Source organism: Globicephala melas, chromosome 5, assembly GCF_963455315.2.
Source record: "Globicephala melas chromosome 5, mGloMel1.2, whole genome shotgun sequence".
NCBI lineage: Eukaryota > Metazoa > Chordata > Mammalia > Artiodactyla > Delphinidae > Globicephala > Globicephala melas.
Window position 1 is genome coordinate 64,344,029 of NC_083318.1, and position 997,972 is coordinate 65,342,000.

At 41.8% G+C, this 997,972-nt stretch overlaps 6 protein-coding genes, 2 long non-coding RNA genes and 1 other non-coding gene across 31 annotated transcripts; 4 read left to right on the plus strand and 5 right to left on the minus strand.

Moving 5' to 3' along the window:
• The first annotated feature begins 6,622 nt into the window (after positions 1 to 6,622).
• RHOH (ras homolog family member H) lies at positions 6,623 to 43,496 on the plus strand. 2 transcript variants are annotated; one of them, XM_070045528.1, is made up of 3 exons: positions 6,623 to 6,722; positions 9,839 to 9,924; positions 42,185 to 43,496. In XM_070045528.1, exon 3 carries the CDS (start codon positions 42,402 to 42,404, stop codon positions 42,975 to 42,977), a length of 576 nt encoding a protein of 191 aa, XP_069901629.1. In that variant the 5' UTR covers positions 6,623 to 6,722; positions 9,839 to 9,924; positions 42,185 to 42,401; the 3' UTR covers positions 42,978 to 43,496. The 2 variants fall into 2 exon arrangements, with proteins under 2 accessions (XP_069901629.1, XP_030736961.1); XM_030881101.2 differs by lacking the exons at positions 6,623 to 6,722; positions 9,839 to 9,924 and adding an exon at positions 16,223 to 16,337.
• Positions 43,497 to 100,403: 56,907 nt separating this feature from the next.
• On the plus strand, positions 100,404 to 123,227 carry CHRNA9 (cholinergic receptor nicotinic alpha 9 subunit). Its single transcript, XM_030881102.2, has 6 exons — positions 100,404 to 100,464; positions 108,621 to 108,740; positions 109,027 to 109,172; positions 110,426 to 110,580; positions 119,052 to 119,584; positions 122,683 to 123,227. The coding sequence occupies exons 1-6, from the start codon at positions 100,404 to 100,406 to the stop codon at positions 123,225 to 123,227; spliced, it is 1,560 nt and encodes a 519-aa protein (XP_030736962.1).
• Positions 123,228 to 170,233: 47,006 nt separating this feature from the next.
• On the minus strand, positions 170,234 to 332,954 carry RBM47 (RNA binding motif protein 47). 2 transcript variants are annotated; one of them, XM_070045530.1, is made up of 7 exons: positions 332,830 to 332,954; positions 264,567 to 264,651; positions 206,747 to 206,870; positions 182,098 to 183,257; positions 181,015 to 181,218; positions 178,016 to 178,209; positions 170,234 to 172,993 (listed from the first exon to the last, which is right to left on the minus strand). In XM_070045530.1, the coding sequence occupies exons 4-7, from the start codon at positions 183,224 to 183,226 to the stop codon at positions 172,760 to 172,762; spliced, it is 1,761 nt and encodes a 586-aa protein (XP_069901631.1). In that variant the 5' UTR covers positions 183,227 to 183,257; positions 206,747 to 206,870; positions 264,567 to 264,651; positions 332,830 to 332,954; the 3' UTR covers positions 170,234 to 172,759. The 2 variants fall into 2 exon arrangements, with proteins under 2 accessions (XP_069901631.1, XP_069901630.1); XM_070045529.1 differs by having other exon boundaries at positions 181,015 to 181,221.
• A 104,089-nt stretch (positions 332,955 to 437,043) lies between these two features.
• Positions 437,044 to 500,028, plus strand: NSUN7 (NOP2/Sun RNA methyltransferase family member 7). Its single transcript, XM_030881122.2, has 12 exons — positions 437,044 to 437,337; positions 437,867 to 438,281; positions 451,961 to 452,019; positions 452,720 to 452,850; positions 461,620 to 461,772; positions 462,111 to 462,294; positions 463,444 to 463,654; positions 471,056 to 471,199; positions 477,156 to 477,257; positions 479,029 to 479,146; positions 497,265 to 497,388; positions 497,991 to 500,028. The coding sequence occupies exons 2-12, from the start codon at positions 437,954 to 437,956 to the stop codon at positions 498,624 to 498,626; spliced, it is 2,190 nt and encodes a 729-aa protein (XP_030736982.1). The 5' UTR covers positions 437,044 to 437,337; positions 437,867 to 437,953; the 3' UTR covers positions 498,627 to 500,028.
• Positions 500,029 to 502,190: 2,162 nt separating this feature from the next.
• APBB2 (amyloid beta precursor protein binding family B member 2) lies at positions 502,191 to 878,032 on the minus strand. 20 transcript variants are annotated; one of them, XM_060299260.1, is made up of 21 exons: positions 877,831 to 878,032; positions 849,823 to 849,981; positions 804,616 to 804,772; positions 790,293 to 790,385; positions 776,605 to 776,655; positions 767,374 to 767,479; positions 737,643 to 737,759; positions 702,757 to 702,825; positions 690,862 to 691,677; positions 620,358 to 620,566; positions 611,884 to 611,946; positions 611,416 to 611,501; positions 611,261 to 611,321; positions 573,723 to 573,869; positions 570,518 to 570,645; positions 515,854 to 515,968; positions 513,197 to 513,284; positions 512,459 to 512,542; positions 510,659 to 510,774; positions 508,901 to 509,080; positions 502,191 to 505,219 (listed from the first exon to the last, which is right to left on the minus strand). In XM_060299260.1, exons 8-21 carry the CDS (start codon positions 702,773 to 702,775, stop codon positions 505,052 to 505,054), a joined length of 2,280 nt encoding a protein of 759 aa, XP_060155243.1. In that variant the 5' UTR covers positions 702,776 to 702,825; positions 737,643 to 737,759; positions 767,374 to 767,479; positions 776,605 to 776,655; positions 790,293 to 790,385; positions 804,616 to 804,772; positions 849,823 to 849,981; positions 877,831 to 878,032; the 3' UTR covers positions 502,191 to 505,051. The 20 variants fall into 20 exon arrangements, with proteins under 20 accessions (XP_060155243.1, XP_060155246.1, XP_060155244.1 ...); XM_060299263.1 differs by lacking the exons at positions 776,605 to 776,655; positions 790,293 to 790,385 and adding an exon at positions 766,383 to 766,487; XM_060299261.1 differs by lacking the exon at positions 790,293 to 790,385.
• Positions 878,033 to 887,027: 8,995 nt separating this feature from the next.
• Positions 887,028 to 894,323, minus strand: LOC132597313 (uncharacterized). The gene is made up of 3 exons (XR_009563859.1): positions 894,211 to 894,323; positions 892,427 to 892,678; positions 887,028 to 887,653 (listed from the first exon to the last, which is right to left on the minus strand). It is a non-coding gene; the product is annotated as an uncharacterized lncRNA (long non-coding RNA).
• Positions 894,324 to 897,300: 2,977 nt separating this feature from the next.
• LOC132597352 (uncharacterized) lies at positions 897,301 to 919,931 on the minus strand. 2 transcript variants are annotated; one of them, XR_009563994.1, is made up of 3 exons: positions 919,390 to 919,931; positions 909,318 to 909,450; positions 897,301 to 897,478 (listed from the first exon to the last, which is right to left on the minus strand). It is a non-coding gene; the product is annotated as an uncharacterized lncRNA (long non-coding RNA). The 2 variants fall into 2 exon arrangements; XR_009563993.1 differs by having other exon boundaries at positions 919,117 to 919,931.
• Positions 919,442 to 931,652, plus strand: UCHL1 (ubiquitin C-terminal hydrolase L1). Its single transcript, XM_030881124.2, has 9 exons — positions 919,442 to 919,569; positions 919,690 to 919,701; positions 920,136 to 920,264; positions 923,037 to 923,187; positions 925,405 to 925,490; positions 925,569 to 925,616; positions 926,461 to 926,527; positions 927,416 to 927,474; positions 931,234 to 931,652. Exons 1-9 carry the CDS (start codon positions 919,537 to 919,539, stop codon positions 931,318 to 931,320), a joined length of 672 nt encoding a protein of 223 aa, XP_030736984.1. The 5' UTR covers positions 919,442 to 919,536; the 3' UTR covers positions 931,321 to 931,652.
• A 25,955-nt stretch (positions 931,653 to 957,607) lies between these two features.
• TRNAG-CCC (transfer RNA glycine (anticodon CCC)) lies at positions 957,608 to 957,680 on the minus strand. The gene has a single exon. It is a non-coding gene; the product is annotated as a tRNA-Gly (tRNA).
• Positions 957,681 to 997,972: the final 40,292 nt, after the last annotated feature.

A 997,972-nucleotide genomic window follows, 5' to 3' on the forward strand; every position in this document is an offset into this window, starting at 1 on the left:
CAATAGATAACAAAAAGTGCATCTAAAAACAAAATGTCTGAATTCCCTGGTGGTCCAGTGGTTAGGATTCCACACTTCCACTGCAGGGGGCACAGGTTCAATCCCTGGTCAGGGAACTAAGATCCCGCATGCCACGCAGTGTGGCAAAAACAAAAACAAACAAACAAAAAAACCCATAAAAAACAAAACCCAAAAATGTCTAAAATTCATGCCTATACACTGAGTCATCTTAGGAAAAAAAGACAAAAAAGGGGTAAAGAACTATTCTTAAAAAGTGCAAAGAAAAAAACAAGGTATTTTTTGGATGAAAATACTGACAACTTTTGAAGTTTAAAATCAATCTTCAGGGCTACCCTGGTGGCGCAGTGGGTAAGAATCTGCCTGCCAATGCAGGGGACACAGGTTTGATCCCTGGTCCAGGAAGATCCCACATGCTGCAGAGCAGCTAAGCCTGTGTGCCACAACTACTGAGCCTGTGCTCTAGAGCCCGTGAGCCACAACTACTGAAGCCCGCGCACCTAGAGCCCATACTCTGCAACGAGAAAAGCCACCATAATGAGAAGCCCGCGCACTGCAACGAAGAGTAGCCCCTGCTTGCCGCAACTAGAGGAAGCCCACACACAGCAGTGAAGACCCAATGCAGCCAAAAAATAAAACAAAAAACAAAACAAAAATAAACCTGTTGAGACAATCAACATATGACTTAGAATCCTATGCATGATCTGTAAGCTTGTATGACTTTATTCAACCAGAATTTGGCACTGGCAAAGCTTCTCAAGTCCTGAAATATAACAGTTGTTATTTAAAGTGGGGGTAGGAATGGAGAGAAAAAACTCCAGAAGGCAAAAGTCCAAAATAGGAGTAGCTATTAATAGACACCATGTATTGAGTGTCTACTATATTCCAAGGACTATGCAGCCGTTTTACAAAACCCTTCCCAGGTAGATGTCATTATACCTATTTCCCGGATGGGAAGATCAAGGCCTCATCCTTGCTAGTAAGTGGAGCTGGGGTTTGAATCTTGCTTTGTCCAAATCCAAATTTATAATTCTCCAAAATTTCAGATTGCCTTTGGGTACAAGCTTCAACCCGTTCCCTCCAGAACTGTGCTGGAGATCTGTTATTTTGTAAAGATGGCAAGTTAGCACTCACTGGGCCCTGCCTTTTAACTGAACCGTCTGCAACTCCCACTCTGAGCAGGTGTGCTGAGCTGCAGTTACCCTGTGATGTTTGTGCCCAAAGCGGAGATCCTTATCAAGGCAACGAGTAAAATATGAATGCAAGAAGAAGCAGTGATGGTTTTCTTCTTTTTTAAACAAATCAGAATTTCTACATCAGGGAGGATCTTGTACGCAGTGTAGGAGTCCCCTGGAAGTTCATGCACTTGACCCAAAGATGCTACTCTTATTCACATTACATTTCAAACTCCTCACCTGGATTTGCTCTCAGAGCCTGAGGCACAGTCTTTCAAGTTTCTTCAGCGATAGCCAGTCTTTGTCCTTTTGGGGTGGATTTGATTTTGGGAGACAGCCCTTTGGAGCTACCTCCAGTGAATGAGGTAGGTGACCAAGCCAGATTATATTTTGAGTCAAAAACAAGTTGTGAATAGAATGCAGCACTACTGGTTTTCTTTTGTAGTGTATTAAGCTGTCTCGGAAGGTTCTAAAAAGGTTCTGAAAGTGCTTTGCCTGATGTCTGCAGGGTTGGAAAAGTACATTAACTAACCAGGGACTGCTTTGAAGGGTAATGGGCGTTTGACAACATTAGCTCTGCTCTGACACTTAAAAAAGTTACACCACAGCTTGAATGATTATGTTGGGTGCTATCGTCTTTTGCAACAAGACCCTGCATTATTATGAATTATGGCTCTGCAATAAAAAGAACAAGGATATAAATGTTTGCTCGATAAACACAGTTATACAGGGCAAACAAACCAGGATTAAAAAGGCAGATGAGAATCCTGAGAACCTGGCATTCACTGAAACAAAAAGCAATACATTATGTTACATTAAAACAGTTAAAGAGAAAATAGATGATGAGAATCACAGCCAGGGAAGTGATGTTTTTATAGGTATGGCTATAAGAGGGAAGCTAGAAGATGTTTGAAATGATACTCTGAACTGGTTAGGGAGGCTGTTGTTTCTAATGAATTAAAATGCATAAGGAGGAAATCATTCATGTGATTTCTAGGCTGTGGCATTTCTAGGATATTTTAACATTTAGAATTTTAAAGTGTTTTATATGAGTGTATTTTTACACTGAAAGTGATACTTCAGAGTTAAGCTCTTTCTCTTATGAAGAGCTAATATTTTACACTCCCCATCATAAAATCTCTCAATCAGAAGGAATGCGTGTTTCGGTTTAATACAGTTATCACTTAGTGGGGAGCTGAGTAAAAATAATTACCGTCTGACTAATGCCCTAGGTTTGAAACTCAAAACATTCACACAGAGTTTTAGTACATAATTCCCATCTTCAGAACCCACTGAAATATTTTATTTTATTAGATGGCATATTGTGAATGAGGGTCTGTGCAAACGTGAAAAGCTACTTACGAAATCGAAATCATTTCACTTAATACTCTAACAGTAAGAAGAAGGGGGAGGCATCTTACTAACCCAGGGTAAAAATAATTTAGTAAATGATTGATATCACAGGTTTTCCAAGGTTTACTATCCATTACAATTACCCTTGTCATTAAGAGTTCTCTGTGGTATAGATGGCAGAGACCTTTGCAACGGGCAAGAATACCACTTACGTGTGAGTTCAGAGTACACAGACAGTCGTTATATTATTTCAAAACCCTCGCTAGAAGAGGCCCTCGTTCTTAGGAGACTGTTAAAGAGGAAATAAGCTGTTGGTCTGCTGTATCAGAGGACATCCCAAATGAAGGTGTTTTTGAGAAAGCAAGTCTTGACCTTTAGTGGGTTGTGGTGCTGGAGAACCTCCGAGGAGGGGTGCTCAGGAGAGACAAAATGGACCTGTGGCTAAGGCTAGGCTGCCTCTCTGTTCCCAAAGCAGCCCAGCTCTCCCCATTGGGAACCAGCAGAGTGAACAGCCACAACGGATGGACGGGGTGAATCTTTGTTCTTTGGGGGCCATGTGGTTTCATGCAAATTGTTTAGCCATCTGAGGTGTCCTTGGCTGTAAAATATATAGTTAAGAATGATTACCACATAAGGCTGTTGTGAGGGTCAGATGAGAGAATCAATCTATGGATCAGCAAATGGTTCTTTTGTAGCTGACTATTTAGTGCCTGAGATGCACGAGTGAGCAAGGCCAGGCCCTGGGGCTCAAGGGCCTCTGAGCGGGACATGACAGGGCTGTTTGGTGAGTGCCTGGCAGGGTTAAGAGGAGCTGCTGTGGGAGCTCATGGGAGGGCACTAGCCCGGCTCACAGTGGGTTGTGAGATTGTTACGGAAGACTTCCTCAATATGGCTTATAACAAGGGGCCGGATTCTACAGGGACCTCCACACCCATCGTTTCCTTCCTTCCCACCACTGAATCCCCAGGATTTCCCCTCACTTCTGTCCCAAGGCTGGACTATATAGCGTCAGAACTGAAACACCCAGAGGTTTGCATATGTGTGTGTGTGTGTGTGTGTGTGTGTGTGTGTGAGCGTGTAGTGTGTACATGTATTTTAGGTTATTTTCTACATCTCCGTCCCCACTACCCTTGTCTGTTAAAAGGCAGCACAAAGCCTGACTCCACCTACATCTAAAACTACAGTTACATACACAGACAGAGCGGGTCCATCACAAGAGGCAAGGGTGTTAGCTGGGAGCCAAGAGGGAAAGGGGCATCTTGCAGCCAGACGGCCATGCCCTTCCCAGCACCTTGCAGGGCATGGTGGGAGTGCTTGGGCCTGCGGACACACCCCATCTACCCTGCCCTGGAGTATGTGTGCCGTTTGTGGAGAAAATGCACAAGGCCCGAGGCCCTGAACTTACAAACTGTGCTTGTAGTGCTTTTTCTTTGTTTCCCAAAGGGCAGAGTCTCGCCTTCTCCTGGAGGTGGAGGGGGGCTGCCCCCGTGGGCAGCTGTCTGTCCTTGCCCGGTGCCTCTGCTTTCTCAAGGGACACCGGGGCACTGACAAAACCACTGAATCTCTTGCTGGAGCTACATCCATTTTCACCTCTTTGCTGCCTCAAAGCTTTTGGAAGCTTGGATGAGAAAACGATTTTATCCTGAACTTTCAGAAGCATTTCTGAAGTCTATTTTCATCTCTCCACTAAACTGGCATATCAAAGCAGGATATGGGGCAGCACACACTGTACTAATCCCTCCACACACCCTCCCCTACGTGCACCCCGGGATTACTTTCAGTCAACTCTTTCATGAGATGAAATCAACCTACATTGAGGAAAAATGTAAGGAACCATCTCACAAGACGTGCCGCTGGCAGTGTTTAGTCTCAGGATGGTGTTTCACTTCGGTTGTGATGTCCTCCTATTAGAATCCAGGAGCCAAGTTTCTCTTTAGTCTCAGCACCGGGGAGCCAGGAAGCCCTCACCATCCTGAGCAGTGTGCTCATGGTTATTCAGTGGGTGCTCAGTTTTCTATGTGGTAGTGTTTGCTGCTTCACACCAGTTGCTTAAACGCTTCGAACATGGCATTTTCATTTCCTCTATCAACCTCACCCCTGGTTTTAGCTTAATTTTTGTCTTCATTTCTTTTGGTCTCATCTTTCCATTTCTTGTTTTTAATTTGCTTTATTTTGCTAAGGTGTATGTGTTTTTATAAGCTGCCCTAAATCTTTCTTGACGACCCAACCTAGAGGTAAATAAATAAAGTATCCACGAGCCATATGTTCTGCTTACCTAATAACATTATGATGGTGATCTGACTTTCCCGGGAGAATTTTCTAAAAGGAGATATGTGCATATCAGAGGGCTCAATGTTCTCACCTGCCAGATTGAGTTCTTCCAGCACATTAACAAATTGATGCCTGAGCTCATGTAAGAGTCTCTTATGGCCTTAGTAGTTGGGTGGCCATCTCTGAGAATACTCATTTTCCACCACTTATTCCTGCCATCATCACACACCAGACACATCAATCCTCTTTCACTTCCTTGAACACGCCAAGCTCTTTCCCAACTTAGGGTCTTCGCACATACTAGTGTCTCTGCTTGGAATGTCTTTCCTTCTACTCCCCTTAGGTTCCTCTTTTTCATCATTAGAGCGGTGGCGTCACATTGGAATGATGGTGAGGGGGGAGTTAATATTGATGCCCAGGTCCCAACCCAGACAAATTAAACTGGAATCTCTGGGGGTGGGGCCTAGGTACTGTTTTTTTGTTTTTTGGTTTTTTTTGGCCGCACTGTACTGCATGCGGGATTTTAGTTCCCCATGTGGGATTGTATTCCCGGACCAGGGATGAAACCCGTGCCCTCTGCAGTGGGAGTGCTGAGTCCTAACAACTGGACCACCAGGGAATTCCCTTGAGTGAGATTTGTTAATAGATCCTGGCTCACAGCATCTCCTTTATGTCCATGTCTTTCCCCTTCACTTGATTTTGACTCTCATGAGTGAGAGATTCCATCTTGTTCATCTTTAAGTGCCCTCCTCCACCCCAGCACTGGACCTTGCACACAATAGGGGCTCTATAAATGCTTGTTGACTTGAATGGAGTTGATCTTATCCTTATGGCATGTAGGTATTTTGACCGAGATTTCACCCTGGGAGGTAGCATTTACGATTACTTAGGGATTTGAGGCAAGGGGGATTGTGACCACATCATGAAAGTTAAATGTACCGGTGTAGGCAACTCAGCCATAATCTCAATATGTGCAGATGGTCTCTACACCTGGATTGCACTGACGGAGGCTGTGTGTTTGGAGGCAAATAATGAAACTCTGAGGAGTCTGAAAACAACTCATAGTCACGTATCTCACAACACAGGTGCTGGTCCATCCAAGGGTAAATGCGTGGCGGAGCTGCTTGAGCGCTAGGGCTGAGTCTGTCTTTTCCAAATTGTTACTTCATAGTTATTAATAAAACAAAGTGAACCGCCCACTTACCATTTCCCCTCCATAGTCAGTATGTTCACCAAGCTGACGTGAAGATCTAAGGTGCTTTTTCCTAAGCTTAAATTAACCAAGACCAATCTGTGGAGTGGCCTTTTTTTTTTTCTTGGTTTATTTCACTTCCTTAAGGAATCATCTTGGTTTTTCACTCTTCCTTTCCACAGTTTTTCATAGGTGATTGGCTGGTGAGAAATGGGGGAAAAGGGAGAGGGAAATGGTCCCTAGAGAGCTGATAAATTCAACACAAATTCAGCCATGCAGCAAAGGCCTTATTCTGTCTCTTATCTGGGGAAGTTTTCATAGTGTCATGGAGGGAAATGCACGTGCACACACATATACACACATCAAATGAAACCCTCTCTTCGGAGAAGCCAGCTACAGGAAATTGACTTATGCACAGGAACTTGCTAATCTCTTTTGTCACATTTGGATTGTTTCTGCTGCCTCAGTCACCACGCACACTAAACCCAACCATCTTGGGTTGGATTCTACATCAGCCCAACTCTCAAAATTTTAGCTCTTCCAGTGTGAAACAGTTATATTCTTGGGGAGGAAGAAAAGATTGATCCTAGAAGGAAATCATAGCAGTGAAAGGGCTTGGGCGGCTTTTGTTTTTACTTACCTGCGCCGAACACATTTGACTTGTGGAGTCAGTCATTTTGGTGTCAAGAAATTTCTTCGTCATTCTACAACAGGTAAGAGTTTTGCTTCTTTAAAAATATTTCTTCAGTGTTAAAAGAAATCTCTCTGACTTTCTTTAGCTTTTACAATAGGCTCAACATAGTGATTTCCCTGTTCTACCTGTTGTGAAGTATGGAACCACATTACGTGGGCAAGGGGAATTGCTCTGATATCCAACTACCCCCGACCCCTGCCCAAGTCTAACAAGGTACATATAGTTTTTGAAACATTAAAAGTTATCATAGTTGGCTTTTTGGTTTTCCAGGTATTCTCCTAGAGAATTCACATGCTTTTGATTGGCAATGACTGAGCTCAAATATTTGGGTAGTTTAAATATCACCCAGTGTTTGATGAAGTAAATCCAAATATCCTCTAAGTTGTGCAAATACGAGTTTTCAAATTTTCTAATTCAAAAAAGAAACAGAGCAAAAATCCAAATGATGTAGATTCATATCTGGAATTCCTAGCTTGTGGGTTTCACCTATTCCCAATGCTAAAGTCCTCTTTTTCTAAAAGTGATATTTGATATATAAGTACATATTTTTAAATTAAATTAAATTTAGTTTTTGAGGTGGTTTGATTTGGAGACATGCTGTGAGGCACCAGTTGGTAGCCTGCGTTGTAACTAAATAAAGTTTGGGAAATCACTGGTTTGGGGTTCTTTATTAAATTAAAGCTGGCATTGAAATATTCAAGTAAACAACAAGTAGTTGATAATCACTTATTGATTCTAAGCTGGTGCCATGAAGGATATAAGAGAAATGTAAAGAATTCTCTATTTTGAAGGATCCAGTAGACGTGGTCAGAACTAAAATTCAGGAAGCAGTGCAAGATGGGAATTAAGGGATGGATGCATGGCCACAGGCTGTAAGAGTTATAGGAGTTCTGAGAACGAGATTTGTGGGTAAGCTGGAGTAGTCTGAAAGACATGGGCCATGGAAAGATAAGAGATTTTAGTAGATGGAGAAGGAGAAGTTTGATTCACACTGGATGGACTGTGTGGGCAAAGGTACAACAGTGAGACTGACTAGAAGATGACCAGCCCAGCTGAGGAAATTGACCTGAGAAAAGATGAAAGTTTGTTTTACACATTGGCAGGAAATAAGCTTGGAAAATTAAGGTGTAGACAGGTTATGGGGGACCTTGAGAGGCTGCTGAAGAGAAAAGACTACACCATTCCGTGGTTGTCTAGTCTTCTTATGCCTTTGGGCGCCTCTTTCTCAGCTCTCGCAGCTCCAACAGAATTCCACATGAGATCCTTGCCCCTTCATGCCTGGAGCTGTTTCTTGCATCTCCGCATCTGTGATCCTCCACTTGCCCTCCCTCTACTGTTTTCCCCGAGTACATTATTTATGCAGAGAAAGGTTTGTGTGGTTTAAGGTACCTGTAAGACCTCCATTTCTGGTTACTACTTGTTAAGGAGGCCCTTCAATCATCTGGTAATTCAAGTGGCCTTCCTCTTGGGAGGACAAGTTGGTTGACCAGTTACAAGCAAGTCTCCATTCTTCAAAAGTCAGATCCCAAATCCCATGGACTATACGCTACTCCCTTTGCATGTCTGAATGAGATGTTGTGGATATGCTGCTGCCCTTTTCCTAATGATTCCGAGCACTTTTTTTTCCTGGACTCTGAAATATCTGCATCCACATAACAGCAAAAGCACAGTATGGTGAATACAAACCCAGACTTTGAATCCTGGTGCTGTTGCTTCTGATTCATGAGAACCTCGGACATGTTATTCAACTTCTTCAATCCTCATATTAAAAAAAATTCTGTAAAGTAGCTCTAACAATAAATGAAAATATCTACTTCAGAGGGTTGTTGTAGGGATAAAAGAGATAAAAATATGTAAAGCATTTAGCCTAGTGTCTGGAATAAAATAAACTCTCAGTAAATGTAGCTATTATGATTCTTATCAAGGCTGGGGACACTAGAATGAGGATGGCATGGTCCCTGGCTCGAGAGCAAGATCTCTCTAAGGTAACTTTTTAAATGCCAGTATTCCTTTAAAAGGAAAGTGGGGGTGATAAGTAGAGGCTGGGAATTAATATTTTTTGAGCACCAAGAATAGACTAAGTACAGGGTTAGATGTTTTATAGCGATAATGAATATGATAAAAGGGAAACAAGATTAGGAACTGATTTTTTTAAGCCTTTCCATAGCAAATTCTCAGACCTAAAGGACAACTCTCTGAGTGACTGCTGTGTTATTTGTGAGCATCTGTGGCTGATGCTCTCTGAATGCACGGGGTGGTATTATAGAGTACTTGGAATTAGAGGCGAGTGGGTGACTCTTCTTCCTTGGCCAGTTTAAATTAAATTATTTATTTTATGATACCTTTTAATTTTAGTGCTAACAAGGCACAGCTAAAAATCCACTTCTATTTAGGAATTGGGACCATTTTGACAATGAGTGCCCAGAGTGCTTGTTTGAGTTCTCGATGCTTGGGTCTGGATGAAAGCCAACATTAAAAAGCATCCTGCTTTCCTGTACCGCTCTCCAGATCAGAGATTCTTTTGAGTTAGTAAGTGCCCTTTAAAAATGCAAATATGGCCGGTATGGTCGTTATGCAGGGGATTCTCAATTATACATGCAGATTACTTTGGTCAAATCATAATACTGTTTTTCTTTCTAGATCCCCACTAATATCCTAAGGGAGGAAATTTTGGGGGGCTTTGTGTATGGAAACGGGCGGACACAAGTCAGGATGGGATGCCAAAGTGGATCGTGCTGGAAGGCAGCCTGGCAGTATTGAGCGCTGGGCTGGGTAGTGAAGGGGTGGGGCAGTCAGAGGTGGAAAGGGTGAATAGGGGGCCATGGAAGGTGCCAGAATTAAGGCTCCTCCGCTGAGGCTCTTAAGTCATTTGACTCCAACAGCTGCTTGAATGCCCCGAGCAACTTCTTGATGCCTCACATAAGAAGTTGTCATACTGTTCCCGGATTTCGACCATTGTTCAGAGACAGTTTGATTTGTCTGGTTCTGGCCTGGAATCATAGTTCCTCAAGCTGGCTGGACATGAAAACCCTTTGGGAAGTTTTTCAAAAATAGCAATTCTCATGCCTCACACCCCAACCCTGGAGTGGGGTCCAGGAATCTGTGTGATAAAAATACAATTTTTTTTTCCCCCAGGTGACTTGGAGACAGTTGTTCTGTGGGTGAACTTTTGGGAGCCATTGATCCAGAGCTCTCCTACCAGGGCCCCCAGCACTGAGATGGTAAGTTGAGTAAGTGTTGAAATGGGGTAAAATGATCTTCCCTCTATTGTGAATAATATCGTCACACAAAAGCATTTTCCTTTGCTTTGAATTTATTTCTTAGGAGAATTTCTGGGAGTGGGATGATTTGGTCAAGGATATGAGCATGTTTAGAGTCTTTGTCAACCAGTTTTACATTTTAACATGCAAATGTAGGGCACCACTTAAAAAATTCTGAAGTGTTATAGACATGTAGAGACAGTTCAGTCTCACTCAGGGAAAGCCCAAAGAAAGGAATTTACTTTCACGTGAGAAAGTACCAAATTACTCTCCCATTTCTCTTTTCCAGTAAAACAGAATACTGATGAATTACTTTTGGAATAAAATTTCAAAGCATTACAGAATGCTCAATTTCTTAGATCATAAGTTGAAGTCTTCTTATCACTAAACTTAGTTTCTTGTAAATCTGCAGTCAGCAGTGACCTCTTCCCCATTTCGTAGAAAAGAAAACCAACAAAGAGAGTGGTTAAGTAACATGAATATGGTTTTCATGTCATTTCCCATGAGAACTATGTATAATCATCCATTCAGTCATTGTCTGAGAAAATAAATGATTGAGTAGTTTTTAACAGGTGACCCATGGAAAGACACTAGTAAGATGAATGCATGAAGAGAGCATTATCCCTATTGGAGGAGGGTGGGCAGAATGAATTGACCCAGATAGACCTCCTGCTCCATCTTTTTGTTTTATTCATTATGCATTATCATAATCTGCTAACCTAAAAGCATGGTTATTGCTTGTGGCACAGAGAGAATCAGGTGAATTTTCAATGGCTCCAATGGAAAAAAAAAAAAAAAAAAAGACGTGCTTTTGCAAAATATCAAGTGAGATACACACTGTGGTGTGCGGGAGACTGCACTTGCTTACAAGAGCTGATTGTGATATTTCCAGAAATTTTACAAGCCAGTTGTTAAACACAGTCACTATTAAAAATTAAATTCTGGGCTTCCCTGGTGGCGCAGTGGTTGAGAGTCCGCCTGCCGATGCAGGGGACACGGGTTCGTGCCCCGGTCCGGGAAGATCCCACATGCCACGGAGCGGCTGGGCCCGTGAGCCATGGCCACTGAGCCTGCGCGTCCGGAGCCTGTGCTCCACAACGCGAGAGGCCACAACAGTGAGAGGCCCGTGTACCGCAAAACAAAAGAAAATTAAATTCTGTAAATCACAGTTAAGTAAATTATATTAAAAATAAAGGTAATACTCAACACTCATTACTCCTGATTATTTACCATATTTTTACTGTCATCTGTGCTTTTGAAGTTATCTACTCCAATTTACCTGTGTGATAGGAATATTATACAATGATGTGCTATTAAGTATCTCTTTCCAACTTTGTATTCAGTGAAACTGGCCATGGCATGAGTATTTACACCACAAAAATTGGCAAACACTGTCAACCAGGCTCTCCACAATTTTTTTCTTTTTTTTTTGAGGAAAGCCTGTTGAATAAACATTTACTAGAATAACACCGAGGAAGTGTGTAAAATACAATCATGGCAACTTGGCAAAATGTGTCAAGAGCCATTAAAATGCTCATACCAGGGAGTTCCCTGGTGGCCTAGTGGTTAGGATTCAGAGCTTTCACTGCAGAGGCCTGGGTTCGATCCCTGGTTGGGGAACCATCCTGCATGCTGTGCAGTGTGGTCACAATACAAAAAATTTTTCTAAAAAATGAAATGCTTTGATCCATTAATTCTACCTCTGGGAATTTATTCTAAATAAATAATTCAAAGAAGGAAAAAAAATAACATGCATGAACATGTTCACTGTATTGTTATTATAACAGAAAAATCTGAAAATAACCTAAATATTAAGCAAAAGCGATCTGGCAGCACTAACTGTGTGGAATATTTTACGGTCATTAAAGGTCATAATTAACAGTAGTTATGAAAATATATTTGATACGGTGTTAAATTAGAAAATCAGGATTACAATTTTCACTTACATTCTGGTTTCGTTATGAATGAGATTAAATGTGAGCATAAAAAAATAAAGCATTTGGTGTGGTAGAATGGTGAAATAGTAGAATTTTTTTTTACTTCATGTATTGTAGAAGTGGTGTGTGTGCATTAAAAACTATGGAGAAAGCCTGTAAATAAGTGGTCTTAAGTAGTTTTAATATTTAAGGGGAAGGCTAAGGGGAAGATTTGTGGACCAGAGGGGGCTTGCTTTTGACATGCAGATGTGTACTGTGAACCCTGGGCAGGGCAGGGTACTGTAAAGGGAGTTAGGATCTAGGCAGTCTGGAGTGGTGAATGCTAAGTAGGTTTCATTAGGGCAGCTCAGGAAGAAAGAAGTGACTGGCTGCCTACGGAGGATTTGCTAACGCAGTCGGTGGAGACTGAGAAAGAGCCCAGAGAAAAGCTACCGTCGAAGGCCGGAGAGAGAGGAGAGAACATTTCTTGGGAAGAGACAGATGCTGATCTCAGAGGTGAACCACATGGATGTGAAAATAGTTCCATTTAGATCCCAAAACAATAGGGCTCCAAGCAGAAAGAAAATGATTCTTCTAAATCATGCGTTCTCGAATCTCGGTGTGTTTACCTGTGTGTGTCGGGGGTGAACCTGTTACCCTGAGGCTTAGGATCGAAGGGCTTATGATGTAAAAGAGGTAGGACAACAGAGACAGCCCAGAAGGGACAAGTTATTCTGTTAAATCTATAGAAACAAACTAAAAACTGGAGACTCTTCTTAGGATACTCCTTAAAGGGGAATATAGTTCGTGCCATAAAATTCCCTTCTGTAGTTAAGTAAGTTTTGTCAGGCATTTGGACCAGCTGAAAGTAACTGTGAACAGGGGAACTACAAGGGGAAGCACAGAGAAAAATGGTTAAAGGGAGAGTCTAGGACCCATGAATATTCTATTTCAAATCATTGGGAGGTGGTAATCAACAATAAACCTGAGTAGAATACGCGGTGCTATGTTCAGAAAACATTCGGGCCTTAGTGTATGATAATATCACATTAAAGAAGGAAAGAAAGCCTCATTTTTAATGAAATGCAGTACTTTATATACAGAACTGTAGCACTCAAAGTAGTAATAACAATCAGACGTGTGCCATAACAACAGTGTACGTATCACAAAATAAACATATTGAAAGTAAATGACATGGCAGTAGCAGAAGCCATGGCACTGAGATTATCGACTTCACCTGGCTTTAGAACTTTAGTGACAGTAATAAGCTCTCAAATCGCCTTTAATATCTTGGGTTCTTTCGACTTTACACTGAAAGTTGTTTAACTTTAAAAAGGATTTCACATTCCCTGTCGGGGCAGTAGTCTCTTGGGACATGACATGATAAAACAAGGACAAATCAACAACCCTTAGCCTTGGAGTCAGGGTCTGTTGGATATGCAAGGGTCTGGCACCTGAAGTCAGACCTCCTTCTGCCTTGCCTGCTGACTGTCCTTTTCCCTACTTTACAGGGTGTTTCATGGACTAATTGGCTTACACTTTAGAGCAGTATTTCCTAATCACTTTTTTGGTCATAAATTCCTTTGAGAATCTGATGAGAACCAAAGACCGTATCCCCAAGAAAAAGAACACGTACAAGAACATGCACATTTGTCATACACTTTTAGGAGATTCAGGGATCCTCTAGAGTGTATCCATGGACAATCTGTAGTCCAGAGGCCTCATATTAAGAAATCCTGCCTGAGAGGCTGTCAGTATAGCAGAGAGGGCATTGCAGAAATTGAGAAAGTGCTGGTTATTGTTGATGTTGGATTTAGCTGCTAAAGAGAAAAGTTGACTCTCCAGTTGATGGCTAAAATGAGGACAACATGGCAGGTACATGTGTAATTTTATAGCACTGGATCCTCAAGTTCGGTAAACATGCGGAGCTAGAGCTTGTTCTCTTCAGAGTATATATGACTAATGTTCTACGTCCTTAATTCTGAATTCTCTCATGTGAAGCCAGGATCAGTAGCCATCTGGGAAAACATCTCTAAGATTCTATTTTAATGTCTTATTTACTGTCATGTTGTACCTACTTGGCACAAGAAATGCAGGCAGTTTGTAAATACCAGTCTGGCTAACCCCAGAGTATAGTGAGTGGTATTCAGTATTGGATACCCAGCCAGGCTGCTTTTAGAGGGGAAAGGCCTGTGTGTAATGTGATCGCTTCTGAGTGTTAAATGCTGGTTTTCCTATCTGAAGCTGAACATCTGTTTGGGCCCTGATGACTTTGGAGATAGTACTTTTCCTGTGTAGCCTTTAGACCACAGAAGCCCAGTTGACCATCTTCTGTTAGTGGGTACTTGATTTGCAGTTTGGGGACCTGGGTTTTTTCGGCTGAAAGTTCATGCCTGTGTTAATCTATCCACTTAGATGTTGATAGGGGCTCAGGCAGGGTGTGAAGATTTGTCCCAAATCTGTCATGTTGATGGAGTGGGGGAGTTACAGGATGGGGAGGGGAAATGCACCCAGTCTTCAACTCTCCAGAGAAAAAGTATGTGCAACAGGATAAAAAAAATTGTGAAATATGAGTCAGGCTTCTCTTGGTCTGGCATAGTGTAAGAATTATACATCTTTCTTTGAGGTAGAAAAGGAAAATCTGTAACAAATATATTCAAGTAATTAGTGCGCCTCAACTTCTACAACCATTTAAATTATTGTACACCCATGACTAGGTCTCCTGCCAATTTCAGTTCAATGTATTCAATGTATTTTTCAATGTATTCAGTGTATTTTAATACATTTAATGCATTTAAATAATAACACTGCATCATAGAATCCTCAGTTATAGCCCACAGAACAGAAATATTCCATGTACACCAAAGACCAGTGGCAAACTCTCCACCCCCTTGTCTCCTGGAGATTGCTTCCCCTGCTTCGACATTATGTCTAGCAAACTAGTTGCTGTTGTGGGGAACTGACTGGCATGTATCTTGTATCTCTTCCTTGAGGCTTTTCCTTTCTTTCAGAGGCTCCTTTCTTTTGGGCAGGATCCCTGCTTTTCCTTTGCTTTCACCAGTGCTATTCTAACTTCTGCCTTCTTGAGCACTTCTAAATACACATATCTTATCATAAATCTTTTTCTCAGTTGCCACAAAAAATCCTGCCTGTCTTTGTTCCAATCTGGAGCTGAAAATGATTTCAGCCATGATTGAGAAGTATAAGAATGCCTGGGATTAGTCCTTCTAACAAGGAAAAGGAGAGCCATATATTTGGGTTCAAATTTAAATGATGTCAAACCACTGTCATCAGCTGCAGAAACCCTTAAAGGGTCTAGAAATCCCCTTTGGTATACATTTTGGGGATAAAACCTGATTTTCCTCAAACTCCAATAACTTTGGACAGTAACTTGCTGTAATTTACGATGACAGTCTTTCTTTCTCGCTCTCTCTTTCTCTGGCTGTAATAAGGGAGTAGAAGAGGGTGTTGGACGTATATACAGGAAATAGGAGGGGAAAAGGCAGAAAAACCTTACATGTTGACAGTACCACAACTTCCTACGTTTACTAAAATGATACTGTCACTATTCCTATACACAGAATATCTGGTAATATCAGAGAAATATCTGTAATAATGTTGACTTTAAAAATATAATAGCAATGCATGTTCATTGTAACAAAATGTGGCATATGCCTTTTAACCTAAATATACGTGTATACATTTTATTTATGAGTATTTAACTTTTTATTAAAAACACCATCATGTGAGTGCTTTCCCTTCAAAATGTGCAGAATCTATAGAAAGGAGCTTAATCTTAATATAAGAGAAATACAGCTGATGCTTAAATGGATCACTTGAATTAATGAAGGGCAAGCAACTATGGCATCTTTTCTGAGTCCCATAGCTATCTTTTTTTCCTTTTCATCCTCTACATCTCAGGAAAAGTGATTTCAAGATGTAGATTGTGGCAAAGTTTCTATTAAATTCTAGAGCCATGAAAATACATGGACAGTTTTGTCATGGTGGCAGGGGAGTTCTGTGTAAAACTTGGACCAAAAGTTCAAAACCCAAACCAAGGGTTTTGGATTTCCCCAAGGGCTACCCATTTGACATGTCATCCAGGAAAGACCCAACACACATAGATATGGAAGGAAAACCAAAAGTTTCTCTTCCAACAGGGGCTAGACTCTTGTGGTTTTCAGTTTAGAAACTAGATTGTGCAATTGTACTCATGAAAAAAGTCACCATCATTTTTAGCTTAAGCTGATGTTCAATTTTTTTTTCTGACCTGTGACCAGCCAACCTTAAGAAGTTATATTACCTTAAAGCTTCCTCTGATTTACCATTCCTTTCTTTAGAGGGCTGAAGTGATCATATTTAAAATTCTTTCCTACATTCATTCACGCTGTTTGGAGTTTAAACGTTAGTGCTACTTCCTTTATGTATTTGGTCATGACTGGTTTTATTTCTCAACAGGTATGTAGCTCATTATTTTATCTACCAATTATAATTACTTCTTGTTTCTTTTGCCAATTTTGAGAGTGCTTAACGATTCTTAAATGCTAGATCTTTAACAAATTAATTACTAAAATGCAGAATAAATAACATAGCAAATTCACTTGCCTTCATAGTCTTTTAGAGTTTGATCAAGAACTTTTCAATTATTATCAAGTTTTTCCTTTTCCTATAAAATATTGGCTGAAGTACAATTTATAAATAATATCACCAGTCAGGAAAAAAGAGTTGAATGAACCCTTCTGCTCACCACATAATAAGCTTTGTTCTAAATTATTATTTTAAATTACTTTAGATGGCTATAGAAAGGCTTATTTTCAGAAAAATTGCAAGTAACTGGGCAGTATGAAGCAATAGCCTTAAAATGTTCATATACTGTGACTGCTTCTAAGAATTAGTCCTAAGAAAACAATAAGTGTTTTATTATAAAAGCAAAGCTTTTTAACACAATGATTTTTTTATAATAGAAAAACCTAAAAATCATTTAAAATGAAAGGCATGATTAAATAAATTATATTCCTATTAAATATTCATTAAGGTATTTTTTGAAGAATGTTTAATATGTGAGAAAAAAATTTGAGTACAAAATTACATATTTTTGTTTAAAAAGGCCTATATATTTTTATACATGAGTTCAGAATATGAAGGTAGATAAACCAATATGTTAAAAGTTATCATCTAGTGTATAATAAGATTACGTATGATTTTAAAATGATTCTAATTTTTCATGTATTTTCTGTGATTTGCATATATTACTTTTATAATAAAAAAGGTAAAAAATCCTTATTAAAAGAAAGTCAATTTATGGTGTGAGGTTAATAGTGAAACTAGTAAAATGATTTTGATGTGAGAATAATTTTGATATTTTGAAGAAAACCTAATGCTTGAAAGCCCTAAGCCTATAATTAAATTTTATCTTTTAAGATTTAGCAGATCTTTAGGTTTAAAGGCATTTTGAGTTTCTTTTATCTTGAACCTTGAAAATCACTTTTAATGAGAGATGTTGGAGTTATTAAATAGGTTTGGTTTATATTTTTAAAATAAGAGAGAATTAGCTTTAGCTAGTATCAGAATTTAAGTAAAATATAAAATATTCGAATGATGAATATAGAGGATTATCTAAAAAATTTTAACATGTGAAAAGATTCCCAAAGGGATCCTTTAAGAGGCACATATTCCTTATGCATCTTAAATATTTAATTTAGAAATAACTGACTTTCAAATATTTTGAAACACATACCTACTAGGCAAATCATTCATTTGGTATAAAGTAGGAAAATTATCTCGTAGCCTTTTATGACCGTTTTTCTACACAGTAATATCAAGTATCTTAAAGTTTGTTAGTTTCAAATGCTAAATATTAGTTGGAATACTTTACGATTATTTGAAAAGTTGATTAGTTTAGTGAAGGAAAGCATTTTCCTTTTAAACATGAGTGAAATCTCCTGTTTGCTTGTGTAATATTCCTGATCACATGTGTTTGCTTTTGTTTGTGTTTCTCTCTGGCTTTGGTTTAACAATAATTCATGGTCATGTCAGACAAGCTATGGTTCATGAGACAGACAACATATCAGTTAGCAATGTTTCAGTTGCAACTTATACAATACCTAATGGTCACTTACAAAAAATCTGGATTCCCACATAAGAAGTCTGGAGATCTGCGTTCTGCCACTGGTTCAGTGGCTCAGTGATACTGCCTTTGCAGTTCTCACGTCTTTCATCATAGTTGCAAGATGGCTGCTGCAGCTTTGAGCCTTGTGCCTCCATCGAGAGGTGTAGAATTGGGTGGAGGTGGAAAGGAAGCTGATCTGGCAATGGCTGTTGCTTTTTCTAGGAAAGCAAGAATTTTCCCAGAGATCTCCTAAACAGATATCAACCTTCACGTCATTGCTAGGACTGGGTTACGTGGCCAGGCCAGCTGTGAGGAGGGTGAGGAAACAGGAAGTAGAATTGTTATATAATGGCCTTAGACCATGCATTCCCGACAGGGAAGCAAAGGGAGGAATTCAGTTAGGGTAGGGATGGGGTGAGGGTAGATGGGATGGTGATGATAATCCCTAAGGGGGAGAATTGTTTATTGGTGGGGAAGAGAGGCAGAAAAAAAGATATTACTCTTCTTAGGTATGTAGCACAGGTACGCATACAATACATAAACAGACGTAGAGTATATTTACGGCATTAAAATTTCATGAGTGGGGTGATTAGGGAAAAGGTGTCTAAAAATGCTCTGAGGTGGATGATAATGAAAAAAAGGTTGAGAAATAGTGGCATAGGCCAAGAATGATCCATTGCCTAAGGCTTTGCACAAAGTCCTACAAACAAAATTGGATTATATTATTAATGACAAAGAGAAGCTTGGATATTGAGTAGAAAACTAACAATGCCTGCCACAGATAATGTCATAAATTAAATTGAGGAACAACTTACATTATCTTGTAATTGGTGGTCTCTCATTGGATTGTAAATTTCTCAAGAGTAGGAACTGTGTTCTATTCATTTTTGTATATTAGTACACTAGGCCCTCAGTATATATATTTTGTGTATTGAATGAAACAAACAGTGTTTTACCTAACATTGTTTTAAAGCTGGACCAATTACCCCCAGACATTAATTTGAACATATTTCCCCACCCAAAAGCCATCAGTAGCTTCCAATTCCTTACAGGTACAAGGTCTACCTTCTCATTCACATTTCCTACCACATCCTCAACTCTGGTCTGGGGTCTAGGCACACTGATCTACTTGGTCCCTAAACACATCTTTTGTCACAGTCCTCTGTGCTTTTGCACATGCCAATCCTTCTCTTGTTACCTTTCCAACTCCTTTCGCCTCGAGACTATTCTAGGTCACTTTCTCTGGGAGTCCTTAGGTGGTTCCACTTGCCTAGAAGACCTTTTCCTTTGTCTCCAACCTTTTCATATCCTTCCCCTCACAGCCTAGTTTAAGTCTTACTTCTTCGCAAGTTCTTTTCAGTGCCCTCAGCCCATGTGTACCTCCATCCTTTTTTCTTTTTTTTGTTTTTCCTTTTTTGTTTTTTCGGCTTTTGCTTGTTTGTTTATTTTGGGTTTTGTTTTGTTTTTTTGCGGTACGCGGGCCTCTCACTGTTGTGGCCTCTCCCGCTGCGGAGCACAGGCTCCGGACGCGCAGGCTCAGCGTCCATGGCTCACGGGCCCAGCCGCTCCGCGGCATGTGGGATCTTCCCGGACTGGGGCACGAACCCGTGTCCCCTGCATCGGCAGGCGGACTCTCAACCACTGCGCTACCAAGGGAAGCCCTGTTTGTTTGTTTTTAATGATTCCCTTCCTTTTAAAATCCTATTGTGTTTCTGATCTGTTTCACTCTTTGGTGTACCTAATTAAGTAATTAAGTGTACCTAATGTCTTTAGTTGTTAGTTGCCTGACTTAAGCATTTATATCTTATCTCCACAATAGGCTAAATTCCAGGAGAGCAGGGAATCTCTCACAATGACCAGTGTAGTGCTGTGCATCTAGGAAGCAATTAATAAAAGCTGGTTAAATAATAGATAAAATCGATAAATATCAATAGATAAAATGAGAGCCAGTAAGTAGTTGGACATTTTGCTTTCTTTGCAGTTCTAACACCCACTGTAAACTATTTGTGTTTTAACATTAATAACCCAGCACAGCACCATGGGGATTCACTCACAAGAGACAAACCTAAAGGCTTGATTTAGGAGCTAGAAACCATCCACTAGCTCAGTTCTGCCTTCCATTTCCTGATCCTCTCTGCATGAGAGAATTGGAAGCATGGAGGTGTGGTGTAAAGCTCAGGGCTTTGGAGTTAACCAGGGTTAAGTTATTAATTTCTCTGGATCTCAGTCATCACATCTGCAAAAGGGGGATAGCATTATTTACCTTGTGGGATAGTTGTGAGGATAAAATTAGGTCATATATAAAAGTGCTTGGGCTTCCCTGGTGGCATAGTGGTTGAGAGTCCGCCTGCCAATGCAGGGGACACGGGTTCGTGCCCCGGTCCGGGAAGATCCCACATGCCGCGGAGCGGCTGGGCCCGTGAGCCACGACCGCTGAGCCTGCGCGTCCGGAGCCTGTGCTCCGCTGCAGGAGAGGTCACAACAGTGAGAGGCCCGCGTACCGCAAAAAAAAAAAATGAATAAAAATAAAAAGAAATAAAAGTGCTTGCTTCAGGATTTGGCACCGTGTAGGCACTCAATAAATGGTGCTGTCGATGGCTTGGTTTATCAGCCTGATGTTTTGGGGGCAATATGTCTTTGCTTTTTTGAATTTCCCTCTCAGCATTCCCCTGAAGAGAAGAAGTCACTTAGGAATACTTATTTAAAAGGTATTTTCTACCCAAGGAGTTGGAATAAGAGTAGTATCTACATTTCATAATATTTTGAGCCAGAATGAAACCCTCCTGTCTTATGCGTGATGAAAGAAGCACCTAGAGGTGAGTAGTTACTCCTGGTTATGAGGCCAATGACAGAGATGAAATTGAACTCAAATATCCTGACTCCTGATTAGGGCTTTTCCCCCTTGTCTAGGGTTGCCAGATCTAGCAAATAAAAAACTAGGATACTAGTTAGATATTGAGTTTCAGATAAACAAAGAAATATTTAGTATAAGTATGTTCCATGGCTATTAGTTTAAAAAATAAAAACCCTTTTTAAAGAACAAATAAGAAAAAATAGATGTGAAGGGAATAGCTTACTGACACGTTATTTTAATAAGAGTTGACAACTTGCCTTTACAAGGGGAAAATGGCACTTGGAGAAGTGAAGGTATTGATTTTTTTAAAAAATTGTATTATTATAAAAATTTCAAACACATCTAAAAGTTCCCATAAGCTCATCACCCAAATCCAGCAACTGTCAAGATACTGCCATATTTGTTTCATCTTCTTCCCCCTTTGCTGAAGTACTTTAAAGTAAATTCTAGACATCATGTCACTTTACCCACATATGCTATGCATCTCTGAAATCGAGGATATTTTCTTACACTACCATGTGGCCATTAGCCCACTTAACAAAATTAGCAGTAATGCCTTGGAACTTTCTAATACCCAATCTATAATCGTATCTACCTGATTGTCTCAAACATACCTTTTCATAATTGACTTATTTAATTCAATATTTAAACAAAGTCCATCCATTATACAGTTGTTATGTCTCTTAAGTATCTTTAATGTTGATTATTTTTAATGGCAAAATGAAGTATGAAGAAAGACACTGGTTGATGTCTGGGGGTAGTTTTATTTAGATTCATAGCAAGTTGTTTGATTACTCTTCTGTAGATAGTACTGTACAAAGACCAGAAGAGACTTTGCAAAGAGCGATGTCATAAATGATTGTTTATGAGATGATCCGTTATGGTAGTTCCATTGCTTTGTTTGCAACAGATGAAAAAGAAGGAAAGAAAATGGAGAAAGAGAGAATTTGTTTTGTTTTGTTTTTTTGGGGGGTGGGGGGCGATTGTCTTTTTGTGTGTTTGTGCTGAAGCTGCTTCACATGTAAGTTGGGGATAATAATATAATAATTCTTACCACCCAGATTGTGAAGATCAGATGTAAAGCTGTCTGAGAAAGCTGTGCTTAGATGTGTAACATTGTTTCTCCAATTTGACTATGCTTCTGAGTCATCCTAGTACTTTAAAAATAGCTTCTCTGGTTCTTCCCAGACCTACTGAATGTGTATGTCCCCATGAGGGGCCCAGGAAAACGTTCTAAACAACCTCTAATTTTGATGATGCTCAAATTTGGAGATCACAGGCTTTACCCCCTGGACATTGATCAATTTATCTGTAAACGGAGGGAATTCCCTGGTGGTCCAGTGGTTAGGACTTGGCGCTTCACTACCATAGCCCCGGGTGCCATCCCTGGTTGCGGAACTAAAATCCCGGAAGCCGCGTGGCATGGCCAAAAAAAAAAAAAAATATCTGTAAATTGAGAATAATGATACTTCCCAGGGCTAATGGTATATCACAGCACTGTGGGGTGAGTAGCAAATGCAGTGAATAAACACCGAGTACTTCCTTAATACCTTAGTCATGATCAGTGTTATGAACCCAGTGTTATGAATCCACACGTTGGACACTTGACTTTGAGATGGATTAGAATTCTTCAGCTTTCTCTAGTCCCCCTGCAACATTTAGTATAGTGCCCAGCATGTAGTCAGAGTGTAGTACCTATTGGAGGAATGAGCACATGAATGGTATTATTGACAATTCAGATCAGTGACCCTTCAGATTATCAATCCACAGACAATACAGGAGACCGATAGGCCCCTAGTGCTATTCCAGTTTAGGAGGGGCCTGGATTTAGATGGGATTAATGCCCAATGCCTTACCTCTCTTTGTATACAGTTTTTGTTTTTTGGTGAAACTTTCTCCTCCTCCAATCAAAACTGGCTTTGAGGATAGAGAGAGACTTGAAGCACATTCGTATAAACGTGGAAAGGGTAAAAAGGGCTTTATCTTCCAAGGATATTCGCGTTTCAACAAAGCACTGAGCCTCTGGAGAAAGGGCTGTTTCAGTGGTGGGAGGGATGCGCAGTCGGGACGGGACTTCCCATTACCCCGATGTCCCCTGTGGAGTCGGGTACCTTCTGGTAAGGCTGACCCCCGAAGGAGACATGCTGTGCCCGCTGTGCCAGCTGGTCGGAAAGCCCACGCGTCAGACTTTCTTGCAGGGGCTCCTTATTGGCAGGGATGGCAGCTACTGCTGATTGATTGGGAAGCTGCTTCCTTTGCCATCTCCCTGTGGGGAGGGCTCCCCTGAGCTGGGCCTCTGGATGATCCCAGATCAAGAACTGTGCTGTGGGGATCTTATCAGATGCTTCTGAACTGCTGTCCTGCTTCAAAATGAGGAACCCTGAACATTCAATTCTATGCACAAGTAGCGGTGATGACTCATAGTCGAGAAGACACTGGAATTCTGCCAGGAGAATATCATTAAAATGAGGAGATGGGGTAACAGATTTTGCATGTGATAGAGAAAGGAAGCCCTCTATCTCTTTCTGTGCCCCATGATGCAAAAAGGAGGGGACATAGTTTGCCTACTGACAGTTGACTCTGTGATCGTAAAGTTTCCTGGGACCTTATTTTAGAAAAATAGCAAGTGTGGGGAATTCCCTGGTGGTCCAGTGGTTAGGACTCCACACTCTCACTGCCAACAGCCCGGGTTCAATCCCTAGTTGGGGAACTAAAATCCCACAGGATGCATGGTGCAGCCCCCCAAAAAACAAACAAAATAGCAAGTGTGAGTCTCACTCTTCTACTTCCTGATTACGCCCACCCGTGCGCACACACACACATACTCACGGGCCAGGCTAGTAAAGCTTCATGGGAAATGGAACACTGAACAGTTCACTGGGAGGTTTTCAAATTTAATCTTACAAGGTAAGCACTTTGGGGTTGATAAACCCAGAAGAAATGTTCTGATGGATGTCTGCATGAGATATGTGAGTGTTACAAGATACAAGCAAAATGTACAAGTGAAGAGGTAGTTACAGGAAGGTGGAATGAGTTTAAGGGATTATCTTCTGATGCATTTCAGTTCACTTTGGAATTATGGACATGAGAAGTTGGCTAATGCTGATGTCCTGAGGTTTCTTTTGGAACCCTGAACCCTGAGGAACCCTGAAATGTCTATTGAAAGTAATTTACTATTGTCTCTTGAAAGTAATTTCAGGTGGGCTCGTACCACTAAGGCAAGACTTGAGTGGCCTAGTACATGAAGATGACTGAGCGTCATCTCCTGAGAAGCTGGATTTATATGAAGAGATATTGATCAGAAAAAAGAGGGTTGGTGATCCATGGAAACATAGAAAACAAGCAAGTCTGAGAATCGTACTCTGGCAGTGCCCATCCATGCATTGTCAATGGCCAAAGAATCTTGGCTAATAGACTTCCTGTATTTTGATCCCATTCACAAGACCATAGAGAGGAAGTGGGCCTTAGGATAAAGCATGCCCTTGAACTTTCTGGTACTCAATGACAAAAGGAAAGGTGTTGCCATAAATCCTAACTGTGGCAACTATCTCTGTTACGCAAGGAACCTCTTTTCCTAGGGTCTGAGTTTCCCCAGGAATTTTTCTAGCATGTTGAGCAAGGTGGTATAGGCACAACCCAAATCACTGGAATATTCCAAGGTGTTTTTTGTTTTGTTTTTACATGAGTGGTATCTGAAAGAGCTATGAGGAGTTCCAGACTAAGAAAGGGACTTACAGACCCAGTGAGACCTGCTCATCTGACAGATGAGGTGCCTGTGGTGGGAGGGGTATCCTGGACTGGTTCAGGGTCATTTCGTTAGTCAGGGACTAATCCTGACCCAGGATCCAGGTCTCCTGTGTCATACTTTCTTGAACGTGACTACAGTATCTGGTGATACTAGCAAATCCTATTTCTATCCAGGAAGAAACTGCGGGATGCATTTATATTTTCTTTTACAAAGAGTCGTGAGTTACTTTTACAACTCCCTTTTATTACCGAAGCAGTATATGTTTTTGAAGGAAATTTGTAAAACATAGATAAGCACACAAAAAATCTATAACTGCACCAATCAGAGCATTGCTAGCATCTGGGTTTAGCTTCTTACTCCTCTCTATATTTTTATTGAAAAAATCAGGATCATGTTTCACGTACTGTTTTGAACTTGCTTTTTTTCATGTAACAATGTTGTCATATACCTTTTTTCCACATTACTAAATATTTTTCTAAACTAATAAGGAGTTTAATGATAAAAGAGGTGTATGTTTTTCTCCTTTGAAAAGTTATCCTTTCTGGCAAGTAGTCTTGTGTTTACAAAGTTAAGGCAAATGAGGGCAAAAATGAACAGAAGTGGCAAGTCCATGCCACAGGAAGTGTGTTTTCTGGAAGTCCCTGCTGCTAGAAACACATTTACAGTTAGGCCTCCTGGTTTCATACATGTTGATAATAGCTGTGTGGAGGTGTGAGAGTTGGCATAAAGGGTGAACATCAAACTCCAGGGGGGAGCTCTGGATAATCTACAGAGAGTCACAAGTTACCCTGCCGAGAGCAGATATTCAATAGTTATCCAGTCCCTCTCCCTGTTAGGACCTGGCCATTTTAATGTTATGGGGAATGCTTTACAAGGCCTGAGAACTTCTCAGTGTGGACATTTGGGAGGCAAATGAGTGATGTGGCCAAAGGCTGCTTTCTGTCTCGAGGAAAGCCAGGAGCACGCCTTAGAGTTCTGAGGGATTTTGTGGGGTCTACGTGACATTCCCCTTTGGGCCTCTCTGCCACCTTGGCTGCCTAGTTGTTCTGCTGCTGAGGTCTGTAAAGGGGCTGGGTGTTTTCTCCAATCAGCCTCTGAAAACTCTCTGAACTGCAAGGTGTTCGCAAGTGCTTTCTGTCACAAATTAGGCCAGTGGACTCTAAATTGGACTGGGACGTGTTCCCGACAAAAGAGGTACAAATTCTGTTTCTATGTGTACAGCTAAGATGGTTGCAACTGAACACTGTCTTGAAATCCGACACCAGCTGGGGCCCCTTGTGCTTGTTTGCACCGAGGCTGAGGGCTTTTTAGCACCCATGCCTCTGGGTCAAGTTAGTGGGTGGAGAAGGAAGGACAAGCTAAGGAAGGCAAGAAGAAAAGCCCGGGAGTAGGGAAAGGGCATCTGCGGCAGGAAGGTTGAGCTGTCTGCCCCTTCATGCTCTTTTCTGTTAATATCTGTTCTCAAAGCAGCAGCAGGGGTTGAGAGCACTGACTACAATTTTGAAAGAAGTTCCACTGTGGGTAATATGTTATCGAACAGCATCGCATGCTACAGAGAAATCGTTCATGAAAGGCAGAGCCCATCGATGTCGTAAACTTCGTTGCTGTCTTATTTTAAGAAACTACCACAGCCTCCCAGCCTCCAGCAACTATCACCCTGATCAGTCAGCCAGCATCAACATGGAGGCAAGACCCTCCATCAGCAAAAAGTTTATGACTTGATGAAGGCTCAGATGATGGTTAGCATTTTTTAGCAATAAAGCATTTTTAAATTAAGTCATGTACATTATTTTTAAGACAAAATGCTATTGCACACTTAATAGACTACAGTCTAGTCTAGTGGAAACATAACTAATACACACTGGGAAACCAGAAAATGCACGTGACTCACTTTATTGCGATATTGCTTTATTGTGGTGGTCTGGAACCCGAACCTGCCGTACCTTTGAGGTATGCCTGAAAATCTGGTGATAAAGAAAAAATTAAGTGAGAAAAGCAGCAGGGAGTATAGAATAGTATGCTACAGTTTGTATACTAAAAAAAAGAGCGAGTGTGTGTGTTAGGATAATTACACATATGCATTCGTATATATGTTTGTGAATACGTGCCATAATGTAATAGCTTTGGGAAAATGCATGAAAAACTTAATACAGTGGTTGCCTCTGGGAAAATGGCCTGGGGCCCTGGAGGGCAGGCAGAGGAGGATGACATATTTTTCACTTTTGTACTCTTTGAATTTTACCATAGGCGTGTATTATATTAACTATTCAAAAAGGTAAACATAAAAACATCTAAAGATTACATGTGAGCTCAAATAAGGGAGAAAAATAATGCTTACGAGGAGTTTCTGGAAGGCCTCCTGGAGGAGGTGGTGTCTGAGCTGGGCTCTGAGACAGGTAGAACTTTACCAGGAAGAGTCAGAGCAGAGAAGATTGTACTTTAGGAGATAAGAGTGACACACTTAAGATTACTAAGTGAGGCAACATTAAAAAACAAACAACCCAATCCAAAAATGGGCAGAAGACCTAAATAGACATTTCTCCAGAGAAGACATACAGATGGCTAAGAGGCACATGAAAGGATGCTCAACATCACTAATCATTAGAGGAACGCAAATCAAAACTACAATGAGGTATCACCTCACACCAGTTAGAATGGGCATCATCATAAAATCTCCAAACAACAAATGCTGGAGAGGGTGTGGAGAAAAGGGAACCCTCTTGCACTGCTGGTAGGAATGTAAATTGATACAGCCACTATGGAGAACAGTATGGAGGTTCCTTAAAAAACTAAAAATAGAATTACCATACGACCCAGCAATCCCACTCCTGGGCATATACCCAGAGAAAAGCATAATTCAGAAAAACACGTGCACCCCCATGTTCATTGCAGCACTGTTTACGATAGCCAGGTCATGGAAGCAACCTAAATGCCCATTGACAGACGAATGGATAAAGAAGATGTGGTACATATGTACAATGGAATGTTACTCAGCCATAAAAACGAGCGAAATAGGGTCATTTGTAGAGATGTGGATGGATCTAGAGACTGTCATACAGAGTGAAGTAAGTCAGAAAGAGAAAAACAAATATCGTATATTAACGCGTATATGTGGAATCTAGAAAAATGGTACAGATGAACCAGTTTGCAGGGCAGAAATAGAGACAGATGTAGAGAGCAAAGGTATGGACACCAAGGGGGGAAAGTGGCGGGGAGGTGGTGGTGGTGTGATGAATTGGGAGATTGGGATTGACATGTATACGCTAATATGTATAAAATAGATAACTAATAAGAACCTGCTGTATAAAAAATAAAATAAAATTTAATAATTCCAAAAAAATAAAAGAACAAAAATAAAGATTACTGAGTGAGGAAAGGCAGGGAGAGTTTGGGGGATATTTCATAGTCCCAGGGCAGCAATGGCTAGGTGGAGTGGGGAAGAGGAGAAAGTAATGAGAGAGCTGGCGGGAAGGAGGTTATTTTATACTTAGCATTCACAAATTGGCCCCACTGTTCCTTTCCAATTCGTCTCCCGCCTGTGCTTCAGCCGCAAAAGCCAACTCTCTACCCTCCAAATACACAGAACCTTCTCCCCTGCACACCTGGGCACCGGCTGCTTCCTCGGTCTGGATGCAGTCCACCAATCACATTTTCTCTCCCCTCTGAGACCGATCTCAGATGTCTCTCCTTTCTGCCTTTCCCACTCCCACCGCCCTTGAAGATTTAAGCACTCTGTCCTCAGCATTCTCTTGGCATTCTGCACTTACTTTTATCATGGCACTTGTCCATTTAAATTTTAATTTTTTTCTGGGATGAAGCTGAGCGTAAGGTCATTTGTATGCGGAAGGTTGCTTCTTTTCTCTCTAGTTTAGGATTTTATTCTCTAAGGTCCCAGCTATATGGGGCCTTAGTATGATGAAGTACAGCCATACCAGCTACCTTTGCATGGCCATCGCATTACCTCTCCTCAAGAAGTCATTTCTTCTATAGAAAACAACCACAACAAAAAAGTGAGGGTTAGAGACATTATTAACAAAGTAGGAAAAATTTTTTTTAAAAAACCTCTAAGCCCAGTCTAAACTATATTAACAGTTTCTTTGTTATCTTTTGTCCCCATTAGTCTCTTTAAAAGTATTCCTAGTTTAAAGCCAATTAAAGGCAGACATCCTGTCATTCTTTTAGACTTCTATGGATTTGGAACTTAATGTTCATGGAACACTATGTATGCATAAGCAATGAATTAAACAGCAAAAGAAAAGAATTTTGCTCTGGAGTATCTTGATAGTTTCAGGGTCGTTACGAACCTGTTTCTCCCAGTTTCCTGGGAGAAGTTGAGCATCTAGGGAGACAGTTGATGCATCTAGGGAGATAGTTAATCCCACTGCTGTGTATTATATCTGCAATATAATTAATATAGAAAGTATATACATTGATATCCCAAAAGGGGATTTTAAAAACCTAAGAAAGGCTGTACAGACTTGTGTTCTTAGGTTATTCCTCTTTGTTCCTCTTCTCCCTTAGACAATTTAGGGAGTAACTGCTGTGCCCTTAGTACAGTTTTATCTGTAGAGGAACACGTATTGGATGAGCTAGAATTCACAGCAAGTCTGGTTTTGTCCACCATTGCACAGATACCTTTCCTATGCCTGAACCCATGCCATTCTGACCATTTTGGGCATTCAAGGGCATCAGACCAGGCTTGTACATTTATTTTTCTACATAAATGAGATTCTTTAATGAATCATTCAACTGCTTCCTTTTTCAGTTACTAATATATCATGGGTACCTTTCCTCACAATACGTACAAGGTTAACCTAATTCTATTTTTTTATTCAAAATATAGTTGACGTACAATATTACATTAATTTCAGGTGTACTACATAGTGATTTGACATTTGCATGCACTGTGAAATGATCACCACAATAATTCTGGTAACCATCTGTTCCCATACAAAGTTATTACAGTATTATTGACCATAGTCCTTATGCTGTTGTATTACATTCCTGTGACATTTATTTTATAACTAGAGGTTTGTACCTCTTAATCCCCTTCACCTATTCCCCCCTCCCACCCTTATCCTAATTCTTTTTAATGCTGTATCAGATTCCACTGTATGGATACAACAGAATTAATTTAACCACTGCCTTTTGATACCTTTTAGTTATCCTCAGTTCTTTTTTTTTTTTTTTTTTGGCTGTTGTGAATAATGCTGCAATGAAATTCTATTTTTCAAAATATTTTTAAAATAGATTTATTTATTTTTATTTACTTATCTTTGGCTACGTTGGGTCTTTGTTGCTGCTCGTGGGCTTTCTCTAGTTGCAGTGAGCGGGGGCTATTCTTCGTCATGGTGCGGGGGCTTCTCGTTGCGGTGGCTTCTCTTGTGGAGCACAGACTCTAGGCACGTGGGCTTCAGTAGTTGTGGCACGGGGGCTCAGAAGTTGTGGCTCGCGGGCTCCAGAGTGCAGGCTTAGCAGTTGCGGCTCACGGGCTTAGTTGCTCTGTGGCATGTGGGATCTTCCCAGACCAGGGTTTGAACCCATGTCACCTGCATTGGCAGGCGGATTCTTAACCACTGTGCCACCAGGGAAGTCCTGCAATGAAATTCTTGCACATATTTCTTGACTACTTGTATAGGTACAACAAGACAATAGGTTTAAAAAGTTAGAATTGCTGGGTTGCAAGGTACATGCATTTAAAATTTTGATAGCTACTAGCAGGGATATACCAAGGACATGGCGGTAGAAGGGGTCCACTCCAGGTATAGGCAGTGAGGGAGTACATCATCTGCTGAGAATTTAAAGACAATAATAAAATCAATGGGTGTTTGCTTTTTATTATCACCATGTACTGGCAGTGATAAAGTTAGAGTAATGTTTAGGGGCGTGTATGGATTCCATTAGAGCTGACTTCTGGGGTATATTGTGATTCCCCAACCTTATGGCACTACGTATTCCTGATTCCTGTTTACTGATTCCTAAACAGTACATTAGAATTAAAGAATGATAGCACAATGATTTTAGAGACTATGAAACAGAACTTGACTTACTTCAATTCTGTTATTCTATGTGACTTTTTGGAGTTTTGTGTTTAAATTTAAAACAGTGAAGCAGAGTGCAAATTGCAAAGTGTGATATTTCTGATCGGTAATTGCAAGTTTTAGTTTGTACAGAAAATATTTTATTGCACTTGAATAATACTTTAAAAATTGAAATTTATCTTTCTTGTAAATTGTTACTTGTTTATTTTAAAGCTACAGAATGAGTCAAGGAAATAATGACTGTTCCTGACTCTTACACATTATTACTGAAGCTAATTTTACCATTAAAATGAGGGAGGTTAAAAAATGATCAGCTCCGGGTATCAAAAACACAAAATGTGCCACTGAATTCTGTCATATTGCCTTCTACAAAGATGGCATTCTTCCGTACATCTTCCAATGGTGTCTGAGAGAGTCTGCTTAAGGGAGAGATCTTTCAAATGTTGTTGGAAATAAGGCCTATAGTAAGAAAGAAAACACCCACCAGCTGAAAAACGTCTTTCCAGCTCTCCCTCCTCATCTGCTGCCTTTATTTTAGGATTGTGTCTTAGTCTATTTGAGCTGTTACAACAAAATGCCACAGACTAGGTGGCTTATAAACAATAGAAATTTATTTCTCACAGTTCTGGAGGTTGGGGAGTCCAAAATGATGGCCCTGGCAGATTCAGTGTCTAGTGAGAGCTTGCTTCCTGATTCATTGATGGTGCCTTCTCACTGTGTCCTCATATGGTGGAAGGGGCAAAGGAGCTCTCTGGGGCTCCTTTATAAGTGCACTAATTCCATTGATGAGGGCTCCACCCTCATGACCTAATCACCTCTCAAAGGCCCCACCTCCTAATACCATCACCATATGAATTTTAGGGGCACACAAGCATCAGGTAGCAGCAGATTGCTTAGTTTCATCAAGGTTGCAAAGGTAGGTAAGCTTCCCCCAGATGAGAGACAGTGGGAGGGGAGATAGAGACAACTCTGTGAATGGGTTTGGAGGCAAGCCCTCCTCACTAGCTTGTCCTCTTGGGCAAGTTACTTTACTTCTCTGTGCCTTAGTTTCCCTGGCTGTAAAATAACAACAATGTATTGAGCACATAGTATCATTTTATTTAATTAATTAATTTATTTTTGGCTGTGTTGGGTCTTTGTTGCTGCGCACAGGCTTTCTCTAGTTGCGGCAAGCGGGGGCTACTCTTCGTTGTGGTGCATGGGCTTCTCATTGCAGTGGATTCTCTTGTTGTGGAGCACGGGCTCTAGGCGCAAGGGCTTCAGTAGTTGTGGCACGTGGGCTCAGTAGTTGTGGCTCACGGGCTCTAGAGTGCAGGCTCAGTAGTTGTGTTGCATAGGCTTAGTTGCTCCACGGCATGTGGGATATTCCCAGACCAGGGCTCGAATCCATGTCCCCTGCATTGGCAGGCAGATTCTTAACCACTGCGCCACCAGGGAAGTCCCGAGCACATAGTATTGTTGTAATGATTAATGAGCTAATTTTCATAAAGCACTTTAAACAGTATCTGACCAATGTGTTTATTATTATCCTTATCTACTAAGGGTCAGGCATGCCGCTAGGCATGAGAGATAGAATCTTTTTAATTGCCTTAAAAATCCTTCAAACTATTCACTATTATCCACATTTTACAGTTCTTGTTATGTGAGTTGCCAAAGGTTATACTGCTAGTCAGCGATAGAGATGAGAATCTAACCAAGACCTCAACTCCACAACCTGGGCTCTGCAAATGATGGAATATCAGCAATTTTATACTTTGAAGCTGAAACCAAATCACCTCACTCCATGCAGTGCTCTGGGCTAAATATCCTGAACAAAATACCTTGACTTCTTTTACAGTTTGAGCAATCTGTAAATTAAGGGTTTACCCTAATTCTAGAGAATGTTGGAAATCTTAATGATTGCCCCTAAAGAGAGATGATCTATCTCTCAAAGGAAGTTAAGTAGAAAGAGAACATCTGTTTGAAAAATAGTTTTATATTAATACTGGGAGTTATCTTCTGAGTAAAAAGCCACCAATTTGGAACATATATCTAAGCTATCTATAAGGGTTTACATTTTAAAATTAAGGAAATTAAGTATGGGATATAAAATGTAGATAACAGGGCTTCCCTGGTGGCGCAGTGGTTGAGAGTCCGCCTGCTGATGCAGGGGACACGGGTTCGTGCCCCGGTCCGGGAGGATCCCACATGCCGCGGAGCAGCTGGGCCCGTGAGCCATGGCCACTGAGCCTGCGCGTCCGAAGCCTGTGCTCTGCAACGGGAGAGGCCACAGCAGTGAGAGGCCCGCGTACCGCAATAAATAAATAAATAAATAAAATGTAGATAACATATATGTGAAAAAATACTGTGTAGATGGAAAGAGTGCTGGCTCAGTGATCCAGTTTCTGGGCTTCAAGTCAGCCCCCACTACCTAAACCACCTTGGTGGGCCTTGGTTTCCTCATGGGAAAATGAGGAAACCTGGGCCTTGGTTTCCTCATGGGAAAATGAGTAGGTTGAACTAGATGACCTTTCAGGTATCTAATCATGCTAAGTTTCTTTCCACAATCAGGGGACATGCTATTTCACATTCTATTTAGTGGTTGCTCAATAATGGGGGAGTACCAGGATTTGGGGGAATTACCAGAATTCACGGATGCAAAACGTATGAAGAAAAAAAGCTACATATTTATTTAACCAAGAGAGGATTAATATCCTTAATCTCTAAAAAGATTTTTAAAAATATTTAAGAAATGATGACCACCTTACTAGAAAAGTAGGCAAAGTAGGTGACTTACGAAAGAAAAAATGTAAGTGGTCAACAAAGAGATGAATTTTAATTTTCACTAGTCGCAAATGAAAACAGATCAAACTGGCAAATATTATACCCAATGATGGCAGTGTGGTAAAATGAAAACTCTCATATACTACATATGGAGTACCAATTTGTCCATGTTTTTCATCTTTCTTGTTCCAGTAATTGTGCTCATACCTATTTATACTAAAGAAATAATTGTATATTTGTACAAATTTATTTTTAAATGTTCACTCAGCGTTATTATAGTAAAAATTAGAAACAATTTAAATAATAGTCAGTTGGTTCAATAAATAATGCTATGTTCATATAATGAAATATGACAGTCATTAAAATTATGTTCAAAGGATCTCAATGATATAAGAAATATTTATGATGTAAATGTTAAATAAAAAAGCAAGATGCCAAACTATATATAAAGTACGATATTAGTATTGGCAAAAAATGACACTGAAAAAACGAAACAGGAAAAGGTACACTAATATCTCGCAGCTTTTGGTTTTAGGTGGCAGCTGCATTTCTCCTTTAGGTCGTTTAGATAGTTCAGTATTTTTGAAATGTTCCATAACATGTATTAACTACTTTTATAATCAGGAAAAAAAGGTATGTAGAGATGACTCAGACAAAATGAGGGGAAGAGTTAGCCAAAGTGAGGAGGCCATCTTCAGTCTGATTGGATCAGCAAATAAGGGAGGAAATGTTGCTCACCACTAATGGTTTGAGTATGTGTGTTGAATGATGGTGGTGGTGGTGGTGGTGGTGGTTCTGGTGGTGGGGGGGATGAGGGAACCCTGGGATGTGATGGTTTTCTTCATTACAGGTGGTGCTTTAGAGCTGGGAGGTACCATGGGCTTGGTGGAGGTCTACCCAGGTATCAGGTAGATTTCATATTTTCACAGTAAGTAAAGATCAGATGGAGCTACTTTAAGTCTAAGGGGAAAACATAAAATCTGAAGGTAGAAACTCTTTTCTACCTCTTCACCTTTTCAGACAAAAAGAAAGACCCCCAGGGCCATGGGTCTTCCTCATTCTCAGAGTTGCTTTGATGTGATCTGGTTTTATGTGGGTAGTCCATTTTCACTCCTGAGTTTCTTTTCTTTCTTTTTTTTTTTTTAAGTTATTTTCATTATTACTTTTTACTGTTTTGCAAAGAGCTAATTCTGCAGAACTGGGGCAAGGAGGGCCAAGGGAAGTTAGTGAACATAGTTATACCAGTTAGGAAGTTCACATAATCTCAAAGTAACTTCAAGAGTATCCTTTGACTAGAATACTTTCTATCCATGGCCTTTACTTCCCAGGGGCAGATGGTGATGTCTTATTGAGATGCAGGTAGAGCTTGTACTTGAAACTCAAGGCTTTCTCTTTATGACTTGGCTAGGAATCCTCACCTTTTTCTCCTCTGTCTCCCTTCCACCAGGAGGCAGGCTCTAAGCCTTTGCACTGTCTACCTTTATGTCACTTATTTGATGCATCAACATTCCTTCCAATACTTGAACAAGTCACTGAGGCGCAAAGTATACTTTTTATTTTTTAGTGATACTTTTCTTCATTTTCTCTAAAACTAAAGATGAGAATGAAACCACAGCTTGGACAAAATGCTATAGAAAACAAAAGTTCCCACCCTTTAAAACTTCTATCATGAAAAAATTTGAATATATATAAAAATAGTGAGAATAGACTAACATACCCCCATGTACCATCATTCAACATCAACAGTTCTCAATATTTTCCCAGTCTTATTTCATCCATCATCCTTAGTTCTTTTTTTCTTTTCTGGAACAATCTAAAAAAATCCCAGACATCATATTTATTTCAGCTGTCTGATAAGGACTTTAAAAATGTGTATGACTGGGCTTCCCTGGTGGCACAGTGGTTAAGAATCCACCTGCCGAGGCTTCCCTAGTGGCGCAGTCGTTGAGAATCTGCCTGCCAATGCAGGGGACACGGGATCGAGGCCTGGTCTGGGAAGACCCCACATGCCGCGGAGCTACTGGGCCCGTGAGCCACAATTACTGAGCCTGCGCGTCTGGAGCCTGTGCTCCGTAACAAGAGAGGCCACAATAGTGAGAGGCCTGCGCACCGCGATGAAGAGTGGCCCCCACTTGCCACAACTAGAGAAAGCCCTCGCACAGAAACGAAGACCCAACACGGCCATAAATAAATAAATATATATATATATTAAAAAAATCCACCTGCCAATGCAGGGGACATGGGTTCAAACCCTGGTCTGGGAAGATCCCGCATGCCGCGAAGCAACTAAGCCCGTGCTCTGCAACTACTGAGTCTGCGCTCTAGGGCCCGCAAGCCACAACTAGTAGCCCACGTGCCACAACTACTGAAGCCCGTGCGCCTAGAGCCCATGCTCTGCAACAAGAGAAGCCACCGCAATGAGAAGCCTGCATACCGCAATAAAGAGTAGCCTCTGCTCGCCACAACTAGAGAAAGCCCACACGCAGCAACAAAGACCCAACACAGCCAAAAATAAATTTAAAAAATAAATATATTAAAAAAAAGTATATGACTACAATGTGATTATCACCTAACAAAATCAGCAATAGTTCCTTAATGTCATCAAACACCCAGGCCGTATTCAAACTTCTTTGAATATCTAAAAAAATATAGAAAAGACTTCAAAAACTCTCTAATGAGGAGGAAAAAGAGAGATGGGCTTAGGACATTTGTGAGAGGAGGCATAATTACTCAGCTTAGCTTGTCCCTTAAAAAAGAACCAGAAGCCAGAGATAGTGCTTCTAGGAATTTTAAACAAATTCAGCTGTACAGATATAGAAAATTATTGTCTCGAACATGATGGGGGCTCATAGTATTCTCTAGCTTAAAGGGCCCTCAGATCAGCCTTTTCCGCCTTTTCAAGCCAAACTTAAAAAACAAAGGAACACACACAAAGCGCTTCAAAATTGTACACAGAACTCATGCTTTTAAAATGTGTTTTGTTTTATTTTTATTTTATTTTAAAATGCACAGAAGCAAGGAGAAGAAAATTAGAATCAGTTACAATCTCAGGACCGTAGACAATTCATCCTAACATGTTGGTATATATACTGCTCTAGATGTTCTCATAACTGTGGAATCATACTGTACATATTTTGAAAACGGCTTTTATCCCATTCAGCATAGGGACACTTTTCCTGTGTCAGTTAAGTTAATATACTTATACTCTGTTATTTTAAAGCGTATTGATTACAGGAATAAACTAATTAGTTTATCCAAGAACCACCTGTTCTTTAATAATTTTTTCCCTTTATAAACAACATAGACAAGAATATGTGTGTAACTAAATATTTCATGTCAAAGTTTGTGGAAGAATAAGAATTCTCGCTGCCATCCTTCTTCCCTTCTCACTCATTCTCATCCTGTATAATGTAGCCAGATTACCCTTGGTTCTCCTGGAATCTCTCTGGCACCACACTGTCCCCTTGTCTCACAGACCTGTCTCTCCTCCAGTGTTTGTTTCCTGTTTGCCAGTGGCTCCCTCCGAGGCCCCCAGGCCTCACAGTCATCTCACTTTGGGCCTGCATGTCAGCTCTAGCTCTAATAATCTTACAACACTTCAAGGTAAATAGATAAATAACAGATACTTCTATAGTACTTACTCTGTACCAGGTACCATTCTATGTGTTTTACATTCACTTACCCATTTATTCCCATACAACAACCTTGTATGATACTATCAGTATTGCCTATTTACAGTTGAAGAAGCTAAGGCTTAGTGACTTTGGAGGCAGCATGGTTTCAGAGTCCAGGCTCTTAATCACTGAGCTATACTGCCTCTATTGACAAAGGTGCAAAACTCAGAGACGTTAAGTAATTCACCCAAGATCGCACAGTAAGCAGCAGATGTTGGGGCCAAACCCAAGCTTGCCTGATCCCAGGGTCTGTGCTCTCCTTCTTACTCTGAATTGCCTCTTTTTATTTAGCAGCGGTTGTCAAACTTTTTCTGTAAAAGGCCAGATAGTAAATATTTTAGGCTTTGTGGGCCATAAAGTCTCTGTTGCAACTTTGAGTTGTAGCAAGAAAGAAGCCATGGAAAATTTGTAAATGAAAGATCATGACTATGATCCCAAAAAATGTTTTTATGGACACAAATTTGAATTTCATATGATATGCACATGTCATGAAATACTGTTCTTTTGATTTTTTTTAACCATTAAAATTGTAAAAACCATTCTTAATTCGTGGGCCATACAGAAACAGACGGTGGGTTTGGCCCACAGGTGACCCATAGTTGACAACTTTGGTTTACAGCGTCATTACATTCTAGAATGGTTAGATATGCATGCATTTGCCTCTTTGCTTTCTTTCCTTGAACAATTCAGCTTGGGTCCCAAATGTTCATACCCAACTGAGAAAATATGAGTCCTTCAGTAAAAGAAATTCCCTTAGAAAGCAGTTCAGAGACCAAGTGACCTTCCCTTGAGTATGCCTCGTGGGGTTCCACCCTCAACACCAGGCAGTTTTTCAGAAAATTCCAACTACTTTGAGAGAGGTACATTTTCCCATCACTTTATTAGTTTGGTTTTTTTTTTTTTGCGGTACGCGGGCCTCTCACTGTTGTGGCCTCTCCCGCTGCGGAGCACAGGCTGCGGACGCGCAGGCTCAGTGGCCATGGCTCACGGGCCCAGCCGCTCCGCGGCATGTGGGATCTTCCCGGACTGGGGCACGAACCCGTGTCCCCTGCAACGGCAGGCGGACTCTCAACCACTGCGCCACCAGGGAAGCCCACTTTATTAGTTTTGACATGAGATTCTAGAGTCTTAAATGGTGCTCTGGGCCGTTGCCTGGCTGACTAGCCTTGTTTTTGACTCTGAACTTGGACCAAATTGAGAACTCTAGACCTGTGGAGACAATCCAGTTACTGTGCTCGTGGGAGTGGAAGGGACAGGGTGGGTGGGACAGAGGAGGGGAAGGGTGCCAGGGTCCCTGCTTGGCCTGGGGTCAGGGGGGCAGGGCTCCTGGCTCAAAGAGGCCTCGGGGCTTAGTGATATTCCATTTAAATTCAAATATAATGGTATTAAATAAGCTTTAGGTTTAGGAATGTAAATACTGCTTAGAACCTTGACTCTGGAGAACAGTAATAAAAGCTGCAAACCAGCGTCTTGCAAGCAAACTTTCAGAATTAAATCCACTTGGAATACAGATGATCTGTGTATAAAAATAAACTGATTTAAAAGTGATTTCTTTTTGTGATTCAGAGGAGAAATTTAATTATTATTTATAGCAATTAGCAATGAGCTAAGGGGAATTACTGAAGTAGCGTTGAGAATTAGTGAAATGAATTCTTGCAAGATGAAAAACTTACGATAAAATATTCCTTGAGAAGATGTTCCCTGCAAAGGCAGTAACCTTATTTTTAAAAATACTTTTTCCTGAAGTTTAATCTTCATACAGAAAAGTGAACACATCATAGGTCTGTAGCTTGAAGAATTTTCACAAACTGAACACACTTGTGGAACCAGTTTCCGAATCAAGACACAACACACTTCTTGTAAACATCAAGAACTCCTTATTTGTAGGAGGAGAATCCGAGTAGGGACCTGTTTGGAAGGGATGGCCGGAAAAAGTGTCTCAAAACTGGGTTTGCTTAGGAAGCATGGTTTTACTTGAGGTGCCTTGGGTAGGGCAATGGGAATTATGGGGTATGGGTGACACGTGGAGCTGCTGCAGCTTTGGGGTCACCCTCTGTTTAGGTCTAACTTTGCCTCTACCATTGCCTCACAGTGTGACTGTGACAGGACTCCCTACCCCCTGAAGTCTCTGCAGTTGTGAAATGTTGATCTCCATGCAGAAAGAAGCCAGCTTGCTCACTGTTACGCTCTCAGGACCTGATACGGTGCCTGCCACACAGGAAGCCCCAAACAACCATTTTTTAAAAACGATGAAAACAACTAATGAATAATGTATACAGCCCTTAGAAGATGCTCAGTAATGTAAATAAAAGTCACAAAATGACCCATTGATCCAGTAATGCCATATTCGTAAATGTATTCCCCAAGAAAATTTTTCCACGTAAAAGTAACTTCTATAAATGAATATATATTTTATGTATAAAATAACACTTGTTAATTATTGTGAAATATTGAAAGTAACTCAAAGACTGCTAGCAGTGGGGAACAGCTGTGCAATTATGAATTGTTGAAACATTGAAAGCTATTTAGCTAAAACCTGGCAAGTATGTTGATTATGTTGAAATAGAAAGATTTTTAAATTGGAGAAAATGTTTAGAAGATATATACAAGTGTATATCTATTACAGAAAGAAAACTGAATGACAATTTGGACTGATAAAGCTTAGAAGTGGCTATAGTTTTCCTTTACTAAGTTGCTTAAGATTTTTTGAATTGATTCTCTTTCTCCAGAAGAAAAAAAACCAAAGTGAAGCACCCACTCCCCTACCACCACCCCAGCCCCCCCAGTACGTGGAGCCCCGCATCCCGAGCAGGGCCTGCTCTTGCTGTGGTGTCCCTGCCAGGCTACGAAAGTGTTGTTGAGAGAAGGCACTGGCGGGAGTTGCTGAGTGGCACAATGATTTCCTAATCATCTAAGTGTGTTAGATTCACGGCAAAAGCAATTTCCTCAATGAATGAATTGGCTGCTGCCTGCATAAGTCCTTTGCCCAAAACTCTTACAAGAAGGATGACATTTAGATGTATTCTTTGTCATTGACAGGCTATCCCTGGCAGATGACTGCCATGGGCTCATCTGTTTAAAAAAAAATCAGGGTTTTATCAGCATTTTGAAGTAAGCCACAGATTCAATCGAAGCCCAGATAACCTAAAATCTGCAATAATAATAATCAGTGAATGAAAGTCATAATTTCATCTTAGTTTTGTATTATGCTCTATCATTTTTTTCATTTTTAATTTATTTTTTGTTATTTTTGGCCATGCCACACGGCTTATGGGATCTTAGTTCCCTGAACAGGGATTGAACCTGGGCCCTGGCAGTGAAAGCGCCAAGCCCTAACCTCTGGACCACCAGGGAATTCTCTGTTTTTTTATTTTATAAGTTATTATTATTATCATTTTGTGCTCTATCATTCTGAAGGGGCTTTCTCACAAGACAATCAAGGGAGTATTCTCAAATGTACAACGTCTTGTAAAAGTACAAGCATAAATTATTGCTGTGTTATCATTTCCATATGAAGATGTGAGTCTTCAGATAAGAGTCTGGGCGAATATTTGACGTCCCAGCCCCCATGCTTGGACATTCAATATTTGGCATTTTAAATAAATAGTAGTAGAAGTTGAAACGTATGGTGCCTGCCCACAGATCCCACGTGCCAGGTTCTGTGCTAAGCCAGACTCTCCACATACTGAATTGTTATATCAATTCCATCAAGAATGTGCTTTTCTTATTTTCATTTTTATGAAGAAACCGAGTCTCAGAGAGGTTAAGTAACTTGGCCAAGGTCACCCAGCTTATGTGTGGTAAAAATGAATTTGTGAAAATCATGTGAATTATTTATTTGATTAACTCATTTGTAAAGGCTATTATGTCTAATTAAACAGAGACAGTAGGTAGACAAAGATAATAATGTCTTGGAGAGGAATGTCTGGATTTAGAGGAGTGATTTTAAAAATTACCTTTTGAAGGAGACCTATCCTATGTGTCTATCCTACATTACATGTGATCTGTCAGGAAGATTGCCAATGGAGGAGGTTATAAGCCCAGATTGTATTAATAACCTTTACTTTGAAATTTGGTCCAAAAGACCTTTCCTTCATCTAAAGCTGGGATGGCCCTGTGATGACATCCCTTGGCAGACGGGACACCGTCTCCAAGGCTGATCTCATTGTCTGGAGCTCTTTCACCTGCAGTGAATGAGAATTTATTTGACCCCTTCAAGAAATTCAGATTCCGTCATATTCATGTGGCCCGGTTTAAGTGACAGGCACCGAATACGGTTGCTTTTAAGCAAGTTATTTTGTTTAACCAGGGGCCTAGCAGAGTTCCTGATTACATAGGTAGCTGTTCAGAAAAGAAAGAAACAATTTTATCCTCACAACATCTCTGACAAGTGGTTCCTAAATCTATCACAATCTTGCAGATGAGTAAAACAAGGCTTGGAGATGAAGCAAAGTGCTCAAAGCCATGTCGTTGTATAGGTAATGGAGTCTGATTTCAGATGCAGAAAATGCCAAGGACAGTGCCCTTTCCATTATACCTATAGCCCATTTTTGGAAAAACCTCAAGGGAAAAACCACAGCAAATTTTTAGAGTTCTGGTGATTTCTTCTCTCTGATCTCAGCACAAATTCCCACATAAACCAAGGACTGGCTGATGAATCAATAAATGAAAGGAAGTGCTTCTGCTACGTGCGGCTCATCAGTTTGCAGTTCCCAAAGTGGCTGGGATCCATTAGAGACTGAAGTGGCAGAGACCACTGTCAGCTGTGGTCTCCACTTCTTGGAGCAGAAGTCAGGAGAGAGCGTCTCATTCACACATTAGGTTGCTATTGTGGTCTTTTTCATGTTGCCACCAGAGCAACTGCTTGTGTTTTTATCCGTGGGCTGATTTTAGAGATCAGGTCAGCTTCTGCTTCTTGACTGGGTGGGGTCGTGGGTACGGGGTATAACAGATCCAAGCTTTCCCTGCCGAGGGTAAGAGTGGCTTAGACAAGGAGGGAGGACCCTTGTCCACTGAGATGGACCCCCTGATTAATCAGTTTGCCAATGAGGAAGCTCCCCCATCGGCAAAAAAGGGAAAAAAGACTCAAGTTCTCCCCTTCTTTTTCTTTTTCCAGTTGAAGACCAGCCTTTGGAGGTTTCCAAAGTAAATGGTGCATCTCCCTTGGATGGACTGCATGAAGTAACATTCTGCAAATTGCTGTCAGAGGTCCTAAGAGCACAAATCCATCTGGTTTCCATTGCTCGTTGTTGAATGGCGTTTGCTTCAGCAGCCCACTGAGGGCTCTTTTCCTCGGAATTCTGAATTTGTAACTAGGAATCCGAGCTGGGAAGATGCTGAGTTCCATCAAGTGTGTGTTGGTGGGAGACTCTGCTGTGGGGAAAACCTCTCTGTTAGTGCGCTTCACCTCAGAGACCTTCCCAGAGGCCTACAAGCCCACAGTGTATGAAAATACAGGTGTAGACGTCTTCATGGATGGCATCCAGATCAGCCTGGGTCTCTGGGACACAGCTGGCAATGATGCCTTCAGGAGTATCCGCCCTCTGTCCTACCAGCAGGCAGACGTGGTGCTGATGTGCTACTCCGTGGCCAACCATAACTCCTTCCTGAACCTGAAGAACAAGTGGATTGGTGAAGTCAGGAGCAACCTGCCCTGCACCCCCGTGCTGGTGGTGGCCACCCAGACTGACCAGCGGGAGATGGGGCCCCACAGGGCTTCCTGCGTCAACGCTATAGAAGGAAAGAGACTGGCCCAGGAGGTGAGAGCCAAGGGCTACCTGGAGTGCTCAGCCCTCAGCAACCGGGGGGTACAGCAGGTATTTGAGTGTGCCGTCCGGACTGCCATCAACCAGGCCAGGAGACGCAACAGAAGGAGGTTTTTCTCTGTTAACGAGTGCAAGATCCTCTAAACCCCAAAGACTCCACCCAGCAGTCACTTACCGCAAAGACTAACTGGGACAGGGAGAGCAGGCAAGCCAGCAAGCGTCGATGCTTTTTCTGGGCACGTCCTAAGCAGCCTGAAGCAGCGTGAGCAGCAGCAGGAAACCTTTCGGATACAGTTGTTGACGAGACTTGGCTACTGGATGTTTTTATGAAATACACTCTATCAAAGAACTCTTTGCCCATTACAGTTAGAAGATCCCTTGGGAAACTGTAATGAATATTTCACCTTCGATTTTAAAACCAAAGCGGTCTCCATAATTTTGGATAATGAAGTGAGTTTTCCAAAGAATTCCATATTTAAAGACACATTGTATTTAAATAATAACAAAATAAATAGCACTGGTATATAATTAGTTTTCACACTTGGGAAGTCTTTTCCTACCTACTGACAAACACAAATTGATGTATGAGTGAAATGACCTTATAGGGCCCTGCCATATGTTTGTAGTGTCGGTATTTTCGTCTGAAGTAGTAATTTTGTTGAAATCACTTGCCAGCTAGATTTTATTAGGTAATCAAATTTTAAAATTACTGTAAACTGATCCTTGCAATTAATTGTCCACCCACTTGTTATTCAGAGTTGTATATAAAATATAGTTCAATGACATAAGATACTTTAATACTGCCTAATGATTTTCAACAGCTATTATTATATGTCTCTGTAATTATTTTTTTTAAAAAGCGCATTTCTTATGGATTTGCCTTTCACCCAAAGAACTCCAGTTGTGTACTAAGTATTCTTCTGTCATTCCCCAAAACAGATTGAAGGAAAACCTCTCAGGTAGAGAATCAGACTGCTCGCAGTGATAGCAGCAGAACTTGGAACAGACGCGAGGAAGTCTTACTTTCATTTCAGAGACCACTGCACTTTGCCTGTTTCTTCGGACACTGGGGTTCCTAGCTGGTCGTAGGTCTTGTGAAAGAGCAGGCTCAAAGTCTCTATAATTGTGATTTAGCAAATTTGTTATTTGAGCTCTAAACTGAGCTGGCATGGCAACATAATTCATTAATTTTAGGACCTAATCAGAATAATTGGGGTGGTGTCTACATGTATATGTATGTATTTAAGGGAAAAAAGGGAATTTATAGCTTTTACTAGTTCATGAATATGAAACACCTGAATGGAAAAAAGAATCACAAATTCCCAGCACAGGGAACAGGAAAACTATACAGCAATTGCTTAGATAATAAAAATTTCTCAAGGGAAATACTGAATCAATAGGGACATCCCTCCAACCCCCAACCACCATTCTGTCTAATAGCTTAAAAGCAATGGTATTGACCATCAGTGAAAGCTGAGAACAGAGGACTATGTAAATTAAGAAATCGTGAAGGCTGGAACCCAAGTGTTTCATTTACTCACCTAATCAAAACCTATAACTACTCTGAACCACGTTTATGGAAGTACATCATTGGTTTGGTGTAACATGCCATTACACACCAATGGTAAGGCAGTTGGCATAAATGACTATGATTAGACCTATGCTGACATAACCAAACTAATTTTTCAGTTTCCTTATGTGGTCAATTCTTTATAGCTATAATAGATGTCAAAATCAAATGTGTGCTCATCTCCACACTGCCTTCTCTTTTTCCTCTTCTCCCATCCACATTCAGGAAAAGGGCTGGGACCAGGGTCTGAGTCTCTGCGTCCAAGGTTCCCTCAATCCTCTGGGACTGACATATCTGCCTTCGCCCGGACAGCTCCAGCTCTCCAGTCCCACAGCTCATCCTCAGCTCTGTGTCACCTGTGTCCCTTGACTTGAGAGCTACTATATCCAGCTGTCTATGTTGGGCATCCAGAGGGTTGGAGGGCTTCAAAGCTGGCCAGGCAGGGGAGGCGATAGGAGCGCATCTCCTTGTGATATCCCTGTTGACCCGCCTCCTCTTCTCCAACAATTGCAAATGGTCTTAAATAACTTCTGCAGATTTTCCTTCAGGGCCTGTCTAAGGTAGGCGGTATTTAACATGATAGCAGGAATAAACTTATAATGACTAACATTGGTTGTCCCAAAGTTTTTCCTTCTTTCTTGTTGAAGGGAGATTGGCAGGGGCTGGGATATGAAAATGGGAAGGGCCCAGATAACTGATTCTAAGTGAGGGAAGAGGTGGTGATTCCACGGTGGAAGCGGTGGAGGAAGAGAAGGTCACAGAGGGTGTGGTCAAATGACTTTGCCTTCATCTGGGCCACAGATGAGCCCTCTGCTTGCTGGCTGGAGCCAAGCTTAAAGGCTGTCTCTGGGAACCCTCACACCTGAGAACAGGAATCCACGTGTAAACCCTCCCCAGCAATGGGACCTGGCAGAAACAGTGGCCCGCTGGCATCTGTCTCCCCTACTAGATGATCATTCTTGAAGGCTGGGCCACCTCCTGTTCATCTCGGTGTTCCCAGGGCCCAGCTCAGGGAAAGAAGCATAGCGAAACAAAGTTGTGTTGAACTGAATTGGAGAGAAGGACGAGAATTGGGCTGATGTGCCGCGAAGTGCTTATGGGAATGAAGCAGACCTCCACCAGCCCTGGGGGGTGGGGGACAGGGGTGGGGAAGAAGCAAAAATGGGTCATTGTGTTAGAATCCATGCAGTGTATGTTCTACATGGCTGTTTATCTATATTTCCTGCCTCGACTCAGGCTATGTTTCTTCCCCTTCAAAACTTTCAGTGCCTTTTTGTAGACTATTGTACGCTGATTTCCAACCATGCCAAATAGCAACATTAAATATGCTCTTGTTTACGTGAAAGGGTTGGTTTGAGTGGGTAGCTCATCCTATTCTGCTTTACTTTGTACTGACTAATGGGGCGGCCGAAGCGAGTGTGATGAATTGAGGCTGAGCGACAAGAAAGCAGAAGGCATCCCAACGGTGACAGTTTGCGGAGGGCTCCAGATGTGCTGACCCCTGTGCTAAGCACCTGAGCGTGTGTTATCTCACCCTGTGAGGTGAGCACCACCTTACACGGGGAAACTGAGGCCTGGCGCAGCAGGTGAGTGGCAGCATCAGGAGTCTCGAGTGGGTCTGTCAGACTCCAAAGCTGTGCTCAAGACCACTGTGCCCCACTTCCGCCCAGAGCAGCCCAGCTGTATGGTTTTGCCACATCTCATCTCATGTAACCTTGCAGGCCCCAACCCTACTAGTCCCTGTATTTTAAAACTTATTTTTAATAAAATATTCCCAGTCTGATCTTTATCTTCCCCTTTTATTTTTGTTTCTGGCAATAAGAAAGGGACCCACCTAAGTCACAGAGCACCAACATTTGCAAAGGTGTCTGCTTTAAACCTTGGCTTTTAAGTATAATTTTATAGGTTGACTGCACGTGAATTGGCAGAAATGAAATACATCATGATTTGATGCTTTAAAAACCTTGGAAAAAATTCTCTTTTTCTTACTTCACTTTTCCACGCCTCAGGTTTCAGGTATCTCCTTTGAATGAGGGAGTGACAGGGGAGAGGAAAGCCCGGTTCTTTCCTTTTAAGGATTTGGTACCGAGGAAGGGCACTTTACCCATCATGAGATGGGATGAAAGGGTTCCAGTGTGGCATATCTATAGGGTTACGATACGATGGAGGGGACAGGGCATCTGCAAGTGTTCATCCCCAGTGCCGAGAAGACTATCTTATGGGTTGAGTCAGATCAGAGCAACTCAAGGGTAGGGTCCTATTTTCCCTCAGGCTGTATCTCTTCTGATAAAGCAAAGAAACATTAATCACTAGCCAAGATCCTGAGCAGTTTTTCACCAGAAAAGATAAAACAAGCCACAGAAATTACTTGTAACGTAAAGTTCCTAAAGAGTACTTGATTCAACCTAAAGTTCATGTTTTGGTCAATTCTAAAATATATCCTGACATGGGACATAATCCTTAATGGTAGATAGACAGCAATAATGGGGGAGTAAGAGGCAGACATATTTGGGAGTCACAAAGTCTGGGTCATGTGTCTTTCAGCCTCAATTTCCTTAACTTAAAACAGTAAGTCCTGGATTCCTCTAAGAATTCGTGCAATAGTATTCATACAATAATAGCTTTGTATCTGTGAACTATTGTTCAAATGGATGTGTCGTTACGGTTTTGGTGGACCTCTATGCAGATACATAGGCTGAACGTTCTAGATCAGATCAGAATATTCTAGAACTTATTGATAGTGGGCCACACAATGGGAAACTTACACAGAAGCAGGTGCCATTTGTAGCAGTGCTAGATAGAGCAAGATGAGTAAAATTACACGTAATGATAGTGGAAACAAACTACATTTGTTTCCTACTGGCTCCAGCTTTGTGCTAGGCACTTTACATACACCATGTCATTGAATCCTCAGAACATGCTCATAAGGTAGATATTGTTCTCTTTCTGTTGATAAGCAACTGAGGCCCAGACTGATATATGGAGATATTGCCCTTGTACAGTTACTTTTCAAAACATCCCAGTTGTACTATGTAATTTTGGTTTAATTAAACTTGACCAGCTAAAAATTATACGGTGAATTATATTTAATGTTCATTACACTCGCTAACTTAGCTAAGATGGTGAGAATGATCCCTGTTACACGCTAATGATTAGGGCTCGGCAGCCTTCCTTCATGCACTTCCTTTTGTCACTTTTCCTATGAAAAAGTCTCAGGTGGTTCCTATCCCACTGCCATGGTGGTCTCTGCTGGCTGTTCCCACTCCCCGTTTCCATTTTCCACTCTTGGCTGCCCTCCCCTGTGGCTGGGAGGCTAACCCTGTGGGCTGCATCACCCAGGAACTCTTCCTGGCTGGCTTCTACTTGGATGCAGCTGGTGGGAGACTCTGGCTGGAAGTCAGAGGGTAGGAGGAGAGAATAGTTGGGTGTTTTTTCCTACTTCTTTCCTGCTTGGGTGATGCTTATCTGTCCATAGCTGTGAATCCCTCCCACCTGCTGAGTAGCTTCTCCTCCACATCACGAGCTTTCATGGCGCCCCAGGATGGTATTTCCTCTGTCTGCCTCTCCGTCCTGTAGGAAGTAATGGCTTCCTGCTGGTGCTAGTCTTGGGATGCAGCAACATCCCTCCTGTGTTAACCCAGACCTCTACAAGTAGTGCCTTCATTCAGATCTCTTCATCTGAACCATCTGGAATAAATTTGGTTTCCTATGGAATTTTGACTGATATACTCACCAAATATTAAAAGTCATCTATATGTTCTGGTAGTAAGTGAGTACACATAACTCTTCTGAAGGATATGGGTTTGGCAGCCTGGCTAACTCTCCTGTCCTGAGCCTCAAAAGCCAGGAAATATCACTCTCTACTTCTATTTGCTTGGAAGAGAAAGGAGTGTGCTGATTAATTCTAATCTGAAAATGCAAAAGAATAGTTCTGGAAGGGCAAAGTTCAAGAATTGTGGGGTTTCTAATGACATATTTATATTAAGAAGCTTTTATCCATAATATATAAAGAACTAGTATGAATCATCAAGAAAAACAGCCCAATTTTAAAAATGCACATTTCTCAGAAAAAGAAATATGCACAACCAATAAACAATAGAAAAGGTGCTCAATCTCACCAGTAGCAGGGAAATGCAAACAAAATCCACAATGAGATATCATTTTCCTACTACCATATTGGCGGAGAATTAAAAAGTATGACTATGAGGCACTGGCAAGGGTATGAAACAATAGGAAACCTTATATGCTTCTTGTGGGCGTATAAGTTGATATAACATTTTGGCATTACTTAGTAGTATTGAATATCCTATACCCTTGACCTAGACATTTCATGCCCTAGAGATATACTTACATAGACTTCCCAGGAGACCTGTATGTAAACGTTCTTAGTAGCATTGTAGATAATAGCAAAAACTACAAACAACACAATGTAATCAAGAGAGAATGGCTAAATAAATTTTGGTATATTCTCACATAGAATACTATGCAACAATGAAAATGAATGAACTGTAGCTGTATGTATCAATATAAATTAATGTAGACAATATTGAGAAAAAAGCAAGTAGTCAAATAATATATGTATTATGATTGCATTTAAGTGAAGTTCAAATGCAAGCAAAGCTTAACAATACAATACTTAGGGTCAAAAACATTTTAAAGCATGGGAATGATTAACACAGCATTTAATTAAGTGGTTACCTCTCCTAGGGAGATAAGGGAATACAACTGAGCAGGGTCACCCAGGGATGTCACAGGTATTGTTCTATTTCTTAAGTTTGGGAAGTGGGTACAAGAATGATCATTTAATTTTTTCTGTTATTTATTCTTCAAAAATATTCTTATGTGTTTTATACACTCTTTTGTGTGCCTGATATAATTCATAATTTTACAAGGTTTTTAAGGACTTCCCTGGTGGTCCGCGGTTAGGACTCCGTGCTCTCACTGTCAAGAACCCAGGTTCGATCCCTGGTCAGGGAGCTAAGATCCCACATGCCGCACGGTGTGGCAAAAAAAAAAAAAAAAAAACTTTTTTTTTAAAGTTCAGGTTGTACAGTCAAATTTCCAGAATTTCAGCTCTGCCCCTCAGTAGATTTGCAGCCTTGTTCAAGTTAACTAGCCTCTCTGTACATCAATTTCCTCATCTGTAAAATGGAGAAAATAACATCACAGGGTGGTGAGGATTAAAGAAAAGAATGAATACAGGTAAAGTCTGCACTATGTCTGGCACATAGCAAGTTTTCAATAAATGGCATCTCTATCATTCAATTGTCATCCTCCCTCAGAGCTGGGAGGATCCTGATCTTCAGTGGATGAAGACATTAAGATCTGGGGACAGTTAAATGACCTTCCCAAAGCTCTATGAGCTGGTGGCAGACTCAGCCCACCTCACTCTCCCTACCACATTTTGGGTGTTCTTTCTCTAAGCTTCATGAGAGCAGAGAGGTTTGGTTTTACTTGTTCACTTTTTATAAGCTCACTTTTCAATCCAGGTTTCCTGTACTCTATAATTTGCAGTATTTTTTCTTAGCACAAAGCAGGTGCCTTTCAGTGCCTTACAGAAGGGATCAACAGAGAATCCTTTATCTTATTTATTCATTCAGCATTTACTAGGCTCCTTTTGTTCTTTCAGGGGGTGATACTAGGCTTCTTGCATTCTCTCAGGGGGTGATTCAAAGAAAGTAGAGGACGTCACTAAAAGAGACATTGATCCGAGCATCTCTCCATCGCTGGATTTACAATATTGTTTCATAATTATGTGTTCATGTTTCCATTCCCCCATTGGACCGTGACCTTCTTAGCAACAAGACTGCAAATAGCCAAAGCTACTGCTTCTGTGGAGTTTAGGATCTAGTTAGGTAGGGATAACTGTGTATGGGCAGATAATAATTATGTAAACAAATCTGATAAATATGGATGGGTGATCAGTACTATAAGGAAATAAATTAGGAAAAGGGAGGGAGGACACTTGGTAGTTTATCCTCTTAATTGAGGAGAAGCCTGGCTGATGTAGACAGACTGCATCATTTAAAAATAAACCACCCCGGGCTTCCCTGGTGGCTCAGTGGTTGGGAGTCCACCTGCCAATGCAGGGGACACGGGTTCGTGCCCCGGTCTGGGAAGTTCCCACATGCCGCGGAGCACCTGGGCCCGTGAGCCATGGCCGCTGAGCCTGCGCGTCCGGAGCCTGTGCTCCGCAACAGGAGAGGCCACAACAGTGAGAAGCCCACGTACAGCAAAAAAATAAATAAATAAAAATAAACCACCCCTCTGAAAAAGAAAGCAGGCTTAACTTTTTCTCTGCTGGCCTCAAAAAAGGGACACACAGCTTTTCACAACAATCAGTGTTCAATACCCATTTCCCTCCAGAAGTGACTGACTTGGGGGATTCCAACCCACCTGACTGTTGGGTTAGGGCTGTTCCAAAGGATGGATTAGAAGAGACTGGCACAGAAAAGTGACATGATTTACAGAAGTTGGGGTTTACACAGGCAAGTGGTTTCCAACAGATTCTGAAAACAAGGAAGGAAATGACTAGAACTCAGGGTCTAGATAGGACTCAAAGTGGAGCCAAAAGCTTGCCTGCTGGGACTTGTGGAGCAATTCCAAGAATATGTGTGTGGACGTGGTAGCACAGGCGTGAGAAACAGCAAGGTTACAGCATGCTAGAGCCCATCTACTGATGCAGTTGCAGTGCTTGCTCTTTATGGCTGTGTTGTTTAAATAGAACATAGTAAGTTGCCCTAATCTGTCTTTGCTCTGTGGAAGTTTCACCCTGATGGAAACAGGAGGGGTGCAATTTACGAGTGAGTCACTGGAATTAACCAAAGAGCAGTTGTTGGGTGGTAAAGCTGTCATCTCAGGGAACTAAAGATTTACTGAGGATTTTGATTGACAATGTTTTTTATTAAGTTTTCGGAAAGCCCCCAATAAATCACTGCATGTATGTACTTCTCAAATACATCTCTCTTTCCCTTTTTTCTCCTCCTTTTCATCATTTCCCTCTGCAGCTAGGTACCCCTGTCACCTGTCTTTGGTTGCTCCAGCATCTGAAATGGTGCCGTGCCCATAGTAGATGCTGACCTCTATTGCTTTTTTATTTTATTTTTATTTTATTTTTTTTGTGGTACACGGGCCTCTCACTGCTGTGGCCTCTCCCGTTGCAGAGCACAGGCTCCAGATGCACAGGCTCAGCGGCCATGGCTCACGGACCCAGCCACTCCATGGCACGTGGGATCTTCCCGGACCGGGGCACGAACCCGTGTCCCCTGCATCGGCAGGTGGACTCTCAACCACTGCGCCACCAGGGAAGCCCTGACCTCTGTTTCTTGAGTAAATCAATCCTTATTATCACCATCACACACATCCATTCATACAGCACTTTAGAAGTGTCCAAAGTGCTTTTCCATGCCTTCTGGTACTAATTGCCAGTATTTGCTTAGCACTCTCTAAACAGTCAAGTACTTTGTGTATGTTGTCACCCATGACGTCACAACAATGCTGTGGGTTATTATTATTTGGCCCATTTTACAGGCAAGGAAGCTAAGGCTCTGGAAGGTTAAATGACTCATCTATGCGCACTTAACTGACACTTGGCAGACTCAGGATCGTGCTTAGACCTCTTGGCTCCAAGCTCCCCTTTTTCCATGCCACTAAGCAAGCTTTCATCTGAGGCTCAAGACGACCCTGTGAAGAAGAAATGAGAGAGATGAGGCCCAGGAAGGTGATGTGACATGTCCAGGCCATGCACACAGTTACTGACCAGAAGAGAGGTCTCTGTTTCTAAGCCCTGGCCGTCAATATTATCATTGTTATTATCATAACGTGTTTTTAAAAAATTGGAAATTGCTATGTGGTTGTCTCTGATCAACAAATGGAAAAGTCTGAAAGAGGGAAATTATCTGTTAATCTAGGTCTAAACCATATTTGCATTAATTCTCTGGATACTGCCTGCAAACTCACACTAATTTTTTTCTCTCCTTCTGTTAGTGTGTATACTTCCATTGAGAGTATAATATATAAATCAACATGGCTGGAACATTTTCTTCCGTTTCTCTATTATTTTTGTTAAATTATTATACTATATAGTATCAATGTTTATATAATATATTATATTGTATTATATATTATTACTATTATTATATTATTATGTGCTATTATTAGACCCACATTTTTGGAGCTGGAAGAAAACTCAGGGAGGATTTAACACAAGCTCATCACTTTGCAGATGAGGAAACTGACTCTCCAAGTTGCCCAAGGACACACAGCTGGCTGCAGGCAAAGCTGGGACCTTGAGAGCTAGGTCTCAGCTCCCAGGAGCTCTTCTATCTTCCCTCTGGCCTCAAACCTCCCAGCCTCTATCTACCTAGTTTCAGGTTTCAACGATGGAAGTTTAAAGGTTTACCCTTTGCTTAAAACGTCAGAGGCACTGGCAGGTGATTAAAAAAAGAAAAGAAAATGTCGGAGGGAAAGGCCAACACATGAAACCAGCAACGGTAGAAGTGCAGGAAGACACAGGACACAGCAGCCAGCCAGCAGCGCTGCCTTGTGTGTTATTAACAAGCCAGCAGCCAGAGCTATGAGCCCTGAACAACTCAGAGCTGGGCCTTCATGGGCTCAGGGGGAATCTGAGAGAGGCTCTCCCTTCTTCCACCCAAATACTCAGAAGGGAAATTGGCAAGCCAGCCTGGTTGTGACAGGTTAAAACAGTCATAGAGGAAAGAGATTCTTTACATAGATATGTATTTCTATATCTGTCCCCCCAGATTATACAAATATTGCATGCTTTTTTTTTTTTTTTTTTTTTTTGCGGTACGTGGGCCTCTCACTGCTGTGGCCCCTCCCGCTGCGGAGCACAGGCTCCAGACGTGCAGGCCCAGTGACCATGGCTCACGGGCCCAGCCGCTCCGCGGCACGTGGGATCTTCTCGGACAGGGACACGAACCCGCGTCCCCTGCATTGGCAGGCGGACTCTCAACCACTGCGCCACCAGGGAAGCCCTGCTTATTGTTTAAAAAATTAGAAAAAAACAGCAAAGCAAAAGACAATAATTAAAATCACTGTTACATCATTTCTTGTATTTACCCCTACAGAATTTTTCTTATACACTTATGCATGTATTTTTGAAAAAATAGGATCATATAGTAAAATCTGATTTCCAATCTACTTTTTAAAATTTACTATATTGTGAACAGCTTTCTATGTTGGCATGTTAATGAATACACATACTCCTATGCTGTTGTATGTAAAGGCAGCATGGTAACTATTCCAGATTTTTCCAAGGAACCTGTAACCATATGTTTGTTAATTGCATCTATGGGCATGTATTGAACTGTGTATGGGAAATTTGTGTGTGTGTGTGTGTGTGTGTGTGTGTGTGGCCTTGCTTAAAGCTGTAGTAAAAACCACAGATATATCTGGCACTATGTGCTTTATGTATGTTAATTTATTTTCTTGTAAGCACTCAAGACGAAGTTAATATTATCATCCCCATTTTACAGATGAGGAAACTTACCCAAAGTCAGTCACCTAGCATGTGTCAGAGTCAAGATTCAGTCCAGGCAATCTGGCCCAAGCCTGTGCTCCTGACACCACACTTCCAAGAATGGTTCCACCTATTTGGTTCCATACTCCAGCTCCTCGGTTACAAAACTGGAGGGCCTGTAGGAACATCCAGTCCTAGAAAGAAAAGTCTTAGTATGACAGATGTGAAGTCCAGAGAGTTCTTGACTTTACTATCAAGTCACCTGTAAGTTCATCACAGAGTTTGAAGATCATCCATCCAGCTGCTCTTTCTCTGGTCTTCTCCGACCATCTTCCCCCCACAGACCGCCCCCCCCAAAACCCATCTTCTTCTACCTTCTCAGCCCTTCCCGCAGCCTTGGGCTCCATGTAGAAGGTCCCAGTGGAGGCTTAAGCCCTTCAGAGTGAAACAGCTATAAAACAAACACACCTTTCTTTGGTTACTATTGACAACTGTCAGACAGAACTATTTGGTGTTAGGCTCTCACAGTCACTTTCTTTCGTTTTATCAGACTCCCTCCCAGGAAGGGCTGGGAGGGGGCCTTGGGGAGGAAGGAAAGAGGGGTGAGAGGGGAAGAAAACCCCCATCCTGCCACAACACAAAGCCTCGGATTTTGCTCTGCTTTGATGCTAACGTCTCTGATTCTCCCTGGTTCGTTCTGAAGTTGGGGGGTGGGGGAGGGAGGAGGGCATGAGGGCAGCTGAGCCTCCAAGCAATGGCATGGCTCTAAGAAGCTGTTTGACGAGGACCCTTGAATGGACGCCTCTATTTCCCTCCCCTCCAAAGAATGACAGTCACCTTGGGTAAGTCTGTTGTTAGAGTTGAATGGCTGGAGGTTTGTGTAGGATGGACTCGGGGTCTCTTCTCTTCCAGGAGGTTTTCAGAATGGAACTTTTCATGTGAGAAAGTCATCTGGCCTTTCCAGTGGGTCTGTGATCTTCTGATTAAACCACTGTGGTAAAAGACCTTTTCTTTTTCTTTATTTCCAACCATTGCAGACAAATACTGCTTAAAAGTACAATAAATTCCAAGAAGAAGAAGAAGGAGGAGGAGGACAGAGAAGGAAAGACAAAGATTTAATAGGAAAAAAATGAAGTAAAAAAAAGACATACGGGACTTCCCTGGTGGCGCAGTGGTTAAGAATCCGCCTGCCAATGCAGGGGACACAGGTTCAAGCCCTGGTCCGGGAAGATCCCACATGCCACAGGGCAACTAAGCCCGTGCGCCACAACTACTGAGCCTGTGCTCTAGAACCCGCGAGCCACAACTACGGAGCCCACGTGCTGCAACTACTGAAACCCGCACACCTAGAGCCCGCTCTCCGCAATGAGAGAAGCCACCGCAATGAAAAGCCCGTGCACCGCAACAAAGAGTAGCCCCCGCTCACCGCAACTAGAGAAAGCCCGAGCAGCAATGAAGACCCAACACTGCCAAAAAAAAAAAAAAAGACTTAAAATGTAAGTCCCATTTTTATTATTAGATTCAATAGACATTATCCAGTTGCTAAAAAACTTTCTAATCTAAACTCCTGATTTCTGTGCTTATCTTGCTGTGGTCTAGTAACAGTCTCAAGACCTGTCTGCCTGGTGTTTGGATCACACTGCGAGCAGCTATGATCTAGTTCACTCATTTCTTTGCCGGAAAAGTTCATTCATTCACTCATTTATTCTCTGAATAAACATTTGTTAAGCACCTGTTACAGGCAGGGCATATAGGTTAATCCTGACTTTCTCAGGATTACAGTGACACCATGATTATGTGTTATTTTTACATAATTAAATTGCAATCGTCATGGTATATATCAATATAATATGATGTTCACTGTAATAGCTTTGGAAAGATAAATTGTCCCAGACCTGGTCTGGGACAGACCCTTTCTGTGTGTGATATAATTCAAAACCTCTTTCTGGGAAGAAAATCAATGCTCCTGATAAAACACCTATGCAATTTTCTGATCGATTGCAATGGTATTGAGACTTGTTCCAGGAAACCAGTCACCCTCGCACTTCCTTCCCCCCACCCCCAGCTGACCGTCAGACACAGTCTAGTTGACCTTTAACCAGACAGTCTTTTCTTTCCTTTTCTAGTCTGATTATCTGGCCATCCCTATCAAGTGTGAATCTTTGAAATGGACTCCTAGAGGCTTCTTCCCTTGGAGAAAGCCTGCAAGAGTTTGACACATGATCATATCTAAGGAAGGAGGTGACAATTCTCATGGGTTGGTGGAGTTGGCAGGAACCCATGACCTTGAGCAAGATTTATAATATTTCTGAGTCTCAGTTTTTTCATCTATGAAATGGAAAGACTAATACCTCAGGTTGTGAGAATTAGGTGAGGCATTGGATGGAAAGGGCTTGGTAGGTAAGGAGTGCACCATAAGTGTTCACCATTTGTTATGATGATGACTGTGGATTCCTGATCTCCTTGGAGTCAAAAGCCCTGTGGTACCAGGTTCCTCCTCTGCTCCAAATCAAGCTCTGGACCTTAGCTTGCTCTATGCGATGCCTAGAGGGAACAGACCCACCAAGGGGCTCAGGAAAGGAACTGTCTAGAGCAGCAGAAGCCCAGTTCCTCAGGGGGAGGAGGGGACAGCCTGAAGTGGGTAAGTCAGCCAGGCTTGCATATGGGGTAACACTCACATTTCCCACACTTTGAAAGTTCCCTCTAAGGTAGAGGGGAGGGGATTAAGCTCGAGTCACCTTGGGGCCAATTCTGGCTGAAAGACTTACAGCAGGTGTGTGATCTGGAAGCCAGCCAAGCAGACTCACCCCACATCTGTGGGAGAAGGCAGTGGTCTCCTGTGGTTTCAGTCCTGTGGCTGTTACTCAGGCACTGTTTATGGGCTGCCCTTTTTCACAGCTTTTCTCTTAGCTTGAGGCTGGGGTTGAGGGGAGGAGGGAGGCTGCTGAATTCTGCTGGTTCTCTTTCGTCCGTTCTGCTCTTGATAGAAGAAGCACATGTGTCATGTAGTGAATAATTTTCCTCTTTTAACCTCAATCTGCTTTTTCTGAGAGAATGACGTCTGTGTAAGAGGCTCTGGAAGAGGCAGGAGGGGGAGACAGAGGAGGAGTCAAGGGAGGGAGAGGAAGGGAGATGGGAGTCTGGCCAATGTCCCCAGACCACTTTATATTGTGGAGACTTACAAACTGACCATTCTCTGCCACGGCCCCCAGGGGTAAAGGGAAGAGGAGGACGCAGGAGAAGAGAAAGAGTGTTTGCGGGTGGTACAGCGATGCCAGCTGGCAGGGCACCTTTGTGAGGATTAGAAATGCTGCCTTCTCTGGGTGCACCTGACCCCGCACCAGCCAGCAGAGATTGGCAAGCCCAGCACAGGCTGGCTTTCAGTCTCCACTGTCCCCTCTGCCTAGAGTTTTGTTCAGTGAACAGCCTGCACAACTGTGACCAGCAGCCCTGACTGGGGGAAGACAGTTCCCAAATGCAGTGGCAGATGAGGGCTCACAAGAAACTGAGATAAGAAGCAAAGAGGTAACACCTGCTCTTGGTTATGACTACCATGTCTGGTGGGTATAAAGCTACAGTCCATTTCCGGAAAGAAAGCCTTACTACTGGGAAGTCCCTCTACTCATCGAGTATAGCTCTTTACTTTCTCCACGAAGCATCAGTCAAACCCTATGTAATCTAGTTCTCCCCCTCCTTTTCCACCAAACTTGGACTCTGTCCCTGTTTCCCTGCCGTATTGCTTCTTTTGGGCTCCCTAGGAAGGGGCTTCCTGGACTTCAGAGTGAAATCTCTACCCCCAACATTTCTGCTACTAATACTCACTACCACGTACAGGAAAACTCTGGTGCCTTATTCTGCTGAATCTTTTTTTATTTTTTAATTTTTTTCCTCTTATCAAATGACACCTCTTTTAGAAAGAAGGAGATGAAAAAGCTAAGAGGGTAAAGGAACATGAGAGTGGAGAAAATCCTGCCTAGTCACACATAGTTTTTTGCTTTAATTTATTTTCTTCCCCCGTGGAGAGAATGTTTAAAGCTTTCATCAGATTGTCAAAGGAGTCCATGAGCCTAAAATTTCAAGAGCCGCTGCTATAAAATGACTCACAGAATCTAAACAAAAGGGGCATAGAAAGTTCAGGGAGGGTTTATTAAATTTATTTTATCCCACTGTCTGATTTTCAGCAGCTTATCTAATTTCTTTCAGACCACGGGCATGAACACTGCTGCTTATTCTCCTGCCTGTCCTGGATGGCCCCCAGAATCACATTATTCTAATTGCCAGCTAGCAGGCCTCCCATTCTTCAGCCCCTCAGGCTCCACATGTCACCAGAGTTATAATCCTAAAGCGTATCTTTCATCATATCTTCACCAAACTCCAAGCAGCTCATTGGTGTTAAACTCCTCCACCGTCTGGCCCACTCAACCTCCCTGACCTTATCGTGCTCTGTTCTTTAGCCAGCCCTCCATGCCAGCCGGATTGGTCAATGTACTGCTCACGACATGGACATTGTGACCATCGACCTCCAAGTCATTACCCTTAATCTAGGTCTTTGTCACCCCTTTCCCCTCAGTTTTCCAGAACCTTCCATCATTTAAGGCCAGCTCTCTGAAGCGGTATGCCCTGCTTCTGTGTTCCCACAGCACCCCGTTTTCCCCATCACAGACCCCATGACTGTGTGCAGTAACTCTTGCCTGCTCTCTTCATCTCTCCCACTGGTCAGTGAGTTTCTTCCGGATAGGGGTTGTGTTTGGCCAATGTTCCCAATATTGCCTGGAAGTTAGTATGTGCTTGGATACTTAAATATTTATTGGATAACTGAAGTTTTCTCTGACAATTATAGTGCATGCCCCCTCTGGGCCTGTATTTCCCCGAACTTCTATTATATTTATTGTTTCTACCAGGGACCAATAATCAGAATTACTGGAAGAGTTTTATAAAATACAAATTCTCAGAGCTCTATCCCAGCTCTACTGCATCAGGATCTAGAGGGATGGGCACCAGAATATGTATTTCTACAAAGTTCCCTAGATGTTTTTGATAACCTAGTTTGCTTTATATCTCAAACTTTTTTGTCTTGGGGCCACTTTACACTCTTAAAAATCACTGAAAAATCTAAAGAGTTTTTGTTGATGTGTGTTGTAGTTATTAATGTTAACCAAACTAAAATTACAATGGATAAATGACAAAATATTTATATATTAATTCGTTCAAAGTAACAATAATAGATCCATTAAATGTTAACATAAATGACACATTCTTTTTTGTTTGTGTGTTTATTGAATTTTATTTTATTTTTTGTACAGCAGGTTCTTATTAGTTATCTATTTTATACATATTAGTGTATACATGTCTATCCCTACCTCCCAATTCATCCCACCACCACCACCCCACCACTTTCCCCCCTTGGTGTCCATACGTTTGTTCTCTACATCTGTGAATGACACATTCTTAAATAAAAAATGTTTTCCTAAACAACAGTTTTAATGAGAAGAGTACCATTGTTTTATATTTTTGCAAATTGCTTTAATGTCTAACTTAATAGATGATAGTTAGATTGCATATCTGTCTTTGCATTCAGTCTGGTGCAATTTGCCATGTGTGGTTTTGGATGCAATATATGAAGAAAATTCAGCTTCACATGAACAAAAAGAAGTATTTTCATAGACTTTTCAGATCATTGTGGATATTTTCCTTTGAAAGGACTCCAAAAATTGATGTTATAATTTCTTAAAAGTTAGTTGCAATGTGGAATCCGGAACCATATCAATGAACTCTGAACTCTTGTAGAGAATGAGCGAAACAGACAAGTAAGTCCTTAGTATTATTATGAACATAGTTTTGACTATTTTTTGAGGTTCCTACAGTGATCTATTGTTCATTATTTTTACAACTTTTTCATGAAGATAATTCTCAGATTGTTTAATTCATTCAACAATTATTGTTGAGTGCTGTGTGCCAGGTGGTGTTCTGGGCATTGAAGTTCTAAATGTAACTGATCCCACAACAAAATTATATTGATGAGAGAGGCCCCAGTTTCAGAGTTGCTGCTAGTCCATTTGGTACCTTTGTGTAAAGTAGAAAAAGTCACTTCATCTGAAGTCTCATGGGCACACACTTCTGCAAGCAGTGCCCCCTCCTTCAGGCGGACATAAACTTGCACTGGACACAGGGCTTGGTGAGAGGACTGTGGGTATAATTGTAGCCACCACTCACTTGTTGGCGGAGTACTTTTTTGCAGTGAACAACTTAGGCAACTGCTCGTGGTAGCCTTACGTGTTTTACATTTCTCTTGTTCCCTAAGCTGGTTGGCCTTAGAGCCAGAATTTGAACCCAAGTGGTGAGGCTCCAGAAGGTTCCAGTAAGTCTGTGACCTTAACCACTAGACTATGCAATTCCTGATGCATAGCGGACTGACACCAAGTGGCAGGGGTATGGGTAGTAGTTGTAATATTACATCCTCTTAGGCTTAACAGATTTCTATTAAGAGATTTATATGACTTGAGAAATGTGGTACTTCCTAAAGACAATAAAATAGAGGGACATGTCCACAGTTCTCTTCAGCACAAACATATGTTCAACAACTACAAAGAATGCTGGTCCACTTTGGGGTTAACTACCAAAACTTTGTCACTGAGGCATGCATGAACCTCTCAGCCAAGTGACATTATTATCTGGGCACTTACACTGTCTTCAACTGTGTCAAATGCTACTGAGGTTCAAGTGGAAGAGAAGTGAGAATTGGCCATTGGATTTATTAACACAGTAGTGACCTTGTCAAGAGCAGTTTCATCCAAAAGTTGTTGGCAAAAGATTGATTGGTGTATGTTCTGTAGAGAATTTTTCAACTGGGTCTAACTGAAACGTTAAAGAATGGGCCTTCGTCATCTGTATTTCTACAGATCTCTGTATTTTGTAGAGTTATATTTCATTCCTTTGCTACGGCGTGAATCTGTGCAAAGGTTGGAGATGCAGTTCTGCAGACATCTTGGATGCAGGTGCCTTCAAATTTGTGGTGGAGTCAGGGACCCACTGTCTGCGGCAGAGTGATGAGACTGCCTAGAATGTGGTTACCTGAGAATAGCTGAGGTCTGGGGGAGTTTCTCACCACCTAATCAAAGCTCACACCTGCAGCCCTTCCTGCACCTGCGTGTGGAGCACTATGAAAACAGGCAACCCAACAAGTACGGACAGCTTGACGATGACTGAGGGCCCAAGGATGTGGTTGATGGGGGGTGGGGAAGGGAGGGAGACAGAGACGGGGAGAGGACAAGTGAATTTTTCAATGCTTCCGAGAATCATCTGAACAGAGATTAAAGCTCTGAGGAAGGGGCCAGGAGGGAGTTAAACGAGGCCTGGCAAAATCAAGCTTGGACTGGAGCTCTGTGTGGCCATGACCCTCGGCTCTCCCAGCTGCAGTGTCTTCAATTATGAAAGGAGGTGACTGGTCTCTATAACCTTGAAAGTCCCTTTTGGTGCTCTGAGCTGGTATCACATGACTGCAAGTTCCATGGTTTGAGAGCAATTTAAAAAGAAAACACAACTTTCTTTGTTTGTTTTTCTTCCCAAGTAGAGAAGAATGTTTGGGAAATGAAGTTTGTTTTGGAACCTATACTACATACCAAGAATAATAACATGAAATATCCTTTCATTAATCTTCTAATATGTCTATTCCAGACTCTTTGGATATTTAACATGCTTTCCTATGATGTTTTATAAATTTACATCAAGGTTAAAAGCCAGGTTTTAGCATCAGATGGATCTGAGTTTAAGTTCTTTTATGGCCCTTTGGTAGCTGTGTGACCAAAGGCAAATTGTGTAGCTTCTCCAAATTTCTGTTTTCTCAAATATAAAACTGGGGATAATACAAATACATTTCTCATGGGTTTTTGTGTACCTCCCTTCCTCCACTGTTCAAATAAACCACAAATTACCCAAACCTTCTTTGGAAGAATGTTGGAGTGGCTTCTACTCAGCAGTAGTATCCAGGAGGAGGGAGATCTTTTCCACATGCAACCAGAGGGGGACATGCCGAAAGCTGAGTGTGACTGTGACGCCCTGTGTGCGAATGTTCCATCAGACAACATGGAACCCAGAGAAATGGGATTACGCTGCTTACCTGGTGGGCTGAACACAACATGCTGTCACTGGTGAGGGTGAAACCTTTATTTCCCCTGATATAGTCTGATCAACAGCTAGAAGTATTGGAATTTTGTTTTGTTCTGTTTCATTTTTAAAAACAAGGAGGAATGAATGTGGGTTTGGGAGTGGGAGTGAGGGAAAGAGTCCTAGTGTAAACATTCAGATTGCAGGTTTTAAGAGAATAAAAAATTTTGCTTATGTAATAGCTTGTTCTTATGTTTACCAATAAAACGTATCAATGCTCAATTAAATTTATTGATAAATACCAATAAAAATATATTGTTATTCTCTCTGAGTAATGGCCTACGAATACTTACACTTTTTATGATAGCATAGCATAATGATCTGCATTTTCCAAACTTTAAAATTATAGTATACTTGTTGATAATTTTATTAAAATCTTACAAACTTGGAATGACAACTATTCATATTATTCAATATTCTCTTCCAATCATTTTCAATGTGTAGTTGTATTTTTGTAGAATTGCAATTAATATGTATATACTCTTTTGTATATATGTTTTTTTCATTTAACATTATTTTCTGAACAAATTTTCATGTTTTTCCACAGTAATATTTATTTTATGGCTAAATATTCCATTGCATAAGTAGATGCCGTAAATATCTAAGTGTTTTTGCATTTGTTATTTTTCTGGGCTATCTTCAGGTGTTTGTACCTAGATCAGAAGGTATAAATATTTTATAATTCTTATCAAAGTTATTTAATACTCAACATATTGACATTGTTTTGGTCCCTATTCTTAGGATATTTCTAAAATAATAATCTGCTTTAAAATTAGCTTTGATTGTAAATCATTTACTAGAACAATGTAAAGATTAGAAATAATTCTTACAGGGGGTATGGACTAAAGTAACTTTATTGAACATCTATTAGGAACAGTTTGCATCTGTCTCGGCACTATGCATGGATTTAGTTAATAAGTGGGAAATCTGGGATTTAAACCCTGTCAGTCTAGTTCCAGAATTTATGCACCAAACCACTATCTGTTTTGTTAAAGCTAACTCAATTCTTAAAGAATCCTCCAAGGCAAGTGTATTTAACCCCATTTTACAGAAAAAACAGAAGCTGAGAGGGTTTAAATCAAGAGCTTAAACTGAGGTACATATAGGGAGTGGATGTAAGATGACATTTCCCCCTCCACTCTCTCGTTTTGCTTAGAGTATATACCTCTCTCAATCTCTGTTGATAGTCATGGTTATAAGAACTTTTGTTTTGGTTTACCGTTAACTCAGTGATGAGAAAAACAACAGCCCAAGAATGACAATGAAATGTTACTAGTGAGAGTCGAGGCCTCTCAATTAGGACAACACAAACAATTTAAAACGACCATTCTTGTTAAAGTTCATAGATAAAGAAAGCATGGCTGCAGGGAAGGTTTAAGACATGACTCTGTCAATCCTGCAAGTGAAATAACTTGTCTTTGTTCTATATGATGTCTCACTTTCCCATAGGCTAGACCAAGCTTGTTCACATGGGATCTTGGCAGGTTTCCAAGAAACAGAGAGTAGACCTGTCCAAGACCTCTTAGGTCCAGGCTCAGGACTAGCACACTGTCATTTTTGTCATATTCTATTGGCCAAGGCAAGTCACAAGGCTGATCCAGGAAAAAGGTGGGGACATAGACTCCAACCCTTTATGGGAAGAACTGTAAAGTGACATTGCAAAGTGTGTGGACAAAGGGAGGGGTGAAGAATTGAGGCCATTTTTGCAATCAATCGACCACATCCAGTCTTCCAAGTTTTCAGCAGAAGTTAGAAATCTAGATCTTTATATGAAATTTCCTGAGTTTTAAGTATTGCCTGCTAATTTACAACTTTTAAGACAGTGGTGGCCCAATGCTCTGTGGGCCAAACATACGTCTGAGTTAGATGTGGTCTGTCAGCCATTTGCAACTTCTGGGTACATAGTCTGCTTGTGTTTCCACAGTAATGCCGAGAAGGAGGTTTGAACTGAGGGCTGTCTGGACTCCAGGTCCATATTCATTCATCAAACATTTGCATGCCTCCAAGTACAAGGCACTGACCAACAAAGATAAATAAAGCACAATCCCTTCCCTGAAGGGGCTTCTGGTCAAAAGTGGGAGACAACCTGTAAACATACATTTAATTCATGTGATTAAATGCTACAGATTGATTACTATAACTCTGGGTCTCTCTCTCTCTCCCCCCTTTCATACATGCCACACCTTGAAGGTGGAGTGATTGATCTCATTAGTAAATTTGGGGAAAACACCTGGGTATGTTCAGCTCAGTCCCCTGTGTACTCTCAGACCAGGGCCTGGCCAAGGAGAGTGCGTGTTCTCTGATCCTTCCTGCTGAAAGTCCTCCCAGAACAGGTCCCTCCGTGCTGGCCTCTCTCCACCCCCTGCCCCTGGTGAGCACTGCTGAGAATGGGTGGAAAATCCACCTGATTCTGGGGCTCAGGAAGCAAGCTCATATAACTCTCACATAGGCTTTGTCTTCCTACCCAGCTTAATCAGCCACAAAGGTGACATCTTGGCTTCTGGCTTTCTCTTCTATTTTATTTTTTAACTTGTTCAGAACCCGGATAGGGAAAAGACATGTTATTTATTGAGTGACAGCCTCAGAGACCTCAATGGTACTGTGATTATGATTAGAGTATATATATATATATTCATATAATATATTATATACAGTGTTTACATAACATTACATAATATTTACATAATATTACAATAATGTTTACATAATATACATGTGTATTCACACACACACACACACACATACACACTATAGGTTTCTATACACATGTACATGGGTACAAACACGGCACTGTGAGGGCCCTGACTGCTCAGCCCCTTCACCGTGCTGCCTCTCAGAGCTCAACCTTGAGTTTGAGTGTACCGAAGTGGAGATGTAAGTCTCATATTCAAACAAAGGAAACAGGAATGTTCTTAACCCAAGTAAAAGCTGGTATCAAAAACGTGGAGCAGGGCTTCCTATCAGTACAAAATCACCCATTACAGTTTGACATACACTTTTCCTTTTAGGAGTCTCTCTAGGTAGCATCGGCTTTGATCCCACGCCAGCTTTCGTCCCCATGTTGTTACCAAGGGTTTATGTTTCCCAGGAGAAAATGGGTTTGATTTCAAAGGACTCTATAGGTTGCCTTATGGGTCTCAGAATTTCATGAGTTTATTCACCAAGGGGGTTCTGAGCACCCAGTACGTGGTGGACTCTGTGCTGGGTGCTGGGGAAACAACAGAACAGGGAGCCACATCCCTGCCCTCAGGGAGCTGCCACCTCCAAGGAGAACCTGAAGCCAAGAGATGGAAGTGAGCCCCCCGAAGCATGCTAGGGCCCAGGGCCAAGGAAGGCTTTAAGTCCTGGGGTACTCAGTGACAGGCTGAGAACGAATGGCCCTCTCATTTCTTCCGACAAGTTTCTTCTTTCATACTGTTTGCCTTTTCCCTGGTAACGCTCATTGTCTGTTGCGTTGTGAAGACAGTTTGAGGGTACCATCCCACCCTTCACGTATGTTCCATCTGTCACACGTGAGTGCAGACTCTCAGGTTGTGCAGGCTGGGGAAGCCCATCTTCCTCACGAGCCTCAGTCAGAAGCTCCCCCGCTCACTTTCTTTGACTCTCTTTGCTTTTCCTCCTCCCGACGTGCTGCAGCCAAGATGAGGAGGAATTAGTCCCGTGGAAGGAATTTTATTTCTCTCTAGCAGTTTGTCAAGATGAGCTTGAGAAGGAAGCCACATCAGAAAGGAGGCTGCTGCCACCATTAGGGTATTTGCAGCACCGATGAGTCAGAGCCCTCGTTTCCATGAGGCTCCTGCAGAAGCACAGGGACAGTTAATACTTTCCATTCACAAAGGTATCTCTGACCATTTACAGTATACGTGTAAGAATCCCCATGATGCAACACTACCCATGTCACCTCATGTTGACAAATCAATTCTGGGCCCAAAGTAGACTTTGGTTTAATCAGCACTGTAACGTTCTAGATTCATTCTTTGACCAGGAGACAATATCTGGGCAAGTAAAAGCCATGGAATCAGATGACCTGAGTTAATGAAAACCCTAAATGACTTTAGGGAAGTTATTAAACTTTCTAAATATCAGTTTCTGGTTCTATAAAATAATAATTTTTTATTGGATGAGATAATGATAGTACCCACCTCATAATGTAATTAAATTTAAATGAGGTAATGCACTCAGCAAATGGGAGACTCAGTAAAGAGCTCACCACTGTCATTTCTGGGGCGTCCTCAGTCTTGCTGGTGACGGAGAAATAAAGGAAGTGAGAAGATGTACCACTAGGTCTGAAATAGGCTGTCCACAGTGCGCGGAATGTACTTCCAATGCCCCCAGCACCACTGGAAGTTGGAATGTTTCCCAGTCCAGTAAGGTCTTAGTGAATTGGACAAAGGCCTTGAACAAACCAGGCACAGAGCTGCTGATGTCTTTCCTCATCCTGGAGGCAGCAGGTGGACGAAGCAGGGAGAACCTGTAGTCCAAATACTTTAGGTCAAAGTGCCAACCAGAGGGGGATCCTGAGAGGTATCTCTAGGGGCAGGCTCTGAGGTCAAGTTGGAGACATGGCAAAAGGGAGAGACAAACAAGAGTGAGAGTGACAATAGAGAAGGTTTGACTGAACCCTCACTCTCTGCCCAATTCTCCCTCTTTTTCTCTCCTCCTTGAAAATGAGTAGGAGACGCTACCTGCATTGGGGCTATTTTAGAAAGGTGGACATATCTACTGTGAGAGGATTTTCTCTCGGGAGGGGGATGGACCCAAGGGTGCACAGAAGCGCTCATTGGAGCTTCTGTCTTACAAAAGGACGGAGAGTGCCCAGTGGGCGGAGGGCTGCCCTGCGGGGGGGGGGGGGGGGCGGGGGAGCGGGGTGGAGATGCTTTTAGCCCCTCAGGGTGCTGCGGAGAACACCAGTGCACTTGGAGAGAACCTCTCCTCCTTACATTGAGTTAAGCGGATTTTCACAGTCAGATTCTTTAATAAAAGCCCTGGGAATGTGTTGCCATGGTTATGCCGGTTTTAACAGTTAGGAACTTAGGGCTAAGTGGCTTCCCCCAGGCCCTGCAGCTTTTAGCTGCTGCATTTAGATTTTTAACTTCTCCTCCCGGGAGACACTGTTCTGCAAAGGGGAAAGGATCGCAGACAGGCATGTCCTGGGAGCCACTGGGGAGGCAGGTGACTTTGATTTGAAAGAATTTATGCTTTATCCATAGACAAGAGGTAGAAAAAGGTGTTGATCAAGGGAAAGGGCTTCATCAGAATCCCAGCTTTGTCATATACCATCGATGAGACTTTAAGCAGATGACCTTAAGCATTTCCCCTCGGAGAAATGGGGGCCCTCCCAGTTCATAGGACAACAGTGTGCACTTGCAGGGTTAAATGAGATGATATATGAGCCATGAGAAGCTCCCAGGGGGTGTTGTTCATTAGGTCCTTTCACTCCTGGTATCTCAAGGGCTCCTAGAATAACCCCAGGTTGCTGTATCAATGGCATCCTAATTTTTTAAAATTTATTTATTTATTTATTTTTGGCTGTGCTGGGTCTTCATTGCTGCACGTGGGCTTTCTCTAGTTATGGCACGAGGGCTCAGTAGTTGTGGCTCGCGGGCTCTATAGCGCAGGCTCAGTAGTTGTGGCACACGGGTTTAGTTGCTCTGCAGCATGTGGGGTCTTCCCAGACCAGAGCTCAAACCCATGTCCCCTGCATTGGCAGGCAGATTCTTAACCACCGTGCCACCAGGGAAATCCAATGGCATCCTAATTTTTATGAGGAGGACTGAAGCAGTTGCTCAAGGACCTCCCCCACTGGCCTTTGAGACTTACACGTGCCTGTTCCGACTTCATCTCCCGCCACTGCCAAGTCCAGCCTGCCTCTTACTGTCCCCCTCTTTGTGACCCTCTCCCCTGGCTTTTCATGAGACCAGCTCCTTCTCCTCCTTTGGGTTTCAGCCGAGGTCACCTCCTCAGGAGGCCTTTTCTAATCACCCTAATCAACCACCCTAGTTACTAGTCATTCTCTATATATTTATTTTCTTTAAATGATTCATTATAGTCCGATATGATTTTGTTTATCATCTTTAAACAGCTCATCACCATCTGAAAGTTATTGTGTTTATTATCAATCTCCCCTGACTAGAACATAAGCTCTTAATTTTCTTACTATATTCCTTGAATTGAACCTAAACTTGGGGACCCTCCTCTGCTAGAAGTCTATGCCTAGCATTTGGGTTCTAAGAATTTAGCTAGAACAAAAATTACATCTTTATTTTCATTAATCCCTAACTGAAATTTAGCATTTCCTTTCACTGTGAACGTAGGCAACAAACCACAGTCATATGAACTGTGCTTGAGACTTTGTCACCCACGACTGTTTTACAGATATCTTGAAATGTCATTTACACTGACCTCTTATAGGTTAAAGTATTTTTTAGACCCACCGCTAGATCTTGTTATTTAACGCAATGATAAAGAAACACATATGTTACTGTATCACAATTTTAAAATATTTCACTAACTACTTCAATACACTTGGTTTCTTTTATGATTCCCTGCGTTTGCTCTATGAATGTAAAAATCATCAGCCTGGGACATAATCCAACCTATATAATAGACCTCTTCCTCCATCTTTAAAGCTAGCCATGGCAGGTCAAGTCTCTCTCAAGTCTCACATCTCTCCTACCTCTCCTTCCATCTTATCTCTTTAACTCTTCTGCCGGCCTTCCTCTTCCACTTTTAAGGGCCCATTTGATTACATTGGACTCACCTGCATAATCCAGGATAATCTCCCCATAGGGATAATCTCCCTATATTAAAGTCCTTAATTCTGTTCGGAAAGTTTTTTGGTTTTTGTTTTTGTTTTTGTTTTTGTCATGTAGCATAGCATATTTACAGGTTCCAAGGGTTAGAGCATGGACATCTTTGGGGGGGCCATTATTCCTTTTTTTTTAGGAATAGAAAAGAGTTTTATTTGAGCCAAAGTGAGGATTCTGGCCCAAAAGACAGTCTCTCAGACAACGCTGAGGAACTGCTCTGGAGAAACATGGTTTCCTCTCAGAACAAAGAACATCAAACGAGTCAGGGATACATTCCTTGAAGGTTTCAAAAAAAAGCAGGTCAGCACATACACAGCGAGTCAGTATGGCCTTGGCACATGGGAAGGGAATCTTATCATGGGAGGAGTACCAGCTTTGGCTTTCCAGGAAGGAAGGCATTTAATCTTTATTTTTAATATGGATATTCTCTACTTATGGTCAGTGTGCCCTTTTCTTTAATAATTAAAGCAGATGTACAATATATGTTTTAGGCCACAAATAGGCTATTCTAGTTAGCATAAACTTCAAGTTAACTCATGTATAAGCCAGAATGATTTCCCATACATCAGTATGTGAAAATTTCTTTGGTCATTTCCTTGGGGGGGCCATTATTCTGCCTCCCATATCAATGTTCACTGTAGTTTTTTCAACCCTGTTTGTAATGTGTTGGGGAAAAGGGGAGGCACAATAATATCTACCTTATCTAACCATAGTGCTGAGGTGCAAGTGAAATAAACAGTGATATTTATATAGAATTCATCATCCCCCCGCAAAAAAAAAAGAGGCATTAGCCTGAGAAAGTGGTCCATAGGTTTCACAAGATTTCTAATAGAGATCATGGCACAAAGAAGTTATTTATCTGTGATCTAGAACAGGGCTTGGTATATTGTAGGAGCTTGATAAAGATGTTTTTGAGTGAATGAGTTATTAGTTAGATGAAGGGAGGTAGAGAAGGAAACAGTGTTCTAGCAGAGGAAACAGCATTCAAAGGCTCGGGGACTCTGTTCTCTGTTCTAGAGACAGAAGAACTGTCTGGTGTGGTTTGGGCTTCGAGAGCAGCAGTGGGGAGGGGTTTGAGCTGACACTAACAGGGTAAAGCTGGCTGAACTTCATCCTGGGGCCGTGGGAGGCCAGTAGGAGGTATTAGGCAGGACAGGGATAGTGATATTTGGGTTTAAAAAAATCCCTCGGGCTGCCAAGAGGAGAGAAAAATGAAGAAAGCAAGCATAGATGCCAATTAAGAGGCTACTGTAGCTGGTTTGAAGTGGGCTGGGAGTGGAGGTAGAAGGAAGTGGATGGATTTGAGAGCGATTTCGGAGATGAAATAGACACCACCTGAGGGCTGATTAGAAGTAAGGGGTGAGGGAAAACAGGAAGTACAGCACCACTGTGGCTTTCCTGCCTGAGTTCCTGAGTGATGGTGGGTAGCTTACTGAGAGGGGGACACCGTGGGAAGGAGGAACGAGGTATGGGGACAGGCCCCAGGGCACCTGAAACTGCAGGTTAACACTGTTCTTATTTTGTTCATCCTGGCTTTGCTAAAATGCCTTGGAACTCGAACTAGAGACCCCTATCTTAGTCCTAGTTCTGCCACTAACTTGCTACCTCAGGCACCTTTCTCAACTTCTTTGTTTTCTGGGCTGAACAATGGAGTCACTGATACTTGGTCCTGCCACACCTCACATGCTAGAGTAATGCCCTGCTCCCAACCCTTCCACTTGTTTCTGTCAAATCAGAAACATCTGAGCCTATGACTTTGTCAAATCAGAAACATTTGAGCCTACGACTTTGCCAGAGGAGTCTCAAAGTTAATGATTTTTCTCTAAACCTTGAATAATAATTAGGATCTCATTTAAATATCATGATGAAGTTAATTAATATTATTATTAATAAAAGCCAGTCTGTATTGATCCCTCATCATACCTCACACACTCTGCTGAGTGTTTTACTTACATGATTCCTTTTTATTCTCTATGATAACATTATGAGGTAGGTATTTTTATTATACCCAATTTACAGATAAGGAAACTGAGGCTAGGGTTTTCAATTATTTCCCCAAAGTCACATAGTTGTAGTTGGTAGAGCAGAAATTGGAACTCATTCAGTCTGACTCTAGAATCTTTACTCTTTTTTTTTTTTCTTTTTTGGCTGTGCCGTGTGGCTTTGCAGGATCTTAGTTCCCCGGCCAGGGATTGAACCTGGGCCCCTGGCACTGGAAGTGCAGAGTTCTAACTACTGGACTGCCAGGGAATTCCCTAGAATCTGTACTCTTAATCATTACATATTCCTGCCTTCTTGGATTAATCACTGTTTTGATCCAGGTGTTCGTAGGAGTTATCCTGACCCCAAGGTTCTAGATTGAATTGGATCATGTCTCCATTCCATGCCCTGTGCAAAGTCCAGACCCTCCCTGAGATTCGGGTGGGCTCTCCTTGTTATGGCAATCTGGCTTGGAGCTCCTGCTTCTGTGGAATTCTTTCAGTCTCTGGACCAGACTGCACATGTTCTCTTCCTTGTCTGTGCTCTGTTGCCCAGCTACGGCACCCAGATACTCTCCCTGATTTCTGCCAGGTTACTTATTCATACATTGTAACACATTTTGCGAAGGGTTTATAACACAGAAAAATGCAAAGTAGAAAAAACCGAATAGTAGTTATCTCCATTTTTCAAAAGTCCCATAGTGATTTTGCCATTGTATTAGACAAGATTTCAGCTAAGCTGCTGAAACAATGAGATCCTCCCCTTGGCGCCCTGACTCTCCCACAGAAAAAACACTTGGCTTTATCTCTCTCTCCCAGTCTAGGCTGAGTGGACACTTTGCTTCCCACTGTGGTTGGAAGAAGGAACATCCAACCACAGTTCCTTCTGTCTTGTTACTTTGCCATCCCCTGGGAGTGACTGTGTCCTGATCTGTATAGTCAAAGCCAGGTCAAACCACATCTACAAACAGCCCATTGTAAGGGGAGAAGAGGAGGGAATGGAGACCAAGGATTTCCTCCTGACCAAGTAGTTGGACACATCACTTCCATTCTCGTTTCACTGGCAAGGATGTAGTTATGTGACCACGCTGGCTGCAGTGGAGCCTGGGAAGTGTAGTCTCTGACAGGGCTGTCAGGTGCACAGCTGGAAGTCTTTTACTATGCAAGAAGGGAAGAACAGGGTTTTGAAGATAATTGGAGGTCTCTGCTTCAACCGACCAGCCTCTTGCCCTTTGCTTAAACTTGTTCTTTCTCTTCTTTCTCTCTTTCCACTTTCCTTTAATTTCAGCACTCTCCCTCTGCCTCCCCATTCTGCCCTCATTCTTATTTCAGAACAGTTTAGCCATCTCTCATTTTCCCCCCACCTGTTCTCCCATGTCTTAGGATCTCACTTTCCATCCCAAAGGACCAATAAAGCTATTGTCCTAAACAAAGACATTTTATATTCAAATTGGGAGTTGATGCCAGTTGTTAAGATTTTTTTTTCTTACCTGGTACATGGTAAAAATAAAACAAGGCACCATTTTAAGACATTTCCCTCCAAAATACTGAGTTAAGATCCAAAGAAATCCATTGGCCTGTCATGTAAACATCCCAAATCCTAAGTGACTGAACAAACCCTCAAGAAAAAGAGGCTGCTCACTGCCTTAAAAGGAAAAAATTTCACCCTACCACGGAGCGGAATATCTGGACTTCCAAGAAAAAGTTGCATGAGGGGCAGCTGTTACCCTTGTCACTTGAAAAGTAAAATGATCTTTGTGAGAGAGTTTTACATTCTCCTTCCCCACCTTCCTAGAGACCACCTGCCCTCAGTTCTGCCAAACCACGCAAGCATTTAAAGTTTCTGCTAGGACTGGTATAGATCATGTTTGACTACATTTCACTGGGCAAAGCAAGTTATGTGGACAAACCCCAAATCAATGGAGCAGGAATCTATCCCTCTTTCCACAGGGAGACTACAAATCACAAGGCGAAGGGTGTGGATGGACAGTCTTATTAGAGGGAGGGCGTGGGTACTGGTGCACAATAATCCATTTATCAGGTCACAAGAGGTAGGATTGGGAATGAAGATTGAATTCTGGGCACGGAGACTCCTGAATGTTAGACCATGTAATTGGGGCTTTACGGAAAGGCTACAGAGAATCACTGAAGATTTTAAGCGGGCTGGTGGTGTTATCAGAGCCGTGCCTTAGGAAAGCCAATTAAAAGAATGACCTGCTCCGCCTTCTGAACTCACCATTGTGGAAGGAGGTGCGGTGAAGTTGAATTAATTAGTTGTTACAAATTGGCATTTTATTCCTGCCTCTATCTGGACAATAGAGTAACTGGACAATGGGTTAAGCCTTTGCATTTGTCAGGGTTCTCCTGAGAAACCAATAGTATTTATGATAATAGGAGTAATAGTAGTATACATATATATGGAGAATGGAAAGAGAGATAGATTTTAAGGAACTGGCTCATGCAATGTGGAGACTCGCAGTCCAATATCTGGAGCATAGACTGGCAGGCTGGAGACCAAGGGAAGAGGGGCAGACTGCAAAAGAAGACTTCCCCAGGGAAGTCATTCTTTTTCCTTTTCTCTAAGGCCTTCAACTGATTGTATGAGGCCCACCACATTATGGAGGGTAGTCTGCTTTACTCAAGTCCACTGGTTTAATTTTTTTAAAATAAATTTATTTATTTTTGGCTGCATTGGGTCTTCGTTGCTGCATGCGGGCTTTCTCTAGTTGTGGCGAGCAGGGGCTACTTTTTGTTGCGGTGCACGGGCTTCTCTTGTTGCAGAGCATGGGCTCTAGGCGCACAGGCTTCAGTGGTTATGGCACGTGGCCTCAGTAGTTGTGGTGCACGGGCTTAGCTGCTACACAGCATGGGGAATCTTCCTTGACCAGGGATCGAACCTGTGACCCCTGAGTTGGTAGGCGGATTCTTAACCACTGCGCCACCAGGGAAGTCCCTTAAATGTTAATCTACCCTAAAAATACCTTCATAACAACATCAGACCAGTGTTTGACCAAATATCTGGGTACCACTAGATACTGGCCTGGCCAAGTTGACATGTAAAATTCAGCACCACAGCCACAGACCCTTATCTTAGCCCTTATTTTTAAAATAGGCATAGATTCAGCTGGGCTATTGGGATTGCATGGGTAAATGGCAGATGGAAAGATGTTGGTAGGAATGATGGACTGTGGGATGGCTGTAGGGGCTGACATCCACCATATAGGCAGCCAGGCCTCCCTCTACAAAATCTGCTAGTGGAAAAGCGTCTTCTGAGAAGTAGTGTCAGTGAAGTGCTCCAATGACCTACCCTCTTGCTACGGCCTCTGCCCTAGTTCAAGCCTTTACGACCTTTTCTCTAGGTTCAGGCCCTTCTTTCTCATGCTGCCACTCCCTTTTCCCAAGCACAAATCTGAACTCCTTAGATGAAACCCCCTCAGTGGTGCTCCATTGCATTCCCACAAGGCTGAGTACATTAGGCCATCCAAGACCTGGCCTCTGTGCTATAGGATCTCTAGTCCTAGCCACGCCCCCGACCCTGCCTTTGGAGCCTCAGGCCTTGTGAGGACATGCCCCATCAGCCACCTCTGGGGAGAGGTCTCCCCTACAGCCCCTACTTGTATCTATTTTATCTACTGGGTTCCCACATAAAATTTTTTGTTTGGAGAAAGGAGTCCGTGTGTGTGTGTGTGTAGTGGGGAAGGGGGAGTTTGAAGAGTACTCATTTGACAACACCGAACTGTTCATCGCTTACTGCACACTCCATGCCATTTCATACTTCTGCTTCTCTGCTCCTGCCCCTGGGAATGCCCATTTTTCTAAGCCTGGGACCGACTCTTCCTTTGCTATGGACAGAATGTTTGTGTTCCCCTAAATCCATATACTGAGGCCACAATCCCCAGTGTGATGGTATTTGGAAGTGTGGCCTTTGGGAAGTAATTAGGTTTAGATGAGGTCATGGGAGTGTTGCCCCCGTTGAGGGGATTAGTGCTTTTATAAGAAGAGGAACAGACCAGAGCCCCTTCTCTCTCTCTCCACCACGTGAGGATACCCTGAGAAGGCAGCCTTGGGCAAGCCAGGAAGAGGGGGCTCTCACTGGACACTGAATCTGCTGGCACCTTCATCTTCGACTTCCCAGTTTACAGAACGGTGAGACATAAAATTCTGTTGTTTAAGCCACCCAATCTATGGTATTTTGTTATAGCAGCCTGAGCTAGCTAAGACACTCCTCAAGCCTTAGCTCAAGAAACTCCACTTCCAAGAATCTGATCTAAACCCCAGGGTGGGCTAATGTGTTTTGCCTGTGTTCCCACTGAAACCTGTGCATGTAGCTATGTTTTTTTACTTCATTAAATTGAAAGCTTACTTGTTTATGTGTATATTTCCCCCATTAGGCAGTAAACTTTTGAAAACAGGGATTATTTCTTTATTCCCTTGACACCTGGTATAGTTGGAGCTCAAAACAGTGTGTGTGTGTGTGTGTGTGTGTGTGTGTGTGTGTGTCTGTGTGTGTGTGTGTGTCTGTGTGTGTGTGACATGAATGAAACCAGTCTTCTGGAAAAGGTCCCCACCCTCCCATGTCTACCTTAAGCCCCACCACCTCTGAGAAGCCCACCATGATTGCTACAGTCCTCAGTGATCTGTATCTAACCATGTAATGAGACTCTATGACATCATGAATCTGTACCACATGGCTGAATATGAATTCATCCTCCCTCTCCATTTTCCTAGACATAAAAATGCCACTAATAAGATCAATTTAAGAAAATCAGAGCACTGAAAAAATAAATTCAAAACATTAAAAGAGTTATCCATAATCCTATAATCTTTGCAGTAAACACCTCCATTTAAGATTTTTAAAGAGTTTCTATTGAAATAATGTCTTTTAAAAAATAAATGGAAGAAATACAGGTTCATTATAGAATGTTTTGAAAACATAGAAGAGTATAAAGAAGAAAATAAAGAGCATCCATTATCCCATCACCCAGAGACAACCACAGTAACTCTTTGGTGCAATTTCTTCCAGTCTCTTTTCTAAGTGTGTATGTATATGTCTGGATTATTATAATAACTAATATTCATTGAACATGGTCTACTCCAAGGCTCTAAGTAGTATAAGCTCATTTACTTTTCAACAATCCAGTGAGGAAAATATTTATTATCTCTATTTTAGAGACAAAAATCCTGAGACACAGAGAGATTAAGTAATTTGTTCAAGACACACAATAGGTAAGATAGTGGATCCCTATGTGTGTGTGTGTGTGTGTGTGTGTGTGTGTGCATTTGTGTGTGTGTATATATATGTATTCATGTTTATATATATACCCATTTTGGGGGGAAGCTGCTAAGGGTTGCAGGTTTTACATTCACAAGAGTTGATGAAAAAGTTACCTCCTAGAAAACGCTCGGCAATTGGCTGATGGTTTGCAGACAACCTCTGCATTATTATTTCACAGCCTGACATGCTGGTGCTACCTAAGGATCAAGGCTCTGCTTGTCTGTTGGCTCCAGTCCTGCTTCAGAGAGGACTTCAAGCGTCAATTCAGGCTAAAGCTTCTCCATTTTTGATGACTTAGGCAGCTAAAGAACACTTCTCAGGTTTATTCCAAGGAAAGCCTAAATAGTTGCTCTTCCCTCAGGAGAACTCATATAAAGTGACATGTATCCAGTTCTTATTACAGTTGTATTTTTAAAAATTGATAAAAATGATTACTGTGGATCATAAAAATATTTGATAAATACCTAACAAAAATTAATTATTATGTATCATGAGAATAAGTGCTAAACTAATAGTTTCTAAGAAATAAAAAGTAAAGCTCATGGTAACTAACAGTGACCCACAGGCAAAGCTTTCTGAAATATATTGTAGCGTTCCAATTATTTACTGCAGTATAATGCAGGAATCATTTGTTGTTAACTGGTCGCAGGAGGTGGTTTTCACTTGGAGTCTCTCATGAGGTTGCAGTCAGATGGTGACTTAGACTGGAAGCATCTCAAAGGCTGTCTGTTCTCTAGGACTTTGACTGGAGGTGAGAACTGGAACATCTATATATTGGCATCTCCATTGCCATTTGGGCTTCCTCATACCAGGGCAGCTGGTTTGAAGAGTAAAAACCCGAGAGAGAACCAGTCTAAAACATCTTTTATAACCCAGCCTCAGAAGTCACACAGTGTCCTTAAATCCAGCCCATATTCAAGGGTAAGGGAATTAGATTCTACCTCTTGATGCAAGGAGTGTCAAAGAATTCACAGACATGTTTTAAAACCATCATACGTAGAAACTCTTCAAACTTTATGGTTCTCATAGAGAATGGTCATTCCTCTGTTCACTCTTAGAGTGGGCTCATTCTCTGAAACGTCCTGGGGCACATGGAAAGCTTCAGCACACTTCGAGGTCCCCTTCAGCACACTTGTTCTCAGAGGTCCCTGTATTAGGTGCATTACCTTTTAGGACAAACAGCTCTGCAATGCCATCTATCTCCTGGATTTTGTCACTGCCTTTAAAAACACTTGATGGTTCTGAAAGTGCTTTGTGGGGCCCGCCATGTTTCTCTGCATGCAGCTCCAAGGGGGAAAGGCTGTATGAGGAGGCTGGATGCATTTTCCTCTGTCTTGTGGGCTTTCCCTCCCCAGATCAGCTGCATGGGGTGACTGAGGTAAAACGGAAGGCTCTACTTAAGTCAACAACAGGTAGTAACCATGAGGAAGACAGCCATCGCAGAAGCAAAGAGGAAGTGGATCAGTCTTTTGGGCCATGATTATGTTGTTAACAATACTCAATTTATTGAGCTCTTCTTGTATGCTGGGCTCCGTGCAAAGCGTGTTGCCTGCATTACGTCATTTAACAACTCTTCTTACAAGTGTTAAGTGATAGGCACTATTTTTATCTTCACTTTACAGAAAACATTTGTTGCAGTGGTTGAGTGACTCGCCCAAAGCTGCACAGCTACTAGCAGATAGAGCCTGTATTTGAACTCAGGTATGTCTGACTCAAAAGGCAGAATAGTGGTTATTAGTGTGACCCCTGGGGTCAGAACCCTAATGCTTGGGCTTGAAACCTCACTTTGGGTGATCTCTGACAATTATCCTCTTTGTATTTTAATTTTCTCATTGGCAGAGAGGGGATGATACATAAACCCCACTGAGGTTTTAACATTAAATGGGATGAGGTATTTAAGGTGTTTAGCACTCAACAAATGTTAACTATTCCCCCTTCTCCTCTACTACTTACGTCTGCTAGGATGGTGATTTAATCAAAAGGATAATATACTAAAGATCCAGAGGTCTAAGGAAGTACAAAATGAGGAACCAGCCATAGACCCATGGTCAGACCTCACCTCAGTTGTGAAATTTCGGTTGTGACTCTATGTTCCCATCACAAAGACTGAGACTTTGTGATGCTAAATGGAGGCATCCCAAGTTTCTCCACTATGGCATCCCAAGCCATTCTCTATTTCCGGGTCCAACTAAGTTTGCAAACCACTTGCCAAACCAAACACAAACATACATAATGGAAATTGATTCAGGAACTCAGAGTCAGAAAGGAGGGCTGGTGACAAGCCCTCTCCACCTCCTTGCTGGGTTTCAAGCACTTTCCAATCCCTAGTGGCCAGATTCTGGTCTCTTCTTTTTGGGGTTAAGCTCTAGAGAGGGCTATGATTTCCTAAAATGTGTTGGAAAGCTGGGAGATCTGTTGCAGCAGGATTTCTTCCGCTGTCTCTATGAGTAACGTGGAGGCTCTGGCTGGAAAGGGCCCAGTGCGGAGCCTGGCGGGTGGTGTGGCCCTCTCTCTCCCATCAGTGTGGCTCAGCTTCCGATCAGCGCTGCCTTCCCAACCTGAAGAGGCTGGGAAGTTTTTACACAGGCTCCAAGCTGTTGATGTGTGTGGTGCAGCCCCCTCCCAGGCAGGTTGATTTGTGAATGTGCTGAACTCCAGTGTACTAGGCGGCCTAACCACAGAGAGAAGTGTTTTGTTTCTCCACCGGATACACCTGCCCAAAACGCAGCGCTCCCTCATGCTGCAGGCTCCGGTTTGTTTGAAAGATTGCACCCTCCAGATAAACCAGAGGGTACAATTGTGTGCACTGAGAACCTGTGGAGGCTGAAAAGGAATGAAATTGATTTTCTTTCCTTGGAGGGCAAGGGACAATTGTACAAAATTATTTTTCTATCCAAATGAGCATTCTTCACTTTCTTGTTAGTCCTTATTTCTCAAAGCGTACCACCAAGAGGATTTTAGGGATACGCGGACACAGCATTAAAGAGTATTGGGTCACAGACTGAGAAACTTAGTCCCTTTTTAATTTTTTTTCAATCGTTCTGGTTTTGTCAGGAAAACAATTTTCGTTTGAAGCTTATATTTTTCTCTCTTCTTTTTTAACATCTAACACTAGTTAATCTCCCTTTAAAAACACACATACACCAAATGAGTATAGACCTCAGATTTGGAGTCTTTAGTTAGATGTTATATCTTCTTAAATGCTATAATATTGCCTAGACAAAATTTGATAATTTTTTGTTGTGATTATTTTTAGGATTATCTTTAATTTATGGTAAGGGATAGCAGTTTACCATTTATTTTAGGCATATTATGTTTCTTTTTAAAATAAATGTATTCGAGTTTTAAAAATCAGTTTGTTTATTTATTTATTTATTTTGCGGTACACGGGCCTCTCACTGCTGTGGCCTCTCCCGTTGCGGAGCACAGGCTCCGGATGCGCAGGCTCAGCGGCCATGGCTCACGGGCCCAGCCGCTCCGCGGCATTTGGGATCTTCCCGGACCGGGGCACGAATCCGTGTCCCCGGTATCGGCAAGTGGACTCTCAACCACTGCGCCCGCCACCAGGGAAGCCCCAAATCAGTTAATTTAAAGAAAAATATTAAGTAAATAATTGTACAGGTGCTATTCATAAATAGTATAAGTCATGGGGTTAGTATGTGGTGATATTTGGGTGTGGTAGAAATTGGGAAGGGAGTACACAAATATCTGACATATGAGCAACTAGGCTTTGGAGTCGGACAAACTTGGGCTTGAATCACTGTCTACCACCTACTAGCTGCATGACCTTGAGCAGCTGTTTAATCTAGTTCCACTAGATCTGTAATCTAGATCTGTAAAATCATGAGAATGTCAGTTCATTATTCACTTTAGGTTTTGTGAAGACAATGCATGAAAGGCTGTAATGCATGGTCCTGGAACATACTCAAGAAAGTTAGCCATTATATTTTATTATGATGATTATTGCCAGGAAACTGTGCTTATGTAAGCACAGTGCCTGGTACATAGCACACAGTAAAGTGTAACTGCTCCTGTAATTGCTGTTTTTATCATTAGCATCATGTGTTAGTTTGTGAGTTTGTGTCTGCTCTGAAGCAGGTGTCCACATGGGATTAGATGTGCAAGGGATTTATGAGGGGGAAGGTCTGTGCGGGATAAAGGAGGAGGGAGCAGGAGAAAGTGGAGACAGAAGTTCTGACATCTGTGAAAGGAAGGTGGCTTGGGCTGAAGGTGTCTCAGACTTCGGTGCAGTTACAAGAAAGCTTTGGCCAGGTGGATGAGGAGTTCTGGAGTCAAAGTCGACCCCTGGAGAAGTCCCCCTTCTGTGCTCAGTCACTGGCTGGGAGCAGCTCATGGAAGTATGGTCTTGATGTGAACATGGTGGCGAATCCAGAGGGCAGCATCTGGGTCACTTATGCCCCCCATAGCAGGAGATCTGAGCAGCACATTTTGTGACTGCCGTGAAGATCGCCTCCATCTTATTCATAAAAAAGGAGCCTGAGTGTTTTCTCCAATTCATTTATCCAGTTAACTAACACCCGGTCATTGCAACCCAGAGAGAGATTAAAATTACTTCACACCCAAAACTGAAATATAATACCTGGCTAACTAATGATTTTCTTGTCTCAATGCTCAACTAACAAGCCAAACACATTACTTACTTTAAAGAGTTTATCTTGTGCACAACTTTATTAACTGTTTTGTCTTTTAGCTCTAATTTTGGATTTCAAAAGTTTTGCATTTCAGGCAGAGAGCGAAGCACAATTGATACTTTCATGCAAATTGAATCTAACAAAGGGCCTCAGATGTCAGTCCACAGATGTGTTTGGCTCACACAGTGTTTAAAAAAAATATTGGGGGTCAACATTTTAAAATTGGGAGACACATTTTTTTTTAAATGTTGATTTTGATTTCTTCTCTTGAAAACCACAGATCTGGAACACTGAGCCTGAATTTCTGCATGACAGAATTATCTAGGGTGAAAGTGGCTGCCACTCAAAGTGGGGCTCTCCTATTTGTTTCAGGACCTACCACCCACATAAAATATGCATATGCCCTTATACCCAGCAGGCTTCGCTGATTTATGGTCCTGTCCGATCCTTTGTGGAGAGAATGCTAACTGTGCCTCAATATTATATTCTCCCCTTCTTCTTTTTTTTTTTTTTTTTTTTTTTGTGGTACGCAGGCCTCTCACTGTTGTGGCCTCTCCTGTTGCGGAGCACAGGCTCCGGACGTGCAGGCTCAGCGGCCATGGCTCACGGGGCTCACGGGCCCAGCCGCTCCGCGGCATGTGGGATCTTCCCAGACCGGGGCACGAACCCGTGTGCCCTGCATCGGCAGGCGGACTCTCAACCACTGTGCCACCAGGGAAGCCCCTCCCCTTCTTCTATAGTGATGTTCCAGCTGTACTCATGACTGCCCATCTAGGACTACATTTCCCAGCCTCCCTTGCAGTTAGGTGTGGTCATATGACTAAGTTCTGGCCAATACTGTGCAAATGAAATGAATGTTTGGAACTCCAGATTGCTTTTAAAGAAAAGCAGGATGCCCTCTCTTGCCCCTTTTCTTTTTCTTACCAGCTGCAAAGTGGACGTGATGGTGGGAGCTGGAGCATCCATCTGATATCACAAGATGGAAGCTACGTATTGAGAATAGCAGAGCAAATAGGAGGAAACTGGGTCTCCAACATCAAGGAGTTAATACCAGCTCTGGAAAACCTATGCTCCGACTGTTACATCAGGAAAATGAACTTCCATTCTTAGGTCTCTTTTTCACAGCAGCCTCCACTCTATCTTAACTAATACAACCCTGTTTGCAATCGAGTCTGTAGCACTTGGCTTAATTGGAATTGAGGTATATAAAGGAAAAGAAAATGTATGATTCTGCAAGTTGTTTTTCCTTGTAAATGGGACCTATGTGGCCAGCATTTAATTGCAAATCAAATTTCACTGACAGCTGAGCTGGGACATAATTTTTTTAATGGTTAAAGCAATATTGGAAAGCCCTGGCCATGTCTCACAGGCTCTGTTTGCAGATGGTACCATTTTCTGTCTGTGGATGATTTGTCCACATGGCTCCTCAGGGGCTACTATATCCACAGCTACAGGTCTCGGGTCCACAGGCTACATTCTCATCTCTTCTTCACCTCCACCTCGTCTTTGAAGGCCTCACTTGAGCAGGCAGCCCTCCCACCTTTTCTAGGCACTGCCCTCTGAGTGAAAGAGAAGTAGAAACTTCTTGGTTGGTACTGTTCTGGCTTCCAGGGGTCCAAGAGAGGCTTCTAGTAAGTGTGAAACCACTGAGGATCCTCACAGTTTTGATCTGAGCAGACCCTGCTGTATTATGTGAGGGTAAAGGGCTGTTTATGAAAATGATGTATGACAAAAAAAGAACTTACTACTCCCCAGAGGCAGGTGCCAAAAATGGCATGTTATTGTGTCCTTTAGAATGATGAATGAAAGTACTGAATGAAATTTGGGTAATAATAATGCCAAACTATTTAGTTTTCCTGTGACGGAGGTCTCCAAACCGGGACTATTTTGGGGAACAGAACAGGAGAAGAAAAATTATTGATTAATGAGCACTTAATGTGCCATAAATGTTATGTACATTTTCTCATTTAATTATCTGAAAAATGCTATGAGGTAGCATAACTCTTTTTTTCTTAAAGCAGAAGTGCTAAGAAAAGTTAACTTGACAAAGATCACACAGTTAGGAAGTAAAAAGCCAGAGTTTTGACTCTCTGGTGACCTATGTTCATTCCACATCATGCAGCCTTATGGATGCTCTAAGGCTGACCTGATCAGAAAGAGGAGACAAGCGAGATCATGGACCAAACTGCTGGGGACGGAAGTATCTGGGTAAGGAGGGTAACCTGTAATGGAGGCAGGAAAACAAGAAAAGAAAGTAGGAGAGGGACACGTTGAAAAGACTATATACCTGCATCAGATCGTCCTAAGGCCTCCATGCTGTACAGAAGATCAGGATGAGTGCAACTCTCTGGGGAGGGATTACCTGGCAGCAAGATGAGAAAAATCTGAAAAATAAATTTTACTACGCTCTTTACATTGAAGGATATTGCTGATTAATTGGTTGGTATGATATGGAGTAGCAAAGGAATTACAACTTAATCGTTAGCCAGACAGAGGAGTTAAAGTTTCTACTTATTGAAAGAACTATCCTTTTCCCACACCTGGCAGATTCTTTTGTTTGGACATATGTATCCTTGTTATTCTTTTATATGGATGCCTCTATGTCCATTCACACTGTTCTGCAAGATCAAAGGGGGAGATAATTCCCAAAGCAATGTTCTGGGACAAGTAATGCCATCAAACGTGAAGCAAAATTGTATCATTTTTCCTTTTTGTTTAATGACCTCTTACCTTCTGCCTCTTCAGAGAAATGGTTCACCTCTATTCACATTTAGTGGTAAAATATTTTCTAACAGCATCAGCAAAACCCCATTCAAAGTCAATGACCAGCTTTTTAGACATAAGACACATGCCAGTTCTGTTTGGCACAAAGTAACTACTAACAGATCTAATGTAGTTCCTTCTCTCTGGGCCACTGACGGGTGTCTGACAGCTCCAAACTCCCTCAATATTAAGTCAATTAGTTAGATGGATAAAATCCTCAGAAATGGAGAGGTTGTCTAAGATGTAGCTGTTTACATTTCAGTGGTGGTGGGGTCCCAGCCTGGGGTCCCATTCAGGCTGTAAGGAGAATGGTGTCCTCTCCCCTGTGTCAATCAGGCTCTTTCTACAGAATGAGTCTCAATTGACCGAATACCATTCTCCAGACAGGAGCAGGGAAGGATATAAATAGAAACATTGAAATGAAAAATGCATTCAATACACCTAACCTACTGAACTTCCTAGCTTAGCCTAGCCTAACTTAAATGTGCTCAGAACACTTCTTTTAGCCTACAGTTGGGCAAAATCACCGAACATAAAGCCTATTTTATAATGAAGTGTTACATAGCTCATGTAATTTATTGAATACTGTACTGAACGTGAAAAACAGAATGGCTGTCTGGATACAAAATGGTTGTAAGTGCATCGGTTGTTTACCCGTGAGATCGAGGGGCTGATGGGAGCTGAGGCTCGCTGCCCATGCCCAGCATCACAAGAGGATAATGCTACCCTGGAAAATATCAAAATTCAGCATTTGAAATTACAGTTTCTACTGGATGCGTATCACTTTTGCAACATCATAAAGTTGAAAAATCATAACTCGAACCATCGTTAAGTCCGGGACTGTATGTAGCTGGGAACCGGAAAATACATTGCCTCACCAAGCTCTCTGACTTAAGTCTCTTGCCTGCCTTGTACTGATAAAAACAGAAATGCAACCCTCAGGTCCATGGACAACAGTTCTCCATCACCGTGACCCTGACCTAGTGGAGAGGAAGTGAAACTAATTTGGGCAAAGACATGTCCCATCTGTCCTGTCCGTTCTTCCTGTGTGGCCCTGGGGTAGAAGCAAAGGGTTTTGCATGTTGGGCTAGAATACTAGGGAAAGAGGAAACAGTGTCTAAAGAGGGACTTTGAGGTCAGGGATAGTTCAAATATAAAAATTTCCTTTTGCTCTTTCACCTCACCTTTTCTTTTCTTTTTTAAAGTGAAGTTTCCAAGTAGAAAAGGCAATATTTGCCAAGTGTTACAGTTTACTTTATGCTGATTCGGTTCTGAAAATGAAGGCCCTCTTTACTCTGGCAGTAATTTAAAATAATAATAATGGTAGTGTATTTTAGCACTAGGTTATAGGTTCCTCATTTAATGCTGTGATAACCCTCTGAAATGGGGACTGTTATCCTCTCTTATGGATGGGGAAATTGAAGCTCAGAGGGGGTAAGTGGTTTGCCCTCAGTCACTAAGCTGGTCAGTGGCAGAGTCTGGGGTTTACTCTTTCTACCACACCTGTCACCATAATTCTCAGGTATGAGCAGCTACTTCGTGTTAAGGTTTCTATTCCCAGCAGTCCTCGGGGCTCAACGTGATAAGCACATGTTACTCTGCTTCCCACAGGTGTGTTGTGAGGCTCCCCAGAAACTTCAGTCCCTCCTCTCTCCTGGTGCAGGCAGAACTACAGACAGCTGAATTTCTTTATCATTACCTTAGATACGATAAAAATTCCCAAAGGGAATTTTCTTCCTGACGTGGAGTTGGCAGCCTTTATTCATAAGGGATGCATTGGAATGTTCTGTCTTGGTGAGGAGACATTCTTAGAAATTGAAGACGAAGAAGAAAAGGGAGGAAGTGGGGGGGAGAGCTGAAGGGAGGATGTTCACGTAGGGCCGGGAGTCTTGGTTCTTCTTCCTCCTTCTCTTTAGCTTTAAGGGTCTCTGCCTTCCTTCTCTGGGAAAAAAGCAAGGACCACTGCCTTTTAAATCAAACAGACCTTGGTTCTGTTAAAAAAGAGACAACAGTCCCCAAATGGAGTCACTTGTGCTAAGCCCACGTCATCAAACCAAAACTTAATACCTAACCTAATTGCAGTTTCAATATCCCCCAGGAATGTCATCTCAATTCCAGTTTGGGATTGTCTGGTCAGCACCAATGAAGTAATCTGCCAAGTAGACACTTTTTCATTCCCCAAAGGAAGATGAGGTAATTGCTCTTTCCTTATCCCTTCCCTGTCCTGCCTGTAAAAGTCTTCCATTTTGTACAGCTCCTTGGAGCTGCTTTTTATTTGCTAGATGGGATGCTGTCTGATTCATGAATTGTTGAATAAAGCTAATCTGATGTTCAAATTTACTCAGTTGAATTTTGTTTCTTAACAGTTCAAATCTCAGCTCTGGTGAAAACTCTTGAGGAAGCTATTTAACCTCAGTTTTCTCATCTATAAAATGGGCTAGGGACTTCCCCCGTGGCTCAGTGGTTAAGGATCTGTCTGCCAATGCAGGGGACGTGGGTTTGAGCCCTGGTCCGGGAAGATCCCACATGCCACGGAGCAACTAAGCCCATGTGCCACAACTACTAAAGCCCACGCGCCTAGAGCCTGTGCTCTGCAACAAGAGAAGCCACCGCAATGAGAAGCCCACGCACCGCAACGAAGAGTAGCCCCCGCTCGCCGCAACTGGAGAAAGCCCGCACACAGCAACAAAGACACAACGCAGCCAAAAATAAATAAATAAATGAACTTAAAAATAAAATAAAATAAAATGGGCTAATATTTGTATCTTCTTTGTTGGGTCATTGGGGAGACTGAATGCAATGTTTCTCTAAGCACAATATGCATAGTTTTTCTGGTGATACATTTTTTAATGTAATAATTAAGCCACGTATAGATAACTATCACACCAAACGTGTCATTTCACAGGTCATATTGCTTAGGGCAAGGCTAAGTTAAAAAAAAAAAGCAATCCAATTTAAGTCTATTTTGATAAAATATTAAACGTGTGATGTGGAGATGGCAGGGAGGGAACCCTGGGCCAGTATGAAAGCTGCTGGGAAGTGACTCCTTCCCCACTCCTCCTGGTTAAGGAGGGCTACTTTGGACAAAGAAAACCTGGGAGACCCAGGTTGAATGGGAAGGCTGGGTTACTCCGGGGCCCTGGAGTTAGCTGCCCTGTGGAGTCCCTGGAATTTCACCTCCCACTGCTGCCCTCTCTTGGTCGTGGGCTGGCTCCAGTGTCCTGAGTACAAGTCAAAGTTGACCCAGGGCGATCTAGCACCCAGCACCCATGCACTGCCCTTTCTGGCCCCTTTCTCACCTCTTCTCACACTGCTTCCGAAACTCCCCCACCCCCATCAGTCCCACCCCACCTTGGCCTACCCACCCCAGTGTCACTGTCTCCCCCAGATAGTCACAACAACTGCCCTTTCCCAGACTCCTTACAAATCAGCAGAGGACCTTCTGATTCTCAGGTGTGAACCACCAATGAGCTTAGCTTTCCCAGGCGACATTTGTTTTAAAAGAGGAACTGGTTTAAACTAAATGAAGTCAAATTGACAAGAAGTGCAGTGGCTGTATTTTGGGGATGGGGATCCTTCTTTGGCTCTCACCTTTCTTTATGAAACATACCCTTCTCTTTAAGTAGGCATCTAGGTCCAGGAAATGAAATCCTTTCATTTCTTTCCAAGAAATTCTACAAGCTTTCAAAATAGTTTTACTGCTGGTGTAAGAGTTACATTATTTTGCTTGAGACTAACAACCCGAAATAACACTGGTTTAAAAAAGATTTTAAAATATTTCTCTCTTATGTAAATAGAGGCAACCCAGGGCTGGTATGGTGGGTCCCTGAACACCAGGTTCCTTCTATTTTGTTTTTTCACCCTCTTCAGTGTGTGGCTTCCACCTTGTGGCCCAAGATGGCTGCTCCAGCTCCAGATCTTGGGTCGTCATTCCAGTCACTGGTCAGGAAGGACGGTCCAGAGAAGGGTACCCTCTAGTCCTTTAAAGCACTCACCACCTTCCTTTACATCTTGCTGGCCAGGACTCGGAAGTGAATTCATCGTAAAGCATACTAGTAAATGTGACATTTTTTCCTGAGCAGCCTATGCCCTGCTAACATTTGGTATTTTATTACTGAAGAATGGGAGACTGGGTTTTGGAGGCAATTAACATCTCTTCCATAAGCCTATTCCTAGGGTTGTGAGAAATGTTCAGACCCAAGTAGGAATGGATCCCAGGACTAAAATTAGGCTCTCACATTTCTCTTCTGCCATTGTGAAAATGCCACTGGTGCAAGGGACAATGCTTTAGACCACAGCCAGGTCACCGAGGGTCTAGTTCCAGCTCTGCTGCTAGCCAATGTCATGGCCTTGAGAGAGAAGTCTAACATTCCAGGGCCTCAGTTTCTCTAAAATAAGGTTACATAATTTGATCTCCAGGGTCCCTTCCTGCTCTAATATTATGATTTCATATAACAGTGTCTTGATGTCTGTAACCAAGCAGTTAAATAGAAAATAACATATGCTTTTTTCTTTTGTCTGTGATCATTAAATGCTGTGGGTAACTAAGGGTAGATTACCAATTGTTGGCCCCCAGGTATCCTTTTTTTTTGGCGGGGGGTGCGGTACGCGGGCCTCTCACTGTTGCGGCCTCTCGCGTTGCGGAGCACAGGCTCCAGACGCGCAGGCTCAGCGGCCATGGCTCACGGACCCAGCCGCTCCGTGGCATGTGGGATCTTCCCAGACCAGGGCACGAACCCCTGTCCCCTGCATCGTCAGGCGGACTCTCAACCACTGCGCCACCAGGGAAGCCGCCCAGGTATCCTTTTAACCTTGTCATCCTTCCACAAGACTCCTTCCTGCAGGAACTAGCTTGAGATGGAGTTGCTGGCCAGGAGACCCACTTTATTTTCCATTGAGTTTTGGAAGCTGGAGGGCTAAAGCCACCGACAAGGAAATTCATGGTTGTAAAGTTTCTGTTTATATCCGGTAGTAGTGGCTGCAATTGCCCATCTCAAACCGCTGGGACAGGAAGCATATGCAGCCAATTGATAAAGAGGGTATCTGCTGTAAGCACGCTAATCTTGAGGAAATGGGGATCTCAAGGCACCTGGATTAGCCACAGACCAGAAAGGGGCCCTTTTAGTGTTCCTTTCAGTTGCTAAGACACACGCTATGTTTGAAAAAACACCTCCTTCGCCACCCAGATGGAGAAAAACATAAGCTGTCATTGCTTAACTGCCTTACAAATAATCAACCACCACTAGCATCTGTGCCTTAATACATGGCCAATCTGCAAACAAAAATGCCACCTTGTCTGCTTCTTGGGGCCAGAAAGTGGACCAGTTCACTGGCTGGTCACCAGGGCTATGAGATATTACTTTTCTAGCTCTGTGTGACATAGTGGATGAGCTATACATGGCGGCAGGAAGAGGACAAAATTGCAGATCCAACCAGGAAATGAGGCACCAGTCTACATGCCTGTTGGACCGTCAGCCCCAGGGAGCCTGCTCCTGATTTGAGAGAAACTCCCCAGAGACTGGCCTGTCTCATGAGGAGGACGGGCACTCCCACATGTAGCATCTGGAATCACATCTTCCTTTTGACTAGGATGAAGACTCAGGGTTAGGAAGACAACTTTGCATCTTTGGTGAGCAGGACTCTAAGAGGGGCCAGCAACACTTCTCTTCCGTTTGGACCTACATATCTGTGTGAAGCGTCTCTTCCTGCAATGACAATCCTTAAAATCAACCACTGAAATAAGCTGAACCCCAGAATAACTGTAATAGAAGATGTTAAGCTAATATTTTTAAATATAATGAAGCATACTCAATCACATTGCTCTTATCAAAAGAGTAAAATGGGGCTTCCCTGGTGGCACAGTGGTTGAGAGTCCGCCTGCCGATGCAGGGGACACGGGTTCGTGCCCCGGTCTGGAATCCCACGTGCTGCGGAGCGGCTGGGCCCGTGGGCCATGGCCGCTGAGCCTGCGCGTCCAGAGCCTGTGCTCCGCAACGGGAGAGGCCACAACAGTGAGAGGTCCGCGTACCTCAAAAGAACAAACAAAAGAAAAACCACAATGAGGGACTTCTCTGGTGGTCCAGTGGGTAAGAATCTGCCTTCCAATGCAGGGCACGCAGGTTCGATCCCTGGTCGGGGAACTAAGATCCCACGTGCTGCGGGGCGACTAAGCCCGCCCCCCACTACTAGAGAAGCCCATGCGCCGCAACAAAGAGCCCGCGCGCTGCAACGAAGCGAAGACCCAGCATAGCCAAAATAAAAACAAACAAACAATAAACAACAACAAAAAACTCACAATGAGATGTCAGTTCACGCCTCTTAGGATGTTATTTCAAAAAGACAATAGGTAACAAATGCTGGAGTGGATGTGGAGAAAAAGGAACGCTTGGGCACTGTTGGTGGGAATATAAACTGGTGCAACCACTATGGAAAACAGCATGGAGATTCCTTAAGAAATTCAAAATAGAACTACTGTATGATTCAGCAATCCCACTCCTGGGTATATATCCAAAGGAAATGAAATCATTATCTCAAAGAGATATCTGAACTCCCATGTTCATTGCAGTATTATTCACAATAGCCAAGTTATGGAAACAACCTAAGCGTCTGTTGATGGATGAGTGGATAAAGAAAATGTGATATATACATATATATATATGGATTATTATTATTATTGAATATTATTCAACCTTTAAAAAGAAGGAAATCCTGCTATTTCCAGATTCATCCCAGGTATTATGCTAAGTAAAATAAGCCAGACAGAGACAACATGGTATCACTTATATATGGAATCAAATAAATAAATAAATAAGGTCTCAGAAACAGAGGGTAGAATTGTGGTTGCCAGAGCCTGGGGAGTAGGGGAAATAGGGGAGGGATTAGTAAAAGAGTAGCGACTTTAGGTTTAAAAAAAAAAGAACAAAAACAGAAATTCTGGAGACCTCCGTAGACCATAATACTAATTCCAGGGGTAGAGCTGTTGCTTTTGTCACCATCTGTTCCCTCTGCCAGCAAAGGTATGATGTGAGTGTAGCAGTGAAGATTCAGATCCACCACTGCGAGCCCAGCTCACTGAATATATAAGAAGTTCTGTTCACAACAAATAAGTGATAGTACGTCATCTAGTGGAATATTATCAACTCCTAAAAAGAACAGATCAATTTAGGTTGATGTAGAAAGATGTCCAAGATACAATAAGTGAAAAAAGCAAGTGGTAGAACAATGTACCGTGTCAAATAAACAAACAATATATATGTTCTTCTATATTCATAGAAAATTTCTGGTAGCAGTGGTTACCTCTAGGAAATGGTACTAGACAGAATAGAGACAGAAATTTATGTTTTAATGTACTGTTTAAATGTTTTTAAAAAATCATAAATAGGGAGTTCCCTGGCGGTCCAGTGGTTGGGACTTTCATGGCTGAGGGTCCAGGTTCGATCCCTGGTCCGGGGAGCTGGGATCCCACAGGCCACACAGTGGAGCCTAAATAAATAAATAAATAGGGCTTCCCTGGTGGCACAGTGGTTAAGAATCCACTTGCCAATGCAGGAGACATGGGTTCGAGCCCTGGTCTGGGAAGATCCCACATGCCACGGAGCACACAACTGCTGAAGCCCCGGGTGCCCTAGAGCCTGTGCTCTGCAACAAGAGAAGCCACCGCAGTGAGAAGCCGGCGCACCACAACGAAGAGCAGCCCCCACTCGCCGCAACTAGAGAAAGCCCACACGCAGCAACAAAGACCCAATGCAGCCAAAAATAAATAAATAAATTTATAAAAATAAACAAACAAATAATAAACCATAAAAGGTTCAATTTTTTTTTTAGGTTCAATATTTTTAAAAAAGGTTTTAAAATGATCAGGCTTCTTGAAACTCCTTTTATGATTTTATCCTAAGGAAATACACAGTAAATGTTTTATACTAAGATGATCATGACAACATTTATTTTAATGGTGTAAGACTGGAAATAACCTAAATGTCTAGCATGAAGAGAATGGTTAAGTAAATAATGGAAAATGGACTGTAATATAATGCAGTCATTTAAAAAACAAATTTTCTGAAAATTTTAGCCAGATGGGGAAAGGCTGACACTATGTTAAGTGGAAAAAAGCAAGTTGCTCTGTGTAAATTCAGTATTGTATCAATGACGTTACAAATGCATGGGAAAAAAATAGCCTGGAAGAAAATATTCCCAAATGACAAGAGTGATTGCCTCTGATAGTAAGATTATGGGGGATTTTTCTCTTTCTGGACCTTTATATTTTCATATTCTTTTCAATTTTTGTGCAATGAGCATGCGTTATTTTGTAATGTGGGAGAAAAAGAAAGTAAAATACTGAGAAAACCATTACATGCATTCCTGGCATGAGTCAGGAACTGAATTTTCATGTTTAAATTAGCTTCAGAAACACAGGAGTGGTTTCTAGGCAACCTGCTTGGGAAATCATGTTCCTTTCCATTGTTGCTGGAGTGTGCATGAGTGTCTCAAAGAAAATGTAAGAGATGAACCCTTGCGAAAGCGGTCTCCTTCAAGGAAAAACAAGCTTTGTCACCGGGGCTTGAGTAATTGTGACCCCAGTCACATAGGGATCTGAGATATTTTGGGATTTTTTTCTGACGAATGAGTGCTTGATTTTAATGAGGATTGCCATAGGTAAGTAGAGTAGGATAGCTATTCAAGTCTCTGCAAATGGTGTGGGAAATTGGGGTAGGGGGTGGGGGTGGGGAACAGGAGCCCAAACCAATAACCCCAGGTAGATGGCTTTCCTAAGAATCCAGGGCTGTGGATTCAGACAGTGGTGAGGCTTTACAAGATGGATTGCAGCGCAAGATGTGAAAAGATTGCCTCGTCATCCGGTGAGCCATTTACCGTCATTATAGACAATCCTGCTGAGCCAAAGGGCTTTTAATCAGGAGGAAACACTGAAAAATGGAACCAGAGCTAAGAAACCCTTGGCCCATCAGACTGGGCTGAGTCAAGAATGCTTTTTTAGCTTTAAGGGAGCCATGTTCTTTACAAAGAGTTTGTACAAGATGCAGAAAGTACTGTTCTCAGCCCACAATGTATGCTTTGTGGACCTCAACTACATTTTTCAGCAAGAAAACAAAAGGCGTTCTGCCTGCTAAATGGGATCAGAGCTCAGTTTCTTGCTCCTACACCCCCTAGTGGTTGCCTTTTGTAATTACAAAAATTAAGTGAGGAAGTAAATAGCAGGCATTTGGGGTAAGGAGAGCAGTTGACTAAGGGTTAGTGCCTTTGACCTTGGCTCCCTCTAGATTTCATCAAAGCTCAAGGGGGAAGCTGTGGCCTCAAGAGGTACAGATGCACTTCCTAATAGAAGGTGGGACCGGAGGGCAGGAATCCTCCACAGAGGATGTTAAGAGCTTATTTTGTCTCCAAACTTGTGAACCCATGTCCTGAATTCCACCTAGTTGTGGTCCACTGGGTCTGGCCACCTCTCCTTTAAAGTGACAGATACCTGGAGGGTAAAGGAAGAGGGGGACTAATATTTACCTACCCTTCCTCATGTGGTAGCCCTTGAGGGCAAGACCCTTTTCTTTCTGTCTTTGTACTCCAGGGCTTAGCACATGTGTTTGTGTGAAATGTTTGTGGTCTTGAACGCTATATGTAGCCCATGAGGTAGATAATACTACCCTTGTTTTTCCAGTGAGGAAACTAAAGTGCAGACACGTTCAAGAATGCCTGAGATATCTATCTAATAAATAGCAGAATAGAAATTCAAACCCCAAGTTCCAAAGGACCTGCTCTTTTCTTTCTACCAAGATGCCCCCTCCTGACACCTCATGCCCTCTGTCTTGCTGGTCCAAATTGTCAGGTGAAAGCCCCACTGTCTCTCTCCTTTGAGTCAGTCCACCCTGGGGGGCCAATGTCTTCCTTCTTCTCTGAACTTCTCATTTGTCAGTGAGTCATCCCTTTAACTCTCTTACTATCATTCAACTTTCCTCAGAAGTTTGCTTTTTTCTCCAAACAGTCCATAAGCATCTTGAAGGACGGGGTAATATATTAATTTTTCTGTAAACTCTCTGCCCAGCATTCAGTAAATATTTGCGGGAAGAGTGAATTTAACAGCAGAGTGTTGGTCAAAATATACCTCCCAGGGCCTGTTTGTACTAGGAAACTAGCAAAAAATTTTCATTTTTATCTGAAAACATTTATTCTCATCAAAAACACCTAATTAAGTGACTTTTTACCCCCCACCGAGGGGCTTGCAACCTAAGATAAATTAAATGCAGATCTCTTTCTCTAGGAGCTTAGAATCTTGAGCACATACATAACTGGGCTGTTACAACACTGGATTTGGGTCAAAGGTGGAATCTAAATTCACTTAGACTCTTCTGTCCTAACTGGAATCTTTTGGTTCCCAGGACAAATACAGGGTCCTGCTCTGACAAGCTGGGACACTGACGGACCTGGGAACAAGTAGCTGGCTTCCCTGCCAGATGTATTTATCGCATTATGTACTGCAATATACCCAGGTTTGTTTCATCTTCCTCCTACGGCTGCCCTCCAGGGAGCCATGCCTGGTACAGGTACATGCACAGTAAGATTAAGACCCAAAGCACTCAGCTCCCACTGTCCTCCCACAGGTGACATCAGACAGTGCCAGTCCTCAGGGGAAGCAGGCCAAGACTGCCAGGGGCAAGTGTGATGTGGGAGGATGTCAACTGTTATATATTTCATGAACATTTACTGGGCACCTCTTTTATGCCAGACACTGGGGATATGGTGACAAATAGGGCATTTTAGAGGTGCTCAGTCTCGTTGCAGGGACAAACATGTAAACAAACGATTGGCTACATATTAGAATAGAAGTGCTTACGAGAAACCTCAAGAACACAGAGGAAATAGTACAGAATTCTGCCCCAGGAGGTTGGAAAAATCTGCATTGATTAGGTGACTCTCAAAATGTCTTGAAAGAGAAGTTGTTCACTGGTTGGCAAAGGCGGGATGAGTGTTCCAGGCCCAGGGAACAGCATGTACAAGAGCAAGGAGGCAGAAGGAGTGTAGGAAATCCACCTTGCTATGAACGCTACACGGAGATGGCCCGAGATGAGTCTGGTGGGGAAGGCGCTGAGAATATGAAGGTTCTCATCTATTTAGGGTGGGACTCTGGCTCCATCCTATGGGTGATGGGGGAACCTGGAAGGATTTCAAACCACAGGGGGTATAACACAGATTTCTAAATATCTACATAATGTGAGGGCAGGACTAGAGGAGGCAGAGCCTGAAGTAGAGGGACCAGCGCGAGGCTGGCAATCACAGAAATCCAGGCCATACTACTCTGTGCCAGGAGAGATAAGAGAGGCCATGTGGCCTTAGCTGATGGGACTGATGAAGCCTGGTGACAGATGGGCTGTGGTGGTTTGCTGGGGGGAGTCTAGGACACTCCCAGTTTGGGCATGGGCAGATGGGAATGGTGGCCCCATTCACCAAAATCAGGAACACACGGCTGGATTTGGAGAAGAAGGTCAGGGGAGCGGGTGAGTTACATTCTGGCCATGTCTAAAATTGCATTTGGGACGTCCAAGCAGAGTTGCTTAGTAAGTGGTTGGTATGTGGGAGTCTGAGCTCCAGGAAGACGCTGGTTTCTGAGGGAAGAAGGCTGGATCAGGCTTCTTTCTCTGCAGACATTCAATAAACATTGTTTTGAGAAGCTAATTAATGATTACAGGGCACTGGGAAAACAGAACGATGTTGCAATGTAAATGTGGATGCTCTTACAGTAATGGACTGGTGGTTGCAGAAAAGCTCAGGCTAAATAACACTAATTTTTTCCAGCTATAAATAGACCTTCTTCTGCAGTTGGGGTTTTCAATTCCACAGTGAAAAGAAATGCAGCAGTGGAAGCGAGAAAGAGGGGCAGAGAGATGGCATCTCGTGCCTACTGGGTACACATGTTAGCAAGGTCCAGCCACAGTGGATAAGGCAGGGATCTGATCTGGTGCCAAAGAGCTTAGAGTCTGATATCATAGGTTCAAGTACTGATTCCTCAACTAACTGGTTAGGTGTCTGTAATAGATTATCAGATGTGTAGTAGATGTTTACTAACTGCTTTTAGAGATACAGTCATAGTTTTAAGCTCCTTCAAATCTCAGAACAGCCTCATGGTAGGTCCTTTATTAGGCTTCTTTTGGGGATGAGTAAACTGAACACAGAGAGTTTAAGTGACTTACCCAAGGCCACTCAGCTAAAAAGTGGCAGTTCCAAGATTTGAACCCAGACAGTCTGGGGCCAGAGTCCTTTCAGAGGCAATTAACTACTGTGTTATGCTGCCTTGCCATGTAAAAAAGTGCTTTGCAGAACTTTCAGTTTCTTATCACTGCATGGATTTTGTGAAGGGAAAGTTGCATAATTTACATTAAGGCCTAAATCATAGGTAAATGTTTTCACTGTGTTCTCCCATAATTGTTCCTTCAAGGAAGCGGTGTTCAATGATTTGTCCCCGATCTTCTTTTCGGAGAAAGCTCTAGGGGTTCCTGTCATTGTGTGACTTTGTGTTCGCAGACCACAGAAGTCTCCCTGACCAGCATTACCATTCAGCAGTAGAGATCGCTGTCTATTAAATTCAGTGTAATCATAATGGTCATGGGCTCACGAGTCAGAGAGACTTTGGCTCCATCCCAGCTCTGCCACTTGGGTGTGTTACTTAAAACTCTCCAAGCCTGCTTCCTCTGTCTGTTCATGGGATAATACTAATAACTCCCTAGGGCTATGAGGTTTACAGACAGTGGTAAGGAGATCACTATCTAGGGTAAGAGTCATTAAGTGCTCTAAGACACAAATAGACATGTGAAATGGGGGAAGCACACATTCTAGGAGAAGGGAACTGCAGAAGTCTTGCTTTGACAGGGAACTCGGAGTGGCTGATACACTAAAAGAATCAGCAAGGGGACTTCCCTGCTTGCGCAGTGGTTAAGAATCCACCTGCCAATGCAGGGGACACAGGTTCGATCACTGGTCCAGGAAGATCCCACATGCCACGGAGCAACTAAGCCCTTGCCCCACAGCTACTGACCCCGCGTGCCTAGAGCCCGTGCTCTGCAACAAGAGAAGCCACTGCAATGAGAAGCCTGCTCATGGCAACGAAGTGTAGTCCCCACTCGCTGCAACTAGAGAAAGCCTGCGCACAGCAACGAAGATCCAATGCAGCCAGAGGAAAAAAAAAAAAAGAGTCAATGAGACTGTCTCGTAAACTTATTAAGCAATTAGCATTCTTTTAATTCTTCAACAGTCAGTATTTCTCTGTCTATAGGACGTATATAACTAACAAAGCAAAACTTATGACTTTAAGAAAATAATTTTCCCTAAACATTTAAGCATTGATTCCAAACCTAAATTAAATTCTTTCATCCATTTAATTAAAATCACAACATGACACGCTGGACTTTCATAAATGCGTCAAACGCCTTAAAAAACTGACAAAACACACACTAAGTATTGTAATGGCTACAGAAATAATCATGTCCAATTTATTTAAAAATTGCTACTATCAAGGATTTAAGGTTGTTTGTTCTCATCTCCATTGTTAGCCGTATTTTAATTCTTATTTTTATTTTATACCTTCCTGGAATTTCTATTTCTATACCAATTTATGGTGGCAATAATCATACACCTCACCCCTCCCCTACCAATACCCAAAAAAATCAGACGAGCCAAAGTTGCAGATTCTGAGTTATCACATGATTGATTCTTAGTGAGGAAACTGGACTAGCAACTCAAACCCTCACAATTAGTCTTTAGGTCGAGCCTTTTAAAGACAATCAAGTCTCGTTTCTGATGTCATGGAACTTTTAAGTCCCTTTTAAGTTCAAAGGGATTCTGAGTTTTGGAGACCAGAAGCATGCATTCTTTAAAATGTTCACAATCAATATTCCCCATCCCATAATTCAGCCATTATAATATATTGATCTGGTCTGTTGCTGTAATTGGCAACTTAGGCATGTTTTATATCTAAAGCGTATGCACTGTAATGATGCTCATTATAATGATAGCATCACCTAGAACCTTGCTACTTAAAGTGTGGTCCATGGACCAGCAGCATCAGCATCCTATGGACAAAGAATCTCACTTCAGACCAGCAGGCTTAGAATCTGCATTTTAACAAGACCTCCTTCTACCTTGTGATTTGGTTGCATTTTAACATTGAGAAGCCCTAATATAAAGAATTCATCTACCTGGAGATGATGGATCAAGCCTGCAGTTGGCACTCCTCTTTGGGTCATGCAATTCATTTATCCTCCTGAAACCCACTCTTGCTCCCCCTTTTCTTATAGTTTGAGACTTTATTTTAACTGCTAAGATTTCTACTACATTGACCGAGAGAAGTGGGCCTGGGACTGAATCTGAGGAATCCAATATTGAAGGAGCGGGGAGATGAGGACAAGTTGCCCAGAAATCTAGGAAAAAACCAACAGAGTCATGGGAAAGGCCTTTCAAGGTCATATTTGTCAGGTTCTCTTATCACACTGAGGAGCATGTAGTAAGCCCTCCACAAACATCAGACATTGTTCCTGTTGTGCTTATTAGTAGTAGTAATTAAAAAATGAAGAACAGGGCTTCCCTGGTGGCGCAGTGGTTGGGGGTCCGCCTGCCGGTGCGGGGGACGCGGGTTCGTGCCCCGGTCCGGGAGGGTGCCGCATGCCGCGGAGCGGCTGGGCCCGTAGGCCGTGGCCGCTGAGCCTGCGCGTCCGGAGCCTGTTCTCCGCAACGGGAGAGGCCGCAATGGTGAGAGGCCCGCGTACCGCAAAAAAAAAAAAAAAAAAAAAAAAAAAATGAAGAACCGAGGCTATGTTGGACAAGCTGGGGAAACCCAAGAAGCATCATCACTGAGATTTCCCATAAGAGCAATATTTCCGGACCCTTTGAGGAAGGATCTATGGTCCCTCTAGGGTGTTGAATGAAGAAGGGCTGATTTGTAGAATAAACTCAGAAAAAAATTAAGGTCAGAGGAAATAGTCTGTTCACTGGAGTGTTTACATTTCTTTCTGAGGGCAGGGTGAGTGGTGTGAAGGGAGAGGATGATAACATGTCTAAGTAAACTGATTTTTAACAAATGGCATGACTTTTCCACCACTTTGTTTTCTAGACCTTGACCGTAGCATTTCATGCATTTTTTAAAAACATAAGCAAATGGTTTGAATACTGTTTTCAAAATTCCCTGCCCAAAAGAAGTGAGATATCTAGTCCTACAAACCCCGTGAAGAGTTAATTCCTCTGAGACCTGATTGTGCTCTGTTAGAAATTGATCTAGCTAAGAGATAAGGACAGAATAACGCAGGAACATTCTAGAAAGTATATTGATTAGGACACACTAACTCTAATAATCTACTTCATAGCTTAAATCTATTGGTAGGCTGTAGTATCATAAGCATTTAGCTATTAGTCAGAAATCCCAGATAAACGGATGGATCTCTAAAGAGTTGGCATTTGACACTGTTACATTTCAAGCTGTTTTTTTGTGCCATCTCTTTAGAGCTGGTTAAAAACCAGATTTCGTTTATGACGTCATCTTCAAGGTCCTGTGTCAGGACATGCGGGGGGTTTACAGCGACACCTGGTGGCTGGAAAGGTGAAGTACTCTGGCTTTGTTAGAAAAGGATAAAGGATAAATTGTGTCTAAAATTTGGTTTATTTTTGTGGTAGAGAATTTCACTCTTTGTTCCAATTCTTTTTGTAGGATTGCAGTTACATATTTAAAAAATGGACTTTGATTCTTTTAGATTATTTTTATAGCCTCTAGCCTTTCTTTCCTAAAGAAACCATCAACCAGGTGAACTGACCAGTACTATCAGCTGGTCTAGATCTACCCAAGGCCAGGACTAGGGTGATGCAAATTTAAGGAGGTGGTAAAAACGTCAGTAATGAGTATAGATCACATTCTGATGCAGTAATTTAAAAAGTCAAAATTAATGCCAAAAATTCATTATAAACAAAAATATCAAAATCGTAAATACAGGATCAGTATTATTGATTTTCCCTTTTGATCCCATGCCCCAATATGGCTCCAAAAGGCCCTGAAAAGAGGCAATGAACTCGATGGCCTAGCACCTGACAGGGCTCACACATGTTCAATGAATGCACAGCCACCACTCCCACCCCGACCCATGGTTTCCCTGTCCTTCCTGGGTCTCTCCCTGTCTCCTCTCATCCTGGTCAAGAGTAAGGAGCCTAGTTCAAGGGCAATGATAGAGAAGAAGAAAAAACAGAGAATAGAAAACTTACATGTGGCCCTGGGGAAACAAATTGGGAATGGACTCTTCCATTTCTCCTGTTTTCCTTTTCAGCACCCTCCTTCATCTGCTTCTTCCAAAACCTGCTTCTCAGGAACAGGGCCTAAATTACTCATTCACGCCTAGCGGCTCTCTGCTAAGCGGGCCTGAGCCGATGAAACTCAGACACTGAGGGCAGGTGGGAATGGAGATGAAGGAGGACATTGCGCTGGTGAGAAAGCCCCTCTCACCTCTTTCTGGGTTTAACATGGCCCCCCTAGTTCCCATGCACCAGGGCCAGGGCAGGACATGGGAGTGCGTTGTTGAGGATCTGGGACCTTGGGGCCATGTTGCTTCTCGGGGGTGCACGTCTGTGGGAGACGTCATTAGCTAGGAGAGAGTCCCCCTCCTGCATCCTCCCCGCTTGTCTTTCACCTAACTCTGCGTGGTCATCAGATAGACGGTGACTGCAAATAGCAGGAAAAGATTGTGCAATTGGAAACACACAAGCCGCTGTGAAAAGAGGAAATAAAACCAGTGGGCTGAGAACATATTGGGGTGAAAAAGGATCAGAAACTCAAGAACAAAGAAGAACTTCAAAAAAGCCCTGAGAAGCAAGTGGCCTTGAAAAGGAAGCTCAACGGGTCTCATGGATGGGGCTCCTCAGCACACAGTGAAGACGAACCCCCAAAATAAGAGGAATCTAGAAGGTACTCACCTTATACAACTGTGTAAAGTGTTATGGCTTTCAAATATACCCCCCTGGGGGATTTCAGGGAGAAGAGCATGCGCCCTCTGACAAAGCACAGACACCAGAGCCGGCCCCAGTCCCCAGATCATTCGCCGGAACACATCGGATACCCTAGATCAAGTATCAGCCCAGATACTCCCAGATACTCTCCTGACCCAGAAAACTGCACATCCCTTATCACCTGCTTACGGCTCTTCTGCTGGCTACGTAATGGCTCTCTTTTTACCAGTAGAGGTTTTGCTGATTGCTGGAGCCCACGTGGTTCAGCAGGGGAATCATACTGACATTTATCAAGACCCTGCTATACACCAAGTACGTGTTTGGCACTTTATCTGTTTTCTCTTTAATCCTCACAATAAGCCTTTTAAGTAAATATTACAGTTATCATTTTTACAAATGAGGAAACTGAGACTCAAAGAAGTTCTGTGACTTACTCAAGCTCACATAAATAGTGAGTGGTGGTCCCAAGATTTGAACCTGGGCCACAGGACTCCTTCTGTGTCTTTACGTCCTTTCTGTTGCATTAGGTCAGCAGAGACATGGGGGAGATGCCTCCCTGCCCTCCTCTTGCATCCATGGCAGATGCTGCTGATGACCTTGGTGGTTGTTCCCTCTGATCCAGGATTATGTACAAGGCACAGGCTACATATAGAGAAGTTATGATCCATGTTCTCAAGGAGTTTGCTTTGACATAGGTTAAAATATAATACGGCAGTAGACTAGGAATGTAAGGCTGTAAATAACACAAGTGCTAAAAAGATTCTGGTAAGCTTATAAATCATAGGAAATATATCCACCCTCCTTTGTCTGAAAGCTGACCTTTTCCCTGCTTTCTAATTCCTTGGATTTCTTTTCTCATTCTAGATATTACTCATTTATTCAATCAAAAAGTGTCTTCTCTGGGTCTAGGAGTACAGCATAAAACAAGACCAAGCCCCCGCTCTCAGGGAGCTTAATTTCTAGTAGGAAGACAGACAAGAAACAAGCAAGTGCACACAGACATGCACATACTTCAGCTGGTCACAGTGGGATGAGACAGTAAAGCAGGGAAGATGAGTAGATTGGAGTGGAGTGTTGTTTTATGTACGGTTGTCTGGCAAGGGACTTCTGATAAGGCAGCATTTGAACTGAACCAAGAAGGAAGAGAGAGAGGGATCTGAGAGGATATGGCCAAGGGCACCGCAGGCAGAAGGAATAGAGGCCCTGAGCAGGGGTGGCGTCGTGCTTGTGGGATGGCAGAGGCCAGCCTGACTGGAGTGCAGTGAGTGAGGGGCGAGGGTTAGAGATGGAAAGCTGGTAAGGATTTGGGCTTTTACTCTAATTGTCACTACAGAGAAGTGAGGAGACCTGTCCAGCCTCCAGACATCAAGCAGGGCTGCTGTGGACTCTCCAGTTCCCATGTGTTTCTGGTTCTTCAGGTTCTTCTTTTTATGTGGGAGAGCTCCCTCTCTGGGAATCTGTACGGGGCTCCCGGGCTCCTGCACTGGAAGACAGGTGGGATTTAATGGAACCAGCTGAGCTGCACTCAATGTCGGCACTGGCCTCCCCACGCACCTGCCCACATCAAGCTTTTGCATCGTGAATCTCTTTTCCCTTCAGGCTGTGCTCTGTCTTCATCTGGGATGCTGACCCCTATCGCAGTGCTTGAGCCTGGTTAAGTGGATTTAAGGGTTTGATGACATATATCAAGGGTCAGCAAATGCTGGCCAGCCACCTATTTTTATAAAGAAAGTTTTATTGGAACACAGCCATGCCTATTCATTCACATATTGCCTTTGGCCACTTTCACAACACAACAGCAGAGAAGAGTGGTTGCTACAGAGACCATTTAGCCTGCAAAGCTGAAAATATTTACTATCTGGCCCTTTACCTAAAGAGTTTGCCAACCTCTGTAATAGATTTAGATCTGCTAACTCTCACAAAGCAGAAAAGAAGATTTAAAAAGACTACTACAAAAATATGTAAGTAATTAAATCCACAGCGGATTGACAATAATATTAATATTGCAGTGAAAAAGAAGACAAGACAATGGCAGGACTGATGTTCTCCCACTCATAGTACAAACTGCTTGTCAGATAAGATAATAGCCTCTAATCAGTTCTGTCAAGAAGTTGGTGGAGAGAGAGAGAGAAGGGCAGGGGGCAGGGGGTAGGAGAGAGAAATGGATAGATAGATAGGTAAATTGTGGCTACAGGTTACATGCTCAAGTTTTAATGCTGGGGTTGCATTTTCCCCCTTTAATCATCAACTTGTTTAGCACTTTTTATGGTCAAACACTGTTCTTAGGGTGTTACTAAGCCCATTTTGTATCTGCTTACCCAACTCAAAGCAGAGCCAATCTACTGACACAGGGTTGTGCTGAAGAAATGTATAACATTTATTGCAAGGTGTCAAACAAGGAAAATGGTCAACTGATGCTCAAAAGACCTAAACTCCCCAATGGCTTTCAGGGAAAGGTTTTTAAGAGCAACACAAAGGGTGAGGGTTGCGGGATGCCTAATCAGCTCATGGATATTCTTCTGATTGGTTGGTGGTGAGGTAACTGGGTGGTATTTCAGAAGTCAGCATCATCAGCCTTCTGTTTCCAAGCAGTCTGGGGTCTGTGTGCTAATGTCTTCCTCCTGGTAGGGGTTTCAGTACCTGCAAAACAACTCAGAGATATGGCTCAGTATGTTACCTATAGCCCTTGAGGAGGAACTAAAGATCCTTGACTTTGTTTTATGGCTAAACTTTGTCTTGCTTGATTTCTTTCCTTTTTTCCTCATTTTCTCACTTCTCTCATTAAATTTGCTCTTTGGAACTCATGGAAGGCCTAAAAGGCTATAGCTTTTCTACAGACAAGAGCCGGGGACATAGTGGGGGAGCGTCTATCCCTGGGAAGGCCCTGAAAGGTACTGCTTCGTTTCAAGGGTTTCACATATGTTAACTCATTTAGTTCTCAAAACAACCCTAAGAGGCAGATACTATTATAATTGTCCCCATTTTATAGATGGAGAAACAGAGGCACAGAGAGGTTAAGGAATGTCTCCAGAGTTACACAGCTAGGAAGTGGCAGGAAGGCTTGAATCCAAGTAGTTTGACTCCAGAGTTTATGTTCTTAAATTCTACTTTATACTGCTTTTCTTGATTATGAAAACAAAGACAAAACAAACTGGAACATGTTCAGTGAGTATAGCCTCAGTGGGTAGTAGCCCTTTTGGCATGATTTGACATCTTAGCTACCAACCCTTATCCCAAACCTTGGTGCATGGTAAAAGAATTTGGAGATTACTCCTTTAAAAAAGTTCTGATTTTTTAATTTCGAGACACATGTCCAGGATGAGTCCATTAGAAAGTAGTGTGAAATAGGGCATCAGAAGCCCATCGGGGAACTTCCTGAGATTTCAGTGAGTTGGGAGGCATTGGTTAGCAGTTGCCACAGCTCTGAGCACCCAGGACAGCTCTCCTCTGCTAAGAGCGTGGGCTCCTAGGGAGGCTGAGGGTCTCTGGCTTGGCTCTCAGTGGAGAGTTGTCATCCTGTCCTGTCTACCCCCTCTCTGGGTGGACCGCAGACTTTTCATCTGTAAAACAAGGGAGATCAGCTAGTTGGTCTCCATGAGCTTTTCAAAGGTTAAAAATATTCTGATTCTAGATTTACTGAAATGGAGAAAATATCCATGCCATATTAATTTGTAGGGGGGAAATCCTTTACAAAGCATTATGTTTGATTTTTGCTAAAAAAAGACATGTAACAGAATGAAGGTATTTGTGCTTTTCACTCCTTTGTCTTTCCCCCTCCCTCCCCCTCTGCTACTGGGGAGAAGGTCTTTTTGCAAAAATTTCACTAGGATTCTCTGTCAGGCAGGAGCTCTATTCCAAACAGCAGAAGCACTGCCATCCTTCTCCTGGAATGGAGCCCTAATTTCCTGCATTTATTTCTTTTGCATTAGTTTTTGTAGTGAAACATTTAAATTCCTTTCTCATTTCCTTTTGGTATATTATTATTATTTTTAGCCATGCCTCACGGCATGCAGGATCTTAGTTACCCGACCAGGGATCGAACCCGTGCCCCCTACAGTGGCAGCACAGAGTCTTAACCACTGGACGGCCAGGGTAGTCCCTTGTGTATATTCTTTAGCTAATTTTTTTGTGGTTACCATGGAGATTACATTTAACATACTAAAGTTAAAACACTCTAATTTGAATTTATATCAGTTTACCTTCAATAACACATAAAAACTCTGCTCCTTTCACAGATTTGTTCTCACCCCTTTCAATTGTTGATGTTACAAAATTATATCTTTATACATTGTGTGTAATGGTTATTTTTTTACTACAAAAAGAAACTAACAGTTGGAATAGGCAATAAAATGAATAAATCTCCAGAGAATTATGCTGAGTGAAAAAAGCCAATTGCAGAAGGTTACATACTGTATGATTCCGTTTATATAACATTCTTGAAATGACAAAGTTACAGAAATGGAAAACACAGATTAGTGGTTGTCTGGGGTTACAGAGGGGGTAAGGGAGTAGGGAAGTGGGTGTGGCATCTGGGATGCCCCCAGAAGGCATGAGCTCAATGGGCAAAGGGTTCTCAGCAGCTTCAGCCAAAAAGGGTTGAGCTGGGACCCTGAGGGAGGGAGAAGGTAGGAAAGGATGGGAAACCATTCAAGGAAGATCCTGCGTGAACTACAATGCAACACCATGAGAACAGGAAAGGAGTATTTAGAAGCACCCTCCGCGCTTCTTTGTACTCATAATCTTCATGGAGTGAGGCAGAGTTCTGCTACTGACCTGGGTCCCTCCAGATCTCACAGGACATGACAACACAGTTCCGTGACCATTGAAAAAGGTGGCTGCCGCATGAACACTGTCTGTCTCTGCCTGGTTGGATTCTTCTGGGTGACCTTTCTTTTCCTTCATTGTGCTTTTCTATACTTCCTAATCTTGCTACACTAGACATGTATTTCTTATACAACAAAAATTGTGTTAAAACATATTAAGGGGCTTCCCTGGTGGCGCAGTGGTTGAGAATCCGATGCAGGGGAGGCGGGTTTGTGCCCCGGTCCGGGAAGATCCCACATGCCGCAGAGCGGCTGGGCCCGTGAGCCATGGCCTCTGAGCCTGCGCGTCCGGAGCCTGTGCTCCACAACGGGAGAGGCCACAACAGTGAGAGGCCTGCGTACCCCCCCCCAAAAAATTAAGATCTTACAGAATGTCTCTAATAGCCTAATATTATATTTTGGGAATAGACAAGTCCCTCAAGATTGGTCCATAGAGGAGGATTTGGCTCCCAGCGACTCTGAAATGACTGGAATCCTTTATTGTGGCAAGGAAGGCTGCTTCTCAAAAGGTGCAGACATTGAAAGGGTTATTGTGTTCTCTAGAAATTTTCTGAATTGTGGGTCCCTTTTTTCTGGCCAGAATATACTCCCTCAGATAGTGATACCACACAAACTGTGGTGAAATGCTGCTCAGAATTTCTACCCATGAGCTGGGGGAAGGTAGCTGCTGGCATGAATATCGTGAACTTCCCAACTTATTTAGGGCTCTGTGAACCTGAATTAACATGCCAACAGATATGACCATTCCTGTTAATGGGCTCTCAGGAAATAGGGTGTACTCTGGAGGTTCCAAATTTCTAGATGACTGAGGTTTATTCAGATTATTTTCATTGTCTGAATCCGTATTTTAGAAAATCAGTCTAAAGCATATCTGCCTGCTTTTTAGCCTTATTGAGCTCTAAGTGGTGAACTCAACGGATTACTTCTTCCATAATTTTCCTACAAGCTACAGGACCACTATGTTAAAGGTCTCTCTCTCTCTCTCTCTGGTTTTTTTTTTTTTTTTCTTTCTTTTTTTTTCGCGGTACGCGGGCCTCTCACTGTTGTGGCCCCTCCCGTTGCAGAGCACAGGCTCCGGACGCGCAGGCTCAGCGGTCATGGCTCACGGGCCCAGCCGCTCCGCGGCATGTGGGATCTTCCCGGACCGGGGCACGAACCCGTGTCCCCTGCATTGGCAGGCGGACTCTCAACCACTGCGCCACCAGGGAAGCCCTCTGTTTTTGTTTTTGTTTTTTGGTGTGTTTTGGAGCTAAGGGAAACTGTAAAAGTGCACAGGTCCCAGGGAAAACACCTAGTGGTTGTTTTTAGAATGAATTTGAGAATTCATTTGAGAATTTGAATTCTCAATTCAGAATTTGAAAATTCTGAATGAATTTGAGAATTCATTCTATACTTTCTAATTTCAAAATTTCAAATTTTGAAATTTCTAATTTCAGAATTTCAAAATTCATTCAGAATTTTCCCCCCAAAAGTATTGGTTTAATTTGGTTTGTGTTAACATTGACAGGTGAGCATCAAGTGTTACCATCTTTTTTTATATTTAAAGTGACCAACTGAATGAACTGAGTTAATCAAAAGCAATCAGACTACCAGAGATGATTACTTTCGAGGCAGGTTTCAAGCAGCAGCTGCAGTAGCTAACACCACGTGTTCACTGAGCACTTATTCCCAGGGGCTGTTCTCAGTGATGTGAGGCATCAAAGACACATAAGACAGAGCTTCTCTCACCATGAGAAGGAGAGGCTGCACTAACGTGGGGAGCACATCAGACTGGTGTGGGTGGCCTGGAGTCTGTCTCCGGCCAAGTGCTGCTGGAAGGAAGCCATTCGAATCTCTAGACATCAGTTTCCTCAGGAGAAAATGAGGCATTCAACTCAATTTCAAAAGGACCTTCAGCCTCTGAGATTCCAGAGCCGATGGTTTTTTGGAGGAGGAAGGCCTGTGCGTGGGCACCGGGAACTGTGTCATGTGATGAGTGAGTCAGACTCAGGGCGTCAGAAAAATAACGTCTTCACAATCAACACAAGGGCATAGGCAATTAGGAAACGCACTTAGCTGACGGCTTGAGTGTCTGTTCCATTCGGAAGATATGTTCCTGAAGAGGGACAGGGTGACTCATCAGAAGGCTGTAACTTGATGAAGTACAGCTATCCAATTTCCTTGCTCTGATTCCAGGCAACTGAATGATCTTAATTTGGTTTCCCAAGGCAGTTTCCCCAGGCAAGAAAAGGGACAGGCTGTGGCAACTGGAAACTGACATTCTTTTGTGTGAGCAAAATTAGATCACATATGAGAAATGACTGAAATTATAAGAAGTAGCATTCAAATGCAAAGCATCCTTAGTAATTTCATCACCAGTTATGAATCATTTTCATGCTGATTTGGTTAGCCTTTGAAACTTTTTTTTTTTTAAGAGCTAGTAAACACTGGATGACTTGGTAAATATAGAAATTCTGTATCTGCAAAGCTGATCAGAGGTGAAAATTACTAACATTTACATAGTGCTTTACAATTTACAAAGTGCTTCTCTATACAGTATCCCAGTAGCTCTGGGAGACAGGGGATATTATTTTCCCAGTTTCTAGTTCAGGAAAGCTCTGTATTGTGAGGGAGGATTTGGGCTGGAAGTCAAACCTAGGTCCTGCACTGCTAATCCAAATCATAGTGCCGCTGCTTCTGAAGCAAGTGAATGCTCTTCTGCCCCCCATCCACCTGCATACACACACACACACACACACACACACACACCCCTTCCTATACAAGATCTGTGCTCAGTGGGACAACTGAATGAGTGGTGAGAAGCAGAGGCAGAGAAGAAACCCAAATGCCAGTCTATTCCGGAGATTGTGGAACTGCTTCTCTTTCCCTCTTCAAAAGCCACTCCAAGTGCATAGGGCCTTTCCAGATGGCTGTCCCATGGCTGGGTCAGTTCAGCTTTTCTTAGTCCCCGCCTGAGTCTTCTTGCTGCAGGTATAGAAAGTGTCCGGTCTGCTTAGGTGGAATCTCAGGGAGTGTCAGACTCCTATCTCTCTTCCCCTGAAAGTTTGGTCTGGATATTCCTGCTGAAGGTAGCTAGGGATGCTCAACCAGGGTGGCTCCCCAGAACAGCACTGCCTGACCTAACACACCTGGGGCTCCTGACTTCTCAGCTACTGGAGCTGCCAGTCTCAGATTACCAGTGGGGAGGGATCTCAGGACCTAGGGCCCTCCGTGCACTGCAAGCCTGAGCTCTTTGCTGTGCAGAGACAGTGGCAGAGTAGGTGCTTTGTGACCAGACCCTTCCCATTCACAGAGAGAACTGGAAGACCGCACTGCCTGGCTGGGAATTTACAGAGGCTTAAGGAAAAGATGAACTGGCCCCACTTCTGCATCTCCTTTTGCTGGATTTACTTTGCTGCCTCCAGACTGAGAGGTAAGAGGCTGATGGGCGTGTAACCATTGTCACTCATCTGGGGCCACTTCTTTGGGTTTTAGGGTGGGCCAGGAAAAAGAACAAATGTTCTAACTGCAAGGAAGTACTTCATCTTCTTACTGACTCATACTAATCCTGTAGGGTGTGCCAGAAAAATAACTCCCGTCGACCTAGAGCTTGTCCCCAGCTGATGCTAGGTTATCCCCAACGCTAGTCCTTGGACTGTTGTTCTTTGCCTTGAAATATACATGACACTGAAGGTTGATCAGGTCCCTCTTTTGAGCAGCTGGAGAAACAGCAGATGGAAAATATGCTCACAAGTTGTTTAATGACATTTTTGAAGATTATTCCAATGCTCTTCGTCCAGTAGAGGATACAGATAAAGTTCTGAATGTCACGCTCCAGATTACACTTTCTCAGATTAAGGATATGGTGAGTAACGTAGTGGTAACTCTGAAATGTTTAGAATGAAAGTAACAGTGCTTTCCAAAGGGAATGTCTGAACTGGGAATTTGAGAGAAAGTGAGAACAGAGAGCTCTGTGTGCAAGCTGATGGGAGAAGGGAACTCCAGGGGAAGAAAGCTTTCTACAAAATTAATTTCACTAAATTATGTAATCCCGGCCATTAACACTAACAGTCTTAGATCATCTAAAGAAAGTTGGTTACACATTACATGTTCCATCTCTATGAAATGTGCAAAATCAGCAAAACCATAGAGACAGAAAGCAGAGTAGGGGCTGTGGGAATAATGGGGGAATAGTGATAGACTGCTTGACGGTCATAGGCTTCCTCTTTTGGGGTGACAAAATGTTCTGGAAGTAGAGAATGGTGATGGTTCCACAACATTGTGAATAAACTGAAAGTCGCTGAACTGTACACTTTAAAATGGTTACAGTGGTGAGTTTCATGTAATGTGAATTTTATCCCCAGTTTTTAAAAGGTGGGTTTTTAAAAAATTAATTAATTAATTGATTTTTGGCTGCATTGGGTCTTCGCTGGTGAACGTGGGTTTTCTCTAGTTGCCGCGAGCGGGGGCTACTCTTCGTTGCGGTGCACAGGCTTCTCATTGCAGTGTCTTCTCTTGTTGCGGAGCATGGGCTCTAGGCGCGCGGGCTTCAGTAGTTGTGGCTCGTGGGCTCTAAAGCACAGGCTCAGTAGTTGTGGCGCACGGGCTTAGTTGCTCCACAGCATGTGAGATCTTCCCGGACCAGCACTCGAACCTGTGTCCCCTGCATTGGCAGGTGGATTCTTAACCACTGCACCACCAGGGGAGCCCAAAAGCTGTTGTTTTAAGATGACTTACCTTATATAATGCTTATATGTGTTTAATTACATGAAGTTATGAAACTTGAAAGACTTTTCTTTGGTACATTATCGATGTTTGCCGACTTTTTCATTCAAAAGAATCATTGGTTGATCTATTTTCAGAGAAATTTGGGCACTTGATCCATGCAGAGATCTGATGATTTAAATATTTGTCCACTTTACATTCCGAACACTAAATCACAGAAAAAAACATTTCCCTGGCAGTCAATCAAGGGGATAGACTGGAAAAATTCTCACTTTCTTATTGGAAATAGACTAGTGCTCTTGGAATTCCTGTTTTGAAGATGAGTGTTCTAGAGACAAGTGCATTCGGTTGAGGTGTTGATGGGATAAAGTTGTATCTGGGTTAATTGTGCAGGATGAAAGAAATCAAATTCTGACTGCCTATTTGTGGATCCGCCAAATCTGGCACGATGCGTATCTCACGTGGGATCGAGACCAGTATGATGGACTGGACTCCATCAGGATCCCCAGCGACCTGGTGTGGAGGCCAGATATTGTCCTGTATAACAAGTAAGTGCAAGTCAGTAGTTTCTCGGGAATGAATTTATTGATGTAACAGAATGTAAACATAATGGAAAAGGAATGTTTAAAACTTGCATGAGGTTAAGTCTATTCATGTTCCTAGTCCCTGAAGTGAAGGTCATAAAACCTCAGATAATAAAACAATAGGTCATAAAATCTTAGAGTTACAGCCCCCTTTTCAGATGAGAAACTGTATTAGAAGCCGTGTTAGTTTTCTAGGCCTACTGTAACGAAGTACCACGTACTGGGTGGCTTAAATGACAGAAACTTATTGTCTCACAGTTCTGGACGCTAGAAGTGCAAGATAAAGGTACTGGAGCTTCCCTGGTGGCGCAGTGGTTGAGAGTCCGCCTGCCGATGCAGGGGACACGGGTTCGTGCCCCGGTCGGGGAAGATCCCACATGCAGCGGAGCGGCTGGGCCTGTGAGCCATGACCGCTGAGCCTGCGCGTCCGGAGCCTGTGCTCCGCAACGGGTGAGGCCACAACAGTGAGAGGCCCACGTACCGCAAAACAAACAAACAAACAAAAAAAGATAAAGGTACTGGTAAGGTTGGTTCCTTCTGAGGCCTGTGAGGAACACTCTGTTCCCTGTCTCTCCCCTAGCTTCTCAGGTGTTTGCTGGCAATCTTCAGTTTCTTGACTTGTAGAAGCATCCCCACAATCTCTGCCTTCTTCTTCACATGGTGTTCTCCCTGTGTGTTGTCTGTGTCCATATTTTCCCTTGTATAAGGACACCAGTCTTGTTGAATTAGGTGTTTACACCACACCAGTATGACCTCTTCTAGACTAATTACATCTGCAATGACCCTGTTCCAAATTAGGTCACATTCTGAAGTGCCAGGGGCTAGGATTTCAACATACGAAGTCTTCACAGATGCAATTCAACCCTTAACAGTGGTGCTCCCTTGTCTAAGATCATGTACCAAAAATACATGATACGATTAAGATTAAATCAGAATGGGCCTGCTAGAAGCTGGCCTATGGAATTTGGACCTTGTATGGAGTGGAAGATGAACTAGATCATAAGATCACCAGTTGGCCTTTTCCTGGTCCGAGAGCAAGGGGCCTTGGTGAGTGGGTAGGTAAGGTTTAAGTTTCTCAAATTGTAAAGTGTGCACGAATCATCTCAGGAGGTTTTGCTCAAATACAGATTCTGATTCAGTAGGTCTGGGGTAGAGTCTGACACTCTGCCTTTCTATAAGCGCCAGACGGTACTGCTGCTCTTCCACGGATCACACTTTGAGAAGGAACCAGATAGCTGTCTCAATTCAGGTTCAGATGCTCCACCTGTTGTCAAAGGGGCTCCTCTCTCTTTTTATTCTGGAACTCAAGTTTCTCAGGGCTGGGAAAGGTTCCTCTGAGCAGAGCCATATGAATGAGGAGCAGCTCAGGGGGACTCTCCGGAGAGCTCAGCCTTCTACTGGACGTGTTTCCCTTCAAGAAGCAACTGGTAGGTTGCAGCCTGGATTTTAGTCTCAGTCCTTACTCAGAGAGCTTGTCCGAGGGTCATGACCTCATGAATCATAGTCCTGATGCTGCTGTCCATTCCCCACTCTGGAATGGCAACTCTTCCATACCCCTTCCCAAGCAAGATCACATCCAAGTGCTGGTGCTTTAGTACTCTGGTTCACACCCCCCTCAACACACACACACACACACACACACGTACATAACAGGCAAGAGAATGAGCCAGGATGTCCATTACCTCGTCCCACACACAGGGTGCAGGAGAGTAATCAGAGGATACACTTTACATAGAACACTTACAGCATTCTATAAGTTCAAAATTCTCCCTGGAGGAAAACAGAAGGCTGGTTCTCCTTTTCCTCCTGCTTTGATTGACTGAAGCAGTGCCCAGCTCTTACTGAAACACTTCTTTCCGAGCTGGCATGACCTAAGTTAAGCCTACCCCAGTCCCCCTTTATCAGAGAAGGCAGCTATGCACTCATGAGCTCACACAAGCCTGCTGTGGCTTTGGTAAATTTTGTCCCCGTTCTTCGTCCTTTCCTCCCGAGATCGCTGGCTTTGAGAAGTGTGAGTTCTGATCCCCTTTTCTTTCACACACAGACCCTTTTCACCACACTGATTCATCAACTCTTTTCTTTTCCTCTGGATTGACTCTTTAGTCTTCTTTCCCCTCCTATCATGGACAGTTCTGTTTTGGATCCTCTATTTTCCTGTGTGCTCTCCTTCTCAGTAACATCAGAGTTTTACTATTCAGAGGAAACCCTAAATGGACTTATGGTTGGATGTCATTTGCATTCCTTTAAACAACTGAAATGAGAATAGAAGAGAGTTAGAGGATCAGGCAAAGGAGAGACCCCAGTCCTTTGGGGTCCCCAGGAAGGACCCTGACCCTGGTCCTTCTACCTGAATCCCTGGACCTGCAGAATCTTCTGCTCCCTGATATAATATAAGTACTTCTCAGAAACTGGTACAGAAACTTGTAGACCACAAAATGGGCTTCCTGAGTGGTGGTAGGGAGAATAAAGAGGGGTATAAGGCAGGTGATCCAGTCATGTGTGATAAAGATAGTTTGGGCATAAAGATGCTTAACATCTAGATTCGCCATTGGTGCCTGAATCCATGGGTTAGACTTGCTGAGGATTGATGAGGATGGTCCTGGGCCTGGAAGCTATTTCATATGAGGAGCAGTCGAATTTATTGATGCTTAGTTTGGAAGAGAGAGGTCCTTAGGAAGACTTGATGGCTGTCATAGGCAATCATAGGAAAAATAAGGTAGAGAAAGAAGAGAAAATTCCTCCAGAGGACAAAACCCAAAACACTGAGAAGTTAAAGGGTTTTTTAATTGCATTTTAATGCAATTAAAAAAAACCTAATAATTTGAATAATGAATTTTCCCAAGAGGTAGTGAGCTCTTTAACAATATAATGACTCAAGCAGGTATTGGCTGTTACCAAGTCAGTAAAGGAATAAAGTTCTGGTGGGGTTGTTTAGTATAGGTATATGGCCAATATAATGGTTAGTATAAGAGGGTGCAAGGATTCCTGACATTTTTAGGTTAGGTAAAGAGTGGATTACAGAAATTTCAGAAGTGTGTTTATTATGAGGGAGTTTTAATGGTTGGATTTTAATGGACCGGTTTAATACTTGGATTTTAGACCTAGTGAGAAATTGGGTACCCTGTTGTACTCAGAAAGATTTGTCTACAATTTAGCTTTAAGTTCTGCTTAAGTAGCTTAGAGAATTGAAAGGATGGAAAAACTGTAAGATGAGATTGGATATACATATGTCAAATTTTATGAGATTGTATACTTTAAATGTATGCAATTTATTGTATGCCAATCATACATCAATAAAACGCCTTAAAAAGAAAAAAAAAGATGACATTGGAAATAAAGGAGGCAGAAGAGGAACAGGTTTGGAGAAAAAGATGATGAGTTTGGTGTGAGACCTGTTCAGTTTGGGAGACCAAAGGAACAGAGGAGACAACCAACAAAGAGATTGCAAAGGCAAGTTTTCATCCTGGAAAGAAGGTCATGGCTAGAGCTATCAAAACCCCTTTAAGCCCTTATAGAACTGCTCAAGGAGGGAAAGAAAATGGCTGAGGATAAAGTTGGAGAATTTCTTCACTGAAGAAATTTACAGAGAACATTCAGAAGAAATGGTTAAAGGGGTAGAAGGAGAACTGAGAGAATTGCCTCATAGAGACCAAAGGAAGAAACGATGTCTAGGAACAACTCAAAGTGAAGTGCTTGGGAAGGGTTGACAGACTCTTAGAAGAGTCTTTAGATTTGCCCATTTGCAAGTCATGAGTGACCTTTGAAAGAGCACACTTTGAAAGCTGGGAAGAAGCCAAATTGCAAGAATACAAGCAAGATGGGGAAGTGAAAGCAGCAGGCACCAATTACTCTTGAGAGCGGTGTGCAGAGGAGAGAGGTGGGAGGGGCCTGGGAGGAAGGGAAGTTGGTAGGGAGACTTGGGAACAGAGTTGGGAGGGATTAGAGGAGCCAGAGAGAATAAGAGAGACCAAGAGAGGCGAAATCCTGAAAGAGACTTGGAAGGAAAGAAGTCACAGTACAAGAAGAGAAGTTAGCCTTGAAAAGAAAGAGAGGGACCTCTTTTTTTTTTTAATTTATTTATTAATTTATTTATTTTTGGCTGCGTTGGGTCTTCATTGTGGTGCGTGGGCTTTTCATTGCGGTAGCTTCTCTTGTTGCAGAGCACGGGCTCTAGGCGCACGGGCTTCAGTAGTTGTGCCTCGCAGGCTCTAGAGAGCAAGCTCAGTAGTTGTGGCACACGGGCTTAATTGCTCCGTGGCATGTGGGACCTTCCTGGACCAGGGCTCGAACCTGTGTCCCCTACATTGGCAGGCGGATTCTTAACCACTGCGCCACCAGGGAAGCCCAAGAGGGACTTCTTTTTGACGTGGAAGGGAAGATAAGGGGGACACACGAAAGACGGAGAGACTGGAGATAGGAAAAAGGGTGGATTGTGGGACTGAGTAAGGAGACAAGCCTATGTCGAGGTTCCAGGCACTGTCTGGTACCAGAAAAACTGGCTGATTCTCACTGTTCTCTCCTTCACCAGCCCACACATCTCCAGTTCTGGAGATCTTGCTTCTTACAGCCCCTGCTGGGAAAGGTCTTTCTGCTCAAGTGCGAAGCTGAAGTCAGCTCAGTCTTTGATCAGGGGAGAAGGGACTGCGTGAAGGGCACTAAGTGTTGGAGGAAAGGGAAGGTAAGAGGAAAACAATTTAAATAATCTCTTAGGGTCATATTATTGAACGCTGCCCTCTCGACCTCCATTTTGAAATTTTGTCCCTGTAATTTTTTTCATTTTCTAGTTGGGAAAATAGAACCCAGTTAGAAACAGAGGGAAGGGAAAAAGAAGAAACTCATATATATTGGACACTTACTGTGTGTCAGGCAGTGAATTGGGGCTCTACCTAGTGTGGTAGACAAAATAATTGCCCCCATCTCAATCCCTGAAGTCTGTGAATATGTCACCTTACATGGCAAAAGGGACTTTGCAGATGTGATTAAATTAAGGATTTGAGAGGAGATTACCCTGCCGGGGCCAATGGAAACAACCTTACAAGTCCTTATAAGAGAGAGAGGTGGGAGAGTCAGATGCCACAAAGGAAGCAGATATCAGAGTGATGGAAGGAAGGAGCCCAAACCGAAGAATGCAGGCAGCCTCTAGAAGCTGGAAAAGGCAAGCAAATGGACTCTCCTTTAGAGCCTCTGGAAAGAACGCAGCCCTGCCTAAACCTTGATTTTCGGATTTTTGACCTCTATAACTGTAGAGATGCTAAATTTGTATTATTTTAAGACACTTGGTTTGTGGTAATTTTTTACAGCAGCAATAAGAAATTAATAGATTAATTATTTACTTAATATAACATTTAAAAAGAAACCTTAAGGTATTATAGCCTCTGCTTTTACAGGTGGGTGACAGAAATGTTACTTGCTCAAGGTTACAGAAACTGACCAAGATTTTAACCCAAATCTCTCTGTGATATTTCTGTGATGTCATTGCTACTTTCTAAAGGAGAATGAGCCATATTGATCCAATCAACCCACTTACCTTTCTTTGTTAATTCCTTCTTCTGTGCAAGGCATTCAGTCATGTGTTGAGGGGTTAGGATTTTAAGACTCAGTCTCTGACCTCAATGAACAGTCCAATAAGAAATGTATGTAAAATGTAAGCCCCTCATAACACAGAAATAAAGTACCAGAGCCCTTCAAAGGTGAAGGGATTTCATCAGACTGGAGGGGCAGGCGGGGCTTCTCAGAGGGGTAGGCATCTGAGCTGTCTTGAAGGATGTATTAGATTTATATTTGCAGAAAGTGGGGCGGGTATTATAGATAGAAGAAAGAGTTTGAGTAAAGGAGAGACAATCACAGGATCTGTTAGGGTTTCAGCCTTGATTGGTGGTGTGCGAGTGAAGGAGACCAGTGGGAGACATCAGAGACCAGTGTGAGGCTACAGAGTGGGATGGGAGTAGATCATGGAACGTCTAGGACACTGAACTTAGGAGGTTTGGAAGTATTTGATCGGCCATAGGAAACCAGTGCAAGTGCTGAGCTGTAAAAAGATGTGATCAGAGAAACCAGGGAGATAAAACAAGATATTGGTCATGAAGTAATTAAATAGTAATGTCTTTAAACTCCTCCTGAGTAGCTGGGGTGATGTTTTCAGACAGTGGGCTCCTTTGCCCTCTGGCTTCTGGTTGGGTTGGGTCAATGAGAAGCACCAGTGAGCAATTGGAGGGAGAAAAGGGAGTGAGGTTAGGGCATGTATTCCCTTGCTCTCTTCCTATAGAGTTATTATTTTTGGCTTGCTGTGTCCCTTGACAGAAAGGTATAGCTCCTATCGTGGTGACCCTCTTAAGCAAGTCTTTCCTTCCAGGTCTTGGTAACTGCACCTTCCCTTCACCTCTTCGGGCCCAGGAATGGTAATAGCTCTGCTGTTACTAGCCCTGGAGTGGTTGCCCTACACCTTATCCATACCTTTGTAAATAGTCCCTGCATTAAACACTCCTCAAATTATCTAATTTGAGTGGGCCATCCACTTTCTGCAGGGACCATGACTAATACAATTATTCTAGCTCCAGATAGATTCTCTCTGACCCCGAGATCTCTTACACCAAGGAAGGTAGGATGGGTGAGTTCCCATCCTCCAGTTCTCACTTCTTGTATAGCTAACTATATATATTTCTCATTGTTACAAAGGGTAGGTTCAGGCATTTTCAAAATATTCATTTTTCTCTCTTCACAAGACCACGTTAAAGATCCCCTCTCTAGACCTCCATTAAAAATTGAGTGCCACAATTCAGCTGTAATGCTCTGATTAGAGTGGACCCAATCAGACCATTACAGTTAACATTGTGGTACCTAAATTTTAATAAGTAGGAAAAAAACTTTTAAAACATGCCAGTTCTTTGATCTAACACACCCTCTTCTAGCAATTTAACCTAAGGAAAGAGTCAGTGGATAAACGCAACAATTTGACTACAGAGATGTTCACTGCGGCATTGCTTGTAAATGTAAAAACTGGAAACAACCATAATGTTGAAAATAGGTGAATTGGTTAAATAACTATGGCACATCTCTATAATGGAATGTAATTGAACACCATTTAGCCACAAAAATAAAGTTGCAAAAGAATATGAACAGATGATCATAAATGTTTTTAAATTGTCTCAATGTTATTTTGTAAATTAACTTTTTTATTTTGAGATAATTTTACAGAAAAGTTGCAAAGATGGTACAGAGTTCTTGTTTATTCTTCACCCAGTTTCCCTTAATGTTACATCTATGTAACCATAGGACATTTGTCAAGACTAATACAATACTATTAACTAAACTACAGACTATTTGGACTTCACCAGTTTTTCCACTAATGTACTTTTTCTGTAAGAATCTAATTCAGCAAACCACATTACATTTAGCCATAATATATTTTGTAGGGAAAAAATCATAAGGAACACTTGGAAAAATGTGCATTAAAATATTAACAGAAACGTATCAGTTAAGGCTGTAAGCATTAGAAACTGACTTTGTCTACCTTGTGACAAAGGGAATCTGTTGGAAGGATATCTGAATATTCAGCTCACTGAATTAAAGGAAAAAAAATCAATGACCAGGTCTTGGAAAGGACAAACCAGGACTACTCTACAGTTCAAGACAGTGGGGAATATTGAGATTTTTTTAAACAAAATAATAATAATTAATTGACTTTTATAGGGAGCCATCACCAGTGTGAGTCTTTTTGGTCTTTGGGTCACTCTGCTTAAGATCTAAACTGCAGGGAGAGTGAATCACTTGGACCTAGCTCTGGTCACACAGCCAGCCCCTGGCCAAGGGTGGCTGAGGAAACTTGATCATTGCTTCATCTGCCTTACAATGGTCATGGAGAAAGAGTCATTCCCCAAAGTGAAACAGAAATTCTGTACCCCCAAGATGTAAGGCATAAATGTTGATAAAGCAAAAAGAAGTTATATCTAGAATAAATTATTATCTCTTAGATTATGGGTGAATAATTTTTTCTCTGTGTTTTTCAAATGTTCTACAGTAAACATGTACAACTCTTTCAACAGCAACAAAAAGTTACTTTAATATTCTTGTGCCCACAGTTAACAAAATCAGGTAAGCAGAGCCCCCTGTTAGATTTTAGCCTCATTTACTTTTTGTCTGGGTGTTTGAATCATTATACCTGGACCAAGAGAGAGGCACTGGGAATGGAGAGGAAGGGACATAAAGCAGAGATGCTTTAAAGAAAGAATCCAAGAGAACTCGGCCCTAACTATTCACAGGAAATGGAGAAGAGGGCAAATTAGAGTTGATTCCAGACTTTCAAGCCAGGGTGACAGGAATGGTGATCCACTACCAAGACACTGAAGTGATGGGCACAGGGCGCTGAGCTATTGGGGGTAAGGAGTTTGGTGAGTTGTCCTGGCGGGCAGCTCTCATCTTCCTCCTCTGACCTCCAGGGCTGATGATGAATCTTCTGAGCCTGTGAACACCAACGTGGTCCTGCGGTATGATGGGCTGATCACCTGGGATGCACCAGCCATCACCAAAAGCTCCTGTGTGGTGGATGTCACCTACTTCCCCTTTGATAACCAACAGTGCAACCTGACCTTTGGTTCCTGGACCTACAATGGCAATCAGGTGGATATATTCAACGCCCTGGACAGCGGAGACCTCTCCGACTTCATCGAAGATGTAGAGTGGGAGGTGCATGGCATGCCTGCTGTGAAGAATGTAATCTCCTATGGCTGCTGCTCTGAGCCTTACCCGGATGTGACATTCACTCTCCTTCTAAAGAGGCGGTCCTCTTTCTATATCGTCAACCTGCTCATCCCATGTGTCCTCATATCTTTTCTGGCTCCCTTGAGTTTTTATCTTCCAGCAGCCTCTGGGGAAAAGGTCTCCCTGGGAGTGACCATACTGTTGGCCATGACTGTATTTCAGCTCATGGTGGCAGAGATCATGCCAGCCTCAGAAAATGTCCCTCTGATAGGTGAGTTCAAGTGTCTTACACTTTGAGTCAGCACTGTGGTAACTGGGGTTGTATCTGTATCTTTAAACTCCTAACAATGAGGTCAACTTCAGACTCAACACAGGCTGTCACATACTTCATTTGGTGTCTTCAGTTGGCATCTTTGAAAAGAGATGTGGCTGTTGGAAACAAAGCTGGTCTTGTTGTCTCCAGGTTTACCCAAAAGAGGAATGAGAACAATATGGTTTTGAGCAGTATGGTCTTTGGACCCACAGCATAAGCATCATTTTAGAAATGCAAATTCTCAGGGCCCACCCTAGATCTACTTAATTAGAAACTCTGGCCGTAAAGCCTGGCAAAATGTTTTTAAAAGCTTTCTAGGTGATTTCGATGAGCTTTTTGTTCAAGTCTAATAACCACTGGCTTATAGATTAAGACCCTGATTTTGAAGTCAAAGAAATCTGCGTTTGAACTCTGACTTCACCACTCATTCTTTGATCAGCCTTAAGAGAGTTACTTAATTTTTGAGTCTCTACTTCATCATCAGCAAAATTTGTGTAATTGCTACCTCATTGTGCCACTGCTTAACACAGAGCCTGGCATATGGTGAGGACTGAGAGAAAAGTGACTATTATTATCACGTTACAAGGGATTTCTTCTTGGGAAGAGTGATAAACGTGTTGGAAATGATGAGCTGGATTTTTAAGCCTGCCGTCTACCCTTGATAGAATAATTCTCAACCTTTACTGGGTATAGTAGGTGTGGGAGAGCTTGTTAAAAATGCAGGTTCCTACACCCAAAGAGGTCGTTTTTCTTTTTAAGCAACCTTGGGCAAGATTTGGGAATCTGAGGTGATTCTCTAGTAGAACACATTTTCAAAATTTTGCAATAATGAAATGTCCCTCTAAGGGAAGGAGTGTAGACTGTGGCTGCCATCCCTGCTTCTCCTTTCCTTTACCTCCCTTGTTCTGAGATCCTTCCTAACACCTTTAATACCTACTTCCTGCCACCAAGGATAACACCCAGATCAATACGTCTATCTCGATGACTTGCTGTTGTAATAGATGCTTATGAGAATCAGAAGCTAGACCTAATTTTTAGTTCTTTAATGTAATCAATGAGGAGAAATTTCAGAACACCAGGAGACTTAGAAAGCAATATAAAAGGGGTATTGTACTGCCCTTTTACCCTCTCTCCTGTATCCAGTATTACCCAGTATTTAGACGTTACTACATTGGTTTCTCTGTTTGGAGATCTCTTCCTTGTTACGTCTCTCCCAGCAACACCTCCCCCCCCCCCCCACACACACTCACGTACACCTTTTTGAGAAATAGACACAGAAGGTTCTCTCCTTTCTCACCACCACTAATAAAGAGGAAGACGTTTATTGGTACTTTTATCACCTCTCCTGAGGCAGAAATGATTGACAGTGACAACATCTAATAATAACCCTGTTTGAGGCAAGATCAGTTGACAGATCCCTCTCTCTTCTTTAGCAGTAAGATTCAAAAGCAAGCTGGATCAATTTCTAAAGAAAGATGTCTCAGAACATGTCTCAAGAATTTTACAAGCATTACTTTTTCTGTTTCTGTGATAATATGAAATGTATCTTTTTTGGAAGGGTGTACACAGATCTTGAGAACTTTATTAATTGTCACAATTTGTTATTGTAGCACCTATGAAATAGAGTTACAATCCCATAGAAGTGTGTTGAAGTTTCCTGCATCAAGTGTAGCATTTGATCCAGGCTTTTGGCCCACAGCCTTGACAATGTTAAGAAAGATTCCATTTATTTTTAGTTTACTCAGAGCTTTTAACAAATAATAAACAGATGATAATCATTATCAAATGCATTGTCTTCATCTGTTAAGATGATCGTGTGAGTTTTTTTCTTTTCCCCCATTAAGTTAGTGAATTATATTACAGTTTTCTGATGTTGAACTAAACTCTTCTTTATCATGATGAATTATCAATTAAAGACACCGTAGTATGTAGTTAGCCAATGATTTTTATCAGACTTTCTCAAATGTGTCCATGAATGAAATGCCCTTAATATTTCCTTTCTTGCTACTTTTGGAACCAAACCTGAATTTACTTCATAAAATGAGATTTTCTAGGCAGTTTTCCCTCTTTTCTATTTTTGGAACAACTTGCATAAGATATGAGTTATCTGTTCCTTAAAAATACGGTGAAACTCACCTGTAAAACCTTTTGGCTCTAGAGCTTTTTGGAAGGTGGGTGGGTAGAGGTATTTGGTTAATTCCTATTTCTATTTAAGTGTTCTTTCTTCTTACACTAAATTTGACATCTTATATATTTGCAGAAATTTCATCTAGGTTTTCAAATGTATTATCATACAGCTATTTGTAATATTATTTTATTGTTTTCTAAATTTCTATTCTCTTATTTTTTTCTTTTACATCCCTTTTTCTTTCTTTCTCCCACCTCTATTCCATGAGTGGCCTCATCAAAGGTTTATCAATTTTATTACACTTTTCAAAAAGCTTGCTTTTGGTTTTGTTCAGCTTCTAGGTTCTTTGTTCTACATTTCAGAAATTTGTACCCTCATCTTTATTGTTTCCTTCCTTAATTTTCCTTTTTCATGAATATTTGCTTTACGCAATCACGTGTTAAAGACTGAGAGTGACGCAGTGTCTCCTTTCTTCCCCAATGGTAATGAGCTTTCATATTAACAAGGTCCAAAGACAATTCTGAAAACTGACCAAGATCATTCATTGTTTACTTATTTGTTCGTTGAAAGTGGAAGTTTTTCACAACATGACCTCAGCAAAAATTTACAAACCTTTTAACTCAAGGCAAGGGACAGTGCTGAAAACTTTTCCTGTGTTTTCTCAGTTAAGCCTCGTCATAGTCCTATGAGTTAGATACTAATATTATAGTCATTTTATTAAGAAGGAAGCTGAGGCTTACCAGAATTATATAACTTGCTCTAGGTCACAAGTCTAGTGATGACAGAGCTGGGATTTGAACCCACTTTTATTCAAAAGTCTATAATAGTAACCATCAGTGTATATAGCTTCCTTAGAAAAGGTGTTTGTTTCTTTTTGAGCCAAACACAAGGACAGTTTTAAGCTAACTTGGTTGTTGTTATTTTCCAGGCAAATACTACATAGCCACAATGGCCTTGATCACAGCCTCCACTGCCTTGACCATTATGGTGATGAATATCCACTTCTGCGGGGCTGAGGCCCGGCCAGTGCCACACTGGGCCAGGGTAGTCATCCTGAAATACATGTCTAGGATCTTGTTTGTCTACGACGTGGGTGAGAGCTGCCTTAGACCCCGCCAAGACAGGGAGGAGGACCACCTCACGAAGGTTTATGGCAACCTTCCAGAGGCTAATCTGAAGACGACCAGAAATAAAGACCTTCCCAGAAAGAAGGAAATGAACAAACTCTTAAAGAATGACTTGAGGTACCAGGGTGAAAACTCGCAGGATGTTGACAGTTACTGTGCACAGTACAAAGTGCTGACGAGGAATATCGAATACATTGCCAAATGCCTCAAAGACCATAAGGCCACCAATTCCAAGGGCAGCGAATGGAAAAAGGTTGCAAAAGTCATAGACCGATTCTTCATGTGGATTTTTTTTATTATGGTGTTTGTGATGACTCTTTTGATCATAGCAAGAGCAGATTCGTGAGCATTTGGTATGTGGGGATAAATCAATAAAATTCCCCTGTGATCGACTCTAATGTCCTTCCAAATTAGAAATACCTATATCTATATATACACAGATATATATAAATTAGGATTTATGTTGTCTTTACTTTCTGTTTTCAACTTCAGATCAATATTATAGCTATCTGTCAGGTTAAATCAAGCAGGAGGTCCAAAATTTCAAGGGCAGGAAAACGGAGGAAATAGAGAAGGACCCCTTTTATAACCTACCAGAGTGGTAGGTGTCTGGCTTCTAGATCACACAGTTATTCTCTCCTTTAGCAGTACAGATAAAAGAAAGCACACTACATTCCATTTAAAATTCAAAGCAAAACAAAAGAAACTCATTTTCCCCTTAGCCCCTATTAGAACATGCTTTTTAAAAAAGGAAAATAGTGATATATTCCTTAGTGTAATTTAAGTCTCACTGTTACCTTTCTCAGGCCTGGTGCATTTCAAGCCATATCTCAAATGATGGAATCAAAAATATTGTCCCATATAAAGAAGGTCTAAGGATCAGTGACTTAATGGGGAAGAGAGTTTTCTTTGTAATGATGATGTCATATATGTTGGTTATACTTTATATAAACCTTAAAGATGAAGTCATGCCTGCATTTAGTCTTGGAGTTAAATAAGATCATCAGCAAACTGGGCTTATTTATTCATTCATTCAATTATTCACCAAACATTTATTTTCTCCTACATAGAATAAAGCTGCATGATTCCCATCTGCAATGGGTGTCATAGCAAATCTTATGTGCAAGTCTGACCCTTTTTGATCTTCACTACAATTCTGTGAGCTAGTGGGCAGGTATTTCTAGTTATCCTTCTCAGAGGAAGAAGCTGGGTCAGAGGAAGGTGGGTGTAAGTGACCTACCTCCACATCCAGCTAAGCGGCGTACAGAGCTGGGAAATAAACCCTTAGCCCTGTGAGTTCAGGCCAGGTGTGCCAAAACCACACTGCTTTGGGCCATGACAGATCATGATTTAGGATAGTTGTGACTGAGGGATTCTCATTCTTAATTCTGAATTTCTGCCCTCAATTTCTTCCTGTACTTCTCCACTTTTTTCCTACTTTCAGTCAAATGTCTTCAAATTCCCTTACTCCCATCTTGATTAAAATGATCTGAGTACTACTACCCATTCCCTAACTTCCAACTCCTCAACTATTCTTTTACCAATTAAAACAAATAAACAAATGAACAGAAGTGGAGAGAGGACAAGTGTTAACCTAGAAAAGAGAGGATGATATTTGGTTTAAACATATAGACATTGTTTTCTACTCTTTTGTCTACTTATTCATAAAATATTTATTGTGTACCTACTATATACTGAGTGCTAAGTCAGCCTTGAAGGAAACAAATATAAAACATGGTTTCAACCCTCTGGTTTCTCATATGGTACTTGTAGTTCAGTAGAGGAGACAGTCAAGAAAATAGAAGAATGTAGCGTAAAAGTGCTATCATAGAAGCATGGACAAAATGCCACAGGAACAATGATGATTAATCTGTTTGAGGGAAAGCTTGGGAAAGACTTTGTACAGGTGTAACATTTGAGCTGGGCTTTGAAGGATGAGTAGGTGTTTGCTAGACAGAGAAAGAAGTGAGTATTTAAAGGGATTAGAAGGAATTGGGGAAATGTAACTTAGAATCAGATGATTTTTTCTTTATTTTAATTATAGAAGTACTTTTATAAATTAGAGTTGCATTTGGCAGGAAATAATAGAAAACCCAATGGACCATGACTGAAGCAGATAGAGGTTATTCATCTACACAAAAATAAATCCAGAGTTACAAAGTCCAGGGATCTTCCCATCTTTCCTTTGTGTTGTTTTAAGGCACTAAATTCTAAGTTTGCAGTAGTTTATTACAGTAGCAACAGAAAACTTATATAGTATACAATGAGTGATTTTACATATATAACTTTTTCCATATTTTAGATTATTTGTCTGAGATAGCTTTGTCTATAGCCAGAGAGAGGCAGGCCTATTGAGCCATGTCAAAAATTTGGAATTTTATCCTAAAAATATTTGGTAACACAAAAGGGTTTCAAGCAAGGGAGCGATAGATTCAGATTTGTTTCAGAAATAACACTGTGGTGGCAGTTAGAAGATTGTAGAGAAAAAAGAGAAGAGGCAGAGTGATCTATTGGAATTTTTTTTTTTTAACCAATTCAGGGAATTGATAATGAAGGCTTGACCCAAGACGGTGGGAATAAGAAAATGGATCACGTAGTATTTATGACCTAGACTAGACAGGACTTGGTGACCAGATGGATGTCGGGTTAGGTAGAGGGTGGCATTGAGAATGATTCTGAGCTTTCCAACTCAGACAACTGAGGCAAAGAGTAAAGGAGGACCAGGTTTTGATGTAAAGAATTTAAGACATCTGAGTTGGAAATGCTTACGGGACATCCTGGTGGAGAAATATAGGAAGTAACTGAACACGTATTTGGAACTTTGGAGAAAAGTGAAAGTTTAAAAAATTTACACTCAGGTTAACTGTTAAAGTATTTATTAAATGATTCCAGTGGGTAAGACATATGTTACAAACAGTGCAAGACTCAAATGAACAGAAATGCATTCTTTGCCCGAATTCCATTAGTTTATAATCATCCTGCATCACTAAAGCAGTTACCTTGTTATGCTGTCATTTTTCCATTCACAAGTCTGCTTCCCCAAACATACTGAGGTCCTCTCTAGTCCTAAGGCCCAGTAGCTCGGTCATTATTCTCTTTTTATCCTTTGCAATAAGGATATTCTCTTTTATTTTCTGTGTGCAATAAAGGGCGTAGTACGAGGTCATTAGCCATTAAATGCTTATTGAAAGAATGAGTGAGTGAAAGGAAGTGCTTAAGAGGGTCCAGCAAAGTGCTAAGAAGTTTAGACTGTGAAAGAGGCCTCATCCTATACAATATACAAAAATAAATTCCAGATGAATTCAAGACTTAGATGTAAAAACAAACAAAAACTGGGACTTCCCTGGTGGCACAGTGGTTAAGAATCCACCTGCTAATGCAGGGGACACGGGTTCGAGCCCTGGTCCAGGAAGATCCCACATGCCACGGAGGAACTAAGCCCGTGTGCCACAACTACTGAGCCTGCTCTCTAGAGCCTGTGAGCCACAGCTACTGAGCCCACGTGCCACAACTGCTGAAGCCAACACACCTAGAGCCTGTGCTCCACAACAGGAGAAGCCACCGCAATGAGAAGCCCGCGCACCACAACAAAGAGGAGCCCCCACTCGCCATAACTAGAGAAAGCCTGAGAGCAGCAACAAAGACCCAACAGCCAAAAAATAAATTAATTAATTTAAAAAAACCAAACACAAACAAAAACAAAAGGCTTGTAATAAAATCTAGTTGACTTTCTGAATAAAATTCTCCACCTCCATAAATTTTAAGATGTGGCGACTGCTTTGAAAGAGGAGTCCAGGGCTGCCTGACGGGGAGGAACCAAGGGGATGGGTTTGAACTGGGGTGGTCGGCCTGCTGAGGAAGCGGCCTTGAAGATGAGCTCTGAGCATGAGAAGGAGTTAGCCAGGATGAGACTTGGGGAGAGTGAGAGGTTGCAGGCAGTGGAAAGGTCAGAATTCAAGCTCAAGGGCAGAACAGAGCTTATTATTATTTGAGAAAGAGAAAGGAGGCCCCCGGGGCAGAGATGGAATCAGCGACCTGCAAAAGACACGAAAGAGGAGACTGGCAAGGTAAGCAAGGCTGGGTCACGCAGAGCCTGGCAAAATTTACAAAATACCAACAACTTTGTTCATTGTCTGACTGCCTTGGTGCAATGAGGGGTGCCTGGGTTTGCTGAGGTCTCGATCTTTGTTCATTTTCCTTCTTTAGCCTTTGTGTCTACTTTTCTATCAACTCACTGCTCAGACCAACACCTGCCAGCACAACCATGGGCAAACCTGTCAAATGGACTGTTCTTGGTCAAACTGGAAACACAGGATCCAGAATGTCTCGAGCAACACCGGTGAGGCCACTTGTACTGTCATCAACTCCAGAGGCTAGCAAAGAGCTCTCTGCCTATTTCTTCCTTCCTCTCAGATCACACCTTTGAAATAGGCCCTGGCTGTTAAAACTCCATGAGCTTGTCAGTATATCCAAAGCTCTCTAACCCTTAAAAAATAAATCCTGTGACAAAACCTCCCTTGTCTTTTCATATTTCTATCTTTCTACTCTTCCCAGCCAAGGTTCCCCCCTCATCATTCAGGGTTCCAGCAGAACACAAATGGTGTGCTCGAATTTGGATAATTTGAGGAAGGTTTAATAAAGGACTATTTACAAAGGTGTGAGCAGGATGTAGAGAAACACAAGGGGTGGTAGAAAACCCTAAGACCAGTAAAGCAGAGCTATTACCACTCTGAGGCCTGAGAGGAGGCAGGAGGGAGTGGTTACCTGAACCCAGCTGGAGAAGGCTATGAACTATGGTTGAGTGAATGCAGCAGACCCCGTAGGGAGGGAGTTGGGTGAATATATATCCCCACCTCACTCTCCTTCTTCCCTTCAATCTCCTCCCAAGGCTCACCATTGGTCAAACTCAACAGAGTCAAGGGAACGTATTGATGTTACTGTATATCTGGGACAAAGAACACAGTGGTGAAGGGTAGAGTGTGGATCTGGACGGACAAAGGGGAGATATCTGACACATTCTCTCACTCTTTGACTTCACTCTACATTTAAAAACTGACTTCTTGGGCTTCCCTGGTGGCGCAGTGGTTGAGAGTCCGCCTGCCGATGGCAGGGGACACGGGTTCGTGCCCCGGTCTGGGAAGATCCCACGTGCCACGGAGCAGCTGGGCCCGTGAGCCATGGCCGCAGAGCCTGTGCGCCCGGAGCCTGTGCTCAGCAATGGGAGAGGCCACAACAGTGAGAGGCCCGCATACCGTGCAAAAAAAAAAAAAAAAACTGACTTCTTTACACCCCACTCAACTGACACTGCTTTCACCAGGTTCACCATTTGGTAATTGCCAAATCCACTGGATACTTTTCAGGCCTCTCTGCTGCCGTCAGCACAACTGACCACTTCCTCCTTCTTTGTATTTATTTATTTATTTTTGGCTGCATTGGGTCTTTGTTGCTGCAGGCTGGCTTTCTCTAGTTGTGGCAAGCGGGGGCTACTCTTTGTTGTGGTGCACGGGCTTCTCATTGCAGTGGCTTCTCTTGTTGAGGAGCACAGGCTCTAAGCGTACAGGTTTCAGTAGCTGTGACACCTGGGCTCAACAGTTGTAGCTCACAGGCTCTAGAGCGCAGGCTCAGTAGTTGTGGTGCACGGGCTTAGTTGCTCCGCGGCATGTGAGATCTTCCCGGACCAGAGCTCAAACCCGTGTCCCATGCATTGGCAGGCGGATTCTTAACCACTGTGCCACCAGGGAAGCCCCACCTCCTCCTTCTTGAAGCTCTTCTCTCTGATCTTCTGTGCTATCACTTTCTGCTTCTTAAATGGCTGGTTCTCAGAACCCCTTGCTGTCTCCAATCCCCCCTCTGCTGGTAAATGTTGGTGTCCCTCACTGTTCCATCCTCAGCTCTCCTCCCCATGGCTTTTACTACCACATATATCCTGGTGATTCTCAAAGTCACTTGTCCAGTCTTGCTCTCCCTTTAGCTCCAAATCCACTATACTCTTCATGTCAACCAAGTATTGCCACTTGAATGTTTCACAGACTTCCAAACTCAACGTGCCCCCAAACTAAGCTCATAATCTACACTGTCATCCAAGTCTACTCCTCCTCCTGTGTTGCTGTGTCATTTAGCTGTACATCATCCACTCTGCCACCCAGGCTAGAAATCCAGCGGTCATTCTGGATTCTTCTCTAACCCAACCTCAAACCAATCACTGATCCTGTCCATTCTGCCTGCTGAATGGTTTTCACATCTGTCCTCTTCTCTCTACGTCCCTGGCAATTGCCTTATTTCAGGTCTTTGTCATCTCTGCCTGGACTGTTGCAGTTGTACCTTAACTGGGCCTCCTGTCTCTGGTTTCTTTTCCTTGTATTCTGTCTTCTTCACTGCTGCCAAACTGATCTTGTGACTCTTGCACCTAAAACTTTTAAATGGCTAACTAAATACCTACACGTTGAATAAACGCCAACTTCCTTAATATGATACAGCAGAGATTAAAAATGTGTGTTTTTTCTTTTTTGTTGCTCTAGTAATAGATGTTCCTTTGTTCACCCCAGGAGTGTAAATTATCTTCTTGGCATAGAAAGCAACCACCTTGCTATCTCTTGCAAGAGAAGTTATCAGACTTTTTCTGTTGTGAGAGTCTGAGATCCCTGGGAGCAATCAAAATAAGACCTTTGGTGTTTGATGGTTAGAAAAGAAGCAACCAGACTGGCTTCCCACCCTGGGCATGTGACTGAGGCTGTGCTAGACATGTACCCCACCTGAGACCTTGATTCTTAAAGTTTATATGGGAGAATGAATACTAAATATCAATAGCCAAGAAAAATATGCAAAAGGAGACTGAAGCGTGCTTGCCTGAGAAGACATTGAAGGTAAATAAAATTGGGATTAAGCTAGGAACAGACGAAAACAAGCAAACAGACAAACAAACAAAATCAGTAGAAATGAGTTGAGAATCCAGAAATGGATCTCAGTGTGTGTAAGAATGTAATATATGATAATGAGGGTAGTTTTCAAATCAGTGGGGAAAGACTATCCGTTAAAAAAATCTTAGGGCTTCCCTGCTGGCGCAGTGGTTGAGAGTCCGTCTGCCAATGCAGGGGATGCGGGTTCGTGCCCCGGTCTGGGAAGATCCCACATGCTGCGGAGCGGCTGGGCCCGTGAGCCATGGCCGCTGAGCCTGCGCGTCCGGAGCTTGTGCTCCACAACGGGAGAGGCCACAGCAGTGAGAGGCCCGCGTAACGCAAAAAAAAAAAACAAAAAAAAAACACTTAAATAAGATTAAAGACACGTGTAAAAAGCAAAATAAAAAAATATAAATTCTGTAAGAAACTCTGGAAGGACATCAGCAAAATGGTGAAATAGGAGGTCCCTCACTTATATTCCCCCTCAGTAACAATAATTTGGCAGCTTTTCACAGACAAAGTGCCTGTGTGGGAGTCCTGTGGGATCCAGAGAGGAGACTGTGAAACCCTGGTGGAGCCCGAGGTGGAGGAGACCCATTTGAGAAGGCAGGCACGTGTCCGGGTGGCGGATCCACCAACTGTGGTCCTGGTTACAGACCTGGAAACAACCTGTGGACTCAGCTACAGCCCCATTTGGCCTTGATCCTGCCATCAGCACCATCTGACAAGGGACCTGGCAGGAGACATGCCCATCTGTGTCCCTGTAGGTAGGCCTATCCACCTCAGTCGGACTACAGATGCTGAAATGGCCTGTATCTGGGCTACAGCCCCTCTCAGCCACGGGCCAGGAATACTCCTGTCTGCCCAGAGGCCCACCAGGAGACATGCCCCTCTGTGTCTTGGAGGTAGGCCTGCAGACCTCAGTCTGACTATGAGCCTGAAGCAGACCTATGACTCGGTTCTTGCCCCTTTCAGCTGCAGTCAGGAGCAGTCCTGCCCACTCAAGACCCAGTGGGAGACACACTCCTCCTGGACCCACCAACCAAAGGTAAGCCCACCAACTCTGGTCTGACTGCAGCTTCTGAAGCAGCCCTGTGACTTGGTTCAGCTCCTATCAGCCATCCTCAGGGGCCAACCCTGTCCTCCCAGGGACTTTACACCTTCAAGGAACTAGAAAAAGAAGAAGAAACTAAGCTCAAAGTTAGTAGAAGGAAGGCAATAAGAAAGAGTAGAGCAGAAATAAGGGAAATAGAGACTTGGGAAGCAAAAGCAAAGATCAGTAAAACTCAGGATTGGTTTTTTGAAAAAAGAAACAAAGTTGACAGACTGTTAATTAGATTAATCAAGAAAGAAAAAGACAGAGGACTCAAATAAATAAAATTATAAATGAAGGAAGAGACAGTACAACTGATACCACAGAAATACACAGGATCATAAGAGACTACAATGAAAAATTATATGCCAACAAATTGGATACCTTAGAAGAAACAGAAAAATTCCTAGACACATACAACCTACCAAGACTGAATCCTAAAAAAATAATCTGAAATGACCAATAACAAGTAAGGGGATTAAGTCTGGTAATCAAAATACTTCCAACAAAGAAAAGCCCAGGGGGCCAGCTGGCTTCACTGGTGAATTCTACCAAACATATAAAGAATTAATACCGATTCTTCTCAAATTCTTCCAAAAAACTGAAGAGGAGAGAACACTTCCAAACTCATTTTATGAGACCATTATTACCTTCAAACCAAAGCCAGATAAGGACACTACAAGAAAATAAAATTACAGGCCAATAACCCTGATGAACATGAATGCAAAAATCCTCAACAAAATATTAGCAAACTGCATTCAACAACACATTAAAAGGATCACACACTATGATCAAGTGGGATTTATTCCTGGGATGCACATCAATAAACATGATACACCACCTTAACAGAATGAAGGATTAAAATCGTTATCTTAAGTGTTCTAGTCACACACACAAAAAAATAGTAACTATGTGAGGGGATGGATGTGCTAATTAACTTGATTGTGGTATCATTTCACAATGTGTGCATATACTAAATCATCACTTTGTACACCTTAAAAAATCACATTGTACTACCTAAAGATACATAATTTTCATTTTTTAACTATAATAAAGCTGGGAAAAAAGAAAATTTAGGAGGCTACATGTAAGTGGCAGAGGAGGTTTGTTTTTTTAATTGAGTTATAATTGATATACAGTACTATATTAGTTTTGGGTGTACAACATAATGATTCTAGAATTATATATATTGTGAAATGATCACCACAATAAATCTAGTTTAACATCTGTCACCATACGTTGTTACAAATTTTTTCCTTGAGATGCAAACTTTTAAGATCTACTCTCTTAGCAACTTTCAAATATACAATAGCACATTATTAACTCTAGTCACTATGTTGTATATTACATCCCCATGACTTATTTATTGAGATCTTTCTAACATAAACTAGAAATCAGGAGCTATTAAAAAAGAGATAGACATAGTTGATGATATAACCAAAAATTTTATGACAAAGATATGATAAATATAGTGAAGGAAAAAAATCAAATGATAAATGGTAGACTTGGATATACCATTAATACTGGTAATAATCAAAACACTCTTAAAAACTGATTAGAAAGAGTAAGCAACCCAATCAAAACAATGAACAAACAATATGAGAAGACAATTCAAGAAAGCCAAATTGATATGGCTAAAAGACACATTAAAAAGTTGCTAAAATACACAAATAGTCCAGAAATGCAAATTAAAGTAATGCTGTCATTTTTTACCAAGCTGGCTGGCATATATTAAAAAAGAATGGTATACTTACAGGATGGAATATTATACACTCAGTAAAAAGAATGACTTAGAGCTATATCGATTGAAATGGAGGAGTTTCTACAAGGTTTTGTTGAGAAAAGAAAGATACATAAAATATCTACAATATGATCACATTTTTATAAAATAAACAATGACAACATATATGTGTGTAAGAATACGATTGATTACCTAAGCTTGGAGAAAAATATGAAAAAAATTAATACCAGAGTATTAACAAGGTTAAGTAGAGTAAGGGAGTGCTTACTGATATGGGTTGAAAGGGGAGGATAAAAGGAAGGGAACCAAACAAAAAAGAGAAAAAGGATTCACTAAAAAGGCCAATGTTTTTGCATATAAAAAAAATTAAGAATTTTTAAAATTCACATTTTTTACAAAGCTTCTCCTGTATTCCCTCCTTTGTGTTGTCTCTATAGCATGTACAGATTTCTATATTCACACTATGAAACACTAACATTTTGTAATTTAAAAATGTCCAGAGCTGTGTCTTCTCTTAGATTGTGAGGACCTTGAGGAGAGGAATTGTATCTTATTTATCTTTATATATCTCATCATCAAGTTGGATGTTGTATTAGTGTCCAAGGGCTGCTGTAACAAAGTACTACAAACTGGGTGGCTTAAAACAAATGAAATTTACTGTCCTACAGTTCTAGAAGCTAGACATAAAAAATGAAGGTGTCGGCAGGACCACGTTCTATCTGAAGTTTCAAGGGGAGGATGCTTTCTTGCCTCTTCCAGCTTCTGGTGTTTGTCCACAATCCTTGGCATTCCTTGGCTTGCAGTTGTAGCATTGCAGTCTCTGCTTCTGTCTTCACATGGTGTTCTCCCTCTGTGTCTCTGTCTCTGTATCAAAACTTCTCTCCTCTCGTAAGAACACCAGTCATGGGATTTAGGACCCACCCTAATCCAGTATAACTTCATCTTAACTTGATTACATCTGCAAAGACCCTATTGCCAAATAAGGTCACACTCACGCGTATGGGGGTTAGGACTTCTACATATCTTTTTGGAGACACAATTCAACCTATAACAGGCATGTAGTACATACCTGATAGAATAATGTTTTAATTTAATTGAAGTCACAGGCTCTTCATATTAAAGAAATATTCATAGCACAAGCAATAAAGTTCTAGTGATCCAAGGGAAAGTGTAATAAAAGCAAAATGCGTACTGATGTGTAACCAATAATTCATGCCAACTGGGGGGAGTGAAGCAGTAAAAATAAAATAAGTAGATATGAGAAAAGCAAGGGTGGAGATTATGAAAGATCTCTTTCTTTTGTACAGGTTTTCTTACCCAGGTCACCGAAATTCAAATATAATAAAATTTCTACTTTACACAGTATGTACCTCATTCACATTTAGAAATAAATGACTCACCTCAGGCTGAAAGTGCAAGGATTAGGATTATTCAAAACCAGAACACACATTCTCAAATCGGGGATGGGGCACTATCTCCAGGGCACATGGCAGAATGGAGAAGTGTCTTTGGTTCAGAAAAGATTATGCCGTATAGTTATTGTTTTCATTCATCACACTACAAGAAGCAAAACTGACTAAATCTTGGCTGGTAGGGATATAAAAATTTAGTGTGAGAAAGCTCTAAAGGGGGCCTGATTTAATTTTTTTTTTTTTTTTTAATTTTCACTTCTTTCCTATTTCTGTTTTTTTTTTGTTGTTGTTGTTTTTAAAGAAGATGTTGGGGGTAGGAGTTTATTAATTAATTAATTAATTATTGCTGTGTTGGGTCTTCGTTTTCTGTGCGAGGGCTTTCTCTAGTTGTGGCAAGCGGGGTCCACTCTCTTCATCGCAGTGCGCGGGCCTCTCACTATCGTGGCCTCTCTTGTTGCGGAGCACAGGCTCCAGACGCGCAGGCTCAGTATTTGTGGCTCATGGGCCCAGTTGCTCCGGGGCATGTGGGATCTTCCCAGACCAGGGCTCAAACCCATGTCCCCTGCATTAGCAGGCAGATTCTCAACCACTGCGCCACCAGGGAAGCCCCTGATTTAATTTTTTAAAAAGTTGAAAAACAATTTTTTAAAAAGTTGAAAAGTTGGGCAAGAATATTTCAGAATCATAAACTATAAAACAGTTCAATATTTTCATGGAGACAATGAAAGTCAGGTTCTTCTTTGAGGTTGGGGGCAACAGCATTTTGACAGACTCTGGCAGTGAGGTCTCCTTTCTGGCTATAAACCGAAGAGAAGTTTTTTTGCCCTGTGTCTGGCCTGAAGCCTGTCATTGGAGCCTGATTATTTTAGTCATTTATAGACTAACTCCACTTGCAGTTCCCAAGTTTAGAAGGTTGATATTTAAACCCAAAGCAGTGAATTGCCTTGTTTCAAGATCTTGGAGAGTTGAAACGGGGCTCTTCGCCCACCCCTGAGGGTCTTGGGCTGGGTTGAAATGAATTCCAGGCCAAAGTTGTTGCTATAGTCCTTGGTTTCTTGATAATTTAATTAATAAGTGGTGTACAACTGCAGTAGCAACTAAACAGTGGCAAGGGCCTAAATGTAGCCCAGAGGAGTCCCTGGAATCCAGAAAACCTACCTATAGAGATTTGTCTTATTCTGCACCAGCTACATTGAATTCTTAATGGCTGGTTTTGTGGGAAGTTATTTAAGCCATAAGTCTATCTGAGCCTCCATATGTAATTCGTATGTAATTTAGCTGTAGAACATATAGCAACTGAGATTCCCATATTAGATAACTGGGCCCATGTCCAGAGACCAGGCAGAGAGCTGGCTGACATCCAGGTATTCTTTGTCCCTAGGAGTGGACTCCAAGCATTGCAGACCCTGCCCCAACTGCTGTAGGGTGAAAGCTATAGAACTCCAGATATTCTATCCCTTCAGGGAGAGCAGTTTTATCACTGATTCAATGCTTACTAGAGAATTAGGCAGTAACTTACACTATTTTTTTAAATGTTCTGCAAAGGGAACAAGTAGTATAAAACTTTTTGCAAAGAGAAAGAAAAAGAAGTAGAATAGCTTTCCCTACTTTTATCAGGTAGCAAAATCTTTCCCAGAAGCCCCAGCAGTTTTCCTTGTACATCTCATTGGCCAGAACTTGGTCACATGTATACCCCTAGTCTAATCACTGACAGAAGTTAGACCACACCTTTGCATAACTGGTTTTAGAACAATCAGATTTTTTTCCCTGCAGCTGGGGGAAGGGTCCACTTTCCCTCACCACATTGCTGCACTCTCAATACTGAACAACAGCAGGGCTGCGTTGCCAAGGAAGATTTCGGTTGGGTAGCCAACTGTGTGGACCACAGCAACGTTGGGAAAAAATAGAAATAGGGCACCAATTAATCCAGGTATCTACATACCATTCTTTATGTAATGAGGACAAATTTAAATTTGTCCCTATCTTGCCAAGGTAGACAGCAACCTGGAATGAGAAGCAAAAACTCTGCTCTGGGTCCAAGTATGTTTCAAGTAGCCCAATTAAAGACCTCACGAATTCTGAGACCAATCAGCTGATAGTAATACAAAGTTGGTTCCTAGAGTCAGCTGAAAGTCTGAAACTTAAACCCTTTACTAGTTTTTCTCAGAATTTGTCTGGTTTGATCAATTGAAAAAGAACTTTAGAAATGAAGGAAATATTATGCCAACATGAAAATCAGAAAAGAAAATAGAAACAAACATAAATGTTGAACAAGACTTTGAAACTACATCCATTAAGTCATCCTTAATGACTGTGAATGACCAAATACTACCCAGTTATAAGTGACAGAAGTAATATAAAATGAAAGACACTGCCAAAGAGGTTAAAATGTTAGGTGCCATTCAATGCAAGGGATTCATTCTACTTTTTAACATAAAGATATATGTGCCAGGTATGTATAATTCTATTAACAGGAAATCTATTTCACCTGCCTCCACTAGAATAAACAACATATGTTTACTGAGCATTGCTTTGAAGAGGTGCCCAATTTTTACCCTGTCGAGAGCACCCCGTGTGGCTCTGTCAGGGAGACGGTGGGTGTGAAAGGGGCTATGGCATTCAGCAAGCTGGTCCTGAACGCAGGCTTCACACTTCCACCTCTGTGAACTTAAGTGGGCCCTTAATCTCGATGATGCTCAAATCCTGAGTCGAAAATGGGAACAACCCCTCATGGTGTTGCTGTACTTGTCAAGTGCCTGATTCGTAGCAGATGCAGTTACCTTTAACTCCTTATTAGGAGCCAGGGTTTTCAGTATGTGGTCCCCAGACCAGCAGCGTGGCATACTTAGGACTGTGCTAGAAATGGAAATTCTGGGGTTCCATCCAAGAGCTACTGAATCAGAAATTCTGAGGTGGGCCCAGCAATCTGTTTTAACAGGCTCTCCTGGGATTCTGATGTGCCCTCATGTTTGAGAACCGCTGGTGAAGAGCATTATGGGCAGTGAGCCAGGCTGCTCTCGTTGAAACCAGTTCGACTACTTACTGGGTGATCGTGAGTAAGTTACTCAACTTCCTTGTGCCTCAATTTCCTCATCTGCAAAATGAGGATAATGGTTATACCTGTCCTCACAGAGCTGCTGTGAAGATTGAATGAGTTAATACCTATGAAGCGCTTAAATGGGACCTGGCCCACAGTAAGTGTTTAATAGATGACAGCTGGTATAACTAATTGTTAATAATCCCATTATAGTTCTTACTCTACAACAAATATTTTCAGGCCAACGGTCATTTGGGGTGAGGTGACAGGCCCACGGTGATGATGTTTTAGCATCCCTAAACCTTCCGCCGTTCTGGAACTTCTGCTCCACTCCCATCCACAGTGGTTTGAGGTAACTTGGGAGTGATAGGAATATACAAAAAAATGTGTCTTTCCCAAGAAATTGCTAGGTCTTGTCCTATTGAGACATTGAGGGAACAGATTAAATCATGTTTGAACTGGTAATTGCTGTGATCATGGGGGTTCAACCAAGTTGAACTGGTTCTTACATGTTCGGTCTTTTTTAAATTAAGAAGTAATTTATAAAAAGAACAGATACTGTATGACTCCACTTATATGAGGTACCTAGAGTAGTCAAATTCCTAGAGTTGGGGCGGGGGGCAACAGCATTTTAACAAACTCTGATTGTGAGGTCTCCTTTCTGGATATAAACCAAAGAAAAGTTTTCTTTGGCCTGTATCTGGCCTGAAGACTGTCATTGGAGCCTGATTTTACTTTAGTCATTTACAGACTAATAACTCCACTTGCAGGTCCTAAGTTTAGAAGGGTGATACAAAAACTCAAAGCAAGTGAATTGCCTTGTTTCAAGATCTTGGAGAGTTGAAACAGGGCTCTTCGCCCACCCCTGAGAGTCTTGGGCTGGATTGAAATGAATTCCAGGCCCCAAATTTTTATGTCCATCTTGATCTCTCCCCTGAACTTCAGATTCATAGATCCAACTACCTTTTGCATGTCTAACAGGGATTTCACATTTAACATGTCCAAATACCAAACAGAGATTCTGATATCACCCCTCCCCCTCTGCTACAAAACCTATGTCTTCTTCCCCGATCAATAACCAGGAGCTGTTTTCCTAGTTGTTCAAGCTAAAATCCTTGGACTCCTGTCTTGTTCCTCCTACCCAGGATTCAGTCCATCAGTCGATCCAGTCAGTTCTCTCTATCCTCAAAATGATCAGAATGCAATCCCTTTTACTACCTCTGTCACTATTACCTGGTCCCAGCCACTATTATCTCTTGTCTGGGTTGTTGAGATAACCTCCTAACTGGTCTCCTGGCCTCTGCCCTTGGGAACCTAGATCTATTCGTAGCCCAACAGTGAGAAAGATGCTGTTAAAATGTAAATCAGTTGTTGGGGGCTGAACTGTGTCCCTCCAAATTCATATGTTGAAGATCTAACTCCCAGTACCTCAGAATATAACTATACTTAGAGATAGAGCCTTAAAAGAAATGATTAAGTTAAAACAAGGCATCCAGGGGGGCCCTAATCCAATTTGATTGGTGTCCTTATAAGAAGAGGAAACCTGGACACACAGAGAGACACTAGGGACGCACACACACAGAGGAAAGACCATGTGAGGACACAGCAAGAAGGCAGCCTTCTGCAAGCCAAGGAGAGAGCCCTCAGCAAAATCCAGGCCTGCCCACACCTTGATCTTAGACTTCCAGCCTCCAGAACTGAGAAAATAAATTTCTCTCGTGCAAGCCGCTCAGTCTGCGGTATTTCGTTATGGCAGTCGTAGCAAACTGAAACATCTGATTACACCCTCCTCTCCCCAGACCTTCCGGTGGCTTCCCATCTTATTACAAGTTAAAGCTGAAGTTCTTACAATGACCTACACGGCCCTGTATCGTCTGGCCTTCACCCCCTTTCTCTAACCTTACTCCTGTTACCCTCTCCCTTGCTCATTCTATTCTAGCCACTCAGCCTTCCTGCTGTTCCTTGAACACAGCTGCCACATTTTGGCCTCAGGGCCTTTGAGCTTTCTGGCATCTCTACTGAGAAGCCCTTTCCCTAGATAGCTGCATGCCTCACTCCTTCATCTCGTTCAGTTACTTACTCATCCCCGGCCACCCTGTCAAAAGGAGCACTCGTCCCTCCCCACGGTTAAGGCTTTACTTTTCTTTTGAGCACTTACCACCATCTAACATACTATACATTTTATTTTATTTCTTTGTTTATTTTCATCTGTCCCTCACATTAGCATGAAATCTCCAAGAAGGTGGGATTTGTGTATGCCTTGTTCACTGCTGAAGCTCCAGAGCCTGAATAGTGTCTTGTATGTAACATGTGCTCAATATTTATCTTTTGAAGAAATAAAATATATATATATATAAATATATATATATATATATATTTTTTTGGTACGCAGGCCTCTCACTGTTGCGGCCTCTCCTGTTGCGGAGCACAGGCTCCGGACGCGCAGGTCCAGTGGCCATGGCTCACGGGCCCAGCCGCTCCGTGGCACGTGGGATCCTCCCGGACCGGGGCACGAACCCGTGTCCCCTGCATCGGCAGGCGGGCTCTCAACCACTGTGCCACCAGGGAAGCCCGCAATAAAATATTTTATGTGATATAATTGACATATAACGTTATATTAGTTTCAGGTATATAACGGAATGGTTTGATATTTGCATACGTTGCAAAATGATCACCACAGTAAGTCTAGTTAACACCTATCATCTCACATAGTTACAATTTTTTTTCATGTGATGAAAACTTTTAAGGTCTACTTTCTTAGCAACTTTTAAATATATAATGAATATGAATAAATTATTTGACAGGCAAAGAATTTTTTTTTAATTTAAATGTGTTTAGTTATCAATGATGCAGAATTTTTTTTCAAAAACTTTTTAAGTCATTTACATTTACTCTTTCTGTTTTGTTTACTCGTGTTTCTTGGCCATTTAAAAACATTAGGGTCCAGGGCTTCCCTGGTGGCTCAGTGGTTAAGAATCCACCTGCCAACGCAGGGGACACGGGTTTGAGCCCTGCTCCAGGAAGATCTCACATGCTGCAGAGCAACTAAGCCCTTGCGCCACGACTACTGGGCCTGCGCTCTAGAGCCCACAAGCCACAACTACTGAAGCCTGTGTGCCTCAACTACTGAAGCCCATGCACCTAGAGCCCGTGTACCACAACGAAGAGTAGCCCCTGCTTGCCGCAACTAGAGAAAGCCTGCGCGCAGCAACAGAGACCCAATGCAGCCAAAAATAAATAAATAAATAAATTTATTAAAACAAAAAAAATTAGGGTCCAAAGACAATGTTTTCTCTATATTGTTACACAGCCTCTCCCCAAACATTACTAATGGGTATGTTATACATTAAAGAGATTAAGCTCTTTGTCTGCCATATACTGTAACATATATATTTTTGGTTTGTAGTTAGCATTTTTATAATTTTTTTAAACAAAATAATTTACATTTTTATATAGTTAAATCTATTGTGAGTTCTTCCTCTGAGGCAAGCTTAGTCTAAAAGTAGCAGCTTTGTATAATTCTGTCAGTTTCCCAGGAAATCTCTTATGTTAATTCCAGAGACTCCTCTGGCTCATTTATCTGAAATTCACTCACCTCCGGCAGATGATACTAAGCTGTTTTCTTGCAAGGAGTGACTTTAGGAGTTTTTTATAGCATTGACCACAAATGGCTTTTGCCCTCATGAAATTGTAATTGTCAGCAAACAGTCATATGAATTTAGGACTTTTTTATGGTGCCACTCAGGGTCCAGTCTCACGGGATAAGCTGACGGTCTATTTCAGCATCAATGTTCAGAGCTGTCTCATTTTCTAAGCTTCCTCCTATCCATCTTCAGATGCCAGTCACCACAATAAGTAGCCTCCCCTACTCCAACCCCAAAGGGCTTTGTGGCCTCTGGCAAAAAGACCAGGAAATGGAGGCACAAAAATGCTACAATTCCAATACTAAGAAGGTGATATTCAAAAAGTTTAATAACCAGCATGGTGCTGATAGCAAGCAAAATAGACACCAGCAGAAACTGACCAATCTGAACAGATGCGGGCCTGAATTCTAACCAGTCAGAACAGAGGCCACTGTTAACAACCAGGATCCCCCCTCCCCCCACCACAAAAAGGCTCTTTTTTGGTAGGGCGAGAACTTGGGCTCCAGAGTCTCTGCTCTTGAATGCACTCCACTATACTGGCTCATCACCAGACTTTGCAGCATTGAAATCTGATTGCCCGTTTCAAGCCCTCCTGTTCTGTAATAACCTCCTCCTGTTCCTCTTAAGTCTTCAGCAAAGCTATCTGTATCCAACTCTGGGTATAGCAGTGTCATGAAGGGAGAGAGCAGAGTGAAGCTATGTGTACACTGGGACAGAGGTAGTGTTGGGGTGTTTGGGATGAACCGCCACCTGGAGAAAAGTTATAAGAAGGGAGGAACGATCCATAAAGTAGCCTGGAGCAGCTGTCCACAGTGAGGGGTAATAGCACTCCCCCTTCTCCAAGATCTTGAGAAATCTTTGGAAGGAAAATACATTTTCTGCAAATATATAAGATATGATTTCAAAATTTGACGATGATGACAGTGTTATTAAAAGAATGGGTGAGTGGAAACATTGGGAATGCTTGGCATGGATATGAGGGGAACCCAGGGGAAGAAGGTTTAAGAACATCATCTTTGGAGTCAGATAGAGCTCTAGGCATGGCACTGCTATTTACAGGTTAAGGGACCTAAATCAAACCTCCTTCCCTAAAGCTCCTTAATCTATAAAATGGGTGTAATAACAGTGCCCAGCCCATAGGGCAGCTGTGAGGGTTAAAAGGACACATGTTTCCTGTTGCTGAGTACAGTGACTGGAATGTTCAGTCAATGCCAGGCATCGCTGCAGAGGGCAGTGACATCATCACCTTCGTCATCACCACACTCTGAAGTATTTTGAGTCCTTAAACACACACACACACACACACAGAAGAAAAACCCAAGGTAGGATGCTTGCATATTTCCTCCTAATCTCCAAATGACAGAGGAAGAGAAAGCAATGCAGCAAATCAGGAATGGGAGAGGCCAAATTCGAGAGCCATTGAGAAAGCTGCTGTGGCCAGGGCAGTGCGCTCTGAGCTCAGGAGATTCCTAAGGAGTTAATGCAGGGAAATTACCAAAAAAAGACAGAGATAGCTTAATTTGGCTTTAGTGAAGAAGAGAAGCCCTTGGGACAAGGGTTTGATTGGCCACAGATCTGATAAGAGAAGTGGGGAGGTGGTCAATGGTGGTTATAAAAGGCAAGGCAGGTGATGAGAAGCACTTTTTTTTTAGACTAAGAGGGCATCTCAATCTGTCAAACTTTTCCCCTTGCCTTTTCATTGCCTCTCTGGGAGGTTTAAGGTAGTCAGATGGTAATGCCTGTTGACTGCATCTTTTTACACAGTGTTTTGATTCAAATGTTTTCAAGGTGATTTTGGTTGGCACTGATGAGGTGAGGGCAGGTGAGGTAAGGTGAAGTGAGGTCAGGTGAGACCAGGTGAGGCCAAGTGAGGTATGTATTTTCATGCCCTGCTGGAGGGAATGTAAATTAGTATGACCTCTCTATAAAGCAATAAAGCAGTGTATCTCAAAATGCCTTAAAATTATCATCCATTTGAGTGCAAACTTTGGAGCAGTATCCTACAGAAATGATCAGAAATTTCGCCAAGGCAGGCCATTGTGTTGTTTACATCAGTAACAAAAAAGAAAAAGAAAAAGAAAAAAGAAGTTCATAGGACAAAGACTATAAAGAAACTCATAAAAATCCGAGCAGTTGGGCTTCCCTGGTGGCACAGCGGTTGAGAGTCCACCTGCCGATGCAGGGGACACGGGTTTGTGCCCCGGTCCGGGAAGATCCCACATGCCGCGGAGCGGCTGGGCCCGTGAGCCATGGCCGCTGAGCATGCGCGTCCGGAGCCTGTGCTCCGCAACGGGAGAGGCCACAACAGTGAGAGGCCCGCGTACCGCAAAAAAAAAAAAAAAAAAAAAAAAAAAAAAAAATCTGAGCAGTTGTTATATTTGGGTAGTGGGATCATGAAAAATTATTTGTTTCAGTTTATTTATATTATGATTTTCCTAAATTTCTCCAATATGTTACTTATAAGAAAAAAATATTTTTAAATAAATGCATTAAACAAAAATCCACTTCCTCCTTTCTGTTCCTCCTCTGCCTCCCCCCCTTGGCAAACCCAGGACCTAGGTATTCTGTTAATGACAGCACAGGATGATCCATTGTGGATTCTGTCCTTGATCCTCTCTTCCTTTGTTGATTTGGCTGCAGGCTGTGGACTGGGATTGTATGACTTCCTCCAGTGTGGACGGACCCCTGCAGGACACGCTCTCAGTGGCAGTGATCCATGAACACCCTGCCACATTGCTTCTCATCAAAGCCAAACTGGTCAGGGCACCTCGCCCGTGGGGACACTCAGGCTTCATTCAGCATACGCTGCTTAGAGTTCATCTTGTTCCAGAGGAACTGGGAAGGGCTTGGGAAGAGGGAAGGAGAGAGGAGAGAGGGTAGTTTTCCTATGCAATAATATTTCTCTTTAGGAAGTTAAAAGTCATAGCTGGTGTCCTGGGTTGGATATATCTTGGTTGATGATAACCTGCTTTTTGAGTCTTGTAGATCAAGAAGAAGGCAGCGTGGTTGAGCTGACAGTTTGCAAAGGAGAGGCTCATTCATTCATTCATTCATCCATTTACAGCTATTTATTAAGTTTCTCTTCTGTGTCAAGCACTGTTCTAGGCGCTGAGAATATAGCTGTGAACAAACCAGGAAAAATCTCTGCCTCGATGGAGCTTCTGTTCTAGTGGGGGTGAGAGTCAATCAATGACAGTCAACAGTGCAATGAAGAAAAATTCAGCAGAGTAATAGAGGGTAGAACAGGATGGGGGTGTGTGTGTGCGCGCACGTGCTTCTTCGGACAGAATACTTGGAAAAGGCCTCTTAATAAAGAGATGTTTGAACAGAGATCTGAAGGAAGTGGGGGAGTGAGGAAAGGCTTGAGAAAAGGCTTTCTAGACAGAGGGAAGAGCACGTAAAAGCCCCAAGGAAGAGCTGGCTTAGTGTGTTTAAGGACCAGCGAGGAGGCCAGTGTGGCTGGACGTGAGGTTGGGAGTTACGGAGGGTCCCATGAGGCTCTGCAGGCCTTTTAAAGGGCTTTTCCCTCTATTCTGAGCAAAATGGGAGGTCAAGGGTGGGGAGCGGGGGGTGGGCAGAGGAGTGACACATCTGACTGCTGTGGTTCTCAACTTTAGCTACACAGGCTGACGACTACTGATTTAAAAGGCTCACTCCAGGGCTTCCCTGGTGGCGCAGTGGTTGAGAGTCCGCCTGCCGATGCAGAGGACACGGGTTCGTGCCCCGGTCCGGGAAGATCCCACATGCCGCGGAGCGGCTGGGCCCGTGAGCCATGGCCGCTGAGCCTGCATGTCCGGAGCCTGTGCTCCGCAACGGGAGAGGCCACAACAGTGAGAGGCCTGCGTACCGCAAAAAAAAAAGATGGTGAGGAGTGGTTGAATTATGGAAGTCATTGAATGTAGCGATCTAGTTCAGTGCTGCTGCCACTGCTACTGGGGCTGGGTGGGTCCTGGGACTTAGTATCAGCAAGCCTTTGACCAACACACCTAAAGCCTGTCCTCTAATCTGGTCTCTATCAATCATAAAGGTGATTTTGGCCTCCGTAATTATTCTACATTATTTCTCAACTTGTTGAGAACATGGATGGGGAAGAAGCATGCTGTTTATTGAAGGAAACCCTCAGAGACTGATAATGAGTCTGTGTGTGTGTGTGTGTGTGTGTGTGTGTGTGTGTGTGTGTATCGGTGTTTCTCAGCCACGTTCGGCTGCCAACTGCCATATTGCAAAATTGGTGGCAAATTAGATTTCACCAGGGTTGGAGATCTATGAGGAAAGAGATGGGGGCAAGGGAGCCGAAGATGTATGTATGGGAACGATGACAATTTTATACTGTAGAATCTGAGCTGGGAGAGTCAGAAGGTCAGAACATGGGGTCAAGAGGTAGGATTATAGGTCCTGGTAGGATCAAAGAAATGTTGGGGTCAGGGTCAAGAGGGAGTACGCTGGAAAAATAAAAGTGGGTGGTAGTTGGGATGTTTAAAACTAACATGATAAGTAGATTGTTAGTAATGGCAAGGTCTAAGGTAGGACCATGGCTATGGTTGAGGGAGGACAGAGGACAAAAATCACTGAAGGAGAGGAGGGAAAAATATGAAACTGAAAAGAGGGCTGAATTTGGAGTCAGAAATCCTGAGTTTGAGTCCCAGTGTAGTTACTGACTCTCTGTAATCTTTAAAACGTCATTCTACCATTCTCAGTCTTCATTTCCCCAACGATTAAATTCCAGTTCAGTGAGCTATGGGAGGCTTTAAATGGCGTTAATACACCTCACAGTGTTTCAAAACCTGGAAAACGCTCTCTCTATGTAAGAGATTGTATCCACTTGCCAAATAATACAAGATAACTTTTCCATAGTTAGTGAACAAAAGCAAGAATCAGTAGAACTCCAAACTTTCCTCTTCTGGGACACTGAATAATCTGAGTGACTATCAGGGGAAAATAATAAATCAGTCAAATGGATGACTCTTTGGGAGTGTCTTGTTGACAGTCTTTCCAGTTCTTTTTCTGTGACGAATAGTTCTAGATATATGGTGTCTGATGACAATTTCTTTTTGCACGAGAGAGGAGTGGCTTTGATGGCAGGGAGTATGCACAAGAACTGGTTGGAGAAAGATGGTTAAGTAATTCAACCTTCCAGTAAAAGAATAATTGCAAGAAGCTGTTTTGTTCAATTGTTTTCAAGAAATTTGGTTTACCCTCAAATACAACCATTAGGACAACGAAGATGGAAAAGACACAAACACTGGAAGAAGGAAGCGCTAATTTTGGAATGCATTACTGAGAAAAGTCATTTAGCACACCTGCTAAAGAAGTCCCTGTGATATAGGGAAGCAGAATCATAAATATTTTAATATTTGTAAACACCATGTTCTTTCATTTTCTTTACTTCATTTGACTTGACCTCTAATAATGCAAACCTTGCTTGTGCCCCCATGACCAGACTCCCAACTTCCACCCCCAATTTTAAGAAGAGGTCCCTGGCTCTACATCATTTTCTTGTCTATTATCCTATTTCTCTGAAAATTGAGGTCCTACCTTGGTCTTCTCTCCACAGCCCTTGCAGGGCTTGGCACCCAGACACTGACCACTGGTCTCATGTCTGGTCTTCCCTTGCTTCTGAATCTCCCCAACTGCCTGCCAGCTTGTTCTGTGGAGAAATGTAGTGTGCACTTTAATTCTAAAGTGCACAGACTTTAGAATCAAAGGCAAAAAGGAGACTCTCAGATTAAATTTTTTTTAAATGATAATTGCAAAACATCCTCTTCCACTCTATCCAGTAACATGTTGTCTACAGAGACATTTTTGAAATGAAAGGATATGGAGAACTTGAAAATAAGGAATAGGAAAACGCATACAAGGAAACCAAAGGAAAGGTGGGAGAGCAATTTCAATAATAGATAAAATAGAATTTCATATGATCATAAGAGACAAGGGGGGGCATTATGTGCTGTTTTAAGACCTTTACATCAAGAACCATGAACAGATATGCACCTAAGAAGATAGCCTGGAAACATGTAAAGCAACAGCTTATAAAACTAGCAGTTTAACACATTTCCCTAAGAAAATAGGACTGAGCAGACCTTGGTGATGATCAAGCTGATGTGAGCTCATATCTCTTTTCCGCCACTTACTAGCTGTGTGACTTCGTTAAGTTGCCTAGCGTCTGTGAAGCACAGTGTTCTCACCTGGAAGACAGGAATAACACCGGCCTTCTAAGACTGCTGTAAGCTCTAACTTAGAAAATGCATACAAGTCGTCAAGAACAATGTCTGGCTCACAACTTGTATTTTTATAAATGTCTCCAATAAAAATTATCCTTTGGACACCCCACTCCTCATCACCTGCTCTGTTCCAATCGCATCTCTTTGATTTCTGAGTACAGAACCTATATCCCAGGTTTTTCTTACATGCAAGCTCTAGGGATGCAGCGGAAAGCTGAAACAAGAGTCTAGAAAAATGTAACATCTTTGCCGGGTGATACTCAACTAATACACACCAGTATGTCTGTACTGGTTGTTTACGGCTGGCATCCACTCTGACTGGTCAGGATCTGTACCTTTATCAATTTATTGTCTCTCAGCTCCAAGTTTACCCTTCTTTACACAGCTTTGTGTTATCAGAGCCAGACATTGTAAACACGGGTTACAGTGTTAGAGTTAGTTAGGGTTAGCAGCAGGGAGTGAGACCAAACAACAGTTTCCTTTGCTTGCTTGCTCCCAAGGCGGGGCGCGAGCTGGTTCCTTATATGGGGTGAGGGTAGGGGTGTGTCCAGGGGTCGGGCTGTAGGGGTAGCTTAGGGGGTCTGCCCACCCCTTTTGGTATTGTGTGCAGGGAGCATGCGCAGTACCCTGCTTTTCCTCCTGACCCCCTGCTTTTGCTCCAGGCACTTCAGAAGTGGCAGTTGGGCTTTTTTTTGGTCTTTTTGTATCGTTTGTCCAGAATGTGCCCCAGCTGCACGTGCACACGGTTATTTTTAGTCCCTTATAGTTTCTTTGTATTTTGTAGCCTATCCAGGTGAAAGCACTGCAGCACTGTAGCAAAGGGCCCCAGGTCCTGGCCTGTCTCATGCTCACAAACTCTGTTAATAGAGAACTCTTTCTAGACACAGCTCTAGTCTGACTCTGCTATGTTTCTTCGTCTTGTCAGGCTGTGTGGTTTTTTTGTTTTTGGGGTTTTTTTTGCGGTACGCGGGCCTCTCACTGTTGTGGCCTCTCCCGTTGCGGAGCACAGGCTCCGGACGCGCAGGCTCAGCGGCATGTGGGATCTTCCCGGACCGGGGCACGGACCCGTATCCCCTGCATCGGCAGGCGGACTCTCAACCACTGCGCCACCAGGGAAGCCCCAGGCTGTGTGTTCTTGTAGTAGCCACATCCTGTTGGAAGAGGTTTCCTAATTCCTTCTTTCTTTGTCCAGTTTCTTCAGCCTAGAGGTAAAAGCTTCTTTTTATTGCACTGGATACTTCTGAACCCCTTAGGGGGCTCCCTTACTCCTCTTAGTAGTTAATCACCTTCTACTAGTTAACAGTTCTTTATGTTAAAGTTTCCTTATTCAAATAGCTGGTGTGATTTCTTTCTCCTTCCTGGAAACACACCTGATCTGTTTCTCCGCTAAACTGCAGCTGTTACCAATGATGAGTTACTGGGTGTTATTCAGGGAATTGCTTTATCAACACAGAAGCCATTCTTTAAAGTAGCTCCCCTCTACAGGATCATTGCCAGCTCCGTTTCCCAGATCCTTGGAGGAATAAAGAGACACGAAGAAATAGACGAAATCTGAGAAGTGGGAAGAAAGCACAGAAGACTTAGCACGGAAGCTAAGTTGATTTACATACTAAAAAGGTAGGGGAGAGGGGAGAGGTGGAGGGAGGAAGAAAAAATACCATAGACTGAGTATTGGAGAGAATTTGGATTTGGGAAATTTGCTGAGGTTTACGAATTGGATTTCTGTTGATAGTCTTTGAGAGATATGAGTAAATATTGGAATCTAGTTTTTATTACTTTGGGACACAGTAATATGCTTCCTTATTTGTGACTCTATGCAGAGACTTGGTCACATGGACACCCGGCTTTTGTTAGGGTTAGACCTGTTTTTTATGTTAGGGAAACAATTTTTTCACACTTCTGTTTCTGATATCCAAATACTAGTATTATTACTGTAGACACTTAAAAAAGCTATCTGGGAATAGTTTTAGGCAATGTTGGAAAATCCTTACATACCCGTTTTCACCCATTATAGAAGCATTTACTTCCTACAAATCCCCTCTGATGTGGCTCTGGAAAAACACCTTCCTTCTGACTAAACTGATTTTTTGCTTTCCTTTTGTGTTTTTTTTTAAATTAATTAATTTATATTTGGCTGCGTTGGGTCTTGGTTGCTGCGTGCGGGCTTTCTCTAGTTGCAGCCAGTGGGGGCTACTCTTCGTTGCGGTGCGCAGGCTTCTCATTGCGGTGGCTTCTCTTGTTGCGGAGCACCGGCTCTAGGCGTGCGGGCTTCAGTAGTTGTGGCATGCGGGCTCAGTAGTTGTGGCCTGCAGGCTCTAGAGCGCAGGCTCAATAGTTGTGGTGCACGTTGCTCCGTGGCATGTGGGATATTCCCGGACGAGGGCTCAAACCCGTGTCCCCTGCATTTGCAGGCGGATTGTTGACCACTGCGCCACCAGGGAAGTCCCTTGTTTTGTTTTTAAAAAGACAGAGTAGGCATTCAACTAGGCATAATGTAAGCAGCACCAGCTTTAATCTCTGTGTGTGTATGTATATTCTCAAAAAAAACCACTAGAAAGGTAAATCAGAAATTATTATAAATTATCTGTAAGGGGAAGATGGGGATGGGATGAAGGGACAAGGATGGAAGTGAGATTATAAAAATAAAATAAAATTTAAAAGAAGAGCACCAGATATAGAGTCAGAGAGACTTGAGTTCAAATTCCAATTCTGCAGCTAACTACCAATTGACCTTAGAAAATTACTTAATCTCTCTCTCGGCTTCGGTCCCATTAATAAAATGCATGGGGTTGCTGGGACTATAAAGTAAGATAACACCTGTGGAATACTTAGTCCAGTGCCTGGTGAATAATAAACGCCTGGTAAATGTTAGCAACGTCTTGGCTCCACATGCAAGAACCAGGACTATGTGAACCTTTTAAGATTCTTAAGCTTTGTAACTAGCCCTTTGTTTGTATTTTTGTTGTCCCCCTGTTTGTTTGTCCTGAATTCTTAGGAGGAAAATCCTTAAGAGAATAAGGGCTTGGATTCCTCTTTGGGGGCAGCTGGAATGAGATGTTCTTACTTTGTAGCCATTTTGGGGTGGGATGGAAGAGTGGTAAGAACTCTAGGGGATAGAGAGAATGAAAGCAGCTTTAGAGAGGAAATAGAAACAGGATAAGTCTTTGGGGCTTGTTGCAAAGAAAGAAAAGGGAGTCCAGAGGCTGGATAGAGAATGGTAGCCTAACAGAAGATCAGAGGGTATTTCTCTATATCCACCATGGATTTCTCCCTTCTTCCTCGTTTATTTTATTTATTTATTTATTTATTTACTTACTTATTTTTTGTTTCTCCCTTCTTCCTGTTTTAGCATGGAAGAGCTGGGAGATAGTATGGCTATGTAACTTTCTCAGCGTGGCTTACAGGTTGTCTTCTTTGTTCCAATCAGGAAACAGCTCTCGACTCTCTCTCCGACAATCAATGATTCATTGTTTATGGAACCGAGGAAGTTCTTGGTGCAGATTGTATAATCCAGTTCAGACCTTTAGCACCTAAGGCCTCTTTTAAAAAAGAACCAAACCCTCTTTTCTTCCTGACATTTCAAGGCCCAGTTGAACCTAACAGCTTCCAAGCATTATGCCCCTTGGCTACCTGTGTGATCCTGGGCAAGTTTTTAAACCTCCGGCCTGAACGTGGGTCTGTCCGCAATGGAGAGCAGCAGTGGCAGGACCATGTGGCCAAACCTCTCCCCCAGAATCAGATAAGTGGTTTGAGCAGGTATAAGAGACAGTTTTGTAAATGTGTTTCCGCTGGACGTGTTCCACCGTGAACCTTTTTTTTTTTTTTTTTTTTTGCGTTACGCGGGCCTCTCACTGTTGTGGCCTCTCCCGTTGCGGAGCACAGGCTCCGGACGCGCAGGCTCAGCGGCCATGGCTCACGGGCCCAGCCGCTCCGCAGCATGCGGGATCTTCCCAGACCGGGGCACGAACCCGTGTCCCCCGCATCGGCAGGCGGACCCTCAACCACTGCGCCACCAGGGAAGCCCCCGTGAACCTTTTAATCATCCATCGTGTCCTCACATCTTCTGCCTTTGTAAGATTCACAGCTGAGCTGAGTCCTAGCCTTCTAAAACTCCCTGGCTGCTCCTGTGGCAGGTGAGGCACAGGGCCTGAGGCAACCAGGTATCTGTAGTTGGAGGCTGGCCAACAGTGATAGAAATGAGTCAATGAAAGGGAGGAGGTAGGAGAAGCAGGCTTGGAAACCAGGCAGGCTTAGCAGACACAGCGTGGCCGGGACGCCACTACCCTTGCCAACCATGGCCGCAGTCCTTGGACATTGATCTTCATACTAGGCCACGTCAGCCACCACCACAGAGCCAACACCACTGTTTCTATGACTTTGCACAATTCAGAGTCCTGGATGGGGGTGTCCTAGACCCTGTGTGGTCTTCAGCAGCGAGGACAAGAAGTGCGAGGTTTTCCGCCTTTTCGCTTCTGTACTATGCACGTGTCGGCTAACGCTCAGAACATACAGCATAGTTATGCTGGGTTCACATCCTCTGGTTAACTCTTGAGATGCTGGTGCCAGAAGAAGGCTCTGACTCACAATGGGGGCGGGGGGATTCCTCAAAATTAGGAAGGGGGATTTAGACACTAAACAGCAAGGGGAAAGAATAGAATGTCCACTGATAAGCCGGAATCCTGTTTAGTGTTGTAAAGTGAGTTTTTTCAACCAAGCCCTTTGCTCCGCCCTCCTCCACCTTCTCTCCTGTTGAGCTTGGGCCTGGCCAAGACCTGTCATGCTTCAGTACCTGAGCAGGTGCATTTGCTCCCTTCCAGTGCCTGGAGTCCTGCCATCCATTGCTCAACTCCAGCTGCTTGTTGTTTTTAACATTGGGCCTCCATCCCCAGGGCCTTCTCCGGGCTGAAGTCTTGGAGTCAAGTTTCCTTTCATGAAGCCGCACGTTGCCAGCTAACCAATCATAGATCTTGGGACTTGGATTGAAATGACCTTTTCTTTCCTTCTTGGCTTCTCCCTCTGAGGGTCGTCTGTCTAATCACTGGGTATGGCAAGAGTGATAGATTGAAGTCAGGAGACCCAGATTGGTTAACCGTGGACTTGGGCAAGTAATCTGACTTTATATGAGCCTCAGTTTCCTTTTCTGGGAAATCCAGGGGATGGTGACTATAAAGAGTTCTTGTGCTGCTGAATCACAGTGATGATGGTTCTAACACCAATGTCTTCTTTTTCTCGACTCCACTTCTTGGGTTCCTGACTTTCCTGGTTCTCCCACTCTTAATTCTGGTCTGCATTATTTCTATCCCTTTTGTTCATTTTTAACACACCAGTTATGGAGCCACAGTAAAAAGGGGGATTTTTCCATTCTTTGCTCAACCCGGAGTCCTCCCACACAGTGTCGTGCATACATTGCCCCAGATCACTCAGCCTGAGGACTCTGACTTTTCCTGGGTCACGAGAGAACAGTAGAGGGGCTGCGCTCTCAGCATGTGACCCTCACCCTAAGCATGGGGTTAAATATCCTTGTCATTTTCTCAGTAAACACCCAGAGGATCCTGGTTACATTTTTGACAATATGGACTGCAACTTTAGAATCGGATCTGTGCTCCTTGGTTTTACCCAGAAGGAGGAAAAAAGGCCATACAAAGAGATCTTTTGTTTATTTTATATACCAGAGGATCCTCTTGCAGGTTTTTCTACTCTGCTGTCCCTGTATTGTTTCTTCAGGTTTCATAAAAAAATAATGGCAGTCACAAAAACAGCCACCGTGTGCCGACAACTTGCTCTGTACCAGGCCCAGTGCTAGGCTCTGGGTCTATGTTATCCCAGTAACCCTCTCAGTAAACCCAGGCAGTCGGCACCGATACCCACTTTCTACACTTGAGGAAACTGAGGCTTCGAGAAGCCGTATGACCTTTTTCTCAGGGGCCCTGTCTACCAGGCCCCATCGAGTCACCAAGCAGCGCCTCGGGTGGGCTTGGTTCACTCTCCTCAAGGTCCTCTCAGCTTCCCCACCTCCAGGGGTAGAGGAATCCCAGCTGCCTTTCTGATTTTCTTCTTCCTGGAAGCTTCCACGTCTCCTGAAGTTTACTGAACCTCAGCCACCTTGCTGGGAAGGATGTCACGGACTCTCTGTGGAACCAAGAACTTCTCGGCCCTATCATATTCCTACCATGCTGGGGAAGGACCCCTGGCCACATGTATACACTGGACTCCAGAAACAATAGCTCCAACATCATCTCTGGGCCTCCTCGGGGTTAGAGCAGGAGTGGGATCTAGAAGAAGTTTGCAGAGATCATTTAGTTCATCTCTTCTTCTTTACCACAATGACCCTTTTTTACTCTAATTCTCAAGTATGGTTACGTGCTCAGCTTCTCTCAGACTGCTCAAAGCAGTTTCCATTTCAATTGAAACCAAATATGCCTTGTTCTACCCTGTCAAGATCATGGATAATTAGTTATGACCTTCAAAATATTCATTTCTTTCCCTCTCTTTCCTTTCTTTCCTTGAAAAACATTAAGCAAGTGCTTTGGCAAATTGCCCTTTGCATGTCAAGAAGTAACAAACTATTGTTATGGGAGTTATAATTGGGGGGATTAATGTGCTTTTCTTTCTCCTTACTGACTAGAGGAATCTTTTTTATACGGAGAAGTGATTAGAATGATTCCTGAAGGAATTCAAGGAGAAAGAGAGTTAGTATTCAGTTTCTGGCATTGAAAATAGGATTTCACAGCAAGACAATAACTTGAACGCTAGGCTTGGAGTGAGGGAAAGGATTTTTCCAAATAACTTAAACTCCCAGTTGGTCTAGATCATAGAGTTTCTCCCATAGGACAGAGAAGATAACTCTGTTTATGATTTAGGAGTTTTAGTCAGGAGTCTATAGGTTATATCTGGGTTAGAGCTGGGAAGTTATAAGGAAGAGGAAATAAATGAGTTGCCTCTTCTCGTTCGGGGGCATCGTGGGAAGAAGAGGCCACGAACAGAGCCGAGTTAGGAGGGAAAGTGGTGAGTTTACATGTTCTGATGAAAGGCATGCTGGATAAGCTGAGAAGAGAACTCTGGTAGCAGACTCTGCTCTGGGACAGTGGCAGGGCTGGGCAGTCCAACATGGTACAAAAGGCAGGCTGCATGTCAGGCAGAGAGGGAGGGCCGGACTCAGTCCCGAGCTTCCCTCCATTCCCGCTGGAGAGCCAGGAGCCAGCAATGAGGCCCACTGCGCCAGCACAGCAGGAGGAGGCTGGGGCAGAGCTCTGAAGGGTCCATAGCTCCAGAAGGAGCTGAGGTGAGGAGAGGAGCTGGAGGCAGGTGAGGGGGAGTCCAGACCAGGAGCTATGCCAGATGCAGACATCAGAAATGGGGGCCAAGCACCCCCCCAAGGGCCTGCACAAAGCCAAGGTGCCTTCTTCCCAGCATCATTGCCGGAACCCAAGAGGGACCAGTTGAATGATTATTTAGACTGAGATTTAAGCTGGATTGGGCATTCAGTTATCTTTCTCCTCTTTACCTAGCAAATAACAACAAGTAAGATGAGAATACGAAGAAAATATTTTCTCTGCACACCCAAGTTTGATGGTGAGGATATTTAAGCCCGCCACTCTATATTTCAATGAAAGAAATCAGCCTTTTCTATTTCAGGCCCAGTGATTTCCCTTTTTTACACTTTCTTGGTCCTAGTTGCTAACCTCTGGATAGGTCCTGAGTGTTTATATTCCTCTGAAATGATAGAGTATGTTCTCCTCTTCTTCCTCTTCCGCCACGTCAGTGACAACAGAGAGCAGAAAAGCTCACATTATGGGCTGAAATGTGTCCCCACAAATTCATATGTTGAAGCCCGAGCCCTCAGTTCTTTAGAATGTGATTGTATTTCGAGAGAGGACCCTAAAGAGGTGATTAAGTTAATGTGAGGCCTCAGGGAGGGCCCTCATCTGATCTGACTGGCGTCTTTATAAGAAGACAACATTTGGACTCACCAAGAAACACCAGGGATGCACATACACAGCAGAAAGACCATGTGAGGACACAGCGAGAATGCAGCCGTCTGCAAGCCAAGGAGAGAGCCCTCAGTAGAAACCAAACCAGCCAGCACCTTGATCATTGACTTCCAGCCTTCAGAATTGCGAGAAATAAATTCTGTTGTTTTAGCCACTCAGTTTGTGGTCTTCTGTTATGGCGGCCCTAGCAAACGAATACACTCACCTTTCTTTGTTTTTGCCTGGATAACAGAATTGTGCGAGTGTCCCATGGTTTATGAGAGCCCCACCTGGAGCCCATTACCGGCATACTTCTTACAGTAGCAGGGCATTCTACAGGTCAATGCTCCCGTTCTGAGGATAATGCTAGATATATTGCCATTATTGAGCATAAAATGTGGCCATGGCATGATGGATCAGTGAGCAGGCTGGTATTCACTGACAACACATAATCTCTAAGGTTCCTTGCGGCTCTCATCCTTCTGAGTCCAGGCAGGAGACAGAGCGACAGAGGCACAAAAAGATGGCAGCCGGGTAGGGGGTGGCCCTTACCCACTCAAGCCATTTTTCTGACAGATGCTTCTTTTGTACTGACAGGGAGGCATGGAACCAGTGGCACAAAATGAGAGACAGTATAAAAAACTGAAATGTAATCTTGAAAGTTGATCACAGGACAAGCTGTGTAAGGAAAAACGTCAGGAAATTTGTCATGTAGCAGAAATCTTCCAGCTGGGAGGGTGACAGAAGCCCTGTGACTTGTCATCTAAAGGCCTGGGGTCTTGTGAATATTCTTAATGAGCAATACTTCCTACCAGCTGGAAACCAGCTCCTTAGCTGACATCTGGAAATCATTAATGGAAATCAGGGGAGGCCCCAAAGAAGTGAGGCTCTGAGAAAACATGGATTGTAGAAAACGCATTCTGTACATAATCATAGGTATTTTTCCTTTTCTTTCCCTTGTTATGGAGATGAGGTTGACCCAAGATATTCTGGAAATAAGTCAGTCTGAACTCCTTAGCATTCTGCCCTAGGGACCTGGGTCTGAGGAAAAGAAGCCTTTCCCTCTACTCTGTGTCCAAGGTACTCAATCCTTGTCGCGTTATGTGCCTGAGCTAAGGACATTAGGATAACTGGAAATATTAGGCAGAACAAGGACCTAGTGTACAGCACAGGGAACTCTGCTCAGTATTCTGTAGCAACCTAATTAGGAAAAGAATTTGAAAAAGAATAGATGCATGTGTATGTATAACTGAATCACTTTGTTGTACACCTGAAACTAATACAACGTTGTTAATCAACTATACTCCGGTATAAAATAAAAAGTTAAAAAAAAAAGAAATATTAGGCAGGGCTAAGAGCATTAATAGGGTGCCACCGGCCTTCAACCTATCTTTCCGTCCCCTTCAGCCCAGAGATACAAAGTTTGACTTCATCTATCCATTTCTCCCTCTCTCTCCACCTCTCTCTCTCTCACACTTTTTTATACTCATTCACAGGGCCTCATTCAGAAAGAAAAGCTTTGTATCATTCAACCGGAGTCCAGAGGGGAATTTTTTTCTGAAAGTGGAGACCTGTCTTCTGGCCTCGGCCACCACCTATTTTGGGGGTAGAATCCTAGGAGATGGTGCTGGGTCCCTGAGCAAATGCTGACATGTCTGTCATGACCTTGGCCCAAGAGCACGTTTATTCTCCCCTCTAGGCAGCATTTCGAGGGCGATTGTTTTCAATACACCCAGGTCCTTCTGCCTAGCACCCTGCCCCCTCTTCTAATGCTGTGGTTAGGGAAACACATCAGTTTGCTACTTATGCCAGAGCCTTGAAACTCCATTCAGGGGGAAGGGTGAACAAGCCTTCTGGGCTGTCAAAGGTCTCTGCTATCTGAGCATTGCAACAGCAGCAGCAAATGGTCTGATCTCTTGCTTTAGATAAACAGGGCCAGAGTCGAGGCAAAGAATCTTGTTTGTCAGGGAATAATAGAATGCTAGAACCAGAGACGCCTCCAAGGTCATCTGGGCCACAAGACAAAAACTTGTGAGGAAACTGAGACCCAGAAATATGAAATAACTTGCCAAGGTCACACAGGCAGTAGTAATAACACCAGCTGCTCCAATTTATTGAGCACTTACTACATTAGCTATCATCGGGCAAAGCATTGCATTAGGCTAGGTCTCCCCAAAACAGCCTTACAAGGTAGGTACTGTTACTGTATTTCTGATTTACAGAAAGGATATGGACGCCTAGAGAAGCCAAGTGACTTGCCCAGGGACCCCCAGTTGAGCACAAAGCCAGGTTCCCAGCACACGCTTGGCCACTGCTCTCTGAAATAAGAACCTGTTTTGGTGGGATTGTCAGAATGCTGGATTTTCCATGCTTAAAACATGATCGACAGTTTGCAACTGCTGTTTCATAAGTGACCAGTATACCAGGGTGCAAAAAACAAAGAACCTGGCCTCCCCAGGGCAAAAGGATTATACCTTTCGGCTCATCTTTCCACAGGCCTCTCCAAAGAGGCTGCGAAATGTTGACAAACGGGATCAAGTGCCAGCCACTGTGCATTTACTTCCTGATTAAGTGTGTCCCTGGTATTTGCAGCTGAGGACACAGAAAAGCAAAGAGGATGTTAGCTTTCTCACGGGGTGGTGTGAAATCGGAGTCCGTGGGCAGGTCTGGGAGGTGGGGCAGAACTGGTTTTGTGCCTCTTCTTGACCCTTCCCTCTCACTGCGGCGTGGTTTCTTTCCTTCCTTCGTGTCCCAGCAGCCCCCTGCAAAGCCCTACTCCAGGCCAGGAGCTTTGCCCAGTCCTCCCCCCTCTGCCCCAGGATACATCTGTCTGAGGCCCTGCTCTCTGCCCCCCAGGCTGACTGATAAGCTGATCCCTATGACAAGCTCAGGGCAAAGCCTCCCTCCCTTTAGGTAACACATCTGAAATGTAAAGGGTAGAACAGTCAAGTTCCTGAGTGGTCTGTCAGGAATATATGTGGGGAGCCAGGAAGACCTTGTAGGGAGACACGTAATCACAGTCTGATTCCCCAATTTCTAGGGTTGCCATGAGCCTGATACTCTGCTTCCCCTCCTCCCAAACTCCCAGAGGCAAGATTTCCAAGTCTCTGCCCATGACGAGTGTATAATAAGTGAAACTTATTTGGATCTGTGTCTTCACACAAATGTTATGCCTAGTGTGGGACTTGGTATCTCCCAATTATACCCTGGGTAACTCTCAATTGTCTTTTCTTTTAAACTCCGCCCCCTCCACACACACACAAAATGATGCTATGCTTAAAGCTATGGAAAATAATGTTAAACTAGGATTTTTGAACACCTCTTATGGCTCAGACTCTGTATATTTACCTCTCATCTTTATAACGACCTTGAAGAAGAAATACTATCATCCCATTTTATTGGTGAAGAAACTGAGATTAGGTGACCTTCCCAAATTCTCGTAAGGAGAAAGTCTGAGAGAGGTCTGTCTGACCTCATGGCCATGCTCTCGTGTCTATGCAAGGACATGTGTCCCTTAGCTCAACGTGTGCCTGTAGCCCAGGATGAAGCTGACTTGTGTTAGCTCATGAGAGATGATTCTTTAATTTTCAGGAATTTTGTGAGCCAATTGTTAAACACAGCCATTATTGAAAAAACAAAGTGTATATAAACTTACAATAACATAAATTATATATAGTAAAAACAAAGGTGATAAATACTTAAAACTTGCCACTATTATCTATGCTGTTAAGGTTATTTGCACCTGTTTTATCTGTACGGTGGAAATACCGAATAATGCTGGACTATCGCACTCTCTTCCCAAGTTGGTGTTTGGTGATAGCACCTTGAAATCAGCCATGGTGGGACTACTTGGACCATGGAAATTGGCAAAGGCTACAAATCAGGGCTTTTTCTTTCTGGAGAGCCAGTTGTTAAACATTTACTAGCAAGCCACTGCCCTAGCTCGTTACCTGCTCATCACAGACAACAAATCTTTATATCTTGGGGCTAAAATGAGTTAATCATAGGTATCCAATAAATTGTGTTGGGACAACAAACTATCCAAAGAATTAAGTTGGACCCCTGTCTCACACCATAAGCATAAATTAACTCAATGGATCAAAGATGTAAGAGTTTAACTAGAAAAGTCTTAGGAAAAAACAGGGAAAAATCTTCATAACTTTGGATTTGGCAATGAATTCTTAGATATGACACCAAAAGCACAAGCATAAAAGAAAAAAACAGATAAATTTGACTTCATCAAACTTTTGTCATCAAAGAACACTATCAAGAATATGAAAAGCATGAGAATTCCCTGGTGGTCTCGTGGTTAGGATACAACACTTTTACTGTCATGATCTGGGTTCAGTCCCTGGTTGGGGAATTGAGATCCCTCAAGCCACGCTGCGTGGCCCAAAAAAAATTTTTTTAATTTAAAAAAAAGAGAATATGAAAAGGTAACCCATATAATGGGAGTAAATATTTGCAAATCATGTATCTGACATGGGTTTGGTATCCAGGATATTTAAAGAACTTTTACAACTCAACAACAAAAAGGCAACCCAATTAAAAATGAGCAAAGGACTTAATGTTTCTCCAAAGAATTTATGTAAGTGGCCAATAAGCACACAAAAACATTATTCACATCATTAGTCGTTAGGGAAACGCAAATCAAAACCACTCTATATACCCCTTCAAACCCGCTAGGATGGCTCGAATTTAAAAAAAAAAAAGAGGCACTTCCCTGGCAGTCCCGTGGTTGGGACTCTGCACTTCCACAGAGGGGGCGTGGGTTCGATCCCTGGTATGGCTGGGAAAAAAAAAAAGAAAAGGAAAGAGGAAAAAAACAGCCTTGGCAAGAATATGGAGAAATCGGAACCCTCATACACTGCTCGTGGGAATGTAAGATGGTGCTGCTGCAAAACAGTTTGGCAGTTCCTTCAAAGTTAAACACAGAATTACCTTATGACCCAGAGATTGCACTCCTAGGTAGGTACACACCCAAAAGAAATGAAAATAGGTGTTCAAACAAAAACTTGAACATGAACATTCCTAGCAGCATTATTCATGATACCCAAAACATTAGAAACGATACAAACGTCCATCAGCTGTTGAATGGATGAATAAAATGTGGTATGCCCATACAATGGCGTAAAAAGAAATGAAGTACTAATATATGGGATAACATGGGTGAATTTTGAAAATAGGCCAAGAGGGAAAAAAGCCAGTCATAAATGGCCACATGTTATATGATTTCATTTTTTTAATAAATTTATTTATTTTTGGCTGCATTGGGTCTTCGTTGCTACGTGCGGGCTTTGTTTTTAGTTGCATCGAGCAGGGGCTACTCTTGGTTGCAGTGCACGGGCTTCTCATTGCCACGGTTTCTCTTGTTGTGGAGCACGGGCTCTAGGTGCGTGAGCTTCAGTAGTTGTGGCACATGGGCTCAGTAGTTGTGGCTCATGGGCTCTAGAGCCCAGGCTCAGTAGTTGTGGTGCACAGGCTTAGTTGCTCTGAGGCATGTGGGATCTTCCCGGATGGGCTCAAACCCATGTCCCCTGCATTGGCAGGCGGATTGTTAACCACTGCGCCACCAGGAAAGCCCTATGTGATTTCATTTATAGGAAATGTCCAGAATAGGCAAGTCCATAGCGATAGAAAGCAGATCGGTTGTTGCCAAAGACTGGAGTGAGAGGGTATGGGGAGTGACTGCTTAATGGGTAAGGGTTTGGTTTTTTTTGCGGGGGGGCGGTGGCAGTGATGAAAATGTTCTGGAATTATATAGTGGTGATAGTTACCCAACATACCCAACACTGTGAAAGTAATAAAAGCCACTGAATTGTCTACTTCCAAATAAAATGGTGAATATTATGCTAATTTTACCATCAATTTAAAAAATGGAGATGTGGGTACCCTGTTTATTACTGATGGAGGAGATTGGAGGATGTTGGAGGACTTAGCCTGGCATGAAAGCCAAATGCGCCTGCCAACTGAGCCCCAAAATTCAGCAGAATTACCCACCCCCTGGTCACAGGCAAAACTGGGTTTGGGAGGACATAGGAGAGGGAAGGGGAACTTGTCTACTTTAGGCTCCCTCCCAAGAGGAAGAGGAAATTGCGTAGCCACGAATGCCCTAGGGACACCATGATTTAAGGCAAATGAAAATACATCCATTGAAAAATGCCAGAAGTAATATTAGATTATAAAGGGTCATACTTTATAAACTCATAGTTTTAGCCCATCTCCATATATCCAAATACCTTCTGGACTTTACCTGGATCCTCTACAGGCATCTGAAGCTCAACATGTCCTAAGCTGGGCTTGTCATATGCTCAACCAAATCTGCTACTCCTTCCATACTTTTCCTTTCAGTAAATTGCAATCCAGTGGTACTGGTTAAGAATGTGAATTGTGTTCTCAGACTGCCTGAGTCTAAATCCTGATTCTGTCACTTACTAGCTGTGTGACCTTGGACAACTTAATTAACCTCTCTGTGCCTCAGGTTCCTTGTCTATAAAATGGAATAAAAAGGGTATAATCTGGGCTTCCCTGGTGGCGCAGTGGTTGAGAGTCCGCCTGCCGATGCGGGGGATGCGGGTTCGTGCCCCGGTCTGGGAGGATCCCACGTTCCGCGGAGCGGCTGAGCCCGTGGGCCATGGCTGCTGAGCCTGCGCGTCCGGGTCCTGTGCTCCGCGGCGGGAAAGGCCACAGCAGTGAGAGGCCCGCGTACCGAAAAAAAAAAAAAAAAAGAAAAAAGAAAAAAAAAAGGTATAATCTCATGGAGTTGTTAACAGGATTAAACTGGTCAATTCACGTAAAGTGCACAGAACAGTGCTATATCATGTTAGCTATGTAAAACTGCATCTTTAGCCACCCAGTTACCCAGGGAAGATACTTGGGAGTTAGTCTTCATTTCCTTTTGCCCCATCTTTAACTAGTCACCAGCGTTTATTGACTTTTAGTTAACACCTCTTGAGCCCATTCCATCTCTAACCCCTTTGCTAGTGCCTTAGTCCAGCCCACTACCATCTCTCATCTGTTTCCTGCAACAGACTCCTAACTGGTCTCCCTTCCTTTCATCCTTCCCTTCCAGCTTGCTCTCTATGCTCTGGCCAGAACATTCTCTCTAACATGCAATTCTAATCAAGTCACTTCCCTGAAGAAAATCAATTATTGGTTCCCCACTGTGGTCAGGATGGAATCTCACACCTGAATGGTCCGCAACATACACACACACACACACACACTTCTCAACCACACATCACTAGGCTCACCTCTTATTTTTTTATTATTATTTATTTTATTTATTTTTGGCTGTTTTGGGTCTTAGTTGCGGCATGCGGGCTTCTCTCTAGTTGAGGCACGTGAGGTCAGTAGTGGCACAAAGGCTAGTTGCCCTGCAGCATGTAGGATCTTAGTTCTCAGACCAGGAATTGAACCTGCGCCCCTGCATTGGAACACGGATTCTTAACCACTGGACCACCAGGGAAGTCCCCTCAACTCTCATTTTAGGCTTTACTTCTTTCGTACTATTTACAGATTCATCACTTACTTTATCAAGATTCCTTCTGTCCCTTCTCAGCCTTCAGAACCCCAGCAGAAATCTCCCCTCTCCAGGAAAACTCCCTAAACCCTGAGTCTGTGTTAAGTGCCCCTTCTCTGTTCTCTTCAAACACTGAAGTTTCTCTCTGTCCAAACACTTCTGCTATTTTATAACTATCTCTTAACTTTTCTGTTTTCCCACTAGACCAGCATTTTCTTGAGAGCTGGAGTCCCTACCCTGAATGCCTAGCACAATACTTAGTATATGAGGTGCTCAATAAATGTTTGATAAATGAGTGGAAGTTTGTTGGGTGGACACTACTAGAGGGACAGAACCTTCTTACAGGAGCTGCAGATGGTTTGGTATGCAGGCTTACCTCAGAGATACTGTAGTTTCAGGCCACCGCAGTAACAAAGATATCACAATGAAACAAGTCACACGAATCTTTTTGTTTTCCCAATGCACATAAGAGTTATGTTTACACTACACTGTAGTCTGTTAAGTCTCCAATAGCATTAAGTCTAAACAAACAATCTACATACCTTAATTTAAAAATAATGCTCTTGGAAAAATGACACTGATAGACTTGCTCGATGCAGTATTGCCACAAACCTCCAATTTGTAAATAAAAAGCTCAGTATCTGCAAAGCTCAATAAAGTGAAGCACAATAAAATGAGGTCGGGTCTGTAACTGGAGAAAATGGTAACCAGGTGAAAGGAACATAGAATCTTCAGTAACCAGCACAGGCTCTGGTTAATCACAGGGATACTGGTGGTACATACTGTCTGAATATCAGTTCTGGCCACGTGCAGCCAGCAGGAGATAATGCTAGAGAGACACAGAGGCCCGATTATAAAGGGCCCGTTATGTTTTAAGCTAGTGTCTGAACTTTGTACCGTCAGCAGTGGGATGCTGCTGAAGATTTTTGATGTGAGTGGCATTCAGATTTGATTTTAGGAAGATCACTAGCTATAACGTTGAGCACAAGCGGAAGGGCAGCAAGAATGGAGGCAGGGAGGCCCATGTGGAGGCTGCCAGCACCAATGTTCTAGGTCGCCACATGGTTCTAGATGCTACTGGTGCTCCAGAGAGAAAGTGGGGCACTGTCTCTGCTTTCTGGATCCTCAAAACACAAGGAGCCAGACACTCCTCGAGTGATTGCCCATGATATGACTAACTCTGGGGGAAAGGAAGGTATAGAAACACTCAGGTTACTAGGGGGAGCATTCTGAAAAGTGGAAGTGAAGCCTTCAGTGGTTGATCTCCCTTCTATCTCTGGCATATCCAGCTCCACTCAGGGCAGGGTGTATTTAAGGCATCAAGCTATCGTGCATGTTTTTTATTTATCCTTTTAAAAATTTTTTTTATTGGTGTATAGTTGATTTACAATGTTGTATTAGTTTCAGGTGTACAGCAAAGTGAATCAATATACATATACATATATCCACTCTTTTTTTAGATTCTTTTTCCATATAGGTCATGACAGTGTATTGAGTAGAGAGTTCCCTGTGCTATACAGTACATCTTTATTAGTTTGTGGCATGTTTTTTTAAAACTTCAGATTTCAAGGACTTTATTTCTAGTTCTGTTTGAATGGATATATTTAACATTGGGGTGAAAAGGCTGTTCTGTAAGAGATGCACAGAAATGTCTGTTTAACCCAAGAAGTAGGGCTTTTGCTGAGCCAACCAAGTCATTGTACGGCCTCCCACAGAACCACAGAGCTCTTACCCTACTATTCGCATCAGAGTCAAAACTCTCATGAGTTCTATTTAGGGCCCAGATGGGTCAGTGATATCATCGGCGGTTGAATCTACAAGGTAATACTTAAGCTCTCATTTCTGGAGTCAGACCAATGAGGATCCGAATGCTGGCCCTTCCACCTACACAGCTGTGAGAGCTTGGGCAGTCATATAACCTATCTGACCTTCGGTTACTTTATTTGTAAAATGGGAGGTAAAATAATAGGAACTGCCTCATAGAGTTGTTGTGAGGATTTAATGAGACCCTGCATTTAAAAGTCTGGTGCAGGGTGAAAGGTCACACCATATTATTTAATTTAGAGTATACTTGTGATCTTGGGCAAGTCATTTATCCTCTTTAAGCCTCAATTTCTTCCTTGATAAAATGGAGATCATGCTCACCACTGTATTTTTAGGCTCCACCACAAAGCCTGGCACACAGTAGATGCTCAAAAACATTTCGTAATAAATGAATGAAAGAGGAGGAGGAAAGAAGAATGTCTTTCATAACTATCTCACAGACTGTCATGAGGCTCAGATGAGATAGGCCTGAAGAAAGCCTTCTGTGGACAGCGAAATGCTGTTCGAAAATAAGCTAGAATTACGAGTAGTGTTTTAGAATAAAGGAAATTCCTTGACTGGAATGTCTTTCCAGAATTTTATTCAGTTTGTCTCATATCTGGGACACTGCTCCTTAGCCTTGTCCAATGGACTCTCCAGGGGTCTAATTCTTTGGCCCCTAGCAACTCAGAATTCCTACGCCGAGCTCCCTCGACCGGGCTGCCTTTGTGGTACAGTGTCATGGGCAGGCGGAGGACCTCCGGACCCTTGAAGTTAATCTCTGTATTTAACTGGGTATGGCCTTAAATTCCAAAATTAGAACTTTGCTCCTCAGTTTATTGAACAAGGGATCTGCCCTTAGTGAAAATGTGTTTCCTACCTCAGTGTGAATTGGTTCATTGCCTCCCTTACTGAGAGTGAAGTTTGATAACAGGGGATGTTAAGGTGCAAGAGATTTGGAAGCCACCAGGGAAAAATGAACGTAGAAAGGTAATCCTACAGGGCCTGGGGGCTCCAGAAGGTTTGGTGCCCCATGTTCTGCCATACATGCTGATTTTTAATCTCTCTTTTCCAATGACCTTTGTGGTCAGGTGACTCAGTTAGGAGATCACTGTAGCTCCTAGAATAAACAAGTGACTTTAGGTCCTCGCAAAATGGATGAATTATCATTACACCTCCCTACCGCATCCCCAGCCCTGGAGTTAGACGAGCCAGGTTCAGATTCAGACTCTTTTACTTAGCAGCTAGATGGTCTTGGGGAAGTTATTGAATCTCCCTCTGCCTGCTTGCTTTTTATCTGTAAAATGGGGGTAATAGTAGTAGCTATCTCAGGTATGAAAAAATGACCCAGGCAAAACTAATCTACACTGTTAGAAGTCAGAATGGCGACTTCTCGGTGAGCAGGTAGCAACTAGAAAGGGCCATAGGGAAGCGTCTGGCATGCTGGTCATGTTTCATCCGGATGCTGGTTACATGGAGGTGCTCAGTTTGTGAAAATTTATCAAGCTGTATATATGATATGTGCATAATTCTGCATCTATGTTATTTTTTAATAAAAAGTTTTTTAAAATCCATGTAAACTACTTGACATAGAGTAAGTTACTGTCAACAATTCCTTTTCTCTCCGGCTGAGTGATCACCCTCTAAGGCTTTAACATTATTCCCAAACACAAGGAAAATGACAAACAAGAAAGAGAAATACTCACAGAGGGCAGGCTTTGACTGGGCACTCGATGGTTTAGATATTTGTACTTAGGGGTTAGGAAATTATGCTAAATAGGTAATTTTTGCTATTGTCTCATGTTCAGAATGCTTCTTTCTATACATGCTCAAGCACATTTAGAATCAGTTGCATTTCCAGAATTTCTCCTCTTAGGAGAGCATCTTATATGGAAAGGGGAGATTAGGTGCCCGTTGGGAAGCTGAGTTTGTATAGGACTTTGTATGACTGAGAAAGTGTCGGTGGCCATATTTGAATTGGGGTGGGGGTGAAGCTGACAGAAATACCATTCCCTGGTGCCACCACAGTTTGGAATAAAAGTCTTGAGAAAGGAGAGGAAAAATCCCAGCAGAATGCAACTGGCATGACCCAATGTTATCATGGTACCATGAGCTCAAAATGTCTTGACCCAGCGCCCCCAGCAAGGTCATCTCAGAAACAATTGGGCTCCAGCAACTTGTCTTACCTGCCTCAGAATGACTAAGGCCTATTTAAGCCTCGTGTTTGGTTAATCATTAAAGATTTTTGCCAAACAAAGTAGAACAAGCCAAGAAAGAAGGGTGGCTAAAAATTAGCTCAGGAAAGGTCATATTTCTTGCAAATGCAAGGTTTGGTGTTGCTTTTGATTGTGGGTATAACTGTGTGGAATGGAGTCACAGGATATATAACCCTGTTGAGGAAGCCAGTGCGTGTCTGGAGGTTTTACGTGGGACCCTCGTCTACCCTCACAGTCATCTGGAGGACTACGGGCCTCCATCACCTTTGCTGAGAAGGCCGCATTCCTGTGGCGAGGGAGAGTGGGGACAGCTTGGCCGATGCTTGTTATCTGCTGTAAGACTCCAGAGAGGAAGGATGGAAGTCCCCAGAAGGTGGAACCTGGATCTAAAGAAGGAAGGGGTGGGAACCCTAAGAGCCTTGGCTGCCCCTACAAACTCTCCCATGGAAAGATCAGTGTTGGTGGGCATCACCTGGGGCCAGGAAGGCCGGAGAGAGGCAGTTGCCTGCTAGGGGAGTGCTCAGATGCGTCATACTGTTGATTGCTAGACAAGCCCTCAGCCTCTCAGTTTAGGTAAATGTGGGGCACCCCCATTTTCTAAAAGAAACTCAAAGTCCTAAATTGGCATGATTTAGGGTTCTTCCTACTTCCTTGTTATGCAGGCCAAATCTCTTCCTTCCAGTTAATATGGGCCTATCAATCATGTTTAGTGTTGGAGGGAACAAAGGTTGTGTTTCCCCACTCCACACCCTTTCTCCTCCTTTTTTGAGGTTGCCACACTGAACTTCTTTCAGGTACTTGACTATACCACGCTTTTTCTTCTGGGCCTGGGCATTTCCTGTTCCCTCTTCTCCCTGCTCATCTGCCCTTCCTCCTACTCATCCCGTCCTTCTTTGCTTAGATGCCACTTCCTCCCCAAAGTCTTCTTAACCCCTTGCCCAGGCCTGGGTGCGCCTCCCATTTCATAGCCCTTGCAACACTGCCTTATCACGCCCGGGAGTTTCTGGAGGGCAGAGAGGGTCGATTTTGTTGATCATTGTCTCTCCAGTGCCTCATACTGTTCTGGCACATAGCTGGAATTCAACAAATGTTTATTGAAAAAAATGGGTGAACAAGAGCATAAAAAGGTGCCAAATGGAAAGGCTTAAATGAGTTAATACAGTGGGGACGCATTCACACTACAGTTTAAAAAGAGGAAGAGAAAGGAAATAACTTTGTCTTTGACATACCAGGCTTTTTAAAGATTCATTAACTCATCTGATTTTCCCAATAACCTGATGAGGTCAGGATAATTATCTCTGTTTTACCAATTAAGAAACTGGTGCTCAGAGAGGCAAGGCGTCTTTTCCAAGGTCACACAGCTGGTAAAGAGCAAAGCTGGAGGTTCAGCCCCTAGGCATCCCAACTGCAAGCCCAGCCTGTTCTACCAGGCCACAGTGCTTGACAAGTATTTAGACAATTACATTTTGGTGTGAGGAGTTAAGAAACAGAGGAATACTGGGCACCTAGAGAGGGAAAACTAATGCGAAAGAGAAGAAAGGCTGTATCCAATCTGATAGCTTAGAACTTGGAATTGAAGCAAAACTCATCTCCTGAGTTTCATTCTGTATTTAAACCTACTCCTGTCCTTGACCTTGGATGGTCAAAGAGATGGAGAGTGTGTCAAGGAACTGGTTGGGCAAGGATAAAGTGAATACATCTGTTATCCTATCAGTAATTTTTTTTTAAGATGAAGATATAATTTTTTTTTAGGGTCATTGTGCCAAATGTGATTTCATCAAAATAACAATGCCAAAATGTCACATTTCGTTTTTTTAAAAAACCCAACTTTGATATAAAGGTTGCCCAAAAGACTTTATAATATTGGGCTGGCCAAAAAGTTCGTTCGCGTTTTCTATACCATCTTATGGAAAACCCTGAATGAACTTTATGGCCAACCCAATATCATGTAATATACTATATACATCTCTTGAAAATGGTCAACTACCCTAATGCCCTTAAAACAGGGCCTGGCAAGCCAGTAGAATCAATTATAGTTAACAAAATATACCCAGCACAGTGTAGGCCATGTCACAGCACCCAATAAAATGTTGGACTGTCCATAGGATTACCCTTCATGAGAAAAGAAAAATTAGAACTTTGTTTTCTAGCTGTTTTGACTTCCAACTAAATAAGTGCTTATGCACGTTGTCTTGACAGATATTTTTGGAATTAAAACAAATTGGGGCATCTATCCTAGTGAAGAAGCAGAAGGGTATAGTTGACTTCTTAACAATAGTTGTTTAGCCCTCTCCATAATCCTCGATACGGCGCTGTAGATCGAATTCCTTAAATCTACCAGACAATTTTAGCAGCTCACCTAGTGCTATGTCTTCCAGGCTGAAAGGAGGCATTTCAGCCATTCTTCCTTCAGTTCCCATCCCCCCAAGGAAAGAGGCTGCATTTGAAAACACACTAAAAGCCAAACAACAGAAAAGAAACTACACTTGGAGAAAAGCTTTCCTTTTCTTTTTGTTGACCGTGAAGTTGGTTGTTGGCACTACCGCATCTGTCCACGTCCAGGGTCAGTGTGTTTGCTGTTCGAAAGTATCTGGGACTTGGAGTCTGAGCACAGATTCCTGCCCTGGTTCCTACCAGCTGTGGGACCTTGGTCAGTCACATATCTGCTCTGCGTACTTCACTGAGTTCTTGTGAGGTCCCGTGGCAATGGAAGCCAAAAGCCTAATGAATCACCCAAGCAAAGCTTTTATCCCCACCCAACACACTATTGACCTGCTTATTTTGTCCGTGTTCTCCCACTGGAATGTAAGCTCTATGTGTGCAAGGTTTTGTTGGTTTTGTTGATGCTGTAGTCACCGCAGCTCCTAGAACAAAGCCGGGCAGGGCAGCATCTAGTAGAGGTGTAATATGCATTTTGTAAGACTGTTAATTCTTTTTCTGACAAGAGCAATCAAACTCTGATTCTGCAACTTGAAAAGCATCTGTACTCTTCTCCTAGAACAAGAAGGAGTCAGCAGATCTTGTTCCCCCTGAAAATACTGGCTAACGATCTGTCATCTTGGGAAGTTCCCTGGCCTCTTCTGCCTCTGAAAGAGGCTTTTTCCTTTTAAGAGGAAGCAGGAAGTTAGAATTCTAAGAAATGTGGGTCGGGAGGCCAGGACCCAGGCTGCTCAAGACTAAGAAGGTAAAATTCTTAATCAACGGCAAAGCCACGTGGGGCGGTTTTTAGAAGTAATTCCATTGACAACCTACCAGTTTCCCTTGAATCATTTGATTGGCTTTGCCGATGGATCCTACCTGAAGTTAGTGATGATCTCTAGAGAAAAAGGCAGTACCCTGCTAATCTTGCTGGGTGCTGTGAAAAAGGTGAAACAGAGGGCTTTGGTTTCCAATGCGGTGACCAACATTAGGTTACCCCAGCACTTTCATGAGACCACCAAACAACTCAAGGTCACATCAACTGCCTCCATGTAGATTTCTGAGTGTAAAGCTCTTGGGATCATAAACAAACCAGTGCCCAGAACAGTGACAGGCTTTGCCACATCCCATTCTAATCCAGATGCTGAGTAGTAATGACTGCTCAACTTCCTACCACCTGGGCACAAGTTTGAAGACACTGATAATTTACAATTTTTACTATGTGCCTCATCTTCATTAGTAATTCCAAATCAAAGGTATGATTTTCTCCAGCTGAAAATAATGAATTAGTCAGTTCCTTCTATGCTGTAAGGGTTATTCTAATTTTGTTAGGAAAAAAAATGTGTATAAAGAAAAACACAATTTAAAATAAGGTCTTGAACTTGCTTTAAAGAAAGCTTTATTTACTACATACATCCTAAGAATGTATTGTAAATGAAGCAAGATCTAAATAAACTTAAAAGCTTTTCAAATACAATGCAACTAAAGATAACAACTAAACTGCTAGCATGTTTGAAAACAGAGAACTCGAAAGTTTGGGTTTTTTTTAAACATTTATATAGTTTGTTCTTAACCCTAAAAAAAGTTCACATTTCAAGTTACAAACTTACCTCAGTAGTGTACATATGTGAAATGTTTTTCAAACAACAGGAACAGACAGACCATAGGTAGGTAGGAGGCTCACTGATACTTAACGGGCTATGTCAGCAACGTTTATTTTTAAGGTAGTTTGGTAGTTGCCATGTTAAGACACCATTTTTTTCCTTTTTCTTTTTTGCAAATAATTTACAGGCACATGTAAAATACAGTAAGACCCCTGGGTCAGTCTCATCCAGTGAACCTCTGTGATAATGAATCCTTCACTGGAAGGAGAGTAGGAGAGTACTTCTTTCATATAAAGTCAAAGGATGGGGATCTAATCCAGACTGCATTGTGTTGGATTACTCATAACAACAGATTTGAGTTTGGATGCAGTTTGCTGGGTACAGAATCAGGAACATTGCACAATTACTTTATGTCATTTAAGAACGATGGAAAGGAAGGTTAGGAATGTTTAAAGGCCTTCGCAGGCACTCAATAATTTTATAGAATAGTTAAATAAATATTGCTTATATATAAAAAATTCAACCCACCCTAAGATGAGGGAGAAGAGGGCATTTGGGAATCTCTTAATTTAAAATGTAAAACAAAACTAATAACGTTTGCTAAGGGCACTATCCTATTATTAATCCACACTAAGAATGCAGCCATCAGCAAAATTCAGTGAGTAGAAGGTTTGATGGAATCTCCAATATGACATAAAAACACAACTGTGGCCGTGCCATCTACTGCACACCTCACTTCCTTGATAGAACCTTTAAAAAGAAAAATTCCAAGTTGGTGTATTTCCTAAAGTAGATGACAATCTTAACAGTTTACTGTATTTTACATTCACTCTGCTAAACAAAGGCCTTTAACCAGGCACAAAACACTGCAACGATACATTTACTTCCTACGAAAACAAAACTGTTCAATAACATTGAAATAAAATGGTTTCACTTTGCATTCAACTAGGTACCATGAACTTCTGCAACATAAAACAGCTAAAAACAAGGATTAGGAGATATTTACAAACTATCTGTTACTCCTGCAGGTCTCTCCTCCTCCTCCTGGCTGTGCATGCCCCAATTCAGTTCACCTGCCACCTGCATGGCAACGGAGGGAGGCCCTGTTCAAGAAACAGTATTTCCAACACCGTGACAACCACAGACATTTCGCATGAAACATGGTAAGGCAACTAGAAGCATATCTGCCGACAAGAGTCTTTCAGGGTCTTGTCTACAATAACATTCTCTGTCTCTACAAACTTATACTTCAAAACAAATATAATAACATAAAAGCATTAGGAAAGGAATGAAAGTTGTATATTGGACAATTAAATAGCTATGCAAAGATGTCTTATGCAAACTATTAAAATCTTGTGCTTACACATACTCTGCTATTGAAAATACCTCCCAACCAAACCAAACGCCCCCAAAAAACCAAAAACCCATAACAAAAAATCCCAACAAAAAGAAGTATAAAAGTCATCAATGTTTTCTCTGTCAGAGTAATGCATTTGTCCTAGACTTGCCGAACACGAAGGTGGGTCTGGGAACAGGGGGACAGGGTGGCTAGTGGGTGGAGAGAGAACCTATCTAAGAGCAAAGGCACTTGGAGAAGGAACAGGGACCCAGGGTGATGGTGGCAGGTGAGAGAGCTTTCCAGTGTTTGGACTCAGAAGTGTGACAAGTCTTTCAATGTTGGCTTAAGGAGAGGTCGAGTGTTTAAAAAACAGAACCGTCGTGGATAACACATAGTAACACCCGTCAACTTTTAATTCCAGCAGAAATAGAGGTTTCACTCATTTCAAAATTGCACTTTCCAGTATAACTTTTAAAATAACGTTTTATGTAGTATTTTTAAAGCACTATTGTTTGTATCTTTAAATATTGAATATATTTTTCAAAATAGTTCCCTAGCTGCTCAAGTGTGCTTTTTAATATATAGTTGATATATTTACTATTGAAGGTACTACAAAATAGAAATCTCTGGAGTGCAGAAGTTAAGAAAATAACCTTCATACTGAAAATATATCCTTAAAAATACAAAAACGAAAACCTCTATACAAATGTACTACAGCATACAAATTTTTAAGAGATGGTGTTTAAGGCACAAACCATTGCAAGCCTCTTAGAAATGTACAAACACAGGTCTGCTAAATTGAAAACAGTCTTAAAAAAACTAGTGAAAACTTCATGTATATAAAATATTCCAGTATGGTATCTGATAACATTCTTCACGTTCGGGTTTCGTGTGTGCTAACCCAACACGTTCTTTCTTCATAAATAGTAAAGTGTTCCTTCAGTGGTCGTGGTGGGTGGATCTCAGTAGGTCTGGTAGACGTCGTGGATGGGCACCTGGATAGCAGCGGCGGGGAAGGCCTGAGGTATGTAGCCTGCGTACCCGCTGTAGACGGCGGCCGCCGCGTTCTTCTGCAGCGTGGCGATCGTAGCTGTGGTCGGAGCAGCAAATGGCACATAACTGGCCCCGTAGATCCCGGCAGCGGGAATTCTCTGAACGTTCGGAGCCACCGTGTACACTGGAGTTATTGGGCGGCCCTGAGGAGGAGGGAGAGAAAGAATCCTTACTGAACATGTGTAGCTACTTATCCATTCATTCATTCATTGATTCATTCAACTCCCAGGAGTCTGGAGGAGAAACAGACAGAGAAACAAAAGTTGCCATTCTTGGGCTTCCCTGGTGGTGCAGGGGTTAAGAATCCGCCTGCCAATGCAGGGGACTCGGGTTCGAGCCCTGGTCTGGGAAGATCCCACATGCCGCAGAGCAACTAAGCCCGTGCGCCACAACTACTGAGCCTGCACTCTAGAGATGGCGAGCCACAACTGCTGAGCCCACGTGCCGCAACTACTGAAGCCCAGGCGCCTAGAGCCCATGCTCCACAAGAGAAGCCACTGCAATGAGAAGCCCACGCACCGCAATGAAGAGTAGCCCCCCGCTCGCCGCAACTAGAGAAAGCCCGCGCGCAGCAACGAAGACCCAACGCAGCCAAAAATAAATAAATAATTTATTTAAAAACAAAACAAAACAAAAGTTGCCATTCTCAGGGCAGAAAGGCAGAGGGGTAGACAAACAGTAACTGTAAGGGAGTGAGGCAGGAGCCATTAAAGTAAGGTGAAGTTGCATCCTCAAGGCTCATTCGAATTCAGCTGGTGACACTGATGGAATTGGAATGCTCTGGGAAAGTTCCAATGCTCTGGAATCTTCTGCCCACCATTCCACACAATCAGCCTATGCCCCAGAGTGAGCTAGAGATGGGAGTTGAGGTCTACCCTTTACTCAGTTGATCTCACTGTAACTAAGAAGAAAAATTTTTCCTGAAATACATGCCAGCTGCCTCAACTCATACTTAACTGAAGAAACATGATGTTTCAAGAACGGAGAGAAAGAAGCATAGTCTGTGACAACTTTACGGAACAAAGTACACAGATCTCCAAAGGGTCAGCTTCTTAAGCTGTGACCTAAAAAGATTGTGACCAGACACAATTTTCAGCAAATGTGATCTCTTCAACCATCTCCCACCTAAGATATGACACCACTATATAAACAAATTGCTGCAGAAGCTTCGAGAAGGAGCCAACTAACTTGAGGAGCCAGAGAAAGCATCTCAGAAGTGGAGACATTTGAGCTGGGTTCTGAAGAATAAGGTGGGACTTCCACATGAGGAGGAAGTGGGGAAAGACAAGCTAACTGAAGCTGCCTCACTGCAGATGCCATGCTGGCTCTGAAAGTCCCTGCTGCTTCCTTCCCTCCATTTGTAAGTGTAACATACCATGTTTTCAGAACAAATGGGAGTATGCAGGGAAGACTGGTTCCGTATTTCCCGAAGTGTTTGCTACGGAGCTCGTTCTCTGAGCTGCTTTATGGAAAAGTAGATAGATGTTTGGTAAAATAAAACACACATTTAACAAAACATCTGGTGCACCTTATGTTTCATAGAATGCCCTCTAGTACGTGCTGCTGTGGTCTCCTTGTCTTAATGTATCTTTAAAATAAACAATTCAGGATATGTGAAATGGAGAATTAGGTTTTAAAAAATTACTTCTTCCTGGATTTTTATAAAGGAATTACTTATCATTCCTCTACAATACCTGCAAATCAGAATCACAAAATTATGTGCAAAGGAACTTCATAACCTAAGAGTCATTTCTTTCAACTGTAACCAAAATAATAATTATACTAAATGATAACAATAACAGAGAGATTATAGTCTGCTAGGCACTATTCTAAGTGCCTTACTTGTATGATGTTATTTTTCTTTGAAAAATATTTTTTTACCTATTTCTTTTTATTTATAAATTTATTTTTTGTTTATTTTTGGCTGCGTTAGGTCTTTGTTGCTGCGTGCGGGCTTCCTCTAGTTATGGTGAGTGGGGGCTACTCTTCATTGCGGTGCGCAGGCTTCTCATTGCGGTGGCTTCTCTTGCTGCAGAGCACGGGCTCTAGGCACGCAGGTTTCGGTAGTTGTGGCTCACGGGCTCAGCAGTTGTGGCTCGTGGGCTCTAGCGCACAGGCTTAGTAGTTGTGGTGCCCGGGCTTAGTTGCTCCACAGCAATCCTAACCACTTCATCACCAGGGAAGTCCCGGTGACATAGCTTTTAAGCAAGGGGATGTGTGACTCTGGAGCCTGTGCGTTTAGCCTTGCATTATCCTGCCTCCTACAATGCAGTCACAATGAATATCTTATTAGAAACACTTTACGACCAGGCAGACAATCTTCGGAACTGGGAAGACTGTGGTTTACAGCAAGACAGCAAGCCATCTTTTCCAAATGTGTGGACATCTCTTTAATGACAAATGCACAAAGGGAAGAAATCACAGGGAAGGTGACATCTGAGAAAAACCTTTCCATGTGCTACAGTGCAGCCCAACACCTGGGCTCAGGTGAGCGCAATGGGGTTGGGCTGAGCATAGGGAGTTGGGGAGGGGGAGAGAAAAAGGCCTCAAATTTTGCTCCTCTCAAAAAACGAATGGTTATCTTTGCTCTACCTATACCACCGACTTGTTGTGAAGACTGAGAACACTTTGAGAAATCAATGTGAAAAAATGATCGTCTATACCTGCAAGTTTTTTTTTAATTGCTTGCAAAGGCTATATGAAACTTTGGATATAAAATGGCTAAACAGGAACATCCCTGAGCACCTGCAAAACAGAGGAGGAAGATCGAAGGTGTTCCCCAAGAAGGTTCTGGAAGCCATGCTGGGAACTGATTTCCAGTGTTGCTCTACTCCAAAAAGTTTTCTATTTACCGATCCGTGGAGCTTAAAATGCTCCTTGGGAACTTCCCTGGTGGCACAGTGGTTAGGATTCTGTGCTCCCAGGGCAGGGGGCCTGGGTTTGATCCCTGGTCGGGGAACTAGATCCCACATGCATGCTGCAACTAAGAGTTTGCATGCCGCAACTAAGGAGCCCGCCAGCCGCAACTAAGATCTAGTGCAACCAAATAAATAAATGAATAAATATTAAAAAAAAAAAAAAGCTCCTCCCTCTGCTGCAATTTGGCAGAGAACACAGAGGCGGCAGAGAACACAGAGGCGGCAGAGGACTGAACATGTCAGAGAACCCGGGTCAACGAACTCGAGGCAGGACACAGAGTACTTAGACCTGAGGGAGAGTGGCAGGGCCACACACACTCAAAGAAGCCATTCCCACGTTACAAAGGAAGTAGCTCCTGGCATTCTGCAGAATACACTGGAGAAGGAAACAATCTCCACAGGAATCAACTGCTAATGACAGCACACTGAACAGATTCCCAAACCACAACTTCGTGTAAAGACCCCACGGCAGCATCCAGTGCAGACTGACATGAGATAGAAACAGTCTGCATTCCAGAATGTGATCATGAAGCCTGGAACTTGGGGTCCACCAGAGCTGTGACCATGAAGCAAAGACCAAAGTTCACGAGTTTCTTAGCAAAGAGGAATTAGAAATTATTAGCAGAATTCCACAAAGTAATGCCTGTAGGTTACTGTATATATTTATAGTCAGGCCACAGGAATAACTACTTTGTGAGTCATTTCCAACCTATTCCTTTTTTTGCCTTTTTGCAGTTAAAGAATACTTGACGATATATTGATAGATAAATAAACTTCACATGGCCTGACCCTTTCTGAAGAGTGCAGTCAAGACTGGGGCTCAGGGCTTCCCTGGTGGCGCAGTGGTTGGGAGTCCGCCTGCCGATGCAGGGGACGTGGGTTCGTGCCCCGGTCCGGGAAGATCCCACATGCCGCGGAGCGGCTGGGCCCGTGAGCCATGGCCGCTGAGCCTGCGCGTCCAGAGCCTGTGCTCCACAATGGGAGAGGCCACACAGTAAGAGGCCCGCGTACCGCAAAAAAAAAAAAAAAAAAAAAAAAAAAAAAGACTGGGGCTCAGAGTGGGCAACAGCAAGCAAACAGCAGGCTACTGTGAGGGTTCACAGTCTGGCTCTGTTTCGGCATCACTGAGGAGCTGGGACAAAATATGGATTCTAGAACCCCAGCCCAGTTCTGCTGAACTGGAATCTTCTGGGCTTTGAATCTAAGAATCTCTGTTCTATCAATATAAACATGTCCCCTGGATAATTCTTACTCAATTAGATAAAAGACATCCCCGGCCTGAGTTTTTAATATGCTTGTTGATTGATAAGGTAGTTGAGATTCACTGCCTCACAAAGGAGAGCTTCAACGAGATTATTTTTGTCTCTGGATGAATGAGATATCACATAGGTATCCCTGTGTGCTACACACTGCAGATACAAAGCAATGTAAGACGTAACTCTTGTTCTGGAAGAACTTCGTTTTAATTGGGGAGATGGAACACACTGGCAGTCAAATGCCAAGTAATACTGTAGGTAATGAGAAGTATGGGAGACATGATTTCCAAGGTGAGATGTGGATGGGAAAGATTCTGGAGAAGAAACCACAGAGAGGTTTCTGAGTAAGCAGAGGTGGGGAAGGAGGATGGAATAATAAGACTGGATTGGGAGGAGATATGGGAATAGTTGGATATGGTTGTAAGAGAGGAGTAAAGGCAGATTTTGTAAAGTTTCATGTATCTTTATCTCTATAGATATTTCTCTAGACATTTCTCTCTCTACAGCCACACGTATATATATGTATACACGTATACATATGTATCTACTGATACAGAGAGAGGGAGGGAGGGAGTGAGGGAGCAGCAGAACTTTAAATAACTCTTCACTGAACTATAATCTGGAATGGGAAAACGTGAACTATCTCCTGGGATTTTGTGTGTCAGCTCCTTAACAATAAGAACATGAGTTAAAAATTATCCAGTATCATAAAAAAAATAGTATGTATAATATTATGACACTGTGAAAAATTACACACGCCATTTCTGCATACTACTTCCCATCTTTAATACAGTGATGATATTGGGGTAGTACAATTATTACTAAAAATTTTTCTGTCCTGCCATGATTTATCTTACAAAATTTGTCTGTCATCCAGTCCCATAGTTCTAACAGAGAGCTAGGCACACAGTAAATTCTCCTGTGGAGTATTAAATGAATCCACGACACATGAGGCCTTACACAAACGCAACGACCGCAGTAAGAACCCTACCTGGAAAGGTGGTGGCGTGGACACGGCAGGGATGACGGCGGCGGCCGCGGCCGCGGCGGCGCTGGCTGGGTCTGGCTGCACAGCGATGGGGCTGATCATGTGCTCCATTGTGTGGATTTTACCATCTTCAATCATTTTAGGAGCCGGAGCTGCCTGAAACATGGAATACTGGGCCCCGATGGCAGGGATGGCCACTGCAAGAGAAGTAAGAAGGAAACACAGGTCAGTCATCCAGTCACTGAAGGAGGTCCATCACTTTCTCAATATTTTTAAAAACCAAGTTTAGCAGCCAAGGGCTCTCCCTGCTAACTAATGCTCCCTCAGCACAGGTGCTACCCAAGAGGAAGAGAGAGGAGGTGGCAGGTACCCCTCCTCCCCTTGACTTGACTTTCAAAAGGAAACACATGGGTACCAATGGGGTCTCCCCACAGATCATCAGGGAAGGAAAGCTTAGAGTTAGGTTTCTGCACCCACATTTCCTACTGCTTCTAACAGAAAATCGCATTTTGACTCTTACTCTTGAGGTTCTACAGAGCAAGAAAGGGCCTTCTAATTCTGAGAAAACAGTCTCAGAATAAGAAGTGAGAGCAGAGGTTTGAGGACCAAGAATGTGAGAAGGAGACTGCTGGTTCCTTATCACTCATCTAATTCGTCACCAGACCCGCTGCCCTTTTCACTTTCACCACGTTTTAAAAAGCTGGTGCTGTTGAGGGTTTCATTTTGAGAACTCAGAGGTCTGTGTACATCCTCCCCACCCCACATTTCAGATTTCAATATTACTGACTCAAGGAAAAATACATAATAAAAGACGGAAAATTCCCTGATTTTCTAATGGCCAGTCATAATAGCAAAGCAGTAGAGTGACTGCTTTTTTTGGTGGTACCTGCCAATTCAAAGACATGTTTCTGTGAGTCAAGTCCAAAGGGCTCATTTCAACCAGAGATTCAAACAGACAGCAGTTATTGAATGTCAATGTATGATAAGGAGAGGTAAAAAGAAAAAAAAATACTAGCCCTGATGTGGGGGAGTTTGCGTGAGTGTGTGGTATGTGTGTGTTGCAAGGAAGAGCAAGAATATTGAAATGCATACACAAAGTAACCTTTCACTATGTTTTTTCTCCAACTGTAAGTAATTTCTTCTAATAAAAGCTGACGATATAAGGTAAAGAGAAATGACTGTGGGCTAAACAATGATACAGCCATTCAATAAAATATACCTAAAATCTTTTTTTTTTTTTTTGCGGTATGCGGGCCTCTCACTGCTGTGGCCTCTCCCGTTGCGGAGCACAGGCTCCGGACGCGCAGGCTCAGTGGCCATGGCTCACGGGCGCAGCCGCTCTGCGGCATGTGGGATCTTCCTGGACCGGGGCACGAACCCGTGTCCCCTGCATCGGCAGGTGGACTCTCAACCACTGCGCCACCAGGGAAGCCCAAAATATACCTAAAATCTTAACCAAATCTTTTACCTGCCTTTCCATCCATGTGATCTTGTGCCCAGATACTTCACTACTGCCCTGGTGTTCCTCCTAAAATACATAGTTCTAATTTTCTGGATTAATCAGAAATAGAGGTCACGGGGATAGGGCCCAGAAAGGGTTATAAGTTTGAGCTATATTTGAGTTGTACTAAGCAACTCTGGATTATTCTGGCTGTCAGCTACTACATGCCCCAGAACACAACTATATGCTTAAAGGTTGTTTAAGAGTTCTTTTCTCTAGTTAAGTCTTAAGCTAATGCCAACAGGAGTCCCTTTCCCAACAAGTAGAAGTGACAAGTCTTGTATCCAGGCTCTGCTTTATGGAATTATAGGGAGAAACAGGATCTGTTTTACACTGCTTAAAGCACCAATGGCATTTATAAGGAAATCCAGTCTAAGGAGTCACTTACCTGCAGAAATTGCAGTATTTTTTCACAGGCATTAAAAAAAAAAAAAAAAAAAAAATCACCGGATTACTTCAAAAGGAAGCTCTACTGGGAAAATGCTTTGTAAGCTCTATGTGGCCAATGCCAACCTACGCTCCACTCGCACAGCTCCCTTGAGTCTGTTTCAGCCAGGAGAAGGAGTGCAGACCTCAGCCAACAGAAAGTCAGAGAGGCTGAGCTTCCAAGTGAGGATGTTCTCAAAGAGTTCTTCAATCTACCCTCCATGAGACCGGGAAAAGGTCTGGAGGAGGATCAGGGAAGAATCTCCCATGTGTGGGCTTGTGTGGTGTGTGTAAATAGGGAGTCTGTGCTATGTTCACACTGTGGAGTTAAATAAAGCTCCTTGCAGGTTAGGATCAGAAAGACCTGTTTCACATTAGGCCAACGAGCACTAACAATGTTGGAAAACTGGTTTGTGGGGCCTGGTTTGTGGAGGGTGGAAGCAAAGTTCAAGGTCCCTGGCTTGAATTACTTGAGTGCCCCTACCCCCAATCTACGGATCCAGCAAAAGGCGGAAATGAGAGCTGGAAATCAGCCGCAAAAACTTTCACTGCTGCTCCCAGGCATTCTGGTTTGTTAAGACCATGACGAGAGACAGCAGTGTTATTTGCTCCTGAAAGGGAATTTTCTACCCTTCCCAGCAACTCTCAGAACTAGCACAGAAATGCGCCTTCTGGCTTCCGATGCATGTGGTAGAAATAGGCTTGAGTAAGGAGAAGAAAGTTGTTAGCTGGTAGAAGACACAGAAGAGACTCGTGTTCTTCTATCTCTGCACACCCCATCCCAATCTGCCTAGTTGAGAATCTGCCTAATTGAAAAAAAGCCTAACAACTGGTGATGCCCATTTGAAAAACCCACTAACGGAAAGTTTGACTGGAACGTGGTCAAAACTAGACACTAGACTATCTCCCTAAGTTCTAGATAAGAAGGCCCAGGAGGCCACATTCCTTGCCTAATCTTCGGTTGCCTTTGAGAAGAGGAACCCATATGCAGATAAAAGTACCCAAGGAAGTCACTTCAAAGGGAGGGCTGGGGTTCAGACTGAAAAGATCCATTCTCACGCCAGTTTATACTGACCTGTGCCAGGTTTAATGGCAACTGGATTGACGGCAGAGATTTCCAAATTCGGTACAAGTTCATATCCTTTTTCTTGTTGTTTTCCTTTTCCTTCATGATATCGGCTATATATACCACGGCCAGCAGAATATCCCCCAAGGTAGGAACCCCTGGGCCCTGGGGCTCTGTTGCCAGCTGCACCTCGACCCCGGCCTCTTATGCTGCCTGCTTATAATAACAACACAAAACATGATGAGCTACCAATAGCAACAGTACAGGAGGCGGACCTTAGCTCAAGGTTCCTGGCACTTAGGTGTTTGCGCTGGCTCTAAGCTGCAGGTGGCTACACCTCTGCCCTTCAATGAGCCGGAAGATGCTTCACACCTTCTGTTCCAGCCTAGGTGCACCCTAAAATGTCTGCTTAATGCAAGAGATGAACTTGAAGGGTGAGTTCCTAGGACTGCAACTGCAACTCCAATAAATAAAAATGTTCACAGACTGTAACAAAGTTAGTTGTGGAAGGGGAACTGCTAGTCACCTTTCTCATTTTATGCGTGAGAAAACAAGCCTCGGGAGGTTAGAGGGGCTGACTTAAGTCACAGAAGCAGTTAATCAGAGAACAGGACCCAGAGGCTAAGCGTTCTGCTTCCCGGTGTAATGCCTGGTTTCATTACAGGCTAGCCAGTGACTACAAACAACAAAACAACCCCAACAAAAAACCCAACGACAACACTGTGCCCCCTAATCCCCAACATTCTAAAGATTTCATTTCACACGTAGTTTTTAACCTAAGAACCCAGAGCCTTGCGGACTAGCCCCACAGTAGGTAGGCCCTGGAAAGGCTGAGCGCAGGAAAAGCGTGCATGCGCCCATGATTCTACCACTCATCCCACACATACTAACGATCTGCATTTCTCTCAGTGCTGTAGAAGTGCATGCCTTAAGCGCCAGCAAAGAACAGAACCCAGAAGCCACACCCAAACGAGGGTGGGTAAGGGGGTCGCCGTCCACCAGCTCGGTAAATGACAGCCACCACACCCCCGACGCCGCCCGCCCGGCAGACGCAGATCCCTGGGCCTACCCAGGCAAGGAGTCCCCACTAACCTTTCACGAAGTAGTCCCTGTTGGGCCCAATGAGCGCGTTGTAAGGGTAGCCATAGTAGGCCAGCGTGTAGGGGTCGCAGGAGTACACGTAGCTGGGCTGCTGCACCACTGCCGCCTCGGCTGCACCGCCGCCCTTGGCCGCCTTCTGGTAGCGGGAGTACTGCTCCTTGTCCACGGGCTTGGCCAGCGTCACCTCGAGGCACGAGCCCTCCAGCTCGGTGCCGTTGAGGTTGTTCATGGCGTGCACGGCGTCCTCGCGGCTGGCAAAGTGCACGAAGGCGTAGTCGCGGATCTTCTTGACGCGCTCCACGCAGCCCGGGTTGAACTGGCCGAAGCTCTTTTTGATGGTGTCCTCGGTGGTCTCGATCATGAGGTTCCGCACGTAGAGGATCTTCACGGTCTCCATTACGTCCTCGTCCACGTCGATCTCAGGCTCGGCCCAGTCCACGGCGATCTGGTGGCCCCAAAGCTGGATGCGGCCGGGCATGAGCTTGCGGCGCGCCATGGCGGCGGCGCGGTGGCTCTCGTACTCGACGAAGGCGAAGCCGCGGTTCTTCATTTTGTCGGCCGCGCTGGCGTAGACGATCACGTCGAGCACGCCCTCCGTGACCTTGGCGATCTCCTCCAGGATCTCCTCGCGCTTCTTCATCTTGGGGATGCCACCGATGAAGAGACGGCAGTTGTCCACGCTGCAGCACACGCCGAGCAGGCGGCCGGGGCGGATCTCGTAGTTGTTGAGCTCACGCACGGCGCGTTTGGCCTCGTGCTTGTGGCAGTACATGACGAAGGCGTAGCCGCGGTTCTTGCCGTCGAAGTCCATCATGAGGCGCAGCTCGTAGATGCGGCCCACTGCCTCGAACACGGGCACCAGCTCGTCCTCGTACACGTCGCGCGGGATCTTGCCCACGAAGACCTCGCAGCCGCGCTGCGGGTGCGGACCTTCCCAGCCGGGCGGCGGGCCGCCGTACTTGCGCTGCCCGTTCTCCTGCACCATGCTGTAGCCCGTGCGCTCCATCAGCGCCAGAAGCGCCGCCTCGTTGGGCGCGCCCGCCACGCCCTCGGGCACCTTGGCGGAGGACCCAGCGGCCGACTCGCTGCTCATGGCTGCGGTGGAATCCTCTGCGGTCATAATGTCAAAGGCATCCAAGCCCGGCGGAAACCTGGGGGAGGCAGGAGGGAGGGGGTGAGTGTGTAATCTTTACCGAGTTGAGTCAGAACTTGACTTTTTTTTTTTTTCTTTCTTTCTTCTTCAAAGCCATACAAGACTCACGCTTAACTATCAGGGGGTTGAATGAGAAATAAGATGGAGACCGCTCTAGATATGCAGCAGCCCTAAAATTGTCTCAATTGGGCAAGGTGTTTTGCAGGAAAAACCAGAAGTGACTCGGGGGAAAAAAAATCAGAATGAGCAAGTACTTCCGCTTAGTCAGTAACCCAATAGCTTTGAAGCATAGAGAACCTGCTGTCATTGTTGGGGAAAACTTCACGTTCTTGCAGCAGTTGGCAACATCTTTTGCTTAATTCCTTCACTGTCAAGTCAGACTGACTTCCTTTTAGTTACAGCATTTTACCCCCTTTATTTCGTTGACAGACAAAACCTCTTTGCTTTCTTTTTTAAGACAGCCTTTTTCATTTAGGAATGGAAGGAGGGCAATGTGTTTATATTGTTAAGGAAAAAACCGAGGAGGTGTTACTGAAGATACAGAGCTGTGTGTGGAAGCTTTTTACAAGGAAGAAATGGAACACCCACATTACCAAGGACTTGTCCTGGGAACTGTGCTAAGAGCTGGTAAGTCTGATTTTTACGGTGTTGTTCCCTATTAGCAAAATTCTTGGTATGAATCATTCATGGATTTGGAATCAGTGCACAAAGAGCTAGATTAAGTTCAGGCTGGGGGACTTCTGAAGCAGCAACAACCTGTTAAACTACACTATAGTTTTCAGAGAACTGTCACATGCATTATCTTATTTGATCTTCTTAATCTCCTTTCATGGGAAGTGATATTATCATTAGTCCCAAATGTCTATGGGGAAATAGGCTCAGAGAGGTTGAGTAAATTGCTCATTTCACACAGCAAGTATCAGCTCATATCAGGACTTGATTTCAAGGCGTATGGCTCCAGATTCCATGTCGTTCTTTGAAACCAGTGCTGAGCAACGGAACTTTCTGTGACGATGGAAAACCTGTCACTAGCCACTTGTGGCTACTGAATACTGGAGATGCGACTATTGCAGAATTTTTCATTTTACTTTAAAATTAAATAGCTACACCAGTGCAAGTCTAAATCATGCCACCTTCACTCCTATAGCATAGGGCTCATGGAAATGATTTTAAGTTATGCAGTGAGATTATCACTAGGAGCTTCGTATTTTGCGTTTGTAGAGAACAGCTCTGATTAGCTTTTTTTTTTTTTTTTGCCGTACGCGGGCCTCTCACTGTTGTGGCCTCTCCCGTTGCGGAGCACAAGCTCCGGACGCGCAGGCTCAGCGGCCATGGCTCACGGGCCCAGCCGCTCCGCGGCATGTGGGATCTTCCCGGATCGGGGCACGAACCCGTGTCCCCTGCATCGGCAGGCGGACTCTCAAGCACTGCGCCACCAGGGAAGCCCCTGATTAGCTTTTTAAAAAATGAGGTTTAGTTCATTTTTTTGGGTCTGTGATAGTATTCAAGTAAATTCTATGGAAATTAAGAAAAATAAGAAAAAAGTTATTCCTAATTCTCCTACCCAGTGATAGCCACAATTAAACTTTCCCATCTTTCTTTCAATAGTTTCTTTTGGAGGGTGGGAGAGGTGGAGCTGGGCTTCCAATAAATTTACATCCTGCTGCTTTACTTCATTTTAAAAGCATTCTTCCACGCTCTTAAAACTGTGAAAACATAATTTATAATAGCTGAATAAGGTTTTATCATTCAACTAAATTTTTTCCATTTTTTATCATTTAAAAAAATTTACGAGGCCAGACACTATAAAACTCTTAGAGGGAAACATAGGCAGAACACTCTATGACATAAATCACAGCAAGATCCTTTTTGACCCACCTCCTAGAGAAACGGAAACAAAAATAAACAAATGGGACCTAATGAAACTTAACAGCTTTTGCACAGCAAAGGAAACTGTAAATAAGATGAACAGACAACCCTCAGAAGGGGGGGGGGGGATGATATTTGCAAATGAAGCAACTGACAAAGGATTAATCTCCAAAATTTACAAGCAGCTCATGCAGCTCAATATTTAAAAAAACAAACAACCCAATCCAAAAATGGGCAGAAGACCTAAATAGACATTTCTCCAAAGAGGATATACAGATTGCCAACAAACACATGAAAGGATGCTCAACATCACTAATTATTAGAGAAATGCAAATCAAAACTACAATGAGGTATAACCTCACACCAGTCAGAATGACCATCATCAAAAAATCTACAAACAACAAATGCTGGAGAGGGTGTAGAGAAAAGGGAACCCTCTTGCACTGTTGGTGGGAATGTAAATTGATACAGTCACTATGGAGAACAGTATGGACATTCCTTAAAAAACTAAAAATAGAACTACCATATGACCCAGCAATCCCACTCCTGGGCATATACCCAGAGAAAACCATAATTCAAAAAGACACATGCACCCCAATGTTCACTGCAGCACTATTTGCAATAACCAGGACATGGAGGCAACCTAAGCGTCCATCGACAGGTGAATGGATAAAGAAGATGTAGCACATATATACAATGGAATATTAGTCATAAAAAGAAACGAAATTGAGTTATTTGTAGTGAGGTGGATGGACCTAGCAACTGTCATACAGAGTAAAGTAAGTCAGAAAGAGAAAAATAAATACCATATGCCAACAGATATATATGGAATCTAAAAAAAAAAAAGGTTCTGAAGAACCTAGGTGCAGGCAGGAATAAAGACGGAGACGTAGAGAATGGACTTGAGGACATGGCGAGGGGGAAGGGTAAGCTGGGATGAAGTGAGAGAGTGGCATGGACTTATATATACTACCAAACGTAAAATAGATAGCTAGTGGGAAGCAGCCGCATAGCACAGGGAGATCAGCTAGGTGCTTTGTGACCACCTAGAGGGGTGGGATAGGGAGGGTGGGAGGGAGACGCAAGAGGGAGGAGATATGGGGATACATGTAAAGCAATTATACTCCAATAAAGATGTTAAAAAAAAATTTCCTACTGGGAATTCTACATAAGGATATTAAGGGAAATTTCAAGGATAATTAAGGTAAGTTTGATCATTTAAAGAAAACAAAACAAAAGAAAATATAGGGACACAACAGAAGATATTTGCCCATTGGCCAACCAATACTTCTTTGGTTCATTTGCTGTAACATCAAGGGGCAGTACAGTTTAGCAGTGGTCCCCAACCTTTTTGGCGACAGGGACCAAGTTCGTGGAAGACAATTTTTTCACGGATGGGGTGGGGGTGGGGGATGGTTCCTGGATGATTCAAGCGCATTACATTTATGGTACACTTTATTTCTATTATTATTACATTGTGATATATAATGAAATAATTATACAACTCACCATAATGCTGATAGGAGGAGGAGCTCAGGTGGTAATATGAACTATGGGGGGCAGCTGTAAATACAGATGAAGCTTCGCTCGCCCACCCGCCGCTCACCTCCTGCTGTGCGGCCAGGTTCCTAACAGGCCAGGGACCGGTACCTCAGAGGCTGGGGACCCCTGCAGTTTAGTGGGTCAGTGACTGGCCACTGGAGCCAGAATGCGTGGTTGTGTGTGAATCCTAGCTCTAACACTTCCTAGTTGTATGACCTGGAGCAAGGATATTCAGCTACCCCATGCCTCAGTTTCCCTATCTATAAAATGGGAATGATGACAGTAGTATTAACTTTGTTGAGTTTAGAGAAGTGAGTTAATACATACAAAGCACTTTGAACTATGCCTGGAACATTGTAAATGCTCAAGAAATGTCAGTTATTATTCTTCATCCAAACTTCTGGGTAAAACTTCAGACCAATTCTTTCAGTTTTAGAGTAATTTTGACACTTTCTCAGTTCTTTAAAAACATCTGTTTGATACGGCTTCTATTCTTATTTTTAATTTGCTTTGCTCTTCAACTGCTTGAAGGCTGGTTTGGCAACATATCCAGTTATCATGAAGCCTTTTTTCTGGTATAAATTTGAAAATATACATCAGTTCCTGTAGTTTCAAGTTGAAGCAGAAATTTCAATATCAAATTTGAACATGAAGATCTTTCCCTCCTTCCAAAAGGAAGATAAGGATATATTCTTAAGAAGATTATCTGTACGAACACATATGCATTTATAATCTGTGACCTGGGAAGCAAATGCCAGGTACATATATAAACATATATGAGGGAATTCAAGATCTTACATAGTTGTCCTACATAAAACAGTGACTAAAGTCCAAAGGAATAGTCCTTATCGCTCTCCTGAGAGATGTGGAGTTGACTTTTTATTTCCCTAAAATTGTACTTTGAAACTACCATTTAACACAAAAAAAGTTGTATAACAGTCAGGCTAGAGGAGTCATTCCCAATTCCAGCCCCATTAATTTCACCAAAAATTCTGCTGCTTTCAGTAACATATCATCTCTTTTAAAATAGTTATAGCTTATTTTCCTATATCTGCGAGCCAAGAAAAGCCTTTTTTTCCTGAGCTTTCATCATCTGGAATAAGTGAATCATGTTACTGGCCCCCTTTCCCTTTTTTCTTTGGCCACTAACAAGTTCAGGATTGACTTTGTCACTTTAGTTTTGTAATTGTATAGGACATCACAACACACTCTCAGGTTCATCTAATCGTGGCTATTGGTTCATTTTTTTTAGTCTTCTATATCTCCAGTGCCATGAATTTAGCTATGTATATTATTCATCTTACTGTTTTCATGTCCTTGGAAGCCATCTCACATAATTTTGGCATTAGGAGAGGAATAAATGCACATATATGTGAATATATATATATAAAATTTGCATGAGATATAAATTAATGTAGTGTTTTAAAAGAACTATTTTTTACACTAACTACAAACACTAGCATAAAAACAACTGAGAACCACAATGAGATACCACTTTGCATCCACTAGCATGCCTATTATAACCAACCAAACATAGAAACTAACAAAAAACCAAAATAAGTGTTGGCAAGAATGTAGAAAAATTGTAACCCTTGTGCATTGCTGGTGGGAATGTAAAATGGTGCAGCTACTATGGAAAACTGTATTGTGGTTCCTCAAAAAGGTAACAATTATCATACGATCCACCAATTCCACTACTGGGTATATAACCAAAAGAACTGAAAACTGGGACTCAAACAGATATTTGTACACCAATGATCATAACAATATTATTCACAGTAGCCAAAAGGTAGAAACAACCCAAAAGTCCATTGACACATGAATGGACAAACAAAATGTGGCATGTATACTCACTGGAATACTATTCAGCCTTAAAAAGGAAGGAAATTCTCACACATGCTGCAGCATGGATGAACCATGAAGACATCCTAAGTGAAATAAGCCAGACACAAAAGGACAAATATTATATGATTCCACTTAGATGAAGTACCTAAACAGTCAAAGTCATAGAGATAGAAAGTAGAATGGTGGTTGCCAGGAGCTGGAGGGAGGGAGAATGGGGAATTAGTGTTTATGGAGTTTCAGTGAAGGATGATGAGAAAGTTCTAGAGATGGCTGGTGGTTATGGCTGCACACCAATGTGAATGTACTTAATGCCACTGAACTGGACACTTAAAAACAGGTAAAACGGTTAACTTTATGTATATTTTAACACACACACACACACTAAAAAAAAAAAAAAAAGAGTGAGAAAGCTCAGAGATGCAAAAAGAATTAAAAGATTCCATAAAATTAGGATTTCATTAGAGGCCATTTAAAAATGGTACATTCGGGCTTCCCTGGTGGCGCAGTGGTTGAGAGTCCGCCTGCGAATGCAGGGGACGCGGGTTCGTGCCCCGGTCCGGGAAGATCCCACATGCCTTGAAGTGGCTGGGCCCATGAGCCTGTGCGTCCGGAGCCTGTGCTCTGCGACGGGAGAGGCCACAACGGTAAGAGGCCTGCGTACCACAAAAAAAAAAAAAAAAAAAAGGTACATTCAATAAAACCTTATGGGCTACGAACTCCATTCTTCTCGTCTTTATAAGATAATATACCACAGTTAAATAAATTACATGGTGTGCTGTTCAATGAGTTTTCAAGGCCAAAGGCATAGATATGTGAAAGATATATGGTTTATTTAATGCCTTAAAAAGGGGGAACTATACGGCATTAGCCGTATGATCCTTCTGTCAGAGATGAAACAGAAAACTTAAGACAATTAGACATGCTTTAGAACAGGGCTTGGTAAACTGTGCCATGGGCCAAATATAGCCTGCCATTTGTTTTTGTAAATAAAATTTTATTGGAACACATACATACTCGTTTTTTTTTGAAGATGGTTGCTTTTGCAGTACAGTGGTGGGGCTGACTAGTTCAGACAGAGATTGCATGGCCCATAAAGGCTAAAATGTTTACTCTCGGGCTTCCCTAGTGGTGCTGTGGTTGAGAGTCTGCCCGCCGATGCAGGGGAAACGGGTTCGTGCCCCGGTCCGGGAGGATCCCACATGCCGCGGAATGGCTGGGCCCGCGAGCCGTGGCCGCTGAGCCTGCGCTCCGCAGTGGGAGAGGCCACAACAGTGAGAGGCCCGCGTACCGCAAAAAAAAAAAAAAAAAGTTTACTCTCTGGTCAGGTACAGTAAAAGTTTGCCAACCTCTGCTCTAGGAGATGTGCAGAGAACATCAATGAGACTAAGTAACAGAGATTCCTATTGCTAAGTATTAGTCACTTTTCCCTCTGTTTCCTATGCTGAGCAGTGACTTAATTTCAGGACAAAGTTTTAAGTTCTAACATATTTTAAAGAGTCTTCTTGAGCTGCCTTCCCACCCTCATTCTAAGCTGTTTTCCATTTAACTACATGGTCAAATTTGTGAGGCCTAGAAGAAGAGACATCTGGTAAAGATTGTTGGCTCAGCTCCTAACACTTTCATGTGAACAATTTCTTAAGATTTTAAAAGTGACACAAACACAGAAGAGTTTGTGTTCATTTATTCATTCATTCTGCAAATATTTACTGAGCACCTACTATGTGCCAGATACCTGTGGACCTCATCCTCATGGAGCTTACCTTGAACCCACAGTGTGGCTTAGAGTCTGTACCACAGCTGCACTAAGTTAACTCTCACCATTGGGCTGAAATGATCCATGCAAAGCTCTGAGTGCTGAACCTAGCACCAAGTGCTCAAGAAATGTCAGCATAAGAAATCTGAACTTAGAAAAAGAAAAAGATATATGAACTTGAGGTAAGACTCTTACCCCTATGTAGGATTCTTGTGTTTATAGGGAAATAAGCAAGAGGTATTACCCCAGCCAACTTTAAACCAGTCAGAATGAGAAGCCTAGCTTGTGAGTTCTGGTGTAGACTGGCATATCAGAGCCTCCCAGATTCTGTTCACTGCAGGTAAGCTGTCTGGCAGTGTGATTCTCCATTGGTGATGTGGCTCAGGCGTCCAAGTGTAAGCCTGTTTCTCACCTAACCCTTGGCTACAGCAGTTTGCAAGAGGCTCTTCAGAAAGAACCTGAAGAGACTTGCTGCATTGGATGCAAATGGTGCAGTCGTTCACAAGGATGCCAGATCCCCTGAGGCAGGACCCTCCCAACACAGAGCCGAGCTCGCACACACTAAAAACGCATTAGTCTTCATTGAAGGCTGCTTGCATTAAACAAACATGGCAGTATATTCAAAACAAATCATTTATTCACAGTTTGGCATGTAAAACAGAGGAGAATATACTTTCAAATCAAGCTATTATTATTCTGAACTATTAGCTAGAATTTTTGTTGTCTTTATTTTAGGTTGAGTTTGAGCTTGTTGGGGTAACATAACATTTTGGGGTTAACTCAGACTTAAACTAGAAGTCATCAAGGATCTGAATTCCCTTAGTACCAGTTTAGAATACATTTCAATAAGATTTTAACTTTGAAGTGGACTTTTTTTTTTTTTTTTTTGGCTGCACTGCGGGGCCTACGGGATCTTAGTTCCCCCACCAGGGATTGAACCCGGGCCCCCGGCAGTGGAAGCGTGGAGTCTTAACCACTGGACCGCCAGGGAATTCCCTGAAGTGGGACATTTTAGAGGGCAAGGGATAACACTGTAAACACTGTACTGGGAAATATTTCCAGTGTTTACCAACCAGTCTTAGGATCAAAAATGAGCATGAGTTTACTCTAGAATTATGCAAACTACCAGTGAGCTTTGGTTCACAGGTGTGTGTTGTGTGTGTGCGTTTAATAGGCAATTTGGAATTGGAATTCTTGGAAGAGTTTTATTCGCTGACCAACGGACACACTGCAGTTTGAAGTTAATATTCAGTGGTGAGCAGTGTCTTCCAGCACTAGATGGAATTTAATCCAGTAGAAGGTTTTAGAATGTATTTATCCAAGAGGTAATTCTATCTCTGTTTGCAGTTAGAGTTCTATTCTTTCTTTCTTTCTTTTTTTTTTTTTTTTTTTTTTGCGGTACGTGGGCCTCTCACTGTTGTGGTCTCTCCCGTTGCGGAGCACAGGCTCCGGACGCGCAGGCTCAGCGGCCATGGCTCACGGGCCCAGCCGCTCCGCAGCATGTGGGATCTTTCCAGACCGGGGCACGAACCCGTGTCCCCTGCATCGGCAGGCGGACTCTCAACCACTGCGCCACCAGGGAAGCCCTAGAGTTCTATTCTTAATGTCCCCTTATTTATACCATAAAATGTTTGTCTTTACTAATAGTCACTTCTTAGGCATGACCTCATATACACAATGTGTAGATATAATAAAACATATGCCATTCTGGTTAAGAGCAAAGACTTTGGAGTTGAAGAAATAGGAGTTCAGATCATGAATGTGCCACTTACTCGCCATGTCACATGAGGCTTCATGTCTACATCTCTAAGATAGTGCTAGTAATAGCACCCATTTCAGAGTATTGGTTCCAAGATCAAGTGACATTTAGTGCCACACATCAGGGGGAACAGAATCGAAGACCAGCTTCTGCAAAAAGTTTCCAAGATTTGGCCTCACGCTGAGTGGTTATCTTACTGCTCCTGTGTCAAGTTACCACCACCCATTAGAGTAAACAGCAGAGAGCACACTCCCACCACCAAGCCAGCCTCTGGCATGGGGACATTTCTGTTACCTCAGTCTGAACGTGTAAAAGAAGTCCTGCTCAAACTGGAGGCAGAACACTTGGAATTTACCTGGGGTCCCACACAGTAAGCTGAAGACTGAAGCCTGGTCTCTCTCTCTTTTTTTTTTTTTCTATCTCAGCCGGCAACTTTGTGCTATTTGAAGGCACGATCCTTGGGAGACACAAAAATCCTCCCATGACTCTCTTTTATTTAGGGAAAATTCTGGAAGGATAAAGAGGCACTAGAATAATGACCTTCTGGGCCATTCCTTCTGTCGGGTCCTGGCTAATCTGAGAAGAGTTAATTGTATTGTTGCTTAAGTTGTATTGATGCTTGTACAGATTTTGTTACGGCAAGGCGCATCATTCAGTGAATGACTGATAAACAGAGGAAAGCCAAGAGGCTCACTTTTCCCAGGCATTTCTATCAGCACATCCCTGAAAAGAAGGCATTTGGCTGTGGGTTCCCAAGGACGCTGGCTGTGTACCAGGAGAGGGGTAGCACCACCCACTCCAGAGAGGTGGCGTGGGGGAATTTTCTATGGGGCTTTGGCAGCACATCAACACCCATTAAGAATCGGCTATCCGGTTCCCTTTAAATAAGCATTACACACGTATACTTTTTCTCAACAGGTTAATGGGATAACGCTGAAAACGATGAACCTGCAAATTTGGCCACATCTGTCTACTGGATTTTCTCAAACTCTGAACAAGCAGTAGGAGGGACTTCTAGTTTCACCCCTTATCTTGGCTCTTTTGACCTACACCTTTGAGGGATCTGGCTCAGAACAGAAAGGATGACTGCCAGACAGATACCGGAGAGGAGGAGGAGAGCAGCGATGGCTTGTATCATAACAGTAGCTTGAATTTATAGTAGAGTGTTTGGCAACTCATAAAATTCTTTCACGTACATAATCTAATATCCTAAAATCCCAGAACTTGAGCTGCAAAGGAACCTTGGGTATCATTTAATCCAAAGTTTCTGAACTTCATTCCCTACTGCCATTTTGGGTGTGATAATTCTTTGTTTTGGGGGGCTGTCCTGTGCACTGTAGGATGTTTCATAGCATCTCTGCCCTCTACCCTCTACATGCCCACACCCCCTCCATGCGTGACAACCAAAAATGTCTCCTGGGGGGCAGAATTGCTCCCTGTTGAGAATTACTGATCGAGTCTATCTTGGAGTTTTAAACAGATTATACACTTACCCATGGGAGGTACTAATTAAATAGTAGCACCTCCACACCCAGCATGGCCTTGATGTCTTGATCTGGCTCTTCCTGTCAAGGCTGTCAAGACTGAGAACTGCACAACATTTTTCAAAGGTTCAAGGTAGTGTTTTTTTGTTACCAAACTACTCATTTAATTTGGTGGAAGACCTATCAATTTTATTTTTCAACGCAAAGAACTACCACCATAAAGCTCTATCACACTGATTCTGTCGTCAAACTGATTTGTCATCCAGCAAACTGACAGGCCTGGGTCACACGAATACCACTTTTGCAGTCAGGCTAAGGATCTGCCAAGCTATAGAAATGCCTCATTAAATTCAGACCCCTCTGCTTCGTGGACATGTGAAAACCGCTGACAATCTGGTTTTTAAGACTTAGACCTTTCTCTGGTGTCACTGCTCATTTCTAATTATGTAGAAAGCTTCGCTGAAGATTCAGAGTTGTGGGCTTCCCTGGTGGCGCAGTGGTTGAGAGTCCGCCCGCCAATGCAGGGGACGCGGGTTCGTGCCCCGGTCCGGGAAGATCCCACATGCCACGGAGCGGCTGGGCCCGTGAGCCATGGCCGCTGAGCCTGTGCTCCACAACGGGAGAGGCCACAACAGTGAGAGTCCCGCGTACCAAAAAAAAAAAAAGATTCAGAGTTGTGGGCTGCCCTGGTGGCGCAGTGGTTAACCACCCACCTGCCAATGCAAGGGACACGGGTTCAAGCCCTGGTCCGGGAAGATCCCACATGCCGCGGAGCAACTAAGCCCGTGTGCCACAACTACTGAGCCCACGTGCCACAATTACTGAAGCCCGCGTGCCTAGAGCCCGTGTTCTGCAGTAAGAGAAGACACTGCAATGAGGAACCTGCGCACCACAACGAAGAGCAGCCCCCGCTCGCTGCAACTAGAGAAAGCCCACGCACAGCAACGAAGACCCAACGCGGCCAAAAATAAATAAATTAAAAAAAAAAAGATTCAGAGTTGTTTTTTTAAAAGACACACTATGAACAATCACTGTAAATGTGCTCCTGGAACACAGTCAATTTACTGATACTAAAATCAACCTCTATACCCCTTAGGCAGAAGGCAATGAACTGATGAAATAGACGATCAAACAATATTTGTGTATGTGTTCATTCATTCAATCAAACACTTGCTGATTGAAGTGACTGAACACTTGCTGTATGCCAGGCCATGCTAGGTGCTTGGCGATACAGTGGTGACTACTGCACAGTCCTTAAGGTTCCTAGTCTAGCAAGGGTGGACAAAGAAGGAGGGAGAGGAGGGAGAGCAGAGCAAACATCCTGAGCAAAGATGGGCAGCCACTTAAGATTATTTAACCCTAGGAGGACACATATGTTCTTTCAATTAACATTTTATTGAGTGCCGAAGGTATGACAGTGCCTTCATAAAGTATACAAGCAACAATGAACCATGGGTCAAAACAGAACCCAAGGAGTGACCCAGCTATAACAGGTGGACAAGGACTGAAAATCTGCGCATCTGGTTTAATTACATTTAGAGACAGATGGAAATTCTGCAAGGTGAAGCTCCCCTTATCCTCCTACACTTAAAGTTACATTATCACATATCGCATTACTGCGAACATAATACCCGATGATGTCGTAGTGGAATGAATTAATTAAAATCATGAAAATCAAAATCAATTTTATTGAGCATCTTTATAAGCCAAACACTCTGCTGACTGCCATCATTTAGCACAGTGAGATGATTTCAGGCATGTCTAGCATTTCTGGAAATGTGGCTGGAGAGTGTATTTTACTTACATGCTACAAAGAGGGTGGCATAAAAGACAATAGATGACTTAAATGCAATCCTCCCTGGAGGGAAGGAGATGGGCCACAAATAATCAAAGAATTTCCGTAACGTATGGTTTAAAAACTCTTGAGTTAATGATAGCTACGATTTTTGAGCAATTATTATGTGCATAAGTCACCTAAGGAAGTTATTTGATTTTCTGTGACATCCCTATGAGATGAAGTTTAAAATGCAGGCTCTAGAGCAGGGGATCAGCAAACTACAGCCAGAGGGCCAAATTCAACCCTGTGGCTGTTCTTATAAAGTTTTGTTGGAATGTAGCCATGCCCATTTGTTTACATATTGTTTACAGCTGCTTTCATGCTACAATGGCAGAGTTGAACTGCTGCAGCAGAGACTAGTGTGGTCCATATTTACTGTCTGGCGCTTTATAGAAGACCTGGTCTAGGGTCAGATTTCCTGGGTTTGAGCCCTAGTTCTTTAACTATGGAGCTGTATGACATTGGTTAAGTTACTTAAAGTCTTCGTTCCGCACCACCCTCATCTGCAAAATGAAACTGGTGGTAATAATCATCACTATCTCAGGGCGTCGCTGTGAGGAATAAATTACACAATATATACCAAGTGCTTAGAACAAAACCAAGTATATACTAAGGGTTTGATAAATGTTGGCTATTATTGCCTCCTTTTTAAAGATCAGGCGCTCGAGGCTCAGAGCAATCAAATAACTTACCCAAGACCACTCAGAATTGAAATTTAGCTGATGACAAAGTCCAAGCTCTTTCTACCATGGTACTCTGCCTTTGCTATTTTCTTAGTAATAGGAGAGTTAGGGATAGCCAGTGTTAACAGAATAAAAACAATATCAAGGAGAGATGGACATTGGTTAACAGATTTGAAGGGAAACTCAAGCACAGATCCACAGCAAAATTGTTGGAAAACCATTCCTTTCTACCAAATGCCTCACTGCACCTCCCACCCTCCCCACTCCTCTTCAGAGAGTTCTACAAACTGTTCCATAGCCTATTTCTGGCCCTTTATAAAGTAGTTAATAGGTTCAAATGATAATTTTTAGACTTAAAAAAATCTATTGAATTAAATTCTTAAATGGAAATGTTTAGGGACTAGAATTCACATAATCCAAATGTTTTAAGTGAGAATATGGGACCACGATGTGGCAGTGGGATGGGCTTACCCAACCCAGGCTCTGGAGTCAGACTGCCTGGCTTATACCCTGGCTCCACCGCTTGAGAAACAAGTGTCATCACACCAGTCACTATAATCTTTGTGAGCCTCAGTTTCACCATCTATAAAATGGTAATAATATACCTCACGCTGTTGTGAAGATTAAATGATAATGCATATACAGCACTTAGAAAAGTACTTGGCTATATTAAATGCTCAAATTGACTACATTTTATATTTTCATATCCTATGTAATTTTTAAATTATTATTATTTCAGTTGGGCAAAATAGCAGACGTTTTTCAAGGATGTTCTCTTGGGAGAGAACTATATAGCCACAGCTTAGAATCACGAATTTTCTGCTTGACAATTTAATTTTAAAAGCTAAAGAATCTGAGGGAACTTACTCCCAGATTTTTGTGGATAAACTGGAAGGGAACTTCTATAGCTATTATGTTCTATGTTTATATAGGAAAATGCTTTAAGACATTGTAAATGTGAAATGTTATAATGATGCATTTTTAAAGCTAATGATTATGCAAAAAGCAAACACTATGTTCTTTTTGATATTTGTTCAATTGTGTATTATATTCTTTTTATCACTACTTAGTATACCTACACTAATGCTTTGTGTCTACTCATTGAATGGAGCAGTAAATATTGTTTATTAACGATGATATATTCAAATTACCACTGCAAGTTTAAGAAAGTTACCTGGGAATAATATTCACAGAAAAACTTTATGTGCCAGCATTGGAATATATGAACTGGTAGTTTGATGAATGGTTATTTTTATTATAAAAATATTCTTTAATTTGCAAAGGGATTTATAATAGAGTTCCTTTAGATAGGAAGTCCCCTATGTCATCTAGAATATGATTCAAGTTATTACAAAATCGATCTCTCTCTCTCTCTCTCTCTCTCTATCTTTCCTGTATATACCTTCCCTATACTGATATATACCTACAAACTATGCCAAAGTATCAGTCCCATTTGCTTGATGGAGAAACTGGATGATCATGTGCTTAAGCTCAAGATCACAATTACACAGTGATAAAATTGGAATTATAATTTAATAAAGGAACCTTATCTTTGGGATGATAGTCTCTAGTTTAACTTCTGTTTGACAATAGAGTCCATTTATATTCAAGACAAAATCTGGGCAGTCCAACTAGAGTAGAGATCCAGATATCTATAGCTTTTTAAAAATTCTAAAATTTGTGTGTAAAGAATATTTTTCATTTGCTTAGTTTCTTGAATTTATGCCAAAACAGATTTAGAAAGTGAACTTTCCCAAACATAAGCTTACACAGTCTTTATGATGATGTGTAAGTGCTTTTCCTTTCCTCCAATTTCAAACTATATTTGCAAGTTATATAGTAATAATATGGTCTATTATTACTCTGCCATATTATACATGAGTACATGCTCTATGGGATATGTTCTTATATTACCTTCTGGTGGTATGTCAAATAGTAGTCTATAAGAATATCAGAGGTCTCTTTGTAAGAAAAATGACAAATTGTCTGTTCTGAAACAAAGACTCTGAAATGGAGTGACATAGTCAAACATTAGCTTCAGTTTTAGGTGTGACCTTCTGATTTTGTTTGGTTAACATTAGTCATTTCAGTTCTGACTATGAAAAAATATCTGCTACCACAGAAAAAAACCAGATCCTGTTTAATGTTGATGTCCTTGTATTTCATTGCCAAGTATCCCAAGGCAATAGTTACAGTGAAATAGCATTTGGCCAGAAATACTCTCAATGCTGAATAAGCCATGGGTTACTTTCTTCTACAAATGTTTAAGTTGAATGCGGGTTATTTTTGAAATTAAAAATATTTTTAAATACCACAACAATATGACTATAATAGGCTCTTTGTGAGAAAAAAAATATAAAAGAAAGTAAACTTTATAGTGGGAGGCAAAGACGATATGCATGAAAATGCAACTTTAAACTAACCCCCAAATTATATTTTTTTATTCATTAAGTGTTTAAATATTACTCTCCCTTTACTACATTTGGTCTTCCTCTGGTGATATTTGGTTTATTATTATTATTATTTTGCATACAGTGAGAAACGAAAATGATAGTTTAAAGAACAGGTCCTTCTAGCAAAAGTATGGCTAAAGTTAAACCCTAATACTCAGTAGCTTAATTCTTATTATAAAAACTTGGACTCTGGGCTTCCCTGGTGGCGCAGTCGTTGAGAGTCCGCCTGCCGATGCAGGGGACACGGGTTCGTGCCCCGGTCGGGGAAAATCCCACATGCCGCGGAGCGGCTGGGCCCCTGAGCCTATGGCCATTGAGCCTGCGCATCCGGAGCCTGTGCTCCGCAACGGAAGAGGCCACAACAGTGAGAGGCCCGCGTACCGCAAAAAAACAAAAACAAAAACAAAAAAACAAAAAAAAAAAACTTGGACTCTATTAGAAATGGGGCCATCGGAGAGAGGGCCCTTTATAACAGAAAAAGTCAAATTCACTTTCTATTATGAAGTGATTTTAGACATTTTAGGCTATTTCCACTTTCTTCTACACTGTTTGAAATGTATTAGAAAAATTAAAAGAATATGGTTTATCTCATTAGGTATAATTGAAGCTTTTCAAAGGCAGGGACCTTTATTTTGGTATCCCCAGTGCCTAGCACTGAATGAAAAAATATTTCAATAAAGGAAAAAATTAATGAAAGAACCAGTGAATGAGCACTGCCTTTTATAAGAAACATGGTAGGATAAAGCTACAAAAAGAATTTTAATATTATGTATAACTACGAGTAAATTGCTCTGGATATGTTTTTCTATTTATACTTATCTATTTATTTAACTTTTGTGGTTTACCTGCATTTGGAACTGTGTACAAATAGCCATGCCAAGTACTGTCCAGGGTCTGTCGACATAATCAGAAGGAGCACACTGAAGAATGGATAGGTCAGCTTTGGTACAGGAGCTGGCATTTCTAATACACAGTTCAGGCATCAGCAGTGTCAAGGGGAAAAGCCCCGCCAACCATTGTTTGATGGACTATATCGAAGGCTCCCTAGACACTTCTTGGTAAAGCAGGCACTGGTCAGGCAGCTGGAAAACTTCCATGACTTTTTTTTTTGCCTGAGCCGATATGCTTAGCTTCTACTGTATTGTCTCAGGGATTTGGTAGAGATTTTCTGCCGCCACAAGGAAATAGGCACAAAGACAGTGCCTGACCATGAAGGCAGTTTCCATATGCTCTCTTATGTGCAGGTGTTTTGAAAGGCTGTGTGTTACACTGCTTCAGCTCACACAATGGGATAGGGTCCTTTTCTCTCTGGTATTTCTCTGCTCCCGAGCAGTTCTCTACCATGCAGTAGTGGGTCTTAATGACGTGGAAGAGAAATCACAAACTAATCTGATACTGAATAGAATATAGAAGTTCACAAATGTCTAGGTAGGAAATCTCCAAGTTTCTTGATCCAGTGGTGTCACTTACCTATCTGTCTTGCCACACAGGCAAGCAACCTCTTGTTCAGCAGGGAAAAAGTGGGGAAGCAGCACTGGGACCTCTGGTTTTAGGGGAGAAAAAAAATCACTATTGCCGTCTTTCCTCCTTATTCATATTTCTTCATAATTTCTTTTTAATTATTTTTTTCTCTTTCTCATCTTAAATTCTCATTCAATATCCCTGGTTTTCAAATGTAAATACCTGGTTACTAAGTGCCCCAGAGTAACTTACAGGAATAGAGCGATGCTACTGATTAGTAGCTGTTTGCTTTAATCCTTGTTTAAATAACACACACACACACACACACACACACACCCCACTTTTTACCGGGTATTCACCACTTGAACAAAATGTAGTAATATATGGTTTTAAACTAGGGAAAGGAAGAGAGTTTCTCAATTACAAATCATTTAAATACTAAATTGCTAATTTTTTCAAGGTAGAATTTGCAGAGTTTTTTTTTTTGGTGGGGCGGGCATAGGGAAGTTGCTCTATTCTTAGGAAAGATATTTATTAAAAGAAGGAGAAGAAAAGAGGGTGGAGGGGAAGGAGAACGAGTTTTCCCAGTCTCTATAATTTAACTAGGCAGTTAAAGTTAACTGGAAATTTACATAAAAGTTACATAGAATATAAAAGTTATACAGAAAGCAGAACTATATTAGTTAAAGAAACTCATGAAATATAGACTGAAATTTAAGAATGGAAATGAACAGAAAATATATCTCCAGAGTTTTCCTGAACCTAGGGCATTTAGAATAAAACGGTCAAGTGTCAGGAAGCTTACGATTTTTCAGATATAATAAACTCCTGGGACTATTGCTGGAGATGTAATTGCTGTTCACGTCTCACGCAGTCTGTACTTTCCTTGTGTGCACTTGGAGTTAATATTTCAATTGAAAACTTAGCATACCAGCAAAAACGCCCCTGATTTAAGCTGGTCATTTATTCTCAGTCTCACAGGGAAATACTGGATATTCTTTGAGTTAATAAAGTATGAAATGATTTTAATGCTTCAAGGGAAATATAGTACACCAGTCTTGCAAACTGTTTTTAGAAAGTGTGGCTTAGCTTATCCCACCTGACATCAGAAAACTTAATAGGCTTAGTTATTTCCTTTTTCTCTAAGTCGCCTTTTATGGTAAAGAGAAGATGAGGACCCAGAGCAGCAAACAGTTTACGTCTATAAACCAGCCCCCATGAAAAACAAGAGGGGACAGACTGGGTCACAGTGTGTTTCTCATAGGTCCTGAAGTCAGAGTCTTAGTAGATAAACAGTAATTTATTTGAGATTTGGATGCCCAACTGCCAATACTGGGTTCTAATGTTGAGGATCTAATTCATGTGCAGAATCCTGCAACTATGAGTTATGTGAGTGGGGCAATGTTATCTCCAAGCCTGTCAGAGCAGCGAGTGCAGGGCAGACCTTTGGTCCTGGTGATACTGGCAGCTTACACCGCCTGGTAGTTTCTTCTTCTCAAGATTCTGCAAGCGAAGGCTAAGCAGACCTTCACATTTTACACTGTAAGCACATTTAGGTTCTGTTCACTGTAAAACAGAACTAGGATAACTGTTTTGGAAATACAGTTTGCCCACATAACTGTGGCTAATCTAGTTTGGTTTCTCTAAAGCAGCACCAAGAGAAATTTATTTTTGTACGAACATAAATAAATAAAAATTTGCTGTAGCCCAAAATTCACAGTCACAGTGCATGGAGTGACCTCTCTCTTCCCCTCTGCTGCCAAGTATATGTACATATAACACACACACACACACACACGAACACAACACATACACACACACTCCCTTTTTTCTTCTCAGCCTAAAATGCTATCTACCTCTGCTGTTCTTTTTTTTTTTTTAACATCTTTATTGGAGTATAATTGCTTTACAACGTTGTGTTACTTTCTGCTTTATAACAAAGTGGATCAGCTACACATATACATATATCCCCATAACTCCTCCTTCTTGCGTCTCCCTCCCACCCTCCCTATCCCACCCCTCACACCAGTCAGAACAGCCATCTTCAAAAAATCTACAAACAATAAATGCTGGAGAGGGTGTGGAGAAGAGAGAACCCTCCTGCATTGTTGGTGGAAATGTAAATTGATACAGCCACTATGGAGAACAGTAAGGAGGTTCCTTAAAAAACTAAAACTAGAACTACCATATGACCAAGCAATCCCACTATTGGGCATATACCCTGAGAAAACCATAATTCAAAAAGAGTCATGTACCACAATGTTCACTGCACCTCTGCTGTTCTTTTATTGGGGATTTCATCAAGCATGTTTGCATCAAAATGCTTGCTGATCCTGGCCACTGCCTCACAGCTCTCACTGCTATATCCTAGTTATAAGAGCTGAGCCTGCTGGGCTGTTAGTTTCCCAATTGCTTCAGCTTTCTCTCATCTGTCTGTTGGGAAACCACCAAAGCCTACACGAGAAAGAAAAGTGAGTGAGGATGAGCATACATGTGAATATGTGTGCCAGTTGCTTAACTGACACACACCTTCACGGAGACATGATGGGATTGAAAAGTACCTCTTTAGAAGGAAGCCTGGCCCTTACCATACACCATATACAAAAACTGACTCACAGTGGATCAAAGACCTAAATGTAAGAGCTAAACCTGTAAAACTCTTAGAAGAAAATATAGAGGAAAAACTGCATGACATTGGATTTGGCATTGATTTCTATGACACCAAAAGCACAGGCAACAAAAGAAAAAAATGGATAAATTGGGCTACATCAAAACGAAAACTTTCGTGAATCAAAGAACACTGTAAGCAGAATGAAAAGGCAACCCATGGAACAGGAGAAAATAATTTCTCAAAATATTAAGGAATTAATATGCAGAGTATACAAAGAACTCCTACAGTTCAACAATAAAAAAGCAAGCCAACAAATTTAAAAATTGGCGAAGGGCTAAATAGGCAGTTCTCCAAAGATGATACACAAATAGCTAATAAGCATAAGATGCTCAACATCACTAATCATTAGGAAGATACAAATCAAAACCACAGTAATATACCACTTCATACCTGTTGGGATGTCTATGATTTAAAACAAAACAGAAATAAGTGTTGGCAGGAATGTGGAGAAATTGGAACCCTTGTGCATTGTTGGTGGGAATACAAAATGGTGCAGCTGCTGTGGAAAACAGTATGGTAGATCCTCAAAAACTTAAACATAGAATTACCACATGATCCACCTGTTCCATTACTGCGTTTATACTCACAAGAATTGAAAACAGGGATTCAAACAGATATTAGTACCACCCATGATCACAGCAGTATTATTCACATAGCCCAAAGGTGGAAATAACCCATATGTTCATCAATGCGTGAATGGATAAACAAAATGTAGTATATATACAAAATAGAAAATTATTCAGCCTTATAAAGGCAGGAAATTCTGGCACATGCTACAACATGGATGAACCATGAAAATATTATGCTAAGTGAAACATGCCAGACCCATAAGGACAAATATTGTATAATTCCTCTTATATGAGATACCTGGAATAGTCAAATTTATAGAGACAGAAAATAGTGTGGTGGTTGCCAGGAGCTGGGGGGAGGGAGGAATGGAGAGTTATTGTTTAATGGGTACAAAGTTTCAGTACAGGAAGATGAGAAAGTTCTAGAGATGGATGGTGGTGATATTTGCACAACAATGGGAATGTATTTAATGTCTCTGAACTGTACACCTAAAAATGGTTAAAATGGTCAATTATGTTATGCATATTTTACCACAAAAAAAAAAAGAGTCATGGAAAACCAGCAGAGTTAATATATGGAATGAAAGGGAGGAAGGAATGCAAATCTTTAAGAGAAAATGGGAAAATGATTAGACAAATGATGTTCTAGGTTTTGCAGCATTTTTCTTCATATTTACGATTCAAATTGCAAAGAGAGGCAAATGATCAATATATTGGCTTTTCAACTGAGACTTTTCAAGTGTGTGAAATCTAGTCAAAACGTGTCCTTGTTCCAAGATTAAGATTAGAGCTAGTCTGAGGTATTATTACAATTCCTTCATGCTTTTAGATTTTGGAAGTTGTTCCAACATATACGTAACTTTTTTTTCTGAGTACAAAACAAACCGGTATTACAAAGTGGCACAAAATCTGAGTAGAAAGGAATCCAGCAAATATTTATGAAGTATCTACTGTGTGTTAAAATGCAAGGGACAGTCTGCTTCAAAGAGAGAGCAATGGCCAGTGGCAGACTTTCTTGCCAAAGTTTGGCCCAGTCTCCCTGACATTACTCAGTGTATCTCAGTAGTTGAGTCAGACAATTTTAACATTCCTGGTGGATGTAAGTGGTAATGGCGAAGGATAGCTAAATATTCATAAGCTTATTTACTCCTTAAACCTGTTTGGTGTGTTCCAAAGTTTGAAAATCTGATTAAAATTCATGAACAGTACCAGTACTAGGACAGACTTTCAGTGTATGGGTGGTGAGGATGACCATTAGACAGAACTCATCTGTAGAAACCATCACTTTAAAATCCTAGTCATGACTCTCCAAATTTCTGTGAAGCCCACTGACATCCCTTTGCTTTGGGGGTCCTCGGCCTTTGCTATTTTATCTATTACTTATGAATTATAGATGTTAGAGCTAAAAGAAACCTTAGAGGCCATCTTGAAGGATTTTCCTATTACTTTACTTTTACATTTTAAAATATGATTAACTTGAAATTTTTTCCTAGTATTTAACGCAGGGAAACTTTTTTCTCCTAAAGAACTGGTGTGCTTTCACTGTGGGATAATGGAAATTATACAACACATCATGTTGTTCAAAGTTTAGATATCTTTAATTGCTGTTTTCACTACTTTGTGTACTCACATATTTTTACTAAAAACCACCTCAGACACTCTTTAGATATAGACAAATTGAACCTCTCACTTTAAAGAAGAAGAAGCAGGTCTTGAGAAGTTAAGTGACCTATCCAAGGTTAAGTATTTTTGTTTGTTGTTTGTCTGGACTCACCAACTGAATTAAGCTTCTCGTAGACAAAGAAAAGCTCTTTTGTTCCCCGGAAGCACACAGTACAGAAATGAACACAAGCAGTCGTAATGAATGCCAAGTGAATGAATGCAAGCCTCATAGGTGCTTTCCCCCATGAACAGATCTGAGAGATCAAGGTGGATGCAGTGTCGATTGGATGATACTGTCTTCTACTTCAGAGACCTGGTGTTGGTTAAGGCTGGGCTGGGCCAGGGGGAGGGAACAGGTTTATACTTCCTGAGCTTCTGTAGAAATATTTATAATTTTACATCTTCTCAACGTGATAGAATTCAATCTGTACATGTGTGTAGTGGTATGAACATTGTCATATATAATAGGTGGGGATGGGAAGGCAAATATAATTGGGTACATTTCTGGAGGATAGTTTGACAACATCAAGAGCTTTACGGTAGTCATTAAAAGCAGTTCCTTCTCATTAATTCCATTTATAGAAATTTACCCCAAGAAAATAATTGGAGACATGAGTAAAATTTATAGTCAGGCATGTTCACTACTGTGGTATTTATAGCATAATGTAATGAACATAATAGCATGTATTTATATGTGATGTAACAAACAATGTTCAGCAGTATGGAAATGGCTATAAAAATTACAGCACAGTTGTAGGCTAGAATACTTATTTCATGTTCTCAACTCTGTTAACCTTGTTAAAAAATGTTTTAGAATATATATGAAATTTTTTTAAAAACTTTAAAAGGACTAAATATACTATAATGTTAACTGTGGTTACCTTTCGATTGTGGGATTATAAATAATTTTATGTTATTCTTTAATTTCCAAGTTTCCTTTAATTAATATGCTTTCAGAAAAAGAAAAAATATATATAAAAATATATAGAAAAAAATAAATATAATTAAAACAGTTAAATATATATAATTAAAACAATTTTAGCTCTCTGAGTCCCTGAATCCAGAATCCAGCCTAGAGGATATGAAAAGGGACTTCGGCGGGGCATGGGGAGTTGCTGGGCAATCAGTGTCACCAGTAGCCCCTCCCTAACACACAGGGATCTACTGCCTCTACCTTTCAAAGCTAAGTGAGGGCCATTTCTGTGGCCGAGAGGGCTGCCCATCCAAGGTTCTGGGTGAAGCTGATACGAGCAGCTTCTTTCTTCTATGCCCCCATCCCTGCCATAGCATACACAGGATTATCACCCACAGAATAATAATACCTTCTGTCTGTGGAGAATTATATAGTTGTCACAGTATATTTACATATGTTGTAATTCATTGGATTGCCATGATTTGGAGAGTCTAACATAACAGTAGTTATTTTTACCTTATATGACAGGTGAGGAAACAGAAATTAGAGAAGGCACAAGGATTGTTTGAGAACATACCAGTATCTTCTATAGCTTGTACAAAGGACCCTTCCTTGCATCCAAAATTTTGAAAGACAACTCTGATTGAAATACCCTTGATCTTTTTTTTTTTTTTTTTTTTTTTGTGAGGGAGACATTTATAAGCAATGCACATTTTTCCTTAATTCCTAAGATGCTCACATATCAGCAGCAGTAGTTTTTCCTCTTGGGCCACAAAGATGTAAACAACAAAGAAATAAGGATTTTATATTGTCGGTTCAAAATGACTTACCAAATGACTTATCAAGTTCTATGTACTACTTAACGTTGCAACATAAACATACACCAGGTACACATTGTCTATACAGCAGACATCTTGGTTCATAAGAATGAAAATTTAACGTTTTCCTTAAGTGAAGAAGAAAAGGACACCAGCGGGTGTACTTACCAAAAACCACCAATTTGATTTGTCTGGTCCTTTACACAATGTTGAATACGAATATGCAAGGAGATTCAGGCAGCTTCCTTGGGATTTCTCAGTTCAATTTGTGGAGCGCCCTTTGAGGCAAATCCTAAGAGGTAAAAAAAAAAAAATTGCTAGGAATGTTTTCTATTTGAATATAATTTTCGTATGTGCCTTACGAATTTGGGGCCATTTTCTTCAAAAAATGAATTACTATTACTAATTAACAAAGTCTCTACAAACCAAGAAATGCAACCCTTTATTCCTCCTTCTATCCTTGAAAAGACAGGGAACAGTAATAAGAAAATGACCAATTTCTTCCTTTGTTTTATTTTCCCCTCTGTCTTATTTATCCGTACCCCACCCCGCCACCGACTCCAAAATGCACAACACAATGTTCAGGAATGAATACACATGTAGCTTATATTTTATGCTTATAGATTCACAAAAAGAAGAGGTGGTGCTCTTTACAGAGATGATACTATCTAGCTCATGGACTCCCCCTGCCCCATCTGGGGGCTTATGCCACACATCACTATGGATCGTCACATTCTTGCCTGCAGAATCCAAAGAGGGTCTCAAAAACCACTGAAACAAGTGCTCCAGCCAACCACTACCAACTGATTAGAAGTGATATAAAAGCAACTTGTTATTCTGCCCTAAAATGAAGAGTTAAGACTCTTCTGAGGATGTTCTTTGCATGGACTACTATAAAAAGTAGGATTTGGGATCCTAGGATAATCTTAAAAATCATGATATAGAAAACATTCAGATTATGAAACTTAAGTTCAAGATAAGGGTATTTTGGATGAGACGTTAAAATATATCCTAAGCACAAAATTTTTACCTGTATTTCACATCTGAAAATGTAATCTACCAAACTTCAGGAATATTCTCTCCTCACTTTGGAGAGCCCTCATTAAGCCATCTGAAGATCCAGATGACTTCCACGATTCAATATGGCACAGTGGCTGCAACACCAGACTCGGAGCACCTAGAAGACTGGGATTTTAACTCTAGCTCTGCCATGCCTTGTTCTGTGTTCTCAGGCAAATTTTTTTTCCCTGGCTGAGCCAAAGTTTGCTCCCCTGAAGAAATAAAAGAGTTGGATTACCAGTAGTTTTCAAACTGGTTTTTTACTATTTGTTTTGTTTTCCTTCGTTTTTTTAGGTGTAGCGTCCTTTCTTCCACCAAAAATTTACCTAGATGCAGAAACAAACTGATAAAACAGGAGCTGGCTCAACTGGTGGTTGGGGATGATATGGGGAAGCATCTCCACCCATTCTGCTCCATCATCCACGGGGGCTGTATGGAAACACCATAGGATCTTTAGGACCACAGAGCACAATTTGGAACCCGCCAATTAAATGGCCTCTAGGGACTTCCCTGGCAGTCCAGTGGATAAGACTCCGTGCTCCCAATGCAGGGGGCCTTGGTTCGATCCCTGGTCGGGGAACTAGATCCCACATGCATGCCTAAACTAAGAGTCTGCATGCCGCAACTAAGAAGCCCGCATGCCGCAACTAAGAAGCCCGCATGCTGCAACGAAGATCCCGTGTGCTACAACTAAAACCCGGTGCAGCCAAAATAAATAAATAAATAAACAAATAAATAAATGGCTTCTAAAGTCAGTTACAGCTCCAAAATTATTCTGCCATAACTATCTCTATAATGCAATGACTGGCAAGGCATTCGATGGGATTCATAACTTTATGGGAACACAAGCAATAAAACTAAATCAGGGCTTCCCTGGTGGCGCAGTGGTTAAGGATCCGCCTGCCAATGCAGGGGACACGGGTTCGAGGCCTGGTCTGGGAAGATCCCACATGCCGTGGAGCGGAGCAACTAAGCCCATGTGCCAGAACTACTAAGCCTGCGCTCTAGAGCCTGCAAGCCACAACTACTAAGCCCACATGCCACAAATACTGAGGCCGCACGCCTAGAGCCCATGCTCCGCAACAAGAGAAGCCACTGCAATGAGAAGCCCGAGCACCACAAAAAGGAGTAGCCTCCGCTCGCTGCAACTAGAGAAAGCCCACGCGCAGCAATGAAGACCCAACGAAGCCAAAAGTAAATAAATTAAAAAAGTTAAAAAAACAAGAAACAAAAAACTAAATCATACTCCAATAAAGATGTTTAAAAAAATAACTAAATCATGAGCTGGCTTTAATCCTTATTATCAATGATCTACTAAAAAAAAAAAGCCACACCCTCAAATAAATCATAGAGTAATTGCTGTTAAACTCTGTACATCTCAAAGCATATAATCCTCACCCTCGTCTGTGAGGTCGATTTTCTAAATGCTACATCCTGGATAATACCTAATGATCAGCATCACAGTGTTTCATAAATAAAAATAAATGTGCAAATTACACAAGCCGTGTCCTGAAATTAATTCTACCCTGTCAAGGCAACAGAATAAAATGTAGACTCCTGCACTATTCATTTACTAGTTAAGTGAATCCAGACAAATTTATTCAACTTTTCTGAGCCTCAGTCTCCACATCCATAAAGTGGAGCTAATTCCTTGCAGGACTGCATGGAGAACAGAGAAAATACTTGTAAAGCACCATTCCTGGCACATATTTGTGCAGAATTGTAAGTTTTCTCTCTATAATGGCAAATTTTTTCCTTTGAGAAATAATATCATGGTAATGGACATGTAAACTCTATGAATTGGAAGCAAATTATTAATATATAAATGAAATTATAGGTTTTATATAGTTTTGTGCTAAATCTTAATGATGGGAAGAAGAATTATTGAAGTGCCTTTCACAGCTATTCAAGTAACAGAAAATTTCCCCCAAATAAAACACTTCGGACTATTTGTTTCCAGAAAAATCCGATTTTCCAGAATGGCTCCAAACATAACCCATTTCATAAATATTTTAATATTATTTTGTCATAAAAATCTTCAAGCGAAACCCACATGCTACTTTCTTCCCGTGGCTTCACACTCCTCCTGACACAAAATTGGGTGTCTCGGGGCAACCTGTTTGAGAAGTCGATCTCTAGTACAAATCCTCCATTTTACTGTGGAGGAAACTGTCTTACTGAAGGTCATGTAAAATTTGTGGGGAAGTTCTTAGAGAAAAGAATTATTTCCAGACATAAACTGGGTTAATTAATTCATTCCAACCCCTCACCCATTCCTTGTTGTATGAAAAAGCTATGGATATTGTCCATTATATCATGAAGTCTTTAGGAAGATCAACTGGGGAAATTTTCTTAGATTCCAGTAGAAGAAAAAGCTGTTCTGAGCAGAACACTCGTTTGTTTTCAATTTTTCAGGCATGTGAATCTTAAGAGTTACTCATGGGTCCTTCTTCAACAAATGGTGGGATCTGAGGGCAATCGTTTGTTGGACTTATGACGCCTGTGGCATCATCTTAATTTGCCTACCCTGATTTTTTTACCCTCTCTTCTTTATTTTGTCTACCATATGTATTTTTGAAAGCAGTTCAAATCCACTTTTGCAATGAGGCAGGTGTAAATAAGTATGTGAAATTAATAAATGTATTGTTTCCCAAAGGATGTTCCAATCTAATATCAAGTTCCATGTCACACTCTGCTTCTCTCAACTCTCACGCATAAACCAAGGCTAAAAATAACTTTCTCACCCTGACTCCTCCACCAACAAATGAGAATTCTGTTTCTTAAAAACAAATCCTGGGCTTCCCTGGTGGCTCAGTGGTTGAGAGTCCGCCTGCCGAAGCAGGGGACACGGGTTCGTGCCCCGGTCCGGGAAGACCCCACATGCAGCGGAGCGGCTGGGCCTGTGAGCCATGGCCGCTAAGCCTGTGCGTCCGGAGCCTGTGCTCCGCAACGGGAGAGGCCACAACAGTGAGAGGCCCGCGTACTGCAAAAAAAAAAAAAATTAAAAAAAAAAAATCCTTTCTAAAGATAAACCAGTTGCCCACACCCAGGGACGCTAGGACACGGGCCTAAAGCTACCAGGAGACTACCAGGGCAACAGTCTAGTAATAGAGTTCTGGTTCTCGCTCTGCCACCAGCAGTGTGAGACCACCTGTATGCCACTCAGCTTTTTGGCCTCAGCATCCTCACCGGTATAATGAAGCTGCTATTAACACCACATGTGAGAGTCGTTACAAGGATAAAATGAGACACTACATTTGAACGCATCATGTAAACTGCCAACCATCAACTCCGGCCTGGATGCCTGCAGTAGTATCCCAGCTGACTTCACCCATCCACTCTTGCCTGCTGCAATCAATCTGGCTCTCAAGACAGGCTAAGTGACCTTTTGAAAACACACAATTCAATCATGTCACCCTCCTGCTTAAACCTCTACACTCTCTTCCACTGCCCTTAGAATAAAATCAGTATCCCTAGTAAGGTGTATAAGGAAGACTGGCTGCTCCCTCCAGCCTCATCTTGTGTCACTTCCCCCTTAACACTTGCTGTTCCCAGTGCCTTAAACCCTCACCAATGCTCCTACCTAGCCAGCTTGTTCTCATCCTTACACGTCACTCCTCAGAGGTCATCCCTGGAGCCCCTCAAAACATTCCTGAAACGTCATATAATCCCTCACAGCGCTTCTCGTAACACTGGCTTGAACCTCATGAAATTGCTGTTTGGGGGGACAAAAACGGTAGAATATGGGCAACTTTATATGGTTTAATCTTACAGTAGTTGGTATAATAGCAGTCTTCTCCAGGCAATTGTAAACTTGCCCGGGGCAGAATCTAGATCTGACTCATTACTATAATCCCAGTGTCCCACACACAATCCTAGCACAGGAGTAGGTGCTTCATACTTTAATTAGTGTGAGGAATTGTTACTACTTTTTTAATGCTAAGCACATAATTTATATATTGTCACTGGTAGTATCACGTTTTTATTCAGATGCCACTTCTGTGTTGCATAGGAACAAAATGAAGAAATAGAACACAGAAAATCACCTTTTTAAGATTTTCATTTCTGGTGTTTCTGGAAAGAAAGAATGAATTCTAGTAAGTATAATGCATATCATCGGGGATAGAATTTAGCCCACTGGTATGGTATCATTTATGGATTTTTTTTCTTTTTTAACTCAAATGTTTCTCACCAAAGGGCAGAAGGAAAACAACTCTCAAAGGAAACCAGATGATTTGGATTTATCTTTTTTTACAGTTTTTGCCACGTGACAGCAAATCAATTGGGGGGAAAACTAGCATATAGAAGAGTGCTAGACTTGAAACCAAGGAATTTAAAAATACGCTTCCCCATGATATTCAAAAAGAATGCATCTAAAACATTCCCAGATCGCCTTACCCAACTATGCCTTATCTTGTGTCCCTCCTGAATTGAACAGAGGAAAGACCAAGTCTAAACAAGTTGGGATGATGTACAGGGTAGGGGAGGCTTGTGCACAAAGCATGTAACTTAATAATATTAATAACAGCTAATATTCACAGAGTACTTATTAGGCACCAGGCACCGTGCTAAGCATTTCGTGTACCCTGTCTTATTTAATCATTACTACAACCCCACAAAGCAAATTCTATGGTTATACTCATCCTGGAGATGAGGGAACTAAACAGAAGGAGGCTGCCCATTTGCTCAGGTCCTTTAACTGTAAATGATGAAGCTGGGATTCAACCCCAGGAGGTCTGAGACCAGAATCTGTGCTCTTAATTATTCTGCTCTATGGAAGAATCCGATTGCTTCTACACCCCAGTCTGGAAGAGTGGAAAACTAAAATTTGTGTTATAACAAAAGTGACAAATTACTCTATATGTATTTATATTGCAGCTTCAGAGTCATTTATGAGCAGTCAAAACTGTGAATGGCAAACCCATGGATTTTCAAGGCCCAACACCTAAGAATTTTTTGAAGCGTCTCAATATTCAACTTTAAACAGTAAAAGATACTCTCAACTTGGGTTAGAAATAAAGATAGGAGTTTAACTTTTTGGATGAAAAGTAGAGAATGTTAGATACTCATAAATATCATGAGCTCAGAAATACCTCATTACCCAATTTGTTCCCTAGATTCTTGAAAAGCTGGCATATTTGGGGAAGTTTTTGAGAAATCAGAGACCCCATGAAAGGAGTAAACAGAGCCTGCAATTTCACTTTCTACGGTTGTCAATAATCTCTAGTCAGATCTTTCTTGCTAACATTTAATAAAATAATCTACCTCTTTTAGTAGCAAAGAAAACAAACACGCTAACATTCACATCAGAGAAATTATTTTTAAAATTAACGCAAGTTACTAATTCTTTATGTACGATTCACAGGTGGTGGTTATTGATATATCACTACCCAGCCCCCCTCCATCTTTGTGCATTGACATTTGACCCTTTTTATAATGTGCACCTTGTACCAGTGAAACCTAAGGCACCAGCTAGTTACTCATTAAACCTGGGTGCCAAGGGCTGACTTGTACAAATTATGCTGTTAACTGCCCAGCCTGGCCTGTGTGCAGAAGTGGAAAAAGCAATCATCATAGCTGTGAAATTCTGTCATATCGGCAGAACTGAACTACAAATTGCAGCAATTCGTGCCTGACCTCTGATCTGTGAAGTTAGTCTAAACCTTTGAACCTCAGCTTGGAATTGAGAAACAGCATTTACTTGTACCAGAGAAGATGGCTGCTGTGAATAGTTAACTCCGTGACTGGTTCTTGATCTACATCCACCTCCCCCAAAGAGTCAACCACAGCAAGATACTTAGGAGGGAGATCTCGAGAGTAGACTTCTCATAAGGCGGCATTATGAACAAGTCTAATATAAGTAGAAAATTTCAGGATGCAAGTCTTTTAAAGGAGCATATAAAAATAATTTTTGAAAAGGGGAGAATCTGAGATAACTGAAATCACTGGGCATTTATACCTAGGGATAATGTGCACTAAAAAAATTCTCTTTACAAGTTAAACAGAAATGGAGTTTTAACTAAACACTAAAATTAACTCTGCTCAATATTCTGCACCGACCTAATGAGAAAAGAATTTGCAAAAGAACAGATACATGTATAACTGAATCATTTTGCTGTACACCTGAAACTGACACGACGTTGTTAATCAACTATAATCCAATATAAAATAAAAATTAAAAAAAAAATTTACCAGATGGTACCATCTCTCATATTATATTTTTAAACAAATACATTATCTAATTTCTGTTAGAAATTTACAGCTTTTAAATTTATAGCTTTTAAAGCCCATATTAAGACATTTCTGGGAAAAAGCAATCATGGGAAACCAGTTAAACTTTTCTTTGAACTCAAACTTACCTTCGGATACTAAACATTAGATGTAGGCTAATGAATAAGTATAATAATATATGTTTTTTTAATGTATACATTTTGTCGCAACATTGATTCATCATACTTTATTCATAATGAAGAGGGTTTTTCTTTTCAGGATTAGCTTCAAATGCTATCCAAATCGCTCCATTTCCAGGTAGAAAGAAGCGAATAAAGATTCTTTATCTCTGGTTTCTTTGAGTTAATATTAGAACAAATCTAAACAGCACATAAATTATAACTAAACTATTCGTTCTAATAAAAGTGAAACTAATTTATGTAGTCTTTAAAGTATATAAACCTACACTTAACTAATTCCATTTTATAAAGTTTACTATTGGTTTGAAAAAATGATTGATACAAGAGAGTCTATATCTTATACCAGCACTTTACTCAGAGGAAAAGTCATTATCACTAACTTCTGTGCAGTAACTCTCAAGAGCTAATTCCATTAATTTCTCATTTTTCCTTACCACATGTCACTTAAAATTTCTTCTTTAACGACTGACTCTGAAATGACTTTGGAAAATAAATGTGGACATTATTGATAAATTCCTGCTTTTTGTCCCATAATTAAAATAGCAGCAATCTATGAAAACATGACTTTTTTTTCCCACCTAGTTTTTTCAAGTTTGTTAAAGTGAAGAGATGCTAGACAAACTAATTTAAAAAAAAAATGTTCTTAGCTTAGGAATTTCGGTTTTGCTGCTGGTAAGACAAACTGTGCAGCATTTGAAATTCTCACAAACTTCCTTTTTTTTCTTTCTTTTTTTTCTTGCCTTCGGTTAAAAACAAAACAGATCATTTGTTTATTCTACGTGATCTAAACTACTTTAACCAACTCCTCTCTTCCAATTACAACAAATAAGGTGTTCCCTACCTTTCCAGTCTTGAAATCTGGATGCAACAGGCTAATGGTAACAAAAGCTTTCCTTAAGCAAACTTCGCTCCTGATCCAGGAACTGCGTAACTCTGTTATACATGGCACACCTCTCCTCATTGGTCAATGAGCTTTGGCCACTTAAAGGCCTTGGGAGTCATTTGCTAAGGGCACCTGAAATGAACTTGAGTGGGTGGTACAGAAAGAAGGGAGGTGTTAAAATTGCCAGATACAAAACGCTCAACAGCAGCCTGAAAATTTGATAGCAAACCTACTGTAACAAATGGATCTGGGGAAGACCCAAGAAGACAAAAGCTCTGACATTTCATAGAGAAGGAAATTTAACTGAAATATTTTATTCATACACCAATACTGACTAAAAGGAAACAAATGATTTTTTAAATTCACCTTCCTAGAAACAAGATGGATGTCCACTACATTGTTCTGCTTGCTGTAGACAAAGAAAACAGTAATTCTTACTTCACTTGAGTTGTTGAGTTCTAAACACTTTATATATGAACACACATAGAAAGTGCTTAGAAAACTTCCTGGCATACAGAAAGTACTCAAAAAATACTACTATGATTTCTTAGAAATGTTCTATTTTTAGCAAATATTGGTTTTTTTTCTTTTCATTGTATCTGGGGTAGGTAACTTGGAGTGAGTGTCCTTCATCTTTTCTACTAATCAGTACCAATAATTGGGTTTATGATAAGCCTGGCAGAAAAAAGATAGAGGCAAAAATTATACAAGAACTAAACCCTCATTTTTTTTACTTCATCCATTTGGAACTGGAAATGGATTTATTGGTAACAGGCAGAGAAAAACAGAAGGGACAGAGAAAGAAAAAGGAGTGGTAAAACATGATTCATGCATAATAAAAACAGTCCGTACATAACAATGGATCAGCAGGACCTGAAGCACTTAAGCAGAGTAAATACACTCCTCTTCAAGCAGTGAAGAGATGGAACCCACTCTGGGGGTTGAGTTTGTCAGTTCAGGCAGCTGGGAGACGAGGGGAGAAGGGACCAGAAGATGGGCTGGAGGAGGGTCCCTGAAAGCTAACCTGTGACATCTGGGACCACCTGAACCAGGATTAACATGAGCTCCACAGCGTTCAAAGAGAGGAACAAATCTGAAACTCTTCCTAAAACAAACATTTCAAACTTGTGACCTCAAGTTTTCCCTTAGTTGTTATTCTGTAATTGCGAACCTTATTAAATCCCATAAACTTTAGCAATTTGAAGTAGCCAGGATGGGAAGTAAAAAGGCCAGAGTGACAAGAAAGTTTTAAATCTGTTTATCTACCTATATTTTTTTAAGAGAAACAGTTTTATTACTCCCAAATGAAATAATCTAAAGCTATCAGTAGTGACAAGAAAATTATCAGCAGGTTACTTAGTAAAGGGTCAAAATCCAGAACAAGTCTAAGATTATAATCATGTTAAATATTGTATAAAACTAAATTGCCAGGTTCTGATGAAAGGAAAATGGAAGCAATTTTTCAACGATACTAAGGCAGTGTTTCCAAAAAACTATCGACTTTAGACTAAATTCCTTTTGACTACAAAAGGAACCCAGAAAATCTGCCTTGTATATAAGAGTAATTGAGTATATTATATAAGAATTTTTATCAATTCTGGATGTGTGACATGCTTTAAGCATTAGGAAGAATATTTTTGGTTTGGAGGTTTGGTGTATGAATGGGTGTCGGTCAAGTGGGTGACAGAGAAAGAGAGAGAGAGAGTGTGTGTGTGTGTGTTTGTTTCTGTGTGAATTCTTATACCAACCATTACCAAGAATGCAAAAACATAGGAAACAAACCAACTCAGGATGATAAATTTTAAGAGTAAGGTGGTAAGGACAGGGCAGCTTTTCACTGGATATCTAAAAGCAATCATTAAAACTACCGCCTGCCCTAAACAAAAATGAGCAACTTCTCCCTACTTTTGCTTTGAACAGAGTTAATTTAAAAAATACATATATGGCACACAGATATCTACGGTCTTGGCAAAAACAATGCACACAAGTTATTATAAATGCACACAAAAAAAGTAAAAGTCATCCCTTCTACTGGTAGTGACACTGACTCCTATTACATAGCCCTGGATGTAGGGAGATGTATCAGTATAAAAACTGTGTGTCAGTGGCATCAGAGTAGACACATGTTACATTTGCTGCCTTAACTTCTGATAGCTCTGGTGTGCCTTGGTCATCCCTGGAAGAGCATCCTTTGTTTTAACAAGGCAACTTTGTTTTTAGAGTGGACTGACAGCAGGCAAATCTGAGATCTGAGACAGTAGAGAAAAAAAAAAAAAAATACAGGTGCAAAACAGAAGCTTGAGACAAGATGAGCTCTAAGGTAGATCTGGAAAAAGGAATAAGAAGATTCAGACAGGCCTGGGAGAAGAGAAATTGGAGCATGAGTGAAGACCTGGTAAGAAGCCAGGAAATTGTTATGTGGGCTATTTTAAATATAGGTAATATCTATTAAAGTCCCTTTTACATCCTACTAAGAGAACATTCTTTTTTATTTTCACTTACCTAAAGGCTTAAAGATACAGCCGATGTAAAGATCAAGTAAATGTGTGTTTGCTCTTTATTTAATAGCAGTATATAGTTTTCCAGAAGTAAATTTTACACTATGTATTTAGAATTTCAAAACCTTGCTGAAATTGGGCATTGTATTAATGCATGACTAAAGCATAAGAGGAAGAAACTGCACACACACACACACACACACACACACACACACACTGAGGTACTAGTTTTCATCTGAAAAAGTGCCGATTACTGGCACTGATGCCATGTATCTGTACTGGTGGTGTCAGCAACAATAGTTGGTCATGACACTAACTAACCGACATTGGAAAAGTGAGTTCAAAGAGCTGAAGGCATGCAGGTATACATATGAGAGTCCTCCTAAAGAATGTATGTGATAAACACAGAACCCACCAGAAGAATGGCAATATTATAAAAGGATTAACGCCTCCAAGACAGCTTTTGGTTTCCACATACACGCAACATATGCATGCCTTGGCCTCAGCTGCATGCGTTGTTAACATCCCTTTACCCGCCCTCTTCCACCACTACTTTAGACCAAAGAGTCTTTTTCTACTTTTATGTATTCTCTTTCGGTTAATTTGTTAAATATCCCATTAACGGTATCAACAGGAAGAATTAGATAATGGACATTGCCATACCTGGGCTGACGAGTTTATCGTATCTGGACATCAGAAAAGGATCTGAGGGCTTTCATTTAAAAATTTTAAACATTATCTTCTCAACTGGTACAATTGCTTTAAAGAGTAAAATTATAATAACTAATATTTGTGTATTTCATTCACTCAATCAATATTATCAAGTACCTTCTAAGTGGCAGGCACTGTTCTAGGTACTGGGGCTATAACAGTAAGCAAAACAGACAAAAATCCCTGCCCTCGTGAACCCTATAATCTCATCGGGGGAGACAGACATTGAATGAATAGATCAGTAAAATATATAGTATGTTAGATTATGAAAGAGCTAAAGAGAAGAAACAGCAGGGAAGGAAAATGTGTGTGTGTGGCCAGAGCGGCGGGGGACCATCCTGCACGGTCCCTGTCTTACAAGGGAAAGTATATTTATTATTACTTATTATAAAAATTAAGCTTGGAATCCATTAGATGTCTAGTGGGATACACTCTTAAAGCATATACCTACCCTCATTTAAATCATATGTCAAGTACTTCCTGCTTACATAGTATAGCTATTTAACGTGGACACAGGCAAGGCAGCAGACATCTTAAATACAGTAGTAAGAGCCAGGTACATGGTATTACAGAAAGGAACCCAAGAGAGAATGAAGTGCTTTGGGATGATTGTTTTTTTGTTTTTTTGTTTTTGTGGTACGCGGGCCTCTCACTGTTGTGGCCTCTCCCGTTGCGGAGCACAGGCTCGGGATGTGCAGGCTCAACGGCCATGGCTCACGGGCCCAGCTGCTCCGCGGCATGTGGGATCTTCCCGGACCGGGGCACGAACCCATGTCCCCTGCATCGGCAGGCGGACTCTCAACCACTGCGCCACCAGGGAAGCCCCAGGGATGATTGTTTTGAAGTAAAACGAATTTTCCCCTCCTTTCTCAGGTTAGCAGGAACTTCAGAGGGTTTAAATTGGCCAGGCTGGGCTGCAGTGGGATCTCCTCTCACCCTTACCCTAGCTCACCCCCTTCGCCCCTATTTAATCACAGTCTTTAGGCTCACCCTTATTGGGGATATGCGGGACTGAGTCCCTACTTCTTGGAAATGTTCATCATGACAGGGAACACTGACTCAAGAAGAGAGAGGTGGGCGTGGATCAGATCTACTAACTTTTTTTTTCAGAATCTAGGGTTCCAGCATCAGCACTGCATGAGTTAATCCAGAAGCTTTACAATATTATATGTTAATTATGCCTACTACAGAGCTTGTCTCTAACTTCTCAAAGTGACAGAGAGATTTACCCAATAAATTAAAGTATAACCCTATGCCATATCCAACCAACTCCTTCCTTCCCAAGCTTTACTCAAGCCAGGGATACTTTTTTTTTTACTTTAAAATTTATATTTGTCACAAAAGCAGTCCTTCTAGTGCTCTCCACCTTCCTGTGTCACAGGCAGACATGAAGAGACCACAGACTTCAAGCACCCATGTTTATTACATACAACACTGACAAGGGTACATTTGGGGAAGCAGCCAATGAAGAGGCACAAAGCAGAATCATCACCTAAATTTCCTAACTTTTACTTAAACTCATCACCTCCATCTATAATAAAATCACTGTAGCTAACTTCTCTCTATAGCCCTTGTCAGATACAAGACACTGTTACTAAGTGCTTCACATATATTAACACATGCATCCCTCATAAATATATCTTGCAGTAGGTACTAGTAATGTCTCCATTTTACAGATGAGTAATCTAAGGCATAAGAAATAGAGTAACTTGATCAAGACAAAGAGCTAGCAAATAGTGGATGAGGATTTGAACCCAGGCACTCTGGCTCTCAGAGATCACATTTTACCACATCTAGGTAAGTAATCTTCCTCCCTTCCTCCCTCTCCTTTCTTTCCTCTTAATTACCTACCTCTCTAGCTACCTACCCACCCTTGACCTTGCTGCTCTGAGCCTGCCAGTGACAGGCATTTCTGTACTTACAGAAAACCTTTGGAACATCTGGGGGTGGGGATGGGGGCCTCGCCTTGCGGCTGTGCAGGATCTTAGTTCCCCGACCAGGGATGGAACCCGCGCCCTCGGCAGTGGAAGCGCGGAGTCCTAACCACTGGACCGCGAGGGAACTCCCTTTGGAATAAGATGGTATCTTTGGAGCCAGGGAGGAAAACCTTTAATGCTCGGTGAGTAAAATGATAATTTATAAAAGTCACAGAATCTAATTTAAATCTAAAGACAATTCTCTCCCTAAACTCTTCCTCTATCTTAGGCAGCACTCTTCATTAATTCTTAGAAACCTGTTAGATTTTAAAGTGATCCCTTTCTGCCCCTCTACCATAGCAAACTGTAGTGTCTCATAATTACCAGCCTTTACCCTTATATATCCTGTTGTTGTCTGAACAGACTCTTTATTTTTAAAAGAGGAAGTTCAGAATAAATATTGAAATGCAAGTGGAGAGGAGATATCTATTACAAAGTCATAAATAATGTGTAAAATCCAAGCCCCGTGTTCCACATTTGCTAGAGAAAAGTCATAATGTAAAAGGTAGACTGCCCCCGCCCCCCGCCCCCAATGAGCAATCAGGATAATGAGAGCTCAGGAAGTGTGTGACCTTGCAAAGTATTATGTAAGTTTTGCTCTTTAATAATTAAATGGTGTTTTACTAATTTCCTCTAAATTACCACAGAAATCCCCTACCATCCTGGATTTACCAAGTACTGTGCTTTTCCATCCAAACGTATATATTTTCAATAATATTCTGGGACGTACTCAAGCACAGGGGGAGAAGGCAGTCAAAGACCTGGACCCTGATGTGGACTCTATTAACTAGGAGCTAATAATCTTTTTGGAGAGATAATTAAATGTCAAACAATTAAAACATATAAAATACTGGGTGAAACGCAGCATCACCTGCTGTGCAGGCACTAAGTGCTATAGAGTCAGGTAGGGAGTGTTATCAAATTGACCAAAGTCCACGGGCAAGAGCTTCCTGCCAGAGATGCCAGTAGGCTGCATTCTGATTTACAGTCATAGGTTACTAACACGGCAATCACAAACCTCACAACTTTAAAACATGCACTTCTCTGACTCTTTACTTTGTGATTAAAAAAAAAAAAACTTCTTTCCTGAAGAATTTTTTTTATTTCAAGAATTGGGTATTATCAACATTGGCATTAACCTTAAACGTAATATATTTTATAAATATAATACCTTAATCAACCAAGAAATTGAATATAGTCTGGGGCTTGAATGGCTGTCAAGGTACTAAATAAGTTATGTTGTCTTTAACAGACTGTGAACATTTTTTTTTTTTCTTAAGGAAGCTCTTACTTTTTGAGAACATAGAAGTAGATATTGTAAAGAAAAAAAACTTTTTAATACGGAAATAATAGAAACTGTACAAAAAAGAATCTAGCAGATTAAAACTTTAGCTGCTGTGGATCTATAAACACTGGTTAAGTCATTAATTAGAAACACGAGGACATCTTTAAAAGATCAACTGCAAAGCTGATTAGTTTAGATAGAATGCTAAAATTAGCAAAGAGTGTATGTTCAAGAAAAAGGACAAGGGCTTCCCTGGTGGCGCAGTGGTTGAGAGTCCGCCTGCCGATGCAGGGGACACGGGTCCGTGCCCCGGTCCGGGAAGATCCCACATGCCGCGGAGCGGCTGGGCCCGTGAGCCATGGCCGCTGAGCCTGCGCATCCGGAGCCTGTGCTCCGCAACGGGAGAGGCCACAACAGTGAGAGGCCCACGTACCACAAAACAAACAAACAAACAAAAAAACTATAATATATATGAAGAGCCTTGAAAATGTTCATTCTTTTCACTTGGCAATTATGTCATTAAGATCTATCCTAAAGAAATAATAAAAGAAGTTTTCATACAAAGATGCTTATCTCAGAATTCTTTATAATAAATTTAGAAATTATCCAAATGCTTCACCTTGAGGAAATAAATGGTTAAATAAATGGTGGTACAGAAGCCACTAAAAATTATATTATTTGTTCAGTCACTAAAAATTACATTTATGAAGAATTTTAATGTCATGAATGAAGGTTTATGACATGTGAGAGAAACAAAATAGTACAGAAAACGTATGTATAGTGTGAGCTCAACTGATACTATAGAAATAAAAACTAGAAAAATATTACAAAATATTGAATGCAGTTGTCTCTGGATAGTAAGAATATTGGTGATTTAAGTTTTTCTCTTTATGTTCTTCTATTTTAACATTATACATGTCTATCTTCAGCATAATTTTGGTTATCAGAAAAATTAAGACGACGTGATAAAATAATCTCTTGTTTTAGCTCCCTTCTCTCCTTTTCAGCCCATCATTAAGTTCTTAATGCCAATTATTTTCCTTTCCTTTCTTACCAATTTAGCTCAACACTAACCATGCACAACCTCTTTGCTTCTCTCCTTTAGCCACTTTCCCTGCTAACCATCCTGAAAGCAGTAGGAAGAACCATCTACCTTAAGTGTGGCTGGGATTACACTACTCCCATGAAGGCAATTTGATGTGATCCTGGTCATCCATAACATTACGAGCTTTTTGATCATGAACTGCAAATCTCTGTTTAACTTGTGACTACAAACCACTGCATAATTTGCCTTTGTTCCTCTCAACCTCGACAGACACACAACCACATACAAAATCCCCAACTACCTTTCTACTTCCTATGTCCGAACAGATCCTTGTTTTCTTTTACAATTCTCCTCCGGAATCATCTTCCTCAGGAAGGCTTCTTATCCACGTATCTGCCTTTCTCCAGATGACTTTACTGCCACATTGCTTCAGCATTCCTTTTTTAATACAGTTGACAATTGTGTGTTGCAAACGTCATTTGCAATCAGACTTGGAAATCGATGAGAATTCCTGTTTCATCACAGCACGGCATAAACTATAATTCCACATTTGAAACTTAAAACTTATACACAAAGTTTAAGACTTTCTCTCGGTTTTGTTGTTATTGTTGTTCATTTACATAGTTGTCATATTTGCATGACAAGCTGATAGCACCTTACAAAATATATCATATCCAAGCCATTTGCTTTCAACCTCTCTCCCTGCCAAGGACATACACAGAGAACGTATGTATAGTGTGATCTCAACTAAGACTATAGAAATTCACTAACTTGGGTGCTTAACAATTGCTCTTGATAAGAATTCCAAACTATTGGTAAAATATTTTTGACTTACAACATGGAGCCATAAATCATAATAAGAAAACTCAGGGACTTTCCTGGTGGTCCAGTGGTAAAGAATCTGCCTTACAAGGCAGGGGACGCAGGCTCGATCCCTGGTCAGGGAACTAAGATCCCACGTGCCACGGGACAACTAAGCCCCCGCGCCACAACTACTGAGCTTGCACGCCTCAACTAGAGAGCCTGCGTGCTGCAAACTACAGAGCCCAGGCACCCTGGAGCCCATGCGCCACAACTAGAGAAGAGAAAACCCACACGCAACAACTAGAGAGAAGCCCACGCACTGAAACGAGAGATCTCACGTGCCTCAAGGAAGATCCTGCGTGCCGCAACAAAGACCCAACGTGGCCAAAACTAAATAAAATAAATAAATAATAATTTAAAAAAAGGAGTAGTAAGAGTATAAAAGTATAGTAAGAGTATACATGTATGTGCCTCTGCTGTTCTACCATATTTGTTTCAGGTTTCCAATTTGAAATCCATATGTGTCCTTGACACGTCAGTGCTTTGAGAAGCACCTCATTTCTCTGGCTTTGTTTTACAGAAAAGGAAACCAAAAAAATGGCAATGGAGCAACTTATTAACACAGTATGTTTTTAGAAATGCCAAAACTGAAATTATCAGTCCCAGAGTTAGTTCCAAGTGAAACTATGAAAACATTTATATGAAAATCACTTTGATCTGACGTGTTAATGGAAATGTTAGTGTCGATCATGACTCCTTATAATTACTCAAATGGACAATTTTTTAAATTGGAAAAAACACATTACTGTGAAAACATACTTTTATGACGAGGAACTCGACACATCCCTCAAACTTACAAGCACGTGATTAACAGTAACTGCTTATTAAATTTCTTTTGAGTGACTGTCACTAAAACTACAAAATAGTAATAATAATAATTAATTGAAGAAATAGAATACCATTAATGGTACTTACTTCTCTTTCAGAAATGAAGAATTAAAAAATTATGATATAAGAAATCTCCATTTTAGATTCTTTATATGCACATACCTATGTGCCAAAAGACACATCAGTTAATAGTTGAACTTAGGTTGGAGAATTAAATAACTAAACACAGTAGCTAAGATTGAAACGGATAATTTATCTAAATTTCAAATCAAACTAAAAACTGGTCCCAATCATTACTTTTCTTTCTATCAAGAATTAAATGGAATTCAGAAATATTTATTAAAACAAAATCAAAGACAAACTACAAACAGGATGGGCTGCAACACATATAATGAAAAGTCAATTTCCTTAATGTGCAAGAGCTCTTACGAATCAATAAAGAAAATGTAACCCAATAAGTACAAGCAAAGACATGAACAGGCAATGTACAGAAAAATTCTATGGCCAATAAACATAAAAATACGTTCCACTCTATTCAAACTGAATTTTGTTCAGTTAAATAAATGTAAACCTAAACAAAAAAAGTCCTATCAAATCAACAAAAATTTAAAAATTTTATAACACCCACTGGTGGTGAATGTTGGGGAAAACAGGGACTCACATATACTCTAGTGGGAATATAAACTGGTATAAGGACATGATAAGGAGTTGTAAGATGCCTGAGGACACAGAGCAAATTCTTTCATGTCCATATTCTTTGTGCTGCCTAACCTACTGGCTTATTCCTACACGGTAGATCCTCAATTCAAAATCTGTTAAATGACAAAAATATAATAATTTTCTCATTTGCATAAGAGAACAATCTAGCTTCTGTTCTATCAAAATGAAGAAGAAACGTTTCTATTTTCAGTAGTAAGGATAATTACTAATTTGTATAGTACTGTATAATTTATAAAATTCATTCTTGTCCATACTTTATCTCAGATTGTGGAGTAATTAAATTTTTCATAAACTTTTAGAAATGGACTACATGTAAGGAATACTTTTGACAATGTTATACCCTGGGAAGGGCTACAGATTTAAATGGAAGTTGTAAAATCCTCAGAGGAAATGGGGGCGGGGGTGGTGGTGAGTGCTGGGTAGAAGGGAAATGGGTTGAGAGACATTGGTTTGTGAATTTAGAAGTTCTGGTAGAACCAATTCCCCATGTGACTATGATTCAACAGAGCACACATGTACCCTTTTTAACCGTAAAGGCACTTACACAGCATTAATGGCTGGTCTCTGGGTAATTTATATGCTATGATCTTGATAATCCACATACATGTTTAATCAATCCTTATCTGTCAGGTGATTGTTACTGTTTTCTATAAGTCACCCCTGGTCCATTCACAGGGATTCAAATTTATTTTGATCATTCACTGGAGTGGAAGTGTCTTAAGATTTCAGTAGCCACCAAAAATTATTCCCAGTGCTCCCCTAGGAGGCAGCAACATAGGATGGTCAAAGTTTATCTATTAGCTCTTTTACACCAGAAGTTTCTTTTAGAACCTGTGTTGAAGATTGGCAGGCAGAATTGAATGTGACAAAAAAGAAACCAGAATGAGTCGGTCTCAGGAACTGAGATGTTCCTTGTGGTCTCCACTATCTGATGATGTTAGTGATTTCACCTCTACATCATCCATTTCTTTCCTGCGAAAAAATCACTATCTAGATATAATGTGTAATAAATACACACACACACACACTTTACAGTTGCTTCAGTGTGTGCAGCTTAACGTGATGTCTTGGCACTCTTTGAAATGATCTTCTAAAGTGCTAGTGGTCTCTTATTCTGGCTGGCCTAAAATTTTTGGAAAATAGTAGACAGCCAATAACATTTACAGATTGATAACACAGAGCTACAAAATGTATTTAACCTAACAACTTTCAATTATAGATTCTCAGCATATCACAGAAACTTCTATTGGACATTTAAGTGTTTAAGGAGCCCAAGCCGGGAGAGACATCTGTGCTGCTGATCCCAGACCACTCTAATTGCCTAATTTATAACTCGTGACCCATCAGTTTTCTCAGCACCCCTTATGGCCCATCTTTCACATCCTCGTATAATTATTTGTAATCATGGCTACACAAAGAACAAGAGTGGCTCACCTCTGTGTATGAAGAGGTAAACAAAACAATTATTAATATAACTATATCTTTGACTAATTCATACTAAATTCAGTCTTCCAAAAAATAAATCTACTTTCAACCCATCCTTGGATAAAATTCATCTAATGATACATATATCTCACTAAGAAAGCTGATTATCAATTTATAGACTAATGAGTTCTTTTCTTCACTTTTTCCCTATGTATAACCTAGTATTCTCGAATTTCTCTGCACCTACAGGGACAGAGGAAAGAAGGGGGATATCCACATCCTTTCTAATACTTAGTGATGTTTCTAATAAGAAAAGTTTAATGGAGAAAAAAGAGAGAGAGAGAAAGGGGAGGGATGAATAATTGAGTAATTGAGTACTGGTTGTACTTTTTCTACTAACTAGAAGATCTTGGGGAAAACATCTTTGAAATATTTTATTTCTTCTTCCCACAGGTAAAATGGGAATAATTATTTCCCTATAACAACCTCAGAGATGCTGTGAGGGAGAAAAATATACATTATGCATGAAAATGTTCTGAGTTTTCAGGAAGAGAAGCAACATATTATTAAAATAATGCTCACTTATTGTTTTAATATTAAATACTAATATTTATATTCAAATAGTAAAGACATAAAACTAGTATCTAGCTATAGTTAATAAAATATTTTTATGAAAATATTACTTTGCTTTAAGGTTAGTTTTATCTTAACTAATACCATTCATAAATAACTAGAGATTGGCTGTATTTTCATTTTAAAGGAAGCTAACTGAAGGTTTCCTGATGAGGATTGATCTATACCTTTTTTCTTCTTCTAAAAGTAACAGCCATCCTTTGGCTAAAGGGTGAGAATAACATGTATATACTGTTTTTATTCCATTGGGCACATAAACAACAGCCAGTGCCTTGAAGCTGCAATGGGAGAACGTGCTACCCCCATGGAGCCTCAGGTACCAGAATCTTAATGTTAGCTCCTCTGGTGCGTTCACAGAGAGCATTTCTATCCCCACTTCAAGAGGAGAACTTTAAGTACTGTAAAACGTAAATGAGATAGTGACACTGTTTTCATAATTTATGGTACTCCCATTCTGACCTGTGTCAAATTTGCTTAGGAAAATACATTTCCTGCCTTTGTTCTCATAGTATCATTACAGTATGGATGGATGGATGATCAAATAAGTTAGGACAGCGATCTTTTGGAGAAAAGAAGATTTCTTATTTGGAAGTAATAACAGCGTAGGCTGCCACACCTCAGTAGGAAATGTGTCTCGGCGCCTGGTAGCAAACACAGGTGAGGCTCATCCTGGTAGCACGTGCAGGTGAGGTCATGGATGGGTGGCAAGGAAGTACAAACTAATGGAAACACAACTCCAGGCTCTGAAGCTACTTTACATGGAGTTAGCACAGCATAGGCTCATCTGACCTAACAACATCAACAACAACAACAGGATAGCTAACCCTGACTGAGCATTCACCATGTACCAACTCTGGGCTGAGACTTCACGTGTTAGCTCATTTAATCCTCACAACAACACTATGAGGGAGTAACTAGCTTTATGCTGATTTTACAAATGTGGAAACTGATGCTTAGAGAACTTACATTAAGTTGCCCAAAGTCTCACAGCTACTAAATGACAGAGACAGAACTCACACCCAGGCAGCCAGACTCCAGAGCCCATGTTTTGACCCCAGAACTACAAGGCCACATGGACTCCATCACAATGAGAAGCCAGTATTTCATCAATTATTCTCTCTATACCCATCTCATGGATCCAGTTGCCTTGTTATTCTGCCCCCAAAGGAGAAGGTCTGAATGCACTGGCTGAGATTCAGCATTGGTCACTCACAAACTGTCTTGTGAGACAGATAATGAAGACAACAATGAAAATGCAATAAATAACCTAACCTTCCACTTTAAGAAACTAGAAAAAGAGCAAACTAAATCTGAAACAACATAAGGAAGGAATAAATAAGAATAAGGATTTGAATGGAAATAAAGGAAATGGAGAATAGAAAAATAATAAAGAAAATCAATGAAACTGAAAGTTTGTTCTTTGAAAAGATCAATATTGACAAACCTTTAGCTAGAATGACCATGAAAATAAGAGAAAACTCCACTTATTAAACTCAGGAATAAAAGAGGGACATCACTACTGACCTCACAGAAATAAAAAAGATATATCTATGACCTAGATGTATCAATGGACAAATTCCTAGAAAGACACTTCTACCAAAACAGACTCAAGAAGAAATAGAAAATCTGAATAGACTTATAGTAAGTAGAGTTTGAATTAGTAATAAAATTTTTTTTTCCATGAAGAAAAGCCCAGGAACAGATGGCTTTGCTAGTGAATTCTAACACCAAATGTTTAAAGTATGATTATCACCAATCCTTCACAAGCTCTTCCAAAAAATAGAAGAGGACGGAACATTTCTCAATTCAGTGAGGCCAGTGTTACCCTGCGACAAAATCCTGACAAAGACATCACAAGAAAACTACAAATCAATATCTCTTATGAATACATGCAAAAATCCTCAACACTAGCGAATTGAACACAACGTAAAAAGGATTATACACCATGATCAAGTGTGATTTATCCCAGGAATGCAAGGTTTTAACATAAGAAAATCAATCAATGCAATACACTACACCTTATTAATGAAGGACAAAAAACATACAATCATTTTAATAGACACCAAAAAAAATTTGACAAAATGCAACAACCTTTAATGATTAAAACACTCAACGTACTAGAAACCAAGGGAACTTCTTCAATCTTATAAAAAAGCATCTACAAAAGCCCACAGCTAACATGATACTTCATGGTAAAAGACTGAATGCTTTCCCCCTAAGATCTGTAACAAGACAAGGATGCCCACTCTTTGCCACATCTACTGAACACTGTACTGGAGATTTTAGCCAGGGCAATTAGGCAAGAAAAAGAAATAAAGGGCAATCCTATTGGAAAGGAAGATGTAAAACTACATATATTCACAGCTGACATGATCTTATATGCATAAAATCCTGAAGAATCCACTAAAACACTATTAGAGCTACTAAACAAGTCTAACAAGGTTGCAGGATACAAGACCAATATACAAAAATCAATTGTATTTCTACACAGTATCAATGAACAATCCCTAAACTGAAATTAACAAAATAGTTTCATTTAGAATAGCATTAAAAATAACAAAATAATATGAAAACATCAAAACGTTGTTGAAATAAATGAAAAGAGGATCTAAATAAAGAGAAAAACATCTCATGTTCATGGATCAAAGATGTAATATTGTTAATAGCAGTACTCCTCAAACTGATCTATGTATTCAACACAATTCTTATCAATATCCCAGCTAGCTTCTTTGAAGAAATTGATAAGCTGATCCTAAAATTCATACAAAAATTAAAGGGGCCCAGAAGCCAAAACAGTCTTGAAAAAGAAGACCAAAGTTGGAGGACTCACATTTCCCAATTTCAAAACTTACTATAAAGCTATGGTGATTAAGACAGTATAGTACTAGCATAAGGACAGACATATTGATCAATGGAATAGAACTGACCGTCCAGAAAACAAGCAAAAAACCTCAAACCATATGTCTACAGTGAATTGATTTTTGACAAGGGTGTTAAGTCCACTCAATGGGAAAAGAATAGTCTTTTTAAGAAATGATGTTAGGGACTTCCCTGGTGGGGCAGTGGTTAGGAATCTGCCTGCCAATGCAGGGGACATGGATTTGATCCCTGGTCTGGGAAGATCCCACATGCCATAGAGCAACTAAGCCTGTGCACCACAACTACTGAGCCTGCGCTCTAGAGCCTGTGCATCACAATGAAGAGTAGCCCCTGCTCGCCACAACTAGAGAAAGCCCGCGCGCAGCAACAAAGACCCAACACAACCAAAAATAAAATAAAATAAATAAATAAATAAATATATTTTTAAAAGAAATGATGCTAGAACAACTATCCAAATGCAAGAGAATGAAGTTGGACCCGTAACTCATACCACATACAAAAATTAAAGGACTTCCCTGGCGGTCCAGTGATTAAGCCTTCGTGCTTCCAAGGCAGGGGGCACAGGTTCGATTCCTGATTGGGGAACTAAGATCCTGCATGCTGCGTGGCATGGCCAAAAATAATAATAATAATAATAATAATAATAATAATAATAATAATAATAATAATAATAATAATAATGGGTCAATCACCCAAATCTAAGAGCTAAAACCGTAAAACTCTTAGAAGAAAAAATAGGTGTAAATTTTCATGACCTTAGATCAGGCAATGGCATTGTAGATATGACGCCAAAAGCACAAGCAACAAAAGAAAAAAAATCATTAAATTAGACTTAGCCAACTGAAATGTTTTTGTGCCTCAAAGGACATCATTAACAAAGTAAAACGTGGACTTCCCTGGTGGTACAGTGGTTAAGAATCTGCCTGGCAATGAAGGGGACATAGGTTCGAGCCCTGGTCCGGGAAGATCCCAAGTGCCACGGAGCAACTAAGCCTGTGCACCACAACTACTGCAGCCTGTGTGCCCTAGAGCCCGTGCTCCACAAGAGAGAAGCCACCGCAATGAGAAGCCTGCGCACCACAACGAAGAGTAGCCCCCGCTCACCACAACTAGAGAAAGCCCGTGCGCAGCAACAAAGACCAAACACAGCTTAAAAAAAAAAAAAAAAAAAAAAGTAAAAGGATAACCCACAAAATGGGAGAAAATATTCGCAAATTAGATGTCTAATAAGGGACCCGTGTCTAAAATATATAAAGAACTCCTACAACTCAATAATAAAAAGACAAATGACCCAAGTGAGAAGCAGGCAAAAGATCTGAATGGACTTTCTTCAAAGAAGATACACAAATGGCCAAAAAGCACATGGAAAATGCTCAATATAATTAGCCACCACAGAAATACAAATTAAAATTGTAATGAGATACCACTACACACCCACCAGAATGACTATAACCAAAAGGGCTGATCATAACAAGTGTTGGAAGGATGTGCAGACATTGGAAACTTCATACACTGCTGATGGGAATGTAAAATGGTACAGTCACTTTGGAAAACTGTCTGGCAGTTCATCAAAAGAATTACCATAACCTAGCAGTTCCACTTCTAAGTATATACCCAAGAGAAATGAATACTTATGACCACACAAAAATTAGTACATGAATGATCACAGCAGCATTATAATAGCCCAAAAGTAAAGTCAACTCAAATGTCTATCAACTGATGAATAAAGATAAATAAAATATGTCTATTCATACAATGCAAAACAACTACTCAGCAATAAAAAAGAATGAAGTATTGAGACATGGGTGAACCTTGAAAACATTAAGCTAAGTGAAAGGAGCCAGTCACAAAAGACCACATACTGTATCAATTCCATTTATATGAAATGTTCAGAATAGGCAAATCTATAGTCAGAAAGTAGATTAGTTTTGTATATGGCTGGACTAGGGGGTGGGAAGAAAAGGGAAGTGATTGGTAATGGGTACAGGGGATTTTTTTAGAGAGGTGATGAAAATGTTCTAAAATCGATTGTAATGATGGTTGAACTACTCTATAAATATACCAAAACCCATTGAATTGTATACTTTTTTTAAAAAAATTAATTTATTTATTACTTATTTTTGGCTGCATTAGGTCTTCGTTGCTGCGCGCAGCTTTCTCTAGTTGCGGTGAGCAGGGGCTACTCTTTGTTCTCGTGCGCAGGCTTCTCACTGAGGTGGCTTCTCTTGTTGCAGAGCTCAGGCTCTAGGCACGTGGACCTCAGTAGTTGTGGCTCGCAGGCTCAGTGGTTGAGGCGCACAGGCTTAGTTGCTCCGTGGCATGTGGGATCTTCCCGGACCAGGGCTCGAACCCATGTCCCCTGCATCGGCAGGCAGATTCTTAACCACTGTGCCACCAGGGAAGCCCCTAATTGTACACTTTACATAGGTGAACTATATCCCAAATAAAGATGTTATTTAAAAAAAAAAAAAAAAAGCCAAGCATGTGAGAGTGGAAGGATGGCAGATGCTACACTCACCACCCCCGCTTCACGAGGATCTATTTCAAAGGCTTCTCCTAAATCCTCCCATTCCAACCCTCATGTCCAAGAAATAACATGCAGACATGCAACTGTGGGAACTGTAATGTTAATGTTATGTATTTTCCCCTGCTTTCATCTCAAACTAGAACCATATAGGTAAAATCTCACCACACAGAATAACCCTACAGAGAAGGTTCCATTATGACAATGATTTTTTTATGTCCTGGTGGATGGCTTAGTGCTCCAGCTCTTTGTTATCCTCACAGTGAATAGCTTTTCAAGAAAATGCTTTCTCTGGTCCCTGCTCAGACTTTGTGACGCAGTCCCTGATGGTGTCTGTATATGCGAGCATGCGTGCGTGCGTGCGTGCGTGCGTGTGTGTGTTTGTGTATGGGCGCACGTGCACCGGGGACGGGAGTGCCGGGGCCAGAGCACTGCTAAACTGAGCAATGTATAATTAACCTCCATTCCCAGCCCCAGCAAACAATGACTCTCTTCATCGTTCCCTTATATTTCCCCTCCTCAGTCATCCTCATCACTCCAGCCAACCTTCGTTTCTAATAATCCAGAGTGGTTTAGCAGAAAGAAAACAAGACAGAGTCCGGTATACATGAGCTCAAAAACTAACCTTAGGGGCTTTCTTGGTGGCGCAGTGGTTGAGAATCTGCCTGCCAATGCAGGGGACACAGGTTTGAGCCTTGGTCTGGGAGGATCCCACATGCCGTAGAGCAACTAGACCCGTGAGCCACAGCTACTGAGCCTGCGCGTCTGGAGCCTGTGCTCTGCAACGATAGGCCGCGACAGTGAGAGGCCCGCGCACTACCATGAAGAGTGGCCCCGCTCTCTGCAACTAGAGAAAGCCCTCACACAGAAGCGAAGATCTAACACAGCCAAGAATAAATTAAAAAAACAAAAAAACAACTAACCTTATCACTTTCCACTTAGTAACCCTGGGCAAGCCTCAGATGTTAATTTGTAAAATAAAGATCACAAAATACCCAAATTGTTAAAAAATATTTCTAGAGTTCCCACTGTGAGCTGGGTACTGAGAATACACATCTGAATAAGACAGACTCTGTAGCTGAAAAACTCATAGTCTAGTAGGAGGCACAGAAATACAAACAAATAATTGTTACAGTGCAGTGTGATAAATGCCACAATAGATGGTATCATGAAGGAGGGAATGACTGATTCTCTTAACAGCTGAGAAAGAGGAAGAAGGATTTATGGTATGGCTGTGGGATTTCACTAAGACAGTGTGTCCACAGAACACTTGGCACACAGCAAGTGCCCAAAGAGTGTGAAGTTCTTCCACAAAGTGCCCTAGGAATGTACACGAAAAAAATTTTAAGTTTTGTCAAGAGAGATAAACTGGAAAGGGCGCTCACTGCTCTGGCCAGTTATTATCAAGGGTTAATTCAACTAAAGAAAGGTGGGCATCAGTGTTTTACTTCTTCCTGCTCATAAATATGATAACTAAAAACATATTAATTATAATAAATCTAAATTATAACAAATAAATGTGGATGTTCTGGGGTAATATTATGAATTTTAACATATAATTCTGACTTTGCCAAATTAGAACATCCAGTAAAATGATCCAAAAATTCTTGACTCTTCATTCAGTCATTCAATAGATATTTTTTCATTCCCTATTATGTGGTATCACGCAACAGAGATATAAAATTGAACTTACCACAAACTTCAAATGACTAGGAAAGAGAATACAAATCCTTAATAAACGTAATGCTGACAGAATAGCATGTTGTATTTATTCCCCCCCAAGGATTATTCAGGAGGTTTTCTTGCTCTTGAAACAAAGCAAGGAGATAATAATGTTCATAATACTGGTTCCTTCCCAATCAGATCTGTACTCTTATGCCAATTCTAGAACTAGATATTTGTAAATGGGCATCCCCTTGGTGGAAAAAAAGGAAATGATAAAGTTTCTCAATAGAGACAAGTCAAGTACTCAGTGTTCTCAGAGTAAAATCTTGCTGAAATGATAAAACCTCCAACAGTTATCGATAGGCTTAGCTACACAGATAAACAACCCTGAGAGGTGTAAATCCATGCTAGTAAATGGAAGTGCAAGGAAGGCGGTGTAATTCAACTTTGGAGTCTGAGGCATAAGATGTGGGAATCAACTAGGCACCTGTACTGAGGAAAGGGAGCTCAGGAGTACAGCAGACACCTACTTTCTCCTGCCCATCTACCCTCTCATGTCTCCTATCGACAGACCCCTCCATGTCCCAGGACTCAGGGACAGGTCCAGGTGTGGCACCATGCTGGTGAATCACAGTCCTTCTGGGGATGAGAAAGCTGTGGGGTTTTCCATAGGAATGAGAATTGTTAAAACAAAAAACCAACACAGGACAACAGAGAGATAGAGAAAAACAATCCTGATGACCTCTTTTGACTCCTTTGATTTAGTCATGTTCCACCCCTTGGAATTTCCAGCTAAGTAAATATATATGTATATATGTAATTTTATGTATAGAATTTAATTTGATATATTTGTTTGTTGATCGATTGCTTAAGCTATTTGGGATTGGATTTCTGTCACTTGCAACCGAATGAATCCTAAGTAGCAAAGGGTCTCACTACACCTCTCCTCCCTGGTATGTATTATCATGGGATGGGGTAACCAAGATCACACAGTAATCTCACCTAACCCCAATTCACTCTTCTCACTCATTCTTCCAGTTCCACAAATGTACTCTCCAGGTCTTATAAAAAGCTGTCATTTCCCCTCCTTAATTCCTTTAGTAAAATTTTACTCTATGCCTCTTTGCCCTTACTGAAAAGGGCATTTCCTCCTTTTTGGTGTAACAGAAGAGTGGTGCTAATATGACTTATCTTTTTTTTTTTTTTCTGCAGTACGTGGGCCTCTCACTGTTGTGGCTTCTCCCGTTGCGGAGCACAGGCTCCGGACGCACAGGCTCAGCGGCCGTGGGCCTAGCCGCTCCGTGGCACGTAGGATCTTCCTGGACCAGGGCACGAACCCGCATCCCCAGCATCGGCAGGCGGACTCTCAACCACTGCGCCACCAGGGAAGCCCCTGACTTATCTTTGAAGAGAAGTGCTGACGCTAAACAGAAAATTAACAAAGGACATTCCAAAAAAGAAGTCTCCTCCTAGAAATTCTGTTGTGAAAAGTGGTCAGGTCTCTCTCTCTCTGTAGAAAAAATTTATAGAAAATTATCATATTCCTGGAGATAGTTTTTTCTGCAATTACTACAGCCAAATGTCACTAAAGTGCAACCCCTTAAAGTGCCTGTTGATTCCATGTCTGCGCCTGCTGTCCTGAGCAGTGTTAACTGGGATCGCTCAAAGGAACAGAAACAGGCCTCTCACCTTCCGAGATGGCCCACACTCTGTCTTCGGAGTGTGTTGCTCCCATGGCCGCTCTCGCCTTTTGAGACGGACCGCACTCTGTAGAGTGTGTATCTCCCTCAGTAAATCTACTCCTTACCTATTTCACACACACACACAGAAGGAACAGAAACAATTGATCATCTTCCTATTTCCTTTTATTTTATCTGCCTTCTCCTGCCTCCCTCTTAGGAAAAAAGAAAAGAGAGGGCAGATAAGAATAAAGAACAAAACCTGTTGGGAGGTAAATTTTACAGCAAACTATGGAAAATCTGTAAGAGAAGTTTTGACCAGGGTTGAACCAGATCAGCACCTGTGTGGGTTAAGCAGGGGTTCACTCATAAACCTGTTTATCTATAGCGCAAAGCAAGGCTATCAGCAGAAACGATGGCTTCTAAACTGTCATTTGGTCTAAACTATTACACATCAGCCTCGGCTGAACAACCTTGGCCAGAGATCTTAAAAAAAAAAAAAAAAAACCTAGAATTTGTGGAGGGTCCTGGGCCTTGGTAGCTTTTAAAAGCTCCTTCTAGGGCTTCCCTGGTGGCGCAGTGGTTGAGAGTCCACCTGCCGATGCAGGGGACACGGGTTCGTGCCCCGGTCCGGGAAGATCCCACATGCCATGGAGCGGCTGGGCCCGTGAGCCATGGCCGCTGAGCCTGCGCGTCCGGAGCCTGTGCTCCGCAAAGGGAGAGGCCGCAACAGTGAGAGGCCCGCGTACCGCAAAAAAAAAAAGAATTAGCTTTAAAAACTGGTGAAAACTCAGAGAAACATAAATTCAAAAGAAGTTTCCTTCATTTTATATGATAAACTGTAAATGCTTATTGTTTTTTAAAATTTCTCTAATTCTAGAAAGAGACAAATGTCGAGCTGTTACCAGCCTACCTTCAAAACTCTATTGTCCATTTACAATTTGAACTTACTTTATTGAGCAAGCTGGTTTTACTTAGTCTGGTGAATACACAATTGATTTGGGTCACATATCATCAGTGAACTTTCTAGTAATACATATCCCAGGATACCAGTTACCTAAAATTGATGCTTCTTTAAATTCCTTTTCATGAAAAATGCTTAAATTACTGGTAAATCTAGAAATTCCTCTTAGGGATCCTTGGAAAGCAAAGTATAGTATAGCATTCTGTTAAAAACTGTTAAGTATGACAGTTGATATAATAGCTTCTACTTGCTGGGAAACATAAGGCGTGCACACACACACATACACACACACAGAGGTTTTCATTTCTAACACAACGTATAAATGTGACTGTGATTTGGTACCTTTACAAACTGGAGCAGATCTTACAGTTAGCTTCAGGTAAGTCTTATTCAGTTAGTTTACACCTCCCTGTGGTATTACCACCTCACGCCTCATGTTAATAATAGGTACTTAATAAATACCCGTTGAATGAATATATAAATGCGGGAGGGGACTGAAATGCAAAAATTAGGGAGAAAGGCTACCACAGACAGAAAAACAAAACTCCACACATTCATTCAAAAATAAATCAAAAAGGGTGAAATTTAAGATCTACAGCATATGGATCTTATACTCTACCAACAGGGCTTTTAGATTCCAAAATGTATCATTTATTTACATTTTCAGGTACATGGAAATACATACATGGAGAAGTTTTCCTACATCAGAAGTGTGACTTACTGTTTAGACTTTCTTTTCCTGAAGACACTATGAGGAAGCAGTTACTACTTCAGAATCACATCTTATTTAGTCATTCCTCCACTGTTCCCCAAGCAGAGTCTTTATACAGCAGACAGCATATTCTGCTTATATTACAACTGGTTGTAGACCTATCGGTCACCTTAGCTACATTACAGTGTTCTTGTTTTGCTTCTATTCATTAATTCATTCAATTCACTCATTCACCCATTGACTATATTGCGCTTTGCCCAAAAGGAGGTACACAATGAATCAGCAATATCACAGACACTTTACAGTCGGAGAACACCATTTGGCACTCCTACATTGTGAACAGCGTGAAGACCAAAAGATATGTCTTATTCCTAACTGTGCCCTCAAAGCTTAGCACATTATTTGAGAAATGGTTAATGACGTGAACCACACCTTAGAGATCATCTCGCTCAACCCCTCATTTCCTTTTGGTGACTGGATTATTTCTCAAGATGACAAAGTTACTAATTAGTGGTAGGGCTAGCACTAAAGGTCAGATTTCTTTTCTCCCAACCCAAAGTTCACGTAAAATTCACTTTATGATTGACTCCAGATCAATTCACAACTCAAGTGGCACTGTGATAGTTATTTTCCTGTAGCTCAAAAGCCCACTAGTGTCTTTACAACCACATCCCTTCAAAGCTCCAATTTATTGGCAAAACACTGCATTTTCATGGGAATGCTCTTCTTAATTAAACACTGTGAGTTTTTCCACTTAGGTGAAGTCCTTAACATCATAATAATGAAGATTAATAATAAATTATGGAACTTCCCTGGTGGTCCAGTGGTTAAGAATCCACCTTCCAATGCAGGGGACACGGGTTCCATCCCTGGTCAGGGAGCTAAGATCCCACATGCCACGGAGCAACTAAGCCCATGTGCCACAACTACTGAGCTCACGCCTCAACGAGAGAAAGAAAACCCTCACGCCACAACTAGAGGGAAGCCTGCACACCGCAACTAGAGAGAAACCCGAGCAGATCGCACAACGTAAGGAAAAAGATCCTTCATGCCTCAACAAAGATCCCATGTGCCACAACTAAGACCCGACGCAGCCAAGAAAAAAGGAAAATAAATAAATAAATATTTTTAAAAATTAATGAAGATTAATAATAAATTGTGGGACTTCTCTGGTTGGCCAGTGGTTAAGAATCTGCCTTCCAAAGCAGGGGACGCAGGTTCGATCCCTGGTCGGGGTACTAAGATCCCACATGCTGTGTGGCCAAAAAAAAAAAAGAATCTGCTGAGAATAGGAGAATGGATAAACAAACTGTGATATAGTCATACAACGGAATATTGCTCATTAAAATCAGATACATGCAATATCATGGCTCACTAGCTTATTAGCACAGATCATTAGCAGAAAACATGCTGAGTAAAAGGAGTCTTACACAGAAGAGTACATGCTGAGTAAACTCCATTTATATGAAATTCGAAAACAGGCAAAACTAATATGTGGTAGGAAAAATAACATCAGCGGTTGACTCTGGGAGATAGGGGTAGGGGCAGGGATTGACCTGGAGGGGGCACGAAGAGAACTTTCTGGAGTGATGGTAATGTCTTTATCATGACTGAGGTTTGGGTTACACCAGGGTATGCCTTTGTTAAATCTCAGTAAATATACACCTAAGATGAATGCATTTCATTTTATGCAAATTTTATCTAAAAAAACTATAAACAAATATTGAACTTTAGTTAATGAAGTATTTCAGGGTAAGTATCCCAAAGTTCAGCACTTTGTTTTTGAAGGCCATCAAAAAAATATAGAGAATATATGGATTGAGGAATGGATTAAGAGGTAGATAATGATAAAGCAAGTATAGCAAATGCTAATGGCAGAATTTAAGTTTTGGGTATGTGGGTGTTCATTGTAAGATCCAAATTTGCTGTATGTTTGAAATTATTATAATAAAATAATAAAATGGTAAAAAAAAGAGACTTAAGCATACTCTGGGGGCCTTGTTCAAAGCCTTAATGAAGAAACCAACTGTAAAAAGAAATTATTAAGACAACTAGAGCACATAATTTTTCAACTTATTTGAGTTTATTTACTTTGAAGTAAACAGTTAAAAAGAAAAAAAAAAAAAAGCCTGAGTTTGGCATGAGTATAACAAAAAGGGAAATTGACAAAAGATGGCAGTATAGGGCTTCCCTGGTGGTGCAGTGGTTGGGAGTCCGCTTGCCAATGCAGGGGACACGGGTTCGAGCCCTGGTCCTGGAAGATCCCACATGCCACGGAGCAACTAAGCCCGTGCACCACAACTACTGAACCCACGAGCCACAACTACTGAAGCCTGTGTGCCTGGAGCCTGTGCTCTGCAAAAAGGGAAGCCACCTCAATGAGAAGCCACGCACCACAACGAAGAGTAGCCCCTGCTCGCCGCAACTAGAGAAAGCCCGTGCACAGCAATGAAGACCCAACGTAGCCAAAAATAAACAAATAAAATAAATAAATTTAAAAAAAAAACTTTAAAAAAATAAAATTAAAGTGAATCTAAGTTCGATTTGTTACTAGAATTTTTTAAATTCTTATGACTCCTTTGAATGAATTAGAAACACCCAAGTCATAACTGCAGGTCTTAGAATTACTGGGTTAGTCATATTAAATAAAGATAGCATTGTCATTCATTCATTCATTCAGTGAATGTCTCTTTTGCAAACTCCATAGTAATATAATTATAACTATGAAGAAACACTGTATATAAAGAATTCCTAAAACACCTTTAGGAAAAACCCACAGCCAGGCCCAAACAATTCCAACATGTAAGGTGTGGCATTTAAAAAATACAACCAGTAAGACTCTGCACTTCCACTGTACGGGGCGTGAGTTCAATCCCTGGTCGGGGAACTAAGATCCTGCATGCTGCATGGCTCAGCCAAACAAAAATAAATAAATAAATATATAAAAAACCAATAACATTTTCATCTACTTGATCCTAAACAACTCAACTTAATTTTGTATTTAATGAACTGATCTGAGGTCCAAACAGACTGGTTATGTAGGTATAAGCCTTACTGAAATAACCACACAACACATGGGCTTCTGAATTTACCAAACAGATGAATTAGAAGGTGATTTAGGTCATGTAACAAAATAAGTTTTTTCTTTACAAAATGATCTACCCCAGTACTCTCTTTTGCTTCCTCAACACATTGAAAACTCGACTGGTTTGCTAGATTTCCCTTTAACCACAACTTTTTAGTAATAAATCCATTACAGAAAACATAGACTATGGGCCTGTGATCTACTCTTTGGTCTATGTCATGTCTCTTATTCAGTTTTCACTTGCTGATGAATTTCAAGTTCTAAGTTTTTGAAGAAACGTCTGCAAGGGGAATAGGTACTTAAACTGGGCTCTGGAACAATTATGTTCTTCATTGAATTCCACAATGTCAAAAAAATAGTAGGAATAAAACAAAAGCTCCAGGTGACTGAAGGTTTAATTTGGAGTCCACATGTGCACAGGGGATCAGATGATGGTTTCATTTATGATGAAGAGTAAAATAAAAACAGGGAAATACTCCTGGTCTTAATTTGAGCATAATCAAAACTTGAACTTGACCGTTGCAACCTAAGGCCATACATATCTCATATAACATGAAGATAAAAGTTACAGTGAAGGTTGTATGGCAAAGATGTGGAAAACAGAAATAAGGGTGGCATATAAAACAAATCCAGGAGTTCTGTTGCTTATGGTTCTAATCTCAGAGGGTAGAGGGATGCACGGCCTTTACTTCATACTCTCAGATCCTGAACAGGTTATCTTGATCAGTGCTGTCCAACGGAATTTTCTGTGATGAGGGAAACATTCTATATCTGCACTGTCTAATACAGTGGCTACCAAGCAAGTGCTATTAAGCATTTGAAATGTATTGGTACAAACAAGGACCTAATTTATTTATATTTAATTAATTAAACTTAAATAGTTGCATTGCATGTGGTTATTAGCTACTGTATTGGACACACAGGTCTAGATTCATAGGGTGGCCCCCAGACACAAGAATAAGAGATTTGGGGCAGATTAGTAAGTCTTAGAAATGTTGTTATCCAGTCTGGTAGAGGGCAAGGAGCTAATCAACGCCCTTTCCATGCAAGTGGTGAGTAGAAGGCACCAATATCATTTAATGCACTTTGAATATTTGAGGTCATCTTTTTCAAGATTCAATAAAGGTTCAGATGAGAGTCAAATGAAGCTCAGTAGCTCAAGTGATGTTACTTTAGTCTTTTAGTTCTTCGTTTCCAGAGGCAGAATTCCCTTCCTGACACCAATATTAAGTAACCACAAAACCACTTCCACCAATTACACACACACCTCCACCACAAGCCCCAGCACACACACATATTCTTTCCTCCATCTCCTGCTTCCCCCAGCTCAATCTCCCATCCAGGCAGTCTTAAGCATTAACACAGTCTGCGGCAAAACCCCCTAATTCTGGCCTGTCAGCTCACCAGAATGAACACACACGAAGGTCAAGTTTGGGCATTTTTAGCTGTTTTGGGTATGTCTGAAGCAGGTCTGCCTGCCTGCCTTCTAGGGTGGGTCTGCCGAATTGGACAAATCGCCTGTTGTATTGTAATCATGTTGACGTTATTTCCCAGAGGATATTTGTTTGATTGGTCCTTGTTACTCTGTTCAGAAAAGAGTACAGAACTTCATTCAATGAATGAGCCTGGTCTGAATTGAGAAGTCAAGTATGAATGAGGATGTGGACAGGACTCTCCAAGTGTTGTTGAGAAATAAATGCCCTGGCTTAGTGCATGTTTTTCCCATCTCTCTGATGGGGGGCGAGGCGGAGGAGGAGAGGCGGGGAGAGAGATTAATGACTGTGTGAACCAGTCACTGTTCAATGATATAGAACTTGAAAACAGTTGAATTTGTTAAGCCTGAACAGACGTAGGGCAGTGTTGCGTCACAGGCTCAGAACTGGTGACTAAAATCTGACCTTTATATCTTCCCTCTTCTTTCACTCCCTGTCTTTGAAACAAGAACTACAAAGACTTGAAATCAGAACCTAAAGCTGAGAGAGAAGAACAAATGCAATAGAAGTATGATGAGTCTGCATTGGGCAGAGGAATCCTCCTTACAACGTGGTCTCAAGGTAGAGGGAGGCTACATAGAGGTGAGGTCTGCAGAGGTTCTGGTGGCTGCTTATGGCCAGCAGTGGGTGACAGGAATTGGAAGGAGAAGGTTTCCTCCAGATCACGGAAGAAGATCATTCATGAAAGGTGAACTGCATACTCGCATTTTCGGGAGGAGGCAGTGGAGGAGAGCTGTGGGCACAAGTAACACCAGTCCTGGGCATTCTGAAAAGACTCAGAGGGTGCAAGCGTTCTTACTAGCAGCATACAGTTGGAAGGTCAAAAAGCTTCTTCCCATGGTCACTGCTTTCTGCTCCCGTCACCTTGGACAGTGTTTACTCTCTTTATCTTGTGGCTCGGGCAGCAGGAGACTCTGAATTTCAGTGATCTTTAGAAGTAACATTTTCATATGCTTTTTCTGATTATACAAAAAAAATCAGTGTTCACCATGGAAAACAGAAACATCACACACGCGCGTGCACGCACACGTGCGCGCGCGCGCACACACACACACACACACTGGGGTAGATGATTTCTTATTAAAGGCCACAAGGAAGAAAGAAGATAGGATATGGAAATATGGATAATTAAATATAAAATTGTAAACCCTCTCTCTCATCATGGGTGGGAATTTGGGTGTTTGATTCTTCAGTGGTGTTCCTCTACATTCTTCTACATTATTTCTTTCAAACAGAATCCCATCCATGGGATTACTGGATTGAGCATTTCTAAGGTTCTTGATATATATTGCCAAACTGTTTTCCCTACTAGGTCATACCAATATGCGTGGCCACCAGACATATATAAGGAAGTTGGCTTTCATGGCAGGAAAATGGTACCTCACTGTTGTTTTAATTTGCAGTTTATTTGCAAAACTGACTTTCTTCCTTGTGTTATCACCAGTATTTCTCTTTTGTGAATTAGACTGTTCCTTTCGACTTTTTTCTGTTGTTTAACTTCTCAGATTCCATGATAAGACCTTGTGAATAGAATACTGAATTTATAAAATACTGAATGACTTCTTTGTGTCGAAAATCCTTCCATCAAAAATTATCACTATTAACTTAATTTGTTCACATTCCACTCAAATTTCTTATTTTGGTCACCACTTTTACGTGGCCCAGAAATAGGCCATTTGTGAAATATCTGTATGCGGCAGGTTTTTTTACCAAAGAAGTGCTTAGGGAGGGCAAAGGACAGTCAACTTCTGAAGGCAAATTATAAAAATGAAAAAGGCTGTTTGTTGTTTTTTTTACTTTTAAGAATAAGAAGATGCCTTAATTCTTTTTTTTTTTAACATCTTTATTGGAGTATAATTGCTTTACAATGGTGTGTTACTTTCTGCTTTATTCCTTAATTTTTCTTATGGCAAAGACAAAGAAGGGTTGGACTAAACTTCATAGGCCAGAATCTTCTGATATTTAATTTTTTTCTATAGAATAACAGTACAATATCCAAATCAGTGTCACTTCCTAGAATTAAAAGCAAAACAAAACTTTTACTGCGCAAACAGCAGAATGTTCCTGAGAGGCATACAACGTGACAGTACACAGATGAGATAGCAGCCAGAAGCATGGAGAAATTTCTCTAAGTCACAGATGAGCTGGAAGAAGGCCCAGGCATAAATCAATTCCTTGATTCCTGGTCAGTGTTCTTTCTATAGCACCCCAACTCCTCAGAGGCTGACATCTTCTACAAAATATTTCATTTAAAAATTCCAATGAAAACAGCTATCCTATTATGTAGCAAGTAAAGCCCTTATCATTTTATGAATGGGATTATATTCAATCATTTGTGATATGTGCAGATGCCCTGTTTAACACCCTCATTATATGATCTTACTCTCTCTGACATATCTATTCAAACATGCCTATGAACTACGCTATTTGTTATTAAAAAGTGAAAGAGTGGGCATTTCTTACAGCTTTACAATAAGAAGCCATTTAATTAGAGGAGTAGAATAAAAGCCTTTGTTTTGTTTCTACTCAAAGTTTGCATTTGCAATTGACACAGAGATCGCGCTGACTTCAACAATGGGGAATTTAAATGCTGAGGTTTCACAATGCTTAAGGGGAAAGAAAGTCTATGTGACAATGTTCAATCCACTGAATTCACTATTAAGTAAGAGTCCAGTTCCATTCACATGTGCCAACTTCCTTCCAGGAAATCCTGTTTGAGAGGAAGGCAAACTAAGATCACCCACGATGTGCCAGATACTTTCATACACTGCATGTTATCTCAATTAATCCTAACAGTAACTGCCAGAAGGTTGGTAAATTTGCCGAAAAAGTAAAAGTGCCGTACAGAGAAAGACACTGTACTGGGAAGGGCAGAACGCTCAGCTGCTGGCTGGCTCTGGTTTTATCACACAGGACAAGACCAATATGTAGTCAACCTCATGACGGTGTTTTTTTGTACCCAACTGGCATCCAAGGTATCTTTCTGGCTGACTCAGTTTTTTGAGACCATCCTATCTGCAGCCACACTATAGTTGTCTTGGATGCTGGAAACCACTTGATTCCACTTCCAGACATGACTGTTTGGTGAAGGAAAACAATAACTCTGATGGAGAGAAATAAGCAGCGGCTTTGAACACTTCTCTCCAATTTTCCATCATGGAACTGTTTTTTAGAACACAACAATCTTGAGAGTTAGAGAGATCTTGAGAATCACCTGGACCAATCACCTTTTCAAAGAGCTACCCTTTCTTCCAGCATCCCCATCAGGGGTCCCCCAGTCTCACTGATGAAGACAGGACCCTCTGCACTCAACACTTGACCACATGCAACCAAATCTAGTCTTCCTATGGCTCCAAGAGTTAAAAAAAAATTTTTTTTTAACTGAATACAACCCAGTACATGTCTTTGTTAAGTTCTAAAGAAAATGCCCATTTGTCAGGAAGATGTGTTGAGGTGAGTTAAGGCTTGTCAACAATTTGTTTTAGGGCTCCTGCACTTGTCTCAGTTGTAATTGAGAAGATAATGGAAAGACACTATTTACTGATGAGAGGCAGGATGGCGTGGGGAAACTGAATGGGCTTCGGGGTCAAACTAATCTGAGTGTGAAGGCAGGTTCCAGCATTTACTAAGTGATGTGGCTTTATTCAAGGCTCTTGAGCTCTCAGTGACTCAGTTCCCCCAATTGTAAAGGGGGTTAATGATTCCTAGCTTGCAGGATTGTTTCAAGAATTGGGGATAATATACATATAGTAGCCAGTGCAATGCCTGACACATAGTAAGTGCACAGTCAAATGGTAGGATTTGAGAAGCCATCACAGACCAAAGACGGTTTTGAAGGAGAGCTATTTTTAATGGCTGATGCAGTTCACCAAACACTGCTTGGGTGGCTATGTGGGCAGTGGGAAGAGGTGGCAACATGGAGGCCGAAAGTCTGGATGTCACCTCTCTCCCTAACAAGGCGTGACCTTAGGTTCTCTGTTTCAGCTTTCTCATATACAAAACGGGTATATGTTACATCTCAGAATTTTTTTAAAAAGATAACTATAAAAATTTGGGAAAGTATTTTTTAAAGTATACAAATACAAGATATTGTTCCTGTGGTGGTTCAGAAAATTAAAAAGAATCAAATCAAATCTTCAATGACTGCTTTCAAGCATCCCATATGAATGGGGATTTCTACTAACTGAGAAAATAATGATACCTTTGAAGCAAAGAATCTGGGCATCTCTTGCTTTTTCTAAAAGTGACTTAAAACAATTGATTGCGACACTCAGGGTATTCTCTTGTCTTCCTCTGGGCATAGGGGGACGCTTATCTGTGGTCTCACTGAAATGATGACCCGATCACACTGATCTGCCTTACAATATTAATGCAAAATTAAAAACATAACCTCTTTTATTCCCAACTAGAAAAAAAAAAATCTAAAGGGTATATGCTCCCTTTTGTTAGTCTAACTGAAGGACATTCTAAGCAAGTTTCTGATAAAGTTTGAAGCAGGAATGGAACATTTGTGAATGCTTATACTTGTAGGATGGAAAATCAAGAAAGGTAGTAAGGAAAAGGAAATTTAGAAATTTTGTTCATTTCCAAGATGATCAGATGAGTCAGAGAATTCAACATGTAGACCCTTCTGGGAGTTAGGATTTAAAACACTTCAAACCCCACATTGAAAGATGTGACTTTTGCCTCCCAGGAAATTTCTCAGCAATTCTGACTTGAAATTCACCCATCCTTTCTTATGGTGATTGAACATTTCTTTATGCATTGATATTGAAACCTGATCTTAAGGAGTTCCCTGGTGGTCTACTGGCTAGGATTTGGTGCTTTCACTGCCATGGCCAGGGTGTGGCACAGCCAAAATTTAAAAAAAAAAAAAAACCTCAACAGTTGCTAATTAGATTTTAGATTATACCACGCGCAACTCAAAAAAAATTCATAAGCCACAAAAATTTATTCATAAAGAAAAGTTTGCTTGTTTTCAAAACAAAACAAACTTTGAAGGGAAAGATAGAAAAAATGACCTAAGAAAAGTCAGGTCAATGGCCAGCTTTCCAGCAGGAGGCACACAGGTCTGCACTGCTGTATAAAAGCTGAGTCTTTGTTAATGAGGTAGCACAGCCTCAGCAGTCACCTGGCACAGTCTCTGCCAGGACAGGTTTGCTCTCTACTGTAACTAACCACTTGCGTGTTAGTTCAGACCAACTGTGAAGTCACGAAACTTTTCTCAGGCTCAGTTTCCTCATCTGCAAACCGTGGGAGTCGCCTCCTAGGGTGCTGGTTTCACTTAAACAAACAGCCTGTGCAGAGTACTTAGCAAATCCACTCCCAGAAAGACTTCTCTCCTTCCGTCCTTTCAGGTGATAACATTTCCAACCCACCTTTTATAAGATCATTTAATTTGAAAGGGCTGGCACACACAGGGAATAACTTGCAGCTCATAGAGTCATGTTTTTAATCCCCCCCACCACAAAATTTATTAAATTGTGGTGTATTCTTACAAAGAGATACTATGCAGCAATGAAGGAATATATAGCTACATAAAGTAATGTTGAGTGAAAGAAGCCGGGTACAAAAGAGCACATACATATGATTCCACTTTTATGAAGTTCAAGATCAGCTAATGTATGGTGATAGAAGTTAGAATAATGGTTACCTGGAGCAGGGTGGGTGACAGAGAGGAGAGGCACAAGGGAGCCTTCTGGGACACTGAAAATGTTTTGTACCTTGAACTAAGACTGGTGGTTACACAAGTGTATGTAAAAATTCAAGCCGTACACTTAAGAGTTGTTCATTTTACTGCCTTTATGTTATACTTGAATAAATAATATTTGAAATAATATTTTCTAAAGCACTTACTTGACTTAATTTCATTACATGGAAGTTTTTCTCTCATGCATTCTTCTAGGCTCTTTTTGTATAAGTGATAAATATATTCACTGGTACCTCATAATTATAGGAATAAAATATTACTCATATATTAAATTTTCCAAATAACTGAATGTATCCATTTAAGTAAGAAAACTATTACTTTCTTGGATGAAAATCTTTATAAAATGATTTGTAGTCCTAACATCTTAAACGCTACTGAGCACATTCTTGTAGGTGAACCAAGGCTATGCTTAGAAACTTATATGGTTGAGCTGAGCTGAGAGGAAATGATGGCTTCAGGGGCCATTGCTTCTAAACTGGGTGACAGTAATTTTTGCCCCTTCCCTGTTATCAGGGGCTATTTTTCATTGTTACATGCCTGCCGCTAACCTTCCTGGTTCTTACCATTTGCTTTCTTTCACTCATTTATTCATGTATCTGGTACCTGTCTTTAGAATGCCCAGAATGTGCTAAGCACTGGAGATATAGTGGTGAATAAGACACTTGCAATCCATAATGTAAGGGGGACTTATTTTTTGGCAGAAGAGGCAAGTATTGATATAAAACAAGGGTGATGACTATCTTAAAGGGGCAGGGGTATAGGACCTAATTTAGGGGGTCTGGGAAGGCCACCTTGAGGAAGGGACATTTGAGAACTGAGAGATAAGAACCTAGCCTAGAATGAGACCTCAGTAAGTACTTGTTCAATGAGTGAATGATCATTAGCCAACAAAGAAGAGTTCTGATTTATTGTGCACTGAGAAAACAGGAATTCTACTGAAAGATGTCTAAACCAAGAGCCAATGGCACAGAGTGAGGCCTGGATGGACATAATGGCGTTAATTTTTTGACTACTGTGAAGACTGTTTTTTGCCTTAACTCAAGACCTTGAGTTACTAGACCAGTGAAGGATTTTTAACCGTTGCTTGATTAACCTATACAAATTCAGTTTTTACCAAAACAAAACCAGCCCAAAGTAGCCCTGGGTCTTTATGATGATTCCTCTAGTTTGCCTGATCCCAAGTTCCCATGAATGTGACCTTCCTGGCACGGGCACCCAAAAAGGTGGTGTCACCCACCCATACCTTCTGGTTACAGCTCTGTCCAAGCAAGCCAAAACAACCATGACTCCTTGGGCATTACCGCATGTTGCAAACCACCGCCTAATTTGGGGCCTATTATTGTCCCTGGAGATTTCACCTTTATGACATATTATAAACCAAGAACTTGCAGTCTAAAGGACAGAAGGAACAGATGACAACAATCTTTGCAGAGAGACTTTACTCAAATATACGCCTTATAAAGCCAGCCTGATATAGAAGCATTATTAACATATCACATGGAATAGCAGCAAAGTTTAAAATGCCAGAGATAGGGGCCAATGTACGCAGGGTTTAATTTGACATCTGAGTTGATCAATTAACAAACTACCATGTAACTGCAAAAACTCCTAATGAGAGGGCTTCCCTGGTGGCGCAGTGGTTGAGAGTCCGCCTGCCGATGCAGGGGACACGGGTTCGTGCCCTGGTCCCGGAAGATCCCACATGGCGCGGAGCGGCTGGGCCTGTGAGCCGTGGCCGCTGAGCCTGCGCATCCGGAGCCTGTGCCCCGCAACGGGAGAGGCCACAACACTGAGAGGCCCCACGTGCCACACACACACACACACACACACACACACAAAACCTCCTATGAGAGATGTAAATATAGCCTTTGCTGACCTTCGTTTCTTACAATTCCATACAGATCTTTGGGACTTCTAATTTTAAAAAGCCAAACAAAGGAACTGCACCGAATAGGAATTTCCCAGTGAAATAAAGGGAAGCAGGGAATGACAAGTATCTAAAGGTGATTTATTTTTAGAATTTTTTTCCAGTCTTTCTGTTCCTCTGACAAAATTTCAAATGTAAAACTGTATCAATCTACTTCAGAGACAGTGGAATTAACACATGACTTCCTTCACCGGTCAGGGTCTATTTTGGATTTATGAGGTATCATTGAAGGTCAAAAGTTTGACAGACTCTTAAGCAATCTAGATGCATCTATAGGACAGACAAGTAGAGAGCAAGTATTCTTAGCCCTGTTTTGAAATTTTAGAAGAGGTAAGAACAATATTGATCTGATTGTGGCAAGTTACATAAACTTCCAGTAGTCAGGGTAGTGAAATGACTCAATGCTAAATTCAATTTTCTTAAATTCATATAAAAATAATTAAATCTGCTCTCCCTCAAGTGAACTGGATGTCTTTGGCCCTCCACAGTTGTTAGATTTAGTCCCATTTGCCTAAGTACACAAAGCCACAGGGACATTTTTCCCATGAAGGAAGTTTCCTCTCATTTTGAAACAATCATTTATTCCAGCCATTTTGCAATGACTGGGAACTTGTCAGAAGACTCTCAGCTTCTTACTGCCAGAGTCACTGGGCAAAAGAATACCCAAATCACATTCTTTCATAAATCAATATGCTTGCAGTCTAATCTTAACTTTAGTTCCCTCTTCATGCTGAGGTTTCCCACCATAAGATAAACACACTAAAGATTCCACCGCAAAGACTATACTGCAACTTCTTTCCCCAGAAACTGGCCATTACAGAAATCTTTTGCAGCTATTCTTTTTCTAGATTTTCCTATCTCCTGTTTGGGTTTTAGCCACTAATAACACAGTTCCAAGTATCTGTGTCCAGGATATCATTATTACACTTGACCAAATGGAAACATTTGATTATGGCTCTAGTTTTATCATGTACGCTTGTATTTTCTACAAAAGAAAAAAAAATAAGCTAGAATAGAAATACTTAGTATTCTCAAGAAATACGGTCATTAGTTTCTCCAAAACTATGTATGACCAGTATATAAAGTTACTCCTAGCAACTGCGTTCTAAAAACAAAAGTTGAGGATAAGAAGCAGTCTTTCAAGCTGACCTTTAATCGGGGTAGGGGATGGGGGAGGAAAGAAAGTTTAAGAGTATTTTCAAGCAACCAGAACCACCATTTAGCGAAAGCTTTTCATGGAATGAGTCACGGGGTATAATGAAGCGCAAATCACAAGGTTACACGTCGTCTCCTAGAAACGCCGCACCTGGTTCCAAATTCTTTGCTAGAGCAAATGCTAAGTTCTGATTCAGGCCCCTGGAAAACCTCAAGCACAGGCAGATTTCACCTCCTTCTCCATGACACACACCTCCCCCTAGTAAAACTGAAAACAACGTTTGACTGAAACTGAAGATTACAATTAGCCGGGGACTCCAGGCCACGGAAAAATAAGAGTTTGCAAAGCAATCACTTGGCCCCCTTCATCCCCTCACCATTCCCGCCCCTTCAGCAGAAGGGAAGCCGAATCGGTACGCAATCTGAAATTCTAAACATGTATAAATTCTAAACTATGAAACAAGTACCTGCCAAACACCTGGAGCGCTCTTTCCCCGGCTGGCTCTCTCCTCCCACACGCTCTGGCAACGGAATGCCCTTCAAAACCATGGCTCAGTGCTTTTGGTAAATGTTTTACGAGACACTAAACAGCCTTGAGTCCCACCCTCAGAGCAAACACCATTGAGAGAACACAATATAATGGTCGCAGAGATATCGTGTGATGTGCAATGATGCAAATGAACAGGCGGGCTCTATTTCCACACTTCCCTTTAAGGGGAAAAAAATCCCAGACTTGCAAGGGGTGGGATGGAGGGTGGCTAGAGGAAGGGCTCGCAGAAATAAACCTTAATACTAGAAGCATTCGAGTTTTGTGTGGTGTTCTGTTTTGGTTAAAGCGGCATTATGATAAGCTCATTGTTCTAATCCCCAAGCAAGTCTTGGCTTTCTAAATGAAAAAGTGTTAAAGGCAAGAGTTAACAGAGGGTAGAGTCCCCCCACCCCACCCCGTGAATCCGTAGACACGGCGCAACTACACATGTACCGTAGATTTCTATTTTTCAGAGGAAATCCGACTCCAAAAAAGCTTTTCATAAACCATCTTCCACCAAACACAAAATGTACTCCCCATTTTCCATATCCCTCAAGTAATTCACAGTTAAAAACCAACTCTGCTCCAAACCAGAAGTTTTGCATTCCATTCGAGTTAACAATTACAACTGGAGGATAACAGAAACTTGCTGGCACTGAATTATTAGCATACCCAGAATGTCAGGTGCCTCTTGGTACCACCAGGGTTAACAAGATAAAAAGAGAGGGTGTCCAGGGATCGTCGGCCTGGCTTTACAGAAACTACATATGGACATGGCTGGAGTCTGGAGCTCAAGTGGGCCGCTTGCACCTACCTGCTCTTGGAACTGAGAAATGAGAAAACAGAATTATCGAGTGACTGTCAAGCCTACTCTATGAAAAGAGACCAAGGCTGTAGAGAGGAGAAGAAAGAAGTGACTTTGGCTTTGGAATCTCACACACAGCCAGGTTAGGCAACTACGAAAACCATTTCTCTGGGCCCTACCCCCTAACCCAGTCCCCAGGAATACTTAGAATTCTGCATTTCATACCTTTAGTATATCCAGTGGGGGAAAAAGGAAAACTGAAAACAGAATTGCTGTCATGGCTTTTCTTCACACCAGCTGTGTGATCTTGAGCAAATCACTTAACCTCTCTGAGCCTGTTCCCTCATCTATAAAGTAAAAATGTCTAGAAACAGAAACGATTTGCCAAAGAACTGACAGCACTCCCAATCTGAGAGCCTAGAAAATGGCATATACACATTTTCAAAGCATTTTAGGGTTGTTGTTCATTTTTTTCTCCCCCCTACCTCCTGTATATAAGTCTTATCTTGTTTTCAATTTCCTTGTATCACAGATGCCTCAGGTTAGGGCTATGACTGACCTGCCTTGGGTGGGTATCCTAAATGCCCGGTTATCTGCCTCTCAGGGGCGTGGTGAGGAGGCCTTCCCAGCCTCCAGCCCAGGCTGTCAGCGCCTGTGCTTTCACAACATTTCTCCTCTCGAATTCATCTTGCCCTCTAACACAGATACCTGCCTGCCTCCCTTTCCTTTTCCTTCTGTCTTCTTTTTTTTCTCATTTTCTCTTTCTTTTTTCCCCTTTCTACCCTCCTTCCTTTTCTGCCCTGCATCCTTGAGAGAGAGATGTGGACAGCAATTATTCTCATCATCCTGTTTCTTCTGTTATTTTACATGATATATCAAACAAGCCGGTGAGGGAGGTGAGATAGATGTGTTATCATCCAGATTCTACTAAAGAGAGATCCAGAAAGATTCAACAGCTGGCCCGAGGTCATGGGGCTGAAGCTTGGCTCTCCTGACAGGCCAGGGTTGCCCTACTGCCGTTCCTGGCCCTGACCACCCGACTCCCCACCCTCAAATGTACCTCTTCTCAGTGCCCCAAAGTCCCCACCTGGTCTAATCGGGTCTCACTGCTAATTGTGGCATATTCCCCTCTCAGAGCATTCTTCTCCTCATCTCCTTTCTTCTCCTCTCTGGACTGTCAAACTCTCACCCTATTTTTAGAGTCTATCTCACTTGACCCCCATGACCCACCTCCTGGCTACTGCTGGCCCTGTGTGCCCTTCTTTAGGCAAACCCAAGAGAAGCAAATCTCCAAAGTGACAGAGCTGCATGACTGGGGAATAATTATTCACTTCATAGGAGTCTTTCCTTATTGGGTACCCATGCCACGCTGCACCAGCATATTTATGTGTACGTCAAAAGTTTTCTAGACCACAAGAGTATCCACCTCTGCACCCTTAGCATAGTGTCCAGTGCTTACTGTTAAGGAATATATTCGAATTCTGAAGGAAAAAAATGTGAAGACATAATATCAGAATCCAAAGTAGTGCCTCCATGGAGTAAACTCCAGGAATGGCTGGAGGCCCAAGAGTTTAGGGTTTTGATGTAGCAGATTTGTTTTGGTTTGGTTTTGTATTCAGAGAGAATGAGAAAAGTGGATTATAAAGACAGGGTAGCAAATAAACTAACCATCAAATCACGCCATGAAACAAGAACCAATGATTAAATGCCTACAATTCACCAGGTACTTGATATACAATCTCATTTAATTTAATCAAACAGAGGAGGAGGAGATAGGTTCCAAGAGCCTGCCCGCGGGCACGCACTTTGCCAATAAGGGCAGATCTGAGAATCAAAGCAGATCCAATCCGAGTCCTTGCTCTTCACCTGAGCCTCGCTCTCCTGACACAAGGACCCTGCAGCCTGCTCAGTCTAGGGACTGTCTGCTGCCCAAATCCAGAGCCACCTGTGTATGCTTTCTAGACTCTATGAGAACCCGTTCGGCCCTGTTCTTCAACTCCTTTTCCTTGAGTTCCCCAATCCCTTCCTTTCACCTTTTCTTTTTATCCCGAAGACAATCTGTCCTGCTCACTTTGAAATCTATTGACAAACTCTATTATAGGGGCCCTCATTTGACCACAAGAACCATCCAGATAGTATGGATTTCCCTACTTCACGTACGCCTTTATGTTCATTTTTTTCCGATGGTCACAAATTTGATACTTGACTTTAAACACTGCAGGTTGTGTTAAAATTCCCTGTGTTATGTATAGCCCTTGGTGTGCTACTGTATTCAAATATTCTACCTCTTTCTGCTCAGAGACTAAATTCTGTGTCCCTGAGGAAGAACCGTGCCTTCTATACCATATCAATGTTTTACAATAGCATTTTCCCACTTCCAGCCAGGCAATTCTAAATCAAGTTTTGTGCTATTGTTTTGGGTATGCCAGCATGCGGGTGTGCCCCTAGTATTCTTAACTGCCAAGTTCTGTTAGGGCAGAAAAATCAACCTCTGGCGCGTGCTGCTCTATCACCATGGGCCTGTTCCAGAGTGTCTGTGAGTTCTAGGGGCCCACCTCTAGCTTAGGTATATTTGAATCTAGCATATATTTGGCGTGCAAGATGATTCCAGATTCTGAAAGGAGTTTTGCGCTCTCTTGGAGACTAGTGACAGGAGAGGAAGCAGCAGCAGGAGGTGAATATTTTATTTGGAACTAGTAGGTCTCCCAGAATCTTGGAAAGGTCTTGAAACTCCCCTGAATCACTCAAGCCCCTTCAGTTTTCTGGAGAGGGCTTCAGAGAGCATTGTGAGTGAGGCCTCAGAAACTGCTGGTCCCCTAGTCCGGCCTAAACCAAACCCTAAGGAAGGTCCCAATAGTCCCTGGTGTTTTCCCAAACTGCTTCAGGAAGGAGACGGTGGAACAGATGAGGGGAACACGTGATGAATCTACACTGTCCAGCAATGTCTTTCACTGGGTCATCAGCCACTAGAGCAGCAATTCTCAAAGAGAGGTCCCTGGATCCCCTGGGAGACCCTAGGACTCTTTCAGAGGTCTGCAAAGTCAAAACTATTTTCATAATAATACTAACATTTCTGCCCTTTTTTTCACTGTGTTGACATTTGCACCAATGATGAAAAGGCAGCAGAAGGTAAAACTGCTGGTACCTCAGCACAGAATAAGACAGTGGCACAAATGTGTACTAGTAATCATAGCATTTTTTTATTGCCAGGCGCTAGAAGTTATTTTTATTTTTTTCTTAAGTGGCAGTTTTTCTTAAGAAGGTACTTGAAGCAGGAAAATATTAATTTTATTATGTCTTGAGCATATACCTTTTGAAATATTCTTTGTGATGAAATGGGAAGCGAGTACAAGCACTTTTGCTGCATAATAAATTATGATCGTAGGCTCAAGGAAAGTCGTGTGTGTGACTGAGTTACAGACTGAGCTACAGCTGCTTTCATCATGGAAAGCATGGAACACTATTTTTACTTGAAGCAGATGAACTATGGCTTATCCAGATGTGGGTTTTTGGTAGACAATTTCTGGAAAAATGAGTGAAGTGTGCCTGTCACTTCAAAGAACACAACTAGTAGTATTACTATTTGTTTCCAATGATAAAATTTGAGCTTTCTAGCAAAAGTTAAAATTTTGAAGAACTTGAATTCACCACCATGAGCTTGACAGCTTGCCAATAATTAAGTGCTTTTCTGATGAGATTAGTCGTGACATTATTAAATGTGATTTTTAAAAATATCGTCTAATGAAATGTGTCAATATTTGGATCATCTTCACAACTCAGTAAACTAATATTTTCCAAATGACCAATTCACGATGTTATAGAATCATGCATAGTAAAAGATCCATTCAAAGTACAAGATAAACCAGTGGATTTTAATATGAGTATGAAAAGTTCATTGATATGGTTTCAGATTCTACACTGCAACTCATCTTTAAGAAACTATCTCTTGTAGAGTTTGGGTTTAATATCAAAGAAGAATGTTCTCAATTATCTGAAACGGCTATTACAATACCCCTCCCTTTCCCAACTACATATCTTTGTGAAGCTGAGTATTCTTTGTTTACTTTGATAAAAGTAACATATCTCACCAGATTGAAGGCAGAAGCAGATATAAGAATACAGCTGGGGCTTCCCTGGTGGCGCAGTGGTTGAGAGTCCGCCTGCCGATGGAGGGGACGTGGGTTTGTGCCCCGGTCCGGGAAGATCCCACGTGCCGCGGAGCGGCTGGGCCCGTGAGCCATGGCCGCTGAGCCTGCGCGTCTGGAGCCTGTGCTCCGCAGCGGGAGGGGCCACAGCAGAGAGAGGCCCGCATACCGCAAAAAAAAAAAAAAAAAAAAGAATACAGCTGACTTCTATCAAGCCAGTAATTAAAGAAATTTGCAAAAATATAATGTGGTTTCTACCATCTACTTTTTATATAGTTTTTCATAAAATGTCATTTATGTTAACATAAGAAATTACGATTATTTAAGTACTTAATAAATAAATAAATATTTTTAATTTCTTAGTTTGAATTTCCAATGTGGTAAATAGTAACAGATACAACCCACATAAACAAATACACTTCACGTTCCTCAATAATTCTTAAGAATGTAAAGACAGGGTTGCCAGATTTAGCAAATAAAAATGCGGGATGCCCAGTTAAATTTGAATTTCAGATAAACAACAAATAATATTTTAGCATAAGTATCCATGCAATATTTGGGACATACTTATAACAAAAAATTACTTATTGCTTATCTGAAGTTTACATCTCATTGAGTGTCCTTTATTTTACTTGCCTGTCAAGATGTGCTGAGCCCAAAAAAGTTTGAAAAAAGCTGCAGTAGACCATGCCCCTCACACATGTACTAACACACTAATACCAACACTTATTAAACACCCACTGTGTACCAGACCCAGCACTAAGTTCTTGACAAATATTACCTCTTCAATCATTCCAAAATCCTATGTGGCAAGTATTATTATGATCCCTAGTTAACTAAAGCTAGTTATTGGGGGAAGGCAAGACTGGAACTCAGACACCCAAATCTCAGCTTGTAACTATTAGGCTTACACTGAACTCTGAATAATGGAGAATCCCAAAGATGATGGGGTTTTCTGTGTATTTGCATCTCAAATTTTAGCAAATCGATTTCTGTTGCCTCTCTTCTCTCTGTCTCATAGTTGTGTGTTCTGCTATCAGAACAATGATGAAAACCAAGGCTGTGTGTCAGGGAATTCCATCCAGAACTGGCCATCAGCATTTGACTCAGAGCAGACTTTCCTAATGGATGCTTCCCTGGGCATGACAACAGCACTGTTCCAGGCTGGGAATTCTAGAATGGAGAAATGGTGCACAGGCACTGCTCGTTACTGTTAATTGGAAGCTGCTGGGAGCTTGGTGCTGGGCTAGGATCGTCCTTGAGAATAAATTGGTAAGTTCTCCAAATGAATCTGTACTAGCTGAAGCAAATGCAACCATTGTTGTAAGTGAGCCAAGGTCCTATTATTTGTATGATCATGACCCAGGCCACTGGATATATTTAATGAGCTCAGGTTTGACAGTAAACAAACTAGAGAAAGTAAATTTTTTTATGATCCAGGATGGGGGCAAGGGGGTGCCTCATGATCTGCAAATACAAAAATGAATTTGCTTGCAGCCAACTAGGGGCCCACCCTCAATCACCAAGGGCTATAATGAAATGTACAAAGTGATAAACATATAAGGGAGGGAGGGAGAAAAAGAGATACTAGTCTTTCATTCGGGAAAATTTCTTTAACAAAGGGAAGATTTACCTTTCAAATCTCTTTTGTTTTGTAAATTTGGATTTTTATTAGATGTGAGGCACACTACATTATACTAAAGGCAGTTGTGTAACCAGAAGCCAAGGGTGATAGAACTTTGAAAATTATCCTGGAGGAGAGAATGAGACAAGGGGAGGGGGAAAAAAGGGTAGATCAGAAAAGAAAGATGCCAGAACTGGGGTGTTAGGTAATGAATATGTGCATTTTAGAAATCAAGATTTAGTGAGAGCCTAGAGAGCAGGCCGAGGGAGAAAGAGGGTTTGGGGAAACCCAAGGGCCCTTGCTGTGGGGCATCTGAAGGAAAAGTAAGAGTCATTTTTTACTTTTAAAACTGTCAACTTTGCCATTCGCCTCAGGCCCACCAGGCAGGGCTGCTGTCTGAGTTCAGATACTGGCCCAGCCCTGCCCTGGTGGCGGGATCTGCCTTTCCAGCGGTCTCTCTATCTGCACACTCAGTCTAGATAACTCAAGCACTGAAAGGAGTGTCTGCAGAGAGAGGAAAAAGAAAAAGAATAACAAGCTGAGATGCAAGCACGGCTCCCTCCTCAGATAAGCTTGGGTGACCAAGGAGTGTAGCTTTACCCTTCAAGGAACCCTCAGAATTTATTCTTGTGAATGCTGAATGTCAAGGAGGACACAGCCAGAAACTGTGACTCATCAAATTTCCAACGTCAAGACCAGAATGCACAGTCTGGATCCAAGGACTGGCTTTGCACTCAGAACACTGAGAGTCAAGGCCTCTGCCTGCTTCAGATACAAAGGCGGTGGAGCCATGGCGCCCGGCCTTCGCCCCACCAGCCCATTGCTTTTCCCTGTCTTCAGCGCCTGGAGAACAGGGAGTTTTATCCCACTGCGTTTGAGCTACAGGCCCTTATGACATCTCAGAAAGCGATCTGCCTTGAAAAGTGGTTGGATCTGTACATGATGGTCACTGGCCATTGGTATAGAGCCAGAGAGTAAATATTTTCGGCTCTGCAGGCCATATGGTTACATATTTTTCTTTCTCTTTCTTTTTTGGGGGAAACGCTTAAACATGTAAAAACCATTCTTAGCTACATACAAAAACTGGCAGCAGAGCAAGCCATAGTTTGCTGATCTCTTACTCAGAGCAAGGGCAAAGGGTGGGCGGCATAAACTGGAGGTTTCTGCACGCAGTCTGGTTGTCATAACATGAGACAGCTGTTCCATTGCCTTCTTACTGACAAAGGCTACCTAATTCTCCATCGCACTTGCCGAGTCTGACATTCTCCACTTGTGGAGGCATCTTCCCTTTGCTATGATCCTCTTCAAAGAAGAATCTAGCTGTAGATCTGGCAGGAAATTAAACCTTCAAATGATAGTGTTATATAGTCAGAAAATTAGATAAAAGGCATTTAAAATAAGCTAGAATATTTTTTAACAGGCTAGTTTTCCATTCTGAGTGTGTGTGTGTGTGTGTGTGTGCATGAGCTCATTTCTGTTTAAAATGAACACTCCATATGTATCACAAAATTCCAAACCTGGAAAAATCTTCCGATGTAGCCTAGTCCATAACTGTTTACATTTGAGGAAACTATGACCTACTTTGGTTAAATGAAATATTTCAAGTTACACACTAGCTGGCAGAAGAGCTTGAGCCAGAAACTTGGTTTCCCGATTTCCAAATTAGTTCTCATTCTACTACTCTACTTCATAGCACATTGCCAAGTTAGTACTAAAAATTCAATTCAACAAATACTTATAAAGTATTTCCATACATGCCCAGCACTGGCTCAGTGATCTGGGATACAAAACAAGTGTAAGAGAAGAGTCCTGCCCATGAAAAGCTTTTGAGCTCACTGAGGCGCACACACATGAAACAAATATATTCTGTCTTACATTGTTATGTAATTATACAGCTAAAACAGAGCTGATGATTCTTCCTGTAATGACAGAATGGTTATCTTTGCTGTTCAATATGGTGGCCAGTACAGCCACGTGTAGCTGCTGAGCACTTAAAATGTGGGTAGTGCTACTGTTACCAACCTGGGTTCTTGGACCCGTTAATCAATAAAAATTGATAAGAGGCCAGAAGAGGAAGTTAGGCAAGGCTTTATTGGGACTCCTGCTATAGCCCAAGGGAGCAAAAACAGGTAATAGGTTCCCTTGCTCACCCCCCGAGGCGGGGTGAGCTGGTCCCCTAAATGGGGTGAGGATGGGGTGGATCCGTGGGGGGAGGCGTGGCTTGGTGGTCTGCCCACCCCCTTGGTGGTGCTATGTGCAGGGGTCATGCTCAGGACCCTGCTTTTGCTCCCTGCACCTCAGAAATGGCAGTTGGGTTTTGGTCTTTTTTGTGACATGCTCATAATTTGCCCCAACTGCACATGCTTGCAGTTATTTTTAGTCCCTCATAGTTTCTTTGTATTTTGTTGCTCTGGAGGAGACGTTTGTTCAGGTGCAAGCACTGCAGTAAAGGGTCCCAGGTCCCAGCCTGTCTCATGACTAAGGAAGTAAACTTTTAATGGTATTTAATTTTAATTAGTTTAGATAGCCACATGTGGCTAGTGGCTACTGTATTGGACGTCACAGGTCTAAAAAAATGGTTATAGATCTGGATGGAAGATAGGTAACAAATATTCGGTCACTTCTCCCTGTTGTGCCCTTGACAGAAACCACTGCTGATCACAGAACACTTCCCCTCTGAGCAGAGATGAGCTCTCAGGATTCCCCATGCAACGTTATTCTCAATTGTCTGGACCTGGTATATATAATGAAACCTATTTGCCATCCTTGATACAGATAAAAAGTGACAAATGTGAACAGGAGAAGGAAGTACTTGAGCTGAGCTTAGAAAGGCAACGTTTGGACACATAAAGAGAAAGGGACAAAGAGTGTGGGGCTCTCCAAGTGGAGAACAGTATGATCTGAGGAACTGGACAGAGTTCTCCTGGTTCTAGGACAAGGGGGATGCTGGCCCTGCCAGAAGGGAAGATTGCACTGGGTGAGGTGGAGATACGGGGACAGACAGAAGTGGGACCTAGATTAAGGAGACCTTTGCATTCCAGGAGTTTAGACTTTTTCTCAAGAGCAACAGAAGCCCCTGAAGGTTTAAGCAGGATAATGACAGGAGAAAAACATATTTTAGGAATCTGATCTGATAGTGAGCCACAAACAGGATTGCGTAATGGACACATACATTCAGAAACCGGTAAGAAGGCTATTCCACTAATGGTTTATGGTTTTCCTTTAGGAAAGTAATACTTGTTTATTAAAGAAAATGTATGAATCACAGAAAAGCAGATATAAAAATTAAAACTAGACCTCTACCTTTCACACTCAACCGTAGCTGGCATTTTGATGCAGTTTCTTCTGCGTTTTGTTGGGTTTTTTCCCCCCTTCCGTGGCTATTGCAATAATTCAGGAATAAAGTTAGGACTAGGAAGGTGGTAGTGTGAATAAAGAGGAAAAGCCACAAAAAATTTTTTTAAGTGAGACAGCAGAGTGAAGAGAAAAGGTCATTAGCGTTAAGGGACCTGGGACCTGAGTTCTAGGCTTGACTATTTCAATGGGCCGCCTCTCTCTCAACCCCTAGCCTTGGTTTCTGCATTTTAGCATCTAGGGACTGGTCTAGATCAACTTCTTAATCTCTTCTTACTGGTGTCTAAGTAAAGGTCAGATGAGATTTTCAAGACCTTCCCCCAGACCTACAATGGAACTGAAATGTGTCTGTGTTATATCTCTGTTCATTTTAAGTGAACATCACAACAGATAGATAGCTGGGGTTGTCATAAGACAAAGACGTTCCCATGATCTTTAAGCTGTACCAGTAACACAGAACGGGAGTTCTATTACAGGTGTATCTATTTTATAGATACACCTGTAATCTATAAAATTTTAGGTGTTAAGTAATTAAACTGTATATTCTGAACAGTGTCATAGGGAGGACGTGTAGGTGTGGTTCCCAGGACATGTAATGGGGTGGTGTAAACAGGGGATCCATTCTCAGACAGGACTCCACCAAGCAGTGGCAAAGTCTTCCTAAGACCCAAAGGTTTTTAAGGCCCAAACCATCTTCGCAGACCACAGGAGAAACAAACCCAAAAACAGCTACTACAGAACGCAAATTATGTTCTCCGGAAAAAGCAATACACAGCCATTCACCAGGTTAATAAGCAAAAGTGTAAAACAGTGGTTGTCCACACAGGACATAGATGAGACTCAATCGTGGTGTTTTCAAAAAATACTGATAGTTGGGTCCCTCCTCAGACCAGTTAAATCAGTGTCTCAGCGAGCAGGGTCTGTGCATTGACATTTTTTTTTAAAGTTCTCAAGACAATTGAAGCCTGAAGCATCAGTGGATATCCTAGAACAAGAACAGTTGAAGGGGCCCGGGAGCAGCGTGGGCCTACACTCAACAGACCTCTCAAAAATGACGACATCAAATTCACTCATGACTAAGAAACCAGCAAGCTTGAGAAGGCCAATTCAGTGGAACTTGGGTTCCATGTTGTATATGGTATGTGTATGTGTGTACATGCACGTGTGTGAATTTCCGAATCTGTCAATTAAGTTACTCAATTGCTTAGCAGTACTCTGGATAGAAAATGTGAACAAAGAGCATGAAGTTTCAAAACCTGAGAATCTCATAATGGTCCAAAATGGAAGCAGGGTCAAGTAGCTGGCCTCTGTCTGTTCTATTTAAACCATCTTTTTTTTTTTTTTTAATCTGGCTTTTGGATGGAGGAATTATGTATTATACTATGCCAGTGATCACCCTTCCCTGATGCCGTCAAGTAAGCAGAGAAAAAGAAAAGTGGACACATTTATTAATGAAAACAATCTCTCACTAGAAGCTGATCACCTTCCTATAAGCGGTAGATGAAGGAAATTAAGAACATAGATTTGGGGAGAATTCAAAGGATTGGCAGGAAAACAGGACTTGCAATCCAGCTCTAGGAAATGATGCTAATAGAGAAGGAAGAATATATGTCTGAACCACAAAAACAAAAAATCTCTTAAGGGCTTTTAAAGATTCTTCAAGAAATGTGACTAAATCCTTATTTTAGGACAGACGTCTGTTCATCTGAAGCCACTTTCCCTCTACCTCTTTCCCCATTGGGTTCATGGTTATTCCTTGAACCTGACACTCGCCGGCCCATGTTGAAACCCTCCAGCTGTTCCTCATTTGATAAGTCACTACCACCCGCCCCCAGTTGCCCTCTGCCTAGTAAACCACTCCTTCCTTCTCCTTCAGGTCTCAGTTAAAACAGCACTTAAATTCCAAGAAACCTTCACCAGTGGTCACTCCTCCCACTGACATTCAGAGTAGGTCCTCTGGTTTTAAACTCCCTTAACTCCTTGCAATTCTTCTTCAGCCCACTCACAACTCAATTATTTAATGTCTGCCTTGCCTACTAGACCAGGTTCTTGGAGGCAGAAAACCAATCCTTTGTCTTAATCTCTTAATTACCCAGTACCTGGCACAGAGCCTGGCACATAGTAGGTGCAGGGAAAAACCGTAGTTAACCAATTTACCTGTACCCCTACTGATTTAAGGATTAATGTACTATCACCCATGGGGCCGTATAATACAGAGGTTCTGCAAATCTTAAAGCCTGTATAAATCAGACCCATGTGACTTGGAGAATCCTGTCCATTCTGTGATTACCTCTACAAAGATGCTACTTACTCATGCATTTAACATGAATGTGAATTTGGACTCATTCACACATAAATGGACGCTAACAAATCACTCTGGGGACATAGTAGTGAAATATTCTAAAATAGAGTATTTGACTTGTAAATCCCATGATGCAGAGCACTGGAAGGGAGCCAGGCTTTGGATAAGAGTATCTGTTCTAGGACCTGCTGCCTAAGAGGCTGCTCCGTGATGTCACATGGGTTGTTCTGAATGCCAGGACCCCTGCTTAGGAGGTCCACAGGCTACTCGTCTCAAAACCATCATATGGAGTCACCAAAAACTTTAGTTTTTAAAGGCACTTGCACTTCGTGAAAAATAGGAGGCAGACAACACTTAATGCTGGTCATTTGTGGGTTATTAGAGGAATACTGTGTTTCACCAAATCGAAATCTCCACAAGATGTATCCCAACTTCAGACATGTTAAACTGTGGGGGGGAAGTGTATTCTACAGTTGATGAAATGCAGTGTACACTACAGGAAAAACTCAGTATTAAAAGACTTTAAGCGAAGTCACTCAAATATAGCTTCTGTCATTCTTTTTGACTGTGGGAGTCTTCTGGGGACAATGGTACTTACAAAACATACAGGGCGGGCTTCCCTGGTGGCGCAGTGGTTGAGAATCTGCCTGCCAATACAGGGGACATGGGTTCGAGCCCTGGTCTGGGAAGATCCCACATGCCGCGGAGCAACTGGGCCCGTGAGCCACAGCTACTGAGCCTGCGCATCTGGAGCCTGTGCTCCGCAACAAGAGAGGCTGCAACAGTGAGAGGCCCGCGCACCGCAATGAAGAGTGGCCCCCACTCGCCACAACTAGAGAAAGTCTTCGCACAGAAATGAAGACCCAACACAGCCAAAATAAATAAATTAATTAATTAATTAATTTTAAAAACCAAAAAACATACAGGGTACTCTGGCCTAGTAAATTAGGCAAATACCCAGAAAAAAACGATATGCGTTGGTTTAAAAAATGAGAGAGGATTAACATTTGGCTGTCACTATGTAATGTTCACCTACTTTTCTCCACCCCTGAATGATGTTCTTTTGAGCCCCAGTGAAGATGGAGCCAGATGACTTACCAAACCTCCTCACTGAGCCCAGGAGTGGCTGATCTCTGCTAGGTGACCTAATGCGAGGTGTCCTGATGCTTCTCTTACCCGAACTCTGAAATGGAAAAGATAACACTATTGAACCAGAGATGGCTAAGAAGAAGTATGCAGTAAATGATGGCTAAGTGGTTGGAGGGGAAGAGGTAAGAAGAAGAAATATGGTGTTTTATGATTAATAAACACCTTTGTGTATGCATGGATTACAAGGAAAGCTACATAACCGGTCAGTACAAGAGATCTGCACTGGCTCACATACATGGAGAAAATAGGTCATGTCCTTTTGCCAATTCCACAAGGCTATTCAGGTTGATATTAGCTAAAGGACATTCAAGGGAAAAAAATCTCAGTCCAACAAGGAGAGAAGAGGAACGTATAAAGAGGTGGTGTAACGGGGAGGAGAAGCTCACGGGTTTGGCCAGGTACTCAAAACTCACCTCTACTGCTTGCTAGCTGGGTGACCTTGGGTGTTTTACTCAGCCTCTCTGATCCTCCTTTTTCTCATCTAATATGAGCCTGTTTATCCACGTGTTACAGACATTGTGACAATAAATAAGACAACATATATGAAGCCCTTGGGGCCCCATATGAGAGAAAACATTCAATGGAGGGCAGCTATGATTATTATATTCATTTAAATGTTTTTCTGCAGAGGCACATTAAATTGCGGTCTTTCAGGGTATATCACCAAACACTCAAAATTGTTTAAAGCCCTGTGAGCTGTTAGTGTTTTAAATATTTCTTTACCTCTGGAAGCCCTTTGCAGCTAGCTTTTCTGCCCATATATGAACAATATTCCCTACCTATTCCGCTTCATCTTTAATTAAATACATTTGATTAACTAGGCTCTGTACAGCAGACTTTATTATGCTACAACTCACTGAGAATGAATAAAACCCCACAGAAGTCTCACTACCACCCACTCCAAGAAAGACCACAAGTCTGCAAGCTACCTCTGGGAAACAAAATACTGAGTTCTGCTAACTCCCTCAGTTGAACTAGGTAATCATTTGTTCCAAAGTTCTTCCCAACTCAATGGCCTAATTAACTAAGGTTGAGCTTTTGATTAACACAGTGCTTGAAGGAACTTTGACCCACAGAAAGTTGGCATTTGACTTGCTTCTGAGTCCAACTTGTGTCACGAGTGCTGGTTTCAAGGGTAATAAAGGACTGGCTGTTTGCTTACAGCAAATGGAGGTGGTGCCGTGTCATTATAAGGCTTTTCCCTCGACTGTCCACCGAACCCTTGGCAAAGGTAGTTTGCAGCCCACACGTCAGCTTTTGGAGTGAATAGGATGAAAGGCTGTATATTTCCAAACTGAAAAGCACCTAAGTTCTACTTGGCACTTTACCTAAATGTCAGTTGTTTAGGAAACATGAATATGATCCCCTGATCAAAGTGATCAGAGTGGAGATCGGGTGTTGGAGCAGGTGCATGTCCATCTAGTGCTATGTCCATCTAGATTCTGCCTTGGTGAGCAAAGTGCTCTCTCTCATGCCTCCTGAGTTCTAAAACACTCGTCAGACACAAGGCAGAGACCACAGTACCTGAGAGCGCATGTTCCTGCCTGTTATAAGATGAATAGTATCCTTCCTAAATTCATATGTTGAAGCCCTGACACCGCCCCACCGCCCCAGTACATCAGAATGTGACAGTATTTGGAGATAGGGCCTTTGAAAAGGTAACTAAGGTTAAATGAGGTCATATGGGTGGGCCCTAACCCAAAATGAATGGTGTCCTTATAAGAGGAGATTAGGATACATTCACATATAAAGCAAGGGATGACCATGTGAGGACTCAGCGAGAAGGTGGCCATCTGCAAGCCAAGGAGTGAGACCTCAGAAGAAAGCAAACCTGCCAACACCTTGATCTTGGACTTCCAGCCTCCAGAACTGTGAGAAAATAAATTTCTCTAGTTTAAGCCACCCAGTCTGTGGTATTGATGTTTCGTTATGGCAGCCCTAGCAGTCTAATATACTACCTCCCTCTCTGTACCCCCAACCTTATGCCTCAGGACCAGGCAGGGAACAAATGAGGAAGTAGACTAAGAGCAAAAAATAACAGGAGTGGTGTAGACAGTGGTAAATAGGAGAGGTACCAAATTTTTAATCTTTAAAAATTACTGGGAAGCCACACAGAATATGTCCATGGCTTGATTATGCCGGAGATCTTTCAATGGCAATCCCTGGGCTAAACCACTGCAATGAGACACTTAAAAACACCCACTATTCATCTTTCAACAAATATTAATTGAATACCTACTACAGGTCAGGCCTTAAGCCAGACACTGGGTATAGCAGTGGTGAATAAAAGAGGCATCTTCTCTGCCTTCATGGTATATAATGGTCTGGAATAGGGAGTCCAGGTACTGAGCTAGGCGAGAGACGCCAAGTTGAAACGACAAAGTTGCTGCCCTCCAGGGTGCCGCAGATTAGCAGACCACAGACATGAAACAAGACCATCATGAAACAATGGAACACCAGCTCTAAGACACAAGGGGCAATGGAAAGTGGAAGGATGACTGCAAGTCTGTCAAGGTTAATCAAGGAAGACGTGAGCCAAGTTCTGGAGGATGAATAACAGTCTGCTTGGCAGACAGGGATAACGAATGAGGAGAGGGCATTTTTCAGCCAGAAGGAACAGTGAGTTCCTGGGTATGCGGACATGAGAGAGCGCAGCATCTTTGGAGAATGACGAGTAGTTGGACTGAGGGTGGGCAGCGGAGGGGGCAGCAGGACGTGCAGCTGAAAAAGGCAAGGCACTCACATTTCATTGCACAATGAACCACTGGAAAATTTAAATCAGGAAGGTGGCATTACCAGAACTACCTGTTAGAAAGACTCCTGACCACGATGCAGAGGGGCTAAAGGCAGGGTGACCCATCTGGAGAAGATGAAGGTGGGGACCAGGGAAACAGACAGAGGGATGCCTGGCAGGCAAGGTCAGGGATGCAGAACTGAAGTTGTCATGGCGTTCAACCCATGGCCACAGACGACACTGCCCAAGGACATTATGTGCATCTAGAGAAGCACTATATATATATATATATATATATATATATATATAGTGTGTGTGTGTGTGTGTGTGTGTGTGTGTGTGGTACGTAGGCCTCTCACTGTTGTGGCCTCTCCCGTTGCAGAGCAGAGGCTCCGGACGCGCAGTTTCAGCTGCCATGGCTCACGGGCCCAGCCGCTCCGCGGCATGTGGCATCTTCCTGGACCAGGGCATGAACCTGTGTCCCCTGCATCGGCAGGCGGACTCTCAACCGCTGCATCACCAGGGAAGCCCGAAGCACTAATTTTTTAAGGGTACTACTTTGATCAATGAGAACATGTATTTCTTAAGCTTTTAGTTTCATTTATCTTACATTTCACATCAGTTTCCTCATCTAAATATGGATAATAATGGTACTTCCTTCACAGAGAAGATTCCTTGAGCTCATTAATACCAGTAAGTTAGTTAAGTGCCAGAAATGCATTATTATTAAATCAGCTATTATTAGAGCAGAAATAAACTTTAAAGAACAAATGGATAATTATCAACTGCGCAGTTAACGATAATCCTCCCTCTCAGTGAAAATGAGCCAGAATCTTAAAACTACCACCACAACTACAAAGAGTAAGAACTCATATAATTGTCTTGGAAAGAAGTTGCCTCTAATTTCCTTAATCTCTCCAGAGCCCTCACACAGCTTCTTAGGAAGGGCCCCAATATTTGTGCATTATCATTACTTTACATTTATAAAATGCTTTGTAAAATGCTTTATAAAAATTTCAAAGATTAATGATCCAAAGGGATGTCGGACCTGCAAAGGGAGACTGACTGCAAAGAGACACCAGAGAACTTTCTAGAGAGCTGGGAATTTCTATATCTTGATGAGGGCAGTGGTTCCATGGCTGTATGTGTTCCACATAGCACTAAAAATTGTTTGAATGTTATCTATATGTAAATTATAGTTCAGTAAAGATTGAACAAGGATAAAAGGGCTGGAAGATGAGGGAAAGGGGAGTTCAAGGGGAAATGGGTACTCATATTCCAAACAAAAGTGAAAATAGATTTGAGTGAAAGAACTTGCCCTAAAACCTTTAATTTCCAAAAACACTGTCTCTTGAAATGGATGAAGCTGGCTAAGAATATACAAAAGCTTCCTTATGCAAGAAACATTTTTAAAAATTCAGAAGTTCTCACCCTCATTATCCTGTGTCTAAAGCACTTTTTACCCCTCGACTCACTGGACAAGCTGCCCTCTTGTGGCTTTAATATATATTTCCTGAGCACAAAAGTGGGCAGTTAGTAAGCAATTCGGGTAGCAAGCCCAGCCTGTCCTTAAATATTCCTCAAGGTGACTGAGAGTGCGTGTGCTGGCCACTTGCACACAAGAGGTACACGGGGCATTCTGGGCTTGTATCATAGCTGAGCTTTAATAACTAAGAAAATAGGGTTGCCACAAAATACACATGATTTGAGGCTGACACGTTCAAGAGACATTTTAAGGCAATTTAAATTTCACTTTCGCAATATTGTTATCAGCGTATCAGAAGCAAACATCTGTCTCAAACAAGGTGTGTGCAAAGAAAATAGAACTGAAAGTTTCAATTCTACCATCTGTGAATACTATTCAATATTCCAAGGTATGTTTGCACAAAAAAGGAAGACAACAACACCCAGCAAATACTACCCAAACACTCGCATGCGGGGAATCTAGGTGTCTTATGAAACATTAAGTATTTGTCTAAAAAAAGGAAAGAAGGAAGGGAGGAAGGAGCAAATAGCATAGCTTTTCAAAAGTTGCACTATAAAAAGATAAAAGACGGCACAAGCAGTAACTCAAAAGATGACAATATTTTCTCTTTAGAAAGCAATCCATCTTCATACAAGCCCTTTTGTCAAACAAATACATAGAGAAAAGACAAAGATATAGATGGAAATAGATGCTGTATTTCAACGGTTGAGATGTTAAAAATGCACTTAGTCCAGATCCAGTCATATCAGGCTGGACTAAATTAACCTACACGAGGGTCACAGGCACTCCTGATAAATGACTGCTAGATCCATATTCTAGTAGAGCAAGCTTTCTTTTCAAATCAAATCATGTCACTTCCCTTCTCAAAACCCTCCAATGGCTTCTCCTCACAGTTGGAATAAAATCCAAAGTCCTTCCCAGGGCTCCCTCCAGGAGCCTGCGTGGCTCTCTACTTCCATCCCTGCCTCTCTCCCACTCCCTCACTCCCTTCCGGCTGTTCCTCCAACATGCCAGCTTTCTCAGCTCCCTGCCTCAGAACTCACGGTTGTCCCCACCTGGAATTGCCCTTCCCAACCTTCCCCGCCTGGCTCTCTCCGTGACTGGACTCACCTTCTGCAAGAAGTCTTCCCAGACCGTTCTATGAAAACAGCCCTCCAATCACCAACCCTGCTTGCACTCTCTCTCCTCTTTCCCGTCTTTAATTTTCGTCTATGCAATTATTATTATCTGAAATTACATCGTGTATTCATTATTATCACTTTTTATTATCTCTCTGCCCCACTGAAATGTGAACTCCACGAGAGAAGGGGCTTTTCTCTCCTAAAACAGAGCCTGACACTTGTCAGTCCTCATTATTTGAAAAATGAGATATCCCGGCTTGGGGAGATAATAAACCCTAATGAAATACATTCCAACACTCTATCACCAACAAGTCCTTCCTTAGGTCTACCTCAAGTCTCTCTTACTGCAGCAAAAGCCCATATCCTTTACTTGAATCCCAGAGTGATGGACAGGGGTTGAGCAACAAGCTGTTAAGTAATTCTTTAGGATCACAGACTTTTGAAGGTAAGATGAGGCCTTAGTTATAACCGGCTCCAGCCCTTTTGTTCTGAAGATAAGTACACAGGCTCAGAGAGGGCAACTGGTTTCTCCAGGCTCACACAGAAAGAGTGAACATCAGCAGACACCACAGCACTTCCAGGGCGCAGAGTGCTCGCCTTTCTCATTCCTACAGTCCCACGAGCCAGCAAGGTGCCTGCCACAAAGAAGGGTGCCCGAGGAACAAGTGTCCTCACTTCTACTCTAAGTGCTCATTCAACTGAACTGGCTTCCTTCCTCTCATTACTGTCCCAACTATAACTTCCTACCTGAGAACCGTTTCCAGTCACTTGCATCATGTGTCTTCATTTCCTGCCCTCTGTATGTATGACAACATACCAGACACAATGGTCTATCTGGGGGCTGATTTGATCCTTACATAATTCAAATAGCCCAGCATGGAAAATACCTAGGAAAGAGTGGGATATGCAAAGCAAAAAAAAAAAAAAAAAAATGCTGGCGGCGTCCCCGACCATGGGTGCTGTGACTGTAATGCAACGCAGGAACCCTGTCTGGTCCATATTTGTTTTCCTACAGCGCCAAGCAGTGTGCCTGGCACACAGTCAAGGCCTATTTGTTGAGACGGAGAACAGAAGGAAATGACATTTTAGATTCAGCTTCTTCTCAGTCTGCAGTGGCTTTATAATAACAGATACTTCACACTAACAGCTCACCCTGGCATGGTGTCTTCTGTCCTTAGCACTTACATATATCTTCTCATTGATCCTCCTAAGACATCCATCTCACCTGTAAGAAAGATACTAAACTCTGAAAAACCAAGTATTTTTTAGAAGTCATTTAGCAGACAAACCTAGACTCTCTAGTCTCTAACAAGACTCTGCAGATTTCCTTTCTTCCAGTATATGAGTATCCATATGCTTTGCTGAAGAAATAGTGATGTGTTTGATTATGGAATACTGCCCCAGACCCAGCTAGTGGTGTTAAGCAATATAGAGTATTTGCAACATACTATCTAAAATCTGAAATATTCTGGATTCCAAAACGCATCTGACCCAATAGGTTGCAGGTGAGGATGTCTCAGGTTGACATTAACGCGGAGAAGAAAGCTGTCCACAGTCACACAGGCAGGCTGGGATTCCAACCCAGGCAGTCTAATTTTGCAGACTGTGCTAGCGGCCACCACATTATCCTGCCTCTCCAGTCAATGATGTCTCTGTCATCTGAAAAGCAATTACTGCCTCCACTATTTTTCTGATGTGGCTCCAGGAAATAGGATCCGGCAAGGTGAATGGTGGGGGCAAACTTGTGTTGTCATCCATGAAGACTGATTTGGACCAGCGCTGATGCCAGCTAAATGAAGGCATAGGGACAGTTAACCCAAGCACAGTGGACTTCCTGGGAAGTCATGGCCACGTTCGGGGAGAGGGTATACAAAGCTTTTGGCAATCAAAACTTTCACCTCCACGAGAGCTTCTAGGAAACGTTGAGGCAGACCTGCTAGGAATCTGGAATGACCTTTTCCACAGTCGTTTACAACATTACTCTGTCAAGTGGGGTGAGAGAGCCGTGGGTGGGGTATGAGCAGGACAATGTGTAAGAAGGTGTGTGTGTGTGTGTGTGTGTGTGTGTGTGTGTGTGTGTGTGTGTGTGTGTGTGTGTGTGTGTGTGTGTGTGTGTGTGTGTGTGTGTGTGTTCATGGAAGCATATGCTCATTACAAATAGACTTTTACCTAATGTCCACAACACGAAACAATTATAAATTGTGTTTTGGCTTTTATTTCTATCCTCTAAACGAATTATCTGTGGAAATAAAAGATGCTACTTAATTGGGTCCAGCGGCGTTCTTACTTCACCAAATACTTGGGGTGAACTCTTTTCTTCAGCTCTCCGTTCAAATGTTACTTCCTCAGGGTAGCCTTCCCCTACAGCAGCCCAAATTAGATTGTTTCCCCCCTTTGTCATCTTGGTGTAAGCTTTTCCTTGTACAACTCATCATGACCTGTGATGAACTACTTGTGAGTTTATTTGTTCACTGTCTAGCTGTCCCCACCAAACTGCAATCTCCTTGTCTGCTCACCTCTGTATGCCCAGCATGTAGCACAGCACCTGACACAAATAAATACTTATTGAATGAATGAGTCTTGAATTTCACAACAGAAACCCCGGAGGTGGCTAGCACTCCACCAGCAGACACACACCAGGTCTTCTCCCACCTCTGAATTGTGAAAGCCTTACTGCTGTGTAACTCTATTTGGCAATTCATCATATGCCGGCCCAGTGACATGTTATCTCTACAGCTTTAAGTTATTTCTTCATTTTATTATTCTTATTTAACTTTTAACCTGTTTAGATCTTATCTTCCTAACTAGATTAGAAGCACATGGAGTGTAAGTTATACTGCCTCGAAATCCTCAAAGCTCCCTCACCAGCATTTTGCATCTACTCTTTCTAAATGGTTGCTTCCTTTAATGCTCAAAACAGGTATTTCTAAAGGTAATATTATTGAATATTGAAGACCCCAAGGGCAGGATAGTGTCTAAATTTTTTTTTTAATAAATCAAGAGGGCCCAGAAAGACTCAGTGTTGTTTAAATATAAAATACAGTTCTAACTTTGCTTATGTGAGGGACCAACACAGGGCAGAGAAAATCTTAATTCAGCTAAGTTCTTTTTACTTTCATGAAATATCCCCTCCACCATCCTTCAGGTCCCACTCAACTCAGGAAAACTCTCAGTGGCACAAAAGCAGGGTTTTTTTGTTGTTTTGCTAAGTCAGGCCCTTTATTACAGGGTAGAAAGAACACTTGTTCCTTATTTCTCAATTCCTCATTCCTGCTGGCAGCACAAAACATGCCCCAGCCCTGACTGTCAAGCACAAATGAAACAGATAACTCGGTGTTCCTTTAAATCTATATATTTCACACAGTTTTAAATGTTTTTTTTGTTTTTTTGGTCTAACTACTTATGATAGATGTTAGATGGATTAGCAAGTAGGTCTGTGAATCATTCACCCCTAGCCGGGCACTCACTTTCGAGCATTAACCTGTTCTCATTTTCTGCCCCGACCCTCATAGAAGCAAAACAGTGAAAAACCAGACCAGTCAGCTGAAATGCTGTTGTCAAAACACAGCCAAAACACTCAGAATTTTCACAATTGTCAGGCGTTTCCTAACATGGCCAGGGTCACTGACAAAGGTTTCACCAACATCACCTGCAGAATCTGAATCCACTCCATGAAAATTGCAGAAAACCCCGAAAATCCTTGAAGCACTCACTAAAGTCAGCCTTTAAAATACAAGGGCATGGGGCTTCCCTGGTGGCGCAGCGGTTGAGAGTCCGCCTGCCGATGCAGGGGACACGGGTTCGTGCCCCGGTCCGGGAAGATCCCACATGCCGCGGAGCGGCTGGGCCCGTGAGCCATGGCCACTGAGCCTGCGCGTCCAGAGCCTGTGCTCCGCAACGGGAGAGGCCACAACAGTGAGAGGCCCGCGTACCGCAAAAGAAAAACAGACCATGTGTCTGGTTTTAATTCTCCAACAACCAAGCAAGGTGGGAAGTGGTAAGCCTGCTTTTAGTGAAGGAAACTGAGGCTCAGAGTGTCTCGTTAAAAAGAAAAAAAAAAAAAGGCTTCTAAGAAGTAGACTGAGACTTAAACTTTGGTCTTTCTGGCATTATTCCATTATCTTAAAATAACAGATCCTTCCACTAGGAGACGAGAAATCTCTGTTAGTAATAGTAATTAGAGGTCCACAATGTATGGTCTGCTCAACAACTCGAAACAATACACCAAATTTTATATTTTAACATCTCTCAAATAACCAATGTGTATATTTACTCATTTTAAAAGCTATTACTAAATCAGTTGCACGTTTTACAATCTGTACAGTCAGATTACAATTCAGGGAACAAGCCCCCTGAGAGATAATCTTTAAGAGCCACTAGATGTAAAGATACACAAAAGCAACAGAAATAGACCACTGGTCTGCCTGGCTCCAAGACTGTAAAATCAAAGTGAATGAAGAAAAAAATGATGTGACTTTCGAAAGAAGAGGTGGGCCTGCTGGTAAGCCTAGAAAAAACTGGACAGATAAAAGTTGACAGTGCCCACTGGAACTTCCAAAGTCATTGGACTTCCAGTAGTCTTCCAAAATGACTTGCTTCTCCCTATCCACTCAAGGTTGAGAGAGAAGGTGCTCATTTCCTCAAAGTAACCTTATTTCCAGTAGTCAACAAATATTGATAGAGGGCATGCTCCAAGCCAGGTGTTCATCTAGATCTTCTGCCCTGGCCTTGGAGCAGGAGTACTTCTCGTCCCCGTGGCACCCCTCATGGCGACTCTCTTCTGAAAGGTTGGGGACCACTGCACTGAAGCAGTGTTTCTCAAGCTGGTCCAATCACCTGGAGAGCTTGTTAAAAATCAGATTGCTGGGACTTCCCTGCTGGTCCAGTGGTTAAGAATCCCCCTTCCAATGCAGGGGACATGGATTTGATCCCTGGTCAGAGAACTAAGATCCCACATGCTGCGGGGCAACTAAGCCTGCGCGCTGTACTTACTGAGCCCGTGTGCCGAAACTACTGAGCCTGCGCGCTCTGGAGCCCGCACACCGCAACTAGAGATAGAAGCCCGCGCGCCGGAACGAAAGATCCCGTGTGCTGCAACTAAGACCCAACGCAGCCAAAAAATACCAAAAACTAAATATTTTCTTAAAAAAAAATCAGATTCCTGACCTTGCCTTGGACTTTCTGCATCAGCACCACTAAAGGAAGGGTCTGGAAATCTCTCATCTTAAACAGTGTCCCAGTAATTCTACTCATTGGGGAAGTTTGTCAACCACAGTTCTCTGGCGGTTCATTTAGCCTATTGCGGGTGTAGGCTCAGTAAGAGGTAATATATTCAATGCAATGTAATACGCTGGGGAGTCAGAGTTTTTAAAAACTGCTTTGAAACATAATAGTACAACAGCTTCCATTATCAAACCAAGGCCCTTTTCCCCTCATTCCTTTGCCCCAAATCCTACCAAGTGAAGTCCCAGAAACTTAGATCCTATCCCACTGAGATCTCAGATGACATAATATTCAGAAGACCAGCAATTGTTAGGTAGCCCACACTGATGGTAATATTCTGAATATTAACACAGCCCTTAGCCCAGTGCTTTGAGCAAGTGCGCACTCAATACTTTTTTCAACAGCCTGGCCTGGCCCTTTGCAAGCCAAAGCCTACAGAAGCTTAGATGTGCACAATACACCGTTCCTTGCAGTGGAAAACATAACATAATTTGCCCACAAGATGCTTCCTTTCTATTTATGACTACTCCCTAGGAAGAAAAACTTGTTTCACTGATAATATATTTTTTCCATACTAAGTAGTATTGGTTCAATATATAGGGCTGCTTGGAAGTAATATTATTCTTAAAGGAGACGTCGATGAAGAATTCACTCCAAGGGTTGAGAGTCATACGGGTGGGCGTGAAGCTCCAAATGCCACATCCCAAAGGTTAAGCCCAGCGATAAGGCCGTGTAAACCGGCAGTTTAAAATCATCCAAAGGGAATGGATCCACGTGTTACATTAGACCGGCACTCTAAAGTACATTTTAGTGTCATTGCGGACCTCTGAGCTGTTCACCACGCAACTAGACTGGCTCCAAACAAATCCTTTTTCCTTCATAAACAGCATTTAAACAATGAACACTTTGATGATCTGCAGTGCATTTCTTTTTTCCTTTTTCTTTCTTCGTTTCTTCCTTCCTTCCTTCCTTTTCTTCTTTCTTTCTTTTTTTAATGATTAAATAGCTATAAGAGCTGTAAAGTGCTCTCCAAACTTTGTGGCTGTGTTGTGATTACCCTACCAGATCCCCAGGGGTCAAATTCTTAGAACCATACCATCTTAAAACACTGAAATACCTTAAATATTTGCTAGTTGATCTAGATAAGAAAACAGATTCAGACAGGTAACTTGCCCAAGGTTACATGGCCAGTCAGTGTTTGGCTGGGCCTGGAACTGGGGCCTCTCCCACTGCATGCATGGTGGTACTCAGAGACGGTGATGTCCAGTGGGCAGAACCTGGGTGGACTCTCCCACACGCTAACCTCCCACCTGGTCCACACTTTGGACTCGCCTAATCCAGAAGGCTAATAAACATTCCTCCCAGTGTGGCTGTGTTACCAAGGCTACTTCTTGAATTAAAACAAAAGAGTGATAGCCCTGCTTTCACTGGCACATCTCCTAAGTACATCCCCTAAGTACATCCTTCAGGAAGGCACATTTACAACTAGAACTGCCTGGTATATTTGAAAGGTATGAAAAATACAAGGAATAGTGGTCGTTCCTTTCTATGGACCACAGCAAGACCATAGTTCCCACACGGCAGTGGGGTGTGACCATTTGACTTAGCTCTGGCCAATGGATGGAGAGAAACTGATATGCACCATGATGATGTGATGTGGGCCTGGCCCTAAAAATCTCCTCCCCTCTGGGTTCTTTCCTCTTCTGGCTGACTGGGCTAGCAATGCCCAGGCAACTCTGGACATCATGTGTTGGAAAAGGCAAAGTATTCTCAGTCTGGATTTCCAAATGAGTTCATGGAGGTGATACCCTGGAAACCTGCACACATACCAGGACTACAAGAACTATATTTCTATCGGGTAACCCACTGACATCTTGGGCTCTGCACATTACTGCTACTTAGCTTATCCTAACAAATACACAAGGAATCTGAAGATTGGGAAAAGCATGGCTTTAAAGTAGGAGAAATAAACAGCTCAGGTAACAGATCTGTGGGTTTATCATCAACCACAAAACAACAGGAAGGAATCAACAGGATTTGGGGAAGAGTAAAACATACTAGACTAACTTAGTTTCCTTCCAGAATACAAGAAAAATACCTGTCTTGATTTTAGAAAAGTTCATTTATAAGTAGCTTTTTGAAACACAGAATGCCTTTTCCTAAGAAAAAATGTTAGAAATGATGTTCAAAACCCCACGCCCTATGAAAAAATCTTTTTTTGCCCAAGTGCAATAGAAACGATTCTAAAGGTAACGTCAGTCTCGTGGGCCTCTGAGGCCTTAACATCCTCAGTGGGTGGAGGGGGCAGGCAGAGAAGCCTCTAAGCAAGGGCCCCAGGGGCTGAGGCCTAGAAGGAGGGCCCTGGCATGGGTGGCTTGGGTAGGCTGGGTACTGGGGGTGGAGACTGGATAGTGGTTGAGAAAGAGCTCCCTCTATAGCAACCTCAGTCTTGGTGAGAACACAAAATCCATCTGTACAGATGCAACATTCTTCATCCAGTACTTTATCAAGGGAGGCAATGAATTCAGCTAAGCTTCCACAGTGTTTCTGATTTGATTCCAAATGGCAATTTCATTAGTGAGCTGTTACGTTATTTTCTCATTCATCCTGATGTGCCCTAGTGATGTTAGGCAGTACTCAGCAGGATGCTTGACACTACACAACAGTGTGGTTAAGAGCAGAAGTGCCTCACGGACACTGACACAACATCTGCCAGCCAGCCTCTGTGCTGGAGCACGGTCCTTGATGCCCCTGCTGGACTGGCCATCAATCTTTTACTTGCTGGCTTATGGGCACGTCTAGAGGTTCCTGGGGAAGGGACTAGACAGGCCAGGCTGGTGGTGGTAGAGACACATGAAAGACTTGGAACAGCAGCTATCCACCAAGAGGTTCAGAGAGATTTCAATATTTTAACAACCAGCATGGCCATATCAAGGGCATGCAGCTATTTATCAGCCCTCGTGAAAAGTACAAGCTTTGGAAACAGACCTAGGCTCAAATCTGTTCTGTTACAATCCAACTGAGTGAGTGTGGGTAATTTATTACTTATATTCCCTGAGCCTAGTTTGCTCAACTGCAAAATGAGGATGAGAACATAGATAGGAAAGCAACTGATACTACGTCTGATGTTTAGTAGGTGTTTATTAAAAGCTAGTCTCCCTAAAGCTCCTCCTTAGCTTACACCATCTTCAGAGCAAGCCCAAGGCACAGGGATTAGAATAAAAGAAAAACAGGATAAGTGATAAGGACACAGAATGAAAAGGATAAGAGGACAGAGGGAGAGACAAGAGGCCACAGTTGAGGGCAGGCAGGCGAGCAGCAAAGAAGAACCTGGAGGGGGTCACTCCACACTGTTGAGAACTGCAAATCCCTACTGCCAGTGGTGGGGACTACCAGACCAATTAGACCTTTGCGTTAAGAGTTCGATTGTCTTGGTTCACATCCTAGCTCCGTCATTACTAGTTGTGTGTACCTCGTTTAATGTCTCTGTATCTTGGTTTCTCCATTTGTACAACGGAGATAATTATAGTAGCTACCTTCTCGCTAATAAGGATAAACTGAGTTAACAGAGGTAAAGTGCTAAGAACAGTACCTACCTGATAAGCACCATGTACCTTAGCTATTCTTTACTCATTATTCATTGGTGGCACTGTGAAAAGAGCACTGGCCTCAGAGATAAAAAGCTCTGCCACTTCCTAGAATCCCGGGGATTTTAGGGAAGTTACTCAAGTGAGTGAACCTGAGCAGAAGTCCCTGTTAAATGAGAGAAGTGCATTTTAGCTAACATTTATTGACCACTTAATATGCACCTGTTACTGTGCACAGCATAAGTTCTCTCATTTAATGCTCGAGATACTTTGATGAGGATTCTGTTATTACATCCATTTTCCAGAGGAGGAAACTTTGTCTTCAAAAGGTGAAATATCTAGCCAAGGTCACAAAGCTAGAAGAGGCCCAGCCACGACTTCAAGCCAGTTTGGTAAGACACCAGATCCAGCTCTCTGAAGCACTGTGCTTTGTTGTCTCTGACCCCAAGATTCTGTGGAAGCACTGCCAGCTCGCTTGTTGGGTATCACGAACAATGCTGTAAAGCACAGCGAATACATCTGAAGAAAGAATTGCAACCCAGCGTCCATAAAAGTCAAAGGAATGTAGGGCTAGCCTAACTGAATCAAGATCAAAGTCAGAGCTTTTGGTTGCCCGAAATGACTCAGGATGGGGCAAGACTCAGGATGGAGAGAGGTATAAAAATAAAAGCTAATGCTGGGGGCTTCCCTGGTGGAGCAGTGGTTGAGAATCTGCCTGCTAATGCAGGAGACACGTGTTCACGGGAAGATCCCACGTGCCGTGGAGCAACTAAGCCCGTGTACCACAACTACTGAGCCCACGTGCCACAACTACTAAAGCTCGTGTGCCTAGAAGCCCATGCTCCACAACAAGAGAAGCCACCGCAATAAGCCTGCGCACAGCAACGAAGAGTAGCTCCCTCTCGCCACAACTAGAGAAAGCCCGCGTGCAGCAACAAAGACCCAATGCAGCCAAACATAAATAAAAACAAAACAAAACAAAACAAAAAAACCCCTAATGCTGGAGAGTCAAGAGGCCATGAGTCTCATATCACAATAGCATTGATAAAGTTATCATGCTTTATAAATGAGACAATCTAAAATAATTATTTATAGATTAAACCATACCTGAACACTGATGTCTATTATGACCTCAGCAAATGGTTTTAAACTCCCAAAATGAATAAAACACCTGAGAATCCCAACAAGTCTTTTTTTAAATGTTGTCTCTACCATATTTTTGGATAGACTCAACATCTTCAGATGCCATTTTTGGGTTTTTTTTTGTTTTTAATTTATTATTTATTTTATTTTTATTTATTTTTGGCTGCGTTGGGTCTTTGTTACTGTGCGCAGGCTTCCTCTAATTGTGGTGAGCGGGGGCTACTCTTCATTGCAGTGCGTGGGCTTCTCACTGCGGTGGCTTCTCTTGTTGCGGAGCACGGGCTCTAGGCACGCGGGCTTCAGTAGTTGTGGCGCACGGGCTCTAGAGTGCAGTCTCAGTAGTTGTGGCGCACGGCCTTAGCTGCTCCACGGCATGTGGGATCTTCCCGGACCAGGGCTGGAACCCATGTCCCCTGCATTGGCAGATGGATTATTAACCACTGCGCCACCAGGGAAGCCCTCAGATGCCATTTTGAATTAATATATAAATTTAACATGTTCACCTCCAAAATAATAACAATGGAGTGGTTTTTTTTAAGGAGGGGAGGTTTGGAACTAGTTAAGTAAATCCTAAAGTTCATAACCAGGAAAATTCTGACAGAAGAGCCACTAGCAATATCAAACATCATAACATAGTAGAAAGTTTCAGTAAAGAAATAGTTTGACCCAGGAAGAACATAACTTAATGCTAAACCTCAAATTATTTCTACAAAAACATTTTCAAATACAGGATCCAGCATCCAGTCCAAGAGAACCAGGTGCATCAAGACAACATGTGTGAGAATCAGCAGAAATACAGGAAACAAAACTAAACTCACAGGGACTCAAGATATGGAAATTATTAGACAGACTATAAACAGCTATGCTTATCATGCAAAATGCAGTTATCATCAAAGGGCTAATAGTTAGACTGACAACTGCCTTCTTCAGTAACAATGGAAGCCAGAAAACAGTAGAATAATATCTTCAAAGTTCTGCGAAACAAATCAAAACTACGAACTTAGGGGCTTCCCTGGTGGCACAGTGGTTAAGAATCTGCCTGCCAATGCAGGGGACACGGGTTCGAGCCCTGGTCTGGGAAGGTCCCACATGCCGTGGAGCAACTAAGCCCGTGCACCACAACTACTGAGCCTGCACTCTAGAGCCCATGAGCCACAACTACTGAAGCCCTCGCACCTAGAGCCTGTGCTCCACAACAAGAGAAGGCACAGCAATGAGAAGCCCACGCACCGCAACAGAGAGTAGCCCCCGCTCTCTGCAACTACAGAAAGCCCGCGCACAGCAATGAAGACCCAATGCAGCCAAAAATAAATAAATAAAATTTAAAACAACCAAAAACCATAAAAAACTACGAACTTAGGATTCTATTCTCATCAAAAGTATCTTTCAAAAATGAAGCTCAAAATAATGACATATCCTGTCAAATGAATAGGGAGAGTTTGTCACAAGTAGACTGCCACTAAAGAGTGCTCTTTAAGCAGAAGGAAAATGGCACAAGATGGAAAGTCAGAGAATACAGGATAAAACGAGGAACAATAAAAAAATAAAATGAGGAAAACTCCAATAAACAATAAAAATGGTAGATTTAAACAAACATTGACCACATAAAACAATCATGATAATGTCTTATGGAGTTTAATATAAACAAATAAATATTTAATAAATTTAAAATACTATAAAGAGAATTAAAATACATGAGAAGAGTAGCACATAAGCCCTAAGGTGGGTAAACTGATTTAAAAGCTGTCCAGTAGCATATAGAGTGAATGCTAAAAATATTTTTTAAAAGACAGAATTCCAACCTAATAGAGGGAAAAATGGAGTGATAAACACAGGCACCTATATGCAAAAATCAAATTCTGGCACATAAGTAGTCAGAATGAAACAGAATAGAAAATCCAGAAATATATCCAAGTCCATATGGGAATTTATTAGACAATGAAAGGCACACCTCATACCAGTGGAGACAAAGACTATTCAATAAATAGTCTAGGTGTTGGGACATCTACATTTCCCCTAGAAAACAAAGTTGGATCTAAACCTCATATCTCATACCAGGGTAAATTCCAAATGGATCAACTATTTAAATGTGAAAAATTAAACCATAAAAATTCTACAAGAAAACATGGGAAAATTCTTTATAACCTTGAAATGAGAAAGACCTTTCTACTGTGACTTGTAAACCAAAAGCCGTAATAAAAGACTAGTAAATTCAACTAGATACAAAATTTGCTTAAACCACAAAACAAAAACAAAAGATAATCAATGGGAAAATATCCACAATTCACATCACAAAGAGCTCATTTCTGTAATACTTAAAATGCTTATACAAATCAATGAGAAAATGATCAATAAACCAATAGAAAAAAGGGCAGAAGAGATGAACAGAGTTGACAAAGAACAAATGACCTTTAACTTTATGAAAATATACAAATTGAAAATACACTGAAATATCATTTCTCATGTATCAGATTGGCAAAAATCCGAAAGTTTTACAGTAACATATTAACATATTATGTTGGCAAGGCTGTGAGGAAACTGGCACTCTCATACCTTTCTCATGGGAGTATATACTGGCACCCCTGTGGAGGACTCTTATCTATCACATTATACCTCTATTATAATTATTATTGCATATACTTTTTAACCTAGCAATTCTACTTTAGAGAATCTATTCTACAGATACATTTTATGCTTGGAAAATGACATGTGTACAGATAATTTATTTCAGTATTGTTTTTAATAGCAAAAGACTGGAAACCAACCAAATGCCCATCAATAGGAGACTAGTTAAATAAAGTACGGTAAATCCATACAATGGAATACTATATCTGTTTTATAAAAAGTCAATATGAAAGATCTCAATGTACTGAGATTGAGAAAACTCCAAAATGTACTGCTAAGTGAAGAAAAACAAGTTGCAAAACAATTCACCTAATAGTCTACCTTTTGTGGAAAAGGGGAGAGGGGAGTAGATGTTATATCTGTTTGATGAGCATAAAGAAACTCTCAAAGAATAGATAAGAAACTAAGACAATTGATATCCACACCTCGTTTATTTGAATAAAACAATAACTTAATAATGAAAAAAGTGCTGTGTCTTCATCATTATGCATTCTCTGTCAATTTAATTCTCCTGTGAAATTCCTTATTTATTCATTTAAACATACAACATATTAAAATTCACCACAAAATTGTGTAACTGTTTTCTATCCCTAGTGAGAATGGAATAGAAGAGTTAATCTGATAAGCATATATTATATGCATTTTTAAAAAACGTATAATTCCAAAAACATTATCTGCATTATGTCTGGGTTGTGGGTTTATAGATTATTTTTATTTTCTCCTTTGTGCTCCTCTCTGCTTCTCTAACAGCCTGTGGTTACTTTTATAATTAGATTAAAATTTGTTCTACTAAAGTAAATAAGGAGGAGATTGTCTTCAGTGGTTAAGAAAAGGAAGAAATTTTGCCTTAGAGGGTAATTAAAAATTGGAACAGTTTACTAATAAAGATAATTGGAATTTCTATGTCTGCAAAACTTCATAGAAATAGTATTAGACATCTCTGGTTTACTCATTTGTTAAAGGCTAAAAGGTGGATGAGATGACTTTTTACCACAAAGCTGTCATGGCAACTGAAGAGTAGTGTTTAGAATACTTTTTCATTTAAATAATTTGAAAGAATGGGGCTGACTAAACAGGTGGAAGAATCTAGATTGTACAAATGGTCTTCAGTTCTGCAGCCCCTCTACAGGTGTTGCAGGTTATTTAAAGTCTTCTCCGGGCTTCCCTGGTGGCGCAGTGGTTGAGAGTCCGCCTGCCGATGCAGGGGACACGGGTTCGTGCCCCAGTTCAGGAAGATCCCACATGCCGTGGAGCGGTTAAGCTCGTGAGCCATGGCTGCTGAGCCTGCGTGTCCGGCGCCTGTGCTCCGCTAACGGGAGAGGCCACAACAGTGAGAGGCCCGCGAACCGCAAAAAAAAAAAAAAAAAAACTTCTCCAAGCATGTAATAAGCTCCTCCAAAAGTTTTTACAGGGAATATAATTTTATTATTCCAGAAGTGGCCTGGGCAAAACTAGCCATGAGAAGAAACAAGCTTTCTAGTAACATCAAAATTAATTATGGTTTTTCTAAAAAACCTTAAAGACTTTTTTATGCTTGATTCCAGTGAACCTCAGAGGACACCCTACTGAGACAAAAGAAGTTGAGGCAAGAAAGAATTTCCACAGAGTCTAGAAAACTCAATGAAATGACTCCTTCCAGTCTGTTAGACAAAATTGTGTTCTGTAGGTATGTTTCAGAATTTCATAAGTAATCATATGATCATAGATGATAGGAGACTAGAAAAGACAAGGTGGCTATCAAAATATCAAGGGGGCAAAATTGGAGGGAAGGAACAAAAAAATTAAGAGAAACTCATATAGGTTACAAAGATAACTGGTGGTCATTTTTCTAAAATGTGGGTGCTGTTATGGACCTTGGAGCAATAGTCCTCAACTGGGGCCATTTTGCCCCCCAACCGATGCCTGAAGACATTTTTGGTGTGGGTGTAACTGGCGTCTAGTGGGTGGAGGCCAGTGATGCTGCTAAACGTCCTACAATGCACAGGACAACGTACCACAACAATCCAAAATACCAACTGTGCCTGAGTTAAGACACCCTGACCTGGGGGGGAGACGGACCCCACAGAAATACTCAACCAACACTATAATCCACAAAGTAATTATATTAATAACTTAAAAATAATTTTAAAATAATTAAAATTAAAAATATATATTATAATTAAAAATAATAAAATATTACTACCATAGCTACCTATAAGGAAGTAGCTATCTAAAAAGAGGTGTCATCAGGTTATCTGGCCATGAGATTTGAGTAATAGCTTTGCCCTCAATCCCCCTTAGGCCATTTTGATCAGGGCCTAGAGTGTGCCAGGGTAACCGACTGCTGGGTTTGCCCAGGAATATCCTGGTTTTAGCACTGAGAGGACAAGTGAAGCCACTCTGCTGGCCAAGGGCACAGTTCCATTTGGTCATTTGGAATTTTTCCCTTTTGAAGAGAAAAATCTGGTTCCTTCGTGGATTTCTCTGAGCCGTGTCTTCTACATAACAAGCTCCTAAGGTCTGGCTCCAGGAGGGAAACAAAGGGCTTGATCCCTCAGATGCTCTCTGTACCTGGAGGCTGCCTCTTGGCAAACAGCCCCAGTGGGAAGGGTGGAGCCTCTTGGGTCTCTGGCTTGTCAACAGTTCATCGCTCTACCCCCAGCCAGGACAGTGGTCCAGGATCTTCTTTGGATAGGGTCCCTGGAAACACTCCTGCCCTGGAGGTCCACATACCTTGCTGAGAGGGCATGCAATCAGCATTGGTTCACCTTTCTTAAACTTCCCCTGGGGAAGCACTTCAGGCAATGCATTCCTTGAGAGTGGAAACCTTTCCCCTTATCTTTCCTAGATTATACTCTCTCCTCAGCCTATTTCTTATAAATGTGAAACATTTTAACTACTATCTATCCTCTCATCAAAGGACATCATAAAATGCCATATGAAAGCATTTCACAAACTAAAATACAAAATAAATGTAACATATTAATGTCACAATGAGAAATCACTTATGTTTGAGGTTAGCAACGGGACAGTTGTTTCTCTTTCTTGCTAAACATTTATAATTAGCATGTGGCAGGCACTGTTATAAGCACTGTACATCTGTTCTCATATAATATTCACAAAAATCCTATCAAGTATTACTATGATGATGCCCAATACAGATGTTTCCCTCTGTAAATACCTTTACAGATGAAAAGACTGAGGTAGAATGATATTAAATAACTTTCCCAGGGTCACAGAGCTGGTGGTGCTGGGAGATTGGAATCAGGCAGGCTGGCTCTAAAGTTCATGCTGGATGTTGCTACCTATCACTCAAGCCATTTCAGGAGAAAGAAGAGAGTTGCTCAGATAAAATCCACCCCCACCGTAATGCATCATTAACTTTCAGCCCACCCCACGCAGTTGGTTGCCTGACGGTCACATGCTGGAGCAGAAAGCCCGAGTGCGTCACTCATACACCCATGACTGTGCTCTTAGTTCCTTGTGGGTTTGCTTCCTGAAACAGCCTTTCTCGAGTGCTGAGCCAACAAATGGATGGGGACCAGTTTCAGTTCTGGAAAGAGGCTAAACTCCATCTAGCTAATCACTGCATCCACACTCCCGTTCTCTGCAAGCTAGTGACCCCAGTCCAACACTGCGGCCACAGGGACTTCCTCAAACAGGGAAATGCCTGCTCATGAGGGTCCTAGACTAACAGCCTATTTGCAGACTAAACACCTTGCAGGCAGCCTCAGAAAGATGAGGGAGTTAACAGTTACATGAAGACAGTTCTAGAAACAGTTCACATGACTGACAGTCCAAACAAATGCAGAGAGTATAATAGGTACCTGTCAGATTTTATGAAAAAAGAAAGATGTTCCTCTCTGCCATTTATTCTCACCTCCTCTGTCCCAATTTTTAAAAAAATTTGTGTTCCCTTCCCTGATTCTCTCTTTTGGTGTTTCATGCTTAAAAAAAAAATGTCTGGAATAACCTTTATAGTTACAGAGAGACAGGAATGCAGCCAAACAAGAAACCAAAAGCCCCAGATCTCTGCCTTATCACAGGCACTTTCAAACTCTGGGGTTTTCTCCTACTTCAGCACAAATCTTGAGATTAGACAGATGTAGTACCATTGTGTTATTCCCTGGTAAAGAAACCAAGAAACACACAAGCATGGTTTTTTTTTCTCCCCCTGGCACTTATTTGTTGATTAAATGGTCTCCCTCTGACACCATTTTTACTTTCATTCATTTTTAGTTTTCTTAACTTTATATAGTTTTCTCCTTCACCTTAACTTCTAGAGTGACTACATTATTTAGGATATCGAGAGGATGATGCCTCTATGCCTCAGTTCCTCCATCTGTGGATGGTGCTAGAACAACACTTGCTGTGAGGATTGACAGGGATAATGATGCTCATAAAATGCTTGGCACAATGCCTGGTGCATAGTAGGCGCTCAAAACATAATAGTTACCGTCAACGAACAAAAACCCTAAATTAAACAGAATCCACTAGTTCAGATTGTCTATGTAGGTAAAATTCCATTGATAACATTTTAAAGTAATTACAAAAACTAAGATCTGACTTCAGGGAGAATTAGACAATTCACCGGGCCCATTTTATGGAGGTCGTTCAAATCACAGCAACTTTGCCACATGCATGCGTAAATCCACATTAACAAGAAGCTCTGGGGAAAGTTTCTGAAGCAGCAGTATTTCTCTCCAATGATTTTGGAGTTACTATGCTGAGAAAATGGATTTTAGGATAGTTACTGACCAGCAGAAATACAAAGTATTTCCTCCCAAACTGACCATTACTTTACAGAAAATCTTAAGCAAAATCTAATAATTTTTTGAGTCCCAAAATGCTTTCAGGGTACTCCCAAATTCTAGGTCTGTCTAAATTGCAGCATGCCAAATACCGTGGGCCTCTCTCCACTAGGAAATCTTTCTCCAGCTAAGCTCCGTTTACTTAGCAAAGTCAAATGATTCCACCTCATGGATATTTTCTAAATTTGTTTACTTCTACTTTAAAAAAAAAAATCTTAGAATACAAGTGACTTACCTGTATGCTTGATTCCTCTCCTCTTCCTCATTTTCCTCCTCCAACTTTCTAGTACCTTCTCTTAGTTGTGAAAGATAATCAAACTGCACAACAAATGAGTTTGGGTTCCTCATTTGGAACCTAAACTCTAGATCCTCTTCCTGGTTTCAGGGCTCCAAGAATTCCTCAGAACACTACAGGATAGCCTTGTGGACACCAAATGAGGAACCTCGCACACATGGCAGAGACCCTGTGACCAGAAGCACAGTGACAGTTGGTCTACAAGTTGGAGGGAGAATAGGCTTGAGATTGTGGTTGCCAGCATCTCCCAGTGAGCCAAGCAGCTGGGGGCTGGTTCACGGGCATTCACTGCTAGTGTCAGCTGCCTGTCCCTTGGCGCCTTTTCCACAACTCACTCTTCTCTGCAGTGCTGACTTCCCGCGGCATGGCAGAGCGAGAGTGATTCACACATGCCCTCAGCCCTGTCCTCCTACTTGACCACAGTCCCACCCTTACCCCACTGCAGGCTTCCAATATGGATCCCAGCAGTCCTGTCTGAGCGCATCTGTGCAGGTGGCAAGAACCTGTCCTCAGATTCAGACAGATGCCAGTTTGAATCCTGAATCCCCCTTTCTTGCTGATGACTTTAAGTCCATCTCATATATAAAACTGTGATAATAATACCAACTCCCTGAGATTGTTAGATGTCATGTCGAGGACTCCAGTGCCTGGTATACAGTAGAAGCTCAAAAGAGGCAGCTGTTATTTTTGGTTACATTTGGGGACTCATGGTCTACCTCATGAGCTCTCAACAAACAGTATAGAATAGATTATGTTAGAGCTTAACTTTTTTACCATCAAATTTAATCCCGCTTTTTTTTTCTTTTGGCTCCTAAAATATATTACTTGACAGGACAAGGCTGCATCACTAACATTTTAGTAATATTATCAACCTGAGAGTAGAGTCAGCCCAGATAGAGAAAGTGCCCTAGAAGATTCATCAACTGTCCGCTTCCCTACAGGGAATTTTTTCTGACCTAGGACGCAAATGGAGTTTTATTTGTGGCCATAAATGATATACTAAATGATATACTAAAACAAGCAAACCGACAACACAAAAATGACCATATATTGTCCTGGTGTATCAAGCACTGGGGTACTATCGAAATGCTGTTATGGAGGGTTAAATTGTTGCTTGCCATTCCTAAGATTGACCTCAAATATTCTGGTTTCAGAACATAATCACTTAGCGAATTTTCACATATCATTCAATGCGGTTAAAAGTTCACACATACTGAGGAATAATTCCCTATCACACTCTATGTTCTTAAAAGGAGTTGTAAGCGCATTCCCCGTTCACGATGTTAAGATGAGAGGCTGGGAGTAGAGAAAGGTCAGGGCATTTATTCCCGAGGTTCCCTCCCTTCTGGGTGACACAGGGTGGCTGCAGCCCTTTACCAAAGGCTCTTGTCAGGGCCTCTATTTGCTCTGGGTTCTTGGCAGTACTTCACAATCCCTTGTTGGTTTCCCTAAACCCTGATAATCCCTTTATTAATCTCTCCTCAATTACCCTGTTGAGTGTACATCTGTTTCCTATGGGGAATCCAACTGATGTAACTGCCTCCCCACCCACTCCAAAAGATAGAGTCACTCCAGAAACTACAGTTTGTTTCAAAACAACTTAGCAGAAGCAGCTGGGGGAAAACACCTTAATTTAAGGCTGTTTCACCAAGATTTCAAGCTCCTAGAACAAATGTCTAATGAGTGCCTGCTACGTGTCAGCACTGTGCTAGGTGCTGGGAATGTGAGGGAACCATGGAGCTTACCCGTTAATGAGGAATGACCAGGTATACAAATTTTAAAAATTCAGACAACAATAATCGCTGTTAAGTAAATGAAGCAGGGCAATGGATGGAGACCAACAGGGATCAGCCAGGGCCGCCCTGAGACACTCGTGCTGAGAACTGGAAGAAAAACTGGAGGGGCACCAGCAGAGATCTGAGGAAAGGACAGTCTAGGCACAAACAAGTACAAACGCCCTGTGCAAATGTCCGCCAGGGAGAAGTGCATTTGTTGGCTCGTTTTGTTTTTAATTCCAGGAACAGAAATCTGGTGATGGAGGCAGAAGTGAAAGAGTCAAGGTTGGGGAGGTGGCCAGGGGTCCCGTGACGAAGGGCTTCAGAGCCACGGTGAGGAGTTTGGGTTTTATCCTAAATACAGGGAGATGCCACTGAAGAGTATTGAGCTTCGCAGGGGGACATCTGAGAAGATGGAGAATTAGAAAGCATCCCATAGAGATGGTTTGTTTGCTTTCTTGGAGGAAGACCTCTTCCTCGTAGGTACAGTCTGCCTGTGAAAGGATAAGAAGGGGGGCTGGTGTGGGGAGTAGGGTTAAATTAGCCCCTCTTCAGAAGAGAGCTCATAACCCACTGACAGGAAATGCTTTGAAAGATAACACTGAGAGCATTCAGAGTGTGTGTACGGCCGGAGAGGGCTGGCGGTGGTGGTGTGTGTGTGCATGTGTAGAGGGGGCTGGTAGTGGTATGTGTGGCAACAGTCCTGCAAGAGGGAAAAGAAAAAGCAAGAGAGAACAGCAGCTACACAGTTGCGGAGCCCGTGGGCCAGCTCTCTCTCCTGAACCCCAGTCTCATAGAGCAACTACCAGCTGGACCCGGCTGCTCTCACCGTGTCCGACACTGACCTCATCCTCTTTCCCCCAAACCTGCTCCCCATCCTCGGTGCCCGTCTTAGCAAGGGGATCGCATCCCCCGAGTCACCATGCCAGAATCCTGGACAGTGCCTGACTCTCCTGCTTCCTCACTGCTTTCACCCCATCAATGGCCAAGGCTCACCGAGTCCACTCTTGGTCCCTACCCCCTTTTTATTTTATTGGAGGAAACTGATTAATTTTTAAATTGAGACAAAATTTACATATAGCATTGTGCAAGTTTAAGGTGTACAACATAATGATTGATATATGTAAATATTGGGAAGTGATCACCACAGTAAGATTAGTTAGGGACTTCCCTGGTGGTCCAGTGGGTAAGACTCCACGCTCCCAGTGCAGGGGCCCCGGGTTCGATCACTGGTCAGGGAACTAGATCCCGCATGCATGCCACAGCTAAGAGTCCACATGCCACAACTAAAGATCCTGCGTGCCACAACTAAGACCTGGCGCAGCCAGAATAAATAAATAAATATTACACACACACACACACACACACACACACACACACACAATAAGATTAGTTAACATCCATCACCACACAGTTATCTTGAATCTCCATGTCTCGTCTCCCTTCTTTCTACCCCCGCAGCCACCGTCTTGGTTTAACATTACAGGGTTTCACCCTAACTCTAGTCCTTGTTGCCAAAAGGATCTTTCCAAAACTAGTGTCTGATTGTGTCACTCAATACCAGTTAGTTAGCAAAGCATACCAAGTCCTCTGGGAGCGGTTCCCTGCCCCCTCTCCAGTCTGATGTCTTGTTCCAACTCCAACTTTCTGTACTATGACCAACTATTCCTTACAAACTATTGACATTTCCTGAACACATTATTCTGGCTCCAGGCTGTGTCACGTGTCTACACCAGGCCCCCTACATATTTCTTCTCCAATCTTAATCCTACTCTCAATACCTGTTCATTTATCAAAACAATTCAACTGTCACTTTCTCTAAGAAGCCTTTTCTAATCGTCGCCCTGGTAGAATCCATTGTCTCATTACTGCCCCTGCCCACACTGGACTCTCCACCAACTTAGGGACATTTAATTGTCCTTTTTTATAAACTCTGTCCCTGGACTAACTGGTTAGTGAGCACCTTGAAGGCAGGAGCTTTGTTATTCACCATTGTATTCCTAGCACCTATCAGAGAGCCTGGCACACAGGAAGTCCTCAACACATACTCATATAAATAAAACTTCAGGAGAGATATGGAGTGTGCCAAGTACAGGAAAGACAGAGTAAGAGAAGAGAAACTTCAGGATCAAAGGCTAATTGCAGAATGGGGCAAAGAACAAGAAGGGAGAAAAAAAGAACAAAACAATGTCAAGAATAAGAGGCAAGGAGGGACTTCCCTGGTGGTCCAGTGGCTGAGACTGCGCTCCCAACGCAGGGGGCCCGGGTTTGATCTCTGGTCAGTGAACTAGATCCCACGTGCCTGCAACTAAGAGCTCGCATGCCTCAACTAAAGATACCGCATGCGGCAACGAAGATCCTGCATGCCGCAACTAAGACCTGACGCAGCCAAATAAATAAATAAATATAAAAAAAAAAAGATAAGTTGCAAGGAGAGCAAGTGATTTTAACACTAAACACAACTTGCAAATGAATGGAAGCTCTGACCAAGTCTTGCAGATAAACACAGCCGATAGGATCTTTGAGGACAATGTCGGATACCTTATAAGGCCAATAATAATAATACAACAATAATAACCTCATAATCAACAATTATCAACAAGCTGAGTGCTTCTCATGTGCCAGGCACTCTACATGGGTTATATCTTTTAATCCTCATAACAATGCTATCAGGTAGGGACTATTCTTGCCCCGTTTTATAGATGAGGAAATCAAGGCTTAGCAAGTTTAAAATACTAGTCCGAGGACACACAACTAGAAAATGGCAGATCAGGAATTCAAGCCCTGGTCTGCCTGACTCTAAAATCTGAGTTTTTAACCACAGTTTCTACGGTGATTATAGCATAAAATATTATTTAAATGCTTTATAACGTTATCTATAATTAGACTCATTAAACCATACTGTTGAATGGCTCTCTTAACCAACTGAGTTGTTTAAAGTTTCAAAGCTTAGACTGAGATTCCCCTAAGATAAGTGGAATTAAATATGTGATGCAGTTTTGGAATCAAAAAGTATCCAAGACCACCTGGGTTTGACAAGCTTAAAAAAAAAAAACAGAATTATTAAATATGTCATGATTTTCTATGGCACAGAATTCCTTGTTCATGTTTTTAACTGAGCTCATTGTGATATTCTCACAAGGTAAACTGTTCAGAACCCTGTGGACCATGACATGGAACCTTTCGTTCCAATCCAACAGAGGTGTGCTGTTCTGTATTAATTCATGTGAGACATTTATATGATTTTACGTTCTACGGTAGCCCCTTTTAAAAGGTACAAAAAACAGGTGACAGTTATTTTAGTACATTTTCTTTAATCCAATATAGCCAGAACATTATCATTTCAACATGTAGTCAATACAAAAATTATTAATTACTAAATGAGATATATTCTTTTTTTTACGAAGTCTTCAAAGTCTGGTGTGTATTTCAGGTCCACGCACATCGCAATTTGGATGCTACATTTTCATCAGAAATAATCAGTATTGCATAAAATTTACAGTTGAAAAAGTAGACTCACACATTCAGGTTACTCCAAACATATAAGCTTCCCAATAAAGTTGTGTTTAACAAAAGAATACACTGTTTCCATGTTTACATTTAAATTAATTAAAATTTAAAAATTTAGCTCAGTCACACTAGCCACATTTCAGTGGCCACAAGTAGCTAGCTAATGGCCAGTGTATCAGAAAGCACAGCTGCAGATCATGGTTTTTTTCCACATGCTCAAAATGGAAAGGTCAGAAAGCTGAAAGGAGTGCTAGCGAATAATGTGAAGTGACTGTTTCCTACTTACAGGATGAATTAACTTTGCATTCACTACTTCCATTAACATTGCACAACCTGTGGTTGAAAAATAAGGCAGAGAAAATTACTGCGAGGAACATTATTAATTCATTACTTTGCTTTTCCTACAGGTTGTACTTGGGGTCATTAAATGAATACCTAGTCCATGTGACTGGACTACTTAAAGATTTTATCCCAACAAATCCTTGTTTGCAAAATCAAGAAAACTAAGAGGATTAGATGTTTCCATGTTAGTTAAACTAGGAAAACAGAGTTGCTGCTGCTTGTTTTAAAACTTTACAATGCACAGGGGGAAAAGATTGGTATGGAATGGAATTCATGTGCCAAATAAAAATGAAAAGGGAAAAATATCAAGCTCCTTTGTGCCTCATCTTTGGTATCTTTTTCATTTCAGAGCACAGAACTAGTTTACAATCATCAAGAACTGCGACTTTTACTGTCGAAGTAAGGAAGCAACTAAATTACCCCATATATATATATATACCTAATTGTTTCATTAGACTCTAATAAACTGACCTTTAAAGGTCTTGTGTAAAGAAAAGCACATCCATTACACAGCTGCCTATTATTTTCTTGCTTCATACTGGCTGTCTTGGTTAACTGGTGTAACCACATTGCTGGGGCTTCTCAGGGCAAAACTCATCTTAGCACTCATGCTTCACAACAAAATCAAAGTCAACCCAGCCATCTCCAGAAGACGAAGGTGTTTCAGCACATGATCAAGCATGGCTTATTAACCATGCTCCTACCGTTACTAATGAGATCACGACAAGTCATCCATCAAGCACCATGCAGAGAACATAGCTCTTTAGGGCAGGCAGAGATGCTACTTTTATTCATTGTTGATGCCCGGCCCCAAATATAATGCCTGGCAAGTAGCAGGCACTCTAGAAATATTTGTTGAATAAGTGAATGAATGAATACATTGCGGGAACAAAGGCTGAGCAGGCATTCTTTGGCAGTCTGGAAGGTGGTAAGCAGGATGGCATCCTTTATCTCTTCCCACACCACCCTCTTTCCCCCATCCCAAGCTCCCTCCTTAAAGTACACTTGGTGTGTCAGATCCACTCAGTTTAACAAGGGTTTACGAAATGCCCAGCACCATGCTAAAGCCACAGGACAGGAACCCATAAGAAAGAGAACAGAGGGTACTCGTCTTAGAGAATTAACGTGTTAGGGAGATGCATGCCCCCCACCTCCCACTCCTCTGCAGAGAATACTGAATGTGGAGATAACTGTGTTGTGATCTGATGGCCTCATCCTATTGAGGTTTGGGGTAAAAAAACTCTGTTGAGTAGTGGTGGTGCTGGGCGTCTTCTTTAAAGATTGTGACCATTCCTAATGTTAGACACCCTGAAAAGAAGAGGCACCGAAAATCAGCACTTGGAAGATTAGCCTTTGACCACCAGGAACAGAAACTCCTGCGATTTGGAGTTTTCTCTTGGACGAGGAGTCAGACTTTTGGAGGGTGTTAATGGCAACCTCCGTTTCATGGAAATGTGAGGGAAGGAGACTGAGGGTGAAGGTCCAACTACAAGTGAAAAGGAAAGGCCTTAGATTGTCAGCCAGAGTATCTAGCTGTATGCAACTTTCTGTGCTATTCCACACCCTCGAGCATCCTATATCCAGCTTGGACTCAAGTTTTAAAGTGGGAGCAGCGCTCCTGAGAACATTTAGGTGGGGAACGGGGGCTCTAACAAGAGTCTTGTTACTCTTATTACTCTTGTCCTGGGAAACAAGAGTCTCAGCTAGAAGGACCAGGAACCCCTCCCCAAGGGTGACCCTCTCCATTGCCAACCTGGAAGATCCGAGTTCCCTTTTAAAGGTGTTCTCTGGGTTTCCTTACAGAAGACGGTGCACATATGTACACAGCAGGTGACAGAGTGAATGGGGGTTGGGGGGAGATTCAGAACAGCTGTACACAAGCGACAAACACATATTTTAGATAACAGTGTGACCTTGGGCACATCACAGGACTTCCTTGGTCCTCAGTGCCCTCATCCATAAAATGAGGGCTTTGGACTGAATATAACCAAAGGGAACTTCCTGCTCTGCCATGGGCTAAAATGTGTGAGTGATATCCACCCACTGCCTGAAGAGTGAAGAATGGAGAATTCTACTGTGCTGGGCTGGTTGGAAAGGGCTTGCAGGAAGAGGCAGGACCTGCAATGGGACTGAGGAAGAGGATGATTTAGGTATTGAGGGAGACAAACAGAGGGAAAGGGACAAAGAGAACAGTTCAAACAGACTCAGAGCCTTAGACTGGGGAATCCTTGAGGAATGGAGGTACGAAGGGACGGGGGCCAGGATGCAGGGACCACAGGCAGGGCTCAGGGAGTAGCTGGGGGGTGCGGCAGGGAGTAACACTAAGGAAGAGACCAGAGGCCCTGACTCCTCAACCTTCCCTGTGGTTCCAAATATTTACCCATTCAAGAAACATGTAGTAAGACTACGTGCCAGGCACTAGATGCTGGGGGCAGGGAGAACGTGGGCACTAAGTATGAAGACAATAGTGGACTGCTTTTTCCTTCCACTTCTATGAAATCATGTTTTGGAATTTATTTTAATTTGATTCCACTAAGTAAAATATTGGAGAGGGCTGGGTGGTGTTCTCTCCTTAACCCTTCAGAGCCTTGGTTTGTCTATATAACGGGTCTAATGACACTCTTCAAAGATAATTGTAAAAATTAAATGAGGCGCCCAGGGCAGGGCGCGAGGGGGATGCCACACAATTAGGGTTGCTACATCAGACGAGTAAAGGGTAGTGCCTAAACAGATGCTGGTTCCTGGTATTTTCACTTCAAGGAAGTAAAAAGAGGAAAATGCAGTTCCAAGGCATTATAGTGACTTGCCTTGGGTCAAGGTGATGAAACCAGGCCCAAAATTTGGGCTGCTGCTAGACAGCACCATGACAGACATGAAAGTCTGTTTTTTCTAAAATCTCTCTTTTGCCTGGACAGTTCATGGGGCCTGGCTGTGTCAACCGGAAAGGGACCCCAGCCTAGTGCCTGCCCCACTGAGTTCCCACCTCTTTAAGAGGTGTGCAAAGCCCTCCCAGACCCTGCAACTCAAAGAACCAGTGGTGCAGAGCAGACACGAAGCCATGAGATCTACTGGGCTGTGGCCAGAGAAGACTGCCTGATAAAACACAGAACACCCAGTGACATCGAAATTTCGGATAAACAACCAATAATTTTCATTTGCTTCATATGGCAACCTTAGGCCAACAGGAAACAGAAGACAGCCTGCAAGGTGAGTCTGGCAGGCTTTGACGGGGAGCATTCCAGCACACCCAAGGCTTCCTCATTTAAAATTCAATGGTTCTCCAGCAAGGGAATTATTTCTGGGATGGTTTCTCTTTCAGGATTCAAAATGTCACAGTTGAATCCTCAATGAGAATAATGACAATACCTGAAAGGTCTTTACATAAGTCTACTTCAAATTGAACTTTTCCTCACCAGATGACCAACCGTATCTTTTTTTTTTCTAAATTGAAGTATAGTTAATGTACAATATTATATGTTACAGGTGTACACCTGTATTATATGTTACAGGTGTGCATAGTGATTCATAATTTTTAAAGGTTATCCTCCACTTATAGTTATTATGAAAACATTGACTATATATTCCCCGTGTTGTACAATATATCCCGGTAGATTTTTTTTTTTTTTGGCTACACAGCACGCAGCATCTTAGTTCCCAGACCAGGGATCGAACCCGTCCCCCTGCAGTGGAAGTGTGGAATCCTAACCACTGGACCACCAGGGAAGTTTCTTGGTAGCTTACTTTATACCTAACAGTTTGTACCACTTAATCCCCTACCCGTTTTGCCTCTCTCCCCTTCCTCTCCCCACTGGTAACCACCAGTTTGTTCTCTATAGCAGTGAGTCTATTTTTTGTTATATTCACCAGTTTGTTGTATTTTTTTTAGATTCCACATATTAGTGATATCATAGAGTATTTGTCTTTCTCTGACTTATTTCATTTAGCATACCATCCAAGTCCATGCATGTTGTTGCAAATGGCAAAATTTCATTCTTTTTATGGCTGGATAGTATTCCATTGTGTGTATAGACCACATCTTCTTTATCCATTCATCTGCTGATGGATACTTAGGTTGTTGCCATGTCTTGGCAATTGTAAATAGTGCTGCTATGAACATTAGGGTGCATGTATCTTTCTGAATTAGTGTTTTTGTTTTTCTAAAATATATACACAGGAGTAGGATTGTGGGATCACATGGGAACTCTATTTTTGGTTTTTTGAGAAACCTCCATTCTGTTTTCCACAGTGGCTTGCACCAATTTACATTCCCACCAATATTGTAGGAGGGTTCCCTTTTCTCTGCATCCTCACCAACATTTGTTACTTGTGTTCTTTTTGATGATGGCCATTCTGACAGGTGTCATATCTCACTGTGGTTTTGATTTGCATTTCCCTGATGATTAGCGATGTTGAGCATCTTTTCATGTGCCTGTTGGCCATCTGTATGTCCTCTTTGGAAAAATGTCTACTCAGGTTCTCTGCCCATTTTCTAGTTGGGGTTTTTGTTGTTTGTTTGATGTTGAGTTGTATGAGCTGTTTATATAGTGATGAAGCGCTATAGTCAGAGTCCCTCTCTCTCTCTCTCTCTCCTTCCTTTCACTCTCTCTCTCCCCCTCTTTCGGTGACAGTGGGAGGCACTATCATACTCCAACAGTGTCTGCATTGGAATTTTGGCTGACAGGTCTAGTGTTGCTTCCCTTTCCATCCCTTCTGCAGTGCCATCAGAAATTCTGATATCTGGGGATTTCCTGGTGTTCCAGGGGTTAGGACTCCATGCTTTCACTGCCGAGGGTGTGGGTTTAATCCCTGGTCGGTGAGCTAAGACCAGACAAAAAAAGAGAAAACTTCTGATATTTGATCGGAGATTGCTTACGTCCGAGAGTAAGGGGGATAGAGAGGTGATAGCTAAAGGTTTCTTTTTAAGGTGATGAAAATGTTCTAAACTGACTGTGGTTAAATGACTGTTTAAAAGTTCTAAAACTGACCGTGGTGATGGCTGCAATTGGTGAATATAATAAATCCACTGAATTGTGCACTTTAAACGGCTGAACTGTAGGGAGTGTGAATCATATCTCAATAAAACCTTTTTTTCCCCTTAATTCTAGTAATTAGTAAAGCGATGAACACTCGGTAAGACAGAGAACACAGATCCTAAGTGCCTGCAAGGGCATGGAAGGCAATGAGGGAAGCTGCCACTTTCATTTCTTTTTTCTACTTTTCTTTTTATTTTGCGGTACGCAGGCCTCTCACTGCTGTGCCCTCTCCCGTTGCGGAGCACAGGCTCCGGACGCACAGGCTCAGCGGCCATGGCTCACGGGCCCAGCCGCTCCGCGGCATGCGGGATCTTCCAGGACCAGGGCACGAACCTGTGTCCCCTGCATCGGCAGGCGGATTCTCAACCGCTGCGCCACCAGGGAAGCCCTCTTTTTTCTACTTTTGATAGAGACAGGAGCCCATCTTTCACTTTCCTCTAATTCCATTAATTAGAAAAAACAGCAACTCAAATGGTCTGACCTTTGGCCTCACTAAGAAGGAGTGAGGGCTATGACAACTGGAAAGGGCTTCCCCAAACACAAGGGCCAGATGAGGGCAGCCCACACTCAACTCTAGCTGTTAGTTGCCAGGTGGATATAGGCCAGGGACTGATAAAGCTTTGTTTTGTTTTGTTTTTGTAACAAGACAGAAATCCACATGCATTGGGTGGGGAGGAGGGGGTGGAGAGAGAGAGAGAGAGAGAATTCTCTTAAAGTTTAAATGAGGCCAACTGATACAATTTTTAAAGATAGGGCAGGACAACAGTACATGGAAGAACAAACCACAGCACATCTTGGGAGCCTCATTTTGCCTGTGAACTGCCCATTTGCCACCTCTTATGTAGGGTCACTATTCAGTCCTGGTAGAGGTTCCTCTTCCTGGGGCAAGGGCCCGTTTCCAAGCTGAAGACATACTGCCTCACTTGGTGATCAGCGTAAAACTTGGCTGTGGCTATCTTAAAAAGCAACACCCAAAGCGTGGAAACTACTATCAACAGATGAACGGATAAACAAAATGTGGTCTAGCCATACAGAGGAATACTATTTCAATCTTAACAGGAATGAAGTATTGATTCATGCTATAACATGGATGGACCTCAAATACATCATTCTAAGTGAAAACAGCCAGACAAAAAAGGCCACATATTGTATGATTTCATTTATATGAAATATCTAGAATAAATAAATCCATAGAGACAGAGGGCAGATTAATGGTCACTAGGGGCTAAGGAAAGGTGGGGTGAGGAGTGATTTCTTAAACGGATACAAGGTCTCCTTTGGAGGTGATGACAATGTTTCGGGACTAGAGAGAAATGATGGTTGCATTACATTGTGAATGTACTAAATGCCACTAAATTATACACTCTAAAAGAGTTAATTTTATGTTATATGAATTTTACCTCAATTAAAAAAAAAAGCAACAGCATCTGCGGGGTGAGAAAAAACAAGGAGTAGCAGACGTGTGGGGACCATTTCACGACTATCTTGGCAGGTGATGGGTTCTACCTGGGACCAGAGGGCTCCCCAGAGGGTAAACATTGTAAGGAGTTCTCTAGGTAGGAGAGAGGGCACAGGACACATCATATGTGAAGACATATGGCAGGGGCTTCCCTGGTGGCAGTGGTTGGGAATCCGTCTGCCAATGCAGGGGACACGGGTTCGAGCCCTGGTCCAGGAAGATCCCACATGCCGCAGAGCAACTAGGCCCGTGTGCCACAACTACTGAGCCTGCGCTCTTGAGCCTGTGAGCCACAAATACTGAGCCTGAGTGCCACAACTACTCAAGCCCGCACGCCTAGAGCCCATGCTCCACAACAAGAGAAGCCACCGCGGTGGGGGTCCCGCGCACCGCAGTGAAGAGTAGCCCCCTATTCCCACAACTGGAGAGAGCCTGTGCACAGCAGCGAAGACCCAGTGCAGCCAAAAATAAATAAATAAATATTAAAAAAAAAAAAAAAGACATATGGCAGAAAGAGCACACGATGTTTAAGGGACTGGCAAGAATTAGGTGTGAGGTAAATCTCTGTGAAAACGGAATCCCTTAAAGTTTATATATATTTTGAATGCCTAGAAAGCATCTCTAGGAGAGATTCTCTATGGTAATCCCAGAGTGAATCACTTCCAAAAGTATGTTTTACAACTCAGGAGAAGTGCCTATTCATAAACAAAGTGTTGCTTCACTTGTTCTTACAGTTCCTCCTCATTTCCAGAGGGCCACCATTTCCCATTTGGATTTTGAATGCACAATCTTTGACCTTTCCTTTAAAATGTCCAACTTTTTCCCCCAACTATTTAAACTTTTTTTTTTTCTTTTTCTTAGTTCTTCCTCGGATTGAGTAGATTTCAGTTATAGGGACTCAGCAAAAACGTGGAATACAAGGAAAGCATCATTTCACAAGCATTAACTTACTTTCCTCTTATTTACACCACCCTCTATCACAGTTACTTTTAAGTAACTACTTGAAAATGCACAGCTGGACTATGTAACATCAAGGTGTTTTTCTGACCACTGACATTTGTAAAGTAATTTTAACAATTCTGTAAATTCACATTCTCTTACCAAACTTGGTATAAAAAAAGAATCACCTAAATCAAAACCACTATGAGATACCATTTCACACCCATTAGGATGGCTATTATTAAAAAAAAAAAAAACAGAAAATAACAAGCGTTGGTTAGGCTATGGAGAAACTGGAAACTTGTGCACTGTTGGTGGGAATGCGTGCAGTCACTATTAAAAACAGTATGGCAGTTCCTCAAAAAATCAAACACAGAATTATCATGTGATCCAGCAATTCCACCCCTAGGTATAGGCTCAAAGGAATTAAAAGCAGGGACTCAAAGAGATACTAGCACACCAGCATTCATAGCAGCATTATTCACAGTAGCCAAAAGATTCATCAAGCCAAGTGACATCAACTGATAAGTGGATAAACCAATGTGGTACTCTACATAGATTAAATATTATTCAGTATTAGAAAGGAATGAAATTCTGACACATATGACAAATGAACCTTGAGGACATTATGCTAAGTGAAGTAAGCCAGTCACAAAAAGACAAAATACCGGGCTTCCCTGGTGGCTCAGTGGTTGAGAATCTGCCTGCTAATGCAGGGGACACGGGTTCGAGCCCTGGTCTGGGAGGATCCCACATGCCGCGGAGCAACTAGGCCCATGAGCCACAACTACTGAGCCTGTGCATCTGGAGCCTGTGCTCCGCAACAAGAGAGGCTGCGATGGTGAGAGGCCCACGCACCGCGATGAAGAGTGGCTGCCGCTTGCCACAACTAGAGAAAGCCCTCACACAGAAACGAAGACCCAACACAGCAAAAATAAATTAATTAATAAACTCTTACCCCCAACATCTAAAAAAAAAAAAAAACAGACAAAATACCTTATGATTCTACTTTTGAGGTATCTAGACTAGTCAAATTCATAGTAAAGTAAAATCGTGGTTGCCAGGGGTTGGGGGAGAGAAAATGGGAAACTATTGTTTAATAAGTTTCAGTTAGGGGAGGTGAAAAGGTTCCAGAGATAGATGGTTAAAATAATAAATTTTATATTATGTATATTTTACCACAATAAAAACATTAAAAAAAAAAATTCCTAACACCCATCCTTCTCAAACTCTTCCAAAAAATTGCAGACTCCCAAACTCATTCTATGAGGCCAACATCACCCTGATACCAAAACCAGACAAAGATACTACAAAAAGAAAATTACAGACCAATATCACTGTTGAATACAGATGCAAAAATCCTCAACAAAATACTAGCAAACAGAATCCAACAATACATTAAAAGGATCATACACCATGATCAAGTGGGATTTATCCCAGGGATGCAAGGATTCTTCAATATATGCAAATCAATCAATGTGATACACCATATTAACAAATTGAAGAATAAAAACCATATGATCATCTCAATAGATGCAGAAGAGGCTTTAGACAAAATTCAACACGCATTTATGATAAAAACTCTCCAGAGAGTGAGCATAGAGGGAACCTACCTCAACATAATAAAGGCCATATACGACAAACCCACAGCAAACATCATTCTCAATGGTGAAAAACTGAAAACATTTCCTCTAAGATCAGGAACAAGACAAGGATGTCCACTCTCACCACTATTATTCAACATAGTTTTGGAAGTCCTAGCCATGGCAATCAGAGAAGAAAAAGAAATAAAATGAATACAAATTGGAAAAGAAGAAGTAAAACTGTCACTGTTTGCAGATGACATGATACTATACATAGAGAATCCTAAAGATGCCACCAGAAAACTACTAGAGCTAATCAATGAATTTGGTAAAGTTGCAGGAAACAAAATTAACGCACAGAAATCTTTTGCATTCCTATACACTAATGATGAAAAATCTGAAAGAGAAATTAAGGAAACACTCCCATTTACCACTGCAACAAAAAGAATAAAATACCTAGGAATAAACCTACCTCGGGAGACAAAAGACCTGTATGCAGAAAACTATAAGACACTGATGAAAGAAATTAAAGGTGATACCAACAGATGGAGAGATATACCATGTTCTTGGATTGGAAGAATCAATATTGTGAAAAATGACTATACTATCCAAAGCAATGTACAGATTCAATGCAATCCCTATCAAGTTACCAATGGCATTTTTTACAGAACTAGAACAAAAAAATCTTAAAATTTGTATGGAGACACAAAAGACCCCAAATAGCCAAAGCAGTCTTGAGGGAAAAAAACGGAGCTGGAGGAATCAGACGCCCTGACTTCAGACTATACTACAAAGCTACAGTAATCAAGACAATATGGTACTGGCACAAAAACAGAAACATAGATCAATGGAACAAGATAGAAAGCCCAGAGATAAACCCACGCACCTATGGTCAACTAATCTGTGACAAAGGAGGCCAGGATATACAATGGAGAAAAGACAGTCTCTTCAATAAATGGTGCTGGGAAAACTGGACAGCTAAATGTAAAAGAATGAAATTAGAACACTCCCTATCACCATACACAAAAATAAACTCAAAATGGATTTGAGACCTCAATGTAAGACCGAACACTATAAAACTCTTAGAGGAAAACAAAGGAAGAACAGTTTTTGACATAAATCACAGCAAGATCTTTTTTGATCCACCTCCTAGAGTAATGGAAATAAAAACAAAAATAAACAAATGGGGCCTAATGAAACTTAAAAGCTTTTGCACAGCAAACGAAACCATAAACAAGACGAAAAGACAACCCTCAGAATGGGAGAAAATATTTGCAAATGAATCAATGGACAAAGGATTCATCTCCAAAATATATAAACAGCTCACGCAGCTCAATATTAAAAAAACAAACAACCCAGTCCAAAGATGGGCAGAAGACCTAAATAGACATTTCTCCAAAGAAGACATACGGATGGCCAAGAAGCACATGAAAAGCTTCTCAACATCACTAGTTATTAGAGAAATGCAAATCAAAACTACAGTGAGGTATCACCTCACACCAGTTAGAATGGGCATCATCAGAAAATCTACAAACAACAAATGTTGGAGAGGGTGTGGAGAAAAGGGAACCCTCTTGCACTGTTGGTGGGAATGTAAATTGATACAGCCACTATGGAAGTTCCTTAAAAAACTAAAAATAGAATTACCATATGATCCAGCAATCACACTACTGGGCATATACCCAGAGAAAACCATAACTCAAAATGACACATGCAAAAAAAAAAAAAAAAAAGGGCTTCCCTGTTGGCACAGTGGTTGAAAGTGCGCCTGCCAATGCAGGTGACACGGGTTCGTGCCCCGGTCTGGGAGGATCCCACATGCCGCGGAGCGGCTGGGCCCATGAGCCATGGCCGCTGAGCCTGCGCGTCTGGAGCCTGTGCTCCGCAACAGGAGAGGCCACAACAGTGAGAGGCCCGCGTACCGCAAAAAAAAAAAAAAAAGACACATGCACCCCAATGTTCACTGCAGCACTATTTACAATAGCCAGGTCATGGAAGCAACCTAAATGCCCATATACAGACAAATGGATAAAGAAGATGTGGTACATATATACAATGGAATACTACTCAGCCATAAAAAGGAACGAAATTGGGTCATTTGTTGAGATGTGGATGGATCTAGAGACTGTCATACAGAGTGAAGTCAGAGAGAAAAACAAATATTGTATATTAACGCAGGTATGTGGAACCTAGAAAAATGATACAGGTGAACCGGTTTGCAGGGCAGAAGTTGAGACACAGATGTAGAGAACAAACGTATGGACACCAAGGGCAGCCGCGGGGGTGTGGGGGTGCTGGTGTGATGAATTGGGCAATTGGGATTGACATGTATACACTGATGTGTATAAAATTGATGACAAATAAGAACCTGCTGTATAAAAAAACAAAAACAAAAAAACTTGTATTTCCAGTATGTGTCAAAATGCAGATCCCAAGGCTCTGGACCCAGAGTGATGCTGACCCAGGACTCAGGCTGCACACATTTGAGAATCTCTGCCCCTTCATGTCCTCACTGAAATGACACTTTAAACCTTAGTTCAGTTTACTAACCTCCCCATCCAATTTAATATCAATGAAAACTATTTAGGACACAGATTATTATAAAAACATTAAATAATTTTTGCATTCAATAAACCACCTTCATAGATGGAAACCTTGAATAATACCTGACTACTAAATGAAAGAGACCCATGGAAGACCACTTTAGATGCACTTGAAACCCTGATAAATGTATATCCCTACCAATCCAAGGGAATAGTTTAGAAAATGTTTTTTTCTCTCCTCCCCTCCTCCACCCACTTCAAATATGAAAATTTCCACTCTGGCCTCTTTTTCTGACCAGAACTGTAGAAAAGTGAGGAAGGCAAGGGACAGCAAATTCCGCTACAGTCAGGGATTTTCTCCTGATTTGAAAGTGATAACGAAGGGATGGGGGCCATTGTGCAATGCTGCTCAGATTGGCTCTTTTGGAGATATTTTGTGAAACAGCATGTTCCAGTGTCTTTCACATCTTCTGTACTAAGATAGCAAATCTGCATGGAGTGACACTGGACCGAGATAGGAAAAGTCAAGGCCTTGTGGTACAGCAGTCTTCTAGAACTGAGGCCAGAGCTCTGCCTCAAAAGCAATCATCACATGGGTACATCTATTACTGGTTGGAGTATATAAACTGTCATAGCTACAAAATTCCTCTGCCTGGCATTCAAGTTCTTGCCTCACCAGAAGACGTTACTCCTCATTTCCCTTCTCATCTCCCTAGTTCCCTTCATACAAGGTCAGATTGACCTGCTATCTGTTTGTAACCTACTCTCTCTAGGCCTCAGTGCCTTTGCTCATGCATCCCATGGCCTAGAAAATTCTTGCTCTAAATTCCACTGATCCAAATCTTTGTTGTTTTTCCCTGCCACGTCCTTCAAGAAGCCCTTCAGATTGTCCCCAGAAGGAAATCATCTCTTTCCTTTCCAATCCAATAACTTCTCTGTACGTTCCTCTCTTACAGCCTTTATCACACTTGCTTTGCTTGTTTACCCTGTAGTATTTATCATTTTCTATTGTTCACTTTTTATTTCACTTACTTAAAAGCTCCTTCAGATTGAAGCCTGGGTATCATTACTCTTTTTATTCTGTCTTTTGTGAAAGACACCATATTCCCTCCCCTCTTCTATCCTAAGAGAACTCCAAGGTATCCCCAATAACAGGCAGGCTGCCTGACTTCAAAGTCCATGAAGCTCACCATCAGGCTCCCCTTGAGTGCACAGCACCATCCATTATTCAGCTATTACTGGAAGAGGAAACCATCAGTTGAAACAAATATCTGCATAATTCTGGCTTGGGAAAGGAGAAGATCCATCATTAAAGAAACAAGGGAGAGGTATCTTTTTTTATGCGAAAGAAATTGAAATTTCCTCATCAACTCTTTGTATAGTTTATGTTTAAAAGGTCATATGCTCAATTACTCTTTGCTGACCTTCGCCTGTCTCTGTAGCTGGTGTGGACGTAATCTCGTGGTGTACAATAAGCCGGAATTCTAAGAGAAAGAAGACAAGGGAAGTCCAAGGGAACTCAATGTGCCAAATCAGAGACGCCGGCAAAGCGCTTTGCTAGGCTGAGAACCTTCAGGTGGGGGGAGGTGACTATCCTTGGAGCTGTTCTTTCTGTCACAGGACAAATGGAATTTGCTGGTTTTGTAGGCATGGGGGTGGGAAAAGCAAGTGCAAGTGGAAAAGAAGCTTAGAGCAGAGGAACAAAATATAATCATTCAGGGGATGGGGGTTGGGAGGGGAAAAGTCAATCATTGCTCTCGTCAAGAGACAAAAGAAAAGGAGAATTTCTGGGTTATTTAAACAAAAAAAGCCTTTTGTCCACTTCAGCCTGCTCCCAGCCAAGGCACATAGACCTATACACCAACCTTTCTCTAGCCAGATTACTTACTGTGTGTTCATGTGTGTGTGAATGCTGGACAAGGGTTCAGCAAACATTTTTTGCAAGGATCAAATAGTAAATATTTCAGGCATTGCAGGCCACACTGTTTCAGTTCTAGCTACTCAAGTCTGCCACATTGCACAAAAGCAACCAGAGACAATATGTTTTTATACTGTATGCCAATACAACTTTATTTATGGACACCGAAATTTGAACTTCATACGATTTTCAAAAACAACAGATCTTCTTTTGATTTTTTTCCCAACCCTTAAGTAAGCCTACATGTTAATTATGGGTTCATACCATAGGTAGTAAAGGCAAGAAGACATGCCAGGGAATGATAAAACCTGCATTTTGGGTAGAGACCCCTCCTGTGAAGGGAGGAAGGGGGTTGGGGGTGGGATGCAGTTTGCAAGGGGCTTCAATTTTCTAATGTTTCATTCCCTATGTTGGCTCAGGGACACAGGGGTCTTTGGAAAAATACCATTCCTTGTACTTTTCAGGAGGTCTGAAATATTTCAATAGAAGTGAAAGCAAAGGCACATAAAATGAGTGTGCTCAAGTTCATTTCTATTTTTGCAGTAATGACTATATGGGTAAAAAATAAATTAAACAAACAAATATTTGCCCATAAAAACCTATTTCAGCTTTTGAATCACTATAAGATTTTCCTCAGGATCTCAAGCACAAAGAACTAGGCAGCTGGCAACAATGAATTCACATCTCAACCAAAGCATCTTGATTTTATTTCTGCCTAAAGCATTTTATGTTTTCGAAAACAGCACCTTTTGGTCAATTTAGTACACCAGCTGCTAGCATAACTCCACAAAATGGCACATTTTTAAGGCAGGGAGCTAGGCTAGGTCCCCAACAGTTGCTTTCTGAAAATTCTTTAGTGTATTATTGCATAGCAGAGTAGTGTGACAGGGATCAAAAGATTAGAAATAATTTTAATTAATTCTTTCTACTAATATAAGTAGCGAAATAACTATTGAATTTTGCCTCAATTTCTAGTGGAAAACAAAATCAAAAAGAAATATCATTGACCAAAATTACAGAACTTTAAAATGCTGTTTTAAAGAATCAAAACATCACAAACACCACAAATGCTCTGCAGGAATGAAAAACTGAAAATGATGTAATAGTATGAGTATAAATAAAGCTATTTATAAAAACTCTTTGATGTAGGGTTTTTTATATTCTTTTTCTACCCAATCTCCAGCATCCTTCTGTTCTCTACTCATATGTGTTTAAACTGTAAATGTATCATATATATATATATATATATATATATATATATATATATATATATATATCTATCTCAGCAAGTCTTTTGTCTGTCAGTCAGATGTAGAATCTGTCCTTAGAGGACTATAATACCAATGAGCTTATCATCTTTAACTTCAGCAAATAATTAGAACTGATAAAGACTGTATTCTATAAAATAATTATTAGGAAAAGAAGTTCCTAAAGTTCAAATACCCCAAAATAGAGAAAATAATAAATTGAGCAGGACTTTCAAACCCAAATAGGTAGTACCACCTCCAATCCAGAAAAATGGGGATTAAGTTACGCTGACCCTTAGTATGGCAGATTAAAAACTGCTGCAAAGTTGGGCTTCCCTGGTGGCGCAGTGGTTAAGAATCCGCCTGCCAATGCAGGGGATACGGGTTCGAGCCCCGGTCCAGGAAGATCCCACATGCCGTGGAGCAGCTAAGCCCGTGCGCCACAACTACTGAGCCCGTGTGCCTAGAGCCTGTGCCCCACAACAAGAGAAGCCACCACAAGGAGAAGCCCACACACCTCAAAGAAGAGTAGCCCCTGCTCGCCACAACTAGAGAAAGCCCATGCGCAGCAACAAAGACCCAACACAGCCAAAAATTAATTAATTTTTTAAAAAATTGCTGCAAAGTGTTTGACACACTCCTCCCATTGAAAGGTGGGGTTTATTTCCCTCCACTTGAACTTAGGTGGGCACTGTGCCTACTTTGACCTGAAAGTGACACTGTGCCAGCTTCCAGCCCCAGGCCTGAGGAGACTGGCAGCTTTGATGTCCTCTCTGGGTACACTCACCCTTGGAGTGCTTGGCTGACATGGAAGAAGTTCAACTACCCTGTAGGAGAGACCTTATGAAATAGAGGCTTGAGGCTTGAGTGCCAGGCATGTGAGTGAAGCCATCTTGGATCCTTGGACCAGACTAGCCACCAGTTGATTATCACCAACAGGTCCTTGTGGATGCATGTATTAACATGAAGAATCTCCCCGCTTAGCCCTGCCCGAATCATGAGAGATGACAGGTATTCATTGGTGGTTGCTTGACCTACTAAGAAATGGGGTAGTTTACTGTACACCAAGAGATAATTGGAGTCCTTGCATCATTCTGGTAACTACAGACTAATGTAACCCCCCTCACTTAAAACTTCTGGAGAGGGAATCCCCTGGCGGTCCAGGAGTTAGGACTCCACACTTTCACTGCCGAGGGCTCAGGTTTGATCCCTGGTCAGAGAACTAAGATCCCACAAACCGTGCTGCGCAGCCAAAAAAAAAAAAATTCTGTAGTGGTGACTGTCACCCAAAAGAAGGAATCTTAAGTGGTATTATTACCTTGAGAGCAAAACTATGCCCCATAGATGAAAGTTTTTATAAATAGGCTATAACTCAAAGGGTTTTTATAAATCGGCTAATTTGTGCTCTTATCCTATTACATCATTTTCAGTTTTTCATTCCTGCATAAAGAAAGAAGATTCCAGCTAAATATAAGAGCTTCCTAGTAGGGTTTTCCATTCCTAGCCTGAAGTGCCTCATGGATGACGTATCATGAAGATGCACCCATCACTATAGGAATTCAAGGCCAAGACGGAAACAGTAAAGTAAGCACAACAACAAAACCCTTCAAGTTTGGAGTCAGAAAGACCTGTGTCTGAATCTGTTTTGCTATAATTACCTGTGTGTTTTAGGGCAAATCGCTTAACCTCTTGAAGTCTATTTGTTCATCTGTAAAATAGGGATATTAACAACAGCAACTCAGACAGCTGTAATGAGCCCCTGGTCCATTGCAAACTCTCAGTGCACATATTATCAGATCATGATTATCACTAATGCTGCAGAAGCATTTCTACATTGGATGGAATGTCGAACCAGAAACCCCCTGTGGTCCTGTCCAACTGAAAACATGCTTAGATGATTCCATGACCATGCATGGAAAGTTTGTTTGCTGAAAGCTAACTGGAAGCGGCCAAAAACATTTTCAATTACAACTCAATCGAGTCAATGGCATTCTCTTTCTATTAACTTGAGGTCCTTTCATTTGTACTTAAGCCCCTAATTATTTAAGCAGAAAAGAACAATGGATTTAACTCACATGCCAAAAAAGTTTTGCTTTACTTGTTTGTTGGCTTGACATAATGAGTCACAAAGCTTCCATTGTGGTTAAACCATGTAGATGGCTCACCATTCTTCCCTCCCTTAGTGCCAGCTTCCTTCTGCTCCTCTCTGCTCCTGGAGACTCGAAGTTCAAGTACAACCGCCAATCCCATGTGGCCCTGAGTCGTGGACGGGACTTAGAGGACATGGTTTCAGTTCAGTCACTTACTAGTCCTGTGACTTGGGGCAAATTAAGGAATCTCTCTGGGCCTCAGCTTCCTCATCTGGATAATGGGGATGATAGTGAACCTTCAGAGAGATGTTCTAAAGATGAAATAGAATAATGACTCTATATGGTTCAAACGTTGTAAAACAAAATGCCATTGTTAGTAGTTATTACTTTTGCAGCTAAACCATGGTCGATAATAAATCCCAAGACAACTAAGCCAAAAGAAAACTGAGAAAAGCAGCTCAGGATCTTACATTCATCATTAGTTTCTCTGCTATTTTTCATTAGTATGCTGTTTATTTCTTTCTGGAACAAGACTTTTTAATTTTAAAAAATTATTTTTTGGTAATTGCTTTTATTTTCTTCCCATTTTTTAAAATATAAACTTTTCATTGATGTATGACATATGTATATATACAGAAAATGCACAGGTTAAGAGAGTACTTCTCAATGAATTGCACAAACTGAACATGTGTGTCACCAGAACCCAGAGGTCCCTCTTATGTGCCTTTCTAGTCACCACCCAGCCAAGGTCGACAGCTACCCTGACTTCTAACTCCACAGATTTGTCTATTTTTGAACTTTAAGTAAATGGGAATCTTACAATATATATTCTATTGGGCCTGGCTTCTTCCTCTAAAAATTATGTTTGTGAGCTGCGAAAATATTTTTACATGTAATAATAGTTGTTTGTTCTCACTGTATATAGCATCCTATTGAATGAATATACCACAGTTTTAAAATCAACTATTTCTACTATTGATAGATATCTGGGCTGCTTCCAGTTTGGCGATATTTTTAATGATGCTGCTAAGGGCATTGTTAAACTTTTCTTTTGGTGAACATATATAACAGATTTCTGTTGGGAACATACCTGGGAGTGGAATTGCTGGCTCATAAGTTATGTATATTTTCAGATTTAGTGGGTCCTCTTTTTAGCATCTGGCATTTTTTTTTTTTTAATTTTTTTTTTTTGCGGTACGCAGGCCTCTCACTGTTGTGGCCTCTCCCGTTGCGGAGCACAGGCTCCAGACGCGCAGGCCCAGCGGCCATGGCCCACGGGCCCAGCCGCTCCGCGGCATGTGGGATCCTCCCAGACCGGGACACAAACCCGTGTCCCCTGCATGGGCAGGCGGACTCTCAACCACTGCGCCACCAGGGAAGCCCGGCACCTGGCATTTTAATCAGTGCTTATTTTATATTTGTCTCCCTGCTTCCAGGATCTCACCCTTCCTTTCTATCTCCATACAACAAACTCCACTTAAGTTTTGTTAAAAACAGGACCGATCACATTGTTTGTTTCAAAACATTCTATGATTTGGGAATGTTGTTCATAACACCATCACATTCAAGGTCTTTCCTATTTGGCCCTCATCAATCATTTATTCATTCAACAAATAATGTTCCCAGCCTTGAGGCACCTCAGATCTAATAGGGACACACTAAGAAAGTAACAGCAATGTAAGACATCTGAGAGCCAAGTTCTGGAGGAACACAGAGGATCTGAGAAGACTTGAGAGAGGAGGAATTATTTGAGCTGGTGATAAGGAAGTATGGAGAGAGAAGAGGAAGGACAGTCAAAAGAACAATATGTTGTCATGAAAAAGCATGATGAAGGAGGGAAGCATGTTTGATGTGACAACTACATGGGGCACTTTTATGTACTAGCCAGATACGGGGCTTAAGCATAGACTGAAGCAGGGTTTTGAAGGGCCCAAAGTGTTCAAACCTTACCCCGCAAGCCCCAGTTTCTCCATAAGTATGACACACCCTTCTGGTGTGCAAGCTGCTTTTAGGTGGCAATGAGTGAAGGCATTTCATCTTAATGGTTTGGTTTATTTAAATGTGCATTAGAAAAATACTGCTTTTCTAGTTAAGGAAGGGAGATAAAGTTCCACTTTAAATAAATGTGCATAAACAAAACTAAAGTGAGTTGATTTAAAGAACATATTAAACAATGATATATGTGAAATATAGGTATGGGAAAAAGTATAAAGATAGCAAGAAATAATTGGCATAGGGAAACTAATATAAAAAGATGGAGAACGAGGGGCAGTTTTTAAATCGGAGAATGATGCAGTCAGATGTGTCTTTTACAAAGACAAGTGCTGAGTGCAGGATACCCAGTGTCTGGCCTCATCTGTCACGCTCTCTTGCATCCCTCTTGCCCTAGACAGCTCCTCAGACTAGGCTTGCCTTGTCCCACGACCCTGGCTTCATAGCACAACTGGGTGGTTGAGCAATGAACTCCGAAGCCAGACTGCCTGCATTTGGTCCCCAGCTCTCCACTTACTGGCTGGTAACCTAGGCAAATTGTCTTTCTGCCTCATTTGCCACCTCACCGGGTTGTAATGAGGACTTGAAATGTGCCTGGCATTCCGCAGGTACTATGCCACATACATATGTGTTAATTTAAATGATGGGTTTTATCTGCCATAAAATGCACCCTCCTTTCTATGCCTTGCAAAAACGTGTCCATTTATTCAAAATCCAGCTGAAACAAAATGTCCATCAACTCATGAATGGATAAACAAAATATGATACATCCATACAATGGAATATTTTCAGCCATAAAAAGGAATGAAGGGACTTCCCTGGTGGCGCAGTAGTTAAGACATCATACTCCCAATGCAGGGGGCCCAGGTTTGATCCCTGGTCAGGGAACTAGATCCCATGTGCATGATGTGACTAAGAGTTTGCATGCCACAACTAAGGGGCCCAAGTGCCACAACCAAGGAGCCTGCCTGCCACAACTAAGACCCAGTGCAACCAAATAAATAAATAAATATTTTTAAAAAAGAAAGCGCTGATACATGCTACAACGTAGATGAAACTTGAAAACATACAGGCAAAGTGAAACAAGCCAGACACAAAGGCCACATAAGATTCTGCTTATATGAAATGTCCAGAATAGGCAAATCCACAGAGACAGAAAGTAGATTAGTAGTTGCCAGTGGGTGGGGGAAAGGGAAATGGGGAATGACTATTGAACAGGCACAGGGCTTCTTTTAGGGTAATGAAAATGTTCTGGGATTAGATGGCGGATTAGACTGAGCAATTTTGTAAATTTACTAAAAACCACTGAATTTTTCACTTTAAAAATGGTGACATTTATGATATATGAATTATGTATCAAAAAACAACAACGGGCTTCCCTGGTGGCGCAGTGGTTGAGAGTCCGTCTGCCAATGCAGGGGACACGGGTTCGTGCCCCGGTCCGGGAGGATCCCACATGCCGCGGAGCGGCTGGGCCCGTGAGCCATGGCCGCTGGGCCTGCACGTCCAGAGCCTGTGCTCCACAACAGGAGAGGCCGCAACAGTGAGAGGCCCGCATACCACAAAAAAAACAAACAAACAAAACAAACAAAATCCAGCTAAAAGACCCCTCTCTTGCCTGACTGTCCCCTCCTCAGGGCTCTTGGTCCAGATCCCGTGCCGTGTTATATTACAGTAAGGTGGGAGAGGTCAGCTGTCCCCACTGAAATGTGAGCAGCTTGAAGGCAGGGAGAGTGGGTGGTTCATCTGCAACTCCCCAGAATTTATCAGAATGACCAGTACCAGTAGTTGCTCCAGTAAATGCCGGTCGGGTCGACAGAGTAAGCAGAACATTACCATTTGAGGGAAGAGCAGGCTCGGAGAGTTATTAGGTCCTCAAGCGTACAGGCTCTAACGTACCAACCGAGTAGCCAAAGATCCCATGCGCCTACACGAGGCCCCAACCCCTGTTGAGTATTAAGACCATGTACAAAACAGCATAAAAAGTCCTTTCTTTTGTCATCGAGAATGAAACAAGCTTAGACTTGGATTTCTTTTTCTCTCCTGTCAACTAGGCTTGTTTGTGCCCGGCAAACATGGCAATCCTGAATTTAGAGATTGTTGGAGCAATGACAATCTCTGCTCTGATAATCACTGACCTGCCAAAGCCGCTGTCAGTAAAGCAGGTACAATTCTTAGTAAGATCCTGGCAAAGAAGCCACACTCGGGGTGAGCACATGTTATGAAGTAAACACAAGTAGCAGAAATCCTGCAAGCATGGCACCGTTCAACGAAGTAGAGTGTCTTACATGAACATTCCTTAGAGTCAGTCTGCTAATCCTGCTGTCATCGCTGATTTGGGAAAACAAGATGACATGAAACATGTGAGCTATCTGCAGTGTCTGGATACATTTCCATACCTCTTTTTATATCCACCTTTGTTTTGGGAGGCAGGTGTGAAATAGAAAAAAACCAGAACATCAGTTTAGAACGCCTGGGTTAGGTTGTGGGTTCCATGTGATCTAAGCTGTTTCCTCATGGAGCCTCAGTGTCCTCCTCTGTAAAATGGGGACTACGAATATCCCAGGGACGGTGCAAGGATTAAGTGAGCTAACATGAAGGACAGTAATACAGACTTGTGGTATGGTTCGAGGACTATGTGCAAAAATGCAAATACATTACCCAAAGAGCTTAAAGGAAAGGTACAAAAAATTTAACAAATTTAACCCAGGTGATTTTTCCTTCTTTTTCAGTTTGCATTTTTATTTACTGTCTATAAATTACATGCTTTGGCCATGAGATAAAATTCTTATCTCTGAAGTTTCTTCCTGCCTCTTTGCCTCATCTCTCTCTGGGGTTAGGGATTCCCCCCTAATTGGCAACTACCTGTTTTTCATATCTCTGAGTCTCTTTCAAGACTCATTCAAGAATCACATCTAATTCCAGAGCCAAGTTGCCTGGCATTGAAATCTGGCTCTGCCCTTACCAAGCTATGTAACCCTAGCCAAGTTCCTGAACCTCTCTGCAGCTCAGTCTTCTAAGTCTATAAAATGGGGATAATAATTGTATGTACCTCATAGTGTTTTCTTTCTTTTCACATCTTTAATGGAGTATAATTGCTTTACAATGGTGTGTTAGTTTCTGCTGTATAACAAAGTGAATCAGCCATATGTATACATATATCCCCATATCTCCTCCCTCTTGTGTCTCCCTCCCACCCTCCCTATCCCACCCCTGTAGGTGGTCACAAAGCACCGAGCTGATCTCCCTGTGTTATGCGGCTGCTTCCCACTAGCTACCTATTTTACGTTTGGTAGTGTATATATGTCCATGCCACTCTCTCACTTCGTCCCAGCTTCCCCTTCCCCCTCCCCGTGCCCTCAAGTCTGTTCTCTATATCTGCGTCTTTATCCCTGCCCTGCCACTAGGTTCATCAGCACCGCTTTTCATAGTGTTTTTATGTGAATTAAATGAGTTCATCTTTGTAAAGTGCTTAGAGTAGGACCAGGCACTTAACACTTACTATGTGAATGTTAAGTAAATTAAAGGTCTTGTCTTTATGAGGAGTTCCCTAAAGTTCACGCTTCCCCCACCCCTCCCCCCGCATATGCCTCCTCAGGTTAAACTGATGCTACTGATCCCTAACAGCATCTAGAATATTTCATGGCGCTCATTTTTAACGTTGTCAGTCTGTCTGTACTAGCCTATACGCTCCTTTAAAATAGAGCTTTTCTTATTTCTAGAAAATACATGTAGACACAGAATAAATGGTTTTTAGTGAATCGATTGGATGAGTCAACAAAGACCTCTACCATAGAAAATACAAAAACGTGTTTTTTTCCTTACATGACTTGCCTCATCTGTGAGCTCCTTAAGAACCCGGAGTATTTCTTATCTATTTTGTATCTCCAATGCCTGATATAGAACGTGTATTTACTCAATGAATAAATGGCTGGAGTTATTACTACCGAAAAGGCCAACAAAACACATAGAATTTTCAAGAAGAGTTTTGGAAGCAAAATTGAAAGAGTTATTTGATAGTTGGGCAAAACCACAGATCATCTTAGGTTAATTGGGAAATTTTTCCATCACATCAAAAATATCACAGATGAGATGTGTATCTCTGTATCTCCAATATCATGAGAGGAGCAACTAAAATAATCAAGCATTGGGTATTGGCCTTCCATACAAGACACAAGCCTCTTGAGAACAGAAAGATGAAGACTGAAAAGGAATAGGACGGGGGGCTTCCCTCGTGGCACAGTGGTTAAGAATCTGCCTGCCAATACAGGGGACACGGGTTCGAGCCCTGGTCCGGGAAGATCCCACATGCCGCAGAGTAACTAAGCCTGTGTACCACAACTACTGAGCCTGCGCTCTAGAGCCCATGAGCCACAACAACTGAGCCTGCATGCCAAAACTACTGAAGCCGCGCACCTAGAGCCGGTGCTCTGCAACAAGAGAAGCCGCCGTAATGAGAAGCTCGCACCACAAAGAAGAGTAGCCGCGGCTCAACGCAACTAAAGAAAGACCGCATGCAGCAACGAAGACCCAACGCAGCCAAAAATAAGTAAATTAATTAAAAAAAAAAAAAAAGGAATAGGACTCAAATGTCAAAAGCATGAAGGGTCAAGAGAGCCAGGGTGCAGTTAAATTAGCTACCTCTAAAAAGCCTGAAAGTTAGCTTTAGAGTGAAGAAAAATAAGCACTTCTTTAATGAGACATAGTAAATTGTAGAACCAGTTGATCTTAAAGGTAAAAGGGAGGGAAATGTAGGTAAGTTCCCCGGAATTTGAATGAATTCACTGATCATGAATCCACAATGTGTGGGTGTGTAGACATAATGGCATCTAGGGTTTGTATCTAACTGACATTCAAAGAGTGTAACTAGAAATTCATGAATTACACTGTCCAAAATATATCCCATGAAGCCTGCAAATGCCCTGATCTAACAGGGTATTTGTAGAGCTTTTGTGACCTTAAATGACCTGACCCAGCATAACACAAAAAGTGTTCTTTGTAATTAATTTCGTATGGAAACTAGGTAAACTAAGCTTCCCTCAGCCAGGAACAACTGCAAATCTAAATCCATTTATCTTTCTTCTCCAAATCTGTAGGACATCACATATTGACCAGAATGTCTCTTCAGAGGAAAATGTCAGCATAATACGTGGAGTTCATTTCTAGACATCCTCGAATGTTTGTTGTTTCTCCAAAGTTGCTGACAATGTGTCTATATATCAATCACCAGCATGTATTTATATAATATAGATCTTCTCTCTCCATGGAATTTAAAGCATTGTACAAGATTTTTTCTTTTTAGATGAATCCAAGATACAGACTTGATAAAGCACAGGACAACTTCATTCTTTCTTAACTTAAAGATTTAAACTGAAGGCATCTTTAGATCTGAAAAGATCCTCCTAACAAACCTTCTCTAAGCCCAGCTCTTAGAATTTATAAAGACCAAGACACCTCTCAAAAAGAAAAAAAAGTCTAGCAAAATTCTGGAAGTATAAAGACCAAGACGCCTCTCAAAAAGAAAAAAAAAGTTTACCAAAATTCTGGAAGTATCTTAGTGACATCCAGTTGTACCTAAGGAAAAATTCTCAGAACCTGAAAAGGCAAGAGTGAAGTGACTGACATTAAGCACTGAATCCATGGCAAAGGGAGAAATAAACTGTTTTTAGAAAATATATTTATTTATTTATATTTTTGGCTGCGTTGGGTCTTCATTTGCGTGCAGGCTTTCTCTAGTTGCGGCGAGTGGGCTTCTCATTGCGGTGGCTTCTCTCGTTGTGGAACGCGGGCTCTAGGTGTGCGGGCTTCAGTAGTTGTGGCACGTGGGCTTCAGCAGTTGTGGCACGTGGGCTTCAGCAGTTGTGGCTTGAGGGCTCTAGAGCGCAGGTCCAGTAGTTGTGGCACACAGGCTTAGTTGCTCTACGGCATGTGGGATCTTCCCGGACCAGGGATCGAACCCGTGTCCCTTGCATTGGCAGGAGGATTCTTAACCACTGCGCCACCAGGGAAGTCCCAGGGAGAAATAAACTATTGAGAACTTTTCTAGCAGGCTGCTGGTGAACATCTGCATCGTAAGAAAAGAGTTCAATTCAGCTTTGCCACTGACCTGCTCCCCCAAATTCCTTCTCTGACCCTGAATCTTCAGAAAAGAGATGGACACTATTAAAAACTAAAGGCAGGAACACTATTTGTTGTATAGACTGTAGTGGTTGTGGAGAGCAAAGACTCACCTAGGACGGGGTTTCCAAACCTTGGCACTACTGATTTTTGGGTCAGATAATTCTTTTTTTTTGGCGGTACGCGGGCCTCTCACTGCTGTGGCCTCTCCCGCTGCAGAGCACAGGCGCCGGACACGCAGGCTCAGCGGCCATGGCCCACGGGCCCAGCCGCTCCGCGGCATGCGGGATCCTCCTGGACCAGGGCACGAACCCACGTCCCCTGCATCGGCAGGTGGACTCCCAACCACTGTGCCACCAGGGAAGCCCCAGATAATTCTTTATTGTAAGGGGTTGTCCTGTGCACTTCAGGATGTTTAGAAGCATCCTTGGCCTCTGCCCAGAGACGCCAGTAGCGTTCCGCCCCTCCCAGACTGTGACAACCAGTAATGTCTCCAGACATTGCCAAATGTCCCCTGGAGGACAATCTCCCCCAGTGAAGAACCACTGGTCTAGAACCACTTTATATGTCAGCAATATTCACTACGTCAAATGGGATTCAAGAATCAAGAATCAAGCCTGTAAGAATTCTGTAAGATTTGTACAGTCCATCTAACCTAGCCATTTTCTTCCTGTGACTTAATGCCAGGGTGACTGCCTTTCTAATCCATCCCTACCCCCCGTCCTCATTTACTCCCACCATCTTGATCTTCCCCTTAGAAATCCTATGAATAGCAACCTTTTACAGATTTGAACAATGAAAGTAAAAAGACTTAGAGGGGGCTTCCCTGGTGGCGCAGTGGTTGAGAGTCTGCCTGCCAATGCAGGGGACATGGCTTCAAGCCCTGGTCTGGGAGGATCCCACATGCTGCGGAGCAACTAGGCCCGTGAGCCACAAGTACTGAGCCTGCGTGTCTGGAGCCTGTGCTCTGCAACAAGAGAGGCCGCGATAGTGAGAGGCCCGCGCACCGCGATGAAGAGTGGCCCCCGCTTGCCACAACTAGAGAAAGCCCTCGCACAGAAACAAAGACCCAACACAACAAAAATAAATAAATTAATAAACTCCTACCCCCAACGTCTTCTTTGGGGGGAAAAAAAAAAAAAAAGACTTAGAGGGACTTCCCTGGTGGCACAGTGGTTAAGAATCCGCCTGCCAATGCAGGGGACCCGGGTTCGAGCCCTGGTCCGGGAAGATCTCACATGCCCTGGAGCAACTAAGCCTGTGCACCACAACTACTGAGCCTGCACACTAGAGCCCACGAGCCACAACTGCTGAGCCCATGTGCCATAATTACTGAAGCCCGTGCACCTAGAGCCCGTGCTCTGCAACAAGAGAAGCCACCGCAATGAGAAGCCCACGCACCGCAACGAAGAGGAGCCCCCGCTCGCCGCAACTAGAGAAAAGCCAGCGCGCAGCAACAAAGACCCAACACAGCCAAATAAGTAAATAAATAAATTTTTAAAAGACTTAGAGAAATTTGGGGCTGTGCAAAACATGTCTAGTCCAAAATCTCCCCTCCTTTCTATCCAATTTTAAAGGCAAAGAAGTTGAAAGCCAATGAGGTAAATTGCCATGTCCAAAGTCACTTGTCTCCTAAGCCGAGGGAAGATCTTAGTAAGAAGACTGGTCCTGGTCCAGGGATTTTCCCAAACCCCACCTCATTTGGGAAGCCTTACAAGAATCTGAATCCTGACCACTATTTACCCTGGGCAAGCTGCTTGAAGACCTAATTCTTACAGTTGGTTCTGATTAAAGTCATGCCTGGCGTTATAGTAGGTTCTCCTTCAACGTCAACGATTACTGGGAGCCATTATTATTTTCTGTTTTCAACTTTCAACTTCACATATTCAGTTACAGATGGCTGTTAGGCAATTCCTCAAACACAAGACTCCCCTTTTCTCTATGATTCATTGCTGTAGGCACATACATGTAGTAGCCCCTCACCAAAGTATTTTCCTTATTGAAAACAGCATTGAAATAAATGCGAAACCTTCAAATACTACATATCCTTTTGAAAAGTGACCCATCTTATGCAAAACCAAAAACCACACCATTTGGCCCAATTAAGCAACACTAAATTTGCTTATGCCTCATGGGCTCCACTGGTGTTGACATACCAGAATGAAAAGACGCAGTCGTTGACAGTTTCTATAGCTGTGATTGCAAAACATTATCAACCTCCTCTCCTACGTCCACCTACTATTAATGGTTTACGGCTGTCTAAAACATTACTTCTTTGGACTAGAGTTTTCCATTGCTTCAAACCACAATATAGCATTTTATTCCTACAAATTTGGAAATATAAGCTCAATATTTTATTTTTAGAATAACCACTGGTGGGGGAGGAGTGCTTGCAGTGGTGGTACAGATATAGCTTCCATCCCTCCAAGCTCCAAAAGCCTCATGCCTTATTCGTTATCATATCCCCAACTGCTTGCTCTAGAAGCTCAAAAAACGGGTTTGCGGGCTTCCTTGGCGGCACAGTCGTTAAGGATCCGCCTGCCAATGCAGGGGACACAGGTTCGAGCCCTGGCCTGGGAAGATCCCACATGCTGTGGAGCAACTAAGACCATGTACCACAACTACTGAGCCTGTGCTCTAGAGCCTGCGAGCCACAACTACTGAGCCCGTGTGCCACAACTACTGAAGCCTGCATGCCTAGAGCCCGTGCTCCGCAACAAGAGAAGCCACCACATGAGAAGCCCGCTAAAGAAAGAGTAGCCCCCGCTTACCGCAGCTAGAGAAAGCCCACACACAGCAACGAAGACCCAATGCAGCCAAAAATAAATAAATAAATTTATTTTTTTTTTAAATTAAAAAAAAAAACGGGTTTGCTAGAGATACAAATCAGCTTTTCACAGTGTAGTTTAAAGTGTGTCCGTGTTGGCTTCCAGTTTCCACTCACATACTGTGAAGAAGTGCAGCAGACCCTTCGTAAAGTTAGGTAAGGAAGAGACAAGAAATATATTTGCATGCCCTAAATGGATCCATTTGTATATGCCAATATTTACAGCATGAATTTGCATGCCTCTAAGTGGTTGTAACTCACAAGGAGATCCACTGTACTTCAGGTTGTAATATTTCCTTTTTATCATCCGTAATACGGAGTCTTTGTTCATGCATGATTTACACTTAGTTTTCAATATTAAACATGTCATTTAATGTAAATTCAACACATATTAAATATGTATTCTATACTAAATATATTAAATATAAAATTTAATCATCTTAGCACATACATATTTATAATATAGTAGCATATCAATATGTTAAATATATAATGCAAATATCAAACAGATAGTTACTACTGAAATATTAAATATATATAGGATTAATCTGAATTAGAAGTTTTTTTTAATTTATTTATTTTTGGCTGCGCTGGGTCTTCATTGCTGTGCACGGGCTTTCTCTAGTTGCAGTGAGCGGGGGCTACTCTTTGTTGCGGTGCGCGGGCTTCTCATTGTGGTGGCTTCTCTTGTTGTGGAGCTCGGGCTCTAGGCGTGCAGGCTTCATTAGTTGCGGCTCGTGAGCTCTAGAGCGCAGGCTCAGTAGTTGTGGCGCACAGGCTTAGTTCCTCCGCGGCATGTGGGATCTTCCCGGACCAGGGCTCGAACCCGTGTCCCCTGCATTGGCAGGCGGATTCTTAACCACTGCACCACCAGGGAAGTCCAGAAGGTTCTTTTTTTTTTTGGCTGTGTTGGGTCTTTGTTGCTGCGTGCAGGCATTCTCCAGTTGTGGTGAGCGAGAGCTACTCTTAGTTGTGGTGCACAGGCTTCTGATTGCAGTGGCTTCTCTTTGTTGTGGAGCATGGGCTCTAGGCATGCAGGCTTCAGTAGCCGTGGTACTCAGGTTCAGTACTTGTGGCTCACGGGCTCTAGAGCGCAGGCTCAGTAGTTGTGGCGCAGGGGCTTAGTTGCTCCACGGTATGTGGGATCTTCCCAGACCAGGGCTCGAACCCATGTCCCCTGCATTGGCAGGTGGACTCCTAACCGCTGCGCCACCAGGGAAGCCCTGAATTAGAAGATTCTTAATGGCTAAAACTATATTTAAAATTTTTCAATGTTAACCCATCCCCCCATCACAGTTTCCGATATACCACAGATGCTCATTTCTTGTTCGAATACTGTTTAGTCATGTGTTATATATAAATAAAGGTCACACACCTTACCTACATGTGCAAATTTAGACACAGTGAAAAAAAATAATGAAATCCAAAATAGTTGCCTATAATAGGTGCCTCTCATTCTTGCTAGAAGTGCTGGATACAAAAGGGAAACTTTCAACATCTCTTTAGGATGTTTAACAGGCATCTCAGTAAACACGCCCCAAACTGAGCTCCTGATTCCCTCTGCCCCCCTCCAGCCTGTTCTCCTTTGGTCTCCCCCACTAAACCCAGTAACTCCAGCCAGAATCCTCATTCCTTCCCTCCACCCTACATCCAGGCCATCACCAAGTCTTGCTATTTCTGCCAGCCATTGGTGAAACCCATACCACAGCTGAACCGAGACTGTAAAAAAGGCAAGAGGGTGCACAGAAGAAATGGTCAACCCAGTTTACCAGCATGACCCTACCATCACTGCCAACTTCAAAAACGGACTCTAATCTCGCTTTGTCTGCGACAACATCCTCCCTTCAGTTCAGTCTTCACCCAATAGTCAGTTATTGTTTAACAAGTAAATTGTTTTTCTTGGCTTTTCATTGGGCTCAGGAGGAACAAAACTCTTTTCCGTGGTCATGAAGGGCCTACATACTATAGGACTCAGTTACCTCCATGACCTTACCTCGTGCCTCTCTGCTCCTTGCTCCCAGCAATGCAGCAACATCGGCCTCCTTTACGTCCTTCAACATGCCCAGCTTTTTCCAGCCTTAGGACCGTCATAAATGCTACAACTTCTAGACCTTTTCTTCCATCAGACACCTTCAGCATCACATCCCTAGAGGAGCCGTCTCAGAACACTCCAGCTCAGAGTCCCACCTTCTATTGTCTAGTACCGCTCAGTTCCTTCAGAGTACTGAATCCCATCTCCATCCCCAAAGAAAGTCCCATGAGGGCAGAGAACTTTTGTTCTCCACTGCATACCTAGTACCAGTATCTGGCACATAGCAGCTACTCAATAAATAACAGTTGAGTCTGTGTCTATACAAAAAAAATAGGTCATTTCAATGTCTGGTTTAAACCAATTTAATTCATATTCATCTTTTTTTTTCAAGTATACCTATTTACTAGGTCTATATTTTGATAAGTTTTTCTAACTCATAAATAATTACCACTAGCTCCATCTACATAGTATACTGTTAAAAACAGGTCTAATTTAACATTTATATGCTACCCATTTTTAATGTCCTATTCAGTACATATGATAAGGAATAAAATGATTTGCAGAAAGTACTAGAAATATTAGCTGATTATTAGGTATACTGAGGACTTTAAGAAATTTCTTGAATTGGACTTCCCTGGTGGCGCAGTGGTTGGGAGTCCGCCTGCCAACGAAGGGGACATGGGTTCGAGCCCTGGTCTCGGAAGATCCCACACGTTGCTGCAGTAACTAAGCCTGTGCGCCACAACTACTGATCCTGAGCTCTAGAGCCTGTGAGCCACAACTACTGAGCCCACATGCCGCAACTACCGAAGCCCACATGCCGCAACTACCGAAGCCCACGTGCCGCAACTACCGAAGCCCACGTGCCGCAACTACCGAAGCCCGCGTGCCTAGAGCCCACGCTCTGCAACGAGAAGCCACCACAATGAGAAGCCTGCGCACCACAATGAAGAGTAGCCCCCACTTGCCGCAACTAGAGAAAACCCGAGCACAGCAACGAAGACCCAATGCAGCCCAAAAATAATAATAATAAAAAATAAATAAATTTATTAATAAATAAAGCCAGGATCTTCATGGTGTACCTTCAGCAGAATTTACATAATATTTTGTTTGTCTTGTTTGTTTACTACAAAGAACCTTCCTGGAATGTACACTCACCTTCAAGACCGATTCTAGGGTCCCCAAGCCTAGTAGTCACAGGATTCCACCAGCCATTGAGGAAGTACCTTACAGAGCTATAGATCTAAAAATGGCAGGTAGACGCACAGAGGGAGCTGTACCTCCAAGACCCAAGAAATGCAATTTTGCCAAACCAAGGAAAATTGTGCAGAGGGAGAAAGTGAGGCAGGGGCTAGCAAACCAGTACGACAGATCAGAGAGAAGTTGTGCCAGTTGGTAAAGGCAGGACTGAAGTTTTGTAAAAGGTTCTGGGGAAACATTAACAACTCAGACAAAGGCATTAGCGCTCATTTCAGGCCAGGTCAAGGGAAAATACTTAACTGAGCCCTGCAACTGAGAAAAAATCTAGATGGACTCCTGTAGCAGCAGTTGGCACTTGGCAAAATCTCAAAGGTCAAAAGAGACAGTTTTAAACCCTTCCCCCCCACACACACACAAGTTGTCTTGACAGTTACCTTCAGAACAATCGTTAATTACAATTAAATGACAATAGAAAAAGTGATAAACAATATAGGAACATGAGTGAGTCAAGCGAAATTATCTGTAGGGCATGCAATTCACAAGACTGTTCAAAACTGAGCTGTAAGTTTTAGATGGAAATCGCAGAAAGATTGCCAAAGATGAGGCTTTGATTTGGAAACAGAGAAGTGCTGAAATGATTGCACCATCCCCACACTTAGCTATGCTCGTTACTTAGTCATGGCCTCCATCAAGGGCTCGTGGTGGCACAGAAAATAATGAAACCAGAGAAACCAGAGAAAATATGGCAGCTTAACAGGAGAGGTCTGGGGGAAAAAAATCATGCTTACTCAGAAAGATGTGTTTGTGGTTATATTTTGAGTAGAACACACAAGTAGTACTACGCTTTCAGTCACACCCGTGCTGTGTAAAAGCCTGTGTTTTATTCATTTATGTGACAAGTATTTATGGAGTACCTACTCTGTGGCAGACTCTGCTCTAAGGTGCCTGGGATACATCAATAAATAAAGCAGACGTTCTAGTGGGGAAGAGACAGACAATGAGCCATAAAATCACACAGCATGGAAAAAAGTACTGCATGAAAAAATAGAGCAGGGGAGGGAGATAGTGCCAACAGGAAGGAGGAAGTGCTGTCTTAGACAGAAGGAGAAAGAGTAAAGACTTGGAGGAGGTGAAAAAGTGAACCGTGGATGTATTGGGGGAAGACGGTTCAGGGAGAGGGAGCAGAGACTGCAAAGGCCACGGGGGCATGAAGCTGTGGCTAAAGCAAAGTGCTAACAGAGTCAGCGGTAGGAAGTGTGATTGAAGAGGTAATGGGACTAGAAAGGCAGTGCTTCATGTGGCTTTTGAGGGAGACACAGAGGCTCTGGAAGGTTTTCAGCAGGGGACTGACATGATGTGACTTTGTTTTATGAGTTACTCTGGATACTGAGTCAAGAACCAAGCATATGGGATAAAGGGCAAAGGTAGAAGCAGGGAGAACAGATAAGCAGACTGCAGTTCCCCTAACAATTTCATTGATCTCTAGCCAATGAGGAAAAGGCAAGACCCTTCACACGTTACTAGGATGTGTGAGAACATGGGTGTTACCATTTGATTCAGGGTCTGTGGGCCTCCTACACGTCCTGCTGCAGGGGTGACTCCTAGGTTCCACTCTGGGAAGGATGCTGGGAGAATATTCTAAGATCCCTGCCTTCCCAGGCTTGGTCTCATCTGCTGGGAGTGATTGTCTATGAATATGAAGCCACTGCAGATACAAGGCACAAATTCCAGGGCTCATTAGTACCCTCGGAGTTAGTAGTTTCTGTTTACTCATTGGCAACTCTACATATAACTTGAGGTGCATCCTGGAACCCACAATGTAGGGCAAAGAGCCAAGGAGGTACCTGGGCCAAACTATTGTTTGCACCAGCTGGTTAGAGCTAGCTTGTTACAGGATTCCCTTTGCTCTGCAAATAGGATTTCACTGGAGGCAATTCGCTGAATATTTCTTCAGCCACCTGCCCTCCTTCCTCTTGCCTTTGCTTTAGCCAAGAGTATACCAGCAGCCCCACTGGAAACACCACACCACTGTGGCTCACAGAGCTATCTATTCACTTGGTATTGTTCTTCCTCAGTGGATCTCTTTGTTCACTCTCCCTAATTTTGAGAAAACGCACTTTTTCCTATAATTATCTAATAAATTCCTTCTAATTTTGACAAAATGCATTTTTCCCCTTCCCATAATTACCTAGTAACAAGTCTGGGCCTTTCAAAGGATGTTAAAGAGCAGAAAAAAGAGGTATAAACTTTTAAACACACCTAAGGACTGCAACAATTCACTTCCTCCCTGCCCTTGGCCTCCCCCATCCTGCCATGCTTTCAGAGGCTTAGCTGTGGATAAAGCTTCCATTCTGGTTGCTTTCTGAGTTCACTACCTCTCCATTATATTCTATCCAACAACTTTTGCTAAAATGCTTGTGGAAAAAAGTAGAAGTCATCCAAATAAATATGATCCATAGGGCTTCCCTGGTGGCGCAGTGGTTAGGCATCCACCTGCTAATGCAGGGGACACGGGTTCCAGCCTTAGTCCGGGAAGATCCCACAGGCCGCGGAGCAACTAAGCCCGTGCACCACAACTACTGAGCCCGTGTGACACAACTACTGAAGCCTGCGTGCCTGGAGCCTGTGCTCCGCAAGCCACCGCAATGAGAAGCCCCCCACAACTGGAGAAAGCCCGCGCACAGCCACGGGAGACACAACGCAGCCAATAAATAAAATCTATAAAAACTATATATATATATATATATATATATATATATAAAATACATGCCTATGGAATGCAAAAATGCGTTATTTTAGATGGTAATTAATTTGGGCAAAGAAATTCTCATTTTATTTATTGAGCACTTAACTATAAAATAGGAACATTGAGGGGTGCAAATGTTATTCAGACACAAATCCTGCCTCTTAATTTGTTTGGCAGGGAAAACAGTATATGTACAAGTAGCAAGTGATATAAAATGCCATGAGAAGTGCACAGATAAGACACTGTGGCAGTTCTGAGAAAGTCTTATACTGTGATTATGATTATGACCAATTAACACTAACCAACAAAAGTCATAATAGGACCTACTTAAGTTTGCTGTATTGTATTAAGTTATTTTACACAAAATATTTCTACTTTGCATCAGCCGTTTCCAGAATGTATATTCCGTTGTCAGCAAGACACTTGCCAGTCTCTCACTTGACAGATATAATAGCATCATTCTTTTTGCTTCTAATCAACATCATATAGCTCTCTGAGAGAAAAGAAAAAGGCACCTTGGTGATTCTAAGTTACATTTTCTCCATACAACTAAGATACAAAAACCAAAAGAAACTTGCAAAAATAGTGCCTGCCTATAATGGCAATGGCACTTGGTCAAAAGGAGTGATCTTAGGAAGAGCAACCTGGATTACAACCAGCAGAAGAGGTCATGAAAGGAGGAGGATAGTGAGATAAGAATTCAAACACAGAAAGGCATCCAAACATGACGTGTATCATGATGACTAGGTACCATATACTGACTACACACCAGGCACTGTTTACACAGTAGATTAACTTATTAATCCTTATAACAACCCTGTGAGGTAGGCATTTCACAGTTGGGGAAACTGAGTCACAGAGAGTTTTTTTTTTTTTTTTTTTAAGGTAACCTGCTTAGAGCCCATACGTGGCCAAGCCAGGATTTGCACCAAGGTAGACTGTGTTCTTAGACACTTCCCCATGGAGTTTAAATTTAATGTGAATGGTCATCCTTTTCCCCCAGGTTGTCATTTTCACTCTGCTAGCTACCTTTTCTTTCCCTCCACACGCGACCAAATTTTGCTGACTACCCCCAGAACAAACTAGCCCACAGAGCCAAGTTCTCCTCTGCATCAGTACGCTGCAGCTTTTGCCTTTTATAATCTAACTAAATTCCAACGTAAATTCTCAACCACTACATTCTTCCCTGGGAAAGTCTAAAATAAAATAGTAAGATCATCTGCATGGAGAAATATGTCATAGATATTATCTGGTAGAATAAAAATAACAGCAACAGAAAAAACATCAGGCCATTGAATTTTCTGTTAATAATAAGTTGCAGTGCCCCACTGAGTTTTCTGTGTCACCAAATCCTCCCAGTTGTTACACAAAGGCAACTTTGTCTTGAGAAGGCGACTGAGAAGATGGGCTTAATCTTGGCAAGGGCTTGGTGTACCAAGAACCATGTTATTATTTTTAAAAATAAATGACAGCAAACAAAAAGAAATATTATTTAAGCTGTCTTTTCAAAAGGCACAGTGCTATCATCATCATGGACACGGATGCCTACTTTTCAGAAACATGAATATTTTACTTGAGCTCAAAAGGCCCAAATACACATTTTCAGAATGGCAATCAAATTGACCTAGGAGAATTAACATCTGAAAAAAATCTTATTCATTTTATTCAATACTTCTTTTTTTCTTTTGGCATGATGTGTAATGCTTAAAATGACTGAGCCAGGTCTCAGTGCTCTGAAAGGTAAATATTTTTTATTATAATTTTTACAGGCTGGCACTTCCTTGGTCAGGTAGAAGTGTCCTGTTCCTGTTTCAGCTACACAATGCCCCACATTTATTGCACTTCCACCCATTGCCCATTGTTATGTATAGTTAACTCTTGCTCACTCACATGTGGATTATCCATTGCTTCAGAGATCAGGTTGTTTTTTTCCCCAGTAGGTGGAAACTCAAGGAATATAAGCAAAATTGACTATTAGCCAAAGCAAAGCATAAGCAGGAGGCAAACGCTGTCAGCAAATCCCCTTTCATCAACATACACCCACCTACTATGGTCTTGGCACTGGGCCGCCATGTTCCTAAGAACCACAAACATACAGTATTCCCAAAGACAAATATCGTGATTTGAGGCCGGCGATTGTTTTCTTGATTAATGTAAATGGCTGTAATTTTAAGTATACATTTTGCACTACCCGGAATCTGCTGAGACCAAAGGATTGATATTTTCTCAAAAATCACAAAGGGTTTTCAGGGTTACACCAGCCCTTTGTCTTCTGATGTCATCTCTCTTAAGTGGCCTTCAGAAAGGTAGATTGTTCTTTTGATTTCTAAAATGACCCCACTCTTAAAACCTGATAGGGCTTACCAAAAGAGAAACTATGAAATACAGTCGAGCATTTCTATCATAGTATCAGTTTCCTCATGTTTTGTATTTTACAGACATATAAACTGTTTACATCTAAACACACCCACAAATCACTTTTGCATAAACTAAGTTCCTAAGATGACAAAAACTCAACATCCACAATGAAAAAGAATGCTCGTATTATATACCTAAATTACATAAACTAAGTTGTGATTTTTTTTTTTTTTCAGGTGTCCTTAAACCATTGCAGAAAGTAGAGGAAAGGCAGAGTGGAGCGTAGTTGAAAGAAAGGCTTGTGCCTTTTGTAATCAGTTTACTTTGGGTTGTACCTAGAGATGACATCTTGAACTCATTCAGATGAGCCATCTATTGCAGTGCACTAGGAGCATTTGAATTACAAAAGGGGGGTGAGCCTCAAATTCCTACAGTTGCCAGTTCACCTGCAATAGTTGGGAGGGCATCGATAATCTCCATGTGAGCTTTCGGGTGAACACATTACTTAACAGGGTTTGGTGCTCACTTGTTTCTTGGCATTTTATTCCTCCAGACACTCTCTCCCCTTCTACTTTCACTGGAAAATTCCTTCCTTGCCCCCTTTTCCGGGCAAAAAGTAAGAGGTTCTGAAAAGAGGGGGTACACTGACTTCTAGGGAAGGATATCCTTTCCCTCTGCCTCCTTTCCCCCATACACAGGCTGACAGAATAGAAGGGGAGGCAAATATGAAAGGAGCAGAAACAATCAGAAAGCAAGCTCAGATCATCTCAGGAGCGTTTTACTGACAAGATGATTCAGGACCACACACAAAAAGTGGCAGGGTGCCATTTCCCCCTAAATCCCTCCGTATGAGACGTTTTGAACAACTTGAGGTGGCAGTTGAACAATTACTTATTATCATTTCTATGCTAGTTCTTCTCTGGAGTTTCTAAAGGCCTTCTATCTCATAACCCAAGTCATCCCAGCACTGCCATTATTGAAAATCTTTTTCCAGTTGTCCTTTGAAACAATTGCTCTGAGCAGGTGGTTGTTTTGACTAACACACACGTCTTAGAATATTAAACCAGAAAATCAACATCGTCATAAGACACAGAGACTGGTCCCAAGAGGAAAAATATATCTCTTAATAAGGCAAGTAGCTGAAATGTTCCAATAGAACCTTTAACTTGGAATCATTCCGACAAACACTTTTTAAACTGCATTTACATATTCATTGTAATTTCACAAACGTGTGGCACACAAATTCTAGATTCATGCAAAATCTATCCTTTTTCTAAGTCTTATGAATCCCAAGCTTAAGCCCTCTTCAGAGTAAGTTTTTTCTAGGATTATGCGTCCTCTGGGAAATCTGAATCATAGTTTCACTTGAACCTTGGTCCAACTTTGAGGAGATCTCCCTCCCCCAACCAGCACCCCTGTATCCAGTCCTGAAAAATCAGAAGGGACTTGAAATGTGGAGATGGGAACCTGTCTGAAACAGGCAAATACTGTCCTACGGCAGTCAAAGCTCAATCATCTGGGACGTGATTTATTTTTAATCAACAGATCAAAAGTAGAATTTGGAAAGCAAATTCATTTTGTAAGAAAATAACTTCATCTACGTTAACCTTCTAATCTTTGTTTAAATTACTGAGAACAGGTTCTGTTACTAGTAAACCAAAGAGAACAGTCTAATCTGAATGCTCTTATCATGTGAGGGGAAAAAAATGGGAGTAGTGCTATACACTAGTCAGAGCAAGTACTGAAGACACGTGTCCAGAAGCACATAGTTTCCTTGCTTCCTATCTTGATTTCATCCTCAGCGTCACCAACTGTTTTGGGCAAAAATTTACTCTACAGCAGCACAGGTAGGGAATCAAAAATACATTGACAATTAAAACTATAGAGATTGTAGTAAAGTGATGATGCCAAGTTTTCAATCTTACAAGTTTCTGAAAACTCAGAAACTAAGAGAAAGATAATAAATCTTCAAAATTTGATTCACTTTCAGCATATGTTCACAAAAGACTCTTGAGCAGAATTTAAGTGTAACCTAGTCAGAAGCATGGCAGAGTTAGGCTAGGAGATTGGTTTCTGTCAGTTTATTTCTTCCTTTAACAAGTATTGAAGTAATGAGCTGGGCTCTTGTGAAATGTCTGATTCCTCATTCTCCCTGTGTGCAGTAATTAAGCAATGGTATGTATTGGGCTGGCCAAAAAGTTCGTTCGGGATTTTCCATATGTTACAGAGAAGTCCGGACGAACTTCTTGGCCAACCCAATGTATCAGAACAAGGTGAAGGGTGAGGTAGACAAGAAAGGATACAAAAACCCAAATTTCTTTCTTTCCTTCCTCCTGTTTCCATTTCAGACTGGTTTAGTTTTGTTTCCCTCCAAGATTTCATATCCTCAATCTGACAAGGATTATGGTTTAAATTAACAGCAACACAAACTCCTGCCAAATGCTATCTCATCGCCTTGACTGGGTACTTGGCTTTGTCTTTGTCTAGAGGTTGTGTTTTACTCTGCTGACAACCTTTCACCCTTTAGGACTGGCACCTGCAATTCTCAGACGCTCTTGGTCTAAACTGCAATGGTCCTTCAAACCGTGGCAACCTCTTCATGTTTGTGTTGTCAACCCTTTGCTTTCTCTGCCCTAAAAAATTTGTGTGACTTCAGCATTACAAGTTTGAAAGAACACATTTCTAACCTACATTCATGCTAAAGAAAACTGAGTGAGCCATTACAACGCCACTAGAAAAAAGTTGCTTGAGTTTTTGTTCAAATCAGTACAGCCTATGGGTGAGTACCTGGAGGACACTATCTCTGGTTAGCTTTCAAGAAAGAAGCCTCATCTCCAAATGCCTTGGGACAGTACCCAAGAGTATATGAACTTTTGCCTAAATAAAAAATGAATCACTTATTTGAAAAATTCCAGTTCATTTATTTTAACCGATTTCTTAAATATCCGGTGACTGATTTGTCAGCTGAGTTCATCAACTCAACGCTTCTATGCGGACTGAATTTTTAACTTTAAATAACTAAGCCTGTACTCAGTGTTACCTTGGGAGGTAAATAAGTACAAGAAGACATCACACGCCCCAGCAACCCTCCCCCACCCCCGCCTTACCACTCTCTTAAGCGAGATACCTGTCATAAAGGTCTCCTCAATCTAAGTTTAATAATCTGAGTCTAAAAAGTCACCTGTGCCTCTGGACGGCCCAATCGTATGCTTTCAAGAGCGAAAAAAAAAAATCTGTTTCTTGTATGGAAAAGGTTTCATCACCAGAGGAAACGATGGGGCTGACTGTATATGATTTTCTGCTTTTCCAGTAGCTGACGCTTTTAAAATCTTTTTATAAACCACTTCTTTCCCATTAAATATACCAGAGTCGGAACGGGGGATGGTAGAATGAGGGGAGATAAGGGCTAAAAAGGGAAGAAAACAAGATTTCAAAATTGGGACCCAAATGTAAGATTAAGGGACAGTAGTTAGAAGGATTGCCCAAAGCTACCTTACCTTTGTTATGTATTTGCAGTCGCCCACTTCAGAAATTAACACCATTCACAGCCCGGTAGCAATTTACAGAGCTAGGAAGTAACCTACAACATCTTCTCGGCCTCCCTCTTTTTAATGTAAAACCAAAATAAGGAGTGTCCAGCTACTCCCTACCGCGCCGCTTAAAGCAACAGATCTTTTGAGGCTTAACTCCCAGGCTCTGGGAATTCCACTTTGTCAGAATTTCTTAACCTTGGAAACCTGCAGAGAGAAACTCTCTACGAGGAAAACTCCCTGAGCCCCGGCTTCTCACTGTCCCAAACTGCACATTCCAAAGTGGGAAGCAGGAGCGATAACCAGAAGGCAGCTCTCTGGGGCTAAATTCCTGGCGGGAGCGTGAACTTGAAAGCGCGGCGATTCCACTGGCAGAGCGGCGTCGGATCCGCACCCGGGAGAGACCGGCGGCCCAGGGAGCCCTGCTGCGTCCGGTGCTGCGCGCGGGGAGCGCTCAGTCTCGGCTCCAGCTCTTCCCTGTTCCCTCCTCCCTCCTCCCTCTGCCCTCCCCCAGCCGAGGCTCCGCGCCTCACAGTAGCAAGGTTGTCTCTCGTCTACTCCCTTCCCTTAAACTCACCAAACCAGATTTTTACTCCCAGCACCGGCAACTTCCCGTAAATCTGCATTGAAATTTTATCCTGCTCGCTGAGCCTTCGCTGGCTGAAGGCCAGTGCAACATTCCTGTTGTTTTAGGAGGGCAGATACCTTTGCTGAAGGTTAAAAAAAAAAAAAAAATCTTGTCTTGACTGGGAGAGATTTGGGGACTTCACCTCACAGACTTCTCTCCCCGCTCAAAAAGTCACATCCATTTCAGACAGCCAGAAACAGCCCCAGAAGTGGCACCTGCGCCACCTGAGGACATCTGTCTGAATCAGACGTCTGGCCCCTTTGGGCTGTTGGGGGAACCCAAGCAGAACCACGTTTGAGGAATAAGGAACCAGCTGTTGAATCACGAGCCGATCAGTACACCCCACCCCCGTTCTTCCCCCGTAGGAAAGAAGTCGTTTGACCAGGTAGGATCACCGCGAGCTCGGCGGCGGGCCTGAAGACGGGGGAACCTCCCAGAGTGTCCTTACCTGAGGCAGAGCACCGCTTGGATGAGCACGGGCTGGAACGTCACGCGGACCAAGCCCTGACCTTTGCCGGGGCCTTCACAGCAGGGCCTGGGGCCTGGGCGCTGCTCGTTCAGAAGTGGCTCATTTTAATGCGCCCTGACCTAAAGTTGCAGCTGGTTTCTAGAAAGGGAACAAAAAACACTGCATTTAAAAACAGCAGCCAAGCCCTCCCTTCACCTTGCCTGATCTCTCGGTAGTTAGTTCTAACTCCCACCCCAGCCCCGTCGCAAAGAAATCCGCAATCTGTGCCCCACCCCTGCGCATTACCTGTTTATACAAGAGTTAAGGAGCCTCACGCATTTCAGTTGAGCGCTAAGCCTGTTTGTAGGCGCGTAATCGGCCAACAGGAATCGAATTCTGTGACTAAACAAACTAGAAGAGGAAGCAGGCACCACCAGGAACCTAAAACGGAGTTGTGATTTCGGGTTGCAATGTCATTCAACTGAGAAAAAAAAAAAGTGCTGCTTCTCACTGGGCTGCTTTAGTGAAGGAATACTCCAAAAATTTTTTTTTGCCGGTTAAATTAGTTAATACATACAAAAAGCTTAGAACAGTGCCTGGCACATTGTGTTAGCTGCCACTATATATTTTTTAATTATTATTATTATTTGTACTATGGCTTTTTTGTGAAGAGGAGAGGTCCTGAGCAGAGAAGTGGGCTCTTGATCCAGCATTGCCATTCACTAGCTGTAAGGCTTTGAGCCAGTGTTTTTGTTTTTGTTGTTTTTTTTAACCTCTCCCAGCCTCTGTTTCTGGAAGATTCTAACGATGAGGTTTTTGCAGTTTACATTCATTGTGGACAGTCTTGAATGTGATGGAAAAGAAAGGTCCTGTAAAATAGTGTTCAGATGATTTCCATCTCACTTAAAAGTTGCAAGGTTGACAAGATACATGAAAATAAATCGGCCTGTACACTCCATGAAGTTCACTAACAGAGAGGAAACTCAGGACCCTGCAATCTACCATGGATGTGTGCTTCATTCTAATTTGGATTTAGGCACTTAATTTACTGTCTGACCCTGGGAGAGTTACTTATCCTATTCAGTTAAAAGCCAATGCTGGACAAATAATGGTCATTGCCATTTGAAAATCAGTGTGAAATCGGGGGAAATAATTTTCAAACTCCTCATAAATATTCGAAAGTGATTATTGAAGGCTAAGATGTGATCAGTGCTGACACCCTTTTGCCTCCACTTAACTTCACTCTTAAAGAAAGAAATCATAGTCCCTTTACATGAATGAGGCTCTTTGTACTTTGTTGTGCACTTTCACCCACCTCACCTTATCTGATCCTACAGTTCTATCCTATGAAGTACTTTATCCCCATTTTGCAGATTGAAGGCACTGAGGTCAATTAGTGCAAGTTTTCCCTGAGTGGTGAGGCTGGGGTTGTTCTCAGTTCTAGTTAAATCAAAAAGCAGCATCTGCCACCTTTTGGAAAAAATGATTCCTTAAAACCAGCAAAGAATTCTGAAACATTTTAAATCCCTTTGATTTTTTTATCTTTCTATGGTGCAAGGCATAACAGATCAATTAAACATTTTCTGAGTTTTAGATTCATTCCTTGTCAGTATGTAAGCCAGAGTGAAGCATGAAGATCAGGCATGGAGAACTCTCCGAGGTTCTCTCACAGTATCTAAGCTGCCAGGCATGCCCAAGGGCTCCACAACCACAAGACAACTTAAACACTCCAACTCCACATTAGCTTGAATTTTTCTTTTCTTTTCCAGAAATATCTGGATTGTGGCCTTGAGAGCCTCCCAGTGTCAGGGACCCTCTGAGTTAAAGAATTCGAGAGGGGACATTCTCAGGCTCACAGCTTTTTCCACCTCAGAACAGGTTTTTCTACAGGAAGGACTGGGCCAAACCTGGGGAATAATGACCAGGAATAATACAATGAGTTTGAAAGTGCGAAGGTCAGTGACTGCAGGTGAACTGAAGCTGGAGTCATGGAAGATGGCCCTGGAAGCAAGTCCTTATGGCAGTTCTGAGTTGGCTACTTTCTCTCAAATGTTGCCTGGCACTTCTGCTCTTTCTTTCTCAGTTTTGTACACTGCCACCTATTCAGTGGGTATAATTCTTATTCCTAACTACTTCCCACTGCTATCCCTAGGAATGTACAGAAAACAAAATGGATTTTTTCAGTGGCAGCCTATGGCAAAAGAAATGTAAACTTTCATTATTACTTCTTTTTGGCTGACCTTGATGTCTGTTCATCGTCTTTACTATTACTATCATCATCATCATCATCATTTTAATTCTCAGGCAAACCCCATAATCCTGGGGCATTTGAGTTCTGCAGACCCCTGCTTTTGCTTTCTGTTTTCTTCTGTCCCTTCTGCCTAAAAGGCAGAGTGCTAGAGTGGATGCAAATAGCATGGAGATTGTTTTCCCATAGCGTGAGTTTGAATCTAAATTTTACCTCTTAGCTATGCGATGCTGGGCAAATTGCTTAACTGTGCTGAGCTTCAGTTTATTCATTTATAAAATAATAACATCTCCCTCTCTGGATTTCTATGAGAGGGAAATGAGAGGTGAAGTCTCATTATGATTCCTGGCACATAGTAGGTACTCCAGAAATGGTATTTCCTTTTGTACCTGGAAAAAACCTACTCCACAGCTCACAAAGAATTCTCTTTCACGGGCTTCCCTGGTGGCACAGTGGTTGAGAGTCTGCCTGCCAATGCAGGGGACACGGGTTTGTGCCCCGGTCCAGGAAGATCCCACATGCCGCGGAGCAGCTGGGCCCGTGAGCCACGGCCACTGAGCCTGCGCGTCTGGAGCCTGTGCTCCGCAACGGGAGAGGCCACGACAGTGAGAGGCCCGCGTACCGCAAAAAAACAAAGAAAAAAAAAGAATTGTCTTTCGCATATTTAAGGTCAAATAACACTATTGCAAGACATCCTCATTAATAGGGGCAAGCCTCAGACCTTTGCAGAGAACCACAGTACAATAATAACCACGCATCTACATAGAATTTCCAATGATGATGTATTGTCATCTTTGGTCATCACAACAGTGTATGTATGGGTAAGTCACAAATCATTTGTATCACCCCACTGCTCAGATTAGGAAACTGAGGTTACCAAGAGTTGCTCCAAGGTGCTGGTAAATAGCAGAGCCAAGGTTTTTTGTTTCAGGTTTTTTTTGGGGTTTCTTTTAACTGCTTTTCACTATTCTTATTGCTAGAACTATGCTTACTCTATTCCTATACCCAGTTAGGGAACAGAATCAAGGAGTTCCAAACAATTATTTTAGCTCCTAGCTGTGGGGAGAGGATTAGGAAATTCTAGCCAGAGTTTCCGGACACTTCTCACTTTGGAGGCATGGAAACCCACAAAGAACCCCATCAAATATCCCTGTGAAAGTGAGGCATACTGACCCTATGCAGTATGCTTCCAATTCTATGACAAACAGAAGGGCAGCAAGATAAAGAGCTCAGGCTTGATGTCAATAAGACCGAAGTTTGCATCCTGGCAGTTGTGGAGAGCATTACCTAACTCTCTGAGCCTCAGTTTGCGGCTGATGCAATACCTAACTGTGGGGTCATCATGAAGATTAAATGAGGTGATACACATAAAAACACAGTGCTCGACACACTCTAAGTTTCAACACGTTAGTTATTTTTTTTTTAAGACCAAAGACTATGCACTAAAATGGTACACGTGAGGCCTAAATGAGGCATGTAACAAGTAAGTGCAAAGAGCTTAGAATAATGCCCGGCACATAGTAATTGCTGTATAACTGTTTGCTATTATTACTGTTATAATCATTTCCCTATATAACAATTCCTTGTAACAGTGGTTATATGATAAGCAGTTGACTTTTGTGGCGAGGAGAGCTTTTATTGTTTATTTCTCATGGGAGCTGATCTTATAAAGTGAAAAAGGCAAATATCTTCTCAATGGATTTACTTTCCACCAGTTTCCCTCATTCCTCCTAATTTTACCTAAAACAGAAAACTTATTGGTAGATGGGATAAAATCATCAATCTGAACCCAAGCTTTCTGTTGAGGCTGTTGATATTTTGCCCAACAGAAATTATTCAGAAAAGAAACCCTATTATAATCTAAAAAATGCAACTCGACCCAAAGAGACCTCTCATCCCCACAGTTTCCACAGCTTCTCATTTTCTCACATGGTGGCCACTAACTACCCATAGAAGCCTTTTTTAAAGAAATCTTTTATTTTTAAATGTTTATATTAAGTCCCCAGTGGATCTAAAGTGTGCAAATTTAAGACACGTTATTTCTGGGAACACTTTAACCCAAAGAATTTAGCACAGTGACTAACCCTAGAATGCAGTCCTCAGCCCATGGGTCGAAAGATGAGGGAGGGCAGTGTGAACTCCATCGGAAGGGCGTCTGGGTTTGTGGTTTCCATGCCACACCATAGGAGGGCCCCTAACTGAATTTTAAAAATGCACTGAGTTCACAGAAAAAGGAATTAAGTATAGCAGGGGTTCACTTCGAACATTAATCTCAGAATCCAAATCCTTCATTTTGAGAAAGGCCTTTAATACAAGAAGTCCCTTGACCTCCGTTCTTCCTGCACAAATAGCTCTGCCAAAGCCCGCCTCACCCGCCTGCTGAGATAGAAGGAGCCCTAATGTAAATTACAGGCCCTTAAAGGCCCACTCGAGACCAAGACATGGTTTTGTTATGGCAACAAATGTGGTTAATTCCTTTATATCTCTTTAAGGCTTATTCCCCATCAGAGAAGACCTCCAGGTTTCTTTTTATTTTATAATGGAAGACAGCCTCACATAAGACGCTCAATCATTCAGCAATAACTTATTAAAAAAGATTGTCAACATAAAATTACTAACATTTATTAAGTGCTTGCTACAGAGTATTTGCCAGATGCTGTGTTAAGCACTTTACATGTTTTAACTATTTAATCCTCACAAAAACCCCTGGAGACAGACTGTTGTTGTACCCATTTTATAGATGAAGAGACCAATGCACAGGACAGATGACAATGCTGAGATCCCACAACTAGAAAATGGCAGAGCTGGGGTTTAACCCAGGCAGTCTGGCTCCTTAGCGGTGATCCTAACCACTACACTCTACAGCCTCAGAAAAGATTCTATATTGTCTATGATTATATTATATATGGGCGTGTGTACTCCAGTAGCAGTAGTACCAGTGTAAAGACAGTGCCTGGCACACAGGAAGCACTCGGAACATGTTTGTTGAATGAATGAGTGAATGTGGATATACATTTGAATGTTTTGATATCAATTTGTAGAAGTGTGTGTCAAGGAAGGTAGGGTTTAGCTCATCTAGGATCTGAGGTTTAGGGTCACATTGGAGAGTGAATACAAAGTGTGTTGTCCAAATATGAATAAGGTTTTAATTTCACATACATTGTAGGGGATGAGTATTTTTTTTTTATAAATTTATTTATTTATTTAGTTAGTTAGTTATGGCTGCGTTGGGTCGTCGTTGCTGTGCGCGGGCTTTCTCTAGTTGCAGCAAGTGCGGGCTACACTTCATTGCAGTGCGCAGGCTTGTCCTTATGGTGACTTCTCTTGTTGCAGAGCACGGGCTCTAGGTGTGCAGGCTTCAGTAGTTGTGGCACGCGGGCTTCAGTTGTTGTGGCTCACGGGCTGTAGAGGGCAGGCTCAGTAGTTGTGGCGCACGGGCTTAGTTGCTCCGTGGCATGGGAGATCTTCCCGGACCGGGGCTCGAACCCGTGTCCCCTGCATTGGCAGGCAGATTCTCAACCACTGTGCCACCAGGGAAGTCCAGGGATGAGTATTTTACACGACAGAATTCATTTCAGGTATGGCCAAATTTACTGACCATAAAAGCCACATAAAAATAATGTAAATATTCTCACCTTTGTTTCTATTGTTTCTCTACTTAGACTGTCCTGGTATACACCTTCCATCCATCCATCACCGGTATAAGCATAGTGTTACAGACAGTGTGGAGCCAGATACCTGAGTCTGAATCCTGTGTCTGCCGCTTACCAACTGTGTGACTGTGGGCAAATAACTTAACCATCCCGGGTCTTTAGGCTCCTTACCAGTATCCTCACCATTAGGAGTATTGGGAAGTTTCCATGTGTTACTGTAATTGGGGTGCTGGGAAGAGCACCAGACCATAATAAGCCCAATGTAAGTACTTCCTGTTATGATCCATCATCCAACTGTCAACCAATATTTATCAAGCATCTATTATGTGTTAGGTTCTGTGCATCATGCTGAATATAGAAAAATAAATGAGATAAGGTCCCTATCTTCAAGGAATTTAGACTCTATGGCAACAGGTAAGCAACCGGCCAATGGCATTCCAGTGTGTAAGCCCAGGAAGTTCATGGCAGTTTAACTCAGGCTTTAGGGGTCGACTAAGGGAGATGATGTCAGAACTGAGAGGCCTGTAGGTTGCTTAGAAGTTGACAAGTGTATTTCAGGAGGGTGAAAACAACCCCAGAACAAGAGAGATGGTGGATTCAGGGGTTTGAGACAAGGAGCTTTCTATAGCTAGAGGGTTGGATGACAGTAGTGTAAAATGAAATTGAGAGATAGACCAGTTCATGAGAACTATCTGTTATGCTAAGGAGTTCAGAAGGGCTTTGAAAAGGGGGTGCAGAGATCAAATTCGCATACCTGTTGGAGGCTAGACTAGAGGCAAAGCACATGGAGAAGCGAGGATTAAGAATATATTTAGGAGGTAAGAGTCATGGGGCTTAGTGACTGATCAGTTATTGGGGGTGAGTTAGGAAACACAAAAAGGTTTGGAGTAGAGGTAATCATTCATTCCACAAACATTTATTAAACACCGACCACGTGCCAAGCACTGTTCTAGAACTTGGGAAAACTGCAGTGAACAAAACAGGTACAAACTTGTCCTCATGGAGTTTACATTCTGGTTGGGAGAGACAGACAAACAAAACCCAAAATATAATAAATAAGCCAAATATATAGCAGTTTGATGATGGTAAGTACCATGAAGCTATGAAGAAAAATAAAGCAGGGAAGGGAATAGAAGAGTAAAGCAAGGAAGAAAAATAAAGTTGAAGTGGGTTGCAATATTTCAAAGGTGATCAGGTACAGCAGAAACTAACACACCATTGTAAAGCAATTATACTCCAATAAAGATGTTAAAAAAAAAAAAAGTTGTTGGGAAGGCCTCTCTGAAAAGGTGACATTGAGAGGGATGAAGATGGTGAGGCACAGAGCAACTCAAACACCCAGAGGAAGTGTACTCCAGGCAGAGCAAGAGTGTTGTTGGCCTATTTGAGAACAGCTAGAAGGCTGGTGTAGCTGGAGTGGAGGGATGGAAGGAGAAAATGATACCAAATGAGTTAGGAGGATAATGGGGCCATGAGATCACCCAGAGTGTTGGGAGAAGAAGAGAAGAGGACTAGAGACAGAAACTGTGTGCTGACAAAGGGAGAAGAGTCCATGGAGAAGGCTAAGGAGAAAGTGTTAGCCCAGGAAGGAATGAGATTCAAGAAGGAAGGCTTGTTCACAAAGTCAAGAGAGGCAAAGTGTTAAGTAAGATAAGGATTGAAAACTATCATTTTGTTTAGCAACTAGGAGATAACTGGTGACCTAGACAAGGGTGATTTTGGTAGAGTGGTAAAGCTGGGTGGTGAAGGAGTGAAGATAGCAGGTGTAGGCAGCCCTTTCAGATAACTGGGCTTGAAATGTAGAACAGTGATAGGATAATAGCCAGAGGATCAAAGGAAAGCTTGCTTTTTGAGAGGAGAAAGGCCTCGGAATGTCTATAAGCTGAAGAGGAAAGCTAGTCAAGTGGGATAGGGTGTCCTAGACACAGTGAACAAGTCATTCATTCATTCATTTGTTCAACAAATATTTATTGAGTATCTACCAAGAATCACACACTGGAGATACACAGATGAATAGAAACATGATCCATTCCCTCATATTGGAAAGACAGACACATATTTAACTATACATAATACAAAGCAAGGAAGGCAATAGAGAGAGATGCAAAATGCCAGGAAGAACCCGTTAATTCTGCCTGAGTGGAAAGAGGGGGAAAGTGAAGGGAACTTTTTAGAGGTGGTAACGTTTGAACAGGGAATTAAAAATAAGAAAAATGAAGGATAGTAGGGAATTCTAGTCAGGGGAAGGTCTTGAGCAATAACAACAAGATAGGGGGAGGAGTGGTGAAAGCATTTAACACCCAGTGTGACCAAAGCCTCGGGGTGGTGAAGTGGCAGGATTTGCAGCTGGTAAGGTGAGTTGGGGCCAGATGGATAAGAGACTTGAAAGGAGAATGGTCCATATTCTTATAGGTGATAAGATTTTGAGCAGGACAGTGACATGATCCCAGGTGTGTTTTAAGTGCAACACAGAGGATGGATTGAAGAGGGGGAGAACTTTGGAGCTGAGAGACTAGTTATGAGGAAATTGCAATGGTTCAGGTAAGAGATGAGATGACCAGGTCCATATGGCAGTGGCTGTTCAAGAGATGTTGAATGTGGTAGATACTGTGAATTATCTCATTCTACTCTTCTTCCAGTGTACCTCCTTGTCCTGAAAGGCTGGAAAGCTAAAAACCACATTTCCCAGACCACTTGCAGTTGAAGCTCCAAATGCAATGTGAGTTCTGACAAACGGATCCATTTTATGCAAAGTTTGGAAGATAAAAGTGAGGAAGGGCTTCCCTGGTGGCGCAGTGGTTGGGAGTCCGCCTGCTGATGCAGGGGACACGGGTTCGTGCCCCGGTCCAGGAAGATCCCACATGCCGCGGAGCGGCTGGGCCCGTGAGCCATGGCCGCTGAGCCTCCGCGTCCAGAGCCTGTGCTCCGCAACGGGAGAGGCCACAACAGTGAGAGGCCCGCGTACCACAAAAAAAAAAAAAAAAAAAAAGTGAGGAAGGGGCCAGGTTTCTGGCTGCTTCTGCTATTTCTTTCAGCAAGCACAGTCATAAACACGTGGAGTGTTCCTGTGGCATCATCCCATGGGGCTGCTAGCTTTGTGGGTAGAGCACAGAGCACAGGTAGATCACAGAGCACCCATTTTTTGCTGGTGTAGATCTAGCAGACGTGGCATGCATCTGTTGCAAACATGGCAGTGGTAGCTTTCTGACCCCGGAAAAAGGTGTTTCCCTGAACTCAGTAGTTTCAGTGGTGGTTTTCTAACTCCCCACCTCCCTGATTGTGGCAATGCAGCAGCTCCCCTGACAGGCCAATTCTGCAGTGTTACTATGGAAGCCAGGCCTCAAGGTCCAGTGGAATACCTGCACTTCCAATAATTGTATAAGCACTTAGTTGTGTATATTAAATCCCTTTCTGCTTAAAACAGCTAGAATGATTTCTATTTACTGCAGTTTAACCCTCCCTGATTTGTTGAATAAACAGAACTGAGAGAATCTGATGTCACCTGAATGTGGTAAGGAAGAAGGGAGGGAGTGGCAGTGAGAAAAAAGAGCAGGCAACCTGCTTCCAAGGTTTCTAGCTTCATATGACCATCAATCAAAACAGGAATTCACAGAGAGAGGTGGTGACTTGCACCTCTAGGAGAGTGGGGCATCCCATGAGTTGCCAGGAACAGGTTCGCCACAGCATCCAGCTATGGGGCCAGCAGTTGAAACTAGGTCAGTACTGACTATAGGGGAGCAGAAGGAGATTTGGTTCCAGAATCTAAGTGGCATTTTTACTTCAATGCATCACTGATTGACACTTTCAGGTTCAATTCTTGATTGAAGAGTCATATGAAATAGCAATGGCAGAGTTAGTGAAATTTATACACACTTACCTGTCTGTCCCCAGGGGCATTTTCCCCCTCATGTCCTACTAATCAGAAAGCTATCATCCTGGTAGTATCTCCTTTCTTAACTTTGGTAAAACTAGTGCATTTTTTCTTTTTAGAATGATAAGAGGGCTAGTCTACCAGCATCTTTCTTTTAGGCCCTAATTGACACAATATTGTTCAAATAAATCACGTTCTAACTTCAGCCTATTTCTTTGGCAATGACAACCAGTCCATGGGCTAGTGACCTGTATGACTCCCCGCCTCAAAAGCATTAAGGGTTTCATTGTGGATTTTACAATAAACCTGGAAAGTAGTAAGATTTCCTTTTTCTTTATTCTTCCTTATTTTTTTTAGCATCTGATTCCATTTATTGTCAGCACGGTGACCAAGTTTCTAAGGTCGTAGGCAGTAGGAAGGTAAATACCTCAGTTCAGCTCCTTTACTGCTTTGGACAAATAACAGCTTGACACTGCAACTTGAGTTGGGAGCGTGTGCTTTCTGATTTTACAATAAAATTCAGGGATTTACACAATTGTCATTAAGTGTGTCCCTAATGAAATGTGTACATTTCTTAATGAACACAAGGATTGGAGCAGGAGGTAGAAGTAGAAACATTTGCAATCTGCTGTAAATATTAGCACTATTTTTTTTTTTTAAACAAAAAAGACCTTGGTAAGACTTCAAGACGCATTTGAATATGCCTTTATTTTAGCATTGGTAACATTTGGTTATAGTTAATTAAATGCAAATATTTCTGCTCAACTGGATTATGAGCCCCCTCCTGGGGGTGCAGAAACTGTCTTGTTGAGCTGTGTTTTCCCAGTTCCAACTAGAGGTCCGCATGGTAGGCACTCAAGGAATGCTTGATGACTGATTGAAGGAAGTTTCTAAACTGGGGGTCAAGGGACAATGTTTTAGCACTGGCTCAGCTTCAGTTTCATCAGCTCTGTAATGAGTTTCCAGGTCATAAGTTCTGTTACTTCCTTGAAGGACTTCTTAACCATACAATTTTTTGATCTCTAATGGAAAAGGATAAAGAATCTCCTTCCTAAGATGCTTGAAGTACAGCTGTTTATTGAACTCAGTTTGGTTGTGCCTACAGCAGAGTCATGGATCGAATGACCTCTAGAGATTCTTTTTGGACTCTGTGGTGGTGGGATCTGATTAACTCTCCTCTACTTTGAGATCTGGGTCAGAATCACTGGGCGTGGAGCCCCTTCCGGAAATGATTTGGCTACTGAATTGTTTCTATTTTCCTCTTGTTTATCATCAGGATATTTCCCCTTTCTATGGGGATTTTCTGAAAAGGTCACAGAGCCACTTCAGAAAACTATCCTCTTGTTGAATGACAATGATAGCCTCTTTCTCTGGTTGGCAGGCAGAAGAAACTGCTGTCCGATTTAGGCAGAAAGAGGGGGCTAGGACACTTAGTTGGCCCAGGCCAGAGGGAAAGTCCAGCCTCCGGTGATGACATAGGGACTGTGGCAAAATGTCTCCATGGAAGTGACAATTAGGGAAAGTTCCACCGAGGCCTTGCGAGAGCAGCACAGGGGGAAGGAAACATCATCTGTGACCTGCTCTGGGCTTATAGAGGAGACTCAAAATACTTCAGAGCATCCTGTCAGCACTGCCTCTGCAGTCCACTTCCAAAATGCATACACAATATAATCTAGCGCCCTTTGGAATCAAGGATAATCCTGTTATAAGCAAAGTGAATAGCTCTGGGTAGGGCTATGAGTATAAACCAACCTAGTCATCCATCAGTCAGATACTTCCTGAGTACCTGCCACGTGCTAGACTTGCACTAGGTATTGGGCTCAGGTTGGTGCATGACACCAGATCCCGTAAACGGATGGTCTGGTTGAGTAAGCACGTACAATTATTATAAAAGCATAAAGGTCCTGCTTTGCCTGAGAGTACTGAAGTTCCTTCCTGAAGAAGGAAGAATTAACTCCTCCCTGTAAGCGCTGCTGATTTGTCCATCCGGATTGCTGACAGGTCCAGTATCTGGGTGTTGCTTTGCCTTCCCATCTCACAACCTGTCCTGCTTCCGTGGCACTTGACTCATCTGACCATAGCACTCTGCCGCCCAGATCCCTCAGTGATTCCCATCCCCTATCGAATAAAAATCCAACCCCTTAGCAAGGCATTCAATTTGACTACCACTTTCTTTTTCAGTTTTATCTCTTGCCCCTTCACTAATGGTCCATAATTCATGGTGCCCTTTTCATGTCTCATGTTATGGGAACCTCACTCACATCAGGCCACATTTACCTGTCAACACGAAAAATTGCTGCAAACATCTGCATCTCTCTTCCTGTGGCTTTTCTTTGGCTGCAGGAGCACCCTAGGCAGGGTAAGCCAGAAGTGTCCCTGGAAGTAGCTTCTCCCTACTCCAACGTCTTTGCCCTTCTGTTGGGGTAAGTGTGAGCCATGCATTATGCTACACTGACTCCCAGAGCTGCCCAAAGGGGTTGAGCTCCAAGTACTCACAATGGCAACTGTCTTTTTTTTTTTTTTATAAATTTTAAAAATCATTTATTTATTTATTTTTGGCTGTGTTGGGTCTTCGTTTCTGTGCGAGGGCTTTCTCTAGTTGCGGCAAGCAGGGGCCACTCTTCCTCGCGGTGCACGGGCCTCTCACTATCGCGGCCTCTCTTGTTGCGGAGCACAGGCTCCAGACGCGCAGGCTCAGTAGTTGTGGCTCATGGGCCCAGTTGCTCCGCGGCATGTGGGATCTTCCCAGACCAGGGCTCGAACCCGTGTCCCCTGCATTGGCAGGCAGATTCTCAATCACTGCGCCACCAGGGAAGCCCCCCCCCCTTTTTTTTTTAATGCTAGCCTCAGATGCCAGACTTTTTTTTTTTTTTTGGCCACGCGGCACAGCTTGTGGGATCTTAGCTCCCTTACCAGGGATCAAACCAGTGCCCCCTGCAGTGGAAGCACGGAGTCTTAACCAATGGACCAACAGGGAAGTCCAATGGCAACTGTCTTGATAACGCATCTTCCTTCCATCCCTGTTGCAGTCCTCACTCTCCTGGAATCATCTCCTAAATCAATTATTGCATTCAAGTCCTTGTCTCTGAAGTTACTTCTGGAGCAATCCAACCAAACAGTCTCTCCTTTCTCCTCCACTTCAGCCCTTATGCCACTTGTCTCCAGTCAGTTGAGCTCCCCATTCTGGAAGTTCTGCTGAACGATCACCTCCTCTGTGATACCATTTTCATCCACCATACTCTACCGTCCAATGTGAGGGCCTCCTTCCTCCAAGATCCTTGGCCCTTTACACAGACTTCTCTTATGATGTGCGTCACATGGCATTGTAATTACGTGTAGGTGTGTTTGTCTTTGCCCACTAGGAACTATGAGGAACTATGACTTACTCATCTTGTCAACCCAGGCCCTAGCAAAGTGCCTTGTACAGAGTAGATGCCCAATAAATATTTGATGAAAGAAAAAAAAAAAACCTTCTGCCGTGGTTTCCTGGCTATAACCCCCGTGTACACAGGAAAAAGCTGGAAGCCATGTTCCTGACCCTGCACTGCTGGGCCAAGGGGAATTCTGTGTCTTGAGAGGAGGTTAGGAAACCTTTCCTTGCCCCTCCCGCAGGACTGACTCTGATTGTGATCTTATTGCAAAAAAAAAAAAACGGGTCCTTTCAATGCAGGGCAAGTCTCCAAACAGACTTGCCCAGCCATTAGCAATCCATGGAATAAATTCCAAGGGTGTGAAAAACCAGCGACTAGAGGCCTGTGGCTTGGTGGAATGGCTACAGGAAAATTGCTGCAGATGAGCCTGAGGCAACTCAAAGATGCCATCAGTCTTTAAGAAAGCGGCTATCTTTGTAGTTTTTATCAGAGGGTGAAAACCAGCTCTGTAGTAAGCTGTGGGCTGAGTAAATAGCCCAGAAGGAGATGTAATCCTGGAGAGGAATCCAAGACTTTTGGTTAAGCAGGCAGCTGGTCTTTAGAGAAGGCTGGTTTCAGCTGAATTTCAGCAGTGCTTACCTGCGGTGTTATTTTAAAATCTCACTGCCAAGGAAGACCTGTCCGCCTGGACAAGCAGGGATTAGATCGAAGGTGGAGGCTGATACCCCACAATGTTAGACTTCAGACAAACAAAGAGGAACACAAATTCCAGAGCCATGAGAAGGAAAGTCGGTCTTCCCTGCTGAGCAGAAATGGAAATGAACTAAACAGCCTTCAGTGTAAGAAATGGGAGTTGGCACAGGAAAATGACCCTGAGTTCCACCATGTTGTTAGTGGAAATTGGGAAAGAACCAAGGAGGATTTGAAGAGGGCGGTAGAGGCACTAAGGAGGCAAAGAAGGAAAGAATGTTAGCATATTTTAAGGGCTGACATGTGCCAGGCAGGTAGCATTTATTTCTTCTACTAGCCCTTTGAGCTATTATCACAGCCATGGACTGATGGAAAACTAGAAGCCTAGAGAGGTCAAATGACTCGCCCGTCCAAGGTGTCCCAGCTAGTAAGGAATGAAATTTAGGTTTAAGTGACAAGAAGAGTTTGAAAATAATTCATACCCAGTTCAAAACACAAGATGACCATCATTGTTTGATTTAGGTCATGTGCTCAAAATAGTCAGGGATCATAACTCAACGCTGGGCACGTGTTTTTTTCCTCCTCTGTGCATTTGGAAATTCACTGCCTTTGGGTGCACTGTGAGGTAGGCACTGTGACTGTAGGAGAGAGAAGGGGGAAGGGATCTTTTAGAGGATCAAGTTTAAAGAGGCCTAACTTTTGGAAAATCTCCAAATTTGGGTTTAGCAGTGTACTTGGCTTGGAAAGGAAGGGAGGAAGGAACGGAAGAAGGGAGGGAGGGAGGAAGCCTGCAAGCATAGGATTTAGAATTTCATACTTCCTAACGTTGGTTATGACCATAGGGAGACACTGAAATACCACGGGATTGGCAAGTACTGCCCTGCTTTCAATTCTGCCCAAAGCAGGAAGGCTTAGGTAAGTCAGGAGAAAGCCTCGTGTTACCACCCTAAGACCAGAACAAAAGCATTGGGAGGAGACTCCCATCTCGACAGCATGATCTCCAAAGAAGCCATGCTAGTCTTATGACTGTGATGTCTCGAGTGTTACAATTGGGTAAGCAGCTGATATTTTAAATGATCGAATCCAGCACATAGGATTATGAAGATAATGTCCATTAGTTTTAGTAAAAGGGTAGAGGAGAGAGAACGCTCATCGAAGAGCAAAGAGAAGAAGAAAGAAACCTGGACTGGGATCCCGGACATGTGGGTTCCAGCTCTGGCTCCTTCACGAGTTTGAACTTCCCGTGCTAAGTTGCTTTCCTCGGCTTTCACGAAGGAGCTGTGCTAGATGACACGGAAGAGAGGGAAGAGAACTTCCAGCTCCAAAGATCTAAGGGCACATTTGGAGACTTTCAAAGAGGTAGGCACTTGAGTGTAAGTTGGTTTCGCTATGAGTCAGAAACCAATCCAAGGACTATTTTTATTGCTCTTCACTTCAAATTCCCTAATTTGGGTTCTGTTAAATGAGAGCAAGAGAGAGAGAGAGAGACATGGAAAGAGAAAGAGAAAACTATCAAGAGGTAAAGGGGGGAATTCCCTGGCAGTCGAGGGCCCAGTTTCAATCCCTATTCACTGCCAAAAACAAGAAAAAAAAGGGAACAAAGCAAAATAGCTAATAAAACTTAAAAACACAACAAGTACCTTTGTAACGAGTTGAATCACAAAGCTAGGCACTTTTAGTGTACTAAAACAGTTGTTTTGGGTGGCAATGCCACACCATGGAAAGAACATAGACAAGTTTTGAATCCAAAAGACCTACATTTGAATCATAAATTTATCACTTATGGCATAAACAACCCTGAGTAAATCTCTTCATCTCTGAGCCTCAATTTCCTCATGTAGAAAAGGAGAATGATTATAACAGTAGTACTCATAGCCACCATTTATTGAGGGCTTTATGTGCCAAGCACTGAACTAGGCTCTTTACATTAGGTTTCCAAATCCACCCACAGCTGTATGAATTAAGTATTATTATCCCCATTTTACAGACATGGACATTGAGACTAGTCAAATCTAAGAGCAGAGCTGGGATTCAAACCCAGTCTGGTAAAACTCTGAGGCTTATTCTCTCATCTACAGTCCTATATTTCCCCAAAGGATAATAATATAGATCAAATAAGCTAATATTTTAAAAGATACTTTGTGAATGGCATTATGCAAGTATTCTATACAATATTTATTATCAATACAATAATGATAATGTAGTAGTAAAAACAACAATAACGGTGAATTTTCAAATGTTCATAATCAAAGTGAGTCTCCAAAGAAATGTGCATAAATTTATTTGAATGTCTAATCAAACAGTGACTAGATGATGACTCCAAGCTCATCAGACTCTGGAAGCTTCCCTCATCAGTTTTTTTTTTTGCGGTACGTGGGCCTCTCACTGTTGTGGCCTCTCCCGTCACAGAGCACAGGCTCCGGACGTCCAGGCTCAGCCGCCATGGCTCACAGGCCCAGCCGCTCCGCAGCACGTGGGATCCTCCCGGACCAGGGCATGAACCTGCGCCCCCTGCATCGGCAGGCGGACTCCCAACCACTGCGCCACCAGGGAAGGCCCCCTCATCAGTTTTCATCACTGAATGTCTAAGTTTCTGGGTTCAGAAAAAAAGGCTGCGTGAGTAGAAATGTTGATATCTGAGAAATAGTGCAGAGAAGATATAGAACAAAGCGAAACCTTTGTGCTGTGCAGCTTTATCACTGAAAGCGCCATCTGGCCAAGCAGACCAGAAAATAACCAGAGATTACCAGCTGGTAAATTTTATCTTTTAAGAAAACCAAGCAAAAGACTCAAGAATCTATCAGTGCAGTAATCCTGGATTGTAGTCAGTAAAATAGGTGGCAAACTGTCCCTATGAGTCATCAAGGCCAACAAAGAATCCCTCTGGCCTGTTAGAACTGGACCACGTGAACTTGAAATTGAACCTTAGTGCGGAGGAATGGTGCGTAGCTCCTTTGAAAGAGGATGTGGGAAACCAGATGACTCAAGCAGGTGGCACAGTTGACCTGAGAGTCTCGGTCCCACTGAAGTATCAATGTCTGTCTGAGGAAATCTCCTCCCTACCTACTAATTTGATTTCTTCAGTTCCCTTAAAAAGTCCTGGCACCTTTCAAACCTGTTAGAGACAGATACTGAATGTTAAATGTGAAAAGGACCTTAAAATTCATCTGGTCAAATGTTCTCATTTCACAGGTGAGAAAACAAAGGCTCAGAGAGGTAACGTCTGAAGCCCCAAAGCTTGTCAGCAACACAGGAAGATCACCAGTCTCCTACTTTCCATATGCTGTTCTCTCAGCATACTGCTGCTGCCTCATCCCATCCCTTACCCTTCAGTGCTGCCACACTGCTTGTGACACATACACACTTGCATATCATTCATATATGCACTAAGGTCTTTGGGAAGATAATAATCCCAGAGTATTATTTACAGGAAGTAGATAGTACTTCCTATTGCACAATTCTAAGTACTTTATACATATGAATGCATGAATCCTTACAATAACCCTAGGAGCTAGGTACTATTATAATCCCTACTTTACAGAGACACAGAGAGGTGAAGTGATTTGCTCAAGGTCACACAGCTGGTCAGTGGTTGAGCCAGGATTTAAACCCATGCCAGCTAGCTCTAGTGTTCATGTTCTCCTCGAATACAAAGATGTGTAGAAATGTATACTGGTTGCCTCTGGAGAGAAGAAATGGGAGGTTACAGGGTCTGGAATGGGAAGACTTTCTTTTTCCTATAAGTCCTCACAGACTGTTTACATTTATGTCATATGCATATGTTACTTATTCAATAAACAAAAAAATATTGTGGGTGTCTTTTTAAAAATAGTTTAAAAATGGAGGGTGATAATGGTTGCACAATATTGTGAATGTACTTAATGCCACTAAATTGTACATTTTTAAATGGTTAAAGTGGTACATTTTATAATATGTATATTTTACTCCCCCTCAAATGTTCTAAAAGCCTTTTTGGCAATGACAGGGAATACTGGGGCAGTGTTTTCCAAGAGTTCAAGCAGCATATTTGGGTCTGGAGCCTAAATATCTCAATATAGTTCAGTAAACATTTATTGTGCACCTATTATATTTAAGGTTCTGTGCAAGTTATGGCAGGCTATATAAAAATAATAAAGCCATAGTCTTTACTCTCAAGGTATAAATGGGAGGCAGCTTGGGTGATGAAAACACAAAGTCAAGAGGAGGAGCTGCTTTTTGGTGAACCATGACATACCTAGGACAGTCGCTGGCCATAGTAGGAGTTTATTATTTATTTATTTATTTATCTTTTGGCTGCTTTGGGTCTTTGTTGCTGCTCTCGGGCTTTCTCTAGTTGCGGCGAGCAGGGGCTACTCTTCGTTGTGGTGCGTGGGCTTCTCATTGAAGTGGCTTCTCTAGTTGCGGAGCACGGGCTCTAGGAGTGCGGGCTTCAGTAGTTGTGGCACTCGGGCTTCAGTAGTTGTGGCTCAAGGGCTTAGTTGCTCCATGGCATGTGGGATCTTCCCGGACCAGCGATCGAACCCATGTCCCCTGCATTGGCAGGCGGATTCTTAACCACTGCGCCACCAGGGAAGTCCCCATAGGAGGAGTTTAATCAACGTCAACTATTATTATGATTATTTGACTCTTCTGAGACTTACTTTCCTCTTTTGTAAAACCAGAGGCTTGCATTAGAGAACCTGCAGACTATAACCAGGAATAGGGATGGTCTTCTCTCTGCTTTGTCGGTGATTAAAGCTAGGCAAGACATTCTAGAATGACTATTCTCACAAAATGAGAAAATAGAAGCCCGGATGACAATGGGTGGGCTCCGTTTTGAAATGACAGATGTATTTGAGTTCTTCTGTGCCCATGCCACACAGTGGCCCCTGCCACAGGGCTCAGATCAGCGGTGCTTGAGCTGCCTTGTTCTGGCTCTCACAGCTGGTGAGCCAGTTGTTAAATACAGCCATTACTAAAATTAAATGATGTAAGCTTACAATTCGATAAATTCCATTTAAAATGAAGTAACAAATACTCAAAACTTATCATTTCCTAATTATTTCATTACATTTTGCCATTATCTCTGTTTTTAAGGTTAGTTACATCAACTGCATTTGAATGGTGGAAAGAGTATATAATGGCCATACTGCTGTGCGTCCCATCTCTTCCCAACTCCTTGTTCGGTGATGTCGGATTAGTAGCCTGAAACCAGTCAAGGTAGGAGTATTTACACTGTAGAAATTGGCAAACACAACAAATCAGCCTTCAACCTCTCCCAAAGCTGGTTGTCAAACCAATGCACCACTGCCTCAAACCAGCATGTGCAATCTGAGTCTCTTGGAAGGACCCACTATTGCTCTCAGACAGAAGAGTGCATAATTATCATCCCACTGCACATAAATCAGGGGCCTATGAAGAAACAGGCTGTTAGACATGGCCCTCTTCTCCTCTGTTTCCTTAAGCAAAATAAAATAAATAATTCTGAGTGTTTGGCCCACAGCCAAGGAGCTCTCGTGTTTGATTCTTCATCCCCTGCTTGCAAGAGCTAATTACAGTGAGGGGTGTGCAAAGCAACAGTTCTTTGTGTTCCAAGTGAAATAATGGCTTAGTCACCCCTGAGAGTATGAAGGCTCTGTACTTCTCCTCAGTGCAGTGAACACAACCCCAATCTGATGGCATGTGACTTTTTTCTTTTTCTAAATGAATCAGACTTTGTGAATAGAAATTTAGCCTTCCTCCGCCCACTCTGGCCCAACCATGCCAGTGAGCATATTTTCTGTTTTTCTAGTTGAATTGACTAACCAATAGTTTTAGGAGCCTGTTGGTTCACATGTTCAGTTCAGATACTATCACAGGGAAATGGAATCCTTACTTTGCAAACTCACTGATTATATAGCATAAATTTGATTCTATTTTTGTGTAGAGAAAATAAAACCCACTCCTAAGATAGAGAACTGAGACCTGCGTTTGGGAAAGGAATCTTTTCTCTCCAGGTTTCTGGGGCAAAGCTAGATCAGTGAGCCAACCTGGCAGAGGTTTCAATGCCTTTTCTGTAGACCCTGCAGGGAAACTGCAGGGTGGGTTTGAGCTGTGTACCAGGACATGACTGGACATAGTTTAGGGCCTAAAAAGTACAGGCCTCAGGCTTCTCTGGTGGCGCAGTGGTTGGGAGTCCGCCTGCCGATGCAGGGGACACGGGTTCGTGCCCCGGTCCGGGAAGATCCCACATGCCGCGGAGCGGCTGGGCCCGTGAGCCATGGCCGCTGAGCCTGCGCATCCGGAGCCTGTGCTCCGCAACGGGTGAGGCCACAACAGTGAGAGGCCCGCGTACCACAAAAAAAAAAAAAAAAGTACAGGCCTCAAGACCCTAAATGTTGACAAACATTGGTGCTCCCCAAACCATAGGTAACTCAAAATAAAATTATGTGGAGAGCAGTGTAGAAATTTGGATAAGCACATGCCAATGACTAGAGACAGACTGCTTGGGTCTGAATTTTGGCTTTCCCATTTATCACTTTTGTGACCTTGGGCAAGCCACTTAAAATCTGTGTCTCAGTTTCATCATCTGTAAAAAGGGATAATTAATGCTATCTACCCTCAAAAGGTTGGAGTGAGGATTAAATACGTTAAAATTTGTAACATGCTTAGAGAAAGGCCTAGTACATAGTTAAGTGCCATATAAATACTAGCTATTATTTGAACGCTGACATGCTTTCTAATTGTTTTTGGATTGAAAGTTTGTTAATAGGTTAATTGAAGGCAAACTGTTACTTATTCTTTTTCCTATTTATTTATTTCCAGTTACCTTAAACACATGACTTAGCTCTGAGATACCAGGCAGGTGTCTTGCAATGCAGTTCCACAAGCAACCATCAACCAATCCTTATGAGGCTTGGACCTAGAATTCAAAGTGCATTCTGGTGGTTAAGAGTCAGGGCTTTAAAGTCAGACACAGAGAGTTCTTTTGTTTGTTTACTTTCTAATTTTAAATAATTATAGACTTACAGAAAAGTTGAAAAAATAGTATAGAGTTCACAGCTACCCTTTATCTAGCTTACCCTGATGTTAATATCTTTCATAACGGTAGTACAATTATTAAAGCCAGAAAGTTAACATAGAAACAAGTCTGTTAACTAAACTATAAATCTTACTCAAATTTCAGCAGTTTTCCACTGAAGTACAGGATCCAACACAAGTTCTTGTGTTAGATTTAGTTGTTGTGTCTTCTTAGTATCCTCCAATCCACAGGGGTTGCTCAGTCTTTGCATTTCTTTCCTGACCTTGACATTATCAATGAGTATCAGCTAATTATTTTATAGAATGTCTTGCAGTTTGGGTTTGTCTGACGTTTACTCGTGCTTAGATTGAAGTTTGCCTTTTTGGCGGGAGGACCACAGAAATGATGTGTCCTTGGTGCATCATTTTAGGGGAAAGAGGAGGTTGATATCTCTTTATCAGTGGTGGTATTAACTTGATTACTTGGTTAAGGTTTCTCCACTGCAAAGTTATACACCTATTTTCTAGAATAGAAGACATTGTTAGCAACCTTAGAATAAAGGAAGATTTTTTGGCATGCCAGAGCCGTCTGTAACAATGCTTTTACATTTGCATCCTGCCCTATGAAAGATTTTATACATATGACCCAACATCCCAATGTACTTTATTATTTGAAGTAAAAGAGACAGAGCTACTTTAAAATATAATTTGAGTAGCAGCTCAGATAAAAAACGTTTTGGTTACTTCTATGCAAAGCTCATCTGAATGGGGTCTAAAAGCTTTATCATGGGGACTTCCCTGGTGGTGCAGTGGTTAAGACTCTGTGCTCCTAATGCAGGGGCATGGGTTCGATCCCTGGCCAGGGAAACAGATCCCACGTGCAGGCCACAACTAAGAGTTTGCATGCCATAACTTAGGAGGCTGCGTGCTGCAACTAAGGAGCCAGTGAGCCACAACTAAGGAGCCCATGAACCGCAACTGAGGGGCCTGCCTGCTGCCACTAAGACCCAGCACAACCAAAATAAATAAATATATTTTTTTAAAAGGCTTTTATCATGGAGTAATAGACCAATGGAACACTATTGTAAACTTAAAATAACATGTATAAAGGAAAATTTAGACTGTAATGAACATGTGAGACAAGAAAATATAAAAAACAGTGAGGCCTATGTATTAGGTATGTGCATGTATAGTCATTAAATGGTAATTCTCTGGTTAGGAAAAAAATTAATGCAATGAAAGAGCCTGGAAATCCATATGGAGGAAGGGTAATACTGTAAATGCAAAATAACAGAGCTCGATAGTTTGGGCATATGAGGCAATATAACAGCTCTCCCCTTTAATACATAATAAAGCCCATATCACCTTCTTACACAGAATTCAAGAACTGGTCCTCCCAGGAGACAGCAGGATACTAACCTGGCATCACTGCATTAAGATTACTCTTAAGAAGGATTGTGTTTTCTTCATTTTGTTTTGCTTTGTTTACTACCAACATATTACGAGGTAGCTCAAATTAAACACATATTTTATATTAGGAGTAAATAATGAAAAAATCTAACTATGGCATTTTAAACTATTCTTCTCTCGTGAAGACTCAGGAAAGAAAGAAAGAATAAATGTGGGGTGATAGTATCTAACACTTGGGCACTTGCCATATGCTAGGCACTGTTCTCAGTACTTTACATGTGTTAATCTAGTTTTCATAACAATCCTACAGTATATTTATCATTATTTTCACCTCCATTTTACAGATGAGGAAACAGATACAGAGAGACTAAATGACTTGACCAACATCACACAGCTAATTAAGTGGGATTCAAACCTGCAATATGGCTCTAGGATATTGAAGTTCTCAACCACTACAATGCCTTGCACCTCAAAAGGCTAATAACGCTTGCAATTCATACAATTTTTTTCCTCCAATACTATGAATCTAATACATATTTTAAATATACTATATATAAAATTTTTAATGCACCACAAATCTAATAATATATATTTTCTGCCTCTTAAGTATGCTATAAATCAGTATTTCTGGCATTTACTTTTTTCCCTTTTTACTCCTTTCAACACCACTACATCTCTATACAGTTTAAGCTGAACAAATGAGTACTAGGTCATGTATCTAGCCCTGGATTGTTTTCTAACTGGCTTATGGGATGAGAAGTTCTATGGAGATAAGGATCAAGTTTTAGACATATAGCCTATTCCCCACAGAGAACTAGAACAGAATTAATCTTAAGAGCTAATGTTTATGTTATGTTTTTTTATGGATCACCTAATTTGTGTCTGGCAGTATTCTAAGTATTTCATACTCACACTCTCACTCATTCCGCAGAGCAGCCTCTGAGGCACATGTCATTATTACCCTCATTTCACATATGGGGAAACTGAAGTTAAGTGACTGTCCCTAGTCAGCCAGCTAGTAAAGGGCAAAGCCAGGATTTTAACCAAAGTCTGTCCGACTCCAAAGTTGCTGGCTCAACCACTAGGATATATTTTATGCCTGCTGGTGCTAAATATATAGCAGATAGTAAATGTTTGTTGACTGATTCATTGATTGATGCTTCATTCGCTTGTTTATTCTCAATGAAGGAGGAAAGGTAGAAAATCAGAAGGAAGGGGAAAGAGACAATTAATAAAATGGAAGTGGCCAGAAAAATAAATGAGCTGAGGGCTGGTAACCAAGTAGAGACTAATGCTTGGGAGTATAGGGGAGAAGCAGAAAAGACAGTGACAGACTTGGCTGACATCATGGTTAGAAGTCGCATTGGCATCATGCAGAGATTATGCTACTACACCTGTCTGATGTGACTTGAGACCAGAGACTGCAGTTTCCATCTCATCTCCCTAAACTCCAACAAACTTATATTTTGTTTAGTCTTAGAGTTTCAGTTTCAGTCATTCATCTATGATGTGATAGACTATGTTCTGGGCCTTGGGCAGATAGAAGTGAACAAAATAGATAAAAATTTCTACCCTCGTGAAGTTTACATTTTAATTGGGGGGATACAGATCATAAACATAATAAATAAGTAAATTATATAATAGCATTAAGGTGGCAAGTGCTGTGGTTTGAAAAAGTAGAGCCGCGTAAGGGAGATCAGGAGTGGTAGGGACTGGAGGGTGTATGGTCAGAATAGGTTTCACATATAGGGTGGCATTTGAGCAAATATTTAAAGGAGATGAGGTTAAAAGAAAGATAATAATAAGAATGGTAAGACCTATATCACTAGAATAGAGAAATTAAGAATGAATATTTCATAATAAAATTACTACTGAGAAGTTGAGTACTCTTACAGGAGAAAAGTTACTTGTAGCTTTCCCATTCTTCCCTGGGAGGTCTGGGAGATGACAAAGTATCTATAACTCAATGTTCATCTCAATTGTTTAAAAATACAATTTTCATCCCTAAGTGGTGGTAGCATACTTTTGAACCTTCAGTCGGTTTTGTTTGTTCATGAGCATACTGTTTGTGAGTCAGTGCATTAAGTGGTTTGTTCTCATGACCACATAACTGTGATCCACAAAATGACAATGAGAATTACCACAGAACAGCAAAGGCTGTCTTTCCGTACATGAATCAGATGAAGCACAAAATTGGTATACCTTTTCAGGAATAACCTAAAGATTTATCTTTAATATAATATACAGAGAAATACTGCTAAAATGTTTCTTAGACAAGGAATACATAAAATTGAGTATGTTTCTCAATTTCTATTCTGATAACTATTATTGAGTTCCTATCATGGCAGATATCATGCAAAGAATTTTATTATATGTAAAATTTTGTTTCATTTATTCACTCATTCAACAACTATTTAGCACTCTCTTGTGCCAGGTATCATTCTAGACACGGCAGGGAACAAAACAGACAAAATCCCTGATCGGATGGAAATGGAAATATAATAGGTCAGGTGGTAATAAGCGCTATAAAGAGAAATCAAACCAGGCTAATGTGGGTAGAGAATGCCTTTGGGTGGGGGGATGCTAATTTATTATAGGTGATCAGAGAAGCTCTCTGTAATAGGATGAAAGTTGGCTTTCTGCGAAAAATTGTTTCTAGGCAGAAAATACAGCAGAAATAAGAACATGTTTAGTAGCTGACTCTATAAGTATTATTTTATAGGAAACTGAGGCTCAAGGATATTATTACATATGCGCCCATATCACATCAGTAAGGGGCAAAGCCAAAACATGGCTCCAGGTCTATTAACCTCAAAATCCATGCCGTTCTTTTCCAAAATACCATTTGAGTTACTCACCCTACCCAAAAGAGTTACTCTTTTAAAAGACTGGCAGAGCATAGGACTACCAGGTATTAATTGGTGCTGCTGTTACTTCTTTAATTTGCTCTAGCCCTAGGCGAATTACTGACACTTGCTCTTCTCCAGAGCCTGTAAAATGGGGTTCCGGTAATTAACAACTCAGAATGACTGTTATGAGAACTAATTAGTTACTGCTTACAAAATACTTTGAACATCAACAATAGGAGTGTCTTCACTCCAAATATCACATTTTCCTCCCAATGGAGCTCTAGATACCTCCATCCCTGTCCTCCACCAAATTCCACATCTAGTCCTTCTCAGATTTCCCTCTGAAAAAAAATCATTACCTCGTTATTAAAATCAGAAGCCCAGGAGTTATCTTTAACTCCTTTCACTTCACCAACACTAACATACTTTCCCAAGTCCTATTCATTCTACCTCCAAAATGTGTCTTCCATCCATCCACATCTCTCCATCTTCAATGCCACCAGTCTATTTCAATCCACCATCCTCTCTTGCATGGAGGATTGCAATAATTGGCTAGTTGGCCTCCTCCTTTTCCATCTTTAGCTCCTTTCCAATCCTTTTGCCACACAAAAGCCAAGAATGACCTTTGAAAAGAGAAGGCAAGACATATCATTTCCTTACTTAAAACCCTTCAGTGGCTGCCTGTTGCAGACAGGTTAGAGTACAACCCTCTACCATGGGTGACCAATTCATCCCGTGTCTTGCCCAGGACTTTGCTATCTAAGCACTAAAAGTCCCGCATCCCAGGAAACTCCTCAGTTCTGGGCAATAGGGGTGACTGGTCACATTAAGCATGGCCTGTAAGGCCTTACAGGAAGTGACTCCTGCCTGCCTCATGGCCTCATTTCATGCCACTGTCCCCTCAATCATTACACCCTTTGCACACTGGCCTTTGTCAGGTCCTAGAATGTCCCTTTCCCTTCTCAAGGCCTTGCTGGTTAGGCCTGCCTTTCCCTTGGCCTGGAATGCTCTTCCTGTAGCTGGATTTTTCTTATCCTTTAAAGCTCAGTTTAAATGCTCCAGAAAGGACTTTCCTGATCCAAGTTAACCCAATAGTTCCTATCTGCTATTCTCTATTATAACATTCTGCTTCCTTCCTAGAACTTATCATTTTGTCTTGATTCATTTATAATTTACCTATTTATCATCTGTTTCCTACCATTAGAATGTAAGAGGGCAGGAACCTTGTCTGCAGTGTTCACTGTGGTATCCTCCAGCACATAGCATATGGCAAGTGCTCAGATAATATTTACTGAACCAACATTTCAGTCTTGAGCCTCACCCCAACCAAACAACAGGTGGACCCATGCCCTGTAGAGACAGAGATCAAGGTCTTGCAAACACCAGGACATCTGGTTGACCCAGCTCCGCACCACCTCCACCCCTGCTGGTGACTAAGATCTGACCTCAAAAAAATGTTTGTTTCTCTGGAGGCCTAGAGAGGTTAAAGGACGTGTCCTAAGTTACATACTCAGTGTACATTTAACATTGGGAAAGCTAAAATCGGTATTTCCTGTTTCTCTACCAAGTGAATTCAAATTTCAAAGGATCTTAGTGTAGGAAGAAACCTCTAGATCCCATTTGCTTTGGTTCTTCAAAGTAGACTCTATAATTTGCGTGCTACAACTCAGGGAATATAGCCGGTATTCTGTAGTAACTATAAATGGAATATAAACCTTAAAAGTTGAGAATCACTATGTTGTACACCTGTAATGTATATAATATTGTACATCAACTATACTTCAATTTAAAAAAAAAAAGACTCTATCCCTATTTAAAAGATAAGATGTCTGGAGCCAAGAGCAATAGTTGACTTTTCCAAGGTCACATAACTATTGAAAGGCAAGGAAGAACTTCATTCTTAGTCTGTTTCTGGTTTTCAATCTTTTTTTATTCTGGATTTTGTATAACCATGCAATCAAGTATCTGTTCCATATCGAACATGTTAGCAAATGCTTTAAAAGAGAGAGAAAACAAAGTGGATGCAGAGATACCTCAGGAGTGACAAATTATTTAATTTTTTTAAAATTTATTTTTATTTATTTTTTATTTTTGGCTGCATTGGGTCTTCATTGCTGTGCGTGGGCTTTCTCTAGTTGCAGAGAGCGGAGGGCTACTCTTTGTTGTGGCGCACGGGCTCCTCACTGCGGTGGCTTCCCTCGTTGCAGAGCATGGGCTCTAGGCACAAGGGCTTCAGTAGTTGCAGCACACGGGCTCAGTAGTTGTGGCGCACGGGCTTAGATGCTCTGTGGCATCCTCCTGGACCAGGGTTCGAACCCGTGTCCCCTGCATCGGCAGTCGGATTCTTAACCACTGTGCCACCAGCGAAGTCCCAGACAAATTATTTAAACAGATGCAATGCTGTTGTTCCTCATTTGTTAATTCATTCAACAAATATCTGTCCACTATATGCCATGAATTGTTCTGGACACTGGGGATGCAGCAAAGAATATAACAAAGAAATCCTCTCTGCCCTCCTAGAGCTTACATTCTAGTGTGGGAGACAGAAGATAACAAATAAATATATTTTTATGTGTAAGGAGTCTCAGGTGGTCAAAGTGCTATAACAAAAATACAGCAGGGTAAGGAGAGAGTGACAGGCGGGGAGCACAGATGCTTTAAATAAGATGGTCAGGGAAAGACACTCAAGTAAGATACCACTTGAACAGTGGTCTGAGTGAATTCAGGGCAGGCACTAGAGGAAGAACGTTCCAGGCCAGGGACTACGGAAGGGCAATGGCCCTGAGGCAGCATAGCGCTTGGCAGGTTCTAGGGAATGCCCAGGGGCCCTGTGATTGGAGTGGAGGAAGCCGGAAGGAGGAAGAAAGGTCACATAGGGAGCTGGGACCAGATCCTGCTGGCAACTGCTCTTCGAAACTACTCCCTTTTAAACTGACATATCTTTATAACGCAAATATTTACAAAGCTAGGACTTGGAGAGGGGGGTTTTATTGAATCTGTTTCAATACGTTAGCAAGCACCGCAGGATTCGCTCTTCTTCCCCCATTTCTTGTTGTTAGAATGTTAATCTGTCTAAATCCATTCAGCTCCACTTCTTTGAAAATCAGTCACCTAGTGCTTGCAGCTAAAAAAGGAGACCAACTAATACATCTCAACAGAGCAGATAGTGGAGGCCACGCCCACGGATCAAGATCTCTGTAGAAAACCTAGCTATTGTTCAGCCAATACCTTCATGTTGGTTTCTAAAAATAAGAATCTGAGTCATCCTTTCCTCAGCCAGAGAGAACTTTATTCCTTTTACCCCCGTGGCTCCTGATTGGTTAACACATTACTCAGCAGCGGGTGGGCAGGGCCGTCAGCTTCCCCCACTGTATGTGGTATGGCCGTGAGCGAGAAAGGTGAACTGGCTGGGAAGTCAAGCCTAAGTCAAACCCTGTCCTCACCACAGTCCCACTTTTATTTTTTAATTTTTTGGCCACACGGCTTGCGGGATCTTAGTTCCCCCACCAGGGATCAAAGCCAAGCCCCCTGCATTGGAAGCCGGAGTCCTAACCACTGCGCTGCCAGGGAATTCCCCACAAGATAGTTTTAACCAGTTTACTTGACTTTTTTCAGCTTTAGTTTCCTCCTCTGTAAAAGGGGGATATTAATGTATATTAGTTTTCTACTGCTGCGTAACAAATTTGCACACATCTAGAGGACTGGAACAACGCCTGTTTATTGTCTCGCAGTTTTGTAGGTCAGAAGTCCCGGGTGGCATAACTGGTTTCTCTGGGCCGTCTCACAAGGCTGAAATCAAGGTATCCATCCGCTGTGTCTCACCTAGAACCCAGGGTCCTCTTCCAAGCGCTTTTCTGTTCTCGGCAGCATTCAGTTCCCTGCAGTTGTAGGTCTGAGAGCTGCAGGCCTCTCTCAGCTCTTTCAGGCGCGTATGTTCCTTCTCCGAGGCCTCTCCATCTTTCAGACCGGCACTGCACATCAAGTCCTTCTCACACTTGGAGTGTCTCTGACTTCTGCTCTCACCCATTTAAGGGCTAACTGCTTTTCAGGGCTCGTGTATTTAGATCAGGCCCACCCAGATAATCCCCCTTTCTTAAGGTCACCTCTGCCATATAACATAAAATAATCACCAGAGTGAAATCTCATCATATTCATAGGTTCTAGGGGTTAGGGCGAGACAGCTTTGGGGGCCATCTTAAAAAATTTTGCCTACAACAAATGCTTTGCTCAGAGAATTTCCCTGAAAATTAGAGATAATGTATGTGTGTAAAATAGTAGACAATCAATTTAGCCACTGTTAACGCATGAGGACCCCTTTGGTGCAGGGAGCAGATAAGTATCTGAGCTACTCAGTGAATCAAGCATAAGACGAGACTGAATTGTCCATCGTAAATACTTATTACAATCTTTCTCATATTTATGGATGTTAAAATAGTATTTTGCACATAATAAGTGATCTCTATTTTAATTGGAGCATTGATGTGATGATTTGGAAATTCTATTTGATCTAATTTAACAAGACAAAGATTGAGTTCCTCCCTTATCTTCTGAGTATATTATTAGATTGGCCAAAAAGTTCGTTCAGATTTTTCCGTAAGATATTGCCCGAACGAACTTTTTGGCCAACACAATACTTCTCCCTCCCTTATTAAATAATTTTGGCAAAGCTGCCTCTTCCTCTTCCTTCCTATGTACTTTGGTGGAGTTCATCAACACAGGACTTTGAGCTCAGGCTTTTATAGTACCCAACTGAATTTTGGGAATTGACTTAAGTTCTGTCACCTTAAAAATGAAGAAGGAATGGCCTCTGCACATTACTGAAGGCCCAGAAAAAATAAAAGGGGGGTGGGATGGGGTTCTGAATTAATTTCAGGATATTGGGGCTGACTGTGTTAAATATGATATGATCAAGGCATAGTTTTCACATCATGACATCATGATGCACAACACAGCATCCATAAGAGCATAAACTCTGGAGCCACGCTGCTAGGGTTCAAATCTTGTCTCTGCTGTATTCTTTCAATGTGGCCTTGGGAAAATTATTTAACCTCTCTGTGCTTAGTTTTCTCACCCGTAGAGCATCTACTTCACAGGGCTGTGGTGAGGACTGAATTACATATTTACAAAATGCTCACAGTAGGGCCTGGCATTGAGTAGCAAAAGTGAGTCACTTAAGGCTTCTCTCTTCACCCCCAGCCTAACCTACTCTCTTATCAGACAGTGGCATGGATTTTTCAAATTATGGTTTATTTATTTATTTTGGAATTAGCAATACTTGACGTCCTACAAAACTTAAAAGGGTACGAAAAGATAAACAATAAAAACTAAGTTTTTCTCCCACCCAAGGCATCTAGACAGTGGGCTCCCAGAAGCAATACTGATACTATAGTCTCATACATCTTCCTAAGATAGTCTATACACAGACTACAGTATGAATATTTACACAATAATATATCAAGTAGACCATTTTCACAGATATGTTTTTTGGTTTTGTTTTTTATAAATTTATTTGTTTATTATATTTTTGGCTGCGTTGGGTCTTCGTTGCTGCACGCAGGCTTTCTCTAGTTGCAGTGAGCGGGGGCTACTCTTGGTTGAGGTGCGCGAGCTTCTCATTGTGGTGGCTTCTCTTGTTGTGGAGCACAGGCTCCAGGCGTGTGGACTTCAGTAGTTGCGGCACATGGGCTCAGTAGTTGTGGCTCACGGGCTCTAGAGCGCAGGCTCAGTAGTTGTGGTGCACGGGTTTAGTTGCTCCGCAGCGTGTGGGATCTTCCCGGACCAGGGCTCGAACCCGTGTCCCCTGCATTAGCAGGCAGATTCTTAACCACTGCGCCACCAGGGAAGCCCCACAGATTTGTTTTTAACACAGGTGAGGACATGGTATTCTGTTCTGTGCTGGTGATTATCTATCTGCGTTCAACAATATGGCACCCCTGGGACTGACTGTTCCTTGCTGAGAGGCAGCAGTGCCTGTGCCTGGGAGGTGCCAGTGTTTGCCAGGGCATTTAGTTGGTGAAAGAGGTTTTCCTCCTTGGACTAATACTTAAAACTACCCATTCCAGGTAATACTATACTTTGATACTATTCATGTGATAATTAATAGCAGGCAATACTATAAAAGTGACTTTATGTACCGGAATATGAACAACTCTGTTTATTTCGGCACATAATTAGAGGAGAAAGAAGCTGTAAGCCCAGATAAAAATCCATACTTTTTTAAAGTAATAAGGTTTGAATTATAGATATTACATATTGGGTTATATATAGCTGTAGTTTAGATCTTTTTGTACCTTCAACTTGTTTGGTAAGGGCTTTTCAGTTTTTGGAAAATGTGTCTTTGATCTGAGAGGTCATGTACAGTTGACCCTTGAACAACACAGGTGTGAACTGCTCCGTTCACTCGTAGCAGATTTTTTTCAATAGTAAATATTGATACTATAGTACTGCACTATCTGAGGTTGGTTGAATCCGCAGATGCTGGACTGCACATATGGAAGAACTGTGTATAGGGAGGAACCAGGAACCGGGGATCTGGAGGACCAGCTATAAATGATACACAGATTTTCACCTGCACAGAAGTTTGGCACCCCTAATCTCCGAGTTATTCACAGGTCAACGGTATTTGTTTGGGATCATGGTCCAAGTTGGTTGGAAGTTTGGTAAAACTCTAAGTCTCGGGCTTCCCTGGTGGCGCAGTGGTTGAGGGTCCGCTGATGCAGGGACGCAGGTTCGTGCCCCGGTCCGGGAAGATCCCACATGCCGCGGAGCGGCTGGGCCCGTGAGCCATGGCCGCTGAACCTGCGCATCCGGAGCCTGTGCTCCGCAACGGGAGAGGCCACAACAGTGAGAGGCCCGCGTACCGCAAAAACAAACAAACAAAAACCTCTAAGTCTCAATGCTTTTTCTTTCTTTTCCGGATAAGATTTTGCTCAAGTTCCAGTTTTCACTGAATAACATGTAACTAACTCTTCCCTACCTCCCTCATTTTTTCCCATGACAGTGGCATCCAAACCTGTAAGGAATGATATTATGTCATTTGAAGAAAGAATTTGGTTGAAAGCAGCCAAACATGTAGTGTTTCCTTGCTTTTCCCTAATTTGGAAGTCAAAAAATGTACTATCTCCATTTGGTCTTGAGTCTATTCTATAAGGATGACTCCACAGATATTTTAAAAATTCCATACAGCAGCCTAGATATGCTAATCATGGAACTCCTTGCTCATTGGAACTTCAAAATGAGCAGCTAGTGAACTAGCAATACTGAAATCTGCCAGGAGGTGTTCCTGTAAAGTGTGACATTCCTGGGTCAGTGCTTATTTGGTGTTCACCTCTGAGTTATCAAAATTGTTTAATCCTACCTACTTAAGAAGGTGCCCAGGGAATTCCCTGGTGGTCCAGTAATTAAGACGTGGGCTTTCACTGCCGTGGATCTGGGTTCAATCCCTGGTTGGGGAACTAAGATCTCACAAGCCACAAGGCATGGCCAAAAAAAAAAAAAAAAGAAGGTGCCCAACCTGGTGGGATTCTTGTGCTTTTGGCCAATGGCAGTTTATAAGTCCTACTGAGAAAAAAACAGATATGGTGTCGATTATAGACTAAATTGTGTCCCTTCAAAATTCATATGTTGAAGCCCTACCCCCCCACCCCAATGTAAATGTATTTGAGGATAGGACCTTTAAAGAAGTAACTAAGGTTAAATGAGATTACAAGGGTGACCCTAATCCAATATGACTAGTGTTCTTATAAAAAGAGCAAGAGACACCAGGGATGTGCACAGAGAGAAAATACCATGTGAGGACACAATGAGAAGGTGAAAATCTGCAAGCCAAGGAGAGACGCCTCAGGAGAAACCAATCCTGCTGGCACCTTGACCTTGGATTTCCACCCTCCAGAACTGTGGAAAAAAAAATTCTGTTAAGCAACACAGACTATGGAATTTTGTTATGGCAGCCCTAGCCAACTAATACTGTATGATCTTCAGGAAAAAAAGCTACAGAATTTGAGTAAGTTTTTGAAGATCTCTCCCTTTTGGGAGGATGTAACTCTTTGGGATGAGTTAACTCGTGTCATCAACTAGACAAATGAAGCCATGAACTGCCACTGACCGTGACCCTTCCCACGGCTTGGTGTTTATCTTTTCCTTGGAACCTTTTAATCTAATCTGGCCAGAGTTTGTTTCTGTTATTTGCAACCAAAAGAGAAGTAAAACAGGTCTTCAGGTCTTGCCTGAAGACTGACTATATTTCATATATAACTATTATTTTTTAAAATACCTATAGATAATGTTGATTAATAAGTTAATTCTCAATTTTAGGTAGCTAGTAATTTTTTTTTGCAGTTATGTAGTTTTCTCACTCAATAAAAGTCCAAATAAAGTTACAATGTTTTGATGCTAATAAAGAGATTTTAATAAAGAAGAAGGTTGGGGACAATTGATCTAGAACTTTCTGACAGTGTAAGGGCCTCTTTGTGTGGGAATGGCAATGAAACCCAAAAGGTTGATGGGCATACATTTAAGGCAGGAAGTCATGATACCCGCCCAAAGACTGGTGATCTAACCAGATCATCTGCATGGCTCAGTGGAAGTTTTTGGTGGAGATGCTTGGAAGCACACTTGTACAGTTTTGCAGTCTCAATCTGACCCTGCCATACAGAGTAAGCTTTGAGTGGAGCATTCAGATAAGTCACCAGGGAGCTATGCAATGTACTTGAAAGGGTCTGTGCTCCGGTTGAACATGTTTTATAAGGGATTATGTATTCTGGGAGCTTGCTCTGACTATACTCTTCCTTTTGGACAATTACAGGGTGTAGTGGTAGAAGTAGGTGGTACTTTGAAAGCAGACAGACTTCACCCTCCTGTAGAAAAGGACCACTGGGATGTTGGCTATGTCCCTTTCACCCTTAACAATGGTGGATACTTTGAAGAAAGGACAGAAATCCTTATAGAGTAAAAATTGAGAGTCACTAGGGGTTAGATAGGAAGACTTTGATTTTATCATTTCTCTTGAGATTATAGTTTAAATGATTGTAAGTATTGTGAATCATGACCGATCTATTTGAAAGGGCTACTGTGAACTCTGCAAAAGGGAGTCTAAATGAGGGCCCTCAAGTACCATTTGGTACATTTTAACCTATGCATTTATTTAATCAATATAAAAATCTCATTTCCTGTTTTAAGATTATTTGAAATTTTAAGATAAATTATACATAATCATTAAAGTTTATAGAATCAATAATAACTTAGGAATGTGGTATTAACAACTACATACCATCATCCCTTCCCCCACCTTACCTGTACACCGCCCTCTGGTTGACCCACATGAGTCAGAGAAACAAATACTCTCTGAGTTCAGGAGCATTACTAAACCAACCATCCTGTATAGCTGTTAATCCTCAGTCTCACCAATTTGCTGACTTCTTACACCGGCATGCTCTTAAGGCTTTTCAAATATATTTTGAAGATGGACTTCCTTAATCTCTGGTCCTCCTTGCAAAAAATTTTCAACTTGGCCTAGTTCTCTATCACATAAGACTCCTGAATCCCAATCTAATCCAGTGGTTTCAGTTTTTGGTGTTTCAGACATTCTTTGAAACAATTGGGGGATTCTTTGCCATCTGGGAAAAATTGCTGTTTTCAGGTAATATCACTCAAAATGAAGATGGCCTTTTATCTCTTTCTAAAATTGGGAAAAGTTATTTCATTTTAACTTGAAAATACAAAGACACTTGGGTAGACGTGTGTCTTGACCAGCATAATATTTGACTTGCTTTTCAAGCTACCACAGAGACAACAGATACCCAACACAGGGAGCAGATACGTCCCTCTCCTTGAAACCCTAACTTAATGCCAGCAAATAATTCCACACAGACCATTACTTCTATTTTTGTTCATTCATTTTCATCTGAAATAACAAAGAATGATCAGATCCCCGGGTCTATTATCTGAAGCAAGTTTAGGAAATGGAAGACCAAGAACTACAATATCAATCTGGATTGATGAATGTTGGGCACTCCTTGCTAATCACAAAATTTTATTATGTGATCTGATGTGGTCTTTCTCTAAAGCATGTTTCACTACAACTAATAAACAGTAATAATAAACAATCCATATGTTCAGAGTATTTCAGACCCAGTCCAAGAAAGAACTGACTTCAGTAACTACATTCCTTTTGTTGTTCCTTGTATCTATGCAGTTGGTTTCTTTATAAAAATAAAAATGGACTTTTCTCTTCAGTGACCATTAAATGTTTAATTTGCCAATTCCTTTGCACTGCGTGACTAGTCATATTCTGCTAAAGATGTTACGCACTTGAAAGAGGTGGCTACTTGGATACAAACTGCCACAAATGAGAAATAGCCTGTACTCCAGCCTCATTTTCAACCGAGAGCATGTTTTCTCATAGACACAACATGCTAAACTCTGGATGGGTCCCCTTCACAATTCCACAGACTATATGAACCTAAAATGTCAGCTCAGGGCTTCCCTGGTGGCGCAGTCGTTGAGAATCCGTCTGCCAAGGCAGGGGACACGGGTTCGAGCCCTGGTCTGGGAATATCCCACATGCCATGGAGCGACTAAGCCTGTGCGCCACAGCTATTGAGCCTGTGCTCCAGAGCCCGTGAGCCACAACTGCTGAGCCCACGTGCCACAACTACTGAAGCCCTTGCGCCTAGAGCCCGTGCTCTGCAACAAGAGAAGCCACCGCAATGAGAAGTCTGCGTACTGCAACGAAGAGTAGCCCCCGCTCGCCACAATGAGAGAAAGCCCACGCGCACCAACGAAGACCCAGTGCAGCCAAAAATAAATAAATAAATAAATTTAAAATGTCAGCTCAGTCAACGTGACATATGTTTTCCCACCATTGCTGACACGGTTGTGCTATTGCTCCAATTCTTTCTCTTTGTGGAATTTACATTTCCTGTTTGAAATCACCAACTACGGCTGATGCCTTTGGTTTTTTTTTTTTTTTTTTTTTGGCCGTGCCATGCAGCATGTGGGATCTTAATTCCCTGACCAGGGATCTAACTCACGCCCCCTGTGGTGGAAGCACAGAGTCTTAAACACTGGACCACCAGGGAAGTCCCTATGGTTGAAGTCATTTTTGTCTTTGGAGGGTCAAAACACCCTGGTGTATGAGAGGAGATAAGTATTTTTGGCGATGTCCTTTTCCTGTCCCAGAACTGTGTTTCTGGTCTTCTCTTTCCTCCCATCTGCTAAGTGCAGTTACACCAACTCCCAGGTCTAAAGACTAGCCCATGTGGGTGGTGCCACATTTTTTCTCAGAAGTGTTGCATTTCTGAGTCATACCTTTCCTTGACTGGGAGCTACACTTATCTCTTCATTAGCCATGTTTCCTTTTTTTCTGAAGACGTAACCTGCAGAGGCAGTTTCCTATGTGAAGACCTTCTCCAAGTCACTCTGGGTCCCTGTACTCTGCCACACACGGGTCGATTTATACCCACGTTTCAAGATTCCTTTTCATACTGATTATTGCATGCCCTCCTCACCTCAACCTCTGCTCCATCTGATCTTTATAAATCTTTGAGATATATTTCTTAGGTGTTTAGAGTTCTCTCTTTTTAAAATTAATTAATTAATTAATTAAATTTTGGCCGCGTTGGGTCTTCGTTGCTACGCGTGGGCTTTCTCTAGTTGTGACGAGCGAGGGCTACTCTTCATTGCGGTGTGCGTGGGCTTCTCATTGCGGTGGCTTCTCTTGTTGTGGAGCAGGAGATCTAGGTGCGTGGGCTTAGTAGTTGTGGCTCGCAGGCTCTAGAGCGCAGGCTCAGTGGTTGTGGCGCACGGGCTTAGTTGCTCCGTGGCATGTGGGATCTTCCCAGACCAGGGCTCGAACCCATGTCCCCTGCATTGGCAGGTGGATTTTTTAACCACTGCGCCACCAGGGAAGTCTGGTTTTTAGAGTTCTCTTATTTAGAAATTTTGCTATTGGACTACCTCAGCCTTGCAAAACTATGTTAGTTTGATAGTAATGGGCAATATAAGCATTCTGCAATTTTTATGGCCCATAGAAATCAAGTCATGGACTCAGAAAGAGAAAGTTTTGTTGGAAAAATCTCAAACAATACCCTTCGTAACGGTTATGAATTTTATGGTGGAAGTGGAGGTAAAAAGTTCTGAAAACTCAACAGAAAAAAGCTACCATTCTTAGTAAGAGAGACAATAAAGAACTCTCAAGGAAGCTGCAGATTAAAGGAATAGTAAGTGTCTGCCATAGAAAGGGCAGTAATCCTACCAGAAAAGTGACTGCAGATGTTCAAGGCTAGTAAGGCTACAATTTGTAAAAGAAAGTGCACCCATAGAATACTAATTAGATGTATATTCCTGAGGTATTTTATCTATTGATGGTTTGTTTTTGCATTATATCAAAAATATTGTCATATAAAATATTTTCATTATATCAAAAATATTGTCATATATAAATGTCATATAAATTTGTCAAATTTATTGACAAAAATATTGTCAATAAAATATTGTCATATAAAAATATTGTCATAAAAATATTGTCATATAAAATATTGTCATGTATCTCAGGTATTCAAAATGTCAAAAAATAAGCATTTCATGTAACAGCTATCACCTCTACCTATTACATTACCCTACCACTTATGTGACAACCATGGAACTGAATTTGGAGATGAGTCCTGGAATTTTCAGAATAAAAAATATGGAATTCCAAATTACCTTAGTTGGCATTGCTTTTATTTTGAAAATCTTTCCTATTTTTAGGTCCTGTCATGTCTAAGAAGAAAAATTGGAAACTTTGCCCACCTTGGTGTGTCCTAATTAATGAATTGTATTAGAAACAGTATTTCAATGAATAGTCATTTATTCACTCTTTCAATAAACAGGTATTAAACACATAATTGGCTCATGGAAGGCACAGTGCTAAGCACTTGGGCTACAAAAAAGAAGTGGGCAAAATCTTTGCCATTCAGGGCTACAGTCTAATGAAAATAGACAAGGAAACAATTAGTGCATAACAGAGGACTATAGCTAACTCTTACTGAGTGTATCAGAGTAGATTCATAGAGGAGATGATCTTCGAGCTGTCTTGAAGAACGATAAGCAGTTTGCTTTGTGGACTGAGGGAAGGAAGGGCATTCCAGGCAGAAGGAACAGCATTTGCAATGACATGAATGTAAGAAGAGCAGAACAAGAACTGGTTGCCTGATGTGGCTGCATCCCAGGGGACCTTTGGGAGATTAGTGGGAGATGAGACTGGAGAGACAGGCAGGGTCCAGGCCATGGAAGCGCTAGACCCCTGCTAGGGAATTTAGGCTTTATCAAAGTCAGGAGAAAACTGAAGGATTTCACATAGGAAAGTGAATGATCAGATTAGCATTTTAGGAAGATCTCTCTGGTGGCAATGGAGTAGATGGAGTAAATGGGGCAGGGTCAGACACCAGTGGTTATGAGGTTAGTATGAGAGTTCAAGCAAGAATGGTAATTACTAACATATATTGAGTGCTAACCTTGTGCTAAGCCCATGACATAAGTTATTTAATCCTCACAATGATTCTATAAGGTAGTATATTAGTCAGGGCAGGTTAGGTTATGCTGTGACAGGAAACAACCCCAAAGTCTCAGTGGCATAAAACAACCAAAATAATTCTTTGCTTCTACCACATGTGCCATGCAGGTTGGCCAGGGAGCAATGCTCCTCGTAGCCACAAAGAAACCCAGGATAATGGAGACTTCATCTCAAAATATACCTCACAGCAGTGAGGGGGGATCATCATCCCAGCTGTAGGCAGGGAGCGTGGTTCATTGTGTATAGGCTCTCGAAGCTTCTGCCCAAGTGTCACATGGCCATAACCAACTCCAGGGGAGAAGGGAAGTGCAACCCTACCATGAGTCCAAAAGGAGAACCAGAAATATTCAGACACCAGCACTAATTACTACCACATCCTGTTCTGAGCATAGAATAAAACTGCACATTTCTGACCTGCTTTTTTCTTTTTCTTTCCTTTAATGGTTTACTTAATTTTATTTATTTATTTATTTTAACATCTTTATTGGAGTATAACTGCTTTACAATAGTGTGTTAGTTTCTGCTGTATAACAAAGTGAATCAGCTATACATATACATATATCCCCATTTCTCCTCCTTCTTGCTCTGACCTGCTTTTGAAGTTGGATATGGCCAGCCGTGTGACCTAATTCGGCCAAAGAAATGGAAGAAGCTTTGAAAACTAGGAGTCTTTAAGAACTAAGAACTGGAACAAAATTTGTTAGGCTCTTGCTTTCTCTCTGCCATGGCATCTGGCAGTATTCCACGTAGTGGCTGCACCTTTCGTCCGAGTTCCAGAGTGAGAACAACAGATAGCAGAGCCCCCATTGACTTCCAGTTGTAGGTCACTGAGATTTGAAGGATGTTTGTAACTGTAGCATAACCCAGTTCACCTGGGACTGTTATGGAGGCGACACAAAAAATTTCTGTACAATCTTACAATTCTCCACAGATAGGTTTATTATTATTATTACGTATTCCCATTTTACGGATCAGGAAACTGAGACTCAGAAAAGTCAAAGAATGTGCCCAAAGTTACACCTCGTAAGGCAAAATTCAAACCCAGGCAATCTGACTTCTGAAGATTAGCTAGCAGGAGCCTGACTTAAAGCAACAGAAACGGGGATGAACAGGTGGGACTAGTTTAGTGACATTTTAAAAGTAGAATCAAAAAGATCTGCTGGGCAATTATGTAAGGCGAGAGGACAAATAGGTATCTAGAATGATTCCCAATTTTCTGACTTGGAAAGTCAAATGGACGGTGACCAGTAATTCAAATGGAGATTAGAGAATGATGAGCACAGTGAGAAGTGGAAAGATAATGAATTTGGTGATGGACTCTTTAAGCACTTTGAAGCTGTCATTCCATTGTCTTCTCTCCAGTTTCTGACAAGAAGCTGGTCACCTCCATATGGTTGTTGCCCCATATGTAATGCATTATTCTTCTCTGGCTGCTTTCAAATTTTTCTCTTTATTTTTATATTTTTTGGTAACCTGACAATGATGTATCTAGGTAGTTTTTCTTTGTATTTATATTGCCTGGGGTTCACTGAGCTTTGGAGGTTTGTTGACGGTTTCATCAAATTTGGGAATATTTTTCTTCTATTATATTTCTGTCCCATTTTCACTGTCTCCTTTTGGGACACCAATTACACACACATCTGATATTATCCCACAGGTCTCAGAGGATCTATTCATTTTCCTTCAATTTTTTTTCTGTTCTTCAAATTGGGTAATTTCTATTGATTAATCTTGAGGTTTACTGACTCTTCTACCATCTTCCATCTGCTGTTAAGCTACTAGTGAATTGTGTTATCTTGTTTTACTTTGAAAAGTTCTGGGGTTTACGCTGCTATTTTATAGTTCCCATCTTCAAGATTCCCTATCTATTCCCTACTTATTTACTCATTCAGATCATACTTTTGTTTATCTTAAACATATTTGCCTTTGATTTTTTGACTATCTTTATAATAGCTGACTTAATGTCTTTGTCTACTAAATCCAACATCTGAGTAATTTTAGGGTTGATTTCTATTTTCTACTTTTGTTTTCCTTTGTGTGTGTGTCTAGTAATGTTTGTTTTAAAGAAAAAGAGTTTATTATAAGATGACAAGAATATTGGCATCTGACTGTGACATTTAAATATGGGCTTGGAAACAATTTATTCATGTAGCTATTTAGGGAAAATGATTATGCATGGGGCCTAACCACCTTGGTTACATCAGATGCTATTACTGTTTACACTAATCCATTCTGTACAATGTTTGACCAGTTTTAACCCAGATTTTATCAGTAACCTTCCCTCATGACTCTTGATTGTTATGTTGTGCTCTCTTAATTTTCAGCATTACTCCTCCCTATTTTTTAGCATAAATACCCTTTCATATTACTATTACACTAGGACTAAATATTCCATAATTCAGCTAGTAATTATACTGATTGTTTTGATGCCTGGCTTTCTCTCCCCTCACCCCAGTAATAGATCCTGTCTCTCCACTATGCTCTCACCTCCATTAATTCGGTAATACTTAGTACCCTGCACAAAGCCAAGGTTTTCCATATCCTCCGTTCTTGTGATTGCCAAACCAAGTCATCTCTCTCTAGAAACCTTACTAAGGATTTTCCCACAGTATTATAAACTTTCACTTGGCTGTAATTACAATCATGCATTTTAAATCCGGAGAGGCGACCAAAGGCTGAACATTCATTCAAAATTATTTAATTACAAGGCTGGATAACGGAAAAAGAATTTTCCATTAAAAATAGTTTCGGAGCTAGAAAGTAATATACTGGTTAACAGGTTATGACTCTAGGGCAGTGACATGATTAAATAGAAATGGCTTGACTCTTATGGATGCATTAATCTAGATCCGATGTTGGTTCAGAAATCTATTTACAAATCAATTTCAAAATTAAAAAATATAATCCGTCTTGATTTTTGTTCTCTTTCCATATCCATAAAATGAAGAGGTTTTCCTGTTCACCAGTTTTTCATACAACACAGTAAATTTCAAATCTGGCACTAGCCAGAAATGTTTACACCTTAGGAACTTCACAGCAAACTGGCCTCTTTCAATAGGCAGACAGCGACCCCTCATTCAAAATGAAGCTACTCATCAACCAGTGACATCCCTAGCTTCTTTAATATTCATCGACCTGCAGGATGCTGGTAAGATCGTCAGGTTTTAACCAAGTCATTTTCCAGTCAATATTCTCCTGTATGTTTTGAAATTTTCCTTTGCATCTAAAAAAAGCTTAGACTCTCCACATAAGAGCTCCATTACACTGAAAACCATTGTTCCTAGCACCACAGAGCAGCTCCCAAGTCCCAATGTAAAAGCGTGTCTAGTAATTTTTTATTGTCATACTTAAGGCTACAGATGATGCATTGTAGAAATCATGGATTCTGTAGTATGTTATTTTCCTCTGAAAAGTTTTGATTTTTGTTTTAGTAGGCAGTTCACTTATTGTCTGGCCACTTTGAACTTGTGTAGGCATTTTTGTTTGTTTGTTTGCTTTCATTTTTTAGGGTAGATCTTTGGAAAGTCCAAGCTATCTTCCCAAGCCCTCTGACTTAGTGCACTCAGCCTTCACGCTGTTTCTCCTGTGATCTTGTCAAGCTTGGTGTTAGGCGTTGTTAGGGCAGTTCTATTGTAGGTCTTCTATTGTAGGGCAGTTGTTCTCGAATTTTAGCATGTATCAGAATCATCTGAAGAGCTTGTTAAAAACACATTTCTAGGCATCTTCCCTTGAGTCTCTGATGGAGTAGATCTGAGGTGGGACTCTAGAATTAGTATTTCCAACTGCATGTCTAACAAATTTCCAGGTGATGCTAATGTTACTGGCCCAGGAACAGCTATCTGAAAAATACTGCTTTAGAACATTATACTTACTTCTAAAATGTGTTCTTTCTGGTGTCCCAGCTGGACGCCTGAGGTGTTATTAACAAAGTATTAATGTGGCTTTCCACTTAGGCTGTGCCACCACTCCAATGACCCTCATCACTTCTTGAATTCTAATAACCCTGCTCAGCTTTCAACCCCACAGAAGTTGGTATCTGGTAATCCTTGCATAGTCTCACCTTACACATGTGCAAACCAGCTTTTAGCCAAGCACCCACAGAGGATCCTCACAGGATTTTTGGAGCCCTCCCTCTGCAAAGCTCCCTTCTCTCAGTGCCCTACCTTGCAGATTAGAGTTGCTCAGCTGCCCCAGACCCCAATCTCTGTCTGCTCAGCTTAGCTGGTACCTCAGCTCATTGCTTCTTGGTTGGGAAACAGCCCCCAGATAAAGAGGCATAGTGATTCTGGGCCTCACCGCTTGGATTTCTCTTAAGGATTACAAACTTGTGCTCTGCCTGAAACAGCTGACTCAAATATTTTGCTCACCTTAGTGATTTTTTTTTTTTTTAAGTGGTGGGATGGCTAGTCTGTTACCAGTTTCTACTCCATCATAGCCAGGGGTGGGTGTCCTGGTGTTAGACCTTTTGAATTTAAAGAGCCTTGGACTATCCAGATAGACATACTCTACAATGAAAAGGGAGCCTAGAGATAAAGGTTTTCAAAACATCAGTGTACAGATAGTAATTGAGACCAAGGGCATGAATCATACAAGAGGTTACACAAAATGAGAAGAGTAGAGGGTCAAAGATAGGACATTGGGGGAACTGCTAATTTTTCATGGATGAGTGAAAGAAAAGTGTCGGCCAAAGAGGCATAGAAGGAGTGGTCTAACAGGCAGAAGAAGAGCCACTATCCCAGAAGTCAGTGGAGAAGAGTTTTTTAAAAAATATTTTTAATCCTTACCATGGCTCCCCAACTGTGCTAAGAAAAAAAAATTCTTTTTTAATATTTCAAGAACCCTGGCACTTCCCTGGTGGTGCAGTGGTTAAGAATCCATCTGCCAATTCAGGGGACATGGGTTCAAGCCCTGGTCCGGGAAGATCCCACATGCCGCGGAGCAACTAAGCCTGTACGCCACAGCTACTGAGCCTGTGCTCTAGAGCCCGTGAGCCACAACTACTGAGCCTGTGTGCCACAACTTCTGAAGCCCGCACGCCTGGAGCCCATGCTCCGCAATAAGAGAAGGCACTGCAATGAGAAGGCCGCGCACCACAACGAAGAATAGCGCCCCCCTGCTGCAACTAGAGAACGCCTGAGCGCAGCAACGAAGACCCAAAGCAGCCAAAATAAGTAAATAAATAAAATAAATAAATACATAGAACGCAATAATTTAGAACTATTGTCAAACCCATTTTACAGATGAAGATGAGGATGAAGATGAAACTGACCAGCCAAGTAACTTGTACAAGGTCATGCAGCTGGTAAGTGGCAGAGCCAGAACTAGAATCCAGGCATTCTGGCTCCAATACTTGAAAAAAACCCACAATGTTCTGCCTCACTCCAAAACAGGAGAGGATGACAAATATGACAGTGCCGTCTAGGAAGCTGAGGGTTGAAAAGTGCCTATTGGATTAAGCACTAGGTCCACCGGTGAGCTCCGCTAGAACTCACTGAAATAAACAGGAGGTGCTAATTAACTGCTCAACATGATCGGTTCCTGGGTTTAGCTCTTCTTTTGAACCAGCAGAGTGCCATACACATGGCGCCTCTCAGGCCCTGCTTGCATTGTCCTCCTCAGAAACCCGCTCCAGGTTTCTGCTCAGAAAGAGAAGACTCACTCTCTAACCGCATACAGACAAGACCCACCACTCCAGCTCCTAAGGGGGTCAAGGGAAGTGTGAGGTGCCTATTACTACTTCACAGCTGTGCCCGGGCACAAGTTTATGCGCATTTGAACATATCATCAACTCAATTGCCTGTGTTCAGATTAGCCTCAGCAAATCTTTAAGCTCTCACAGCTGTCTTCAGGTGTTCAGGGGATTATTATGAGGAGATATTGATCAGCTGTTCTCCATGTCTCCTGTGGGCAGAACAAAAGGAAAGAGGCTTAAATGTCAGCAAGGGATTTAGATGTAAGTGAGAACAGTGAGGCAGGGAGGTCCTGTGTACTTAAGCAAGTTTCTAGCCTTTCTGCCTTAGTTAGCCCTAAATACTACCTTTTCCACCGTATCACCCTATTTGTTTTATAACAAAATAGACAAAAACAACAGTAACAATAATAGCAAATGCTTACATAGTTCTTACTTCGTGCCAGGCACTGTTACTAAGTTTTCAGTTCAGATTCATCATTTAATACTTACAGCACAATGAGATAAATACTATTGCCATCCCCATTTCACAGATAAGAAAACTGAGACACAGATACAGTGAATAACTTGCCAAAGGTCACAGAACCAACAAACGGCAGGGCCAACATTTGAAGCCTCCTGCAAAAGTCCATCCTCTTACCCACGACACGCACTGCTAATATGTAGAAATTGCACTAGAACAGAATTTAAGATAAGCAGAGCAGGGAGAGATGCTACCAATGTGGCATGGAGGCTGCAGTAGATTGTTAGAAAATGGTTCTACATGTACCATGCCTCCCTGAATTCATGCCATGTGCAGTCGCCTTCCACACTGAATCTATGCCAGCATAATGGCTGACTTGGCCAAAAGCATAGGATGGAAGCAACTTCCTGGGACTTCAAGCCTTTAAGAGATCTGGAGCTTCTGCTTTCTCTCTCAGAACCCAACTGACTTGTAAAGAAGTCCAGGCTGTCCAGCTGTAGAGAGAGGCCACAGGTATTGAGAAGCCTCAGAGGCTGAGAGCCATGTGGACAACAGAGGCATCTCAGCTAAGAGACAGCATGAAAGTGGTCAATGAAGCCATGTGAACTGTCCCAAGAGACACCACAATGGGCAAAGGTGACCCAAGCCTGCTGAGCACTGCCCCAAATCCTGACTCTAAAAGGGCTGTGGTTTTAAGTCATTGTGTTTCTTTTCTATTGTGAAACATACATAACAAAATTTACCATTTTAACCATTTTTAAGTGTACAGAGTTCTGTGGCATTAAGTACATTCACAGTATTGTGCAACCACCAGCATGATCTATCTCCAGAATCTTTTCATCATCTCAAAGTGAAACTCTGTCCCCATTAAACACTAACTCCCCATTCCTCCTTCTTCCCAGCCCTGGTAACCACCGTTGTACTTTCTTTCTCCATGAATTTAAGTCAATAAGTTTTAAGACGGTTTGTTAGGTCACGACATATAACTTTATATAGATACTGATAGATTTAATAATCTGTTTTTAGAATATATTAATGTGTTTGTTAGTTTATTAAATACCAGAGAGTTGCAGAAGCATCAGGAAACCTCCCAGAGCTTCAGTTCACTATGTCTTTGTACATTTAATTCTAATGTGTCATGGCCTACAGTGTTATAGGTAAAATTATAATTATGCCTAACATTTACTTTAAAGTTGAGAAGGCAGTTTCTCATTTAATATATTTTTTGCCTTTCACAATAGCCTTGTGAAATGGAATTAATTTTTTTTAATTTTATAGATCAGGAGACTGAGGATCAAAGAGTTTAAGTGACTTGCTCAAGGTCACAGCATAGAGTAGAACAGGTTGGCCTGAAACCATTTATTGATCACTCCTATTTGGGAAGAGAGATGGGGAGGGGACCCAAAAGATGGTTCAGCAGCTTGAAAGAGGAGACACAAGCCCAGTTCTTAAAGAGCATCTGCTCTCCTAGGACACACCCATGGACATGCTGACAGGAAAGGCCTTTGATCATGCTGAGACCAACCAAGATGAAAGCTCCAGACTCATGTTCCGTTCATGAAAGGGTGAAAGGGACATGAAATCTATTCAGCGGGTCACAAACTAAATATATATATATATATATATATGTGTGTGTGTGTATATATATATATATATATATAATAGAGCTGAATTCATTGAAATAATAAAGGCGAGTGTTTTTCTGTGGAATTTATTTCAGTTACATTGTATACATATACTTGCATCTTCATAGTCATGTTATTTGGGATTTGTCACAATATGAAATGTATTTCTTACTGTGGTGAAAGCACTTGAAAATCATTGCCCTACCCCACCTCTCTCCTGGCCACAGCCTTCCTCAAAGCGCAGAAATATTCTACAGCCTTAGGGAAAGTATGGCCTATCTACCTGTACTGGCCTTGTGCAAACAGTAGAAAAGACAGATTTTATTTTAGCACAAAGACTACACTCCAGAGGCCTGTAGGGAATGGCTGAAAATGTTGCATGTACAATTCTGCCCATGTGCCCACAGGTGACTTAATGACTCAGAAGCATGGTGAAACAATGCTGAAAGTACTGGATTAGACAGACATAGCGAGTCTGAGGTTCCAGTGTCAGTTCTCTGTCAAACACTTATAATTCCTTGAGACTTTCTGGGCTTCCCTTCCCTCATCTGTTGAATAGAGGGATCCAACTAAATTATCTTTAAGGAAAGTCTTCCACCAAGAGAAGAAATGTTGATAAGATTTATGTCACTGCCTCTTCTTTTTCCCAAGGAGAGTCACTGGGATAAGGAATGTAGAGGAAAAGTCAGTCTCTTTTGTTTAAAAATGTATCCAGCTTTTTGTTTGTTTATATTTTTTCTGAGGTCGATAGGGATAGACAAACAAAGACCATCTTTGAAAGACAGCTAATGTCCATTTCTGGTTTGAGGCAGGGGACTTACCCTGAGTACCCCACCCAGGTCCATATGTCTATAATCACAAAACTTACATCATTTTATTCTCATGAATTAAACAATAAACTATAATCGTCTATGTTCAAAATATGATGGTGAAGTCATGGCACCTCAATCACATATAAAATTCATTGCTATAATTAAGCCATGTATATAAGAAGGTAGTTAGACTTCATCAGGACTTAAAAGCACAGGATCATGGTGATTCTTTCTCCTGAGCCGAGGAAATGTGAACTCCTTGATGGCAGGATTTTAATCCTGGAGCCTACGCAGAGGAGGAAGGGAGCTGGGCTAGTTGACCACTGGCAGCTCCTAGACCTTAAGAAAGAGAAGGAGTGTGGCAGGAGAGAAGGAGCTTGGATATTACCAAAAGCCTTTTTTTTTTTTTTTTTAAGAGTTGTAGAGCTTCAGCAATTATGGCTCTGCTTCTGCCAATATCAACAGGGAGACAGGTGCAGAGAGTTCTGAAGAGCTCTTTCAGCTACAGATGTGGCCCAAGAAGTGTCCCAGAAGCCTGTGCTTCTCGTCATGCTGGGCTGAATCTGGAGCATTTCCAGGAAAACTCAAATGGGTCCAGGAGTGACATGAGAACTTAGCAGCTTTGTTTGCAACTTAAGTGTAGAGATTGTTTTTCATCAAATAGAAAACATCCTTGTCCATTTGACTTTCAAACAAAGTGATGCTGTTTGGGACTGATATAAGCAAATTCATTCTCATTGGGGAACTCCACATCTTTATTCAATTTAGGGAGAGTATAAAGTAACTCGAATTGCTTCATTTATATTTTCTCATGGTGTAGAGAAATGTGTGCAATTTGATGACTAATGTTTTTCATGGTAATTTATTTTAGAACATATTCAAACAAGATGCCATTTAATAGACTTGACTATTGCCTGCCTCTCTGGATATGATAAAAAGCGTAGAAGAGCAGAAATTGAAGGGGAAAGTAAGAAAAGATTTATTAAAGGGCAATGAATTATATTATTAGACCAGTGATTCCTTCCCTCCCCCAAGCTAACCCCAAGCCCAGTTTATCTAAGTAAACCAAAGGAAATTTAACCTTAGCCTCTACTATATATTCAGTACATTCTGGCTGACATTTTAAACCCTGTTAGAAATCTGGTTGGCTTCCAGGCACATGCAATACTAGAATGGAGAAATAGTATAGATAACTATCTCATTTTTCTTTCTCTCTGAAACGCTGACAATGATTCTTTGTAAAATGTCTCAGGACGTTGAAGGAAGTTACTGACATACATTTTGTAGAAATCTGTCAAGAGCTTATTATTGCAATTTATATAATGTGGATATTCCATTTCACAAGCTTCATGTGTTGCATGATTAAAACATGCATGGAAGACAATGGGATCCATAGGCTGCTGAACATATGAACAACCAGGAACCAAGGGGCAGGTTTGAAGAGTGAGGTTTTCAGCTCTGGAGAGGACAGAATGACCACAAGTGACACAGTCAGAACCACCAGATACACACCAATCTTCTCCCAACCAGAGCAAACATTAACTGGCAAAACGGGAGAAACCCATAGCTGCATCTCATTGCTCGGAAATCCTTGCAGAGGACGTCCCCGGTGGTCCAGTGGTTAAGACTCCACGCTTCCACTGCAGGGGACACAGGTTCGATTCCTGGTTGGGGAACTAAGATCCCTGCATGCTGTGCAGTGCAGCCAAAAAAGAAAAGAAAAGAAATCCTTGCAAACCTGCTAGTTTCAGCAAGGTGTGCCACGTTAGAGTTCCATGCTATGCAGATGGGACTATCACAGACACTTGAAATTCACACGTAAACTCAAACCCTTATTTCAGCAGTTTAGTTTTACTCTTCCTGTCACCAAGGCACAGCTCTGACCAAGGCCTACATTGCTGATAGGATTCCACCCTCTTTCCCATCCTCATCCTGCAGAGGAACTTCTTAGTCATGAAACACATGTATAAAGATGCCAAGGCCGTGGCTCAGTCCCAGACTGGATGATGACCCTTTGGAAACTGAACACTGAGACCTCATGTTAGGGTTACTCAGAACAGGAGGTTGCCTCATTCTCAGAATCAACCACCCAAGGCAATTTTAGATTTTTCTCTTTGATAAATCTCAAGTCTTTTCTAATGTGTGGGAAGAGACATACAGATCACTTAATTCTACGTGCTGTAGAATTTTCATTTGGGATTTCACCTGTGCCCACCTACCCTTTTTCCCAGAAACAGTAGACCAGTCTCGCCACTTCTCTAGATTTACAGTAACCTCACGCTTGCAAATGACGGATGAATACTGTGTTAGAGCCTCTTTCCTGCTCAGAAAAGATGATGACATTTTCTTTCATAACATTGTACTTTGCATGTCAATCTTAATTAAACTATTGTGCTTAGGTTAAAATGATGTGGAGTATATTTTAAAAGCATTTCTGCATTCACACTTATTTAAAATAAGCATATGTATACACATGCATATATATACATACATATATATACACACATATATATATACAGTCAAACCAACCATTTTTTAAAAAGTAAATTCCTTCTGAGAGCCATAATTTTAACTCGTCACCATGACTATGTGAATCCATCTTTTTTGGGTTAAGAGAATTTAAATTACTAGAGGTAGTCAATTTGTCTATGCCATAAAAACACATCTGTAATATAATATCTCTCTAAAGACAATAGGTTGTGTGCTGATGGTTTCCATGGAAATGCAAAGTCCAAAAATGCATCAAGATCTGTTTCCTCACCTCTCTTGAACTTTCCTTTCATTACTGGATGAAGAGAGATCACTTTCATTTTGTCAGGCATTTGAGTGATGCCACCATTATGTTTCTGTTCATAAAAACCTCTGTGTATGAAAAATATTGTATACTTCACCTAATATGCACCCATTATGGTCTCATAATCCCCACAACATCCCTGAGAGGTTGGGCAGAGCAGGAATAGTTATTCCTATTGACAGATGGGAAACTGTAGCCAGCAGAGGTTTCGTTACTCGCCCAAGGCTATAGCACAAACCAAGTCACAAGATGGGATTCAAATCCAGATCTTCTGAGTCCTAATCCACCTTCTTTTCTCTACTTTGTGCTTCAATAAAATAAAATAAAAATTACTGGTGCTTTTAAGACAGACTAAAAATCCCGTTTGGTTCCTCTTCTAAAACCTAAAGACAACAAATAGCTCACCAGGTGAATTCAACACATGTGGCCCATCTCTGTTACAACCCATGTAGAGGCACTCCTCCACATAGACCTCCTCGGCGGTCTATGCACTGTACTGCCAGGAAGGGTTCTGTGTGGTATATGGGAAACAAGTTTATGGTCTGGCAGCAGCTGCCCTGTGTGCATCCTTGGAGGAGTTCCAAAGCTCTGCAATTGGGCTGCAACCACCAAGTATTCCCCCCAGTCCAGCCCTCATGGCTCTCAGCCATCCTGATCGGCTCTCTCATCCACTGGTAAAGCAAAAGAGTCGAGGAGAAGGTAGCTGGCACTGGAAAGAGTTGGTGCTGGGTGAAGGGTTGGCATGGTTCCTTGTGGATACCTGAGCTGGGGAAAGAAGTAGAAGATGGGAGAGATTGGCCACAATTCTTGGAACTGTCCCCAAGCTGGGGGGTGGGAGTGTGCTTCTGCACAAAGTAGCAGAACATGACATGCTGGTCACGGTTCTGTAAACTATAGTCAGTGAGCTGGGGAAGAATTAGAGAGGTCTTCAAGTCCATCCCTCATCATTCATTCATCTGTTCACTCAACAAATAATTATTGGGACTTCCCTGGTGGCGCAGTGGTTAAGACTCTGTGCTCCCAATGCAGGGGGCCCGGGTTCGCTCTCTGGTCAGGGAACTGAATCCCACGTGCATGCCACAACTAAGGAGACTGCCTGTTGCAACTAAGACCCAGCGCAACCCAATAAATATTAAAAAAAAATTTTTTTAAAAAAATATTTTTTAAAAAACCAAATAATTATTGAACACCTACAGTGATGAGGATATGGCAGGGAACAAATCAAAGTCCCTGTCTTCACAGAGCTTACATTTTAATGGGGAGAGAAACAGCAAGCAAATAAATAGTACATCAGCCGGAGATAAGTGCTGTGGAGAACAGGATAACAGGAAAAGGGACTCTTGGGAGGTGGGAGGTACTATCTTACATATGTTGTTTAGGGCTGATAAGGGGGCACCCACTGTCAATGACATTTAAACAGAGACTTGAAGAAATGAGGGAAGAAGCCATGGGGATATCTGATGGGAAGAGAATTCCAGGCAGAAGGGACAACAAGTTCAAAAGCTGTGCTACAGAGAGACCTTGGCATGTTTAAGGAACAACTAGGAGACCAGTGGGGTTGGAGTGACATGAGGGTGAAAATTATAGGACATGAGGTCAGAGAGATTGTGGGTCCCAGATCACATAGGGCCCTGTAGGCCAGTGTTAGGCTTGAGTGAGAAGGGGGCCCACTGAAGGGTTTTAAGCAGGGAAATGATAGGTTCTGACCTTTTAATTTTTTAATTAATTAATTTATTGTTGGCTGTGTTGGGTCTTCGTTGCTGCACGAGGACTTTCTCTAGTTGCGGTGAGCGGGGGCTACTCTTCACTGCCGCGAGTGGACTTCTCATTGTGGTGGCTTCTCTTGTTGTGGAGCACGGGCTCTAGGTGCGAGGGCTTCAGTAGTTGTGGCACGTGGGCTCAGTAGTTGTGGCTTGCGGGCTCTAGAGATGGGCTTAGTAGTTGCGTGCGGCACACGGGCTTAGTTGCTCCGCAGCATGTGGGATCTTCCTGGATCAGGTACTGAACCTGTGTCCCCTGCATTGGCAGGTGGATTCTTAACCACTGTGCCACCAGGGAAGTCCTAGGATCTGACTTTTTAAAGTATCCTTCTGGCTGCTGTGTTGGAAAACATTTTGGGGCTGTGTCATGAAATGCGATAAAATCTACTTTATTCTTGAAAGACCTTGTGTATTACTCAATTGCCCTCATATTTCCCAGATTGGTTCCCATGCTTCTCTCTAGACAGTCTTCCATCCATTCGTTTTATTTCCAATCATCAGATTTTTAAAAATAGTCTGATCTTGTCATCATCCCTTTTCAACCCCCAACTTAAAAAATTTTCAAATGGCTTTCACTTGCTCTTAGGAGAAAGTTCAAACTTCACCCTCTGGCCTAAAGGTTCTGTAAGGTTTAGCCCTTGTCCACCTCTCTCTTTTTGTACTCCCCTCCATCTGTCTCTTTCTACTCCAGCTACATTGCTTTTCTTCAGTTCTTTCCAGTACAAGGCCTTCTCCCAGGTTATTTCTACTTCCTGACGTGTTCTTCCTTATGTCTCTTTGGTTCATCCTTACATACCCTGAGTCTAAGGGTTCCAGAGATTTGTTGAATTAGATAATTGATCAATCAAATGTGGTACATAAAATGAAGTCACCAGTGAATCCACTGTTTGGAGTTATTTCTGTTTTGGAAGAAAGCTCAGATCATCTCACCAATCCTGAAATTCCATTCAGTATTATTTAAAATTTTGTGAATATTAAAAATATTATTTTAATTTTGTGAATATATTTTGGAGTAAACATATATGATATTAATAAATTGCATGCTTACACTTTGGAATGCCTTTCCTAGATGTTATAATTCCTTCCCTCATCATTGCAGCATGATCAATTACATGAAAAACCTGTCAAAGGCTGTTTATCACAAATTTTAATGTGACCATGTATCTATTATGGATTTTCCCATTTTGGTATCTTATTAGGAATTCATTCTCCCTGTGTTATCAGAGCTATGTTATTTTGTCTAATCCTTTGATTGATATCTTTAAAAATTGATATCTTTAAAAATTCTAGAGTCATGCCGTTTAATGTGACTTTAAAGTTTAAGTTACTTGAAATTAAATTTTAAAAAATCCATTCCTTTGTTCACATATGGGTAGTGGCTACCACATTGGATAGCCCAGATAAATAAAATGAACATTTTTATCATTATAGAAAGTTCTGTTGGACAGCATTGTTCTAGAGCCTACCTTTCACATCTCCATAGTATTTTGATATAGCTTCTGTTTCTAAGGAGATACCTGTAACAAGGTGGCAATAATTATATCAATTGCCTTACTTTCAGTGCCTACTTTGTGCCAAAGAGTGTGGTAATAGAGTGCTATAGATAGATAGGTAGGTAGATAGATAGATATATGTATATAGATATAGATATATATGTAACATATATATAATCTTATTTATTCCTCATAGGATTAAACCATGAGCCAGCTCAGGGAGGCTATTTTATAATATCACTGCAATAAATCGGAAATTTGATGCCCATTAACTCAGGTTTCCAGGGGCTTCCCTGGTGGCGCAGTGGTTGAGAGTCCGCCTGCCGATGCAGGGGACACGGGTTCGAGCCCTGGTCCGGGAAGATCCCACATGCCACGGAGCAGCTAAGCCCATGTGCCACAACTACTGAGCCTGTGCTCTAGAGCCCACGCACGGCAACTACTGAAGCCCGCATGCTCTAGGGCCCACCTGCTGCAACTACTGAGCCTGAGTGCTGCAACTACTGAAGCTCGCGCGCCTAGAGCCCATGCTACGCAACAAGAGAAGCCACTGCAACGAGAAGCCCGTGCACCGCAACGAACAGTAGCCCCTGCTCGCTGCAACTAGAGAAAGCCGCGCACAGCAACGAAGTCCCAACGCAGTCAAAAATAAATACTTTTTTTAAAAAAGAAACCCCTTTGGGGCTTCCCTGGTGGCGCAGTGGTTGAGAGTCCGCCTGCCAATGCAGGGGACATGGGTTCGTGCCCCGGTCCGGGAGGATCCCACATGCCGCGGAGCGGCTGGGCCCGTGAGCCATGTCCGGAGCCTGTGCTCCGCAACGGGAGAGGCCACAACGGTGAGAGGCCCGCGTACAGAAAAAAAAAAAAAAAAAAAAAAGAAACCCCTTTCCTTATTCTGAACATCAAAAAATGGCGCAATTTATCTTTGTCAATAGAAAATTTAGTTTCTTTTCATTCCCACTAACAATTAGTAAATAAATAAAGAATATTGGTTTGAAGTAAAGGCACCAGATTAATACCTGTGGTGCCCTCATGTCTGGTCTGGCCTTAGAGGTAAATGTGGTTACTGCCACTTTATGGATGGGAAAACTGCGGTTGAAAGATATTAAATACTGTATTTCCTGGGTAATAAGTGGTGGAACCAAAACTGAAACCTGGGTCTCATCAACTCAAGAATTCCATTCTGAGTCCCTTTCAGGTGGAATTGACTCTGACACATTTTTCTTTGATTTTTGTGGTTAAAATTCTGAATGAAACCAGAATATTAGAACATCAGTTTAAATAAAATGAAAGAGTACTTGGAGGAAGCAGCCAGGACATTCTTGATGCAAAACCAGTTTAGCTTTTCATTCAGAATACTCTTTTTTCTTACCAAATTCATTTAAAAGATGATCCCTCAATCCATGGGAAATATCTAAAATTGTTTTTAATTTATTTAAAAGCCTACATATATTTTCATTTCATATAGTTTAATAAAGTTCTTTCATTCTTTAAACAGCCTGAAGTGGGGTCAGCAAACCTTTTCTGTAAAGAGCCGGTTAGTAAATGTTGTAGATTTTGAGAGCTCTGTCACAGCTACTCAATTCTCCCATTGTTGGGCTTCCCTGGTGGCGCAGTGGTTGAGAGTCCGCCTGCCAATGCAGGGGACACGGATTCGTGCCCCGGTCTGGGAAGATCCCACATGCCTCGGAGCGGCTGGGCCCGTGAGCCATGGCCGCTGAGCCTGCGTGTCCGGAGCCTGTGCTCCGCAATGGGAGAGGCCACAACCGTGAGAGGCCCGCGTACCGGAAAAAAAAAAAAAAAAAAGAATGTGAAAGTTTAACAATTTCTGCCATTGTTGCTGTGCAAGCAGCTATAGAAAATACATAAACAAATTAGCCTCGCTATGTGCCAGTAACATCTAATTTATAGACTCTGAAATTTGAATTTTATATAATTTCAAATGCCATGAATATTAAAAAAATTTTCCCCAACCGTTTGTAAGTATAGAAACTACTCTTAGCTCGTGGGCTGTATAAAAATAGGCGATAGGCTGGATTTGGCTTGTGATCCATCGTTTGCCAACCCCTACTCCAGAGCATAAAGTCAAAACCTGGAGAAATGAGGAAACTTGTGTAAGAATATGGAAGAACCAGGACTATGCTCTATTTTTTCCTGCTTACTCAGCTTAATGGGTTGTACCCTAACATAAAGAAATGAAAATAATGAAAGCCACAAGAAGATAATTTAATTACATGTAAGGAAGGGGCATTTTAAAGCCATGAGCCAGGGCTGCTAGGAAACATCCTTAATTAAAGCAAAGTCAGAATGCCTGACATTTTTACTCCACATGCCTTATCTATAATATAATGGCAAAGATACAATACACTCCTTCTATTAGTAATGTTTCCTTCCCTCTGCCACAAAATTGTATACTATTATTAACTGCAAGCTCTGCAAATATTAAGCTAAAGTAATAGGGGGAGGAAAGCAGTAGGTTTCATTTTTTAATTACAATATATTTTTTTAATTAATTAATTATCATTTATTTTTTGTCGCATTGGGTCTTTGTTGCCGTGCGTGGGCTTTCTCTAGTTGCAGTGAGCAGGGGCTACTCTTCGTTGTGGTGCACGGGCTTCTCATTGTGGCGGCTTCTCTTGTGGAGCACGGGCTCTAGGTTCACGGGCTTCAGTAGTTGTGGCACGTGGGCTCAGTAGTTGTGGCTTGAGGACTCTACAGCGCATGCTCAGTAGTTGTGGCGCATGGGCTTAGCTGCTCCATGGCATGCTCCATGGCATGTGGGATCTTCCTGGTCCAGGGCTTGAACCCGTGTCCCCTGCGTTGGTAGGTGGGTTCTTAACCACTGCGCCACCAGGGAAGCCTAATTACAATATTTGTTGTCCCAGCCTGGAATTAGTGGACTTAAAAGAAAAATTTGCTCTAATCTTCTCCACTAATGAAAATTTATGTATAATCTCTATATAATTAATATAGCATTATTTTGAAGATGTGATGATTGGGCTCTTATATCATTCAACATTTATTGAAGGTTTACCATGTTCCGGACAATATTCTAGGCTCAGAGTGTATTGTAGTAAACAAATGCTTATATCCTCTTTCAGAGGAATGTACAATATAAAGTTTTCCACACTGACAAACCTGAGCTACCATCTTGCTCTTTATATGACAATCAACAAAAAGAATAAAAACCACTAATAGCAGTTACCTGATTAGTTCGTTATTTATTACAAAGTGCTTTGAAACATAAGGAACAATACTAACGTCAAACAAATTCAAATCAATAAACATTCACCTGCAAGGCAAACTATAGTCGAAAATTTAAAAATATTTTACAATAGTATGTCTGTTCAACTTTCCTGTAAATGCAAAGAACTTCACACTGCTTTTCTCTCTCTCCCATCTCCTTCATTTCCCCCACAATCTCTATGTCAATAGTTTGAGGAAACTCAAGCACAGCAAAATACAGGGACTTACACAAGAACATAATTGGTTTAAGCAGGGGAAGTATCAGGGTTAGAGCCCAGGGTTTCTATTTTTAAGAATCTTTCTTTACCCATGATCTCCTATACTAAAAATCTAAGTAAACAATCAGAAAGGCAGCTCCAGCTGTACAGCAAATTCTGTTTGTCATGCACAGTATTACTGTTTAAGGTGAGTGAAAACAAGGAAACTCTTCTTCCTTTTCACTCTCATTCTACAAACATAAAAAACTAGAAATACCCAATGGACCTGGAGGTAATTAATACATAGTCAGCTGACCTTTCTACCTGCAAGATCACTTTAAATGTGCAGTAAACAGCTATAATTGAAATGTGACGATTTAACTAAACCACTGTGTTAGATAGTTACCTTTTCCTTGAACAAATTATCATTTTGTCTTTCCAGTACTCCTGGTCCAATCACTGAAATGACATTCCTTGTAAAACTCATGCCTTCATTAGTATGTGTCTTCCACTTCTGCTTTATGGTTTGGGGTGGCTTCTATCTGATATTTTCCCCAATGTGTCTAGTGGCAAATTAAGGCATAAATGCAGTGGTGGCAGTGGTGGTGGGGAAACTCCATTCAGCATGTGCTGGCTCATCTCACAATACCAGGGCTTAGTTTAAGGGTGAAAATCTGAAATCAAAGATGAGTCAGGACTGGATCAGGGCAGTCTGAACCTAGTTTTGGCAGATCCCGAGAAGATGCATTTTCATGTAAGTTTTCAAGCTGGCCACAGTCAGCACAAGGAATTCGCCTATCAATATTAGCTTGTGGACAGGAGCTATCCAGGACCCAGGGTCCTGCTGGATACTGAAACTGGCATAGTTCCCTTCAAACACAGGGAGCGAACAGATGAAGCATGTTCAGCGACCACACTGATAGGCATCCCCCGCAGAACACATTGCAAGTCCCACTGTACGTAAGCCTACACTTGCTCAGTTCTTAATCATTTTTGCACCATGGATTTCTTTACTTGTTCTAAGAATAATGTTTTTAAATGAATACAATAAAATATACATTATTAAAAAATAAAATATATTGAAATACTGTTATCAATTTTTACATGATAATGTATGTGCTTCCTTATTAACACAGTAGAAAACAAGATCTGGGTTCTAATGCAAATCAAAACTACAATGAGGTATTACCTCACACCAGTCAGAATGGCCATCATTAAAAATTCTACAAATAATAAATGCTGGAGAGGGTGTGGAGAAAAGGGAACACTCTTGCACTGCTGGTGGGAATGTGAATTGGTACAGCCACTATGGAGAACAGTATGGAGGTTCCTTAAAAAACTACAAATAGAACTACCATACCATCCAGCAATCCCACTACTGGGCATATACCCAGAGAAAACCGTAATTCAAAAAGAGTCATGTACCACAATGTTCATTGCAGCTCTATTTACGATAGCCAGGACATGGAAGCAACCTAAGTGTCCATCAACAGACGAATGGATAATGAAGGTGTGGTATATATACACAATGGAATACTATTACTCAGCCACAAAAAAGAATGAAATAATGCCACTTGCAGCAACATGGATGGCCCTAGAGATTATCATAGTAAGTGAAGTAAGGCAGAAAGAAAAAGACAAATATAATATGGTATAACTTATAATCTAAAATATGATGCAAACGAACTTATTTACAAAACAGATACAGACTCACAGACATAGAAAACAAATTTATGGTTACCAAAGGGGATAGTAGCAGGGAGGGGAGTAGAGACAAATTAGGACTTTGGGATTAGCAAACTATTATATATATAATAGATAAACAACAAGGTCCTACTGTACAGCACAGGGAACTATATTCATATATAAACCATAACAGAAAAGAAAAAAAAGATCTGAGTTCTAATTACCATAAATTTGAAGTAGTTTATACAATATTTCCAAGATACCTGCAATAATTGTAATGTGATAATGAAAATGTCTGTGATTTCTTTTAGTGAAAAGCCACAGCTACTGCTAATACTACTGTCATATGTTGGCTATATTCATTATTTTTAAAAAATTAATTTATTTATTTACTTTTGGCTGCACTGGGTCTTTGTTGCTGCACGTGGGCTTTATCCAGTTGCGGTGCACAGGCTTCTTATTGCGGTGGTTTCTCTTGTTGCAGAGCATGGGCTCTAGGTGCGTGGGCTTCAGTAGTTGTGGCACGTGGGCTCAGTAGTTGTGGCTCACGGGCTTCATTACTCAGTGGCATGTGGGATCTTCCCGGACCAGGGCTCAAACCCATGTCCCCTGAATTGGCAGGTGGATTCTTACACCGTGCCACCAGGGAAGCCCCTACATTGATTATTGAAGGAAATGTTAACCTTTATTTAGGGGTTAGTGAAAACAAAAATTTAAGTTTTTCGGGCTTCCCTGGTGGCGCAGCGGTTGAGAGTCCGCCTTCCGATGCAGGGGACACGGGTTCGTGCCCCGGTCCGGGAAGATCCCACATGCCGCGGAGCAACTGGGCCCGTGAGCCATGGCCGCTGAGCCTGCACGTCCGGAGCCTGTGCTCCGCAACGGGAGAGGTCACAACAGTGAGAGGCCCGTGTACAGCATAAAAAAAAAAAAAAAAAAAAAAAAATTAAGTTTTTCCTCTAAGATCACCCTGAATTCTATCAGTGGATCTCAGGCTAACAATCCCCAATTGTTTGACAATGAACAAAAACCCAACTAAGAGAGTTAAAGACCCAGTCACTGCCTGATGAAAAAATTTCCAGGCTGGATATGTTCCTTCTCTTTACTTTTTTTATTTTTTATTTAAGTAAATTGACGTATAATATTATATGTTTTAGGTGTACAAGATAGTAATTTGATATTTTTGCACTATAAAAATCACCACCATAAGTCTAGTTAACATTTGTCATCATATAAAGGTATTACAATTATTATTGACTATATTCCCAATGCTGTACATCACATACCCGTGACCTATTTTGTAACTAGAAGTTTGTACATCTTAAACCCCTCCACCTATTTCACTCAACCCCCTGACTCCCCTCCCCTCTGACAATCACCAATTTGTTTTGTTTTCTGTATCTATGAGTCTGTTTCTGTTTTGTTATGTTTGCTTGTTTTGTTTTTCACATTCCACGTGTAAGTAAAATCATGCGGTATTTGTCTTTCTCTGTGTGACTTGTTGAAAATGGCAAGATTTCATTCTATTTTTAAGGCTGAGTAATATTCCATTGTATATATATACATATATACACACATATATGTATATATATACATATATATGTGTATATATATACATATATGTGTGTATATATATACATATATATATATATATACCACATCTTCTTTATCCATTCATCCAATGATGGACACTTAGGCTTCTTGGGGATACTCTTTCTTTTCCAACCATTTTATTTGCAAATCTCAGTCCTAGTTACCCAGTGAAAGATTATTCCTACTACCACTCTGTCTCCCAGTTATCTATTGCTGTGGGTTCCAAGTATATACTAGCGTTTCTAAGCATTAGAAAGCACCCTCAGAATACATCCCTTTCCAAAAGAGACATGCCACACAAAGATGATTATTCAGATAATTTACTGCAAAATATCCTTGAAAATTTAGGAAATATAGGACACTTATCTTACTGATTTAATACCATAGATATTTTGCTTTCAGCTCCTTTAATTTGGAAAAAAGCCCTTTGTACCCCAGCCAAATACTTTTCTGATGAACCCACAATTAGAGGTCAACAGATGATGTTCTAGAAAAGCCTAGCTTTGAGTGATTAAGATTGGGCCAAAGTAAAAATCCTGAGGATTACAATCTTGGAGTCATCTTTAATATTAGTTTTTAGAAATCTATCTTAATTGCAGAAATGAAACAGAGTGACAACTGTTACTAAAGACAGTTATTATTGGTAACAGGTAACAGGTGAAGACAACTGTTATTATTGCCAGATATAATAGCAGCATTAACAACATTAATTAAGTCACTATCCTCAAACAATGAAAATATTAGCAAGAGGGACTTTCAAGTCCTAAATGTAGGCAGTGATTATTTTGTCAAAATAAGTTCAAAACCCTCCTTTAATGAGTGAGGAAACAATTTCATTCATATTCCTGATTTTAAAAGAGACACTACAATATGCCAGTCAAAAGAAATAGTAATATGAAACTATAATATATAACTACGATCAGTACAGTTAGTGCTGCTAGCAGAGTGACATTTATATATGAGTGTGTTATAATGCTGCAAAGAATGTGTAAATGATGTTAATAGTTTTCAAGAAAACAATTGCTGAGGGAGACAAAGACTGTGCTTTATTCTAAAGCAAAGTGCAAATACAGAAAGTGTGCTCATATCAAAAAATGCTTTCACAATAATTATCTTCCATTGAAATAAATCTTTTTTTAAGGTACTGATGTAAACTGGGGCCTTGTTCTTTGAAAATAATATCTTGATTAATTTTAAAAGTTAAAGAAACTGTAAAAAGTTGTGCGTGGTATAAACCTTGACATTTAGACTGCGGTAATCTGAATTCTATCTATAGCTGTCCAGAATCATAAGCAAACGAGTTACCAGATATCTACAAGGTTCCTGACAAACCAAACCATTGAGAAACTGTTTGTTAGATAAGTAAATTTGTTAAAGTGCAATACTGTTAATTTCATTTGAAATTGTGACAAAATAAATTTTATAAATTGCATTTTGCTTTTTAGTGTTATCTCTTTATTCTCTTGCTTTCAACTAATTAATTGAAAAAACAATAAATTTCCCTGAAAAAAAGTAGAAGAAACAAAATTTGGTGTGAACACCACACTCATAAGTAAAATGTTGTATTAATTGGAAATTGATTCCTCTATGCCCTCTACTTCAATAATTCCAAATGGTAACATTTGGCAACAATTATAAACTCTTTTGGTTTATAATTTTCTGGTTCAAACATAAGTAAACAAAACATAATGTGATGAATAAGTACAGCAACTTTGCAGGGTTCAAGATCAATATATGAAAATCAATCGTATTTTTATATACTTGCAATATACAATCTATAATGAAATAGAGAAATTATTCCATTTATAACAACATCAAAAAGAATACAACATCTAGGAACTTAACAAAAGAAGTACAAAATTTACACTCATAAAATTACAAAACATTGCTGAAAGAAATTAAATAAGATTAAAGAAGGAAAAAAATCCTATGTTCATAATTTGAAGGCTTAATATTGTTAAATGGCAATGTTCTCCAAACTGATTTACAGATTCAGCACAATCCTTATAAAAATCCTATGTTGCCTCTTTGTGGAAATTGATAAGATTATCCTAAAATTCATATGTAAACTCAGGAGATCTAGGATAGCTAAACTAATCTTGAAAAAAGATGAACATAATTGGAGGACTCACCTTTCTTGATTTCAAACTTATTACAAAGCAACAGTGTTTAAGATAATGTGGTACTAGGACAAGATATATATGTAGATCAATGGAATAGGATTCAGAGTCCAGAAATAAACTCATATATCTATGGTCAGTTGGTTTTTGACAAAGTTATCAAGACCATTCAACAAGGGGCTTCCCTGGTGGTGCAGTGGTTAAGAATCCGCCTACCAATGCAGGGGACATGGGTTCGAGCCCTGGTCCAGGAAGAACCCACATGACACAGAGCAGCTAATCCTGTGCGCCACAACTACTGAGCCTGTGCTCTAGAGCTCGCGAGTCACAACTACTGAGCCCAAGTGCTGCAACTACTGAAGCCTGCATGCCTAGAGCCCACGCACCGCAACGAAGAGTAGCCCCGGCTCACTGCAACTAGAAAAAGCCTGCGCGCAGCAATGAAGACCCAACACAGCCAAAAAAAAAAAAAAAAAAAAAAAAAGTTAAACACATAGTTACCATTTGACCCATTAATTCGCTTACTTTTAGATATATGCCAAAGAGAAATGAAAACATATGTCCACACAAAAACTTAGACATGAATGTTCATAGCAGCATTATTCATAACAGCCAAGGTAGAAACAACCCAAACGTTCATTGACCAATGAATGGATAAACAAAATGTGATTTATCCATACAATGCAATATTATTTGTCCATAAAAAGTAACGAAGTACTGATATATGCTACAGCATGGGTGAATCTTGAAAACATTATGCTCAGTTACAAAAGAGCACCTATTATGTGATTCCACTTACTTAAAATGTCCAAAATAGGCAAATCTACAACGACAGAAAGTAGATTAGTGGTTGCTTACAGCTGGAGGAGATGGGGAGACTGCGGGGTGATAGTTAAAAAGTGCAGAGTTTTTTGGAGGGAGGTGATGAAAATATTGTAAAATTGATTATGGTTAACATTGCACAACTCTGTGAATATACTAAAAGCCATGAACTGTATACTTTAAATGGGCAAATTGTATGGTAGGTGAATTATATGTCAATAAAACCATTACAAAAAATATATAACAGGACTCAAATGACCCATTGTCTTGATATCAGACAGATTATTAGGTTCCTATGAAAAAAATCCAGGGTGCATTCATTTGTTCATTCACTCATTCATGGGCATAGAATAGGAAATAGGAGGAGGACCAGGTTTGTGGGTAAAATAGTTTTGGACATGCTGAGTTTAAAAAGCCAGTGGAATATAACCAAGTAAGAGAAGCCCAGTATGCAATCAGAGATATAAATCATCACATCAGGGGAGAACTTTGTACTAGAGTTACAAATCTGAGGTCAATGGTATTTGCTTATAGCAGTTAAAATTATGTATGTAGAAAATGTGTAGGGCAGGGATTTTTGTGGTAGTTGTGGTAAAATACACATAACGTAAAATTTACCATCTTAACCATTAAAAAATATATAGGTTAGTAATGTCCAGTATATTCACATTGTTGTGCAACCAATCTCAAGAACTTTTTCATATTGTGACATTGCATCTTTATTCTCATTAAACAAATACTTCCCAGTTCCTGGAAACCACCGTTCTACTTTCTGTTTCTATGAATTTGACTACTGTAGATACCTCATATAAATATTTGTCTTTTTGTGACTGTCTTATTTAACTTAGCATAATGTCTTCAAGGCTTATCCATGGTGTAGTATGTGCCAGAATTTTCTTCCTTTTTAAGACTAATATTCTATTTTACATATACACCACATTTTGTTTAGCCATTCATTTGTTGAGGGATTCTTGCATTGCTGAATCCCTCACTTCCTGGCTACTCCAATGATCCTGCTATGAAAATGGATGTACTAATATCTCTTTGAGATCTTATTTTCAATTCTTTTGGTATATACCCAGAAATGGAATTGCTGTGTCATATGATAATGTTATTTTTAAATTTTTGAGAAAACGGCATACCGATTTCCACAGCAGCTATACCATTTCAGATTCCTACCAACAGTGCACAAGAGTTCCAGATTTTCCACATCTTTACCAAAACGTGTTATTTTCTGTTTTTGTTTTTATGTAAACATCCTAATGGGTGTGAGGTGATATTTCATGTGCTTTTAATTTGCATTTCCCTGATAGTTAGTGATGCTGATTTTTTTTTTCATATGCTGTTGGCCATTTTCATATCTCCTTTTGAGAAATATCTATTCAAGCTTTTAGCCCATTTTTAATGCAGTTATTTGCTTTTGTTCTTATTATTGAGGAATTCTTAATTTAGGATACATGGACCAGCCCTAGTGTGAATGAGTGGGGTTTAAGCAGACCCTGATACTGTATGTGTTTGTGCTCTTTCCTCAGAGACTCTCTAGCTCTTATCAGATTTGTTTTCCACAGAGAAAATAGCCTTTTCTTTTTTTCTGAATGTGTGAATAATGTATCTAGGAAAAAAATGCAAAAGATAAAAGTATGTTTCCAAGCCCCCTGTTTGTTTATTGCTTTGTTTATGTCTTCTGTCATATGAAGACAGCCATTTTTATATAGTCAAGTATATCTATCTTTTCTTTTACAGCTTCGGAATTTTTCAGCCATGGTCAGAAAGAAATGTTCCCTCACCCTTTAGGTTGAACATATATAATAACCTACACTTCTTTGTGTGATATTGTTATTGAGTTATATTTTTACATTTAAGTTTTTAAACCTCTAAGAATGTATTTTATAATAGTGTATAGTGGAGGTCCTTTTTCATTTTCTCCTAGATAGATGGCAATTATTTTAATTTCTTTGCTTGTCAAAACCTATAAGGCAATGTAAATAATATTGGGGATGGTAGCTATCCTTTTTTTTTTTTTTTTTAAAGGTCTTGTATTTATTTATTTTTGGCTGCATTGGGTCTTCGTTGCTGCGTGCAGGCTTTCTCTACTTGTGGTGAGCCGGGGCTACCTTTTGTTGTGGTGCGCGGGCTTCTCATTGCGGTGGCTTCTCTTGTTGCAGAGCACGGGCTCTAGGCGCATGGGCTTCAGTAGTTGTGGCACTCGGGCTCAGTAGTTGTGGCTCACGGGCTCTAGAGCGCAGGCTCAGTAGTTGTGGCGCACGGGCTTTGTTGCTCCGTGGCATGTGGGATCTTCCTGGACCAGGGCTCAAACCCATGTCCCCTGCACCGGCAGGCAGATTCTTAACCACTGCGCCACCAGGGAAGTCCCAGCTATCCTATTTTTGATTGAAATGGGTTTTGTGGTTTGCCACTGCATATTTACTCGCTGAGTTTTGTTAATCTTAAACATATTTAAGTGGTTTCCTTCTACTGTTATTTTTCTAAGAGATTTTATCAGGAATGGCTGCTGAATTCTATTGAATATGTTTTTAGCATTTATTGACATGCTTATTTTTTCTCCTTTACTTTATTGATGTAATAGATTATTTGGTAATGAACCATTTTTATATTCTGGAATAAATCCTATTTGGTCATAGTATATTATTCTTTTGCTACACAATTAGATTTGTTTGCTAATATTTTATCTTGAATTTTTGCATCTACATTCATAAGTGCGATAGGTCTGTACTTTATGTTATTATATTATATTTTTTAGGTTTGGGTATTAAAGTTTGCCGTTTTATGCAGTGAATTAGAAGAGTTTCATCTGGAATGATAAATAACTTGGTAATTATATCTTCTTTTAAAGTCAAATAAACTTGGCAGGGAAGCCATATGGTTTTGGTGGCCTTTTTTGATAGAAGACTTTAAATCATCTTTTTAATCTCTTCTATAAAAATTTGTCTGTTCATATTTTCTACTTCTTTTGGGGTTAATTTTACTGACTTGTTTTTCACCAGGAAATCATTAATTTTCTCTAAAATTTCAAACTGCTGCCATGGAATTTCATGAAGTAATCTCTGTAACTATTCTTTTAATCTCTCCTGTATCTGGGGATAGGACTTCTTTCTCATTCCTCATTTTGCCTCTTTCTGCTCCTTGCAGTGTGTGAGGAGGGAGAAGGGGAGGAGAAAGTGTCTATATCATTAATCTTTTCAAAGCACCAGATTTTAGATTTATTTGTCCTCTCTATCATTTTTGTTTTTTATTTCATTGGTTTTGGCTTTTAGCCTTAATAACTCTCCCTTATTTCTCTGGTTATTTTTCCTTTTTCTCATTGCTAATTTCTTAAAATAGATTCTTAGTTCCTTTAATGTTTATTTTTGCTTTCTAATGATGATTAAATCCATGATAAACTTTTTTTTTAAAGATAATTTTCCAGGACTTCCTTGGTGGTCCAGTGGCTACAGCTCCACGCTCCCAATGCAGGGGGCCTGGGTTCGATCCATGGTCAGGGAACTAGATCCCACATGCTGCAACTAAGAGTTCTCATGCTGAAACTAAAAGATCCCTTGTGCTGCAACTAAGACCTGGCACAGCCAAATGAATAAATAAACATTTTAAAAAATAAAGATAATTTCCCAAAGATTCTTATTTTCTACTTTTTTTTCATTTTTCTTTATTTTTTTCCAGACAGAATTTTTTTTATTTTAATTTTTTAAAATTTTTGGCTGCACTGGGTCTTCGTTGCTGCGCGCAGGCCTTCTCTAGTTGCGGCGAGCAGGGCTACTCTTCATTGTGGCGTGCAGGCTTCTCACTGTGGTGGCTTCTGTTGTTGCGGAGCACCGGCTCCAGGCACGCGGGCTTCAGTAGTTGTGGCACGTGGGCTCAGTAGTTGCTCTGTAGCATGTGGGACCTTCCTGGACCGGGGCTCAAACCCGTGTCCCCTGCATTGGCAGGCGGATTCTCAACCACTGCACCACCAGGGAAGTCCCTACTTTTTTTTTTTTGGCTGCACTGCATGGCACGTGGCATCTTAGTTCCCCGACCAGGAATTGAACCCGTGACCCCTATAGTGGAAGTGCAGTCTTAACCACTGGACCACCAGGGAAGTCCCCGTGATAAACTTTTGTTATCTTTCTTTTTATAAATAAATTTTAAAGCTTGTAAATTTTTTTTAAAATTTATTTTCAGCTGCATTGGGTCTTTGTTGCTGTGCGCAGGCTTTCTCTAGTTGCCGCGTGCCGGGGCTACTCTTCATTGCGATGTGCAGGCTTCTCATTGCGGTGGCTTCTCTTGTTGCAGAGCACAGGCTCTAGGCATGCGGGCTTCAGTAGTTGTGGCACGTGGGCTCAGTAGTTGCAATGCACGGACTCTAGGGTGCACAAGCTTCAGTAGTTGTGGCTCACGGGCTCTAGAGCGCAGGCTCAGTAGTTGTGGTGCACAGGCTTAGTTGCTCTGTGGCATATGGGATCTTCCCCAACAGGGATTGAACTCATGTCGCCTGCATTGGCATGTGGATTCTTAACCACTGTGCCACCAGGGAAGTCCAAAGCTTGTAAATTTATTTACCTAATTTTATGTGCTTACATAGTGTTCTTCATCTTGCTTGATGCTTTCAATTTTAATTTCATCTGTCTAATATTAATGTTACCAGCCTGCTTTCTTTTTCCTTGCATTTGCTGTCTTTTTTTTTTTTATTGAAGTCTAGTTGATTTTAAATGTTGTGCTAATTACTGCTGTACATCAAAATGTACAGGTATACATATATATACATTTAAAAAAAAATTCTTTTCCATTATGGTTTATCATAGGATATTGAATATAGTTCTCTGTGATATATAGTAAGATCTTGTTGTTTATCCGTTCTGTATATACAAGCTTACTTTGGTTAACCCAACCTCCTACTCCATCCCTTCCCCCAGACCCCTACCCCTTGGCAACCACTAGTCTGTTCTCTATGTCCGTGATTCTGTTTCTGTTTCATAGATAGGTTCATCTGTGTCATATTTTAGATTCCACATATAAGCGATATCATATGGTATTTGTCTTTCTTCTTCTGACTTACTTCACTTAGTATGATATTCTCTAGTTGCATCCATGTTGCTGCAAATGGCATTATTTCATTCTTTTTTGTGGCTGAGTAGTATTCCATTGTATACATATAATTCATCTTCTTTATCCATTCATTTAGGTTGTTTCCATGTCTTGGCTATTGTGAATAGTGTTGCTATGAACATAGGGGTGCCTGTATCTTTTTGAATTATAGTTTTGTCTGCATGCATATGTTTTTTTGATACCCTGTTAAGCATGTTCCTTATAGCTACCACATGGCTGAATTTTGCTTTTTCACCAAATCTGGCAGTTTCTGCTTTTTAATGGGTACATTGAGCTTATCACATCTAATGTTCTTATCTTACACGATATTGATCAATTTAGATTTTTGTTTGCTCTTTTCCTTTTTCTCTATATTTGCTCATTTCAACCAGTTAATATACTTTCCATTATCTAATTTGGCATATCTCCTGTATTTTTTCCCATTCTATCCCTTTCCCTATCCTCTATATCAGAATATATGTCTCTAGTATTATTTGAAAATAAGTTAACCCTGAGTTGCAGTATAACCCCCACTTTAATGTTCTAATCCAGCCCTGCTGACCACCACCCCATCCCCAACTCCCCTCCATCCCACAGCTAAGACCTTTAGGACAGTTCTACTCACTTTCCTTTTCCACTATTCTCCACGTCCTCATGGATCATCTTGGACTCCTCCTCCACAGACCCCGATAGCCAGAAGATCTATTGCTTCCTGGCCTCAGTTTTTTAAAATCTTCTATTTAAATTAATTAATAAGTCCATCCTTACCTATTTCATGGAGTGGTTGGAAGCTAAAATGAGAAACCTTCTGTGAAAGCACTTTGTGAACTGTGAAATAATGCCCAAATACTAGGGAGGGAGGATGTGTAGGGAAGACTTGGCTGGTCTTGATCACAGTGGACAGTTGTGGACAAGGTGAGATTATAGTTTCTGTGCTTCTGTGCCAGGTAGAAAAAGTGCTCCAGCTCTATTACTCAGTACAAAATCACCACTATTTGACATTGATCTCTCTCAGCCAAGGTATTTTATTACAGGGTACGTGCATTTAATGGACACATTTTAAAAGATGATATCCTAAACGTCAGAATCTATTAACAACGTAGAAAGCTAAATATCTCACAGAAATGGGACTCTGAACAGTAAAGTTCTGATAGGATAGGACACTTTTGAAGTATGGAAAACTGCCTGGAAATAGCTCCATGAAATGTGTCTGAGTCCTCTCAGAGTTCCAGGCAGAAGACTGAGGGATCAGGCAGTACCTAAAAGAAGAGAAAGTTAAAAAAGAAGCCAGCACATTTTCACTTTTTCGTAGTGTTGCCTCCTGCCTGTGCTGGTTAAGAAGTTTGTGGTGTTACATGGACTCAAGCCAGGACATAACACTGTACCAGCGCTGTCATGCAGAAATATAATGAGAGCCACATGTATAATATTAAAATGTTCCAGTAGCGACATTTTTAAAAAGTAAAAATATGAAATTAATTTTAATAATATATTTTATTTAACCTAATATATCTACAATACTGTTATTTCAATATGCCATTAACATGAAATTATTAATGAGATATTTTCCTTTCTTGTTTTCTTACTAGGTCTTTGAAATCTAGTGTGTATTTTATACTTAGAGTATATCTTAATTTGGACTAGCCACAGTTCAAGAGCTCAATAGCCACATGTGGCACGTGGCTGCCTGATTGGACAGCACTGCTCTGCCGTGAGGATGGTAAATACAGCACAGTCTTGGACTCTCCCACACCTCACCCCAGGTGGAAGTCACCCATCAGCCACAGCATCCTTCCTTAATGAGCCCTGGTGTGGTTTCCTGATTCTTGTCACTAGAGAGAGCCTGACGGTCAGGCCCTCTATTAGAGTTGGCGCCTCAACAGAAGGCAAACTTCAGCAGAAGGTCATTTTCATGAGGGTGGGACTTTGGTCTGTTTTATTCACTGCTGTATCCTAACACCTAGAGCAGTGCCTGGAACGTAATGGGCATTCAATAGATACTTATTTAATAAGTTATATCTACTTGCCATCCTCATTGTAGAGATGGTGAACACAGCTCATTTCCAGTCATTATTACTATCTGAGAATAATTTTAAATTAAGCCTAAACTTTATAGAGAGAACATTTTCAAAACTTGTAAATTAAAAGAAAATTCTAAGTCAGTTTTAAAACTGAAAAGAGCCAATCCCTCTCTTGCGTCACTCACTGCGCTACTACTGAAAACAAATTTTAACCTTTACAGATTTACTAGAAGTAGACGTTACACTATGATATAAAAAAAAGGAAATCAGCCCATGGCTGTATTTATCACAATGCCTATAATCACGTTGTTTGCTGAATATGTGACTGCAGTACTATACAACAAAATCTAACACTTTGCAAAGTTTTCTAAACTTTCAGTCTATTTCTTAACAAATTCTTTGAAGAAGCACAGGATCAAACGAACAGGTGCATTCAGAGCAATTGGTCACAACACTTGAGTCAAGTCACTGCCTTTTAGAGTTTTAAAAAACATCCTAATAGAACCTTAATTTTATGATCATTATCATGGTTATTATCATAACTATTCTTTGTTGAGTGCTTATTACATTCTAAGGATGATGCTAAGGGTTTCATGCACATTATCTCATTAAGGCCTTAAAATAATGCTAATAGTCACTTACTTAAAGTCATCTAGCTAATACATGAAATAGCCAGGATGAAAATCCTGCTCTGCCTGACTCTCAAGTCTAGAATCTTGTCCACTCAGTTTGTCCACCCTCCCCATTTTTGTAGTGAGAATACTTAAGTCCCCCCAAATCATGTGATTTGTCCAAGATTATACAGCTATTAAGCGGCAGAGTCAGAACTAAAATCTACATCTCCTACTCTCAGGACCAGATTCTTTTCTCCATACAACGCAGTTTGTTCATAAGCGAAGCATGCGATAATAATTTATTCAAAACATATATTTAAAATAATTTAAATTAGAATTTGACCTTCACATAGAGAAAACTAGTGATTACTGATTTTTAGTCTATTTTGCCACTAACAGCAAAGTATTGTTTTGGGCAGCCAGGATGGGGATTTGGGGAAGCAGAATCAAGGCAGTCAGTAGGGTACATAATCATTGATCCTGGTCCCAAACTAAGCGAATGAAGTGAACCATTATCTGTGACAGTGGTCAGAGATTACATGTTACTAGTAGAGGGACTCCACAGAAATCCTTGGTTGGAGCTAAGAAGCATGAAATGTGATTTAAAGGGGAGAGAGCTGTCCTGGGTTGCTCACAGAGTGGAAACTGTCTCTCCAGATCCCTCCTGAGAGCTCTTCCCATACCTTCTGCCCACGTCTTTGAATCTCCAGCATGGGCTGGGTGATTCCTGGATGGCTGTGGGCCAGAGGCCGGGGGAGTGTCCCAGCCCTGGGTGTTTTCAGGGCTGCCCTGAATGTTCAGCTCTGGAAAGCAGCAGGTGCCTTGTCAATCTCCATAAGCCCCAGGAGAACTTAGAACAATGGGCTTCTCAGTCCTGGCAGTCCCGCTGCTCTCCTCAAGGCCACCTCTTTTCCATTTAAGTCCCTTTTTATTGAAGCCAGTTGAATGCTGTCTTATCCTCATTAAGGGGGCTTGGGCTTCTCCCGGCTACAGTTAGATTTTTATGCCACCTGGGCATAGAAGCTCACTTCATTTCCAGTGTCCCACCATTCTGGTAAATTTTTCACTTTGAAGTTCACAATTAATTTTTGTTCAGCAAACTATTAGATGAAAGGAAAACTACACTGGCACACAACAGTAAAAATACTAGCTGAGTTATTCAGAAAGTCCAGTGCAAGAGACATGGTGACTAATAATCAACTGTGGGAAGTAACTGTCTCAGCTCAAACACCTGAAATTGTTCCTATAACTCCCCTTGCTGGCCAATGTGAAGAGTGACACAAGAAAGAAAATTGTACACTTCCTGTTCTCCAGGATATTTCTTCCTTTTACCATGTATCCAAATACCTCAAGGTTAGAAAAGACAAAATGGTTAGAAAAAAAAAAATGGTAAGAAAAAAATCTAGTATGAGGGAAACTAAAATGAACAGCTTTGTTTGCTATGTTTTTGAGGGGTCAGCTATTCAAGTGCGAAATGCAATAGTGTAATCACTTTGATGGAGAAGGAAGTGTCTTCCTGGGTATGAAAACTACATGCCATTCACCCTCACTTACCTCATAAGAAAGAACATAAGTTACATGGGCAAGATTTATATCCATAGCACCAGGGATTCTAGCTATTTCAAAGCCATGACATCAGCTAATCTAAGGGTAGTGGGTGAAAATGAATTATATTTATTGAATCTGGCACTAATCATGAGGAATTGCAAACACAAGAGTACCATCAATTCAATTATCTCAGTGAAATGACATTTTTAATTCAGAAAGAAAATCCCTGTAACATATACATATTGAGAAATTAAATACTGGCACTACACTCAATTTATTTAATCTTAGGGAAAGGCGAAATGGGGAATGTAGTCCACCAAGTACACAGATTTCTGACAGTTATACTCTTTAGAATGTTTTGGAAGATATAAGCAGGTATCAGCTATAAAAACTCTTTGTCACTTAAAATTAAAGTACTAGTTCCTATGCCCCTGAGTCTTGTCTTATAATAGCAGATTTGTTCTTTCTTGAGGTTCTGCCAGTTAACAGTCCCATCTCTAAGGCAGCTTCTGGTCTTACCCCATAAACAAATTCTGTATAATCCAGAAAGGGTTTTCCTCCTGGTGGTTAAATTACTCTAAGAAAATAAGCTTATTTGAATGCCATTTAGAGATTTTACATTAACTTTCTGAAGTTCTCCCATGTTACTTAATACTTTTATGTTCTTCTAATAATTTGCAAAATGATATCCTCATGGCAATTATATTCACTATTGCTGATCAGGAGTGATTGTATATACTACAGGATATCAATGATTATTCATTGGTGATATGGATCAAAATGATCAAATATCAGATCATTCCCCCGAAAATGTTAAAAATCTGCCTATCCCTGCTTCAACTCATTTATCCTGTGTGGTTAATAATGCTGTTAAGCTCTTCCAATGACACTGGGCATTGCAATCTTAAGATATGATGTCTAAAACAAGGACAACAATATAGTATTTAATGGTCAGATGAAGCTGGAGTACCATATAAGATTGAGGGACCTGGATCTGTCACATTCTAAAAGTGGCACTTTCAAATGGGAGGACCAAATTGCAAAGGTGAGACCAGGATACAGCAAGAGGACTCAAAGCATGTGATACCAGGAAAACATGACTCCTACACCTTCTCCTTACTTATCACCTTCTGTTTTCACCTCTCTCCCCTTACCGTTTGGGTTCCATGGCCCATTACTGCAGCTACTTTCTTATAAATAGCTTTGTCATCCTATCTCCATTTAGTTCTTCCATCGCAACTGCCAGGCAAAAGACTGACTCTGGATCAAATCACCTCTTCCCTTCTCTGCTGAGCTCCCCAGGCTGCTCAGCTTGCAGGAGAAATCATACAACTGCATGGATTGATTCCACCAAGACTAATGGTCTTCAACCTCAGTTGGTCTTCAACCTCAGCCTGGTAGTCATTTCGTATTTTCCTAGGTCGCTCTCTCTGTCTGCCATGCTTCACAGGATTCAGCTTCTCTTCACTTTCCTCAAACCTCTGACATCAGCACGAAATCTGCCTTCTTACCCAACAGAGAAAATGGTGCTATTCAGAGAGGAGCTCTTTCACTTTCCTACCTCGAGGGGTGTGGTAGTAAATTACTGATAACTGACAGTCTTCAGGGTGGGATGTGGGGGAGTTCTGATCTGCTGTGTCTGCCAATTTCCATGGTGTAAATATTCCCATTGTGGCTGAATTCAAGCTATTAACATAAGTTAACCGGATCTCAAAATTCCTGAAAGTTTAACAATTGGCTCCGGTGAGCTAGTAGGAGCTGGCAGCAGCACACACTGCGTGAAACCCAGAAACAAATGCATCCAAAACATCCTCTCCTTCCCCCTCAGTTACAATGAAAGAGACATCTCTCCTGTTTTCCTTATCTATCCAAAGTGAATGCCTCCTGCCTTCTGCAATATTTTGTTCTATCAGTTAAAACCCTTCTCTTGCACCTTGAAATTCTTTTTTTTTTTTTTTTGGCTGCACCACGAGGCATGAGAGATCTTAGTTCCCTGCCAAGGGATTGAACCACCAGGACCACCAGGGAAGTCCCTCTTGCATCCTCAACTTTCCCTTCTTTATTGGCTAATTTCTTTTATCTTTTAAATTTAGCTAACTCCCTCCCACTCTTTTTGTTTAGTTTGTTTGAAGAAAACTTCATTTGATCTCACATTTCTCTTCAGCTATGTCACAGACCCATTTCTTCAAAGGATTGTTTCCACTGCCTTATCTTCAGATCACTCATTTACCTACTAAAATCTGGTTTTCCACTGAAATCCCAAAATTACCAACAACTTCCTTGTTACTAAATTCGATAGAGAATTCTTGGTCCTTCTCTTACTGACTTCTTTTTAGCATTTGACACATTTGACCACTTCTTCTTTTCTTTGGCTTCTGTGACACAATGAGCCTCTGATTCTCCTCCTTCCTCTTGGCTTCTGGCTCCTTAGTAGGCTCCTCCCTTTGGTTCGTTTCTTACTTGTTGGTGTTCCTCATGATTCTATCCTGAGATCCCTTCTCTTCTTATTATACTTTCCCTGGAACTCATCTCTTTCCATGGTTTCAATTACCATCTCTAGACTCACTGGTCCATGGCTCCAGGCCAGTCTTCTGAGCTTTAGACATGTACCACCCACTGCCCACTATGCATATTCATGGGGATATCTTTAGAGGCACCTCAAGCCTAATATTTCTAAAATTGAAATCTCCCCTTCTGTGCTCTCAGCTCAGTGAATGGTCCTGAGTTGCCTATGCCAGAAACAGAATAATCCTTGCCTCCTTCTCTCTAATATCGCATTCCAATGAATCACAAAGTCCTGCTGATTCAGTTCCAAAATCTCTCTTCCTTCTACCCATCATCCTCCCTGCCACCACCCTGGTTCAGTCACACTATCTCTCACCAAGATTTTCCTCCTAACTAGTCTCCCTGCTTCCAGGCTTGCTCACCCTAGTCCATTCTCCATTCTGCAGTAATCTCTCAAAAACTCAAATCAGGTCATGTCACTTGCCTCCTTAAAACCTTTTGATGGTTCTCCATTGTTTTGGGGATAGAGTTCAAACTCCCTGATGTGACCTGTGAGCCCCTGTGTGGTCTGACCCCCATCTGGGGTCTCTCTCTGCTTCCCACCCTGTTCCCATTGATCTAATTTTTTTTTTTCAGATTCCTAACTATGCCATGTGCTGATTCATCTCTGATCCTTTGAATATACTGCTTATTTTGCCAGGAACACCATAATTTACTTCCTGCTGCCTCCCATCCCTCTTCCTCTAACAAACTCTTACTCATTCTTAGAACTTACTTCCTGCATAAATGCCACTAACCTGGCTTCCTTCACTTTTCCCACTATTGCATTTAACAAAATGTACTACAATGATTGTTTTACTTGTCTATCTCCCTCATAGATACTAATCTCCATGAAGGCAGGAACCGTGTCTCTTCCCTTCACCACCCCATTGATTTTAATTATGAAACCCCATATCCAGTAGCAGTCAGTCCCCATCCACTCCCCATGCCCAGTCCCTGGCAAACACTAATCTACTTTCTGTCTGTATGAAATTCATCTCCCTCAGCAAGTTCACAGTGAGAAATATTGAGCCTGGACCTAACTACAAACTTTTAGAATAAGAATATTGTTAGTGACTTACGGCAAATGATTAAACCCTCCTGTGTCTTATCTTCCTTAACTTTGAAAGGATGCCTACTCATTCAAGGATGCAGGCCATAAGAGGACCTGTAGGTTTTTTTTTTTTTTTTTCGATACGTGGGCCTCTTACTGTTGTGGCCTCTCCCGTTGCGGAGCAACAGGCTCCGGACGCGCAGGCTCAGTGGCCATGGCTCACGGGCGCAGCCGCTCTGCAGCATGTGGGATCTTCCCGGACCGGGGCACGAACCCGGGTCCCCTGCATCGACAGGTGGACTCTCAACCACTGCGCCACCAGGGAAGCCCTAGGACCTGTGGTTTTTAATAAGGCATTCATCGCTCAATTTCTCGTCTATTTTCTTGGTCAGTTTACAGAATTTCCAATTCCACGAGTGTTGATTTCACAAGTGTTGCCCGAAGCAAAACCTCTCATTACGTTTCAAAAACCTCCTGTTTTGCTATGGCTGGCTCCTCAGGTCCCTGCCTTCTGTCTAGGATCCTCTCTGTTCTCTAGACATGAATTTCTTCCACTCTGATCTCAAGGAACTTAGATCCCTGCAAGTTTACCATTTAAAAACTTGTCTTACATTAAATATTTTATTGTTCCCATCCAAAGCCTATTTATAATTAAGACTTTTTTTAGACTTTCAGTTTTTGTTTTCAGAAATATGTAATGAAAAAAGCAGTGAAAATACAATAGACATTATTGTAAGGGTCAAATACATCCACCATTTCCAAGAACTCCATGGCTGCTTTGTGAATTGTAATTGGAGAAATAGGCAGATTAATTAACCTTTTCCTCCAATATCATAGGTAATGTTAATTGAAAACTATGAAGTACCAGGTACAATGCTAAAACCGTTATTTACATTAGTCTTGAACTCAGGACAACCTTGAACTTGCTGCAACTCAGGGCAGCAAGGTAGGCAATATTGCTACCTACCTTTTACAGATGAGGAAACTGAAGCTGAGAGATTAAATGACTTGCCCAAGTTTACACAGCTAGTAACTAAAGGTGGAACCTTGGTCAATTTCTGATGACAGAATCCAGAATCCATTATGTTCTTTCTGGAGAAAAAAAAATTAATGGTAAAAGTTAAATGGTAGCTTAATCTCAAGCTGTCTACCCTGAAAAATAGAATTAAATTCTGATTTAAATATTTATGGCATCCAATTTGAATATGTATTTGATAATAGAAAGATATAAATATTTACGTAGGTGAATACATGGGCACCTTGAGAAACACTCGTATTTCCTAACCACAAATTTCATTGCTTCTTCTGATTGTTAATATGCTATCACAGGATAGGACTGAACTGGGGAAGTTCAACAGTGAAATATGTCTGCTATTAAGCTGATTGAAATCCCTCTCATTTCCTTCCCATAATGCTAGATGCACATAGCTAAACTGAGTCATTTTCATTTTCGTAATAATTTCAATTAGCGGCATTTAGATCTCTGGCACATAGCAGACTCACTAAATATCTATTGAATAGATTAATGGGTTTGCCCCTTTTCACAACTCTATCACACTTAATTCCTAAAGTCGGGACCTGCAAAAAGAGAAGTTTGAGATAAAAGAGTACTAAGGATTGCAATTCTAGGAGTCTGTACATACCATTCAGTCCTAAATTATATACCACACTTGCTCCCTAAGTGCTTCATTTACTTTAGTCTTGTTTCCTGAACCAGATTTCAAACAAGGACTGTCATTTATATAAACCCCATGGAACCTAGTACAGTGCTGGTCTTATAGTAGATAATCTATCAAAATGCTCATCATGTTCTCTTAATGGTATCAGTTTAATAAATATTTGTTAATATGGTTATGAAAATTATTATCAAGTTGATAAATTTCATTGGAACCACCAACAGCCTGTTTCCTTCTAATTTTCATAAACTGAACTTTAATTTTCCCCCAAGTTAACACTAGTGTAGTAGATAATTTACAACTTAAAATTTTAAGCCAGGTAAATATATACAATGTAATAAATAGCATTATAAAGAATTACTCTGATGTCACCTTTATGTTTATGAGTCAGATAAAATTAATTTGTTTGCATGGTCTATGTGTTTTTTTTCTTTTTTTTCTATGCGGGTTTGATCTCAGCCATACACTAGCATTTTTTTCTCATACAACTTTTTGATTAAGATATAATTCAAACGCTTAAAATTCAACCTTTCAAAGTATACAAGTTGTGCAACCATCACCACTAATTCCAGAACATTTTGATCACCCCAAAAAGAAACCCCATATCCAGTAGCAGTCACTCTTCATTCTTCCTTCCCCCCAACTCCTGGCGACCAGCCATCTATTTTTTGTTTCTATGGATTTTCCCATTCTGGACAATTAATATAAATGGAATCATACAATTGGTGGCCTTTTCTATCTGATTTGTCTCCCTTAGCATGATGTTTTCAAAGCTCAATCCATGTTGCATTATGTATCAGTCCTTGATTCTTCTCTATGGGTTGAATAATATTCCATTATCTAGATAAAGACATTTTGTTTATTTGTTCATCTGTTCGGATTGTTTCCACCTTTTGGCTATTGTGAATAGTGCTGCTATGAACATTCATATACAAGTTTTTGTTCGGACACCTTTTTTTTTTTTTTTAAGAAGATGTTGAGGGTAGGAGTTTATTAATTAATTTATTTATTTTTGCTGTGTTGCGTCTTTGTTTCTGTGTGAGGGCCTTCTCTAGTTGTGGCAAGTGGGGGCCACTCCTCATTGCGGTGCGCGGGCCTCTCACTATGGCAGCCTCTCTTGTTGTGGAGTACAGGCTCCAGACGCGCAGGCTCAGTAGTTGTGGCTCACGGGCCTAGTTGCTCCGCGGCATGTGAGATCCTCCCAGACCAGGGCTCGAACCCATGTCCCCTGCATTAGCAGGCAGATTCTCACCACTGTGCCACCAGGGAAGCCCTGGACACCTTTTTCTCATTTCTCTTGCACATATATCTAAGAATGGCATTGCCGAGTAAAATGATGATTTTACGTTTTCGTTTTTGAGAGAACTACCAATCTGTTTTCCAAAGTAATCGCACCATTTTCATTCCCACCAGTAATGTATAAAAAGCGTTCCAATTTCTCTGTCCTCACCAACACTTGTTATTTTCCTCTACTATTATTATTTTTATAATCATCCTAGTCGGTGTGACGTGGTATCTCATTGTGGTTTTGATTTGCATTTCCGTAATGACTAATGATGTTGAGTATCTTTTCATGTGCTTATTGGTTATTTGTGTATTTTCTTTGGAAGCATGGCTATTCAGATCCTTCGCCTGTTTTTTGATAGGGATATTTGTCTTTTTTATTGTCAGTTACAAGAGTTCTTTATAATTTCTGGATACAAGTCTCTTATCAAATATATTTGAAAATATTTTCTCCCATTCTGTGGGTGTTTTCATTTTCTTGATAGTGTCCTTTACATCGTTAAAGTTTTTCCTCTTGATAATATATATTTAAACATTTGATGAAGTCCAATTTATCCATCTTTTTGTATATTGTACATATACTAAATTAAAACTTTTTCATGTGTAATCATATACATTATCCACCATCATTTATACAGAAGCAATACAAAAGATTATAGATTTAAGTAGTGGAAAATGACAATTTCCAAGTAATCAAGCATATTAAATAAGAACTCACAGTAAATACAGTTAATCTTAACAAAAATTAATCAGAAATTTTCCTGTCTTGAGGATAGTAAGTAAAAATATAATAACATACATTTCCTTTGTATGTTGCATTAAACTCAGTGACTTTTTCATAGCATTTGCTTAATCTTTATCTGTAGATAGTCCTTCTGTAATATTTTAGCAGGTAAGATGAATTTTGATAAACCCATTATATATCTTTCTTTTATTTTCAGAAATATAGTCAATTTTAAGTTGTCCTGTTCAAATAAAGTAGAAAGAAGTAATAGGCAAGATTAGAGCTATTTCCTTATTCAGTAGTTGATGTTGGAAATTTTATTCAAGGCAACATAATGTCAAGGTAGTTACTTATCAGACCTACTTAGTACCTTTCTTGAGCAGGTATTTCAATTTGAAAGCATTTTAACAACTATATAAACTGTGTACCCAGAGAAATAGGACAGCAGCAGAATTCAAGAAGAGAACAAAGAAACAAAGATCAAGCAGGTTTGCCAAATAGTAGGTCCCTGTGTTTGAAACAACTGGAGAACTTTGTAGCAATTCCATTTTAGAAGTTTTCTGTAAACTAGAGTTTAACATCCAAAGCACAAAGCTCAATTTGGATCGCAGTTACAGAATCCTCCATAACTAGCATTGCTTCCTTTCCAGTATCATAATTTATTCTAATCCTCTATTAAATTCAAGTTTCTGAGAAAAAAATTGAAAGTGATAAAAAAGTATTCTCCTAAAGAAGACTTTGCTTTAAAAAAACAATTAATAGAAATTAGAATGAAGAGGTTTTACATGGATATTGAAGCAGAAGCTATTTTTAGTTTTCAATAAAATTAGGAAGATTGGCTGTGGGGCATTGGTGGTTCCTGAAATATAATTTACTTCATGTTGTCAAATGTCCTTTCAGATTGTACCTTTCATCCACAAAAGAAAATCTCTTTCAGCAACTAGAGGTGAGAACAGTTTGACATGGCACATATACAAAATCATGTGGCATCGTGGTTGTTCTTTGGGGACAGTGGTGCCCAATCCTTTCTCACTCTCATTTCAGTTGAATATTAAAAAATGTTTTGTCATCAGGAGGTTTGTCCACTTAAGATTCTTAACAGCCAGTTGACATGGCTATGAAAGCAAGCCTGCCTTGCCAGGGAATGATCACTCTGGGTTTTCCTACATTTTGAAAGTTGGTGAGTGTGTCTTTCCTTGGATTCTCTGAAATCCTTTTTGGTGACACTCGCTTGTTTGTGACCTGGGAACATACAATGGCTGCTTTTCAAATTGGGATACCAATGTAAGCTTTGTGATGGCAGAGACTGTCTTATAACTTCTATAGCCCCAATGTCTAAAATAGTCTGGTGAGGTGTTTATAAATAATTATTGAATAAAAGAGAAGAGGAAGAAGGAAGAGAAGGAAGAGAAAGAGAAAGGGGGAGAGAGATGGGGGAAGAAAGAGAAAGGGAGAAGAGAAAGCGAGAAGGTAAAGGGGAAAGAAAAAAAGGATCAGAGTAGAAGAAGTAGTAGGGGGAAAGTGTATACATTGATACTGCATCACTAGGATTATATGGTGGTGGGGAGGAGATATGCAAAATTAAAGGACAAGTATAGGACTATTTGGGGAGGATCAACTTTACCCAGAAAACGGAAGTGGGAAGCAGAATATTATATTAAAATAAACATAAATATGTGATAGAGGAAGATGCAAAACTTGTTATTAGATAAGAAACTTATTCCCTGCCTCCACAGACTCATAGAATCTCATATTGGGAAGAAATCAGAGAAGTTGCTTTGTCACAGCAGCCATATCAGAAGCTTTAAAACGGGTTGGCAAACTTTTTCTGCAAAGGGCCAGATAGTAAATATTTTAGGCTGTAAAGGGCAGAGCCTCTAGCACAACTGCTCCATTATGCCACTGTAGCATAAAAGCACCACACACAATATGTAAAAAAATGTGTATGGCTGTGTGTCAATAAACCTTTATTGACAGAAACAGGTGGTGGGACATATTTGTCCTGCGGGCTGTGGTTTGCAGACCCTACTTTCATATTTCCCACAATATCCAGACAATGCTTATAACCACTGTTAACATCTGCAGTAACAGAGAACACACTACTTTTCAAGGAAAACTATTCCATTTTTATATAGCTGTCATTATAGAAAGGCATTTTTATATTGAGTCAAAATACACTTTGGTGTTGTTATGGACTGAAAGTTTGTGTCCTCCCAAAATTTTGTATGTTGAAATCTAATCCCCAAAGTAATAGTATTTGTAGAAGGGACCTTTAAGGAGATACCTAGGTCATCAGAGTGGAGCCCTCATGAATGTAATTAAGTGCCTGTATAAGAAGAGGCCAAAGAACTAGGTCACCTGGGTGTTTTCCTCTACCATGTGAGGGTATAACAAGAAGTCAGCAGTCTGCAACCTAGATGAGGGCTGTCACTAGAACCTGACCATGCTGGCACCCTGATCTCAGACTTGCAGCCTCCAGACTGTGAGAAAGAAATTTCTGTTTATAAGCCATCCAGGCTATGGTACTTTGTTATAGCACCTGAACTAAGACAGGTACTATCTTAATGTTTATTTGTTTATTTTTGTTGTTGCTGTTTAAGGTGTTGTAATTTAATGATTTAGACCAGGATGTTTTGTTTTTTTAGACAGCTTCTGCTTCTACTCAAGATGGAGTAACAATGACTTGATTTACTCTCCCACCTGAAACAATTAAAACTGAACAAAATACAGGAAATAACAGAATTCAAGATATTGACACTAGTCAAACAAGGACAATGATCCCTGAGAGATGGGAAACAAATGAGGTAAGGCCACAATTGCCTGCAGCTTACTGCCTAGAGAAAATTTCCAGGCCTCAGAGAGTTGGGAACCCAAATGGAACCCAGCAGTATTTCCCCAACTCTCCCTTGGAGTTGCTGGTCCAAGGGAGCCAAGGTCAACAGAATTCACAGAGCGGATTCCACGATCAGAGAGAGCAGCACAGAGAGACACCTCTGGAGATGTGCAGAGGGTCCCCTTTAGTTTTTGGCTGAGTGCCGATCTGTGAATGTGTGTGAGGAAATTACCCAGGGTCAGGAAAAGAACCACCTGAAAGGATTAGAGGGAAGAGTGACCAGTTCTTGGAGCTCACGAAAGGCCAGAAATAGTCCCTGTTCCTAACAGACAGACTGGAAAATCTCATAATTTGCAAAGACTGGTTATAATTCTAAGAAGAGTCTTGTCTCAGGGGTGGGGGAAAATTATTCCTAGACTAAATGCTGCTCTGGTCCTGGATAAATAAACTTAAGAGTTAGATCTGAAAGGATCTGTTTCCAATAAGCTTAACTGAATTCTAGAACAAAGCTCTGGAACTCAGTTAAGATCTTTATACTACTTATAAAATTATGAAAATATTCAGGTCTTCACAAGGTAAATTTTACAATGTATTGTATCCAGTCAAAAATTGCTGAGCATGCAAAGAAGCAGAAAAATACAATCCATAATGAGGAGAAAAATCAATTAAAACTAACCTAGGGATGAAACAGGTGATAGAATTAGTAGACAAGGATATTAGAACATATGTTCAAGAAACTAGAGAAAAGACTGAACATTTAAGTAGGGAATGGAAGGTATATATATATATTTGTATTTTATTTAGTTCTTTAATACAGCAGGTTCTTTTCTTTTTTTACTATTTTATTTTGAAATAATTTTTTTTATACAGCAGGCTCTTATTAGTTAGCCATTTTATACATATTAGTATACATATGTCAATCCCAATCTCCCAATTCATCACACAGACACACACACACACCCCACCCGCCGCTGCTTTCCCCCTTTGGTGTCCATACATTTGTTCTCTACATCTGTGTCTCAATTTCTGCCCTGCAAACCAGTTCATCTGTATCATTTTTCTAGGTTCCACATATATGCGTTAATATTCAATATTTGTTTTTCTCTTTCTGACTTACTGCACTCTGTATGACAGTCTCTAGATGCATCCACGTCTCTACAAATGACTCAATTTCATTCCTTTTTATGGCTGAGTAATATTTCATTGTATATATATACCACATCTTCTTTATCCATTTGTCTGTTGATGGGCATTTAGGTTGCTTCCATGACCTGGTTATTGTAAATAGTGCTGCAATGAACATTGCGGTGCAAGTGTCTTTTTGAGTTATGGTTTTCTCTGGGTATATGCTCAGTAGTGGGATTGCTGGGTCATATGGTAATTCTATTTTTAGTTTTTTTTTTTTTTTTTTTTTTTTTTTTGGTACGCGGGCCTCTCACTGCTGTGGCCTCTCCTGTTGTGGAGCACAGGCTCCGGACGCGCAGGCTCAGTGGCTATGGCTCACGGGCCCAGCCACTCCCCAGCATGTGGGATCCTCCCGGACTGGGGCACGAACCCACGTCCCCCGCATTGGTAGGCGGACTCTCAACCACTGCACCACCACGGAAGCCCTATTTTTAGTTTTTTAAGGAACCTCCATACTGTTCTCCATAGTGGCTGTATCAATTTACATTCCCTCCAACAGTGCAAGAGGGTTCCCTTTTCTCCACACCCTCTCCAGCATTTGTTGTGTGTAGATTTTCTGATAATGGTCATTCTGACCGGTGTGAGGTGATACCTCATTGTAGTTTTGATTTGCATTTCTCTAATAATTAGTGATGTTGAGCAGCTTTTCATGTGTCTCTTGGCCATCCGTATGTCTTCTTTGGAGAAATGTCTACTTAGGTCTTCTGCCCATTTTTTGTTTATTTGTTTGTTTTTTGCAGTACGCGGGCCTCTCACTGTCGTGGCCTCTCCTGTTGCAGAGCACAGGCTCCGGACGCACAGGCTCAGCGGCCACGGTTCACGGGCCTAGCTGCTCTGTGGCATGTGGGATCTTCCCGGACCGGGGCACGAACCCGTGTCCCCTGCATTGGCAGGCGGACTCTCAACCACTGTGCCACCAGGGAAGCCCTGTTGGGAGATTTTTAATCACAGTTTCAATTTCATTACTTGTGATTGGTCTGTTTATATTTTCTATTTCTTCCTGGTTCAGTCTTGGAAGGCTATACCTTTCTAAGAATTTGTCCATTTCTTCCAGATTGTCCATTTTATTGTCATAGAGTTGCTTGTAGCAGTCTCTTAGGATGCTTTGTATTTTTGTGGTGTCCATTGTAACTTCTCCTTTTTCATTTCGAATTTTATTGATTTGAGTCTTCTCCCTCTTTTTCTTGATGAGTCTGGCTAAAGTTTTATCAATTTTGTTTATCTTCTCAAAGAACCAGCTTTTAGTTTTATTGATCTTTATTATCATTTTCTTTGTTTCTATTTCATTTATTTCTGCTCTGATCTTTATGATTTCTTTCCTTCTACTAACTTTGGATTTGTTTGTTCTTCTTTCTCTAGTTCCTTTAGGTGTAAGGTTAGTTTGTTTATTTGAGATTTTTCTTGTTTCTTGAGGTAGGCTTGTATAGCTATAAACTTCCCTCTTAGAACTGCTTTTGCTGCATCCCATAGGTTTTGAATCGTCGTGTTTTCATTGTCATTTGTCTCTAGGTATTTTTTGATTTCCCCTTTGATTTCTTCAGTAATCTCTTTGTTATTTAGTAACGTATTGTTTAGCCTCCATGTGTTTGTGTTTTTTACGTTTTTTTTCCCCTGTAATTTATTTCTCATCTCATAGTGTTGTGGTCAGAAAAGATGCTTGATATGATTTCAATTTTCTTAAATTTACTGAGGTTTGATTTGTGACCCAAGATGTGATCAATCCTGGAGAATGTTCCGTGTGCACTTGAGAAGAAAGTGTAATCTGCTGTTTTTGGATGGAATGTCCTATAAATATCAATTAAAGCTATCTGGTCTATTGTGTCATTTAAAGCTTGTTTCCTTACTAATTTTCTGTCTGGATGATCTGTCCATTGGTGTAAGTGAGGTGTTAAAGTCCCCCACTATTCTTGTGTTACTGCTGATTTCCTCTTTTATAGCTGTTAGTATTTGCCTAATGTATCGAGGTGCTCCTATGTTGGGTGCATATATATTTGTAATTGTTATATCTTCTTCTTGGATTGATCCCTTGATCATGATGTAGTGTCCTTCCTTGTCTCTTGTAACATTCTGTATTTTAAAGTGTATTTTAACTGATATGAGTATTGCTACTCCAGCTTTCTTTTGATGCCCATTTGCATGGAATATCTTTTGCCATCCCCTCACTTTCAGTCTGTATGTGTCCCTAGGTCTGAAGTGGGTCTCTTGTAGACAGCATATATATGGGTCTTGTTTTTGTATCCATTCAGCGAGCCTTCGTCTTTTGGTTGGAGCATTTAATCCATTCACATTTAAGGTAATTATCAATATGTATGCTCCTATTACCATTTTCTTAATTGTTTTGCATTTGTTTTTGTAGGTCCTTTTCTTCTCTTGTGTTTCCTACTTAGAGAAGTTCCTTTAACATTTGTTGTAGAGCTGGTTTGGTGGTGCTGAATTCTCTTAGCTTTTGCTTGTCTATGAAGCTTTTGATTTCTCCATCGAATATGAATGAGATCCTTGCCAGGTAGAGTCATCTTGGGTGTAGGTTCTTCCCTTTCATCACTTTAAATGTATTGCGCCACTCCCTTCTGGCTTGTAGAGTTTCTGCTGAAAAATCTGCTGTTAACCTTATGGGAGTTCCCTTGTATGTTATTTGTCATTTTTCCCTTGTTTTAATAATTTTTCTTTACCTTTAATTTTTGTCAGTTTGATTACTATGTGTCTTGGCGTGTTTCTCCTTGGATTTATCCTGAGCGGTACTCTCTGTGCTTCCTGGACTTAGGTGGCTATTTCCTTTCCCATATTAGGGAAATTTTCAACTATAATCTCTTCAAATATTTTCTCAGGTCCTTTCTCTCTCTCTTCTCCTTCTGGGACCCCTATAATAAGAATGTTGGTGTGTTTAATGCTGTCCCAGAGGTCTCTTAGGCTGTCTTCATTTCTTTTCATTCTTTTATCTTTATTCTGTTCCATGGCAGTGAATTCTACCATTCTGTCTTCCAGGTCACTTATCTGTTCTTCTGCTTCAGTTATTCTGCTATTGATTCCTTCTAGTGTATTTTTCATTTCAGTTATTGTATTTTTCATCTCTATTTGTTTGTTCTTTAATTTTTCTGGGTGTTTGTTCTCTAATTCTTCTAGGTCTTTGTTAAATATTTCTTGCATCTTCTCAATCTTTGTCTCCATTCTTTTTCTGAGGTCCTGGATCTTCTTCACTATCATTATTCTGAATTCTTTTTCTGGAAGGTTGCCTATCTCCACTTCATTTAGTTGTTTTTCTGGGGTTTTATCTTGTTCCTTCATCTGGTACAAAGTCCTCTGCCTTTTCGTTTTGTCTTTCTTTCTGTGAATATGGTTTTCCTTCCACAGGCTGCAGAATTATAGTTCCTCTTGCTTCTGCTCTCTGCCTTCTGGTGGATGAGGCTATCTAAGAGGCTTGTGCAAGCTTCCTGATGGGAGGGACTGGTGGTGGGTAGAGCTGGGTGTTGCTCTGGTGGGCAGAACTCAGTAAAACTTTAACCACTTGTCTGCTGATGGGTGGGGCTGGGTTTCCTCCCTGTTGGTTGTTTGGCCTGAGGTGACCCAGCACTGGAGGCTACAGGTTCTTTGGTGGGGCTAATGGCAGACTCCCGGAGGGCTCATGCCAAGGAGTACTTCCAAGAACTTCTTCTGTCAGTGTCCTTGTCCCCATGGTGAGCCACAACTACCCCCTGCCTCTGCAGGAGACCCTCCAACACTAGCAGGTAGGTCTGGTTCAGTCTCCTATGGGGTCACTGCTCCTTCCCCCTGGGTCCTGATGCACACACTACTTTGTGTGTGCCCTCCAAGAGTGGAGTCTCTGTTTCCCCCAGTCCTGTTGAAGTCCTGCAATCAAATCCCGCTAGCCTTCAAAGTCTGATTCTCTGGGAATTCCCCCTTGCTGGACCCCCAGCTTGGGAAGCCTGATGTGGGGCTCAGAACCTTCACTCCAGTGGGTAGACTTCTGTGGTGTAATTGTTCTCCAGTTTGTGAGTCACTTACCCAGTGGTTATGGGATTTGATTTTATTGTGATTGCAACCCGCCTACCATCTCATTGTGGCTTCTTTGTCTTTGGATGTGGGCTATCTTTTTTGTTGAGTTCCAGTGTCTTCCTGTTGATGATTGTTCAGCAGTTAGTTTTGATTCCAGTGCTCTCACAAGATGGAAGGTATATTTTTACACCTATGTTGAACTGCTAGAGATGAAATTAAAATGCCTGATATTAAAAAATATTACACTTGGAATTAATGGCAAATTAGACATTATGAGGAAATGTAAAAGCATAGTAATAGAAAAAAATTCAAAATTAAAGAGAGAGAGAAAAAGACTAGGGGAAAAAAGAGCAACAGTGAATTGTGGAACAACTTCAAGTGGCTAAAAATATGTATAATTGGAGTCACTGAAAAAGAGGAGAGATCAGAGAGTGGAAAAAATACTGAAGAAATAATGACTGAAATTTTTCCAAATTTCCCAAACTTGGTGAAAACTATAAACCCACAGATAGAAGAGGTTCAATGAACCCAAGTACAAGAAACATGAAGAAAACTACACCAGGGATAAATAACCCAGGATAAAGAGAAATTGTTGAAAGCTATCAGAGAAAAAATAATTATGTACAGAAGAACAAAGATAAGTTTATTAGTAATTTATTGCACCACAATAATTACCCTTAAGCCTAATGGTTTAAAATAACAAGCATTTATTATCTCACCATTTCTTTGGAGCAGGAATGCCAGAGCAGCTTAGTTCACTGGTTTTGACTCAGGGTCTCTCTTGAGGTCATAAGCTATCACAAAGGGCTACAATCACTGAAACCTTCTCTGGGTTTGAAGGGTCCCTTTCAAACATCATTCAAGTTCTATTGGTACGAGGTTTCAGTTTTTTGCTGGCTATTGGCCAGAGGCCTCAGTTCCTCACCACATGGGTTTCTGCACTGGTAAGTGCCCTTACCACATGGCAGCTGGTTTTCCCCAAAGAGAGTGAAAAAGGGAAAAGAGTGAGGCAGAAGCCACAATGTCTTTCATAACCTAGCTTTAAAATGAAATACCATCACTTCTGCCATATTCTGTGGTTCACACAGAACAATCTTGATACAGTGAGAGTGAGAGAGAACTATACAGAGACATAAAAACCAAGAGGTGAGGATCTCTAGAGGCCATCTTGAAGAAGGGGTACCACAGTCGGCCTTCTGGGCCCAAATGATTCACCTCCTTTCCAAAGGCAAAATATATTTACTTTCTTTCAAGGCCTCCAAAAGTCTCATTCCAAAGTAAGCAGAAGAAAGGAAATAATTAAGATCAGAGTGGAAATCAATGAAATAGAAAACAGACGAAAATAAACAATAGAAATAAATCCATGAAACCAGAAGATAGTTCTTTAAGAAGATAAATAAAATTGATAAACATCTAGCCAGACTAAACAGGAAAAAAAGAGAGGATACAAATTACCAGCACTGGAAATGAGAGAGGTGACATCACTACAAGTATTATAGCCATTAAAGAATAATAATATTATTAATAACTTTGTTCCAATAAATTTAATAATGTAGATGAAATGGATAACTTTCTTAAAAGACACAAACCAGCAAAGTTCACTCAGGAAGATGCTGATAACCTAAGTAGCCCTATATCTATTAAAAGATTGAATCTGCCATGAAAAAACTTTTTCACAAAGAGCTCCATGTCCAGATGTTTTCACTGTTGAATACCATTAAACATTTAAATAAGAAATTATACAAATACTACACAAATTCTTCTAGAAAATTGAAGAGGATTGAACACTACTTAACCAATTCTATAAGAACAGCATTACCATGATACCAAAAGCCAGAGAAAAACATTGTGAAAAAGAAAATTACAAACCAATATCCCTCATGAACATAGACACAAAAATTGTTGACAAAATTTTGGCACATTGAATCCGAAAAAAAAAGCATTTATTTGAGGAATATAAGATTGGTCTAAAATCTGAATATCAGTCAATGTAATTTACCATATTAACAGTCTAAAAGAAAGCAAAAAAAAAAAATAAATAAATAAGATATAAATCCAGGGCCAGGACTAAGGTGAATTAAGTGATGCAAGTGAGGCACTTACCTCAGGCACAAAATTTAAGGGGGCACCAAAAAACTCAGTAATCAAGATAAATGATATTTTAGTGTAATATTTAAAAAAATTAAAATTAATGCAAAACATTCCTGAACAAAATATCAAAATTTTAACTAAAGGAAGGGTTGGCATGACTGAGTTTTCCTTTTGCCTCAGCTCTAGTATAGCTCAGTCATTGTTAGATTTCATTCATACAAAATTCTAGAAAATGCAAACTAATCTATAAGGACAGAAAGCAGATCAGTAGTTGCCTGGGGCTCGGAGAGGCAAGGAGAGGGAAAAGGGAGGGATTACTAAGGGTCACAAGGAAACTTCTGGGGGTATGTTTATTATACTGATTATGCTACATGATTTCTCAGAGATATACATATGTCAAAACTTATCAAATGATACACTTTAAATATGTGTGGTTTATTTGATATCAGGTCTACATCAACAAAGCTGTTTAAAAAAATAAAAACAATGGCTTTGTGACCCTGGGAAAGTACGTTTTTAAACATCATTTTCTTTATGTCTAAAATAGGAGTAATTGGGGTACCTATCTCATAAGGTTGGTGTGGGGATTAAAAGGGTACAGTGAACAGTCAGTGTAACAACATAGCCCAGTTTGAACTCCAGAATTAGATTCCTTGGGCTTGAATCCCCACTCTATAACTTACTATCAGTATGACCTCAGACTAGTTACCAAACTTTATGTCTAGGAATAACAGTACCTAACTCATAGGTTTATTATCAGGATTGATGACAAATATTTCTATAAAGCTGTCTTGTACATAGTAAGTGGTCAATAAATCCTAGTTGTCATCATTATTTATTTTTATTTGCCAAACGGAATGATCCAGAACAAGTCAGATGTTTTTCTTGAAGAATTTGAAAATGACTGCTCTAGGAGATTAATAATACTCAGATCTTTTGGCCATTTCTCAGCTGTCAGTTTTCAGACTTCTCACCCTGGTTGGCAATTACCCTTTGGAAGTGTTCCAGTTTATTGATATTATTATCCTTTTAACTGTGATGTCTGTGTCTGACTGGCTACTAATGGAGGGGAGATTTTACCCCCTCTGTCTATAGCTACTTTGCTCTGAACACTGCTTCCATTAAAACACCTTTTTCATAGCTACACTTCACTGTTAATAACATTTCAGGCAAGGTTTAGCCCTAAAGCTTTTTTATATGTGCTGCCATTCAATTCTGCTTACTTTATTTTTTTATGTCAAAAGAACAAGGTCTTACTTTTTTATTTATTTTTTTACAACTTTAATGGTTAAGGTTTTTCATTGTTGTTATAGTACATTGTTTCTTTGTGTCTTTCATTTCTTTGGTGTGCTGCCCACTGTACTTGAAATATTATTTGTAGGAATAATTTGAGGTCTAGATGAAGGGTTCCTTCCTCAAAAGAAGATTTGCATTTATTTTTGCCAGGTCCCTGGGGGGCACAACCAACATGAGACCAATAGGTCCAAGTCGTGAGATTCCCAACTCATACAGAAAGTCTGTCTGAAGTCTCATTTACTTCTGGTTCAGCCTGACCCTAAGAGTATATCCCTTTGGGCTTCCAGCATACTGTGGGGAAGGTCTCTTATTAGACTTTGCATCTTCTGGCAGACCTGTGCTTTCATTTCTGACCTCCTCACCGGTCAAGGCCACCTCAACGAAGGTTCAGATTTACTGAGATCAACAAATACCCTCAGAGCAAAAGCAGATTCTGTATCCTGAGCACCTTTCTGGGTTCCTGGGTTAGCTTTAGTTTTAGCCTTTTAATTCCTTACTATTTTGAAGCATCCAGTTATTTTTTTCCAGAATTAATTTTTCTATGGGAACACTGACCTGAAAAGCCTTGTCCACCATTACAGGAAATGAAAATTCACCCATACCTACACCAACTCTTTGAGAAGAAAACAGAACCAGAGAAAACCAACCAGAGCCTATGAAAAGCAGCAGGTCCTTCAGAGTATGTTGTGTGGCACTGTGCAGAGCAGAGAGGAGAAAAGTGAGGGGACCACAAAGGGTGTATATGAAGTTGTGGTGAAGGAAGAGGAGAGGCTCCTAGAAGCCTCTGGGTGCAAGAGAATTTTAAATAGTGAAGATTATTTATTTATTTATCTATATATGTTTAAAAATAGTGACAATTTAATATAAGAGCTATTATGTACTTGTACTTGGACCCCCTTAAATGTTTGGGAGAACAAAGAGAAAAGTTTCTATTTTGGCTAACTTCTTTAAAATGATATCATTCTAAGGTTGTGCTATAGAAATCTCTGCTTTATCAACCTTATATGTACTTGTTTACTACAGCTGATTAAGAAAGTAAAAAGGGAGGGAGGACACAAAAAGGAGGGAGAGAGGAGCAGAGGCAACAAGAGCAAGGCTGCAAAGACATTTATTGTGTCCGTAGTGTTAGCACCTGTTTCATGTGAGAGACAGAAGAAGGTTGAATGAAACATGAACTCTGGCCTGTAGAAGCTCATTGTCCAGTGACAGGGGAGAACACTATATCATCAAATAATTCTAATACAATCCAGATCTAACGAATTTTATTAAGCATCAGCTAAGTGCCAGATGCTTTCTAAGAAAGAAAAAAGCAACACTTGACATCTACTGATTGACCTTAAACTTATAGCTATGCTTGCATGTGCTCAGAAGCTGGCCTAGAGCTCACTGCTAGGTCAAGTTATTCTCCTTTGGACATAAACAATCTCACAAAACACCAAAATCAGTCAAGGTCACTCTGGGACCACGAGAAAGTGAGATAAAACAAGACCACTTCATAATATTGTCCAAGCATGGACAAAAACAAAGTCACCATACAACCCACAAAATACCAAATAGCTCCATTTCCCAGCTAATAGGACTCAGTACTGCTTCCTTACCTTTGGAATTTAACCTCACTCTACTCTTCCTATAAATAAATATTGAATTATCCCATCATTAACTGTCCCTGCATTCTGACAGCACTCAATCCGGAGTGAACCTGCTTTTTTGACCCTCCCACAAATCACCCAATCACAGCCCAAATCCTGTAATAGGCCCTTTCTAACACCCTCCTACTGAGAGGCCTCCCTCTTCCCATGGTGTGCATACTCCCTCATTGCAATGAGTGATAAACCCAACTTATTCAACTGCAGGTGTGTTCTTAGCTTTGGCTGGAGGGCATCGCCATTTGAAATATATTATTTAATGTAATTTTCATAACAAAAGCATAAGCCTGAATTTACAGATGATCTTAAGGCTGCTAGAGGTTAATTTAATTCAGAATTACAGGCAGAAAGTGACAAATCTGGGATTTGAATATAGGCCCTTAGAATGCTTCTCACTATCTCAAATGACAGAAGACAGGGAGCAAGATAGAAAAAAGAAAGTCCAAAAATAGACAAAAGATTTTTTTCCTCACTCTCTTTAACTGTCACTTTCATGGAGCAATATCTCCATCTTGTGATATTTTATAACACAGGTTTTTAATAATTTGGATCTTGCAACTATAGGTGATCATTCGTATGCCACCAAGATTTAAGAGAATATTTTCTTGTTGTTTGCCCCATAGGCAAAGTAAAATTGAGCCATTCAATTAAAAACTATAGTTTATGAGGAGAGAAATATCTTTTATTGTCATCTACAGTACTTTTTTTCCCCTTGAAAGATAACCCTATTGCCTCCTTTCACTTTAAAATAATGCCCTTCCTTAAGATGACTAAAATCACATAGAGCATATTGGTTGTCTCTGTGTCAAAGATAGGAGTGAGAGACTTTTCACTGAATAATCTCTTATATTTTATTTATTTACTTTTTTGCGGTACGCGAGCCTCTCACTGTTTTGGCCTCTCCCGTTGTGGGGCACGGGCTCCGGACATGCAGGCTCAGCGGCCATGGCTCACGGGCCCAGCCGCTCCGCGGCATGTGGGATCTTCCCGGACCGGGGCACAAACCCGTGTCCCCTGCATCGGCAGGCGGACTGTCAACCACTGCGCCACCAGGGAAGCCCATCTCTTATATTAAAAAAAAATTTTAAACCATGTGAATAAATTACCAATTCAAAACACAAAGTAAAAATTTTTTAAGGTCAAAAATAAAATATACATCTATACCCCTTTTACTTTTTTAAAGATAAATGCTTGCACTGCTGGTGGGAATGTGAGTTGGTTCAGCCACTATGGAGAACAGTATGGAGGCTCCTTAAAAAACTAAAAATAGAACTACCATATGACCCAGCAATCCCACTACTGGGCATATATACCCTGAGAAAACCATTAATTCAAAAAGAGTCATGTACCAAAATGTTCATTGCAGCTCTATTTACAATAGCCAGGACATGGAAGCAACCTAAGTGTCCATCATTGGATGAATGGATAAAGAAGATGTGGCACATATATACAATGGAATATTACTCAGCCATAAAAAGAAACGAAATTGAGATATTTGTAGTGAGGTGGATGGACCTAGAGTCTGTCATACAGAGTGAAGTAAGTCAGAAAGAGAAAAACAAATACCATATGCTAACACATATATATGGAATCTAAGAAAAAAAATGTCATGAAGAACCTAGGGGTAAGACGGGAATAAAGACGCAGACCTGCTAGAGAATGGACTTGAGGATATGGGGAGGGGAAGGGTAAGCTGTGACAAAGTGAGAGAGTGGCATGGACATATATACACTACCAAATGTAAAATAGATAGCTAGTGGGAAGCAGTGGCATAGCACAGGGAGATCAGCTCGGTGCTTTGTGACCACCTAGAGGGGTGGGATAGGGAGGGTGGGAGGGAGGGAGATGCAAGAGGGAAGAGATATGGGAACATATGTATATGTATAACTGATTCACTTTGTTATAAAGCAGAAACTAACACACCATTGTAAAGCAATTATACTCCAATAAAGATGTTAAAAAAAAATAACAAGGAGCCAGATATAAATACAATAGAGGAAGACAAACACTTCATGCTGGAGCATGTGAATATAGCAATGAATATATTCCCAAATAATCATACTATCTGGACTTCAAGAAAATCTTTTCTGAGTCACTTGAAAGAGTATAATTATAAAACAAAGTAGCATTGGCATATGGAGCAAGTACTGTACTGACATACTTATGCTAAAAAAATTATTTGTTGTTTATCTGAAATTCAAGTTTAACTGAGCATTCTGTAAATTATCTGGCAACCCTAGCTAAACATCCATTTAAAAAAATCATAGACAACTCATCATTTTACCAGCAGATGGCTCCCCAAATCTAGTTTAGAATAAGATAGTACACTCAGACCTAGTGAGGAGTCATTATTGTTTCAGGGTTTTTGTTGTTTTGAGTGTTTATTTGTTTGATTGGTTTGTTGTGGGTGGGTTAGTTTTTGTGGGGCATGGAAATTTTAATTTAGTTATACAAAAACATAGAACATTCCTTCCAGCCATTTCATATGATTCTTCATAATCCTTAACTTTAGAATTAAAATGAAAAAGAAATAAGTTAATTTTTAATTTTTTTTAATATTTGCTCAAGCATTTAAATGCTAAGGCAACATGTATAATTTCAGTGTAAAGTGGCTCTGACATTTCACAAAGGAATTTCATACCAATTACATTATGTATCCTGAGCTTTAGGGCAAAGCTCTCCATAAAAACCATACCTTTACCTCTTTCAGGCAGTCTGATTTGCTAGGATATTCTAGCATTGAGGCATGAGCTCTGTTTTTATTTGTTTATACCTTATTAAAAAAATTGAAGTATAGTTGACATATAATATTATATAAGCTACAGGTGTACAATATAGTGATTCACAATTTTGAAAGGTTATATTCTATTTATAATTATTATAAAATGTTGGCTATATTCCCCATGTTGTACAATATATTCTTGTAGCTTATTTTATACATAATAGTTTGTATCTCTTAAACAAGCTGTGTTTTGACTCAAAACACACACCCAGTGCTCCCAATGAAATCAGTGATTCAACAGAATTTTTTGACATGCCACAACTTTACTAACCTTTTGCCAATGCCAGAATGTCTTGATATATTCAAGTGTATTTTCTAAGAAAAAAGTATTATAGAAACAACTGTTGTCTTAAAGTCTATTTTGTTTGATAGTAGTATAGCCAGTCAAGCTCTCTTTTGGTCTGTTTTGCAAGGCTATAGTTTTCCATACTTTCACTTTCAGTCCATTTGTGTCTTTGAATCTAAACATGTCTCTTGCAGCCAACTTATAGTTGGATTTTTAAATCCATTCTACTAACCTCTGCTTTTTAATTGGTGTATTTAACCCATTTACATTTAATGTAATTACAAATTAGGATTTCTATCAACCATTTTTCTATTTGTTTTCTATATGTCATATGTCTTTGTTCCTTTATTCCTCCATTTCTGCCTTCTTTTGCTAAAGTAAACTTTTAAATGGATATTTTAAATAGATATTGTTAAGCAAATATTAAAATAGATATTTAAATATATTTCTCCTATAAACTGCCAATCTTTCTCAGTCTCATCAAATCCTTCCTCACGTGCTTTTTTCTTAGTAAATAAATCACAGACTTGAACATATCAAGAAACAAATAGAAAGAGTGAAGAGAGCTGCCTGGGGTTATGCAACAAATTCATGGCAACATTAGGATTAAAAACAAGGTCTTGGGCTTCCCTGGTGGCTCAGTGGTTGAGAGTCCGCCTGCCAATGCAGGGGACACGGGTTCGTGCCCCAGTCCGGAAAGATCCCACATGCCACGGAGCAGCTGGGCCTGTGAGCCATGGCTGCTGAGCCTGCGCGTCCGGAGCCTGTGCTCCGCAACGGGAGAGGCCACAACAGTGACAGGCCTGCGTACCAAAAAAAACCAAACCAAAACAAAAAGCAAACAAAAAAACCCCAGGTCTTCTGGACTTCCCTGGTGGCGCAGTGGTTAAGAATCTGCCTGCCAATGCAGGGGACATGGGTTTGAGTCCTGGTCTGGGAAGATCCCACATGCTGCGTAGCAACTAAGCCTGTGCGCCACAACTACTGAGCCTGCGCTCTAGAGCCCACAAGCCACAACTACTGAGCCCACGTTCCACAACTACTGAAGCCCACATGCCTAGAGCCCACGCTCCACAACAAGAGAAGCCACTGCAATGAGAAGCCCATGCACCGCAATGAAGAGTAGCCTCCGCTCGCCGCAACTAGAGAAAACCTGCCTGCAGTGACGAAGACCCAACATAGCCAAAAATAAATAAAATAAATGAATTAAAAAAAACACACACACAAAATCCCCAGGTCTTCTGACTCTAGTTTCAAAGTTCCCATTACTACTGTGCCATATAAGTGGATGGAATTAATCTGTGACATGAGATCCTTCTAATTTTTTTTTTTTTTGGTCAGTTCTGAATTTCTTATATTTTCTTCCTCTTGTTTCAGAGGAAGCATTGTTTCTCTAACTAATTCTTGAACTCAGAACTCTTAACACTGTGCTTCCCCAAGTGTGAGGCCAGCACCATTAAAGGTATGAGAAATGATTTGAAGTGGTTTGCCAAACCAGTGCTGAATAACAACACACAATAAGAAAGCTGCTTTATCCAATCCTCTTTTATTCCCTCTGTCAAGGAGAAAAGTGTCATTTTTGTACTGGTGTTTAATGCCTCTCTAACATTGCCTGTCTCCCTTTTTAAGCAAGAACAATCAACCTCAAGCCTGGATCATTGGTATAACCATTCTAGCTAGAATTCAATAGTGTTATTTTGCTTTTATTGTTGTTATTTCATTTATGGCAAATGATAATGATTTTCCATTTACAAGTTTTCTATTTAAGTAAAACCATGATTCTGAGTTAAAATAAAATACTGATGGGTGGGAGGGAGACGCAAGAGGGAAGAGATATGGGAACATATGTATATGTATAACTGATTCACTTTGTTATAAAGCAGAAACTAACACACCATTGTAAAGCAATTATACCCCAATAAAGATGTTAAAAAAAATACTGAGTAAGTAATATAAATGGCAGTATATGGATATGGAAAAATAACTCATGAACGTGGTGTTTGAATGACTAACTCTGGGAAACTACTCTGTTGCCGCAATCTATTACAATGGTTGTCCGTTGTAACCCTTGTTTCTCTTGGGCCACAAAGAACAGTCAAGGGCTGGGATGATAAGTCTCCAGAATCTTCTTTTCCCCTTTCATTTAACTCAAACTCTTCCTTAGCTTCTTTGTCATTTTTGGCTCCTAAATCTCAGAATTATTCCTAATGGTGCTTTCTCTGAACTGCCATGCTCTGGACTTTTGTTCCTTTTCACTTGCCCACCCTTCAAGACTCTTTGCTCTATCTCAGTCTTCTGCTGCTTCTAAATTAAGGAAGATTTTTTTTATCCCTCTGCAAGTGGTTATGTCTCTTTTGGTTAATCTTTGATGGTCTTGTGTTAAAGAACCCACAATCATATTTTGATTTTCTTAAAGGGATCTTTGCATTTCTTTTTCAAGTTGTTTGGGATGAGTTTCTGCAAGGACTAGGCAAGAAAACTCTTGAGTAATGCTACCCTCTGCAATATGCAAAGTATTCCTTCACACCAACTCTCACCCAGCATCAGAGGATGATGTTCCTTTACCTCAGGGTGAGTTTCCTGCCTTCTTGGGTATTTCCTCCTCCCTCCTCTGGAGTGGGCTATTTCAGTATCTGTCAGTCCCCAAATGTACCTTACCCATAAGACCCTGAGGATCCTCAGACAAAAAGGGTCCCTGATGCCTGCCCAAGCTTAGGTCCACAATGCAACACTAGATAGCTTTGCCAAATAAAAAAGAATAAGGAAAAGAATTATTGTAAAGAAAACTGATGGTACCATTTCTAAGTAACCATAATGATAAACTGTGTCATGATGTTTAAGAACACAAGTTAAAATTCTTTGTTTCACATGCTTTTTACATTTCTATAACAAGCTTCAGTGGAACTGAGCACAGTTTTTTATGCCCAGGTCAAACTGAAGCAAGTGAGCAAATGTTTTTTGAATAACTACTTGGCTAACATACAGGAGCTACTCTGAGTCAAATGCAAGGAATGTTAATTTACAAATATTTCCAATACTCTACCCCCTGGGGAAAGAAAATCACTTCTTTAAGTTCCTTTTGCAGAAAACTCCAGGTAACTAACTTTTAATTTTCTACACCATCTCTGATTTAATGTTCCGATCACACTACAGAGTGCAACTTAAACAAAGACTATATTTTTTTCCTATCTGCTTTCACAACAGTTGAATCCACGTACCCATCTCTATGGTTACTTCTGTATGGTGCTCACTGAAATCTGATATGCTTCCTTTTAGCCCTCCCCAACAATACTTTAAGTCCACAATGAGTCCATAAACCAGCAGTAAAAGGTAAGGAGGCAGGATTATACACATGCTTAGAGTAAATAGTAACCATGAATTCATCGACCCACAACTGCTGGCCTAAGCTTTACTTTGGGGATAGAGACTCTCATTAAATCTTGTTTTCAATACAGTGAGCTGTCACTTACATTGATCTATCATTAAAAACAAAACAAAACGAAAAAAACGAGCTCCTCAAATTATAGTTTGAAAGACAGTAGTATTTTAAAGTTTATAGCTAGCTTTTACCTCACATTTTCCACAGATTGTACGGTGTACTGCGTGGTGCATAATAAAATATATCATGATCCCTAAAACATCTTCACATTTATAACCTTCTGTGCAGGTATGTGTGTATGAAAGAGTGATATTTTGCTCTTTCTGAAAATAAAAAGCATCTGGTAATAAAAAGATATAATATATAATAAAATTTAAAAGATATGATAAAACTATTTTAGAGTGTGTGTATTGTTCAAGTTGTGAGAGTAGAAGGATGGCAGAAGGGGGGGGTACAGAGCTGTACATAAATATATATAATAAAAATTGAAGGGTGTCCAAATACAAGTATATCCATCAATTTCTTGAGGGTAAGGTCCCGGATCATTCTATACACTCATTTAGTTTACCTCCAGGGCTGAGCAAAGTGAGAGGTATATGGTAAGAATTTAATATATACCTGTTAAATGAATGAATGAATGTGCATATGCATGCACAAAATGTTATGGGAACAGAGAGTAGGGAACGCTTGACATTGAGAATAATGGAAATGAGTGAACTGGTGGGTGATGGGGTCAGGGGGTAGAGGTTTGTAGCAGATTGCTACTAATAGTTCCCCAATATCCATTCTCCCCTTCTTCTCTAGCAATAGTACCCTTCATTTCTAGCTGGACACATTTGCCAACCCTCTTTGCCGCTAGGGATGTCATGTGACTGGCCAACGGAAGGTAAGCAAAAGTTATGTGTGCACCTTTCAGGTCATGTCTTTGAAAGTAACAGGCATGTCCTTCCTTTCCTCTTTATTCCTCTAACCACTGGCTGGAAATGGACATCGTGGTAAGCCATCTTGGGCTAAGCTGACAACGGCAAACCCTTCAGATGCATTCTAAAATAGGAGTCTGGGCCCTGACAACTTTGTGGAGGAGAGCCACTATGCCAACAAGACTTTATGTGAGAAATAAACTCCTATTTTACTGAAACCAGTGGTTATTTTGAGTCTCTGTTACAGAGGCTAAATTTACATCCTAATACAAGTGTCAGGAAGGCTTTTACAAAAGGTGATGCTTGCACTGAGTTTCAAAGATTGAATAGGAGTTCACCAGCTGGACAAAAAGGGAAGAGCATTCAAGACTGAGGGAACAGCATGTGTAAAGATATGGAAGTTTAAAGAGTGACTTTAGGATGCCAAGCAATGATGGTTTAAAGGCAGTTTGGGACTTCCCTGGTGATCCAGTGGTTAAGACTGCGCTCCCAATGCACGGGGCCCAGGTTCAATGCCTGGTCAGGAAAGTAGATCCCACCTGCTGCAACGAAGATCCTGCCCACGGCAACAAAGATCCCACGTGCCACAACTAAGACCCAGCGCAGCCAAATAAATAAACACATAAATATTAAAAAAAAAAAAAAAGGCAAACAAAGGCCAGATAACAGAAGACCCTGTCTGCCTTGCTGAAAAGCTGGGTTTTGTCCTGGTAGACAAGAAGATACTATATGGGAGGTGTGCTGGAGAGTGAAAAGATTAAAGTCTCACAACTCACATGCAAAATAAGGTGGGATAATTAATCTGTTGTGTAGGACAGGGAACAAAATCTAAAGGATTTTTTCAAGTCAGGGATAGAGGTGGAATTAGAACCAGTAGTCTTTTAATTATACCAGAGTTTTTCCAACTGTGTGGTCTTTGGGCTGACTACATCAAAATCAGCTGGGTTACCTGCTAAAATTGCTAACTCCTGGGTTCCACTCCAGATCTACTCAGAATCTCTGGGGATAATTCCAGGAATTTGCACTTTTAACAAGGGTTTTAGGTGCGTGAAAGTTGAAAACCAATGACTATACCAGTCTACCTCAAACATATCTCTATTTTACTATTCCAGTAAAAGTCTTTCAGATGCTAGTTCAGCAGACTAGCTTTCTCTGTAATCTCATACCTTCTAGGATCTAAAGATTAAAAAAGGTGCTTCATAAATAAACCTTATAGAGGGGGAAAAGAGGGACTAACTACTGAGCTACTATTGATATTTTCCAGACAGTCTTCTTGACACACATCATTCCACTAAATCCTCACAAACATCCTCGAAGATAGGCATTACTAACTCCACCTTACAGATGCAGAAACTGAGGCCAAGGGATGTTAAGGACTCGCCTAAGGTTACACAGATATCAGTTCATCAAATGCCAAAGTCTATCCCTTCCTGTTTAACCCACAGAGGAAGGACTAGTGAACAAAATTTGGAATTCCTGAGTGACCATAACTGATCTTAGTTATGTAAATTATGTTTCTTTTCCAGATTGGACCACTTTTACAAAGTAGATGAACAAAATCTGAGATTCCTAACCAGTAGCCAATAGAGTTATTTAACGCAAGTATATTTAGCATGCTTTTTGCTGAGTTTGGGGCTTGGACTTGCAAGATTTTCATGTGACTTTGTTTGATCTTAGTACAAAATGAAGAACTTCCCTCAACTTGCAGGCTTTGGTTTTTGCTTTATGGAGAAAATGGAGACCAAGTATCTAGCAGGTTTCTTTTTTTCTTTTAAGTAGATATTAGCAACTCTTTTATTGATTTTTAAAATGATTTCGACTTTTTTTCACTTAAAACTTGAAACATAATTTGTGAAGTTCCACAATCCAACGCCCATTTCTATTTTACTGAAGACTTTCCTAAACCAAGCAAGAAATGTGAAGTACATATATGTTATATTTCATTGCATGACCTTTATATATTCACATTTGCATTAGTTCATTGAATTTTACTGTAAGAAAAATTTGAGTGCATACAAAAAAGCTCTAGATATTCTGACTGGCAGTAAAATCAGTAGACTACCAGACCTATTGAAATCTGCTGGAGAAGTTTCAAAGTAGCAATACAAATGGTGTACATTAGAGGAAAAAAAGCCATCTTTTCCTTTCCAGTTTTAGAACATGCACTTTGGAGATAACAGGCTAAAAGGCTATCAATGAAGTGTTTAAAATGCGCATAAACTCAATAGAGGATTTAAATCTCATTCATTTTGTTTTTATTCTAGAAATTAAGAGAGTATTTTTCCACTACCTTTAAAAATGAGCACAGGGCTTCCGGCACAGTGCTTGAGAGTCCGCCGATACAGGGAACACGGGTTCGTGCCCCGGGACGGGAGGATCCCACATGCCGCGGAGCGGCTGGGCCCGTGAGCCATGGCCGCTGAGCCTGCGCATCCGGAGCCTGTGCTCCGCAACGGGAGAGGCTACAACAGTGAGAGGCCCGCGTACCGGAAAAAAAAAAAAAAAAGAGCACAGCTCACTTTCTTTGATGCATTATGATGCAGACTTCGCTCCAGGGCTCTCAAAAATTAAAGTAGCCATATTAAAACCCTTTGGGGTGGTTTATATATAATCCCAGTTCCATTCTATAATTTGAAGGGTGGGGTGAATTTGATTTTTTGTAGGTCCATTTCAGCAGCATCTTTCTTTGCAGGCAACTCCTGGAAAGGAAGGATGCGGTCTTAAATTGGCAAAGGTCTTTACACAACTTGCTCTGGAAGGGTCCGTCTAATGTGATATCTATTGTCCTAAAAAGCGTGGAAATAAAGTCGACTAGTCCCTTTTTTTCCTTTTCTTCCGTAGTTCTACACTCATCTTTTTTTTTTTTTTGCGGTACGCGGGCCTCTCACTGTTGTGGCCTCTCCCGTTGCGGAGCACAGGCTCCGGACGCGCAGAGTCAGCGGCCATGACTCACGGGCCTAGCCGCTTCGCGGCATGTGGGATCTTCCCGGACCGGGGCACGAACCCGCGTCCCCTGCATCGGCAGGCGGACTCTCAACCACTGCGCCACCAGGGAAGCCCCACTCATCTGTTTTAACATTTCCTGCGCCCCCGCTAAACTGGGTGTTGTCAGCGATACAAAATTCTTGCTTTCAAGGAGACCGCAGGGGACGTGTTGGGGAAAAGGGGCCACCTGTGAATCTGGGGCAGTCGAGGATGCTCAGGATGGCGCGGTCCAACTGTGCATGGGCCTTCAACGCCACGAAGGGCTGACACAAGCGTCCCGGGACGAGGGAGGAAGAGCAACTCGCTGAGGAAAAGTAGGCTCTGGCCAAATCCCGCGGGAACTGCCCTTCCCTCCGGCGGCGTTCCCTCCCCCACCTTGGTTGCCAAGGAGACCCGAGTCCTGGGCCGGCGGACTGCTACAGGCGGGGGAGGCCTACCTTTCCGCGGCCTGAGTCGACTGCTTCACCAGCCTCGCCGTCCGCCGTGCTCCGCAGCCGCGTCCGTCAAGCGCGACAGCGCACGGGCGGGCGAAGGCCTGAGGTGCGTCCTCCCTCCGGGAACCGGAGCGAAGCGAGAGCTGGGGTCGCGACCCCCCTGCCCAGACCCAGGCGGGTGGGAGAGGCTCATTTGAACCAAACTGCCGGCGCGGGTTGCCGCCGCAGCCCCGCAGTCCCGGGGCTCCCGAGGGCGTTGTTTCAGGCACCAGCCACAGGTGCCCGAAGTGCTGGCGGCTGCGGCGTCTCTGTCCCCAAAGCCCCAGGGAACATCCGCCCTCTGGGGTGAGGGAGGACTCGCGGGAACCAGTGAAAAGGAGCGCCCGAGGGGCCGCAGACGCTCCCAAACGGGCCTTGGTAAAAGTCTCGTCGCTTCGGAGGCGATTGGGAGCCGTCTCCACCCCTCTCCCTTTGTGAGTGTGTGGAGGTTTCGTTCGGACTTGCCCGGCTCGAAGTATGGGATGCTCGTGTCGGCCAGTAAATGCCACCTCTTGGTCTTTAGGGCCACACTGGGTGGGCCACCAAGTGTGGTCGTGCAGAAATAGTGATTTACCGAGATAATCTTTTCTTTTCAGAGACGATGCTTAAGGTACAAGGAAAACCATTTCCTGGGACATCTGAATTGTAATTCAAGCTTGAGTTACTACAGTGAAGGGGCAAACATGCTTGACCCCGCCAGTAAAGTGGAGTTTTCGGAAGAAGAAACTACCGAGGAGATCTCCCAACTCTCTTATCTCCAACTCTCTTCCCTGGCACTGTCAGGGGACACAGCATACAGCGAAAAAACCTCAACTGGTTTGCCCGAAAAAACTGGCTATCCGGACTCCGTTTACATTATGGCAGCGAACATTTTTCAGGGCATTCGATTCGAAAACTCACCAGAGAAGGTCTTAATAAAGTATGGGAATGAGCCCCTGCCGTCCTCCACCGAGTCTGAGGATGAATCCTTTCAGCGTTTGGCCTATGAGCTGGCTTTCAGTGCCCTGAAGTGTGAGTAGTACCCGTTTTGACAGTCAGCACTAACGGAAAATAATGAGAGAATTTGTGGAGTGCAGTCCCCCTTCTTGCCCCCTCATGCACACACCAGATTTTGTTTTTAGGCTTTTGAATATCTTTGGTCAGTTGCAAATGTCCAGGCATTAGGAGAGTTTCCCTGTACAGCAAGCTCTTTCAGGCCAGAAACGTTTTTTTCTCTGCAGATTTCCCCGTGCCTAGAACCGTGCCTTGTCCTTAGATGGGTCAAAATTAAAGCAAGTTAAGATGATCCGAATCACTGCCATTCGCTTTAATTTTGGAAGCTTGTAAATTTATTTTTTCAAATTTTTGTAAAAGTCCCCTTTCTAACTTGCTGCCAGGATTTGAGGTGTAATATTGCAGATTTCCTCAATGGTGGGTAATGATCAACTTGAGTATGGAGTTGACTCCAGTACAGAATCAAATATTTTTACTGTGAGAGCAGTCAAAGGGCCTGGAGACATGTTTCTGTACTAGCTATAAACTATAATACAATATGAACTATAAAGTTTATATTGGTTTGTGTACTGAGTATTCCAAAAGAATTTCCAGAAATGTTTGGAGTATTAGCAGCCTGGCTGAAATGATGAGCTTCTTAGAGACACCCAGAAAGGGCATCACTCATTTGCATATATTTCCTTAGTGTTAGTACTTACTGGGCCTTGTACATCCTTGCACAGAGGCAGTTAACAATTGTTCAGTGAATTAAAATGTCCCATTAATTACTCAGATACGAATGTATATTTTTGGTTGTCTGCAGACATGAGGTAGCTCAACTCTGAAGCCAGGAATTTGCCATCACAGAGAAAAATTTATATGATGTTAAGAGGCAACTACTCTTTGGGTTTCATTTCTTTATTTTCTGCTTGTGATCTTTTTTTTTCTTTTAAAATCTATCTTAACCATTTTTTCCCTCCTCCAGTTTAATCTTTCAGATTCTATTTCATCCCTTCCCTCCTCTTCCTTTTTAAAATGCAGATTTAAAGACCAACCAGAGTGTTGTACTTTAAATCATGAGTCAGGTGAACATTTGAACATTTTCTCCTTGCAGCAGTGAAATGCAGACTAGGCATTTATGTTGATTAGTTGATATTTTAATGGTAATGCCAAAATTCTATTATAGACAATTTTTTTTCCCCGATAAGAATATTGAAACTTACCTTTAGAAATCAATTATAAAAGCCTGAAATTATTCTTTGTAAAATTAATGCATTGACTAGATGGTCATGCTATAGTGATGTGTATGGTAGATTATCTTTTTCTTTCTCTTGATCTATATTTGTGTTTTATGAAAGGGTCTTGTGACTGACATTTTTTAATAACCTAGAAATTCCCATTTAGATAAATTATTGTCATAGACATTTATAAACCTACTTTTCCTTGAAATGTTCATTTTTATAAGTTCAAATTCTAAGATGAGATGGCTTTGGTTGTTTACTTGGTACAACTATTACTTTCTTCTTAATGATAATAATATCTTGCTTTAAATTATCATCTGAATAATTTCTAATGTTCAAATGGAATAAAACTAGAATTCCTAAGTTCAGTGGGTTTCCAAGATAATTAAGAACCTGATATTTTGCTTTAAAATATTGGAGACTCTTATGCATTTCATTTTTGCCTTTTGTATTATCAGTGTTCTATCAATACTTTCACATGTAATATTTTGTAGACTCACATCTCGCTTATACAGTATAGGTTCAGGGAATCACGGTTCAGGAAAGAAAACTGAGGATTTCTTCTCTAAGGTTTTATAGGAGCAGTAAAGCTGAAAAGGTTAATGTACAAATTAAGAGAGCTTGGGTAATGGTCTCTTTTGTTTGTGAATTTGTGAACAGATAATTGAATCATATTACCATATCTTTTTAAGGAAGTACGAAGAAAAAAATCTATACAAATGTTAAGTGTATTTTTTTGGTTGTGTTTTATGTTTTCCAGTTTTATTATTTGCCCTTTTGTTGATGTCCTTTGTGTATAAGGTATTTCAAAGCAGAGAGTGTATTTTTCTGATTAATCTTTTAAAGGTTTAAAGGGCTCAGAATCATGTTTGTTGAAATGACCACCTCTAGTCTCACTCTGCTAAATAACTGCAAGGTCAATTGTCTGTTAAAGAAGGTAATGAAGAGTAAGCTATTCCTATTAAGTTTGACTTATGTCAAAGAAGTAGAGTACTAGCAGCTAATTTATTTTTTAAAAGTATCTCTGGATGTTTCAAGGACTATTAAATATTAAAACAGAAGAAAAACTGGCGAAACGATTTCTTTAAAAAAAAATTAATGAACAACCCATTAAGAAAAAAAATTGAGGAAAGAGATGTTTCTGAAATTGTTGATCTTATTCCTGGTTTAATTCTTTCTCCAACCTCTCTAGTTGTAAATAGTATTTGATGACCTCTCAGTCCGAGGAACTGGCTGTGGCATTAACTTGGTCATTTCAAAATCATGTAACCTGTCAGTGAAAAACCTAGCAAATACTTAATATATGGTCTGGTTATGGCTTTGGGAATAAGTATGTGTAGTCAGGGATCCCCAAGACCACCCTCAAGTTCAATGATTCACTAGAAGGACTCACAGAACTCAGTAAAGCTGTTATACTCATGGTTACAGTTTACTACAATGAAAGGATAAAGATTAAGATCAGCACCAGAAAAATATACACAGGACAAAGTCCAGAAGAGACCAGGTACAGCTTTCTATTGTCCTTTCTCAAAGGAGTCTTACGGACAGTGCTTAATTCTCCCAGCAACAATGTATGACAACATCTATGAAGGTTGTCAAGTTTCCCTCTTTCCACAGATAACAAAAACCCCATGTACTTATATTTATAATTATAAGAGGGCCTTGGCATTCTTTTTTTTTTAACTGAAGTATAGTTGAATTACAATATTCTGTTAGTTTCAGGTTATAGCTAAGTGATTCAGTTATTTTTTTTTCAGATTATATACCATTACAGCTTATTACAAGATATTGTATATAGTTTCCTGTGCTATACAGTAAATCTTTGTTGCTTATCTATTTTATGTATAGTAGTTTGTACCTGTTAATCCCATACTCCTAATTTGTCGCTCCTTTTCCCTTTAGTAATCATGTTTGTTTTCTACGTCTGTGAGTCTGTTTCTGTTTTATGTATAGATTCATTTTTATTGTTTTTAGATTCTACGTATAAGTGATATCAGATAGTATTTGTCTTTCTCTGTCTGACTTACTTCACTAAGTATAATGTTCTATAGGTCCATCCATGTTGCTGCAAATGGCAATATTTCATTCTTTTTTTATGGCTGAATAACATCCCATTGTATATATATACACCGCATCTTAAGCCAATCATCTGTTGATGGGCACTTGGGTTGTTTCCATGTCTTGGCTATTATAAATAGTGCTGCTATGAACATTGGAGTGCGTGTATCTTTTTGAATTAGAGTTTTCATCTTTTCTGGATATATACCCAGGAGTGGGATTGCTGGATTATATGGATCTATTTTTTGTTTTATTAAGGAACCTGCATATGGTTTTCCATAGCGGCTACAATATACATTCCCACCAATAGTGTACAAGGGTTCCCTTTTCTCCACACCCTCTCCAGCATTTATTATGTGTAGACTTTTTGATGATAGTCATTCTGACTGGTGTGAGGTGATAGCTTGTTGTGGTTTTGCTTTGCATTTCTGTAATAATCAGTGATGTTGAGTGTCTTTTCATGTGCCTGTTGGCCATCTGTATGTCTTCTTTGGAGAAATGTCTATTTAGGTCTTCTGCCCACTTTGTGATTGGATTGTTTGTTTTTTTGGTACTGAGTTGTATGAGCTGTTTGTATATTTTGAATATGAAGCCCTTGTTGGTAGCATTGTTTACAGATAATTTTCTCCCATTCCATTGGTTGTCTTTTTGTTTTGCGGATGGTTTCCTTTGCTGTTTCAAAGCTTTTAAGTTTGATTAGGTCCCATTTATTTATTTTTGCTTTCTTTTTCTGTTGCCTTGGGAGACTGACCTAAGAAAATATTGCTACGATTTATGTCCAAGAATATTTTGCCTATGTTCTCTTGTAGGAGTTTTATGGTGTCATGTCTTATATTTAGTAATATAAGCCATTTCAAACTTATTTTTATGGATGGTGTGAGGGAATGTTGTAATTTCATTGATACAGGTGGCTGTCCAGTTTTCCCAACACCACTTGCTGAAGAGGCTGTCTTTTCTCCATTGTATATTCTTGCCTCCTTTGTCATAGATTAGTTGGCCATAGGTATGTGGATTTATTTCTGGGCTCTCTATACTGTTCCATTGATCTATATGTCTGTTTTTGTGCCAATACCACACTGTTTTGATTACTGTAGCTTTGTAGTATAGTCTAAAGTCTGGAAGCTTATACCGCCAGCTTTGTTCTTTTGCCTTAGGATTGCTTTGGCAGTTCTGGGCCTTTTGTGGTTCCATATCCATTTTAGGATTATTTGTTCTAGTTCTTGAAAAATGTCATGGGTATTTTGATAGTGATTGCATTAAATCTATAGAGTGCTTCACTTTAGCAATATTAATTCTTCCAATCCAAGAGCATGAACTACCTTTTCATTTTTTTGAATCATCTTCAATTTCCTTTATCAGTGTTTTATAATTTTCAGTGTATAGGTCTTTCACCTCCTTGGTTAAGTTTATTCCTAGGGTTTTGTTTCTTTTTTATGATGCAATAAACGATATAACTTTTAAAATTTTCTCTATCATTGTTAGTGTAAAGAAATCCAACAGATTTCTGTATATTAATCTTGTATCCTACTACCTTGCTGAATTCATTATTAGTTCTAATAGTTTTTGTGTGAAGACTTTAGGATTCTCTGTATAGAGTATTATGTCTTCTCCAAATAGTGTAAATTTTACCTCTTCCCTTCCAATTTGGATACCTTTTATTTCTTTTTCTTATCTGATTGTTGGGACTAGGACTTCCAGTACTATGTTGAGTAGAAGTGGTGAGGGTGGGCATCCTTGTCTTGTTCCAGAATTTAGTGGGAAGGCATTCAGCTTTTCACTGTTGAGTATTATATTGGCTGTGGGTTTGTCATAAATGGCTTTTATTATGTTGAGATATGTTCGCTCTATACCCACTTTGGTGAGAGTTTTTATTAGGAATAATGTCAAATTTTATGAGATGCTTTCCTGCGTCTTTTGAGATGATCTGTGGTTTTGTCTTTCCTTTTGTTAATGTGGTGTGTCACACTGATTGATTTGCATATGTTGAACCATCCTTAAGACCCTGGAATGAATCCCACTTGGTCATGATGTATGATCCTTTTTATGTATTGTTGGATTCAATTTGCTAATATTTTTTTGAAGATTTCTACATCTATATTCATTAAAGATATTAGCCTATAATTTCCTTTTTTTTGTAGTTTCTTTGTCTGGTTTTGGTATCAGAGTGATGGTGGCTTCATAGAATGAATTTCACAGTGTTCCGTTCTCTTCAATTTTTTGGAATATTTTGAGAAGGCTCAGTATAATTTCTTCATTGTATGTTTGGTAGAATTCCCCAGTGAAGCCGTCTGCTCCTGGACTTTTGTTTGCAGGGAGTTTTTTTTTAAATTACAGATTCTATTTCACGTCTGGTGATTGTTCTGTTCAAATTATCTGTTTCTTCTGGACTCAGTTCTTGTAAATCTTATGTTTTTAGAAACTGTCCATTTCTTCTAGGTTGTCCAATTTGTTGGCATATAACTGTTCATAGTATTATGATTTTTTTGTATTTCTGTATCAGCTGTTACTTCTCCTCTTTCATTTCTTATTTTGTTTATTTGGGTTTTCTCTCTTTTCTTCATGTTGAACCTGGCTAGAGGTTTGTTGAATTTATCTTTCTCCAAAAAACAGCTCTTGGTTTTATTGACCTTTTCTGTTGTTTTCTATTTTACTTTATTTTATTTTTTTATTTTATTATTTTTTAAAATTTATTTTTGGCTGTGTTGGGTCTTTGTTGTTGCACATGGGCTTTCTCTAGTTGCAGCGAGCAGGGGCTGCTCTTTGTTGTGGTGCATGGGCTTCTCATTGCAGTGGCTTCTCTTGTTGCGGAGCAAGGGCTCTAGGAGCACGGGCTTCAGTAGTTGCACACGCGGGCTCAGTACTTGTGGCATGCGGGCCCTAGAGCACATGGGTTTCAGTAGTTGCAGCGTATGGGCTCAGTAGTTGTGGCATGCAGGCTCTGGAGCACACAGGCTTCAGTAGTTGTGGTATACGGGCTTAGTTGCTCTGCGGCATGTGGGATCTTCCTGGACCAGGGATCAAACCCATGTCCCCTGCACTGGCAGGCAGATTCTTAACCACTGTGCCACCAGGGAAGTCCCTCTGTTGTTTTCTACTTTTTTTTTTAAATTTATTATTATTTTCTTTTGCAGTACGCGGTCCTCTCACTGTTGTGGCCTCTCCCATTGCAGAGCACAGGTTCCAGACACGCAGGCTTAGCAGCCATGGCTCACAGGCCTAGCCGCTCTGTGGAATGTGGGATCTTCCCAGACTGGGGCACGAACCCATGTCCCCTGCATCGGCAGGCAGACTCTCAACCTTCCCTGCGTCACCAGGGAAGCCCCCTCTGTTGTTTTCTTGATCTGTATTTATTTCTTTTCTGATCTTTATTATTTCCTTCCTTCTGATGACTTTAGGTTTTGTTTGTTCTTCTTTTTCTAATTCTTTTAGGTGGTTGGTTAGGTTATTTATTTGAGATTTTTCTTGTATCTTGAGGAAGGCCTGATTCATTGTGAATGTCCATCTTAGATCTGCTTTGGCAGCATCCCACAGATTTTGTAAGGTTGTGTTTTCATTTTCACTTGTCTTGAGGCATTTCCTCATTTCTTCTTTTATTTCATTGTTGACCCATTGGTTTCTTAGTAGCATGTTGTTTAGTCTCCATGTGTTCATTCTTTTCCTGTTTTTCTTTCTGTGGTTGATTTCTGGTTTCATACTGTCGTGGTCAGATAAGATGTTTCAAATAATTTCTGTCCTTTTAAATTTGTTGAGGCTTGTTTTATGACCTAGTATGTGGTCTGTCCTAGAGAACATTTCATGTGCCCTTGAAAAGAATCTGTATTCTGGTTTTTTTGGATGTAGTATTCTGTAGATATCAATTAAGTTCAACTGATTGTGTCATTTAGAACCTCTGTTGCCTTACCGATTTTTTGTCTGGATGATCTGTCCATTGATGTCAAAGGGGTGTTAAGGTTGGCTACTATTGTATTGTCAGTTTCTCCCTTTATGTCTGTTGTTGTTTCTTTTATATGTTTAGGTGCTGCTGTATTGGAGGATTATATGTTAACGAGCATATTATCTTCTTGTATTGATCTCTTTATCATTATACAATTCCCTTCTTGTCTTTCTTTATGGACTTTGTTTTAAAGTCTATTTTGTCTGATGTGAATATTGCTACCCCCACTTTCTTTGTGTTTCCATTTGCATGAACTATCTATTTTCATCCCCTCACTTTCAGTTTGTGTGTCTTTCACCCTGAAGGAAGTCTCTTGTAGGCAGCACACTAAGGGTTCTTGTTTTTGTTTCTTCATCCAATCTGCCACGCTGTGTCTTTTGATTGGAGCATTTAGTCCATTGACATTTAAGGTAATTATTGATAGGTATGTACTTATTGCCATTTAACCCTTGTTTTTCAGTTGTTTTTATAGTTCTTTATTTCTTCTTTTTGTTTTTCCTTTTGTGGTTTGATAATTTTCTTTTGTAGTACGCTTGAGTTACTTTCTTTTTGGTTCTTGTGAAACTACAGTATATTTTAAATTTGTGGTTACCATGGAGTAACCACAAATTTAAAATATACTGTAGTTTCAAGTATGTTCAAGTATGTTAACTCACAGCTGTGTCTACTGGCTTTAAACTGATAGTCATTCAACTTCAAACACATTCTAAATGATCTATATTTTTATACTCCCCTCACCCACATTTTGTGATTTTGCTGTCCTATTTTCTTCATGCATATCTTTTTACTGTTAGTTGTAGTTATAATTGCTTTTACAATTTTTTGATTGTTTTTTAATCTGTGTACTGACTGAAGTGATCTTCTGTCCTTTTATATATTTACCTTTCCTATTGTGATTTTCCCTTTCCTATAGTTTCTTGCTTCTTTTCTATTTAGAGAATATCTTCAATATTTCTTTTAGGGTAGGTTTAATATTGCTGAGTTCTTTTAGTTTTTGCTTGTCTAAGAAATTTTCTCTTCTTCTGTTCTAAATGATAATCTTGCTGGGTAGAGTATCCTAGGCTGCATGTTTTCCTTTTCAGGACTTTGAATATGTAATGCCACTCCTTTCTGGACTGCGAAGTTTTCTGCAGAGAAATCTGCTGATAGCCATATGGGGGTTCCCTTGTAACTGACTCTTTGTTTTTCTCTTGCTGCCTTTAGAATCCTTTCTTTATTTTTAAATGTCATTTTAGGGAATTCCCTGGTGGTGGTCCAGTGGTTAGGACTTGGCACTTTCACTGCTGTGGCCCGGGTTTGATCCCTGGTCAGGGAACTGAGATCCTGCAAGCGGTGTGGTGTGGCCAAATAAAATAAAATAAAATAAAATTGTCATTTTAATTATGATATGTCTTGGTGTGGGTCTCTTTGGGTTCATCTTTTTTGGGACCTTCTGTGCTTCCTGTACCTGAGATCTGTTTCCTTGTTTAGGTTTGGGAAGTTTTCAGCCATAATTTCTTCAATTACACTTTCAATTCTCTTTCTCTTTCCCTTCTGGAACACCTATTGGGCATCCGTTGGCACGTTTTGTATTATCTCATAAATCTCGTATGTTGATATCATTTTTTTTTTCATTGTCTTTCTGTCTGCTCTTCTGATTTAGTGATTTCCATTTTGCTATCTTCCAGGTCACTTATTCATTCTTCTGTGGCATTTAGTCTGCTCTTCATTGCTTCTAGATTGGTTTTTAATCTCAGCAATTGAATTGTCTATTTTTGATTGGTTCATCTTTATAGCTTCTAGTTCCTCATTACAGTGATGTGCATTTCTATCGATACTCTTTCTTAAATCAGTTAGAATTTTTATTATCTCCTTTTTGAACTCAGGGTCTAGTAAACTAGTGAGCTCTTTTTTTTTTTTTTAGAAGATGTTGGGGGTAGGAGTTTATTAATTAATTTATTTTTGCTGTGTTGGGTCTTCGTTTCTGTGCGAGGGCTTTCTCTAGTTGTGGCAAGCGGGGTCCACTTTTCATCGCGATGCGCGGGCCTCTCACTATTGCGGCCTCTCTTGTTGCGGAGCACAGGCTCCAGACGCGCAGGCTCAGTAGTTGTGGCTCACAGGCCTAGTTGCTCCGTGGCATGTGAGATCCTCCCAGGCCAGGGCTCGAACCCGTGTCCCCTGCATTAGCAGGCAGATTCTCAACCACTGCCACCAGGGAAGCCCGTGAGCTCTGTTTTATTATCTGTTCTTTCAGGGGATTTCTCTTGTTCTTTTAATTGGGAGTAGTTCCTCTGCCTTTTTGTTTTACTTAACTTTCTCTGTCTCTATGAATTTAGGAGGAACAGTTATCTACGGTGGTCTTGAAGGGTGTTTTTATGTGGGAGTGTCCCTGCATAGATTGTGTGTGTCCAGTGTTTTTGGCACAGTGGCTGGTTTTGGTATGGACTTCAGTCGCATCTTTCCTCAGGGTATGCTGGACATTATCCCCTTGATGGGAGTGTGGCTGGTATTCTGGTGTCCAGAGCCTGTACTGGATGTGAGGCAGGGCTTTCTCTCTGCTCCGTGGCTGTCACTGCCCTGTCAGGGGCAGGGTCTGCTCCCCAGCTGTTGGGGTGGAAGGCTTGAGGGTTGGGTTCAGTCGGACTCCATTGGCCTTGAGTACATGCTGTGCCCCAAAGGAGGTGATTTCTGAAGCAAGTGACGCCCACATGGTCACAGAGCACCTGTGTGCTGCCTGTGTAGGCATCCATAGTTCCACTCAGAAGCAGCCCAGGGTTGTGTCCCTTTCTCTGTTTTGTCTCAGATCTAGTTAAAGGCTATGGTGTGGAGTAGGCTGGGGCTGAGGGTCGGGGTGTTGTGGCTGCAGGAATTGAGGTGGCTGCGCTGCTGCCTGAGGTCTGGGCTGCCTCTGTGGCAGACTCCCAGGACCTGTCTGCCCCATATCTAGTGCTAAGCTGCGGTGTGGTGTGGGCACACTGGGGTATTCTTGCTAGGAGACTAACCACTGCTACTCCTGAGCTTGCTGACAGTGGTTGTCACCATTCCATCCACACCATGCCCCAGGACCTCCCAGCTATCTCTGCGGTAGCTAGATTGAGTTCTCTCCTAGGGCCTATATGCCCAAGATTCAGCACTTAGCCACTGCAGGCTCCTGTGGCGCTACCTCACATGCATGCTGACAGTGGCCGCTGTGGCTCCACCCGGATCACAGCCCAGGTGCCCCGTCTGTCTCTATGCAGCTACACTGAGTCTCTGCCCAGATTTCATGCCCGGCTGTGGTGTGGAGTGAATGGGGCCAGGGTGTTCGTCCCTTTGGATTGGGAAGTGGGGCAAGGTGGCAGTTGCCAGTGCAAGGCTCTCTTTGCCCTGGTTCTCAGCAAGCCAGCATGTGGTCACTCCTCACGTGTAGAGCCTAGGCTTCTCCAGCCCTCTGTCTGTCCCAGTGGATTTCTCAGCAGACAAGGGGGCCTGTCTCCTCTACGCTGGACTCCAGGACTGGGATGCCCAGATTGTGGTTCGACCTGCTTACTCCCCAGGGCGAGGGTCCACCTGTGTGGACCTTCTCTTCCTTACAGAGGTCACTCCTGGGGGCTCAGTTCCCAACCTGATGCTTTTTTTTTTTTTTCTGTCTCTGCCTGGTTACGTGGAGCTGTTTCTTGCTGCCTTTGTTCTTCTGCCAGTTTCCAGTTAGTTTTCCCTGAAAATTGTTCCACATGTAGAAGTAATTTTGAACTCTTTTGGGGGAGAGGTGAGCTCCACATCTTCCTACTCCACCTTCTTGATCCCCCTCAGCCTTGGCATCCTTGAAATGAAAGTTCTAGAAGTGAATTATATAAAGTGGATCATTTAAAGGAAACTCTATGGACACAGTAAAAATAGAGAAGGAGAACCTAGGCGAGAGTCAAAAGAAGAAATATCTTCCATCTTTCTTCCAGAATGGGAGGGATGATCAGACAGACTGTGTGAGTTTTAGGGATCCAATAAATAGCACTCTTCCTTGTACACTTGAGTTTGGAACCCACGGAGAGGAAAAAAAAAAAAGATGTCCGGGGACATGGCTTTAGATCTTCAGTCAAGCAGGCTTGCAAATACTTTATTCCTGAATTAGAACTTCCCGTCTAATCCAGACACAGCTGAAGAATTGCAGATCCCTCCACCCAACTCATGCAAGGCGTGTGGCAAAGAGCAGTCTGGAATGCATGCCCACCTCCTGCAGAAACACTGGCAGACAAAGACTGGAAGGGGGAGGGAGTGATATATGCCCCTGTTCATTCTTCCAAATTCACTAATTAAATAAATTCAATTTTCTTTTCACATGGAGTGATAAGTAAGGGGTAGGGAGAGAGTCCAAGGGTGTTTCTCTAGGGAAGGCCTTCTGCATTGGAAACATGAGGAATGAGGATTAAGAGTTCCCTTCAGCAGACTAAAGAGAAGAGGCTTTAATTAGTGGGGCACTAGGGATAATTGGAGCTATTGTGCTGAACTAGGATAGGTGAGGTTTGCTATCTTCAGATAAGTCCTGATAACCCACATCGGTCATTAGCAGTATGTTTTATTTAGCCAGTATGGTTTGTTGTAAGAGTGAGTAGAGGATAGGCAGCATAATGTGGTGAGGAGCGTGCACTTGGGTGCCAGACTGCCTGGGTTTGAGTCCCTGATCTGACTCTTGCTGTGTGACTATGAAAATATTACGTAACCAGTCAGTGCCTCATTTCCTACTTTATAAAATGGGATAATAATGGTACCTAATTCATAGGGTTGTGAGGGTTAAATGAATTAATATATGGAAGGCATTTAGAACAGTGTCTAGCACATAGAAAGCACTATCTAGAGCATACATAATTAATGTTGATATTGCTATGTGAGAATGTTCTGTAAACTATAGATATATAAAGGCAATGCATTCTGCACAATATTAGAGACAGCCCAGAGATTGTCAGTTTTGACAGGAGCCCTAGGAAAAAAATGCAGTGTTGGCAAAATCATGTTCTGTCTTCTTTTCCTTCATTCTACTGCTCCTATTTTTAGGAGTCCAGCAACTCCATTGCTCAAAGTTCTATAGCCTATGCAGGTGTGCTATCTTAGAAGTCCTTCATTCTTTTTTTTTTTTTTTGCGGTATGCGGGCCTCTCACTGTTGTGGCCTCTCCCATTGCGGAGCACAGGCTCCGGACGCACAGGCCCAGCGGCCATGGCTCACGGGCCCAGCCGCTCTGCGGCATGTGGGATCCTCCCGGACGGGGGCACGAACCTGTGTCCCCTGCATTGGCAGGCGGACTCTCAACCACTGCGCCACCAGGGAAGCCCAGAAGTCCTTCATTCTTATGACAAGTATATTTTCTGTGACAAAAATTGGGACTCATGCTGAGAAACTGTGAAGTAGATAGGAATTGGTTTGTGAGTACTAAGGGTGTGAAACTGTAAACTTCATTTTCCTTGTAAGTGAAATGGGGATATTGCCTTGTACAATACAGCCACAATTGGTGGCTAAAATATGGGTAATGATACCTGAAAGATTTCCTATGAAAACTGGAGTCTGTGCTCCCAAGTTTGTCAGTTCTTTTTAGTTTTCCCATCCCCCAGATAAAAACTGAAATTCAGTGTGTATTGTGTATATAGGAGATGTTCCATAAATGTTGAATGAATTGAAGCTGTCTTAGCTCCCTGTTAACTGATTAAAGCATTTGTTATATGATATATATACTTAAGTAGTTATAACAGAAGAACACTCGTGTGCCCTGTGGAGGTTTTAAAATGTGTTCATGTGTTTTCATTTAGTACCTCTGCAATTATCCCTCTGCCTGGAATGCTCTCTTCTTCCGGATCTTTACATGGCTAACTCCTTGTCATTTGGGACTTAGATTAAATGTCATCTTATCAGTGTCGTCACTAGTGAGTTCTACCAAATATTTAAGTAAGAAATAACACCAATTTAACACAAACTCTTCCAGAGTTTAAATCCTGATACCAACATTGACAAAGATATTATGAAAAAAAATTATAGACAAATATCCTTCATGAACATAAACATAGAACAAAAATCTATGTTTATTAAAGCATTTGTAATATGAGATATATATATATATATATATAGTTAAGTAGTTATAACGAAAGGAGACTCATGTGCCCTGTATAATAAAATATTAGCAAATTGAATCCAACAATATCCAACATAAAGAGGATAAGACATTATAAATTAGATCCTCTTTAACGTTTTTCAAGGGATATAAATTAAAGGTTGGAATTCCTTTATTACTACTTCAGCTATTCAGATAACGCTCCTTTGACTGTGATTCCGTGTGGAGCCTGAGTCACAGGGGTCCAGGATTCATAAAGATTACAAATATTTCATCATGTCATTGTAATTTGAATCTTTATCAAGAATTAGGTATGTTTTAGATATGAAAGTAAAAGTATTTTATAGCATTGTCCAAAGTGTATTTTGATTCCAAAATTTTCATTTTCAGCTTTGGAGTTTTCAGTAACAGACATTTTCCTTGTCTTGTAGTTCAAGATATTTTGGAAACTATGTTAATAGACAGCTATATCTTCCCAAGCACCATAATAGTAAGTGTATAACTTTTACATAATTACTTGTCTCGTGGTTGTTAATTAGAAACTACTAAAAAGCTTTCAGATTTAAATAACTAGTTTGTTTAATGCTGAGACTTCTTCAGAACACGTCCTTAACTCTCATACTTCTAGGGCTTCTAATATAGATCCTACTCCTTTCATTTTGATGAATCTGCCAAAAATTGTCCTTTTTGAAAGGTTTATTTTTTATTGGATTTTTTTTCTAGTTTGCAGTCCTTTTCTTTTTTTCTTTTATGTATGTATGTATGTATTTATTTATTTTTGGCTGCGTTGGGTCTTTGTTGCTGTGCACGGGCACTGTAGTTGCAGCAAGCGGGGGCTACTCTTTGTTGTGGTGCGTGGGCTTCTCATTGCGGTGGCTTCTCTTGTTGTGGAGCACGGGCTCTAGGAGTGCGTGCTTTAGTAGTTGTGCACGGGCTTAGTTGCTCCGCGGCATGTGGGGTCTTCCCAGACCAAGGTTCAACCTGTGTCCCCTGCATTGGCAGGTGGATTCTTAACCACTGTGCTACCAGGGAAGTCCCTTTGCAGTCCTCTTCTATCTCCCAATTCAACCAGACTATGTATAAATAGTCATATTTTTATGACTGCTCTCTTATGAAAAACAATGGAATGGAAAATATTGCTATTAGATATTGTTTGTATGCTTTTCTGTATGTGTGTTTCCCCTTGGTAGCCAGATCATTTGAACAGTCTTATCATTGTGATGCTGTATGATTTCCAAGATAGAAAATTTCAAGCTCGTCTCATTTCTGATAATGAAGAGTCTGTAGCGGAAGTTCTAGAAGTAGAGAACCTTCTTAACAGGTAATTGTAAAGGTGAAAACAGTGTTTTATATGAAATCATTATTGGTATTTTCACTGGTGAAATTGTATACAATATAATGTGTAGATAACTGTTAAAATTTTATAGAGAAAAAATATAAAAGTTCATAAGTTTCTTGAGTTCCTTTACAAACAAATCTTGAACAGGGTAAATATTCTGCTTAAATTCAAGTTGTTTTTCAAAGCTTGAATTGTAAGATCCAACTTGTAAGTATTTGGAAAATGATGAAAAATTCCTGACAATTTTTAGCACGTACTTAAGTTACACTTCATTTGAAACTGCTATTATTTGTTTACCTGGCTTTGTTTATAGCTCTTTAAAAAAAATCTAACATGTATCAAACAAGAAAATTCCAACAGTAGATAAGAACCTATCACTCCTCCAAGTTGAAAAAAAAAATCTACAACTTCATGTTAGTAGTTAAGAACAAAACTAACATGTTTTAAATTTGTTTTCCTTTTATCCTAAATATCAACAGAAACCTAGTATGGGGATAATAATAGCATCTACCTAAAAAGGTGGTTGGAAGAAGTAAATAAACTATATAAAATGCTGAGCTTAGAGTCAGGCACTTAGTAGATAGTCAATCAGTGTTAAATGCTACTGTTGTTAGGGCTTTTGTTATTACATCGTTGAACCTTAATAGAAAGCACAATATAGCAACAACAGCAATCTTGTAGGAAGATTTTTACCAGGTGAATAATCTGCAACAGTTGTCATATGTCATGTTATATTATTATGGGAAACTCAAGCAGTTTCACTTACAGTATTGAAGGTTGAGACCAGAGGACTCACATAATGGAGTTATAGTAATAACTTACCTTTATTGAACACTTAATATGTATAAATCATTGTTATAAGAAGCTCTTTACATAACAACTCTTTGAGGTTGATATTGTTACCAACCTGTATTTTTACACATGGGAAAACTGAGGCACAGACATGTTAAAGGATCCTGCCTAATGCCATAGAGCTAGAAAGGGGAGTAGCCAGAATACACATTCAGGAATGCTGACTCTAGAGCCCAGGATTTAAGCATTTATATGCTACTACTCCTTCCACTTAAGATAGTGAGTGGTGGCTAAAGTACTCTAGAAGATGAAAGATATGACATAGTCATATCTCATGTCATTTGTAGCCATGAGAAATTTGGAGATGGAGAAAAGCAAAAGCAATCAGATGTATGTACCCTCTGTGTTAGGTAAGTAAGGATCTTGCCCCTGATTACTGCACAGGTTTCTGGACAACTACTTCACCCATACCAGTACCGGGCAACCTGCCTCTGAGGATGGGCACCCACGATGGACGCAGATACATCAGAGAAAAGTTGGTGGGGCAGTATGCTCTGGGACAGGCTCTGAGTTTCAGCTTTCCTGAGCTGCTGTCAGTTTCTGTTTGAGTTGGTCAGGACTCAGGAGATGTTCATGGAAGTCTCAACTTAGTCTCAGTGAGCATAATGAGAGCTGAGGTTAGGAAAGCCACAGGGCTCCAACCAAGTAAGAAAGACCAGACTGTGGTTTCATGAGCAGCAGATTTTTAGCTGAGAATGTTAGCAAGCCAGGCAGGAAATAGGACAAGCAAAGGTCATGGCTCAGGAGGCCAGAGGAACCAGAAGATATTACTGTCTTAGGTTCCTGATTCTCCAGAGTTTTCTCTTTCCCCATAATGCATACCATGCTACCTCCTGCCTTGACACACATCTGGTTGCATTCTTGTCAGGGCGAGAAGCTGTCAGTGCAGTTTTTCCCCCTACCCAAACCAATAGAGCTTAATATAATGCAGATCTTATTCCCACATTAATAAGTTATTTCATACCCAATTCATGCTATACTCAATTCATAATATGCTATAGGAGAAATGCGTGTATTTAGTGATTGAATTGCAGAGAACAGTAGTGCAGTATACTTATATAAAGATAACACTGAAAAAAATCCATGTATAATGATAAAAATCATGCTGAGAAAATACATGTATAAAGATAACACTAAGGGTTTTAATCAAGAGTCTCAGCTTTCAAGTAATAGAAGCCATCTTCAGTTAGGCTGAGCAAAATGGAAAATGTTCTTATAAAGGTATTGGAATGTCTCATGCAACTCAGAGAATCAGGAAGAGGATGAAAGCAGGAGCTGGAAAGATGTTAGGACCTTTATCTCTGCTGCTTTGTCTCTTTATCTTTTTAACTCTGCTTCTCTCAATATCTGCTTCATTCTTTTCCTCTGCAGATCTGCCTTCTCTGCTTCTCTAGTCTACATGGAGAAAACCCTACTATTGCACTCCACGTCTTGAGCTTACTTGTTACAGTTGTATGTTAGTTTCTTCACTTAGACTAACTTATTGTCTCTAACCCCAATTCTAAATTATAATCCCTCCCCTGGGAATTTGATTGGCTCCATGAAGGTCAGGTGCATTCCCCTGGGCCAATCCCCCATAGCCAATGGAGCAGAATTCTGAACTGAGACAGAATGGTAGAGGCCAACATCTGTAGATCATCTGTGGCTTGGGGCTGGGCACTGTTGTCCCCAGGGAAATAGAATCATTGTAAGCTTGAAGTATACTTTAGTTATGCTTCTACCAAGAAGATTAAGACTAAGAGGTGATAGAAGTAATTATTTAGCAAGAAATTGAATGAGAATTATTTCCTCCTTATGAAAATTGTTTGATCTTTGTTGTTATTGTCTCTTCCAGAGATCCTTGTGTTTTATCACTCTACCAACTTGTATATTTTTTTAAAATTTTTCTTTTATTTATTTTTTTATACAGTAGGTTCTTACTAGTCCAACTTGTATCTTTTTCTTCATTTGTTCATAGCCTTAGAGATATAATCCAAGATGACACCTATTATCATTTTTGACATATGCAATGAGTTCTTTAAGAACTCATTCCTTGTACAAAATTCAACTATATTTTAAATACTATGTGACTGGGTTAAATAAAAGGAGACCACAGCTTCTTCCTTTCTTACTCCCCCCCTGCCTTACACTAGCCCAAGAATCTGATTCTGCCAAATAATTTGTTGGGCTTTGGTGAGGCAGAATTGGGGAATGGGCAGTGAAAGAGTAGAGAGGCAGGAGAAGAAAGACTTAGTGGTCCATCCTCCCAAACCACCCAAAACTGTCCTGAAACCTTCCCCATTACAATTAAGGCACCACCAGCTTCTTAGATATCATCCTTGATTCCTCTTTCCTCCCCTCCCCGGTGCCCATACCACACCTAATACATCAAGTTCTGTAACTCCAATTGGAAAACATGCTGAATGTGTCTACTTGTTTCTATTTCCACTCCTGCTGTTCAAATCCAAGCCACTATAATGGGTCACTTGGACTACTGCAATAGTAGTCCTCCTTCCCTGCCTGTAACTCTTACTTTTTCACAATCTGTTCCATATGGCAGGTAAAGTGATATTTTAAAAAAGTGATTATATAGTCATGACAGAGTATCTAGGATCAAGCTATATTCCTCCTGTAAACAACTAGATGGACAAAATATATGAGGCAAATATTTTGGACATTAGACAAAAAGCAGCACAGAATTTTGATCCTTGAGAGAATGAAGACAAATGAGGTGAGCCCTAGAATAGTCCTGGCTATATACCTACAGGTACTTTCCAACTGCAGTGCAGGAAGGAGGATCTCAAGAGGAAAACTGTAGTCTTACTAAAGTAAGAAAACAGAGATCAGAGTTTTGGGATGAACAACTGAAATGATCATTTTTTTCTCCTTTTTTTGGGGGGGGTGGTACGCGGGCCTCTCACCGCTGTGGCCTCTCCTGTTGCGGAGCACAGGCTCTGGACGCGCAGGCCCAGCGGCCATGGCCCATGGGCCCAGCTGCTCTGTGGCACGCGGGATCCTCCTGTACTGGGGCACGAACCCACGTCCCCTGCATCGGCAGGTGGACTCTAAACCACTGCGGCACCAGGGAAGCCCTTTTTCTCCTTTATTCTATTAATGTGGTAAGGTAATTCACATTGAATGATTTATGAATGTTAAAACCATCCATGGATTTTTGGGATAAATCACTTTTGCTTGGATATATCCCTTTTCTTCTATTCCTCAGTTTTCTCATTCACATAATACTCCAGGGTTTCTCATTTGCTGAAATGCTTCCTAAACACTTGTTCATGGGTTTTTGTCTCTCATATTCTCTCCACCCCTTTGGAAACTCTTAGCCCATTTCACTTACTTAGTGAATATTCTGAAACAGTTGTCAGTATGATGTCTGATTTTATATTTGTATGGGAAATTCAAACAGTTCACTGAAGATTATCCTTTGGCATTAAGAAAATATTCAATTTATATTTAAAGAGAACCATATTTCTTTTGTGTTAGGCATTACTAATGGCACTCCAAAACTTGAGATATTTTGGGAATTCCTTGGCAGTCCAGTGGTTAGGACTTGGCACTTTCACTGCGGAGGGCCTGGGTTTAGTCCCTGGTCAGGGAACTAAGATTCCACAAGCCATGTGGTGTGGCCAAAACAAAACAAAACAAAAACAAAAAGCAAAACAAACTAACAACAACAAAAAAAACTTGAAATATTTTGTTCATTGTTAGATAAAATTTCTGAAAATTTGAAGCCAAAACGGAGTAAAACCTTTTTTGTATTAGGTAGGATTCTTTTTTGACAACACACAGGACTCCAACTCAAACTAGATTAGACAAAAGAGAAATTTTACTATAAGGTATCACACGGAAGAATTGAACAATGAGACTTGCAGGAAAGACATTGATGTGGCTATGCTTCTACTAACTAAATCCTGTGGCTCAAGTATCACCAGGGCTCTCTTCGACTCTAGTCTCTGCCTCTTTGTGTGCTTTACCTTCATTCTTGGATCTTTTCTTCTGTTCATAGAATGGGAAACTTGGCTGCTGACTACTCAGGAGCTTTATATCGTACACAGCACGAAAACTAGAAAGACTGGCTTGACTCTCGGTTGCTACACACAAAAATTCACTTGACTCTGGTTTGGGTGAAGTGCTCACCCTCTCCCAATCAACTGTGGTCAAGGAGACAGAGTCAGTTAGGAACACCTCCCAAGAAAATTATATGAACAGAGGGAGGAGAAGAACATTTTTCGTAAGAGGGGAAGTTTCTATTCCCAGAAGGGAAGTGGTGCTTAGAATAGAAACCTGTAGGTTTCTGCTCTAAATGGAAACATTGCTCTGTAAATATGCTTTGCTGTTTAACATCTCCATTTTTTACGGTACTCTGCCCTCTGTCTGTATGTCTTTTCTCTTCTTGTGGTCTGGAAAATTCTTGCTCCTCCTTTAATAGTTCAGGTTTCTCCTCTTGGAAGTCCCTTTAGGCTGATTTTGTTCTTCTTCCAATACATTTACTCTCTTCTTTATCTATGTATCTTATAACATTAACCATGTTGAGCTATAATTATTTGTTTATATGTCTGTTTTACCACCTAATTGTAAATTACTTAAGGGTAGAAACTATCTTTTAATCTTTATAGCTCAGGTCTGATAACAGTACTTGATTAATACTAGTAATAAAAGAATGAGCATATTGGACTTTCCTGGTGGTCCAGTGGTAAAGAATCCGCCTTCCACTGCAGGGGACACGGGTTCGATCCCTGGTCGGGGAATTAAGATCCCACATGCCGCGGGGCAACTAAGCCCGCGTGCCACAACTAAAGAGCGCACACGCTCTGGAGCTCACACGCCACAACTAGAGAAGAGAAAACCCGCACGCCACAACTAGAGAGAAGCCGTGCCTCAACGAAAGATCCCGCATACCTTAATGCAGATCCCGTGTGCCTCAACTAAGACATGACACAGCCGGAAAAAAAAAAAAAAAGAATAAGCATATTAATCATTATCATTTCTTGAATAACTTAACTTTAAATACATTCAAAATTATCTTTGCAACCATTCTATAAGTTAGATACTACTTCTTAATTCCTAGAGCTTAGAGAAGCGAAGTAACTTGTCTAAAGTCACATAGCTAGTAATTAGTGGAACCAGAATCTGAACCCAGGTAATCTGATTGCAGAGTCCAAACCATACTGGCTGGAGAGAGAGAGGAACAGCAAAGTAGAGAAAGAGGGGAATGGATGTGGCATGTAAGCAAGAGTGGTAAATAGCTCAGTGTGTGACTAGAGGTAGATTTATGGATGTGAGTGGTGAGAATTGAGAAAGGAAGAGTTGGTTCAGGTTAAATTATTAATATCCTTGTGTGTCATGATAAAGAGTTTGGATTCTGGCCTGTAGCTAATGGGTTCATTTAAGATTTAAGCTTAGGAATTATATAACTACAATTTAACATACAGAAACAAAGCTCTGGCTACATGTATAACAGGGATGCTGATAAAAAGATAATTAAGCAACTCTCTGCCATAACACAAATTGTAGCAGGAGATGGAGTTCTGGATCAAGAATGTTGGGAAAGGCTGTTTTTGCTTCCGTTTTCATCACTGCAGTCTACCTTAAAGCTATGGAAGTATTTTTAGCAATCACAGGATATTTTATTTATGGAAGTGATATATCTGGTTATCCTAATAGCATTTGGATTTGGTCTTTGTCCTCAATCTGATACTGTATGTTTATATAAGAATCTTTATAACTGTACATATACTTCAAGTTACTTTTTATATGATTAAATTATATTAAAATTCACAGTCCAAAATGTTTGCTATCTGGGTTTTGGAAAATCTTTTCTCCCTATACTCCCTGTATATACACAACACATACATTTTTCTAGGCTTCACATCTCTGATCTTTATATTTAATGATTGAATAATTGTCAGTAGCATTTATTACGGTAAATTCGAACTATGTAGGTATTTGGAAGGACTGTTTAGTCAAAAATAGTCTGTTCTCAGAAACATCTCAGTGTATAATATAGAACAGTAACTCATCCCCTTTATATTAATTTATTCTTTGATGTGCATTAATATATAATTATTTTTAATGTCCCTTGCTGTAGTTCTATGACATTAGGACATAGCACTACACAAATCTAATTCTTTTTTAAAATTTAATTTAATTCATTTATTTGGTTGCACTGGGTCTTAGTTGCAGCACACAGACTCCTTAGTTGTGGCATGCGAACTCTTAGTTGTGGCATGCGTGTAGGATCTAGTTCCCTGACCAGACATCGAACCTGGGCCCCCTGCATGGGCAGCATGGAGTCTTATCCACTGTGCCACCAGGGAAGTTCCCACAAATCTAATTCTATGATAGTCCCAGAAGGCTTAATGTTTGATAACCCTCCCCTCTACCCCCACCCAAAGTGCCCCTGTGTTCTCATCCTCCCTCCCTCCCTCTCTCCCTCCCCCCCGCCCCCGCTCTCGCTCTCTGTCTCTATCTTATTAAGCTTTCTGCAGCCACATACACCATTCTCAAGGAACTTGACTTTTTGTGGCATCCCTTCCTCATTTCTCATTCAAGGTTATCCTTGAGGTTTATTATTCAATTAGATTCCTATTGTGAAAATGCTATGAATATAGGTCAAGAGTAAGTCCTGTATTCTCATTTATTAAAAATTTGGGCTATGACATTAAAAAAAAATCATTGGGTCTTCATGGTTATGCTAAACAGTTCTTGTTTTTCTTTTCTGTTATTTGGAATTTTGAGGTATGGGATAGTCAGAACTGGGAAGGACTTGATACATATTCATGAAAGTTCCTTAATCTTATCAAGAGTACACTGTTGCCATCTCTGATAATAATAACTGACCTATAATGAGGGCCTGCCACGTGCTAGGCACTGTGCTAAGTATTTTACACACATGACATTAATCACCACATTAATTGCAAGGTGAGCTGATCACATTTTACAGATGAGAAAACTGAGGCTGATGAGAGATTCAGTATCACACCTGAGGTCACACAGCTAGTAAGTGACAAAGCCTGAATTTTTTTTTTTTTTTTTTTACAGTACGCGGGCCTCTCACTGTTGTGGCCTCTCCCGTTGAGGAGCACAGGCTCCGGACGCGCAGGCTCAGCGGCCATGGCTCACAGGCCCAGCCGCTCCGCGGCATGTGGGATCTTCCCGGACCGGGGCACGAACCCGTGTCCCCTGCATCGGCAGGCGGACTCTCAACCACTGCGCCACCAGGGAAGCCCCAGAGCCTGAATTGAACTTCGTTTGTCTGACTCTAAATCCTACACCTTTTTCACTACATAAAATTTGTCTCTCAGCCAGCAATTGTTTTAAATATTTGAGGAGGACTTCCCTGGTGGCGCAGTGGTTAAGAATCTGCCTGCCAATGCAGGGGACACGGGTTCGAGCCCTGATCTGGGAAGATTCCACATGCCGCGGAGCAACTAAGCCCGTGTGCCACGACTACTGAGCCTGTGCTCTAGAGCCCACGAGCTACAACTACTGAGCCCGTGTGCCACAACTACTGAAGCCCGCGTGCCTAGAGCCCGTGCTCCGCAACAAGAGAAGCCATGACAATGAGAAGCCCGCACACCACAATGAAGAGTAGCCCCCGCTCACCACAACTAAAGACAGCCCGCGTGCAGCAACGAAGACCCAGTGCAGCCATAAATAAATAAATTTTTAAAAAGAAAATATTTGAGGAGATACACAGCTATACAGAGACATCAAAAACTGAAGAAAAGAAGCAGGATTATTGGATTTCCATTTTTAAATATGGCAAATTTTAATTTTAGACTTCAAAAATTTGAAATAGAATTATAGAAGTATTTGTTAAAATTCTAATTGTTAATGTTTCTAGTGGAAAATTGATAGTCTTGTCTTCAATGCAGTACTTACCAAGAATGGATTTTCTGTTTCTAGTTTTAAGACAAAATTGGCTGCGGCATTGGCAAGATGTCGAATCAAACATGATGCCCTTTCAATTTACCACATTCTTCCAGAAAGAGTTAGGAACCAGGAACTAAGGGCCTCAACTTTGCCACTTTATGCTTGGATAAATACGTGTAAAATCAGGTAAGATTTCTAATCAAATTCTTTATTTAAGTCACTTGCCTTTCAAAATAATGTGATAAGAAGTATTACCTTTTTAATGGATGGGGGGCTCATCTGGGGGAGTGATTGGGGAATCATAGTTTAGTTCAGGATTTTATCACCAGATTACCAAAAGTAATTACATAAATGTGTTAACTTTTTTGTCTCTGTTTTTCAACTTATTGTTGGCTAAAATTATGTTCCATTAGATGCAATATTCGCAGTGATATTTTTATTTATTGTAGGAAAAAGATTCTAGTGTTAAATACACTTTTGATGTGTTATATTTGTAATTAAAACCTAATGTTATATATTTACAGCCCTGAAGAAGTTTATCATAGTTTGAAGAAAAAAGGCTATAATAAAGTCAAATCTGTGTTGCATGTTCATAATAAAGTCTTTGCTGTGGATCAACATTGCTATGATGTCTTAATTTTTCCATCTCATCTTAAAAGTGATCTTCTAAATATAGATCTTTTCAAAGATTATAAACTTGTATTTCAGGTAAACTAACACTTACTTTCATTGTGATTCTCAGTAATCCTGTTCACCCAGAGAATTCCTCCACTTAAAAATAAAACCTAACAAATTGGTTATATTTTGTATAGGTTATCAAGGAAGTTTATAAGGCCTAATTTTCACCTTGAATAAAATTAATTCCCCTACAGCCAGTTTTCATTTTATACTTTGACATCTTTGCCCCATGTGAAGTGGGCATATTGTAAAGAACATATTCTTCCTACACACCATAGATGGGGGAACTCTTATTGCCTACAGCTAAAAGGCTATATTTTTCTCTCCCAAGGGAGGATTCAAGAGAAGGCACAATGATTCCTTTTCTTCTTTCCATTTCTGGGGAAGATGCTAGTGCCATCCTGCATTTGAAAACGCAATGTGTAATACTTTCCCATTATCTCTTTACTATATTCCTACAGCTTTGATTTGTAAGATGTGTATATATAAACGGCTATCAATGCAGGAAGAGAATGTGAGGTATAATGTGGTTTCAATAGAATGAGAAATTAAAAGAAATCAGGTTAAATTAATTTTTATGTGCTTAGATTTCAATTCTTGCCTCAGATTCACCTTAGTTTTGTAAGGTTTATCCCTTCATAGTACCTGCATTCTTGGGCAGAGTCTCTTGGCCTTATTTTGTTGTGACACCTTGTTGAGCACTGAGATCAGTTGCAGAAACTCATCTGTCCAGCCCCCTTTTATAAGCTTGTCAACCATCTTACTTTTAATCTCTGTGAGCTAGCAGCCATTTAGATGACAGTGTAATGGGGAAGAAAGAATGGCAGTAGCAAATGGGTGCATTTTCATGAAGGCTTAAGAATGGGAGCTAAGGCAGGACATCAGTAGTCTATTAATCACATTTTGGGGATTTTGGCATTGCCTTATCACTGTATAAAAGTTAAATGATCACAGTCATAATTTAGGCTAAACAAAGTTAGGGTATTGTTTTAAATCAGTTTATATCAGTTATCTTTGTTAAGTTTATATTTTAACATATGTTAAGATGTTTTAAACTCGAATGCGTTAGGTATCTCTTCAGAATTTCTGCCAATACTTTGTTTTACCTGAGGCAAAAAGAAGTCAGTACATGCTTCTGGTCAAACCCTTCGAAATTCTAATTGTACCATTATCTTGTAGGACAAATCTCGAAGTCTCGCTGTCCATTCTGTGAAGGCTTTATTAAATATGGATGATGATATCTTAATGGTCAATACAGGTTCGTGGTACACAGTTGCCCATATGTCAGTCTTAACAAATAATAATGCCTCAAAAATATTTGTGTGTGGAGTACAATCACAAGCTAAGGATCCTGACCTGAAGAACCTTTTCACAAAAATGGGATGTAAAAGTATGTACAAATATTTATTTGTTTGGTGGTAATGTTCTGTAAGATTTAGAAATGTTAAAAATATTTGAATTTGTTATCTCTCGTAATATAAAACTCTATATACGAACTATACTCCTAAAATCCCCACTAATCTGTATTATATCAGGCTGTTCTTGTTACTTAATATTGGTTAAACAACTGCAGTTTAAATTAATGAATATATTGGCACTTTGGTATATTGCTTGACATTTACTGCATAATTTGAGTTTCAAACAATAATTAAAGTAACTGGTAGAAATTGTCATCTTCTAATAAATAAGAACACAATCACAGGAGTTCTTAAGGGACAAAGATAATATCTAGGACCAGATGCTAAGTCCTTAGGCTTCTTATTTTTAAAGAATTTTTCCACTGGATCATGCTGTGACAAAAGATAACATTTCATTATAGGTTCAGTGAAGCTGAAAAACTAAACGACTCTTTTGACAGATTCACAGGGTGAGCGAAAAGATAAGTAGAATCCAGGGCTTGACATGGAGAGGTAGACTGGTAAATACCCAGGATTTCATTGGAGCACAGAAGTATACCCTGGGTAGTGATCAGTCCTCTGATGAATTGAAGCCCAAATTCCAGTCATCTCAATTCCCAGTTGGATTAAGGTGATCTGGGATTGCCAGAGGCAAAAGTAAATTCTCTCTGGAAGAAAGTAACATCATCCTGGATCTCATATTATCTCCTAATTTTTTTCAAATTCTGTGTCTGGCACTCAAGAAAAAGAAAAATCAGACAAAATAGAAGAAAGATGTGAGTGAAATAAAGAGAAAAATACTGCAATAGAAGCAAACCCACAAAAGGGCCAGGTACTGGAGGTATCAGATGTGGACTTTAACTATGATTAATATGCTGAAGAGACTAAATGACAAACTGCAGAATTTCAGCAGAGAACTGGAAACTATAATTTTTAAAAAACTCAGAAGAAAATTCTAGAATTGAAAAATACAATATGTGAAATTAAGAAATAAACAGATTTAACAGTAGGTTAAAACTAAAAGAAGGAACAAGTGAACTGATCAGTCAGAAGAAACTATGCAGACTGAAGCATCAGGAGACAAAAGGATGACTAATATGGAAGAGACCATAAAATACACATGAGATTCAGTGATCCAGTGATGTCAGGTATGTTGTGATTGGGAACCCAGAAAGAGAGGAGAAAAGGAACTGGGAAAAAACAATATGTGAAATTGGGACTGGGAGTTTTTAAACATTGATTAAAGTCACAGATTCAAGAAGTGCTATGAACTCCAATAAAAATAAATGTGTATAAATCACAGCAAGATCCTTTTTGACCCACCTCCTAGAGAAATGGAAATAAAAACAAAAATAAACAAATGGGACCTAATGAAACTTAAAAGCTTTTGCACAGCAAAGGAAACCATAAACAAGACCAAAAGACAACCCTCAGAATGGGAGAAAATATTTGCAAATGAAGCAACTGACAAAGGATTAATCTCCAAAATTTACAAGCAGCTCATGCAGCTCAATAACAAAAAAACAAACAACCCAATCCAAAAATGGGCAGAAGACCTAAATAGACATTTCTCCAAAGAAGATATACAGACTGCCAACAAACACATGAAAGAATGCTCAACATCGTTAATCATTAGAGAAATGCAAATCAAAACTACAATGAGATATCATCTCACACCAGTCAGAATGGCCATCATCAAAAAATCTAGAAACAATAAATGCTGGAGAGGGTGTGGAGAAAAGGGAACACTCTTGCACTGCTGGTGGGAATGTGAATTGGTTCAGCCACTATGGAGAACAGTATGGAGGTTCCTTAAAAAACTAAAAATAGAACTACCATATGACCCAGCAATCCCACTACTGGGCATATACTTTGAGAAAACCAAAATTCAAAAAGAGTCATGTACCAAAATGTTCATTGCAGCTCTGTTTACAATAGCCCGGAGATGGAAACAAGTGCCCATCATCGGATGAATGGATAAAGAAGATGTGGCACATATATACAATGGAATATTACTCAGCCATAAAAAGAAACGAAATTGAGCTATTTGTAATGAGGTGGATAGACCTAGAGTCTGTCATACAGAGTGAAGTAAGTCAGAAAGAGAAAGACAAATACCGTATGCTAACACATATATATGGAATTTAAGAAAAAACATGTCATGAAGAACCTAGGGCTAAGACAGGAATAAAGACACAGACCTACTGGAGAACAGACTTGAGGATATGGGGAGGGGGAAGGGTGAGCTGTGACAAAGCGAGAGAGAGGCATGGACATATATACACTAACAAACGTAAGGTAGATAGCTAGTGGGAAGCAGCTGCATAGCACAGGGAGATCAGCTCGGTGCTTTGTGACCACCTGGAGGGGTGGGATAGGGAGGGTGGGAGGGAGGGAGACGCAAGAGGGAAGAGATATGGGAACATATGTATATGTATAACTGATTCACTTTGTTATAAAGCAGAAACTAACACACCATTGTAAAGCAACTATACCCCAATAAAGATGTTAAAAAATAAAAAAATAAAAAATAAATGTGTAAAAAACATAGTAGGCACATCATAGCATAATTGCTGAAAACGAAAGACAAAGAACAATGTTCAAAGCAGCCAGGGAAATAATACATATTACCTTCGATGAGATAGCAATAAAACTAAAAATTAACTTTTCAACAGAAACAACTGAGGCCAGAGACAAACAATATCTTCATAGTGCAGAAAGAAAATGTCAGGCTAGATTTCTATACACAGCAAAAATTTCCTTTGAAATAAAGATACTCTCAGAAAAAGAGAGTGAATTTGTTACCAGCAGATACAATAAAGGGTTTACTAAAGGTTATTGTTTGAGTAGAAGGAATATTGTCTCATACAGAAGGTTGTAGATGCTGGAAGAAATGAAGAGCAATGGAAAAGGTTAGTACATAGGTAAATCTAAATAATTGTAGTCTAGTGTCTTGTGGGACTGTAAACTAATGTCTTGTGGAGCTAACAATATTTGTGTTATATGTAATTAAAATACATTACAACAATTGCACATAGTTTACAGAAGGAAATGGAATTAATGTGTTCTGTCATCCTTGCTTTGTCTAAGAAATGATAAAAGTAGTAAATTATTAAGTCAGTGGTATGTGTTATAATATCAGGGGCAAACAATAAACAAATAATAAAAGAATGTAAAACTAATAGCTAAGGGGGAGGGGTGGAATATGGAATTGGAATCACCATAGTAATGTATAAAAGGCAAGACAAATAGAAAGGAAGTAGGTAGATTAAACTTTACAAAAAATATGTATTTATAAATCAATAAGTAAACATTAACTATGCATGAGTAATACTTGAATTACAAGACAAAGAACATCAATACTGGATTTTTAAAGATCAACGTTAAAATGCTATTTATAAGAGATACCCCTTACATAAAAGGATATTCAAAAAAAAAAAACTTAGAAGGACAGAAAAAGATATTCAGTGAACATACTAACAAAAGGAGCTACAGACAAAGTAGTGTTATGTCAAGAAAACTTACTAGAAATATAGCATGTTTAAGTCATCAGGAAAATATACCAGTACTAAGAAGTATGTACATAATAACGTAGTCTCAAAATATATAAAGCCACATTATCTAGAATCAGCAGGTAAAATGCTCTGTGTATAGAAAATTCTAAAGAATCCATGAAAAAATACAGATTTAATGCAATCCCTATAAAAACCCTAGCTGGCTTTTTTGCAGAAACTGACATTCTGTCCTAAAATTCACATGGAAATCCGAGGGACCTGAAGTAGCCAAAGCAGTCTTGAAAAAGAACGAAGTTATAGGACTCACACTTCCTGATTTCAAAATTCACTACACAGCTTTAGTTATCAAGACAATGCGGGACTGGCATAAAGATAAACATGCAGATCAGTGGATAGAATTGAGAATCCAGAAGTAAAATCTTACATTTACGGTCAATTGATTTTTGACAAGTGCGCCAAGACCATTCAACAAGGGAAGAATAGTCTTTTCAACAAATGGTGCTGGGATAACTGGATATCCACGTGCAAAAGAATGAAGTTGGACCCTTACTTCAAATCATACACAAAAATTAACTCAAACTGGATCAAAGACCTAATTATAAGAGGTAAAACTATAAAACTTCTAGAAGAAAACACAGGAGTAAAACTTTGTGACTTTGAATTTGGCAGTGTGTTGTTAAACACAACAAAAGAAAAGATAAATTGAACTTCATCTAAATGAAAAACTTTTGTTCTTCAAAGGTCACTATCAAGAAAGTGAAAAGACAACCCACAGAATGGGAGAAAATATTTGCAAATCATGTATGTAATAAGGGACTTGTATCTAGAACATGTAAACAATAAGACATATATCACAATTTAAAAATGGGTAAAGTATATTAATTTAATTCAGCTCTTCAAGAAAAAAGTTTATAAAACAATTCAGTTATCAGTAATGGGCAAGGAGATATTACTACAGATCCTAGAGACATTTAAAACATAATAAAAAGATACTATGAGCAAACTTGAACATTTAAATGACATTGGCATATTCCTGGAACAACACAACTTACCAAAACTGACAGAAGAAGAAATAGAAAATCTGAATACTCTTGTATCTATTAAGATCTTAAAACTAGTGGATATAAATGTCTATTAAATTCATAATTGAAAATCTCCCCACTCACAAAGCAAAAAATTTAAAAACCTTTAGTCCTTTAAGGAAGAAATAATACTCTTTCAGAGAATAGAAAAAGAAGGATTACTTCCCAGTTAATTTATAACCTTGATATCAAAAACTTGAAATGGATATTAAAGGAAGGAAAATTATAGGCTAGTGCCACTCATTAGCATATTTGTAAAAATAAGTGTTAGCTGAAATAAGTATTAGCAAACTGTATTTAGAAATATATAAGAATAGTACATTATAAATAAGCTGGATTCTAGGAATACGAAGTTGGTTTAACTCTTAAAAATCAATGTATGTAATCATGTTAATAGGAGAACAATTTTATGGTCATCTCAATAGATGCAGAAAAGAAATTTGATAAAATTTAACATTCATTTATTATATATATACACAGCAAATATCATACTTGATGGTGCTGGGAAAAAATGACCCCTGCTTCACACCATCTACACAAATCTAGAATGTATTATAGGAGAAAACTTCTTGACTGGGGCTGGTAAAGGTTTCTTAAACAGGGCACATAAAGCACTCATCATAAAAGAAAAGATTGATAAATTGGACTACAGTAAAATTTTTTAAAATTTAAGGACTTCTATGCATTAAGAGTACAAAGGCAAACTGTAGAGAGGGAATATATAAACTGATGAAGAGGTTTTTTTTGCCACAGTATACAAAGAATTCTTACAAATTAACAATAAAAAAGACAGCCCAGTTGGAAAATGTGCAAGAGACATGACCAGGCATTTCACAAAAGAGGATATACAAATACCAAAAAAACTTATGTAAAAGTACCTTAACCCCATTAGTAATCGAGGAAATGCAGTTCAAATCACAACTTACCACCACATATCCACAGAATGATTAAAATTAAAAAGATGGCAGTACCATGTGCTGGCAAGGTAAGGAGCATTAGGAATGCTCAGACACTGTTGGTTGGACTGTAAATTTGTACAGTGACTTTGGAAAACTAGCATTAATCACTAAAATTGAAAAAATACATGCCCTTATGATCCAGCACTTCCAGGTTTATTACCCCTTTGAATTTTTACCTAGTTAACCAGAGAGAATAGGAACCCCTGGGTAACTAAGCAGTAGAGGAAGGGAAGTTTCTTCTTTTAGAAGCATTCCAGGTGATAAATGAAAAAGGGAAGACGGGAGTAGAATACGACTATTTTGCAACCCCTTTGCTGGTACCATAAAGGCAATTTAATGGATGAATGTGACCCCACTTGTGAAGTAGTTTTGTGCTCCCCACCCACCAAGAAAAAAAAAGAACTTGAATCTAATTAAGCTCTAAAGATCCAGCTACTAATAAACTACACTTTAGGAAAGTAATTAGCAAAATCCAGACTGTGGGAAACTCTAGTAGTACAAAAAAAACATGTTTCATTAAGAAATAAATGATAAGAAAAAATGGAGAGGGTACCTATAAACAAAAAGAAATTTAAAAGACATCAACTAATTGCAATGTATGTACCTTATCTAAATCCTGATTTAAACAAACTATAAAAAAAATTTGACAAGTGTGAGACTATTGGAAAATTTGAGCCACGATTGTATGCCATTATTATTTGATGATAACAAATTACTTTTTAAAATGTATGGGGCTGTATTTTTAAAGGGGTTCTTATCTTTTAGTGATATATGGTGAAATATTTTATAGATTCAAAATAATATGGGGGAGTGGAAGTGGGTGTGGATATAGATGAAACAAGATTGGGAATGAATGGGTCATTGTTGAAGCACCATAATGGGTACTTGAGAATTTATTACATATTATGTCTATTTTTGACATAATATGTTGAAACTTTTACAATAAAAAGTTAAAAATAGGGGAAAAAAGAAAAAGGCCCACTTGATTAAAATTTTTTTTTCAAAAGAGACAATAGAAAGAGAGAAGAATTGATTAGACAAGAGAACGGTTGGGTAGGGCAATTTCAAGAGCGACTCCTCAGCAGATGAGGGGAATGGGAGCCATTGCAGAAGTGAAGGGGTGGCCCTAAGACAGGATCACAGATAGTTATAACCTGAGGGAAGGCAGACACTCTTAAACTAAATTATAAGGTCCCTGAGGACCTTTAGACTGTGCCTAAATAAAAATTATAAAATGCTAAGTGAAAATATAAATGCTAATAAAAATTTTTTTTCTGGGAAAAATAGAATATAAAAGGGGTTAAAAAATGGGAAGGGAAGTAACCAATACTGAGCATTTACTGTATACTAGGCACCATGCTAAGCCTAACTGCTTTATCTCAATCTTCACTACAATTAGATGAGGTGTAGGCTTTATTATCCCATTTTACAAATAAGGAAATTGAGGCTTAGAGAGATTGTCACACAGATAGTAAATAGTGAAGTTGGGAGTCAAACTTGGGTATTTCTGCCTCTAAAAGCCATTTCCCTCCACTATACCATACTGCTTTAAATGCAATCTGAAGTTCAGAATGGAAAATTTAAATTATATTTTATGTAGAAGATATTTAAACTTCAAAATCATTCTCTCAAGTAAAGGAGAAAGAACTCTATTAAGAGAATTCACGCATTAACTTTAGGATGTTATCAGAAAATAATCCTCTTTTCTGACTGCATTAAAATGACTTTTTGTGGGGTTGAGGATTTAAAAATGAACAATGATAAATAGATATAATTACATACTGATTAAGATTTTTAATTAATATTTTTACATACATTTTCTGTGTTTTTTCTCCCAGATATTGAAATACTTCACGAGACATTTATTAACCTTGAATCAAAGGATCATAGGTTACAGAAAGTTAAAGTGATTCTGCTGCTACCTCGTTGTTCAGGACTGGGTGTTAGCAATCCAGTAGAATTTATTTTAAATGAGCATGAAGGTACTTGCTTTAACTTTTAATTTCTAAATTATTGAAATTTTAATATTTTTAAAATGAAATTATTTAAAATCATTAAGATGACATATCAGATACATCTGATTAATGAATAACTACCATATATAGAGCACTTAATATGGATAAAGTATTTTACATCCATTACCTCATTTAATCTTTATTATACCAGTTCTGTGAGATACGGGCAAGGGGAATATTCAAAATGTTCAATAGTTAGAGTGATGTAGGCAATCAGAACAGATGCTAGTATGCTGTTCTGGCATATACCAGAGCTCAGAATATAGGCATTAACATTTATCAGCATTTTATAGATAAAAAAACTGAAACTCAAAAAGATTCATTCATTTTTATATAGTCACATAACTACTTGGTAAGAGAGCTAGGATTCAGATTTAGATCTGCCTGACTCTAGATTCTGTGCTCCAAGATGATCCCAATTAAATCATGATCAGACTATTTCAAACTCAAGACTTCTTTAACCCCCAGTATGTATGTTTTATGATACGAATATCTCAGATTAAATATTCTGAGAATATTTTATTTGCTTCTTTAATAAATTAAGAAATATTATTTAACATTAACATTTATTGAGCACTTATGTATAAGGCACTGAACTAAATCCTTTGCTTGGATTATTTCATCAAATCCTCACAAGAACTCAATGAATTGGTTACTCATTATTTCTCTTTTATAAATACGGAATCTGAGGCTCAAGAGATGTTGAAGCCACTCAGAGTCTTTTGACTGGTAAGTGTCAGAGCCTGGATTCAAACACTACTGCTCTGACTCTGGCCCTTTGAATCATGCTGTTAATCACAGTATGTTAACTGAAATTGCTTCTTACTCTAATCCCTTGTTTATAGTGAAAGGCATAGGTACGGTTAACTAGAATATTAGACAAAGAGGACATTCCACCAACATTCAGAATATGTTGAGTAACTGTTTTCTATTTCTAGCAAGGACAGAATCTAAAATGAAGAAAAAGTAATTGAGGGAAAGAAACTAATATTTATGGAGCGCAACTATGCCCCAGTCAATATCTAGGAAGTGTTCATGCATTATAACTTAATATTCACAATAACTTTGTGAGGATAGTGTTATTTAATTATCTCTGTTTTATAAAGGGGAAAAAAAACCCCCAAGATTGAGACAAATTTAGCAAGTTGCCTGAGGTCATGTAGCTAGATTCAAAGCTGGGATTCAAATTCAGATTAGTTAGCACATTCCACTATACTACACTATAGAAAGAATTCCACTATACCAGTGGTCCCCAACCTTTTTGGCACCAGGGACTGGTTTCGTGGAAGACGGTTTTTCCACAGACCGGTGGTTGGGGTGGGGGTGGGGGTATGGTTTTGGGATGATTCAAGCACACTACATTTTTTGTGCGCTTTTTTTTTTTTTAATTTAAAAAATTTATTTTTGACTGTGTTGGGTCTTCGTTGCTGCTCACGCGCTGTCTCTAGTTGTGGCGAGCGGAGGCTACTCTTCGTTGTGCTGTGCGGGCTTCTCATTGCGGTGGCTTCTCTTGTTGTGGAGCATGGGTTCAAGGCATGCAGGCTTCAGTAGTTGTGGCACACAGACTCAGTAGTTTTGACTCGTGGGCTCTAGAGTGCAGGTTTAGTAGTTGTGACGCACGGGCTTAGTTGCTCCGCTTAGTTGCTTAGTTGCTCTTAGTTGCTTAGATCTTCCTGGACCAGGGCTCGAACCCGTGTCCCCTGCATTGCCAGGCTGATTCTTAACCACTCCGCCACCAGGGAAGTCCAGCAGGCGATTCTTAACCACTGCGCCACTAGGGAAGTCCTTATTGTACACTTTATTTCTATTATTGTTACGTTGTAATATGTAATGAAATAATTATACAACTCACCATAATGCAGAATCAGTGGGAGCCCTGAGATTGTTTTCCTGCAACTAGATGTTCCCATCTGGGAGTGATGGGAGACAGTGACACCCGAAGTGTGTTGCTTATGTCCAGTCTACTCCGTAAGATGCAGCTTAATTGTCACTTGCCACTCACTGATAGGGATTTTTTTTTTAACATCTTTATTGGAGTATAATTGCTTTACAATGGTGTGTTAGTTTCTGCTTTATAGCAAAGTGAATCAGTTATACATATGTTCCCATATCTCTTCCCTCTTGCGTCTCCCTCCCTCCCACCCTCCCTATCCCACCCCTCTAAGTGGTCACAAAGCACCGAGCTGATCTCCCTGTGCTATGCGGCTGCTTCCCAGTAGCTATTTTACGTTTGGTAGTGTATATATGTCCATGCCACTCTCTCACTTTGTCACAGCTTACGCTTCCCTCTCCCCATATCCTCAAGTCCATTCTCTAGTAGGTCTGCGTCTTTATTCCTGTCTTACCTCTAGGTTCTTCGTGACCTTTTTTTTTTTCTTAGATTCCATATATATGTGTTAGCATATGGTATTTGTTTTTCTCTTACTTTACTCTGTATGACAAACTCTAAGTCCATCCACCTCACTACAAATAACTCAATTTCGTTTCTTTTTATGGCTGAGTAATATTCCATTGTATGTATGTGCCACATCTTCTTTATCCATTCATCTGTTGATGGACACTTAGGTTGCTTCCATGTCCTGGCTGTTGTAAATAGAGCTGCAATGAACATTTTGGTACATGACTCTTTTTGAATTATGGTTTTCTCAGGGTATATGCCCAGTAGAGGGATTGCTGGGTCGTATGGTAGTTCTATTTTTAGTTTTTTAAGGAACCTCCATACTGTTCTCCATAGTGGCTGTATAAATTTACATTCCCACCAACAGTGCAAGAGTGTTCCCTTTTCTCCACACCCTCTCCAGCATTTATTGTTTGTAGATTTTTTGATGATGGCCATTCTGACCTGTGTGAGATGATATCACATTCTGACCTGTGTGAGATGATATCGCATTCGTAGTTTTGATTTGCATTTCTCTAATGATTAATGATGTTGAGCATTCTTTCATGTGTTTTTTTTTTTTTTTTTTGCCTTATGCGGCCTCTCACTGTTGTGGCGTCTCCCGCTACGGAGCACAGGCTCCGGACGTGCAGGCTCAGCGGCCACGGCTCACGGGCCCAGCCGCTCCGCGGCACGTGGGATCCTCCCGGACCGGGGCACGAACCCGCGTCCCCTGCATCGGCAGGCAGACTCCCAACCACTGCGCCACCAGGGAAGCCCTCTTTCATGTGTTTGTTGACAATCTGTATAACTGATAGGGATTTGATATGAGTCTGCAAGCAATTGATTTATTATGGTCTCTGTGCAGTCAAACCTCTCTGCTAATGATAATCTGTATTTGTAGCTGCTCCCCAGCGCTAGCATCACTGCCTCAGCTCCACCTCAGATCATCAGGCATTAGATTCTCTTAAGGACCACGCAACCTAGATCCCTCGCATGTGCAGTTCACAGTAGGGTTCACATTCCTATGAGAATCTAATGCTGCCCCTGATCTGACGGGAGGTGGAGCTCAGGTGGTAATGTGAGTGACGGGGAGAGGCTGTAAATACAGATGAAGCTTCACTCTCTCGCCCACTGCTCACCTCCTGCTGTGTGGCCCAGTTCCTAACAGGCCACGGACCACTAGTGGTCCGTGGCTGGGGGTTGGGGACCCCTGCACTATACCACAAAATTTTTAACTGGGCTTATACTGAACTATGTGGAATTCTGTCTTGCTACAGAAAATTTCTTTCCAAGACTAACCAACTCAGATGGGAGTATGGTGGACTGAGAAAATTCCCATACTAACTTTGGGAAATGATCAAAGAAGAATTAGATTTTGTAAGAAGAGGGGACGAAATAGCTGCAGCTACAATAAGCATTCCAGTTAAGAGAACTAGAACTTAGAACTACTGTGAGACTCTGGCCTTATCCTGGGTCATCTTGAAGTGGGAATGCAGAACAAAATAAACCATAGGTAAAAATCATTTAGAGGCTGGGGTGTGGGTGAAGCACAAAGGTAACTACAAATGACAAAAAGAGGGAAAGTAAAAAGTTTCCTAGATATTGATAATATTTTGAAATCCTTGAAGAGGTGACCGGATAAGCCAAGAAGTGGTCTTTGGCAAACCTGGAAAAAAGGAGGGTTTTGAAGGAAACTGTACTTTGATGAGGTAATAGCCAGAGCAAATAAGGAACTGCTGACCTAGTGATTATGGTAGAAATATTAGTCATAAATTTAGTGGGGATGAATCCAAAAGACTTAGATTCGTGAGAAATCATGAATTAGTTTGAAAAACAATTTAACATTGGAAAACATTACAACCAATTTTAGAATGTTTATCATAAACATTATCATATTTGAGGAATGTATGAAGTCGATCTCTGCTAACAACTTAGAATTATTTTAAAATGGGGTGAAAAGGTAAGCTGATATGGTTTTAGAGTATAATAATGGGTAAATAGTCCTTTAAAAAGTGATGCAAGAGAAAAATGTAAAGTGTAAAACTAAATTGGGAAGAAATGGAGTTTAATTAACCTTTAGTGATATTACTGGAGTGGGGAATAGCCAAATATATGGTATAAATAGTTGGCTTTCATACTGCAGGGAGTTACTGAGAGGCAGAATAAAACAGGGGTTAGAAGGTTGGTCAGATTGCCAAGCTAGAACCTGGCTCTCAACTAGTAGCCATGTGACCTTAGACAAGTTGTTTAATGTATGCTTGAACAGTTTTTTCAATGTTAAAATGAATAATAATGCTTCAAGGGTTGTTGAATAAAATAATCTATTTAGAGTAGTATTCAATATATCTTAGTTAATATTATCAAGAACTATGTTAAAAATAGTTTCAGGGGCTTCCCTGGTGGTGCAGTGGTTGAGAGTCCACCTGCCGATGCAGGGGACACGGGTTCGTGCCCTGGTCCGGGAAAATCCCACATGCCGCGGAGCGGCTAGGCCTGTGAGCCATGGCCGCTGAGCCTGCGCGTCCAGAGCCTGTGCTCCGCAACGGGAGAGGCCACAACAGTGAGAGGCCTGCGTACCGCAAAAAAAAAAAAAAAAAAAAAAAAAAAAAATATATATATATATATAATTTCAGAAATTTAAAGAATTACTATAAGAGTTTCTTTCTTTCTTTCTTTTTATTAATTTTATTTATTTATTTTTGGCTGCATTGGGTCTTCGTTGCTGCACATGGGCCCTCCAGTTTTTTCTTCCAAAATTTCTTTCAGTAAGTTAATGTTTTTAACTGTATCCTTTTGTGTTCTTTCTTACTCAGATCTGACTATAGCCCATCAGTTTCTACCTTGGAAAATAAATCGTTTTTTCCTCTATTAGTACCCAGACTGACTGTATTTTGTTTTTTATACCTAAATGACTTATTTTGGCTGGTTGGGTGACTATATCATAAGAACTTGGAGAAAAAAGGAAAAATAATATTAAAACTAAGCAAAATTACCTTTATCAATTCAGTTTTTAAGTCAGTATTTTATAATACTGCCTATTTATTTATTTTAAAAAATTTATTTATTTTTCTTCATTTATTTTTGGTTGGGTCTTCGTTGCTGTGTGCGGGCTTTCTCCAGTTGCAACGAGCGGGGGCTGTTCTTCATTGTGATGCATGGGCTTCTCATTGCAGTGGCTTCTCTTGTTGCGGAGCATGGGCTCTAGGCACGTAGGCTTCAGTAGTTGTGGCATGCAGGCTTCAGTAGTTGTGGCTCACGGGTTCCAGGGCACAGGCTCAGTAGTTGTGGTGCATGGGCTTAGTTGCTCTGTGGCATGTGGGATCTTCCCAGACCAGGGCTTGAACCCGTGTCCCCCGCATTGGTAGGTGGATTCTTAACCACTGCGCCACCAGGGAAGTCCCCTGCCTATTTATTTTTGATAAATATTTTCCATGAAAACTTTCATTAATAGGGAAAATGATTAAAATATTAAATAATGTGATAATAGCAATATATGAAAAACATCTAATAGTGATATATTTAAAAGCATTTATTTCCTTTTAGATACAGGTTTACTTAAAGATTTCTCTCAAGGAGGCCCATCAGAAGATAAACTTCATGTTCTTGCTCAACAGCAATATGAACAGCTAACACATGCAATGAAATGTAAGTTTGTTATCAGTGTAATATGAAAATATGTTGTAAATCTTAGAAACATTAATACTTCATTTATCTGTTATATTCAGGCAATCATGTGTTAACCATAAGTGAATTTTTCAGGACACTCAGTTCCTTCAAATAACAAAATATTTATTTTTACCAATTTAATTCTCAAAAATATATGCTTTACTATCATTTTAAACATAGGTTAGCAAGAATAATTTACAGTTTTCTTTAATGCTGAAGTAAAATAATTACATACATCCATTGTTGTACAGTTTCATCTTCTTTATTTCTTTTCTTTGGCTTCTTACTCGATGTAATTTTTCCGTTGTCATTGTGCCTGCCCCTAACTCTTCTATAATCCCAATTTTAATCAAACTCTTACTTCTCTTAGTACTAAAAAGAGAACAGAGAGATGCAATTACAGATAAAGGCTAGATCTCTTTAAGTCTGAGTAACAAGGCTCTTTAAGTATTTATATTATTGCTTCAATCACTGCATTTAGATTTTGAGTACCATTTAGATGTTGAGTATCAATGCCCTTCCACACATAGATATGGAAATCTAGAAGTCTCTGAGAAATTATATAAACTTTAATTAATTCAGTGCATGTTTATCAAATGCCTACTCTGGGTCAGATATTAAGCTGGTTGTTAGGGATATGAGTGTGGATAAATCCTGACCTCCAAAGGCTCAAAGGTAAGTATAGGGTATAGATGATTTAATATATGAAGATATAACATATGTGAAGTAGAAATAAGGCAAAATAGAAAACACAGAGGAGTTCTGCCCCTTTAATTGATGTTATTAAAAATATTTATTTGAATATGATAGTATGTATATGATCTATGAAATGAGTTGATTGGAAGATGAGGAAGTTGATAAATAATGCATTTTTAAACTTCTTTCTCTGATTACTCTATTTAAAATTGCAAGATAATCTTTTGAAACTAACTGTCCTCTGTATCTGCTTTGATTTGCTCTATAGCATTTGTCACTTCCTAATGCTATATGTGTGTGTGTGTGTGTGTGTGTGTGTGTGTGTGTGTGTGTATTTTTACTTGGGCTGTGCCACTGCTTGGCTTGCAGGATCTTAGTTCCCCAACCAGGGATCGAACCTGGGCCTCTGGCAATGAGAGCGCTGAGTCCTAACCACTGGACCACCAGGGAGTTCCCTGATTTTCTTATTTATTTGTCTTATGTCAATGAAACATAGAAAACAAGCTCCCTGGGGCAGGGATTTTTGTGTGTGTATATTGAATGGTGAGAACACTGCCTAGCACATAGTAGGTGCTCAGTAAGTGTGAATAAGTGAGTGAGTTGCAGGTAATAAGATTACCTCATTTTACAGTTGAAGAATTGGAGAGTTAAGTAATTTTCCCAGGTTCATACAGCAGTAAGTTACAGAATTGGGATTCACATCTAAGTCTGTCTGTTTCTAGAGTCCTTTTAACTAGTTACGTGATATGGCTTGTGGAAGAATAGCTGGGAGTGTCAAGCTTATGGTAATCTGCAGTATTTATTTGTTTGTGTTTGTAATTAGGTTGGTCACATTTGATTAGATTTCCATACAATCCAGTTAGATTTATTTTATTTATTGGCCACAGCCTACATTACTAATACATGCTTTAAAGGGGAGCCATGCAAGCATCTATAGAAATAATTCCTATCAAAACCATGTGGTATTAGTACAGACAGACGTTTGAAAACATAACAGATTTGTTTAGGATTGTTACTGGGGTCATTATATTAATTCCATCTTCTTTAAATGTAGTTACTAGAGCTCAAGCAGTTGTTTACTGCACATATTCAGTTTATCCAGAAGAAAATGAAGCTGTTGTTAAGAAAGCACTGGAATTTCAAGACCACGGGACTAAAGTACAATCTTATAGGTAAGAAAGGAAGGATTCTTCTAAACACCTCAACCAAATATTTTTGAAAGTGAAAAATTTTGATTTTCTGAGTTAGAAGTAGAAGACGTTTCAGTTCCTTTTTATTAGACTTTAATATGACCAAATAGCCTAACTTCTTACAACTTGAAAGTAGATTCTGTAAAGCCTTTACAATGGCTTGGCATGTGCATTCTCTTGTACACTAAAAGATTCTTGTTTTTGTTGTTATTGTTAAATAAGGCTAAAGGCATTTGGGCTTATTAGACTTGATTAATTTCTGGATAAATTGAGTATAAACTTTATACCCTGAGTTTTAGATACATCTGTGCTTCAGTAGAAGAAAAGTAAGAGTATAAAATAACCTTAGAAAATAGGAGAAAATTGGATGTTTATTATCTGAAAACATGTGTTTCTTAGACCCATTTAGCCTTTGGTACCCACAAGGACTAAGATAAGAATAGCTTGAATAACCATAGTAGCTTCTGGGTAAAATGCTATAATAAACTAGGGGCGGAGAAGAAAAACAGTAATACTCCATCCAAACTCTGGACGTCAAGATAAGGAGTATATTTAAGATTACTATATGATACCAATTAGTTCTTCAAGACTGTGACAGTTAATAAGGTATTTTAAAATGTCTCCTATTTTTCACTTATTTCTCCTGTTCTGAACTTTTACTGTAATTCTTATAGTAGCATCTTAATATGTATATGGTTTGCTCTCTCCTTTTAATTAGATATTTTTCCTTTGCCAGTTCACAGGTGGACATGTTTGTAACCACATCCGTATTTCCCTTCTTACTTTGCTTCCTTATTTAGTAATTCTTGTTGGTAGCTAACAGCCAACCTTTTTTCTGGCAGCTTCTCAACACAGCATTAACTAAATCTCCATCTAGTGGCAAAGAGAATTATTTCAGGTATATGACCAAAATCGTTAGTGTGGATGACTCTTGATTTGTCTGTCAGGGATAAGGTTCTAAGAATGTAATACGGCAAAAATAGAGGAACATCTCCACACCCTCTCTAGCATGTATTATGTGTAGACTTTTTGATGACAGCCATTCTGACCAGTGTGAGGTGATGCTTCATTGTGGTTTTGATTTGCATTTCTGTAATAATTAGCAACATTGATCATCTTTTCATGTGCCTACTGGCCATCTGTATGTCTTCTTTGGAGAAATGTCTATTAAGGTCTTCTGCCAGTTTTTCGATTGGGTTGTTTGTTTTTTTGTTGTTAAATTGTATGAGCTGTTTGTATATTTTGGAAATTAAGTCCTTGTTGGTTGCATTGTTTGCAAATATTTTCTCCCATTCCTTAGGTTGTCTTTTCATTTTTTTAATGGTTTCCCTTGCTGTGCAAAAGCTTGTAAGTTTGATTAGGTCCCATTTGTTTATTTTTATTTTTATTTCTATTGCCTTGGGAGGCTGATCTAAGAAAATACTGCTACAATTTATGTCAGAGAATGTTTTGCCTATGTTCTCTTCTAGGAGTTTTATGGTGTCAAATCTTATATTTAGGTCTTTAAACCATTTTGAGTTTATTTTTGTGTGTGGTGTGAGAGAGTGTTGTAATTTCACTGATTTACAGGTAGCTGTCCAGCTTTCCCAATACCACATCAACAAGTCTTCAAGAGAGACTGTCTTTTCTCCATTGTATATTCTTGCCTGTTTTGTCAAAGATTAATTGATCATAGGTTTGTGGGTTTATTTCTGGGCTGTCTGTTCTGTTCCACTGAACTGTATGTATGTTTTTGTGCCAACAGCACACCTTTTTTTTTTTTTAAATTAATTAATTTATTATTTTTTTTGTGGTACGCGGGGCTCTCACTGTTGTGGCCTCTCCCGTTGCGGAGCACAGGCTCCGGACGCACAGGCTCAGCGGCCATTGGCTCACGGGCCCAGCTACTCCACGGAATGTGGGATCTTCCTGGACCGGGGCATGAACCCGTGTACCCTGCATTGGCAGGCGGACTCTCAACCGCTGTGCCACCAGGGAAGCCCCAGCACACTGTTTTGATTACTGTAACTTTGTAGTATAGTCTGAAGTCTGGAGGGTTATGCCTCCTGCTTTGTTCTTTTCCCTCAGGATTGCTTTGATAATTCTGGGCCTTTTGTTGTTCCATATACATTTTAGGATTATTTGTTTTAGTTCTGTGAAAAATGTCATGGGTATTTTGATAAGGATTGCATTAAATCTGTAGATTGCTTTGAGTAGTATGGCCATTTTAAAAATATTAATTCTTCCAATCCAAGTGCATGGGATATCTTTTCATTTCTTTGAATCATCTTCAGTTTCTTTATCAAAGTTTTATAATCTTCAGCATATAGGTGTTTACTGCCTTGATTGAGTTTATTCCTAGGTATTTTTTTTGACGCAATTTTAAACAGGATTTTTTTTTTACTTTCTGAAATTTCATTGTTAGTGTAAAGAAATGCAACAAATTTCTGTATATTAATATTGTATCCTACTACCTTGCTGAATTCATTTATTCTCATAGTTTTTGTGTGGAGACTTTAGGGATACTCTATATAGAGTATCATGTCATCTCCAAATAGTGACAATTTTACCTCTTCCCTTCCAATTTGGATACCTTTCATTTCTTTTTCTTATCTGGTTGTTGGGGCTAGGACTTCCAATACTATGTTGAGTAGAAGTGGTGAAACTGGGCATCCTTGTCTTGTTCCTAAATTTAGTGGAAAGGCGTTCAGCTTTTCACTGTTCAGTATTATGTTGGCTGTGGGTTTGTCATAAATGGCTTTTATTATGTTGAAATATGTTCCCCCTATACCCACTTCTGTGACAGTTTTTATCAAGAATGGGTGTTGAATTTTGTCAAATGCTTTTTCTGTCTATTGAGATGATCATGTGGTTTTTGTCTTTCCTTTTGTTAACGTGGTGTATCATCACATTGATTGATTGTGTATATTGAGCTGTCCTTGCTACCCTGGAATGATTACAGCTTGATCATGGTGTATTATCCTTTTTACATATTGTTGGATTTTGTTTGCTAATATCTTGTTTTGAAGATTTTTGCATCTATATTCATCAAAGATATTAGCCTGTGGTTTTCATTTTTTGTAGTGTTTTTGTCTGGTTTTGGTATCAGGGTGATGGTGGCTTCAGAATGAATTTGGGAGTGTTCCCTCTTCAATTTTTTGGAATAGTTTGAGACGGGTAGGTATAAGTTCTTTGAAAATACTAACAGATACAAAGGGAGAAACTGACAATAATACAATAATAGTAGACCTTAACACCCCATTGACATCAATGGACAGATCATCCAGACAAAAAATCAGTAAGGCAACAGAGGTTCTAAATGACACAGTAGATCAGTAGGACTTAATTGATATCTACAGAACACTACTTCCAAAAAAGCCAGAATACAGATTCTTTTCAAGGGCACATGGAATGTTCTCTAGGATAGACCACATACTAGGTCATAAAAAAAAACCTCAACAAATTTAAAAGGATAGAAATTATTTGAAACATCTTATCTGACCACAACAGTATGAAACCAGAAATCAACCACAGAAAGAAAAACAGGAAAAGAGTGAACACATGGAGACTAAACAACATGCTACTAAGAAACCAATGGGTCAACAATGAAATCAAAGAAGAAATGAGGAAATGCCTCAAGACAAATGAAAATGAAAACACAACCTTACAAAATCTATGGGATACCCACCCACTGGTGGTTGAAGCTGGGTCCTAGGGTTAGTGCTGGACTACTGACATCAAGAGCCAGGTCCTGGAGTCTGGTTGCAGGGCCCAGACATCCCAGAGCTGATATAACATGGCTGGGGGTGAGGCAGGGAAGGGGAGCAGATCCTGACACAGTTGGGTACGGAGTCTGGGGTGTCCTGAAGCTTGTGTTGGCCTGTTAATGGGCAGGGCCAGGGCCCAGCTGGTCCCAGGGCAGGGTCTGGCCTGGTCTGGACAGAATAGGTTTGCAGGCTGTGGGTTTGTGGTTTTCTTGCATCTGGTGTCTGCCCACGTTGGGTCAGCCTGGTCCAGAGGCTAGAGGAGGCAAGGCCCAGAGGATTCTGGGGCTGGTGCTTGCTCACTGGTGGGTGGAAATGGGCCCTGGGCCCTCTATTGGGCACAGCTGTGTCCAGAGGCAGATGTGGAGGTCTTTAGGCAGTCTGTCTGCTGATGGGTGGTGCTGTATCCCACCCAATTAGTTGCTTGGCCTGATTTGTCCCAGCACTGGCACCTAAAGGCTGTTGGGTTGGGTGAGGCCAGGTCTTGGTGCTAATGAGCTAGAGGGAAGATTCCACAATGGTGTTTGCCAGTATCAGCATCCATGTGGTAGAAGGAACTCCCAAGAATGGCTGCCACCAGTGTCTGTGCACCCAGGGTGAGTGCAGCCGCCCCTCACCTCTCTGAGAGACTCTGCAAGACCAGCAGATAGGTCTGGCCCAGGCTCCTATCAAATTACTGCTTTTTCCCTGGGTTCCAGAACATGTGAGATTTTGTGTGTGCCATTTAAGAGTGAAGTCTCTATTTCTCCCAGTCCTGTGGGACTCCCGAAATTAAGTCCCACTGGCCTTCAAGGCCGAATGCCCTGGGGCCTTGTCTTCCTGGTGCCAGACCCCCAGGCTGGGGAGCCTGACGTGGCGCTCATAACTGTCACTCTTGTGGGAGAACCTCTGCAATATAATTATTCTCCAATTTGTGGGTCACCCACCTGGGGTTATGGAACTTAGCTATATTTCAAGTCTGCCCCTCCTACCTGTCTTGTGGCTCTTTCTTTATGTCTTTAGTTGTAGAAGATCTTTTCTGGTAGGTACCAGACTTTTTCATCAATGGTTGTTCTGCAAATAGTTGTGATTTTGGTGTGCTTGTGAGAAGAAGTGAGCTCAGAGTCTTCCTACTCTGCCATCTTGGCCAATCTTGGTCACTGTGGTTTTGATTTGAATTTTCCTGGGAACTAATGATGTTGAGCTTCTTTTCATGTGCTTATTAACTATTTATATATCTTCTTTGGACAATGTCTTCAGGTTCTTTGCCCATTTAAAAACTGTACTATGGGACTTCCCTGGTGGTGCACTGGTTAAGAATCCGCCTGCCAAGGCAGGGGACACGAGTTCGAGCCCTGGTCCAGGAATATCCCACATGCTGCGGAGCAACTAAGCCCGTGTGCCACAACTACTGAGCCTGTGCTCTAGAGCCCGTGAGCCACAACTACTGAGCCCACATGCCACAGCTGCTGAAGCCCTCATGCCTAGAGCCCATGCTCCACAACAAGAGAAGCCACCGCAACAAGAAGCCTGCACACTGCAACGAAGAGTAGCCCCAGCTTGCTGCAACTAGAGAAAGCCCATGAGCAGCAACGAAGACCCAACGCAGCCAAAAATAAATAAATACAATAAATAAATTTATTAAAAAAATTGTGTTACAGTTGGCCTTCCATGTCTGAGGGGTCCACATCTGAGGATTCAACCAACTACAGATTGAAAATATTTGGAAAAAAATTCCAGCAATTTACAAAAAGCAAAACTTGAATTTGCTGCAACTATTTACATAGCATTTACATTGTATTAGGTATTATGAGTAGTCTAGAGATAATTTAAAGTATACAGGAGCATGTGCTTAGGTTATATGCAAATACTATACCATTTTATATAAGGTATTTGAGCATCTGTGGATCTTGGTATCCAAGGGGTGTCCTGGAACCAATCCCCCTCATACCAAGGGATGACTGTATTTGTCTTTTTTATTGTTGAATTGTAAGACTCCCTTATATGTTTTGTATATCATACCCTTATCACATATATAACTTGCAATTATTATCTCCCATTCGTGGGCTGTCTTTTTACTTTCTTGATAATGTCCTTTGATGCATAAAAGTTTATAATGTTGAAGAAGTCCGATTTATTTGTTTTTTATTTTATTGCTTGTGCTTTAGGTATCATATTTAAGAAACTGTTATTTAATGCAAGGTCATGAAGAATTATGCCTATGTTTTCTTCCAACCATTTTGTAATCTTAGCTCTTACGTTTATGTCTGTTATCCATTTTGATTAATTTTTGTATATGTTATGAGGTAGGGGTCCAACTTCATTCCTTTGCATGTGGATATCCAGTTGTCCCAGCACCGTTTGTTGAAGAGACTATTCTTTCTACAGTGAATGGTCTTGGCACCCCTGTTGAAAATCAGTTGATCATAGATGAATGGGCTTATTTCTGGCCTCTCAATTCTGTTTCATTGATCTGTATGTCTATACTTATGCCAGGATCGTAATAAGAGATTTTTAAAATCACTAATGGATGCCTAGTTTTATCAAAAGCCTTTGCAGCATTTAATGATATGATCAAATGTTTTTTCTCATCTGACATTTTAACATGGTGGTGAATTAATGCTAAATATTTTCTAATAGTGAACAGTCTGTGAGCTTGAAGGTTAGGTCCTGATAGGTTGTATTCTGTGTTTTGATTTTCTGTTACTAGTAAAGGTGGAGTATAGGGAAGATAAACAGTGCATGAGTGGGATTGGATTGCTCTTCTAGCCTTGGTGCTCATTAAGGTAATCAGTAATCACATACACCTGGCTTCTGATGGGTACTTTGCCCACTTCGCCTGTGTTGTTTCAGGATCTTTATTCTCATTGCTCTCAGTGAGCCCAGTTCTATAATGGCCTCTCCTACTGTCAGCCCTGGCCTAGGGAGGGAAGCCACCAGTGAACTCATGAGTGCTGCTAGTGCCCTCCCAGCAGCACACTCCTTGTTGCTCTGATAAAATGTGTATCTTCTGGGCCCTCCTCTCAACATAGTCCTCTGGAGAGTTCTTGAGCCCTAATAGTACATCCATTGAAGCAAGCTCACTCCCCTGAGGCTTTTAATCCTGTCTTCCACTGTCTGCCGTGACAGTCTGGCATTTCTCCTCACTAAATGTGAGCCATTGTGTATTAGCTTTCTATTTATGCTTAAGAAATTACCACAAATGTAGCAGTTGAAGACAGTACCTGTTAATTAACTCAGAGTTCTGTAGGTCAGTTGTCTGGATGGCATGGATGGATTCTCTGCTCAGGATGTCAGCCTGATGAATTCTTTGCTGGAGACTCTGGGGGAAAATTTGCTTCCATCCTCACTCTTGTGGTAGTGGGACTGAGGTCCTTGTTTCTTTGCTGGCTGTCAATCCAAGATTGCTCTCTGCTTCTAGAGACCACATTCATTCCTTGCCACTTGCTATTCCTCCATCTTCAAGCCAACAATAGTGCATTATACTCTGCTCGTGCTTTGAATCTCTGATTTCTTCTGTCTCTAACCTGTAGACCTGGATGGCTCCTGTGATTAGGTCAGGTCCACTGAGATAATACCCATAGCTTAAGGTTAACTAATTTGAGCCTTAATTACATCTGCAAAATTCCTTTTTCCATGTGTATTATTTGCCTGAGCTGCCACAATAAATTATCCTAAACTTGTTGACTTGTAACAACAGAAATTGATTCTCTCGCAGTTCTGGAGACCAGAAGTCCAAAATCAAGTAGTTGGCAGGGGTGATTCCCTCTAGGGCCTGTGAGAGGGAATCTATTCTGTGACTCTCTTCCAGCTTCTGGTGTTTGTTAACAATCCTTGGTGCTCCTTGGCTTGTAGCTTCATCACTCCAATCTCTGCCTCCATCATATGGTCTTCTTCCCTGTGTGTCTCTGTATATCCTCTCTTCTTGTAGGGACACCAATATTGGACCTAGGGTTTATCCTACTCCAGTATTAGCTCCTTTGCTAAGACCCTATTTCCAAATAAGGTCACATTCTGGAGTTTTGGGTGGACATGAATTTGGTGGGGGGGACACTATTGAACCCACAATAGTCCACTCTCTGGCCCCCTAAAATTGATGTCTGTTTCATACACAAAATACATTTATCTCACTCAAACATTCTCAAGTCTTCACCCATTCCAAGATCAATTCTAAATCCAAAATCTCATTTAAGTATCACCAACTCAAAAATTCCCAAATGTCATCATCTAAGTCAGGTATGAGTTGGACTCTGGGTATTAAGTTATTTTATTATTCAAAGAAATAGACTGTAAGTTGGGGTTTGAAGATCATTTTGTTATGCAGGGCCAATTTCTGTATGGTAACTTTACCAGTATTGATTATGGATTATTATTACTATTAGAAAAGATAACATGTATGTAGCTAAAATATATCATGGTCTATTAAATATTTGTTGAATACCTACTATATACCAGGCACTTTTCTAGGTGCTAGATATATCTAAGTGACAAAAATCCAAACCTTACATTGGTAAGAAATAATTATTTTCAGTGAGTATTCTTTATTTAATATATAAGTGAATTATTTTTTTTGATGCTTTCTATTTGTGTAGAGAACATAGACGAATAGGCTTCAGAAATTCAGTTTGTTGGTTACAGGGTTGGTAAGAGGAGTGACTAGCTGTGTAGAACCTACACAGCTATTATATTTCGGCTTAGTTCAGCACAAACATTTTATTAAGCACCACTATTGGCCAGACTCCTTGGCATGTCATTTGAGGTCATGTATGTCTGCCCACATCCTAAGTGACCTCTACATCCTCTTACTCACTCTCTACCTCAGCCACATGGAAATACTTGCTGTTCCCTGAACATACATCTTCATGACACTTGTGCTTTTTGTTCATGTTCTTCTTTCTGTCTAGAATCCCGTCTTTGCCTTATTGGAAACCTACTTATTCTTCAAGACATAGCACCAATGCTCCTTCCTCTGTGAAGTTTTCATATTTGCTATCTCCCATGGCCACAATTAATTGTACCTTATTCTGTATTTCTACATAATTTTGTCTCTACTTGGCTCAGCATTCGTATGTGGTCTTCTTTATATTATTGTATACCAATTAGTTTCTCCAACTAAATTGTAAACTATTTAAGAGAGCTAATATTTTATTTATGTGTTTTTCACATAGTAGGCAAATGAGTGAATAAATATAAATTTGAAATGGTTTTAAACTTCAGAATATAACATACAAAATTATTAATAAGAGTTCCTGATATTTTAACTTTTGTGGAAAATTATTTATTCCTTTGATTACATGTTTTATTTATAAAAGCATGGGACTATAACAATTATTGTTTATGAATGAACCATTTACTATTGAATTAAATATTAAATATAAAAACTAAAATTTTAGTTTAAACATATTAGTGATTAGAGATTTTTGTATTTCTGACACAAAGTCTTTTCTTTGGTATGTACTTTCTTGAACACCACATAAGTCATCTGTTAATCTCAAAAGTGATTGAGAAGAATAATGTAGTGATAGGCCATATTTTTATATTGTAATTGTGCAAAAAGTAACCAAAAGAAGGAAGTCGTACTTTTTGTATTCTGACATGTGGAGGTAAAGGATTTTTTTGGATTATACGTTTGTGATTACTATACATATTTACCTGTTTTGATAATGGAAGCCTTTTAATTAACGTATTGGTGACTTGGGGAAGAGTTTTTAATATGTTGAAAGGTTCTTGGCATAGTTGTTTAAAGATGGGAAACTTGGGAAGTATAATAAACTATGAGCTAACGTGAAATACTAGAGCTTTTATTTTATAATAGTATTGTACTGCTTTGACATTCTGTTTTTTATTGACGTATGGTTGACTTTACAATGTTGTGTTAATTTCTGCTGTACAGCAAACTGATTCAGTTATACATATATATACATTCTTTTTAAAAAATATTCTTTTCTATTATGGTTTATCACAGGATATTGAATATAGTTCCCTGTGCTATACAGTAGGACCTTGTTGTTTATCCATTCTATATATAATAGCTTACATCTGCTAACCCCAGCTTCCCACTCCATCCCTCCCCCACCCCCCTTCCCTCTTGGCAACCAAAAGTCTGTTCTCTATGTCTATGAGTTTGTTTCTGTTTCATAAATAGGTTCAATTGTGTCATATTTTAGATTCCACATATAAGTGATATCATATGGTATTTGTCTTTCTCTTTCTGACTTCACTTAGCATGATAATCTCTAGCTGCAAATGGCATTATTTTGTTCTTTTTTTTTGGCTGCGTTGGGTCTTCGTTGCTGCGTGCAGGCTTTCTCTAGTTGTGGTGAGTGGGGGCTACTCTTCGTTGCGGTGCGCGGGCTTCTCATTGCAGTGGCTTCTCTTGTTGTGGAGCACGGGCTCTAGGCGCGCGGGCTTCAGTAGTTGTGGCACACGGGCTCAGTAGTTGTGGCTTGAGGGCTCTAGAGCACAGGCTCAGTAGTTGTGGCACACGGGCTTAGTTGCTCCGTGGCATGTGGAATCTTCCCGGATCAGGGCTCGGAACTGTACCCCCTGCATTGGCAGGCAGATTCTTAACCACTGCACCACCAGGAAAGTCCTATTTCATTCTTTTTTATGGCTGAGTAGTATTCCATTGCATATATATGTACCACATCTTCTTTATCCATTCATCTGTCAGTGGACATTTATGTTATTTCCATGTCTTGGCTGTTGTGAATAGTGCTGCTCTGAACATAGGGTGTGTGTATCTTTTTGAATTATAGTTTTGTCTGGATATATGCCCAGTATTGGGATTGCTGGATCATATGGTAATTCTGTTTTTAGGTTTTTTTTTTTTTTTGACTGCGCCACACGGCTTGTGGGATCTTAGTTCCCTGACAAGGGATCGAACCCGGGCCCTCAGCAGTGAAAGTGTGGAGTCGTAACCACTGGACCGCCAGGGAATTCCCTTCTATTTTTCCTTTTTTAAGGAACCTCCATACTGTTTTCCACAGTGGCTGCACCAACTTACATTCCCACTAACAGTGTAGGAGGGTTCTCTTTTCTTCACACTCTCTCCAGCATTTGTTATTTGTAGATTTTTTTAATGATGGCCGTTCTGACCAGTGTGAGGTGGTACTCAAGTAGTTTTGATTTGCATTTCTCTAATAATTAGAAATGTTGAGCATCTTTTCCTGTGCCTACTGGCCATCTGTATGTCTTCTTTGGAGAAATGTCTATTAAGATCTGCCAATTTTTCGATTGGGTTGTTTGTTGTTGAGTTGTATGAGCTGTTTGTATATTTTGGAAATTAAGTCCTTGTTGGCTGCATTGTTTGCAAATATTTTCTCCCATTCAGTAGGTTGTCTTTTCATTTTCTTAACGGCTTCCCTTGCTGTGCAAAAGCTTGTAAGTTTGATTAGGTCCCATTTGTTTATTTTTTTATTTCTATTGCCTTGGGAGTCTGACCTAAGAAAACATTGGTATGATTTATGTCAGAGAATGCTTTCCCTATGTTCTCTTCTAGGAGTTTTATGGTGTCATGTCTTATGTTTAAGTCTTTAGGCCATTTTGAGTTACTTTTTGTGTATGGTGCGAGGGTGTGTTCTAACTTTATTGATTTACGTGTGGCTGTCCAACTTTCCCAGCACCACTTGCTGAAGAGACTGTCCTTTTCCCATTGTATATTCTTGCCTCCTTTGTCGAAGATTATTTACCTATAGGTGTGTGGGTTTATTTCTGGGCTCTGTATTCTGTTCCATTGACCATATATCTGTTTTTGTGCCAGTACCACACTGTTTTGATTACTGTAGCTTAGTAGTATTGTCTGAAGTCTGGGACAGTTATGCCTCCTGCTTTGTTCTTCTTTTAAAATTTTATTTATGTATTTATCTATCTATCTATCTATCTATGGCTGTGTTGGGTCTTTGTTGCTGTGCGCAGGCTTTCTCTAGTTGTGGCGAGTGGGAGCTACTCTTCATTGTGGTGCACGGGCTTCTCACTGCGGTGGCTTCTCTTGTTGTAGAGCACAGGCTCTAGGCACGCAGGCTTCAGTAGTTGTGACACGTGGACTCAGTAGTTGTGGCTTGTGGGCTCTAGAGCGCAGGCTCAGTAGTTGTGGCACATGGGCTTAGTTGCTCCACGGCATGTGGGAGCTTCCCAGACCAGGGATCGAACTCATGTCCCCTGCATTGGCAGGCAGATTCTTAACCACTGTACCACCAGGGAAGTCCCCTCCTGCTTTGTTCTTTTTCCTCAGGATTGCTTTGGCAATTCTGGGTCTTTTATGGTTCCATATAAATTTTGGAATTATTTGTTTTAGTTCTGTGTAAAATGTCATGGGTAATTTGATAGGGATCGCATTAATTCTGTAGACTGCTTTGGGTAGTATGGCCATTTTAACCATATTAATTCTTCCAATCCAAGAGCATGGGATATCTTTCTGTTTCTTTGAATCATCTTTAATTTTCTTTATTAATGTTTTATAATTCTCAGCATATAAGTCTTTCACCTCCTTGGTCAAGTTTATTCCTATTTTATTTTTTTTGGTGTGATTTTAAAAGGTATTGTTTTTTTACATTCCCTTTCTGATATTTCATTGTTAGTGTAAAGAAATGCAACCGATTTCTGTATATTAATCTTGTATCCTGCTACCTTGATGAATTCATTTATCAGTTCTAGTAGTTTTTGTGTGGAGTCTTTAGGGTTTTCTATATATAGTATCATGTTATCTGCATATTATAACAATTTTACTTCTTCCCTTCCAATTTGGATACTTTTCATTTCTTTTTCTTGTCTGATTGCTGGGCCTAGGACTTCCAATACTATGTTGTGTAGAAGTGGTGAGAGTGGCATCCTTGTCTTGTTCCAGATTTTAGCAGGAAGCCTTTCAGTTTTTCACCATTGAGTATTCTGTTGGCTGTGGGTTTGTAATAATTTTGCTATTATGTTGAGATACGTTCCCTCTATACCCACTTTGGTAAGAGTTTTTATCATGAATTGATGTTAATTTTGTCAAATGCTTTTTCTGCATCTATTGAGATGATCATGTGGTTTCTGTCTTTTATTTTGTTTGTGTGGTGTATCTTATTGATTGAATTGCATTTGTTGAACCATCCTTATGAACTTGGGATGAATCCCACTTGGTTGTGGTGTATGACCTTTTTTATGTATATTGGACTCGGGTTGCTAGTATTTTGTTGAGAATTTTTGCATCTATATTCATCAAAGATTTTGGCCTCTAATTTTCTTTTTTGGTGCTATCTTTGTCTGGTTTTGGTATCAGGGTGATGGTGGCTTCATAGAATGTCTTTGAGAGTGTTCCCTCCTCTTGAATCATTTGGAAGAGTTTGAGAAGTATTGGTAAAAGTTCTTCTTTGTATGTTTGGTAGAATTTGCCTGTGAAGCCATCTGGTCCTGGACTTTTGTTTGTAGAGGGTTTTAAAATTACAGGTTCTATTTCACTTCTAGAGGTCAGTCTGTTCAAATTATCTGTTTCTTCTTGATTCAGTTTTAGTGGGTTCTATGTTTCTAAAAACTTGTCCATTTCATCTAGGTTGTTGAATTTGTTGGCATATAATTTTCACAGTATTCTCTGTTTTTTTTCTTGTTTTTTTTTTTTTTTTGTATTTCTGTGGTATCAGTTGGGATTTCTCCTTTTTCATTTCTTTTTTTAAAAATAAATTTATTTATTTTTACTTTGTTATTTATTTTTGGCTGTGTTGGGTCTTCGTTGCTGCGTGCAGGCCTTCTCTAATTGCAGCGAGCGGGGGCCACTCTTTGTTGCGGTGCATGGGTTTCTCATTGTGGTGGCTTCTCTTGTTGAGGAGCATGGGCTCTAGGCACACGGACTTCAGTAGTTGTGGCTTGCAGGCTGTAGAGCGCAGGCTCAGTAGTTGTGGCGCACGGGCTTAGTTGCTCCGTGGCAAGTGGGATCTTCCCAGACCAGGGATCGAACTCATGCCCCCTGCATTGGCAGGTGGATTCTTGACCACTACACCACCAGGAAAGTCTCTCCTTTTTCATTTCTTATTTTGTTTATTTGGGTTCTCTCTCTTTTCTTCTTGGTGAGCCTGTTCAGAGGTTTGTCAATTTTGTTTACCCTTTCAGCAAACCAGCTCTTGGTTTTATTTTTTTTTTCTGTAGTTTTGTAATCTCTATTTTATTTATTCCCTCTCTGATCTTTATTATTTCCTTCTTTCTGCTGACTTTATGTTTTGTTTGTTCTTTTTGTAATTCTTTTAGGTGGTAGGTTAGGTTATTTATTTGGGTTTTTGTTGTTTCTTGAGGAAGGCCTGTATCACTATGAACTTCTCTCTAAGAACTGTTTTTGCTGCATCCTATAGATTTTGTTTGGTTGTGTTTTCTTTGTCATTTGTCTCAAGGTATTTTTTAATTTCCTCTTTGATTTTGTCATTGACCCACTGTTTTTTTAATAGCATGTTGTTTAGTCTCCATGTAGTCGTTTTTTTCTCATTTCTTTTTCTGTGGTTGATTTCTAGTTTCATGCCATTGTTGTCAGAAAAGATGTTTGAGATAATTTCTATACTCTTCAATTTGTTGAGGCTTGTTTTGTGCCCTAATATATGGTCAGCCCTAGAAAATGTTCCATGTGCACTTGAAAAGAATGTGTATTCTGGTTTTTTTTAGTTGTCATGTCCTGAAAATATCAGTTAAGTCTAACTGTTCAATTTTATCATTTAGGATCTGTGTTGCCGTATTGATTTTCTGTCTAGAAGATATTTCCATTGATATGAGTGGGATGTTAAAGTCTCCTACTATTATTGTATTCCTGTCAATTTCTCCCTTTATGTCTGTTAGTATTTGTTTTATATATTTGGGTGCTTCTGTATTAGGTGCATATATGTTAATGAGTGTAAAATTCTCTTCTTGTATTGATCCTTTTATCATTATATAGTAATATATCTTTATCTTTCTTTATGGCCTTTGTTTTGAAGTCTGTTTTGTCTGATATGAGTATTGTGACCCCTACTTGTCATTTTTATTTGCATGAAATATCTTTTTCCATCCCCTCACTTTCAATCTATGTGTGTCTCCTGCCCTAAAGTGGGTCTCTTGTAGGCAGCATATTGTAGGCTTTTGTTTTTTAATCCAGTCCACCACTCTGTGTCTTTTGATTGGAGCATTTAGTCCATTGACATTTAAGGTAATTATTGATAGATACGTATTTATTGCCATTTTAAACCTTGTTTACCAGTTGATTCTGTGTTTCTTTGTTCCTTTCTTTTTCCTTTTGTTTTGCTTTTTGTGGTTTGATGATTTCCTTTTATTTTATGCTTGTGTTCTTTTTGGTTTTTGTGAATCTATTGTGTTTTTGATTTGTGGTTATTCTGTTTTTCAAGTATGTTAACCCCTTCCTATATCTACTTGCTTTAGACTGATAGTCATATAGGCTCAAACACATCTGAAAAAAAAAGAATCTACATTTTCTTACTTTCCTGCCCCACATTTTATGATTTTGATGTCCTCTTTTACATCTTCATGTTTATCCTTTTGCTGTTCATTGTCATCGTTTTCACAAAAATGTTTTGATTTTTAAAAAATCTGTGTACTGACTTAAGTGATTTAAATAAGCCACCGATGCCATAAATGGCACCGATGCCATTTAGCAGGAAGCACTGAAAGCATTCCTACTAAAATCTGGAACAAGACAAGGATGCCCACTCTCACCACTTCTACTCAACATAGTATTGGAAGTCCTAGTCCTTTCCAATTGTGATTTTCTCTTTTCTATACATTCTTGCTTCTCTTCTATTTAGAGAAGACCTTTCAATACTTCTTTTAGGATAGGTTTAGTATTGCTGTATTTTTAGTTTTTGCTTATCTGAGAAATTCTTTGTCTCTCCTTCTATTCTAAATGATAATCTTGCTGGGTATAGTATTCTAGGTTGCACATTTTTCCCTTTTAGGAATTTGAATATATCTTGCCACTCCCTTCTGTACTGTAACATTTCTGTAGAGAAATCAGCTGATAGCCTTATGGGGGTTCCCTTGTAACTAAGACTTTGTTTTTCTCTTGCTGCCTTCAGAATCCTCTCTTTAACTTTCGCCATTTTAATTACAATATGTCTTGGTGTAGGTCTGTTTGGGTTCATCTTGTTTGGGACTCTCCTTCCTGTATCTGGATTTATGTTTCCTTCTTTAGGTTTGAGAATTTTTCAGACATAATTTCTTCAAATTCATTTTCGATCCCTTTTTCTCTGTCTTCTCCTCTGGAATCCCTATTATGGGTAGATTGGCAAGCTTTATATTATCCCATACATGTCTTATATTGCTTTCATTTTTTTTTTTAAATTTGCCTTTCTTTTTTTTTCTTTTTCTTTTTTTTTTTTTTTTGCAGTACATGGGCCTCTCACTGTTGTGGCCTCTCCCGTTGCGGAACACAGGCTCCAGACGCGCAGGCTCAGCGGCCATGGCTCGCGGGCCCAGCCGCTCCGCGGCATGTGGGATCCTCCCGGGCCGGGGCACGAACCCCGTGTCCGCTGCATCGGCAGGTGGACTCTCAACCACTGCACCACCAGGGAAGCCCTTAATTTGCCTTTTTATCTGCTGTTCTGATTGGGTGATTTTCATTATTCTATCTTCCAGATGACTTATTTGTTCTTCTGCATTATTCATTCTGCTGTTCATTGCCTTTAGCTCAGCTTTCATCTCAGCAAATGAGTTTTTAATTTTTCTTGGCTCCTCTTTATAGTTTCTAGCTCTTTTTTACAGTATTCTGCATTTCTGTCGATAAACTTTCTTAATTCCTTCAGTATTTTCATTATCTCCTTTTTGAACTCAGCGTCTGTTAGACTGAAGAGGTCTATTTCATTGTTTGTTCTTTCAGGGAAATTCTCTTGGTCTTTTAACTGGGAGTGGTCCCTCTGCTTCTTTGTTTTACTTATATTTCCCTTACTCTGTGAGTTTAGGAGAAACACTTATCTACTGTGGTCTTGGAGGGCTGTTTATATGTAGGAGCAGCCCTGTGTAGCTTGTGTGGTTCTAATATTTTTGGTGTAAGCGTTGTTTTTAGTATGGATGCCTGCTGTCTCTTTCCTCAGTGTGTGCTGGCTGTTATCCCACTGATAGGGGGTGTGCAGAGGCAGTGGCTGGCGTTCTCTCCCAGAGCCCGCAAAGGTGGCAGCTGGCACCCGCTCCCAGAGCTCTCGGTGTGGTGGTGGCTCACTCGTGCCCCTGGAGGCTGCGATGGCATTGGTGGCTCATGCCCACCCCTGAGCCCACAGCAGTGGTTGGTGCCTGCTCCTGGAGCTCGTGCAGGCAGTGTCCTGTCACCTTAGAGTGCATGTGCAGGGAAGGGGGCTGCTGTGGCAGGTCCCGCCCCTCCCCTCACGTGCCCTCAACAGTGGCACCTTACCTCTATGGTGGGCCTGGGCTTCCTCTGTGTACACCCTTGGTTTCAGTCATACCAAAATCCAGCCCCTTCAGGCTGTTTCCCCACAGCCAACCCCAGTCTTCACCCCAGGTCTGACCTCCATAGCCCAAGCTTCAGCTCCCAGCCCCCGCCCACACTCGTGGATGCACGTCTCAGGCTGGGGAGTGCAACGCTGTGATACTGACTGTCTGTGCAGGTCTCTTTCCATTCTGCCTGCTGCACACCAGTTCTGTGCTCTCTTCTGAGGCTCCAAAGCTCCCCCTCCGTCCCAGCTGATCTCCCCATTGGTGAGGGGACTTCACAGGGTGCCGGAACCTTTTCTCTTTCACAGTTACCTCCCAGGAGCGCAGGGTCCTGTCCTGATTCCTTTCTCCCTTTTTTTCTTTTTTCTTTTGTCCTACCTGATTATGTGGAGATTTTATTGCCCTCTCAGAAGTCTGAGGTCTTCTGCCAGGGTTCAGTAGGTGTTCTGAGAATCGTTCCACATGTAGATGTATTTTTTTTAAAAAATAAATTTATTTATTTATTTATGGCTGTGTTGGGTCTTCGTTTCTGTGCAAGGGCTTTCTCTAGTTGTGGCGAGTGGGGGCCACTCTTCATCACGGTGCACGGGCCTCTCACTGTCGCGGCCTCTCTTGTCGGAGCACAGGCTCCAGATGCACAGGCTCAGTAGTTGTGGCTCACGGGCCCAGTTGCTCTGCGGCATGTGGGATCCTCCCAGACCAGGGCTTGAATCCGTGTCCCCTGCATTGGCAGGCAGATTCTCAACCACTGCGCCACCAGGGAAGCCCTGTAGATGTATCTTTGATGTATTTGTGGGAGGAGGTTAGCTCCACATCCTACTACTCCACCATCTTGATCCCTCCCCTTGACATTTTATTCTTATTTGGAATTTTTGTTTAAATAACGGGTAAAACATAATAAAAGAAAATTGGTTGCAATTTACTGTCTCCCTCCATTGGCAAATAAGACATTCTAACTGTTAATTGTTTGCTGTTACCTATTGCAGGCTTAGTCCTCCTGTCCTTCCACTCTGCTCCTTAAAGGAAATACATTTGTCCACCGACAAATTTTTCAGAATGGAACCATCTGAAATTACCAATGGTTGTTTTCTTTCGGTTCTAACAAGGGAGGTAAGGATAAAAAAAATCCCAATCCATTTCATACTTAGGAATTAAGAAACAACAAAGTCTCATAATAGGAATATAGGAACTTTATGAGCATTTCATAATAGTATGCTTATTTCATAAATAGCTAAAGGGCAGGAAAAACAATTATTATTGTATGGCGGAAATCCCTATTTTTATCTTTATTGTCCTCCTGAGTGTTTTTCCGTTGCCTGTTCTCCACCCCCACTTCTCTAAGCACTTTGTCAATATCCAGTTCATTTTAGCTCACAGATATGAGATAAGCTCTGGACATATATACACTAATATGTATAAAATAGATAACTAATAAGAACCTGCTGTATAAAAAAATTAATTTAATTAAATTTAAAAATTCAAAAAAGAATAAGCTCTGTAATTCTTTTTCTTTTTTTTTTTCTATCAGGTTCACAAATGGGGAGATTTAAGTACAAAGAAAGTAGTTTCCTGAGGCTTATAGGATATATTAGAGACTAAGGTCTAAAAACTATTTCTTTTAGTATAACAAAGATATTCTTTTATCTTTACTGAAACACTGATAAGTATTTGTAATATGCAAAGTAACAATTAACTCCCACATTTAATTATAGCGGGACCCATCTGAGACAGTGTCTGTGAAAGATGTTTTGGCCCGTGCTGCAGCAAAGGGTCTACTGGATGGGATCGAGTTGGGTAAACCTTCAAAATGTGAGAAGAAGAAGAAAAAGTCAAAAATGTCATTGCCAAAATCTTCCACTTCTGATAGTAGGGGCATCCAGATGAAAATTGCTGAGTTCCTGAGTCAAGAAACTAACGCAAGTGCTCATCTGTCAGGGACGTTAACAACAAAAACATCTCTTCCACAGAAGAATACAAATCAAGTGGGTTCTTCCTCACAGGTCAGAAAATCCAACAAGCCCACCACCAATCCTTTAGTGCCTACATTTATGAAGAACACACCTCCCTCCAGACCATATGAACGGACGACAAACTTTGTAAGACCTCGCCCAGAAGACAGAATGATTGCACTGAAACCCATAGAGATTGTTTTGCCTCCAGTAATGATGCCATTTTCTAGTCCCCAAGGGATCGGATCTCAGATACCAACTCAACATTTTTACTGTCGTTGCGCTGGGCCCAAGACTGTCCTGCCTGGCTGTCTTCCCACACCATCAATACCAAGTAGAGGGAAAAAACAAGAAAACTTACCTTCCTCTCTACCCAGGCATCCTCGACCATGGCTTTGACTGTCTTGTGTTTTTTACAGGGGTCAAGAGTAGTAGGGTTTTTTCCCAAAGTCTGATATTTCTCTGAAGGTTAGACATCCCTACACAAAATACTCATCCTTTTGGTCACTTAGTATCTTCTAAATGTGATTATTACCTTCAAGTGAATTAAGACAAGTGAGAATAATGTAGGTGAGTTAAGCAAAGCAGAATTCAGAGAGTTGAGTAGCTGGGTGCTGATCTGTTTTAGAACGTTCAGTTGTAGACTCAGTATCGGCTGTTAGAACTTGTCTCACTCTTGTTAACTTTCTGTCTGGACTTAGGACACTGGTTTTAAAGCTGCAACAATTTTTCCTGAAGGGAAACACTGTGTGCCTTAGAACAGACTTCTTTTCAAAGTTAAATTGTGAGGCAGTTTATTTAGAAAGCATAGGTTTGGAAAAGATGCTCTTGCACGGACTATAGATTGCTTTTCAGTATCGAGTCAGCTGTAGTTTAAAATTTTCAATCACTATAGAGGTTGATTTTTTTTTCCTTAAACATTAAAATAGGAGATGTTAGGAGCTTTTGTAATGTGATTGAAGTTGAGTATGAATAGGAAGAACAGGAAGGTCCAAAGTTCTAGGTGTGAGTAGTTCAGCTGTCCATTCACAGAGTGAAAACTGTTTCTCACTGGAAGAACCTCTAGGATCCTGAGCAGACTGAACATAAGCTTTCCCTTTTAACTATTTATGCCAAATACTGTTGTAAAAAAAGTGACTGTAAGCAAATTTCCATCTAAATAGTAATTCTGAGGAAGAGGCCAAACTGCTGAATACAAGTGACACCCCGATTGTTGAAGAAATCTATACAAGTTTATGATTCAAAGATCAGGTGAGATGGTCATTTCAAGTGGCACACAGTAATCAAACTTTGGTAAGTCATTTCTGATGCTCAATTAAAATATATTGTAGCACTATTTTAATTATATTGAAAGTCAGTTCATCTTGACTGTATTATCAATTGCCTTCCAAGAACTGGTTATGATTATCATTTCTGGGTCTACTGATTTTTTTTCATCATGGCAACAGAAAGTGACATTAAATCAAATATGTTACAACTGTAAATCCTACTGTTTAAAAACATGTTCATAGACACAAAGAGTTTGAATTTAAAGTTGTGTTTTCAGAATCCAGTTGTGTTGAATAGTGTTAAATAAATTCCTAAATTTCAATTCAGGTGGCATGATTTTAGTAGACTATTATCCTCTTCAAGATGAATATTTAGGTCTATTTCAGCTCTAATATTGTATAATTTTCTCACTTGAAGTGAGGGTAGAAAAGGGTGAATTTCATTGTAGCAGTAATAAATTTTTTTAACTGAAGATTTACACTTACTAGTAAAATGTCAGTGAAGAAATGAAACATGACTTTTTATACTTGAACCAGACTTATTTTTAAATCCCAAAAGAATTCTGTTAATTATGACTCTTAAAAAATACAGAAATGTTTTAAATGCTCAGCTTATTTTACTACTTTCAAAAATCAAAAACTATATAACATTTGCTCTGAAAGTTATAGTATGGTTTCCTCCTATTCCCACTCTCTGGCTTAGAGCCTTCCGTGCCTCTGGGAGGCCAGTGCAGGTGAACTGAACTTGTTCAGTAAAGAGCTGATATTTTACCCCAGGGATCTTTTATCCCTTTCCTTACATCTTTCCTCTGCCCCAGGCTGAAGAGTATTCCATTGTCCAAAAGTAGCAGGTCTGAGATTTTTATTTTCTGCTAATAGTTATTATAAGACGAAAACTCACAGTTATGAAATAGTTCAGGATATTTTTCTGATCTCTGTAGCAGCATGTGGTTCATGTCACATCACAACTTTAGCCCCTTATCTTCAGTATCTCATGACATGAATCCTGTCATAAATTATTTTTCTAAGTATATGGAGATTCTGAATTAAACCATTCATTCATTAAGCCTGCAGTTTTCTTCTTTGGAATCTTCTAAGAAGGATGTGATCAATTATTTACATATTTTGGTAGACTAAAAAGGGAAATACTTTGGATTAAAACCAATGTGGGAGAATTCTAGTAAAGGAGAATATTGATTACATTGACATTTTTCTTTTTTCAGCTTCTTAGAGAAAAGTGCTGCAAAAATCTAAAGTAATGAAATTACTGGTTTTTAGATACTCCAATAGCAAATTCAGATTTTTAATGTGTAATTATTTACCACTATGTAATACCTGAAACCAAATGAAATTTTGCTCTTTGAGAGTAACTGCCTTTGATTGAGGAAAAAGGTAAACTACTGGGGGAAATGCAAGATGAACAAAAAATGGGTACACACTTTAAATTCTATTTATCTTCTTCCATATGTCTAACAGTTAAACTAAGCCAGGTTCAACTGCTGCTTTTCTAGTCACCTTTCATTTTGGATTTAGTGCCTGTACAACTCTATCTTTCATTCTTTGATATCAGGCTCTTCAAGGAAAGATGGACTTTTTTAACACTAGAAAGAGTGCTTACACAAGCATCAAGTTGGTGACTGAATAGGCCTCTATGTCCAAAATGCCTGCTGTCCTTCCTGAGTACCAAGGTAAGGACCATGCAATGAATTATTCAAAATTTAAAGTTACTTCCTAGTTCTTACCAGGTGGAAATATACAATAATCAAAGCAGAATCTTACATTACTAAAATGACTTTTAATTTGAGATAAGAATAATTTGAAAATAGAATGACTGGCGTGGAGACACTAAACTTTTATTTCTATTCCTGGATATGTATGACTGATGTCAGATAAATGAGCCAAACATTTTACGCAGCTAAGTTTATTCTCATAACATATTACATTTAAATGTGTAAAAGTGGTCAACAGCAAAAGGGGCAGAAAGCAAAACCAAATGTTCTTTTGGGATAAACAAGCTGCTTTGGATGGCAGGGAGTGCTCTCACTGATGAAGTGTGAGCAGTATCTTTTCCCTGAAGCTGAAATAAACTTCATTTTACTGGCTGTATAACACACGTTAGCTGTGTACTGGGTTAAGTGAGCCTGGCAAACTAGAGAGCTAATGCTTTTACTAGTTAAGCTGTGCTAATATCAGTTAGGGAAATGTTTCTCACATTGTTTACGAAATCTTGAGTTTCTGTTGCAATGCTTATGAAATGAGTGTGTGTCATATAAGAAGAGGAGGAAAGATTTAGGGCTTCTAGTAAATGACCTTATGTAGAATTGTACAAATGTTCGTCATAAAATCATAAAGTGGAATTTTTTAAAAAGTAGCAGTGCCAACAGTTTATCACCAAGAGCTTATTTTAATGGAAATGGGTCTAATGTCGCTTCATGCAGTAAGACAGACACAAACAAAAACAATGGTCCTAATTAGCTATGCGCGATCATATATCCAGGTGTAAACAAAGGGCAGGAGGACATGTGTCTGTCTCTTAGATGAGCTCACATGTGTTGTGAAGGATATAAAAACGAAGCACCAAGCAGTGCTTTAAGTTTGCAAAGTAAAGTTTTTAGCCATAGGCATGTTGGCTATTCCCCTTGATGCGGCCAAGGAGCACATATGTGAGTTGGCAAGTATGCGTCTATCTAGCTGCTTTTAAAAAATAAAAGGAACTTTTAAGTATTTTGCCTTTTCTTATACATATTCCAATAAAAATGTGACTACAAATCATTACAAAACCACCTTTTAGGCAATGTATAGTTCACTGAGATTACTTAGACCTGGATACATTGAGAGATAATATCCAGTAAAGATAATACATTAACACAATAATGCAGTATATTTCAGTAAAAATAGAATAAATAAAATAAAAATATTTTAAGCTGTATTTAACAGGTTAATTAAAAAAATGATAAGACATACAAGGCATAGTGAACATGGCTGCCTGTTTACCAAATCACAGATACAAAGAATGCATAGATAACTGAAGTGTCACTACAATATCAGGTAAAACGCTAGCATCCTTTCACAGAAAATACACACATACTTTCATACATACTTTTTGGCCATGGCAGAAAGTGTCTGAACATACGGCTTAACATAATTAATTTTATAAAATTAATTGCATTTAGTATGCAAAGCTATTTTTAAAACAAAGTATCTGCAGTAAAGTTTTCAGTATGTAAAGGCTATCATTCATCTTAATGCATCCATAATTGCATATATAAATCAGTTTGCTACTTAAAGCTAGCTCAGTATTCTTGATCCTGAAAACATATGTATGCCTTAAAAAAAAATGAATGGGTTCTGGTAGAGATGTCCAATATAAAAGTGGATCACTTTTTTAAGAATTTTGAAGTTTATCACACTAAAATGTTTGTTTCACTGTGGAGGTCACGATGAAAGATCATCAAGATTGAATTTTGAACAGCTTTTCGAAGGGCACAGTAAGGATTTTCTTAATGCAGTAATTTCTTAGGATGTCACTGGTAACTTTAGTAGAATGGTGTACAGGCTGGTGAGAGTATAATCCACTTCTAGAGTGGCATCTCTAGGGTGCTAGCAAACAATTCCAGAATTCTGAGAGGGAACAGAGGCAGGAGGCCACCTACTCATTCCATCATGTTCTCTGGTGGCTAAGTATCATGAGTTAGGAATATTTCTACCACATGTAACATTATCTCTGGACTGCATGTAGAATCCTGTCCTCTACAACACATTTGAGGCACACTGCAGGAAAACTGAGAGCAGGTAATGGTTTTAAATCACGGCATGAGTAATTTGGACATACTTCCCTACTTATACAGGGAATCCTAAGATTGCCTGATAATAACTGGATATGCCCAGCGTAATTTTGGAAAGACTCCTCCTGACTGGTGTGGAAGCAGCATAACTTAATAACTGGGAGTTGAGAAGCATGGGTCCTAGTTCTGGCTTTCTCACTAACTTTCGTGAGATCTTAGGCTAGGTGACTGAGCCTCTTTAATTCATATTTTTTATTTCTCAAATGTGTTTAGTACCTTCTCTATAAGGCTCAAATGTGACGATAAGAATGTGGAAACCATTTTGACAAGTACATAGCAGTAGATAAACATAAAGCATTACTTTTACAACGATGTTGTAAAATGGTAATTTTATCACTGAAAAGTAAACAAAACTAATGTCTAGATTGAGCTTCTTAGCAACTTCTTTAAAACATTATCAACAAGTGTCTCAATCTGTTTACAGCTAAGTCTCTCATCTATAGATAGAGAAGCAGGAAAGTGCTGTTTTTTGGGAAGCCTGTTAAATAGTCCTTTGTTCCTATGTATATTTTGCTCTGATATGAAATTTTTAAATCTTGAACATAAATGGAAAAAATATAAATTTAAAAATATATCTAGAGTCCAACAAATTTTAATATTAAATACATAAATTCAGAAAGGTTCAATTTTATGAAGTTTGTTGCCATGGACAATACATGATGGACAGACAGCTTTCTGGGCAAAAAGCATTAAGGTAAGATTGAGCTAGATGCAGAATCCTAGCAGAACATTTACCTAGGAGGTGGAAAACAACGTGGTGGTGGAGATCTAAAATATAAATGACATTTCCTCAACTCCAAGTTGCATATTGGCTAATTATCAAACTAAGGATGAAAGGCTTATGAGGAATATTTCATTTTAATGTTTATGTAGAGAATGGCCATAGTGAACTATAATTCTCTAGCTGCATTGTACAGTATAAGGCAGAAGTTTGAAATATTTCCCACCCAAAATGCATTATAATTTTGTTAATCTCTTTCTTAATAATCAGTTTGAAAACCATCTGAACAGAAAGGCTATTTTTGTTCTGTTTTAATTTCTGAAATTTAGTTTTTCAATTTTGAAGCTTCACTTTTTTCCCAACATCCCCCAAACAGCTGTAGACATGAAATGGTGTCCATGTGTCAAAGAGCTCGTCAAGGAAAGTTGCCAGTTGGTTTCTATACTGATGCCAACAGCCAATTTTGTCAACCAAAGGTTCGATTTTATGAAGAACTAAAACGAAAACTAGTCATCCTGTTTTTACAGCAATTCAGTGGTATCCGGTATGCAGTGTCTACTCCAATGTTGAAAACAGGGCAAAGTGCTGTAGGACTTAAAAGTTGCTTGTGACAGATCCAGTCAAGAAGACAGTGAAACTAACCCAGGTGTCATTCACTCCAAGGACTCAGCTGCTTCACTGGGAGGGGTGTGGCCACATTCTTCCCTGTGTGTGTGAAGTTACATAATGTTCACGATATTTACAGTAAGAAAGGGAGCTTCCACTGCTCATGATGTAACTTACTGACAGCAAAAAAAATTAGTCATGCTTTTCATATCACACGACGGTGGCAAGACGAGAGAACATGCTTGTCTAACACTGTTTGGTTAAGTTATTAATCTCTGAAGACAAAGCATCAGCAACTGAATGGAAGGCCAGAGATCAGCTCCTCTTCTTTAGTGTAGCTATTCAATCTTCAGTAAATGTTACAGGATCCTTTCACATGTGCAGCTACGGCGTTTCTGTGACAGGGCGTTTCTGTTTCAAAGTGTCAATGAGGGATAAGACCCCTCGTTTTACATTGGTTGTGACTCTCCTGGTCACAGAGTCTGCTGGCGGAGGAGGTGGTCGAACTTTCTGTGAAGGCGGCCTGGCTACCAGGCACTTCTGGTATCGTAACTGAAATTAGAAAGTTGTATGGTCGTTAATAATGTATCATCCCTTCTTGTTTAACGTGATCTTAATTCATAAATATATTTAACTCCCAAAGGTTAACGACCTAGCTCCTAAACACGAATCCAAGAGTTTATTATTTTTTTTCCTTAATGTGGAGTGTTTTAAATTCTTTTGAAGTTCTTTATATTGTTAGGCTGCGATGAATATACCTCATAGTCAAAGAGCTAATGAAGAGAAAAAGGATTGGGAGAGAGATTATTAACTTTTTCCTCAGACAGGTAATGAAGTAGGTGTTTATGGCTAGCCGAGTGAGGGTCAGCATGGTAGAAAGGGCAGGGTTTGAATCTGGCTCTACCACTTGTGAACCGTATGGCCCCAGGCAAGTTATTAAATCTCTCTGAGCCTCAGTTTCTTCATTTGTAAAATGGCTGAAGAATGGCGACCTTAAAAGACAGTGTTATGATTAAGGAATACCTGCAGAATGCCTCAGACAGGCCTAGCAACACAGAAGGCATTCATAAATGTTTGTTCCCATCCTGCCTTAATTTAAAAAAAATTACTAAGATTTCAGGATTTTATATACAAGTCTAAATCTTAATAGATTTAATTTTTAAAAATCCATTAGCACTGGCACCAGGGACAGTTTCCATCCTTCAGAAACAAAGTCACAATCCACCTGCTTTTGTATCAATGCAAAGATAAGTAATTCTTCAAAATTAGATTAAAAGGTTAAAATGTATCAAATGCTTTTTTTCTAATCCAAGCACTTAAAAAATCCAAGCACTTAAACTGATTTTCAAAAACCTACTTAAATATTAATAGGTTCCTTGGAACAACTGTGAAACAGGCTGATGTTTCCCTGTGAAAAGCATGAACTGTCGTACAGCAAGACTCTTATCACAATGTGCTGTCACAGCCCACAGGCCAAAAAATTAGCCCCTTTCAACCCAATCATATGAAAAACGATTTATCACGTCTCCTGTGTGTAAAGTATGTTTCTAGGTCTGCATCACAATCAAAACTACGCACTTCCAAACACAGTTTTATAATGCGCAGGTACCGCAGCATGGTATACTGGACTCGGAGTTTCTGATGTTAGTTACGTTATATCCAGTGCAAATCAGAATTGTGCCTGATGAATTTCATTAAGCGGACCCCTCTCCATCTCCCTCTAAATTTCATCAAAATAGTTTCAGCTGGGCCTATACCACTCAGCTGCAAAATATGCCTAAAAATTCAGTAGATTCAGAATGTGTTAATGCCAGAGATATTTCAGATTGTATAAACTGATGCATAAACATTTCACATGGAGAATCATGCAGATTTGAATCAAGAGGAAGGCCACCCAGTTAGAAATGCTGGATACAGAGTGTAAAGAAAGGTTTGATTTTACCGGTATGTCTTATGCTGGATTGGCTGAGTCACTTAAGCTGGTGGCCCTAATACAATTAAAATAGTAAACAAATGAGTAGAAATTGTTTCTAGAGGAGAGAAAATGAGCCTGGGAATCAGAACAAACTGTAACCAGTGATAAAGCTAATTATTTAATTGCCACCAGCATTTAAAATGTATAATTAAGGCTGAAAGCCATTCATTTTATGACTAAAACCATCTGTTAACGATCCTTTACAATTTCACAAAATACCTCAACAGTCACCATGGATTTTTGCTTGGCTGGACTCTCCCATTTTCTGTTTTCTTCACACAGTCCCTTCATCCCATCTCAAATCCCTACGCCTGGTCAGGAGGTTCATCTTGACTGCTTCACCGCGCTGCTCCCCTCCACCCAGCCCCGGTCCTTTATATGCAGGTGGACTTGAGTTAGAATCCTGGCCCCGCAGCACCTGAGGGGAACCTGCACTCTAACACAGGACTGTGGCGAGAACGAAGCCAGATAATAAGTGCACAACACAGGTCTTCCCTTCCCCTCCCCCCCTCCTCCTCCCCTCTCTGTTTCCAAGGTGTCTTTTAAAATAAAAGCGAATTGGCTCTCTTCTCGTCCTGACCTTTGCCTCTGCCATCCGTCCACCTCGTTCTTTCCCCTCTTTGTTAACTAGCAGTGTACTGTCTGTAAAGAAACAGAGGACACCCTCCACCGCCCTCAGCTCCACCTGTTCCTGGACTCCGGGCATCTTCTGGCCGGTCTCAAAGTTACTCTAACCCAAGCAGCACTCTAACCCACCCCCAGGCCCTTCATCTACCACCAAGATCTTGGTCCAACTACAAATATGACCCCTATTTCAATCTGGCTTTACTGGCTCATCTCCCTCAGCCTCAAAACTGTGAGGATCTCCCCAACCCCCCAACAAACGAGCAAGTATCTCAACGGCATGCTTCCGGCTACTCCTTCACCACAGACCTGGTGAGCGACCCGCTTTCAGGGCCACCTTCTTCCTCCCGGTCACTCCTCCATCCAGTGCAGTCTTACACTTTCACTTAGAGCACTTTCTTCTACACCATAACAGAATTCTGGTTTACCCGTCTCCCCCATAGGCCTAAACTCCGTAATGCAAGGATCGTGTCTTATTCCTACTTGAACTTCCCAGAGTCCAGCCTACAAATGGTGGATTGAGTTAAATGAAGTGCAGGTGCTTCGAATTCAGCATTCCTCATTGCCAGCCAGGTGTTTCTCCATCACCTGCTCCTGTCTTTTCCCCACTGCCACTCCTGGTTTAGATGCAACTCTCCCAAGGACCAGTAAACTGGCCTCCTGGTCATCTCCCCACCTCTGCCCCATCCTTTCAACCCACCTCCACTTTGTTTTCTTCTCTCTTTTTTGGAGTATGCTTTAAAGCCTAACGTGGTCTACACACTCTCCTGCTTAACAATCTCTGCTGAAGCTCACACCTTGGCATGAGATCACAGGCCCTTCGTGGACATGGACCTCGCCTCCTTCCACTTGGCTCCAGCAACCCTACCTCCTGTTGCTGGAATACACCATGCAGCCCAGGCTTGGATGTCTCCTTCTTACTAGAACTTTCCCAGTGCTGGGAATGACAGGAGCTCAAAGGATATTTGCAGAATGAATGACAAGGTGTTTCTGTTTGTTTGAAGTCACATATGTGGTACAAAGAGCACTGGCTTTATTACCCGGAGGCTCGGGGGTGAACGCAGGCTCTGTCATTTACCAGCTCTGCCCTGGGGCCTGTCCTTTCCTCTGAGCCTCTATTTTGTTATAAATAAAAGAGAACTACTTAACAGGGCCGTGGTAAGAATAGAGTTCATAGATATAAACAAAGTATGTAAGAACAATGCACTTAGACCAACTATCTAGAATAAAAACCATTCAATACACTGAATTTTTAAAGAATTATTGAGTTGGTTCCAAACAGCACCAACTCACACATGACCAGCATCTCCTGATCACATACTGAAATTACTTAGGGATCAAGAACTAAGAGGCCTCAAATCCGTGGTTTTGAAGATCATTGCTTTCAGTGTTCCTGGAGTCTCTACAGAAGAACCTGGTTCCATCCAGTCCTCCTTCTTTCAGGTGTCCTGGCCTCTTAAGACGGCAAAGTGCTTGTCACGATTCTGTCCGCAGGAGTGAAGGTGTCACACAGCAAGGCATTACTTTAGAGATCAGACTTGGCTTCTTTTAAGTCAGTAACTCTGCTCTAATTTACGGCATATTAAACAAAAGCAGGGGCCCGAGGGTTGAACCCCTGCAGCGGGCTCACTCACCATGCAGGCAGCCTGCACTGCCTCGGACACGTTACCGGCATTAGGCTCGCACCAGAAAACATGGCACTCAAAGTGCTGGTTCCCAGTGTCCATGATGAAGGCAAACGTATGCACATCCTTCCCGACGCCCATGAAGGACAGGAATCGCACCCGACACTCCACCAGGATCTCCTCTTCATTCTGCAAGAGACGCCGTTCAGCAGCTCTGGCCAAAGTCACAGACACGTTCGGACCTTAAGTCATAGAATCCGCCTGGAGTGGCTGCACAGAGGAAATGGTGTCTAAAAATATACAGCCAGACTGAATTTAGACAGGACTGTATTTTTCTAGAAAGGCAAGTTTCTAAATGTGTCTGGAGAGGCCTCACTGCTGTGGGTGCCTCGTTCCGGCATTTAATCTGCTCTGAACCACACTGCGACTGGGTATGTGTGTTCCGGACTCTGTCTGCTCGACTCCAAGCCCGTGGCTTCACTGTGGGCAGGAACAATGTCATGTATACTTTTTCCGTATTGCCCATACAGTGGCTCAGAACCCATTTGCCCAGGCAAACCCACTGGAAACCCCAGAGCACCAAGAGGAAAGGAGCCATGGGCTCTCTTTCCATACAGGTCTTCTTCCCCAACTAAACAGCACATTGAATCAGATTTCTATCTAAAACTGTGTAAAACAAAAAGTTGCCAAATACTTTTTTATTTCTTTTTCACAAACTGGTATCCATATGGTGCCGAGTTAAGAAGTGTTTGGAATTCTTATGAACACCACATCCTCTGCAGCAGCCATGTGCAATTTTTGAAAATTAGTAAATACATCCAGAAAAATGCTGACTTCTGGCTCACTAACATCTTGACTTATTGAATATTCACTCAGGTGCTGTGGGACTGATTAACAGGCAAACTAAGCTGGTCTTAGAGGCTGGGAAGTTTTGTTGGGAGAAATGACGTTTACATTGAGGTCTACGTAGGGGCTGGGAAGGCAAAGGGGTAGAGCACAGAAGGAGCAGCGCACTTGCAAAGGTGCTGAGGTAGGAAGAGGCACCACATGTTTGCAGACTTGAAGAAAATCCAGCGGCACAGGCTGGAGTGGCAGGCAGGGTCAGTGAGCATCTTACTCCTCTTTAGAAACTGAATTGGACTTGAAGGTGAGCTGCTAGTGGACAGAAGCAAGAGCAGACCAAGGACTTACGGTCTTTCCATGACAGATGCCTCACAGAGGCAGAATGGAAAACTGATCCTGCTACTTCTCGCTGTGTGCCTGGGGGGCAGTTACTTAACCTCTCTGTGCCTCAGTTTCCTCAACCACAAAGTTGAGATAATTTGTGTTGAGGCTAATGCTGGCCTCTCTCCAGATGACCAGTGGTCCCCGCTACCACAGGACCTTCCACCACAGAAGCATCTCCTATGTCCCAAGCCCAGATAACAGCCCAGTCAATACCAGAGCCTGGAGAGTGGCCGGAAAACCAAGCCCTATTAGTGAGTTACTGCTAGTATCACACAGTCACCTCTAGCAAATGATTCCAACCTCCCAGGCTTCGTAGGAAGGAAGAATGAGGAACGCCAGAATAGAAGCCTCTGAGGTGTGCAGAGATCTAGGCACAAAGGGCAAAATGTCTCTCTTTTTTTAATGTAGGCTCTTTTAATCACAAGCAAGCACAACTCCCCAGAGACCAAGCCTTGGCACGCACCTAAGTTTCACGGAAGCTTATTGTATCCGAAACCTCACTGTGTTCGACAGGCCAACTCCATCTGCCACCCTTCTCACCTTCTCACTGATGACAGTCACAGTAGCATCGGCCACATTCATGTTCACTGAAGGCCAGTCCTCCTTGCTGGACGAGGTCATAAGACTTTCTATGGCATTGTTCAGGGTATCCATTCCTGTGGATGGAAGGGATAACTGAAAAAGGTCCTAAAGCTATTTCTGAATCACAAACGTGGGCCCAAATCACCCAGTAACACCTATGCCCAGACTGGTCTTTTTTTTTTTTTGTAGCCCCAGACAAGACATTTCATTTGAGCCTTTCATTGCTCAAAAGAAAAGAAATGCCAGCTTTTTCAACAGAGAGAAGGGTCATGAGAACCTCCAGAGAAGGAGTGTGTGATGTCCTGTCTAACCAGGACATCACTCTCCCTCCCTTCCTCTCTACAAAGATTCCCCAGCTCCGAGTGTATAAACAGTATTCAAATGCTACCTTTTCCTAAGCAAGGAACCTTGAAAAAGGGGACCCAACAGAAGCCAGCATCTGCCAGATTACCCTGATCACCTTTCATTGTCCTTTGTCACTAAATAAGGCCAAGTTTGGGCGGCCCCTGGACACGAATAGCATGTGCTAGTCGATGGGGCTCTTTGGCTGGGTGTTCCCACAGCTGCTTTTGGTGGTGGGTGGGTGGGAGAACAACGTTACTGAGCTATAATTCACATACCATACAATTTACTCACAGTGCAAAACTCAAACGGTTTTTAGTATATTCAGAGGTGTGCGACCATCACCACCATCAGGTTTAGAACATTTTCATCACCCCCAAAAGAAACCCCGTACCTTTCGGAAGTCACCCTCCATTTCCACCCAGCCCTATCTCTAGAGATCTGCCTACGCCACTCATATAAATGGAATCGTACAGGATACGGTCCTTTGTGACTGGCTTCTTTCATTCAGCATCATGTTTTCAAGGTTCAGCCATGTTGCAGCATGTCTAATACTTCATTCCTTTTTATTGCCAAATGAAGTACCACTGTATGGAAGTGTATTTTATTTATCCATTTGTCAGCTGATGGACATTTGGGTTGTTTCTGCTTTTTGACTATTATGAATGATGCTGCTGTGAACATTCGTGTACGAGGTTTTGTGTGCACACGTTTTCGTTTCACTTGGATACAAAGCCCAGGAGCAGAACTGCTGGATCAAATGGTAACTCTATTTAACTTTTGAGGAACTGCCAGACTGTTTTCCAGGGCAGCTACACCATTTTACATTCGCCCCAGCAGTATGTGAGGGTTCTGATTTTCCCACAGCCGTTTTTTAACCCAGGAAAAGGCTACCTCTCTCAGGCTCCTTCCAGCCTGGTATGGCTAAGCAACTAAAGTCTGCCCCTGAGATGTGAGCTGACTGCTGACTGCTGTGTGCACTTTTGGGTCACACCTTAACAGGAAAGCAGGAGGGTTCCTTCAGCCCCCTTTCCCCGTCCAGCACGTGACAAGGACTGAAGCAGGCACCCTGGCCCCAGAGATGGAAGCCTCAGTTCAGGACCGAAGCTTCCATCTCTGGGGGCAGGGCCCTTCCACAGCCCTGGCTCACGCAGCTCTGGACTGAGTGAATGAGAAATCAGGTCCGCTTTGTTCAAGTCCCTGTATTCTGGGACCATGCATCCGAGGAGCTTAGCCTGTCCTGTACTGATCTTTTGATCAGGACTGTCTGTGCGCTCTGGCTGGTGACAGTGTGAGGGTCCGATTCGAGACAAGGCAAGGAGTGCAACAGCAGACCCCACCCCCATGGGAGGGTGAACATCTCTCATGAGCTCCCAAACGCTTGCAAAGTGGAAAGACGATGCACGTTTCACATACCGACTGGTTTGTCCACAGGTAGCATGCCCAAGTACTGCACGTGGAACTCTTGGACCAGCTCAGTCTTTGGTGTTGGAAAATCTACTACAGGGAGTAAAGCAACACATTTTTCTCAGTGTTCTAACAGACACATAACATCCTGTGTTTCTAGAGGTCAGTGTGCCAATCATGCTATAAGAACAGCCATTTCTTCCACCAGACACTGGGGCTGTCAATCAAAATCCCATTCACCTTTCATTTCTAAGTAGGAAAGCATTTGAAAGCAGGAACTGGAATCTGTGTGTTAAGCTGTGACTCTCTCTTGGATGTGTGCTAAGTAGCAGCTTTGGGTGCTCTATTTATTCGGGGAGGTTGATGCCCTGAGGAAATTTAATCACAGAGGGCGAAATGAGAGACGGGAAAAATGACTAAACTGAGCTCCCCAAAATAGCAACCCACATATTTTTAAACTAGCTGACCCTTACCCCAGGCTGTACATGAATTACAAAAGCACTAAAGATACTTTTCTTTAATCTTGTCCAACAACAATAAAACTCATCCTGGCCCTTGATGCCTAACCCTGTTGACACAAAATCAGCTCTAAGCCGCGCCCGAGGTCCCGAGTGCGGGCTCGGCCCGGGTCTGCTGAGTCTAGCTCGGTTCTGAGGGAGACTAGATACACCAGGGAGCCGTCCGAGACCCTGCGCTTTGTGACCTGGGCAGAGAGCACCAGGCAGAGGAGCAGGCGCGCCGACCTACCTTGCAGGGGGACGTCGAGGTTCACGTGGGCCCTTTCCTGCAGGGAGCTGCAGGCCAGGGCTTTGGCGTTCTTCCGTTCGGCCATGATCTGAAGGAGAGAAAACACAGCTTTGGCTCACGGTTACAGACCCCGTGTCCTCAGCTGTTCCAGCCAGTGGAGTGTCTGCGCTGACTTCACTTCCAAGTTAAACTGGCTTCAGTCTGCTGCCTGACTCCTCACCCCCATCTCGGAGCCGCACGTTTTGAGAACTGTGCCCATTTTCTCTGGGGAGAATAGTGAACGACTGTTCCTCAGAGTAACTAACAGTCTCCTGATTGTTCGGAATTCATTCTTCCATTTACCAGGCTCCCACCTCTACCGCACGATCCCCCCGGTCACACGTACACCTCCCGGCCCACAGCGGTCGGTGGAACACAGGGCAACGGACTCCCCCTGCTGCCTCCACGTGGCCACTTTCAGGGACTCTTTTCAGGGCTCTGGGGACAGAGTACCTGGGTTCAAATCCCACGCCCGCCACTTACTAGCGGTAAGTGGCCTTGAGCCAGTCACCTGCCCTCTTGTCTCGTTTCCTCCACTGCACATGTGGATGATAATATTTATGTCCCTAATAATAAAATAATTTCAGTCCTGACAGTAAATACAAGCACTCAGAAATATTAGCTGCTATTGCTGTTGGTGTTATGGTCACACTGTTTAAATCTGTCGGCCGTCTTTCTAAATGCCTCTCCTCTGTTGGGGGCACTAACATCTTCACTTGACAGTCATCACTTCGCACCCCTGTTCACAGTGCTGTGGGTTTAGGGACTCCAAGAAGCCACCTTCAATGACCGCAAGAGCAACTCACACCTTCATCCCCCGCCTGAGCTTTCCATCCCAAGTGGAACAAGTCATTTCCCCCGGAGCTCCACTCTGCCCGTCTCCAGATCTGTGCCTGGGTCAGCGGGCAGGAGGGCTGCTGACGGTAAAATCCAAGATTCACTGAGCACTGACTCTGGGCCAGGTTGTGTTCTGAGGGCTTTACGCTAGCATATAAGCTCCACCAGGGCAAGGATTTTTTTTCTCTTTTGGTCTCTGCTGTCTCCTCAGGACAGTGCCTGGCACATAAGCAGCATTCGGTTACACTTGCTGCGTGAACGAATGAGGAAACGAAACCCGGGCAGCGCAGCATGCTTCAGGGCTGCACAGGAAGCAGCTGCCCCAGTGCCACCCGTGCAGGAACGTGCACACGGGCTGGGGTGGATGCGGGGTCTCCGGACCAGCACCCACCCTGCAGGTCCCAGTCATTCGGTCAGAGCGGCAGACTGCTGCGCTATTCCGGTGCTGGGGCAGCTCCCATCCCTACCCTTCCCTTGGGAACTGTGGCTTACAGCTGCTCCGCTCCTGCTGCGGAGGCCAGGCTGGGCTGTGGAGGTGGTCGTGACCTGGGCCTGGCGAGCTCCGGAGGACCTGTGGGAGTGAGGCTGGGTAACGATGCCAGCCCGGAACTGGAAAGGTGACATTAACACAGGGGGCGGCAAAGTCCTATGTTTAGATTCAAGCAGTAAGTCTGGGGCGTGGAAAGGCCTGGCTGAAGGAAGTTGGGGACAGCGTCCTGGAGACCTGGCTCCCACTACTGGAACACAGGCCAGCAGGTAATGGGGTTGCTGAGAACATTAACTATGTATCCCTGGAGGTCAAAGGACACTGTGGCCACGGTCCGTTCCCTGTCGACTCCCTTGTGGAACACTGGTTCCTTCGGGGGAACCAAGCAGAGCGTGGCCAGGAGAAAATGGTTAGGAGCCTGGTCGCCGCGAGACCCGGAAGTGGCTGAAGCGATGGGGTGGGGCACTCTGGACAAAGGAGGAAGCCAGGAGCAGGAAGGCTGGACAACAGACACGTGTGTCCAGCCCTCTAGGCACAGCGCGCAGCTCCAACCGCCTCCAAATCGCAAAAGCTGCCCAGCAAAGAGACAAACCAGGAACCTCTCTCCTCTGCTACAGGCCACACATCTCAAGTAAACACACGGAGGTCCACACAAGGAAGGGCTCTGCAGCGGCCAGAGCCGCTGCATCACACAGCCGTGTCCTGACAAGTACAAGGGCCGGGCAGAGGGCAGGACGAGCGTGTAGGCATGGGCTCTGCGGGGGGGGGAGGGGGGGAGGCGGCGACTCTGAGGCTGTGACCACGGCCCTGCCTCGCCGCTGTGTGCCTTATGACGTCAGCACGTGTTCACGGCAACCCCCGGCCGCCTGCACTTCCACAGACACACCTGCTGGTTTCGTACCCCGCTCCCTTCTTCCCGGGTCCAGGCTCAGATCAGGTGGCCCCCGCCCTGGGAAAGCTGCCCTGACTCCCTGCCCCCGCTTTCCAGCTGGGCTCGGGATACACAGCTCCTCCGCCACACCGCTGTCCACCTATTAGACCTCCTGGACTGTGGGAGGCACCAAGGCCGTACTCCTTTTGTAGGTTTGTAGGTGGAGTACCATTTAGCACGACGCCTGACACGCAGAAAAAGCGTTAACCACGCTGGCTGGGCTGGCGGTCGGCCTGCTGCCCCTGCAGCTCGACCTGCAGGTCAATGTGCCGACTCCCCCGTCCTTCCACACGCCCTTCCCTGCTGAGTGGTGGGTGGGGGAAAAAGGAGCAGGGCGGACCCCTGTGCCCTGACCCACCTTACCTTGGAACAGATTTCGTGGAGACTTGTGGCAATGGCTTTTGCTGGTGTGTCACATCGAAATACATGACATTTCAAAATTCTTGTGTCTTTGTCTCTTGCTACATAAGCAAAATCTCTGTGCAAACAAAGTTTATCGGTACATTAGAATGAGGAACCTTCACAACACACATTCTAGTGATGAATGTTAACTGAGTGAGCAGCCAGCACGTCAGAGGTAAACACAGTACGCGGTGGTTAAAAAAATAAACAAACGTCAACAGCCACCTCAAACAGAGGAACAGTTGCATGGATCCTAGGAATTCATTTCTGAGTAAAATAACTACAGTGTTCCCCGGACCCTGCCTGTGGAGCTCCTGGAACCTTCATGAACAACGCTTAATGAAAACCGAACTTTACCGGAACCTTCTGCCTAGAGTAACAGCAAATATCATGGTTATAAACATTATGATCACAAAACAGAAGACAGGCTTGAGAGGAGCATGAATTTGCATGAGTGAGGCTACAGTCGTGTGTAGCAGAAGCAAAACAACAGGCTCTGATGTGTAAATGTGTGCCCAGAGACCGGATCTGATCCGCAGCTGCGGAGTAGGTTGATGGACAGTCACGGGGACACAAAGAGACGCCACAGACTGAAGTCCGGTCACAGGCACTTGATTCTGCTAAACACACCTCTTACTCCAGGGCTTGGGGCGACGGCGGCAGCGTCACCCTGTATACTGTCAGCTCAGACGCCGAGGTGAGCGTGCCGCTAGGGCTGGATTTCAGCATCTGCTTTACTGATGAGAAGGATACTGTGCCCGTGACACGACCTGGCTTCAAAAGAATAACACCACACAACTAAATTTCTCAGTTGTTATTGAGGACAGTGGCTTAAAAGATCAGAGTATTTATGAAAAATAGATGCTCAGATTGACCCATCTGGTAAGGGGTCACAGTGATTTCCCTGCACGTGTTGCTAAGCCAGGATCCCTGTCTGTAGATACAACCATGGATGAATTTATTAATTACTTCTCTTACGGTAAGAGCTGGTGGTGTTCTCACAGACTGGGATAGATTTTTTCCCCAACACAGACTTGGCTTCTTTGGGAAGGAACAGCAGTCTATCCAATGGAGGCAACTGTTCACTGTGAAGGCCCGGCCAGAAAGCCTGCCCTGTGGCCTTGCTGTGCCCCAGGCCATCCCGCAGCGGCTCCAGGCCAGGGGCATCTTTACCCACAGGCACTCAAACCTCCGCCTGTGCACACCTGCCCTCGGGTCTGCTCTGCTCCACCTTCCCCTGCGCCCTCACGTTCCACGGCAGTTGGTGTCCTCCATGCTAGCGCCGGGGGGACTTCCTGATGCTCCCACCGCCGGCCCCGGCACTCCACACCCAACCCCCGTGTTCAGCCGATTTTACCTCCTGACCGTGTCTTGAAGCCAACCCCTTCCTCGCCAGCCCTGCCACCACTCAGGCACCCTAGGTGGGTCTCGTCTCCCTGCCTTTGCTCACACCGTCTCCATGCCCCGGCCTCGGGTGAAGACGCAGCTGAAGCTGGGTGAGTACCCTGCCGGGTGCTGCTGTGTTCCCCGTACGCACAGCACTCACCACTGGGTACCATGGGCATCTATCTGCTCATGAGTTCTGTCTTCCCCACAACACCTCGAAGCTCCGTGAAGACGATTTGAGCCTTATCCATTCCCAACACCCAGTCTGGGCCCGGCCATAATTGGTACGGAGTGCCCCCTCTCTCAAGCATAGGGATCTGCAGCACGTCCCCCGTTTCCCGGCGGGAAAGCTGGCTAGTGGTCAGAGGTCTGAACAGGTGCCGTGACAGTGGGCTGAGGGCGGGGTTCTGGGTGAGGAGCTGGGCCCAGACTTTGGGGGCGAGCAGAGCCCTTTTCCACACTGTGCTCCTGAGGCCTTTCCATCCTAGTCTCAACCCCCATCGAGACAGCTTATTGCTTCAAAAAGGAAACGACGAGGGCTTCCCTGGTGGCGCAGTGGTTGAGAGTCCGCCTGCCGATGCAGGGGACGCGGGTTCCTGCCCCGGTCCGGGAGGATCCCGTGTGCCGCGGAGCGGCTGGGCCCGTGAGCCATGGCCGCTGAGCCTGCGTGTCCGGAGCCTGTGCTCCGCAACGGGAGAGGCCACAACAGTGACAGGCCCGCGTACCGCAAAAAAAAAAAAAAAAAGAAATGATGAGAAGGCATCACTTTTGGAGACATGCTCAAGGGCAGGCAGTCTTGTTTTTGGCCCCCCTCCTTCTGGCTACTTCTCTTTCCTGGATGGTTCCTACAGTAATATATGCAGTGTCTCAACACGCACAACTCTTCCTCTTCAAAATTCCACGTTCAGTCCTCATTTCCTGAGGCCACATCTCTTTGAAGTTCTGGGGTCACTGGGGTCCAAAGACCTTTGTCTGGATTTCTGGAGTCCCAAAATTTGTCCCACCAACTCCTCCAGCATCCTTACTCCAATTAAGGAGCTCTCCCCTCTGCTCCAGAAAGCTGGGGCTCCACCTCCGCTCACGGTACCTCCCCTTGCCTGGCATGGTGACCCCTGGCCTCCCTGTATCGTCTGGAGCTCACTACTCTACCTACTCTGTACGGCCCAGCTCAAAAGCCTGCCTGGCCCTCCGGTCCCCAGCACCTTGCTTGTGTCTGAATGCCGACAGGATCTGTATTCTGCACCACAAAGGATTACAGCTCGTTACGCCCTACCTTTAGTAGTTACAGTAGAGATCTTACCTCCATCTGTCCTCTCTGAGACTCAGAGAGAGTCAGGGACAGCTAGAGGGCAACGGATCAGGATCCAGGCGACCCAATTGCTAGTCCCATTCCGGACTCCACTGAGCTGTACAACACTGGGCATGGAGTCAAACCTCATCTCTAAGTGATGGAATATGATTTCTGAGGTCCCTTTCTGGCTCTGATATCCTATGATGTAAGCTTCCAAGATCCATCCTGCTCTCCGTGACAGCTGGTCGGCCTTACAAGTGTAGCAAGTGCAAGGTCACCATCACGGAGGACCAAACAGGCCCTGATCAATAATCAGCTCCCATCAAACTTCAGCTCTGTGCCCTCTGCTCTTTCAGATGCAACCCCTTAGCAGTAATTTTTAAAAATTATTAATCTTCATGTTCTTCTGGCTCAGGAGAAAGTGATTAATGCCTAAGGCAACCATCTGGAATCCACATCTCAAGAGGGCAGCTCAGCAGCCGCAGGCTCTGTTTGGGGGATTCTGACACTTTTTTTTTTCAACAGCTTTGTCTTTTCCTGTTCCCTCCCAGGTACCAGGCTAACAGATCAGGGAAGCAGAAATCTGCCCGGAACTAACCTCCCAGGAGAAAACAAGTGCCTTCCTCTCCTCACTGCGGGGGTCAGGAGATCTGCATGTCTCTCCTGTTTTACTCCATGAAACATATCCCAAGTCACCCTAAAAGAGCAGAAGGCCTCAAACACGGGGATTTGCGAGACCTCCCTCTGACCCGGAGCGCAGACAGTTCGACAACTTCCTTTGTGTGCAATGAAACATATGGCTGAGTTCATCTCATCCTTGTTCAGAACGGAAATCCAAACACCTCTTAACTGGTTGTTTTAAAACCTTGGCTTTTCAGCCCCTGATTTCTGAAAAAGGCTGCAGCAGGAGACAGAATAATGACCCTCCCAAGATACTCCTGTCCTCACTCCCAGAATCTGTGAATAGGTTACCTTACATGGCAAAAGGGACTCTGCAGCCGGGATTAAGGGAAGGATCCTGAGAAGGGGCTGTTATCCTGGATTATCTGGGGCGGGCCCAACACAGTTACCAGGGAGAGGAGGAGGCGCTTTCCTTATAAGTAAAAGAACGGCGCAAGGGCTACGAGCCAAGGAAGGCACCAGCCTCGAACAGCTGGAAAAGGCAAGGCTGAGTTAGCCTCCCCGAGAGCAGCCTGGAGAAGACAGACGGGTAAGAGGTACCGGAAGGGTGGCTGCAGGACTGAGGGATGTGGGAGATGAGAAGGAAAATCCAGAATAACTCCGAGGTCCCTCCTGGGACAGCGAAGTACCCTCACACTGGGGACGGGAGGGGGAAGGATCTGGTGAAGGAAGCTGATGTGCTCCAGGTTGGACAATAGTGTGAGGTGCTTGGCGGTGGGGGGCGCCCACCAAGCAGGTGGACACTCGGTCCCTGAGCTCAGGCCTGTGGTCTGGGCCTAGGGGGCAGCTGAGGTCAGGGGAGCAGATGGGAGACTGGAGAATGAGAAAGACAAAACAAGGTCTGGACCCCAAGGAGAAAAGGCGTTTGAAGGGCTAATTGAGGCCAAAGGCCCAACGAAAGGCTGAAAAAAGAGTGCTGGGAGTAGGAAAGCCCAGGACAGACTGGCTCCAAAGAGCCAGGAGAAGTTTCGGGAGAAGTCCTCTGGGCAGCAGGAGACAAGCCACTCGGTCTCAGCGACGTGGAGGTCTGCGGTGACCTCGGCCTGCCGGGCCCTTCCCCTGGAGAATGGAGTTTGGGTCCCAGCTTCAGGGTGCGGGAGTCAAAAGAACACAGTACCTCTTCTTTTTCTCCTCCTTTCTTAAACTTCTCATTCTGGAACTTCTCAAACACACAGTAGAGAGGACAGTCAATGAACACCCATGGCCCATCGTTCACTTTCACAATGACCAAGATGTGGCCTAACTCAGCCTTTCAGACTCTTTTCCAATCGGTATTATAATCCTAAAGGTCCTCATGCCCATAAGTAAGAGCAATTTAACATATTCTAGAGCTTTTCCTATATTGAGGGGGACAAGAAATTGCTTTAATTACCAGCCTCCACGGCTAGAGTATCCCTGACAGATCAGCCCAGTGCCACGCGTGGGAATTTGGGAGGACAGAGCAGCGGGCGTCGGTGGGTGTCACCCAGCCAGCTGGGCAGCGCCCGCAGGGGCTCTGACACTGTGCGGTGCACTTGGGCTGCAGCTACCCGGTGCCCACAGCACGGAGAGTGTCCCAGCTCAGAGCCAAGATGCGCTCAAATGGGTTTCCATGCCGCCCCCGTGGTCACGCCTCCTTCCAGGGCCTCGGTGTGGTCTATAAAACCACAGAGCTGGCCCAAATGGCCCCCGAGGTCCAGTCAGAGCAGGCGCCCGTCTTTTCTAACAAATTCTGCTAGATGCCCGTCCGTCTGAGTCACTGTGTCTGACACTGAGCAACAAGGGCCACTTTTGTCCTTTGCTCCAGCTCGCTCCTGGAGACGCCGTTTGCTAAAAGAGGTGCCGGTCCCCTCTGGAGTTTTGCCCCATTTATTTCCTGCAGTCAGGGGGATCACTGCATTTCCTTTGTAAACCAGGAAGCGGAAGGTTTATAGCTAAGTCTCTTCCTTACACTGTAACAGAAGTGAATCAACTACCTTTCACCATTTGCTGGCTAAGCCCTTGTGTCTCCAACTCTTTTTGTTCCTCTCCTTTTGCTCTGTTCCCCAGTAATTATTCCCCCAGAGGACCCGCAGCGAGTTCTGACAGGGAAAAATGTCAGTGCTAAGACATCTTACATGACAGCCTCAAATTTCTTAATGGCAAAGAAAACGGGCAAAAGATTGCTTTTATTATTCTCAGCTGAACAGCATGTAGGGGCTTAATCCATCTTTACGGAATGAATGAATAAACGACTCTTTATTCAAATGTGTTCTATTAGAAAGTAGCCAAAACAGAACTGCTCAACCTTTCCCTAAATCTCTCCCACCACGACCCTTACATAAATGAAATCTGCTTATGTGTTTATCCCTCCTCAAAAGGTATTTATAGGCACCTACAGACCTCGTAGCAGTTACCCAGGCTAACATTTCAAAGTCCCTCCTTCTACAGCAACCCAGACAGGTGGTGCCTAGAATATGTCCGTGGTATAAAACCTCATTCACTTAATGGATCAGGAGCTCCACTGCTGAATGCTCGCTGTGAACCAAAATATATTTTTTCTTAACGATGAATGGAAACTTGCCTCCCTGCAACTTTTGCCTGTGGGATTGGGTTCTGCTTTCTGGAGCTGCCCTCCTCAGGCACGTGACAGCCCAGATGTGTCTGGCAGTAGCTCTCTCCTCTCTTTTCTGTTAGATTCCCTGCCATTCACTCTCTCGCTCAATCTTTTCTGTTAGCGCTCCTGACCAAGTCTCCACGATTTGGTAACGTCTTTCACACAACCCGTATTTTGCTCTGGTCAAATCTGCGAAGGCTAGCACGTGAAGGCAACTGAATAATGTTAGTTGTTATTATAAGTGAGGAAAACGAAGTCAAAGAAAAAGCCCACTTTGAAATACTGTCTCCGTACCCACGAGGGATGTTTTAATAAATCTTTGTACAGATACGAATATAATAACACTTGTTGAAATGAACCTGAAGACCCTTATCCTCCCAGCTTATCTTTCAGTAGAAGCAATAAGCGAACAGAGTTGTTACCACTGCAGAGGGCGGGTCCCACCTGCAAAGAAGGACAGAAGGGCAGCAACCGGATTGGATCTAAACACTCTATTCCCAGCCCTTTATGATAAAGGGCTTTCTCTCCATCTCACCTGCATAGGGCCTGGAGGGAGGAATCCTGTTTTCAGGACTGCCTGCTCTTCTTTGCCTAACTGCTCATTTTCTGATTGCATTTTGAAAATCTTGTTTTGGGGGGGTTGGAGGAGGAAAGAGGGGGGAAAGGGGATGAGAAATGTCATCTTCCTAAATAGCTAATCCAGAAGGTCACGCACACACACACACACACACACACACACACATACACGACTTTGTTTTTCAAACTGTACCCACTGGCACATGCACCATATGTGGGCATCATTAATTTCACAAAGCTCAGGCTCTGGTTTGATAAACTCAAACTCTCCTTCTTTGCAAGCTTAAGAAGATGCTAAGTTTGTAAACTCTGAAAGGGGCATTCTAGCAGCTCATCACCTGGGTAAACACAAATTCTCTGCAGGGAAACCCTCACCAGGTGCTTTCAGGAGACACACAGACTGTGTACAAAGCAGATCTGAAATTCTACCACCTGCCAATAATCCAGGTGGCTTGGGCGAACCAGAATTTGTAGCCCTCTCTAGAACAGTCTTGCTGCTAATATTCAGAGCAACTGGTTCCCAGCGAGGACACGGAGGGTACAAACTAGCAAAGATCTGAAAACATCCTTACCATGCACTCTGACAAGAGGTGTGGTGACTTGAGACAAGGGAGCTCGTATCCAAACCCAGAGCCCTCATCCTCCAGAAACCTGCATCACCTCCAGGGGCCCAGAGCCTCCTCAATAGTAGTGAGAAAGTCAATTAAGCTCCCAAATTCTCCTAAGCAGACCCTCTGGAAGACCGACTGTGGAAGTGCTACCCACCCAGCCTACGCCCTCTCCCTTCCCTCCAGCCATTGAGCTATGACAGCAGCTTATCCTAAGGGAGGACAGTGGCCGCTAGCTGGAGCTCAGCCCCAGCCAGGAGGGAGGCCCCTGGGACGGACTCCAGCACAAAAAGCAAAGAGGCCAGCGTTGGTGCCCCTTCACTTTGCCAAGCAGTACTCACAATCATTTTTTCACGGAGAAAAATTCCCAAACTTTCTCCTTCCATCAAAAATGGAGCTTTCATTAAATGATTGAGCTGAGGAATCATGGGGCTTAAAAGCCCCCAGTCAGCCCAATGGTCAGGCTGATGGTCAGAGCGCGGGAGACACACACATCTGAGGTACAAATGCCTTTCCTTTTGGAGTTCCAGCCTTTTCATCATTATGTTCGTCTACAGGTGAGAAGGGAGAAGAATTCCATAGATGTTTGCTAATAATCCAGACTGAAATTGAGTCAGTCCTTCCAGCTACTGGCCTAGAACCAAATCTCACCAACGAAACTCTATAGAGAAGTCATAACAAGCAGGTCCTAGTATTAGTTCTTCACGAAGCACAAAAACCCTCCTACACAACATGGTACCTAGCCTGACTATTTCTATCACGCCTTCTCCCTAGTATGCTGGTTAGACTCTGCTCAGCCAGTAGTGAGAGGGACCAAGTTACTGTTCTGACCAACACCTTCCCCAAACAGGGTCAAGCAACAGAGGATCAGGGACCCAGAGGCAATTCCACACTATTTTAAATGCAGGACACATAACAATGATGATGAGAAAAGGTTAAACAAAACAAAGTTCTGCCTTTCAAAGACAGCATGGCTATGATGGTGGCAACAGGGCATGAAGGCAGCAAGTGAGCTTTGCCAGACACTGAAGACAGCACAAAGGGGGAGAAGTGAAAATTGGTTGGTTACCTCTCTCTGAATCCGGGAAGGCATGAGGGGACAGAGCAGAAACAACACGTTAGCATTCACATGGCAACCGGTGCATAACAGTCCCGTTAACGGCGACTCTGAGCTCTGACATCCCATCTTATTTCCCAACGTGGCTGCAATTAATAGCCTTTCGGTGCTTATTTTAGCTGAACTCTCTCACACAGAAGTGTGTATTTTGAGCCACATTACGATGAAGCCAAGAGATGCCAGCTGAGTTTACAGAGGCAACATATCAACCTGGGGAGGTAATCAAGCCTAAAATATCACAGTGAAATACAGGAAACCATTTGCAGTGAACAGCGGCAGAGTACTTATCCTCCTTTTCCAGCTCCACCTGCTGCCAATAAAAAAACATATGGAGGGCTTCCCTGGTGGCGCAGTGGTTGAGAGTCCGCCTGCCGATGCAGGGGACACGGGTTCGTGCCCCGGTCCGGGAAGATCCCACATGCCGCGGAGCGGCTGGGCCCGTGAGCCATGGCCGCTGAGCCTGCGCGTCCGGAGCCTGTGCTCCGCAACAGGAGGGGCCACAACAGTGAGAGGCCCGCGTACCGCACACAAAACAAAACAAATAAAACCCATATGGAAAAATTGACATGGCAACAGCCTTACCTGCTTTACCAACACTTCTGACATCCTATTAATAGAACTACAACATTACACTTCAGATACTTTCACGGAACTGCGTCCACAGAGAGCAACAGAGCAGGAGGGGGCGGAAGCAGAGCAGAGGGCCAAGGGCGGAGGTGGGACGAGGCCGGGCCAGTAAATGAGCTTAAAGGTGAGAAAACAGATTTGTGCCGGGGAAGAGAGGGGTGGAAGGTGGAGAGGAGCCGACAGCAATTTGGAGTCTGGGGCTGAACGCTTTAAGTTCCATCCCCAGAGCTGCTCTGAGCTGCCAGAGCAACGCTAATGACGCCACTTAACCTCCGACCTGGAGTGCTCACCACCCCCTCCTGGTCTCAGCACAGCCAATTTGAAGGGGCCCCGAGGACAGAGCCCCAAGTCAGTCACAGGCATGCATCCCACTTGAACAGACTGAAGAGGCGGATAAGGAGGAAAGGCAGAAAGCCGCCCTTGCAGGGGCGCGGTGGCCAGGGTCACGGAGCGGCCAACAGGGCCGTGCGGAGATGAGGGCTGAATTCACGGCGTGGAAGAGCAAGCACGCCCCGTCGCTGGGCGGAAAGGTGAAGCTGTCCACCCTGATACTGAACAGCGACCATGACATCTTATCAAATGGGGGGGAAGGCAAGCAAGCAAAAACAACCCAAGTCGCAGATATAAGGTCTTACAGGAAAAAAACAACAAATGTTTGAGTGTGTATTTTAACGTACGCGTGGCAAAAAATCTGCAACAACTTAACATCCAACTGTCAGCTCTTACCTGGAGGGGAGATTACAGAGGACTGTATTTAATATATTCGTTTCTACCTCAACACTTGAGGAAAACCACCGTGACACGCGTGCCCCGAGGCGCAGGTAACCACCCTGCGGTAGATGTGATGGCCACAATCACACTCCCAGCGGCTCCCAGACTACCGTTCACTGAGCTCCGGCTCTGTGATGCCGTAACAGCAACCTGACAAGGCAGATACTACTGTTCTCACTGACAGAAAAGGAAACAAGCTCAGAGGACTCGAGCGACTTGACCAAGGTACACGGGAAGTCAGCGTTCGACCGTAGGCCTGCAGGACTCTCATTCTGGTCTTCTGGGAATGTGCCTAGGACGGGAACCACACGCTTCTTCACAGTCCTGCAGAGTCACCTCACGGTTTGTCTCCCAAATGAGCCAGCACGCTGCTATGCACAGGTGTTCAAGATGGGGCAAAGGGTTTGCAACTGGGGTTTTAGGTAAACGGGGGGACCCCCCCTCCCTCTCTGAGGCCTGTGAACTTTTGCACGGGAAGAAGGCAGCTGAAAATTCCCAAGAGAGGCCCTTTAGCTGAGTAAGCAGTCAGAGCTGTGTTCATACCCTGCTGGCTACTTACCCTCTCTTTTTCCTGGGGTCCCTCTCTGTGGCCCTTGGAACCTGTTTCCTCGTCAGTGAAAAAGGGACAAGGACCTCTGGCTCAGGGTAATCATGCGAACTCAATTAAACGAGATGGTGTGTGCAAAGAACGCGTGTTCTGTTACAAGTGCGACAGACTGCATCACTATAGCTATCATCCCCAGGTCACCTGACGGTGTCATGTCTCAGTTGGGTCGTGCTGGGCAGCGTTTGAGATGAAATGTCTCCCGCCGAAGGGAGGTCACTTGGGGGAGTATCTGTGGCCTCAGATTTACTGGGCACCACTTAGCATAGCATGGAGGGCAACTCCCTCCACCTCGAGCCTGCCCCTCTGCACTGCCCCACTATCAAAACCAGTCTTTGGAGGCAATTTAGATCATCAGCAAAGGATCCAAAGACCTGGACTCTGGTCCCAGTGTGAGTAAACACTCTGCAAGTCACTTAACCTCAATCTTGGGTTTCTTATCTAAGATCACATGGTCTTGGAATCTCCTAATGCTCAGATTTTTATCAGAAAAGGATTCAAGTGCTTTGACTCTTCCAAAAATGAATGGGCAGCATTTCTTTGACTAACTTTTGATTTATGCCAGGTGCTTTTAATTTTTTATTCTTAATAAAAAGCCTGTGGCTAGTATACGTAGTATATTTAAGTAACCTTAAGTCTAGACCCCCAAGGACGCGATCTGTTTCTTTCGTGTACAATTATTATGGGCGCCTTGGATATTTGAAATCAGACCCATTACTCGTGATTCACTTAAGGAAATGACATCGATATGTAGCTACCCTGCTTTTTCCCTGAGGGCAGTACTCAGAAAAATGACACTGAACCTTTAACAAGGTTAATTCGTTTGGGGTTAATAGACACTGCTCAGATTTAAGTGTTGAAGAGAAAAACAGCCATAAATAGGGACTTCAGAGAGATCTTTGAAATGTCATTGGAAAAATGCAGCAGGGTCCTAGTGGCCGCGGCTTCACCAATTCGACACCTTGTAATGTGCTGGGGCAGAAACAGCGGCCCAAAGTTGGGCTTCTGCGTGAAGTGTCATTCTGAGAGCAGGGAAGGCTCCATTTAGAGCCAGGTGCAAGCTTACTCCCGTCTCACCCCACAAGATGCCAGTGGGAAGAATTCAGCCCCATGATGAATTCCACACCAGCCTCACACCCGAAGCCTGCCCGATCTCCATGTTCTCGGCAGCGGTTTCTTGGGAAAATGAACGGAGGAGTAATTGGCAACGTTTTCATTAAAATAAGCCTGAAGTAACAGAACTACTTGGCATGTGTAACCGGGCATCCAAATGAATAGGAAATTCCACACACACACACACACACACACACACACAAAATAGCATACCAGAATAACAATGTCTACTCCAGCTCTTTGGAAGAGGATGCATCTCCCCAGCACAGCCACCTACTTCTTATGCAATGCACACCGTCTACTTTTCACAAACTGAGCATGTAAAGCAAAGACTTGCCAGGGTACTTCTCGCTCCATGTTTGCAGAACTCTCTGCTTCGTACTACTTTTTGGTGCTCGTCTGCCATCACTGAGAGTCTTTTGAGCCTTCTGAGGGCCGGCACAGACCAGCATTACCCACGTGGCAATGAAGTAAAGACATAAAACTTCATGTCATGAAGGCTCTCAAACAAACTCATGAACCTGACAGTTTCTTTTTCCCCAGCTTCAAGTCTTTTGTCCCTGACATTTACTCACTGTCTGCATTTGGTCAAGGCCCTTAGCCTCTTTGTTCTTCAGTCTCCTCGTCTGTGAAACGGGAGCAGTAAGTGGTACTACTCATCTCCTAAGAGTGCTGTGAGGGTCGCACCCGTTAATCCGCGTCAGACTCTCACAGCAGGACAGTGTGCAGTGTGGACCGGATGGGTACGCTGAATAGTGCCGTTACCAGCCGAGAGGGAGGAGGTCTGCCAAGAGGAAGGTTTCTAACCTCTTTTGGATCATGGAACCTTTTGGACTCTGATGAAAACACTCCAGATAGAAATACATACAGACCCACACACCATCGCAAGGTGGTGGTGGGGAGAAAGTTCAATAATCCCTGAAACTCATTCACAGACCCCTTTAGAATCCACACCCTGCAGGTGAAAGACCTCCGAACTGAACTCTGAGTTTATGCAAATTTACCATCTGGTGTCTAGTGAGTTTCAGAAGATGCAGCTCAGGGAAAGGTTCTGTCCTTCCCAGAACCAAACGGCAGCAGGAACACCTCTCTCTGACAAGTGTACCTTCCTTTGCAAAACGAGTATCCTTCCCACCTCCCTGCTCCTGTCTCCCCCTATCCCCTACCCCAGCACCAAGGAGCCTGTTAATTGGTGACTAGCAGACACAGGCCTTAGCGTTCCAACTAGAATAAGTGTGAAGTTGCGGATCTAAAGTGGTTTAAGGTTATTGAAATTCAAGGCACATTCTTCTAAACAAAGGACTTTCTCATGCCACCAGAGAGGACACAATAGTTACCAGTCAGCTTACTACTGAGGCAAAAAAGGATATTTGGGAGTAACCAGGAAATGAGAATTTTTTTTAAGTCCGTCTTTGAAGACAGCAAGAATTAAGGAGCGTCTGCTTTCATCTGTGCTGTATTACAGTTAAAAAAAAACCCAAAAAACCTTGCTTCTCTGAATATCTGAGCAAAAAGAGAATACACACACACAACTTATATTGAGTTCTCAAGTGAGAGATAGTTCATGCCACATTATGGTTTCACGGTATAAAGTTCAGGGCACAATCAAAGGATAAAATTAATGTAAAATATACCTGAAGTGTGAAACCATGGGCTGGCTTCCTTCCTGAAAGCAGAGATGGCAAAACAAAAAACAAAATACTTTGATACCCGGAAGGCCCCTATCTGACGAGGTCTGAGAACAAGGGAACATTTAAAGACTCTGGTACAGAGCGGGGAAGATGACAGTTCCCCGTACGGGGAAAGTGGTTTCCACGCAAGAAGTTCCACGACGGCACCAACCACTGGCAGGGTACAGACCAGGCTCTGAGTTAAAACCACGGCAAGCCTGTGGGGGAATTTCCTTCAACTCCATGCACCCAGTCTCACGGAGGGCCTCTTGTGGGGAAGACACATTCTTAAATCTGTTTCTGAATTTTCAAGAGGCTTTAGGGCTATACCTATATAGCCAATCCCCATTCCTTTGTGCAGACAGAAGGAATACGAGTACAGATAACACAAAAGGCCAAAAGACATTTGGTCTCCACTTAACATTATGGAAACTTACATGTAGATACAAGTATCCCTAATACTCTGTAGACTCAGTAATACCTACACAAAAATAGACATCAACACTAGAATGACTGATTGCTAAAAACAAAGTAACACTGGCGGTTCCCATTTTATTCCATCTGCCACCCAGCCAGCCAGGCTCTGTTCTGGGTGCACATTAACGCCAAGCCACACGATACCCTTGAAGGGGAGCCTCGCGACTCTCATTTTATGAGAGAATCTAAGGTTCAAAACCCCCAAGCTAGAAAGTGGTGGATCCACAAATGGGAGACGGGTTGGCCTGGCTGGTCTCGCCTTTGCTCTGTGTTTTGGGGGCACCTGAGCCTGCCTCCTTCCCAATGAACGGGCTCTCCTCAGGACCTCACCCCTTGATGAAGAAAGGTGGCCTCAGCTCTCTGCTCCTGTCTCCATCCCTACTGGATTTTTGGTTGCGCCACAGCTGGACCTGGTGACAAAAAATTGTGTTGTGGGACTTCCCTGCTGGAGCAGTGGTTAAGAATCCACCTGCCAATACAGGGGACACGGGTTCGAGCCCTGGTCCGGGAAGATCCCACATGCTGCGGAGCAACTAAGCCTGGGCGCCACAACTACTGAGCCTGCGCTCTAGAGTCCGCGAGCCACGACTACTGAGCCTGCGTGCCTACAGCCCGTGCTCTGCAACAAGAGCAGCCACCGCAGTGAGAAGCCCGCGCACCGCAATGAAGAGTAGCCCCCGCTCGCCGCAACTAGAGAAAGCCCGCGCGCAGCAACGAAGACCCAATGCAAGAAGGGAGGGAGGGAGGGAGGAAGGAAGATCTCCTGGTATTAAGAAATTGTTTAAAAAAACATAAGTGCTGTGTTTGGTCTAAATAACTTTGCAGGGCAAAGGCTGAGGACTTCATTCTTTACACAGCAGACACTTACCCTGTTGCTCCCCTGCTTATGACTCTTCCCCCACCCAACCCCACACTCCCCATCTATCTTTCTGACCTCACTTCCTGCCTCACCCACACTTGCTGGGCTCCAGCCATACTGTGTTCACAAACACGCCCACCGCTTCTGCCTTGGAGCCTACGTGCTCACTGTTCTGCTGCCTGGACACTGAGTCCCCCAGATCTCCCATGAAGGACTCCTTGTCATCATTACCTCCAGAAGACCCCTCCGGACCACCCAGTCACCACCAACTCTCAAGGCTTCTAAAACTACCCTGCTTATTTGTTTACTGTCTGTCCTTCCTTCTGCCCGACAAAAAAGTAAAATTCGCGCGAACAGCAACGTTTCTGCCTTGTTCACTCACCACCATGGGGAAGTGTTCACTCCTCACTGCCTGGCACATAATAGGTCATCAATAAATATTTTTTACTAAATAACTAAGTAGCATAAACAAAGGTCTTCCTCCCTTATTCCTGATCATGTTGGTAAGAGAATAATGCCGTGAATAATAGGGACTTGGCTGGATTTCTTTTTCTACTGCTATCGTTTATTACAGCCAGCACTTTAATAATGGCTTTAGTTCACATTCCGTTCTCATGTCAATGAGAAAGAATGTTAATAAAACATATATTTTATCTGAATGGGCAGGAAGCGAGTTCTTAGAAGATTATTAATCTCTTGTGACTCAATTTGAAAGCAAAGCAAATCTATACTCTGATCATCTCCAGCAGAAACGTTTCCAGAGCCCCTAACTAGGTTCCTTCTTTAGAACATTTGTCTAAATGAAAAACGGTTCCTCTGCTCCTAAAGAAATCAATATACAAATTTCCCTTGTACATTGATTTCTATCAAGAGTTACTGACTTCCCAGATACTCTTCTTTATCTTTGTACTCTAAGAGAAATAAACTTTTGTTTAACATTTAGAGAAAAGACCCCAGACAACACATTTCCATACATGCGGAGGCAGAGGAAGTATGGAGAGCTGGACTATATATAAGGCCGCACAGAGCATTCCCCCAACGCCCCCCGCATCCCCAGCCGGGAGGTGCGACACTGTCTGAGCAGGGGTTAACTTCTGGATACAGTTTGAAAGAAGACACACCGTTCCTGTTGAATGAGGTTACTTCTTATACACAGTTAGCCTCCTTACTCCAGAATCTTTTTTCTTTTCCCTCAAATATAATAAATCTTTAAAAAAATAAAACCACAATCCCATCACGTTAAGCATCCTGGTTTTACTGTCCGAGTTCACCTTCCTTTTATTGTCCATATGTCTTCACACTTGACAAACAGAATTAACATGCCATCTCGAAGAAGCTCAAGCGTGGGTTCAGGGACGTTCAAATGACGGTCTGTCGCAGAAGTACCCCCACCAGCCTGACCTTCTTCAGGAGTGCTCTCTGGAGACTGGTTTTCAGAGCACCACAAAGCTGCCCAAAGGTGACCGAGCCTCCTTGCTTCCAAAGGACAAGATCTCTATTTCAGTTGTCACTGTGGTTTCCACTCAGGTCCTCCTTTACATCAGGGGTCGCAAACGACGGCCCCAGGACCACAGTCCAACCACCCCCTGTCTGCTTTTATAAACAGAGTGTCACTGAACACAGCCGTACTCCTTCATCTCCTACTGCCTAAGGCTGCTTCTGTGCCAGCGTGACAGCGCTGAGGAGCTGCAACAGAGACCACAGAGCCCCAAAGATTTAATATCTGGACTTTCACAGAACAAGTGTGGAGCCCTGCTCTAGATGTCGGCCTGATTCAGAGGTGCAACACACAACATGGACCGACAGCGAGACTAGGACCAGCTCAATGACTTGCGGAGCCCAGTGCAAAATGAAAACGCAAGGCCCTGCGTGAAAAAATTATTACGAATTTCAAGATGGTAACAGCAGAGCAGTGAACCAAGCGTGTATTAAACCCGTTGCGACTGGCTGAGATGGTGGAATAATCCTTCTCACAGGTGACAAACTCCAGGGCCAGCTGGAAACTATTCCACCCAGAAGCAAGAGTAAGAACTCTTCCAGTTTGCAGTTTTAGAATCAAAATATCTTTTGCTCAACTAAAATGCTACATGGGTGCCCGAAATGAGAACCAGAATCAATATGGGTCTCTGCTCCAGCCATGTGATTTTGGAAGAGTCACTAGCAGGCTATGACTCTTCTTAGAATGTTTTTCTTTTTTCTTTTTGGGGGGGTGCGGGGGGCTGGATAAAGAACAAAACACACTGGACTCCTTGAAAACAGCATTTTCCTGTAACCTGGCAAACAGATGCATGCTTTGACATGACAGAATCAGGTCAAATCAGCCCCGATTGTCAACTGTGTTCTCTGCAGCTGCTTTTCCTCTATCATAATCATTTCAGCTGTCATAATTTATTCATCCACAGACTCACATGTTCTAGGGTAACAAGTCCAGGCTTCCAGATCAGAAGGGATGGCAGCCCAAGTCACTTCTGCCCCTTCTCATCTGCCTAAAATTCTGACTGTGGAAGAAATATTTTCTGCATCAATATTTTTCTGAAAACCCAAACTAAAGATGGTTTCAAAACCAAAGTTAACTGACAAAGACATTGTAAGCTTTCATGTTCACAAATCGGAAGCTAGAAGGAGGGGCCCCCCCAAAAAAATCCCATCAGAGACGAAGTATTTCATTTCTCTAGTTTTTAGATACAAGGAAATGGCTTTTCTAGCTCGCAAAATGCACAGTGAATTTCCCGCAAAGTTACTAAGGAATATTACTCTTTCTGATTTTAAATAGATATAGAACAAGTCTTATTTACAACAGAATATCTGTTGTTGGAACAATGGAGGATACTGTATATGAAAGAAACAACTTCAGATGCAATTATCAATGGTATCTTATAAATCTGGAAGGAAAGGTAGAGTAATTCCGTATGGATTAAAGCTTAAACCTGTCTTCTTTCTTACTTTGATCCTTCATTTTTATGACAGAACAGAGAAAATGCTCAAAGGTCTGATAACCAGTTGAGAAGGATAGTCAGGGCACTGAAGGGTGAACATGTCCTAGAAACGTTGGCCAAATGCACGGCACTCCACTGGGTAGGGCCGCTCATCTGCACTGGAGAATAAGACAGAATTAAGTCAAGGTCTTGGTATAATATAAATTGAAAGTGAGTCGCTCATTGCTTAATTGTCTTTATACAGTCATTATTTCTATTAATACATATATCCAACAGAAATAAACAATGAATCTAAAAATCCAGGTACGGTCCTAGGTGACTCCTTGTCCTGCATCTTCCATAGTCAACCCTGCCAGTTCAACCTTCACAACCCGCTTCTCTTCATCCCCTCTGCCACCACTTTGATCTTTCCCGGACCAGGACTCAATAACTGAACCCTCAGCTTCCAGCTCAGCTGCCAACATCCATACCCCTTAATAGCATTCACTGAGATCTTTCTTCATGAAACAAATTAGATCATGGCACTCCCCTGGTTACCACCTTTCAGAGGTTTCTCATGGCATTAAAAAGAAAATTCAAACCTTCAACCGTAACCAAAAAGCCCTGTATGATCTTGTCCCCCAGGCCCCAAGCACCTCTTCCACCGCAGCACGTATCACTGGACTTCCCGCTCCGGGCTCCAGCCACCCTGGCCTTCTCTCACATCCCTGAACATGCTGAGCACTCCTCGTCCGTCCTCCTTCCTCCTGCTCCCGTCACACACCCGGCTTCTTCCCAGCTTTCAAGGTCAGCTCAAATGCCACCTCCTAGGATGGGCTGCCCCTTGGTGGCCCCTTTCCCCACCGAGGTATTCTCTCTCTGTTGCACTGTGCTGTTGACCTCACAGCACCCATCATAATCCGTATCATCTTGCTTCCTGAATTGTTTTTCCAGCTTATCTCCCGCCTCTTTGAACCCTATCTCTCCCACTTCCTCATGTACCTCACGAGATGCCTGACACACGGATGTTCCACATCTGCTGAAGGGCAAATTAATCTACAGATTATAAATATCAAGTACGTGTGATAACCATAGTTAAACCCTAAAAGCAGAAAATGAAATATTTCACCTACATTCATTCAACAATTCAATTATTTATGGAGAGCGTCCTATGCTAGGTACTATGTTAAGAACAAAGGAATTCAAAGAGCTAAGACCTTCTCAAAAATGTCATAGTCTTTATTTAAAACAGGCAGTTGAAAAGGACAAGTTACACTACTATTTAGTATGTTTTCACATGACCCTAGGGATCTGTGGAAAAGTCTGAAAGCCCAGATGAGTAAGAAATTAAGTACCATCAGTACACTCCCCCAAATCCATGAAAAGTAGAGAGTGCATGAGAGGGGTTTCCCAACCACGTTCCAGGTCTCTAAACCTAGGAGTCACCTCAACCCCTGGGAAACTGGGGACAGATATAAAGCTTAGCTCAGTCAGTGGTCCAGAATGAAGTTCATTTCCCTGAGGGGCTGTTCAAGATGAAAGCTACCGAGGTGAGACTAGGAGACTGCATGAAGGATAGTTTTTGAAACAGACCGGAATTACCACATCTGAAAAAACAATGCCACTGTTCAAACTCTTTGAGAACTCAGCTTCTCCTGGCCCTTCTTGCAGTCCCAGGCTCCTCCGAGAGGTATCCACCATCAAGGCAAGCATGTTCAAGACAGAGTCCAGCGCACAACGACCCACTGGTCTGATCAATACCTCCATCCTTGGCGCAGAGGTGACTTTGGCCCCATCTGTTTGTACCTACAGCCTGGGCTCAGCTGACCTCCCGGGCAGCAGCTGGCAGCAGCATCCTCCTGGCTCACCTCGGGGTCATCCACACTGCTCCCCAGGGATGCTCCAGTTCAGAGGACCCAAAATGGATCCTGTGCTAGAACAGTGTGAGCGCCAAGAAAGCAAGAAGGTACTTGTTGCATTTACTATTTGATCATTAGTGCCAATGCCAAGCACAGAGCAAGTGTTCAATAAACGCTTGTTAAATAAATTATCCCCATTGCTCAAAAGCCAGGACTTGTTAGAACGACAGAAAAACTCATAAACGAACTAGCAGCGGTCAGGAAGGTGGGGCTCCTGACCAAACCGGCACACGCAGCCCATGCCTTCAGTCTGAGTCAAGTCCGATAGCACTTTCTACAACGACAGTGGCTGATGCCTTGTAGAAAGTCTTTCCCCTACTAAGCTTGTTCTACACATCTCACTTTGGACAACAAAACCGCTGGTAACTTATAAAATTACAAAATTTACAAATACAGATTTAGGGCTGTTCTCCTCACAAAACATTACGTATCTAACTTCTTGGGAAAGACCTCAGGACACCTCTGTTCTGAAAGACTTCACAAAGCAAATAACAACTCAAGGGCAGTGGCAAAGATCTGAACTTTGGGGAGAAAGCTTAAAAACTGCTTTCGTGTCAGAGTAAGGCTGGAGGAGAAACTGACTGCTCCACGGTCTAAGGAAACCAGAAAGAGAACAACACGAGGAAAGCAGGCGGAATCCACCATTCACGATACTAGTCAAAGCTAGGCTGCAGCTGCAGTTATAAAGAGAAAGAAAAGACTAATGAGATTGCTCCTCCCCCGTCTCTTCCCACCCAAGGCAGTAATGAAGAGTCACAGCTAACACATTAACTGGGGAATCGATAGACATGCCTGGATACAATACTGGTACAGGGAAACAGATAATACACAGATTCCCCGAGAATCCAATCAAGTGTTGTGTTCAATATTTAGATCACGTTTTTCTTAAAAAAACAAAACAAAAAAACCCAAACCAAAAATCTACTTTTTTTTTTTCAGTGACAAGAACAAGCACGTGATAAGTTGGCAGCTTTTCTACCTTTTGGGAATTTGAGACATTTGCGTGGAAGTCCACCAATACTGTAAGTCATCCAACTAAAATTATTTGAAACCGCACAGTCTTTCTACACCAAAGGATATTGCTTTTAATTCAAAAATCGGATTACCAAGATCCTGCAATATTTTTCACTCCTAATGTAGACAAGAGGACATAAACGTGGATTCATAAGAGGGCATGTGACATGAATGCACTCATTTGCTCAATCATAACACTGGACACAACAGAAATGCCCAGGGTGGACCATCTGAACAGCCCACCCCTGAACAGCTTCCTGCCACCCCGGTAAATTGCATCAAAAGACTCCTCCACCTTCCCTCCATTTCATACAATACTCATCCTTCCCTCCAGCAAGGCAGAAAGACCCCTCCTCAGCCCTCCCGGCCGCCCCGAACCTCGCAAAGCACTGACTCCGGGGAAGGGAGGATGCAGCCTTTGTCCCGCGGGTCGGGTCTCCCGGGCGCAAGCTCGGGCGCCCACCCCGCCAGTTACCTCTGCGCTCACCTGCAGACAAAGGCGTGCCGCTCCCTCCCCACGCCCCTCACCCTGGCCTCCCGGGCGGCCCCGGGGCTGGGCGAGGATGCCGCCCCCGTGCCGGGGACGAGACCAGGTTGCGGGTATCAGCCACCCCGGAGCGGTCGCTCACACCAGCTGCTGTGCGTTCCTTCCGTCTCAAGTTGAAGCAAGTGCAATCCGCGCCTCCCCACGCGCGGCCCGCCCGCCGCCGCAGCCCATTGGCTGCTGGAGAGGCACGTGGTCCGCCCCCGCTCCCCGCCCGTCCCCGCCCACCGCTCACTCCCCTGCCAGGTGCCCCCGGCCAGGTGCTCTCAGCCGCTGGGGCCAGGGACAAGGCGTGCAAAAGAGAGGGGCGGAGTACCCCCATACTGTGCCGAATGTTTCCCTTTTGGGACTCCCAGGACTTTGAAACTTCATCCTAATCCCACCTCTTTAAAAAGCTGACATGCCGGGCCTGGGTTTCCGGTTTCTCTTACAACCTGCCTGATTGATGCCAGGGAGACGGGCTGTCCTGCAACCCATAGCCAGAAAGCCTCTGCAATATTACAACTAAGCAGAAGCAAACTGTAGTTTAATCAATCAGGCAGCAAGTTTTGAACTGAGCTGAAAGCAGTTTTTACAGATTCCTTGACAATTTACACGAAGCCCATAACAGTGGTTCACCCCTCCACACCTTCCCCCTCCCGGCCTCTCGTAAGGCACCTTTCCCAACACTGTCATCTAGCTGGGAGCTTCCTCCCTCCCGCACATACTTGGAAGCAGAAAAGTGTCCCCTTGGCTAAACAACAGCATTTAAGTAAGAGTGCTGGCCAGCCACTGGCCAAAACAGTTCTGAAAGGAAAACCCAAGGTCTCTTACTGACCATATTTTTTGGGTAATGAAAGTACTTCCTTTTCCTAATTATTTCTGGGCAAGAATAAGTTATTTGAGCGATTACAAAATGAAACAGGCAGGGAATATCAGCCATGTTTTCTGCCAAATTCAAAGTTCTATCTCTCCTTTTATAAGGAAAGGAACAGAAAATACAAAGTATACATGGAAAATCAAGGGAGTCTGTAACTAAAAGGCCTTGTCTGGGTTTAGTAAAACATACCACAGATATACTGGAAGCTCTTTTTTAATGTTTCTGTTTTAAAAGAGGATTAAGCATCTCACTCATTCAACATTTATTAAGCTCTTCCTAAGTGCCAGGTTCTGTGCTGACAATTTTGTATTAGGCTTTTCTGGTTAGCGACTGTTTTTCAAGGGGGGTATGATTTAATTCACGGTGTATTGAATATATGACCAGTAATACCTGAGTGATTTAGAAGCACTGTTTACAATGAACTGCTCTGGCAACCGCAGCTGTTTGGAACACAGCCAATACTAGAAGTGGGCATGGGGGTGGGCTTGAGTCTTGGGGTTCAGCAGGGGTTCAACAGGTGTCACCTAGTCTGGAGACATGAACTGACTTCACCGGACTGCACCTGTCACCTTGTCAGAGGGCACCTTTCCTTCCTTACACATAATTCTAGTCAGTTTGGTTATCTGCTTCTCTGCCTACAGCCAAGGGGAAGCCACAAATCAGATGGGGCTGCCAGGTGCCCACTGGTGACAGCACAGTATGACAGCCAAGGGTCTGCTGGCAGGGATGACAAGACCTGCCAACTCTACCTCCTCCTGCTGTCTCAAACTCACCCCCTCTCTCCGACTCCAGTGTCACCACCTAGTGCCAAGCCCCCGTCTCCTCCCATCGGGATGGTCGTAATAGTCTTCTCGGAGTCTCCGTTTTCACTCTTGTCCCTGACCGGCTATCCTCACTGCAGCCACACACATGACCCTTTAGAGAAAGAAACCACACATCCGAGCATCGACGCTCCTGCTTGCAAACTCTACAATGGCTTCCTGTTAGTTGGAAATAAAGTCCATCATCATTTTCGGGGTCTCTGAGGCCTCCTGGGACCTGGTCCCTATTTTCACTCTAGTCATTGCTGCAACCACATTCCCTCCTCTTTCTGTCTGCTCCGCCTCCTCTCCTTCCAGTTTCTGGAACACGCCCAGCTGCTTCCCACCCCAGAGCCTTTGCACCAACTGTCCCCTACCCCTGAGATGCTCTTCACTGCACTACTCACCTGGCTAATCCGTCTCATCCTTCAGATCTTAGTTTACTTACCTCCTTGCGAAAAATCTTCCTAACAGTACCACCCATCCCACAACCCCAAGCATCCGGACTCTTCCTGCACAGTCCCCGTCTTCTTCATTTTCTGGTGAGTTTTATAAACTTATAGTGGGGTTTGGTTTTGTTCCTGAATAGTAAAGAATCCAAAAAGAGGTCTGGCTCTTGCCATCGGCTTCTGGGAGGTAATCTTGAAGACATGGAATGTCATACCTCATATGAGTGTTTTTGTTTACCTGGGGGTCTCGGGTCACGCCAGATAGTCTAACAATGTGATTTAGGGTAGGGGCTTTGGGTCATTCGGCCTTAGTTCCACCTCTTGTGGGGATAGAGACGTAGCTCAGCCACATGGATGGTCAACTATGTCCACGTGATGGAGCCCCCCATAAGAAGTCTGGACACCAAGGCTCAGATGAACTTCCCTTGTTGGCAAATACTCTGTGCACACTGTCACACATCAGTGCTGGGAAGGCTATGCTGTCCATGAGCCCACGGGGAGAGGACAACGGAAGTTCCTTATGTGGCTCTCTCCTGGTCTTGCCCTACGTACCTCTCCTCTTGGCTGAGTTTAATCCGTACCCTTTAGCTGTGAGTGAGTTCTGTGAGTCCTTCTAGCAGATTATCGAATCTAAGAGTGGTTTTGTGGGCTGTTTCTCATATTTTCAGCAGTGAGCACATTTCCTGACACACAGTAAGTGCTTAATACATTTAATAATCAAATTTAATAAATCACAATTTTTTATGGGTACTTTTGAAATGAGCACATAATCAACATGTAATGCCTTAACAATTTAAGGAATAGATGTCCATCTTGCCAACTCCTACTTCTGAGTCAAGGTCCAGATCAAACGTCATCTTTTCCCTGAAGCCTTTCCCCACTCCCTAGGGCTTGCCATCCTTGCCTGTGTTTTCTGGCCCATTGCTCTGCTTTCAGAGCAGTCAGTGTATTGAAATGTCTCTTCTTGAGAAAGAGCTATGTTAGATCAACTCTGAGTCCCTAGCACTGGGCATGGTGCTTACACAGAGCAGGTATACAAAAGGTGTTTGCAGAATAAAGGCAATTTTTAAAAAAAGGATTTGGTTTATTGAAAGATAGGTTCAGTTATCTGTGAAATCCTGGTACATATTACAGCTCATTCCCTGAAAAATAAGGTAGCTGCTACTGTAGTAACTATTATAATGGTGCTCTACTCTATTATTTCCTTTTATTCTTTCCAAAAATAAAAATGTTCCTCAAAATTATTGACCACATTAAAAACCTGACATGCTTTAAATAAAAATATGAAAGCAGATCACCAAACTTTTAAGCATCTGACTCCCTAATTAGAAGGAAATATTAGTTTATTTACATAATACATTAAGAAAAAAAAATCCAAGCCCTAATCTTATTCTCCTCTGTACAAACCTAACTGAAAATTCAAACAGCACACCAATAACCTATGGTGTCCGCAAGTCGCACAGAAACATCAATTTTATTTCCTTCAGACCTGTATTTAAACTGGATAATAATGCTATGATGTGCGACAGCCATAATCCAATTTCAATTTATTTGATTAGGTGAGTATAAACATTAAATAAGAAACCAATAGGATTGTCATAACAATGTTCACGCTGTTAACTCATTATAGGCAAAGCATTTTAATTTGCTCCTAGAAAAATGTGCTGCTAGAAAATATGCAAATATGGATTTGAACAATCCTTAAATCCCATACACAAAGATCCTTACATTGCCTCACCCAAAGACAAAAGCAGCTTTGAACTTGGAGGCCACTTGAAACTCCCCCTGAATTTAGGATAAGGAAAGCTCCAAACGACTCCTTGAACGTTTGAGTTTTTGGGGTTTTTTTATAAACATTCCTTTGTATCACAATGCAGAATCACAGAGGATATCAAAGCAGCACCCACATTGGTGGTTCTTAAATTATAATGTGCATAATAATTGTTAAAATGAAGATGCCCGGGCTCACTCCAAGACAGTGATCCAGAAGGTCTGGCTGGCGTGACCCCTTGCTCTTGTCACAAAAGCACCCAGAGGACTGGGAGGCAGGTGGCCTGTGAACTGTACACTGAGAAACTGTTTCCAGAGAAGGGGACAGGAATTCTGTGTGGGTGAAGGAAGTCAAATGACACAGATAAAGACAATGGACAATGCGATGCTGTAGCACTTTCTGTGTCCCCCACTGGACTCTGAGCTCCTGGGAGCTCAACCATACCTTTTTTGGTTTTGTGTCTTTGGGCCCAGGTCAGCACCAAGCACTGACTAAATTAAGTTCATTTGTAGCAAAGTGGCATGCACCCATGCTCTCACCTACAGGAACATCAAGTGAATTAACCAGGGTGCATTTCTGAGGGTCATACATAATCCTAACAAGGTTATCGACAGAGCAGGTGGGTGTCTGGGCAGGGCCTAGATCAGCGCCTTTCAAACGTCAACGTGCAAATGCATCCTCTGAGGACTTGTTAGAATGCCAATTCCAATTCAGTAGGTTTGGGGCGGGGCCTGCATTTCTAAAAAGCTCCCAGGTGATGCCAATGCTCTAGTCCAAAGACTCCACTTTCAGAGGCGAGAATCCAGAGGTAACTTAGCCAAACATGGCCACCATGACAAAGAAACAGCAAAAAAGAATGCAACCCTCAGATCTACCATGAACCTGGCAATGAAAGCCAAGGAGTGGTGGACCAAGAGTAATAGTTCCCAACTTATTTTAAAGGACTGTGTACTCGATGGTTGCTCCTGGAAGAATCCATAACGTGCATTTGTAAAGGAAAAGCCCCACTGCCCCACAAAACATCAGATGCAGCAGAAGACTTGCTTGCACTCACACAAGGGTGTGACCTCTATTCTAAAAGACCTCCAGGTTTTACTACAGTATCTCTCTTAACTCAGCTCTAGAGAAAATTTTTTTTTTTTTGCGGTACGCAGGCCTCTCACTGTTGTGGCCTCTCCCGTTGCGGAGCACAGGCTCCGGACGCGCAGGCTCAGCGGCCATGGCTCACGGGCCCAGCCGCTCCGCGGCATGCGGGATCTTCCCGGACCGGGGCACGAACCCGCGTCCCCTGCATCGGCAGGCGGACTCTCAACCACTGCGCCACCAGGGAAGCCCTAGCCCATTTTCTTTATGCAATATTCAGCAGACGGAACCTCCTACTAGACCAAAGACAGTGGGCAACTCCCCGGCACTCAGTGTACTTTAAAGATACTTGACTTATCCCTCCTCCCCCACCCCCGGGCCCCCCTCCCCGCCTGACAGTTCTCACGTTGCCAACTGCTCCATGGTGGGCAGCGAGCATAAACCGTTACCCTCGAGGAGTCAGGATCCTAACAGAACCGACACAACACTCAATTCTTAAAACGCGTCTGCTCAACCATCTTCCTTCTCAGCCCCAGGGCCTGCTCTCTCTGGGACACAGAACTGCAAGGTGGCGCAGGGGCAATGAAAGCAGGAGGATGAAGACACCTCCAGACTGTCTTCATGCTCACTCAGCAGGGACACTGGAGGACCAAGGGAAATGCATGTTCGCCGGCAATTTCCATGATTAAAATGAGAGAAAAATCATGTTTGTGTTTTGCATTAGAAACTCTACCTTAAATTGATACTAAATCCATGGCCGGGAAGGTGGGGCAGGGGTAACAGGGTAGGAGCTGGTAGAGTGAAGTCAAGAGAAGTTCTTGAAATAAATTATGTTTTCCTTCATCTCGAGCCCACCACTGCTCTGGTTTATGTCCCTATAGTTTTGTCTTTTCCTAAATATCACATACATGGAATCATATCATATAGAGCTTCTGAATCTTGCTTTTATCACTTAGCATAATTTTGGGGCAGGAAAGGATAAATTTTATTATAAGGCCCAACGTCTTTTTTCTAACTTTCTTTTTTTAACTTCCAGTTTTATTGAGATATAGCTGACATACAGCACTGTGTAAGTTTAAGGTGTATAGCATAATGATTTGACTTATATACATCATGAAATGAGTACCACAGCAAGCCTCATACAGATACAAAATTAAAGAGAGAGAAAAAAATTTTTCCTGTGATGAGAACTCTCAGGATCTACTCTCTTAATAGCTTTCATATATGACATAGAGCAGTGTTAATTTTATTTATCATGTTGTACATTACACCCCTAGCACTTAATTATTTATCTTATAACTGGAAGTTTGTATGTTTTGACTGCCTTCATCCAATTCCCCCCTCCCTACTCCTCCACCTCTGATCTCTTTTTTCCTATGAGTTTGTTCGTTGGTTTTTGAAGTATAATTGACCTACCACACTATGTTAGTTCCTGTTATACAACATAGTGATTAGATATTTCTATATATTTCAAAATGTTCACCAGGATAAGTCTAGGTACAATATGTCACCACACAAAGATATTACATAGTTATTGACTATACTCCCCACACTGTACATTTCATACCCCCGACTCATTTATTTTGCAACTGGAAGTTTGTACCTCTTAATCTCCCACACCTACTTCTTCCCCACCCTCCACACTCCTCTCCCCTGAGGCAACCACCTGTTTGTTCTCTGTATCTATAACTCTGTTTCTGTTTGGTTATGTTTGTTCATTTGTTTTGTTTTTTAGATTCCACATATAAATAAAATCATTTGGTATTTGTCTCTGTCTACTTATTTCGTTTAGCATAATACCCTCTAGGTACATCCATGTTGTCACAAATGGCAAGATTTCATTCTTTTTCATGACTCATACTTCTTTGTATGCATATGTATGCACCATATCTTCTTTTCAAATTTATTTATTTATTTTTGGCTGCGTTGGGTCTTCATTGCTGCATGAGGGCTTTCTCTAGTTGTGGCGAGCGGGGGCTACTCTTTGTTGCGGTGCACGGGCTTCTCATTGCGGTGGCTTCTCTTGTTGTGGAGCATGGGCTCTAGGTGCGCGGGCTTCAGTAGTTGTGGCTCACGGGCTTAGTTGCTCAGCGGCATGTGGGATCTTCCTGGACCGGGGCTCAAACCCGTGACCCCTGCATTGGCAGGCGGATTCTTAACCACTGCACCACCAGGGAAGTCCACACCATATCTTCTTAATCCATTCATCAACTGATAGACACGTAGGTTGCTTTCATATCTTGACTATTGTAAATAATGCTGCAACAAACACAGGAGTGCATATATCTTTTCTGATTAGTGTTTTTGTTTTCTTCAGATAAATACCCAGGAGTGGAACTGCTAGATCATAGGTTAGTTCTATTTTTAATTTCTTTAGGAATTTCCATACTGTTTTCCATAGCTGCTGCATCAATTTACATTCCCACCAACAGTACACAATGGTTCCCTTTTCTCGAAATCCTTGCCAACACTTGTTATTTGTTGTCTTTTTGATAATAGCCATTCTGACGGCTATGAGGTGATATCTCACTGCAGTTTTGATTTGCATTTCCCTGATGATTAGTGATGTTGAGCACCTTTCCATGCACTTGTTGAGCATTTGTATGTCTTCTTTGGAGAAAAGTCTATTTAAGTCCTCTGCCCATTTTTAAATTGGACTGTTTTTTTGCTATTGAGTTATAGAAATTATTTGTATATTTTGGATATTAACCTGTTATCAGATATATTGTTTGCAAATATTCCCATTCTGTAGGTGGCCTTTATTTTGTTGACAGTTTCCTTTACTGCGCAAAAACTTTTTAGTTTGATTTAGTCCCACTTGTTTATTTTTGCCTTTGTTCTCCTGGCCTGAGGAGACATATCCAAAAAAAAAATGACTAAGACCAATGTCAGTGAGCTTACTGCCTATGTTTTCTTCTAGAAGTTTTATGGTTTCATGTCTTACATTTAAGCTTTAATATAGTTTGAATTTATTTTTGTACATGGTGTGAGAGAGTAGTCTATTTTGATTTTTTTGCATGTAGCTGTCCAGTTTTCCCAACACCATTTATTGAAGAGGCTGTCTTTGCCCCACTGTATATTCTTGCCTCCTTTGTCATTGATTAACTGCCCATATAAGTATGGGTTCATTTCTGGGCACTCTATGCTGTTCCATTGATCTATGTTTCTGTTTTTTGTGCCAGTACTGTTTTGATTACTGTAGCTTTGTAGTATAGTTTGAAACTAGGGAGCATGATATGTCCAGCTTTGTTCTTCTTTCTCAAGATTGTTTTGGCTATTAAGCGCCTCTTGTGTTTCCATATAAATTTTAGAATTATTTGTTCTAGTTCTGTGAAAAATGCCATTGGTATTTTCATAGGTATTGCACTGAATCTGTATTTGCCTTGGGTAGAATAGTCATTTTAACAGTATTAAGTCTTCCAATCCATGAACACAGTATACCTTTCCATTTGTTTGTGTTGTCTTCAATTTCTTTCATCAGTGTCTTACAGTTTTCCAAATACAGGTCTTCTTCCTCCTTAGTCAGATTTACTCCTAGATATTTTATATTTTTTGATGCAACTGTAAGAGGGGTTGTTTTCTTTATTCCTCTTTCTGATAGTTTGTTGTTAGTGTATAGAAATGCAACAGATTTCTGTATATTAATTTTGTATCCTGCAACTTTACTGAATTCATTGATAAGCTCTAGCAGGTATCTGGTGGCATCTTTAGGATTTTCTATGTATAGTATCATGTCATCTGCAAACAGTGAGTTTTACTTCTTCCTTTCTAATTTGGATTCCTTTTATTTCTTTTTCTTGTCCAATTGCTACAGCTAGGACTTCCAATACTATGTTGAATAAAAGTGGCATGGAGTGAGCATCCTCCTCTTGTTCCTGACCTTAGAGGACATGCTTTCAGCTTTTCACTGTTGAATATGATGTTAGCTGTAGGCTTGCCATCTATAGCCTTTGTTATGTTGAGGTATGTTCCCTCTATGCCCACTTTATGCAGAGTTTTTATCATAAACTGATGTTGAATTTTGTCAAAAGCTTTTTCTGTATCTATTGAGATGATCATATGATTTTTATTCCTCAGTTTGTTAATGTGGTATATCACATTGATTGATTTGCAGATACTGAACCATCCTTGCATCCCTTGGACAAATCCCACTTGATCATGGTGTATGATCCTTTTAATGTATTGTTGAATTTGGTTTGCTAATAATTTGTTGAAGATTTTGCATCTATGTTTATCAGTGATGTTGGCCTGCATTTTCTTCTTTTGTGATATCTTTGTTTGATTTTGATATTAGGGTGAGGCTGTACTTAGCATAATTGTTGAGTGTATCAGTGGTTCATTCCTTTTCATTGCTGAGAATTTCATGTATGGATATACCATTGTTTGTTTATTGGTCTACCAGTTGATGGGTATTTGTGTTGTTTCCAGTTTGGGGCAATTATGAATAAGACTGATAATAAGAAAACAAACAACCCAATTTTTTTAAATGGGCAAAAAATTTAGACATACACTTCATCAGAGAAGACAAAACCAGAGAAAACCAGAAGGTTTTCATAAGCACAAAAAGATAATCCATATAATTATTTGTTAGAAAAATGCAGATTAAAACTATGAGTTACCACTTCACACATTTTAGAATGCTAAAATAACAAAAGCCCACAAGCAAACAAAAACTTGGCAATACCAAGCGCTGGTGGGGATGCTGAGCAACTAGAACTCCCTGACACTGCTGGTGGGGATACAAAGTGGTACAGTTACTTCAAAATGCAGTTTGGCAGTTCCTTATAAAATTCAGTATGCCACTGCCATGCAACCCAGCAATCTCACTCCTCGGTATTTACCCAAAAGAAGTGAAAACTTACGTTCTCACAAAAACTTGTATGCGAATGCTTATAGCAACTTTATTTATGGTTCATGATTAACTTCCCTTTTAAGATGTACAGGCAATTGTCTTTTGATGGGTTTCCTAAAACTCCTTTGGTTTATTTTAGTTTTCCAAAGTTCACAGACCTGGGCATCTCAGTGATCTTTTAAAAATAATTAAAAGATTACAAAATAGAACCACCTACTTCCTTGGTGATCACGAACCTCTATTCTTAGGAGCTCGCTGTTGAGTCTTCACCCTAGAGGAGAGTTTAAACAGGAGCTCACCTTGTTATTGCCACTTCCAGAGCCAGGAAGCGTAAAAAGAAACAAGGTGGCATTCTGACCCCTAACTGTTCTTAACCTTGACTCCCTCCTTCACCCCACTTTGCTCATCCCCCAGAGAGATACCAGCTACATCAGGGGCCTATGGAAAGTAAAGCAGATAAAATGTGCCAGCATTTTGATCCTTCAATGTTGAGTTTAAATAAAAACATCATTTATAATTGCTAATATTTGTCTTATCTTCATGCTCAACTGGAAGCTCCTAATTGGGAAGGACTGTGGCTTTTTGGGTCAATTCTGGTACATCATTGAGCACAGGTGTACTTGTTTTTAATAAACAAAGATTTATTGGAACACAGTCACACCCATTCATTTATATCTTGTCTACGGTTACTTTTGCCTAACAGTGGCAAAGCTGACTAGTTGAGACAGAGACAGAACGACCCATACAACCTAATGTATTTATCGTCTGGCTTTTTTTTTTTTTTTTTCTTTTGCGGTACGCGGGCCTCTCACTGTTGTGACCTCTCCCGTTGCGGAGCACAGGCTCCGGACGCGCAGGCTCAGCGGCCATGGCTCACGGGCCCAGCCGCCCCGCGGCATGTGGGATCTTCCCGGACCGGAGCACGAACCCGTGTCCCCTGCATCGGCAGGCGGACTCTCAACCACTGCACCACCAGGGGAGCCCCTCGTCTGGCCTTTTATAGAAGAAGTTTGCTGACTCTTGATCCAAGAAATGGCCCATTTAATCATTCAATTAATATGAATTATTAGTATACTATTTGTATAGCATTGTATAGCTACAAATTACTAACATTTTTGTAGCATTTTATATCTTCAGGTATGAACAAATGTCTGCTCATATCAATCATTTCATTACAGAATCCCATTAGCCCTATTAAGTCGGCTATTATTATTATCACCATCTCCCTTGACAGACAAAATAGGCTCGGAAAGAATGAATGAACTTACTTATAAGCAGTGAAGCCAGAACTGGAACCTATCTCGTTTCTCCAAATCTTCTGCTCTCATCACAAATAAATAAAATGTAATAAATAAAAATACAGCACACATAGCAAGCTGATCAGTCAGTAGACAAGCTAAGATCACCTTGGACTTTCATCTGCTTAATGCTCCACTGAACTCTTTCAATCAAAGTAACTTGCACACAAAGTTCACATGTCCTCTGAGGTGATGTCCCCACTTACCCTTATTACTGACACTTTTAGAGATTGCTTAACCTACAAAAAACTGCTCTTTGTTACAAACTCTATTCCTTGTATACATATCAGTTAATTATATTCATTAATTATCAGAGTTGACTCAGGTTTTATGGGAACGAAAGCTTAGGCAATTTCTGGGGACTTCTTTAAGAAAATGAACACAAAAATATCTTCCTTTTGCAAGTTTTACAACAACCACGTGCTCTTCTCAATAGGCCCCCTCCCCAGGGCCTTGAAAGGGGCCCTACGTTTTAAGCTTCAATATCATAATAGTAAATCCTCCTCTGTGTATTATCTTTCCCCCTAAAGAAAGGAAACTCATATAATCCAGGTTGAGTTCCTAGCAAAGAGCGGAGCCTTCTGACTGAGCAGACTAATCATTTAACCCTGCCATCCCCATCACTTTCTCTTAAAGCCACAAAACTGAAAGCACTATGCCTATTCTCAGCAAATTCTCTCTTCAGCCTAGAGCAGTGGTTTTCTAAGTGTGGTCCGTGGATGAAATTAGCCTCACTTGGGAACTTGTTGCTACTGAATCAGAAATTTTGAGGATGGGACTCAGCCGTCCTTGTGTTTACAGAGACCTGCAGCTCATTCTGATGAGTACTCAAGTTTGAGCATCACTGGCTATTAGGCCATACATTCCACTTTCTCCACTCATGTAGAAAATTTTTTGATGGAAAGAGAGGAGACTATATCATTTAAGCAAGTTCATAATTTCTCTTTAAGAACAAAACAATCGGGCTTCCCTGGTGGCGCAGTGGTTGAGAGTCCGCCTGCCGATGCAAGGGACACAGGTTTGTGCCCCAGTCCGGGAAGATTCCACGTGCCGCGGAGCGGCTGGGCCCGTGAGCCATGGCCGCTGAGCCTGCGTGTCCGGAGCCTGTGCTCCGCGACGGGAGAGGCCACAACAGTGAGAGGCCCGCGTACTGCCAAAAAAAAAGAACAAAACAATCTAATCAGCAATTTTAACAGTAAGTGTTCCTAGTTTTAGAATTTTGGAAAACTATGACATGTGAGATGTGTCAGGATTAACCAGGAGGAGAGAAGCAAATGCTCACAGCTCAAAGTCTACTTTGATGACTTCTGAGTGCACTGATGATCAATTTAAATGAATTCATGACTTATTAACTGAGTGGTGGAAAATGTATATTTAAACACTCCTGATATAGTCAGAAGACTGAATCAGTAATTCCAAACTCTGAATCATCTTAGAAGTTGAAGGAACTTCCCACAAAAGACCTAAATTACTTACCTCAAGCAAAATTCCTTATTTTCAAAGAGGAGTTGGACCAAATTGGTCCTTTTAACCACCAATGAGCCATTTTATTATTTTAACCACCCAGGACCTCTTATTCTAATATATATTTCTTATACAAATAACAAGCTAGTTTGATTTGTCCCCATGCCACTTTTCTCTGTTAATCAAAGGTCTACTTAGCCACTACTCATAACTTCTGATCATCATGAGATAACCAATGTTGCCGCTCTGAGCTGATGTATTTTCATTCCCGCCAGAAGCAAAGACCCTTTTTGCACAAACGCGTAGTTTTCCCTTTGCTCTCTCCTCACCTACAAAATGCAAATAATAAAACCTGCCTCCTAACACTGTTATTAAGAATCAAAATTTAAAAAACAAAACCAACAAAACCAGCTATAATGTGATTAGCACCGCCTCTGGTGGATGGTGGGCACCCAGATATGGCAGTTGTGCTTCCCATGATTATGAATCAGGCTGTTAGAAATCTTGAAATGGGCTCTCTAGTGCACACCTGTGATCCCCTTTTCTGTAAAACACCACACCACCCCAACCTATGTGGCAGCAGCAGGCCCCCGGGTGACATCTTGTATGAAGTGACCTGGCCAGTCAGTCTGACCAGGATGGGCACCTGGTCTTTGCTGGGTATGAGTCTCTTCCCTTAGGAATTTAAGAGACTACACTCCAAGACTGGCTGGAAAAGAAATGTATGGGGTCATTTTCTACCATAAGAACTAAGAAGCAGAGACGAGAACAAAGCCAAGAATAGAGGTGAAAGACAGAAGTGATCCTGATACTACTTCAGACCCTGTTCTGTCCTCTTGGCCATCCCCCTAGGGGCCTCAGGGTTCCAGAAGACACCCTAATCGTCTTTTGCTTAAGATCACTCAAATCATTTTCTGTTGCCTGTTATCAATGATCTTTCACCCCACCCCACACTGTGGTGGAACCCCATGAGGACTGAGGTCAGTTCCAACTTGGTGATGTATGACCCCAAAAGCAGTCACTGGCTGTGAGGATGGCTGTTCCTCTGCATGCATCATTCAGCCACATCTTCTAGTATATGGGAGTCAAAAAGGAAGGGGGCCCTTAGGCAAGACATACATTGTAAATTCAGACTAATTAGAGTCGAAGATACCAGCCCATTCAAAGCCTCCGTACGTAGAAGGAGAGATTGAGTGAAAAGGGTTTCATGCTGGAGTCTGTCACCCACTAGCTGTGGCATCCTGGTTAACTCACTTCACCTCCTGAGCCTCAGTTTCCTCCAGAGTTTCCTCTGAGGTGTATGAAACAATGATGACAATAGCAACAGCAACAATAATAATGACAGTAAATGTTTACATAGTCTATCGGTCGGGGCACAATGATGAACACAACAACTGCTCTAAATATTTGAAGCAGACGGAATTTAATGGAATTGGTGACATGGGTGATGGAAGAGTTGAAAAGCAAACAGGAGACAGGGAGGCACTCAGAGATCAGCAACAGCAGGAAACTGAAGGGCCCAAGGAGGTGGAGGCTACCCAGCAGTGTCACAGCCACGGCGGCCTGTGCAGAGGAGGCTGGAGCCCTGAGGAGACACAGCCTGGAGGTAAAGAGAGGGGAGAGGAACCATGGCTTCCCTTCCTCCTGCTTTCACCGCTTCCAGGGGCCAAACCCAGGCAGAGGCTGGAAACACAGCCTGCAGGGGCAGAGGCCAGCAGGGGAGGTCGGGAATGGAACTGAGGGCAAAAGGACCAGGGCTCTCACTATGTATGTGCCAGACACTGTTCTCAGCTCCTACCAAGAGTAACCCAGTTACTCCTAGGTGGTAGGCAATGTAATTCTCTGATGAGGAAACAGAGGTACTGAGGGGGTTACATAACTTGCCCAAGGACACATAAATACTTGGTGAAAGGGCTGGGATTCAAATCTTAAAAATCCGTTTTAGGGCTTCCCTGGTGGCGCAGTGGTTGAGAGTCCGCCTGCTGATGCGGGGGACACGGGTTCGTGCCCCGGTTGGGGAGGATCCCGCATGCCGCGGAGCGGCTGGGCCCGTGAGCCATGGCCGCTGAGCCTGCGCGTCCGGAGCCTGTGCCCCGCAACGGGAGAGGCCACAACAGTGAGAGGCCAGTGTACCGCAAAAAAAGAAAAAAAAAATCCATTTTATTCCTTCCGGTGGTGTGGCAAACAAAAACAAAAGGCCACATTGTTGCCAGCACTATGTGTCTGTTGTTAGACAATGCAAATGTTTTAAAAATTTAATATTCAAACACTGTATTTATGCTGTTTTACCCACAAATGAATGTACGGGGTGTTCTTGGTCCTTTTGAGCACTGTAAACTGCTCCATGCTGGGAGCTGCTACAAACTCAGAGCCCTCCTGATTCACAATCAGGTACTGAAAACAAGTTTTCCCATTGCATGCACGGTCACAGCACTCTAGAACAATTCTCTCCTTCCTTTCTTCCTTCAACAGATATTTATCAAGAAATCACCAAATTTCAGACATGTTGGGTAAGTACTGAGAGTATTCGATATTTGACCCCCTCTTTTTTTTTTTTTTTTTCAGTTTTTACCTTTCCTGTATCAAAGTTATTGTTAACCAATGACTCTGGGGAAAGCCAACTGTGTAAGGGCCTAGATGAAGTAATAATCCCAATAAGTACTTGTTCAATACTCATGCTGTGTCATGCCTATGTCCTACTCTGTGGCCATGGCAGACATGACTAACAGATCACAGAACCCCTCACCCAAGCCTGGATCTGGTTTCCTGGCTCTTCTCCACCCAGCATTTCAGGCCCTTCATGTCATGAGAGCCAAGATGGTGAGTAACCCCTACTTACTAACCTAGCATTAGCATAAACATTTCCTAAAAATAAGGCAAATGTCTAAAGGGACTGCTTTATAAACAAACTAGGCTAGAATTTTAGATTCTGAAGGCAGACAATGAAGTATGTAAAACCACAAAAGCGTTTGAGAAAGAAATTGGCTTTGGTATTTCTTTCTTTAAACTTTTGCATTAGTTTCCTTGCCAATTACATAACTGTTTACTCTTCTTCACAGCCTTAATGTTGTGAAGGCTTATTACCTATGGTACTTATCACTAAATACTAATATTTAGTAAATACTAAAATTTATTGGAATTCATGTACACTAACATATCAGGTTCTATCTACTACTTTAGAAATGGAAAAATATGAGGTCACCCCACTATGCACAACTGTATTTCTTGAAAGGAACAAAATGCAAATGAATACGCACTACATTACCTTCAAGCTTAACTGGCAGAGAGAAAAAACATTCAAGTGTCTAAAAATGTAGGTACCACATCATGTTATACATCATTTTGGAGGAAGACATAGTACTCTGGCAATAAACTGCTCATCCGTGAAATGAAATAACCCTTCTAGGAAAGGATGATTAATTATTTAATAAACATTGTGTATTTTTAGATTCACTAAGAAAAATAAATGGGAGGAGCCAAAGAATGCCAGCAGCAACCAAAAGCTGGAAGAAGAGGCAAGGAATAGATTCTTCCCCAGGCTTCTGGAGGGAGTGGGACCCTGCCCACATCTTGACTTTGGCTTAATGAAACTGACTGATGTTGAACTACTGGCCTCCAGACTGTGAGAGAACAAATTTCTGTAGTTTTTTTTTTTTTTGCGGTACGCGGGCCTCTCACTGTTGTGGCCTCTCCCGTTGCGGAGCACAGGCTCCGGACGCGCAGGCTCAGCGGCCATGGCTCACGGGCCCAGCCGCTCCGCAGCATGTGGGATCCTCCCGGACCAGGGCACGAACCTGCGTCCCCTGCATCGGCAGGCGGACTCCCAACCACTGCGCCACCAGGGAAGCCCTTCTGTAGTTTTTTAAGCCAGCAAATTTGTGATAATTTGTTACAGCAGCCTTAGAGAAACTAAGACACTGACCTGCTGAATTCTAGCTGGGATTTTTGCTGTGTGGCCCCTTCAGCTTTGCTATGACCCAAACGCCAGGAGATATACCCCTATCCTGGTTAGGAGCTTTCAACTCTTTTTCTGAAGCTTCCTTCTCCCCTCCCCTGTGTGATCCTCAGCACAAGTAAAAAAAAATTGGGGTGATCATATTAACAACTAAAAGGAGTAGGAAAAACCACTGGCCCAGGATTTAGAATTCATGGTTTCAGATATAGCTCAATCACTTTTTTCTGGTGCAACACTAAGCAAGTCATGTGCAAGTTCTGGGTCTCATGTTCCTGATCTGTTAAAGGCATAATACTATGTCCTTTGGTCCCTGAAAAGATTAAAGGAGATAGGGTACACAGAGCCTTAAACTATAAAGCATTATATTAAAACATGGAGGGCTTCCCTGGTGGCGCAGTGGTTAAGAATCCGCCTGCAAGGGACATGTGTTCTAGCCTTGGCCCTGGGAAGATCCCACATGAGGCAGAGCAGCTAAGCTCGTGCACCACAACTACTGAACCTGCGCTCTAGAGCTTGCCTGCCACAACTACTGAGCCCGCATGCCACAACTACTGAAGCCCGCGCGCTTAGAGCCGGTGCTCCGCAACAAGAGAAGCCGCTGCAATGAGAAGCCCGTGCACCACAACGAAGAGAGAGAAAGCCCATGCACGTCAACAAAGACCCAAGGCAGCCAAAAAAAAAAAAAAAAAAAAAATTAATTAAAAAAAAAAAACATGGAAAGAGTTCTGATTATTCTCCCTTCTCTCCTCACAATTAAAAGCATTTTTAAGCACCTAATATAAGGACAGCATCATGCTGAGTTACATACAAGGAAGTATAAAAACATGGTGCTGGCTATCAGGGAATTTACAATCTGAGGAGACGCACATATTCACAACATTAAGTAACAACACAAGGTTGAAAGATTAACTGCCACTAAAATCTACATGACTACGGAGATAAAAGAGATCATAGGGCACTGCAGTGATGTGAATATCCAGTCCCCTTCCTAGGGAAGTATATCTCCCCATCCCCTGAAGTCAGGCTTGGTAACGTAACTTTGCTTTGGCCAGTGAAATGTGAACAAAAGGGTTAAGTGTTGTTCCCAGGCAGAAATTTTAAGAGTCAATGCATCTTTTCCTCCTGATACCATGGCTGGCAATACTCTAGTCTAAATAGTGACTGTATCGTCTGCCTTGGACACAGAATGAGGACAATACTACAAGGAGCAGTACCTCCAGCCAACATGCCATGGACATTTAGTAGAATGAGGACTGTTACTGAGTCTTTTGGTTGTTACTGAAGCATAACCTAGCCAGTGCTGAGTGATGCAAATAGTGACAAAAAGGCTAACAGAAAAGGTGGGACCCTAAGTCATAAGAACAACAATGTCATCTAAAACTTGTATAGGAAACAAACAAAAAACAAACAAACAAAAACTTGTATAGGGCTTGGTAGTTATATTACAAAGTGACAGAAAAGGTGGGACCCTAAGTCATAAGGACAACAATGTCATCTAAAACTTGTATAGGGCTTGGTAGTTATATTACAAAGTACTTCATGGGACTTAAGAACTCATTTAATTACTTCCTATTACTATTCCACTTAGTACTGCCCATGAAGGCAGGAACCATGAAGTGCTTGTTCAGAGCTATATCCTTGGTGCCAAGCATAGTGGCTGACACATATTGGGGACTTAATATATGGGTGTCTACTAAGTTCCCAGAGAGGCAGATGGGACCATACAAGAGAGGAAGAAGGAGGGAGAAAAGAAATTCCACAGCTTGACACTTCAAGGGAGGAATAAGGACGATATGGCCTTGGACATGATGAAAGCCACCTTGACAGATCATTTAAAAATACACAGGTACAATTATGGTTAAATTGTAAAGCTTAAAAAAAGAAAAATGGTGCCCCTTCCGGATGATGACAGCCATTTCTGTTCTCCTCCTGCCCTGATTAACATACCTCTTTGCTATAATCTGTTCTAACAGCATGATTTCAAGGCATAAGACAATGATTAACAACATTATGATTAAAAGTGACCCAAGATTTAAAGACTTAAGATATACACCATCTTCTCTTTTTTTTTTAAAAGAAGCACTCTAATTCGTACAGTATAGACATATTAAAACCATATCTTTTATTTAAAAAAAATATCTCCCTTTTATTTCAACCCTTGACTTAGTGAATTTAACGAATAGGATTAGGCTTTATCTTTCTTTCTTTCTTTCTTTTTTTATTTTTGCTGTACGCGGGCCTCTCACCGCTGTGGCCTCTCCCGTTGCGGAGCACAGGTTCCGGACGCGCAGGCTCAGCGGCCATGGCTCACGGGCCCAGCCGCTCCGCGGCATGTGGGATCTTCCCGGACCGGGGCACGAACCCGTGTCCCCTGCATCGGCAGGTGGACTCTCAACCACTGCGCCACCAGGGAAGCCCTGTCTTTCTCTTTTTTTTAAAAGAAGATGTTGTGGGTAGGAGTTTATTAATTTATTTATTTTTGCTGTGTTGTGTCATCGTTTCTGTGCGAGGGCTTTCTCTAGTTGTGGCAAGCGGGGGCCACTCTTCATCGTGGTGCACAGGCCTCTCACTATCGTGGCCTCTCTTGTTGCGGAGCACAGGCTCCAGACACGCAGGCTCAGTAGTTGTGGCTCACGGGCCTAGTTGCTCCGCGGCATGTGGGATCTTCCCGGACCAGGGCTCGAACCCGTGTCCCCTGCATTAGCAGGCAGATTCTCAACCACTGGGCCACCAGGGAAGCCATCTTTTTTTTTTTTTTTTCCCGTACGCGGGCGTCTCACTGTGGTGGCCCCTCCTGTTGCGGAGCACAGGCTCCGGACACGCAGGCCCAGCGGCCATGGCTCACGGGCCCAGCCGCTCCGCGGCATGTGGGATCTTCCCGGACCGGGGCACGAACCCGTGTCCCCTGCATCGGCAGGCGGACTCTCAACCACCGCGCCACCAGGGAAGCCCCCCCTATCTTTCTTAATAAATATCTTCTACAGTTTCTCCTGAGTCGAACAACAACAACAAAACCCAAAGCAACTCAAGCTAGAAGCTATATAGAGATAAATCAAAATATTTCCTCTAGGCAATAAAGGGGCACAGACAATTACTCTAGGCCACCAAATTTGCGGGGGGAAATATATTAAGAAATTCCACACCATCCATTAGACGTAATGCTTTTAGTAATTGCTGTTTACCTTTGTAATGAGATCCCTGGTGGTGGAGAAAACTAGTCTGGTAAAGCAGGTACCTTAAGGGCTGAGGTGATTTCTGCGACACTATTATTCTCTAAATCATGGAGAAAGCCACAAATGTCATTTGGATTGGTCAATAAATATTAATTGTCTGCAAAGATATATTTTAAAATTTGCTGTTCTTAAAGCCACCCAGGGATTGTACAGGGGGAAAAAAAACACTCAAAATACTCCTCATTGCAAAATGCATAGCATTTACCAATTATTGAATAATAGGGAAATCAGAAAAAAAATCTGTATTTTAAACACTCTATTGGTTAATGGGGCATTACAGCTGGACTCTGTTTACTTAGTAAAATTTATATCCCATTTGCTTCCCAAAAGAATTAAATAGTTTACAATGAAAGGCACACATTCTATCAGGCTCTTAAATTAGAAGAGTAAAATTTGAAACCAGATGGAGGGAAGAAGTGAGTCTATAAATCAGTTAGGCTAAATATTAATTTGAACCACATTCAACCATTTCTGATCCACAAAAAAGGCAGTCATATAGTTCAGTCTATTATTATTACGGCAATTGAGGGTTTGATTTAACACGAAACTTCCTGGCCAAAAGGGAAAGGTGACAAAGTACGCAATTTTCACTGTAGGCCAAATTCTCTGAGAATTCACTGACTGCACTGAAAGCTATGCTTGTGAAAATACCACACTTTTCAGTGCAGGCACGGGGGTGGAGTGCCTGGCAAAGGAACATCTAAAAATAGAGATCTGTGATAACAGACTGTGATATAGAGTCATCATTCAGAATCCCTAGATCAGTGTAGTTCAGTGTTTTCTAATCTGGCGGGCTCCAGAAACACCACTGATTCCCTGAAGTTCATTGGTAGGAAGCAATTAATTTGTTTTATGCTCACCAAGTTTTAAGTGCAGGACAGCTTAGAGCCTTCAACAGCTAAGCTGTGTATTCGGGGCTCTCTGAGAGCAGGACGTTTCCTAACATTAATGGTCTGTGGAATCTTTTTAAATTTAAACACCAGGTATTAAGCTAGTAGAGTGTTCAGTTCAAAGACTTTTTGGAAAAGTTAACCAAAGATCAGTGTTATTCAAACTATAATCAATTAGTGGTCACAAACAGCGTTTTGAAAGTTAAATAGAACAGAATGTAGCAAAGAAACAAATCAAGGAACAGAACACACTGCTAATGTAAGTAGTGTAAAACTTTTGTGTGAGTCAAGGAAAGAGAGAGAGGCGGGAGGGAGAAAATCTAGGTCATGCCATAAACTGTATTTCTTACAGGTTAGGACAAAATAGCTTGAAAGCCAATGACACAGAAAAATAGATGACTATAAAGAATGTGGGCATTCATGCACAAATTTTTAAAAATCTAATAACTGTCCGTGCAAAATTTATTTTCACGTGGGTAGATACACACATATAATAATCAAGTTAAATAAAGCTTCTTCCTTCAGAGGTGCTGGGGTGTAAGTTCCCATAGGCTCTGGCTGTGCCCCAGAGGAGGGAACAGTCAGTTCAATCCAAGGAAACATAAAGGTCTCACCAGGAGGGTTTAGAAAATGAGCAGGAAAGGGCAGTGTGGGGCAAGGGCACAAGCCGGTGCAGCTGGGCATGTGCACTTGGCCACCATACTGGACGAGAGGTGGAAGAGCCTGGGGAGGGGCAGCTGACTTAAGTATTAAGAGGCCAAAGCATTAGGGTCTGACCACTCCCTACATGTGGTGGGGGTAAGAGGACCCCCAAGTTGTTGACTGTGTAGCTGACTAGATGGCAGAACCATGAACCACACTGGACTAAAGGCAAAGGTGACTTGGCCATAGGTTAACCAAGCAGGCGCCACGCACACACGACTATCTACGGCCTTGTGGTTCGCCGTAAGGAGAGAAGCTTCTTTCATGAGGCAGCTGAACTCGTTGGAGTTCAGACAGACGCTTACAGATTTAGGAGCGATTTGTGCCCTCTTATCCTATCCCACTCCCCATTCCAGTTATGTCCAAAGGCAGATGGGGTGGGAGGGCTGCTGAGGGGTCAGGGCCAGGGAGAATCAGACACTTTCGATCTGAACTAAATATCTATTTCACAGATTTGGTAATTAAAGAAATGATACTGGTGACTCTACTGGTGCTGTACGTAAAATTCCTGCAAAACTTACCCCATCGGCTGCCGTTCTCTAGTTTGTCTCCTGGGACCGACCTGGTTTCGGTGCCCTCCTAGAAACATTTGGTTCTACTGGGCTACAGACTGAGACTTAGATTTTTCGGGCTTTGTTTCCAATACATTGATACTTGGGAGTTCTCCTTTAGCGGGTGGCAAGAAAGGATTTAGAGATGAAGAGGCAGGAGCCACAAACAATTTTCCAGTTACAAAGGGACCCTCCTTTCTATCATGACCTGCCCCATTCTGGGCTGGGCGACTCAGGGTATGGGGCCCGGGCGCGTGAGCCCTACCTGAACGCGGATCTCCAATGGGCCAGGGTGCTCTGTGCAGGTAAAAAGGAGCCTTTGAAAACAGAGCTGGAGCCACTCACCCAAAGAGGCCGACTTGGCAAGACAGGGTAGATGACTAGGCCTAGAGAAGCAATTAGAAGCACAAGGCACTGCCTGCGTAGAGAAAGGCAGTCCTCACCTGGTTGGCCCTTTCTACTCATGGCCCGCCCCCTGCCGCATGACTTGACAGTTCTGTTTGCCACGTCAGCAAGCCCTGTACTCAGCCTCCCCCGACCCTGGGCTCCTTCAGAGCCTGTAACTGGGCACCCCTCACCCCAGCCCATCCCACCCCAGTACCTTCAAACACTCCTTGCCCTCGGGCATGCTTCCGGTGTAAAATAACAGGTAGAATGACAAAAGTTTCTACGTTTTATTTCTTACTCCCCCTACCATCCAACTCCTCCGGATATGCGAATGGCACCAGATCCAGTCTGTCACACCCACTCTGTGCTCCTTTATTTATAATCTAAATGATTCTTCCTGGGTTTAGAGAGATTTACCCTTTGCACTGAAAATGAACTCCTTGGCTCATATATTTGTCATTTGGCCTCAAGCCTGACTTGGTATTTCCAATCTCTGGCCACTGCGACAAAGCCTGCCTCATTCCGCTCCCAGGACTTTTTTACCCTCAGAAATTGAGTCCTTGCCTGAGGACTCTGACTTTAATTTCTTAATTCTTGTTTTTGATTTCCTTTCTCTTCTTTACTTTTCTAAAGAGCAGTTCCCCAGGGCACTCTTTGGGAGCTGCCTAGAAAAGAAGAATTCCCAGCTGAAGTTATAATAAAGAAACAGGGCAGCCGGTGCTGGAGCCCAAAGGTTGTGTGCCGCTAAGAGGGAAAACAGGGAACATAATTCGGTTGTCCTCCTGCTGAAGGAGAGAGGCCAGCGAGCTGGAGGAGAAGAGAAACGTGGGCTTCAGTGGGAGCTGGTGCAGCTCGTGCTGACACAGACAGGTATGACAGCAGCAGGAAGTCTTGGATCCCAAGTGACTGGACTGAAAACTCATTACAGGATAGTTTTCATAAATTCTCACTTTTCTCTAGTAAAAAAATAACTCCTGCATACACAGTTCATGGCCAGGCTTTAATTCACAGCTGTGATACAGAAGTACCAAGTCTGGTTTAATAAGAAGGTTAGAAACACACTAAGCCACTTGGTTAGGGCAGGAAGAGGGGAGGTTCTAAACATCAGTGTTGGCCTTTGAAGAGGCATCACATCATCAGTCAAGACTCACAGGGAACCAACAACGGGAAGAGTTTTAGATATTTAAAGTCAAAGACAAAATAATGCGAACCTCCCATGTTTTAAATTTTCTCCTGATTTTTGTTTGTTTGTTTGTTTGTTTTTTGCGGTACGCGGGCCTCTCACTGCTGTGGCCTCTCCCGCTGCAGAGCACAGGCTCCGGACGCGCAGGCTCAGCGGCCATGGCTCACGGGCGCAGCCGCTCCACGGCATGTGGGATCCTCCCAGACCGGGGCAAGAACCCGCGTCCCCTGCGTCGGCAGGCGGACTCTCAACCACTGCGCCACCAGGGAAGCCCTCTCCTGATTTTTATAATCTGTTACAGTTGACCCAGGGTAATATTTCAAGGAAATATTAATTCTTAATAAAAGTATTGCCCCTGGGGACAATGCCTGACAGTTCTATGAAAGCACGTTCACATCTCTGCCATTCCAGCAAAAATCCCCACTGCAGATGGAGAGGCTGGGACACTAAGTCCCCAACACCAGTGCCAGGGAAGAACCATGATTAAATTGCACATGGTGTGATTCCTATACCAGTATTCCTTCTCTTGACCAACCTGGCTCTCAAAAACTTGACATAATTATATGTGGTGAGACTCCCTGAGTTCCACCCGATGTTCTCAAATTCGTCTTCTCCAGTAACCAACTGTGCACCATGATACTGTAATATAATAAGAAATATATATTTGGTTTTCGTCCATGATTCCTGACACAAAGCTTCCAAGACCCTTGTAATTTCCTGAGTGGCAGGAGCATCTTCTGTTATAATATTTGGTCTTAGACTCTGGTTCCTGACACAAGAGCTTTTAAAACCCTTGGAATCTCCAGAACGACAAGAGTACCTTTCTGCACATTAATGAGATGTCTGGGGGCCCTTACATAGCTTCAGCGTGAGGGCTGCTCCCAGAAAGACCAGGTTGTGATTAAAGGGTTGGAACTTACAGTCTCACCCTAACCTCCAGGGAAGGGAGAAGGGCTGGAGATTGAGCTAGTCACCAACAGCGAATGATTTAATCAGTCAGCCTATGTAATGAAACCTTTGTAAAAACCCTGAACCATGGGGTCAAGAGAGCTTTGGGGGTCGGGGGTCGGTGAACACATCCAGGTGCGAGGAGGGTGACATACCCCAAACTCCACGGGGACAGAAGCTGATAACCCTTCTGGACCTCACCCTTTGTGCTTCCTCATCTGGCTGTCCATTTGTATCCTTTATAAGCAACTGGTAATAGTAAGTAAAGTGTTTTCCTGAGTTCTGTGAACCGTTATAGCAAATCATTGAACCTAAGGAGAAACCTCCATGGGAACCTCTGATTTATAGCTGCTCTCGGGCAGATGCAGGGGTGGCCTGGACTTGTGGCTGGCATCTGAAATGGGGGCGGTCTTGTAGGGACTGAGGCCTTAACCTGGGTGGGGGAAGGGTCTGGGCTAACTCCTGTGTCAGAATGGAATTAAATTGTGGGACACCCAGTTGCTGTCGGCAGAGACCTGGAGAGTCGCCTGGTGTGGAAAACCGACACATTTGGTGTCAGAAGTGTTCTGTGAGTGAAACGAATCGGAGCTGCATTATGCTCTCCATCACTGGATTCACCAGGAAGCCCCAAATCTCAGACGACCGCATTTAAGTAAAAGAGTTCAAGGTGATAATCTGTGTACGAAAAACAGTGACTATCCATTCATCTGCGATAACGTAGGGCTTTTAGCGATTTATCAAACACTTAATCATTTGTTGAGTATATACGACAGGCCAAGTGACCAAATGATGCTTTGGGTTACAATAGTTACACCTTTTTCTGCTCTCTAAGACACGAATCCATGTCTGCATGGGTCATTAGGCTTCTCCTCCACTGACACTACTCTTACTTCTGGTTTCGGGAGGCTCTAAGTGTTCCAAGAAGATCGCAGTACTTTCAAGACTGACGGAGAATCACTGGAGCCTAGTATGATGGCTCACCCTCATGCTACATCCAGAATGGGCCATCCCTCACCTGGCTTGGGACTCAGGGGAAGCGTGAGATGGAAGTTGCTCAGGGATCATCATCAGAATCTTTTGCTGTTGACACGACAATCTCAAGCTCCCACACTACACCACCTGGTGCTGAAACATGCTTATGAGAAACAATGGATTATGCACTGAGCCAGCTATCGAAACACAGGATGCGTTCTTCGGAAGAAACTGTTGTCTTCATATATCCACTAAGGAAGGATCGGCTTGAAGACACACTCAAGGCATGCCTCTGAGGGAAACTTTTCTTAGACAATCTCTTACAATGTCTTTCCTTACAGGTTATTCTACATTGAAAGTATGAGCAAGCATCCCAGCATGATTCATAGAAGGCAAGAAGGCCACTTCTATAGAGATAAAATATAACTACGGTGTAGGTCAGCAGAATGGTCAAGTAAATCCTGATGCCTCTGCTTATCATGTGTCTATATTAAAAAGAAATTAGCTCTAGAGGTCAAGATAATACTGGAACATAGGGAGAGAATTACTGCTCTCTCCCTGAAGATCTTTCTCCCTGAGGCAAGGAAGGCAGCATATACCTTAGATTAAACTGTTATCAGATCTTGGGATTCCATCCATCTTTCATTACTGGCTAGCTCAGAGAACCCTCTGACTACATGTCATTAGGAAGCTCTCCATCCTCCCCGTGAAGACCAGCCTCCCTCCATCACGCCTAGGAAAAGAAACAGTGGCAAAGGGAAAATAGAGATAGCTTTCAATTAGATTAAAAACCAAGAGGCCTGGGACTTCCCTGGTGGTGCAGTGGTTAAGAATCTGCCTGCCAATGCAGGGGACACGGGTTTGAGCCCTGGTCCGGGAAGATCCCACATGCCGCAGAGCAACTAAACCCGTGCGCCACAACTACTGAGCCTGTGCTCTAGAGCTCGCGAGCCACAACTACTGAGCCCACGAGCCACAACTACTGAAGCCCACGTGCCTAGAGCCCGTGCTCCGCAACAAGAGAAGCCACCGCAATGAGAAGCCCGTGCACTGCAACGAAGAGTAGCCCTGCTTGCCGCAACTAGAGAAAGCCCAGGTGCAGCAATGAAGACCCAACGCAGCCAAAAATAAATAAATAAATTTATTTAAAAAAATGTGGATATTGAAAACATTAAAAAAAAACCCAAGAGGCCCACTATTTCTAAAACCCTGTCACCTAAAACAGAACTGCCCTTTATCACTGGCAACTTCCACCAATTTAGAAAGGACGTCTCCTTGGCACACATGCTGTTGTGTCACCACAGTGTGCAAAGCTGCACATGAAGAACAGCTCCACTCACTTGCTCTCCCGAATGCCCTCCTCAGGGCAGGCACGCCCTCATGCTGCCTCCTTTAGTCAGTGCTAATTCCATTTAAGGGTCAACTCGGGGGTGTGCAGGCAGGAGACAGGAACCACACCAGTTACTGGGACAGAAAGATCATTTAAAGGCCTGTAACTACAAAACTAAAAAGGGAATAGGAAGAAGTTATCATGGAGGCAGCAACTGCAAGAGGGGGCTGTGACCTGGAGGGTGGAGAGAACAAAGGGCAGAGGTTGGAATTATCAAAACCTAGAAGCATGGAGAAGCCCCATGGTGCAAAACCTCTGACACTGAGGAGGTGGTGCTGCTGGGCTGGTGTCTCTAGACTTGAAGCAGGTCGGGGACTCAGACCTTTAAAGAGGGCACCCCAGCCAGTGGCACTGGTGGCTCTGAAGAAGGGGAATGATGAACGGTTCTGCATGTCTGTGAGTGCTGGGAAAACTGCGTGAGAACTGACACAATGGGATGAAGAAGTTGTTCCAGGATGATGCTCACAGACACAGGAAGCAAGTTCCTTCTTCTTCCTCCAGCCTTGCAGCCCCCTCTAGTCAGAGTCTAACGAGCAGCAAACTAGAGAAGCAGAAACGTTTTTGCAGAGTCCCAGCTCCGGTCTCACAAAGCGAGCAGAGAAGGGTGGGTTTGGATCTGAGGGACAGCAGCTTAATAACTGGCACAGGAAACAATAGGTCACAGGCTGGGAACACTGAGGTGATTCCTTTTCAGACTGTGTCAGAGGCTAGTTGTTTCACCTCATCTTTTTTAATAGCGGTATTAACTTGGCAATTGTTGGCCCAGCTAGAGACTCCATTTCCCAGAATCCCTTGCAGCTGCATGTGGCCAAAGGGATACGAACAGAATGTGGGCATAATGTTACGTGTGCAAGTTCCAGGTCCCCTTCAACTTACAGACAAGTCCCCTGGCTGGTCAGACTAGGAAGACACTGGAAGGATGGCAGAACAGGACTTGCCTTTTCCACAGACTTCCTACAGAAGCCACAATGACTGCCTCATTCCATTCTGAATGCATGTTACTGTAAATGCTCTTTCTGGAAAGAACCAGGCCATACTGGGTCCTCCACATTTGGGTCCCCTATTATTTTTTTCCTTTCCTTAAAAAAATTTTTTTAATACATTTATTTTATTTTTATTTATTTTTGGCTGTGTTGGGTCTTCGTTGCTGCACACGGGCTTTCTCTAGTTGGGGCAAGCAGGGGCTACTCTTTGCTGTGGTGCGCGGGCTTCTCATTGCGGTGGCTTCTCTTATTGCGGATCACAAGCTCTAGGCACGCGGGCTTCAGTAGCTGTGGCTCATGGGCTTCGTTGCTCCGCAGCATGTGGGATCTTCTCAGATCAGGGCTCGAACCTGTGTCGCCTGCATTGGCAGGCAGATTCTTAACAACTGTGCCACTAGGGAAGCCCATTTTTTCCTTTTTAAAACAACCCATTAAAGATGGAAAAACCATTTTCAGCTCAGGGCCATATTTTGTCAACCTCTGCTTTTAATTCACACCTGTGGTTTCATCTCCCCAAGGAAAGAGCCCAGGCCCCGAGTGCAGAGTTCTCCGTCTCCCTGCTGACCCCAGGTTATTTGAGACCATCCATTATCTCTTGTCAGATTAACAGAGGAGCTCCTATTTGGACAGAGGACAAATTCCAGGAGTCTGTCTTTGCCCTGTCACAACTAGATGGGTCACCTAAGGCAAATCATCCCCTTCTGTCCTCAGTTAATCTCTAAAATAAAGAGGTTGAAAGACAGTGGTTATGAAACCACCTTTTACATTTGAAAGCCTACAAGTTACAGTTTTGCATATTCTGACTAACCTCAGTATTACAGCCAGGATGCCCATGCACCCCCCAACCCCACCCCAAAATTAAGCAGTTTTTTCAAAAGAATCAACACAGAACAACACTGGCAGGAAAACAAAAGCATGAACTATGTGTGGCAGTAGACTTCTAAAGCAGCTTAAAACCAGGGGTTTGGGCTTCCCTGGTGGCACAGTGGTTGAGAGTCCGCCTGCCGATGCAGGGGACACGAGTTCGTGCCCCGGTCCGGGAAGATCCCACATGCCGCAGAGCGGCTGGGCCCGTGAGCCACGGCCGCTGAGCCTGCGCTCCGCAACGGGAGAGGCCACAACAGTGAGAGGCCCGCGTATCTCAAAAAAAACAAAAAAAACCCCCAAAAAACCTAGGGGCTTGGTGGATATAAACCAGTTGGGAATATCCCAAGAGAAAACGAAAAAAATATTCAGTGCACTTGAGACTTACTATGTTATTTAGATAAAAGTTCCTGAGATCTTAACCAGATAAAACAGTTAAGTCAAAGATAAACAATGGGAAATTTATGAATAATCTATCACACAGTAAGATTTTATTAAAAATTGTTCATCAAAAGCAGAAAAGAGACACATGAAACACCTTCTCAGAAGAGAAGTTCTGCTACACAAACTATAAGCACAAACAGTATCACAGGGTCAACATTTAACCTGCATAAGAAAGTGCTTTTTAAAAGGCGCTTGTGCACAATGGCTGTGATGGCTGCTTTTAATCATAAAGGAATTTTACCTTCATTAGAGCAGGCCCAGTGGGGTCTCCACTTACAATGGTTATTTATTACAAGGAATTCCAATTTTTCCTAAAGACAAAACCAGCGATCTAGGGTTGCCACTAATTTAAATTAATGAGTTTATTGACCAGAGCAGCGTTTCCCAAAGTGTGTTCCGTGAGACTGCATTTCCATGAAGAAAAGGGTTCCAGTCCACATCATGACAGGAGAACCTCCGAGAGGGTCCAAAGCAAAGGGGCCTGATGCACTTGGTTTAACCCACTTTCCCAACTGACCCTAGATCCTTTTTTTTTTTTTTCCTTTCAAGGAAAGTCTATGAACATTTGACCTGATTAGTGCTCCATGGTACACCGACCTGGGAAATCCCACTTATGGGGTCTGAAACCCTGGACTATACCACCCACCCACTTTCCTTTCTCATGGGAAACAGACAGGATTAGCAGATTCTATTGCCTATTGGCAACGTACAGAAGGATCTGTGTGCCCCTTCCCTTACCTGTCACAAGAGGCAAGGAAAGTCCCAGTTTAAAGTCTCCTATGTTCAGAAGTTATGTCTGCTTGCTCTTGATATCTCTTTAAAAGAATAAGGAGAGTGCTGCTTTCCAGGGCCGAATGAATAAACAGGAGAACTGTGGCCGGATTAGCACAGCCCCTGAAATTGTTGTGAAATCCCTCCCACCCCATCCTTGGAAGGGCAGCCTGCAGGTCCATAGAGACAAGATGAGAGATGGCACTGTGGTCACCCGCCCCAGTCACTGGCGGCAAAATGCCAGTTCTACAACCCAGGGCCTCCTTCCCACAGGGGTGGAAGCAGAGCAGGTCAATCTGGGTGCTCCCTGGTGCTGCCTTTGATTGGAAATACAAGGCTCATGAAACCCCTTTCACCAGTCCCATCTCTGGGAGCCTTGACATTTATCTCACTGTGATCAAAAGGAACCCAAGCAGGAGGAGGGAGCCCACTCTTTGTCTGGCAGTAATGCACATGGGCTCCCAAGAAATGCCATAATAAAGGCAGGCGTGACTCTCAAGAACAAGACAAAAACTTCAGCCCAGTCCTGCAACCACCAGCATCCCACAGAGAACCAACGTCTGATGCGATGGCGACTTCTCAGCCATTCACAATAAGAGGCTTCTCCAAATCAACCTGGGGTATCGGTGGAGTTTGTCACAGCTGGATCATCCCCTCACCCAAAGTAAACTTACTCCATAAGGAATTTCTTCAGAGCAAATCAAATCCACTTGAAAGCCTTAAGAAAATGCTAAACCCAAAACAACTTTATAAATCCTGAAATTACATGGCTCAGGGAAGCACTCTGAATTTCAAGACAGACTGTGCCCTTCAAGCCTCTGGTATACATACTTTTCATATTCATTTTAACCACATCAAGAAATTCCCTAAGAGATTCCATTTTCTCGGCAAGGGAGGTTACAAAAGAGAATGTGAAATGGACTCATTTTCTCAAGCAAAATGAAACACTTTTATGTTTTATTCATGCAAAGTGTAAACTCCTTTCCTTTGCAGCATTACAAATTGAATTTGCGCTTGTAAATTGCTGTAAGAAAAAAAAAAGGAATCAAGAGCAAAAGAAAGTATTAAAAGAAAAAAAAGCAGGAATACAAAGGCCTTCTTTTAGAGAATGAAAACTCAGGGGTCCAGTAGGAGAAATACAACCTTTCACTGACAAACATACTTTTTTATTTACTGCTTCTAAAAGCAATCTAGCTCAAGGGCCCCCAACCACTACATGAGCTTTCTGAGGTCCTGACAGCTCATGCAGAACCCTCAGTGTATTTCTAAATTACACTTATCTGCTAACATTGAGTAAGAATAAGAAATGGTTTAAAAAACATGAGTGGGCTTCCCTGGTGGCACAGTGGTCGAGAGTCTGCCTGCCGATGCAGGGGACACGGGTTCGTGCCCCAGTCCGGGAAGATCCCACATGCCACGGAGCGGCTGGGCCCGTGAGCCATGGCCGCTGAGCCTGTGTGTCCGGAGCCTGTGCTCCGCAACGGTACAGGCTGCAACAGTGAGAGGCCCGTACCACAAAAAAAAAAAAAAAAAAAAAAGAGTAACTCAGCCCACATTTCAAAAACATAATGAAGGCAAGGTAACCTAATTTACACTGATATCACTGGGTGGCAAGGGGAGTGGCTCTTCCTGCTTTGTAGGACAACTGAACTCTGTCTGAAACAGCCTCTCGCCCTCTGTTATCAATGATAAACTGTCCTCGAAACCTCCCCAAGGTCTGACCCCTCCCTCATCCTCCCTGTCTTTGAAAGGAAGCCATGTAATTAGCTGTCTCTGCTAGTGGATGTCGCTTTAACGAATCAAGAGCTAACATTCATTAAGCATTTTCCACATTCCCCATCAGTGGGCCAGTTACTATACACACACAGGCACATACATACACGTGCTCTGTCATCCTTATTATCACCCTCGTTTCACAGATGAGAGAAAACTAAGCTCAGGGCTTGAATAATTTTCTCAATTGGAATTTTTTTTTTTTTTTTTTTGCGGTACGCGGGCCTCTCACTGTTGTGGCCTCTCCCGTTGCGGAGCACAGGCTCCGGATGCGCAGGCTCAGCGGCCATGGCTCACGGGCCCAGCAGCTCCGTGGCACGCGGGATCTTCCCAGACCGGGGCACGAACCCGTGTCCCCTGCATTGGCAGGCAGACTCTCAACCACTGCGCCACCAGGGAAGCCGTCAACTGGAATTTAAATCATATTTTCTCCCTGAACAAAGAGCATTTGGCCTTACTTTAAAGAGTTGGGGTGAACTGAAAACCTCATCGATGAAATCCACTCACAAGCTAACCTTAAAAAAACACAACCCCATCCAGTTGTACACGTATATCATGATCTTCACCTTGACTCCTGTCTTGAAAACAAACTTGGAGGACAGGACGTAGGGAAGGATCAAGTATATTACACTCTTCCATCAAGGCTAAATGTTTTTAATGATACACGAACATCCTCAGATATTTTCCTCTGTAAAATTAATCAGTTCACGCCAATGCATCAACTCCAGTGCTCCAGCTCTGCTAAGCAATTGAATGACAGGTGTGGATGCATAATCATCCACTCATTTCCCCCCAAAGCACCTGGTCCAGCTGTCACCATGCATCACTGTTACAAAAGCTCAAAGACACAGCTGCGCGCCCACGAAGGTTTATCCAATCAGCTGTCAGAGGACATTGCAGCTCTCTCTTTTGCAGACCATTTTTCACCTGTGATTCCAGCAAAAATGCTTGTTCTTTGATGAACGCTTAACCACTTTCCTTTCAGGCTTAGGACTTGGAACTGAATCAAAAAACTATCAAATCCACTACTGCCCATCTCTGGGAGACCAAGGATGGCGAAGCCAAGGCAGAGCCACCTAGAGGATCCCATGACCCAGTAAGCCAGGATGCCCAGGAACGGAGCCACCCCAGGGCAGCAGTCTCTCTGTCGTCTGGGGTTTTCAGCAGCTTCTGCAATGCTCTTGCCCCTTTTCAACAGAGCAATACATAATCATCCTATAGCTTGTCCTAAATGCTAGGAGAGCCTCGGGTATACCTCGAGAGTTGACAAAGATGAATTTAATTCAAGAGTTAGATGTATTTCATGTAGCCCAATTACTTAATAAAGTATGATGCCTGTGATTACTGTCACTTTATTAGTTAGAATATGTACTTGAAAATCAGAACTTCCTTGTTTCCAGTCACTGGAGAGCAAAACATTCACAACACACCTATTAAGAAGTACTTGCTGGCAATGACAAATATTCAGTAGAATTTCAGAAAAATACACATTGACTGGAACTTTAGTATGACCAGACATTTCAAACGTTAAAAGAGTTCAGCCATCTTCAAATTCCAGAAGCTCCTTATCAGCATGAGTTAATGATCTAAAGCTTGCGATCTGGATAAACAAAAAGGTCCTGCTGTATAACACGGGGAACTATATTCAGTATCCTATGATACACCATAATGGAGAAGAATATGTATATCTATGCATAACTGAATCCCTGTACAGTTATACTGTACAGTGTGAATTTTGCTGTGCAGCAGAAATGAACACATTATCAATCAACTATACATCAATAAAACAAACTTAAAAAAATAATAAAGCATGTGATTAAAGGCTGTACAACCTCTCCCTTCCAACAAGCCCTCTACAAAGAAAATACCAATAGCAGAGCATCTGAGATAGCTGAGACTCAACTTTAAAACAGACTGCAGAGAAGACAAAAAAAAAAAAAGGTGGGAGTTCAGAAAGCCTGGATGAGTAGGGAACTTAGACGAATGAGGATGAGCGGCGGTTGGGGGAGAAATACATGGAATCCGAGGCAGGATCCAGAGTTGACAAAAGGTCTGAGGTACAGAACGGAAGGGGCTCGGAGGGTCGACGAGGCAGGGATACAGATGTGCTTTAAGTTTTTACATTTCTGTAGAGAGCCTACTGTCAAGTTCCATATTCAGCAACATGCAGTAACAGTGAGGCCGCGCTTCAGGGTTAAGCTAAAACTGGGGCACTGGGTGAGGTGACAAAGGACAGCGCCGGCCCGGGGCACTCACCGGCCGTTGTCGCGGCCCACGCCCCACACGCGGATGCTGGCGATGGGCTGCGTGTGGAGCGCGCTGTGGTCCATGGGGTCCACCAGGCTCAGCGTGTCGTTCTCCAGGACCAGGTACATGTCCTTCCCCTGGGAGTCAACGAGAAGACAGGTTACCTTCCTCACGAAACCACACGTCCTCGGGATGTCTGTGGCTACCTGGGGGTGTCGGTTCAACGATCAAAAATTCACCCTTGTCGTTTGTTCTCCTAAGGGAGAAACATCCCCTCCTGATTAAAAGATTCATAAATCTTTCACCTTCCCCTCACATGCCCAATTTCTCTCTCCTTCTCCAAATCCTCTGAAATGTGTCCCTAGTCCGCTTTCTAGCTGGTTCTTATCTTTAATTATTTACACTTTGAATCTTGACTCTAAGAGAAAAGGCTAATGGCGGGTTCCCTGGAGAATCTGGCCTCTTACTGACTCCAAGTCTGTCATCCTCTCACAACCCCTCTGTCCCCATTCCCTCCCCTCTGGCCAGACCCTACCAGGCATCCCCTTGACGCCCTTCCCAGGTCCACAACATGTGTGTCTCTTCTCAGCTTTTACACCACTTCTTATCTGTGTGATCCGGCTGGTAAATAGCTTTGTGACGCTTCTCAGTGCCCCAACAGCTAACGCTGAAGTGGCTTTATCACATCTCAGATGTTACGCGACGGGCTTCAGGTTTCTTGGCTCGTGAGTGCTCTAACTTGCCTCACAGCTTGGTTTTATTACCTGTGATTAGCGGATGGGAAAACTGAGGCTTATAGGTTAATTTAAGTAACCTGCTCACGGCCTAACACAGAAGCCGCGAGGCCTTGAGCTGCGCATGTGCTGTTGTGATACCAACACGGGGGAGGCTGAGGTTTCTTGCATCACTCTTCAGGTTTTGGTCTCCTGTCTCCCCACATATTGGCTCTTTGAGGGTAGGAACGCTAGGTCATCCAACTTCACTCCCTTTGCAAATCCTCAGGCATCATTTTAAGAAATTATTAAACTGTCCACTGAACGTCACGGTCAGCCCAGATGCTGTGGCGTGGACGCTAGGGCGGTCTAGCAAGGCAGCACAGTGAGGCTTCCTGGCAGATCTTCAAATCCAAAGCAGGACAGATGCTCCTTGGTCTGGTTTTTGGGCACGATATTTTAGGTCCCCATCAAAGGTTCTCAGAGTAAACACAAGCTCTGCTGCCGAAGTGGCAGACGTGGGTGTTTCGGTGCCTCTGCTAGTCAGTGTCTAAGCCAAGCGTCTACAGATGAGATCCAGGATGAGCTGAAATCATCCCCCTACCCTGCACTGAGCTGGGTGGTGTATTTCTTTTGGATTGATTCAGCTTAGAAACCACAACTGGTCCACACAAAGGCAACACAGGCCATCTTCGTCAATGACCTCTGTCGACGGTCATCGTATTACTGGACAGAACCAGTGACAGCTGCCAGCTGGTCATCTGAAGTGAGAATGGTTGGCTGAGTGCGCACTATCCCTGAATGAAAACGCATCGTGGCTTCTGTTGAGTTCATTAGGCACACTCGTGTCTTCCCATATGTGCCCCTTCCCTTTCCTCATGAACACTCAGCAACTCCTGGTTGACCACTGTAAAGTCTTGCTAATTGGTGTTTGTAACCCAAACGACCAATGCTTATGCAGGTGTCATCTAAAGATGGGACGCTCATCTGAAAGTCATGACTTTATTTTCAGTCAGCCGATCAACAAACCTTTAAGGAGTTGTGCTGTGCGTGGTGAGGCATGGCAAAAAGTCACAGCTCGTAACCCTAAACACTGAGCTGTACTTTATATACTATGAACTAGAAACACTGCTTGAAGAATTTATCGTTTCAGAAGAAGAGGAAAGGACTGAGAAAAATAGGAATGGCCTAGCGGAGGCTAACTAGGTGGGAAGGCATAGCACATTTTCAGGCATTGCTGGCCCATCCAAAGCTTTCTTTCCTGCTGGAATCGTGCCAATTGGAGATTCCTTTAGAATCTTACTTAGCTCTTCTAACTAACTGGTGGTATTCATTAGTCTCTCAAACAGCAGTATAGATTACGCCAGCCGTCCTTCTAAATCCTAGCTGAGATCTATGCCTTTGGTAGAACGGCATTTTGAATGAAGAAGAGAGAAGACAGATGGATAATTGGGTGGGAGAAATAGGCCTGGGTATTGGAAAGGTAATGCAGTGAAAGGATAATAGAGGCAAATACCAAAAAAGTGTCCTTTTTTTGGCGGGAGAACATTCTTCCTCCCCGCCCCCCCCCCATGCCTGGGATCTAAAAATCTGGTTGGCGATGCAGCTCAGCCCCATTCTAGAGCAGACGGACTCTACCATGCAGAGCCTTGGGAACCTACCTCCTGCTATGACAGTGCTGCTAGGATAAAAGGTGACAGGGGCTCCTAAGAGCCCAATCACAAAGCAAACTTTCGCTGCCAATGCTCTTAACTGGGGACTGATCGAGTGGATTCACGCGGACCACTGTCTCGTGATGCTCCCCATGTGCTTGTTGTACAGGTCTCAGAGCTTGGTAGGAATATGGCTTTTCCAATTTCATGTGATTTTTATACAGATTTGGTATTTTTACTCATGACTTTCTTTTCTGAAATGATCTCAACTAACATTTCAAACTGGAATTGCTTTGTTCATCACAGTAAGAAAGAATACACAGGTATCAATTCCAAGACTCATGTACGAGGTGGATTTTCAGATCGCAAATAAAGAAGACTATTATAAAAGGATGATGCGTCAACTTTTAGAGAAGGGGCAACAACATTTTGGGGTGTATATGTGGGGGTCACGTTCCCCTTCGAGAATGTACTTTGAGAGAGGTATGGGTCTTCTTCCCAGAAAACTGCTCTTGTAGACCAGCTATGCATGGAGGTTAGGGGGTTTCTGGGCCCTTAAGTCCATCCATGGATCCTTGGGGACTCAGGATACCAAAGTAGATCCTGTCATTTAGACACCGAGAAATGCCCTCTCCCAGGGCCCCAGTCCTCAACGGGCTCTGGCAGGGCTAATAGGTAAATCACAGGTGCATCATGTCTACACCAGCTGCCTTCACGGGAAAGGGACCCCGATAAATACCTTCATCAGCCCTCAGTACCAAATCTCTCGGCTCTCAGAGCTCTGGGGTTTCGTGAGGAGCAGTGGAATGCAAGCAAGTCTGCCATTAATGATTTTCACCTGTTACTTACCTCTCCCCAAATGCCAACTGTATCACGGATGTCATTTTTGCAGTAAGAAAGCTGCCTGATGCAGTTGTTGACGGCAACACTACTCTTGCCAGGGGCGAGGTCCTCCTCTGCCATTTCCACCCACCCCAGAGAGCGCACAGCAAAACACTAGGAGGAAAGTCAGAGAACAGGAGATTACTCACTGGCCACAGGTCAACGTACCTTAAAATCCTCTACAAGGTGTACTCAATGCGTCTTTAATTACTACAAAATGTTCAATCATCTAATTTAGCAACGAATCCTAGATTGTTGGAAAATTAAATTGTGGCTACTTTTTGCCATTAAAAAAATGTAGTAGGACTTCCCTGGTGGTGCAGTGGTTAAGGATCCACCTGCCAATGCAGGGGACAGGGGTTCGAGCCCTGGTCTGGGAAGATCCCACATGCTGCGGAGTAACTAAGCCTGTGTGCCACAACGATTGAAGCCCACGCGCCTAGAGCCCGTGCTCCGCAACAAGAGAAGCCACTGCAATGAGAAGCCCGTGCACCGCAACGAAGAGGAGCCCCCGCTCGCCACAACTAGAGAAAGCCTGCGTGCAGCAACGAAGACCCAATGCAGCCATAAATAAATAAATAAATTTAATTTTGAAAAAATGTAGTAATAACTATCTTCTTGCCTAACTTTCTCTCTGTGTGTGTGCGTGTGTGTGTATGCTTGTGAGTGTGTGAGTGTGTTCAGGTTTTTTTTCTTAGAACAGATTACTAGAAGTAGAATTACAGGGCTAATGGGTATAAACATTTCTAAGCACCTGTATCTAGTATAAGGCAGGGTTTTTGTTTTTTTATAGTAAGAAATGTAACCCCTGTGAAATTTGTTACTTGTTAAGCACCTGGGAGAAAGAATTAGCTACATGTTTGTCACTTGTTTCTTTCTTTTTTTTTTTTTTTTTTTTTTTTGCGGTACGCGGGCCTCTCACTGTTGCGGTCTCTCCTGTTGTGGAGCACAGGCTCCGGACGCGCAGGCTCAGCGGCCATGGCTCACGGGCCCAGCCGCTCCGCGGCATGTGGGATCTTCCCGGACCGGGGCACGAACCCGCGTCCCCTGCATCGGCAGGCGGACTCCCAACCACTGCGCCACCAGGGAAGCCCAGTCACTTGTTTCTAATAACAATGAGGCAAAATGTATTCTCTAATAACCAGAAATAAAAAAAAAAAAGAGGAGAGAAGATGTGCTTTCATGATAATAGGTCTCAGCGTTTGTTACTAGCACCAAATCCTGAAAGCCTGCAGAATGGATGGACTTGTGAGATACCTTAGAGCACAAATTCCATTTATTCTTTTACCATTTAGAGATATTTGATTTGAGATCACACTCCTTGTCTTCCTTTGAAAAGTTCAGGTGTTCAATTTTAAGAAATATAGAAAGTATCTTATCCATATTGTAACAAGCAAAAAATCCAAAAATTTATAAAGAAAGAAGTTCCTGGGACATACGAGGGTGATCTGGCTAGAGCATCTGCCTAGCTGTTAATCACCAGGTTTACCAGGTGGCTGGAACTGCGGTTTCTCACCGCGACCTGTGACCCAGGTCTCCTCCTGAGCTGCACATCAACTGAAGAGACCACCTTTTAAGGACAGGAGGGCAGATAAGGTGCCACACTTCTGTGGAGCCAACAGGCTGTTTCTCAAAGAGTGTCTTCTGAAGTTCCCCTAAGTGAACTTCATAATACAATGAAGAAATGCAGCCAACTGTCCCAAAGTGACCACATTCATTCTAGTTCAACCTTCTCTGTTTCAGACCCCACACCCAGACTTGGGGCCTCCTTCCTGAATTGCTAATCACACTTTCTCAGGGGAAAACAAAACACGAAAAGACCAAAGACAACCCGGTTACGCTAACAGAAGGTGGATCCTCACATCCTAAAGGGAAGGACCGAGGTACCTTCGTCACCGCCCGGAGTGGAACATTTCCTGCTCACTGACGGTGCACACAATGCCTTTTACAAATACACCAAAAAGAGAAGGTCATCCCTACAACAGCCGCGAAAGCTGCTCAGGACCCTGTGTCCTGGGGAAAGGTTCTGGGAGATGTCCTCACATTTCACGTGCTCATGTGTTTCTGTTGGAGAGAAACTGCCCAAGGGGAAGAGGATGTCACAGGTGCAAGGGCAGCCCCTTACCGAGAACTTCATGGGGCTATGCCCAGGAACTTCCCTCCCTTGTTGGTTCCCAACATAGTCCCTCGTGAGTAAACTCACAATGCCACAACCCAGCCCTCCCCCGTCATTTTCATCTTGTCACGTACCACCTTGTAATGGAAAAACTCAGCTTTTCCGCCTTTACCAAATGTGTGGAGGTTTTCCTCCACACCAACAAGCGATTCTCAGACCCCAGTAGGGTGTCCGAGAATTCAACTCAATTCTGACACCATCTACCTGGAGAGAGCGTCAGATCCCACAGGTTAAGGGCTCAGTTCTACAAGACTGTCCCCCCAACAACTGCCCGCCCCACCTCCTGCCTCCGCCAACTTCACATGCCAACCCCAAGTCCAGGGTGTCGCCTGTACTTCTGGCCGACCAGCTATAGATCGAGGTTCGGATGACCCCCTTCTTGAGTTCAATTAATTTGCTAGAGTGGCTCACAGAACTCAGAGAAACACTTCGTATGCCAGATCACTGGTTTATTATAAAAGGACATAACTCAGGAGTAAATAGCCAGAGGGAAGAGATGCACAGGGCAAAGTATGGGGAGAGGGCCCGGAGCTCCCATGCCCTCCCCAGGCGCCACTCTCCCCATGCTCCACGTGTTCGCTGGCCTGGTAACTCTCTGAACCCTGCCCTCTGGGTTTTGTGGAGGCTTCATTATATACGTGTGACTGATTAAGTCACTGGCCACTGGTGGCTGAACTCAACCTCCAGGCCCTCTCCCGTCCCTGGAGGTGGGCGTGGAACTGGAAGTCCCAACCCTCTAATAAAATGGTGGGCTCCACCGGCAACTAGCCCCCATCGTTAGGTGAGTCACCTCATAGGTATTTAGTCATTTAATCCTCTCCTCAACCCTGTGAGGTCGATAGGAAGTTACTGTACCCATTTCACAGAAAGGAAAGTGAGTGAAGCACAAGGCTGATAAGCGGTGGACCCAGGATGCAAGTTAGGCAGTGCGACTTCTGTGCCCTCACTCTTAACCACTCTGCCATATGCCTGAGAGCTTGCTGGAGGGACAGCATCCGATGGGGCTGGGTCCACAAGAGAGGCACAAGAACACAGCCAGTGGTGTCAATACAGTTTGAGTGTACCTGGCCCAAGAGCAGGGACAGCCTAAATTATAATCTTAGCTCTGACTTACAGGTACTGTGATCTTGGCCGTATAGCTTACAGAGTCTCAATTTTTTTCGTATTTGCAAAAATGGGAATAATAATGATAGCTAACTCAGAGGGTTCTTACAAGGAGAAAACAACATAATACAGGCAGAAAACCTAGCACACAGAAAACACTCCATGAGCATTGCTGAGTGAAAAAGCAAATGAATACAGTGTCACATACATCTTAAAAGGAGTCATCAAAGGGGGAAAATGAAAGGAGATTTGAAATCAGCATGACCCTATGCTCCAATTATCCTCAGGAGGGTTCTGATTTACCTTTGTTGCTCTGGAAAAATTATTAAGAGCAGCTCCTTTTACTCTTAAAAGTGTCCTAATTTGTATAATAAATTATTATAATTACTCTAGCCAAAATTCCAATGATGAATCTGGTAAAGTTGCAGGATACAAAATTAATGCACAGAAATCTCTTGCATTCCTATACACTAATGATGACAAATCTGAGAGAGAAATTAAGGAAACACTTCCATTTACCACTGCAGCAAAAAGAGTAAAATACCTAGGAATAAACCTACATAAGGAGGTAAAAGACCTGTATGCATAAAAACTGTAAGATACTGATGAAAGAAATTGAAGATGATACAAACAGATGGAAAGATACACCATGCTCTTGGATTGGAAGAATCAATACTGTGAAAATGACTATACCACCCAAAACAATCTACAGATTCAACGCAATCCCTATCAAATTACCAATGGCATTTTTTACAGAACTAGAACAAAAAATCTTAAAATTTGTATGGAGACACAAAAGACCCCCAAATAGCCAAAGCAGTCTTGAGGGAAAAAAACGGAGCTGGAGGAATCAGGCTCCCTGACTTCAGACTATACTACAAAGCTACAGTAATCAAGACTATGGTACTGGCACAAAAACAGAAATATAGATCAATGGAACAGGATAGAAAGCCCAGAGATAAACCCACGCACTTATGGTCAAAGGAGGCAAGGATATACAATGGAGAAGAGACAGTCTCTTCAATAAGTGGTGTGGGAAAACTGGACAGCTACATGTAAAAGAATGAAATTAGAACACTCCCTAACACCATACACAAAAATAAACTCAAAATGGATTAGAGACCTAAATGTAAGACTGGACACTATAAAACTCTTAGAGGAAAACATAGGCAGAACACTCTTTGACATAAATCACAGCAAGATCTTTTTTGATCCACCTCCTAGAGTAATGGAAATAAAAACAAAAACAGGGCTTCCCTGGTGGCGCAGTGGTTGAGAGTCCGCCTGCTGATGCAGGGGACACGGGTTCGTGTCCCGGTCTGGGAAGATCCCACATGCCGCGGAGCGGCTGGGCCCGTGAGCCATGGCCGCTGGGCCTACGCGTCCGGAGCCTGTGTTCCGCAACGGGAGAGGCCACAGCAGGGAGAGGTCCGTGTACCGCAAAAACAAACAAAAAAAACAAAAACAAATGGGACCTAAAGAAACTTAAAAACTTTTGCAAAGCAAAGGAAACTACAAACAAGACAAAAAGACAACCCTCAGAATGGGAGAAAAAAATTGCAAACGAATCAACGGACGAAGAATTAATCTCCAAAATATATAAACAGCTCAAGCAGCTCAATATCAAAAAAACAAACAACCCAATCCAAAAATGGGCAGAAGACCTAAATAGACATTTCTCCAAAGAAGACTTACAGATGGCCAAGAAGCACATGAAATCTGCTCAACTTCACTAATTATTAGAGAAATGCAAATCAAAACTACAATGCGGTATCATCTCACACCAGTTAGAATGTCCATCATCAGAAAATCTACAAACAACAAATGCTGGAGAGGGTGTGGAGAAAAGGGAACCCCCTTGCACTGTTGGAGGGAATGTAAATTGATACAGCCACTATGGAAAACAGTATGGAGGTTCCTTAGAAAACTAAAAATGGAATTATCATATGACCCAGCAATCCCACTACTGGGCATATACCCAGAGAAAACCGTAATTCAAAAAGACACATGCACGCCAATGTTCATTGCAGAACTATTTACAATAGCCAGGTCATGGAAGCAACCTAAATGCCCATTGACAGACAAATGGATAAAGAAGATGTGGTACATATATACAATGGAATATTACTCAGCCATAAAAAGGAACAAAATTGGGTCATTTGTAGAGACGTGGATGGATCTAGAGACTGTCATACAGAGTGAAGTAAGTCAGAAAGAGATAAACAAATATCGTATATTAACACATATATGTAGAACCTAGAAAAATGCTACAGATAAACTGGTCTGCAGGACAGAAATTGAAACACAGATGTAGAGAACAAAAGTATGGACACCAAGCGGGGAAAGCGGTGTGTGTGTGTGCGTGTGTGTGTGTGTGTGTGTGTGTGTGTATGATGAATTGGGAGATTGGGATTGACAAGTATACACTGATGTGTACAAAATGGATAACTAATAAGAACCTGCTCTATAAAAATAAATAAATAAAATTCAAAAAAAATTCCAGTGAATTCAGCCTCTGGCATGGAAACCAAGGCTTGGATGGGATACTGAGAAATGCCCAGGTGGAAATGGGGTTCAAGATCAACAGCAGCTGCTGTCAGTACAGCATCCTGGTGATTCTGGTGGGGGTGAACCCTAATACACCAGCATTACTGTGGGATGGTCCTATGCCCTAAAACTAGAAGCCAGGAGCACATTTCCCCACCTTCTCTAATAGCCTACTCGAGAGTCCTACAGCCTGTGAAGACTCAAAGAATTTATTAACAATAAGGAAGGTGAAAAAGAATACTGGCTGCATGAAAAGAAACGAAATTGAGTTATTTGTAATGAGGTGGATGGACCTCGAGTCTGTCATACAGAGTGAAGTAAGTCAGAAAGAGAAAGACAAATGCCGTATGCTAACACATATATATGGACTCTTAAAAAAAAAAAAGTTATGAAGAACCTAGGGGCAGGACAGGAATAAAGACGTAGACGTAGAGAATGGACTTGAGGACACAGGGAGAGGGAAGGGTAAGCTGGGACGAAGTGAGAGAATGGCATGGACTTATATACACTACCAAATGTAAAACAGATAGCTAGTGGGCAGCAGCCGCATAGCACAGGGAGATCAGCTCGGTGCTTTGTGACCACCTAGAGGGGTGGGATAGGGAGGGTGGGAGGGAGATGCTAGAGGGAGGGGATATGGGGATATATGTGTACATATAGCTGATTCATTTTGTTATAGAGCAGAAACTAACACACCATTGTAAAGCAACTATACTCCAATAAAGATGTTTTAAAAAAATTAAAAAATAGAATGTGAAAAAAAAAAAGAATACTGGCTGCTTTTTTGTCCTTGAGTCCAAGAATACATGGATTTCAAAAAACAAGAGCCCTCACAGTATGATTACTTTTCCGTATATAATTTAGTATCTGATCTGAGAAGCTTCACCGCTGGTCCCTACGGACAAAGGAAGGGGAAACGGGTTTATGGAAGGGAAACTCCACTAAGCAGCGAGCTCCGTTTCCTTTCAAAGAACCAAGCGGCAAAGAGCAACCTGCGCTATTTGGTGCTGCCCTCGTGTGGCTAGGAAGGTTTATAACCAACACCACTTTTCCTTAAACTAGGGAATTAGAATCAGCTCTGTGAATAAACACTCATTTCAGAGAAGAGGAGGAGCTCAAAATATTCAATCAAAATATGTAATCAAATGTTTAATCAATCTGACTTTTCAAATACTTTTTTTAAAGTTACCTGTTGGTCATTTTATTTATTTTTTAACATCTTTATTGGAGTATCATTGCTTTACAATGTTGTGTTAGTTTCTGCTGTATAACAAAGTGAATCAGCTATATGTATACATATATCCCCATATCTCCTCCCTCTTGCGTCTCCCTCCCACCTTCCCTATCCCACTTTTTTCAAATTTTGCAAAAAATATCAACATTTGAGTTTTGGACCCAAAATGAGTAATGGATGGTTCAGGGTATGGACTGTGTCATCAGATGGATCTAGATTCAAGTCATGACTTTGCTCTCTACCAGCTGGTGACTTTGGGGAAGTCACTTAGGTCTCAAAGGCTTCGTTTTTTCATCTGTAAAATGGGAATAATAATAGTACCTATACTTTATAGTATTGTTGTTGGACTAAGTGAGATAATGCAGGTAAAATATTTAGCATAGTGCCTGGCATGTAATAAGAACTCAACAAACCTTTATTATGCTATTGATAAATTTTAACTTTTTCTCTACGTGTGGATTTTAAAGATTTCTCTAGTTTAACAGATCTCAGCCAAAGCTAAAACACCCAGAGGGCTTTGTTAAAACACAGAAGACTGGACACCATCCCCATCGTTTCTGATTCAGCAGTCCCCAAACCTGCATTTCTAACAGCCTCCCGGGTGACACTGAAGTTGCAGGTCTGAGGACCACACTTTGAGAACCACTGCTGTCCAGAGACGGCCCCTTCCTTACTCAAAGTCATGCTGTTCCTACGACTGGAAAGGCGAATCTGGCAAGTTAGTTAACCTCTCTGTGCCTCAGTTTCCTCATCTGTAAAAGGTGGGTACTAAAAATCCCTGTCTCACAACGACCTATCTATGCTGTGAGGATGAACAGGGCAGGGTTTGCCGCTGTGCCTGTTGCTGCTGTTAGTTACTACGAGCATTTAGGGAACCAGGGTCATGGCTGAACTGGGAGGGACCCAGCTCTTGGCTTGGGGCTTCCTTCTCTCCCACCGGGTTTCTCTCCCCCGCCCTGGAACCAACTGTCATATCCTGGTTGGAAGCACACATCCTGTTTCAACTTCTGTTTCTTTGAGTCCTCTATTAATAGAGACTGACGCCTGGGGAGAACCTCTTCCTAAGACATGTGTCGAGGGGTAGAACTCAGTGCCAAGCCTTGGTTTCCAGGGCCAGACAGTCCCGGGTCTGCATTCCCATCAGTGGGAGGTCAGCCTCCACGAACCTAAGTTTACTCAGTTGCAAAATGACAATAACCGTAAGCTCAGAGCACTTCCGGGAGAGCCAAAAAGCAAACGAGGAAGGTCAGGGCTGGGGCACTGCAGGCCCTCAGCAAATGTTCCCTCTCTTCTCTCTCTGGCTGCAGGAGACCCTCTCATGGCCGCCTGTGTTCTCCCACGGGCCTTCCACTTCTCCTTGTCCGAGCTTCGACGAGGACAAGCAAGATGAGAGCCTGCTGGCAGAAAACTGGGGGCCTCGTTCCTGGACCACGAGGTGGGGCAGGGGATGGAGGAGGGGAGAGACGAGGGAACTGGAGCTGCTGGAGCTACAGTCGGACACAAACCTTGCCTTCTCCCAGGCGAGCCAGCCTCCGTGCACGGCACCAAAGAAGATGCTGCTCAGATGAGCACAGTCTGTGAAGTAGCGCATTTGAAGCCCAGAACACAGTCAGTGCTCTACGTAACTACGGAGGGATGATGACGAAAAAGTAAACGATACCGGAATTGACAGCGACACTAAATTATAGGTATGAAAAAACTGAGAAAATTTAAGAGAAGAGCTACAATTTGGTCTAGCGCTACAAATGTAATCCTAATGAACACTCACTTATAGGAACTGCTTACCATTTAAGCCTAATTACCCTGCAGCACAATAACCACTGTGCCTTCAAGTCTACAAACGTTTACTGAGTGCCTATTAGTTCCTGGAGACATAGAGAAATGAGTGCGACGCGGGGTAGACAGAGTGGGAATCCACGACACGGCAACGAGAAATAAGGGGACGCAGAGGCCCACGTGTGTGTTGGTTGCTCATGGAGGGAGGAGTCTTTTTTTTTTTTTTTTTTGCGGTACGCGAGCCTCTCACTGTTGTGGCCTCTCCCGTTGCGGAACACAGGCTCCGGACGCGCAGGCTCAGTGGCCATGGCTCACGGGCCCAGCCGCTCTACGGCATGTGGGATCTTCCTGGACGGGGGCACGAACCTGTGTCCCCTGCATCAGCAGGTGGACTCTGAACCACTGCGCCACCAGGGAAGCCCGGGAGGAGCCTTTTAACTCACAGAGAGGGAGTTATGGACAGCTTCTGGAAGCCTGGGAGGAGCCTTTTAACTCACAGAGAGGGAGTTATGGACAGCTTCTGGAAGGAGATGGTGTTGAGTTGAGCCTTGTAGGATGGATGGGATCATTCGTTACACAGAGATTTACTGACACCTGCTATATGCCAGGTACTGGAGGCACATCAAGGAACCAAAGAGGCCAAACACTCTGCTCTGAGTAGTACTGCAAAAAACCGGAAGGGCGTATTTGTTTGGCTGTGACACCAGAGGTCACACAGCTCTGTGGACATGAACCACAAAGAGTAAGGTACAGTGGTATGGGGGGAGGGGCTGTGAGCACCGTGGTTTAGGGCCCAGGTTTTCAAGTCACTGCCTTGGGATCCAATCCCAGGCTGGCCACTATGAGCAGTGTGATCTGAGCCAAGTTACTTAATCTTGGTGAGCCTCAGTTTCCTCATCTGTTGCAGTGAGGATAGCGGTATGGACCTCCTGGGGGTACTGGCATGATTAACGGGAAGGCTTATGCTAAGAACAGGGCCTGGTCCGTCGGGAATGCTCACGGAAAGGTGGCTACTGTTTTCACAAGGTCTCTGATCCCTGTCAAAAGTGTAAGGATTGAGGAACACCACCAACAGTCCAGCAGTCAATCCTGTTTCGTTTTTCCAACTAATGATCTAACCTCACTACGGCTATACCTTGGGTGCCTGGGGGTGGGGAGAGGCCCAGGGCCTGGGGAGGAGCAGGGGGTGGAACCCTCAGGTCCACCTAAGAGTCCCCAGACCTTGGAGAGCCACGGATGGGGCTTCAGCAAGTTCTAAACCTCCTGCAAATATATCCAAAAGTATGTGTGTGTTTGCATACTGCACAGCCTCTGGGGGAGCAGAACCTCGGAAATGGCAGGCACTGCCATTAAAAAGAAAGGTGAGGGAAGTCCAACAGCCAGTTTTGAAAACCAGTGACTGTTTTTGATGCAATGTAAGCCCCCTCGATATTACCCTTGATGCTCCAGCAAAAGTCTGCTACAGAGATGGCTGACGTCAGGAATTAAGAGAAGGGTGTACTCCTCCCCTGGGGAGACGCTTGGTGGAGGAAAAGTAGTGGTGGAGGCCTCAGAGTGGAGAACAGGGAGTCAACACAAGAGAAACATAAGCCCAGGGAACGGGCAGAACTGTGCTGGGGAACCCATGGACATCGCAGGACACGAGACTGGGATTCAAGCCCATTTCACCTGGATTCTAAGAGCATATCGATCCTGCTGCTGCCTGAGCTACGCAGAGCTGCTCTGCAGAGACTCTATATCTGTGCTCTTGGGGTCAGGTGGAAAAAAAATAAAGATGTTCTCACTGTATGTGACTATGAGGAAGGACCTTTTGAATAATCATACATCCCACGTAGAAACTGTGAGAGAATCCTTTTTTATTTCATCCTGGTGGCCACAATAACATACCCATTTAGGGTACATTCATCATATTTGACAGCCTACGTCCTGGGATCTCTCCCTAAGGATTCAGAACAGCCCTCTGCCCTTTCCCTTCCCAGTTACTGCATCAGAGACAGCACGAACCTGACTTCTGCCCACAGGCCGATCGCTGGACCATCCAGATTTTTTTTTTTTTTTGGCAGTACGCGGGCCTCTCACTGTTGTGGCCTCTCCCACTGCGGAGCACAGGCTCCGGATGCGCAGGCTCAGAGGCCATGGCTCACGGGCCCAGCCGCTCCGTGGCATGCGGGATCTTCCCGGACAGGGGCATGAACCCGCGTCCCCTGCGTCGGCAGGCGGACTCTCAACCACTGCACCACCAGGGAAGCCCGACCGTCCAGATTTTGCCAAGAAATAAGGCAGCCAGTAAACGAAGGGCTGTGACCTCAAATGACTTTTAGAGTCTGTTCTAAAAATCCATAGGCTTTTCAAGGTTCAAAATATCTTCCCTGGACATGGCTTCCGTAATAGGGAGGTCTTTAGCAAATCAGAGTTTGTGGTCAGGATACATAGAAATGTAGATCATTGTCATTACGGACACAGTTTGAAATAAAATTAGGCTTCATCTGCTACTGCTTTTCTTTGAAGCACAGAAATGCTTTCTAAATCCAGCATCTCAATGGGCTCGGCCAGAGAGGTGCCTGGGGACTCTGGAGTGGAGCATGACCCAGTTCTCCATCTGGCTGAAGCAAAGAATCAGCCTGATTAATTATTCAGCACGGCAATGACCTCGGCAGCCAGGGAAGACCCAGAGAGCATTTCTACACTGACCCCAATGAGCACTTCAGCTGTTCCTTCTGCTTCTCCCCGGGCTGTCTGCAACATGGTGAGCATTCGGGCAGAAAACAAGACACCTGGCCCTTTGGGGCTCTGGGCCCGCAAGTGCCATTTCCTTAACTCTCCCTCTTGCCTATTTTTCAGAATAAGATCACCCTACTGGAAAGATACATCCTATGCTAACATCCTATGCTGACAGCTTCTGCTACAAAGAGGACAGTCATCATAATAACGACCACGCCTGTGGTACTTACAGCGTGCCAAGCACTAAGGACTGATCCATAATTGAAATATCGTCTACAATGCTCACCTCCCTGCCTGCCTGCTCGCCTGGTTCCTGGTGGTCAGTTCATGGAGGGGGGTTCACAGCGGGGGTCAGCGCTGTCTCTAGTAAATCACGGGCTCCGTTCCTAGTAAACACTCTGGAAACCTACAAGGTCAGAGGGCAGGAATGCCAACCAGATTCCCTATATTCAGGAAATGCTCAGAGCATGCGCAATGACAGGGACTCAAAGCTAAATTATCTAATGGAAGGAGGGGAAGGTGCACCACCGTTTAGAAGCAGTGCCCGCAGTCACCTCTCATGCACAACGTGGAGCCATGCAGGTTTCTGAGATTTAAGGATTCGGTGACTTTAAATCCTTAAATGAAAATGTAAGGATTCTTTCAAAGCCCTGTGCCTTGATTTCTCCCTCGTTGTGCCATTCCCCAAGTCAGCTCCTGCCTGCGACGACTATTCCGCAACTGCTCCTTCTGCTTTATAAAAACGCTTGCTGACTCACCACTCTACCACATCAAGAAAAGCAATCATTCTGAGATTTACCGGAAACGAGGTTTGAACCACTGATGTGCCGAAGGGCACGCGCAAGGGCAGTCACACTGGGAGGACCGAGATCTGATTCTGCATGACTTTAAATATTTAACAGTCTCTGGGGTGTCTCTGCTTCCTCATGCCTCCTCACTGCACGGTCTCTTTGGTGGATGAGCTAGTCCAACTGGGCAGAGCTGTAGCCTGGGTTCCTCCTCTCCCCTCAGGTTGAGGGGGGTGGGATTCCCACTGGGGAGTGGGACGGTGCCAGAGCACTGGGTTTTGACTTTTAACTTCAAACACACGTTTGAGCAGCACTGAAATCATGACACCAACAGGTCTTGCTTTTAATTTAAGACATAAGACATGCATTTTTGCACAGCAGTGAAATCATGATATCCATATGCCTTAAGCATATTTCTAAGTGTTTATTATTGTCTTAAACACAATATTCTCACTGCAGCACTATTTACAATAGCCAGGACACGGAAGCAACCTAAGTGTCCATCGACAGATGAATGGATAAAGAAGATGTGGCACGTATATACAATGGAATATTACTCAGCCATAAAGAGAAATGAAACTGAGTTATCTGTTGTGAGGTGGATGGACCTGGAGTCTGTCATACAGAGTGAAGTCAGTCGGAAAGAGAAAAACAAATACCATAGGCTAACACATATATATGGAATCTAAAAAAAAAAAAAGGTTCTCATGAACTTAGAGGCAGGACAGGAATAAAGACGCAGACGTAGAGAACGGACTTGAGGACAGGGTGGGGAGGGGGAAGGGTAAGCTGGGACGAAGTGAGAGAGTGGCATGGACATGTATACACTACCAAATGTAAAATAGATAGCCAGTGGGAAGCAGCCACAAAGCACAGGGAGATCAGCTTGGTGCTTTGTGACCACCTAGAAGGGTGGGATAGGGAGGCTGGGAGAGAGGGAGACGCAAGAGGGAAGAGATAAGGGAACATATGTATATGTATAACTGATTCACTTTGTTATAAAGCAGAAACTAACACACCATTGTAAAGCAATTATACTCCAATAAAGATGTTAAAAAAAATTCTCAGTAGTGCTCAGGTGAGGGGATTTCAGAATGAGAAGGAGGAGGGAGGGAATTTGCATTTATTTTGTTCCTATGATAGAGGCTCTTCATTGATTACCTAATTCAATTTAGTTTAATTCTCACAATGAAGTGAATGAGGTATTCTACCCATTTTTGAGAAGAGGAAACTGACTCCTAAAGGAATCCTGGCAAGTTTAAGGCTTCATAAAACATTTTGGAAAATCTGACTTTGCGGCACTGTGGTCGTCACACTTGATGCTAACGAACACTTGTGAATGTGGTGGTGAGGAGGGGGTTGAAGTGGGCGAGAAAGAGGTGGCGGACAACAGTGTCACACGCAGCATTTATTACGAGTGTCTGTGCAGACGTTACACAACAAGTGGGAAAAATCCACTTCTCCTTTACTACTCACCCAGAACGCTTCACTTCTGACCCTTCTCGTCACCAAATGTGAGGGGGGTTTTCCCCACTCCAAGCAAGTCTCTGCAACACCAGCTGGGTGTGCTACAATTTAACTCAATCCTGACACCATCTACGTGGATAGAGAGTCAGATCCCATAGGTTAAGGGCTCAGACCCACAAGGCTGCTTGCCCCACACACCTGCTCAGACACCAACTGCAAGTCCAGGTTGTCACCTGTGCTTCTGACCGACCAATCGGCTACAAATTGGAGGCTCCCGTGACCCCCTCCTCGGGTTTGATTAATTTGCTGGAGTGGCTCACAGAACTCAGGGGAAGTTTACTTATTAGCCCACCAGTTTATTATAAAAGGGTACAACTCAGGAACATCCAGATGGAAGAGGACAAGGTGTGTGAGAAGGGCGTGCAGCCTCCAGGCTTTCTCCAATCATGCCACTCTCCCAGCACCTTCACGTGTTCCCCAACTCAGAAGCTCTCTGAGGCCTGTACTTTAGGGGGTCTTCATAGAGGCTTCACATGATGAAGGTATGATTGATCATTAACTCCATTTCCATCCCCTCTCTGGAGAATGGGGGTAGGACTGAAAATTCCAAGCTTCTAATCATGGCTTGGTCTTTCTGGTGACCAGCCCCAATCCAGGAGCCTACCTAGAGTCACCTCATTAGAACAAGACACTGCTACCGTCCAGGAAATTCCAAAGGATTTAGGAGCTCTGGGTCAGGAACCAGGGGCAGATACATGTGTGTGTGTGTGTGTGTGTGTGTGTGTGTGTGTGTGTGTGTGTGCCACTTTCTTTTACCTATTTAATCAACTCATGGCAACATATGAGATAGATGTTATTACTATTCCTATTTTACAGATGAGGAAACCGAGGCACAGAGTGGTTGTTATGGACTGAATTGTGTCCTCTCAGAATTCATATATTGAAGCTCTAACCCCCAATGTGGCTATATTTGGACATACGGCCGTTAAAAAGGTAATTAAGATTAAATGAGGTCATAAAATGGGCTTAATCCAGGACTAGTAGGACTAGTGTCCTTATAAAAAGAAGAGGAGATGCCAGGAATGTGAGCACACATAGTAAAGATTACATGAGGACACAGTGAGAAGGTGACCGTCTGCAAGCCAAGGAGAGAGGCTTTGGGAGAAACCAAACCTGCCAGCACCTTGATGCTGGACTTCTAGCCTCCCGAACTGTGAGGAAATCAATTTCTGTTGCTGTAAGCTACCCAACCTGCGTGGTATTTTGTTACGGGAGCCCGAGTAGATTAATACAGTGGTGTATACAAACCTAAGGTAACCAGCTAGCATATGGTAGAGCTGGCATTCAAACCCAAGTTCATGTACTGACAAATCCCTGTCAACACACCACGCTGCCTCCTAGGAGCCGTAACATGGCTGGTTTTCCTAAAGGGGGGGTGGAGGGCAGGCATACCTCACTCTACACCCAGGGACCTCAGAGAGGACCTATAACCCCTCCCTCAACCTGACACACCGTGCACATGTGCACATGCCCTCCCCCAGAATCTTAAGCTCTCAACAGCTAGACCAGGCTGAGACCAGAGGTCAGGAGTCCTGGTCCCACTCTAAAGAGGCCCCGGAGAGGGGCTTCCCTGGTGGTGCAGTGGTTGAGAGTCCGCCTGCCGATGCAGGGGACACGGGTTCGTGCTCCGGTCCGGGAAGATCCCACATGCCGCGGAGCGGCTGGGCCCGTGAGCCATGGCCGCTGAGCCTGCGCGTCCGGAGCCTGTGCTCCGCAGTGGGAGAGGCCACAACAGTGAGAGGCCCACGTACCAGAAGAGGTTGAGGAGAAGGAAATCCCCCCCTGAGCAGGGAATGAGTACTTCAACCCTTGTACCCGTCCCAGGTCTAGCTTTATTGCTCCAGGCTGGCCCTGAGACTTCTCAGAGGTCTAAGAGGGCCCCTACCACAAGGCACTAACTAGCCCTGAAGTGGTGGTCTGGGTGCTCTTGTGCACACTGTCCATCCGGGGGCACCATCACCCTTCTCCCTCCCAACCCCTTACTCCCGGTAACAGAGCCCTGGAGGTAAGGAGTCTGCACGGGGGGCAAAGGAAATCAAATGTAATCCACTGCCTGATGCCTGTGCTCTCATCCCTCTAGGCCAGGGCACAGCTGCTCCCACTGTGTTCTGGGAAGGCCTAGGGTGGTTAGACTCTGGGACAACCTGTGGGAGGGGCTAAGGGGCAGCCAGTGCAGCGCTGAGGCCTCTGGGGCGCCTCAGCCCAGGTCCTGCCCTTTCTCTCCCATGAAAGGCTTTCTTCAATTAAAGAAAGGCCAGCGTCCCGTGGCAACGTCCACAGTGACGGTCGCTCATCTGTTACGGAGCAGGGTGAACTGTCACCACATTATGAGGAATTTATATACATTTAAAAACAAACACCAGAATGTCAATTTATTAATTTACAGAGGGAAATGTAAGTCTGACTGGTTGCTCAGACTGGCCAACAGGAGGATTCATCCTCTGGAGGAAATCCACTCCAGTTTTAACCACCAGCCCGCCGCAGGCTGATGAGCAGAGAGGCAAGCAGAGGGAGCCTGCTTCCACGTCTTAAAGGCCAGGACGCTCGGAGACTCATCGCTAGTGCAAGACACAGGCCTCCGGGTTGTGATTTAATACATAAACAGTTGATTGTATTAGTCATTTCCTGCCCAGGAACCAGGCCGGCATTATGAGGCCTATTTTTATCAATGGAAAAGTTGAGTGGAGGTGGGTTCAACCAAGAGGCTTAGCCCGGTATTTCCATAATGTCACAGAACAAATGAGACCTATGTGCATATTTAAACATAAACCTGCAGACATATCGCATCCGACATCTTCACGTACAATCGTCATCGTCTTTCTAGCCATGCCATTTAGCCAGTGCTTACTCTGTGCTGAGTATTTTGTACACAAAATTAAGAGTTTGGACTTGGAGGGGAAAGCAAGGCGGCACTGACATTTATAGATCATTTGCTCAACGCTTCATGCCTTACAGCACGTAGCACAACATGTTCTCACAACCCTACAAAGCAGGAGCTCCTTGTTATACATGTGAGAAACTGAGTCTGGAGAGCTGAGCTGAACTGCCCAAGGTCGCAGCAGCTGGAATTTGATCTGAGGTTCAGTACTCAAGGTGGATTACTGTCTTGATTTTACAGAAGAGGAAACCAGCTCAGTGAAGTGCAGCGAAGTGACTCAGCTGTGGACTGGCTTGATCCAAGGCCTTGTCTTGCTCTCACCATTCTTCGCTCTACGTTAGCTGTTCTATAAACAGGAGCACTGAATCCAAAGGAGGCTCCTTGAGAACAGGCCTGTTCTGTGGACCTCTGAATGCCTGCCACCCAAAAGAGGGTCTGGCACACGCTACATGCTCAATAAATATTTGTCGGACTTCCCTGGTGGCGCAGTGGTTAAGAATCCGCCTGCCAATGCAGAGGACACGGGTTCGAGCCCTGGTCTGGGAAGATGCCACGTGCCACGGAGCAACTAAGCCCGTGAGCCACAACTACTGAGCCTGCGCTCTAGAGCCTGTGAGCCACAACTACTGAAGCCCACGCGCCTAGAGCCCATGCTCCGCAACAAGAGAAGCCACCGCGATGAGAAGCCTGCGCACCCCAACAGAGAGTAGCCCCCGCTCGCTGCAACTAGAGAAAGCCCGTGTGCAGCAACAAAGACCCAACGCCGCCAAAAATAAATAAATAAATAAAACAGTTAGTTAAAAAAAGTATTTGTCAAATGAAGACACGTGAGCTGGAGGCAGACCGAGGTACGGTGGCAAGAATGGACCGGATCTGACTGGGAGTCCTCAACCTGGCTGGGCCCTAGGCTAGTCAGTTGACCTAAGTTTCTGCATCCTTGGAGGGATAACGCCACAGACGCTGGTGAGAACTCAAGGGGGTGTACCAAGCACTGGTAGAGAGCCTGGCATCGCCACTTTCACCATAGCAAATGCATACAGCCTGGGTTATGAAGCCAGAGCACCCAGGTTTGCATCCCAGATGCCCACTTAATTCCTGAGTGATGCAGCTTTCTAATCTGTAAGATGAGACAATGATAGTACTTATGTCCTAAGGACCATTGGGAGAAATAAATAGTATGGTGCATCTAATGTGCCTAGAATGGTACATGGTAAGTGTTCAGTGTGTAAGCTATTATTATGATTAGCTCTAAATTATCAACAAATCTGATCTAGGGTATGCCTAGTGATATAAAAGTCATATAAAAATATCCATGTAGCCAGTAATGCGAGCTAGAGTCAGGTATCACGGGCCTCCAAGTGCCTCCACTGTGAAACCGGAGGGCCAGTCCTTCTGGAGGCTAATCCCTGCCTGGGGCCCAAGTCAGCCTTATTGGCTTATCAGGAGCCCCACCTTCACTAGCTGGTGGGGCCTTGACACAGCCCTGCAGACAGAAGCCCACATTTAAGGGTCCTGGGACACAGGCACTGAGGAACAACCTGAGCCCTTGCTGTGTTTGCAGCCCTTCTCTCTGGACTTCCAGTTGGTCCCTGATCCACACTCTGGGCACCTGGCTGGACCAAGAGTCCTGTCCTGGAGTTGAGTCCCCTGGCAGTGCTTTGTGCTAATGTCCCTTGAGGTGCCAGTGGGATCTAGACACCTCACTGTCATGCTGTCCCTCCGTCCCAACCCTGACTCTGAGCTAAAGACCACTGAGATGCTACAAGGACCGGCTCATCAGACGGGTCCCTCTGGACATGGAGCAAGACGGCCAAGCCTCTGGGGAGTACAATGTGGACCATTCCTACACTCACCCAAGCAACACGGACAAGTGTAGAGCTCAGTACTTTGTTCAACTGTTCAAAAATTCAAAAGCTTCCACGGAAGATGATTTCTTACATGATAGGAAACGGTGGCTCTCTTACGAAGGGAGGGAGGGTAGGCGCACTTCTTAAACCTGATGCCTGACATGTCCAACTAAGGCACCTATCAAATCCCACCGGCCAAACGCCCCATCACAGCCCCTCCTGGACAGCCCGACCCGCCGCAGCAGCCCAAGGCCCGGGAGAACTGAGTCACCACACAGCATCGCTGAGAATCAGAATCTGACAGTAACCACAGAAACTTCTCCTGGTGGAACAGCGAACGTGTTACACAAAAGGGAACTTCTTGAGCTGGAGACACCCGAATGCCAATAAAAGCTGAGTCTGTGGCAGTAACATCAGCTCACGGCCCACTCTCTCACAGCTTTAGTAAGAGCCCATGCCCGTCCAGGCCCAGCAGCGAGGCTGGCTGGAGCCAGAAGCAGCAGACGTCTTCACTCCTGGGAAACCATTGTTCCGCCCTGGAAGTGTGAGTGGTCTTTTAGTTTTCCCATACAGGAGTCTTGGAAAAGATTGAGAGGCAAGTCGTATGGTCCACGTGGCTGATTTACACTACAGATTTATATTATTTCTGTTGAGAAATGTTATTTGCAGAGAAAGCACAGAGTAAAACCATAATGAAGACTCAAGTTCTGCACATAAAGTTGGCCATTTTATCTCGCTGGGGCAAGCAAGATGGCCATGTGAGCTCTAGAGGGGATGCTGATCCAAAGGAAGGAGCAGAGAGAGCCTGAGGTCAGGAGACAGACTGTACCCTCTGCGTTGGGGGCTGGGGACCTGGAGACCTGGGCATAGTCGGGGCCGGGACACTGGGGAGACTGGGAGGTTACAGATCCAGTGTCAGCTAGTACCAAATCTATTTGCAACACGGAAAAATGCAAAATTCAAATAAACAGAGTACCATTCTTAATAACACTTAGCCAAACGCTGCTGTTTCTGAGGCGATTCAGAACGAATTTGATCCTCTTCTAAAATGCGCCCAATAGATGACCCCACTAAGAATGATGCCACGTGGGTCTTGAATAAATCCTTCCTTTAAATAGCTCAACTGCAAATACAGTTGATCCTCATTATTTGCGGATTCCGTATTTGCACATTCACCTACTCTCCGACATTTATCTGCAACCACCTCCACATCAATATTTGTGGCACGTTTGTGGTCACTCGTGGACATGCAAAGACTGGCAAAAAATCTGGGTTGCATGTTCCCAGCTGAGGTTGAACAAGTCTTCTTGTTTCAGCCCTCATACTGCAAACGAGTGCCCTTTCCGTGGTCTATTTAGCACCTTTTTGTATATGTGCGTGTGCTTTTCCTTGGTGATTTCGCTGTTTAAAACGGCCTCCAAGTGTAGCACTGAAACGCTGGCTAGTGTTCTGGCGGGAGAAGGCTGTAATGTGCTTTCTGGAGAAAATCCATGTGTTCGATGAGCTTCACTCAGGCGAGAGTCAGTGCTGCTGACCGTAGGCTCAAGGCTAATGAATCAACACTATGTATTAAGTCAGGTGTCTTTCAACAGAAACACACATAACATTAGGTTATGTATTGACAGGCTGACAAAAATGTGACCAGAGGCTCACGGGAACCTAACCCTGCACCTTCCCGAGGAATACTGTTTTTCAGCGTTTGCTAATTCAGTGTTGGCAGTGCCTTTACAGAGCTTCATAGACCCACTACAACAGTGAGAACCAACCATACCTGCCCTTTCTCCTAGAGCAAGGCCGGGGGGCGCAGGGTGGTGGAGGGGGACTGGATCACTCTAGCTTTCTGGATTTGGGTATAGCCGGTGTAGGTGGGACTAGGAACCACGGAGCCCTGGGCTCTCGTCGCTGGCCTCCAGGCGGATCCCTCCTCCCCGCAGGCTCCCCCTTACCTCCCTGGTTCCCTCCCTCACATCTTTCTCATGTCACCTTCTCAGGAGGCCTTCCCGGACTCTTTAAAACTGCACCCCCTCCCAGCACTGTCTAGCTCTTTTCCCTACTTTATTTTTCTCCCTATTTTCACCTAATGTATTTTCACCTCATGTATGTATGTTCCACTTTCTGTGTTTTGCTGTTTCCCTCTCTCCCCACACTGGGACACAAATTACATGAAGGCAGGGGCTTGGTCCGCAGTCTCCTCTGCCCCTAAGCACAGAATCTGATCGCTGTGAGGGTTAAATGAGTTCATACACATCAAGTAGGCTTTGAGCAGTATTTGGTGCCTGGTAAAAGCCATACTCATCATGATTATTGGGACTGATGGTAGTTTTTACTGCTGGCTTTTAAGAAAGTTTTTTTTTTAAACTGCATTGCTCACGAAGAAAGGAAAAATCTGCAACTTTTTACAGTGTCTGAGATGAATGCAGTAAACTCATAAAGCGGGAAGACCTACAAAGGCCTGAATTAAAAGCACAGCTGTTGATTGAGCACCCCTTAGGGGAGCATTCACCAGGTCCTCGCTCTTGAAGCTGACTCCTAGAAGTCTACACGGAACACGCACGGCCAGAGCCTTTGTCCACTGCACAGAGACCCGGAGCACGAGGGATCTGGGGATCCCGGAACCCGACCATCTCATTTCACAAATGAGCAGACCTGAGTCCCCGAGAGCACTGCACAGAGTTGCCGCTAACAAGAATGAGTGTCCGTCTTGTGCGGGGTGCAGTGGGCAGGGAAGTCTGTCCCTAAAGGGTTCCCTTAGTCACCGCCACTTACTGAGATGGTACCTGACCAACTGGAATCACTGTGTAATGCAAAGATGAAGTAAGTAGGAATACTTGCTATTCCACGACATTTATGGCAATTCAAGAAGAAAGAAGTATTTTAAGTAGTTGTTTTAAAGACTTTGCTTCAAATTAGCTATATTGAGTTTGTAGGGTAGGAACGCATGTTCAGAGAGCTGAGATATTAAAAAGGAGGACATTTCCAGCAATAGACTAAAGGCTAAAAACCTACTCCCAGAGGTGACAAGGTATCTGAAGAACAGACTATCCAGGACTCCATCTGAAGACAGATTGACCAGAGGCTCCTTGTGGCCCCTCCTCACAAGCAGGAAACACACCTGTGTCTCAAGTACACTCAGGTTTTATCCTGTGTGTGTGTGTGGACACAAGGAAAGAAGGAGCCTTAAGGAACCCTGTAGCTCCAGAAAGCAGAAACTTCTAAGACTTCCCTGGTGGTCACACGAAATAACCATGGAGAAGGGAGGGCCCAGAGAATGCTGCAAGGCAATGGATTCCCCAAATTCCAAGGGAAGTGACTGCAGATTGGATGCTGTCACAAAGCCTCGAGATGGAAGCAAGCAGTTAGTGGAGGCGAGCCTTGCTGGAGACTTACAGACGGGGGCAGAGAGGAGTTCCTGGCAGGAAGGGGCAGAGGGCAGAGGGAGGGAGAGAGAACTTCGCATTATTCAGGGTACATAGCCTCGGGGCCAGGGCACCTCGGGTCACGGCAGCTCCTGCTGTTGCCTGAGGCTCATGACTGCTGCCTGTGGGACCACTGCAGCCCTGCCCCCTGAATGGACCTGGGGTGGAGGTCCAGTGATTTGGGCCAGATTCAAGGAGAAGCCTCATTCCCAAATTCATCTCCCCTTTTCCTGGACTCTTACTGTAGATACTCAGTAGCTCACCTCTTAATGCTCTACTATTCTTTGAATTAATGCCACCTCCCCCATTAGCCTCTGAGCCTTGTTTTCAGAGCTGAACTCAAAGCTCTGCTTGTCCCCTTTGCTTGACTGATGAGGCCCATCAGGGGAAGTGACTCATCCAGGGTTTCCTGGCCTGTGAGCGGCCAGTACAGGTGAGCAGTGGGGTGTCCTGATTCTCAACACCGTACCCCTCTCCCAGGAGCCACATGAGGTCAGGGAGCCCTTGTGTGTGTTTTTCTTCTCCCACAATGCCCAGGTAAGTGCCACACACACCAGCAGCACTTAACATCTGTTGATTCATTTTTTTCTTCCAAGGAGAAGATGCAGGGTATCCTGAGAAAAATCACCAAAACTAATCAAAGTGCTATGAGTCCTGTGAATCGTAAAGAAAGGTGGAGGGAGCCTGGATTAATTTTCTCAGAGAAGAATGAGAAGCGTTATCGTGAAGCAGTTGAAAAAGTGTGGGGAAAATGCAACCCAAAGTCATCCTTCTACCTAGGGCGTCGAGCAAGGGGTAGGGGCTCTGGAAAGACAAGAAGAATCTGGAAAGCAGTAATGATGAACTTCATAAGGAAAAGAGATACTAAAACAAGAAACCCTCTACCAAGGGGGCTGTGGACTCTTCACTCCTGGGGCAAAGCTTTGAAAGTAGGATGTTAACTGTCCCCACTGATGTTCCTGTTTCAACAGAGATGACCAGACCAGAGACACGAGATTTATTCTGTACACAGGTTACGATTCTGCATGTAAAATACAACCTCTGTGAAACTTACTTCATGTCAATACATGAGAACCTCAACCATCCCATTTTTCGAAACTTACTTCATGACAATACGTGAGAACCTCAACCATCCCATTTTTCGAACTGCTTTGGGAAGAGTCTTTACGTCTTAAAGGAGAAAGATGGTAGTTCCACTTAAGCACATAAAAGAGGACACAAAATAAAATGTATTTTTCTGTCTTGAGAATATCTTCACTTATTCACGATGTGGAGTGCCCTAGGGCTGGCGAAACCGCATTACCTTAACTCCACACAGCTTGCTCTGTGGGAACGGGGACCAGCCTCACCCACTACACACATCACAACCCCGCCAGTACACCGTTAGCTCTGGCGCGCGCTCACCTCTGCGGCCTTGAATCTTTCATAGAGAGAGGTCCGCAAAGAACGTTAGAGGAATGGGGAGGTTCCGTACGTAACGTGATGCCAAAATACGCTATGGGCCACTGGTGACTTTCTCAGCTTCCTTCCTGGGTCAAATTTTTCCCCCCATGTTAACTTTTAATAAGTTGAAAAAAAGATTTTTGAGAAAATGTTTTACAAATGCTACATTATTTATCAACTCATCTCGTGGACAATACGAGTACTTGAATGCTGTTAACGGCAGCAGGCCAGATTCTGCTGCAGTCCCCCACTTTTCGGCAGTCTTTGTAATCTCTGAAGTCGCTGTAAATGCTGGGGAGAAGTAGCAACTAAGGAAGGAACAATCTGGAGTCTCCTGTAAAAGGGGGGCAACTTCGATGTCAATAATATGTACATAGAACTTTGGAGTAACTCTTCTTTTCTTAAAAGCTAGTATAAAGCTCCTGGTGGCTGAAGCCCAAAGCTTTTCATCCAGAACTCTAGAGGCTGAGACCAGCCTGGGCTTCTACTCGGGCACTAGCGCACTAGGAAGGGAAGGCTTGCGTTACTGAACTCAAGGGCTTCACTGCTATTCCAGGTGAACCACCCAGCAATTCTGAATTGATGAAGGCTTTACATAAATTCGCCCTAACATACAGAAAAAGGGGAGAGCAACATGCTCTACGTAAAGTGAGAAATCACACACACGCACGCACGCACAAACGGCAACGAGTCAAAAACCTGGTTCAAGGTTTGTTTTGTCTATAAGGTGAGGCACCAAACACTCAATCCCACTGACACAAAGGAAATTCCTTATTCCTAACATCACTGCCTCCGTTCCAAAAATTAGATTAAAGCTCCTCGTATAACTTACATAAGCTGGTACTATCTGCATTTTCGTCAATAACCAGTGTGTTACGAGACATTTCCTATTTTATTTCTAAGGTCTAGAAAAAAGAAAGTAATGCTGCTTCACTTAAGCTATGACACATTGTAATACTGTGATCGCCAAAATGATTCCCAAACTAAATGGATTAGAGAGAGAGGGAGGGTGGCCTTAAAGATGGCATACTTGGGACTGGGCTCAGTCCCACACAGCCTCCAGCTGATGGGACCTACAGAGCAGCAAAAACACGTAAATCACCATGACTGACGGGGCTGCTGGGAACCATTACATCCGAATTTTTAAAGAAACTTTTGGAAGACCAAAACCATACATCATGTTCAGCTAGTGCTGTACAGCAAAACATTGCTATTGTATAACATCTTACTTGGTCTTCACAGTAATACTATGAGTCTCCCGGACTATGCATTAGTACCATCCCATTTTACAGATGAGAAAAGTGATGTTAACAAAATCACACAGCTCATCCCCGACAGCACTGGGCCCAGAACCCAGGGATTCCAGCTCCTACTTCACACCCTTTCCCCTTGGAACATGGCCCTGCATTAGAGACAAAGACTCTAGCTGTTTTTTCCTCTTTTGTCATTCACCGGGAGTCAAGTACTTGGGTAATCCACTAAAAGACACACACATACACACAAAACCAAAACACACACATAAAAACATATTTTATTTTTCCTCTCAATCTTTCATACAGTGGCACATCTTCAGGTGAACTTGAGCTCATGGTATAGAACTCCCACACAACAATCACACAGGGACTCAGAGAACCAAACCAAAGGCATGCTTGCAAGACCACGGGAAGGCCCACCTACACAAGAGGAAGGACAGCCCAGAGGTTAAAAGCTTGGTCTCTGAAGCCAGACTGCCTGGGTTCACATCTCAGCTCGGCCATCTATCAGCTCCGAAACCGTGGGCAGGTCATGTAGGATTCTGTGCCTCAGCTTCAACTAAAAATAGGAGAAATAAAAGAACACAGCTCCTGGGGTTTGTGGGAAAGCAGGACAGTGGGAGTCCCATGGGAGTGTTTGCTACTGCCTTTTACAGAGGTGCTAGATAAGCCTGAAAGACAGAAACTGAGCTTACCGATAATGGCCCCAAACCACCTTGGTATATATGTGCCCCGTAACATACTAAATGCTCAATAACATCAGCAATCGTCACCGTATTTTATTATCAGAACACGGGCTTTAGAGTCCGCTTCACTCAGGCTCAAATTGCAGTTCGTCCATACAACTGATGTGTGATTTTAAGAAAGTGACGTGGGTTCTCTGAATCTCAATTTCCTCATCTGTAAAGTGGGATAACAACATCACCCGCCCCCTTGCAGGGCTGTTCCGAGAATCAGATGGCCCGCTGCAAGTACAGCACCCAGTAGGGTGCCCAGCACATGGCTGGAATCAGAGCAACGTTAGTTTCCTTCTCCGCCCAATCCTCTACCGTTGCCAAATGATGAAGGTCTACGCTGGATATCCATTCATTTTATTGTTTCTAGATCTCAACCAAAACAGGGCAGACATGTATTAGAATATCTGAAGAAGGAGAGATGAGCTTCATATAGTATTTGAGTTGCTAAGTGACACTGGCCTATAGCATTAGGTGAAGAGGGAAAACTGACATTTTCTATAAAATAGGTTGCTATAGATCTCATCTGAACTCACAGCTCTGAAAAAAATCACGGCTCTCAGGAGAAGGGCTTTTTGAGAAATCATATATTCTTGCTTCTAGGGTCCATGTGTCATTTACATGGGCCAACGTTCCAGCTTCAGTAGAGACAGGGGTCACTTGCTGGTCAAACCTACCACTGGGAATGTGGCTGGAGCAGAAAAGTGGGCCCTGGGTGTGGACCTGTGTCCCCTTCCTGAGCAGTAGGTATGCTGAGAGAATGAGAGACTGTAAGGGAATCCAAAGAGACACACTTTTGCTCTGTGCCCACAGGAGGTGAATTGCAGTGTTGTCTGGCTGGAGACGTGGGGTAAGAATGTGCTGGTTTGGGCTTCCCTGGTGTTGCAGTGGTTAAGAATCCACCTGCCGAGGCAGGGGACACGGGGTCGAGCCCTGGTCCAGGAAGATCCCACATGCTGTGGAGCAACTAAGCCCGTGCACCACAACTACTGAGCCTACACTCTAGAGCCCGTGAGCCACAACTACTGAGCTCTTGTGCCAGAGTTACTGAAGCCTGCATGCCTAGAGCCCATGCTCTGCAACAGGAGAAGCCACCGCAGTGGAGTAGCCCCTGCTCATTGCAACTAGAGAAAGCCTGTGCGCAGCAACGAAGACTCAACACAGCCAAAAACAAATAAATAAAATAAATTAAAAAAAAAAAAAGAATGTGTTGGTTCATCAGCTAAGCACAGTCTTAATGAAGTGATTTTTAGTCTGAGGATCTTTTAAGGTCAATTGAGTTATTTCTAAATTAATTTTTAAAAACTGAGATATAATTGATATATAACATTTGTGTAAGTTTAAGGTGTACAATGTGCTGGTTTGATACATTTATATATTTCAGTAAGACCACCACCATGGCATTCGTTAACACCTCTATCATGTCTCATTTTTATCATTTCTTTTCTGTGGTGGGAACAATCAAGATCTAGTCTCTTAGCAACTTTGAAGTTTTCAATACAGTATCGTTGACTATAATCACTACACTGTGCATTGAATCCCCGGGACTTACTTATCTACTAGTCGTAGGTGTGTCCCCTTAAACGACATCTCCCCAGTTCCCCTGTTCCCGGCCCCTGGTAACCTTCTACTCTGCTTCTAAGAGTTCGGCTTCTTTAGATTCCACTTATAAGAGACATCATACAGTATTTGTCTTTCTCTGTCTGACTTATCTCACTTAGTATAACACCCTCAAGGTCTATTCGTGTCCAAAGCTTGTCACAAACAGCAAGCTTTCTTTCTTGTGGCTGAATAATATTCCACTGCATATACATACGACATCTCCTTTATCCATCCGTCTGTTAATAAACACTTAGGCTGCCAATTTCAATTATCTATGGACTATGCTCAGTGAACTGATCTCAAATGTCTCCTTCAACAGGAAGCAACTGAAATTCCACATACAGACTCAAATCGTCTCTTTCTCAAGTCCAGTAACATTGTAACTGTCACTCTTAAATGGGATTACCATTTTTCTCTGCTGCATTACTTTCTTCTGCTCCTCTCCTCGGTCTGATTATCTCACCTTGCATGCAACTGTTGTTGAATAAATATATGTAGAATGAGTGGATGGATGGCTTGGTTACAGACAACTGTTGAGAGCTGTCGCACTTCCTGTCAATTTAGAGACTGAAAATATGCAAACCTGACTATTAAAACCATTTCCTTAGAAGCACCAGAGCCCGGAGCAGACGGAGAACTCAGGCTCTGATCACTGTGGCTTCACACTTCAATAAGATTTTAAACAGGAGGCATAGGCATGAGGGGACAGTGTGGCTTAGCTAAAATGGCTCAGTGTCTGAATTATTCTCATAGTCCTGTAGGAGGAACCATCACTTCTCTATCAATTTCATTAACTGCAAATAAATAAGAAATGTTCATGGTACTGCCTCAGTACCGGCACCGGCATTAAGTTCTCAGGCAACAGCCCAGAGAAGAGGACGCCTGGTATGTGTTGTCAAGTTTCTGGGCAGCCTCGGAAGGCCAGCTTCGGGACACCCTCAGGGCTCGACCAACTGGCTCTTCCTAGAGGACCCAGCCCTGCTCGATGAAGGTACCACTGCTGCTGCTTCTACCTGAGGCTGTCCAGCTCTGAGAATAGCCACGGCCCAGAATTCTCTGGCAGGATCTCACGGGGCCAGGTTGACACATCTGCTGCCCCTGCACTCTCAGGATGCCCACCTCCACCCCTGCTGCTGGGGGCCGCCCATCACCTCACCTGTTTCCTGCTTCCTTCCTTCAAGGGAAGAAGGAAGTCTGCCTCTCCTTAATTAGCCATCTAGGCATCTGCCCACCAGAGGGCGCAGCTGTCGACAGGTGGATAACAATGCAGCTCATTTCAACGGTGCCTTTCAAAACCCGGGGGCTCCCGTGGCTGCCAACTCCTCAACTGCTCATTCAGGCAAGCGTAGTGACCAGAAGTTAATAAGGGAAAGGGAGCCGTGGCTCTGCCAGAAACACGGCATTATGCATGGTCATGTTGGCAAATAAACGGAGGAAAACAGTTTTAGAAACACAAAAGCTGGCCTCTGGGCCCGGAGACAAAAATGAGTATCGAAGGCCAATGGCTCAGTGTCCAAGAGACAGTGAGTGTCGCCATGCTCAGTGGAAAAACCACGCTGGACCAGGGTCAGGAGCCTGGCTCAAGTCGTGCTCTTCCCAGACGAGCTGTACACTCTTGGGCAGATAACTCTGCCTCTCTGTGCTCCTTGCACCTCTCCTAAGGCTTGACTGAGATGGTCCTTATTTTCTCTTTGTGAATGTCAATCTGAAAGCCGTTCATGAGAGGATGAAATCTCATTCTGCCAGGACTTGGTATGTTCGTCATTGGCTCCGTGCCTTGGTTTCTTGATTCAACTGTGTTGACAGTTATGCCCCTCACTAAGGGCGTTTTCGCTGAATAACTAAAATGTGAGAATAACATCTGTCACAGACTGTAGGTCCCAAAGATGGCAGGAATAAAGCACCCTCTCCCCTGCATCCTACATGCTCTCTGCAGCATGACCCTGACACTCTCCCTCAAGAGGTAGAGTCTGTGTCTCCACCTTGGGTCTGGGCTGTGACTGCTCTGATCAACAGAACAGGGTGGAAGTGATGGGATGCCATCTCCTGAAACAGCCTTGTCTCACCTGGTGGCTTCAGGAAGCTTCCTGCTTCTTGGAAGCCAGACACCATGTGAGAAGTACACCTGCCTACCCAGAGACCACCACTGTGAGAACTCCAAGCCACACAGAGAGGCCCTGGAGGATGAGATGCCACATGAAGAGAGACAGTGGCCAAGGAACACTGAGCCACCAAGCACGTGAGTGAAGAAGCCATCTTGGAAGTGGATTCTCCAGCCCCACCTGCCCCCAGATGCCCCCATGTGGATCAAAAAGGAACTGCGCCACTGAGCCCTTCCCAAATTCCTGAACCCACAAAATTTATTTCAGGAGCAAAATCAATGGTTGCTTTAAGCTACCAAGTTTGGGCATAGCTTGTAACATGCGTACACGTTAACAGACGACAGAAACAATGTTATCTGCAGTATTGGACAAATATGGGTGGGCCTCATCTTAATAGATCTGTTCCTAAAAGCATTTGCTGAAAATGAACACAAAATTACATATAAAATTATTTTTTAATTTTGAGCACTTACATTTACATTTTGGGAGAGAATCGCTAAATCCCGCTGCAGTGCAAGTACACTCATTAGTTTAGGCATCATCTCCTTCTGGAAAACCATATGCCACCCCTTACTCCCAGCCAGGATAGATGTCCCCAGCTCAGCATCCATGACATGATAGCTCAGCACTTAGCACAATGCACTGAATTTCCCTGTTTGTTGTCTGCCCCGTGAAGGCAGGGGACATAGCCGTTCCTCCTTGTAAGAGAAGAGTCATAACGTCTAATGCATAAAGTATGATAGAGGTGGTTCTAAGCACTTGACATAGATCTTATGTTTATATCAATTCACTTAATGTTTACTATAGTCTTGTGGGATAGGTACTATTATTATGCCCACTCTCTAGATGAGGAAACTGAGGTACAGAGAGGCTAAGTAACTTGCCCAAGGTCACCCAGCTAAGTAAGTAGCAGAGGCTGGCTTTGAATCAAGGCAGTCGGGGCCCAGAGTCCATGCTCTTAGCCACTGTAACACACAGCTTTCCTTTAACATTAAGCATTCAATAAATGTTTTTGACTCAATTAATGAATCAACAACAGAAATCAAACCCAAACTTCTCATACAGATCAGGATTTCTGAAAGAAAATAACCCGTGCCACATGAACAAAAATCAATTCTAAGAACTACATGCAAACATAAAAATCCCATACAAATGCTAAGTACTGCTAACGAATTTGCTACATAGACCAGAAATAAATCTGAATGAGAAAAGATACTCCCTACCCCTTCCTGTTTTATCTATTAGTGCTAATCTAGTCAGTAGCCACTAATATAATTATTTCAGGAAAATCTATGCGAATAGGAACCAAGGGAGGGCACAGATAAATAAAGCTTACAGATGAATATTAGAATCTCATGTTCATTCACCGTTCACTTCAGGACGTTCCTCTGTCAACCCTACTGACCAGCTGATGTGTATCACCTCTTTCTCTTTTCTCTCCATCTGGGGCAGGTTATAACAAAAGAGGACAGAGACAGGCAAAGCTTTCACGAAAACCAGTGCCTGGGAAAGACATCCCCGAGCAGCTGGGAACTGGCTGCAAGTGGCCATGACAGAACTGGGAGGTACTGTGTAGGAAGACTGCAGAGGATGCACAGAAATGACACCTTATTTATCTGGTTTCAAACTTTTTACTGTTGCTGCTTGACGTGTTGTGTATAGGCCGGCAGCATAAGCAGCGCCCGAGAGCTTAGCAGAACTGCAGTACCTTGTCCGGCCCCAGAACAACTGAATCTGGATCTGTCAATATGGGCATTGGAAAGTCTAAAGGCACTGCCAAGGGCCAGACCATCTGGGAGAGCCGGAAAGGAAGGGGGAGTCTGTCCTCAAGCAATGACTCTCCAGTCCCCCCCACCCTGCCTACCTCTGACATCCCTGCTACCTCCACCTCAGACACCCAGGCAGCCAGCGACCATAAAGCTTAGGGAAACGATCCCTGGGAATGGGTGGGCACGACGCTCCCTTAGACCTTGGAGTCAAATACAACTAGGTTTGAGTCCCAGTTCCACCAGTTACTGGCTGTGTGATAAAATGAATTATTTACCCTGTTCAAAGCACCAGTTTCTCATCTGTAATATGGGGGAAACAACCACGGTACCTTGCGTTTGCAGGAAAATTGCATGTAGGTGCCTAGCACAGTGCAGGGCGTGGGCAGAGCGTGTGTTCAGAAAACGGAGCCAGCTCCCTCTCTCCAGCCCTGGGCTCAAACTACTCTTTCTTTCCTTCTCCAGATCTGGAGATAGACCAGACTGAACTACTTAATCTCCAGACGCCATAGATCAGGACTGCTCACTTCATTTCAGATCTGAAAATTTCTCAGAACCAGAAGTGACTTCTGAGACGATAACACATTCATCTTACAGCCGAGGAAGCTGAAACCCAGAGAAGTTCCCAAGAACTGCTTGGGAAAAAATAATCCTCCTTACCCAGTTCCCTTGTTGTGGATACCGAAGAACAGTGTTCTGAAAGCAGTTCTAATTACTTCTCCTCACAAATATCCTGAAAATGATTTGTTACATACTCTTGACTCCTGGTCAGAGGCCCAGGAGACCCACCTTTGAATGCCATCTCCACCACTCATTGTGGAACCCTAGGAGAGTTATGCACACAAATTTTCTGGGATTCACTTTTTCACCTGTAAAGGAGGACCATTCGATCACCTTTAATGTCACGTCTAGCTTTAAGCCATTCAATGACTTCAAATGAAATGCTAATTTCTTTAGGGACGTAATTTTAATACTGTCCACAAGATGGCAGAACACTTCCTTTACAGAAGTCTGAGCATAGCGAACACAAAGGAGAGGAAAGCACTCTAAGGTATTCGTACATATTTTTCAAAGCATTCAGTTTTCTACAATTTAATTAAAACTGGCTTTTATTTTAGGGTTAATCATTCTAGTCAAGCATTTGGCCAGCAATAAGCCACATGCCACGAGAAAAGGAACGTTTTAAAGGGCTAAATTAGGGTTCTAAGGTAGTAGGATGAGCCCAGGGGGCAGAGTGCAGAATCGTGGGGATTCAGAAGTGCAAGCTACCTGGCCGCTCAGACATGACTAGAAATTGCCTTCTTGATAAATGAGGCACAAGAGGCAACATCTACAAAAAGCTTGTACACGCAGACATTTAAAAACATTTCACATGGAGCAGTGACGCAAAATAGAGAGAGAAAAAAATAATTAGAAAAACATCTTTAAGATTACAATAACAAAGTTTTGAATTTAAAAATGCAGAGGGACTAAACACCACGTACTGTCCTGAGTTAGATCCTGGAACTGAAAAAGGACCTAGAAGAACGACTGGTAAAATCAGAATAAAGTGTTTAGTTAATAGTTTCGTATCCCTATTCATTTTTAGGTTTGACAAGTGTACTACGGTTACGTAAGATAGGACCTTGGGGGAAGCTGGGCGATGGGTATACAGGAACTCTCTGTACTATCTTTGTCACTTTTCTGTAAATCCAAAATTATTCCAAAATAAAATTTTTATTTAAAAAATGCATAGAAAAATAAGGGCAAAAGACAGCCAAGAAAGGACAGAAACACGGAGTTTCATAATAAACATAGGGTTTTGTACCTACCAAAACAAATGTCCTATGTTGATGATAATTTAAGAGGGGGGAGTTTTAAAGTAGGAGGTAGTAGCTCACATGCAATAAAATAAGGTAAATAAGTAAAAATGACAAAGCCTAAAGAATAATGGGCAGTGGATAAAGGTGTCTTCTAGGGTATTACAGATGGAATTATATGCCGCCGTAGCCTTTTCTGAAAAGCAGTTTTGCGATAAATGACAGAAGCCATAAGTTCATAGCCTTTGACACGGTAATACCGTTTTAGCAACCTGTACCAAAGCAATGATTTAAAAGAAAAAAAGCCACCTATTTTTATGAAGTTGTAACTCTGCCCTGTAGTACTGGAAATTGTTCCTATGGCCACTGGGTGCCTAGACAGATTACGGTGCTATTAATTAAATGGAATATTATAATGGAATTAAGAATGATAAATCTGAGAATTGTGGAAAGGAATACGTGAAGTAGTTTTTTAAGAGCTCAGTACATGCAATGTAGTATCCTAGATTAGGTCCTGAAAAGGATATTAGTGGAAAAAATGGGAAAATGTGAATGAATAAAGCCTATTTTAGTTAATAAGACAGTATCAATATTAATTTTTTAGTTTGGATAATTGTCCGTGATTATGAAGATGTTACTATTAGGGAAATGTATATGGGAACTCAATATCTTTGGGACTTTTCTGTAAATCTATAACTATTTTAAAATAAAAGTTAAAGAGCTCAGAATTATATACAAACTCATGCACATACTGCAATCAACTAAAAAAATATTTACTGTATATAAAGTTAGGTAGGCTCATAAAACACTGTCAGAGTTATAAAAATACTTTGCCTTTGCAGGAGGGGGGTGGCATGGGGGGAAGGGTTCATTTATGTCGCTACTTAGATGTTTCACTGAACAACTGATTATCAAGATGCTCTGACTCAGAGTGGCTGGGGAGAATTCTGAAGGATTCATATCCTGATAGTCTAAAAATGACTTTTATTTTTCCAGCATCTAAGTTTCATTGAGGGAGTAACGAAGACATTTTCTATAATAATCTTTTGAGTAATCATTCCTCGGGGACTATATTTAGAATTCCATCGTACATGAAATTAAATATTTTTGTTTCCTAAAGAAAGGATACCTTCTGCTTCTTTGCGAGGCACTCAGTTCCTGAGTCCTTGGCAAATTGAAAGAATGGAAAGGGTTAACTAAAGATACCCTTTAGATATCTTTAGATCTATCGAAAGCGTGAACATCTGGGAACCTAGATCTTGCCACTTCTGCCTGCTTAGGTGCCCCAGGCAGCATTAAACAGGTGAGGAGTGACTAAGGGGGCAGATGGGGGAGGCCAGAGGGTGGTGGCGATGGGGAATACCTCCAAAGTGGCCTCATCAAAGTCAGCTCCAAAGCAATGGACTTGTTCCAAATTTGTAAAAAACAATTTCGTTTAGTGCTGTTGGAAACAGCATTGAAGGATCACCTTAGCCTTCCCTGCAGGCTTTCCCTTGGCCCACTTCCATCAGGAGGTGGAGAGACTTGCCTCCAGAGAAGGACAGCAAGACTCAATTTCCCCCAAAGGGACGCCATCTGTGTGGGGTATCTCAAGTGGGCAGCTCGGCCAATCGCCAGACACACAGATGAGCTCCACTCCAGCCCCCACTTCCTCCTGTTCTGGCCCAACTTTTATCATAAGCCTGGTTGAACTTACACCACTGAGGGATGGTCTGAAAAAACCTGCAGCCCATCCATTCCACTTCTAGAGTCTAGGGTTCATCTCTGCCTCAAGTCAGACCGGGAAGCTGGTCCACGCTGTCATAATCCTCCACCAATTTACTTGAAATGGGTTTGTCCTTTGCTTCCAATGAGCAAAATCTAAACTTCTATGTGTCTTTACATAAATTTGGAGTATTGTTAAGCACACTGATCACATTGATCGATGGCGGCCCCTGAATGCAGCTCCAAGGGAGACTTTTCTTTGGACAGTCTAGTGAGCCTGGGCTCTGGAGCCAAATGGCCTGGATTCAAATCCTGACTCTACTAGTTAAGTAGCTGTTCAATCTTCTATGCCTCATTTTCCTCATCTGCAATAATGACAGTCAGCCCCTTGAATTTCTGTGAGGATGAGAGTCAACAGCAACGAAGTCTTTAGGACTAAGCCTGGCAAAAAGTTAGCACTCAATAAATATTCATTATTACAATTATTTTATAACAGAGCGCTAGAAAAACCATTATATTCCACAAGGAACTGAGATGCTTTTCCCTCATGCACAGTGTGATTCATAGAAAGCAGGGTCCTGAGACCCTTTTCCCCTCCCAACAGACTTAGGGTCCTCAAGAGTGACAGTGACCTTCTATAGCACGGGGCACCTTCAGAATCTCGGGTGGGATGGGGGCAGTTAGAAGCACGTGTAGTTTGCAGAGGTTTTTTTCAAGATTCTGAGATGCCCTTACAGGAATTCATGCCATTTACCATAAAAGTCCTCAGTAGAAATAATCACCTGGAGGTACAAAAATGGACCCAAAGGTCACTTTTCTTAACTATGCCAAGTCCTATGCTCTGAAAAAAAGTCCTATGCTTTTTCCTCCTCCCCAGTCTGATCTGTCCTAACTCCATGTACTGTCCCAGTACAGACAGATGCACTGATTCTTCCCTTATGTTTTCTGTGGCTTGTAAGTGCTTTCATAAGTCTCCTCAGATCTTTTATAGAACAAAGAAGGATAAAAAATAAATAACACAATACACATGCTCTTTTGTTTAGAACTAAGTGCAACTTTAGTTACTTCTAAGAAAGCTGAGCCTCCTTATTAACATAAACAAATTCCTAATAGGTGCTAGAATAGACACGTTGGGAATAGAACAGCGGTAGATCAAGAGTTCAGTAAGCAATACCACTGAGGGGGAAAAAGAGAAAGCACCCTCTTCGGTAATGGCTCAATTACCTCCAATTCCCGCTACCCATTCAATCTCCATTCCATGCATCACCCTTCCGGCCCACTCTTGTCAATTTCACACTCAGCTTTACAGACATCACTGGCCCAGCCCTTCCGGGTGGAGAAAAATATTGCTGCTGCTCGCCCTTCCTCCTCCAGTCTTTGCTGATAGCCCTTATAAAACACTTGGTAGCAAAGCAAATTACTGACAGTCTGCCTTCCTGTTTTACTAGGTCCCTTCCCTTCCTTGCCATAAGATTTATCTTTAAAGGCCAGGGTGTCAGAGGCTAACCAAGAACTTGTTCAGAACACCGCTGGCTCTGGAGCAGCCTTAACCTGATCAGGCTGTGCTTAGAAGGAAGCTGAGCAAACTAGGAGCAACAGAGAAGCCCTGGGATTCTTACAGAACCAATGGTAATGTGGCAGCTTCCGGCCAGGGAGCCAAGGTTTTGAACCTGCACGGTGTTCCCCACTGAACTACTGCTACAGGAACCTATCTGCTGTTTTATTCGTAGACACAGATCTACTTTGGGATTCAGAAAAATATCTAGGTTCAGCTACATAATTTGCAAATGAAAATGAAATATGCAAAATGAAAACACATGGCCCCATGTTCAAAAAGCGGGGGGGGGGGGAAGCTGTAAAAAGTATTAAGACATGAAGCTTTATCCTTTCTTCTGCATTCTCTCTCTCAACTCCTAACGGTGTTTTTTGCTTGTCATTTAATGTCACCCTCTCTCGGGCACGGGGATACTTACAGGGTGAGTGCAGACCATCACAGGCTGCCCACCGCTACAGACCATCAGCTGCTAGGCCGATGCACCACGTCCTGGCCAGGGGTGGGGAAACTGAGCCAAGAATCCCCCTTCCCCGTGGACTCACCACCCCAGCCCACAGCAAATGGATGACCCTCTGTTTGCAACACCTGTGCCGGGACACGCTAGGTACCTGGATTGGGAGTGGGCGGGGCCTCACTGAGTCACCCGCGAACTCACTGCTGAGCTGTCCGCCTGAGCTTGTCCCCTCCTGAGACACCATGGAGTTTGTGTACCCGGCATCAACTCTCCCCAGGCTCACACCTAGCTCCCTACAGGGGTGGAAGGCAACAGTAACTGCTGGGTGGGGGGCAGGGATGGGGAGGGGGGCAGGGCCTGAGGTGCCAAGCAGCAGGGGAACGGGCAGCTGAGAAACACTGCGCAGGTAGGGAGGTGGCGGGACTGTGTGTAAGGCAAGGCTCCAACCCCCCGGGGCACACTCCGTTGCCCCACTGCACTTCATCTACAGAGCACAGAGTCAAAGATAAAAGTATGCAGAACGTCAAGAGAGCAACTGCACAGAAAAACACGGGGCCCTGATTCTCCGCGCAGGGCCCCGTGCAACTGTACAGGTCGCATACCTGTCAGCTGGTCCTGCTGGTTCCCCACCATGAAACAGGCCTGTGTTTAGGACAGGAATGAGGAGGAACTTTCGCTTTGCACAGGTGCGAGGCTGCCCTGGAGGAGGTGGGTGTGAGGGGTCTGTGGCACCTGTTCACCGCCCCTCCCATGGCACTGCAAGGCAGAGCCTGGCTTATCTTCAAAGGCTTCTGAAGCCCACCTGTTCGAACGATAATTTTAACTTACTGCGATGCACAAAGAACTGATGTAGTGAGATACAAGCAGAGTCGTGATGATTACAGAAATCCTCCCAAACCTCACTTGGCCGAGGGGTTTACTTTAATTGTTGGGGAGATTAGGAAAGAGAGAGGACTGAGGACTAATTCCTTATTAAGTGGCTCTGGGTTGATGGTTTGTAAAAAACTGGGCCGTTATCCAAAGTCATTATTTTGATGCAAGAATATTAACCTGGTCGCTGAAAGCACTTTCTTACAAACCTTAGCTTCTGGGTCACTGTTGATACTACAAGAATCATCATCATCAGCATGTGGGGCATTTCTAGAAAGAAAAACAGAAAATTGGACTTAGAATTCTATTGCAATCTCTAGCTGCACAAAGCCACTCATTACGGCAGGTGCTCTGAACGCCCTACCTGAGTTTCAAGGATGCATAGCGCAGTGTTGCTCCTTCAAACTCTTTTAAACTGGGGTCCGGGTTGACTGTGGCTGCATGCAAATCCTAGAGGAAAAGAGATCCCTGTTAATGTAGAAAGGGGAATGACCCAGTACATGGCCTCAAATATCAAAGGGGAGAGAAGTCCTCCCAGCACGAGGCAGAGAGTGTATGTGAGCTTAGGCAGAAAAAGGCATGCATGGGCTGCTGATGCCGGTTTGGTGCAAGTGCCGCTTCTTACAAGACAACAGGAACCTGGGGCAATCAGCCTGAAGTCATTCACAATGGGAGACATCAAAAAAGGCGACACGTGTGAGTCCCACAGCCCTAGCCAGAAGCCCCATCACTCCGTCCCTGCAGAATGCATGATATTCACAAAGAAGATGCAGCCACAGCCATGCAAAAAGGACAAAATATTAAATGAGCTAAAATCTGACAATATACTTGCCTTCCAAATGTCACTATTAATCTTTCCCCCATTCAGAACAGCAAAATCACTCCATGGCTGTTTCTAGACATATAATTATTCACAAGGAAAAAGCACATTGATTTAAAAAAAAGAAAGAAAGAAAGAAAGAAAATAATAAAGGATAGAAAAGGAAAGAAAAAAAAGAAAACACACACACACACACACACACACACAAGACACTGTTGTTAGCATTGATATTCACAGGATGGGTTAGGGAACAAATTCACTCTAACAGCAGCATGTGAGCTCGCTCTCCCTTGATCTAGATCAACACCTGAGGCCTAGGGCAGGAGGAAAGAGAGGGCGCTTTAATTACTTACCAAAACAAATGGCTGAACGTCATTACCAGACATTGAAGGTATCGATACTTTCTAAATGTGGTCTTAAAAGCACACACTATGCATCAAAGTATTAAATGCCCAGCGTACCTAATTTCACAGGCACCTTTTTGTCTCCTATTAACCAAACAGAACTGTTTTCTTGAGGTGGAGGTGGAATTAGGGATGATGCTTGTCGATGTGCTGGATGGAAACGGGAATGTCCATGGCTAAGGGCATAAAAAAGCTGGGGGCCAAATTATTTTCACTTAAAAGAAAAAAATGGCAATGATGGAGGGCAAAGAACCCAGCCTGACCTCATCTTGCTGAGATTTAATCTAATAAAAAAATAGCTCTAGACAATCTAATGTAAATTCCTCTTGTTCATAAAAAACTCTACTTCCTTGCCACCCAAGCCTCTTCACAAATGAATATTCGATCACGAAATGCTTTTCTAAACATAGTTATAGAACAAAGTGCAAAGCCTTGCCTTGCTGGGCAACCTCTGACGATAGACCTTCGAATCTAAACAACTCCTTCCTTTATTCACCTCGGACAACAACGGAAACATTTGTTTTCTTTCTACTATATTGATTGAATATTCAAATATTTTTCACGTGACATTTGGGGAAATAAATGATACTAATAAGACACCCATGAAGTTCATCCTTATGAACTTGTTCCACTTGTCAGGAAAATCTCTTTTCTTGAATAATGAATCAGTAAGAGAAACTTTTCCACTAAGTAACTTTGCAACTAAAGTTCTTTGAAAATGAGACAGTAGTACTGACCCATAACTTCCGCACACAATACAATTTTTAAAGCCACTCAAAGCAAGAAGCAGTGAAGATCCAATGTCCCAGGTGTTGAAAAAATGCATTTATTTGGCTCTGAAGGGCTCTCTGAGGGCATGGTCATTGCAAATCTGGATCCATTATCACGTCTACACACTTGGTGTCATTGTTGCTTTCTTTGCTGGACTAGGCACCCAACCTGCAGTTTTTCAAACTAAAACAGAACTTGGACCACTGCTGTTTATTTATTTTTTAAAAATAATCTCTTTTACTGAGCACAGAGCAGAAATGCTGTCCAGCCCCTCACCTCTTTCCTCACTCCATCCCCAAAAGCAGTGTTCAGCTTTCACTGAGGAGAAAATATTACAGGAAAATCTTAACCTGTCAGCTGTGGTGACCGATGAACCCCCTGAAATGGATGTGGGATTTTGTGCAACTGCATTTTATCCCCAACTTTTCTGTTCTCAGAAGGGCCAGTGACCGAAAAATGTTTCGAGTTACCATCATAGGGGAATTAATAAACACGCATGATAAGGACTGGAAATATCAAGTACAAAATAAAATTTTAAGCTAAAATTTCTTTTTAAAAAAGAAAACAAGCCTATGGTCCCGAATTGTCACCATCATTTACACGTGAGCATTATCTGGTTTTCGTTTAGGTTGAACTTTGAAAATGTAATCAGATGGTGAATTGGGAAGATTCAAGATAATTGTGCTCTTGTGAAGACATTTTTAAAAAGGCATGTGTGTCTGACAAAGGGAATCTGATATCAGAAATTATACCCAAAAGACACTGTGTCAGGACTACAAAGAGTGAAAGAAGAGCATTTTTTAAAACAAGTATTCAGAAAAGGCTTTGGCATTTTTATCAAACACTTCTCTATACGTGTGTGTTTAAATTTTTTTATGTATTTACTCTCTGGATGTAGGAGTCCCTGTAAAGTAAAAGTTGATTATGGTTCTGAGACTGCATGGATCTAGCTCTCATGCTACGGAGACAGGAGTCAGCTGGCAAACTTCCAACAATCAACTTTTACAGATTTAAATAAACAAAGGCCCTATACAGTGATTTTGCAAAACCTTAAAATAACATAAGTATTCCTGAAGAAACCCTTTAGCACAAAACTCAAGCAAATAAAAATGGAAACTAACATTACATGCTATGAACAGGCCAAAGACCTTTTTTCCTTCCCATGTTTAAAATTTTCATTGACATCAAAGATGAGAAACTTTCTCCTCCATTTAAGTGACTATTATTTTTTAAGTCAAGGGCAATGAAGGACAAAACAGTTTGTCCTAAATGTTAAGAACGATATATTCTATTCATCTATTATTATTTTTTTTAATTAAGAAGAGAGAATACAACATTTTAGCTAATCATTTAAAGAAAAAAGACACCAACACAGATGCTTGGGTTGTACAGAGAGTCTGCAGTCTGGGTGATGGGAGTGAGAGATGAAAGAAGAGACAAAGAGAAAGACAATAAAAGAGGAAAAGGCAGGCGAGCAACATGCCCCAGGGAAGACAGACACAAAGAGAGGTAAAGGAGAGTAGAGGACGAACAGGGACCATCTTCCATCGGTAACAACCTCCAATCGGTCATCTCTCAGGCAATGCAGCTAAAGCCTTGCACAGCTGAGAGATGGTGGCGTCAGAGTTATGGCTGGGGACACACCCTCCTGGTGCTCGTCTTGACCTTGGCCAGGCTGCAGCACCCCTTATCCTGATTACGGTGATGACACTCAGGTTCTCGAGAGCCCTGGAGCCCTAGCTCCTCAGAGACAGTGGGGACAGACCCAGCGCCTGGAGCACGGCACCTGCCATGACCCTTCATGACCTTTCAGCATGGCACCCTCGTGACCTACTAGGGGAATCAATCTGACGGTATAACCTTGACTACTGAGAGTTTTCTTCTTCCATATTTTTCTTCTGGGATCTTAGAAGACTTCCCACCAGCGTGTGGACACAGTGAGGTCAAGAACATGAGCCCTTAGCCCAGGGGCTGGCTGCCTGAAAGTGCCCAGGAATAGCAGTGTCCTTATCTCTGCTAAGGCATTTGTAAGAATAAAAAGTTTGAGAGCCTAGGGACTACGAAGGGTTATGAGTTATGCTTCGTAATCCTCTTTTGTCAAGACTTGAGCCTTGGTATGTGTAGCCTTGATGATAAATGGCAGAGTACCTGGAATTCTGGAATTCCAAGGAATAGGCCAGTCAATGTTAATAAGCACTGTATCCACATATGTGTGTATATTTTTTCCTTCTTTTAAAACTGCTTTCCGTGTTTTGCTGGATGCAACACTATCAAAAGAACAGTTATGGTTTATGATGCAAATAAAATCCAGAGAAGTTAAAAAAAAGAATCTAACTGGAAGACAAACTGACAAATGCTTGTGCAATTAAATTAGTCTGTGGCAGCAGTAGCACTATTTACAAACTAGAGGGGAATCAGGAGACCTGGGTCTCTAGTGCTGGCTCTGCCGCTACAGCAAGTCAACTAAGAGCTCCCTCTGCTACAAAGCTGGTTTATTCCTTCATTCAGCAAACATGTAATGAACATTGACACGTACCAGGCACTGTGCCAAGTGCCGAGGACACAAGACGAGGCGGGCAGGTCCCGACACCCCCCAAAAGGGAGGCGGACGTGCCTCAAGTAAGAATACTATAAAGAGACAGAATGGAATAAAGGTTAAAGGGCTTTCAAAGCAGACGGGTGAGAACAATCCTTCCCAGGAGATGCTAGCGGGAAGCCAAAGAATTGAAGGGGAAGTGACATATAAATAAAAACAAGGAGACTGAATTTGCTAGAAGACCAGCTCTTGTACTCACTCAGAATTTCCTGCAACGCTTATGATAGAGGCAGATTCTCAGGCCCTACCCTTAGAGAGTCTAGCTCAGTGGCCTGGGGTAAAAATAAGGAAACTTAGCATGTTCTACAAGCCCCAGAGGACATCCTAGCCACCATCCTTGGCTCCCAGGCTGAGAAATACTGCCGTAGCATTCACTAAGCCCTTCTCAAAGGTTCTTGCCAGCTATAAAATGTCATGATTACTTGATCAGGTCAAGAATTTCAGTAAAATGATGACAGACTGGCCCCTTTATGTTGTCACCTTATTTCGAGATGTATGTGAAAATCCATAGGTTCTAATGCAATACGTGGGTTTTGCCCCTCCTGGGGAGTTAGCTGCTCAGGCCCCTCCCAGACTCCAGAGGCAATGCAGCAAGAACAGAGTGAATTGTGATCAACAAGAAATCACGGTCCTGAGAAACAATTCGACCTTCCCTTGCTTCAGACCCACTTGGTCCTCCATACTCTTATCCTTAAGGAACTTGGAAACACCTTCTGCTGGAAGGATTCTACGTAAGGCTTGCTTACGGGCCAATAGTTATTCATTACAATATTTTGTGTAGCTCCCTCTTCTCTCTAAAATTCAACATCTAAGTAACTTGGAACAAACTGATGGGCTGGGGGAAGATCATCTTTGGGCCAAATTTCAGCAGCAAATGCTTCCCGGCCAGTTTATAAACTTTCAAAAAATACTGCTGGCGTATGCAGAGGGAACATTATGTGCTGCGCCTAACACTTCCCTGGTGAACTTTGGAATGTGAAATGTAAAATTTTCAAACTGTAAGGAAGCCCTTCCGTCCTAAACTTTTGTGAAGCTGAGTCAACAGATTTGGCACTTTTTTTTTTTTTTAAGCCAGCTCAGGAAAAATCTGTGTAAGATGTGCGTTTCTGACGCGACATATTACAAGTTTCTTCTCGCCCTTAACATTTTGCTTTCTCTCATGTTTCCAAATTAGTCAAAATAGATTCTATTTAGGGACCAAAGAAATGGCATCAAAGACATAATCATTTCTCTTCAACTGGTATTAGCACCTGAGACAATGTTATCAAGAGAAGTCATCTTCTAGAAGGTGCTGCATATGTCACCTGGAGTGAAATGAAGCCATTCAAGGCTCTCCAAGCCTCCATACACACATAGGGAAACCTGGGGTAGGGGCAGGGGCCAGCAGACCTCCATTCAGGCTTGACTCCACTAGGTATTAGGTGTGTGATCCTGGGCGAGCTCCCTCACCTCTCTGTGTGCGTTGTCAAATGTAAGAAGGTAATGACAACTGTCGCACAGATGCGTAGGGTTTTATGAGGAGTAAGGAGACAAGGCATGAAGCTGGTGCTCTAAACACTCGATTACCCTTAGTGCTTCTGCTTTAACATCCGTGTCAGCACCTGCCGGACCTGGGAACGCAGCAGTCTGTGTCTTCCCCCACCTCTCCCCTTCCTCTCCTCTCTGCCTATCTGCTCATCCCTTTGCCCCTAGGATTTTAATGTATTGCCTTTTAAATCTGCTTGGTTCTTTGACTTAGCGGATGGCCTGATGTCCAGGGGAAAAAATGTACGTGAAGCAAACAACCGAAAGGTTGATCCAAAGAACATCTATCCCATTGGTCTATTTAAAGTGCTGGGGGACTTCCCTGGTGGCTCAGCGGTTAAGAATCCGCCTGCCAGTGCAGGGGACACGGGTTCGATGCCTGGTCCAGAAAGATCTCACGTGCCACAGAGCAACTAAGCCTGTGCGCCACAACTACCGGGGCTGCGCTCAAGAGCCCACGAGTCACAACTACTGAAGCCCATGTGCCTAGAGCCCGTGCTCCGTAACAAGAGAAGCCACCGCAATGGGATGCCCGGGCAATGCCACGAAGAGTAGACCCTGTTCGCCGCAACTAGAGAAAGCCCGCACACAGCAACGAAGACCCAACGCAGCCAAAAATAAATACATAGAATTAATAAAGAAAACTGAAGAGCTGGAAATGGGTCTCCCTCTGAAGCTTCAAAAAACTACACCTTTGTTACCATGTTTCTTGGAGGGATGAGGCTTTGTCCAACACGATGGCAACAGAAGAGAGGAACAGAACCATCCTGCCACCCTGACGCCACCTGCCTGGTTACTCAACTTGCTGAGCCTCGGTCACCTCTTCTCTTAAATGGTAAACATAATAGCTGTCATCTCTGCTGCGTGAAGAGTCTTGAAGGGGACAAATGAAGTGACGTTTATGAAAGTACCCTGAAAGCCACAAGAAGTCATGCAGAGCAGCTGGGAGGCGGACCAGTGGGGATGTGATGGAAACACTGAACTCCAGGAGAGCAAGTGAGGCAGGGCGGCCACAGGACACAGTCGGAGCCTGGGAAGGGGGGGCTAGGCGGTGAGCGGGAGGGGGGTGGAAGCAGGCATGGACGGGGCAGAGCAGGCAACAGTGGGCATCAGAAAGTGGCTCAGGGATGAGAAGAGGACTCTGCTTCTCAATAATTATCCCCAGGGCCAGCAGCCCACCTGTGCTGCGTTCTTCCTAAGGCTTTTCACAGAAAACATGAAAGTGAAAGTCTACCATATTAATCAAAGAAGTAAAAATCGGAGCCACATAAACCTCGGGATGCCCTCCTTGGGCTTCACCCCACCCACGCCTCGGCCTCAGGAGGCGGGCTCCGAGACAAACTTCATTTCTTCCACATACAGAGGACAAGAGATTCATTGAACAGAAATGGTATCTCAAAGTTAGTCTGATCTCCTCACCTCTGGACCAAGAGAAAGCAGGTCGGCTGAGATCTCAGAGCCAGGGAAGCCAAGGGAGAAGGACTCTGACCTGTAATTCAAGGAGGATTCGGGAACCCTGCGTTCTAGAGCCAGCGTGGCTGCTGGTCACTGGCCTCTCTGTGCCTCGGTTTCCCTGTCTGTAATGGACAGATACTGGTGCCAATGCCCCCTTCCCAACCGGGCATTCTCTGGTTGCAGGGCCCTCCCTGGGGGTGAAGGCGGTAAAGGGTTACAATAAGGGGGATGGAGCCGTGGAACGGAGAAAGATTCTAACAGAGATGCCGAGAGCCAAGCAGTACAGGTGAAGAAGAAAGAGGGGCTCTGTGCCTCAGTGAGAGCCCAGGGGCGTCCTGGCCCGCTCAGCCCCTGGGAGGCCACTCTGCGGTCCAGGGAGAAATGCCAAGAGGTAACTGGGCCAGAATGGAAGAGGGCTCCACTTCATGCGGAGCTCCACGAGGAGCAGCCTGTGTTGGTTCGTCTTTATCCCCCAGCACACCTCACATAAGGCGAAGAAATCGACTGAATGGGATGTGCCCTGAGAGGAGGAATATTATGCTAATAAAAAGTTATCAAAATCACCCAGTGATAAGCAACAAAATCCTAAGTGATTCAGTGGAACTGAAGCACATACCTGATCATCAGGGCCAAGTACCAACAAACCAAGGCCCTGGTGTATCAAGGGGGCCTATAGCTCGCCTCAACCCATCACTTGAAAGATGGAGAATCTGAGGCCCAGGTGGGGTGAGATGCCCGAGCCCAGTAAAAGCAGGAATGTGGCTGGAATGTAGGTCTTCTTGCCTCCCAGAGAAGAGCAAGTAAATAATGGAAGATGTTGTTTACTTTCAAAGACAGGAAGGGTGATAATAGCGGCAAATATGTAGAGAAACTTTGGGGTGAGAGACGCAGTTCAAATTCCTTCCATGTCCTCAAAGTAAAAGAAAATGAGTTGTTTAAAGAGCAGAAGACTGTGATCAAAAAAAGGCAGAAGTGCCCGTGTGTTAGGAATGAAACTTCTTTTCTCCAGCAAAGCCATTACTTAACTCTAACCTTTTCCCACTGTAATTCTCTTGAATATTTAGTTATCAGGATTCACAAAGGTTCACTGCAGGGATTTTTGTATTAGTAAATACCACGATGGAATTTTTTAATGCCTCAGTTCTTTGTTTAAACATCAGATTTCATCCTCAGGGACAGAACAAATTTATACTGCTAATTACTTCTAAAACAATGTCACTTCTGCTAAATAAACAGATCCTCTTTTTTTTTTTATTATTAGAAATTAAGCATTTAAGGGCTCTCAAAGGTTATTCCTGCAGACATTCTCTCCATGCAGTCAAATGAGCCCACGGATATTAATAAGATATGCAGTAATTATAACACATCTGGCCAAGAGACATTCTTCTGTGTGTAAATATTTTATGGAACCAGCACCACGCAACAGCACCTACAGAGTAAATTACTGCCTCCGTGAGCCCCAGGGAATCTTAACCACTTCTCATTAATCAGCCTCTCTTACTTTCTGTACCTGAAATGGTGTTTCGAGAGACCAAAAGCCATTAGAAAAATGAAAACATCCCTGAAAGATGGTATTAACACTCTTCACTAAGAGGAAGCATTTCGGTTTCAAATGCAACATGCATGAAAATCAAAAGCTTACCTGGATGACCTGTTGGGGCAGAAGCAATGAGTCTAAGGAGAAATCACAAGTTACATCCACTCTACTAAGCCATCACAAAGACACTCCATTTTACCTCGTTCTCTGGGGTGGGAGATGGCGTTACAGAACTAAGGGACCCTTTCCTAGAACCCTGGAGATCTGCTGGGATGGAGACAGGGCGTTCCCACTGAGTCGTCCCGGTTGGTATGTGCCAATAATAGGTCCCAGCGATGTCACTGATTCTTTTCCAGCCAGGTGGCAAATCTGGATCAGTCTGAAAGGAGTGATCGCTCCATATATCTGCTGGAAAATGGAAAAAAAGAGAGGGTTTTATTCAAAGAGGAAACAATTACAGTCTTCCAATTTTACTACCAACAGTCAGGAGGATTCCACAGACAGATGTGTCCATAGCCCAAATGAGAACTGAAGCCATCCTATGGACACGAAGTATGGAAAGAGGGGGAATACGGAAAGAAACATGGAAAGAACTGGAAGGTTGACACTTGAGAACATGGATATAAAGGACCCATTATCAAGTCATCTTACAGCTCCAAGGACCCTATGAACTAACAGGCTAAAGCTCCATTAGTCAGAATCAACTACCCAAGCAAAATTTGCACGGCTACACACAAAACCTACTGTATCCCTTTGTACATTTGTAAGATTTACTGTTTGGGATCATATATCATTCCCAGCGATGAGTACAACTCTAATGTTCTTTAACTGCTTTCTGGATGAGTTACTGGATTTATGAGTACTGGATTTATACCTTTCATTTGCTTTAACAACTCCTCCCATTTGATTGTAAACATCTACAACGTAGCATGTCTTTCGTAATACTCTAGCATTCTAAACTGCACACAGAAGATTCTCAAGGAGGGCAGACTGAAAAAGCCTTGGAATTCGAAAAGGAACCAGACTGACTCTAAAAACCGGCCAGTAATATAAATGCATGAAGGAGGATAGGTGTGGGATACAACAGAGAATGGTGAGGATGGTGGCAAACTGGTAAGCACGTGCAAAGTCCAAAGGCATTTAAATTCAAAAAATAATTTTTTAAGAACTGTATGTGTGTGGGGGAAATAAAATACACCTACTGGGCAATTTCAGTCATCCCTGGCTTATATCAATATTTTATTAATTTACTGGATAACTATTTGTTTTTTAAAAATCTCATTTTTGGCCTTCTTTGAGTTGAGTATGAGATGGATTAAAGTGCTAGAGAAGAGAGGAGAGACATAAGGAAGCAGAGTAAGAAATCCATAGAGAGGGAGGCATAATGGAGGAATTGCAGGTGGCTATTATCAACATACATAGGTAGAAAAACTTAATAAACTTGTGCTTTAAATCTAGGGATCACTTCATTCTAAGGATGAGGCCCTTTTCTGTGTGGTCATTCACAAGAGGCTGCAGCCTTTTCTTTTTCTTTGTTTTTTTGCGGTACGCGGGACTCTCACTGTTGTGGCCTCTCCCGTTGCGGACGGAGCACAGGCTCCGGACGCGCAGGCTCAGCGGCCATGGCTCAAGGGCCCAGCTGCCCCGCAGCATGTGGGATCTTCCCGGACCGGGGCACGAACCCGTGTCCCCTGCATCGGCAGGCGGACTCTCAACCACTGCGCCACCAGGGAAGCCCGAGGCTGGAGCCTTTACAGCAATTTAAATGAGAAAGTGTGTGGGCCTTGCTCTCAGCAAATGTCACTGCATCCTGTGGGCTGGCGTCACTGAGGCTGCTACAGCCGCAAGAAGAAAAAAAGAAACCAAACAAAGAAGTTGATTAAGGCTATGGGCACAGATGTGCATTCATGCAGTTGGTTAGCATCCCAGCATTCACTTTTCTCATTTAAATCTGCCAGAGGCAAAACTGCCACTTGTCTCAAATTATGATGGAAATTTCCCCTCCCCCTACAGGAAATTAAGCACAATTAAATAATTTCAAGTTACCCAAATCTTTCAGAAGCAACTCGAAACAAACATGTGCATACACTCCTCTGTCCTGTCTCCGTTTTAGGGGGTGAGACGGTTGTTTCTGCTGTTATTTTGTTTTAAATATTTCAACTGGGATGGGAAAGGTAAAATACACAGGTCTTGGTATTAAGTTGGAGAAAACCCTACCAAGGGTGTTCCCTTGTCCAATTCTAGCAGCTCAGACAACAAGCTCGAGATGGAAACTAAAAGGACATAAAGAGGACGCTAGTTACCGTTTCTGTTGTTTTTAAGGTCTGAGGGCCTGAATTTACACATGTATCCCCGTTGTCTCTACAGCTGGGACATTAGCATATACGAAGAATAGCTACATAACACTATGAGAATATAAAATCACATCAGCACAAGGGCAGAGACCAAGGTCAGCAGTCTTAAGGTGTGGCTTTCCAAAGTGGTTGAGAGGGGCCTTGGGCTGCATGGCAGAAAGTGGTCTGTTCTGTTTCAACCAGACCCATTCACTTATATTTGGTTTATATTTTGAATTTCTGGTGAGATTTTGTTGGAATAAAAATTACAAGGTGGGTTATTCTGTTGCTAAAGATTGGTGATGATCAGATGATGATGATGAAGGAAGTGAGGTGGGCACATCTACAATATTATCAGCAGTTCAGAATCATTTATAGAATCCCTTCCGCATCACCCTACCCTGGTTGTAAGGAATGTAAGCCCCGTGAGGGCAAGCAGACATTATCTCTGTCATGTTCACCATCATATTCCCAACACCTAGCATGGCAGGTGTTCAATTACAATGAGCTGGATGAATGGAGGATAGATGGTGGATGGATGGATAGACAGAAGGGTAGACAGAAGAAAGGAAGATAAGAAGGAAGAATGCACAAAGAAGCAGGGAGAAATAAGTGAATGAAGTCCTGAATGATGGGAATTGAACTTGGCACTTAGCAAAAGAGAATTCTGAAGAAATCAGTTCTGCGTAATTTCATAAAACAGAGCAACTTCACAAAGCTCGGGAATACTAGCTTCTAGTTAAGAGCATGTCTACTTCCCTTGAAGGCATATGTGAATGTTGTTATGGACAAAAAGAAATACAATATGATAAACTGGAAAGAGTCCTGGGCTGGAGTTGAGATTTTGTTTCATTTTTTTATTGATAGGTTCCACAGGAACAGCAAGAAATATGCCTTCTGAGGTACCTCAGTGCCACTACACTTCATTTTGTTTAATCTTCAAAGCCCCAATGTGCTTTGTTTTCCTACATAGAACTATGTACACCTTTAAATAAGTACCCTGGACCTTATTCAACAGGTCACTGGTTTTCAAATGTTATCAAATGGGGGAGGAGGACAGTGGTGCAGGTAGGTGGAACTCCAGGCCTGTCCAGAGTCTTTTGACTGTTGCAGCAACATTTTTACCTGTTTTAAATATTGGTCTTGTATGCACGATTTTCCTTGAAAACAGGGATTAGTTGAATGCTCACATCAATCCCATCAGAAGGTAAGAGTGGGAATAATAGCCAGCCAAGACAAGAAGCCGGGCCTTTCAAGGCTTAAACCCAAGTTCTCGTAATGCTGCCATGAGGTTCTCAGCAGCTGGTGACAACTGTGCTGTTATTAACAGTAAAAGTAACAGGGATGCTGATGTGGGCTGTGGGCTGAAACACCCAGCTGCTTTATTGCTTCTCTACTGCAGGAGCTTGTGGAGTGTCCACTGCTGCCCTATGAAGGACACACTATGGTTATCCCATTTCTAAGGCTCGGAGAGGACGGCAGTTTGGTTTAAAGCCAAGGGGGTAAACTATGTCCCTATGTAGAAATGGATGTTACTTTTTCAGAGATCTGAGAAAAATCAGTTGTGGTCAGCTTGGGGGAATTTAGAAGGTGTATAAACGGGGCGGGGGCAGGGGAGGGACACATAAGAAAGGACACAATGGCTTCAAGTCTGAAGCTATGAGACCGGCCAGCTGACCTGACCAAGGTTACAGAGTTGGTGAGTGAGGGCACCAAGATTTGCCCTGGAGACTAGGTACATCCATGCAAGGACACTTCCAATATAGGTGTTGCATAGGGTCCTCCCTTCCGTGTCTCCCTCTCTAATTCTGCATCCAGTAAACCCAGGCAGCCACTTCAGCGGGTCCATGGATCTGCAGCCTCTCCCACTGGAAACCCGAGGATCCTATTCCACACTCGGGCACACAGCAGAGACTGAGATCCCACCTATTTCTCCCTCCTCCCTTCCCTACAGGATCTCACTGCTAAGAAGCTTTATGGTCTCCTGTCATGTCATCACTGCATCACTGCATCTTGCTGAAGGCGCCTTCAAGGAGAAGAGGGAAGTGGGACACGGTTCAGTGGTAAGAGCAGAAAGCTATAGATATCCTTTCTAAGTGGCTCTGTGGCCCACGTTGTCATTTGCAGTTTTGTTCCAGAAGCAGGGCCTGGAAGTCGGAGTGTAAAAATAGCAAGGCTGAGAGCCCCAGAAAGTCTCTCTTGTGCTGGGAGCCTCTTGGGCCAAGAGCAAAACTTGGCATAGAAACAAGGAGCCCGTCTATGAGCAGCAAGGACCTGCCCCTTCCAGCCGCCTTGGGCGCCAGTGCCGCTGCTGGCCTGGCGCCACCTCTACCACTTCTCTCCTGCTCTCCTCCCTGGTCTGTGTGTGAAGCAAGCCTGCCTCTCATCACCCTCTCCCCTGGGTTCACTTGCAGGAACTGAAGGGTCAAATGAAAACGAATTAGCATCTAGCAGCAGCTGGAAATCTCCCCTCTTGCTCCGGAGGCCACAGGAAGAAGGGATGGGTGAGCTAGGATTCTAAATTTGGCAACGTCTGCAGTGCAGAGCACAAGAGGCCTCCCTCTGGCCCTCTTAATGGCACTCACTCCCTTCCTTGACAGTTGTATACCCAGTGCCTTCAGTGTGTACGGCAGGGGGTGAGCACCTTTCGAAGAAAGAGGAGACAGATTAACTCATTCAACAAATATTTCCTGTCTACTCTGTGCCAGGCATTCTTCTAGGGCTGGGGGGCACGGAGTTCGTCAGACAGACCTGGGTCCAGCATCCGTGAACTGGGGCAGTGGTTCTCAAGGTTCACAGTCACCTGGAGAATCTGCTAGAACACAGACTGCTGGGTACTACCCACCCCCACCCCTCCGCCAAGGTTCTGACTCAGTTGCTCTGGGGCGGGGCCTGAGAATCTGCATTTCTAACAGTTCCCAGGTGGTGCTGATCTCTTGCTGCTGGTTTTGGGACCACACTTTTAAGAACCACTGGCCTAGGAAAACAGAAAAGGTAATTAATCTTTTCCACCAAACTCCATCTAACTGCTGGCTCCAGAGAATAAAAAATGTGAATTATATTCAATCATTCTTTCATTTATTCACCCACTTATTCATTCATTCTCTTGCACTGAGGACCTCCAATACATTCCAAGCACTATGCTAGAAGCTGAGAATACAGTAATGAATAAAAGAGGCAATTCAGGTATAATGATCAATTGGGTCTGGGGATAGGGTGGGCTATTTGGATAGGATGGTCTGAGGAAGGAACAATGTCACTCTAAACTAGAAGGGGCACCAGCCTTGGGAACAGACAAGAGAACAGCACTCCTGGAAGATGGAACAGCAAGTGCAAAGGCCATGTGGCAGGGAAGAGCCTGTTGTGTCATTACAATAGAAAGTCACTTGAATGAGATGTGAGTGGTCTAGGATAAGATTTAAGGGCATAAGGTCTAAGGATTCACCCTCTATGCAAAGGCAAGCTCCCGAAGCTCTTGTGTGGTCTGTGTTTTCAAAATCAGAATCAAAATCAGCACAATGCTCCCATTCTTAGAGAAGAAAAACCTCTCTCTTCGGAAGTCTTAGCTGCAGCTACTGCTGGCTTGTCTTTTGAGCACTGTTATTCCAGAGGGAGCCAGATGCCTTTATCCAAACTATCTGAATTTAGCTTTAAAACACTTTCTCCGGGACTTCCGTGGTGGCGCAGTGGTTGAGAGTCCGCCTGCCGATGCAGGGGACGGGGGTTCGTGCCCCGGTCCGGGAAGATCCCACATGCTGCGGGGCGGCTGGGCCCGTGAGCCATGGCCGCTGAGCCTGCGCGTCCGGAGCTTGTGCTCTGCAACGGGAGAGGCCACAACAGTGAGAGGCCCGCGTACCGCAAAAAAAAAAAAAAAAAAAAAAAGCATAAAAAAGGCCAAATTTCAAAAAAAAAAAACAACAAGAAACACTTTCTCCGGTCACCGGTGGTCTGCTTCCTTTGCCTCTCTTCTTTCCTAACTCACTACTTAGTCCCTTAATTTTTTCTGGACCTAGAACCTCCTTGTCAGAAAACAGCGAGAAGACTCTTCATTCCCTCCAGCTTCACCACCGACTTCTGAAGACAAGAGCGTGGAGCCAGGACTCCAGGTCTGGATCATTTATTATAGGTGTGCTGAGGGTTCCAGGCAGCATACAGAGGCTGTTTAGAACCCAGGGTGAAACTGTCCTCAGTCAAAGGAACTGGCAAAAACAATGACTGTGGAAAACAAGGGAATGCGCCCCAAATGTACAAAATCTGTGAGCGCTCTGACCCGCTGGCCTGCCAGACAGAGGGGAGGAAAGCTGACCTAAAACAGTTTCAGGGCCCCTGCTATTTCTTGATATTTATTTGCAGGGCCTATTTGGGACCCTAAAGTGTCTATCACAGCCTCAGAAAAATTCATGTTGTACTCAATTGAGCTTTCCTGTGGTTGCATTCTTTTTACAGGTGTAATAAACCTCTTAACAGTTTTGGGAGTGTTGATTTTCTAACTCTTTTTCCCTATTTTCCTTTAAAAACATTAAGATATTTAGTGTACCTGAAATATGTAGTTATTTGTAACTGAGGATTTTTCTGTTAAAGATTTTTTTAAATTTAATTTTATTTACTTTTTAATACAGCAGGTTCTTATTAGTTATCTATTTTATACATATTAGTGTATATATGTCAATCCCAATCTCCCAATTCATCACACCACCACCCCCCCCTCCCCGCCACTTTCCCCCCTTGGTATCCATACGTTTGTTCTCTACATCTGTGTCTGTATTTCTGCCCTGCAAACTGGTTCATCTGTACCATTTTTCTAGGTTCCACATATATGTGTTAATATATGATATTTGTTTTTCTCTTTCTAACTCACTTCACTCTGTATGACAGTCTCTAGATCCATCCACATCTCTACAAATGACCCAATTTCATTTCTTTTTATGGCTGAGTAATATTCCACTGTATATATGTACCACATCTTCTTTATCCATTTGTCTGTATACGGGCATTTCGGTTGTTTCCATGACCTGGCTATTGTAAATAGTGCTGCAGTGAACACTGGGGTGCATGTGTTTTTCTGAATTACGCTTTTCTCTGGGAATATGCCCAGTACTGGGATTGCTGGATCAGGTGGTAATTCTATTTTTAGTTTTTTAAGGAACCTCCATACTGTTCTCCATAGTGGCTGTATCAATTTACATTCCCACCAATAGCGCAAGAGGGTTCCCTTTTCTCCACACCCTCTCCAGCATTTGTTGTTTGTAGATTTTCTGATGATGCCCATTCTAACTGGTGTGAGGTGATACCTCATGGTACTTTTGATTTGCATTTCTCTAATAATTAGTGATGTTGAGCAGCTTTTCATGTGCTTCGTGGCCATCTGTATGTCTTCTTCAGAGAAATGTCTATTTAGGTCTTCTGCCCATTTTTTGATTGGGTTGTTTTTTTAATATTGAGCTGCATGAGCTGTTTATATATTTTGGAGATTAATCCTTTGTCCGTTGATTCATTTGCAAATATTTTCTCCCATTCTGAGGGTTATCTTTTTGTCTTGTTTGTAGTTTCCTTTGCTTTGCAAAAGCTTTTAAGTTCCATTAGGTCCCATTTGTTTATTTTTGTTTTTATTTCCATTACTCTAGGAAGTGGATCAAAAAAGATCTTGCTGTGATTTATGTCAGAGTGTTCTTCCTATGTTGTCCTCTAAGAGTTTGATAGTGTCTGGTCTTACATTTAGGTCTCTAACCCATTTTGAGTTTATTTTTGTGTACGGTGTTAGGGAGTGTCCTAATTTCATTCTTTTACATGTAGCTGTCCAGTTTTCCAAGCACCACTTATTGAAGAGACTGTCTTTTCTCCATTGTATATCCTTGCCTCCTTTGTCATAGATTAGTTGACCATAGGTGCATGGGTTTACCTCTGAGCTTTCTATCCTATTCCATTGAACTATATTTCTGTTTTTGTGCCAGTACCATATTGTCTTGATTACTGTAGTCTGTAGTATAGTCTGAAGTCAGGGAGTCTGATTCCTCCAGCTCCATTTTTTTCCCTCAAGACTGCTTTGGCTTTTCGGATCTTTTCTGTCTCCATACAAATTTTATGACTTTTTGTTCTAGTTCTGTAAAAAATGCCATTGGTAATTTGATAGGGATTGCATTGAATCTGTACATTGCTTTGGGTAGTACAGTCATTTTCACAATACTGATTCTTCTAATCCAAGAACATGGTATATCTCTCCATGTGTTTGTGTCATCTTTGATTTCCTGCATCAGTGCCTTATAGTTTTCTGAGTACAGGTCTTTTACCTCCTTACATATGTTTATTCCTAGGTATTTTATTCTTTTTGTTGCAATGGTGAATGGGATTGTTTCCTTAATTTCTCTTTCTGATCCTTTGTTCTTAGTGTATAGGAATGCAAGAGATTTCTGTGCATTAATTTTGTATCCTGCAACTTTACTAAATTCATTGATTAGTTCTAGTAGTTTTCTGGTGGCATCTTTAGGACTCTCTATGTATAGTATCATGTCATCTGCAAAGTGAGTTTTACTTCTTCTTTTCCAATTTGGATTCCTTTTATTTCTTTCTCTTCTCTGATTGCCATGGCTAGGACTTCCAAAACTATGTTGAATAATAGTGGCGAGAGTGGACATCCTTGTCTTGTTACTGATCTTAGAGGAAATGCTTTCAGTTTTTCACCATTGAGAATGATGTTTGCTATGGGCTTGTCATATATGGCCTTTATTATGTTGAGGTAGGTCCCCTCTATGCCCACTTTCTGGAGAGCTTTTTTTTTTATCATAAATGGGTGTTGAATTTTGTCAAAAGCTTTTTCTGCATCTATTGAGATGATCATATGGTTTCTATTCTTCAATTTGTTAATATGGTATATCACATTGATTGATTTGCATATATTGAAGAATCCTTGCATCCCTGGGATAAATCCCACTTGATCATGGTGTATGATTCTTTTAATGTGTTGTTGGATTCTGTTTGCTAGTAGTTTGCTGAGGATTTTTGCATCTGTATTCATCAGTGATATTGGTCTCTAATTTTCTTTTTCTGTAGTATCTTTGTCTGGTTTAGGTATCAGGGTGATGGTGGCCTCATAGAATGAGATTGGGAGTGTTCCTTCGTCTGCAATTTTTTGGAAGAGTTTGAGAAGGATGGGGTGTTAGCTCTTCTCTAAATGTTTGATAGAATTCACCTGTGAAGCCATCTGGTCCCAGACTTTTGTTCGTTGGAAGATTTTTAATCCCAGTTTCAATTTCATTACTTGTGATTGGTCTGTTCATATTTCTATTTCTTCCTGGTTCAGTCTTGGAAGGTTATATCTTTCTAAGAATTTGTCCATTTCTTCCAGATTGTCCACTTTATTTGCACAGAGTTGCTTGTAGTAGTCTCTTCGGATGTTTTGTTTTTTTGTGGTGTCCATTGTAACTTCTCCTTTTTCATTTCGAATTTTATTGATTTGAGTCCTCTCCCTCTTTTTCTTGATGAGTCTGGCTAAAGTTTTATCAATTTTGTTTACCTTCTCAAAGAACCAGCTTTTAGTTTTACTGATCTTTGTTATTGTTTTCTTTGTTTCTATTTCATTTATTTCTGCTCTGATGTTTATGATTTCTTTCCTTCTACTAACTTTGGGTTTTGTTTGTTCTTCTTTCTCTAGTTCCTTTACGTGTAAGGTTAGATAGTTTGAGATTTTTCTACTTTCTTGAGGTAGGCTTATATTGCTATAAACCTCCCTCTTAGAACTACTTTTGCTGCATCCCACAGGTTTTGGATTGTCGTGTTTTTGTTCTAATTTGTCTCCAGGTATTTTTTGATTTCCTCTTTGATTTCTTCAGTGACCTCTTGGTTATTTAGTAATGTATTGTTTAGCCTCCATGTGTTTGTGTTTTTTATGGTTTTTTTCCCTGTAACTGATTTCTAATCTCATAGCATTGTGGTTGGAAAAGATCCTTGATATTATTTCAATTTTCTTAAATTTACCGAGGCTTGATTTGTGACTCAAGATTTGATCAATCCTGGAGAATGTTCTGTGTGCACTTGAGAAGAAAGTGTAATCTGCTGTTTTTGGATGTAATGTCCTATAAATATCAATTAAATCTACCTGGTCTATTGTGTCATTTAAAGCTTCTGTTTCCTTATTAATTTTCTGTCTGGATGATCAGTCCATTGGTGGAAGTGAGGTGTTAATAGTCCCCCACTATTATTGTGTTATTGTCAATTTCCTCTTTTATAGCTGTTAGCAGTTGCCTTATGTATTGAGGTGCTCCTACGTTGGGTGCATATATATTTATAATTGCTATATCTTCTTCTTGGATTGACCCCTTGATCATTATGTAGTGTCCTTCCTTGTCTCTTGTAACAGTCTTTATTTTAAAGTCTATTTTGTCTGATATGAGAATTGCTACTCCAGCTTTCTTTTGATTTCCATTTGCATGGAATATCTTTTTCCATCCCCTCACTTTCAGTCTGTATGTGTCCATAGGTCTGAAGTGGGTCTCTTGTAGACTGCATATATATGGGTCTTGTTTTTGTATCCATTCAGCGAGCCTGTGTCTTTTGGTTGGAGCATTTAATCCATTCACGTTTAAGGTAATTATCGATATGTATGTTCCTATTACCATTTTCTTAATTGTTATTGGTTTGTTTTTGTAGGTCCTTTTCTTCTCTTGTGTTTCCCACTTAGAGAAGTTCCTTTATCATTTGTTGCAGAGCTGGTTTGGTGGTGCTGAATTCTCTTAGCTTTTGCTTGCCTGTAAAGCTTTTGATTTCTCCATCCAATCTGAATGAGATCCTTGCTGGGTATAGTAATCTTGGTTGTAGGTTCTTCCCTTTCAGCACTTTACATATATTGTGCCACTCCCTTCTGGCTTGTAGAGTTTCTGCTGAGAAATCAGCTGTTAAGCTTATGGGAGTTCCCTTGTATGTTATTTGTTGTTTTTCCCTTGATGCTTTCAATAATTTTTCTTTGTCTTTAATTGTTGTCAATTTGATTACTATGTGTCTCGGTGTGTTTCTCCTTGGGTTTACCCTGCCTGGGACTTTGCGCTTCCTGGACTTGGGTGGCTATTTCCTTTCCCACGTTAAGGAAGTTTTCGACTATAATCTCTTCAAATATTTTCTCAGGTCCTTTCTCTCTTTCTTTTCCTTCTGGGACCTCTATAATGCGAATATTGTTGTGTTTAATGTTGTCCCAGAGGTCTCTTAGGCTGTCTTCATTTCTTTTCATTCTTTTTTCTTTATTCTTTTCCACGGCAGTGAACTCCACCATTCTGTCTTCCAGGTCACTTATCTTTTCGTCTGCCTCAGTGTTTCTGCTACTGATTCCTTCTAGTGTATTTTTCATTTCAGTTATCGTATTGTTCATCTCTGTTTGTTTCTTCTTTAATTCTTCTGGTGTTTGTTCTTTAATTCTTCTAGGTCTTTGTTAAACATTTCTTGCATCTTCTCAATCTTTGCCTCCATTCTTTTTCCAAGGTCCTGGATCATCTTCACTATCATTATTCTGAATTCTTTTTCTGGAAGGTTGCCTATCTCCACTTCATTTAGTTGTTTTTCTGGGTTTTTTTTGTTTTTTTTTTTTGCGGTATGCGGGCCTCTCACTGTTGTGGCCTCTCCCGTTGTGGAGCACAGGCTCCGGACGTGCAGGCTCAGCAGCCATGGCTCACAGGCCCAGCCGCTCCGCGGCATGTGGGATCCTCCCGGACCGGGGCACGAACCCGTGTCCCCTGCATCAGCAGGAGGACTCTCAACCACTGCACCACCAGGGAAGCCCTGGGGTTTTATCTTGTTCTTTCATCTGGTACAAAGTCCTCTGCCTTTTCATTTTGTCTGTCTTTCTGTGAATGTGGTTTTCCTTCCACAGGCTGCAGAACTGTAGTTCTTGCTTCTGCTGTCTGCCCTGTGGTGGATGTAGCTATCTAAGAGTCTTGTGCAAGCTTCCTGATGGGAGGGACTGGTGGTGGGTAGAGCTGGGTGTTGCTCTGGTGGGTAGAGCTCAGTAAAACTTTTATCACTTGTCTGCTGATGGGTGGGGCTGGGTTCCCTCGTGTTGGTTGTTTGGCCTGAGGCGACCCAGCACTGGAGTCTATCCAGCTCTTTGGTGGGGCTAATGGCGGACTCTGGGAGGGCTCACGCCAAGGATTACTTCCCAGAACTTCTGCTGCCAGTGTCCTTGTCCCCAAGGTGAGCCACAGCCACCCCCCCGCCTCTGCAGGAGACCCTCCAACACTAGCAGGTAGGTCTGGTTCAGTCTCCTATGGGGTCATTGCTCCTTCCCCTGGGTCCCGATACACACACTACTTTGTGTGTGCCCTCCAAGAGTGGAGTCTCTGTTTCCCCCAGTCCTGCAATCAAATCCCACTAGGCTTCTAAGTCTGATTCTGTATGAATTCCTCCTCCTGCTGCCATACCCCTAGGTTGGGAAGCCTGACGTGGGGTTCAGAACCTTCACTCCAGTGGGTGGACTTCCGTGGTATAAGTGTTCTCCAGTTTGTGTGTCACCCACCCAGCAGTTATGGGATTTGATTTTACTGTGATTGCACCCCTACTACTGTCTCAGTGCGGCTTCTCCTTTGTCTTTGGATGTGAGGTATCTTTTTTGGTGAGTTCCAGTGTCTTCCTGTCGATGATTGTTCAGCAGTTAGTTGTGATTCCAGTGCTCTCGCAAGAGGAAGTGAGCGCACATCCTTCTACTCCACCATCTTGAACCAAGCTCTGTTAAAGATTCTTGAGTAAATGTTCCAAGAACTCACTATTTAAATGGTTCTTAAATTTGGGCCTGGCAATACTGTATACTTTGTGTATTTTTATCAAATGTTTTGGCATAAGATCAACACAATATTTCTTAATTTAAACTCACTGGGGACATAGTTTTTGCTGGGCTTACTCTATTAAATTTGTTTCAGGGCCACATTACTATCACAGGCAGGAGCTCTGGAGAGAGTGGACAGTCTTGAATCTCAGCTCCAATGCTGGCTAGCTGTGTGACCTCGGACAAACAGCTTAATTTCTAATGGCCTGTCTGCTTACTATGACAGAACTGATGACAGCTTCTGTGCCATACAGTTGATGTGGAACAGAGTGCCTAGCACAAAGCCAGGCATGTAACAATCACTCATTAAATGTCTGTTACTATTCGCTATTTATTACTTCATTCAAATGTGGCTTTGGGGGAAAATACTATGTAATAGAAACATTTTTGAAATGGCATCAACCATAGTGCATTTCATTGAAAAACTAAGACTTCTGAGAGTTTGCAACCACCAAATGTGTTTTTACTGAAAAGGTAGTTTTTATTTAGATCAAGAAAACTAGATGAGAACAGTGGTCACTTACATATCAATTCAGAAACAACATATCACATGAGGACCCACTGGTCTGAGTTTGCGGCACCTCTTTAATAAGCATGTGGGGGCTTCCCTAGTGGCGCACTGGTTAAGAATCCATCTGCCAATGCAGGGGACATGGGTTCGAGCCCTGCTCTGGAAAGATCCCACATGCCACGGAGCAACTAAGCCCGCGCACCACAACTACTGAGCCTGCACTCCACAGCCCATGAGCCACACCTACTGAGCCCTCGAGCCACAAGTACTGAGCCCACGTGCCTAGTGCCTATGCTCTGCAACACGAGAAGCCACCGTAATGAGAAGCCCGCGCACTGCAATGAAGAGTAGCCCCTGCTCGCCACAACTAGAGAAAGCCCACACACAGGAACGAAGACCCAACGCAGCCCCCCCCCAAAAAAAATCAGCATGTGGTTGCTTTATGTCATGCAGTTGAGCCATTGAAGAAGCAGAAATGAAATCAGAACAAAATAGTTTATGAAGTCTGCTTTATTATTTAAGACATCCTTCTTCTGAGACTGTTTCTGCTCTACCTTATGTCCTCAAGAAAGTATGTAGGGACTTCCCTGGTGATCCAGTGGGTAAGACTCCACATTCCCAATGCAGGGGGTCCAGGTTCAATCCCTGGTCAGAGAACTAGATGCCGCATGCATGCCACAACTAAGAAACCCACATGGCACAATTAAAGATCCAGCATGCCTCAACTAAGACCTGGTGCAGCCAAAATAAATAAATATCAAAAAAAAAAAAAAAGAAGAAAGTATGTAAATAGGAACTGATCCGATGATGGTGGAAAATAAAAGGGAAATTATGCCTCTCTGTTCACAGACTGTTAACCAAAATAAAAACAGAGTCAGGGGGACTCTGCAAAGACAAATTTAAAAACTAAAGGGCATGAAATGTAAGCCACTAAAAATTATCCAGGGGGAAATATTGGTATTTGTAAATATCCAATCATACATCCATACCTATACATAGATATAACTGAAGTTAATCATATGACCTGGCTGCAGAATATTTTAAATATCATAATAAGGTCTCATCCGAAACACACAATAAAACATGCATTTTCTTACAGGTTATAAAAGGAGATACTAAAATTTTAAGATATGAAATATAACCTAAAACACTATTTCCTTTTAGAGCGTGCACAAAGTAGCATAATTTACAATCACTATTGAGAAGCCGCAGGCTAAAAGTCTTCCCTCCCCTCCAAAAAATGTAAAAATAAAACCTTAGAACTTGAATGCAGAATAGTACTTTAAGAAAGCTACAGACCATTTCAATAACCTCAATTTTGTTTTCCTAAGACGTGCTGGGAAACACCTGTGTTGAAGCCAACCAATCTCTAAAATTCAAAAGTCTATTCACACAAAAAAAACGGAGAATGGGTGCAGGTGGGCATGCTCTTGAATCAGCAACTTGCTGGTGATTTTAAAAAGTAAAGGTTGCAACATATTTATATAAAATTGCTAGGCAGGTTTATTACTTTTTCCTCCAGTTGTCTGACTATACCACTCAACTAACTGAATGGCAGCAATGCATCCTGTTCAATAGCAGACGGGATTATTCAGGTTTGGCAGGAAGATCAACAAGTCAGCCCTAATATTCTTTGCTTTCAAGTTTAGGTATTTAGTGCCTAAACACCGTGTAACAGGAAGACCTATAAGCATATGGAGATGAAGCAACTGTACAACATCGTTCAGAGAACCTGTCCAGCTGCCATGTCTGCAGTCAACCAACCACACATCTTCCTCATTTGATTATTCCTTCACAGTGAGCAGTTGGAGAAAAGACAAAATGCCACCTCGGGCAGCAATCTTTCTTTGGCTTCCATGCAATTACACAGATACAATTACTACTGGCACCATACTCTTTCAAGGTAGACAGGTCTGAAAGTATATTAAATAAAGCCTGTTTTCTTTTCCACTATTTTGGCAGGGTCTTCAATACACTTTTCTCTTAAGAGCTGTGGTCCTCCTCAGGCTGGTACACAAGAGCACTGATAACAAGGTGGAAGCTATTCTAGGGGCTGCCTAGACCAACTTCAAGGTCATTATTATTCTATGCAGTGGCATGAGAGGCCTGGCCTTCTCATCTCCATTAAGTATTAGGACAAAAGATGATTATGGAGAATCTAGGAAATCAACAAAGTATTCAACAACCAACTACAATTTGGCCTTTTATCAGCGTGTTAAAAGCACAAGTGGAAGGGGATGCCATCTTTTCTAAAGTCATAATCGGTGTGTGGGAGCATACAGAACTATACTCCCATAGATTAAAATGTGTGTATTTTGTTTCTGATACAAGAACAAGAGCATGCACTTCTAGAGCACTATGGAATTTTCAAAGTCCTGTAACTAATTCAATCTCATTTGATCCCACAACATCTTACAAGACAGGTACAAGAGATACGATTCCCATTTTACAGGTAAAGATACAGATTTCAGCAACGTTATATAACTTGATCAAGGTTGGGAAACTGGTTGTCATTGACTGTGGAGAAATCTCAGTGTATTTTTGTTTGGGAACCATTCTATTTGCTAAATGTATTTTTAAAGGTTAAGTGCCCTTTAAAAAATCAGCATAACTTTAGTAATTTGTCCAGTATGCCTAAGTGGTTAGTGGACAAGCTTTAACATTTGACGTAAAATGTAAAATAGGGTTTTTAGGCTGTGGATGGGGCGGAGGAGTTCAGAGAGAAATGTTTTTCTGAGATTAACTTTTAAAAACACATTTAAAAGGATCAGGGTAGGGCTTCCCTGGTGGCGCAGTGGTTGAGAGTCCCCCTGCCGATGCAGGGGACGCGGGATCGTGCCCCGGTCCGGGAAGATCCCACATGCTGCGGAGCGGCTGGGCCCGTGAGCCATGGCCGCTGAGCCTGCGCGTCCAGAGCCTGTGCTCCGCAATAGGAGAGGCCACAACAGTGAGAGGCCTGCGTACCGCAAAAAAACAAAAACAAACAAACAAAAAGGATCAGGGTAAAAGCTGTTTTTTATTACTCTTCTGAAATATTTATTCTCTACCTAAATTAAAAGAGAATTTTTTCTCTTTTAAGCAGCTTATATAAAATATATAAATGTATTTGAAACCAATAAAATAACATGAGAAAATAGAGCCATGGAGTTGAGAAGAAATTTAATTTCTAGCCCCTAAAATTTACAAAGTTTTAGTTATCTAATAAAAGAAGTTTACCGAAACAGAAACTTTTTCCTAAGCACCAAATCTAAGAGGAACTTAGCATGTGGTAAACAGCACTGGAAGTAGAAAGGCAGTAACTGATGATCGTTTCACATTGCATCTAGGTGGTTTTATTTTGTAATCTTGTTCTAAATTATAATCATGTTGTACACTAGGTAATTACGTGTAAACTTTTTTTTTAATAATAAAGTTAACTGGGCAAACCATTCTGTGCTTTTCCTTTTGTCTATGAGAAGCCTGGTGTTTGGGTCTCATAAATAAAGCAGCCGACACTACAAGGTGTTCATCAATGTCTTCTTCCTTTTTATTGGACACATGGCCATCTAGAATACATTTCTCAGCTTCCCTTGCATGCAGGTAACATTCTAACTATTGGGATGTAAGTACAAGGACTGGATGGCAGCTTCTAAGAGCCTTCCTTATAAAATAGCTGGCAGGCACATTTTTTTCTGGCTGCCTGGAACAGACAAGCTGCCTTGGACTGTGAGTACTCTGGCTATACCCTAGGTATGCTGGAGTAGTAAGGTCAAGGAATTTGGGTTCCTGAGGTCTTTGTGGAACAGAGCCACTATATCGGTGGACTGCCAGGTTTCTTCTACGTGAAAGGGAAATACATTTCTATTGTAATAAGTCACTGTTATTTTAGAGTCTTGTATTACTAGCAGTTGAAGTTGATCCTAACTCATTCATCTAATGGCAGGAAACTGAATTCCAGACCTAGTACCTAGGAAAGAAACAGCTTCTAATGGATTGTCTTTGCAACCCCATATTCAATACCAAACTTACAGGCATCTAAATTATAGAGTTGAGTTAAGAAACCCAGGTTCCTGGCTCCCAACTCCTCCGACACTGTCCAAAACAGCATATTGTTGGAATATAACCTTGTTGGTTATCATTCATTCATTTTCACCCCCACCAATCCAAGCATTTTCACCTCATCTCCAACTCTTGTAAAAAAATACCAAATGCAGACACTGTGTTGGGCCTAATTTTTCACAAACCTCAAAAAAAGTATCTATCAGGATTCAACCAACCACAAGCAACATTCAGCCATTCATTTGACTCAAGGCTTTTGATTCTTTGATTTATACCATCCTCCTCCCCTACTCTTTCCAATTCTAGGTCAGGAGACAAAAACAAAGGTTCTCCAGGGGAAAACAAAATGGCAAAACCTATTAGCTGATGTACACCTGTGCAATAGCTTGGTTATTCTTTTCCAGCAATGAAAGAGTGGTATGCAGAGCTCTGAGTTTTCCAAAGATGCTGAGGCTACTGGCAGAAAAGAGGCAGGGGTATTTGTGGATCCCATCTGCCAAGGATGCACGTGTAGAAAGTCTCATTTTTTTTACGCTTCTCATAATAGAACCGAGCATAAGACAGTATTAGGTAATTGGTCCAAAATTCCAGGAAAGGACAAGTAAACAGAATAATTATTCTCGAAAATCTCAAACAATAAATTAGTGCTCAAAGTTTAGAAGGATTTCTTTAGTGATCAAGATGTGGAACTATCTGGTGTTTAAGTTGTGGGTCCTCAGAAGCAAAAAGATCAGAAAAAGTGGCATAGAGACGCTACTAATCACAAATTAAACAGATCGAAATTCCTTAAAGCCAAGATCAAGCTTGTTCCTCTTTTTATTTTAATCAACCGATTAAATGTACCATATTTACATGTACCGCATTTGCGATGTACCGCAAACATGTCTCACGCACAGTAGGTGTGCAATGTAAGCTTTCTGAAGGTAAGTGGATATAGCTGGGAGTGGCTCCCTTTTCTCATATCTCATCCTCTGAAACTGCAGAGGCTACCGAGATAACACCAATATGAATGAGAGCTATAGGAAAGCGGAGGACAAAGAAGGAAAGGAGGAAGAAAGAAAGGGAGCTAGGGAGGAAGGGAGGGAGGGAGGGAAAATGAGGCTGTGGCCTGTACCACTAAGCTGCCTGCCTCCTGAGTCCCAGCTGAGTTCTACCTTGCACTGACATCCAAAAAGAAAGTAGAACCACAGTTTGCTAGTTTTTATTTACCCACAAATGTACTGGTTACCCACTAGGCCATAAATCCCAGGCAATATGCTAAAATTATTTTCCTACTAGAAAAATGCTCCTGAAGCATTAGGGGTTTCTTATCTGCAGGGTGTCTGGGAAGGATTCCAAATTTATTATGCTACAGAAATAGGTTTCTTTTTCCTCGTCTCAAAATCTAAGCCTCTTACTTGTGAAAACTCTGATTCATACAAAGTTTTTGTTCTGGGTTAGTTCCATTTCCTTCTTTCTAGATCTACTGGTAGTTAGGGTCCATCTGTAAATGACGGTCAATCTGTTCATGAATTCTGATACTAAGCATCTTCCTCCTCAACTCTCCCTATTACTTCCTCTCTGAAAGAAATTACTATAACCTAAAGGCCTTTTGAGAGAAGACTCTGCTCAGCACACACAAATGATCCTTAGATCTCAGAAGTGGGTACAGAGGAATACTCTTTGGAAGCAAATGAATCAGACGCTGTGTCAAAGTCTTCCTTGTTGCAGGCAAAGAGGCAGAGATCAGTGGGGACAAGTGTATGACTACGTGGAAACTTCACCCAGCATAGTTGTTTGTGTTTCCTTCCTTGTAGAAACAAACTTTGTGTGTCTTCCTGTGTCACAGGTGCACTTTGATAAATGAACTGAGAGCAATTATCCCTCCCTTAGAAACTATTACAGTGGAAAGTACCTAACCATGGAGCCGGGACCGGAGAGGAGTTGAGTAAAATAAAACACTGTATTTTTGTTTTGTTTTGTTTTGTTTTATTCTCCTTGGAGAAACAAACAGCATAAATTACTTTTAAAAGGAAGAGTGCATTTTCAGTGTATATGTTCCATGGGATTTTTTTCTTTAAGGGTAATAACTATGTTTTTTCTTCCACTTTCTGCTTTGATGACTGATTCATTAAAAACACATATATTCTACTCTGCTGACAGAGCAAAAGTTGCAAATTTTCTTATTGTGAATAAAGGCTACTTGCACTTGGCCCAAATTCCAACTGGCCACCCTGGGAAAGCTGACCTGTTTCATGGCCACTGGGTCTGTTTGAGAAACACATTTATAAGAACTGAATTGGTTAGCGAGTCCTAAAAAAAAAAACCACAATTTGATTCACCTTACCAATCAAAAGGATCTGATTCAACAAACACTTACAATGCTGTATTTTTCACTGAACAAAATTATATAAAAGTATATCCAGGGCTTCCCTGGTGGCGTAGTGGTTAAGAATCTGCCTGCCAATGCAGGAGACACGGGTTCAAGCCCTGGTCCGGGAAGATCCCACATGCCGCAGAGCAACTAAGCACGTGCACCACAACTACTGAGCCTGAGCTCTAGAGCCCGCGAGCCACAACTACTGAGCCCATGTGCCACAACTACTGAAGCCCACGCGCCTAGAGCCAGTGCTCTGCAACAAGAGAAGCCACCGCAATGAGAAGCCCACGCACCGCAACGAAGAGTAGTCCCTGCTCACCACAACTAGAGAAAGCCTGCACATGGCAAAAAAGACCCAATGCAGCCAAAAATAAATAAATAAAATAAATACATTTTTTAAAAAGTATATCCATCAATAAAAATAAGATATCATTTTTTTTCAAAACAAGTAAATAATATACACCCTTTAACCCAGCAATACTAAGTGTAGAGCTCACACCTCCTCACATCGTTCCACTGGAGGATCCAAGCCAGGGTGTCCCCTGTGAGATTATGTACGGTGCTGGGGAAAGGGGCACACCCTGGGAGCCCACCATTCTACAAGGGGAAAGGGAAACACCAGAGTGCCATGCGGCAGTTAGAAACAATGCATTAAATGTCCACCCAGCCTTATGGATAGATCTCTAAAACAAAGCGCATGGGGAAAAAACACCCTTTAAATAAATTAAGAAAACACACACAAAAAACAATAATGTACATCGCAGGTACACTTCTGAACAGAAAGTTACACATTAAACACATTAGGATCGTTGCCCATGGGTGGAGAGAATAGGAGCGAGGTAAGGGAATAAAACAGGAGGTAATTAAGTAAGAACATAAAACAAGATGTTTTATATGGGCCAGTGATGAAAATACATCATGAATTGTGGCCTATGATTAACTCAACTGTCTGCAACTGAGGTCCAAATCAAACTCACTTTTTCACATTTACATATTTTCCTTAACAATAAAAACACTAATTTTGAAAAATCATCAAACATAACAGCCACTGTTTAGGTAGCTACTGAAGTGGCCCAGGGCTCTGAAAAGGCCAAAGTTCCAGGGCTGTGATGTCCAATATGGTAGCCACTAGCCACATGGGGCTACTGAACACAGGAAATGTGGTTAGTCCAAGTGACGATGTGCTGCCAGTGTAACACACACTGAACCTGGAAAACTCAGCATAATAAAAAGAATATAAATATCTTATTAATAATTTTTATACAGATTATATGTCAAAATTATAATATTTTGTTTTTTTAAGATGAGATTGTTTATTTATTTACTTTATTTGGTTATTTGGTTGCGCCGGGTCTTAGTTGTGGCAGGAAGGCTCCTTAGTTGTGGCTCACCAGCTCCTTAGTTGTGGCTCACCAGCTCCTTAGTTGTGGCATGTGAACTCTTAGTTATGGCATGCATGTGGGATCTAGTTCCCTGACCAGGGATTGAACCCAGGCCCCTTGCATTGGGAGCGCAGAGTCTTAACCACTGTGCCACCAGGGAAGTCCCAATATTTCAGATATACTGGGTTAAATAGTAAGATACACGATTAAAATTAATTTCACCTGTTTCTTTTACCTTATTTTAATGTGGTTATTAGAATATTTACTATTACATATGTGGTTCACATTGTATTTCTAGTGGATGGCACTGCTCGGAGGCCTCCAGTAAGCCAGGGGTACAAGAGGGATCCTTTCTATAAAAATTTCTTTGGAGCCTCAAACTGGAAGGTCCTGAAAAACATAATATGGGCCCCTGACTGGAAGGATATAAAAGCAGTGCAGGATTAAATATTAAAATTCTAGGTCAGGAATTGCCAACAATTTTGAACCACTCACAACCTTCCACTGCTTTCATTTTAAAACGTCTCGAGGATTAATGCTGCTCTTCAGAAATTTAAGCCCAGTCCTCTAAACTAAAGGAAAAGAAATTCCAAAGCTATGGTTTAAAATAATAAGATATAGTTGGAAAAGCCCGATATAATTTATCAATATAGTTGCACAAATATATGATTTAATCATCCACTCCTGGGAGGTGCTTTTTCAAAATCAAAATGACCTTGGCAGTAACAATTTAGAGATTATGTATTCAGTAATCCCCCCTCTCTCCCTTGCTCGTTTTCTCTCTCTGACACGTGTGGTCCTTTGTCACATGTGGACTATTATTTCCTGCACTCTTTTGTGTGGACCAATGGCCACCTATTAAAGGCCTCTAGGCTCCTTTATGACAAGACCATAGCGTTTTTACCCTTGTATCCCTGGCACTGAGTACAATGCTTAGCACATAATGGATGGTCAATAACTACCCATCAAAGTAACCAGAAGTGAGTGTTTCTAGAGGGGCAGGCTGAGATGTTTGGGGAAGAATAGAGTCAGATAACTTATTTTCTTGAGATTGCTTAAAAAAAATGATGAAAAAGTACCAAATACTCAACAATGTTTCCATTTCATCAACACCAGCATCCACGTTGTTTACTTGAAGTGCTTGCCACGTGTCAGGCACTGTTCTAAGCACCTCATGTTTATCCATTCACTTACTCCTTACGAGAACCTTTTTAAGGTTGGTGTTATCTTATCGCCATTTTATAGATGATGCTTAGAGAGGGTAAGTCACTGACTCTTGGTTTCCACAGCTAGTAACAGCAGAATTGGGATTCAAGGCAGGCAGCCACACACCAGAACCCTTGCTCCCGAGTACCTGTTAATCAATACACAAAACTATCTATTTCAGGAAATGAATCTGGAGCGGTACAGCGCCCTCATACTCACGGCCTCCAACCCCAACAGACTGCATGAGTCCAAGCTCTCAAGAGCCTCACCTGGATTCGAAAGTGGCTCATAATCAATTACGGTGACTACACGGCTCCTGCTAGTCATACTGCAGCTGGTAATCTCCCAGAGAACACCCATTTCAACCACTCCCTGTTCTTGTTCCTGCACAAAAGAAATCGACCTCCTTTAGCATGGCAGTGCATCGAATCAATGCCCCCTTCAATGCCTTCCGCGCCCTCTGCCCTCTCACTCCCTTATGCCCCTTCCAGGCCAGGCCGGGTGCGTACTCAGTGTCTCGCAACAAGCCATACATTTCTGCATCCCTGTGCCTTTGCTTGTGCTGTTTCCCTGCACTGGAATCCCCTTCTCCATTGCCTCCACACTAAAACCTGGTCACCCTTCAAGGGTGGGTTCCTCCAAGAGACTTTTCCTAATCATCCATTTTTTTAATTAACCATTTCCTCCCTGTACGACCACCTCCCTTTAGAGATCATTTAGGACAATTTTCTACTTAGGGTAAAACAAAGAATGTTGCCCACCATCCAGTTCTACAAGGATTAAGTCATTAGCCACTGCAGCTGCTGCCTGAAACAGTACACTCTGAAAGGAATTCAAGATGAAAACAGGATAACGCACTCTGTGCTTTGGAAAAAACAGGCCGCTTAGATGGTTAGAGATATCTCAGGAGAAAAAAAACAATTTTTTTTTCGGGGGGGGCGGGGTGCTGTGTCTCGCGGCTTTCGGGATTCAGTTCCCTGACCGGGGACTGAACCCAGGGCCACAGCGGTGAAAGTGCCGAGTCCTAACCACTGGACCACCAGGGAAGTCCCAAAAAACAATTTTTTTAATGAACCCCGATTCTTGCATCTTCCCATACATAAGCACTAAAAGCATTAACTGAAATATCTGATCCTCGTGACTAGCAGTAACCTTTTACTGAGATGTATGCTTGACTGCGCGTATTCCCCTGCCAAAACCATACGTACACTCAAGAGCTAGCTGAGAGGCTGTCTCCCAGCCTATTATTCACTAAGACCTGGAGTAAAATTCAACTGACAGCTCTTACGCTGTGGATTTTCTTTCAGTCGACGTTAGTATTATAGTTTCCAGTGTGATACACGCATCTCCCTCAGCTCCTGAAGGCCAGAGTCAAGGTTCATATGTGTGTGGGATCCACAAAGGATGCCGTTGAGAGAGAAAGTGGAATGTGAGGTGGAAGCTACTTTTCATAGGGCCCCTACACAACCACATTTTTAAGCTCAGAATTTATTATACAGGCAACAAAACGCTATCGAAAGTTTTGAGCAGGAGACTCCATATGTTTTGAGAATATTATTACTGACAAGACAGAAAATAGACGAGATAGAATTGTATGTATTAATGCAAAATTTATGTATTATAACACATGTTCAAAAATTACATATCAGTAATAGATGTGAAAATAGAGCCCAAATAACACATAATTACCAATTCTCCATCCCTATTTAGTTTTGCTATCAATATAAATCAGTGATTAAAAACGCAATCACTGGCCATTTGAAAGAGTCTTTCTTCCCAGCGTGTAACTGTTGTCATGACAACATGACTTCCGGCTGTATCTCTGTGAACAAGCTTATGTTTAAAAGGAGAGGATGAGGATCAATCAGTTTAAATAAAGAATACATTGACCAATTTTGAAATGTAAGGAAATGTGTCTCAACCAACGTTACCCAGTATAATCTCTTTAAATCCCCGTAAGTAACAGAACCAGGCTGGGTGTTTTTAATCAATAAAATCATGCTTTAGCATCTATATTCTTTACATATAATAATAACATGCACCTAAGTTCTACACACTAGTCCTGTAATTAGTGAGGAATTTTTCAAAACATATCTTGCTCTTACACTTACTGGTATTATCCTAAATCTTCCTTTCAGAGGTCACCCGTCTTTCTTCTGTCTCATCCCTTCTGAAGGATGTACTCTCATTAGGAACTGATTCTTTGATTCCAAGGAGATGGGATGGGGGTGCAGGGTGCTTCCAAATTATCTAAATGTTGGACATCTTGCACGACTATACAAATTAATTTGAAATTCTGTGAGAACTAGTAATTATTTGTGAATAAGAACCACAAACAATAAAAAGCTGACTAAAAGTTTATAAATAGAATCAATTTTCTTATTTTTTTAACAGGCACTGGATTTTCGATGAACATTGTCTATTAGAAAGTCTGTTGAGATCAATAAATCTAATCTTAAAAATTTTAAAAAAATAAACCATTTTCACCTCTCCTTACCTCTCTTTTTGTGCCAAAGGCATTTAAACTAACTGCATTTGGATTTTTGTTTGTTTGAAGACTGAAGGTGGCTTCCTGCATCCACCTTACTTCAGTAATGGTCTTGCCCAGAGGACCAGAGTGACATATAATGCTATCCCGAGAGATTCCCTAGCCTCGGGCTAGACTCAGAGTGGTCCCTACCTCTAGGGGACACTTGAAAATGTATGGGAGTGTTTGGGGTTCTCACAATGGGTGGAGGCGCCACTGGTGGGTGGGAGCCAGAGATGCTAAATGTCCTACAATGAGCAGGGCAGTCTAGCAAGGGTAAACAACTGTCCTGGTTTTCCTGGAACACTTCTCATTTTATTTTTATATTTTTAAACTTTTAATTTTATATTGGGGTAGAGCTGATTAACAATGTTGTGATGGTTTCAGGTGCACAGCAAAGTGACTCAGCCACACATATACATGTATCCATTTTCCCCCAAACTCCCCTCCCATCCAGGCTGCCACATAACATTAAGCAGAGTTCCCTGGGCTATACAGTAGGTCCTTGTTGGTTATCCATCTTAAATACAGCAGTGTGTACATGTCGATCCCAAACTTCCTAACTATCCCTTCCTCCCACCCTTCCCCCCTCGTAACCATAAGTTCGTTCTCTGAGTCTGTTTTGTGAATGTGGAACTCTCTTGATTTTAGCACTGAAAGTCCTGAATCCTAGGAAACCTCCCAGTCCCAAGCAAACCATCACCTTAAGTCCAGCATAAATAAAGGTCTGTCACTGTCAAACATTGGAGAGCTTCCTCTCTCAAGGGTAGTAAGTATACATTTGCCCCTCTGTCCTCCAAGAATTCTCTATGGTTCCATAACTCACGAGTTCCTCACAAGGGTGAACTTTCAAATCAGCATTTCTGTGAATGATTCCTACATCAAGGCTATGAAGTGTCTTCTCATGGCTCGGCATATTTCTATTGACTGAGAAACTCCAGTGAAACCTAACAAAGGGGAGCACAATTCTTCCTTAGGAGACTCAAACTCAGGAGGAAAGAAACATTTTAATCCTAAAATTCAAACAACATATTGAGAAACAGACCAGTGGCTTTCCGAACCTGCCTTCTCTTATCTTTGGTTTCCTTCATTAATTTTTTAAAAAAATTTTATTTTATTTTATTTTTGGCTGCGTTGGGTCTTTGTTGCTGCGCACGGGCTTTCTCTAGTTGTGGCGAGCGGGGGCTACTCTTCGTTGTGGTGCGCGGGCTTCTCATTGCGGTGGCTTCTCTTGCTGTAGAGCATGCGCTCCAGGCACGTGGGCTCAGTAGTTGTGGCACGTGGGCTCAGTAGCTGTGGCGCACGGGCTCTAGAGCCCAGGCTCAGTAGTTGTGGTGCATGGGCTTAGCTGCTCCACGGCATATCTTCCCGGACCAGGGCTCGAACCCGTGTCCCCTGCATTGGCAGGTGGACTCTTAAACAGTGCGCCACCAAGGAAGCCCCATTAATTTTTTTTTACAAGTAATTTCCTCCGTTACTCTTAAGCTGAAAAGGCATTTTATACTACTGAGAACTATAAAAACTAGACTCTGTACTTACTCATTCAAATAAAGGACACAATAATGGGGGTGAGAATCCCTAGGGATAACATTATACATCTTTATGCAGAAATACCAGACATTCTCTGTGGGAAAATGGTTAGGTCGGCCACTTTTTATTCTCTTTAAATTTCCTCATCCTGAGGCTATTAGATAACATAGCTGCTCAAGGATTCTACACTATTTTTCCTAGAAATGTTCTCCTTATATGGTAATCAAAGGAGTGCTGGTTTCTGTTTAGTAATGGTGCTTTGGAGGCCCAAAGGAGTTAATACGCCTAATTTAATACCGGAAAATGTTTCAATAGCAAGGGAAGAAAGTCTACCACATAACTGCTCCCTTTGACACCTTTCGGTTCTTTAATCTGACACCAGGTGGCAAATATTTTGCATTAAAATTAGTAAATGTATTTGTGTAAGCAGATAGGGTAGGGGGTCCCCAGAGAAAGAGATCAGGCATGGCTTTCTTGACATAAGAGAAGCCATTTTTGGCCCAAGCCATTTTGTGATCTAAGCCTGGCCACCGTGCTTGCCCTTGGACAGGTTTCAGTAATTAATGATCTTAAGGGACGTGAGGGAATGCAGGAACAAAGGAAAAGCAGTCGAGAAACAATAGTTCAGCATAAACCACAGTCCCAGTTCCTCCTCAAGAGAAATAAATAACATCTGATACATACCTCTGAGCTCTGCAGGAAGTAAGGGCTCTACCTAGGTGGAGGATGGAATGATGGTATTGACCTTTTCTGACCCTCGTGAATTCAATCAAGTAAAGCCTGGACTCTGTCAACCTTTGCCCCAAGTCTATGCTGAATTCTCCTCTGCTCAAGCCCCTTCATGAATGTGCATGTACCCTTAGCTAAACACGTCCCCAGTTTTGCTGTTCCAGGAGACACTGCTTTGGGAAAGGTCCCTGGTGTTCCCTTACTTTGCTGCAAGTCATAAATCCTTCCTTCTCCTGACTTTTGGCTTGGTTGTGTCTTTTGGCTCAACACCCATCCAGAGGCAAACCCAGTTTTGTGGGTAACATTCCCCCAAATTCTTGGTCTAGATTTCACCATTGATGCAGACGTTAAAAGGCTATATACTGCATAACAAATCTTTTCATATTCACATTCAAGTTTTCATTTAACTTCAGTTAATACTTTTATGGATAGATCAGTTTATGAGAACATTGACCAAAGAAAACAAAAAGATAATATTTGGTCTCAATATCTAAAAATGAACAAAAGCTCTCTCAACAAAAAGTAAAACTTCCAAAAACTGAATCGAGAGCTATAAAATAAATTGTAGACTGTTTTGTTTTAGCACGCTTGCTTTGTAAAGGATCCATTCAAATATTCCCTAATGCAGTTATTTTGTCCAATTTTGTATATTTTAAGCCACCCAGTAATTTTCAAAAACTCCTCAACAGTGAAGAGGAAGGGTCTAGAATAAGCCACAGTGGCACAGAAATAATTTTGAGCTGAAGGTATTTGAGTTCTTGAAATCCCTTATCTGCCTAAAAGCAGAGCCTCCCAAGAGAACTCAGCCGTCGTAAATTCCTTCCCTGGGAGCAACTCTAATCCCTCTGGGAGATGGGAAGTCTACACCCAGACAGACTGTCATCAAACTATTATATCTCCTATCTATTCCCCTAAGAGCCCAATCTTTCAAAAATCATTTGTTTTTCCAGAGTTCCCTTTCTCCCCTCTTCTAAAGTCATTTGTTCTCCCAGAAGTACCCTCTGTCCCTCCCCATCCTCTATTAAGACTGTATATTAAGCCCCAAAGTCTCACAGCCTCTTTGAGTCACATTTCTTTGTGAACTCTCATAAGTAAGTATGTAATTAAATCTTTTTCTTTCTCCTGCTAATCTGTCTTATGTCTGTTTAATTTGCAGGCCCCAAACACTAAATCTAAGAAGACAGAGAAAAAGTTTTTCCTCTCTGGCAAATACAGGAACTCTGTCATTCACTCACTCATTCATTCATTCATTCATCAATTCATTCAGCAAACACCTGCCAGGAGCGAGGCTGTGGGCTAGGTATTGGGACCTAGCAGTAAACATCCACCATTGGCCTCATGAAGCTTGCAGTCCACAGGGAAAGAGTGGCATCTAGTTTTTAATTTCAAATTACACTGAGTATTATGAGACAAGTAGAGGGTTATGGGAGTTTTAACCCTTGTTAATATAGTTGGTGCCTACTAGACTAAGTTCTTTAAGGGTAAGGACAGAGTCTAACTCACTCAGCGCTTATCCCCAGGGCTATCTAGTATCCAGCACTACAGTAGGCACTTAATAAGAATTTGTTGAATGAATTCCACTGCCTTAAATCTTGTACTCTAAAATAAACATTTTTGGGTAGCCTATATCGGCAATCACAGTATTTGCTGAGCAGCAGTGGTATGCATAGTACTATCTTAGACATTAGATTCTTTCCTTCTCATAGAGAACAGATACCTTTGAATGACATATACCTCTTACCCCAAATGTGTGAGATATTCTCCAGTTCCCTGCTAGAACTACTAACCACTCTTTCCACCCCGCCCTGGACGCTAAGAGCTAAATCCTTGGCAGATTCGGCCAATGAGAGGCTCAGCGGCGATAGGAGTGCTGGAGGAGAAAGAGGTCTGAGTACAAATTCCCCAGCTCCCTCTCTGCAAGAGCACAGTCATGCTGAAAAAGGAGGGAAGGGGGCAGGGCACAACCTTTAAAAGAATGACATAGCTGTTGAGGATATGACAAAAACTGGTTAGAAGCAACTAGGTCCAAGATGGCGGAAGATTCGACTTCAGTAGACCTTGAGCCTCAGTATACACTCACTGTAATCCATCAGCAAGCTAAATGGCGCACCCACAGGCACCATGACAGTTCCGAGGCCGACCATAAAGGTCAAAAAGTTGGTGGTGGCCCAATTCCTGGAAATCTCCACCCCTTCCCCAAGATCGCTGGAATAATCCTCCCACTCGTTAGCCAGTGAAATTACCCAGTCCATGGGATTTCTCTGGTGGCCCAGTGGTTAAGACTCCACACTCCCAATGCATGGGTTTGATCCCCGGTCCGGGAACTAAGATCTCACATGCTGCACGGCACGACCAAGAAACAGAAAAAAAAAAAAAAAAAATTACCCAGCCCATAAAAACTAAGGCCCCCACATTGCAGGGCCTCTTGCCTTCTGAGATGGCCCACACTCTGTCTGTGGAGTGTTTTTCTCCCATGGCCACTCTCACTTTCCAAGAGGACCCCATGCCCTGGGGTCACTCTCGCCTTCTGAGACAGACCACATTCTGTCTATGGAATGTGTACCTCTTTAAATAAATCCACTTCTTACCTATCACACTGTCTCTCACTAAATTCTTTCTGCAACATAACGAACCTGAGCTTCATTAAGTCCTGAGAATAGGTGTGTAATCTCAATTAAAAGACAGTGCGTTCAAGTCCCAATCTGGGTTTTGGTTGGGTTTGAGTTCTGGCCTGTGGGTTCAAGTCCCATCTGAGTTGTGCAGTTTCAAGGCCACCGCTCTCCTACACTCGCAGCTGCAAATCTGGTTCTGCCTGGATTCCAAGAATTTTCCCTCCACTTGGCCTTTTAGACCTGGACATGCTGATGAGAACCTGGCTGCCAACCCCAGAAGGCTTCCCCACCCCTTGGAAATTCTTCTTAATCTTACCCAAACATCTGTAAACAGTGCCTCCTTTAAACTCTCCTTGGCTACCTCACTGGAGTAATCACCTGTTTCCCTCTAGAACCCTGATTCATACAGAAATGTATAATGGTTGTATTCCTTTTCTAGGGCTGCCGTCACAGAGTACCACAAACCAGGTGGCTTATGGCAACAGAAATTTCACAGTCCTGGAGGCGTGAAATTCAAAAGCAATGTGTTGAGGGAGCCATGTTCCCAGGCCTCTATGGGAGAATCTTCCTCTGCCTCATCCAGCTTCTACCAGCCCCAGACGTCCCTTGGTTTGTGGCAGCATCAGTCCGATCTCTGCCTCCATCTTCACATGGCTGCCTTCTTTCTGTGTCTGTGTGTCTCTGTCTCTGCATGGTATTCTCCCTGTGTGTCTGTTTCCAAATTTCCCTCTTCCTATAAGGGCAGATTTGACGACATCTGCAATAACCCTATTCCCAAATAAAATCACACTCAAATGTACAGTGTTAGGACTTCAGCATATCTCTTTGGAGGACACAATTCAACCCATAACAATAGCTAATATATTAGTGATACCTTCTACACCCAGAATTGTTTGAGGGCATGAAGAAATCCTCACCAATCTGGCCCACAGGATCTAGCCCAGGGCCATGCCCACAGAAGGTGCAATACATGTGTGCTTTAATAGACCCAACAAAACAGTAAATTGATAAATGAATGGCAAATACAGCTATTTAAAAAAAAAAAAAGAGCTTACATCTGCCTGTACATCTAGTTTTAGGCATATCTAATTCTAACATCTCCATGAAGTTCTGTCTAGAGAAGTAACCCTCTTTAACACATTCAGGGAACATCTACTGAACAACTCACTGCTTTGGGCTGGACTCTGAGATAAATTCTGAAGAGACAGATGTGAGTGAGCTATGGTCACTGCCTTCAAGGAACTCACATTCCAGTGAAGGCAAAACAACCCCAAATACAAACGCTGAGGGCGTCGTGCTCATTGCACATTTCTCTGCTTTCTTCAAGTGCTCAAGCGTACATGTGACTCAATTACGCCAATTGTCACCTGCTACAATGAGAGACACTAAACTCTTTACCTCTACCCCTGCTATCCAACATGCTCTCTGAGCACTTAAGATTTGTTCTGGGTTCCTGCCCCCTCCAACCCTGCCCCCATGCTGAGCTATCACCTTGCTAATATTGGAAGGCTTGGCTCTATCAGCTTCTTTTTTCTCCTGATCCTTCCTTCCACCACCCAGCTCCCTTCTAACCCATTAAATCTAATCCCCTGTCTTCTATAAAGCCATATTAGAAACATGTCTAAATCAGAGTAAATAGGTTTGGAGCAAGGGCCTGGAGGCTCTTTTATTAAAATTTATTTGTTTATTTATTTTATTTATTTGTGGCTGTGTTGGGTCTTTGTTGCTGTGTGCGGGCTTTCTCTAGTTGTGGCAAGCGGGGGCTACTCTTCGTTGCGGTGCGCGGGCTTCTCATCGCGGTGGCTTCTCTTGTTGAGGAGCACGGGCTCTAGGCGCGTGGGCTTCAGTAGTTGTGGCACATGGGCTCAGTAGTTGTGGCTCGTGGGCTCTAGAATACAGGCTCAGTAGTTGTGGTGCACGGGCTTAGGTGCTCCGCGGCATGTGGGATCTTCCCGGACCAGGGCTCGAACCCGTGTCCCCTGCTTTGGCAGGCGGATTCTTAACCACTGCGCCACCAGGGAGGCCCGGGCCTGGAGGCTCTTAATAAGTGAAATGAAAGTGGTTCAGCATAGGGACAATGGGGCCTCTATTTTTGGCTTCTTAATAGGTTTTTGCCCTTGTTGCAGCTTCTCATCATTGATCTAGTTCTGCCCCTACCCCTCTCCACCAGGGTGGTTTTCTACGATGAGCAGTAATCACAACTAATTTTGTCTAATTACATGGTTTAATTATTGTCTGACTCCTGCAATAGAATTTCAGCTCCTTGCGGCTATAAACAGAGAAGGATATAACGGTGGTTCTTTAGCATCTTGTACAATATTTGGTATATGCTACACGTTGGTAATAAATGTATTCATCCTGTAACGTTTATGACTCCTGACTACTCCAGGCACCATACACTTTATGTCATATAATCTTATGGTTAGCCTAGAAGGGAGGACATTATACCGTAAGGTCGCTTACACAGTGCCTAGAAACAACTTTCAGGTAAATAAGGGATTTGAATGCAGTAAGAAAAGAAAGAAACCCTACTTTCCGCTATATAAACCTCATTCTTTACAAAACAGACACATTCTTTACTTATTCTAGGGAATTTAATAAACACCTGCTTTCTCATCTAATCCAAACCAGTAAATTTAAGTTACTCAAAGGTTTTTGTTTTTTAATGGATTTTTATGCCTTCTTCTGAACAAAACTATTAGGAAAACTATCAGCAATAATAAGGTTTATGCAAACTCATGAAATATTAATAATGTTTAAGGCTATTTTTGCTTCATATAAAAGTTACTATTTCTCTCTATAAAATTCAGTGCTACAGAGTTAACAGTATATAGAAAATTTACTAAAGTTAGATTTTAATTCCAAATTATTTTTTAGATCTGGAAAAATCCAACAAATCCAAAAATTCCAGCTTCATAGTAGCAAGTTAAAAGCAATTTCAGAATGGTGCTTGTTTTAATTTTATGTGAACTGTATAATTTACTGTAACTAAATTAACATTAATGGGACTCACTAGGTATGAGAATTAACCAAGATGCTAATTCTTCATCTGACACCAGGTGGCAGACATTTTAACATTAAAATTAGCTAAGGTATTCCTCTAAATCCTTTGATTCAGAGACTGCAGACCTTTGGGGATCACATTACTTACTATAGGAATTCCCAACTTCTAAAAAGCAGGAAAGCGTCTACATATTAAAGAGTGGTCCTAAAACCACTTACCAGTTGTGATCACAAAGCCTTTGACCACTAACATACGTATTGAAGCTACCATGTGAGGGTCATTCTGTTAGGCAGTGGAGTCATGGATAGACTCAGCCTGGGGATCATGAGCTTCCAGTCTAGGGGTGGAGGTGACCCAGACTATTAATCAGATATTCTTAATTCAAAGAACTAAAGAACTGAAAAATTTATTAGTGCTACAAATGAGAAGCCTTAGCCTTGCCAGTTTTCTTTACACACCTCACAGAAGAAACATGCCGGAAGACTTGCAATAGGGAAATATCTCAAATATCTCAAAATGCAAAGCACCTTGCTGGATGCTGAAAGGGCAGTGGCTCTCAACATGCAAGCATGAGGGCGTCTTTTATTATATTCTTAGTAAGTACTGATTAGGTAAAGACCTAAATTACAATGAAGTCAGTGTACTTTTAAAGAAACTTACGCTTTATTCATCTCAAGAGCAACTAAATACATTTGAAAAAGAGTCACACACATATAAATATACACTGGGTACAAACAGAAACGCAGACCCTGAAATATCTCCTTGTTCCCAGAGGTCTGAGGTCCACAGACTAGGAATTACCACAGTCTGTGACAGATAGAAAGACGACTGCCAGAAGACACTGGAGACGTTGTCCCTGACCTCAGGAACCTTCTTTCCAATGGAGATTTAACAAATCTCAAAACCAATGTACAAATGAGTTTCATATCAGAGTGTAAAACACAAACCCCGTGCTCCAGGGCGCAGGAGGGTGTGTTACAGTGATGTGGCCGATGATGAGAGGCTTCATGGCAGAAGCAGTGACAAAACGGTTCAGCCATTCTCACGTGAAGGTAAGAGATGTCCCTGTTTGTGCCCATAGCCAAGCGCTGATATATATGAAGACGCAAGGGATGGGACTCAGAAATAGCCTATGGTTGCACTGTTTTCTCGATTTGGGGTAATTTGCCCACCAGTATGCCTTGACAACTGCCAAAGATGTGTGCTCAGACCGAAACTGGCAATTAGTCCATTGCTTCACCCCCAAATCAGGCAGCTCTGAGGCTGGGCGAAGCCATACAGATGAGTGAAGGACATTCTGCTCCTACTTGACACATCCACAGCCTCCATGCTGGGACAAAAACTAGCTTCTTATTTGGTAACAGTCACTCTTCAAGCTAAGGACGAGTCTACCCACCTGCGAGGTCATTTAGCAGTGGGCAGTCTGGAGAGGAAGCCTGAATACAAACCGCTATAGAGAAGCACTGCCTTGTCAGTGGTAAGATTCTACTACGGAAGAAGACATGGAGAAAATATTCAATCAGCTTTATACTTAAATAAGTATTTTTTTTAGAACTAGCAAGTATCACCAAATATGGGGGGAGAAAAGCATGGAAAATTACTTAATGAATATCAATCCAGCTGTCCATCACAATAAAAGGGTTTTTTTGGTGAGGCAGTTGAATCATAAAAGCTTCCTCTGGTTCCTCTCCCCACCCTCAGCTCTCTAACTCCTTGACTGTATGAGTCATCATGACAATTATGAAAATTACACAAATACAAACAAACAGCCAAACGCTCATTTTATCCAAGATTCTATTTCATTTAGTAACTAATTCATAAACACATTCGAAGAAAAATGTTCCAATTCAAGACAATAATGGCAAACAATGGCAAACTGTTCATTAAAGTCAACGAGCTCCTGATTAATAAGCTTATCTTTGAGAAAAATCTAGAGACACATAGGAAAAGAAATGATAGAAAGGGCCAGCAGACCCCCGCCTTCCTCTACTCCATGACCTTGGGAAGTTGCTTCCACTGAGACCGTTTTCTAACCTGTATAAGGAGTGCAGGTAACTGGATGAGTGAGCTCTGGGGTTTTCTAACACTTTGACTTTAAATTCTAAAAGGAAAGGGTAGATATTTTATCCTGCTTAACAACGTTTCTCCAAAAAGTTGCAGATTAGAATCTATACACCTAATTCTAGACTCGTAGAAATTAATACTTTTATAGAGTTTCTAGCCAATTAACAGTCAAGATTTGGTGCCCAACATATAATTAACAATCTTTGTATATGTGGTAGGCAGATTTCTAAGACGGTTCCAAAATTCCTGCCTCCTGATAACATTCTGTGAACAGTTCCCTCCCCTGAGGATGGGCAAGACCCAGGAATACGATGGTTATCACTCCTGTGATTATGTTACACTGTAAGGTGAAGGAGTCTGCAGATTTACTTAAGATCCCTAATCAGGGACCTCCCTGGTGGTTCAGTGGTTAGGAGTGCGGGTTTGATCCCTGGCGGGGGAACTAAGATCCTACCTACCGCACAGTGCCGACCACAAAAAAAAGGATCCCTAATCAGTTAACTTTGAGCTAAATGAAAGGGAGATTATCCTGGATGGGCCTTACCTAATCAGGTGAGCCCTCAAAGGTGACAAGCAGCAGCAGACTGGCCTTGAAGAAAGCAAGCTGCCATGTGTAAAAGGAAGGAACCACAGGGCAAGGACCCAAGGACCGCCTCTAGAGCTGAGGGTGGTGTTGGCCGAGAGCTAGCAAGAAAACAAGGACGTCAGTCATACAGCTACAAGGAAATGAACTCTGCCAACAACGAGTGAGCTTGGAAGAGGACCCCGAACCACAGGTGAGGCTGCAGCACTGGCTGACAACGTGACTTCAGTCTGCGAGGCTCTCATCAGAAGACCCAGATAACCCACACTCATAATCCAGACCCACAGGAAACACAGATGTTTGTGAGCATTTGTGACTCAGCAAGAGAAAACTAATCTAGGACACCTAGACTTTTGGGAACAAAATCAAGGGTTGATTCTCCATTTTACCACCAGCTGGACCTTTCTCAGTCTTCTCCAGTCCATAATTTCCTGGAGACCACTCTCTGCTTTCCTCACGATTTTTTTCTTTCGCATCCAGTTTGGATCCATTAACACTTCTCTAACCCTGGCCTGAGAGATCAGTGGCCATTCCACTGCGGGCATGAGATAAAAGAAAGGACGTCCACATATGGTCCACGAAGGGATACAGCAGAGCCAGTAAGTGACCAATAAAAGCATGACCATTCAGCTCGAAGATATATAACACCGTAGAGGGGAAGGTTTGGTACAATATCAAAAACACTAGAAATTATAGTCCTAAAGTGAGATCCCTTCTCCATTTTGTGCAATCTAGTAGACAGTGCTTACGGTCTCATAGCTTGATAAATGCGTATGGGTACAAAACAAATTTTAAATCGTGTAGCTTTAGGGATAAGGACCAAAAAAGGCAGTAAGAAGTATCCCAAACCTACTATTTCTCCAATTCGGGTTTTTTTCTCAAGTCTATTTCAGCTTCCAGTCTCTTTTCAGGAGAAATCTCAGGTTACTGAAGTGGGATGGGAGGACCACCAGTATCAGATTCACTTAGGGATACCTGCCAACAATGGAGATTCCTGGACCCCATCTAAGACCCGACTGAATTGGAATCTCTATGGGGAGGGGTCCAGAGAACTTGCACTTTAACACGTTGAGGCTTTTGCACACTAAATTTGCAAACCAGTGATCTAACTTGGCTAATCCCATCCATTTATAGGTAAGGAACACGAGGCTAAGCAACTTGTTTATAGAGATATGGTTAGCAAGGAAAAGAGCTATAATTAGAATCGAGAATGTAACATTTACAAACACAGACCAGGAAGCTGGGAGTCAATCAGTGTCTCTGCATTTTCCACACTAATATTCTCCCCCATTAGTAGAAACAATTAAGCATTTAAGATAAAATGACTTTGTAGTGACAGAAATATGTAAACACATTAGGGGGAAAAATTCCATTTCACCAAGATCTGTGAGTAGTTAGCGTTTTATGACTGGTGCAAAATTTGACAGTATACTGAGATATCACTGGTATGACTTGCGAGGAAGGTTCTTCATTGAATATCACCTCCCAAGCACCCATCAGCTCCAAACAACGAGTGTCCATTCTGGTTGCAGGCGTGGTCCCTGCTCCCTGTAGACAACTAGGCTACCATGATGACGTGTGCAGGCTGGTCCTACTCTCTCCAGGTGCAGCCCCTTCTTCCACTGCAGCAGTCACATTCGTGTTTGGGACTATGCTTCCTTACGTGCTGAGCATGCAGAAAAGTAGAATCTGCCTTAAAATAACCCCCAAGCTCACTCAGTCACCAACAAATCACATCCTATTGTTGTGGACTAGTATGCATCCCTTCATTAGGGTATCATTTCAACATTAGGTTGAAATCCTAACCCCCGGTTCCTTAGAATGTGACTGTCCATAGAGATGGGGCCTTCAAAGAGGTAACTAAGGTTACATAAGGGTGTTAAAGAGTGGGCCCTAATCCAGCAGGACTGGTGTCCTTATAAGAAGAGGAAGGACACCAGAGACGTGGGTACAGGGGAAAGACTGTATGAGAAGGAAGCAAGACAGCAGCTATTTGCAGCAAAGGAGAAAGGCCTCAGAGGAGACCAACCATACTGCCATCTTGATCTTGGACTCCCAAGCCCCCAGAACTGTGAGAAAATTAATTTCTGCTGTTTAAGCCTTCCAGGCTGTGCTACTTTGTCATGGCAACCCTAGCAAACTGATCCACCGCTCTATAGTAACAATTCTCACTAAATAAAAAATCCCTTACATGATAACCAGAGATAATAAATAACATATTTGAAACTGCATTCTAGGCATCCTTCTCTTCAGATGAGGCTGATTGGTTCTCTGATTACAGTAAACCCTTCCCCCCCCCCAAGATCAGAAAACATGCATTTATTCAATGAATTAAAAACACCCCATATTTTCCCCTGTAAGTGTTCAAATGTATTTCTTTGGTCATGAAGTAATGAAAAGTCACAAAAATAATGCATATTGGTGACTTCTTGTTCATCACTTAAAAATCAATCTTAGTTTTTAACAATTAAACCTAAATACACACAGGAGATAAATTCAATGGAGAAAAAAGCCAAAACCACTCTCCCCCTCCCCCAGGATGAACTTTAATAACCAATGTAAACACACACAAAGATGGAGCAAAAGCACATGGGCAAGGTTCCTTCCCACCTGGACTCCTACCAGGACGCAGACCATCAGGCATGTCCGCCTCCTCTTCTTCCTCAGAGACGCAATATCCAAGTTGCAAAAGTCCTTCCACTTGTTCAAATGCAGCAAGTATAGAAGGGGCAAACTGTCCCCTCTTTGGAACCAACAGGTGACAGACCCCTGACATGTACCTGGCTTTACACACCTTGTGCTCTGAAGGGAGCTGGAACTGCCCTGTGTCACGCCTTCCCAGCCTGACCCACTCAACGGCTGGGGGAGGATAAGAATGGAAGCAGACAAGGGAGACACGTTAGCTATGTTCAAGGAGGCAAAAATAACAAGAGTAGCTGACATTTATTGAGTACTTACCATGAACCAGACACTGTTCTAAGCACTTTTTGTACATTTAATTCTCAAAGCTTCCCATTTCACAGACCAGGAAAATGAGGACCAGTGAGAGTAAGTAGCTTGCCTAAGGTCATACAGCTACTGAATGGTGGTGCTGGGATTCAAATGCACTAAGAACTGATACTAAAGCAAAGATGATTTAAAAGGCATTCGTTTGGTAATCTACCAACCCATCTATGCTATGAAGAGGACTGTTTCTGGAAAATAAGAATGAAACACACATTTCTATAATTTAAGTGTAAAATGTTAGGAACTAGCAAACATTTCAGAGATATTCTCCTCCCTACCATTCTAGGAGGCATGTAAATATTATCTGTCTCAGTGATAAACAAAACAGCTAGAGCCGACTTAGTATTCAGTTGGCCAAAAGGTTCCTTCGTTTTTTTCCCTAAGAGGGCACTAGTAGCTCTTAGCTGTCTTTAACTTCATTGGAAACAATTTTGTTAGACTGTATTGTGACAGCTGTCATATCAGCGTGCATTAAAAAAAAAAAAAACTTATCAAAATTGGTGAATTTTTGTGTAGCCATTTTAATATTGAAGATGGAAGGAAAAAAGCAACATTTTTGGCATATTATGCTTCCTTATTTCAAGAAAGGTAAAAACTCAACTGAAATGCACAAAAAGATCTGTGCAGTGTATGGAGAAGGTGCTGTGACTGATCGAAGGTGTCAAAAGTGGTTTGCAAAGTCTCGTGCCCGAGATTACTCGCTGGATGATGCTCCATGGTCAGGTAGACCAGTTGAAGTTGATAGCGATCAAATCGAGACATTCATTGAGAACAATCAATGTTATACCACGCGGGAGACAGCTGACATACTCAAAATATCCAAATCGAGTGTTGAAAATCATCTGCACCAGCTTGGTTATGTTCATCACTTTGGTGTTGGGTTCCACATAGGTTAAGTGAAAAAAACCTTCTTGACCATATTTTCGCATGTGATTCTCTACTTAACGTTATGAAAACGTTCCGTTTTTAAAAGAAATTGTGACGGGCGATGAAAAGTGGATACTGTACAATAATGTGGAACAGAAGAGATGGTGGGGCAAGTGACATGAGCCACCACCAACCACACCAAAGGCCGGTCTTCATCCAAAGAAAGTGATGTTGTATATATGGTGGGATTGGAAGGGAGTCCTCTATTATGAGCGCCTTCCGGAAAATCAAACGATTAATTCCAACAAGTACTGCTCCCAATTAGACCAAAGGAAAGCAGCACTCGACGAAAAGTGTCCGGAATTAGTCAACAGAAAATGCATAATCTTCCATCAGGATAACACAAGACTGCAATGTTTCTTTGATGACCAGGCAGAAACTGTTACAGCTTGGCTGGGAGGTTCTGATTCATCTGCCGTATTCACCAGACATTGCACCTTGGGATTTCCATTTATTTCGGTCTTTACAAAATTCTCTTAATGGAAAAAATTTCAATTCCCTGGAAGACTGTAAAAGGCACCTGGAACAGTTCTTTGCTCAAAAAGATAAAAAGTTTTGGGAAGACGGAATTATGAAGTTGCCTGAAAAATGGCAGAAGGTAGTGGAAGAAAAGGGTGAATACGTTGTTCAATGAAGTTCCTGGTGAAAATGAAAAATGTGTCTTTTATTTTTACTTAAAAACTGAAGGTACTTTTTAGCCAACTCAATACAATGTCACTGCAAGTCTAAATCCCTAAATCCAGAGTCCTGTGTACTATGATATTTTGATCCCTGAATCATGAAGTCTCTCATGAGAGAAGAAAAAAAAGGCATTCTTATCTGCGACACTGCCGGTGAATTCACTGTTCAATGAAATGATCCAAAGAAGACCCTGGCTCAGCAAACATCTGGTTAAAATGCTAGGGGTGGACTATTCCACAGATTCATAACTTGATCTTGACCTTTAGAGGCAAAAGAAGGCAGCAGTGCACAACGACCAGTGCAAGGGATCGCTGGGTGAAGTTGAAAAATTGACGGTGTGTCAGACTACGGAAATCACAGACATGGGAGGCCTTTCCCAGTTGTACTAGGACAGTGGTCACACATGAAACCCTCAGGGGGCCGACCTGGGAAGCTGGCCCATCCCAAGATCGTCAGCATTTGCACTGTCTTTTATAATAGAATCCCCTGGCAGTCCAGTGGTGAGGACTTGGTGCTTTCACTGCCGTGGGCCTGGGTTCGATCCTGGGTTCCCCTGGTCAGGGAACTAAGATCCTGCATGCTGTGCAGTGCAGCCAAAAAAAGTAAGAAAAATAAAAGTTTGGTCACTGAGCCTAGAATCAGGTATCTTTGAATGAGTTCAGAGCTGTCTTTCTTCCTTTAGGGGATCTTAAAGGACCTAATTTCTGAGAGAATGGAGGGCAAAGGTAGATTAGGTAAAATTAAGCATGGAATTTAGGGTTTCGAAAGAGGATGCGTGGTCACTGGCCAAAGGCACTGTTCCACCAAGGAAGCCAAGGGCTGAGCAACAGCTGGGGGTCAAGGAGGTAGCATTCCGTGACATCCCCACTCAAAGGCATCTTGCTCTGTGAAAACAGTGCTGGCCTGACGGTCATGTGGTTCACCATAGTGATGTGTTCTGTACCATCCAGTCTCTTGCAGCCTGAAGAGGTGAAATGACAGCACTAGTAGCGAAGAGGCAGAGAAAATCTGCCCAGAGGAAGCTGGGAATTTAGTGTGTTGCCTCTTTTTTTGAGGGTGGGGTGGGTAGAAAGAATAGTTTCCAGTAAAGATGCTGACATATTGCAGTATTTCATATTATGAAACTAATAATAAAATACATTTTAATAGATTTTTTTAAGACTCTACCCTCTTGATGAATACTATATTTAATATTGTTGCTGAGGCCCAGGCACAAGGAAACAGAGGTTCAGGAACCCACTGTCTGTCACAGCTTTGTTTATAACAGTAAACTTTCTTGGCAGTGGTATCTGTCAGAAGTGCTTTATCCAAATAACTCCTCTAGAAAAATATCTGGACATATTCATGAGATGCATAAGATTCATAGAAGACTAGTTTGTTACGAGGAAAACAAGAACAAACCTAAAGGCCCGGCAATAAGGAACAATAAAAATAAATGTAATATACCTAAATTCGAGATTATTATGTAGCAGAATGAGGAGGTCTTTGTACTGAACGTGGAATCTTGAACTAGACTTCCCGTATTCTAATCCCAGCTCCACCACACACTTGACAGACACCTCTTACAAGGTTTATTACTATGAACAAGGCTGTAACAAACAGTGGTCCATGGATCGCTGTTTCCCTGTTTAAGGGTCTGGCTACATGATCTTAGGAAAATTCTGTAACCTCTCTGGGACTCAATTTCCTGATATTGTAAAATACAAATAATAATAATGGTCTTCTTATAGGGCTCATGGGAGGTTTATAAGCAAAGTGCTTAGAACACTGCCTGACAGAGAGTAAGGGCCATAAAAGCGTTAACTATTAGTAGCAGCATCTCCAATATGTGTCATGTGTTGGAGGGGGACGCAAGGAGAAAAATACTTATAGATTATCCCATTTATATAAAATAAAACCAGTAAGTCACAACCATAGCTCTCCTCTTCTCCCCTACCCTCCTTCTTTCACTAAATACACACACACACATACACACACACAGAGAGCTTCCCTCTGGGGAAGAGAGAAGGTGGGATGGGGAGTGGGTACGCGAGGGAGTTCTGACTTATAAGCCTGGACTTCAGAACTGTCTGAATCTTTTGGAACCGGAATCATCTACACTGGTTTCCTCCAAGTTCCTACCTCCTGCTCACTCCTAACGCTACATCAAACTGCATTCCACTCATATCACATCTTCAAAATTACTCTCCTCGGGCTTCCCTGGTGGTGCAGTGGTTGAGAGTCCGCCTGCCGATGCAGGGGACATGGGTTCGTGCTCCGGTCCGGGAAGATCCCACATGCCGCGGAGCGGCTGGGCCCGTGAGCCATGGCTGCTGAGCCTGCGCGTCCGGAGCCCGTGCTCCGCAACGGGAGAGGCCACAGCAGTGAGAGGCCCGCGTACCGAAAAAAAAAAAAAAAAAAAAAAAAAAATTACTCTCCTCTAGTCATTAATAACCTCTTGCTGCTAAAAATCAAAATGTATTTTTCAATTCTCATTTTATTCCACTTCTTTACATCTTTCAACCCTCTTTTAAAAATGGCTTCCAGGAAACTGCCCCCTCCTGTCTGTCACTACTGGCCGTTCTGCTCCGCTCCCACACCCCTCAGTCTCCCCGACTCCCTCATGCCGTCCACGCGGGCCTTCAGTGCTGAAGGCTGATGCCTGGGCCCTTTCTCTGTACACCTGATTCAACTTCTAGGCAACCTCCTCCGTGCCCAGGGCTCCGGTTAGGCTCTCTAGGAACTTTCCTCTCACACTTACAGCCCCGCTCCAGATCCTTCCTGAGGTCCCGGCAACACCGACTGCCCACTTGGCATCGCCACTGGGATACTTTCAACTTACCATGTCGAGGCCTGGTCCTCCGGCTTCCATCAGTCCCTATCTCATCCTTCCAGTTACGGAAGCCACTTAGTCAGGGCTCTTCCTGACAAATCCCTCTTCCTCACGCCCCTAAATCTAATCCTAGAATAGCTGGTTACTGTATCCCTCTTCCATCCATCTCCTTCCCTCCCTCCATCTCGACTGCTACCTTCTTCAGGCTAAAACAATCTCTCACCTGGGACACTGCGATTACCTCCTAACTGGTTTCCAGCCTTTACTCTTGTGTTCCTCCCAGAGGTTCTTAAAAGGGTCCGTGGACTCCGGAAATATTACATCTCTTTTTCATTAATCTCAGAATGAAATTCAGCATTTCAATCAATCATGAACATTAACAACAAACCATACTAGTATTAGTACTGGGAGAAGGCTGACATTATTGGGAGAATACCAATACTCCAAATGCTGTTGTGATTTTGCCACCAACAGAAATCAGGTATTTTCATATAACATGACAGTTGTTAGATATATTCTTTACTGTCATCACTACTTTGAAATTACAGTAGCTATCAGACTTCCCACTAAATCTTACTATTTAATGTGTTAAGAAGCACATATACCACTACATCACATATGTGTTTAATATTTTGACAACTATATTTCAATACAATTGGTCTCCTTTGTAATCCTACGTGTTTTGTGTTATAGATTTTAAAACATGATTCTTAGAAGGTGTCTCTGAGCTTCATCAGACAGTCAAAGCCATCAACAGCATAATAAAGGGCAAGAACTCCTGCCAGCTAATTTTTCACACCACGATCTCACAGTTATTTTCTCAAAACACAAATCTGATGTCACCTTCACATGGTGCTGATGTCACTGTCACCTGGCTTCCCACTGTCTTGCTAATAAAAACCAAAGTACTCAATATCTTGCCCCGGCTCGCCTCTCTGGCCTCAGCTGGCATCAGTGATCTCTTGTTGCCTAGGTTGTAGCCACACCAGCTACAACTCAAGCTTGCAGCAACTCAAGCTTGCCATCCTCCACCCACCCCCAGGGACTTTTGCTCATCCTCTTCTCTTCCTACTCATCCCTACCTCCATCTGTTGACACAGCTAACCCTTTTCCAATTTTCAGACCTTCCTGTAAACATCACTTCCTCAGGAAGACCCTCCTGAGGGACCCCAAGGCCATCCTTTCCCTTGTCTCTACACTCTCAGGGCTACCAGAACTTTCTCCCCATAGCACGTCTCATGATCAGTATAACCAACTTTCCTCTGCAAAGCTATCAGTTCCATGAGACAGGAACCATGAGCGCTTTGGATCTATTCTACTGCTGACCTGGGCTAGAAAATCAATGAACATTTGTCAAATGAATGAGTGGTAGAAAAAGGCCAACCTAAATATCCAATGATGAAAGTAATTAAATAAATGATGGCATTACACACTCAAGTTACTGGGCAGCCATTAAAAATCATGTAGTAGGGATTTCGCTGGTGGCCCAGTGGTGAAGACGCCACGCTTCCAACGCAGGCTGCACAGGTTTGATGCCTAGTCGGGAACGAAGATCCCACATGCCATGTGGCACGCCCAAAAATTTTTTTTAAATAAATAAATAAAATGGTCAGTACTTAAAAGAAATCATGTAGTAAAAGTATGTTTGCTGACATGAAAATGTATCAATATATCTAATATTTAATGTAATAATAGGTGAAAAGGGCAAGTTACCAAGCAAATGTTCAGCAATTTCATCTTTATTAAGAAGGGAAAAAACAGACATCTAAACATATGAAAAGACAGAGTGCCACAGAACTAAGTCTGAAAGGATAGTGATAAAATACATAACAGTCCTTACCTCTGGGTAGCAGAGTTATAGAAGATTTTAAATTGTTAATTTACGTCTATCTATGTTATCTAACCTTGTCTTCAAGGAACGTGCGTTGATCTATGCAGGTAATAAATTACTAAAATTTCAAACTCTCTGCTTAACTATTTTTAAAAATAATTAAACAACCCATAGTGGTAAGCTATGTTTAGCTGAGTTAATTAAAGTCCATTTCAGCAAGGTTAATCTTAGGAGACAAGCAGAACTTTTCAGGAGGCTACATAAAGGACTGCAGAACCTAAGGATACACCCGACAGTCAGCACAGTGTCCGTGGTGAGATCACTATGACCAGAAGAGGTCTTTTCAAGTTAGTATTGATTTCATTATCTTGTAAAATCCACTTTAGTTATATTAAATTTCACGTTCAATATAATGACTAATCTACAAACCGCAATAAAGGAGAAGATAAAAATCATGGTAATTTCTATTATTAAAGGCAAATTTCTTACCAGATATACTGAAATTAAAGTAATATTTTTTCATCCTGCTACAATTTAGCCACATTAAATCTCTAAGTATTAAAATAATAAAAAGATAAGATTCATTAATTTGCGACAGAATGAAGCTGAGTAAAAAGATGAACATTAATAACTTCTGGAAAGTTGAGCGAAGTAGCATTTATAGACATATGTCAAACTGAGAGAAGCATCATGGGTAATAATTACACATCTTCAGATCTGGTTTATATGTCATTACAGTAAAAGGTTACTTTGCCCTGCACTAAAGCGTTTGGCTTGGAATGAACTTGCTGATTCATATTGTCTTGAGTACAGACTTTTTCTACTTGGATAACTTAATAGGTTGTCACAGAGAAGAAATTAGTGACACATGAAGGAGAAAAAACAAGTTTTGTAACGGATTCTAGTTGTTTGAAAATCTTCAAGCTCCACGGATCACAATTTCCAAACCTCACCACTCAGGCCACAGGAAAGCTAAGAACTTAATTTTGAGACCACTCTTTTCAAGCTACTCCATCAATTCAAAATTGCTCATTTCCTCTTTTTAGGATCCCCCCGCCAGCCCAACAAAATGATAAGGTAAAAAATAAAGTTCCAAAGCAATCCGGAAGCAAGCTTTAACCAATGACATACCATGGGTAGTAAGAGGTTACTTACAACCTCTCACTGGGACAGCACAATCCACTCTCCGCTCATCTGCTACCAGCATCCTTTAGGTTTTTGAATGACATTTCTCAGCAGTTTCCTATCCTCCTCCACATACCTCCAAGTCAGCTCCTCATTCCAAGCAAGGCAAACAGTTTTGTGTGTAAATAAGAATTTAGTCAATTAGCCCAAGCAGAATCGACTTTTAGGGAAGAACGAAATCACCTCTCCCATTCACCTTTGCCTGGACATCACACTGCTGAAGCTCCACATGCAAATGGCATCAATGCCTCCTTGTCTGGATGGGCTAGGAACCCAGCAACTAAGAAAAGTGCATTCACCACTGAGCTGCTTCCAGTTTGAAAGGCACTGATGAGTAATCTGACTTATTCCCTTCAAGAGATGAGATCAAGAAACAGGGCATCTGGACCATGAATCTACTACATTGATCCATCACCCATGATTGATACTAGGTAGTCACCTAACGGCAAAAACTCCTCATATACACATTCCTCTTACGAGCACAAAAGAAACCACTCAAAAAGAAGATCTTCACTGCAAATTGTTTGGATAAACATGGAGGGGAGAAAGGAGGAAATAATGGAAAATAATAAAGACAGATTTAGGAGACACAATTCTTCCCAAGGTTCTCATTAAACTTCACAGGAGCAAAACAGGAATGGTAGAAATTGATTTTTGGGAAAGGCTATTAAAGAGAGTGCTGTTCTCATCAGAAAGTCCCCCCCACCTTTTTAACCATAATCAATAATTTAAAGCAAAGCCAAAAATCACATCAGCCAAAATGACTTAGAAAACTTTTTTGTGTGCAATATAGGAGTAAAATTAAATTAGTGTCTGTTAGGAAATTACTACTCTTAAGAGAATTATTAGGTAAAAATTTTAACTCTTTTCCACAGCTTGCCAGTATGGTGACTTGAAGAGAAAAGCTCAATGTTAAATAATAAGATGCCGAGTATATATATCAAAAGAGTAATAAATTTATCCTTTTTATTACGCGGACATTTGATTTGCTGTCAAAGTTTAAAAGGTCAATTTTGAATTTGTCAGGCACAAAACATACTTCAGAACTTGGCAATGTAATTGTAAAAACTTGTTTTCTTCCTCAGTTCAGCGAATTTCTTAATCTAAAGTTATAAAATAATCAGCAGGAAGCTTTGATGGTTTGATTACAAATTACACTGAACCAGTTCTTTATTTTACTGTTCCTGTTCACTTTAGGTAATGATTTGTACCCTAAGGGATATATTTCACAGGACTTTTTTTTTAGATCTTACATTCAAATCCAATGACTAATTCTTTGAAATGTATTTAAAATTATATAGTCATCATTTCTCAAAATGAAGGACTGAACATAGTGTCGGTGTGTACAATTTGTAACTAGGGCATGAGAATTCTCATGGTGTTTCTGGCTGGTGAGCACAAAATGGAAAAAGTTGAAGAACTTTGGCAAGTAGATATGTATCACCATGTTAATGAAGGCCCCTGTTCTAGAACTCGTTATGGAGGATGATTCTGAGAGTCTCCCAAGGCAAAAGAAATGAAAGCAAAAATAAACAAATGGGACCTAATCAAACTCATAAGTTTTTACACAACAAAGGAAACCATAAACAAAACGAAAAGGTAACCTAACTATTAGAGAAATGCAAATCAAAATTACAATGAGGTATCATCTCACACCAGTCAGAACGGCCATCAATCCAAAAGTCTACAAATAATAAATGCTGGAGAGGGTGTGGAGAAAAGGGAACCCTCCTACACTGTTGGTGGGAAGGTAAATTTGTGCAGCCACTATTAAAAACCATATGGAGGATCCTTTAAAAACTAAAAATAGTTACCCTATGATCCAGCATTCCTACTCTTGGGTATATATCCAGAAAAGACAAAAACTCTAATTTGAAAAGATAACATGCCCCCCAAAGTTCATAGCAGTACTATTCACAATAGCCAACACATGGAAGCAACCTAAATGTCCATTGACAGTGGAATGGATAAAGAAGATGCGGGTGTGTGTGTGTGTGTGTGTGTGTGTGTGTGTGTGTGTGTGTCATCTGCAGCAACATGGATGGACTTAGAGATTATCATATTAAGTAAAGCAAGTCAGACAGAGAAAGACAAATATACGATATCACATACATGTGGAATCTAAAAAAATGATAACAATGACTTTATTTATAAAACCAACCGACTCACAGACATAGAAAACAAACTTATGGTTATCATAGGCGAAGGGGGGGATAAATTAGCAATTTGGAATTAACAGATACGCATTACATTATATAAAACAGATAAACAACAAGGACCTACTGTATAGCACAGGGAACTATATTCAGTATCTTATAATAACCTATAATGGAAAAGAATCTGAAAAAGGAGATATCTATACACACACACATACATATATATATATATATGAATCACTTTGCTGTACACCAGAAACTAACACAACATTGTAAATCAACTATACTTCAAAAAAAAAAGGAAAGAAAGAAAGAAAAAAGAATGATTCTGTGAGCTGTAGAGCATCTCTCCAAGAACCTAGTGGATGGCTTCCCTGGTGGAGCAGCGGTTAAGTATCTGCCTGCCAATGCAGGAGACACAGGTTTGAGCCCTGGTCCGGGAAGATCCCACATGCTGCGGAGAAACTAAGCCCGTGCACCACAACTACTGAGCCTGTGCTCTAGAGCCCAAGAGCCACAACTACTGAAGCCCACGCGCCTAGAGCCCGTGCTCTACAAGAGAAGCCACCGCAATGAGAAGGTTGTGCACCGCAATGAAGAGTAGCCCCGGCTCGCTGCAACTAGAGAAAGCCCGCGCGCAGCAACAAAGACCCAACGCAGCCAAAAATAAATAAATAAATTTATTTAAAAAACCCCCAAAAAACCTAGTGGATTCGTCCTAAGCATGTGCTTAATGACCATCTCTTTAGGATGGAACAGAAGGGAATTAGAAGGCAATTACAGTGGATAAAATCTAAAGTCCCTTCAAATTCCAAGAGTCTGTGGTCTTTCACTACATTAAAATGAGATTTTACACTCCAACAGCATTCATCAAACAAAAGTCAATCTCTCCAAACCTCAGTTTCCATGTCTAAAAAAATGGAAATAATTATATCCAGGAATATTTTATGAATTGAATGAGATACTGGATGTGAACAGACTGTTCATACAGTGGGCGAGAAACAAATGGTCACCATGACTAAGTGACTGTGCCCCAAGGATGATTCAAAGCCAATTCTGACAAGAATTTCAGAGCCATATTATACCTACACGCACAATCCCAACAGCTGCAGAACCAGATCTGATCCAAGTGTGTCATTCCCATTGTACTTGTGCTGAAAGCCCTTATTTCAATACCCACTATACTCGAATGCAAATGACTAGAGCTTAATTCCCACCCCCCCCCAAATCCACCCTTTTGTTTATAAATGCCAGGGGCTAGGACATGGGACACATACAATTAATATTACTGTAATGAATGCTAAATAAATGAAGTGTTCTTCTGATGTCCAAAGTCTTCTGGATTTTTCAATGTTTATATAGTGGGTGAGAAACAAATGGATTTTTCAGTGATACAGAGAAGAAAGAGGAGGTTGGTAACGTAGCCTCCTTTTCTACCTCATTTACTGCTGCATGGGATTAACAGTCAGGTTATCATTATTACCTGCTTGGACTCTCAAAGAAGGCAGGTGTCCACTATGCCTTGCCTCTTGCTGCACTTTTCAGGGGGCTGAGGCAGAAGGAAAGCCAAGCTCAGCTCACACAAGATGCTTTCTCCCCTCGCCTATTCACTGAGGCACACCAGGATGTACCTGAAATACGCCTTCCAGAGGTGGACGTTTCTCTACAGAAAGGGCTCATTTCCAGGAAGCAAAACCAAAATCTCTGCATCTAAAATCTATGCTTCCAAAAATTATGGCTTTTCTTTCATCACTTAGCTTTTATAAAAACAACGTGCACATAAGCTTAGTGGAAATCAATAAAACGCAAGAGTTTTTAATTTCCCGAGTCGACTAGAAAGTACTTTTTTTCCCAAAGCCATCCCAAACGTGTCAGATGTTCAAACTAGCTACATATTTACTTTGTCTGATAATATGCTTGTTTGTTTTATTTATCCTGTAATTACTCCAATAAACAATTTAGCGCGACTTACGGAAGTGCATGCATCACAGAGATTATCAAACCTCCCAGTGAATCCTGGTCTCTGTTATGCTGAGCTCTAGAGTGATCACTGTATCACGAGGGCTTCATCTGAAGGGGAATGTGTTTGCTCTAGGGGATGCTATTACAGATGCCACGTTCATAGATTAAATAGCATGCAACCAGACTTTCTAATCCAACAGCAACAAAGATCATAATCACTGGGTATTCAGGAAGAGCAAATCCTGGCCTCAAAGAGATCTTCAGTGGACTGTCTGTCCAAGTGGGCAAAAGAAAGAAAACGAAAGAACACATACAAAATGCTAAAACTATGTCAATCGTCAAAGAAGAGGTCCCAAAGATGGACTTGAGACCCTTACTGTGTTCCAGAAACAGACTCCTTTCCCCTTAGTGTTCCCTGTTCAAACATCTGACTTTCAATCACATTTTCAGGAAAAGGAAAGAAAAGAAAGGGAACATGCAATCTGAAGAGACAGACCTTGGTGTGAATCCTGATCGAATGGTTGCTTAGCTATGTAATTTAAGTCATGATTCTTACAGCTTTCTGAGCCTCCGTGGAAGGAAGGAAGGAAAGGAGGGAGGGAGGGAGGGAGGGAGAGGAGGGAGGGAGGGAGAGGAGGGAGGGAGGGAGGGAGAGGAGGGAGGGAGGGAGGGAGGGAGGGAGAGGAGGGAGGGAGGGAGGGAGAGGAGGGATGGAGGGAGGGAGAGGAGGGAGGGAGGGAGGGAGAGGAGGGAGGGAGGGAGGGAGAGGAGGGAGGGAGGGATGGAGGGATGGAGGGATCTTCCCGGTAGGATTGTGGTGAAGATTAAATTCCCTCAGGCTTGGATACAGACGAACACACTGTAGGCATTCAAGAAATGGTGGCGATTATCACTGCCATAAAGTGAGTACTGTCAAGGCGTTTTACAAGAGTGAAACTTTCTGCAAGGTTAATCAACGATTCTCAACCTTGCCTGCACAGTGGAATCATCTGGAGAGCTTTAGAAAATACTGATACCAGAGCTTTAAATAAATACTGTTACGATCACAGACCAGTGAAATCAGAGTCCATGGTGGGAAGAGCCCAGCACAGATCATTTCTTAAGTTAAGAGATTATAATGTAGGCCAGAGTGAGAACTACAGGATTGAATCCTTAGCCAAGGACAACCCCGCATCTTTTCTTATTCCCCATCCTACGCTTACCTACCGTAGGTCTTTAACCCACCTGCTACACCAATAGTCTCAAAAGTGGGAGTGGTACAATGTGGAAGTAACCCAAGTGTCCATCAACAGATGAATGGATAAACAATATAGGGCATACACATACGATGGAATATTACCCAGCCTTAAAAAGGAAGGACATTCTGACACTTGCTAGACATGATTCAACCTTGAGGACATTATGCTAAATGAAATAAGCTAGTCACAAAAGACAAACACTGTGTGTTTCCAGTTATATGAGGCACCCAGAGTAGTCAAAATCATAGAGACAGAAAGTAGAACGCCGGTTGTCAGGGGCTGAGGGGAGGGGAGATGAGGGGGTTATTAAGGATGGGTGGCAGTGACAGTCACATAAAAATATGACCGTACTTCATGTAACTGAACTGTACACTTAAAAATGGTTAAGATGGCAAATTTTGTGTTACGTGTGCTTTATCACAATTTTTTTTAAAATGGGAGACGTGCAAGATAGTCCACCGGGATTATGAAGAAAGTATATCTTCTGTTTATACTTAATTGTTATTATATCCACTTATTTCTGTTTTTGTATGTTGAATCTATGCACAGAGTATATTAGTATGTTGCAAATGTGTGGGGTTTATAAACACATATACATATGATCACGATGTATATTCAAATATCAGAAAGGACAATGAAAAAAATTTGCAAGTTGTTTCTAGATTTCCTAGAAAGAAATGCGGATCCTAATGCCATCTTAGAAGGCAGGCCTGAAACATGTCGTCATTAAACAGAGCCAGGCTTACAGACTGGGGCAGGGGAGGGCAGGCAGGGAAGGAGGAGCTTACAGCACACAGGCAGCCTGAGCAACATAAGACAGTCATTCGGCAGAGCAAGCAGTAGGGTTCAGACCCATAAAATCTATTCTAGTGCAAGTTCCATTCTGCTGGCTCTACAATAATAGCTTAGACCAATGTTAACACCAGATCAAAGGAATCACCACTGAGCATTACTAATATTTTAGGAAACTAGATATTGATTGATTCCTGCCATGTGCCAGGAATATACTTTACATATACACACAACTCGCACGTATTTTAGCACATACACTTTCCACATGTTGTTAGCTCATTCGATCACCACAGGAACTTTATGAGGAGGGTGATAGCAGCCCACTTTACAAATGAAGAAACTGAGGCTTAGAGACGCCTCATAACTTGCCCAAGGACACAGAACAATGAAGCGGATCTGGGATTTGAAACCTAGATATATCTGACTCTAAATACCACTCTTTTTCCACTATGCCCCCAGAATGCATTTCCCCTTCATAATCCAGTAAATACACATGTTATTTACCCAACTCTAAAAACTGTTTTATAAAATAATACTTAACCTAAAGCTGACAGACTTTGCCTAGTTTGTTGCCCAGCATCACGCGAACATTCCAGCTGTATCAGGTGTCTAACCTGAGACAAGTGTTCATTTTACCAAAGTGCCAAAAACAAGTGGTGAAATTCATCCAAAGTTAATCATTTCTCATGAAAGCACTTGTGCCATAACCACATTTTATACCAAAAAAAAAAGAAGAAGAAACAGAAAAGAAAAAGGAACTCAGCAAATAGCTCAGCATTTCATTAGCCTACCATTCCAAACCTTCCAGACTCCCAGAAGGCTCTTGACAGAACTATGGCAAGCTCTTGGGGGAAATGCTTCGCCTTGATGGAATCCAGTCCAAATATGCCATCATGCAGGAAATGCGTGGTGGGTCCAAGTGCATCCATGTGGGCAAAGTAATGCAGATTAAATAGTGATTTATTTCATCCCAAACTACATTCATCATTTTAAAACTATGTTTCACCATGTTACTCCAAACTGTATATGGCATCTTCCCTTCCACTTGTGCCAAGGAAAGCAAAGACTCTGAGATTCAGTTCATAAAGATTTAAACAGGGTTTATATGCTCTACAGAGGCAAGTGGGGGAAAAAGAGAAAGAAGTAGGGAGAATTCTGAATAGTGAGAGGAGGGTGGAGGATTTAGTCTGCTGATTGCACAGAATTATTGTCATTTTAAATTAGGTTCTGATTTTTAGATTTCTTATTTTGCTTTCTGGTATTGATAAAAAGTCCCCTGGAGAACGTCATGCATTTTGAAACATTCATACCCTTGTTGATATTAACCTGTTCTTTCCTTAAGTGTACGAATATAACCTTCAAAACACTTTAGATGAAATTATGGTGGTCCAGAGTAACTTATACTAAATGATTCTGTTTATTTATTTTTTTTACAAAAAAAAAAGTATATTTGGAAACATGAAGTATGGCATGTGTTTGAGTTGATAATATAGAAGGGATAATATAGTATGTTTTTTTTAAAACATACGCAAAGAACACAGAAAAAAATATACACAGAGTTCGAACTCCAGCAATTTTCTCCTGCTTGTTGATACTGAGTTTGAAGTGAGATGATTTTGTTTGTTCGTTTTTGGCAAATGAGCAGAGAGAGAAGCAAAATGTAGAGATACGCTCTAGACTTTTTAACCCCTCTTCGCAAAACAGACGGGCTTTTCAATTTACAGCTTTGAAAATTCTCCTTCCCTAATTTAGCTTATCCGTCAGTTTTCTAGGTTTCCTTTAGAATCTGCAGAACAACAGAAGGTATTTTTTAGCTGAGGATTCTACTCATCTTACCCTTTCACAAGGGGGGGCTGAGGCTTCTCTTAAGAATGTTCAGGATGTTCAGACCATCTAGTTTATAACTAGAAAGTTATAAACGCTACCAGCGACAGCACTCTACAACCAAGAGAACGTTTGTTTTATCCTGTCTCTGTCTGCCTCTGTCTCTCTCCCACACATGCACATACCACAAACTCATACTGAGAGTAACAGAGTGAAACCTGTCAAAGTAAAAAGATATGAAAAATAAAGCATCTTTGCTAACACTTTCTGCAGCTAATACTCAGAACACGTTTTTGTGAATGAAAAGTATGATACTTCGTCTGACTGGTTTATCAACATAGCTTTTTAGTTCATTTTAGCAGCTATAGATTCCTCTTCTGAAATAATTAAACAACATGTTCGATATCTCCTGGACAGTAGTCTGGGATGCCTCATGAATAAGCAGTGAGGAAAAGAGTAAACCAAACTTGGAAAAATTGTTCAATGAGGAGCACAGGATGGCTGGGGAAAAACACCAGGACTCTGTGCCCGTAACCCTGGCTTGTGGCTGGGAGTGTCAAGGGCAGAACCCAGACCTCCTGATGCCCAGGACCCAGGGGACTGCACCACTCTCAGGACCCACCCCTCCGCCCTACCCTTTCAATTGAGGCTGATTCTCATGGGCAGTGACTCACAAACCAATCTCTGTAGGGCCTGACGGAAAGCAGGCCAGCCTTCCGCTTGCAAGGCCTTTATTAAGAACCGTATCCTTGTCTGCCTATTTTCGTCTCTTCCGGCGCTTATCTGAGAGCATTCTGTGTTTGTTCGTGCACAGGATCCTAGTCCCTTTTTGACCGCATATCCAGCACTGTGCCAAGTGCTCCACATGCCTTACTTCACTTAATCCTTGCAACCACCCATGAGCCAGGTACTACTATGAACCCCATTTTACGGAGGGGGAAACGCATGATGTTAAGTGACTCAACCACAATCACCCATTAAGTAATGACAGAGCGGGGATTTTAAATATTCAATCTTTCTGTGGCATCAAAGCTGATGTCACAGATCCCATTTCAGGGTCAAGAGCCAGAGAAAAGGCTTCCAGTGGTTTAATTTCTGGAGCCTACAGCAATTAAGAACACCTCCTGCTTCTACCAAACACAAAACAAAGCATTGATTTTTTTAAAAGGAAACGTATTTTTACACGTTTTTCATTAGAATTATAATTCTTGTTAAATTTTGCCCAGAGCAGTACTGACTCTAAAAGGAACATGGTACTTTAAACACAAGTGCAAGCCCGGACTAAAGCAGACCCTATGTCAGAAATCTAGGTAGCTTAGAAAAAGCAGACCATAGACTCAAATTCCAAACAAGAGAGCATCTTAGCGAATTCAAGGATTCTGGGTCCATGGTAGCATCATCCCACAGGGAGGGAACACAGGACACATCAGGCCATTCCAGTTTGATACCATTTAAACTTGAGCTTCATCTGACTCTCCTTTGGCTAAGACCATGTTTCCCAAGCAAACTTCTGCTTATGTCTGGGTTTCCTGTTGTCTAGAGGGAAAGAATGCCTAGTCATATAGTTTAGGGCAAATCAGGTCGTGTGATCATTATTTCTAATTAGGAAATAATACACTGGCACTGAGAGTATGCATTGATTGTATAATGTCAAGAAATCCAGTGCCTGGAAGAATGATCATTCTCATCAGAAATTAAACTGATATTTTTGCTGTAGTATTTCAGTCTCATGAATGTGATTAATGAGTCCATCCCTAAGAGACAGATCTGCTTTTTAGAGCCCGTCAGCTAGAAAGGTCACGAATACCACTTCAGATAAGGACTGCTGGGTGCCTCACCTGGCAGAGACCCTCAATGTCAACCTGTGAGTGGAAAAGTATGCTTGTGGCCCCTTAACTTTACTGCAGAGAAGTAGGAATAAGAGAAATGGAATGGGTCACCCCTGTGTTTAACAGCTCAATCACCAGTGAATGAGATAGCTAGCCATTATTCTAGAAGTATGGCTAAATCATGTTTAATATTTAAAATGGGAAAAAAGAGCAGACTGGTTCAAATCATCATTAACTATTTCAGTGGTTTCTTTCTTTTCTTTCTTTCTTGCTTGCTTTCTTTCTCTCTCTCTCTCTCTCTTTTTTTTTTTGTGGCAACCCTCTAATACCACCCAACCTGGTTAGGACACCCATGTTCCCACTCCATCCTTAACCTATCACTCTTCTAAATCTAAGTATGGCTAAAACATACTTAGACACACCAAAAGAACGTATAAAAGTCCTAGACATAGTGGAAGAATTATGTGCAAGTAGAGCCACAACTCTAACTTCAGGACGTTACCCCCTGGCTATTCCCACATTGTCACAAACTCATACATCTAAAATCAAAAACAGCATCTTCCTCCAGAAACGAATTCCTCCTCCCAACCTCACTACTTCTGAAAACCGGCATTTTCTTGGTCCTCAAACTGAACATCTGACATCTTTGATTCTCTTGTCTCTCTCATCACCCCTATCTAATCTATCACTCAATCCTAGAGAGTCCTTTCTTCCACCTCTGCTCTGTTTTTAAAGCTACTAGTCTCCAGTCCTCATGGTCTCAAATGGATTGCTGTGAAACTCTCATAACCGCTTGCCTCATTTGACCCTCTGACATATTCTAAAGCATCAGACAGGCGCTTTGTCCGATACGCCGTCTTCAAACTCCACCCTGCAAATGGCACTCCTTTTCTCATAACCATCAGCCATGTTTCGCCGACAAAAGCAAGTTCACAATTAAGCGTTAGCATTCTCCAATCTGGCCTCCACCTACCTATCTGACCTCTCTCACAGTTATCCTTCACAGACTCTCCTCTCCAACAAAACTGCTGGAAGCACTAACCCTCTCATGGAGAGCAAAAGTTCCCCAAGGGGATTTCAGGGGATCTCTGAGGTCACAATTATTTTCATGATACTAAGATGTTGTTTATAGTCTTTTTCACTGAGTTGACATTTAACTGATAGGATGCAAAAACTACAGATAAAATTGCTGGCATCTCAGCACAAAGCAAGAAAATGGCACAAATTATACTAGTAATTACTGCATTCCCTAACACTACATACGCCTACTAAAACCAACGCCAGTTTCACCTAAGAATGTCCTTGTTGAAGGAGTAAAAATTATTAATTTTATTAAATCTCAACCCTCGTATACACTTCTTTAAGGTAATTATGCATAGAGCACTTCTGCTGCATAGGAAAGTATGATTGTTGTTTCAAGGAAAAGCACGTGGAACCAGCACTCTTTTTACTTGACAGAACCACTGACAGACAAACTATGGTTATTCGAACTTGGGTACCAGGCAGGCATTTTCTCAAAACAAATGAGGTGAGCCTGTCACTTCAAGGAAAACAACTGACAGTATTTGTTGCCAATGACAAAATGTGAGCCTTCAAGCAAACACTAGAATTTTGGACAAACCCGTATCCACCAATGAGAGCTTGACAGCTTCCCAATAATTAACGACTTTTCTGATGAGATGAGTGGTAGGATTAACAAATGTAATGTTTTTACATTGTATAATGAAATGTGTCAACATTTGGAAGATCTTCATAACTCACTGAACCAACATTTTCCAAATTGCCAATGCATGATGTTACAAAATTATGTATGACAGACCAATGGATTTTAATATAACACAGGACGAAAAAGTTTACTATTGTGGTTTCAGATTCTACATTGTAACTAACCTTTAAGAAACTACCAATCACCAAGTTTTGGTGTAACATCAAAAAAAGAATATCCATAATGCCTGAAAAGGCTATTTCTGCCTATATATCTGTAAGAGGTAGGAAGGATTTTCTTCACCTACTTTAATCAAAACAATTTACTAAGACACACTAAAGGTAGAAGCAGATAAGAGAATCCAGATGCCTTCAACTAAGCCATACATTAAAGAGATTTTCAAATAAATAAAACAATTATCACTTCTCTCATAAATTGTTGTTGGCTTTGGGGAAAAGATGGTTGTGCTTCACAAAACATCCTATTTTGTTAACATTAATGGGTTTCTTATTCTTTTTTAAATAAGTAACTTTTTAAAATACCTGTTTTAATTTCTAAATAAATAAACACTTATAGATATAATCCACATAAGCAAAGACCTTTGGGGTCTCAATAAGTTTTAATTATTAATTAAAATTTTAATTTAATTGTTAATTTTTAATTAATAATTCTCAATAATTTTTGAAAGTGTAAAGAGGTCCCCAAGACCAAAAAGTTTGAGAACAGCACCTTAGGGCAAACTCTTCTTTTGATTTCTTCCAGTTTCTTTGTTCCGTGTGCCCACTACTTCTTTATTTCTCCAAACCCCATCTTTCAATTTTGTCCTCTTCTTGTATCACAAGAGCCCTCCAGGTCAAGAAATACCTTATCCGGAACTTTATGACCCTGATCTGTTCTGCATACTTGGCAAAAATCTAGCCGGTACCAACTACTTACGTTTTGAGGTATGCTTATGTTATTCTTTTAAGACAAGTATAAACCAGGCACTGTTTACACTGTGTGCTCCGGATAAAGCAGCGAATAAAACAGACTGGACCCTTCCTCCTGTGGTCTACAGTCCGGTGTTACCACTCAGCGTGCAGTCAAGCACCAGAGTTATGACAGAGCTTGCTAAAAATGCAGAATCTCAGGCCCTAACCCAAACCTACTGAATCACAATCTACATTTCAACACGATCCCCGGGAGATTTTCCTGTACGTTAACTTTGAGAAGCGGAGGATTTATGCATCCTCTTAATTATTGGGAATTTCTTGAAGGTAAACTATTACCTTTCATTTGTTGCACTCCTACTATAAATAATACAGTTTACCTATTATGCTAAGCAGTCACTCAAACATGAGTACCCATCAAATGGAGTCATTTCTGGGGATTAAAGACAACAACAACAAAGGCAAAACAGCTTACACCCGGAAGAAGGTTTCAATCTCATAGCAAAGATAAGACAATAAATATAATGACAGTTAACATTTCAAAAAATGCTTTCTGTGAGCCAGTTATCGCACCAAGGGCTTTAAGTAACAATTTTATAAGGTCGGTACTATTATTATCCCCACTTTAGAGATAAGAAACTTGGGACTCAGAGGTTAAGAAAGTGATGGAACTGGGATGAGTCAGAATGTTTGACTCTAAAGCCCAGAAAGTGGTAAGACAGAGATTTAAAATAATCTTGAGGAAGGAGCCTCTGAGTTCCTTGAATGAAAGCTTATGCCTCAATCTTGGAATCACCCAGGGAACTAGCTCAGTTCCTTGCACATACTAGGAACTCAGTAGACATGCATCAGCTGAAAGTATGTGAGTAGATTAAGGTTAACTTATCACCCTTACTAAAAAGTATCCTAAAAATAAACAGTCTAGACTTTACCAACCCAACAATGCTTAACTACATTGAAGATACAACAGACCTGAGGTGAAAATGCTTCTCTCTGATACATTATACAGAGAGTCCATTCACTGACTCAGGGCTCTTATTCCATAGCATGTAGAGGAAAAATAAACAAGAGACAGAGGGACAAGACATCGACTAAAAGGTGAAAGCCACTAGGGAACGCTGAAAAGAAGCTGATGCTTTTTCCAGGGAAAGAAAGGAAGGGCAGGAGGTCATACAATGTCTTCCTTGTCCATAGTAAGCAAAGGATGAAAGGAAATGTTGGTCAAAGGTCCCCCAAAGGACACATCCCTGGAGCAGAAACAGAAAAGTAGGAACTGAGGAGTAAGCCCATTACAAAGAAGTGTCCCTGGAGGCTTCCAATTACCAGGTATCTAACTCACCACCCTCAGCCCTTGAACTTCCTTTGCCACACCTCCCGAAACCATTTCCCAATGGTTTGGAGTTGGGGGTCATCTCCATTCTTCCACTTTCTGACAAAATCACATAGAACTATGATCACCTTTTCTTCTAGAACATGCTGAGAAAAGGTCCTACAGTTCTACTGATACTATTTCACATGTCTAAGTAGGCTTTTATGGGCCAGCCGTCTTGTATACCTAACCATCACGTACACTACCATGTGTATGAGAAAAAAAGTGTCCTGGTAACAAAAAAATAGCAGACCAAAATCAGCTTCCTAAACAAGCCACTTACAGGATGGAGATCTACCTTTATAATATCCTAGGTGTACCAATTCAGTACAGTTCTATATGAAGATTTCTGCAAATTATGCTGAGGAAGAAGAATGATCACCTAACGATGTCCTTAATGATATTAAAGAAGAATCCTTGCAAAGATTAAACTCAATCATATTCAAGAGTAAATCTACAGAACGCAAAACAAAGAGGGAAAAAAGGGAAAGCTCACGTAGTAATAAATACCACCTCCTCTCTTAGATACTGACAACAATGTTTTAGAGCTGGAGTTATCCCGTCCTCTCACGTTCTGACCCTTACACATGGAATGCTGACCACATATGATTTTCTAATAGTTAAATGATTCAATTTTCTAGTCAAATCTGTTCGAATAGGAAGATTTTATTTCACTGCTTTGAACCCAAGGGATCTGAAAGGGAAACACAATATAAAAATTATAAGGGTAATTGGTAACTACCCTCACATTTATGAAAGCAAACTGGGTGTATTAACTGAGCCAGACTTGAAGCACAAAATTTATGAACCACCTACAACCTAGCTTTTGAAAAGCTAATGTTTTCCCTCCTCTAACCAGATTAACAGATGGAGAACTCTGAGAAGTCATCTAAAGATGTCTTTGGAATTTTCAAGCATGTTTTGCTTAACAGTTCATGTCACACTTTATATTTCTACCAGAAGGCATGGGACTGAGACTAGGATGACTAGGATTAAAAGAAGTCTGCAGGGGGCTTCCCAGGTGGCGCAGTGGTTGAGAGTCTGCCTGCCAATGCAGGGGACACGGGTTCGTGCCCCGGTCCGGGAAGATCCCACATGCCGCGGAGTGGCTGGGCCCGTGAGCCATGGCCGCTGAGCCTGCGCGTCCGGAGCCTGTGCTCCACAACGGGAGAGGCCACAACAGTGAGAGGCCAGCGTACCGCAAAACAAAAACAAAAACAAAAACAAAACAAAACAAAAAGAAGTCTGCAGGTGCAAGCATGCTGCTACTACACAGCATTACAGTTGCACGCAGCTGTAACAGGCAAGACCAACCAAGCCTAGTTCTTCCTACTAAAATACTTTCATGTGTGTGTGATGGCTGACACTTAGAGCAGGAATCCACAGGCCTAATGCCTTGAGCCCCAGAAAGCAGGACCATCTAAAGGGCTGCCGCCGACTGGGGCCTCCATGGCATTTGAGCCCAGTGTTATGAGATTTCTGGATTTAGAAAAGAAAGGGGAAACCCATATTTCTATGTAAAAGCTCCCAATTTCTAAGCATTGGCATCTAATTCAAAACATCATGTGCTAGACAAAACCTGTCTGCAGGCTCCCTGCACACTCCCCAGCGCTGTGCACTTGTGATCTCTGAAACTTTCATGGCATCATATTGCCTTTGCATTGCCCTAAAGTTAGGGTCATAGTTTCTCTTTTATATTCTGCATAGCTCCTAAGAACATACTCTATGTTTGGTAAGCAATGTCTCTTAAACAGAGGTAAGAAAAGCATGGCTGTTGCTAATATCCCTGTCTGTCTGTTTGTAAGCTTTGATCCAAAGGAATAACACCATCCCCATATTGCCAAGTTCCCTGAACTATCCTGTTCAGAACCGAGCCAGACTGCTAAATGTGAAGCTTTACAGTGTCTTTATCACATTTTCCTGCCCTTCCCATACTCACTCCCAATCTCAGTTGGGTTTATGGTTTCAGATTCACCAGTAACAGGTCCACACTAAGTTCCTTCATAGAAGAATTTGGGTGAAGGCAACCAAAACCATCTTGAAGTCCTCTGCAGCATACTCTATTCATTTGTCAATTCTGACAATATCTGCAAGTATTAACTTTCCTTCCTGAAAAATTTAAGCATAAATTTTCTGCAAATATCCTTTCACATCTCCTCTGTGTTGCAGATATTAAGGAATTATCTACGAAGATATTTGTACTGGGTTGAACAGTATTCCTCTAAAATTCATATCCACTCAGAACCTCAGGATGTGATCTTATTTGGAAACATGGTCTTTGCAGATATAATTAGTTAAGGTGAGGTCGCAGTGGATTAGGGTGGGCCCTAAATCCAACGACTGTTGTCCTTATAAGAAGGCCATGGGAAGACACAGGCAGAGACTGCAGGGATGCAGCTATAAGCCAAGGAATGCCAAGCATTGCCAGGACCCACCAGAAGCCTAGAAGAGGCAAGGAAAGAGCCTTTAGTGGGTGAATAAGCCCGCTGATAACTTGATTTCAAACTTCTAGCCTCCAGAACTGTGAGAATAAATTTCTTTGTTTTAAGCCTGTATGGTATGTTTGTTTTTTTTTAAATAAATTTATTTTATTTATTTATTTTTGGCTGCACTGGGTCTTCGCTGCAGCTTGTGGGCTTTCCCTAGTTACAGCGAGCGGGGGCTACTCTTCACTGCCCACTGCGGTGGGCAGGCCTCTCATTGCGGTGGCTTCTCTTGTTGTGGAGCACAGGCTCTAGGCACGCTGGCTTCAGTCACTGTAGCATGCGGGCTCAGTAGCTGTGGCACACGGGCTTAGCTGCTCTGCGGCATGTGGGATCTTCCCAAACCAGAGCTCGAACCCACTTGCCCTGCATTGGCAGGAGGGCTCTCAACCACTGTGCCACCAGGGAAGGCTTAAAACAAAGTGTATGGTAATTTGTTGCAGCAGCCCTGAGAAACTAATATAACATCTAAACACCTTCTTCTCTTCTTTGCTAGTAAACTTACACTACCCAGGATCTGGGGATGGGCTTTATCTTTCCGTACTTCCTGAGGCATGCTGTGTGAAATGGGACAAAGAACCCAGGGACGCATTTCAGATGGTGGGGACGTCTTCCATGGAGACAGGAAACTGTAGGTGAGCTATCTGAGGTCACAGACTGGTTCTAATTTAATTCTATGTCTGGGGCACCTAGCACAGTCCCCAGAGTAGACATTAAGAAAATAATTGGCATGAGTACATATATATGAATTAACAAATGAAAAAATGAATGGATGAATTAAAACAAAGCAATGGTGAACAAACCATTAAGTTTATTAACTTAAGGGTCTTTTGTGAGGACAATGGGTCAGGGCAGAATGTTCATGAGGAAATTGGACTAGAAAGCTTCTGAAAGTGGCTGGTAGTACTTTTGTCTCTGTGATCCCACTGAGTCACAATCTTAGAGGCGACATGCCCTCCTCCAAGGAGGCATCACTGGCACTTCCGGGAGCACTTCACGCAGGACTACTGGAGGACTGCAACCTGTCATTTCCTAAGCAGCCACTCTCTGTCTCTGTCCACTCCCTCTCCCCAGAAGCCGAGCAACCTGCCAAACTAGGTTCTAAAATTTTTAATTTCAAGATGTCAGTAAAGCAGACATAAGAGTGGGGGAAAAAATCATGAATTACACTTCTTCAGTGATTAATTTAAAAAAAGAAAAGGACTCCTTACTTTTTTTTTTTTCCTTTTCTTTTTGCGGTACGTGGGCCTCTCACTGTTGTGGCCTCTCCCGTTGCGGAGCACAGGCTCCAGACGCGCAGGCTCAGTGGCCATGGCTCACGGGCCCAGCTGCTCCGTGGCATGTGGGATCTTCCCGGACCGGGGCACGAACCCGTATCCCCTGCATTGGCAGGCGGACTCTCTACCACTGCGCCACCAGGGAAGTCCAGGACTCCTTACTTTTTTAACAGCTCTGAAGGGCAATGATCTCCCCACATCTTCATCTGTTGAAAACCTATTTAATCTCCAGCACAGATAACTTCGATGCCTGAGCTTCCATATCCCAGTTTCTTCCTCCTCTAAGCTCTCCTTACCCCACAACATGCCACCATCTCATGGCTCCTTCCTGGTTCCATCTTGAATATATCAACGGTCTTGTGTTCACTACTAGACTGGTAGACTTCTTTTGCCACTCATAGCACTGTATTCATTTTTTTGTGTACCCTGAAGTACCTAGTATAATACTTTATAATGGAAGGCAACCAAAACCTATCCTATCATTCAACTGAATATAAACTGTTTCTAGAACTTTCCAAAAATAATTAATTGAGCAAAATCATTTTCTTCCTTAAGTTCATGAGGTGAGATAAAAAATATTTTTATACATCTTACTCCTGAGATACTAAAATCTAATTTGGAAATCACACCATCCATCCCAGAACTATGTGTCCAAGCTATTTTGGAAACATCTCACATCTGTCTTCTTGAATTCCTCCTGTCACATCAGGGAACGCTCAACTGAGAAGACAAGACAAGAAGGCTAGTGACTCACTAAAGGGTGCTTGAAAGATTAAAAGTAATTCAGCAGGACAAACCAGCTGAACACTGGGTCTTTTCTATATCCTGGAACTTTTTTTTTAAAGGGATGGGAGCTTTCAAAAAGCAATTTAAAAGTAATTTATGGTTGAAATTACCAAAATCCATTCCACATAAAATGAACATCTAGAAGACGTTTTGGAAAGTTAATAATATAAACTTATCCAAAGCTCTAACACTCTTAAGCTAGCTAAGGCCAGAAATAATTAGTGCTGCCAATTGTGTTGACATAATTAGGTCTGTGCCTTGGCTTTTGCCCTCACCAGCTATCCAACTTGCAAGAGTTCCACTTTGCTTGCCTCAAGACTGGAAACCAATCAACTTAAGACAGCAAAGGATTCAAACTCTCGAGCAACATGGTTCAACTTACAATGCAAGGCGAAGTGTGAAGGTAAGTGAAAACAAAATGGTCCTTTTCCTTAACCCTGGCTATTCTGACTTGTAGACTTAAAAACTCAAACACAAAGAACGTTTGTGACACACTGAACTACTGGCCCCAACTCTTCGTCCCTCCCTGGAGCCTAGAATACAAATAAGAATCACCGTATCCAGGTGTTCTGAACAATTATTTTATACAAGTTGTGCTTACCTTTTCTATTTCTAAAGCTGTACTGATATAGCAAACCTCAAAGTATGCATGTTTGTGGTCCAGCTCTATCTACCCAACCAGCAAACCGATAACATTTATGGAGCCTGTCACTATGTGTTACGTACTGTGTGAAGAGGTTCACATCCACACGTAATGAAGACTTAGCTCCTACTTTCATGGAGCTCTAAGTCTAAACAAAAACTTTCCAGTAAGGTTACAAACTGCTGAGAGGAATGTGATAACAGAGAATTGGAAATATTTCCTTGAGGTACAGAAAAAGGACTTTCAACAGCTCAGAGGGTCTAGAAAGGTTTCACAGAGAAGATGAAAATTGAGCTAAAACTCAATTGTTTACAGGAATGGAAAGGTTCTCTAAAATATAATTTTCTATCTTTCAGATTATCAGGATAATCTAGTTGAAGTGGATAAAGTCTGATGTATTCAGCCACTGGTGCCACTAGCCTAGGTCTCAGAACTATGATACAGTGGAAAAGTGCTGGATGCTAGGTCCAAAGATCTTGGTTCAAGTCCCAGCATGGCCACCTGAGTGTGAGAGAGTATCACAAACAAGACCTGGCACCCAGAATTTCACTGTGCCTTCCCCAGAAATTTGTTAATCAGTATCCCCCCTCCACTGTGAGGCAATATCATCAATTAAGTTAAAAATATGTACCCAATATCAAAATCAGGCATTGATTAAAATATAATATTAAATGATTTACTCAATACATCAGGGCCATTTGGAGATATATATAGCTAGCTTTCATTTTTATTCAATTAGTCATTATTTATTTACTAAGTTTACCTGCTATATTTCAGGCACTGACAGCATAAAGATGAAGACAAACCAATCCCTGCCCTTAGAAGATGCAGAAAGTCCTAACTAAAATCAGAGCCCAACGTATGCAGACCAGGGGTGGAAAGGGGGGTGGGGTGGGACGAATTTGGAGACTGGGATTGACATATATACACCACTATGTATAAAACAGATAACTAATGAGAATCTGCTGTATAGCACAGGGAACTCTACTCAATGCTCTGTGGTGACCTAAATGGGAAGGAAATCCAAAAAAGGGGACATATGTATTCATAAAGCTGATTCACTTCACTGTACAGCAGAAACTAACACAACACTGTAAAGCAACTACACTCCAATAAAAAAAATTTTTTTTAATATGTAGTAAAATCAGAGCCCAAAATATAGGCAATCCGTAATTAAGAGAGAAGTAAACTTTTATCTCACTGCTGTACGGATAATGATTATCACTAATAATGATAAGCACTAATATTTATTAAGCTCTTGCTATATGTCAGACACTGTTCTAAGAGCTCTTCAAAGATGCTCTCACTTAATCTTCACAACAGATCTATGCTAAAACCCTACTAGCACCACCATTTTACAGTTGAGAGGCTATGCAAATTGCCTACATGGAACCCAGCTGAGGTTTGAACTCAGGAAGTTGACTCTAGAGCCCATGCTCTCAATGATAAATTAATGCAGCATTAGGTCCACTGTTGCACCACCCAGATTTGATTTTCTCGGTGTATATTCTGCCTTTGTACACTTTAGTAATGAACCTAATTTTGAAATGGCTATTCCACAAGATCCACCCAGTTTCATACTTTGTATCTTCAATTTTATTAAGCCCCAAATTAAACTTAAGTTACCTGTTGGTATAAACTAGGTACCCTGGTAGTATCAGAATGTTGTGTCTTTCCGAAGTTTTCATGAAGCAAACATAAAACACCAGGTGATTAATGGAAAGACTACACACAATCTGACCAACCTATATTTATCTGAGCCATCATGCTTACCTGGGGCCACTGAGGGGACTGCATCTCTGGCAAAACCTGAACAGACTTAAGGTTCCCACTTTCAAGTACCAAAATGATGCAACACTTTCTTTTAGAATCCAGGTCAGAGCATTCTTTTGAACTTTTCTAAATTCCTATGAAACTCAGTAACTCCGCTGATGCTTCCCCACCGCCCCCGGCTTCTAATAACCTCTTGCTTCTCAAAGGACAGACGACATAGGAGGAAAAGAGGAGAAACATATATACATGATTGACTGTGCAAAGAAAGTTACTAACGTGCCAACCTGGGCAATTCAGAAAGAAAGGGAAATAGAAAGTGGTCAGTCTCTGGGCTGGGCAGTGCATTTTATTTTATAAATAGCATTTTATAAAAATATTTTATAACTTGGAAAGCGTGCCCCTAAGGTAGAAATGAGTCTATTTATTTTTCCAGGCTCCCCAAAACACAGTCTACAATCCAAAGATAACTGGGTCAAGATTTAGTCATACAACATACACCACTGTGATGAATACTTGCTTAGCACACAGTGAATAAGCAAGTATGTACACTTTGTATATATGTATATATGTAAAATGGTGCTGCATACTAGTATCTTACAAAATACTTGCACTTATTTCTTTTCTTTCAACAATTAGTATTTTGTGTTTATTTTACATATATATATATAAAAACTCATATATACTATATAAAACATATATAATAATGACTTCACCATTAGAAGTGTTTAATTTAAATTGACTGTGGGACTTCCCTGGCAGTCCAGTGGTTAAGACTCCGCACTCCCAATGCAGGGGGCATGGGTTCGATCCCTGATCGGGGAACTAAGATCCCACGTGCCACACAGTGTGGCAAAAAAAAAAAAAAAAAAAAAAGACTGTGATCACTGTGAACACTAACAGTATGTTTCACTGGAAAGATTACCTCAAAAAAAAATACCAAGGCTGAATAATCAATTATTTTATTTTACTTGCTATTTTATGTGATCTGTGTGATCATGAAGTAAAGAGGTGTCTTTTCAGTTGGAGTTCACAACTGGCTCTAAGGAAATTCCAAAAGAATTCCCAAATATTATTAATATTCTGAGGCATTGCATTACGCTGAAATAAAGATCCCGAAGTGATGATTTTGAAGGGATGGCTTCTAGCATTTGTAAAAAACTCAGTCTCACAGCTTCAGAGAGTTGGGTCACAGCTAACACACTTTTTCAAGCACATCTGATTCAAAATGTCTATCCTTAGCTAGCCATTACGGGCCATCACCATACTGCCATCCTTACTCTAAAACTCAAGGTCTTCAAAAGCGACTTTAAGAATGAAAAATGAATGTATCCTCTCAACACGTCAGAAAACTCTAATCCAGTTCACATCACATGCCAAGCCCTGTAATGGGTTCTGTAGAGAAACCCCAGCAGCAAGTAACACCAGGACACCGAGCAAATGAGTGGTGAGCTGAGGGGACCCTGGAAAGGCCCCCTGGAGAGAGTGGCAGTGGACCAAGCCAGTGTACAGGTACAGTTTAAACTTGGTGCTCTTGGGACTTCCCTGGTGGTCCAGTGGTTAAGAATCTGCCTTCCAATGCAGGGAACGCGGGTTCGATCCCTAGCCTGGGAACTAAGATCCCACATGCCGTGGGGCAACTAAGCCTGCATGCCCTGAAGCCCTCACGCCACAAATAGAGAGAAGCCTGCGCACCACAACAAAAGGTCCCGCATGCTGCAACTAAGACCTAATGCAGCCAAATAAATAAATAAAATAAAAAATAAACTTGGTGCTCACCACCAGCCCTTTTTGACACCAGCACTTAGTAAGCGAAGGGGCCAGGGACAGAAATACCCTAAACACTCAGCAGCGAGGGAATCATTAAATACATCATGGAGCTTACAGAGGGTGGAACAGCATGCTTAATACTTAAATTCAGCCTGAGGTAGAAAAATGCTATATCCTGATATGAACTGATCTGCAAAATATACACTTTGGTGGAAAAAGCAAAGCATTTATAAAATATGTAATGTGTCTTTTTTTTTCTTGTTTTAATTTTTACTGTGGAAATTTTTAAACATACAAAATGAGAGAGAACAGAATAATAAACCCTTATGTACCCACCTTTAACAAGGATCAGCTTATGGGCAAAATCCCATATACAATATTATAGTATAATATATTATATTATACTATAATATCTTAGTATGTATCTCTAAATGGTAAGGACTCTTTAAAAATATCATTATAAAATTTGGGTAAATTTTAATATTTATTATAAATGTGGGTACATGCCTAAAATGGTTTCTGAAAAAAAAAAAAACTAAAAAAAAAGTAGTGGTTGTCACTGGAAAAAAGGGGGCCAGAGTGAGGAACCGAGGAGACTTTACTGTTACTTAATACCTTTCAGTAATATTTAAAATATAGCTACAAAAGGGAGCACAGGGCCTGGAAGAGCAGCAGAAAGGCTGCCACGACGTGAGGAAGACAGTGTGGCCTCAGTGGAGGGCGCTGGACACACGAAGTTGAGTTTGAATGTGAGACACTCAAGGAGCCATTTATATAGATTCAAACACTAGCAGGTGACAGTGTCCATCGGCTACAGGATATGAAGTCTCTAAATGTGAAAAGTAATAGAGAGTTGTGAACTCAGTGACATTACTATACATAATTACGATTCCAATAATGTGCAGATCCAGGCATTTCTGAGATGAAATGGGCTCATCTCAACCTGTCTACGGCCACATCCAGCTACAGGAGGCTGATGAAATCTATCATTTAAAGCACTCTGGTTTTAAAGGGCACTTCAAAACCACTTTTTTTTTGTTTTTTTAAACAAGTTAATGTCTTTCTTTCTCCTCTTTTCCCATCTGTAGTCCTTGTAATTTCTCTGCCTTACAGGTGGGTAAAATGTCAGTTCCTTCCCTGGTGGTTCTATCTGTTACATCTGTATCACATTAACAGAGCCCTGGGATCCACCAGAGGCAGGGTTAGGTTAAAGAAATAAGCCTTTGTGAATGCCTGTTTACAGTGAATTCAGACACAATACAGTTCTCCAGTCTTTTAACCTCATGATCAGTAAAATAGGGGCTATGAGAAGATAAGATTAAGAGTAGCTGATTTTTAGGACCCTGTTCATTTCTGTGACAATTTTCACTCCTCTGAAAAATCCAAAGATGTTACAAAATAGAGACAAAAGTTAGGAAAGACTGGTCTCAACTAGACTAGCTAAAATCCAAAACTTCTAAATATATGTTAAAAGAAACACTACTTTCTCACTTTCAAATATCACTTGAACAAGGCTAATAAAATGTTCCCCAGTAAAGGTCAAAAAGGAAATGTCTTTAATGAATAGACTTTCAACTTTTTAAACCTTAAACTTTTCATTAGCTTGAGCATAAATAAAGTTTTTTCAGAGAATTTTAAAATACTTGGTTCTCGTTTTCAGGTTATATCTTGCCCCCGGCAAGTGTCTCCCTTTTATTATTTTCCTTAACAAAACCCAGCATTTCTACATAGTATATAGAAATAGTTCACCTAACCACTGGCAGTATAGTTGCTAAATAGGTGATGTTTTACTGTACTTAACACCGGGGAGCTATTTCTTTTACAAAAATGCTTCCCGGGACAAACAACTTATGTATGAATCAAAATGAAACCGCTGAGGAATCTAATGATATTTTCACACAAATTGCCCAATTTTACCCCAAGAGGCTCAAGTTCTTCTCTACCTGCAGATGAAAATTTGGGGGAGGGGGTCAGTGTAGAGATTAATTCCATCAATACGGGAAAACACCAAGAGAAAGTGCCACCGTAGGCTACACTTTTCCCAGGTACCTGTCTCATCTGCGGAGCTGGGGGAGGCACTGTCTTGGGACAGGGTCGTCCAGCTGGACTCCTCGTCGCTCGGTGCCAGGTTCTGGATCCGGTGGAGTGCACAGTCAGTTTTGGCCCCCGTTTTAGGGTGATCCTTCTTGGTCTCCGGGCTGGATGATACGGTGGCTATCTGGCCATCCTCAGGGCTGAACTGGGGTCTGTTTGGTTTCTGCAGCAGTAAGTCGCCATTCCCAGCGACGGTGGAGGCCTGGCTCTGGCTTGGCTGGGCCTTCTCCTCCACAGCCCCGTGCTGGTTTCCCAAGTTCTGCTCGAGTTCTCTGGTTGAGGTTTCCAGGTCTGCATAGTAATTCAGGAAGCTCTTGGTTCTTCGGGGCTGGGAGGGTAAAATCTCGCAGCCCGAGGAATCCCGTGGGTGGGGCTCTTTACCCTCTAACTTCTCAGAAGTTATGTTGATGACTGCAGTGGGGCTGACGTTTCTGTTGGGGTCCTGCTGCCCTTGTTCTGCAGCCTTCCGGAGCTGGTTCTCTCCATTTTTCACCAGCTTGATGTTGGCAGAGCCATTTCCCAGCAGGGGCTGTGCAGCCGGATCCGAGAGGCCCATCGCCGCCTGGATGTTAGTCAGTGCATATTTTTTCCTGCATTTGGGGGGTGTGCTGTTCTTGGTTTCTGTGTGTTTTATTTCAGCGTTCAACAATTCATTGTGGGAGGAACGGAGATTAAGGGTGTTTGGTGGTGTGGCCGGGCTATTCCGATTCGTGACGTCTGTCGTTCCGCTGCTGGCCATAAACACTGCCAAAGTGTCTACACCTGAGTCAGCTGGAAAGAAAAAAAGAAAACTGGTCATTAGACGCCTGGCATGATTAAACTACTTAGCATAGAGAGTGAGCAAACATTTCTATACAGAAAATTGAAAGAACCAATGCTTCCGTTGCAGTTTTGTAGAACAGACCCATTTTCCTCCCTCTTTTCAACGTTTGCTCATACATTAAACAGGAGCAAATAAAAGGCTTAATGTGTACACACAAAAGCCAATTTATAGAAAAGCTAGGGGGTCTGAGGGTCCAAATTTTACTTAAAGTAAAAAAGTATCTCTCTTTTGAAATCATATAAAAGCATTTTCTTCCAGCAGCTGGTCTTCGCTTTTTCACAACCTTGCAAATCATCCCCTTTCTAAACATTTACATCACATTTCTATTCTGTCATTCCCTCAGGCAACAAAAAAGTTGCTCAAAAATCCTCTGGGGCTCCAGCTTTCTTAATTAACCTGAAAGGTCACTGTTCAATGAAGCACCATACATCCAAGGTAATTTTTCTTCACCATGTTTAGAAATTGTGTTCTGAACACCAGGAAAAATCAAACCTCCCTTAGAGTTTGATAATGTCTTGTGAACATTTCTGACCTGAGCTTACTGTTTGTACTAAACAGAAATTTTGGAGAAATGGCTTAATTGCTCAAGAACATACATACTCACATAAAACTATTACTAATAATGTAGCATCGAGCCCTTGGCTAAAGACGTGTTAGACTCCCCAAAGGAGTCTGAATATATTCCACTGAATTAAAACACAGACTCAGCGGTTTGCAGTCACCACAAGCCCTTGCAGAACTCCTAGGAAATTATCTGACAGTGCATTTATCTCAAATATTGTTCACACCATCAGTGATTTGTTCCATGCGTCTCTTGCTAGGAAGACAGAAAGGTTTCTCAGACTAGAAGGGAATAAAATTCATCAGCAAGAATTTCTAAGGTTTCAGATTTCTCAGTCTATAAGGAATGACTTCTTTCTTATCTGATCCCTTGCCCTCCAGAGACCTCCGTGGGCTCTACACCAGCAGTAGATGAACCAAAGCACAGCTCCCAACATTCCTGAAATTGTACTATGACAACTCCCTCTTCCTCCACCAGGCAAAACAGAGACCTCCGCAGGGAAGGAAGGTAAGAATGTTCTACTGTTTGGAAGCTTAGAGGTATCCCTTTCCATCATCCGATACTCAGGATAAGCTATTTTAGAAAAGAGTCACCCACTGATTCTAGAGTCTGTGTGCTTCTTGGAAGCTAGGGAAATCTGTACACTCCAGGCAGTGTCCATATTTACGAAAGAATGACCATATGGCCCACAGAGATAGCTAAGGCTGTAACCCAAAGTGGTTAGACTTTGGGCCCCATTCTTTAGAATTATTATTTATAAGGATTCCTGCTTACCCAGCACCTACTGCACTTGGGCTTCATTGAGAATCTGGTTTGTTTTTCCCTTTTAAACACTATTCTGATGACTAAATTTTAAACAAAAATGTATACTGTTTTGGCTACTACTACCATTTTACAGAAAACATATTTCAATTTATAATTCAACCTCACTCCAGAGCAGCATTTGATATGAAAAGGGTCCATATTGAACCCACATGAAGTTTTCCCTGAGACACACAACCATAACATAGGCACACAAGAGAAAATTACACTTAGACTTCTGGGTATTTAGAGTGACATTATTATAAAAAATCTGGCAATCTGCTGGCTTTTTAGAAGGTATGGCAAAAAAATTGCTATGAGGCTATTTTACGATGTTAGATACTATATCCTAGCAATGTTATTAGGGAGAATTTTTTTTTTTACTCTGCTTATAATTATAAACATTTTAAGAAAGAATACCATCAAAATTTCTTGGTGTGTTAATATTTAAGTGGCTTTTATACCCTGGATGTGACAGATAAAAACTCTGAGCCAACAGAGCTGGAGGAATCAGGCTCCCTGACTTCAGAATATACTACAAAGCTACAGTAATCAAAACAGTATGGTACTGGCACAGAAACAGAAATATAGATCAATGGAACAGGATAGAAAGTCCAGAGATAAACACACGCACCTATGGTCATCTAATCTATGAAAAAGAAGGCAAGAGTATACAGTGGAGAAAAGACAGTCTCTTTAATAAGTGGTGCTGGGAAAAACTGGACAGCTACATGTAAAAGAATAAAATTAGAACACTTTCTAACACCATACACAAAAATAAACTCAAAATGGATGAAATACTTAAGTGTTAAGACTGGATACTATAAAACTCTTAGAAGAAAACATAGGCAGAACACTCTCTCACATAAATCGCAGCAAGATCTTTTTTGATCCACCTCCTAGAGTAATGAAAATAAAAACAAAAATAAACAAATGGGACCTAATGAAACTTCAAAGCTTTTGCACAGCAAAGGAAACCATAAACAAGATGAAAAGACAACCCTCAGAATGGGAGAAAATATTTGCAAACGAAGCAATGGACAAAGGATTAATCTCCAAAATATACAAACAGCTCATGTAGCTCAATATCAAAAAAAACAAACAACCCAAACAAAAAATGGGCAGAAGACCTAAATAGACATTTCTCCAAAGAAGACACAGAGATGGCCAAAAAGCACGTGAAAAGATGCTCAACATCACTAATTATTAGAGAAATGCAAATCAAAACTACAGTGAGGTATATCACCTCACACTGGTCAGAATCAAAAAATTCTACAACAATAAATGCTGGAGAGGGTGTGGAGAAAAGGGAACCTTCCTACACACTGGAGAGGGTGTGGAGAAAAGGGAATGTAAATTGGTATAGCCACTATAGAGAACAGTATGAAGATTCCTTAAAAAACTAAAAATAGAGCTACCATATGATCCAGGAATCCCACTCCTGGGGATATATTTCTGGAGAAAACTGTAATTCGAAAATATAGGTACCCCAATGTTCATTGCAGCACTATTTATAATAGCCAGGACATGGAAGCAACCTAAATGTCCATCAACGGAGGAATGGATAAAGAAGAGGTGGTACAAATATACAATGGAATATTACTCAGCCATAAAAAAGTAAAAAAAATAATGCCATTTGCAGTGACATGGATGGACCTAGAGATTGTCATACTGAGTGAAGTAAGTCAGACAGAAAATGAAAAGGCAACCTTTGGAATGGGATTTTTAAAAAGGAAAGAAATAGGCACAGAGGGGGACATGATTAAGGTGTCAGATGTGAACAGTGAGGAATGCACTCCAGGATCTGGCCTGAGGAGGGCAGGAGACGGAGCCGGGAAGAGGGTGAAGAGCTAGGGGAAAAGGAAAAGGCCAAGGGGTCAGAGGTCTCTGAAAGGTAAGGGAACAGGTGTGACAGGAACAAGGGATTGCTCCAACCCTAGCTGCATGCACACCTTGGGGAGCTTTTAAAAAGCCCAGAAGCCCAGGCCCCACCCCCTAAGACACTCCCAAATTCTGATTCAATTAGTTTGGGATTGGGCCCAGTCAGGGTATTAAAATGAAATGTTCTTTGGGTGATTCTAGTGTGTGGCCAAGGCTGAGAACCACTGCAGTAAGTGAGAGATTTGGAAGAAAAAGATGATACATAAAGATGCATACAGATGCATATCTTTATGATACATAAAGATGAAAAAGATGCATATTATATACATACATACATAAAGATGCATCTTTATATACATAAAGATGAAAAAGATGCATATTAATGATTTCAGAAGCTCCTGGAACACTCTGGTCACACACGTCACGTTCCTTGTACGTGCACACATTCTCAGCATCCCTCCCTCCTTCCTGGCAAATTTCTGCTCCACCTTTAAGATTCAGGGTAGATGTCACCTCTTTGGGAAGCCTTCTCTTGCCCCTCTAGACAGATTCCAGGGCTGCTGCTTCTACGCCTTTCATAAATCTATCTCCATTTCTCCATAGCATAACAGCATTTCTCACACTGTTTTATTTTTAACCTATTTGAGTTTATCACTAAGCTGTGACTTCCAGCAACAAGCACAGCGGCCTATCATGCAGTAGGCACTCAGTAAATGTTCGCAGAATAAACTGTTGAATAAAATGAAAAAGACAAGTGTTTCATTAACATCTCAAGAAATGTTTACTTAAAAAGCCTAGGTTAAATTTTTGAGTTTCTTATTAAAGATTGAAAGGAAACCACCATTACTGCCTAAATAGTCAACGGTAAATTCATTTTTCCTTTCCTTGAAAAAGACTAATGCTCTCAGAAAGGGAAAAGGTGATCAGTGGTCAGTTATCTCAGCTTTCCCCCCATGCACGCAGCATCTGGGCAAGATTTAAAATAAAATCCTTCAATACTGTCTAGACCAATTTATTTTGTTCCTCAGTCTCAGCTCAAGAAAATTCCTGTTCAATTCTGTCATAACTCCCCAAAGAAGAAAAGACTATTTAGAGTCAAATAGCCTTTTTTTTTTTGACCCAGAGCAGACTGGTGTACTTCTTTGCCAAACATGATTTCTCACCAGCTGTGATCCCAACAGCTTAAAGTTCTCCGTGCTTTGGTGTGAAGAAAACTGGAGGCCCAGCAGAGGCTCTGGTGCACACAGCACACGTGCTCCTGTCACCCCGTGATCCCCATCACCCAATTCCGGGCCTTCCTCTGTTCCTTATCTCCTCCTGTTTACCATCTGTATCATTAATAACACTGAACAGAAGAGAATTAAGTAGAATGGGAAATAGCAACATAACAGTAATATAACAAATTATGTTGAAAAACAGATGCGCTATGGACGTGGAAATGAAAGGATATAGAATGAAAGATGCTATATTGAGACTCTAATCAAAAGTTGGTGTATTTAAGCTGGTTCCATTTTTCTCTGCCTCACATGATTTTACTATAGTTATAGATCAAAGAAAACTTGGTGTACTACTCCCTATAAACTGGGGAAAGAGGGGAAGTTAAGTCCACTAATGCACGGGCTGGATGCTAACTGAGAATTCATGGCATTGCCATTCTCCCAAATTCCCTGCCTGGAAACCTGGGAATAGCCCTTCATGAGTTTCTTATACTACCAAATTCTGTCAATTTTACTAGAAAACGTTTCTCCAATAAATTGAGTTCCCCCTTCTCACCATCTTTATGGCTGCTTTCAGGTTCTCACCACTTGAAGTTTCCTCCTATATCTCCCAAGCACAACAGTCTCTCAAACTCCAGTCTACACTGACACAGTTCGTCCTCTGCAATTCTAAAAACAAACGGACGGTGCAATTCTCAGTTTAAAAATTTCTACTGGGGCTTCCCTGGTGGCGCAGTGGTTGAGAGTCTGCCTGCCGATGCAGGGGACACAGGTTCGTGCCCCAGTCCGGGAAGATCCCACATGCCATGGAGCGGCTGGGCCCGGGAGAAAAAAAAAAAAAAATTCTACTGGCTCCCTGTTGTCCAAATTCAGCTCAGTATACAAGGCACTTCAAATTCTCCTCTGCTAGCCTAAATCTACCCTTCCCACCACATCTCCTGTCACTGCACCTCCCCCTCCCATCGTGGTCCCTACATGACAGCAACAGTGAACTTTTCTGAGGATGCTAAGCCTCTTCGCAACTCTTTGCCTCTGCACATAGAATTTGTTTCCTCTGCCCGGGAAGGTCCTTTGCCCTCATCTGCTTTACCCCTGCCCTATTTCCTGCCTGAAAACTCCTATAAATCCTTCAAAACCCAGCTCCCATGTCCTCCTTTAGGTCTTCTCTGACTCCTGAACATAATCCTCTGTGCTAGGTGTGTGACATGCAGTTCACATCAGCACTTCTATACTATACTATAATATCAATTGAGAGATCTCTCTCCCCTTCAACACTGCAAGCGCCTTGAGGGCAGTGACTGTTTTGTTCACTTTTTATGACAGTTTTATTGAGATATAATTCACATACCATAAAGTTCACCTTTTTAAAGTATAATTCAGGGGTCTTTGGCATATGCACAGAGTTGTGCATTCATCACTACAACCTAATTGCAGAACGTTTTTATCACCCCAAAAGGAAATCCTGTACTCATTAGCAGTCACTCTCTATTCCTCCCTCCCCTAAGCCCCTGAAAACCACTAACCTACTTTCCGTCTTCATGGGTTTGCCTGTTCTGGACATTTCATATAATCAGACTCATACAATATGTGGTCTCTGTGATTAGCTTCCTTCACTTATGTGTATCCTTAAGGACCGTCCATGTTTTAGTATGTGTCACTACTTCATTCCTTTTTATGATCAAATCATATTCTACTGTATGCATCTACCACATTTTGTTTATCTGTTCATCAGTTAACACAGGTATTTGGATTGTTTACACTTTTTAGCTATTATGAATAACGCTGCTATGAACATTTGTGTACAAGTTTTTGTGTGGACATATGTTTTCAATTCTCTTGGATATATACCCAAGAGCGGAACTGCTGATTATAATTCTCCCGTGATGTGCACACGTATATACAGACATACATACCATATGTATACGTGTGTGTGTGTGTGTGTGTGTGTGTATAAAACCTTGTGAGGAACTGCTAGACTGTTCTGCAAAGCCGTTGTACCAGTTTACATTCCCACTAGCAATGCATGAAGGTTTTGATTTCTCTACATTCTTGTCAACACTTGCTATTGTCTCTTTTTGATTATAGCTACCCAAACAAGTGTGATTTAATTTTGATTTGCATTCCCCTTTCATGTTTATATTCCAGAGTTTCCAGTTCCTTTTACAAAGCCTGGCACATAAGAGCACTCAATAAATGTTTGGTTCATTAATCGTTCACTCATTTATTAACTAAATATTTTTCACTCATTCATTAACTAAATACTCTCTGAGCATCTATTACATGCCAAGGTCAGGAACACAACCGTGTACAAAATAAGCAAAATGAATGAGGAATGAGCAAGCACATGTCCACGACCCTGAGGGCCTGTCTTCAGTACAAAGGTGGCTCTGCCCCTGGATATCTCGAAGGTGAATGGGACCCATGACTTTGCCATCACCTCCGCATCTATTCATCATGCTGTCTCGAGCATAACTCACAAAGATGCGACATCCATTCAAGAGGCTCCAGAGCTCAGTATACGTTCAGAGCTAAGAGTGTGACGAGAGCTCATATTATTCCTGCTGTCACTCTCCTGCATGCACGATGCACAAACATCTGTTATGACCTGGCACGTATTTCCTTCTTTTCTGGTAAAAGCTTCACAGTTTTTCTTGAGAATCAGCCTCCGTCCACGCTCATTCATTCATTCAACAAATATTTTTTCGTGCCTTACTATGCGACAGATACAGTTCTAACTGCTGAGGAGACAGCAGTGAACAAAACTGACAAAATTAAAATATCTGCTCTCACAGAGGAATTCAGCCCCTGTGTTTCAGGCAGAGATGACGCTACCCCTTATTCACGAGGTCCATGGCCTAGGCCCAGCCAATCAGAGGAGCACATCTCCATGGCTGTGGTGACTGGATCAAGGAAAAGCATATGACCAATCCTAAGCCTTCTGCCAGAATGATCAGAAGAGAAGTGCTCTCTTTTCTCTTTTTCTTGAACTAGACGATTTATAAGCCTAGAGCTTTAAGAGGTCACCATGAAGAGACACCTGTGTACATAAGACCTAACAAACGGGCAGAGAGAGCCAGGAAACAGAGAGAAAGTGAACATGCCCTAATGACACTGCTGGAATCCCTGAAACGAGTCATGCCTGAAACATGAGGCGCCAGGACTTCCAGGGTATTGAAGCCAATAGATTTTCAGCTACTAAAAGAGCTGTAGTTAATATAATGCACAGAGTATTTTTTATGAAGCCTAACTAAAATTAGGTAAGCCAGGGTCACTTTAATTTCATGGCTAACTAACAAAGCTTTCCTCAAACCCTGAGTCACAAAGATCCCAGCCCTGAGATGTAACCCCGTAACTCAGGTGACATCCTAATACAAACCCATGCTGGAGGCCGGAGTTAAACCTGTCCTCCCCGCTTCTCTTTTCTGAGACCTCTAGCCTCCTGTCAAAGAAAGTTTGTCAGTAATGACAGGAAACTCCTCTCTTCAATAACCTCCTGCTCTCCCTCTGCTCCCTTGGCATGTTTAACAAAATTGGAAATTGACAAACGGGCCGGGGAAGCTCAACGCCTGACCAATTCTTAAAGGAGACTTCACATTTTCTTCATTTTTTTAAATTTTTCTGCTATACAACTTTATTTCCACTGAGGAGTTAACAGCAAAACTTCTGCCCTGAGGAATGTTGCCTTTTGAACTAGACCTCAAAGTATTAAGGAAATGAAGTAAACTCAGATTTTTTTTTTCTTTTAGGAAGGAGAGGCAAGATAAAGCTGGTTTCCTGAAATTACTCATGAAAGTAAACTCTCAATGTGACAAAAATGATAAGAACTTCTCTATGAACAAAGGAGGAGAAGGTTATTAGGAGGCAGCTTGGGTCCCTGGGTCAGAGAGATCACAGGATTAGAACCTTAGAAGTTTTTAAACCAGGGGGACAACCTCTCCAGGCTCTAAGATAAAGAGGTGATTTCACCCACTAGGTCTGACCCACCTAAGGGGTTTCCCATGCCCCGTTCAGCTAAACTGCCTGAGGGCTCACTCTGCCCAACATCCCAAGTGGATCTGAGGAAGGTCAAAAAAAAAATGCACCGAACACTTTTCTTCAAGAAACTCAGGGCAGAGACAAAAGGATACATTATTAACAAAACTCCCAATGTCTAAAGTAAGCACAGGGTCTTACGAGAAGGTATTAAGGATGAGGACAGAGGTTTAAGGAAGACTCCCACAAAAGGAACAGCTGAGCTGGGTCTTGAAGGATAGGGTTAGGGTTAGGGTCCACCGGTGGACAAGGAAGAGAAAGGCACTCCAGGTGGGAAATTAACCTGGTATTCCAACATCACACCCAGCAGATGTAGTCACCTTGGGATATTATTATATGCTTATCCCAAGGATATTTTCTTTGCTCAATTTCTAAGCTGTTTTCATCATTTCATCTTCTTCCAAATGATGTCTTCTGAAGACAACTGTATTTCTTAAATATAGCTCTAGAGTTTTATGGCCACGTTTGATTAACATAGTCAGTGATCAAGCTGGTTTAGGTGAGGAAAAGTAGGTTAGCTAAAGTAACAACACAGATTTTCTTGAAAAACTGATAAGCTGGCCTCAAGTCAATTCCAAAAGAGAAAAAACAAAAAAACATTAGACAATGGCAGTGTCCTTGAAATAGGGTAATTACTATGTCACAGGCTGAGACCTACTCGGAAGGGACTCCCACGTTGAATCTCGAAGGTTCAACAAGAATTTTCCAAGACATATAAGGGTATACATTCTGGCATGTTTGTTTTTTTAAAGGCTCTTTGTAGTCACAGCTCCTAAGAGTTGAAAATGGGCTTGAAAGCAAACCTTATCCCAATTATTGGTCCATACTCTACTTCACTAGCTGCCATTGGATTTTCACGTAAAAAATGGCTGGAATGATACTCTATTGAAATAAAAATACCGTTTTCCTTGTAAAATGTGTTACATCCTATACCAATGCATGATAGTAATAGGTGTTATTAAAAACCACGCTGGGCTTCCCTGGTGGCGCAGTGGTTGAGAGTCTGCCTGCCGATGCAGGGGACACGGGTTTGTGCCCCGCTCCGGGAAGATCCCACATGCCGCGGATGGCCGCTGAGCCTGCACATCCAGAGCCTGTGCTCCGCAACGGGAGAGGCCACAACAGTGAGAGGCCCGCGTACCGCAAAAGAAGAAAAAAAAAAAAAAGAAAAAAAACCCACGCTGGATAATGGTTTCATTATCTCTTATATAACTACCAATGAATAAAGCAATTTGAGTAACAACAGTTAAAGTGAATAATTGGTATAACAAAATATAGTGACAATGAGAAATTTCTATAGGTTATTTGATTAGTTCGCCTCTATTTAGAGGAAAACACATCGTTTACATGTTTGCCAGCTTTATTCTTATGTTTCCATGCTGAGTCTATTTTGCAGTGTAATAAAAGACTTTAAATGCTAAAGAATTCCTAGAAGGAATTCTTCTCAACACTTAAAATGTATTCGTCAAAGGACACATGTATTTGCTTTGATTTTGCAAAATTAATATACTTATTCAAATATGGATTTACAAAGAAAATCTACTCCCTGCCCCTAAACCGGCTTCTAAGAATTGCCTCTAAGTTCCTAATTTTCCTGTGTGAACTTAGGTTGGTCACATTGTTTTCAGCTGTCTTTAATAAAAGGATATTTCTGGTCACTCAACTGCCTCTACTTAGCTTAGTGTTTATTTTATTATGTTTTAATTTTAGTTCTCTGTTGAGATGTAACATGCAGTGTTATATAAAGGAGAAAAAGACTTGGACATACTTATTGAGCTTAATTTTAGAATTTAGGGACATTAACATCTATTTGTCCATGGTTTAAATTTACTTACTTAGAAACTCAGAATTTGCGGAGGGGTATGTGCCCTAACAAATATAGAATCTACCTAGATCTATTTGCCACTTACAGTCTTATATTATGTTTAATTCAAAATGTCATTGCAATTGCTTTTTTCTTATTATATTACTATGAGGCTAAGAATTAAATCCCACACCACACTGTATGCAGACTAGCATACATCACAACACAGAGAAAGGGGCATACAATGAAATTAAGTTGGTTTTCTTATTAAGGCCTCAAATTAATCAGCATTAGATCCAGGGAGAATTCTGAATTGGGAGTTCTATTCTAGACAAACCCCGCAATGCCTGAGATGCTGTTTATGCAGACTCACCACCAATGCCTCCTTTGTTCAAATTTAACAGTTCACAGGCTATAACATGCAATGCTACATGGCAAAATGTGACAGAATTTTAGTTTTCTGTTATAGTCAACTAAAATGTTTTCACATTATGATATTAGTAGAGTCATGCAATTAATACATGCATGCAGTTAAGTTCAATTACTTCTTCTATCTTATTTTAAAGATCCACCTTTCTAGTACATTAGTGAAAAACAATAAAAAAGCCAAAACATGTTATTATAGTAAATCATAAGTTTAACATCAAAACAATTATCTAGTATATATATCTGTTAAAGTTTTAATAGTCAACTAGTATGCTGCACTGAAACATGTGAAAGTATATCTGACCTGGAAGTACTTCTGACATGGGTCACTGGACGTCAGCAATGGTGCAGGAAATAGGTTATAATCTGAAATCTGAAAAGAGGAATCATTTGAGAAATTAAAACCCCAAATAACAAAGCATGAAAGGAAAAAAGCATAGCATTGAAAATTCTTCTAAAAGCTGTTAAAAATGTTAAGCAAATCTTGGCAGACAGTGTCCAAATTTGGTTTACTTATAGTTGGCCAAACCACTTTTGACTGAAATTTGAATTCCTGCTTAACCACATTTCCCACAAACATTTCTTGAGATTTTTTTCCATACCAAGTTTAAGTTATCTATCTATCGATCTCAAGTTTCCAATGCCTTTTCTCATTAAGAACACACAATTCAGAAGCCAGTAAAGAAAAAAACTGGTAAATTTAACCACATAAAAATTTAAACCTTCTGTTAAGAAAAAAAAAGAGGCTATAAACACAACAAAGAAAAAAACAAACTGAAAGAAAAATTCATTACAAATGAACTCATTTACAAAACAGAATCAGACTCACCGACATGGAAAACAAACTTATGGTTACCAAAGGAGGAAGGTAGGAGGAAGGATAAATCAGGAGTTTGGGATTAACAGATTCACACTACTATATATAAAACAGGTAACCAACAGGGACCTACTGTATAGCAGAGGGAACTATATTCAATATCTTGAAATAACCTATAATGGAATAGAATCTGAAAGAGAATATATATATATATATATATATATATATATATATATATAAAAAACTGAATCAATTTTCTGTACACCTGAAACTCAACGTTGTAAATCAACTATACTTCAATTAAAAAAAGAAAAGTTCACACCATAGATGACATAAAAAGGTAAATTCCCTTTATATAGAATGAGTTCTTTGAAATTAAGAAAAATATAAACAAGCCTGTAGGAAAATGAGCAAAGGACAGAAACAAGTCCTAACAACTAACCTCACTCAAAACTGAAGAAAATGCAAATTTAAATAACAATGACTTACTAGTTTTCCTGTAGCTAACTGCAAAGATTAATAAGCTTGATAACACATAATCTAAGGCAAGGACACTGGAAATAGGAATTTCCAAATCTTGCTGGTGGGAGTAAAAACTGGTAACACTCTTTGGAGAGCCATTTAGAAATATATGAGCAAATTTAAAATGCATGGACCCTACTGCTCAGCAATTCCTTTCCTAAGAATTTATTTTACAAATAAAATTACATAGACTCTACTGTTCTAAAAGCAAAAAATCAGTAACAACCTAGCTGTGCATCAGTGGATAAGTGCTTCATTAAACTATGATGCAGCCATACAATAGAGTACTGTGCTGCCATTACAAAAAAAATGAATCGAATCTACATGACCTGATACAAAAGGGGCCTTAAGACACATCACAAAGGTAAATAATATGCATGATCGAATTTGAGTAAAATTTTTAAAAGCATATACATATATATATATGTGTGTATGCATATACACACACACACACACACACTTGCATTTACATAGAAAATGTCTTAAAGGAATAATAAAGAACTACATACACTGGTCAACTGCCAGTTTACCACATTAGATACATAACAAGGAAAACTGAAAACAGACTTTGTTTTCAATGAGTTGCTATCAGGAATGTCACTTAGAATAACAAACTGCTGTATTAATTCAAATGTGGACACTGCATGATTCCATTTATATAAAGTACAAAAACAGGAAAAACCTATCTATTATGTCAAGAGAGTTTGCCCTGGAGGGCAGGAAAGGGGAAGAAGCAAGAAAGCAGCCTCTGGGATGTTGTGATGGTAATATACTTCTTGATCTGGATGTGAAAATTCATCAAGATGTAGCCTTTTGTGTACATTTCTGTATGCTTACTATACTTCCATGAAATGTTAAAAAAAAAAGTTAAATGTTAGTGGTTTTCTAAAGCATTATTCAAGTTGAGAAACTTTATATTTGCAAAGACTAAATTCTAATTTAACCTTTCCAAACTAGTAACCTTTAATGGGCATTACTTCCAACTTATGATTTAGATAATGACCTGACAACCTTGTCTACTGGTCCACCATACATTTTTTAATTATATTTTCACATATTGTGGGTAAGGCTCATTACTTTGGTATAATTAAAAGGGTGGGCTTAATTTAAACCGTCCTGAAACAGCAAGAGATGTTTCCTCTATGTACCTTTGCTTCTGCCCTATATCTTTCTCAACTCCTTAAAAGTATTTCACAATTCACTTTTCCTTTCTTTCAGTTTTTGTCTTCAGTATACCTTCAGTTATAAGCATAGCAGATATGAGGTGATAGCTATCAAGAAAATGAATACCAATAAAGTAGAAAGAAAGCTAAGAAAAGGCTTTACAGGAGTATTTTGAAAAGGCTTGAACAAAAATTAAAAATTTGCATATCTTAGTTTGTATTATACTTAAAATAAAATATTCATTTTTTCCCCAACACAAAACAAACTCTGATTTCTGTAAAGTTAAGAATTGGACATTCTGCTAATCACTTCATTTTTAAAAAGGCCCTGTGCTGGTATTATCATCTGACCAATATTTAATCCATACGTGCCATGAATTATGCTAGAAGCACGAAGCACTTCAGTGAACAAAAACACATTCTTCCCTCTTTTGGAATTTATAGACTAGTTGGGGAGACGGATATTAATCAGATAATTAATCAAATCAGTGTGTAAGTATATATGTTCTAGAGGAAAAGAATTCAGTTCTATGAGAAAATGTAATGAAGGAACAGGTGATATAGAGAGCCTGGAGAGTCAGGAAACATTCCCCTGAGAAAGTTAAATTTATGTTGCAATTTGCAGACTAAACAGGATTTAGCAGGATAAGGTTATTAAACACCTAAACGCTACGCAAGGCACTCCCTAGCCCTGGAGATGAAGCACAAAATGCAGAACTATTTTTCCCTAGGTGCTTATATCCTTGATGAATAAATGTAATGTAGTAAAACAGTTTCCGAGGACTTTGCAGCATGCATTAATTCTACATAAATAATAACCTGAGAAAGTATAAAAGCACTCAAGTATGGTTTTAAGAATATTCGATAGCAGGTAGCCACTAAGTGCAACATGGAGCTACTAACACTTGGAAGGTGAGTTTTTAATTTTATTTAAGTATGCAGTTGACCCTTAAACAATGCAGGTTTGAACTGAGCTGATCCACTTACACCTATTTATTTTTCAGTAATGAATACTGTTGTAGTCCTACATGATCTGTGGTTGGTTGAATCCTGGTATGTGGAGGGAATGCTTAATCCCTGAGCAATCCCAGTATTGCTCAAGGGCCCACTGTCATTAATTTAAATATAAATTTATAAACTGATGCTTGACTCTTTGGGGGAAACATTTTAAATAAGTTTGGAACTTCTTGGGTAAGTAAATCTACTTCCAACTCTAAACCTTATGATCAAGTATTTCCAGTGAAAATTCTACATCTGAGTTGAGTGTTAAAACATGCTGATCTTGGAGCCTTTGCATGAAAATAAATGTAAAATATCTCAATAATTTTAAAACATTGATTACATGTTGAAATGATAACATTTTGAATATAATGAGTTAAATAAGATGCATTGTTAAAATTAATTTCACCCATTTTTTAAAACGTGGGTACTAGAAAATTTCAACTTACATATGTGGCTTGAATTATATTTCTATTGGAGAAGTACTGACCTAGGGAATGTAGGTGGATTCTGAAACTTTACCCTACTCAAAATACTATCTTCTTTTCCCAGAAAAAGCAAAGCAAATGCTCCCTCAGCTGTAAGCTAGAGGAGGTATAACAGCTTTCAGAGGAAGTGCCTTTGTTTCCATAAAAATCACATACTGAGTTGCCAAGACACCCAAGACCCAGGGTAGGCCACCACAAGCTCCACGTTAAGAATATAACTGTGGGAATTCCCTGGTGGTCCAGTGGCTAGGACTCTGCGCTTTCACTCCCGGGGCCTGGGTTCAATCCCTGGTCGGGAAACTAAGATCCCACAAGCCTAGGGGCGTGGCCAAAAAAAAAAAAAAGAGATATAATCATGATTTCAAAACAAACAATGAAATTAAATGAATCAATCTAGCAACAGGTTTCCCTTCCAGCAGTGTTTTTATGTGTCGCATTTAGGAAAATCCATAATGCTTATGCGCCTTGTGACAATGCCATTGGAGCTCAATAAATGTCCGACATGACCATAGAGGAGCAGCCTAAGCAGAAAGCACTAGTAAACAAATAAAGAAGTGAACAAGTAAACTGAATGCCCACTTGTATTTTGGTTCAGTATAAGATGCTATGTACTTTTCCTCCCCATTGGACGTAAATATAAAAATTCAAAATTATATACATACATATTAGTTCAATGTTTTATATGATAACACTCCAATCCTCAATGCCTTTATTTTTGTCAATATGATACGCCCAGACCAAGAATGCTAGAGTATACAATCTCACTATAATCAGGCCTTCATGTGCTCCATTTGCCTCAGTAACTGACTGGTCTTTTTATTTGTGATATTGTGTTTGTAATTTAGAATAAAAAGAATTTTTCACTTATTTTTATTGTGTATTTTACCTTTTTTCAATATGTAATTATACACTGTACCCAACAGGCTTCAAACAGGAAGTAGATGACACATTCAAATTGCATATTTTGAGGAGGGTCTAATTAAAGGACTATTTTTTTAAAACAAAGTGGGCAGAATAGGAAAACGACAAGAGATAATGCAGATCCCAGGACCAGTAAAAGCAAGTTACCACTCCTGGTCTGCAGGAAGAGAGAGCAGTGTGCAGGGTGAGCACTGCCCACCACCACCATGGAGGTTCACAGCCAGCTTTCAGCAACCTTGTGCAAAACTGGTGTCTTCTCCTTCTCTCACTACCTGATCCTTTGGCTATAAGGATGAGAAATTACTCCTTAGTAAGCTAAAGTTGTGTGTAACTCCTTTTTTCCAAAAATAAATGAAAACTCACAAGTGTTCATCCATTCAGATCCAGCTCAAGTACTACATCCTTGATAAAATGTTCTCTGAATACCTACTTGTTTAATCACTATTATCCCACCACTAAACTTTCTACATACTTCTATTATTATGCTTAACATTAAATTTTTATTTTTAATTTTTTTTCCCCAACAGAGGGTAAATACCTTGAAAGGAGGACTGCCTTACTTATTTTTATTTTTTTAAATTGAGGTATAATTGACATAAAATTATATTTTCAGGTGTAGAACATAATGATTTGATATTTTTATAGACTGCAAAATGATCACCACACTAAGTCCAGTTAACATCCATCACCATACACAGTTACAAAACTTTTTTTTATCTTGTGATGATAACTTCCTATGTACTTTTAAAGGATGCCAGAGAAACAAAAGATATAAAATAAAAATAAGACAAAGAATTTCACTTTACCTCTCTTCCCCAAATACAGTTAAAAAAAATATCTGAGAAATTCCTCTCAATTTACTTCGCTCTCTGTCCTGTGCACCGCCTCTTTAGACCCTTAGTACTTCACCTGGTTCCATAATTCCTATCATGGCCTCAGTTTAATCCCTCCTGACACCTCCCCCCAGATCCATCCCAGCTCCACAACGCCAGACAAACACTGCTCTGTTCACAATCACTCCCAATCCAAATGCCTCCAGAATAAAGTTCTCTCAGCCACTGAGAACCTAATACCCACTTGATTCTAGAACTTATTTTTAGAGAGCCCTCTTTTCTCACTGGTTTTTAACCTGGGAAAACTATCTGGGGAAATGAGCCACGTTAAGTGTGTCCTAACATATTTCTGAGTTTATGGACCCTCCCCAGCTCATCTACCTTAGCCTGGTGTTGGGCCCACAGTAGGTCTAAATAGTTATTTTTAGACACTTTGTGATCTTCACAATTCTGAGGCTGCTTGTCCTCTTCCCAGCTTAAGAATATTGGGTGGGGCTTCCCTGGTGGCGCAGTGGCTAAGAATCTGCCTGCCAATGCAGGGGACATGAGTTCGAGCCCTGGTCCGGGAAGATCCCACATGCCGCGGAGCAACTAAGCCCGTGCGCCACAACTACTGAGCCTGTGCTCTAGAGCCCGCGAGCCACAGCTACTGAAGCCTGTGCTCTAGAGCCTGTGCTCTGCAACAAGAGAAGCCACCGCAACGAGAAGCCCGTGCACCGCAACAAAGAGTAGCCCCCCCCGTTCGCCGCAACAAGAGAAAGACTGCACACAGCAACGAAGACCCAGCACAACCAAAAACTAAATAAATACATAAGCCTGTGTTCAGACCATCATTTAAAAAAAAAAAAAAAAAGAACAAGTATGTAAAATGGTATCTCACTCTGCAGGTGGGTTCTAAAGTCAGAAAATGAGGCAAAACTTGACAACAGTCAAACTTACTTTGAAAAATCCTTTAAATTGACTCAGCACAACACACAGTTTCCATTAAACAAAGTGTGTGCAATTTTATGATGCATACACAATAAAGAGTATTTCATAAGTATAGGTATATGCAAATTTTTATCTCAGCATTTTGTTTTTCCATGGAGAAGAGAGGTGTGACATATAATATTGCACACTATGGGAATAAACTTGATTTTTTTTTAAATTTGACATTTAATTACTAGTACAATTTCTTGCCATCTGCATATCTGGGTACTGCATATCTGCTGTTAAGAATCACTGTTCTAGAAGAGCCTAAATTTACCACTTCTAGAACTTAAAATAGAGGGAAAAAATTGCAGCAATAAAGGTACAGGGACTAATCCTATCGCTAATGTCTATATCTGAAGCAGAAACACTTAAAGAGGTTGATTTGTGATTTTAGCTTTTTATCTTACTTGAGTCAATGTTCTCAAAGCCAGATTTCAAAACCAACTCCAAGAACAAAGAAAAATAAACACAGGAAAAACCATGTTTCCGGAACTATATCCCAGGGGAAAACATCAACAACTAGAAAAGAAATATTTTCAAGACAAAACAATAAATGTAGGATTTTCCATTTACAAATTACCTTTATAACTTTTTTTTTTTGCGGTACGCGGGCCTCTCACTGTTGTGGCCTCTCCCGTTGTGGTGCACAGGCTCCGGATGCGCAGGCTCAGCGGCCATGGCTCACGGGCCCAGCCGCTCCGCGCGGCATGTGGGATCCTCCCGGACCGGGGCATGAACCCGTGTCCCCTGCATCAGCAGGTGGACTCTCAACCACTGCGTCACCAGGGAAGCCCCCCTTTATAACCGTTAACAAGAAAATTTTTATGCTCCCCCCACAAACATACTTGATCCCCATTTTTCATATTTCAAAGGTATAACATCTGCAGTTTAGAAATAACAGCAATGTTTAATGCTTCTAAGAAGTGCCAACTTAGGACCTCCCTGGTGGCGCAGTGGTTAAGAATCCTCCTGCCAATGCAGGGGACACGGGTTTGAGCCCTGGTCCGGGAAGATCCCACATGCCGCGGAGCAGCTAAGCCAGTGCGCCACAACTACTGAGCCTACATTCTAGAGCCCACGAGCCACAACTACTGAGCCCATGTGCCTACAGCCTGTGCTCCGCAACAAGAGAAGCCACCGCAATGAGAAGCCCGCGCACCACAATGAAGAGTAGCCCCCACGCACCGCAACTAGAGAAAGCCTGCGCGCAGCAACAAAGACCCAACACAGCCAAAAATAAATAAATAAATAAATTAATTAAAAAAAGAAGTGCCAACTTAAAATCTGCTGCTGGATGGCTGTGGAGGATGAACTGCGTTAATGGCCTCAATCAACAACTTCTCTGTATCCTCACTGTCTGCGCTGTCGCTTTGCAGTCCCTTCTCACTGACTGGCCTTGCTATGTCACTTGCTTTGGTCAGTTGAAGGTTAGCAAGTGGGACGGCACAGAAGCTGGCAAAGCATAGCCCATTTCCAGCTCCCTGAGAAAGATATGATCTGTACCACCACCACGAGAACACACCCAGGCTGGCCTGTTGAAAGGATGTTGGAGACTTGGGTAGCATAGCTGAGTCCTCTTGTCCAAGGCCACTGAGATCAGCCTAAGCCAGCCGACCATCAGACATGTGGGAGAGCCCTGCAGAGATCTGCAACTATACCGGCAGCTGACTGAAAGCATATGAGTGAACCTAGCAAAGGCTGTAAAAATGACTCATCCATTCTGTAGAAACTAATGGCTACCGTTTAAGCCACTAAATTTTGGGGTGGTTCATTGCGTAGCACTACTGTGGCAACAGACAAATGATAACACTAACTATACCCACAACAACCAAAATGAGACAACAGAAGAGCCATTGGGATCAAACCTGAATTGATCCAGGGGAGGTATGATGCTATGTGAGGACCCTGCTTCAGGGAATCAAGTTTTTTCTTGGAGATTTATGCCCTCCCTCAGTTACATGGCACTGTCTTGATCAATATAGGCTGCATCTTTGGTTTCTACAGTTGTTCATTCACAATACACAACCATTTACATGCTGCACATCAGAATACTCCATGACAGCAAATTTTAGGAATTTGTCATAAGGACATATAAGCACCATTATTTCTACCAGGAACAAGTTAAATGTCCATCAAAAGAAGACTGATTTAATTTATACGATGGAATACTATGCATCATTTATTTAAAAGTGAGGATATTTCTATATTTAGTTTTATAGAAAGATCTCTACTAAATATTGAATGAAAAACTAACAATAAAACAGTATGATGAGTATACTGGCATTTCATACCCAGTGCTGGCAACTTTTCTGTATGTTTGAAAATTAAAATAAAAAGTTGAAACAAAGGCAGCATGTATAGTGTCATTCTTTCATAATTTTTTTTTTTTTTTTTTTTTCCGGTACGCGGGCCTCTCACTGTTGTGGCCTCTCCCGTTGCGGTGCACAGGCTCAGCGGCCGTGGCTCACGGGCCCAGCCGCTCCGCGGCACATGGGATCCTCCTGGACCGGGGCACGAACCCGTGTCCCCTGCATCAGCAGGCGGACTCTCAACCACTGCGCCACCAGGGAAGCCCCATAAATTTTTAAAACTATTTTTATGGTAAAATAAAACACAGATTGAGAAAATCACACAAAACAAATAGTTTATTAATTATTATAAACAAACCACTCGTATAACTACCACCCAGATCAAGAAACAGACTTTTCTAGCCAACTCAAAATGCCCTCCATGAATTTCTTCCTTTCCTCTAAAAGTAAACAAACTATCTCGAACTTATCATATTCACTTCCTTGTGTTTCTTTACGATATCATTACCCAAGGTTACAACTCTGGTCAACACAGTGAATTCTTATCCATTTTTTAAAAAAATGTGACATGTATTTTAAGTTACGTTTACTCTACCTCCCCCATTATCCTTCGCTTTATCTTACAATTTATTCCTTAGAGAATCTGGACCACTTGAACTATGGAGTTTCCACAGTATGAATTCTGCTGACTACATATTCATGGTGCAGGTTAACATGTTCCTCCACCCTCCGAATTTCCTGCAAATTGGCATCTGGGTTAGGAGGCTTGAAAAATACTGAGATTCAATCCATTTGGTTGTATGATCTTTCATCAAGAGGCACACGATATCCGGTTTTCTTGGGTTTCTAATGTCAGATGCCATTGTCTCTCAATACCCGGATCCATTAAATCAACGGGGGTTGCAAAATAATGATAGTCTAATTCTCTCATTTCATTTTCATTTATTGGGTGGAAAAAAGTTTAGGAAGGGCCTCCCCTCATCTACTACATGGTTATCCAGTGATCTGTTCATATAAGAAAGGCAGGGTAAACACGTGGTTCTTTCTTGACCACTTTTAAGACAATGAATTGGTGATCCATTAACCTCAGGTAACCAATAATTTGTTTTCCTTATCATCAACCCTCACAGATTTAAACATCCTTGGAATTCTTATTTTTGAAGCTCTAATTGCCCCATGCCAGTAGAGGCCCCTTCAAGTTGGCTCCTGAGTCCTTTAGACACGGTCCTAATAATCTTTGATAACAACCTTGCTAGCTATTATCTTGAGATGTCCGGGCTCATCTTGTATCTCTCCAGTTATTTTCATTGTTTAAAGCTCACTCTTTAGGAGATACCTTAAGAAGAGTTCATGGGAACAATATTTCCTCCTCTCACTTCTTGCATGTTGATGCAATGTTGGTGTTCTTCACATTTGCAAGTCAATATTGCTAGACATAAAAAGTACAGGCTCATATTTTCTTCTCTTCGAGGACCTTAAATATGTTATCCCATTTTCTTCTGATATAAAAGGTTTCTTCAAAGAGTCTGAGAACCATCTAATTCTTTTGCTGCTGTTTTTCTCTTTTTTTCTAGATGCCCAAAGGACTTTGCTTTTTCTTCTTTTTAATCCAGTAATTTTACTAAAACATCTTGGCATTGATTGTTCTAGGCTGATACCCTAAAATACATGATTTGCCCTTTAAAAATGTCATTTAAAATCTTTTTCTCAGGAAAATTTTCTTGAAATATAGTATTTGTACTGTTCCCTTGCTTTGGTTTGCTTTTCCTATTATGGTATGTTCAATCTTCTTTTCCTATTTTTAATATCTGTCACCTTTTCCCAAATTTTAGTTCTTTCTTCATTTCCTATCAATTTTTAACTTTTTCCTCCTTTTCACCCTCAATTTCTCTTAGGGCAGTATTTGTGGTATTTATCTGATTTTGTGTTCCATCTAAGAATTTATTTCTAAAGTGATTTTTTTCTAATTTCTAATTCTTTGAGCTCTGTCATCTTGTCTGAGATTCTTCTAATTCAGATTATGCTGTTCTTTCATGTCTTGGATAATTTTTAATGATCTCTTTTTCTTTTGAAATAATATATTAGTTTTTTTTTTAATCATATCTTTTGGGCATGTTTTCATTGTCTATAAGGATATAACTGTGTTCCCTTTTTTTCTTCTTAATACTAAGTCTGTATGGGGTTTAATCTTATTAGTTTTCTGTACTTTTATAAAGTTTCATGTAGGTGCAGAACACTGGCAAAGTTAATAAATAGTTCATAAAGGAATGAATAGGCAAATTCATCAAAATGTTAACAGCAGTAATCTCTGTGCAGTAGGATTTAGAAAAGTGTCTTCTAATGTTTCATGTTGATTTGTGTAAATTTTTTAATAATGAGTATGAAGTGTTTTCATATTCAGAGCAAAAGAGTTATTTTCAAATTGAAAGAAATAAAGTGTGTACATGAAGATATATATACACACATGCCATGTATCTTTTAAAATAAATAGGTAAAGAAGTAGCAAGCAACCCATCCCATTCCCCTCCCTGCACTACATATGTCTCCTATTCATAAATGAAGGCTCTGGGGTACACGGTGATAAGGCTAAGTTTTACTAAGGAAGACTAGTTTAGAGTTTGTGAAAAGGAAGACAGCTACCACCCAACTGCTTTCCCTGCTGTATTTGACAGATTTTACTCTGCAGCTCAGAAAACATGTTAATAGGACTTCTCATGGTGAGAGGAAGAGATTAAAAAAGCAAAGAACCCTGGTGTGACAGTTTGGCACTACATGGAAATGGCTCACAGTGCCTGTAATGCATGGAACAAAGATAACCTCTTTTCATAAATCTATACTCCAAGACATTCCAAATATACACGTGAGAAATGCCGACGGCAGTGATAGCAAAGCACCGAACAGAACAATCGCAAACAAGAATGAGATGAAGCCTTAATTTGCTTAACTGGGCTTTAATATACCTCTCAGAGAAAACATAAGAGATGAACTGCCTCATAAAGCAATGGTCTTCTCCAGTTCTTTTTTTTTTTTTTAACAAGATAATTAAAGGAAACGAAAGAGCAAGGATCTTGTTAAATTGACCAAGGAAAATGATTTCATCTGAAGTAGAATGCGTGAGTTTTTGAAGAAAGGATTTCAAGTTTCCCCACAGAGCTGACACAGGTCATTTGGTAATGCCTACATCAGAAAGCGAAGCCATTCCACGGACAGAGAGCATGGAACACCCGGCAGGCCCTATTAACAGAGGCAAGACGGAACGCTGGGGGAACCATGGTCTTGTGGAAAGAGCACCGGAATGGGGAGTCAGGACACATGGGATTTGACTTCTTGACTTGTGACTCTGAAGAATCTAGTTCACTTTGTCACCTGTTAATATTTCTTAGAGAAACCCATTATTCATTCCCCTATCCTATCTCGGTAGTGAGAACAAAGGAGGTAACGAGAAAAATCTCTGCATGACCAAGATTACAAGTGCAAAATGATTAGTTTATAATGAAATTGTGTTTCAACTGCTAAATATAAAAGTCCCACTGTGCAGTAATGTTGTGAATTAAAAATCAGAGGAAGGGAAATGAGGGTCCAGGTATTCTGAACCCAGCAGAAGAAGAAACTATGTCCACTTCTCCTCTAAGCTCTAAGACACTTTTCTGAGGGAAAGGAGAGGCAGATAAACGTATACCTCAAAAGCGACTCAAGATTCCATGCCAGATCCTTGACTGAGACAGTGATAAGAGCCAAGGGTCTTTTATGGTTTTGGCTGGGATTCACCCCGAACAGGCTATGCCCCCAAATGTCACCACATATGGCTTGCCCACGGAGCCCGAATTTCTAACCAAAGCTCCGGGGATAATATTAAGCCCTGGGTAACTAACAATTGCTGAAGGCTTCCTCTGAGCTAAACATACACAGTGTGCACAATCTTTCTCAGATCTTACAAGCCCTAGGAGGTGGGCACCATTATTCTCCTCCTTTCACAAGCAGGACACGGAGCTATATGGAGATTAAGAAACTTGCAAAACATCAGGCAGCTAGTAAGTGGCAGGGCTCAGGCTCCAAACCTGGTCTCCTGATTGCGGGATCCTTAGTTTAATATCCTACTCTACTGCCTCTTCCAGGAAGTGGAAAGAAAGAGGGAGCTGGCGAAGCAGGGACTCCAAAGGTCCCATTTACAGAGTTTATTGATCCCTCAGCTACCGGTTCCAGGAGAAGGTGAGTGTCATAACCAAGCAATCAGGAAACGGCTTCTCTCCTGGCACATAACAAAAGCAACACAGAGCTTTCCTTCTGACCTGCTTCCTAATTATCTCTGGAGCTCTCTTTTTCTGCCAGCCAGTGAAATCCTTTCCCCTCTCTCCTTTGGACTTTTCCTGATGCTTCTAACATCACTTCCCCAATGCCTCTCCATGAAAACCAAATCCACTCTACATTTCAGAAACTATAGTTTCATCTCATTTCAACACATTATGCATGTGAATCAATCCTGATTTCACCATACAGCAGCTTAGAAGAGATTTGGAAATTGTCTGAATAACAATAATTTCTAATACTTTTACCACACTGACTTTAACAGGTACTGTTTCAAGACTTACGTATATTAACCATTTCAATCCTTATATTCACCCTATGAGGAGGGAACTATTATTATCCCCATTTTATAGATGAGGTAACAGGCAACAAAACACTGAATAATTGCTCCAGGTCATATCTGCAGCAGATGATGATGCTATTTTGTTTTCAACATCTCTGAACTTCAGTTCTCTCATCTTGAGAATAACAATAACATGGTCACTAGGCAGAAATGAAATAAACACACATAAAGCAATTTAACACAATACTTAGATTCCCCCATCTCCCTCTAGTATTTCTGGGATCATCTTAAGGTACTACCCAGAAATTTTTAATTGAATGAGAACAGGGAGATAAGAGAAGTGCTCAGTATTCAGACATGCTGTCCCATCTGTGCATCACAACACCCCTTTGACGCAAACATTACCTCCCCCATTTTACGGATGAGAGACAAGAGAAAGCATGGACTTTTTGCAAGTGACTGGACCAGGCCTTGAACCCACATATGCATCCTGTCTTTCCAAGGTTTTTAAGGGGCTTGAGGACAGGGATAGCCCAGTCTTCTAGTCCCTTCATCTTCCCCTTGTAGCCAGACCCAGAATAGCGCATGCTGCATAAATTCCACACGCAACCAATGCTTATGTGACTTGCCAGGGTTACCTTTCCCTGGGAAATCAAGATGTAAAACCAAAATCAAATACAACAATAGGTGCATCACATTTACTGACCCTGCCCAATTAGCAACTCCTCCGATTAGAGGGGAAAAAAAGAAGGATGGAAGGAGAAGGAATGATGGAGGCAGGAGAGGAAGAAAAGGAGGAGAAGAAAATGCCCAAGACTGCAGATATTGTGATGAAACATAAACCCAAACGGTAACTGCCACGTTCTCTCATCCACTTCAGGATTTTTTTTTTCCCAGAAGGATATTAGCTACCGATCTTGCTACTGCTGTCCCTTCTGGGTCCTTCAGCTGGGACCGGAAGTTAGAGTCCTCAGAGAAGACCTGCCAGGCCAGGATCACCCTTCTCAGAAAGGCGACAGGAGGCAAGAACACTGCTCTCAGCCCTGACCTGCGGGCAGAGGCCGCCACCGGAACAGGGCGTTCCTCCCAGCACCGGATGCCCACTCACAAAGGAACACCACCATCTCCTCTATCTCCCTCCCATCAACACCTAAGACCTAAGGGAGGACAGGAAAGTGGAAGTCAAGGGTCACTGCTGGGGAAGCTGAAACAAACAGTGCTCTCCAGATGCAGAACCACACCCATCACCTCTCCTGCTCTCACACCCCATATTCTACTTTTTTTAAATATATTTATTTATTTACTTTATTTATTTATTTTTGGCTGCATTGGGTCTTCGTTGCTGTGCACGGGCTTTCTCTAGTTGTGGCGAGCGGGGACTACTCTTCGTTGTGGTGTGTGGGCTTCTCGTTGCAGTGGCTTCTCTTGTTGCAGAGCACAGGCCCTAGGGCGCAGGCTCAGTAGTTGTGGTGCACGGGCTTAGTTGCTCCGTGGCATGTGGGATCTTCCCGGACCAGGGCTCGAACCCGTGTCCCCTGCATTGGCAGGCAGATTCTTAGCCACTGCGCCACCAGGGAAGCCCCACCCAATATTCTTAAGCTGGGAAGAGGACAAGCAGCCTCAGAATTGTGAAGATCACGAAGTGTCTAAAAAATAACTATTTAGACCTACTGTGGGCCCAACACCAGGCTAAGACAGATGAGCTGGGGAGAGTCCATAAACTCAGAAATTTGTTAGGACACACTTACGTGGCTTTCTTCCCCAGATAGTTTTCCCAGGTTAAAAACCTGTGAGAAAAGAGGGCTCTAAAAATAAATCACCACCTTCCCAACAAATCTCCTTCTCAACTTCCCTAATCCAGTGAGGCGGCCATCCAAGCGATGTCTCAATTATCTCTGACTCTGTCCCTCCCCGGCCTCCATATGCAGTTGGGGACCTGGCACCACTGATCCATCTCAGAAGCTCCTGCCAGCTGTATTCTCCTCCCTTCATTTCCACGCCAAGCTTTTATTACTCTCCTGGAGGCCTTCCATCACCTCCTGATCACCCTTCTGCCCTCACTTCGATCCTCTTGCACTCTCCTATAGATCCATCTTCCTAAGAGAATCCACCACCTTTATCACCACCAGACCATGTTCTAGACCATTAAAAGTGGGACTCCAGGGCCAGTCCTGGGTTTGAATTCTTTCTCCATCATGTCCTATGAGTATCTCTTTGGGTTAAGTCATCTAACCTCACGGTGCCTCAGTTTCCTCAACTGTAAAATGGAGATGAGAGTACCTACATCAAAGGCTTGTGGGAATTAAACAGGCAAGAGCACGTGAAGCATTCAGAACAGTGGTGGCATACAGTCTGGGCTATGTAAGTGTTAGCCATCATCATCATCGTTATTATTTTAAGAGCACCTCACTGGCTACCAAATAAAATCCCCACTCCATTGATGGGCTCTCAAGGTGCTCCATGCACTGGCCCGAACTGGCCTGAACTTGTCCCTAATCTCTATGGACACAGGCCTTTCCTCTACCGCCTGACCCCAAAGGGGCACCAGACTGGGCTTTGCACCCTTTCCTGAACTGCCTGAAATTGTCCCACTCACACGCTCTTACCGGTGGCTCTGCCTGGGAAGCCCTGCCTCCCACCAGTGCCTGTCAAACCCTCAGCAGCACTCAAGGATGAGCTCAAACGCTGATCTACCCAAGGTCATCCATCTGCCATCTGAATTCCAGCACACGGCCCTAAAGATGTTAATAAATCTAGAAGGTTTCATGGTCCTGCCCAAGAGCTACTTTCTGGTCCACCTTAAAGAAATAACCTTCGTCCTCTACGGGCTTCAGTTTCCTATCTGTAAAATGAGGCAGTCAGCACAGACAGCTTATAAAGCTTTCTTCTGAAGGCCCTTGGGTTATACAAACAATGTCTCCTTGTTCCTTTGGGAAAATCTTTCATTAGGGAAGAGGGTGCAGAGGGTAACCACATGTATTTTTGTTTTTTAAATGAATGACTGTTTTAAGTCTCAACTTCTAAGGTTATGAAAAAAGTGAGATTTTATTAGATGATGTCTACAATTCCTTTCTCTTTATAATATGATGACCCTATGACTTATAGTCCCTTTTTTCCCTAACAGCTTAGAATACAATTTCATTTTTTACTTTATATTAGCTCCATGATGCATACCACAGGGCTATTTCTACTTTCCCCATGGAAAACAATTCATTGAATGCTATACCCAAAGACCAAGACAGTAAAAACAAAAACAAATCCAAATTATTTCCCCTATCCCTCAATTCAGCAAGTGAGAATTCCAGGATAAGTTTTTTTCCATAAAAATACAGATCTAGACTCCAAATTTCTTGAAACCACCAGGGTGGAACTTAGCCATAAGAAAGTTTGAAAAGAAGCAGAAAATTTAATAATACCATTACCCTGAAATCCAATAAAGCCTGTTGGAGCTTCACATTTTTAAGAATCAGACTATTTATGCTATTACCCCTAGTACTATTATAGTTTCCTACAAAGCCATAAATACACACGATGTAGTTCACCAGAACACTGACTAAGACCATCACACAAAAGGCCATAAGGAAGATAGTGGCCATGAAGCATGGCTCTGTGGTACTTGCTACAGCAGGTTCACACAGACGAATTCATCTATTTCAAAAATTATATTTCTAAGGCCACAACTCATCATCTTCAACTGTGAACAACTTTTTTTTTTTTTTGCGGTACGTGGGCCAGCTCCCGCTGCGGAGCACAGGCTCCAGGCGCAGGCTCAGCGGCTATGGCTCATGGGCCCAGCCGCTCTGCGGCATGTGGGATCTTCCCGGACCGGGGCACGAACCCGTGTCTCCTGCATCGGCAGGCGGAGTCTCAACCACTGCACCACCAGGGAAGCCCTGAACAACTTTTAATACAAGTTAGAACTTCCTTTTCAGAAACTGTTTTCACACAGGCTAAAGGTCATACTGAATATCAAGGGACATTTATGAGGTAATCACAACACACAGGATGAAACTTATAACACCGCATCTTCATATTTGCTTCAGTTAGCACTGTGCTCACCTTTCAGTGTCAGAAACCTAACGAAGAGTGGATGCAACAAACTGGAAGTAGTGGACAGGCTCAGGGTTGCTAGTGTTGGTTCAACAGGAACAATGTCAGGGCAGGTATCTCCGTGATACCTTTGGCTTTTCCTTTCTGCTTGTTACCTCGTGGTGACATAAGGGCTGCTGTGCACTCACACATCTCATCAGCATTCGAGGCAGAAAGCAGAGGCAAGCAGCAAAGGGTACTGACAGGCTCATTTGTCAGGTTTTATCAGGACAATAGCTCTGTCCCAGAAATCCCACCCCCATCCCAGTGGACTTATTCTCAGGTCCCACTGACCAGGACCAGCTCACATGGCCATGCTGGTTACAAGGAATGCTCGCAAGTCAGGGGTCAGGACTGGCATGTTGGCTCAGACCAGCACAACCTACTGTCTGAGGCTGATCACCACACCACCCTGAATTAAAGCCAGGTTCTAACAGCAAAAATGGAGCAGGATATAGGTACTGAGTGAGTGAGCAACTGTGCCTCCATTTTGAGTCTCCACCTTAGAAATAAGAAAGTCATCCATTAGAGAACGTAATTAATTATAGTATTTCCAAAGTGTCTTCAGCTCCCCACGCCAAAAGCATCTACTACATATAAAGTCATATTTTATAAATTCAAGGCCTATAAAAGCAAAAATAGTTTTTCATCTTTAGGTTCATATGCTCATATGGTTTGTTCATATGGTTGTTCTTTATATATATAAATAGGTATAAATTGGTAGTCAAATGGCTAAAAGGTACATATCAAGCCTTGTTGCTGTGAATCCTGTTCACAACCCGAATACTAAGAAGCTTTATCTGGCATGAGGTTCATCTTTCCCCAGGCAGAAAGGCCACATTAGCTGTGATTCAAACTTTTAAGGTACCAGATGGGGGAGAAACATCCTAACTCTTCTTTCCCCACCTTGTTTCCCCGCTTCTCTCAGGCTCCTCCCTGCCCCGGCCTGCTCCAACAGGCATCTAGTTAACACCCTGGCTCTCCCATGGGACCATGCCACCCATCTACTTAACACGCAGTGGCTTCCCACTGCTCTTAGGAAACAATCTAAACTCCTTACCAAGGCCCTCAAGTCTAACTGAGCCCCGCCTCCTTGCCCAACCTCATCTCCCACCAAGCCTCAACACACGCCCGTTCTGCCGGGGCCACCCAGGCCTCCTTTCCATCCCTTGGACTGTCCCTATCCCCACAGCCTGGAATGAGCTTTCCTCATCCTTCACGCGGCTGGGCTTGTCTCATCCTTCAGATCACAGATCAAATGTCACTTCTCCAGGGACATCTTCCCTCTGCTGCCCTATGCCACGTGGGCCCTGCTCAGGAATTCTCATCACACCACTGACTCCTCCACAGCACGGACCACAACCCATAACCATCTTCCCCGTCGAGTAGCTTTCCATCGTCTGTCTTCATCACCAGAATGAATGGAAGTTCCAAGGGAGCGGCGACCTTACCTACCTTATTCAATGCTCTATCCCCAGAGCCCAGCACACCGAAAGGGCTCCTGACCATCGGTTTTGCCCCTGTGCTTCCTGGATGGGCTCGATGCCGCTGACCTCTAACTCCCATCTACATCACTAACGCCTCAGCGTGACCACCAAACAGACACTGCATCCCCGGCACCCAGGCCCTGCAATCTTGACCTTGACCCAACAATTTCCCTTGCTTGTAACTCCTTCCAACTCGTCTCACACTGACTGAAGCAGTCAGCACAGTGGTTAAGAGCACACACCCGGAAGCCTGAGAGCCTGGATTCAAATCTCAACTACACCACTTACTATATAGCCTTAAATAAGTTACTTATCTCCTCTGTGCCTCGACGTCCTCAACTGTAATTGAGTGATAATAGTAATATCTGTGTCACAGAGAGTTGTTGGGAGGATTATAAGGATACACCTGAAGTGCTGAGAACAGCGTCTGGCTATGTACGTGTTAGTCATTAATAATAATATAAATAGGGACTTCCCTGGTGGTCCGGTGGTTAAGAATCCGTCTTCCAACGCAGGGGATGCGGGTTCAATCCCTGGTCAGGGAACTAAGATCCCACATGCCATGGGGCAACTAAGCCCATGCGCCACAACTACTGAGCCTGCGCACCACAATGAGGAGCCTCCGCGCCACAGCGGAGGATCCTGCACGCCGCAACAAAGATCCCACGTGCCGCAACTAAGACCCAACGCAGCCAAAAATTAAATGAATATTTTAAATAATAGTAATAATATAAATAGGCATTATTATGAACATGCTTTGTTCTCACCAGGCTACCCAGTCCCTTGAACCCTTCCCGTGTGACCCTACTTCATGAAGTCCCTCCATGATATCCCATCTCACATGCTCTTCAAATACCACCCATGGCACCTGCAATCCCATAGTTGCTCTGCCACTCCAGGATCAGAATCATAGCTAATACCAGACCTTTATGTCCTATTGGAGGAAGACATTCTCTAAATCTGTTTTTTAGCTCTTGAACTTCACTGATTACACATACCTTTACTGGCCTTCCTCTCCTCTAAAGTGCTACATCACATAATTTGAGTCTAACTGACGCAGTTACTACCTTTGGTCATGTCTACATATGAAAACATGAGCTCTTTGAGGACAATATGTAACTCTTCTCAATACTCCAGAGAAGCCAGCACAGCATTCGAGTACAGCAGATGCAGCATCAATCCTTCTATTGTTTGGCTGTGATCACCCCCCTCCAGCCTTAACGCTACTCTCTCTCTCAACCAGAAAAAAAAGGAAGCTTCTTTTAAGCTTTGTTTAAATTGGACCCTTCAGTGTGAGGAATAGTGGTTTCAAAAACAAAAAGCTTCTATCTCCTGATGTTCAGGAAATCCTCCTTCACCCTAACCAAGCCCCCGTCACAAGGATAAGATGGTAGCAGGTATGCGTGATTTAGCCAAGTCATGGTGGATTTACTGGTATCAAGTTCCAAATAAGCAGTATGTAACTTAAGCTCTTTGTACCCTAGGAGATGCGGATCAACTTTTCCCATAATTGGACACTCCCAAGAAAGAATTCAAAGGAGAAATCAAGTGTAATCCCATGGATTTAAGTAATTTCCATAAAACTAAAAGATGAAGAACGACTAAAAAGTCTAGATGTAGCTTTAATAAAACATTCTCAACAGAATATTCAGTAGTACATGTTTGCTATTTTCTATTTCTACACTATCTACCTACCTACCTATCTATGCATCCATCCATACATACACACATAGACATAAATACACACACACACACACACACACACACACACACTCATAAAAGGAAGGTCTAGAAGGTACAGATGCTAACAACAAACTGACCTATCTTGTGACGCTGCAATATATCAAATCATTCCTTTCAGAATTCAATAGGTTTCATTTTGTAATGGTTTTTGTGGCTGTCATTCAGGTCATCCAAGTTCACTTCCCCCAAGAACAATTTCAAGTTTGCATAAATGAGCAAGTGTCCAGGAAACCTGGAAAAATAATTCTATTTGCTTTGGTTTCAAAACTGTCCCATAAAGTTGCCTATTTCTCTTCTTTCCTTTCCCATCTTCTGCTCCCAGAAGATGGGTCTTAAGCTCCCACAGTCTGGCTGGGGCATTTTCTCCCAGTTACTCCATTAGCAGAAAGTGCTGTGGCCACCTCCCTGAGGACAATACATCCTTCTCCTCTCTCTGAGTCAAAGCCTGTCTGCGTATCCCCAACAACCCAATCGTCTTCACATGGAGTGTGGGAAAAAGGCTGCTCAGAACCCCCTACAGTTATCCCAGAAATGCTGGGCATGCAGTCTGCAGGGACTCACCACACTCTACTAACAGGTTCTCTTGAAGCAAGAAGGCTAGTCTTCAGAAAGATAAAAGCGAGGCACACTTAGCTCTCTCCACGGATTATTTTGCCACGTTTTCCAGAGTCTCATTCCACAACCAACACAGGCAGGCTCCCTTCCAGGATGTTGATTCCTACTGCTAAAGACTTGACATACGGCTCCTTAGTTCTGTTCTCTCTTTCTGATCCTACAGGGGAAAGCACTAGGTCCAGAGCAGCCTTGTGAAGAGGAAACTTTTTTTTTATCACAACAAAAGAGGATTTCAAATCTCTAGCTTAGAAGAAGTAGATTATAGAGAAGGTTTTTTTTGTTTTTTCTTAAAGCAAAAATTTACAAAGAAGAGATGTTAATTTGGATGATCGAACTTTGATTTCTGTCTCCAGAGAAAGATAAATATATAGAAGTAACCTTTCTTTATTACTCTTAATATCAAGATAGAACCTTATTTACTAAGACATGAAATAAGATCCATATTTGTAAATACCTAAAAATACAGTACCCAGGTAACCATTTTCACAGCTTGGGTTCACATGCCATGTTAAAACCTAGAACCTAACCTACTGATTCTGAGACGTGCACAGAAAGTGGTATTCCACAAGGAATGAAGTGGCTACTGATGAGACTGCACTTCACTACACGACACAACTGTGGTTACTCAGGTACAAGGCAACTCAGTAAAAGGATCTGCAGAACACCCATCCACTGGATTAATATTTACTTACCACTTATTTATGTTTAAAGTTCTGAGGAAATCAGGGATTGCAATTTGGTGATTCAAAAGTCTTACAAAGGGCTTCCCTGGTGGCGCAGTGGTTGAGAGTCCGCCTGCTGATGCAGGGGACACGGGTTCGTGCCCCGGTCCGGGAAGATACCACATGCCACGGAGCAGCCGGGCCTGTGAGCCATGGCCGCTGGGCCTGTGCATCCGGAGCCTGTGCTCCGCAACGGGAGAGGTCACAGCAGTGAGAGGTCCGCGTACCGCAAAAAAAAAAAGTCTTACAAATCCTTTAATCAGACTGCAGTGATAAAGTTTCTAATCAATATGGTGAGCAAAGATGACAAAGAATGACTGCCTGTTTCAAACACACAGAAAAACTGAATAAGATATAACTAACGACATTTTAAATACAAAGAAAAAAAGTCAAAATCATGAAAAATAAATCCCTGGGCCAGAACTGAAGGTGGAACTCAGAGTCAGTGGAGAAAGTTGAAGCTTTGAAGACTTAAAGGCTATGAGAACATGATATAGCCTTAATGTCGAGGGCCTAAGACTCTGATGATCTATAGGAAGGAAAGGGGCATACAGACCATAGGGCCATGAAACTGGCTGGCTAGAGCTGAGCTATTAGCTTAACGGGGCAGTCATACAGGGTTGCCCCTCAGTAGAAAACATTCATGCCCCCCACTCCCTAAGCTTTGCAAGGAAGCTTTTATTTGGGGATCGGGTAAAAATAAATAAATAAAAATCAACTTTTCAAAACCTCACCAATATGAAATCAGCATTGCAAGACTGTTCCCACATGGAGGTATGGTATCCACATACATAACCTCCATGTAGTAGCAGGGCCCCAGGCCAAGAAAATAATACAAAAAAATGGCCCAGAAGCAATGATACCCATGGGCACTGACTGAGACAAATAAGAAAACTCCTCTGGGTTCCCACAGTCCCAGTCCCATGAAACTCCCATGTTAACCCTCACGGAAGAGGCACTCACAGTCACAGGTTAAGACCAAAGAAGAAAAAAACCCACTCTAAGAAACAGCCAATGCAAATGGAAAAATAGGTGCCCCAAGAGCTAAAAATAGCAGAACAGTGTGAAAGAGACTTTAAAAATATATTTAAATAACTGAAAAAAAAGTAAAAATGGGATAATATGGAAGGATAGTAGGTGAAACTGAAAAAATCTACTACAAACTCCAAAAGTGAAGGAAGGGAAAATTAAAAAAAACAAGATCCGACTTCCCTGGTGGCGCAGTGGTTAAGAATCCGCCTGCCAATGCAGGGGACACGGGTTCGATCCCTGATCTGGGAAGATCCCACATGCCACGGAGCAGCTAAGCCCGTGTGCCACAACTACGGAGCCCATGAGCCATGACTACTGAACCCGTGTGCCACAACTACTGAAGCCCGGGCACCTAGAGGCCGTGCTCCGCAACACGAGAAGCCATGGCAATGAGAAGCCTGCGCACCACAACGAAGAGTAGCCCACTCTCGCCACAACTAGAGAATGGCTGCGTGCTGCAACGAAGACCCAACACAGCCATAAATAAATAAATAAATTTATTTTAAAAACCCCAAAAAAACAAGATCCCTCCCTCTCTCTCTCTCTAGACTGATCTATAGAAAGAGAGATACACATACACACAAATCAATTCTACTTCCATGCACTAGCAACAATCCGAAAATGAAATTTATAAAAAAGTCCATTTATAATAGCATCAAAAAGAATAAAATAGGAATAAATTTAACAAAGAAGTGCAAGACTTGTACACTAAAAACTATAAAACATTATTAAAAGAAATTAAAGGAGACTTAAATAAATGGAAAGCTATCCATAGACAAAGATTTGGAAGAATTAAATTATTAACATGGCACTACTTCCCAAAACAATCTCAAGATTAAACACAATCCCTATCAAAACCCATCTGGTTTCTCTGTAGAATACAAAAAGCTTATCCTGAAAAGGGAAAGAATAGTCTTTCAACAAACAGTACCGGTACAACTGGATATGAACATGCAAGAGAAGGAAGTTGGACCATATACAAATATTAACTCAAATGAATCAAACACCTAAAGGTAAGCCCTAAAACTATAAAATTATTAGAAAAAAAAGGGAGTAAATCTTCAACACCTTGGATTAGGCAATGGTTTCTTAGATATGACATCAATAGTACAAGTGACCAAAAAAAAAAAAAACCAGATAAATTGGACTTCATCAAAGTATAAAACTTTTGCGCTTTAAAGGACACTATCAAGAAAGTAAAAATACAACCCACAGAACGGGAGAAAAATTGTATAAATCTGATAAGGGTCTAGTATTCAGAATATATAAAGAACTCTTACAATTTAAAAAAAGGGTACATAACTCAATTTAAAATGAACAAAGGATTTGAAAAGATGTACAACATTAGTAGTCATCAGGTAAATGCAAATCAAACCCAGAGTGAGATACCACTTCACACCCACCAGGACAGCTATAATCAGAGACTGACAATAAAAAGTCTGCAAGGATGTCAAGACACTGGAACCCTCCTATAGTACTGGTGGGATTGTGAAAGGGTTCAGCTACTTTGTAAAACACTAGCAGTTACTCAAAAAGTTAAAGACAAAAAAAAAAAAAAAAAAAAAGTTAAAGACAGGGTTGCCTTATGACCTAGCAATTCCACTCCCATATAGCTACCTAATGAAAACATTTGTCCACTCAAACATTTGTACATGATTGCTCACAGCAACATTACTCATAACAGCAAAAAGTGGAGACAACTCAAACGTCCATAAACTGATGAATATATAAACCAAATGTGGCATATCTATACAATGGAGTATTATTCACCAATAAAAAAGAATAAAATGCTGGTAAGTACTATCAATACAACATGGGGGAACTTTGAAAACATTATGTTAACTGACAAAAGGCCATACAGTCATCCCTCGGTTTCCGTGGGGGATTGGTTCCAGGACCCCTAGGAAACATCAAAATCTGCGGGTGCTCAAGTCCCTTATATAAAACAGTGTAGAATGTGCCTATAACCTACACACATCCTCCTGTTTAACTTAAATCATCTCTAGATTACTTATAATAACCTAATACAATGTAAATGCTATGGAAATAGTTGCCAGCACATAACAAAGTCAACTTTTGCTTTTTGGAACTTTCCGGAATTTTTTTTCCAAGTATTTTCTATCAGCGGTTGGTCGAATCATGGATGAGGAACCTGCAGATTCAGAGGGCCAACTACATATTATGTGATTCCAGTCATACGAAATGTCCACAATCGGCAAATCCATAGAGACAGAAAGTAGATTCTTTGCTTCCTGGAGAGAAGGAGAGCAATGTGGAGGGACAGTCAATGATGGATACAGGGTTTCATTTCAGGGTGATAAAAACATCCTGGAACTAGATAGTGGTGATGGTTGTACAACTTTATGAATATACTAAATGCAACTGGAGTTTACACTTTAAAGGGGTGAATTTATAGTATGTTAATTATATCTCATTTTGGGAGGGGGATGGATGCAAAAACCCTCAATGCGCAAGTTCAGGAATAGATAAGAAACAGCCAAAGAGGGAACTCATGAATTTGAAGGTGGCTCGAGGGTTTGTTTTAATAGGGGTTGCAGATTTGCCAACAAAACAGTATCTTAAATTTGGGGCTTCTTTATATTCTCCTCTGTACTATACCTTGCCTCCTAGTCCTGTCAGCTAAGGAGCAATCTTACCCTTTTTGGTTAGAGTACCTGGCACAGCAATTCAGACATGGAATGAATGTTTGTTTGGGGAAGAAACTAATATTTCTCTAGGTAAATGCAATAGCTCTGTGTGTGTGTGTGTGTGTGTGTGTGTGTGTGTGTGTGTTCCTATAACAGCAAATAGTTGGCAGTAAGTAGAAAAGGAAAAAGTTCAGGGTGGGAAAGGAAAAAAGGTAGGCTGAATAATGTCATCCCCTCCCCTCAAAAGATATGTCCATCCTAATCCCTAGAAACTTATATGGGCAATAAAACAGCAACTATGATTAGGTTAAAGTCTTGAGATGGGGAGAGAAGCTGATGTTCTGGGTGGACCCTAAATGTAATCACAATTTGTCTTTGTAAGAGGAAGCAGAGAGAGATTTGACTGCAGAAGAGGAGAGGGTAATGTGAGCAGAGATGAGAGTGATTCACTTTGAAGACGGAGAAAGGGGCCACAAACCAAGGAATACAGGCAGTCACTAAAAGCTGAAAAAGTCAGGAATGCAGATTCTCCCCTAGAGCTTTCAAGAGGAATCAGCCCTGCCAACTTGATAGCCCAGTAAGACTTCTTGCAGACATCTGGCTTCCCAAATAGTTAAGAGAGTAAATTTGTATTAAGTCACCAAGTTTGCAGTAATTCATTACAGCAGCAACAGAAAACTAATACAAAAGGTAAGCAGAAGAAGAGGAATAATTCCGCCTTGAGAGAAACAAAGGAAACTGATACCAAAACATACAAGGGCATTAGAGTTACTTCCCAGTTTGGCGTGAGAACTGCCTCCCAGTTTGCAGAGGAGAACACTAAGGAGATTTGGATGAGAGGGTTGATGCAGTCAGGTGGGTGCAAACAAAACGGGTTATCATGTTCAGAAAGAGGCTACCCTGAACACAACTAAAGCAGTAGAACCATGTGTGTTAGAAAGTAGGATTTGGAAAAACTTGTAATGTGCAAGGAATCCCCTTTGTTCATTCATTATATATAAAATATATGTATGCATTGAGCATTTACTATAAGTCAGGTCCTGTACTTAATGACATTCATAATGGTTCTCAGGACTTTTCCTATCAGAAGCATTTACACAATGACACCAGGAAACAGGTACTAACACACCTGTCTAAACTGGCGAGCTATCTAAACACTATCATGTAAAAGCACTTGTGTTTTTGTCACTGCAGTTGTGTAGTAAAGTGGATTACCTTTACTTACTCGGCTCTGACCTCTCATTTCAATGCTCTTTGTCTTGGCCTGTTTGCAGGTATTTTAAGCAGTTAAAATCCAAGGTCAAACACTACTTCACTATCCGTTCATGTTTTGTGTTCTACGTCTTGAATATAATTGCTCTGCCTTTGGCTTGGTTCTCCCTAGAGCCAAGGTTCAGTTGCAGTTCTTTCTCTGGAAAGCAAATATACTAAAGAATTTTTGAACTAGAGGTTAAACATCATCCAGTCCAGCTCCTCAATTGACAGATGTCAGAAGTGAGATTCAGTTGGTTCTAATGACTCTTCTATGCCCTCAGCCCAGGAATGGCAGGGCCAGGGCTAGAACTCAGGCCTCCCATCTCCCAGTCCGAGGACTCTCTCACAGGCTGTCGACTTTTAAGTCCAGAGTTCTAAGTCTGAGGGCTTGGTTTCATATTTTAATTAAATCCCCAAGTTATTATCATATGAAAAATCTAGCAACCTTATCTCTTTAAAGAATCAGACTTTCAGCTTATAACCAATACAAACTACGTGTAATGAAGACAAGTCATATTACCAACACAAGTCAAATTGACTTTTTTTACATTTGCATCACACATATTTAAAGTGGCTGATTTTGGGCTACTGAACAGATAAACTTTTTTTTAAAGTTTAAATAAACTGAATTTAAAAATTTTAAATCTAAGCCTCAATATTAATAAAAAGGAAATGCAAACTACAACAATGAAGATAGCATATTTCACCTATCATATAGAAAAGTGTTTTTTTTCTCTCTCTGTCTCTGTTTCCAGAGTAGGAAGAAATGGACAATCTTCACACAAGAATGATGAAAGTAAATAAAACTTCTCTAGAGAGCAGTTTGGATGTGTGTAGCAATGTCTTTAAAATATGCAAGCAACCCTTCAACTTCGCAATTTCACTTCAAATATTTCTTAAGCACACACACAAAAAAAGACTTAGTAATCTAGAAGGACAGCAACAGACTGGAAATAACTTAAATGTTCAACAATGGGTGACTGTTAATTATGATACATCCATGCATTGTAATAAAGTATAAGATCAGTAAAAACCACCTACTAGAAGAATATTTAATATCAGAAATTTCCATGATGAATTAAGCAACAAAAAGTAGGTCATAAAATAAGATGATGATGACAATAATGCTAACATGAAAGAACAGGTGCTTATATAGACACACACACAAAGATTATAAAGACATGCAAAATGTTAAGGATGGTTTTTTCCCCCTTGGGCTTTTTAGTATTTACACATTTTCTAAAATATATAGATTTTTTTTTCTTGCACAGAAGAAAAATCTAATCAGTGTACTTTAAAAATTGTGTTCCCTTTAACCTTTCCCAACTCCTACATACATCCACTTTTCATTCATGGACTCACTACAACCCTGAGACTCCCCAGGGGCTTCCCTGCTGTGATCCCCTGCAGGTGATCTGGACAATCCTGCAGGCCTTCCTCCCACACCAGGAAAACCAATGAAAACCAGAACAGAAAGCCCCTCTCCTGGGATGCCACGTCACGTCCTGGCTGTTCCAGGCAGTGAGACCCACACTTGGCTGTGAATGATCTTGGGCACTGCCCTCAGGCTCCTGGTCTTAACTCAAATTCCCAATGTTGGGACTTTCCTGGCGGTCCAGTGGTTAAGACTCAGCGCTTCCACTGCAGGGGGCGCTGGTTCCATCCCTGGTCAGGGAACTAAGATTCTGCATGCAGCGCGGTGCGGCCAAAACAAACAGAGGAACAAAAAATTCCCCATGTTTCCTCAAACCCCAACTGAGTTCAGAACCCTCCCCGCCTCCCTGAAAACTCCAAGTCTGCCCAAGCTTGCCCTCCAGTACTCTGTAATCTCTAGGGCAGTGCTTTTCAAACTGAGAATTGAGATGTGTTAATGGACGGAGAAAACCAATTCAGTGGGTCCTGGCCAACGTCTTCTTAACCATGATAAAAGTCCCTCCTCCTATGGAGGGGAATCAGGCTCCCTGCACTCACCTGCTTTTACTGCCTTCCTCTGGGACATCACGTAAGTAAGTCCACTACAGGCTACAGATACTTCTGAGTTGCTACTGGTCTAGAAAGGTATTTACGACACTTTGTTGAGTAAACACAGTGTCTGACATTATCTTATTACTGTAAATAAACAGGATAAATAAATATATTAAGAGAGAATACTAGAAGTACAGGAAAGCATTCAACAAAATGTTTAACACAGTTATCTCTTGGTATATAGGGTTGTAAGAACTTATTTTCTCTTTTCGTCATTTTTAAAATTTTCCAATGCTCAACATCACTAAGAATTAGAGAAATGCAAATCAAAACTAAAATGAGGGACTTCCCTGGTGGCGCAGTGGTTAAGAATCCGCCTGTCAATGCAGGGGACACGGGTTCGAGCCCTAGTCCAGGAAGATCCCACATGGCGCCGACCAACTAAGCCCGTGCACCACAACTAATGAGCCTGCGCTCTAGAGCCCGTGAGCCACAACTACTGAGCCCACGTGCCACAACTACTGAAGCCCAAGTGACTAGAGCCTGTGCTCCATAACAAGAGAAGCTGCTGCAATGAGAAGCCCACTCGTCGCAACTAGAGAAAGCCTGTGCGCAGCAACGAAGACCCAACACAGCCATAAGTAAATAAATAAATTTATTTTAAAAAAACCTCACACTGGGCTTCCCTTGTGGCGCAGTGGTTGACAGTCCGCCTGCCGATGCAGGGGACACAGGTTCGTGCCCCAGTCCGGGAAGATCCCACATGCCGCGGAGCGGCTGGGCCCGTGGGCCATGGCCACTGAGCCTGCGCGCCCGGAACCTGTGCTCCACAACGGGAGAGGCCACAACAGTGAGAGGCCCGTGTACCGCAAAAAAAAAAAAGAAAAAAGAAAACCAACCTCACACCAGTCAGAATGGCCATCATCAAAAAGTCTACAAACAATAAATGCTGGAGAGGGTATGGAGAAAAGGGAACCCTCCTACCCTGTTGGTGGGAATGTAAATCAGCACAGCCATTATGGAGAACAGTATAAGAGGTTCCTTAAAAAATTACAAATAGAGTTACCATACGATCCAGCAATTCTACTCCTGGGCCCAGAGAAAATCATAATTCTGAAAGATTCATGCATCCCATTGTTCACTTCAGCACTGTTTACAATAGCCAAGACATGGAAGCAACCTAAATGTCCATCTACAGAGGAATGGATAAAGAAGATGTGGTACATAGATACAATGGAATACTACTCAGCCATAAAAAAGAATGAAATGCCATTTGCAGCAACATGGATGGACCTAGAGATTATCACACTAAGTGAAGTAAGTCAGACAAATATCATATATCACTTATATGTGGAATCTAAAAAAAAAAATGGTACAAATGAACTTATTTACCAAACAGAAACAGACTCAGACCTAGAAAACAAACTTATGGTTACCGAAAGGGAAAGATGGAGGGGCGGGATAAATTAGAAGTTTGGGATTAACATATACACACTACTATGTATAAAATAGATAATCAACAAGGACCTACTATATAGCACACGGAACTCTATGGGAAAAGATTCTGAAAAAGAATGGATATATGTATATGTATAACTGATTCACTTTGCTGTACACCTGAATCTAACACAACATTATAGATCAACTATACTTCAATATAAAATAAAAATTTAAAATTTCTATATTAAACATATGTTACTTGCATGATTTTTAAAGCATTGTTACTACTTCTGTATTATTATTACTCTTTCTATATGAAGTGCTCTCCTAGGGCCTTCACATTACCTGTAATTACTGGGTTCAAATAATGAATAAAAGAGGAGATATGAGACAGATGTCAGCATCGTTTGATGCAGAATCTTTTAGGCTTCTAAGACCATGTTACTAAAAGCCATGGTGTGGAGAACAGGAGAGTGGACAACATCTAAATAAGTGATCACCCAAGTGATGACCAGGTCACTAGAAAGCCTGGTGGGAGGAAAGAACACAGACAGAAAAGGCAGATAAACCTAGGCTCAAACTGCAACTCCGCGGTGACAAGTTACTTTGTTGTTCCAAGCCTCAGTATTCTCATCTGTGAAATGGGGATGATATGATGACCCTTTCGAAGTATATCCCATTTGAAGTGGAGAATTTCTAGTAAATTCAGTACACAGTGAGTGGCATGGAGTAGGACTACAAACAAAACCAATGTCTTTCATCACTGAGAACAGGGGAAGTCAAGGAGGGAAGGCCAAAAGAAATAATCATATTTGGCTGCTCCTGTTTAAACTTTTTAAACGGCAATTTCTTAAGAAAGGGAGGAAGTGCCCACCCTGTGAGTGAGAGGGAAGGAAAGGCAGGAGAGCCAGGGGTGGGCAAGCAGCACAGGGCCCAGCCCATGCACAGCCCTGGAGGCCTTAATTACACCCTCTTGGCCTTGGCCTTGGCCTTGGCCTTGGCCTTGGCCTTGGTCTGCACAGGTTCCACCAAGTTCTCTGGAAAATGCTTTATAGGGGCTTCCTGAGGACAGTTATCACCCAGTGTCACCCCTAAGCCCAAAGTGATTCCACAAATATTTGAGCTTCTACCACTGATGGAGCACTGTCCTCATACACAGAGGAGAGGAGGGAGATGAAACAGAGTTTAGTTTCAAAGGTCTGACGAAGTATACACGCACACCAAGATAGAATGAGTAATTTGGGACACAAGCTTCACAAGGGAGATGTAAGAGCTACAGGAACGCGTGCCTCCTGCTGGGAAACGAGGGAAGCTTCCTGGGAAAGAGGGCAACTCTGCTGCACCCGAAAGTCAGAATGGGGTTTTAGCAGGTTCTCCACAGAGGGACCCTCATTCCAGAGAGGGCACAGCACGAACAATGAGTGACCCAAAGGCAAAGGGTGTGTCTCGGCAGGAGCAGCCCACTCGGGCCAACACAGGACAGTATTATAAGGAACAGTGAAAGAAAACGTGGAGGACTCCAATGTCAGGGTGACCTTCTGGACTAGCGGGGATGCGCTGAGCACAGGGAAGTGATGTGATTAGAGCTGTGCTTCTGTGAGATTAATGTGGCCACCATGCAGGAGTCAAATTTGCAGGGAGAGAGACTTCCGGCCAGAGGTCCAGACTCTGATGGTCAGGGTTAGAGCGGATACTGCAGTCACACAAGGAAACTACAAGATGCAAACAAAAATAAATAAGGATGCAATCTGACTAGTAATTTCCAGGATAATTCAACTCTAGTCTTAACACAAGCACAAATATCTATATGAAAAGTGGGGGAAGGTCAGCTCTAGCTACTGACTTCTTACTTTGGTGCTCAATGGATGCCACTCCACATTCCACCAAAGAACAGCATCCTGTCCTGAAAAAAGCCTTGAAAGGCACAACAGTGGTCCCAAAACACGAAAAGGGAAAATCCGGAACTCCCATTTGCCATGCAAGCCTCGGAATCAATTCAGAGCAGTATGTACTTCCAACCCTTGACGGAGGGCTGTGACCACACTTAACGACAAAATTATAAACTCCAGAGAATTTCTTTCCCCTGAAATAGTTTCCCATCTCCAGGGAACTATTCATGTCTAAAGTTCCTGATCAGACCTAGGTCGGGCCCGGAGGCCCCAAGTCATCTTAGATTTCTTGCCTTAGGTGACAGGAGACACAGCAGCTGAGGTGAACGTTTCCTACCACCAAGGGTAGCCACTAAAGAATGTCAGCTGGAGATTTCAACAAGCAAATCTTACTTAACAATCAGGAAAGGGGAAGTACAAAGGGGAGGGGGAAAGAATGGAAAACAAACCGCATAAAATAAATGATGGTTTTAATGCTTTGGACTAGGGGATCAATAACGCTGGAAAGGGAGGTGGAAAGCACAGAAGGGTGGGAACCACGTTCTAGGTCCAGGGAAGGATGGTTCAAGGAACGCATTACGCAGACACGCAGCAGGCCAAGGGACCATCATGCATGCCCCCTGGACAAGGCAGACACGCACCCTCCTTCCCGCCAGAAAAAGGCCCAGGTGACATGTCCAGCAGAGGCCTCGGCGTATTCATAGCAGCCACCTCTATCCTGGGGGTGGCTAGCTCATTCCTAGCACCCAGGAAGGGTGAGATAAGAAGACAGTTTTCTCCTAGACAGTATTAGTAAGAATTAAGCCAAGTGAAAAAGAAGCGCTTCCTCTCAACTACTTGACGGCCCTTTAGAAAGCTCTGGAGAGGAGAGGTACGATGGTGGTGAAAAATGAGCAGGACCACACTTGTGAATTTTCCAAGGAAATTTACTTCTTCTACTCCAAGAAACCAAACTTTAACATCTTAGGCATTTTAAAGGAAGAATTTCCTCAAAATATATTAGATTGAACCATAAGCAATCAGCATTTTTGTAGGTCAAAAACAGTCGAATGTTAACAATTTCATGTGATTGAATTGTACTACATGCCTTCCAACTTTTTCTACAGCAGAGACAGGCAAATTTTTTCTTAACAGACCAGACTGTAGGTATTTTAGGCTCTGAGGGCCAAGAGGCAAAACAGATTACGTAGGTAACCATTCAAAAACATGAAAACCATTGTTAGGCCCTACAAAAACAGGCATGGGCTAGATCTAGCCCATGGGCCACCCTTTGCCAATCTCTGTCTTACAGTATGACAAGGGTAAACTTTTTCTGATAATGTTCACTATAAAAATGGCTGACTTTAGAGTAATACAGTGATGCCCTTGGAGGATACGAAAGTCTATCAGTAAAAGCCACTGCTCCCATCCCAGCCAGCTCTAACGCTGGTGGTTGGTCTGAGCCCCCAGTCTGCTGTCAGCGCTCCCTTCTGCTGCTGCTTCCACCGATCTGGCTTATTTTAGAAGCAGTTGTCTGCGGGAGGGTTTGAGGATGGTTCTAACTTTTCTACGAAGAAAAAAGAAAAAGAAATGTACAAGGAAATGGGGCTTAACGGTAACTGTGAATAACCATTAACTCCAGAAAGGATAGGGGAGCAAAGGCACTCTGAGGAATTACCCCAAACACACCCCTGATTTGAATTCAAAATTCCAGAGGTCCCAAGGGCAGCAACAAAAACAGGTAAATACCTAAACAGCTGGCCCAAGGCTGAAAGACTAAAGAGAGCAAAAAATAAGTTTGAGACAGACTATGCTTTATAGAAGTAAGAGAGATCATTAAATGGGCAATAATCATTCTTCTCCTAAGTTATCAGGGTAGGGCCAAATAGAAAAAGGCTGCATTTGTAGCCACTCCCAAAAGACTACTGTTGGGAAAACTTAACTGTTGTGAGACATAGAAAGTCATCACTGAGGGAATCAACAGCTTCCTCCTATGGAGAATGTTAAGAAATTAGAGTCGGGGGCTTCCCTGGTGGCGCAGTGGTTGAGAGTCCGCCTGCCGATGCAGGGGACACGGGTTCGTGCCCCGGTCCGGAAGGATCCCACGTGCCGCGGAGCGGCTGGGCCCGTGAGCCACGGCTGCTGAGCCTGCACGTCCGGAGCCTGTGCTCCGCAACGGGAGAGGCCACAACAGTGAGAGGCCCATGTACCACAAAAAAAAAAAAAAAAAAAAAAAAAGAAATTAGAGTCGGGGACTCTCTCGCCAACATGTATTCAACAATGACACACCCTGAGGACCTCTTCCGGGTCCATGAATTTTTTTATTGCAAAAGAAGTTTTTAAATCACTGGGAAATGTTTCTAATTTATGGCATTGCTATTGTTTCAAATGTTATATATTGTGATGAAAAAGGAAAACTTAAACAAACAAACAAACAAAAAAACCTTGTATGTGAGTGGATGCGCTGAAAGAGAAAAGGCAGATTGCTGATATACACTTCTGATCTGTCTTATAGGGCCACTGAATTATAAAAATCCTAATTTAGATAACATTTCTCATCATTCAATATTAAAAACTTACCCTAGAGCAGATCCATTCTCCTGCATTTCTAAACACTGTCATGTATATCTTATAAACCTCCACCAGTTCAGTAGCCTGCAATATTCTACACCGAAAATTAAAGGAAAAAAAGAGAGAGACAAATCCCATACATACATGAGCTGCCTGGATAACAGTGAGCCTCTGGGTACCGTCTGCCCATAGCGACCAGTCAGCACATTATCAGGGGCCCCGGCAGTTTCCAAGTACTCAGGAAAGACTGAGATGTTTAAGCTGTGGTACAGGGAGGGGGAGACAAAAAGAAAGTAGAAATAAAAAAACAGATTTAGAATAATGATTGCATATTTTCATTCAAATGCTACTGATGACCACAAATTTCCAGATAACCAGGTTTATGAATTATTCATTGTCACAGCCGAGATGAAGTCTCCCTGTCACTGTTGGCAGGCCCAGAGCACGTTGATGATCATTAGCATATGGCCCCTCTACTAAGTGTGACAGAAGTGCACGTCGCTGCAAGTCTATCCATCAGGGCTGGCCCTCACTGGCCCTCTTTATTTATTTATTTATTTGGCCACGCCACGTGGCATGTGGGATCTTAGTTCCCTGACCAGGGATCAAACTGCACTCCCTGCATTAGAAGGGCAGAGGCTTAACCACTGGACCGCCACTGGCCCTCTTTAGAGGACCAGACAACCCCACCCACGCTGACGCTTTTTCATCTCACTCTTCCTTAACGTCAAGGAATACCACTAGCCTGGTTCTTTGTTGTGACATCTAAACTGATATTCTGTAAAAAAAAAAAAAAAAAAAAAAAAAAACTCTAAAAGCTTGAAAGGAAAAACTAAATTTTCTACACTGGGTACCAAAGACATCAAATTAATTTTTTTTAACTTTTCATGGAAGCAGAACATAAATGTAGAAAAGGATGCATACCACACACAGCTCAATGAATTTTCCTCCACTGAACACACCAGATCAAAACCCAGAGCATTATCAGTACCCCAGAAACCCGCTTCGTGCCCCCTCCTAAAGGTACTACTATGCATAGATTACTTTTGCCCTTTTTTGTAGACATCAAATTGATTTATTGTCCTTATCCAGTCTTCACTTAAAAAACATACATTGAACGCCTCCTATATGTGAAGACATAAGGCACTGTCTCTGTCTTTAACGAAAGCAAAGTCTAGTGGGACCAAGAAACACACACAGCTGACCCCAAAGGGCAGTGGGATGAGCACAATGACTGAGATTCATGGCAAGCAGCCCAGAAATGGAGAAGTCGGGGAAGGCTTCCAAGTACCAGGGGTGCCTGGCATGTCCTCAGGCTGGGCAGGACTTAGCCAAGCGGGGACTGGGAAACAAGACAACGGAAAATACAGGAGTAAGAAAACTGCCTGGTGTATTGTGTTGCTGGGCTCTCTAGAGCGAGGCCAGGAAAGAAGCTGGAGCCCGACTGTAACCTTGTACACATATTCGAGAACTTTAGTTGCAGACAGCCACTGATGGATCAGAGCTGGGTTTCAGATGCATGACTCTCTCTCGGGATGGATTCAGAGAGGGCAGAGTAGCGGCAGGGAGACCAGTTAGGCTGGAGAGGAAGGGTGAAGATTAGGGCAGTGGAGGTAGGTGGGGAAGGGAAAAGGAGAGAAGAATTAGTACTTGGGAAACATCCAGACACTAAAAGCAGAGCAACATGGTACCTGACTGCATGTGGGTGGACGGCAGTGACAAATGAGGTAGAGAATACTAGTGAATTAACAAGTTTAATAAGGAAGACGATGGGTTTAGTTTGGTGCATTAGAAATTGAGATGTAGAAGATTCGAGTGAGGACAACCAGATATTCTTGGGAGTGAGGCTTGGGGAAGAAACCTGAGCAAAACGTAAAGGCACAGAAGTGGTCACTACATAGAAAGTAGCAGAAATTAGATTAGCGGGTGATATCACTGAAGGAACATGGGTAGAGGGAGAAGACTGGAGGATTAGGGCCAAAAGCAGAACCGTAGAGACAATGACAGAACTGGCAGAGGAAAAAGATCTTCTGAAAAGGACCAAGGAAGAAAGGCAGGAGGTACCATGGAATACAATGAGATGAAGAAAGATAAGAAACGAAAACTATAGCTTTGCCTTTGACACTTAAGCAGTCACTGGCCACCTTGACTGAAGGTGGTTTCACTGAAGTGGTAGAGGCAGTGATAACAGAGCAAGTGAAAGAAGAGAAAGGAGAACGAACAGTTGTTGAAAGGCACTGGTGCTAATTAATGGAAGTCCGTATTGACAGCAGTAGAGACGGAAAGGTTGAGTGTTCAAGAGGGAGGAGGTAAGGATGGAATAAAATCCCAAAGGAGGTGGGGGAAAAGGGTCAGGAGTACAAACGAAGGGCCTGACCTTGAAGAGGAAGGGGGAATTCACAACCCTCTTATATTAGAAGTATATTAGAGGAGTGAAAACAAATCTGGTTATAGTTAGTTTGTAGGTAACAGCACTACGATATTAGAGGTAATAGACTAAATGACATCAGTGTTGTAGATAAATAGCTGCTATGGTTCTTTGCTAGGAATAAGTTGACACATAAATGCTTTGATGACACAGATCTTGAAAATCTTGGTTTCTGGCATGCTACCCTGTTATAAGTAGTCTGACCCTGTTTTAAGGTAGATAAACATATACGCCAGTACATATCAAGGTGGGAAGGGGCATTTGCGAGATAGGCACACCCACAGTAGAACTTATTAGTAGTACCAAAAAAAATAGCATACAAGCAAAAGATTCAGAAGAACACTCTTCTTATAATGATCTTTGTTCCCCGGTGCCAACCTTTCCAAAGGTTTACATATAGTTTCATTTAAATGAAACCACTACCCATTATCGTACAAGGCCTCTTAAGATGCTTCAATTCAAAGATTCTTTCTAGCATGACTAACCTAATGAGAATGAAGAGTCAGATATCTTAAAGAAAAGGCAAAAAGAAGAGGAGGGTGGAGCTGGCAGCGGCACCTGCCTGCGATTTCCTAGCGAAACGTCCCTTAAGACAGCAGCTCAGTCATCATCCTCCATCTCCTGCCCAACTCTTTTGCCTCAGGTTTTGGTGAATCTGGAAGTGGGTGGAGTGACCTAGCTCTTGGAAAGCACTCCAACGATGCCAAAAGTAGCAAGGCTCATTAGAAAATCTAAGGCAATGGAAAACACCTTGAAAAGCAGATTTTTCTGTTCTCTAGGCAGCCTTTGTGATCTCACAAACTCTGAGGCTGCTCCAGGGTTGTTTGTCTATTCTGGTCACATGAACATGTCTCCAGGCCATCTTTGGAAAATGACAGAATTTTAGAATTCTAGATAAACCCATCATTATCATCCTTGAAGTCAGCCAGGATTGAGATGGTTCCAGAGCCATCAGATGACTACTGACTGGACCATTCGTCTTTGTGTCCCTGGGGCACGGGAGACAGAGCAAGCAGTCCATAAATATGGAATCAATCGATAAACCAATACATAAGCGAAGAGTTCTCACAACGAGGAGGTAAAGAGGCCAATTAAAGGGTGAGAACAGAATTAGTCTTTCTATTCCTTCCTTTCCCACCCTAACTGACTCAGAGCCAAGCCGCAAATCGCATTCAACTGCATTTACTTTCCTCTTCACAGAAGAACGTCTCTGTGAACTCATAAATAAATATTGTGTGTTAAGAGAAATCAGAAATCATGAAATTATGAAAAACAGGATGCCTCTTAAGTGGGAAAATAAGTAGGTGCGAACATTTTGAGCGTACAAAGAAACAGAAATTGCCCACTTTACATCTATCTGCCTTCTTTGTTATCCTTTGGTGTGAAGGACAGACCCATTATTACTTTAACAGCAGGGTGCCTCTCCTCCCAGCCGTGCATTCACACAGCAACCCGCTCAGCTTCAACCCACTGGGCAACAGATCCTAATGAGATAATGAAGTCTCGCTTCCTTAAAAATTCTGATCCTAAAATGTATTTATATTATGCATCATCTCATTTCTTTTGTAACGCATAAGCTCTAAGGTATCACTGATCACACTGAACACATTTTACACATGACAAGAAGCGCACTGTAGCATTGTTTGGAAACAACTTCAAGGATAAAGTTCCCAAAAGTGAGGAATAGTGGGGTTGTTGTTTTGTTTATTAGTATGTACTATGTGACATTTTTCTGAACTGTTATAAAATAACTCGGTCCTGAAACATCCAATCTGTTTCTGCCCATCTGAATAGCAATATATGGAGAAGGAAACAGATCTTTGAGACTGCCATCCTTTTTCCTATTCTTGATTAAGAATCTAGGAGACCAAGATGAACAATACACCATTCACTTGAATGCAAGCCACCAAGGGGAGGAAAGGAATATTTATGCCAGTGCACAAAGTGTTTAGTGTGCAACTTTTTAATTACTATATTTATGGTATTACCATAATATATTCACTAACACAAATGCTCTACAGGGACATTAATCCTCAACAAATACATCAATGCTTCCCTCCTCTCCTCCAAATTCTTATTATGCTGACATGGGGCAAAAATGCCAAGAATTCTCTCCGAAATAAACATTTCATGTCAACAATCACTTGTTCTACTATCTCCCTTTCTAACTGTTTTATAACATAACAACTCTACTTAAGTATTTGCTATTAACCTAAAAGACAAATTTGTAAGCAAAATATTTTTTAAAGGGCTTTGTTTAATGTAACATCTTTTTTGATACGAAAGCTGGTTCAAGCTACTAAAAAAGTTATGTTCTAAATAACATATTCTGTAACTCATCAAATTATAAGTCTCTGTATCACTCTGCACTTATAGTACTATATAATTTCTGCTTTTTAGAAACCTCAAGGGGTAAGGCATTGAGGATGATGAAGAGTTTCACAATGGCTGAAGGATGACCCATCTAAGTAATAAAATGGGTTTAATTTCAACCATACTGGATTTTCTTTTTTTCCTAAAAGGTAATGTCTTCTCAGAGAATCCAGAATGTGATTAGGCTTTGGTGACACAGGATCATCAATATGACTATCAATTATCATGCTCTGTTAGAACATGAGAACACTATCCCTGAGGAAAAGAAGCTGGCCCAGTGGATACTAGGCAGAGGTTGAGTTTCTACCACCATGATGAGAGCTAGATGGGGAGTTCCCACCAAAGCAACAGGACACTCTGAGAATCAAAGGGAAGAGATTGATGAAATTCAAACACCAAGGAAAAGGAGAGCCAAAGGTGAAATCTAAGTCACAGATCCAGGTCTAGAGCCAAGTGGAGTCAGGATGTTAGTGGAAGATGAATGGATGGGATAGAGGGACAGGGCGTAGGACTGGCTTTATGTGTGTGCTGCTGGTAACGGGACTGACCTTGCCTAGAGTGGCCAGTGGCAAGACAACCTTTCCAGGCACAGAGGGATGTCTGTTCCTCTACTCAAAGGTTGCTGACTGCTATATTTTGGGAGATATTTTTGCCTACCTTTCATAGTTTGGTTATGTCCTCTCCCTTGCTGTCAAGAGTTGAGTCTCATTGCTTTTAGAGTATCAACCTTTCCCTTCTTCAAGTCAGCTATGATTTTGGAAACCAAATAAAACTAAAAAGCATAAGAGAATTAAAACTTAAAATACCAAGCTCCAGATAAGCTCTGAAGGACACAGTACACAGACTCTGAACCCATACTGGGGCAGCTGAGATGTCTTTTTTGTTTATTCCTTGGTTCTTACAGAATTCAAATCGTATTCCTTAAGTAAGACTCGCACGAAGTCATTTAATACAGACACAGCCAAACCTAAAACATGCCCTGGGATGTTATTTTTATTTATTTTTATTTATTTTTAATTTTTTTGCAGTATGCAGGCCTCTCCCTGTTGTGGCCTCTCCCGTTGTGGAGCACAGGCACCGGACGCGCAGGCTCAGCGGCCATGGCTCACGGGCCCAGCCGCTCCGCGGCACGTGGGATCTTCCCGGACCGGGGCACGAACCCGTGTCCCCTGCATTGGCAGGCAGACTCTCAACCACTGTGCCACCAGGGAAGCCCCTGGGGTGTTATTTTTAAGTGACTGCAGTTATATTTCAAGGACTTCTTTTAGAGAAACCCAATAAGTTGAATATCCAGGAACACAACCGAACCAATTGCTCTGATGTGAAGTACCTGCGGAAATGTGGGAATAAACTCAAAAGCTGAGGAAGGGAGGGCTTTGTCACAGGATAAGTAAGTGGCTGTGGGCAAGTCACTTAGCCTTCTACTCCCGTCTGTAATATGGGTTAATGATACCTACCTTGCAAAGGTATGAAGAACAAATGAAAGGCTCAGACGATACCAAAAAATGTAAATTAGACCTTAATTAAGTGGAAACGCACTACATAACTCCCTATGACACACAGATCTTTATTTAGAGCTGAGAAAGTCATCTGCCTAGTGGTTCCTATCCAGCTCTCACCACCTCATATGATAAGATTCTCTTCCCAAATTATTTTTGACAACTTTCCTTTTGGTTAATAAATAAAATGTTTTCAACTTAACTGTTTAAATAGCAAGTACAAGTATTACTGCATTTTCAGGTAAAAAAAACTAGAATGTAAAGCTTCCCCCCATTATGATATTCCCACTTTGTTTCTTCCTCAACTTTTTCTTATTCAAATGATTTCTTTTCCCTTTTTCCCATTTTTCTTTTTTGAATCCTTGCTCTCTCACTGTAAGTTATGCCCCTGCAATAATAGTAACTACCAACTTTATGTTATTTAGCAGTTTACAAGGCACTCTCATATACAATACCTTATTTCCCTTAAAGTACTTTTACTTTCTTCCCTTTATTTTTACCTTGCTCCACTTTCCAAAACACAAATAGGACTTCCTAAAATCAGCAAAGAAGCAATTTTTCTCCTTCCGACTGCCAACACATTACACAATACTTGGCAGAGTTGTCTAAAGCAAGTTAGACTATATAGAGTATACCTAAATCCTGACGCATCCAATTCTTCTTGCAGATTATTTTTTTCTCCCCTGGTGATGATCTTTTGAAGTTAAAATACAGTGAACATTATGTAAATGTACCACCATGTTAAAATAAGACAGGAAAATCTCTTTAAGAATCATCAAAAATAGTAAATGAAAAATAAAAGGGAAAGATGAGGTAAAAAGATTTACAAAGAGAAAAAGAAAAAGCAAAGTTGATGCTTTGGCTTCCAGGAAAATCTCCATAATCTATCTCACCAGACCTATTTTTCTCCAAGCTCTGCATTAAATAATCTGATTATTAAACCTGTGAAAAACCACAAGGGATGAGCCCATCTCATTAAAAAAAGATGATCTTTTGAATTATGATCATGAGAAGGAGCATCTATTTCTGGTTTTAAGGACAGAAGTACTTCCTGTTTCTTGCTCAGAGGCAGCGACACTTCTAGTAAGCTTCAGCACAGCACAGATGCCTAGCACCCTTTACCTATCATGATGAAAACAGGGACCTTCAAATAGAAATGTTTCCTCTCAGAAGCTCTACATACTCTCAACCCTGACCAACAAAGAACATGAGGTGTCTGAAACAGGAAAATATTAATTCTACCATATGAAGGTAAACATTATTTAAGAAAAAAAAAAAGGATTCTGTAAACTCTAGGGTGGGAATCAGATCAGATTCCCCTATACTCATTCAAACCCTACAGGACACAAAAAGCTTTAAAGTTTGAATTGGCTTTCCCTTTGCTTTACAATGGGTGAATAAGGCCCATAGTAATTTTACAGAAATTCTTGACATACCTTAATACATTAAACATTATTTAAAAAATCAGTTGTTAAAACTGGAGAACTAATAAAATTTAAGGAAAAAGTTGAAAGAGAGGTCATATTTGGTCCTGATTCTGCTGTGGTGTTCACATGTTCAATAATGTAAGCCTTTGGCACATTATGAAATCTTCTTCATTTTACAAGAGATATTCTGAGATTTCATCCTAGGAATGAGAAAGATATCATGGTCTGACATTCTTCTATAGAATCTACAGAGATGCTTCATGGAAACTCAGTATCCTACAGAATACAGCTGGGACTACCACATAAAACGGTACTTAGAAAAGAATGTTTTTCCAGCTTGGACACAACTCAAGTCAAACTAGTAGGGAATCTAAGAAAGACTGACCCAACTGGGATTATGGCCGTGGAAAACCTGAAGGGATGGAAGTCATTTCTTTGAAATGTTGTAAATTGTGTGTGTTATTCTTGTGACTGGGTTTGAGGTCGGACTTGGAATTTATACCTAAGAGATAACTGACCCTTTTTCCTATTATGTACTCAAATCAAGAAAGGATGACACCTAGTTCAATTTTGACAGTGAGAGTAACAATCTCTGAATGAAACTGAAAAGTATAGTAGATGGAATCCATCCTAGAGTAACCAAATTAACTCTTCTTTAATGGACCAGACAACCATGTATCCAAATGGAAAGACCAAATCTCAAAAGTTCACGATTAAGGATTTTCAGCATCAAGTGGTGGATTATAATCATGTGCTTAACTGCATTCCCTCCACTAAATGACACCAAATAAGAGGAAGAGATAAACTCACAAGAAGAAAGAGAATGGAAAGAGAGAAAAATAATGGAAAAACTTTTTGGAAAATGGAAAGCAGATGGGAAAATGATGAGTGAATTTTCAAAGCAGGGACAGACAAAACTGAAATGCCTACTAGCAGAACTGACAGGAAGAAGCCAGACAATACGGGGCACAGACCCTTCAGAAAGTACAAAGTCCAGTTCCATCCAAAGTGGGGGACGAATGGAGAAGGAAGCGCAGAGATGGCATTGAAAACCGGAGAACTGCTTGCAAGACATTTTAAGGAGTAAACCTCCAGATCTGTCCTTCGCCATGAAGCTTGTCAACTCTCTCTTTCCGCCTGAGAAAGTCTAGACTCAGGGACACTAGGAAGAGTGACTGGGTGGAGGTACCATTCTGAAACAGAGGACTGAGTCAAAGTGTACACTGAGTGGAGAGACCCCCAGCCCCTCCCTTGCTGGGTTTCTAACCAGCCCAAGAGAAGAGATCTACAGTTACCAAAACTAGGGAGAAAGGGGGCTTCTGAAAACAGAAAATCATCCTAGGGCAAGTAAGGTCACCAGGTGACATGAGAGAGCCCTGTCAGCTTGTTTATGCACAAAGAGCCTCCACATAAATAAAAATGGACAGCCAATGATCACCAGACATGTGATGAAGAGCCTAACGTGACAGACAGGAACTTTAGGAGAAAGGACAGTCAGTCAACGCTGGGAGCGGGGAGAAAACTTCATACACATTATTAAAAAGACACTTGTATCCATAAAGCAAAACAAGAAGAGGATGCTATAAAATAGAAATATTATTAGAACAAGAGCTACTAGAAATTAATATTACGATCACAGAAATTAAAAATCCATAGAAGGGTTAGAAGATAATAGAGATTTAAATGTTCCCCAAGAGTAGAACAAAAAAATAGCAGGATAGAGATCAGGGACTTTTTTTTTTTTTTTTTAAACAATAAGTAAGTTGGAGGAAAAATACAAAAGTTCCAGCATCTGACAAATAAGAGTTTCAGAAAAGAGAAAACAGTGGGAAGAAAATTATCCTCCACCACCTGCCGCAAAAATCATCACAATGGATGGAAAAAGTTACACACCAAGGCACATTATGCTGAAACCTCAGAACATTAGGGGATTAAAAATAAAAGACTCTAAAAGCTCCCCCGCTACACCCCTCCCAAAAGAAGTCACATATAAAGTAACCAGAATCAGAAACGCATCCAACAATAGCAAAATTGGAAGCGGAAGAAAATGAAGCAGGGACTCCAAAACTCTCAGGGAAACTAATTTCCCACTTTAAATTCTGTATCAATCATATGTGAGGAGAGACTAAGTGATATTTGCACACATGCCAGATCTCCAGAAAATTACATCATACACACTCTTCTTTCTTAAGAAGCAACTGGGCAATGTGCCTCCCCCAAAAGAAAGAGGAAACCAGGAGAGATGCTATTCAGTAAACAGGTCGGTCAAGAACTCCTAACATGGTAGTAAAAGAAAATTCCGGGTCAACAGCTGTGCATAAGGCCTCAAGAGCAAACAGTCCAGAAGGGAGCAGGCAAGCAGAAGGCTCCCGGAAAAACGTCACACACACCACAGACACACACATAAGAACTGAGAGCCAAGCCGTTGTGTTTGACCTTATTTGAGAATTTGGGGCTGAATAAGTAGCACATAAATAGAATAGGAAGCCAAAAAAAAAAAAATTTTTTTTAATATGCTGAACAAGAAAGAAAATAAAATCACAGTACACTGCATAACTCAGCTGTGAAAAATATTTATGGTGAAAATAAATCGAGATATATACTATCTCAGAGAATGAGAGGCAGGTATTTAAGGGAGGGAGTGTAAAAGAGAGCTAACCCCTTATATTCCTTAATAGAAATTCAATGTTTAATGTCTAGAAAAGAAAAAAAAATTTCAAGAAACATCATTATAAAGATAATTAGCTACATGGAAGTAAATATCAGAAGAAGAGCTCACTGAATTGAAAGTAGTTGCCTCTGAGAAATGGGAAATGACGATGCAAATAAGCAGGCAGCAACTTGTAAGCTACATATATGTATTACTGCAAATAAAAAAACATTTTTAAGAGGGTAGAAATTTATGAATAAAATATATAAACCATCTATAAATCATCTAAGACAAACTGATAATGTGAAGTTTCATTTTATACTATAAATTAAAAAAAAAGATAAATCTTAATCTGCTCCTCCTAGTTAATCAAATTGTTAAAATTCCATTTAATGCATTTTATCTTAAAGTAGTAAGGAGCACACCGTGAGAGGTCAATTATACCTAAATTGTCAAGTGACACCTCTAGCCTTAGTTAACACGTGATGAAAGGGTCCCTGGATACCAGTGCACAAGAGGGAATCCGCCATCTCTGTTATCATAGAGTAGTCAACTACAGCTTCAAACAGATAAACATGTTGGCCGCTCCCCATCTACCAGAGCCCAGATGGTGGTTTCTTATAGTGAAGATTGGTCCTTATAGAGGGAAGAAAGATGGAGACTATTCAGCATCTGAACCCCCTTCCTGTATTTGGGAAATTTCTCATCATATGAGTATTGATGAGAGACACACCTTTCAACATAGAGACAAAAATCGCTGGACACTCACCTTGCCAGACTCCCTTGCAGCTAAGGCATGGGACCTAGTCTTGGCCCAACCTGCATCTAAAGCTGGAAACAGGGGCAGAAGGAACTTGTTGTGGGTGAGGGCAATGGCAACAACATCTAGTGCCCAGAGGCAGCCGAGGCTGAGGTGACAGAGTTGGTAGCAAGTGTCTGGTTCCATTGGTGTGGTCAGTGTGAACCAGCATGATCCTGTGTTCAGTGACAGGGTCCACCCTGCATAGAACTAATCATAGCATATGACCTTGGCTATGAACCTGGCTGCGTAGTCTCTAATTGCTCCTGACCTTTTCCTAACTTTTAGCAGTTCTAGAAACCATCCAACAGCATCTTCTCCATAAATTACTTCTCTGCGTAAAGCATTCAGCCAGTCTCCATTGCTTCTGTCTCAGAACCCTGCCTGATACATTGTCCCAGGATACGCAGGGGGAGATAGGTGGCCATGTCTTGAAGTTAAGAATGAAACATTTATGTTCCTTGTGATACCAGAGCAGAATCAAGGACATTTTTCCACAGGGAAACATGGGGGAAGGTTAGGTTTTAAAGTACAAATAAAACTATACCGCTGGAATGTTATGGGTTAAAAGTTTTAGCGGGCTCATCTATTCTTTGAATTCTTTTCTCCCATTAGAAAACACATTCCAAGTTCAAAACCACTAACTGACTTGACAACAAGCCACGAGAACGTAATCAGTTTGTGAACTGGGAGTTGTCACTACTCACATTTGGCAAAAGACTTGTGCTAACGATTCTCACTGTTGTGAGTGGGCAGAAGAGCAGTGGGTGAGGAAGAACAATTTTCTTTGTCTTTCTACTTAACACAGAGCTTTCTGAGAGCTGAAGCTATCTGAAAACCAGTGGTCAAGAACTGCACATGAATATGAAAATGCAAACCAAGGCATCCAAAGATTTATATTCAGCCGTAGAAACATCAATATTGCTGAAAAGCTACATCCATCAGCTCAGCCTACTGCAGCATATTTAGTTCCAAGACTGAGAAAGCTGAACCCTAGGCAATTTATCTGCATGTGTGTTGGGCTAACCACACAAATTTTGCAGACGAAGCTGGAAGTTAAGATAGATAGATTAGAACAAACTGTTGATGTGACCAAAAGGGCTTCATAAAAGAGTAAAGTGCAATCAGGACATTAATAGAAATGTGGATGGAAAGAAAGAAAGCCTCTCTCTGTGATGCCCATTGTTTCTGGAAACTGAGGAAGTCTTTCATGACAAAGTACAGCTACAGTTTTTGTTAGTCATACTGAACAAGATTATACGCACTCTGTAAAGAAGGCTAACAAAGTAAATGCAAAGCCTGATGTACGCACATAATTTCCCCTCCTGTGGTGTTATTTCATAAAGACTTGCCAAGAGATCAATCCCTCAGTCACAGAAGTCAGGCTACATAAATCACTTTGGAAAAAAAATTAATTGTATTTCAGTTGGTGATGTAAATGCTACTTCAAATTCTATCAACTGCCAAAGCATCTTTACCATATATTCTTCTCCTGTGCCGTCAGTTTTTATAAAATATCTAATGGCCACTAAAACAAGAGCTTTATTCCACAGTTGTCCAGGTGAATTATATTGTGCTCACACAGTGTTTTGAAAAGCTGAGATAAATTCATCTCAGTTAATCCCAGATCACCACCCCGCCCCCAGCTCCCTGTTTCATTTGGAGATTACAATGGACAGTGATTCCACACAGCAACATGCGTGTGTGTCAAAGTAAATATGCAATCTAATCACCACAGCTCTGTACAGAACAAAGCACAGGTTTTGATTTTGCTACTTAGGTTTCAGAAATGAAAAGGTGGGGGGATCCCAAGAAATCAGTCTCAAAAGCTTTTTCCAAGACTACTTTTGTGAGAAATTTTAAAATAAGGCTCAGTTTCTGATACACAAGTATAAAGGAGGCAAATTCACAGCTAGTTACTGAATTTCAAAATGGTGAAACCCTAAAAGCTATTTCCAAAACAGACTCACTATATCCAAAGCCTGAATTAATATTTAGGTATATAGAAATATTTCTTTGTTTTTCTCCCCTCTCCAATGGCTTAAGAGATCATTCAGAAATTCACACTGAGGGGTTTTGTTTCATTCTGCATAGGTTCTGCTTCCAACCATCATAAGTAGCAGATTTTTTTTTAACTTTTACTATAAGAATCTCTATATCAGTATATAATCTCTCAAACACCTTCTTCATCTAAATTTTTTAAACAAATGACAAGATGTAACTAAAATGGCATTGGTTTCACCAATATCACACAATGTAAACTGACAGTCAATGAAGTTCTAAGGAAACTATAAAATGGTGAAATAGTATCGCTCACTTGAAAAAGTAGTAACTGAAAGCAAGTCAAATGAACACCAATCCTTCAACATTTACTACAAGCACAGCAGTTTGTAGTAGGTGTGGAACAGGAATGCGGCATGTGACACACCTACTGGCAACAGGGAACTTAGCACATTGCAGAAACATGACACATGGAACACTGATGAACACTGGATCACAAGCCCCCCAGAAAGATTTAAATGTGAAGGACAAGAGGTTGGATAGGTCAACTGAGACCAATTTCTGTCATATTATTAAGCCTATTATACATACTTAAAAGATTTTATGTGACATGAATACGTCCACACCTCTTATATCATAAAGGATACCAATCAACAATACTGTCAAAGTCAACTTCATGCAACTAAGAAACTTTACCATATCTTTCCAACATCACTCATGTTGCTGTATTTATTTTTGACCAGTCTGAGTCTCCCACTGGACTATGAGATATTACAGGTCAGAGGTGTGCCCTACTGAACTTTTAATACTTAGCTCTTGGCACCACTGAACACAGAATAGTCCAATATACTGATGATGAATGAATGAACGGCACTAAAATAGTAGCTATTTATTTGGTGATTTATCTGAATACAAAGATTGATTCTTGACAATAAAACAAAGTTCAGGAGGCTTCTACAAGGTTATATTTTACTAAGAAAATGGTCAAAATTAAGAATCAAAAAATACGCAAAAGAGGTGTTCACTGAAGCATTACTCATCATAGGAAAAATGGCAATATTCTGAATTTTCAACAATTGGGCAATGTGCTGTTTTACTACGGTCAAAGACTGGATAGATTATGGAACCATTAAAAATGACAAACATGGGGCTTCCCTGGTGGCGCAGTGGTTGGGAGTCCGCCTGCCGATGCAGGGGACGCGGGTTCGTGCCCCGGTCCGGGAGGATCCCACGTGCCGCGGAGCGGCTGGGCCCGTGGGCCATGCCCGCTGGGCCTGCGCGTCCGGAGCCTGTGCTCCGCGGCGGGAGAGGCCTCAGCAGTGAGAGGCCCGCATACCGCAAAAAAAAAAAAACAAAAACAAAAATGACAAACATGAAGGCCTGCAACAGAGGAAATTAAGATGTAACAATAATAAAAAAAGAAGGGGTCAACATAAGATGTATACTACAACTACAACCAAATAAAAATATATACATATGTTAAAAAAGACTGGAATGAAATACACACAAAAATACTTGTTTAAGTAAATAGATTTGGAGCTTATAGGTGATTTTTCCACTCTAAACTTTTTGTAATACTTGATATTTATATCGTCATTTATAGCTCCTATGGTAAAACTGTTATATTGCCATTACAGATTCTTGCAAAAGTAGCATTTCAACATTACGTGTCTAACAGTAATTGTTACAATGATTATTAATAGAAACTTATTTCATCAAATCTAAGTGCTACTGGAAGCTACACCACTATTTTATGTGCTAAGAATAAAAACAAAAGTGCTGCCAAGAATAGTTACAAGATGTCAGCAATGGCAACATACATCAAATTTCACGAATATTAAAATGTGAAAGATGTATGTCTTAGAATCAATGAGACAGAAAAAAGAATAAACAGAATAAAGCAACTGTACAAGAAACTATTTTATTGGTGAAATAAAAGTGATTTCTAGATAACAAGAAACTAACAAATCTATGAGGAAAATGATAGAAATCTCTTATCAAAATAAATTATTTGACTCACAAATAAGTCTATATAAAGATTGGGATAATGAGAGAAACAAGGACATCACACAACAGAAGTCAAGTCTTCATCATACCCCTGAGATCAAATATACTTGGTCCAAATGGATTGAATAAATGGACTACCAAGAAGTAATTAAGGGTTTCCCTAGTGCCACAGTGGTTGGGAATCCACCTGCCAATGCAGGGGACACGGGTTCGAGCCCTGGTCTGGGAAGATCCCACATGCCGCAGAGCAGCTAAGCCCGTACGCCACAACTACTGAGCCTGCGCTCTAGAGCCTGCAAGCCACAACTACTGAAGCCCGCACACTTAGAGCTTGTGCTCTGCAACAAGAGAAGCCACCACAACGAGAAGCCTGCGCACCGCAATGAAGAGTAGCCCCTGCTCGCCATAACTAGAGAAAGCCAGTGCGCAGCAACAAAGACCCAATGCAGCCAAAAATTAATAATTAATTAATTTAAAAAAAAAGAGAGAAGAAGTAATTAAGGTAAGCCAACAGGCCTGGACAAGATTTTTTAGCTCGCGGTAGGGTGGGGGCTATGAAATGAATTGCTTTGAGTGGCATTCCCTTGAAAGTAATACTGAAGCTTCCTGTTGGTTTATAATCACAGAGAGGGCCACTGACTGAATTTTGGTAACCTCAAAATTTTTGCATGGAGGAGTAAGATGGGAAGAAGCAGTAAGTCCACATCAGTGAATAAAGCATCATGGTTCACAAAAACAGAGTTAAAATTTGTAATTTTCTACCCAGTCCTCTAAGCTTTCCTCCCTAAGTTCACGCATTTCTATAAATAATTGGCTTTTTACTTAAAATAATAATGGAAATGAATTAATCTCACCTGAACTTTTAGCAGTTTAACATGAAGAAAATGTAAGGAACTTTCCAGTTGGAAACCAAATCACGGGACACCACCTTAACTATCCCTGAGAGAGTAACCACAACAATGCAACCAACTGTAAGAACAAACTACAATGAGCAGTGAGACAAAAATATCACCCAAGAAGAAAAAATGTCAAGTGCATTATTTTAAAAGCACCGATTATTTAAACCCTTCATACATCTACATATGTAAAGGCAAAGGGGTCTTACTCATTGCCAAATAACAAAAACAAAATACAGAAGTCTAATACTAAACTAATATAAACATCAGTTTGCTTACTGTAAGAATGAATAAAAGTCATAAAAGCCAACCTCTGGGAAAAATCAACAAAGCCAAGAGTCTGGTTCTTTAAAAAGTCCAACAAAATTGACAAACCTTTAATTAGACTTAAAAAAAGGGAAGAAGACTCAAATAACTAACATCAGAAATAAAAAAGAGAACATTACTACCAATTGTAAAGATATAAAAGGGATTATAAAAGAGTACTATGAACAACTGTATGGTAACAAATTTGACAACCTAGATGAAATGGGTACGTTTCTAAAAACACCTACCAAGATGGAACTATGAAGAAAGAAAATCAGACCTATAACTAATAACAAAACTGATCAGTAATCTCAGAAAGAAAAGCCTAGGACCAGATGGCTTTACCAGTAAGTTCTATCAAACATTTAAAAAAGAAGAATCCTTCTCAAGTCCTCCTAAAAAAATGAAAGAGGGGGAAACACTTCCAAATTCATTCTATGAAGCTATAGCATTACACTAATACCAACGAAAGTTTTCTACATAAAACAAACAGACAAACCCCTACAGACCATTATCCCTTATGAATACTGATGGAAAAATCCTCAGCAAAATACTAGCAAACAGAATGCAACAGCATATTAAAAGTGGCATTTATTGCCGAAATGCAAAGATGGTTCAACATATGAAAATCAAGCAATGTAATACACCACATTAAAAGAATGAAGGAAAAAAATATCACCTGATCATCTCAATTGATGCAGAAAATAAACCTGAAAAATTCAATACTCTTTCATGATAAAAAACACTCAACAAATTAGGAATAGAAGGAAACTACTTCAACAAAATAAAGGCCTTATATGAAAAACCCACAGCTAACAATATACTCAATAATGGAAAAGGCTGAAAGCTATTCCATTAAGATCAAGAACTAGGCAAGAATGCTCACTCTTGCCACTTCTGTTCAATATAGTACGGGAAGCCCTACCCAGAGCAATTAGGTAAGATTAAGAAATAAAAAGCATCCAAATTGGAAAGGAAGAAGTAAAATTATTTCTGTTCACAGATGACATGAAAACCCATCACAGATGTAGAAAACACTAAAGATTCCAGAAAAAGAAAAAAAAAAGGTAGAATAAGCAAATTCAGCAAAGTTACAGGATATAAAATTAACACACAAAAATCGGTTGCATTTCTATACATTAACCATGAACAATCCAAAATGAAGACTAAAGATAATTCTATTTATAACAGAATCAAAAATGAATAAAATACTGAGGAATAAGCTTAACCAAGGAGGCAAAAGGCTTATACACTGAAAACTGCAAAATGTGGCTGAAAGAAATTCAAGAAAAGTCAAATAAATGGAACGATATCCTGCATTCATAGATTGGAAGACTTAATATTGTTAGGATGTCAATACTACCCAAAGAGATACACATATTCAATGGAATCCTTATCAAAACCCCAAAGACATTTCTGCAATTGTGAAGTCCGCACATATTCTCTCTTTCAGTAAATTTTAAGGGTGAATTGCTCCAAGTTACCAACAGACATTAATAATAATTAATCAACCTATAAAGTAATATATTGAACATTGCGAATTGGAAGACATACAGAGGATTCAACGTTTAAAATAGGGTGGCATCATCACTAACATTCAGGCTGACAATGGACCAAATCCACAACTTTTTGCACGAGACAATCACAGGGGAGCCTTGGTGAGTCTGTTCTGCCACTGCACTTGAAAAGCATACCAACGGAATAGTATAATATCAGATAATGGGTAGAAAGGCCTTTTCCAGCAACAGATACCTGGGTCTCCACAAAACAGCTACAGTCACAAACTAGGGCAGTGTCAAGGAAGGTAATCACCATCATCAGATACAGAGAGGTTCAATTTGTTCAAAAATTGTACTGTGCATTTTTTTTTTTTTTTTGCAGTACGCGGGCCTCTTACTGTTGTGGCCTCTCCCGTTGCGGAGCACAGGCTCTGGACGCGCAGGCCCAGCGGCCATGGCTCACGGGCCCAGCCGCTCCGCGGCATGTGGGATCTTCCCGGACCAGGACACGAACCCATGTCCCCTGCATCAACAGGCGGACTCTCAACCACTGCGCCACCAGGGAAGCCCTGTACGGTGCATTTTTAGGAGTTATTATAGATGCATAGAATTTCTGATTGACAAAGACCTTTAAAATCATATTACATGTGAAAATCATTTTATGGATAAGAAAATGAGGACCCCAGGAAGGGGTACCTATGTAACTCAAGGTCACACAACTAGCAGTTAGCAAAACCGGGACTAGAATCTAGGTTCCCAGTGTTTCTCCATCTTCCCTAATAAAACTCCTGAGCTTCAGGTCGGGAGTACCACCTTAGTCTGTTGGCAGAAAAAATCTCCCCACAAAATGATTTCTTTTTCTTTCCAGTTTTATTGAGCTATAACTGACATATAACATTGTATTAGTTTAAGGTGTACAATATAATGACTTGACATGTGTATTTATGACTAAATGGTCACCACAGTAAGTTAGTTAACATTCATCACCATGTATAGTTAAAAATTTTTTTCTCTTGTGATGAGAACTCTTAGGATCTACTCTCTTAGCAACTTTCAAATGTACGGTACAGTATTGTTAACTACAGTCACCACGCGGCACATTACATCCCCATGACTTATTTATCTTATAACTGGAAGTTTGTTCCTTTTGACTACCTCTCCCACCCACAAACCCCTCACCTCAGACAACCACCAATCTGTTCTTTGTTTCTGTAAATTCAGGATTTTTTTAGATTGTACACATAGGTGAGATCATACAGTATATTTCTTTCTCTGTGTGACTTATTTCACTTAACATAATGCCTTCAAGGTCCATCCATGTTGTTGCAAATGGCAGCATTTTCTTCTTTTTGATGTCTGAATAATAGTCCACTGGATATATATGCCACAGTTTCTTTATCCATTCAGCTGGTGACGGATACATGCATGTCTTGGCTATTGTAAACAATGCTGTAATGAACATGGGGGAACAAATATATCTCTTCTAGATAGTGATTTCATTTCCTTCAGACATATACCCACAAGTGGAATTGCTGGATCTTATGGTAGTTCTATTTTTAATTTTTAGAAGAACCTCCATACTGTCTTCCATAGTGGCTGCACGATTTTACGATCCCACCAACAGTGCATAAGAGCTCCTTTTCTCCACATCCTCACCAACACTTATCTCTTGTAGTTTTTTTTTGTTTTTTTTGCGGTACGCGGGCCCCTCACTGTTGTGGCCTCTCCCGTTGCGGAGCACAGGCTCCAGACGCACAGGCTCAGCGGCCATGGCTCACGGGCCCAGCCGCTCCGCGGCATGTGGGATCTTCCTGGACCGGGGCACGAACCCGTGTCCCCTGCATCGGCAGGCGGACTCTCAACCACTGTGCCACCAGGGAAGCCCCTGATTCTGAATTTTTTGATAGCTGTGGTTATTGTCCCATCCCTGGGGTAAGCGGTTAGGATCTGCCCTGTGAGAGGTGGACTTCCCAGTGTCAATTACTCTGGGAAGAGGCAGAGCCTGAGATAAGAAATGAAAACTAGGAAGGAAAGACCTGGCAGAAATCTTCCCTCTTCCAGGACCTTAATCTATTTGATGCCTGGCCTCTACAACTAAATATGCTGATAGTCCCTTCTGGGAGAGGGGGCTGGTGGTCTAGGCCAGAGAGGTAGCCTTGTAAGGGTCCAGTGAGGATGGGTCTCAGTATGCCATATCTAGTAGCAATTTTACGGGACTCTCAGGGTTTTGCTGAAGGTCATAAACTCAACTTTTATCTACTACAGGGAATTAAGGACATGTTTCCAAGCTAAGGATGGAGTGGGAAATAGGAAAGCAGAGTGGGATAGCAGAGCTATCACAGTGCTGGCAGCAATGATTAGCAAGGTCCCCAAAGAAAAGGGAACCTTGGGACAGGAATCCTGGCATGAGAGCTAGGTTCACCTCATCATATGAAGATGGTGTCCTTTCCCAGTCACCTCAGAAGAGGAAGCATTAATTTATAACTAGGAGACACAATGGGTTTCTTGCAAATCATCACAGGTTAAACAGATTTCCTGATACCGATAACACAGGATGATATTCAGTAGGTGAGCACCGTGATGACTGTCCAATGTTTATAGTCAGCATCCATTCTGATTGGCCAGAATCTGGTTGTCAACTTTTTGAGTCTCATCCTTCCAACAATAATACATGTCTCTCCATCTCAGTTTCTGCTATTGATTCCTAAGCCTTGGAGAACATTAACCTTTTCGTTAGTGCTTATCACAGATGCAGGAATGAATAAACACTATACTAATAAACTCTAAGCAATAGATACCATTATTCCCACTTTACAGGCTAGGAAACCGAGGCTCAGAGAAAGAACTCACCCACAGATAGCCTGAGGCAGAGCCAGAATTTTATTCCAAAACAATTTTAAGATTGTATAGAAACAGTCCCTCTACTCTGGAAATCCACCCTCCTATGAAAGATAACATTGCAGGGAACAAGAAACTATGGGACTTGAAGGTAAATGCATCATTATCTCATAAAATATCAATATTAATATGGAAAAGACTGGTCTAATAAGCATGATTTTAATCCTACCCAACTCTCATGCTGCAATTATTGTCAAGCATTACCTGAACACCTAAAAAGCTTTTACATATATCTGTATGACAAAATACTAGTTCATGTCTTCAAATCCATGTGAACTATAAAACCAATTTAACCCTGTTTATTAAGAGAAAAGCCCCAGCATATATTCTATTAATGTGCACTGAATTCCTATGTGAATCTCACTTGATTAAAATATTATTACTATTAAAATATTATTACTATTAAAATAGTATTACTATTATTACAAAAGACACAATTTAACAGATTTAAGGAAAAAGTTTGAATTCAACAACTTCCCCTCCGGTCATTTATTTAAACCTCTGACAAAACCTCTGTTCTAAGAAATTATTTCCTCTACTTTCTACTTAGAGAACAAATGAAAGCACATCTGAATTAAATTACCACTGCTGTGGAAACACTGAAACTCTAAATAAAAACGAGCAATCAAGACAAGATTATCTCAAAAGATGCTAGATTCCCTCAACACTGCCCATCATCAGGACAGTCTTTAAATGCCCTTTCTCATAGGCTATGCCAGTCATTAGTTGTAATTAAAGTTCTTGTTGAAATTGGCTTATATCTCTCTACATCTGCATCTTTTCAGGTACCGCTCATTTTCTCTTCTTCCTACTTATTATAAGACATCAGACACTAGTCTGCTTCGAAATTTTACAGGTACTACATCCACATTAAGGTAATTCATCAAAGTAATCTGAATGCTGTAAAGATTATTTTTTTTAATGATACAGAATGTCACCAAATTCCCTTATTAGTAGGGTGGCCATTTAATTTATCATCCAAACCAGAACACTTGGTTCTGAAAGGGGGCATTATCAAAAATAGCAACAGGCACAGTCAGGACTGTCCCAGCAAACTGACACACATTGCCACCCTACTTATTAAAGAACCAAACACCGTGCTTAAAAGCCGAAAGTCTCAAAAAAGTGAAATAAGGTTCATGGTGGGAAAGAGGGCAGAGTGGGTTCATGTGTGAATAGAAAGTCAGAAGAGTCCAATCAGAAGGTCAAGAGAAAGTTGCATTCTCTCTCAGGCACCCAAACGCAATGGCATTTCCAGATTACATAAACACAGCTCCTTCCCACGTTGGATATTAAAAGGGTTTGTACATATGAATCAAGTCTGTCATATGTCGTGTGCTCTCCTTATTTATTTATCGGTTTATTTTACGGCTACCCACACACTCCTCCTCGATGTTACCTTATCTCCCACCCACACCCCACAACCCACAAGCTTCCTTTCCCTTCTCTTCCTTATTTTATGTCTCATCACTGAACCAATAAACCAGAATTCCTAGGAACTTGCTACATACCAGGCACTGTGCTAAGTCCTCCTACATAAAATGGGGATCCCAAAACTGAATTAGATTCAGTCCTTGCCAGCTCATTGTTCAAATTTTTATTCACCACACTTCGTTTAAAACTCAACACAGGGGACTTCCCTGGTGGTGCAGTGGTTAAGACTCCACGCCCTCAATGCGGGGGTCTCGTGTTCAATGCCTGGTCAGGGAACGAGATCCCACATGCCTGCCGCAACTGAGAGTTCACATGCCACAACTAAGGAGCCAGTGAGCTGCAACTAAGGAGCCCGTGAGGCGCAACTAAGACCCGGCGCAACCAAATAAATTAAAAAAAAAAAACAACAAAAACTCAATACCATTTCACCCCAGCCTCCATTTCTGCATGTCCTAAGCAGCCCAACCAAGGAGTACAGTTGCCAAGTTTCCTAGTGAAGTCACCTCTCTATTTATTTGTAGATAATTTAGTACAGTATATACATTGATATAAAAGAAGAATAAACTAAACAACTTTCATTAAGGCGTCAAAATTCCCACATCTTAAAAAAACTTTATAAAAGCTCTTCTGCTCTCCTAACCAAGACACGGCAGCTTTTGGAGGGGAACACTCTTTCTTGCACACCTTTTTCCTCCTTGAAGCTGGTGAAGGATTATGTCTTGCCCACCACTGAATTTCCAGCACCGTGCAGAGTGTCTAGCACAAAATAGACACTCAATAAATATCTGTTGAATAAATGAATGAATGACGGGCTCATGGTTAATGACTTTTTTTTATGTCAACACCTCAAGATCTTTGCTCCATTGATCAACTCCTCTCTCAAAAGGCAGTCTCCCCACTCCCTCCCCCGCCTCCCCACCACAGTAACAGCTTTGGAGTCAGCCAAAAACCCCATATCAAATCCCAGCCACCTAATAGCAATGTAACCCTGGACAAGTTTTCTAATCATTCTCTATGCCTTATTTTTCTTACCTATAAAATAGAGATAGCACTATCAAGTTTGCTAGGTTTTTGCGGTATTTGTGAGATTTGAAAACAGTTTATGTCAAGGGCCAGGCAGGAACCCGCTAAATGTATGTCAGATGAAAGAATAAAATGCCATTCTGTTCTGTGGCTCCAGGTCAAAATGTAACCATCAAACTGTAATTTGCCAAAGCTGATCTTCATTTAACAACAGATAAGCATCAGAAGTGGTAACACACAACTGGAGTCTGTCTGCTGTGGAACATCAAAGGGAGAGTTTAACATCTGCTTTTAAATGCAGGAGAATAACAATTAGTGCACAAGTAAAAGGGAAAGGTATACAATCCGATTTTATTTTCCCCACCAGGGTATCCATGTATTAAGGGATTACCAGCTTACGGCAGACTAAAGCTTTTTTGCAAGGGTCACTTAGTAGGGGGAGGTAACCCTGGAAATGGTTTTTAAATTCAGCATTTATTGATAGCTCCTGCTTTTCACCATCAAGAAGGTACAGGCCAAGTCTGCCCTTCCTTCAAAGTGCAAAACTAAGCAATCAAAAACTACAAGAATAAGACGGCGGCTGAAGAGTATTTTTACCCAACTTGTTAGCAATCGAAGATATTAAACCTCGAAAGGGAATGACGTCATGAATCTTTGTGCAACTTGAAATTTATGAAATGTATGCCTGTGATGGACGGGACACTTTGTTTCCACTGTAGAGCCACGTTCTGAGACCCATTCTCCTGCTGTCAGGCCGAGCAGCAGCCGTGGGAATAAGCAGCTCCCTGTGCTTTATTGCTAGCACACCTGAACCTGCCATCAACTGCGACCGTGACAGCTATTTACGGGCCCTTACTTTCCCCTTTTCCAGTAACAGCGGCAGAGACAAGCTATGAAACTTCCCCAGGGTTTGCTTTCCTTCCTCACAGCTCTCTTGGAAGATGAAAGAAACCCCAGAGTTTTTCAAAGCCCAGAGGCAATGTTGATCTTGAGTAACATTTTCTATTTTCTTAAAAGACGTCGTTTCCTACTCTCCTCCAGCATACGGAACATGAAGCAAAGCCTAAACTACCTCCTTAGAGTTCAGGAAAATAAATGCAGTAGTTACAAGAGAACGTGAACTCTGGTTTAAAAACAGCAAAGGGTTAGGGATAAACACGGGCTGTAATACTGAACCGTCAAGTTCTGTCCTACGAGCTCACAGTTTTGGCCTCCTTTTAAAGAGTGTCTGAGCAAAAGTGGCTCCCGTCTGAATACGGATATTTCTTCCCTAAATTCCCAGTGAACCAAGTACATGAACCTATTATAACAACCTGTTTTCTTATCCATCTTCCTTTCACAGATGCTTTCTTGTCATGAGTCACAGAGCTCATAAACCAAGAAGCTAGGGTGCAAACCTAGGCAGACTGACCTGAACGGTCTCCCATAATATGCCCTGAACCAGAAAAGTACTTCTGTTTGTTGTCTAAATCTGAAACCAGCCAGGACCAACAGGAGTAACCGCCAACACAAGGGCTCCACGTATTTTCACAAACTGAGGTCCTTACCTGCATGAATGATGGTGTAGTATTTTTTATGGACTCAAAAATATCATTTAAGACAGTTTTATACCTGCCATAGCAATGAAGCAGCAAGCACAGCTTTACAGCCTCCAAAAGGGCTTACGAGAAGTGCATTTTAGTCTCAGCTTCAGTTTTGGACAGCAAGTCACAAGATAAAGTGGCAATTAGGAATTTCCTGAAACTTTAGAGATCAATCTAGATATCAAACAACTAAATAGATAAATAAATAAACAAATATCAAACTAAAATCCAATTACCCCCATTTAAGTAACACTTGCTATAACTTCAACAGAAGCTTTACATATATAATTTTAAAACACTGAATTTCAAGGGACAAAATATCTTAGAGATTATTCATCTTATCAATGCAAATTTTATTGAGCAAAGAGTTATGAAAGACAAAAAAAAAAAAGTGAATGAGACTGGATCCCAGGCCTCAAGACCTTACAGTCTATTAAACATTATGTAAATAACTATAACCCAATTCAAGTTAAAAACAATAAAAGATAAAAGCAGAATATACTATCAGAGAGACTGAAGTAGGGTATTAAGGGAGTTTGACACACAGAAAGGATTACTTCTGATCATAGCACAGTGGTTAAGAGTATAAACATGAGAGTCATACAGACCTGAGTTCAAATGTTGACCACTCCACTCCCTAGCTATGTGACATTAGACAAGTTATTTAACCTCACTGAGCCTCAGTTTCACAATCTTTATAATGGGGCGATAACACCTACCTCTCAGAACTGATATATAGGATTAAATAAGACGAAATATGTAAAACTCTTACTACAATTCCCAGCACACTCCCAGGGTTAATTGCTAGCAGTGGCTTCCAGTCCCAGACCTATTATTTCTCCAACTCACATGCCTAGCTACTTCTCTTACCAATGCTCCTTAATTGCTCTGGTCCAATGCCCTGCTAGATCCGACTACCAACTCTTCTTTAAAGATGAAGAGATGGACTTTGAGAAAATGGGAAACATGCCCAATGCCACACAGACTCCTGATTCCTCGGGAAAACACCGCCCCTTCCTCAGCAGGCCCACAGCATTTGTGAATCCATCTTCCCTACAAGCTCACCAGAGTCAGACGGATACCTCATGGGCTTTAAAGTTAGATGGATCACAGTTAGAATCCTAACTCAAAACTTTTCTAGCTGTGTGAATGCTGGAGAGTTACTTTCCCCCAAGTTTCAATAATCCCTACCCTAAGAATTACTGTGACAATCTAGTAACTCACTGCTATGACTTCCACACTTGTTCAGACAGCGGAGCCAGTCTAAGGGCAGAATATCAGAAATCTTGGTATATTTAACTGTACCACATGAACCAAGAATTATTCTACTAGGAGAAATTACAACTGCATTATATACACACTGCTTCCCAAATATTGTGTGTGTGTGTGTGTGTGTACACGTGTGTACAAATATATACACACATGTTTTTTAAATCATTTTTCTAAGTTTATTGATTAAATGCTTGTTATTCATTAACTTTTTTTTTCCTATTTGCTAATTTAACTTAACAAGCAGTAGCAGGTACCAAAAGTTCAGGAAAATATAATGAAAAAAAAACCCTTAAGGATTAGAAAATTCTATTCATGATTTATTTTGGAAGGGGTGGGTCAATGAATATCATTACTGAATGTTAGTGGTCAAACGCCTCATTTGAATATATCCAGAATATCACATGATACACACTGAATACATGTTATTTGAATCTGAATTTGAAACTCAAATTAAGTTCCCTGAAAGCAAGAGCATATCTCATTCATCTCTGTATAAGGAGCTCCTAACACAGTGCCTGGCACATGGTAGTTGTGCAAAAAATGCTGGCTTAATAAATGAACCTAAAATTGAGAAGGCATGCAAAGGTCTACAATACATTTTGCATCTCCAATTAATTTGGATTTCAATTTGCTCCAATAAATTATATTCCAAAGTCTATGAAACGTTCCTTCTGTACCCATCACCTCATCTGAGATATTAAGAGCTTCTTGGGAGGAAGAAATACATGGGTAGAATCCTTCCTTAGGCACAGAAATATTGATGAAGACAGCTAAGCGGGAGGAAGATGTCACCTGCACTCTTGTAATATAACAAAGGGACCAAAGAAGACACAAGCTTTATACACAGTACCTGTCAAACAGTGACATTTACCATTTTGAACACATATTTAGTCCCACAAGCCTCCTGCTCAGAACATGTCTGGTTACAGTAAACACAGTAGAGATGGTAGAAGGTGAATCCTAGTCTATTCTCTGCTCACAGATGAAAAACCCACACCATATATTTCACATACTTATACTCCCTTCTAACTGAAAGCCAGGATCACCTAAAATTAAACAAAAAGCTAAGATGCAACTGTTTCTCTTTCACTAAAAATGATATTTAGACAAATATTTATTAGCATGGGAATTCATTATTTATTAAGTGGAAAAGAAGGGATACCAAATAATTTGTAGCATATACTACTCTGATAGTATTAACATAAAAATAAACATAAATATGTATTAAACAGGATAATAAAATACAAGCTATTTTCTACTTCTTTTAAAATAATCCATGGCTAATTTTTCAAAAGTGCATCCACATTTTGTCAATATTATAGACTCAAGTTTCCACAAACCTACTTCAAACAATTAAATAAAACACTTGAAACAAGGAAGTCTTTGAAAACATATTTGTGATTAAGAAAAAACTAAAAGTAGAGGAAACTGGGAGTTAAGAGGAAGTGTGGGGTCTTCCCTGGTGGCGCACTGGTTGAGAGTCCGCCTGCCAATCCAGGGGTCACGGGTTCGTGCCCGGTCCGGGAAGACTCCACATGCCATGGAGTGGCTGGGCCTGTGAGCCATGGCCACTGAGTCTGCGCGTCCGAAGCCTGTGCTCCGCAACGGGAGAGGCCACAACAGTAAGAGGCCCACGTACAGCAAAAAAAAAAAAAAAAAAAAAAAAAGGAAGTGTGGTGGTTGTTTAGGGTTCTGAATTTTCCCTAAAATTGCACTAACTTCCCCCAAAATAAGTCACCAATTCATTTAAGTACCCCTTACAGTTTTCAAAGTACTGTCAGAAACATTCACCTGTGACTTTTGTAAATTTCAGAAGGGACTTCCCTCTATCTCCCCCCACTCTGCCCTCTCCCTTAATGTTTACTTCCATATAACTAGTTCTTCAGCACTAGATTTATACAGAGCATACTTACGCATTATAACCACCTTCTTTTTAACTTAAAAGTCAACTGTGAACATCCTTCTGTGCATATAAATTTTCACCTATGACATCAGTTTCAGTAAGCAGGGATCCTTCTGCCATAGTCCCTTTGGTAACACAGGGACTGTCTTTAGCTTACTGTGCTGATCAAAAGTCCTACTGATGCCTTGCTTCTACAAAATGGAAAACTAACTTTTACAGCAATATCACAAAGGGAATATTTTGGTGTAATGGAAGAAAAATATTTCACCAGGGACTATATTAAATTTTAAAGAAATGCTAAATTATTTGAAAGGCAGTTTAAGTAGCTCACTTTCTGGGGCTAAGTTGTATTTCCAATCTAAACACCACTGCAAATATTGAGATCCTAATGGCCAGAGAATTAATCTTTTGCTCTTTTCGTTCTACTTCTGTGGACAGACTGGTGACTTCCAACATAATCCTCTTTCAAATATCCTTCCAGGATGGAATAAATTTCCTTTATTTTAAGGTTAATATGTGAATACAAGGCTAAAAAATTCAACTAAATATATTGCTATCATTTTTTTTTAATTCCACTGACAATAGTATTTCACTACTGCAAATGTTTCACTGTAACAAAAAAAAATGTTTTTGGAGAAAATTTTCGAAGTCCTTGCTTTCATTGGATTTATATTTTAGCAGAGACTTGATGGCTCTCAGAAACTGTTTTTGTGGTGTGTGTATACTCCGTGTGTGTATGTAATATTTTTTCAGTACATCTTATTTAACTTCAAAACAGCTTCATAATTAAAGACCCTTACCTTATTAAAATTATTTCAAATAACACACAATTTAGTTCTAAATAAATTTACACTACAAACAATATAACAATAAAATCTGATCTTACTGTTTAATGCTTCTATGGAACTTCTAGAGTATAGTTCTTTTCTGTCTTGTTTTGTTTTAGGAATGTTTCAACTATCTCATTTGTACTGTCAGAAATGTAGAGGAGCTGCAATACACAAAGAATACAAAGTTTAGAAAACTATCTAGTGATTTAATGAGCAAACAGTTCCTACTGTCAATGATATTGCTTCTGGAATACACCAGAAAGGAGGTGTGTGTGAATGCGTGTGATTGTGTATGTGTGTTGTTTCGCTTACATTCTTATGGGCCACTCACATTTCCAAGTACTATCTACAAAAAAGTAGACTGTATTACTTTTAGGGCCCATTTTACCTTTCTCTTCAAAAAGATCAGGGAAATAAACTGAACTTTATGGCGCCGAACAATTTTTTCTACAAGATAGTCAAGCCATTCACACAGGTTTCTCAATTAAACTATCTTAGAGTTTCTCGAAAAAGTTATAAAACAATAAAACTGACAGATGCATCAATTCTTCCAAAACCAAGCTACATGAGGGACTTATTGAACAAGTGATTCCACATTTTATTTTCCTTTCCAGACAAGAAAAGAACCAAATGGATTACATTCTTATTCTAAAAAATTCAGAACCAAAGAGCTTATCTAAAAGTCTAAAACTCCTGAAGCTCAGAAAACTGGACTCACTTTTCCGTCACACCATATTACACTGTCTTACCTTTAGAGTTTAATTCATCTACTGAACACCTAATAAAGGTTTTATCACAACCCTGAGGACTCAGTTTATGAAATCACAAAGAAATGGCACATTGCAGAAAGTCATCCTAATCTCCTGAAACGTTGTTTTATTTTTTTTTAAAGGTCTCCCGAGTCCCTTTCCATGTTTCAAGTCTGTAAGAGCATATAAAACTTACAAAGCCAGGAAAGAAAGGAAGTAGAAAAGCCACAGACAAACTGTTAACTTTCTGAGAGAAATGTAACAAAATTTTTAAAAAGCAAATTAGAAAATTACTTACTTTTCCCAGGTCTTTGGTACAAAGCTCAGAAGGCAATTTCCCTTTTCCCACAAAGTCTTGTTAATTAATAGCAATCACTCAATGAGGTCAGGCAGCCCGAATATATCTAGAAATTGTGTAGAGACAAAAAGTTAACATTCAAAGTCAGATTAGAAATTAAAAATCAAAACACCCCATTGCTATTCACAGTCTCTGCATAATTAAAATACAGATTTCATTGGAATATCTAAATGATGAGCTATATTAGCTTCTTTTCTTTCAGAACAATACTAACAAGACTTGCTAAATCTAGATGGTGTTTTGATCTGTCATCTAATTAAAGTTACTAAAGCCGGAATCAGCAAGGCTTGTTGGCAACCGTTCACGATAAAAATGTCCTTCTCAGGGAGTTCTAAAAAGCAACTTAGGGAGGATGTGGACTTCTAATTATACTGTGACTTGGGAGGGAAGGTCTTCCGAAATCACACTTGCTTGCCTCACCTTCCAAAGATGAGCTCATCTCACAAACACAGAAGCAGTTGTAAATAGAAGTGAACAATAACAACTTAAAGAAATTCATCAACAACTTGTAAATGCCCTTCAGATGTATCCATTGAAGCACACTTCACTTTTGAAGGTGGGAATGAGAAGAGAGAGGCGTGTTAACTTTTTTTAAAAAATAAATTTATTTATTTTGGCTGCACTGGGTCTCTGTTGCTCTGCGCGGGCTTTCTCTAGAGTTGCAGTGAGCGGGGGCTACTCTTCGTTGCGGTGCACGGGCTTCTCACTGTGGTGGCTTCTCTTGCTGTGGAGCACAGGCTCTAGGTGCACGGGCTTCAGTAACTGTGGCACGCAGGCTCAGTAGTTGTGGCCGAAGGGCTCTAGAGTACAGGCTCAGTAGTTGTGGCGCACGGGCTTAGTTGCTCCGAGGCATGTGGAATCTTCCCGGACCAGGGCTTGAACCCACGTTCCCTACATTGGCAGGCAGATTCTTAACCACTGCGCCAACAGGGAAGTCCCAATTTTTTTCTAATAAAACAGAAAATCCGAAAATTCTGCATGATGATAATCTCACTTAAAACATAAGTTACTTCCCCCAACAATGCTGTGAACGAATACATAGGTAATACATCATTCATAAGATAAACGAGTTTAAGTAGGTGTAACAGATGCCACAGGTACACCATAACCTAAAGTCTGTGCACCTGTCAGCCTCTCCCACACTGGGCCGCACATTAGATGTAATTCTAAGAAGCGTGATAAATTCATTTAAAAGCCATAAGAGATTGAGAAATAGGTCCTTTAGGAAGAGGCAGGAAGCACTGCCACGGTAGGCAGTCAGAATCCCACAGGCATCAATAGTCATCATTTATTATTACTGTCATTGTTACTGTTACAGTTTAGAGTTACTATTACTGTTACAATGTTATTGTTACACTTACACAGTATCCACTCGCAAGCCAGGTTCTTCTCTAAGTGTTTTTACATGTATTAACTCCATTTAGGATAGAGACAAGCAGAAATATCCCCTAGACATCACCCTGGTGCCACATAGTACACTCAGTTCTCCTATAACACTCGTGTTTGCTCCAAGGTTGATACAGTAGGGAGCAACTTGAGCGTAACTTCATTTTCACATTTGTTTAGGTATGATTTCACTGCAAGAAACATTAGGTAATAGCAGAAGATTGCACGGGGCGGAACCCAGCTGTCTAAGGATACACAAAAGGCACAAAACCCACGCCTCAAATATCTGTTGGCGATCTCAGTCCCCCCGACATGTGCCGAGCCACAGCCCTCCAAGCTGGGTGCCCCAACTTTCCTTCTGATTTCAGGTAACCCTCTTTCCACCACTTCACAGTGACGCATAAACTGCAACCCTTCCAGGGCCTCAGTCCACAGGAAATGTCACGACTTTCTCAAGGTAAAATGCCATATTTAGTGCACTTTTTATCTATTTACTTCTTGGCCAACTAATATGTGTAAAACTGTGCTCCGATTTTTATTCAGTTCCCATCTTACTTTTTTTTAATGTGTCACTGATAAAGGTTTTTTTTTTTAATTTATTTTTGGCTGTGTTGGGTCTTCGTTGCTGTGCGTGGCTTTCTCTAGTTGTGGCGAAAGGGGCTACTCTTTGTTGAGGTGTGCAGGCTTCTCATTGCGGTGGCTTCTCTTGTTGCAGAGCACAGGCTCTAGGTGCGCAGGCTTCAGTAGTTGTGGCACGTGGGCTCAGTAGTTGTGGCTTGTGGGCTCTAGAGCGCAGGCTCAGTAGTTGTGGCGCATGGGCTTAGTTGCTCTGCGGCATGTGGGATCTTCCCGGACCAGGGCTTGAACCCGTGTCCCCTGTGATTCAGTCAGCTGTGGCCAGGTCGGCAGGGCCATGTGACAGGCTTTCCTCACAAATGGCTCTACGAGTGGTGCAGGTAACCTGCTAGTGTTGGAGGGTCTCCTGCAGAGGCGGGCAGTGACTGTGTCTCACCATGGGGACAAGGACACTGGCAGCAGAAGTTCTGGGAAGTACTCCTTGGCGTGAGCCCTCCCAGAGTCTGCCATCAGCCCCACCAAAGAGCCCAGGTAGGCTCCAGTGCTGGGCTGCCTCATTGATAAACGTTTTTGAGTGTTATGTCCCTGATCCTACTTTTCCCTTAAGCACTGGGGGATTTACTGCATAGCATGGTGGTTTTTAGAAACACATATATTGCATTTTAGCAGAACTGACTGTATAATAACTAGTGTTTACAAGGATGCTTGTGTGTTGTGTGTTTTGTTTTGTTTTTCGGGGTTTTTTTGGCCATGCCACATGGCTTATGGGATCTTAGTTCCCCGACCAGGGATCGAACCCAGCCCCATGCAGTGAAAGCGCTGAGTCTTAACCACTGGACCACCAAAGGAAGTCCCAGGACGCTTGTGATTTAGACCAGAGGGGTTAAATTATGATTTTCAAATACTTTCATTATATTAAAGAGGATAGCAACATATGTAATTTAATTTTAGAAAGAATCACATTCACATATTTTACAATAACCTAGTATGGACACTTTTAAGGGTGTTTCAGTTACGTGAAAAATTTATTTATGAGAAGTTCCGTAATGGTGTTGTTAGATAAATGAAGTGTTACTGCACCATTCCGGACAGACCAACATGATGGTGTTATAAAGATGCAATTCTTGCAGACAAGAAGACTTAGCCAGAATTGCTAGAGAGGAGAAACTGAATTACTTGTCATTCCTTGAAACCAATAAATTTTTAAAAGATTAAAGTTATCTGTAAAAAAAAGTCCAAGATATGTACAAAGAAGTTTTCTATTAAAGTAATAACATTTTAAGCAATTTTAAAATATAAATATTCAGCAATGGATAAAGTTTTTAAAATCTGTAAGATATTTAATAAAATGAGAAAATGTTTTTAAGCAGTGTTCATTGGGAATGCAGACTATAAGATGATTTGTTCCATATGATCTCAATTTTGTTTAAAAGTATCTATACCTAGAAAAAAGACTAGAATGAAAAAAGTCAACATTTGTGTATAGTTGCTAATTAGAGATAACAGAATAAGGATAGAATAATTTTTATTTTCTTTGCATTTTCCTGTGGTTCCCAAATCTTCCACAATAATCATATCTACTTTTATAGTTAGAAATAATCATATGCTATATAAAAATAGGACTAAGGCATTTGGTGGGGAAAAAACCCTCTTTTTATCCCCACTTTAATTCTGAATGTGACTCCAGCCAGTAGAATGAACACCAGCCCAAGAACAAGGGTACCAGATGCTTCCTCCACAGGTATTAACAGATCCAGTCACAGAAAGTATTTTCTATCTCATAATTCAAGGGCAAATACATCCCAAAAGATGTTCAAAGTATATAAATCCGTTTTAGAGGCCAAAATATAATTTGCTTTTACTGGCTAAAACAGTTATAGATTTAGTAAAATCCAGATGAAAGAAGACTTTTAATTATATAATTGCATATTAGCTGTCTTAATGTCTGAAAGAAATTTAGTTATGAATGAAGAAATTGTGCTCTGGATAAAGCTCCTTTCAAACAAGATCAAGATTAAAGAAATACAAGAAGCAATGGATTCGGTTGTGGGGATGAGTGCCTCACTCGGGGAGTTTTCGATAGAAAGTAAGAAAGAGATATTGATCTTTACGACCTCCAAAAGAACTCAGCTGTATTAAAAATTTTCCCAATAACCATAAAACTGGACTTTGAAAATAATCCATTTGCCAAAAACGGTGACTCCTTATTAGTCATCAGTCTGCTTAGTTTAATCCCATGCACTGAAATTGCATAAGAACTAAATGGTGAAACTACAATACTCTGAAGTCAAGGGCCAGTGTGGAACAGTTTGGCCACCACACAACCCGAGTTCACTTACCTATACTGGCCAGCAGCACATTTAAAGGATGTGCCCCTTTCCATCTTCAGCATAGCATTACTCACATCAAATACCCAGTAACTATTTGGTGTAGAGCAATTGCTTTAGTACCACTCTCCATTCTCAAGAATGCACTGAGGATTAAAAATCAGTGATTGTGTGTGTGTGCGTGGTTTTGTTTTATAAAATTATAAAGCATCTGTAACATGCAGTGCATACATCTGAATAATAACCGTATTCCTGCTGTACAAAGTATAGATGTACTAGTCTCTGTTTTGTTTTGTTTTTTACTTCCAAAAATGCTGACTTCAATGGAAAACAAACAAAAAACCCTTCTGTTTCAAATTTGCTTTTGTATTTTTAAGCATTTTCATAACTTCCCTATGAAATGGAAACAAAGCTACTGAATTCATGTTTTGTTCTGGTTTGTTTCACAGAATAGAAGAGGCAAATGAATATTTTAATTACGCTATCATATACAAGAAGAGATCACAGAGGTGATTCTGAGTTCCAGAAAAATCAGTTCAAGTTCAAGATCAGAGACTATCATTTTATCAAATGTATGTTGATTACTTTGGAAAATAACTGAAATTCTTGGCTTCTGTGTCTCACAAGTTGCTGCCTAAAATGCTGCACATATGCACCTTTAATAATTTGCAACCACGTATTATAATCAGCAAATAAATTCAGATACTATTTTCAGTTAGGAGTGTTCAAAATAAAAACTATGAATTTTAATTTTTAAAAGAAAACATGCAGAAATATACATCTACCTATATACACCTCACACTGACTCTGAAAATACAGAACACCTAGGAACTCTCAGTATGGAAACTATATTTCTTAAATTGCTCTAAGAATTAGCATATGTATAGCTCAGGGGAATACACTCTCTTAGCATTACTGGATATAAAAAAGGGCAACCAATTTTCAGAGTCTACCTGGAAAATAAGCAGAAATTATTTTCTCAGGCTCTCTAGTCACTCTGTGGGCAGAATTCCAACATAATCTAAATTGGTCTTGGCACTATCTCACTCCCCCTTTTTGCATCACTACACCACCTCTGGTCCAAAGCCCAATGACCTTCTCTTTCAACGGCCTCCTCCTCTCATTGGTCCTTTCCTTCCAACTTCTAAACTTCCAATGACTCCATGGCAATATTTTAGCAGAAGCTGGGGAATGGGGGAGTTTCAACAAATGATTAAGGAATTTTAACTTTCTCTGGATTATATGCATTTTTAAAGAAAAATTTGAGTACCCAGATCTTGTTTTTCTAAGCACCATAGCTCACTGGAGAAATAGTTGGGTCCAGGCCCGGGGGTAAGGAAAGTACAATATAAGCCTAGAACATCATACTATGCCAGAAAGCAAGAAGTGCTCAAATATTAATGCAGACATGACAGAAGGACACAGGAGCTGCCTTGAAGGGGCTCCCACTGGCCAAATGTGGTACAATTTGAACAACAAAAAGAATGATACGGATAAATTATAACACACTCAATTTTAAAAAAAGGAACCATAAATCCACAGATATTCATGGAAAGGGGGATAGTGGAAAGCTCTTTTTTACAAAGAAAGCCAGCTAATAAACACCAAAGGAATAGCAGAAATAGAAAGTCCCACTTTGCAACCACCAAGGCAATGATTGATTCAGTCAAGGGTCATTAATGGACGCTAAAACCATTAGGGAAAGGGTTGCTATGGAACAGGATACTCACACAGCCTCAGAATATCACCCCACAGATTACTTATCACTTACTGAGGGGAAGAGGTATCTTTACAATGGAGAGCTCTGGCAGACCACCTTACCCAAGTGTTGGTTGGCACAATCAATTACAGGATAACTGAATGTCATGTCTCCACAGGGACTATGTAGTACGTTTGTCAAAAGGCTTAATCTGTATCTCATCATAAAGTAACAATCAAACAAATCCAGTACTTGTGGTACTTTCTGCAAGACAATTATCTTGGCATTTTCCAAGATACCAGTGCCATGAATGACAAAAATAAACAAAAACAGGGTGACTGTTCTGGATTAAAGGAAAAGAAACAAAATGCAGTGAATGACTGTTGATGAATCTTGGATGAGGAGAGGGGTTATAAAAAGACATTACTGGAATAACTGGGGAAATTTGAATCCGTATTACGGACTATGTGGGAGAATATTCTTGTGTTTGGGAGATACATATTAAAGTCTTAATATTTCAAGTAAAGGGTCATGACCTCTATAACTAACTCAACCGGTTCAGCAAAAATGTTTTAAAGTGTATGTATACAGAGACAGAGAGACAAAAACAGAAAGAGACAGAGATAAAACAAATTTGGCAAAATGTTAGCATTTTATTTGGCAGGCTGGTTGTAACCTCTAAAAGCCAGTAACTACGGTTACTTGTAGGCTGTGTCTATTCCATATGAAGAGAGATCATAAAGGAGCCTACAGTTGAAACCAACACAAATAGAAATAGAGATTACTGGTGTTAGAGCATTTAGTCCATTTTTCAGAAAACTTTTTCCAATGCATTTTTCTTCTGTAGCAATTAATGGTCATTAGTTGGGAGGAAGAAGATTTACAGAGAAAAAGAAACCCAAGGAAGAGGATAACAATGGATAAAAATTAGGCACAGATAATTTCAGTTCTCTTCCATACCTCTTCTTTGGAAGAAGAGGTAAGTCTCGAGGTTTAAAAAAATTGTGCATTGTTTTCCATCCTGGTGAGAAACGCTGGATAGATGTGTACCTTTCCAAAGAGCAAGAAAGAGTCCCTCTGCAAGAGGTATTCTGACCAAACACCAGGACCAGTGAAGCTGAGCACTTCATTTCATGCCCAGTCCTGGCTAAGCCTAGAACAGAGGGGCATGTGTCTGAATAACGAACATTCCATGTGGGCAAACTTGCATCCCAGAAGCGCAGCTTTCAGCAGCTGCCTCAAACTGAATGTGTTGGAAACAGAATTCTCCTCCACCAAACTTGATCCCTTGTTTCTATTACCTCTCTTCTCAGTCTATCCAGTCTCAAAAGTGCAGCTTCATCTTTCACTTTGGTTCCCATTGGCCCACTCTTCCTCATTCACATCCTCAGGGCCATATTGGCCACAAGGTCTCTCGCAGTCCAGGTAGAAGCAGCCTCTCTTTTCTCTGTTTCTCCTCAATACTTCTATCTATGGCACTCACTTGACACTTTTTAAATATCTTTGCCACACGGTACTGATTCTGTACTCACTGTAGGCAAGAACTTTACTACGTTACCTCATTTAAAAATCACTGAGGGCCTTCCCTGGTGGCGCAGTGGTTAAGAATCCGCCTGCCGATGCAGGGGACACGGTTTCGAGCCGTGGTCTGAGGAGATCCCACATGCCGCGGAGCAACTAAGCCCGTGAGCCCCAACTACTGAGCCTGCGCTCTAGAGCCTGCGAGCCACAACTACTGAGCCCACGAGCCACAACTACTGAAGCCCGCGCGCCTAGAGCCCATGCTCCGCAACAAGAGAAGCCACCACAATGAGAAGCCCGTGCACCGCAATGAAGAGTAGCCCCCGCTCGCTGCCCCGCTCGCCGCAACTAGAGAAAGCCCGCACGCAGCAACGAAGACCCAATGCAGCCAATTAAAAAAAAAAAAAAAATCACTGAAATTCTGTGAAGTAGTTTACGTTATTTTGCTTCTATCTACGGAAGAAATGGATACTCAGACGGGTGAAATAACTCGTCCGAGGTCACAGAGCTGTAAAGTTGATATTCAGACCCTGATCTTCTGGTTCTACCCTAACACCAAGGTGCTTCCGATTTTATTTATCATTTTAAACACTGTCCCCTGTCCTTAAATCAAGCACAGACTCCTTGAAGGAAGGGATCTATTTTATCCAGCCTTGTGCTCTCTCCAGAGCCTAGCAATACTCATAACTCATGTTCACTGAATTATATTTCAAGACTCAGTCCAGAAACCATTTTTCTTTCTGACTTCCAAGCTCAATCCCTGTAGCACCACCCACCCCCTCCCCTTGCCCTCTATATGTTTCTACTGCAGTACACGCAAGCCTTAACGGCAGGCTTCGTGACTGCCGCGTGTGTGCCCTGGAACACAGCAGGCACCTAATGTATGTTTGCTAAATGAAATGTTTATGCATGAGACAGCTGGGTTCCTTATCAAGGCTACTATGTCTTGCTAGAAAATTGACCTCATTTTTGTCTTTATCACATACTGAGGAAATTATTTTAGGAAAGAGTGTCACAGGGAAAATGGAGAAAAACAGTCTTGGCCTTTGGGTCCTACCCACTTCACCTGCTGTCCTGGGTATACTGTGTTCTGGAGAAGTGCTTCCAAATTTTAATGGATACGTAGTATCATTAAATACAAATTACGATTCAGTATGTTTGTGGTAGAGCCCAAGATTCTGCATTTCTTTTTCTGGGGTGTGGGGGGATGCAAACAAGAGGCTAACCCAGATTCTGCATTTCTAACAAGCTCCCAAGACACGTTGATGCTGCTGATCTATGGACCACACTTCCCAGGAGCAAGAAGTCCTAGACTGTAATAGTGAAACTGCCCATTTAAGGAGAAATAACATGTAGACTAAATGACCAGACATAAATTCAGAGTGTTAATGCTAGTTATCTCTGGGTTTCTTCTTTCTGCTTTCCTGTAATTTCCAAGTATTCTATAATGACTCTTGCTGATGGAAATAAAAATTTTAAATGCTATATATACACATGCATAAAAAACTGTACATTTGGACATTTCTACTTTGCATGGTTACATCTTTATTTAAGCAACAAATATACTTAAGAGGACCAGACTTGGGAAATAACAAGATGGTGAATTTAGCAATTCCCTGTCTGCTCATTTTATCATGTAGATTAACATAAAACAGTAATTACCCTTAGCAAGCAGTCACCACCACAAGCATTGCTTTTCTCAGGTTCCTTTCCCTTAGAAGAAAGAGAAAGAATCCATTCAGTTGGAAGACAATAAAAGGCAAACCAAATTAAGGACAGAAGAAAAAACAAGCAGGTGCTACAATGAACCTCTTCCAAGTGGGTCAACAGAACCTCATGAAGTTGAAAAGGAGGTGGAAATGCGTTTCTCCCAGCAGAGGTGGGGTGGGCTGGGTTCCCCGACAAGGCAAAGTGCAATAAATTAAAGCAGCACTCACTGTGCACCTGCAAGCGAGGTGCAAAGAAATGGTCCTCAGAGGAGCCTCCCTTCCAAACGTAACAAGGAAAGACCGTCAGGAAAAGGCAATTAGAGGGTGTGCATTTGCAGGAAAGCACTCCCCAAATACCTCCTTCTCTTCCGTGTTGTTCCAAAGGATGCCAGGTTTATCCTATGAGTTGCAGAAGTTGCAGCCCAGGCAGGTGGGCACCTCATGCCCACTCCCATACCCGCAGCTATTCCAGACTCTTGCCCAGCCATAGGTACCTGTGACTCAGGAAGGGCCAAAAACAAAGGAGGCACTTTGTAACCAGAGTGTTCCCGGTTAAAGTAGGACCAACAAGGTTCTGCATCCTCTGTTTTCCAACCCACAGGCCTAAGTGACTTTTTGCCTTAAAGGAATATTGTGAAACTCACTGTGAAATTACCCAAAAGGATTGGAACTTAGTGTCTGGAAGGCTTATATGTACAATGGGACTAAAAATCACTTCTGTGTGTCTATTAAGGATGTGGTTTCCTATCTGTGAAGTTTAGACACGCTAGACATTCAGCTCAACTGAAAACAGTGAGTCACTTTATTGCTATTGAGTTCTGTGAGTCTAGAGCTGGACCATTCAAGGCAAATAAGCATATGCTGAGGTATTTAAAAATGTGATCACTTGAGATTTCGATAGCATCAAAGTCATCATCTTGATGGGAGAAAAAATCTGAATCTACTTGGACTTGCTTAAATTTCTTTTACTGAAATTCAATATTGTTTTTATTTTGAATTAGATGGATGGTAGATGGGGTGGGGGAGGGGAAAGCACCATAATCTTCTCGGTGCTCCAAAGCCTCAGAGTCTTAATATCTTAGTAGGAATTTTAGATTTGAGGAGACGTAAGAGGCACGACAATCAAATAAAATGCAGTACACGGTCTTTAGCTTGGATTCTGGTTTAACTTTTTTTTCAATGCTAAAGACTTAGGGGATTAAGTCTTTGGGAAATTTGACTATGGACTGATAATAAATGATATTTGAGGACTACAATTAATTTTGTTGGCCATCATAATAGTACTGCATTCACATAAGGCAGCGTCTTTATTTCTTGGAGATGAATGCTAAAGTACGTAGGGGTAAAATGCCATGATATCTAAAATTTATTTTGAAATGGCTCAGCAAAAAATAATATATGTAGGGCTTCCCTGGTGGTGCAGTGGTTGAGGGTCTGCCTGCTAATGCAGGGGACACGCGGAGCAGCTGGGTCCGTGAGCCACAACTGCTGAGCCTGCGCGTCTGGAGCCTGTGCTCCGCAACAGGAGAGGCCGCAATGGTGGGAGGTCCGCGCACCGCGATGAAGAGTGGCCCCCGCTTGCCACAACTGGAAAAAGCCCTCACACAGAAACGAAGACCCAACACAGCAAAAATAAATTAAAAAAAAAATAATAATAATAATATATGTAAATTTACACAGATGAAGTAAATAAGAAAAATGCTAATAGTTACTGAAATCAGATAGGGGTTCTATGGGTTTTCATTGTAGTATATTCCTTCTACTTTTTTCTATATTTGAAAAATTTTAGAGTTAAAAGTTTAAATTTATATCAAAAACATTTATGACCCCATAGTTTTATCTCCCTTGTCCTATTCTCTTGCCATATTAGACCACAGTCCATCTATAGTAGATTATTTTCTTTTCTCTAGAACACACCCTCTCACGCCTTCCACCTCTGTAACTTTGTGTGTTATATTGTCTCAATCTGGCATTTTTCTCCCTCCAATAACTGGGCCTCTGGTGAAAGCTGATTTATTCTTTCAGGTCAATCTCAAAGGCTACCCCCTCTCGGAAAACTTTCCCAACCTCCACCCCACTTTATGCATCTCCCCTTTTCAGACTCCCCATTACACCTTGTACCTCTCAGCATACCTATCACATTCTACCCTGCAAGGTAAACACTGAAGCTGACATTTACTGAGAGCTTCCCACGTGTGAGGCCCTGTTCACATGCTGTCGCATGCAATCTTTACTTCACTCATTTCTTTCCTACCCCACTGAGGTAGGAGCTGTCATTACCTCTTTTCACAAGTGAGGAAACAGGCTTTGAGGGGCTGGGTGACCTACCCAGTTACAGGGTCAGTAAGTGGCAGTGCCAGGCTTCATTCAAATACAGCCCATCTGCTTCTAAACTCTTTAAGCACTAGTGTGTATGTCATTTGCATGGCGGCCTGATCCTTTCCTACTACATTGTAACAATTTAAGGGCAGGTATTACATCTTCTTTCTTTATTCACTCAACCAATAATTGTTGAAAAGCCACTATTATCAGGAAACCACTGCCCTATGTGATGAGGTAAAGATACGAGTGAAAAGGACAGTTTTTGACCTAGACAAAAACTAAGGAAATCTGAACAAACTATGGACTTTAGTTAATAAAAATGTATGTACTGGTTCATTAATTGTAACAAATGTACCATATGAATGTAAGATGTCAATAATAGGGCAAACAGGGTGAGAGGTTAATGAGAACTCTGTACTATCTTCTCAATCTTCCTGTAAATCTAAAACGGTTCAAAAAAAATAAAGTCTATTTTAAAAAAGGAGAAAATAATGTGACAATGAGGTCAGTTTTCTTGATTGGCTCATAAACTCCCTATAAAATCAATCCTAAAGAAGAGTGGTTCAGTCATTCTAGCAAAAGGGGTGACAATGAAACGCCTGACTAGGGCCTATCTGGGGAATGAATTCAAATGAGGATCTCCAGCTGAATGTGTGGCACGTGTTTTTTAAACCTAGTCTCATACATGTATGTCCTTCCCCTCATACAACACGAACATGCTTCAGGCTCCAGTTTCTCCAGCTTAATTCACGATGTTTTAATGAACATACACAGGAAGGGATGTACCACATCTCCTACTTCCCTAAATCAACTCAAGTTCTTAAGTTCTCAGAAAGACTCTTAGGATGTTCAATTCCTTTTTTAAGCATGGCTTATTTTTTGGTTTTGATTTTTTTGTTTTTGCTTTTTTCCTTAAAGAATCACAGAGTTTCAAGTCCCACACTCCACAGCCATCTCAAACCCAGAACTTTAGGTACCTACACATTAATATACTGAACCATCCTATGCCTGATTCTTCCCTAAAAAAAGGGAACTCGGCCTTTCAGATACTGTTCAAGGATTCCTCTCCACTTCAGTAAATGGCTCTCTCCACCACATTTGTGAGATCAGCTACATTTCCACATATAAAAACCTTCCTATGTGAAGCTAGCCTAATAAACCACCATGAGTAACAGTAACTCTTTTTTTAGATCTAACTCCTGGAAAACTACAGCTCCTCACAGCTATGTAACTATTTAACAGACACCATTTGACAATATTAACCATAGTAATAAGTAACAGCATTGAGAGTATTTCACTGGTTGTGGTGCATTTTGGAAGTTAGTCTCATAAAAGTACTGTGATATGGGTGGTAAAGATATCATCACCATTTTATAGATGAGGAAAACTGAGGCTTACAATTGAAGTCAGAACTCACTCAAATACACCACTGCGTGACTTTGTTCCGCGGGGGATCCTCCAAGTCCTGGTTCAAAGCCAACAGTGCTTTTGCTCTCCAGTCAGAAAGCCAGCCCCTCTCCCGGAAACTGTCCACAGTCCTCGCCTCATCCCTGGAGGCGCTCTTTCTCTACAGGCCGTGTATCCGCTCATGCATCCAATCTCCTGAGAAGAATCATATAAACTAACTCAGGACTAGGACCCCGCTTCACTCATGCTTCAGCCGCCACATGTTAACACACGGCCTCACACAGTGGGTGCTCCCCAAGCCCAATGGTCTGCAACCGCATGAACGATCCTGAGCTGCAAAGCTTACCCACGGGCAAAAGCCATGAAACAAAAACATACCCTGTTCTGGTGCTTGACAACTAATGCAAAGTTCAAGATGACTTTTTTTCATTGACCTTAAAGCAAAACAAATTATATTTAAGTTTTACAACAGGGCTGATAACCATAAATAGAAAAGAGAGAGTTTTGTTTTCCCCATGAGTCCTCAGTGAGACCTCCAACTCGGGGGCCAAGAACATTCAGGGAATGTGCCACAGATCTTGGTTTTCATCCAGAGCCCAGAAAAAGGGCAGAGGCAAATGAGTTTTACCAGCGATACAGTTTGAGTTCGTCCTACAGGGACCACCCTCTACAAAGTAACGCCTAAAATCGGCTTGTGCATATTCCTCTTTCTATAGACCTCTTTCTAATGGCCAAGTTGACCGTTCTGTTATTAGAACCTTGGATTCTTTAAGTCAAATGAAAAGTCAAATATTTTTAAAATATCAAATCATCAAAAAAAAATTCTTCTGTGCCCTCTGGTACCAAATATAAAGGTCCTGACTTCGCACAGAGAGTGAGTGATTCAGAGTTAACTGCTCCTGCCTTGAAAGGAAACCGAAGGCTTCCAGTGCCCCAGGACATCACAGAAGTTGCTGAAAGAAGCAGTTTACTGAATCGTACTTCTGTGTCTTCAAAGTTTTAACATGCCCAACAGTGGAAAACTAAAACCATTTGGATCAAAGAGGCTAAAAATCAATGCTTGCTTTGTTTGTTTTTAACCAGAATAATAACCAAAACTGAATATAGTTCACCAAGGTATTAAATTCTGTCTCAGTGTATTTTTCCTTCTGTATCCAACTATACAAGAGACTTTTAAAAAAAATAATAAAATGCTCTATTCTACCATCAATAACACACATGTGCTTTGAATTTTTCAGGAATGAAAGATGGGATTGTGGGGCTCTCCAAACCCTTCCTTGTGTGTCCAATGGCATATATTATAAGACTGCTCCCCTGCACTCATGAGAAAAGTGATCACAGGATACCAGAGGGAACTTACGGAGTGTGTGTGTGTGTGCGCGCGCGCACACACACACACGCGCACACGCACACACTCAGCTGTGGTGTATCTATGGGTGGGGTTAGGGTGGGGGAGGGCAAGCAACAGAGTGTTGGAACTCCTAAAAAGGGTCATAGGTATTGCCTAAGATCTAAGATTCCACTCGCCCCTCCACTTTTCCTCTCTGTTCTTTGCTCCAGGAAGCTGACCCACTTGACAACACACTCCCTCAAAGCAATCCTGAGGAAAAAGAACAAAGCTGGAGGCATAACCTCCCAGACTTCAGACAATACTACAAAGCTACAGTAACCAAAACAGCATGGTACTGGCACAAAAACAGACATATAGATCAATGAAACAGAATAGAGAGCCCAGAAATAAACCCATAAACTTAAAGTCAGTTAATCTTCAACAAAGGAAGCCAGAATATACAATGGAGAAAAGACGGTGTCTTCAGCAAGTAATCCTGGGAAATCTGGACAGGCTCAAGTAAATCAATGAAAATAGAACACTCCTTCACACCATATACAAAAATAAACTCAAAATGGTTTAAGGACCTAAATATAAGACATGACACCACAAAACTCCTAGAAGGGAACATAGGCAAAACATTCTCAGACATAAATCACAGCAATATTTTCTTAGGTGAGTCTCCCAAGGCAAAAGAAATAAAAGCAAAAATAAATAAATGGGACCTAATCAAACATAAACTTTTGCACAGCAAAGGAAACCATCAACAAAACAAAAACACAACCAACAGAATGGGAGACAAATGATGCAACCAACAAGGGGTTAATTTCCAAAATATTCAAATAGTGCATACAATTCAATATCAAAAACAAACAAACAAACAGACAACCCAATCAAAAAATGAGCAGAAGACCTAAACAGACATATCTCCAAAAAAGACAGACAGATGGCTAACAAGCACATGAAAAGATGCTCAACATCTCTAATTATTAGAGAAATGAAAATCCAAACTACAATGAGGTATCACCTCACACTGGTCAGAATGGCCACCATCAAAAAGTCTACAAACAATAAATGCTGGAAAGGGTGTGGAGAAAAGGGAACCCTCTTGCACTGTTGGTGGGAATGTAAGTTGATACAGCCACTATGGAAAACAGTATGGAGGTTCCTTAAAAAACTCAAAAGAGTTACCGTATGATTCAGTAATCCCACTCCTGGGCATATTTCCGGAAAAGATGAAAAATCTAATTTGAAAAGATACATGCACCATGGATGGACCTAGAGAGTATCATACTAAGTGAAGTAATCAGACAGAGAAAAATAAAATAATACAGACTCACATAGCAAAGGAAACCATAAACAAGACCAAAAGACAACCCTCAGAATGGGAGAAAATATTTGCAAATGAAGCAACTGACAAAGGATTAATCTCCAAAATTTACAAGCAGCTCATGCAGCTCAATAACAAAAAAACAAACAACCCAATGCAAAAATGGGCAGAAGACCTAAATAGACATTTCTCCAAAGAAGACATACAGAGTGCCAACAAACACATGAAAGAATGCTCAACATGATTAATCATTAGAGAAATGCAAATCAAAACTACAATGAGATATCATCTCACACCAGTCAGAATGGCCATCAACAAAAAATCTAGAAACAATAAATGCTGGAGAGGGTGTGGAGAAAAGGGAACACTCTTGTACTGCTGGTGGGAATGTGAATTGATACAGCCACTATGGAGAACAGTATGGAGGTTCCTTAAAAAACTACAAATAGAACTACCATATGACCCAGCAATCCCACTCCTGGGCATATACCCTGAGAAAACCATAATTCAAAAAGAGTCATGTACCAAAATGTTCATTGCAGCTCTATTTACAATAGCCAGGAGATGAAAACAACCTAAGCGTCCATCACCGGATGAATGGATAAAGAAGATGTGGCACATATATACAATGGAATATTACTCAGCCATAAAAAGAAACGAAATTGAGCTATTTGTAATGAGGTGGATGGATCTAGAGTCTGTCATACAGAGTGAAGTAAGTCAGAAAGAGAAAGACAAATACTGTATGCTAACATATATATATATGGAATTTAAGGAAAAAAATGTCATGAAGAACCTAGGGGTAAGACAGGAATAAAGACACAGACCTACTAGAGAATGGACTTGAGGATATGGGGAGGGGGAAGGGTAAGCTGTGACAAAGTGAGAGAGTGACATTGACATATATACACTACCAAATGTAAAATAGATAGTTAGTGGGAAGCAGCGGCATAGCACAGGAAGATCAGCTTGGTGCTTTGTGACCACCTAGAGGGGTGGGATAGGGAGGGTGGGAGGGAGACACAAGAGGGAAGAGATATGGGAACATATGTATATGTATAACTGATTCACTTTGTTATAAAGCGGGAACTAACACACCATTATAAAGCAATTATACTCCAATAAAGATGTAGAAAAAAAAAGCAAAAATAATACAGACTCACAGACATAGAAAAGAAACTTATGGTTACCAAAGGGGAACACGGGCAGGAGTGGGGTGGGGAATGAGGAATATGGGATTAACAGACACATACAACTATATATGAGATAGATAAGCAACAAGGATTTTCTGTATAACACAGGGAACAATATTCAATATCTTGTAATAACCTATAATGGAAAATAATCTGAAAATATATATATATATATCTGAATCCCTTTGCTGTATACCTGAAACTAACACAATATTGTAAATCAACTATACTTCCATAAAAATAAAAACAAACAAACAAACAATCATGCTCCCTTACCCTCTGGCTCCTGGTTGGGTTTGACCAATGTGGACGTTCCACAGGAGGACAACCACAGGAGAGCAGAAGGAAGGAGGAAAACAGCTCCCTCCCTGCAGGCTCTCAGGTCACAAGTCCTGTCCAGTGGCCCACTACACACAGCTCTCTGTCTCCCCCCTCACCCCTCAGGCCCCCAGGTGGGAGGAGCTTGGCTGCCACAAGCCCCAGGGCGATGCAGATCTCAGTCCTGTTCTCAGTCCAAGTTCTCAGTATGAATGTGCCACCTGTTTCCTGATGAGACCTGGGCTGATCATATACCTAAAACCTTTGAATACTCACCTAACAAGATACTGCCCTAATCACTACTGTTTTGATCCCACCTTTACGGCAGCCTTACATCAATTATGTCAAAGAAAAGTCACTCGACAATATTTCAGGACCTTTTCTTATTTATTTATTTATTTATTTATTTGGCTGTGCCACACGGCATGGGGGATCTTAGTTCCCCAACCAGGGATTGAACCCATGCCCCCTGCAGTGGGATTGAACCCATGCCCCCTGCAGTGGATGCACGGAGTCCTAACCACTGGACCGCCAGGGAATTCCCCTTCAGCACCTTTTAAAGCTAGCTGTTTTTCACTTTGTTATAAAGCAGAAACTGACACACCATTGTAAAGCAATTATACTCTAATAAAGATGTTAAAAAAAAAAAGCTAACTGTTTTGACTAGTGTACTGACATGGTTTTTGTTTTTTTGTCGTTGTTGTTTAATCCACAAAATGCCATCATCTGCAATAAACTACACAGTAGAGGAAATACACTTATAGCTTAAATGATATTTTTTCAGCCTTACTGAGGGATAATTGACATACTAAATGGTAAGATATCTAAAGTATACATTGTGGTGATTTGATAGACATTGTGAAAGGTTTCCTCTCACCTAGCTAATTAACACATCCATCACCTCACGTATTTTTCTTTTTTTCTTTTTTTTGATGAGAACATTTAAGTTCCATTCTCTTACAATTACACAATATAGTGTTATCAACTACAGTCACCATGCTTTACATTAAATCCTTAGACCTTATTCACCTTCTAGCTGAAAGTTTATACCCTTTTACAAGCCTCTCCTCTCTTCTACTGTTTCTATGAGTCCAATGCTTTCTTTTTGATTCCACACTTATGTGATACCATAGAGTATTTGTCTTTCTTTGTCTGACTTATTTTACTTAGCATAATGCCCTCAAGGTCCATCCATGTTGTCACAAATGGCAGGATTTCCTTCTTTCTCACGGCTGAATAATATTCCATTGCGTGTATGTATATGTGTGTATGTATACATGTATATATATAACATCTTCTCATCTTCTTTATCCATTCATCTGTTGACAGACATTTAAGTTGCTTCCATATCTTGGCTACTGTGAATAATACTGCAATGAACATGGGAAGGTAAATATCTCTTTAAGATCCTGTTTCCATCTCCTTGGGATTTTTACCTGGAAGTGGGATTGCTGGATCCTATGGCAGTTCTATTTTCAATTTTTTGAAGAACCTCCATACTGTTTTCCAGTGGTTGCACCAATTTACATTCCAACCAACAATGCACGAGGGTTTCCTTTTCTCCACATCCTCACTAACACCTGTTGTGCTTGTCTTTTTGATAAAAGCCATTCTTACAGATGTGAGGTGATTATCTCACTGTGATTTTGATTTGCATTCCCCTGATGATTAGTGACAGGGAGCACCTTTTCAGTACCTGTTGGCCATTTGTACGTCTTCTTTGGAAAAATGTCTATTCAGTTTCTCTGCTCATGTTTTAATTGGATTATTTGGTTTTCCTGCTGTAGAATTGTATGAGTTCTTTATACATTTTTTGGATATGAACCCCTTATCCAATATATGATTTGTGAATATTTTCTCCCGTTGAGTAGGTTGCCTTTTCATTTTGTTGATGGTTTCCTTTGCTGTGCAGAAGCTTTTTAGTTTAATGTAGTCCCACTTGTTTCAGTGATCCTTTTTAAAATGTAAGTCAGATCAAGTCAGCTGTGCTCAAAACCCTGTCATCTCTGAGAAATGAATATTTCAGGTCCTTATTCTGTCCTGTACCCTTCGCAACCTGTCCCTTACTCCACCCCCATATTTTGTGGCTTTACTCGGCAATACTCTTCCCTTTGTTCCCTCTGCCCTAGCCTCAAGGGCATCTTGGCTGTTTCTCAAACATGCCAAGTTCACTCCCACCTGAGGGCCTTTGTCCTTGCAGTTTCCTGCACCTAGAATGCCACCTCCTGGGTCTCCATATCACTAAGTCCTGCTCAACTGCAACTACTCTAGGAGGCCTTTGCCCATCACCACCTCTTAAGCAGCCCTCTCTTGCTCTATCTCTCTCTCATCCCTTGATTTTTCTTCATTGTGCTTATTACCCCAATACATTATATATTTATTTGTCTATGGCCCACCTCCTACCACAAGAACGCATGGTCCCAGTGAGCAGGGACCTTGTCTGTTAGGATCATCACTCACCTCCACTGCCCAGAACAGTGGGTGGTGTACAGTCAGCACTCACTAAATCTTTGTCGAATAAATGATTTGGTTAGGGAAAAATAAAAAGGACTGCTGGTCTGCTTTCCTAATGACTGCAGCTAAATTTCCAGCGACCAAGAAGATATTCAGTAGCCATCTTTAGAGATGCTATAGAAGGGATTCTGTAAACTAAAAGATGAGTTTATGGAATAACCTGCCATCCTACGTGAGGATTTTCCACACTGCACATCAAAACCAGCAGAGTACACAGGAAATAATAATAATAAAAAATATGAACAAATTTAAACAATTATTCAAACCAGAGTGGCAAAGATCTTCTGTAAAGCGCCAGAGAGTAACTAACTTACACTTTGCAGGCCACAGAACCTCAGTCACAACTACTGAGCTCTGCTGCTGCATGATAACAGCCAGACACAATACATCAGTGAATAAGCACAGCTGTATTCCAATATAACTTTACTGATGAACACTGAACTATGTATAACTTTCACGTGTCACAAAGTATTATTCTTCTTTTAATTTCTTTCAGTCATTTAAAAATGTGAAAACCATTCTAGGCTCGTGAGCCATATAAAAACAGGCCGTAGGCCAGATCTGGCCTCTTAGCTGTAAGTCTCTGACCCCTGATTTAAATCCTTTCTAAGGGTGTTTTCTTTTTCCTTTTCCTATAGATGAAATACATTCTGGTCCATACAATCTGTTGGATACATAGTCTACAATTAATTAAGCATGGAACAATTGCCTTTGTTAAAGAATAATAAGCTGGATAAACAATTTATTTAGGTGAATAAAAATTACTAACTCACTCTTCCAGGACTGTCTTTCCACCCAGATTTTGGTCATCTTCAAATACAAGCTCTGTTATCACCTTTTTCCTCATCTAAGTATTTTCATTTTCCAACCTAGTGAAGAAATTTCCATTTACTCTTTCTTCCTTTATAGAGAGGGAAACTGTAACAAAATCTTAGGATAGAGGGGAGAGTGGCTTCCCAGGTTGGAGGCAAGGCAGATTCCAGTACAGTGTTTTATGATGAAGCGTACAGTGTGTTGCTTATACTTTGCTTCCAAGTGCTTTCAAACACACCCTGTTGTGTGGGCCCTGGAATGAGAACTATTCTGATTGCAGGTGCTGCTAGCACTCAGGGTCATCTGTCCCCATGAGCCACAGAAATTTGCTGAAAAGGCCAGGCTGGGAGATGGCACAGCCAAAACAAGTTATTTCATAACTTAAAGCAGAAGAGTTTAAATTGCTCTCAATTATAATGACAGCTCATCTCTCTTACGTAATAGCAATATATGAAAATAAGGACTTTGAAGAAGCACTCTTCATGATATCACTCAGAAAAGTCGACCAAAACAGATATATTAAAATCAAACTTGGACTTCCCTGCTGGTCCAGTAGTTAAGACTTCATGCTTCCAATGCAGGGGGCACGGGTTCGATCCCTGGTCAGGGAACTAAGATCCCACATACCTCAAGGCGCAGCCAAAAAAAACCCCAAAAAAACATGTCTATTTGACACTGGACACACAGTAGAGAACGGGAACACTTCACTATAGGCTTCGGATGCTCTCAATATCCTGATGTTGAGTGTCCCAGGAACCCAATCAAGAAAGAATTCAAGAGAAAAGTTCTCATGTTCTCTAAGCATAGGAGCCATGGAACAAAACCAACATTTATTTTAACCTAATTAATTATAGACTCCACTTGCCCAACCCACTGTGAAAGTAAATCTACTGGAATGTGGAGTGAACATTTTTTAAGTTTTTGAAACACCTCTGGTGCTCTGTTTCTTGATTTTCCCAGTGAATCAAATTCAAATAAACAGGCTAAAGGAAGTCAATGGTTTTCCAACTCCTACTGTAAGTAACACAGACTTACTGTGAGATTTAAGCCTACAGATTTACTGTGAAAACCAGGGATTAAATTAAGCTTCACTTAAATTTCAAGATGCCAGAGATGGTCTCCTGAGAAAGCAGACTTGGCTTGAAACCCTGGTGTCTCACACACATGGCCCAATTCCCAGCAAAGACAGCCGTCCACAAAGCCGCCCTGTCTCCGCAGGCATCTCCTCCGTTCTGCAGAGCGTGGACTATACACATCAATGAAAGTTGAGACATCAAGTCATGGAAAAGCTGTAAGATAAGCGCCTCTGCTTCATCTCACACTCTTAATTGAGTTTCTGAGGGAAATGGAAATGCTGACGAGGCAGGCAGCTTCAAACAAAAATGATCGGAAGTGAATGAATATCCCAAAGAATTGCCACCATAGTTGCCTGGTAATCTGAATGTGTCAGCATTCAGATCGACACATTCTTTTGGGGAATACCCAGGGCACCAGGGAATCACCCCCTTCCAGACACCCAGGGGGACTGTGATGCTGAAACCAGGTGATGGAGAAAGTCACAGGAGGAAGCTTCCCTGAACAAACCTGGCTTCAGCTTGTATTAGTTTGCTAGGACTGCCCTAACAAACTACCACAGACTGTATGGCTTACACAACGGAGGTCTCTAAGTCCAGGATGAAGGTGTCAACATCAAGGTGTTGGCAAAGCTGTTTTGTTCTGAGGCCTCTCTCCTCTGCTGGTAGATGTCCTGGCGTGGTCTTCCCATTATACGTGTCTGTGTCCAAATTTCTTTGTCTTATAAGAACACCAGTCATAATGGCTTAAAGCCCACCTCCATGACCTCATTTTAACTTAATCACCTCTTTAAAGACCCTATCTCCAGGGGCTTCCCTGGTGGCGCAGTGGTTGAGAGTCTGCCTGCCGATGCAGGGGACACGGGTTCATGCCCCGGTCCGGGAAGATCCCACGTGCCGCGGAGCGGCTGGGCCTGTGAGCCATGGCCACTAAGCCTGCGCATCCGGAGCCTCTGCTCCACAGTGGGAGAGGCCACAGCAGTGAGAGGCCCGCGTACCGCAAAAAAAAAAAAAAAAAAAAAGACCCTATCTCCAAATATACAGTCACATTCCAAAGTACTGAGGGTCGGGACTTCAACATAGGAATCTTGAGGGGACATAATTCAGCCCTTTGCCCTGCTGGAACCACTGCCATGGCAGGACTCTGTTTTTGTTTAGTCCTACCGGTGCCAAAGGCTAGACTGATAACCCAATTCTCACTATTTTGAACATTAACTACCTTTCTTTTATAATGGAAGGATATTACATTCAACAATGTCTCAACCCTAACCTCATTTTGATAACAACCAAAAAGACCAACATATAATTTTCACTGCCTTTATAAAATACTCTGTTACATACCGAATCCAATCATAAAGAAAAGTCTTCGGGTGTGGGCGCACACTCTAAGCACCAGCTGCTGCCAGGCCACATTTTTTTTATAAGCAATTTGCACTGCAACCAAGATCCAACACAAGGAAAAATCAGGACATTCAGTTGACATTCATCGTCATGGGAGGCAAGTGTAAAAAAACACATTCTCACTTATTTCGTGTGTACCTTTTCATGCAGACACTCACGTCTTTGCATGCAGGATTACGGACTGCTGTGTTAATCTGTACTGCCCGCTCCTGATAGTGAAATGGGTTTAAAAAATAACACTAGTGTTGTACACCTGAAACTAATGTAATACTGTAAGACAACTATACTTCCGTAAAACGCACACCCCCACACTGAAATCAAGACTTCTATTCAAACCAGGTGTGTGACCAGGCAAACTGTAACGTTTTAAAGCCCTACATCTAAATGATTACCAAAGCTCTTTTTAAAAGAAATACCAAAACCAGTATCATTTAAATGTGTTTAATCTCAATTTAAGCCTTAACAAGTTCTGACCTTATAACCATTTACGCCCTCCAAATTCGACCATGTTATTCATCAATTCAATAAACATTTACTGAGATTGTACTATGTCGCAGGCAGCATTCTAGGTGCTAGAGATACATCACTAAACAAACAAAATCCCTGCCCTCCTGGAACTGACAGTCTGGTAAGATACACACATCATTTCCCCTACTGTCCTACGAACTCATTTACCTTCCCAAATTCCCTGACTGGGGCATGAGTATTTCCAGCCTCCTAATTTCCCAAAGACAAAACTTAGCAGCTATGTTATATTTTTCATTCTCTATCACATCCCTCCTGGGTCTCTAGTGGCTACTTCCCACCCTGCTTCCTCCACCTGCCTTTCCTAATACAGATAACATTACCACCTACGAGCCTCAGCTATCAGCCCATCAGCCCTGTACTCCCTGTCATTCACCACATCCTGTTAATCCCACCACTGGGGTCCCTCCCCAGTCTCTTCCGACCTCTCCACTCCCATCGCCACAATCCTGGTCATTTTTCGTCTCAATTTACACATCCTCTTAGAAGACGAAACCTATAAAGCAGAAACAGTGATCTACTCACCTTTGTATCTGCACCATTACTTGTGTTTGCATAGAACTCTGGACGCACTATATTAAGTCAATATACTCTGTATTCCTGGCCACCTCCCCACTAGACCATGTGCTCTGAGGGCAGGGCTTATATCTTTTTTTTTTTTTTTTTAATTCTCAGTGACAGACTTGCAGTAGATATTACGTGCCTCTTGAAAGCCACTTATTCGTTCACGCAACAAGTATTTATCAAGCACTCACTCGCCACCAGGTATTATGCTAGATGATGGGGATATACCAGTGAACACAAGCCCCCCCAAACCCCTGCCTTTTACCACTTCTATTTACACAAATTCCTATTGTACAAATTTATTTTAGAGTGAGGGTAGAAAGATAATAACTTAAAACGTAAGTATGCAATGTGTTATAAAGTGATAAGTTCTATAGGAAAAAAAAATAAAGAAGGAGAAGAGGGATTTGGGGAAAGGGGCAGGAAGGTTCGCAATTTTCAATACCATCAGGGTAGGTAGGTGGGTTTCACTGGGAAGGTAACACCTGAGCAAAGATGTAAATAAGAGAGGAAGTTCACCAGGTGGATATCTGGGGAAGAGGATACAGGAAGAAGAAACAGCAAATGTAAAGGCCCTGAGGCAGAAATGTGCCCAGTGTGTTCAAAGGCCAGTGTGGCTGGAGTGGACTTAGCCAGGGGGAGAATATGAGGCAATGAGGTCAGAGAGGAAAGGAGGAGGCTTAGTATGGTGCCTGTCAGGTAACTGGAAGGACCTCATCTTTTACCATGAAGACAGAGAAGTCATTTCAAGTTCTGAGCAGGGGGGTGTCGTAGAATGACGAGTTTAAACAGGATCACTCTACTGAGAACAGACTAAAGAGAGGCAAGGATAGAATCAAGGAAAGCAGCTAGCAGGTCCTTGGAATAATTCAGGCAAGACAGAATGGTGGCCTGGGTCAAGGTGGCAACATGGGTGTGTTCTTAAGGCCGAGTCAATAAAGTTTTCTGATGGACTGGACCCTCCGAAACTGATCTACATTTCTTCCTTTTCACGGATAATAACGAAGCCCCAGCCAAGACCCTGCTCCTTATTCCTACATGGCTGTGAAAGTCTAGGATTTGTTCTTACCATCTTCAATTCTCCCCTCTCTTCATCCTAAAAGCTGCAGCGGGATTGGTGCTCGGAATGCTGCCCCCCCATCACAGCATCACCTGCTCGCAGTGGAGCTCCCTTCGGGGCACAGACCTGCTCTGAAGCCCTCCACCTTCTCCTCACGTGCCCAGTCCTGTCCCAACACCTCAAACACCTTCCCATCACCCCACCTCTGCCCTCCATCACCCTCCCTGCTCCTCTCCAGTGCCCTGGATCTTAAGGCCCTTGCTGCCCTTTAAAGTTCACTGCAGGTTCCACCTCCTCTAGGACATCTTCCCAGGATTGTCTGGCTCATGCCTGTTTCTACCTCCTCAGGGTTCCTGTGGCCTTTACTGCCCATACTAAACATCCCACATCACACTGGCCCATCTAGACTGTGTGCCGCTAGAAAGCAAGAGCCGTGCCGTACATTTTTCAGGCCCCATGCCACCTACTCTACAGGCAGCAATCATAACACTCGCTGACAAAGAACATCATAGGGAAAAATACAGCAGTACAATGTTTGAATTATTTTTATTTATTTATTTATTTATGGCTGTGTTGGGTCTTTGTTGCTGTGCGCGGGCTTTCTCTAGTTTGAGGTGAGCGGGGACTACTCTTCGTTGCGGTGCTCGGGCTTCTCATTGTGGTGGCTTCTCTTGTTGCGGAGCACGGGCTCTAGGCGCACAGGCTTCAGTAGTTGTGGCACGCAGCCTCAGTAGTTGTGGCTCGCGGGCTCTAGAGCGCAGGCTCAGTAGTTGTGGCTTGTGGGCTCTAGAGCACAGGCTCAGTAGTTGTGGTGCACGGGCTAGGCTGCTCCGCGGCATGTGGGATCTTCCCGGACCAGGGCTGGAACCCGTGTCCCCTGCGTTGGCAGACAGATTCTGAACCACTGCGCCACCAGGGAAGCCCTGAATGATTTTAAATGTACTGCCAACACTTGAAGACTGGGAGCAGTCACATAAAAATCCAAATTTATGTCTTCTCTTGAAATACTAGAAGATCAGGCAACACTGGCCCTCATTCCTCAACAGCTGAGTGGTCATCATGCCCCCCCCACCTTTTTTTTCTTTTCGGCCGCACCGCGCGGCATACAGGATCTTAGTTCCCTGACCAAGGATTGAACCTGTGCCCCCTGCAATGGAAGTGTGGAGTCTTAACCACTGGACCACCAGGGAAGTCCCTAATTGTGCCCTTTTCCCCTTTTTCTGTCAGGTCCTGGTAGGCATGTGAGTTTGTGATCCCCATACTAGACACTGGTTACCTTGAATATTTTAATTATCAAGTTATTTGGGGAACTGAGTATGTATTGAAGGTAATATCAGTTTTTCTCACTCATGATATATTGTGACAGACTTGTTTCAGACATTTCTACATTATAAACATAAATAATTACATACATACACAAATATACACACATATATGTATTCTGTATTAACATTCCTAATAGATTACAATTCCTACACTATGGTTCAAACACCTTGAAATATGGGGGCTATAATTCTTGCCATGACTAAGTATAAGAGGGTCAGATATCAGTACAGAAGCTATGCAGAAAGAAAGGAAGATAAAGCAAAAATAAATGTTACTGGTAAGCTATATATCAAACCATTTTAGGGGAAAAAAAGTCACTAAAATTCTTTTGAAACTAGAAAAATTCCATGGCCTTGTTGATTTAAAAACAAAACCTCACGGATTAGAGATCAAACTATGTATACATAAGGGATGTTACAATGGGTTTATTCTCCAGACAACTGCCTACATTCTAAAGTAAAACTGTCTTCTTCCTATGATTAAATTTCAGCATCCAAACTGAGACCAAAGGAGGTAAATCACACCATAAAGAAACAGATACAATGGTTTCCAGAGAAGCCTACCAAGAGTGGAAGAGTTAAGCAGTTACTGTTTCGGGAATAGTTTAGGGGAGTCATCTCCTTTGACCTATGACTCATGCCTGGGGTTTTAATTAAGAGAAAAGCAAGAAGTCAGAAGATATTTAAAAGGCACCCTGACTTTATCTGTGTATCAATCCTAACTTCTACTCCAAACAGGCAGGCCTTTCTCAGCAAACAGCTTTCCTGATGAGCAATCAGATTTTGAAGACTTCCACTGCCACCTCCAGCCCTGTGGTCTGAAAAGCAAATACAATTCAGTCTAAAGCTCATATTTAAAGCAAAGAAGGGTACACTTTCAGACATACTTCAGCACGAAGGGATTCTGTGTCCTTCAAGTCACATTTGGTAAATATCTTTCTCCTTTCTCTTTCCCAACTCAGTGTTTAAACTAATAAGCTTTCAAGGGAACGTTCGCTGGCTTAGCGCATACTTTACCACTCTTCCCATAAAAATTACCTTCTTCCTCTGCATGCAGAGAGGCAACAAAGACTGACGAACATGAGAAAAAAATTTACAGTGTTTTTACAAACATTTAGTAAGGTTTTATAAACTGCATTAAAACACAATGGATGGGACTTCCCTAGTGGTGCAGTGGATAAGAATCCACCTGCCAATGCAGGGGACACGGGTTCGAGCCCTAGTCCGGGAATATTCCACATGCCGCGGAGCAACTAAGTCCATGCGCCACAACTACTGAGCCTGCATTCTAGAGCCCGCAAGCCACAAATACTGAGCCCACGTGCCGCAACTACTGAAGCCCATGCACCTAGAGCCTCTGCTCCGCAACAAGAAAAGCCATCACAATGAGAAGACCGCATACCGCAACGAAGAGTAGCCCCCGCTCGTCGCAACTAGAGAAAGCCCGAGCGCAGCAACGAAGACCCAACACAGCCATAAATAAACAAATAAATTTATTTTAAAAAAACAACAACGAATGGTTATGGTCATGATCATACACTGCCCAGCTAGCTCTTGATTCTTGTTTAAAAGGAAAGAAAATGAACAAATGAACATGGCTAGAAAACTCAAATAATATGGAAAAGAAAAAGGTTTTCAGTGTAATATCTCCCTAGGGGGAAAAAATGTATGTACCAGCATATATACAATATCTTCTTTAAAACATTTATACAAAAGGGAATGGTAGTCACATGATTCTGCAAAACATTTTTTCATTTTATATAGACACATGCACATACATACATACATATATAAGTTGTATATGTATATGTATATATAAAAATAATGTAATTCCAAATCAGCACACTTATAGAGTTTTCATTCTTTACAAATATGCTGTAATATAATATACCTTGTATAAATATCTTGGCATAGTTGTAAGTGAACCTATTTATGAAATTGCTGGTGATTTTAAATTTTAAACTATATTGAGAAATTGCTCTCCAGTGGCATCTACTTTATAATTCAATCTCAAACAGCCGTCCCTTTTCTGCATGTAATATAAGTATCAAAACAGACCTGCTTTGTCTCAAACTGCATCACAAAACTGCCAGACAACCAACCCATCACAAAACAAGTCAAGCTCTTCTAGACAACACAGACTCTACGAACCAAACCAGAAGCATCACATATCAAAGCTGGAGGCTGGCAATCACAGCTTCATAAAGGGTTCTGCGTAGCTGACCTTTTACGTTTTTCTATATTCTTTGTCTAAGACAAAACTGCAGGAACAGGGTGGGGGAAAGGGGAGATTATCATCTGCTAGGTATTTATCCTAGTCCATTCGGGATGCTATGACAGAATATCAGAGACCGGGTGGTTTATAAACAACAGAAATTTATTTCTCACAGTTCTGGAAGCTGGACATCCAAGATCGCGGTGCTAGCACAGTCACCTTCTGGTGAGGGCCCTTTCCTGATTCATAGCTGGCGTTCTCGCTGTTTCCTCACATGGCAGAAGGAGCTAGGATCTCTCTGGAGCCTCTTTTATAAGGCAGTAATCCCATTCACGAGGGCTCCACCGTCATGACTTAAGCACCTCCCAAAGTCACCACCTCCTCATACCATCATCTTTGGGGGGTTAGGATTTCACCATGTGAATTTGAGGAGGGGACACATTCATTTACACCACAGCAGTGCTCAACTACGAATACTACCGGGGAAAACACTGAAACTGTCATAGAGTTGAACCCCTTGGTCCCTCCCCACTGTCAAATATCATGGGGGCCCCCAAGGCAGGCAGTGCAAAGAAGCTCGAAGCCCCCCAAACAACAAGTGTAGAATCAGGGTCGGGGACAGTCAGGGAAGTCCAAGGCTGACCTTCTTCCTTCCTTCTCTAAGTAGCTGCTTGGGAGGGTCTGATTCCCTCAGTAACCAGATACCTCTGGGTAACTCACAGCAAGCTGACAGAGTGCATGGCTGGGCCACATACCTTGGCTGTAAGATCGTGGACAGACTCCCAAACATGCCATGCATTTTTATTTCCACCTCTGAGGTTCTGATTAGGTATTTTCCTCAGGTAAAAAGCCTTGAAAACCCCCATCCACTTACAACCTCCTACCTCTTATTCATTTATCAAAAATAGCAAAATGCCACTTCTCCAGATTAATCTACATCCAAATTAACCTCTTTCTATTTGGAAATTCCAAAGCATCCTATTCATACAGTACTTTGGGCCTTTATTATCTCATTAGTTATAATAATGATGAAAGATATATAAAAAGATACAGAGTTTTCTACAGGCCAACCACTTGAGAGGCTGTGCTTTTATTTACACAGGTATAGCATGAGGTTTGAGAAAAAAAAAGTTTAGATTCAAATTTAAATTAGATTCAAATTTAAATCTAAAAAAAGTTCAGATTTAAATTAAATTTATCCAGGGCTTCCCTGGTGGCGCGGTGGTTGAGAGTCCGCCTGACGATACAGGGGATGCGGGTTCGTGCCCCGGTCCGGGAAGATCCCACATGCCGTGGAGCGGCTGGGCCCGTTAACCATGGCCGCTGAGCCTGCGTGTCCGGAGCCTGTGCTCCGCAACGGGAGAGGCCACAACAGTGAGAGGCCTGTGTACCGCAAAAAGAAAAAAAAAAAATTTTATCCAAGATGTGAAACTTGGATAAAACCATTTGATCTCTCAGCTCCTGAGATTCTTTATCTACAAAACAGGTAATACTGTCTCTCTCATAGGACTGTTGTGAGGATTCTCCCCACCCCTGTCCCAACCCATCAGAAGCCAAGAGAGTGTTAAGTCCTTAGCACACTGGACAAGCTCAATAAAATGTTACCTCTCCCAGAAGGGCTTGTATTCTGGCTATCTCTCCTCCAGGATACTTCATTTTGTTCCCTCCAGCAACTACCAAAGTAGACTTTGTTAATACCGTTAACAAGTTCATTTGGAATTTAACTGAATTGCACTGAACCAAGTAAAATTAACTCAGCATCTCTGAACACTCATAAATGAATGCCTCCTCAAGGTCAGTGGTCATTTTTAATTCAATTTTAGAATCATCGAGGACCTGAAGTCTTGGTTGGAACTCCAGACTTTCTATTTCTGAGATAAGTCTTTGGTAAAGCCACTAGTTACCCTCCTACTTTCCCAGGCATGGCCACTGTCAAGCTTTAACCAGACACCAGAAAGGAGCCACAGCCCTCACAAACTATTTACAACCTCAAGTCGTCAAGAAAACCACCCTTATGAAACCAAGCACAGAGGAGTTACTAACATTCTAAATTCTGTCTTCAAAGGGCCTCAGCAGCATGAAGAATGCAGGAAAAACTAATTTTTTCATTCTTAAAAAGGGCACACTAGCAAATTGCACAGAGCAATTTCCTAAAGTAAGCTAGACTGATGTTGATATTCATTTTCTAAATAAATGACTGGCTTGGATACTGTCTACGTAAAAACATCCAATAGACTTATTTTTGTTTATAAATGAAGACGAATTCTTCTCTCAGCAGATAGTAATCAATTTGGAAACTTCAGAAGTTCTGAACAGTTATCGTGTCATGAATACTATAGGTCTTATTCGGACAGTATAATCAAACTAAATGTTTTATTCATTACAGGTCACTATGGGACTGAGAAACTACTGCTTGTTCTTACATCAGAAATTACACTAAAATAAACTGACTACATGTCATTGGAGTATGTTATCTTTGAAGGCTTTTAAAGGAAATCCAATACCTCACAGATTATGTAACATAAAAAATATAAAGACAAATAAAAAGTCAAAAGATGTAATATTCCAAATTCTAGTAATACAGTACATATATTTATCATAAACATCCTCATTAGAGGTTTACACAAGAATGTGGTTTCTCCTAACGAAAGCAAGTTCCAGACATGCTCTTTATTCTTGCATCAGGCTCACCGAATGTGACCAAGTTGATCTGATTCTGCGACCAAATGATTATAAATAGGCAGGAGCCTTCACAAAATGTAATTGTACCACAACTCAAATTGCAACGGCTCAGCCATTCCGAACCCCTAACTTCAGTCAACACAAGGCTCTATTCAGAATAAAGGGCAGTTAAGAAGTTACCCTCACCCAGCCCTAGTATGTTTCAGCTCCCTAAGAAAAACAAGACCAATAGGACCGTATCCTCCTAGAACATTATACTACACTCCTCATAAGGTCATTCATCATTCTGCAAACAGGTCACAAAGATTTTTAAAAGGGCACCAAAGAGAAAGAAAGGACAGAAAGGAGTGACTGGGTTAAAAAAATCATGATACCCACATCCTAGAGAAATAAATGAAAGCTTACCTACTGCTTTTTCTTTTCAATGAAAATAAAAAGAGTAATTCCATGTTGCCCATGGGTGCATTTTTATGAAGTGACATTATCAGCCAGAGGACTGCAAGGAAAGCAAAGGGGCCAGGTAACAAAACACGTCAGCTCTACCCAGGTGGAAATGAGAAGATTACAAGAAAGAGCAGGAAGCAGATAAGCCATCCTGGAGAACTGAGCCCTCCGGGAACAGGGAGGCATGGCTTGACCCACTAATGCAACGGCAGAAAACATGTTCTAAATCTAATCATGTGATTTTAATATCTGATTAAAGTCCAATAGCAGAAGTCAGCTTTTAGCTATATGCCAGAGAAGAGAAATGTCTCTGAATTTCACCAAGACTAAATTTATATTTTGTTCACATTAAAAATAAAAGTCATTCCCCAAACAAAATTGTAACTTTACTAGAAAACAAAAAAAAGGCCAACTGGAATCCAAACATCACAATAAAGCACTGACTTTTCCTTTTTAACCTCTATGCATTCACAATTTTCACAGTTATAACTAAAGAAGAGATATAAATTTGCAGTCTTCGTGTTTCTAACATAATTATTTTAATGTCTCCACAGCAGTCTATTGAGAACCATACCAACACAAAGGCAAAAATAGCACAGGTAGATATAAAAATGTAGGTAGCATTTTAATTATATTATAAAAAATGTCCAATTTTCAGAAAACATAAAACCATACTATAATCCCAAAACCCAAGACATTTCAATTCATAGAGTTTCCATCTGGCAAAATAACTGTTTTGTGAAATTTACCTTTTTCTGTATAAAAGACCCAATTCATATAACCATTAATGAAAGTACTTGAAATTCTTGAAATAATATACCAAATGTATAAATCTTTCAGCCAGTAATTATTGGTAATGATTAAGACAGAGGTAATGAAAAAATTTTAATTTACTCTGTTTTATACAAATGGATAATGGGCATAAAAAAGCTTACCACTTTTATGAAAAACAAAGTAGTTTTTGGAAATAAAATAATCTAGAAAACGCATCTAGACTGATCTGCATTCTCTCCTACGACTTCAGATTTCCACTGTTATCCCAAAGAGAAATAACCAGAGACTAGTACTTTTAACAGAGTGACTCAAACAGGAACGGAGATGAAAAGTAGCAAAGGTACAACAGTTTTGTTTTTTTTTTTTAAAGGGAGCTATACTGCAGCTTAGGTCCATTTCTTGAACAAACCTTTTTCATAGAAAAATTGCATTGCAAAAACTTAAGTGAGGTGTGATACTGACATAAGGAAGAGAGAAAAAAAAAAACCTCTTACATTTATGGTCAATTAAATTTCCACAGGGATTTCCCTGGTGGCGCAGTAGTTAAGAATCTGGCTGCCAATGCAGGGAACACAGGTTCGAGGCCTGGTCCGGGAAGATCCCACATGCCGTGGAGCAACTAAGTCCATGCGCCACAGCTACTGAGCCTGCGCTATAGAGCCCGCGAGCCACAACTGCTGAGCCCACGTGCCACAACTACTGAAGCCTGCGCATCTAGAGCCCACGCTCTGCAACAAGAGAAAGCACCGCAATCAGAAGCCTGCGCATCGCCATGAAGAGTAGACCCAGGCTTCCCTGGTGGCGCAGTGGTTGAGAGTCCACCTGCCAATGCAGGGGACACGGGTTCGTGCCCCGGTCTGGGAGAGCCTGTGCTGCACAACGGGAGAGGCCACAACAGTGAGAGGCCTGCGTACCGCAAAAAAAAAAAAAAAAAAAAAGAGTAGACCCCACTCAACGCAACTAGAGAAAGCCAGTGCGCAGCAAAACACAAATTTTAATTATTTTTTTTTAAATAAATAAATTTCTACAAAGGTGCCAAAATAAATCAATAGGTAAAGGATAATCTTTTCAGCAAATGGTGCTGGAACAACTGGATATCCATATGGAAAAAAGAGAGAGAGAGAGAAAAAAGAGGAGAAGAGAAGAGAAAAGAGGAGAAGAGAAAAAAGAAATTGAACATATACCTGAACCTTACACCATACACAAAACTTAACTGAAAATGGATCATAGACCTAAATGTAAGGGCTAAAACAACAAAAGTTTTGAAAGAAACATATGAGAAAATCTTAGCAACTTTTGGTTAGGCAAAGAGTATTTAGAAACATCAAAATCATAAGCTTCGGAAGAAGAAAATGATAAACTGAACTTCATCACAATTTTAAATGTTTGAGCTTCAAAAGATACCATTAAGAAAGCAAAAAGACAAGCCAGAGACTGGGAGAAAATATGTGCAAATCATATGTCCAAAAAGGGACTTATAGACAAATAACCTAATATAAAAATATGCAAAGGATTCAAATAGATATTTCCCCAAAGAAGATACAGGAATGGCTAAGAAGCTCACTGACTGAGTTACCAGCTCAATTACGAGGGGATAAATTTCATAAATACCATCCTTTGTCCTTTTCATAAAGCTACAAAATAGGATGATTTCATTAGAATTTCCATAACATGTTACTTTGTTCTCATGTCACAGTAAAGTTTTCAAATCACTGTAAAATGATACTAACATCCATACTGGACAAGAAATAAAACTATCTCTATTCACAGATTGCATAATCTGGTATATAGACAATCCTAAAGAAGTCATATACACAATTAAAAAACTATTAGTACTGATAAACAAGTTCAACAAGGTAGAAGAAAACAAGAGCAATATACAAAAAACAACTGTATTTCTATACACTAACAATGTATATACACTCTGAAAGTGAAATTTTAAAAATGATTCCATTTATACAGCCATCAAAAAGCAAAAAAAAATACACTGTAATAAATTTAACAAGGAGGTGTAAGTTGTGTTCCCTGAGAACTGGGACAAAGTGAGAGAGTGGCATGGACATATATACACTACCAAAGGTAAAGTAGATAGCTAGTGGGAAGCAGCCGCATAGCACAGGGAGATCAGCTCGGTGCTTTGTGACCACCTAGAGGGGTGGGATAGGGAGGGTGGGAGTGAGGGAGATGTAAGAGGGAAGAGATATGGGGACATATGTACATGTATAACTTATTCACTTTGTTATAAAGCAGAAACTATTGTTATAAAGCAGAAACTGACACACCATTGTTAAAGCAATTGTACTCCAATAAAGATGTTTAAAAAAGAAAACGAAAACACAGTTGAAAGAAATTTTAAAAGACGTAAATCAATGGAAACACACCCCATGTTCACGGATCAGAATTCTTAACATTGGTAAGACAGCAATATTTCTCAAATTGATCTGGAGATTCAACACGATCCCTATCGAAAGGCTGGTTCAAAAGACAGGTTGTCAAAGCCCACAGTGTACAACACAGTCAACTCTACCATAGACTACGGACTTTAGTTAATAATAATAAATCAATATTGGCTAATCAGCTAACAGATACATCACACTAATGCAAGACGTTAATAATATTATGAGAAAACTCGGGGCTATGGGTATGGAAACTCTACTTTCTGCTCAATTTTTCTGTAACCTAAAACTGCTTCCCCAAAATAAAGACTATTAATTTTTTAAAAGTCAAACGAGGTCAATTATAAAAAATAAAATAATAATCATAAAGCCTAACATGGAGACGAAGAAACAAATCTTTAAAGTTCATGAAGCACTCGGAATTCTGCTGACACCGGAAAGCCAACTGACGTTTTGTTGAGAAGAGCAGCTGTTCCCCTGTGGTGTTCAAATAAACTCTGGACAACTTTCTGATAACCTCTCATTTGGCTGCTCCCGAAACAATTGTGTGTACAGTAAATACCGAGACTCTACTGCTGGCGAAGCTCTGAAATTATCTCTCTTATCTGCAATTAACTATACATTCTGGAAAGCCTCCCTTTCTTTCAGACTCAAAAGGCAAGTAATTGAATTACATACAGTTCTAAAAATGTTCCTGTTTCTCCTTTGTTAAATAACAGCTCTCTGTGCTGGTCTCTCCCCAAGCCAGCAGAATTCCTAATTCCCCATCTCTTCTACTCCCACAGAAATTAGTTCTTACCTCTAGGGATACATTTTTCACACTGTGGGTCAGCTAACCTAATACTGATCTGGCTTAGCACTGCAAAGCCCGAGGGCAGGGACTATGCCACAGTCATTTCATGCTAAGACCTCCTACCTGGAAGGGTGTTTTCAGATGTAAGCGACGGACACCTAATTCAAACTAAATAGCTAACCTGCCTGGAGAGTGAAACTGGAGTTGCTGGCTTTAGGGGCTGCTGAATCCAGGGCCATAAGTTGTGGGTGTAGGGTGGGTGTATGTGTGCATGTGTCCCCCTCATCCCCATTCCTTTCCCTCCATCTCCCTGCTCTGATTTCCTCTGTGTTGACTTCATTCTCAGAAAGGTTTTCCCTACGTGGTAGAAAAGAGGGTCACTAGTAGCTCCGGCTTAACAAACCCACAGAAAGGAAAAACCTTTTTGCAACCGTTTCATAACTCCATAACGGACCCTTGTGACCCTGACTAGCCAAGCTGATGTCACATGCCCATGAAAGAGGCAGTGGAGTCATCTCCTCTAACTATATGGGCTGAGAACAAAGCAAGGGTGACTGACAGCCCGGGGAAATCCGGGTGATTTATTGAAAGGAGGAGGAAAGGGATGCTGGGTGGGCAAAGCCAAGAGACTTCACTACCTCACAGGCTCTTAGGACGGCCGACTCCCTCCCTTTTGCTGAGTATTTATCCACTGCTTATTACGTGTAATGCTGAGTTAACCACCGAATATTCAACAGAAAGTGTTTGCAGTGCCTGTCCCTGTATGATATTCTTTCTCAGAATGAATTCTTTGCCACCTTACTGCCACATGTGAGGTTGTTTATGCAGTTTCCTGCTCCTGGTCCACAGTGAGGCTATGTGGCATTTAGTCACATTCCAATTATTTTCAGGACATTTCTTCTCCTCCGTCCTATGTATCTTAATGGCAAGTGCACACACTGCTGAAAATGAATGTGTTGCTAGCTTTCGTTTGGGGGGAGATAAAAGTAAGTAAAAACTTGCCAAGCAAACCGAAGGAGCACACACACAGAAGAACCCCTCCCCCTCAAAAATTTGGCAAGTCTTCACAATCGACCCTTCTTAGCGTGGAAACACAAATGAGGGCAAGTCTCTGAAAGTACAATCCCAGGCTTTCTCGAGGACACGGCTTTCTCTCCAAAATAAAGCCAAGATCATGGAGTGATCATGGGTGACCTCTGGCTGTGGCTTCCTACACGTTTGCTTAAGCTTAAGATCCTCCTCTCTTTTCTGAGAGAGAGGATGGGACAGAGGAGAGGAACAAGGAAGGGAAAGAAAGGAAGACCACACAATACACTGTACACAGGAGTCTGTCAGGCTATACCTGCCATCTGTACAATGCTAGGCATCTCTCAAATAACTGGGAATGTTTATTTGGGACTGTCTCAAAAACACTCCGTGGAATGAACACCACCTTCCCCATCTGACCCGGTCCCTTTTACCCAGCCTCTCTTATCTGATACCAACCTGATTTTGCTTAAGTTATCGTCTGTCTCAGGCTTTCACAGGAGCTTTCTTTTATGGATTTTCCATCCAGCAAATGTTTCTGTTCCACGGCTGGGCAGAGCCGACCACAGCATGCTTGGCTACAGACAGCAGCTGCTCACCCCACGGCAGCTCCGACCTGGAGGGGCGAAGGCCGGAAGCCATTAGAGGGATTCACAGGCACAAACTCTCTCTCTCTCTCAGGAGTGTATGTTTGGCAAGCTAATCCCCAGCATCTTCCAAACGTTTAAACTCATTAATGAACAGAGACGACAGTTTATAAGGTGTTCTAAAGACAAGTTTGCGCTATTCTGAGGGGAGGACTGAAGTATTTAATCATTACTGAAAAGGTCTGGCCAAACACTTATGCTCTGTTTGCGGAAAATTTAAAAGCCAGATGTTTTAATTAACCACAGAAAACACGAGCTACAACTAAAATTTCATGAACACACTCATCTGCCCTGTGGAAAACCACAGGAATGTTCTGGCAAGGCTCAGTCTGGATTCTTGGGACACAGAGGGCTGGAATCTTTCCCCTTAGGAACCCGAACAGAAAATTAATTTGCTCAATATGTTTAAAAAAGTAAAATGAAACCCTGATTTAATCTCAGTCAAATACAAAAACATTTTAGGACTTCAAAGGGCACTACCAAAAGACACATAAGGGAAAGGTCATAAAAAATTCCAACGTGGTTCAGGATTTAGAATGTATTTTCAAGGCAAAGTGAATAGTGTAACAGAAAATTTTATAGGCTAAATAATCCAAAGGGGAAACTAATCATCTTTCATTTCCTAATAGAGGAAAATGATATATGAAAACCCAATATTCAAGTGAATCATAAATATTATCAAATGTATAATATATTCAGGCAAAAGGAATCACTTAACTATACTACTTCATGCCAAACCTGTGGCCTGGCCCACACTAGCTACTATGCTTCAGCCTGAAGAATCAAGGCATTCAGAAAAACTGTTAAAATAACTTAAGTTCACTGACATTGCAGCTAGCGATTTAGAAACAGAAAACTCAAATGAGGGAGCCCTATAAAAGCAATTAGTGAACAATTAAGAATAGCTTAAGAAGTCTTCGTTAATTATAGCAATAGTTATGACATCAATATATGCCACATATTGAAAGCCTGTTCAAGAGGGAATGAGACATATGTTATTTTCAGATACTAGGTCCACAATTCTATTTCTGTTAAGTCAAAGCAGACCCCGTCACAAGTGTGCCAAGCATAATATTACATTAATCTCCACCTTCATTTGAACCTCTGTCACAAAAATCATTTTGAAAGGAACACGGCAGGAAAAAAGCAAGCTATCAAGTTATGTACCTGTGGTATAATCCCAGTTTTGTTCTACAAACTGAGTGCATACAATCTAAAGACTCCAAATTACGCACAATAATAGCTATTTCTTGGTCATGGAATTAGAAATATTTGTGTTTACATCTCAGTATTTTCCAAGTTTTCTACAATTAATACATATTGTTTGTAGAATTAGGATATTTTTAAATAAGGTTTTTCTTACTTTTTTTTATTTTTTGCGGTTCGCGGGCCTTTCACTGTTGTGGCCTCTCCCGTTGCGGAGCACAGGCTCCGGACGCACAGGCTCAGCGGCCATGGCTCACGGGCCCAGCCGCTCCGCGGCATGTGGGATCTTCCCAGACCAGGGCACGAACCCGTGTCCCCTGCATTGGCAGGCGGACTCTCAACCACTGCGCCACCAGGGAAGCCCCAAGGTTTTTCTTATTAAACAGTATGGGAATGCAAATCAGAAATGGGATATCGATATACTATATTAGCCTGATCTGTGAGTTTCCTCTTATCTGAACAGTAAGAGCTAAAATTTAAAAGTCTTCATTTATCCGAACTCTGTAATTCTTCATTTAGAAGTTCAAAACCCGAGTGTCCAATAACACTCCCAGGGCTGAACGACTACTTTTCCAGAAACAAGAAATCTTGTTATTTTGCAAACTTGTCACAAAGAAACAGGAAGACCCAGAGTTATTCCTCTCCCTTAACTAATGCATCCAAACTTCTCTATCACTAGCCATGCCATACAACTGTCACTTAATTAAAAAGAGTGCCTCCCAGGGCTTCCCTGGTGGCACAGTGGTTGAGAGTCCACCTGCCGATGCAGGGGACACGGGTTCGTGCCCCGGTCCGGCTAGGCCCGTGAGCCATGGCCGCTGAGCCTGTGCGTCCGGAGCCTGTGCTCCACGACGGGAGAGGCCACAACAGTGAGAGGCCCGCATACCACAAAAAAAAAAAAAAAAAAAAAAAGAGTACCTCCTGGTGTTACTTATGATTTCACAGGGGCAGAGCCCTTAGTGAACACTGCCACACTCCATTTCTGATACTCCTAGCATCTCAGAAAACACAAAACACAATGGTAGAATCTTAACACTAGGGTACTTGGCAGTCCATCATTCTAAGAAGCCAACCTCCTCAGTTTACAAATGAGGACACTGTCACCCAGAGAGGTCAAATGTCTCTCCCAAGGCCACACAGTTGGTGGGGCAGGGATGAGAGTCCAGATCGCCTGGCTCCACTGTGACCAAGTGCTCTTTCCGCCACTACAACATCTCAGCATGCACTCCTCGAAATACAAGTTCGTATGAACCACCAGCACATGTTAAATTCATAATCAGCAAAACCAGTAGAACGAGACAGAAATTTATTCCATCAAAAATGAAATGCATGCAGGAAAAAAACCAGAGACTCAAAGGCTGCCTAAAATAGACGAGGCTCTGCCCAGAACCCGTTCCGTCGGAGAAACAATGGTTGCAGTGTGCTTGGGCAGCAGGTGTCTTGAACAGAAACCGCCTGTCACGCTGAAAGCTTTTTGGTCCTAGTACTTGCCCTGCTGATGACAGCACAGTCCCACTGCTCAAAGCAGGACGAGAGGTTTTCAACAAGAGAAAATGACACTGGCACCTGTGAGCCACCTGTAAGAGAGAGGAGGGATGCATGCTTGCCCCAGTGCTGGAAGTAAATGATCTACTAAATGGCCAGGCATCAAGTCTGAGCCTCTTCCTTCCTAAACAACTCAAGTTTTAGGGGAGAGATATTATTGATTCCAAAAAGTAAGAAACAGAGTGGGGATCATTTTGTAAAGTACAGAAACAGTGAATCACTACGTTGTGTACCTGGAACTAACAGTTTTATAGGTCAGTTATACTTCAATAAAACATTGTTAAAAGGAAAAAAAGAAAGGGAGGGAGGGCGGGAGGAGAAATAAAAAAGGAAAGAAAGGAAAAGAAGAGAGTCACTAAAAACTAAAATAAAATAATCCTAATGCTTCTTATCTTACGCCTGCTACAAGCTTGGGGATGAGCAGGACTTTTCTCTCTTCCTCTAAGTGATGTACAGGAACACTGCTCACCTCCACTTCTTTCTCAGCGTTTACCTACAGCGTCCATGCCACACCAGTCAGAAACCTACGAGTCCCACAAAATGCAAACAGCCTGACGAGCAAGGGAGACGAGAGGACAGATGGCAGTGACAAACTCAGAAACACTCCCTGAAAAGCCTTCACTGAGTTCCCTCTGTCACCCCTTGCCTACTGTGCAGCAGGGCCACAAAGGCAGGAACTGTGAAGCCACTAATAAAAAAGCCACATCCAGGGATGACGTGAGCTCCCTTTGTGAGTGCCAGGACCAATACAATGGCTCCGTCCCGCCTCATCTCAGGAGTCAGGCACCCTCGAAAAAGAAAACACGAATTTTTTCCACCCCAAACTGCTCCTAAAGTCCCCACCATCTCTTTCCACGGCTGGATCCTGAAGGAAAGACAATATCGACAGTGTATTCATTCTTTTCTGTGCCTCAGATCGGACGCTAAAGGTTAATGTCCACAGATGGCAAAAGGAATCAGATTCTTGTTGCTATTTCACAGTGAAATCAAAGCTTGGTGGTGAGTATTGTGCAAGGAACTCTTTAAAGTCATTTGTAAGGTAATGGCAGGAAGTTTAAATTTAGCAGTCTGGTAGAATAAACTCTGACCTGCCAATCAATTTGGCCGTAATCTTGCTGAAGTCAGCACATTATCTTTCTCAATAGAGACTAAACAAATTAGAATTCGATCGGATGCACTGATTTTGAAATCCTTTCTTACTTGGAACCTTAGCTGTGTGTCGTCTGGTTCTTTAGCTTCAGTGAACGCCTTTGGCAAAACATACCCCCAGACACTGCCACCATCGGAGAATCTTAAACGGATGGCCAGCATTTTTTTTTTTTCCTATTTTAACATCAAAGGGAAAGTTTCTCCTTCTTGAGCCTGATTCTAGAAATATCAGCCAAGCCAATTCAATACTTCTGAAATTTCTCTCTCAAAATGATCAGGCAGGAATATGTCAGAGAACATTCCTCTCATGGCACTGGAAATTGGATTTTAAAATCTTAGATTGAAAGTACTGATAATTTCACGTCTTAAAATGTTTGGGACAGGGCTGGGTTTGTTTTAAATTACCCATCACCAGAAACTGAAAAGAATCTATTATAAGTAAGCAAAACTGCCACCCAACAAAGTTTGTGGAGACGTGACGACAATCTGGAAAAGGTTTCACCTAGTAATGTCCCGTGTCATGCTCTCAAGTAAAGGGGGTTTCAACAGTTGGGGGAGGTGGGGAAGGAATTTATGCTTTCTAATGTTTTAAAGGCTGTTCCGGAAAGAACAAGGGACAAAGAAATCAGCAGACATAGAGGTTGTGGTCCCAGCTCTGCTACTTATGACCCAAGGCTTTCTGGAATAACTCATTTACACTCTTTAACCTTAGTTCCATCATTTGTAAAACAGCCAGCTTCATGGGATTGTCAACCAATGAAACCAAATATAAAGGCATTACAGCAATTTTTTAAGCTTTATGTACTCATTCAACAAATATTTACTTAAGAAACTACAAAGCTGCCAGATACAGCACTGTGGATACAACCATGAACATGAGACCCAGTCCCCTCCTGCAAGGACCTAAGTGAGGGGACTCAGTGTGATTTGCGAGAGGCACAGGGGGCCATGGGAACGTGCAGGCAGCCTCTAATCCGAATACCAGACAAATTTCAGGTATTGTTACCTTCACAAGCCCTTGAGGAAGTTTTTCGGTGAGAAGTGGTAGATGTGGTTTTTAGTTTGGGTTGGTTAATTATTACCTCATTCACTTCGTACAGTTTTATTAAACACTCACTATGTGCCAAGCGCTATTCTAGGCGCTGGGGGTTTAGCACTGAACAAAATTTCTGCCCTAATGAAGCTGACATTTCCTCATCCAAATGAAATGCAAAATACATGAACTAAACAGATTTAACTAGCAAGGCTACTTCTGCTGCAATACAATGCTTTTTTTTTTTTTCACCAAAATATCCCCACACAAAAGTTAAAAGGAATATTCTAATTGATCTAAATACAGTAAATACTTTATTTCTTAAATCTCCCAGGCTACATTTTACAGTATACCAAGTGACTGCCATCATATGAAAGGCACTCTTAGGTCTGAGGGATTAAATTTGCATATTTTGGCACGGAGAACACTCCCACATCTTGCCCCCCTCCCAAGGAAAAAGAACAAATGCTGGAATCTATCCAAACACAACCTCAGTTTTAACAGGGGGAATATAAGTTATTTTAGAAGCATTTCCTGTAGTCATTTTTTTCCAAGGATAAAAAAAGTTGAATTATTTAGCGTAACCTGAAGTTCAATTTTAACATGCCAAATGTCTGCCTTCACAAAGTTTCTTTTAAAAATCTATTTAGGACTTCCCTGGTGGCGCAGTGGTTGAGAGTCCGCCTGCCGATGCAGGGGACGCGGGTTCGTGCCCCGGTCCGGGAAGATCCCACATGCCGCGGAGCGGCTGGGCCCGTGAGCCATGGCCACTGAGCCTGCGCGTCCGGAGCCTGTGCTCTGCAGCGGGAGAGGCCACAACAGTGAGAGGCCCGTGTACCGCAAAAAAAAATAAAATAAAATCTACTTAAAAGAGATTGTGGGGGAGGTGCTGAGAACTAGGCTGTCCAGGAAATAAGTCAACCCAACTGTCTAAAAATTCAATATGGGATGATGGGGAGGTAGATGAGGAAAGGAAGAGAAAGAGAAAGGAAGGTACAGGAGTGAAGAGTCACACAATGATCTCTTGGATTAAACACCTGAAAGCTCACATACTCAACCCATACCAAGAGCCAATGTTCAAAATACTGTAGAGCAAAGAAGAATGTAAATACGCAGGTAAAAAAATGACCAAAATGCTACTCAGCCCAAGAGCAAGGGTTCCTAAACCTGGAGTTCCTATCAAAAAATACAAAGTCCAGAGCCCAGGTGCTCTGATGTACTAGGTCTGGGGTAGTGTTCACGAATCTTTATTTTTCTAACTGGCCCCAAATGATGCGGATGCACATCATTCCCACAGCTGGGAACCACTGATACAGTGTATTTCCTTATTGAAAAAAGTACTGGAATGTTTTTATTATCATAATGAATAACTGTTTTGCTAAGTTCTTCCTATTACTCTTCACATCCATCCTGAAGTAGGAACTATTATTATGCCTATTTTTAAATGGGGAAACTTGAAGCATGAAGCGGTCAAATAACTTGACTGATGTTACACAGCTTTTAAATCAAGAATCTGGGATTTCTGCCCAAGTCTTATCTGCTGCATATTTTCTTAGCACTCTGACCTGGTGAACTGTAGCAAGCTAAATCTGTTTCCCACTCTGTAGTCTAAGGACGGCGTATGATTAATCATCTTAATAATATACCATAGGCATTAATGCAGAACTTAAATCCCAAAATTCAGTAATAAACTGTATAACCTGAGATAATGTTGGAAAAATCATAGATAAAGTGTGGTCTACTCAGAGCATTAGGGAGGTGTCTGGTCAGGTATGCAGTTATTTTAACTGCCTTCCCTTCCAACTTAAGATCAGTAGAAGTATGCTTCTGATCTTAGGGAACACATGCTCCTTCACCAACATCAGCCCTTTACCTAGAAAAAAGCTGGACACAGTGAAGTCGGCCTCATTAGGAGTTACTGCCAAGGGCTTCACACCTCCTCACAATTTCACGCTGTTGTTAGTATTACTCCTAGACCGTCTCAGCCTAGACCGTCTCAGCCTACTACTCTGATGTGCCAATTACTCGTCCTTTGAGGCCCAGCCCAAACATCACCTCCTTCATGAAGCCTTCTCAGATGCTCTGGCGGAAATAATCACTGATGCCTTTGTGATTCTCAGTGCTTCTCCTATCACATAGGGCGGGCTGATGCTTATTCAGGAATACATATGCCTCATCTTAACAGAGTCCTTGCAGCATCTCACCTCCTTACCCTTTGTTCTCAGGTGGCCTCAGTTCTCTCTGGTTCTTCCCCACCTCTCTGAAAGTTCTTTCTCGGGCTCCTTCTTAGGCTCCTTTCTATATGACCACTAGAATATCAATGGTGTTCACCAAGGCTTCATCCTGACTCTCCTCACACTTCATACAAACTTTCTGGGTGACTTCGACCACGACGCCAAGTCCAGCTACCAGGATAGTCTGAAGACGCCCATCCGATACATCACCCATTCATTCATCAAACATTTATTGAGACACGCTCTATGCCAAGTACACACCATGCTTTCTCTCTCTTGACTATTCTATGTCCAACCTACTTGGATCTCAATTCCTGGTTCATTCATGCTCCAACTCCATATTGCATCCATTCTAAGAGGCACATTTCTTCCATTTTCACACAGGTAATATGGAGATGTGCCTTACAAAAACGGCATCTTAAACATCTTTGGCAACGTTTTTCTTAAAATCTTACACACATAGTATAACGGTGGCTCTTATCAACAGTGGCAACTTAAATCAATGAACCGCAGAGATTATCTTAGTGTATTTCCCTTCCATTATTCCACAACAGAGCTATCCAACAGAACTTTCTTCGACGATGGCAATGTGCCGTATTTGTGTTGTTCAATATAGTAGTTACTACCCACGTGTGCCTTGAAATTTGGCTAATATGACTGAGGAACTAAATTTAATTTTAATGAGATTTATCTACAAGTTTACCAATTTCTTTATCATTCCTTTTCGCATTTCAGACTTTCCTTCTGGAATGACTTTCTTCTCCATGAAGCACATCCTTTACGAAGTTTCTTAGTAAAGGTCGGCTGTGGTAAGGTTTAATTTTTTTGGAAAGCATATTTTGCCTTTTTCTTGAATGACAGTTTTGCTGATATACAACCAATAGTATTTTCTTTTAGCATTTTGAAAATATTTTTCCAGCTTCCATTATTGCTGAGAATTCAGCTGTCAGTCTATTATTCCCTTGATTAACAATCTATCTTTCTTTTCTGGGTATGCTTAAAATCATCTTTCTTATTTTGGTGTATTTAAGTTTTCCTATGTCTAGATGTGGATTTCTCTTTGTTTATCCTATTGGTATATGCTGTGCTTCCCCCCTTATCTTGTCCATAAATTACTAAGATTTAAGGAACACCGGTCATTTATGTTCTTCATGAACTCTCTCTGGAAATTATTTGTACACTAGATTCTCAAATATTACTTCCCTCTATTTCCTCTATCATCTTTCTGGGACTCTGAACAGATCTCATCATAGGCTTTATAGTCTTCAAACACACCTTCATGTTTTTCTTTTTATTTCTATGTTACATTCTCGTTATTTTCTTCAAATCTTTTTTCCTAGTTCATGAATTGCTTCTTTAGCTGTTGCCAATCTAATTTATTGAGTTTTTATGTCAACAGTTATAATTTTTTCCCTTAGGTTTTGTTCTTGCTTTTTTCCCCTAATCTGCCTGGTTAATTTTTTTCCAGTAACAACCAAACACCTAGATTTATGTTGCCCTTGTACACACACACCCTTTATTGAGATATAACTGACATACAACATTGTATTAAAGTGTACAACATAATTTGATCTATGTATATATTGCAAAATGATTACCACAGTAAGTTTAATTAACATCAAATACCTCACACAGTTACAGTTCTTTCCTTATGATTAGAACTTTGACTATCTACTCTCTTAGCAACTTTCAAATATACGATACAGTTTTATTAAGTATAGTCACCATGTTGTACATTATCTACCCAGAACTTATTTTTCTTGTAACTGGAAGTTTGTATCTTGACTACCTTCATCCATTTCCTCCATCCCCCACCTCTGGCAACAATTAATCTGCTCTGTTTCTATGAGTCTGGGATTTTTTGTAGATTCCACGTATCAGTGAGATCATACAGTGTTTGTCTTTGACTTACTTCACTTAGCACAATGCCTTCAAGGTCCATCCATGTTGTCACAAATGGCAGAATTTCCTTCTTTTTTATGGCTGAATAATATGCCTGGTCATTTTTTTAAAAAATATTTATTTATTTATTTGGCTGCACTGGGTCTTAGTTGCGGCACATAGGATCTTCACTGCAGCATGCGGGAACTTTAGTTGCGGCATGTGGGATCTAGTTCCCTGACCAGGGATGGAACCTAGGCCCCCTGCATTGGGAATGCGGAGTCTTAGCCACTGGACCACCAGGGAAGTCTCCATTTTTTTTTTTTTTTTTTGATTGAAGTATAGTTGATTTACAATGTTTTGTTAATTTCAGGTATACAGCAAAGTGATTCAGTTATACATATATATGTATATATCTATATTCTTTTTTTCACTTCTTTTCCATTATTGTTTACTACGAGACACTGAATATATTTCCCTATGCTATCCAGTAAATCCTTGTTGTTTATCCATTTTATAAATGGTAATGTGCATCCCATACTCCCAATTTATCCTTCCCCCACCGCCTTTCCCCAAGCCTGGTCAATTTTTATCTTATGCTCTCTGCACTTATGTGTGATTATATATTTTATTTCTTAAAGCATTTCAAAATGGTTATTTTATATTCTGTATCAGATAATTTTAATATCTAAAGTCCTCAGGGTTAAGCCTATTGTTCTTTGTTTGTTTCTGATGACCCTCACTCCTGGTGGCTCGTTTTCTAGTAGGGTTAGAAATCTTTGATCCTCAACTCTTATTTGGTTGATCTTAGGAGAATCCTAAGGTCTAAAGTAGGCATGCCTTCCTCCAGAAAGGATTTGCATTAGCTTCTGCCAAAAGCCAATGGGCTCTATCTTCTTTTACAGGTCCTAATCGAATGCAGGCTCTTCTAACATTGCCACTCACCCAAGGCTTAGTCTCCAACCACACTGGTGAAGGCAACCCGTCTTCTGTGTTTGTTTACACAGAAAGCTCCCAGCTTGGGTTTTACCTTACTAATTCATGGTTGACACTTTGGAGATGTCTTAGTTCCTGTGATCCCAAAAGTGCATTAAAAAATGTTTTATCCAGATTACAATGCTTTAGTGAGGAAGTGCGTTTGAGTATCCAGTCCACCACACTGCTAGAAACCTGCATCTCAAACTAATCATCTTGTCTCAAAACCTACTTTTTCTCCTTTGTTTCCACATTTTACTGAATGACACCATTCACTCTCACCCAAATCTGAAACCCAGTAAAGCAAGTACCAATGACCCTACTCTTTCCTCCACTACCCACCCCAATGCAACGAGGCACCAAGTCCCAACTTCTGGCTTGATCAAAAGTGGGTTTGCTTTTCTGTTTCTAATCATCATGGCACCTAGTAGTATGAATTTAATCATCAAGGACAAGGAAGAAAAATAAATGAAGCTAAATTAAAACCAAAATCATACGTTCTGGCCAAATGAAGGTGCTTTATATGAAGGAAGGTTTGAATATAGGGAAATAGAAGGAGAAATGAACTGGGACTTTGGCTGTCAGAACCACGATCACATTTCCAAGGAGAGGTTTAATTTTAGCCCAGAAGATTATCTGTCGTGATAAATTGATGTTAATTTGAATGTTATTGGTTTTGCTTGAATTTACTCTATAAATTTGTCATTGTTTTATAGTTATATAAGAGCTGGAAGCATAAGGAGTTTATACCTAGTTTTATGTTCAGGCATATTTAAGCTACTTCATAATAAAAATATTTATGTTAGTACTGGGAATTTGTGAGAAAGTTTTCCTTTAAATAAAGAGGTCCATAAATTACTGAGATTTAAGGAACACTGGTCTTTATATACTTCGCCACCCCTTTGATACATTCATCATTCTCTCCATAAATGAACAGAGAGAAATGGAATACAACAGCACCAGCAAGAAATCATTTTCTAAGCTCCAATTCCTCCCCTAAGTCTCCAAGTGTTTGAATCAGCTCAATACTGATGAATCTTTTAAGGCAGCACACTTTCTTTCCTCCAACAGTGGCAGTTTCTAATAGATAAGAAATATGCTTCTAATATATAGACGCACTGCTCAGCCCAGCTCCAACCACCACCCATTCCTACTAGACTGTATAAAATGGCACAAACCTACCTAGCAACCGTAGAGCAAATGCAATGTGTCAAACAAAGGCTAGTCCTTGCCTAAGGAAGTCCCTTTCCTGGTTGGGTTTCAATAACTGGGAATTGGGGTGAGTACAGCATTGTTGTTCTGAATGAGTACAAGAAACTCCCAATCATTTCTTTTTAACTTCTGTATTCTTATTCTTTATGGATTGATGGACTGTAGTTCTTTCAACCTCTAGATAGTTCATTTTAAACGTTCCCCTACAGGGCTTCCCTGGTGGCACAGTAGTTAAGAATCCACCTGCCGGTGCAGGGGACATGAGTTCAAACCCTGGTCCAGGAAGATCCCACATGCTGCGGAGCAACTAAGCCCGTGCGCCACAACTACTGAGGCTGTACTCTAGAGCCCATGAGCCACAAATACTGAGCCCACATGCCACAACTACTGAAGGCCGCGTGCCTAGAGCCCGTGCTCCACAACAAGAGAAGCCACCACAATGAGAAGCCCACGCACCACAACGAAGGAGTAGCCCCCGCTCGCTGAAACTAGAGAAAGCCCACGCACAGCAACGAGGACCCAGCGCAGCAATAATTAAATAAATTTACTTTTTAAAAAAAATAATAATTAAAAAAAAAAGTCCCCCTACCAAGAAAAAAACTCTCTCTCCAACATACTGGCCCATGTGTCGACATCTTGTATTTCTCTTCCCACAGAGTCTGACCCAGTAGGAACCAGCAGGGAGGTCATAGCATATCCATCCAATCCCTTACTCAACAGAGGAGCACACCAGAGCCCAGAATGTTGAAAGGCTTACCCAGGGTCACACAGCTGATGGGCAGAGACCAGAACCCGGCTCTACCCAGTTGTGCCACCCAATCCAAGTCTGTGAGTCATCTGATTCATTTTAAATCATAAGTAGTTTGAACTAGGACTTCAAATTGATGCCTCTGGTCATCATTAAAATTTTTTTTAAAGTCAAGTAATTTGATATTTTGCTAATAATAATTTAAGGATATCCACAGTGTATGAAACAGCTCATGTTTCAATAAAAATCTAATGAAAGTTTCTAAATTCTAAACCCTAAGTCCAGGATTCGTATTTGAAATTCGTAATTCCTATTACCCTTCAAGCATGTGGGAAAGGGGCTTTCACGGAACAGCACTCCTAAACGCTGGCCTAATAAATTATGTTGAGAGCGGCTGCTAAGAGTTTAAAAAACCAACTCAAAGCATAAATGGTGCTGCTACCCAAAGAACAGGTGAAATCACAAACTAGTACACGGTACGGCAGATTTCAGGCCCTCAAGAAATATTTGTTTAATTAAGAAGCAACTCCAGCTCTAGCTGGAAATCTATTTAACCACAGAAGTGAAATCATAATTAATATGATCACATCTAATTTTCCCCATGTTTGTTTCCTCAGGGCATCTGTAATGGCTGACGTGGAAATGGAACCGTAAGTATTATAGTAATAACATTTGTTGGAAAGCTCATCCTATATTTTCACAGCTCATACATTGATAGATATGGCTTTATTAATCCTTCACAGGCTTTTTCAAAGAAATCTCAACTATTAAAATTACATACTTTATCCACCTGAAACCAAGTAATACTGGCAAGCAAAACCTACTAGAAAGGACAAGTGGGAGAAAAGAAAAGGGGAGGAATAGGAATACAGTTAATTGAGGGGGAAAATTCAAGAGTAAACAATGCAGGAATTAAATGTAGCTAAAAATACAAACTGCTCCTTCATGGTCCAGATCCTGTATCATTTTAACAAAAGAGGGATAGAAATCCCCAAAAGACATTGTTCTGAAGGAAATCACCAGAGCCCCTGAGCACACTGAATCTCCCTGTGCTCTCTAAATCCATCACCAATCCAGCTTCATTCGTCCATCCATTCATTCATTCATTCATTCACTCATTCATTCCTTTTTCCTTTTTTCATTTCAGGATAACATTTAGCAGTGCTTATTTTATTCGCCGTATCCAAAAGTAAATCCTGATGTTATATTTGGAAGAGAGAAGAGAAAACTTTTATCTGCAAACTAATGTCTGCTGTGAAGCTGAGTACACAGTTTTAGGAAAGTATTAGGAAAGTTCACAGGCTTTGGAGTCTTGAGAGAAATGGGTTCAAATCCTGATTGCATCACTTATTATCTGTGTGACCTTGAGACTGGCTCATCATTTAACTTGCTGAGTCCATTTCCTCCTCTATAAAAAGGGGGCCATAACATCTACCTTCCAGATGGCATGAGGATGAGGGCTAGTGTCCTAAAGGACCTTAGCACTGTGGCCGACACCCAGCAAGTGGCTGTTTTTATTGTTCTTTCACACCTGCTGCATTTGTCTGAGGGCTCCACAACTTTCTCGGGCAGGTCGGTCTAAAGCACGTATGCCCCAGACTATCAAACACTCTGGCCCAGGCTGCAACGGCTCCCGCGTGAAAGCTGTCCTCCAAGACGGTCTAACGCCAGGCTTGTTAAAGCCGTGAGCCGGCAGGCCCTCGGGAACTGTGCTCCGCTCTCTTCCGAGTACAGACGAAATGAAAGCCACTCTCCTCAGGCTGTCTCAAAGGACCAGCCACCCTTGAAGGGCGTTCAGTCTAGCATTTTGGCTATAGTGAAAAAAGCCAAAGAAATGACCCCCAAATTCTCACCCCTGGAGCAAGCTAACGCCTACTGAAGAGTACGCGGGAGAGCGGAAGTTGCAAACATGCGAGGCGGGCTTGTCAATTTGCTCTACTGCCTTCATCCCCACCTGCCAGGACACACACCTGCTCCAACGTATGAATCTTACTGAAATCTGAACCAGGCCAGGATACTCCAAGAAATAACGCAGGGTCAGTAAAAAAAAAAAGAAGCTGCTGGTTCTTAGCAAATTTCCCCCAGCCCTTAAGTAAGAACTACACTCTCCAAAGCCCATTTCCAAGGCAATTCTATCTCTGATTAAGAGAGGAGGAAAACACGAGGGACGAGGGCACGGACTCCAAGGCCAGGTCGCTGGGGCTCAAAACCTGGCTCCACCCCATCCTGGCTGTGTGACCTCGGACGTGTCATGCAGAAGGGGCATAATGACAGCACGGAACTCGTAGGGCTGGTGTGAGAACCGAATGGATTAACAGTCACTCTGATTTGTCTAAAGCAGTGGCTCTAAGCCGGGCCGGCATCAGGAGCACCTAGGAACCTTTTCCAAAAGGTACATGTCTGGGCAGTAGGTCAGGTTTAGAGCCCAGAAGGTGTATTTTGACAAAGCAATGTCATTCCCATGCCCACCCGGAGGTTAGACACTGGCTGAAAGCAAGTCCCAACTCTACCAGACCAGCCTTTCTTGGCAGGGTGGGGTGTTTCGAAGCTACCACTGCCCACCAAATGCCTCTGCAACCTGTGTGCTGCGGCCCGAAATCCCTTTAGCAGGAGCCCTCCACTGCACGACTCAGAAACACATTTTAAACCCGAAAAGGAGCCAACATTGGGTGTCATGCCCTTCATACCTATGTCCCGCTCCTCTAGGTCATCCCATGGCACAGCTCCTGTAAAAAGGAGGAAACCGAAGAGCAGAGAGGTTCAGCAGCACAGCCGAGAAGGTTCTATAGTACAGTGGGCATATCTGCCCACTGCGCCACACTGCCTCCTGGCCTATCACCTGCACTCAGGAGCCCTGGACACGGTTCTAAATCAAGGACAGGGCTTCCCTGGTGGCGCAGTGGTTGAGTGTCCGCCTGCCGATGCAGGGGACATGAGTTCGTGCCCCGGTCCGGGAAGATCCCACATGCCGCGGAGCGGCTCGGCCCGTGAGCCATGGCCGCTGAGGCTGCGCGTCCGGAGCCTGTGCTCTGCAACGGGAGAGGTCGCAACAGTGAGAGGCCCGCGTACCCCAAATAAATAAATAAATAATAAATAAATCAAGGACAATGAAAGTGGACTGAAGGAGAAGCTCCAGACACACACCCCACCCCACCCCCAGGTCCTCTCCGGTGGTACTGAACCAAGAATAAGCTGGAGTATAAAGATACAGAAAGGAGTCCTCCACTCACCCTTTGCCTCTTCCTCCAGGAGAGGATTTTAGGGCAATTCTCAAACTCACCAAGCCTTGATGCTATAGCTATAAATAGAATTTATTAGCCTTAAATCTCTCCCCTCCTTCTCTCTCTTTTTCCTAGGCAAAAGGAAAGGAATAGATGAATTAACGGAAATAGATAAAAATGGAGAAGATGACCTGATCTACCTCAAAAAAACAAACAAACCACTATACTGTGAAGCTCAATAAGATCACAATATCCACAGTAATATTAGCTAATGTTTATTAAATTTAATCAGTACCAAGAACACATCATCTCCCGCCAAGCCCTAGAGATTTCCATTTTTCAGATGAGAAAACTGAGGTAGGAAAAGGTAAAAATAACTTGTCCAAAGACAGACAGTTTGTCAATGGAAATTCAAACCAGGTTAAAATCTAGCCATCTCAACTCTTTTTATTTTTTTTATTTTTTTAACATCTTTATTGGGGTATAATTGCTTTACAATGGTGTGTTAGTTTCTGCTTTATAACAAAGTGAATCAGTTATACATATACATATGTTCCCATATGTCTTCCCTCTTGCGTCTCCCTTCCACCCTCCCTATCCCACCCCTCTAGGTGGTCACAGAGCACCGAGCTGATCTCCCTGTGCTACGCTGCTTCCCACTAGTTACCTATTTTACATTTGGTAGTGTATACATGTCCATGCCACTCTCTCACTTCGTCACAGCTTACCCTTCCCCCTCCCCATGTCCTCAAGTCCATTCTCTACATCTGCGTCTTTATTCCTGTCCTGGCCCTAGGTTCTTCAGAACCTTTTTTTTTTTTTTTTTTAGATTCCATACATATGTGTTAGCATACGGTATTTCTTTTTCTCTTTCTGACTTACTTCACTCTGTATGACAGACTCTAGGTCCATCCCCCTTGCTACAAATAACTCAATTTCATTTCTTTTTATTAGCCTTCTCAACTCTTAAGTCTAGTATGTTATTTTCTCTATAAAATCTTTATGTAATCTGTCAAATCTTATAGAGATATTATTTTCCTTGTTATTAGGAAATTTCCATGAGCTGTAAAGTGCCTCAAAGGTGCAGAAAAAGCAAAGGGATGTGGATAATCTATAAACTGGAATCTCATCCCTGGAATAAATACGAGAAGCTTGTAAACCTATTTTCAGCGTAATGAACAGAAAATAAATTGACGCATCCAAAGAAAATGAAGGCAATGAAGAAATAACACTAAGGAGGAAAGCAATAGGCTTAAGGGCAAAAAAAAAAAAAACCAAAAAATCACAGGATGATACTTTGTGGGTGCCGGAGAAACAATGCTATTTATTGGGAAACATAAAGGATGAAAACAAGGATGGAGAAGTAATTCACACAACTGTGATGCACTGATCCAGGGCCTGGAGCAAGCGGGCTGGAAGGAACGGGCAGGGGCCTCCCAGGTGCTGCCGGCCTGGATGGGGAGGACAAGGGTCTGAGATCACGAGGCCTTAGAAAGGAAGTGACAGAATCCCTGCTGCTTAAGCGATTAGTCAGAGTGCCCAAGAACACCACGCTTCCTCCCTGCCCTACAAATGCTAGGGTATTCCAGACTTTCCTTCTCAACACAGGGGATGATTTTTTGTAAATACTAGATAGATCAGAAAGACTGCACCCTAGTCATCAGTGAGGATGCCAAACGAGACTTCAGGAAGCTGAACACAGCCACAGAAATAACCAGCAGCCAGGGGACCGGATTCCAGAGGTGGCTCCACTAACTATGCCCTCAGCCAAATCCTTCAGCAACTCAGCCCATCAACAGCCAAGTGACAGGCAGTGCAGACAGGATAACCTCTAAGAGGCAATCCTGGTCACTAGCTCCCTTCCCAGGTTACCCTGTTCTCGCTCTCATGTCCCATAGACTATGGTGAGCTCTCCAACGTGCTTCTAACCCCGAGAGAGAGAAGGAAGCAACTGAGGATAACAAACGTACTTAAGCCTCAACGAGCCTATAAGAATTAGAAATCCAAAATACAAGCAGCACTAGTGGAGCCAATGAGAATATCTGCCATTTATTGAGCCATTATTATGTGCCAGGCACCGTTCAAAGCACTCCGCATGTACTGGCTTATTTAATCCTCACAACAACCCTCTAAGGAAGGTAGGTTAAGTCACCTGTCCGGGGGGACACAGCCTGTAGTTAAGCGGGGACTGGAACCTGGCCTCCAGAGCCTGAGCTCTTCTTAATCACTACAAACACAGCATCAACTTTGTGGATAAGACCTCCCAGCTCACGACAGGATGCTGCTTTGCTCTTTGCCTGAAATTCTATCAACTCAAACTCACTGACAACGTGTGTTACAGAATGCTGCCAGTTTCCCTGGGGAAGAGGAGGCAACGAGTTTGGAAGTAGGATCTGGCAAATACACATCTTGAATAAAATCATGCCCTTCACAGACACGGTTCCTTGAATCCAGACTCTTTCTCCTGGAGTGCAGGCCCAAAGTCTCTCTCAGAAGAGCAGCACTGCAATCGACCGGTGGCAATGAGGACCACCCAGTGAGCTCATTTACTCAGGAGAGTCTGTGAGGCCCAGAAGCGTTGAATGGGTGACTCCAAGTCACACAGGTACTTGGAGAGTGAGCGAGGGCTAGAACCTGAGCCTCCCAAATGCCAATTTCATGTCCTTTCAATTCTTTAAAAACAAGATTCACGTCTTATCCCTTATTTTATATCTCATACCTTTTATTATGGAAACTTTCACACACATAAAAAAGTATAAAGAATGAAGGAATCCCTGTAACACCCATGATCCAGCTTCAACAATTATCAACTCACACCCAATCTAGTTTGCTCTCCAAAACCGCATATTCCCTACCCCTCCACCACTCCCACCAACTCCAGGCTGGCTGAAGGGAAATCCCAGGCATCACATCCTTTCGTCTACAAGTATTTCAGTGTGTATCTCCTACATATAAGGATACTCTAAAGCATAAACACACTAACATTATCGTGCCTATGAAAATTAATCGTCATTTCTTAACACCAGTTATCTGATCAGTGCTCCAATTTCCCCAATTGTCTTATGTTTTCTTACAGTTTGTTTGAATCAGAATGCAAACAGTGTATACATTGCAACTGGTTGATATATTTCGTAAGTCTCTTTTAACCTCTAGGTCCCCTATTCATCTCTGTCTGTCTCTCTTTTTTTTTTTTAATCAGAGTAAAATGCTTTACAATGTTGTGTTAGTTTCTGCTGTAGAATGAAGTGAGTCAGCTATATGTATACACATATCCCCTCCCTCTTGGACCTCCCTCCCACCTTCCCCCGCCCATCTAGGTTGTCACAGAGCACTGAGCTGAGCTCCCTGTGCTATACAGCAGGATCCTACTAGCTACCTATTTTACACATTGTAGTGTGTTTATGTCAAACCTAATCTACCAGTTTGTCCCACCCTCCCCTTCCCCGTGTCCACATGTCCATTCTCTACGTCTCCGTCTCTATTCCTGCCCTACAAATAGGTTCATCTGTACCATTTTCCTAGATTCCACATATATGTGTTAATATACGATACTTGTTTTTCTCTTTCTGGCTGACTTCACTCTGTATGACAAACTCTAGGTCCATCCACATCTCTGCAAATGACACCATTTTGTTCCTTTTTATGGCTGAGTAATAGTCCTTTGTATATAAGTACCACATCTTCTTTATCCATTCATCTATCGTTGGACATTTAGGTTGTTTCCATGTCCTGGCTATTGTAAATAGCACTGCATTGAGGAAACCAGGTCAATTGTCCTGTAGTGTCTCCCAGAGTCTGGATTTTGCTGAGCTTTCTTTTTATCTCTCTCGGTGCTCTGCACTGTACCTTATACAAAGGAAGTATGCCTGGGCTCACCCACAGGCATTCACATTCATTTTCATATTTTCACTCTCTCCCTCCCTTCTTCCCTTCTCCTCTCTGTTTTAAAAGAGTAAATTCCATCTAACTGTGGATTCAGTTCAACAACTATCTACTGAGTGCCAACACGGCAAGGCTGATGGAATACCAAGGTGAATAAGACAAGATATTATCTCTGAGAAGACACAATCTCATGAGGGTGATAAAGGCCATAATGTTAATTCAAAGGGGACAGATGAGAACTATCTGAGAAGGGTCTAGAAGAACTTCAAGGATGTGGTGGGACCTAAGCTAGACTTTGAAAAAACATGGTTTGGGCCCATTTGGAGCAAAGGACAATATAACATAGAGGATAAACTGGGCAATGTTAGTAAGGTGGGAATGTTTCTGGCATGTTTTAAACTGATAGCAGCGCTAGTGGATAAAAGATTTTATGGGAAAAGAGTTTGGTAAGGAAAGCTCCTGAATATCTGCTGGGGATTTGAGAACCATCGAGCATGTTTGATGAGGGGAGTAGCACTAGATCTGTATTAGACAGAGTTAGCAGCAGCACTGACAATGCCCTAGAGGCCAGGAATCCAGTTAACAGGGCTCTGTAAGAGGCCACTGGGAATGACCAAAAAGAAAAGGAAGTGACAATGATCTGTCAACTGAATACGTGGGAGCAGAAGGCAGGAAAAGTAGAGGATGATAAGCTGATGTGAGAAAACAGAAACAATGTTCCTAAGGAAAAAAAAATTATTTCCATAATACTTCAAGTAACACACTTTTTTTTTTTTTTTTTTGCGGTACACGGGCCTCTCACTGTTGTGGCCTCTCCCGTTGCGGAGCACAGTCTCCGGACGCGCAGGCTCAGCAGCCATGGCTCATGGGCCCAGCCACTCTGCGGCATCCTCCCGGACCGGGGCATGAACCCGTGTCCCCTGCATCGGCAGGTGGACTCTCAACCACTGCGCCACCAGGGAAGCCCAAGTAACACACTTTTATAGCTTCCAATTAAAACCCACATCAATATAAACATTCTCTAACATTTCAAAGACAGGGATCATAGAAGGAAGAAACTTAACTGTAAAGATAAATCCTAATAGGCTCTATATTTATTTTATCTAGGAATACAATGTAAGCAAGAGTAAATCACAACCTCAATCTCTGAATTCTCAACTGATTTTGAAGGTACACACAAATTACAATCAGTAGTTTAGGGCTACAAATTTCCAAGACACTGACACAGGGCACAGGAGAAGGCTCCTTTGATTTAGAGATGATCTCAAGACACATAATTTCCCTTTATCTAATTAGAGAACACAATAAATTCTCCTAGTACCAGACAGCACAAACACAATTAAGTGCTTAAAAGATACTTTCTGTGATGATAAATCCCTTTTAAAAAGCAAACCAGGCGACCAGGAGAAGATGGCGGAAGAGTAAGACGCGGAGGTCACCTTCCTCCCCACAGATACATCAGAAATACATCTACACATGGAACTGCTCCTATAGAACACCTACTGAACGCTGGCAGAAGACCTCAGACCTCCCAAAACGCAAGGAACTCTCCACGTACCTGGGTAGGGCAAAAGAAAAAAGAAAAAACAGAGACAAAAGAATAGGGACGGGACCTGCACCAGTGGGAGGGAGCTGTGAAGGAGGAAAGGTTTCCACACACTAGGAAGCCCCTTCGTGGGCGGAGACTGTGGGTAGCGGAGAGGGGAAGCTTCAGAGCTGCGGAGGAGAGCACAGCAACAGGGGTGCGGAGTGCAAAGCGGAGAGATTGCCGCACAGAGGATCAGGGCCGAACAGCACTCACCAGCCCGAGAGGCTTGTCTGCTCACCCGCCGGGGCTGGCGGGGCTGGGAGCTGAGTCTCGGGCTTCGGTCGGATCGCAGGTAGAGGACTGGCGGCGTGAACACAGCCTGAAGGGGGTTAGTGCACCACGGCTAGGTGGGAAGGAGTCCGGGAAAAAGTATGGTGCTGCAGAAGAGGCAAGAGACTTTTTCTTGCCTCTTTGTTTCCTGGTGCGCGAGGGGAGGGGATTGAGAGTGCTGCTTAAAGGAACTCCAGAGACGGGCGCGAGCCGCGGCTATCAGCGTGGACCCCAGAGACGGGCATGAGACGCTAAGGCTGCGGCTGCCACCACTAAGAAGCCTGTGTGCGAGCACAGGTTACTATCCACACCCCCCTTCCGGAGAGCCGTGCAGCCCGCCACTGCCAGGATCCAGCAATCCAGGGACAACTTCCCAGGGAGAACGCACGGCGCGCCTCAGGCTGGTGCAACCTCACGTTGGCCTCTGCCGCCGCAGGCTCGCCCCGCATCCGTACCCCTCCCACCCCCCGGCCTGAGTGAGCCAGAGCCCTGAATCAGCTGTTTCTTTAACACCATCCTGTCTGAGCGAAGAACAGACACCCTCAGGCGACCTACACGCAGAGGCGGGGCCAAATCCAAAGCTGAACCCCAGGAGCTGTGCGAACAAAGAAGAGAAAGGGAAATCTCTCCCAGCAGCCTCAGGAGCAGCAGATTAAATCTCCACAATCAACTTGATGTACCCTGCATCTGTGGAATACATGAACAGACAACGAGTCATCCCAAATTCAGGAGGTGGACTTTGGGAGCAAGATATATTATTTTTTCCCCTTTTCCTCTTGTTGTGAGTGTGTATGTGTATGCTTCTGTGTGAGATTTTGTCTGTATAGCTTTGCTTTCACCATTTGTCCTAGGATTCTGTCCGTCAGTTCTTTTTTTTTTTACTTTAAAAAATTTTTTTCATAATTATTTTAATAACTTTATTTTATTTTATTTTATCCTCTTTCTTTCTTTCTATTTTTTCTTTCTCTCTATTTTTTCTCCCTTTTATTCTGAGCCGTGTGGATGAAAGGCTCTTGGTGCTCCAGCCAGGCATCAGGGCTGTGCCTCTGAGGTGGGAGAGACCACTTCAGGACACTGGTCCACAAGAGACCTCCCAGCTCCATGTAATATCAAACGGCGAAAATCTCCCAAAGATCTCCATCTCAACACCAAGACCCAGCCTCACTCCACAACCAGCAAGCTACAGTGCTGGACACCCTATGCCAAACAACTAGCAAGACAGAAACACAGCCCCATCCATTAGCAGAGAGGCTGCCTAAAATCATAATAAGACCACAGACACCCAAAACACACCACCAGATGTGGACCTGCCCACCAGAAAGACAAGATCCAGCCTCATCCACCAGAACACAGGCGCTAGTCCCCTCCACCAGGAAGCCTACACAACCCACTGAACCAACCTTAGCCACTGGGGACAGACACCAAAAACAATGGGAACTACGAACGTGCAGCCTTCGAAAAGGAGATCCCAAACACAGTTAAGATAAGCAAAATGAGAAGACAGAAAAACACACAGCAGATGAAGAAGCAAGGTAAAAACCCACCAGACCTAACAAATGAAGAGGAAATAGGCAGTCTACCTGAAAAAGAATTCAGAATAATAATAGTAAAGGTGATCATCCAAATATTGGAAATAGAATAGAGAAAATAAAAGAAACATTTAACAAGGACCTAGAAGAACTAAACAGGAAACAAGCAATGATGAACAACACAATAAATGAAATTAAAAATACTCTAGAAGGGATCAATAGCAGAATAACTGAGGCAGAAGAATGGATAAGTGACCTAGAAGATAAAATAGTGGAAATAACTACTGCAGAGAAGAATAAAGATTGAAAAGAACTGAGGACAGTCTCAGAGACCTCTGGCACAACATTCAAATTATAGGGGTCCCAAGAGAAAAAGAAAGGGACTGAGAAAATATGTGAAGAGATTATAGTTGAAAAACTTCCCTAATATGGGAAAGGAAATAGTTAATCAAGTCCAGGAAGCACAGAGAGTCCCATACAGGATAAATCCAAGGAGAAACACACCAAGACACATATTAATCAAACTATCAAAAATTAAATACAAAGAAAACATATTAAAAGCAGCAAGGGAAAAACAACAAATAACACACAAGGGAATCCTCATAAGGTTAACAGCTGATCTTTCAGCAGAAACTCTGCAAGCCAGAAGGGAGTGGCAGGACATATTTAAAATGATGAAGGAGAAAAACCTAGAACCAAGATTACTCTACCCAGCAAGGATCTCATTCAGATTTGATGGAGAAATTAAAATCTTTACAGACAAGCAAAAGCTGAGAGTTCAGCACCACCAAACCAGCTTTACAACAAATGCTAAAGGAACTTCTCTAGGCAAGAAACACAAGAGAAGGAAAAGACCTACAATAACAAACACAAAACAATTGAGAAAATGGGAATAGGAATATACATACTGATAAATACCTTAAATGTAAATGGATTAAATACTCCCACCAAAAGACACAGACTGGCTGAATGGATACAAAAACAAGACCCATATATGTGCTGTCTACAAGAGACCCACTTCAGACCTAGGGACACATATAGACTGAAAGTGAGGGGATGGAAAAAGATATTCCATGCAAATGGAAATCAAAAGAAAGCTGGAGTAGCAATTCTCATATCAGACAAAATAGACTTTAAAATAAAGACTATTACAAGAGACAAAGAAGGACACTACATAATGATCAAGGGATCAATCCAAGAAGAATATATAACAATTGTAAATACTTATGCACCCAACGTAGGAGCACCTCAATACATAAGGCAAATACTAACAGCCATAAAAGGGGAAATCGACACCAATACAATCATAGTAGGAGACTTCAACACCCCACTTTCACCAATGGACAGATCATCCAAAATGAAAATAAATAAGGAAACACAAGCTTTAAATGATTCATTAAACAAGGTGGACTTAATTGATATTTATAGGACATTCCATCTAAAAACCACAGAATACACATTTTTCTCAAGTGCTCATGGAACATTCTCCCAGATAGATCATATCTTGGGTCACATATCAAGCCTTGGTAAATTTCAGAAAATTGAAATTGTATCAAGTATCTTTTCCGACCACAACGCTATGAGACTAGATATCAATTACAGGAAAAGATCTGTAAAAAACACAAACACATGGAGGCTAAACAATACACTACTTACTAACCAAGAGATCATTGAATAAATCAAAGAGGAAATCAAAAAATACCTAGAAACAAATTACAATGAAAACACGACAACCCCAAACCTATGGGATGCAGCAAAAGCAGTTCTAAGAGGGAAGTTTATAGCAATACAATCCTACCTTAAGAAACAGGAAACTTCTCAAATAAACAACCTAAACTTGCACCTAAAGCAATTAGAGAAAGAAGAACAAAAAAACCCCAAAGTTAGCAGAAGGAAAGAAATCATAAAGATCAGATCAGAAATAAATGAAAAAGAAATGAAGGAAACGATAACTAAGATCAAGAAAACTAAAAGCTGGTACTTTGAGAAGATAAACAAAATTGATAAACCATTAGCCAGACTCATCAAGAAAAAAAGGCAGAAGACTCAAATCAACAGAATTAGAAATGAAAAAGGAGAAGTAACAACTGACACTGCAGAAATACAAAGGATCACGACCGATTACTACAAGCAACTCTATGCCAATAAAATGGAAAACCTGGAAGAAATGGACAAATTCTTAGAAATGCACAACCTGCCGAGACTGAACCAGGAAGAAATAGAAAATATGAACAGACCAATCACAAGCACTGAAATTGAAACTGTGATTAAAAATCTTCCAACAAACAAAAGCCCAGGACCTGCTGCTTCACAGGAGAATTCTATCAAACATTTAGGGAAGAGCTAACACCTATCCTTCTCAAACTCTCCCAAAATATAGCAGAGGGAGGAACACTCCCAAACTCATTCTACAAGGCCACCATCACCCTGATACCAAACCAGACAAAGCTGTCAGAAAGAAAGAAAACTACAGGCAATATCACTGATGAACACAGATGCAAAAATCCTCAACAAAATACTAGCAAACAGAATCCAACAGCACATTAAAAGGATCATACACCATGATCAAGTGGGGTTTATTCCAGGAATGCAAGGATTCTTCAATATACGCAAATCAATCAATGTGATAAACCGTATTAACAAGTTGAAGGAGAAAAACCATATGATCATCTCAGTAGATGCAGAGAAAGCTTTCGACAAAATTCAACACCCATTTATGATAAAAACCCTGCAGAAAGTAGGCACAGAGGGAACTTTCCTCAACATAGTAAAGGCCATATATGACAAACCCACAGCCAACATTGTACTCAATGGTGAAAAACTGAAACCATTTCCACTAAGATCAGGAACAAGACAAGGTTGCCCACTCTCACCACTATTATTCAACATAGTTTCAGAAGTTTTAGCCACAGCAATCAGAGAAGAAAAAGAAATAAAAGGAATCCAAATTGGAAAAGAAGAAGTAAAGCTGTCACTGTTTGCAGATGACATGATACTATACATAGAGAATCCTAAAGATGCTACCAGAAAACTACTAGAGCTAATCAATGAATTTGGTAAAGTAGCAGAATACAAAATTAATGCACAGAAGTCTCTGCCATTCCTATACACTAATGATGAAAAATCTGAAAGTGAAATTAAGAAAACACTCCCATTTACCACTGCAACAAAAAGAATAAAATATCTAGGAATAAACCTACCTAAGGAGACAAAAGACCTGTATGCAGAAAATTATAAGACACTGATGAAAGAAATTAAAGATGATACAAATAGATGGAGAGATATACCATGTTCTTGGATTGGAAGAATCAACATTGTGAAAATGACTATACTACCCAAAGCAATCTACGGATTCAATGAAATCCCTATCAAACTACCACTGGCATTTTTCACAGAACTAGAACAAAAAATTTCACAATTTGTATGGAAACACAAAAGACCCCGAATGGCCAAGGCAATCTTGAGAATGAAAAATGGAGCTAGAGAAATGAGGCTCCCTGACTTCAGACTATACTAAAAAGCTACTGTAATCAAGACAGTATGGTACTGGCACAAAAACAGAAATAAAGTCCAATGGAACAGGATAGAAAGCCCAGAGATAAACCCATGCACATATGGTCACCTTATCTTTAATAAAGGAGGCAAGAATATACAGTGGAGAAAAACCTCTTCAATAAGTGGTGCTTGGAAAACTGGACAGGTACATGTAAAAGTATGAAATTAGAACACTCCCTAACACCATACACAAAAATAAATTCAAAATGGATTAAAGACCTAAATGTAACGCCAGACACTATCAATCTCTTAGGGGAAAACATAGGCAGAACACTCTATGACATAAATCACAGCAAGATCCTTTTTGACCCACCTCCTAGAGAAATGGAAATAAAAACAAAAATAAACAAATGGGACCTAATGAAACTTAAACGCTTTTGCACAGCAAAGGAAACCATAAACAAGACCAAAAGACAACCCTCAGACTGGGAGAAAATATTTGCAAATCAAGCAACTGACAAAGGATTAATCTCCAAAATTTACAAGCAGCTCATGCAGCTCAATAACAAAAAAACAAACAACCCAATCCAAAAATGGGCAGAAGACCTAAATAGACATTTCTCCAAGGAAGATATACAGATTGACAACAAACACATGAAAGAATGCTCAACATCATTAATCATTAGAGAAATGCAAATCAAAACTACAATGAGGGCTTCCCTGGTGGTGCAGTGGTTGAGAGTTCCCCTGCATCAGCGGAGCGGCTGGGCCCGTGAGCCATGGCGGCTGAACCTGCGCGTCCGGAGCCTGTGCTCTGCAACAGGAGAGGACACGGCAGTGAGAGGCCCGCGTACCACAAAAAAAAAAAAATTACAATGAGATATCATCTCACACCGGTCAGAATGGCCATCATCAAAAAATCTAGAAACAATAAATGCTGGAGAGGGTGTGGAGAAAAGGGAACACTCTTGCATTGTTGGTGGGAATGTACGTTGATACAGCCACTATGGAGAACAGTATGGAGGTTCCTTAAAAAACTAAAAATAGAACTACCATATGACCCAACAATCCCACTACTGGGCATATACCCTGAGAAAACCATAATTCAAGAAGAGTCATGTACCACAATGTTCATTGCAGCTCTATTTACAATAGCCAGGACATGGAAGCAACCTAAGTGTCTACTGACAGATGAATGGATAAAGAAGATGTGGCACATATATACAATGGAATATTACTCAGCCATAAAAGGAAATGAAATCAAGTTATTTGTAGTGAGGTGGATGGACTTAGAGTCTCTCATACAAAGTGAAGTAAGTCAGAAAGGGAAAAACAAATACCGTATGCTAACATATATATATGGAATCTAAAAAAAAAAAAAAAGGTCATGAAGAACCTAGGGGTAAGACGGGAATAAAGACACAGACCTATGGGCTTCCCTGGTGGCGCAGTGGTTGAGAATCTGCCTGCCAGTGCATGGCACACGGGTTCGAGCCCTGGTCTAGGAGGATCCCACATGCCACGAAGCAACTGGGCCCGTGAGCCACAATTACTGAGCTTGCGCATCTGGAGCCTGTGCTCCGCAACAAGAGAGGCCGCGATAGTGAGAGGCCCGCTCACCGCGATGAAGGGTGGCCCCCCCTTGCCACAACTAGAGAAAGCCCTCGCATGGAAACGAAGACCCAACACAGCCATAAATAAATAAATAAAGCAAACTGCCAACAAGTAAAAATAAATAAACACTATTTAAAAAAAAGAAAAAGACACAGACCTACTACAGAATGGACTTGAGGATATGGGGAGGGGGAAGGGTAAGCTGTGACAAAGTGAGAGAATGGCATGGACATATATACACTACCAAATGTAAAATAGATACCCAGTTGGAAGCAGCCGCATAGCACAGGGAGATCAGCTCGGTGCTTTGTGACCACCTAGAGGGGTGGGAAATGGAGGGTGGGAGGGAGCGAGACACAAGAGGGAAGAGATATGGGAACATATGTATATGTATAACTGATTCACTTGGTTATAAAGCAGAAACTAACACACCATTGTAAAGCAATTATACTCCAATAAAGATGTTAAAAAAAAAAGAAAGCAAACCAAAAAACCTTTTTTTTTATACAGACTGCCTGAAAAAGTGAAATAATAATATCACTTCTCATGGTAACTTTTAAATAACTAAAATAGCTATTTTATCCCCTGAATTTCAAATCCTGTATCACACTGGCTTTAATGTAAACACAAAGAGTAAACTCCAAATATTTTTAGAACCAACAGAAAGTCATAACTTTGAGGTTGATTCCTTTCACTTAGGAATGTTCCTAAATGATCCCTTAAAGCATACCTATTTTTTAGAGGACTATATTAAATCCAGGTGTTTAAGTATATATCAAGGTTAACATAATGTCCACCTTCTGGGCGTAATTCTGGATTCTCATTTTTCTTTTTAAGTTTTATTTTACAAAGGATTTTAAGTGGGTATATTTTTCCTTCGGCCCCATTTTCAGAAAGTTTCACCATCGGAGTAATAAACCACTTCCCTAAACCATTACATCTTGAATACTTCCCCCACAAAAAAAATCAAGTATTTTGTATTTCAATTGACCATTTGAGATGTCTGCAACACATGCACATAAAGGAAGGCAGTTTGAGATTTGGAATCCAAAGAACCTCAGGTGTGCGAGTTTTAGCTGTGTATCACTCGTAAATCGCTTGTCTATTTCCTCACTGTACGCTCGGGTCACATTAGCACCTGTCTCTCGGGAATGCTGCAGAACTATCTCTGATTCTATGATCCTCCAATGCCAACTGGGCATCCTACAATTCAATTTCGACACCAACTACCCAGAGGGAGCATCAGACCCCCAAGTTTAAGGGCTCACTCCTGCAAGCCTGTCCTCATTTCAGATGCCAGTGACGAGCACCCAGTTCCCAGGTCCCTTGTATTTCTATCTGACTTAGCCCACAACACCTACCCCCTCAGGTTCACGAGAACAGCTCACAGAACTCAGGATAACACTTTACTTACATTTAGTAGTTTATCACATAGGACACAACTCAGGAACAGCCAAATGGAAGAGTCGCACAGGGCAAGGTCTCAGGGGAGGGGTTACACAGAGTTTCCATGCCCTCTCTGGGTGCGCCACCCTCCAGGCACCACAATGTGTTCACCAACCCAGTCATCTGGGGGTTTTACGTAGGTTTCATTGCCTAAACATGACTGATTAAATCACTGGCACTTCATGACTGAACTTAATCTCTGGTCCCTCTCTTCTCCCCCAAACCCCCCCCCCCGAGTTCAGGGAGGGGCTGAAGTTCAGCCATCTAATCAATGAGGCTTGGTGTTTCTGGTGCCCAGCCCTCATCCTGAAGCTACCTAGCAGTGTCCTTCCATCCCTTAGCCAGAAGTCATCTCATTAGCATACAAAAGACATTCTGACCACTCAGGGATTCCAACGGTTCTGGGAGCTCTGTGCCAGCAACCTGGGACAAAGACGAAATATTAACTTTTTGTTACACCACGTGCTGAACATAAATACAAATGGTGGCTATTGGTGTCTTTATTAATACCAAATAGTAGTCAGTCTTGCAGGTGCCTCCCCAGCATTGAATGGCAAACATATGGTTTAAGTGAGACTGCCCACCCCCATCCCTATGCTCCTATCTTCCTTCTAACAGTCAGTGGTTCGAGAATGGAAAAATAACAGGAACAAGGAGCCAATGGCATTCCCCTGATCACAGGGAAGGGCTCTGAATTGATCTAATCGGTATGAACCTCAACACTTTTGAACAACAGTTAGGAAAACTCTTTCCCTAGATGTGAACAAGGATACACATCATTCTGGAAGCTACTAGCAGCCATTTTACCACCCCGAAAAAAACACACTGCAAAAGCTGGCAGGAAAGGCCAGTCCCAAAGCAGGGCTTCTAATAGCCTGTAACAGTCTATTACAAGGTCAGGACAGAAATAAGCATGTTTAGAAACATTTACAGCAACTTGGCAGAAAAGTTTTACATCTGTTGAATTTAACTTTAAAAATATGGGATAGGGCTTCCCTGGTGGCGCAGTGGTTCAGAATCTGCCTGCCAATGCAGGGGACACGGGTTCGAGTCCTGGTCTGGGAAGATCCCACATGCTGCGGGGCAACCAGCCCCGTGAGGCACAACTACTGAGCCTGCGCGTCTGGAGCCTGTGCTCCGCAACAAGAGAGGCCGCGATAGTGAGAGGCCGGTGCACCGTGACGAAGAGTGGCCCCCGCTTGCCGCAACGAGAGAAAGGCCTCGCACAGAAACGAAGAGCCAACATAGACATAAATTAATTAATTAATTAATTAAAAATATATATATATGGGATATATTTGTCTTTTTAAATTTCATTTTTCTAGTAATTCACATGTGTTTGTATTGTATTTTATAAAAGTACTGACCTGCACTGGTTTAGAATTTTTTCTTAAAATATTCCTTTCCAAAAAAAAAAAAAATTCCTTTCCTCAGATAGCTTGAGAAGCACTGGCCTAAAGATCTGAGCAATGAAGCCACAGCCTTGTTCAAACCATACGTAAACCCGATATGTCATCTCTACTGTTTAGTTCACTGAGCCAACAGATACTCTACTGCTTAAGCCTATTTGAGTTGAATTTTCTGCCATTTACAATAGCATCTATCCTACCTGATACTGGAAACTGATTACCAACCCAAAGTAAGGTGGAAGAATGGACAAAGATGGAGGTAAGATACAGCACAGGCAAAGGTACCAAGAATTCCAATCATTACATAAAACTCTACATGAAACTGAAGAAGAAAATATCCAAGCAAAGATATATATTCAGATAAAGGCTTTCAGAGCCCTGCAATTAAATGGCCACCTTGATGGATTTCCTTCCTTTAAAAAATGAACTCGTGCAAACATTTCATTGTTTCACTCATTTCAGCAACTGTCAATTTTGAGCCAAATGAATTATCTTCAAGCAAATGTCACACACAGTGGGGAGTGATTTCATTTTCCTAAATTGTTGTCAAACCTTTGAATACTGAAGCTTCCAAAAAAGGAGAATTGGAAAAATGACAGTTTAGAGGTGGGAGAGAAACATGAGTTATTTCAAAGCAGCAGCCTGTGATACAGTGAAATCTTTCTTCTAAAGTGTCTCCATCTAACATTTTTCAAGCTGCAATCATTGCAACTGCTGGCTTTCAGTATATTTATGCTAAAATGTAGCTGATTTATTTTAATAGTATTTTACCAGCGTGAAAAGTCAAAAATGAATAGAGAAAAAAAGGAAAAGAAAATATTACTGTAGGTTTTCAAGATAAAACTAGAAATGGAAGGAATTAGGAAAGAATGAACTTTGTTAAGAAAAATGTTGACTAGTTTTATCTCTTTTATGAATCTAAAACAACCCTAAAACAGAATGAGGTTACTCTTAAGTTAGAAGCCCATGTATAATAGGTGAGGTGAGTAGGTTATGGGGGGAGGGGGGAGGTACCCACCCTGAATAATCAGTTCAAGCCCAGGGAACTCCTAAAACCCTTAACAAGATCTGGTAAATGAGGCAGTTAGCAAGGAGTCATAGCCTCCTCCAAAGCTTCCCTCACGGGAGGGTCCAGGGACATTTTCCCCAGGAGTCTGAGATCTAGAAACTTTCTATTTGTTTTTTCTTTTTTTTTTGATGTTTTTAAAAATTAATACATAATAATATAAGCATACTTTAGGCCATTCACATGCCAACCTTCTTACAGTCAAGTAATCTCAATTCCTACAACTGCATTTATAAGCATGCTGGTACCAAGATCGCTCAAAATGACAGCATTTAACTCTTGTTAGTGTTTGTCAAGCCGCAATGCATGCCCCCAGACATAGTCTCAGAGGTCCACATTATCTGAAGTTTGAGAAGCTTGAGCCTACTTAATACTATCATATCCATTTGGAAGGAAGAACAAATAAATTACTTTATAGTTAAAAACCGAGGAATGATATGAGGCCCTGAGAAGCACACAAGATCACTCCCACAATATTCCTTACAAAAATGCATAACCTTCACGCAATCATGAAGAAACAGCCAACAAACCCAAAATGAGGGGGGGGCATTCTGCAAAATAACTGGGCACTACTCTCCAGAGGGTCAAGGTTATGAAAGACAAAGAAAGGTGAGGCATTGCTCCATATTAAGACGACTAAGGCACTATGACAACTGAATGTAACATGAATCCTGGATTGGATCCTAGACCAAAAAGAACAATAATGGGACATTAACTGGCAAAATTTATATAAGGTCCCTGGATAATAATATTAAATCAATGTTTAGTCCCTGATTTTTGATCACTGTACAGTGATTATATAAGACCCTTACATTAAGAAAATGAAGAATGTAAAGGAATTCTTTGTATGAAGAATGAAGAATGTAAAGGAATTCTTCTTCTTAATGAAGAATGTAAAGGAATTCTTTGTATTTTGCTATTTTTTGGAAAGCCTAAAATTATTTCAGAATAAAAAGTTTAAAACACTAAAAAATTTTAAATAGACAAGGAAGTGTATGAACCAACGAAAAAGAAACCAAAAGCAGCAAAAACCTGTACAATGTCCATTAATGTCCAATGGACTAAGGGGTCTCGTCTCCTCTGCAGAGATGGCCCTTATCGAGATCTAACCGATGCATGATGTCACTCTCATTTGGCTCCCCGGGTAGGTTTCCCTCCAGAACTCATGTCCAGACCTCTTTCTGGCTCTAGTCTGTAACATTAACCACCTGATATTTTAGTTTACATGAATCTCTTATGATTTGAGTTAACAAAAGCCCAGTCCCCAGAGTCCAATCACCTTACAGGTGTGCTGAGAAAAGAACTGATTCTCCAGGTTATTAAAGCTGAGAGACAGACCCCAAACTACGGCGATAAAGAGCTACTTGCCGTGGGCCCTGCTCAACAACCATTCTGCAAGCCTGTAACACCCAAAGATCATTACTGTCCACACTTTCTTGCAAAGATTAACAGGCAGCTCCCAACAAAAAGAATGTACTCAAGGTACAGGCATCTTGTAAAGCAGGAGATGTCAGCAGCCAGCTTTGAATCTTGCTGAATAAAGGATTATGGAGGACAAAATAGCCAAGGGCCAAGAGCCAAACTCATACACAACTCAGCACAGGTTTAGCAGCCTGTTGGTTTCAACTGAATAACCTTTTTATATGGCTCCCTTAGGACCTATATCCACAGTGGCCTAGAACGATCCTTATGAAAGGTAATCCTATCCATCTCTTTCCCCAACCTAAAACTCTCAGATAGTTTTCCGTTGCATTTGAAATAGAAACCAAAATCTGGGTGGTAGCCTGGTGTCCTGGGCCCTTCCCACTACCCCACACTTCATCAGGGTCCCTCCCCCTTGCACCCTCTAGTCCCTGAGTCAGCCTTGACCTTCACTCCAAAGACTCAGTGCAAACTGTGCTCTTTGTCTAGAATGTCTTCCCACCCCTCTACCCCGACATACACACATACACACACACACACTTTAGCCTAGCTAACTTCCACTCATAAATATCATTCAGGTTTCAGCTTAAATATCACTTAATCAGCAAAGCTTTCACTGACCAACCTTGAGAACTAATGAGCGCCCTCTGTTTGGTGGTGTTCTCATAGCACCCTACAATTTCTCTTCATAGAACCTACCACCACTTCTAATTACATAAAGGCTCTTGGTCTCCCGATTAGATTAGGAGCAACCAGAGGGCAGGGACTAAGTCTGACTTGCAAACCACCACATCCCAATGTCTAGCACAGCATTTTGCACTTCAGACACAGGGGTGGATGATCCTGCCCAAGTCCTCGGCTTCTTTCAAGGTTTAAATGAAGCATAGTATGTCAAGCACATGGATACGGTAAGCACTCACTATGTGATAGCTATTAGAATTACGGGGACTTCCCTGGTGGTGCAGTGGTTAAGAATCCGCCTGCCAATGCAGGGGACATGGGTTCGAGCCCTGGTCCTGGAAGATCCCACATGCCACGGAGCAACTAAGCCCGTGCGCCACAACTACTGAGCCTGTGCTCTAGAGCCCGTGAGCCACAACTACTGAGCCCGCATGCTGCAACGACTGAAGCCCACGCGCCTAGAGCCCACACTCGGCAACAAGAGAAGCCATGGCAATGAGAAGCCCGCACACCGCAACGAAGAGTAGCCCCCGCTCGCCACAACTAGAGAAAGCCCATGCGCAGCAACAAAGACCCAGCGCAGCCAAAAATAAGTAAATAAATTTATTAAAAAAAAAAAAAAGAATTACGTCATGATGCCTTTGCTCTAAATATGCTTGAAATTTACAACTGCTTTTTCTTTCACCTGCTGGAGGAGAAAAAAGCCTAGTAAAAGATGCCAAGTTGTCATTTTTTCAATGATATTTTTTGACTGTCAAGTCAGCTTATTTTTAGGATATTGAAAAACTTCAAACTGCAAGGTATAACATCAAGAAAGAAAATGCTTCTAAAATTAACACACTACACTTTTTTTACTCTGAGATAAATCTATACTCATCATCAGTACGTTTTCACTTCCCTCTGTAGCCTTTATTGTTGCCTTCTCTTTCAAACACCTGGTTATTGCAATAAGGGCATTTGCTCCTTTATCAAACAACAAAGACCCCTCTAATAACTTTCATGAAAATGAGTTTTAACTATGGCCAAAACTTCATTTGCTTGAAAAACCTGCTCCTACCTCAACTATGAACTCATGAAAGTAGGATAAATCACAGCTATCCTGCGCAGTCCTTGTTCATAGGAGGATTTAAAATAATTCACAATTGTTAAGTTAGTGAAAAGATAAAAGTGGGGGATTGAAACACCCAAACTGATCATTTTTTCAAGATATGTTTCACTGTAACAGCAGCTAAATTCTCCTGGGCCCAGGCAATATACTCAGGCAAAGGAAACCAGAGGAGAAATGAGAATTCAAGTGTGCTGTTTCCTTAGAAGAAAACTACACTTTAAAGAACTTGGCTCTAGAAAATGTCTCCACTGTCCATATATATATATATGTGTGTATATATATATATAGACAGATATATATATATGTATATATATATGTATATATATATATAAAATATGCAGCAATATCTAGCAGCTGCATGCAAAGCCCAGTGGGTAATTCAACGATGGACAAAGATGGGGGTGGGGGGAGACTTTCCTTCTACCCTCCTAGGTTCGATAGCTATGTCTACAAAATAAACTGAGAACAGGCAGATTAACAGGAGAAAAGGTCTACAAATTTATTCATTTTTAATATTACACACATGTGGACATCACAGGAAAAATAAAGTGAGTACCCAAAAAAAAGCAGTGAGATTTGAGAGTTTATATACCATCGTGATACGGGAAAGAAAGGGAGGGATGTTTGTTGGCCTCTCAGGGGAGAGTAAATGATTTTTAGGTAAGGTGAATGGGCCCTTAGAAGAATAGATGGGAGACATGAGAGTTTGTTATAAAGTCTGTCTGGGTGCGGTGTATGTGAAGAGGTAATCTTCCCCGGTTGATGAAACTCCTGGGGAGAGGATCTGTGACAACTGAGTTCCTTTTGGAGGGTCTGTCTTTAGGTAGATAAGGGGAGTTCAGAGAAAGCCGTGCACTGCATGTGCTGTTTTTCAAGTGCCTTTAGTTTAAAACAATCAATATACTAAGGCGGCACATTTTGGGAGGCATGTCGTGAACTCCTTCAGATGACAGCACGATCCCTATCCTCACAGCCATCGGATAAACAGACACGTAATACGTACAAATATGCACACACATACATCTGCTACTGTAACTCTCATGAAAGCTAAGAACCTTGGTGGGGGGCAGGGGTGTTTATGCAAAAGCAGAAGCAGCTCTCTTAACTGTTCTCCCCTTTAACCGACTTGCCAGATTAATCAGCACATCCCACTGCCTCTGTAGAGCATAACAACTGATGTTTCAGCACACCAGCGGCTCACAGCCAGTAAGAGGTGCTCCCTGAGCCCAGGGCTTCTCAAGGTGTGGTCCAGAGATGGATGCCAGTCTGCAAACTATTTGTTACCAGCTGCCCAGCAAATGGAGAGTGAGCATTTACAAACGTGGGTAGTCATTACACACAGCTGCCACATCCAAGTGCATGAATAGTGAACTCATCTCAGTGACCAGTTCTGGCGGTGCTGACCCTGTGAGGTGAGCTGCGTGAAGCACCAGCTGCCTACTAGTCAAGTGCTGTAGAACCATGTGACCACGAGGAACGGTTTAAGGTTACTTTGTTAATACATTTTAATATAAATGTATTAAAATCCACATCCATTTTTTTCATCAAAAGATCATTTAAATTTGACCATAAGTTTAAAGGACAAGTTGGAACTGGCTACTGAGGAAGAACTGAAGGTGAATTTTGACGCTAGAACATCGCTTGCTTCATTTTGAAGACAAGTGAAAAATGAAGATCTTCAGCTTGCTGAAACTGCTTTGCCTTTTTTCATCTTCATCAACCTCCCTCTACAAGGCCAGTTCCGCTACCATGAGTGTTATTAAAACAAACCCACAACCAATTTAGATATACGTTATTCATTAACCCCAAGATAAACTATCACTAACCCAGCCTAGAGTAGATAAACAAGAAAGAAGTTCATTTCTGACACTAAAAATCTTAAGCACTGATATACACAGAGTTTGTTAGAAGTATACATAGGGTATTTAATGTGGAGCATCATCATTTTACTCACAAATTTTGTTTAGTTATAACTGGATTAACAAATTAACAAGAGTAATAGTGATTCTTTATGTGAATTGCCTACACACATGCTTCTGAAGAACACGTACAGATTTTGTAATTTTTTCCCACAATATTTGTTGTGCTTGTACTTACTGAGATGTAATTTTATTTATGTTGTTTCTAAAATGTTAAAAAGAATTAAGGCTTGCATATCATATGTCTTTTTTCTTTCTTTCCTTTTTTGTTAATAATAGTATAGGTCCATGACAGATAGAAAATAAAAAGACTAGACCTTCACCATATATAGGTTAAGAAGCAGTGATGTGCTCCCACCAGCAAAGCTGTATCCTCCTCTAGGGTCAGATGTGTTTACTTCTATTTATGCCAGTTGTTCTTATAATTTAATTTAATTGTACCCAAACACATAATAAATTGTATATAAATACATAAAATATGAGTTCAGAAAAAATGTTTCTATGAAAACGAAGTTGAACATCTGAATACTGTGGAATAACACAATAAAAGAGTAACACTAAAATAACTGCTGTTATATTAGGCATGAAGAAGTGGCAAAGGATGGGGAGGCAAATCAGAAAAATCTGGAAGGATTCTACATTCATAGTTCACAAATATCCTGAAGTTCCAATAACACTTTAAAGCAAGCCAAACCGAAAACCAGGTGGACCAGACATCACAGGTTATGGTTTAAGTGCAAAAAACAACATGGAAACCACTTACCAGGTCCTACCTCAGAAATCAGCAAACAGATGTACATTTATATGTTTGAATTTAAAATAAAATGCTTAAGATATAAATGTAGCTTTTTTTTTTTTTTTACACTTCTCCACTTCAACTGAGCAGCTGCTGGTCATGATAATCCCAGATAAGAGAACTTATCCTGTAAACACAAAATTCTGCACAGAATATTCAAGAGATTCTGGCCTCCTGGCTCTATTACTGAGACATAACTGGTAGATGATAAAACGGGGACAAAATACAATGTACAGGAAAGATACACCAATCACAAAAAGTATAAGGACTCCAAAAAGAGGTTGTAACCACATGAAGAAAATGTAACAATTTGTGAAACTGCACAGCATAAGTCTCTTTTTAGTAACATTATACCCACACCCAATTCCTACAGAGACTATGCTTTTTAGCAGTTAACAGCATTAACCAAATAAACGCAGAGCCCTCAGGGGACTTTCTTTCAAAGGTCAAGAAACTAGCGCAGAATCAAAAAGTAATATATAAAAGTCCTTCATGAGATACTGCAAAACATTTTCTCTTACTATCAATACAGAAAGCTGTTTTGAACCATAAACCAAACTAAGCCAATGCCATAGGTTTAGTTTAATTCTGAACTCAGACTTTTTTATAGCTTATCCACGTTGGCCCACAGCTCAGGATTAAAGTTTTAATTTAGCATTAGGAAAAACAAGCAAAACAAATGAAAAGTACAATAGTGATGAGGGAAATTAACATAGGAAGTCTCATTTAGCATTATTGGGTTGAAAAAACTAAAATTATAGGGAAAAAATTTTAAGATTGTATTAATACTCAAATTGAAATGATTTGAACAAAAACTCATTTTGAACTAATAGTCCTACCCCCACTTCAAAGCACTGGGACTTCGCTGAATTAATACAAAATTTCACTGTCAATTATACTACACAAATGAAATAGAACGGAAACAATATGCAAAAAAAAAAGGGGTGAACATAAAACCCTGTAGGGGAGGAAAAATAATTTTCCCTCCACACTCCTGAGTTCTTAGCTGAAACCCTTGTAATAAAAGACAGATTAACAAGAGAAAAACAAACAGAAACTTATTAACATGTATACTTTGTATACATGGAAGATACCCAGAGGAAAATGAATAACTCAAGGAGGTGTCTTAGAATTCAGACTTAAACACCATCCTAGTAGGGAAAGGGGAGGGGGAAGCTGGCCTCTTAGCGGAAAGTAAATGATTTTCTGGAAAGATGAACGGGCCCTTAGAAGATTAGGCAGGACGTATGATAGTTTGTGACAAAGTCTGTCTGGGGGTGGTGTCGACACCTAGGCTCCTCTCCTGCGATAAGAGTCAGTGCTCCCTGGTTGATGAAGCTCCTGGAGTGAGGATCTATGACAACTAAGTTCCTTTTGGAGGATCTGTTTTCAGGCAGATAAGGGGAGTTGGGTCAAAGCCTCTCCCTTTCATCTATTGTTTTTTTCAAGCGCCTACAGTTCAGAATAATCAATACATCAAAGTGGCATATTCGGAGGTGGCACGTCCTAAACTCCTACAGTCATTTTTTGGGGTGGCATATGCCGCTACCCTCCTCGTGCAAAGCCTAAACCATGCTGTTGGAGGGACACTGGGCCGATGTCCCGGGTCCTGCCCTCCAACTGTGGCTCTTCCGATAATTAGCACCATGACCGTGTTTGCTTTAATTCTCGGGTCCCCATCTGTGATCTCTGGGAGTCAGCTGATGTACACACACCACAGGCGCTACCCACTCTAAGATTCTATTGCCCTGGAACTAAACATACAACTGAAATGGACTGAAGCTCTTATGGGCAATGGAAGGCAAGAAGCAAACATAAAATCTACTACAGTGACAGATCTGGACACTCACCCACTTGGCTGATAGTTATTCTGGTTATGAAACAAAGGAAAAAATGGGGAGACATGCAGCCTACAAAGCAATGTCAAGGACTACCAAATTTTTATAATTCCTCCTGGCAAAATGATAAAACCACAATATAACTTAAAAAAATTTTTTTGCATTAAAATAGGTTTTCTGGGCTTCCCTGGTGGCGCAGTGGTTGAGAGTCCGCCTGCCGATGCAGGAGACACGGGTTCGTGCCCCGGTCCGGAAAGATCCCACATGCTGCGGAGCGGCTGGGCCCGTGAGCCATGGCCGCTGAGCCTGCGCGTCCGGAGCCTGTGCTCCGCAACGGGAGAGGCCACAACAGTGAGAGGCCCGTGTACCAGGGGAAAAAAAAAAAAAAAAAGGTTTTCTTCCTTATTTTGTAATTGGGAAAAATTTATTTTTAAAAAACACAAAGGAAATATATTGAGACAAGGGATTCACGGTGTTTATGTAAAGATTGCTTTACTGGCATCTTTATCTTCTCTTACAGAACGTTAAATTAATTCTTTCTTTTTAAGTGAAAAGGTGATAACGAAGTAATTAAGAATATATAATCGGAACTAGATGGCCTGGGTCCAAGTTCCACTTACCAGCTGTATATCCTTGAGCAACGTTCAGTTTCCTCATCTGCAAAATGAGGATAACATGGTCTCAGCACCTCACATGGCTGTTGAGGGTTAATAGGAGTCAATATATATAAAGCACTAAGCACAGTGTCTCTGGCACACACAAGAACCTGTACGTGTTCACTAATATTTTATGGTAACTTCATGTTTAACTAAACACAGATGTTCCCTAATATACCAAATGAAAACCAAACAACATCAAGACCCTAGAAAACTGCACATGAAAATATCAACACTAAACATTTAAAACATTAAAATAATTCCAAAATATGACACATATACGTCCTATGACAGATGTATGATATCTATAACAGTAGCTTCATTTAAGTGTTTTCCCAGGCTCCAATCCTTCGTCAATCCATCCTATCCACTAGAGGAAACTTCCCAAAGCAATGCTGGGTTTAAGTTACTCCCTGCAAGAACCTTAACGACTCCATACAGTACAGGGTAACCCTCAGACCCCAGAACCAGACTAAATGAGCCACTAGCACACTGTACTTCACAGTATTTACCACAGTTTGTAATTACATACTTGAGTGATTGTTTGGTTAATACCTTTCTCACCACTAGAACGAAAACCCAGGAAGTACGGCCTGCATTTTACCCACCACTGTCTATCATAAGGCATGGCCTGCTGCAGGTGGCGGTAAGTATTTGATGGATGAATGAATGGCCCTCAGCAACCATCAGGGCTCACAGCAACACCTTGTAGGTATGACCCTTCATGGCTTGCAAAACACTCATATAAATTTTCTCATCTGAGCCTCACAGTAAGCCTTTAGGGAAGGCAGAGGCCCCAAATTCAGAGCCACCCAAGGTCACATTCAGTAGCAAAGAACCAAAGTGCCAACCCCTAGTCTGGAGTTCCTTCCAGAATATTCTCCTGCCCGAGTTAAATCCAATAAAACATACTAAGGCCTCGGCCTGGCCTCACACTTTCCAGCCTCTGTGGTTTTCACTCTTTCCTTCTACTCACCTAGAACTGCCTCCGACCTCTTTTCCTGCTTTTCATTCATTCAGCCAGGATTTATTAAGGACTGTGATTGATGGGCAAACCTTCCTCCTTCCTTCAGGGCCCACTACTGTGTCATATATGTGCCATTTCTAGTGCATGGACATCCGTGTATTTACTCAACAAAATATCTTTCATTGTACAGACATTTATTTGTTCGTTCAATATAACAGTGAGCACCTACTAACTGTCCTACTGCGTGAGGTTCCAATGAGAACTGCACAGTTGGAATACTGGTGTCCTAGTGGTTTGAAAAACTACTGCAGTTTCTAGAAGAGAATAACAATGTAAATCAGTCTGCTTTAAAAAGCAATACAATTGCTGCTGTTCACAGTCTGAGACACCCCAGGTACCTTAATTAAGAAGTAAAGCAGCCACCAATATCCACGAAAATAATACAGATTTTATCAATTTTCATATCATTTTAAAAAGGAATACAGATTAAATTGATGTACCATCATTTAAAAAAAAAAAAGACTCACACAACGACATCCACAAGCCAAGTATCTTCAGGTCTACTCCACCAAAATGGTTTTTGTACATCAGGTCTTTTAAACAGTTATCGGCCCTTCTCAAACTTGTCAGCTCAAAAGCACACACAATTAAAATGGAAACAACATATTAAGGAATCCGATTCCTCTGAATTACTAGCACAGAACCACAACTCTAAATACTACAGCAATAAACCTGCAATAATCCTCGTGAAATACAGCATCAATTAAATGTTGGTGCAAGAAATGTAATGCAGAATTACTGCCGTATTAACACTCCCTGAAGATAAGTCACCAAAGACTTTAAACAAGTGAAAATCAATTCTATGAATATTTAACACAGCTGGCTTTATTTAAAATTTCCCATTACACACACACTGGCATAAAACAGAGCCGCAAAGGGTTAATAATGCGAGATTATATATGAATTCAGAAGAAAGGAAGACAGCAGCCTAGGAATCTTCCTTTATCTTGGAAATGACAATATTTTACAGCCTCGGGGGGGAAAGAAGACAAAACAGTATTCCATAATGTTAACTCATTACCAGATTTAATAGAAACACTACCCAACTAATTTTAATCCTCCTCTTTCTTTCCCACCTAAATTTCATTGCTGAATTTAAGAGGCCAATCTCAGATAAGACAAAAAGGAAAGTTTCAAGAACACAATAACGAGAGGAATGGACAAAAACCTGAGAAATCATTTGTCTCGAGGGCGAAGGCTTGGGTCTGTGAATCCGTATAAAGCTGCATGTCTGTCTCTACCTCACGATCTCCTACACGGACACAACTGCTTTCAAACACCGTGGTCCCACAGGTCTTGAACAAGCCTAAGTAAACCTGCAGAATGGTGGGATTGTGCTGGTTTGCTTGCTTGAGGGTCTTTAAAAGTAGAGTGAAACTTGCCCAGGTGTTTTCTTGTATCTTCCAATGGACCAAGGGGCCTCCCCACCCCCATTTAAGTCTCCCGATCACTCTGCCTTTCCACACCTTGACCATCTACGAGGCAGTGATTTATACATCCCACAGAGAAGCCATGACCAGCCTCAAGGAGCCTCATTAGGAAAAGCTTCCCTTTTATTAAGTCTAAAGCTCTTCTCGTTGTGCAGTTTAATTCCACTCCCCCCCCCTTTTTTTCGTCTGTGAACTCAGTAGAAGGGAATAAATCTCTGAAAGAAAAAAATCCCTTTCATCTCACAAAATAATCACATTTGCGAATTCTGTGAGTTGACAGAATAGGTGTGCCCTTCAAAGAAGAGAGGACATTAGTGATCAAATTTAATTCTATCATTTATGTTTAAAAGATTCAGACCTAATATGGCCTTGTAGAAACAAAGCATTTAATATCTCCTTTGATTCTGAAATGGTACAGGTCTCCCTGAAAGTTTAAGTTCACACCTTCACCTACATTCAGTTCCCAGCAGGTGCACAGAGCTTTTCCTAATGGCTTCACTGAGTCACTGAGTAGGTGCAGATACAACACAAGGCCCTTCTGTTTAACTACTGCAGTTGCCCTTTGGGGTCTTCTGCTTCCTTACCTTGTTGGACTGGGAAGATGATAGGAGGTGATATTCCAGTCTGTCAATTACACCTTACTCCTAATTCTTGATTTTAACATACGCGAAGGATGAAATTGAGAAGCTACTAAAATTGTTTTTGAATGTAAATTATCCTGAGGGCTAATTATGTACAATTTCTTCATTTTCCTTATTCAAGCAAGTGAATCCCAGATAAATTTCCTTTCAGGTCAAATTTTTCTTCCCTTATAAATTCATGACTAATCCTATATAACCCTAAGACTACCTTACTCACCCCTCAAGAACTCAGTATTACTATATTATCCTGCTGGAGGAAAGGAGTTAAAACTTGTCTGAGAGGGACTAACATAACATACTTCGGCATGAAGTTGTTATTACCAAGCAGAGTTAAGGTTAAATAACCCTGTAAAAGAAACGGGGAGGGAGCCTGAGAAGTACCTGACCTCCATTCTAAGACAGTTACACAAAGGTTTCCCAAAGGTTTTCCCCTTTCTAGCATCCTAGTTACTCTGTACCTCTGGGGTGAACATGGGCCCCCAGCCTCAGCAAGCTAGTCGTAAAAGTAAGAGCTGCCTATATTTACAGCCTCTACTTTCTCTCTTCCCGTTGAGTTCACCCCAATCAGGCTTTCATCCCTGTCGTTCTATCAAAGCTGCTCTTGTCAAAGTCACCAATGGCCTCCACGTTGCTGAAGCCAGTGGTCAATCTGAATCCTTATTCTAAGGGATGATTACTCTGTCTTGAAACATATTCATTACATGCCTTCTGAAACCCTGCCCCCCTCTTTCTTTGGGTTCACTTTCTACCTCACTGACTCCTCTTTCTAGGGTCTTCTTTGCTGGTCCCTTCTCATCTTTGAACTCTGGATTCCAGAATCTCTCATGTGTCCAATTGCCTGCTCAGCCTCTCTACATGAGTGTCTAGCAGGCATCACAAACTTAAGTCCTAAATCAAATTCCTACTATTACCACCTAACTGGCTCCTCCCAAAACCTTGCCCATCTCAGTACATGGCAACTCCATTCTTCCAGTTGTTCAGGAGCCTTCCTTGCCTCTGCGTTTGTTTCCTCTCTTTCTCTCCCCTCTTCTCTCCACTTCTAATCTAATCTAACGGGATAACAGCTCTACCTTATATCGAGAACCTGACCACTCACTACCACCTCTAGCACCTGGCACAGCGAACATCATCTCCTGCCTCAGTTATAGCAATGCCTCTGCTTCCTCCCTTCATTCTGATCTCCACAAAGCATTTTTTACAAAAAAAACATAAATCCGATTATTATATTATTAACCTGTTCAAAACCCTCTAATGGCTTCCTACCTGTTGTGGGTTGAAGTGTTTCCCCCACAAATTCATATGTTGAAGTCTTAACCCCCAACACCTCGGAATGTGACCTTATCTGGAAAGAGGGTCATCACAGATTAATCAGTCGAGGTCCTTAGGGTGGGCCCTAGTCCAATATGACTGGTGTCCTCATAAGAAGGGGAAATTTGGACACAAAGACACACACATAGGGAGAACGCCATGTGAAGATGAAGGCCGAGACCTGCAAGCCAATGAACACCAACTACTGCCAGCAAATGATCAAAAGCTAGGAGAGAGATGGAACAGAGACTCTCTCACAGCTATCAGAAGGAACCAACCCTACAATACCTTGATCGTGGACTCAGAACGTCCAGAACTGTGAAACAATACATTTCTGGTGTTTTGCCATGCAGTCTGTGGTACTCTATTACAGCAGCCCTAGCAAATTAATACACCACCTCACACAGAATAAAAGGTGAACTCCGTGCCACGGCCCGAAGGCCCCACATGACTGTACCCCGACTCACACACTGGGCCCCTTGACGTTCCCCCAACAGGCCAGACACACTCCTCCTCGGGGCCCAGCTCTTCCCATAGCCCGGCCTGCTCTGCCCCAGCGCCCTCAGTTCCTTTAGGTCTCTGTTTAAATACCTCCATAAGGCCTTCTCCCTCCAACACTCTCCACTCCCCTCCCAAGCTTTATCTTTCTCCATCACTGTGCTGTCACCTCCAGATACTTTAAACACTTACTGTGATAGACTGGAAGATCCACTGCTAAGACCCGCAGAGCAGCTGCAGGCAGACAGCCTCCAGGGCCCAGCTCCTCGGGGTCAGCTGGTCAGCCTTAGTGCAGAGAGCTTCCAGCCGGAGGCCACACCCCTCCCGGGGCAGCTGCACCTGGTAACACACCTGAAAGGAGTGAGGTCATCGCTCAGTGTCGGAACCTCTGCCAGGGAATCCACGTCACTCCAGAGGTCTCCACAGGCTGGTGGGGGCTCTGTCACGTCAAATCTGCATCACAGTTCAACTTCTTCCTCGGCCCAATGCTGCTTCCACCCTCTTCTGTTCACCGTGTTGATCCCAAATAAACATCTTGTTCCCCCAACTCCATCTCAGCGTCTGCTTCAGGAAAACCCAACCCTGAGACACTTGTCTACCTTCCACAACCTGAACGTAATCTTATTGAGGGAAGGGACTTTGGTTCAATGTGTCCCCAAAGCCTAAAATACTACCTGGTACAAAACAGGAAATGACTAAATGGGAATACTGGAAGGAAGGAAAGGGGCGGGGCGGGGCGGGGCGGGGCGGGGAGGGAAGGCATTGACCATTTGGATAGGAGACTAGCCCCTGGATAAAACAAAAGCCTCTTAATATAGTCACAAAGCAAAAGGAATACACACTATCACAATGAAACTAGGCATGAGGTTTCTAAAGTACACATGGCTATTTGATTTCAGAGAAACTTCGAAAAAAGTTGTGCACAAAGTTCCTGAGATTCGCTTATTACCTTGAGACTCCTGACTCTTCCCTTCCTCCTAGGATTTTAAATTTTGCAACCTCAAGTTCTACCATCGAGAGGGTTTTCAGGACCCTAACCTTTAGGAAAGATACTGTATAATCACTGTTCGATAGCTTTGTGACATCTTATATGTTAATTCTTAACTCCCACTAATGAGAAGCTCTGCTCAGCATTTGATCATAATAAATAGCTTATTATAGCCTTTCTCTTTACTGACTGCGTCTTACTTCAAGCCTCACTCAAGACATTCTTTTTTCTTTCTCAGAGAACTGCCTTTCACTTTATTGCAAGACTAACTGCATTCAGCTCTGGCAAATGATTTTAAATATATTTTCCACGCTCCACAGCTGGCTACTCATTCAGATCCAAATAGAGCTGGTTTCTACCGGGTTCCGTATCTCATGGCAATTCAGTCAAGAATATGTGAGGTCTGACTATAAAGTAATAAAGCTGGGAGGGTTGTGTGTGCTTGGTTTATAGAATTACTTTCACTTCTTTACATATCATTGCACGATGAGATTCTAAGGGGAAAATGTAAAGACATGTTTAACACCAAAACCAACAAAATCACCCCTAAACTAGAGTTACTACTGTTCCACTGGTCTGAACTACTCTAAGACAAATGGTTTCAGAACACTGTGTTCCTAGAGCCCAGGAATGTCATACATAGATGTACCTGAAATATTTTATAACCATAAATATGAATAACAGAGTCTTCCCAGTGAGACCTATCTAATTTCATCAGCCTTCTGAAATTACATCTTTCACCAAAGCAGCCTCGGAGCACAAAGGCAATAAGATAACATTAATTAAAATACATAAAACCATCCAGGAGTAGCAAGGAGTATGCAACCTTTTTTTTAAGGGTAGAAATTGAACTAAAAATAGTAATCAATGTTTTGCCAGCTTAAAAAGCTAGGTCTTAAAAAAAAAAAAAAGCTAGGTCTTACACAGTGCCTGAAGCTATAACTCTACCAGACCTTCTCCAAGGCAGGATAATAATTAGCATGTTATTATTCATTTGTCTGGTATGCAGCTAACTTTGCAGGGTGCCTGTGCATGCTCACTTTGCAACCGCGAGCTTCAGTTCTCTGCTACCTGGTTGCCATTAAGGAGAATCCAGGAAGTTCCAAAATACAATGTGTCATCCCTTACCGCTATGCCAACAATCGAACCATGCAAAAATGAATCCTAATGAGACCCTCATTATTATCACTGCTGAAGTTCAGCTCTCCACTCCATTTGGAAGACATCTGGGGACTAAAAAGAGAAAACAGATTCCTGGGACATTTCAGAAGACTGGCCATTCCTGTCGATGACCTACCTGGACAAGGCAAAAGAAAAGGATCTTAAACAGGCAGGAAGGTTTCCAGCTTTGGTGCCTGTGGGGACGGTGGTGCTGTTAACGACGGTGGGGAACACAGCAAGTCCTAAAAGGGTTAAAAGGTGGTGGCATCACACATAGCTGGCAGGGATGTAAACCTGTACAACCACTTTGACTCCATTAAGGCTGGACGACCAGCAATCCCATGCCTAAGAATACACCTAGAAGAAATGCATGCTACGTGTCCACCAAAAGGCATATACAAGAATATTCATAGCACCATTATTCTCAATAGCCAAAAATCGGGAAACCAACTATCTGTCAACAGTAATGTGAATAAGTGGAAGTATATTCACACAATGAATAAGTGGAAGTATATTCACACAGAGCGGAAAAGAATGAACTACTGCAACTCACAACAACATGGGAGGTTGAGCGTTAGAGCGCCAACATGAAAGAGCACATACTGTATGACTCCAAATATGTGAAGTTCAAAACAGGGAAAACTCAGCTACAGTGACAGAGGTGTAATGGGAGGGATATCCTATGGAAGGGGACAAGAGGAAAGCTGCGGGAAGGATGGAAATGTTCTCTATCTTAATCTGGCTAATGGCTACACAGGTGCATACTTACGGGAAAACTCATCCAGCTGTACACCTAAGATTTGTGTACTTCCCTCTACAGAAGCTATGCCTTAATTTTTAAATTTCACGAGTAAATTAAATTCTCCTAGCCCTGCAGCTTTACAGGGATGACAAATCTCCTCCTCGAAACAACTCACTCACCACAGCTACCTGATAACAAAACAGGCGCACTTCAAAAATCAGGCGACAAAAGCGTCTTCACAGACCGAAGTCCTCAGTACAAGTAAAGGCACAGTTATGAACATCTGTATGTAATTTATGTACCATTGAGCTTGCCCAAGGAAGTCATTACCTAAATGTTCTGGACGTGAAGAATCTGGCTCCAGATTCTTCAGGTGCAGAACTGTGGCCCTGACATAGTATGTCATCTCCTCTCTCCTACTTTCTCTAAAACCCCCCAGATGTAATTTATTGATCCTTCTTCTGTGTTAAAGGAACAGGTCTCCACACGCTAACACTGTTTATCTGTGAGCCCCAGGGAGACAGGCTGGGGTCAGTGCACTCACTTTTGTCCCCTAAGCACCTTATACACTGCCCTAGCACAGTGCAATAAATGTGTACTGGATTTTGAACAATTCAACACACCTTCAGTAAAATTCTTTTAAACCTTCATGGCTAGGGACTTCCCTGGTGGCGCAGTAGTTAAGAATCCGCCTGCCAATGCAGGGGACATGGGTTTGAGCCCTGCTCCAGGAAGATCCCACATGTCATGGAGCAACTAAGCCCATGCACCACAACTACTGAGCCTGTGCTCTAGAGCCCACGAGCCACAAATACTGAGCCCACATGCCACAACTACTGAAGCCTGCGCGCCTAGAGCCCGTGCTCCACAACAAGAGAAGCCACCGCAATAAGAAGCCCGCGCACCACAAGGAATAGTAGCCTCTGCTCGCCGCAACTAGAGAAAGCCCGCGCACAGTAACGAAGACCCAACACAGCCAAAAATAAATAAAATAAAAGCTTACTGGCTAAGAAATTGGATTTAAAAAACAAAAACAAAAAACTGGCAGAATTCTAGTCTCAGCTCAACTACTTCATGTACTAAAATTCTTTAATCTCAAGATTCCTTTCTAGATAACCAGAATATATTTACTTAAATAATATACATTTCATCCACTGATTACCTCAACAGTAAAATAGGAAAAAGATGAGAAAGACCTAGGGGAAAGAATGAATGTAACTGGAACCTACTATGTGATAGGCCCTCTCTTAGGCACTTTACCTACACACATTATCACCTACAAACCTCACAACCTTTTAAGGTGGGAATTGATCTCTCCAGTCCATAGATGAAGAACACTGGGGTGCGACTGGTCCATCATCACAGTTACGTGCCAGAGCTAGGATCTGAGGTACAGACTGAAGAACACCAAAGCCTCAGACTTTCTCCTAGATGATGATTCTCCCACTGGCATTCCTGGGCTCTCCAAATGGAAACCTGGGGCTCCCCAAGGCTACTTTCATCAGCAAGCTTCACGTTTCCTTGTGGAGGCTGCTGTTTTCTGCATCATTAATTCTGCAGCTCTCCCAAGACCCAGCTGGGAGCAGGACCACCGTTTCTGCTGTTACTGCAGCTGTCTGAAAAATACAGCACAGCCTTGGGCAGGTTGGAAGAGCCTGAGGAGGTGTGGGAGAGGGAGAGAGGGAGAGAGAGAGAGAGAGAGAGAGAGAGAGAGAGAGAACACACACGTGTGCACACAAGCAAGAAGGTGTACGTATGCGTATGAACTCTAATAATAAGGAAGTAAAGATAAATTTTAAGTCATCCAGAGAAGTGGTCACATTTCTTTAATATGGTCACATCAGGATCTAATACATTAGTCTTTACTTATTGGGATATTTGTATATTTGAAATATCTTAAGACAAAAGTTTACAAATAGATATAGATACATCGATATCAATATGATATATAAATACACACATCTGGAAGGTTACCCACACTATTAACTATTAACTATGCTACATACAGGGAGCAGGAAGAAAGAATGGGGCATTTATACTTCATTCTGTATATCCTGAGAAGTAAATAAGATAAAACCTAAAGAACAAACATAAGTTTTCAATAATTACTACAGTTTTATACAGAGATGTGATTTACTTTTAGATTTGACCCAGCTGATCACACCTCTCCCTTGAAATACATCTTCACTTGGCTTCTAAGACATCACACTCCTCCATCACTGCCCAGTCCCTCTCAGTCTCCTTTGCTTCTTCTTCCTCTCATCTCCCCAACCCTAACTTGCCAGTGCAAGTCTTCTCTAACTTCACTCCCTCTCTGGATGATCTTTATACTCCCAAACCTGTAACTCCAGCTCAGACCTCTCCCCTAAGCTCCAGACTCCTAGATCCAACTGCTGGGTCCACATCTCCAATCAACGTCTGTTAAACACATCAAACTGCCATATTCAAAGCTGAACTCCTGATCCACCTTGTCTTTATCCATTCAGGCTGCTATAACAAAATACCATAGAGTGATGGCTTTAAAGCAACAGAAATTTATTTCTCACAGTTCTGGAGGCTGGATGTCCAAGATCAAGGCACCAGCAGATCCGGTGTCTAATGAAAACCCTCTTCCAGGAAGGATACAGACTGCCAACTTCTCATATCTTCACGTGGCGGACAGCACAGAGGGTTAGCAAGCTCTCTCATAACTCTTATAAAGGCACTAATCCCATTCATGAGGGGTACACCCTCATGACCTTATCTAAAGGCCACATCTCCTAGTATCATCACATTAGTGGGTAAGGTTTCCAACATAAGAATTTGGTGTGGGGACACATTCAGACCTTGACACTCCCTCACCAAAGCCTGCTCCACTCAATCATAGTCTTCTCCATCTCAGTTCAGAGCAGCCTCATACTTCCAGCTGCTCAGACTAAAATCCGTGGAATCATCCTTGACTCCTCCCTTTCTCTCACACCCCACATTCAAGCCATCAGTAAATCCCACTGGCTCCAATTTGAAAATATACTAAGAATCCAGTCACTCCCACCGCTACTGGCCTTGTCCAACTCTCCATCATCTCTCAAACCAGATTACCACAACCATCTTTGGACTGATTTCCCTGAGTCCACTCAGCACTCCTAAAATCTATTCTCATACAGCCACCAGATGACCCTTGTGAAATGTAACAGTTACCCCTGGCTGGGAACCCTCCAGTGGCTTCACATCTTAATTGGCATTAAAGTCAAGGCTGTTCCAATGGCCCAACCAGCCCTAGTGGGATGTTTCAGCCCTTCACCCCACCTTTTCATCTCTCTGATCCCATCCACTCCTTCTCCCCTCATTGCAGCCATGCTGATACCCTCCCGCTCCTCGAACACCACTGCCTGGAACACTCGTTCCCCAAGTATGCACAGCACAGGCCACCCTCCCTCACCTCCTTCAAGTGTTGATTCAAATACCTTCTCTGTAAAACCTTCCCTGACTGCCCCCCATTTAAAATCACACAGAATATAAAAAAAGAATGTGTGTAAATATACACATATATGTGTATAACTGAGTCACTTTGCTGTGCAGCAGAAATTGGCACAGCATTGTAAATCAACTCTACTTCAATTTAAAAAATAAAATAAAATCACATCCCCTCCTTCTCACCCTCCCCTTACCACCCCATCCCTCTGGTCTGGTTCATTTTTCTCCACAGTACTTCCTCCTTATGATATCAATTACTTATTTGATTTAGTTACTGTCTATAATCCTGACAATGGATGCAACTTCCACAAAGGCTCAGATTTTTATCTGCTGTGCTGTGTTCACTGCTGTATCCCTAGCATCTCACTGGCACTCAATAAATACGCTTAATGATGGGCTTCCCTGGTGGCGCAGTGGTTAAGAATCTGCTGCCAATGCAGGAGACACGGGTTCGAGCCCTGGTCTGGGGAGATCCCACATGCCGCGGAGCAACTAAGCCTGTGCGCCACAACTACTGAGCCCATGAGCCACAACTACTGAAGCCCATGTGCCTAGAGCCCATGCCCTGCAACAAGAGAAGTCACAGCAATAAGCCTGCGCACCACAACGAAGAGTAGCCCCCACTTGCCGCAACTAGAGAAAAGCCCATGTGCAGCAACAAAGACCCAATGCAGCCCAAAATAAATAAAACTAAATAAATTTATTTTAAAAAATGCTTAGTGAGTAAATATAACCTTTTTTCAGCGACTTATTTCACCAACATTTTTAACTAGTTTAGTGTAAAACAATTCCATGATCATCATTATGTTGTTCCTGTCCTGAATTTTCTAATTAAACATCTCCCCAAAAATCTCACTCACCAGCCTGCCCTGTGTCCAATGCTGGCCTTACTGCCCCTGCAGTCGAGAAAGGCCTAATTTTTTTGCAAGTGGCAAGAGGCTTAGCAGGCTTTACCCCAAGTGTTAACAATTATTATCTCCAAATGTTGACATTTCTGGTGATGGTTTACTTTTTATTTTCTTTCTGCCTAAGTCTTGTCATAATGAGTACATTTGACTCTCATGATCAAAGAAAACCACAACTGGAAATGACACCCCCCTTTAGAAACTAAAAATAAAAGTAGATTGGACCACAGCTGAAATCATTCATGCATTTGTCATCACAGCTCTGAGAAGTGTAGCCAAAGAAATCCCGAGGCCACACGCCTCCTTTCACCTCTAAACACCTGCCAATTTAGCAGCACCACCAATGGGCTGTGTTCCAGTGATGGTTTTTCTAAACTTACCCTGGTTCAGAACACAGACTGATGTCACCGGGTAATTTGGAGACAATTAACAATAAACCAAACCATCTTTAAATTGATCACTTAAAGATACAGGTGGTTCACCAGATCTAAAAACAAAACCATGTTGGCTCAACATGCTGGTTTATTCTTTTAATTTTGCCTAATCAGCAATCTGCACAAAGTTTTGTGCCAATGTCTGGCCTCCTTTAATCACTTTTTCCTCTACTTAAACAATGTATTTTTTTCACCTCCTAACCCAAATGTTCAAATGGTGAAAGCTGTTTCAAGAGAGTATACAGACCCAAGGGTACAGCATTTATCCAAGCCCACAGGAATCGCTGAACTCGATTAAGAATCTTAAGGGAACCCTCTTAGCCCTTGTCTTCTTTTAGCAAATTGAAGAGTAATAACATTAATTAGAGCCAATACTTTTTTTAAAACACTTACTTTGGACAAGCACTGATCTAAGCACTTCAAATTAATATGCCCATTTAATCCTCCCAAAGTCTGTTATCCCTATTTAAAAGATGAAAATACAGAGGCACAGAGAGGTCAAGAAATTAGCTTAAGGAGACACAGCAGTAAGTGGCAGAATTTGAATCCTGGCTCTAGGACCTATACTCTTGTACCACTATGAGTAACCACTGGCTGTATCTCCTGTGCATGCCATGGTGGTAATACTCCATGCCTTTGGATATACTACTCCCATTTCCCCTAATGTTCTTTCTTTCCTTTGCTGCCTAGAAAACTCCTATTCAACCTCCAACACCCATATGTGGGAAACCTTCCCTGATACTCTGAAACCCTGAGAATTATTCAACCTCCAAAACCCATATGTGGGAAACCTTCCCTGATACTCTGAAACCCTGAGAATTAATCATGCTCTTTCTACTTTCTACCACCATTTTCTTTGTTCATATACTATTTCATCAAAGTGTAAGTGAATTAATCTTCCCTGACTTAACTATTCATTCTATGTGAAAAGGAGCTGTATCTGATTCATATCTGAATTCTCCACACTTAATAAATTTCAAACAAATGAATTAATTTACAAGTTTGAAAGCTTTCTGGGTTTATTTAATAATATAACAACAACATTTATTAAGTGCTTACTATTCTAGGCACTTCATGTGTTTTAATTCACTTAATCCTTACCATAACCCTATTGACAAAAGTACAATTATTGTCACCATTTTGCAGATGTGGAGGCAGAGAACGTTAACGATTCTGTTATCGCCCAAGGTCAAAGCTAGCAAGAACCAGAATTTGACCCCAGGCAGTCTGGCTCCATGCTCACTGACTGCGCAGTTCATAGGTCCTGTACTGGGCTTCCCAAGGTCCAAGGAAAGGTCAAAGCCAGTTCTTGCCCATAAAGATGCCACGTGGAATCTTCTTTCTAAAGGATCTATGAGGGTTCACCCTGAACACTCACTGTCTAGCATGAGGGTTGTCATTAAAAAAGAAGCTCAACAGATATTTGTTGAAGGATCAAAAATCATTTCTATATAGTTTTTAAACGACTGAATTTTTCACATGTAATAGCACCAGGCACTGCCAAGGTATTAAACATAGATTACTTTATCTTCAAAATGACCTCATGAGGAAGGGATTCTTTTTAGTCCTACTTTACAGATGAGGAAACTGAGGTACCACGAGTTTCAATAACTTGCCTTATGGGCTTCCCTGGTGGCGCAGTGGTTGAGAGTCCACCTGCCGATGCAGGCGACACGGGTTAGTGCCCCGGTCTGGGAGGATCCCACATGCCACGGAGCGGCTGGGACCGTGAGCCATGGCCGCTGGGCCTGCGCGCCCGGAGCCTGTGCTCTGCAACGGGAGAGGCCACAACAGTGAGAGGCCCGCGTACCGCAAAAATAAATAAATAGCTTGCCTTATAACTTGAGGTTCAAGACCACAACATTAGAATGTGAAGCCAGGATTCAAACTTAAGCAGTCTGACTCTATAAAGTCTTGTCGCTTCCTGGGCCTGCTGGAACAAACACAAACTGTGTGCCTTAACCAACAGAAACGTATTCTCTTAAGAGTTCTAGAGGCTTGAATTCTGACATCAAGGTGTTGGCAGGGCCATGCGCGCTCCAAAGCATCTAGGAGAGGATCCTTCCTAGCCTCTTCCAGCTTCTGGTAGCCCTGGCGTAACCTTCATCGTCACATAGTCATCTTTCTTCTGTGTCTGTGTATCTCTGTCTTCACGTGGCATTCTCCCAGTCTGTGTCTATGCCCAAATTTCGCTTCTGATAAGGACACCAGTTACAATGGATTAAGCGTCCACCCTACACCAGTTTCACCTCATCTTAACTTGACATCTTCAAAGACCATTTTGTAAATAAGGTCACATTCACAAGTACCAGAGGTTAAGACTTCAAGGTATTTGTTGGGGGTGGGGGGTGCACAAGGGGAGAGACACAGTTCTAAAGGTAACAAATACCCTATACAGAACTGACTCCACAGATGCAGGTAAATGACTCCGTTTTTCTAGCCAGTTAATTCTCTTGATTGGTGCAAAATTTGTTAGCTCTCAAATCACTCTTTTGAATACAGAGGGGAGTGGTTAAATGTTTGAGATTCAAGGGTTAAATGTTTGAGATTCAAGCGTTTCTTTACATACAAGGTAAACAGAACACAATCAAAATGTAAACATATTTTAAGTAAATTAGAAACTTTATCATAAAAAAGCAAGTATTTCCCTAGAATGGAAGCCACTTAATATACCAGAAAAATTCGAAGTAAAATACTTATAATCTGCTTACCTTCCCACTCTCTTCATTTCTCTCTCCATTTCCTCCATTAAGGCAATACTTCTGAATTTTGACCAATGAACAATCATCAAACAATATTCTATAATAGCGACCTATAATCATTTGATACTCTCTTTTAAAACTCTTAAGAGAGGTATCCATTTCTTTTGATTCTTTGGGGCCTACAGCTAACAGTTAAAGATTACATGCGGCCTTCAAATTTTTATTAACAAAAATTAGCCCTCAAGGAAACATGTAAATGAAGTACACAACTATGCAGGTAAACAGGTGTGTTTCAAATTTCTCCCATTGATAGCTTCCCTATACCTCCAGAGTCTAATGTCAAACTTGCACATGCACCCTACATCAACTGTGCTTTCTTTATCTGTTAATCATGTGAAATACCTTTACCACACACTGGAAGCCTGATTTTCTCTGTATGCTAAGGAAACAACCAGAAATTTCCAAAACAGGCTAATTCAGAATTTGGCCCTTTAGGGACTTCCCTGGTGGTGCAGCGGTTAAGACTCCATGCTCCCAATGCAGGGGGCCCAGGTTCGATCCCTGGTCAGGGAACTAGATCCTACATGCCGCAACTAAGAGCCCACATGCCACAACTAAAAGAGCCCGCATGCCACAATTAAAGATCCTGCATGAAAAAAAAAAAAAAGATCCTGCATGCCGCAACTAAAGATCCTGTGTGCCGCAACTAAGACCCAGCACAGCCAAATAAATAAATTATTTATTTGTTTATTAAAACAGACTTGGGGAAATTCTCTGGCATAAATAATTGTTAACCAACTCACTACTCAGGAATTATTAAGATGGTTTTCTTAGATGACATTATTGATAACTAATTCAATGAATACATTTTATTATACTAGCATCACCCAGATGGCAAAAAGGACCACAAAGTTGCCTTAACTCATTTTAAAGATCAAAATATAGCATTTAAGTCAGGATGCACAGTACACCAAAGCTAGTCAAAGCAAACATCATAGGGAAAATGATATTTCCTAAAATCAAATTCTTGACCTGAAATTCTATCTGCTTTCTTGTATTCCATCACTATCCTGACTCAAATAGAAGTGGAAGTACTAATAGGTTATTCCAAAAGATCGTTCAATTATTTTGGAAGAAACAAATGACCTATATATTTTTTTTAATAAAGTAACAGGCTTCCTGTAGAAAAAGGTCACTATTAACATGGAATAAATTAGCAAGTAAAATTCAGTTTTGCTAGTACACAGCATTAAAATGCAATTTTCAGACTAATACGTTTACAGAACATTTCAAGACCGCCAGTTGCTCACCCCTGGCGGCTGGAGCTTATCCTCTCTAATTATACTGAGCGCATTCTCAGGACAGAATGCTCAATGCTTAAAGAAATAACTGATTTTTTTCCTCAAGAAAAATATCACAACCCCAGTTACAATCCTTTGAAAGTATATATCACACTACAGAGAGTATAGACATTTTCTTTGTTTAAAACAGCAATTAGAAAGAAATGCAAAGCAGCTACAATTACAACCAAACACAGTTTGTGTTTCTGCCACGAGCTTTCTCATGCTGGTTGGTCCTTAGACTCTCTCTACTTTCCCAGGATATTTCCTGATTTTGCAACGCTCTTGTGTCTCAGGGAAATATCAATTAAAGGGTATGTGTGTGTACTCAAGCACCTGCATTCACATTTACCGAGTGCCTTCCCCATGCCGAGTTCTGTCCTCATAATCTACACTCAGCCCAATCCTATCACCTGCTCTAGCTGTGTGCCCTGGGACAAACTGGGTGAGCCTCAGCTTCCCCACCTGTATCTGCAGATAACTACAGCAGCTACTTCACAGGCGCATGGGACCAAATGATCTCCACGTTAACACGTGCATCACAGACAGTGGCTGCTGTCTCACAGGAGGTGCCCAATAAACATTAACCCTTATAATCTCTACAGGATCCTCTTCAGGTGAGAAAAAGTAGGTAACTTTTGCTGATAGAGACCAATCCAGCATCAAATCCCAGCCCGTAGGTCTTCCACACCTATTAAACTATAATATGAGGCATCAAAGACACTGAGGAACTGTCATCCACATTCTCTGAAGATACTTAAAGGGGAGGGGGGAGGTAACAGTCAACACCAAGACTATGTAGTTGAATATAAAGCATTAAAAACCTACTACCGGGGGGCTTCCCTGGTGGCGCAGTGGTTGAGAGTCCGCCTGCCGATGCAGGGGACACGGGCCCGTGCCCCGGTCCGGGAGGATCCCGCATGCCGCGGAGCGGCTGGGCCCGTGAGCCGTGGCCGCTGGGCCTGCGCGTCCGGAGCCTGTGCTCCGCAACGGGAGAGGCCACAACAGTGAGAGGCCCGCGTACCGCAAAAAAAAAAAAAAACCCTACTACCGGGCTTCCCTGGTGGCGCAGTGGTTGAGGGTCCGCCTGCCGATGCGGGGGACGCGGGTTCGTGCCCCGGTCCGGGAGGATCCCACATGCCGCGGAGCGGCTGGGCCCGTGGGCCGTGGCCGCTGGGGCTGCGCGTCCGGAGCCTGTGCTCCGCAACGGGAGAGGCCACAGCAGTGAGAGGCCCGTGTACCACACACACACAAAAAAAACCTACTACCAATTACAAATATCTCCCCATCATTCTTCTTTAAAAGAATTATCTGTTTAAATATTTTAATACTAAACATATGTAAGTTTTTGATCAAGGACCATCTTCCACAGCACAGTAACCGATGTGGAGTTAATCTAAAATCCTGGTCCACCTACCAACGACTTCAACAACAGGAAATCAAGGCAGTAAATATCTTGATCACTTTATAGCACACATTTTCACATTATCACAGGAAACCCTCCCACCCAGGTAGGTATCACTCTAGATATTTTATAGAGAGAAACTGGGGCTCAGGCAGGGCACCCACCTATATCCACCTATCCCAAGGCAGGGCCCAAAGTGAAACTCAGCTCTGTCTAGATCTGAAGTCCATGCTCTCTTTAGAACCACAAATGGACAAGGCAAAAGAAGGGTGAGGCCAGCTGGTCACTTGGCTATGAAGGCACACTCAACAGAATACATGGGAAAGGTGCCACAGTTTTTGAGGACATCCCAATGAAGATTAATTTTTACCAAATCGCTTCATCTTCAAAGCAGAAGTCAGTAACATACATGACCAAAAACATGACCCACACAGAGCATACCCAATTTCAAACTTCAAACCCACATAGAGCATACCCAATTTCAAACTTCACGATTTCAAACTTGTCTGGATCAGTGTTAGTCCTACACTAAAGAAAGCTTTTGAAAACACAGGAGTTGAGGATCAGGTTCAGCTGAGTGGCACCTGTACCCTCCCCAGCTCCTGGGGTCCTGGGAACCCGCACAATCTCAGAGCCTCAGCCCCGGGGGCAGATTGCACAGACATCAGAAGAGCTGCGCCAGCAGCTTCAGTCCAGTGCAAATTAACTCCTCCTTCAGGTTCCACATTGACAATAAGTCAGAAGTCCTTGGGTCACGGTACCTCTGCTGGTGAGGACACAGGACCAGTTCTCTTTTTTTTGGGGGGGGAGGGGTTAAACCTTTTTTTTAATTGTGGTAAAGTGTACATAACCAAATTTATCATTTTAGCCATTTTTAGGTGTACAGTTCTGTGGAATTAAGCACATTCACAGTGCTGTGCAACCATCACCACCATCCATCTCCAGAACTTTTTCATCTTCCCCACCTGATACTCTGAACCCATTAAACAATAACTCCCCATTATGACCTCTTCCTTCCAGGCCCTGGCGACCACCTTCCACTTTGTCTCTGTAAACCTGACTTCTCCAGGCACCACATATAAGGACATTCATACGATATTGGTCCTTTCGTGACCGGTTTATTTCACTAAACATGATACCAGTTCTCTTTCGTTCCCAGTTAGTCTCCTTGAAGAAACACCCCTGAAATGCACATCCTTTAGATGAATTAAGAATGAATACATGAGAATTATGTTTTTCCCTTTTACTCATTGCTAAAAGGATACAGAAACACTGAGGGTGGCTCGGGAAGAAGAGAGGGAAAGCCAGCAGAGTCATCCCCAACATCTCTACTTGTTTCTACTCATTCTCCCACGAACTTTTGCTTTATGCAAATGAAATGTTTAAAATCACATCACACGCAGATGTAGAGAATGGACTTGAGGACATGAGGAGGGGGAAGGGTAAGCTGGGACGAAGTGAGAGAGTGGCATGGACATATATACACTATCAAACGTAAAATAGATAGCTAGTGGGAAGCAGCCGCATAGCACAGGGAGATCAGCTTGGTGCTTTGTGACCACCTAGAGGGGTGGGATAGGGAGTGTGGGAGGGAGACACAAGAGGGAGGAGATATGGGGATGTATTATACGTATAGCTGATTCACTTTGTTATACAGCAGAAACTAACACACCATTGTAAAGCAACTATACCCCAATAAAGATGTTAAAAAAAAAAATCACATCACATTGGGTATCCTCCTTTGACCTAACCATCTATCAAAAGGATATATCTGCAAGCATTTCAAAAGTTAGCTTTCAAGGTCAACACTAAGGAAAAGCAAATGTGATTTCATAAAAACGTGTATCCACCGAGCTCTCCTATGGAAGGAAATTGTTTTGGGCAAGATAGCACCACACTGTTTAATAGCTGGTGCTGCAGAAAGAAAGAAACACCTTTACAAATGTTCATACAAAAATCATTTAAATGTTAAGCAAAAATGTATATAGACTCTGAATGGGGCCATCCATCCCACTATTATCTCTCTCAATGGAAAACAGCACAATAGCATCTAATGAAAATCCTGTTTTCTTTACAAGAAATAAAGATAATAATGCCACAAATCAACACTCTCCCCAGTCGTCTATCTTTATTGGTTTTTCTTGTAAGCCACATGTTCTCAGAACAAAAGGGGGAAAAAGACAAAATTCAATACAATGCCACATCTTATTTTTGCTTTTTATTTCTACTTGCAGCTTGTAAAATATACACATAACAGCACGATCTGGTACCAGTAAAGGAAAATGACTTAAGCTAAAATAAAACTCAAGTCAGCAGGAGATGGCTTTGATCGGGAGACCATTGTATGTTAAGTAGATGGAATGCAAGACTTCCTCTATTTATTTTAGTACAAATAACCTCAAGTCCTGGAAAAAAAGACATTTTTAGAAAATGACACTGACCCAATTGCTAAGCCTCATGAATAAGAGTGGTGAGTGTTACTTCTGTTGCACCACTGCTCATACATTTTCTGCTCAAATCATTGCAATACGATTAATTCAAACACGGGGTTTTTTTTCCCCCTGAAATTCGGGATAATAGATGGTTGAAGACATGGAGATACTGACCAAGTAATGGTATGCAACACATCTACTGTTCACACTAAATGTACTGTCCCATTTAGGGAAAGCACCAATGCCAAGAAAAGAGTACCCTGACAAGGGGGACCCAAAAGCACCAATCACTGCAAATTCAAAGTCTAAATTCCCAGAACTAGAAGGAACCCCCAGGGACCCCCAGCCCTAATTCTCCTTGTGCTCCACACTGGCTCCTTCCCTGGGTGGAGGGTTTTGGGGGCTATTCCATCTATATCTGCAGCTTCTTTTAACCCTCTTCTCAGTTAAGTCCTACTGCATCTTTCTGGGAGTTGCCCCAAGCATTAAAAATCAGCAGCACAGGATAGGGGCCTCCTCCCATCCCTGAAAACTGAACCAACACTCTTTTACTCTGAATTATTCTATCTATGCAAATATTCTTTCAAAAAGACTCATCCAGGGCTCTCCCTCAAATGAAAATTTTCAGTGAGCTCGCCCGACCTAGTCCATTTCCTGCCCTCCATGCCAAACTACAACCATAAAGATGATCAGAGAATGAAATTCTTCACAAAGACAGACCTAGTCCGTCAGCTCTGACCTCACGTAGGACCAAAACTAAACACACCTCAACAGAAAAAAATCTAAAAGCCAATATTCTTTTAAGTCGGGAAGATTCCAAAATGTCAGCAAAAACCCAGGACAGGCTTAACCAAGTCTGACCCCAAGTTTATTTTTCTCATACCTAATGCTCAGCCTTAGCAACTCCAGCTGGTCACTCCTCTCTCCCTCTGTCCACTTAGAGTCAGCTGGCCTCCAAGACAATGTCTAGATATCCGAAAGATGCAATGAAGTCATAATTTGAACAATTCAAGTCAAAAACCACTCTCCGTTAGCCAGCTCCTCCCCTAAATGCACCACGTGAGCAATGATCTCTCCGGCTCGAGATGCCATTTATCTTTGGACCCAAGCCAGTGGGACCGATCCACTGATCAGGCATGAGGAAAACCAATAAAAGAAATGCTGTCCCCACTGAAGATCCTGCAGTCCTCCACAAGGATGAGAAAACACTGAAGGGTGAGCAGAGAAGTCTGCCTCACGTGCAATGTTCTTTCAGGGGCATGCAAAGCAGAACTTCTAGAGCTGGCTGTCCAAGGTGTGTGCCAAGAAACACCAGTTCACAAGAGACTGTGCAAGATGCACCCACAGGCAAATGCGGGGTTAAAGGAAGTTAACAAACTTCGTTTCAGCAGGACTTCTTAAATATGCTGATGGAGAGTAGGTATACACAATTTTCTGAATTTAATGGCAGAAACCTTTATTCACAATATATTTCCAATCACTCGGGTTTCCAATCACTTTGAGAAACACTGCTTTAGAGTACCTGGAAGCAAGCCTGGAGCCGAAGCCTGGATGACCGATGACCAGGCACAATAATAATGAGATATCAATCCAGTTTTCAGGACTGCAGGATCATTAGGGCTCCTTAAGGAGCTTTTTTCGTTTGGGGGGGGGGGCGTGTTCCTTGAGTATCTTTTTTTTTATTAAAGTATAGTTGATTCACAATGCTGTGCTAGTTTCAGGTATACAGCAAAGTGATTCAATTATACGTGTGTGTATGTGCGTATTCTTTTTCAGATTCTTCTCCATTATAGGTTATTACAAGATACTGAATATAGTTCCCTCTGCTATACAGTAGGTCCCTGTTGTTTATCTGTTTTTTGTTTGTTTGTTTGTTTTTTGTTTTTTTTGCGGTACGTGGGCCTCTCACTGCTGTGGCCTCTCCCGTTGTGGAGTACAGGCTCCGGACGCGCAGGCTCAGTGGCCATGGCTCACGGGCCTAGCCGCTCCGCGGCACGTGGGATCTTCCCGGACCGGGGCACAAACCCACGTCCCCTGCATCAGCAGGCGGACTCTCAACCACTGCGCCACCAGGGAAGCCCTATCTGTTTTATATATAGTAGTATGTATCTGTTAATCCAAAACTCCTAACTTATCCTTCCTGCCACCAAGAGATGCTTTAAAGTGAGGCCCTCTGTACCATTCTCCTGGCCTAAAATTGTTCCTCTTCATGATCCTGACATGGCCATCACTTACTGCCACTAGGGACATAGCTTAATAGTCACATACTAGGACCACTTGATCTAAAGGAACCCACTAGGCACTTTACATCACATCACCCGTCTCTATTTCTTCACAGACCCTCCCACAGAGACAGCAGAGAGTGTTTTAATCATTGCCATGCCCCTCAAACCCACTGGCACATAGTAGGTGCTTAATAAACATTTGCAGAATGAATAAGGAAATGAAGTATTCTGGCTATCCCTCCTTCTGGCTTGGAGAAATGATTAAACATCTGGTTATACTTAATTTCAGTTCAATATGATTTATTATTTCAAATAAAGGGGCCATGCTTATGCTGTGGCTAAATTAAATGACATCTGCATTTCCTGTGAACACATATTTTCATCCTGAGCCACTATAAGAAAACAATGTATTTTTGATTCATTCCAGAAACAATAATGGGTTTAAAGGTAGCCCCTCCCCTAGACTTCTCTAGAATCCGGACACAAAAACCACAGAGTTAATCGGCTCTTATGTTAACCCCATTAACATCATACTATAAGCCTATACCACCATATCTGGGGATCAACTCTCAGGAAAACTAGCTGCTGAAAATGTCCTGGGGCATATTTATCAAAACCTCCAACGATAACATTCTTGTTCATTCACATACTCATTCTTTGACAAATGTTAATCAAGCACCCAGGACTTCCAAAACACTGGGAACACAAAGATGAAGAAGCCACAGTGCTGTCCCTCCAGGGCTTATGGACTGGAAAAGGAGCCAGGGAAGTAAACGGTTACAGTTCTGCGTGCTAACAAAGGTGGGATGTAAGTGGGTGTGAGGGAGCTCACCGTGGGAGCGAGAAGAACCAGTCACCCTGTCCTGGGTGACCATGTTCCAAGTGCAGTCCCCAGATGAGCAGAATCAGCATCTCCTGGGAAATCATTAAACTGCAAGCTTTCATCAGGCTACAGACACCACAGGCCTATGGGATCAGAAGCCCTGGGGTGGGGCCGGCCGTGTGTGTTTTAAAGAGCCCTCAGGTCACCCTGCCGCACACTGAGGTGGGTGATGATTAAGCTACTTCCCCAAAGGAGGAACTAAAGTCAAGCAGGTAAAGAGCACACAGACGGCAGGGATGGTTGCAGGGGATGGGAATAGGACAAAAGGCCAGAGAAAACTGTCGTGTTGTAAATACCGTGAGGCCCGAGCTCAGAGCACGAGATGCAGAGCAAGCAGGCCATGAGGGGCTCACATGCGGTGCCAAGGAGCTGGGCTTCCTCCTGAGCGCAGCGAGGAGCCCCTGCAGGTGGGGTGGGCGTGCCCAGGCCTGCGGATCTCAAGAGATGACCTCGGAGACCCTGCTGAGAACAAGGAGAGGCCCTGGAGGAGGAGCTGCAGACTCCTAGGTGAGAGGCAAGAGCGGTGGGAAGGAAGTGGAGGCACGCTTCGGAGCTGGGAGTCAGGGGCGCCTGACACAGCGGCAGAGACGGAGGGGCCAGGTGTGCGGTGGGATAGATGGAGCATCCCTTCTCCTGGGAAGCTTGCCTGACACACACCCCACACCCAAACAGAGCAGCTGCTGATCTGGGAAGCACACATCGCATTTTACCGTAGCTAGTTCTTCAGCTGTCAGAGGCAGTGGCCGTCCCAGTCCGTTTCCATGTGCATCGTTTGGAACGGCGCCCAGCACTTGGAAAGCCAAACTGATTGAATGGAGCTGGACAAGCCGAGAGGCCACTGAGAGGCCACTGCTCTCATTCAGGGGAGAGAGGACAGTGTCATGGGGAAGGAAATTAGAAACCTATATCAACTGAACTTAAGTTTTCTCTAGTCTGTTGATACCATTCAAGACACTGAAGGAAAACCTTTACAAGTCAATCACGTGATAAAAATTCAACAGTAAATTTGATCTGTTGTGTGGAGTCCACAAGCTCACCTTCCAGCTGAAAGTCAGAAAGGACCATGGTTTGAGTGCATGTGCAAGTGAAAATGTGACACAGCTCTAGGCCACAGAGAGACTGCCACCTAATCGAGATAACAAGTCCGCTTTCTTTTGTTTTCAGAACAACTCTGCAAAGCCCAGAGGTAGAGGACAGAGACATTTCAAATCCCTCTGAGACAGACCGAGTCTTTACTTTGATTTTTAGAAATGATCTCCAGCAGGCAGATAATGCTGTGACCCAATTACAGGATATTTTGGAAACAGCAGGCACCTAACTTGGGGGTGGAGCTGGTGGGCGCAGAGGGAAGGGTTACTAAGCAGACGGTACCACCTGCCCCTCGGTCCTGCATGGAATTTGATAAAGAAGGGAGCTGTGACAATCAGGAAGTAATGCAACATCTCCCTTGACCTTCTTCCCGTTTTCTCACCATTCCCAAAATAGACAGAGCTAAGGAAAATCATAAATATGTTTCTCAGCCCTCTAGGGGGAAGGTTCATTAAAGGCATAAATTTGGGTCCCTGGGGAAAAAAAAAATGGATGAAAGGCAAAGGAAAGCCCTAGAATCAAGAGGTGGTAACAGTGGAAAATAAAACCCATGGCCGAAAAGGAACAAGAGAAATAAAAACAATGGTCAGCTCTTACCCCAAAGCACACTGAGAGGCGGTACCATAAGCTCAGCTGTCCTGGATTCTCCAAACTCAAGCTCTTCGGAGACAAAAGTTAAAGTTGCTGCTTAAAACTAAAAATAATAATAGCTGTTAAGGTCTTACTTTATGCCAAGTATTGTTTCTTTGTTTGTTTGCTTGTTTGGGGTTTTTCTGTTGTTTTTTTTGGCCTTGGCGCACGGCCTGCCCCGACCAGGGATTGAATCCGGGCCACAGCAGTGAAAGCACCAAAATCCTAACCGCTAGGCCACCAGGGAACCCCCCCCAAGTACTGCCGTAAGCCCTTATCATACCTTACCTCACGAAATCCTCATAACTACCACACTATGAGGAAACTGAGGCACTGTGTAACTCTGTTGTCCAAGTGTAACTGTGGTGTCCGAGATCACATGGCTGTGAAATTGCAGAGCAGTACTGGAATCCTAAAAGTCTGGCTGGTAACCACCAAATTTCACCTGCCTCCCCATAGGGCTGTCCTGTGCACACACTGCAAGATATTTAGCAGCATCCTTGGCCTCCACGCACTTGATGCCAGCAGTACTTCTTCCATAATCATGACAATCAAAAATGTTTCCAGGGAGTACTGCCAAATGTTCCCCAGAGAGCAAAACTGCTCCCTCTGAGAGCTACAGAGATTTGAAAGGCCAAATCTCTAGGTCCTTTATAGAAGCAGAGGCAAATCCTAGGTGTTGGATAGAAGAAGCAGGCTACAACACTTCCACTAAGCCAAAGAAAAATGGAAAAGGAGACAGCTGAAGGGTTTTCTGTAGCGGGTTCCGCCACAGTCCTTTGCCACGGCTCCTATAACTGTAAGGCCTCCCTCCTCTCCCCTCCCTCAGAGCCTCACACACATGCCTCTACTGAAGCACCTTATATTGACACGCTGGTACATTCCTTTCTGTCTTCCTGAACTTCCCACTGTACCTGGCACCAAGTATGTGTTCAACAAACATTTGCTGAACAAAGGCATGGACAAACGAAGCCGAAGTTTCTGAGTGTACCCAAATGAATGCATGTCTGTCTGCACTAGTGACCTGGAAAAGGTATAAAAAATAAAACTTGGTTATCGGGGAGGATAAGAGGCTCTGCTCAGAAGGCAACGTTGAATCAGTGTTTCCCGAAGTATCTATGCCCCTCTGAGATCACTGTGAGTCCAGATCATGCCTCAGTTCTACTCAAAAATTCAGCTGTATTTGTTCACTCAAGAATGAACCAACTCAGGAAACCTAACTCGTAAGGAAATTCTATTTATTCATAACTTCCACTGATACAGAGTACTGCCCAGCAAATCAAAGACACTCAATGTGGCAGGTCTGCTGCCTGACTCTACTGCCCAGGACAAAGGTCTACTTGGGAAACCAAATGAAGATCAGAAGGTAAGAACAAAGCCATCAAGCAGGAGTTTGATGCTCCCAGAAAGGGGTACCCACCATCCTCTCTCTAGCAGCCAGAAGTCTCAAGTGAGCCTCAGCGCTGCTGGAGAGGCCCTGAAATCCTCACATCAACTTTCTGAAGTCATCAAAGGCCTCTGTCACCCCAACACTGCCTCATGATTGGCATGTGACAACTAATCAGATTCTGGTGTATTGTATTCACAATAGCAATAATCCTAGACCGGAATCCGCCCAGAGAGATTCAACACAGCAACCCTTAGTTTCAGACAATATTTAGAAATTATATTTGGATTTTCCAACTATTCAATTTGTGTTCAGACGAAAGAAATGCACATGGGGGCCATAATCTGGAGGCAACAGCTCCACCACTAAGCATATGCAGATTTGGGTTAACGGGATTTTGAAAATGGACAAAAGGAGAAATTTTCACCTTCTCCCCAAGGCTGAATCTAGGAAAGTTTCATGTTGTGGTGGAAATAATAATACAGGCTTTGTTTAGGGCCTGGGTGAGTCCTTTAATGTTTCTGAACCAGACTTTCCTCACCTATAAAAAGGGAAAAAAGAGGGTACCCCAAAAGACAAAGTGAAATGTTTCCCGTATAGCACCAGGCAGAGGTGGCCCTTAATTAATAAATGTTATTTCTTCACGCTGGCAGTTCCTCAGCAACCCATAGACTCCTCTGTGTTGATTACAGTTCCAAGGCAAGCATCACTGTTCACTGTGTAGCCTTTAGTGAAAAGGACCTCAGTTTCCTTATCTCTAAAATAGGAATAGCACTACAGTATTTTGTAAGAATTAAATAGGGTAACAGCTGTAAAGCTCTTTGCACAAAGAGATCCACAATATTAATAATATATTATTATTACGACCAGTGAGATCCAGATATTACGAAGCACAGATTTTTTAAGTATTATCTGAAAATACATTACCTATTTTCTTAAGCTACTATTTAAAACTCAAAAATAATTTGGGTTTTTTTTTTTTCCTCTCCTCCCACCCACTAAAAGCAACTCAAACCTAAGGTGAATAATACCAATTCCATGAGCAAATTATTCTTAAACTTCCTCTAGCGACTTATCAAGGCTCACCCTGGAGGGCATGGCACTGCAGAGATCCAAACCAAGATGGCTATAACACAACTCCCGGTTCTATGGCTGTAACTCCATCAGCATTTCCTAGAATCACCAATCCTGAATTGCTAAAGCACGCTGTTTGGGCAAACAGAGACCTGTATGCAAAGAAACAAAAACCGAGATGTGTCATTTCACAGCCCAGCCTGCTAAAATTCACATTTCAGTCCCTTGTCCTTTCTGCTCTCTCAGAACCTCATCTTTCATCTTGGCGTTTTCCTTGTCAGTCTTGGGCTATAATTCAAAAATACTCGCTGGTTCCCAGAGCACTTTCAAAATTAGCTTCTTCTCAGCTCCTAGGACCTTGGGTCTGTACCAATGACTCCACATTCCTGGAAGGCCTGGAGGCGCCATCAGCCCACCCAGAAGCTCCAGTTTGGCTTGGCCTCCACTATTCAACTTGATCCTGAGGGCAGAGCTCTCTACATCTCAGGCCCAGATTCCCAGACTTATCAATTTCATGGACCATTAAGCTGCCAAATAAAAATATTCCCATCAATTTGTACAAGAAATCTTACCCCATATCCGAATGATATCATCTCAGAGAAAAGGACACATCTAATGTGAACACACTTCTGAAATATTCACTACACTGCCATCATCATCACTTGGGTAAGGAGAGTGGAAACCTCACCAACAGACAACAGCCCTGGCACTGTGACGTGCACATAGTAGACACTCAGTTACTTTCATATTGTGTAGAAACTAAGCTCTGATTCATAAGGGAGCGATTTGGGGAACGCTGCATTCCATACCACCGGTAATGCCAAGTCTTCCTTCTTCAACAACAGAGGTTCCCTTTACTCTCTGGAGCTCTGCAAGTTCTCCCCAACCTTGTCCTCCAAAGCACACACTTCTCCTAGCTCAGTTCCAAAAGTGCAGTCGTTTTAGTCAACTTGAAAGGTAAAAATCAAAACAAACCATTCTGCCTCCTATTCCAAGCATTCCTGAAGCATACTTTCCAGGAGAGTTACACTGCAAAAACCTCAGTTATCGCCTAGCAGACAAAATTTTGCAAGATTTTCACAAGAGGCAAAGGGTAGAATGGTTCGCTTTATTTACAATGACCAAATCATTCACAAACAATAAAGAAAAACCTTAATCCATAATTCCATACCATTTATTCTTTGCATGTTCTCTTTCCATAGCTGTCCATATGAATCTGCACATTTTATACACCAATAAGTGATACATTGTGACTTTTTTCCTGCTTGTAAAAGTAATGCCTGCCCTAGCATTTGTTCAATGCTTAGAAGACTAGGTAGGATCCAAATATTATGGAAATAAGGTTATGTACAGAGGGAATGTCTCCTGTAACTCTACACCCAATGGCCTCTGATACCTTTAAACCGATCAAGGCTTCTTACTTCTTGCCAAGTTGTGACGACTTGACTTTCTAGCCTCCATGTCCTTCCTCTCTTCCAGCTCTCACCTGGTGTTCGCAGTTACTGCCCCGCTCCTACCACAGGTCCAGCAACACTGGAGCCTAGTTATGATCAGAAACTCTAGACTTACTATTTATTATCACTTATTTAAACGTTGACAACTCTGGCTTCTCTTCATCTGCCTCACTTAAACGTTAATGAGGCTGAGTTTTGTGACCATCTTAAGAGCAAAGTATACTACAAACACCAGGTTTCCTTTGCTCTCTGCCCCATCATCATGGCTTGCCAAAAGAAAAATTCACGTAGCTGCATCCCGACAGCCATCACTCCTGCTACTACGGCAGCAGATCAATACAGCACCTGCTCAACACAGCGATGGTGCTAACATGAACTGATAATGATAATTTTATTCCAGAGACCAAGGGCGGCAATTCTGATCAACAGCTGAATCGACAGGACAGGGACATGGGAAAAGTTTGTCCAGATTTCACATGGGTAGGCCCCAGCAGCCAAGGTACAGGGCGGCCTCCTCTACAGCCCCAGAGGAGACTTATTCATTGGATTACCTGCATGCCCAAGAGCAGAGTGTCTCCTCAGAAGATGCCATAAAACAGTTTCAAATATCTACTACGGTGCTCTACCCAAATCTAATCATTACCTTATCTCCTACCTAAACCTGGCAGCGCCACAAAGAGTTAATGTTATGACAACCATCCTTTGACAAATAAAAACCAGAACTGATGTAGGAATTGGCCAAAAAAAAGGAAGGGCATTCCACAAAGCAGGACAGGCCAGACTTAGTGAAACAAAATCGGCTTCATCTAAGGTTTTATCTATAGTCCCCCTTTCCAAATGGATGCATCACAGGCCCCTGGACTGGGACATGAAGGCCCAACAGACACCCAGAGGGTGCTTTCTACTGTTACGCTCTCATTTTACATATGGGAAAACTGAGATCCAAAGAAGTGAACTGACTTTCCCAAGGTCACACAGTAAATTTAAGTAGTGGACGACCCTGGCCCAGGGTCAAATCCCACCAGACCCTTTATTATGGAGAATCTGTCACTCTGCCTTTGACAAACTATTTCAACCGAAAGAAACGCCATCAACACATATCAACATGCAGAATATGCACTAATAACACATAAAATTAAAATGGGTAATCTGGGCTTGCCTTCCTTACACTTATTTGTTGGTAGTACAACGTTGTTGAAAATAAATGAACATAAAACAGTTTTTAAACCTGGGTGGAGGCTTCTTAAAAACATTCAAATCATCTTGAAGACATGCTGTTCCAATCAAGTCTAATTCTAAATAACAAATATGTTATACAAGAGAATGCTTACTGAATAATAATGAAAACAGTTGAAGATAGTCTCACATAAAATAAAACTTTGAAGTTCTATTGCTGTACAAGCAAAGGACTGTCCACCTCCTCAGAGGGACTTTCTTGGGAAACTGACATTTATGTCAAAGATGCTGACACATAAGATATGTAAGAAGTTCAATATCAGACTTGACACATAGTAAATAATGAACAAATGCTATTTTCCTTAACTTGGGATAGGAAAATAACCATCACCCACATAAGTAGTAATATCTTCTTACAATACTTTACTAAAAGTCTGTCCTATGCCCCTGGAAAAGTTCAGGGGTTATATCATCAGGGTACTGAATATTTTAAAACTGTAACTGAAGAAGGCACAGAGAGACAACATTCCATTTCTCTTAAAAGACAAATTTAGATATCCTGAAATTAGGGTAATCAACATAACCCTGTTCTAGTACAATGGCAAGCCTTTCAGTATTAATTCCTGCTGTAACAGAAAAGAGAGGAAAAAAAAAAAGAACTTGATGTTTGTTTTTGTTTCTCTGGTGGCAGAAAAAAAAAAGTCATCAAAAAGTTGAAACATGACATAAAAAGAGTTAAGTTTTAAAATATTTTATCTCTGTACACGTGGATTCTTGCACTATTTAGTAGACTTTTCCTAGATGATTCTGTAGTCAGTATTCTTATTACTCCAGTTAACTGTAAAAAGCCAGTCTTTCACACTTTAGCTCATCAAGTTTTTCCACTACCACTTTATAAAAGTTTCAGAAAAGGGGACCCTGTTGGCTCCCTGCAGATGAATTACTTAGTTAAAAGTATCCTTTTGAAGAGAGAATGAAAGAAGTAAACACCTTCCCTGGAAAAGGATCTCAACTTTAGAGTTCTTTCTCAAAGGCCCTGAGCAAATATCTAGACCAAGCCCAGCCTAGGAAGACCCTGAGTCATTTTTCGAGGTCATATAGTAAGCCGATGACCAAAGGACAGCTATAGAAACCTTGCCATCTGTTTTCCCCAGGTGTTCTGACTACTGGACCATTGTACTCTACTGCCACCTGTGTTCTCTCAGCATTTCCCCCAGCGTGGATGTTCCTCATCCTCCTGACAAACGTCATCCTTTCAAAACAGTGCCCTTTCTAGGACTGTGCAAGTTACGATGAACAACTGTTGAACAAATAACTGCTTTCAAGCTACAAACTGAAAACACAACAAAGCGGCTTCATAAAGAAATCCCCCTTCCTGAAAGGCCATCTACCCGAATTCAGATATTCTTAATTATCATGGCCATTTAAAGACAAGATTTGAAGTATAAATCCATGACAAGAAAAATAAACCAAAGACTTTAGAGAACCAAATCCAGAATAACGGATCAGGATGCCACTGTCTGCTTTTTAAATCAGTGAAATATTAAAACAAATGACAAACCAGTGCCAACCTCACAAAGTTTCTTCATTTCTTGGAATTCAAACAGCACTGCTGGCATCATTTTATGATAATCCTTTAAGTATTTTACCTAAGTCATCAGGCGCAATGTAAAGCCAGTGACTGAGGGACTTCTAAAAAACCTGCGCCCAGTCTTGTGTGAGCTTCCGACACTGACCTTATTCTCCTCTCAGTGTTGGTCCTCCCCAACCACTCAATCCATCCAAAACCGTCTGGGACAGTCATGGCTCTAAACAGCGCTGAACTTGACTACAAAACGACTACAACTCTAAATCTGATTTCTTCAATGTATGATTTTTTAAAATCCAGGTCCCACGCTCCTTCGGCCCTTGGCCCCTGACCCCTCAGTTCTAGACCTCACCGCCGACATCAAGATCACCTTTCATTGTTTCTATGGGACTCCGCACCCCTCCCTCCGTCCAGCAATCTTTTTCATCGCACAAATGTCATTTCTAGTGTTCAACCCTCCATTCCGCCCGGCGGGCAGCAGAGGGGATTTCAGGACCAGCTTCCCTGACTCGGTCCCCTTCGCACAGCCATTTTCTAGTTAAAACGCTCCCTGCCTCCGAGGGGGAAATGAACTTTTCCCCCTTTGAATCCCCTATAAGCCAGCTCGGTCTTCAACTCCCCGGCAGGAGCGCGCTGCCGCACGGGGAGAGCCCAGCCGCACAGCGGAGGCCGGTGCCAGGGCAAGGGGGTGTGCGCTCTTCCCCGCCGGCGCCCACCCTCACTTTTCCCCTCCGCAGCCCCCGCCCAGCACCCCCTCCAACCCTGTCTCCCCCGCCCCAGGCCCTGCGAAGCCCCGGCTGCCGATGGAAAGAGGGCGCCGAGAAGCCAGAGGGAAGGAGTCAAGGAGTGAGCCCGCGGGCGCCGTGCCACCCAGCCCTGCGGCGCGGGCGCAGGGCGCACGGGACTCCGCAGCAGACGCCCGCTGCAGATGCGGTGGCAGCTGCTGCAGCTGTGGCTGCGGCTGGGCGAGCGGCAGTGGCCGCGCAGCCCTCGGGGCCGGGAGGAGAGGAGCAGCCGCCCCGGCTACGCGCAGCCACTCGCCGCAAGCTGCTGCCGCTGCCCGGGTCTCTCACCAGTACTCCCGGGCCGCCCCGGGGTCGAGAGCAAAAGCAAGGAAGAAAGCGGGGCTCACCGGCGGTTCGCGCGGCGCTCGCCTCGGCTCCGGCGCCCGGCAGCTCTGCTCCAATCTCGCCCTGCCAGGAGCGCCAGGATCAGCTGCGGGTACAGCGCACGAGCTTCCTACTTGAGACCAGGACTGGCTTTGGCCACTGAGCATGCCCAGTGCCGCTCCACGAGTCCCGCTCAGAGAGCGGCGCCGGCTAGATTCCACTTCTCCGGGCTTTGGCGGCGGCTGCGCGGAGAGGCTGGAGGAGCCCAACCGGGCGGGGGCGGATCCCGAGAAAGGCGGGGCCGGGGGCGGGGGCCTAGAAGGAGGGGGCGGGCCGCGCTCCTAGAGCGACCCCTGCAGGCAGAGGCTTTGGGGCCTCTTGAACTCGCGCTCCCTCTTATCTGAGAAGATGGCAGGGAGGAATGCGGGCCAGAGTGTCGAGACCCAAGGCGATGCATCCCGGTATGATAACCCCTCCATAAGGCTCGGCGTCTGTCTGCACCAAAAGGTAACCTTATCCCTGGCTAGTCTTTTCTCCCACATGTCTGCATTCCCTTATAATGGGAAAATGTCCTCAGATGAGAGCTGCCCAGGCCCATCCAGCTGCAACTTGTAGGTGAGACCTTCTCCTTCCTTCTGTCTCCTTATCTAGAACCCCAGGCATATGCCACACACACACACACACACACACACACACACACACACACCATTTCTTGATATGAAAATCACAGCAAGATCGCCTCAAGGAAGAAGTACACCTGCAGGAGGGGGAAAACATAATTTCCTTTTCACCTCCAGGAATATTAACTAAATTTTAACCAATTTAAACAGACAAGCAAGATCCTGATAAGAATGGATACTCAATAGGTAGTAATCAGTGCTCTGCCCCAGACACTGTGAATAACGTCCCCAAGGCATCATTGGGGTTGCTCTTCACCGATGCGGTGGTCAAAGTTGAGCCTGCGTCAGAATCGCCTGGAGGGTTTTTGGAAATTGATTGCTGGACAGAGTCTCTGAATGTGTATGTCTGTGGTGCGGCCCAAGCATCTGCACATCTAACAACTTTCCGGGTGCTGCTGGTGCTGCTGGTCTGAGGACTGCACTTTGAGAACCACTGCTCTACACACAGCCTTACCTACTATCTCCTTCAGGAGGATTGTGCTAAAAGTAATTTAATAGTAACGACAAAGTGATGGCTCCTCCTCACTCATCCTCTTCCTCACACCTCCAGAATGCACTCCTTCCTCAAACAGCAAACTCACACCCCACCGGTCCTTGTTCTTCATGAGAGGACTCAATGCAATTGGGGCCGGCATTACGTTTTTCCTTCGACGTCATAAATTTATTGAGGACCCACAAGATCTTATGGTTAGCCTGGGAATAGCAGTGAATAAAAAAAGAGCCTAGACCCCTGCTTTCATAGAGCTTAGTCCAGCGAGGTAGTCAGAAATCCATTAAATAATCACTCAAAAATGTCATTTCAAACATGAAGAGTGGGGCTTCCGTGGTGGAGAGTCCGCCTGCCGATGCAGGGGTCACAGGTTCGTGCCCCGGTCCGGGAAGATCCCACATGCCGCGGAGCGGCTGGGCCCGTGAGCCATGGCCGCTGAGCCTGCGCGTCCGGAGCCTGTGCTCCGCAGCAGGAGAGGCCGCGACAGTGAGAGGCCCGCGTACCGCAAAAAAAAAAAAAATATATATATGAAGAGTGTTAGGAGGGAAATCTATTAGGTGTGTATAAAAGAGTGTATAATGGAACCCTGACGCACACTCGAGTGGGGTTGGAAGGAATGAGTGGTAGGGGGAAGCTGCCTTGTGGAAGAGGGGTTTCTGGCATTTGCACCCCCAAACCTCTGCCACAAACAATTTCCCTCAGACCAATCTGGAGGCCAACAATCACGTCACTCCTGCAACGCAAAGACAATATTGCCACTGAGAAATCCCTATAAATCCATGAAAGTGCTCATCCTTGGGGCTGAGTCTCTGCACCCCAAGATACGCCTATGCAGTTCGTGCACCAAGGATAGTTGGGGGCCGCAGTTTAACCTACTTTGAGAAAATTCAGACTCTTAACTCTAACGCCTTTTAGTTCTAGCCTATGTCCTTCAGGCCTAGAGAGGCGAGGAAATTAGCCCAAGATCACCCCTTCCGTCAGCAGCAGAGACGGGACCCGCCACCGGCCTTCCAGGCAGGTCATCTTTCCGCAGGTACTCTATTCCCTCGAACTCCACAGCTCTCCAGGAGTCCGGCCCTACCATCCCCACTATCGGGGGTCCGGGGCGGTGAACGGCGCTCGCCCCTGCAGGCTTGATCTCTCCGGGACCGGGAGGAAAACCCGCGGTGGAGTCCTTGGCGGCGGGGCGGGGCGGGGAGACGCGCGCAGGCGCAGTGGCCGCCAGGTTGGGCAGAGGAGGCGCCGGGCTCCACACCTGATGCAATCAGCCTTCCGGAAACGGGCCCCGCGGCCGCGCTCACGCAGGAAATGCTCCTGCGCCCTCTCCCGGCCGCTGCGCCACCCGCCTGCCCACGGAGCCTCCTCGCTGCTTGACTTCGTCCTGGGCGGAGGGCGACATTCGGCGATCCACAGGGGACCCGCAGGAGGAGTTGGGAAGTCACCGCCAGAAAAAGCAAAATCCCTGGCTGCCCCTAATAGTGACGTGGAAGCGGCCACAGAACGTTCCGTGGCTGCAGGAGGAAATTCCCTTAATGATGTATTTCCAGAGAGGATGGGGTTGGGAGGAGCTTTTAACCTTCCTTGCTTGCTTGCTTGCTTCCTTCTTTCGGTTCCCGACACACATTTTCTTTCTCCCTCACGGAAAGGAACGTTTATAGTCATAGCCGTTTTCAGGCAGTATGAAGAGGACTCCTGGCCACCCCCCCGCCGCGTTGCTTCATAAGTAACAGCACGTTAGCTCTGCTGCCTAGAGCCTTCCACCACGCATTTTACAAATAAGTCATTGGTTTCTTTGTACCTCATCATTTCGGTTTACAAAGAAAATCATTTTTCGTTTCACCACCTCATGCAATTTTGATATCTATTATGTTTTTTTCCCCCGTCATGCTGACTCACCCATGAATTATTTTCCAAGGAAATGAAATATTCCAAGAGCATGTTTATAAAAGCACGGAAGTAAAAATTACCTGTTTACGTCCTTTGAGACCAAAGGGGAAAAGAAAAGTCAGATTCAAGGAATTTTATTTGGAAGGATACTTAGGAGATCATTCTAGAATCAAGTCTGGGTCAACTCTTAGATGCTGCAGAGGACCTGTGGCCCAAAGATGGCTTTTCCTAAACAGACAACTCAGCAGAAGTGGCACTTGAACACAGATTTCTTGACATCCCAATCTAATGAAAAAATACATTTGTTATTTGCATAAACACTAAACAAAGTGCAAGACTACATCACAATGCTTTCAGTCCAAAGGTTACCAAGTACAAAATCGATGGCAACAAAAGAGATCCTATTACTTGTTCCTATTTCTGAAGTCATTAGTCTTTAAAGAGTACTTGATTTATCCAACCACTATACAACCTATCTAGCTACTTCTAAGATAATCAGAGACTAGGCATTAAATATCTTAATTACAGCAGTACGACATTCTTCAGAACTTCCAGACATCGAGAAATCTTTTGAGTCAACATTTAGAGCTTTTAGTATTTTTGCTTGATCGTGTGGTGTATGAACTAAGGTTAAACCAAGGGAATTTTAATGATCACAACAAAATATCAGGGTTAAGATTTTCCACTGTACTGATTTAAAGTACTTTATCAAAACAGAAATCAAAGTGAAATACAAAAATGACTACAAATAAGAATTTTCAGAACCCTACCCACTTTTTTATCTTGATGAATGTGTATTTCTTTTCTGGAATATTCTGACATTTAGAGAACTGGGAGAATACCTTCACTTATGCAAAAACAGAGTCAAGTAATGTCAAAACACAGAGGTGCAAAGTGCAAACATCACAATAAGGTACTATTTACAGAATAGGCAGCCTTTAGTGGGTGCTAAGCCAGTACCAGATACTGGCTAAGCATTTTACATAGGTTATTTAACTTAATCTTCACCATTACCCTATGAGTTAGTACTATTGTTATCCCTATGTTACAGGTAGTAAAAGTGAAGTTTGAGAATGTGAAGTAATTTAACTCAAGGCACAACAAACCGGTTCAGTGGCAGAACTTGGATTTGAACCCAGGTGTTTGCCTGGAGCTTGAGCTCTTAAGTAACACTCTATACAGAAAAATGTAAATACTGAGAAAATGACTGTGATTTTTGTCTCATATAAGAAAGGTAGCGGGGGGAATTCCCTGACAGTCCAGTGGTTAGGACTCCACGCTTTAATTGCCAAGAGTGTGGGTTCAATCCCTGGTTGGGGAACTAAGATCCCACAAGCCGCATGGTGCAGCAAAAAGAAGGGAAGGGAAGGGAAGGAAAAAGAAAAGAAAGGAGTGGAGTATTGTACTTACTCTCCTTCCAAAAATAAGACTTGGTAAAATTAATTTGCTGTCTGCAGTAGGAAAGAACCTCTTCCTAATTAATGAATTACAGTCCCCAAACTTAGGACGAATCTTACCCACAGATATAAGGCAGATGATCAAATACCTAGTGATTTTTGGGGTTACCAACAAGGCCTCTCCTCTAATGGACTGTCTCCATGTCTGGCTGGTTTCTCTAGTTCTAAACTGTCCAATGTGATAGTCACTAGCCACATATGGTTTTTTAATTTATATTCATTATAATTAGAATTAAAATTTCAGTTCCTCAGTCATATTAGCCCCATTTCAAGTGTTCAATAGTCGTGTGGGCTAATGGCTACAATATTGGACAGTGCAACTATAAAATACTTCCATCACTGCAGAAAATTTTATTGGACAGTGCTGCTCTAGTCCTTTATCCCAATAGTGTAAGACTTTAATCTCCCCTCATTCTTAATCATTTCCTCCTCTGAAAGGAACCATGTTTTTAGCTCTATCTAGCTTTCCTCTGAGCTTTAGTCTTATTTTTCCAAACTAAAATTGTTGTCAGAGTATAGAATACCATCATGGAAAGATACCAGCTTTGGAGTAAAACTCTATTTCACATCCCAGCTCTTTTATTTATCATCTGTGTGATCTTGGCAAGTTACTCAACCTCACTGGACCTTGATTTTCTTATCTACAAGATGGGCATCTTAATCTTTTCATCATCGGTTTGTTTAGGGTTAAATGAAATAACACATATAAATCTTCTGGTAGGCCTCACAGAGATTTCCTTCCTTCCATTCCTATTTCAGTTAATGATATCACCAATTACTCAGGTTTCCAAACTAGAAATCTCAGTCATCTTCAATTCTTCCTTCCTCCTCCTTAACCACCTGCATCAAATTAGTCACCAAGCCCTGTTGCTTCCACCTCAGGGATGTTTCTCAAATCTGGGCCTTCCTCTCTGTCCCACTTCCACTGTCCTCACTGGCTTTTCATGCACTGTTTCAGTATCCTGCTGACTGACCTTAGGGACACTCATCACTCCCAGTCCAAGCACTTCCTCCGTGCTGCTGCCAGAGTAATCCTTCTAAAAAACGTTGCTGATGATGTCACTCCCTTTCCTTAAGACTACTGATGACTTCCAGTTGCTTAAGGATAAAAACTACTAAACCTAAGGACTCACATGACCGCCCCACCCCCACTCCATTTCAAACCTATATTCGGACTCCTCTACTACCAGCTTCCCTTTCGACCAGCTTTCCCCACCTCCACGCCCCCAGTACACCCCCTGCACTGACAAATTCCTGGAATAGGTAATGGCCTTTCTTGTCTCTGCCCTTGCACACACCCTTCTCAAGCTGAACTGACCATTTTATGTATTCTGTACCTGGCAAAATCCTACTCATTCTTTCTTATTATCTCTAGTACAGAATCTTAGTCAACTCTCCTAGGAAAAAGTGATGACCAGCTCATCCGTGACAGACGCTGTGTTCGGGCTACCCAGGTTTAAATCCTAGCTACACCACCATGCCACTGGTGGTTCTGGAAAAGTGACTTACCCTCTGCAACCTCAGTTTCCTCATCTGAAAAGGTTGATAATCATAGTATGTACAACTCAGTGTTGTTGAAAGTATATACTGAGATGTTGCACATAAAGCTCATAATAGTGCACCTGGCTCAGAGGTAAGCATTCAATATATATTACCTTAAAATTATTACTATTACGATCAATATTTATCTATTTTATCCTCTTGCCATTAGGTGGCTCTTGTTACATTTTAATTCAATTCTTTACTTTCAAGGATTTTTATATTTTACATTTATATTGGATTTTACATTAAATTAAAAGTGTTTTATTACAGAAGTAATTGATACTCATTGAACAAAATTTTGGAAACACTGATAACAAACAAAAAAGATGAAATTCTCTATTGTTTGAGACACTTCTTGGTTGCAAACAAAAGGAACCCTCTGTAGTTCATGTATCCAGAAAAAATTACTGAAGGGTTGTCATGTAGCCCACTGTATCAACATATAGATGGAGAATTGGTTCAGAAAAGGGTCAGGATCTATGGAAGCTGGCAGCAAAACACAGACCAGACTATGGCATACTATGTCACCAATTGCCCCACTCCACTGGTCACTTGCTGTGGCCACTATTCCTGTACATTGGCAACTTAGCATCACTGTCTCCCTATTCAAGTTCACAGGTGGAAATAGATAAGGTCACACGTCCATGTCTCAGCAGTCAGAAGGCAGAGAGAGGGAACGTTTGCCTCCCTTCAGATTCCCTATTGGGAGGTAGGGCCTCCCACAACCCAAATTCATACGATAAGGGATTCACCAAAAATGGAAAGAGGGCCTTATCCGCTCCCCAACTCTCCCACCCCGTGATGTGTTACCCATGCTTGCTCACTCACTGGCAAACATCATGTACTTCCATGCTTCTGTGCCTTTGCTTATGCTATTAACTTTAGACTCCCTGCTTTATTCATTCACCTTCTGCACTTTTCAAAATCATACTCCTTCTTTAAAGACCAAGATTCCTCCTTGAATGTACTACACATGTTATGAAACCGAGCAGGACACTGCAGGGCCCTCCCAGGTACAAAAGCCCCTCTGAGTCACCTGTTTCTTGTTTATAGAAAAAAGCTTTAGTCTCCTAGGCCTTCCCTGAATTCCAAAGAATAGGCACAAGCAGTTACTAATTAGAGAACTGAGAGAATGCAGAAACAAAGTAAAAGTTGTTAAACAAAAAATATAATGACAATAATTCAGCAAGAAAACAGAGTCCTACTTCCTCCTTAAGGGATATACATAACGCTCTGACACTCTCTAAGTTGTTCTACAGGAACTAAGGCCCCCCGCCCCCGACCCACCCAGGTGGAGGATGGTGACTATAAGCATGTAGACCCCAGACTGGTTGGAACCCAGAAGATTGATGATTAAGATTCCCGAAACTTCACCCTGTTATTTCACCAACCAGATAGAAAAAAACACACACCCTGCAGCCCTCACACCAGTTCTTGCCTTTAAGAACCCCTCACTGAAAGCCACTGGGGATTTCAGGGCCTTTGAGCATGAGCCACTCACACTCCTTGCTGGGCACCCTACAAATAAATGGTGTGCTTTCCTTTAACACAACCTGGTGTCAGTAAGTTGGCTTTGCTGTGCAGTGGGTGAGTGGACGCAAGTTCGGTTCAGTAACAGTTAATTGCTCATTTCTTGATTCCAGAGCCTGACATTCCAGAGCCCCCCTACATACAGTTAGATGTTGTATGATTCTTTGTTGCTATACTGTGAACTCCTATTTCTGGGCTTATCACATAGAAGACACTTGATAAATATCTGTTCAATGAATGAAGAAAAGAGAAAATGAAAATTAGTTTTTATTAAGGTACTGTACTAAGCACTTTACAATTTTAACTCCGTTCATTCTCAATTTATAACTCAATTCTTCCTCAGGCTGTGTCACCATTTTATAAGGGGAAACAGACACAGAGGCGTTAAGTTACTTTTCCAAGGTCACACAGCTATTAAAAGACAGAGGCAAAAAAAAAAAAAAAAAAAAAAGACAGAGGCAGAATTTGAGCAAGGCAGTCTTGTTCCAGAGCTTAGGCTCTTACCTAATGAGATGTTATGACTCTGTGAAAGGTAGTATATGGTCCTTTTTCTAGGGAATTCCACCACAAATTTTGTTTTTGTTTTTGCTTTAAAGCCCTGACAGCTTCCTGGTAAGAGGAGAAAGCTAATTAAATTTCTCTGTAAATTTTCACTATTAAAAATATATTCAGTAAATTTTATAAACACTTATTCCATGGTTCTTGAACAATGATAATGGATGGACTTTATACAGGAATTCATAGAAACTCAATTTATTAGCACATCAGCACACAATAAAATTCATCACATTCTTTGTGTCTGCCTTTCCCCCAGGTTACCAAGAGTTGTTACTGCAGACTGTGGCATTTATTGAACTGACCCTGGCTACAGAGAATTTATGTTCTTATGCTCAGGGCAAACTCCATCACTGGCCATATGATATTCTCTCACCCCTTCTAAAATCCTTGTTTTGCTTATCTTCAGACAGTAGAAATTTTAGTCCAGAGTACCAATGTACCTGATATCTCACTATTAATCATCTGCACAGATAAAGGCTAGAATTTAAATCTTGTAAATGGAGGAAACACATCACCTTCATGTTCAAAGGGTAAAACAAATAATACCATCCAATCTGGAAAAATACTGAATTTTAAATTTATATAAGCATAATTAAATAGAAAGGGGGAAATCTGAAATAAAGTTGAAAGACAAAAGGGGTTATAAAAGAACCAGAAATCATTAACAAGAGAAAAATGCTTCAGTCGTAGCAGAGATAGACAAGAACCATATTGCTAATTTGCAAAGGAATTGATAGTCTTCTGGATCAAGCAAAAAATTTGTCTTCTCCTTTCTCTACATGTTCCTGCCAGTACCTTCCACTTTTAAGCACCCCATTGCCTTGTCTACAAAAAGAATGCAAGTGAAGGAAGAAAGGAAGGAAAGGAGGGAGGGAGGGAAGGAGGGAAGGAGGGAGGAGGGGAGAGTGTCAGAGAGAGACAGACAGGACAAAAAGGGAAAATGGAGAAAAAGACCTAACGATCTCTTTGATGTAAAAGATTTTTTTATTATAAGTAAACATATGTAATTAATTTAAATGAAGCCTAGCTTCTTACAAATATCTGAGAGTATAAAAACAGAATTTGGGAGAAGAGGAATTACTACAGGAAAAAAGTATAATTAAAAGCAATAGCACAGAATTAATAAATAACATGGAGTTTAGACAATAGAAAAAAAACAAGATTCTTGGGAAGGTCAGTTATATAAAAGGAAAGACTTCAGAGGGATATAACAAGTGCTCCATCCCTTGAGACATTTAAAAATTAACCTAGACAAAGAAATAGAATATATTTTGTAGAAAGCAATTCTTTCTGACAAGCTGGTAGATTATCTCTAATTGATTTTTCCACTTCTAATTTCTTTGAATCTCTGAAATGCTGTTCTTAGAAGACAAATGAGTTTTCTTTGAGGATGAATTTTCTGTCTTTATTTTAATGAAATGAGTTATGATTTCTCGTGAAAATAGTTTTCAAGACAATGACTTTGCAAGTAATAATTGTTATTTAGATTATAGAAGTTAAAAATCGAAGTTACAGGGCTTCCCTGGTGGCGCAGTGGTTGAGAGTCCACCTGCCGATGCAGGGGACTTGGGTTCGTGCCCCAGTCCGGGAAGATCCCACATGCCGCAGAGCGGCTGGGCCCGTGAGCCATGGCCGCTGAGCCTGCACGTCCGGAGCCTGTGCTCTGCTACGGGAGAGGCCACAATAGTGAGAGGCCCGCGTACTGCAAAAAAAAAAAAAAAAAAAAAAAAAAACAAAGTTACAGACACCTGAAACTAACATAATATTGTATGTCAGCTATACTTCAATTAAAAAGGAAAAAAAAGTCAGTCACAACATTAGTAAACATGATAAAATACAATATATTTTCTTCCACTGTGCACTAGCAATAATCTTGAAATAAAATGCCCAAGATGTGGGGGACGGATAAATTAGAAATTTGGGGTTAACAGATACACACTACTATATACTGTGCTGTACACCTGAAACATTGTAAATCAACTATAGTGCAACAACAAAAAAAAAAGTTCCCAAGAAGTGGAGGAATAGGATAGAGTCCAAAAACTGGAAAGGTGGAGCAGGCAAATATTCTACCATTTTTTACTTTTTTGTTCTAGCTTCATATCCTGTCTAGAAGGTTATCACTGAGAGAAAAACATTTAGTTTCATTGAAATTACATCAAATTTTGTATTATTATTTATTTATTTTATTTATTTATTTTTGGCTGCATTGGGTCTTCATTGCTGCGCGGCAGCGAGTGGGGGCTACTCTTCGTTGCAGTGCACGGGCTTCTCATTGCGGTGGCTTCTCTTGTTGCAGAGCATGGGCTCTAGGTGCGCGGGCTTCAGTAGTTGTGGTGCATGGGCTCAGTAGTTGTGGCTCGTGGGCTTTAAAGTGCAGGCTCAGTAGTTGTGGCGCACGGGCTTAGTTGCTCCGTGGCATTTGGGATCTTCCTGGAACAGGGCTCGAACCCGTGCCCCCTGCATTGGCAGGTGGATTCTCAACCACAGTGCCACCAGGGAAGTCCCCAAATTTTGTATTATTGAATCATATAATAGTTTTGAGGAGATGGGGACAATATCATCATGTACATGTTATTTATTGTAAGAAAAGAACTAAATTAGAAATGTACCTTTGTTATATATCTTGATATCTGCTAGGGTAAGCCTCTCTTCTTTCTTCTGCTTTATCAAATCTGCCATAACCCTTCATTCACAATATATCTTCCTTATAAAATTTATAGTAAATGTATCATTTTGATGAAATATGTTTAGAATTTTGATTAGTATTATATTTCATCTAGATTAATCTGAGGAGAACTGACATTTTTGCTCTATTGAATAATCTCATACATAAATGTATAACATTTTTCCATTTATTTAAGACTTCCTTATTTTAACAGTCTGTACATCTACTAAACTCTAAGCCCAGGAAAACCCATGCAATTTTTCAAGTTTGAGAATGATATTAGTAAGATGACTTGATTTTTTTATATTGTCTTAAATCTGATGCTACTTTGGCTGAGACAAAACTCCTGCACAGAAGTCTATTGTTCTCACTTTATTTTTCCTGGATTTGATCTTGAAAAAAGTCAGTGAGATGCAGAAAATCAGTCAAGCACATTGCCTTTGTCAACGTGACTTGTGTTTATATAAATCCAGTGTGGTTAGGATTATTAACCTCAATTCCAATGAGGTTTAAGATGACAGTGCCTCATTTATATTAATCTCCTAAGATTTGCAAGGGAAGTCACAAAGAAAAAATAAACAGATTTCTTTCTTTTAACCAGTGTTTTACACTGCTTATATTTAATAGTCCCTAGAGTAACCACTAAAAGAAAAAGAGACATGGCTAAAAGTACAATACATAAAGTAAGAGAGAACACTGAAAGTATTTAAATAATCCAAAAGAATATAGGAAAGGAAGAAGAGAGAACAAAACATAGGAAACAAGCAAAAAACATAATAAAATTGTGGACCTGTCTAGCCATATTAATAATTATATTAAATATAAGTGGTCTAAACACTCTAATTAAAAGACAATGATTCTCAAATTGGCTATAGAAATAGATGACCCAATTATATGCTATCTACAAGAAAGCCAATTTAAATATAATTATATAGGTAAATTAAAATCTTGGGGGAAATATATGATGAAAACTCTAGTCAAATGTTATTATTTTTCTAAAGCTGCCTTAACAAAATACCACAGACTGGGTGGCTTAAACATCAGAAATTTATTTTCCTCACAGTTCTGAAGACTGGAAGTTCAAGATCAAGTTGCCAGCAGGGTTGGTTTCTCCTGAGGCCTCTCTCCTTGGCTTACAGATCACTTCTTTCTCTCTTTTGTCCTCACATGACCTTTCCTCTGTGCAAGTACCTGCTTAGTGTCTCTTCCTCTTCTTATAAGAACACCAGTCATGTTAGATTGGAGCCCAACTATATGACTCCATTTAACTTTAATTACCTCTTTAAAGACCCTATCTCCAAAATATAGTCACATTTTGAGGTACTTGGGGGTTAGTGCTTCAATATATAAATTTGGGGAGTAGGGGCACAATTCAGTCTATGACATCAGAAGAAGGACTAGTTACATTTATATAAAATAAAGTAACTTCGGAACATGAAAAATTACCAGGGTTAAAGACAGACAATATAAAATGAGATATGGATTCATTTGTCAGTAACACAACAAGCTTGATGTGTGTGCACCTAAAAATCCAAGGCCAAAAATACACAAAGCAAAAACTGATAGAAGTGAAAAGAGAAAGAGACAAATATACAATTATACATGGAGTCTTCAACACTCCTCTCTCAGTAGTGAGTGAAACAAGTAGACAAAAAATCAGAAAGGATATAAAAGATCTGGAAATTACACAACATTGTAAATCAACTATACTTCTATTTAAAAAAAGACTTGAATACTCTAGTCACCAACTTGGCTTAACTGAAATTTATAGAATAATCTGGCTAACAACAGCAAGATACACAAATGTTTCAAGTACACAGGAAAAACTGAAATCATCCTAAGCTTTTTCTCTGATCGTAACAGAATTAAACTAGAAATCACTAACAGATTATCTGGAAAATCCCCAAATATTTGAAAATTAAACAATGCACTCTTAAGTAATCCATTAGTCAAAGGAGAAACCACAGGAAAAATTAGAAAATAGTTTGAATGCAAATACAAAATATCAAAATTTGTGGGATGCAGCTAAGTGTTTAGAAGAATATTTATAGCATTAAATACTTTTTTTAAAAGGAAAATACTCAAACCAATAATCTAAGCTTTCATGCTAAAACAAAACAAAACAAAACAAATGACAATAACAAAAAACAACAAATTAAGCCCAAGGTAACTAGGAGATAGGAAATAACAGTATTAATAAAATAGAAATTGAAAAAATAGTAGAAAATATAAATGAAAATAAATGCTGGCTCCTTGACATAAATCAATAAAATTGGTAAGCCTCTAGTTAGACAGATCAAAGAAAAATAAAATTTATAAATTGCCAATATCAAGTTAATAAAAGAATATTAACAACTTTATGCTAATAAAGAGAAAAAAGAAAACTTGAAAAGCCCTATATACATTGAAGAAATTGAAAACTTCAAGCCACTAGTGAATTTTATGAAACTTTAAAAGAAGAAATAGTAAAACTTCTAAATAAACTTTTTCATAAAATAGAAAAGGAGGAAAAACTTCCTAACTCATTTTATGAAGCCAGAATCATTCTGATACCAAACCAGATAAACACAGACAAGAAAAGAGAACTACAGAGAATATAGGTATAAAATCTCTTAACAAAATTTTAGCAAATTGCCTCCAGCTGCACATACACATGTTGTTGTACCTGTGTGTGTGTTTGTATGTGTTAAACATATTAAAGGAATTCAGATTAGAAAGAAGTAAAACTGTCTTTATTTGCAAATGACATGATGATTTATATAGCTAATCCAATCGAATCTATAATGAAGCTACTAGAACCAAAAAGGAAATGTAAAAGGGTCACAGGATCCAAGGCCAATGCTCACACACACAAAAACTGAATTTCTATTTACAAGCAATGAAAAACTGAAATTTTAAAAAAATTATGGTAGCATCAAAAAAATTGTATTTCTGAGCTTCCCTGGTGGCGCAGTGGTTGAGAGTCCGCCTGCCGATGCAGGGGATACGGGTTCGTGCCCCGGTCCGGGAAGATCCCACATGCCGCGGAGCGGCTGGGCCCGTGAGCCATGGTCGCTGAGCCTGCGTGTCCGGAGCCTGTGCTCCGCAAGGGGAGAGGCCACAATAGTGAGAGGCCCGCATACCACAAAAAAAAAAAAAAAAAAAGAAAAATTGTATTTCTATTTACCAGTGATGATTGAAAGTTTTAAAAACATTTATAATAGCATAAAAATGATGAGAGATGTGTAAAAGCTATATACCTAAAACTACAAAATATTGCAAAGAAAAATTAAAGAAAACCTTATAATTAAATGAAGAGATATACCATATTTGTGGAATGGAGGAATCAATTTGGTAAGGTGGCAACGACCCCTATGTTGTTCTATAGATTCAATGCAATCCCAGCCAAAATCCTAGCATACTTATATAAAGAAATTGACAAGGGCCTTCCCTAGTGGTCTAGTGGGTAAGACTTTGCACTCCCAACGCAGGGGGCCCAGGATTGATCCCTGGTCGGGGAACTAGATCCCTCATGCATGCCGCAACTAAGAGTTCGCATGCTGCAACTAAAGATCCCACATACCACAACTAAGACCCAGTTCAGCCTAAACAAATTTTTAAAAAAGAAGAAGAAATTGACAAGCAAATATGAAATTTATATAGAAAGGTAAAGGACTTAAAAGAATTTCTTTAAAAAGCCACTACCACATTTTAAGTTTTTATTATAGCAGCACCCCATTTCCAGGTACCAATGTCTGTTTTCCTTATGAATTGCCATGTAACAAATTACCCCTTGCAGCTGAAAATCACAACCACTTATTATCTCACCATTTCTTTGGGGAAAGCATCTGGGTGCATCTTAGCTGGATTCTCTCATGAGATCGCAGTCAAGCTGTTAGCTGGGACTGCAGTCATCTGAAAGCTGGACTGGGGAAAATCTGCTTCCACACTTGCTCACATGATTTTTGGCAGTCCTCAGTGTCTACGTGGATGTTGGCCAGAGACTTCAGTTCCTCCTCATGTGAGAAGCCTGAGTATCTTCATGACATGGGACGTGGCCGCTGGATTCCCCTAGAGCAACTGATCCAAGAGAAAGGGCAGGAGGGAGAGAGAGAGAGGCCAAGACAGACCAGGAGAGACCAAGACAGATGCCATTGTGTCTCTTACGGTTTATTTTTCATTAAATAATATTAGAAGAATTCATGCATTTTTATCAAATATCATATTTTTCAAGAAAGAAGAGGTTTTAACTTTTTTCCATGAGAAAACTATAGGGTTTCATTTTAGACAAACGATAATAATAAGATTCATAAAATAAAAATGAGCATTTACTATGTCCCACTCCACTGAACACAGAGGTTAAGACGATGGTCTTTGGCACAGACTGTCTGGTGTTGCCTTTCTGATCCACCACTTACTGGTTATGTGTCTCTGGGCAAGTTATTTAACTTTCTGTGCCTCAATTTCCTCATATATAAAATGAAGGTAATAATAATATTTACCTCATAGAGTTGTTATGAAAATTAAGTGGGTCACTAAGGTGCTGGCATTTTGTCAGATTTAGCTGATATCCATATTAGGTAGTATTTACAAATATCACCTCATTTAATACTCAAAATACCCTAGGAGGTAAGAACAATTATTATTTGACTTCATAGGTAAGGCAGTTGAGCCTTGGAGATGTAGGTTAAGTAACTTACCTAAATGTATACAAATGAGTGGCAGAACTGAGTTCTATGCAATTCTCCGGCCAGAGGTTACTTAAAGTAAATAAATAAGAAGTCCCAGATGTGGGTGAAAAGAGATCAAAAGTGTAGGTAGAATCTAGATTAGAGAACTCATTGGCAACTGTAATTGTTCGGAAGTTATTGTAAAAGAATATTGAAATAGAAGAAATTTTAGAGTACCATCAAATCACCGTATAGTTCTTACAGGAAAAGTGAACATAGAATATCAGATAGTAGATAACCTGGCAAGAATATAAGGAAGCAGAGGAAAGACATTTGAGAACCTGCCACCCATCTCCAAAGTCTGACCAACTGACATTGGGGTCCCTTTTCTATGCTACTAAGTTGGAATGGTTCCAATAACCAGAATTGCTTTGCATTAAATACCCATCTGCCACTCAGGGTGTGGTAGACATTAGGCCTGTCCACAAATATTCCAGTTGTCCTCCTCCTGGGAATATGGTGGAACTACATTTCCCACCCTCCTTTTAAATCAAGTATCGCCATATGACTTGCTTTGTCCAGTGAAACATGAGTGGAAATGATGTGTGTCAGTGCCAAGCGGAAACTTTAAGAACTAATATGCCTTGTGCTCATGTCCAGGTGATACCTCCTTCAGCCCGGATCCTTGAGGGGCTATAGTGAGCAGAGCCTCCCTCTGACCTTCTTTGGACATGTAGTGTGAGCAGGTGGTAAACCACTGCTGTTTTAAGCCACTGGGATTTGAGGGGTTGTTTGTTACCCCAGGATAACCCATCTACTCTGCCATGATTATGCACGGTTTCAAAACCTTCTTTGTAAGAATTGTAGTATCTACGAAACTTTAGTGCAGAAAACATTTTGTTGAACTCTATTACTAGTTTATAAGGTACCAAAAGTACCTACAGCTAGTATTTAGCTGCTTATAAACTGTAGCATCCCTGGAACTGAAGCCATCCTTGGTCCTGAAGGAGAGAGCTCCTTAGCTTTTAAGGCTCTTCCGCACTGGGTCAGTTGTCCTGCAACATAAACCATCAAAAGTCAGCAGAGCTTACAGTAAAGAAAGCCAACACTAAACATTATATATGTTAGAGTGGTAAAGTTCCTGTTGGATTATAGTCATCAGAAAACAAACACACTGGCTCCTGTTTTCATCATTTAAAAAACAACAGTATAGCACAGGGAACTATACTCAATATCTTGTAATAACCTGTAATGGAAAAGAATCTAAAAAAGAATATATAGATAGATAGATATAGATATATCTATATATAGATAGATAGATCTGAATCACTTTGCTATATACTTGAAACTAATACTACACTGTAAATCAACTATATTTCAATAAAAAAAGAAAAACTTTGTTAAACACCCACTCACCCCCAGGGTACAAGAATGTCAAAGTTGGGTAAGACCTGTCAACTCTATATCCATGTTGTAATGTAATCCTGGGATGACACAGTTGGTTACCTGAAAGTATCCATTTTTGTACTAATTTATAACCCTAGTAAAACAAGGTGGCCTGAAAACATCAACAACAAAAAAATAGAAAACAACTAAACCTGACAGAGATTGGAGAGATGACATCAAGCCAGGAACACCAAGAGAGGAGCGTAGAACAGATTCCCCCTCAGAGCCCTCAGAACGAACCAGCCCTGCTGACACCTACCCTCCAGAACTGTGAAGGAATAAATATTTGTTGTTTTGAGCCATCCAGTTTGTGGTATTTCATTATGGCAGCCCTAAGAAACTAATACACCCATCCACTCCAGATAAAGACCTTTCAAAATAGATAAACAGCATACAGAAAAACTTTTATTAACATAAACTAATGTCTCTAAACTTTAGAGATTGTCGAAGGTATCAAAGACAAAATAAAGTCTAAAACATTCTTGCAAAACATTATCGTCTTTTTCTGAGGAGACACATTGATGACACACACTAAAAAAAAACCTCCCTAGGTTCAGAGTTATTTTACCTCCATTTTATTTCAGTATTGATTTTGCAACAATATGTAGAATGAACAGCACATCTGATAAATGGATCCCCCAAATGTCATTTGCAGTAACAAGAGAGGCACAATAAATGTCTCACATTTTAGAGTACAATTTCCCTCAGGTGTTAGCCTCACACAGTCTTCTATGTGTATAATATAATTAAAGCTGCTGCCAGGGGTTTAGAGGAGGGGGAAATAAGGAGTTATATTTTCAGAGTTTCATTTTTGCAAGATGAAAAGAGTTCTAGAGATGGACAGTGGTGATGGGTGCACGACAATGTGAACGTACTTAATGCCACTGAACTATACACTTAAAAACGGTTAAGAAGAAAAATTTCATGTTATGCATATTGTACCACAATTAAAAAAAAAATTTTACGTAAGTACACTGAAAATAAAGAAATAATACTTTTTCACTGTATTCAAGAGTGTAGATATATACCTCATACAATAATCTATATTTACAAAATAATTCCCACTTTTTCATTGGTGTTGCGGAGTAGAAAGACTTTTATTGAAGAGGACCACCACCACATTAGTCACGGTACTTTGAGTTACAGGGCCAGAGCAGACTAGGGCAAAAGAGAGAATGCATTGGCACATATAACTAGAGAGTTTTGGTGTAGGCTGGTGATGACTGGGACCAGTGGATTCCCAGGATATCATCAGAACTGGGTCTTTCTCCAGCTCCATGTCCTGCCTCCCTGCTTCTGTCTGGGCTGAATCACCCTCTGGTAGAGCCTCTCCCCATTATGGCATCCAGCTGCTCCAGACTGCACTCTCCTGGCCAGTGATCCCAGCAGCTCTGGCCAAAGTCCTGGAATTGAGAGCCTGGCTTAAGGCTCCTGCCCATCATGAAGCCAGAAACGTAAGGGAGTGAGGGAGTCCAGCCCCACCAAAGCAAACGGCTGGGAACTAGGGAGGGTGTCTTTCCCCTCCCCATAAAAAGGATGTGCTGTTAATAAAAGGGGAATGAATGCTAAGTAGGCAAAAACAACACATGTCCACTACATGAACCAATTGAATGTCCTCTAAAAATAATGTCAGATAATTACATTTGTTAAACATGTAGAAACAGCCTCTATACCCTCAAGCTACTATATGTCTCCCTAGCTGGTTATAATTATCCACAGATATGTCCTATTCTCTTGGACTGGAGAAAACACAGATAGAAATTAGGAGAGATTAACCCAAAAAGTAAAAAAAAGAAAAAAAATTAAAGTGGGTAAGTTCTTTTAACCAGGGTCTGTACATAAAGTAGCTAAAAAACTCTGTGATGAGCACAGTAGCTTCTATTCCCCAATCCTCACAACCGCTTCAATGAGAGAAAGATCCTTCCTAAAAGTCAGCCTGGGAAGGTATCTGTGTCAGGCTGGTCCTCCTTCCCATCTTCCCTTTCACGGTCACTCTTCATCTTCTTTACAAAAGAAAGGCACGTCTCTGTCCCAACCTGATTCTAACTCTGGTGTATTTCCTCAGGTGTAAAACTAAGCAAAGGTACAGTTCAACATGCTGCCAGCAGTGCTGAAGTCGTTAAAGACTATAAAAGCTGTGTTGGTGTACAAGTCCTGTGATTCTGATTCTTTGCAGTTAAAATTGAAGGAATGAATCATCAGCTAATAGATGACTGAACATAATCTTTATATGATTTTGGCATATAACTTAGATGAAGTGCAAAAATTGTAGTGGCATTGGTACAACAAAATTCCTTCCATTCCCATCTATTCTTTTCATGTGAATAAGGTTTCTCCAAGCTATATCTGTAACACCGAAAAACGAATGGAATTGATGTCAAGCCCTGTCTCAATAGTAGAAGAAAAAGTTTTACTATCATTACTATTAAACCTTCTAGCAATAGTAGTACCTTTATTCATCCAAAATACATAAATTAATTTTTTTAAATGCAGCCTCATTCATCTCATTGAGATGCACTTCCAAAAACATTTTTACTTTTTATGTTTAATAATTATTCATAAAATTTGTAACATACGGGCTTCCCTGGTGGCGCAGTGGTTGAGAGTCCGCCTGCCGATGCAGGGAACATGGGTTCATGCCCTGGTCTGGGAAGATCCCACATGACGCCGAGTGGCTGGGCCTGTGAGCCATGGCCGCTGAGCCTACGTGTCCAGAGCCCGTGCTCCGCAACGGGAGAGGCCACAACAGTGAGAGGCCTGCATACTGCAAAAAAAAAAAAAAAAATTTGTAACATATGTATGGTACTTTAATTAATAATCTGCTGGTAGTAATAGTAACTCAAACTAGGAGATACTTTAAAATATTTACAGACTTAGGTCACAGGAAATAAAAATAAAATTTAATTTCTGTATTGCAGAGAATTATGCTAGAATGATAAATGAAATACTGTTAGGGACAAAAATACATTACATTAGGATAAAATTTTCTGGGAGAAATGGAATGGAAATATGAAATAAAGAGCAAAAAGGGACAATATAAGATTACCAACTATTAATGAACAGCTGGCTTAAGTATATTAAAAATACATGATAGTGAGTATCAAACTGCTGTGATATTTAATTCTTTTGAATACATTTAAAAGAATAATACTTTATAAATATATCTAATGCACCAGAAATTATATTCTTTGCATTGCTTTAAACTTGAGAAAAAAAATTTTAGATGTCAATTTAAAAATGTGTGAGGGGAGGGCTTCCCAGGTGACGCAGTGGTTGAGAGTCCGCCTGCTGATGCAGGGGACACGGGTTCGTGCCCTGGTCCGGGAAGATCCCACATGCCGCAGAGCGACTGGGACCGTGAGCCATAGCCGATGGGCCTGTGCGTTCGGAGCCTTTGCTCCACAAAGGGAGAGGCCACAACAGTGAGAGGCCTGCGTACCGAAAAAAAAAAAAATGTGTGAGCGGGGTACATTGTTTATACAGGTAATAAATGTGTATAAATGTAGTCCATGCTAGCCAAAAATACTTGAAGAACACTGATCTAAAGGAAGAGACAAGATGTATACTCAGAAAGAAAGTAATACAATAAGGAAACATATGAGTCCTAAGGGACCCCACGTAGAAGAAGATACATATGCTTAGGAAACCATCATATATGTAGTGGTTTGAGAGAAGGTAAGGTTCCCCCAGGTAGAGGCAGGCTGGCTGCCAAACCTGGATCAGAGTTCCAGCTTTTAGTCACAGAGACTTAGTTTGGTCAGAATACTTTATAGTTAATACTTCATATTCACCACACCGGCAGATTACTTAATTTATAGTAAGAACTGCAACTATCACGCTCAGTATGATGTGATAGAAACCAAATTATATACAAGCAGAAGGTCATTTGCTAGGTCTGGTGGAATCAGAAGAAGGGATGAGAGTGGTGTATCAGATGGCAGCAGGTGGACCCCTGTCACGGGCACTGGAGGACTCCAATTCAGGGGTCAGGCTGTAGGCATGGGCAGGGCTGGGAGGGATTCTGCCACCTTCTGGCTTTTGGGGCTTCCTGGTTTATGCTAGGCCATGCTTTTTCAGACTGATTTTATTAGAATACTAGGAACATAGTAATCATAATCAAATTCCAATCCTCCCTCCTGCATTTGACCTGCTGACCACCTAAACTGAAGTTTCTTGGCAAATCCATTCCTCATTTACAGACAATATCTGGCCGCCTTCTAACATAAAATGGATTATATCCATTATGTGTGGATTTTTTCTTGTTTAAATATCAGGTAAGGACTTCCCTGGTGGCACAGTGGTTGGGAATCTGCCTGCCAATGCAGGGGTCACGGGTTCAAGCCCTGGTCCGGGAAGATCCCACATGCCGTGGAGCAACCAAGCCCGTGCACCACAACTACTGAGCCTGCAAGCCACAACTACTGAGCCCATGAGCCACAACTACTGAGCCCCCATGCCACAACTACTGAAGCCCTGCACCTAGAGCCTGTGCTCCACAACAAAAGAAGCCACCACAATGAGAAGCCCATGCACCGCAATGAAGAGTAGCCCCGGGCTTCCCTGGTGGCGCAGTGGTTGAGAATCTGCCTGCCAACGCAGGGCACATGGGTTCAAGCCCTGGTCTAGGAAGATCCCACATGCCGTGGAGAAAATGTGTCCATGAGCCACAGCTACTGAGCCTGCGCATCTGGAGCCTGTGCTCCGCAACAAGAGAGGCTGCAACAGTGAGAGGCCCATGCACCGCGATGAAGAGTGGCCCCCGCTCGCCGCAACTAGAGAAAGCTCTCGCACAGAAATGAAGACCCAACACAGCCATAAATAAATAAATAAACTTATTTAAAAAAACAAAATATATTAAAAAAAAAAAAGAGTAGCCCCCATTCGCTGCAACTAGAGAAAGCCCGTGCACAGCAATGAAGACCCAACACAGCCAAATAATAAATAAATAAATAAGTATCAGGTAAAATTTTATTTTGAAATCTTTGTGGGAATAGAGATGATGGGGATCTCATTCCCAGATATCATCTATAAAACATGTAATAAGTGCAATTATAAAATTAACATATGAGAAGAAGAAAATTGAGCATATGAATTTTGCAAAATAGGGCTAATTAAGACCACTCACACTGCCCTGTACTAGTCACAGCCACTTTGAAGACAGTTGGCTAAGAAGGAAGCTTAATTAATTCAGCACACATTTATTGAGCTCCAACTCATGTGCTGAAGCATGCCAAGATGAGGGGATAGTGTTACCAAACGCAAGTTTGTATGTTCCACACACAGCGAGGCCAAACAAACTGAAACGGAGTTTGGAGCAGACAAAGGATTATTACAGGGACGAGAAAGGAGTAGGGGTGTTCAAAACCTCCGACATCCTGAAGGGTTACAGCAAAGCATTTTTAAAGGCAAGGTGAGGGAGGGGCATCCCAGGGTAGGTGATCACCTCCTGCACAATTCTCTGATTGGTTGATGGTGATCAATCCTTAGGTGCCAGAAGGTCTGGGGGCTACGAGCTCAAGATCATCAAGCAGTTAATTTCTTCCATTTGGTGGTGGTTTTAGCACCTGAAGAACTCAGGAAATATGCATTAGATATTATTATCTAGGTACTTCAGAAAGGAGCTAAAGCAGAGGATATGGGGTAGAGGTCTGTCCCGGGAAGGCCCTATAGGGTCCTGCTCAATTACAATAGGAAGAGAATTAAGGCAGACTCTGCTATCAAGCCCTCACATGTAAGCAGATAATTCTCATACAGTGTGATAAATGTACAATCAAGGAATAAAAGAGGGTTATAGGAGCACAGTGGAAGGGAGTGAGGGATGGGCTTCACAGAAGAGACATTTTGTCTTTGTCTTGAAGGAAGAGTAGAAATTTACTAGGAGGATACAACCAATATTGAGAGTATAATTGGTATCTGGAAACCTGCAAGGGCATCGCCTATTTTGAGAATGCTAAAAGTTCAGTGTTCCTGGAACTTAGGGTTTGGTGGGAGGTGCAGAAAGTAAAGGAAGTTTGGATTCTACCAATCTGCAGTGGGAGTATGAATATGATTTCACATGGATTGGACCTCTGGGCAAGCAGGGAAGTAGCACTTTTTAGTAGAAGAAATCAAGTATAGGAGACCACAAGCCTAAGAGAGGGCACCCCAATAAGAAGTTACAATTCCTTGCCTGGTTTCAGGATCAGATTGTTTTCAGACCTAGACTCATTGACTGAGTCCCCAGGAATAAGAATCCTGCAGCACCATGGTGAGTATGCATGGTAATGATAACCTGGGTCCCTCTTAAAAGGGACCCATGGATATTTACTTACATAAATGTACACTGGGGAAAAGGTAATACCCAGACCTTTCAAGGACTATTGGACACAGGCTCTGAATTGAATTGCTACCTTATCACAGCCCCTGTTAGAGTAATAAAAGGAGATCTGACCAAGGCCTGGCTTACAGTGGGTCCACTAGGTTTGCAAACTCACCCAGTGATCATTTCTCTGATTCTCAAACGTAAAATAGGAATTTACATATCTGGCTGCTGATGCAATCCCCTCATTGGGTCCTTGGCCTGTGGGCTAAGAGCTCTGAAACCATAATTCCTTGGCTAAGACAGTAAATCAAAAACAATATCATAGTCTGAGAGTGGGTGATGGTGGAGATTAACACCACCCTTCAGGATCCAAAGAATGCAGAAGTGGTGGTCCCCATAATGTCTCCAATTCAGCGGTCCACCCCCTGCAAAAACCAAATGGATCCTGGAAGATGACTGTAGACCACAAGTAGTAGCTTTACCATAACTGCCTGTCAGATGTGGTATCTCTGCTGGAACACATTACTATGGCCCCAGTTACATGGTGTGCAGTCATTGATTTAACAAATGTGTATTTTTCTATTCCAATCCAAAAAGAAGGGCAGAAACAGTTTGCATTCACATAGAATTGGCAACAGTATACACTTATGGTTTAGCCCTAGGGCTATGCTTCTTTTCTCATCTTCTATCATAACACAGTGTGAAGAGGTCTAGACTTTCTGGACATCCCACAGGACGTCATGCTGACCCATTACAGTGACAATATTATGTTGATAAGGCCAGATGACCACGAGGTGCTGGCACACTGAATGCTTTGGTGAGCCCTTGTCATGGTGCCATTCCCCAGGGAGACCAACCAGTCATGTGGTGGCAGCATGTTGACTACATTGACCTCCTTCCATCGTGAGAGTGACAGCAGTTCATTCTCATAGAAACAGGCATGTATTGTTGGTATGGCTTTGCCTTTCCTGCCGGCAAGGCTTCATCCCACACTGCTATCTGAGGACTTATGGCTTGTCTGATTCCTCCTGGCATGGGAACACAGCAGGCCAAGACCCACTTTATAGCAAAGGAAATGTGGGAGTGAGGTCAAGACGGAGGCATCCACTGATTGTGTCCCCAACCATACAAGCTGGATGTTGCCGGCGTGATGGAGCATTCACACAGCCCAGCAAGACAGCACAGCCAACAACTGAGAGGCACAAAGGCCGCTGCCTTGTCCCAGAGGAAGAACGGTTCTGCAGGGTGGTTCATGCTCCGCAGCGTGCCCCTGTGGATCAGGCCAAGTCAGACTTTACCTGAGACCACATCCCTGCCTGGCTCTTTCCCTTTATTTTGCTTCCTTCCCTCCTTTAAAGGCTTTTCCCGGAGAAATGCTTTTCCATCAACAAATCATCGTGCACTGAATTCCTCTTCTGGCTCTGCTTGTTTAGAACCCAACCTAAGACAACCGCCTCCCCCTGCAAAATGCCCCTGAGAGAGGCAGCATCAGGAAACGTGAAACCATGCTTGCTCAGGTCCCCAGAGCGGCCAAACTCCTGCTTTGGACAAAGGATCTGCCTTCATTAGTTCTTTCTAACTAAACAGATCCTGAGGGCTGGGAGTCGGTCTCTGGGTTTTTATACTCTTGGAACATGGAACCACATTCTAGGAGTTATTGGAAATCATAGGATAAACCCACATCCTCCTGGAGTGACAAATGTGTCAGAAAACTTGCGGTAAATATGTTACATTATGCACATGTATTATGAAGTAGGGTACAAGATGGGCAAAAATTTTAGACGAAATACACGATCTCAAAAGGCATGTCTCTCCTGAGGCAGGCAACTGAGGGTCCCCAGAGTTCAAGTTCCTTCTCTGTAAGAGGTGCTGAGGTGGGAAAGTTTGATGTGCGTCGGAGAGTTTGATGAGCAGAGCTGGTGATGGTTGCTTTGAACAAGACAAGGAAACAGCCTTCAACCATCGGACCAAGGCAAGAAAAGGAAAGAAACTGGAGTTCCACCAGACCAATTCATAATACGTTTCTATACCTTCCCTTTGTAATGTCTGACATATTTGAGGGCTTATTTGCTAAGCACTTTACATGCATGAACTAGCTTAATCCCAGCAACACTCTGTGAGGTGTGTACTGTGAGAAGCCTCATCTTAACATGTGGGAAATGCGAAGTTCAGGCAGGTGAAATAACCACCAAAGGAACGGAAAATATGTGGGTATCCACACCTACCTCCACACTCTGTGTCTTCTCTACTCTTTGTGCTCAGATAATGTGGGACATATAAAAATAGAGAGACACAGGAACTTGCCATCTCCAGAATTAAATGTCACTGAAGTCAAAGAGAGCTGAAATCCTGCCTGAATTAGAACATTTCATTTCCCACCTTTTACCCTAATGTTCACTTGATACTTTTGTTCCCTTGATTTCATATTTTTCAGCTGGATATTTTAAATTAAAAACTTTGACTTCTCTCTTTTACCATGCTGTATTTAGTTCTCTCTTATCACTTACATAAATTTTGCCCTGGATATATCCTCCTAGGCCTGGTATGCTTCATGAAAACAAATAACAGATAAGTATGAAAATATTAGAGATAAGAACAAGCAGGTTTTACAAGTCTAGAAGTTATAAAGAATCTCTTTGTAAAGGTGACATTTTATTTCTTTATTAAAAATTTGCCAGGTTCGATGTATACTGTTCATCTGCCTGTAAAAAAAAAGATTTAAATGCTGTTTCAGGGTCTCATAAATACAACCTCAAACCTATAGCCTCGAATTTTTCATGAGAAAGGATGGAAGTTGACTTATCCCTCACTCATCAATATCATCCATTAAAAAATGCTTTAGTACTTTCTTCCTACTCTGCTGAGTTGCTGGGCATAAATCCAGGAATATGAGGCATATATAGCCAGACTCTAAAGATGATTTCTATCCCTTTCCGGCTTGCAGTTTTATAAGTCAGTCTCATGTATCAATTAACATTCATATTGATATATTTCCCCAGAGTATTCTAGCTTGCATTTGTGATATGGGAGCTGCTGTCACAGTTTGTTGTATCTCCTTAAAAACTTTGCCCTTGTGGATATAAAACATTATTTTTCATAGGTAAGTTAGCCAAGAGCTTCAGAAATTTTGTCAAAACACATGGTTTCTAACATTTAAGTTTACATGCACAGAGTACAATAGTTACACACAATTAAAATCAGTTTTATTTTATTTATTCTTGGCTGCATTGGGTCTTCATTGCTGCTCATGGGCTTTTCTCTAGTTGTGGCGAATGGGGGCTACTCTTCGTTGCAGTGTGCGGGCTTCTCATTGTGGTGGCTTCTCTTGTTGCAGAGCATGGGGTCTAGGCATGAGGGCTTCAGTAGTTGTGGCACGCGGGCTCAGTAGTTGTGGCACACGGGCTTAGTTGCTCTGTGGCATGTGGGATCTTCCTGGACCAGGGATCAAACCCATGTCCCCTGCATTGGCAGGCAGATTTTTATCCACTGCACCACCAGGGAAGTCCTTAATATCAATTTTAAACAGATGATTTAAAACACTGTGAAGTACAGATGGCCAAAAGGCACATGAAAAGATGCTCAACACCGCTAATTATTAAAGAAATGCAAATCAAAACTACAACCAGGTATCACCTCACACCAGTCAGAATGGCCATCATCAAAAAGTCTACAACAATAAATGCTGGAGAGGGTGTGGAGGAAAGGGAACCCTCCTACACTGTTGGTAGGAATGTAAATTGGTGTAGCCACTATGCAGAACAGTATGGAGGCTTCCTTAAAGAACTAAAAATAGAGCTACCATATGATCCTGCAATTCCACTCCTGGGTAAACATCCAGAGAAAACTGTAATTCGAAAAGATACACGCACCCCCATATTCATTGCAGCACTATTTACAATAGCCAAGACATGGAAACAACCTAAATGTCCATCGACAGATGAATGTATAAAGAAGATGTGGTAGGGAATTCCCTGGCAGTCCAGTGGTTAAGACTCCAATCTTCCAACGCAGAGGGCACGGTTCAACCCCTGGTCAGGGAACTAAGATCCCACGTGCCACGCTAAGACCCCACATGCCCTCACAGCCAAAAAAATGATGTGTGTGTGTGTGTACATACACACACACACACACACACACACTGGAATATACTCAGCCGTAAAAAAGAATGAAATAATGCCATTTGCAGCAATATGAATTAACCTAGAAATTATGATACTAAGTGAAGTCAGACAGAGAAAGACAAATATCATATGATATCGCTTATATGTAGAATCTAAAAGAAAAAAAAGACACAAATGAACTTATTTCCAAAACAGAAAGATACTCACAGACACAGAAAACAAACTTATGGTTACCAAAGGGGAAAGGGGGTAGGGGTAGGGATAAACTGGGAGGCTGGGATTAACATATACACACTACTATGTATAAAACAGATAACCAACAAGGACCTACTGTACAGCACAGGGAACTATACTCAATATTATGTAATAACTATAAGGGAAAAGAATCTGAAAAATACATATATACATACACGTATAATTGAATTGCTGTGCTATACACCTGAAACTTACACGATATTGTAAATCAATTATACTTCAATAAAAAATTTAAAAGAAACTCTATGAAGGCCTTTCTGACAAGCATTCAATAATTTTAATATCTTTTTCAGGGTATCATCTTACTGCTTATTATATAAACTGTTTTCCATCTTTTTAAGCTTGTTTTTTGATATGTAAACAACTCCTAACCCACTAATTAAACTTCACAGATACTAAAACTTATGTGATCTTGTAGATACAAAGACATCATATAAGCCTAATAAATATACGTAAATAATAATAAATATAAATATATTAATTGGAAATCAGGCTGTAACAATGTGGCAGTTTTAGAGAATCACAAACCGAGCATTTTGATTCCAATCCCATGCATTACTCTGGCAGTCTAGGCCACCTAGAGTATAAAGCAGTGGTAACAAAAGTAATGATGAAGATTCACTGCAAATGAATACTATGAAGAATAGAAATGGAGGGGAAAAAAAAGGAAAGGAAGGAGGAGAGGGAGGGAGGAGTAAGGAGCAGAGAAGGGAGGGAGGGGAGGGAGGGACGGGGAGGGACCCAAACTACAAGCGGTTCCCTTTACTCTCAGTTCGGGTATCTTCTGAAGAGGACAGCAATTCAAGGGAAATCAAAGGCAGTTTCTAGAGAAATAGATTTCTTTGTTCTGACAAATTGAAAGACACTGCGTTGAAGGAAGCTTTTGCCAAGCACACCACATTGGATCTTCTGTCCAAGGCCATCATCAAGGTCAGGTTAATGGCTGGGCTTCTGAAAAATGTGGCCTTAGTGAAATCTAGAAGGAGTCCTAATGCTCTTTCCAACAGCCACATAAATAACCAAGAGGCATGTGGCACAGTGGGTTTCTGTCTTACTCTGGCCAGTCACTGGTATTATAACTTTTGGCAATTCCTTTAACCATTTGGAGCTTCACTTTTAACATGTAGAGGTGACAAGCAGACATGGAGTGAAATTCCAGGTTCATCTCTTATTACTGTATGATTTTAGGAAAGTTATATAACGCCTATGAATTTCTTTCTTCAGCTATAAGATGTGAATAAGACATAAAAAGATCATTCAGAAGTAGCCTGACTTAAAAAAAAAAGGACATAATGTATGATTCTATTTATATAAAGCTGTGGAAAATGCCAACCAATCTACAGTGACAGAGAGTAGATCAATGGTTGCTTGGGGAGCTGGGAAGCAGGGAGGGGTGGGGAACAAAGAGACCTCTCAGGTGGTGGATCTGCCCCCATCTTGATTTGGTGCTTGTTTCACGGGTGTATATGTATGCCAAAACATCAAATTATACATTAAACATTGTAAACATTTATTGTTTGTCAATTATGCCTCAATAAAGCTGTTTTTTTAAAAGGGTGAGAGAATTAAATGAGACAGTATGTGCAAAACAATTAGCACAGCATACGGTACAAGTTAAAGTCTCCAGAAATATGGGCTCCTTTCCCCACTGATGTTAAAGGGCTATTTAAAATAGTACTGTGCTCCATAAACATCCATCAGTACTATAAACACTGAAATCTTCCCAGAAGTTTTATAGCTTGATAAATATTTTCAAAGAAAAATATGGGACAATATGAAAATATCTCTGTGGCTTTTAAGGATATAATTTGGAGGCTTTCTTTCAAATCTTCATTAGAAGCATATTTTCATTGTTGGAATCACATTACACATAGGACTTGAATGCCACTTTCCACTCCATGTTTTTAAGTAAAATGTCTTGCATGTTGTTTTTAATGGCTGCCTTGTAATTTTTTCAGTGGTAAGAATTCTGAATATATTTTAAAGATAGAGCTGCCAGGATTTGCTGACAGATTGAATGTGGGGCATGAGAGAAAGAGGACTCAGCGATGATGCTGAGGTTTCTGGCCTGAGCAATTAGAAGTTCAGTAAAGTGGACAGTTTTTGAGATGAGGAAGAGTGTGAAAAGGGCAGATTAGAGGGGAGGATGAGGAATTTAGTTTGGACAAGTTAGGTATCAAACATCAACATGGAGATGTGGAGTAGGCAGTTGGACTTGAGATTAGAGAGGAGGTCTGGCTGGAGATAAAAATTTGGGAGTCTCCAATATGAAGATGGGATTTAAAACCATGAGCTGGATGAGTTTTTCAAGGGCGTGAGTATAAATAAACAGAAGAGGTTCAACCGCTGAGTCATGGGGGCCATCTAGTGTCAGCAATCCTGGAGCTGAAGAGGAATCGGCAAAGGTGACAGAAAAGGAGTGTCAGGAGGGTGGAAATCCCAGAAGAGGTGGCTGTCCACAATGTTTATATGAGAGAATGCTGCTGGTCATTTAAGTAAGAGTGGCTATATCGAGGGCAATTTTGGTGGAGTGCTGTGAGCCAAACTATTATTGGAATAGATTCAAAAGGTTATCATAAATAGAAATTTCTCCAAGGAAGATAATGGCCAATAAGCACATGAAAAGATGCTCAACATTAGTAGCTCTCAGGGAAAGACATATCAAAATGACAATGAGATACCACCTCACATCCGTAAGGATGGCTACAATCAAAAGAAAAATAAGTGTCGGTGGAATATGGAGCATTGCTTTTATAAAGGGGTAAATTTTTAGAGATTCTTGCACTGTCATTTTTCCTGATGTCTCAGTTAGCATTCCGGGTTTTATCTTCTCAGGAGTAGTTTATGTAAGAACGTTTACGATCTGTTCCTTGAATATTTGGTAAGACTCACCATGAAAGAATTTAAGTCTGGATATTTCTTCATGGAAAGATTTAAAATTACTGCTTTATTTGGTTTCACAACACAGGCTTTCTATTTTTTTTCTAGGTATTTGAAAATTTTCTCTAAGTTTTGAAATTCACTGGCATAAAATTATTCATAGTATTATACTCTTACCGTCTTTTAAATTTATAATGTATATGTGATTCTCATTTTACATCCTTAATATTATCTATTTGTGCATTATCTCTTTGCCCCCCCCATAAATCCTGCCAGATGATTGTCTATTTTATTAATCTTTTTTTTCAAACTTTTGTTTGTTGGTCATCTCTATTGTAGTTTACTACATCATCTATTTCTGCTCCTTATTATCTACTTTCTTCTACTTGCCTTGAGGTTATTTTGTTATTCTTTTGCTAACCTTTTAGGTTGGATGCTTAGTTCACTAATTTTCCACATTTCTTCTTTTCTAAAAGAAGCATTTAATGTGACGAATTTCCCTCAAATATTACTTTCATTGCATCTCATACGTTTTGATATTTAAACTTTTATTATTGCTTAGTTCTAAATATTTTCAACTTTCAATTATGGCTTTGACCCATGATTTACTAAAGAGCATGCATTTAATTTCCAAAGTTAATTTTCAAAGTCTCACTTGTCATTTTATTATTGGTATTTGAATTAACTGCATTGCAATTAGAAAATGTCATCTGCATAGTACTGATTCTATAAGATGTGTTGAGTCATGCTTCATGACTAGGCACTTAATCAATGTTTATAAATGCTCCATGAATGCTTGAGAAGAATGCACATTTTAAAATTGTTGGGTACAGAGTTTTATATACGACCATTAGATTAAGACTGTTTTATTGTGGTATTCAGTTTTGTTTTTTAATCTTCTATATGTCAGAAGCTCAGCCAGCTGAGCTGGGGGAGAGAGAGAGAGAGAGAGAGAGAGAGAGAGGGAGGGAGGGAGGGGAGTGAGCTGCCAGGTGTCAGAGTAGCTGATGAAAACAAGCCAAAAATGAAAGGGCTTAACCACTTACTGCTTTGGAACAAGCAAGTAGCTAAACTGCAGAAAGTGCAGACTCCTTCTGTTCCGCTTTCCCCCAGGAAAGTACACACTGGTCCAGGTCAGCTGATCAGTGATGTGGGGATCAGCTCACTGTTGAGGGAGCCCTGGAACAAAAGACACCAATAGTTTTATGGCCCCTGGGGTCGGGGCTGAGGGCAGGGGGGGAAGGATGAGGCGTGGAAAAGTACTGAGTAAGCCTGGGCAAAGGTGCCTTTGACAGTTCCCCTCTGCTCCCCATAAGGAGGCCTCAGCCCAGGCACCTGAGGAACAGATCTGCCCAAGGCTTAGATAAAAGCTTAGAAATAAAGGTTCTGGGAGTAGGAATGCAAGTATGCCAAAGAGAATGATTGGCCAAAGGGGCCTGAGTCCTTGCCTGCAAGTCCTCTCAGAGGCTGCAATGCATTGGCTGTACCCCAAATCTGATGTAGGCCTCTTCCCCAAGAGGCCTGCCAGGTAAAACTTTTGTAACTGCCTGTGATCAGACCTGAAAAAAACCACACATAGGTTTTAACCAGGTACCATACTCTTCACTATATTGTCAGTTTGACTTATAAATAATTAAGAAAGGTGGGTACATGGTAATGATGGATTTATCCATTCTCCCCTGCAGTCCTATCAAATTTTGTTTTACACATTTGAGGCTACTTTATTAGGAGCATGCAACTTTTGAATTGTTGTATCTTCCTGATGAATTAAATAATCATAATGATACCCTTATCTCTAATCATGCTTTTGCTTAACAATCCATTATGTGGATATTAATATAGTTACACCAGGTTTCCTTGGTTAATAATTTTGCTGGAAAACTTTTCCCCTTCCTTTTACTTTTGATCTTGCCATATCCTTATGCCGTAGGCATGTCTCTTAAAAATAGCACGTATCTAGATTTAAACAATCTAATTTGATAAAATGTAAGTTTAGTCCATTTACATTTAATATGATTTTTAAATTTGGACTTTTTTCTACTTTTCTCTCTCTTACCTTATTATTCCTATTTGTCCTGGATTTTCTATGCTTTTTTTCCTCTTATCCTGCCTTTTTGTCGGGGGGGGGGGGGTTGATTGTGTTTCTTCCCTTCTCCTATTTAGCTCTAATTGTTTGGATTTATATGTTTTTTCCTTTTCTTTATCAATTGCCCTTGAGACAACTTAACAAAGCCTAAAGTTAAATAATTCCTTAACATCTGCCAGAACAATAAAGAACCTGTGAATACATTCACTCTCCTTGCACTTCCTCACATCGTATATATTATTATGCAAAATCGTATTTTAGCATTATTCTATTCATTTGGATTTACATATATGCTTCCACTGAATATTATTATTATTATTATTATTATTATTTTTGCGTACGCGGGCCTCTCACTGTTGTGGCCTCTCCCGTTGCTGAGCACAGGCTCCGGATGCGCAGGCTCAGTGGCCATGGCTCACGGGCCCAGCCGCTCTGCGGCATGTGGGATCTTCCCAGACCGGGGCACGAACCCGTATACCCTGCATCAGCAGGCGGACTCTCAACCACTGCGCCACCAGGGAAGCCCCACTGAATATTATTTTAATCCCTTTTCTTAGACCATCGACTGGATCATTTTTTCTTCTTTAATTACATCTTTTAGAAGTTACTTGTTTGTACAACTCTCTAAGTAGTAAACTCATCTTATGTTTATATGTAAATTTTTTTCACCTTTGTTTTTGAAAGATAGTTTTGCTGAATACGAAATTCAAGGATGACTGTTATTTTCTCTCAACACATTGGAGATATTATTTCATTGTCTCCTGGCTTCCTTGGTTGCTTTTGAGGAGACCGATGTCATTTTCATTTATGCTTTCTTTGTGGCTGATTCTAAAATCTTTCTTTGTTCTTGGTGTTCTGCAGTTTCACTACTTATATCTAAGCATGTATTCCTTTTAGGGATACATTGTGTTTCTTTAATTTGCCCTTTCTGAGATACAGTGTACTGCCCACTCTGCTTAAATGACTGAGGTCCTCTTACTGAGATAGGCATAAGTCTCCGTTCTGGTCAGTTTTCACAAGGGCAGTTTTTAAGGAGTAGTGGGCTGCTGGTGAAAGTTTGGTAGCTGATAAAAAGAAACAAACAGCGTATAAACTCAAAATGGATTAAAGACCTAAATGTAAGACCAGATACTATAAAACCCTTAGATGAAAACACGGGTAGAACACTTTTTGACATAAATCGCAGCAATTTTCTTTTTGGATTCACCTCCTAGAGTAATGGAAATAAAAACAAAAACAAACAAATGGGATCTAATGAAACTTAAAAGGTTTTGCACAGCAAAGGAAACCATCCACAAAACGAAAAGACAACCCATAGAATGGGAGAAAATATTTGCTAATGATCTGACTGACAAGGGATTAATCTCCAAAATATACAAACAGCTCATGCAGCTCAATATCAGAAAACAAAGAACCCAATCAAATAATGGGCAGAAGATCTAAACAGACATTTCTCCAAAAAAGACATACAAATGGCCAAAAAGCACATGAAGAGCTGCTCAATATTACTAATTATTAGAGAAATGCAAATCAAAGCTACAATGAGGTATCACCTCACACCAGTCAGAATAGCCATCATCGAGAAGTCTACAAACAAGAAATGCTGGAGAGGGTGTAGAAAAAAGGGAACCCTCCTACACTGCTGGTGGGAATGTAAATTGGTGCAGCCACCAATGTAAATTGGTGCGTGCTGCAACTAGAGAGCCCGTGCACTACAACTACTGAGCCCATGTGCTCTGAAGCCCGTGTGCCACAACTGGAGAGCCCACGCGCTGCAACTAGAGAAGGCTGCATGCTGCAAGGAAGAGCCTGCGAGCTGCAATGAAAGATCCCATGTGCAGCAACTAAGACCCAACACAGCCAAATAAATAAATAAATAGAATATTTAAAAAAAAACTTATAAATAGAGCTACCATATGATCTAGCAATCCCATACCTGGGCATACGTCTGGAGAAAACCATACTTTGGAAAGATACATACACCCCAATGTTCGTAGCAGCACTATTTACAATAGCTAAGACGTGTAAGCAAACTACACATCCACTGACAGATGAATGGATAAAGAAGAGGTGGTACATATATACAATGGAATATTACTCAGCCATAAAAAGAATGAAATAATGCCATTTGCAGCAACATGGATTGACCTAGAGATTATCATACTAAGTAAAGTCAGATAGAGAAAGACAAATATCATATGATACCATTTATATGTGGAGTCTAAAAAAATGATACAAATGAACTAATTTACAAAACAAAAACAGACTCACAGACTTAGAAAACAAACTTATGGTTACCAAAGGGGAAAGGTTGGAGGAGGTATAAATTAGGAGTTTGGTATTAACGTATACACACTACTATATATAAAATAGATAATCAACAAGGACCTACTCTATAGCACAGGGAACTCTACTCAATATTCTGTAATAACCTAAATGGGAAGAGAATCTGAAAAAGAATAGATATATGTGTATGTATAACTGAATCACTTTGCTGTATACTGGAAACTAACACAACATTGTATATCAACTATACTCCAATATAAAAGAAAAAAGAAAAAACCAGGGTATCTGCTTCTGGCATTATGGCTGACCCAGTGCTCTAAGGGGCTCTTCCATGGAAGGTCTACTAATATAGTGCATAGGACTCACTGTTTGAAATGCTGTCTGTCTCACAAGAAGCAAAGGAGTTCTCCAGTGACAACCTCCCTTCCTCCTCCTTGCCCTCAACGATCCCCCAAAAGAAAATAGACTTGAGCTGGGATCTAAGAAAGCAGTATAGAGTTGGGACTGGAACAGTGGGCAGCCAAGTTAGAAGGAAGAGGATAATAAATGTCGATAGCAACAGTATACAGATGGCCAAGTACTAGAAGGAATATGCGGAGAAATGAAAAGGTAAATTTCTTAGGGTAGTGAATTTATGTATGGGTTGAGTTTATTTTTTTAATTGCTTCACGTTCTTAGGCCACTGAAGTTAAATGTCTAGGTAAGACCAAGACACTAGACATCTATAAATTGATCTATTTACTCAAAGGATTCTGGAAAAATCCAGTTCTAAGACCTAACCTTGGTTAGGTCTTAGAACTCAGCAGTGTTCTCAGGAAGACATTTCCTGGTATGTTTATAGATTTAAATTTTTTCTACTTATCATATTCCTCATATACTAATCTCCTGGTAAAAGGATATATGTAACAAACAGCTCAGAAGCACACTTCAGAAACCAATTTTAACTGATAAATCTTGTTTATTATATCCTAGTTACATCAAATAGGGCTAATGGCTAAAATCAAGGAATTAGAGATGAAAGTAGACGTAACCCAAATTTTTATATGATTTGGTCTATATATCTTTTATTTTCTGCTGCTTAAGGTCCTTGGGATGCTAGAATTGGGAGAAATTGTAGTGTTCCTGTAACACTCATTTCACTGTTGAGGAAACTGGGATGTAAAGAAATTAATTAAACTGCCTGTGTTCACATTTTGGATGGCTGATCTGGGTCCACCAAAGCCCTCTGATTTCCAACTTCACAGCTCCACAAGAAATAGTAACTGAGGGACAGTAGGGCAGGATCTCTATTTCACCTGTCCTGAGAACACCTCTCATTATCTGCTACCAGTTGCCAGCTGTGTCATATTTCTCCTATGTCCTCAAGCCCTTTCTCTATACCTTAGAAACATAAGGCATTTATTTTTCACTGTGGACAGTACATGCTGCTAGCCGTCCTGAACACGAGTTGATTGTGAAGAACTTGATAAAAACCAGAACCGGTGTTTCCTTGTGTCTAAGATGTACTTGTTTTTCACGTTTAAACATTTTTGAAAAGAGAGATGCCTTACAACTGATAAATACATTTGATGCACAGGATCTGCCCCCTTCTCCCCACAAAAGAAGCTCTTAAATTGATCATTATCTTAAAATTGACGACATTTAAAAGCCCAGGAAACATGGTCTATGCCTTACAGCTGTCATCTGCTAACCTCACCCCCAAACCAGGTAAGTGTAGTATAGTGTCTGACACATAGTAGGGTGCTCATAAATATGTGTTGAATAAATACATGACTATATGAAGTAAGGTATAAATCCATGAGGACATGCACTCTCCTCTCTCACATTTATCTTTCTTCCTTCCGACATATTTGTAGATACCCAGTTAATGAACCGCTTTTAGGAAACAGTAAGAAAATTGACTTTACCATGGGAACTAAGTGCGGTAATTTCTCTGCATTATATATAATTTTTTATTGTGTTATTTTTAACTTTAAAATATCTGGATGTCAGAACCTTGCTTCTGGGGAAACTTTATTGACAGGGGAATTGCCAAGTAATTTTTTTAAATGTTGAGGAAGTACTCTGTCAATAATTTATGTGCTAATTATAAATTCAAACTAGACTCTCAGACCTCAAAGTGAGCCACGCTTATCAGAGTTGAGTGACCTGCTCTGGCCCTGGACACTGGGGAAGTCATTTAAGTTCCTTTTTCTCAGAGGTTGATCTTCATACTTATTACGACTTACTATGACTAAGGCGGTAAGGCTGGCCCTTAGATGGAAGTAGGCAGGACAGTTGAACATGCACAAGTTTTTGAATCAAATAAACTTGGGTTGAAACCCAGACTCAGACACTTAGTAGCTGTGTGACTTTAGCAATTTAAACAGTTTCTCTGAGGCCTCAGTTTACTTACCCGCAAAAACAAGGTAGAAGTATGAATATCAGAGGATTTGTCTGAGGATTCAATGGGGATGACAAATACAATGTCCTTTGTATAACAAAAAAGGCTAGTGCTCTTTCCGTCCTCATCTCCCTCCTTGGGTAACTTCTGATTTCAGGCAGAAACACCCACTTCTCAAAATATTTGGGGAGCACTGCTTCAGTGCTTGAGTCGCCTGTCTTCACAAAGACACTGTATACTCTACCCCTTCAACTAGTAACAGTCTTTTGTCATTAGAGGTTTCCTATCTTTGAGATTTATGAATGACTCCTATTTTTTTTGCAATATCCTTATAGACCAATAATACTATTTGCTTAGTATATGTTAGACCTGCCCAAAGATTTAACAGCTGTGAAATCACAAACTTGTTTTAATTATACACACGTACGAGAACACACAGCTTTTATGATGTGCATTAAAACAAATAACTATTACATGTTTGTGATTCACCTAGAATCATCTCATGTACTTCTACTGGTATGCCTGCAGTATAGCAATGCAGGAGTCCACAACTACTTTAGGCATTTTAAGTAGAATGGAATTTAATACAGGGAATTAGGTGCTTACAAAACCACTGGAGTGCTGGAGAAAAAACTTTGTGGGCTGAGCCTTCAGGATTGACTCCCATATACTGTAGGACTGTTCTACCAAGGACGTTTGAATATATCTGTCTTATTAATTATCAGAATTTAAAAAAGGTTGGTTTCTAAAGGGTCAATCCCAAATCTTATTGCTAAAAAACAAAACAAAACAAAAAAACCTCTTATGATAAAAATCCTGTTCCTGGTGAATCAGAAATGGCATCTTTATTTATGAAGGACAACTTATCCACTCATTGATTTTGTTTTTCTGCCTCTAACAGGTCTACTCCATATTTACCCTGCGTATTTGATTTTTTAAAAAACGGTTTTCCTTCTGATCTTTGTGTATCCACTGTTAATGTTTATAAACAAAATGTTGTGGACTTGTTTTTCACTTGATATTTTCCACATTATTACATACCTTTACAACCACAGAATCAAGAAAAAAGTGACTATAAAGACCAACTGTACTATGATAATTGATGTGCAGAGCTTCATACATATCCCTACTGAATTTTTAACACCTTTGCTAAAATAACATTCACCCATTTAAAGTTTTTTGGTATATTCATAGGGGTGTACAATTATCACCAAAATCTCTATTAAATTTCATCATTTAATTTTTAACTCATTTTTCTGAATCTCACGACTCTGCCATTTAGTTTGCTTATTCTCGCTTGCATGTGCTCTCTCTCCCTCTCTCTCTCTGCTCCAATAAAACTGCACAAGACAGGATTAGAACCATTGTTGGGTGGCTACAGGTTGAGATTACTTCATTCAGCAGCACTTCTTTTTTAAAGGTAGAGTAATTTAATAAGCTATAAAACCACCTCAACTTTAATATCAATTGATGTCAACCCAGGCAGCATGAAGAAAGAAAACAATGAGAAGTGTTCTACCAGTCCATCTAGCTAGTAAGCCCGAAAGAAAAGGAGATAAGTGTTGGCAGACATAACGTCTTCAAAATGCAAGCATTCTATTTTTTCAAAGAATTCACTACTTATGAGTCCTAGAATTTGGCTAATGATTGATATCGAATCTCCTGGTCTACAGTTTCAGTGATACATTCTCCCCTGGCTCTCCCCTCCTTTTTAAAAAAATGATCAGGATACAGGTTGTTCATGTCTAGTCTCTGGCATCTTCTTGTAAGCAGGGAGCTGTTTTATTCATTGCTCTGATGCTTCCTGGCACATAGTAGGCCTTCAATATATATATATTAGTTGAGTGAATGAGTGACTACCTTTAATGAAGATTTCTGAAAGTGTTATCATTACTTCTTTTTTAATTAATTAATCTTTGGCCACGTTGGGTCTTTGTGGCTACGCACGGGCTTTCTCTAGTTGTGGCGAGTGGGGGCTACTCTTCGTTGCAGTACGCAGGCTTCTCATTGTGGTGGCTTCTCTTGTTGTGGAGCATGGGCTCTAGGCATGCAGGCTTCAGTAGTTGTGGCATGTGGGCTCAGTAGTTGTGTCTCATGGGCTCTAGAGTGCAGGCGCAGTAGTTGTGGCGCATGGGCTTAGTTGCTCCGTGGCATGTGGGATCTTACCACACCAGGGCTGGAACCTGTGTCCCCTACATTGGCAGGTGGATTCCTAACCACTGTGCCACCAGGGAAGTCCCTCATTACTTCTTTTTAAAAAATTTTATTGAAGTATAGTTGATCTACAATGTTATGTTAGTTATCATTATTTCTTTTACTATTAATTTTTGCAATAATTGTAAACTGCTAACTTCTACAGGTCCATCAGTCCTTATATTAAATGTCACTCCCTTCAGGAAGTCCTTCCGATTCCCTACGCTAAGCGTTCCCGAACTCTACTCCCTCTCACACTACTCTTATTACTGATAAGAGCTCAATGACAGAAGTTACTTTGTTCACCTTTGTATCCCCATTACACAGTAGGTGCTTAATCGGTACTTGTTGAAAAACTGAAGTAAATTAGGATGTAATTTGTCTCAGTCTTAAAGGCAAGAACTCATTCAACATAGCCAGGTATTCTTGTACTACTATTCACTTGTCAAGACTTTCAAGTCTTCTATTTTTTTTTTTCAGAGAGCGATGCTTTGGATTTTTTTTTAATTAATTAATTAATTTTTTGGCTGTGTTGGGTCTTTGTTTCTGTGCAAGGGCTTTCTCTAGTTGCGGCACGCCGGGGCCACTCTTCATCGTGGTGCGCCGGCTTCTCCCTATCGCGGCCTCTTTTTGCGGAGCACAGGCTCCAAATGCGCAGGCTCGGTAGTTGTGGCTCACGGGCTTAGTTGCTCAGCGGCATGTCGGATCTTCCCAGACCAGGGCTTGAACCCGTGTCCCCTGCATTAGCAGGCAGATTCTCAACCACTGCGCCACCAGGGAAGCCCAAGTCTTCTATTTTTAAAGAAACAACTTTAGTGAGGCATAATTTACATACCACAAAATTCATCCATTAAGTTCTCCTTACTAATGTCTTTTCCTCTCTCATGTTCTGTGTCAAGGTCATTTTTCTGATGGTAAAAATGGGAAGAAAATAGAAGTGGAATGTAGTGGAATTTTGGATAGAGAATGGGCTCCTTGAGCCCAATTTACTAGGGTTTGCTTCTCAGTTTTACTTTTCAGTTGTTATCTTAAAGCAAATTAACCTCTCTAAGCCACAGATTCTGAGCTGTAAAACTGCACTACGAAGAGTTTCTTCATTGGCTTCTCTAAGGGTTGTGAGATGACATGCAAAAGATCTGATCCACAGTAGAGGTAATAACTCAAAAACAGCAGATCCCCTCCCTTCTCTATGTCATCTTTTAACCTTGGATCCCCTAAACAGTAAGTCTATTCTTTCACCATCATCATTATCTTGTTCTGAGCATAAGTGAAAAAATACCCAACCTTCTTCTTTTCTTAGGATTCAGCAAGCCCCACTTCATTCTGAGGTTTTGTTTTCCTGCACTATTCTTACAGATTTTGTTCCACTTTTTATTCATTCTTAGGCATATGCTATTTGTCTCCATCTTTTGAATATGCTGGTAGAAAAAAACCCAAACCCCACCTGAGATCATTAGAGAACAGTGGTTTTTAAAGTTGCCATTACCTTTCTTCTTCACTGGGAGTATTCTATTGTGAACTTAATGTTTTATTTTTCAAAGCCTCCCATTCCTTGAAAAAAGTGCGTTTCCTTTTACAGCCTCTCATCTTGAAATTATACCTGTCTTTTTCCCTGGATATGTTTCCTAAAGTCTCCGACAGCCTGCCTTCTCTGTGTGTCGTATTACAGCCACATCCCCCAGGTCTCTACCGCTTCCCCAAGACCAACCAATTCTTCCCTGGGAGTCACATTACATCAGCATCACTAATGCAATATGTGCTATATTACAGACTATGTTTTATTCTAGGCAGTCAATTAAAAACGAACCTCGGTGCTGGTTTGCTTTAACATGGAGGATGAATTATCTAAGGTCAAATGCAAACTGCTGCTAGATTTATATTCATATTAAATATATACCTGTTGAATTTGGGCTTTTTCTCAGTGCTTCAGAGACTCTAAGCGTTCAGGTAACTGGGATGGTCTCAAGTGTGGGCTTCCAGAAACTTCACAAAAAATCAGACTCCATCAAAAGGACTGCTCCACACGCTCAAGGAACACCCACCAACAAAACCCATCTCCACAACCACCAGATTATCTCACCAGCAAGTGAGACTGCAAGGTTTGGGGGCTTGGCCGTACCACTCCGCGCTGCGCAAGGGGGGGGTTCGTGCCCATTTGGCTGCGACTGACCGTTTCTCTTCGCTTGGTTTTGCCTCTGCTCCCCCTGCGCAGGCATCCAAAGTGCGTCAGGCCGGTGCTTTATAGCTGCAGCCTGGGCGTCTCCGCTCTCTGTTTTTCCTCTTCTCTGGCTTGTGCTTCTTGCCGTTGTTCGCGAAGATGCAGCTGAAGCCGATGGAGATTAACCCGGAGGTGAGCATCAGGTGTACTTTTACTCGGGGAGCGCGGCGCCGAGGGTCAGCCCTCACCAGCTAGCGGTATCAATGACTGCTTTTATCTTTGCATTTTTTTTTCTTTGCATTTGCCTTCCAGATGCTGAACAAAGTGAGTGACGTCTCGGGCTGCCTCTGTCTCCCTCCCACGGGAGCACTGAGGCGGAGGCGCCCACCGGCTCCGGCTGTTTCTCAGGGACCGAGCGGCGCCCTGCGCGCTCCGGAGGCGGCGGGGCTGGGGCGCGGCCGGGGTGCCCTCACTCTGCCCCTGCCTCGGGGGCGGCGGTGACTGTGAAACCGGTCAGAGGTGGGATGTAGGAGGCTACGCCCAGATGCTAGCCCCGGGCGTCGCGGGAGCCACGTGTGGGCCGCGCTTTGTGCTGTGTCATTGCGCTTGGCCTGGGTGGGGGGCGGGGCGGGGCCGGGCTCCTCCCAGGCCCGGGGAGAGGTGCGAGGATGCAGAGCCCGCCCCGCCTCCCCCGCTTCCCGGTAGGTGCCCGCCACTTGCCTGTCTCCGCGCCTGGCCGCCATGTTTTTTCCCCGCAGGTGCTGGCCCGGCTGGGGGTTGCGGGCCAGTGGCGCTTCGAGGACGTGCTGGGACTGGAAGAGGAGTCTCTGGGCTCGGTGCCGGCGCCTGCCTGCGCCCTGCTGCTGCTCTTTCCTCTCACGGCCCAGGTAGGGCGTGGGGCCCGGGGTGCGCAGGCGCTGCGCGCGCTGCCCCTAGACCGGAGTGAGGCGTTGAGGACGGTGCAGGCTCTCCTCTCGTCCTGGCCTGGGCTTCCAGAGCTGGCACACTGCCCCTTCCTTGTGGCGGATGGAGGGAGGAACTCGCACTTTCATGGTACCTACTCACTGGGCTTCTGTTGTAACAGAGTTTATTGCCTGGTCGTTCATCCATCCAGTATTGCCTTGAATTTGGAGGACAAGCAGTATCTCAGTTCCATCATCCCAGTTATCCAGGAAGACAGTTCACCCTACTCATGAGTGCAGTTTGAACCTAGGCTTTTTGGCAGTTTGAGCCAAGGAATGGCTGGTTGGTGGTTCTCCTTTAACGGCTGTGACGTGTCGTTTTATTGTTTGGTTCTCAGACTCCCACCTTGCTGTAAAATGGAGGGGGATGGACTTGCCTAAACCACAAGAAAACAATAGGTTCTTTAATTTCCCACCTCTGCTGCCTGGGTCTTCAGTGGGTTCAGGGGTTTCTTCCCAACCCTCCACTCCCTACAACGTACACACTTGGTCTTTAGTTTCTCCAATGTGTTTTTCTAAAGCTTAATCATTTGTGTGTGGTTCCTGTGTGAGAACCTCCTTCTACCTCTCAACCTCTTTCCTGTCTGACCTTGTAGTTAAGTGAATAGGTGGGCATTAGACCAGTCTTGGGAATGCTTTTTCATTTCCCTTTAGATGGTCTTCCGCCTGCAAGTGTGCAAGTGTATATGTACCTCAAAGGCTGAGCATCAGATATAAAAAGGTAGCTGGGGTAATTGTTGTCTTGGATGTGTGGAATCCCACTAATTAGCATGGTTTTGTCTATCTCCTATTGCTGCCACTCGACCCCTGATGGAGGAGTGGTTGAATTTTGCTTTAGTGAAACTTGGGGCATTAGTATATACGGCATCGTTTCAAACAGAGTGAGCTAAACTGAAGCACCATCCTAATGCCGGGGGTTCTAGAAGCATCCTCAGCATAAACTAAGCCCTATGGGAAGTTCCAGGCGTTCCTCCTAGTAAATGGGCTAAGTATTGTGGGTTAAACACACTTAGTAAAGCTATTAGGATAGTCCCACTGACAACGTTTGTTATTGCCAAAGCCTTTACTTAGGTGAAAATGGAGTTCCCAAATAATTGCAAGTCAAATTAGCTTCCCTATTGATCAAATCAAGTGCAATGTTCTCTCTCTCATTTGAGCCTCTCCCAGAGGTTTCTTATTAGAGGAACCATGATGACTCGGAGGTTTTTGAGCAGTAGCGCTCAAAGGCGAGGCCTTGGGGAGGCAGTGGTGCAGCGCGTTTGTCTTGCAAAAGCCCACTGCTCTCATTTTGCTGCATCAAGCAGATCTTGGTTAGTAGAACATTCTGGGTAGGATGTTTTATGTTTGAAAGAGCTCGATACTATGTCTTTTCGCTCCAGTTCTGTCTATCAGATTTACTGAATGCCTGTTATGTGGCACAAAACACCTATTGGGCTAAATACTGAAGCAAATTCAAAGAAAAGTCGAGGTTTATAGGTTGACTTCCAAACAAGCTAATGTTAATTTAGAAAGCATCTAATTTTGTCTAAGAATATTATGAAATCCTAAATGGACTACTTTTAACACATTTTAAGGGATCATGAAATATTACAGAAATGTCTGCATGCAAGAGCTCAAACAACCCTAAAGGATGACGCTATCCCATTACAAAAAAATTAAGTCTTTTTAGAAAAGTGAAAATCCTTAACAGTCAATGAGTAGCTCAATTCAAGGATCCAGTGGGTAGATACATGATGCTAGAACTTCCTACGAGTTGGAGTTTAAGTTGATCTTGTGGGACAAGAGAGCTTATTCCTCTGATGGTACCACAGACGAGGCTTACTTCAGTTCTGTGTACAGTAATGCAAGGCTTCTAGAACTAGAAATACATGTACTTCTCGGGTTCCGTACGGTTTATACCAGTGGCAAGAAATTAGTGTTTCTATAGCATCAGCACCCTGCTTTTAACTGAGCAGTCATACCTTTAAGGTCTTTAGAACTCGTTAGTGAAAGGGCCAGACAAGCCCACTATATTACTGTACAAAGAGATAATGCTTTGAGGAAACTAGTCTCCTCAAATTGTATAGTTGTCAAGGACAAACGAGTTACATCTTCTTGTAGGATGAGAAAGTTTTGTGAAATCACAGTCCAACACCCCAGACCAGTTGTCTTTCCTTCCTAAAAAAGGATGAGGGAATAGTTAATTTCTTTAAATTGCTCCTTTCTTTAGTTAAGTTTTGTATTGTTTTGTTTTTGAAGAGACATGTATTTGGGCAGAATAGAAGTAGAACTTCAAAGAATAGTGAGATATAAACTAGCTGGTGTTCTTGGGCATTCAACTGCCCAGCGCTTGTTTGGAATGCCTGTGTGAAAGTCGTTAGTGTTAAAGGAAGAAAATAACGAACTTGTCTGTTTTTCTGACTTCAGCACGCCATCCATTTCAAGCTAAAAGGTTGCAGTGGTGTCTAGACAAAGTCTTGGGCAATGTCCAAGGCCGCTACTGCACTGCAGCATCAGGGTGGAGTGTCAGAACCCCACGGGCTGGCGTGGGCGTGGGTGGCAGACGGGCCATTCTCTGGGCACCAGCCAGCACCTAGATCCAAGGTTCCTGGTCATATTTCCCACTCTGTTTCCATTTAGGTGGTAGAACCCGCTGTGCTGCTGTCTGTTCTTTGCATTTTCATTTTGAGATGTAAAAGTGTTTTTTTGCACTCACAGCATGAGAACTTCAGGAAAAAACAGATTGAAGAGCTGAAGGGACAAGAAGTAAGTCCTAAGGTGTACTTCATGAAGCAGACCATTGGCAACTCCTGTGGAACCATCGGACTCATTCATGCAGTGGCCAATAATCAGGACAAACTGGAGTTCGGTGAGTGGGTTTTGAGGCCAGTCATCCTCTGGTTGACCTTTAATTAACTGTAATGCTTCCTTCCAACACCCCCAAGCCTCTATTTGGCAAAGCCATTGCCTTAGATTTTTTTGAAAATCTACTTATGCAGATAGAATCAGTGGGTGAATTCTCATCCTTCCTCCCTTTTGAGGAAGGGATGCGCATCCAAGAAGTATAGTGTGGTTTCCTCCCCCTGGAGAGGCGGGGCGGGTGACAGTGCAGTTTTGTACTTGCCTCTCCGCCTGGGCTCTTCATGTGCAGATCCTCCTGCTGGTCTTGACAATTCTAAAGAATTAGAGATGCTGTTAAGGCATAAAATGCCAACCTTCAGGACCTTTCTTTAATGGTGCTGTGTCTCATAAGCAACAGGAGAACCAAAACAACCTAAAGCAGCAGGACACAGCGCGAAGTCCTGCAGGGAGGCCTCGCCGCAGGCTGGCACCTTGAGAGATCCATCTGTGAACAAAGCTGGGTCAGGAGTTTTTTGTTTGTTTGTTTGTTTGTTTTTTTTTTTTTTTTGCGGTACACGGGCCTCTCACTGCTGTGGCCTCTCCCGTTGCGGAGCACAGGCTCTGGACGCGCAGGCTCAGCGGCCATGGCTCACGGGCCTAGCCGCTCCGCGGCATGTGGGATCTTCCCGGACCGGGGCACGAACCCGCGTCCCCTGCATCGGCAGGCGGACTCTCAACCACTGTGCCACCAGGGAAGCCCAGGGTCAGGAGTTTTAGCTCGCCTCCAGTGGATGCCATGGAGGATAGAGAAGAGATGAGTCTCAGCCCTTAAGTTGTCAGAAGTGCAAGTAACAGCATTGAAATATGTTAAAATACACGGCATTGTGTATGATTTTGGCCAAGGGTCAGCAAACTTTCTTAAAAGGCCAGAGAGTAAATCTTGTAGGCTTTGAGGGCCACATAATCTCTGCCCTTGTAGTGCAAGAGCAGCCATAGACAAGATGTAGAGCAGTGGATGTGGCTGTGTTCCAATAAAACTTTATTAGGTGGCAGTAGTCGGCCAACTCTTGATTTAGACAATGGATGGGGGTGGCTGAGAATTGAATAAGTTCAACTAACAGTCCATGCTGTTGCTTGTAGCAGGTCAAATACTTTTTTTTTTTAATTTAAACAAGGGAATTGTGGCCAAGATTCTACTCCTGGTATACTTCTGAAATTTAAAAAAAAAAGAAAAGGCTCGTCTGGCCACAAAGGTCCAGATCTTCTAGAAGTTGCTTTTTTCAAATATTGAGTGAGTCGTTAAAAAGTCGTAGTTTGATCCTTTTTATTTCTTCTGCAGTAAGTGTCATTTCTTTTAGAATACTGTGTTCCTGAGGTCACAGATACTGTAACTCTTCCATAAACATGGTCACGGTCACGGCTTAATCTGAGTCACAGCCCTCCTCATAAATTTGAGAGGATTCCTATAATTTCCAGATTTTCAGTGGTCCCCATTTAACACATTTGTTTAAGTTTAGAGCTGAAAGTTCAGATTGAGGTCTTTTGAAATACAAGTTGCTCTTGCATCCTAGATTCATCCACACTGAGCAATGACAAAATGCTTATGCCAACCATCAGCTAGTTAGCTGTCTCTAGGCCAGACTGTTAGGGTCTTTGTATTTCTATTTAAGATCTGTAGGTTGAAGTCTTTCTGGGTAACCATATTACTAAGATTGCATTTTCTACCCTGAAATAAAAGTCTTGGTTTGAGAACTGTTGATATTGATAGATTAGAATGTTATTGTTACATCATGTATGCAATAAACATTAACTGTGCATTGCTAAGTGCTGTAGATAAGAGCAATAGACAAGACAGTTCCTGCCTTTATGGCACTGAAAGTCTCACAAATACATGTTACCAGTGGATCAGTGCTGTAACAGAGATGGTAGGAGATCTGAGAGGTGAGGGTGAGGTGGAAGGTGGGGAGGGGTCAGGGGACAGGGAGGATGTGAGGAAGAGCTTGGCATGCTGGAGGAACTGAGAGTTCTCTGGCTTGAATGCAGTGAGAGGGGAGTGGTTGGAAAAATAGGCTGGGGAAGAGGCACCTCGCTCATCCACATCCTCAGAGGCCATGGTAAAAAGTCAGGTTTCCAAACGTGACAGACTATTGCAGTGGCTTAAGTCAGCAATAAATTGCAACCATTTACATTAGACCGGTACTAACATATGCTTTTTTTTCTTTTCTCTCTTTTTTTTTTTTTAAAGAGGATGGGTCAGTTCTGAAACAGTTTCTTTCTGAAACAGAGAAGTTGTCCCCTGAAGACAGAGCAAAATGCTTTGAAAAGAATGAGGTAGGAAGAGAACTTCTAGAGCATCGATTTTCAATAACTCTGGAGGTTTTCGTGCTAACTATTCTCTGTTTTCTGCAGGCCATCCAGGCAGCCCATGATGCCGTGGCACAGGAAGGCCAGTGTCGGGTAAATACAAGTTAGAGCCAGGCTGTCCAGGTGTCACCCATGTTTCCCCAGAAATATGTGCAAGAACCTCTTACTGGAACACAGCACATGTTTCCACCCAAGGCTGATGAATGCCAGCAAATTCTACCAGAATAATGCCTTGACCAGACCTGTTCATACAAATGGCTCTTCAAAATATCTGATTGGCAGTTGACACAGTCTTGAGTAAATTCAGGCTGGTAGTGTTTTATATAGATCCAAATGGGTCTAATTGAGTAGCACCCGTCTTAATAACTGAACATTTCACATACTCTTCTCACAGTCTATTGGAGAGCAAGCTGGACCAACAAGGACGAAAAGTTTCTAGATGACTTAAATGTACCATTAATCTGAACACAGCCTTCAAGTCAACTGTTGATTAGATTGAAGTCAGTGATAGTGTCTGTATAACTGCAGTTGACTCTGTCACATTCTAGTCTTGACCTTGGGTGAAGTACTTATCCTCTCTAAGCCTTAATTTCCTCCTCAGTAAAAAGCAAGTGTTAGAGTTCTGAGAGTTACAGTATATCTACTTTAATGGTCTTAGAATAGTACCTAGTATATAAGAAAGAAATATTCGCTATAATCATTTAATATGTAGGCAGGTTGGTTCAAGCATATTTACTTAGAGAATTTATTTTTAACAAATTAAGTTCTGCTTATAAAATAATCATATTGCAAAATATGTGTATCAAATCAACAGGTTGTAGACCTTAAACTTACACGATGTTATGTCATTTATATCTTTTCTTCCAGCTTTATTTTTAAACGCAGTTTATAATACAATAAAAACTCATTTTCGAAAAAATATCTTGACTCTCTGCAGGTAGATGACAAAGTGAACTTTCATTTTATTCTGTTTAACAACGTGGATGGCCACCTCTATGAACTTGGTACGTCTCACTCCAGTTTTGGAATCTAATATAGATGCATGCCTTCTCTCAGACATAATTCCTCTCACAGGACTGGTGTGTGACTTTATGGCGGCACTTAGTATATCCGTTTATGAAGCCAGAACACTGAGGTATTCTCAAGGGGGCACTTAACCCTTTATCATACCCAGAGCACCTCCCTCAGGAACCTGGCCTGCGGGATGAATGGCTTTAGTTACAAACCAGTAAAGAGAACTGATCAGCCAGTTCAAAGTATACACGTTCAGATTTTCCCTTTCCACGTTCCACTGTAATAGCATCACCAGTATAAGGTCTCCACCGCCATCCTTTCCAGGCAAGGAATACTTTTGGAAGGAGGTAAATGCCTAAACACAACCTGGTTTGTGTAAAAAGAATTCAGACATGTCCATCTCTGTATTAAGAAGAGCCATCTCCTTTTAATGGAGGAAGACTTGCAGCTGTGTCATCTCAAGCCAAGATACTACCTATGGCAAGCAAGGGCAAAGAAAACTTGGGGCCGCTCAGCAGTCATTGAGGGGCAACTGAAATCTCAAGGATCCTTTTTCTTCCCTCCACCTTCTGTGTACCTCATAGACTGCTGACTTGCTTTGTGGTCCTTCCCAAGAGATGGGCACAAGCCCTCCTAGTAGGGTAGCTAGTCTGGCCTGGTGTGGTCTTGTGGTCTTGGTGCTTTAGACTAGAATTGCCTGGGGTGGATATCTAGGAACACTTGAACCTCATTTCCAGTCTGTTGCTTCATAACCAGCCTAACCTTTGTGGGAGTGGCAGTGGTATTTGGAAGAATCTAAAACTTGCCTTTAAGCTGGACAAGCACAGTAGACAGAAAACGTGCAGAGAAAATTGACATGCCTGGCTTTTTCGTTACAGATGGACGGATGCCTTTTCCGGTGAACCATGGCGCCAGTTCAGAGGGCTCACTGCTGCAGGTAGTCTTTGGAATCCATTTCCGCTAGGGCCCATATTTCTTGAGCCAGTTTGTCTATTCTAAAGTGCAAACCGTTTTCGGTACAGGCAGCGTCAGTCATCTGGGATGAGAGCAGTCTTTAGGGCTTAAAGATCATCTCAGTCATTCTGTTTGCTTTATTTTATAGCAAATAGTCTTAAACGGCATCCTTTAGAGCAGCCCTGCCTGATCTGTATTGCGTGCTGTCTTTAGCCCACAGTTAGATTTAGCCTGAAAGCCATTGTTTATTTCCTTGTGAGGTTAAGGTGACTGTTGTCCTCTTGTCAGATTACATCATAGCCAATGACTCAGACTCATGGAACAGCAACCCAAGCCTTTCCTAATCCCTCTCTGATGGCTGGATTTGGGTCAGTCTTGTAGGTAGCATACTATGGATTCTGGTTAGGCAGTTACCTCTGTGATTGTTTTCTTCCCACACGGTCGGTCCACTGTTCACAGGTCAAAGGAAGCAAATTCAAACCATGCCTGACCAGAACTTTTAAGATCCAGGGTCACTGTGTAACCGTCCTGGTAAAAGTGACGGCAGAAATCTCTTAATTCTGAACACGAGTTGGTAGACTAGTCCTCTGCCCTCTAAAAAATGAATCTCTAGAGTTTAGTCAATTTGCTGTTGGAAAGGAAAATGGCTTAATTGTGATAAAATTTAAAATGATGTTGAGGTATAATTACTTCATTTGCTGTAATAACAGCTAAACTTTTTTGCGTGCTTCTTGTGTGTAGACGGGGGGGGGGGGGGGGTTGGCAAACTTTTTCTGTGAAGAGCCAGGAAATATTTTAGGCTTTGTATAGCATATGGGCTCTGTTGCAGGTATTCATTTCTGCTGTGACAGCTCCAAAGCAGCCCCATAGGCAGTGTCTAAATGAATGTGTATGGCTGTGTTCCATTAAAACTTTATTAACAAAAACAGGCAGCAGGTTGGATTTGGCCCACAGGCTGCAGTTTGCTGACTCCATGCTAGATGCTGTTCTAAGTTAGTTACCTCTTTTATGGACTCCTTTTAATGATGCTCTGAGGTAGTTAGTATTACATTTTACAGATGAGGAAACGGAGGTGCAGAGGTAAGTGATGCCCAAGGTCAATGGCAAACTACAGAATCATGGTTCAAATCTAGACAGTCTGTCTCTAGAGTCTGTGCTCTTAGCCACTGTACAATACTACCTTTATAGTAGACCTGTCTTTGGAACATCGTAGACCTGATGACCTCAAGGTACTAGTGGACCAAATTATGCAGTCCTAGGAGGGACGGTCACTTTCTCTAGCCTTCTGTCACATACACCTGAGATCAGTCAGAGCTAATTCTTGGATATACCAGGGGTAAATGAGAATAGTGATATGGAATGAGAACTAGACCTAGAGAAACAGAATGGGGATTTGCATGAGAGTCAGGATTCACTTATGGGAGAGAATAAGAACAGGGGCAGAATTTCTGGGTATGACCTATTTGGAGGAAAGATTCTGGTCCATGTAATAAAGCTTCCTAGGTACATACCAACTCCTATCGAACACTGTCCTAATACAGGCACACCTCACATTGTGGGCTCAGTTCCAGACCACTGCAGTAAAGCAGATATCACAATAAAGAGAAGTTTTGAGTTTTTTTGCTTCCTACTGCATATAAAAGTTATGTTTACACTATACTGTAGTCTGTTAAGTGTGCAATAGCATTATGTATAAAAAGCCAATGTACATATCAATTTAAAATATTGTTAAAACAATGCTAACCATCATCTGAGTGTTCAGTGAGTCAGTCTTTTTGCAGTAGTAACATCAAAGATCACTGATCACAGATCACCATAACAAATATAATAATAATGAAAAGTTTGGAATATTATGAGAATTACCAAAATGTGACACAGACATGAAGTGAGCCAATGCTGCTGGAAAAGTGATGCTGATAGACTTGCTCCATGCAGGATTGCCACAAACCTTCAATTTGCCAAAAAAAAAAAAAAAAAAAAAAAAGCAGTATCTGCAAAGGACAATAAAGTGAAGTGAAATAAAATGAGGTATGCCTGTACCATAAAATGTACTCTGCATAGGATACTTAAAACTGTTATGTGAGTAGAATTTATGAGGTGTGGGGAAGGTAAAACTTCTTTTGTTTTTAAAAAAAAACACCAGAATCACATTTTAAATTAATTGACTAGAAAATAGCTTTTTTTTTTTTACATCTTTATTGGAATATAATTGCTTTACAATGGTGTGTTAGTTTCTGCTTTATAACAGAGTGGATCAGTTATACATATGTTCCCATATCTCTTCCCTCTTGCGTCTCCCTCCCTCCCACCCTCCCTATCCCACCCCTCCAGGCTGTCACAAAGCACCGAGCTGATCTCCCTGTGGAAAATAGCATCTTAATTAGTGGAAATTCTTATCCTAAGTAAGGCTGGTTCTATATGGTTAGAGATGTTTTAGGTTGTCTAAACTATACCCCGAATTAACTTGTTAAATTGGTGAGAAAGTCCATAAACTTAACCCAAGTATGCTAAACTTGAGTGAGTTAGGTCACTGCTTATTGTCTATGTAGGAGATGGCTGTTGTCTTTACAGGCACACCCTTAACATTAATCAACAGCATGGGTCCTAAAGGAAAGTGGCTTTGGGGAAGGCAGGTCTGGGATATCAATATATTAAAAATTCTGATAGAATAAAATGTAGATGTTACTCTAGATCCTCTTCAGTTTTTCTAAGTGGTTCCAAAGCAGAAACAAAACCGGGGTGGGGTTGATGCTTTTTCAGGACCACAACTCATTATCAGGTTGGTGATTTTTAGGCCTTGGGAGCTGATGTTCTGTGACTGTTCTCTGTCATAGCATATCCACTGTCCTCTTGAAGGTCTCGTATTTAACATTGTTAGTGGGGCTTTCTTTACGCTGGACTTTTTACAAATTGAACAGTGATTGATATTCTGATCCCAAGGCATTTAAACCCCAGAATTTCTCAAGTAACATTGGGGTCAGTTTTCTATTCCCAATCTTTGTAATCTAGGTCTTAGAATTAGTAACACATGTCATTCCCTAAATATGTAGGAATCCGTCACTTATCTGTACTTGGAATACCAGGGATTTGAACTTTAAGCCTGTTTTGTAAAATGTTTACTTGAAATAAATCTGTCTTTACTCTGGGAATTTCTGAGTTAGAACTTTTTCCTTATGGAAGAGAAATCAATTTTCTGTCTTTGGATTTGAGGGAAAGAGCACCAAGAGTATAGTTTTCTTGTCAAAACCAGGCACAAGGTGGCAGAAGCACAGAGCATTTGGTAGAAAGAATAAAGGAATCAAAGCTTCTGGAGCTGGATTTGTGATGTGGGTCCTTGTCTTTCCTATCATCTGATTTTTTTTTTTTTTTTTTTGGTACACGGGCCTCTCACTGTTGTGGCCTTTCCCGTTGCGGAGCATAGGCTCCGGACGCGCAGGCTCAGCAGCCATGGCTCACGGGCCCAGCCACTCTGCGGCATGTAGGATCTTCCCGGACCGGGGCACGAACCCGTGTCCCCTGCATCGGCAGGCGGACTCTCAGCCACTGCGCCACCAGGGAAAGCCCTCATCACCTGATTTTTTTCCTCTTGCCTTAAGCCCTGGTTTTCAAGTTTATTGGGAGGTTTAAAGTGGGTCAGGGTGAACTTTGGGCATTAATAGACCTTACTAATACTTTCCCCTTGAAGCTTTCATTTTGAGCTGTTGCTGTTTAGACCTTAATTCATGACATTCCTCCTCCTCAGGACGCCGCCAAGGTCTGCAGAGAATTCACTGAGCGTGAGCAAGGGGAGGTCCGCTTCTCCGCCGTGGCCCTCTGCAAGGCAGCCTAATGCCTCATGGGGGGGCACTTCGCTTTCTCCCCCCTTCCCTTCGTCGTGAAAGTATATCCCTACCTATGTGGTCTAAATGCTTCAGTACTTGTAGAGCACAGCTGTTCTCCTTCGGTTCCACAGATACGCACTTACCCTCAACTTCGCCCACGCACTAGCAGAGCTCCATCGAGCAAGTTTGGTGTCACCCTCTGATGGCAAAGCATTCCCCTCATTGTATGTCTCATACCTCAATATCTAATGCTTTAATGGCTACTTTGGTTTGTGTCTGTTAGCTAAGGCCTTGGATGTGGTTTGTCCTTAAAAGGAATAAAATTTTTCTGCTGATAAGAGATGAGCCTAAACTGGTTTTCATTTTTCCGTCCCCCCAATATATCCCAAATTACCATAGTAATTACATATATATCTTCCATATAAGAACTTATACAGTACAGGTAAGAAAATTACCATAAAAATATTATCGGTTTAGTGTGTTTCTACACTTTTTTCTATACATTTATGTTACTGTGTGTACCTGTAGACTTAAAAAAAATATATTTTGGAATAATTATTGAAATATAGTTGATACTATTAATTTCAGATGTACAACACAGTGATTCGACATTTAAGTACATCATGAAATGATCACCACGATAAGGCTAGTAACCATCTGTCCCCTTACAAAGTTATCGCAGTATTAGTGACTATATTCCTTATGCTCTAAGAATGATTTTAGTTTTACAGAAAAATTGAGAAGATATTAGAGTTCCCATATACCTTTCATTCGTTTCCCCCATTACATCTTACATTAGTATGATACATTTGTAACAACTGATGAACCATTAATTGGCTCTTCTTGGCTGTGACAGTTTCTCAGGCTTTTCTTTTGATGATTTTGACAGCTTCAAGGAGTACTGATCAAGTATTTTGTAGGATGCCCCTCTCTTGGAATTTGCCTAATGTTTTCTCATTAGACAAGTGTTACGAGTTTTGGGGGAGGAGAACCACAGGTAAAGTGCTGGTCTCGTCATGTCATATCAGGGTACATAGCATCAACATTCCTTACCGTTAATGTTAACCTTGATCACCTGGCTGGATGGCGTTTGTCAGGTTTCTCCGAGTAAAGCTACTTTCCCCACCCTACAGTCCTCTATTATAGACTGGAAAGAAGTCTATGCACAGCTGACCCTATAGGAGTAGGTTGAATTAAGCTCTACCGTCTTGAAGGTAGAGTATCTATATAAATTATTTGGAAATCTTTTGCAAGGGATATATGTCTCTTATCCCCTATTCATTTATATCAGTATGAACTCATGGCTATTTTATACTCTGGGTTATAATCTAGTACTACATTTTGTTTAAATTGTTCTAGCTTTGGCCATTGAGAGCTATTTCAGTTGGCTCCTGTGTCCCTTTGACATACTCCAATCAATGTGGGTTTTGCTTTTTTTTTTTTTTAATCGATAGTTTACTATCCAGAAATTAGTTTTTTAAAAATCAGTGTCAGTGGGGGCCTGGATGGTGGCTGGAAACGGGGCTTTCCTGGGAGGAGGAGGGCAATGGTGGGGATGCAGCAGCTCCACAGCCCCAATCCCTGACGAGTGGGGCTCATCTCTCAAGGCTGCCTCTGGTGCAAGTGAAGGCCTTGGTGAAGGCGGACCCCAACGTGATGCTCGTGGGACAGGAAGCCAGCTTCATTTTGGCACGAGCCGTGGAAACCATAGCAAAAGATGCCTACTGTTGTGCTCAACAAGGGAAGAGGAAAACCCTTCAGAGGAGAGATTTGGGTAATGCAATAGAAGCTGTGGATGAATTTGCTTTTCTGGAAGGTACTTTGGATTGATTGCTGAGCTGGGCAGTTTTGTGAGCCTGTACCCGCATCCTTCAGCTAGGCCCTCTGCAGGCCTTTGAAGAAGAGTCTTTGGAATACTGAACTTACACACTTCTCCTGTTCTGCCTTCACCTAAACCTGGATAAGCAGAGATCTCACCTGTTAGCTTTTCTCTGTAAGGTCTTCCACTACTTGTGTCTTCCATTTCTGGCCTGGATGCAGCTGCTGCTGCTTGCGGTAGAGATAGAGAAAATGATTTTGTAGGTTGCTTCATAAATGATAAGGACCAAATAAAAGTTTCTGATCAACCTCAAAAAAAATGTCTTTGCCATTTGTTAAACCTTAACTATTTTATAGATTAGGATACACTAATATGTAACTTACAGGCTTGCATTAAATGTTAAATGACATTTGTTCTCAACAATTGATACTTGAATATAACAGTTACTCTCTAGTTACAGGGATTAAGCCCTGTGGGGAAGAAACCCCCAGACCTCCTGCTCTTAGTGTGATCCTCACAGAAGAGCTTTATCCTGTCTGTTGCCAGGAGCCCAGGTAGCTTGGGTTTCAGCTGCCTTAAAGTTTTCAACTCTTGATTATTCTATGGTGATAATACTTCTGATTCCAACTTTGAAGTGAAGGATATTTTGGTTCCTAGGGGGAAAGTGATCACTACTATTCCTTCTAATGGAAGAAATTAAATACATGGTGACTCAGGTGATTCTAATTGCTTGGAGTTGAAGCCAGAGGGATGCATTTTCAGTTCTAATTTGGTGTGTGACTTTCATGCAGTCACCTTGGAGATTGACTTAGGGGAAAAGAAACAGAACGAGCCTCCTTCCTGCTAATAAGAGCTGGTGGAAATACTGCTTTCGGTCTCAGGAGTACAATTATACCACTAAATGCAGCTGTAAGACTTTATGCATGAGAATCATTAAAATGCTCACAAACACACCTTAGCATGTCACACCATGGAGGGTCATGTAATGGCTGTTGTATGTGGGTGATTGCAACCCTGGAGGTGCAGAGAAATTGGTTTTACTGAGGAAACACAAGTTAGTTTACATGCCCAAATTCTCACTGCTAATTACTAGGGAAATAGAGGTAGCTGTCCTCGGTTAGGAGTCAATATCATAGACTTCAGGGCTTATCAAACGTCTTTGACCTCAACTCTGCCTCTCAGTAACTTTGGGCAAAGAAATTACCCTCTCCCACGTCTTCATTGTTTCACGTTAAAATAGACAACACAGGGCTTCCCTGGTGGCGGCAGTAGTTGAGAGTCCGCCTGCCAATGCAGGGGACACGGGTTCGTGCCCCGGTCCAGGAAGATCCCACATGCCGTGGAGCGGCTGGGCCCGTGAGCCATGGCCACTGAGCCTGCGCGTCTGGAGCCTGTGCTCTGCAACGGGAGAGGCCACAACAGTGAGAGGCCCGAGTACCGCAAAAAAAAAAAAAAAAAAAGACAACACAGAGTGAAGATGTCTGGGAAGGGCCTGGCTTCTAGAAGTTTCCCTCTAGTACCAGCATCTTCCCTACTGCTCTCCCTGAGACCTCAGCCATGTGTAACCCCATGGGGTAACATCAACTTTGTATTCTATGTGAGGGCAGCACCCCCTGGAGTTGTGCAACTCAAGAGGTTCTTGTTTCTCCAATAAACGCTATTAACTGACATCTTGGATTTATCAAAGATCATGTCCAGTTGGCTTATTCTTTAGAATGTTACTAATCTTTGGCAATGAAAGTAATTTTGGTTTTTTTAATTGAAGTATAGTTTGCTGTACAATATTATGTAAGTACAAGTGTACAATATAGTGATTCATAATTTTTAAAGGTTATATTCCATTTATAGTTATTATAAAATATTGCCTACATTCCCCTTGTTGTACAACATATCCTTTATTTATTTTTGGCTGTGTTGGGTCTTCATTGCTGTGTGTGGGCTTTCTCTAGCTGTGGCGAGCGGGGGCTACTCTTTGTCGCAGTGCGTGGGCTTCTCACTGCAGTGGCTTCTCTTGTTGCAGAGCATTGGCTCTAGGTGCATGGGCTTCAGTAGTTGTGGCACGTGGGCTCACTAGTTGTGGCTCACAGGCTTTAGAGCACAGGCTCAGTAGTTGTGGTGCATGGGCTTAGTTTGCTCCACGGCATGTGGGATCGTCCCGGACCAGGGCTCGAACCCACGTCCCCTGCATTGGCAGGCTGATTCTTAACCACTGTGCCACCAGGGAAGTGCTTACAACATAGCCTTTTAGCTTATTTTATACCTAATAGTTTGTACCACTTAAGCCCCTACCCCTATATTGTCCCCCGCTTCCCTCTCCCCAGTGGTAACCACTAGTTTGTTTATATCTGTGAGTCGCTGCTTTTTTGTTATAGTCACTAGTTTGTTGTACATTTTTAGATTCCACATATAAGTGATATCATACAGTATTTGTCTTTCTCTGTCTGACTTATTTCACTCAGCATAATACACTCTAGGTTCATCCATGTTGTTGCAGATGGCAGAATTTCATTTTTTTAATGGCTGAGTAATATTGCATTGTATAAATATATATATGTACCACATCTTCTTTATCCATTCATCTGCTGGACACCTAGGTTGCTTCCATACTTAGGCAACTGTAAATAATGCTGCTATGAACATTGGGGTGCATATATCTTTTTGAATTAGTGTTGTTGTTGTTGTTTCCCTGTATATATACCCAGGAGTGGAATTGTTGGGTCATATGGTAGTTCTAATTTTAGTTTTTTGAGAAACCTCCATATTGTTTTCCATAGTGGCTACACCAATTTACGTTCCCACCAGCGGTGTACGAAGGTTCCCTTTTCTCCACATCCTTGCCAACATTTGTTATTTGTGTTCTTTTTGTTGCTGTATGCGGGCCTCTCACTGTTGTGGCCTCTCCCGTTGCGGAGCACAGGCTCCAGATGCGCAGGCTCAGCGGCCATGGCTCACGGGCCCAGCCGCTCCGTGGCATGTGGGATCTTCCTGGACCGGGGCACGAACCCGTGTCCCCTGCATCGGCAGGCGGACTCTCAACCACTGCGCCACAGGGGAAGCCCCCTTCTGCCTGCTTCCTAATCGGGTTTTTGTTTTTTGATGTCGACTTATATGAGCTGTTTATGTATGTTGGATATTAATCCCTTATTGGTCATATCGTTTGCAAATGTTTTCTCCCATTCAGTAGGTTGTCTTTTTGTTTTGTGGATGTTTTTCTTTGCTGTGCTAAAGCTTTTAAGTTTAATTAGGTTCCATTTGTTTATTTTTGCTTTTATTTCCTTTGCTTTAGGAGACAGATTTAAAAAAGTGCTGCGATTTATGTTGAAGAGTGTTCTGCCTATGTTTTCCTCCAGGAGTTTTATAGTATCCAGTCTTGCATTGAGGTCTTTAATCCATTTTGAGTTTATTTTTGTTTATGGTGTTAGAGAATGTAATGAAGGTGACTTGTTGTGCTTTCAATAGATAAAGCCACCTGATGCTAGGTTTCCCCCCTTTTTAACTAATACCCAGAATGTCCAATTGAGGAATACTTAGGTTACACATCTATTCAGTATAATATGGTCTGTCTTAAAGACCCATGATCATGAAAAAATGTTTATGCATGAAACTAGTGAGATAGTTTTGTAAAATGTGTATGCATATGTGTTTAGAAAAGACAGGACCATAATAACTAGATGTTTACTATATTCTAAATTAAACTTAGTCACAGCGAAGCTTAAGCAACTTGCCCAATCTTACTCAGCTAGTGAGGAATGTTGCTGACATTCAAACCCAAGCAGACTGGCTCTAGGAGCCCACGATATTAATGATCATTGCTGGGCAGAGGTGGACCTACCTTAAGGTGAATGAAGTTTAAGCTTTAGGGCCTCACACTTGAATGGCTCCTTCCAGCATCCTGGCTTTTGTGTCCTTGTGAAATTTACAGATCCTTAAAAAACGTGGGTCAGCTCCTGCCTCTGGATGTTGAGATTATGAGTGATTTTAACTTTATATCCTCATTTTCCAAGCTTTCTAAAATTGCTATATTACTTTTATAGTAAAAAAACTTAAGTTTTTCTCTAGGACTGTAATGAATGAATTACGGAATGAACTCTGTCTGAGCTGCTGCTGGTTAGTTTAGCTTACCTTCCAAGTTTCTTCCGTTTATAACTGAAGTTTGTGCAACTGAGTCTTCTAAGATGAAATGGGCTTCATTACAAGGCTACTTTAGAACTTCAATGATCATCTTTATGTTCTCCTAAACCCCAAGTTACTTGGGACCTGTTCAGTTTCCTGCACATCCTGACATGTTCAATAATGACTTGACATTTGGGAGTTACTTTGTGTCCCTTGAATGATGTGATCTTATTAATTCATTTGTATTACAGTGTTAAGTTGTTCATCCTTTTCATTCTTGACCTGGCTTGGTGTAGCGGCGAGGAGTGGGGTGCTGTGGATTGCCTGTGTGGTTGGGGTGTCTGGTATAATCCTGTAGAATGGGCATTACAGGACCTCTCCCAGGATTAGGAGGTTGGAGCTAAGATAAGGCACGTAGAGCTCAGCACATCGTGACCATGCCTTGAGCATTTCTATTAATGTAACATAAACTGTTATAGGAGTGGAGTGTGTGTGTGTGTGTGAATATTTATGAACAAAAGAGAAAGAGAAGTAGAGACGTCTCAGCAGATGAAATAGTATGGATAATGTTCCCTCCTAGTACAAAACACCTGGATTTGGACAATTTAAGTCACCTGATGGTTTCCTTTCCCTGGTCATGTTAATATCCTTAACCTGATTCAAAATCAAATTTTATAGTAATGCATCTCTTCACTCTTAGGAATCAGATGCTTTCCACAGTGTTCATCATTCTCTAAAAAACAGGCTTTTTTATTTTTTTAATCTTACCTTAGTATGGTAGTACATTGGTCACAATGAATGAACTAACAATGATATGTTATTATTAACTTAAGTCCAGACTTTATTTCCTTAGTTTTCACCTAATGTCCCTTTCCTGTTGCGAAATCCCATCTAGGATACCACATGCTATGTCGTCGTCCTGTCTCCCTAGGTTCCTCTTGGCTGTGATTTATTGAACTAAAACCAATTACGTTGATCCAAGGTGCTGCTTTGGCTCTGGCTCTTGACAGTTCCACTGTTTGTGGTCTCCTAGGGCCAGTGCAGGCAGCACAGCTTGTGGTTGAGACCTGAGGGTTGTGCCATCATCTCTGCCTCTTACCAGATGGGTGCCTTGGCCAACTTAACCCCTGCTAAGCCTCGATTTCCTCATCTGTAAAGTGGTTCAGTATCTGCCTTGTAGGGTTGTTGTGAAAGCACATGAGAACACTCGTGAAGTGCTTTGGGGTGTGCTAGAATAGCAAGTGCTATGGTTTTAATTTTCATCACCACCTATCTCTTTGCATCCATCTCTCCTTTTTTTTTTTTGCGGTATGCGGGCCTCTCACTGTTGTGGTCTCTCCCGTCGCGGAGCACAAGCTCCTGGACGCGCAGGCTCAGTGGCCATGACTCACGCGCCCAGCCGCTCCGCGGCATGTGGGATCTTCCCGACCGGGGCACAAACCCGTGTCCCCTGCATCGGCAGGCAGACTCTCAACCACTGCGCCACCACGGAAGCCCCATCTCTCCTTTTTATCCAACTGAAATTCCAAGCTACCAAGTGTCCCCTATTTCCTGGGATAAGGGCCCATTTCCAAAGCAACTTTTCCTAAAAGTTATTATCCTAATTCATGGCTCCCAGTCCGTCAGTGCCTCATTCTTCGCAGTGAGTGGGGTACATTCTGTTTCACATCAAGACATGTTTAATACAAGTGTATTTACCCTCTTGTAGGCCACTGATATTTAAGAAGGGAATCATATGATTGAACTTTAAAGTATAACTTTATAAGGACAGAAGAGGGGCTTTGAAAACGGAGATTCATAGGTTTATTTGCTTTGCTTGACATTAAAGTTGCTCTAGTCATTAGAGGAAACAACTTTAAATGTCCAGTGTTTGGACGTTTGAGTCCAAATTGAGTGGCCAATACCTGAATTCCCTATTTCACATTAAAATACAATATGTAGAACGACAAAAGCTTTATTTAACTATACTCACTACATCCAGTAGGTGGCAGCAAAGGAAAGCTTATGGCAACTTCAAAGCTAAGTAGGTTTGAACAAAGTTGAGCCAGGAAGGAAAAACCAGTAGCTTTTGGTGACTGGCCCTTCTGGGCAAGATGGAGAAGTATGATAGTGCTCGGGCCTTCATTTTGGCCCACTGTTTTGGACTGGACTAACCAGTCCTAGTGTAGATTGGCTAAAATCAGCCTTGTGAATTGCATGTTGGGCTATTCAAAATTTTGCCCAGGTTCTATTTACTTTATCAGAAAAATAAATAGAAATGAGCAGGAATAATTTCAAATCACAAGTTCATTAAATAAATGCTTCCTCTGCTGATGTTGAGTTAGCTATTATCCCAAATACAATTGATTTGATATAATCAATTCTATAATCAGCTCTACATTAGTGGAATCTGGCTTTCAACATCTTAACATTAGAAAATAGTAGACTTAATTGTATAATATTAAATTGTTATGACATCTTTAGGATAATATTTTTCTCAACACTTCAGTTACACAATGTGAATTTTATTTTCAAGTAGTTTCTTTCTCCCTTTTTTTTTTTTTAAGACTGCACCAGGCCACTTATGACATCTTAGTTCCCCAACCAGGGATTGAACCTGGGTCACCACAGTAAAAGCGCTGAGTCCTAACCACTGGACCACCAGGGAATTCCCTTTCAAGTAGTTTCATATGGATGGATTTGACCTTTACCGTTAAGAAAACTGGGTCTGGTCCAGTATTAACATATAAGTAGTTGGGTGACATTAACCAATTCCTTTTCTGGCCTGAGTTTCCTCTCTTTTAAATAAAATAATTAAATCGACTCAAAGCTTATTGAAGTGCCTCATCTCCACGAGTTTAAATACCACAAGCTCCACCATACTCGCTCTTGGCCAATCCCAGCTTCAGGAGATGTATGCAGTAGACCTTTGGCTCTCAGCTCTTCAGATCCACGGCCCCTCATTATAAGCACTATGTTGAAATGCCCCCTTTACAATCCTGAAAGAGTTCATAGCTAATATAACCTACCTATATACATAAGAAATCAGTTTAAAGAAAATATGTTTCAATGGGTAAGTGCTCAGGTATCGTCATATGAGAAGATGTAAAGTGAGGTGAGGCTTGTACTTAGAATCACGAAGACAGGGACAGCTGCAGATGGAGCAGGGGGTGGTGCGTTGACCGTTCAGATTCCACGAGCAGCCTTGTTATTGGTCATGCAATTTTCCCCAAATGGTGAAAATCTTGGTAAAGTCCCAAACAAAGTAATTACATTCTTCCCCTGACTTATTCACTATTGTATTTATGTAAACTTCAGTGCAAACAGCATGCAAACAAAATAGAGTTTCAGACAATTATACACAGATTTTTCATCGACACGAATGCCTCGAGGGACCTTTGAAAGCTGTGTAACATACAGCACAATTCCTCACTGTGTGAGGCTGTCTTTTTACGACCTGGCCCCGAATACGAAATGCCAGTGGAACATATCCCCGTTACCACAACAAAATATTTGCCCATGAATTTCCAAAACATCCATTAGGGCTTGGTACCACCCGCCCTGAGGATCACTCAGCTGCATTGGAGAAGCTTTCCTAAGTTAACTTGTCGCAGGTAGAATTCCAGAGTGGCCCCCAAGCCTCCCAGGTCCTTCTCCTGGGCACTCAATCCAACACTAAAGGGAGTTTGCAGATGTAATTAAGGTCCCCAATAAATTGGCATTAAGATAGATTATCCTCAGTTGGCCTGACCTAGTCCTCAGAAAGGACTAGGCCTTTCTTGGCAAAGGAATTTGGGCAGCCTCTAGGAGGTGAGAGTGGCCCCCAGCTGACAGCAGGGAAATGAAGGTCTCAGTTCCAGAGCCTGAAGGAACTGAATCTGGCCACCAACCAGAAGCAGATTCTTCCCCAGAGCCTCCAGAAAGAAACACAGCCGACACCTTAATTTCAGCCTTGTTAAGACAACCCAGCCAGGCCAAGCTGGACTTCTGGCCTACAGCACCGTGCGCTAAGAAACGGGTATTGATTCAAGCCTCTGAGTTTGTGGTAATTTGTTATGCAGCAAAAGGAAACTCAGACATAATGAGCCGATGCAACATGTTCGAGAGTCACTGGACTGCCCTGACCGTCCTCTCTAAACCACCCCTACGTGGTCCCCACCACTGACCCCCGTGGCTGCCCCGGGAATAAGTCCCATTGGTTCTTCTCAGTCCCTTTGCCCTCCCCACGTCTCGGAGCGCGAGGGCGTGAAGAATCTGCTGACATTCCGGGAGACGACAGCCCTCCCTTATATTCTGCGTCTCCCGCTGGGGTGTGTCAGGCCGCTCGGCGCCCTGGTCCAACCCGCGGCCCGAGTTTGCCTCACGAGCACCCTCCCAGCTCTGCCGGTGCCTGTCCTCGGCAGGCACCAATTGGGTGACGCATAAACAGGTACGGTGATGCGTAACCTTAATCACTTACTGAAATCCGGCCTGCACATTTGACTCATTGCTACAGAAGGTCACATAAATCTAAACTGTATGAATATAATTAAAAAAAGAGAGGCCTTAAGATGCATGGTACTTGGGAGTTCCCTGGTGGTCTACTGGTTAGAATTTGGTACTTTCACTGCCGTGGCCCGGGTTCACTCCCATGTTGGGGAACTGAAATTCTGCAAGCCGTGCCTCGTGGCCAAAAAAAAAAGTCATATTTTGTGTGTAGTGAAGAATTCCAGGCCTTCAGGTACGAGCTGCTGCCTGCTTCTCTCTGGGACTATTTTTTCTATAGCTCCTCCTGTAGTCCCCTCCCCACCCCAGTACTGCTCAGAAAGGCCACCAACAGAGCCACATCACTCTGGAAGGCTCCCTTTTTTATTCCTTTTGAAAACATGACGCTACATTTGAGAGTTTTATAATAATTATTTAAACATTTAAGACCCATAAAATCTTCTTTGAAATACATGAAGAATAACAGTTGGCTCAGAGACCAGGCCTAGTTTTTTTTTTTTTTTTTTTTACCTCCGTGCCTTTATTTGCTTCTGTGGGATGCTATGGGCCCATGTCCCTTCTTCAAAGACACGTGCTGACAGTACAGAGGCCATAAGTTCATTATTATTTGTGCCAAGTCGACTCACTTCATGGATTTTCCGTGGGGGTCTCTTCTGATGGTCTTGAGCCATCACAAAAGGGGCCTTCAAATGTATATATGACATTTCTCTCTCCCTTTTCCTTCCTTCTTTCTTTCCTCCCTGCCCCCTTCCTTTCTTTCTGCCTCATGCTATACTTTTTATTCCTTTTAAAATCACAGCATGCATTGTATAAGAATTTTCTTCCTAATCTTTCCGATTACATTTATTCCCAATTCCCTTAATGACTTTATTAAGGTGTAGTTTTACGTACCATAAAATCCACCCATTGTAAGTATTCTATTATTTTAGTAAATAGAGTTGTAAAATCATCCCCACAAATCCAGTTTTAGAACATTTCCATCATCCCCAAAAGTTTCTTGTTTCTGTTTACGGTTAATCCCTGCTCCTACCCCAGCCCCAGGTAATGACTGATCTGCTTTTTGTCTCTACCAATGTGCTTTTTCTGGACATTTCATATAAATAGAAGCATACAAATGTATGCTTAGCACAAGCTCATTCATATTGTAGCCTGTACCAATTGTTCTGTCCTTTTTATTGCTGAGTAGTATTCCATGGTATGAAAATACCTCGTCTTTTTTATCCATTCATCAGCTGATAGACATCTGTGTCATTCCCAGTTTGGGGCTATGATGAACAATGCTGCTCTGAACAGTCAAATACATGTATTTGTGTGGATGTGTTTTCATTTCTTGTGGGTAGACTCCTACAGTGGAATTGCTGGGGCACATAATTAAGTTTATAGACTGCCCCCAACACGGGGTAACATTCCTTCTCAACAAGTACATACTACTCAAAAAGTATGATAGGAAATCAACTTTGTAATCGGTATCAAAAGTCTTGTAAGTATGTAGCATCTGATCAAGTGACTCGAATTCTTAGAAATAATCAAAGGTCTATGTGAAGATTCATGTAGTAAGATGTTGTTCTTAACAATATTATAGTAGTGAAAAAGGAAACAATATAACTGACTAGGGGAAAGACATCTATATAACCACAAAATAGACAAAAATCTCTGGGTAAACAATAAACATATAAGCAAAGTATCTGGTATGGTAGGAGGTGATGAAAGCTATGGAAAAAAGAAAAAATAAAACAGCAGAGCAAGATAAGGAGGTGGGGGAGAGGCAAGTGGTTGAATGGAAATGTCAAGGTCAATCTTGAATGTGTTGAATGAGGCATTCAAGGTCAATCTCATTGAGGAAATGACTCTGAGCAAAACTGATGCATCTGGGGAAGAGGATTCCCCACAGAGGGAAGAGCTGGTGCTGAGAGGCCAGTGGGGTTGGAGTGAATGAAAGGGGAGAAGAGTAAGAGCTGAGAGCAGAGAGGTCATGGGCGGGGGCAGGTCATAGGAGACCTCGCGGGCTGCTGTAAGGACTTTGTCTTTATTCTGTGTGAGACGATTGATGGGAAGCCATTCCAGGATTTTAAGCAAAGGGGTGACATGATATGATTTTTGTTTTAAAACAATCCCCCTGGCTGCTGGGTGGAAAATGGACTATAGGGAAATGAGAGAGAAACAGAATAGAGGTACAAAGTGAATACTGTCCAGGTTTGAATGATAGGGGAATGAAGAGTTTACAGTACTGTCCTTGCCCACCTTCCCTCTCACATCTGCCTCTTTTCCTTTCCCTTTTTAGAAAACACAAACATACCTCAATATACACACCCCATCAGATAGGAGTGGTAGTGTAGTTGGGATTGTGATAGGAAGCCCACCACCCGGTTCTGATTTTCTTATCTCCAGTAAAATCATGCATGGACATGGTGCTGGTTCTGGAGGCACAGAAATAGCAGCACACAGTCCCTGAGAGAGACAGAGACAGAGGGAAGGAAAGAGAGGCAAGTAAGAGCACGGTGATGACGTGACCCAACTGCTCATAGGTCTCTGGCACGGACTGGTTGCTTTGTGCGGGGAGAGTGAGGTCTCTAACTCTGTGGCGGGGGTGGGGTGGGGGGGCTGGGAGGAGCTAAGGGGGCAGTGGAGCCTCACAGGTGGCTGGGGGCTGTGGTAAGCCTTGAGGAGGAGGAGAATGTCAGGAAAACCTGGTTAGTGGGGAAAGTGTGTTGTGGGCCAGGCAGAGTGAAGTCCCAGGCACAGGGGAGAGAGAAAGTGTGCTTTCCTGATTCAGAAACTGCTGACAGTTGAGGGCTGGGTGAGGGGAGTGGGACGGCAGTGGGAATACGAGGGTTTGGGAGCCTGTGCTCAGGACTTTGGCTTCTGTCTCTGTGCAGAGAGGAGTTATGAGTTTTAAGCAGTCCAAATGGTTTTCCATGTAACCTCTGTGATCCTCACAGAGGTGGCAGCCCCCGCCCCTTTTCTATCAGGGGCGACTTGGAATCAAATTCATTTAATGGGCGCTGGCGCCATTGCCCTTTACTGTGAGCGTTTACAGCTGGGTGGTTTCTCCACTAATGCAAGCCAGGCCCGGCAGGGCAGGAAAGAGGTAAATCTCCTTCATTCAGTAACAGCAGAGTCTATGTTGCTCCAAAAGGGCAAAGCCAACAGCTTTTGCCTTCTGTTCACTAAACTCCCTGCGAAAGAGCAGGGAGTAGTGTCCTATATTTACACTGTACTCCCAACACCAAGGATTATGTCTGGAGCTCAGTAGACAGACATTCAAGACTTAAAGACAAATTTCTTTTAAAAGGGGTGGAAAGGCCAAAGCCATGTTAATAGGAGAATCATCCTTGCCTCTGCACGAGGCACAGATAGCAGGCTGACTGTGTCATGGTGAGGTGTGCTTGGTCCCCTTGGGTGCCTGGGAGGGATCATCTATAACTCCCTCTGGTGGGAAGACTGAATATGGTACTTACAGCTGCCCTTGTTCCTGGCACTGGGAGATCCCACCCTCATCCCCCCGCCCCAAGCCCTAATGTCAGCCCGGTGCTGACACTAAGACCCTCAGCATCCTTGAATCTGCTGTAGGTGCTCAATAGATGTATTCACTGACTGAGCAGAGGAGAGCCTGAATGAACATCTGGTTGAATCCAAACCATTGCTCGTGTTTGCAAAATGCAGGGAGACCCAGGGCCTGAAACTCCTTTCCTTGAGGGGAGGGACCAAGTTTTCTGACTGGGGCCACTGGGCTGAGGAATTTGATATGGGGCTCAGAGAGTGTAAAGCAGGTTTGGGAAAGGAGAAGGTATTCCTGGGAGACCCTCTCCTGGGGGAGAGGCAGTAGAGGAAAAGACCAAGTTAGAATTCCAACGTGTTTCCTATCACACTTTCCCGGCATTCAGAGGTTCGTCCTGACTCTTCATTGAAGGACTTTGAGAAGTCTGGTGCTGGTCTGGTGGTGTCCATCCAGGAACCACTGCCTTGTGAAGTGTCTGCAGAGAAGGAGGGGAGTGGAAGGGACAGGTCAGGGTCTTATCACCGGATATTGGCTGAGCCGCCATATGTGGCAGTGGTCTCCTCAGGCATGAGAATCCCTAAAGTAGAATCCACTGATGGTCCCTGGGAGTTCTCAAGGAGCACACTTCAAGACCTCCTTTTTAAATGTTCTCTGTTACTCTTGTGAATTTACAGTGAGAGGCAGTGCAAGTCAGTAAGAATTTCAGAGTCAGAAGACTTGGACTTGAATCTTGGTTCTGTCACTAAATATATACATTTCTGTGGTCCAGCAGCTTAATGTCTCAGGATCATTATCTAAACGGGAAAATACCTACCTAGGAGGGCTGTCATGAGGATTAAAGGAGAGAATGCTTTTCATGTGCTTAAAAAATTAGAATGAATATATTTTGTTGTTTAAACCTTTCAAATTATATAACACAGAAAGACCTATAAAATAATTGTCCAACTTGATGACAAAAATTTTTAAATAATGAGTGGTTTCCTGATCTTTTATTTCCCACAGCAAATCTGCCCTTCTAACCTGTTATTTACCTGGCTCAGCGCTGGTTCAAGGTAAAGTTGAAATGTAACAAGTATTTTGGATGGCTTTCACTTCCCTTTCTGTGGTCCTTCCCTTATTGTTACCCGCACGTGAGATGGTCTGTGATCAAGTTCCGTCACTCTCCAGGCATCAGGGTTGGGCAGGCAGTTCAGGCGTCCTTATAACATCTTACATGTGAACATCTTACATGCTTCTTCCTAAGACCAGCTGTCTAACTGCTGAACCTGGGATTGCTTTTTCTCTCTTGAGCAGACTATATTTTTTAGTCTTCTTGTTTGCCTTGAAATAGATATTTTGGATACCAAGTATCAGAGTCCTTGATTTTCTGTTAAATGCAATGCCAGGTGGTCCCCACACCTTGCCTGCACAGCTTTCAGCTCTCTGTCAAAAAACAGGATCTTTTATTGTCCCAATCGTCCTAAACCCCTAAAGATAGGATTGCTCCTTGGGTGCTTACTGTTGAATTATTATAAGGCAAGCACACTTGGAATCACCACCCAGGTGAAGAAATAGAACTTTGCCAGCCACCCAGAGTCCTCTGTGTGCCCCATCTCAGTCGCAAGCCCCTGCTGCCCCCAACAAAGAAACCATTATCCTGACTTTAAAGATAATCACTTTCTTGCTTGTTGTCACTGAAGTGTACATCCCTAGATGCTATAATTTTGTCTTAAAAAAATTCTGTCTCTTAAGTCCCTTTTTACCTACGAGTTTTTTTTTTTTCCAATCTGCTTTTAAAAAGATTGTATTTTAGAGCCGTTTTAGGTTCACAGCAAAACTGAGAGGAAATACAGAGATGCCCACATCTCTCCTGCCCCCCACCCCATGCACAGCCTTCCCCATCATCAACATCCTCCACCAGAGTGCTGCGTTCGTTACAGCTGAGGGTCCTACAATGACACATCATAATCACCTAAAATCCACAGTTTACATTAGAGTTCACTCAGTGTTGTACATTCTATGAATTTGGACAAACATAATGACATGTATCTACCATTATAGTATCATACAGAGTAGTTTCTCTGCCCTAAAAATTCTCTGTGCTCCACCTATGAATCCCTCTGCCCCCATGATGCATTTTTTAATACAGTGTCTCCAACTGCCTCCCAGACATAGTTTGAGAATGAATTCTAAGAGAGATGGCTAATCAAAATCTTCAAACATAGCAAGTCCAAAAGATTGCAGCCCCATTCGCCTTTTTTCTTGTTTTTGTTCTTCCTGTTCCTAAAACCAACTGAGATCATCCCTGCCTTGGCTTCTTTGTGCGTGACGTTTCTTCCATCCGATATACTCTTCCTCCGTATCTTTGAAAAACAGACTCTATCTCATCATTTAAGACGTAACTCAATTATCACCTTGACAACCTGTATCACCGTCACCACGACAACCTGTATCACCATCACCACCACATCGTCCTCTTTCATTTCTCCCGTACCACTCTCACTCTCTGCTTTTATCTGGGACGTTACCTATTTTCCCCAGTGGAAATCTCCTTGAGGCTTGTGTAGGTTGCCTTTTTACTCTGTTGATTGTGTCCTTTTTTTTTTTTTGATTGTGTCCTTTATATATAGAATAAAAAAAAATCTTAGTTGCCCGACTGGGGATCGAACCCGTGCCCACTGCAGTGGAAGCGTGGGGTCCCAACCACTGGACCACCAGGGAAGTCCCAGAATTTAAAAATGTTGATGTCACCCAATTATCTATTTTTTCTTTTGTTGTCTGTGCTTTTAGTGTCACATACGAGGAATCATCGCCAAATCCAATGCCATGAAGCTTTTCCTGTTTTCTCTTAAGAGTTATATAGCTTTACCTCTTACTTTTAGGTTTTTGATTGACTTTGACTTAATTTTTATACATGGTTTTAGGTCAGGGTCCAACGGTATTCTTCTGTGTGTGGACATCCAATTTTCCCAACAACACAGCAACCTTTTAACTAATAGGCCTTGCCTTACCTTGACCCACCTAAACCATCCTCGTCCCCTGGTCAGGGTGACCGTTCACAAATGTTTAAAACCCTGTTTATTGCTTCCGCATACAATCTACACATAGCCCTAATAATCTGGCGCCTGCCTTCTCCAGTCTCAGCCCTCCCCACTTCCCAGGATTAGCTACACTGAACCGAAAATTTGGCAGTACAGTTTCTCTCTGCCTGGAATCTTTCTCCCCCCATCTTTGCTAGTAAGCTTCAAATAGCGCTTCAACTCTTCCAATATTGTTAAATTAAAAAAAAAAATTTTTTTTTTTTTTTTTTTTTTTTGCGGTACGCGGCCTCTCACTGTTGTGGCCTCTCCAGTTGTGGAGCATAGGCTCTGGACGTGCAGGCTCAGTGGCCATGGCTCACGGGCCCAGCCGCTCCGCAGCATGTGGGATCTTCCCGGACCGGGGCACGAACCCACGTCCCCTGCATCAGCAGGCGGACTCTCAACCACTGCGCCACCAGGGAAGCCCTAAAAAAAAAAATTTATTGGAGTATAGTTGCTTTACAATGTTGTGTTAGCTTCTACGGCACAGCAAAATGAATCAGCCATACATATACATATATTCCCTCCCTTGCAGAAACAGAGACACAGAGGTAGAGAACAAATGTGTGGATATCAAGGGGGAAAGGGGTGGGGTGGGAGGAATTGGGAGATTGGGATTGACACATATACATTATTGATACTATGTATAACATAGACAACTGATGGGAACATACTGTATAGCACAGGGAACCTACTTCATGCACTGTGGTGTCCTGGTATTTTTAAATTAATTAAAGAAGGAGGTCATTAGACTAAGTGTTCTAATGCCTTAGCAGATGACAAAAGCAAACCCAAACCTATGTCTGTAAAAGCCTCAGTCAACATCTAAGGACAATCACAAACAGGCAGTGAGGCTTTCCCTTAAATAAGGCAACTGCTTAAGCTATAGCAATCAAATGATTTCCTTGCTTCTCTTCTGCCTCTTCTCTTGCCCCTATCTCCTGTGAGTAGAGCACTCCTAACCACTTCGGGTTTGGTGCTGACCAATTCAAATAGATTTTTGCTCAAATAAATAATTAAAATTTTTAACATGTCTCAGTTTATTTTTTAACAGTTCCATGTTTCTGAAACACCCTCTTCCCTTTCCAGTGTGTATTAGATCAGGAGATGGAGAATGTCAGCCCTCAGATCAAATCCAGCCCACCCCTTGATTTGTAGCATTGCCATGCCCAGTCACAGATGTATTATTTCCTATGGCTGCTCTTGTACGAAACGGCAATTGCAGAATTAATTAGGTGTGACAGTTGTAGACGGCTCCAAAAGGCAAAGAAACCTATTCGTGGCTCTTTACAGGAAAAGTCTTTGGATCCTGGTTTAGATACCTCTCTTTGTGGATTCCCATTTTCATCTTGCTGTGATGGAATGTCACAGTATAGGCCATCTTGTCCTATATCTGCTTTTTCCCTCGATTCCCATCATGAGAGTAGGGCCTGGGCTAGCATAATGCCTGGCACGTAATTGGTGCTCCATCTATGTTTACCAAATGAGTTAAACAATTGCTTCCTAAAAATATCCTTGTAAGGTTACTCTAAATAAACTCATTCAACTGAATGGGAACCTTTGGGATCAGGCCCATGACTAGGCCCCCAGGAGGGGTACCAAAGCCTTAGGAAATTTTGTCACCATTTCTGAGAAGGACATAAGAATTTAAGGGTCTTAATGGGGTATGAGAATCAAGTTAATCAAATTAATAAAAAAGAGAATGAATAAAGCAAAGTAAGGATGTACTTGGAATGCAGAGGACCAGGAAGAGAGACCCTGGTGGGACAAATTAACAAATGCTTTCAGAGCATAGGAATCCTGAGTGGTTCCAAAGTTGACTGCACATGGTAATCAGCTGGAATGTTTTAAAGAGTACTGATGCCTGGGTCCCACCCTGGGGCTTCTCATTTATTTGATTTGGGTACAGCCTAGGCATCTGGATGTTTTAAAAATCCCTAGATGAGTGATGAAAATGTTCTGGAGCTAGATAGTAGTGATGATTGCACAACACTGTGAATGTATTAAATGTCACGAATGTGACACTTGTATACATTTCATGTTTGTGTATTTTAATACATACATGTGCACTCATGCACGTGCTCATCTCCGAACGTGTGCAGACAGACACACACACACATACACATGCGCACACACACACACACGCGCGCACACACACACACACACACGCACAGAGTTCCCAGGTAATATTAATGACAAGCCAAAGCTGGGACTCAATGAGCCTGTATTACCATTTCTCAGATAATAAGAATCAAGTGGAGATCTTTATTAAATAAATAGGCTGCCAGACCTCTGAGCTAGAAATTTTGATTCTGTTGGTCTGGTTGGGGGCAAAGAAATTTTCTTTCCAGCTAGAGCCCCAGGTGCTTCTTATCACAAGAGAAGTTTGGGAAATCCAGCCTAGTTTAGTGCTTCCCAAACTTGCTCAATCTCAAAAACACTTGGGGGCTCTCTTAAGCTTTCAGATTCTGGGGCTACCACCGCAGACCTATTAAACAAGGGTCTACAGAAGAAAGATGGGACTCAGAAGGTTTAACAAGCTACCCAGCTGATTCTTTGGACCAGGCAAATTTAAGAAGCACCATTTAGTTCAGTCCTTTATATTGGTTGGCTCTCCCACAAAAACTTCTGAGGGCTTGAAAAAGTGTCAAGTTCTCTTCTCCTAGAGATGCTGATTCTGGGGCAATGTCTAAACATCTATAGCTTTTTTTTAAGGTACCACCTCTGAGTTTGAGGAATAACTAGGGTGAATTATAATTGTAGCCATATTTTGTCTTTCTACTTCCCTATTTTCTCCCTTCTCCTAGTTTTACTGAGGTATAATTGACAAAATTATAAGATATTCAGAGTGCACAGTGTGGTGATTTGGTATGTGTATGCACTGTGAAAGGACCCCTCCCCTCGAGTGAATTAACATATCCATTACCTCACGTATTTACTTATTTTTTTTTTTGGAGAGAACACTTAAGTTTTACTCTCAGCAAATTTCAATTATGCATAGAGTGTTATCAAATATAGTTCCTATCTTATACATTAGATCCTCAGACCTTGTTTATCTTATAACAAAAAACTTGTACCCTTTTTACCAATCTTCCCCTATTTTCCCCACCTCAGAGCCCCTGATAACCACTTTTCTAGTCTCTGTTTCTACAAGTTCGACTTTTTTTCCCCTCATATAAGTGATATCATGCAGTATTTCTTTGTCTGGCTTACCTCACGTGGCATAATGTCCTCCAGATTTAGCCATGTTATCACAAATGAGAGGATTTCCTTCTTTTTTAAGGCTGAAAAAAAGCCTTATTGTATATTTACAACTGTATATTCTACTGTATATTTATATATACCACGTCTTCTTTATCGATTCTTCTGTCAATGGACACTTGTTTCCATACCTTGGCTATTGTGAATAATCCTGCTATGAACATGGGAGTACAGATAACTCTTTGAGATAATTATTTCATTTCCTTTGGAGATATATCCAGGAGTGAGATTGCTGGATCATATGGTAATTCTGTTCTTCAGGAACCTCTATACTGTTTTCCATAGTGGCTGCACCAGTTTACATTCCCACAATCAGTGCCCAAGTGTTTCTCTCCACATCTACTCCAGCATTTGTTATCTCTTATCTTTTTTTTTCTTTTTTTTTTTTTTTTTTTGCGGTACGCGGGCCTGTCACTGTTGTGGCCTCTCCCGTCGCGGAGCACAGGCTCCGGACGCGCAGGCTCAGCGGCCATGGCTCACGGGCCCAGCTGCTCCGCGACATGTGGGATCCTCCCGGACCGGGGCACAAACCCGTGTCCCCTGCATCGGCAGGCGGACTCTCAACCACTGCGCCACCAGGGAAGCCCCTCTTATCTTTTTGATAATAACATCCTAACAGGTGTGAGGTGATATCTCATTGTGGTTTTGATTTGCATTTCCCTGATGGTTAGCGATGTTGAGCATCTTTTCATCTACCGGTTAGCCATTTGTGTGTTGTCTTTGGAAAAATGTTCTTTGACCATTTTTATGTTTAATATTTTTATTTTTTTTTAATTTATTTTTTGCATTGGGTCTTCACTGCTGCGTGCGGGCATTCTCTAGTTACGGTGAGCTGGGGCTACTCTTCATTGTGGTGCACGGGCTTCTCGTTGCAGTGGCTTCTCTTGTTGTGGAGCACAGGCTCTAGGTGCGCGGGCTTTAGTAGTGTGGCATGTGGGCTCAGCAGTTGTGGCTCGCAGGCTCTGGAGCACAGGATCAGTAGTTGTGGCTCACAGGCCTAGCTGCTCTGCTACATGTGGGATCCTCCCAGACCAGGGCTCGAACCCGTGTCCCCTGCACTGGCAGGTGGACTCCCAACCACTGTGCCACCAGGTAAGTCCCTGACCATTTTTAAATTGGGTTGTTTTATTGCTATTGAGTTGTATGATTTCCTTGAATATTTTTGATATTAATCCCTTATTAGATATTGTATCCATTCTTTTGGAAAACGAATTGCCCTCATGTTTCATGGTTACATATTGACTCATCAGGCATGTACAGTTATACCTGGCACCATATCTAGAAGCTGAAAATTGAAAAGGTAAGGGGTCTGGACCTGCCTGCTCAAAGGGCTAAGAAACAGTCACAAAGGAAGGAAGAAAGGGATTAAGATGTATCCAGACTAAAGAAATAGGATCCCCAGTGACAACTTGGTGTCATGTGGTGGGAAGTAGAGTCCCCTGGTAAGTTTGGACATCTCCAAAGGGCATAGTTGGCAGAGTGACCAAGGCTCAGTCTTGGGGGACAGTTCTGGTGGGCTGTGTCCATCCTACGGCCTGGTCCCACCCTAATTAGGAAGTTTGGTATCTTCTACCTTCCTCCCAGCCAGGAAGCTCAACAATTGATTCTGACCAGGATATAGTTCTACCTGGGGCTGACAGGAATAATGCAAGAGTCTGATAGTAAAATAGAGCGAATCAAAATTCATTTATTTTAGTAATCTTTATATCTATACAAGGCAGTCCTCTATTACTCTGCCTGTCCAAGTTAGGAGTTTTAAATAGTCTTCCACAGTCATATGAGCTTATTCTCTCTGTCTTGCAGGATCTTAGTTCCCCGACAAGGGATTGAACCCAGGCCATGGCAGTGAAAGCACCTAACCACTGGACTGCCAGGGAATTCCCCAAATATTCTTTTCTTATGTCGAAAGTGTAGGGGAAAATAGACACAGGCACGGCCTGTTGTCCCATAGCGCCTTGAATGGTCCTCAGAATAAATGCATTCCAGATCCAGACAGACAGAATTCCAGCCAGAGCAGTAACCCATAACAGTGCTGCTTATCTAGCTTTTCCTGTTCTGGTCCCTAGAATCTTGGCGGCCATGGTCAGATAGGGTTCAACAGTTCAGTGCTTATTGAATGTGCTGAACTATAAGGAGACAATTATATTGTAAGGATTAGTAATCTTCCTTCAGATTACTTATTTCCATGTCTGTCTCCTGGCTGGATGGCGAACTTCTGGAGACAGGAGCTTTATTTATTGTGATATCTCCAGCAATTACCTCAAGGGTTTGGCCCAGACTGGAGAGTTGTAATTGTTGATAAAATTAATGATCGGGATAGACTCTGTCTCTTTGGAAATAACAAAATGATGGTAAGTCTAAATTTATAAGAGAAATATAAACGGTTGCACAGATAATAACCCATGCACTTTGATGTGTATGTACCTGCACCGTGCAAATTATGGTCCAGTGGCCTCGCTGTCGCCAAATAAACACTTTCTACTTCTACTCCTGTTGTTAGGTATTAAGATCTGCTTCAGATGGCTTAATTAAGCTTTTATTTTTTTTTTGTTCCACTCTCCATTGTGCGATTCGAAGAAAATATTCACGCTTTCATAATGTACTTTAGTTTGATTGTCAATTTCCCCCCCACATTTTTCATTTGTCAAATTATATTTATTCATAGTTTGCTTTCTCACCAGAGCAACACGTTCTGAACTCATCTACCTGCGGGATTTCCACCTTCAACAATAATAGGCATGAAGGTGGAGCACACAGAAAAGTAAACATTAAATCTCAGCCTAAAAACACAGTGGGAAACCTCAGAAGTTTTCGCCGGAATGATTGCCACATACAAAGGAAAACCACCCAGCAATCACCAGCTGAAATGTTAGTGTCCACTGGAATCAGCACTGGTGACCTATTTTAGCAGAGACAAAGCATTGTGTTGCTGCATCCTCCCAACATAGAACTTGAGTCAGCGTTTTGGAAAAAAAAAAACAAACACTCATTTTCAAAGTAAGCTTGACCTTGTGTTTTATGAGCTTTTATAATAGCAGCATCATAGTGTTTGCTACAGTTTAATTTTTTCCTAAAGAATCTCTGTCCCTGGGCATTCATTTAAACTAAAACTGACATTATACTACTTAAAATGTAAAACATTCAGAACGAACAGAGTAGAAAGAACGGGCTGATTTTCATGTATGTCTAAAAGACAATGGATCATATTGACTGGGATTTTATTTGGGAATCTCCTCACATGCTAGGAGTTTTCAATATGAAAAATTCAGGTTTGGGTTAGCCAAAGGCAGAGGAACTATTTTGTCCTGTTTTTGGGTCCATGTGGAGATGGAAGAGAAAAATCTTCTCTTGCAAAGATCTAGGAAAGCCATGCTGATATCCTTTAAAACATGGTTTGCTAGTGAGTCTGGTCTATCTTAGAGAACTTCTACCTTACGTTTCATAACCCCCTCATTTGAGGGTAAAATTTAAAGAAGCACCAAGATGTAATACCCCATTGGTATTTTGGATATTTCTCAAGTACATCTCAATTCCAGGCTGGTCTTCCCTCTTGGTTGCAGGCTTCAGCTGCTCTCTAGTGATCTGATGGTATTTGTGTCTGACTGTTATTACATCTGGTTGGTACTGAAGATTTAGAAGAATGTTTACGAAAAGACTTATCAACTCTTTTTTTTTTAATTTAATTTATTTATCTATTATTTATTTATTTTGGCTGAGTTGGGTCTTTTGTTGCTGTGCGCGGGCTTTCTCTAGTTGCGGTGAGCGGGGGCTACTCTTTGTTGCAGTGCGCGGGCTTCTCATTGCGGTGGCTTCTCTTGTTGTGGAGCACGGGCTCTAGGTGCATGGGCTTCAGTAGTTGTGGCACGTGGGCTCAGTAGTTGTGGCTCGTGGGCTCTAGAATGCAGGCTCAGTAGTTGTGGCGCACGGGCTTAGTTACTCTGCGGTATGTGGGATCTTCCCGGACCAGGGCTCGAACCCGTGTCCCCTGCATTGGCAGGCGGATTCTTAACCACTGCACCACCAGGGAAGCCCAACTTATCAACTCTTATATAGGTTTTCATTGTCCAAAAGCATCAGTGACTGACATCTCTAATATCTACGCCTGTGAGACCTGTGCCCTTCCTCACCCACATGGCCACTGTGGGAGATGCATTTTCTTCTGTGACCCCAGCCCTTAATCTAAGATGAGCTGGGTCTCTTCCTTGAATTTATTGTAATATGGAGAAAGCCAGTCTACAGTGATAGCCAACAGAGCCAAAATAGAGAGACTAAGAAGAATGGCCAAGAGAGGAAGGAGCACTGGCTGGTTTTAGGACCCTGGTTCTAGTCCTGGGCTCAGCCACATCCCTGCTGGGTTTGGTCTAACGCTTCTTGAGTTCTGCAAACCAATAAGTTCTGCTTTCTCTCTCTTTTGCTTAGAGAAGTGTTTCTATCACTTGAAACCAAGCAAATATTGGGTTGACCAAAGGTTCCTTCGGTTTTTAAAGTAAAAATGAAAGACACATTTTTCATTTTCACCAAGAAGTTTATTGAACAACGTATTCACCCTTTTCTTCCACTACCTTCTGCCATGTTTTAGGCAGCTTCATAATTCCATCTTCCCCAAACTTTTTATCTTTTTGAGCAAAGAACTGTTCCAGGTGCCTTTGCAGTCTTCCAGGGAATTGAAATTTTTTCCATTAAGAGAATTTTGTAAAGACTGAAATAAATGGAAATCCAAAGGTGCAATGTCTGGTGAATACGGCAGATGAATCAGAACTTCCCAGCCAAGCTGTAACAGTTTCTGCCTGGTCATCAAAGAAACATGCAGTCTTGCGTTATCCTCATGGAAGATTATGCATTTTCTGTTGACTAATTCCGGACGCTTTTTGTCGAGTGCTGCTTTCAAGTTGGACTAATTGGGAGCAGTACTTGTTGGAATGAATTGTTTCGTTTTCCAGAAGGAGCTCATGATAGAGGACTCCCTTCCAATCCCACCATATACACAACATCGCCTTCTTTGGATGAAGACAGGCCTTTGGTGTGGTTGGTGGTGGTTCATTTCACTTGCCCCGCGATCTCTTCTGTTCCACATTGTGGTACAGTATCCACTTTTCATCGCCCATCACAATTTGTTTTAAAAACGGAATGTTTCCATTACATTTAAGTAGAGAATTGCATGTGGAAATATGGTCAAGAAGGTTTTTTCCACTTAACTTATGTGGAACCCAAACACCAAAGTGATGAACATAACCAAGCTGGTGCAAATGATTTTCAAATCTTGATTTGGATATTTTCAGTATGTCAGCTATCTCCCGCATGGTATAACGTTGATTGTTCTCAATTAACATCTTGATTTTATTGCTATCAACTTCAACTGGTCTACCCGACCGTGGGGCAACGTCCAGTGAGAAATCTCCAGCACGGAACTTCACAAACCACTTTTGACACATTCACTCAGTCACAGCACCTTCTCCATACATTGCACAAATCTTTTTTTGTGTTTCAGTTGCGTTTTTACCTTTCTTGAAATAATAGAGCATAATATGCCGAAAATGTTGCTTTTTTTCTTCCATTTTCAATATTAAAATGGCTACACAAAAATTCACCAATTTTGATATGTTATTTTTTAAAATGCACATTGATATGACAGCTGACACAAGACAATCTAAGAAAATTGTTTTGAATGAAGTTAAAGACAACTAAGCGCTATTGGAGCCATCTTACGGAAGAAAAAAATGAAATTTCTGGCCAACCCAATACAACATCAAGAACAGTTTAGGGTCACCACCAGGCAAAGTTCTTTTTCCGGCACTTACTTGAATGATCTGTATCTCTAGACTCTATTTGACTGCTGGAAACAGTGTTATCTGAGTTGATATCTTCAGTAGAAACTGCTGGTGGAGATAAAAGGGGAGAAATAAGCTCTATGAAGATGTGTATTTTCCTTGAGCCAAGAGATACCAAAAGATGGCATTACAGACACATGATAGAATGGCTTTTAAAACAATATTTATTTGGCTGAGCCAGGTCTTAGTTGCGGCACATGGGCTCTTCGCTGCGGCACGTGGGCTCTTTTAGTTGCGGCATGAGGAATCTAGTTCCCTGACCAGGGATCGAACCCGGGCCCCCTGCATTGGGAGCGCAGCGTCTTAACCACTGGACCACCAGGGAAGTCCCTAGAATGACTTTTTTTTTTAAGTATTTGTAAGTACACTTATATGTGTTTAAGCCTTCATTCTTTTTTTAAAAAATTTATTTATTTTATTTATTTATTTTTGGCTGCATTGGGTCTTCGTTGCTGTGCACGGGCTTTCTCTAGTTGCGGCGAGCAGGGGCTACTCTTCGTTGTGGTGCGTGGGCTTCTCATTGTGGTGGCTTCTCTTGTTGTGGAGCACAGGCTTCAGTAGTTGTGGCATGTGGGCTCAGCAGTGGTGGCTCACGGGCTCTAGAGCACAGGCTCAGTAGTTGTGGCTCACGGGCCTAGCTGCTCCACGACATGTGGGATCCTCCCAGACCAGGGCTCGAACCTGTGTTCCCTGCATTGGCAGGCGGATTCTTAACCACTGTGCCACCAGGGAAGCCCTAGAATGACTTTTTGAATAACTTTTCTAACAATTGTAATTATCTTTCATGAAATTCAAATAAAAAAAGCATACAAGAACACCTCCTATGTGCTAGGCATTGCACATACAGAGATAAAAGGCCAGTTCCTTCTGTACAAGAAGTTCATGGTCTAGGGCAGTGATGCTCCAAGTGCGGTCTTTGAGCTGGCAGACTCAGCATCACCTGGGAACTTGTTAGAAAGGCAAATGATCAGACTCTGGAGGTGAGCCCAGCAGTCTGTTTTAACAAGCCCTCCCGATGATTCTGATGTAGCTAACGTTTGAGAACAACTGGTCCAAGGATTTGTTTATATATACCTGAGTGTCCCATCTTCTTTCTCACTAAAGGGACCATTTGTGACTCTCCTGAACTATAGTTAATGCAAACCCGTGCCTCACCCCTGATTTAAATGATTGAAAATGGAAATCACTCTGAGCTCTCTGAACAATAAAGCCAAGTGTAGAAACCCTGGGAAAATCTCTCTTCTCCTTGCCCCAGGGCCAGCACGAAAGGAAGGTGTGTGCTCTAGGCCTGTCTGAAGTGGCGCCAGTTTATCGTGGCAGAGCAGACAACATATGGAAATAAGTGGGAATGGTTGTTCGTGCCATCCTGGACTCCATCTTGACACCACCTCACTAAAACCCAGTCTATGAGCAGGGTCTGTGCCAGAGCCTCTGAGGGGAGGTGTCTGAGAAAAGTCAGTGATATCGGCCCTCAAACCCCATCGCAGGGCTCTTCATCCTCTATTCAAACTTAGCACTTGGTTCAAAAAGAAATAGAGGGATAGTTCTATTTTTAGTTGTTTTTTTTTTCCCCCTCGGAAAACCAGAATTCTAAAAGAGTTATGTACCACGATGTTCATTGCAGCTCTATTTACAATAGCCAGGACATGGAAGCAACCTAAGTGTCCATCAATAGATGAATGGATAAAGATGTGGCACATATATACAATGGAATATTACTCAGCCATAAAAAGAAACAAAATTGAGTTATTTGTAGTGAGTTGGATGGACCTAGAGTCTGTCATACAGAGTGAAGTAAGTCAGAAAGAGAAAAACAAATATCGTATGCTAACACATTATATATGGACTCTAAAAAAAAAAAAAGGTTCTGAAGAACTTAGGGGCCGGACAGGAATAAAGATGCAGACGTTCGTGGAGAGTGGACCTGAGAACATGGGGGGGGGGAAGGGTAAGCTGGACGAAGTGAGGGAGTGGCATGGACATATATACACTACCAAATGTAAAATAGATAGCTAGTGGGAAGCAGCCGCATAGCACAGGGAGACAGCTCAGTGTTTTGTGACCACCTACAGGGGTGGGATAGGGAGGGTGGGAGGGAGACACAAGAGGGAGGAGATATGGGGATATGTGTATACCTATAGCTGATTCACTTTGTTATACAGCAGAAGCTAATGCACCATTGTAAAGCAATCATACTCCAATAAAGATGTTGAAAAAAGAAAAAAGAAATAGAGGGATAAATTGAGAACCAACTAAAATCAGTGTTTAGAGAATGTTACGATTCTTCCTTCCCGAGAGCTTCTACTTGACTTTGTCTTTCTTAAGACTCTGTCTCCTCCTTGCCTTCTAATTTGTTGTTTTCTATCCTTTTGCTTTCTTGCTTCTTAACTTTTCTATTTCCCATCGCTCAATTCAATTAAATCCTCCGTGAATACCTATCACGTTCCAGGCTCTGAACCAAGCACCATGAGATGAATGAGATTTAGTGCCTGTGAAACCGTGAGTAATCATTAGTCAAATCCATTTCACCTACCTTCACTGAGCAGGGTCATTTTAATTGTTGCTATAAAAGACTTGCACGTCCTCCAAGCAGCACGTAGACTAAACAATAAGTTTGCCCAAGTTGTTTTCCCGGAACTTGGAGTCAGCTGTGTCTAGTTCAAGCTGACCTGGTTAAGACTGGGTAGGACCACTGGCCCTCCAACTAGGCATGTGTGAGTGTCTGCTCAGTGACCTTTTGGTGTCAGAGGGCTGGAAACTCCACCCTCAGGTCTTGCTAAGTGCCTCCATTTTTTCATGGACAGCTGTTTGTAGCTTAGTTACACCTGCGCAGAAAGACTATTTACTACACTTTCTTCCAATCACCTTTCCCCACGCTCCCCACACGTCAGACCACCCTGTTTTTTTTTTTTTTTTTTTTTGCGGTACGCGGGCCTCTCACTGCTGTGGCCTCTCCCGTTATGGAGCACAGGCTCCGGACGCGCAGGCTCAGCGGCCATGGTTGACGGGCGCAGCCGCTCCGCGGCATGTGGGATCTTCCCGGACTGGGGCACGAACCTGTGTCCCCTGCATCGGCAGGCAGACTCTCAACCACTGCGCCACCAGGGAAGCCCCACCCTGTTTCTTTATTCTTTGTGCCGTAAATACCCCAAGTCCCTTGCCGTCAGGGAGGCAGATCTGAGACTTGTTCTTTCTGCTTCTCACTTGGCTGCCTTGTAACCAAACCGGCTCGTTGCTGCAAACCCCTCCTCTCAGCGTTTTGGCTTGTTGGGCAGCGGTCAAAACGAACCTGTTTCGGTAACACCTGCTCGCAAGAAGCACGTAGTCAGGAATACTTCACAATCAGTCAGTCGCCACTGATGGCTGAACTACATGGCAGGCATTTGAACTAGGTTCTGGGGGTTCACAAATGAATACAGCATGGCCCCTGCAATGAAGGCGTTTGTCAGTAGGAGGAGATGGGCACACGTGAAATGTGATAAGAACTGCAGTGAAGGTAAGAAGGCTCAAAGAGACAAGAGTGGTGGACTCTATCTGAAGGAGCGGAGGAGGACTGGAAGGAGAATTTATCCTTGGAACCGCGTTGGGGGGTGAGGGGGGTTGGATAGGGATGGCATGTGACAACATGGTGGGACCAGAGTAAGGGGAGAAGCTCATGGTGCCTAGAGCGCAGGCTTCATGATTGAAGGCTAGGATGGAACAGTAAGTGAGGACTAAGTTGTGGCATATGCCACATGCCACGATAAGGAGCTGAGACCTGATTCTGTAAAGATAGGTTCATCAGGGTTTTCTTAAGCAGGGAAGACATATGTTCAGATACAGGCTTGGAAAGAACCGGGAAGCAGTGTGGAGAAAGGATTTGAGGGGATAAAAGCAAGAAGCGTTTTAATGATCACTATAACAAATGACCCCAAACTTAGTGAATTAGAACAATGATGATCTATTTCTCATAATCTTGTGAGTCAGTTGGGTGGCTCTTCTAGTCTCACCTGGGCTCACTCACATGGCGGCATTAGCTGATAGGTCAGCAGAGGGCTGGACAGGCCTCGTTATCCACATGGTCTCAAGGTCTTTCTCTCTCATCCTGAGTGCTTGGTCATCATTTAGCGTCTAGGCCGTGTTTTCGTACACAGTGGTGAGAACATTCCAAGAAGGCAGAAGCTGAAGCTTCAGATCTCCTCAAGGCCTACCTCAAAGGTTGCACAGTGTCATTTCTACTGCAGTTGACTGGTCAAAGCCATGTGGGAGGAGACAGCACAAAGATGTGACTACAGGGAAGCACGGTTTATTTGGGGCCACACAACTAGGTTATTTTTAGAGAATAGGGAAGAGACAGTGAGGGGCTGAAGTAAATTAGCAGTTGTGTGAGTGGAGAGGAGCAGATATTTAGAAAACATAAGAATTAGTCATACCGTGGGACATCGTATTAAAGCTCAGATGAGAGTTACAGGCAAAGTGTAGTGAAAAACAGGTCACAGGTGTAGTGGTTGCTGTCGGTACTCCCTCCCCCATCCTATTCATCTGCTAATCTCCCATCCCCTCGCTGCTGTGTTGGCTGATAGCAACTCACAGCTGGCCCTGTCTCTGGAAAGTTGCTCCTGGCTGAACAGGAGCTGTCTTCTACTCCACCCCGCGATTGAATGGCACAAGGTGCAAAAGGCCACCCCTTGCCTCTGGGTGTTACAATGGTACAGTTTGTGTACCAGAGCTTTCCTGTGGGATCAGAGTCAAGCTCGTCTCAAGTGAGATGGCACCTTTGCTTAGCTGCCCCCCTGCCCTATGTTACTTCCCTCGCTCCCCTTCTCCTGAGAGCATTCCCTGGACCTGCTTTTAGGAAACCCAGCGTAAGAAGCAAGGAGAAAATATTCAAATAGACACTGGAATTTCTGATGGGCTTTGCTCCTCTATGCTTTCTTAGTTATGGCATTTTCTCTGTCTATTTTCAGTTTATGCTTCTCAAGCATTTCAGTATATGCTTCCCGTATAAATTAGTTTCCCTTCTTCTTAGTTACAGATTTTTTTTTTTTTTTTGGCATAGCTGGACAGATTTATTTAAGAATGCTTAAATGATTCTTTCTGTGAGCCTGAATAGATCTGCAAAAGATACGGCCTTTACAGAAGTAAAGCCAACAAGTGAGGCTTAACCTAAAAAAAATGACCTCAGTCTTATAAAGTAATGGCTGTTCTGTGGACAAAGAATGCAGACTATGAGTTTGAAGACATGGCCCAGTAGACATCCGTTGTTTTTGTCCTTCAGCATCCATCCACCCTCTGGCAAATAGCCTGGTTCCTCCCCCCAGGGACCACCCCCCTCCTTATTCCCTGGTCTTCAGGTGGGGTTGCATTTCTGATTCAGAGGAGAGCATGTAGCCTAGATATGAACTAGTCAGAACCAGGAGTCAATGACTGGCTCACAGATAAAGAGCTCAAGTCAGGCCAATCAGAGACAATCAGACTCGATTCATGGCTTTTCCTTGAGTTCTCAGAGAAGGAGCTCCCTGCTTTTTTCCTGTGGTTGTGAATCAGGAAGTATGTAACTGCAGGAGCTACTGGCAGCCATTGTTTGTTGGTGAGGGGAGACTCAAAGCCGAAGGGAGTCAACACAGAGGAAACAGAGCTAAGAAACAGACAAACTGGTCCTGATTGAATCACGTGAGCTCCTAGCCGCGCCTGGACTCTACGGCTACATGAACCACTAATTTTTTTTTTTTTTAAAGCTGGTTTGAGTTCAGTCCTGCCATTTTCTACCAGAAGAGACTTAAGCTCCAACTAAGACACATGGGATTTTTTTTCTTAATGAACTACTTGGTTTATTATACTCAGACATCTACTTTCTGTTTGTCTAACATGTGCGGTGGATATGAAGAGTTTATATGGACATTTAAGCAGGGCTGCAGCTTCTTAACTAGACTATAAATAAAGAGCAGACAGTGTTGGCTGAAATGAAGGAAGACTGGCCAGTAGGGGAGGAAAACACGTGGATTCTTATCCTGATCTTGCCACAGAATCACCCTGAGACGGCTGGTCCAGCATCCAGCTTGTCACGTGGCCGCTCAATTCTCAAGCACTTCTATGCTGCTGCTCTACTTGCTCCCTTGTTTCTATCGAGTCTTTGGATATTTTTCCCCCTCATTTCTTTTTAATCTCTAATCAAGTGATGGAGCTAAGATTTGAGGCAAAGCCCTCTGCAAATATGAGACCCCGGTTTTCATGTCTCTGGCCTCGTTTCAGATATTTAACCTCCAAGTGTGCCCCAAACCTTACCACGGTACAGCCATGCACACAGACTGTTTCACCAGTAATTTATGAATGCTTGCACAAGTGACCATCAATTCACATATATCAATGCCTTCAATTCTTAGAGCAACCTTGCAGGGTAGGTATTCCTGGATCCATCTTAAGATGAGAATATTTAAGTTCAGAGTAACTTGCCCAGAAAGAAAAGCTAAAAGCTGGTAAGTGAGAGGATTCAAAGTGAGTTCTGACTCCATATACTCTGTTCTTTCTATTCCCTTCCAGGAGAATACAAGGCTTTCTACAACAGGTACTTTTGCACACACTTTCCCCAACCTTGAAACCTCTTTGAAGGTTCTCCGTGGGAATAAAGCTGCACATTCATTCATTCAGTAACTTAAGAAAAAATTAATGAGTGCCTACCAGGTGCCAAGAATAGTTTTAAATGCTGAGAATACAAAAGAGACAAGAGAAAACTTTCCTAGTCCTCAGAGAGCTTACCTCTCATTGGGGAGGACAGACAATAAACATGCCAACATGTGTAATGTCATGTCAGGTGGTAATAAGTCCTTTGGATTAAAAACGAAGCAGGGTAAGGGTGTTAGAGAGTGATAGAGTGCTATTTTAGATGGAATGTTCAAGGAAGACATCTTTGAGGAAGGACATTTGAACAGAGACCCAAATGGAGCGACAGAGTGAGGTATGCAGTTTTCTGGAAGAGAAGTGTTCTGTGCAGCAACTTTTCCACTACTGTGGAGTATCATCAGGTGTAACTTTTATCTGGCTCACCATCCTTCTGCTAGATGGGATGTGGGGAAGCCCTGCAGAAGAAGAGCAGAAGCTCCAGTGGTGATGGGAGTGCCTGGGAATGAAGGGAGATAAGCAGATGCTGACCACAGACAGGAATCCGCTCTCTAAACATGCTGGCCACCTAAATGCTATGTAGTAACCTGAAGTGGATCCTGGAATAGAGAAAGGACAGTGGGATAATTGGTGGGAACCTGAATAAAGTCTGCAGTTTAAGTTAATAATATTTACCAATGCTAATTTTCTTAGGTTTTTTTTTTTTTTTTTCCGGTACGCGGGCCTCTCACTGTTGTGGCCTCTCACCGTTGTGGCCTCTCCCGTTGTGGCCTCTCCCGTTGCGGCCTCTCCTGTTGCGGAGCACAGGCTCCAGACGCGCAGGCTCAGCGGCCATGGCTCACGGGCCCAGCCGCTCTGCGGCATGTGGGATCTTCCCGGACCGGGGCGCAAACCCGTGTCCCCTGTATCGGCAGGCAGACTCTCAACCACTGTGCCACCAGGGAAGCCCAACTTTCTTAGTTTTGATCAATGTACGGTGATGTTAACATTAGGCAAAGTTGAGTGATGGGTATGTGGGAGCTCTGTACTATCTTTGTAACTCATAAGTCTAAAACTATTTCAAAATAAAAAGTAAGAAAAACAAAAAAATGCTAGACGCTGTACATTGGAAACTATATAATATTACTGAAATAAAATAAATGAGGCTGAAATAAATGGAGAAATATACCATATTCATGAATCAATGGACTTCAAATTTTAAAAACACCAATTTTCCCCAAAATGATCTATAGATTTGATGTAATCCCCCCAAATCACTGCAGACGTTGTGTATGGGAAATTGATGTTTCTAATTTATATGGAAGTACAAAGACCAAGATAGCCAAGGCAATCTTTAAGGAGAATATACTAGATATCAAGACTTACCATTACTAAGACAGTGATGATACAAGGGTAGACAGAGACTGGAACAGAATAGACAGTTCAGAAACAGACCATATAAAGTCACTAGATTTATGCCAAAGGGACAATAAAGTACAAGGAAAATAATGGTCTTCAGTAAATTGTGCTGAATCAAATTGGATATCCACAGAGAAGAAAATGAATTATGATCTCTTTCCTACATGATATGCAACAATCAGTGCTATATGAATTGTAGGAAAACAAAAGAAAGCTTCTAAGAGAAAACAAAATATTTTCATGACCTTGGTGTAGGCAAGGCACAAAACAAGGCACAAAAAGCACAAACCACAAATTATGGGATAAATTGGATTATGTAAATAAGAACTTCCTTCATTAGAATATCCCATTAAGAGAATTAAAAAACCATAACATGAGAGAAGACATCTTGTATTTTATATAACTGACAAAGGATTGGTATCCAGAATATATAACTAACTCTTACAAATCAATATAATTCAACAGATACTTTTAATGCACAGAGTAACATGGATGAATATCACTAACATAATGAGTTCAAGAAGATAGACCAAAAAAATGTATATATTGTATGAATTAATTTTTAAAGTTCAAAAGCAGGCAAAAGTATTCTGTGTGCCATGCTGGTTACCTTTAAGGTGGCTATGTAACTGGAAGAGACTTCTGGGATCTTGGTAATATTTTATTTTCTGATATGAGTGCTGTATAAAGGGATGTATTCTTTTAGGATTTGTATACTTAAAAAAAAAATTTTTTTTTAATTTTTGGCTGTGTTGGGTCTTCATTGCTGCATGTGGGCTTTCTCTAGTTGCGGCGAGCGGGGGTTACTCTTTGTTGCACTGCGTGGGCTTCTCATTGTGGTGGCTTCCCTTGTTGCGGAGCCCGGGCTCCAGACTCACGGGCTTCAGTAGTTGTGGCATGCAGGCTCAGTAGTTGTGGCTCGCAGGCTCTAGAGTACAGGCTCATTAGTTGTGGCGCACGGGCTTAGTTGCTCCGCGGCATGTGGGATCTTCCCAGATCAGGGATCGAACCCGTGTCTCCTGCATTAGCAGGTGGATTCTTAACCACTGTGCCACCAGGGAAGCCCCAGGATTTGTATACATTAACATATATGTTATACTTCAATAAAAGTTTATTGAAATGCTATATGACTTAACTGGAAAGAAAAGTCTAAGTTGGAATTACATGAATAATTTTCTGGTGAACTGTTGAACTCACTGTTGTATTATGTACTGCTATATAACAATTATTCCAAAACTTAGTAGCCTAAAACAACAAACGTTCTCTCACATGGTTTCTGAGGGTCAAGAGTCTGGGGGTGGGTTAGCAGGGTAGTTCTGGCTCAGAGTCTCTCATGAGGTTGCACTCAAACTGTTGGCTGGGGCTTTAGTCGTCTGAAAGCTCGACTGGGTCTGGGGGATCCACTTCTCCCCTCATTCACCTCTTTGGCAGGCCCCAGTTCCTTGTCTGCTGTTGGCTGGGTTCTCAGTTCCTCATAATGTGGCCCTTTCCATAGGTTGCCTGAGTGTGCTAACATCATGGCAGCTAGCTTCCTCCAGAGTGAGAGAGGTGAGGGAGAAAGAGAGTCCAAGATGAAAGCCACAGTGTTTTGTTTTTTTATAGCCTAATTGTAGAAGTGACATCCCATCACTGCTGCTGTATGCTGTTGGCTACATAGATCAACCCTAGTATGGTGAAAGGAGACTACCCAAGGGCATGACTGCCAGGAGGTAGGGATCCTTGGGGGCCATCTTGGGGACTGGTGCCCTTGCCCATTTTCCTCACCCCCTCTTACTAGATTATTTGTAGAAATTCTGAGATTCCCAAACTTCCTATTTCTCCTGTTACAATTTCTTCAATATGCATAAACTTCTCCAGCTGCTTTCAAACTGGTGACCTCATTGGAAGAACTTGCTGGTACAGGCTCAGAGAAACCTGGGAAGGGGACAAATTCTCCCATTGCTGTCCCATGGGACATTTACACTGTGAAGATGGCCTTTCAGGCCTGTGATTACAGAAGTTCCAGCAGGCCTCCTCGTCCCTATTACCTCAACATAACTTCTTTTGATCACCAATGGCTGAGATTCTACCAGTAGAAACCTACACCATTAGCAAGAGATGTTGTTTTCTGGCCAAATGCAGGTACATGATCAGAACATTACAACAGTGTTTCTCAGTCTTGGCTGCCCATGATAATCCCTTGGGAAGAGGTTAAAAGTACGAATTCCTGAGCCCACCTAGACCCACTGATTCAGATCTTCCAAAGGTGAGCACCCAGGATCCATATTTTGAGAAAACTTCTTAGGAGATTCTGAGTTAGCCAAGCATATCACAACAAATCCCGCAGTGGCGCTTGGAAACCACTGATATATACCATGAATGTATGGGATTTCAGAACCTTTCCAGAGAGTGAGTTTCAGTGAGGGGAAGCCATTTGTTCACAAAGAGCCCATTTTCCTTTCTACCTCCATCTGCTCAACGTACTGAGTGAGATAATGCTTCTTGGCCTCTTTGAACGCTTTGTGGTCTCAGTTTGGTTCCCATCACGTCAGCCTTGAAGGTGGAGTGGACTGTCAGCACCGTGGGCTTCTGAGTGGAGCCACAGAATCAACTTTATCCTCCTCAGCTTCAGACTCTGCTGTGTGAATCCAGTCTAGGAGGGCCCGGAGACTTAGGGTTGAGAGCATGGCCATCCCTGGACACAGCCAGATGTTTCCTCTTTGGCAGTAGAAGGACACAATGCCTTCTAGAGTTGCCACTTAATATACATGAGATTACAGTTTGTGGACTGGATGAATCTAGAGACTTTTCTCACCTATGGGAAAATACACAAAGCATGTGAAAATCCTGCAAAGCACATTTTAAACACAAGTGTTTGTTTTTTCATTCATTCCCTTGGCAAACATTTACTGAGCATCTCTGACCTTCCCTTCTGGTCTCTTGCTTTCTCCATTCCACCCACACTGGCCCCGTTGCTGTTAGTAGAACAAAGCAGGCACCCCCCCCCCCGCCTTAAAGAATGTGCTTTACCTGATCCTGGGCCGAGAACACTATTAACCAGCTATCTGCTTGGCTAACTTCCTTCCCTTCTCCAAGTCTTGCTCAAATCCCACCTTCTCAGTGATGCTTAAGCTGACCACTTCGTTTAACACTGCAAGCAGCTTCCCTTCTTGACCTTGCTCTACCTTTTCCTTTTTCGATGGTGCCTTTCATCTTTTAACATACCATGTACTTTATGTCGATCATTTATTGTTTGAGTTCTTGCTCTTGCATGTAAGTTTCATCAGGTCAGGAAACTTTGTTTTGTTCACCAAGCATCCCAAGGAACTAGTACAGTGACCTGGCACTTAAAAGACACTTGATAAATATTTGTCGAATTGGTAAGGCGGTACTGGAATAGTGGAAAACAATACAAGTGTGACCACTGCTGTCACAGAGCTTATGATTTATTGGAGGGGACAACGAACAATTATAGAAATGCTTCTTTAGTGATCATCATGAGCTAGAATGGAAATATATGGAGTTCTGTAAGAGAGTGTATGAAGGGCCCGACCTATTAGGGTGTCAGGGATGGTTTGCTGAGGGAGAAATATTTAGCTGGAGACCAGGAGGTTGAGTGGAGTAACCCGGCTGAAGGAAGGAGGGAAGGCAGAAGAAAGAACCCTGAATCTACTTGCATCCCAGATTTCAATTAGTTTGCAGTAGCCTAGCTTCTTCTGACAACTGAGTATGCCCATAACAGCCTCATCTGAAGGTGCCTCTCTTTTCTCTCAAAGCAGCTATTCAATTAAGTTTCAAAGAATCTGTAAACAGTTTCCTCCACCACTTGTGTCAACATCTGAACATCACTGCAGAACATTTCTCCTGCTATAGATGGATATTCTTTGGCAATTACATTCTTTATCTTCTGAACTTCTCCTTAATCAGATGAAAACACATATAAATAAATGTTTCTCAAAATTCAGGGATCAGTCCATTGAATAAGTAAAGTTTAAGTGTGCTTGGCAATGAATTGAGAATTTCAGAGATGTTGTCTCAGAAACAAAACCAAATAAAGGCTGAGGTAAAAATGCTTCATACGGAGATGAGAACCTCAGTTGATGAGTAATTCTTCAGGTATTCTTCCAAGCACCTGAAATAAAGTACTTTGCACAAGACAACTGAAAAAAACCTCTGTGGGGATTCCAAGGTCAAAGTTATAACAGTTGATCACCGGCTAGAGATCACCTGACTGCATAAGGCAGCTTTTTTCTTTTTATTTCTCAGAAGAACAAACATTTAAAAGAAAACACACACATATGGAATACTGAGTAAGTGGTAAACACTGTGAAAACGATTAGAAAAGCTCATGAACACTAACAGACCTTGAATATTCACTTGTTGACAAGGATGTGGAAAAAAGGGAACCCTGTGCACTGTTGGTGGGAATGTAAATTGGTGTAGCCACCATGGAAAGCAGTATGGAGGTTCCTCAAAAAATTAAAAATAGAACTACTGTATGATCCAAAAATTCCACTTCTAGGTATTTACCTTAAGAAAGCAAAAACACTAACTCAAAAAGATATATACACCCCCATGTTCACTGAAGGATTATTTACAATAGCCAAGACATGTACACAATCTAAGTTTCCATCAACAGATGAATGGATAAAGAAGATATGGTACATGTATGCAATGGAATATTACTCAGCCATAAAAAGGGAATTCCAACATGGATGGGCCTTGAGGGCATTATGCTAAGTTAAATAGTCAGATAGACAAAGACAAACACTGTATGGTCTCACTTATATGTGGAATCTAAAGAAACGAAACAAAACAAAAACAAAAAACCCAGCTTATAGAGAGCAGATTGGTGGTTGCCAGAGTCAGGGGTAGAGGTGTGGGCAAAATGGGTGAAGGTGGTCAAAAGGTACAAACTGCTAGTTACGAAATAAATAAGTCATGGGGGTGTAATGTACAACATGGTGACTATAGTTAAAAATACTGCATTGCATATTTACAAGTCGCTAAGAGAGTAAGTCTTAAAAGTTCTCATCATACACACAAATTCGTAACTAAGTATGGTGACAGATGTTAAGTGAACTTGTGGTGACCATTTCACAATATATACATATATCAAATCATTATGTTGTGCACCTGGAACTAATACGTTATATGTCAATTATACCTCAATAATAATGAAGAATAAGAAAAATTCACTTGTTAACTCACCTCTGGGAACTCAACCTTGGAACTGGAAGCAGGAGGAAAAACAACATCCTTTCTGGAACTCTGTGTTCCCAGCTTCAGAGATGCTCCTGTGATCAAGCCACAGATGAGACGGTACCTGAGAACCAGACTTAACGCTTACTGGAGGAACGTGTAAGTGCCTCCCCGGAGGACTTTAGCTCCATTAATAAAGCCTCTGAGGACTCAGTGTTCTTGTTTTGTTTCTATTTTATTTTGTTTTTGCTCAGTTAGCCAGATTATGGAGAGGAATGCATAACTTCACTTGAGGCTTGTGGTGGTTGTGATCATTTCAAAGGAAGCAGTAGCTTTATTTCAGGATTTCTCTCTCTATCAGTCAGGAAAAGCTAGGTTATGCTGCTGTAACAAACAAGCCACAATCTCAGTGGCTTAAAACAATTTTTCATGTAAGATTACATGTCCATTTCGGATTGGGCAGGAGGGATTGGCTCTTCATATCTAGCAACTCCTGCTCTCCTGCTCATGGAGCAGCCATCATCTCTAACACTGTGGGTCATCAGACCAGAGGGAAAAACTGGAGGGTTTTGCACTGACAATTAATTGGTTATAACTCATTGCCCCAAACTAATTACATGACCCCACCCAATCCCAAGAGGAATAGGTGGTACAATCTTACCATATTCCTGGAAAGGAGGAGAACAAGAAATATTTGGCAAACAGCTTTAATAGCTCTCATGCCAATCCTTGACCTGGCCATTTATTATTGGGTGTAAAACCCTCTCTGAAAGAGATGGGAGTACTTTGCAAGGGTCAAAAAGAGCCTGGAAATTGCTGTCCTTCTGGTCTTAAATGAGAAAGTATAAGCCTCTGCTGAGTCATGGAGGGAGTAACTGAAGGGGAATCATGAATCCACATCCTGTTATACCCCTGTTACTTTTATTTCTGATGAAGACGTGTTGTTGTCACCCATCCTTTTCTTTAATACACATACTACACTAATTTTAGCCAGCTGCATCTATCAGGCTAAACTTAGTTTTGCTGTGGTTATAAATAGTCTCCAAATCTCACGTCCTAACTATAACAAGTTTATTTTGCATCCATGCTACTCTCCACTCTAGGTATGTATATATCTGCTTACCTCAGTCACTCAGAGACACAGGAGTTCTGAGGCTGCATCACCACATGTGTTTCCACATCACCCTGCAGTTGGAAAGTGAGGTGGTGACCCCCCAAACCACTCTTCAAGTTTCTTCTTGGAAGGGACACACATCACTTAATGCTCAAAATTCACTGGAGACACCAATTCACATGGCCATATCTGATTTCAAGAAGACGGGAAAGTACAATCCTACCATGTGCCCAGAAAAGGGAGAAACCAGGAAAAGTTGGGGAGCAACCCCATAGACTACCCCACCAACCAGACATGGAACGAAGGTTAGAAACCCTCTTGGATGGAATTGCTACAGTAATCTCTAGGCAGCCCAGGATTGGTAACTGATACAAGCAGCTGAGCAGTTGAGGAAGAACTTGACTTTCCCAAAGCATTGTAAAGCTCAAAGCTATTTTCATGTTCCTTCTCTCTTTTGCGAGATAAACCAGGCATGAGTTATTATCCCCATTTTAAAGAAAAGAGAGGTTCCGAGAAATGACATGTTTTTCCAGATTCCACACTGCTTCAGGTGACAAAGGCAGAACAACCACCAGAGCTCCAATTCAGAATCATCTCCCATCCCTCTGTGCCAGCCACCACCCTGGGTACATCTTCGGGCACCAGCGACTCCTGAGCCCCAATCTGTGTGCTAAAGTAAGGCGTGATGTGGGAGATTGGAGTGAGTGGCTAGAAAGCAATAAGACCGGCAATTAGTTTGGTGTTTTAAGTAAAAAGATGCCTTGTTCATCAAAAACAAAGAATTCAATATTACTCTTGATATAGACTTTTTGACTATATAAGCAATATATGGTCATTGTAAATATTTGGAAAATATTAAACATATTCAGAAAAAAATTAAAATTATCCACCCAGATTTAAATACTGTTTTTGAAAAGCTCCTTGTTCAAATGAAAATTCTGGGCCTATAAAAACATATGAAAGAAACCCAAGTGTACTCACCATGCAGCTTTAGAACAAGTCATCATTGTAATTGCAGTTGAAGCCTCCTCTGTAGCTTTCTGATCCTCTCCCTTTCCCTCCAGAGGTAACTAGTATCCAGGATTTGGTGGGTTTTTTTTTTCTTTTTTTGCGGTACGCGGGCCTCTCCCATTGCAGAGCACAGGCTCCAGACGCGCAGGCTCAGCGGCCATGGCTCACGGGCCCAGCCGCTCCGCAGCATGTGGGATCTTCCCAGACCGGGGCACGAACCCGCGTCCCCTGCATCGGCAGGCGGACTCTCAACCACTGCGCCACCAGGGAAGCCCCAGGATTTGGTGTTTATAAAATTTTCTGTATGTCCTAATGTCAACTACATGTGAATATACTCATAAAAATTTGCTCATGCTTTCAAATTTTATTTAAATGGCATCATACTATACTAACTTTTGGCGACTTGTATATTTTTTTCTCTGAATATTATGTTTTTAAGAGTTATCCAGGTTGACACAAGCAGCCCTAGTTCATTCATTTAACTGCCTTGAACCGCACTTCTCAAACTTTTATAGGCATAAGAATCACCAGGGGAGCTTGTTAAAATACAGATTCTGTTTGGGTAGGTCTGGAATTCTCAGGTGCAGTGAATGAGGCTGGTGAGGAATCACATTTTGGGGAAAAGGGCTGTATAGTATTCCTTTGAATGCACATGGCACAATTTATTCATCTAGTCCCCTGCTGATGGACTTTTAGCTTGTCTGTAAATTTTTGTTTTGCCATTACAAACAATGTTATGGTGAGCTTTTCTTTTTTTTTGCATCTCTCTTGGCACACCTGTGCAAGAGATCTCTCCCTTACAGACGGAGGAAAGGAGTTGCTGGGTTACACAGCCTGCAGCTGTTCAATTTAAGTCCTGCTGAGTTGCTCTCCAAAGTTGTAGCTCCAGTTGATCACTGCCAGCAGTTCAGAAGAATTCCTTTTGTTCCACATCCTTGCTGCACATGGTATTGTCAGTGGTGAGTTGTTTTTTCATATATTTATTGGACATTGACTTTTTTCTTTAACATCTTTATTGGAGTATAATTGCTTTACGATGGTGTGTTAGTTTCTGCTGTATAACAAAGTGAATCAGTTATACATAAACATATGTTCCCATATCTCTTCCCTCTTGCGTCTCCCTCCCACCTCCCTATCCCACCCCTCTAGGTGGTCACAGAGCACCCAGCTGATCTCCCTGTGCTCTGCGGCTGCTTCCCACTAGCTATCTACCTTACATTTGGTAGTGTATATATGTCCATGCCTCTCTCTCACTTTGTCCTAGCTTACCCTTCCCCCTCCCCATATCCTCAAGTCCATGCTCTAGTAGGTCTGGGACATTGACTTCTTTAGTCTTTCTTCCAACCTTATGTGGTGGGTACTCCTCTCAGTGCATAACTCAAAAATACAACTTTTTCACTTTACCCAAACACAATTGAATTTAATTTTGAACTTGTATTTTGCTACGCTGGTAGAAAATGAATCTTGCTTAGTTTGGAGTTCTCTCATCACTTCTTCCCCCTGAGTTTAAACCTAAATTCCAGGAGGTGTATGTAGTTCCAGGGGGTTGGGAGCAGGCTCCGGGTCTCTCATCTCTATGTTGACAGTGAGTTGTTCTTTATTCCTGCAACCTGGCTCTACTGTCTCAACTTTGAGTGCAGCTAAACTATCTGCTTTTCTTGCCATACTGGGTGAGGAAACATCTGCTAGGCTCTCTGAAGACCCAGGGGCCTAGATTCCTCAGGTAGCAGTTTCCTCCCTGAGCTTTTAAGGGGTCTTCTTACTAAGGATATCACACTGCCCATCCAACAGCCCCCTTCTGGGACCCATTAACTCCCAGCAACTGTCTTCTTTTTGTCTGTTTTGCCAGTCTTTACTGGTCCCCTAAAGGTGGATACTTTTGGAAATGAAAGTCAGGAACACTCCTTTGGTTTTTCTTTCAGTCAGTCACATCCTGCCCCTGAAGCGATGGGAAGAGAAAGGCCTAGCTGCTTGAATGGAGGGAAGGCGGAGGGAAGGGGAGATGGTGGCCGTGTGAAATGGTGCAGCCGATGTAGAAAACCATTTGGCAGTTTCTCAAAAGGTTAAACATAGCGTTACCATGTGACTCAGCAATTCTCCTGTGTGTACACCCAAGAGAAATAAAAATATAGGTCCATATAAAAACAGATGTTCAGGGCTTCCCTGGTGGCTCAGTGGTCGAGAGTCCGCCTGCCGATGCAGGGGACACGGGCTCGTGCCCCGGTCCGGGAAGATCCCACATGCCGCGGAGCAGATGGGCCCGTGAGCCATGGCCGCTAAGCCTGCGCGTCCGGAGCCTGTGCTCCGCAACACGAGAGGCCACAACAGTGAGAGGCCCGCGTATTGCAAAATAAATAAATAAATAAATAAAGATGAATGGTGTGCTGGTACCTGCTACAACATGAATGAATCTTGGAAACATACAAAGTGAAAAACGCTTGACACATAAGACCAGGTATTGTCTGATTCCATTTACATGAATGTCCAGAACAGGCAAATCTATAGACATAAGGTATATCAGTGGTTGCCTAGGTCTGAGGGGAAAGGGACTGGGGAGGAATGAGGAGTGGCTGCTAATGGGTCTGGGGTTTCCTTTTAAGGTGATGAATGTTCTAGAATTGATTATGGTGTTGGTTACACAACCCTCTGAATATACTAAAAGTCATTGAATTGTACACTTTAAAAGTGTGGATTGTATGGTATGTGATTTATATCCCAATAAAGCTGCTAAAAAAAAAAAGTGAGCCAATTGAAAACATACTGGTTGTTCCCCACCAAATGATGTATTTTCCAGCTACACGAACATCATATATATTACAGATATTTAAAAAATTGGAAGCAGATCCTATATACAGGTTATCCTACTTTCCCTCCTAAATATGTATTAGACACCTACTTTGATCCAAGTACCATGGTGGATGCTGTGGAAATAAAAAGAAGGGTAAGGCGTATCCCTTCCTTTGAGAAGCTTACAATATGATTGTTTCCATCCGCTTGACTTCTAGCTGCTGTGGTCTGCAGGTGGTATCAATTATTCTTTTCACCTGTCCAAATTAACATTACAAACTTTACTGAGTTGAGAGCAGCAGTTGAAATAATCAAGAGGTTAGAAGAATTCTGTAAGAAGTCATACTAAAAAGATTTAAACTTTTCAGTCAGTAAAGACAGATGTGGAGAGGGCTAAGTTGCCTTGAACTGAAATGTATGCTCCAAGTCTAAGAATTCTCAACTTTGCAGCCTTTGAAGAATCCCTGTTGCAACCTACATTTATTAAGTCAGACCCTGGGGGTGAGATACAGGCATAGGTAGGTCTTTAAAACGCCCCACTGGATTCTAATATGCATTTTGGAAACTATGGGCTTAGATGTTTGAACCAAGTGGTTTGTTGTGAATAAGGAAATGTGTTACAATATAAAGGGGAGGGGCAGTTAACTTGGGGAATGCATTACCCATAAAAGAGTATGTCTGGAAGGTTAGGCCGTACTCAGTGTGACTTGCCTGGGTGACATGGTGATGTAAATAGGTAATGTGGCTCCCAATAGCACGTTTGTGACAAACAACAGTCATAAGGACATAGGTGTTTACAAAGCAAGAACTAGAACCGTAGGTTAGAATCCATAAGAGGCAATCATCAGTCCATTAAACTGGAAAGGCTAAGCCAAAAAAAATGTGTTGAAGGATGTTCAAGGAGAATTGAAGAGGAGGAAGTGAGAGAAGCAGGAACTTCAGGAGTTAACTCCTTGAATGCTGAGTGATGACTCTATGTGTGCCCCAAGGTAATTTGGCTGGGTCAAAGGTGAAAGTGTTATATGACTGAGTTAGGTTTATGAGGACTTGTAGGCTATAATTAAGGACAATTAGAGATATTTGGGACCTAGCAATACCTTTTGGGCTTAGATCATGAAGGGCAGCAACACTATTCCTTGAAACAGTCATGAGTCTCCACTCTTAAAAACAAAATATTGGGCTGAATGGGATTGCCCTCTGGTCTGGCTCAGTCATTCCAACGTTCTAATGTCTTCCTTTTAATTTTCCATTTTTTAAGAAAAGGATTGATTGTTAAGATGAGAAGGGGAGGGGCTTCCCTGGTGGCGCAGTGGTTGAGAGTCCGCCTGCCGATGCAGGGGACACGGGTTCGTGCCCCGGTCCGGGAAGATCCCACATGCCGCGGAGCGGCTGGGCCCGTGAGCCATGGCCACTGAGCCTGAGCGTCCCGAGCCTGTGCTCTGCAACGGGAGAGGCCACAACAGTGAGAGGCCCGCGTACCGCAAAAAGAAAAAAAATGAGAAGGGGAAGAGAATTATGACTGGTATTTTCGTCCACCATACGATAGAAGCAGGGGCACATGTTTCTGTGTTTGCTCAAGGCCCTATGCTGAACAGGATGCACTGTAGACATCATGGCTTTTTGCAAAGCATTATTCCTTTAGTAGCAGTGGAACTGAACACAGAATGTCAACCTCCATATTATTGTGGTCTTGGCATTGGAGTTAAGAGTCTTGGCACTAGGAGCTATTTCCTGGTGCAGGAACCTAGAGGAACCACTTTCCTGTTATGTTTCAACTATCCAATTCATCTATCTTCTCTTCCAAAGGATCCATAGAAGCAGGCTAACTCGGTTGTGGCGAAACCCCACCCAGGCCTTTTGGACGGATAGGCAGAATGTCCCCTGGCAGATAGGCTGTCTGCAAAGCAGGAACAGAGCATGCATGGGGAGGGTCCAAGAGAGGGTCTAATCACAACATTATGGAAGACTCTGGCAGCTGGAGACCCCCAAGGGCATTTGGTTTAGAATCAAGTCAGAATTTACTCAGCATCTCTGAAATAACTCTAAACTGAATATCTGAAGCTGTCTTACAGGGGAGCCATTTGATAGTTCGTCTCTTTCTTTGGTTGCGTTTTAAAGTACATTTTAACCCAAGTTCCAATTCCTCGTAGGATTGAGCCCTTGTACTTTGAAAAAATGAGGGTATTTGAGATTTTAAAACCCATGTGCTGGGAAAGATAAGGAGTCCCAGAATTTTAGTTCTGCTAACACGGTCATAAGAGAAGATTGTAGCTTTTGCAAAAGCAAATGGGTTTTTGGTTGGTTTGATTTTGATAGAATGGATCGATTATTGATATTAAAGTTGGAGAAGGGCGAGATTTTGATATGAGACGCTGGACTTGTTTTATTTGTTCTAATATCTCTTCATTTGGCTACTGGTCTAATCTTTGAGCTGGAAAAACAACGTTGTTGTTAAGGGTTGGAATTGTCTCAATTTTGTTCTTAATTTTATATATGTGGACGCTGTTTGATTAAAGCACTTGCACATTCAGTTTATTTTCTTAAAGTTTGTTATAGACATAACCAAAGTTCTGCAGATTTGTAAATAAATTATATCTAACTGTACATAACCTGGGTTACATTCCTGGGTGAATCATATCAACATTGGCAGAACGTTTAAATAAACATTCTAGAGAAGGTTAAACAGAGGTTAAACAGTTTATTCTCCCCTTCATACCAAGTTCCTTAGACGTTTGAATTCATCCTTAAAGCTTCTATTTGACTCAACAATTTCAAGAACAAAAAATTTCAAGATCAATCTAAGTAAAAACTATTAATATTCTTTGATAAGAAAGCATGTTAATCTTTCACTAATCACTCAATTGAAACAGATCCTTAAAAAAAGAAAAAAATCACTGCTCCCCCCAATGTTACAATATAAAATATGTTTGCTAAAGAGATTTTCTCACTATAACATCAACAGGAGTTTCAACTTTTAATAAAATTTATGGGTGGAGTGGGCATTGAGGTAAAATAAATGAGTTAGAACGTTGGAATTCCTTTGTGTTTCTAGTGAGGCCCAGCATCCCTAACTTCTTTCTATAGTAGACTTTATCCCTTTGAACACAGGAGTTGACACATGACCTCTTGGCCCCAGTGCTTTGTCCAAAATAGACATGTGATCCAATCTGGACCAATTTTAGTCCTTCCTTGAAATTGGAAATAAATAATTCTTTTTCCTCTCAGAGCAGGGAACTTTTGGGATGTAAGTCCATCACAATGGGCCACCATATTCCTCTTTGCATGGAGAATGAGCTTTTGGAGTGTGAGAGAATGAGAGCAACAGGTAAATAAAAGGGAAGAGAAACAGAGATGGGTATAGTTATAGGAGAATTGTGAAAAATGGAAGACACTAGAGTTACTGAAGTCTAAATTGCTGTTAGGTAGGAGTGTTAGGAATGCCAGGAAACTGTTATGTTTATTATTTGGATGCTACTGAAGATGCTCGTCCACTAAATCACTCAGTGTACTCTTTGTAAGGGAATATATTTCCCACTCCTCCTGTTACCTTGTGGAGAGAGATCCCTACTGTCACACTTGGCCTCTCTTGCCACTTCTTACCCCATGGCAAGAGGGGTGCCTGGTTTAACTGGTAGTGTGAAAGAAGAAACTGGGTATGGTCAGCTAAACTCTTCCCTCTTTCTTCTCTTTAGGGATTTGCCTGCCATTGAAGAGCCTATGTTCTGGTCTGGTTCAATGATGTGCATGTTGAAGTATTGGGGAGAAAAAATAAGATGGATTCATGGATAGATAGGACAGGTGGGTGCCTAATTACAGAACAAAGCAAGAATAGTAAAACATTAATGTAGCATTTAGGTAGAGAGTGTATGGGTGTTAACTGTAAAATTCTTTCAATTCTGTTGTATGTTTGAAAATTTTCAAAACAAAATTTTGGAAAAAAACCCAGTGTGCATTATGATGTTATAGCTTGACACAGGCATTTGATATAAATTGAGAAGTAGATAGAGACTATATTCCTTAAAAAGAGCCTGTTTTGCATCAGATATTGTTTTGCAGATCACATTGGCATTACAACCACGTGTAAGTCTAGCTGTACAGCTTCAAAAAGTGACCAGGAAAGGAGAGGGAATGAAAAGGACACTGAAGCTGTGTGGCTGACAGGGTCTTGCTGCTCCAGCTGTGTGTCAGGCCTGTGCCTCTGAGGTGGGAGAGCCAAGTTCAGGACACTGGTCCACCAGAGACCTCCCAGCTCCACGTAATACCTACCAGCGAAAACTCTCCCAGAGATCTCCATCTCAATGCTAAGACACAGATCCACTCAATGACCAGCAAGCTACAGTGCTAGACACCCTATGCCAAACAACTAGCAAGACAGGAACACACCCCCACCCATTAGCAGAGAGGCTGCCTAAAATCATAATAAGGTCACAGACACCCTAAAACACACCACCAGACATGGTCCTGCCCACCAGAAAGACAAGATCCAGCCTCATCCACCAGAAGACAGGCAATCGTCCCCTCACCAGGAAGCCTACACACCCCACTGAATCAACCTTAGCCACTGGGGGCAGACACCGAAACAACGGGAACTACGAACCTGCAGTCTTCGAAAGGAGACCCCAAACACGGTAAGTTAAGCAAAATGAGAAGACAGAGAAACACACAGCAGATGAAGGAGCAAGGTAAAAACCCACCAGACCAAGCAAATGAAAAGGAAATAGGCAGTCTATGTGAAGAAGAATTCAGAGTAATGATAGTAAAGATGATCCAAAATCTTGGAAATAGAGTGGAGAAAATACAAGAAACATTTTAACAAGGACCTAGAAAAACTAAAGAGCAAACAAACAATGATGAACAACACAATAGATGAAATTAAAAATTCTCTAGAAGGAATCAATAGCAGAATAACTGAGGCAGAAGAATGGATAAGTGATCTGGAAGATAAAATAGTGGAAATGACAACTGCAGAGCAAAATAAAGAAAAAAGAATGAAAAGAATTGAGGACAGTCTTAGAGACCTCTGGGACAAGATTAAACGCAGCAACATTTGAATTATAGGGGTCCCAGAAGAGGAAGAGGAAAAGAAAGGGACTGAGAAAATATTTGAAGAGATTATAGTTGAACACTTCCTTAATATGGGAAAGGAAATAGTCAATCAAGTCCAGGAAGCACAGAGAGTCCCATACAGCATAAATCCAAGGAGAAACACTCCAAGACACATACTAATCAAACTATCAAAAATTAAATACAAAGAAAAATATTAAAAGCAGCAAGGGGAAAAACAACAAATAACATACAAGGGAATCCCCATAAGGTTAACAGCTGATCTTTCAGCAGAAACTCTGCAAGCCAGAGGGAGTGGCAGGACATATTTAAAGTGATGAAAGGGAGATTTCATCAACAACCAAAATTGTTTGTTTGTTTCAACAACCAAGATTACTCTACCCAGCAAGGATCTCATTCAGATTCAATGGAGAAATTAAAACCTTTACAGACAAGCAAAAGCTAAGAGAATTCAGCACCACCAAACCAGCTTTACAACAAATGCTAAGGTAACTTCTCTAGGCAGGAAACACAAGAGAAGGAAAAGACCTACAATAACAAACCCAAAACAATTAAGAAAATGGTAATAGGAACATACATATCCATAACTACCTTAAATGTAAATGGACTAAGTGCTCCGACAAAAAGACATAGACTGGCTGAATGGATAAGAAACAAGACCCATATATATGCAGTCTACAAGAGATCCACTTCAGACCTAGGGACACATTCAGACTGAAAGTGAGGGGATGGAAAAAGATATTCCATGCAAATGGAAATCAAAAGAAAGTTGGAGTAGCAATTCTCATATCAGACAAAATAGACTTTAAAATAAAGACTATTACAAGAGACAAAGAAGGACACTACATAATGATCAAGGGATCAATCCAAGAAGAAGATATAACAATTGTAAATATTTATGCACCCAACATAGGAGCACCTCAATACATAAGGCAAATGTTAACAGCCATAAAAGGAGAAGTCGACAGTAACACAATCATAGTAGGGGACTTTAACACCCCACTTTTACCAACGGACAGATCATCCAAAATGAAAATAAATAAGGAAACACAAGCTTTAAATGATACATTAAACAGGATGGACTTAATTAATATTTATAGGACATTCCATCCAAAAACAACAGAATACAATTTCTTCTCAAGTGTTCATGGAACATTCTCCAGGATAGATCCTATCTTGGGTCACAAATCAAGCCTTGGTAAATTTAAGAAAATTGAAATCGTATAAAGTATCTTTACTATGAGACTGTGAGACTATGCTATGAGACTAGATATCAATTACAGGAAAAAATCTGTAAAAAATACAAATACACGGAGGCTAAACAATACACTACTTAATAACCAAGCGATCGCTGAAGAAATCAAAGAGGAAATCAAAATATACCTTGAAACAAACGACAATGAAAACACGACGACCCAAACCTATGGGATGCAGCAAAAGCAGTTCTAAGAGGGAAGTTTATGGCAATACAGTCCTACCTCAAGAAACAAGAAACATCTGAAATAAACAGCCTAACCTTACACCTAAAGCAATTAGAAGAACAAAAAAACCCCAAGTTAGCAGAAGGAAAGAAATCATAAAGATCAGATCAGAAAGAAATGAAGGAAATAGCAGCAAAGATCAATAAAACTAAAAGCTGGTTATTTGAGAAGATAAACAAAACTGATAAACCATTAGCCAGACTCATCAAGAAAAAAAAGGGAGAAGACTCAAATCAATAGAATTAGAAATGAAATATGAGAAGTAACAACTGACACTGCAGAAATACAAAGGATCACGAGAGATTACTACAAGCCACTATATGCCAATAAAATGGACAACCTGGAAGAAATGGACAAATTCTTAGAAAAGCATAACCTTCCAAGACTGAAACAGGAAGAAATAGAAGATATAAACAGACCAATCACAAACACTGAAATTGAGACTGTGATTAAAAATCTTCCAACAAGCAAAAGCCCAGGACCAGATGGCTTCACAGGCGAATTCTATCACACATTGAGAGAAGAGTGAACATCTATCCTTCTCAAACTCTTCCAAAATATAGCGGAGAGAGGAACACTCCCAAATTCATTCTCAATGTCTTTCTCAATGGTGAAAAACTGAAACCATTTCCTCTAAGATCAGGAACAAGAAAAGGTTGTCCACTCTCACCACTATTATTCAACATAGTTTTGGAAGTCCTAGCCATGGCAATCAGAGAAGAAAAAGAAATAAAAGGAATCCAAATCTGAAAAGAAGTATATCTATTAGTGTTTGCAGATGACATGACACTATACATAGAGAATCCTAAAGATGCTACCAGAAAACTACTAGAGTTAATCAATGAATCTGGTAAAGTAGCAGCATGCAAAATTAATGCACAGAAATCTCTTGCATTCCTATACACTAATGATGAAAAATCTGAAAGAGAAATTAAGAAAACACTCCCATTTACCACTGCAACTAAAAGAATAAAACACCTAGGAATAAACCTACCTAAGGAGACAAAAGACCTGTATGCAGAAAACTATAAGACACTGATGAAAGAAATTAAAGATGTTACAAACAGATTGAGAGATATACCATGTTCTTGGATTGGAAGAATCAACATTGTGAAAATGACTATACTACCCAAAGCAATCTACAGATTCAATGAAATCCCTATCAAACTACCACTGGCATTTTTCACAGAACTAGAACAAAAAATTTCACAATTTGTATGGAAACACAAAAGACCGCGAATAGCCAAAGCAATCTTGAGAAAGAAAAACAGAGCTGGAGGAATCAGGCTACCAGACTTCAGACTATACTACAAAGCTACAGTAATCAAGACAGTATGGTACTGGCACAAAAACAGAAATATAGATCAATGGAACAGGATAGAAAGCCCAGAGATAAACCCACGCACAAATGGTCCCCTTATCTTTGATAAAGGAGGCAAGAGTATACAACGGAGAAAATACAGCCCCTTCAATAAGTGGTGCTGGGAAAACTGGACAGCTACATGTAAAAGAATGAAATTAGAACACTCCCTAACACCATACACAAAAATAAACTCAAATGGATTAAAGACCTAAATGTAAGGTCAGACACTATAAAGCTCTTAGAGGAAAACATAGGCAGAACACTCTATGACATAAATCACAGCAAGATCCTTTTTGACCCACCTCCTAGAGAAATGGAAGTAAAAACAAAAATAAACAAATGGGACCTAATGAAACTTCAAAGCTTTTGCACAGCAAAGGAAACCATAAACAAGACGAAAAGACAACCCTCAGAATGGGAGAAAATATTTGCAAATGAAGCAACTGACAAAGAATTAATCTCAAAAATTATAAGCAGCTCACGCAGCTCAATAACAAAAAAAACAAACAACCCAATCCAAAACTGGGCAGAAGACCTAAATAGGCATTTCTTCGAAGAAGATATACAGATTGCCAACAAAAGCATGAAAGACTGCTCAGTATCACTAATCATTAGAGAAGTGCAAATGAAAACTACAGTGAGGGGCTTCCCTGGTGGCGCAGTGGTTGAGAGTCCACCTGCCATGCAGGGGACAAGCGTTCGTGCCCCAGTCCGGGAAGATCCCACATGCTGCGGAGCAACTGGGCCCATGGGCCATGGCCGCTGAGCCTGTGCTCCACAACGGGAGAGGCCACAACAGTGAGAGCCCCGCGTACCGCAAAAAAACAAACAAACAAACAAAAAAAACTACAGTGAGGTATCACCTCACACAGGTCAGAGTGGCCATCATCAAAAAATCTACAAACATTAAATGCTGGAGAGGGTGTGGAGAAAAGGGAACCCTCTTGCGCTGTTGGTGGGAATGTAAATTGTTACAGCCACTATGGAGAACAGTATAGAGGTTCCTTAAAAGACTTAAAATAGAACTACCATATGACCCAGCAATCCCACTACTGGGCATATACCCTGAGAAAACCATAATTCAAAAAGAGTCATGTATCACAGTGTTCACTGTAGCTCTATTTACAATAGCCAGGACATGGAAGCAACCTAAGTGTCCAATGACAGATGAATGGATAAAGAAGATGTGGCACATATGTACAATGGAATATTACTCAGCCATAAAAAGAAACGAAATTGAGTTATTTGTAGTGAGGTGGATGGACCTAGAGTCTGCCATACAGAGTGAAGTAAGTCAGAAAGAGAAAAACAAATACTGTATGCTAACACATATATATGGAATCTAAAAAAAAAAATGGTTCTGAAGAACCTAGGGGCAGGACAGGAATAAAGATGCAGACGTAGAGAATGGAGTTGAGGACACAGGGAGGGGGAAGGGTAAGCTGGGACAAAGTGAGAGTGGCATGGACACATATACACTACCAAATGTAAAATAGCTAGTGGGAAGCAGCTGCATAGCACAGGGAGATCAGCTCCGTGCTTTGTGACCACCTAGAACGGTGGGATAGGGAGGGTGGGAGGCAAGACGGAATAGATATGGGGATATATGTATATGTATAGCTGCTTCACTTTGTCATAAAGCAGAAACTAACACACCATTGTAAAGCAATTATACTCCAATAAAGATGTAAAAAAAAAAAAAAAGTGGCCAAACAGGTCATACTAGTGATTGTCCAGGGGCAGCAATTCTTCCTCCCTTGTGAAAGCTGTAGCTTTACCTCCTGGCAGGAATTTTGAAATGCTACTCTCCTTACCAGAAGGCAAAGTAATGGAAACTGGATCTTTGAGTATCGGATGGGAGGCAGAGGGTGGGGTGGGGGAAAGATTTTGTAACCTTAACTGAGATAATGCTCATAAAATGCTTAACACAATGCCTGAATAAATTCTCAATAAATTTTAGCTGTAATTATAGTTAGCTCCTTATCTAAAAAGAAAATCATCTATAGGTGTAACATTGTAGTGGGTTGAATTGTGTCCCCCCAAAAGATATGTCTAAATCCTACCCCCCGGTACCTGTGGATGTGACCTTATCTGGAAATAGGTTCTTTGCAGATGCAATTAAGTCTTGGTGAGAGCATGCTGGATTCAGGGTGGGTCTGAGAGAGAGAGAGAGAGAGAGAGAGAAAAGAAGGGCATGTGAAGATGGAGGCAGAGACTGGAGTTATGCTGCCACCAGCCAAGGAATGCCAGTAACCCCTTAAAAGGAAGAGGCAAGGAAGGGTTCTCCCCTAGAACATCAGAGAGAGAGTGGCCCTCCTGACACCTTGATTTTGGACGTTCTGACCTCCAGAATTGTGAAATAATAAATTTCTGTTGTTTTAAGGTCCCACATTTGTGGTAATTTGCTTCAGCAGCCCTAGGAAACCAATGCAAATGTTACACCAGGAAAAAGGATGTGACAAGGTACTGTGTGATTTGTTACAACTGAACAGTATAGATCGGACAGGGTATCTGGGGGAGAGATATTAGAATCTCCTGGAGGAGGTATCAAGAGCTTCCTTTCCAGGGAGGGGAGTACCAGGAAGGGAGCAAGTTCTCCTTGAAAAATCACTACCTGTTGTTGGGAGTCCTATTGGGCTGGCTCTGAATAGAAGTAGGAGAACCAGCAGTATAAATAATAATTGTGGTATATCGGATGGAGAGCAGATAATTATCACCTTAAAGACTCTCTATTTTGTTGCCTTGGTAATGTAGGCAAGGGAAAATAAATGATCTGTATTTAACCATTTACATGAGAATAAAAATGTTAAGATATTGGCTCTAGTATTAATTCGCAAGGTCTCTCGGTGCCTGCTGAGAGAAATGGCTCAGTGATTTTTACAGTTATGTTGTTTACTGGGATGTTGAAAAAAAAATGCCTTGGGCTCTTGATCTGATCCCTGAGCACTTCTCCATTTCCCACCCTTATCATTCATCCATGGTCATCGTAGGTTTTAGCCTTCCTCAACTACTTTCTTTTTTAAAATAGCGTTAAGAAAATAGTAACACAAGTAATTCATATCCATTGATAACAATTAGAAGATACAGAGAAGTCCAATGGAAACAAAATTTAAATGATTCATCATCATGTCAGTCAAAGACTATCACTGTTAATACATTGGTGCATATCCTCACCGATTTTTTTCTGCAAGTATAAGTAGTTAAAAGAATTTGATCATAATATACACACCATTTGGACACTTGCTTTTCTCCACTTTAACTATATATTACAAGCATTGGATATGTTAGTAAGCAGAGAGCTACCTCAATTATTTTAATGGCTATGTGCTGTCCCATTTTAATAATTTATTATAATTTACTTAATAAACCCCACTTTCGTTGGATATGTCACTGTAATTATTCACTATTGCAAGTAACACTACACTGAATGTTCTTTATCTATTGAGTGCACGTCCAGCGATTTCCTTAGAATGGATACATGGTGCCACGTGCTCTCAAGAGTATTTATATTGGTTTACTCTCCCACCAACAGTATTTGTGACTGCCTGTCTCCCTGCAATCTCACAAACGTAATTATCAACCTATTTAGTGTTTGTCGATCTGTTAGGCAAAACAAATGTAATCTTATTATAATCTGTATTTCCGCAATTATTAGTGATTCCTAAAAGATGCTATGACACTTGGTCCTCAGCTCAGGTGTGCAAAAGGCACTGTCTATTTTTCTGTATTCAGTCTGTTTTCTCAGTCTTTGGGTCCTCATTCCACTGGGGAGATGGGAACTTAATCTCAGTCCCACACACTTTCCCCTGGGATCACAGCCAAATTCCAGGGGACTAAGTGTGAGGCATTGGGCATGAGTCCTGGCGTGCATTTTGGGGGGAATCCAACTGACTGGTGATGCTACTTTCCCACTCTAGTACATATTGGAATGAGATGGCCATCTATTCACTTGGTCTTTGATCATCGGTCCCTGTGGGATTAGGGACAAAAACATGTCAAGGTGTCCCTTATTCCTTTCCAGGAGGAGCTTTCAGTTCTGACAGCCCACTTCACCATTTCTGAGGCCCCCTCTGGGGCACAGGCATCGTTGTGCTGCCCTGTGACAGGCTGGCACGGGAGAAGGATCGTGAGGCTGTCAGAGGCTCCACCTGTCTAGTCATACCACCATTTCCTTGAGGCCATCGGTATGAAACACCAAGCTGTTGAGATGCAGGGAAGGAAGGGCAAAGGGAGAAAGTAAATACCAATTTAAAAACATCTGCGGATATTTCAGAGTATTGTCCCACCATGTTATTGGCCAATTGTACTTGTCCTTTTGTGAAATGCCTCTTCTTGTTCTTTGCTCACATCAACTACTTTCCCCAAGCACCATACTGTCTTCCAAATGTACTTTCTTCCATACTGTACTTCCAGTCTTCTGTACTGTACTTCTGTACTGTACTTCCATACTGTACTTCCAAATGTCTTTGTGCATACTTTTTCTTCTGGTTAACCCATGCTTCAATTCTATGCATTAGCATAGATTCTTCTATTTCCCTCTAAGATAACATGTCATTGCATATTTATTTGTTTGTGGGCAGTGTAGGTAATAAAATCTGCTAAAACAATGCTTCTTCTCACTGAAATTCTATATTCCTTGAAGGAAAGGACTGTGTCACAGACTTTTTTTGTCATTCTGAACATATTCTAAAGCAGATTTAGAAATACAGAAATAGTTTAAACTCTTGGTGAAAACATTTTACCTAAAATGAGGATAAACAAGTTGTAGTGGTTTACGTGCAGGCTCCAGAATCAGAAAGAACTGAGTGAAGCTGGAATTTGTTATCTACTAGCAAGTTACTGATCCTCCTACACCTCAGTTCTCTCATCTGTAAAACGAAGAGGGTTACAGTGATTTGATATGGTATTGCTATAAAGCACAGTGATGCCACTTCGTAAGCAAACAACAAATACAGATGATTATTACTAATAACCATTCATAGGTAGAGAACAGAGTGGCTGATATGCTTACCGTCGTCTTCTTTGCTGATACTTGATGGGCAGCATTGCAAATTATTTAAATCAAGTAATGTACGCTAGAGAATTCACGCTAGAGAAGCAAACAAAAGGGATTAATATCACTGATCGATTAGTGAAAAGGATTGATTATTTGCTACCCTATGTGTTAGGCTGGTTAAAAATACTGTATTCTGTGAGCTAGTGCGTGCTTGGGTTTTTGAGTTTATGTATTAGTCTTTAGGAAGTGAGCACTACATGAATCTAAGGCAGGAATTGTGAATGCAAGTGTCGTAGAGGCTGGGCAGCTACTACTAATGAAAGAAGCGGGCCAGTGTGAAAGAGTAAGGAGTGCCAGGGACTGTGACAAATGGGAGACCCGCGTCTCTTCCAGGGGTAGCCGCTCCTGAGCTCTGGCTTCAACAATGACGAATGCGGAGCTGGCCACATCTTCCAAGTTGGTTTTTTTTTTTTTTTTTTTTTGCGGTACGCGAGCCTCTCACTGCTGTGGCCTCGCCCGTTGCGGAGCACAGGCTCCAGACACGCAGGCTCAGCGGCCATGGCTCACGGGCCTAGCCACTCCGCGGCATGTGGGATCCTCCTAGACCGGGGCACGAACCCGTGTCCCCTGCATCGGCAGGCGGACTCTCAACCACCGTGCCACCAGGGAAGCCCCCAAGTTGTTTTTTAGAGAGAAGTTGGAAATCCAGAGGGCTTTTTTCTTTCTCTCATGAAGTTTTCTAATTTCTAGAAGTTGGCCACTAATTCAAGCATTGTTTTAAAACACTGTGTGTGCCAAAAAACCGTGTCTGCAGGCCAGAGCTGATTCACAGGTCACCAGCTTGTGACCTTTGATTTGAGATATCATTAACATTTTCAAGAAGCACATAGAAATGTGGCAATTTTAGAGTTTAAAGGGATGATAAAACATTACACAAACTTTGTCCAATGTAGTGTAGTGTGAACTCTTTTTAATATCCCATCTAGTCAATTGGTATTAAATATGGGTTAATTTTTTTAAAAACCTCACACAGTATATTTTAACTCCTTTCATCCTTCAGCTAATTCTGCACTGAGGTTCAGCTGGATCTGTTTTCAATCTTGACCTCCTGTTGGGACAGCCCAGGGAGTTCCTAAGTAAACTTCATTCTCCTAACAGGCCTCTGCACGATATTAGCTAAAGAAAGCCCTGTAGCTCAACAGGCAGATGGCGGTAAGAAATTAACTTGAACTTCAGCAAGGCTGAGGTTTCCATAGGAACAGAGGAAGCAGCCATACTGCCTGGCATTGGAACTGAATAGGAAACAGGCTCCCCATCAGGATAGTTTTAGAAAGGACTGTACTATTCTACCATTTTCCACAGAGATGTTTACTAGTCTCTCCTAAAGTGCTTTAACTTTAGTTAATAACAGGAAAATAAATGATACGATACTCAGGTACATGCTTAAATATGTTAAAGTATCTGTAAGTATCAAATACGAGAAAGACAGTGCAAGTATCTAATTGCTGAAACCTGAAAATCATGAATAAGCTTTAGCGGTCTCCAGCACAAAAACTATATTCTTTACTAAGTGAGACAATGACAAGCAGAAATCATTGTTTCAATCTTCATTTCCTGTAGAGAACAGACATTCAAAGAAATGTGATTTTTTTCTGTCAATGTAGTTTTCTTCTAGGAGTAAAAGATATCATTAATATATATTTTGCCTGAACTTCCAGACACTCAATTAACATGTGAGGAATAACATGTGAGCGACTCTGGAGAGCACTATGCATTTTGGAATTAATGATTGAAGAGAGTTCATCTCGCTTGTGTCTGTCTCACATCCAGAGGTGGATTAACAGGGAAGTTAAGGAAGTTTAAGCTTTGTGTCCCCTCCCTCACTTTGGCCTTTTCCAAGACCCTGGGGTGAGCCTTCAGAATGTTCACATGGCCATATATTTTTGTAAAATTTTTGTAACATTTGTAAAAGAGATTTTAACTGCAGTGGTTAAGACTGCTGTCCCTTTCCACGCAGACTTCCCCTCTATCCGATTCCCCTCCTGTTGGGTGGTGAGGAAATGACTGCAGGTATTTTGGGGGGTCTGGGTAAGGAGCAGTTGAGTTGGGGATACATTAAGTATGGATTTAGTGGGATATATTTGTGTGGCTGGCAGTAGTTCTGGCATAGGAGCAAGTTGTAGTAATATTCCTACTGCCCACTATGCGCATTCACTCAGCACCATGACACAAAGGTGCTGGGTCAGAGACGGGATTGAGGGATGACCATGTCCTGTGGTACCTGGCACCCTGGGATGTGGGTGTGGCGGAGAAACAAGATGGAAGTGGAGCGAGGAGCTAGTGTGTGGAAAATTCTTTCCATCATCAGACTTGTAAAACCAAAGATGGAGGATTTGGTTCTCAATGAATTCTAGTCAAATTGGAAGTTCTAGCCAATCAGAAGTAGTCTTGCTAATGCAGTGTATATAATTATAAACACAGTGTACATTTTTAACAAAAATTGTGTCATACAGTATTTATCAGAATTCCTATGATTAAATTTCCGGCTGAATTAACACGAAATACTGATGGCAAAGGAAACATAAAACTCAATACATAACTACCACAGGGACGTTAATAGCAAAATGGTTAATGAGAACTGTTGATTGGAAGAGCATTTAAGATGGGTCACTATTACAGTAACTGAGAATTACAGGAAACTTGAAAGGCCTGGAATCTTATAACTCATATAAAAAAAACTTGATAGAAGTTTTCCTAGATTTGGTAACAATCTTAAAAATTTATATCATGTTTCAACATTGAACTGTACAGTTAGTTGCAAGAGGCTTTCTGAACCATCAACAAAAATCCAGATTTTAATATTGCCATGTTCCAGTAACTTAACATTGTTAGTGATAAAAAAAATCCTCTCTCACAAAGTCTTCTGTTGGTCTAAGTTCAAAGCAATGGCTACCTTTACTATTGAGATTTTATAACACAATGGTTGTGTAAAGTTTAAATTAGTCCATTTTTAATTACTCATCCTTTAATGAGCATTATATTCCACATGGGAGTTATGTTTGATAAACTCCCAGTTATACAGTTAACCTCAAGACACACATTGATGCAGCCACACATGTCTTTTTGAGAGTAGGTTCATCATAATGGTTCAGAATAATTTCAGTTTGCTTCAAACACAGATGTGTCTTTAACCTCTGTGGTAATACATACCCTGCATGTAACTTCTGAATAAGCAGTGACAGATAGCCCAGTGATTGTAAAACTGAAGAAACAACTTGAACTACTTCAATGCTAATATTAGTGCAAATCACTCTCTCAACTTTGCAGGGTTTACTTATTGGAAGCAATGTTTCATGTGTTTTTTCCACATGCTAAAGAATATAGTAATGTTACTAAAAATATTAATCCATTACTTTTTCCTTTTTGTACTGTAATGTATATTGTGGTTTTAAATTTTTTTCACGAGTATATTAAGTCTAATAAAAGAAAATGTCAGTGAGAAAACAAAAATACCAAATGTCAATTTACCATGATAAAGACAAGACTGAATATTCTGTCTCTTCTCTGTATAGAAAAATGATTATACAAGATGTAATATGAAGAGGTAATCAAAGAGGATGCACCCTCCCCCCCAAAAACATTATAGAGATGTGTCAGGCAATTAACAAAAATAATTTTATTATTTTTCTGGATTTTGTAATGGTTGTGGTATTTGAAAGCTTCTTAAAATTTGCATTTTGTTTTATTTCTTTTTTCATTCTAAAGAAATATTTTCTTTCAAACCTAATTTCATATTTGTAATTTGTAAAAGCCTCAGGCCCAGTAGAACCCAGATTTACTTTTGTTCTCATTCCTCCAGTAACAGCAAAGTCATTTTTAAGGCAAAATTTACAGAGAGTAAAATGCACAAATCATAATGTATAGCTCATTGACTTCTGTTTATATAACTGTATAACCACCCATGAAGATGCAAAACATTTTCATCACCCCAGAAGAAAATTTTAATTTCTAATATATTCATGTTTAAGATGTTAATATATCCACAAAACAAGAATATTTTGCTAAGAGAAAGCAACACTTGACACAAGCAAACTCTTAGTGATAAAATTATAGTTACTAAAATTAAAAATTCAGTAGGAAAACCAGAAAAAAGAAGCCACTCAGAACATCAAGCATAAAAACAATGAGATGGAAAATATGAGAGAAAAGATGAGACATAGAGGATCACCAAGAGGAACATCTCCAACAAACAGAAGTCCTAGAAGAAAGAAAATGGAAGGGAGGAAACTTTGATAGAGATGAAAAGTTTTAGACATTTAGAAGAATGATCTGACTCTTCAGATTTTAGAGTTACTCAGTACACAGAAAATCAATAGTTCAGAAATGCTAGTTCAGTATAATTTTTACTTGCATTTCTCTTATGAAATCTCCTTAAAATTTTGTGAAACAAATGCAATTGAAAAATTTAAAAAGAACATGTTAGAAGTGTATTTCACCTTCACTACATATTGGTTTGAACTATTTGTCCTAGATTACATTTATCCATCATCATTCATTCATACATTCAGCACTCACTTGGTACTAAGCCATGACAGTGCCAGTCTCAAAGAAAAGAACTGATTCCTACTATACATCTAACCATAGGACAGTATTATATGTGTAGAGCTGTAGAGATATAAAGAAGCTGCTATCTCAGTGTTTTCCATCATCATGAAATAATGTCTTTTTAAAATAAATATAATACTTTATCCTGGACTCATTATGCTTTTTGAATCTAATTGTTCACATACTTCATTAATTCTAGGAGATTCTAGCCATTATCTTTTGAAATATTGCCTCTCCTCATTTTCTCCATTCTGTCCTTCTATAATTCCTAGGAACTGTTTTATAGAATATTCATATTCTCTTAACCCCTTTTAAACATTTTTTTCCTATTTTCCTAGGCTTCATTCCATATAATTTCCAAAGGTCCATCTTCTAGTTCACAAATTCTCTTTTCACTGTGTCTAACCTGTAGTGTAACACGTCCTTTGAGTTTTACATTTATGACTACACCTTTCTAGTTGTTCTGGGGAGTCTAATTCGTTCTTTGTTGTGTCTCTTGAATTTTGTTTAGGTTGCATGGTTTTTGCATGCGTTTTGTACTTTTGGATTGTAAGCTTATTTTCAGCAGTTTGTCTGCGGGGAGGGTCCTGTGAGGCTTGGATGGAGGGCATGTCTTCAAAAGGGATTTTACATTTGCTTCTTCTAGGTACCTAAGAGGTTCTAGACCAAATTCTAAGTTAATTTCTAAGTTTGGGAGGCCACAGATCTTGTGTAAGTTGTCCATAAAGTGGATTAGGCCTTTGTTCACATATTCTCAGGGGAGGTTCACCCACCTCCCAACCAGAGATGAGGTCAAGAAAAAGAAGCTTCCTTATTGTCTCTTTCTGTGGTGGTGGTGGTAGTGGAATATTTTCTGGTCTATTTTTTCTCTGTGAGGGTATTGCACATACGTATGTGTTTGTGTGTGTGTGTTGCTGCTCAGTTTCATTTCTTCACGTGGCACAGGCCCAGGGCCTCGACTTCTAGGACTAAAACCCTAGCCCTATGTTTCTGAGTCTAGTGGCCACTGTTCACTAGGTCTCTCTACAGGGCAGTTGAGGGTCAGTTCATAAGCTCACTGCTCTAGTTTTATGTTTCTTCTCCATTTTGCCTTCCCGGGAATTTCTTTTGAGTTCGGCTATTCATGTAAAAAATTAAAAAAAAATATTTTGTGTGGCATTTATATGAGTTTTATAACAGGAAAGTTAGTCTGTCATAGTCTGGGAAATTAAAATTGTTATTCACGTTATTTTTAAATGGCTTTAAAATCAAACAATGATGAATTGGACTATTTTTCAAAACCCTTCCTAAAGATTCTCATACCTACTTTGTTATGTTGAGAATCACTACTTTATGGGAACACAGAAGAAGAGATGACTAGTTTTGACATGGTTGCTAGCGAAGTCATCAAAAAGGTGACATTTATGTCAGATCTTGGAGGATGAGAAGTTTAGTACATTTATTTACCACCAACCATAATCCTTCAAAGTATTACACACAATGAAATTTAGTCTTTGTCCAATTGATTTATTGCATTTTATATATTAATAGATATATATTTAAATATAAATAATATCATCAAAACTATTATTACCCCCTGATTTCTAAGTCCCAGGCAAGGAAACAGGTGCTTAATCAAGAAAATGGAGACTCAGAGAGGTTAAATAACATTTTCACTTATGTAACATGTGGCATCTATGAAATGCGCCCTTCAGGGAGCTGAACTGACCAAGGGCCACAGCAGTTGTGCTCTGAAATCCATTGCCATGTTTGCATTGAACAGCATTTCCCACTGGGCTGCCCCCAGCCAGTTACTAAATACGGCAGGGATACAGCAGGAATACTGAGGCAGGCTTGTTTCTAGGAGACCCAGGACTCTTCTGGTAGCTGACTTTGGTTCACGGACCTTCTGATGGCCTCGCTGAACCTTCCTTGGACTGAAAGGCAGCCTACAACAAGGTTTCTACCTGATCTTCCTTTTCCTCTCTTCGCTCAGGTCAGACTTGCATTGTGCTCTGATTGCTTTCCCAGCATTTTCTCTCACGGTCATTTCCCTAATAAAATCCTTGCACCTTTAATTCCATCTTGGTGTCTGTTTCTCAAAGACCCAGACTGTCACACTAAGTTTGACCTCAAAACCCATGCTTTTACAAAAATAACTAAATACGGATTAAGTATCTAAATGTAAGAATGACAACTATAAAACTTAGAAGAAAACACAGGCATAAATCTTCACGACCTTGGATTAGGCAACGCCTCCTTAGATATGACACTAAGAGCACAAACAACAAAAGAAAAAAACAGATTCATTAGACTTTGTCAAAATTAAAAACTTCTGTGTTTCAAAGGACAGGTTCAAGAAAGTGAAACATTAACCCACAGAATGGAGAAAATATTTGCAAATCATATATCTGATAAGTGACTCCTACCTAGAATATATAAAGAATTCATAACTCAATAGTAAAAAGAGAAACGACAATTTAAAAATGGACAAAAATCTGAATAGACATTTCTCCCAAGAAGACGTCCAAATGGCCATTATGTACATGAAGAGATGCTTAACATCATTAGTCATCAGAGAAATGCAAATTAAAACCACAAGGAGATACCACTTCACACCCTCTAGGACATCTGTAATCAAAAAGTTGGAAAGTGACAAGTGTTAGCAAGGAGGTGGAGAAATTGGAAACCCTTTACATTGCTGGTGGGAATGTAAGATGGTGTAGCTATCAGTACTTTGGAAAACGGTTGGTAGTTTATCAAAAAATTTAAACATAGAGTTATCAAATAACCCAGCAATTCTACTTCTTGGCATATGCCCAAGAGAAACCAAAACATATGGCCACACAGAAACTTGTACATGAACGTTTAGAGAAGCATTATTCATAATAACCAAAAAGTGGAAACAACCCAAGGCCCTATCAACTGATGAATGATATACAAAATATGGTATAGCCATACAGTGGCACGTTATTTGTCCATAAAAAGGAACGAAGTACTGATACATGCTGCAGCATGGATGAACCTTGAAAACATTCTGCCAAGTGAGAGAAGCCACACACAAAGGACCACACCTTGTATGATCTCATTTATATGAAATGTCCAGAATACTTAAATTTATAGAGACAGAAAGTAGATGAGTGGTTGCCAGGGCTTGGGGGCATGCGAGGTTAGGGGGATAACAGCTACAGGGTATGAGGTTTCCTTTTTGGAGGGATTAAAATGTTCCAAAATTAATGTGGTGATGGTTGCACAACTCTGAATAAACTAAAAAACACTGAACTATACAGTCTAAGCGGGTGGATTGTATGGTATGTGAATGATATCTTAAGAAGTCTGTTACCAAAAAATCCATGCTCTTCGAATACATTATATCCCTCATTTGGCATTTACCATATATTGTCTTACACTTTTTTTCCTAATCAAAATGTTGTTTCACACCTCCCAAATAGTGATGATGATCTCTGAACTGTAGGGTTTCTTCCGGATTCGTTTTCTTCATTATAGTTTTCAGATTTTTTCCAACAGGCATTACTTTTATAGATGAAAACTAGACTATACAGAAATGAAAATTCTGTGTGTCCCTTTGTGGATTCTTCTGATGCTAGTACAATCTCTTACACACAGTAGGTGCTTAACAATGATTTGTAAATATTATTGATAATGACGCTAGGTTTGAACGCTATTATGGATTTAAGTCTTTAGGTCTTCGGTAACATGTGAATTTGTTATTGGTAGCAGAGTTCAGGCAAAGCAGATGTCACCTTGTGATTGTAAACCTTAAAACACTTAAAAAGGGGCTTCCCTGGTGGCGCAGTGGTTGATAGTCCGCCTGCCGAGGCAGGGGACACGGGTTCGTGCCCCAGTCTGGGAGGATCCCACATGCCACGGAGCAGTTGGGCCTGTGAGCCATGGCCGCTGAGCCTGCGCGTCCGGAGCCTGTGCTCCACAAAGGGAGAGGCCACCAACAGTGAGAGGCCCACGTACCGCAAAAAAAAAAAAAAAAAAAAAAAACAAAAAAACTTAAAAAGTACTGAAAGAAAAAAATATGCTTTAGTACGAATGCCAATTTTGATAGCAGATACTTCAGACATATGGTGGATTTAACTTTTATACTCGTTTTCAAATGGATGCAGATATGTCATTTGGGTCAGCAGGCTTCCCCTACTCCTAGTCACTGCATGCAGTGAAATCGGCCCAAAGTGGCATCTCGTGTCCGTGTGCTGCATCATTTTGTGAATTATTTTACTTTACCATGTTTCTTCATGGAGACAAGGTCATCTTCTGACTATACTTTACGAACCCTTTTCCTCTGCTTGCCTTCTTCACTCTTCTTTATAACTTCTCCCTCTCGTCCCTTCTGGAAGGCAGGACGGAAGGGAAGCTCAGCTGGCTTGTACTGAGCAGTAATTAAATGCCAGGCCCAGTTTTGGTCCTTTCACATTCAGAGATCCTGTTTGTTCCTCACAGTGATTTGCTGAAATGTTGCCATTTCAACCTCATTTGAGATGAGGAAACTGAGGCACATACTGTAAGCGGCAGAGTCAGGACTGGGACTAGTAAGACAGCTTGGTGTGCGGTTAAGAGCAGATCTGGCGCCAGGCTGTCTGGGCTTGAATCAGGGTTTCACTGCTCACCAGCTGTGTGACACCCCTCTCAGTCCCCTGGTTTTCTCACAGGCATGGTAATAGTGTACCTTACAGGGTTGAAATAGGGAATGAGTTAGTCAATTATTTGTAATGCACTTAAAACAGTGCCTGGCACAATTCAAGTGCCATGTAAGTGTTTTAAAAGTAAATAAACTAAAGCCTGTCTGACTCCAAAGCCAGTAATAGTGGAATTTCAGGCCTGCTTTTTGTTCCATTCTCCCATTATAGCAGCAGAATTAGACAAAGGCTAAACTTGGACTCTGAACAGGAAAGAGACTTTGCTGCTGAGGCACCCATGGACTTCTTGCCCTGCCCACTGTGGTCTGGCACCCCCCATCTCGCCTGTCTCTCCCATGCTATCATTCCCACCTGATTCTTTGCTCACCACACTC

Coding starts and splice junctions, on each gene's coding strand:
- RHOH (XM_070045528.1), top strand. CDS start 42,402: ATGCTGAGTTCCATCAAGTGTGTGTTGGTGGGAGACTCTGCTGTGGGG.
- CHRNA9 (XM_030881102.2), top strand. CDS start 100,404: ATGGATGGGGCTCCTCAGCACACAGTGAAGACGAACCCCCAAAATAAG. Junction 109,173..110,425: donor TTTCTCAGATTAAGGATATG/GTGAGTAACGTA, acceptor TTAATTGTGCAG/GATGAAAGAAATCAAATTCT. Junction 110,581..119,051: donor GATATTGTCCTGTATAACAA/GTAAGTGCAAGT, acceptor TCTGACCTCCAG/GGCTGATGATGAATCTTCTG.
- RBM47 (XM_070045529.1), bottom strand. CDS start 183,226: ATGACCGCAGAGGATTCCACCGCAGCCATGAGCAGCGAGTCGGCCGCT. Junction 181,222..182,097: donor CAGGGACTACTTCGTGAAAG/GTTAGTGGGGAC, acceptor TGTTATTATAAG/CAGGCAGCATAAGAGGCCGG. Junction 172,994..178,015: donor CCACGCCACCACCTTTCCAG/GTAGGGTTCTTA, acceptor CCTCCTCCTCAG/GGCCGCCCAATAACTCCAGT.
- NSUN7 (XM_030881122.2), top strand. CDS start 437,954: ATGCTTGACCCCGCCAGTAAAGTGGAGTTTTCGGAAGAAGAAACTACC. Junction 463,655..471,055: donor CACAAAAATGGGATGTAAAA/GTATGTACAAAT, acceptor TTTTTCTCCCAG/ATATTGAAATACTTCACGAG. Junction 471,200..477,155: donor TATTTTAAATGAGCATGAAG/GTACTTGCTTTA, acceptor ATTTCCTTTTAG/ATACAGGTTTACTTAAAGAT.
- APBB2 (XM_030881113.2), bottom strand. Junction 611,947..620,357: donor CTCCCACCCCAGAGAACGAG/GTAAAATGGAGT, acceptor TTATATGTCTAG/AAACAGCCATGGAGTGATTT. Junction 509,081..510,658: donor TGACTGTCATCAGTGAGAAG/GTGAGAAGGGTG, acceptor CGTCTCTTGCAG/AATGAAGAGGAGATCCTGGT.
- UCHL1 (XM_030881124.2), top strand. CDS start 919,537: ATGCAGCTGAAGCCGATGGAGATTAACCCGGAG. Junction 923,188..925,404: donor TCAGGACAAACTGGAGTTCG/GTGAGTGGGTTT, acceptor TTTTTTTTAAAG/AGGATGGGTCAGTTCTGAAA. Junction 926,528..927,415: donor TGGCCACCTCTATGAACTTG/GTACGTCTCACT, acceptor TTTTCGTTACAG/ATGGACGGATGCCTTTTCCG.